The sequence below is a fragment of the Mobula birostris genome, chromosome 2, assembly GCF_030028105.1.
Source record: "Mobula birostris isolate sMobBir1 chromosome 2, sMobBir1.hap1, whole genome shotgun sequence".
NCBI lineage: Eukaryota > Metazoa > Chordata > Chondrichthyes > Myliobatiformes > Myliobatidae > Mobula > Mobula birostris.
The window spans coordinates 36,271,858-37,425,290 of NC_092371.1; the positions used below are offsets into that span (position 1 = coordinate 36,271,858).

Sequence of the window (1,153,433 nt, forward strand, 5' to 3'; positions counted from 1 at the left end):
TTTTTCTTTAGATTATTAGAAACCATAGAAACCATAGAAAAACTACAGCACAGAAACAGGCCTTTTAGCTTCCTGACTGTGCCAAGCTATTTTCTGCCTAGTCCCACTGACCTGCGCATGGACCATATCCCTCCATACACCTCCCATCCATGTATCTGTCCAATTTATTCTTAAATGTTAAAAAAGAACCCACATTTACCACCTCATCTGGCAGCTCATTCCATACTCCCACCATGCTCTGTGTGAAGAAGCCCCCCCAATGTTCCCTTTAAACTTTTCCTCCCTCACCCTTAACCCATGTCCTCTGTTTTTTTTCTCCCCTTGCCTCAGTGGAAAAAGCCTGCTTGCATTCACTCTGTCTATACCCATCATAATTTTATATACATCTATCAAATCTCCCCTCATTCTTCTACACGCCAGGGAATAAAGTCCTAACCTATTCAACCTTTCTCTGTAACTGAGTTTCTCAAGTCCCGGCAACATCCTTGTAAACCTTCTCTGCACTCCTTCAACCTTATTAATATCTTTCCTGTAATTTGGCGACCAAAACTGAACACAATACTCCAGATTCGGCCTCACCAATGCCTTATACAACCTCATCATAACATTCCAGCTCTTATACTCAATACTTTGGTTAATAAAGGTCAATGTACCAACAGCTCTCTTCACGACCCTACCTATCTGTGACGCCACTTTTTAGGGAATTTTGTATCTGTATTCCCAGATCCCTCTGTTCTACTGCACTCCTCAGTGTCTTACCATTTACCCTGTCTATTCTACCTTGGTTTGTCCTTCCAAAGTACAATACCTCACACTTGTCTGTATTAACCTCCATCTGCCGTGATGGAGTTATATTGATTTAGATTGATTTGAAACTTATTCCAGTAACTTTAAGGACAAGGCACGCTTCTTGGTTATTCTCAAAACTCTGAAATAATTGGAAGATGCTGTCCTTTATAAAAGAGTCATTTTGAGTGCGAGTTCTGTACCTTGTATCAGAAGTCAATATAATATAAATAGTACAAGTATTATTCAACATTTTAATTAGCTTATTTTTCAAAGGCAAAACTATAGGTAACTAAATAAAATCTTTGTCTATTACATCAGTTTCTATGTTGTATTATTTAGGAAATTCCATATATATGTTATGTCACATGGTAGGTTTCAACACAGGGAATCAAATCAATTAAAAGGAAATAACTGTTCAAACTGGCTTTTCATTGCAGACACTAAGAAACAAAAGAGCTCTCCAAGTATTATCTCTTCCCAGCTGACTTTAGTGTAATAGCAATAACCACAACTTTAAACCTCCTATTTACTGAAAACATTTTGACATCAGTTAAGATAATCTACTGATTTCCTAGTAATCTCTAAAGGAAGATTGTGAGTGGATTGTACTGCAATGTTAGAGAAACTGCTTCATTCAACACAGAAATCAAACAGATAAAGCAAGTAAACATAAGGGGAGAAAATCTGTGACAGAAGAGAATATAGCATCCTGCCATCGTTGGATTTAGTGAGTTATATTAAGATTTGTGTGAGTAAATTATTAAATTGCATGTAACCAACTTTAATATTAAATGATCAAACACTAGAGGGGCAAACCCCTTATTACAAAAATATCTATCTAGTTTACAATCTAACAAGAATGTATCAATTTGGAATTTTTAGCTATTGATCAGATTAAAGCAAAGGTGACTTAAGCATTGACAGGTAACTTCATATTCTTCATGGTTGAGTTTGCCATTTCATGGAGCAGGAATAAGCTCAGAGGAACACTACTTATTTACACAACTAATCAAAAAAATGTCCTCCATTTGCTTAAAGTCTACTTCCAGTTAGCACAGTATATTTACAGCATTATTTACTCCAATTAAATCCTAACCTCAAAGTAAAGTTAAATGTCATGCCAGAATTAACAAGCAATCTAAGTGATCACAGGGTTCAACCTATTTTTTTCCATTCTACCTGAGAAGCATAATGAACAATGCTTTGGACACACTCAAATATAGAAATATGTTCAAGTGCATGAATAACATCAAAACTGCTCCATTTGTGGGTCTGCTGATAACCATCCAAATTGAACTCTGTTGGCAGTCAATTTACAAGTTAATTAATAGATACAGATTCAAATGTACAATTAAAACATCACAATAGATTTTAAGTGGTTAGGTTAAGACTCTGGAGTTTAAACTAGACCACAAATTTCCTATGGATACAGCTGTTAGACGGACACTTAAATAGTATGGGTTAACAAACTATGCTCTGCCTTAAACAATCAGACTAAAGAATTTAAAGTGAATGATCCAATCTCTGAACCAAGAAATGTCAGTTAGACAGGAAGTTCCTTGTCAAGCAAGAGATACAATATCAAGCGAAAATAACTAAGAGAGAAATAAATCTAATTCACCAACCTGAAAGCTTCTGATTATTTTTAATGTGATCCTGTTCAACTATTCAGGGATTTTGTTTTGTCTGTCCACTTGTGGTTGGAACAGTTCTCTGGACAATGCTCTTTTGTTAAATAATCTACTTGACTCAGAAATGACTAATAATTGATTACAGGTCAAATAACTTTCAAGGTCTTAATTGACCAAACTTAAAATTGGATGGAATAAATTGCTATGGATAAATCAAATTAGGGTAAATTGACGCAAACACAAGAAAATCTGCAGATGCTGGAAATTCAAGTAACACACACAAAATGCTGGCAACACACATCAAAGTTGCTGATGAACGCAGCAGGCCAGACAGCATCTCTAGGAAGAGGTACAGTCGACGTTTCAGGCCGAGACCCTTCGTCAGGACTAACTGAAGAAAGAGCTAGTAAGAGATTTAAAAGTGGGAGGGGGAGAGGGAGAGGGAGATCCAAAATGATAGGAGAAGACAGGAGGGGGAGGGATGGAGCCAAGAGCTGGACAGGTGATTGGCAAAAGGGATATGAGAGGATCATGGGACAGGAGGCCCAGGGAGAAGGAAAAGGGGGAGGGGAGGAAAAACCAGAGGATGGGCAAGGGGTATAGTCACAGGGACAAAGGGAGAAAAAGGAGAGTGAGAGAAAGAATGTGTGTATATAAATAATAGATGGGGTACGAGGGGGATGTGGGGCATTAGCGGAGATTAGAGAAGTCGATGTTCATGCCATCAGGTTGGAGGCTACCCAGATGGAATATAAGGTGTTGTTCCTCCAACCTGAGTGTGACTTCATCTTTACAGTAGAAGAGGCCGTGGATAGACATGTCAGAATGGGAATGGGATGTGGAATTAAAATGTGTGGCCAATGGGAGATCATGCTTTCTCTGGCGGACAGAGCGCAGGTGTTCAGCAAAATGATCTCCCAGTCTGCGTCGGGTCTCGCCAATATATAGAAGGCCACATTGGGAGCACCGGACACAGTATATCACCCCAACCGACTCACAGGTGAAGTGTCGCCTCACTTGGAAGGATTGTCTGGGGCCCTGGATGGTGGTAAGGGAGGAGGTGTAAGGGCATGTGTAGCACTTGTTCCGCTTACAAGGATAAGTGCCAGGAGGGAGATCAGTGGGGAGGGATGGGGGGGACGAATGGACAAGGGAGTCATGTAGGGAGCGATCCTTGTGGAAAGCCGGGGGGGGGGGGGCGGGTGGAGGGAAAGATGTGCTTAGTGGTGGGATCCCGTTGGAGGTGGCGGAAGTTACGGAGAATAATATGTTGGACCCGGAGGCTGGTGGGGTGGTAGGTGAGGACCGGGAAACCCTATTCCTAGTGGGGTGGCGGGAGGATGGAGTGAGAGCAGATGTGCGTGAAATGGGGGAGATGCGTTTGAGAGCGGAGTTGATGGTGGAGGAATGGAAGCCCCTTTCTTTAAAAAAGGAGGACATCTCTCTCGTCCTGGAATGAAAAGCCTCATCCTGAGAGCAAATGCGGTGGAGATGAAGGAATTGCGAGAAGGGAATAGCATTTTTGCAAGAGACAGGGTGAGAAGAGGAATATTCCAGATAGCTGTGAGAGTCAGTAAGCTTATAGTAGACATCAGTAGATAAGCTGTCTCCAGAGATAGAGACAGAAAGATCTAGAAAGGGGAGGGAGGTGTCGGAAATGGACCAGGTAAGCTTGAGGGCAGGGTACACTCAGGTTGGAGGAACAACACCTTATATTCCGTCTGGGTAGCCTTTAACCTGATGGCATGAACATTGACTTCTCTAACTTCCGCTAATGTCCCACCTCCCCCTCATACCCCATCCATTATTTATATACACACATTCTTTCTCTCACTCTCCTTTTCCTCCCTCTGTCCCTCTGACTATACCCCTTGCCCATCCTCTGGTTCCCCCCCTCCTCCTTTTCTTTCTCCATGGGCCTCCTGTCCCATGATCCTCTCATACCCCTTTTGCCAATCACCTGTCCAGCTCTTGGCTCCATCCCTCCCCCTTCTGTCTTCTCCTATCATTTTGGATCTCCCCCTCGCCCTCCCACTTTTAAATCTCTTACTAACTCTTTCTTCAGTTAGTCCTGATGAAGGGTCTCGGCCTGAAACATCGACTGCACCTCTTCCTAGTGATGCTGCCTGGCCTGCTGCATTCACCAGCAACTTTGATGTGTGTTGCTTGAATTTCCAGCATCTGTAGAATTCCTCGTGTTTGCATTTTTAAACACACAAAATGCTGGTGGAATGCAGCGGGCCAGGCAGCATCTATAGGAAGAGGTGCAGTTGACGTTTCAGGCTGAGACTCTTCATCAGGACTAATGGAAAAAAGAGATAGTAATAGATTTTAAAGTGGGAGGGGGAGTGGGAGACCTGAAATGATAGGAGAAGACAGGAGGGAGAGGGATGAAGCCAAGAACTGGGAAGTTGATTGTCAAAAGGGATACAAGGCTGGAGAAGGGGGAGTATCATAGGACGGAAGGCCTTGAAAGAAAGAAAGGGGGAGGGGAGCACCAGAGGAAGATGGAGAACAGGCAAGGAGTTATTGTGAGAGGGAAGGAGAGAAGAGAAAAAAATTATTAGGGATGGGGTAAGAAGGGGAAGAGGGGCATTAATGGAAGTTAGAGAAATCAATGTTCATACCATCAGGTTGGAGGCTACCCAGATGGAATATAAGGTGTTGTTCCTCCAGTCTACGCTCTGTCCACCACAGGAAGCAGGATCTCCCTGTGGCCACACATTTTAATTCCACGTCCCATTCCCATTCCGATATGTCAATCCATGGCCTCCTCTAATGTCGAGATGAAGCCACACTCAGGTTGGAGGAACGGAATAGAGGGAGACAGAGTAGGAAGACTTGGCTCGAGAGGCTTCGGTGAGCAGAGGCTGAGGAAAAGCTTCACTCCAAGTGGAGTAAGGCCGGGTAAGTTCCTTTAATAAATCTAATTACCTGAAGAGTAGGTAATGGAGGCAGCAGTTAGGGCAGTTGAGTGCTCCATTTGCAGTATGTGGGAAGTCAGGGTGAGCACAATCATCCTGACAACTACACCTGTGAAAGGTGCATCCAGCTGCAGCTCCTGACAAACCGAGTTTGGGAACTGGAGCTGGAGCTGGATGAACTTCGGATCATTCGGATCGATCTCAGGATTGCTACCAGTGCCACATGTAGGCGGGTTTAGATAGCACAGATCAACATGTGGCTGAAGACATGGTGCAGGAAGGAGGGCTTCAAATTTATAGATAATTGGGCAGTTTTCCAGGGAAGGTGGGACCTGTTCCAACGGGACGGTTTACATCTGAACTAGAGGGGGACAAATATTCTTGCAGGTAGGTTTGCTAGAGAGGCTCCAGTGGATTTAAACTAGGTACAAGGGGGGAGGGGAACCAGAGTGTAGGAACAGATGTAGGGGAAAAGGAAGAAAAAGAAAATCGTGAAGTTGTTTGTACCGTTATTGATGAACGGAGAGTAAGAAGTGGAAAATTTCTTAAATGCATTTGTAGCCCCCCCGGCCACCCTCATGGTCGCTCGGCTCACTGTCGTCTAGGGAAACAGCCTCGGCCCCACCAAACTGGGTAATTCGTTTGTGTGGATGCTATGTGATTTACCCCACCCCACCCAAATAACAGACAATACACTAGATACGATTAAATGATTTACAGTTTATAGATACTACTGGAACTATATAATTAAGAGAGAATAAAATACAAAAGGAAAATAAAAGGCGCCACACTTATCAAAGTTCAATCTCTTCGTGCACAAAAAAACCGTTGGGAGCTCAAGGACCTTCTTCTTCGCCCTGCGACCCCCTCGGACTACCTCGACCAGCCGCCTGGGACCAACAACGGTGGTCGACCAGATGCTCTACACGAGTCCGTCTCTGTCTCCTCGCCGAACGCTCTCCTCGGGGTCCGACCCCGTTAGCGGACTCACAGCACCTCGTCCATCCTCTGTCTCGCTCTCCCGCCTTCTGCCCCAAAACCCCGCGCATACAGTATCTTCAAATACACCAAAACCATAACAACTATCCCAATTGGTTAATAGCATCATCTTATCACACTCTAAACCAAAACAAGCTGCTAGCGCAAACTTTCTCAGCGTTTAACACAACAAAGCCGCATTCCCCAGATTAACATAACAAAGAAGCCTTTTTAATTAGCCTCCGCAGTAACATAAAAGTCGAAACTCCCTTACACTCTCCCCCCACCAAATAAAGTCATGTCCTCATGACTTCTAAATAACTCGCCAACCAGTCCTGCAGACACACAACACACTCATACACAGATACACACAGTGACAGTGCTCCCCAAACAGTGGACCTTACTCCCGTCCCACGGGCGCTACATAGGCCAACCTATCTGGGAGCTTCTTAACCCTCTGAGACCTCCGTACCCCCTCACCTAAACCCAAAAGGCTCAGACACTACTAGGGATACCTCGGGCCCGCTTGCCAACTCCTCTGTCACTCAGATCACCACTACAGCTCGGAGCCCCCTGTCCCCCGTCCGGGGCCCCACCTCTCCTCCTTCCTGATCCTGTCGTAACTCAGACTGCCCACAACTAGCCCTCCCCACTACACCTGACTCAGTGGGAGAAGGGCCAAAGGTCTCTTCCTCAATCATGGGGAAGTTAGCGAAAGGCAGCGTGTACCACATGTCCAGCACATCATCCTTCGAATCCGTATCCTTCCTCATTCCCTCGATCGGTAGCTGCTGTTTGAGTTTCTGCTGATTCCTTCGAAGGTGGGTCATTGTTTCTTCTCGCTGGATTAATTCATCAGTACATGACCGCAGTGTGGTGCAAATCCCCTCGCGTCCCTGTGTCTCATTCAGACGACCTGGGTTTCCATCCCCCCCGTCCACCACCGTCTGTCCCAACACCAGGAAGTTCAACTGGTATGTCGGGTCATTTTTCTCACATTGCACCAAACTCCTCCGGCCAAAAACTCCTCCACATTTGACACTTCGCTACGGTCGCCCGGGCTCAGCCACTCGCCTCGCCTCGCCTCATAGTCCCCCCAGGCGAGTCCAAGCTCTAGGCGGTCATCCACATACGTCAAAACTCCACACACCTTCACTTCCCTCATGGTCTTCCTCATGCCCCGTGGGAAGGATGCGGGGGCTCCGGATATGCCCTTGGGCATCTTTTCGGATCAGAAGAATCATAGGGAACTAGTAAAGGCCATCTTCGGCTCAACAGCCGCACTCCTCAGGATCTGGCAACATCAACTCCTCAGATGCAGCACATTAAACCACATCGCATCATCTACACACACGCTGCCTTCATCTTCCACGCTGCCAGGGTCCAGTTGCCATGACCTCTCTCTCACTGAAGTGTCTTCAGTGGTCAACTCCCCTCCCTCGTGGTGGTTCGGATCATCTACTGAGAGGGTCTCACCCTCAGCTACTTTCCCCAAGCCGTACCACCACTGGGTCTCGTTTAAATTCGGTACCGGCTCAAGGCTGCTACACACGTCCTCAGAAGCAACTCGACACGCTGGGTGTCCAGACAATGCCTCCATGAACTCCAGGGTCATTAACCAATCATCGTCTTCTGGATAACTACTGCCACTAGTAACCGAAGTCTCCGGTGCCCTTGCAGTTGTCAAGGATAAATGCTTAGACACAGGTTGTAAAATGAACTGTCCAACAACTTGATCTGCGCCCCGGGGTCGAGGATAGCTTTAGCATCGCTTCCCTCTATCCATAGCGACACCCTGGAGCATGGCCCCTCTAAGCCTTTAGGAATAGCGTCTTTTCCTTTCGGAAGTTCATCGGTACATTGCTGGGTACGTACTTCCCCAGAGACCCCAAGCCGTTCCCCCACTGGGCCTCCATTAAGTTTCCCGACACCTCTCTGATCAGCTGAACAACTGAAGGAGGGGCTGATCCCCTAAAATGATCCCCCAGCACTGCAAGTAATTTAGGCGCCCTCCTAGCCAGAGAAGACACACTGAAAACTTTCCCCCCTCTTTCAGATAACTGACAGCTGTCACTACAGTGTAAGTGAACCTGACAGCTCTAACACCGTCACCAGCCCGCCTACTCAAACTTTCAACCAATCCCTGTCGCTCTCCCTCAACCGAGCCTGCCACTCATCTAACAACTGAGAGATCCGCTCCGCCCACGTCTCACACGCCTCCGCCCCTCCTGGGGTGGACACTATCCCAAGTGCCAGGCGGAGCCTGCCAGAGCTAGAACATTTATTCGCAGACCTTACCTCCAAATCAGACCTCTCTTTCCTCTCTCTCCCAACCGCATGGACAGCCCCGAGTGCCACCTCCAACTCGTCAATGCCAGCCCGAACTCGAGCAAAGACCGCACCCACAACACATACAGCAATCACCAGCAAATAACCCACAGAGACACACATTACAGATTTAAACAGGGCACCCACACAGCATACCAGTAGATCCAATCCCAGACAAAGCCCACACAATGTAGCCCCTCCACACCCCGGCCACCCTCAGGGTCGCTCGGCTCGCTGTCGTCTAGGGAAACAGCCTCGGCGCCACCAAACTGGATAATTCGTTTGTGTGGATGCTGTGTGATGTACCCCACCCCAACCAAATAACAGACAATACACCAGATACGATTAAATGATTTACAGTTTATAGATATTACTGGAACTATATAATTAGGAGAGAATAAAATATAAAAGGAAAATAAAAGGCACCACACTTATCAAAGTTCAATCTCTTTGTGCACAAAACAGTTGGAGCTCAAGGACCTTCTTCTTCACCCTGCGACCCCCTCGGACCACCTCGACCGGCCGCCTGGGACCAACAGCGGTGGTCGACCAGACGAGTAGCCCCTCCACACCCCGGAAACCACACGAGTCCGTCTCTGTCTCCTCGCCGAACGCCCTCCTAGGGGTCCGACCCCATTAGCGGACATCACAGCACCTCGTCCATCCTCTGTCTCGCTCTCCCGCCTTCTGCCCCAAAACCCCGCGCATACAGTATCTTCAAATACACCAAAACCATAACAACTATCCCAATTGGTTAATAGCATCAGCTTATCACACTCTAAACCAAAACAAGCTGCTAGCGCAAACTTTCTCAGCGTTTAACACAACAAAGCCACATTTCCCAGATTAACATAACAAAGAGGCCATTTTAATTAGCCTCCGCAGTAACATAAAAGTTGAAACTCCCTTACACATTTATTTCAATGCGATGAGCAAAGGTGGATGAGCTTAGAGCATGGTCTGATACCTGGAAGTATGACGTTGTAGCTATTAGTGAAACATGGTTGCAGGAGGGGTGTGATTGGCAACTAAATATACCTGGATTTCATTGCTTCAGGTGTGATAGAATCGGAGGGACAAGAGGTGGAGGTGTTGCATTGCTTGTCAGAGAAAATATTACAGCAGTTCTCTGGCAGGATAGATTAGAGGGCTCATGTAGGGAGGCTATTTGGGTGGAATGAGGAATGGGAAAGGTGCAGTAACACATAGGGGTGTATTATAGACCACCTAATGGGGAGCGAGAAGTGGAGGAGCAAATTTGTAAGGAGATAGCAGATATTTGTAGTAAGCACAAGGTTGTCATTGTGGGAGATTTTAATTTTCCACACATAGACTGGGAAGCCGGTGCTCTAAAAGGGCTGGATGGTTTGGAGTTTGTAAAATGTGTGCAGGATAGTTTTTTGCAGCAATACATAGAGGTACTAAATAGAGAAGGGGCAGTGTTGGATCTCCTGTTGGAGAATGAGATAGATCAGGTGAGGGAGGTATGTGTTGGGGAGCACTTCAGGTCCAATGATTACAATGCCATTAGTTTCAATATAATTATGGAGAAGGATAGGTCTGGATCCAGGGTTGAGATTTTTGATTGGAGAAAGTCTAACTTTGAGGAGATGCAAAAGGATTTAGAAGGAGTGGATTGGGACAAATTGTTTGATGGGAAGGATGTAATAGAGAAATGGAGGTCATTTTAAGGTGAAATATTGAGGGTACAGAATCTTTATGTTCCTGTTAAGTTGAAAGGAAAGGTTAAAAGTTTGAGAGAGCCATGATTTTCAAGGGATATTGGAAACTTGGTTTGGAAAAAGAGAGATATCTACAATAAATATAAGCAGCATGGAGTAAATGAGGTGCTCGAGGAATATAAAGAGAGGTATTCCAGGAATATAAAGAATGTAAAAAGAATCTTAAGAAAGAAATCAGAAAAACTAAAAGAAGATACGAGGTTGCTTTGGCAAGTAAGGTGAAAATAAATCCAAAAGATTTCTACAGTTACATTAATAGCAAAAGGATGGTAAGGGATAAAATTGGTCCCTTAGAGAATCAGAGTGGACAGTTATGTGTGGAACCAAAAGAGATGGGGAGATTTTGAACAATTTCTTTTCTTCAGTATTCACTAAGGCGAAGGATTGTGTAAGGTAAGGAAAACAGGTAGGGAAGTTATGGAAACTATGATGATTAAAGAAGAGGAAGTACTGGCACTTTTAAGGAATATAAAAGTGGATAAGTCTCCGGGTCCTGACAGGATATTCCCTAGGACCTTGAGAGAAATTAGTGTAGAAATAGCAGGGGCTCGGACAGAAATATTTCAAATGTCATTAGAAACGAAGACTGGCGTATTGCTCATGTTGCTCCATTGTTTAAAAATGGTTCTAAGAGTATTCCTAGCCATTATTGGCCTGTGAGTTTGACATCAGTGGTGGGTAAATTGGTGGGAAGTGTTCTTAGAGATGGTATATATAATCATCTGGATAGACAGGGTCTGATTAGGAATAGTCAACATGGATTTGTGCGTGGAAGGTCATGTTTGACAAAACTTATTGAACTTTTTGAAGAGGTTACTAGGAAAGTTGACGAGGGTAAAGTGGTGGATGTTGTCTATGTGGACTTCAGTAAGGCCTTTGACAGGGTCCCACACAGAAGGTTAGTTAGGAATGTTCAATCGTTAGGTGTTAATATTGAAGTAGTAAAATGGATTCAGCAGTGGCTGGATGGGAGATGCCAGAGAGTAGTGGTGGATAATTGTTTGTCAGAATGAACGCCGGTGTCTAGTGGTGTGCCTCAGGGATCTGTACTGGGTCCAATGTTGTTTGTCATATACATTAATGATCTAGATGTTGGGGTGGTAAATGGGATTAGTAAGTATGCAGATTATATAAGATAGGTGGCATTGTGGATAATGAAGTAGATTTTCAGAGCTTGCAGAGAGATTTAGGTCAGTTAGAAAAGTGGGCTGAAGGATGGCAGATGAAGTTTAATGGTGATAAATGTGAGGTGCTACATTTTGGTAGGACTAATCAAAATAGGACATACATGGTAAATGGTAGGGCATTGAAGAATGCAATAGAACAGAGAGATCTAGGAATAATGGTGCATAGTTCCCTGAAGGTGGAATCTTATATGGATAGGGTGGTGAAGAAAGCTTATGGTATGCTGGCCTTTATAAATCAGAGCATTGAGTACAGGAATTGGGATGTAATGTTAAAATTGTACAAGACATTGGTAAGGCCAAATTTGGAGTATTGTGTACAGTTCTGGTCACTGAATTATAGGAAAGATGTCAACAAAGTAGAGTGAATACAGAGAAGATTTACTAGAATGTTAGCTGGATTTCAGCACCTAAGTTGCAGAGAAAGGTTGAACAAGTTGGATCTTTATTCCTTGGAGTGTAGAAGGTTGAGGGGGGACTTAATAGAGGTATTTAAAATTATGAGGGGAATAGATAAAGTTGACATGTATAAACTTTTTCCATTGAGAGTAGGGGAGATTCAAACAAGAGGACATGAGTTGAGAGTTAAAGGGCAAAAGTTTAAGGGTAACATGAGGGGGAACTTCTTTACTCAGAGAGTGGTAGCTGTGCGGAACGAGCTTCCAGCAGAAGTGGTAGAGGCAGGTTCGATATTGTCATTTAAAGTATAATTGGATAGCTATGTGGACAGGAAAGGAATGGAAGGTTATGGGCTGAGTGCAGGTTGGTGGGACTAGGTGAGAGTAAGCGTTTGGCATGGACTAGAAGGGCTGAGATGGCCTGTTTCCGTGCTGTAATTGTTATCTGGTTATATGGTTATAAATATCATGAGTCTCTACCAGAACCAAACACTCAGATGGTACATTCTGTATTGCAACTATTTTTAATAAAACCTAGGTCATGTCTGTAAGTTATTTTTCCTTTACCTAATATTAAAAAACGAGCTACCAAAAAGTAAAATGATCTTAAATAACAGCACATGTGTATCACTTTGCAAGCCAAATAAATTAACCATTGAGGGAAGTTAATCCTAGTTCTAGGTGTTGATAAAAAACGTAAAATTACAGAACAATATAAAACCAGCTAACTCGAGGGCTGCAGCTGTAGTGCTTGGAGGACCAAGAATCATTACAAAAAAAAACAATACAAACAAATGCAACAGGGAGTTACATCATTTAAATTCTAGTTAAACACAGCTGTTCAGTAGGAGGTGAGAGTAATAGTGATAATTAGGTAAGAAAAGCATGTGATCTTAATGAAATGTTATTCCAGTTAAATTCCACTCTAATATGATTAATTCATTTTATCCCCAGCAGTGGATTATCCACTTAATTAAATTGATTCAACGTCAGGATTATCTTTGTTAAGAATATCGTACTACTTTGGCGGGGGCGGGGGTGGAGGAACATCACAGATGGCGGCACACATGATCGCAATGGTCTTTCTGGCTCCTGTTCAACCTCTCTATGATCGAAAAACATTACTGATCATTAAGAACACTAAAGTCTGCAAGTCTATCTCACTAACGAGTGGGATAACACAGTTACAGAGCAACATTTGAAGCTAGCTCTTGCTATGTGCCACAGTTTGCTACAGCTACACAGGGAAGTTGTGCGTAAAGACACAGAAGCATGCTCTTTTTGAGCAAGACTTACAGTGGATCCCTACAGGCCCATGCTTCCAACGATTCTATTCGCTAATGTCCGATCACCTGAAAGTAAACTGGATTACCTGCATCTGTCTTTGAATCAGCGGGAGTTGAGAGATTAGTGCACACTTGTCCTGACAGAAACTTGGTTCCAGGACACCACTCCAGACTCAGCCATTAAACTAAAAAGCCTAATTTCATTTCAGAAGAATAGAAATGTTGTGATATCTGGCAACATGTGCCACATTGGAGATCTGTGTATCTATGTCAATGAGAACTAGTGTGTGAATGCCTCTGATAGTAATAACTCTCTACAGATAGAGATTTTAATAGTGAAGTGCAGGCCCTTCTACTTACCAAAGGAGCCAACGGAGTTTACTGCCATTGTGATTGTTGTTATTTACATCCCCGCCCCCCCTCCCCCATGCTGGGAAAGCAGTGCAGGAGCTTCATGGTAACAATTGCAAACCTCAAAGCCACTCACCCCAGTTGTGACTTCTTTGTTGCTGGTAACTTCAATCATGCCAACTTAAAAACATTCCTGCAAAAGTTCTATCGGCACGTCAACTTCACAGCAAGAGAGAATATATTAGGCTGGTTTATACCAACACTTGTGGAGCCTTCAAGGCTGCCCCTCCACCCTGCCCTCACCTTGGATACTCAAGCCACATATCCATTTTGCTAAGCCTGCATATAGACCAGTGGTTAAATGAGTCAATTTAACTTACAGAATATGGCCAACACAAAATAATCTGCAGATGCTGTGATCAAAGCAACACTTTCAGAACGCTGGATGAACCCAGCAGGTCGGGCAGCATCAGTTAGAAACAATGAGTCGACGTTTCGGGCCGGAACCCTTTGTCAGGACTGAAGAATGAAAGATGGGGAAGGGTTTGATGAATGCTTGTAGCTTCAGTTGAGAGACCAGTAATTTGAAAGACAAAGGGGTGGGGGAGGGGAAGCATTGACTTTATAGCCCTTCAAAACAATGGGTAGTAGAAGAAGGAGGCGGAGCCATGAGGGAGCTGGGGGAGGGGGTAGAGTGAAATAGGGATAGAGGAAGGGAGGGGGAGGGAATTACCAGAAGTTGGAGAATTCTATGTTCATACCAAGGGGCTGGAGACTACCTAGACGGTATATGAGGTATTGTTACTCCAACCTGAGTTTAGCCTCATCATGGCAGTAGAAGAGGCCACGTATAGACATATCTGAATGGGAATGGGAAGCAGAGTTGAAGTGGGTGGCTACCGGGAGATCCTGCCTGTTGTGGCGGATGGAGTGGAGGTGCTCGACGAAGCAGTCTCCCAATCTTCGTCAGGTTTCACCGATGTAGAGGAGGCCGCATCGGGAGCACCGGATGCAATAGATGACCCCAACAGACTCACAAGTGAAGTATTGTCTCACCTGGAAGGACTGTTAGGGGCCCTGAATGGTTGCAAGAGAGGAGGTGTAGGGACAGGTGTAGCACTTACGCTTACAGGGATAAGTGTCGGGTGGGAGATCAGTGGGGATGGAGGTGCAGATAAGGGAGTCGCGGAGGGACCGATCCCTGTGGAAAGCGGAGAGGAGTGGAGAGGGAAAGATGTGCTTAGCAGTGGGGTCCTGTTGAATGTGGCGGAAGTTGCGGAGGATAATGTGCTGGATCTGGAGGCTGGTGGGGTGGTAGGTAAGGACAAGGGGAACTCTGTCCCTGTTGTGGTTGCTGTCATCTAGCGTCATCAGTGATGCCCTCACCCGCATCTCTTCCATTTCCTGCACTTCCAGATTCACCCCATCCTCCCGCCACCACAACAGGACAGAGTTCCCCTTGTCCTCCCACCTGGCACTTATCCCTGTAAGCCTAAGTGCTACACCTGTCCCTACACCTCACCTCTTGCAACCATTCAGGGCCCCAAACAGTCCTTCCAGGTGAGGCAACACTTCACTTGTGAGTCTGTTGGGGTCATCTATTGCATCCGGTGCTCCTGATGCAGCCTCCTCTACATTGGTGAAACCCGACGCAGATTGCGGGACCGCTTCGTCGAGCACCTCTGCTCCGTCCACCACAACAGACAGGATCTCCCAGTAGCCACCCGCTTCAACTCTGCTTCCCACTCCCATTCAGATATGTCCATACATGGCCTCCTCTACTGCCATGATGAGGCTAAACACAGGTTGGAGGAGCAACACCTCATATACCGTCTAAGTAGTCTCCAGCCCCTTGGTATGAACATAGAATTCTCCAACTTCCGGTAATTCCCTCCCCCTCCCTTCCTCTATCCCTATTTCACTCCACTGCCTCCCCCAGCTCCCTCATGGTTCCACCTCCTTCTTCTACTACCCATTGTTTTGAAAGGCTATGATGTCAATGCTTCCCCTCCCCCACCCCTTTGTCTTTCAAATTACTGGTCTTTCAACTGAAGCTACAAGCATTCTTCAAATCCTTCCCCATCTTTCATTCTTCAGTCCTGATGAAGGGTTCCGGCCCGAAACATCGACTCATTGTTTCTAACTGATGCTGTCCAACCTGCTGGGTTCATCCAGCGTTCTGAAAATGTTGCTCAGGATATGCCACAAGGTGCCAACTCAGTGATACAGGACAGCTTCAAAAGCATAAACCGAGGCATATTCAGTTGGGCAGCTGACTTTGTTCCTCATTTCAACTACGGTGAACATGCGGGTCAGTGACTGGCTGCATAGGAAAGTGCATTGAGGACATTATCATGATTAAACACTACACTGCCTGAGCAAACCAGAAATCATGATTGACTGGAAACACGAGGAATTCTGCAGATGCTGGAAATTCAAGCAACACACATCAAAGTTGCTAGTGAACGCAGCAGGCCAGGCAGCATCTCTAGGAAGAGGTACAGTCGATGTTTCGGGCCGAGACCCTTTGTCAGGACTAACACACCAGCAACTTTGATGGATAATGATTGACTGTAGAGGTTTATGCAACCTCTTTAGGTACAGAGCTCGGAAAAAGGCAACGCAGTGGATGTTTAACATCGTAAATCAATGCGTTTTTTGTTATGTCTCCCCTTATGCTGTGAAAAAGACACCTATTTTTTTCCCTTAGTCAGGAGTGGGAGAACCTATGGTATGTTGAATTATTGAGTGAAGGAGTAGTCATTGGAGTACAGAAAGTTGGTGTCTTTATAAATGCATGCTTGAGTGCTTGGCGGGGGGGGAACGATACTTTTTTTGCTGGTGGGGAGGGGGGAATCATTGTTTTACCGTTGCTTATGTGTGGGAGCGGGGAGCTGGGGGTGCTTTGGAGTTCTAAATTTAACAGTCATTCATTCTTTGGGGCACACCTCTGATTTAGTGGATGGTTGTGAAGAAAAGAAAAATCAGGATGTATATTGTAAACATTTCTCTCACATTAATGTACCTTTGAAACCACAGAGAGATTGAGATGTTTCCTTCAGATCAAAGAATAGGATGACTCTAAGGTCAGCAAGAACTGTACTCTGCCATGCCATCAGAACGGCACCCTGTCTGGCTGCCATCGAGGTGAAGAGAGTTCAGCCAGAATAAGTCAATGCAAGGCTGCAGAACTAGACCACACACCTGTTCAGGTGCTGAGGGATCGTGTGGCTCAGCTAACAAAGGTTTTAATGGACATCTGTAATATCTTTTTGAAACAGTTCACTGTCCACTGCCGCAGAGAGCCAAACCTATGGTAATTGCAGATGAAATGTTCTGCTACCACTGATTTCATAAGACCATGAGACCATAAGATATAGAGCAGATTTAGGCCACCTGACCCATTGAGTCTGCTCCACCATTCAATCATGGCCGATCCTTTTTTCCCTCCTCCTCAACCCCATTTCCCGGCCTTATCCCCATAACCTTTCATGCCACAAGAACCTATCAATCTCTGCCTTAAGTACACCTAATGATCTGGCCTCCACAGCTGCATGTGGCAACACATTCCACAAATTCACCGCCCTTTGGCTAAAGAAATTTCTCTGCATCTCTGTTTTGAAAGGGTTCTCCTCTATCCTGAGGCTGTGCCCTCTTGTCCTAGACTCTCCCACCATGAGAAACATCCTTTCCACATCTACTCTGTCTAGGTCTTTCAACATTCAAAAGGTTTCAATGAGATCCCCCCTCATCCTTCTGAATTTCAACGAGTACAGACCCAGAGCCATAAAACGTTCCTCGTATGATAACCCTTTCATTCCTGGAATCGTCCTTGTGAACCTCCTCTAGACCCTCTCCAATGTAAGCATATACTTTCTAAGATGAAGGGCCCAAAACTGTTCACAATATTCAAGGTGAGGCCTCACCCTTTAGAAGATAGTCTGCATATTTATTTCTACTACCAAAGTGCATAACCATGCATTTTCCAACATTGTATTTCATTTGCCACTTTCTTGCCCATTCTCCTAATCTGTCTAAGTCCTTCTGCATCCTACCTGTTTCCTCAACACTACCTGCCCCTCCTCTAGTCTTCGTATCATCTGTAAACTTGGCAACAAAGCCATCTATTCCATTGTCTAAATCATTTATATATAGCATAAAAAGACCCCTGTGGAACACCACTAGTCACTGGTAGAAATCAGAAAAGGATCCTTTTATCCCCACTCGCTGCCTCCTACTAGTCAGCCAACGTTCTAACCATTTTAGTAACTTTCCTGTAATACCATGATACCTTAACCTGGTAAGAAGTCTGATGTGTGGCACCTTTGTGAAAGGCCTTCTGAGAGTCCAAATATACAACATCTACTGCATCCCCTTTATCCATCCTACTTGTAATCTCCTCAAAGAATTCCAACAGGTACATCAGGTAAGATTTTCCCTGAAGGAAACCATGCTGACTATGTACTATCTTGCCCTGTGTTACCAAGTACTCCATCACCTCATCCTTAACAATTGACTCTAACATCTTTCCAACCACTGAGGTCAGGCTAACTGGTCTATAATTTACTTTCTGCTGCCTTCCTCCTTTCTTAAAGAGTAGACTGACATTTGCAATTTTCCAGTCCTCTGGCACCATGCAAAGGCCACTGATTTTTGAAAGATCATTTCTAATGCCACTACAATCTCTTATGCTACCTCTTTCAGAACCCTAGAGTGCAATTCATCTGGTCCAGGTAACTTATGTACCTTTAGGTCTTATAGCTTTTTGAGCACCTTCTCTCTTATAATAGTAACTGTACCCACTTCTCTTCCTTCACACACTATAACAACAAGCATACCGCTAGTGTCTTCCATAGTGAAGATTAATGCAAAATACTCATTTAGTTCATCAGCCATCTCCTTGACCTCATTATTACTTCTCCTTCCTCATTTTCTAGCGGTCCTATGTTCTCTCTCATTTCTCTTTTATTTTTAACATACTGGAAAAAACTTTTACTATCCACTTTGGTGCTATTTGCTAGCTTGCTTTCATATGTCATCTTTTAGCTTCTAAATGATTTTTTTAGTTGCTCTCTGCAGGTGTGTAAAAACTTCCCAATTCTCTATCTTCCCACTAGTTTTTGCTTTGTTGTATGTCCTTTCTTATGCTTTTACAATAGCTTTGATTTCCCTTGTCAGCTATGGTTGTACTATTTTACCATTTTTGGAATACACAAGTCCTGCATCTTCCTCATTTTTCCCAGAAACGCATGCCATTGCTGCTCTGCTGACATCCCTGCCAGCATCTCCTTCCAATTTACTTTGGCCAAATCCTCTCTCATACCACTGTAATTTCCATTACTCCACTGAAATACTGCTACATCAGACTTTACTTTCTTCCTATCAAAGTTCAATTTGAACTCAGTCATATGATCACTGCTTCCTAAGGGTTCTTTTACGTTAAGCTCCCTAATCGCTTCTGGTTCATTATATAACACCCAATCTTACATAGCTGATCCCCTAGTAGGATCAATGACAAACTGCTCTAAAAAAAATCTCTTAGGCATTTAACAAACTCACTCTTTTGAGATCCACTACCAACCTGATTTTCCCAATCAACCTGCATGTTAAAATCTCCCATGACTACCATAACATTGTCCTTTTGACTTACCTTTCCCATTTCCTGTAACCCAAACAGATACAACTCCTGTGCTCCTTGATGCGGGTCTCCATCGTGCGCCCCGTCTGGCTGATACATGCCGTTCCGCATTCACAGGGAATCCTGAAACACCAGCCACCCCGAGTCCCAGGTCATCTTTGATCTGCATAAGCTGTGATTTGATCAGGACATTGCATTTGCAATGGCAATAGGATTGACTTTGATGGCACAAAACTATTGTGCCGCAACAATGGGTTTTGGGACCACCTACTGAAGGAAGCCTTTGAAATAAAACTAGAGAAAGAGAATTTCAACAAAGACAAAGGGCTTATTCTAAGTAAGCACTGGAATTTGATTGTAAACAAGTTGGGTCTGTGGAAACATGGTTGGCTGGCTGAGGACAAACCAATCAGGAGGGATGGACGATGGGGGTATAAATACAACCAGACTAAACATGCCTAGGCATCATCCCTGATGAAGGTGTCAGAGTTTGTCATTGAAACGTTGGTTAAAATTGATACCTGTTCCCGGCTTGAAGCCCGAGAAGCGTATATTCGTCATATACTCCGGGAAAGCACCAAATCCTTTTTTATCTCAAGCTGCATGTTGCTGAGCACTAGTGTCCGCCAGGGCTGTGTGCTTAGACATCTGCTATTCATAGTGCTGACTCTCAACTGCACTGCCATGTCCAACACAAACTGCTTTAAGTTCACTGCTTCAAGATACTACAGTGGTTGGCCTCATCAGCAACAATGATGAGTCAGCATACAGGGAGGAGGTAGAAGGGCTCGTCAAATGGTGTGATAACAAGCTAAGTCTCAACCTAGACAAGCTAAAAGAGGTGATTGTGCATTTCAAGAAAGCACAGATTGACCACTCTCCATTGCACATTATTACAAGAATTGGGGTGTATAGGGTGTCAGGGAGGGGTAGCACCTCTGGTGGGGTAACATGTCGCATCCTTTTCAAGGCGGTTAGTCCACCTTTGGTCCCCACCTGGCACTCAGCTCTCACCTGCGGCTCCCCGTAGCTGTTTGCATGCGACAGCGGCCACACCCCCGGCAATGGCTTCGACAAGCCGACTAAACCAGGTGAGGGTAGCTGACGGGTCTCAAACCCTCGGTGAGATAGGGAGTTGTCTATCCCAGCATGTGAAGACAGATTCCGGTGGATTGAGCGGACGAGACCAATGGTAGGTCCAACGGTCAAGAAGGCGGTCTCTGCAAGCGTCGTGGAACATGTAGAGCAGGACAAGACACAGAAGACGTCCTGGTCATCCACTGTGCCTAGTCCCATCTCCGGCCATCTCGACTGTCTTGCCACTGGATCCAGATGGGAATTGGGAAGAGAGAGTGAGGCAGACGCTGCGCAACTCTCCCTCACTTAAACCCAAGGCACGAGCTAGTCTCGACACCATCAATAATGGTGTCGAGGTCCTCATCGACGTACAATGGACGAACAACATTACAAGAAATACACCTTGAAGTAATGATCAGTGAAGCACTATTACGCACCAGCAGCAATAGATCTGAAATTGAGTTGGGTTTTTATAAATAATCAACGAAATTTATGAACCTCGACTCAAAAACATAGAAAAGTAAACAAACGACTAACTTAAACGGAAGTTAAAAGTGTTATGCTTGTATAGTTTTCGAACAGTCAAACTTAGAGACAATTCTTAACAGATCTTACTCAAACACAGTCTTAAGGTGGTAGTTCAAAGAGTCCAAGTGATTTATGAAATATGTGAGAGGAGAGACTTCCCGAACCAGCGATGAAGAAAAGGCGAAATTGCTGACGCAGATCCCAGCCGAGAAGTGCCTTGTTCGAAGAGATCACTAAGAATAAGATTTCTCACAGTAACTGACCTTTCACTGGAGGTAGTCACCACACAACACCCAAGACCATACAGGGGTTAACCAAAAGTATGTGCCCCAATACCCGTATGGACCATACCAAATGTCAGTCACATTCAAGGCACACAGAACGCCATTGATTTCTTGGGTTCATACGAAGCTGGCAAATTCTTCACTCTCGCTCTCTCTCTTTCCTCAATTATGTAACCACTGACTGTGACTCCCCAACAAAACAACTACACAACAAACTGCGGTCTCCTCTTTTATACCGATTGGAACATGCCATCACATGACATGACATCACATCACCCCACTATCACGACCATTACATCATACTAATATCAAGTGACAATTACATCATACTCACAAAATGCTCACGGGACAGGTAACATGCACAATGAGAGAATATGTATTTACCAACAGGTACTTTTATTGTCTCAATGGAAGAACATATGAACTTATACAACCAATATTTGTGGGAACACCAACTACGTATTCCTGACTTTCCATGAGCAGAAAAGGTATTACCAGTTAAAAAGAAGTTTCTGCAGTTGGTCACATGTTCCTCATAGTCCTGTTTTGGATCTCCATGTGTCCGTGGTGTCCTCCTCATCTGTGATGGTTTTTCTCCTACAGTGTTACTGCTGCCAGCACATTTGAAGCGTCTGCTTTTATATTCATTACTTACCAATTCAAAAAATTGCATTCCAGTGTCATTGGCTGTAGGTCATGTGTCTCAATTTTAACACCTTTTAATTGACTCTGCTCAATGCCAACATCCATTTATTGCCCTCTTTCCAGCAAGTGACAATTGGTAATTTATGGCTGTTTGTGCTCAATCTGCCACCAGCTTGAATCACACAGACCAATATTCACAAAACAACCAAAGAACACCTCACAAACCACTTATTATTTGGAAATTATCTCTAGTCCAGCAGATTACCAGGAGCATCATTATGTCGACTTTAAAACATTGATTAAGTTAAATGACTAATTCACAAAATGGAGAAGTCTCTTCATAAAATGACAGCCTCCATCTCCTTTCTCATGGCAAGATCAAAGGCAATTACTTTGTCTGCTTCCACTGTCCCTGATTCATTTAAATTCACTGATATGTAGACTGTGGTTCTTTCTGGCCAACAGCATCAAAGGCTCTGTTGTGGAGAGAGTGAACTGCATAAAATTCCGTCTTGGAACATAATGGATAATCTAACTTGGACCCAGAATACCTCCTTATGACAAGTAAGCACAGCAGCATCTCCACTTTCTGAGAAGTTTGAGGCATGCAAGGCTCCCCCAAGCCATTCTACAGGAGCAACATGGTGAGTGTCCTGTCTGGCTGTGTCACTTGTAGTACAGAAGCTGCAAAGCATCGGCCTATAAGACCCTGCAGAAAAAGTGAAAACAACACTGCAAGGTTCATCAGGATTCCTCCCCAGTTTGTGACAGTCATCAGGAGCATTGTAGACAAAGCATTTCGGCGGATCCCTTCCACCAATTCCAAAATCTCTTCCATCCTCTAGCATCAGGAGGGATGTACAGAAACATCAGGACTAGGACTGACAGACTGAGTGAAAGGTTCTTTTGTAAAGCTGTGAGGCTGAATACCATGCCACCACCAAGGCTTCGTCAGAAGGAAAGCAAACTGCTTACTGTACTGTTTAGTATTTGCAGTTTAATGTTCCTTATGCTGCACACAATGCAGTTTAAATTATGTTTTATTTACTTATTTATGGTAGTATTTTGTTTGAAATGCTGTGTGTGATATATGTTGTGTGGGTGCAAAGTGGTCTAGAGAAACACTCTTTGTTTGTATATATGTACAGTCAGACATCATTAATCTAGAACTTAGAGTGTTTCCATTGCCATTTATTATAATTAGTGCAGCCAAATTGGTCTAATTTCAGTTTTCACTTCATACATTTTTATGAATTTTTAATATGCTCAAGTCTTCACTCTCCAGGGCGCAGGCCTGGGCAAGGTTGTATGGAAGACCGGCAGTTGCCCGTGCTGCAAGTCTCCCCTCTCCATGACACCAATGTTGTCCAAGGGAAGGGCATTAGGACCCATACAGCTTGGCACCAGTGTCATTGCAGAGCAATGTCTGATTAAGTGACTTGCTCAAGGACACAACACGTTGCCTCAGCTGGAGCAAATTAAATTCCCCTTTAGTTATATAGTATTCAGCTATTTTCCTCTGAATCTCAGGCTTTGTCATAGCCAGCATTATTTCAGTAAGCTCCAGCTCTTCAGCAACTTCCAGCACCTCACCCTTTTTGGCTTTTGCTAATGCCTCAGCTGTTGGCAATGCCAGAAATTCCCCAACATCCATTGCTGCTGATTTCCATATACAAACCAATTAAACAAAAGGTATTGGGCATTTCCCTTTTTCCAATTAGATCAATAATTAACCAATAAACTCCAAGTTGTTCTGATCACGGACGTGCCCCCAATGTTTATGTTACAGACCAGCAACAATAGATGTAGAATGGAGTCAGGGAATTATTACAAAACAACTAAATTTATTAACCTTATGCAGAACTATAGAAAATTGAAAAACAACTAACTTAAACAGAAGTTAGCTGCGTTATGCATCCATAGTTCCCAAACAGTCAAAATTAGAAACAATTCTTAACAAAATCTTACTGAAGCACAGTCTTAGAGTGGCAGTTTAGAAAATCCAGGTGATTCATGAAAAATGTGAGAGGAGAGACTTGTATATTCATGAAGCAACGAAGAGACGATCTTGAAGAAACAGTTACCGGAGTTTGTAGCCGCAGAGTACCTTTTTCGAAGAGTCCAAGAAGAGTGAGATTTCACAGAGTAACTGGCAGGGAATGTCCCTTTCACCGAAATGGTCACTATACAATACCCGAGACCATGCAGAGGTTAACCAAAAATATGTGCCACAATCCACACATGGATTATACGGAATATCAGTCATATTCGAAATGCACAGAATGCTACCAGCTAATCCAATCCTTTGGGTTTGATCAAAGCCTGCAATCTTCACGCTCACTCTCCCTTCCCGTCAATTCCTTAACAACTCCTTACTGAGCGACTCCCTAACGAGTGACTCTTTTTATATCGTCAGGAATATGTTATCATGTGACTTTCACAGAAACAGTCATGGATTCCCAGTAAGCCACATGGTGCCCCCAGGAATTGAAACTACAAGCTTCCAGCAAAACAAGACTATAAATACATCACACTTAGTAAACAAAACTAATATTGCGTGACATCCACAGGAATTGAAACTGTGGACCCATAACACCTCAAAGAATTCCAACGTATTTGTCAGGCAAGATTTTGCCTCGAGGAAACCATGCTGACTTTGGTCTATTTTATCATGTGTTTTCAAGTACCATGAAACCTCATCCTTAATAATGGACTCCAAAATCTACCCAACCACTGAAGTCAGTGTAACTGGCCAATAAATTCCTTTCTTCTGCCTCCAGCCCTTCCTAAAGAGTAGAGCGACATTTGCAAATTTCCAGTCCTCCAGAAAAATTTCAGAATCTAATGATTCTTAAAAGATCACTATTAATGCCTCCATAATCTCTTCAGCTACCTCTTTCAGAACCCTAGTGTGTCATCCATCTTATCCAGGTGACTTGTCTATATTCAGATGTTTCAGCTTCCCAAGCACCTACTCCTTAGTAATAGCAACTAAATTCACTTTTCTGCACCCTGACACTCTCAATTTTTGGCATACTGCTAGTGTCTTCTCCAGTGAAGACTGATACAAAGTTCTTTGTAAGCTTGTCTGCCATTTCTTTGACCCTATTATTATTTCTCTATCATCATTTTCCAGCGGTTTGATATCCACTCTTTCAGGTCTTTTATTCTTTATATATATGAAATAAAACCTTTTATATCCTCTTATATTATTGACTAGCTTACCTTTATATTGATCTTTTCTCACCTTATGGCTGTTTGGTTACCTTCAGTTGTTTTTTAAAAACTTGCCGATCCTTGAATTTCCAAATAATCTATCCCTCCACAACACTATTACTCTTAACAGTAAATTCCCAACTATGTTGCCACTACTTTATGCTTTTTCATCAAATTCTCACAGTATATATCTCAATCCATAATTTCTTCAACACATGATCACATTAATTCTTTAGGCATTTATATGTCAATGTCCACTTGATCCAGTAATGTTTGTTTTTAGTTGACTAGGTTTTGTTCTGAGTTTTAATCTAATTCAAAAGTTATCAAAGGTTAAATAATTCTCCCAATTTCAATTGACTGAATTTACAATTTGATAGAAAAAACTGATAATGAATTGAATAATAATGTTCCAAAATTGGAATTGGAAAAGATTGAGTTGATGGAAGTAGACTGATGCAAATACATCTCAGATAGTCTAATATCTAGTCATTCCCTAGGACATATACAAGCACCCTCTTAGTATATTATACTCATTGTTCAAACATACAGTATATGAGAAATTGTCATAATTCTTTTCTTTTATATTGATTGACAAACTTTAAATTTTATTAATTCTTTCAATGGTGAGCAACTCTTTTAAGCATGAGAATAAACATGTATCAGAATAATTTGAACCTTATTTATTCTTGTTTCTTTCCTTACTTGGTAAAGATTACAATTTTTCTGACTCAAATCTTCCTCCACAGCATCCCCTTCTCTGCTGGGTTCAAAGCTTCAAAAGACAACAATGGTCGTATTATTGAGGCTTACCCACTTTCAATATTGTCTATGCTCATGTCATGTATTAATAAACTATGTTAAGTGTAGGTATAAAAAAACAAGAATATGTTGTCTCTGTAGAAGTTGCAGAGGAGATTCTCCAATATGTTTCCCTAGAATGGAACAATTCACTTAAGAAAAAGACTAGATAGGCAGATATTAATTTTCTTACAGCAGAGGAGGTTGAGGAGGAAACCTGATACAGATTTATTAAGTTATGATGTTTATAGAGAGGGTAGACATTAGAAAACTTTCATAGAAATGATAAAAATTCTGTTTGCCCTTTTATGGTAAAAGGTAAAAATATTAGAAGTGATTTGAGGATGAACCTTAAAGAATGTTACTTAAAGATACACATTTGTCTGTCAAATAACAATCATAGATTAGAAACAAACTTGTTTTGTATCTGTTGCTGATGTTAATTTTAGCTTTCTGTGAATTGAAGTCTCTAATTTTTCTTAGTTCTGATGAGAAGTTAGGGACCTGAAATAGAGCACTGAGTTCTACTTATGATGAGCTGGTAAGTCTTAGAGAATTACTGGGAATGTCCTCCGCATATGTTAATTTCTGTTTGGTTCCTTCAATTATGGATTGAAGTACGGAAACCAGGTATTAGTGTGTCTGAGTCATAAAGCACAGAGAAAGGCCATTTAGTTAAATGTGCCCTGTAGATCACAGTTTTGGCATCATCTCTAACCCCATTTGCAGGCACTTTGGGTGCAGCCTTTTCTCCAAAGCTGAGTTCATCATCATATGCACAAGTACATGAATGCAAAGGTGCAATGAAAAACTCACTTGCAGCAACATCACATAGCATAAAAGCAGCATTCAACAGGTCAAATGCCTTGACCATCCAAGGGTACTTTTTCTAAATGTTGTGAGAGTTTCTGCTTCTACCATCCCCTCAGACAGTGCAATCCAGATTCCAGCCACCCTCCGGGCAAAAAATTTTTTCTCAGCTCCACTCGAAAAATCTTCCTTTACTCTAAACCCATGCCCTCTTCTTTTTTGACATTTCCAGATTTCCTGATATCTAACCTGTCTATACTCATTATAACTTTGAACTTTTTACGCTGTCACTGTGCTAACATCAAGTACACACTGGTGAAATGAACATTTCTATTGGTTAGAATGAGGCCCCCAATTGGGAATAAAAAGGTAAATGCTGATAAGCGGGTGGTTAAATTCCCTTGTGTTACTTTATCTTAACTCTTTAATTTATTTCAAGGACCTCAAGGTTATAACCTTTCTATTAACTTATTTATATATTTGAATTGTCTCAGATTATCAGTAAAATGTCAAAAGGTAATAAGTTGATCTGGGATTGGGCCTCTTATGAGGTGCCTGTATCATGCTCTGTTTCATGGGAAGATATTTAGATATTGACCCCAAGAAGTCAAAAAAAAAAAAAAAAAAATAGGAGCAGCTCAGCTGCAGGCCATTTGGCTTCTCAAACCTGCCCTGCCAGTCAATATGAGAATGGCTAATCTGTGTCTGGCCTCTACTTCTTTCTCGTGTCAGTTATCCATAATCAATTTATTGATCTTTCAAAGATATTTATCCATCTCCTCCTTAAATTATATCAGCTCTCTTAGCCCATATTTATAGGAGAATGAAACAAGAGGGCACTATCAGCAGCAAATCTGAGTAGGAAGCCGGATTTGTGTAACTTAGACCTTTACCTTTGCGCCTCCATCTCTTGCGAAGCTGCCTGACCTAATGAACATTTTTCATTTGTGTGTGCAATACTGTGTCACATCCCCCCCTCCATTTGCAATAAGCAAAATTTTATTGTTTTGAACAGTTGTACAATTTCAAAGTCCAATATTATTAGATTTTTTTTTTCTGTATGAATAAACAAAAAGATGTACAAGTTGTTGTGACTTTATCCAAAAATCATTTCATGGTTAAAATAGGAATAATAAAAAAAAAGTTGTGGAGTATATTCATTACCAGGCCTGGGGCATGTTTTTGCAGCAGCTGATTCTTCCAGTTGTTAAAGAGTTGTGTTTGAGCAAGTTAAACTTCCAACCAATATTCATGGCTCAGTTTTTTGTCATAAGAAAGAACCAGACTTCAGTTCTTAATGTAAATTGCAAGTAATAATCAGTCTAAAGTTAAAAGGACGGTTTTGCAAACGGAACTGTATAAAGAGCATAGACTGCTTGCCCAATGCCCAGGGCTGACTGCTCAATAGATGCGGTGTAAGGCAATGGGGTTATGTTAATTTCGCCCACATTAAGCCAGACAACATTGCCTAAGTTTAGTTCAAGGAAGTTTGCAGACGAGACTAATATCATCACTTAGCATATCGATCATGATCAGATATAGAGCTGATCAAGCAATAGTGGCGCTATGTGTGTACTCAGGGAGTCAGCTCTCACAGCATTAATTTTGGTTGCTTGTGATTTCTGCCTCCAGAAGCTTTTGGTCCATCTGTGCATATTTCCCAGCAAAAGGTATCTGAAAAATATCACATCCATGTGAAGTCACCAAGTAACAAAACAAATTGTGTAAATGCTTGTTAGGAGTGTTCAAGAAATGGCAAGAATAACAAAAAGAGGGAGTGACTAGAATCCATTCCTCTGCCTTAGATTTCTGTGATGGATGACTTGTTTGTCTGCAACTCACTGGTATTTTTTTTTGGTTATAGGAACTGTGTTTGTGTTTTAGAAATTGTTTGTAATTTGGAAATCTTTTACAAGATAGAAATACTCCATGAGTTTTAAACATGCTTTAAGAATTTTATCTAAATTTAAATATGTGTAACGAAAAATAAACTGAGTTGCTGGAAGTATCTCCTCCTTGGTAGGGTGGGGGGACACACTGCTCAGATAGAGGGCATTGGCAGCTAAACTTGACATGGAGGATAAACAGGGGAGTGATCTAGTCTATGAAGAGTAGTTGGCTATAGTATAATCTTCCTTTAGTAAGGGTACCCATAGCTATCTATGTTAAATAGGGCTTAAGAACTTCATCTGAGTTCAGAATTTTGTGGGCATCAAACCTGAAAATATCACAAAACTAGGATATTATTAACCAAACTCATTGTCCCTGAAGTAATAATATAGTTTAACTAATCTCTGGAAGCTTAATTAGTTCATCCAAATTTATGTGTTGATATAATAGGCCAAAGCAAACATTTAGCCCACATGAAAATAGAAATACTGAAAGAATTCAGCCAGTCAAGCAACATCTGTGGAAGGAAGAGGCAGTTAACGTGTCGGGTCCCTGACTCTTCCCTTCCATTTTTTTTTTTTTGTTTCTGATTCCAACATTTGCAGTTTTATTGGTTTTCCGGGCTTTTTTCATAGATTATTGAGGAATAGTCAAGAATTTCAAATTAAATAGTCATGGAATATTTTAAAATTGTTATTGATTTTGATGATAATGCCTGAGAAAAAATATTCATATATAACAATTCATTTATTTTAACATCACCATATATTAAATTATAAATCCAAATTTAAAACTGTTACCCTGGATTATTAATGAATGCACTACATCCTTCCACACAATTTTCAAGATAGCAAATCTAATTTACTTAGCAATGTCAGTTTTCTATAGCAGATATTTTACACATATGGGGATTATTGCACACTTCTTTGGCACAATGTGACAACATTGCAACTGTAAGAAGTTGTCCTTGATAAATAGCTGTTTTTAATATACATTAGCATTAATACATTCACTTTAATTTACGTATAACACTTATGGGTACAGGCTCATAACCGGAAAATACCGAATAGCCTTGATTGCATACGGTAATAACTATTTTTCCCATTTTAACTTCATTATGAAAGCCAAAGTTTGGAGAATGCAGAGTGTTAAAAGTTTATAGAGTTGGAGGAAGTTACAAAGGTAGGAAAGATCAAGGATTGTAAATATTTGAGCAAAAGGTGTGCATCTTAAAGTCAATGCATTCATTGATACTCAATAGAAGTCATCAAGCTCAGGGGTGATTGGTTCCATCAATTAAATGTGGATGAGGGGTCACCAACAGAAAGTTGGATCAGCCCAAAATTATGGAGGTCATGGTGAAAATAGATGTTGCAAAAGTGAAAAGAGACTGGAATCAGAAAATAAAGTATTACATATTGTTGTAAAGCATGGAAACAGACCCCTCAGCCCAGTGAGTCCATGGCAACCAACAAGGACCCCATTGATACTAATGCCATTTTCTTCCATTTCCACTGACATCACCTTCCCCATTCTCCAGCCAGATTCTACTGTTCGCCTATATATTAGAGATAATGTCAAGTAATGTCAAGGATCTTAGTGATTGTAGGGATGACTTGCGGCGGACTGACAGGCTTGAGCATGTAGATATCAAGAAAAAGGATGTGCTGGAACTATTGAAAGCATCAAGTTGGATAAGTCACCAGGACTGGATGGGATGTACCCTAAGCTACTGTGGGAAGTGAGGGAGGAGATTGCTGAGCCTCTGACAATGATCTTTGCACCATCAATGAGGATGGGAGTGGTTCTGGAGGATTGGGGGGTTGTGGATGTTGTTCCCTTATTCAAGAAAGGCAGTAGAGATAGCCTAGGAAATTATAGACCAGTGAGTCTTTCTTCAGTAGTTTGTAAGCTGATGAAGAAGATCCTGAGAGGCAGGATTTATGAACATTTGGAAAGGCATAATATGATAATGAATAGTCAGAATGGTTTTCTCAAAAGGCAGATTGTGCCTTACGAGCCTGATTGAATTTTTTGAGGATGTGACTAAACACATTGATGAATTTAGAGTCATAGATGTAATGTATATGGATTTCAGCAAGGCATTTGATAAGGTACCCCATGCAAGGCTTATTGAGAAAGTAAGGAGGTATGGGATCCAAGGGGACATTGCTTTGTGGATCCAGAACTAGCTTGCCCACAGAAGGTAAAGAGTGGTTGTAGACAGGTCATATTCTGCATGGAGGTCAGTGACCAGTGGTGTTCCACAGGAATCTGTTCTGAGACCCCTCCTCTTTGTGATTTTTATAAATGACCTGGACGAAGAAGTAGAAGGGTGGGTTAGTATGTTTGCTGATGACACAAAAGTTGGAGGTGTTGTGGGTTGTCTCGAGGGTTTTCAGAGGTTACAGCGGGACATTGATAGGAGGTAAAACTGGGCTGACAAGTGGTAGATGGAGTTCAACCCAGATAAGTGTGAGGTTGTTCATTTTGGTAGGTCAAGTATGATGACAGAATATAGCACTAATGGTAAGACTCTTGGTAGTGTGAAGGATCAGAAGGATCTTGGGGTCCAAGTTCATAGGACACTCAAAGCTGCTGTGCAGATTGACTCTGTGATTAAGGCGGCATACAGTGCATTGGTCTTCATCAATCGTGGGATTGTGTTTAAGAGCGGAGAGGTAATGTTGCAGCTATATGGGACCCTGGTCAGACCCCACTTGGAGTACTGTGTTCAGTTCTGGTCGCCTCACTGTGGGAACGACATAGAAACCATGGAAAGGGTGCGGAGGAGATTTACAAGGATGTTGCCGGGATTGGGGAGCATGCCTTATCAGAATAGGTTGAGTGAACTTGGCATTTTCTCCTTGGAGCGACGGAGGATGAGAGGTGACCTGATAGAGGTGTACAAGATGATGAGAGGCATTGATCGTGTGGATAGTCAGAGGCTTTTACCCAGGGTTGAAATGGCTAACACGAGAGGGCACAGTTTTAAGCTGCTTGGAAGAAGGTACAGAGGAGATGTCAAGGGTAAGTTTTTTTTGTAAGCAGAGAGTGCTGAGTTTGTGGAATGGGCTGCCGGCGGAAGTGGTAGAGGCGGAAATGATAGGGTCTTTTAAGAGACTCCTGGATGGGTTCATGGAGCTTAGAAAAGTAGAGGGCTATGGGTAAGTAAGCCTAAGTAATTTCTAAGGCAAGGGCATGTACGACATAGCTTTGAGGGCCAAAGGGCCTGCATTGTGCTGTAAGTTTTCTATGTACTATGTTCTAACTAATTACCCTACCAGCCAACACATCCTTGCAATGAAGGAGACCCACAAAATCACTGCAACAACATGCAAAAACAGAATTGCTGATGTTTTTGATGGGGTCTGTCATAACAATAGTTCATTTTAATGTTTTGAAAGAATAGTTACTATTACGCTCTTTATAAATAGTTATGTACTGAAACACCAGCATGATCACAACCAAACAATGAGAATAAGTAATCTTAGGAAGTTAAGAATCTGAAACAGGAGTGGGCCAATTAGTCCCTTGAATTATTCCATAATTCATACTACAACTCAAGTCCACGTCTTAACCTATGCCTGGTTGGTTGACAATTAACTACTGGCCAGGTCACTGCTATAACTGTTGCTCTTCAAACAGTGCAAAAGTATCTTTTACATTCATCTGAGAGCCCTGCTAGTATATCTTAGTGGTATCATTGCATTTGAGCACCTTTTTTCCCCTTATTCATAGTAAAATATATTTAAAACAATAAATTGTGCAATGACTTTTCATTCTTCCCATTAGTAGTCAATGCCTTCCATACTGCTCTATTACGTTCCTACACATCAATTGCACTGCTGCCGCTCATGAGTCCCCCTGAGGTTCTCCACCACGACAATGATGGAGGGCCTTCCTGTTCCAACATGGCCCTTCCCGTCTGGTCGTTGAAAAACCCTACACTGTGGTCCTTTCACCTTGAGCCTTTGTGGTGACTACACCAAGCTTCAGTGTGTCCCTCAGCACATATTCCTGCAGCCTGGAATGTGCCAATCGACAACATTTCTCCAAGGAGGTCTCGATATGCTGACAGACCAGCAACTATCGGGCAGACCTAAGGGCACCTTTCACTGAGTTGATGATCTGCCAGCAGCACTTGATGTTCATCTCCATGCGTGTTCCTGGCAACAGCGCATAGATCAGAGAGACCACTGTCAGACAACGGCTCAGGATGAACGGTGACACAGGTCCTTGCATCTTTCTCTGTACCCTCTTTACAAATCATCAGTCTGCAAAGGGCTAAGGTGCTGTTTATTCCACAGTACAGTCATCCTGTGGACCATGCACGATGGGAGTGATGCACTGGGCACTTAAGATGGGTCTGACTGTGCAGGCCCCTCTCACCACCAGTCAAGCAATGTCTTGATGCCTGGTGGTGAGGTCTCATGATGAGGCATTCTGAAAGATGGTTTGGACAGCCTGCTCAGGGAACCACCCCATTGGGTCCATCAATTCCTTCTGCTGTGGTGTCTGCAGAATGTTCCATGAACTCTTCAACAAAGGACAGGTAATGCAGTAACGTCCAGCTGAGTGGGACACTGCACCACAATGTGGCCAAACTTATCCTTCAACACAACAGGGACAGCTAGAACATTGGCACGCAGCACATACAAAAATGATCGTTAGGGTGACGGTGACAAGTGGTATATTTTTGCCCCCATTGTCCAGGAACTTGTGCATGTGACCAGTCTGAACAATTCCATCTTGGATATCCAGATGAACCTGAAAACAGCTCAGCTGATTCCCTAACTGGAGGAGTGAGAGATGGGCTACACATGTCTGAAGTACAGGAGACCAATGAGCTCATCACACTTGTTGACCAGGTTCTTCCTATTTATCGATGGGGAGCGTCCTCCCCACAGTCCCAATTTCTGTTTTACTTTACCAGTCCACTCCAGCCAATTCTTGTTGCACAAAGATTGTGCAGCAACGTCCATCTGACTGGGACATTCTCTGAATCAGATCCCCAACGCCTTCACTTAATCAGACCTGATGTTGAAGGGGACGTTGGATCAGTTGGGCCAGTTGCTGAAGAGCATGACACACTCTTCGTGCAGTTTACTCTGGCATCTAATGCCAACTCAGTCTGCGAGCTGACCTTGGATCAGAGCAGGAGATGGTGATATCATCCATGTACATGGAAGGTTTCACCTTGGGCTCCCCTACTGACTGGAATATCTCCCCTCTAATGCTCTCATTCTTCCCAATGGCATCAGCAAAGGGTTCCTTACAGTTAGATACAAGACGAGGGAGAATGGGTAAGACTGCCTGACTCCAGACTTGATGTGGAAGCTATCTGTTCGATTTGATTTGCACTCTTGATATCTGTGTAGAGCAGTTGGATTCAATTCCTGAGTCACCGTTACCTCTTGCCCCACACCACCCACAACCACCGAAGCCCATTTTAGAGAGTACAACCAGCACGTGATGTGTATGATATTCTGTCAAAGGCTTTGTGCTGGTCCAATTTGACCAGACAGGACCCCCCTCCTCCCATTCCCGTATTGCACATAAGCAACATTGTCCCTGAGCAACACGTAACTGTCAAAGATCTTCTTGCCAGATACAGTTCAGTTTTGGTTTAGGTAATTACCTGTTCAGGAAAAGACTTGACCCCATACTCGATGGCCTTGGACAGGATCTTGTAGTCTACATACAACAGCGAAATAGATCTCTAATGCCTAATGTCACCTCTTTTCCCTTTCCTCTTGTAGCTGAGGTTAATGGTGTCCTACTTCATGAAGTCTGACATGCTGCCAGCTAGAAACATAGCATTATCCTTTAGGGTGTTCTACACAAGTCCCTTTGAATCTCTGATTTTTGGATTATCACCCTATTTAGAAAATAGACTGCACATTTCTTTCTACTACAAAAATGCATGACCATACATTTTCAAACATTGTACTTAATTTCCCACTCGCTTGCCTATCCTCCAAATCTGTCCAAGTCCCTCTGTAGCCTATCTGTTTCCTCAGTGCTACCTGCCCCTCCACCAATCTTCATATCATCTGCAAACTTGGCAACAAAGCCAGCTACTCCATCATTTAAACCATTGATATACAGTATAAAAAGAAGTGGTTCCCAACACCGACCCCTGCGGAACACCACTAGTCACTGGCAGCCGTCCAGACAAGGATCCTTTTATTCCCACTCGCTACCTCCTACCAATCAGCCAATACCCTAACCATGCCAGTAACTTTCCTGTAATGCCATGGGTTCATGACTTGGTAAGCAGCCTCCCTTGTCAAAGGCCTTCTAAAAGTTCTAAAATATAACATCAACTGCCTTCCCTGTTATCTATCCTACTTGTAATGTCCTCAAAGAACTCCAACAAGTTTGTCAGCCAAGATTTTCCCTGAAGGAAACCTTGCTGATTTTGTACCATCTTGTCCTGTGTCACCAAGTACTCCATTGCTTCATCCTTAACAATTGACTCCAACATCTTCCCAACCACTGAAGTCAGGCTACCTGGTCTATAATTTACTTTCTTAAAGGGTGGGGTGAGATTTGCAAATTTTTCAGTCCTGTGGCACCATGCCAGAGTCCAATGATTTTTGAAAGATCATTGCTAATGTCTCCACAATCCCTACCACTACCTCTTTTAGAACCGAAGGGTGCAGTTCATCTGGCCCGGGTGACTTTATGTACCTTTAGGTCTTTCAGCTCTTTGAACATCTTCTCTCTTGTAATAGTAACTGCACCCACTTCTCTTCCTTCACACACTACAACAACAAGCATGCTGCTAGTGTCTTCCACAGTGAAGTCTGATGCAAAATACTCATTTTATCTGCCATCTCCTTGGCCCCTGTTATTATTTCTCCAGCCTCATTTTCTAGCGGTCCTATATCCACTCTCATCTCTTATTTTTTTTCTTCACATACTTGAAAAAGCTTTTACTGTCCACACTTTGATATTGTTTGTGAGCTTGCTTTTCATATTTCATCTTTTCCCTCCTAATGATTCTTTTAGTTGCTCTCATTAGGGTTTTACAAGATTTCCAATCTTCTGTCTTCCCACTAATTTTGGCTTTGTTGTACGCACTCTCTTTTGCTTTTGCATTAGCATTGACTCCTCTTGTCAACCACTGTTGTACTATTTTTCCATTTGAGTATTTCTTTGTTTTTTGGAATACATCTTTCCTGCGCCTTCCTCATTTTTCCCAGAAACTCGAGCTATTGCTCCTGTGCTGTCATCCCTGCCAGCATCTCCTTCCAATTTACTTTGGTTAGCTTTCCTCTCGTTCCACTGTAATTTCCTTCAATCTAATGAAATGCTGCTATGTCAGACTTTACTTTCTCCCTACCAAATTTCAAGTTGAACTCAGTCATATTGTGATCACTGGCTCCTCAGGGCTCTTTTACCTTAAACTCCCTAATCAACTCCAGTTAATTACATCTCACCCAGTCCAGTATAGCTGATCCCCGAGTTGGCTCAACAACAAACTGCTCTTAAAAGCCATCTCATAGGCATTCAACAAACTCACCCTTGACATCCATTTCTAACCTGTTTGACCCGCATGTTGAAATCTCCCATGACTATCATAACATTGCCCTTTTGACACACCTTTTCTATTTCTCGTTGTAATCGGTGGTCCTGTAACCTCCCAGACACTGTTGGAACACCTATATATAACTGCCACCAGGGTCCTTTTACCCTTGCAGTTTCTTAACTCAACCCACAAGGATTCAACATCTTCTGATCCTATGTCACATCTTTCAACTGATTTGATGCCATTTTTTACCAGCAGAGCCACACCAACCCCTCTGCCAATCTTCCTATCCTCCAATACAATGTGTAACCTTGGACATTCAGCTCCCAACTACAACCATCTAGGCACAATTCAGTGATGGCTACAACATCATTCCAGACAATCTGTAATAGTGTAACAAGATCATCATGATCATCATCAGGTGCCGTGCCCAGTTTGAGCTTTGACCGCTATGGCCCACACACTCCTGTTTTGGGTCAAGTGGATCAATTCATTGGTACTCATTTCCAGTTCTCTGGCTGCTGTCTCCATCATTATTTGTCTTTGCCTTCCTCTTGCTTTCTTCCCTTCAATCTTTCCCATAATTACCGTGCATTCTAACTCCCCTTTCCTAATCACATGTCCAATGAAGTCATGTTGCCTTTTCACGATCTCATACATTATTTTCTTTTTGTGCTTGCTCTGTTCATGACATCCTCATAATATATTTGTTTTATTCATGATATTCTTTGCATCCTCCTCAAAAACCACATTTCTGCTGCTTCAATTCATTTCCTCATGTTACTAAATATTGTCCGACATTCTGAGCCATATAACATAAATGGATAAACGTAATAATTTCAGTACTCTGAGGTGGGTTGTCATGCCTAGTTTAGTGTTGGTCAGTATACTCTTCATTCTCATAAAGGTGTCTTTTGCCATCCCTATTCTTCTTTTGTTGTCCATGTCGCACCTGCCTTCTGATGTCACCCAACTTCCTAAGTAGCAAAAGTTCTGTACTTGTTTTATGTCTTCCCCGTCTATTCTCAGCCTGCAGATAGGATTCTCCTTCCTTTTGGATATCACCATACAGTCTGTCTTTTTGCAATTGATAGATAGACCCATTTTTGCACTTTCTTCAACAACTATATCAATTAGGTTTTGTAGTTCTTCCTCTGTACTTGCAATTAACATAGTGCAATCCGCATATCTAAAATTATTGGTGTTTTCACAGCCAACTTTGATTCCTAAGATGTCTCTTATTTTTTGTAATATTGTTTCACTGTACACGTTACCTAAATCAGGGGAGAAAACACACCCTTGTCTAATGCCTCTCTTGATTTTCGTAAACTGACTCACTTCTCCATCTATTCTTACAGCGGCAGTTTGTTCCCAGTACAGATTTCTGATTAGGTGGAGCTTTTTCGAATCTAGGTCTAGAGTTTCCTGTAATATTTTGAATAACTGATTGTGCTTCACTTTATCAAATGCTTTTGTAGTCAATAAAACAAACAAACAAATCTTTTTGCGCTTGAATAGCTCGTTCTGATAGTATCCTTAACATCAATATCGCATTTCTTGCACTTTTGTCTTTCACAAAACCACATTGTTCTTTACCTATTTCAGCTTGTATCTTACTTTTAGCTCTTGTCATCAAAATTCTTAGAAGTATCTTAGTGATATGACTCATTAAACTTATGGTCCTATGTAATTCATATTCTATTGCTCCAGGTTTCTTAGGAAGAGTGATAAATACTGATTTTTTCATCTCTTCTGGTATCATTCCAGTCTCATAAATGTCATTGATTAAAACAGTAAGTTTTTCAATTCCATAGTCTTCAAGGGCAATAATTTGTTCTATTACTACTTCATTAGGACCTGCTGCCTTTCCTTTCTTCATCTTATTTATTGCATTACAAACTTCAGATTTTCAAATACTTGGACATTCAATGTTCTTTTAATTTTTGGTTTTTCATCTCGATCGTCTTCAAACAATTCCTGAATATACTCAGTCCATCAGTTCATAATCTCATCTTTTTCCATGATAACGGTACCGTCCTTTGCTTTCAAGCATCCACCTGAAGAACAGAGGAGCTTTTTACCAGTGATATTCTTGATTTGTTGATGTAACCTTTTTGGATCAGTAATAGGGATTCTTTCTATTTGCTCACATTCCTGGTTTAACCATTCTTCTTTGGCTTTTTGATATAAGTTTTTAACTTTATCTAAGGACTTGTATTCTATAGGATTTGCTTTCTTCCGTCTCCTTTCTTCTATTAGATTTTTGATTTCATCTGTCATCCATTTATTCTTCGTGCTTTTTTTCTTTTTCAGGAATCACTGACTTTGCTGATTCCATCAAGGCATCCTTTAGAGAGTTAAACTTCATTTCTACATGATTGCTGTCATCTTCAACAGATTCTATTTCTAGACTTTGAAATCTATTCCTTACTTCAATTGTAAATTTTTGTCTTAAGTTTCTTCTTTAATTAATTGCGAGTAGTCAAGAGATTGTTCAGGTTTTTGCTTCTTTAGTTTTTTAAGTTTTACTTTTACATGACATATTACTGGATTATGGTCACTATTACAGTCTGCACCTGGATATGTTTTGCATTGAGTCACTGAGTTTCTAAATCTTTGGTTTATAGTAATAAAGTCAGTTTGATTTCTGGTGTTATCACCTGGACTTTGAGGTCCATAAGCGTCTTGAATGGTTTTTAAAGTAGGCATTCTTAATGACCTGATTATTCATCTTGCACCATTCTACCCATTTCTCATCTCTTTCATTTCTTTCCTCTAGTCCAAATTTTCCTATGGTATTTCCATCAGCACCTTGTCCTATTTTAGCATTTAGATCTCCCATGACAATAACAATATCTTGAGATTTGCATCCAATCTTTGCTTGTTCAAGCTCTTCATAGAATTTATCTATATCCTCATTTGTTCTATCTGAGTTTGGTGCATATACCTGTATAATTGCTAAATCAAATGGTTGTCCTTTGAACCTAACAAGGTGCACTCTTTTGAATTCTGAAGATGCTTCGCTCGGTAGGGTTGATTCTGATCAGCAGGGGATCCCCGACCGTCATCAAGCTACTGCTCATAAAATTCAAGTAACACAAAAGAATATTATTGCCATTTGGAATGTAAGAACCCTATATCAAACAGGAAGATTGGACAATGTGATAAATGAAATGGAAAGACTAAAGATTAACATCATGGGAATTAGCGAGTTCGTTGGACAGGTGCTAGAACATGTGAGTAGGAATTCTTATGGATGAAAACATGGCAACAAGATCACCCACCTTATCTTTTGCACTCTATGCATTGAGATATAACACTGAGTGCTGCATTTGCTACCCTTTTTGATTCTGCATCCCTAATGCACTGATACTCACCTGCTGACTGCAATGTTGTCCTATCATCTGCCTGCTCTTCCTGACAGTCTGACTGAACACTTTCTTCGTTTTTTTACCATATATATGTGTGTTGTAACTGGGTTACCTGTCTGGACACATCCCTGGGCTGACTGCTCCTGTGGCTCCTCCCACAGGCTCCTGAATAAAGGCGATTGTGCCATTGCTCCTCCTCTCAGTCCAGGGGCAGATACTCAGCATGATGGAGGTCACATTTTACTGCTAATAATAGCCTTTCAGTATTTACTCTACATCCAGTCTTTTGGAGTTATTGATAGTGCATCACATCGTATCCTGAATCCCCTTCAATCCAGCTTCCACACCACTGCCAAATTACTTTAAAACCTCCCCAACAGCTCTATCAAATCTGCCTGTGAGAATATTGATCCCCTTCGAGTTCTGGTGCAACCTGTCACATTTAAACAGGCCATATCTCCCCCCAGAAGAGATCCCAATGATCTAAGAACCTGAAGCCCTTCCCCCTGCACCAGCTTCTCAGGCACACATTAATTTGCTGATTTATCATGTTTCTACCCTCACGTGGCACAGGCAGCAATCCAGAAATTACTGCCTGGGAGGTCCTGCTTCTCAGCTTTCTACTTAGCTCTCTAAATTCTCTTTTCAGGACCACTTTGTTTTTCCTTCCTATGTCATTGGTGCCAATATGTACCAAGACATCTGGCTGCTCTCCCTCCCTCTCCAAAATGTTGTGGATGCAGTCAGAGACAACCCTGATCCTGGCATCTGGGACACAATTCACCATCCAGGTGTCCCATTCATGTCCACAGAATCTCTTGTCTGTTCCCCTACCTATTGAGTTCGCTTTCACTACTGCTTCCCTCTTCTCTCTCTTTCTTTTCTTCACCACAGACCTATAATCAGTGCCAGTGAACTGGTCTTTGTGACATTCCCCCAGAAGGTCATTCCCCAACAACAGTATCCAAAGCGGTGCACTTATTTTTGAGGGAAATGGCCACAGGGGTTCTCTGTGCTAACTGCCTGTTCACAGTTCCAATTCTCTTGACAGTCACCCAGCTGCTCACCTCTTGCAACTTTGGGGTGACTACTTCCCTGTAACTCTGATCAATGATCTCCTCACTCTCCCATATGAGCTGATAGACATTTAGTTGTTGCTTCTGATCCCTAACACAGTCTTGAAGGAGCTGCAGCCAGATGCACTTCACGCAGACGTAGTTCCCTGGGAGATTCTGGGCTTCCCAGGACTTCAACATCTGGCATGAATAACACTCAATGGTTATTTACTACACTTGGTATAGTAAGAGAAAAATAAAAGGAACCTTACCAGAAGCTTACCCCGACTCAGTGCCTCTTTTGTGCCAAAGCCTCCTTTGAGCCAAAGCCTGATACTCCTATTCTCCCCACTGGCTTACTGCCAACCATGGCTGCCCCAGCAAAAAAACAGATGGAACCAGTCAGCTACTCCAGGGTCACTGGCTGGTCCCGACCCTCCATCTTGCTGTTGTGTAACTCCTGTGTTCCACTACAGGAAGTTCTGGGAGGCTATGGTGTCTGGCCTTTCTGTCATACCTTTTGGAAGAAGAAATGCGAGCATATCTCAACCTACATTACTGTGTTGACCTTGGATTGAAGATAACTTTGAAGGAATTGGTGGTGAAGTGTTGGGCTTGCTGGCCTTTCACCTCTCATAACTCTTTCCTTACATCCACCCACATTCCCCTCCCCCCCCCCACCTCAACTGCAGTTGTCTGGAATTTGCACAGTTCCCTCTGACCCTACCTTGCTTTCTGAACCCCTTTGCAGATGAAGAACTTCTTCATGTTCTCCTTAGTTGCTTCCCACCAGTCAACAGGGGAATCAAAGAGTTTCAACATTCTCCAACCTGCGCACTCCCTTATTGGGAGCTCCTTGATGTTCTCTGGGATCAGCAGTTTTATGTTAAGCTTTCACTACCCCTGGCTGTCTTCTGGTCCTTCTGTATGTGACAGGAAGCAGTGGTCAAAGAAGAACACCAGTGTGATGTCAGTTGTTCTAATCAGGCCATGCTCTGAAATGAAGAGAATGTCAATCCATGAGAGGGCTGAGGTGTCTGATCCCGATCACGTGAGTTGTGGGTCTGCTCTGCCCGCAGGAGTGTTAAAGACGTCACACAGTTTGGCTACTTTAACTGTTTCTATCAGGAACATGGAGGTGCTGTCCAGTCTGTTGTCCACACTACAGGATCAGTCAGCCACATTGATGATGCAGAAAGACTGGCCGGGACATCGCCAACAGTGATGGAAGCTGCTTGAGGTCGGCGTGTCACTCCCTCCACATGGGCAAGGCATTCATGTTAACTAGCTGGAGCAAAGTATTTTGGTACATTATGTGTGCTGTGAGCAGACTTATCCCGACAACTCCTGTGACTTGGATGATTGAGAAGTTGCTTCCCCATAGCAGAATCCCAGGCCGGAAGTTCAAAAATTGTTATTCCTCAACCACAGTCAAGCCACGGGCTACCATCATGACCATGTCTAGTAGATGGGGAAGTTTGGTAGCCCACACTCCTGTAAGAAAGTCACATCAGCCTTCACCTTGGTCAAGTTTCGTAAGGTATTGACACATTGCCTAGTACTCTTCACCCTGTGTACACTCAAAGATACTAGCTTCATGTCCATGATTGAATAATTGAGTCACAGTTCCTATTCACATATCACTCAGTCTGAGCTGTCATGCCCACAGCCTTGGTAAACCATCACACTGTTTGCGATTCAGGTACTGAGGAAGATCCTCCCCTGGGTGTGGTGATTCTGGCAGTTTTGGCAGTTGGACTGTCATGCTCTCAGTTCTGGTGGTGGGCACATCGGTGATTGTCTGAGCTTTCACAGTGTGGGCTCCCCATATTTCCAGCATATTTTGGGCAAGATTTATAGAGGCAGCCCGCCTCTCTACACAGCATTTTCTTTCCTGCAGTCCTTTGTCTAGTGGCCTTCATGTTTGCAGATCTTGCAGATGACAGCACTGCATTGAGCAGCCACGTGACCAGACTCATACAGTTGTGGGACAGCTTAGGTTAACCAGCATATACCATGTAACCATGGTTCCCTCTGATGGCAAAGGCTGAAGAAGAGTGGAAGATAGAGCCGCTTGAATCTGTTTGACCTCCACCTGCTCCCTTAACGTAATGGACAAGGAAGGTGAGGATGTTCACAATGACCACATATGAGTTGAACATGTGCACTGTGACCACACGCTCCTTCTGGGTGGGGGTAGTGAAGAGTGGTTGCACCTTCAGCAGCGACAGCACTGCCCTGGTCCCGTTCTGCCGAAAATTCTGCAGAAACATTTGATATCGCACCAAATACATGATATTGAAGAAGCCATTGAAGAGGATGTCCTTTGCTTCAAACTTGCTATTCTGCAGTAGGACCTTCTGAAGGAAACAATCCCTTTTGAAGCAGATTCTTCACTGCCACAAGTTTCTCCAGTCAGTGTGTTGTTAGATACAGCCATTCCAACAGGGTATTGTTTGTTGGCAAGAGGTGTTTCCCAGACAGCACGAGGGTTCACCCCAATTTCAGCAGTTTAAGCTCTTATCGCAACGAGTCCCTCTTCTGTCCTCAGTGTCGGTGTCCTCAGAGATCCACCACGATCTTAGCCAATACAGCTTTCTTTATTCCATATCTGCATGATGATGATCAGATTTCTGGTGTAAAACCTGATTATGAAATTTCAAACTCAGTCATTAAAGTGTCACCCTAACATCAAGATTGACGTCTATTAATATATGGAAAATAGCTTATCTTCAATGAATTACAAGTAGATTAATTGCTTTCTGGGAAAGTAATTGTGAATTGCTTAATTAACTCTTTGGGATTCTACATTTTCAATATGAATGCTACAGAATCATTGCTGGGGAAGGGCCGGGTGGTTTGTGGTTCATTTCTCCCTTCACAGTCCATGTTTTCAGGAGCTTCCACATTGACCTTTGAAAGGCAAAAGTGAAGATGAACAACCTGGGAACAAACTGGTAATTAACAGACACCTATTACCCAACACTATCTGTACATCTGGTTCCCTTGAGATGACTTAATTGGCTTTGTTTATTTTCTGAAAGTCTACTGTCAAAACTTGTTCAAGTGAAGGGTAAGGTACCTTGAAGCCTATTGATTAAAATCACCGTATCATCAACATTTCTTGCAAAAATATTGCTATTTTTTGGCATTGACTGGAAAGCTCTGGCACAAGTATTGTTTATTCTTAGTTGCCGATATGCTCAGATTGTTCTACAGACTAGCAGCATGACGGAACACAGGATGATATTTTTCAAGCCTTTAATGCATGACGATGAGCCAAGATCTATTTGCTTTTGCTGTAAAGCAGCAAGGAATAATCACCACTGGCTGTATAAGCAGCTTTATAGATTTTATGATAAGTGCAGTCAAATATTGACTGACATTTTCACTTTAAGGGAGCCAGATAGAATTAGGTGGTTAAGAATGAAATGCTTATTATTGATTCCAGCAAACATTGGAGCCTTGTGTAAGAGCATTGGTGAAAGAAAAATGTGAATGTTGCATACGTCATGCAAATAAGTCCACTCAAAAACAGTAAAGTCCTCAGCTTAGATTTTTTTTTAAAACAGATCGTCATTTTGAAATGTCCAATGACAATTATTGCTATTTTTCATTGCTTCAGATTTTATGGTTGCTTTCAAGGGAAGAAGGAAATGAAAGAGCTTGCATTATATACAAGACATAAGAGCAGAATTAGGTAATTAGGTCTGTCAAACCTGTTCTGCCATGCATAGTTAATTTATTATTCCCGTCAACCCCATTCTCCTGCTTTCTCTAACCTTTGACACCCTTATTAATCAAGAAGCTATCAACCTCCGCTTGAAAGTATCCAACATCTTGGCCCCTTACGGTCACCTGTGGCAATAAATTCAACATATTCACCAACAGCTAGCTAAATAAATTCCTCATCCTCTCTGCTCTATAGGGATGTCCTTCTGTTTATATGATGGTATTGGGTTTGCTGACTGTGAAGGCTCTATACTCAAACCATGAGATTAAGCCCTATCAGTTACGAGTACCTGTAGTTATGAATACACTCAATAAATGGAGATGATGCTATGACTATCCAATCTTCAAAGGCTAGGTCACTTCCTCATTTATCCTCCATGGCAAGTTTAACTGCCAACAACCACTGTTGAGTGGTGGGCCCCTCCTCCCTACCAAGTGATAGATACTTCAATCCAACAAAGTAGATTAAAGCTCAGTTCATTTATTTTCAGTGACACATGTTTGAATCTACATGTTCTTAAAATATGTTTAAAACTCAATGGAGGTTTATCTTAAACATTTATTTCCGAATTATAAACCTTTTCGAAAACACAAAGCATTTCTTAAACTCAAAGGATTTCTAAAACCTAGGTACAATTAGTATAAACTAAAAAGACATTATGATGTAGATGAGCAAGTCATTCTTCACAGGGACCAAAGCTAGAGGACTGGATTCTATTCACCCCATCTTCGTATCATTCTTTATTATCTTCTTCAACCACTTCTAATAAGCCTGAACTGCTCTACATTTATACCCTTTTTCTACCACTTGGGCAACTTCATACACATATGATATTTCCTCAGTTGCCCTTTCAACACATATGGTCTAAAAGCATGTGGGAAACATATTTCTTCAACTACCTATCATTACCGTGGTAAAGCTGTGAAACCAACTTTCTTAAACACATAAAACCTTCCAACGGTAAACATGTCATTGCTATTGATATTCTAAATAATACTATCCATCATTTACAGTCTCATCAGCTCTCTACAAAACAAGCATCTGGGCACTCTCTTCATAATTACAATCATGTCCCCTAAATTCCACCAAGACATCACCATGGCCAATAGGGGAACAAACAGAATAGATCACATTTCTACAAACAGACTGGTACTTACAACACCATCCATGTCTTCATCTTGCACTCTCTGACCATATCGCCATAATGTTAACACCCGCATACTGAACGCTGCTGAAAATGGAGGAGCAAGTAAATGGACTATCATTGTGTGACCTAAGGAGGCAATTTCGATGTTTCAGGACTATTTTGAATGGACTAACTGTTAGATTTTCAAGGAGGCCAACACAACAGAGAAGGCACAGGCCTTGAGGAATATGTTTCATTTGTCACTGGCTACATCTATGATTGTGTAGATGACGTTGATACATCAAGAAGGGTCATCTCATAGCCCAACTAAAACATGCGGCTGAATGCAGAGATGTATTGCCTATTAAAAGCCCAGGCACTGCCTTCAGACTTGAAGACAGAACAGCTCTCAGATAGATCAGAAAAAGCCTCATCTCAGACATCCAGAGAGCAAAGACTGCCTATTATCACATAAAATTCAGGGACACCTGTCCAATAACTATCTCCAGCATATGTGGCTGGGTATCAAAGGCAATACTGACTACATAAGGAAAAATAGTATTGACTGTACCAGTGATGCCTCCATCCCTCACCTATAAACCACCTTTCTGCACGCTTGCAGGCATGTAACACAATGCCAAGTACAGAAGATACCAGTTGAGTATCTGTTATCCGTAACAGGAGCAGATATGAGAAGACTCTCTAGGGAGTCAATCACCCGCCCCCAAGTCTGCTGGGCTAAATGACATCCCAGCTGAGTACTCAGGGAGTGTGTATACCTGCTCACTGATGTCTTCATTCATCTTCAACACTTCGCTCATCCAGATTGATTTGAAGCACATGGGGACAGCAGACACCATCAGCCCTGTGCCAAAGAACTTTACATCTTCAGAACAAAACTACTGTCTGGTGACACTGACACCAATCATCATGAAGTGCTTTGAACAGCTGGTAATGGCACATATCAAAAACTCTATTCCTGCCCACTGGACAGTCACCAAAGCGCTTACCAACAGAACCACTCTACAACAGGTAATACAGCATCTGTCGTGCACCTGACCCTGACACTCCTAGGAATGTTCTTATATTCCTTGTATTCCATCTGGGTAGCCTCCAACCTGATGACATGAACATTGACTTCTCTAACTTCCGTTAATGCCCCTCCTCCCGTTCTCACCCCATCTCCCATTTATTTATTATTTTAATTTTTTTTCCTCTCTCTCTTTTTTCTCTCTCTGTCCCTCTCACAATTACTCTTTGCCTGCTCTCCATCTTCCTCTGGTGCTCCCCTCCCCCTTTCTTTCTTCCAAGGCCTTCCGTCCTATGATACTCCCCATTCGCCAGCCTTGTATCCCTTTTGCCATTCAATTTCCCAGCTCTTAGCTCCATCCCTCCCCCTTCTGTCTTCTCTTACCATTTTGAATCTCCCCCTCCCAATCCCACTTTCAAATTTCTTACTACCTCTTCTTTCAGTCAGTCCAGACGAGGGGTCTCCGCCTGAAACATCAACTGTGCTTCTTCCTATGAATGCTGCCTGGCCTGCTGCGTTCCACCAGCATTTTGTGTGTGTTGCTTGAATTTCCAGCATCTGCAGATTTCCTCGTGTTTGCATTTGTCAGAATACTGTTTCTGAATTTCATTTTGGCATTCAGCACTATTGTTCCACATTCCTTGGTGAGTAAATTCTTACTCCTCGGTCTATATACACCCCTGTCCGACTGGGTGTTGGACTTCGTAAACAAAAGACCTCAGATAGTCGGAATGCACAACCTCTTCTCCCTAGGGGCACATCATCAGCACAGGTGTCCCCCAGGTCTGGGTACTGAGTCTATTGCTATACTCTGTTCACACATAACTGCACAGTCAAGCACCCAAGTAATCACATTGTTAAGTTTGCCGATGACACTACAGTGGTGAGGCTTATCACCAACAATGATGAGACGGATACAGAGAAGAAGTGAAGAATTAGAGGCCTAGTGCCAGAAAAATAATCTCTTCCTCAATGTCATCAAAATAAAGGAGATGAATATTGACTTTAGAAGAACTTGTTTCACTCATACCCCTATTTACATCAGTGGCACAGCAGTGGAAACTGTGAGCAGTTTCAAACTCCTGGGAGTGCACATCTCCTAAACCTGTCATGGTCCCGGAGCACATCCCACATAATAAAGAAAACTCATCAATGTTTCTATTTTCTGAGGAGGCTGAAGAGAGCTGGACTATGCGCATCAGTACTCATGTACTTCCACAGATGAGCAGTGGAGAGCATCCTAACATACTGCATCAATGCATGGTACAAAAACTGAACTGTGGAGAATAGGTTGGCTACTCAATGCATCATCTGTACCAGCTGACCCACCATCAAGGACATACAATATATACAAAAATGTGCTGGAGAGAGGCCAGCAACAACATGAAGGATCCCAGTCGCCCTGATCAGACTGTTTGTCCCACTCCGATCAGGGAGGAGGTTATGTAGCATCGAACACCAGGACCATCAGTTACTTTCCCGAAGCAGCAAAGCTGATCACTACCTCCACATACTAACCTACCCAACTCCCTCTCCCCCGACCACTACTACTTTACCAATTCCTGTCAGAATCACCTAATACACGGAATCTCCTGTGTCTAGTATCCCTTTCTGGACATACAATTGACTGTGTTCTTTTATTAGTTTTCATTTTTGTGCCACACTGGATCCAGAGTAACAACTAGTCTTTTACACTTGTGTACTGGAAATGACATTAAACAATCTTGAATCTTGTCCGCCCTATCAATTTGCATGTCAATTTGATGAATCAATAAACATGGACACTGAGATCCCTCTGTTCTTCCACACTGATAAGAATTCTGCCATTAACCCTGCAGTCTGATGCTTAATTCAACCTTCCAAAGTAAAATACTTCATAATTTTTCCAGACTGAACCCCATCTGCCACCTCTCAGCCCAGTCTTTCTTAAAATCGACATGTCAGAGCATATCAGCTTGCTTTACGCTGTACTCACAAATATCAAGCTCCCCCTCACTGGTGAATACTGAAGCAAAATATTCGTTAAGGACATCCCTTACTACCTCCTGTTCTAGGCATGTTTCCTCTTCTACCTTTGATCAGTCCTCCACTTTAGTCATCCCCCGTTCATCGTGTAAGTGTAGAAGGTCTTGGAGTTTTTCTTGATCCTAATTACCAAGGCCTTCACTTGCCCACTTTTTGTGCTCAAGTCAATTTTTCAGTTGCTTCCAGGCTATTTTGTAATTTTCTAGAGCCCTGTCTGATCCTTGTTTCCTAAACCTTTAGTAAGCTTCTTTCTTCCTCATGATTAGATTTTCCACCTATCTTGTCAAGTATGGTTGCTTCACCGTAACATCCTTTCCCTGTCTCAACAGGACAAACCTATCCAGAACTCCATGCATGTTCTCCCCAAGCAACCTCCGCATTTTTGTTGTGCATTTCTGGGTACATCCATTCTCAATTTATGCCCCAAATTCCCACCTAATCACATCATAAATCACCTCCATCCCTTTATCGCCTGTTCCTTTTCCATTCTGTTGTGCAAGAGGAGGGGTTTTTTTTGAGGCTGGTACAGAGGGGTTGATATTCTGTTAGTTTGTTTGTGCAAGGAGGGGTTTTTTTTGGGAGGTTGATGTTCTTGTTCTTTTTTTGTGTTGGGGAGAGTGTTTTGGGGATTGATGATCAGGATACTCTTCTTTTTGTGTGGGGGAGGTGGGTTTGATGTTCCTCTCTAATGACTTCCATGTTCCTACTTTGTTTTGCCACTATCTGGAGAAGACAATGTTCAGAGTTGTATATGGATACACGCTTTGATAATAAATGAACCTTTGAACCTTTAATTAAATGCTTTTCCATACTGTCTGCTCCTTTCCCTGTACAAGGCTATGGTAAAGGTCAGGAAGTTGTGGCCCTGATCTCCAAAATGCTCACCTACAGAGAAATCAGGCAACTAACCTGGTACATTGCTTAGAACCAGATTTAGTATGGCCTCTCTGGTATGTTGACCCGTCTACATATTTCTGCCAGGAAGCCTTCCTGAACACACCCAACAAATTCCACCTCAGCTAAATCTTTTGCACTAATTAGTAAAAATCGATATTAAGGAAGTTGAAGTCACCCATGATGACAACCCAGTTATTTTTGCACCTTTCCAAATTCTGTCGCCCAAAATGTATCCCAGTGTCTCTATTACAATGGGACATGCAGGAGGGGGCAGTGGTGTCAATGGAATAGAACTGATCTGTCATCAGGATAATCCCCCCATGACGTCTTCCGTGTCTGCAGCTGTGATTCTATCTCCAGTCAGCAACGCCACTCTCCATCCTCTTTTATCTCCACACCTGTCCTTTATGAAACATCTAAGCCCCAGAACATCCAGCAACTAGAGCCGCACTTGTGACAGCCAAGTGTTTATATGGCCAAATGACGCAGCTCCATGCATTGACACATGCTCGAAGTTTATCACCCTTGTTCCTGATACTTCTGCATTAAAATAATCACACTTCAAACCGCCCACTGATTGTAATGTAGCCCTATCAATTTCGTGTCCATCCTCTAAGTCCTTCTACACACTGCATCAACCTGTATACCAACTACTCCATTCTCTGGTTCCTTTCCCCCTACCAAACTGGTTTAAACCCTCCCCAACAGTTCAAACAAATATGCCAACCAGGGTATTTGTCCCCCTTAAGTTCAGGTATAAACTGTGATTTTTGTATAGATCATACCTTCTCCAGCTGAGATCTCAATAATTTACAAATATGAAACTGTGCCCACTGCACCAATTCTTCAGCCACATATTCATCTGCCAAATCATTCTGTTCATACCCTCATAGGTGCATGGCACAGGTAGAAATCCAGAGATTACTACCCTTAAGTTCTGCTTTTCTTCTTCCTAGCTAGCTCACCGTATTCTCTCTTCAGGACCTCATTCCTTTTCCTAGCTATACCATTGACACCAATATGTACAATGACATCTTGTCTCCCTTTAGAATCCTGTGGATCTGATCAGACATGTCTCCGACCCTGGCGTCTAGGAGTCAACATGGCATCTGGGTGTCTCTTCAATGTCCACAGAATCTCCTATCACCACTGGTCTACTCTTCTTCCCTATTCTTCTCTGAGCCACAGGGTCAAACTCAGTGTCAGAGACCCAGTCGCTGCCTGGGTCTGGCGAGTTATCTGTCCAAACAGCATGCAAACAGCTCTACCTGTTATTGAGGGGAACTCTGCACTTTTGTCTATTCCCTTTCCTTCTCCTGACAGTTATCAAACTACCTACACCTGTAGCACCCATCACCTTTTTGCTCTCCCGTATTAGCCGTAGGTTATCCAGCTGATGCTTCTTCTTCCTCTGAATATTAATAGTGTTTGGCAGTCCAACTTAAAGGTGCATTTACTGCCCCCTACTGGACTGGAGTGTGGTGTAGACAACTGGGAAATAAACCCCTTGCTAAATCTTTTTCAAATGAAAGCTAAATTACCCCAAAAAGCACTGCAGATTGTAAGTGGTGAAAGACAATACTGTGAATTAAATTAAAATCACTCCCATAACAATCAATCACTGAAGATTACAGTGAAGCCTGAATTTGATTTCTTTCAACCTTGTATGCTTCACACTGTAATAGAATGTGTTTAACTGTTTCATAATAATGACAAAAACCTACACAACCCTGAATGCTGTTTTCCAATGAGATACAAGGAATAATTAAGAATAGTATGCCTAATTCAAGTCAAGTTGATATAATTCTTTCTCTTCTTGTTTTACCCCCTTCTCCCATAAACCTATCAGTTTTATGTATTCTATAAAAGAGACTCCCATTATGCCCATTATTCCGCAAGCATTGCCCTAACCCCCTAATTCCTAACTCTAACAAACCCTTAGCTTCCGATTTGCTAAGTGGAAAGTCTATATCCAGAGCTGAACTTTTAACAGCTTTTAAACAAACAACCCACTCATTCCCCTCAACACCTCTATGTACAGGAACCCATAAGAAGCAGACACATAAGCGAATACTTCAAAAATGAAAGATTGATGAGCTTCCAGCAGTAAATCAGATGTAATGCTAGAATGACCTGTTTTAAAACTTATGAATACTGAAAAAGAATCTGAACCAATTGCAACTTTGCAAATTTCCTCCACTCACTGTCAGCCCAAAATGATGGCAACTAGTTCTGCTGTATAAATAGTTAGTAAGACATTTCTTTGTTGTTACCTGTAATTCAGGCACAGAAACACCCACACCAACGTTCCCAGTTAAATTATCTTTTGATCCATCTGTAAGAATGGTTAACATATCATAGTAATTTTCCTTAATATATTGATGGACAACAAACCCTCAACCATAAGAGAATTCTTAGAGTTTATTAAATCATGTAACCTAAAATCAACTAATTTCATTGCAAAAGCCATGGAGGGGTTACCGGGAAAGCTACAGTGGAACATTTTGCATAATCCAACAAACCCATATTCCTAGCGTGATCAGAATGCAGCCACTCAAAATTATATACATTCTCCTTTTGATGTTTCCAGCAGTCCTCCCATACTGTTAATCCAGTATGTTAACATCATCTTCAACTTCCGCAAAGGTAAGGGTATTCGTCCCATTTCAACCAGTAAAACCGAAACACAGGACAACCTTATTGCAGTGCAACACAATCTTAAAGCCTGTGCTTGCATCACATCCAAACATTTTAAAGTTGAAGATGAAGCTGATCCATAAGCCACACAACCTTAATCAAGTACAGACTTAATGAAACAAATATCAATGGCAACAAATATTTTTGTATAGCACCCCAAGAATACCCACATAGTCACATGAGAATATTTAATGCTCTTACATTTATCAATTATTTTACTGATCTGGTGCTTCCATGTCAGTTTATTATTCATCCACATGCCGAGAAATCTTACCACTGACACTTCTTCAAGAGCTTGACCATGTAATTTTAAATCAAGTGCAGGTCTATAGATCCTCTTTGTATAATACAACTTGTATTTTAGCTATTGAACGCTTAAATCCCCATCTATTTGCACACAGTTCAATCTTATTAATTGCTAATTGCATCCTATACACTGTAAAATTGAGATTTCTACCTCCAATCCATAAAGCTCCATAATCTGCATACTGCAGAACAATTTACCCATTCCAGTTTCTGTCTCAGAGAAAATATAATTAATCATAATATTAAATAATAAAGAGTTACAAATACTGTCTTGTGGGGTCCCATTTTCTATCTCATTGAAACCCAAATATACTTTGCCCACCTTTACCTGCCTAGACTGTCCAAATAAAAATTCAGAAAAAAATTACACAATCTTCCGCTCACTCTTAATTTCCATAATTTAATCAAAAGTCCTTCCTTCCATAACATATCATATGGCTTTTCAATATCAAAACAAACACTGCTATTACAACTTCTTTAATTATCTGTGCTTTCCTAATATCATCTTCCAAACATAAAACCGAAACTAATGTCAGTCTACCCTTCTGAAATACACTCTAAATGCTATACCACCTCTCTTTTTCAAAATATAATTCAACCACACTATTACCATGCATTCCATAAGTTGACACAACTGGGATGTTAATGATATTGGACAATAACTAGAAGGAACCAATAGGGTTTTCCCAGGTTTTATAATATGCACTACTACCACCATTTCCCATCAGGAAGGAAGATGCCTAACCTTCAAATACGATTCAAAAATTTAATATTATCTCAAGAGAGTTGTCAGTCATATGTCTAATCATATGATAACAAACATCATATTTCCTGGAGATGTCTGACCTGCATTTATAATAGCCTTCTTTAATTCACGCAGAGGAAACTCTACATTACTAATACTAATGTTGCTACAGCTGGCTTCCAACGCATCACAGTACTCACTTAGATCCTTATCCCTGTATTGTTTAACCTGTTCTCTTAAATTATCTTCATTATGAATTGCAGCAAATTACCGAGCCAGTAACTCAACCTTCCTTATTTCAGTAACAATAATCTTACTTTCTTTAATCAATACTGGAATATTATTATCCCTACGAATACTCCCCATTGTCTTTATCATTCCCCAAATATCTCCAAGTTTAATATCCCTTCTAATACTATCACAATATGACCTCCAGTGAACGTTTTTCGCAATCGTCACCACTTTCCTCACAAAGGGTCTATGACCTTTCATATTATATTACTCAGAGAGTGATATTTCTTAATTTTCCGAAATGCCTTATTTCTCTCCCCAACTGCATCTGTCCATCATGGTACTTCTCCTGCTAATACCTTTTTTAATAGGAACCACTTCCAAAGCAGTTTGATGAATATTATGATATAACCTTTCATTAAAAAAACATCATCCTCAACATTCAGTCCTGGCAGACATTCATCATACAAAACCTTAAACTTCCCCCAATTTGTTTTAACCAAAATTCCAACTCCTAAAAGTGGCCTCCTGTCCCCTATATAAATCTAAACACAAGCTTATAAATATAGGAAAATGATCACTCCCCAGCGGTTCATCTCCCATGACGTCCCACTCACACACTCCAGTCAGAATGTTTGAAAATAAAGTTAAGCTTCAGAATTATGAACATTAAATCTCATATTCCTCCCATCAAGACACAAAAGATAAGAAATATCTAAAAGTTCTATTGAAATAAAACCATTAACATCATTCTGTGAACAACATGCTTTAAAATCACCACCCTGTACAACCCTTAGTGAACTGGAGCTATTTCATACAGTACCTGTATTCTTTCTAATGAATCAATTGAAAGCTTTCCACAAGGGTTGTAAATTTAACCACTTTAATACCCCTACCCAGTGAATCAAATGTTTCTACAGCAAGTGCCACATACATTACATTCACATTCATAATTTCATATCCTATCTCTTTCCTTACAAATTTGGTAACACCACCCCTTCTACCAACTAACCTATCATGCCTAATTACAATATAATCCTGCAAAGAAAAACTTAAATGTGGTAACAATCAGGTTTCCTGAATGTATGTAACATCAGCAAGATTTGACAAATCAGAAAAACACTTCTTAAAGTCTTGACCTTTAGAAATAAGGCTTCTTGCATTCCACTGCAATATTCTTAATCCCATTATGTACCTTCACTAGTAGACTGGGATACAGATGCCCCACCTGTCAGAGCTTTATTTACAGCTTCATGTATAACACCAATTATACCAAGGTACTTTCCGGCAGCATTCACAATAATTTTAATTTTCGCAGTACGACTAGATGTCTGAGCGGTACAACTCATCACACCCGTTACAGACATCACATACTTCATTTTATCCACAAGCAAAGTATCTTTAGCAAGAGAACTGTGATGTCGACATATATCCACTGACTTCACAGTCCGTTCTCACCCTGGTAATACTTCACCAGCATTCAGTTTAATCCCTTGCAAACCCTCTGCATAAAACACACCCAACTGTACTTTAACCTTTTGAACATCAGCTGCCTTCTGAAGCACCTCACATTCACTATAAGCTGCATTACCATTTCCCCCACAATTGCAACAGTTAAACTTTATACCTTCTCCACAATCTTCATACTTACAGTATGTTCCCCGCCACACATACTACACCTTAGTTTCCTACAACATATTGCCATAACATGCCTAAATTGCTGACATTTATAACATTTAAGTGGGGGTGGAATACAAGCTCGTACATTATAATTAACATATCCAAAACTAACTTTATCAGGGAGCCTTGCCTCATCAAAATGAATCAATACAGATAAACTATACATTCTTTCCCCATTCCTAACTGCTTGCAATCTCTTTAACTCCTTAACTTTACCTCCCAACATATGAGATTTAACATCCTCTGTTGAGATCTCCACCAGAACACCCATTATGACACCATTAATACCCCTATTTTCATAAGGCGACATAGATGCTTTCTTTTTGCAATGCAATATCTTCAAACGTGATGCCCTCTTACATTCTTTTTTTATCCTTACAAATGATTAGCACAATACCTCCTCTCAAAAAATGAGCACGATCGATATTCCCTCCAGCAGATTTCATCTCTATAGTTAATATAATGGGATTGTTGGAAAAAGGCTGTTCAAGGTCAAATTTAAACAAATCCTTAACATTATTCTTCCTTTTTTTTTCAAACAAAATCCCACCCTTCCTCTCCATCACTTGAAATAACTCCAATATTATATTTCTTTTTCCGTTTTCCAGATCTAGATTCAACTGCATTCTAACTTCCTCCCATCAACCCGCACTTTCCCCCACCTCCATTTTCGTTTCCTTTTCCAGATCCTCCCCACTACCTGAACCTAGACCACTTCCCAGTGTTCCTACACCATTGACAGTCCAGTGCCACCAACTACCAAAGCCAGTGCCACTATCCAAAGCCAAAATTTTATTCCCACAATTGATCCACTGCTAATGACTTGCTTCAACATAGAACTGAAGGAAAACTGCCATTCATCCGTGGATTGACCAGTTGGTGCTCACGTTACTTAATGCTGTTTGTAAGGAGCTGTAGCTGGATGCACTTCATATACATATAGTTATCAGTTAAACTGGCAACGTCCCAGAATTCCCACACCTGGCATGTAGAACACACTATTGACCCTAGACCCATTTTCACTACTCTAGTAAGGCACAAATAGACAAGAAAAGAAATAAACTTACCAGAACCAAAACATTAGCCTTGCATCTTTTCACCAAAGCCTCTTGAGACTTTGGCTCAGGAGGTAAACATGGCAAATTCCTCATCTATATTTTTTTTTATGAGAGAGTCAAAAGGCTATTCAGCCCATTACATCTATGCCAATTCACAGAGCTATGCTATTCCCCAAATATTTTTTTCCCTGTAGTTCCTTGTCACCGCATTTCTATTAATTACCTAACCCATTGACCAGCCTTCAAGTCTTTCTCCTCTAAGTCACACACAATTCTGACCTGGAAACATCACAATTTCCTTAGTAACTCCCTTCCTATTAGCACTTTAGGAGCATAGACTCCAACAGTTAATTAAGGTAGTTCATTACCAGCTATTCAATGGTAATTAGGGACAGCCAATAAATCTTTACCTAGCTGTTACACCCACATGCAATGAATACAAGAGTGTAGCCTGAAATGTTAAACCTTCCAGTAAATTGAGCCATCATCTTCTGATAGCAATGCATAAATTAATAAACATTTTGCATTGGTATATAGATTATTGAATCCATTATAGATCTCTCTAATTGTTAATTATGGCATTTAATGGATCTACCAATTTGGATGAAGTGTATCTTTAAATGCTGTCAAGTGTATGTTGTATGACTAATCAGAATCGTATGTGCTGCAGGTAATGCGATTAACACTGTATTTTACCATAATATTAAGAATTTTAAGAATTTCAAAAACTAATGCTTAATTTATCAGGGAGATGTAGCTGCATATTCTGACAAGATTGTTGAGTCTACCCTTATTCCTATTTTATTAATAATTTGTAATAATTATTTTCTTAAAAAGTACACCAGCCAGCTATTATTTTTCATCTGGTGTATGCCTTATGCCTTGCTGTTATTGATGACAGTAATATAACAATAATTCCTTACAAAACACATTTTCTATTTAATTAACTGCAATTTGCATGTGTTAATGTGTGAGGAAACAAACTTATTCTGCAATTTGTTCTCAATTAGAATATTTGAATATGAGCCAAAAAACATGAAGCAAAATGTCATTAGGCAGATTGTAATTGTTGCTGTTGGGATACCACAGAATTCAATAAACCTAAACTCTTGTTGCACAGGTGATGCAGTATCAACCTGTGCATATTTTACTGAACACATTGATTAGAAAGAAAGAAAAAAATGCAAATATTTTGCACCTTTCACAACTTTGGAATATCCTGAAGCAGTTTTAAATCAAATAATTATTTTGGAAGTGATATTACAAATTTAGGAATGTTACTCAAAGGTATAATGCACCCAGAGATGACCTGGACAATATTGTCACAATAGACTTCATTGACAATGAATGAAGCACAATAAAAACAGAATCTACGTACTCTACACAAACAAGAGAAAATCTGCAGATGCCGGAAATCCAAGCCACACACACAAAATGCTGGAGGAACTCAGCAGGCCAGGCAGCATCAATGGAAAAAAGTACAGTTGACGTTTCAGGACAGGACCATTCAGCAGGAGAGTATCTACATACTCTCCACAATTCTCTCATCTATTCTTCCCTCTCCACTGATACCTGTCCTAGCACTTATCCCTGCAAACATCACAAGTACCCCTTTAACTCCACCCTCAGCACTATTCAGGTCCGCCAAGCTTTCCTGCCAGGTGAGGTAACACTTCGCCTGCAAGCCTGTGTGTATCAATGTCCCTGTTGCAGCCTCCTCTCCATCAAAGAGATCTGACATAGATTGAGAGACTGATTTGTCAAGCACATCTGCTCCATTTGCAACAGGGATGATTTCCTGGTGGCAAAAATCACTTTAGGTCCATTCCCCATTACCATTTGAAAATGTTCGTCCATGGCCTCATCTATTACATGATAAGACTGTAATAGGGTTGGAGAAGCAATACATCATACTCCACCTGGGTAGCTTCCAACCTGGTGGCATAAACATCAATTTCTCCAGCTTCTGGTAATTTTTCTTTTCTAAGGACACTGAGTATGTCTTGGTATAATTTTCCAGAGCAGAGGTGATTAACCTCCAACAATCATAACCAGGTTCTTTTGTGTTAGCAATGACTTCTGTTGGATGAGAGTTATCCTGCTAAATCCTATTAGAAACCATAGAAAACCATAGAAAAACTATAGCACAGAAACAGGCCCTTTGGCCCTTCTTGGCTGTGCCGAACCATTTTCTGCCTAGTCCCACTGACCTGCACACGGACCATATCCCTCCATACACCTCCCATCCATGTATCTGTCCAATTTATTCTTAAATGTTAAAAAAGAACCCACATTTACCACCTCGGCTGGCAGCTCATTCCATACTCCCACCACTCTCTGTGTGAAGAAGCCCCCCCCTAATGTTCCCTTTAAACTTTTCCCCCCTCACCCTTAACCCATGTCTGCTGTTTTTTTTCTCCCCTTGCCTCAGTGGAAAAAGCCTGCTTGCATTCACTCTGTCTATACCCATCATAATTTTACATACCTCTATCCAATCTCCCCTCATTCTTCTACGCTCCAGGGAATAAAGTCCTAACCTATTCAACATTTCTCTGTAACTATGTTTCTCAAGTCCCGGCAACATCCTTGTAAATCTTCTATGGACTCTTTCAACCTTATTTATATCCTTCCTGTAATTTGGTGACCAAAACTGAACACAATACTCGAGATTCGGCCTCACCAATGCCTTGTACAACCTCATCATAACATTACAGCTCTTATACTCAATACTTTGATTAATAAAGGCCAATGTACCAAAAGCTCTCTTTACGACCCTATCTACCTGTGATGCCACTTTTAGGGAATTTTGTATCTGTATTCCCAGATCCCTCTGTTCTACTGCACTCCTCAGTGCCTTACCATTAACCCTGTGTGTTCTACGTTGGTTTGTCCTTCCAACGTGTAATACCTCACACTTGTCTGTATTAAACTTCATCTGCCATTTTTCAGCCCATTTTTCCAGCTGGTCCAAGTCCCTCTGCAGGCTCTGAAAACCTCCCTCACTGTCTACTACACCTCCAATCTTTGTATCATCAGCAAATTTGCTGATCCAATTTACCACATTATCATCCAGATCATTGATATAGATGACAAATAACAATGGACCCAGCAATGATCCCTGTGGCACACCACTAGTCACAGGCCTCCACTCAGAGAAGCAATTCTCTATTACCACTCTCTGGCTTCTTCCATCGAGCCAATGTCTAATCCAACTTACCACCTCTCCATGTATACCTAGCGACTGAATTTTCCTAACTAACCTCCCATGCGGGACCTTGTCAAAGGCCTTACTGAAGTCCATGTAGACAATATCCACTGCCTTCACTTCATCCACTTTCCTGGTAACCTCCTCAAAAAAACTCCAACAGATTGGTCAAACATGACCTACCACGCACAAAGCCATGTTGACTCTCCCTAATAAGTCCCTGTCTATCCAAATGCTTGTAGATTCTGTCTCTTAGTACTCCCGCCAATAACTTACCTACTACCGACGTTAAACTTACCGGCCTATAATTTCCTGGATTACTTTTCGATCCTTTTTTAAACAACGGAACAACATGAGCCACTCTCCAATCCTCCGGCACCTCACCTGTAGACAGAGACATTTTAAATATTTCTGCCAGGGCCCCTGCAATTTCAACACCAGTCTCCTTCAAGGTCTGAGGGAACACCCTGTCAGGTCCCGGGGATTTATCCACTTCAATTTTCCTCAAGACAGCAAGCACCTCTTCCTTTTCAATCTGTACAATTTCCATGATCTCACTGCTTGTTTCCCTTAATTCCATAGACTTCATGCCAGTTTCCTTAGTAAATACAGATGCAAAAAACCTGTTTAAGATCTCCTCCATTTCCTTTGGTTCCACACATAGCTGACCACTCTGATCTTCAAGAACACCAATTTTATCCCTTACAATCCTTTTGCTCTTAATATATCTGTAAAAGTTCTTTGGATTATCCTTCACTTTGACTGCCAAGGCAACCTCATGTCTTCTTTTAGCCCTCCTGACTTCTTTCTTAAGTATTTTCTTGCACTTCTTATACTCCTCAAGCACCTTATTTATTCCCTGTTTCCTATACATGTCATACAACTCCCTCTTCTTCTTTATCAGAGATGCAATATCCCTTGAGAACCAAGGTTCCTTATTCCTATTCACTTTGCCTTTAATCCTGACAGGAACATACAAACTCTGCACTCTCAAAATTTCTCCTTTGAAGGCTTCCCACCTACCGATTACACCTTTGCCAGAGAACAACCTGTCCCAATCCACGCTTTTTAGATCCGTTCTCATTTCTTCAAATTTGGCCTTCTTCCAGTTCATAACCTTAACCCTAGGACCAGATCCATCCTTGTCCATGATCAAGTTGAAAATTGATTTCAATTTTGCAAGGACTCATTTATGCCATGCTCAATCAGCATCTACCTTGGCTGAACTTTAAGCTTTCAGCTCTTTTTCTTTCTTTGCAATTAAAATGTAGTGATGTTGCAATTTGGCCTGTCCTTGCAAAATCGACACTGTGCATCAGTGATCAGTGTGAGTAAATAGAGCATGAAAACACTGCTTGCAATACCTTCCATATCACTGCTGATGATAGAAAGCAGGTTGATGTAGCACGCTAATCTGGAATTATTTTTTCTTGATTTCTTTTTACATTCTGGAAGTGGTTCTATAGTACCGACCTTCTGCACTTCATAGTGGCCCTTGGTTGTCAGTGGACTCAATCCATAAGGACATACGATCACAAGACCACAAGATGTAAGAGCAGAATAAGGCCATTTGGCTCATTGAATCTGCTCCACAACTTCATCATGGCTGATCCAATCTTCCTCTCAGCCCCAGTCTCCTGCCTTATCCCCATCTCCCTTAAGGCCCTGACCAATCAAGAATCTAACAACCTTTGCCTTCAATATACATAAAGACTGGGCCTCCACAGCTGCTTGTCGCTAATTCTACAGATTCACCACTCTTTGGTTCAAAAAATTCCTCCTCATCTCCATTCTAAAAAGATTCCCCTCTATTCTTTAGCTGTGCCCTCTCATCTTAGAGTCTCCCACCATAGGAAACATCCTCTCTACATCCCCTCATTTTTCTGAATTCTAGTGAATACAGGCCCAGAATAATCAAGTACTCTTCATATGACAAGACATTCAATCTTGGAATCTTTTCCATGAACCTCTTTTAAACCCTCACCAATTTCAGCACATTCTCTCTAAGATAATGGGCACAATACTGCTACAATACTCCAAGTGAGGCCTCACCAGTGCTTTATAGAGTCTCAACATTACATCCTTGCTTTTATATTCTAATCCTCTTGAAATGGATGATGAAATTGCATTTGCCTTCCTCATCACAGACTCAACTTGCAAAATAACCTTTAAGGATTCCTGCACAAGGACTCCCAAGTCCCTTAGTGTCTCAGTTTTTTGTATTTTCTTTCCATTTAGAAAATAGTAAACCCTTTCATTTCCTCTACAGAAGTGCATGAACATACAGTTCCCGACACAATATTCCATCTGCCATTTATTTGTCCATTCTTCTCATCTATCTGTCCTTTTATAGCCTTTCTACTTCCTCAAAACTACCTGCCCATCCACCTATCTTCATATTGTCTGCAAACTTTGTAACAAAGCCATCAATTTCATCATCAAAATCATTGACATATAACGTAAAAAGACTGGTCCTAACACAGACCACAGTGGAACGTCACTAGTCACTGCCAGCTAACCTTTGGGGATCCAGAACAAGAACTCTTAATTCCCTTGTGCCTCTGTCATGATCCGGTCCGTGAAGTCCGTATTCTGGTTCACAGCCCGGTCCATCGACCCTTGCTCCAGGTTTTCCAGTCTACCCTGGTTCTGTTCTTGTTGAGCTGTAATTGAACCAGTTGATGCTCGTTGGGGCTGGCTGCATAAATACCTTCAGAGAGCAGGGTGTGGCTGCTGGATTGTTCTTGTCCTTACTCCTTGTATCACTTTCTCTGCCTTCTTATTTCCTCGTCTGAAGCCCTGCCTTCTCTTGCTGGTAACTCTCGCCTCGCCTGAAGTTCTTGTCTCGCCTTGCTTTGCCAGAAGCCTTGCCTTGTCTTATTGGTAACTCTCACCTCTCCTGAAGTTCTTGCCTTGCCTTGCATTGCCTAAAGCCTTGCCTTGTCTTGCTGGTAACTCTTGCCTCATCTCGCCTGCAGTCTTGTCCTGGAGCCACCCTGTACCTAGCTCCCTTCCTGTCCTTTGCCTCTGCCCAGGTAAGCCAGGCTGTCTTGCCGTTACCTGTGGTTGGTTCTGTCCCTTCCTGTCCCTTGCCTCTGTCGGGTGGTGATCCACGCCTTGCCCAGGAGGAGCCTCTAGCCTCTGGCCTCCAGTCAAGTCTCCAGTCTCCAGTCTCCAGCCTCCAGCATCCTGCCAAGCCTCGCCTCTAGTCTCTAGCCTCAAACCTGAAGACTCCAGCCTCCTGCCAAGCTTCACCTCTAGTCCCTAGCCTCAAGCCTGAAGACTCCAGCCTCCTGCCTCCTGCCAAGCCTCGCCTCTAGTCCCTAGCCTCAAGCCTGAAGACTCCTGCCTCCTGCCAAGCTTCGCCTCTAGTCCCTAGCCTCAAGCCTGAAGACTCCAGCCTGCTGCCAAGCCTCGCCTCTAGTCCCTAGCCTCAAGCCTGAAGACTCCAGCCTCCTGTCTCCTGCCAAGCTTCTAGCCTCTAGCCTGAAGACTCCAGACTCCTGCCTCCTGCCAAGCCTTGCCTCAGGTCTCTAGCTTCTAGCCTTTAGCCTCAAGACTCCAGCCTCGTCCTGCCTGTCAGCCAAGCCTCGTCCTTGCCTAGCTCTGGGGTCCGAGCCAGAGGCTAGACCCAGGTACTGGGTCCTCGACCAGTCTCTGGCTCGGATTCCAAGCCCAGGCTCCTAGCTCTCTTGTCCAGTCCTGTTCCAGGTTCCCGGATTTCATGTCCATGTCCTTGCCCTCACCCTGTATCCTAGTCCTGTCCCTAGAACTTCAGTGTCTGTGTCTTGCATTTGGGTCTGTTCCCAGCCACCACCTTATGACAGCTTCAGATTTTGGTATTTTCTCTCCATTTAGAAAATAATCAACCCTCTCATTTAGCCCCTGCAAGAACATGAAAATAGTCAACCCTCTGCATGAACATACACTTCCCAACACAATATTCCATCTGCCATTTCTTTGCACATACTCTTCATCTATGTGAATTCTTCTGTAGCATCCTTACTTGCTCAAAAGCACCTGCCACTGCAGCTAACTTCATATCGCCTGCAACTTTGCAACAAAGCCATCAATTCCATCATCCAAATCATTGACATATAACGTAAAAAGACCGGTCCTGATACAGATCCCAGTGGATCACCACTATTCACTGGCAGCAAACCAGAAAAGGCTCCCTTTATACCCCTTATTCCCTCCTGCCATCCAGCCACTGCTTTTTCCATGCTAGATTTGTTTCTTAGTACAATGGGCACGTAGGTTGTTAAGCAGCCTCTTGTGTAGCACCTAGTCAAATGCCTCATAAAAATCCAAGGACGCAACATCAACCAATTCTCTCGTCTATCCTGCTTGTTACTACTTCAACGAATTCCAACAGATTTGTCAGGAAAGATTTTCACTTGATGAAGCCATGCTGACTAAGGCATACTTTATCATGTGCCTTCTAGTACCTTGAGATTTTCACCCATAATAATCAACTCCAATATCTTCCCAACCACCTTTCTCATTACTTGAAGAGTGAAGAGACATTTGCAATTTTACAATATTGCTGACCCTTTCTAGAATTTAGTGATTCTTGAAAGATTCTTACTAAAGCCCCCATAATATCTTCACCCATCTCACCAGACCTGTTCCCCATCGACAAGCCTGGATGGCGGGTTGGCTGATAATGGTTGGGCTAAGGAGCAGGTGCTGATAGGTTTTAATTTAGAGATGTAGAAAGTGAGATTGAACATAAGGATCTTAGGGAGCTGCAGGTTGTAAGCCACCGAGTTTACTTTCTTGAGGACCTTGAAGGATCCAATTAACTTGGGTGGCAACTTTCTAGATTTCACCCGGAGAGGAAAATCCTGAGTGGACAGTCAGACCCGTTGTCCAGGCTGTAAAGCAGATCCCTATCTTCTCCTTCAGTTAGCCTTGTTTTTCACCTTCTGGGTAGAAGCCAGCAAAATCTCCCTTGCTCTAGTCCATTTTTGCTGCAGTGTTGGACAAGATCTTCTGCCATAGAAATCCCAACCTTGACCTAGTGCTTCAGGAAGGATTGCAGAAGATACTCAAACTGGCACTTGCGTGGACATTCCTTGTGCGCCAAATGCTATAAGTTGTTGTGGGTGACCTCTGTCCATATCAAAGGGTCACACCACTCGTCAGGTCTTCCTGAGGCTAAGCATCTTAGGTTTTGTTCAAATCTTGCTTGACCTGCAATGTCTGACCATTGGACTGCAGGTGAAACCTAGAGGAAAGATTTGCCCCAATCAGCTTACAGAACATCCTCCAGAATGTGATGAAAATTGTGGACTATGATCTGCAACAATATCCACCGGGAATCCATGGATCCTGAAGACCTGGTCCAGGACAATTTCAGTCATCTCCACTGCAAATTGGTGGCTTGTTCAAGGCAATGAATTTGCAAGCCTCTGAAAATCATTTGACAATCATCACGATGATGGTCTTCCACTTCAATGGCAAAAGACCCATGACAAAGTCCATGATCTGTCTGAAACAGGTAGAGGGTGGAGGAGCCCTTGAATCTGGGCAAGGGGCTCCTTGTTACAGGAACACACCTCGCATGCCTGCAAGTATCTAATTTGATCATTCTACCCCACCCTTTATTGGATATCACACCATCTGCTTCAAACCCAAGCTGGAAGTCATATCATGCAAGATTTAGCCAGCTTTACCAGTGTTGATCATATCTTTCAAATAGATATTGAAGTCCTCCAGAAGATGTTAATTGGCAAGAGATTCTCTGGTCCATGTTTGACTTGATGCCAGGAGAAGTCATGATGTCTAATAGTGATGGCCACAGTCCCAGCATGGTCAACCATTGTGATGCCATATGCAAACATTATGATGGAAGAATCAATGTTGCTGGTTGAACAAGTGTGATTCTATGAGCCTGTTTCCACTATGCTGTTCAGTCTGTGCAATACCCCTCCAATTTTAGCCACAACTTCTCAGACACTCAGTTAGATGACTGGGTATCAGCCATATTTGAAAAAGGTGCTTGCATCAAAGCCAAATGGCCCATAGATGTTTATTCTTACTATCTTTTTATGTGGCATATTTTTGGCAAGACATCAAATGCTTGAAGTCAGATGAGAAGACCATCGAATTAGATAAGGACACCACTTTAACTTTCCTGAAGGCATTGGTTAATGAAACTGGGCTTTGTAACACCTTATCTTCACCTTTCCTTTTCATCCCAGTTTATTGTCTTAATTTTCAGTTGCTTTGGTAGAATTAGAACTAATTTCTCTGGATCATTAGTCTAAAAATCTGGATTATTTAATTAGTTATAAAACTACAATGCCATTAATCTCTTTAAATAAATGCGATGTTACAGGGTGGACATAATGTACAATGCACATTATCTACAAATATCCACCGGACTATTAAGCAGTAAGTAAAAAGCAAATAAATCACAAACTGTTTCACCACTTGGCTGGAATACAGTCACTTTTAATGTATACTTCAAAAGCATTTGACAATTTTATTTTTGCCATTTTTATTTCTTATACACTTACATATCTGGCAGTCTCATTAGCAACTTAAACCACTAGAAAATGGTAACGGCTGTTACTTTGTATATTTTGTCAGACTATTTAACAGGATTTAAAATTCACTTTGCAAATTGAGATCGGAAGCTAATGACAATTTCTGTGCGTAGGAGTGAGGAGCATATCAAATTCCACAATGAACTACTCAGAGGTGGTTTTATTTAAATTATTCATGAAGCAAAGTGAAGGTGGGAGTATTTGTTAATCCAGAATTGATATTTATATCGAACTACTTGTTCATCTGTCCATTGATAACATTGAAAAATATTGACTGCCAAATATCAAAAGCCATTTCTCTCAGAAAATAAAAGCTTCCTTGTGTTTCTCCTTCCACTCTGTATAACACACAGTAAATGCATTTTCCCTGACAAAGATGAAATTTGAGAAATACGTGGCTCTTTATTGATCATTCATGCAAAGTATCTAATTAATGAAAGATTGGTGTTATCAAGGCCGGTTAAGTATACATCAGCAAATCAATAGCAGTCAGCTGGAATTTTAGCCTTGGATAATCTCAGATCCAATGTTTCTTTCTGAATAGCCAAGGCAGATACTATACATCTAATTACCAGTTTTTAATGACTTTTATCTTGCAGGTATATTTATTTTCAATTTTCATTTTAGAGGAAGCTTTCTGATATCAAAAGCTGATCCAATATCAAACAGTGAAAATACAAGAAATCTGTTTTTGGTGCAAAAATTGACTATGTATTAATGATACTTCTGTAGAAGTAAACCATGATGAGACAAAGGAAGGTTTAAAAACATTGAATAAAGAGAGAGATCTGAAACCAGAAATCTAGTCAAGAATTCAGAGAGCGTTTTTTGTGAAAGAGGCGGAAGTAAAATAAGCCGAGAAACTAAGGAAATGTCACCAAATATGACCACATTGCATAGCTGCCATATTTCTAATTTACAGAAAACTTGAAACTTTATCATTATGAATCATTGCAAACTTCTATTTAAAGGTTGTTATATTAATGTATCAGAACTTAAGGAAGCAGAACATATTGTGAACTTTGCAATGATTACTACTGATCTATATGTATAGCACTTTCATTCCAGCTGCCTCAAAAGATGATATTGGTAATATTTGGCAATAAACTGCAGCATGGAGTATTACCAATAGCTTGATCAAGTAATAACATTTGTAATGAGAGAGAGAGAGAGAGAGAGATATTTAATGGATAAATTCTAACTGAAAACACAGCCACCAACAGTGAATGATTAAAATCATGGATGATCTAGAGCAGTATTCACATTTTACAGAGATGGCATAAGTAAGATGGAGGACTAAAACAGAGATAAGAGGCATTTCATAAAGGACAAGAATATGAAAATCAAGGCACTTCCAGATGCAAATCTAAGACTGACAGGAGTGGAAATACAAGTTAAAACAGAAGATACTAGAAATATCCTGTAGCATCAGTGGAATGACAGAATTAATGTTTCTTGTTGAAAAACTTCATCATAACTGGCAAAGTAAAAAACAAGCTAGTTTTGAGTTGGAAGAAGGGTGATGGAAGTTTGGCTCGAACAAAAAGCATATACCATTAGTGAGATGCTTTCAAAATGGGCAGGACTGGCAGCTCAGTGTTCTGGGATTCCCATTTACGAAGTGTGCCTTTGCCAGAAAAGAACCTCTCCCAATTTACACTTGCTAGATCCTTTCAGATACCATCAAAATTGGCCTTTCTCCAATTTTGAATCTCAACCTGTGGAGAAACATATCTTTTTGCATATTAACTTGGAATCTAATAGCATTGTGATCATTAGATGCACAGTGTTCTCCTACACAAAACCACCTTCATCTGGCCTGTCTCACTCCCTAATAGTAGATCAAGCATCGCACAGTCTTAGAAGCAGCAGAGTGGGAGGGATTAAAGGAGGAGACGTGGCTTTACTAGTCAGAGAGAATGTCACTGCAGTGCTCTCAGGACAGACTGGAGAACTCGTCTGGTGATGTGTTACAGGTGGAACTGAGAAATAATAACAGTATGACCACGTTCATATTACAGGCCACCGAAAAATCCGCACTGATGCGGGTCGATAGTTCACAGACTTTAATATGAACAGTGTTACAGGGAAAATAAAGCAATAAACCCTAGGCCAAACAGGGCCATTAACTAAAACTCTCAAAAGGAAAATGAAGCCTACACTGCAGCTGAAAAGAACAACTAAATACAAAATGAATACTATTAGTCCTCAGGGTCAATTAAATCGACAGTCCAATTTCTTGGGCCAAATGCAAGCAGGCAGTGAAGCATTGCTATGTTCAAATCTCAACATATACTACGATGGAATGAATGGAGTTAAATACTATCACAATGAAATAATTAGCTGACATGTACATATTGATGAGCACAATTGCCGAATCTGCTGCGCTGCCGAATCCGTGTTTGTGACTTCATGTCTCAAGAGCTCAGGTAAAAAGGATACTCGTCAGCAGGAAGGGTAATTCTAATTAGTCAATTCTCCCTGCAAGCATTGTCCTCTAATTGTGTAATGCTCCCAGCTTCCTTGTCATGGGGGTTCCAGATCCACCAGCTTTGGGCATCTATTGACTCTGGGGCAGCTAGAAACCTTATGGATATCTCTCTGGCTCAGAGATGGAGAGGTCCATTTCAGCAATTGAGTTAGAATATCAATGTCAAAGCTCTGGATGGTCAGCCACTGGATACCAGCAAGACCTACCTTTCCACAGAATTTCTTCAACTTGTGCTAAAGAGCACTCATGGGGAACAGTTCTCCTTTAGTCTTGTTGATTCGCCTCTAATGCTGCTGGTGGTTAGCTTTCCTTGGCTATCTCAACACAACCCAAGGATTGATTTGTCCCTAAAGGTGCTCCAAGAGTGGCGACTGACATGTCTGCTAACCCGGCTGGGTCTAGCTCAAGCCCTGATCAGCATATTCTTTCGAATCACAACTGCTACTGCGGACCTGTCAGGTGATCCAGTTGAATATGCTGACCTCCTTGAAGTCTTCAGTAAGATGAAGGCTTCCTCCCTGCCTCCACATTGGCCATAGAACTATGCCATTATGCTGGCTATGGAAGAATACAACAAGGAGGAATTAGCTGTAGGATTTATTTGTCCATCAGCCTCATCAGCATTGGTGGCTTCTATTTTGTGAGCAAGAAGGATGGCAAGCTCCATCACTACATTGAGTATTGCTTCCTCAGCAACATCACAGTGAAAAATTGATATCCTCTTCCCCTCTTTGCCTCTGTGTTTGAACATCTCCAAGGACAACCATATTCTCCAGATTTTCATATTGCTTATAAACTGGTTCACATAAAAAGGTGGGAGGAGAAAATGGCCGCATGTCGCGCGTGCGCAGCCCTCCGGTGAAAAATGATATTGTATCTGTTAAGTAGGGGCCATGGACAATTCTGATTTGATGGAGAATGGACGTGAAAGCACAGAGGAACATCAGGAGAAATTTCTGAAATGCCCGTTCGCTGCTGTCGCTACTGTGTGGTCGTGAATCTTTCGGAGGGTAGGCCTCAAAATCCCCGGCCTTGCCTGCTTTTTGCGACTGAGAAGGAGGTTGAATCGTTCGACAGAGATGCCGCTCAGTACTTGGTGTCGGAGAGCTGATCAGAGCTCGAAGTTTTCGGATGACTCAGAGTCGGATTGTGGTCTGCATGGCAGGGAGAGTTTTTCTTCCTTCTCCTGTCTGCGTGAGATGTGGGACATTTGAGAAACTTTGAACTTTACTGTGCTCACGGACTTCTTCATCAAGTTATGGTATTGTTACACTGTTTGTAACTATATGTTATAATTATGTCGTTTTGTTAGTTTTTTCAGTCTTGGTTTGTCCTGTGTTTTGTGATATCACACTGGAGGAAATAATGTATCATTTCTTAATGCATGCATTACTAAATGACAATAAAAGAGGACTACATGTCTTCATAATCATAATCATAATCATATCTGAGAATGGAACGAGTGGAAGAGAGCACTCAGCACATCCACTGGCCACTACACCTCATAATGCCCTTTGGTCTAGCCGACACCCCTGCTGTTTTTCAGCCCCCTGGTCAATGATGACCCCAGGGACATGTTGAATTTAATTGTTGTCATGTAATTGGATAACATTCTGATCTATTCCCACTCTCACCAGGAACATGTCCAGCATGTCAGGAGGGTTTTCAGATAGCTCCTCAAGAATAAACTTTACACTGAGCTAGAGAAGTGAGTTCCATAAAGAGCAGATGTGATTTTTGGGTTACATCCTCACTCCATCCAGTGTTCAAATGGACCTGTGTAAAGTTCACAAACAAGATAAAATCTGCAGATGTTGGAAATCCAAGCAACACATATAAAATGTTGGAGGAACTCAGCAGGCCAGGCTGCATCTATGGAAAATAGTACAGTCAATGTTTCAGGCAGAGATCCTTTGGCAGGACTGGAAAAAAAAGAAGATGAGGAGTAGATTTAAAAGGTGGGAGTGGAGAGAGAGAAACACAAGGTGATAGATGAAACTGGGAAGGGGAGAGATGAAATAAAGAATTGAGAGGTTGATTGCTGAAAGAGATACAGAGCTGGAGAAGGGGGCGTCTGATAGGTGAGGATAAAAAGCCATGGAAGAAAGATAGGGGGGCACTAGAGAGAGATGATTGGTTTCCTAATTTCTTCCTACCTCATGTCCTTGCTTTGAGCTCCCAATTGGTTTGAGTAGAATTTGCCCACAATAAGCTCCAGTTGTCCTTCACTTGCATGTCCCCCTTGGAGTCTAGTCACTGCTCATCCCTGATGAGGAGACTGATGTGGGAATTCCTGCTGCACTGTGGGACCATTCATAATGGAGAAGTCTATCAATGAGTTCTCATATAGATGGTGCTCACCATTTTCAGTGCAGTTATACCCCATTTTCCATCTTTTGCAGCTCAAGACAGTGACCTCCTCCTCCCTTGCTCCTGTCAACTACCCTCCCCCCCTCCTCATTTCTGTATGGTGCCTCCTGGCTTCTTGCAGGGTATGGGGCAGAGCCCAGTAATTCATGGATTAGGAGGGGTATGGCTCTGAGGAGTACGCTTGGATTTTGGCCCATGAAATTCTGGACAAATTTCTCATCCAGGACCTCCAGCAGGCATGGGTCTCTGGACCTCAAGCTCTGTGTCTAGGGGTGAGGGTCCTGTCACAACCACGGACATTGCCTCAGGGTCTGCCTGCCCTCTCAGGCAAGCTGTTCATGAGTATGCATGTTTGAGCCAAGTAGTTTTCATTGTGGAGGTATATAACTCCCTTCCTCTCATTCCAGTCTTGTCGAGACTTGACCAAAAGCACAGAAATGTTATGTTCCTGGTTTACCTTAATCCTTGTTCTGGAGAAGAGCATGGTTTTTAATGCACTGTAATTTGGTAATAAGTTACTGCTTCCCAACAACTGTGTTGGCATTGGCTTTCAGTTTGAGAGTTTCAGCTGATGGCCCTGTTGACCTAGCATTTATTATTTTGTTTTCTTTTCACCTGCACAGTTCTTACTAAAAGTCAGTGAACTGTTCAGCTGCATCAGTGTCTCTCCACCCCCTCCCCCGCCCCGCACTTTGTTCATGACCACACATTTGTGTCAAAAGGGGATTTCAGAGAAAACGAGAGAGCAAAAACAAAGGAATGAAGACATTGTGGATTGAGGAAAGTTAGAAAGAGAGAGAATGGTAAAGAATTTTGAAGTTGTGAAATGACAAGCTGTAGGAAATTCCTGGTAAGCCATATTGTGGTCTTCTTTATACTGAAGAAATCAAACACCGATCGGGTGATTGCGTTGGAGACCAACTACATTCATCAGCCGGGGCTACACTAAACTTTCATTTGCTTGTCACTTTCATTCTCATTTGACTCATCCGCTGTGGCATCCTGCAATGTAATTACAATCCCCGATGCAAGATAGGTGAACCACAATTCAGCTCCTCACTGGGCACACTGCAGCCTTTTGGATTCAATATCAATTTTAGCCACTTCAACTAACTTAATTAATTCTATTTAGAACTATAGAACCACAGAAACTACAGCACAGAAACAGGCCCTTTGGCCCTTCTTGGCTGTGCCGAACCATTTTCTGCCTAGTCCCACTGACCTGCACACGGACCATATCCCTCCATACACCTCCCATCCATGTATCGGTCCAATTTATTCTTAAATGTTAAAAAAGAACCCACATTTACCACCTCATCTGGCAGCTCATTCCATACTCCCACCACTCTCTGTGTGAAGAAGCCCCCCCTAATGTTCCCTTTAAACTTTTCCCCCCTCACCCTTAACCCATGTCCTCTGTTTTTTTTCTCCCCTTGCCTCAGTGGAAAAAGCCTGCTTGCATTCACTCTATCTATACCCATCATAATTTTATATACTTCTATCAAATCTCCCCTCATTCTTCTACGCTCCAGGGAATAAAGTACTAACCTATTCAACCTTTCTCTGTAACTGAGTTTCTCAAGTCCCGGCAACATCCTTGTAAACCTTCTCTGCACTCTTTCAACCTTATTTATATCCTTCCTGTAATTTGGTGACCAAAACTGAACATAATACTCCAGGTTCGGCCTCACCAATGCCTTATACAACCTCATCATAACATTACAGCTCTTATACTCAATACTTCGATTAATAAAGGCCAATGTCCCAAAAGCTCTCTTTACGACCCTATCTACCTGTGATGACATTTTTAGGGAATTTTGTATCTGTATTCCCAGATCCGTCTGTTCCACTGCACTCCTCAGTGCCTTACCATTAACCCCATATGTCCTACGTTGGTTTGTCCTTCCAACGTGCAATACCTCACACTTGTCAGTATTAAACTCCATCTGCCATTTTTCAGCCCATTTTTCCAGCTGGTCCAAGTCCCTCTGCAGGCTCTGAAAACCTTCCTCACTGTCTACTACACCTCCAATCTTTGTATCATCAGCAAATTTGCTGATCCAATTTACCACATTATCATCCAGATCATTGATATAGATGACAAGTAACAATGGACCCAGCACTGATCCCTGTGGCACACCACTAGTCACAGGCCTCCACTCAGAGAAGCAATTCTCTACTACCACTCTCTGGCTTCTTCCATCGAGCCAATGTCTAATCCAATTTACCACCTCTCCATGTATATCTAGCCACTGAATTTTCCTAACTAACCTCCCATGCGGGACCTTGTCAAAGACCTTACTGAAGTCCATGTAGACAATATCCACTGCCTTCCCTTCATCCACTTTCCTGGTAACCTCCTGGAAAAACTCCAAGAGATTGGTCAAACATAACCTACCACGCACAAAGCCATGTTGACTCTCCCTAATAAGTCCCTGTCTATCCAAATGCTTGTAGATTCTGTCTCTTAGTACTCCCTCCAATAACTTACCTATTACTGACGTTAAACTCACCGGCCTATAATTTCCCGGATTACTTTTCGATCCTTTTTTAAACAACGGAACAACATGAGCCACTCTCCAATCCTCCAGCACTTCACCCGTAGGCAGCGACATTTTAAATATTTCTGCCAGGGCCCCCGCAATTTCAACACTAGTCTCCTTCAAGGTCCGAGGGAACACTCTGTCAGGTCCCGGGGATTTATCCACTTTAATTTTCCTCAAGACAGCAAGCACCTCCTCCTTTTCAATCTGTACAGTTTCCATGGTCTCACTACTTGATTCCCTCAATTCCATAGATTTCATGCCAGCTTCCTTAGTAAATACAGATGCAAAAAACCTGTTTAAGATCTCCCCCATTTCCTTTGGTTCCGCACAAAGCCGACCACTCTGATCTTCAAGAGGACCAATTTTATCCCTTACAATTCTTTTGCTCTTAATATACTTATTTGTTTTCTATGTTTGCTTTTAAGCTGGCTAGTTCTGTTGTAGGACATCCATCTGTAATATTAACTCATTTTTGTCACCATAAGTACAACTTGTCTCAATGATCTTTTCTTACAGCTCTGTATTTTAAATAGTTTATGTTTCTTTGTTTATGTTCTTCAACTCTAACATTTCCCATTAACTAGTCAAACAAATAACAACAGGCAACTTATCCCTGTAACTACCCTGGTGTCACCTAAAAAGAGGAAATCCCTTTGTCCTATTTGATTCTCTCCCAACCTCTCTGCAACTTTCCCAGTTCATAAAAACATTAATTTTGTTTCTCTTCGTGTAGATGCTGCCTCTCATGGTGAACAGATGCAGCATATTCTGTCTTTTGTCACTGGTAGGTGAAGGACAGTGAATCAAAGAAATGGGTGAATAAAATTTGCTGCTATCAAGGATGCTAGACGCAGAGTTTTAAATGAATTTAAATTTAGGGTAAAGGATGGCAGAATAAGAGGCTGATCAGGATTGAATAGGATTGGGAAACTAGAGGAAACTAATTATAGAGTCATAGAGCACTACAGCAGAGAAACAGACTCTTCAGCCCAATTAATCTATGCAAACTATTAACCTGCCTACTCCCATTGACCTGCACCTGGACCAAAGCCCCCCATACCCGTCCTATCTTATCCAAACTTCCTTTAAGTGTTGAAATCAAACCTGCATCCACTACTTCCTCTGGCTCTCATCACCCTTTGAGTGAAAAAGTCCCCCTCATGTTCCCCTTAAATATTTCACCTTTCACCCTTAACTCATGATACCTCTTCTAGTCTTACCCATCCTCTATGGAAAAAGCCTATTGTATCTAGCCAATCTGTACTATCTATACTTCTACATAGCTCTGTCAAGTCTCTCCTCAGTCTCTTATGCTCCAAGGAATAAAGTCAATCTTATTCAATCTTTCCTCATAAATCGGGACTTCGGAACTATCTGTACTACCGCTCCTCTCAATTCTCTATTGTTCACTGTGTAAGTCCTGTCCTAGTTTGTCCTCCCAAAATGCAACATCTCACACTTATCTGCAGTAAATTTCATCTATCTTTTTTCAGCACATTTTTCCATGTGGTCCAGATCCCACTGCAAACTTTGACAGTCTTCCTCCCTGTCCATATTGCCCCCAAACTTGGTATCCTCCACAAATTTGCTGATTTAGTTTTACACATTTTCATCCACCATTGGACCCAGCACTGATCTCTTATGGTGCACCACTAGTTACGGGCCTCCAGTCAGGGAGGAAACCATCAAGAAACATTCTTTGGCTCCTCCTGTGAAGCCAATGTCAAATCCAATTTACTACGTCCAACTGAATACAAAGAGACTGAATCATCTTGAACAACTTCACATGTGGGATATTTCAAAGGTCTTGCTAAAGTCCATGTAGACTACATCCACTGCCTTTCATTCATTAACTTTCCAGTTAGTTTCCTTGAAAAACCCAGTAAGATTGGTTAGACACAACCTACCACATACAAATCCATGCTGACTATACCTAATCAGTCCCTGTCTATCGAAATACTTATACATCTGATCTCATAGAATATCTTCCAATAAACTTAACCAATATGGATGTCAAGATCACTGGCCTATAACTTTCCAACCTATTCTTAGAGCTTTTCTTAAACAATGAAACAACATCAGTTATCCTCCAATCCTCTGGCAACTGACCCATAGCTAAGAATATTTTAAATACCTCTGCTAGAGCCCTTGTAATTTCTGCACCAGCCTCCCACAAGTTTCGAGGGAACACTTGTCACGTACGGATTTATCCACCCATTTTTTCCTCAAGACAGCAAGCATCTTCTCCTCCTGTAATCTGTATATATTTCATGACCCTACTGCTATTTTACCATGCTTCTATAACTTTGCATTTGTCTCCCAAGTAAATACAAGTGCAAAAACTCCAATGAAGATCTTCTCCGTTTTTTTCTGGCTCCATACATTTATGACCTCTCTGATGTTCAAGAGGAATAATTTTGAACATTGCTAACAGTATGGTGGAAGTTCCAGGTTCAGGGGTCATGAAATATATGAAATTACCATTAGTAGCAAGAAGGTTTTTGGGAAACTGAAACGTCTGAAGGTAAAGAAGTCACCTGGACCAGATGGTGTATACCCCAGAGTTCTGAAATAGGTGTCTGAAGAGATTATGGAGGCATTACTAGTGATCTTTTAAGAATTACTAGGTTCTGGAATGGTTCCAGAAGAATGGACAATTGCAAATGTCACTCCACTTTTCAATAAGGGAGAGAAGCAGAAGAAAGGAAACTATAGAACAGTTGTCTCACCTCAGTGGTTGGGAAGATGTTGGAGTCGACTGTTAAGGCTGAAGTCTCAGGATACTTGGAGGCATATGATAAAACAAGCTGTAGTCAGCATGGTTTCCTCAAGCGAAAATTTTGCCTGGCAAATCTGTTGGAATTCTTTGAAGAAATAACAAGCATGATGGACAAAGGAGAATCCATTCACATTGTGTACTTAGATTTTCAGAAGGCCTTTGACAAGCTGCCACACATGAGGCTGCTTAACAAGCTATGAGCCCATGGTATTACAGGGCAGATTTTAGCATCGAAAGAACAATAGCTGACTGGAAGGAGACAGAGAGTGTGAATAAAGGGATCCTTTTCTGGTTTGCTGCCGGTGACTAGTGGTGTTCCAGAGGGGTTTGTGTTAGAACTGATTCTTTTTCTGTTATAGGCCAATGATTTGGATGATGGAATTTATGGTATTGTTGCAAAGTTTGTAGCCGATATAAAGATAGGTGGAGGGGCAGATATTTTTAAGGAAGTAGAGAGGCAATGGAAGGACTTAGGCAGATTAGGAGAATGGACAAAGAAATGGAAGATGGCAGTGTCGGGAAGTGTATGGCCATGCACTTGAATGAGTTGACTGTTTTCGAAATGGAGAGAAAATACAAAAAACTGAGGCACCAAGAGACCTGGGAGTCCTTGTACAGGAATCCTTAAAGGTTAATTTGCAGGTTGAGTCTGTGGTGAGGAAGACAAATGCAATGTTGGCATTCATTTCAAGAGGACTTGAATACAAAAGTAAGGATGTAATGTTAAAACTTTATAAAGCACTGGTGAGGCCTCACTTGGAGTATTGTGAGCAATTTTTGGTCACTTATATTAGAAACAATGTGCTGAAACTAGAGAGGATTCAAAGGAGGTTCACGAAAATGTTTCCAGAATAGAATGGCTTGCCAAATGAAAAGCATTGGGCCTGTATTCACTGGAATTCACAAGAATGATGGGGGATATCATTAAAATCTATCAAATGGTGAAAGACCTTGATAGACTGAGTGTGGAGAGGATGTTTCTTATGGTGGGAGAGTCTAAGACCAGAGGACACGGCCTCAGAATAGAGGGGCATCCTTTTAGAATGGAAATGAGGAGGAATTTCTTTAGCCAGAGAGTTGTGAATCTGTGGAATTTATTACCACAGGCAGTTGTGGAGGTCAAGTCTTTATGTATATTTAAGGCAGAAGTTGATAGATTCTTGATTGGTTAGGGCATGAAGGGATATAGAGAGAGGCAGGAGATTGGTTATGAGAGGAAAATTGAATCAACCATGATGAAATGGTGGAGTAGACTCAATGGGCCAAATGGCCCAATTCTTCTCCTACATCTTATGGTCTTATGTTCTTACATACAAACTCTGTATCCTCAAAATTTCACTTCTGAATGTCCCCCACTTACCAACCATGCTTTTGCCGTAAAAAAAAACCCTGCCCCAATTCATACTTGCCAGATCCTTACTGATAGCATAAAAAATGGCCTTTCTCCAGTCTAGAATCTCAACCAGAAGCCTAGACCTATTCTTCTCCATAATTATCTTGAAACTAATGGAACTATAAGCACTAGATTCAAAGTGAGTTCCTACACAGACCACTATCTCCTATTCTGCCTTCTGCCCTAATTTGAGGTCCAGTATCACACTCCCTCTAACTGGGTATTGTTCAAGAAAACTTTTCTGAATACATTTGACAAACTCTATCTCATCCAGCCCTTTCACAGTATTGGAGTTCCAGTTCATATGTAGAAATTTAAAATCACCCGCTATCTCATCTGTTTCTTATTCCTCAGTTCCACCCGAATAGCCTCATTAGATGAGCTCTACAGTCTGTTTTGTGTCAGCACTGCCATGACATTTTCCCTGACAAGTAATGCCACCCCTTCACCTTTAATCCCTCCTGTTCTCTCATGTTTTAAACAATGGAATTCCGAAACACTGAGTTGCCAGTTCTGCACCTCCTGCAACCAATTCTCACTAATGGCTACAGTGTCATAGTTCCATGTGCTGATCCAAGCTCTAAGCTCTTCTGCCTTTCCTGCAAAACTTCTGGTGTTGAAATATATGCTGCTCAAAACATTATTCGTATTATGCTCAACCTTTTGATTCCCAACTTTCCTGAGGTCTTAAAAACATTGGTCTCCACAACCTCTCCACTAACTGTTCCGGCATTCTGGTTCCCACCCCCTGCAACTCTAGATTAAACCTCCCCTGGAGCATAAATAGCAAAACTTCCCACAAGGATATTAGTTCCCTTCCAGTTCAAGTGCAAACCTCTCTCTACAATTTTCACCTTCCCTGAAAGAGAGCTCAATGATCCAAAAACCTGAAGCCCTCCTTCCTGTACTATCACATTAGCCATGTGTTAAATTGTATCAACACAAATTTGCTGGTGAACGCAGCAGGCCAGGCAGCATCTCTATGAAGAAGTACAGTCAACGTTTCGGGCCGAGACCCTTCGTCAGGACTAACTGAAGGAAGAGCTAGTAAGGGATTTGAAAGTGGGAGGGGGAGGGGAAGATCCAAAATGATAGGAGAAGACAGGAAGGGGAGGGATGGAGCCAAGAGCTGGACAGGTGATTGACAAAAGGGATATGAGAGGATCATGGGACAGGAAACCCAGGGAGAAGGAAAAGGGGGAGGGGGGGAAAACCCAGAGGATGGGCAAGGGGTATAGCAGAGGGACAGAGGGAGAAAAAGGAGAGAGAGAGAAAGAATGTGTGTATATAAATAAGTAACGGATGGGGTACGAGGGGGAGGTGGGGCATTAGCGGAAGTTAGAGAAGTCAATGTTCATGCCATCAGGTTGGAGGCTACCCAGACGGAATATAAGGTGTTATTCCTCCAACCTGAGTGTGGCTTCATCTTTACAGTAGAGGAGGCCGGGATAGACATATCAGAATGGGAATGGGATGTGGAATTAAAATGTGCGGCCACTGGGAGATTCTGCTTTCTCTGGCGGACAGAGCGTAGGTGTTCAGCAAAATGATCTCCCAGTCTGCGTTGGGTCTCGCCGATATATAGAAGTCCACATCGGTAGCACCAGATGCAGTATTTCACCCCAGCCGACTCACAGGTGAAGTGTTGTCTCACCTGGAAGGACTGTCTGGGGCCCTGAATGGTGGTAAGGGAGGAAGTGTAAGGGCATGTGTAGCACTTGTTCCGCTTACAAGGATAAGTGCCAGGAGGGAGATCAGTGGGGAGGGATAGGGGGGACGAATGGACAAGGGAGTCGCATAGGGAGCGATCCCTGCAGAAAGCAGAGAGAGGGGGGGAGGGAAAGATGTGCTTAGTGGTGGAATCCCGTTGGAGGTGGCAGAAGTTATGGAGAATAATATGTTGGACCCGGAAGCTGGTGGGTGGTAGGTGAGGACAAGGGAAACCTTATTCCTAGTGGGGTGGCGGGAGGATGGAGTGAGAGCAGATGTGCGTGAAATGGGGGAGATGCGTTTGAGAGCAGAGTTGACGGTGGAGGAAGGGAAGCCCCTTTCTTTAAAAAAGGAGGACATCTCCCTCATCCTGGAATGAAAAGCCTCATCCTGAGAGCAGATGCGGCGGAGACGGAGGAATTGCAAGAAGGGGATGGCATTTTTGCAAGAGACAGGGTGAGAAGAGGAATAATCCAGATAGCTGTGAGAGTCAGTAGACTTACAGTAGACATCAGTAGATAAGCTGTCTCCAGAGATAGAGACAGAAAGATCTAGAAAGGGGAGGGAGGTGTCGGAAATGGACCAGGTAAACTTGAGGGCAAGGTGAAAGTTGGAGGCAAAGTTAATGAAGACAATGAGCTCAGCATGCGTGCAGGAAGCAGCGCCAATGCAGTCGTCGATGCAGCGAATGAAAAGTGGGGACAGATACCAGAATAGGTGTGGAACATAGATTGTTCCACAAAGTCAACAAAAAGACAGGCATAGCTAGGACCCATACAGGTAACAAAAAGATAGGCAATTGTATGATCTTTCTATTTCTGGCCTCACTAGTACTTGGCAGAGGTAGCAATCTTGAGACCACAACCCTGGATGTCATGTACTTTAACTTAACACTCAACTCCCTAAATTCACTCACTTTCCAGGAACTTATCACACTTCCTATCTATGTTACTGATGTGGACCATAATCTCTTGATGCCTTTCTATTTAAAAATGATCCAAGATGTCCTTGACCCTGACACCTGGGAGGCAACGGGAAATGAGGTCTTGCCCATTGAATATTGTGTCTGTTCCACAAACCAACGAATTCCTTATCACAACAGTTTGCTTCTTTGCCCCCTTCCCTTCTGAGCCACAGAGCCAGACTCAGTACCAAAGACCTGAACATTGTGGCTTTTCTCTGCTAGGTCACCCCCAAGCACATCCAAAGCAGTATACCTGTACTGAGGGGAACAACCACAGGGGTACCCTGGACCTTCTGCCTATCCCCTTTCCCCCTCCCAATGGTGACTCAGTTACCTGTGCCTTGCACCTCAGGTGTAGCAACCTCTCTGAATTCAGTCTATCAAGGTCTTTCACCACTTGATAGGTTTCAATGATGTCACCATCATTCTTGTGAATTCCAGTGAATATAAGCCCAACGCTTTTTATTTGACAAGCCATTCTATGCTGGAATCTTTTTTGTGACCCTCCTTTGAACCCTCTCTAGTTTCAGCACATCATTTCTAATATAAGGGGCCCAAAACTGCTCACAATACTCCAAATGAGGCCTCACCAGTTCCTTATAAAGTTTTAAGATTACATCTTTGCTTTTGTGTTTTAGTTCTCTTGAAGTGAATGCTAACATTGCATTTGTCTTCCTCACCACAGACTCAACCTGTAAATTAACCTTTAAGGATTTCTGCACAAGGACTCCCAGGTCCCTTGATGTCTCAGTTTTCATCACCTGTCAGGTTAAACCTAACTTCTTTTTAAGACCATAAAACATAGGAGCAGAATTAGGGCATTGTGTCCCTCGAGTCTGCCCTGCCATTCTATTATGGCAGATTTATTATCCCTTTCAATAGGGTGAACCCCATTTACCTGCCATCTCCCTGTTACCTTTGATGCACAAATTAATCAAAAGCCTATCAACCTTCACCTTAAATATATCTAATGACTTGGTCTGTACAGCCAGTTGTGGCAATGAATTCCACAGATTGACCACCCTCGGGCCAAAGAACATTTTCCTCATTTCTACTCTACATGGACATCTCTCAATTGTGAGGCTGTGTCCTCTGGTTCTGGACCACCAACTATAGGAAACATCTTCTCCACATACACTCTGTCTAGGCCTTTCGATTTTCGATAGGTATCAATAAGATCCTCCCACATTCTTTTAAACTCCAGTATGTATATGCCCAAAGCCGTTAAACGCTCCTCATATGTAAACCCTTACAGTCCTGTGATTATTCTCGTGAACATCCTCTGGACCCTCTCCAATGTTAACACATCTTTTTTCAGATAAGGGGCCCAAGACTGCTCACAATTCTCCAAGTGAGGTCTGACGGATGCCTTATAAAGCCTCAACATTACTTTCTATATTCTCGTCCTCTTGAAATGAGTGTTAACATTGCATTTGCATAACTTTCCATTTAAATTGATTAATAATTATTTTTCATATCTTGGGATTAAAATTACTTGTAAATACAAAGATTTATTTAAGATTAACTTTTTACCCTTAATTGACCAAATTATTCAACTTTCATCTAAATGGTTTCCTTTATATTTAACTTTGATTGGTCATATTAATGCAGTTAAAATATTTTTTTTGCCAAAATTTTTATATATATTTCAGGCATTACCAATCTTTGTTCCAAAATCTTTTTTTGATAAAGTTGACTCAAAAATTTCTTCATTTATTTGGCAGAATAAAAACCTGAGACTGGGTAAAATACATTTACAGAAAGCTAAGAGAGATGGAGGTTTAGCATTACCTAACTTTAGATTCTATTATTGGGCAATTAATATTCGACATATGAAATTTTGGTTACTTGACCAGGATATACTATCCATTCCTAAATGGGTAGCATTGGAATTACAATCTGTTCAGGGCTATACACTTGGCTCTATTTTAGGTTCCTCTCTTCCTTTTGATTTGAAATGCCTCAAACAAGTATTTAACCCGATAGTTAAATATACCTTACGTATTTGGTTTCAATTCAGAAAATTTTTTGATCTTAACCAATTTGGGCTAGTGTTTCCTATCTTAGGTAACATATTTTTTCCTCCCTCTTTTACCGATCGTGCTTTTCAAATTTGGAAGACTAAGGGTATTTCATGGTTTTTGGATTTATTTTTAGATGGTTCCCTTATGTCTTTTGAACAATTATCTAATAAATATAATTTATCAAGAATACATTTTTTTAGATATCTACAAGTTAGAAATTTCCTAAGTACTATACTTTCTTCTTTTCCAATGCTTCCTCCTACATACATTTTAGATACTATAATTAACCTTAATCCATGTCAGAAAGGTGCATCGGCTATGATTTATAATATTATTATGAAACTTAGGAAAGCTCCATTTGATAAGATTAGGGTAGATTGGGAACAGGAATTGGGGTCTATCATTTCTGTGGATGACTGGGGGCAGATTTTACAATTAGTCAATACTTCCTCTATCTGTGCTAAACATTCCCTAATTCAACTTAAAGTTGTTCATAGAGCACATATGTCCAAAGATAAATTAGCTCACTTTTATTCTCATATTAATCGTTTTTGTGATAGATGTCCGGGGCAGATAGCCTCTTTAACTCATATGTTTTGGTCTTGTCCTACTCTGGAAACTTTTTGGAGAGACATTTTTAATATTATCTCCAAGGTATTGAATATAGATATCTCTCCTCACCCTATTACTGCTATCTTTGGACTACCTAAAATTTCCAGTAATCTTATCCTTCAGCCCGTAGAATGATTGCATTTCTTACTTTAATGGCGAAAAGATGTATCTTACAACATTGGAAAGAGCTTAATGCTCCAACTACCTTTTTTTTGGTTTTCTCAGACGATATTATGCTTGAATTTGGAGAAAATTAGAAGCAATCTTTATGATTCCTCACCTAAATTTGAACAGACCTGGAGATCTTTTATTCAATATTTTCATTTAATGTAATTTTTTTTTCTCCTCTTTTTTTGCTCCATATTTATATACCCTTCTTGTTTTTTTTACTGTTTTTAATGGAGGTCAGGATTGAGGACGTGATTTTAAGTTTTTTAACTCTGCTTGGTTCCAAGTTAGCCCATTGCTTTGCTTTGCTTTTAGTTAGTTGCACGGTGGTTTTTTTGGGGTTTTTTTTTTCCTTTTCTCTATTGATATATATATATATATATATATATATATATATATATAAATTAGTATACTATTATGTTACCTTAGTATGTTATGTTTAAATTACATTGTTTGCATCATTTTTTTGTATTAATACTTCCCGTAATTTTATTATATTCTAACAGTGTATTAGTGCCTATATGGCTTACCTTTTTCTATACTTATTCAATAAAAAGATTTAAAAAGAAAAGAAAGAACATTGCATTTGCCTTCCTTGCCACTGACTTAACCTGCAAGTTAACCTTTAGGGAATCCTGAATAAGGACTCCAAAACCCCTTTGCACCTCCAATATTAGCATTTTCTCCCCAGTTAGAAAATAGTACACACCTTTATCTCTTTTGTCAAAGTGCTTGACCATGCACTTCTCTACAGTACATTCCATCTGCTACTTCTTTGCCCATCCCGTCAATCTGTCTGTCATTCTGGTCCCTCAACACGACCTGTCCCTTCACCTAAATTTGGCCGCAAACGTGGCCAAAAAGCCTTTAATTCCTTCATCCAAATCATTGACATATAATGTGAAACAAAACGGTGTCAACACCAATCCCTCTGGCACACAACTAGTCACTGGCAGCCAATCAGACAAGGCCCCTTTATTCCCATTCTTTGCCTCCTGCGAGTTAGCCAAACTTCTAATCATGCTCATGTCATCCCTGTAATACCACGGGCTCTTAACTTGTTGAACAACCTCATGTATGGCACCTTGTCAAAACCTTCTAAATATCCAAATAAACAACATCCACTGACTGTCCTTTGTCTATCCTGCCTGTTATTTTTTCAAAGTATTATAAATATTGTCAGGCAAGATTTCCCTTTTCGAAAATCAAGCTGACTTTGGCGTATTTTATCATGTGCCTCGGAGTCCTCCAAAACATCATCCTTAATCATAGACTTCAACACCTTTTCAATAACTGAGGTCAGACTAGCTGCATTAGGCGACAATACTTCATTAGGAGTTTGAAGAGATTTGGTATATCAACAAATACACTCAAAAGCTTCTATAGATATACCATGGAGAGCATTCTGACAGGCTGCATCACTGTCTGGTAGGAAAAGGCCACTGCACAGGACCGAAAGAAGCTGCAGAAGGTTGTAAATTTAGTCGGCTCCATCTTGGGTACTAGCCTACAAAGTACCCAGGACATCTTCAAGGAATGGTGCTTCAGAAAGGCATGCCCTTTTCTCCCTGTTACCATTAAGTAGGGGGTACAGAAGCCTGAAGGCACACACTCAGTGTTTCAGGAACAGCTTCTTCTCATCTGCCATGGGATTCCTAAATAGACATTGAACCCTTGAACACTACCTCATTTTTTTAATATATGTTATTTTAGCTTTTGGAAGATTTTTAATCTATTCAATATGTGTATACTGTAATTGATTTACTTAATTATTTATTATTATTTTTTTCTTCTTCTATATTATGTATTGCATTGAACTACTGCTGCTAAATTAACAAATTTCATGACACATGCCAGTGATAATAACCCTGATTCTGATTCTGACCTATAATTTCCTTCTTTCTGCCTCCCACAAGAGTGGAGTGACATTTGCAGTTTTACATTACTCAGGAACCATTTCAGAATCTAGTGATTCTTGAAAGATCATTACTAATGCATCCATCACCTCTTCAGCTACCTCTTTCAGAACACTGGTGTGTAGTTTATTTAGTCCAGCTGGCTTATCTACTTCCATGTCTTTGAGCTTCCCAAGCACCTGCTCCTTAGTAATAGCAAAGGCACTCACTTCTGCCACTTGACATTCTGCTGGTGTCTTCAACATAAAACTCAATGCAGAATCATCATTCCTATAGTGGGCTCAACTACAAACTGCTCTATAAAGCCATCTCATAGACATTTTACAAATTCCTACTCTTGGGATCCAACACCAACCTGATTTTTCCAATTACCAACAAATCAAAATCCCCCATGATTATTGCAACATTGCCCTTTTAACAAGACATTGAATTTGTAATTTGTAATTTGTTATCCACATCCTGGGTACTATTTGGAGGCCTGTATATACCTCCCATCATGATCTTTTTTCCATTGTATCTCCTTAACTCTATCAAAGAGGATTCTATATCTTTGATTCTATGTCACCTCTTTCTAAGGAATTGATTTAAATTTTTGCCACAGAGTCACCACACCCCTCTGCCTACCTGCCTGTACTTCTGATGCAATGAGTATCCTTGGATGTTAAGCTCCTTACTATGATCTTCTTTCAGCCTTGACTCAGAGATGTCCAAGCATCGTACTTGCCCATCTCTAATTATGCAACAAGATCATCTGCCTTATATCATCTACTGCATTCATCCAAACATAAAAGCTTCAATCTTGTATTCATCACCCTTTTGATTTTGGCCTCCTGTTACACTTTAACTCATCTCACCGACTTTGAATTTTGTCTTATTGTCTGCTTGTCCTTTCTCACATTCTCATTATTCACTGTATCTAGTTGTATACCACCTACCTCATCATCAGCCCTATCACACCAATTCCCATCTCCCTGTCAAATTAGTCTAAGACCTTACCAAGAATTCTAGCAATCCTGTCCACAAGGATATTAGGCCCTTTCAAGTTCAGGTCTAACACGCCTTTTTTGTACAGGTCATTCCTTCCCCGGAAGCGACCCCAATGATCAAGAAATCTGGAACCCTGACCCCTGCATCATTTTTTTCAGCCACACATTCATCTGCAAACTATCCATTTACTGGCCTTTGCCAAAGTACCTAATTAACCCAGAATCTTTGGTGTGAAGAATGCTGCAACTGGCAGCATTTACCTTTTTAAATATCGTTCCCAATGGCTCCTCGCGTTATATGATGTGCAGTATGTCCCGTCTGGCAGCGCTCACTTTTTCCAATGGCTCCTAGCAATCAAGGTGTTGGTTGAAATACTATCATAAAGAATTGAATGAAAATCAGTATTGATTAATTAGATTTTATACATCTACTCTCAGAACAACAGCAAGGGAAGAGAAATGAGTGGCTTTCTGAATTGCCTAGTTTGGGTCTTCACAAAGATACTTAATTAAAGGAGTTTACTGTGTGTGTTAATCTGTGAATATTGAACTTCTGTTTGATGCATTGTTGCTACATTTGAAAGAAAGAAATACTAATATTCATTTGCCACATTTCACATCCCCATTAAGACATCTCAAAATAATGATAACATATGAAGTACATCTGAACATTTACCTTACACGTGAATGGTTCACATAGAATTCAAAATAAAGTTAACATGTTATACATTTTGTGGCTTATGGTATGATCAGCTTTTTTTAAATTTTTGTTTGCTTTATGTTGCAATTTGGGAGAACAAAGCAGGGTGGAACTTCAACAGTGAACAGCAGAGCACTGAGAAATGCAATAGAACAAAGGGATCAAGGAATATAGATCAATAATTTCTCAAAAGCGACATCACAGGTAGATAGGGTCATAAGGAGAGCTTTGGCATATTAGCTTTCACATATCAAAGCAATAAGTAGAAAAATTGGAATGTTATGTTGAAGTTGTATAAAACATTGGAAGGCCTAATTTGGAGTAATGCGTGCAGCTCTTGTCACCTACCCTCAGGAAAGATGTATATAAGGTTGAAAGAGTACAGAGAAAATTTACAAGGATGTTGCTAGGACTTGAGGTCCTGTGTTATAGGGAAAGGCTGAATAATTCAGTATGTTTGACTAAATTATTCCCTAGAGCATAGGAGATGAGAGGAGATTGATAAAAATATATAAAAAATTATGTGGATTATAGATAGGGTAAATGCAAGCAGGCTTCTTTCACTGAAGTTGGGTGAGTCTGGAACTAGAAGTCATAGGTTAACGCTGAATGATAAAATTTTCAAGAGGAACAGGAAGCGGAACTTCTTCGCCCAGAGGGTCATACAACTGAGGAATGAGCTGCCAGCAGAAGCGATGGATGTGTGTCTCACCTCAACACTGAAGAGAAGTTTGAAATGGTACATGGATGGAAGGGTAATGGAAATTCTGTGTTCCAGGTGTAGGTCGATGGAATGAGGCAAAATAACAGGTTGACCTGAACTTGATGGGCTGAAGGGATTGCTTCTGGACTGTAGTGTTCTGGTTCTATGGCCCTATGTTTTGATTTTTACACGGAAAATACATATCATTGGGCTTTGATTTGCCACACCAGACTGAGTAAAGACTCAGCCGATCACCCAGTGATAAGATCTTATGAACAAAGAAATAATCACACTTCCTCTAAGCATTTAATTAAAATTAGTGCTATTTATATACTGCTTCCTTTATCTGAGTTTTACGTTCATATTAGCTTTATCAAAGTACAAGTTCAACTGTAGAGTGATTGTATTTTTCTTTTGAAATGATATATTTGTATTTGTAGGAACTTTTGTTCTTTTGCACTCTTCAATCACCACCTTCATCCTCCCATTTCCTTAATTTCATGTCAAATTATGCTGCATTTGTTAACTATTAAATTACATGATTTTGATCATTGAATTAACAAAATTGTGTGTTCTATATCATTTTTATAATCCAACTATTGGTCAAAACGTCTACCCAATCTAAACTAGGCCAGTCACTGAGTTAATCACAGGGTACCCGGTGGCTGTCCCCCTTAACAATATGTACTCCTGTTTGAGTACTGTTAGGGGGAATGATCTACCTGGGGGAAGCAACAGTGGCCGTGCCTCTGGCACAGAGTCTGGTCCTGTGGCTGAGAAGGGTAGGGAAAGGAAGAGGATGGCAGCAGTGATAGGGGACTTCTATAGTTAGGCGGTCAGACAGGTGATTCTGTGGACGCAGGAAAGACACACTGATGGTAGTTTGCCTCCCAGACTGATGGTCTGGGATGTTTCTGTTTGCGTCCACGATATCCTGAAGTAGGAAGGACAATAGCCAGAGGTCGTGGTACATATTGGTACCAGCGACATAGGTAGGAAAAGGGAGGAGGTCTTGAAAACGGACTACAGGGAGTTATGCAGGAAGTTGAGAAGCAAGACCTCAAAGGTAGTAATCTCAGGATTACTGCCTGTGCCGAGCGACAGTGAGTGTAGGAATAAAGTGAGGTGGAGTATAAATGTATGACTGAGGGATTGGAGCAGGGGGCAGGGATTCAGATTTCTGAATCACTGGGACTTCTTTTGGGGAAGGTGTGACCTGTACAAAAAGGATGTGTTACACTTGAATCCAAGGGGGACAAATATCCTGGCAGAAAGGTTTGCTAAGGCTATTGGGGAGAGTTTAAACTAGAATTGCTGGGGGGTGGGAACCGAACTAACGAGACAGAGGAAGGGGAGGTTGGCTAACAAATTGAGAAAACTTGTAGTGAGTGTGAGAGGGAGGATAGGCAAGTGATAGAGAAGGGACACACTCAGACTGATGGCTTGAGATGTGCCTATTTTAATGCAAGAAATGTCATGAGCAAAGTGGATGAGCTTAGAATATGGATCAGTACTTGGAGCTATGAAGTTGAGGCCATTACAGAGACTTGGATATATCAGGGGCAGGAATGGTTACTTCGAGTGCCAGGCTTTAGATGTTTCAGAAAAGACAGGGGGGGAGGCAAATAGGTGGGGATGTGGCACTGTTGATTAGAGATAGTGTCACGGCTGCAGAAAAGGAGGATGTCATGGAGGGAGTGTCTACTGAGTCTCTGTGGGTGGAAGTTAGGAAAAGCAAGGTGTCAATAACTCTACTGGGTGTTTTTGTAGACCACCCAATAGAAACAGGGACATTGAGGAGCAGATAGGGAGATAGATTCTGGAAAGGTGTAACAATAACAGAGTCATTGTAGATGGGGTGGAGTTTGTTAGGCGTATTCAGGGAAGTTTCTTGACACAATATGCAGATTAACCTACAAGAGGAGAGGCTGTACTTGCTTTGGTATTGGGAAATGAACCTGGTCAGCTGTCAGGTCTCTCAGTGGGAGAGCATTTTGGAGACAGTGATCACAATTCTATCTCCATTACCATATCATTGGAGAGGGATAAAAACAGATACGTTAGGAAAGCATTTATTTGGAGTAAGGGGAAATATGAAGCTATCAGGCAGGAACTTAGAAGTCTAAATTCAGAGCAGATGTTCTCAGGGAGAGATGTGGCAAACATTCAGGGGATATTTGCGTGCCGTTCTGCATAGGAACCTTCCAATGAGACAGGGAAAGGATGGTAGCGTACCGTGGTGTACAAAGACTGTTGAAAATTTAGTCAAGAAGAAAAGAAAAGATAATGAAAGGTTCAAAAAACTAAGTAATGATAGAGATCGAGAAAACTATAAGGCTAGCAGGAAGGAGATTAAGAATGAAATTAGGAGAGCATGCATGGGACCGGAGGAGAACGCAGAGGTACTTAATGAATACTTTGCTTCAGTATTCACTACTGAAAAGGACCTTGGCGATTGTAAGGATGACTTACAGCGAACTGAAAAGCTTGAGCATATAGACATTAAGAATGAAGATGTGCTAGAACTTTTGGAAAGCATCAAGTTAGATAAGTCACAAGGTCCAGACGAGATATATCCCAGGCTACTGTGGGAGGCGAGGGAGGAGATTGCTGAACATCTTGCAATAATCTTTGCATCATCAATGGGGAGGGAAGAGGTTCCGGAGGATTGGAGGGTTGCAGATGTTGTTCCTTTATTCAAGAAAGGAAGTAGAGGTAGCCCAGGAAATTATAGACCAGTGAGTCTTACTTCCGTGGTTGGTAAATTGATGGAAAATATCCTGAGAGACAGGATTTATGAACGTTTGTAGTGGCAAAATATGATTAGGAATAGCCAGCATGGCTTTGTGAAAAGACACATCATGCCTTACAAGCATGATTACATTTTTTGAGGGCGTAACTCAACACAATGATGAAAGCAGAGTAGTAGTTGTAGTGTATATGGATTTCAGCAAGGTATTTGATAAGGTACCTCATGCAAGGCTTATTGAGAAAGTAAGGAGGCATGAGATCCATGGAGACCTCGCTTTGTGGATCCAGAATTCGCTTGCCCACAGAAGGCAAAGAGTGGTTGCATGGAGGTCGGTGACCAGTGGTGTACTTTAGGAATCAGTTCTGGGACCGCTTTGCTTTGTGATGTTTATAAATGACCTGGATGAGGAAGTGGAGGGATCGGTTAGTAAATTTGGTGATGACACAAGGTTGGTGGTGTTGTGGTTAGTGTGGCAGTCTGTCAGAGGTTACAGTGGGATATTGATAGGATGCCAAACTGGGCTGAGAAGTGACAGATCGAGTTCAACCCAGATAAGTGTGAGGTGGTTCATTTTGGTAGGTCAAATATGATGGCAGAATATGGTATTATTCGTAAGACTCTTGGCAGCGTGGAGGATCAGAGGGATCTTGGGGTCCGACTCCACAGGACAGTCAAAGCTGCTGCGCAGGTTGACTCTGTGGTTAAGAAGGCATACGGTGCATTGGCCTTCATCAACCGTGGGATTAAGTTTAAGAGCTGAGAGCTATTATTACAGCTTTATAGGACCTGGCCAGACCCCACTTGGAGTACTGCGCTCAGTTCTAGTCACCTCACTACAGGAAGCATGTGGAAACTATAGAAAGGGTGCAGAGAAGATTTACTAGGATGCTGCCTGGATTGGGGTGTATGCCCTATGAGAATAGGTTGAATGATCTTAGCCTTTTCTCCTTGGAGCGATGGAGGATGAGAGGTGACCTGACAGAGGTGTAAAATATGATTAAATGCATTGATTGTGTGGATAGTCAGAAGCTTTTTCCCAGGGCTGAAAAGGCTAACATGAGAGGGCACAGTTTTAAGGTGCTTGGAAGCAGGTACAGAGGAGATGTCAGGGGCTACTTTTTTAAGCAGAGGGTGGTGAGTGCATTGGATGGGCTGCCAGCAATGGCGGTGGAGGCAGATACAATAGGGTGTTTTAAGAGACTCCTGGATAGGTACATGGAGCTTTGGAAAATAGACGGCTATGAGTACCCCTAGGCAATTTCTAAAGTAAGTACATGTTCGGCACTGCATTGTGGGCTGAAGTGCCTGTATTGTGCTGTAGGTTTTCTTTGTTTCTATGTCTCTAATCATGGTCAAACTGTACTCTGCTGCCTCATTTCTCTTAGAGTGGCATCTGGGGTATGGTTTCCACGCCATGGCTCCTCGGCAATGTCTAGAAGGACATCCAGTTTTCAGATAGTGGAAACTGACGCCCAAAATCAATCAAATAACTGCATCAAAGGCACTTTCACAGTAAAGGATATTTCATAATGTTTTTACAGAAATGTTGATAGAATCATAGAAACACAGAAAACTTACAGCACAATACAGGCCCTTCGGCCCACAGAGTTATGCTGAACAAGTCCCTACCTTAGAAAATACTAGGCTTACCTATAGCCCTCTATTTTACTAAGCTCCATGTACCTATCTAGAAGTCACTTAAAAGACCCTGTCGTATCTGCCTCCACCACCGTTGCTGGCAGCCCATTCCACGCACTCACCACTCCCTGAGTAAAAATCTTACCACTGACATCTCCTCTGTACCCTGAACTTTAAACCTGTGTCCTCTTGTAACAACCATTTCAGCCCTGGGAAAAAGCCTCTGACTATCCACACGATCATCTTATACACCTCTATCAGGTCACCTCTCATCCTCCGTCGCTCCAAGGAGCAAAGGCCGAGTTCACTCAAGCTATTCTCATAAAGCATGCTCCCCAATCCAGGCAACATCCTTGTAAATCTCCTCTGCACCCTTTCTATATCCTTCCTGAAGAGAGGCGACCAGAAATGAGTACAGTACACCAAGTGGGGTCTGACCAGGGTCCTATATAGCTGTAACATTACCTCTCAGCTCCTAAATTCAATTCCATGATTGATGAAGGCCAATACACCATATGCCTTCTCAACCACAGAGTAAACCTGTGCAGCTGCTTTGAGTGTCCTATGGACTCGGACCCCAAGATCCCTCTGATCCTCCACACTGCCAAGAGTCTTACCATTAATACTATATTCTGCCATCATAGTTGACCTACCAAAATGAACCATATCACACTTATCTGGGTTGAGCTCCATCTGCCACTTCTCAGCCCAGTTTGGCATCCTATCAATGTCCAGCTGTAACTCCTGACAGGCATCCACACTATGCATAACTCCAACCTTTGTGTCATCAGCAAACTTGCTAACCCATCCCTCCACTTCCTCATCTAGGTCATTTATAAAAATCACGAACAGTAAGGGTCCCAGAACAGAATCGTGAGGCACTCCACCGATGACCAACCTCCATGCAGAATATGACCCATCTACAACCACTCTTTGCCTTCTGTGGGCAAGCCAGTTCTGGATCCACAAAGCAATGTCTCCTTGGATCCCATGCCTCCTTACTTTCTCAATCAGACTTGCATGGGGTACCTTATCAAATGCCTTGCTGAAATCCATATACAATACACCTACTGCTCTTCCTTCAACAATGTGTTTTGTACATCCTCAAAAAAATCAATCAAGCTCGTAAGACATGACCTGACCTTGACAAATCATGCTGACTACTCCTAATCGTATTATATCTCTCCAAATGTTCATAAATCCTGCCGATCCGGATCTTCTCCAACAACTTACCAACCACTGAGGTAAGACTCACTGGTCTATAACTTCCTGGGCTATCTCTACTCCCTTTCTTGAATAATGGAACAACATCCACACCCGTCCAATCCTCCCCAACCTCTCCCATCCCCACTGATGAAGCAAAGGTCATCACCTCCAGCAATCTCCTTCCTCGCCTCCCACAGTAGACTGGGATACCTGTACATCTCGTCCGGTCCTGGCAACTTATCCAACTTGATGCTTTCCAAAAGCTCCAGCACGTTCTCTTTCTTAATATCTGCATGCTCAAGCTTTTCAGTCTGCTGCAAGTCATCACTACAATCACCAATATCCTTTTTCACAGTGAATACTGAAGTAAAGTATTCAATAAGTACCTCTGCTATTTCCTCCAGTTCCATATATACTTTCCCACTGTCACACTTCATAGGTCCTAGTCTTTTATGTCTTATTCTCTTGCTCTTCACATACTTGTAGAATGCCTTGGGGTTTTCCTTAATCCTGCCAGCCAAGGCCTTCTAATGGTCCCTTCTGGCTCTCCCAATTTACTTCTTAAGCTCCTTCCTATTAGCGTCATAATCTTCTAGATCTCTAACATTCCGTAGCTCTCTGAACCTTTTATAAGCTTTTCTTTTCTTCTGACTAGATTTATTACAGCCTTTGTACACCATGGTTCCTGTACCCTACCATTACTTCCCTGTCTCATTGGAATATACCTATGCAGAACTCCAAACAATTATCCCTTGAATATTTGCTGCATTTCTTCCGTACATTTCCCTGAGAACATCTGTTCCCAATTTAAGCCTCCAATTTCCTGTCTGATAGCCTCATAATTCCCCTTACTCCAATTAAATACTTTCCTAACTTGTCTGTTCCTATCTCTCTCCAAAGTTGTAAAGGAGATAGAATTATGATCACTATCTCCAGAATGCTCTCCCGCTGAGAGATCTGACACCTGACCAGGTTCATTTCCCAATACCAAATCAAGTACAGTCTCTCCTCTTGTAGGCTTATCTACATATTGTGTCAAGAAACCTTTCTGAACACAGCTAACAAACTCCACCCCATCTAAACCCCTTGCTCTAGGGAGATGTGAATCGATATTTGGGAAATTAAAATCTCCCATCACAATAACTCTGTTATTATTATACCTTTCTAGGATCTGTTTCCCTATCTGTTCCTCGATATCCCTGTTACTATTGGGTGGCCTATGAAAAACACCCAGTAAAGTTGTTGACCCCTTCTTGTTCCTAACCTCCATCCACAGAGACTCCGTAGACAATCCCTCCATGATGTCCGCCTTTATAATATATAAAATATAAAAGATAAGTTGTTGTAAACATAATTAAAATAAAAGAAACGAAAAGTGAAATAAAGAACAAATTTAACCTGGATTTACGCATTTAATATTAATTGAAGAAGTATACTGCTTGTTTGCCAGCAATGAAGAGCATAAAGCTGAGGCTCTGGATGCAAAGATTATCAAGCCTCTTGACTATACAAAATTTGGAACTTCCAAAGGACTCAGTCATGTAACTCTCAGCAGACTCCTTGCATCTACAATGGTGATGTCTGCTTTTCAGGGTATTTCTGAAGATGTAGACGCAGAAGTTGAAGACGTGCCAGATAACAAGGAGCAAATGGTTGGTGGTTACCCATAGAAATGCTGCTCATAATGGAGATTGATCTAATCCAATAACATTACTCTTAACTTCATCCAACTCTACGTTCATTCTGTTCTGTTCAATCAGCTATCGAATGCCTAATTTATTACAATGAGTTTTGTAAAATATGGTAAATGAAATGATACACCACAGGAGTAGGCCCATGGTGTCTGTGTGGTCCATGATACCAATGCCAAACTTAAGTCTGCATTTGGTCCATATGCTTCAAGTCCTTACCTGCTCATGTACCTGTCTAAATGCCACTTAGTTTTTATTGTATCTGTTTTCAATACTTCCAGTCACTCACCATTCTATCCTCTGTTTAAAGCAAAAAAAAAAGCACCATAAACCTCCTTTAAACTTCCTCAAAGAATATGCCATCTGGTAATTATCACTTTCTTCCAGAGAAAAGTACTCTAATTACCTGGTTGCATTGGTGCCGTTTCCTGCACCCATGCAGAGCTCATTGAGTTCATCAACTTTGCCTCCAACTTCCACCCTACTCTCAAATTTGCCTGGTCCATTTCCAACACCTCCCTCTCTTTTCTCTATACCTGCAGACAGTTTATCTAAAGACATATTTTATAAACCCACTGATTCTCACAGCTAGCTTCCCACTCTGTTATTTGTAAAAATGTCATCCCCTTCTCTCAGTTCCTCCGTCTCTGCCGCATCTGCTCTCAGGAAGAGGCTTTTCATTCAAAAACTAATGAGATATCCTCCTTTTTCAAAGAAAGGGGCTTTCCTTCCTTCACCGTCAATGCTGCCCTCTCCCATACCTCTTCCACTTCACGCATGTCTGTCCTCACCCCATCCTACCACCACCACACCAGGGATAGGGTTCCTCTTGTCTTCATCTACCACGCCACCAGCCTTTATGCCCAGCACATGATTCTCTGTCACTTCCTTCCATCTTCAACAGAATCCAATCACCAAGCACATCTTTCCTTTCTCCTCTGTCACTTTCCGTTTTCCGCAGGGATCACTCCCTATGCAGTTCCCTTGTTCATTTGTCCCTCCCTTTTGATCTCCCTCCTGGTACTTATCCTTGCAAGTGGAACAAGTGCCATACATTCCTTTACACCTCCTCCCTCACTACCATTCAAGGCCCCAAACAGTCCTTCCTTCACCTGTGAGTCTGTTGGGGCCATTTAATGTATCCAGTGTTCGTGGTGTGGCCTCCTGTATATTGGTGAGACCCGACGTAGACTGGGGGACTGCTTCAATGAACACGTACCTCTATCAGCCAGAAAATCTCCTGGTGGCCACCTATTTTAATTCTACTTCCCATTCCCATTCCAAACCATCAGTCCATGTCTTCCTCTACTGCCGAGATGAGGCCACACTCAGGCTGGAGGGGCAAAACCTTATATGCTGTTTGGGTAGCCTGCAACCTGATATAGCATGAATATCAATCTCTCAAATTTCTGGTAATTGACCCGCACCTTCACCATTCCCCATTCCCTTATCTCTCTCTCACCTATCTCCTTACCTGCCTATAACCTCCCTCTGGTGCTCCTCCCCCTTCACTTTCTTCCATGGTCTTCAAGCCTCTCCCATCAGATTTCCCATTCTCCAGCCCTTTATCTCTTTCACTAATTAACTTCCCAGCTCTTTACTTCACTCCCCTCACCCTCTCCCTGTTTCATCTATCACCTACCACCTTATACTTCTTCCTCCAGCTTCTTGCTCTATCTTCTCATCATTTTTTTCCAGTTCTGACGAAGGGTCTGGGCCTGAAACTTTGACTGTGTACTCTTTTCCATAGATGCTGCCTGGCCTGCTGACCTCCTCCAGCATTTTGTGTGTGTTGCTTGGATTTCCAGCATCTGCAGATTTTCTTGTCTCTGATTAACAAACCTATCCATTCTTCTCATAATTTTACATACTTCTATCAGGTGACTCCTTAGATTCAAATGCTTTAGAGAGGTGGTTCCCAACCTTTTTTATACCTCTAGCATTAAGCAAAGGGTCCAAAGACTGTAGGTTGGGAGCCCCTGCTCTAAAGGGAACAACTCAAATTTGTCGAACCTTTCCTTAGAGCTGATACTTTCAAACCCAAAAAACATCATGGTGACCCTCTTCTGCACCCTTTCCAGAGTTTTCAAATCCTTCCTGTATTGCAGCAACTACAATTGTACAGGATACCCAGAGGGAAGCCTAAACAAAGTTTATACAGCTGCAACATGACTTGCTGAGTTGTTGAAGATAAATTGTTTCATGCATCTGCTAACTCTGCTCCTATGGTCGGCAATGCTGTGGACTTGTTTCGGAAGAATCTCAGAGTTCTATGATGTATGCATAATTTGATAATAAATGTACTTTGAATTTTTCTCCAATAATTCCACGACCATTGATATAAGGTTCGCTGGCCTATAATTTTCTGTTTTGCCTCTATTATCTTTCTTAAACGGAGAATCAGCATCAGCTATTCCCAAGTCTTCGAGGAGCTCATCTGTGTCTAAAATGTATTCAAAGATCTACGTCAAGGCCCCAGCAATCTCCTCTCTTGTCTAACCCTAACTCTCCCTGATCACACTAAGCATTGGTAAATAGTTGTTTAGTGCCTCACTCATTTCTTCTGACTCCTAGGATAAATCCCTCTATTTTTAAATGGTCTTACTATCGTTACTTTCTTGTTCTTAATGCCTTGTGGTTCTCTTTAATCCTATTCAACGAGGACTCTTTAGGACTCCTTTTAACCTCTGTGATACCATGTTTAAGTTCTCTCCTGCTTCCAATATCTACCTTAAAGTTCCTGTCCATATTTATCTTCCTCAAATATTTATATGCTTTCTTTTTATTTCCAACTGGATTGGCAACATCTCTCATTGTGCAAAGTTTTCAAACCTTACAATTCTTTTATGTCTTCCTTCAGGAACATGTTGGTCCTGAATTCTGACCATCTGACCTTTAAAAAACTCCCTTATGCCAGATATGGATTTACTTAATAACACCAGCTCTCTGTCTGTCTGCTTCAGTGTTATTACTTCAGAGGACCTGCCCTAGGCCCAGTACGTAAGTGCAATTATGAAGAAAGCACAACAGTGCCTCTACTTCCTTAAGAGTTAGCAAAGATTCAGCATGGTATCTAAAAGTTTGACAAATTGCTATTTATATGTGGTAGAGAGTACATTGCCTGGTTGTAACACAGCCTGGTATGGAAACACCAATGCCCTTGAATGGAAAACCTTACAATAGATGGTGGATACGTCCCAGTCCATCACAGGTAGGGCCATTCCCCACCATCTACACAAGGCATTGCCGCTGGAAAGCAGCATTCTTCATCAGGGACCCCCACCACCCAGGACACGCTCCCTTATCACTGCTGACATCAGGAAAAAGATACAGGAGCTGCAGGACTCACACCGCCAGGTTCAAGAACAGGTTCAAGGCTCAAGGTTCAAAGCCTCTGATGCTTTTGAATCCGAAGGAATAACTTCACTCAACTTCCCTATCCCCATTATTGAAATGTCCCCACAATCAATGACTCACTTTCAAGGACTCTTCATCTCATGTTCTTGATATTTATTTATCATTATTATTTCTTTTTTTAATATTTGCACAGTTTGTTGTCTTTTACACACTGGTTGAATGCCCAAGTTGTTGCGATCTTTCATTGATTCTATTATGGTTATATTTCTATTATGGATTTATTGAGTATGCCCACAAGAAATTGAATCCCAGGGTTGCATTTAGTGACAGATATGTACTTCGATAATAAATTAAGCTAAATAATTATATTAAATAATAATTAAGCTTTTTCCACTTCAGTGGTTTCCCCAACATCCACTCTTAGCTATACACATAACTATCAGAAAACTATGTCTATTGTTCCCAAACTCTTCTCCCACTTTAACTCCAATCACGTGGACAGATTCATTTCCCAATACAATGCCCAGTGTGGCCACTTCCCTGCTCAGAACTGTGTCAAGGAACCCACCTGAATGCACCTGTCTAAGCCTCTGTCACCAAGAGGGAACAAAAGTCAGCAACTAGAACAACCCTGGGACATATACATCTTTCTATAATCTGTCTTCTTATCTATTTCTCTATCTCTCCTCCCATTGGCTACTTAGAGGCCTACACTATACACCTGCTGACACAGTGATTGCACCTTTCTTATTCCTGAGCTTCATCTATTTTTCCTCATCGGATAAGCTTGAGTGCCACTGTGATGTTCTCCCTGATCAATGGTGCAACTCTCCCACCCCTTTATTATTTTGTTATTGTTTTTAAAACATTTGGATTCTGGAATGTTAAGTTGCCATTCCTGCCCTTCTCTCGACCTCGTCTCAGTGTTGGCTATGACATCATAGTTCCATGTGCTGATTCAGGCCTAGTTCATCTGCCTTATGCATAATACTCTTTGCATCAAAATAGATGCATCTAACCCATCAGCCTCACCAGGTTCATTATCCTGGTACTACCTGTCCTTCCTTCCAGCTTTATCTGACCTCATTTCTACCTTGCTATCCTCCACTTACTGAACTACTGGACTTGTTCCCATCACCCTGCTAGTTTAAACCCTTCTTCGTCATGGTAACAAACATCCCTGTGAGGATATTGGTCCCTCTTCAATTTAGGTGCAACCCATCCTTCTTGTACAGATCGGACCTGCTGTGGTAGGGTGCCTAAAGTTACATGTACCTGATATCCTCCCTGCTTCACCAGCTTTTTAATACTTCACTGTGTCATCTTCTTACTTCTTGTCTTGTTAGCGCCTGGCACAGGGACAACGCACGTTTCAAATGCTTGCTGAAACCACATTTGCTGCAGGGATTTATCACTGCAGCCACTTCAGATTTTTCAAATTAATTTCTAAGTTGAAAATAGTTTTAATGAATCATCATTTTCACATGAACAAGTCGTGACCAAAGGGATAAGGACCATGCGTAGGCAGATTTGCAGTTGACATACTGCACTGTACATACTTTTTATTGTACTATGAAAATATGTTGGTTGGCCTTGTCTAAATCGTGCATGTTTTAATTTAGCAATGTTTTAAACAGTAGATTCTGTGAATCTACTTACCCTTAAGGCGATTTATAATCGATTCATTATTATCACATTTAGCCTTCAAATTTTTGAGCAAATAGCATTGGCTATATTCAACGTTCAATGTACATTATTATCAAAGTATGTATACACTATGCAACTTTGAGATTCGTCTTAGTGCAGTCAGCCACAAAATGAAGAAACACAATAGAACCCATTTAAAGTTACACTATTCACAACAAGACCATCAACCTTCTAACATGTGAAAGTAAGAACAAACTGTGCAAACAATAAAAAGTAAGCAAATAGCAGTAACCCAGAAAGGGAGTTCAGAGTTACGGAGCCAAGTAAAGTCTGTCCAGGAGCCCGAGGGTTGCAGGCCACAGCAACAGAGTCAGTTCAGTTCTGAACTGCTTTGATAAAAATCAAATAGCATATAAAATAGTATAAAAGAATTAAACAAAATTACAAGGAACATGAAATGCAGAGTTCCCGAAAGTGAACCCACAACTGTGGAGGGTGTTCAGCGCTGATGTGAATGAAGCCGTACAGTACAAGTCTGAGACTCCTGCACTTTTTGCCCACCCGCCGCAGCGAGAGGAGGCAGATAGCACTGAACACCTATTTGTTTTTTGACAATTTTCTTCTTGGTTGACGCTTTAATTGGCATGAAGTAATGGAGCTGACCACAGGTTTGTGTTCTGCCATTGGGAATCGACGCTGCGTACACCCCCAGCGATGGCTGTAGCTGCACTCTCCATTCTCCTCTATGCCAAATCCCCTGTGAGATCACAAAAGCACCAGTTCATTTAGGCAGCTCAAAAGTACATCCTTAAAAGGGTAACTGCAGGCTGCAGTTGATTGCAGTTCAGAAGAAGTGTATTTAGAAAAAAAGTATGTAGTAGTTATGTGAGCCGTCAGGATGTTGCTGTTGGTCACTGTTGTGTCTGTGCAAACACATATCAATTAACTAAAAGCACGGACGTGGGAAATGGCTTTAAATGGTGTAATCACATTGGAGCGCTAGAGAGAGAGCGAGAGCAGATCAATATGCATGTGTAGACACAGATCAATGCGCACAAGCAAATTATCAGTCCATACGTAGTGTTTAGGGAGCTATGGGCCTAAAAGAATTACATCCATACATTACAGTAACTGGTGTCATTTTGCTGGACTCTCCAGCTCTTTAGACTGTCAGAATGTGCACTTTAAAAACCTGTGGTAACATCTGAAAGATATTGCTTCAGACCTTTTTCAAGTTCCGGGATATTCACTGAGTGGACGTGAATCTGCTAATTTCGTCCGACCCTCAACTACTTCGAATAATTATACCATACTCCCCACTGCATCAATTTTAAAAATATTTTTAAAAATGTAGTGCGCATATTTATTTAACATACTGTTATCTTTAACAAGCAGTCTTGTTTGCCCCATGTCCCTGTTTAACTATCAGTAGTTTTACTGTTCCTTAAATTATAATTATAATTTTAGGAACACAAGATCATACAGTCATACCTATTCTACCTTTCAATAAAAATGTCGGACGTGATCAGTGGGGTACCTCTTGTTAGTAGAAACAGGGCAGTTGATGCTGTCAAAAACATAAATAGATGTCAGCTGGACACCTGGACTTTCCTTATGATACCCAGGTTACTCTTGGTATAAATGATGCAGACAGGGTGGGATGTTTTTTTTATATAATTTTTTTTATTGAGTTTTCAAACTTGGTTATACGGAATAATAATATCTACCCTCCCCCCTCCCCTTAACCCTTCCCCCCGATACATACCCCTACCTAAAAGAAAAGAAAGAAAAAGAAAAAAACAAGAAAGAAAGATCGCCTGGATATTGGAAGGTCTCCACATGCTCCATGAGATTCGAAATAAATTTAATATATTTATTTGTTTCTTTCCCCAAAGGACCAACATCTTTATCATCGGAGCACCTATAGTTTTGAGTACATCTCATTGAATAAGTACAAATTTCTTAGCTACTTCACAGCAAGAGATTTGAAAGGTATGTGTTTGTAATGAAATATTCTTTAAAAATTCTTAATACCTTGTAAGGAAGTTCTGCTTCTCAAAAATCACTTAAATGCTAAAACTTGGTCTGAACTTGACCAAATTACAATGCTGATTTTCAGTTTGTGATGATTACATTTTCAAATAAACAACAGCAAGGCACACAAGAAGTAAAGTAGGGTACAAGGGGTGATTGATAAGTTCGTGGCCTAAGGTAGAAGGAGATGAGTTATACAGCTCTTATTACAGGCACATGCAGTTAAACTCTTTCAGTGATTATGCAGAAAGTTTGAAGTTAATAACTTATCAGGAGTGATTGATAAGTTTGTGGCCTAAGATGGAAATGAGATATTAACTTCATACTTAAACCTCAAAGAGTTGACCTGCATGTGCATGTAACAAGAGCTGTATAACTCATCTCTTTCCACCTTAGGCCACAAACTTATCAATCATCCATCTGTGGACACTTTCTGCAGGTCCAAGATCGATATGCTCCACGACCGCTGGACTAAGTGTGTAAATGTAGGAGGGGACGATGTTGAAAAATGAATGTGCCAGGTTTTCTAAAATTGACTCCTTCTACCTTAGGCCAAAACATATCAATCACCCCTCGTAAATTCAAATAGAAAATGAAAGAACAGATGGTAAATTTTGTATTGCCATGAGACTGAGTATTACTACTTCTAAAATCATGAATGCTGGGTTTTCTTAGTACATAGAAAATAAAATCCCAGTTTTGAACATTTATTACATCCATTATATTTGCCCAGGCTTCTCAATCAGTTTTGAAATCATTTTCTGTTTCAGTACTGAAGAACCAACAAAGGACACCAGTGCACTATTAATGTCAGAATATTCTTTAAGAAATATGCTATTGTTACATCTTCCATGTTTTTCCACTATATTCATTTGCTCATTAAGTCAACATCTGCAACAACAGGCAATAAATGTGCTCCTTTGTGTACATTTACACATTTTATTATGCAGAATTATCTGTCTCCATAAAATATTAACAATTGTTCATTCTACCATAATGTGCTAAAACAACAGAGTATTTTATTTCACCCAATAAAACTGTTGAGCCATTGCTTTATCAAAATTATATTTCTTTGCAGCTTGTTAATAGAGCCTTTGTGCTTAAATAATTTATTACAATGGGCAACATAACTTTTATCTTTATTAGTTAGAACAATAAAAAATAAAAAAAGGTGGCAAGTTGTCAGATGTAGTTGATCCATTAATTATGAGATGACTAATATTGAGTACGTAATCATTCTTAACAATAAACAGTGCATTGTTGATAAGCTTAGAAGTATTTTTATGATTGCCTCTTAAGTTATAGATGCTAAATTTTGGATTGATATTGAACCAAAGTAGAAATCCTTATGTTGAATGCATATTTGCTACTTTGTAGGAATCAGAAAAAAAGGCTGAAGTGAAAAAAAACTCTTATTAGAATTGGTAAAGCGAGAGAAAATACAAGAGAGTTTGTACAAATAGGAAGAAATGAGGATAGAAATACAATGGTTATCCATCAGGTATATTTTTCTTCCATTACGTCCTCAGGACAACATAAGAGAATCACCAGTATATCAGGAGATTCACAAGGATGATGCCTGGATTGGATTGCCTTAGCAATAGAGAGAGATTGGAAAGGCAGGACTTGTTTTCCCTAGAGTGAAGGAGGCTGGAAGATGATATGAGAGGTGTATATAAGATTGAGAGGCATAGATAGAGTAGATAGCCAAAATCATTTACCCATGATCAGAGTATCACAAACAAGAAGGGATAGGTTTATGGCGCGACGAAGGATCTTTATAGGGGATTTTTATATCATTAGCTTCCAATATCTAGAAGATGCTACAAGTGGAAGCGGTGTAATCAGATATAATTAAGAAATATTCGGACAGATTCATAAATAGGCAAGGCAGAGAAGAATGTAGTCCTAATACAGATAAATGGGATTATTGTATATGGGTGAAAGACCATTATACCCATCATGAGCTGAAGGGCATGTTTATATACTGTGTTTCTATGACTCCATGACTCTTAATAGGATGCAAAAAAAAAAGCAAAGTTGATGAAATTACATTCTAATTCCAAAGCAGGAAGAAATAGTTATGTAGTCATGCACCCTCTGGCAAAAAGAGATGAGTAAAGTGATTTTAAATTTCAAAACACATTTATTATAAAAGTGTGCATACTATATACAACCTTGAGATATCAAATCTCTACAGGCAACCACAAAGCAAAGAAACTACTCCAGCAATGGTCAAAGATTGGCTCATTCCCCGACTGGGTCCAGGCTCTGCTACCTCAATTTGGTCCATACCTGACAAGCCACAGTTATCCTGAACCTTCAAGACTTCAGTTCCCACCGCAAAAATGCCAGTTTGTACAGGTGGTTCCAAAGCTCATCTCCAAAATGGTAGTTATAAACTATTGATTACAGTGATCACGTCTAAGAAAAAGTGACTTTAATACAGTAATTTATAGTTCTGTTTGTTTTGTTTGCTACCAGCAAGTTGTTGCTCTGCTTCACCTAGATTGGAACAAATAATGCTCCATGTACTGTACATCTACAAGAATCAGATTTCACAAATATTTTTATTACTATTTGCAACACTTAATGTTTTAGAAAGTGAATTCCACCCCTTCCCCTCCATAAAATGTTGACACTCTGCAAATTATTAAATGGGTAACTAACAGAATCACATATCCTATCTCCATTTCATTTTTATTCCATGCTCCCACATTTTTGCAGTTTCAGAGTTTGTTTAAAGTGTTTAAAACATCTGCTTTAGAAATTTTGTCAAAATGCTATTTGTAATGTATGGAACTCTATCTTTTATCACAATGTGTCCCCTTAACACTAATTATTGACTGCAACTTACACATACCTATTGATTTGTTGCTCTCTCTGCAAGGTGAATATACACATGAACTTCCTCTCCAAGTGCATGCATTTATTTATTTGATACGTAATTGTACAGGCACAACAAATTAGCAATGAGATCAAACCTGAATGTCAGCTAATATCACCAACTGCACTGATAGTTACGAGACTACAGAGTTCAGAGGTAAGGAGAGAAACGGTGAGAGGAAAGCATGAGCTGAACCGGTACAGAGAAAGCAGTAAGGGATGATAGAAATGGACACGTGAGTAACTGTGCACAGGAAACGGTAAGAGATGTACAACTAGTAAAACTAAAGTAATAATAATGTGATAATGGCCTCAGTCGAGAAAGTTGACAAAATTGATAGTATTAATGCGGACTGGGAATCATATATCGAGAGGGTTGAACTGTATTGTAATGCCAATGGGTGCTAGAGCTTAATGGATGCTAGAATGTACAGTCTCTTATGCAACTTAGTAAATCCTGAAAAGCCAGCAAGCAACACATTCAATAAAATTGTTGCAATTTTGCAAAATCACTTGAGCCCAAAACCACTGAGAGATTTAAATTTCACAACAGGAAACAGCCAAAGGATGAAAGCATTTCTGAATACTTTGCAGAATTGCGCAAACTTTCCTAGTATGTGACTTTCAAGGTCAACTTTCTGATGCATTAATGGATAGGCTTGCATGTGACATGCATAGTCAAAGTACTCAGAAGAGGCTACTGGCAGAAAAAGTCCTAACCTTAGAATGGGCATTGGCCATTGCAATATTGTTAGAGGCTGCAGAAAAGAGTGCAGCAGAACTACAGAAAAAGAGTTTAAAATGTGAAACACACAAAATGTCCCTGAATGGTAGAAAAAAACAAAAATGTTATTGATGTGGCAAATCCTCCCACGATCCAAATGACTGTTGGTACAAAGAAAAAGTTTGTAGAAAGTGTCACAGACAAGGGCACATAGAGAAAGTATGCAAGTCATACAAAAAGCACAACCAAAGAGAAAAACCATACAGTGTGAAAAGTTTTACGCACAAAACTAAACAAATGCATAAAGTGACTGAATATGAAACTGAATTAGACAACAAAGAGTCTGACAAAGGTGAGCTATCATGCCTCGAACTGTATAGTATTACCGAAGCAGATCGCAAAATCATATGGATCACAGCAAGATGTGTCTGGTGCAAAACTGAAAATAGAGCTGGATACAGGGTCAGCTTTGTCTATAGATTCAGAGGCTGACTACAACAGACTGTTTTCTAAGCTACTTTTAAAAATGACCTCAGTGGTGCGACCTACACAGGTGAAAGCGTGTCTCCCAAAAACAAATTGAAAGTGAATATGACAAAACACAGCAGTTAGAACTTTATGTGCTGTGAAATGGAGGACCAACACTTTTTGGATATGAATAGTTGAGAACAATCTAGACTGGCACACAATCAAATCCCTCAATGAGTTATCAACAGCTAATGTAACTGCAGCCCAAACTGTACCACTAACCAGAGACTGCCAGTGCTGCTTAATGCTAATGAGAAGTTGTTTGAGTAGGGTATTCATAAACTCAAAGGCAAGAAGGCCAGAAATGAACTGGATGAAGCAGCAACACCAAGGTTTCATAAAACACATCTATTGTCTTACACATTACATCCTAAAGTGGATGTTGAACTTCAGAGCTTGGAAGCATCTGGCATTTTCTCCAAGTTTGAGTGGAGTGATTGGGCCATGCCCATTGTCCCAGTGATTAAGAAAAGGAAGGCTGGAGCTATTAGCATATGCGGGGACTTCAAAGTGAGCATCAAACCTGTGTTGTGTCCTGTGCAATATTCCTTGCCACAAACAGAATAAATGTTTATGTCTTTGGCAGACAGGGAGAAGTTTACAAAGATTGACTTGCTGCAAGCCTATCTACAAATGGAGATTGAAGAGTCAAGCAGAAAGTTCCTCAGAATCAACATTCACAAGGGCTTGTTCCAGTATGATCGTCTCATCTTTGGTGTCACTTCAGTTCCAGCAATTCGGCAAAATGCAATGGAGTAAGTGCTCGAAGATATCCTAGGAACACAATGTTACCTTGATGACATCATCGTGATGAAGAGCACGTCCAGAACTTTGGTAAAGTTCTTACCAGGCCGAGTGAGTATGGTCTGTGCACAGAGAGAGAGAAATGTGATGTTTCCCAGAATGAAATCTTATATTGTGAACACATCATTGACAAGCATGGCTTACATAAGTCACAAGAGAAGACTGAAGCAGAAAATGTGTTACAACTCAGATCATACTTGGGTCTTGTAAACTACTACCACCGGTTTCTCCTAAATGTTGTTCCAATGCTGCACCATGGAATGTACTGTTGCAGACAGGAGCAAAGTGGGAATGGTCAGAAAGATGGCATTCATGGAAACGAAGAGACTCATAACATCAAATGAACTGCTCAGTCATCATGGCCCATTTCTACCCATCATACTGGCGTGCGATCCATCCCCTTAAGGTATTGGATCTGTTTGGTCACACATCATGAAAGATGGATCTGAATGCCTGATTGTGTTAGGGGATTAAAGAAGTTCCTCCGCTACCTCTATGAACAAAAAGTTTACTCTGGTGACATACCATCAGCACCTTATGTCCAGTTTAAATCCAAAGAAGGGAATTCCAGTGATGTCTGCTGCCTGGTTGTGATGTTGGCACTTTTGCTAGGAGCCCACTCTTACGCCATAAATTTCAAGGGTAGCAAACAACACAGCAATGCTGACAGCTTGTCACGTCTTCCACTGTTGGCAACTGGAGAAGAAATGCTTATTCTGTGACATAACAGAGGTTTTCCACACCACATTGGTGGACCAGCTGCTAATAACAAATTCTGAAATACAAGGAGAAACAAGCCGTGATCTGACATTGTCAAAAGTCGATGACCACAGAAGGATGGCCAGCTTATAGTAATCCTATGCTTCCAAAGTTCTCAGTGAGACAAGACCAACTGTCTATATGTGAAAGAAAGCTGATGTGTGGATCACGTATTGTGATTCCCTCTCAACTGCATGCCAGTGTTAGAAAATCTGCATGCAGGACATATGAGTGCAGTCAAGGAGAAGAGTCTCACTCAGAGCTACATGTAGTGGCAAGAATTAGAGAGACAGATTGAAGACTTAACTAAAAGCTGTTCAAGATACCATAAAGTTCAAAATGTACACACAAAGGCACCATTACACTCATGGGATTGGCAATCCTCACCATGGCAAAGAATACATAGTGACTTTGCTGGGCCATTCATAGTCTCCATGTTTCTGATTGCTGTGGATACTCATTCCAAATGGCCTGAGGTCATATCAATTAAGTCAACTACATTAGAAAAGACAGTTTCCACTCTAAGGACTATCTTCTCCGGAAAAGGTTTACCTGAACAAATTGTGAGTGACAACAGACCACAATACATGTCAGAAGAGTTTCAAAGGTTTCAAAGGTACATTTAATGTTAGAGAAATGTATACAATTTACATCCTGAAATGCTTTTTATTCGCAGCCATCCACGAAAACAGAGGAGTGCCCCAAAGAATGAATGACAGTTAAATGTTAGAACCCCAAAGTCCCCCTCAGCTGCCCTCCCTCCCACGTGTAAGTGGCAGCAAGCAACAATCCCCGCTACCTGCACCAGAAAAAAAAAGCTTTGGCAGCCACCACCGAGCACTCAAGCGTGCAGCAAGAGTAACAGCAAGGACGCCAACTTGCATTACCCCAAAGACCACACGTTCACCCGATATACGGCATACCACAGCTTCTCTCGTTCCCTAATAAGGGAGAAAGAGGTGTCCCTATTTCACAGCGAGAAGGGAGCCATAACAAACAACTCGCAGGTTTACAATGTTAAAAGTCTGTTGCGTCACTTTTTCTGAGCTCTGTGCTCAAAGATCCCAAGTCTCTGGGCACACAGCCAAAGATTTTCCAGCTCCCACGACACACTGGTCTGGGACACTGACCTTCGATCTGCGGTCTCCTGAACCCTGAGACCCTAGGCCTTCAAAGGTGAGCTGAACTTTTAGTCAGCGCCTTTGGCATGTAAGGTAATAGCCAGGCATGACACCCCAAGAGCAGGTCCCATTGCTGCAAAGAACCGAAGTCAGTGTATAACTCCAGGTTAGGGTCCTCAAAAGAACTCTGAAAGGAAAAAGCAGGGATATTAAAGATGGAAATGGAGCTGTTTCCAAAGATGCAAACAAAGGAGTCGCTGTTTAGCACCATCTAGTTCAGACTATTCATGAAGAAAAATATCATCACCCATCAATGAATTGATTAGCTGAAAGGTTTATCCAAACATATGGATAAGGAAGACATTTCTCTACAGCACAAGGTGGACAACTTCTTTTATGTGTAGTGGAACTCTGTTCATGCAATGGCAAATCAAACACCTACAATGCTGTTAATGAGCAGGAATCTGAGATCTCGCATAGATCTCCAGAAAACAAACCTACTGAGGGAAATGTAAAAAAAAAACGTTCAACCAGTTGCCATGTAAATCAGCAAGGAGCTTCGAGGTTGGACAGGAAGTTCTAGTGCATGATTATCAAAAAGACAAGTGGACACCTGGTAGGATAGCTATAAGAACCAGACCACTGATGTACATAGCGGATGTTGGAGATCATACATGGAGACGTAATGTGGACCAGGTACTGGGTGCTCAGCCAAAGAACATACCTGGGTCATCTGTGTCCAACACGATGGGCACATTGCATCTATCGGACTTACCTCTCAGTGACGATCATGTCACTAAAAACAATGTGATACCTGCAACAGAGAAAATTGTCCTTGACAAAACACCTGCCAAAACTGATGCTGCTCCACAGGTCCAGAGGCGCTCTCCTGAAAGAAACAGAGTGCCAACCAGAAGACTGGATCTTTAGTATAGGGAAGTTAGTTATGGACTGTTATTTTGAAAGCACGTTTATTTGAATATGGTTTATTAAAGGAAAAGTGAATTGTTTGTTACATATACAGTTTTATGTTACATTAATCTAAAGGGGAAGGAAGTGTAATGTATAGGTCTACTTCTTTTAGCTCAATGACTCCCCTTAACACTAATTATTGACTTTATGAATTTAATTAATTTATTTAACGATTGCACATTGATTTGTTGCTCCCTCTGCATGGTGAATATACGAAGGGTGATTAATAAGTTTGTGGCCTAAGGTAGAAGGAGGAGGAGAAGATGGCAGCGCAACGCAGCGCGCGCGACCACTCCGGTGAATGATATTTGTTATTGGTCAAGTAGGGTACCGTGCACAATTCTGATTTGATGGAGACAAACGTGAGAGTACGGAGGAACATCTGGAGAAACTTCTGAAATGCCCGCTTCACTGTCGCTGCTACTGTGTGGTCCGGAATCTCTGGAGGAGAAGGCCCCGAATTCTTGGCTTTGCTTGTTTCAGCAGCCGGGGCAAGTTCGAAGGTGTTCAGGAAGCTATATCGGAAGGGTTGGTCGGAGGCTCGAAGTTTTCAGATGGACGGACTCAGTGTCGGCTGTGGTCGGGTGCTTCCAATGCATCGGCAGTTGTCGGTGCCTGGAGGTTTATGGCAGGGAGTTTCTCCCTTTTGCCGCCTGCTATCGGGGACTCAGGAGCTGATCGGGACTTTGAGATTTTTTTTTACCATGCCCATGGTCTGCTCTTTATCAAATTATAGTATTGCTTTGCACTGCTGTAACTATATGTTATAATTATGTGGTCTTGTCAGTGTTAGTCTTTGGTTTGTCCTGTTTTTCTGTGATATCACTCTGGAGGAACATTGTATCATTTCTTAATGCATGCATGCATTTCTAAATGACAATAAATGAGGACAGAGTGTTCTCATAATCTAATCTAAAAAAAGGAGTCAATTTTAGAAAACCTAGCACATTTATTTTTCCTGCATTTACACACTTAGTCTAGCGGTCGTGGAGCATACAGATCCCTTCTTTGTAAAAGTTGGCATCTTGGATCTCCAGGAGTGGTCCACAGCAGGGGTGATTGATAACTTCATGGCTTAATGTAGAAGGAGATGAGTTATTATCTTCAAACTTTCTGCATTTTCACTCAAAGAGTTGAACTGCATGTGCATGTAACGAGAGCTGTATAACTCATCTCCTTCTACCTTAGGCCACAAACTTATCAATCACCCCTTGTACATGTTCACTTCTCTTCCGAGTACATGCATTTATTTATTTGATACATAGTTGTGCAGACATGACAGACATGGTCTTTTAAGAGACTCTTGGATAGGTACATGGAGCTTAGAAAAATAGAGGGCTATAGGTAACCTGAGGTAATTTCTAAAGTACATGTTTGGCACAGCATTGTGGGCCAAAGGGCTTGTATTATGCTGTAGATATTCTGTGGTTTCTATGACACTATCTACCCTAAATAATCACATTGCATTCTTTTCCAGAACATGGGGACTTGTAGTATAATTCCATTCTTGATGGCCCAGAAAAGCTGGCGCTGAGTTAGTGAATGATTGGAGCCTGTGGGATTAGGTGTTTCCTTAATTGTTGTTATATCAGGTGTTCCATGAGTTTGATGTAGCAGTAATGGAACAAGCATAATATATTTCCAATCTAGAATGATGTCTGAACGTGTGGGTACATAAGAACCAGAGAAAGGGAAGCAAACAAGAGAAAATCTGCAGATACATGAAATCTAAGCAACACACACAAAATGCTGGAGGAACTCAGCAAGCCAGACAGCACCTATGGAAAAGAATACAGTCAATGTCTCTGCCCGCAATATCACCTATATTCTTTTCCATAGATGCTACCTGGCCTGCTGAGTTCCTCCAGCATTTTGTGAAAATGAAGCAAAGCTGTTCTTTATGAGCATTTGAACCTGCTCCACTCCTCAATAAGTCTATGGATGACCTTTATATTATCCATTTTCTTATCTTACCCTGTATCCTTTTCATGTTAGTGTTATGTAACTCAAAAACATAAAACTAATTTACAGGAAAAGTCTGAAATTCGAGTCTATCTTGGTTTTTACTTTAAGCAAGGTGCACACGTGTCACGTGGTGTGTGATGACTTATGTGATTATATGTATAAATTATTTAAACAACAAAGAATGCTTAATCAAACAATATATTTACAATATTACTCAAGTATTACTGATAGATTAAATACACAACAGGTAGGTTCTTGTCATTGTTGATTCCGATACCCATGTCAATAACTGGTGTTTGTTGTTTTACTCTTATAGATTTTCATTGTAATCTTGATAAAACTAAATGCCTTACAGATTCATTTCAGACAGCAATTACGTCAACTCTGGTTGAGAATCTGGAGTCACATTTAAATTGGACTAAGGACAATAGATTTCCTTTTCCTGAAGGATATTTAGAAATGATGTGGATTATCATAACAATCCAGTTGTTTCAACAAATCATAAAGTCACTTATCAAGGAAACAGATCCTTTCTTCCCTAAAGTCCATTTCAACTCTCAAGCAAACATCTGCACTAAACACAAATACTCTGCAGATGCTGGGGTCAAAGCAACACTCACAACAAGCTGGAGGAACTCAGCAGGTCGGGCAGCATCCGTGGAAAAGATCGGTCAACGTTTTGGGCTTGAACCCTGTGTTAGGACCATGGCAAACAAATGGAGTTAGAGTCCTCTGATCCTTTGACTTACATCTTAGGATCCAAAAAGAAGGTGCTAACAAGTTGATGAATGCATTATTTAAATTCTTCCTTGAATCTTTGAGAAATGCCAGAGAATTAGAGAATGGTCAATATGAAACATATCAAGAAAATAAAGGAAACAAAAAGCCACTAACTGACTAGCCTAGCATTTACTGTCAGATAATATATTTGAATGAATTATTAAAGGGGCTAAATAGCAAATCATCTCATCAAGCAAATTCATTATCACTACAGAAGGGGAAATCATGTTTGACAAAATTATTACAGTTCCTTAAGCAAACTTTGACCAGAGACTTCAGGAAGGCATCAACAAAGAGCCTCATAAAAGATTAAAAATGGCAAATAAAAGTTCCTGAAGTTGAAGATAATGCATTGACATGGATAGAAGTCACTTTTGGTACAGATATCACACACAAATTGGAGGAGGAACTCAGTAGGCCAGGTGGCATCTATAGAAAAAAGTACAGTCAACATTTCAGGCCAAGACCCTTCAGTAGGACTGGAGAAAAATCTACGTCGTGCATTTGAGGTCATATACTGTGTCCAGTGTTCCCGGTGTGGCCTCCTGTATATTGGTGAGACTGGACATACTTTGGGAGACTGCTTTGCCGAGCACCTACACTCCATCTGCCAGAAAAAGTGAGATTCCCCAATGGCCACCCATTTTAATTCCTCTTCCTATTCCCATTCCAATATGTCAATTCATGGCCCCCTCCACTGACGCGATGAGACCACATTCAGGATGAAGGAACAACGCCTTATATTCTGTCTGAGTAGCCTTCAATCTGTTGGCACGAACATCGATTTCATGAACGTCTGATAATGGCCACCCTTTCATCACACCCCATCCTCTTTTCCTTCTCTCACCTTATCTCCTTGCCTTCCCATCACCTCTCTCTGGTTCTCCTAACCCTTTTCTATCTTCCATAGCCTTCTGTCCTCTTCTATCAGGCTCTCCCATCTCCAGCCCTGTATCTCTTTCACCAATCAACTTCCCAGCTCTTTACTTCATCCCTCCCCCTCTCAGTGTCACCTATCACTTCGTGTCCCTTTCCCTTTGCCTCACCTTTAAATCTACTCTTCACCTTGTTTCTCTGAAGGGTCTTGGCTCAAAATGTCGACTGTCCTTTTTTTCCATAGATATTGCCTGGGCCTGCTGCATTCCTCCAGGATTTTGAGTCCATTGCTTGGATTTTCAGCATCTGCTGATTTTCTCTTGTCTGTGATTGGCACAGACATGATGGGTTGAAGGGATTGTTTCTTATTCGAAAGTGGACAAAATGTTGCTAAATGAAATATAATATCGGAAATTATGAAGTTGTTCATTGGAGAAGGAAGAATAATAAAATTGATTATAAATTTAAAGGTGAAAAACTGAATAAAGTTGCCAAACAAATGGATTTGGGAGTCATGTACAAAACAGAGTGAGCTAACACACTAGTCCAACAAGGATTATGGAAAGATATAATTTCAAGAACAGAAGTAGGAAAACGTTGAGGTAACTCATCAAAGCCACATCTAGAAGACTGAACAGTTCTAGTCCCTCCTTTAAAGAAAGATGTAATTTCATCGGAGGATGTTTAGAGAATGTTCATTCAGATGGTCCTTGGTGTAAACAGAGTATTCGGTGAAGAAAGGTTAAGTAGAATGGCACTCTATTCATCGGGGTTTCGAAAAATGAGAAGCCACCTTAATGAAACTTTTAAGAATTTTAGGATTAGCCGGGCCGGGGGTGGGGGGGCGCGGGTGGGGTAGAATAACGGCGTAGCCATTTTAGACTAAGATCAAGATGACGCTGGTGATGCACAATATTTTGCAAGGAGCTCACAAAACTTCTAGGTACACTTCTTCTGAACTAGGTTCACTGCAATCTGCAGCCTGTAATTTCCATTTAAGCAATATACATTTAAAAAGTCTAAACAAACCAGTGATTTTACAGTATCCTGAAGGATTTGGCAAACTTGACTCTGCAGAATGCAGGAATGAAGGTTGGTCATCACCAGAAGTGAGCGCAGTGAGGTGGATTTCAAGCTAGACTGAAGTGTTGGGATCTGAAATTACCTTTCCCCAGTATTTTGTTAGTAATATACAGTCACTGGAGGACAAGATAGAGGACCCAAAGGCAAGAATGCTGTATTGGTCGGAAATGTGGGATTGTTGCTTTCTCTGTTTTACTGAGACATGTCTCACTGTGGACATACTGGACATGGTGTTGCAACCTGAGGGCTTTTTGATCCACCAGATGGACTGAACTGCCAATTTGAAAAAAGCAAGAGATGGGAGATTGTGTTTCATGATAAGTTTTTGTTAGTATAAGGGTTTCTCTTTTATGTTAACTGCTAAGGCTAATACAATGACTTCTCTGTAGAGTTATAATAAGATGGCTTCTTTGTAATGTTAACTGCTGAGGTAATGAGTTTTCTGTAGCAACATGCTTGGGTTATAGGTAGAGATAATGGGACTTTGGAATTCAGTGCCAACCAATGGAAGGGATGTTATTCTTTCTTGTCTGTGTGAAAGCTGTTAGTTTGCGCAGGCTTCGGGGCGAAGGCACGAGGAGGATGAAGAGAGAAGACGTGACTTGAGGAGTCAGTGGGTTGCCCCACCCTCGGGGCTCTGGGCGGGAGCCCAGAGTACGACGACAATTGAAGGAGGATCAGCAAAGGAAAATCGGTGAGCTCCAACGATTTGTGCACTGGACTGTTTAATATGATTATTGGCGCCTTTTATCTTATATTTTCTTTCTCTATTAGTCTCATAGTCAAAGTAAGAGTTATAAAATCTCACTTGTCTAACCTCATATTGTGTACTGTTTGTTATTTCAGGGTACTGATCTGACACAGGGGACACACCACGCAGCATTCACCCAAACAAATGTTCTAAAGTTGGGGCGGCAAAGAGGTGTCATCACCCCCAAGATCATGCCACTAGGCAAAGTGAGTGTTACATTGGTTCTCAGAGATAACAATTTTGATACACTTTGGTTCTCATGACTCTTCTTCTAAGGGATAGATAAGATAGTAGGAAAGTTGTTTCCATTGGTAGTTGAGTCTAGAACTAGGGGACATTACCTCAAGATTCAGGGGAGAAGATTTAGGACGGAGATGAGGAGAAACTGTTTTTCCCAGAGAGTGGTGAATCTGTGGAATTCTCTGCCCAGGGAAGCAGTTGAGGCTTCTTCACTAAATATATTTAAGATACAGCTAGATAGGTTTTTACATAGTATAGAAATTAAGGGTTATGAGGAAAAGGCAGGTAGGTGGAGTTGAGTTTACGGACAGATCAGCCATGATCTTATTGAATGGTGGGGCAGGCTCGATGGGCCGGATGGCCTACTCCTGCTGCTATTTCTTGTGTTCTTATGTTCTAATCACTAGATGCCTACTGCTCTGCTTACCAAGAGTTCTCCACTGTTATCATGATTGCAGCTTACATACTGTACCACAAAAGGCAGGTGTTAAGCAAGCACCTGATGTATTGAGTGTTGTGATTAGCAAACACGAAACAGCCTACCGCTACACCATTCACATCCATGCCGGGGACTTCAATCAGAACAGCTTGAAGAAATCTCTGTCCACATGTCATCAACGTATCACCTGCAACAGAAGGGATGCTGACACACTCGACCACTGCTACAGTACCATCAGCAATGCCTACTGTTCAATCCCCAGGCTGCGTTTAGTGAAATCTAATTATCTGGCTGTCTTCCTCATAGATGCAAACAGATAACGATTAAAGAGCAATTAAACGGAGGCAAGAACAACAAGGAGGTGGTCACAGTAGGCAGAGGTGTATCTATAGGATTACTTCGAGTTGATGGAATGGGCCTTAGTCAAGGACTCATCAGAGGATTGGAATGAATATAAAATTGCTGCCACTGCCTTTATAAAGACACTTGTGGATGAGTCCCACAAAATCATTCAGAGTATTCCCCAACTAGAAGCCATGGATGAGCAGAGATCTGCAATCTACCGAGGTCTAGATCAGAGGCATTCGGGTCTGGTGACCAGGGAAAGTATGAGAGGTCCAAGTATAACTCTGGAAAACCATCTCGCATGCAAAGTAGCAATTCTGGACCAAATTTATATCACAGAAAGATGCTCGAATCTGTGACAGAGCTTGAATGTTATCACTTCCTACAAAGCAAAACTAAGCAACATAGACAACAAGATTTCACTCACAGATAATCTCAAGGCCTGTTATCCTCACTTTGAGTGAAAGAACATGGAGGCAATTTCATGAACTCCCACAACCCCTGACAACCCTGTGATTTCCTTCTCTGAGGTCGATGTAAAAGCATCTTTCAGGAGGGTGAACCCACATAAAGCATCTGACCCAGATGATGTACCTGGGCAAGTACTGAAGACCTCTGCTAATCAACTGACTGGAGTGTTTTCTGATACCTTTAAATTCTCACTACAGCAGTCCAACGTAACCACCTGCTTCAAGCAATTCTATGAATTAGAATTTAACCTTTGAGTTACTGGAACCTGTGGTGTGCATTATAAACCTCTGTGGATTTACTCAAACAGTCTTCAATTCAATCCACGACTTAGCTTATTCATGGTGCTTCATTTTAATAATCATGATGTTTAAAAGACGTTTGGATATAAGTTTAGAGGGTTTAATTTCTCATAGGCTGAAGCTTTGTAATATATTATCAGGCTGAATTCTGCTTACTGGCATATCTCAAAAGTGAGAAACAATAAGATTTCACATTATTCACAAAGACACAGTGTTACACTCCAACCCAAGATATATTTCTGTTGCAAACCCAAAATATGCATATGCTTCGTAACTATAAGTATCATTGAAATATTGTCATTGTTGCAATCAGGAAATACAGCAGCTAACATTTCACAAAGAGCAAAATGGCAATGGACAATTTATACTTCTTTCATGATTTTTTTGAGGAAAATATATTGGCCACAACTCTAAGAACTCTTTTGCTCTTCATTGAAAAGTGTCATGTGATCTCTTCATCTCTGCCTCGTTCTGAGATATAAAACTTATAGATCTGTACAGTGTGATTTCAGCTTCTATATGATCCAGGTTCTATATCTTTGATCTTGTTTTGACAACTCACCTTAAACCATTATTTTTTTCAAAAAAGAAAATTGATGAAAGCTAAAAAGCAAATAATAATAATCATTACTGTTTACTGAAAGAAACATGTAACAAAAAAATGTGAGCATTCACTGATTCAATGATTTTTCTCCCAAACTGTGGACATCTTAGAGTGACTCAAGAAAGATTGTTTTTCGTTCATAGAGTAGTTGAAATCTGAAATTATCGAAGTACATAAGTGTCCTTATATACTATCCTATAAATGAAAAACAATACTACCATTTTCTTGTGTGTGCTCACAGTAAGAAATATGTGAATGTCTTACATCATATGTGAGCACCTCACTAAAAATAATGAAGTAGACAAATATCCCAGCTGCATGCCTAAAATGCTGGAGGAACTCAGCGGGTCAGGCAGTATCCTGCCACAATCAGAATGAGAAGTGATATTAAAATGGGTGGTCACTCGGTGAACCAGCATTTTCTGGCAGACAGAGTGTAGGTGCTCAGCGAAGCGCCCACCAATCTACTTTGGGTCTCTCTGATGTACAGGGGGCCACATTGGGAGCATTGGATACAGTATCTGTTTTTATATCCACCACAGTTTGTAAATTAACAAACTCCTTTAAGAATTAGATCCAACTTAATGTCAATATATAATCAAAAGGACTTGCAAGAATCAGAAAAAGTGGAATTACTCGAATGAAATGTACTGTATAAATCTCTTACAAAAATTGATCTAGTAAATAGATATTGATGTTCTCTTCAGCTTAGGTATCCTCTCCTCACCAATGGTTACTGTTTCAGAATGTTTCAGAATGAGGGCTTGGCCATTCAGTCCTGCGACAAGATTTAAATTCTTCAGGCAAAGGGTTGTGAGTCTGGACTCCCTACTGAAGAAAGATGAAAGGACCTAGTGGTCAGATTATCCATGACAAAATGAATATGTTTTTAGATATAAGAAATTCATGAGTGGTGGCAGGAATGTGGTGCTGAGATAAAACATCAGCCAGGGTCTTATTGAATAAGAAAGCATGCATGATGGTTAAAATGCCTATTCCAGCGTAACTTTCTTATATTCAAAATCAGAATCAAGCTTATTGTCACTGATATAAGTCGTAAAACATGCTGTCTTGTGGCAGCAATATAGTGCAGGCTCTAAGTTATAATATAAATGAATAAATAAAGACTGCAAATGAGAAACAGCAAGGTGGTGTTTATAAGTTCATGGACTGTTCAGACTTCTGATGGCAGAGAGGAAGATTCTGTTCCTAAAATGCAGAGTTTAGGGCTTCAGGTTCCTCTTCTTCCTCCCTGATGGTACTAATGCGAGGAGGTTTCTTTCCGGATGGAGGGGGTCCACAATGATAGATGCTGCCCTCTTGAGGCATTGCCATTGGAAGATATCCTCAATTGTGGGGAGAGTTGTGCTCATGATGGGGATTGCTGAGTCTACAATCCTCTAAAGCCTCTTATCATCCTGTGCATTGGCACCTCCATACCAGTCAGAATGCTCTCCATGATACACCTGTATGAATTTGCAAGAGTCTTTGCTGACATACCAGATCTCCTCAAACTCTGAATGAAGTATAGCCACCAGCCATCAACATAACTAAGCATAAGTATGCCTCCTTATCTTTATGTTCTTGCCTTGTCTTACAAAATTGTGAGTTGAGATTATAATATTAATGAACTCTATAACGTGTTCTGTGATTTCTTTTACCAATAACTTTGTTTTAGGCTTGTAGCAGTTCATTTTAATCAGAGTGGCATATCATCATCAGATATGCCCCACGGGATACATTTCTCCTCTTCTTGCCTGCATATGTGAAACTCTGTTCCCAAATAGATGAATTGAAATCAGGAGAGTTTATACCAATATACACATTGGTGTTTTCTATGTTTTAGGTGACTCATACTTCCGGCTGCTGCTATATGGTTTATCCACAGCTAGTCGTTACACTCTGAAACTACTTTGGTACACACTTAGATATTGCGTTCAATATGTGAACTGTAGCAATAACTGAGATAAATGGATTGTTTTTGGTAATTTCCAAGAGATGCAGTAATGACTGAAACAGAAAGCCATTAGTACATTAACCAAAAATTATAGAGACATTAATCAATCGTACTGTAACTGCTATTACATTCTAATTATCAATATAGTTTGTCATCATTGCCTGAAGATGTTAGTGTATATGTGTATACCGTCTGGGTGAGATAGGTAGCAGGAGCTAGAGACGACAATATACTGACTCTATTCAGCAGTATTTAAGTTATTTTTTAGCAGTGATTTTTTGAGCAGTAACATTTTATAGCATCTTGGAACTAACGAAAGGATGGATAATATTGTTTAGGGGAACATGGAAAATATGGTAACACAATAGCCTATAGCAAGCCTTCAGCTAACTCTTTGTCCAGGGATATCTGAATTGTACAGGTGCAATTATGAAAATCAGAGCCTTACTGTGCATATATCAGGTCGTAAGATTGCAACTCAAGATGCATAGAAGGCCTAACCTGGAAGGAATTACATCACCAGCTGTTGTGACACTTACCAGTGTTTCCGGTGCCTCGTTACCATTCTTTCAATCATGTGTCAATCTTATGATACTTACAGTACAAGTTCCTTAGTTTGTGCCTCAGGCCTGATGCATCCACTTGTGAATGGTTCTGCAAAATACTTTGATGATTTGTACTCTTGAGGGACTTGATGAAAATCCTCACATTTCACTCTATTGATAAAGACAGCAGAGGAAAAAACAGACTTTTTCCTCTCTTCATTACTTAATGGAACATGGACATGTGCTTTACAAAAGAAATAGATCTAAAGTGTCTGGTGCGAATTACTTTATATGTATCTGCCTTGGTACACCTAAACTGTACCTTGCACTGTATGTAGCTCTATTACATGTGACAGCTCATGCAAACTAATTGTTATTGTGCAATAAGTCTGCAGGGGTACTGTCCCAAAATCAGATTGGTGTTACTAGGCCAAAGCTTAAAATAGTTTACCCATTTATCTTTCTTTCAATAGATCCATCACTTCTGTGGCTGCCTTCAATTGTTCTGTATCCTTAAATATTCTAAAGCTGTTAGACATAGCATAAATTGATTTGACTTTAGTATTACTCTACAGCTAACAGTAAATTACATTTATGTCTAGACCTCAATTTTACATTCCATACTTGATGGAATTTCCTTCTCTGATTCATTTCAAACGGGCTTTCATTTTCAGATCAATCTGACTGTTGAATTTATTTTACAGCAAAGAGCAACTTTTCTGAGACGCAAACATGAGGAAATCTACAGATGCTGGAACTTCAAGCAACACACATAAAAGTTGCTGGTGAACGCAGCAGGCCAGGCAGCATCTCTAGGAAGAGGTACAGTCGAAGTTTCGGGCCGAGACCCTTTGTCAGGACTAACTGAAAGAAGAGCTAGTAAGAGATTTGAAAGTGGGAGGGGGAGAGGGAGATCAAAAATGATAGGAGAAGTCAAGAGCGAAAGGGATGGAGCCAAGAGCTGGACAGTCTGCATGGCACTTATCCTTGTCAGCGGAACAGGTGCTACACATGACCTTACACTTCCTCCCTCACTACCATTCAGGGCCCCAGACAGACCTTCCAGGTGAGGCGACACTTCACCTGTGAGCCGGCTGGGGTAATATACTGCATCCGGTGCTCCCAATGTGGACCGACACAGACTGGGAGATCGTTTCGTTGAACATCTACGCTCTGTCTGCCAGAGAAAGCGGGATCTCCCAGTGGCCACACATTTTAATTCCATGTCCCATTCCCATTCTGATATGTCTATCCACGGCCTCCTCTACTGTAAAGATGAAGCCACACTCAGGTTGGAAGAACAACACCTTATATTCCGTTTGGGTAGCCTCCAACCTGATGGCATGAACATTAACTTCTCAAACTTCCGCTAATGCCCCACCTCCCCCTCGTACCCCATCTGTTATTTATGTATATACATACATTCTTTTTCTCTCTCTCCTTTGTCTCCCTCTGTCCCTCACACTATACCCCTTGCCCATCCTTTGGGCTTCCCCCCTCTCCCTTTCTTTCTCCCTAGGCCTCCTGTCCCATGATCCTCTCATATCCCTTTTACCAATCAACTGTCCAGCTCTTGACTCAATCCCACCCCCTCCGGTCTTCTCTTATCATTTTGGATCTCCCCCTCCCCCTCCCACTTTCAAATCTCTTACTAGCTCTTCTTTCAGTTAGTCCTGACAAAGGGTCTCGGCCTGAAACACCGACTGTACCTCTTCCTAGAGATGCTGCCTGGCCTGCTGCATTCACCAGCAACCTTTCTGAGAGTTGTATTTAACAGTTAAGTCTATGTCAGGTTACCTCACTTCCCCTCTGCCATCAGATTTCTGGAGGGCTCATGAACACTATCTCACTATCAAATCTTCATATTATTCATCCTTTTATTTACACTCAGTGGCCATTCTATTAGGTATCCCTGTTGACCTACTTGTTAATGCAAATATCTAATCAGCCAAACATGTGGCAGTAATTCAATGCCTAAAAGCACGTGAACACAGTCAAGGGGTTCAGATCAAACATTAGAATGGCGAAGAGAAGTGATCAAAGTGACTTTAGTATGATTGTTGGTGCCAGACAGAGAGGTCTGAGTATCTCAGAAGCTGCTTATGTCCTGGGATTTTCACACAGTCTCTAGAACTTACAGAGAATGGTGTGAAAAATAATCATGCAGTGAGTAGCAGTTCTGTAGGCTACAATACCTTGTTAATCTGAGCGATCAGAGGAAAATGGCCAGACTGGTTCAAGCTGACAGCAACACAACCAAACTCAAATAACTACATGTTACAACAGTGGTGTACAGAAGAGTGTCTCTGAATGCACAACACGTCGAATCTTGAAGCGGATGAGCTACAGCAGTAGAAGATCATGAACATACAATCAGTGGTCACTTTATTAGATACAGGAAATTCCTAATAAAGTGGCCACTGAGTGTATATCTATCTATTTGTTTATTTATTTATTTTATATATTTTTATTGTAACTTATAGTAATTAGTTATGCCTGCACTGTACTGCTGGCAGAAAAAAACAAATTTCACGACGTATATCAGTGACAATGAACTTCAATCTGATTCTCTTCAGGTTTTCCATTTATATTTTCTACATTGAATCATTACACTGGAGGTTACTTTTCTCTATCTTTGATCAGAATAATAACCGTTCAGCTGTATACCAGTCAAGCAACTCATTAGTTTTCTTTAGAAGTTATTCAGATTGTTATACATCCTGATTGGATAGTTACTCTGATAAGCAGATTCAAACTGCACAATAACCGCATAAGGCATTTTCATGCTGCTTTTCAGCCTTATTAATGGGTGTTGCAGAGTTTGATTCAGAAGATATGCCTGAAAAATAAAAATACAAAAGATTATTCTGCTGTCCCTATACTTTCATCTGAAGTGTGGTAAAGGGTTTATAAACAGACAGTTACTTTATAGTTTCCTTAACACTTTCAAGAAGTAATATTAAGTTGAAATGATTCACTTCATCCATGGTAGAGAAAATAATCCTGACAAGTTACTGTGAGCCATCATGAGATATTTAACTGGGATAAAAGTCGATAGAGGGTTTAAATAACTTCTTTAGCCCCTGATGAAAACGTAATACAAAATGGTGAATCCTCAATCAAAGTCAGAAATTGTTAGAAATACTCAGCAGGTTAAATCTCTGCGGAGAGAGAAGTGGAACTAACTTTTCAGGTCCAATCCCTTTAATCAGAGGAGTTCTAATGAAAAATCATTAGCCTAAAATGTAATAAGAATTAATAAAGTTACAAAAACTAACAGAATTTCTGCTTCTTTCTGTACAGATGCTGCTCAATTTGTCATGCATGTCCAATATTTTATAAAACTCACGGTGTTAATTCTCTTCCTCTGAAGATATTTCTTGACTTGCTGAATGTAGGAGCAATTTCTGGTACAGTTATTTTCTAAGCTTGACAGTCACCTGAGACCAAAAGTCAGAAAAGCAAACAGTAACGTGAGGAGGCAAGAAATTAAACTTTTAGATTCTGAATAAATATTTGTATTTACAGTGGTTTAGTGACAAGGCTTGAAATATCCATTCAGGCCAGTTTTCAGCTAGGACAATCACATTGGTTAACAGTAATATGGCCCATTGAGGTTAAATCCAGCTGGAACCTGCTTGAACAACATCATCAATATATATGAAGGAAATTTTGCACTCAGCATCTCAAATTTAGAACTGGTGCCAGCCAATCAGAGCAATGCAGTGATGAATAATTACATATATATTTTAATACTAGCATTCCCATACACATTTAATACAGTCTATTGGTGCTGAAATTGGTGTTAACAGACAAGTTGGCTCTTACAAAACAGATGTAGCAATGCCTGAATTTAGAAGGAATAGCAATTTAATTACTTTCAAATGTGGAGGAACATTGCAAAGTGGACAAAAAGTCCAGAGAGAAGCAGGAAATAAATGTAAACTACACTGAAGGTGAAGGCGAGAATACTGAAGGATGAAATCAATGTGGTTTAATGGGTTGATTTTCCATATTTAGCTGGAACATTGTGAGAGTTAAAGCTGAGCTGAGCTGGATTTATTCCAGACTCATGATCACGGTCTGCACCCAGTCAACCACAGAAGACCAAGCAAGTTGAACCCCTGCACCCAGAAGATGTCAATAATGCAAAGCAAGAGCTCAACAACAATTAGTCATCCGTCAGCCTATTGCTCAGGCACCATCCTCAGAATGTACTAGTGGCATTGGACATGAGGAAATGAGTAAAGCCTTAACTCCAGATGATGAATATTTCCAGCAATCTTTTATTATTTAATTAATCATTTCATATTAACATTTTTAAATGTCTCAGATATTCAGAGCTTTAAAAACTATAAATATTTTTCAAAATTAAAATATTTTAAAAACATTAATATTAAAGGGAGTGAAATTAATTACAAATGTAAAATGTATTTAAATAGTAACCCATTATTAACAGTTCTAAAACCAAATAATTAAACAATATACATTTTACTGTTTCCTCCTAATCTGCATTTTGGGATTATAGCAGATCTGCCCATAGCAATCCTAGCATCCATTCTGCTAGACTCCTTTATGATGAATGGAATGACAAGTGCACTACCGTCTATAAGACTGCATTTCCTTGACCTATGGCAGATCAACCAGTCTCACACTCAGTGGCCACTTTATTAGATACAGGAGGTACCAAATAAAGAGGCCACTGAGTGTATGTTCATGGTCTTCTGCTGCTGTAGCTCATCCACTTCAAGGGCCGATGTGTTGTGCATTCAGAGAGGCTTTTTTGGGCACTACTGGTGTAATGCATGGCTATTTAAGTTACACTCACATTCCTGTCAGTTTGAACCAGTCTGGTGATTCTCCTCTGACCTCTCTCATTAACAAGGCATTTTCACCCACAGAATGGCCGCTCATGAGACTTTTTGTTTATTTTTTACTATTCTCTGTAAGCTCTAAAGACTGTTCTGCATGAAAATCCCAAATCAACAGTTTCCAAACTACTAAAACCACCAGTGTAGCACCAACAATCATTCTACAATCAAAGCCATTTAGATCACATTTCTTTCTCATTCTGACATTTGATCTGAACAACAACTGAACACCTTGATCATGTCTGCAAGCTTTTATGCATTGAGTTACTCTCACATGATTGGCTGTTTAGATATTTGCATTAATGAGCAGGTGTACAGGTCTACCTAATACAGAGGCCACTGAGTGTAAAAAGAAAGATGGATAAATAGAGAGAGATGCAAGGATCATCACTGTCAAGACAATTTAGCAGGAAAACATTGATTGTCTATTTTCCTCCACAGATGCTATCTAATCCTTGGCATCACGTGAGGGACTGGAGGATTGGAGGATAGCTAAAGGTGTTTTGGTGTTTAAGAAAGGCTCTAAAATAAACCAGGACATTGTTGGCTGGTGAGCCTGACATCAGTAGTGGGCAAGTTATTGGAAGGCGTTCTAAGGGACTGGATATATGAGTATTTAGGTAGACAGGGACCGATTAGGGAAAGTCAACATGGTTTTGTACATGGTAGGTCATGTCTAACCAATCTTATAGAGCTTTTTGAGAAAGATAGCAGGAAATGCATTGAAGGCAAGGTGGTGGATATTGTCTACCTGGACTTTAGCAAGGCATTTGACAAAGTCCCACAAGGGAGGTTGGTCAGGAAGATTCAGTCACTTGGCATTCAAGATGAGTTAGAAAACTGGATTAGACATTTGTTTTGTGGGAGAAGCCAGAGACAGGAAGCCTGTGACTAGTGGTGAGACTCAGGGTTTGGTGCTGGTCCATTGTTTTTTGTCATCTATATCAATTATCTGGATGATAATGTGGCTAATTGGATCAGTAAATTTGTGGATGACACCAAGATTGTGGGTGTAGTGCACAGCGAGGAAGACTATGAAAACTTGCAGTGGATCTTGACCTGCTAGAAAAATGGGCTGGAAAATGGCAGATGGAATTTAAAGCAGACAAGTGGTGAGCTGTTGCACTTCAGGAGGACCAAACTTGATAGATCTTACACAGTGAATGGTAGATCACTGAGGAGGGTGGTAGAACATCTGGCAATGCAGGTTCATAATTTATTGAAAGTAGCATCACAGGTAGATAGAATCATAAAGAAAGCCCTTTGCAAAGTATTGAGTACAGGAGATGGGATGTTACGTTGAAGTTGTATAAGATGCTCGTGAGGCTTAATTTGGAGTATTTAGTGCAATTTTCATCATCTACCTGCAGGAAAGATGTAAATAAGATTGAAACAGTACAAAGAAAATTTACAAGGATATTGCTGGGACTTGAGGACATGAATTATAAAGAAAGACTGAATAGGTGAGAACTTTATTCCTGAATGGCCTGTTTCTGGCTCTATGACTCTATGACTCAAATCTGCTGAGTTCCTCTCAGAAACAGTGTATTGCTCTCAGGAAACAACAGGAATTCTGCAGATGCTGGAAATTCAAGCAACACACATCAAAGTTGCTAGTGAACACAGCAGGCCAGGCAGCATCTGTAGGAAGAGGTGCAGTCGACATTTCAGGCCGAGACCCTTCGTCAGGACTAACTTGCCATCCTCTTCTCGCAATTCCTCCGTCTCCGCCGCATCTGCTCTCAGGATGAGGCCTTTCATTCTAGGACGAGGGAGATGTCTTCCTTTTTTAAAGAAAGGGGCTTCCCTTCCTCCACTATCAACTCTGCTCTTAAACGCATCTCCCCCATTTCACGTACATCTGCTCTCACTCCATCCTCCCGCCACCCCACTAGGAATAGGGTTCCCCTGGTCCTCACCTACCACCCCACCAGCCTCCGGGTCCAACATATTATTCTCCGTAACTTCCGCCACCTCCAACAGGATCCCACCACTAAGCACATCTTTCCCTCCACCCCCCACCGTCTGCATTCCGCAGGGATCACTCCCTACGCAACTCCCTTGTCCATTCGTCCCCGCCATCCCTCCCCACTGATCTCCCCCTGGCACTTATCCGTGTAAGCGGAACAAGTGCTACACATGCCCTTACACTTCCTCCCTTACCACCATTCAGGGCCCCAAACAGTCCTTCCAGGTGAGGCAACACTTCACCTGTGAGTCGACTGGGGTGATATACTGCGTCCGGTGCTCCCGATGTGGCCTTTTATATATTGGCGAGACCCGATGCAGACTGGGAGACCGCTTTGCTGAACATCTACGCTCTGTCCGCCAGAGAAAGCAGGATCTCCCAGTGGCCACACATTTTAATTCCACATCCCATTCCCATTCTGACATGTCTATCCACGGCCTCCTCTACTGTAAAGATGAAATTCTCTAACTTCCGCTAAGGCCCCACCTCCCCCTCGTACCCCATCTGTTACTTATTTTTATGCACACATTCTTTCTCTCACTCTCCTTTTTCTCCCTCTGTCCCTCTGAATATACCTCTTGCCCATCTTCTGGGCCCCCCCCCATCTTTCTTCCCGGACCTCCTGTCCCATTATCCTCTCGTATCCCCTTTTGCCTATCACCTGTCCAGCTCTTGGCTCCATCCCTCCCCCTCCTGTCTTCTCCTATCATTTTGGATCTCCCCCTCCCCCTCCAACTTTCAAATCCCTTACTCACTCTTCCTTCAGTTAGTCCTGACGAAGGGTCTCGGCCTGAAACGTCGACTGTACCTCTTCCTAGAGATGCTGCCTGGCCTGCTGCGTTCACCAGCAACTTTGATGTGTGTTGCTCTCAGGAACTCATTTAATATTTGGAATATACAACAGATGCTAGGAAAGTGTAAGTAACCTACTCTGAACTCAGGTAAACTGGCGATAATTACCGCACATATACAAGTTCCTTTATTGCCATTAACAGTCAAAATAAATCATCACATTCTACTAAGATGATTACTGTTACCTAAGTGCAACATATAATGCAAATATGACTATTCAGAATGCGTAGTGTAGTATTCCAACCACCAATTATACAAATGGAAAAGCAAACATGAGAATCTAATATATAGCACATACCATTTATATACCATCTACTGCCTGGGGAATTACACAGGACAACAATACTTTTTGAGTCTTTAATTCCTTTGTTTGTTTTAGATATTTCAATGCAGAAAAAGGCTATCAAAATAAAAACACAAAACAAATAAAAAAAAGTTCCTGCTGTTACAATCTCAGCTTAATTTTGGTCCACACCCTTGTTACGTATGTAGTATGAAACTAAGTATAACAAAGTATACAAATCCAATACGGTAGTGGTAATTCTAAAAAAAACAATACTAACATAGTTTAGTACCTCCACTTGGGTTTCCAGCTGCATCAGAAATATTCATGGAGATTCATAGAGTTATACAGCATGGAAACAGGCCTTGCTAACAAAGATATCAAAATGTATGGGTTGGAATTCCACCAACTCTGTACCTTATACACAACATTGAAAACACATCTCATCTTAACTAAGAGGTATACTCACTTTGGCACACACGTGCTTAACTTCTTTTGTAGACTTTTTTTTACATTAACTGATACGAATACATATTTAATGAAATTCAAACTATTTTCATCGTCGGTAGGTCGCATCTGGAGTTTCCAGTTGGCGGATGATTTCCCTCCACGCCGCTCTGATATAGTGGGAAATCATGTTCGTGGCAAGTTACAGCAGTGGTTTGCCATTGCCTTCTGCTGGGTGAGTTTTTTTTAAAGAGATCACCAGCCTTTAACGCAGCACAGATGGAGAGCGTGCAAGGGAGCCGGCTGGATTTGAACTCAGGACCTCTCACCCCGAAGTCCAGCACTGATGCCACTACGCCACCAGCCGGTGACAAACTATTTTACACTTTAATAAATCTCTACTATTAATAATAATAGTAAAATAATATTTGACATATAGTTAAATATAGTATAGTATATATTGCCTCTACTGTGAGACGTAGGAATTCAGGGAACAGAATGGTTTCCCCAATGACTGCATCTGCAGGAAGTACATCCAAGGTCAAGGAAATGGAGATGAAGCTGTATGTACTCAGGACCAACTGGGAGGTTGAAAATCTCATAGATGAGACTTTAAATAAGGTGGTCACACACCAAAAATGTAGACTGCAAATAGTAGTTGAGTGACCACCAGGAGAAGTAAGTGGAGTACACAGTTGATGAAGGGCTCCCCATTGGCATTCCCGTCAATAGCAAATATGCCCCTTTGGATACTGCTGAGGGGGATATGATCTATCAGGGCATCAAAGCAGCAATGAGGCCTGTGGTACTGTGACCGGCTCTGAGGCACAGAAAGGATGGGTAAAGTCAGGCAGAACGATAATAATAGGAAACTCAATAGTTAGAAGGATGGACAGGATATTCTGTGGCTATGAAAGTGAAACCAGGATGGTGTGTTGCTTCCCAGGTATTGCGGTCAAGTATGTCTCAGAGTGGCTGCAGAAGATTCTCAAGATGGAGGGTGAGCAGCCAGAGGTCATGGTGCATAGACAGGCAGATGATAGGGGAAAATTCCAGTCAGTAGGATGATTTGGAAAGTAACATGGGGGCAAAATCAAAAAGGGTGATGAATGAAGGACTAAAAGATGTTATATTGGATTTCACATAGTGTATGGAATAAGGGAAATTACCATGTGTGCAGTTAGAGATTAAACAATTTGATGTTTTTGGCATCATTGTGTCATGGCTGAAAGAAGATCATAGTTGTGAGCTTAACATCCAAGGATACATCTTGTATTGAAAGGATAGGCAGGTAGGCAGAGGGAGTGGAGTAGCTCTGTTGATAAGAAATTAAATAAAATCCTTAGTAAAAGCTGATGTAAGATCAGAAGAAGTAGAATCCTTGTGGGTAGAGTTAAAAAACTGCAAGGGTAAAAAGCCCCTGATAAGAGTCATATACAGGCACCTGACAGTAGCTATGATATTGGATATAAATTATCATGGGAGACAGAAAAGGCATGTAATAAGAAGGATAATGTTATGACAACCATAGGGAATTTGAATATGCCAATATATTGGGAATATCAGGTTGCTGATGGGCTCCAAAAGAGGAAATTTTTAAAGTGCCTATGAGATGGCTTTTATTAGTAGCTCGCAGTTGAGCTCACTAGGGGAAAAGTAATTTTCGATTGGGTATTGTGTAATGAATTAAATTTAATTAGATAGCTTAATTAAGGTAGAGGAACCCTTAGGAGTCAGTGATCATAATATAATAAAAGTCACCCTTCAGGTTTGACAGGGAGAAGATAAAGTCAGATGTATCGGTATTACAGTATAGGAAATGGAATTACAGAGGAGCTGGGTAAAGTTGATTGGAAGGGGACACTAGCATGGATGACAACAGAACAACAATATCTGGAGTTTCTGAGGGCAATTTAGAAGATGCAGGATAGAGAGATCCCAATGATGAAGAAGTATTTTAAAGGGAGGGTGAGGCAAAAGTAGCTGACAAGGGGAGTCAAAGACAGCATAAAAGCAGAAGAGAGGCCATATAATATAGCAACAATCAGTAGGAAGTTAGAGGATTGGGATGCTTTTAAAAACCAACAGAAGACAACTAAAAGTAACATGAGGAGAGAAGATATGAAATATTAAGGTAAGCTAGCTAATAACATAAAAGAGGATGCCAAAAGTTTTTTTTTCAGATATACAGTATAAAGAGTAAAACAGAGGTGAGAGTGGATATCGATCCACTGGAAAACGACATTGGAGAGGTAGTAATGGTCAACAAGAAAATGGAGGACACACTTACTTTGCACCAGTCTCTACTGTGGAAGACAGAAATGCTGGAAATTTGGTCGGTCAGGGGGCAGAGATGAGTGTAATTGCAATTACTAAGGAGAAGGTGCTTGAGAAGCTTAATGGTTTGAAGGTAGATAAATCACCTTGACCAGATGGATTACACACCAGAGTTCTGAAAGAAGGAGCTGAAGGAATTGTGGAGGAATTAATAGAGATATTTTAAGAGTCACGAGATTCTGGAATTGTTCCAGAGGCCTGGAAATTTTGCCACTCTGCTCTTTAAGACAGGAGGGAGGTAGATGAAAAGAAATTATAGGCCTGTTTGCCTTATTTCAGTGGTTGGGAATATGTTGGAATTTGTTATTAAGGATGCGATTTTGGAGTACTTGGAGTCATATGTTAAGAAAGGCCAAAATCAGCATGGTTTCTTTAAGGGGAAACCATGCCTGACAAATCTATTGGAAGTCTCTGAGGAAATATCAAGCACAATAGACAAAGGAGAGTCTGTGAATGTTGTTTTCTTGCATTTTCAGAAGGCCTTTGGCAAAGTGCCACACATGAGGCTGTTAACAAGCTAAGAGCCAATGGTATTGCAGGAGAGGAACCGGCATGGATAGAAGATTGAGCAGGCAGGAAGCAAAGAGAGGGAATAAAGGGGGCCTTTTCTGGTTGGCTGCCAGTGACTAGTGCTGCTGTGCAGGATCAGTATTGGGACCGCTTATTTTCACTTCACATATCAATGATTTGGATGACAGAAATGATGGCTTTATGGATCGTTTTGTATACAATATAAAGGTAGCTTGAGGAAGCAGGGAGTCTGCAGAGGGACTTAGCTATATTGGGAGAGTGGGCAAAGAAGTGGCAGGTAGGATATAGTGTAGGGAAGTATTTGGTCATACACTTTGAAAGAAGGAATAAAGAGAGAATTTTTTTTTTTAAATCAGACCTGCAAAGGGACGTGAGATTCCTTATGCATGACTCTCTTCAGTTTAACTTGCAGGTTGAGTCAATGGTAAAGAAGGCAAATGCATTGTTAGCATTTACTTCAAGAGGACCAGAACAGAAGAGCAAGTATGTGATGTTGAGGCTTTATTATGCATATCTCAGACTGCACTTGGATTATTGTGAGAAGTTTTAGGCACTATATCTAAGAAAAGAAGTGCTGTCACTGGAGACCGTCCAGAGAAGGGTCACAGGAATGAATCAGGGAAGGACAGAGTTAAAGTATGAAGGGTTTTTGATGACCCTGGTCCTGTACTCGCTGGATTTTAGGGGAATGACGGGGAATCTCATTGAATCGTATCAAATATTGAAAGGCCTAAATAGAGTGGTTGTGGAGAGGATGTTTCCGATGGAGGATGATTCTTGCTCCATAAAACACACCCTCAGAACAGAGATGAGAAGGAATTTGGTGATAAATCCATGGATTTCACTGACATGGATGGCAGTGGAGAGCCAAGTCATTGAATATATTTAATTCAGGGTGTCAAAGGTATGGGTGAAGTCAAGGGAATAGGGTTGAGATGGATAATAATTTTTTTTCATGACTGCATGATTGCCTGCTATCTTCAATATGCTGTGTGTGCCTTGTGCTGTGTATATTTTTCACCTTAGCCCCAGAGGAATGCTGTTTCATTCTGCTGTATTCATGAATGGTTAGATGATAATTAAACTTGAATTTGAAATTTCCAGTAAGATGGCGGTACATGCAAGTGGAGCGGCCTCTTGGGGGTCAACCTTTTTGTCTTTGTAAAATATGTTTTTTTATGATCCAAAGACAATTCTACTCCAAGAACAGCAGGGCTACTCTATCAGTGAGCTACTCCTTGATCAGAGTAGCTGGACTGGTGCAGGCTGTGATGTTGGAGAAGGAGCCCCTGAGGTATTGAAGGAGCTGGTCGGGATATCAGGAAAGGAGACATTTGGGATATATGGCCTCAGGCCTTAGGCTCGCCTGCTGCTGCAGGCCAGTTGAGAGACATGGACGTATTTACAGCATGGTGTCCACGTTCGGCTGGGGCCTGGCCTCTCCTGTTGGTGCTGTCCTCCTATGTTTAAGCAGTGGAATGACAGACCAGATTGTATGCATCTGCACATTGCTGGGAGACGATACCATCAATTGCTGGACATTGTCACTCTGGGTCTCGGACTATATATATGTTTTTTTTTGGATGAATATGCTCCTTTGCTTGCTATTTTGTATTATAATACCCACTATTTTGAATGTCACCTGCTATTTTGAAGTTTGCTTGCTATTTTGCATACTTACTCATTTGCACCAGAAGAACACTGTCTCGTTCAGCTGTATCTGTATATGGTTTGAATAATAATTAAACTTGATTTGATTTGATTTTCAAACTTGATATCAGCCATGATGGAATGATGGAACAGACTTATGGGCTGAGTAGGCTAGTTATGCTCAGCCTTAAAATTCTGATCATCCAGGGATTGATAACTCCTGGTTGTTTAGAATTGCACTCACTCATGGTACCAATAAACAGTCAAGTCCATTGTATTCCAGTCTGCTATTTTCATTTCTGCCAATAACAAAGCAAAATGTTGACAGTTGTTTATTTTATACTATATCTTTATTGTTTTCAAACCATTCCTAAATTATAATGAATTCAAAGGTGAGTGGAATTATCTGTGTTTATTGCTTTTTGTTGCATTATTACCACATATCCATGCAGTATTATGGTATTACAATTTTAGTAATGTCCATGTTATATTAGGTACAATACATGTAGTGCTGCGCTTATATTATTACTGTATAATATGTAAAATAAATGAACTAATAGTCTGTTAGATTCTTAATAGGATTAATATCCAATAGACAGAAATTCTGTTCATATAGTGCCATCAAATTCTGGCGATGCTGGATTATTAGAGTTTTACTGTGCACACAAAACATAAGGAAATCAATGCATGTGTTCTTCATTTAAGAGATTATTGCAAACTCTGCCTCTTCGGAACCTTCTAATGCATATCACTGCTTAAAAGAGTGACAGGCTTGAATCAGGAGTTATTGCTCACAGACAATATTCCATATTTTACAATCATTTTCCATCGGATGTGTGCATGACATCACAGCTCAAATATTTATGCTGTCACAAATCTCAATTGTGTTACATGTCTAAAGTCACAGATGAAAGAAATTGAAAAGCCTTTTGAATGATAGCCAGCACAAAATAAACTATTAAAAGTTTTTCAGTTTGTAACTAATACAAATGAAATAAAACTTATAAAAGACATTTCAAAAAATATTTTAATATCCAATCCGACATTAAATAATGACAGTAATACCACAAACTTATGCTCCAAAGCACTTATTTATGGGCACCAGTTTTCATACAGTTTCATGCACAAATTACTGCTGTGCCTTATACAGTACTCAGAATTAGCTAAGGTGAAAATACTTCAGTTGATGGCACATGGTAAACAACTAGGTGAGCTCAGTGCAAAGACTGTGATATCAATCCATAAGTGATGCTGTCTGTGATCCACACTGACAAATGACATTTCAATAATCTAGTTGACACAATGTGCCAGGCTTGCATGGGGAACCCACCCTTGTATTAATTAACAGGATAATCAATGATTGGAATATATGATGAATCACCTTTTAGCCAAAGTATAAAATGTTTCCAAAGTTTTCATGGATTGATATGGCTGAGGTATGGATACCATCTATCCCTATCATTCTTACCCATGGCTTTTTTCCAATGAAAGTAACAACATGAAATTCCAAAATAATTGAGTTATTGATTATTACAGAATGTCTGTGGTGCTTCCTGCTCTTCCCTTCACCTTTTTCCAAACATGATTCACCTCTCCCTGCACCCTTCCCATTCTCGAACCACAATAGGGACCTATATCAGGATCAGGTTTATCATCATTCACATTGAAAGTAGTTTTTTTGTAGCAGCAGCAGTGCAGTGTAATACATAAAGTTGCTACGATACTGTGCAAAAATCTTGGGCTTCCTAACTACTGTATAAATATGTGCCTATAACCTTTGCTTGGTACTGTAAGTTGCTGGCTTGTGATAGTGTTTTCCATTCAAATATTCCTCTAGGATTCTTCTGTGAGTTGTTGCTTTCATGTCCATTTGGGATTTTAGGAGACTTAGCTCATGAAATCTTGAATGTCTTTCTGAATGGTGAAGTTGTGGATACTGCTTTTTGATTTGCTTCCCTGTATATTGCTGCATCCAATGTAAAGGAAGGATAAGCACTATTCAGAAGGAACAATACCCAGTGCATTGACTTTAAAATTCCAGAGATTATCCTCAGTCTTGAGAGGAGTGTAATGTTGATGGATTTGTGATCATATCAAAATACAATAGTCAGCTGTTAGGAAGGTCAAAAATGTTCAGTAAAGCTGCTTTGGCATCCAATTGTGCTAGCAAGCTACTGATGATGTGCACATGCATCACCTTCCGAAACAGTCTTAAAGTGGTGCATATGGTAGGTTAGGGAACTGCCAAAGCTCTACTTTCGATAGGTGGGAATCAGATCGGAATGCAAAAGATTATGTTAATTATTTGTAAGTCTAATGGGTACCAGGTTGGAAAGTTGAAAGGGTGAATGAATTTCATTGGTTTGGCTGCAGTATCCATTTGTGAAAATAGCCATGCATTGTAGAAAAGTTTAAGATCCATATGGCTTCAACATCCTGGAAGGATTTTACTTGACTGGACTAGGCAATGGTGTTGTTACAAAATGCACCCAACTACGCCAGCTTCTGGGGTTTAGATGCTCTAACCCTTTGGAGTATGAGTAGCTAGCATGGCCCCTTTAAGGGTTTAGTACCATTCCACTAATTGGCAATCATGTTTTGGCACTAAGAATTCAGTGTTTAAAGAGTAACTGAACAGAGCCTCAGTGCTCAATTATAAACTCTACGAGGATATTCATCTAGAGTTTTGTTAAGTACTCAGTTCCCATTTCAGTCTAGTATCGGGTCTCAACTCCAGCCTTGAATACTCCAGCACTTGGTCCTAACCATCCTCGTCAAGGTCTCTCATCATAGGTGTTGGTGTAAATGTGTCTCCACAGTGATATGGTAGACATGTAACTTATGTGGATGTAAATGAGGGTTGGAGTAAGGACAACATCCAGAGGGAGATAATTGATCAATATTCTTTATGTGATGCCCTATCATACAGGGAAGAATACATCCTTCCTTTGTTCAATGTCCAGAGATGTCAAAGCTGCTTGTCACATGATGGTGGAATGTAGATTCCTGTTCCACAAAGAATCTAATACCCAATCCTTCATCACTTCACATATTCAACAGTGATAATTTAAAGCCCTTCCTCCCTTCTCTAATGGATGTGAAAAATCTCTTGACACCACTTCAAGAGGAGCAAAGGTGTTTCTTGGCCATTAAAAAAATCACGAAAGAAAGATGATTTCATGTTGAAATTCTTTTGGACAAATTGGCTGCAAAAGAGAACACATTTCGAATTACTTAATTAGTTCCTAAGAACTGTAGGACATATTGGTGCTATGAAAGTTACCAGAAAATGTAAGCCTTTTTTTCTACTTCCAATCTTGGTAGATATGTCGTACATCTGGGAATATTTGCAGGTGGACAATTTGGACAAGAAAATGTGAAGAACTCTTTGATTTAAGTCTAGTGCTGTGAGGAAAGGCTACACTTGTGATTTCCTTGGGCTTTTTCTTCATGCAGTGGACTGTACACAGACAATATCTCAGTGGAAGTCATTAAAGATTGCCATTAAATTGGAGAGTATGAGTAACAGAAGGCCCAATTATCAATGGTAATAACATACTTCAGTTGAATGCATTGATTCCACTGCCCTGAATCTAATTAATGACATGTTTATGCAGCATTTAAAATGAAACCAGATACTCTAGAAGAGTATTGTAAATGTTTACATCATTTTCTCCCCTTGAACAGATGGAGATCGAAAGATATCAGTAATGTTAAAGCTCCTATTTCAAAGAAATACTTTCTTTATACATTTTTAATGGGAGTATTAAGATACATTTTCAGTTTATGAAAATCTTTTCTTTCAGTTAATTGCTTAAGATTGATGTAATAATAAACTCATAATTTAAATTGCTTGGTATAATTTATATCTTTCACAAGTGTTCACAATGGAAGGAATGGATTAAGCATATTTTAATAGGTAATTCTATAACGTGTTCTGTAGAATGGAAATCAAAATGCAATTGAGCAACATAGCACGTAGAAATCTACAGCACATTACAGGCCCTTCAGCCCACAATGTTGTGCCGACTATGTAAGCTACTCTAGAAACTGTCTAGAATTACCCTACCACATAGCCCTCTATTTTCCTAAGCTCCATGTACCTATCTTACAGTCTCTTAAAAGACCCTATTGTATCCATCAAAATTTGAAACAATGAAAAATCTTAGCAAATGTAACATTTAGCTGCCTAGATAAAATCATGAATTTATACTGGACCTTGTAAGCAATCACTTACCAGCATACCAAGTTACCAAATGAGTAAATGTCTGCGCACATATACTGTATGCAACTGTTTCATTGACTACAAAAGGAAACTCTTGTTGGGTATGATTCAAAATGTCAGAATCTGATTGCATTTTATTGTGTTTGTATTGTCTCTCCTAAAATATTGGATATATAATACATACTTGCTGGCTATAAATAATAGATTATCTCAACCTGACTGGGAGTGATGCTGTTGCTAGTGCACCTCCTAAAAAACAATTCATCTTCAATCTTATTTTTTGGTCCTGTCTATGTAGAATTTGCAGTTTCTCTCTGTGATGTATCAGTTTCCATATCCCAATTACATACTGGTTGTTAGATTATTTGGTTACAATAAATTATCTTCAGTGCAGGTGAAAGAATCAGCAGGATAGGTGAGAAAATTGTTTTCTGGGATTATTCTGAGAGCTGGCATAAACTCACTGGGCCAAGTGGCCTCCTTGTACTGTATGTTTTATCAAATATATGGGGTAAAATCACACTTGTGTATTTGAAAATTCAGGATGGAGCTTAACCAGGCGGAATTTAATTCCATGGCAAGAATATGAAGCATACAGAGAGAATAAGCATCAAGAAGTAATCAAGTTACTACTTATGGGACAGATAAAAGTTTTATTTAAGAAGCAAGGAATAATTTGTAGATTATTTGAGGAAACTCACATAGCTTACAATGATACACACTATAACTGTTTCAAAACATATAAAAACAAAGGACAGGAACCCCTAATTGAATTGTAAACACCAGCTCCAAATTCTACTGATGTCAATCTGATGCCTTTTTCCATCCTGATTCAAACTGTCTGCAGGGCCTTTAGTGAAGTAATGCTCTCATGTGTGGTCAGAAGGAATCAGAAGTTATGCTGATGGAGCTCAGCTTCTCAATTCAGGCCTGAAAACTGCTGAAAACACTTTCACAGTTCCCTAAGTTTTTGTTTTACCATTGAGAAACATGTAAGAACAATTAATATTAAATATTAAAAATACATTTATTTTAATGTTATTAAAATATTATACATTCAGGCTCCTTTTACATGATCAAAATCATTGAAACAAATGCAATTTTTTTTAAAAGTATATGCATTTCCAGATATACTTGGTCTACTTCATTGCAGTCTTTCCATTCAAATGAATGGGTTCACGACTTACATACACAAGAGATTCTGCAGATGCTGGAAATACAGAGTAACACGCACATAATACTGAAGGAACTTAGCATGCCAGGCAGCATCTAATGCAAGGGATAAACAGTCGAAGATTTGGGCCAAGCTCCTTCATCAGGACTGGAAAGAAAGGGGGAAAAGCCAAAATGAGAAAGTGGGGAGAATGCAAGGAGGACAGCAAGAACGTGAAGGCTGAAGCCATGTAAGGGAAGGAGTGGGGGCGGGGGGAAGAGCTGAAAAGCTGGGAGATGATAAGTGGAAAACGTAAAGGGCTGAAAAGAAGGAACCCGATAGGAGAGGAGAGTGGGGGAAAGGGAAGACATTTTAGTGGAAATGTTTTGTGACAAACCAGTAGAATTCTTTGAGAAAATAACAGGCAAGGTAGCTAACAAGAACAAGTAATTGATTGACGACTTCAGAAATCCTGTTTTCATTGATGAAAATACATAAGTTTTATCTGGCTGTTGTTTAAAATGTTTATGTCTGGTTTTCCTCTTCTACCTTCTGTCCTAGGTAGTGTTAGCATAAGTGCATTTGTGAGTACATAGTGTTTTCTAAAATTTGTCATTTCATTTCTTATTTTTCTTTGTAAATTTTCCAGATGAGTTTTGGATAAAGATAACATGTCAAAAGAATACATTAGTATGAGTATAGCAAAAGTGTTTATTGCCTTTGTTATATTTTTACTATTAAACTCTGGCAGATAAAGCTTTGAAGAAAAATCTGTTGAAAGTTTTCTCTTTATTGCACTATCATCTACTTTATTTGCTTGTGATATCCCGGATTCTTATATGTTTCACATACATCCATCAGTTGTATTGTATGCTGCTGCTCTGTTTTATATTATACTAGTTCTACTGCATCTTTCTTTAGAGTTTTAGAGAAGTCCACACAGAAACAGGTCCTTAGGCCCAACTAGTCCATGCCAAAACCATCTAGGCTGCCTACTCCCAATGACCTGCACCTGGACCAGAGCCCTCCATAGTCATACTATCCATGTTCCTATCCAAACTTCTCTTACATGTTGAACCCAAGCTTGCATGGACCATTTGTGCAAGCAGCTTCCTCCACACTTTCACAACACTCTGAGTGAAGAAGTTTCCACTCATGTCCTCCTTAAATTTCTCACATTTCACCCAGGTTATAGTCCCATCCAACCTCAATCGAAAATGCCTGCTTGCATTTACCCTATCTTCTTCTAAAAAATCTCATATCAGTCATCTACATTCTAAAGAATACAGTGCTACCCTACTCAATCCTTCCTTATAACTCAGATTTTCCAAACCTGGCAACATCCTTGTAAATTTTCTCCGCACTTTTTCAAACTTGTTTATTTCTTTCCTGCAAGTGGGTGACCAAACAGCACACAATCCTCCAAAGTAGGACTCACCGACATCTTATACAACTTTAACATAACATCCCATCTTCTGTACTCAATACATTGATTTTTGAAGGCCACTGAACCAAAAGCTTTCTTTACAACCTTATCTACTTATGATGCCACTTTCAATGAATTTATGTACCTGTATTCCCAGGTCCCTTTGTCCTACCACACTCCTCAGTGTATATCATTCACTGTGTAAGACCTACTCAGTTTGGTTCTACCAAAGTGCAAAATCTCGCATTTTTCTGCATTCAATTCTAGCTGCCATTTCTCGGTCCATTTTTCCAGCAGATGCAGATCTCTCTGCAAGCCATGATAGCCTTCTTTACTATTCCCTACTCAATCTTGATCTCATCTGCAAATTTGCTGATCCAGTTAACCACATTATCATCCAGATCATTGAAATAGATGACAAACAACAAAGGACCCAGCACTGATTCCTGTGACACACCACTAGTCACAGGCCTCCAGCCAGAGAAGCAAGCCTCTACTACCATCTTCTGGTTTCTCCCACAAAGCCAATGTCTAATCCAATTTACTACCTTATCCTGAATGCCAGCCGATTGAACCTTCTTGACCGGCCTTCCATGCGGGACATTGTCAAATGTCCATGTTGACAATATCCACTGACTTGGCTTCATGCACTTTTCTTGTAACTTCCTCAAAAAACTCTATAAGATTTGTTGGACATGATCAACTTTGCACAAGGCCATGTTGACTACCCTTAATCAGTCCATGTCTATCCAAATGCTTATATCTCCGTTCCCTTAGAATACCTTCCAATAGCTTTCCCACAACTGATGTCAGACTCACCAGCCTGTAATTTCCTGGTTTCTGTTAAGACCCTTTTTTTAAACAACTGAACAACATCCAACCCTCTGATACCTCTTCTGTCACTAAGGATGTTTTAAATATCTCTTCCAGAGCCCCTGCAATTTCTGCACTTGCCTTTCATAGGGTTCAAGGGAACATCCTGTCAGGACCTGGGGATTTATCCACTCTGATTTGCCTCAGAGTAGCAAACACCTCCTCCTCTGTAAACTCTATAGGCTCCATGAAATTTCTTAATGTGTTCTCTTGCATTTCTTGCATTCCATAAGCACCATATTTGTTCCTACTTGCCTATACCTGCTATGTACCTCTTTTTCTCTGTCAACCAGGGTCTCAGTATCTCTTGAGCATCAAGGTTTCCTACACTTGTTAATCCTTACCTTTTATTCTGATAAGGTAAAAGAACAAGCTATGTTCTCTCAAAATTTAATTTTTGAAGGCTTCCCACTTTCTAAGTACACCTTTACCAGGAAACAACTTGTCTCAATCAACACTTGCCAGATCATTTCTGATACCATTAAAATTGGCCTTTCTCCAATTTTGAATCTCAACACGTAGTCCAGACCTGTCTCTTTGCATAATTACTTTGAAACTAATGGCATTCTGATCACTGGATGCAAAGTGTTCCCCTACACAAACTTCTATCACCTCCCTGTTTCATTGTCTAATAGTAGATCAAGTATTGCACAGTCTCTCATTCAGGCTTCCATTTACTGATGAAGGAAACTTTCCTGAACACATTTGATAAACTCTATCCCATCTAGTCCTTTTACAGTATAGGATTCCCTGTCAATATATGGAAAGTTAACATCATCTTCAATTACAACCTGTTGTTTCTTGCAACACCCTGCAATCTCTTTACAAATTTGTTCCTCTAAGTCCCAAGGACTGTTTAGTGGTATGTAATATAGCCCCATTCATGCGATCATACATTTCTTATTTCTCAGTCCAACCCATAATGCCTCACTAGCCGAGTTCTCCAGTCTGTCCGGATGTGACACTGCTGTGATGTTTTCCCAGTCTAGTAACACCACCTCTCCTCCTTTAATCCTTCCTGCTCTGTCACGTCTAGAACAAAGGAACCCTGGAATATTGAACTGCCCGTCCCGCCCCTCCGGCAGCCAAGTCTCATTAAAGGGTCAGCATCATAATTTCAGCCCTGAACTCATCTGCCTTTCATACAATACTTCTTGCATTGTAATATACGCAGCTCAGGACACTAATCATACCATCTTGAACCTTTTGATTCCTGACTTTGTCTGAGATCTTAGCAGCATCTGCCTCCACTATCTCTCCACTAACTGTTCTGGCATGGTTCCCATCCCCCTGCAACTCCAATTTAAACCCCACTGTGCAGCAATAATAAACCTTCTTGCTGGGATATTTGTCACCCTCCAGTTCAGGTACAAATTGTCCCTTTCCTGAAAGAGAGCCCAGTGATCCAAAAATCTTCTGCCTTCCCTCCTACACCAACCCCTTAGCCACATATTAAACAGTATAATCTTCCTAGTTCTGACTTCACTAGCACACGGCTTGGGTAGAAATCTTAAGATCACATCCTTGGAGGTCCTGCTCTTTAATTTAGCACCTAACTCCCTGAACTCCCTTTGCAGAACACTGTCACTCATCCTACCCGTGTCATTGCCATGACTTCTGGCTGTTCACCCTCCCACTTAAGAATGCTGAGGCTCAACCTAAGATGTCCTAGTCCCTTGCATGTAGGAGGGAACATACAATCCAGGAATCTCATTCTACCCCCCCCCCCCCGAGTCTCCTGTTCATTCCCCTAACTAATGAATACCCTATCACTACAGTATGCCTCGTCTCCCCCTTCCCTTCTGAGACACAGAGGCATACTCAGTGCCAGAGACCCAACCACTGTGACTTTCCTCCATTAGGTTATTTCCCCCGACAATATCCAAAGTGATATACCTGTTGTTGAGGGGGAGGGCCACAGGGATACACTGCACTGGCTCCTTAACCCTGTTCTCCTTTCTGACTGTCACCCAGTTTCCTGTGTTCTGCACCTTGGGTGTAACTAACTCTCTATATGTTCTATCTATCACCCCTTCAGCCTCCTGAATGATCCGGCATTCATCCAGTTTCAGCTTCAACTCCTGAACACAGGTTGTTAGAAGCTAAAGCTGGATGCACTTCCCACTGTTGTAGTCATCAGGGATTCCGGAGGTCCTGCTACCTTCCCACACCCCACAAGAGGAGCATTGCGTTATCCTGCCTGGTATTTCTGATATCCTAGCTGAGCAGATATATAGAAAGGAAGAAAAAAAGCACTTGACTTTGAGCTTTTCCTTTCCTTTCTCTTGGCTGAAGCCTCGAAGAGGTAAAGCTTCAAGATTACTGCTCTGACTCTGTCCACTCCCGCGACAGCCACTGCACTTGCCCTTGCCTTCCTTTAACCTGCTCTTGCTCATCAATCTCAGATGCAGATTTGTCGCTGGAAAAAGTTCTTTTTCACTGTACTGAGTTGGTGATGCCTTTTCTACTTAGGCAGTGGATCTGATTGAAAATCCCCTACTCTCAAAACTTCTGATGTTTGATTGGTTGCTGGTGAAAGCTCTATTAAGCTGCCGTGAAACGCTACTCCCTTCTTCTACTTGGGCGTTGAACCTGAGTGAAATCCCCTCTTTTTAAACTTCCAATGCCCGGACTGGCCACTGGTCAAAGTTCTTATGAATAATGTTCTGCACTTGTCTAACCCCAAATTCATGTTTGTACCTTTAGAAAATATTTCTACTATTTGAATTTATTGCTTTGGCTTTACTGATGAAGGAGCATTTAATTTCAAACCGTCCATGTACAGAAGGTGTGTCAAGGTATAATTCATTTGGTTTTTTCTGATTTAATACCCTATTTTTGTCCAATTCAGTAGATTAGAGAGCAGGTTTAAAGCTAGACAAACTATAGTGAGCTTAGGGAGACACCCTGGAAAATGGTTTATTTTAATAAATATGGTTCTTCCTTTTTGGTTGCTAATAGATAGGGGATAATGGTACATCAATGCTTCATCAAATGTTATAGGAATTTCACAAGTATTGGGTGTAGCTTATATGTACTAATAGTTTCCAATAACAATGAATGTGTGACAGAATTAAATGCTTGTTGGTAGACAATAGAACAACATCAAATATTTCTGCTTTTCCCTCTGGCTTGATTTAGAAGTGCAGAATCTAGTATCAGTTGTTCCTTACATCCTTTCATACTCTTACAACATCCTGATGCTAGATATTTCAATCCTTGGAAAAAGATATTTTCTGTCAATTCTATCTATGTCTCTCATAATCTTGTAAACCTCTGTCAGATCTCCCTTCTGCTTCTGCTGCTCCAGATAAAACAACCCAAGTTTGTCCAGCCTCTCATTATAGCATACGCCTTCTAGTCCAGGACCATTCTGGTAAGTCTCTTCTGTACCCTCTCCAAAGCCTCGACATCCTTTCTATAATGGGGTGACCAGATCTGTATGCAATACTGTAGATGTGGCTCAACTAGAGTTTTATAAAGCTGCAACATAACTTTCTGACTTTTTAATTCAATTCCTCAACTAATAAAGGCAAGCAAGCAGTATGCTTTCTTAACCACCTTATCAACCTGTGTAGCCACTTTCAGGGAGATATGATCTCGGACCTCAAGATCCCTCTGCTCATCAAAATTGTTAAAGGTCTTGTCCTTACCAGTGCACTGTCTCTTCACATTGACCTATCAAGGTGCAAACTTTTACATTTGGCTGGGTTAAACTCCATCTGCCATTTCTCCACCCATATCTGTAACTGATCTACTGTAAGCCCAATATGTTCTTTGCAAGTCTTCCACAACACTACCAATCTTTGTATCATCTGCAAATGTACTACCCAGCCATCTACATTTTCATCCAAGTCATATATATATATATGTCACAAACAGCAGAGGTCCCAGGAGAGATCTATGTGGAACACCACCAATGACAGACCTTAAGCTAGAATAAGTCCCTTCAACCATTACCTTCTGACTTCTATGGGCAAGCAATTTCAGAATACAAACAGCCAATTTTATATGAGCCTCCAATGAGGGACCTTGTCAAATGTCTTACTAAAATTCATGCAAGCAACATTAACAGCTCTACCCTTGACATCCCTACTACTGACATGAGACTCACCAGTCTATAGTTTCCAGAATTATCTCTGGTTCCTTTCTTGAATAATGGAACAACACTAGCTACTCACCAGTCCCCCGAGACCTCACCTGTGTTTAAAGTGGGCACATAGACATTGGTCAAGGTCCCAGCAATTTCTTCTCTTGCCTCTCTCAGTAACCTGGGTAATATCCCATCAGGCCCTGAGCACCTATCCACCTTAATACTTCTTAAAAGACCTAACATTACCTCCTCCTTTACCTCAAAATGGCCTAGTATATCAATTCACTCAGCACTGATCTCCTTCATGTCCTTTTCCTTAAAAAATACTGATGTAAAATACTCACTAAGGACCTCACCCACATCCTTCACATCCAAATAAATGTCCCCTTTGTATCCTAGAGTGGCCTTACCCTCTCCCCAGTTATCCTCTTGCTCTTGATGTACGCAGAGAATGCCTTAGGATTCACCTTAATCCTACTTGCCGATGCCTTTTCATGTTCCCTCCTGACTTCCCTAATTCCATTCTTGAGTTCTTTTCTGGAGTCCTTAAATCCTCAAGGGCTTTGTTGATTCTAGTTTCTTAAATTTTACATACTTTTCTGTTTTTCTTCTTGAATAAATTCATCACCTCTGTCGATATCAAAGATTCTCTTAACTTTCTATCCTTGTTCTTCTTCTAACTGGAACACACCTGTATATACTCTGTGCAGTTGGTTTTCAAAAACCCTCCACATGTCAGATGTGGGCTTGCCCAAAAACAGCCATTCCCAATGAACTCTCCCTAGTTCCTGCTTAGCCTTCTTGTATTTTACAGTGCTCCAACTTAATACACTCCCACAAGCTCCATATTTATCCTTATCTATAGTTATCTTAAAACCCAGGGACTTGTGGTCACTCATCCCTAATTGTTCACATATTGAATATTCAGACATCCGGCTAGGCTCACTTCCAGGTCCAGTTCACCACCTCCTCTTCTTGGACTATCTATATACAGTAGTGATTTAAGAAACCCTCCTGGGTGCAACTAACAATCTCTGTCCCACCTAAACCTCTTGTACCCAAAGGTCCCAGTTTATATTAGGAAAGTTGAATTCCCCCATGACAAAAACCCTATTGTTTTTACACTTTTCCTTCATCTGCCTATATATCTTTTCCTCAATGTTCCAATGACCATTTGGGAGGCTGTCCTACAATGCCCTAAAAACATTACTAATGCTTTCAAATTGTGATAATAATTTTGGATGCACTTAAATACATTGCCAGTAAAAATACACAATAATTTGCGATGTTTTATGAAACCTGTAAACATAATTATTGTATTGACCTGTGCAAAAATTATACATTGTTAATGAACATCAACATCGTAATGCGGTCTCATAGTGATTAACTTTGGAAGCTAAATTCTTCAGCAAATTTTATACACTGTAAGGCAGAAAAGAAGAAAAAAATGAAGGCACTCTTGATAAGTTAGTATGATAGAAGCACATTGGTGAGGAAGGAACCTGGATCAGAAGATCTGTAACAGAATCAGTACTTATGGCAATAAGTAATTGGAAAATACAGAAAACCCCAATCAGTATCAATAGAATTAAACAAGAATATAAATTATAAATTTGGGAGTATAACTTTAAGAAGAATTTATGACCAAGGTGCTGCAATAACGGAAGGGAGCTTTAATCTCAAACCACATTGTGATGCAGCTACAAATCAGTTTTTCATTGCAACTTTACATACTTGAACCTGTGCATGACAATGAACTCAACTTTCAAAATTGGTAATAACAGCTCAGAGGATAATTTGATAACTACATTCAAAGTTATTTCCTGTAATTGAAGCTAACCAAGCAGCAAAATATTCAAGATGGTTGCATCTACAGTACCGTGCAAAAGTCTTAGGCACATGTATATAGTCAGGGTCTCTAGACATTGGCACAGTACTGTAGTACTTGCATGTATGGCACTGTAATGCTGCCCCCCAAAAAAACAATATTTTTATATATGAGTGACATATGTGAGAGATGATAAACCTGATTCTGATATGGGTTTCTATTGTAAACTGATAGTGGGAAGTGGGCAAGGAGAGGGGAATTAGTGATGGAAATAAGGGAAGGAAGAAGGGAAGAAACAGAAAACACTAGAGAGATAATCTGTGATGATTGGAATCAGAGAATCTTGCCCTGTGTCTCAGAGCTGGGTGTGTGTGCTCCTTCGCAACCTCATCTGGCACTCCTTCTCTGCCACCAGATCCTGAATCTGGTGGTGTGACTCTTGAGGCTCTTGGACCTTCTTTCCGATTGCAGCAGTGAGAAGACAGGAGGTCCTGGGTGCTGGAGGTACCTAATGATGGATACTGCTTTCTTGTGACAGCATTTCATGTTGATATACTCAATACAAAGCTTTACTCATGATAAAATGAGCCGTATCCACGACTTTTTGTAGGATTTTCCATTCAAAGGCATTGGTGTTTCCATACCACACTGTGATGCAGCCAGTCTATATACCCTCCACTAGACATCTATAGATGTTAGTCAAAGTTTTAGATGGTATTGAATGTTGAGCTGTAGTTGACAAAGAGCATTCTGATATATGCATATTTGCCATCCGGATGTTCGAGTTGAGAAGAGCCAATGTGATGCTGTCTGATGTGGACCTGTTGCTCTGGGAGGCAAATTGAAGCAGATCTAAGTAATTTCTCAGGTAGGAGTTCATATGTTTCATCACTAATCTCTCAAAGCACTTCTTTACTCTGGATATAAGTGCTACTGGATGATAGTCATTGAGGCTGGTCGCCACCTTCTTAGGCACCGGTATAATTGAAGCTTGCTTGAAGCAAGTGAGTAGCTCAGACTGCCAAAGTGAGAGATTAAAGAACTAGTGAATGCTCCAGCCAGCTGATCAACACAGGTATTTAGTTCTTGGCCAGATACCCCATACGAACCAGATGCTTTTAGTGGGTTCACCCTCATGAAATCTGCTTGCACGTCAACCGTAGGCATTGAAATCACAGGATCATGAGGAGCTGTGGGAATTCCTGATAGTTCCTTCATGTTTTGACGGTCAAAGATAGCATAGAAGACATTGAGCTCATCTGGAAGCAAGGTTCTGCTGTCTCCTAGGTCACTTCATTTAACTTTATAGGAGATGATTTTATTCAAGCCCTGCCACAACAGTTGATCATGCTTCAATGATTCAAGTTTAGTCTGGAATTGCCACGTCACAAGATTACTTTTGAGATGGTTTTCTGGAGATTGTACCTAGACCTCTTGTAACTTTCTTGGCCACCAAATTTGAATGCCTCTGATCTGGCTCTCGGTAGATTGCAGATCTCATGTTTCATCCAGGGCTTCTGATTAAGGAAAACTCTGAATGATTTTGTGGGGATGCACTCATCTACAACTGTTTTAATAAAGTCCGTGATAACCATGGTGTATTCATTCAGATCCACAGATGAATACTTGAACATGGCCCAGTCCGCTGACTTGAAGCAATCCCATAGCCACTCTCCTACCTTTTGAAACCACCCCTTTGTCTTAATCTCTGCAGCTTTGCTGTTTAACCTCTGCCTGCTTGCAGGTAGGAGAAGGACAGCCAAGTGGTCCAACTTACACAAATGGGGTCTGCACGTGGAACGATAGGTATTCCTTATCTTACTGTAACAGTAGTCTAGAGTTTTGGAATTTCTGGTACCACAGGTTATATGTTGATGAAAATCGGGCAGGGTTTTCTTCAAAAAAGCCAGGTTGAGGTTCCCAAATGCAATTTGAAATGACATAGGATGGAATGTTTCTTGTTTGGAGACAGCATCATGCAGTATTCCAATAACTTGATTATAGTTGGTCGTTAATGGAATGTAAACTGCGGTCTGGATTATAGACGAAAACTCCCTTGGTAAGTAGAACAGCATTTGACCATTAGGTGTTCAAGGTCAAGTGAACACGAGTTCAGAAAATCTGCCGCATCATATCACCACCAAGAGTTTATCATGAAAATCAATTTCCAATCCTAGCTTCCCTTTAATGTTTGCTATATTGTATGTCCTCCCTTCTGTATTTATGTGTCCTTTCCTGTCCTTGTCAGCCATGGCTGTCTTATCCTCCATTTATAATGTTTCTCTGTTTTGGGATGTACCAAACCCTACAGCTTCCAAATTACTCCCAGAAACTCCAAATCCTTGCTGGTCTGCATCATCCCTGCTACTGTCCCCTTTTAATCAACTTTGGTCATTTCTTCCTTCATGCCTCAGTAGTTAATTTTACCCAAATGTAATACTGTTATGTCAGATTTTAGCTTTTCCCTCTCAAACTGAAGTGTGAATTCTATCATATTTGATCACTACCCACTAAGGTTTCCTCTCCATTGAATTTGCTAAAAATCTTGGTAATTACACAACACAACAGTCAATCCAAAATTTCTTTTTGCCTCATGATCTCAACCACAGGTTGCTAAAAAGCTGTTTTGCTGCCATTCTACAAGTTATTTTTCTTGGAATACAGCAGAAATCTGATTTTCCCAATCTAACTGCACAGTGAAATTCCCCATGACTATTGTAACATTAACCTTTTTACATGTCTTTTCTATCTCCTCTTCTATTTTTTACCCCACATCCTGGCCATTGTTCAGAAATCTGTATATAACTCCCATAAGAGTCTTCTGACACTTGATGTCAACTCAACTCACGACGATTCTGTGTCCTCTGTTCTAAAATCACTTCTTTCAAAGGGTTTGATTTCTTTTTTTTTTGACAAAGCCACCCCATCCCTTATCACACAGTGATATAGTGCCTAAAACCTTTGCAAAGTACTATATTAAAATTAAAACAGTTGTTAATTCTGGTCAGGACACTTTATCAAGTCCTGATGAAGGTCCTTGACCCAAATTGCTGACTCTTTTTATTTCCAGAGATGTCGCCTGACCTGCTGAGTTCCTCGAGCATTTTGTATGTGTACTTTGGATTTCCACCATCTGCAGAACTTCTTGTGTTTAAAGTATCCTGGATTGTGTTTTGTGTAATGAAAGATCAATTTTAATCTCAAAGCTAGAAATCCTCAAAGGAAGAATAATAATATAATGGCAACGTGCAGAAACAAGAGATTTACACTTCGATACTTACTTGGGTATAAGAGGTATGAAAGGTTAAAGATGCACTTGGCAAGGCAAATTTTGAAAACTGATTAAAATATTTAATAAATGATCAACATTCATTATTCATGAGATATGTATCACAATGACAGATAAAACTACACAAAACTGATTCATTCACAGCTAAGAAAATACTACTGATAGAAAGACTATTATAATATTTTCAAAATGAATAATAAGGCAATGAAATGAATAAGAGTAAGAAAATCATATGTCAAATTAAACTGTCAGATAAAACAGATTCCAAGAGAGTTGGCCATAAAAAGATGGAAAATCAGAAAATCTGTGGGTCCTTGAGAGTTGATGTACAGACCAGTAATTAGGACAAATAAAGCAATAACTGTGATATTTACAGATATTTTATAGCTGTCCTCAGAACAGATGCTATTTACACTAAATGCTTCAAATAAATGGTCTAATGTGTGTGCGGATTAGTAAAGGAAATGTACTGGATGGACTGATAGCTTGGTAGCTGGATGTACATTCTTGGCACCTAATGGAACTAACTGCAAATATTATGAATGGAAAATCAGGTCAATTTAAAAATAATGAAATGGCTAGGCAGATCTAACCTGTCTTTGTAGAAGGGCAATTGCATTTACTAAATCTAGTAAACTGTTGTGAGGATGTATATGATAGAATTGATATAAGGAGGCTGTGAATGTAACATATTTAGATTGTCAAAAGACATTTATTAAGTTACCATATAATAGAACTTCCATGCTTCGTGATTCTGAGAGTGAAAGGATTAACATATGAGAAGCATATGATGGCTCTGGGTCTGTAATCACTGGAATTTAGAAGAATGAGTTTAGAAGAAGAACCTCGTTTAAACCTACTGAATATTGAAATGCTTCTGTTCTAAGGCTGTGCCCTCTGGTCCTAGATTCAGGTGAATCTAGGACCAGAGGGCACGGCCTCAGAATAGAAGCATGTCCCTTCATAACAGAGATGAGGATGAATTTCTTTAGTCAGAGGATGGTGAATCTGTGGAATTCATTGCATCAGCTGTCTGTGCAGGCCAAGCCATTGGGTATATTTAAAGGGAGATTGATAGGTTCTTGAATAGTAAAGGCATCAAAGAGGAACAGGTAGAAGAATGCATTTGAGAGGGAAAATATAGCAGCTAAGATCAAATGGGCTGAATGGCCTACTTCTGCTCCTACAGTATATCTTATAGCCTTATGGCGTTAAGCATATTCACATGGAAAGGATATGACTATTGGTTAAAAGAGGAAAATGAACAATTAGGGAATAATCAGAGAGGATGCAGAGAAGATTTGCAAGGATGCTACTGTGATTGGAGAGCAAAGGTTGTAAGAACAGATGAGATAGGCTGAGATGAATTCTCTGGAGTGAAGGAAGCAAAAGGGTGGCCTTATATGGATTATAAAGTCATGAGGGGCGTAGGTAATGTAAATAGTCTCGGTCTTTCTCCCAGACCTTAAATGGCAAAAGTTTGTAACTGTGGAAAGGTTTAAAGAGGATCTTAATCACACAGAGAGTGCTGTATATAATGGATAAGTTGACAGAAGAACTGGTAGAGGCAGTTAGAATTACAACATTTAAAAGATATTTGGACCAGTGCATGGATAGGAAATGTTCAGAGGGATATGGGTCAAATGCAGGCAAATGAGACTAATTTAGAAAGGTACATTGGTCAGCATTGATGAGTGGGCTGAAGCATGTGTTGTGTATTGTATAACTCCATGGCTCTATGAATGACTCAATGATGAGCTCAAGTGTATTTCTGATGATACCGAGCTGATAGAAAGATGACTACAAGAAGGACTCACAAAAGTAGAAATTTGATCCTTGACACATCTGCCAAATGTTTAATGAAATAACTTATATACTTTGAATTCCACTCCTTAGGCTTATTTCCACTGAAGTCAACAGAACTGAATCTGGGAGGAAACACTATACAGTGAATGCTATCATTTTATGGACTTACTCCAAAAGGTCTGCAATGAGATTGAAACTAGTTCAGTGAGAGGGCAAAAAAGTGACAGATGTGGTCTCATGTGGGGAAACGTGAGGCTGTTCATTTTGTAAAAAGCATCGGAAATACAATATTTCTTTCAGTGAGACGAAGTGTTGGTGTCCAGAGAGATTTAAGTGCCCTTATACACAAAACCAAGGATATTAACATACTGCTAAGGAAGTTATTTGTTGACTTCTAATGTAACAAGGCTGGAATATAAAAATAGGGAATTTATGCTGCAATAGACAATGTTCTGAAATTGTGCCTCTAATACTGGGTGTAATATTAGTCTCTGTTCTTAAGAAATAAAATTATCACTTAGAAGATTGCAACTAAGGTTCACTAAATTGATTCCTGCAAAGAAATAGTGACCTATGAGGGCAGATTGAACGGAAAAGGTTTGTGCTTCAAAGAGTGAAATGGAATCTGATTAATACATATAGATTGAATAGAGTCAAGTGGGGTTAACACTGTCAGCAAGCTTCCTTGAGTTGGGTAGCTTATAGCTAAGAAGAATGAAATCCAGGTTAAAGAGTTTGCTCTTTAGGGTAAGATGAACAGAAATGAATTTGCTCAGAATTCTCTTGAGGGCTGTAGGAATTCATTTGTTGAAAACATTTAAAAGCTTAGGTTGATATATTTTTGTATTCCAAGGGAATCAAAGGATATATGAGTTATGCAGCAAAATGGAATTGAATTCAAAAATCTAACATTGTTGTATTTAATGATGAAGCAGAGAGAAAGGCTCTTGGTTCCTACTTTTATACTTAAAATAGTAGTTTGCAACCCATTCATTTCTATCACCAGAGATAAAGAACAAGAACTCAGCAGTGGCTTGAGTAAAAAACAATTAAATGTTGAGAGGAAACAACACATGAACTATCTGAAGCCAAGGTCTAACCTCAGAAGGCAAAACCTAAACCACAGACGTGCCATTAACACAAAAGATATCATCCCTGAAGAGATATGAGCTCTTGGAAACCCTGCCTAATACTAACACAGAGATATGTTCCAAAGAAGAGGGATGAACATGTAAGATTATACACAAACCAGTATACTTGGTAATCCTCGCTGACCTATTCCATTTCCAATATATCACCCTTGTGATCTGTTTCCTTTATCTATGATCAGTTTTGCTGGCACTTGCAAAGATTTATTTCTTCAAGCTATAGCCTTATAATGAGCACATAACAATTTATCCAGCACGACTGAAGATTTAACTTCACTGATTCACCAGCTACCATTAGGAAACAACTCTAGTTTCACAGCTAATGTGAAAAAAATATATATTGCCTTATTAAAATGCAGTTGACTAGTTTATTACTCTGGATTAGTCTGTTTTTTTGTTGAATATGTCTGACTGAAAAGAATGGAAGTAAAAAGCCAAATACTTTTAAGATCCAAATTATCTGAAGCCTGCTATATAGAAACATAGAAAACCTACAGCACAATACAGGCCCTTCAGCCCACAAATTGTGCCAAACATGTCCCTACCTTAGAAATTACTAGGCTTACCTATAGCACTCTATTTTACTAAGCTCTATATACCTATCTAAATGTCTCTTAAAAGACCCTATCATATCTGCCTCCACCACCGTTGCCGCCAGCTCATTCCACGCACTCTCCACTCTCTGAGTAAAAAACTTACCCCTGACATCTCTCTACTTGTTCCCCATCACCTTAAACCTGTGTCCACTTGTGGCAACCATTTCAGCCCTGGGAAAAAGCCTCTGATGATCCACATGATCAATGCCTTTCATCATCTTATGCACCTCTATCAGGTCACCTCTCATCCTCTGTCACTCCAAGGAGAAAAGGCCAACTTCACTCAACCTATTCTTATAAGGCATGCTCTCCAATTCAGGCAACATCCTTGTAAATCTCCTCTGCACCCTTTCTTTGACTTCCACATCCTTCCTGTAGTGAGGTGACAAGAACTGAGCACAGTACTCCAAGTGGGGTCTGACCAGGGTCCTATATAGCTGCAACATTACCTCTCGGCTCCTAAATTTAATTTCATGATTGATGAAGGCCAATACACCATATGCCTTCTCAACTATGGAGTTAACCTGCGCAGGTGCTTTGAGTGTCCTATGGACTCGGACCCCAAGGTCCCTCTGATCCTCCACACTGCCAAGAGCCTTACCTTTAATACTCTATTCTGCCATCATATTTGACCTACCAAAATGAACCATATCACACTCATCTGGGTTGAACTCCATCTGCCACTTCTCAGCCCAGTTTTGCATCCTATCAATGTCCTGCTGTAACCTCTGACAGCCCTCCACACTATCCACAACACCTCCAACCTTTGTGTCATCAGCAAACTTACTAACCCATCCTTCCACTTCCTCATCCATGTCATTTATAAAAATCACGAAGAGTAAGGGTCCCATAACAGATCCCTGAGGCACTCCACTGGTGACTGACCTCCATGCAGAATATGACCCATCTACAACCACTCTTTGCCTTCTCCGGGCAAGCAAGTTCTGGATCCACAAAGCAATATCCCCTTGGATCCCATGCCTCCTTACTTTCTCAATAAGCATTGCATGGGGTACCTTATCAAATGCCTTGCTGAAATCCATATACACTACATCTACTTCTCTTCCTTCATCAATGTGTTTAGTCATAACCTCAAGAAATTCAATCAGGCTTGTAAGGCACGACCTGCCCTTGACAAAGCCATGCTGACTACTCCTAATCATAATATACCTCTCCAAATGTTCATAAATCCTGCCTCTCAGGACCGTCTCCATCAACTTACCAACCACTGAGGTAAGACTCACTGGTCTATAATTTCTTGGGCTATCTCTACTCACTTTCTTGAATAAAGGAACAACATTCACAACCCTCCAATCCTCCGGAACCTCTCCCGTCCCTATTGATGATGCAAAGATCATCGCCAGATGCTCAGCAATTTCTTCCCTCACCTCCCTCAGTAGTCAGAACATAGAACATAGAATAGTTCAGCACAGGATAGGGCTGTTCAGCTTACAATGCTGTGCTGAACAAATCACATTAGTAGTCAAAGAGCCAAGCAAACTGCCTTTACCCTGTAACATTTGTTGCCTTAACTAATCAAGAACCTCTATCTTAAATATACCCAGTGACTTGGTCTCCACAACCACGTGTGTCAATGAATTCCACAGATTTATCATCCTTTAGCTAAAAAAGCTCCTCCTTATCTTTGTTCTGAAGGACTGTCCTTTAATTCCAAGGCTCTGCACTCTGGTTCTAGACGGTCCCACTGCTGGAAACATCTTTCTGCACGTCCACTTTATTCAGGCCATTCTATATACAGTAGGTATTCAAGAGAATAATTGAAAAATCTACGGATGTTGAATATAATCAAAACAAATAGGTATTCATTTTTGGACTTAGAAATGAAAAGATATGGAGATCAAGCAGGAAAGTGGCCATGAATATATTTAATAGCAGAACAGGTACTTGTAGTTTTCTAGCATCTCTTTGTATTCTTGTGTCAATTTCAGTAAATCCTCCTCAATGTGGTGCTTGTGTTTTTAACCTCATACTTTTCTGTCCAGCTTCAATGCAAATTTCCCAGGCTGTGGGAATGAGTATGTGCTCTGCTTTTCCCCCTTAAGGGAATTCTGTCAAACTGCACCACCTTTTGTTATTAGTAGATATCTGAAGTTTGTGATAGTGAATTTTGAAATTGGGCTTTCAATGTGATTTGCAACTCATTTGGTACAATTGTCTACTGGGAAAACTGCTACAACTGTGATCCTTAACATTCACTTCAATTATTCAAAGATTAATCCCAAAACAGCAAGCATTTTATTTTCCCTTTCTGAAGGTGACTGACTTACTTGGTATTTCTGAGATTCATTTGTCTAGATTGTATGAGCTGCATTGATTGGTAAAGCAGATATAAAGGTTAAAAAGTAGAATAAATAACTTCCGCATTTATTCCCTGTGCAAACTTCAATTACTTTAGGTATGGGTCTTTTATTTTTATAGAACATCTATCCCTATGAAGCCACAGAGCTGCTAATTACTTTTGCGTAAATCCAGTTTGCATTGAAACAGCATTGAGACTCGACTGGACAATGCGTTGATTTACTAAGAGCTAGCGATTCATTATATTGTGTACTAATAGATCAAACCATCTCATTTCAATACACTTAAACTGCAAAACTCCTGCTTTCTTGATGTTAGAAATTCACAAATGGAAAGGAAACCCTTTTAACAAAACAATATTCCTAGAACAGACTTCCTTGTATCACAAGAGAGTCTGCAGATGCTGGAAACTTGGGGCAATGTGCACAAAATGCTGGAGTAAATCATCGGATCAGCCAGCATCAACAGAGGGAAATAAACAGTCAACATTTAGGGCCAAGACCCTTTATCTTTCCCAGAAGTTGCATGTGTTGTTTGCTGTGCCTTCCTATTCATAAATGCCAACACTGTTTATTACATCTTTCTGATGAAACACTTTCAAAAAGAAACATGCTGCAAGGTTTTCTTTGCAAACATGAGTTTGTTCTGTTTCTCGCTGGTCAAAAGAAAATTTAACAATAACCTTTTTATTAGTTGTAAATTGCATTGTGAATAACTCTACTTGGACTGTACTGTTGACATATAAATAAACAGCCAGTGAATAAGCAGATCAGATTACTTACTAATGTAATGAGTACAATGACTTTTAGGTCAATAGAGAAGATTTTCTTGTGATATCTGTAACTATAATGACATGAAAGCAGTTGTGGTTGGGATTAATCCAGGGTGTGACAGTGTCAGGACAATCTGTGCTTTCATAAGAGTTGATTGTAATTTTGGGGAACACATCCTGAAGCTGTTGTTTATGTAAAATGCCAACCATCCATTCAGATAGTCCGGTAGGTCCAAAGAAAGAATTGAATGGAAAGCAAATAATTCTACTACTAACCTATGTGATATTGTTTAAAATTGCTTACAGCAGCCCATGAGAAAGATGTTTCTGCAGGTAGCACAGTGCTGTCACAGCTCCAGCAAATGTATGTTTGAACCTCTGTGTCGAGTTTGCAAATTCCTTATTTTATCACCAGGTGTTCCATTTCCCTTTCACATCACAAAAGCATGTAACCCCAAATGTAACTGACTAGTGGAAGAATCAGAGCTGTGTTCATAGGCATCTATGAGAGAATAGCTTACATTTTTGGGGAGTATGGTTTCCCTGAGCACGAACATATTCTTGATTGGGGGAATGGTCTCACTCTAAGTGATAAGGAATCACAAAATAAAGTCACAACACCTCATGATCTTTAGTACTTCTACATAATCTCACAGCCTCCATGTTTTAAAGAGATTTTTTGCAGTCTATTTCCATCCCTAAAGGTCTTCATATTAATAATCATACAGGTAGTTTCTACTGGGCTTTCCCAAGGCCTTCACATCTTTCCTAAAATGCAGGACCCTGGATTTCAGTTGTGACTGAACCAGTGTTTTATAAAGGTAAATCATGAGTTCCTTGCTCCTGTGTTCTATGCTTTTACTTTTAAAGCCCAGGTTCCTGTGTATTTTTTAAAATCATATTAACCTCTCCTTCAATGAACTATGCATATATATCCTGAGATCTCCCTGATCTTTAAAAAAGTGCTTACTCTATTTTTCTATTGCTTCTTTGCATTCTTCCTCCCTGAATCATGACTCTTCACACTTTACAATATAAAATTTCATCTACCACTTATCATGCCTGTCCAGCAGCCTATCAATATATCTTAAATACCTTTTATTATTCTCCTTATGACTCACTGCACCAGCAACATTTTTGTCTCTTCAGTGGGGGAGTTGAGTTTTAAGGTACAATAGATTATGATAATAAATTTTTTAAAAAGTAGTTACTGTATTTAAATGTACTCCCCTAGAAATGAAAGCTTTCAGTTAAATTGTGTTCAATATTTTCAAACCTTTCACTTCTGAAGTCAAAAGACAGAAGTTGCTATTCATTGAATGAGGAAAAACAAAACTTATTTTTTACCAATGATTCAATAATTAAAACTATTTCATATGTGATCACTGTGGTTTAGGGAGTTGTGACGTTACAAATTCAGGGGATTTGGGTACACAACAAATCGAGTTTATATAAACAAGATGCAAATGAGATAGGATGCAGTTTCCAAGCCAGTTATACTGAGAAGCAATAATAGCTTTGCTTAATCGGGATCTTCAGTAACTGAAGACTATTTGATAATTACCCCTCTCAGTCTTATGCACTTAAAAAAAGTTGCTAACCATAAATAACACACAACAAATGCTGGAGGAACTCAGCAGGCCAGGCTACATCAATGGAAAAGAGCAAACAGTTGCCATTTTGAGCTGAGAAGGGTCTCGTCCCAAAATGTTGACTGTTTAGTCTTTTCTATAGATGCTGCCTGGCCTGCTGAGTTCCTCCAGCATCTTGTGTGTGCTGCTATAGATCCCCAGCATCCGCAGATTTTCTCATATTTGTGGTGCTAGCCGTAAGTGTCTGATGGCACCATGGTATTCCAGAGATTCCCAGGGATTCCTATGGTTAAAATCAGAAAAATCACAGATGCTGGAATTCATAAACAGACAAAAAATTAATAGAAAACACTGAAAGCACTCGCTGTAGAGTGAGAAATAGATTTAACCTCTCAAGTTAAAGATAGAAGATCCTTGATCTGAAATACTAATTATTTTTCTCCTTCCCTAAATTCTGTCTGAAGTATTGTATTTCTAATTTCTTTTCCTCTCCACGGTTTTGCTTGGGTCAGATAGGCGATTCTGTGGACGCAGTCCAGAGACCCGGATGGTAGTTTGCCTCCCTGGTGCCGGGGTCCGGGATATTTCTGATCGTGTCCAAGATATCCTGAAGTGGGAGGGTGAGGAACCAGAGGTCGTAGTACATATAGGTACCAATGACATAGGTAGGAAAAGAGATGAGGTCCTGAAAGGAGAATATAGGGAGCTAGGAAGTGAGTTGAGAAAAAAGACCGCAAAGGTAATAATCTTGGGATTACTGCCTGTGCCACGCGACAGTGAGAGTAGGAATGCAATGAGGTGGAGGATAAATGCGTGGCTGAGGGATTGGAGCAGGGGGCAGGGATTCAAGTTTTTGGATCATTGGGACCTCTTTTGGCGCAGTCGTGACTTGTACAAAAAGGACGGGTTACACTTGAATCCTAGGGGTACCAATATCCTGGCAGGGAGATTAGCAGGGGCTACTGAGGTGACTTTAAACTAGAATGATTGGGGGGTGGGAATCAAATTAAAGAGGCTAGGCATGAGGAGGTTAGTTCACAACAGGGGGATGGGAACCAGTGCAGAGAGACAGAGGGGTGTAAAGTGAGGGTAGAAGCAAAAAGTACTAAGGAGAAAAGTAAAAGTGGCAGGCCGACAAATCCAGGGCAAGCATTAAAAAGGGCCACTTTTCAGCATAATTGTATAAGGGCTAAGAGAGTTGTAAAAGAGCGCCTGAAGGCTTTGTGTGTCAATGCAAGGAGCATTCGTAATAAGGTGGATGAATTGAAAGTGTAGATTGTTATTAATGATTATGATATAGTTGGGATCACAGAGACATGCCTCCAGGGTGACCAGGGATGGGAGCTCAACGTTCAGGGATATTCAATATTCAGGAGGGATAGACATGAAGGAAGGGGAGGTGGGGTGGCGTTGCTGGTTAAAGAAGAGATTAACGCAATAGAAAGGAAGGACATAAGCCGGGAAGATGTGGAATCGATATGGGTAGAGCTGTGTAACACTGAGGGGCAGAAGACGCTGGTGGGAGTTGTGTACAGGCCACCTAACAGTAGTAGTGAGGCCGGAGATGGTATTAAACAGGAAATTAGAAATCTGTGCAATAAAGGAACAGCAGTTATAATGGGTGACTTCAATCTACATGTAGATTGGGTGAACCAAATTGGTAAAGGTGCTGAGGAAGAGGATTTCTTGGAATGTATGCGGGATGGTTTTTTGGACCAACATGTCGAGGAACCAACTAGAGAGCAGGCTATTCTGGACTGTGTTTTGAGCAATGAGGAAGGGTTAATTAGCAATCTTGTCGTGAGAGGCCCCTTGGGTAAGAGTGACCATAATATGGTGGAATTCTTCATTAAGATGGAGAGTGACATAGTTAATTCAGAAACAAAGGTTCTGAACTTAAAGAGGGGTAACTTTGAAGGTATGAGACGTGAATTAGCTAAGATAGACTGGCAAATGACACTTAAAGGATTGACGGTGGATATGCAATGGCAAGCATTTAAAGGTTGCATGGATGAACTACAACAATTGTTCATCCCAGTTTGGCAAAAGAATAAATCAAGGAAGGTAGTGCACCCGTGGCTGACAAGAGAAATTAGGGATAGTATCAATTCCAAAGAAGAAGCATACAAATTAGCCAGAGAAAGTGGCTCACCTGAGGACTGGGAGAAATTCAGAGTTCAGCAGAGGAGGACAAAGGGCTTAATTAGGAAGGGGAAAAAAAATTATGAGAGAAAACTGGCAGGGAACATAAAAACAGACCGTAAAAGCTTTTATAGATATGTAAAAAGGAAACGACTGGTAAAGACAAATGTAGGTCCCTTGCAGACAGAAACAGGTGAATTGATTATGGGGAGCAAGGACATGGCAGACCAATTGAATAATTACTTTGGTTCTGTCTTCACTAAGGAGGACATAAATAATCTTCCAGAAATAGTAGGGGACAGAGGGTCCAGTGAGATGGAGGAACTGAGCGAAATACATGTTAGTAGGGAAGTGGTGTTAGGTAAATTGAAGGGATTGAAGGCAGATAAATCCCCAGGGCCAGATGGTCTGCGTCCTAGAGTGCTTAAGGAAGTAGCCCAAGAAATAATGGATGCATTAGTGATAATTTTTCAAAACTCGTTAGATTCTAGACTAGTTCCTGAAGATTGGAGGGTGGCTAATGTAACTCCACTTTTTAAAAAAGGAGGGAGAGAGAAACCGGGGAATTATAGACCGGTTAGCCTAACGTCGGTGGTGGGGAAACTGCTGGAGTCAGTTATCAAGAATGTGATAACAGCACATTTGGAAAGCAGTGAAATGATCGGACAAAGTCAGCATGGATTTGTGAAAGGAAAATCATGTCTGACGAATCTCATAGAATTTTTTGATTATGTAACTAGTAGAGTGGATAGGGGAGAACCAGTGGATGTGCTATATTTGGATTTTCAAAAGGCTTTTGACAAGGTCCCACACAGGAGATTAGTGTGCAAACTTAAAGCACATGGTATTGGGGGTAAGGTATTGGTGTGGGTGGAGAATTGGTTAGCAGACAGGAAGCAAAGAGTGGGAATAAACGGGACCTTTTCAGAATGGCAGGCAGTGACTAGTGGGGTACCGCAAGGCTCAGTGCTGGGACCCCAATTGTTTACAATATATATTAATGACTTGAATGAGGGAATTAAATGCAGCATCTCCAAGTCTGCGGATGACATGAAGCTGGGTGGCAGTGTTAGCTGTGAGGAGGATGCTAAGAGGATGCAGGGTGACTTGGATAGGTTGGGTGAGTGGGCAAATTCATGGCAGATGCAATTTAATGTGGATAAATGTGAAGTTGTCCACTTTGGTGGCAAAAATAGGAAAACAGATTATCTGAATGGTGTCCGATTAGGAAAAGGGGAGGTGCAACGAGACCTGGGTGTCATTATACACCAGTCATTGAAAGTGGGCATGCAGGTACAGCAGGCGGTGAAAAAGGCGAATGGTATGCTGGCATTTATAGCGAGAGCATTCGAGTACAGGAGCAGGGAGGTACTACTGCAGTTGTACAAGGCCTTGGTGAGACCACACCTGGAGTATTGTGTGCAGTTTTGGTCCCCTAATCTGAGGAAAGACATCCTTGCCATAGAGGGAGTACAAAGAAGGTTCACCAGATTGATTCCTGGGATGGCAGGACTTTCATATGAAGAAAGACTGGATGAACTGGGCTTGTACTCATTGGAATTTAGTAGATTGAGGGGGGATCTGATTGAAACGTATAAGATCCTAAAGGGATTGGACAGGCTAGATGCAGGAAAATTACTCCCAATGTTGGGGAAGTTCAGAACGAGGGGCCACAGTTTGAGGATAGAGGGGAAGCCTTTTAGGACCAAGATTAGGAAAAACTTCTTCACACAGAGAGTGGTGAATCTGTGGAATTCTCTGCCACAGGAAACAGTTGAGGCCAGTTCATTGGCTATATTTAAGAGGGAGTTAGATATGGCCCTTGTGGCTACGGGGGTCAGGGGGTATGGAGGGAAGGCTGGGGCGAGGTTCTGAGTTGGATGATCAGCCATGATCATAATAAATGGCAGTGCAGGCTTGAAGGGCCGAATGGCCTACTCCTGCACCTGTTTTCTATGTTAACATCTTGAAAGACACAAAATGTATCTTTAGAGTTATAGAGTCAGCCATCTCAGAAATAGCCCCTTTGACCCAGCAAGTCTGTGAGAGTCCCTGCTGAGCATCTACAGATTGTCCGTAATGATTGTATTTTTCCTGTAAAATTTCAAACCGATTAATTTAATATTATTATATCTCAGTAATCTACCATACTACTCATCTCCAAAGGGATAGATAACTGAGCTAAGCAAATGCAGCTAGTGCTTTACTTGATTATATAACTTGAGCATCTCCTGTTCATCTGGGATCTGAGTCAACAGGATGAGCTATACTTGAGATACAAGAGACTGCAACTGCTGCAATCTGGTGCAACAAGCAAACTGTGGTGGAACTCCGTGGATCAAGCTGTATCTATAGAGGCCAAATGACTGTCAGTGTTTTGGGTCAAGACCCTGCATCTGGAAAAATGAGTTGTATAGTGGCTCCTTAACATATCAAAATGAACAATTCTGAAAACTAACAAAAAGCTAAAGGGAAGTTTAATTTCAAATGAGAAAGTCAGTCCAAACTAAAATACAGGTGTCAGGATGCTGGAGCAGGGATCCAATCACAGACCCAGTACTGTGCACACAGTGATATTAATTGAATAACAAATCCCAAGGTGCAAACAAAGTCAGCATCAAAGTTCAGGCAGATATCAAACATCCAGAGAAATCCAAAAACCAGAATCAGGAAACAGGCAGAATCAATATTCAGATAGATAGAGTACAGATACAAATGCTGGAAAAAGCTCAGGAAAATTCACTGGCACAATGGGCAACAAACAGGTGAAAACACAGGACTGAAATACACTGAGCAATAAACAGAAAGGCAGATGACAGGAGGAGCACAATGAGACACAGGTGGCAGCAATACAGGTGATAATGAGAAACAGGTGAGAGACGGAGTACTCAGTAATACAGGGGCCGGAGTGGAGCAGGAGTGGGGACAGGAGCACATGACAACTCAAAACCACAGACTGACAGCTAGGGGGAAACACACAAAAAGACAGAGTTCAACTGGAGGTACTGACAACCAGGCCAAAGAAAGTAAAAACATTTGACACAATGATATTTTTAAAATCTCCAACAGAAATGAGGCACCATAGATGGGCAATTAGTGTTTCAGTGTTGGGTGGTGGTTTGAAGTAATTAATGCTAATGTAGATCGATTTGGACTCCAAATATGAAAACAATCTTGTTACTGCTGTACTTCAAGGCGACCATGCTGGGAAAAGAAATTTGAATTGTTCCGTGCATTGAAACTGCCAGACAGCAAGAGGTCTTTAAGAGGTCTTTTCTTACAAATCCCTGACAGCATTTTGCTTGTATTTAATCATACGTCATAGCCTCAGCTAAAGTTGCTGTGACTGTTGCACCTAAATAACAAGAAGTATAATTAGCTTATTTACTATTTGAGAAATTTTTATCCGTTGTTACCTTGAACCACACAGTGAATTTAAGAAAAACCATGCATTGTTCTTGTGTTTCTTGTACATAGACTGTATTTTTATGAATAAAGTTTATTGTTGAAATAAAGAAATGAACAATCTTCATTACACTTTAAGAGAATGTATAGAATCATGGAAGAATGAACATAGAGGGACTGTAAATATACTATATATTGTGAATAAATTAATCTTTGGAAAGAAAATGACCTATCATCAAATTTACATTTTAATTATGTACAGGATGATTCCCAAGTTTCCTTCAGTCATACCTTGGACAATAAAGGGCATTGCTGATGTGCTGCCTCACATATCTAGTAAACCAGGAACAATCCTGGGCTCCAACACTGTGTGTGTAGAAGTTGTGTGTGAACGCAATGTTTTAATAAATTAGAATCAACCATAGGAAGAAAATAAAAACAATAGAAATATTGGGTTAAGAGAGTGAGTAATAAAGAGCCGTAAGGAAAGGAAAGCTGATGTTTTTAACCTGAGTTCCCCTACTGCGTGGATTTGTTCTAATCTTTCTTGATGAATCCAGAAAAGTGTTCTGTGCAACATACAAGCAAGATAGGGACAAGTGGACAATCTTGCCTGACTCCAAATTTCTAGGGAAGCTATCTGTTATACCATATCTTAATTTGAACTGCACTACAAATGTCAGTGTCAAGCAGGTAGATCCAATTTCTGATTTCCTTCTCAAAGCCTATTTTGGAGAGAACATTGATTGTATATGATATCTTGTCAAAAACAGAGTCTACAGATGCTGGAAATCCAGAGAAACAGACAAAATGCTGGAAGATTTCAGCAGATTAGGCAGCATCAATGGAGAGGAATAAAGAGCTGGTGTTTTGGGCTGAGACCCTTCATGCCGATATCATAAATATTTTGTGTGTTACTTGTTAAAAACCTTCTCCTAGTCAAGATGACCAGGCAAGCAGTCACTAAACTGTCCCACACAATGGTATCCCTGAGGAGCACAAGGCTGAAAAGATTTTGTTTTTTCTTCATATATTCGAAAAATAAATTGTATTTATAACTAAGTACACAAAAAGAAAAACTGCAAATTCTTCACATTCTTAGTGTCATTTGCGCAAAATGTACATCCAGTAGTGTTAACACCATTTTGTTACCCACAGCATCACTGCTACTTATGCAGCCCCCTGAGGCAATATATCCATTCATTGTTTGAGGGGCTTTGCATTCGGGCTCATCTCCAGAGATTTAGTTTGACTGAAGGCTAAAATGCAGTGTATCTAAATCCACCACCAAGTATCACTGTCCATTCCCATGTACTGTACACAGTCTCATTTCTTAGTCAAAATGAGGCCATTTACTCATTCAAACCAAATGCATCTGATTAAATGTCACTTTGAATATTCAAGAACAATTTCATTGAAATGTGACGAATTATGCCTGCTAAACTGAATTCATCCATATTAAATAAAGAATCTGTCCAGGAAAGATTGAATAAAGACATTTATTTTTAGGGGTTTCTGAGATGTTTGGACAACTTGGCTTCTGAATTCATGTCATTTGTTGCAAAATAAAGGATGTTTTAGTTCTTAAGTTACAGCTCGCATTTTACCCCTTCTGCTGATGTGTTCATTCCTTTACACTTAGTGAAGAGGTTTATGCAGTGCTCATCAAGTTAATAATTCTTTTTCACAAGAAAACATGTTAACTTAGTTTTAAATTTTGCTTTTATTTTGTAGATCTAGCATGAAATTTATGTACTCTTACTTGAGAGGTAGTTCATGTCACTGTCAGTTTAAACCACAGTTCAAAAAGAAGACTAGAAATTGAACCAACAGTGACTGAAATTTGGAGATATGCACAAAGACTTACACATACATAATTACGTATACCCTAACACACACACACACACACACACACACACACAAACAATATACTTAGAAATACATACACAAACACAGAACCCCTGCACACAACACAATGAAACACTCACACTAACATAGACACATACCCACATAGATACAGAAACATACACACACACAAGCACACAGGAATCTTGTTTGTTTCAATCCTCTCCTTAACATGCCCCCACTCTGATCCCGTATCTTTCAGTCTTAACGCCTAACTGGTTCTCTTATTCTGCCCCTCCATTCATGCACTTCCCTCTTAGCTCCCTCCCCTTCATTCACTTCATTCCTTTTTAGCCTCTTGCCTGTTCATTTCCATCTGGATTATCCCATTTATTCCTCAACACCATCCTTCCTCCACTCTCCAGCTCCCAGCTGTTCAGTGTCTCCAATGACGCAACTATCCATCGACTGGCACCACTCACCCTCTTCAGGACTGTTGATGGCCACCTGCACTATCTGTACCTCTCCAGCAGCTGTGCCACTTGAAGCATATTGCTGATCTCAGAGCCCAAAGACCTCACCCAGATAATCTCAGGAGAATCCTCAGATGCCAGTTATCAACAAATCATTGTCTCTCCTGAAGCCCCTGATGCTCTATTGGTTGGTGAGCCCTTCAACTCAGTTTCCCAGCCAATGAAGTTGATTTCCTACTCCTTAGGGCAATAGTTTCCCCTTTGGCTTACCTCAATCCTCAGCATTTACAGATGCTAAAATTGAGATATGTGCCTATTTGCTGCTCCTAAACACTGTCTTTCTGTCTCTGGCACTGTTCCTATATAGTTAACATGCATGTTGCAAATATGTAATTACATCAACTCTACTGAAGGGCTTTGACAGACTGTTTTGGTGTGAACTGGTTCCTGCCCTGGGAATACTTCCATCCACTCCAATTTGCCTATAGCCATAATAGGTCAACAGTAGATGAAATTTCTCTTGGTCTTCACTCTGATCTGAACCACCTGGAGAACAGAAGCTTGTATAACAGGCTGTAGTTTATCAACTGCAGCTTGGCATTCAACACAATAATCCCATTTGAATTTATCATCAAGCGTCAGGATTTGGACTTCTGTACCACCCTCTGCAACTGGATACTCAACTTCCTCATTGGCAGACCTCTGACAGTGAGGATTGGTAAGAGTATCTTCTGCTTAAGGCTATGCGTTCACCCCCATGCTCAACTCTCTGATACACATGGCTGTATGGCTAAGCACAGCTCCAATGTCACCTTTACATTCAGTGTTGTAGGATGAATCACAGGTGCTGATGAATCAGTAGCTGGAGAGAATTAGGTCATCTGGTTGCGTGGAGCTGCAATATCAATCTGTCAGTCAAAGTGAATAAAACTAAAGAGCTGATTGTTGACTTCAGAAAGCAGAAGGAGGGAAAACATGTGCTAGTCTATATTGGGGACTCAGTTTTGGAAAGAGTTAGCAGCTTTAAATTCCCAGCTGTTAACATATTGGATAACCTGTCCTTGGCCACGTACATACAGTATAGTAGTTGTGTGCCAGTGCCTTTACTTTCTGGGAGGTTATAAAGGTTTGAAGTAGATATTCACTGTCTTGGGCAGGAGATCTCATGTTTGCTAAGCTTGCTTTCTAAACACAAGTAGGTTTCACTTGAAAAATCAGAAACAGATGTAAGTAAACTTCCAACAAACAGTTTATTTAGTTTCTACTCATAAAAGGAAATCAATCTTCAGTTATTAAAACATAAATGGAAATCAGTAATCAGCTTCAATTTAAAAAAAAATCACTCTCTATAGAACAGCTTTTCTGTATACAGAAGATGTTTGATCTGTGACGCTTGGCCTAGTACATCTGCTTTATTACTGGTCAAGATGTACTACTGGACAATGCTAATTTCAAGCAGACAACCTGAATCTTAAGTTCTTAGTTCAAGGAAACTTGCAGAACTGGTGGATAATATCATTTAGCAAATCAATAACTGATGTTTTTAGAGTTAGAAAGGTTATATATAATCAAGGAAGCTAGTTTCACAGCACTTACATCCTCAGCTGAGGACTTTGTCTCCAAAATGTTTTTAGACCATTTGTGTTAAAAGGATAACTGAGGAAATATGTGTTTAAAGTTACCTGAATGGAGAAAAGGAGGTATAAATGTAGAGAAAAGTTCAGGCTTACTAGGAATGGGGTAAGAAACATTAAGAAGAATGAAGGGCTGAATTAGGATACATTCCTTCAGCTTTGGTTTCTGGGACAAATGACTGGTTTGTTTGCATTGTGGTATGTATTTTAGTTCATATGTTTTGGAAGGCCTTTATGCTTTATGAATCAGAATTGATTTGAGAGCTTAAGCTAAAAGAACCCTCGGGGAGGTGACCATTATATGACCAAATTTGAGAAGGAGAAGATAAAGTTAGATGTATCAATATTACGGCGGAGTAAAGGGAATTACAAAGGCACGAGAGAGTAGTTGGCCAGCATTGATTGGAAAAGAACACTGGCAGGGATGATGGCATATCAGCAACAGCCGGAATTTCTGGAAGCAATTCGGAAAGCACAGGATATATACTTTCCAAAGAGGAAGAAGTATTTTAAATGAAAAATGATACATCCATCGCTAGTAAGAGAAGTCAAAACCAATGTAAAACTCAAAGAGAAGGCAATAGAGCAAAACCCAATAGAGCAAAAATTATTGGGAAGTTAGAGGATTGGGAAGCTTTTAAAAACTGACAGAAGGCAACCAAAAAAAGTTATTAAGAAGGTAAAGATAGAATGAGAAAGGAAGCTAGCTAATAATATTAAAGTGGATACCAAAAGTTTCTTCAAATACAGAAAACGTAAAAGAGAGGTGAGAGCAGATATCGGACCACTGGAATACAATGTTGGAGAGGTAGTAATGGGGGACAATGAAATGGTGGATGAACTGAATGAGTATTTTGCATCAGTCTTCACTGTGGAAGACACTACCAGTATGGTGGAACTTCCAGGTGTCAGGGGGCATGAAGTGTGTGAACTTACCATAACTAGAGAGAAGGTTCTTAGGAAACGGAAACGTCTGAAGGTAGATAAGTCTCCTGGACCAGATAGAATACACCCCGTATCCTGAAAGAGGTGGCTAAAGAGATTGTGGAGGCATTAGTAATGAACTTTCAAGAATCACTAGTTTCTGGAATAGTTCCGGAAGACTAGAAAATTGTAAATCTCACTCCACTCTTCAAGAAAGGAGAGAGGCTGAAAGAAAGGAAATTATACGCCAGTTTGTCTCATCTCAGTAGTTGGGAAGGTGTTGGAGTCAATTATCAAGGATGAGGTCTCAGAGTACTTGAAGGCACATAATAAAATTGGCCATAAATAACCTGGTTTCCTCAAGGGTGAATCTTGTCTGACAAATCTATTGGAACTCTTTGAAGAAGTAGCAAGCAAGATAGACAAGAGAGAATTGGTTGATATTTTGTACTGTTATTTTCAGAAGGCCTTTGACAAGGTGCTACACATGAGGCTACTGAACAAGCAACGAGCCCATGTTATTACAGGAAGTATTCTTGCATCAATTAATCTGTGGCTGATTGGCAGGAGGTTGTGTGGGAATAAAGGAAGTCTTTTCTGGCTGTCTGCCAGTGACTATTGGTGTTCCATAGGGGTCTGTTTTAAGACTGATTCTTTTTATGTTATATGTCAATGATGGAATTGATGGCTTTGTTGAAAAGTTTGCAGACAATGTGAAGATAGGTGGAGGAGCAAGCAATGTTGAGGAAGCAAAGAGGCTACAGAAGGGCTTAGACAGAATAGAGGAATGCGCAAACAAATGGCAGATGGAATACAGTATTGGGAAGTGCATGGTCATGTACAGGCGAAGAAATGAAAGGGTGGATTATTTTCTAAATGGAGAAAAAACACAAACAACTGAGGTGCAAAGGAGATTACAAGTCCTTGTGTAGGATTCCTTAAAGGTTAATTTGCTGATTGAGTCTGGGGTGAGGAAGGAAGTTGCAATGTTAGCATTCATTTCAAGTGGACTAGAATATAAAAACAAGGATGTTATGTTGAAATTTTATAACACACTAATGAGGCTTCCCTTGGAGTATTGTGACCAGGTTTGGGCCCTTACCTTTGAAAGGATGTGCTGAAACTGGAGATGGTACAAAGGAGGTTCACAAAAATCATTCCAGGATTGAATGGCTTGTCATGAAGAGAGTTTGATGGCTCTGGGCCTGTATTCACTAGAATTCAAAAGAATGAGGGGTGACCTCCTTGAAACCTATCGAATGGTAATACAGTGAATGTAGAGAGGCTGTTTCTTATTGTATGAGAGTCTAAAACTAGAGGGCACAGTCTCAGAATAGAGGGGTGTCCTATTAGAATGGGGATGAGGAGGAATTCCTTTAACCAGAGACTGGTGAATCTGTGGAATTCTTGACCACAGGCAGCTGTGGAGGCCAAGTTTTTATGTATATTTAAGGCAGAGGTTGATAGATTCTTGATTGGTCAGGGCATGAAGGAATATATGGAGAAGGCAAGAGGTTGGGGCTGAGAGGAAAATTGGATAAGCCATGAAGAAATGTCGGAGTGATTCGATAGTCCCAATGGCTTAATTCTGCTTCAATATCTTATGGTCTCTTGGTCTTATGGTCAAAATTTGTCTCCCGCTTCTGTTGAGCCTACAGCCCCCTCTCTGCACCTCTATGAGTTTGTACTCTGGACAAGCTCAGAATGCAAATGACAGCCAGACAGTCAGTCAGAAAGAACCAATCAGCAAGTGGAAAATGTTTTGCAATGCTTCATTGCCTCTAACCCTTCCAGATGGAAGAGGAATCTGCTTTAGGCCAAAATACCCCACAGTCTGCACACCTCCTCTGCCATAGGTATGTCGACATTTGAAGTGCTTCATTGTGACCAACCCCCATTGTTTTCAATGGAGGAGCCAACGGTGGAGGTCCTACTCCCTCCAGGCCAACAACCAGCCAGAGTATTCTGGCCTGGGGACTGTGTCTGGCTCTCTACCCAACTTCTGGCCCTGCATGCTCTTACCTCAATTCATCCATCCCTTTGAAATTACCCATCACATCAATCCAGTCACTTACTATCCCCAGGTGCCTCCGTCCATCAGGATCACTCATAGCTTCCACATATCCTGCCTCCAGCCTGGTGTCCATGGACCACTCAACCCACCTGAGCCTGCACCTCCAGGACACAGGTATAGTGGAAGGAGGTCCAGTATACAGGGTTTTCTAGCTGATGGATTCACATCTCTGTGGATGCGAAGTGCAGAACCTGGTCGGCTGGTAGGGGTGTGGCCTGGAGGACAGCCATCATCCCTGATGAAGACGGCATAGTTTGTCATCAAAAGACTGGTTATAATGGAGACTTGTACTCAGCTGGAAGCTTGAGAAGAATTTATTCATCATATGTGCCGGGAAAGCACCAGATCCTTTTTGATTTTACCTGTCCCTCCATACCCCTACCATCTATGTACCTATTCTAACTTGTCTTAAATGTTGAAATCAAACTCACATCCACAATGTGTGCTGGAAACTCATTCCACAACCTTATAACCCTCTGAGTGAAGAAGTTTCCCCTAATGTTGTCTTTGAACTTTTCACCCTTAACCCATGACCTCTAGTTGTAGTCCCACCCAAGATCAGTGGAGAAAGCCTACTTGCATTTACCCTATCTATACCCCTCATAATTTTATATAACTCCATCAAATCTCCCCCTAATCTTCTATGTTCCAAGGAATTAAGTCCTAACTTATTCAATCTTTTCTTATAACTTAGGTTCTCCAGTCCCAGCAACATTGTTGTTAATTTTCCCTGAACTCTTACAACCTTATTTACATCTTTCTTGTAGGTAGGTGACCAAAACTGTACACAATGCTCTAAATTAGATCTAAACAACATCTCATACAACTTCAACATAACAACCCATCTTGTGTACTCAGTACTTTTGATATATGAAGGCCAAGGTGCCAAAAGGTTTCTTAATGATCTTATCTACCTGTTTACGCTTTCAATGAATTATGGACCTGTATTCCCAGATCCCTATGTTCTACCATATTTCTCATTGTCCTGCCTTTCACAGTGTAAGACCTATCCTGCGCTGGTCCTACCGAAGTGTAACACCTCACACTTTCTGCATTAAATTCCAACTGCCATTGTCAGCCCACTTTTCCAGTTGGTCCAGATCCTGCTACAAGCTCTGATAGTCTTCCTTGATGTCCACTATATCCCAATCTAGTTAACTACATTATCCTCCAGATCGTTGATATAGATGGCAAGCAACAACAGATCAGGCATAGATCCCACTAGTCACTGACCTCCAGTCAGAGAGAAAACCATCTACTTCCACTCTTTGGCTTCTCCCACAAAGCCAACATCTAATCCAATTTACTACATTGTCTTAAATGCCAAGTGACTAAACCTTTTTTGCGACACCTTGTCAAATGCCTTGCTAAAATCCATGTAGTCATCATCCACTGCCTTGCCTTCAACAACATTCCTCGTAATTTCCTTAAAAATCTCTGTAAGGTTGGTTACCTGACCACTGTGACTTTCCTTTGCAAGGTCAATCCCCCAAACAGTATCCGAAGTGATAAATCTGTTATTGAGGTGGATGAACACAGGGGTACTCTACACTGGTTCTTTAACCCCTTTGCCCTCCCTGACTTTCACCCAGTGTGCTGTGTCCTGCACCTTGGGAGTACCGAACTCTCTATATGTTCTATCTGTCACCCAATCTGCCTCCTGAGTGATCTCCAGTTCTTCCAATTCCAGCTCCAATTCCTTAATGCACATAGCTGGAAGCTGCAGCTGGATGCACTTCTCACAGGTGTAGTTATAAAGTACACTGGAGGCTTCCCTGCCTTCCCACATACTACAAGAGGGGCATTCAACTATCCTGCCTGTGTAGCCAGTCACACTCTGTTATCATCAACAGGCGGAGAAAAAAAATGATTCAACCCTAAACAATTATGATAATTTAAAAATAAGTTAGAGTAAACTGCCTGTCCAGGCATGTCTGGGCGGTGATAACTCTCATATTAGCATTGAAGTAATCCTTCAGTTCACTCGGACGATAGAAATTTCTAATGGCCAAGTTTGTTCAGACATACAGCTATCAGAGGAAATCTCACTTATTGATGTTTCTAAAGGAAATGTCTCTTGGAGTAATTTAATTGCTTAATCTATGTTGTGTATCTCAAGACAAAAACTCAAGTCCAGTTTTAAGGAATGATTTATGATAAATGCAACAAAGAATGTTCTAGAAAGACTTGATATTCATCAACAATGGCTGGAAGAAACTGAATCATGAAACTTGTGACTTGAGAAGCTTGCAATGGATACCAGAGAAACTCAGTGCAGACTACAGAAGCTCGGTATGTAGACGCGGGACTCTCGGAATGTAGAGTCAGGACATGCACTCAGAATAATGGCACCCTCTCCTCAAGCCACCATTGTCAAAAAGTCACTGTTCAAACTTTGCTGGGTCCATTACTTGGCAAGATCCTTCTGTCACGACGGAGACAGAAACAGTTTCTACATAGGAATTCCAATGGAACATGTTGCCTCAACGAATCATTCTGTCCAATGAATCTCATGGCCAAGGTCAGCTGCCCTCTTTCTGCTGGGTCCATCTTTGTGTAATCAAGACTTGCTTTCACCTGATGTGGATACAGCCCACGTTGTAATAGTAGTAGTCATGCTTTATTGATCCCGGGGGAAATATTGGTTTTCATTACAGTTGCACCATAAATAACAAGTAGTAATAGAAATAGTAATAGTAATATTACTATTAGTAAATAGTAATAGTCATAGAAATAATAAATAGTAACAGAAAATAATAATAAATAGTTAAATAGTAATATGTAAATTATGCCAGTAAATTATGAAATAAGTCCAGGACCAGCCTATCGGCTCAGGGTGTCTGACCCTCCAAGGGAGGAGTTGTAAAGTTTGATGGCCACAGACAGGAATGACTTCTTATGACGCTCTGTGTTGCATCTCGGTGGAATGAGTCTTTGGCTGAATGTAATCCTGTGCCCAACCAGTACATTATGTAGTGGATGGGAGACATTGACCAAGATGGCATGCAACTTAGACAGCATCCTCTTTTCAGACACCAACGTGACTTTTCAGACACCAATGTGGAGTCCAGTTCCATCCCCACAACATCGCTGGCCTTACGAATGAGGTTGTTGATTCTGTTGGTGTCTGCTACCCTCAGCCTGCTGTCCCAGCACACAACAGGAAACATGATAGTGAGAGAGTCTGAAGAAGTGAGAGACTCGGAGTGAGAGACGCTGAAGCAGATTGATAGTTCACAGACTTTAATGCAAACAGTGTAAAAGGGGAAAGAAAACTATAAATGCTAGGCCAAGCAGGGCTGTTAACTAAAACTCTCAAATGGAAAGCGAAGCCTACACTGCAGCTGAAAAGAACAACTAAGAATAAAATGAATACCGCTAGACTTCAGCGAGTTGACTCAACAGTCCAATTTCTCAGGCAAGGAGGAATGTAAGCAGGCAGCGAAGCGTTATTATGTCCAAGTCTTGACAAATGCTACAATGGAATGAATGGATTTAAATACTATCACAATTAAATAACTAGCTGACACGTGCATATTCATGAGCGCAATTGCCATATCTGTTATGCTACTGAATCCGTGGTTGTGACACAGAGCCATAAAATGCTTCTCATACAATAAGCCTTTCAACCCCAGAATAATTTTCATGAACCTCCTTTTGAACCCTCTCCAATATCAATACATTCTTTCTTAGAGGCACAAAACTCCTCACAATACTCTAAGTAACCCTCACCAGTGCCTTATAAAGTCTGAACATTACATCCTTGCTTTTATATTACAGTCCTCTCAAAATGAATACTAATATTGCATTTACCTTCCTCACCATCAAACCAACCTGCAAATTAACCTTTCAGGAATTCTGCATGAGCACTCCCAAGTCTATATGCACCTCAGATTTTTGAATTTTCTCTTAAATAGTCTACACTTTAATTTCTTCTACCAAAGTGCATGACCATAAACTTGCTAACACTGTACGCCATCTACTCACTTTACTAATCTAAGTCATTCTATAGCCTGTCTGCTTCATCAACACTACCTGTGCCTCCACTTATTTTTGTATCATCTCCAAATTTAGCCACAAAACAAACAATTCCATCATCCAAATTATTGACATATAATGTAAAAGAAAATGGTCCCAACATAGACACCTGTGGAACACCTCTAGTCACTGGCAGCCAGCCAGAAAAGCCTCTCTTTATTTCTATACTTTTCCTCTTTCTAATCGGCCAATTTGCTATGCAAGCTAGAATCTTTCCTATAATACCATGGACTCTTAATTTGTTAAGCAGCCTCGAGTATGGCAACTTTTTAAAGACCTTCTGAAAATCCAAGTACACAACGTCCACCATTTCTCTTTTGTCTATCCTGCTTGCTATTTTTCAGATAGTTCCACTGATTTGTCAGGCAAGATATTTCCTTAAGGAAACCATGTTGAGTGACATTTGCAATTTTCCAGTCTTACAGAACCAAGGTAGAATCAATTAATTCCTGAAAGATCATTACTAATGCCTCCACAATCTCTTTAGCCACCTCTTTTAGAACACTGGGGTGTAGATAATTTGGTCCATGTGACTTATCAACCTTCAGACTTTTCAGTTTCTGAAGCACATTCTTCTTAGTTATGGCAATTTCACTCACTTCAGCCCCCTGAAACTCTCGAACTTCCGGCATACTGTTAGTATCTTCTGCAATAAAGACTGATGCAAAATACATATTCAGTTCATCTGCCATTTCCTTGTCCCCCATTAGTGCCTTTCCAGCATAATTTTCCAACAGTCCGATATCTACTCTTGCCTGTCTTTTACACTTTATATATCTGCAGAATCTATTAGTATCCTCTTTAATATTATTGGCTAGCTTACCTTCATATTCTATCCTTTCCTTCTTCATGTTTTATTTAGTTGCTGCTGTTGGGTTTTAACGGGTTCCCAATCCTCTAACTTCCCACTTTTTTTTTGCTCTATTCTGTGCCCTCTCTCTAGCTTTTAGGTTGATTTTGACTTCTCTTCTCAGCCACGATTACATCATCTGCCTTTAGAATAATTCTTTGGAATGTATCTATCATGTGCCTTCTGAATTTCTTTGGGATGTATCTATCATGTGCCTTCTGAATTTCTTCCGGAAATTCCAGCCAATAGCTGTTCTGCTGTTTTCCCTGCTAGTGTGCTATGTGCCTGTGATACTGTAGCAAGTCAGTTTTTCATTGTACATATGCATAACTGTAATTGTGCATATGACAATAAATGAGACAATTTTAGCTTTGTTCAATTTTCAAATGCTGAGGCAATTATCATTTTCAGAAAGAACTCTGTTTAGCAGACACAGAACTAAAAGCAGACATATTGTTTCTTCATTGACAACACAACTGAATTCTCACAGCCACTGACCATATCATGAATTTTTCAAAAAATTGATTATCCACCAGAAAAACTAATGTTAATGTAGCAATAAATTTCAATAATTAATCATAAACCTTGAAGCATAGCTGGGAATATTCAGCCAGTCAGACAGCAACTGCTGAGCAAGGAACACTTTACTGTTTCAGTCCTGTGATCTTCAGCAGTCTATTTCATCTTTGGGCTCTTCTCTCTAATTTTAAAGCTTCCCATTCTTTATGTTTTCCTCATCCTGATGCAAAAAAATATTCAAGTCCATTTCCTGTTGTATTGAATCATAGAATAATAGAATTCTTTCAGCAGAGAATGAGAGCATTCAGCACATTAACAATGTTATGGAGACAGAGAGGAATACAATACAGATACAGGCCCTTTGGCCGAATAAGTCCATGTCGATTATAAAGCTGTTCCCTCATGTTTTCCTATGTATTGCCCTTACAAATTTACTGTTCTTTTTACTTCACCTTCAACTTGTAGGACCAAACATCTCTGTTGTCCTTCTCCCTAGAAACCTTTAAATTTCAAATCTGGTGTAAGTTCTACTTTGATGTTTGTATGGGAGGGGGGAGGAGATGGCGGCGCGACGGTAGCGCCCGCGGTCACTTCAGTGATGATATCTGTTATCTGTCAAGTAGGAGACCGTGCACAATTCTGATCTGATGGAGATAGACGTGAGAGCACGGAGGAACATCTGGAAAATTTCTGAAATGCCTGCTTCGCTGCCGCCGCTACTGTGTGGTAACCGGAATCTCCGGGGCTGAAGGCCTCGAAATCCTCGGCTTTGTGTGTTTCAGATGCCGGGGAGAGGTCGAAGGTGCTCGGCAGAGGATGGCGCTCGGGAGGCTGTATTGGAGAGGCTGATCGGAAGCTCGAAGTTTTTCGGACGGATGGACTCAGTGTCGGCTGTGGTTGGCTGCTTCCAAGGTATCGGCAAGTTGACAGTGCCTGGAGGTTTATGGCAGGGTGTTTCTCCCTTTTGCTGCCTGCTATCAGGGACTTGGGAGTCGATCGACTTGGGACTTCAAGACTTTGTTTTACTGTGCCCATGGTCTGTTCTTCATCAAATTAGGGTATTGTTTTGCACTGCTGTAACGATATGTTATAATTATGCGGTTCTGTCAGTGTTAGTCTTTGGTCTGTCCTGTTTTCTGTGATATCACTCTGGAGAAACATTGTATCATTTCTTAATGCATGTATGCATTTCTAAATGACAATAAAAGAGGACCGAGTGTTCTCATAATCTAAAAAAAAATTGAATTTACCAGCTAGTTAATGGGCCGGAGCACATTCGGTGTCAGCTGTACACTTTGTCCAACTTTACTTCCTGCTGACCAAATAAAACTCAAAGAGTAGCTTCAAGTTCTTAGATGTTAACATCTCAGAAGATCAATCCTGGGGCTTACATATTGATGCAATCATGAAGAATATACACTGGCAGCTCTACTTTAGTAGGAGTTTGAGAAGTTTGGTATATCACCAAAGACACTTGCAAATTTCAAGATTAATGGTGGAGATCATTCTGCTTGCTTGCATCACCAGCTGGTATGGAGACTGTAACGTGCAGGATTAAAATGGGCTGCAGAGAATTGTAGATCCAGCCAGCTCCATGATAGGGACAACCTTCCCCACCATCAAGGACATCGTTAAAGGGTGATGAGTCAAGAAGGTGGCGTCCGTTATTAAGGTCCCTGACCATCCAAGACATGCCTTCATTTCATTATGACTGTCAGGAGGGAGATACAGGAACCTGAAGTCCCACACCTAACATTTTAGAAACAGCATCTTTCCCACTGCTTTCAGATTCATGACTGGCCCACGAACCCATGAACAATAAATACCTCTTTATTCCTCTTTTGCATTATTTAATTACATTTTGCAGCCTATAGTAATCCTTATGTCTTGCTTGTACTACAGTTGCAAAGCAACAAATTTCATGACAAATATTGGTGATAATAATCTTGATTGAAACTCTGATTCTGATTCTATGTTATCAGATGAAGGAGTCAAGAATTTAAGCTCTAATACTAATATTTAGAGAAGGCCCATTCAGCAGTGACACATTGAAACGGTCACACTATTGCCAGAAGAGCTTGTTAATTGGTGCTGTAACTTCCAATGAGCTACAAGGAGACCCAGAGTTGTAGGCATAAAAATATTTTTATTCAATATGTGCAGGCATTCAGGAAGAGAATTGTTGGAAGAATCTCTGCTGTAATAATCTCTCAGCAGGATTTCCTGAAGTCAAAGTACATTACTCTTTATGCACAAAGATGGAATGGGAGAATAAGTGCCATCACAACTTCACCATCTTTGTTGTAGGCAATGGTTCCATAGAATTAATTACCATTGCATTGGATGTGGTCAATTTTTTTCAATTGGTTTTCCTTGTTTTTACTCTTCACATCGTTGCTCTGTGTCAATATGCACTGAATATAGTATATGAAAGTAAAGATAGTAAAGTATCTTACTGAAGGCAGAACAATTGATGATATAGTGGAGTTTTTGAAGGATGTGAAGGTGAACGCATTGACATAGTTTGTGAAATTGGTATGTCAGAGAAATGGTTAGATAAAAAATGGTTACATCAAAGAATGAAGGTTATCAATGCACTGGTATTCAGTGGGCAGTTATTCATAACTAATATGTCAGAAAATATTGATTTGCATTATTAAAAAATATCATTAAATGTCAAGAACAAACTTTGATTACTCTGAAACCAAAGGTTCACAATATAACTTACAAAAGTAGATGAAGTACAGTTAAATATCCTTCCTGATTGTTTTAAAAAAGATTAAATTATTTTGAACAGCAACAATGGAACAGCACAAATGGCACTTTAGAGTAGTGGTTATTCATGAGGAAATAGAAACTGAAATGTACATTTTCTTTCTGTTCTCCAGAGCTTAATTTTCAATTGAAATAGTCAAATAGAAAGAATATTAGGAATTTAAAGTACTTGCTGCACAATTCCCGATTGAACCGTCTGTGCGTGTGTGTAATGTTAATAATATATATTCACATTGAGAAGGAACAACTTACTCCTTCAAACTACAATACACATAATTGGCATCCTTCACAAACAATCATTTAACTTAATGAGAAAGTTATGAATATAGTACTGAGACACTAGTACATAGTACTGGAAGACTTGATATTGTCCATGAACTACTTGATTTCCTGATGTTGGCACCTATTCATTAAGATAAAAATGCAAAATATTTCCCCACATGCAGTGCTTCAGAGGTATAACTATTAAACAATGTTCACCATTTGGCTTATAATACACTTTAAATTTACAGTGTAAATTTCCACCTACACTGACAGCTATACCTTCAGTGCAGAAGGATAATTCCAGAATTCCTTCCCTAAAATACTCTCTATCTCTCTTCTCTTCATTAAGACTCTCCTTTAAACCTACTGCTTTAAGTGATCTGCTGTAATATTTCCTTAACTGTCTAGGTGCCAAATTTTGTCTGATTCTCATGAAGTGACTTGAGTTACTAATTGAAAGTACTACATAACTACAAGCTGTTTTTGGGTTGGGCATGAATATCCAACAGTAGAGTGACACAATTCCTTTCATGAGTTTTTCTCATTTTTATTTCTATTCTAACCATACCCTGATTCTAGATTTATTATATTTGTCCCATAAAAATTGTTAAATTGGAAATCAACTATACAACAAATGAAGTGTAGAACCAAACTAGGAAGCAGTGTGATGCATGGTTACAACCTGAAATATACTGTAATTGGAATTGGTTTATTACTAGAATTAGAATTGGTTATTGTCATATGTACTGAGGTACACTGAAAAGTTTGAATGGATACTCGTCGTAACATTTCATTACAGAGTATTGAGGTAATAGAAATTAAATTTTAAAAAATACAGAACAAAGTGGAACAGCTGCAAAGAAAATGCAGTGCAAATAGTTAAAAGGTGCAAGATCATAACAACATGGATCCTGAGATGAAGAGTCCATTTTATCATTTGAGGAAACCTTTCAATAATTTTATAGTGACAGGGTAGAAGTTGTCCTTAAACCCGGTGATACATGCGTTCAGGATTCTGTATCTTCTGCTCAGTGGGAGAGGAGGGAAGATAGAATATCTGGGGATGGTGGGAGTCTTTGATCATATTGGATGACTTACTGATACAATGAGAGTCCATGGAGAGGAGGCTATTTTCATGACTTGCTCATCTGTGTCATAAACTATTTGGCTGTTTTTGTGGTTATAGGCAGAACAGTTGACATACCAAACTGTGATGCATATAGATTGGATGCTTTCTATGGAGCATTGATAAAAATTGGTAAAGGTTGATGGGGAAATGCCAAATTTCTTTAGCCTCCTGAGGAAGGTGAGGTTTATTAGCCATGATGAAGCTCATTATTATTAGTGAGCTTTCTTGATCATGTTGTCCATACGGTTGGACCAACACAGGCTCTTGGTGATTTTTACTCCAAATAAACTTGAGGCCCTCAACCCTCCCGACCCTAGCCCTTTTATTGTAGATGGAAGCATGTACAGAGCCCCCCTTCCAAAAGCTGTTGTCATGACACCATGTCACTGGGCTCTCTATCTCAATCCTGTACTCTGGCCCATCATTAATTTAGTCCACTGGTCCACTATGGTGATACCATCTGCAAACTTGTAGACGGAGGTATAGCAGGATCTAGCAATGCATTCATGGATGTATAGGGAGTAGAGTAGGGCATTGAGGATATAATCTTGTGGAGCACCAACTTTGGAATAATTGTGATGGAGGTGTTCCTTACTGATTGCCGTCTATTAGCCATGAAGTCAATAATACAATTGCAGAGAGAGGTGTTTACTGGCAGGTCTCAGAGTTTGGTGGTGTATTTGCTTGGAATTATAGAATTAAAGACAGAGCTGTAGAAAATTAACAGTAGTTTAACATAGTGTCTTTACTGTCCAAATGCTGAAGAGATGAATGTGGGGCAAGGGAGATAGTGTCTGACAAAGACCTATTTTGGCTGTTAGATGAATTGCTGTGAGTCAGTGTTATGTGAGAGGCTCGAGTTAACATGTACTATGACCAGCCTCTTGATGGTGGATGTCAGAGCCACGAGGCATTAGTCATTGAGGCGTGGTGCCTTGTTTTTCTTATGTACCGGAATGATAGTGGTTTGCTTAGAGTAGCCTTGACTTAAAACAGAGAGAGAACAAAATGTCTGAAAATAGCCCTGCCAGTTGATCTGCACAGGATCTAAGGAAGTGGCCAAGGACCCCATTCAAGCCAAATTCTTTCTGTGGTTTCATTTTCCCGAAGGCTGATCTTATGTCTCCAATGGTGAGCTCAGGTGCTTTGCAGGCTCTTGGGTAGTGTTGACATTCCATTCCATCTCTGTTCAAAACATACATAGAATATATTGGGCTCACCTGGAAGGCTGATGTTGACAGTGCTGCCTGACTTCATTTGTAAGGCCTGCTACATAGACAACAGGTCTGGATCTCAATTTTGGAGTGGCATTATCTTTTGACGTCTCTATAGGTTTACAGAGATTATATCTTGTTAACTAAACTTCAAGGTCATTTGATTTGAATATCACTTTGCCTCTACACTTGCTGCTTGACCTGCACAGTTGCTCTAATAGCTGCCATTTCTATTTCTATTTCTTGGGCCTCATGAAGAATGAGGCTGTAAGAATGTTTACTTTTGTGCTCTTCTGGTTTAAGAGGACAACATTTTTGAAGCAGTGAAAATGATGAAAGCCACAATGAGGACTCATTGCTGTCATAAAGAATGAATGTGTATATCCAATTCTAACAGAGAGAGAGAGAATAAGACACCAACACACTGTAATTGATATCACAGAGATATATTAATGAAAGGGAAAGAGAAATCGGATGGAAGACAGAGTGATTATGTGACTAAAGCAGTGTGAAATGAAAGATAATCTGTTCACTGGTTTTGTTTTAAAATCATTTTAAATTTCTAGTATCTGATGAAGGGCCTCAGCCCAAAACATTGACTGTTTACTCTTTTTCAGAGATGCTGTCAGGCCTGCTGAGTTTCTCCAGCATTTTGTGTGTGTCGTCTGAAGAATTCTGCTTGATCTCCCTGTGCTTCACAGATCAAGTAGTATATTAGAAGTGTTGTTGGTGCTGTATGGAAAGTGTAAACCAGCAGTCTTCAGCAGTTCCCAGAAATAGCAATAGAGCAATGATGGACTAGACACCGGAAAGAATGTCACATGTTCGTCACAAAAGCATCTTGTTTCCATCTGAAAAGGCTAATGGTGCTGTAATTTAACATCTTAACTGTAAGGACGCTTTCCAGCATTGCAGCACTTCATCAATGCTGGCCTCTGGTATGTCCAAGTCTCCAGAGTATTTGAATCAGAAAACACATGTAAATACAATTTCAGAAATTTACAGAGCATTGGTTGTGCATTAAGTATTGTGTTCCATTCTGATCACCACCACACAGAAAGAAAGTGATAGTAATGATTCAACAAGGTGTTGCCTGGGATGGATAACTGTAGTTATAAAGAGATTTGAAACTCAAAAAATTCTGCAGATGCTGGAAATCCAGGGTAACACACACCAAATGTCTAGAGGTCAGGCAGTATCTATGGAGAAGAATAAAGAGCAGACATTTCAGGCTGGGATCCTTCATCAGCACTGGAAAGGAAAGAGCACAACCAGAATAAGAAGGGTGGGGAGGGAAAGGAGTACACCCTGGCAGCTGTTCTGTGCCAGAAGCAATAGACCACAGTCACAGATTTTTAATGTTAAGCAACTATATTTTCAATTTAGTAGTCAATTAAAACAATTACTCTCCTAATCAAAAATTAACAGGGCAATGCATCTTAGTTCACAAACTGTGGAGGTCTGGAAACAGTTCTTCCCAAGTCTTACTCAACCCAAAATATAGACAATTTAAATAGAGTCCTAGGACGGCAATCCCAAAGGTTCTGAAATCCATGGGAACAGGTACAGGCGTCTGTGAGTTTGGGTTTATAAATCCACATTACGATGACACAAACTGACAGTCACAGAAGATTCTAGAAGTCGAGTGGTTGTCACTTAAATACCAGAGTCCACGCAGGGATAACAAGGTGACGCCTAAGTTCCAAAACCCACGTAGGGATATCAGAAGGTGACAGTCATGGAATATTCCTTAACACAAGTAGTTGTCACGTAACACACCCAAATCCATGTATAGGTTAACAAAAAGTGGTTGCTACAGAATACTCCAGAAATCCAAGTATGCATCATACAAAATGACAGTCACGTATCCAATATGCATTGTGTGCCGCAAATGATCACAATGTTCCAACACGGAGAAGTATCGGGGCCGCCCACTGCTGTAGTGAACTCTTCAACTCACTCAACTCATTTCCCTCCCTCGCTGGTAGCTCACGGTCCGTTGAATCATTTAACTGACCAATTTTTCCGAAACCTCTCAAATCAAATAGACAAAGCCTCCACGCATTTTTTATAATGACGTTATCCCCCCAACCTTGTCCAGGCACGCCTACATGATGCTTATGGTTAATAAAAAAAACGTTGACATGTAACACTTTCCTCCAAGGAGGGAAAATTTTGATCTGTAAGAGCAAATTTTTAGCTACTAATTACAACATGTGAAACAATACATATACAATTACCATATATCACACTATGGAACAACAGAACATATTGCAGGGGCATACATAAATATCAGATTCCATTCAATCCCAATAGTTTCCAAATAACTCAACACATTCAAGAGGCAATACAAGATATTATGTACAATAATCACCTTATTTCATTATCAAAAGTACATTGCAAGCTTAACACCTAGAAAGTCAATCCGCAATTATATTATCTCTGCCTTTAATGTGAGTTATTGTGAGATCATACTCTTGTAAAATCAAACTTCAATTCAACAACCTCCTATTTTTGTTTTTCATCTTACTCAAGAACACCAATGGATTATGATCTGTATATACAACAAGTGGTTTCTGAGCTGTACAGTCAGAAACATTAAAATGCTGCAAAGCCAAAACAAGTGACAATAATTCCTTCTCTATTGTGGAATAATTTCTTTGATGCTTATTGAATTTCTTTGAAAAGTAAGCCACAGGATGGTCAATATCATCATGATCATCTCTTTGTAATAACATTGCTCCTGCAGCCTCGTCACTGGCATCCACTGCTATGGAAAATAGCTTTGCAAAGTCAGGTGACCTGAGCACAGGTTGATGACACAAGATGGCCTTCAATTTGTCAAACGCCTTCTGGCAAGGCTATGTCCACACAAATTTCTCACCTTTCTTCAGGATGTTAGTTAATGGAAGGGCAATACCAGCAAAGTTCTTGCAGAACTTGTGATACTAACTTGGGATTCCATAGTCAGGGGAACGGACAGGAGATTCTGTGAGCCTGATAGAGATACCCGCATGGTGTGTTGCCTCCCAGGTGCCAGGGTAGGGGATGTCTCAGATCAAGTTCTGAATATTCTAAAGGGGGAGGGGGAGTAGCCAGTTGTCTTGGTACATGTTGGTACCAATGACATAGATAGGACAAAGGAGGAGGTCCTGAAGAGAGATTTCCAGGAGTTAGGAAGGAAGCTGAGAAGCAGGACCTCCAGGGTAGTAATCTCGGGATTGCTACCTGTGCCACGTGCTAGTGAGGGCAAGAATAGTAGGATCAGGCAGATGAATGCGTGGCTGAGAGACTGGTGTAGGGGGCAGGGCTTCAGATTCTTGGATAATTGGGATCTCTTCTGGCGGAAGTATGACCTTTTCAAAAAGGACAGGTTACACCTGAACCCGAAGGGGACCAATATCCTGGCGGGAAAGTTTAATAGAGCTGTTAGGGAGGGTTTAAACTAATTTGGCAGGGGGATGGGAACCAGAATGATAGAGCGGAAGAAGGGGAAAACAGAAATAAATCTAAGATAGTGAGCAGTAAAGATGTCAGGAAAGACAGGCAGGTGATGGGGCAAATTTGTAGCCATTGGGATGAGTTGCAGTGTAATAAAGTTGCAGTGAAATCAAAGCAAAAAGTATCCAATACTGGTCTTAAGGTGTTGTACTTAAATGCACGCAGCATAAGGAATAAGGTGGATGATCTTGTTGTACAGCTACAGATTGGCAGGTATGATATTGTGGCCATCACTGAGACCTGGCTAAGGGATGCATGTCTCTGGGAGCTGGACGTCCAAGGATACACAGTGTATCGGAAGGATAGGAAGGTAGGCAGAGGGGGAGGCGTGGTTTTATTGGTAAGAAATGATATTAAATCATTAGAAAGAGGTGATATAGGATCGGAAGGTGCAGAAACTTTATGGGTTGAGCTAAGAAATAACAGGGGTAAAAGGATCCTGATGGCAGTTATTTACAGGCCTCCAAACAGCTGCAGGGATGTGGACTACAAATTACAACTGGAAATAGAAAAGGCTTGTCAGAAGGGCAGTGTTATGATAATTGTGGGGGATTTTAACATGCGAGTAGATTGGGAAAATTAGGTCAGCACTGGATTTCAAGAGAGAGAATTTGTAGAATGTCTGCGAGATAGCTTTTTAGAACAGCTTGTTGTTGAGCCCACTAGGGGATCGGCTGTACTGGATTGGGTATTGTGTAATGAACCGGAGGTGATTAGAGAGATTGAGGTGAAGGAACCCTTAGGAGGCAGTGATCGTAATATGATTGAGTTCACTGTGAAATTAGAAAAAGAGAAGCCAAAATCTGATGTGTCGGTATTTCAGTGGAGTAAAGGAAATTACAGTGGCATGAGAGAGGATCTGGCCAAAGTTGACTGCAAAGGGACACTGGCGGGAAAGACAGCAGAGCAGCAGTGGCTGGAGTTTATGTGAGAAATGAGGACTGTGCAAGACAGGTATATTCCAAAAAAGAAGAAATGTTCGAGTGGAAAAAGGATGCAACTGTGGTTGACAAGAGAAGTCAAAGCCAAAGTTAAAGCAAAGGAGAGGGCATACAAGGAAGTAAAAATTACTGGGAAGACAGAGGATTGGGAAGTTTTTAAAACCTTACAAAAGGAAACCAAGAAGGTCATTAAGAGAGAAAAGATTAACTATGAAAGGAAGCTAGCAAATAATATCAAAGAGGATACTATAAGCTTTTTCAAGTATATAAAGAGTAAAAGACAGGTGAGAGTAGATATAGGACCGATAGAAAATGATGCTGGAGAAATTGAAATGGGAGATAAGGAGATGGCAGAGGAACTGAATGAGTATTTTGCATCAGACTTCACTGAGGAAGACATCAGCAGTATACCGGACACTCAAGGGTGGCAGGGAAGAGAAGTGTGCGCAGTCACAATTACACTAGAGAAAGTACTCAGGAAGCTGAATAGGCTAAAGGTAGATAAATCTCCTGGACCAGATGGAATGCACCCTCGTGTTCTGATGGAAGTAGCCGTGGAGATTGCGGAGGCACTAGTGATGGTCTTTCAAAAGTCGGTAGATTTTGGCATGGCTCCGGAGGACTGGAAGATTGCAAATGTCACTCCGCTATTTAAGAAGGGGGCAGGGAAGCAAAAAGGAAATTATAGACCTGTTAGCTTGACATTGGTGGTTGGGAAGTTGTTGGAGTCGATTGTCAAGGTGAGTTTACGGAGTACCTGGAGGCATATGACGAGATAGGCAGATCTCAGCGTGGGTTCCTTAAAGGAAAATCCTGCCTGACAAACCTATTACAATTTTTTGAGGAAATTACCAGTAGGCTAGACAAGGGAGATGCAGTGGATGTTGTATATTTAGATTTTCAGAAGGCCTTTGACAAGGTGCCACACATGAGGCTACTTAACAAGATAAGAGCCCACGGAATTACGGGAAAGTTACATACGTGGATAGAGCGTTGGCTGATTGGGAGGAAACAGAGAATGGGAATGAAGGGATCCTATTCTGGTTGGCTGCCGGTTACCAGTGGTGTTCCACAGGGATCAGTGTTGGGGCCGCTTCTTTTTACATTGTACATCAACGACTTGGATTATGGAATAGATGGCTTTGTGGCTAAGTTTGCTGACGATACGAAGATAGGTGGAGGGGCTGGTAGTGCTGAGGAAATGGAGTCTGCAGAGAGACTTGGATAGATTGGAAGAATGGGCAGAGAAGTGGCAAATGAAGTACAATGTTGGAAAGTGTATAATTATGCACTTTGGCAGAAAAAATAAATGGGCAGACTATTATTTAAATGGGGAAAGAATTCAAACTTCTGAGATTCAACGGGACTTGGGAGTCCTCGTACAGGATACCCTTAAAGTTAACCTCCAGGTTGAGTCAGTAGTGAAGAAGGCGAATGCAATGTTGGCATTCATTTCTAGACGAATAGAGTATAGGAGCATATGTGATGTTAAGGCTCTATAAGGCGCTGGTGAGACATCACTTGGAGTACTGTGGGCAGTTTTGGTCTCCTTATTTAAGAAAGGATGTGCTGACGTTGGAGAGGGTACAGAGAAGATTCACTAGAATGATTCTGGGAATGAGAGGGTTAACATATGAGGAACGTTTGTCCGCTCTTGGACTGTATTCCTTGGAGTTTAGAAGAATGAGGGGAGATCTCATAGAAACATTTCGAAGGTTAAAAGGCATGGATAGAGTGGATGTGGCAAAGTTGTTTCCCATGATGGGGGAGTCTAGTATGAGAGGGCATGACTTAAGGATTGAAGGGCGCCCTTTCAGAACAGAAATGCGAAGAAATGTTTTTAGTCAGAGGGTGGTGAATCTATGGAATTTGTTGCCACGGGCAGCAGTGGAGGCCAAGTCATTGGGTGCATTTAAGGCAGAGATTGATAGGTATCTGTGTAGCCAGGGCATCAAAGGTTATGGTGAGAAGGTGGGGGAGTGGGACTAAATAGGAGAATAGATCAGCCCATGATAAAATGGTGGAGCAGCGTCGATGGGCCGAATGGCCTACTTTGTCTTATGGTCTTATGGTCTAAGTCAGCCAAAGGATCCCATCCCCTGTGAACATCCATTCACCCAATGTCTGCACTTTCCTTGGAAACTGGTCTTTAATTTTCAGTTATCTATTCAAAAGGTAGATATTGAACATAAATCACCCTGTGATCACTCCACTTAGAGAAATGTTCAGATGTGCTTTTGAAATCTTTGTTTTGAGCATCTGAACATTACTGATAGGGACAGCCTTTTTTGGTCAGTCCTTATTGGCCTTGAGAAGGTGATGGTGAAGCACGATTCTTGAACTACTGAAGTTCCTCTGATGAAAGAACTCCCTGGAGATGTTGTGTAGGGAGCTCCAGATATAGATGACAAAGGATCAGTGAATTAGGATGCTGTGAGATTTGGAGGGTAGCTGCATTTAGTGGCCATCCTTGGTGGTAGGTGTCACAGGTTTGGGACATGCTGTCAGAATAGCCTAAGCAAGTAACTGAGTGCTTGATGTAAATAGATACAGCAGTCATGGCCAACTGTGGTGGGGGGAAATGAATGCTTAGGTTGGCTGAAGTGGTAGCAGTTCAGTAAGCTGCTCTGTTCTAGAAAATATTGATCTTCTTCGGAGCAGCTCTCATATAGATCACTTGCAAAATATCTGTAGATGGTGCAAAGTTTTGGGGGTTTGTGGGGATTTTGGATACCATGACTCTGACATGCTAAAGTAGGCATGGTGGGTAGATCCGTATTTCTAGTTAATAGTTAATACCAGAAGGTAGAAGACCGAAAGATTCCTTGGAGATAATGCCTCTGAATATGAGGGGTAGGCAGTTAGACTCTCTGTTCAATAACTGTCAGTCAGTAGCAGTTACATCCACTGTGATGAAGGGTTCTGAGAGGTTGGTATAAAACGTATCAACTCCTACATGAGAAGCAACTTGGATCCACTCTAATTTGCCTACCATAACAACAGGTTCACAGCAGATTCCATTTGATTGGCTGTTCACTCAACCTTGGAACATCTGGACAGTGAAAATGCAAAAATCAGGATGCTCTTCATTGACTACATCTCGGCATTTAATACTATCGTTTCCTCAAAACTAATCAAAAAGCTTCAAGACTTTGGCCTCAATACCTCCTTGTACAATTGGATTCTCAAATTCCTCACTTGCTGACTCCATGAAATACAGATTGGCAACAACATCTCCTCAACAGCCCCCATCAGCACAGGTGCACCACAAGCCTGTGTGCTTAGTCATAGTCACAGTCATAGTCATACTTTATTGATTGGTTTTCGTTACAGTTGCACCATAAATAATAAATAGTAATAGAACCATAAATAGTTAAATAGTAATATGTAAATTATGCCAGTAAATTATGAAATAAGTCCAGGCCCAGCCTATTGGCTCAGGGTGTCTGACCCTCCAAGGGAGGAGTTGTAAAGTTTGATGGCCACAGGCAGGAATGACTTCCTATGATGCTCTGTGCTGTATCTCGGTGGAATGAGTCTCTGGCTGAATGTACTCCTGTGCCCACCCAGTACATTATTCCCCTGCTCTACTCCTTTTATACTTATAACTGTGTGGCTCAGCACAGCTCCAATGTCATATTTAAGTGTGCTGAAAATACTATGTTTTGTAACTCCAGAAACTAATAAAAAAAAACCATGGTAGCCAGGAAAATGTGTGCACTTAGTTTCTCTTTTGGTAAGATGCTCACATATGATGTGGTGGCGTAATGATGTATGCCACTCATGTATTTTCAACCTGTAATAAATCATGTACTGTGAAGGAACAAAGAATGTTTAATCAAACACTATATTTACAATGACTGAATTATTAAATACACTACAGATGACACTACTGCCATTGGCTAATTCAAAGGAGGCGACAAATCAGCATATAGGATGGAGATTGAAAATCTGGCTGAATGTTGCCCCAACAACCACCTCTCACACAATCTCAGCACGACCAAGGTGCTGATTATTGACTTCAGGATGAGGAATCTGCAGATCAGTGAGCCAGAAGGGAAAACTTCACTCAGCTCCACTTGCCCCAACTGTTTCGACAACCTATGGACCAACTTTGAAAGGCTCTTCATCTTGATCAATTTTCACTTCATTTGGTAGTACCATGAGTTAAAAGTAAACTCATAAAAACTTTTGATCACATGTGACAATTCCCAGTTCTTGAGCAAGACTTCACACAGGAAATCTCCCTGTCTAGTGGCCAAATGCACTCCGAGTACCCTACACAGCTGACAAGGCTCTGGTCTCAGACTCATCAAATAACAGAGCAGCTACTGATCCTACTGTAAGCATCGATAGTCTTCCTCACTGTCCACTGTGCCCATAATCCAGGGGTCATCTGCAAAGCTGCAGATCTAGTTCATTGACTTAGAAGACAAACAACAACGAACCCAGCATCAGTCCCTGAGGTACACCACTAGACACAGGCCTCCAGTCAGAGAGACAACCATCACTGGTGAAGACAATGTTGAATCCAATTTACCACCTCATTGTGAATGACAAGTAGCTGAACGTTCTTGACCAGCCTTTCGTGTGGGACCATGTCAAAAGCCTTGTTAAAATCCACATAGATAACATCCACTGCCTTCTTTTTGTCAACTTTTCTTGAAACCTCCTTGAAAAACTCTATAAAATTGGCTAGACACAACCAACCATACACCAAGCCATAATGGTCGTCCCTGATCAGGCCCTGTTTGTCCAAATATATCTCTGCTCCCTTAGAATACCTTTCAATAAATTACCCACTACTGGCCTTATGCTTACTGGCCGATTATTTCCTGGTTTATTCTTACAGGTTTTCTTAAACAACAGAACAACATTAACTATCCTTCAATCTTCCTGCACTTGACTGGTGGCAAAAGACATTTTACATTCTTCTGCTAGGGCCGCTGTATTTTCTGCACTACCTTCCCATCAGGTATGAAGGGCAACTTGTCAAGCCCGAAGGATTTATCCTCCTTAATTTGCCTCAAGACAGCATGCAATAGCTTTTCACTGCATCTCACGAAATGTGACAATAATTATCAAATACATAATCAATTATTGATTATTTTTAAGATAACTGAACTAAAAAAAGCACACACATCAAAGTTGCTGGTGAACGCAGCAGGCCAGGCAGCATCTCTAGGAAGAGGTGCAGTCGACGTTTCAGGCCGAGACCCTTCGTCAGGACTAACTGAAGGAAGAGTGAGTAAGGGATTTGAAAGTGGGAGGGGGAGGGGGAGATCCAAAATGATAGGAGAAGACAGGAGGGGGAGGGATGGAGCCAAGAGCTGGACAGGTGATTGGCAAAAGGGATATGAGAGGATCATGGGACAGGAGGCCCAGGGAGAAGGAAAAGGGGGAGGTGGGGAAAAACTCAGAGTATGGGCAAGGGGTATAGTCAGGGGGACAGAGGGAGAAAAAGGAGAGTGAGAGAAAGAATGTGTGCATAAAAATAAGTAACAGATGGGGTACGAGGGGGAGGTGGGACCTAGCGGAAGTTAGAGAAGTCGATGTTCATGTATTCCGTCTGGGTTGGAGGAACAACACCTTATATTCCGTCTGGGTTTGGAGGAACAACACCTTATATTCTGTCTGGGTAGTCTCCAACCTGATGGCATGAACATCGACTTCTCTAACTTCCGCTAGGCCCCACCTCCCCCTCGTACCCCATCTGTTACTTATTTTTATGCACACATTCTTTCTCTCACTCTCCTTTTTCTCCCTCTGTCCCTCTGAATATACCTCTTGCCCATCCTCTGGGTCCCCCCCCTTGTCTTTCTTCCTGGACCTCCTGTCCCATGATCCTCTCATATCCCCTTTTGCCAATCACCTGTCCAGCTCTTGGCTCCATCCCTCCCCCTCCTGTCTTCTCCTATCATTTTGGATCTCCCCCTCCCCCTCCAACTTTCAAATCCCTTACTCACTCTTCCTTCAGTTAGTCCTGACGAAGGGTCTCGGCCTGAAACGTCGATTGCACCTCTTCCTACAGATGCTGCCTGGCCTGCTGCGTTCACCAGCACCTTTGATGTGTGTTGCTTGAATTTCCAGCATCTGCAGAATTCCTGTTGTTTGCGTAAAAAAAGCACAATCAGGATTGCTTACCTTTCGTTCAGCAGCATCCAAATCTTCCAGTGGAGTTACTGTGTTGTGGAATGTTTAACCCAGCAGGGTCCTATGGTGGCAGGGGTGTCTACTGTAGCACAGGAGCAGACAGCAACGCAGGTGCCATACACAATTTCTAGCCTGCGGCACAAGCTGGACTGCGGGATTTCAATGAAGAGACAAATATCAGCCTGACAAAATCACTGGTGCTTGGGCAAGAGTTTTGCCTTGATCAATATAATCTTTAGTGCAAGGTCTTAAAATATATCCAGTTCCATTCCACCTGTTCATCTTTCCTCCTTGCTGTCACCATTCATTGCTATTCTTGAAGGCACTCTGAGGCATCTGTAGCGCATAAATTTTTATTGCAGCACTTCATACATCACACAAGTCCTATTCTCATACGCAATTGACAATTAGTGGAGTTATTCAAATCAACATTTGGGATCGCAAAATCCAATAAAGGAGAATTTATTTCTACTTGGCATTTTTTCTTGGTAATCTATTTGTGTTAAAAGAAAAACAACCACTCAACTATTTAAATTGTTCCATTTAGCAAGGCTGCAAATATTTTTCCAGTCTTGAAAAATAGGTCAGCGTACTTTGTTTTTGTTCATTTTGGCTATTATCAAGCACTTTGTTTTGAGAATGTTTTCATCAGATAGCTTATAGGTTTAATATTCAATCAGTTGCTCCTACTGATTTATGTCCAGATGAAAGGCTGTTGTTTGACAGCTTTTTTTTGTATTGTTCAAATTTTGGATATTTATCAACCTACAGAAAAGCATAACAATCACATACAACAGTAAGATATCCAGCTTCTGTATCTCCAATCTGATATCAAGTAAAATAGAAACATATAACTGTAAATAGAAACTATATTGTCCAGCAAAATCATTACTAGTTATATTAATTTTAATCCATTGTCCATGGGTAATACATAGGGACATAAAGGTTTTAAATGTTTTAGATCTACTTTAAATATAGGATATGAGGCATTTAACACTGCAACTAATAATACCTGCATATAACCATATAACCATATAACAATTACAGCACGGAAACAGGCCATCTCGGCCCTTCTAGTCCATGCCAAACTCTTATTCTATCCTAGTCCCACTGACCTGCCCTCAGCCCATAACTCTCCATTCCTTTCCTGTCCATATATCTATCCAATTTAACTTTAAATGACAACATAGAACCTGCCTCAACTACTTCAGCTGGAAACTCATTCCACACAGCTACCACTCTCTGAGTAAAGAAGTTCCCCCTCACGTTACCCCTAAATATTTGTCCTCTAATTCTCAACCCATGTCCTCTTGTTTGAATCTTCCCCACTCTCAAAGGAAGAAGTCTATACACGTCAACTCTATCAATCCCCCTCATAATTTTAAACACCTCTATCAAGTCCCCCCATCAACCTTCTACGCTCCAAAGAATAAAGACCTAACTGGTTCTGGCATAATTTACATATTACTATTTAACTATTTATGGTTTTATTACTATATTATTTATGGTGCAACTGTAATGAAAACCAATTTCCCCCAGGATCAATAAAGTATGACTATGACTATGACTATGTTCAACCTTTCTCTGTAACTTAGGAGATGAAACCCAGGCAACATTTTAGTAAACCTCCTCTGTACTCTCTCAATTTTATTGACATCTTTCCTCTAATTTGGTGACCAGAACTGCACACAATACTCCAGATTTGGCCTTACCAATGCCTTATACAAATTCAGCATTACATCCCAACTCCTATACTCAATGCTCTGATTAATAAAGGCCAGCAAACCAAAAGCTTTCTTCACCACCCTGTCCACATGAGATTCCATCTTCAGGGAACTATGCACCATTATTCCTAGATCCCTCTGTTCTAAAGCGTTCTTTAATGCCCTACCATTTACCATGTATGTCCTATTTTAATTAGTTCTACCAAAATGTAGCACCTCACATTTTTCAGCATTAAACTCCATCTGCCATCTTTCAGCCCACTCTTCTAACTGTCCTAAATCTCTCTGCAAGTTTTGAAAACCTACCTCATCATCCACAACGCCACCTATCTTAGTATCATCTGCATACTTACCAATCCAATTTACCACCCCATCATCCAGATCATTAATATATATGACAAACAACACTGGACCCAGTACAGATCCCTGAGGCACACCGCTACACAACGTCTTCCAATCTGACACACAGTTATCCACCACTACTCTCAGGCGTCTCCCATCCAGCCACTGCTGAATCCATTTTACTACTTCCATATTAATGCCTAATAACAGTCAGTTACTGACACAATACTAAAAGTATGCTGCTTCATACAGCACAACACCTAATTCGTGGTAACCATTCTTAATAACCTTATCACAAAACTGACATTAAACTGTAATCTTACTGGCAAGTGTAATAGAGCTGCAGTTAGATTGCTATAAGATTTGCTTATCAATTTTAAAGCAATATTGTTTAATTGCTTCTGTGCCAAAAATACATATATTTGTTTGTTGTGCTTTTTAATTCAATGGGAATTCAAGGATCATTTAAATTATTTCACTGAGAGTAGAGGCAATGAAGGCATTAACTCTAGTGATACTTAGGGATAAACTAAGTCTATCCATTTATTCCTCTTCCGCTAGGGGACTAGAATGGCCCAGTGGTTGTAAATTCAAGTTCCACTGAGGCAGGCTCTAAGACCGAATTTAATAAAGCTAGCAATTTATGTGTTTATTTCCAATCACTTTACCTGAAGACTCACTATTCTTTAATTTGCCTTAGAATTCCTCAATTAATTACCTAGTAAATATTATGATTTAATGCTCCCAGTTAAGGATTAAGCAGTTCACTTCAGATATTTAGAATCAGAAGATTTGTAACCCCATGTGGCTTTTCATCCATTATAATTAAAAATAGTCAAATTTACTTCAGTGCAAAGGACTAAAGCAACAATTAATTAAGCTGTTAAAATTGCAGTAAAACCTACCCAATTTTTGGATTTCTTCTCAGCTTAATAGACTTCAATGGTGGCTTATGGAGGAAATATTATCCCACGGATTTGCTGTGTTACAGTGATCCAGAAATACTCAAAAGCACATTACAATATGCAGACTTGGTTGAAAAAAAGTCATAAAGGCCTCAGGAATTCAAATTGTATTTTTAGGAGAGGAAGAGACTATTCAATAGTGATATAAGTATATTAAACAAAAATGTTAATTATACGTTCCATTCTATACAGATGCGACTCAACAACTAAATTTGTTCATAAAATAAATCCCAGAATATGGTTCTTGCTGATAATGGCAGCATATAATGCTATTTCCAATTACTTTAAAATAAAAATTGTACTTTAATTTTAAATTGACAGAATAGAACTGTTCTGTTTTTTGTTTTGCAAAAAAGGGATGTGAGTAATTTCTTGCCTAGAAAATGAATAATGTTCTTCACCATTACTTGATGTTAAGTGGCTTTTAAGTTAATTAGGTTAATATAATGAGTTTGTTTCACTGGATTCTGTACTTCTAGATAGTAAATAACTTTGAAAAAAATTACCCAATAGAAACTGAAAGTTTTAGCATTTTAAAAATAAAATGTTCTAAGATTAAGGCTTTGAGTTCCAGAAACAATAGTTTCATTTTTAATAAAGTTAATTAATTCACATCAAACTAATTGTTGGGATATTAGCTGCCATTATTTGTGGTCAATAGCAACAGCAACATCAGACGAGGGCAAATATGGAACTAAACATGGACACTCAAATTTACTGATGGAAATGAACTACTTGACTAAGAGATGTATGACAGACTATCCGATTTTCTTTGTCCCAGTTAAGTGAATTGTTCAGTGTGCAAATAAATAAGAACAGTTCTCCTGCAATGGCATTTCACCCTTGCCATTCCCAACATCCATGGCTACTGCCAGATTTACAAACTTGCTCTCAGCTTCATGTTGAAAAATACCGTACTGTGCAAAAGTCTAAGGCACCTTAGCCATATATATGTGCCTAAGACTTTTTCACAGTACGGCATCACAAATGCCATTTATAAAGTTGCAAATGAAACCGTTGTTGTTGTTCAAATCCTAGATGGCACTGAGATGTACTGGGGTGGGATAGATCGTCTGGTTAAGTGATTTGGCAACAAAAGCATCACATTCGGCATATCCATGACCAAAGAATTAATTGTGGATACATACCAGTCCTTACTGAAGGGTCTGCATTGAAAAGAGTGTGTAGTTTTAAGTTCCTGCATATCAACATCCCCAAGGATCCGTTCTGGACCCAGTACATTGATGTAATCACAAAGAAGGCATACCAGTGGCTCTTCTTTGTTAATACTTGGAGGAGATTTGGTATGTCACCAATGACTCCTATAAATTTCAACAGATATGTGGTGGAGAACATTCTGACTAGTATGAAGGCTCCAAACCACAGGACCGCAAGAGATTTCAGACAGCTTTTGACTCAGCCTGCTCCATCGTAGGCCTACCCATCTGACCATCAAAGACATCTTTAAAAGATGGTGCCTCAAGAAGATGGCATCCATCATTAAGAACCCTTGCCATCTATGACTTACCTTCTTCTCATTACTACCATCAGGGAGGAGATACAGGAGACTGAAGATCCACGCTCAGTGATTTATAAACAGCTTACGCCCCTGCATCAAAATATTCCTGAACACAAAATCATTATTCCTTTATTTGGACCATTTATTTAACTTGTAATTTATAATAATTTTATTGATTTGTACTATACGTGAAGCAAATTTCATGTCATATAAGACAGTGATAATAAATCTGATTCTGACGGGTTCATTATCGTTCCGTGCACTTACATATTGCAATCCATACAGATTACCATCCATACAGATCAATTCTTTACAATAGCACATTGAGGTTGTACAAGGTAAAAACTCAAGTGTGTGGAATAAGATGTTTTCATGCAATGAAACTGCAATACAGAGAGACATTAATGTGTAAGGTCACAATGAGGTAGATGTGAGGTCTAGAGTCCACCTTATCATACTAGGGAATTATTCAATAATCTTAAAGCAACAAAATAGAAGAGCTGACATAAGATTCTTGGTGAGTTTTGTGGTAGGCATTTCAGGAGCTGAGAAGAAGCAATGTGAGGATTTGAGGAGAATTCATTGTCAGTAATTTTTCACTCTAATCAGGTGAGTAAAACTCAAACTTTGCAAAGACAATCACAATGAGTTAGAATAAAGTGAAAATGATATTAGAAATATTCTATTATGATTAAGTCAAAGGCTGTGGAGCAGCTACAGACAGGAGAAGGGAAATCATTCTTCCTGGCCACATACACAGAAGATGTAAGCTAAATTGTTTAGCCAATGAAAGTGGACATGTAGACCATGGTATGCAATTGACCCAAGCTGATACTGTAGACAAAAAACACACTTAGAAAGATAAATTTTCACTGTCACAGAGATTCAGTGTGATCTTCACATTCTCTTTCCCCTACCTTGCTTTCAGCAAATAAAAATAACAAAATATTAAGAGTACTTAAAAATATCCTTGACTACCATGTTAATAAAAGGTTCAAAAGACTGTCTTGGCATTTAAAATTTAGATCTTTTTAAGCAAGCTGCATTTAGATAAAATTAGATTGATATGAAACCAGTTTGATCGAAATATCCCTGACAATGGTCAATGAACCTATGTCTAAAATCAGCACGTTTGGGAGGAGGAGCTAGATGCATATGATGTTGTTACAAAATCCAGGTCAGTTATCAACTCTGAAAAAGAGGATGCTGTCCAAGTTGCATGCTATCTTGGACAATGTCTCCCATCCACTACATAATGTACTGGTTGGGCACAGGAGTACATTCAGCCAGAGACTCATTCCACCGAGATGCAACACACAGCATCATAGGAAGTCATTCCGGCCTGTGGCCATCAAACTTTACAACTCCTCCCTTGGAGGGTCAGACAGCCTGAGCCAATAGGCTGGTCCTGGACTTATTTCCTGGCATAATTTACATATTACTATCTAACTATTTATGGTTTTATTACTATTTATTATTTATGGTGCAACTGTAATGAAAACCAATTTCCTCCGGGGTCAATAAAGTATGACTATGACTATCACTAACTTACTCCTCTCAGCAAACCCTAGGCTGCTTTGTATTAGAGATGATTCAAGATTCATGATTCATTTATTGTCAAAGAATGTATAAATTATACAACCTTGAAATTTGCTTTCTCACAGGTAGCCACAAAGCAAGAAACCTGAAAAAATCAAATTAAAGAAAATAAATGAATAAAAGTAAAACCAAAAGATGAACACTTATAAAAGAGAAAGAAAAAATATATGAATTTTGCAAGCAATTGAAACAAACACAGCATTCTGAACCAAAATTGAGGAATTAGATCCGAACCACAGAGCAGCTCAGAGTAGGCCCCAAGCTTCGCTTATCAGTTCATCATATTCACAGCACACAGTATAGCAGCCAGGACCAGCTTCATATCCTCAGTGCCATGGAGATGACCATCGAGGAGAACGAGTGAAATCAGCTCTCATCTCGACTGATACCCTGTGTTTTCAGACAATCTGGGCCAGCATTTAAATTGACCATACAACTGTGAACAGCGAAAGCCTGAGAAGGTAACTTACATTTATAAGCATGCAATGCTCTTCACACCCTCCAAAATTGCTTCATAATCAACTAGATGCTTCTGAAGTGTCTGCTTCCAGTTTGTGTTAAAATCTCTGTAGTGGGAAATGAATCCATTATATACTGGATCAGAGATACATATCCTATTACTGAACCACATCCAGCAAATAAAGTAATCTCAGCTGAATTAAGGATTTAATTTTGTTAGCATAAAAATCATTTAATTTTTCCTGTGGCATCTCCAAATTCACTGAGGAATATTTGATTCTAAACTAAACAGCTAAGTGTCGCTGTGTGTAAAGACCTAAATTAAGAGATCTAGGTAAATCTTAATCTCTGGGTTGCATCAAGCACATATTTGATGAAGTGAAGAATTCAAAGTTTTGAATGAAGTTATTGCCTGCTGGCAGGGATTTTGCTAAATTTTATTAAATAACAGATTGTTTAGACAGAAAATCTTTGACTCATGAGCTTAATTAAAAAAGAAGAAATGAAAAATGTGAAATAACTCAAAGCATAAATATTATTTCAATGGGATATAAATTTAGAACTGGGGATCTCAATCCAGCATTAATTTGGTTTGTTGGAAGCGAAGAGGAATGATCAAGGATCAAGAATCAAGGGTCAACTTTATTCACCAGCTACATTTACAGTCCTATGCAAAAGCCTTATGAACATACAATATATATAACTAGGGTACATAAGACTTTTGCACGATACTGACAGTCTGACAGTCAGAAGATGACAACGTGACGCAGCTCGCGTGGCCATTCCGAATGATATTATATGTGTAACTAGGGGCCGTGCACAATCCTGATTTGATGGAGACAGCCGTGAGAAGCATGGAGGAACACCTGGAGAAACTTCTGAAATGCCCACTTCGCTGCCGCTGTTGCTGAGAATCTCCGGAGCGGAAGACCCCAAATCCTTGGCTTTGCCTATTGCCTGTTGCCGGGGCCAGGGTCAAAGCGCTCGGCAGAGATGGTGCTCAGCGCTCGGTGTCGGAGAGCTGTTCGGAGGCTCGGAGTTTTCAGACGGACACAGAGTTGGACTGTGGTCGGATGCTTTCAGGATGCTGCATCAGCAAGTTTGTGGCGCTGGAGGTTCACCGTCTGCGTGAGATGATGGGACTTTTGAGAGACTTTGAGACTTTTTACCGTGCCCATGGTCTGTTCTCATAATCTAATCTAATCTAATACTGTTGTAATTTTTTGTATTGCACTGTACCGTTGCCAAAAACAAACAAATGTCATGACATGTGAGTGATGAGTCTGATATGGGTCTCTATTGTGTGATAAGTATGGGGGTGTGGGAAAGGGGGCAGGGAGAGGGGAATCAGGATTGGGTGAAGGTGAAGGGAGAGGGGAGAGATTGGAAAGCACCAGGCAGACATTCTGTTATGCTCAATAAATCAATTGTTTTAAATCAAATGACCTTTACAAACTCACCCTCTACTCCACATTGAAAGTAACGTACCATGCAAAAGTCCCAGGCACCCTGGCTATATATATGTGCCTAAGACTTTTGCACAGTACTGAACATATAGTAGGAATTGGCTGGGGTGTGTTGGTGCGACATGCAACAAAAATCAAAAACATTCAGCAAATATAAAGAAAATGAGTTGCATAAAGTATAAAGTTAGAGACTATTAGACCATAAGATACAGTAGCAGAATTAGGCCATTTGGCCCATTTTTAAAAGCACAGATAGAGAATAAAGTGTCCATGAATACATAAGTACCATCAGGTACTTGCAATGTAAACAGCATTATAAAAAGTGATTTGAAGTGTTTACTGCGCAGTGCAGTGATGGGGGCAATGGAGAGATGCAGTGGAGGGGGGAAGCTAACTAGAATTCCCAAACAGATTAATTGCCAGGGAAAAAAAAACTTTTAAGATTGTATGAAGTTTTAGTTTTAATAGCTATAAAATGCTTTCTAGAAGGGAGCTTTTGGAAAAGGCAGTTTGCAGGGTGATTGGTCTCCACAATGATTTTCCTGCCCACTTCTTTGCTCTGGGTGCATACAAGTCCAGCAGTAATGGTATATTGCAGCCAATGACATCTTGTCATTTATCAATGATACAATTAGTGATCAAATCATTGATAAAGTTAGTTATAAAAGAAAAATATCATTCATATTTGTAATGAAATCTGAAAGGAATCTATTTTGTGTAACTTTGTATACTATTCCAAATACTTGTGAATAGGATTTAAACAATGTTTATTTTGTGTAAATGGTATTAATAAAGTTAAATCTTCAGATAGAGGAGAAATTATGATATTTGAATTATTCCTTTAATACAACTTCACTGTTTTCTATCCTTCAGAAGCAAAGACAGATAAAGTACAGTATTTTCACAACCAAGGAATGAAAAAAGCCATTTGTTCATCAACTCAGAAATCACAGAAGAAAGAACTTGTTTTTATAAACTCCCTTATGATGACCATTGTGCTTGAGAAGCAGAGGAAGTACAGTTGTTAAGTAGAGGAAATGAGCCACCATTTTGCATGCACCAAGGTTCCACAAACCAAAAACATGATGTACAACCAGTTAACCTGTATACAGTGGTATTAAGTCTGAACCTGTTCTATTAGGCCCCCCCTAACTCCATCAAAGTGATTACCAAGAGTCCTGGTAACCTGTCCACCCATGTCAAACCCCATGTTAAATCCCTTGATGTGATATTTGATTCCACCTTTAAGTTTGACTAGCAAGTTAATGCAGTAGTAAAAGCCAGTTTTTTCCAGCTTCATACTATTGCCAAAATCAAGCAGTTTCTCTCTATCAAAGATCTCGAGAAAGTCATCCACGTCCTTATATCCTCCCACTTGGACTACTCAGATTTCCTGTATACTGGGATAAGTCATTTGACCCTGTCCCGTCTGCAGCTGGTCCAAAATGCTGCAGCCAGGCTCCTGACAGGTGTCTGGAAGAGGGACCATATTACTCCTATCCTGGCCTTCCTCCACTGGCTGTCAATACGGTTCAGAATTGATTTTAAGATTCTCCTGTTTGTTTATAAAGCCCTAAATGGGCTGGCTCCCCCTTTCTAACCCCTTATTTTACTTCCAGGTCCCTCAGGTCGGCTGACTTGGGGCTCCTGGCTGTCCCGTGATCTAAACTTAAGCTCAGGGGTGACCGCACTTTTGCTATTGTAGCCCCTAGACTGTGGAACAGCATTCCCCTCCCTACAGATCTGCCTCCTCCATCGACTCTTTAAATCCAGGCTCAAATCTTACTTTTATTCACTAGCGTTTGAATCCTCCTGATGTGGCTGATTTTTGGCTTGTGCCTAGGCCCTTGTGTTGTTTATTTTGTGCTTATAAGCTGTTTGTCTTGTTTATTATGTCTGTGTTTCTTGTATTTGTAATTTTAGCTATTCTGCTCTGATATGTACAGCACTTTGGTCAACGTGGGTTCTTTTTAAAAGTGTTATATAAATAAATTTGACTTGACTTGACTTAATTAAAAGGAATTTTAAATGAAACATCCTCTCCCTCTTCTTTGACTGGTATCATAGAATCTTTGATTTTCTTGGAGGAAAACAAATTTGATTTTAGCAGGGGGATGGGAACCGGAGTGATAGTGTGGAAGATAAGATAGCTGGTTTACAAACAGAGGCAGTGTGTAATGACACACCTGGTAAGGAAAGGCTGATGATAGGGCAATATTACAGCGAACAGGATGAGTGGCAACATAAAAGGCTGACAAAATCAAAAAAGGTGAATTCAGGATAAAATGTGTTATAGTTGAATGCATGCAGTGTACTGAATGAGGTTGATGAAGTTCCAGCACAGTTACAGATTGGCAGATATAATATTGTCGGCATCACTGAGTCATGGCGGAAAGAAAATTCTAGCTGGGAGCTTAATATCCAAGGATACACATTGTATCAAAAGAATAGGCGGGGAGACAGAGGGGGTGGTGTGACTCTGTTGGTAAAAAATGAAATTAAATCATTAGAAAGAGGTGACATAGAGACAGAAGGAGTTGAATGTTGTAGGTAGAGCTAAGGAACTGCAAGAGTAAAAAGACCCTGATATGAGTTATATACAGACCCCCAAATATACCAAGGATGTGAACGACAAGTTACAATGGGAGATAAAAATGCATGCCAAAATGGCAATGTTACAACAGGCATGGGGGATTTCAATATTGTAGGTAGATGGGGAAAATCAGGTTGACATGGGATTCCAAGAGGGGGAAATTCTAGAATGCCTACGAGATGGCTTTCTCATGGTTTAATCCACTAGGGAATTAGCTATTTTGGATTGGGTGTTGTGGAATGAACTGGAATTGATTAGTGAGTTTAAGGTAAATAAACAATTAGGGAAAGTGATCGAATTCACCCTGAAATTTTGAGAAGGAGAAGCTGAAGTCATATGTATCAGTATTACAGTAGAGTAAACAAAATTACAGAGACATGAGAGAGGATTTGGCCTGAATTGATTGGAAAAGAACATTGGCAGGGATGGCAGCAGAATACAATGGCTGGAATTTCTGGAAGCAATTCGGAAGGCACAGGACACAGTATATACATCCCAAAAAGGAAGAAGTATTTTTTTAGGCAAGATGACATGACCATGGCTAACAAGGGAAGTCAAAGCCAACATAAAAGCCAAAGAGATGAGGAGGAAGTTCTTTAGCCAGGGAGCGGCGAATCTGTGGCATTTCTTTGCCACAGGCAGCTTTGGAGGCCAAGTCTTTAAGTATATATATATGGCAGAGGTTGATAGAATCTCAATTGGTCAGGGTACAAAGGGATACAGAGGGAAGGCAGGAGATTGAGCTGAGAGGAGAAGTGAATTAGCCATAGTGAAATGGCAAAGCAGACTCAATGAGCAAAATGACTTAATTCTGCTCATATATCTTATGGTCTTATGGTCTTTGATCCAAAAGAAAGATAATACATTCAATAATGCTGAATGATTCAACACTGCACTAAATTTTTACTTGGTCAATTCTTACAGTTGAAGCTGAAAATTGGGTAAACATTTTATTCATAAATGGACTGCTCTCCAACTATTGAACCATATGAAAGTTACTTTTACACATATATATGAGAGTAAACTCATCAATTTACTGAAACAGATTGATGATCTTTTATATAAAATCCTCATATCCAGTAAGAGTGAAAAGATTCACAGTTTCTTACTGTAGGCTCATTTCCATACCAGATTCTGGAGTGAAAGCCTAGTGTGCTAACTTGCTGCAGCAACCAGTCCTAAAAAAAACACAAAACTGTTGATGACGCTGAAATTTAATAAGGTTACAAAATTGCTGTGTTGAGTTAAGAATGCATGTAAATGTGATGATTCATGAGTTTGTTGCTCATTTAATAAATGAGTGAGGTGCTTGTTTTAATGAGTCCATGTGGTTTTATTATTTGGAACAGATGGTATATTAGTTTTATTAATGAATAACATAATTAAATATGGGAAGGTTGTAGTTCAAATTTCTCTTATACCTTTGCTGTAGTTGTCAAAGTTCAACATAACTATACACTGAAATGTTGTAACAATAGAACGACACAATATCGTTTCAATGAAAGTATTATTATTCATATCATACAGGTTTAAGTCATTTTAGTAAGTATTTCACAATATTGTACTTTCAAAAGTATTAAAAGATATACTACTTGTTAGATTTCAAGTAAATTTCCATTCAATATTGGTGGACTGAAACCGATTACATTTTATGGGAAAATATCGACGTCAGCACTTCCTTTGAATTAAGACAAATTTCTTCCTGAAATATAGTCTCAGGGTTAATTAAAGATGAATCACCACTTGCACTAATTTAAGCAAAATGGTTTCCAATACTCAATTGACCAATGCTTGTGTACAAGGTTGGTTGTGGACCCATCCTTATACACTCTCCCAGTTTGGCTGCTTTAAACACAACACACAGAGGTACAGAGTGGAATAAACTCACTTGTTGAGAAGATTGATAGGTGGACCTCTAGTACAATCCAGCTGAGCACTGGCCCCTGGATCACAGAGGTGGCTTTTATCAGCTTAAGTCTGCCAAGGAAGCTTGAAAAAAAATGTTTTTTATATGTCTCTGAGAGTTGACAATATATTGAAGCATCAAATGAATGATGATGTAATGGCCATTACAGAGACTTGGCTGGCACCAGGGCAGGAATGGATTCTCAATATTCCTGGATTTCAGTGCTTTAAAAGGGATGGGGGGAGGGAGGGGAGGAGGGGAGGCATTACTGGTAAGGGATACTATTACAGCTACAGAGAGGGTGGGTAATGTAGCAGGATCCTCTTTTGAGTCAATATGGGTGGAAGTCAGGAACAGGAAGGGAGCAGTTACTCTATTGGGGGTATTCTATAGGCCCCCTGGTAGCAGCAGAGATAGAGAGGAGCAGATTGAGAGGCAGATTTTGGGAAGGTGCAAAAATAACAGGGTTGTTATCATGGGTGACTTTATCTTCCCTAATATTGATTGGCACCTGATTAGTTCCAAGGGTTTAGATGGGGCAGAGTTTGTTAAGTGTGTCCAGGACGGATTCCTGTCACAGTATGTGGACAGGCCGACGAGGAGGAATGCCATACTAGATCCAGTACTAGGTAATGAACCGGGTCAGGTCACAGATCTCTCAGTGAGTGAGCATCTGAGGGACAGTGACCACCACTCCCTGGCCTTCAGCATTATCATGGAAAAGGATAGAATCAGAGAGGACAGGAAAATTTTTAATTGGGGAAGGGCAAATTATGAGGCTATAAGGCTAGAACTTGCTGGTGTGAATTGGGATGCTGTTTTTGCAGGGAAATGTACTATGGACATGTGGTCGATGTTTAGAGAACTCTTGCAGGATGTTAGGGATAAATTTGTCCTGGTGAGGAAGATAAAGAATGGTAGGATGAAGGAACCATGGGTGACAAGTGAGGTGGAAAATCTAGTCAGGTGGAAGAAGGCAGCATACATGAGGTTTAGAAAGTAAGGATCAGATGGGTCTGTTGAGGAATATAGGGAAGCAAGAAAGGAGCTTAAGAAGGGGCTGAGAAGAGCAAGAAGGGGGCATGAGAAGGCCTTGGCGAGTAGGGTAAAGGAAAACCCCAAGGCATACTTCAATTATGTGAAGAACAAAAGGATGACAGGAGTGAAGGTAGGACCGATTAGCGATAAAGGTGGGAAGATGTGCCTGGAGGCTGTGGAAGTGAGGGAGGTCCTCAATGAATACTTCTCTTCAGTATTCACCAATGAGAGGGAACTTGATGATGGTGAGGACAATATGAATGAGGTTGATGTTCTGAAACATGTTGACATAAAGGGAGAGGAGGTGTTGGAGTTGTTAAAATACATTAGGACGGACAAGTCTCCGGGTCCTGATGGAATATTCCCCAGCCTGCTCCACAAGGTGAAGGAAGAGATTGCTGAGCCTCTGACTAGGATCTTGATGTCCTCGTTGTCCCTGGGAATGGTACCGGAGGATTGAAGGGAGGTGAATGTTGTCCCCTTGTTCAAAAAAAGGTAGTAGGGATAGTCCAGGTAATTATAGACCTGTGAGCCTTACATCTGTGGTGGGAAAGCTGTTGGAAAAGATTCTTAGAGATAGGATCTATGGGCATTTAGAGAATCATGGTCTGATCAGGGACAGTCAGCATGGCTTTGTGAAGGGCACATCGTGTCCAACAAGCCTGATAGAGTTCTTTGAGGAGGTGACCAGGCATATAGATGAGGGTAGTGCAGTGGATATGATCTACATAGATTTTAGTAAGGCATTTGACAAGGTTCCACTCGGTAGACTTATTCAGAAAGTCAGAAGGCATGGGATCCAAAAAGTTTGGCCAGGTGGATTCAGAATTGGCTTGCCTGTAGAAGGCAGAGGGTGGTGGTGGAGGGAGTACATTCAGATTGGAGAGTTGTGACTAGTGGTGTCCCACAAGGATCTGTTCTTGAACCTCTACTTTTCGTGATTTTTATTAACGACCTGGATGTGGGGGTAGAATGGTGGATTGGCAGGTTTGCAGACGACACAAAGGTTGGTGGTGTTGTAAATAGTGTAGAGGATTGTCGAAGATTGCAGAGAGACATTGATAGGATGCAGAAGTAGGCTGAGAAGTGGCAGATGGAGTTCACCCCGGAGAAGTGTGAGGTGGTACACTTTGGAAGGACAATCTCCAAGGCAGAGTACAAAGTAAATGGCAGGATACATGGTAGTGTGGAGGAGCAGAGGGATCTGGGGGTACATGTCCACAGATCCCTGAAAGTTGCCTCACAGGGAGATAAGGTAGTTAAGAAAGATTATGGGGTGTTAGCTTTCATAAGTCGAGGGATAGAGTTTAAGAGTCGTGATGTAATGATGCAGCTCTATAAAACTCTGGTTAGGCCACACTTGGAGTACTGTGTCCAGTTCTGGTCTCCTCACTATAGGAAGGATGTGGAAGCATTGGAAAGGGTACAGAGGAGACTTACCAGGATGCTGCCTGGTTTAGAGAATATGGATTATGATCAGAGATTAAGGGAGCTATGGCTTTACTCTTCGGAGAGAAGGAGGATGAGAGGAGACATGATAGAGGTGTACAAGATATAAAGAGGAATAGATAGAGTGGATAGCCAGCGCCTCTTCCCCAGGGCACCACTGCTCAATACAAGAGGACATGGCTTTAAAGTAAGAGGTGGGCAGTTCAAGGGGGATATTAGAGGAAGGTTTTTTAGTCAGAGAGTGGTTGGTGCGTGGAATGCACTGCCCGAGTCAATGGTGGAGGCAGATACAATAGTGAAGTTTAAGAGACTACTAGACAGGTACAAAAGTGTATATGGAGGAATTTAAGGTGGGCTGTTATATGGGAGGCAGGGTTTGAGGGTCAGCACAACATTGTGGGCCAAAATTTATGTTCTATAAATAATTAAAAGTTAATTTCAATACAAAGTTTTCTATCAGTATTTGAAAGAATTAAGATAACGGAAGCAAGTTAATAGTGAGCCAGGCAAAGTGGTGGAGCATTCAGGATATTGCAGAATTTCATACTTCAATATACATGCAGGGAAGCCCATGGCTTATACATAGGAAGTTATCCTCTGGAACAGCAGATAAAATAAGATTCAGTATTATCTTTAACTTCTGTTTTATTGCAAGCAGTAGCTGTTAAATAAGTTATAGAGAAAGTAAATTTGAAAACCTACAGCTTAAAAGGAGGATATTCTGCTTGTTTCACTTTTTGCAGCATTTGAAACAGCTCTTCAATTCATCCCCTATCTGATTTTTTTTCAGTTGAGATGCCATTTTCATTGCTTTGCATATATACACTCAGTAGCTACTTTATTGTGGTTATTTGAGCTACTGTCACCTTTCTGTTGGCTTCAAACAGTCTGGCCATTCTCCATTGACCTTTCCCACAGAACTGCTACTCACCAGATGTTTTTTTGTTTCTCACACCCTTCTCTGTAAACGCTAGAGACTGTTGTCGTGAAAATCCCAGGAGATCAATAATTTCTGAATATTCAAACCACTGTGTCTGGCACCAACAAACATTCCACGATCAAAATCACTTAGATGACATTTCGTCCTCATTCTGATGGTTGGTCTGAACAACAACTGAATCTCTTGACCATGTCTGCATGCTTTTATGCATTGTGTTGCTGCTATATGATTGGCTAATTAGATATTTGCATTAATGAGCAGGTGTTCAGGTGTACTTAATGAAGTGGCCAATGAGTGTATATCAAGTTGTACTTCAAAGGTTACAATAAATCTACTTCCTCTACTCTTTCAGATTCTGGATCAGGGCAACTTTTCTTGTCATTTCCCTCTTTTGGCCAGATACTTTGTTTTATTCTGTGAGTTTTGGTTATGTGCCAAAAGTATCAATTTCTCTTCACTTCTTCAGTCATAATCTTTCACAATGTTGAACAAATGAGCTAAATATCAGCCAGCCCTTCTCTGTGGTACCTTTGAACCCTAGCTGCCCCTGACATTTTCTGGATAGTACAATACAGAGTGGGTAAAAAATACTTATTTCCCTAATGAAAACTTGATTAAATCAATGCATATTGGACAAGGACACCCCAGCCCCTTCCTCTAATACACTACACTGAGTCATCTAATCTCACCCAGGAGGATGAAATGAAAAGAATAATTGACCTCTGTACCCTTGGCTGAATGAAGAGAAAGAAATACTTGGGGATCCTGATACAGCTATTTTGTGTATTTGCAACCTATCTGTACTTAATTAGAGTGACTCAACGCTTTATGCTCTGAACGTGTCATCCATGCTCCCTCTTATCACATATTGTTCTGTCTCAGAGCATCACCATATTTGTTAAATGTCAAACTACATTAACTGACCTTATTATTTCAATACATGATTCTCTCCTTTCCTGAGAAATGAACTTCAATGTTTTAGAACACACTCAACTCACAAATTTAACCATTTTAACTCAACACATATTCTCTGATATGCATGTCTATAACCAACACACTTTCTGTTTCAACTTACAGATAACTCTGGAACTGAAAGCTCATTTTCAACTTACAACAATTTTCATTGTTTCAAAACCCACAATTTAAAGTTCTACTTCAATAAAGAAAATCATTAAACTTCGGAGGTTGTTTTCTAACCATCTGAGATCTCTCTACCAGTTTCTCTTCACTTTCAATGTCTGGTAATGGCTTTTGCTCACTTTGAACCTGAGCTTGTCCATAACTCTCCATCATATTGCCCTCCTGTATCAGTACCTCAATATCAAATCCTTGAATTTCCTCCTGTTTGTCAGAAGTCTCTCTTGTCTTGAACTTTTTTATGTGTGGTTTGAACTTTTTTAAGTGTGGTGTTCCTTGCATACTACACTTCAGTTGGAGATTCAACTACCACTTGATTTCCTGTTTTCCTCACTACCCTGTGTGGTGTTGTGTTGAAAGACGTGGTGAATTTGTCCACTCTTTCTTGCTGGTTAAGACCAGTGTCACCAACTTTACGGTAGGCTCTTTTGCTCCTCTGTGATCCTCTGTATTCGATTTGCACTTTCCTTTTTGTTCTGCATCCAGATCTCGTACTTCCAGTTCTGCTGTGTGTACCTCTTTGATGTCTGGTAACTTCCCCCTCATTTTGCGGTTGTAAAGAAGTGTGGCAGGACCTTTCCCTGTAGCGGTATGTTCCTCACATCTGTCCACAGTCACATACTTCCTCAGTTCACATTTTCAGTCAAGTCCTTCTGCTTGAGCAATCCTAATCCTTGTCACCTGTGATACATTTTGGTGCTCCACTTCACCAATTGACTCAGCCCACTTTGGCATTGTTTTCAAGTGTTTGATTCCATTACTCTCACAATATTCCTTGAACTGTTTAGATCTGAACTGAGGTCCATTATCTGATTTGATAGATATGGGCAGTCCATGTCTACTGAAAATGTTCTCCAGACTTCAATAACTCTCTCTGCAGTGGTAGAGGTCAAAATATAATTTTCATAAAATCAGCTGTTGTAATCAACCACTATGAGAATGGAATTGTTTGTTGGTAATGGACGAAGCAAATCACAGCTACTTCCTGCCAAGGGCCATCCAGTAACGATGGAAGTTTTAGTGGTTCTGTGGGGTTGGGTCTAGATAAAGTTTGACAGCCGTGACAAGCTTTGCATTATTTTTCAGCTGTTTTATCCATACCAGGCCACCAAACCTTGGTTCTGAGGTGCTGTTTTGTACTAATTATTTCTTCATGAGCTAGGGTGAGTACCCATTTGTGCAAGGCTTTAGATAACACAATCCGTGTCCCTCTGAGGGTAAAATGACCCACTGCACACAGCTCATTTACAATGGGTGCATATCCCTTACAGTTCACAAAGAGTCTATTCATGATGGCTTTACGCACCTCCTGCAGCTCTGGATCTGTGGTTGATGCTCTCTCTACCTCTTGTGTTGTCAGGGCTTTAGGCGTAGCATTCACAGCTATGAACCTGACGTATTACTCTGAATCATGCTCGTGTCTCTCTTTTTGAGCTGTCTCTCCCAGTGGCCTCGACAGTTGATCTGTAATGTTCTGTTTCCTGGCATGTGTATGACTCTGTAGTCATATGGTTGCAGTCCCAAGACCCACCGCTTAATGCATGTGCATGGTTTAGATCTTGGACTGTAAATCATCCCCAAAGTTTTGTGATCTGTGATCAGATCAATTTACAAGTAAGGATGAAGTCTTTCACAGACCCATACTAGTGCTAATGATTCTCGCACTGCTTGATCCTCAGGCTCGACCAGCACCTGTTCATCTAGGGGAAGACAACTTCTGGTCCCGCCAAACTGAGAAATCTCGTTTGTGTGGACGCTGCGTGATGTGTTGCCCAGTTACAAATCCGCACCGCAAAATATCAGACAGTACACCACATGCAATTAAATGATTGAACTTTATAAATCTTAATCTGAATAAAGGGTTAGTGAAAAAAATAAAAAGAAAAGGGACCCACTTTAAGGAAAAAAGTCAAAATTGCAAGTTGGAGCTCACTGATACAGCTATTCATCTTTCTTTTCAAATCTTTTTATTATCATTATCCAAAATTAACAAGAGTACATCGAAGTACGCAACACTTACAATGTCTCAAGAAAAAAAAACATTATTTTAAAGATTGGAAAGATTTTGGTGCCAAGTAAAAGGAAAAAAGAAACCCTACTAAGCAAGAAAAAGTGAGAAAAAAACCCCAATTAGGTGTTCAACCCCGGAGCCATGCATCATATAAAAAGCTTCTAAAGATAAACATCAAACCGCTAGCAAGAACAAAAAATGTACCAAAAATTTACCATCAACCTCCGCTGAGTGTTGTCAACCCTCAGACCCTCACTCCCGGTCCACTCCGTCCGGTTGTCTCCCAACTTCCTCCACATGCGTCTTCCTTCTTCTTCTCTCCCCAACAAAAGACCGCAAAAAATCCAGCTTCCGGACACACAAGAAAGGACAACATTTCTCCCATTGGATAGCCCCTGCATTCCAAAGTCCCGTTATCTCTAATCATAAACCAAACATTGCTGCTACAGAGAAAAAATTATTTAACAATGGAAGATTACATAGAAGCCATTACATTAGCCTTAGTAGTGAAACCTTACAGCGTGTTACATGAGTATTTTCATTCACAGTCTGTGAGACTACGGCTCACATTCCAGACAGGTACCATTTCTTCATTTTGTTTTTGTATTAGTACTGATCCCCAGTCCGAATGTGTTGGCATCTGCTATTAATTTAGTTAGAACATAGAACATAGACTAGTACAGCACAGTACAGGCCCTTCGGTCCACAATGTTGTGCCAACCCTTAAACCCTGCATCCCATATAACCCCCCACCTTAAATTTCTTCATATACCTGTCTAGTCATCTCTTAAATTTCACTGGTGTACCTGCCCCCACCACTGACTCAGGCAGTGCATTCCAGGCACCAACCACTCTCTGAGTAAAAAACCTTCCTCTAATATCCCCCTTGAACTTCCCACCCCTTACCTTAAAGCCATGTCCTCTTGTACTGAGCAGTGGTACCCTGGGGAAGAGACACATATTTATCAAAATTGGCCAATGTACCTGCTCTTGCTAGCTCCTCTTTTAGGGCTTTGAATATTTGTCTTTGTTCTGCTCCGAACCTGAACTGGGTGTCCTTCCTGGTCAACCGTTTTGGTGGTCCTGACAAAGTTGCAATCTGTGGTATGAATCTGCTGCTGTAGCCAACAAGACCTCAGAAACTCTTCACTTCTGTGGTATTTTATAGTTCATGAGCCTCCATTGCTGTTCACACTCTTTCGCCAGTTGGTTCAATGCTTTTCTGTGACAAAAGAATTCCCATGAAAAGTAATCTGACCATGTTGAACTGACATTTCTCAGTGTCAGTCCGCACTCTGCAAATCTCCTTAAGACAGCATGAAGTCTCTCATCATGCAGTTTTTGGTTAAGTACATGTATAATCACTTCATCTGAGATGTTCTCAACTCCTTCAATTCCAGCTAAAGCATTTGTTATCTCATACTGGGACTGCTCACTGGCTGGTGACACACCAAATATCAGTCTCTTGTACCTATACACTCCATTATGCACAGCAACTGTGGTTATCTCTCAATTCTGGAGTTAGTTCTAGCTGGTGATAGCCCCATTTCAAGTCTAATTTGCCAAATACTGCAACTCCATTCATACTCTGCAGTATCTCATCTACAGTTGGAAAGGGCTATCTCTCCCATACACTTGTTTCTTTTGCCCTTCTCATGTCTAGGCACATTCTGATGTCCTTGTCGGGTTTTGATAAAATCACTACCTGGTTAAACCAAGGAGATGGGCTTTTAGCTTTCTCAGGAATGTCTATTTTCATTAGTTGGTCAATTATTTTTCTCAACAGCCTCCCTTAAGTTGCAAGGTATGCATCTGAGTGGCTAGGCTACAACCTTTACCTTTGGATCAATGTACAGACTGATCTGCTTAATGTTCAGCTTTCCTATCTCTTCAAACACTTCTGCGTGCTGCAGCTTAAGTGACCCTTTAGCATCTGTCACTACTGACACATTTTCTCCAATCTTTAACACACCCAGTTTTGCAGCTCTTTCTCTACCTAGGAGTGGTTCACCATTGCCTTTATCACAATGAACTCTGCCAAGTCCGCTCTGTATCCAATACTTACCTCACATTCAAACACCCCCTTAACCCTCAGTGGTGTTCTAGATGAATATGAGTACAGCCTTCTCTTCTGCTTAGGAGGATATGAATGGCACTTTATCTTCTCTGACTTAAGTTTTTCCCACACACTTTCACCCTGTGTATTACTTCTGGCTCCTGAATCTATTAGCATGCACAGATTTACATCCCCTACACAAAAAGTAGGTTTTTGTTTCAGATAACTGTCTCATTAACAACAAATGCAAATTCTTTCTGTTCATCTTCAGCAGTATTCACTTTTTGTGTCTTTAATCCTTTATGCAAAGTGGTCCCTTCCCATGGCATTTTCTGCACATCTGTCCATGAGCTGGACACTTTGGGTCTCTACGAGGTGATCTGTGTTTCCACATTTGTAGTATTTCCTTTCATTTGTATTAGTAGACTTTCTTTTTCCCTCTGTCTATTTGCCGGGTGTTGTGACCTCAAGGTGTGAAACAAGGGGCACAGAATTTGGCTGGCTCCCTTGGAGTGACATGGCTGACAACTGTTCACATTGTGCTGCTATTTCCAAAGTGCAGGCAAGCGTTAAGCCCTGACTATTCTCCAGTAGTTTTCTCCGCACATAGCCTGAGTCAAATTTTCCCACTATGGCATCCCTGATTTGGTCGTCTGAGTCAATTAGAACATTACAGTGTTTTGCTGCCTGTCAAAGGCGAGTAGAGAACTGTTGAACCATCTCACCTTGTTTTTGGGCAAGCTGATGAAAATGCTCCGGGCATGTTGACCTGCAGAATGAAGTAAGCATTCAGCAGATGCACCGCTGCCGTAGTTTGCAACTTATCCCGAGTTTGATAGTGTTGAGAGTATACCCTGTATATCTAGTCCTGCAAGGTGCAAAAGTAGTGCTCTCCTTTTTTTTGTATTATCTGTTGTGTTGGGGTGTATGGGGTGTCAGGGAGGGGTAGCATCTCTGGTGGGGGAACATGTTGCGTCCTTTTCAGGCTGTTTGTCCACTTTTGGTCCCCACCTGGCACATGGCCCTCACCTGTGCCTCCCCGTAGCTGTTTGCTTGCGACATTTTGTGACAGCTGCCACACCCCGGACAACGGCCTTGACAAGCCGGCCAAGCCAGGTGAGGGTAGCCGACGGGTCTCAAACCCTCGGTGAGATAGGGAGTTGTCTATCCCAGCATGTGAAGACAGACTCTGGCGGATTGAGCAGACGAGTCCAACGGTCAAGAAGGCGGTCTCTGCAAGCGTCGTGGAATGCATAGAGCACGACAAGACACAGAAGATGTCCTGGTCTTCCACTGCTCCTAGTCCCATTTCCAGCCATCTTGACTCTTGTTTTACCACTGGATCCAGAGCGAATTGGGAAGAGAGAGTAAGGCTGACACTGTGCAACTCTCCCTCACTTAAATCCAAATCAAGCGCTAGTCTCGACACCATCAAAAGCCGGCTGGTGGCATAGTGGCATCAGCGCTGGACTTTGGAGCAAAAGGTCCCGAGCTCGAATCTGGCCAGCTCCCGCGCATGCTCTCCATCTGTGTTGGATTGAGCATCAAGCTAGCAACTCGACCTCGTAAAAAAGTACTAATGGTGTCAAGGTCTTCATCGATGACGATGGACGAACCTTTATCTGTTGTGTTATCGTCCATTATCAGCTTTTACTGTCGGCATAAAGTTCAAATGAGTTGAGCTATCATGTCCATCTCAGACCTAGTGTAGCTGGCTCCATAAATCATTCAAGTGTTGGATCCCGGATTTCTCCATTCTCATCAACTCACGTTAAACTTGCTTTCAATATCAGTATCCACGTCGCCACTGTTGTGTATTTGCAAATTATCTTAGTATTTCATCAGTTAGTGCATATAACATAGCTCGACGCTTTATGCTCTGAATGCGTCTTTATTTCTCATTCTCGCTTCCATGCTCCCTCACATTACGTATTGTACTGTCCTAATCTGATATCAATCTGACCTTACCATTTCAATACATGACAAGAGCTGCTATCCAGTGATCCCAGCTGATCAGTTTATGAATGAGTAGATCAATTTGAGGTGAGCTCATCATTCGATAAGAGACAAGGGTCTCTGGATAAGCTAATACAAGTCTCCCCATGGAGCTTTAACACAAGAAAAAAAATTGATTTTAATTAAAGCTGGGAGAAAAATAGTATAAACTTAAACATGTATGCTTAGCAGTATCGCATATTATAAATGTAACTGGTGATGGCATAAGCTCCAGAATTGTAAGCTGGTCAACATTTTGCAAGTTTTATATATATATATATATATATAGTTTCCAAATAAAAGAAGTGAGTTGTGAGTTAGGGAAACATTGTTTATAATGACATTTTGAATGAAGGTTGAAAATGGATCATTTATTTATATAGGAATGTAAGTCTATTTCTGAAAACCCTGGCATTTACTAGCAGTTGAACAGTAGAATCTGGAAGTCATTAATAACCATAATGCATCATTCCTGCTGGCCCTGGTTTAGGACTATCTCCAAGTTCAGTACCATTGGACTTGCTGCTGTTTCACTCAGAATTTGTGCTTGACATGCAATCAGCTTTGAAAGGTAACTGCTTTACATATAACTATACATTTGTATGTAGCTAAGGAGGAGCATTGGCTTCACTAGATTTGCAAAACCAATTGATTGACAAACACATCTTTAATCTCACCTCACAGTGCTATACCATGTGTATACAGTGCCAGAAAATAATTTGTACAAAATATCTTTCTTGAAATGGTTCATGGAGGTGTTGCCTTTACTCCCAAACCAGAAACTGATGCACTTATAACCATGAAGCTGGGACTGCTGGAAATACTCACCATGCCAGGTGGCACCCCGTAAAGATAGAAGCAAATCTGTTCTGCTAATTTGTTATCTACTTGAAAGGCTAATTTAATTTCTGACTCTGCAGATACTGCCTGAAATACCAAACATGTAGAGCTACTTCCGTTTAACGCTAGATTTCCAGCGTCTATTGCACAAAAAGTGCTTTCTTCTGAGGTGTATGTCTTGGTAACAGTAAATGCAACAATGGCATGTGTACCCTACTGAGTCAATAATGATCATGATGCATGGAATGTATTTTGCTCTTTGTACCTTATAAACTGCAAGAGGATAGTCAAATCCAATTTAAAAGGAAACTCACTGAAGATATTATCAAAATAAAATTAATTGTGCCTTTTATAGTCAAGGAACAGAGGAAAGTTAAGAATTCAGGCATTAATTTTGAAACATAAATATGATTAACAAAATAAAGTGAAGCCTCATGCAAGGGTCTTTGGTTACATGATAACATTGACCTAGTTTGTAATTTAGCAGGACATAGAGGTGAGCAGGGAGACGTGCTACCCCATCCTTCAAATCTGCCTCAGTTTTGCAGACAATTGCCCACTGTTACCGAGGCTGGTACAGTATATCTTGTAGCTTTCATGTCAATCATGGAGATAAATGGACAATATAATTCCAGCAGTAACATTATTCAATTTGTGAATGGCTGAAAAGAAGCTTTAAGGTCAATGTCAAAAATCGTGGAGCTCGTAATTACTCCACATGACTAAGACACACAATTCCTTGTACAGTTAATAATTGCAACATATCCTTTCTATGAGATAAGAACAATTTGAATATTTAATTATACATTTAAGAATGGGCAGGCACTCTGAGTGACAAATGCACAAAGCACATTCTCTAAGAACATTGAGTATTGCAACACTCACAACATGCTGGAGGAACTCAGCAGGTCGGGCAGCATCTGTGGAAAAGATCGGTCGACGTTTCGGGCCAGAACCTTTCGTCAGGACTGTAGGGGGAAGGGGCAGAGGCCCTATAAAGAAGGTGGGGGGAGGGTGGGAAGGAGAAGGCTGGTAGGTTCCAGGTGAAAAACCAGTAAGGGGAAAGATAAAGGGATGGGGGAAGGGAGGCAAGGAGGTGATAGGCAGGAAACGTGAAGAAAGAATAGGGGAAAACACAATGGGTAGTAGAAGGAGGCGGAACCAAGAGGGAGGTGGTAGGCAGCTGGGGGAGGAGGCAGAGTGACATAGGGATAGGGGAAGGGAGGGGGAGGGAATTACCAGAAGTTGGAGAATTCTATGTTCATACCAAGGGGCTGGAGACTACCTAGACAGTATATGAGGTGTTGCTCCTCCAACCTGAGTTTAGCCTCATCATGGCGGTAGAGGAGGCCATGTATGGACATATCTGAATGGGAGTGGGAAGCAGAGTTGAAGTGGGGTTCCACCGATGTAGAGGAGGCCGCACCGGGAGCAGTAGATGACCCCAACAGACTCACAAGTGAAGTGTTGCCTCACTTGGAAGGACTGTTTGGGGCCCTGAATGGTGGCAAGAGAGGAGGTGTAGGGACAGGTGTAGCACTTGCGCTTACAGGGATAAGTGCCAGGTGGGAGATCCATGGGGAGGGACGTGTGGACCAGGGAGTCGCAGAGGGAACGATCCCTGCGGAAGGTGGAGAGGGGTGGAGAGGGAAAGATGTGCTTAGTGGTGGGGTCCTGTTGAAGGTGGCGGAAGTTGCGGAGGATAATGTGTTGGATCCGGAGGCTAGTGGGGTGGTAGGTGAGGACAAGGGGAACTCTGTCCCTGTTGTGGTGACGGGAGGATGGGGTGAGAGCCGAAGTGTGGGAAATGGAGGAGATGCGGGTGAGAGCATCATTGATGACAGCAGAAGGGAAACCACGATCCTTAAAGAAGGAGGACATTTGATATGTCCTGGAATGGAAAACCTCATCCTCGGAGCAGATGTGGCGCAGACGGAGGGACTGGGAATAGGAAATGGCATTTTTGCATGTGGCGAGGTGGGAAGAGGTATAGTTGAGGTAGTTATGAGAGTCTGTGGGCTTGTAGAAGATGTCAGTGGACAGTCTGTCTCCAGAGATGGAGACCAAGAGATCGAGAAAGGGGAGAGAAGTGTCCGAGATAGACCAAGTGAATTTGAGGGCTGGGTGAAAGTTAGAAGTAAAGTCGATGAAGTTGACGAGCTCAGCATGGGTGCAGGAAGCAGCACCAATGTAGTCGTCAATGTACCAAAGGAAAAGTTGGGGAGCAGTACCAGAAATCGAGAAATGGGAGAGAAGTGTATGAGTATTGCAGCAATGTGAGATTCAAAATGATACATGTTGCAGATTTCAGAGCACTATTTGTGAGGTCATATTCTATTTCCAAATGTGGGATTAATTAATTGGAACAGTAATCCCTTCAAACATTTCTTGCCAACTGCTCTTCATTTTTTTCTGATTGCTTTCCTGGTACCCATGTGACAAAAAAGAAGAATTGCCAATATTATAACTGTCTTTCTCTTTGTTTTTGATGGTCTCTTTCGCACTCTTTTTCTCCTTTTTTTCTCCAATTCCTTTTCTTTAAGAAGAGTCTCATCTTGTGAAATGTTTTCAACATCAGAACTTCTCTTAAAAAACACTAAATCTGATGGAGGTCAGGGTAGACCAGCTGAGCACTCCGACAAAGTGAGAGGATTATTCTGCCTCTTTAGTCACTTGCCTTAAGCTATTAGGCTATGCAGTATATTTCTGTGGTGGGGCAGATAAACGACCATATCTGGTATAGCTCCTGGAAGTGTTAGAGTGGATGGAGGTTCTTGAATAGATGTGTTCATCTCAGGTAAGTGGTCCTCGTTATAAGGATCAGACCACTCTGTTTCTTTCTCTGCCTTTCATGGACCTTCAAAGTATATAAACGCACACCTGTTCTACCTGATTTCACTTGTTACGTTCTGATCATAAACAATCGTGTTGCATGCTGCTGGACAATTGTCCCTTTGGTGAATTGATTTTAAACCCAAACAACTTCATCATTCCTGAGTGGCGACAGAGATTTTATCTGTGTCTGAGATCATGCATGCTCTTCATTTTCTCATGCTGTGTTGTCTCAAAATTTCTCACTCTTTCTAAGGCTGGTAAGTGAGACTGGTCTTGTTTTCCGTCTCCAGCCCATTGACTGCTCCGATGGACTGCAGCCATTTGCAAGAGGTGTGAAGCGATAAGCTAGCAGTGCTTTGTAGGGGTATTTTGCTTTCGGTAGGAGACTCTTTAACAATTTTCACTTCTCCATTTGCCTGAGGGTACTGTGGACTGCTTGTCTGGTGTTTGAACTCATAGTACCTAGCAAAGGGCTTGAATTATGATCAGATGAATTGTGGACTGTTATCTGACACAAGTGTCTCTGGTATTCCATGGTGAGCAAATACAGCCCTTAAGTGCTGTATAACTGCTCCTGATAATATAGAGGACAGCATGGACACCTCCACATTCCATGAGTAGTAATCCACAGGGAGAAGATGTTTGTCTTTTTTGCAGCTTGGAAATGTCCGTGCCTGCAATTTGCCATGAAAATTCTGGGAATTCTCTGGGACAGGGAGGTTGAATATGATTACCATACAGTTTTCTGCATACTTCACATTCCTTTACATAATCTCCCAGCTGTGGGCTCAGACCGAATCACCACACTGAGTGCCTTGCTCGTAGGTGACATTTTTCGATGCCTTGATGTCCATGGTGGATGTGACTGATGATTTTGGCATACATAGAAGCAGGAATGATGAACTTGGAGCACTTTAGCAACAAATCATAAAGAATGGTGAGTGTGCATCTTTCAAGCCAGTAAAGTCTGAGTTTGTGAGCCCCTTTTGGAACAGCTCACCAAAGTACTTACATGACCTTGCTGCATATTTGGTCCTTTTTCAACTTAGCATGAATTTCATGCAGTTTACTGTGTGACGTGGCAAAGTTTTCATGCATCTGAGGTAAGTAGATGTGGCTATTTTCCATGACGGAAGATTCAGCTTCTGTCCACTCACATTTGAATGCATCTTCGACAGAGCATCTGGTGTTGTGAAAGATATGTCTTGGACATTTTTTAATACCATAACAGTTTCACAGAACCATATTCTAAACCTTTGCAGACACAGAGGTAAGTCGCCCGTGTTTTGAGCTGCGGAGGCTGAGAAATGGTATGTGGTGTATTTCAAGTAGGAATTTAGTGCCTATCAAGTAACAGCTGAAGCCTTCACAAGCCCACACAAGAGCCAACGTCTCCTTTTTGATTTGGGTGTAATGCTGTTCAATAGGAGTTAGTGCTCTTGATGCATATGTCACCAGTTTCCATTCACCACTCCAGTATTGCATAAGCACTCCCCCAAGGTCAAAAGAAGAGGCGTCTGCTGAGACCTTGGTTACTTTGCTCGGATCAAAGAACACCAATATTTTTTGAGACATAAGCTCTGCTTTAAGAGATAAGAATGACTTATTCTGTGGTACAAATTAGGTTCCAACATTTCTCTGAGAGAAGAGGTCGCAAAGTGGGCTTGCTTTCTCTGCTAATTCTGGAATTAACTTTCCCAGCTGGTTTACTATGCCAAGGATACTGCATATATCTGATACATTCGTAGACTGTTCCATGTTCCAAACTCCTGCCAATTTGTCTGAATCTGTTTGCAGATGGACAGATGGTGGTCTAAGAACTGCACCTCCAACTTTGCAAATTTGCATCTTTTTTGTTCAGTGTGATTCCAGCCTGTTTCAGTTTCTCCAAGGCAACTTCCACTCTTTTGTCACATACCTCACTTGAGCCTCTGAAGATGATTATATCATCCATGTGGCAGACTACTCCTTCCAGTCCCTCCAAAATCTGGTTCATCCTCCTCTGAAAGAGTTCAGGGGCTGATGAGATGCCAAAAGGGATTCTCTTGAAGGCATAGCATCCATATGGTGTGATAAAGGCTGTAAGCTTCTGTGACTCAGGAGCTAAACAGATCTGCCCAAACCCTAAGTTTGCATCTTGTTTGGTAAATAACTTTGTTCCACCCTGCATACCCAATGCGTGATCAACAAAGGGCTCAATAAACTTATCCCACATGATTGCATAATTCAATTTTATTAGATCGACACAAATCCTCACTGTGCCATCTGGCTTGGGAACAGGAAAATTCCCCACACTCCAGCCAATAGGTTTATTCATTCCAGTTATGATGTCAAGCGTCTCTATACTCTCAAGTACAGCTTTGACTTTGTTTATCAATGGGGCTGGCATATGCCTTGCTGTGGTCAGAGAGTAGGGCATCAGTCGTGGCCTCAGTTGTATAAGGAACTCTTCTTTCAGTACCCCAAGCCTGTGAACAACTCAGAGAACGTCTTCTGCCACTGAACATTGTTTAGCAAATCCAACCTTGCAACAAGGTTCAGCTTTTCAATAGCATGTCTTCTCAGTAGCGGTGAGAAGAGATTCTGAACAATATAGTTATCTTCTTTTAACTCTTTCTCATTTTTATGGATGGAAGTAGTAAGCATTCTTTTCACAATGAGCTTATGTTTCCCTGTCACCATGAGCACTTTCCTTGTTGGGTTTATCATAATGCCTGTTTTATTTGCCACTTTTATGTGCAGACATTTGGGGATGGCTGTGACATCTGCCCCAGTGTCCACTTTGAATGTCACTATCTCATTTTGTAACTGAACCAGCCTTCTCTACTTGAATCTCTAACCCCAAGGAAAGCTGTCTCTTCATCTGAACATGGTCTCTCTGACCTCCTGAAGAACTGTTTTTGAGTGACACCAGCTTTTATAATGGACAACTCTATTGAGCTGAAGGCATTTCACTTCTTTAGCTGGACAGAGCTCTTTGATGTGGAATGGAGACTTGCAGCATCTCCTTCATTTGGACATTTTACCTGCTTTTTGTTTTACTTATCTGGTTTCCTTGAACCAAACTCTACTGTCACCTCTTTCTGTAGTCTTCCTGACTACACCTTGTTTGTATTCTTCTTTTTGTACAGCTTCTACTTTACTTTGGCATAGCTTTCATGCCTGAGTTCTGCTTGCAGCTGATGAACATTTTTACTCTGCTTGACCATAGTAACAGCTTTCTCTAGTGTGAGATTTGTCTGCAACTGAAGTCTGTCTGAGAACTTTGTGTCTAGTAACCCAACAACAATCGTGTCTGTAATGAGCTCATTTCTCAGACTTCCATATTTATAGTTGTCTGACAGGGGATACAATTCTGTGATGAAGTCATTTAAATTTTCATTTGGTTCCTGTTCTCTGGAGTTGCACTTTGCTCTCTCATATATCACATTTCACCTTCCTCTGAAATATTCTTTAAGTTTGTCCTGCACTGTTTTGCAGTCCTTTTTCTGAGCATCTATCAATTCTAATCCACCCATGATGTTTTGCTTTGTCACTCATGCAGTATGTCAGTGTGCTTACTTGATGCTCTTCTAAAGCCTGAATGAGGTTGCTTGTAAACCAAAACCTCTCAAAGTGTCTGAGCCATCTCTTAAAGTCCCCTGGTACAGAGGAATCAAATGTCTCGGGGAGGGGGGGGCTTTATTAGGTAAGCAGATGTAGGTACTGAAGGTATTTGTGGCATTTTCCTGTTTGTTTATTTATTATTTTGTTTAGAGTACAAAACATTTCTTTTCTCTTCCTGAGAGTTTGACTGACGTTTCAGCTGTTCCTGTGTCTCTGTGTACTTCCCCTGGCTAGTGGCCTACAGATTATATTACAACACATCCACTTTGGGTGCAGCTTGAAGGCATTGCCTAGCAAACATGGCACTCCCTCAGCTCACGCCTTATGGTACATAGAATTAGCAACTAGCATAGGTAGTTTAGGTTGATAAGTCACTGGATATTTTTCATAGATATATGCCAACAAAAGTCTTACTGTATTCTTGTTGGGGATCTCACTTGGTCTATAGCACCAATTCATCAATGATCAACCACCTCTGACACCATGTTGTGTTCGTTATTGAGGGATAGTGCAGACCACACCAGCTTGTAGGATACTCCACTGAACTTTATTGATAACACTGCTTGTACGGTATGCGAACTCCATCCCCGTGGGAGTGGCTAACTGAGTGGCATAGGAGTAAAAATACCGTTACACTCTCCACATCGACTCTATCTAGGCCTTTCAGCATTTCAATGGGATCCCCTGTCTTTCTTTTAAACCTCAGCAAGCACAGGCTGAGGACCACCAAACGCTCCGCATATGTTAAACCTTTCATCCCCGGAATTGCTCTTATGAACCTCTGGACATTCTAAATTACCAGCACATCTTTTTTTTAGGTAAGGGGCCCAAAACTGGTCAGTCTGACCAATGCCTTATAAAGCCTCAGCATAACATTCATACTTTAATATCCTTGTCTTCTCAACATGAATGCTAACATTGCATTTGACTTCCTCACCACCAAGTCAACCTGCAGATTAATACTTTGGGAATCCTGCACAAGAATTCTCAAGTCCCTTTATATCAGTCGGTCAATCTTCTATCCCTGCTGGTAGCTTTCCTGTAATAGCATGGCCTCTTATCTTGCTAAGCAGCCTTATGTGAGGCACCTTGTCAAAGACTTTTGAAAATCCAAGTAAATAATATCCATGTCTGTCCTGCCTGTTATTTCCTCAAAGAATTCCAACAGGCAAGATTTCCCCTTTAGGAAATCATGCTGACTTTGGCCTACTTCATTATGTGCCTCCAGGTACTTTGAAATCTCATCCTTAATAATGGACTCCAACATCTTTCCAACCATTGAAGTCAGGCTAACTGGCTTAAAACTTCATTCCTTCTGCATCCCTCCCCTCTTAAAGAGTGGAGTGACTGGAATTTTCCAGTCCTCCGGAACCATTCCAGAGTCTTGTGATTCTTGAAAGATCATTACATATGTCTCCACAATTTCTTCATCTGCTTTCTTCAGAACCTATAGCCCTTTCTGGTCCAGGTGATTTACCTATCTTTAGACTTTCAGCTTCCCAAACACCTACTCCGTAGTAATAGCAACCACACTCACTTCGGCCTCCTGACATTTCCGAAGTTCTGGCACACTGCTAATGTCTTCCACAGTGAAGATTGACACCAGATACTTTGTTAAGTTCATCTGCTATTTGTTTGCACCCCATCATTACCTCTCTAGCATCATGTTCCAGTGGTACAATATCCACCTTCGCCTCTCTTTTACTTTTATACATCTGAAAATAATTTCAAATGTTCATTTTATTGTCAAGGTATATATGTACAATACAACTATGATAATTGTCTTCTCCAGGTGGCCATGAAATACAGAAGAACTAAGGAAAATATTGAAAGAAAAGACATCAACTCTTCCTCCACCACCACCACCCTCCCGGCATAAAAAAGAAAAAGAAACAAAACTCACAAACCCCAAAACCACCTACACCTTCCCTCGCACAAAAAAACTAACGGATTACCTACATAGAAAGTGGCAGCTGGATCTCAGAGATCCCAAATCTCCAACCCGCCCTCACAGAAAAAAACAGTGGTAATAACTTCAAATCCCAAGCACCCTCCCTCGCAAAAAAAAATGGCAATAACCTCAAAACCCCGCTTTCACACACGGGAAACTAGCAAATCACCCACACAGAAAAACAAAACAACAAAAACATCAGATCCCAAATTCTCAACTCCTTCCTCTCACAAAAAATAACATATTGTCCACCTGCCTACTGCTTTGCCGGGTACGAATGATACCAGCCCAGATACCACCCACCATAACCCCCGTGGCCTCCACTGAGAGCAAGCACTGTCTTCTTCCACATTCGCCTTGATACTTCAATCTTTCTCAACACTTCAAAATGGAGAAATTCATGACCCCATACCCCATCTCTGGTGTTTTCTATGAGGGAGCTAGTACTGTTGGTCCTTTTCGGGAATCAGCCTCTGGTCTTCTCTAGGAGGCAGCTTGAGTTCTCGGTCCCCTCTAGACACAGTAGAATGTTAGATCATTCGATCGAGTTGCAAACTGAATGTCACAGACTCCAACAGTTACTGTAACACAATCAAGACAAAATAAAAAATAACAAGCAGAAGCCATAGAGAAAGTGAAATAATTGAAGGAATTAGCTATTTGAAGATGTCACCCCAGGAATCATTGTGCACTGGTAGAATCTTGAGCAGTTAGTATACCCTTTGATATTCTTGTCTAGCTTAGAAACATAGAAAACATACAGCACAATACAGACCCTTCGGCCCACAAAGCTGTGCTGAACACGTCCCTACCTTAGAACTACCTAGGCTTTACCCATAGTCCTCTATTTTTCTAAGCTCTATGTAGCCATCCAGCAGTCTCTTAAAAGACCCTATCGTTTCCGTCTCTACCACTGGCAGCCCATTCCATGCACTCACCACTCTCTGCGTACAAAAACTTAACCCCAACATCTCCTCTGTACCTACTTTCAAGCACCTTAAAACTATGCCCTCTGGTGTTAGCCATTTCAACCCTGGGGAAAAGCCTCTGACTATCCAGACGATCAATGCCTCTCATTATCTTGTACACCTCTATCAAGTCATCCCTCATCCTCTGTCACTCCAAGGAGAAAAGGCCAAGTTCACTCAATCTATTCTCATAAGACATGCTCCCCAATCCAGGCAACATCCTTGTAAATCTCCTCTGCACCCTTATTAAGGTTTCCACGTCCTTCCTATAGTGAGGCAACCAGAATTGAGCACAGTACTTGAGCACAAATATTTGAGCTTACTTCATATTTCATCTTTCCCTCCTTATGTTTTTTTTTTATTCAGTTGCCTTCTGTTGCTTTTGAAATCTTCCCAATCCTCTAACTTCCCACTAATTGTAGCTCTATTATATGCCCTTTCTTTTGTTTTTATGCTGTCTTTGACTTCCTTTGTAAGTCATGGTTACCTCACACTCCCTTTAGAATACTTCCTCATCTTTGGGATGTGTCTATCTTACTCCTTCCACATAGCCCTCAGAAGCACTGACCATCACTGTTCTCCCTCTCAAACTGCAGGGTGAATTCTATCACATTATGATCCTGATCCCTAAGGGTTCCTTTACTTGGGCTCCCTTATCAAATTTGTTTCATTACACAACTCCCACTCTAGAATTGCTATTCCCCAAGGGGCTCAACCACAAGCTGCTGCAAAAAGTCATCTCATAGGAATTCTACAAATTACCTCTCTTGGGATCCAGCAACAACCTGATTTTCACAATCTACTTGCATATTGAAATCCCCCTTGACTATTGTAACATTGCTGTTATTACATGTCTTATCTATTTCCCATTTAAATTTTTATCCCTCTTCCTGGCTATTGTTTAAGTGCCTGTATATAACTCCCATTAGGTTTTTTTTTTACCTTTGCAGTTTCTTAACTCTTCCCCCAAGTATTCTACACCTTCTGATCCTATGTCACCTCTTTCTAAAGATTTGATTTAATTTATTTCCAGCAGAGTGGTCCCATCCCCTCTGCCTACCTCCCTGTCATTTTGAAACAATGTGTATCCTTGGATGTTAAGCTCACAACTATGATCTTCTTTCAGCCATGACTCAGTCATACCTACAACATCATACCTGTTAGTCTCTGACTACACTGCAAGATCATATCTTATTCTCTATACTGCTTACATTCAAATATAAAACCTTCTGGTCTGCATTCATCACACTTTTTTAACCTTGTCTCCCATGTTATACTTCAACTTATCCACTGAGTGCAATGTTGCTCTATCATCTACGTGTCCTTCCGCATAGTGTCACTACACACTGTGACAATACATTTCATTGTACGTGGTACGTAATATAGTGCTGTGGTGTGAGAATCAAGAAGAGTTTGTTAATGGATTAGCTCTAAATATCTAGTGAAACCTGAGTTTCCTACATAGGAAATATTTTGTTCAAAATTGTAAGTACGGATATTATCAAAATATATATATCATATACATCCTTCAGATTCATCCTCCTGTGGGCAGCCATGAAACAAAGAAACACGCTAGAATTTATGAAAAAACCCACACCAGAAAGACAGTCAAACATCCAATGTTCAAAAAAAAAGAACATATCATGCAAACAATAAAAAAAGCAAACAATCCACAGAACACAAGCTCTAGAGTCCTGAAAATAAGTAGCCAGTCTATGCTGCAGCCTGTCCAGGATGTAGGCTACATCCACGGAGCAAGGTTCAGTGCTGAGGTGAGTGCCAATGGCAATAGGCCACAGCTGCAGAGTCAATTCAGTGCTGAAGCATGTAAACTCTCCTGGAGTAGTGAGCTGAACACCAGTTTCTTCTTTGTTTTCTGCCTCAATTTCTTTATCTTTTTAATCTTCATCAGTGCTTAAATTGGCTAAACATTGGTATGTTATCCATTCTCAGGCCCAGACACTGTCAGTTCAGTACAACCCAAAGAATCAGCCCGGCCCCAAGTCTGTCCAGCAATGGCCACTGTGGCCATACCTGCATTCTCCAGAGTCCAATTCACTGAATATTTCAGGATACCACAAAAATGACAAGTCATAAAAATGGTACATCTCCTAGCAGTAAATTACATGCCTCAGGTTCCAGTGATTGTCGTCCTCTAATAGTATATTTAGTAAAATTATTAGTAGCTTTGTGTGCAGCCTGTAAAGTGTGGCCATGGCTCACCAGCGCCATTTTCACATCTCAGAGCATTTACCTTTGTAAGGTTGATTGCATATGGAACACTTTCAAATTCTGAGTGGAGTAGCTGTAGTACAGTGGCAGTGAGTTTGGAGAAGTTCCAAAATCAGGACACCAGTGATGATTCATTATAGTTATTAATGACTTCCAGATTTTACTGTTCAACTGCGAGTAATGCTCGTTTTTTACAAAAATAGATTTGCGTACCTACATAAATAAATGTTCTATTCCAAAATGTATTGCAATTTACACTTCATTAAAAATACCAGGCAGGATGTAAAACTGTTAGCATCATCATCATTCCTAACCTGCAAGGCAATCTACTAAAAGATAGAGACTTCACATTTCTGAGGCCTATTCAAAAATTATTTTCTATATTTACTGTAGTCAAGTAATTAAATAAAATTGTAGTATGTGTCTTCTATTTCAGAAGATTGTTGTTTTGTCCTTGATTGGGGTTAATGTTTACACAGGAAATATTTGGTGCATTTATGAGGTACTATGATGTTAACCTTGTGTATTGCCATTGGGATCAACCAGCCAGACTTAGAGAATGGCAAAAGACCATCAGTTCAGGAAATATTTTTTGGAGAATTTAACTCCTTGCTATAAAACTTGCCTCAATGAGTAGTGCCAATCCATCTAAGAATTAAAATTTATAACAGATATTTGTCACATTCTTTCATAAATACCTAAGAAAATGGAGGACAGTGTTCTGAATGTAGAAGTAACTACGGTTATTACTTAAGTTTGTGTGTTATATATGCAACACGCGTGAAATAAAATTATTTAAAAGAATAAATGATAGTGCAAGCAGACTTGGGAAGAAGAGAATCTTCTTTGGAATATCAGACCGATGAAGCCTCTATCTTGCAGTAGATTGCATTGCACATTAAGAATGATGACGATCCTAACACCATTCATTGTCATCGTGGAATGAATAAATCAAAGAGGAAATTTCAGCAGCCTCTGTTGTTCAGCTAAAAGCAAAATATAGGAATGTTGTCCTACCAAAGGGCCCTGTTCATTCATGAGCTTCTGTCTAGACACAATCAGTAAGGCATTCAGCATCAATCCACTTGCAACAGTGACAAGTTGGGGAACTTGCTCACCAGATATCTATAAGGCTCAAATTAGCAGTTGTTTCTCCAAGTGTAAATTAACTTTCAACACCACAGTAATACATATTTATTGCCAATAAATTGCTACCTCTGTCAGACCGAGAATGTGCATGTATCTGGTCTTTGTTTCAGGTTTTCATTATTGCTGGAGCTTTTAAAAGAAAAAAGAATATCTAACTCAACATATATATCTCTCACTCACTCACTCACTCACACACATATCACAACTCAATTTTCCCCTCCTTACTTGCGTTCCACAACTTGTCTGTCTTCCCACTTTTGCCATTGGGAATCAGGTGCAGGATATAGGTTCCAGTCCTTCAAGCTTCAGGCTCCTGAATCAGCGTGGATAACTTCATTCACCTCAGCACTGAACTGGTTCCAACCCTATGGACTCACTTTGAAGAGCTTCACAACATGTTCTCAGCCTTATTTATTTACTTGTTTATTTTTTTTTGTATTTTCACAATTCATCTTCTTTTGCACTTTGGATTTTGTCAGTCTTTGTTTGTGTGTGATTTTTTTTTCATTGATTTTACTGGATTTCTGCAAGACTGCCGGCAAGAAAATGTATCTCAGGAGAGTAATACAGTGGCATACACATATTTTGATTTAAAAAGTTACATTGAACTTTGAACTTACACAATAAATTGACCTTTTGATGTTACACAACCTGTTAAGATTAAGCTCAGTCAATTGAATGGTTGCAGGGAAATACCAGTGTTTTTGTTGAACAAGCATGTCCCAGATTCCTCGCTGAGCTATACTGCTGATTTAGTACTTAAATGAAAGTAACTACAGATGCTGGCAATCTAAAAAAAATCATGAAATTGTGGAAAAACTCAACACATCACACTGCATCTGTGGGAAAAGAAACAGAGCTAATGTTTCAAACTGAAGAACCTTATCAGAGTAATTTGAAACAATAACTCTGTTTCTTTACCCGTATACAATACAGTGTAGAATTCTTAGACACCCGAGCTAAACATGTGTGTCAACATTTTCTGTGTTTCTTTCATTCCTTAGTTGTCATAAGTTTCATATGCACACTCAGTGGCTGCTTTATTAATAATAATAACAATAATAATAATTTTATTGATCCTTAGTGGCAAATTATTTTGCCGTAGCAGCAAAATTTAAAAACATATGTAGTGTTCTCGTGCAGTGTGTTGAAACTCTGACTAAACACCAAGTTAAACCGGAGCCAATGAAGACAGAGTCGTAGTAAGGTTAACCATTTACTGTTCACTCTTCCACATTAACATCGTATGGTGAAAACTGTTGATAAAAAATTCAAACATAAACAGCATCTGTTTCATTCTGGAGACCACGTGCGCTCTCTTCTTTTAGCGAGTGTCTTCAGCCGCCCTGAGTAGGGAGCGAGGGGAGTCCCGTCAAACCACCGCCGGGCCCGAGCCCACCCCGCATTTGAAATTGCAAAGCCAACATGCGTGCCACCCGAACCGCCGTTTCCTTAACTGAAACCGCATTAGTATTTTTACTTCAAATACTTTCATAGGAACTTACGGCGTTGCTTCGATAATGTTTCTTTGTGGGTAGAAACGGAGTTCTTCACGATCATGCTGCACGCATGGCACCCGCCTTTACACCTTCCCGAACCGGAGGTTACACATAAGATGCGGCGAAACCGGAGGTGACGTCATCGCATGCCGCGATATACCATTGACAATGAATTTACCTTTGTTATACTGTAACTTAATTATCAACCTTTAACTTTAACTAGAAAATAGTTACAAACAAATCATTTAAAACTTTGACCCAATAAAGTCAAAGAAATGCCTTAAGGGCAACATACTCCCAGCCTGACCTTTGTAAGGTCACTATAAACATGGTATAGAACTTTTGTCTCTAGATCAGTCTTTAGGTAGAAGTAGAACAACCTCTGTAACTGGTCTCAGGTTTCCTTTTCAGAGTTTGTTGTAAAGCTGTGAACTGGTTGACTGCCTGCTCTTTGTTGTTTGGCAAGCGCTGGTGCGGTACTCTGAATGGTAGTGGGGTGACCCAGTTGTTGGCTTCGTCTCTAAAGACCTTTGTGTCCATTATTTTTAAGAAGATGGCATCTTCCACCGATGGAGCAAGTTTATTGTCGTGCTTAGTTTGAATGAAGACTAACTGTCCCAGTGTCTTCTCAGTTACTTTACTATGCTCGTGCCTTTGTTGTGCTTCCTTGATACATGTTACACTTGTGGAGGGCTGAGAAATTGAATGGCGGCCTCTCTCTAGCATGTTAGTCTTGAGCGCCTTAACTGTCGGTTTGTGTACGTTGCCAGGGCACACCTCTCCTATCACCACCCAGCCCAGATCCAGACATTGGGCGAAAGGGGCATTGTGTGGTCCATTGACCTGCTGCCTGACTTTGTGCATCCTAAGAACACCTCTTCCGAGTAGCAGGAGTATTTCTGCTTCCGGATCCAGTTCTGGGATGTGTTTGGCAATGTGGTGGAGATGGGGCTGGTGTAGCACTGCGCTTGGCGTCGGAATCTCGGATCGGTTATTTAAGATCTCATTGCACTCTAAGAGTGGAGGGAGACTGATGACGACTTTGCCATCCAGTGACTCGAGCTGGAAGCCTTCTGCCTTCCTGCCATATGTTTCTGCGACACCAGAGCAAGTTCTAAGGTAGTATGAGAATGGATTACCCTTTACGCTGAACAACTCAAAGAACTCTGGTCTCACTAGTGAGCGGTTGCTCTGGTCATCCAGAATTATATAGGCTTTGATGGCCTTGTCTTTGGCTCTCTTAGGGTATACCTTAGTGAGGCAGATCTTTGAGCACGAATGGCTTGACTGACCTGGACTGCGAACTTCTGTGCAGCTCGAGCTAACAATAGTTGTATCAAAGTGATGCTCTCCCTCCCCGCCATCCTCTTGTGGGAGCGAAGGAGCCTTGGCAGTTTGCAGTGATGGGCCGAGAGGCATGGCTCCATCGTGATTAGTGCTGTTACATTCCAAGCACTTTACGGGGAACGTATTCTCTTTAGCGAGGTGGGAGGTAGAGGAACAACACTTAAAACATATTCTTTATCCCTTGAGATGGGCCCTTCTTTCATCAAAGTGCTTGTTTAGAAACATTCTGCATTTTTTGAGGGGGTGGGGTTTGTTGTGCAATGGACAATACTTGCTAGGGTCATCGTTGATGGCGGAGACTTCGGTTTTATGCACTGAGATGGGTTTATTGATGACAAAATTGTTCAAAATGGGTTTGACTGTGTTGCTGTGAGTTGTGGTGCTGCCTTGATTCATGAAGCTAGGGTCATTTCGCCTCTTTGCCTCCTTGCACACAAACCCACTAAAATACTCAAAGGGAGGGAACCAACCACTGTTCTCTTCCTTGTACTCTGAGCCAATAGACACCCATTTAGCCTGCAGCCCAAATGGAGGTTTGTCCACAATTGGTCCAACTCCACGTGAGGTATCCAGATACGACAGGCCAGTTAAATAGCCGACTTCTTTAGCACCTTGAATCTCCATGAGTAAATCTCTAAGTTCTTGTAATTTCATGTGGTCCTTGGCTGACACCCTAGGAAAATTGTCCAGCCGTTGAAATAGCGCCCTCTCAATAATTTCAGGGGCCGCATAGCAGTCCCGAAGTCTCTCCCATGCTTTGTGTAAGGCTAGTTTGGGGTTGTTGACGTACACTGAGTGTATGCATTTCACCTGCTCACTTGATTCCTTTCCCAGCCATTTAGTCATAAGAACCACCTCTTGGGTAGCTGTGAGCTGGACTCCGCCGGTGGCACTGGTGAATGAGGAGTACCACGCACAGTAATTTTCAGGTTTATCGTCAAACTGGTGCAGTCCTGAATTGACGAGGTCTCGTCGTGCTAAATACTGTGCCAAGGGTTCTGCTGCAGGTGGCGTGCTAGCCGGAGGAATATGTTGGGGAACATATGACTGAGCATGGACGTTCATGATGGGATTCAATGTTCTGACTTCAGCCCTTGTCTCTGATCTCGCCAGAAAGTTTGGTGTCAGGAAGTATTCGTAGTCAGCCCTTTCATACTTGAGTTTGTGGCAAGGGTGCAATTGTGAGTTGTCTTCCCCAGGTGGACGCGATGTAACAAAGCTTCCCTGTGATTTCACATGAGATGCGACGCCAACAGGCAAGTATGGAGAGGGAGAATGAATCTGCAGGTCAATATGAGATTGGATATATTTGCTGGTGCGTTCCAACATGGCCCTTTCTGACATAGATTTTCCTGCTTCGTCTAGAACGTGCATTTCTTCAGCGTTTTCCAACACTTGTGCTTCCACCGCAGCCGCATCAGCTTCTCGTTGTAGCGTCAGCACTTATAACTCTGTATCTATCCTTGCCTTTTCCAACTGGTTTTCCGCTTCTCTGGCAGCCTTTTCCTTCTGGTTTTCCGTTTCTCTGGCAGCTTTTTCCATTTTCAGTTTTGCTTCTTGGTTAGCGTATGACGCTCGCACCTTGGCGGCTTCTGCTTTAGCTCTTGCGAGGGCAGCCACACTTGTCGACGTCCTACTGCTCTTGGTGCTGAGTGCAAGTGACTTGATGCTTGATCGCAAAACCATCGTACCAATTGTCGAAACAGCTAATGATTTTGCCTTTTCACTGTAGTGTTCTCGTGCAGTGTGTTGAAACTCTGACTAAGCACCAAGTTAAACTGGAGCCAATGAAGACAGAGTCGTAGTAAGGTTAACCATTTACTGTTCACTCTTCCACATTAACATCGTACGGTGAAAAATGTTGATAAAAAAATACGAACATATACAGCGTCTGTTTCATTCTGGAGACCACCCGCACTCTCTTCTTTTAGTGAGTGTCTCCAGCCGCCCCGAGTAGGGAGCGAGGGGGGTCCTGTCAAACCACCACTGGGCCCGAGCCCACCCGGCATTTGAAATTGAAAAGCCGACACACGCGTGCCACCCGAACCGCCGCTTAGTTAACAGAAACCGCGTTAATATGTTTACTTCAAATACTTTCATAGGAACCTACGGCATTGCTTCTATAATGTTTCTCTGTGGGTAGACACGGAGTTCTTCACGATCATGCTGCACGCATGGCACCCACCTTTACACCTTCTCGAACTGGAAGTTACACATAAGGTGTGGCGAAACCGGAGGTGACGTCATCATATGCCGCGATACACCATAGACAATGAATTTACCTTTGTTATACTGTAACATAATTATCAACCTTTAACTTTAACTAGAAAATAGTTATAAACAAATCATTTAAAGCATAGACCCAACAAAGTCGAATAGAAACATAGAAAATAGGTGCAGGAGTAGGCCATTCGGCCCTTCGAGCCTGCACTGCCATTCAGTATGATCATGGCTGATCATCCAAATCAGAACCCTGTACCAGCCTTATAAATAATAAATAAATGCCTTAAAGGCAACAACACAACATACTTAGCAATAATAACTAATAATAATAAATTAATAATATTAATATTAACAAATAATATAATAATATACACAATTTACCAATGTGCAATAGTGCAATACTGTGCAATAATAATGTACAAAACAATAAAACAGAGACTATTGTACTATGATGTGTGTTCTCCAGTCGCACAAGTGTGAACCCCTGTCCACCTGCTGTTTAATGTGAACATCTAATCAGCCAAAAATTTGGCTGCAACTCAATGCACAAGAGCCTGCGGACATGGTGAAAAGGTTCAATTGTTGATCAAACTGAACATCAGAATGTGGAAGAAATGTGATTTGAGTAACTTTGACTGTGGGATGTTTCTTGATGCCAGATGAGGTGGCTTGAATACCTCGGAAACTGCTCGTCCCTTGGGAATTTCATGCTCAACAGTCTTTAGAGTTTACAGATAATGGTGCAAAGAACAAACGAAAGACATCCAGTGAGCAGCGGATCTATGGGCAAAAATACCTCGTTCATGAGAGAGGTCAGGGAAAATGGTCAGATTGGTTCAAGCTGACAGGAAGGCAACAGTAACTCAAATAACTAGAGTATGTGTTAAAACAGTAGTGTGTAGAAGAACATCTCTGAATGCACAACACATCAAGCTTTGGAATGGAAGGTCTACAGCAGAAGACCACTGACATCCATTCAGCTAATAAAGTGGCCATTGAGTGTATGTCCACAGAAAAAAATACTTAAAGGATTGTATACAAGTGCAATAGACAGTAAACATAACTCATTCCGTGCAATTATAAAGCTAGAGTTTTGTTTTACAAAATAAAAATGAAATGAGAAAAACAATGCTAAAATCCGTTGTCAAAATTTAAGCCTTGATGGAAAACTTAGGTTGTACTCATGTCAGACATTGAGTGATTTTATTGATGGATGAGGAAAATTGATCCCTGGCTTTATATTATTGATATTCTTATGTTGGAAGAGTTCACAGAATACAGAATGCTACTAATGTCTAACCTGAATGAGTTGATAGAAAGGTATTTGATAGTGTGTTGTAAGTAGGATAACAGTAAAAAAATTGCATATTGGATTACGCTGAAACAGTAAGCAGGCATGATCAAGAAGTATCTTTTTTATTCAGCTATTATGAAAATAAATAATTTCTACACTAATGTTTTGTTCTGCCTTGTCATTTTCTTTTGACAATGTTTAATTTATATACAATTTATGTACGATATATCTTCTGTGTGTTTTCTGAATCCACATTTCTCTGATGCTTCTGCAAGCAAGCTTTTCATTGTACTTATGCATATGACTAACTTAATTTGATCCTGATCTTTCTACTTTGAAATCAAAGTAGAGTGGTCACTAACATAACGCTTGATTTTCTGGATGCGAAGACAATGGCATTAAGTCAACTCTGTAAAAAAATGGTAAGCAACAATCAGGAAAAATTATATGATTGCTTTGTGCAGATTTTTTTTATAATTATTGGGAACATTTAGGTGCATTTCATATAGTGTTTATGCTCGGATGCACCAAAAGCACAGAAGGCTTCAGTTTACTTCTGTCATTGTTGTGCTTCGAGCGACCAATCACAGCCTAGAGCTGTAGATATAACTAGTCTTTATTCAGCCCAAGCAAACATGCAGGGAAAACCTGGTAGAAGAAGCTCTTGAAATCCAAAAAATATTAAATTTTTATACCTTTCAGGTACAAAGATAATAACAGATGATCAAATACAATTTCAGTAGAATGCAGTCTTTGTTGACGTGTTGATTCTACAGTAAATGCAACTCTTTTAGCACAACATCTGCAGGGAGAACTGATGAAATAGGTGAGAATTTCTGATTCCTTGTCAGATTCTACATGCCCAGAGGTAGGCATGTCTACTGTAATACAGATCTACTTTCATCAGCTTCTCTAACTGAGCACTAAATTCTCTTGAAAGCAACTGGATTCAAGCCTTTCTTGGCAGATGTGTAATGTGTTTGTGATGCACCGAACAGATTCCCCGCAGATCATTTCAGGAGTTTATGGTAAGACACATTTCTCTGCTCCGGTGACCCAATGACACACAATGGAACCTAAACTTTGTTTATTCTTGTTTATCAGCCACAACCAGTTCAATATGTTACACAATATTTTCTTTTCACTCTCTCCACTCTTTAGACAGGTTATCTGCTAAGGAATCAGCATTTTGGACATCTGTATTTACTTCACTGTGCCTTATCTCAACTGAAACCTGAAGCTTACTGCCCCTCTGCACGTTATCTTAATCCCACCTGGAGCTCAATATTCTGATTTAGGCACAGAATCCAAATTTTCTACTTTTCCATACCTCTAACACCAGATTTCAATTTATTTCCCTCATTCACTCATCTCGGTGCTGGAGTACTGTCAGGAATTTGAACCAGAAAATAAATGTGCTTTTCATTTAAAGTAATTCTGTCAAGGTGCTTTATTGCTTAAAAAATTCTACAAAGAGTTATATTGAGTACTACCAGATTGAACCTCCCTAAGGCTGATAGAGAGCCTGTAGAAGCCTCTGCAGTAAAACATTAATAACAACACACAGAGAGCAGCCCATATCAATTCCTAACGAAATGCATTACATAGCTACATAAAATATATTATATTGCTTACTGACTTGTCCCTTATCATACCTATTTCATAAGAAGGCTGTGGTGTGCCACTAGGAACGACTTTATGCTCAACGGAAGTGTACATTTACAAATAGGGCTTGTTCTCTATGCTTCAGAGTCTTTACTCTCAACACCAAATACCCTCAACTTCAAATGTTTGTTGTTATTTGTTCTCTCAGCAGATCAGTCACAACAAATATAATGAAATCGAATGAGCCCAGAATGAGGTCAGATGGAAACACTAAGAGAAGAAAAATAAATTAGACTAAAATACTCAAATACTCAAATGGGCAAAATAGTACAACCGTGGCCGACAATGTTAAAACAAAAGAGAGGGTATGCAACAAAGCAAAAATTAGTGGGAAGATAGAGGATTGGGCAACTTTGATAAACCTACAGACAGCAACCAAAAGAACCATTAGAATGGAAAGTATGAAATATGAAAGCAAGTTAACAAACAATATCAAAGTAGATAGTAAAAGCTTTTTCAAATACGTATAAAAGAGAGATGTGAATGGATATAGAACCACTAGAAAATGAGCCACAGAAATAATAACAGGGGTTAAGGAAATGGCAGATGAACTAAATGCATATTTTGCATCAGTCTTCACTGCGGAAGACACTAGCAATGTTCCAGATGTTGGAGGATGTGAAGGAAGAGAACTGAGTGCAGTTACTATTACAAGGGAGAAGGTGCTCAAAAAACCAGAAAGACCTGAGAGTATATAAGTCACCCAGATCAGATGAGCTGCGCTCTACGGTTCTGAAAGAGGCATTGGAGATTGCGAAGGCATTAATAATGATATTTAAAGAATGATTGGACACTGGCATGGTATCAGAGGACTGGAAAATTGCAAATGTCATTCCACTCTTTAAGAAAGGAGGAAGGCAGCAGAAAGGAAATTATAGGCCAGTTAGCCTGACCTCATTGGTTGGGACAACTTTGGAGGCAATTGTTAAGGGTGAGGTTTTGGAGTACTTGGTGACACAGGACAAGATAGGACAAAGTCAGCATGGTTTCCTTCAGGGTCTGACAAACGAGTTGGAATTCTTTGAGGATGTTACAAGTAGGGTAGATAAAGGGGATGCAGTGAATGTTGTATATTTGGACTTTCAGGTGCCACGCATAAGGTTGCTTACCAAGTTAAGAGCCCATGGTATTACAGGAAAGTTATTAATATGGTTAGACCATTGGCTAATTGGTAGAAGGCAGTGAGTGGAAATAAAAGGATCCTTGTCTGGTTGGCTAGAAGTGGCTAGTGGTGTTCCACAATGGTCAGTATTGGGACTGCTCCTTTTTACGTCGTATATCAGTGATTTAGATGATGGAACAGATGCCTTCTTGCCAAATTTGGAGATGATATGAAGATGGGTGGAGGGGCAGGTAGTGTTGAGAAAATATGTAGGCTGCAGAAGGACTTGGACAGATTTGGAGAATGGGCAAGAGAGGTGGCAAATGAAATACATAGTTGGAAAAGGCAGGACCATGCACTTTGGTAGTAAAAATAAATGTGCAGGCTATTTTCTAAATGAGGAGAAAATCCAAAACTTTCAGTTGCAAGGGGACATAGGAGTCCTTGGGCAGGACACCCTAAAGGTTAATTTGCAGTTTGAGTTGGTGGTGAGGAAGGCAAATACTATGTTAGCATTCATTTCAAGGGTCTTGAAAACGAGAGCAGGGATGTGATGCTGAGGCTTTATAAAAGCATATTTAGTGGGCTCCTCTTCGAAGAAAAGATGTGCTGGCATGGGAGAGGGTCCAGAGGTGGTTCACAAGGGTGATTTTGGGAATGAAAAAATTATTATATGAGGAACGTTTGATGGCTCTGAGTCTGTATTTGCTGGAATTATAAGGATGACGGCGGATCTCATTGAAACCTTTCGAATGTTGAAAGTCCTAGACAGAGTAGATGTGGAAAGGGTGCTTTCCATGGTGGGGGTGTCTAAGACAAGAAGGCACAGCCTTAAGATAAAGGGGCGTCCATTTAAAACAGAGATACGGACATGGTGGTGAATTTGTGGAATTTGCTACCACAGGCAGGTGTGGAGGCCGGGTTGTTGGTTGTGTTTAAGGCAGAGATTGATAGGTTCTTGATTGGATATGATATCAATGGTTATGGGGAGGAGGGCAGGGAATGGGGTTGAGGAAGGGAAAGAAGGATGAGCCATGATTGAATGGTGGGACAGACTTAATGGGCCAAATGGTCTAATTCTTCTTCCATGTCTTATGGTCTAAAAGGTTCAAAAGTGAAAGTTGAGTTTGTTGTCCTATGAATGGTGCATGTAAGCACAGATACAATAAAAATATTACTTGCAGCAGCATCATAGGTTGTGGTTGTCCATCATATCTGACATGACAAGAAACCTTTGCAGAAGAGTTTTTTTAAGGTGGAAAATCCATTGCAATGGAGCAGTTTCACTCTCTCGACCTCGGACATCCAGGTCCAGTAGTTCTTGGTTGCAGTGGATGACGTGATATCCTCTGTGTCTTGTCATGCCCTTCACTCTCCACGGAGTGTTGCACTACTGCCTTCCTGACGTTGGATCTTACTATTGATCTCATCTGTCCAGTCCACCAGAACTGACTTTGTATGCCAGGACAGGCATGTCCCTATCTCACTGGGTGCTGCCTACTGTCGGCTGGTGTAGTCCTGATGAAAGGTCTTGACCCAAAATGTCAGGTGTTTACTCTTTTCCATAGATGCTTTCTGACCAGCTGAGTTCTACCAATATCTTGTGTGTGTTGTTATAAATTAAGCATAAATTATATACCTTTTTTAACAAGAAAGAACACAAATTGAACCGATAAAGAAGGAAAACTCTTAGTGATCAAAATGGTCATAATGTTGCTATACTGTAGTGATTATACTTGTGCTGGTTGGTTCAAGGACCAAATGGTTGAAGGGAGGTAGCTGTCCTTGAACCTGCAGCATGAGATTTCAGGCTTCTGTACCTCCTGCCTAGTGGTAGCTGTGAGAAGATGGGATAGCCCAGATGGTAAAGACATTTGATGACAGGTATTACCTTCTTAAGGGAGTGCCTCTTATAGCTACAGTCAGCCCTCCTTATCCGCAAGTTCCACATGCATGAATTTAACCAACCACGAATCGGGAAAACGTGGAAGTACTCTCTCCAGCACTCGTTGTTCCAGCATTGTTCACCTCATGTCTCGTTCATTCGCTAATTTGTTTCTGTGAAAAAATAGCTCCTAAAAAGCAATTACATGGTCAAAGCAATTCCTCGAAGGCTATGAGTAAAGGGCTATCTCTCGCCGAGAAGTTAGAGATATTAGATCTTTTGAAAAGTGGCATGCCGCATTCCGCAGTGAGCCGAAAGGTCGGTAAGAACGAATCCAGGATTAGTACAAAAAAGCAGAAGAAAGCTGAAATTCGTGGAAATGTTAGTGCTAGGGATGGCTGGCTGGCTATGTAAAGCGCTACAGCCTCAAAAACTTAAAGATCACGGGAGGATCGGCATCGGCGTTCCCAGAAGAGCTACAATGGTTGTGTCTGTGCTGAACATGTACAGACTTTTTTTCTTTTCATTATTCCCTAAACAATACAGTATAACAATTATTTACCTAGCATTTACATTGTATTAGGTATTATAAATCAACGGAACAGAAACACTGGGGGCGGCGGGTCCTGTGCTGCCCTGGGTCCTAAAGTCCACCCGCACTGTGCCAGGTTAAATAAGGAACTTGAGCATCCACGTTTTTTTGGTATCCGCGGGGGGTCTCGGAACCAATCTCTATATATAGTACTGTCATATTTTAAGCTGTGGAAGTAAGACAGAATCAAAGAAATATAGTTAACAAATCACAATGGTCCTCTCTGAAGAAAATGTTTCTAATTTTGCCTACTGAAGGATGACAGCCCATACAGTAGACATAATGATCACTTCAGATTATTAGAAGCAATTATTTGTTAGACTATTGCCTATTTAAATATGATATTGTGGTAAACACCTAATATAAGAAACTGAATCGTTTGCATAATTGGAAAACTAATGAATGATTTCAGACCCAAAACGTTAATTCGGTTTCCATTTCAACTGATGTTGCCTGAATTGATGAATGCTTCCTGGAATTTTTGTTCTTGCATCAATTATAGAAATGAACTGTTGATCCAAAGTCTTCCTTTAATGGATCTGACAGACTCTTCCCTGCTACCCTCTCCATTGCTGAACATGGCTTATCTAACTTCTGTCTTATACTCTATATTTTTACCATGTTGCTTTGAACGGCATCCAGGTTATTTAATAATCACCTTGCTAAATGTATTGGAGATGGGCTAAGGTGTATGATTTATATTAAGCATTCAAACACAAACCAAGAAAAGCCTGTTTACAGACTCCTTACAGATGTCATCAGAATTGAACTTAGAATTCCGATGCCTCAAGCTGTAATAGTGTTGCACTAAAAACTATGCCTGCATGGTGTTTCCCTTTTAGCTTTAGTGTAATCACTATATGCAGTCTCTGGTATGTGCTGCATTCCATTTACTATCAATACATTAGGGTTTATATGTGTTAGTGGCTTGTACCTACATGCATCCACTACTCCAGCCATTAAAATGGAATTTGTTAATGCATCAGATCCTACATACTGCATTCACGTCAGATGTATAGTAAAATCTTGAAAAAAATTCTTTGATTAGAAGAGATTCTAGAAGAGCAAACAAATAGTGGTAGTGCTGTCTGAAGCTTCATATGTTCATAAAAATAAATTGTCTTTTCCATAAGATTTTAGTGCAACTTTGCAGGAGCACTTTAAAACAGCTTTGGACTGAAATTACTGTATTAGATTTTCACTACTACATTCTAGTATAGCTGCTTTATTGGGATACTGCCATAATGAGAGTAGCAAGGCAATATTTCCTATGAGGACAGGTTAAGGGGAGATACAGACAAGTGACAGTCAGGAAAGTAAAACATTACTTAATTGTTTTCAGGCTTCAACATAAATTGTGAAGAATTTGATGAGGTAATTCAGAAGCTGCAGAAGAGAGATGTAAGAAAAGAATGTGAGAATGGCATAGTATTTGATAAATAGTGGAGAGGAAAATCAGCTCCATGCAATGCAAGGAAACACGAGCTATTCACTCATGCCTGAGCTCTTAATTTTCATCTTGCATTATCATCCCTTTTGTAAAAGTATGAAATGAGTTTTAAAGAATAACACTCATTTCTATTCACAGAGCTGTGCTGTTCTTCAATATTAACCTTTCCATCATCAAAATTTCCATTGCAGCTACATCAGCATCTCAAAACATATGCACCGCTTGACAGTATAAATTTGCCATTTTCCAGAATTGCCCTGGTTTCTATTTCTCTTGTGAACCTTGTTACAAACAGCCTGGGGGAAATAGAACATAGAACAACCCCCCCAAAAAAATTACACGTGGGCACCTAAATCATTTTACCATGAAAATCTGGATAAATGATTCAGCAATTAGACATCAAACACAAAATCAAAATTCCTAAAGATTAGAGCTTGTTTAAATATTTGATTTATGCAAGCACACAGGCTAACTGTATCCCTATAGAATTAATACTGTGATTCTACTGAATTTTGTATTGTTTATAAATCTGTCATTCACAATTTTGATCTAAATATAATATGAAATGCAGTAATTCAAAATATTTCACTTCATAAAATGATTCTCAACTCTAATGAAAAAAAACAGGGTAATTAATGAAGACACCAAATTAGCTTTTCAGTCCTCTGTGATGAGAGAGGGATCAGATCTTAGGAAGAGCATTTTATTTGCTACAGTATATAACCGGCTGTATAACTGTCTATTAAAGAATAGAAATTACTGGAAACCCTCAGCAGATGAGCAGTATCTGTGGAGAGATAGGAGAATTAATGGTTACAGGCCAATGAATATTTATCACTATTGCAAGGCCTTTGGCTATTTTTTTCTCACCATGTAACTCAACAACCTCAAGGTCACATTGCTGCAACATTTCAAGTCACAGACAATGAATAGGACTCAGACAGGGTAAACTTTGCCCTGAATATCTTTTGACAGCTTATGCTGCTAGAGACTTCTCATGATTTTAAGGATTCCCCCTCAACCCAGTACATTCAGAATCAAGTTCAATAACAATTAAATAATTAGTTTAGATTCTGGACTAGTTCCTGAGGATTGAAGGGTGGCTAATGTAAACCCGCTTTTCAAAAAAAGAGGGAGAGAGAAACCGAGGAATTATAGACCGATTAGCCTAACATCGGTGGTGGGGAAAATGCTAGAGTCAGTTATCAAAGATGTGATAACAGCACATTTGGAAAGTGGTGAAATCATCAGACAAAATCAGCATGGATTTGTGAAAGGAAAATCATGTCTGACGAATCTCAGAATTTTTTGAGGATGTAACTAGTAGAGTGGATAGGGGAGAACCAGTGGATGTGGTATATTTGGATTTTCAAAAGGCTTTTGACAGGGTCCCACACAGAAGATTAGTGTGCAAACTTAAAGCGCACGGTACTGATGTGGATAAAGAATTGGTTGGCAGACAGGAAGCAAAGAGTGGGAATAAACGGGACCTTTTCAGAATGGCAGGCAGTGACTAGTGGGGTACCGCAAGGCTCAGTGCTGGGACCCCAGTTGTTTACAATATATATTAATGACTTCGACGAGAGAATTAAATACAGCATCTCCAAGTTTGTGGATGACACGAAGCTGGGCGGCAGTGTTAGCTGTGAGGAGGATGCTAAGAGGATGCAGGGTGAATTGGATAGGTTAGGTGAGTGGGCAAATTCATGGCAGATGCAATTTAATGTGGATAAATGGGAGGTTATCTACTTTGGTGGCAAAAACAGGAAAACAGATTATTATCTGAATGGTGGCCGATTAGGAAAAGGGGAGGTGCAACAAGACCTGGGCGTCATTGTTCACCAGTCATTGAAAGTGGGCATGTAGGTACAGCAGGCGGTGAAAAAGGCGAATGGTATGCTGGCATTCATAGCAAGAGGATTTGAGTACAGGAGCAGGGAGGCACTATTGCAGTTGTACAAGGCCTTGGTGAGACCACACCTGGAGTATTGTGTGCAGTTTTGGTTCCCTAATCTGAGGAAAGATATTCTTGCCATAGAGGGAGTACAAAGAAGGTTCACCAGATTGATTCCTGGGATGGCAGGACTTTCATATGATGAGAGACTGGATTCACTAGGCTTATACTCTCTGCAATTTAGAAGATTCAGGGGGGATCTTATTGAAATGTATAAAATTCTAAAGGGTTTGGACAGGCTAGATGCAGGAAGATTGCTCCTGATGTTGGGGAAGTCCAGAACGAGGGGTCACAGTTTGAGGATAAAGGGGAAGCCTTTTAGGACCGAGATGAGGAAAAACTTCTTCACACAGAGATTGTTGAATCTGTTGAATTCTCTGCCACAGGAAACAGTTGAGGCCAGTTCATTGGCTATATTTAAGAGGGAGTTAGATATGGCCCTGTGGCTAAAGGGATCAGGGGGTATGGAGAGAAGGCAGGTACAGGGCTCTGAGTTGGATGATCAGCCATGATCATACTGAATGGCGGTGCAGGCTCGAAGGGCCGAATGGCCTACTCCTGCACCTATTTTCTATGTTTCTAATGTAATTCAGTACATAGGATGAAAAATATAATAAATTTGCTTAAAATACAATCAACAGCCACAAACTTTAATATTAATCACAATAAAGTTTAGTAAAACAAACAGCTCAACGTCAGTAAGACGAAAGAGCTGTTTGGGGACTTTAGAAAGGATAAGATGAAGGAACACATACCAATCCTCATAGAGGGATCAGAAGCGGAGGGAGTGAAAAGTTTCAAGTTCCTGGGTGTCAAAATCTCTGAGATGCAGTTATAAAGAAGGCAAGACAGCGACTATACTTCATTAGCATTTGGTATGTCAACAAATACATTCAAAAACTTCTATAGATGTACACGTTTGTACCATGGAGAACACTCTGACAGACTGCATTCCTGTTTGGTGGGGGGGGGGGGGCAGGTGGCAGTTGGGCTACCGCACAGGACCGAAAGAAGCTGCAGAGGGTTGTAAATTTAGTCAGCTCCATCTTGGGTACTAGCCTACAAAGTACCCAGGACATCTTCAAGGACCGGTGTCTCAGAAAGGCAGCATTCATTACAAAGGTTCTCCATCATCATCACTGTTACCATTAGATAAGAGGTATAGAAGCCTGAAGGCACACACTCAGAGATTTAGAAACAGCTTCTTCCCCTCTGCCATCCAATTCCTAAATGGACATTGAACCCATGAGCACTACCTCACATTTTTGACATAAATTATTTCTGTTCTTTGCACAATTTTTCATCTACTGAATATACGTATATTGAAATTTATTTATTTATTTATTTATTATTATTATCTTCTTCTTCTTCTATATTATGTATTGCAGGGGTCCCCAACTTTTTTTGTGTCGCGGACCAGTTTAATATTGACAATATTCTTGCAGCCCGGCCCACTTGTGGGGGGGGGGTGTTCAAGTAGGGTTAAACTCACCTCAACACGTCTTTTACAGTTAGGGTTTCCAACTTTCTCACTCCCAAATAAGGGACAAAAGTAGCAGTCAAATCCTGGCAAAAAGTCCCGGACCAAAATGTCGACTGTACCTCTTCCTATAGATGCTGCATTCACCAACACTTTTTGTGTGTGTTGATGGGTCACTTGTGTTTACCCCATGAAAGACTACCATGACTATGAAACCTTGCGCAGGCACCTGTGTGCGCATGCGTGACGTGCGCATATGTGATGTGTACATGCATGTACGTGCCAATTTTTTTTCCACAAATCGGTTTTGGTTTAATCTTCCCAACTACACTGTACATACATTATTTCTACTTTATATAGGCTGTGTATTTATTATATCATTCCTGCTTTTACTATATGTTAGAGTTATTTTAGGTTTTATGTATTATTTGGTATGATTTGGTAGGTTATTTTTCGGGTCTTGGAACACTCAAAAACTTTCCCAATATAAATTAATGGTAATTGCTTCTTTGCTTTACGCCATTTCAGCATGAAAGGTTTCATAGGAACGCTCTGCTTTAGCAGGGGAAATATGGGACATGGGCTGTCCCATATGGGACAAACCAATTTAGCCCAATATACGAGATGTCCCGGCTAATACGGGACAGTTGGCAACCCTACGTTCAAGTTCAACAGTGTGTGACAGGGAATGAGGAAAGGTGCAGCTGTCTCATACGGTTTCCTCGCGGCCTGGTAGCACATGCTTTGCGGCCCGGTACCGGTCCGCGGCCCAGTGGCTGGGGACTGCCGATGAATTGCATTGAACTGCTGCTGCTAAAGTAACAAATTTCACGAGACATGCTGGTGATAATAAACCTAATTCTGATTCTGATTCACAATGAAGGTGAAGGACTCCTTTTAAATAAAGGGCACTGCAGTTAATGTACCAGCTGTAGGAGATGTGAAAATGAGAGGCCAGATTAAAAGTGCCCCTTCACTCAGGTGGCTACAGGTGCTCAGGACTCAGTAGTGAGTCAGAGCAGAATGAACTTCAACAGAGATACACATGCTGCAGCTGACCCAGGATTTCCAATGAATCAAAGTGATATGACCTCCTAATGGTCTACCTCTGTCTACATCTTCAGAGGACAGAACTGCCTGATCACACTGCTGTGGTGAGCCAAGATTCACTGAGCGGCTGGCCTGACACTGCCTGTCAATCTCACATGTTTGTAAATTCCCAACCATTTGTAACTTTGACTCTTCTTAAGGAGCGAAAGAGCTAAAAATCAACAAAGTGAATGTGTGAAACAAATAAATCAGGAAACTCATCAATATGAGAAATATTAAAATGAACATTCGGAATGACTGAATTATATTATCTTCAAAGTGAAATACAATGATTTTTGATACATTATCACTAAATACTAACACCAGAGTGTGACCTTGGTGAAGGTGTTGAAAGGAATGATGAAATGTCTTCTAATTAATCCAACCAAAGTATACAGCACAAAGGCCAAAAATTAGTAAGTGTTTTATATTCAGTGAATTTTCTTTAGCTCACAGAGTGGCCATGGACATCGCTGGCAAAACCTGCATTCATTAAGCCCTTCAAAAAGGGAGCATAAACAGCCTTCCGGAACATTGTGGTCTAATTGTATCTGGAACATTGTGTGCACGTCTTAGTCTCTGTGCTGAGGGAAGGAAATAATAGTGAACTGCAACAGGGATTCATCATATTGCTTCATGAGAACAACAGGTTTATCATACCACAAGAGATTAAGCAGACTGGACACAAGCCCTCTCGTGGTTAGAAGAATAAGAGATGATCTCATTGAAAGGTACTAGATACTTACCGGGTTAGTCAGTGTGAGTGCAGCAAGGTACTTACCCCAGCTGGGATGTCCAGTCCCCGGGCTCACAATCTCAAAATGAGCAGACCACCATTCAGAATTATATTGAGAGAAACTTCCTGAACACAAGGAAATGAATGTTTGGATTTTTTTAAATCTAAGGACTAATAAATCTTAGTTCTTGATTATATTCAAAACAGATATAAATAGGTTTTAGGATGTTAGGGGAATCGAGTGATATTAGGATTAATACAGGAAAGGGGTCGTGTAAATTAACAGTCACAAATGAATTGAAGGATGGAATTGACAGAAAAGGCTAAAGGGCTACTTCTGTTTGTACTTCACAAAGAATTGTCAACTGGCAATAATAAAGTAACAAAAATAGAATAGCAAACCAAGGTGGATTTTGTCTGAAGTTGTAATTAAAGTTGGTGGCATTCCTTCTTGGAAAGTATTCTGATAATTCCAGGAATGAAGAACTCAAGTTCTGTGGATAGATCACAGAAGCTTGAGTTGTTCTTGCAACAGGGAAGTTACATGGAAAATTGTGTTTTTTTTATTCTGAGGGTTATGAGCAGAGTAGATAAATGCTGTTGGCAAAGGGCAAAAGCTAGGGAATTTAGAATGAACATTATTGGTAAAAGTACCAAAAACTTGAGTGGAAAATGCATTTGTGCAGCAAAAGTTTGTTCTAGAATGGTAGCAGCAGAGTCAGAATGCTGGCGTTTGAAAAGGAGCTGGAGTAAAATACCTGAGGGGAAAAAAAATCAAAGAGCCATGTGAAATGATGTGGGAGGGTTACTAGCAGGGTTATCCTTTCCCCAGTTTTTACTGCCCTTTCTGGGAACAGATTTTTTAAAATAAGTTTGTAAGGGAAATGTTAGAGCTTTGATTCACTCTGGCAGAACTATTCAGTGTCTACTGACATCCCTAACCCATTCTAACTCTTCCTAAATCGCCTTCCCTTGCATTCAGCTCCTCCTCTTCCTGCTGCACCACCAACCTATCCTCCTCCTCCTACTCCAATTCCTCCTCCTTATCCTGCAGATTTTAAGACAAAGGGAAACTCTGTCTAACAATAATGTTGAAGAAATCGCAAAGACTAAGAAACTTCTCTATAGAGCACTGCAATGACTCCAGGAACACTGGAGGGTCCCATCCTTAAGTCCTCAACAGTATTCTCCATCAGGGTCCTGCTGGTTCTGTCAAAATATTCTACAAATAAAGCTGATCCTTAGCTCTTAGTAAAGCACAAGCAGGAGTCAGAATGTAAGGAACTGAAGAAATTATCCTTATTGGCATATTGAAGGCCTCCATATGCAGCAGAAACTGAAATATGATAGACAACGTGCAATACCACAGAGCAAAGAAGTTATGCAGTAACAGCATTGGCCATGAGTTTATTTTCTGTGTGGTTATATGCATATTACATATTCAGGAAGCAATAGCACTTGTGAATCACAGAGAATATCAGGTTTTGTGTTGGAGCCCACGCACCACATACTGTAAGTACAGCTTATTACTGTCAGAATCTTCCAGATTTTCTGACCTTGAAAATCTTCACCCACTCATCTTGTCGTCATGTTCAAGGGAAAGGAGGCAGTGTTCTGGATTTATGAGAAAAATGAGCCTCCACCAAATGAGTGACCCAGAGGTTTATATGCTTTGCTTAACCTCTATGGGCAGAACAATCCAATTATGGCAGATGGCTGGAGTGCTGCCCATTGAAAAGCATAGGGAACTGATGTAGAACAGTTTAGCTCATAGATATGAACCTTTCAGAGAGACAAAGGCACCAAGGAAAATTTTAAGTGCATCCACAGACATTGATCCCTCTTTCCCTCCTACCATAGGTTTTCCAGGAACATCAACTCATGCCACACACTGAGTGGAACTATGAATGCACCTCATCCAAAGTATATTGACAGCTTATGATCATCTGCAGAGTGCCCAGGCAGCCTCCAGACTGCAGTGAGGCAGTCTACACAATGCAGAGACTAGGGAGCACTGTGTAGTGTACTGCTGTAATAAAATGGGTGAAAACAGCTTTGAGAACATATTTTTCTGTAAGAGACTTGCACTATTCTGTAGTAGAAATCTCTCAATGGATGACTACTTTGCATCTGACACAAGAAGCGTTACTCATGGAGGTGTTTTGAGATACCAGAAATACCTGGGTAGATTACCTTTTAGCAATTACCACCCATTCCCCTCTCCCAAGGAGCTGTTACACCAGCCCTTTCACTTCCTCCCTCAACACCATCTAAAGCAGCTATGGCAAGTGAGGTAGAGGCTCATATGCATTTCTTCCAATCTGGTCTACTGCATTTAGTGCTCCTCGTGTGGTCTCCTCTACATTGGTGTGACTATTTTGTCACGGCCATCTCAAGTTTCTAGTTGCACTTCTCTAATTTCCGTTAATGCCCCTCCTTCCCTTCACACCTCAACCCTTATTTATTTATTTTATATATTTTTTATTTCTTCCCCCTTTTTTTCCTCTCTCTCTCTTTTTTCTCCCTCTGTCCCTCTCACTATAACTCCTTACCTGCTCTCCACCTTCCGGGTTCCCCTCCCCCCTTCTCTTTCTCCCCAGGCTTCCTATTCCATGATCCTCTCCCTTTTCCAGCTCTTAGATCCATTCCTCCCCTCCTGTCTTCTCCTATCATTTCTGATCTCCCCCTCCCCCCCCACTTTCAAATCTCTTACTATCTCTTCTTTCAGTTAGTCCTGACGAAGGGTCCCGGCCCGAAACGTCGACTGTACCTCCTCCTATAGATGCTGGTTGGTCTGCTGCATTCACCATCATTTTTTGTGTGTGTTGCTTGAATTTCCAGCATTGTGCAGATTTTCTTGTGTCTCTTTAAATCATACCTGGTTTTCTGGCACAGGCTTGGGTTGCCAGACTTCAATGCCACAGATCTAGCCTTTAGCAGACAACGTACCTACTGGTTCATCCACGGCTTTTGGTTTGGGAATGTACAGTAAGTTTTTGTGGGCTCACACTCATCCACACAGATTTTAATGAAGTCGGTAACGACTGCAGCATACTCATCAATGTTCGAAGATGAATGCCTGACTACATGATTGTCAAGTCTGTCAAGTTCTCCATTACATTGTGACGTAAATCAAGGGTTGAATCTATAAGTTCAGAAGGAGCAGGAGTGTTCCCCCTCGTGAGCTGGTCAACTGTTATTCATAATCAGCATGGATAAAAACAAGTAATCACTTTACAATTGTGGATCTTTCTGTGTACTAATTGATTGCTGGATTTCTTACATTGCAACATTATTCAGTTCTCTAAACTACATCATGATTGTAAAATGATCTGTGCCATCTGAAAGTCATGAGAAGTATTATTTAAATGGGTATTCCTTCTTGATATCAGGACAATAACACAGTTGTCTCAGATTTTGCTTTCAAATGAAATGCTATTTTATTCACTCTGCATTTTATGGTACTTCATCACAAAAAGGAGGAATTAAAATAAACTTTATACAAAGTGTGAACTTTCTTTGAACAAAAGCAGGAGCTACATCAATAAAAACCTTCAGTCAAGTGTATCTACGTTGTCTCAATAAAGGGTGAAGCAGAATAAAGTATCAATGATTCAACAATAGTCTTTCTGTGGCCTTTTTTGCCAACATACCAAAAGTACATCAAAGCAACCAATCAGGAAAAGGTTGCTACTGCTGCAGATGAAATATGAGATATAAAGTTTAATATCTCTCACATTTCAATGTTAGAAAATTGGCTGTGATAAACAGGGTGAGGAAGCAAATAGGTTTGATCAAATGGCTTCAGAGGACAGGGAAATGGTGAGTGATGCCCCATCAATTACAGTACACCCTCTCTGAGATTAAAGAGTAAACTGGTTACAGAAGTAGAGGATACCTAAGGAGATATCAGGTGGAAAAAGTCAAGAAAGTCAAGTGTCCATGGCAAAGAGGATTTGGCAGTAAGCAAATAATAGCTATTATCACTGGACAACACTGAATCTTCTAACAATTATTCAAGAACCTAATTTTCCTATCTATAGAGTTGGCGGAAAGTGTGGTACACAATGAGCCAGTGGCTGACAGTGATATTTAAATGCTATCCCTGAGTACGAAAATAATGGCCTGTACATTCCAGGTTAATTGTAGTGGTTAGATAGTGTAATCATTGTAATTTTGACACCAATCTATTCATTTTTAAAGGTAAGTGGCTAAAGTGATACCAGACATCAGCAATTCTTCCACACTTTTTATACTTCTGTACCCTACTGGATAATTACAGCTATACAGTCCTCTGTGATGATTGCTGCTTGTGTTCGAGTTCAGTTGTTGCAGGGATCTTTTAGGATTAGTCTTTGCAATTTTATTTAAGGAATAGTGTGGAGCAGAAATGGCCCTTCTCCATATCATGCTGAACGAGCACTTCAAAAGAATTGTGCTGCTAGTAGATTTATATTTTTTTCATGTTCAAATATAAGCCTAACTAATTTTTGAATATTAATTCAGAGCTTGCATTTACCAGCCACTTTGGACTGTTAAATCTTGATAAGAATAATTCATTATGTAAAATAATTTCTCATTATTTCCTTTCATCTCAACTGTAAAGTATAATAAACATTTGTCTTTGAAAATCCTTTCTTTGACAATGAGAATAGGAAACACAAGAGACTGCCGATATTGGAATCTGGAGGAGCAAAAAATGAAGACAACTGGTCAGTCTGCATCTGTAGAGGGAAATGGACAGTCATAACTTTAGGCTGGGACATTCCAGATGAAGGATCTCAACCTGAAACATGGACTGACTGTTTCCCTCAATAGATGCACCTAACCAGTTATGATTATGAGGACATGCAGTCCCCTTTTATTGTCATTTAGTAATGCATGCATTAAGAAATGATAAAAATGTTTTTCCAGAATGATACCACGAAAACACCATGACAAACCGACTTAAAAACACAAAAACCACATAATTATAACATATAGTTACAACAGTGCAAAGCAATACTGTAATTTGATAAGAACAGACCATGGCACAGTAAAAATCTCAGAGTCTCTCAGAAGTCCCATCATCTCACGCAGACGGTGAACCTCCAGCGCCGCTAACTTGCTGATGCAGCATCCCGGAAGCATCCGACCACAGTCCGACTCCGAGTCCGTCCGAAAAAATCCAAGCCTCCGACCAGCTCTCTGACTCTGATGCACTGAGCACCATCTCTGCCGTGCGTTTCGACCCCGGCCCTGGCAACAGGCGATACGCGAAGCCGAGGATTTGGGGCCTTCCTCTCCGGAGATTCTCGATCGCACAGTAGCAGCAGCAGCGAAGCAGGCATTTCAGAAGTTTCTCCAGATGTTCCTCTGCACTTCACGGCTGTGCCCATCAAATCCGGATTGATGCACGGCCCCTAGTTACACATATCGATATTCATTCGGAACGGCCGCGCGCGCTGCATCGCACCGCCACCTTCTCCCCCCTCCACATTTCTTCTGTTTGTTGAATTCCTCTGGATCCTCTTGTGTTCATGTGTTGATGATGGGTATAGTTTCTTTTCGTTTACTTAAAGAAACATTTCTTCATATAGGTATCTTCATAAAATTTCATGTGACTTTTCTCACAATCTCACTATCTAATCATATCAACATTTTTTCATAAATACTAATGAAAGTGCAGATAAAAATATTATATCTGCTTTACTTGCGATAGAAGGACACTGGACCATAAGACACTGGGGCAGTATTAGGCCATCTGGCTGATCAGCTCTGTGCTGCTATTCAATCATGTATGATTTATTTTCCACATTCTCCTGCATAATCACCATAACAGTTTACATCTTTACAAATCAAGAATCTATCAACCTCAACCATAAATATACCCAAAGACTTGATCTTCACAGCCATCTATGCCAATGAATTCCATAGGTTCACCAAATTCAAGAAAATGTCTCTTTTCTCTGCACTAAAGGAGTGTCCTTCTATTCTGGTCTTAGAATTTCCTGCTACTTGAAAACATTTCTCCATATCCACTCTATCTAGGCCTTGCAATATTCATTAGGTTTCGATGAGATACCTTTCATTCTTTGAAACTCCAGTGAGTACAGGCCCAGAACTATCAAATGATCCTCGGCATTAATCTCTTCCTTCCAAAACCTCCTCCAGAAACCCTCCAAGGCATCACATCTTAGATATGGAGTTTCAAACTGCTCACGTACAATAAATGCAGTCTGACTAATGCCTTATAAAGCCTCAGCATTACATTCTTGCTTTTACATAGAACATAGAATATAGAACATAGAACATAGAATAGTACAGCACAGTACAGGCCCTTTGGCCCACAATGTTATGCTGACCTTTAAACCCTGCCTCCATAGACCCCCCCCACCTTAAATTCCTCCATATGCCTGTCTAATAGCCTCTCAAATTCCACCAGTGCATCTGCCTCCACTACTGACTCAGGCAGTGCATTCCACGCACCAACCACTCTCTGAGTAAAAAACCTTCCTCTAATAGCCCCCTTGAACTTCCCACCTCTTCCTTTAAAGCCGTGTCCTCTTGTATTGAGCAGTGGTGCCCTGGGGAAGAGGCGCTGGCTATCCACTCTATCTATTCCTCTTATTATCTTGTACACCTCTATCATGTCTCCTCTCATCCTCCTTCTCTCCAAAGAGTAAAGCCCTAGCTCCCTTAATCTCTGATCATAATCCATACTCTCTAAACCAGGCAGCATCCTGGTAAATCTCCTCTGTACCCTTTCCAATGCTTCCACACCCTTCCTATAGTGAAGCAACCATAACTGGACACAGTACTCTAAGTGCGGCCTAACCAGAGTTTTATAGATCTGTATCATTACATCGCGACTCTTAAACTCTATCCCTCGACTTATGAAAGCTAACACCCAATAAGCTTTCTTAACTACTCTATCTAGTTGTGAGGAAACTTTCAGGGATCTGTGGACATGTACCCCCAGATCCCTCTGCTCCTCCACACTACCAAGTATCCTACCATTTACTTTGTACTCCGCCTTGGAGTTTGTCCTTCCAAAGTGTACCGCCTCACACTTCTCCGGGTTGAATTCCATCTGCCACTTCTCAGCCCACTTCTGCATCCTATCAATGTCTCTCTGCAATCTTCGACAATCCTCTACACTATCCACAATATCATCAACCTTTGTGTTGTCTGCAAACTTGCTAAACCACCCTTCTGCCCCACATCCAGGTCGCTAATAAAAATCACGAAAAGTAGAGGTCCCAGAACTGATCCTTGTGGGACACCACTAGTCACAATCCTCCAATCTGAATGTACTCCCTCCACCATGACCCTTTGCTTTCTGCAGGCAAGCCAATTCTGAATCCACCTGGCCAAACTTCCCTGGATCCCATGCCTTCTGACTTTCTGAATAAGCCTACCGTGTGGAACCTTTGCAAATGCCTCACTAAAATCCATGTAGATCACATCCACTGCAGTACCCTCATTTATATGTCTGGTCACCTCCTCAAAGAAGTCTATTAATTCAATTCAATTCAAAAAAAAATTATTGTCATTCTAACCGCACATCAGCTCTGCAGGGCAGAATGAGAAAGCGTTTCTCAGGGGCAGTGCAATCATAACATAACAAACGCAACACTAAATAATAAACATAACAATAGATAGTAAAACACAACAGCCACATGTCAGTTAAGATCAAGTTATAAGTGTCCAGTGCAAGTTAAAAGTGTCCAAAGCAGAGTCAGGTGGAGCAGCTATTTAGCAGTCTGACTGCCTGTGGGAGGAAACTGTTTAGTAGCCTTGTGGTTTTAGTTTTGATGCTCCTGTAACATTTGCCTGATGGCAGAAGAACAAACAGCTCATGGAGAGGGTGTGAGGGGTCTTTAGTGATGTGCCGTGTCTTCTGGAGGCATCGACTCTGAAAGAGGTCTTGGGCAGAAGGTAGGGAGACCCCAGTAACCTTCTCTGCTCCCCAAACCACCCTCTGCAAGGCATTTTGTTGACAGCACTGCAGCTGAAGTACCAGGTTGTGATGCAAAAGGTCAGCACACTATCAATCACGCCTCTGTAGAATGTAGTTAAGATGTTAGTGGGGAGTGATGCTTGTTTAAGCTTCCTCAAAAAGTGCAATCTCTGCTGGGCCCGTTTCACAATCCCAGTGGTGTTCCTGGACCAGGTGCAATTGTCCGAGATCTGCACCCCAAGGAACTTGATGTTTTCCACTCTCTCCACGGTCTCCACTGTGTAGACACGATCTGCCTTTCACAAACCTATGCTGACTGTGCCTGATCAGACCATGTTTCTCTAAATGCCCATAGATCCTATTTCTAAGAATCTCTTCCAATAGCTTTCTCACCACAGACGTAAGACTAACTGGTCTATAATTACCCGGGCTATCCCTACTATCTTTTTTGAACAAGGGGACAAAATTCACCTCCTTCCAATCCTCCGGTACCATTCCCGTGGAACATGAGGACATAAAGATCCTAGCCAGAAGCCCAGCAATCTCTTCCCTTACCTTGTGGAGCAGCCTGGGGAATATTCCGTCAAGTCCCGTGGACTTATTCGTCCTAATGTATTTTAACAACTCCAATACCTCCTCTCCCTTAATATCAAATTGCCCCAGAACATCAACCTCACTCATTGTAGTCACCATCATCAAGTTCCCTCTCATTAGTGAATACTGAAGAGAAGTACTCATTGAGGGCCTCACTCACTTCCACAGCCTCCAGGCACATCTTCCCATCTTTATCTCTAATCGGTCCTACCTTAACTCCTGTCATCCTTTTGTTCTTCACATAACTGAAGAATGCCTTGGGGTTTTCCTTTACCCTACTCGCCAAGGCCTTCTGATGCCCCCTTCTTTCTTTCCTCAGCCCCTTCTTAAGCTCCTTTTTTGCTCCCTATATTCCTCAATAGACCCATCTGATCCTTGCTTCCTAAACCTCATGTATGCTGCCTTCTTCCACCTGACTAGATCTTCCACCTCATTTGTCACCCATGGTTCCTTCACCCTACCGTTCTTTATCTTCCTCACTGGGACAAATTTATCCCTAACATCTTGCAAGAAATCCCTAAACATTGACCACATGTGCATAGGATATTTCCCGGCAAAAACAGCATCCCAATTCACACCCGCAAGTTCTCGCCTTATAGCTTCATAATTTGCCCTTCCCCAATTAAAAATTTTCCTGTCCTCTCTGATTCTATCCTTTTCCGTGATAATGCTGAAGGCCAGGGAGCCGTGGTCACTGTCCCCCAGATGCTCACCAACTGAGAGATCTGTGACCTGACTTGGTTTGTTACCTAATACTAGATCTAGTATGGCATTCCCCGCAGTCGGCCTGTCAACATACTGTGACAGTAATCCGTCCTGGACACACTTAACAAACTCTGCCCCATCTAAACCTTTGGAACAAATCAGGTGCCAATCAATATTAAGGATAATAATAACATGATAACAATTATATGCTAATCCTCCAGAAATCAATCCTAATTGCATTTGCTCCCTTACTACAGAATCAAACTGCAAGTTAACCTTTCGGGAACCCTGCACTAGGACTCCGAAATCCCTTTGTGCCTCTGATTTCAGAGCTTTCCCCCAGTTTAGAAAATAGTCTATGTCTTTATTCCTTATACTAAAGTGTATGACCATACAGTTCCCTACACCATATTCCACCTGGCTCTTCTCTGCACTTTCTCCTAAGCTGTCCAAATCATTTCCCCAAATCCTTGTTTCCTCAACACTACCTGCCCCTTCATCCATATTGGTATCATCTGCAACTTGGCCACAAAGCCATCAACTCCATCTTCCATATTGTTAACATACACATGTAGCAGACTCCGACGGAATACCACTAGTCATTGGCAGCCAACCAGAAAAAACTTCCTTTATTCCCTGTCTTTGCCTCCTGCCAGTCAGCCAATTTTATATGCATGGTAGTGTCTTTCCTCTAATACCACAAATTCTTTATCTTGTTTAGCAGCCTCATGTGTGGCACCTTGTCAAAGGCATTCTGAAAATCCAAGTAAATAATATCCACTGACTCTTATTTGTCTATCCTGCCTGTTATTTTCTCAAAAAATTCTAACAGATTTGTCAGGCAAGATTTTTCTTATAGAAGTAGAAGAAAACCATGTCAACTTCAGCCTATATTATTTTGTGTCTCCAATACATTGTAATAACATTTCTGATTTTTCAGTCCTCAGGAATAATTACAGGATCTGGTGATTCTTGAAAGATCATGACTAATGCCTCCACAATCTCTTCAGCCACTTCTTTCAGAATCCTGGAGCGCAGTCCATCTGGTTTAGGTGACTTATTTACTTTCAGACCTTTCAGCTTCTTAAGCACCTTATACTAAGTAAGTGCAACTACTCTCACTTCTGCCTTCTGACACTCTTGAATTCTGATATGTTGCTGGTCTGTTCCACGGAAAAACTGATGTAAAATACGTATCCAGTTCATCTGGCATTTCCTCAGTTTCCATTTCTACCTCTCCAGCATCGTTTTCCAGTGGTCTGTGTTATGAACCCTTTGGATTAGTGGGAGGCTTCCAAAGACTGCATACCTCAGTGGTCTATTCACCCGAATATTGTTAACTTACCTAATTGTGTCTTGATTTACCTGTTAATTGATTCCAGAAGATTTTTTTTGTTGTTTATTGGTAACCGTGGGCTTCTCATGTGACCCTGACCTACGTAAGTTATGGGCTAAGCACTCATTGATTAGTCTTAGAAAGAAACCATAGAAACCATAGAAAAACTACGGCACAGAAACAGGCCTTTTGGCCCTTCTTGGCTGTGCCAAACCATTTTCTGCCTAGTCCCACTGACCTGCACACAGACCATATCCCTCCATACACCTCCCATCTATGTATCTGTCCAACTTATTCATAAATGTTAAAAAAGAACCCGCATTTACTGCCTCGTCTGGCAGCTCATTCCATACTCCCACCACTCTCTGTGTGAAGAAGCCCCCCCTAATGTTCCCTTTAAACTTTTCCCCCCTCACCCTTAACCCATGTCCTCTGTTTTTTTTCTCCCCTTGCCTCAGTGGAAAAAGCCTGCTTGCATTCACTCTATCTATACCCATCATAATTTTATATACCTTTATCAAATCACCCCTCATTCTTCTACGCACCAGGGAATAAAGTCCTAACCTATTCAACCTTTCTCTGTAACTGAGTTGTAACTTGAGTGATATTTGATCCAAGTAACCTGTGAATCTTCGTTGATTCTTCTGTGAATAAACCTTTGTCAGTGTTTTATAATCAAGTTTTCAGTTACTCCACACTTGGGTTGGCTAGCCTAATGCCCATCATCTGATGTCCATTCTTGCCTCGCTTTTATGCTTTATATACCTGAAAAAAAACCACTACAGGTACCCTCTTTTATATTATTGTCTAACTTACCTTGATATTTCATGTTTTCTTCCCATATTGCTCTTTCAATTGCCTTCTGCTGGCTTTTATAAGCTTCCCAATCCTCTTGGTTCCCAATAATTTTGCTATATTATATATCCTCTCTTTTGCTTTTATACCCTTTGACTTCACTTGTCAGTCAAGGTTGTCTCATCCATCCCTGAGAATACTTTTGCATCTTTGAGATGAATTGATCCTCTGTCTTCCGAATTACTCCCCGTAGCATTATCCCTCAAATTATTCCTTCCAATCATTATTGGCCAGCTCCTCTCTCATACCTCTGTAGTTGCGTTTACTCCAATGTAATACTGATATATCTGATTTTAGCTTCTCTCTCTCTCAAACTGAAAGGTGAATTCTGATATATTATGATTGCTGCCTATTAATGGTTCTTTTATCTGAAGCTCCCTAATCAAATCTGATTCATTACACAATATTCAATCCAGAATTCCCTTTTCCCTAGTGGGCTCAGCCACAAGTTGCTCTAAGAATGTCATTTTGCAGGCATTCTATAAATTACTTCTTTTAGCTTCCATCACCAATCTAAGTTTTTCAATCTACCTGAACATTAAAATGTTCCATGCTCATCATAACATTGCTCTTTTACATGCTTTCACATGAAATGCAGGCAAATCAGATTCGTGTAGAGAGGCAGCTTAGTTGGCATAAGCAAATTGGGCCAAATGAGATGGCAGAGGAACTGAATGTATATTTTGCATCAGTCTTCACAGTGGAAGACATTAGCAGTATAACGGACATTCAAGAGTGTCAGGGAAGGGAAGTATGTGCAGAGAAAATTACAACTGAGAAGGTGTTCAGGAAGATTAATGGTATAAGGGTGGATAAATCTCCTGGACCTGATGGAGTTTAACAATAGTATAAGGACTAGGGGATTTTGGGAGCTTCAATTTGTGAAAGAAAAAGGATCAAAATAGAAACAAGGCAGGAGGCAGAGGACCTCAAGTTTGGTGAAAATTGATGACTAACATTCTGATTTTATTTTCATTTAAAACATCATTAATTTTAGTTTAGCTTTACATTTAAATGCTCTTAGTCTTAAATTGCAGTATTATAAAGCAGTAAATTTATAGCCATTCATGTTCCAGATAACTGGGTGATTATCTAGAACTGGATGGCTGATATCAGGTGCTTCAAAAGGAAAGCTGGGAAAGTAATTCTTTGGGCCAAGTATTTGCTCAGTCTTCTATAAGAATAACACCTGCAGAGTATAGATCTAGTGAGATAGGGATTTCAGAGTAGGGAATTAATTAAATTGATTAGATTATATAAATATTGTAAGATAGGAAAGGCAAGTCATATTGCAAATGAAATATATGGGAGTATGTCCCCTCAGGGCAGGCCAACAACTTGGAGTAGAAATGAAACGATCCAGTTGTCATGGTCCATGTAGCAGCACTAACACAAGACAAAGGAAGAGATTTTGCTGTGAATAGCTGGATCCCAATTAGAAAGCAGAAACACAAGGAAATAATCTTCCAGTTTACCACTCAAGACTTGACAAATTGGCATGGGACAAATAAAGTAGTTCAAAATGTGGCTCAAGATTGATGTGAGGGAAAAGAGTTTCAATTTATAAGCACAGATTACTGAGGATAGAGGGACCAGTTCCATTGGAATGTATATCTTTTGAATTGGGCTGAAATCAGTGTTCCCGAGAATGTAATAATTAGCAGAATAGTTGAAAAACTATTTATTTAAACTACATAATAGGGGAGAACGAATCCTGGTGAAAAGAAATTTAGAGAGGTAAACAAAAATGCAGATTACCATAACTTGTGACAATAATCTGAATCTGTCAGGTGATTCAAACATCCAAATAGACTTATAATAAGAGTCAGACAGAGAGAATTCTTTTTCTGAAGACATGTAATATTTACTCAAGGTAGATGAAGGAAAAGCACAAAGAAAAATACTTTTGTATGATCTAGTAATCTTTGTAAATATATAGTAATAAAGTGATTAAAATTGGGAATTGAATATTCCAGTACACTGAATAGAACAGCAAAATGTAAAAGCAGGTTGGTTAGACTTGATTTAAAAATATAGTGAAAGGCCGTAGAAATGAAGGATGCTTTCACTCAGAAAACCCTATGGATCGAAAAAAAAACCCAGAAATCATAAGACATAGGAGCAGAATTAGTCCATTTGGCCTATTGAGTCTGTTCTGCATTTCATCAATGCTCATTCATTTTTCCTCTCAACCCCAGCCTCCTGCCTTCGCCCCATAACATTTCATGCCCTAATCAATCAAGAATCTATCATAGAGGAACCAGAATATCTATTTCCTACTGAAACTGAGGCCTGTGATATGTGATCCTGCCCTTTTAAAGAAATTGAGAAACGATCCCTGTAAAACTATCAGAGATTAAAAAAAAGACAATAGCAGTCCAAAATAGAGTTCCAGACCAGCCGTCAATTGTGGCAGGGCTTACATGATATAATGAGCTACAAAACCAAGTGAGGCAGTGTCACTGACAGTAGCACACCCCTTCCTGATGATCTTAATGTATTCAATGCACATTTGAATAGATGGGGATTGGAATGTCAATCCCCACGTTGACAGCCTCATATGTTAACACCTTCATTCCCGGAATCATCCTCGTGAAATTCCTCTCAACTTCCTAGACAACCTCAACCCACTGCGTCACCTAATGCCAAAACAGTTTTAAGGTAGATGCCAACTTCCTGAAAATACACACATCTCTGGAGAATTAGGACAGCAGTAACACCTGTGTTAGACTATTGTTTATTGATTACAGCTCTGCCTTCAATACTATAATTCCAAGCAAACTCATTTCCAAATCCCTGGACCAGAAAGTCATCACCCTCTTTTGCAACAGGATCTTATTTTTTTCTGACGAATAGACTACAATCAGTAAGGATAGGCAGCAATACCTTGCCAGAATTACTCTCAGCTCCGGTGCTCCCTCAGGCTGTATCCTTTATACCTTACCCCCTGTATACTCATGTCTGTGTGGCCAGATTCTGTGCCAATGTCATCTACAGGTTTGTAAATGATACCCAACATACTAAGTTATATCTCAAAAAATGACAAGTCAAGGTACAGAGAGGAGATAGAGAGCTCAGTGATATGGTGTCATGACATGCTCTTGTCTACATAATTTGTGAGGATTTTGAGGGTGTTGAGGGTTCTAAATTCCTAGGTGTGAGCATCACTAATAGCCTGTCCTGGTTTCATCTCTTTGACAAGCCAGCCAAGTCCTCATGATCCATCTCATTTAGGCCTTGCACCTTACCTTCTGCCTACACTGCACTTTCTCTGTAACTATAACACTTTATTTTGCAGTCTGCTCTTGCTTTTCCCTTGTACTACTTCAGTGTACAGAAATAGTGTGAAATGGAGATCTCAGGACATGTGAAATAGTAAACCAATTACGATTAACGTAGTGCATCACACAAATCAAAAAAATTTAAGGTTATATAATTGTAGAATGTTTAATTAATTTTAAAGAGCAGGTAAATACGATAAGCAGTAAGAGAGGGGAGAAGTGATGGAATGATTACAAGATACCAATATCAACACATTAAGGAACCAACAAGGGACTGAATAGAGAGAAAAACTGCTGAAGGATTTCACTGGGATCAGGTAGCATCAGTGAAGGTAAAAGCATGATCAACATCTTGGGTTGCAATCCAGCAAGTGAATATTGGCAAGAAGAGAGAAATCCAGTTGGCTGGTCTGTGAGAAGCAATAAGTGAGGTTACCCAAACAGCAAACAAACTGGAAAGCAAACAGCATGCTTGTATTTGTTGCCAATAATTTAGAGTAAAAGTCTTACTGAGAAGGTAAAGAGCAGTGAGACCTCATTCAGAGTATGTGAAGTGGGGTTTTCATGTGTAAGGACATGCCTGCCTTTGAGTTGGTTCAACACAGTTTCATCATATTGGACAAAGAAGAAGAATAGAAGCAATTACTCACTGAAGCTTAGAGGAATAAGAAGTGATCTTGTTGAGGCATCTAAGATTTAGCAGGAGCTGCATTGGCTATTTCCTCTTGCTGGCATAGAAACAGGATTGGATCAAGCTTTTAGCACTGAGATGAAGTGGATCTTCAAATGGTGGGTTGTAGATCTGGTGAAGAAAGTTTCAACTGGTCAGTAACTTAGTCTATGCAAGTCCAAAATTAATAACATTTTCAAAATTAAGATAACACAAGTAGAAGAGGAATGGATGGGAAAATGGTTGGGACAGAATATTAGCTAAAATGCTGAAGCCAGACCAGGATTAAGAGGCTGCTGTCTGCTCCTATTTGTATTTGTTATGCTCTAAAGGCAGAAATCAACTGAATGCTATTGAGTTGCACCTTGGTGAAAACAATTGATTTGTATTCTGAAGCATTTGGTGTCCCCTTCCTCTGCTTTCAGAAAAATATGCTTCCAGTATGAAAATTAAAGGTTCAAGGTAAATTTATTACCCAAGTACCTATATGTCAGCATATGCAGTCCTGTGATTCATATTTTTGTGGACATATTCTATAGATCTATGAAATAATAATAGTCATAGTCATAGTCATACTTTATTGATCCCGGGGGAAATTGGTTAAACCATAAAATTGGTTAACCATAACAGAATCAATTAAAACTACTCAACTTGCGTGTTCAACCAGAGTGCAACAGACAACAAGCATGCAAATACAGAAAGAAAAAAAATAGTAATATTAATAATAATACGCTGTAGCATTTTGACTCAATCTGATTACTTACACCGGCACAATCAAATGGCAAATATTCATCAAAATCTTGTTTTAAAATACAAACTCATAAGTAAAATCACACCTTACGATAAATACAAACCTGATCTAATTTTAACATCAGAATACCTCAAATTATATTATGACCGATTAGTTATTACAGATAGGACAATCCATAATAACCACTCGGATATAATAATACAGGATAAATAAGCAAGGACAACTTAATTAATAGATATAGCTCTTCCAAACACGTATAACTTACAGAAATTAATAAGTGAAAAACAGCAGAAATGTGATGAATTAAAAGAGGAACTTGAAAGACTTTGGTAAATGAACAGGGTATACATTGCCCCGATGGTAATATCTACAACTGGTGTCATTCCAAAGGCACTACACAATAGCATTAAGATACTAGGGCTACACAGTAATATCTATGTAACTCTTCAGAAAGCCAAATACTAAACACCACTAGAATAGCCCAAAAGTTCCTAGCAATTGACAAATGAGCATGCTTGGCTATTCCCACATCTCAGGTTTTACCAGACTGAGCTGAGATAATACTAAATAAATAAGCAATAAACAGTATGAACATGAGATGAAGAATCCTTGAAAGTGAATCTATTGGTTGTGGCAACACTTCAATGATTGGGCAAGTAGAGTTCAGTGAATCGTAAACACAAAATATTCTGCAGAAGCTGGGGTCAAAGCAACATGCACAAAATGCTGGAGGAACTCAGCAGGTTGGGTTGCATCCGTGGAAATGAACAGTCAATGTTTCGGGCCGAGACCTTCGTCAGGACTGAAGAGGAAGTGGGAAGGGGCCCTATAAAGAAGGTGGGGGAGGGTGGGAAGGAGAAGACTGGAAGGTTCCAGGTGAAAAACCAGTAAGGGGAAAGATCAAGGGCTGGGGGAGGGGAAGCAAGGAAGAGGTAGGCAGGAAAGGTGAAGAAGGAATAGGGGAAGGCACAATGGGTAGTAGAAGGAGGTGGAACTATACGGGAGGTGATTGGCAGCTGGAGAAGGGGGCAGGTGATAGGAGCTGGCATGAATATTGAATTCTCCAACTTCCAGTAATTCCCTCCCCCTCCCTTCTCCCATCTCAGTTTCACTCTGCCCCCTCCTCCAGCTTATGGTTCCGCATCCTTCTACTACAGGTCCACAATCCCTTATCCAAAATCCTTGGGGCCAGTTGCATTTCGGAATTCGGAATTTTTCGGATTTCAGAACCCCCCCCCCCCCACCCCGAATACCAAAAAACACGTTATGCTCAAGTCCCTTATTTAACCTGTCTCAGTGCAGTGGAGTTTAGGAACCAACGGCGCACCAAACCTACGCACATCCTCCCGTATACTTTCAATCATCTCTAGATTACCTATAATACCTAATACAATGTAAATGCTATGTAAATACTTGTTATACTATGTTGTTTAGGGAATAGTGATGAGAAGAAATTTTACTTCCAACAAAAACATTCAATAAAACGTAAAAATATACAGCTTCAAACAAACCGAATCAAACACATGGTAGATGACTTATTGGAATAAATGTAGAATATCACTGTCACTGTCACTACAAAACTTCAGTAACTTGTCTTTCTGCTTATTTAAATCATATACAGTGGTAGTTCCGACACTATTTTCTTCTGTAAGCTGCCGCACAGACACAGCACGATCAAGCTTCTGCAATAACTCCACTTTCTGCGTTATTGATAGAGAAGATTCCTTCTCTTTTTCTCATTGTTACCCATAGGGGTATCTGCAACTCTTTTTGACATTTTCACAGTGAAATTAAACACAAAGTCAACAGAGAACACAAAATATCAGCGAACAGCAAATGCACGTGTAATTAGTATGAGCGCTGAGCCACAACTGATGTCTGGCGGCCTCTGTTAGTGCTGCCACTTCACACCTGAGTGACGTCAGCTGTTGGTGAAAAAAAACTTCGATTTTTGGAGCTTTTTGGATTTCAGAATTTCGGATAAAGGAATGTGCACCTGTACCATTGTGTTTTCCCCCATTCCTTCTTCACCTTTCTTGCCTATCCTCTCCCTGCTTCCCCTCCCCCACCCCTTGATCTTTCCCCTTACTGGTTTTTCACCTGGCACCTACCAGCCTTCTCCTTCCCATCCTCCCCCCACCTTCTTTATAGGGCCCCCGCCCCCTCCCTTTTCAGCCCTGATGAAGGCTCTTGGCCCGAAATGTTGACTGTTCATTTCCACGGATGTGCTGCCGACCTGCTCCAGCGTTTTGTGCGTAAAGTTCAGTGAAGTTATCCTCTTTCGTTTAAAGAGCCTAATGGTTGAGGTATAGTAATTGTTCCTGAAGCTGGTGGTATGAGCCCTAAGGCTCCTGTACCTTTTTCCTGATGGCAGCAATGGGAAGACAGCATGTCCTGGGTGGTGGGGGTCCCTGATGATTAATGTTGCTTTCCTGCAACAGTATTTCATGTAGATATGCTCAATGGTTGGGAGGGCTTTACCCATGATGAACTGGGCCATATCCACTATTTTTTTGAAGGATTTTCCATTCAAGGAAAATTGTTGTTTCTATACCAGGCTGTGATAAAAAGGCATCTGATAGTCTTGCGAGACCATGGATCTGCACCTGGAAAGTCTTCACTCTTCAGGGCGCAGGTCTGGGCAAGGTTGTATGGAAGACCAGCAGTTGCCCATGCTGCAAGTCTCCCCTCTCCACGTCACCAGTGTTCTCTAAGGGAAGGGCATTAGGACCCATACAGCTTAGCACCAGTGTCGTCGCAGAGCAATTTATGATTAAGTGCCTTGCTCAAGGGTCAACACGTTGCCTTGGCTGGGGCTCGAACTCACGACCTTCAGGTCGCTAGTCCAATGCCTTAACCACATGGCCACATGCCCACACCAGGCTGTGATGTAGCCAATCAATATAGTCTCCACTGCATATCTACAAATGGCTGTCAAAGATTCCGAATTTCCACAAACTCCTAAGGAAGTAGAGGCTCCGCCATATTGTTTTCATAACTGCACTTGGGTGTTGGGCCAAGGACAGGTCCTCTGAAGTGATCACACCAAGTAATTTAAAGTTCATGGTGCATTAAAGACATTTGTGAAATGAACAGAAACAAAATCTTTTAAGACCAGTATCAATGAATATGTTTAACTGTCATTTTTTTCCTTTTGTGGTGCCATAAAGAAGGCAACTAGCGTGAGCAGCTCCGAAGGAAACCATTAAGTACTCCCACTTCAATCTGCTACATCTGAGAACCACAACTACATCCAAGGTCTGGACAGTTAGTAACATCATTTTAATGCAATAAAAATTCTATCACTACTTAAAATTGGCAGAACTCAAATGGACTCTGGTTGCAGTTCCTCTTTAAGGCAGTGGAAGAGGGGAAGCTAAGCTGGCTTAAAAGTTTACTTTAGCAAGCATGGATTTCAACTCCTAATACCGACCATCTTGCTGGTAAAAGTCCAGTCCCTGGTAAGTAAAATTGAAGATCTCAGAGCTAGAGTGCTGTACCAGACGAACATTAGGACCAGTAGTGTTTTTTGTTTCACAGAATCTTGGTGAACCATTTCCATTTCAGATGAGGCGATTTAGATTGATGGGTTCACAATACACAAACAAAATAGGACTGCTGAATCTTTCAAAGGCAGAGGAGGTGGAGTTTTCTTCATGATCAATTCTTTGTGGTGTACAAATGTTATGGTTCTGTTCCAGTCCTGTTCAGCCAACCTGGAACACCTCGTGGTTAAGTGTCACCTATTTCATCTGCCATAAGAGATTTCAGCCATCATCTTGGTTATGATGTACATCCCACCTCATGTCAATGTTAAGCAGGCTCCAGGCAAACTGTGCGATGTGATCAATGGCTTGAAACAGCACATCCTGATGTATTGCCCACCATTTTGGGGGATTTTAACCAGGCCAGATTTAAAAAGTCTCCAAATAATCATGACCAATAAATCACTTGTAGTACCAGAAGAAACAACACACTGGACCACTGCTACACCACCATTAAGATCACTTACCATGCTATCCCACACCCACAGTTTGGAAAGTCTGATCACCTGGGTATACTTCTACTCCCTGAGTACAAGCAGAGACAGAAGACTCCAACACCAGTAGTGAAGAACAAGAAATTATGGACAAGGGAGATGCAACAGCACTTACAGGATTGCTTTGAATTGGTAGACTGGACTGTATTCAGGGATTCATCTTTGAATCGGAATAAGTATGCCGTAGCTGTTTAAAACCTGTGTGGAAGAATGTGTGCCTACAAGAGCTTACTGTTCATACCTAAATCAAAAGTCATGACTGAACCATTATGTTTGTAGTCTACAGAAGGCTAGATCTGTGGCATTAAAGTCTGGTGACTCAGGTCTTCACAAGAAAACCAGGTACGACTTGATGGAAGGCTATTTCACGAGCTAAGGAACAATTCCAAATGAGGTTTGAGGCAAAATTGGATGCACGTCAATGCAGGGAGGGTTGCCAGGCCATGACTTCCTACAAAGTGAAACCCAACATCATGAATGGCAGTGATGGTTCACTCCCAAACAAGCTCAATGCCTTTTATGCTGGCTTTGAAAGGGAGAATAAAACTACAGTTATGCTGATCCATGCAGCACCTAATGACCCTGTAACCTCTGTTTCAGAGGCTGATGTCAGGCTGTCTTTCAAAAAGGTGAACCCTCATAAGGTGACAGGACCTGATGGAGTGCCTGGTAGGCTCTGAAATCCTGTGCCAAATAAGTAGTGTGGGTGTTCAAAGATATTTTCAGTCTTTCATCGCTATAGTCATAAGTTTCCACCTGCTTCAAATGGGTAACAATTATACAGTATGCCAAGAGGAGCTGGGTGAGCTGCCTTAATGACTATCGTCCAACAGCAACTATATCTATGGAGATGAAGTGCTCTGAGAGTTTGGTTATGGCTAAAATTAACTGCCATCTCAGCAAAGGCCTGAACTCACTGCAATTTATCTGTCAGCACAATAGCGTATGTGATTTTATTGGCTCTTCATGTGGCATTGGATCACCCAGACAACACAAATACCTATGTCAGGATGCTGTTTATTGACTACAGCTCAGCATTTAACACCATTATTCCTACAGTCCTGATCGAAAAGCTCCAGAACCTGGTCCTCTATACCCCCCTCTGCAACTGGATCCTCAACTTACAAACCAGAAGACAACAATCTGTATAGATCGGAAACATCATCCCCACCTCGCTGAAAATTAAGACCGGCACACCACAGGGACGCGTGCTTAGCCCACTGCTCTACTTTTTCTACATCCACGTCTCTGTGGCTAGTAACAGCTAAAGTGCCATCTATAAATTTCCTGACAAAACAACCATCATTGGCAGAATTTCAGATGGTGATGGGAGAGTGCACAGGAGTGAGATACATCAGCTTGTCGAGTGGTGCTATAGCAACAACCTTGCACTCCATGTCAGTAAGACTAAAGAACTGATTGTGGACTTCAGAAAGAGTAAGATGAGGGAACACTCACCAATCCTCATAGAGGGATCAGAAGTGAAAAGAGTGAGCAATTTCAAGTTCCTGGACATCAGTATCTCTGAGGATCTAATCTGGATGCAACTACAGAGAAGGCATGACAGCAGTTATGTATCATTAAGAGTTTGTCAAGATTTGGTATGTCACCTAAAACACTTGAAAACTTCTGTAGATATACCAAAGAGAGCATTTTAACTGGGTGCATCATCATCTGATATGGGGGGTGCGGGTGAGTTGCTACTGCACAGGATCAAAGTAAGCTGCAGTCAGTTGTGAACGTAATCAGCTCCATCATGAGCACTAGTTTTTGTAGCATCCAGGACATCCTCAAGGAATGATGCCTCAAGAAGGCCCCATCACTCAGATCATGCCTTGTTTTCATTGCTGCCATCAGGAATGAGGTGCAGACTCTCAATTATTCAGGAACAACTTCTTCCCCTCAGCCATCTGATTTCTGCATAGACATATAACCTATGAACACTACCTCACTACTTTTTTAATATTTCTATTTTTGCACTATTTATTTAATTTTATATATGTACGTATGTGTGTGTGTGTGTGTGTGTGTGTGTGTGTGTGTGTGTATGTGTGTTTATATACACACACACACACACACACACACACACACACACACACACACACACACACATATATATATATATATATATATACACAAACATTTGTAAATGTTGTAATCTATGACATATGCTGCTGATATTAAACCTGGGTGAGATAGTTCCTGTCAAGTTCAAAAAACTAATGATATATTTGCTATCCTAGAAGGCCCAGGCATTTCCAGCAATCTCTCCTAACAATGGGAGAACTTGTTCATTGCCACTGATAATTAACAGCACAGGACTGATGAGATGACTACCAAGTGACTAAATCATCATTCAGGGGGATTACAATGCAAATTAAACTGTAGATTAACTGGAAGGTTTCAGTTTGCTCAGCAAATATCAATTCAAAATGTTGACAGTGGAAGTACAATCTGTGGAGGCAGTGTTACTGCTATTAGTAATTATAGCATTATGTCAGTAAGGACTACTGCTTTTAACAAAGAAAGCTAGAGCATTGCAAGATATTTATAGGTGTGGAGAATCTTGTATACAACCAGAAAGACATCCATTGTTTTACCAATTCCCTGTTTCACCTCCCTCTTGGTACCTTTAGATACTTCTTAAAATTCAATTTTTTTGCCACTATCACTGTAGCCAATAGTTAGTTCCAATCACTGATGATTTGGCAGGTTATGATTTAACATTGTGATAACATGATGTAGGTGATAAGGAAGTGGGTGTTAACAGTTCATAACTAATTTACACCCTAAATCTTCGAACAAGTACAACATTGCACAGAAACACTTTCATTTGCAAAACTGTGATTCTGTATAATTTCCCAAACCATTTAAAGACATGTTCTCTAATTCATTTCAGTAGTTGTAAAGTGACCTTCAAAAAATGCAAGAATAAGAAGAATGAAGTGAAACAACTGACGATGAAGGACCCTGACGAAGGTTCTTGGCCCTAATGCATCGACAGTTTATTCCCCTCCACAGGCAATACCTGACTTGCTGAGTCCCTGCAGCATTTTGTGTGCTTTACAAATGAATGGATTGGTTCATTTTATTTTGCATTTTAAATTCTGCTGCAGTTGCTGAAATGAATAAGGAGAAAATATGAACCCAGTGTGAAAACTTTTGTTAAGTCAACAGAAACAGAAGTAGAGAAATTACAATTGATTCATTCTCCAAGTTATGTTTGTTTTACTGACATTTGAAATAGGATGATGTAGCTCTTCTAAACTTCATAGAGCTCATTTTGCAAACAACAGTCTGAGTGTATCTGCATAATATTTTTCAATTGCTTATAACTAAAGGAACTTGTTTTACAGTTTCAGAAGGAAACACAGAATCTCTCGTGGTCCCAGAACACATCATACCCAATGAATAAAGCCAACAATGCCTTTCCTTTCTGAGGAGGTTGAAGAGAACGGGACTTCACACAGTCTGTACTTATGTCATTCTACAGATGCGCAGTAGAGAACATCCTGAAAAGCTGCAGCACTACTTGGTGTGTAAACTGCTATGGCAGACAGGAAGGCTCTACAACAGTTAGTCCAATGTACCACTCGCTCAATGAAGGAGATATACACAGAAAGGAAAATGGTTAGCATCCATAAGACCATAAGTCAGAGGAGCAGAAATAGGCCATTTAGCCCATCAAGTGTGTTCTGCTATTTATCATCGCAGATTTCTTCTCCGTGGATTGTCACCTTGTCGTGGTGGAGAAGCTTGTGTGGTCCTGAGATCCCGAGAGCAATGCCGTCTGGAGCTATGCTCCTAGTAGGGTCACCCATGGCGGTAAGGTCGAGGGTGAGGTCCCTGACAAAGAACAATCCAATCAAGACCTCAACGGTGGAACAGGCGGAAAAAGTTACTTCAAACTCAACGGCTGTGAAGGCAGATGAAGGCTGCAACAAATCCATCAGCTCCAATCGTTGTGGTTCCCATGCCATTAAAAGTTGTTGGTTGATTTGTGAAGTATCACGTGCTTCTTGGAGTGCAACATCAAGTACACGTTAAATAAATACACGCACAGACATCTTCGCTCTGTGGGCCACTTCTAGCCACTTGAGAGCCCATAAATAGATCAACAGAACGAAGATCATCATCCTCGACCTCGAGAGATAGCTACGACATGGCAGATTTATTATCCCTCTCAACCCATTCTCCTGCTTTTTCTCCATAAGATTTGGTGCCCTGACTGACATATCAAACCCTGTGTACTGTATGGCCTACAGTATAATAAGGGACTACTTTATGTTGTAGGGACAGGTCGTTGCATGCACTATTATGCACAGATTGAGCATGTGCTATTAGGTGCGTATTGATCTGTACATGCGTGTGGAGTTTGGTTTCTGCCAGTAAAGAACCATGAACCTTAGCTCCCGTCTCCAGCGTTTTATTAATAGCATTGTTGTGTAACCAGGCCACATACACAACAAATTGGCGATGAAATTAATGAACCTACATCTTATTGGAACGCCGTGTTTTAGTTGATAACGACACTCAGAGGAAGAGCACAAGGAACGAGCCAAGGAGAGGGAGAAGGAGGCAGAGCGAGGCCGCAAGTCTGAAAGGAAGCAGGAGCACAGCCAGAGTCGGGAACGTTGGGAGAACAAGAGACGCAGTCGGAGCCGCAGCACGTCCAGATGAGACCACAGCCAGCGTTGACCCCCAGGGGCTGAGGGTCTGCCTGCCCCAGAAGGGAGATAAAAAGGAGCGACACACACATCTAGATGGAGTGCGCTTGTGGCACTTGCAAAAAGGACATGTGAGTCAAAAAGAAAACAAGAGGAAAACTGGGCTAAATTAACATAACAAAGATGGCGATGATTGGAACCATTACAGCATTTGATAGTGGCATTGAAGATTGGGCAACTTACATTGAAAGAGTGGAGTTATATTGTGAGGCTAACGGTGTTAATGATAAAAAGAAAGCCAGCATCTTACTCAGTATTATAGGAGAAAAACATACGGGCTGCCACGGAGCTTGTTAACCCCTGAAAAGCCAGTTGAGAAAACGTTCAACCACTAACCATACTCCAGCGATGATGTTTCTGAACACAAACCTGAGGTCCTGCTTGGATCTTTTCAAACCAGATGTATGGCGTGATGTGGAGAACAAACAGTTCAAACACTTGAATGCTAAGTCAACACGGAGCTTCAGTGTGGGTCAGTCAGTTCTTGCACGTGATTACCGGACTAAAAGGTGGCAGCCGGGTATAATTTCCGCCATAGATGGGCCACTGATGTATAGATTACAGGTGGGAGAGAATGTATGGAGACATCATGTGGACCAAATCCTGGATGCTCAAGTGAAAAACACAACAACACCCTGCCCGGACTCCCCGGACATAGAAGCAAACACTCCTGCTGTGACCACATCAGCCTCCTCCACAGATGAGCCTGTCATCAGTGCTGAAGACCCACCTGAGTATTGAGTATTGCGTGATTTATTTACTGAGTATTGTCTGAAGTTTTGGTCCCCTAATCTGAGGAAAGACATTCTTGCCATAGAGGGAGTACAAAGAAGGTTCACCAGATTGATTCCTGGGATGGCAGGACTTTCATATGAGGAAAGACTGGATCGACCAGGCTTATACTCATTGGAATTTAGAAGATTGAGGGGGGATCCTATTGAAACGTATAAAATCCTAAAGGGGTTGGACAGGCTAGATGCAGGAAGATTGCTCCCGATGTTGGGGAAGTCCAGAACGAGGGGTCACAGTTTGAGGTTAAAGGGGAAGCCTTTTAGGACCAAGATTAGGAAAAACTTCTTCACACAGAGAGTGGTGAATCTGTGGAATTCTCTGCCACAGGAAACAGTTAAGGCCAGTTTATTGGTTATATTTAAGAGGGAGTTAGATATGGCCTTTGTGGCTAAAGGGATCAGGGGGTATGGAGGGAAGGCTGGTACAGGGTTCTGAGTTGGATGATCAGCCATGATCATACCGAATGGCGGTGCAGACTCGAAGGGCCGAATAGCCTACTCCTGCACCTATTTTCTATGTCTTCTATGTTTCTGAGGTACCTGTGGAGACTCATTCCCCGAAGCAAACATTTGAAGTCAGACGTTACCCAGAGAGGCAGAGGAGACCTTCCCAGAGACTTGAGTTATAAATGTGTCTTAGACCAAAAGTAAAAAAAGTTTTTAAAAAGTTTAAAAAAAACAAAAGAAAAAAAGGGGCTTGTTATAATTTGATATTATTATGTTGCTTTGTTATGATTTGATATTATTAAGTTACTAAATAAACAAATGGTAGGCATTTGTATGTTAAGGGTAGACATATTTGTTTAGCATAGTGACCCAGTAAAAAAAAAGTTGATATTAAAGTAAAGGGGGAGGAGTGTACTGTATAGCCTACAGTATAAGAAGGGTCTACTTTATGTCGTAAGGACATGTCGTTGCATGCACTATTAGGCACGTATTGAGCATGCACTATTAGGCTCGTATTGATCTGTACGTGTGTGCCGTGTTCAGATTTTGCCAGTAAAGAACCACGAAGCTTAGCTCCCGTCTCCAGCATTTTTAATATTAGCATTGTTGTGTAACCAGGCCACATATACAACACCCTGCTTTAAATAAACACAATGACTTTGACTCCACGGCCATCTGTGGGAATGAATTCCGTATAATCATCACTCTCCTGGCTAAAGAAAATCCTTCTCATCTTTACTGAGGCAGTGTCCACTGGTCCTTGTCTCACTCACTGCAGAAAACATTCTCTCCACATCCACTCTGTCTAGATCTTTCACTATTCGATAGGTTTCAATGAGAACACTCCTCATTCTTCTAAACTACAGTGAGTACAGGCCCAGAGCTATCAAATGCTCCTTGTACATTGACTCTTTCATTCCTCGGACCACTCTCATTAATCTTAAGGTTGTCAAAGTTGGCAAAGTTAGTGGGGATAAGTTTCCACTATCTATTAAATTCTCCCAATGGCATACATCTCAAATAACCTCTAACAACCAAGTCCAGCTCCTGGATTTCACCTGTGGTTTAGCTAATAAGCCTGGTGGAACTGTTTCTACTGACAGGAGAAGAGGCAAAGGTGGGTTACTGGCACCTTAAAACTAATAACCGGGCAGATGGAGCTCATCAGCCCTGGTTGTCAGCTCATCTGCAAGAAGGAAGATTCTGATCTCAAACCTCCACTCCCTCACAGCTAACCCCAAGAAAAATCTGAAGCTGGACTCCCGAAAGGCAGTCCAACATTGAGTTCAGTGCTGACTGGCAACTCCTGTGACACCGCTGGTCCAAAACTGTATCGGTCTCTGAAGACTATCAGCTGTGTGGAGAGGGAGAACCTGCTAAATGGGCAACAGCTTGCTCATCATATTGTACTGCTCTAGCATGCTTATCACATAGCCAGCTAGAATGCAATATTCATGACTGACCCTGACCAATGCAGGGTCTCTTCTGAGCATCCACTAGACCTTTTCCAATATCAGCACACCCTTTCTTCGATTAGGACCCCAAAACTGCTCACAATACTCTGTGCGGTCTGACCAATATCTTATAAAACCTCAGCATCACATCCTTGCTCTTATATTCTGTTCCTTTTGAACTGAATGTTAACATTGCATTTGTCTTCCTTACCACTGACTCAACCTTCAAGTTAACCTTTAGTAAATCCTGCACTCTTTGCACCTCTGATTTTTCAATTTTCTTCCCACTTAGAAACATCTTTATTCCTTCTATCAAATGCATGACCATACACTTCCCTACGTTATATTCCAACTGCTACTTCTTTGCCCTTTATCACAATTAGTCCAAGACTTTCTGCAGACTACCTGCCCCTCCAACTACAATCAATTGCAAACTTGGCTACAAAACCCTCATTTCTGTCATCCATATCATTGACATTTAACATGAAAAGATGTGGTCACAATAATGACCCCTGTGGAACATCACTTGTCACTGATAGCCAACCAGAATAGGCTCCCTTTATTCTGCCTCTTTGCTTTCTGTCAGTCAGCCAATCTTCTATCCATGCTTATATCTTTCCTATACTACCAAGGGCTTTTGCTTTGCAGCTTCAGGTACAACACTTTGTCAAAGGCCTTCTGAAAATCGAAGTAAACAACATCCACTGATTCTCCTTTGTCTATCCCGCCTGTTATTTCCTCAAAGAATTCCAACTGACTTGTCAGGCAGAATTTCCCTGTAAGGAAACTATGCTGACTTTAGCCTACTTTATCATGCCACTACAAGTACCCCAAAACCTCATCCTTAGCAATAGACTTTAACAACTTCCCAACCACTGACGTCAAGCAACTGGCCTATAATTTCCTTTCTTATACTTCCCTCACTTGTAAAGAGTTTTCCCATCCTCAGGAACCATTCCAGAATCTAGTTTCTCTTAAAAGATCATTACTAATACTTCCACAATCTCTTCAGCTACTCCATTTAGAATGGTGGGCTATAGTCCATCTGGTCCTGGTGACATCTACCTTCAAACCTCTTTCTTTCTCAAGCATATTCTCCTCAGTAATAGCAACTACATTCACATCTGTCCCCTGCCACTGTCAAATTTTTGGTATCTTCTACAGTGAAGAATGACACAAAATACATATTCAGTTCATTCACCATTTCTTTTTGCTACATTACTGCCTCCCTAGTGTCATTTTCCAGTAGTCCTATATCCACATTTACCTCTATTTTGCTCTTCATAAATCTGAAAAAAAACTTTTGTTATTCTCTTTGATATTTCTGGCTAACTTGCTTTCATATTTCATCTCTTCTCCTCTTCTGTTTTCTTCAGTTGCCTTCTTTTGTTTTTAGAAATCCTCCTAATCTTCTGACTTGTCACTGATTTTTCTTTATTATATAGCCTCTCTTTTGTTCTTTTTGCTGTTTTTACTTCCCTTGTCATCAACGGTTGCCTCATCCTCCCTTTAGAATACTTATTCTTCTTCCCTTTAGAAAACTTCATCTTTGGGATGCATCTATCCTGCACCTCCTGAATTGCTCCCAGAAACTCCATCCATTGCTTTTCTGCTATCCTCCCTGCTAGGGTCCTCTTCCAAACAATTTGGACCAGCTCCTCTCTCATGCTTCCGTAATTTCTTTTATTTCACTCTAATTCTGATACATTTGACTCATGTTCACCCTCTCAAAATGCAGGGTGAATTATATCATATTATGATCACTGGCTCCTAAGGGTTCCTTCATCATAATCACCTCAATCAAACCTGGTTCATGACACAATACCCAAAACAGAATTGCCTTTCCACTAGTGGGATCAACCACAAGCTGCTCTATAGGCATTCTACAAATTCCCTCTTTTGGGATCCAGCACCAACCTGATTTTCTCAATCTACTTCCATATTGAAATCCCTCATGGCAATCGTAATGTTGCTTTTATTACATACGTTTTCTATTTCCTGTTGAAATTTATATCCCACATCTTGGCTACTGTTCAGGGACCTGTATATAATTCCCATCAGGCTCTTTTTATCCGTGCAGTTTCTTAACTCTACCTACAACGGTTCCATGTATTCACCTCTTTCTAAGGATTTGATTTCCTTTTCATACCAACAGAGCCTCCCTACTCCCTCTGCCTGCCTGCCCGTCTTTTTGATGCAAGGTGTATACCTGGATGTTAAGCTCCCAACTATGATCATCTCTCAACTTGGCCTCAATGATGCCCACAACCTCATATCTGCCCATCTCTAACTGCGCTACCTTATTTCCTTTATTGTGTGCATTCGAAATAACACCTTCAGTCCTGTATTCATGACTGTTTTTGATCTTTCCCCCTTGGTACACTCAACTCATCCCCATGAGAAGTTCAAGTTCAATTTAATTCAACCATATATTAATACCCATGAATACAGCCAAACAAAACCGCGCTACTCCAGGACCAAGGTGCAAAACACAGTACCAACAGTCATACGTAGCAGAAGATACATATCGCACATATAACAAGTACATATAAGACATCAGTAAAATACAGTCACATAAAAAAAATAGTCCAAGACCCTGAATCCATTAATATATTACAGCAGTCTGCAGTCAAACATAATACAGCTTGACTTCTTCCAAGCAAACACTTGGGTGGGGGGGCACTGACTCCAGACTGGACACTATTCCAAACCATTCCTGGCAAAACTTCACCGCCTCTCTTAAACAGGCAACACCAAGGCTTGATGCTTAATCCTCACTACAACTGAGGCAACTCTCATTTCCCCCACTGTCCATGCCTACCATCCACCAATGAATAAGTGAGTTTTATTTGAAGCATTCCACATTAACAATGTCGAACAGTCTTAAAATCACAAGAAGAGTGACTATGACAATCACTTGCTTATGCACATCATGAAGGATCCCACCCCTACTGCTCATGGACTGTTTGTCCCACTCCCATCAGGGAGGGGCTACCTAGCATCTACAACAGGACCACCAGACTCAAATGAGTTAATTGCTGAATATAGTAAGGCTGATCAACACCTCCACTCACCAACTCCACTACAACTTTATTATTTCCTATCAGTCTCCTTATGTACAGCCTAGTATCACTTACGCAATCGAAGTATATAAAGTATTTTATGCATTTACAGTATAATTTGTTTTGATTTTTTAATTATTACTGTGTTCTTTATTTTTGTATGTTTCTTGTGTTCTGCATCGGATCCAGAGTAACAATTATTTTGTTCTCCTTTGCACATGTACAGGAAATTACATTAAACCATCTTGAATCCTGATTCTTCCTCCGAGACCTACCAGTTCTGATATGAATTTTTAATCAAGGATGCGACAGATTAGCATTCAGCTCATAGTTACATCTGCATTTTGGCCTATCATCACTATGACCATTCTCAAAGCAATCCCATCTTCCCACTAATATTCCTTTTAATTTATTCTCTCCATAGTGCCATCAATTTTACCTGGACTCTACCACTCATCAACACATGAAAGACAATTTATAGTGGACAATTAACCTAGCAAAATGTGCTTCTTTGAGATGTGGGGGGAAGTTCACATGATCAGAGGGTCAACATGCAAACTCCACACAGACAGCACTAGAGGTAAGAAATCAACCGAGGTTGTTGGAGCTGTAAGGCAGTCCACTGTGCCAACATCACAATGCATGTGAGCATGAAGGAACATATTATAGACAATATTTAATTTGCTACTGAAACAGGTCATCAGGGTTAAAATTGGGAGATTAAACTTTAATAAAATGAAGTTTAGTATGGCTTCACAATTATAACAAATTCAACAGAAACCATATTGCAGATAAAATGATTTATCTTGATACTTGTGAATCATAAAAGCAAGATTGTACATAGAAGGATTAACAGCTAATCTGAAAGGAATTACTATAAACCAAAATGAAATCATGGTACACATCCTGACACATAAGATTTATGGAAATCTGGAATTCTTTATTGAAAAAAAGTCCTGAGGATTGAACCTCTCTCCTAACTGAGCATGAATACTTGAAACATTCATGACTTTAATTACTTGATTTTTTTAATCACTTCAAAGGAAATGCAGCAAAGGTTAAATGAGACTGATGAATAGATCAGATATGACTTAACTTTGAAAATAAGATTGAAACATTATGATAAGGAAAATGTAGAGATTGTGCAGTAGCTGTTCTAATTATTTTGCTACTGGGAAAAGAAACAAAACATGCTTCAACTGCCTTTTAAAGAAATAAATCACTGATTTATCTTACTAACATTTAAAAAGATAGAGAAAATAATTAGCCACCTGTAAGATGTGAAATAATTTCACTGTTCATATACTATAGAAGAGGAAAAGGTTTTCGAAGTGTTGGGCTTGTTGATCATGAAGTTCTAGATTCAAACAATGAACTTAAGCCTTATCTGATATAGATACCTTGGGTACCCATACTAGAAGGAGGATATACTGCAGGTACCTGCTCTCTAAAGACTAGTTTACTTCTCTGTTTATTGTGAGATTATCTGCCAATTCCCACTATTTAAATGTTGGTTCCTCACCCCACCCCCCTCCACCCCACCAAGGAGCAGATGCTTCCAGCTAATAAAGTAGTTCCAAAAAAATTCATGTATTTTAGTGGCACATGTTTAAATTTAGATATAATTCTTCAAACACATTCAGAACTCACAGAGGTGTAACGAGATACTCCCAACCACGCCACCATCTGAGATTTAATCGCTCTAACTCTCTGGAGTATGGATAGCTGGTAAGGCCTCTTTAAGGGCTTAAGACATATCTATTAATTGATTATCATGTCATTGAGTATTTAAGGGACACCGGAACATTGGTTTAGTGTTCAGTTGTAAACCTACCAATGATTTTGTCTAATATTTGTTTTGTACTCAGTTCTTTGATCATGTTTGAGACTGTATCCCAATCCTAGCCTTGGATACACCAGCATTTGGGTCCAAGCCATCCTTGTCAAGGACTCTCATCACAGTACCACCGAGCCAACATGGACCCAGAAGGGTATCAGAGTCTATCATCTGCTGTGACCAGCCACAGTGAAGATATTTCCAGACACAGCCTGGAGATACATGACCTCTAGATATCCATCGGTCAGCTTTTGCAAGGAGGAAGCCAGAGTTGCTCGGGAGAACCAATCAATCTTGCTCTGAAACCAGTACACCTCCCAACCCCAGAGAGATTCAATGGTTACCTGGGCTCTTGCCAGGACTTCCTCATTCAATGTTTGTTAGTATTTGAACTTCAGCCATCCTCTTTCCCTTCGGAGCATGGAAAAGTGGCCTTCATTATCTCTCTCTCCTGACTGGAAGAGCCCTGGCCTGGGCCACCACGCTTTAGGAATGTAGGTCAGAGTTCTGTTCAGATTCAGAGGAGTTCATGGCCACCGTGAGGAAGGTGTTTTATCGCCCCACCAGAACCAGCTGAGCCTTAGACCATTTGATGAAAATTCAACGGAGCAATAGTCAGTGGCTGACTACACGATCAGGTTTCGAACCTTGGCTGAGGAGAGTAGTTTGACAGGGGAGGTCTTATGTATGCCAAATGGCCACAGACTCAGAGATGAATTTAAAGATGCTCTCACCTTTGGAGAGCCAGCAGAGAACTTAGAGGTTCTCATCAACCAGTCCACATGTCTTGATGATCATCTGGCGGAGCAAAAGTGGAACCAATTCAAGAAGTTGAAGAGAGCTGGTTGGAGCCTGGTCCCAATACATTGCTGTACCACTCTCCACCCTTGGACCATGACCAGCCTGTCGCTGGCTCAAGATCCAGTCAAGCCTGTGCAGGTCGGTCGCACTAGACTCTCCACCGATTAGGGGTCCCAGTTCACTAGGGGTAAGAACTTGAGGCAGGTGAAGACTTTCGTGGACTCAGGGCAGCAGGTAATTTTCTGGACTTCGGAACCACCCTTCGGTTTGACATACCAGTGCAAGAGTTAAACCAGTCCTAGCCAGCATCTGTATTGTATTGCTGACCTCTAGGTTCTGGACAGATCCAGCAACACACTGGAATTTCAGATGAGGATAGGGGATCATGTGGACGACAATAGTTTCTGTATTATTGACTCTCCATCACATATCCCTGATCCTCGGGTACCTTTAGCAGTCCCAGCATAACCCATCCGTGGACTGCAGAGAGGGGAGGATCATTGCCTGGTCCTGTCATTGTCAAAGGCTTTGTTTACGGCATGGTTTTCCAACACCCGATCTCTCTAGTGACCAATGACCTATAAGGGGAGCAGGCTTCAGTGAAAGGGAACCCGAGACCTTCTGGAGACCTAGTCTAATCCTTGAGAGTGGACAAGCCAGTTTTGGCCAATGGGAGAGTGTGAGTCTGGACACAGTGTAGTCGGAATCCTACAGGAACTAGAGAGGGGGGATTTCTAGATCAGGAGAAGACCAAGGAGAAGTTCAAGAAGTCTGGGAGACATGCCACTAAGCTGAAGAGAACCAGCCACCAGGTCTCAAGGAAGGGAAAGACTCCTTTACGCTGATCCTTGAAGCATATTCCAGAGGATGCAAGAACCCTCTGTAAAGCCTTGCTGCCATTACCTGTAGATACAGACAGAGAGTTGGATTCTGATTTGGCCACTGTTACCATAGATGAACTCTGTGAGTTCAGAGAGAGGACTCCGAAGCCTGTCAAATCGCCCCTGTCACCAAAAATGTCTCTGGAGTCATCCTCAAAGGAAGGTCTGTAGAATTTACCATTACCCAAACCAGCCAAAACCCCCTCTGTTTTCAAGGACTGAGGAGATTTTCTGCAAGGGAAAGGCTTTAACCCTTTCACTGTGCGATCCCACACTGGGTTATAGACATGCTGCCCTGTACTTGTTCTCCGCAGGGTCGTCTGTACGTGCTCTCAGGCTCAGAGAGAAGCACCATGGAGGAGTATATAAAGGATGCTTTTCCCACAGGCTTCATTCGGCCCTCCACCTCACCCACCAGTGAAGGTTTATTCTTTGTACAAAAGAAAGATGGGACCCTGTGGCCGTGCACTGATCACAGGGGGTTAAACCGCATAACAACCAAGAATCGCTACACCCTTGCTCTTATGAATATGGCTTTTGAGATGCTCCAAGGGGCGAGGGTATTGCCAAAATTAGACCTTGGAAGTGTCTACGATCTGGTCCATATCAGGGAGGGTGATGAGTGGAAGACTGCATTCAATACAATGACAGGACACTAGAAATACCAGGTTATGCCCTGTGGCTGTGCAAATGCCCCAGCTGTTTTTCAAGCTTTTATAAATGATGTGCTCCAGGATACTCTCCATAAGTATGCTTTCGTCTACTTGGATGATATCTTAATCTTCTCGAAGAAGAACGTCACTCACGTCAGAGACATTTTAAAGAGGTTACTAGACCACGAACTTCGTGTCAAGCTGGAGAATTCTGAGTTTCATGTGACAACTGTTTCACTTTTGGGTTTCATCATCTTCAGTGATAACCTTGTGATGGACTCTGCCAAGACCCAGGCAGTCAGAGACTGGACTCCACCGTAGTTCATTAGGAACTTCAGCTCTGTGGCAGCTCTGCTGATGGCCATAACTAAGAAATCCATGGGACCTTTTGTCTGGACTACTGAAGTGGAGACTGCTTTTGCAGAGCTTAAACAGTGGTTTACTACAGCTCCCATCTGGTTTCTCCTAACCTGGACCTTCTCTTCATTGTGGAGTTGGATGCTACATACATCAGAGTAAGTGTCATCTTGTCTCAGCGATCACCTTCGACCAGCAAAATGTGCATTCTTCTCCCGGCAGCTATCGTTGGCAGACAGGAGCAATGACATTGGGAATCAGGAGCTTCTTGCGGTTAAGTTAGCTCTGGGGAAATGACGTCACTGGCTGGAGGGGTCAAGAAACTTTTTATCATTTGGACTGACCATAACTACTTGAACTATATTCAGGTGGCCAAGAGGCTGAATTTCAGGCAGGCCTGTGTTTTCTTAACGGTTTAATTTCATCCTGACCTATCAACCGGGGTATAAGAATCCGCAGCCTGATGCCCTGTCCCACTAGTTTGATGAACTGGAGTGAGAGAAGCTGACTACCACCATTTTGCCCCAAGCCAATTCGTTGGGGAATCAACACTCTTATTCACAAGGCCCTAGCATGAGGGGAGATTCCTGAGAATGGTCCTCTGGGTCAGCTGTTCGTTCCAAATTCCGTCCGGTCCCAGGTACTACAATGGGGACATTCGTCAAGAATGACCTCACACCCAATGATTGCCAAGATTCTCGAGTTTATCAAGTGGAAGTTTTGGTGGCCCAGAATGTTAAGAGATTCAGCACTACGTGCAGGCATGCGAGGTGTACGCCTGGAACAAGGAGCTGTGTACCCATCCTCAAGGGCTCCTCCACTCCCTACCTGTTCCAAAGACACCTTGGGCATACATCTCCATGGACTTGTCACGAGTCTCCTGCCATCCAAAGGAATTTCAGTCATCATGGTGGTTGTTAATCAGTTTTTGAAGGCCTGCAAGTTCATAGCCTTGGAGAAGTTACCTTCCATGGTAGAAACAGCCAAGATTGTCTTGGACCAGGTCTTCAGGATTCGTAGATTCCCAGTGGATGTTGTTTCAGATCATGACCCACAATTCTCATCGCATTTCTGGAAGATTTTCGGTAAATGGATAGAGGTAACAGCAAGCCTTTCCTCTAGCTTTCACCTGCAGTCCAACAACCAGACGAAGCGGACAAACCAGGATTTAGAATATACCCTGAGACGCCTGGCAGCGGGAGGGCCTGATGAGTCATGTGACCATTTAATGTGAGAAGAGATCACCCACAACATCTTACAGCACCTGACGCATGAGATGTCACCTTTCAAGTGCCAGTTCGGTTATCTTCCGCATCTCTTTCTAGAACATGAAGCAGAGTTGCGGTCCCTGCAGCAGAAGATCTTGTCCAGCGCTGCAAGGAAAAATGAATGAGGGCAAGAGAGGTTTTGCTGGACTCTACCTGAAGAGCGGAGACCAAAGCAAACCAAAAGAGGAGCCTGGGACCCGCATGACAGCCTGGGCAACGGGTCTGGCTGTCCACTCATGATTTGCCTCTCCAAGTGGAATCTAGAAAGTTGGTGCCCAAGTTCATTGGTCCCTTTAAGATCCTGAGGAAAGTAAACTTAGAGGCTCACCAAGACAGTAAGATCAACTCCACATTCTGCATCTCTAAATTACCCCCATCAGCCCTGCTGCCACCCTGGGGGAATAGGTTTGCATGGTGAAAAGACTTTTGGACTCGCATACTGTTCAAGCTGTTTAGCAATACCTAGCGGGCTGAGAGGGATTTGGACTGGAGGAGAAGTGCTGGGTGCCAGAAAGAGACATCCTGACTCTCATCCACAATTACAACTATCACATCTCTGAACAACCAAGGCCATCAGGAATCAGCCATAGGAGAGTGTGTCCTGTTATGAAACACTCCCAACCATGCCAAGTTCCAAGGTCTAAATGCTCTAACTCTCTGGAGTATGGATAGTTGGCATAGCCTCTTTAAGGGCTGAGGACATTCCTGTTAATTGATATTTGTGTTTTGAGTGGGAAGAATTGAATATTTAAGGAACACCTGAACATAGGTTTTTGTCCTCAATCGTAAGTCTACCGATGATTTTGTCTAGCATTTGTTTTGAATTCAGTTTTTCGATCCCATTTGAGGCTATGTCTAAGTCCCAGCCTCCAATACTCCAGCATTCGGGTCCAAGCCATCCTCATCAAGGACTCTTGTCACAGGAGGTTTCCTCTTATAAAACTACAAACCATGTCCAAAACACAAGTGCAAGAGACATGTTAAGGATTTGCTGACAAATGAATTGCTTATCACAGAAATCAAAGGCAAGGGAATGGATTCTTGTTTATCCCATTTTTCTAAAATTCCTGACAAGCCTGACTATGGGCAAAAGTGTACACTTTTTTTGGCCCCTTGGGTGACTTCACACACAAGTGATATTCTTTCAGACGCCTTTTCACACAGGTGGTTTAAAAGCTTCTGGGAACAGATTTCCCAGATATTCACAACTAATGCTGTGAAGCTGATTTGCTGAGGACATAAACCTTCCAATATTAATAGATCAGCTATTTGATGTGCTCAGTGATAGCATCAATGATATCTGCAAGATCCCCTCAACTAAACAGCCAGAGTTATCTGTTTTGATACAAGCCCAATTAACATAACCCATTGTTTTACACTGCCACCAGCCCTGTGTTGTGTGCCAGCATCCTGTGCTATACAGACAGTAATGTTTGTTTGCAAAGCTGTCCTTTTTAACTTCAGACTGATTACTACTTGCTACTTACATTAGGAACAGAAAACTGACTCCTCTTTACACCAAGGCACTAAACAAAGAATATTGTTTGGAAGTGTAACTTACTTAAAAATCAACCCTTTCATCTCTAGAAGTGCCAGCTGTTGAATTTATAAGACTGAGCTTGGCAAAAAGACACGCCCACCCCTTCCCGTCCCAGGACAATATCCATCACAAATGCATCCTGAACTAAAGTGAATGAGCTTAACGCAGTGGATTGGAACAGGTGTTTCTAGCAATGGAGCATCAGTGATCCTGATTATATTCCCACTGTCAAGTGGAAAACTGTATGGTGTGCAGTGCTGTGTAAGAGCATTTTTCTTATAATTTTGTTTAAAAACAATATAGTTGTATAATACGTAGTTCCTATTCACATATAGTACATTAGGCAGCTTTCATGGCTGAGCTAGAAGCTAGAAATAAACAACCATTAGAATGCTTTCTCTAAGATAAGCTCTTCTTATAGGGAATGTCAGAATTGTAACAACACCATGACAATTAAAGTTGAGGTTAGTACAGCTACATATGTGGTAATATAGATGAAGGCTTGATTGACATTTGGAATTCATAATTTATAAATGTTTACTTGGAATACCTTGATTTAGTGGCCTGCTTCAAGTATAAAAGGTCCCTAAAAAGAAGTAGTAAAGAATTCCTGAGTCTTTGTTGGTGTACTGTATATAGCATTTCATGCCTTATTATGAGACAATTAACCACTATTGTAATGTACCCTGGAGCTAAATCTATTAATACAGAGGATCACCAGAAGTGGTGAGGAATAGCAGGCCTGTTGAAGACCAGTGAACTGTTAGTACAACTGACTAGTCAGTAATCCAGGATTGAGGGATTAAATCAACACTCTTTATGAGACCATAGGGGTCATCAAAAAATGTTTTTGTAGCAAGCTGGAAAAGGAGATTTTGGACCCAGTGGGATTATTCCCTGAACAGTCTCAATGTCATGTGGTTTAGTAACTTATCAAGACTTTGTTCAACTGGTGATAAGAAGGGCCTCCTCATTACGTTCTTCATACACAGTTGGAGTCTCAATGCCATTGCACCCTACTTTTGAGGAATCTGCAATGGGCTTGAGACTATTGTCCATATCCTAGATTGTGTCTTTGCCAAAAAGTCCTGGAAAAGGATAACAGCAATCTTTGCAGAGGTTGAACTGAGCAGTTGTGTAATGCAGAACTCAATAGTCTCTGAGCTGGTCACAGGACACCAGCTGAGCTAAACATTGACTGCTGCTTAGAGATCATCTCCTGGATGAAAGGTATACTTTGACCTGATTAAAGCTTGCCAATGTTCCAGTGCAAGGAGCTCTCTGAAATTGAATGCTGCTGACTAACACATGGCAAGTGCAGAACTACATGCTAAGAGATGCACTGAAGCCTAGTGCGGCCACTGCAAAGACCCTGTGGGGAAAGGCCAGGGCATAGGCTCCTTCTGCTAGTGGACACTGAGCAGCTGAACCCTCTCTAATAACATCTCAAGCAAATTTCTGATTGTACTGTGTACTTGAAAATGAAAATCTGGATGATGAGATGTAACAGCAGGTACAGGCACTGAATGAAGATGGAATCATCTATAGTGGTGGTAGTCACCCAGCACATTGTCACTAATGGTACCGTGAACAGGATAATGAAATCCTTGATCAATTTACGATTGCCTAAGTAAATCAAAATGCATCCTTTACTTCTATTTGAACTTACACCATTTCTACTCAGGTAGCACTGCTCTGCTTCCTGCATTTTATTGTCTTCTGGTTTATTAATGTTTCATTGACTTATTTCTTATTCTCATGAACAGATTTCCCCTAAATCTGTTCCAAACTTTGAATTCTTTTGTGTTCATCCCATTTTGAACTCCTTATGTATACTCCTCCTTCCTTTGCCCTACTGAGGCTGTGTCTTCACCAGATAGAACCCAGTCTCTTCCATGCCATCCCCACGAATGTGCATTTTCAACTCTTTGTTAATTATTTTGGAAAAGCATCATTACCCAAAGGGCCAGGTCCTGTGTTCTAATTTAAACCTGCCTTTTTTTTTAACCACATTTTTTTTTAATTGGTCCTGAAATTAGTTTAGTTTGTTCTTTTTTGACCTTGCTACATTCTTGTGAATGTTTTAAGATGTCTTAAAATAATAGGGGCCATGGACAATTCTGATTTGATGGAGAATGGACGTGAAAGCACAGAGGAACATCAGGAAAAATTTCTGAAACACCTGTCCGCTGCTGTCATTACTGTGTGGCCGGGAATCTTTCGGAGGGTAGGCCTCAAAATCCCCGGCCTTGCCTGCTTTTGGTGACTAAGAAGGAGGTCGAATCATTCGGCAGAGATGCCGCTCAGTACTCTGTGTCGGAGAGCTGATCAGAGCTCGAAGTTTTCGGATGACTCAGAGTCGGATTGTGGTCGACATGGCAGGGAGAGTTTTTCTTCCTTCTCCCGTCTGCGTGAGATGTGGGACATTTGAGAAACCTTGAACTTTACTGTGCGCACGGACTTTCTTCATCAAGTTACGGTATTGTTACACTGTTTGTAACTATATGTATAATTATGTGGTTTTGTCAATTTTTTCAGTCTTGGTTTGTCCTGTGTTTTGTGATATCACACCAGAGGAAATAATGTATCATTTCTTAATGCATGCATTACTAAATGACAATAAAAGGGGACTATGTGTCTTCATAATCTAATGCCTTGCCATAAGAAGGAATAAATATTTTCCTCAAAATCTAATGTATGTTTAACCTGAAATTCAAAACAAAAAGATTGCTGATGCTGAACTACCGGAATTAAAAAAAATACTGCTGGATGTATTCAACAGCTCTTGCTTTTGATGAATCTGAAATATTTCTTAAAATATATGCACTTAGATCCGGTAAACAAATGAAAGCTTCCTAACAGGGAATTTTCAAAATGTGATATGTGAGTAAAGAAAGAAGATGCAAGTATTAAAAATATTATTTTATACTCTGCTCTTCAACTGTACCCTGATTATTGGTATTCATGTTACTAGGTTAACACTTTTGGGTGCTCTTGACTCTTCCTATAGTCCGGTTAGTAGGTTAATTAGTTGTTTTAAATTCTCCTGTGATTAGGCTAGTGTTAAATAGATGGGTTGCTGGTGACGTGACTCATTGGGCTGGAAGGGCCTGTTCTGCATTGTATCCCTAAATAAATAAATAGAAGGAGACCACTCTCCTGAAGTATATTTCCATTTCTTATGTAGTACACTTCATGAATTAGTTCACTTTTTTCACATATCCATCTACAGTATTTTTCCTCCTTTGGTGAATTAATCAATGGTTTTTTAAAGTCTGCTTGGAATGTTTCTCCATCGGGCAGGCTGTTGAAATACAAACAAATTCAACCAACACTCGTATACATATTTGCAACTCCTCTTTGAAATATACCTGTCTTATTAATGTGTAATCTAACTATTTGGTGGCCCAATCGAATCAGGAGTGAGAGGGGAGACAACTCACAGGCTGGTGAAGAGGGACATTTGAAAAGGAATGTTTGTGGCCTTTTGGCATTTTCTGGCAGCCCAATCAAATCGTGATTCATTAACAAGGGCAAATAAAAAGAAGGCAGAGACAAGTGCTGCATCCACTGTGTGAGTGGACCAGTGTTAGAGTGGGGAGGCTTTGGCTCACCGGGTTTCAGTGAGAACAGGATTGGGCAAGATAAGCATTTATTAGTTTCTTCTTCTTCTTCTTCCTTATTCTTTGTCTGTTAGCATATAGTTAGAGCAGTGAGAATGGCCCCAGGGGCTGTATTGTGTCCTTTGTGTGAGATGTGGAAATTTTGAGAGACCTCCAGCCTTCTGGCTAACCACATCTGCACCAGGTGCACCAAGTTGCAGCTCCTCAAAGAATGTGTTAAGGAGCTCAAAGACCTTTAGCTCATATGGGAAACTGAGGAAGTGAGAGATAGGGGTGACTACCTCCCTGCATTTCCTAAGCTAGAGGAGGCAAGTACCTGGGTGACTATTAGGAGAGGGAAAGGAGTAACTCTGAGGCAGTTCCGCTCAATAATATGTATATCACTTCAGATACTATTGAGGGTGATGACCTACCCAGGAAAGCCACAGAAATCGGGTCTCTGTCACTGATTCTGGCACTTTGGCTCAGAAGTCAAGAGAAGTGATAAGGAGTCCACAGTTACAGGAGTAGTCACAAGATTCTGTTGACATGATAGAACACCAGGATGTTACATTGCCTCCCAGATGCCAGGGTCAGGGGAGCCTTGGATCGGGTCAAAAGGATGAACATGGTGGAGTAATATTCTGAACTGCATATATTTCAATGTTTGGAGTAATGTAGGATTGGTGGTTGAGCTTAGGGCATGCATTAACATGTGGAATTACGACCGTAGCCATTAATGAGACTTGCAGGAGGGGCAGGACTGGCAGCTCAATGTTCTGGGGTTCTGTTGTTTTAGATGTGACAGACTGGAGAGATTAAAGCAGGAGGGGTGCCATTACTTGTCACTGAAAAAGTCTTGCAGTTCTCAGAGAGGACAGACTAGAGGGCTCATCTAGTGAGGCTTCGTGGGTAGAACTGAAGAATAAGAAATATATGACCATGTTACTGGGATTATATTACAGATCACTCAACAGTCTGCGGATTTAGAGGAACAAACTTGTTAACAAACATTTGCAAGAAATATAAGGATGTGATAGTTGGTGATTTTAATTTTCCACATATTAACTGGTTCTCCCAGTCTGTAAAAGTTGTCAAATGTGTTTAGGAAAGTTTTCTTAATTGGTACATAGAGATCTCAACTCAAGACAGTGCAGTAATAGATCTTGCACGGGAGGTTGGTCAAGAAGGCTCAGCACTCAAGATGTGGTAGTATTAGATACTGGCTTTGTGGGAGATGCCAGAGAGTACTAGTAAATGGTTGCCTCTCTGAGTGGAAACTTGTAATGAATGGAGCTCCACGGGGATCAATGCTGGGTCTGTTATTGTTTGTTATCAATATCTATGATCTGGACGATAACATGGTTAACTGGATCAGCAAATTTGCAGATGACAAGAAGATTGGGGGTGTAGTGGACAGCAAGGAAGACTATCAGAGTTGGAACAGCTGAAAAAATGGGCTGAAAAATGGCAGATGGAATCAAATGAAGATGGGTGCGAGGTGTTGCACTTTGGAAGTACCATTCTGGGTAGCTCTTACACAGTGAATAGTAGAGCACTGAGGAGTGCAGTGAACAAAGGGATCTGGGAACACAGGTCCATAATTCATTGAAAGTCGCATCACAGATAGATAGGGGCTTAAAGAAAACTTTGGCATATTGGCCTTCTTGAATCAAAGTATTCAGTATGTTGAAGTTGTGCAAGACATTGGTGAGGCCTAATTTGGAGTATTGTGTGCAGTGTTGGTCACAAACCTAGAGGAGAGAGGAAATTAAGGTTGAGAGAGTACGGAGAAAATTTACAGGGATGTTTCCGATGTGGAGGACTTGAGTTATAAGAAAATTTTGAATAAGTTAGGACTTTATTCCTTGGAACATAGAAGACTGAGGGGAGATTTGATAGATGATAGAGGTATACAAAATTATGAAGGGTCTAGATAGGGTAAATGCAAGCATGCTTTTTCCAACTTAAGTTGGGTGAGACTACAACTAGAGATCATGGGTTAAGGGTGAAAAATGAAATGTTTAAGGGGAAACTTCTTCACTCAGGTGGTCCTGAGTCTGTGCAATGAGCTGCCAGTGTAAGTGGCAACTTCAATTCAACATTAAGGAACATTTGGTTAGGTACATAAATGGAGGGCTATGGCCGAGGTGCAGGTTAATGGAACTAGGCTATTTAAATGGTTTGGCATGGATTAGATGGGCTGAAGGTCCTATTTCCATACTGTACTTTCCTATGTTTCGATGAAGCATCATCTGACACCTTCCAATAGTTGTCAATAGACAATAGACAATAGGCAATAGGTGCAGGAGTAGGCCATTCGGCCCTTCGAGCCAGCACTGCCATTCACTGTGATCATGGCTGATCATCCACAATCAGTATCCAGTTCCTGCCTTATCCCCATAACCTTTGATTCTGCTATCGTTAAGAGTTCTACCCATCTCTTTCTTGAAAACGTCCATAGACTTGGCCTCCACTGCCTTCTGGGCAGAGCATTCCACATATCCACCACTCTCTGGGTGAAAAGGGTTTTCCTCAACTCCGTTCTAAATGGCCTACCCCTTATTCTTAAACTGTGGCCTCTGGTTCTGGATTCTCTCATCAGCGGGAACATGCTTCCTGCCTCCAGCGTGTCCAATCCCTTAATAATCTTATATATTTCAATCAGATCCCCTCTCATCCTTCTAAATTCCAGTGTATACAACCCCAGTCGCTCCAATCTTTCAACATATGACAGTCCTGCCATCCCAGGAATTAACCTTGTGAACCTATGTTGCACTCCCGCAATAGCAAGAATGTCCTTCTTCAAATTTGGAGACCAAAACTGCACACAGTACTCCAGGTGTGGTCTCACCAGGGCCCTGTACAGCTGCAGAAGGACCTCTTTGCTCCTATACTCAATTCCCCTTGTTATGAAGGCCAGCATGCCATTAGCTTTCTTCACTGCCTGCTGTACCTGCATACTTGCTTTCAGTGACCTTCATTCTTGATCAAAGATTGGGCCTCACCAACTATTAAAATTGGGGGACACTGCCATAATGAGAGTTAAAAACCTTGGATCTTCTTTTTATGGAGTGATTTTTTTGTTCACTTAGCAGACTTTAGCATTAGAGGAAAAAGATAATATTAGTTGATCTCTTATCCGAGTGTAACTACCTTCTGACATTGAAGAGATACTACCATTTGTTTCTCTTAGAAAGTATCGTGAAGCAAGCAAATCAGCAGTAGGGCATGCTGCAGGGAGGGAGCTATCTTAGTTGAAGTTATATATTGCATACTTAGTGGCATTTGTTAAATGGCCCTCTCACTTGGGGTTTATATACAAACTTGACTCATTAGCTAACTCTGTTAACAGCCACGTGACTCAACAGTGAGAAGGCCACCCATCATAAGTATATGTCTAGGGTTGGTATGATGTGGGTTCAACCAAACAGGAAAGTTGGGATGTTCTGATTAAAGAACATTGAATGTAGTTAATGCCATGTAACTACTGCCCCATGCAAAGAAATCCTTCGACAGGAAAATAACGGATTGTACACTGGCACAAAATTACACTGAAAATACATTTCCAATATTTTCAACAGTTAACAGAAAAAGATAAGAAAAATAGAAGAGCCTTTTACAATTAAACCAGTCTAAAAGTGCTGATAAATGTTGGAGCCCATTTCTGGAATAGACGGGTGTATTGCTTTATTCCCACACTGAACTCATGTTCTTGGTGAAAGACACCATCCACAGTTCGAACTTCCTTCAAAGACCATCCCGAATGAATTGGCTCTCTCAGGAGTATTGGCACTTCCTCCTTGGAACCATTCGTCTGCACAAAGCACTTCCCACAACGGGATCTGTCCTTTGAGCAACATTCTGCAGCATCTTCCTGTGTGCTCCTCTCTGCAGCTCCTGCCAAAAGGCGCCAAACCAGACTACGTTCTTTCAGAAATCTGATCCCGCCCAGCTCTCTTGAATCTTCCATCACTTCCCTCTGGGCAAAGGGTTACAGCACATACCAAGATAAACCCAGTAGGCAGATACAGCATCCCTAAGTTGAACAAAACAGCTCCTTATCTTTAGCTAAAGCCAAAGCACTCTTACTAACAGGACACTGCTTTTGCAGGAATCTGCTAAATAAAAATACCTTACAGCATAACAATAGAAATCTTAGCCAGGGCGTTACATGCAGTTAACTGTGACGTATGCAGCCTAGATGCCTATAACTGTGTGGGTGCTTCAAATGCAAAAAGATGTTTTCCCAGAGCAATGAGAGTTCAATAGATTGGTTCCTGGGATTCTCACCTTATCAATTAAGGAGAGATTAAGTACACTTGGCTTATGCACTCCAGTTTAGAATGAGAAATGATCGTTTGGAAATTTTGAGTGAGAAATGATCATGTTGTGTGATTGTCATGTTAGGCACAAGGATGATGTTTCTCCTTGCAGAAGTGCAGTAAAGTGGCACTGAGATTAGAGCTCATCTTTGACCCTATTGACTAACAGTTCAAGCACAACAAGCTGAGTTGACTATTCTGCCAATTCTTTTTTTCTACTTTGTCAGAGTTGTCAGAAGTCTTACCAAATGGTTCTGAATGAATTATCTAAAGACTTGGGTTTGGTTTTCATTGATTGAAAGCACTGCTGTTCTTTTTGGCCTTCACTCAGTTTCTCTCACATTCACACTCCTATTCCTATATCTTTGTGTTTTATGATCTTAAGTCTGTTGTGTTTGCTTAGTAATTTTTTGTAAATAAATCAAGTTTGATGTGAGAAATGAGCACACATGTTCTTTCACTTCTCTAGGCTTTCTATAACTAAATTCAATATTATCTTTGTCATGGGCTTTATGAGCCTTTGTGGCTTGCCGTGTAACATTGATCTTCTACGTTTTTCAAGCACGTGTATTTACTGACTGTTATTTTAATGAGAGCCATTAACCCTTGTGGTTTTGGTTTAATCTTAAGTTAATTGTGACTGTCACGTGTTTGCCACATCCTATGATTATTTTAAAGGATCTCTAGTGGGCTCTTTGGCAGAGTCCGACTGTGATATTTTGAATGATTTGCCTCGTGATGTCACTCAGTCATCCCTCTGAGGCTCTGTTTGTATTCCTATGCCTAACCTCTTGTTTCCATCTCTTCACGCGAATTCTGCTATTTCCCCACTCCTGGATTGAGTCGTGAGCCTGCCGTCCGCTGCTCCTGATCTGAACCAGTACCAGCAACCACCGTGACAGAAAGATTCTACTGTTCACCTACACTTGCATCAAGTCCTGCAAGTGCACATCATGACAATCCTACCTGAGTACTATATTTACCGGAGCTCCCTCAGTACAGAGATACCTCAATCCTCAGTGTCAGATAGTGTGGACTCGTTGATGGTATGTTAATTGGGACCCAAGGCCAAAAATTTGACAGATGTTACAGTATTATAAATGTTATATCCTAAGAGAATAGAGAAGTATCTTCTGTTTGCAATTGGTAATGCAAATGTATTACTGTCATATTAGTGTAAAATCTAATTATGATCAAATTCAGTAATAAAGGCTGTGTATGAACTTTAATGTAAATTCACTATTCACCCCTTTTTTCCATGTAAATTGTGCTGATGATAATGACTATTTGTTGGCATAAGGGTTGAACCATCTACTGATTGGAGTACATTTTGTCATGGAATGGAAAGGTTCCGATCTATCATTGGTGAAGTGAGGCTGCCGCAATTCACAATGGAGCTGTTTACTGCAGTGTATACTACTATAGGTACAGAAATTGACCCTAATTCCTACAAAAATTTGCTGCATTAAAGTGTTTGCAATATATTTATAAGAGCAATCAAGATATAGGACTGATACTAAGAATTGAGGTAGGTCAAGTGAACAAAATGTGAATGGGAAAACACCTGGGGTATAATTATCAATATATCAGGAAGATGTAATAGAAATGGGAAAATTCAAACAGATGTGTAAAAGGGGAAACTGCCCAGATTCCTTATAGAACAATGGGACACGGATAAGGAAGGAAAGAAGGGTAACTGTTAAATATATTTCCATAACATGCTACGAGATCGCAATCCAAACCAGAGCACCCTCCCTGACGAAGGATAGAAAATAGAATGAAGCAAAAACAAGGTGTCATTACAATTCAAGCAAGAATTAAGCTGAATGTGAAAGATGAATAGGAAACTGTAAAGAAAAAATAAGACTGATAAAAAGAATAATAGAATAGTAGTTTCCTAAAAGTTGAACCCAAAGACTTTGTTTGTCTTATGTATAGCAAGAACCAATCAGGAACCAAGGAGATGATTTACAGTATAAATCAGGAGATAAAAAGTGCATGCATCAGGGATAATGCCGTATTTGCGAGAAATATTAATCTGCATATGGACCAGACAAATTAAATTATAGATCCTCCTGAGTGTATGACGGAGTTCCATCCCTGTGTAACACTTCTATGAATACTTTTAAGATTGTGGAAGGAAAATGCAAATAGCCTATAGGTCTTGGTTTACAAGCAATTAGTATTTTTCATCACCCTTAGTTTGGGGTTACCTTTATAATTTCTACAAAGCTGTAAAGTTCTGCGTACTTTGGACAGCATAACGCTGGTGGGAGTTGTGTACAGGCCACCTAACAGTAGTAGTGAGGTCGGAGATGGTATTAAACAGGAAATTAGAAATGTGTGCAATAAAGGAACAGCAGTTATAATGGGTGACTTCAATCTACATGTAGATTGGGTGAACCAAATTGGTAAAGGTGCTGAGGAAGAGGATTTCTTGGAATGTATGCGGGATGGTTTTTTGAACCAACATATCGAGGAACCAACTAGAGAGCAGGCTATTCTAGACTGGGTTTTGAGCAATGAGAAAGGGTTAATTAGCAATCTTGTCATGAGTGGCCCCTTGGGTAAGAGTGACCATAATATAATGGAATTCTTCATTAAGATGGAGAGTGACATAGTTAATTCAGAAACAAAGGTTCTGAACTTAAAGAGGGGTAATTTTGAAGGTATGAGTCGTGAATTAGCTAAGATAAACTGGCAAATGACACTTAAAGGATTGACGGTGGATATGCAATGGCAAGCATTTAAAGATTGCATGGATGAACTACAACAATTGTTCATCCCAGTTTGGCAAAAGAATAAATCAAGGAAGGTAGTGCACCTGTGGCTGACAAGAGAAATTAGGGATAGTATCAATTCCAAAGAAGAAGCATACAAATTAGCCAGAAAAAGTGGCTCACCTGAGGACTGGGAGAAATTCAGAGTTCAGCAGAGGAGGACAAAGGGCTTAATTAGGAAGGAGAAAAAAGATTATGAGAGAAAACTGGCAGGGAACATAAAAACTGACTGTAAAAGCTTTTATAGATATGTAAAAAGGAAAAGACTGGTAAAGACAAATGTAGGTCCCCTACAGACAGAAACAGGTGAATTGATTATGGGGAGCAAGGACATGGCAGACCAATTGAATAATTACTTTGGTTCTGTCTTCACTAAGGAGGACATAAATAATCTTCCAGAAATAGTAGGGGACAGAGGGTCCAGTGAGATGGAGGAACTCAGCGAAATACATGTTAGTAGGGAAGTGGTGTTAGGTAAATTGAAGGGATTGAAGGCAGATAAATCCCCAGGGCCAGATGGTCTGCATCCCAGAGTGCTTAAGGAAGTAGCCCAAGAAATAGTGGATGCATTAGTGATAATTTTTCTAAACTCATTAGATTCTGGACTAGTTTCTGAGGATTGGAAGGTGGCTAATGTAACCCCACTTTTTAAAAAAGGAGAGAGAGAGAAACCGGGGAATTATAGACCAGTTAGCCTAACGTCGGTGGTGGGGAAACTGCTGGAGTCAGTTATCAAAGATGTGATAACAGCACATTTAGAAAGCGGTGAAATCATCGGACAAAGTCAGCATGGATTTGTGAAAGGAAAATCATGTCTGACGAATCTCATAGAATTTTTTGAGGATGTAACTAGTAGAGTGGATAGGGGAGAACCAGTGGATGTGGTATATTTGGATTTTCAAAAGGCTTTTAACAAGGTCCCACACAGGAGATTAGTGTGCAAACTTAAAGCACACGGTATTGGGGGTAAGGTATTGATGTGGATAGAGAATTGGTTAGCAGACAGGAAGCAAAGAGTGAGAATAAACGGGACCTTTTCAGAATGGCAGGCAGTGACTAATGGGGTACCGCAAGGCTCAGTGCTGGGACCCCAATTGTTTACAATATAATTTAATGACTTGGATGAGGGAATTAAATGCAGCGTCTCCAAGTCTGCGGATGACACGAAGCTGGGCGGCAGTGTTAGCTGTGAGGAGGATGCTAAGAGGATGCAGGGTGACTTGGATAGGTTGGGTGAGTGGGCAAATTCATGGCAGGTGCAATTTAATGTGGATAAATGTGAAGTTATTCACTTTGGTGGCAAAAATAGGAAAACAGATTATTATCTGAATGGTGGCCGATTTGGAAAAGGGGAGGTGCAACGAGACCTGGGTGTCATTATACACCAGTCATTGAAAGTGGGCATGCAGGTACAGCAGGCGGTGAAAAAGGCAAATGGTATGTTGGCATTTATAGCGAGGGGATTCGAGTACAGGAGCAGGGAGGTACTACTGCAGTTGTACAGGGCCTTGGTGAGACCACACCTGGAGTATTGTGTGCAGTTTTGGTCCCCTAATCTGAGGAAAGACATCTTTGCCATAGAGGGAGTACAAAGAAGGTTCACCAGGTTGATTCCTGGGATGGCAGGACTTTCATATGAAGAAAGACTGGATGAACTAGGCTTGTATTCATTGGAATTTAGAAGATTGAGGGGGGATCTGATTGAAACGTATAAAATCCTAAAGGGATTGGACAGGCTAGATGCAGGAAGATTGTTCCCGATGTTGGGGAAGTCCAGAACGAGGGGTCACAGTTTGAGGATAAAGGGGAAGCCTTTTAGGACTGAGATTAGGAAAAACTTCTTCACACAGAGAGTGGTGAATCTGTTGAATTCTCTGCCACAGGAAACAGTTGAGGCCAGTTCATTGGCTATATTTAAGAGGGAGTTAGATATGGCCCTTGTGGCTATGGGGATCAGGGGGTATGGAGGGAAGGCTGGTGCAGGGTTCTGAGTTGGATGATCAGCCATGATCATAATAAATGGTGGTGCAGGCTCGAAGGGCCGAATGGCCTACTCCTGCATCTATTTTCTATGTTTCTATGTTTCTATGTTAATCATGGATTTCACCCAATTTCTCTCACTGTACTTTTCAGGTTTATTAACCACCTCTTCTACTGTATATAATAGTTGGTTAAACCTGCAGTAAATTAATTTGGTGTTTGCATTAATATGTGCGTGGGCTTACATTTTGCTCCAGGATCTTAAGCAATCGTGGTTATGAAGCCTTACACAAACGTAGTATCCTTCTATTCTGCTTATTTTTTTTGAACCAAACCTTCCTTAACATAGTTAATCTGCTTTGCTGGTCAATAATTATAATTGACAAGCACACATTTTGACCTTAATGCAGAGTTGCACATGAACTCTAATCCAGAGTTTCAAATGACCATGAAATATGATGCTCTGACCTTTGGAGGCACAGTTCATTATAGACAATAGACAATAGACAATAGGTTAAGGATTAGGCCATTCAGCCCTTCGAGCCAGCACCACCATTCACTGTGATCATGGTTGATCATCCACAATCAATACCCTTTTCCTGCCTTCTCCCCATATCCCTTCACTCCGCTATCTTTAGGAGCTCTATCTATCTTTTTTGAAAGAATCCAGGGAATTGGCCTCCACTGCCTTCTGAGGCAGATCATTCCACAGAACCACAACCCTCTGTGTGAAAAAGTTTTTTCCTTAACTCCATTCTAAATTGTCTACCCCTTATTCTTAAACTGTGGCCTCTGGTTCTGGACTCCCCCAACATCAGGAACATGTTTCCTGCCTCTAGCTTGTCCAATCCCCTAATAATCCAGAAGACTAATCAAGCATGACTTCCCCTTCGTAAATCCATGCTGACTTGGACCTATCCTGCCACTGCTATCCAAATATGCCACTATTACATCTTTTATAATTGTTTCCAGCATCTTCCCCACCACTGACGTTAGACTAACTGGTCTATAATTGCCTGTTTTCTCTCTCCCTCCTTTCTTAAAAAGTGGGATAGCATTAGCTACCCTCCAATCCACAGGAACTGATCCTGAATCTATAGAACATTGGAAAATGATTACCAATGCGTCCATGATTTCTAGAGCCACCTCCTTAAGTACCCTGGGATGCAGACCATCTCAGGCCCTGGGGATTTATCAACCTTCAGTATCCAACACCATTTTGCGCCTGATGCAAATTTCCTTCAGTTCCTGTTACCCTAGGTCCTCTGGCCACTATTACATCTGGGAGATTGTTTGTGTCTTCCCTAGTGAAGACAGAACCAAAGTACCTGTTCAGTTCGTCTGCCATTTCCTTGTTCCCCATAATAAATTCACCCACTTCTGTCTTCAAGGGCCCTACTTTGGTCTTAACTAATTTTTTCCTCTTCACATACCTAGAGAAGCTTTCATTATCCTCCTTTATATTTTTGGCTAGCTTACCTTCGTACCTCATCTTTTCCCCCCGTATTGCCTTTTTAGTTATCTTCTGTTGCTCCTTAAAAGTTTCCCAATCCTCTGGCTTCCCACTCATCCTTGCTATGTTGTACTTCCTCTCTTTTATTTTTATACAGTCCTTGACTTCCCTTGTCATCCACGGTCGCCCCTTGCTCCCCTTAGAACCTTTCTTCCTCTTTGGAACGAACTGATCCAGCACCTTCTGTATTATTCCCAGAAATACCTGCCATTGTTGTTCCACTGTCATCCCTGCTAGGGCATCTTTCCAGTCAAATTTTGCCAGCTCCTCCCTCATGTGTCCACAGTCCCCTTTGTTCAACTGTAATACTGACACTTCCGATCTTCCCTTCTCCCTCTCAAATTGTAGTTTAAATCATATTATGGTCACTATCTCCTAATGGCTCCTTTACCTCGAGTTCCCTTATCAAATCTGGCTCATCACACAATACTAAATCCAGAATTGCCTTCTCCCTGGTAGGCTCTAATACAAGCTGCTCTAAGAATCCATCTCTGAGGCATTCCACAAACTCCCTTTCTTGGGGTCCAGTACCAACCTGATTTTCCCAATCTACCTGCATGTTAAAATCCCCCATAACAATCGTAGAATTACCTTTGCGACATGCCAATTTTAACTCTTGATTTAACTTGCACCCTATATCCAGGTTACTGTTTGGGGGCCTGATACCAGGCCAAATCTAATGCACCTGAAGCTCTTGTATGAGAGCATTGTGTGTCCTGGGATGAATGGAAGTACAGTTTGTCCATGTCTTCTGTTGCTCCTTAAAAGTCTCCCGATCTTCTGGTGCATTTGATTTGGCCTGATATTTTGTATGAACATCACTTCCTTTTCTAATAAAAATCTTTATATCATTTGGTGTGGTTACATTTTATTCTGAGAAGCATACAACGGAAATACTTTCATCTCCATCCACACTTTATGTGCCCTTGAAACAGCAAAATCATTTCTCAAGAAAGAAAACTTATTAAAAGCCCTGAAAGAAAGCTTCCATGTCAGGTGATCTTTGAGAAATTGTTTAGCACACTGCATAGCTGTGTCCACATGCACAGTAGATTGAAAAGATAACTTGTCTTTAAAGGCATTGCCCTGGACTGGAGACAGTTCTGAACTCAGTTGAATGATAATGTCAACTTCTGACCCGAGCAATGGTGATTACCAAGACCTTGAAGTCAAGTCAGAATGTGTCTCCTCTACCGCATTTTTGTGATGCTCAAGCAAAACTACAACTAGCATAGCTGTAGCACGAGTTCTCACCAAAGCTGAAGCAGCAATGAGAGCAGTGTATGCTAAGAGAAAAATTAAGATGCAAGTGGCGAGAGCATATATACACATGAAAATGCACGTATAGGATTGGAGAGAACACATATAGAGGCTATTGTAAGTGCACTCAAGGCAAAGTGCCTCAGCACAAGCAATCGTGTATGAAGCAGCAGCTGACTTAGACAGCTGCTGGACTATAACTGGAATGAATCATGCTTTGCTGTCACAACAGCCAACGCATCTTCATAAAGAATATGTCGGAACACATTTTAGCTATAAAAAAGACAGTGCTTCAGCTCTACAAGGAGAAGCTGTCTACACCAATCAACCAACATATCTTTCACATGGTCCAGGTATTAACAGTCATGGTCTACAGCAACGAAGACTCAAAACACCCCCTTCCACAGTTCCACCACAGCAATGACCTTAATGAAGTGTCATTACTGATGCCAATCCCATTAGCGCAGGCATGGACAAACTGAACTTTCATTCATCCCAGGGTACACAATGCTCTCATACAAGAGCTCCAGGTGCATTAGATTTGGCCTGGCATTTGACTTATTGAGACCAAATTACAAAAAGTGTTCAACAATCAGTCTGCTAGTTATCTGTCCTAGAAGTCAACCTTTTGCAATGCCATGTAAAAACTAAGTCTCAAACATAGCAAAGAACAGGACTTCTCTCTGAGATGTTTAGTGGGGAGTCACCACAACATGAAAGAAGGAAGGGTAAAGGCAGTTCACATTATTACTCCACCTACAGGTTTTCAAATGCTGTGCCAGAGGCTGAACAAAAGCTATCACTCTCCAGAGGCAATTGAAGAATCTCTCTTCAGTAAACTTGATAATTTCCCAAAGTTCTTGCACAAAAAAAAGCGCAAAAGTTAGAAAAGCTTCCAGATCTGTTGCCAATACTGCAAGCCACAAAAATGAGGGTTACCTACCAGGGCTGAGTTTCTTGGACACAGAGAGAGGAATAAACTCCATCATGGAGAAACTACTGAACAATATTGAGCAACAATGGATAACTGAAAGATTCAAGTATAAAAGCGATGACAGAGATTGAAGTGCCAGCTGCCTACCTTTTTATTGTTGGTGAGATTGCTCTGCTATCGAGACGGGAGAGTGCCTTTATATCACTAGTGAGTTCACTCTGCACAGTGCCATTATCACTAATGAGATTGTTCTGCTTTGGAGAGGGAAAATGTTGCCCAGGTTTTCTGTAGTTTGGATGTGGACTTAGACCGTGTACCCTTTTTTCAGTCTTATGGCTTTTTCGTATTCTGTGATTTTTTTTTGCCGAATCTTTCTTGATTTTTGTGTGTGGGGGAGGGAGATTTGGCAGGAGGTGGTCAATTTGCCTGTTCCATTTTTGCTTGTTTTTTTCTTTGTGCAGGGAGGAGGATTTGGGGGTTGATGATCTTGGTTTCATGGCTTTCTGGAGAAAAAGAATTTCAGAGTTGTGTATTTTGATAATAAATGAACTTTTGAGCCTTTGAAAATGAAGCATCATGCCTCCTAATTTCATTCTTTGTGAATTTTGTCTTCCACCACACAAAAATGCAAAATGGCCCTAATGCTATGTTTTCAACTTCCAGTTACACATCTTTCATAGAGAGCTCTCCAACAAAAGCAATGAAAACTGAAACCACTACCACAACCAGCAAACCTGAAGTAGAAAACTCTATTATGAACCCTAATAGACAATGTCAGGTTCATTTCAAACCTCACCCTTTAAGGAAGTGCAGAGGATTCTGAGAAAAACTGCTTGCACTCCAGAGAAGCTTTCTAAAAAAACTCTCAGTATGTTCAAGTGTTCTACCTCAACAGCACACTCAGCCAAAGACTTTAAAGCTATCATATTCTGCACTGAGTACAACAGTGACCAGCATATATTAACACTTCCTTCAGGGCCAGCGCCTTACGCTACTATTGGTTCCAGCACACCCACAGAAGAGCACAGTGGAGAGCCCAGCTGATCAGATGTAGCTACTTTTTCATTCACAGAGGTATGTGGAGATGCTTCCAAAGCAAATCCTGCTTTAACTGGGAGATCGTTTCGCTGAACACCTACACTCTATCCGCCAGAGAAAGCAGGATCTCCCAGTGGCCACACATTTCAATTCCACATCCCATTCCCATTCTGATATGTCTATCCACGGCCTCCTCTACTGTAAAGATGAAGCCACACTCAGGTTGGAGGAACAACACCTTATATTCTGTCTGGGTAGCCTCCAACCTGATGACATGAACATTGATTTCTCAAACTTCCGTAATGCTCCACCTCTCCCTCGTACCCCATACATTATTTATTTATTTATATGCATACATTCTTTTTCTCTCTCTCCTTTTTCTTCCACTGTCCCTCTCACTATACCCCTTGCCCATCCTCTGGGTCCCCCCCCCCCCACCTTTTCTTTCTCCCTAGGCCTCCTGTCCCATGATCCTCTCATATCCTTTTTGCCAATCAACTGTCCAGTTCTTGGCTCCATCCCTCCCCCTCCTGTCTTCTCCTATCATTTCAGATCTCCCCCTCCCACTTTCAAATCTCTTACTACCTCTTCTTTCAGTTAGTACTGACGAAGGGCCTCGGCCCGAAACGTCGACTGTACTTCTTCCTATAGATGCTGCCTGGCCTGCTGCATTTACCAGCGACTTTTATGTGCGTTGCTCCTGCTTTAAGGTATGTCTAGTCAGCAGCTACCTGAAAGGACATCCTGAGCAAAAAATAAAGGCATATGTGATAATCAGAGCAATGTGTCATTGCTATATTTAGAATTCTTGACATATTGAGAATTCAAAGTTCTGTTTCCCAATGCACTTTGAAGACATGTTCTGTAACATCAGTTGCTGGAAAAACAACAATAAAGTTAACAGAAGTGGAGGTTTGCTTACCCTTGCAAACCCTCATTGAGGGCAACCATATTTCCAACATTATTATAGGCACCCGTTAGTCTCATGAGACCATGGGTTTGCACCTTGGAAGGTTTCCAGGGCGCAGGCCTAGGCAAGGTTGTATGGAAGACCAGCAGTTGCCCATGCTGCAAGTCTCCCCTCTCCACGCCACCAATGTTGTCCAAAGGAAGGGCACTAGGACCCATACAGCTTGGCACCGGTGCAATCGCAGAGCAATGTGTGGTTAAGTGCCTTGCTCAAGGACACACGCGCTGCCTCAGCCAAGGCTCGAACTAGCGACCTTCAAATCACTAGACGAACGCCTTAACCATTTGGCCACGCACCAACACAACAGAGATGAAATCCCAACATTTTTAAGTTGCACACTATCATTCTCATCATACGGCCATAGCTGACAAGATCATCCCACTTGACTCTTCTGCTGAGATTCTCCTGTTGCTTGACAGAGGCACCATCCATGCACATAAGGTACATGAATAGTGCAATGGTCAGCAAAATGAACCTTATGCTCAACAACTGGACCAGGGTTGAGTCATTGTGGGTAAATTCTTCCTCGACAGTGCTCATCAGCACACTGTCAGCACATTTAAGACTAATGTCCTGGAGAACAGATGTCCAAGTCATTTCAGACCCTGTGAGAGTAGAATCTTTATGAAATAGAAGATTGTAGATAAATAAAGCAAGATACTTACTTTTGCAACCAGGTTTAGGCAAGCTGGTTCTCTTGGTAGATGATTATAAGCTGGCACCTTCCATCGAAGATGAGATCTTCCTTTGAAACATGAACAAAGGTGACTCAAACAGTTGGGCGTCTCCCCTTCCTTCCACTCTCCACTACAGCTGCTACCAAACAACAGAGAGCAAGCTCTACTTGAGTCATGTCCCTCAATCACACGTTGAGAAAGAAACCAGAAATGAAAGATTCAGTTCATGAAGAAACTATTCAGAAAGAGCCTTGGTGAGCTAGCTCCTCCACCAGATTCCAGCAATGAAAAGTGGTATTTACACAAATTTGATGTTTACCACTGCCATAAAACTGCACACACGTGAAAATGCAAACACGTGGAAATCTGCAGATGCTGGAATTTCAAGCAACACACAAAAAAGTTGCTGGTGAACGCTGCAGGCCAGGCAGCATCTCTAGGAAGAGGTACAGTCGACGTTTCGGGCCGAGACCATTCGTCAGGGTCTTGGGCCAAAATGTCGACTATACCTCTTCCTGGAGATGCTGCCTGGCCTGCTGCGTTCACCAGCAACTTTTTTGTGTGTTGCAGGTAGAAAATGTCTTTGATTCAAAGATATATCCCTGAACTAGTCTTCAAATGTGCTCTTGCGGGGCCCAGATTTCAATTACAGTCTGCTCAGGGATTGTCAGATGTTTCAGAACTGCGTTCATCGCAGTGATGGCAAACTTTGAACATTTTTTCCACAGCTTCCTAGTGAGAAAGGGTCATTGAGACTACCTCAGAATCTTATGATCTCATGACCACCAATTTCAAAACAAGATTCTGGAGTACCGCATGGGATCTCATCTATTTGACAATGGTCCCTCACCAGCTGAATGGTCTAACTTTGTTCCCATGTCTTATAGTCTTATGGACTTGGAAGTGCAAATAAGCACTAAATCTAAAATTGGAGACTGAGGTAAAAAAAAACAGATAAACCAAGCACTCATTTGTTTTTATGTCTAACAAAGACACAGATATTTTTAATAAGAATTATAGCAATCTGAAGATTTATTGTTGATACACTCCAAGTACTTCCATGTCTGGTTAGAGAGTTAGAAGGCATAAAGTGGCCTAGTGTCAGCCAGTGATGGATTTCAGACATTGAATCCTACACCACAGGAGAAAAGTGAAGGAAAACAATTGAATTAAAGTAATGCTTCATTGCACTGGTTATAAATATGCTAGTTGGACAACAGTGAAATATCAAAAAAAATCATTAGGTTGAAGCTTGTTACATCACGAATAATAACAGCAGTGTTCAAGCAGTTTGTACTGCTTTACATAATCGTCTTAATTCAGTGATATTGTGTGTAAATGGTGCATGAGTCATGTATCATTAATTCCTCAGAAGAAAATGTCCTCTGAGCAATAGAGATAGTGTAATAAATTCTTAAACCTAATTTATTCATGCTGCTTTTAAACCATCATATCATAATAAGGCTGTACATCTATTTTGGCACAGTTGCATGCTAGAAAAAGCAAAGCATGAAAAACCCAACCAGCTATGCTTTAATCTCAGTCTCAGACAGCTACATTTAAGCACACTGTGACTTGACTGTCAGGGTTTCTGAAAGGAATCTGCTAAATTTGTAGCTGTGCACGGTTTGTTTAATTTTGAGTTTTTTTTTCTCAGTCATTTATTTACTTTTTGCGAATTTACGGTTGTTCACCAGCTATAGCCAAAGTAATTACAGAAGGAGAAGAGGAGATGCAATATTCCCTTTGACCTCATTGAAGTCAATATCAATGCTACATTTTGAGAATAGAAAGTTACTGATACTCAGTAATTAGGCCAATGCACCTAGACTAAGTTGTGGCAGAAATAATTATGATATCACATGTAATTACAAACATCCTGTGGCTAAGCAAAATAAAGATTTATTATAAAATGTGATTTTAATTATTTAATATTCATTTTTATTACATCACCAATTCCTCACAACAATACTGCTTTATTCTAATAGGTACAGAAACTCAATGATATTTTATTATTAGGATGAAGTATAAAACAAAGCAAGCTGTACATGTGAATTAAAAAACTATTCATACATTCATAGAAAATAGCAAGCTAACTTGCGGTAAGCGATTTATTTATTTATTTGACATTTTTTATATACTGCAACCATTAAAAATATTTTCACAGATTGAAAAAAGGAGCAATCTTTAATGAAGCTTGTCTGAAGAATAAATTGAAACCTTCACAAGAAAACCTATGTGCAGATGACAACTTCTGAAACAATAAGCCATGGACCTGAGATTCAAACTCTTGTAACAATGTCCAATAACTCAAAAAGCATGATACAAACTGTCTTCAATTACTTTGTGTTGCCTTGTGGAATGCAAGGTTATTATGCATATGTAAGAAGAGAATATTCCATCAAAATTTTTAACAATCATTTATAGTTCCTTGTTGTTTAATGTTCTCTCAGATGAAAAAACATTTAAAAATGTACAATAGTAATCATGGGGTATGCTACAGGTATGTGCAACATAGATTGAACAAAGCAAATTAACAAGAATAGCCTTGTGTTTGAGTTCATAGAATGTGTTTGGGATGGGTTCATTAAGTTGCAGAATCAACTATTATTTCAATTATTGTGAGATAAAACAGGATTAATTAAAGATCACATGGTAATGAATCCCCAAAGGTAGAATGATGACTATGATAGAATTACAAAGTTGCACCCGATACATGATCTGCCTCTTACAAAAGTGAACTTAGAAAATAAAAGCTCCATATCAGCAGTAGAATACATTTGTAGTGCAAAAGCATAGCCCTGTGGGGAAGAAGGAATCTTTGGGAATGATCCACGGACCGCTAAACTGAGGACATCAAGCATACAATATTGGTTGCATAGAGGCTGAGCGAGGGAAATAAATTCTGGAAAAAAGGAGCATGAGATATGTTAACTAATAATTTCTGAACAGTTTTCACAATAGAAGACTCAGAAATTCCTTAAGCAGGAGACTGTTTGGAGGAATAAACTTAAAATTATCTAGCACTAGAAAATAATGGAAGGCATACTGAAGTAATAGGTTGGGAGATCAAATCTACTAAATGCTAAAAGTGAAATTGAATTGAATGAATCACAAAACTAGTTTGTTTATAAATCATAGAACATAGAACAGTACAGGCCCTTTGGACCATATTGTTGTATTGACCTTTTAACCTACTCTAAGATCAATCTAATGCTTTCCTCCTTCAAAACAGTCCATTTTTTTCTATCATCCATGTGCCTATCTAACAATTTCTTGAATGCCCTTAATGCATCTGTCTCTACTATCACCCCGGGCAGGGCATTCCACACACCCATCAATCTCTGTGTAAAGAACTTACCTCTGCCATTGCCCTATTAATTCCTCCAATCACCTTAAATAAAGACCCATTATATTAGCCACATCTGTCATGGGAAAAAGTCTCGGGCTATCTAATTGATCTATGTATCGTAACTACAATCAAATCACCTTTTACTCTTCTTTGCTCTAAAGAGAAAAGCATTAGCTTGCTCAACCTATTCCCATAAGACATGCTGTCTAATCCATGTACCATCTTGATAAATCTCCTCTGCACCTTCTCTAAGGCTTCCACATCCTTCCCATAATAAAGTGACCAAAACCGAACACATTATTTCAAGTGTGGTCTAATCAGATTTTATAGAGCTGCACCATTATCTCATAGGTCTTGAATTCAATTCCCAAACAAATGAAGGCCAACAAATTATGTGCCTTCTGAACAATCAATATCCAATCTAATCTGCCAAGAATTCTGCCAATAGCTTGTATTCTGCCTTGAAACTTGACCTTCCAAAATGAATCACTTTACACTTTTCTGAGTTGAACTCCACCTGTCACTTCTCAGCTCAGCTCAGCAAATTCCTTTTGCAACCTAAAACAGCCCTCCACACTATTCACAACTCTACCAAACTTTGTGTCATCTGCAAACTTACTAACTCATTGTTCCGTTTCCTCATCCAAGTCATTTATAATAATCACAACGAACAGGGGGTCCCAGACAGATCCCTATGAATCACAACTGGGCACCGTCCTCCAGACAGAATATGCTCTGTCTACTAGTAAACTCTGTCTGCTATGGACAAGCCAGTTCTGTATCCACACAGCCAATTTTTCCTAGATCTCATTCCACCTGACTTTCTGAATGAGCATACCAGGAGGAATCTTATCAAGCACCTTATTAAAATCAATATACACCACATCCACTGTTCAACATTCACCAATATACTTTTTCACATCCTCCAAGAATTCAATCAGGTTTGTTAGGCCTGATCTGCCTCCCACAAAGCCATGCTCACTATCCTTAACTAGACTATGCTTCTTCAAATACTTATAAATCCTGTTACTAAGAATCCTCTCCAATATGTTATCCACCACTGAAGTAAGACTCACTGGTCTATTATTCCCAGTGTGATCCCTACTCCCTTTCTTAAGCAAAAGAATAACAGTTGTCACTCTCCGATCATTCGGCACTACTCCTGTGGCCAGTGAGAATGCAAAGATCATTACCAAAGATGCAGCAAATTTTTCCCATGCTTCTTGTATTAATCCGGGGTATATCCTGACTGACCCTGGGGAATAATTCAATTCAATTTAATGGTCTTTTAACCATACATGAATACTTATGAATACAGCCAAATGAGACAACATTACTATCTATCCTAATGTTGTTTTTTAAGGTATTGCACATCCTCTTTCTTTTCATCACGTTCAAGCACGTCAGCTTGTTTTACACTCTCTTCACTAACATCAAGGTTCCATACACTGGGGAATACTGAAGCAAAGTATTCATTAAGGACTCCCCTATTTCCTCTGACTCAAGGCACATGTTTCTTCTACTATCCCAGATCAGTCCAAACCTTACTCTGGACATTCTCCTGTCCTTTACATATGTGTAGAATGCTTTGGGTTTTCTGTAATCCAATTCACCAAGGGCTTCTGATGTCCTCTTCTAGCTATCCTAAGTACATTCTTCATTTCCTTTCTGGCTATTTTGTAACTCTCTAGAACCCTGGCTGATCATTGCTTTGTAAACATTAAGTAAGCTTCTTTCTTCCCCATGACTAGATGGTCCATATCTCTTGTTCCTTCACCATACTATCCTTTCCCTGGCTCAACAGGGCAAACCTTCCAGAATCCCCAGCAACAGCTCACCAAACAATTTCCACATTTATGTTGTGGATTTCCCAGAGTATATTTATTCCTAATTTATAGTCCCAGTTCCTGCCTAATAGCAGTATGATTCACCTACCCCATCTAATTAAATACTTTTCCAAACCGTCTGCTCCTATCCCTCTCCAAGGCTATAGTAAAGGTCAGGGAGTTGTGGTCGCTGTATCTGAAATGTTCTCCCACTGAGAGATCTGGCATTTGAACTGGTTCATTGCCTAGCATCAGATCCAATATGACCTTTTCTCTCGTCAGCTTGTCTACATATTGAGACAGGCGACCTTCCTTGGACACACCTCATAATACCAACTCATCCAAACATTTTAACAAAGGAAATGCCAATCAATATTAGGAAATAACAACCCTTTTATTTTTACATCTGTTCAAAATCTGCCTCCCAGACTGATCCTCGGTGTCTCTGTTGCTACTGGAGCTGAGGTCTATAGATTTCTCAGAATAGTGTAATTGTTCCCTTCTTGTTTCTAACTTCCACCCAGTATGACTCAGTGGACAATCCTTCCACGATGTCCTCCCTTTCTGCTCCTGCAATACTACTCCTTTTTAGCAAAGCACTCCCTCACTTCTTTTAGCTCCTTCCATGCTCTGTCTAACACCCTTGTTTCTGATACATCTTACATTAAAATAGATACTTCAAACCATCCTGCTCACAGCATTTTTCCCCTATCAACTGCCTATCTTTCCTCACACTCTACATGCTGTATCCACATGTATGCCAACTGTCCCATTCTCTGAACTATCACTTTGGTTCCCATCCCCTTGCCAATTATGTTTAAACCCTTCCCAACAGCTCTCGCAAATCTGCTAGTTTTGATGCCTATAAAGTATAGCTGGCTTCTTATGAAAATTCAACTGCATAATTGCTGTCCATCACACACCTTTTACTAGGGGCTGGTTAAAGATATAAAACAAAATGACTCATTTCCATCCTCAGGAGTTGACTCAATGTCACCTACATCATTTAAATTCCAGGACTTGGAGGGTGGTTGCGGGGGCTCTCAGTAGCAATGGAAGGGGGTTAACTGAGGGTTAACAGACTTAATTTCAGAAATGCATTATTTATTATAAGCATTTGAACCTTATTTGCTGTCAGAGCCATGGTAGGGAGGAGTAGTAGTGATAAGCTCCAACTACCTATTAAATGTTCCCAATGGTGTGCACCTCAAATAGCCTCTGGCAGCCAAGTCCAATTCCACATGTGGTTCAGCTACAAAATCCAGTGCAACCACTTCTACTGAAAGGAGAAGGGGCAAATGCAGGTTTCTGGCACCTTAAAACTAGTTGCTCCAAACAAAAGGGTCTCATCAGATGTGGTTGACAACTCGTGTAGGAGAAGTAAATCCCTAATCACAAACTTCTGCTGCTTTGTAGCTATGTCCACCCATGGAGAATGCTTCAAGTGCAAACTCCAAGGAACAATTTGGAGCTGGATTCCCTAAGGAAATCCTATGCTGAATTTAATGCTGAATGGCAAATCATGCAATGCTGCTGGTGCCAAGCTATATCGGTCTCTGTCATTCATTTGGATTCATCAGCTGCACAAAGAGAGTGAGCAACACCTTGCACGCCATATCATACTTCCCTCTTGAGTGCACTGATTTGAGTATTGACCTTGACAGCTATGACACAACATCTATGGTCGACCTCAACCAATAGACAGCCACTTGATCCTCAGTGCCTCAAAATTAATTACAATAATCACATAATCACCTCATCCCTTGCTAACCCACCATTCTCTTAGACTTTCCTCAAAACTCATTACAGCTGTCGAAAAGCAATCTGACATTTCTGTATTTGGCATACCGTGAGAAATCTGGATGATAGAAATTACGTTATTTCCAGGCTCAGCCCACACATTATTGCTGTTCACTGCTGCAGCACAGAGTTAGCTAGTACAATTCCTATACTCTAATCACACAGTGACACAATTCCTGTGAATTAGGGTACAGCACTAAATAGTGTAAAGTTCAGAATCTGTTCATTCAAATGGTCTTGATCACATTTCGCTATCCCATTGACCAATCTAGGTTTTGCTGCACACTTTAAGTACATTGAAATAGAGTACCACGTTTTGCCTGAGCTATGTTGATGTCATAACATTGTCATGTGTGGCACCTTGACAAAAACCTTTTAAAAATCCAAATACACAACCTCCACCAATTTTCCTTTGTCTATACTGCTTGCTATTTCCTTAGAGAATTCTGACAGATTTGTCAAGCAAGATTTTCCCTTAAGAAAATCATGTTGACTTTGGCCTATTATATCATGCGCTTCTAAGTACTGTGAAATTGTATCCTTAATATGCAACTCCAACATCTTCCTAGCCACTGAGGTCAGGCTAACCATCCATAACATCCTTTCATCTGCTTTCCTCCTTTCTTGAAAAGTGGAGTGACATTTACAATTCAAAGTTGCTGGTGAACGCAGCAGGCCAGGCAGCATCTCTAGGAAGAGGTACAGTCGACATTTCAGGCCGAGACCCTTCATCAGGTCGAAGGGTCTCGGCCTGAACATCGACTGTACCTCTTCCTAGAGAAGCTGCCTGGCCTGCTGCGTTCACCAGCAACTTTGATGTGTGTTGCTTGAATTTCCAGCATCTGCAGAATTCCTGTTGTTGACATTTACAATTTCCAGTTCTCCAGAACCATTCCAGAATCTAATGATTCTTGAAAAGATCATTACTAATGCCTCCACAATCTCTTCAGCTACCTCTTTCACGACCCTGGGGTGTAGTCCATCTGTTCCAGGACTTATTTACCTTCAGACCTTTCAGTTGTCCAAGTACCTTCTCCCTCGTAAAAGCATCTTCCCCCTGACAATCTTGAACTCCTGGCATACTGCTAGTGTCTTCCACAGTGAAGACAGGCAAAATATCTATTCAGTTCATTCACCATTACTACCTTCCCAGTGTTATTTTCTAGCGATCCAATATCTACTCTCACCTCTCTTTTACTCTTTACAGATCTGAGAAAATCTTTTGGTATCCTCTTTGATACTTTTGGCTAACTAACCTACATCTCTCCACCCTGCCACCATAGTTCTTTTAGTTGTCTTCTGCTGGGTTTTGAAAGCTTTCCAATCCTTTAATTTCTCACCAATTTTTGCTCCATTATATGCCGCCTCTATTATATTGACTCCATCTTCAAATCTGTTTCTCATCCCCTTACAAATTAGAACTCTTGAATCATGCTTTCATCTTTTATGAAGTGAACATAACTAAGAAGAAAATATTTGTTACCTGGCAAAGCTGACTTATCCAGCTGCGGAGGAAGTACTGTTGTTCTAAGTACGTTGTCCTTCTAGAGGACCACAAACTTGTCGTTGTTTGGAAGCTTGCATATCTCAATGACCCAGAGAGCTATGCTGGCTGGATTCAGGGTTTCATGCTTTGACTCTTGGTAGGGTCACCTATGACAAACAGATCAAAGGGTAGAGGCCAAACTAAGAGTGGTCCACTGGTCTTCCAGGTTAGGAGGTTTGGCTTAGGGCTAATAGATCTGACTGTTGAAACAAAATTGTTACAGATAAAGCAATGAAGAACTCTTCTACAACTGAGTGCAATGGTATTCCTGAGTCTCCACCCAGGACTTGTATGACCGTCAGTAGTGAAAACCAAGAGGAAGCTACTAACGTTATGAAGGAAGTTCTGAACACATCCAGAGGTGGAGGACCTTCATTGCTGCCCTAAAAGCCAGTGCCATAACAAACAGAAAGTAAATATGCTGCACAATGTGTCTTCCACATTCTCAGATATTTCATCTATTTATCTCTCAGCAGAGTTGAGCAGTATCGCCAAAATCATACACAGAACTTCCCTTACTGCTGGTAGTATCAGTTCTTCTCCAATTCTATAGGGCTTTCCAAATTTAACAGAGTAATGAAATGTTGTATAAAGCACACCATTATCATCTGTTTGCAGATGATACAAATATACAGTAGGTGGAGGTGCAAGTAATGTTGAGGAAGCAGGAAGGCTGCAGAAAGACTTGGACAGATTAAGAGAATGGGCAAAGTGGCAAATGAAATAACGCTGGGAAGTGTATGGTCATACACTTTGGTAGAGGGACTAAAAGCATAAACTATTTTCTAAATGGGGAGAAAATTCAAAGATCTAAGGTGCAAGAAGAGTTGGGAGTTCTTGTGCAATTAAAGGTTAATTTGCAGGTTGAGCCAGAGGTGAGTAAAGCAAATGCAATGTTATAGTTCTTTTAGAGAGGACGAGAATATAAAAGCAAGAATGTGATGCTGAGGCTTTGTAAGGGACCTATGAGGCCTTATTTGGTGTATTGTGAGCAGCTTTGGATCCCTTATCCAAGAAAGGATGTGCTGACATTGGAGAGGTTTCAGAGGAGATTCAGGAGAATTGTTCCGGGAGTAAAAGACTTATCGTATGAGGAGAAATTGATGGCTCTGGGCTTTTACTTACTGGAATTCAGAAGAATGAGAGAGGATCTCATTGAAATCTATCAAAATGTTGAAAGGCCTCAGTAGAGTGGATAGGGAGAGGATGTTTCCTATACTAGGTGAGTCTCGGATCAGAAAGCACAGCCTCAGGTTAGAGGGCCATCCATTTAGAACAGAGATGTGGAGGAATTTCTTTTAGCCAGATGCTGGTGAATCTGTGGAATTTATTGCCACAGGGTCTTGTGGAGTTCAAGTCACTGGGTATACTTAAGGTGGAAGTTGATAGGTTCTTGATTAGACAGGACATGAAATTTATGAGGAGAAGGCAGGAGCATGGGTTTGAGATGGAAATGGATCATGATGAAATAATAGAGCAGATTTGATCAGCTAAATGGCTTAATTCTGCTCCAGTCTTATGATGTAATATTTTGGATCATTGGACAATTTTTCAAAGAGAAGGACATTCTGCTCACAAACATTCTTGCTTGTGCAACAGATGGGGCACCATCAATGACAAGATAACATCATGGGGTTATTGCTTTCTTGAAAAAAGCTCAACCTAACATATTTCCCATTCATCATGTAATTCACAGACATCTTGTCACAGAAACCCTAAGTTGCACAAATAATTAAATGCTGTTATCACAGTGGTTAATAAAATCAAGTTCCAGGTTCTCAATTCTTGACTATTTCCAACTTAGTATTGAGAATAATGAACAGTTTGAGTGCTTGTTCATGCACACAGAAGTCAAACGCCTCTCAAATGGAAATTGCTGAGACAATTTTATGTGCTCTTTGAACCTGTGATAAAATTTCTTTTGAAGGCTTGAATGTCTCGTTCAATAATCAACTCAAGAATTAGGCATGACATTGCTTATTTGTCAGAATTACTTCCAAAGTTTAATGAAATCAATCTTCACTTGCAAGGAAATTCAGTGAGGACTTCAGTAAGGTCTTTGACAAAGTGCCACATGGAAGGTTATTTAAGAATGTTCAACCGTTAGGCATTAATATCGAAGTAGTAAAATGGATTCAGCAGTAGCTGGATGGGAGACGCCAGGGAGTAGTGGTAGATAACTGTGTGTCAGATTGGAGGACGGTGTGTAGCAGTGTGCCTCAGGGATCTGTCCTGGGTCCAATGTTGTTTGTCATATATATTAATGATCTGCATGATGGGGTGGTAAATTGGATTAGTAAGTATGCAGATGATACTAAGATAGGTGGTGTTGTGGATAATGAAATCAGTTTTCAAAGCTTGCAGAGAGATTTAGGCCAGTTAGAAGAATGGGCTGAAAGATGGCAGATGGAGTTTAATGTTAAAAAATATGAGGTGCTACGTTTTAGTAGGACTAATCAAGATATGACATACATGATAAATGGTAGGGCATTGAAGAATGTTGTAGAACAGATGGATCTAGGAATAATGGTGCATAGTTCCCTGAAGGTGGAATCTCATGTGGATAGGGTGGTGAAGAAAGCTTTTGGTATGCTGGCCTTTATTAATCAGAGCATTGAGTATAGGAGTTGGGATGTAATGTTGAAATTGCATAAAGCATTGGCAAGGCCAAATTTGGCGTATTGTGTACAGTTCTGGTCACTGAATTATAGGAAAGATGTCAATAAAATTGAGAGAGTACAGAGGAGATTTACTAAAATGTTGCCTGGGTTTCATCTCCTAAGTTACAGAGAAAGGTTGAACAAGTTAGGTCTTCATTCTTTGGAGCGTAGAAGTTTGAAGGGGACTTGATAGAGGTGCTTAAAATTATGAGGGGGATTGATAGAGTTGACGTGGATAGGCTTTTTTCATTGAGAATGGGGGAGATTCAAACAAGAGGACATGAGTTGAGAGTTAAAGGGCAAAAGTTTAGGGGTAACATGGGGGGAACTTCATTACACAGAGAGTGGTAGCTGTGTGGAACGAGCTTTCAGCAGATGTGGTTGAGGCAGGTTCGATGTTGTCGTTTAAAGTTAAATTGGTTAGATATATGAACAGGAAAGGAATGGAGGATTATGGGCCGAGTGCAGGTCGGTGGGACTAGGTGAGAGTAAGAGTTCAGCACAGACTAGAAGGGCCGAGATGGCCTGTTTCCGTGCTGTAATTTTTATATGGTTATATGGAAATGATGTGAATCTATCAAAGTCAAATCAGTCATCACCACATTTCTGTCCAAGTTAACCCTATTGAAGTACAACATTGGCTGTTGCAACCTTTTCTAATTCCTGTCACCTTTCTGAGTTAGAAGAGAAAGAAACAATATCAAATAATCATCTTCAAGTATGCTGTGCCCACCTGGGTGAGCTGCAAAAAGATATTTCAGAGAGATTTCAGGATCATCTCTCGATCCCATGTACAGATTGGGTAATCCATTCCCGAGCATTTACAGAAAGGATTTAACAGGAAGGATGGAAGAAGAACTGATCTCGCTACAAATGGCTTTGAGCTGAAGCTGAGGTACAAAAATTCATGTCACGAATTTCATTGCAGAAAGAAATCTCTGAACAGTATCCTGCACTGAGGAAAAAGGTCAAGATGTTCTTTATTGCCTTTCTGACATCACACTTATTAGAGCGTGGTTTCAGTGCAGTCACCCCAACTTCTTGCAAAGCAATGAAAACAGATTACAAATTACTGAACCTAGGATCTGAGACTCCTTCTGAGTGACATTCAGCCTGATGTTGAGAAGTTGATATCACTGTAGTAAGCCCATGCATCTCATTGAAAGGTGAAAAAGCAATGAAGTAGTAAGTAGTTGGACTATTAATATATACTCTATAATTCTTTATGAAAATTTTTTCTACTGTAATTAAATACAGAATAATTTTATATGTAGCTGTAAATATCTTTGAATATTTTTTGCAAATTATTTGTCATTTTGATTTTCCTGTTTTCCTTCCACTGGGAAAAGTTGCTGTTGCGGTAGCAATGGGGACAAAGAAATGGTTGTTGAACTTAAAGGGCACTTTGTATCTGTCTTCACTGTGGAAGACACTAGTAGTGTGCGAAATGTCCGTGAGTGTCAGGGAGCAGGAGTGAGTGCCTTTGCTATTACAAAGGAAAAAGTGGTAGGCAAACTCAAAGGTCTTAAGTCACTTGGGCCAGAATAACCACATCCTAGAGTCCCGAGAGAAGTTGCTGAAAGGATAATGGATGCATCGGTCATGATCTTTCAAGAATCACTTGATTCTGGCATTGTCCTGGAGGACTAGAAGATTGCAAATATTGTTCCACTCTTTAAGAAGGGTGGAAGACAAAAGAAAGGAAATTATAGGCCAGTTAGCCTAACCTCAGTAGTTAGGAAAATGTTGGAGTCTATTATTAAGAGTGAGGTTTCAAGGTACATGGAGACTAATGGTTAAATGTGTTAAAGTCAGCATGGTTTCTATAATAGGAAATCTTGCCTGACAAATATGCTAGGGTTCTTTGAGGAAGTAACAAGCAGGGTGAGGCAGTGGATGTCATTTACTTGGATTTTCAAAAGGCGTTTCAAAAGGCATCACACATGAGACTACTTAACAAGATAAAATCCTATAACATTACAGGAAAGCTACTGGCATGGCTGACAGGTAGGAGGCAGAGAGTGGGAATAAAAGGGGTCTTTTCTAGCTGGCTGCCGGTGACTAGTGGTGTTCCTCAGGGATCAGTATTGGGACTGTTGCTTTTCATATTTTTCATCAATGGTTTAGATACTGTAATGGAATTGATGGCTTTGTAGCAAAATTTGCAGATGATACGAAGATAGATGGAGGTGTAGGTAGTGCTGAGGAAGTAATGCAATTGCAGCAGGACTTAGACAAATTGGAAGAATGGGCAAAAAGGTAACAGATGGAATACAGTGTTGGGAAATCTATGATAATGCATTTTGGTAAAAGGAAGAATCGTGCAGATTATTCTCTAAATGGGGTAAAGGCTGAAACAGAGGTGCGGGGAGACTTAGGAGTCCTCATGCAAGACTCCAGAAAACTCACCTACAGCTTGAGTTTGTGGTAAAGAAGGCAAATGCAATATGCCATATTGCCGTTTATTTTAAGGGGAATAGAATATAAAAGCAAGGAGATCATGCTGAGTCTTCATAAGACACCAATCAAGACACACTTACAGTATTGTCAAAAGTTTTGGGCCCCATATCTCAGAAAGGATGTGTCATTATTGGATGGAGTCCAAAGGAGGTACCCAAGAATGACTCCGGGAATGAAGGGATTAACATATGAGGAGCAGTTGGCAGCTTTGGGCCTGTAATAACTGGAATTTAGAAGAATGCGGGGGGATCTCAATGAAGCCTACCGAAAGTTGAAAAGTCTAGCTAGGGTGGAGGTGGATAGGATGCTTTGCCAGAGTAGTAAATCTGTGGAATGCTCTGCCACAGACTGCAGTGGAGCCGAGTCCGTGTGTATACTTAAGGCAGAAGTTGATAGTTTCCTGATCGGTCAGGGCATCAAAGGATGTGGTGGGAAGGCAGGTGTATGAGGTTGAGTGGGATCTGGGATCACCCATGATGGAATGACGTAGCAGACATGGTGAGCTGAATGGTCCTATGTCTTATGGTCTTTCAAAATTCTTTATAGATCTATGTCATGGTTGGAAAGGGAGAGTGGTCACTGGAGGTGTGGTCTGGGAGTCAAGAGGGTGGCAACCCAGTGGAAATTTGGGAACCACTGATCTAGAGAGGTGGAAGATTCTTGAGGTGGAATGATTGGGGCTATTGACACAAAGTGAAACACAAACCTATACCCAAACAGGATCTGTCAATATAGAAAATAATGTATTTGCATGACTATCTATATAGATGTTGGTATATTTTAGTTTTTATGTAATGACCAGAAAGAGAGAGAGATCACTGGGGATGTGGTCTGGGAACCAAGGGGACAGTAACTCAAAGAAGTTTGGGAAACACAGGTTTAGATGAATGCAAATGACACTACATTTAAAATCTAATAAATAATCCAAATGGTCTTCCTGATTTGTAAAATAGAAAGTGAAATGACAATGACTTGAATGTAAATCAATTTGATCTTAACTTCATTGATCAGCAATAAATTAATCATGCACCGTTGATATATTTCAGTCCCCTGTTTAATGGTTAAAAGTGTCTCACTGTTTCTGTGTTATGGGTCTACATGCAGCAGATGTACTCCACTCCCTCTTATGCATCTGCTCTGCATGTGTAAAGTAAAATGGTGAGACTAGGGGTATTTTATAATATCGTTCTCACATTTCACTTCTCCCATGAAAATATCCAACATCCACCCACCATAGCGACATGAGCTGCATGAAAAATGCTCCAGGAGCCAATTGTAAGTGAGTGTCAGAATCAGGTTCATTTTCACTGACAGATGTTGTGAAATGTCTGGTTTTGCTGCAGTAGTACAGTGCAAAATGAAACATTACTGTAAGTTACAATAAGAAACAAAGAAATCAGTGGTGCAAATAGAGAGCAGAAAGTGATGTAGTTTTCATGGGCCCATGTTTCTTTCAGAGATCTGATAGCAGAGGGAAAGAAGCCATTCCTAAAATGTTGAGTGTATCTTCAGGCTCCTATACCTCCTCTCTCATGGTAACAATGAGAAGAGAGAATCACTTTGTAAAGATCTGTTTTCACTTTGACACGAAAGAGCCTTTGTCAAAGAAACCAAATTAAATCCACTGTGATTCAATGTTGGAAACCAGTAAAACGTGAAAACTTCTAAGGGTGGTGAATACTTTTTATAGGCATTGTAGATCATCCTTATTAAAGTTTGGCCTCCCTGGGGCAGGTTTCTGTCCAGGGGCCAAGAGGAAAGTATGTTAGGAAGTATTGTATAATGTAAATATATCAGATATTAATTCAAATGAGAACCAGTCTTCAGTTCTTAATGTAAATTGTACATTACAAGCAGTAACTTGAAGTTAAAAGCATGCCTTTGCAAATAATCAATACTGTCTCTGGAGCACATCTGGCTAAGGGCTGTGGTTTGAAAAATGTAGTGACCATGAGATGTTCTGCTATGCAAATATGAAACAATGAAGTTATGTTAATCGTTCCTGCATCAAACCAAGTAACATGGCTAAGTTATTTGCACCATTGTAAACAAGTTCAAGAACGCTTGTAAACCAGACTGATATTATCACTTGGTGCATCAGATAGTAATAGTTGTGTACTCAGAGAGTCTTTCCTAAACAACATTAATTTTGGGTGTCTGGGATCTCCATCCCCAGAAACCTCTCAACTTTCTGTATGAATGAACTTGTTTCAGCAAGGGTATTTGAACATTCAGTAATGTCTCCTACCATAGATATACAATTCAAAGGAAGCATTGTCATCTCAGAGGATTGAAGCAAACAATGTCATTGTAACTATTGAAATCACCTATTGTTAACTTTGCTCTTAAGGGTAATAAAAATTGATGTACTTTTGAGTTTGAGAGACTCTACTGAGATTGTTTCCAGAAGAATGCCTGCTTGTCATGATTAAAAAAGACTTCTGTATCACCAGCTGCTGCATCTATTTGGTGACTTCGATCACAATCACAACAGGAACCTCTGGCTGCGAGTGAGAGAATGAAGATGTCATTGAACACTCCATCTATCTGTTCAGCACAGATTTTCAGTGCCCTGCCTAATACACCATCAAGGCCTGACACCTTCTGAGAGTTTGCTGTCTTGAAAGATGTTCTGATGTCTACCTCTGAGATAGATATCACAGGATTACCAGATGCTTCACGGATTCACACAGGTATAGTTTTATACTCCTTTTCATTGTATGCATAACAAGTAATCAGCTCATTGTGGAGTGAAGTATCACAGCCATTTATGATCTTCAGTTTTGCCTTGCAGGAAGTAATAGTATTCAAACCCTAATGACCTGCATCTAATTCTGTCTCTAAGCTCAATTGGAGTTGCTTTTTCGCTAAAGATATCCTTCCATAGTTTGCACCTGTACTTCTTGTGGAGTACTGTTTACTAGAGTAACCTATCAGCAAGTCTTTCTAAACTATGTTCAACGTGCCTGTCAGTGAAGTCAAGTCACTGCATTGATCCATATGAAAAATGAGGAAATGAAAAGATATTGGTAGCAAAATAACAAAAATATACAAGTAGAAATGCCTCCTTAATTCATTCCATTGAAATGAAGTTCAGGAGTGACCTGAACATAAATCTTGTATATAAAAATCAAATATAGAATTAGAAATGTTCACACTTAATTTGTAATAATGGTGTAATTTCAAAATGTAAATATGGACCTCTACGTAGTAACATAAGAAATATAAGCAGGGCTTGGCTATTTGACCCTGCCCCCCTCCTTAGGCTGATTCACTTTTCAATAAGATCTTAACTAATCTTTTATGTCACTACCTTTACCTTCCAGCACCACTTTCCTTGATTCCTCCAAACACAAAAACAATATTATTCTCAGTTTTGAGGAACTGTCCTTCCCTCGCTTATTTGATAGAAATTTGCAATTCTGAGTGAAGAAATTTCCTCTCATGTGATTTCTGAGTGACTAAATCTTTGTTTTGAGTCTATAAGCCCTGATTGTAGATGGTTGGGTCAGGGTGAACAAAGATCAATCCCTCTTCTGTTCTTCAATATCCTCAATGAATATTGAAGCTTCACTGAGATCATACTTATCTTTCTAAACTCTAGAAGTTATAAGCAAGCCTGGTTGATTCTTTATCATATTCTTTTCACCAGGATGCTACCTGGAATGAAGGACTGAAGTTATAAGGAGAGATTGAGAAAGCAGCATTTATAGAAGAGAGACATGTAAGTTTATTTATAAAAATATAAAGGGCATAGTAGGGTAGATAGTCAGAATCTTGTTCCCATGACCGTGAAGTACAGAGCATAGGTTTATGGTGAAAGGAGAAAGATATGAAGGGTAAACTCTTCACACAAAGAGTGCTGGCTATTTGAATGAAGCTGCAAGAGGAGGTGGTAGAACGCAATGCACTTACATTGAGAAACCATTTAGATAGTTTCTTCACAGGAAAGGTGTAGAGAGATATGAGTCTAATGTCAGCAAATAGGATTAATGTTGGTAGACATTACATTCAGCATCGATATAATAATTTGGCATCATTCCACCGAGATGCAACACTGAGCGTCATAGGAAGTCATTCCTGCCTGTGGCCATCAAACTACAACTCCTCCCTTGGAGGGTCAGACACCCTGAGCCAATAGGCTGGTCCTGGACTTATTTGCTGGCATAATTTACATATTACTATTTAATTATTTATGGTTTTATTACTATTTAATTATTTCTGCTGCAAAACCAATTTCCCTCGGGATCAATAAAGTATGACTACTACTACTACTACGAAAGTTTGACAAAAAAGTCAGTTTCAGTGCTAGAGGATTCTATGATTTACTCTTTAAGATAAATCTGCCCTCCCAGGAATTGAACTCATTCCCTTTCACTCCATTTCCTCTGTCACCAGTATAGCTTTCGTTAGGTAAAAAAGGCCAGATATGCACTGAATATTTCAGAAGCAACCTTACAAATTGTCAATATGATACATCAAGTGTATTATCTGGTACTCAATATTAAAATAAAATGTAATACGTCACAGGTTTGGAAAGTTATAGTATTGTGTGCAAAGGCCTGGAAATAACAAAGAGGAAAAGAGAGCTTGGTTAACCTGGTCAGTAGCCTGTCTTTCTTAATTTCAGGCACAGCATACTTTATAGATATTAGAATAAGAATGAAACAAACCTTGATCACTGTCATGGACTCACACCTATCAAAACAACTCATAATGAGAAAGCCAAAGTAACAAAGTAAAGCAAATACCTCCGTGGGGAGAACAGAAACAAACTTCAGGCACTTTGAGTTTTTTGTGACTGTATGCCCTTTTTCTGATTGTTTAAATGTGTTAAAATGCCTCTAATGCTTTCTGACCATGTTTCCACAGATTAAATGTCTCATCCACATAGTGCAGCCGTAAGTCGGCATTCTAGTTGTTGTAGCTAAGGCTTCTGTTTCAAGGCTGTCCATGAATAAATGGCATATTACAGGAGATCCGATTCCATCCTTATGTTTGTAGAAATTTTCATCAATCTGAAAAATGCTGCAAGACACAAAAGAAGTGGTCAACTCCACAATTTGGTCAAAATTCAATGATTTGGTCTTTTCTTACCATGAAGCATTTTTGTCCATTTCTTCTGTCAAGCATGCCATTTTCCTGGTCCATTGGCACATTAGTGAATAAGTTAACTATATTAAAGCTCACCATGCACATTTGTGGATCAATTCAAAGATCTTTAATCTTTTCCTCAAAGCTTCTACTGTTTGCCGCATTTGATGTAATGCCCCTCTGCAATGGATTTAACACCCCAACTAAGTACTTTGCAAGTAGGTGTGTCGTTGTGTTCCTATGCAACTCACAATTGGCCCTAATGGTATTCCAGGTTTGTGGATTTTTGGAAAATCATAAATATGAGGCAGTTTACACTACTCTCTGTTCTTAACCACATCTTTCATTCTTGCGTCCTTAACCAGCTGTTTGCTTTCAGCCTCAATCTTTGGCACTGGACTTCTAATACCATGTGGAGTGAACTTTTCAATATCAGATATTAAAGCTGTCAGCTTCTGCTTATCTCTAGCACAACTGCAGCCCTAGCCTTGTCTGTCAGCAAAACTATGATGTTGTTATTGCTGCTCGGCTCTTTTAATGCATTTTGTTCCATTGCTATGATGTTAGATATAGGAGCTTTAGATCTCTCAATAGCTTGCCCTATTTCAAATCTAAAATCATTCCTTTTCACGACTGGAAGGAGATGAGTCACGTATTTCATACTTGTTAATACTTCTGAAGATTGTGAAGAATAAATCTGCGTAATTGACTATGGAAGCTTTGTGACTAGTTATCAAATAAGTCCATTCTTTCATTTGGCCTTAACTGTCACATACTTATGTATACTGACTGCAAAATTTCAATAGTAAACCTGACTGTCTTCCTCAGACACAAGTCAGTCAAATGACAAGTCTCCCTACAGACACCTCCTTATGTACCCTCTCCAAGGAGCAAGACATGTGTTGGGCTTCATGCTTGATCCTTGAGGTACCTGGATAAGGCATCACATTCAGCTGGCAAGAACAACTTCCAACTTAACATTCCCAATAACGTGCAGGAACGCTGACATTGTCCCGAGAGGTTTTAAGATAAAGGACCATTGTTCATCACAGAGATCAAGGTTGGTGTTACAAATAGCAGAAAGAGCACTGGTGAGTGAGAGAGAGAGTCAATGCTACTATGTATAAGAAATTTAAGTTGAATACAATAAAACAGGAGGTTGAGGAATACACCAGAGTGTAGTATCTCAGGAGCATTGACTTAGAATGAAAAGATCAGTAGACTTTGTAGCAGACAGTGTACCAGGAGGCTCAAGAAAGGCAGAAAAGGATATTGTGAATATAGTGGCCTGAACATCAAAGGCAAACATTGGACCTACAACAGATTGTTATTAACTAGAGCTCGGTATAACTCTCCGAAATGCAACAAAATTGTTCTAGCCAATTTTGCAGTAACACCTGCAAAGCAGCTGATTGCCAAAGCGTAAACAAGTATGGAATGAGTCACACACCTCCACAGTGGTGAAGAGGAAAGATTTTATACTTTATACTTACTTTATACATTATATTTTATTGTCGCCAAACAATTGATACTAGAACGGACAATCATCATAGCGATATTTGATTCTGCACTTCCTGCTCCCTAGATTACAAATCGATAGTAAATATTAAAAATGTAAATTATAAATTATAAATAGAAAATATAAAAATGGAAAGTAAGGTAGTGCAAAAAAAAATGAGAGGCTGGTCCAGATATTTGGAGGGTACGGCTGAGATCCGTGTCAGGATCCGCTCAGCAGTCTTATCACAGTTGGAAAGAAGCTGTTCCCAGATCTGGCCATACGAGTCTTCAAGCTCCTGAGCCTTCTCCCAGAGGGAAGAGGGACGAAAAGTGTGTTGGCTGGGTGGTCATGATTTTTGATTTGAAATATGGTAAGCTATTAAGAGATCTGAAGCTCTTACTTTTAACCTCATACCAATGGAACAATAGGCATTAAAAGAGCAGAGGAACAATAACAACATCATAGTTTTGCCGACAGACAAGGGTACAGCAGTAGTTGTGCTAGATACACTGGAGTATGAGCAGAAGATGGCAGCTTTAATATATGCTGTTGAAATGTTCACTCCACTTGGTACTAGAAAACCAGTGCCAAAAATTGAGGCTGAATGCAAAAAGCTGGTTCAGAACACAAGTATGCAGGATGTGGTTAAGATCAGAGAGAAGTACAAACCGCCTGATATTTATGGTTTGCCAAAAATCCACAAACCTGAAATACCATTAGGGCCAATTGTGAGTTGCATAGGAACAACAACAACACACCCACTTGCAAAGTACTTAGTTGGGGTGTTAAATGCATTGCAGACTGGCATTACATCAAATTGGCAAACAGTAGAAGCTTTGAGGAAAAGATTAAATATCTTTGAACTGATCCACAAATGTGCATGGTGAGCTTTGATATAGTAAACATATTCACTACTGTGCCAAAGGACCAGGAAATGGCATGTTTGACAGAGGAAATGAACAAAAATGCTTTGTGGAAAGAAAATACATCATTGAAATTAGACAAAATTTTGGAGTTGACTACATGGAAAAGTAGAAAACCCACAGCATAATACAGGCCTTTCTCCTCACAAAGTTGTGCTGAACATGTCCCTACCTTAGAAATTAATAGACTTACCCATAGCACTCTATTTTTCTAAGCTCCATGTACCTATCCAAAAGTACATGGAAAATCCCTATTGTATTCGCCTCCACCACCATTGTCAGCAACCCAATCCATGCACTCACTATTCTCTGCGTAAAAAACTTACCCGACATCTCCTCTGTACCTACTCCCCAGCAACTTAAACATGTGTCCTCTTGTGGCAACCATTTCAGCCCGGGGAAACAGCCTCTGACTATTCACATGATCATTGCCTCTCATCAGCTTATACATCTCTATCAGATCACCTCTCATCCTCCATCGCTCCAAGGAGAAAAGGCCGAGTTCACTCAACCTGTTTTCATAAAGCATGCTCCCCAATCCAGGCAACATCGTTGTAAATCTCCTCTGTACCCTTTCTATGGCTTCCACATCCTTCCTGTAGTGAGGTGACCAGAAATGAGCACCGTACTCCAAGTGGGGTCTGACCAGGGTCCTATATAGCTGCAACATTACCTCTCGGTTCCTAAATTCAATTCCGCGATTAATGAAGGCCAATACACCATATGCCTTCTTAACCACAGAGTCAACCTGCACAGCTACTTTGAGTATCCCATGGACTCGGACCCCATGATCCCTCTGATCCTCCATACTGCCAAGAGTCTTACCACTAATACTATATTCTGCCATTATATTTGACCTACCAAAATGAACCACTTCACACTTATCTGGGTTGAACTCCATCTGCCACTTCTCAGCCCGGTTTTGCACCCTATCAATGTCCCTCTCTAACCCCTGACAGCCCTCCACACTATCCACAACACACCCAACCTTTGCGTCATCAACAAATTTACTAACCCATCCCTCTACTTCCTCATTCAGGTCATTTATAAAAATCATGAAGGGTAAATTTTCCAAAACAGATCCCTGAGGCATACCACTGGTCACCGCCCTCCATGCAGATCATGACCTTTTGTGTGTCTTGCACTGTTTTCCAGATTGGTGAAAATTTCTACAAACAGAAGGATGGAATAGGATCTCCTCTATCTCCTGTAATATGCCATTTATTCATGGACAGCTTTGAAACAAAAGCTTTAGTTACAACAACTAAAATACAGACTTTCAGCTGCACTATGTGAATGAGATATTTACCCTGTGGAAAAATGGTCCAGGATGTATTAGATTATGAAGACACATAGTCCCCCTTTTATTGTCATTTAGTAATGCATGCATTAAGAAATGATACATTTATTTCCTCCAGTGTGATATCACAAAAACACAGGACAAACCAAGACTGAAAGAACTAACAAAACCACATAATTATACATATAGTTACAACAGTGCACAATACCATAACTTGATGAAGAAAGTCCGTGAGCACAGTAAAGTTCGAAGTCTCTCAGAAATCCCACATCTCACGCAGACGGGAGAGGGAAGAAAAACTCTCCCTGCCATGCCGACCACAATCCGACTCTGAGTCATCCGAAAACTTGGAGCTCTGATCAGCTGTCCGACACTGGGCACCATCTCTGTCCGAGTGATTCGACCACTTTCTCGGTCGCCAAAAGCAGGCAAGGCCGGGGATTTTGAGGCCTACCCTCCGAAAGATTCCCGACCACACAGTAACGACAGCATTTCAGAAATTTCTCCAGATGTTCCTCTATGCTCTCACATCTATCTCCGTCAAATCAGAAATTGTCCACGGCCCCTATTTAACGAATACAACATCATTTTTCACCGGAGAGCTGCCCACGCACGGTGCACTGCCACCTTCTCCTCCCGCCATTCTGATGTTTAGAGGCATTTTTAACACATTTAAACAATCAGAACAATGCTGTACACATTAGCTTGGAGGTAGAAAGTGAGGGTACTTTGCCATTTATAGATATTTTTGTAAAACAGATGGTAGACAAGCTGGAGTTGAGTGTTTACAGGAAGGAGACTCACAGATCAGTGCCTGAATTTCCATTCAGATCATCCAAAGAGGACAGTGCTTGGCATTGTTTGAGTCATGACACTAAGAGCAAATAACTAGTGCACAACTAGAGCTGCAAAGGAGGAAGGGTGCAAGAAGATCAGAGAAGCATTCAAGAAAAATATCTTTCACATAGTTGAGAAAGGAATGGAGTGCAACATAACACCACAGCAAGGACAACCTCCAGATAGAATGCTTATTGTGTCTTACAGTGGCAGCTTAACTGAAAAATTCAGAAAAAATTGTCAAAAATAAGTTGTCCAGTTAAAAGTAAAAAGTAAGGATATAGTTGGAAAAAGGTGAAGCAAAGTGGCACCTAGAAGACCTAAAGAACTGTGTCAGGGAGTTATGTACTGCATGCCTCTATCACCTTGCCAAAAAGTAGATATTGGTGAGATTGGAAGGCCACTGAAGATCAGAATAGCAGAACATAAGAGGGCCTTAAAAAACTTGAGAGCAGAACAAAGTGGGGGGGGGGAGGAGGTCACTGACACTTTCTATCATGTTCATGTCGACCAAGTTTTGATGATGCCATCATCCTTGCTAAGGAAGGGAATGCCTACAAGACAAAAATTAGGGAATCACTAGAGATGACGCATCTGGAGGATCGAAATTCAATTTGATGTAGGACTGCACATTCCTAAAGTGGGTTCAGCCTAAAAATCAACCAATCTGGACAAGGCCAACTCAAACTAACCAATCAAAAACAGGTAATTCACATCCAGCCAATCAGGATTGAGCATTAATCACCACCTATGCCCTGCTCACTTGAGAGGGTATAAAAGGAGATGTCTATAGGGGAACTTGTCACTTGATTAACTTGTGCCTGAGGAAGATGGTTGGGTTTACTGTTGAAATGTTGCCTTCAGTATCTGTAAGTATGTGACTGTTACGGTCAAAGGATAACATGGATAAATAAATCTGCGTGTAACAAGGGATAGTTGTATTTCACATTAATACTTGTGTCCATTGCAATAACATTAATACAGTTTGAGAATTTGTCATTGTTATATTGTTACTAAGATACACTTCTCTGTGAGAAATGGTGGAGCAGCTTGTGTGGTCCTGTGATCCCGAGAGCAATGCCGTCTGGAACTTTGCTCCTGGTAGGGTCACCAGTGGTGGTAATGTCAAGGGTGAGGTCCCTGACAAAGAACAATCCAACCAAGACCTCAACGGTGGAACAAGTGGACAAAGTTACTTCAAACTCAACGGCTGTGAAGGCCGATGAAGACTGCAACAAATCCATCAGTCCCATTCGTCGTGGTTTCCATGTCATTGGAATCAGCTGATGACCTTCAACTTGTGAAGTACTTGATGATACTTGTGAAGTATCGTGTGCTTCTTGGAGTGCAACATCAAGTACGCGTTAAACAAATACATGCACAGCTGTCTTTGCTCTGTTGGCCACTTCTTCAGAACGAAGACCATCATCCTTGACCTCGAGAGATAGCCACGACGACGACTAAGATATAGTGATGGATTTGCCATTCCAGCCATTTGAGCTACACTACCCAGTAATCCCTGATCGTGCCTAGCCTAATCATGGGAGAATTTACAATGACTAATTAACCTACTAACCATTATGTATCTGGACAATGGGAGGAAACCAGAGCACTCGGAGAAAACCCATGCATTCCAAGGGGAGGATGTACAGGTTCCTTAAATTGAAATTGTACTCTGAGCTCCGATACCTGAGCTGTAATAGTGTCGTTCTAACTGCTACACTAACGTAGTTAATGTTCATTCTAGGGTTAAGTGTAAGGTGGGTGTGGAATGATATTCCCACACAGATTGTATTGATGATCTAATGTCATATAATCAAATGAAAATTTTAAACCACTTCTAGGGAAATCAGCCTCAGGCAAGGATGTCAGTAAGAGGATGTATGGCATGAGTGCCTATCAAATTAATAGTGGCAGAGAAATCAGTAGGAAAATTTGATTCAATCTCTGTATATTTCAATAATGGAGCTACTTTGCACCAAGGACTAGGTTATGGAAAGGAATAGTGGTGATGGCTAATAGAAATTGGGAGAAATGTCAATCTAAAGATGCCAGGGTTAATCTTTCTTATAATTTGTTCTTTCTCTGAGAAGCATCTTAGGAAATATTCAATGTTAAAAGTTATAAATACTTTCTATATTTTCTGCACAAAAACAATTTTTGAAGACCTTAGATAGTCTTTTCAATTCTATAAAACTGAATGAACTTTAGGATTTATTTGATTTGTTGTCAGTAGCAGCAAGTTATTTTATCAGATGCTTCTTGATTTCTATGATCATGATTTCTTATTTTATTCCAAAATAAGGAACTTTTTTTTAGATGACTAGTGCCATCAAGTGGCTGTTAATTTATCTCTATGGAATGCCAATGACAATTTTCAGTCCCTTCTTTTTAAGAACAATGGAATGCATGGAAAATACTGAGCAACAGTAAACCTCGTCTTGTACTGCTGCAACTACTATTTGCGTTTCTATGGATTCCTTCAAATAGGCAGAGCCTTAATATAAGTTGCAAGGTGAATTTTAATTCCCTTGTGAGACGGCAATTCCATTTCAGGTGAAGGGACAAGTTGAATCAAAAGAGCTGAATTCAGCCAGCTGGACAAGATGGGAAAAAAAATTATTTGAAGCAACCATTCAAATTATACTGGTGATTTTGACTTCATGAATATCCCTTACAACTTTGTGAAAGCTTGGGAACTTATTAGCTAGTGCATAGTGTGGCAATGATGCACTCTTTTCATGCCTGCAAGTGTCATCAGTGACTGGTCATCAACTCTTGTCTCCAAGAAAGAGTTGTCTCATACCAGAGCCTTGAGCACAAAATCCAGGCTGAATCTCGAGAAGCAATGAGCAATGTTGCATTGCTGGGGAGGCAGTTTTTGACTGAGATGTTAAACTGAAACTTCGACAATTAGCTTAAACTGAAAATGTGAATAAGATTCAAGGTACAGCAACCTAACGAAGCTCAAGATAACACATGTTCCTTATTTACTCGGTGCAACGATTATGCTGTCATCTATCATGAACAGAAGTTAAATGGAAGGATAGAGGGACAAGGGAGATTGAATTCCCTTTGCAGTTTATAAAGTCTATTTATAGAGTGCACTGATGGTGACAACTCTTTATATGCAACATTGACGGGAAACATCAAGTATTCTCATTGAAGACTACTCAAGCTGAAATCCCCAGTCAGAGCCATGAGTACTTCAGTATGCAATATTGTTTTAAGATGTTTAAAAAATCTATCAACACTCAGAATCAGTGGATCCATGGAAGGTGCACTGGGTTACTGGTATGGTTGGAACACAGACCCCCACTCCCAACTATCATGCTGGTGAATGAACAGTCACTGTAAAATAAAATTGAGGACCTCAGTGCAAGATTTCAGTACCAGAGGAACATCAGGGACTGCTGTATACTTTGCTTAATGGAAACATGGCTCAGACCTGCCATTTTGGACATAGTGCTGCAGTCCAAGGGCTTCGCCATCCACCATAAGGACAAGACAATGGAATTTGTTCAAGGTGGCGGCAGTGGAGAATGCTTTATGATTTCCTTATTAAGGTGTACAGGTGTCACCATAATGAGACAGATTGTTCTGTCTCAATCCTGTTCACCCAACCTTCAACTTCTAATGGTCAAGTGTTGTCCATTTTAACCACCATCCTGGTTGCAGTGTATATTCCAGCCCTGGCCAATGTCAGGCAGGCACTGGAGGAGCTGAGCACCATGATCAGTAGTCCTGAAACAAGGCACACTAATGCCTTCCTTATCAATGTGGAGGATATCTACCAGGCCAGCTTGAAGAAGTCTCTGACCAAGCACCACCAACATATCACCTGTGCAACCAGAGCAGCCAATCCACCTAACTCCGGTTACACCACCATGAAGAATACTTACTGTACTATCCTATGTCCACGCTTTGAAAAGTCCAACCACCTGACTGAACTCCTATTCCTGTTGAATAGGCAAAGACTAAAGTCTGCAGCAGCAGTGGTGAGGACCAAGAAGGAATGGTCAATGGAGGTGAAGGAGTACTTGAAGAACTGCTTTGAGTTGGTGGACTGGACAATACTCAGGGATTTATCTTCAATATGGATATATCACAGTTGTCACTGATTTCATCAAGACTTGTGTGGATTAGTAGGTGCTTTTGAGAAGATCCATTAATTTCATAGTCTGCTGATGGCAAGATCTGTGCCATTCAAGACCGCTGATCCTGAATTATACAAGAAGTCCAGGTACAACCTACCTGGAAGATAATTTTAAGAGTGAAGAAACAATTCCATTTGAAGTAACAGACAGAAACATATGCATGTCAGCACTGGCAGGTTTTGCAAAATCCAACATTATTAAATGGCCAGATGAGCTCAATTCTTTTTATGAATGCTTTGAAAAGGAGAACAAAAATATATCTGTGAATCCCTGCAGCACCTGGTGACCCTGTGATCTGTGTCCTGGACGCTGATATCAGAACATCTTACAGGAGGGAGAAACCCCTGATGGTATACCTGGTAGGGCCCTGAAAACCTGTGCAAACCAACTGGAGGGAATGTTCCAGGACACCTTTAATCTCATTGTAGCATTTGGAGATTCCCACCATCTTCAAAAGAGTGACAATCATACTAGTAGGTAGGTCAAATATGATGATCAATTTTCCAAAAGGGGAGGCGTCGATGACTATCGTACAGTGGCATTCAGTGCCTTGAGAGGTTGATCATGGTCAGAGGTATCTCCTGCCTGAGCAAGGGCCTGAACCTGCTGCAACTTGCCGATCTCCACAGAAGGTCTACAGTGACTGCTATCTCCCTAGCTCTCCACTTGGTTTTGAAACACCTGGCTGCTGTTTATTGATTGCACCTCAGAGTTCAACACAATCATACCCTCAGTACTAGTTAACAAGCTCTAAAACCTGGGCCCCTGTAACTCCCTCTGCAGCTGGATCCTTGATTGCCTCACTGAGAAACCATAATAAGAAATTACGTCTCCTCACTGACTCTCAACATTGGCACTCTGTAAGGATGCGTGATTATCTCACTGCTCTACTCTCCCTACACCCATGACTGTGTGGCTAGGCACAACTAAAATGTCATCTATAAACTTGCTGATGACACAACTATTGCTGGCAGATTTCAGATGAAGACAAGGAGGAGTACAGGAGTAGGATAAATCGGCTGTTTTAGCAATGTCACAACAACAACCTTGCACTCAGTGTCAGTAAGACCAAGAAATTTGCTATGGACTTCTGGAAGAGGAAGTCAAGGGAACACACATCAGTTCTCAACATGGGATAAGCAGTGGAAAGGGTGAGCAGTTTCAAGTTCCTGAGTGTCTACATCTCTGGAGATCTTCCCTGGGCTTAACATATTAATGCAATTACAAAGAAGGCATGAGAGCAGTTATATTTCATTAGGAGTTTAAGGAGACTTGATATGTTATCAAAGCCCCTCACAAATTACTAGATGTACCATAGAGAGCATTCTAACTGGTTGCATCACTGTCTGGTATGGAGGGGCCACTGCACAGTATTGGAAAAAGCTGCAGAAAGTTGTAAACCCAACCAGCTCCATCATGGACACTAGATTCCCCAGCACTGAGGACACAAAAGGTGATGTCTCAAAGAGGCAGCATCCATCATGGATGGACCCCCATCACCCAGAACATGCTCTCTTCTCATTGCTACTATTGAGGAGATACAGCAGCCTGAAGACATACACTCATGTTTTAGGAACAGTTTCTTCCCCCTGCCATCAGATCTCTTAATGAACAATGAACCCATGTACACTACCTCACTATTTTTACTCTCTTTCTGTGTTACTTAATGAATTTATACACACACACACACACACACACACACACACACACACACACATTATTTATTTATTTATTTATTTATTTATTTATTATTGTAACTTATAGTATTTTATTTTATGTATTACTGCTGCTAAACAACAAATTTCTCAACATATGCCAGTGATATTAAATCTGATTCTGAAAATATTTACGTCAATCATCACTCTAATGCAAATAAGCTGACCACAGATCTTCTGGCATAAATGTATCTTCAGATGAGACAGATAATTTTCCATTGCGATAAATGAAATATTAGACAGTGCAGAATTTATAAACAGTCTTTTATGCTGAGCCTGAAATATACTGGGAGCTGCTTGTGTATTTTCATCAAGACCTTGATGGTCATTGCACTATTTTTTCTAGTTAAAAATTACAGTCAATATTTTCAAACTTATAGAAGTCAATACGCAGCTTTTTTGCATGTTAGGAGTATTGATTTTCCTCCTCCTTTGTTTGTTCAAGTCATCTATCTACTGTAACAACCAGTGACAGTTTGGGGTCCAGCATTGCACAACACATGTCTCAGTTTATGAATAGACAGGACGGAGGAAGACTACATAGGCTTCAGTATGATCACAGAATTATAGTATAGTTGCAACATTGAAGGAAGCCATTGAAACCATCATTTCAACATTAACTCTTTACTAGATCAACTCTCTTGGTCCATCCCCTGGCCTTTTCTCCATTGCCTTGTAAAATGTTTTGACAGATACTGACGTTAAGTATATTACATTTTATAGAGCTCTTCACATTTTATTTTTTCTAAAATAGAATAAAATGCTACTCATTTCAGTAAAGGACCTAAAATATTCTTTAAATTTTGTTTATTCAAGATGTTAAATATTATTCTCTCTGTTTATAGCTTTAAATACGGCTTTCTTAATTCTAAGCAGAATACTGATAGAATCATCTCCTTGAGTAAAATGTGAAAATATGTAATTGAAAAAGCCTGACTTAGAGTAACTAGAATTGTCTGTTGATACATCACGATTCTTAATTGCAATGGATAGGAAAATTCATGCTCTGCTAACATTTAAGTGAAAACAGGCATGGAATCATAAAACAGGCCCTGAGAATTATCTGTTCAGCTCTGCAATGTACCTCACATATTTTGCAGCTCAGGCACTGGTATTGTACAGAAAGGTGGCAATTGATGTCCTCTCAACTTCTCACAAAGATTATAGTAACCTACAGTATGTTTTAGAAATATTGTTTGAAATGTAGATACTTGGTAGAAAACTAGATTTAAAATACCTGTGCTTCTTTAAGATAATGCCACAGGATCGTTTACATCAAGAAAGATCACTAATTCATTTACTTCCTCAGGAAGCTAAATAAATTAATCAGAGTCTTCCCCAATCAGAAGACCCTGGATGAACCATGAGATCCAAAATTTTGCTGAGGGCCAGTTCAGAGGCACTCAAGAAAGCTAGAAGAGGTGCAGGTATGATTTCCAAAAAGCCATCTCACAAGCGAAGTGGAAACTCAGGACCAAACTTGAATTAAGGGACGTTTGACAGCTGTGGCAGGGCTTGGATGCTATCACCTCCAACAAAGTTAAATCAAGCGATATGAGAGACAGTAAGGCTTCTGTTCCAGAAGAGCATAACGCCTTAGATGCTCCTTTTAATCATCAGAACATGGAAGAACCATCACAAACCTCCACATCTCCCAATGGTCTTTTGATCTCAGTATCTGAAGCTGACATGCAGGCTGCCTTCAGGAGGATGAGTCCAAGGAAAGCATCTGGACCAGACAGTCTGCCTTGCCATGTACTAAAGACCTGTGCTGACCAACAGGCTAGCTTTAACCTCTCGCTTCAGCAGTGTGTGGCACGGTCCTGCTTCAAGCAGTCTTCAGTCGTACCGGTGCCTAAGAAGAGCATGATGACCTGCCTCAATGCCTATCATCCAGTTTCACTTACATCCATGGTGATGAAACGCTTTGAGAAGCTGGTAATGAAACATATCAGCTCCAGCCTGAGAGACAGCTTGAATGCAATCCAGTTTGCCTACCGGAGTAACAGGTTCACAGCAGATGCCAGATCATCGGCTCTTCACTCAATCCTGGAATATTGGGACAGCAAAGATACATACATCAGGATTCTTTTTATCAACTTCAGCTCAGCTGTCAATACCATCATTCCCTCAAAGCTAATCAATAAGCTCTAAGCCCTTGGCCTCAATACCTCTTAGTGCAATTGAATCCTGGATTTCCTCACTTGTAGACCCTAGTCAGTATGAATTGGCAACAACATCTCCTCCATGATCTCCATCAACACAGCTGTACCACAGGGCTGAGTTCTTAGCTCCCTGTTCCATTCGCTTTACACCTATGACTGTGTGGCTAAACATGGTTCCAATGCCATATTCAAGTTTGCCAATGATACCACTGTTGTAGGCCAAATCAAAGTGGTGATGAATCAGCATACAGGAGGGAGATTGAAAATATGACTGAGTGGTCTCATAGTAACTACATCTCACACAATGTCAGCAAGACCAAGTAACTGACTGTTGACTTCAGGAGAGGGAAACCATAGGTTCATGAGCCGATCCTCATTGGAGGATCAAAGATGAAGAATGTTAGCTACTTTAAATTTCTGGGTGTTACTATTTCAGAGAATTTGACCTGGACTTGACTTGGTACTCGGATGCCACCAGGGCCAGGACTTGACTGAGTACTCGGATGCCGCCAGGGCCAGGACTTGACTTGGTACTCGGCTGCCGCCGGGGACAGGACTTGACTTGGTACTCGGATGCCGCCGGAGCCAGGACTTGGACGTGGTACTTGGATGCCGCCGGAGCCAGGACGTGGGACTTGGAACCTCCGGGTAGTGGCGAGCTCTAGACTCGGCCCAGGAACAGTAGACAGCAGTAGACCCATCTGATTCTCTCCGGCGGGTTAACTGACGGACCCATCTTGATGAGGAAACTTTGCAGGCTCGCTTCGGCGAGGTAACTGGACAGGGTTGCTCCGGTGAGGAAAGGCGAATTACTGGCACTCGCTTCGGCAGAGACTAGGCTTGCTCCAGCCAGATAACATCAGCACACCATACCTTAGATGACTTTGCAGACGCTCCCGCGCCGAACGGCTGAAAGCCGGAGACTATAAACTACCGGTTCAGCCGAGCGTTAATTGCCTCCAATCACCAAAGCTGAGGGACACGGGAAAACAGGGAACCAAAGGGAAGCAGGGAGTCAAAGGTCCGGATCGTAACGTAAACTAAGTAAAATTTAAAGGGACCCCAATCCGGACCATGACACTAATTTCCTTGGGATCAGAAGGGATCTGGCAGTTGTGGATTAGGATAGGTTGTTTTCAGGCAAGGGAATGCTTCAAAAGTGAAATATTGAGAGTACAGATTTGGTATATTGTTAAAATAAAAAAGCTAGACTAACATGTTAAGGGTACCTTAGTTTTCAAGGGGTATGGAGGCTCTGGTTAAGAAGGTGTATAGCAAGTTGAGGTAATAAGGAATTAATGAGGAACTTGATGAGTATAAAAAGTGCAAGAGAACACTTAAGAGAGAAAACAGGAGAGCTACAAGAAGGTATGAATTTGCCTTGGCAGACAAGGTGAAGAAGAAATCCAAGGGCATTGACAGATATATTAAGAGCAAGAGGATAGATAGCATTGGACAAAAATGGCCCACTTGAAGATCAGCATGTTCCTCTTTGCATGGAGTTGAAAGAGGTGGGAGGACATCTTGAATGGGTTTTTTGCATCTGTATTTACTCAGGATATGGACAGTGTCTATAGAACTGAAACAAAGCAGTAGTGAGGCCATGGACCATATCCAGATAAAAGAAGAGGTTCTTGTTGTCTCGAGGCAAATTAGGTATGAATAAGACCCCAGGACCTGCCAAGGTATCCCTTAGGTTTTATGGGGAAATTGCAGGGGCCTTGGCAGAGGTATTTATAACATCCTTAACCACAGATGAGGTAACAGAGGAGTAGATGATAGCTAATGTTGTCCCATTGTTCAAAAATAAGTTGCAAAAATATATGCCAGTGAGCCTAATATCAGTAGTGAGTCGATTTTGGAAGCTATTCTAAGAGACAGGGTATATATGTATTTGACTAGACCGGACCTGATTAGTGTTAGTCAACATAGCTTTGTGCACGTTAGGTTGTGTCTAGCCAAACTGGAGTATTTTGAGGAGGTTATCTGTTAAGTTGAAGAAGTAAAAGGCAGTGTCTACTTTTCTACTTGTCACTCCATGTTGTCCACATGGAGTATGCAGGCGTCCGATGCTATTTGTCAACTGTATTAATTATTTGAATGATAATATGGTAAACAGGATTTGCATGTTTGCTGATGACACTAAAATTAGGAGTGTTGTGGACAGTGAGGAAGCCTGTCAAAGCTTGGAGGGGGATCTGGACCAGCTGGGAAAATGGGCTGAAAAATGGCAGGAGGAAATTAGTGCAGACACAAGTGAGGTGTTGCACTTTGATCGGACATACGCAGAAAATGAATGGTAGGGCACTGAGGACTGCAGTAGAACAAAGGGATCTGGGAATACAGATCCTTTATTCCTTGAAAGTGGTGTCACAGATAAATGGGATTGTAAAGAACTTTAGCCACATTGACCTTCATAAATCAAAGCATTCAGTGCAGGAATAGGGATGCAGTTTTGAAGTTGCAGAAGATGTTGGCGAGACATAATTTAGAGTATTGTCTGTTACCTACGTACAGGAAAGATACATCAATATGATCGAGAGAATACAGAGAAAACTTACAAATATTTTGCTGGAACTTGAAGATCTGAGTTAAAGAGAAAAGTTGAACAGGTTATGACTTTATTTCTTGGAGTGTAGAAGAGTGAGGGGAGACTTGAAAGAGGTGCACAAAATTATAAGTGGTGGAAATGGGTACATGCAAATAAGTTTTTATCCACTTAGGTTAGATGAGACTAGAACTAGAGGTTATAGGGTAACAGTGAAAGATGAAATTTTTCAGGAGAACCTAAGGGGGAACATCTATACTCAGAGTAGTGCAAGTCTTGAACAAGCTACCAGCAGAAGTGATGGATGTAGGTTTGTTTCAACATTTAAGAGAAGTTTGGTTAAGTACATGGATGGAAAGGGTATGGATGGCTATGGTTCAGGTGCAGGTAGATGGGACTAGGCAGAATAACCACCTTGCATGGTCTATAGGGGACAAAGGGCCTGTTACTCTGTTGTATTGCTCTGACTCTTATAAACTTCTCAAACACACTACTAGGATGCAAAGAAAACTTCAGGGTGCAAAGAAAACCCAGATCCACAGAAAGAGAACATGGATGGCATTCCAGGTCAGGACTAAAGCTGGGTTTCTGAGCTATGAGCTAACAGCTCTGTTAACTGTATCACTGCACCATCCAACGATGAAAGTCATTTTCATCAACAACCTACCATTTTCTCTATTCATGGATCATTCTTCTGAACAAAACTGGCTCTTCCTGTTCACCCTGGCTACATTTTATATGTACTCATTAAGTCTTATCTCTGTTCCAATTACAATATCCAGAGAAATGGGTAAATTTCAAAATGGATAGTTTTATAATTTTGTCAAGGAGCTGGTACAGACAATGAAAGTAATGATTTCTATTTGCAATATCTCTGTTTGACTTCTGTGCAGTTTGGATCCAGAATTATTGTAGTCATGGCTTCAGCCTTGGGAATCAGAAGTATGCACTTGCTTTGCATTATCATTGTAGTGGATGCAAAAATCAGAAGTGCAACATGTGTTCCTCTAGTACTATAGAAGTGGCTTCAGTCCCAAACATACTTAAACCTATCACCCCTACTGGAGCATAGGCCACTGAAAGTAGCTCATCAAAATCCTCTGTCCTGGGCCAGTCTTCCAGGATGTCCCAGATGTAACCAAACATGGTGTATCCTTCTTCTTCCAGGGATGATGCCTTTGGAGTTTCTGTTAGTATCTCTGTAGCACTTTCATCCCATATTCCAGGCACATTTTGTGGTGCAGATGAAACCGGAGGCCATCTTGCTGAGCATATACAGTAGATACATTAACACCAACTGTTAGTGGGCAAAAAATTACCTTTGTGCAGTCAGTGGAAAATGCTGTATTGATTTTGATGATTAATTCTGTACCTCTTCCCAGGGTACTAATATGCTGAGTAATTTCCAGCATTTTCTGTTTTTATTGTTTTGAAGCAATGTCAATGCTAACTTAGCATTTTTCAGTGGAGCCTTGGTGATAAAAGGAATCTGAAACTTAATTCAGAAGAAACATAACTCACAGGAAACACAAATGAATCAATTTCAAAACCATAGGTGCGTTTAGCTTAAAATCTTGATTAACAAAATTTTGAATAATCTGACAAACTTCCACTGTACCAAGACAAGTATCTGAATTTCCACTGATCGTATCCTATAGGAAATGATTAACCAGAAAATATTTATGATATGGCAATTTTTCACCAGTGTGGTTAAAAATACTTCAACATGATATAATAGAAATAGAACTTTGAAGTATTTGTTTTAAAATGGCTTGCTGAGATATTGAAAAGCTTCATTTGTCACATGCATTGCAGACAATTCCATGCAAATTATTAGGACAAGATAATGAAATGTTTTGCCTTAGAAATATTCCAATAAATATAGTTTACAGCCATGTACATTCCAAATGACATGCAAAGAGGAAAAAAAAGACAATGCTGCCCTTTATCCATTCCTTGATTATAAATAAGGCATCTTAGCTTCAATTAAATTATCTAATATTAAGTGCAATGCAGCGTTATTTTTTGTTAGGTACTCCGCGTATTCTTTAAAAAAAAGTCCATGATCATCATCCAATCTAGCAGTTTTTAAAAAACACCTTTATGAAAGTATAATACTGTAGCTGGAACGAGATCTTTCCTGATGAGAACACGTGAAAAATTAATTAACAGAACTCCAAAAATCACAGGGTAACAGTAAGCTTGATTACTGAAGCAGGAAATTGAATGATGTATCTGTTGAATAATACGTGTGAAGATTGCAGGCTAGTTTTACTTAACTATTGAATAATTCAATACCCAATGGGACAATGTTGCATTAGCCCCTAAAAACAAGTATGGGGATAAAAGCCAAAAGCTCAATTTCAAGTCTAATTGTCATTCACCCATGCACATGTAATATCTAAATGAAACAGCGTTGCTCCAGGGCCAATGTGCAAAACACAGTACATACAGCACACAACATTTTGCACATAGAGTCACAAATAAGAAATGATAATAATATTCAGCCAAGTCCCTTAGTGGCATGTCCTGAGGAGTGATGGTGCATGGGATGCTGTCCTGGAGCTCTGCTTCTGCAAGAACGAACATGCAGCAGTTCCTCACCTTGCACTAGTGCAACGTCAAATGAATGCAATCCAGCATGTACTCCACTGAATGAATACTGGAGTGTAGCACCGTGGGTCGGGCCAGCTCCCAGCTCAGCACGGACTCCAGCACACCTGTCACGACTCTGCTGTCTCCCACACCGTTTCTGCTTTCTCCTCCCCCAGGCAGTAGTTGCAGGCAACACAGCATGAGGGCCTGGTCCATCCAACAACAAAGGCTAAGCAGCTGTCCTGCCATTGGTTTCACAAGTGAACCAATGAACCGACTCACAGTGTTCTACATTGCCAATGTCCGACAGGGTCTTATGATCACAAGAAAAACATCAAAAATGCTCATTTGCATAATCTGTTAGATTGTGTACTGCCTCTGATGTCGTCTTTGCTGGATGGCTGCAGTAGGTGATGGCACTGTACTCAACAAGCCCATCCTGCAACACTCCATCACTATCCAGCAACTCACTAGTAAGGTCAACCTGCAATCCTTAGTACTCTTAATGTCCAATAGTGTCCTGCAATCATAAAAAAAATGAAAAGGACAAACAATTATACTATGAGAAAGTGCACCACCATCTTATCGATTACATGCTAATGGATTGCAAGTGAGCCTCATGCTAATGTTATGTCTGCGTGCTTCAGCGTACTTGACATCAGTCAGTACTAAGATTAGTTCTGTTGAGGACCCACTGATGAAGATCATGTTTAAGGAGTTTTAAGGTGGAAATAATGTATTTACTTAAAGATAATCTGAAATACTTAAAGCCCAAAAGGCAACATGCCATGTGGAAGCAGCAGCTGTAGGGATAATACGCTAGAGATAAACAGTATGCTTATCACAATTATGGTAAGCTGACATATCAAATTCAAGTTTAATTGTTATTCAAACGTTCAAAATACAGACCCAACAGACAAACACATCTTAAGGCACATATAGCACATGTAAGATAGCAGTAATATACAGTTACATAAAAAAATATATGTCCATGAATGTTGCAGCAGTTTGCAGTCAATAACAATCAAGTTTGTCTTCAATCAAGTAGACAATGGGGAGCAGCAGTGACTCCAGTGCGGATGCCTCACCACATCGCACTTAGCACTCTGGTGGAGAAGCTGACTCTGATGCCTCCTCCTGGGTGGTTGCAACTAGGGAACACCACGGCTTGAAGCCTAGTCTTCACTATGTCTAAGGTCACACAGCCCACACACCGACTGACCCCTGCTGTTCGCCAATAAACCAATGAATTGGACTTGCAGCATTTCACATCACCAATGGCCAAGAGGGTCTTGTGATCACAAGAAAAACAACGAAGACAATCAATCACTGTTAGAGTGTGCACCTCCTTTGTGCACCAATGTCTCTCTGTCGCAGGCAGCATCATGGTCTGCACCAATTGCAGCTCCTCTACTTTCTCGACCAACAAGTAACTTAATGATGGGATAGACCTATAGCACTTCAAATTCTTTATGTCCAGCAGGAAACTGTGATCATAAAAAATACATATGAATAAGCCAATAACTCCTTTCATTGACTCCATAGAAGCCATTGTGTCTGAGCACACTGCCATTTCACCAGAGTGCAAACTAAACAATGGCTTAACGTAATTGAAATAAGCAAAAAGAGGTCATCAGCAGCAGAAAAGGTAATATGAGGGAACGCTGATGATTGAGTTGGACTTTACAAAATAACATTTTGATGAAGCGAGTGGAATGGGTTGGCCAAAAAGGCCATTTTCATCTCATTATCTCAGCTCACTGACAGGGGGAGGGGAACCAGAGAGATGGGGCTGGGGATGGGGCAGTTGGTATACAAGTCAATGCTGTGTGTAGAGAGACTGTGAGAATGGAGAGGCAGATGATAGGGCAAAATTGCCATCAGTGGGACGAAGTGAAACGTAACATGGGGGCAAAATCAAAAAGTGTAATGAATACAGGACTAAAGGTACCGTATATGAATGCACGTTGCATACAGAATAAAGTAAGTGATCTTATAGCACAGTTAGAGATTGGCATGTATGATGTTATGGGCATTACTAGGACTGGCTGATTTAAAATCAACTGGGAGTTTAACATCCAAGGATACGCCTTGTATTGAAAGGACAGGCAGGTAACTAGAGAGGATGAGATGGTTCTATTCACTTAATAAAAGAAGAATTCAAATCCTTAGCAAGAAATGACATGGCATCAGAGATGAAGAATCCTTGTAGATAGAGATAAGAAACTGCAAGGGTAAATATTCCCTGCTTGGAATTGTATCCGGCCTTCAAACAGTAGTCAGGATGTAGGATATAAGTTTCAATGGGAACGTTACAATAATCATGGAGGATTTCAATATTCAGGTAGATTGGGAAAACCATCTTGGTGCTGGATCCCAAGAGAGGGTATTTTTGGAATGCTCAGTGAGAGTTTTGTTTAGATCAACTTGTGGTTCAGTTCATTCGGGGAAAGGTAAATTCTGGATTGGATGTTGCATAATGAAAATTTGATTAGAGAGCATAAGGTAAAGAAACCATATCATAATATGACAGATTTCACCCTTTTTCTTGAGAGGGAGAAGGTAAAGTCAGATATATCAGTACTACCATGGGAATTACAGAGACATGACTGAGGAGCTGGTCAAAATTGATTGGAAGGGTTTACTAGCATGGATGGCAGCAGAACAGTAATGTCTGGAGGTTCTGGGGCAATTTGGAAGGCACAGGATAGATACATCCCAATAATGAAGAAGTATTCTAAAGGGAAGATGAGGCAACTGTGGGTGACAAAGAAAGGCAAAAACAGCATAAAAGTAAAAGAGAGGTCATATAATATAGCCAATATTAGTGGGACATTAGAAGATTGAGAAACTTTTATAAAACAATAAAAGGCAACTAAAAAAGCATAAGGAGAGAAAAGATGAAAAGAATAGGTTAGATTATGAGAACACTCAGTTCTCGTTTATTGTCATTTAGAAATGCATGCATTCATTGAGAAATGATACAATGTTCCTCCAAAGTGATATCACAGAAAAACAGGACAATCCAAAGACTAACACTGACAGAACCACATAATTATAACATATAGTTACAGCAGTGCAAAACAATACCATAACTTGATGAAGAGCAGACCATGGGCATGGTTAAAAAAAAAGTCTCAAAGTCCCAAGTTGATCAATTCCCAAGTCCCCGATAGCAGGCAACAAAAGGGAGAAACTTCCTGCCATAAACCTGCAGGCACTGACAACTGCCGATGCATTGGAAACACCCGACAACAGTCAACACTGAGTCCGTCCATCCGAAAACTTTGAGCCTCCGAACAGCCTCTCTGATACAGCGTCCTGAGCGCCATCCTCTGCCGAGCGCCTTCGACCTCACCCCAGCTGCCGAAACAAGCAAAGCCGAGGACTCGGGGTCTTCTCCTCCAGAGATTCCGGGCCACACAGTAGCAGCGGCAGCGAAGCGGCATTTCAGAAGTTTCTCCAGATGTTCCTCCGTACTCTCACATCTGTCTCCATCAAATCAGAATTGTGCACGGTACCCTACTTGATAGATTACAGACATCATCACCGGAGAGGCCGTGTGTGCTGCGCCGCACCGCCATCTTCTCCTCCTCTTAGTGGCTAGCCAAATATCGAGATAAGCTAACCAAAAATATCAAAGAGGATACCTAAAGACTTTTTAGGAAAGTGTGAGAGTGGATAATGAACCAGTGGAAAATAGCACTAGAGAGGTACTAATGATGTACAAAGAAATGGCAGAAAAACTTAATAAGTTTTTTGCATCAGTCTTCACTGTGGAAGACACTTGCAGTATGCAAGAAATTGGAGAGTAGCTGACGTTAGATAAGCAACCTGAAAGAGGCATCTGAGGATATTGTGAAGGCATTAGTAATGATCTTTCTAGAATCACCAAATTCTGGAATGGTTTTGGATGAATGGAAACTTACAAATGTAACTCTACTCTTTAAGAAAGGAGGGGGTCAGAAGAAAGGAAATTATTGGCCAGTTAGCCTGACTTCAGTGGTTGAGAAGATTACTGAGTCCATTATTGAGGATAAGGTTTTAGCGTACTTGGAAGTGCATGAAAAGGTAGACGAAAGTCAACATAGTTTCCTTAAGGGGAACTCTTGCCTGGCAAATCTGTTGGAACTCTATGAGGAAATAATAGACAGGATGCTGTTTACTTGGATTTTCAGAAGGCATTTGACATGATGCTGCACGAGAGACTGCTTAACTAGATAAGATCCTATGGTATTACTGGAAATATATTAGTATGCATAAAAGATTGGCTGATTGGTAGGAGACAAAGTGTTGGAATGAAGGGGACCTATTCTGGTTGACTGTCTTTTGACAAGTGGTGTTGCACAGGTTTCTGTATGGGGTGCTCATTTTTCACTTTATATGTTGACAATTTGGATGATGGTATACAACCCCGAGATTCATCTTCACAGAAAGCCATGAGAAAAAGAAAACCAAGAAAGAAAACCATGGAACCATTCAAAGAAAAAATATCAAGCCCAACCCCAACCCCAACATGCAAAAAAAATTACTCAACCATCAACCCTACGCTCAAAAGACAAATTGCTCAAATAACAACAAAGAAAGAAGGAGTGTGAACACAGAACATAAAGCACAAATTTGAAGAGTCCATATTCAGTTCATCTCAGTGTACATTATCTGCAGACTGCCCCAATTGAAAGTCACCCAAAAATAGCCACAGGAAAAGGAGTGACCATAAACCAGAGACACATAATAATGTCAATGGTAGAGACCAATCCACAACTGCATCAAATAAACCTTGCTCTGGCACTATCCTCAGACGGCATTGAGAAGAGAGAGATCTTTTAAATGCAGGGGCCTTCCCTTAGGAGCAGTGAGCTAGTGGGAGAGAGAGACCATCACACACAGACACATTCCTTCAGCAGCAACCAGTGAGAAGCTGGTAGACAGCGCTGAACACTCACTCGCCTTCCACACTTGGCTCAATGTTCTCAATCTTCATCGAGGCTGTAATTGGTGAGAAATGGAGTCGATCATGGGCTTGCGACCCGTCACTAAGCTTCTTGGTCTCAAGACCGCTCGCTTCCTGGAACCTTCTCAGAGAAAACAAAGCACCACTTTGCTGAATTGGCCCAAAAACACACCATCAAATTGTACACCACAGGCTTCAACAGTATCAGAACCATATTTAAAAGAAAAAAATATGTAAGAGAGAAGAAAAGAACAGCTTCATGGATTATTTGAAGAACGTCACCCGTGGTAGCGTTGCTTGCTGGCGTCATCTTCCACTCCCCTCTTCTGATGACTTTGTGGCCAAGTTTACAAATGATACAAAGATAGGTGGCAGGGCAGGTAGTGATGAGGATGCTGGGGGTCTGCAGAAGGACTTGGACAAAATGGGAGAATGGCAAAGAAGTGGCAGAAGGAATTAGTGTAGGGACGTGTATGGTCATATACTTTCATAGAAGGAGTAAAGGCATAGATTATTTTCTAAAAGTGAAGAAAATTCAAAAATCACAGGTGCAAAAGGACTTGGGAGTCCTCATGCAGGATTTCCTAAAGATTAATCTACAGGTTGAGTCAGTGGTTAGGTAGGCAAATACAAAGTTGGCATTCCTTTCGTGAGGACTAGAATATATGAGCAAGGATGTGATGTTGAGGCTTGATAGGGCATTGATCAGACCACACTGTGAATTGTATTGTGAATTTTTGGGTCCGTTTGCTCAGAAAAGATGAACTGACCTTGGAGAGGTTCCAGGCGAGGTTCATGAGAATGATTCTGGGAATGAAAGCATTAAATTATGAGGAGCATTGGAACTCTCTGGGTGTGTACACATTGGAGTTCAGAAGAATGAGGGGGGATCTTATTAAAAAAATTGCACTTTGAAAGGTCTTGATAGAGTGGATGTAGAGAGGATGTTTCCTATAGTGGGTGATTCTAGGACCAGAGGGCACAGCCTCAAAATAGTTGGACATCCAATTGGAACAGAAATAAGAAGGAATCGGTGTATCAGTGGAAATCATTGCCATGGATGGCTGTGGAAGCTAAATCACTGAGTGTATTTAAAGCAGAGGTTGATAGGTTCTTGATTAGAAAGAATGTCAAAGGTTACAGGGAGAAAGCAGGAGGATAGGGTTGAGGTTGATAATAAATTAGCCACGATGGAATGGCAGAGCAGACGATGGGCCAAGTGGCCGAATTCTGTTCCTATGCCTTAGACAAACTGACGACAAAGCCTGTGCTGTCATGTTATAGCATTTATGCAGGGTGCGGACTAGTATCATGACTCTTGGTGGCCATACTGGCAAATCATGCTAAACTGTTCCAGAGGAAGTGAGGCGATAAAATAACTGCATGATTTATTTTTCCCTACATGAATGAATGAAGTGGAGGAATCATCAGATTTATCAGCAGTGAAAGGTCCTTGCCTTTAGCCACTTTCTGGCTTCTCATGGTGCTTCTAATTACAGGTGACATGACAGACTGTAATAAAGCAAGTGCCTTGTTCATTTCAAGTGTGGGGCAGAGTTCACCTTTCAAATCAATGTTAATGCAGTCAATAACTTTCTACAAAATGACAAAATGTTCATGCCTTGTAACGACACACAGTCTAAGCCCTATCTTTTGCAATCACTGTCCACAGCCCTCCGGCAAGTGTAAATGTTTAGTGATTCTTCAACAGATAAAAAGAAATAATGTTTTCACATCCCACCTGAAAGGATCCATTCATATAAAAGTTTATGGTCATGTTCAAAGTCCAAAGTACATTTAACACACAAAATATTAGGCATCAAAGCGTCGATTCCCCAAAAAAAAAGTCCAGAGCCATGAGGCAAGTAAAGTCAGTCCAGAAGCTGATGGCCGCAGCTACAGGAACCAAGTCAGACTGTTTAGCGCAGTGTCACAGCTGCAGATCCAGTTCTATGCTGAAACGCCTCAATCAAATCAAGCAAGTAGTAAACTGCTTTCAACACTGAGGAATTAATCATCAAACCACAGCCACAAACCATAACCTATTCAGGAAATTAAACCTTACAGCATGGGACCCAAGACTTCTCGATCTTCTGCCTGCAGCAGCAAGAGGGAAGCAGTCAAATCCAGGCAGACGGTACTGAATAGCCACTTATTTTCCACTCTCACCCTTGTTGATTTTAATCTTGCTTAATGCTTTAATCAGCGCAGAGTAATGGAGCCGACCACAGGTTCATTTTCCGCCATTAGGAATTGATGTAACATACACCCCCAGTGATGACCATAGTAAACTCACTCCGTGCAGAATCCCCCAGGAAATTATAGAAGCACCAGATCATTCATTTCCCCTAAAAATACATTCGTAAAACAGAAATTAAAGTCTGCAATCAATTCCAATTCAGAAGAAGAAGAAATATACTTAGAAGAAGAAGAGTATCCAGTAGTTTTGTAAACTGTCTGCAAGATGTCACCATTGGTAATCAGTGCCATCTTGCAGTCTTGTTCTTCTTACAAACTACAGGGATGGATTTGTGGATGCAGTAGGAAACAAATTTCATTGAGAACATTCTTGATGAAAGACAGATGGGAGAACAATGGCGCCTGACGAAGGGTCTCGGCCTGAAACGTCGACTGTACCTCTTCCTAAAGATGCTGCCTGGCCTGCTGCATTCACCAGCAACTTTTATGTGTGTTGCTTGAAATTCCAGCATCTGCAGAATTCCTCGTGTTTGCGCCTAATTGTGTGCATCTTGGTAAACAACTCTATTTCTATCTTTAATATCTCTATTTTTCTCTCTCAGGGTTCTTTTGATAACCCTGACCTGGAGTTACACGTTGACTTCGGTTCTTTGCGGGAATGGGACCTACTCTCAGGGTCTCACGACTGGCCGCTATTCGATATGCCAAGGGCATGGCCTTCAGGGTTTTAGGATTTCGTGTCTCATGAGGTGGGTGGACTCGAGGTCAGTGCCACCGCAGGAGATTTGTTTGTTGTGGGAGACAGAAGATCGAAAGCAGCAAGCTGGCTGATGGCTGTGCGCCCAGAGACCCGAGTTCTTTGGGCACAGAGCTCAGAAACGAAGCAACGCAACAGACTTTTAACATCATAAATCAGTGAGTTTTTTGTTATGACTCCCTTCTCACTGTGAAATGGGATACCTCTTTTTCCCTTATTAGGAATAGAGAGAGCCTGTGGTATGTTGAATTACCAGGTGATCGAGTAGTCTTTGGGGTACTGCACGTCTGTGCCTTTATTGATGCTTTGCTGCACGCATGAGTGCTCGGTGGGGGGCTTCAGTGCTTTTTTGCTATTGGGGGAGAGGGGTGGTCGTCGCTCTGTTGTTGCTTATGCATAGGGTGGGGGGAGCTGGGGGACTTTGGAGTTCTAAATTTAACTGTCAAACATTCTTTGGGGCACTCCTCTGTTTTCATGGATGTTTGCAAAGGAAAGGAATTTTAGGATGTATATTGTATACATTTCTCTGATATTAAATGTACCTTTGAAATCTTTGAAATATTCTACGCATTTCTTGAGAGAGGAATAAGCAGTTGATGTTTCAGGCTGAGACCCTCCATGAGGATTGGAAGGGCAGGTGGGAAGAAACCGGAAATCAAAATTGTGGGAAGGGAAGGAGTGGAAACATGTTATTATCAGGATCTGCCTTCTCTCTGCCTGTACAGTAGGCAATACCCTCACAAAAGCTTGCATCCAGTGTGACCTGTTCCACATGGTTGGCACAGCGGCGCGGTTAGCAGAACAGCAGTCTCACTGTATCAGAAAACCCATGCACAATCCTGCAGCTGTGGCCTGTAAGCACTGGGTTCCGAAACCAGCTTCACTCGCCTCAGCAATGAACTGGCCCAATGGGTGTGAACTCACTTTCAGACACTCTGCAGTTCATTTTCTGTGTATTATATGTTCGCATGTTTTTAATTGTTTGCATGATTTGTTCTTTATTCACACATTGAATATTTGTTGGTCTTTATTGTGTGGGTTTTTTTCATGGATTCAATTTTTTTGTGGCTGCCTGCAAGAAAATGAATCTCAAGGTTATATATGGTGCACCTACCTCAGTAATAAATCTACTTTGAACTTTTTGAAGATGTGCAGGTTGGTAGAGTAGTTGACCACTGTAAGTTGCCCCCTATGTGCAAGTAAATAGGATGTTTGTGGTCAGCACAGGTTTGGTGGGCCAAAGGGCCTTTTTCTGTGCTGTGGTCAAAGTTTCTGAACTTCGGCAATGTCACATTTGTTTGTTTAGATCTACTTTTAATTTGCATATTGCTGAGTATCTGTGAACTGCTCAATTGGCCTCAGGGAGGTTGGAATGAATTGCAGTAAAGGTGATGCCACATCTTTTGGCAATTGGTGTGACATCCCTGTTTCTGACAGATCACATTATGTAAAGGTGTTGAGAATATGATTCAGAAAAGCTGGGGCATAGAAGAAAAGCCCCTTTGTGTCGCCAAAGTGAAGAAGACACTGGGACTGTGAGAACAATACCTGTGTTTGACTGTGAGGAAGAATCTGATGAAACCTGTACAACGTTGGCCATTGTGCTGAAGGAATGCACCATACCTGGTCTCAACACTGATGCAATCATTCAAGCCCTTTACCATTTTATCTGGAGACAGATAATCACTACCAGTGACATGATGGATATATCTCCAAAGAAATGGTGAAAAATGCAGCTCTCATTCTGATAGCTTCCCCTGTGTGGCTGCATGGTTATGCATTAATGCTAGGCGTTGTAGCAACAAGTGTCTCTACACACAACAGTTCTATATCTCTTATGTTTTAAAGGAAATCTCTGGTCATGTTTCCATGGAACTGTCCTTTCAGCTGGATCATGCCACATCACCTATCTTTGCAAAACATTTTATCCAGAAGGACACTATTGATCATAAGTTAATCAAACAGTGGTCAGTGCAGAACACCCTCACGCCCCAGTGGGGAACGGAGACAATGAAAGCTTTTGGATGGGATTCCCCAACAATCTATCTCAAAACTGGAACTTTCAAACACCAAAACCATATTTGGTAAAAGTAAAATATGTGCACTCCAGCGTACCTTTCAAGTATAGTTGAAGTCATGCTGCCACAGTGGAAAATTTGCTTGGATTGAGATTGTCAAAATCAGGATTATTACCATTATCTTTGACGGCATGAAATTTGTTGATTTTCAGCAGAAATACAGTGCAAAAATTACTATAAATTACAAAAGAAATAAATAGTGTAAAAATAAGAAATAATGAAAGGATGCAGAGAAATTTTTCCAGATGTTGCCAAGACTTGGAGAGCTGACTTATAGGGAAAGATTGAAGAGGTTCAGACTTTATTCCCTGGAGCATTGGAAAATGATGGGAGAGTTGATAGAGGTACACAAAGTTATGAGGGTTATACATAATGTAAATGCAAGGAGTCTTTTTCCAGCATGGACTAGAATGGCTGGAGGGCCTGTTTCTGTGTTGTTCTATGACTACATGAGGTGGTGTTCTTGGGTTCATAGACTATTCAGAAATCTGATGGTGGAGAGGAAGAAGCTGTTCCTTGATTGTTGAGTATTTGGCTTCATGCTCCGGACCTCCTCCCTGATAGTGGAAATGTGAAGAGGGCATATCCTGGATGGTGAGGATCCACAATGCAGCCTCTTGTAATCACGTACATCAAGTCTCCATACCAGAATACTCTCTATCATAGATATGTAGAAATCTACAGGGGTCCTTAGAGACATACCAAATCTCCTCAAACTTCTGATGAATTCACTGGTGTGCTTTCTTTGTAATTGCATCAGTGTTTTTAGGTCCAGGGTAGATCTTCCAAACTGTTGTCTCCAGGAACTTAAAGCTAGTCAACCTTTCCACTGCTGACCCCTCAATAGTACTGGTGAATGTTCTTTCTTGAAGTCAATTCCTTGGTCCTGTTGATGTTGAGTCAGTGGTTATTGTTGAGACACTATTCAAGCATTGGATCTATCTCACTCCTATATACCTCTTCATTGCCATCTGAGGTTTGGCCAACAACAGTGGTGGTATCTGCAAATTTATAAATGGAATTTGAACTGTGCTTAGCCGAACAGTTATGAATGTAGAGAGAATGGAGCAATGAGTAGGCACAGATATTTAATGTTCACCCTTGTAGATAGTGAGCAAGGAGGAGATGATATCAGCAATCATACATCCTCAGGAATGTGGGTTTGTAAGTGAGAGAGAAAGCGAGAGAGAGAGAGAGAGAGAGAGAGAGAGAGAGATGAATAGATACAACAACATTGAAAATTAATATATTCAATAGAATGCTGTGGACTGAGGAACAATACCTAAAGTTTTAATGATAGCTGTGAGTAGTAATACTGCAGAGGGTTTGGGGAAAGAGAAAAGAGAGAAAATGGAGAGGTAAGAGGAGAGAGAGTGAAATTTTCATACATAATTGTCTGTCCAAACCTGTGTCACACTAAAGTGACAAAATTAAATAAAACTCCAAAGAATCAAATCCAAAAGGCAACAAATACCTAATAATAATACAGATAAAGGAAAGCATGTGAGTAGAATGTTGTTTTTACAAGATAGTCACAACTTGTGGCACAGTTTCCTGCAATGCACCTTATCATACTATGATAAAATGATGGGCACTAGTTTTCCTTAGCCCTCAGTAGTCATTCTAACTGCATGTCTCACTCCACTTAAGTATACTTGAAATCTCTCTTAATTCCTATCATTTATGAAGCAATCAGGTTAACGCCTGATATGTCATCCATGAATATTCAAAATCCTTTCTCACTTCTGAGCTACCGTAAACATTTCACATGTCCAAAACCTGCTTGTCAATACAAATTTGCCATGTATTTCCACATGCTAATTACTGTGGACATAACCAAAGCAACACACACAAAATGCTGGAGGAACTAAGCAGGCCAGGCAATATCTGTGGAAAAGAGTAAACAGTAGATGTTTAAAACTGAGATCATTCACCGGGATGGATTTCTAGCACCTGCATGCAGATTTCTCATGTTGGGCATACCTAACCAACAGTTTACACACACTGATATCCCAGTGCCCTGTGTATGCAATCCCCTCAAGTCAGAAATGAGTTACCTATTGGCTCAAAGGTAGCTGAGGATGCCAATGTGGGACCCACAGATTTTGCCACAGCTGAGGCAGGAAGTGCTTGACCAACTGAGTGAATGAGTGGTTTGGCAAGCGATGTGTTTTTAAGTATTTTCAACTTGGTTTCACCGATGTCCCAACACAGGAACTCACAGTTCTCAGTCACATCCCAAGTGCTTCTTCTTTGTTTTCAGCAGTCAAGGGACAGGGATTTCCACAAGCTGTAGGAGCTGTTACAATTTTTCCAAAGAGATGGTGAGAACATTATTGAACTTCATCCTCTGCTCACCTGGCTATGATAGAGACTGGAGTAAACTGCCAGCTTTAACATTTGACCCTAGGTGTGCAAATAAAAGCCCACATTTTGGAGTCACGAGTGTGTGATTTGGAAAGTTGGTCTGTGCTAGGATGCTGACTCTGGGTCACTTATCCCATCTGTGGCTTTGCGGCATTTTGCCAAGACAGCATTAATGCTGTTCTACAATATTCTGATGTGTCTGCTGTAGGTTTTTCACGAATCAGAAGTTTCTTCATGAGCTTATTAGATATGGATTCAGACGGGTGGAGATCAGCTTTACTTGTTGGACAATAGGCTTTGTGCCAAGTGTGAGATCTTGACTGTCAAACATATTTTTCCTCCTCAAACAGTGGCAGAGGTATTGCTAGCATATTGAAGGTAATGGTGAATTACATCATTAATGTCCACCTTCCTTGAGATGACTTTCTGAGGAAAAGTGGTTCATATGTTGCAGGTTTTCACATTGATTTTGTTGTCATCTAGTGGCAGGGTTAGGTAGTGGATTATTGTTTCAAACACCTTTGTCTGGAGCAAGATCTCCCTGATGCCTCAGTGAAGGAATCGCCGATCACTTAAAACATGGCCTCCAAATATGCTTATACTCAAGGAAAAAAATAGACACCACCATTCAATAGTTAGGATTGGAGTGACATCAGTTGTGAAGTGGAGGTAACATGGATTGTACATTTTTTCCATTTGTCCTGTGAATTAGTAAGCCGTTGGAAAGCCTGTTGGATGTAAAGTAGAACATTGTGGCAAACAAGACTGTGAGGAACATTGGCCAATCTGACAGACATACTTGACACCAATCAGTACTGAGATTGGTTCTGTTGAGGACCTGCTAATGAAGATCATGTTTAAGGAGTTTTAAGGTGGAGATGATATTCTACAGGCAAATGAATATGAGAAGGTACTCCTGATTCTCACTCAGTCAATGGAATTTATGAGGTCAAAAGAGAGTATTTATAGTGATCATTGCTGTTCTTTGTTTCCCTTGGAGTTGATGTACAATTGACAAATTTAGACAGAATTTATACTGCAATCTAGGGACTGATTCTTTGTCTAATGGGAGCAAGTACTTCAGGATCCCAACAATGGTGTTAGTGGTCAGTGTTTTCATTCATTTTCAAATGCAACTAGTTACATTGCAAATACTTTGTCAGGATTCAGGATAAGCTTCACTCTCTAATGTAATATTTTAACAGTTTATGTAATAAAAAGTAATAGACTCCTCTCATAAATCAAATTCAAAATTACGTCACGTGAATGTTTTCGGCTTCTTTTTCTGACTGTACAAATTGCTTACTTTGAGTATTTAATGTTCCCCAAACCTGCTAGTACATCATATTTTAGTTAATTCTGTATATGTAAGCAATGTCTGTTCCAGCACCACTCATAGTACTGCATAGGTCCTGATTCTCTTCCAATAGAAATTAACTGTTAAAACAATCTCAAATCAAGGGAACCTCTACTTCACTATTTTCATTTTACAAAACTTACATTAACATCCCTAAAATTTATGTAGTTGTGGCGACCCACTTTCTGGCACACACGAACCGGCACACAACAGCGCGCGCAGGCAGAGGGCCAGCCTCAAAAAGGGCGCCAGGCCATCTTCACCAGCAGGGGGAAGATCCCACGGGTGGAAAGGGTCTGCGAATATGCATTCCCCACAGCAGTCCCGCCTCAGGGAGGGCGAGAACGGGAAGGCTTTAAAGCAGGCCGCGAAGTTTGAATAAATCTCTTTATCGCAACTCTAACTCACTGACTCTGTGTGGTTATTCTAGCACTGTGTGTAGCACACCGCTACATAGTAATGTATAGTATTAAATATTTTAATATGAATGCACAAATGCAGTACTAGAAACTTAAGATTATTGAAACAAAATACATAATGCCTTTTAACTTCTTTTGCTCCAGCACAACATTCCAGACCTAATGAGATGTCTACCTTCTTCAAAGAAAGGGGCATTCCCTCCTCCACCATCAATGCTGCCCTCACCCTCACCTCTTCCATTTTGCGCACGTCTGTCCTTGCCCCATTCTTCTGCCATCCCACCAGTGATAGGGTTCCTCTTGTTCTTTCCTACCACCCCACTAGACTTCACATCCAGCACATAATACTTCGTAACCTCTGCCGTCTCTAACCGGCTCCCACCGCCAAGCACATCATTCCCTCCCCGCCCCACCCCCCCACCACTTTCCACTTTCCACAGGAATTGCTTCTTACACAACTCCCTTGTCCATTCATCCCTCCCCACTGATCTCTCTCCTGGTGCTTGTTCCCTTTGCAAGGGTGTCATACCTGTAGCTACACTTCCTCCCTCACTACCATTCAGGGCCGCAAGCAGTCCTTCCAGATGAGCCGACACTTCACCTGTGAGTTTTTTGGTGTCATCTACTGTAGCCGGTGCTTCCGGTGTGTCCTCCTATATATTGGTGAAACCTGACGTAGATTAGGAGACCATTTCGTTGAGCACCTATGCTCCATCTGCCACCCGTTTCAATTCTATTTCCCTTTCGAATTCCAACACATCATTCCAAGGCCTCCTCTACTGCCGCGATGAGGTAACACTCAGGTTGGAGGAGCAACATCTTATATTCCATCTAGTAGCGTCCAACCTGATGGCATGAATAGCGATTTCTGGAAATTCTGGTAATTGCTTCTCCCCTTCACCGTTCACCCATTCCCATTTCCCTCTTTCACCTCACCTCCTTACCTGCTCATCACCTCTATCTGGTGCTTTCTTCCAAGGTCTTCTACCCTCTCCTATCAGAATCCCCCTCCTCCAGCCCTTTATCTATTTCATGAATGAATAACCCATCTCATTACTTCACCCCTTCCCCTCTCCTGGTTTGACCTCTCACCCACTACCATTACTTCTTCCTTTCCTCTCCCTACCTTCTTGCTCTGACTTCTCATCTTTTTTTCCAGTCATGATGAAGAGTCTCGGCCCAAAATGATGACTGTTTACTCTTTTTCCTAGATGCTGTCTGGCCTGCTGAGTTCTTCCAGCATTTTGTGTGTATTGCTTGGATTTCCAGTATATGCAGATTATATCTTCTCTGGATTGTTTAAATTAATGCCACCACCGAAATGTCAAAGCAACATGCAAAAAACGCTGGTGGAACTTTTCAGGCCAGGCAGCATCTATGGAAAGGAATGTAAAGTTGACGTTTCGGGTCAAGACCCTTCATCAGCACTCCTAAAATGTCAGACCAGTATGTCATTAGCAATGACAGTATGGAATAATTTCTAAAATGCTTAAAATAGGTATTTATCTTAAAATATTGTGAGATCCACCGCTTCTGTGATAATATGAAATGATGGATATTAATTACGACGTGTAAAATATTTTCAACCAGTAACATAGGCATTAAACAAGTGTTAGTTTCTTTTTATTTTGGATAAAGTAAGTGCTGGTGACAATTTATTTTTGAAACTGAAAATTGAATCAGTTTATTTTACCCTCTCAGGCAGATGGGCTCAAGATCAATGCAATATATATTTCGTAATTTTCAACACAATTAATTCTATAATGACAAAAAGAACCTTGAAGCTTATGTTCTGTCTCCTCCTCCTTTCAAGGACCGTACAATAAACCCAATACTGGACTGACTTAATTGATAAAAATTGCAACCCCTGAAGGAATATTACAATTAAGCTGCCTCTTTACGGGCAGGCAATGTCAACCAGTGATAATACATAACTGAACTGTAGAAGAAAGTCTTAATGGAGCATAACTGTTTTGACCAATAGGGGCCTTTGGAGAGAAAAAAAAAATCTTTTTAGCATTATAAGAGTTTAGGTTTCTCTTCATTTACCTTCCATGATGAAAATTTCTTTACTTTGGTGTATGGGCTTCAAACTTCTCCTAAGGGATAATTTTTAATGTGAAATGCTCGTAAGGGGAGCATGTCTCTTACAGTCAGCTAAATGAATGTTTATGTTGTGCTGCACCTCAAAGCGTTTTACGTGAGAGAAGTAGATAGGGAGAAGTGCATCAAAGTTTTTTTTTGGGAGTTGTAATATTTTAAGGCTTTTATTTAGAAAGGCTTGCTTTGGTAGGATTCAACGTAGCAATTCAGAATGATTCTGTCATGGTCTGGTCTGTGAAGTCCGCATTCCGGTTCACGGTCTGGTCTGTGGGCTCAGGACACCGGGTGTTCCAGCTGTCCCTTATTTTGATTGAGTTAATCATAGGCACCTGATTCCCATCTTGGGGCTTGGAATATAAGTAGCTTAGGAGTTGAGTGTGGGCTGCTGGTTTGTCTTGTCAAGACTCCCTGGGAGCAACCTGCTGGTGGTAGGCTAGAGTGGCCACTTGCCGTCTTTAGGCTGTGATTGGGGAACCATCCCCTCATGGAGCCTTGCTGTCAGTAGTTGGAGCTGTCTTTGTGGTATGGATCTGGCTGTTTCCTGGGCCAGCTGAGTGGCTGTCAGGCACACTGAGCTAGGTAGGGATCTTGCCGTTTCTGTAGTCAGCTGAGGTTGCTGGCTGTAACTGACTTGGAGCAACCCTGAAGCAGAGATGGAACTGTCTGTCGTTCTTTGGTGTTTGTCTCTTGTCCTCGCCTCTGTGGGATAAGTCAGGCTGTTTTGCTGTTGCCCTGTTGGGGGATCCGTCTTGTCTTGTCTTGTCTTGTCCTCACCTCCGTGGGGTAAGTCAGGCTGTTCTGCCGTTGCCCTGCGGGGGGATCGGTCTTGTCTTGTCTTTGCCTCTGTTGGGTAAGTCTGGCTGTTCTGCTGTTACTCAACAGGTGGACCTGTCCCACCTTGATGTGGAGATAAAGTTGAGTCCCGGCTTGGTTAAGGATACGTCCCGGCTCTATATCTATGTACTGCCCAGTCTCGTATTAGTGTTGTGTTAAAGATGAGTCCTGGCTTTTCGATGGATAATTCCCAGCTCTATGTTGATGTATAGTTCCCAGTCTGTCTCTGAGCTCCATCCTCTGTATTCCAAGACCCCGGCTTGCAACCCTCAAGACCCCAAGACCCTGGCCTGTTTCCAACCTCAGGCCTCTAGACCTCAGCCATGTCATGTCCTTGCCTGGTTCTGGGGTCCGAGCCTGAGGCAAGGCCCAGGTTCTGGGTCCTTGTCCAGTCTCTGGCTTGGAGTCCAAGCCTCGTCTCCTAGTCCCTGGTTTCTAGTCCTGGTCCCGCTCTCCCTAGCCCAGGCTCCTAGTTCTTAGTTCCTTGTCCGGGTTCCCTGTCTAGTCCATGTCCTAGCCCCAGTCTGCGTTCTTGTCCCTGCTCCTTGTCTGAATCCTGTCACGTCCCTACTCTAGTCAATTCCTGTTCCTTGTACTTCAGTGTCTGTGTCTTGCATTTGGGTCCGTTCCCTGCACCCCAATGTGACAGATTCTGTGTAAATTGTTTGAATAAGTATCCAAAAGTGCTCTAAAACTAGGAGAAAAGGTTACCTTCATTGATTGTTAAAAGAACTGAAACATCCAATAGACCACATGGCCTTTGGTGTTCTACAATTCTATGATCTCAAGCACTAATCCAGAATTATTTCTAAAAACTAAAATGGAGATGGTGACTGTACTAAACAATTATCAGGCTATATACCACATGTTCCAATGTCTGATACATTAACTTTAGTCAGGAAAAGTCAAGTTTATTGCAATTTAACTATATGCATTGATACCGTCAAATGAGAGAACGTTTCTCCGGACCAGGGTGTAAAGCACAGTAGTACACATAACATACATATATCACACAGTAGCTTAGGAAAATAAGAATTAATTCTACAATGAATTACTTTTCATTTCCTTTTAATAGTTCCTCCAAATTTCCTGTGGTTGTTTTAATCATCTTGCAATTTCCAAGTAATCAGATTTTGTATGTTGTTCAAATAGAATCAATCAGTCATGTAACCTTGCAAGCTTTTGCAGCCAAGCCCAAATCTATCTTCAGAGTTGCAAACTCTGCACAAAAATTAGATGTAAGGAAAGTGCCAGTATTTTCTTTTCCCATAAGCTTAGCAAAGTAATAACTCAGCAAATCCAGATCTGACTTGTATTTCTGCAATGAAGGACAGTGCAAACTTAATAAACATTGAGAATTGTTCTGCCAAGTACAGAATTTTGATATCTATCAAGATCTCACTGAAAATTGGAAAGGACTAGAGAGGGTGGATGTGGAGAGGATGTTTCCTCTGGTGGGGGCATCTGGAACTAGAGGGCAGAGCCTCAAGATTGAGGGGTGACCCTTTACAACAGAGGTTAGGGAGAATTCTTTTTAGCCAGAGAGTAGTAAGTCTGTGGAATACTCTGCCACAGACTGTGGTGGAGGCCAAATCCGTGGATATATTTAAGGTGGAAGTTGATTGTTTCCTGATTGGTCAGGGCATCAAAGGATATGGTGGGACGGCAGGTGTATGGAGTTGAGTGAGATTTGGAATCAGCCATGATGGAATGGCAGAGCAGACTCAATGGGCTGAACGGCCTAATTCTGCTCCAATGTCTTATGGTCTTATTGTAGTAATAGTTATGTGTATCTCTACTATTAGTGCAGTTGACTCTACAATGTATTCTACTTTTTTCTCAGACTGTGTGGCTTTAAGTTTAAGTTTATTGTAGATGTACTTAAGGTGGGGAGTACTGAAGGACTCTGAGTAGCGTCTTACATTCTCGTGCATTGGAGTTTTCATATCAGTCCATAATGTAAATAGTCAGAATGTTTTCTACTGTACATTTGTAGAAGTTTGTCAGAGTCTTTTTCTAAGAAAGCTGGATCTCCCAGTGGCCACATATTTTAATTCCACATCCCATTCCCATTCTGATAATGTCCATCTATGGCCTTCTGTACTGTCAAGATGAAGCCACACTCAGGTTGGAGCAACAACACCTTATATTCTGTCTGGGTAGCCTCCAACCTGACGGCATGAACATTGACTCCTCTAACTTCTGTTAATGCCCCTCTTCCCCTTCTTACCCCATCACCTATTTATTTATTTATTATTTATTTTTCCCCTTTCTTTCTCTCTCTTCTTTCTCCCTCTGTCCCTCTCACTATATCTTCCTCTAATGTTCCCCTCCCCTATTCTTTCTCCCTAGTCCTTCTGTCCCATGATCCTCTCCCTTCTCCAGCCTTGTATCCCTTTCGCCAATCAACTTTCCTGCTCTTAGTTCCATCCTTCCCCCTCCTGACTTCTCCTATCATTTCGGATCTCCCCCTCCCCCTCCCACTTTCAAATCTCTTACTATCTCTTCTTTTAGTTAGTCCTGACGAAGGGTCTCGGCCCGAAACTTCGACTGTACCTCTTCCTATGGATGCTGCCTGGCCTGCTGTGTTCCACCAGCATTTTGTGTGTGTTGCTTATATATACACAATTTAATTCCTTTCATGAAAATCTTCCAACATCACAACTCTTAAACAAAGTAAATCTCATTCAGTAATTTATCAAAGTCTGTGCGAAAGTAATCAGTTCTCACAGAAAATCAATTTCAGTTTCTTCGAATGAAAATAAATGTAATTCTCGCTTTGGCTAGCTGCATAGAGAGTGTTAGCCCCTAGCCCGGCCAAACTTAAGAAATCTCATTTATGGTGGATGCTGCATGATGTGTCTGCTGTTACAAAACAGTACCCTGAAATAACAAACAGTACACAATATGCGATTAAACGATTAAGCTTTATAATTCTCACTTTGGCTAGATGATTAGCAAAGAAAACAAAAAAAAAGAAAAATGGCTGAATCTTATGAAACAGTATATTTCGCAATTTTGGAGCTCACTGATAAGCCGGTCGTCCACCATCGACCTCCTCCGACTGTTGCTGCCCTTTGGATCCTTGCTCCATCCACCCCACCCGGCAGTCTACCAGCTCTCTCCATTCACGTCTTCTCTCCTCAGCTCTCCCCAACAAAAAGACCATGAAAATCTCTCTTCCAGACTCACAAGAAAGAACAACAGCATTCCAAACCCCGTTATCTCTAGTCATAACCCAAACATTGCTGCTACAGAGAAACCATTACATTATCAGTGAAACCTTACAGCATTTTACACAGCAGTGAAACCTTACAGCATGTTATATAAACTGATACATCCAACTGTACTAAATCCTCTGTGTCATTACACGTTTCATTCCGGCGCTTGTTCTTCACCTGGGTGGCTCGCCATCTTGGTTCTTTGGATGAAATAGTTGATCATCCACAGTAAGCAAATTCACAAACTTGTACAAAACTTGGCCAAATGCTTTGTTTGTGATTTTGCAGAACTAATTCTCAACTACACTGTAGGGATTTTGGACTCTGGTCTCTGCCAATATTGTCTCGTATTAGCTGCTGCGTGTTATAGCTTTCGCTTCAATAAATCTTTTATCGCTATTGCCTCTCCTCCAGGGTTTTCACCCTGAGGGTTTCACATTAGTAGGGTAAAGATACTCACTACTAATTCCACTCTTAACAGTTCATGTCTTCAGCTTCTAATCACTGCTGCCTTCCTCTCCTTGTCTGTCCTGTGTCCAGCCCACCCCTCCCACGCATAGCATTTTTTTATCAAGTTCTTTTTTTAAAATCGGTAAACCTCATTTTCATCCCTCCACAGGTAGGAACTTTCTAACATTACAATCTTGGGTTTAATTGACCTGGGTTACACCCACCCCCTTTGAATTTATGCAAGTCCCTTTGCATACAACTACAGGTTGTAGTGTAATGGGTTTGGGTGTTCTTCATTTGCAAAATCTGGAAGAAACTCTACAATAGCTGAACTCAAAGCTTAAAAATGGACTGAATTATTGTTACTAAAGGATTTCTTAGCTTTCGTGTATGTTGGAGTTCTAGGTTTTTCTGTGTCTAGAAGACCTTCTGAGTTCAGGCTCTTTGTGATAATTTTCAGTTGATGTGTCTTTTCTAGGCACTTCATCACATATCTCTTTTTCTTGTCGAATCTCAAATTCATTTGGGGTTGACGAAATTTCTAGACCTCTGCCATCGGGTGGGATACACTGATTACACATTTCATCATTTGTTGTTTCTTCCACAGGTTTTCTTCAGGACTGATAGGTAAGTTACATTCTACAATGGTTTCCTCTACATCAGGGAAGTAAGTTGCATTTCTTTGGGATTCCAGCACTTGTTTCTGCCACTGAAGTGGCTGTAATTGGCTGGTTTGGGCTTGGATTGGAGCCCACAGTTCTCCTCTGTAACTGTTCACAAGTTTCTCAACTCTTGGAAGGTCCAGCTACAATGTCAAGTCTTGGTCTGAGATAATAAACCTCATCCTCGTCCTCTTCAGAGTCAATTGGATTTTCTTCCTCCTCAACCGACTGTTCATTCTTAGTTCTGCGAGTTGTATACTTGCAGACAGGGACAGGAGAAAGTTGTTCATTGTCTTCAGAAGGAAGACATCCACAAGGGAGCAATAGATCCTTATGTAATGTTTGTAAGGGCCCTTTCTGGTTCTAAGACATACCTTGTAAATGGATAGATCACCAGTTTGGCTCACCACTGCACAGACTATTTCTTCCCATTTATCGGCAAGTTTGTTTTTACCTCACAGCTGCACATTCCTTACTAGCACTCCATGTCCCTTTTTCAACTCTGAAGCTGTCACATGTTTATCATATCTGGTCTTGTTTTAGCCTGCAATTTTCTGTGAGTTCCCGTAGCTATCTTGAAGCTTTCCTCAAGATGAGATTTCAAATTTTGTACATACTGAGAATGTGATTTACCATATTTGTCTTTCAAGGGTAGTTCGAAAGCTAAGTTAATTGGAAGTCTGGATTGTTGTCCAAACATTAATTCATATGGACTAAAGCCAGTCATCTCATTCCTAATACCATTATAAGCATGGACTAGGGGTTGGTTTCACAAATTCTCACCAGCGACTTTTATCTTTCGTCTCCAGGGTTCCCAACATATTTAAGAAGGTCCTGTTAAACCTCTTGACAGGGTTTCCTTTTGGATCATATGGTGTAGATCTGATGTTTTGAATTCCAGCTATCTCACACAATTCTTTAATCAAGTGGGATTCAAAATCAGGCCCTCTATCGCTAAATGTAGGTGCTCGGGATAACCATAATGTGACATGAAATGCTCCCATAGGCACTCCGCAACTGTCTTGGCTTTTTAGTTAGGTGTAGGAATAGCCAAAGCATATTTAGTAAAATGATCAGTTATTATTAACACAACTTTTGTGTTACTTTGATCAGCTTCTAATGGAAGAAAGTCCATGCAGATCAGCTGCAAGGGTTAAGTAATCACAATATTCACTAACAGAAAAGCTTTCTCAGGCAAGGTCTTACTACTTATGCATTGACCACATTTTAATCTTGTGTTCTACATCAGCAGCCATCTTGGGCCAATAGAATCGACTTCTGACTAAATCCAGGGTACGATCAATACCCATGTGACCAAAGTCATCATGAAGACTCTTAAGTACGTCAGATGGAAACTTTTCAGGTAAAACAAGCCAGTAAGTTGTTTTATCTTCAGTTAATCTATTCCTGCAGAGAATGTTGTCTTTTAGCCCTAGACGATCCCATTCTCTGAGAAGGTAGGGTAGTATGGAAATGGAGTTTTTCACTGAAGGGAATAGTTTATCTTCAGCTTCCATCTGATTGATGACTTCCCTAATACAAGGATCTGCCAACTGGGAGTACGTCATCTCAGCATCAGAGAGATGAGAAATGACTGGTAATCTCCCACACTGATCTTCTTGAGCGTAACTGTCAGAAATAGCACTTAAATGCATCGTTAAGGATCGAACATATGCAATGGCAACATCTGCAGCAGGTCCTGATTGTTGGATAAGCCGACTCACATATATAGCTTGCACAACATCAGCGCTAACTTCACCTGCATCACCTGCATTCACTCGATGACTTTCAGTAAATTTTATGATGCATTCCCACTCTTTCTGGGATGTGAGATCATCGAATAGTCCTCCATGTGGTCTTTGGGACAATCCATCAGCATCCTGGTTCAGTTTCCTGGTCCTATATTGCAGCTTAAAATTATAGGTAGACAGGGCAGCTAACCATCTAGTTGCATCCAGTCTAGCAGTGGAAAGTGCATAAGTCAGATGGTTACTGTCTGTTATTACAGAATATGAACTACCATAAAGATAATCATGAAAATTTTCACTGACTGCCCATTTTAGGGCTAGGAACTCTAATTTATGAGCAGGATATCTTGATTTGTTATGGGAGAGTCCCCTACTGGCATAGACAATGACCCTAAGGTGCCCGTCCTGCTCTTGGTAGAGGCAGCCCCTAAACCAGTAGTACTGGCATCGGTGTGTAAAATGTATGGCAGCTGAAGGTTAGCAAACACCAAAACTAGAGCAGATGTAAGTTGCTTTATGATTAGTTTGAATGCTTCTTAATATGCAGTAGTCCATCTGCCTCCATATGGGTTTTTTGGATTATGTTACTGGCTGTCCTTCTTCACCTTTACAGGCACCTGTGGTCTGAGACTGTAAAACAGCATGTGAGTTGGCTGTTCCTAAATGCTGTGTCATGCATGTGGTTCTAGAAGCATACTTGTCTTCCTCGATGCATAGAAATGTCAATAGTTCAGTAAATGATGGTGGGTTTTGTTTTTTCTGTTCCACCTACAGCTCTAACATTGGGGAGTGGTCCCAATATCCCCTACAAAACTGCTTTAAGAGATGCTTGTTAGCCTCAGCTTTGGCAACTCCAACTTGCTTTGCAATCAGTGTCAATACTACTTGTAGCCACTGGAGGTAGGCAGACGGGTTTTCACTCGTGGTCTGTACTGTGTTCATGAATTTGGCAAATAATTTATCACCATCTTCTATAGTGGCAAAAGCTGAATCTAGGAGTTGTATGTAATTAGTGGGTGAAGCTCCAGGGCTTATTGACTTGATGATGTCAGAAGCTGGTGGAAGAATACTTTCACATATGTTCTGTGTTCTATGAAGATCAGTCACACTTGGGTCTGGCAAGAGCAGTTCAACACTAGCACACCAAGTCTCATAACCTGCCTCATTAGGTGGACGAGGTTTTCTACCAGAAAAAGTTCAGAGCCTCACTGGTGGATTGCCATGAGCCATCAAGTCAATACTGCGCACAATGTGCTCCATTACAACTCTTTGAATACCTGGAGGGTTCAGATCACTGAAAGAGAGGGATGACTTCACTGCATTTGTTTGGATTCCAGGATTTGAGTTATTCTAACTATCAGCTAGAGCTCTTTCTGGCTGGTTAGCATTCGAGAAGTCTGCTCTGAATTGAAGAGTTCTGATCTTATAACGTACATCTTCAGCAGTTTCATCAGTGACTGTTTCCCTACTCTCAATAGTAAAGGGTTCACTGAACTGGGTTAACATCTCTCTCAAAATTTCATTATAATCTTTCCCACTGCGCTTCGCTAATGTTTTCAACTCACCAAGGTAAACTTGAGTGGTGTCTTTTCCAATTTTCTGAGTGTAAGCGCTGGCTAAAGTAACTACATGGTAGGAAATGGTTTGGGTACCGCTTGCCTGTTCAATGTACGGTAGCAAGGGCTGGAGATCTTGCACTGCAGAGTTAAAATAATACTCTACTATGAAGGACTTGGGAATTTCTGCACTGGGGAGAATTAGATGAATAATTCTGGCAAATGAGCCATATTCTTTTAGGAAGTCCAATATTTCCTCATCTTGCCATTGACTAAAACAGTAATTTGGGATTTTGACACCCTTTTCCTCTATGACTTCCATTTTCTTTCACTGTAGGTCTTAATTGAACAAGTGAGGTTGAACAATAAGATTATTTTAATGCTTTGCATACTAATTGGTATGCTACTAGTTATCTAGTACACTGCCTCCTGGCTGGCTCACCAAGTCTTATGTAACCCCTGTGTAGCACCTGTCTTATCGTGTGTGACTAGTCATCGCACTCTTTAGAGAAAATCAAATTACACTAGGTGCTAATAGGCCATCAGAAGAATCCAGGTATCCGAAGGAGGGTGTGAATAGAAACCACACACTTCTGGAAATACGGTTTTGTTCATAAGAAAAACAATATGTACAAAATATTTACGTAAGCAAGAACAATTCAAGATTCAAGCATTCTGTTTAGGTTCCAAGTCTTAGATATTAATTTCAGTTTCAGTTCCAGACAGTATACCTACAAGATTAAATTCAAATTCAGATTTTGTATATACGCAATTTAACTCCTTTCACGACAATTTTCCAACATCACAACTCTTAAACAAAGTAAACTTCATTCAGTAACTTATCAAAGTCTGTGCAAAAATAATCAGTTCTCGCAGAAAATCAAATTTGGTTTCTTCACATCAACATAAACTTATACATCCAACCGTATTAAATCCTCTGTTTCATTACACTTTTCATTCCCGCGCTGGTTCTTCATATGGGTGGCTCGCCATCTTGGTTTGTTGGATGAAATAGCTGATCATCCGCAGTAAGTCAATTCACAAACTTGTACAAAACTTGACCAAATGCCTTGGTATGAATTTGCAGAACTAATTCACGACTACACGGTAGGGATTTTGGACACTGGTCTCTGCTGATATTGTCTCATTAAAGCTGCAGTGTGTTATAGCTGTAGCTTCAATAAATCTTTTATTGTTATTGCCTCTCTTCCAGGGGTTTCACCCTGAGGGTTTCAAGTTAGTAGGGTAAAGATCCTCACTACTAATTCTGCTCTTAACCGTTCATGTCTTCAACTTCTAATCATTGCTGTGTTTCTCTCCTTGTCCGTCCTATATCCAGCCTATTGGTAAACCTCATTTTCATCCCTCCACAGGTAAAATTTTCTAACTTTACAATTTGGAGTTTAATTAACCGGCGTTACAGTAGCCTTCAACTATTTCTTATGGAAGTCTAGGATAGCTTGCCATTTATAAGTGCCATGTATTAAATTTCAAAGGAAAGAGTTGATTAACTGCATAGGGCTTGTTAATATATGAAGATATATGTCTGCAGTGGGATTCCAACATATGCCAGGATGTCTCCTCCATGTTGTTCCAGACCTAATGAAGGGCACTTCCACCTGAAACATTAATCCTGTTTCTCTCTCCTACTATGCCATCTGAGTTGCTGTGCATTTCCTGCATTTTCTGTTCTAGCCAATGGAAAAGATCAGGACTTATGAAAGTGGCCTATCTTTTTATACAAATGGTTAGTTATCAATACTTGAAGCCAAAGTCCATCACTTGAAGTGTTTGCATTAAATAAAGTTATGAGCTTCTTTCTACAGGGGCACAACTGAGAGCATCCTGACAGGCTGCATCACTGCCTGGTGTGGGAACTGTACTTTCCTCAACTGCAGGACTCCGCAGAGAGTGGTGCGGACAGCCCAGCGCATCTGTAGATGTGAACGTCCCACTATTCAGGATATCTACAAAGACAGGTGTGTAAAAAGGGCCCGAAGGATTATTGAGGACCTGAGTCACCCCAACCACAAACTGTTCCAGCTGCTGCTATCGGGGAAATGCTGCTGCAGCATAAAAGCCAGGACTAACAGGCTCCGGGACAGCTTCTTCCACCAGGCCATCAGACTGCTTAACCCATGCTGACACAACTGTATTTCTATATTATATTGACTATCCGGTTGTACATACTATATATTCTTATTTTTATATAAATTGCACATATGTATGTATATATATATATATGTAAGATCTTTTATTAAAAAGGAAAAGTAATATAAAATCATGCCAAGAAGTTTTATTCATCGTAAGTGTGCCTGCTTGATTTTTAAATGGGCTGGTGGAACACTCAGTCAGCTGAAATGTTATAGTGAGTAGTTCCTTTACCCAAATTTGTTATCTTCAATCTGGGCTAAAGAACCTGATAATATCTGATTAATTAAATTTTAGTTGAAAAACTGATTTTATATCAATGGTTACATTTCACTCATAGGTTTATAAAAACACAAGGAGAATACTGAACACTTCAAATCTTTTGTATTCAATTAGATCATAAAGATCCATTGCTTCCTTTAGAAATAATTTCATATGAAACATGAAAATGGAACAAATCTTTCAGCATATTGGCCCTAGAATCTAAGACTGGTAGAGATTCTCACAGCCTCCCATCAAAAAAATTGCAAATCAGCAAAACCTACAATGTCTTCATTGGTCAAGTGCACCAATATTATAGATGGTTTACCCTCTACTTTTGAAATGTTACTGCACTGAAGTCAAAATAACTCAAATATCATCAGCTGAATTCAATGTGACCAAGGGTTATTTTTACTCCAAGGTCACCTCTGCTTTTCTGCCTCTAGGTTTGAGTGGGACCACAAACATAGATTGTGTTAGAAGGGAAACTGTGATTTGAACTTGGGCAGGAACTTCTCTTCAATAACACAATTGAAACTGATATTTTAGTTAGAGAACACAGATGAGTAATTTCCTTTGGTGTTGGACATCTCTTTAATTACAATTATCTTGGTAGTTGTGGGATATTGTTGTAATATTTTACAATGTTAGAACAGTAATGCTGGGGTTACATTCACCTGTGGTCCAGCCTGGGCAATAAGGACCAGCCTCAGTCATGATATCAGGTGTAATTTTTAGTGGGCAGCTGTACCTTGCAATTTAAAAGCACCCCTCTAATGAGTGTAAGACTCTTCAAATTGAGATCCCTGCCCCATCTTCCTTTCCACATTTCACTCTGGTTAGAGTCTGGCACATGTACGTGAACTCACAAGATTCCCAAATAAATGGAGGCAACACACATCAAAGTTGCTGGTGAACGCAGCAGGCCAGGCAGCATCTCTAGGAAGAGGTACAGTTGACATTTCAGGCCCAGACCCTTCGTCAGGACTAACTGAAGGAAGAGTTAGTAAGAGATTTCTTACTAATCTCTTACTAACTCTTCCTTACTCTTCCTTCAGTTAGTCCTGATGAAGGGTCTTGGCCTGAAACGTCGACTGTACCTCTTCCTAGAGATGCTGCCTGGCCTGCTGCGTTCACCAGCAATTTTGATGTGTGTTGCTTGAATTTCCAGCATCTGCAAAATTCCTCTTGTTTGCGTTCCCAAATAAATGTGGTATTTTGAAAGAACAATGTACTTTTTTTGGTTTGATGAACAGGAAAAATAATCAGTATGACCAACTTCCTGGTTAGTAATATGGAATATGCTTTCACTTTGTGTTTGAAAGTAAACTTTACTTTTATGTACGTTTTTCAACAACATATTGTTAAGCAGAATTCTAACAGAGATTTACAATCAAATAGATGGTGGTTTTACAGCACTTATCCTTCAGCCAAGCACACATACACCGAATTATCTGCCCAATGGCTCCTCTCAAACAGGGTAGATTTTTGTAGTTTTGAAACCATAAAAGAGTTTTTGATGACATTACAGAGTGGTCTCTGCTGGCAGTCCATTGGATAATTCCCATGACAACCCTGGTTCAAACCCAGCCTGGCAACTACCCATATTACTGAGTCACTCATGGGCCCAGCAGAATATGAGGATCTCTGATTAGCGTTGGTCAGCCAGGAAATCATGGTGGGTAGACATGAGCATATGGTCGAGCATACCTTGACCATTCTACAGACACTCACTCAGATCCTCTGGCTAAGCCAGCAAACCTCTGAGTCTCCAGCCAATGTAGAAGAGTCGCTCACTTGTCCTGTTCCAGATCCCTATGATGCGCATGGTGTCGCCCCGAACCTGCCAGCAAAACAAGCGAATTGTTGACAACCCAGGGACACGTAGAAGGTTTCTTAACCAGTGTTCCCTGGCTTTTGAGCTGCAACCTAGCAAATACCTCTTTGACCACTGCAAAGTGGTCTATACCATATATATTCTCTCTGACAAAGCTATTGCTTGGTTAACAGAACTCTGAGAGAAGAACTTCCAGTTGTGTGGACGTACCCCTCTTCACCAGGGAGATGAAAGGATAGGGAGGTTCAACCAGCTTTTCAGTAGATGGTAGGCAGCCAATTGGCTCATCCAGCTACGTCAGGGTACCCATAGTGTGGCTGACTATGCAGCCGGGTTCCGGACTCTGGCAGTAGAGAGTAACTGGAACACTGAAGCCTTATAACAATGTTCCATTGTGGGCTATCAGGTAATCCTAACACTCTCATTGATACCTCCATCTGGGTTGATAACTGTCTCCAGGAAAGGAGAAGTGAGTACTGTAGTGAATCTGCTAGGGTTGCCAGTCTCCGAGGCCCTCCAGCCTTATTGTCCTTAGTGATCCTTCACATCCCCCACTCCCCTCAACTTCCTCCAGAAGGGTTAATGCAACTGGGTAGAACCCTACTTTCTCCAAGCGAGACAGACCAGAAGGGAAAGAGCTGCCTCTACTGTGGTGAGCTGGGCTATTTCCACTCTGCCTGTCCTGAATTGTTAGAAAAACATCCAGACCCATCAGGGAAGGGAGGTCTGTGACACCATTCCTCTCAGGTATGCTTCATCCAGGGTCATATTACCTACCTCCCATCTCCTGGGGCGAACACTTGGAGACTCCAACATGCCCTTGGAGCCTTCATGGATTCAGTCGACGCAATTTCATGGAACTCAGGTTAGCATGACACCCAAGTTCCCTAGCCCATCTAGACCAATTACATTGACTGATGAACGTTGATTGGTCTGTTCATTGTCAGCATCCCTCAGAGTCATCAGGTCAAGACAACGAATGAATGGAATTATCAAGCAACATCTAAGTCTCTTGAAAAAGGCATACCATGGCTCTTATGGTCTTATGTAGCATCAGAGCAACCTCAAACAAAAGAATTAAGTCCATTTGAGGTAGTAACTTGACATCCCATGTAACTACCGGAAACTCTCAATCCCGGAGAGGCTCATATATGCATTATGGCCAACAGTTTAGTTAAATATTGTGTGAAATTAACCCAAGATTTCCAGTCTGATGTGCAACAGGGTTCTGGCATTTGGAGTGATCCAGCAGAGGGAAGACACACTCTGATTCCTGGCAAATGGTTCCTGATTAAGGAACTGTCTGAGGAACCACTGGGAGCTGGATGGGAATGTCATTATCAGGTGTTGTTAATTATCAGCTCTGCAATGAAAGTCGAAGGTAAAAATAAGTGGATTCACACCATCCACTGCAATGAGCCAAAGTGATACCCAATGAGGACAACGAGCACTGTGGTTAATGAGCTAGTAATCTCCAAGTCAGGGCTTACATTACTGGGATATAGTGAGCAAATCACTAACCAGCCAGAATACTTCGAACCAAGTTAACAGCAACTGGGCATTATGGAGTTTGTTCCAAGATCATTTGTTGTTGGTATATTTTTTTGCCAATTTCCCCTACTTTCAATGATTACTGATATTTTTCTTGATATGTTTTATTATAATTTACATCCTTTTTACTTGCATAAGGGCAACCATTAATAGAGTAGTTCAAATTCATATAAGTCTGCCTAATAATCAACATAACCAAGACATAATCCTGCACATTTTGTAAGTAGTTATTTGATTATTTTTTGCTTATCATAGATACCACAAGTTTTCTTGCCTCTGAATTTTCAGATGTAATTATGTAGTCAAAGTGGGGAATGTATAGTCGTCAATTTCTTTACAGTTTAATTTTTATGCCTGTTGTGTTTTATATAATTACCTACATGCATGTAGGTGAGTGAGTTCAGTGAGTCACCTAGTGGGTACAGTCCTTTGTATTATTCTGGAAGCTTTTCTGCTATCGCATTATTTGAGTAGGAGCTATCTGATTGGTTAACTCTAATAAATAAATTTGAATGAACTGTCTCTAATCTATAGTATAAGAAGGGCTGAACAAGTTGGCCCGTCATTTTTATTCTTTAGTCTTTTCCTGTTCTTTGCTCTTAGCTATTAGATTCTACATTTGCAATTCCTTTGTTTTCTTAGAGTTTAATGAAACAACCTTGAAGCAACAAGTTTCAAGCCTCTTTATTTGACTTATTGTGGGCACGTGGCCAAGCGGTTCAGGCATTTGACTAGCGATCTGAAGGTCGTGAGTTCGAGTCCCAGCCAAGGCGGTGAGTTGTGTCTTTGAGCAAGGCACTTACTCACACAGTGCACTGCGAAAATACTGGTGCCAGGCTGTATGGGTCCTAATGCCCTTCTCTTGGACAACGTTGGTGTCATGGAGAGGGGAAACGTGCAGCATGGGAACTGCTGGTCTTCCATACAACCTTGCCCAGGCCTGCGCCCTGGAGAGTGAACACTTTCCAGGCGCAGATCCATGGTCTCGCAAGACTAATGGATGCCTTTATATTGACTTATTGACCTTGGATGACAAGCATTAGAATCAACAATGGTCAAATTTCCATAAACTAAAAGGATAAAGACTTTAACGATTGCTTCTTCATGGGACGGAAGCATTTCTGTTTTTATTACTTTGAGGTTCACTCAAGTGGCAATGCATGAGAATTATGTCAGTAACTATTTTGACAATGAGTAACCACAGTGCAAGCACAGAACTGACTATGGCACAGGGATCTCTTAACTATAGAAATGTAATGGTTTATTACCTGAGAATAAGTCAGGTAGATTTATTTGATTAAAAAAAGTATCTTTTAATTAAAGAATTCCCATTGTTCATGTAAGTAAGCTGTGCTGAAAGGATTCCGGAATAAACTAATCATGAATTCTTATCTGTGACATGTGTCTTTGATACAACCAATGGAAAGTTAATAGAACCAGAAACAGAACGACGCTCTCTTTATGCACAACTAAGCTGACATCTACGCTGTATAAGCATAATGTCTTTTTTGTAAAAGTCTACTACCAGTGTTTAATTGAAGGGAATTGTTGGGAAACATGGAAGAGATTAAATTGAACCACTGTCATCAGCTGTATTGACTTGAACTGTTTTAAATGCCTTTACTAATGTTGTGGGAGAGTGTAAAAGGCATTGTGGGAATTGCACTGCATCAAAGTAAATTCACCTCAAATTCATTGTACATGTTTTGTTTGATAATTTGTACTTGGAGCATGCTTGTTAACCATTTGAGAAGTAATCTGAAAGAAGTGATCTGAAGAAGAAGTTATTATGCAAAAATTGTATTATTTTTTAAAAATTAAAATAATGCGATCAAGAAATTTATGTGAATAGTGACTAGAATTCTGAGTGCTAAGAAGAGTGGAATGGAAAGTGGAGTTATAAGGCATTCAAGAATTAGTGGAATAGAGAGATGAAGAACCAAAACCATGAATAGCAGTGTTGGCAACACACATAAAAGTTGCTGGTGAACGCAGCAGGCCAGGCAGCATCTATAGGAAGAGGTACATTTGACGTTTCGGATCGAGACCCTTCGTCTACATAGCAGTGATGCTTCACTACCAGATGAGCTCAACAACTTTTATGCTTTGAAAAGGAGAATAAAACCACAGCTATGTGGATCCCTGCAGCATTTGGTAACCTTGTGGTCTTATTCCTAAAGGTTGACATCAGGCTGTCTTTCAAGGCAATGAACACCTGCAAGATGGCAGGGCCTGATGGAGTCCCTGGTAAGGCTCCGAAAACCTGTGCCAACCAACTGGTGGGGGTATTCAAAGACATCTTCAATCTCTCATTGCTATGGTTGGAAATTCCCACCTGCTTCAAAAGGGTAACAACTATACCAGTGCCCAATAAGAGCAACATGAGCAGCCTTCATGACTATCGAGCAGTAACACTTACATCTATGGTGATGAAATACTTTGAGAGGTTGTTCATGGCTAGAATCATACCTGTCTCAGGACCCACTGCAATTTCCCTCCCGCAACAATAGGTCTACACCAGACCAATCACAATGGCTCTCCACCCGGCCTTGGATCACCTGGACAATACAAATACCTATGTCAGGATACTTTTTATTGACTATTGCTCAGCATTTAACATCATCATCCCTACAGGCCTGATCAGAACCTAGGCCTCTATTTTCCTCTGCAACTGGATCCTCGACATCCAATGTGCATGGATTGGGAATAACATCTCCACCTCACTAAAAATCAACACTTGCACACCACAGAGGTGTGTTGCTTATCCCACTGCTCTACTCTCTCTACACCCATGACTGTATTGCAAGGCACAGCTCAAATTCCATCTATAAATTTGCTGATGATACAACCATTGTTGGCAGAATTTCAGATGCTGACAGAAGGGCATACAGGAGTGAGGTATACAAATTAGTTGAGTGGTATCGCAGCAACAACCTTGCACTCAACATAAGTAAAACCAAAGAGCTAACAGTGGACTTCAGAAGGGTAAGTTGAGGGAAGACAAGCCAATCCTCATAGAATGATTAGAAGTGGAGAGAGTGAGCAATTTCAAGTTCCTGTGTCCACATCTCTGAGGACTTAACCTGGACCCGACATATTGATGCAGCCATAAAGAAGGCAAGACAGCAGCTATATTTCATTTAGAGTTGGCGGAGATTTGGTTTGTAAATTAAACACTCAAAAACTTCTACACATGTACAGTGGAGAGCATTATGACTGGCCGGATCACCATCAGGTATGGGGAGGGGTGTGGGGGTGGGGGGTTGGCGGCGCACTGCACAAGATCAAAGTAAGTTGCAGAAACTTGTAAAATTAGTCAGCTCCATCATGGGTATTAGTATCCAAAACATCTTCCAGGAGTGGTACCTTAGGAACATGATAACCATCACTAAGGGCACCCAGGACATGCTCTATTCTCATTGTTACCATTAGGAAGGAGGTACAGAAGCCTGAAGGCACACACTCAGTGATTTAGGAACAGCTTCTTCCCCTCTGCCATCCAATTTCTAAGTGGGCATTGAATCCATGAACAATACCTCACCAGTTTTTTTTATATCTGTTTTTTTCTTTGCATTACTTATTTTAACTTAACTGTTTAATCTATATATCATGTATTTCATTGTATTGCTGCCGTAAAGTTAATGAATTTCACAACATGTGCCAGCCGGTGATATTAAACCTAATTCAGGTTCAAGAAGATCCAGGTATCAAAAGGAGGGATGCATTGAAACATCTGGAAAGAAACTAACAAGGAGGTAATTTACTGAATCAATTGGCAACACGAAGACCATAACAAGAGAAAGAACTTGGAAGCAGTCTTGTGATCAAAGCAAGATGAAAAATACAGCTCCATGTGAATAACCACATTTAATTATTACTAGAGACAGGTGCTATTAAGCAATATTATAAATTATCAATGAAAAAAAATCTGGCTAAAGTGTGACGTGTGAAGTTTGAATACCATTCATGCAGCTTTAAACTAGTACTGCTTCTGCAAAGAGTTACATCTGAACTAGATTAGAATAATATTGTCCGTTGATAAACTATGGTAAGTCTGTACCAATGATAGTAATTTCTAATTAATTAAAATGTGCATTTTCTTCTAGAGGGTGAAAGTTTAATTGAACATGTTCTACAAAATCACATCACATTAATTAATCAAAAAGAGATAGGCTATCGTTTATTCCTATTATTTAGCTGTCTCAAGTTATGATAATTAACAGGACTCCAAATATAAAATTTAATTTTAAAAATACATTTATAATTGTGATTTGGTTCATGATATTTTTCAGTTGTTCAGTTAAAAAAAAACCTATAGAACTAGTTAAAACAGATCAAAATTAGTATCTTCTGTTTCCTGTATTTAAAAAAAAAGCGCATTTGTACTTATTGGTCAAGTCTTGAGTTCAATTTTTACAAACGTGCATAAGTTGAGCTTTTCCATAAATTAGAAAATATTCAAAATTCACTTGAGATTGTAAGGATTTTTACTCCTCACGTATATGAAGGATGTAAGTAATAAAGTCAATTCAATTCACTTCAAACATGCCTCCATGATATTGTAATGAATGGCATCGAAAACATTTAAGACTAATAAGAAAGAACTGAAATTAGAAAAACAGAGTAAATTAGTTCCGCCATTTGTGGGAATGAACATATGTATATAAGTTGATCTTTTGATTATAATAATGTTATGGGACCTTGTCCATATCGAGGACGAGGCACAGGTTGGACGTTCAAAACAAAGCTTGCACTGCATTGACGAACAAGAGAAAATCTGCAGATGCTGGAAATCTCAGCCAAACACACAAAATGCTGGAGGAACTCAGCAGGCCAGGCAGTAACTATGGAAAAGAGTATATCGACATTTCGGGTGGAGATCCTTCATCAGGACTGGAAAAATGTTGAGGAGTCAGAGTAAGAAAGTGGGGATAGGGGAGGAGGAAAAACCAAAAGGAGATAGGTGGAACCGGGGTGGAGTGGGATATAGGGAGGGGTGAAATAGAGAGCTGAAAGCTTGATTGGTGAAAGAGATACTGGGCTGGAGAAGGGGGAAGGTGAAATCTGGTAGGAGAGCCCTGTATTTCTGTATCTCCAGTCCTGTATCTTTTTCACCAATCTCTTCCCAGCTCTTTGCTTCACCCCTTCCCCACCCAACCCCAATTTCAACTATCACCTTGTGTTTCTTCCTCCCCTCACTCCATCTTCTTGCTCTGACTTCTCATCTTTTTTCCCAATCCTGAGGAAGGGGCTCGGTCCGAGACGTCAACTAAACTCTTTTCCGTAGCTGCTGCTTGACCTGCTGAGTTCCTCCAGTGTGTTGTATGTGTTGCATATATTGCATTGAACTATACCCAAGTTTGTGTAATTCTTTTCACAATAACTTAAAATAATAAAAGGGATTGACTCTATTATTATTTGGTTATTTACTGTATATTTGCTTGATGTTGTAATGATTGTTCTTTCATTTTGAAACATCCCATGAATTGAATTTTTTCCTATAATCTACATTGGTGCACTCTCTGCCATATCATTATTGATGATGTCATTGGAACTACACATAGCAATCTTAATTGGAAATCCATAATGTCTCAATATACAATAGCTACAATTCAACCAAAATGAATGTTTGAATGTAATCACAGTTATCTCCAGCAGGTCAGTTAGGGTTCAGCCATTGGTAAGATATGTACAGTAATGGCAGGTGAAAAATACAAGGTGATACATTTTGGCAGACGAATTAGGCTACCATACACACGAAGGATAGTAACACCTGAGGAAATATTAAAGAACAAAAGACTTTGGTGCTCATATCCAAGAATCCCTGAGGTCAGTTAGGTGAGCAGGTTAAGCAGGTATATTGAAATTCTTGCCTCTGTTAGCTAGGACATGGAATATAAAAGCAGGGATGTCATAGGCTAACTGTACAAAACATCAGTCAGATCATCACTGGAGTGTTGTATGCAGTCTGGTTGCCACTGAATGAGCTGGAGAAGGTGCAGAGGAGATTCATCACAACATTGCCTAGAAGGGAATAGTTCAACAGTGATGAGAGAATGGATAGGCTGAGGATGTTTTTCTTAGAGCAAAGGAGGCTGAAGGGTAACCTACTTCAAAGTACCTGTGTAGTGAGGACTGCAACACAGATACCTGTCAAATGTAAGTTCAGTGTAAGGCTATGTTCTAATAAGCTTTAATGAATGAGTTGACAAATATCAACAGATGCTGGAAAAGCATTAACTTGGTGAAAAATCCCTCTCTTCTTCCTCATCTTCACAGACCTGTCTATGACAAAATATTGAAAAACTAGCACCCTCTAAGATTCAGAAGTATACTCTGGCTGATGGTCGGAGGTGTTGGTACAGATACTGTAAAGGCTCTTGGATAGGGCTACAGGTTAAGGGCCATGTAACTTTGCATACTTAATAACTGGAGTCTGTGTAAAAAAAACATGGACTTCCTGAGCAAGGAAAGGAGGTAAAAGGAACTATAGGTTATTGTAATTTTAATGGAATAACAAGGCTTGTAATAACATTATCAAGATGAATATTCGATCTTGGATCTATTTGCAGCAACACACATAAAAGTTGCTGGTGAACGCAGTAGGCCAGGCAACATCTCTAGGAAGAGGTACAGTCAACGTTTCGGGCCGAGACCCTTCATCCGAAATGTCGGCTGTACCGCTTCCTAGAGATGCTGCCTGGCCTGCTGCGTTCACCAGCAACTTTTATGTGTGTTGCTTGAAATTCCAGCCATGTTTGTGTTTTATATCTATTTGCAATTGGTTTGATTAAATATGCTGTAGTCCAGCAGAGGAAAAATCCTGAGAACAATTAGAGTGACACATTTCCGCTTAATAAAGTTAATGAAAGTTAAAGCTTAATGAAAGGCAAGCAAGGACAATGGAGTGAAGTATGAAACTTTTGGATTAAAGAACTGGTTTCTGTGCTACCAGTCCTTAGCAAGTAATATGAGCTGAAAACACATGCCTAAAAAGAAAATATAAATAATTAGATAAACAATGGACTGGATTTTCCTAAGAAGAGACAGTATTTCTCTCCATAGCTGTCTGCCACTAAAACAATTCCCGAAGCCTTGTCAGTTTCTCACCAGCAATTTTCTGCTAACTGTCTGACGGTGAATTCTTCATGGAGTTGTTGCATTGGGAAAGCTGAACACTTATCAGTTCTGCATTGGCATAAACTTTGCAATTGCCTTCATTTATATGCAGAGGAACAACCAGAAATATAAGAAGCAAATTTCAAGTCATTTATTTATTTTCTTCATGAGTTAAACTATATTTAACTGTTCACTGCTATCTAATTCTTTGTGAGTAATTTTATATACTTAAAAATAATTTCTGGTTTTATTTAGATGCCATTAATTGAATTATTTTCAAACTGAGTCATTCACAATCTTTTACAGTTTTTACAGTTGGAAAGCAGGGCTGTGGCAGAATGGGCTGTCAAAGCCATTTAATGGGCAAGGCCTAGCAAGAAGAAGCAAAAATACTATTGCCAGATGCCTCTGAGCCAATATATTGCATGCAAGTATCTGGACAATATTTCTGCACTTTTTTTTTGCTGCAAGGTTCACAAGTATATTAGTGTCCTTAATTTTCACCTTTAGAATTGCAATCGACTTGAAAAAAATCCTGGCATCAGATAAATATTATTACAATATATGTTGAAAAATCTGCTGAATTTACTTTGCTTTAGTATCTTTTTAAGAAAGTGAAATTGTTGTGAACTACTTGTCAATGCTGATACCAATAGGAAGTTATAGAATTTTAACCTAGATCCTGCGGCCACACCCAAAAGCATAAAAAATAGACAGAAAAAAACCCTGCTGTTTAGCAAAGAATTCTATGCTGAAGCTAGGAATGAAACAAAGCATGGTATAAAGAGGAAACCATCGGCACATCACCTGCCTCACCACAGGATTCAACACACTCCACCTCTGTTACACTACCAATAAGAATACCTACCATTCCATCCCTCAACTGCATTTCAGAAAATCTGATCATCCGACTGACCTCCTCCTAATGGCATGTAGGCAGAGAATAAAGACCAAGGCACCAGAGGTAAGGACAACAGAGCTGGTCATGGGAGTCAGACTGTTTCAAGTTTGTGACCTAGGCCATGTTCAAGGTCTCATCAGAGGATGATAATGAATACACTATGGTTGTCACTGGTGTTATAGACACTCATGGATGAGTGTATCACCACAAAATTATTCATCATCTTCACCATCTTCATCATCTTCACCCATCTTCTGGATGAACCAAACGATTTAAAATCTACTGAGATGCAGAATAGTGGTGTTCAGTACTCGGAATCCAGGAAAATACATGAGGTCAAGGTATGCTTTCTCAAAAACTGTCTCCCAAGTAAAGTGGCAATTATGGGTTAACCCTGAATCACAGAAGGACACTTGACAGCTGTAGCAGGCCTTGAATGCCATCACCTCCAATAAAGTAAAATTAAGCAACATAAGCAAGCAAGTTTATTTGTATAGTACTTTTCAAACACAAGGCAGTTCAGCATGCTTTACAAAGAACAAGATATAAAAATCAAACATAAATGACAACAAGGTCTGCTCCAATTTGCCTACTTTTATAACATGTCAACAGCTAATGCCATATAATTGGCACTTCACTCAGCTCTGAAAGACCTGGAAAATGAAGATGCATACATTAGAGTAATCTTCATTGATTACCACTTGGCATTCAAAATATCATCCCCTTGAAACTCATTACTAAGCTCCAGGAACTTGGTCTCGACACCTCCCTGTATAACTGGATCTTCAACTTCCTCACTTGCAGTCCTCAGTCAGTATGCAACAACATCTCCTCCACAATCACCATCAACATAGGTTCACCACAAAGCTGTACGCTTAACCCTTTGCTCTACTCACTTTATACCTGTGATTGTGTGGCCTAAGTACAGCTCCAATGGCATATTCAAGTTTGCTGATGACATCACAGTTGTTGGACAAATCAAAGGAGTTGACAAATCGGCATATAGGAGGGATTGAAAATCTGGTTGAATGGTGCCACCACAACTATCTCTCACTGAACATCAGCAAAACCAAAGAACTGATTATCAACTACAGGATGAAGAAGCTAGAGGTACATGAGCCAGTCTTCATTAGGGGATCAGAGGTGGAGAGGGTCAGTAATTCTATATTCCTTGCTATTATCGTATCAGAGGATCTGTTCCAGGACCAGAGTATAAGTGCCATCAGAAAGAATGTACGAAAGTTCCTTAGCCACGTAAACTTCTGTACATACACAGTGGCGAGTAGCCTGACTGGTTACAACATGGCCAGGTATGGAAACACTAATGCCCATGAATGGCAAGGTCTACAGATAGTGCTGAATACAGCCCAGTCATTAAAGTCAAAGCCCTCCCCATCATTGATCAAATTTACAGGAGCACTGCCCCAAGAACCAGTAGAAAGTAGCATCCATCCTTAAGGACGTTCACCATTTCGGCCATGCCCTTTTCTTGCTATTACCCTAGGTCCCACATTACCAGGTTCAGAAACAATTATTTTCCTACAACTATCAAGCTCCTGAAGCAATGTGGGTAAAATCACTTACCTCAACTCTGTACTGATTCCACAATTTATAGACTCATTTTCAGGGACTCTACAACTAAGACTCTCAGCTTTTTTTATTTGGACAATTTGTCTCCTTTTGCACATTGTACACTGTTTGATTGTCAGTCTTTTGTTAATATATAGTTTCTCATCAATCATGTTGTGTTTCTTTATTTTCCTGTAAATGCCTGCAGAAAATGAATCTCCAGCTAGTATACGAGGGGTGATTGATAAGTTTGTGGCCTAAGGTAGAAGGGGTCAATTTTAGAAAACCTAGCACACTTATTTTTCAACATAGTCCCCTCCTACATGTACACACTTAGTCCAGCAGTCATAGAGTATATGGATCCCTTCTTTGTAGAAGTGGTCCACAGCAGGGGTGATTGATAAGTTTGTGGCCTAAGGTAGACGGAGATCAGTTATTAATTTCAAACTTTCTGCATTATCACTCAAAGAGTTGAACTGCACGTGCTTGTAACAAGAGCGTTTTGGACCTCCAGGTGGTCCACAGCCGGGGTGATTGATAAGTCTGTGGCCTAAGGTAGGAGGAGATGAGTTATACAGCTCTTGTTACGTGCACGTGCAGTTCAACTCTTTGAGTGAAAATGCAGAAAGTTTGAAGTTATTAACTCATCTCCTTCTACATTAGGCCACAAACTTATTAATCACCTCTACTGTGGACCACTTCTGGAGGTCCAAGACGCCGATTTCTACAAAGAAGGGATCCGTATGCTCCACAACCACTGGACTAAGCGTGTAAATGTAGGAAAAATAAATGTTCTAGGTTTTCTAAAAATGACTCCTTCTACCTTAGGCCATGAACTTATCAATCACCCCTCGTACGACAGCCTTGATAATAAGCTTTACTTTGACTTTGACTTGGAAACTGCAACTGCCTGGGGTATTTTATAATGAGATAATTAAGATAAAAGGAATTATATCTAACCTGATAAATAATAAACCAATTACCTTTTTTTTTTGCTTTTCTCCCCCAATCTAATAGTTTAATACATAAATACATATTGACTACAATACCCATCTTGGACGGACTGGAAAGATACATGCTTCAAGGAAATATAACAGTACCAAGTTGTGACGAATAACCTGACCTATATTAAATTCTAATTTTATAAGAATCTCATTGATAGATTGGTACACTAAGCTCACTTTGTTTTCCTCCTTCTTCTGATCTGGTTTAACTCCTTTATAATAACCGTAAATAACTCAAAAAGAAAGGACCTCAATCAATCACTTTAAACCATATTCAATTATTAAGAGTCTAGCCTGAAAGTACATGTGATGAAAATAAACAGTGCAAACTCATCACATTCAATTTAGTTTTCTCAAACTATATAGGTCCCTTGTGTAAGTTATTTTGCAGAAAAAAAATATAACTGTGTCTTAAGGGGAAATAAAAAGTAATTTGCACATTATACAGAACTCACTTTCAGTACATAGACTGAGTACAACATTCTGCTTATACTGTGTAGCAATTCATAAACACATATGTTAATATAAAACTATATAGTGAGAAAATGACCAGGTTAGGAAAAAGTTTGTAACAAATTTAAGTTTTACTGCTGAGAATTAAACAAAAAATATATCTGAAATAATGAAAGATAGTTCTGGGTACAATGCAGCTCAATGTAAGATTATTAAGTACTGATAGAGTACTATTGTCCATGTTCAGGTCTCTGTTGACTTGAATATAATGATACTCTTAAGGCTTTAGTGAGAATACATCAAAAATTTAGGAAATTTTAAATCGAAGAACAAATTCAGTGATCTACTTCAATGGTAAGGGAGTATACTTATCAATGAGCTAAACCTCCCAGTCTGCAAAATATTTATCTTCAATCCTACACTTAGTAGACTTACCCAATTTCAACATAAGAGCACTAGAAATAGGAATTGGAAATGAATTTCACTCTCAATCCTGCTCCACTATTCAACAAGTTAGCAACTAATCCTGTCTAGGCGTCAATATCACTTTTCCCTTTTCTCCTCATTTCTCTCAACAACACCTCAGTCCTGTTGTAAGGTCCCGATCCAAAATGCTGACCAGTTTTTTTGTCTCCACAGATGTTGCTTGACAAGCTGAGTTGATTTCTTTTCTTCAAATTCCATTATCAGTGTCTACTTTACCACTTTGCAGTTTAACTTTCTCTCAGCCTTCACTGTAAATTTATTCTACAACTCACCCTCTTCATTTCTTTAAGGTAGAGAATTCCAAAGATTCACAATTCTCTAAGAGAAAGGTACCTCCTCATCTTAACTCGACTACCACTAATTCGGCATTGATGCCCCCAGTTCTGAAAAAACTCTTTAGGGAAAGTATCTCTCAACATCTATCCTGTTAACCTAATTCAGAATCTTCCATGTCTCAATATTTTATCTTCTCATTATTCTATACTCCAGTGTATATAGGCCAAGTCCAAACTGTCTATCTTCATAAATCAACCTGTCAGGTGGAACTCAATCTAGCAAACCTTCTCTGCATAGCATCCAAAGTAAACACATCCTTCTTTAAATATGGAGACCAAAATTACATGCATTAACTCCAGGTGCAGACACAGCAGTGTTCTGTAAGTTTGCATTCATATTTTGTTTTTTTTTATTTTCTATAACTCTTAGAATAAAGGCCAACATTCTATTTGCCCTCCCAATCTTCACTTCTTGCTAATTTCTTATGTTTCATGCAATGACTTACAAATTCTTTGCACTACAGTCTTTATAGAATTTTTTTTCAAATTCCTTCCACCGCAGATCATTTTATGTTTTCCCACATTATACTCAAACTACCAACATCATATCCACTCATTTAAGAACCTATATCCCCTTCTTTATTTCCTCCCTATAACTTGATAACCCTCTTTTATGACACCATCAGTAAATCTGGCTCCTGTGCACTCAGACCCTTAATCCAAGTCAGAAGTGTAGAGTACAAGTAGTAAGACTTCAGCACTGATTCCTGCCACATCCCACTTGCAAATTTGAAAATGACCCATTTATGCCAACACTGCTTTCTTTTAGATGACCTCTCCCTTCTCCATGCCAGTGTTTTATGTCCAAAATAATCCATTCTTAGCCTATGTGTTAATCTTCCAGGTGGCACCTTCTTGAATTCCTCTTGGGAATCAAAATGTACTACAATTGCAAACTTCATACACTCCACTTGCTAAACCTTCAAAACTACCCATAATTTATCAAACTTGATTTCCTTTCCAGAAAACAATGTGCATTTGACTTTTCTTAAGATTTTTTAAATGTTCTTCAAGTACAGCCTTCTCAATGGATTCTTGTATTTTCCCAATGACACATATTGCTATATTTAGACTTTTGCTTCCTCTTTTCTCTCCCATTCCTGTCTTGAATAGTGTCTTTCCAATCCTCTGCAAACTTTCAAGTATCCAGGAAACATTGGTAGATTACATCAATGCATTCTTTATCTCCACAGCCAAGTTTTTCTGAACTTTGTCCATCCACTCCCAAGCAACCAACCAGCATCATTCCATGTTCTACCTGATCAGCTGCATGAACGGTTTCAACAGTTATTCAGATGGGACAGAACCCAGAAAGCCTTGTATCCCACAACATCTGTCAGAATCAATATCTTATTCACTGCATTGATCTTGCCTTGATGTGTTTCAATCATCACTGATGATCAGGTGATCTGTGAAGATGACTTCCTTTTTTTGAACTTCATTTTTCGCTGCTTCTCCCTGCTACTGCTCATTAAATTGTCCAGCTACTGGACTTTGTCTAACTATGCCTCTTCCTGCTTCTACTTCTTCAAAGATCAATTTGTCACCTGTTACAATATGTTAAATTTCCCTCTAATATTATTCCAATTCCAAATGACAATCTTCTCCAATGTTATTGAAACATTTTAAATATGACTTGTGAAGCTCCACATGCCAGAAACAATTCTTTGTAGCTGGCACCCTGAAAGTTGTTGCTCTACTCAAATTTGTGTAACCTTCCACAACAGTTTATTAAAACAAAAGGTGAACACAGGGAATCTAATAAAGAAAGGGAAATGGTAAAAATACTCAGCAAGCCAGGCAGCACTTATGGAGAAAGATTCAACTTAATATTGCAAATTGATAATCTAAAAGAGCAATTGTTCCCAATCAATGAAAGAATCACATGAATAAATGTGTTTCCTTCTCACATGTGGAATGAATACCTGTTTCCTCAGATTGAGAGGAAGTATCTAATGACCACAGATGAAGAGGGAGATCATGCGCAATGTCAGATCTACAGATGACCAGAAACAAACTGACCAAATAAAAGGCATCACTTTCACTGAGTGCCAGTCCTACCCTGGCCAAGGATCGAGTCAGACATGTTTCACCCAGAAAAGAAAATGTACCAGTTATTCATTATTCAAAATTTTGAGTGAAGACTTCTTAGTAAGAACGTAATCGTCGAAATTTATTCAGCATTCTAAATGACAGTTTGACAGATGTGGTGTCCTTAGGGTACTGATCATGAGTAATAGATCACAGTTCACAACAAACAGTTTGGTGAGTTTGTTTCCTTTCCACAGAGCGATGGAAAAGCAAAAGCACTGCATAGTTAATCAAGGCTGAATCATCAGAGTCAAACTTCCACCTTAGCATCTTAGCTTTCCACAGTAACACTCCCTGGGGAAGATATTCGGTCCTGGGCAGGGACATGCAGGATCAATTAATTAGAGCTGCATCCAGAGCCACAAGAAAGCCACTGAAAGAAGTTCTCAAAGGTGCAGGCAGGCATACTACTAGGACAGAAGCTTCAAAGACCTGTTCTCACTCAGAGTTGCATATTTGGTGAGGATGAACCATACATCAGACTGATACCAGACATAGCAGAAGATAGTGGTGATCAAATACATATATCACACCTCAAATTATACAATGTCAGAATGGAGGAGAGTTTCCCAAATTGAAAGAGGAGAGTCTGTCTAAGAAAAATCACTGAAGAGGCTTGCGTGGCAGAAACAGAATACTATTGTGTGCACTTTTAAAGCTACTGAACAAGCACATAGATTCTGGAATACTGCATCCAGCTGGTTCACGACTGGAAAGTGAATTCAGTTAATTCAAGTATCTCAAGGACATTATGCCAAATTAAAGGACTTTTCTATCTCCTCATTACTTTTTAGCTTTATTAAATGTAAACACTTCTCTTTCTTCTTAACGCCTTTACCCCTTTGCTTTATGTGACTAGCTACTTCAAGTGTAGCAAAGCACTTCAGGTAAGAATTATGCCACATGGCTTCCAGCTCTACTTCCAGCCTTCCAAATTTTACCCCAGAATGATCCTAGATATTTGCTTTCCATTGATTATTTCTCCCTCCATACTCTTTGCTCTGCCCTCACCTCTAAGCACAGGTATAGATGAGAACTCTCACTCTTTCCCCAGTTCCAGGCCTCACTGTCCACGGATTGCCATGATCCTTTCAGGTATGTTGTACTCCAGCAGTCTTGATGAAGGGTCTAGACCTGAAACGTTGTCTGTCCATTTCTCCCTGAGTTCGCTGCCCTATGCATTGAGTTCTTCCAGAATTCTGTGTGTGGCGAAGGACAAAACATTTGAGATAGAGATTGCTGGAAAGATAGTAGCTGACACTTTAAGCTTTCTCATAAATAAACTTTTAAATATCAATTCTTTCTAATATCTTGCAGAGTGAATAAGAGAGATCCTGGACACAAGGATAAATACCTGTGAACATATCCTTGTATCAGCCTAGAAATTAAAACATTGTCATTGTATTTGTGTTGCCGAAACAGCATTTCCATTGACTTTATTATAAAATGTGTTGTGTGCTGCTAACTTACTTTACCTGGATTGCTGCAAAAAGCTAACTCAAGCAATTTCAAGTCCAAATCCTTTTAATGATGAGCTAAACATTAACTTTTGACAGTCTGCTATTCTGATGCCATAAAGTGCTGAATCTTAATCCTTCAACATTGAACTTTTCTAGAAATTTCATTAATGTTTAATTTTCAGATTTGTTTTCCATTTTGTTTCTTTCTCCATCCACTTATCCAGCCTATTAATTTTATTTTTCATTTACTAAAAGAATTATTCTTGCTTGGTTACATGAAGCACACTTTTTAGAAATTGCTTACTTCAGAAATTTTGTTCCATTAAGAACAATGCATTGAATTTTGGAAATAGAATAGAATTAAGATGTTATTTCCTAATGCATTTAATATTAATTAACGTTACTTTCAAGAACATTGAGGCCAAGCATTATCAACAATAAAGGGGTACAGGCTGATCTAAATAACACAGCCACCTGACATTTTCAGCAACAGTAATGTATATTGGTGGTATAACTTCCAATGTAAGTAAAAACGTGTGCATATAGGAATTATACTCAATTTGTGCAACAGCATTTTATAATGTCTTCTCAGAGCCATAATAATTCATTGCTTTTATAATAGGATGGTATAGCAATATCTTTAAACAAAGTAAGAGCAGGACTTGAAGATAGCCGAGAGTTTCAAATCCTGAGGAATATTCAGTGAAAATGAAGACTATTTCATTTAGATAGATAGATAGATATACTTATTAATCCTGAGGGAATTTTGGTGTGTTATATAGTATGGAGCAACAAATGATTTCTCATTTGGTGAATTATTAACAAAAGTGTAAAGATTTTTCATGTTTGATATTTCTATTAATATCACTTTCAAAAGAAATGGTTACAATTTCACTCCAAATTATGAATAACAATTCTTTGCACATTTGCTGCACATTGCAATTAGTGGGATATTTAATCTCTGTATAGTTAATTTGATTTGTTATTTACATGAGAGAAATCAGATTATGTGCTACAAGGTACTTAGTATTCACAACGGCTTTCATATTTTCATTGCTGATTGTAACAAGTATTTCACTTGACTGTCTATGGGCTCATATTCTCTTGAATGTAAAGAGCATAAGTGACACCTGCTGTTAGAAAAGTGGTGCAACACCAAGGAAAAATATAAAACCTGCTTCTTTGAAGCAAATTCAGAATCAGAATCAGGGTTAATATCACCAGCGTATGCCATGAAATTTTTTAACTTTGCGGCAACAGTACAATACATGATACCTATAGAGATAAAAACTGAAAACAGTAAATATATATATAAAAATTTGTTAAATTAAGTAGTGCAAAAACAGAAACAAAGAAGTAGTGAGGTAGCGTTTATGAGTTCAATGTCTATTTAGAAATCGGATGTCAGAGGTGAAGAAGCTTTTCCTGAATCACAAAGTGTATGTCTTTAGGCTTCTGTACCTCCTTCCTGATGGTAACAATAAGAAAAGGGTATGTCCTAGGTGGTGGAAGGTCCTGAATGATGGATACAACAGGAATTCTGCAGATGCTGGAAATTCAAGCAACACACATCAAAGTTGCTGGTGAACGCAGCAGGCCAGATAGCATCTCTGACCTTCGTCAGGGTCTCGGCCTGAAACATCGACTGTACCTCTTCCTAGAGATGCTGCCTGGCCTGCTGCGTTCACCAGCAACCTGAATGATGGATGCCACCTTTCTGAGGCACTGCTCCTTGAAGATGCCTTGGGTACTACAGATGTTAATACCCATAACGGAGCTGACTAATTTTATGATTCTTTGCAGCTTACTTTGATCCTGTGCAGTAGCCCCAGATACCAGGCAGTGATGCAGCCAGTCTGAGTACTCTCCAGGGTACGTCTGTAGAAGTTTTGGAGTGTTTTAGGTGATGAACCAAGTCTCCTCAAACTCTTACGAAATAAGGCTACTGTCTTGTCTTCTTAATGGCTGTATCGATATGTTGGGACCAGGTTAGGTCCTCAGAAATATTGACACCCAGAAACTTGAAATTGTTCACTCTCTCCTCTTCTGATCCCTCCATGAGGATTCGTTTGTGTTTCCTCATCCATAATTGGTCCTTTGGTCTTACTGATGTTGAGTACAAGGTTGTTGCTGTGACTCCATTCAACTAGTTGGTATATCTCACTCTCATACACCCTCTCGTCTCCATCTGACGTTCTGCCAGCAATAGTTGTATCATCAGCAAGCTTATAGATGGAATTTGAGCTATGCCTAGCCACACAGTCATGGGTATAGAGAGAGTGGAGCAGTGGGCGAAGCACACATTCATGAGCTGTCCCAGTGTTGATTGACAGTGAGCTGGAGATGTTATTACCAATCTGCACAGTTTGTGGTCTTTTGGTTAGGAGGTCGAGGATCAAGTTGCAGAGAAAGGTACAGAGGCCCAAATTCTGTAGCTTTGCAATCAGGACCGCAGGCATGATGGTGTTTAACACTGAGTTATAGTCAATAAACAGCATCCTGCATTGTGTATTGTCCAGGTGATCCAAGGACACGTGGAGAGCCACTGAGATCGTGTCTGCCATAGACTTATTGTGCTGATAGGCAAATTGCAGTGGGTTCAAGCTGTTGTGAGACAGGTGTTGATTCTAGCCATGACCAACCTGTAGATGTGAGTGCTACTGGATAATACTTGTTAAGGCCGTTCACACTCCGCTTCTTAGGCACTGGTATAATTGTTGCGCTTTTGAAGCAGGTGGGAAATTCTGACTGTCGCAGTGAGAGATTGAGAGTGTCTTTGAATACCCCCGTCAATTGATTGGCACAAGTTTTGAGAGCCTAACCAGATACTCCATCAGGTTTGTCACCTTGTGAGGGTTCACTCTCCTGGAAGACAGCCTGGTGTCAGCCTCTGAGACAGAGATCACAGGGTCACTGGTTGCTGCAGGGATTATTTGAAAGCATAACAATATAATGTCAATACAGGATTAAACTATAAATTTAGTTTGTTGAAGTTGTTTTATCTTTCCATCATGATTGTAAAAATCTACATAAAAATTTATTTGTTGATAGCAAATATCAGTCACTTAATTCAAATCCTGCATTATGAATTGACATTGAAATAGTTTAATATGAATTAACATAGTACTTTTCCACATCACTGCTAGGTCTATCTGTTGCAAGGACAAGGCTGGGGACGAACCCAAGTGTAGGACACAGGCACAGAGGCAGAGTCGTGAGGCGTTCGCACCACTGCAAACGGGGAACTGCTATCCAGGAGAGTCTTTACACGGAGACAAGGTTTACATAGAGAATCCAGGAAATGATGCGGAGCTTAGAACTGACAGTCCCAAGGAATCAGGTACACAGGAGTCGACCAATGAACTGGCAAAGCATGGCTGTGCCGCCCGAGTTTTATCCTAATGGGAACCAGGTGTGGTATAATTAGTGGAACTGGGAATGTTGGAAATCAGACGAGGGGATTAAGAGGTAATAGCAAGATGGGGATTTGCCAGACGGAATCATGACAGTACCTCCCCCCAACGGGAGCCTCCAGGCTTGTCCGGATGGCCCCGATGGAAGGCTTGGATGAGGGAGGGGTCCAGGACGAAGGAGCAGGGAACCCAGGAACGCTCCTCTGGGCCGTACACTTCCCAGTTGACCAGGTATTGGATGCCCCTGCCTTGACGGCACACATCTAGTAGCCGCCGGACGGTGTATGCCGTTTGCTTGTCGATGATCCGGGCGGGTGGAGGGGTTTCAGTCAGAGGACCCAAGGGGCTGACGGAAAGTGGTTTTAATTGGGAAGCATGAAAAGTAGGGTGGATGTGCATAGATCTTGGTAGTTTAAGTGGGACTGCTGTGGGGTTGATGATACTTTCAACCTTGAAATGTCCCAGGAAGCGAGGGACAAGTTTCTTAGGCTCGTTTTTGGGAGGAATGTCTTTGGATGAAAACCACACCATCTGCCCAGGTCGATACTCAGGCGCAGGAGGCCGGTGTTGATTGGCAATCTTCCTATTGCAATCAGTTGATCTAAGCAGGGCCGTGCGTGTGTCCTCCCAAGCCTTGCGGCACCAATCAATTGCTTCCCGGTGATCCGCTTTCTTCCCACAGTCCAAAGATGTACCGGTTGGTAGGTTAGTTGGTCATTGTAAATTGTTCTGTGATAAGCATTAAATCAGGGGATACAGGATGGTATGGCTCCAAGGCCTATTCCTTACTGTCTCTCAATAAATCTTCTTCTTCATGTGCCTTGCGCGTTACACGCTTGGGCGATCATGGCTTTCTACATCGAACGATCCCATGCAGCGTCAATGATATCTCGAAAACTTAGATCTGTTAGTTCTTTCACAGTGTCCATATATTTTCTTCTTTGCCTTATCTCAATAAATGCATAAATATATTGGCACTGTGGCTGTCTATCAGCCAACAACCTTCATCACATGAATTGCAGCTGTTCAGGAAGGTAGGTCATCACTACCTTCTCAAGGCCAATTCTGGTGGTTAATAAATTCTTGCCTCACCTACATCCCATAAGTGAATAATAAAAAAAACTTTGAGTTATCATCAGTAGCTTTCAAAAACAGCAATTGCATAAAATATCCAATAGATTGCATATATACTGTAAGTAGCTAAGTAGATCATTTAAATGGAGCAATAAAGCAAACCAAAATATTCTCTTGACCAGTATATCACCTGGTGAAAAATTACATCATGCTCAGATCTTAAAACATAGACAATCTAGATAATTCCTGCTTTTTTTCTGATTCTGAGGAAACTGTGGTAATCTTGCAGACGGGGCAGGTAGTGTCTGATGTGATGGGTGGATAGGTGAGTAACTTGTGAAGTGGTACACTTCCTTTTCTCACTTAAACATAGTTTTAGTGTGCTCCTGGTGCATAACCCTGAGGCTCTCAAAACTATTTAAAATGTTTTATATCAGTGTAAGCAGATATCATATGGAAGGTTTACATCTTTTGAATATCTTGCTTTTCAGTTGAAATCCTCCCATCGCACCTTATTTTTAACAATATATAGGCCACCAAAATTTTATGCATCCTTTCTTGATGACTTTGCTGTTTGCATTGACTTCGACTGGGTAGTCATTGTTGGTGGTTTTAATATTCATGTTGATAGCCCCAAGGACAGTAGTGCTAATGAACTGTCCTGCTTCCTTGACGGTTATGGACTGACACAGCATGTGATAGGGTCCTTGCTCATCAAAAGCCACACCCTTGTTCTAGACATTTCCAAAGGACACTTCTGAGGTTGTGGTAACCGAAGCTGCCCTTTCTGATCACGTCTGTGTTTTACTTGTAATTACGATGTCTCTACCCACTAGCACTCAAACAGAGGTAATCACAAAATAGCATATTACTGAAAACACCAAGGTTTTATATATCCAGGCCTTTTCTCCCACATCTGCCTTTTCTCCGGCCTCTGTCAATAATCTTGTAGACAATCTCAACTCTAAAATTACAGATGTCATTGATGCAATCGCTCCCACAAAAGTGAAAGTATTTTCTGGGAACAGAAAGCACCATGGAGAAACACCTTACTGGTCAAACTCCAAAGAAGAGAGTGTCAAGAAGCTGAATGCAGGTAGCGGAAAACAAAACTCCAGATCCATTATGCCATTTATAAAGAAACTCTTCTCAATTTAGAGTTGAGACGTTCAAGGCAGTCCTTCTTCTCTTGATATTATAAACAAAAACAACAATAATGCACATTCTTTATTTTCAACTGTTGATGGGCTCACACATCCTCAGATGAACTTGAACTTCTAGCTACAAAGTCATGTAATGACCTTGCATTATTTTTACTGACAAAATTCATATTAGGCATACTGTTAGTGCCTCTGCATCAAATCATTAGTCAGTTTCATTCTTTCACTCACTTAGAACTAATTTAGTTAAGATGACACAATTCAAGCCTACTGACTATAAAACTTCAGAAAAAATTATGCTACATCTGAAATCCTTCTTTTCCCTTGGCATTTTACCTATAACCTTTCTTAAAAATGTTTTAATTGAATGGAGCCAGACATTCTCCAAAGAGTCAACACTTCTCTTCTATCAGGCTGCTTCACAAAAGCCCTGAAAACTGCAGTTATTAAGTCTTCTTTTAAAAAAAGAACAACCTAAGGTTCTCAGTAATTAATAACTACAGGCCTATATCAACTTACCATGTTTAAGTAAAATGATTGAAAAGATTTTTTTTATCAGCAACTTCACAGCTTTTTGGCACCTAGCAACTGTATGGATGTTTTGCAGTCTGGATTTCAACATCACCATAGCACTGAGACTGCTCTGGACAAGATTTTAAATGACATCTGCTCATACCATAATTATGATAAAATTTCAGTTTTGGTTTTACTGGATGTTGGTGCTGCTTTTGAAACAGTCGACCATTGCTATTACTGGACAGACTGGAAACTGGATGGGACTTTCTAGTACAGTCGTCAAGTGGTTTAAATCGTAATTACAGGACATGGACTATTTTGTATCGATTGGTAGCTGCATATCTGACTGAACAAAAATAACATGCGGAGTGCCTCAAGGGTCCACACTAAGGCTTCTTCTGTTTAACATATACAGGCTCCCTCTAGCTCAAATCATGGCAAGCAACAAAATATCTTACCTTAATTATGCAGATGGCATTCAGATTTATATAACAGATTTATCAAGTGACTATGGTCCCATACAATCACTAAAAAACTGTATTGAACAAATCACTGATCGGATGAGCTAAAATTTCCTCTGGTTAAACAAAGAAAAAACTGAAATAATTGTTTTTGGTGCAAAAAATGAATGATTAAAAATCCATGCCATTACAGACCACAAACAAAACCTTGGTGTTGCGATGGACTCTGACTTAAATTTTAACTGCCACATTAAGACAATTACAAAGTCAGCCTAGTACCATCTTAAAAATATAGCGAGATTTAAAAGGCTTATATCTCAGCAAGATCTAGAAAAATTTGCCCATGCATTTATTTTTAGTAGGCTTGACTACTGTAATGGCATTTCTACTGTATAAATGGTCCCTGTAAAAAATCCCTCAGACGGCTGCAGCTCATTCAGAACGCTGCTGCTAGAGTCCTCACTAAAACCAAGAAAGTAGAACATATCACTCTAGTTCTCAGATCACTACACTGGCTTCCTGTCCATCAGAGGACTATTACTACTGGTTTATAAAGCACTGAATGTTCTAGGGCCAAAATACATCTCCAATCTCTTGCTGCATTATGAATCTTCCCAAGCTCTCGGGTCATGGGGCGGGTCTGCTTACCATCCCCAGGGTCAAAACTAAACATTGTGAAACAGCTATTAGTTATATGCTCCACATGCCTGGAACATGCCCCAGCTTTAAGCTCTTTTAAATCAAGGCTTGAAACTTCTTTTCGCTGTAGATTTAAATTAGAATCTCCTGAACTGTAACTTCTATTTATCATATCTATTTTTGTGTGATTTTATTCTCTTATATATTGTCTGAAATTTGATGCTTGATTTTTATATCTTGTTCTATGTAGAACACTTTGAACTGCCTTGTGTTTGAAAAGTGCTTTACAAATAAACTTGCTTGCTAATCGTTTCCGAACAGTCAAGGGCCAGAGGTCTCCAGAAGTCCATGGGAATGTTCATTTCTTTTAGGAGGCTTTGAGCATACTTGAATCTTTTCCTCTACTGCCTGATAACTTCCAGTTCTGACGAGGCTCAGACTAATGAGTTTGTTTCTAGAATCTGTTTTTGAACATGTGAATGATGTTATCTGCTCAATAGTACTGACTGAGAATAACTAGAGCCCCAAATCTGGAGATGTTGACCTAGGACCAAACTCTCATTTTGGTTCACTTACTCTTCCAATGGACTTGGAGGAGTTTGTGCGTGTTATTTTTTTTCCTCGGTGCCATTCAGTATTTGCTGAGAGTAGTAGGGAACAGTATATGCTTTGCAATTACCAATAAAGAAAGTTTGGTACATTTTCATTGAAATTGCAGAATTCGTCAAGACTGCTTACTGTGCTTCTAAAATGTGAATACAGTAATTGAATCACACATGACATTGGATTTTAATCTACGGTAAAGATTTAACAGGGATTTATTTCAATGTATATTCATAGAAAACACCTCAAATTTGGGTCCTTTCTCACAGGTGTTTTAAAAAATTTATTAGTCAGTCAGCATAAATGTAAAGTGAGTACTCTACAGAGCCAATCAATTAGCAGCAATCTCTTGCGATTGACAACTCCCAATAGTAATGGCAACACTTAATATGGCAACATAATTTGAATCCTCCTGGTTCTGCCGAATGAACAACCACAGTGGAAGTTATCAATAATCCACTTTTATCTAGATTTTTTACTTAATGGCATTTTAGTTTAAGCAACTAATACAAGAATATACTGATGAAACACCCCTACTATATCACTGTCCTTTACGCAGTCTAATCAGGATCTAGGGTTTAACATTTTAAATAGATATCATAATTGTTAGTACTTGACATGCTTCAACAAACAGTTGTTCATGTTCAATTCTTTCCCTTTCAGATTGCTGAATGAATTGGATGGAACCATAAAAGTTATAAATTTCTTCATATCTTGAGTTTGTTGCCCATTTCAAAATAACACATTTAATTAATACTTTCAGCTGGATAACCTCACCTTTAACTTGTGCTGTCCACAACATTGGATCTATTGATTGTCCGTGCTGTCATGTGAAATACATGTTAAGGATGAAAAGAATCTTGAATGTAAGATCTCAATGAAATGGAACAGAATAATAAACAAAACTTCATTGAAATATAAACTTTGTGCAAGTGTCTTTAAAAATGTGCATTTGACATACAGTATAATACAAAAGCCAAAACTCTCTCAGAAATCTATTTATCTAAGGTATCAAGTGGTCAACATAGGGTGCCATTCTATTTAAATTCATTTCACAAACCAAACATCAAAACACGCCAAATACAAAGCTTTCTTTAAAAATAATGAGCTATAGAACTGAAATCAGACAAAGTTAAAGTAGATCTTTTCCATAATCAATAGTTGTATTTTTTTCTCATGTCAATTATTATGTGAAATATAGAATGTGTTTTTTTTATCTCTCTACAGTGTATTATCTATACCATTGAGTTGTAAGTGGTGCTAACAAAGAAAACAGTTGTATGTTTCATTATACCTGTCAAGGTTAACTTATATTAAGTGGCTCACCAGGGAAGAAGGTTAAGCAAGTAATATTGAAATACCTTTACCATTCCTTTGCAGCACTTCTGCAATATGAAATACTCAGAACTTGTCCTTATTGGGGTTCATTAAGTGCACAAATAATTAGCATTTTGTGAGATTTTGGAAAAGTAATTTCCCTACAGCTCATTTGGTAAATTTACTGATAAACTCTCTTGGTCATGAAAATCCTAAGCATTGACATTGCGAACCACTATAGCAAAATGTGGAGAGATATTGTAATTGACTCCAATTAGGTAGGATGCCCATACTGTTTCCTGATGTCAGCTAGTGTTTAGCCAACTGCTACCTAGAATAAAAAAAACACTCACAATTCATTGAAGTGCATGCATTAATCTCTGTTTTGAACTGGGGTTCCATCCCACTGCTTTTTCACTGCATACCTGTATATGCAATTTGCAAACAATGCCAGACTTGGCTGCAGAATCAGCAAACAGAGAAATTAGATTCCTTTGTTTAAAGAGCCTACTTATTTGCTGCATCACACATCTAGCACATGCATTTGAGGATTTTAATGGATTCTATTGGTTTCTTTGTGGGTGCCTTTAAGAGACAAATCTCTAAGTTGTATAAAGTATATATATTTTGATAATAAGTGTACTTTGAACTTTGAGGCACTTTGCAGCTTGTCGTTTTCTCACCTCTGGCGTGGTTATCCTATTTTTTCCCGCTCAGCACATTGCAGTTGATCCTTTCTCTCCCCTTCTCACTTCTCCCATAATCAATGTCTTTTCCTTTCCAAATTTACCAATGTCGTGTGTCTCCAGCAGTAGACTTGTGTCACTGTTTTTTTCAGCCTGTCAGCTTGTTGAGAGGCTGATTAATGAGCAGGAACAAGAGCTAACAAAGCCATCTTGTTAAATTTGACAAAACGTCTGCTTTCCTGCCCTTGCAGTACCATCAGCTGCTTCCAACCTCCCTTTCTTCAATGTGGAGCACTACAGGAAGCTACCCCTGCCCTAAACCCAACACAACATGCTAATATTATTCAGATTGTCTGAAAAAGGGATTTCCAGAAAATCAAGAATGAAACTTGTTGCAAGGTATCCATCTGCTGGTACTTTGCAGGATTTGTAGCACATCCTAGAGGTTTACGGACATGGTCTTGTGTATCACTGTGAGAGTGATGCTGATTAGGTGTCTTTGAAATACCACGAAGTGCCATCTTTTCCAGTACAATAATGTCAGCTTTTTACAATTATACTATCAATCCTAGTAGCTATGTATGAGGCTAAAAATGGCATCTATTCTGACCTTAGTAAAAGAATGGCACACATCTTGGGGGGAGGGATGACAACCTGTACCTCCCTGGCGGGTTCAATGCCAAGGTCTGAAGAAAACACTTGAAAAGGCTTTTTAGACAAGGAGGCAATAGATGAAGCTAACTTTAGTGGAATCCTCTTCTTGATAAAATGCTTCAAACATGATCTTGTCATAATGAAGACTTATTCTTGTAAGCAGCAACTTGTAACAATATATCTGATCCAAATATTGTCAGAGCAGGAGAGTTCAAAGATGGGCATGTCCCTGCATCATGGCAAGTACTTATGATCACTGCTTAATCTGCTTTCTATCAGCCTGTCTCCAAATTAGCAGCACCAAAAGAATATCAGTGCTGAATGTCTGAAGGACCCCACAGTCAGGGATTTTCTCAGAAAACTGGTCAATTCCAAACCAAAGGGAGCTGGAGAATGTCCAGAACATCTGGACTGGCCTGATGTTCATCTAAATAAGACCATTAGATACAAGAGCTGAATTAGGACATTTGTCACATCGAGTCTGCTCCACCATTTCATCATGGTCGATCCATTTCTTCCCCACAGCCCTATTCTCCTGCCTTCACCCCGTATCCCTTCATGCCCTGACCAATCAAGAATATATCGAACTCCGCTTAAATATACATAAACAGTTGTCCTCCACAGCCAGCTGTGGCAACAAATTCCACAGATCCACCACTCTCTGGCTAAAGAAATACCTCCTGTCCTACCATCAGAAACATCCTCTTGACATTCTCTTTATCAAGCCCTTTCACCATTCAATAGGTTTCAATGAGGTCACCCCTCATTCTTCTGAGTTCCAGTGAATGCAGGCCCAGAGCCATTATATGCTTTTCATGTGACAAGTCGTTCAATCTTGGAATCATTTTTGTGAACCTCCTTTGAACCCATTCCAATTTCAGCACTTCTTTTCAAAGGTAAGGGTCCCAAAACTGCTCACAATACACCAAGTGAGGCCTCACCAGTGCTTTATATAGCCTCAACATGACATCTTTGCTTTTATATTCTCATCTTCTTGCAATTAATGCTAACATCGCATTTGCTTTCCTCATCACAGACTCAAACTGTAAATTAACCTCAGTGAATATTGCACAAGGACTCCCAAGTCCCTTTACACCTCAGATTTTTGAATTTTCTCTATATTTAGAAAATAGTTTGGTTAAGATTGTACTACCAAACAGTGCATCAGTTCGCTGATAGTTAAAAAGATATGAAAAATGACCAAAAATAGCTTTTCTGAGGTAATTTGTGTTAACTTATCACCACAAACAGTGAAGGGGTGAATGATAGCAAGCGCCTTCAGGGGATGAGCCAAGATGATCTGTTACAAAATCATTGCAAATGTAGTTCCGATGTGCATATGACTGGCCCGAGTGTAAGGTTGAATTGGTGTGGCCACTGAAGAGAGAATTCAGGCCTCAGGCAGAGGAGATTCGGTGCCCATACAACTGGCCAGGGTGCAAGGTTGGATCGTTCTGGGCTAAGCTGATTTGAGGAGCTTAAGAGAGGCTTCAAGTTGGGCAACAAAATCTGGGCCCAGAGCAGGTCATTGGGCAGCATGGTCTAGCCCCAGTTCATTTTGCTGCAGATGGATTCTAGTGCATGGTATGATTAGCTGTTTCGACAATTTAAACACCAGCCCAGATCAGAGGTAAGATACGATTTTGCACACTTTCCGAGAAGATCACTCCTCTCTCCTCTCTCGCTGGAGCCTTTTGCTGTCTGATGTTTGTGCAAGTTAAATGCTTGCCCCCAGATAGAATGAAAAGACAGGATGTCAGGATCTGGGACAAGAATAGATTTTGCTTGTCTCTACAATGGTCACTTCTCTTTTCATAGTGCTGCCGTGTGCCATGCCTGCTAATATAATGAACTGATAAGTGAGGCTTTGGACCTACTCTGGGTTGCTCTGGAGTTTGGATCTGAGGACTCAATTTTGCCTTGGAATGTTTTCACTTCAATTGTTTGCATGGTTGCTTTTTTTTCCCTTCTCTTGCACATCGAGTGTTGGTCTTTTATTTTTATTTTAATTCTTTTTTTCATTAATTGGGTTCTTTTGGGTTTTTTGCTTTGTGGCTACCAATGAGCAAGCAAATTTCAAGGTTGTAAAATTTATACATTCTTTGATAATAAATATACTTGAGTTTTTAATTTACCCTTTCATTTATTCCACCAAAGTGCATGACCCTACACCTCCTGACACTCTATTCTGTCACTTCTTTGCCCATACTCTTAATTTGGCTAAGATCTTATGTAGTCTCTCTAATTCCTCATAACTACCTGCCCCTGCACCTATCTTCATATCGTCAGCAAACTTTGCATCAAAGCCATCAATTCCATTATCCAAATCATTGACATATAACATAAAAAGAAGCAGTCTCAACACAGACCCCTGTGGAACAACACTCGTTACCAGCAACCAACTAGAAAAGGCTCCCTTTATTTCCACACTTTGCCTGCTGCCAATCAGCTACTACTTTATCCATGTTAGTATCTTTCCTTTGATACCATGGGTTCTTAACTTGTTCAACAGCCTCATGTGTGGCACCTTGTCAAAGGCCTTCTGATAATCCAAGTACACAATATCCATCGATTCTCCTTTGTCTATTCTGCTTGTTATTTCTTCAAAGAATTCAGACAGATTTGTCAGGCAAAATTTTCCCATGAGGAAACCATGCTGATTACGGCCCACCTCATCAGTTGTATCCAAGTACCATGAGACCTTATCCTTTCATCCCTACTAATCGACTCTAACATCTTCCCAACCAGTGAGGTCAGAGAGGCCTATAATTTCCTTTCTTCTGCCTCTCTGCCTTCATGAAGAGGAGTGACAGTTGAAATTTCTAGCATTCCGGAACCTTTCCAGAATCTTGTGATTCTTGAAGGATCATTACTAATGCCTCCACAATCTCTTCAGCCACCTCTTTTAGAACCCTGTGGTGTACACCATCTTATCCAAGTAACTTACCTACCTTCAGACCTTTCAGTTTCCCAGCACATTCTTCTTAGTAATGGCAACTTCACTCACTTCTGTCTCTTGACATGCTGGAACTTCCACCATACTGCTCATGTTTTCCACAGTGAAGACTGAAGTAAATACTTATTCAGTTTGGTTGTCATTTCCTTGTCCCCCATTACTACCTCTCCAGCATCATTTTCCAGTGGTCCAATATCCACTTTTGCCTTTCTTTTATGCTTTATGTTTCAGAATAAACATTTGGTATCTTCTTTAGTATTATTAGCTATCTTACTTTCGAATTCCATCTTTGCCTTCTTAATGACTTTTTTTTTAGTTTCATTCTGTTGGTTTTCTAAAGCATTCCAATTTTCTAACTTCCACAAATTTTTGCTCTATTATACACCCTCTCTTTGGCTTTTGTGTTGGCTTTGATTTCTCTTATTAGCCATGATTTTGTCATCTTTCCTTTAGAACACTTCTTCCATTATGGGATGTATATATCCTGTGCCTTCCAACTTGCTTCCAGAAATTCCAACCATTGCCATCATCTCTGCCGATGTTCTTTTCTAAATAGAGTCAGTGAAGAAATTCTTGGATTCTCCACTAAAGATAGCAAAGACTGGTTTTGTAAGAGCTAGGAATCAGAAAAACCCAAAATAATCATCTGAAGTCCAGAAATTTGGAAACCCCACCATGAATGAAGCGGAAAGGAATTATCTATATTATGAGTAAGATTCAACAGAAAAAAAACATGACCGAGAAAACAGATGGTGGGAGATCCAGGAACTCGTCAATAATTGTGATCTGTTCACTGCTTTCAAAGCTACCTACAGGCCCTAACATCCGACTGAAAACCACGAGCAGAGAATGGGTTATCTATGATAGGAAGCAGAATGCATCCTCTGAAAGGAACACTGGACAAGAACTCATCTGAGACTCAAAACTTGACTCCAATGTCCTGGGCTCCTTCGCAGCACACGCCAGCCTGATAAGCCTCACCTTTATCCCAAAGCAGCAGGAAGTGGAAAAGGTTGTATGTTAACTGCTTTTCCTTGCATCTCATTTCCAAAGGAGATAAGCAAATTAGTGCTGTATTTCCCAGAGGTAACCAAGACTATTTAATTGACTATAAGTCTCCTTGGATCATCCAGTGTACCGCAGGGCAATATATAAATGCAGATTCATTCATTTTAAGTGTGTTTTAGCCATGCTGTATAATGAAGAACTGACATTAGATCAGAATTGTAGGTATACAACATTCAGATTCTGCACAAGGGATTTTTTTGACCCCTTGGTGTTTTACAATGAGTGTAAGGCAGTGACAGATAAAGAAAGAATGATGTGACAGAAGAGAGAAATTATTTTGTGTGCAATCAGGAAGGTGTGAGTCCTGGGCTCTAGGAGTTGTGCAGAAAGTTTTCATGGACAGTGTGGAACACACCTACTGAAAAAAAGTCTCTCAAAGACCAAGCTGGATCTATAACTATATATATATTAAATTAAGCAATGCCTTGGAATTTTTGGTGTCAAAAATAGAAAGCACAGTTGGATTCTCTCTACATCTTTCTTTCTGTAACATATCAACCATTCTCTGAACTCTATCTATAAATCCAAATTTTATTACATCGTCAATTAATCAGTTTTCAGATTTAAAATTATAAACACTAGTCTATTTAAAGTAACTCTTTGCTTTAGAATAAAGTACAGCCAGAATGTTCACCTGAATTGAAAAAACATGACCAATACCCAGAGCTTCCCATGTATGTACAAATATCAGTAACTATATTTTCAGATATATCTGTAAAGCGCAGCTTGCATTTTCATTCCTGTTCTTTGTGAAATCAAGAGGAATCCAATAATAACAGAGGAATAATTTAATCCTCAGAAAATATTGTTGTTACTGCAATTTTTAAGTTCTCACTATCTTTAAATAACAGTAGTTTTTCTATTTGGGTACATAAAACAGAGCACAAGATGACATTCTGTCTCAGACTGTCTCCACACCTTTAGCTAAATACAGTACCTCCATAAGAAAGCTTTTTATCTCAAGAATATGAAAATATTTTATCCAACTTTGAAAGTACTTTCAAGTGCAAATAAAGAAATAGTGGAACAGAAACTTTAAGAAAATGCACTTGATAAAGAGATTCATATTGCTGGATCCACATCAGGCTGTCCATCAATAAAAGTGCCTATAAAAAGTATTCACCCCCTTGGAAGTTTTTGTGTTTTATTGTTTTACAACATTGAATCACAATGGATTTAATTTGGCTTCTTTTGACACTGATCAATAGAAAAAGACACTTTCATGTCAAGTGAAAACAGATCTCGACAAAGTGATCTAAATTAATAGCAAAAAAAATAATTGATTGCATAAGTATTCACCCCCTTCAAGTCAGTATTTAGTAGATTCATCTTTGGCAGCACTACAGCCTTGGGTCTGTGTGGATAGGTCTCTGTCAGCTTTGCACATCTGGACACAGCATTTTTTTTTTCCCATTCTTCTTTACTAAACTGCTCAATCTCTGTCAGATTGCATGGAAATCATGAGTGAACAGCACTTTTCATGTCCAACCACAAATTCTCAATTGTATTGAGGTCTGAACTCCAACTTGGCCACTCCAGGACAGTAACTTTTTTGTTTTTAAGCCATTCCTGTGTAGCTTTGGCCTTTTGCTTTGGGTCATTGTCTTGCTGGAAAACACATCTTCTCCCAAGTCCCAGTTCTCTTGCAGACTGCTTCAGGTTTTCCTGCAGGATTTCCCCGTATTTTGCTGCATTCATTTTACCCTCTACCCTCACAAGTCTTCCAGGGCCTGCTGCAGTGAAACTTTCCCATAGCATGATACAATACCACCTTGCTTCACAATAGGGATGGTGTGTTTTTGATGATGTGCGGTGTTTGGCTTGTGCCAAACATAATGTTTAGTCTGATGGCCAAAATCTCAATTTTGGTTTCATCAGACCATAGAACCTTATTCCAGCTGACGTCAAAATATCCCACCTGCCTTCTGGCAAGCTCCAGCTAAGATTTCATGTGAGCTTTTTCCCAGCAGTGGCTTTCTCTTTGTTACTCTCCCATAAAGCTGCAAGTGGTGAAGCACCCAGGCAACAATGTTGTATGCAATCATTTGAAACACCTTAACTGCACACCAGTGATCTTCATTTAACTGATTATGTGACTTCTAAAACCAATTGGCTGCACCAGTGTCATATAAAAGGGGGTGAATACTTATAGCAATCAATTATTTTGTGCTTTATATTTGAAATTCATTTAGATCACTTTGTAGAGGTCTGCTTTCCCTTTGACACGAAAGAGTCTTTTTCTGTTGATCAGTGTCAAAAAAAGCCAAATTAAATCCACTGTGATTCAAGGTTGTAAAATAATAAACTTTCAAGGGGGTGAATACTTTTTACAGGCATGGTACATTTAGGTTAACTCTTCAGGTAAAATTTTGCTACTTGTGGGACAAATTGTCAATCATAAACCTCGAATTTGTATGGAAGGTATATTTATTATATAAAAATAATATTCATTAAAGTTCATTTGGACCATTTTATAGAGAAAAATAATTATAATATTACAAGCTGTACTATGAGTCATTTTATTTAATTTTTTAAAATAAATTTTATTTAGAGGTAAAGCACAGAACAGGCCCTTCCAAACCAATGAGCTGCGCCACGAGCAAGCCATCTATTTGACCCTAGTCTAGTCACAGAACAATTTGCAATGACCGATTAACCTTCTAACCAGTACATCTTTGAACTGTGGGAGGAAACTGGAGCACCTAGAGGAAATCTAGACGGTCATAGGGAGAACGTACAAACTCCTTACAGACAGTGATGAAACTTAACTCCAGACTCGGATGTCCCAAGCTGTAACCACTATGCTATTGTGGCACTCTAAGATCAGAGGTTTTCATGAATTATTTTTGTCAGTTTGATCTTTTTCCACCTGTTCTATTTATTTTATTATTTAGGATTGATTATCATTGTAAGCTTTTAGCTTTTACTGCCAGTATAGCAAACACATAGTTAACCTGTTATATTATAATCAGACTTGTAACGTGAAAGCAAAATTTAAACAGCCAATGAAGGTACCCTGATGAATGCCACATAACTCACACAAGGCACAGGAAGTGTGCTGCTTGGAATCTGAAAGACAGGATGTGGTGCCTAGAATTTGCTTATTATATCTGCAGGCAAATTTCCCAGAACACTGCTTATGATGAGTTAGTGATTATGCTGTTACCATGCAAGGAGGCACTCATCTTCAACAAACTAATCTAGAAGCAACTTGCCAAAAATGTGTGCCAGAGGCATGAAGCATTTACTACTTTCATAAGCTGCTGAAAGACTTTTTCACTCTAAGTAAATTAGTGCAGGTCAACCTTCTATAATCCGGCACCATTGCAACCTGAGGAGTGACGAATTACAGAAGGATCACATTAAGCAATAGCTAATTGCCTCATCATACCTTTAAAATATCAAAGGTTTCAAAGGTTCATTTAATGTCAGAGAGGTGTATACAATATACATCCTGAAATGCTTTTTCTTCGCAACCATCTACGAAAACAGAGGAGTGCCCCAAAGATTGAACGATAGTTAAATGCTAGAACCCCAAAGTCCCCCCCAACTCCCCTCCCTCCTGCACGTAAGTGGCAGCGAGCAATGATTCTCCCCTCCCCACCGGCAAAAAATAAAGCGCACCCACTACCAGCACTCAAGTGTGAGCTAAGGGATAGCAAAGATACAGACTTGCAGTTACCCCAAAGGCTACATTGCACCCGCAGTTACTGGAGGAATCCTCATCAGTTTCTTTCCCTCTGCTTAGTAATATGCTTAAATTCAGCAGGTCACCATGTCTGATCTGAGGTCATAGGCAGAAGAGAACGGAGCGCCGGCTGGAGGGCAGTGCGCCACTGCCGGCAGGCGGGCGAGAAGACAGACCGATCCAGCGCATGCCAGCTCCCCCCCCACCCCCCACCGCTGGCGGGTGTCAAGCAGCAACACCTCACGCAAATGATATCAATAAATGCAGGAAATCAAGCAGGAATCACCTGTCTGTGCTTATAACAGCACGCCAACATGTCAACAGATCTAGCGCAACCAAAACAATGCGCAACAGATTGGTACGGTGGCCCGGAAAATTCGAAATTATAGCTGCGCAGAAAATTTGAAATCAGTGCAGATTATTGAAGGAACCGGATTCCAGGTAGTCGGATTAGTAATATCATCAATATTTAAGTACATCTCTAGCACAAAAAATATCTTACTGCCCCTTTTATGCTATGATATTTCAAAAACAAATATGTAAAACATGGCTAAATTATTGTTTTTCCTCTTGTCTCATATTACAATAACAGCTATTAAATTCTCTGAAAGAGCTTTGCACAGTCCCTATGTTGTAATATAAATGCAGACTTTCCTCTCAGTCCTCCAAGAGCACCACAACCTTGTCATAGGATTTTGAGACTTGTGTGCCTCAATGTGCTGGAGAGCTACGTTAGCAGGAGACAAGGCCCTGGGCTTTGGCTCATGCTAGGATCGCCCATGCCAAACAGATTAAAGGGTAAAATCCAGACTAAGTGTGGTCCACTGGACATTCAGGTTTGGGGGTTCAGCTTAGGGCTAACAACATTGTCTGGTAAAAAAAAATATTGTTCCAGAAACAGCAGTGAAGAATCCTTCTATTGCTGCATGTGATAGAGATGAAGGGCCTTCATTGCTGCCCTAAACACCAGCAGTGTAATGGGAAATAAGGAATTTTCCTCTCAATTTTAAATGCTTAAAATTACACTGAGAGAGATCAGCAATATCAAAATATTTATTCATACCCTCTGCAAATTTGAATATGATACAGTTATTATAGAAATTGCTTCTTTTAATCTTTGAACAAGTTTGTGAACAACTTGACAAAGACCGTGACAATTTAAAATTGATTTTACAATTTAAGGACTCCATTATTGTTAAGTATTTCATATTTTACACATTTAACTGATTTTCAACAAGGGCCTGAAAGTAACAGACTAGATTATATTTTGGAGGAAATTTACCACAAGGAAATTTTATTTTAATCTAAATCAGGAGTTCCCAAACTTTTTAATACCATGCACTCCTACCATTATGTGAGGAGTCCATGGACCCCAGGTTGGGAACCCCTAATCTAAATACTAAGTAATCAATTTGATTTTACAACTCAAAATTACTTTCCTTGGGCATAGACTAGAGGTGGATTTATCTTTAATACCATTTAATTGAGAGGCAACAAACTTAAAACATTCAGAAAGTCCTGAACTCTTATGATCAGCTATAATACATAATAAATACTGTATTGCGCATGGCCAAGTGGTTAAGGCGTTGGTCTAGTGATCTGAAGGTTGCTAGTTCGAGCCTCAGCTGAGGCAGTGTGTTGTGTCCTTGAGCAAGGCACTTAACCCTAGTGCCCTTCCCTTGAACAACATTGGTGGCATGGAGAGGGAAGACTTTCAGCATGGGCAACTGCCGGTCTTCTATACAATCTTGCCCATGCCTGCGCCCTGGAAACCTTCCAAGACGCAAATCCATGGTCTCACGAGACTAATGGATGCCTAGTATGCATTGTAATATTATACCTGGTTAGCTTGAGTATTTTCAGTTTTGAGTATTTTGAGTGTTCATCTGGAAATCTAGCAAGCATTAACTTGAAATCAGGATATTTTTAAAAGAATTATTAAGATTTATATTATCTTTTGAACCCTGTTTTCTGATTAAAGTATTAAATTACTATGTGGAAAGAGAATCTCTAGGAATTATTAACAACACATTATAGGTTGACTACCTCAAATCTGGCAATCAGTAATCTGGTTTGGACATAATTTTTGCCAGCCTAATTTCAAATTTCCTGCATTGCCACGCCAACCTGTCGCCACTGTTTTGAAGGTGACATTAGCAAAATCAGCTGTTGGCATGGTCTTTAAAAGAAGCAAAACATTCTTCTGTGTTATTCTGCATTTATTTTTATAAACTGTGCTGATCTAGCACTTAGCTAAGTGACAATAACCAACTTTCTGATGTAAGTAAATACAGATACTTTCTAAGAAATTTTCCCTGTAAAGTACTTCAATAAATTTCTCTTTCTTTTATTGTTGTTTCTTTTTCTTCTTTTCTACAACTTGCACTATTTACAGAGTACGTTAAAGGTAGAGTGAAGTGATCATCACATGGGTCAGAGGTGTCTATTTATCTAATCCTAACCTAACCATCTGTGATACAGCAAAATCATTAATCTGGCACTGCGCAGGTCCCAGTCATTCCGAATTTGTGGTGGTTAATCTGTACTAGTAATGATTGAAGTGGTTTCAGACTGAACAAAAGGTGGGTGGAAAAGTTAGTGATAATTTGAAAACATTCATTGAACTGCATTGAAACAAGAAAACTAAAAATTATTTCGATTATTATTTCAACTATGGAAAAGAGCTTCATTTCAATGGCAAGCATGATTTCAAAGTAGAGTGTCTGTCACAGACATATTTCTTTTTATTTGATATGGTTTGGACAGTGATGTGTCAATGATTTTGATTGATCTAGGTGCAGCACTCGGTCCAGTGGATCAATGTTCTTTGTCCAGATAGTGCAATCTCCTGTCCAAAGCATCCTGGAAAATAATGTAATTTCTGCTCAGCCCAATGAGAGTACTGAAACAAACCACTTGTTTACCATTAATAAGATCCCACCAATCATTACTCTTTTAGGGTGTCCTATATAAGAAGTTTTTTTGAACAATTAGTGTGTTTCTCTTTTAAAATTAACCTGCATGGAAGGTATGGCAGATATTAAAATTGGAAATTTTTGAATCTAGTTCAAAATCTGAACTATCAACACATCATATAACACTTCTAGGGTGTTAACTTTTAAATGTGTTGTACTCTAGACCTTGCAGATCTTAACAACTAATTATTAAATTCATGCTTTTGGCATGCCAATCCTGAAACCAATTGAATGTTCTTACAAGCTTTCTCTCTGAATTTTAACTCGCTGCTCATTTCTGTTTCTCGGTTAGATAAATATTTATTTCACTTATCTCTGAATCCATGTACTGTGCCTCAGGAGACTGCAGCCACAAACTCTTTGAAGTCTCCAAGGTGTAGGTTCTGTTACTGCAGAGTAATCTGTCATTGACAGTAATCAACATCCAGCTTGCCGACGAGTCCACTTAACAATGAGTTCAGATCATGCATGGACAGATGAAGAATATGAATGCTTTGTCTCAGCAAAAGTAGAATCAATCTTCAAGTAATATTGACAGATGAATATTTAGGGAAGAAATTGTAGGAATAAAAATTGAGAAAAAACACTGAAGTTATGAGGACACAATGATCTAGCAAGGTCATTCATGTGCTACAATAAAAATAGAAGAGAAACTGAGCAACTGTTGTGTCTTTTCTGAAGCTGTATTATTTTTGTCCCAATCATGACAACCAAAGGTAGAAGGGCTTAGTTTGCTCCCTGCACAAATCAACGTCTTCATTGACGACAATTCAGTGAATAACCAAATGGGTGAAAATCTGAGCCAAATACTCTCCATCCTTGGAGAGTGAAGCAAATATAGGGGCTGTCACTTCAAATCATTCACTTCATGTGTTGCTTCTATAGATTGTATGACTGCAAGCTGGAAGTATTGGATATGTGTTGCTCCACATATATGAATGAAAGACCATCTTAAACTATTCTGTTCAATGAACAAGAATGGCCAAAGAAACTGCTGTCAAAAATTTTACAGCAATCACAAATGATGGGATCTTTTTAAGGTGCAAATCTTTCTTTAATAGTTACATTTTTATTGTGTGTTTAATAGAGAGGGAAGCTACTTTCAGGGGCATAGAGTTATAAAGTAAAATAGAATGAAAACAGGTCCTTTGACCCAACTCATCCAAACCAGCCAAAGAGCCCAGCTAAGCTATCCCTATTACCCACATTTGGCCTATATTCCTTTCTTACCAATGTACATATCCATATTTTTTTTAAATTTGGTTATTATACCTGCCTCAACTACATTCCCAGCTAGCTCATTCCATATATGTACCACCCTCTGTGAGAAGATGCTTCTTCTCACATTCCCCCTTAATCTTTCCTCTTTCATCTTAAATATATGCCTGGTCATTTATGGTTCCTTTTCCCTGGAAAAAAAAGTATGTGCATTTAAGCTGTCTATGATCTTCATAGTGTTATGTACCTTCAAAAGATCACCCCATAGTCTCCAATGCTAAAGGAATAAAAACCTATCATTCCCAACCACTCCTTATTGTTCAGACCCTCAAGTCATAACAACATTATCGTAAATCCTATGAACTTAGAGCAGGCTAAAAGGCCAGAACAACATGATGCTGTGTCATGTTCTATGTTATGTCTTCTATATTTACATGGCATTCTTTTCAGCTTATAATTGACTTTGACAACTTATGCAAAATACTTAATTGAGGTCTAAAGCTCAATTTTACCTCCTATAACTAGTCTAGATGATCCCTGTTCTGATGAGTGATCATTAAGGGAGAGTTCAACTGGAAGAAACGAACAGGATTGGTCATTACATCTATCCAACATCAATTCTTCTCTGACTGTTGAGTAGGATAGATCTCGTTCTAGAAACATCAGCTCCTAAGAGAGCCTTAAATGTCATCTGAGCCATAAAACAGATTAAAAGAAGAAAGGATAGAAATTTGACCCTGTTCAATTGTGCTTCACATACCTTGTCATATCATTGCATCGTACCACTTCTGAAACTCATACCAACAATAGAATTAACTTTGTAGAAAGAATGTACTGTATTGACATGGCCATTCAGCACTACCATCTGCAGATGATATTCTGAATGGTACTGTTGAGGCCAAAACATCAAGTGATAAACAGGAAAGTACTAATCAGCCACTTAATAGATTCGGAAGATTCCAAATGATGACCAAAACATATACAGTCTCCTCCTATGAGGATACTAGAGGGTTATCCACTCTGGGATTATCAACTAGAAATGAAATTTCTACTCATACAATGGTAAGGCTGGCATTGAACTTTGAGCACTGATCACCACAGAAAGAATTTGATTGAATGAACTTAATAAATACACGGCCAGACCAACTGAAAATTAATAATGAAAAACTTTAAAACTAGAATATATATAAAAGTTTGGAACCAGAATAATTTGTTCTTCATAAGGCTCATAAAATAATCCAGTGAAAATACAACCAAAATTATGAAGCTACTTGTATGTTCACCTTAACCATATCAATACCACTGTACTATTGTAAAGTGTCTAAAATATATAATTATAAATGAATTAATTAGCCAAAAACTACTATGTTGTGTAGCTTAAATGTTAGTAAATGAAAACTTGTAATAATTATATAATTAATTCCGCAGGGCATGGTATTCATTCAGCATTTTTAAAATACAAAAATGAACATATTCCATTTGCAGTTGCTGATCATTTTTAATTCTATTCACCTTTAGGACTTTGATATGTCACAGAAAAAACCTTAGGAAAAAAATATTCACATAAATTACCAAATCAAATTGTAAAAAATGACTATCATCCAAACATTAAAATGGCCATTGTTTTCAGGTGCTATCTGATGTGTTGTGCATATCCAGAATATTCTCTTTGCTGATTTTGTTAGCTCAATGAACAGTTACATTTGTTATACCTCTGATTTCTCCTCTTGCTCTTTCGGAAATAAATCCAGCGTTGTAATGATTAATTATTCATGTACAGTATGTAAATAGCAACAATTCAGTTAGTCATCCCTTCAACATGGCTGCAATCTTTAGAGTACTTTTACCCTTAGTCTGGTGATAATACTTTGAATTACTGAGTCCACATACAGAACGCTGTATTTCGACAAACATCCATGTCAACTGCCCAGATATTGACTGAAAACAAAAAAAAAGAACAAAAAAATTGCATTGCAAAAGAATTTTCTTGTAATCACCGAAGGTTACAGTCACATTCCAAAAATATCCACTCACATGTTTCTTCCTGTAATTTACAGACATCCCATTCACCTGATAAAGTCATGAACCTCAAGAATTACTTTTCTAAGTTCCCATTGCTGGATTGGTTATTGCATTGTGTTGCAAGTAAAAGTAACATCAGTTTAGAAATGCCAGAACAAATTTGCTGCATGGTAGAGCGATTTGGTGCTCTCACGCAAATGTGAAAAAAAGCTCAGTAAAATCATACATTGCACTTTACTGAATTCTAAATTTGAGTTACTCAACAAAACTCTGCAGTCTTTTGTAATTAGCACCTAAATAAACAAACACAGGTTCATACAATAGCTTGGCTCACTGATCATTAATTAAGAAAATTTGGATTTTTTGTTACTGAATTTGACATAGAACACCAGCGTTTTCTTGAAACTGAGTGCTTAACAACAAAAAAATACTTTTGCTTTCTATGGTAAGAAATTATATTGTACATCTTGGAACATGAGCTAAGATCTGCTTTTGTAAAAGCAGCCTTTCCTTTCAGTACATATTTAGTTCAATTATTCAGCCTTGTTTAGTTACCCGGACTCTTGAAGAGGAAGTATGGATTTACAAAAGAAAAGATATTGCAAATATCATTCAAAACACCAATCCATGTTGCCTGGAAATCCTCCTGCTTGTTTTGTTGGGCATATTCAGTGCCACAGTTTGAAGCAAAGCCATCAGAAAATGTTCCACCATTTGGAAGTTTTTGTCAATGCTGAGAGCTGTAACTGGGGATGGTTTCTGCACGTGGAATCCTCACTGGATAAGAGTCATCTGAATTAAAAAAAAAGAAAAATATAATTTTTAAAAGTACTTAGAATTGTAAACAACAGCAACCAGAAGTTACGCATTGAAATTTAACTTCAGTTGGAAGTGGTGGTCAAAAGAATCTTTGACAGGTTAAAATGAGAATATTTGGACTGCTTTTAACATCAATCACAATGTGTTTATTAGTTGCTATTAGGAGAATAACTTTGAAAATTGACATAAATTCACATTATTGTTTTGTTACTCTAATTAGAAATTTTCCCCCTGGATGTCTATCAATTTTCAGGGATTGACAAAATCTTTAATGGAGTATTTAAACCTGATATGCCCACTGCATCTCCATTTAAACCACTTGCGAGAGCACTTTAAAAATTGATTTTTTTGTTGTTAGGATAAAACATAAATAGTGACCAGGCCATAATCTTATCATAAGGTACTTTTCAATAAAATTTTATTTAAAATTGGTTACAAAGACCCAACTGCACCAACAAGACCATGATGAAGGCCATAAGACAAAAGGCATAGGAGCAGAATTAGATCATTCAAACCATCGAGTGCTCTGCCAGTCCTCCTTTACTTATCAAGAACCTATCAAATCTCTGCATTAAATACACCCAATGATTCCACAGATTGACCACCTCTGGCTGAAGAAATTTCTCATCATCTCAGTTGTGAAGTAATGTCCCTATATTCTGAGCCTGTGACCTTAATTCAGAGACTCTCCTGCTAATGGAAATCAATGAAATAATAACAGAACTATTCAATAGGTTGGACTGCAGCAATACAGAGAGAAAGAGAGTTAATGTTTCAGGTCAATGGCCATGTATCTGGAAGATTAGTTCTATTTCTCTCTGAGTTATTATCTGACCTGCTGAGTAGATTCCGCATTTTTCTTTACCATTTCAGTTTTCCAACATCTGCATTTTTTCTTTTGCTTTTAAGTCCATAATTAACATTGCCACCATGAATCTGAGTGCTAAACTTTGCAATGCTCCTTGCAGATGTTCATCTCTGCCACAAAGACACCAATAATTCAGAGATGTGGACTGCCCATTCGATCCCTGATCCAAATCTCTTACTTGCACAACCCAAATGAGCCTCACGTTGTAAAGTATTTAGAGCATAGAACATAAAGATCTACAGTACATTGCAGGCCCTTTGGTCCACAGCATTGTGTCGACAATGTAACCTACTCTAGAAACCGCCTAGAATTTCCCTACCAGATATTTTTCTAAACTCCATGTTCCTATCTAAGAGTCTCTCAAAATACCATATTGCCTCCACCTCTCCCACTGGCGTTGGCAGTGCATTCCACGCACCCACCTCTGTGCCTGTTAAGACGTATTTCTTTAGAAACTGCTGCAACAGCAAAAGTTCACAATTGTCAGTTTGAAATTCTGGCACCATGTGTAACCGTGCTCTCGGATTTGCAACACTTGCACCCAAAACTCCTGAGTGTGAGCAGGCTGATTCTAAGGGTCTCGGTGTTGTGCTACCTCTAGCACGAATACTTCTGCTAAGAGAGCCTTCGAGATGGCGATGAGATTGGATATCAGATGCTGGAAAATGACAAATTCAGTAAGATTTTTCTGTCAGTCTTCACTGTGGAATACATTAGCATAATGCAAGAAATTTGAGAGTGTCAGGGGACAGAAGAGAGGGTAATTGCTCTTACTAAGGAGAAAGGGGTTGGAAAGCTGAAAAGTCTGAAGGTAGATAAGTCACCTAGATGAGATGGACTACACCCCAGGGTTCTGAAAGAGATAATTGAAGAGATTGTGGAGGCATTAGTAGTGATCTGTCAAGAATCACCAAATTATGGAATGGTTCCAGATAACTGGAAAATTGCAAATGTCACACTAGTCTTTAACAAGGGAGAGAATCAAAAGACAAAACACTATTTTGTATTCTATTATTAAGCATGAAGTTTCAGAGTACTCAGTGCACATACTAAGATAAGCTGAAGTTAACATGTTTTTTGTTTAAAAGGGGAAGTCTTGCCTGATAAATATGTTGGAATTCTTTGAGGAAATTACAGGGAGGATAGCAAAGGAGTTTCAGTGGATGTTGTTTACTTCGACTTACAGAAAGCCTTCAACAAGGTGCTAAACATGAGGCTGCTAAACAAGACGAGAGCCCATGATACTCTAGGAAAGACGCCAGAATAGACTGAAGATTGGCTGATTGTTAGGAGACAAAGAGTGGGAATAAAGGGGGCCTTTACAGGTTGGCTGCAGTAATTAGTGGTTTTTTGCAGCGGTCGGATTTGGGTCCCCTACTTTTCACGTTGTATGTCAATGATCTGGATGACAGAAGTCATGGCTTTTTGGGCAAGTTTGCTGATGATATGAAGGCAGGTGGAGTGCCAGGTAGAGGAGAGGAAGCAGAGAGTCTGAAGAAGAACTTAGACAGATTGGTGGAATGGGGAACAAATTAGAAACTGGTATATAGTGTAGGGGAGTGCACCTTAATAGAAATAATAACGGTGTAGACTGTTTTCTAAATGGGAGAAAATACAAAAATCAGGGGTACAAATAGACCTGGGAGTATTTTTGCAGGATTCCCTGAAGGTTAACTTGCAAATTAAGTTGGAAGTAAGGAAAGATAATGCAATGTTAGCATTCATTTTCTGAGGATGAAAATATAAAAGCAAAAATGTAATGCTGAGACTTTATGATGCATTGCTCAGACCACTTTTGGAGTGTTGTGAGCAGTTTTTGGACCCATATCTAAGAAAGGGTGTGTTGGAAATAGGGAGAGTCCAGGCAAGGTTTATGAGAATTATCCAGGAAATGAAAAGGTTAACAGAGGAAAAGTGTTTGATTGCTCTGGGCTTGTACTCAGAATCAGAATCAGGTTTATTATTAGTGGCATGTGACATAAACTCACCGGAGTTTAGAAGAATGAAGGGGATCTCACTGAAACCTATCGCATATTGAAAGGCCTAGATAGAGTAGATGTGGAGAGGATGATTCCAATAGTGAGAGAGTTTAGGACCAGGAAGCACAGGCTCAGAATATAAGGATATCCTTTTGGAACGTAGATCCAGTGGATTTATTTAGCCAGAGGGCTGGGAATTAGTGGAATACATTGCCACGTACAATATGGCTGTGGAGACTAAGTCATTGGATATAATTAAAGCAGAGTTTGATAGGTTCTTGATTATAAGGGTGTCAAAGGTTATGGAAGAAGGCAAGAGAATATAATAGAATAGAACTTTATTGTTATTGCTCAATGGATTTGAGAGGGAAAATAAATCTGCCATGATCAAATGGTGGTGCTGAAACAATGAGGCAAATGACCTAATACTGCCCCTGTGCATTCTGGTCTTATGGTCTCAAATGACAATATTTATGGAAAATTCGAAATATAATTTGTAATTCTGTTACATTACTGTTATTCTCAGAAAATGAAATATTTCAACTTGTGCTTTATTGAATAGGTTTCCTGCTCATTTAATTTATAAGACCATAAAACCAGAAGGCCACAAGATATTGTAGCAGACTTTAGGCCATTTGGTCCATCAAATTAACTCCACACATTTCATCATGGCTGATCCAATGTTCCTCTCACCCCAATCTCCTCCCCTGTCCCTGTATTCCTTCTTGGTCTGACCTATCAAGAATGTGTCAACCTCTACCTTAAATATACATGAATTCCACAGATTCCCCGCTCTTTGACTAAAGAAATTCCTCACCTCTATTCTAAAAGGATGCCCTTCTATTCTGAGGCTGTCCTCTGGTCTTAGATCATAGGAAGCATCCTCTCCACATCCACTTTATCAAGTCCTTTCAACATTCAATAGGTTTCAATGAGGTTATCCCTCATTCTTCTGAATTCTAGGGAATACAGGCCCAGAGCATCAAATGTTTTTCGTATGACAATCCATTCAATTCTAGAATCATTTTTGTGAACCTCCTTTGAACCCTCTCCAGTTTCAGTACATTCTTTCTAAGATAATGGGCCCAAGACTGCTCACAATACTCCAAGTGAGACCTCACTAGTGCTTTATAAAGTCTCAACATTATGGCCTTGCTTTTATATTCTAGTCCACTTGAAATGAATGCTAACGTGGCATTTGACTTCTTAGCACAGACTCATCCTGTACGTTAACCTTTAGGCAATCCTGCACAAGGACTCCCAAGTCCCTTTGTGCCTCAGTTTTTGTATTTTCTCTCCACTTAGTCAATAATCAACCCTTTCAATTCTTCTACTAAAGTGCATGACCATACACTGCTCAACATTGCATTCCATCTACCATTTCTTTGCCCATTCTCTTAATCTGTCTAAATCCTTCTGTAGCCACTCTATTTCCTCAAAACTATGTGCCCCTCCACCTATCTTCATACTATCTGCAAACTTTGCAACAAATCATCAATTCCATCATCCGAGTCATTGACATAGACATAAAAAGAAGCAGTCTCAACACGGAGCCATGTAGAACACTTTATTTTACCACAGCCAACCAGAAAAGGCTCCCTTTATTCCCACTCTTTGCCTCCTGCCAATCAGCCACTGCTCTATCCATGCTAGAATCTTTCCTGTTGTACCATGGACTCATAGTTTGTTAAGCAGCCACAAGTGTGGCACCTTGTCAAAGGCCATCTGAAAATCTAAGTACAAAACATCAACCAATTCATCTTTGTCTATCCTGTTTGTTATTTCTTCAAAGAATTCCAACAAATTTGTCAGCTAAGGAATTCCCTTGAGGCAACCATGCTGACTGCAGTATATTTTATCATGTGCCTCCAAGTACTTTGATACCTCACCCTTAATAATGGATTCCAACATCTTCCCAACCACTAAGATCAGACTAACTAACCTGTAGTTTCCTTTTTTCTGTCTCTCTCCCTTCTTAGAGTGACATCTGCAGTTTTCCAGTCCTGAATTTGAATTTGAATTGACATTATTTCTTACACCCTTCGTATACATGAGAAGTAAAAATCTTTATGCTATGTCTCCATCTAAATGTGTAATGTGCAATCATAGTAATTTATAATAAATAGAACGGTCAGTGCAACATAGAAATACACTCAAATCAGCATGAGTTAATCAGTCTGATAGCCTGGTGGAAGAAGCTGTCCCAGAGCCTGTTAGTCCTGGCTTTTATGCTGCAGTACTGTTTCCTGGATGGTAGCAGCTGGAATAGATTCTGGTTGAGGTGACTCATGTCCCCAATGATCCTATAAGCCCTTTTTACACACCTGTCTTTGTGAATGTCCTGAATCATGGAAAGTTCACAGCTACAAATGTGCTGGGCTGTCCACACCACTCTCTGCAGAATCCTGCGATTAAGGGAGGTATAGTTCCCATACCAGGTAGTGATGCAGCCAGTCAGGATGCTCTCAATTGTGCCCCTGTAGAAAGTTCTTAGGATTTGGAGGCCCAGACCAAACTTCCTCAACCGTCTGAGGTGAAAGAGGTGCTGCTGTGCCTTTTTCACCACACAGCTGGTGTGCACAAACATGCAAGGTCCTCGCTGATGTGGATGCCGAGGAACTTAAAGCTGTTTACCCTCTCAACTCCAGATCCATTGATGTCAATAGGGGTTAACCCATCTCCATTCCTCCTGTAATCCACAACCAGTTCCTTTCTTTTTGCGACATTGAGAGAGAGGTTGTTTTCTTGACACCACCATGTCAGAGAGATGACTTCTTCCCTGTAGGCCACCTTGTTATTGTTTGAGATCAGGCCAATCAAGGTAGCATCGTTGGCAAATTTAATTAGCACATTAGAGCTGTGGGTAGCGACACAGTCATAGGTATATAGGGAGTAAAGGAGTGGACTAAGTACATAGTCCTAAGGGGCTCTTAGTTTGAGAATCAGAGAGTTGGAGGTGAGGGAGCCCACTCTTACCACCTGCCAGCGATCTGACAGGAAGTCCAGGATCCAGCCGCACAAGACAGGGTCAAGGCTGAGGTCTTTGAGTTTCTTGTCAAGCCTGGTTGGAATTATGGTGTTGAATGCTGAACTGTAGTCCAAGAACAGCATTCTCACATAAGCAACCTTCTTCTCCAGATGTGTAAGGATGGTATGTAGAGCAGTGGCTATTGTGTCATCTGTCGATCGGTTGTGTCAGTAGGTGAATTGTAGGGGGTCTAGTTTGGGTCATAGCAAGCTGAAGATGTAATCCCTGACCAGCCTATCAAAGCATTTACTTATTATTGAGGTGGGTGCGACAGGAACCATTCTGGAACCATTACAGAAACTAATGATTCCTGAAAGATCATTACTAATGCCTCCAAAATCTCTTCGGCCACCTCTTTCAGTATCCTGGGGTATACAGCATCTGATCCAGGTGACTTATTTCAGACCTTTCAGTTTCCCAAGAACCTCCTCTCTAGTTATGATAACTTCATACACTTCAATAGCCCTAATACCTGAAACTTCTACCATATTGCTAGTGTCTTCCATAGTGAAGACTGACGCAAAATACTTATTCAGTTCATCTGTTATTTCGATTTCCCCCATTACTACCTCTCCAGAATCATTTTCCAGCATTCCAATATCCACTCTCACCTCTCTTTTATGCTTTATTTATCTGAAGAGACTTTTGGAATCCTCTTTAATACTATTGGTTAGCATACTTTCGTAATTCCATCTTTTCCTTCTTAATTACATATTAGTTGACTTCTGCTGGTTTTTAAAAGCTTTCCAATCCTCTAACTTCCCACTAACTTTTGTTCTATTATATGCACTCTTTTTGGCTTTTAAGTTGGCTTTGACTTCTCTTCTTAGCCATGGTTGTGTCATCTTTCCTTTAGAATAGTTCCTCTTTGGGATGTATATACCCTCTGCCTTCTGAATTGCTTCCAGAAATTCCAGCAATTGCTGCTCTGCTGCCATCCCTGCCAGTGTTCTTTTCCAATCAATACTGGCCAACTCCTCTCTCATGCCTCTGTAATTGTTGTAATGTGAGCATTATTAAAAGTAAGTTAATACTAATCAGGATAATGGTGGGGGGGGGGGTGCGGGGGAGGTTTACTTTCATTTCTTTTTACTTCCAGTGTTTTTTATATAGTGTTCCTGCCATGCCGTACGGATTGTGAAAGCCTCTGTATATACATAACGGTTTTTAACGTTCGAGATAAAATTGTTTCTCTGGGCATGAAGTTGTCAAGTGTGCCTTTTTCAAAGTAGAAGTTACCACATATTTTTGACAATGAGTTAAACTGGTTTTGTGTACGTGTCAGCACGTTTCGAATGGGAGCAGCAGCGCCGATATGGGGCCTCATGTTCAGATGGCTACGCGTGGGACTATCATTAAATTTGTGGAGTTAACAGAGGACTGGCTGGAGTATGAGGAAAGGTTGAGACACTTTTTCTGTGCTAATGGAATCACTGAGGAGGCTAAGAAGTGCTCTATTCTCCTGAGTGTGTGTGAGGCAAAGACTTGCAAGCTAATAAGGAATTTAGCCATACAGTGGAAACCAGGGGACATTCAATATGATGAACTGGTCAAGCTCGTGGGGAACCACTGCAGTCTGAAATCTTCTGTGATAGTCCAACCGTGTAAGTTTCACAGCCATTTCAGGAAATCAGGTCAGTCTGTGGCCAATTTTGTGGCCGAGTTTTGGCAGCTGTCGGAAGATTGTGATTTAGGAGTGGTGTTGGAAGGCATGCTCCGTGATAAATAATCCAGAGAAAGCAGGATCTCCCAGTGGCCACACATTTTAATTCCACATCCCATTCCCATTCTGACATGTCTATCCATGGCCTCCTCTACTGTAAAGATGAAGCCACACTCAGGTTGGAGGAACAACACCTTATGTTCCGTCTGGGTAGACTCCAACCTGATGGCATGAACATCGACTTCTCTAACTTCCGCTAATGCCCCACCTCCCTCTCGTACCCCATCCGTTATTTATTTTTATACACACATTCTTTCTCTCACTCTCCTTTTTCTCCCTCTGTCCCTCTGACTATACTCCTTGCCCATCCTCTGGGTTCCCTCCACCTTGTCTTTCTCTTCGGACCTCCTGTCCCATGATCCTCTCATATCCCCTTTGCCTATCACCTGCCCAGCTCTTGGCTCCATCCCTCCCCCTCCTGTCTTCTCCTATCATTTTGGATCTCCCCTTCCCCCTCCCACTTTCAAATCTCTTACTAACTCTTCCTTCAGTTAGTCCTGACGAAGGGTCTCAGCCTGAAACGTTGACTGTACCTCTTCCTAGAGATGCTGCCTGGCCTGCTGCGTTCACCAGCAACTTTGATGTGTGTTGCTTGAATTTCCTACAGAATTCCTGTTGTCTCCGTGATAAATTGGTATGCGGCATTAATAATGACAGCATACTACGCCGCCTGTTCAGGGAAACCCCACCGTTGACTTTCAAGAAAGCCTTAGAGATTGCCCAAGGCATGGAAATGGCTGCTAGTAATGTCAAGGATATCTAGAAAGGACATGGAGGGTCGCAGTTGGCGGCAGTGCACCAAGTCAGGAGGGAGACTGGTAAACAGGCAAAGCGGGTGGAATGTTTCCGGTGCGGAGGGATGCACTATGCAAATGATTGCAAATTCAAAGACACTGTCTGCCATGCTTGTAGCAAAATGGGACGTTTGGCTAAAAAGTGCAGAAGTTCAAAGGGTAAGGTTAAGCCTGGGCAGGGGAAAGCTCAACAGGTTCAGGCAGCCACACACCATCTAGAAGAAGCAGATGAGACAGCGTACGCCTACAACATGTTTGGAGTGGAAACAGATGAGGAACCATATGAACCATATTTATGCCACAGTCACTGTCAGGGGAAAAGACATGAAGTTTGAGGTTGATTCAGGGGCTACTGCATTGGTCATCAGCAAGGAGACCTACAGGAGGACATGGGGGTCCAACCTGCCTCCCATTAGACCATCAAAGCTCAAACTTAGGACCTATACGGGGCAGCCCATACCTCATTTAGGGGTGTTATATGTGGATGTTTCAGCCAGGTGTCAGAAGGCTGAAGCCAGGCTAGTGATAGCTAAGGGTAGGGGACCCAGTCTTTTGGGTCGCGATTGGCTTCACAAAATCCGGCTAAACTGGCATGAAATTAAGTATGCACATATGACGGAGGACATTCTGCAGCGGTACAGTGACGTTTTCAGGGACGAGCTGGGCACAATGAAGGTTGTGACAGTGAAACTCCATGTCGACCCTGTGGCTACAGCACGTTTTTTAAAGTCCGGGTCGGTGCCCTATGCTGTGAAAGGCAAAGTCGAGGAGGAGCTGGAACGTTTACAGAGGCTGGGCATTATTGAGCCCATTCAGTTTTCAAGGTGGGCAGCTCCCATAGTTCCAGTTTTGAAGGCAAAAAAAACTGTGAGGATATGTAGGGATTATAAGCTTACAGTGAATCAGGTCTCTAGGCTGGAGGAGTACCCATTGCCACGGGTGGATGACCTGTTTGCGACCCTGTCAGGGAGTAAGCTGTTCACAAAACTGGACATGAGCCACGCCTACCAACAGCTGCTGCTCCATAAGGATTCAAAGGAGTACGTCACAATTAATACGCACAAGGGATTATTCAAGTACAATCGCCTGGTGTTTGGAGTAGCATCCAGCCCTGCCATTTTCCAAAGGACAATGGACACTTTGCTGCAGGGGATTCCGCACGTAGCAGTGTACCTTGATGATATTTTGATCACGGGGGCTACAGAGGTGGAGCATCTGGCTAATTTAGAACGGGTTCTGAAGAGGCTCTCAGACGCAGGGCTGCGGTTGAAACGCGGAAAATGTGTGTTCCTGACATCAAGTCTGACTTACCTGGGACACAAGATCACAGCTGAGGGGTTTTGCCCTGTGGAGGACAAAGTGAGAGCTATCAAGGAGGCCCCAAGCCCTAAGACCGTCACGGAACTCAGATCATTTTTAGGCCTGGTGAATAATTATGGCAAGTTTCATCCTGACCTCTCAAGGGTTTTGACCCCATTGTATACGCTGCATCACAATGACACTAAGTGGCAGCGGGGTGAAGAGCAGGAGAAAGCTTTCAAGGAAGTGAAAGAACTCCTCCACTCAGCGAATCTGCTTGTTCACTATGACCCAGAAAAGGAGGTCGCCCTTGCATGCGATGTCTTGCCCTATGGAGTCGGGGCAGCTCTCTCACATGTAATGGAGGACCAATCAGAGAAGCCTATTGGTTTTGCTTCACATACCCTGACGGCTGCAGTGAAAGGATATGCACAACACCCAATCCAGAATAGCTGGTCATCTATTGAGCAAAACCATGAGTTGTTCTAAAATGCCATCTCATAGGCGCTCTGGAAATTCCCCCTCCTGGAATCCAGCACCAGCCTGATTTTTGCAATCTACCTTCATATCAAAGGTAGATTATTATTGTAGCATTGCCCTTTTGGCATGCATTTTCTATCTCCTGTTATAATTTGTGGGCCACATCCTTACTATGGTTTGGGGGTCTGTATACAACTTCCATCAAGGTCTTTTTTACTCTCACAGTTCCTTAGCTCTATCCACAAGATTTAACACTTTCTGACCCTGTGTCAGTTCCTAATGATTTGTTTTCATTTTTTACCAACAGAGCTATACTGCTTACTCTGCCTTCCTGCCTATCCTTTCGATACAGTGCGTGTCCCTAGACATTAAGCTCCCAGCTATAATCTTTCAACTGTGATTCACTGATACCTACAACATAACACCTGTCAATCTGCAACTGTGCTGCAAGTTCATCTACTTTATTCCATATACTACACACATTCAAATATAACACCTTCAGTCCTGTATTCACCTTTCTCGATTTCATCTGCCTTTTATGTTGCAACTTATTCTGTTGACTTCAATTTTTCCCTATCAATAGCCTCTCCTCACTACACAATACAGCTCTTTGCAAACCAGCTATCTTATCTCCAGCACTATTATCCACTTTTCCTACAATACTTTATGCATTGAAATATAGGCAGCTCAGGACACTCGTCACACCTGGATCTACCTTTTCATTTCTGACTTTGTCTGAGGTCAGTAGCAGCACCAGAGATTTTTTCTTGCTGGTGTTACAGTAGGGCTGAATTATTCAGTGATGGTGCTGAGGGACATACTGTATGGTAATATATATTCACAAGGCCAGATGTGTGGCATTCAAAAGTCAGTTTCAAGCATTATGTGCCTACTATAAATGCCTCTGTTGATTCACAAGCAACAGCAATTGATAGATCTAATATAGAAGTGAACTGTGACAGTGTCAACAGCATCAGAGACAACCCAGGCTACACAGAGCATAAACAAACAAACCAACAGAGCATCCGAGCCATAGCACACAACGAGAATCACGCACCAATCCAGCAATCAACGTCAAATGCGTGCTTTTCAACTGAAAAACACAACACTAACCCACAATGTCCACTGCTATTCGCATTACATAGACAAACAAGTCCAAAAGATACACCGTTATTGAAGTCAAGTAAGGCAAACAACAGATGCAAGACTTTACCAGGAGTTGGACAAATCGTACTCTGACCATGCAATACCCCAATTAATTGGGCAACTGAATTTAAAACAAAAATCAACAGAATCACCGCTTGGAAGTCTAAGCAAACCCAGTAGACTTAATAGCAGTAAATGTAATATTTTAGGATTTGCAGGAAACATAATGACTCTGGGGTATCTACCATAAAATAATAACAATAATCAGCATTAGTCTTGGCCCAAATTAAAAAAAGAATCAACTGCATTGATGTTTTCAGAGAAGCACAATCCGTCTGTTGTTGTGATTGGTGGTAAAAGCATCAATGATTTTCTGGATGTCAAGTGCTTTGGTCCTCTGGCTGTTTACGGCCAACAGTGCCAAGTTGCTGTTCTGAGCATCGCCGCTGCTATTCCTTAGGTAGTTTTTGAGGCATCTAAGGCAAGAGAAACTCCATTTGCATGAAGCAGATGTCACAGGTAGAGTCAGTGATATGCAGATTAGTTTGTATAAATCTATAAATACGTCGCAGTAGGGTCTCATTAGAGCTAGAAATTCCACTGTGTCATTCAAGGTCTGTCCTTGCTTCTGTTTTGTTTCCAGCAGACGCCGAACCTGTTGTAGCTCTGCAGTCAGGTTCAAATCAGTCACTCCATAGTATTGAGCCATTGGCCAAAGACAATTCTTGTCTAGGAAGGGCTTATGTTTGGGACTCAATGCTGATACTCCAGTCAGAACACCCCTAGTCTCAATTGAGCACCGTCTTTTCATTTCAGTCAGAAGCCTGTCTATAACTAGATAGAAACAGTGCTTGCGAAGGTCATCAGAGGATGTGACAGGTGTGTGTTCAGTTTGGGCCTCAACAACAAAATCATGTAGGCGGCGGGGTGGCTGGGCCTGTCTCCTTTCATGTGGTCGGCTCTGTATACCGGCCTTGACGCACAGGTCCCTAGCTCTTGCCTGAATTTCACTCCATGATTCCTCTCCCCGTTTTGCTGAGAGTGCATCGATAACAGACTGAGCCAAGTCTACAGCGGATGAAAGCTCCAAACTGTGAGATTGTAGCTGGTCTGACATGAACTTGGTGACTCGGAATAAATCCTCAAACAGAGTGAGAAGTAAAGCAAACTGCATGTCAATTAGTCCATTTACAGCTCTGGCCTCCATTTTCCTCCGTGCATTTGGTTGACCCATAATATCCTGTAGTGTAGCTAGAACAGCAGGGTGTGATTTCCTTATAGCCCACAAAGCTGTATACTGCCATGCCCAGCATGTATCTGACAATTTCTTCAACTCCATGGTCTGTGCAGTTGATTCCAGTTCTCTCTGTTCCTTCATGAAAAGATTGTGGGCAACAGAGTTTGAAACAAAGTTGTAAAGCAGCTGCAGTTTCAAAAAACTCACCCGCCTGCTTGTTGTACATTGCTCACAACATCCACTAAAACAAGGTTAAGTCTGTGAGCACGGCAGTGTATATATAATGCCTGTGGGACCTCTTTCCTGAACCACTCTTGTACGCCGTTATTGCACCCGGACATCACTGCCGCCCCGTCATAACACTGACCTATACACACGTTCTTATCAATAGCACACTGGGCGAGTGTCTGTTCAATGCTTTTAAGAAGCGACTCTGCGTCCAACCCTTCTGCTGGAGTGAAGTACAAGAATTCTTCAAGCACTGTTTTGTTATTCAAATACTGCACCACCACTGATATTTACTCCTTTTTACATAAGTCTTTACTTTCATCCACCATGATGGTAAAATGTCCAGCCTCCTTGATTTCTGCACTTATTTGATGTCTGACTATATCTGTCATAATACCCATAATTTCATTTTGGATATTGTGATGGATGTTTTTTGCATTTCCAGGATTGTCCTCTAATTTTTTAACTACCGTCTTATCAAACTGTCCAATTACACTGAGCAACTCGACAAAGTTCCCCTTATTGCCAGATCCATCATCCTCCCGGTGTCCTCGCTGGGCAATCCATTGGCACTCAGTATAGCGTAGAGACTCAACCACTGCTCTCATATACTCACAATTTTCTTGGACAATCTTTGCATGTGCTTTATCAAGCATATTTCCCAATCTTGAACCATCTTGTTTTCTCAATCTGAGTTCGGCCTATGCCTCCATAGTAAACTTCTGAGCTGCACTTACATGGTGAGTTTTGAAAGCTGTTGTAGCTTTCCGCCAGTTGCGGTAACGAGTGACAGTGAAGGTAGACTCAGAATGGAACCCATGTCCTCCACACAGGAAATGCCTGCATACGAAGCAGAACGTAATATCTTTGGTGACCAAATATTGCAGCCAGGAGTACAGGTCAAACCAGCCACGCATAAAACTCCTTTGCTGATTGCCAAACTGTTGCCAGCTGCGAAGGATACTTTTTCAATGCTGGCCAACGGGGTCCTTCCTCAGGCTGCTGGCTAACATTGCTAACAGTATTCCCACTTGCACTAAGAGCAGCTTCATCCACGTTCTCTTCCAAATCCTGCACCGTTTCTAGTTCCTCTACTTCACCCTCACACTCCTTCGATGAACTGCTGTTGTCCTCATCCCCACTTGCTTCTTTCTGCATGTTGCTTTCAATTAAGACACGCTCAGGCTGAGACACCACTGATTCCTGTGGATGAGATCGTTTTCTCAAAAAAAATGATCCATTTTTCACACTAGCCAAAATAATGCACGTGCCAGGCCCACACTAGCTTGTAAAAGCACAATGTATGTGTGTGTGTGTGTGTGTGTGTGTGTGTGTGTGTGTGTGTGTGTGTGTGTGTGGCATCTGTTAGTCTCGCGAGACCATGAATCTGCACCTGGATCTGTACCTATCAATCTCTCACATGAGTGAGAGTGAGTGACACCACCACCTTAAGTGATCTTAGATCAGCTTAACTGATCTGAGGATAACAATGGCAAGACATTAGCAACGAATGAATAAGCAGAAGTGTAGAGTGGATCTGACCTTAGACCAGCACAGTGTTTATAACTTTATTGCTGTGTGGGTGCTATGGTAATTGGGGGCGCTGTTTCACTAGACCAACTGGAGAAACAAGCTGTATTCAAAACTATATAGAGGAAGCAATGCAGCTGCAATTTGTATGTCAAATTTCAGTTAATTTCTTGGTGGTGCTATGGTGGTGCTATTGTAATTTCTGCCGGTGCTATAGCACCAGCTAGCACCACCTCAGCGGCGCCCCTGTCTGAGGTTTTGCCAACATCTGTCTCCACAACCTCTCTACTAACTGTTCTGGCACTCTGGTTCCCATCCCACTGCAACTCGAGTCTAAACCCCACTGTGCAGCATTAACAAAGTTTCCCGCTGGGATAATAGCCACCCTCCAGTTCAGCTGCAAACTGCTGCCCCTTCTGTACAGGTCTCATCTTCCCTGGAAGAGAGCCAAATGCTCCAACATTCTTATGCCTCCCCTCTTACACCAGCTCCTTAGCCACATATTAAGTTATTTAATCTTTGTATCTCTGGCCTCACTAGCACATGGCAAGAGTAATCTATCTTTGTATAGAATTACAACCCTGAGATCTCAACTCTGGAGGTCTTGCCCTCACTGAATTTTCTGTGCAGATACTCGTCAGTCCTCCTACCCATGTCATTGCTAACTACCTGGACCACAACTTCTGGCTGTTCGCATGCTGAGGATGCAATCCAGAATATCCCGGACCCTGGCACCCAGGAGGCAACATACCATCCAGTAATCTCGTTCTCTCCCACAGAACCTCCTGTCTGTTCCCTAGCTAATGAATCCCCTATCACCATAGCGTGCCTTTTCTCCCCACTTCCCTTCTTAGTCAAGCGCCAGAGTCCCAAACACTGTGACTTCCCTCTGTTTGGTCATCCCCTCCTCCTCATCTCGACAAAATCCAAAATGATATACCTATTTGAGGGGGTTGGCCGCAGGGGTACTCTGCACTGGTTCCTTAACTGCTTTCTACTTCCTGACTGTCACCCAGTCTCCTGTGTCCCACACCTTGGGTGTAACTACTTCTCTATATGTTCTATTCATCACCCCTTCAGCTTCCTAAATAAACTGGAGTTCATACAGTTCCAGCTCCAACTCCTTAATGTGGATTGTTAGAAGGCACTTCTCATAATTGTAGTCACCCTTGTCTCCCTGTCTTCCCACATCCCGCAAGAGGAACATTCAGCTATCCTGCCTGGCATCTCTACTATCCTATCTGTGCAGATATAAAGAAGGGAAGGGAAAAAAAATCTTAACCTAGCACCTTGGTTTTCTTTGCCTTCTTTGACAGAAGCCTATCGTTGTTGAAACTTTGAAGAGCTAAAGCCTTAAGATCACCACTCTGACTCTGCCCACTCTGATGATGGCCACTGGTTAAAGCTCTTTTTCACTGTACTGACCCGCTGCTACCTTTTGTACTTGGCAATGTACCTGATTGAAGTCCCCTCCACTCAATTCCAATTCTAGATTGGCCGCTGTTCAAAGCTCTTTTTCGTTGTAATAGCCCGCTGCTGCCTTCTGTGCAGTATAAAGTGTAATTCTGTTTACCAATTGCAGGAGCATATTTATGCTTTCAATGAATGGTGATGTTTTTGTACTTTCCTGAGTCTAACTGATCAGTCAAGTACAACAGATGACGGGTTGAATTTTCTTGTTGTCTAACTTTGTAGAAAGTGAATGCTCATGATGTGTTTAAACAATGTTCTATTTTGGTATAAACTGATCAAAGGCAGCAGTGTGGATTTTGTTCTTTCTTTATGAGACTGTCACCAAAATTACCTATTTTGTATTCTGGATTTCATCAATATCAGCTCTAGGAAATAATCATTTCTTCTTTTCTGAGCTGTAAATCAATTTGGTAAATAAGATCCTTTTCGACAAAGGAAATAAAATGGCAATTTCAAGTTAACACCCTGTATTTCCTTCTGCTTCGATATGCAAGAGATCTTGATTCAGTTTTCAATAATAGAAAATGGCTTTGGTGTGAAACAAATGTCCCTGCTATAACGTGTTCCATTATTTTATCAGATTTCCCATTGTGCGAGATTTTCAATGCAGCAATTACAGACACTCCATTATTTCTGTACAGCAATCTCACAATACCACCCATGCCCCTCAATTCATCAACCCCATCACTTTTCTACTTTTCCTTCAGTGTTTTCCTATCATTATTCTGAAATGTCATACCATTTTTCCGCATTTATTTTTTAAAAAGTTTATATCATTCAAGCTTTTGTCTAAAAATAATTAACATACACTTAATAGTGGAGACATTTCTCCTGTTTTCAATATACCTGTCTTGCTTTTCATTGCCACAAGGTGTCCCCATCAGTCAGAATGCACATGGATTGCAACCTTAGCCTAACTCATAGAGTAATATTGGAATGCAGCAAGGACGCAGGTCTTTTAGCTACCCAATCTAAATGAAACAACACCCAATAACACAGTTCCTACACCAGTCCAAGTTCATCCAACCTCCATCCCCCATCTGATCTGACCAATCTGTAAGTATTTGGGATGTGGAGGGAAACTGGAGCGGCTGGAGGATTGAATGCAGTTACAGACAGCGCACAGACCATGCCAGAGGTCAGGATTGAACCAGGTCTGCTGAAACTCTGAGGGAGCTGCATAGCTTGTTGCACCACAGGGGCATTTCCAATTCCACGTTTACATTAAACAAAGTAGTATTGTTTATTTTTCTCCTCATTGCTTAGCAGGTTACTTGTCATAAGTATAGTTGAGAATCAAAACAGGCTTGTGGTATGATACAGGATGTGGAACGTTGTGAACTTAATACATGCTGAGAAAATCTTGTCAAAGATTTATATTAATATCTTAGTGTGATCACAGCCTTTAGAATTCATACCTGTGCTATTTTCCAAACTACTAGAACCATCATACATCAGCAATGCAATTAGGGAGATAAAAGATGAAGGTTTTTCCAAAATTTATCCTATTCTCCAGCAGTAAAAATGCTATCTAGCAGTATAATGCTTTTGTACAGTAGGTCAGTGACTTCTGCTCTGTTGTCAACTCCTTCTGTACTCACTTGTACTCACTCTTGGAGCCAACTCGTGCAACATAGACTCTGTAAGTTCCCAGTTCTCAGTTCTCAGACTGGGAATTCTGCCTACCAAGAGCATAGTCATAGTCATAGTCATACTTTATTGATCCCGGGGGAAATTGTTTTTTGTTACAGTTGCACCATAAATAATAAATAGTAATAAAACCATAAATAGTTAAATAGTAATATGTAAATTATGCCAGGAAATAAGTCCAGGACCAGCCTATTAGCTCAGGGTGTCTGACCCTCCAAGGGAGGAGTTGCCAGTTAATGCAGTCTCAGTTAAAAGGAATCAGAGAGATTAGGTGCAAGTGGAAACTCAAGAAAGACATCAGCTGCAGGAGACCTGGAGTGACACAGAAAATGCTGGAAGAAATCAATGGGTCAGGCTGCATCTGTGCAGAGAATGGGCAGTCAATGTTTCAGCCATTCTTCATAACTGGACAGAAAGAGGGGAGACAGCCAACATTAAAGTGGGAGGAAGGGCTGTAGAGAGACCTGGTGGGTAAGAGGTGAATCCAGGTGAGAGGGGAAGATAGGCAAGTAGGAGAGTGGGTGTGAAGTACGAAGCTGGAAGATGATAGATGGAGGTGCCAAAGGGCTGAGGTAGATGGAATCTGATAAGAGATGATGTATGATGGAATAGAGAGAAGTAGGTGAGCAAGGGAACCAAAGATAGGAATGTGTGGACACTGGATATATTGAGAGGGTGGGAGAGGTGAAAGAGAAGGTATTTTGGGGGATGGGGGCTATGAGATAAATGTAACCCTCAGGTTCGGCCTGCATGGGTTTGTCTGGGGGAGGCAGCCTCTGGTCCAGCCAAACAGAGAAATTTCACTTGTGTGGATGCTGCATGATGTGTTGTCCGGTTCCAAATCTGAACCGCAAAATATCAGACAGTACACCATATGCGATTAAACCACTGAACTTTATAAATCTTAATCTGCCTATAGGGTTAGTAAAGGAAATATAAAGAAAAAGGGCTCATTTTAATGAAACAGTCTAAAGTGCACGTTGGAGCTCATGGAACCGTCCAGTTTTCCCCCATCGACCTCCTCTGAGCGTCGCTTGACCGTCAGACCCTCACTCCAAGTCCACTCCGTCCAGCGGTCTACCAACTCTTTCCATTCGCGTCTTCTCTCCATCTCTCACCGACAAAAGACCTGCTCCCAGACCCGCAAAGAAAAACATGCCTCTCATTGGCTAGCATACATTCCAAAGCCCCCATTATCTCTAGTCATAACCCAAACATTGCTGCTACAGGAAAACCATTACCTTAGCAGTAAAACATTACAGAGAGGTCATTACATTAGCAGTGAAACCTTACAGCGTGTTATATAAATGAAATGAAATGAAATGGGGAGAGACAAAGAGAAACGGTTGCTGGAATTAGGAAAAAATTATGTTCATGCCATCAGGTTAGAGACAATCAGTGAAGAAAATGACGTGCTGTTCCTCTTATTTGTATCTGATCTGAGCTGAGCAGTGGAGTAGTCTGTGGACAGACATGTTGGTGTGTAATGAGAAGTGAAATTAAAATGGTTTGCTGCCAGTTGATCTTGGCCATTATGTTGGAAAGAACAAAAGTATTTGATGAAGTGAGTCCTCAATCTGTATTAGGTCTCACCAATGTAGAGGATAATTGTATCTGGGAGCTTTGGATGCAATAAATGACACCAATGTATTCACATTTGAAGGACTGCCTCATCTGGAAAGACCCTGAGTGGTGGTGAGAGAGAGAAGATGTAGGGGCAAGTAAAATACTTGGCACAGCTGCAAGGATAAGTGCGTGGAGAAGGACGAGAGGCAAGATGGTCAGAGGGAAATGCAGGCATAATTGTAAGTAGATGCAAGTAGAAATTCTTTCAAAATTAAATAGTTTAAATCTCATATTGTTTTTGAGTTTTTGTGTGTTTTTCGGTGTCCCATCTTAAAAGCTTTAGAGTCATAATCATAGAGAGATAGAACACAGAACACAGAGGGTATGCCACAGCAACAAGCACTTTGGCCTTCAGTGTTGTGCTAAACCAGCTAAGGTAATGACACCAAATCCCTCAAATCCCTGCATATTCATGTGCCCATCTAAGAGCCACTTAAACACCTCTGTCCCATCTGTCTCCACCACCGCGCCCGGAAGCATATTCCAGGCACCCACCACTCTCTGTGTAAAAATATTGCCTCACAAATCTATTTTTAACATTTTTTCCTCTTACCTTAAATGCATGCCTGTAGTATTGGACATTTCAACTTCGGCAAAAAAGATACTATCTGTCAAAAATAGCTACAGTGCCTATAAGAAGTATTTGCTCTCCACCCTCTCCCACCCTATACAATAATCGTTGCCTGGGTGCTTCACCAGTCACCTCTTTATGGGAGAGTGGCAAAGAGACAGCTACTGTTGAAAAAAAAACTCTCAGTCAGAGATTGCCAGAAGGCATGTAGGAGACTCTGAAGTCATTGGAAGAATGTACTATGGCCTGATGAAACCAAAATTGAGCTTTTTAGCCATCAGACTAAATGCTATGTTTGGCATAAGCCAAACACCGTGCATCATCAAAAACACACCATCCCTGCCAGGAAACATGGTGGTGGCTGCATCATACTGTGGGGATACTTCACTGCAGCAGGCCCAGAAGGCTTGAGAAGGTAGAGGATAAAATGAATCTGGCAAAGACGGCGGGTGGAGAAGATGGCGGCGCGACGCTGCGAGCGTAGCTCTCCAGTGAAATGATATCGTATTTGTTAAATAGGGTACCGTGCACAATTCTGATTTAATGGAGACAGCCATGAGAAGCACGGAGGAACATCTGCAGTAACTTCTGAAATGCCCGGTTCGCTGCCGCTGCTACTGTGCGATCGAAAATCTCCAGAGGGAAGGCCCCAGAATCCTCGGTTTGCCTGCTGCTGGCGGCCGGGGCTGGGGTTGAAGCTATCGGCAGAGATGGTGCTCGATGCTCGGTGCTCGGTGCTCGGTGTTGGAGGGCTGGTCGGAGCTCGAAGTTTTCGGACGACTCAGATTCAGACTGTGGTCGGGTATGGCAGGGAGAGTTTTCTTCCTTCTCCCATCTGTATGAGATGTGGGACTTTTGAGAGACTTTGAACTTTTTTACTGTGCTCATGGCCTGTTCTTCATCAAGTTATGGTATTGCTTGCACTGTTGTAACTATATGTTATAATTATGTGTTTTTTGTCAGTTTTTCAGTCTTGGTCTGTCCTGTGTTTCTGACAATAAAAGAGGACTGTGAGTCCTCATAATCTAATCTAATCTAAACTGCAGAGAAATTCTGTAGAAAACCTGATGCAGTAGAATATATTTTTCCTAGCAAGTTGATGACCCCAAGCATAAAGCCAAAGTTACACAGCAATGGCTTAAAAACAACAAAGTTAATGTCCAAGAGCGGCCAAGTCAGAGTCCAGACCTTAATGCAATTGAGAATTTGTGGTTGGACTTGAAAAGGGCTGTTCACTCATGATCCCCATGCAGACTCATAAAGCTTGAACAGTTTTGTAAAGAAGAATGGGGAAAAATTGCAGTGTCCAGATGTGCAAAGCTGATAGAAACCTATCCACACAGACTCCAGGCTGTAGTTGATGCCAAAGGTGCGTCTACTAAATGCCGACTTGAAGGGGGTGAATACTTAATGCAATCGATTATTTTGTGTTTTATAGATCACTTTGCAGAGATCTGTTTTCACTTTGACATGAAAGAGTCTTTTTCCATTGATCAGCGTGAAAAAATCCAAATTAAATCCACTGTGATTCAGTGTCTTAACACAATAAAGCATGAAAATTTCCAAGAGAAGTGAACACTTATTATAGGCACTGTACATCCCTCATAATTTTTTAGACCTCTGTAAGATCTCCCCTTGGCCTTTGCTGCTCCAAAGAAAACTATTCACTATTAAAGATAAGTATGCCATTTACGTACATTACCACTTTCTGAGAGTTATGGGGTTGGATAACAAGATCCCCCTCTACACCAACAGATACAGTAAGGGAAGAGGGCAGAGCTTAGTCATGATGGCACTAAATGGCGGCTCCTTCGCTTGCATCTTCGGCAACAGTTCTGTTTCCATCTTTAATATCTCTATTTTACCCTTTCAGGGTTCTTTTGAAGACCCTGACCTGAAGTTACACGCTGACTTCGGTTCTTTGCGGGAATGGGACCCACTCTCGGGGTTTCATGACTGGCCGTTATTCAACATGCCACGAATGCGGCCTAAGAGCTTAGCTCCACTTCGGAGGTCCGAAATCTCATGTTTTTTTTTGCTGGTGGGAGGAGGGGGAATTGTTGCTTGCTACCACTTACATGTGGGAGGGAAGGGAACTGTGTTGGGGGTGGACCTTTGGGGTTCTAACATTTAACTGTTATTCATTCTTTGGGGGAACTCCTCTGTTTTCGTGGATGATTGCGAAGAAAAAGCATTTCAGGATGTATATTGTATATATTTCTCTGACATTAAGTGTGCCTTTGAAACCTTTGAACCTTTGAAATAGGGCCTCTGGCTCATCAAATTCATTTCAAGTTACACTAATCCTACGTTAGTCCCATGTTTTATTCTCCCTACAATCTCAGCAACTCCCTCCAGATTCTACCAATCACTGCAGGTGGTATACAATGGCCAGTTAACATACCAATCCTCCTGTCTTCAGAATGTGGGATGAAACCTTAGCCACACTGCTTCTCAAGCACAGTCACAGAGGAAACCCATGTGGTCACTGGCAAACTCCACAAAGATAACCCCATAGGTCAGGTGCTCCATCTCTGGCACTGTGAGGTACCATTTCTACTACACCACTTTCTGACAAGTCCTATGTTCACCAAACAGTCAATAATAATGAGAACTTTGGCAAACAGCCAGAGGCGAATTTGGGAGTGGTGGGGAGGGAACAAGAGGAGAGTATGGAACAGCCTCGGCAGATAACATATCAGTTCTGCAAATCTAGCCATCTGCCAGCATTGAGACAGTCCCTGAGTTTACTATATCAAGGCTATGCTGGAGGAAACAGTGTGACCCTAAACCAAGTAGGCAGCAGCCCTAGAGCAGCAGATCTGCCCAAGATCTGCCCTCTCTTCCCACTAATTAATACATAAATTCCTCACATTTCTTTTCCATCTATTATTTGTAAAACAAGCCAAGGTTTAACCAAATGCAGGCACTGGAGCACTGCAACAGTACAGGATAAAGCAAAGCTTACCAACTAAATAACGTGTTATATGGATTCATTCATGTAATAAGAAACAGCCCACTGCGAAAGACCAAATATCAACCAGGTTAAGCTCAGTACTGCCTAGTGTACAGATTGCCTGACAGATAAATAGTCAATTTTATGCTCTCATTAACAAACAGTGCAAAACCATCCTTCTTTATTGAACAACGGGAGAGGTTATATTGTTTGAAGTTTATTGTAATTTCCCCTCAAATATTTAAATTCCATTATAATGCCATTTAAGTGATAGCTGTATGCATGATTTATGAAAGAAAACTTGATTCCTTTTAATGCAGCTTTAAATTGGATTGTGAAATGACGGCCAAACAGAATGTGTTTCATTTAATTAATTATGTTATTTAGAAATAAATTAATTTCCAGGAGGATCGATGTACCATAAATTAACTGTGAGTTTTTATGCATCCATAAAAAATTAATAGCTGAACAAAGGATGTGTATGGAGAATAGTCTACTCATATCTCTTCCTCTTTATTCCTTTGCTGATGCCTCTTTCTCAGCCTTCGACAAAACGTATTGATTATTCTTTCTCCTGATCAAATACAAAATCACAGTTTCATGGAAATATTTTTTTGAGTTTTAGAGAATAGGCTACAAAACTGTGAACCTATGTATCACCCAAGTGAAGAGAAGAGGCAAATTGGTATACCAGCATTCTCCAGAATGGCCTGGAAGGAGTATGGGCTAAGTGTGTTTACGTTTCACTGCCAAATATCATCAAATATATTTCTTCTGTGTTCAAAGGTGTTTAATTGCTATTTTATTTATTTCAACACAACATCGCGGGCTAAGGGACCTGTTCCCGTGCTCTACAGTTCTGCCTGAGGTTCAATATTTGAGAGAAATCTGAGGGGAAGCATCTTAACTCAGAGGCTGGTGTTACTGTGGAATGAACTGCCATCTAGGTGGTAAATGTGGATTCAATTGTGAACACTTAAGGAAAGTTTGGATAGGTACATGGATTGAGGAGTACGGAAAGCTATGGTTTAGGTGCAGGTAGAACATAGAACAAAAAACACTACAGCTCTTCAGCTCACAATGTTGTGCTGACCTTTTAACCTATTTACAAGATAAATATAACCTTTCTCTTCCCACAGAGCCCTCAATCTTTCCATCATTCATTTACCTACCTAAGATTTTCTTAAATGCCTCTAATATATCTGCCTCCATTACAACTCTTGGCAGGGCATTCCATGAATTCACCATTCTTTGTGTACAGAAATGGCATCTGACAACTCCCGATACTTTGCTTCAATCACCTTAAAATTATGAAATTATGACCCCTAGTATTAGCTACACAGTACAGTGCAAAAGTATCTATAGCTGGGGCGCCTAATACTTTCGCACAGTACTATATTTCTCAATGTGGAGCATAGAGTGAGTTTATAAATCTGGTGGGAGCAAAGGATGTTGGGAATGGAGAAGTGGCAAAGAAGGAGTGCCAGGGCAGGGTTTGGTTGGTGGCTGTGCAGAAACACTCAGCCTCAAAACACCAGGCATTTGATTCTAAACAATTGATTTATTGATCATTAAAGAATGTCCCCCTGGTGCTTTCTGCTCCCTTCCCTCTCCCTTCCCCTTTTGCCCAACCATGATTCGCATCTCCCCCTTCCCACTCTCAGTCCACTGTGGAGACACATATCAGAATCTGGTTTATCATCATTCACATTTTGTCTGTCATGACATTTCTGTTTTTTTGAGGAAGCAGTACAGTGCAATACATAAAATTACTACAGTACTGTGCAAAAGGCTTAGGTGCCCTAGCTATAGATACAGTATGTGCCAAAGACTTTTGCACAGCCCTGTATATGCCCTGTGAAAAAATCTCTAGCTATCCATTCAATCTATGCCTCTTAACATCTTGTTCACCTTTATCATGTCACCTCTCATCCTTCTTTGCTCCAAAGTGCAAAGGCCTATCTCGCTCAGCCTACGACCTTCACTCATAATATGTGACATGACTGCATATACAGGTTTCCCCCGCCATCCGAAGGTAGAGCGTTCCTATGAAACGGTTTGTAAGCCGGAATGTCGTAAAGCGAAGAAGCAATTATCATTTACTTATATGGGGAAAATTTTGTAAGCGTTCGCAGACCCAAAAATAACCTACCAAATCATGCCAAATAACACATAAAAGCTAAAATAACAGTAACATATAGTAAAAGCAGGAATGATATGATTAATACACAGCCTATATAAAGTAGAAATACTTTTCCACAATCATTGCCAGCACTGTTCTCCATAGCAAAAATCTCACGCAAGCGCTCTCAGCAAAAACACGCTCTCCAATAACCTTTAAGCTATGAAGCTGCCAAATCATACCAAATAACACATAAAAATACACAGCCGGTATAAAGTAGAAATAATGTATGTACAGTGTAGTATCACTTACCGGAATCAGGAAGACAGCTTGCCGAGCACACCGATGATGGTGTGTTAGACTGAGTTGTTGGGGTTTGGGGTGGTGCAGTGGCCCCCACCCTCTGGGCAGTGACCCGATACCAATCCGCGAAGCACGCAGGGGTACAGCGGTAGCCGGGAGGCACACACCACATCTTTAAGAAAAAAGCTGAAATAAACAAGCTAATTCAATAGGTGCTGCCCAGCACGTAATTGTCGGCCCAGATCAGAGGCAATTTCCGATTGCGTCGCCTCTGATCTGGGTCGACATTTACGTGCCGGGCACATTTACGTTCACCAGATTGATTCTTGGGATGGCAGGACTTTCATATGATGAAAGACTGGATGAACTAGGCTTATACTCGTTGGAATTTAGATTGAGGGGGGATCTGATTGAAACGTATAAAATCCTAAAAGGATTGGACAGGCTAGATGCAGAAAGATTGTTCCCGATGTTGGGGAAGTCCAGAACGAGGGGTCACAGTTTGAGGATAAAGGGGAAGCCTTTTAGGACCGAGATGAGGAAAAACTTCTTCACACAGAGAGTGGTGAATCTGTGGAATTCTCTGCCACAGGAAACAGTTGAGACCAGTTCATTGGCTATATTTAAGAGGAAGTTAGATATGGCCCTTGTGGTTAAAGAGATCGGGGGTATGGAGGGAAGGCTGGTATCTGAGTTGGATGATCAGCCATGATCATACTGAATGGCGGTGCAGGCTCGAAGGGTCGAATGGCCTACTCCTGCACCTATTTTCTATGTTTCTATTAGCATGTTTATTTTGGCTTTTTTCTTAAAGATGTGCTGTGTGTCTCCCAGCTACCGCTGCATTCTCCGTGAATCAATATCTGTCCGCAGCCTGGGGGTTGGGGTGGTGGGACACTGCGGTGTCATCTCATCGCAATCTGTTTCCATTAGGGCAGGCAGGTCATCTTCTTCTATGTCTGCCTGCCTCGACATCAAAGGTCGTGGTTCGTCATCTGCTGTGGCTGATGTGGAAGGCTTGCTTGATTGCTGAGCCTCGCACGTTTCTCTATCATACAGTTCTTTGTAAGCACTCAAAACATCTTGCAAATACTGTATGCTCTAAACCGACGTACCCTTTCAAAATTAAGGTTGTACTTTATCATTGCAGTGAAAATCTCACGTAGTTGCTTCACGTTCAGTTCCTAGACGACTTCACTTTCGCTACTGAATTCGGTTTTGATTGTTATCCTTTCCTCTTCCAATTGCATCAGCTCTTCACCTATCAGTTCTTGTTCATGGGATACCAAAACCTCTTCAACATCATCTTCGTCAGCTTCCACGAGCCAAACTCACTTTGTCCTTACTTCATTCACCACGATCAAAACGCTTAATTATGTCTAGTTTTACGCTAAGTGTATACCCTTATGAGCTCTTTTAGGTTTTTCCGATACCTTAGAACTCATCTTGCAAACGGCTGCTCACAGGCACATGTTTAAGCAATGCCAGCTAGAATGCCGTTCTGATTCCAGGCAGAGCGGCTGCTTGGGGCGCGCGCTGATTTTTTTCACGCACTGATTTTCCCCGCGTGTTGCCTTCAGTGAAAACACCTTCTGTTAGCGAATACAGGGAACTAATGTAGGTCTTTCGTAACAGTGAGTTTTTGTAAAGCAGACGTTCGAAAAGCGGGGGACACCTGTACACCATAAGGCGAGGTATTGCAGGCAAGGCTCACTGAATGATATGGATCATAATGTGTGAGTACAGTATCTGATAACACCATTTCCTTTACCTTTCTGAAAGCCAACTCACACTGCTTTGTTCATTATCGTTTCTCCGCGATCCAGTTTGGCAAGAATCTATTTTAGCGACTGACAAATCCTCACAAAGACTGCAGCTGTGACACATCCTTTGGTCTTGGGGTATCTACCGCCGCACAAATTTTCTCAGCACAATTGTGTAATTTTTGCACGTCAATAGTTTGTCCACAATAACTCACAGAACACACATAAAATACTGGAGGAGCTCAGCAGGCCAGGCAGCATCTATGGAGAAGAGTGCAGTCAACATTTCGGGCTGAGACTTCTCATGTGTTGCTTAGATTTACAGCACCTGGAAATTTTCTCTTGTTTCTGACTTGACCACAGTAAGTGATACTTTGTTTAAAGAATTCACATTTGTTGCATCATGCTCTGAGCCCATAACCTTCTAATATTTTTAAAACAAGGTGCAGCTGACTAAATTTATGTATGACCCTCTGCAGCTTCTTTCGGTTATGTGCAGTCGCTGCCTCCCATACCAGACAGTGATGCAGCCTGTCAGAATGCTCTCTATTGTACATCTATAGAAGTTTTTGAGTGTTTTTTGTTGACAGACCAAATCTCTTCAAACTCCTAAAGAAGTATTGCCTTCTTTATAGCTGCATCGAGATGTTGGGTCCAAGTTAGGCCATCAGAGATCTTGACACCCTGGAACTTGAAACTGCTCACTCTCTCCACTTTTGATCCCTATATGAGGATTGGTATGTGTTCCTTTGTCTACCCTTCCTGATGTGTATAATTAGCTCTTTCATCTTACTGACATTGAGTGCAAGGTTGTTGCAGCAATGCCTCTCCACTAGTTGGCATATCTCCCTCCTGCACGCCCTCTCATCTCCCTCTAAGATTTTACCAACAATGGTTGTATCATCAACCATTATGATGGTTGTACCATCGGGGTACAGAGAGAGTAGAGCAGCGGGCTAAGCTCACACCTGAGGTGCACCAATGTTGATCGTCAGCCAGGAGGAGGTATTATCACCAATCCGCACAGATTGTGGTCTTCCGGTTTGGAAGTCAAGGATCCAATTGCAGAGGGAGGTACAGAGGTCCAAGTTCTGTAAGTTATCAATCAGGATTGTGGGAATGATGGTGTTAAATGCTGAACTACAGTCGATGAACAGCATCCTGACATGGGTGTTTGTGGCGATAGGAAAATTGCAGTGGGTCCAGGTTGTTGCTGAGGCAGGAGTTCAGTCTCATCATGACCAACCTCTCAAAGCATTTCAGATGAGAGTGCCACTGGACTATTTTCATTAAGGCAGCTCACATTATTATTCTTAGGCACTGGTATAACCGTTGCCTTTTTGAAGCAAGTGGGAACTTCCACCCGTAGCAGTGAGAGGTTGAAAATGTCCTTGAATACTCCCGCCAGTTGGTTGACACAAATATTCAGAGCCTTACCGGGTACTCCGTCAGGGCCTTCCACCTTGCGACAGTTGACTCCTTTCGAGACAGCCTAACATTGGCCTCCAAGACAGATCATAGGGTCACCGGATGCAGCAGGGATTTTCACAGCTGCAGCTATATTCTCCCTTTCACAGGAACACAGAAGGCTTTGAACTTACCTGGTAGTGAAGCATCGCTGCCATTCATGCTATTGGGTTTCGCTTTGAAGGAAGTAATGTCTTGCACCCCTGCCAGAGTTGCCGTGTATCCGATGTCACTGCCAACCTCGTTTGAAAAAGCACTCCAAAAGTCAGACCTGGTTTTCTGGTTCATAACTGATTTTCTGGTACAGACTTGGGATGCCAGATTTGAGAGCCACAGATCTAGCCTTCAGCAGATGATATATCTCCCAGTTCATCCACTGCTTTTGGTTTGGGAATGTACAGCAAGTCTTTGTAGGCACATAGTCATCCACACAGGTTTTAATGAAGTCGGTAACAACTGCAGCATACTCATCCAGATTCGAAGATGAATCCCTGAATATGGTCCAGACCACCAATTCAGAGCAGTCCTGTAACGGCTTCTGTGCTTCCCTTGTCCATACTTTCTAGGTCCTTACTACTGGTGCTGCATCCTTCAGTATCTGCCTATACTCCCGAGGTACAGCCAGTGATCGGACTTCCTGAAGTGAGGGTGTGGAATTGCATGGTAGGCATTTGCAAACATACTCTCTATCCTGTGGACAGGGTAGTGATCAGTGCTGGATTGATGGTGAACTTAAAATCACCACAGATCCTAACAGATTCATTCTTCTTGGCTACTGCAACCAATGGTGTTGCCCATGAACTCCACTCAGCCTTGGAAAGAATTGCTTCAGCATCCATGCGATCTAGCTCACTGGCTACTTTATCATGGATAGCATATAGGACTAGACGGGCTTTGTAAAACTTGAGTGTGGCATTTTCATTTACCAATATTTTACCCTTGATATGTTAGAGTTTTCCAATGACATCCCTGAACACTGCCGTGGCATCATCCAGTACCTTCCTTAATTTGCTTTCAGTTGACTCTGTTGCAAGGGCTGTGAAATGCAAATGGTGGATGGATCTCCAATCAAGTTATAGTTGACTCAGCCACTCACAGCCCTACAATGCTGGTTCTCCTGTTTTTACCACAATCTGGCTTTTTGATTCACTGTTCTAAATGTCGTTCCCACAGAAATTATCTTTTCTCCAGTATATGTTCTTAGTTGGATATCTGCAGGCTTCAATGAAGTATCTTTGAAATGCTATTTAAACTCATTTTGTGAAATGACTGAAACAGCTGAGCCAGTGTTGAATCAAATTTAATTAATTTGCCATTCGCTTCTGGTGTAATCCATATTGCTTGTCTATTGTTCATTTTCACATTGTAAATTTCATGGCTATCTGTGACATTCTCATTATTATTACATTCTTCATCAATAGCATGCAGATTAATGATATTTTTGAAACTGCAACTTGACCTTTCATCTTTATGTCTTTCCTGAGCAGTCTGTTTAATTTTGTCTGCCTGACATGCTCTTTGTAAGAAAATTACAAAGTCAGACGACTACCATGTTAAAAATATTGCAAGAGTTAAAGGGCTTTTGTCTCAGCAAGATCTAGAAAAACTCATCCATGCATTTATTTTTAGTAGGTTTGACTACTAAATGGCACTTTCTCAGGCCTCTGTGAAACTCCCTCAGACAGTTACAGCTCATTCAGAACGCCACTGCTAGACCCTCTGACCAAGGAAGTAGAACACATCACTCCAGTTCTCAGATCATTTCACTGGCTTCCTGTCCATCAGAGGATTGACCTTAAAATATTACTACTGGTTTATAAAGCAGTGCATGGTCTAGGGGCAAAGTACATCTCCAATCTCTTGCTGCATTATGAACCTTCCCGAGCTCTCAGGTCATCTGTGGTGGTTCTGCTTATCGCCCCCAGGGTCAAAACTAAACATGGTGAAGCAGATTTTAGCTACAATGCTCCACATACATGGAATCACCTTCCAGAGGATATGAAGTCTGCACCAACTTTAAGTTCTTTTAAATCAAGGCTGAAAACTTTCCTTTTCGCTGTAGATTTAAATTAGAAACTCCTGAACTGTAACTTCTATTTAATATATTGTCATGGTCCCTTCTGGCAATCCCCCACATTGCTATTTACCACAGGAATTGGGCCTCAATCACCTCATTTAATTTCTAATCATTCCCAGGTTCCACTAACTACACACACCTGCTTCTCATCAGAGACTGCAGGATAAAGACCTTGTGATCACAAAAAGGAACTGCCAGTTTGTTTGGTTGACTTATGTATGAGTAACCTCGTTCCATGGTTCTTAGGACTATCAGTTCTAAGTCTAACATCGTTCCTGAATTCGCTACTAAAACCAAGACTCCTGGTAAAGACTCTCTTGGACACCAATTCCACGCTTGCTATGACCGTAATGCCTCCTGTCTTGGCCTCCGCGCCCGTGTTCAGCACTTGGGTTTGTTCCACGCCACGTCCTTACAACAGAACGAACTGGCCGCGACGAACCCAGCGGACACGGATCCAGTACAGCAGACTCTGGCCAGCCAGGGCTACCTATTGGGTGCCCATGACCAACTACTTCGGGAGATTACGGAAAACCTTTGGACGCTATCCACGAATGTGCAGAAGATCAGTGAACAACTGGATCGGGTCTCTGCTTCCTTTTCTCCGTCCCCTCCTAGAACCCCGGCTACCCAAACCACACCACTCGGGATGGCCTCACCCCTGGAATCAGCAACACCACCCCCTCGAGAGCCGTATGTACACGAGCCTGAACCATATGCCGGGGACTTAGGTAGGGGCTGAGCCTTCCTGTTATAATGCTCCTAGTCTTTGAGCTGTAGCCATAAACCCACACTTCCAATAAATCAAAGATTGCGTACATCATGGGGCTGCTATGAAGGGATGCCTTGGCTTGGGCAAACGCGATATGGGATAACCGACCAGAGGTTTGTTCCTCCTACTCCTCCTTTTTTGCTGAAATGAGGAAAGTCTTCGAACAATCCATTCATGGTAAGGACGCCGCAAAACGGTTGCTTACTCTTTGTCAGGCTTTGCGAAGTGTGGCCAGTATTCCATTGAGTTCCGGACTGTAGCCGCAGACTCCGAGTAGAACGATGGGGCCTTACGGGAGGGGTTTCGACAGGGCCTCTCGGACAAGACAATGGATGAGTTGGCCACGAGGGACGACACGGACTGTCTGGACCCTCTGATCTCGTTAGCCATTCGGTTAGGTTATCGACTTCAGAAGCATCAGAGAGAGAGAACCAGTCGCCCCGCTTCTCGGGAAAGCCCACAGTCCACCTTACCAGTCTCAGCCAGCTCCCCTTCCCCAGCCACTCCCAGTGTGGCTCCTGCTCCGACTGTCCCCACCCCCCGGGGGAGGAACCGATACAGCTGGGAAGGAACCGTTTCTCCCCGGCCGAATGAATTTCGAGGTGGAGAGCTCGGGATTGCAACTATTGTGGCCAGCCAGGACATTTCTGGGATACCTGCCCTCAGCGGCCAAAAGGGAGGGCTCATCAGTGAGAAACGGAGTTCTGGTGTGGCAAATAATACTCCCTTCAGCACCCCAGACTTGGATGCAGATCCCGGCAACCGTGACGTACCAACAACAGTCCCTGCCCCTATCCCTTTGGTGGATTCCGCTGCGGAGGGCAATCTGCTGGACGAAGAGATAGCCACCAGGCCGGAATACCTCGCGAGCCGCTAACTGCCCCTCTGGAGGCCCGGGCCCTGGACGGAAAACTGCTGGCTCGGGTGACCCACTGTACACAGCCCCTGACCTTGATCCTATCCGCCAACCATAGGGAGGAGGTACGGTTCAGTCTCATTCATTCACCTCAAGCCTGGTAGTTCTAGACACAAAATAATCTGCAGATGCTGTGATCAACGTAACACTTTCAGTACGCTGGATGAACACAGCAGGTCAGGCAGCATCAGTTAGAAATGATGAGTCGACATTTCGGGCCGGAACCCTTCATCAAGACTGAAGATTGAAAGATCGGTAAGGATTTGAAGAATGCTTGTAGCTTCGGTTGAAAGGTCAGTAATTTGAAAGACAGCCGCTAAACTCAATATTCCCAGACCCCGTTCTGCTCGGTTTTACATCCTCCCAAAGATACAAAAGTCTAACTGTCCCGGTAGACCCATAGCTTCTGCCTGCTCCTGTCCCACCAAACTTGTATTTGCCTACCTGGACTCCATTTTGTCACCCATAGTTCAGTCCCTCCCCACCTGCATCTGGGACACATCCCATGCTCTCCACCTCTTCAATAACTTCCAATTCCCCGGTCCCAACCGTTACATTTTTACTATGGATGTCCAATGCTTATACACCTCCATCCCCCATCAAGAAGGCTTCAAAACCCTCCGCTACTTCCTGGATAATGGACCTCACCAGTTCCCCACCACCACTACCCTCCTCCGGTTGGTGGAACTGGTTCTCACACTTAATAACTTCTCTTTTGGCTCTTCCCACTTTCTTCAGACTAAGGGTGTAGCTATGGGAACTCGCATGGGACCCAGCTACACCTGCCTCTTTGTTGGTTATGTTATGTGGAACAGTCTGTGCTCCAAACCTATTCTGGTACTGCTCCCCAACTTTTCCTTCGGTACATTGACGACTACATTGGTGCTGCTTCCTGCACCCATGCTGAGCTCGTCAATTTCATCCACTTTGATTCAAACTTCCACCCAGCCCTCAAATTCACTTCCTCTATCTGGGACACTTCTCTCCCCTTTCTCGATGTCTCGATCTCCATCTCTGGAGACAGACTGTCCACTGACATCTTCTAAAAACCCAACGACTCTCATAACTACCTCGACTATACCTCTTCCCACCTGGCAAAAATGCCATTCCCTATTCCCAGTTCCTCCGTCTCCGCCGCATCTGCTCCAAGGATGAGGCTTTCCGTTCCAGGACATCTCAAATGTCCTCTTTCTTTAATGATCGTGGTTTCCCTTCTACCGTCATCAATGATGCCCTCACCCGCATCTCCTCCATTTCCCACACTTCGGCCCTCACCCCATCCTTCCGCCACCACAACAGGGACAGAGTTCCTCTTGTCCTTACCTACCACCCCACCAGCCTCTGGATCCAGCACATTATCCTCTGTAACTTCCGCCACCTTCAACAGGACCCCACCACTAAGCACATCTTTCCCTCTCCACCCCTCTCCGCTTTCCACAGGGATTGATCCCTCCGCGACTCACTTATCCGCACGTCCATCCCCACTAATCTCCCACCCGGCACTTATCCCTGTAAGCGTAAGTACTACACCTGTCCCTACACCTCATCTCTTGCAACCATTCAGAGCCCCAAACAATCCTTCCAGGTGAGACAACACTTCACTTGTGAGTCTGTTGGGGTCATCTATTGCATCCGGTGCTCCCGGTGCGGCCTCCTCTACATCGGTGAAACCCAATGCAGATTGGGGAACGGCTTCGTTGAGCATCTCCACTCCGTCCACCACAACAGACAGGATCTCCCGGTAGCCACCCACTTCAATTCTGCTTCCCATTCCCATTCAGATATGTCCATACATGGCCTCCTCTACTGCCATGATGAGGCTAAATTCAGGTTGGAGGAGCAACACCTCATATACTGTCTAGGTAGTCTCCAGCCCCTTGGTATGAACATAGAATTCTCCAACTTCCGGTAATTCCTCCCCCTCCCTTCTTCTATCCCTATTTCACTCTAGCCCCTCCCCCAGCTCCCTCATGGTTCCGCCTCCTTCTTCCACTACCCATTGTTTTCATGGCTATAATGTCAATGCTTCCCCTCCCCCACCCCTTTGTCTTTCAAATTACTGGTCTTTCATTCTTCAGTTCCGCCAAAGGGTTCCAGTGCGAAATGTCAACTCATCGTTTCTAACTGATGCTGCCCGACCTGCTGAGTTCATCCAGCGTACTGAAACTGGTAGTTCTAGGGTATCCATTGCTGATCCAACACAATCCCCATATCAACTGGTCTACTGGGAGGATAGCCGAATGGAGCCCGTCTTGCCATGCCAACTATCTGCGTTCAGCCCATCTCCCAGAGAAGTTACCGCAACCCCGTCTATTTTGGAACCCCTCGACTTGTCCGCGTCCCCACAGAGTACCATGACTTGGGACAGGTGTTCAGTAAACAACGGGCCCTTTCCCTGCCTCTGCACCACCCATATGATTGTGGCATCGACCTTCTTCCCGGGGCCCTGCTACCCACCAGTTGCCTTTTTAACCTATCCCGACCGGAGAGAGAGGCAATGGAGAAATACATTCGCGAGTCCCTCGCGGCGGGCATTATCAGGCCTTCATCCTCCCCAGTAGGCGTCGGTTTATTTTTTTGTAGAAAAGAAGGACAGGACGCTTCGCCCTTGTATCGACTACTGAGTCCTAAATAATATAACAGTTAAGAATAATTACCTTCTACCCCTCATTAGTTCGGCATTTGAACCACTGCATAGAGCCACCATCTTCTCAAAGCTGGACATTCAGAATGCCTACCATTTAGTCAGGATGAGGGAGGGGTACGAATGAAAGATGGCCTTCAATACACCTCTGGGCCACTTTGAATATTTGATCATGCCGTTTGGCCTCACCAATGCTCCTGCTGTTTTCCAAACCCTGATCAATGACGTACTGAGGGACTTTATCAATCGGTTTGTATTTGTTTACCTTGATGATATCCTGATATTTTCTAGCAGCCGCCAACAACACGTACACCATTTCCGTCAAGTCCTCCAGAGACTGTGGGAAAATCAGTTATTTGCAAAGGCGGAGAAATGAGAGTTTAACTTTCCTTTGGTCGGCTTCCTAGGCTATATCGTTGAAAGTGGGCGGGTAAAAGCAGACCCCGCGAAGATCCGGGCAGTGGAGGAATGGCCTAGACCCACGACACGCAAACAACTTCAACGATTCCTGGGGTCTGCAAACTTCTACCGCAGATTCATCAGCGACTATAGTCGAGTGGCGGACACCTTAGCCCCCCACCACACTGTTTTGCTGGGACTCCGAAGCGGACTCAGCATTCACCAACTTGAAGAGGCGTTTCACCACCGCTCCCATCCTGGTCCATCCGGACCCATCCCGTCAATTCATCATTGAGTTGGACGCCTCTGACTCTGGGGTAGGAGCGGTCCTATCCCAACGGTCAAGGTCGGACGAAAAGCTTCACCCCTGTGCCTTCTACTCCCACCGACTGTCCCCCACTGAGTGGAATTATGACATGGGGAATTGGGAACTGCTGGTGGTCAAGCTAGCACTGGAAGAATGGAGGCACTGGTTGGAGGGGGCAGAACACCCGTTTGTGGTGTGGACTGATCATAAGAACATGGGGTATATTCAAACCGCCAAACGATTGAACTCCCGCCAGGCCCATTGGGTATTGGTTTTTTTTGGACAGTTCAACTTTACCCTCACGTACCATCCGGGATCCAAGAACAGGAAGCCGGATGCGCTGTCCCACCAGCATGACTCCAAGGATGACGTCTCCAGTCCTGAGACTATCCTCCCACCTTCCTGCGTGGTTGCCACTCTCACTTGGGAGATCGAATTTAAAGTAAAGGAAGCACAGTGGGACAACCCCGACCCTGGTAATGGACCCAGCCATCGCCTATATGTGCCCGTCTCCGTCAGGTCTCAGGTTCTCCACTGGGGGGCACACATCCCAGTTTGCCTACCACCCCAGGAGTGATTGGACCCTGGCTCTCCTGAGGAAGTACTTTTAGTGGCCATTCATGGAGGAGGACACCTGTTCTTATGTCTCGGCTTTTTCCATCTGTGCCCCTGGAAAAGCCTCTCATTGGCCACCTGCGGGTTTATTTCATCCTCTACCCGTCCCTGGTCGTCCCTGGTCACATATCGCCCTAGAAACATCACTGTCCTCACTGTGATAGACCGATTCTCCAAGGCGGTGCACTTTGTGGCCCTCCTTAAACTCCCTTCCTCTCAAGAAACAGTAGATCTTCTCGTCCTTCCGCCTCCACGGAATCCCCGTGGACATCATCTCCGATCGAGTTCCCCAGCTCGTCTCGCAGGTATGGAAGGCCTTCTGTCAAGCCTTGGGTGCATCAGTCTGCCTGTCATCCTGCTTCCACCCCCAGATGAATGGGCAGACAGAACGGGTCAACCAAGACCTGGAGGTGACGCTACGTTGTACAACAACAAACAACCCGTCGACCTGGAGCGATAACCTCCCGTGGGTTGAGTACACCCACAACTCTCTCGTGAGCTCTCCCATTGGAAGGTCTCCGTTCGAGTTCTCCCTTGGGTACCAACCCCTGCTGTTCCCCGCGCAAGAAGAGGAGATTGCAGTACCGTCAGTTCAGGACGATATTGATCAGTGCCTTAAGATTTGGCAGGAAACATGCACGGCCCTACTCAGATCAACAAATTGAAATAAGAAGACAACCGACTGACACCTGACTCCAGCGCCAGAGTACCAACCTAGTGTGGCTTTGCTCCAAGGACATCCCGCTCAAAAACGAACACAGGAAACTCGCCCCTTGCTTCTTGGGACCATTCAAGGTGGAAAGGGGTATCAATCCTACAGTGGTCCACCTAAAGCTGCCAAGATCCATGCGCATCCACCCAACTTTTCATGTGTCTCGGTTAAAGCCAGTTTCCGTCAGCCCCTTGTGTCTCCCAGCTGAGACTCCCAACTGCTCATATCATTGACAACCATCAGGCACTGGGAAGGGTACAGTCCAGAAAAGCGTTCCTAGTCCCCCGCTCCTTCATCCCTCATCCAGGATTTTCATTGAGACCATCCAGACAGGCCTGGAGGATCGCCTGGAGGCTCCCATTGGTGGGGGGGTGGGAATATTGTCATGGTCCCTTCTGTCAATCCCCCACCTTGCTATTTACCACAGGAAATGGGCCTCAATCACCTCTTTCAATTTCCAATCATTCCCAGGTTCCACTAACTACACACACCTGCTTCCCATCAGGGACTGCAGGATAAAGACTCTATGAACACAACAAGGAACTGCCAGTTCATTTGGTCGACTCGTGTATGAGTAACCTCATTCCATGATTCTTAGGACTATTAGTTCTAAGTCTAACATCGTTCCTGAATTCACTACTAAAACCAGGACTCCTGGTAAAGACTCTTGGACACCAATTCCACGCTCACAACCGTAACGCCTCCCGACTCTGCCTCCACGCCCGTGTTCAGCACTTGCATTTGTTCCACTGCCACGTCCTTGCAACATATTTTTTGTGTGATTTTATACTCTTATGTATTGTCTGAAGTTTGATGTTTTATTTTTATGTCCTGTTCTATGTAAAGTACTTCAAACTAACTTGTGTTTGCAAAGTGCTATACAAATAAGCTTGCTTGCTTGCTTGTACATGTCCTATTTTCTTGCATTTTCTGCAAATTTCACTGTTAAACCTGCATTGGTCTGGTGTATGTGATCCCCTTGCCGCAATGATAATACAATTTCTTTGACCTGTCCAGTTTCTGCTTAGATTTTGTAATTTTGTTCACATTTATTTTCATTCCTGACTACAACTCAGTTGTGTCTGTTTGCTGTTTCCATTGATACCACTATTTCAATTGCTCTTTTAAATGTAAGTTCTGCTTCAGTTAGGAGCCATTTTTGAATGCTTTCTTGCAAGACTCCACAAATTGAAGGATCTCTTAGTGTATCATTAAGCCCATTACTGAAGTGACAATACTCAGGCAACTTCTTTAATTCAACTCTATACACTGAAATAAACTCCCTTTACTTTTGATTTCACTTCTGAAACCTAAAGTGTTCTGCAATTGACAATAGTTTTGGCTTCAAATATTCATGCATTACTTTCAGATATCAGCAAGGCTCATTTTGGCTAGTTTGGTTGGAGCAGTTAAACTTCTAACAAGCTGTATGCCTTTACATCCAAGACACTCAGCAAAATTGGCACTTGATTTTCATGGGCTGTTTCAGTTGTATCAAAATATTGCACAATTTGCACAGAATACAATATCTAGTTATCTCTTGAGCAATTAAACACATCTATCTTTCTGATGTAGTGAGCTATTTGTGCTCTTTTTTAAAAAAAAAAATATGATTATTATCTCCCGGTACTCATTGCTTTTGAACCTATGAAGTCATCCATATTCTGCCTTTTCTTAAAAATCAATCATTTCTCTTCTCTTCTCTTCCACCCCCCCCCCCCCACTTCTGAAGAGATGTGTGCTGTACTGCTTTTCTTTAATGTGAACATCTCACTGCGCTTCACATGTAGGTCAAGTAAAACTTACCCATCACCTCTGTTATGTTTATGTTTAATAATTCCAAAACATAAAACTAATTAAAAGAAAAAGGTAGAGCCGTGATAACTCATTTTTACCTTAAGTGAGGTCCTCGCATAGGATGTCGTGTACTGACAAATACAATTCACACACTTTTAGATAGAACTATGTAAACAAACAAATAATGTTTAAGTAAACAATATTGACATTATTACTTGAATATTACTGAAATATTAAATACACAATGGGAAGAATCTATGATAAGGAGGTGAGGAGAGGGGAGAGAGTACAAGCTAGAAGCTGTTAGATGAAACCAGGTGGGGTGAAAGGTAAGTGAGTGAGAGAGGAGCTCATGGAGGGATTTGACAGGTGGAATTGGTAAAAAGCTGGAGAAGAAGATATCTGATGGGAGAGGAAAGTGGACCATAAGAGATTGGCATTGAATAGGGTTTTTTGGAGCTGTAACCATAGTTCATAGCTAATCCCCCAACTACTGAAGGCCAATTCACTATATGCGTTTTTAATCACCTTGTGCAGCAACTTTGAAGGATCTCTGGGCATGGACCCTCATATCCCTCTGCTCCTCCACGCTGCTAAGAATCCTGTCATCAATCCTATATTCAAATTTGACTTTCCAAAGTGCACCACTTCTCTAAGCGAACTCCATTTGCCACTATTCAGCCCAGCTCTGCATCCTGTCAATAACCCATTGTATCATATCACAGCTTTCTACACTATCCTCAACTCCACCAACTTTAATGTCATTAGCAAATGTACTAACCCATGCTTTCACTTCCTTATCCATCTTATTTATAAGAATCACTAAAAGTAGAGCTCCTTGAGCAGATCCCTATACAATATCACTGTTCATGACCTCCAGGCAAAATACTTCACAGGTATAACCACCATCTGTCTTTTATTGGCAATCCATTTCCGATTCCATGTTGCTCATGCCTCATGAATTTCTGAATGAGCCTATTGGAGGGAACCTTATCAAATGCTTTAGTACTCTCCATATATATCACATACACTGCTTTACATTCAATGTGGCTTTTCACATCAAAGAATTCAATCTGGCTGGTGAGGCATAACCTGCTCCTCACACAGCCATGCCGACTATCCCTAATGAGGCTATGCTTCTCCAAATGCTAGTACACCCTATCTCTTAGAATCTTCTCCAAAGATTTGCCCACCACTGAAGTAAGACTTGGTGATCTATATTTTCCATGGTTATTCTTGTTCCCTTTCTTGAACAAAGGAATAATTTTTGCCACCCTCTAACCATCTGGTACTACTGCTGTGGCCAATGAAGAAGCAAAGATCATTGCTAAAGATGCAGCAATCTCTTCCCTTGTTTCCCATAGTAATCTGGCATATATTCCTTCTGGCCCTGGTGAGTTATCTATCCTAATGTTTTTACAAAATATCCTGTGCACCATCTTTCTTAATGTCAACGTGTTCTAGCATATCAGCCTGCTTTACGCTGATCTCACAAACATTAGTGTCTCTCTTCCTGGTGAATATGGAAGCAAAACATTCATTAAGAATTTTCCCTTTGACTGCAGGCACGTATTTCTTCTTCTATCCCTGACTGGTCCTACCTCATTCTAGTCATCCTAGGGTTCTTTGCATATGTGTAAAATACCTTTGGGTTTTCCTTAATCCTAGTAGCTGAGGTTTTCTCATGCCCCCACCTAACTCTCCTCAATCCATTCTTCAGCTCCTCCTGACTACTTTGTAACTACCTGTCTGATTCTTGCTTCCTAAACCTTAAGTAATGTCCCTTCTTTCGCCAAACAAGATATCCCACATCAATTGTCAGTCATGGTTTCTTCACCTGAACATACTTTCCCTACCTCAATGGGACAAAGCTATCCAGAACACCATGCAAGTGCTCCCTAAACAACTTTCACATTTCCACTGTGCATTTCCCTGTTCACAATTTATATTCCAAAGTTCCTGCTTCACAGCATCATAATTCACTTTTTCCAACTAAATACTTTCCCATACCATCTGCTCCTTTCTCTAAGTCTATCATAAAGGTCAGGGAATTGTGGACACACCCACCCAGTGATCTGACACCTGACCCGGTTCACTGCTTAGCACCAGATCGAATATGGCCTCTCCTCTTGTTGACCTGTTGACATATTGTGTCAGGAATTTACCCTGGACAGATCTAACAAAATGCACCCCAACTAAATCTTTTGCACTAAGAACATGTCAATTAATATTAGGTACGTTGAAGTCACCCATGGTAACAACCCTGTTATTTTCACATCTTTCCATAATTTATCTCCCAATCTTATCCTCAGTTTCTCTGTTAACTTCAACCCACACTGATTCAGTAGACAATCCTTCCATGACATCTCCCATTTCTGCAGCTATGAAATTATTTCTGATTTTTTTTTTAAATTTTTTTTATTTAGGGCTAGAGCCCGGAACCAGTCCCTCCAGCTCGCTGAGCTGCACAACCCTGCAACTCACGGATTTAATCCTTATCCAATCGCAGGACAATTTACATTAACCAAATAACCTACAAACCGGTACATATTTGGATGGTCAGAGGAAACCACAGCACCTGGAGGAAACCCACGCATACACAGAAGAACATAGAAACTTTCTTACAGAGAATGCCTGAATTGAAATCCAAACACCAACTGTAATAGCATCATTCTAACTGCTGTGCTACTGTGGCACAATGCCACTTGTCACCATTTTTACCTCCTTCTTCTTCATTGTTCCTTTTGAAACATTTAAACTCCAGAACACTCAGCAAAATGGCCACAATATCACAGTTCCATGAATTGACCCATGCTCTAAGTTCACTGCCCTTAATACTAATATTTGTTGCATTAAAATAGATATACTTGTTGGCGCATGGCCAAGAGGTTAAGGCATCGGTCTAGTGATCTGAAGGTCGCTAGTTCAAGCCTCAGATGAGGCAGCATGTTGTGTCCTTGAGCAAGGCACTTAACCACACATTGCTCTTTGACAACACCGGTGCCAAGCTGTAATGGCCCTAGTGCCATTCCCTTGGACAACATCGGTGGGGTGGAGAAGGGAGACTTGCAGCATAGGCAACTGCTGGTCTTCCATGCAACCTTGCCCTGGCTTGTGCCCTGGAAACCTTCCAAGGAGCAAATCCATGGTCTTACGAGACTAACAGATGCCTATAAAAAGACATACTTCAACCCATTTCACAAACAGTAATTTTGCCCTATCAGCTGCCTATTCTTCCTCACTGTCTATGGAAAAGAGTAAACAGTTGATGTTTCAAACTGAGACCCTTCATCAGGACTGGAAAAAAGGGATTAGATGGGTGATGGGACTGTTTCTGTGCTGCAATAGTCCATATTCTAAGAATACTGCTTCAGGTGAGCAGAGTTGAGACACTTTTTTTTTCCCTTCAGCTTGGATTGAGGGGAATAGTCACATGAATGCAATTTAATTGCTTTACAAACTGATAAAATGATAAGGGAATAAATATAAGCAACACACATCAAAGTTGCTGGTGAATGCAGCAGGCCAGGCAGCATCTCTAGGAAGAGGTACAGCCGACGTTTCAGGCCGAGACCCGAAACTTCGACTGTACCTCTTTCTAGAGATGCTGCCTGGCCTGCTGCATTCACCAGCAACTTTGATGTGTGTTGCTTGAATTTCCAGCATCTGCAGAATTCCTTATGTGAGGGAATAAATAATTTGCTTGATATTTCTAATTAATAACAATTCTTCTGGAAAGTTTGGTGGTTTCCATAGGGTATATTTCACAATTTATAACGGTTATGTTTTGTAATGCCAAAACATAAAAATAATTAAAAGAAAAAACTCACAGCTGGGATAACTTGTGTGTGTTAGATCATAAGGCCATTGGTCCATCGAGTCTGCTCTGCCACTTCATCATCCAGTTTTTCTCTCAGTCCCAATCTCTTGTCTTTTCCCCAAATCCCTTGATGCTCTGACCAATCAATAATCTATCAACCTCTGCCTTAAATATACATAAAGACTTGCCCTCCACAGCTGCATGTAGCAAAGAATTTCACAGAATTTCCCTCTGGCTGAAGAAATTCCTCCTCATCTCCAATCTGAAAGAATACCCCTCTATTCTGAGGCTGAGCCCGATCAGTAAAGTATGACTATGACTATGACTAGTCTCAGCCTTTCCCACCATAGGAAACATCCTCTCCACATCCACTCTATCAAGCCCTTTCACCATTGGATAGTTTTCAATGAAGCCCTAATTCTTCAGAATTCTAGTGAATTCAAGGAACAGAGCCATCATACACTCTTCGTATGACAAGCCATTCAAAACTGGAATCATTTTTGTGAATCTCCTTCGAACCATCTCAGTTTCAGTCCATCCTTTCTAAGTTAAGGGGCCCAAAGCTGCTCACAATACTGAGTGATGTTTTGTTTTTTTTTTCTTTGTTTTTACTGTTAGCAAGGCATGTGCATATGACCTGGCGGCATATGCCATATGATATATGCCATTCATGTACTAATATCACAATTAAATATTTAAACAAACACAAATACTTAATCAAACAATATATTTACAGTATTAAATATATAACACTCCTCCTTGCTTAGCCATAAACTCCAGCTCCATATAGAATGCATCTCAACTCATATACGTCCAAGAGGACCACAACCTCATGATGGTTTGGATTCTTGTATGCATCATTGACCCAGAAAGTTGAAGTTAGGGCTTTATGCTTTACTGGAGTCACCCTTGCTAAACAGGTCAAAGGGTAGAGGACAGACTAAGAGTGGTCCACCGGATCTCGGGGGTAACAACCCTAACTGGTAAGACAAAATTGTTATGGAAACAGCAATGAAAAATCCTTCAACATCTGAGAGCAATGGTATTCCTGAGTCTCCACCCGGACTTGCATGACTGACTGTAGTAAAAATTGAGAGGAAGCTACTGACATGATGAAGGAATCCCTGAACACCACCAGAGATGGAGGACCTTCATTGCTGCCCTAAATGCCAGCAGAGGAACAGACAGCAAGTCAACTTATATACATACATAGACTATATACAGCATACTATATAATACAACTACTCTATAGACATCCACAGCATAGTAAATTCAAAATGGTACCATTCAGGTCTAAAGATTTAATCGTTTGGAGGATTTCTTACTCTTGTAGGATAATGCCTTTTCTGACAAGGAGGTTATTCTGCTTGGCATGGGGAATGTTGTGGCTGTGAAATAATCTCAGGTTCTGGGACCTTCTCCATGGTGGTTGTAGGAATTGACTCTGAAACTGCAAGAAATGGTTCTGACATATCTAAAAACATTTCTTCTGGACAATTTGGCATCCTGTTTGAGGACATGGCAAGCTAGCTGATCTAACTCAAGCCACCAGACAAAGCTTCAAGCCAATGCTTTCATTTTGACTATTACTAGATGACTGGCATGTACAGCAGCTCTGCCAACACTTTAGCTCCCAGCTTGGATGGTAGAACAACTCTCAATACCAATATAAGGCAATCTCCATCAAGGGCAAGTCCATCAAGGCACTGGTAAGAATGGGGAAATGAGAGTTTCTGTTGCTCCTTCCAGCCATTTTGTATAGCCATGTTGACCTGAAATAGCATGAGGTCCTTTCTGGTTTCCCTTTGGATCATTTCTGCTGTAATAGGGTGACTGTTGATTTGCATTAGTGAGAATAATTCAAGAGGACTGTCCTCTTTTGTAAATTTTTTAGGTATTTCCCTTTTCGAGGGTAAACAAGACAATCCATCTGCTCTCAGGCTGAGGCTTTTCATTCTAGGACGAGGGAGATGTCTTCCTTTTTTAAAGAAAGGGGCTTCCCTTCCTCCACTATCAACTCTGCTCTTAAACGCATCTCCCCCATTTCACGTACATCTGCTCTCACTCCATCCTCCCGCCACCTCACTAGGAATAGGGCTCCCCTGGTCCTCACCCACCACCCCACCAGCCTCCGGGTCCAACATATTATTCTCCGTTACTTCCGCCACATCCAACGGGATCCGACCACTAAGCACATCTTTCCCTCCCCCCCCCCTGCATTCCACAGGGATTGCTCCCTACGCAACTCCCTTATCCATTCGTCCCCCCCATCCCTCACCACTGATCTCCCTCCTGGCACTTATCCGTGTAAGCGGAACAAGTGCTACACATGTCCTTATACTTCCTCCCTTATCACCATTCAGGGTCCCAAACAGTTCTTCCAGGTGAGGCGACACTTCACCTGTGAGACGGCTGGGGTGATATACTGCGTCCGGTGCTCCCGATGTGGCCTTTTATATATTGGCGAGACCCGACGCAGACTGGGAGACCGCTTTGCTGAACATCTACGCTCTGTCCACCAGAGAAAGCAGGATATCCCAGTGGCCACACATTTTAATTCCACATCCCATTCCCATTCTGACATGTCTATCCACAGCCTCCTCTACTGTAAAGATGAAGCCACACTCAGGTTGGAGGAACAACACCTTATATTCCATCTGGGTAGCCTCCAATATGATGGCATGAACATTGACTTCTCTAACTTCCGCTAATGCCCCATCTCCCCCTCGTACCCCATCTGTTACTTATTTTTATGCACACATTCTTTCTCTCACTCTCCTTTGTCCCTCTGAGTATACCCCTTGCCCATCCTCTGGGTCCCCCCCCCGTCTTTCTTCCCGGACCTCCTGTCCCATGATCCTCTCTTATCCCTTTTGCCTATCACCTGTCCAGCTCTTGGCTCCATCCCTCCCCCTCCTGTCTTCTCCTATCATTTTGGATCTCCCCCTCCCCCTCCAACTTTCAAATCCCTTACTCACTCCTCCTTCAGTTAGTCCTGACGAAGGGTCTCGGCCTGAAACGTCGACCGTACCTCTTCCTAGAGATGCTGCCTGGCCTGCTGCGTTCACCAGCAACTTTGATGTGTGTTGCTTGAATTTCCAGCATCTGCAGAATTCCTCTTGTTTGCGTTTAAATCCATATGATTAAATTTTCTCAGCACACTTGTGTAATTCTTGTGCATCAAAAGTGTGACCACAGTAACGGATGCTTGATTTAAGGAATTCACACTTGCCTCATTGTGCTCGGAGCCTATAATCTTCTTATCTTTTTTAACACTAGGCTTCAGCTAAAACTGCTTTGCCGAAGTGCTTCCCTCCAGAAACGTTTACAATAATATACTCTATCCTGGGCAGTGAACATTGATCCAATTTCAGTGCAGGGTTGATGATTATCTTAAAAATCACCGCTTGTTCTGACCATTCTTCTTGGCTGCTGGGAGCACTGGCAATGCCCAGGGCTCCACTCAACCCTGAAATAATTCCTTCTGCCTCCATGTGATCTAGGTCACTGGCTATTTTATTATGGATGGCATAAGGAACCAGGAGAGCTTTGTAAAACTTGCGTGTGACATTTTAATTTAACACTATTTTACCCTTGTTATGTTTGAGTTTTGTAAAAGTATCCTTGAACACTGCTGTGGCCTCATCCAGTACCTTTCTTAATTCACTTTCAGTTGACTCCATTGCAAGGGTTGTGGCATGCAAATGGTGGATGGATCCACCAGTCATGGCCTCACAATGCTGGACCTCCTGTTTTTACCACATATACAAGCCCAATGTGGTTTATTGGTTGTTGTATATCACTGTTACAAATATTATTCCCACAGGAGTTATCTTTTCTCAGTATAAGTTCTTAATTGGATATCTGCAGGCCTCACTTCAGTATCTTTAAATTTCCATTCAGACTCATCTTGTGGAATGACTGAAACAGCTGAGCCAGTGTCCAATTCCATTTTAATCAATCTGCTGATCACTCCTGATGTAAGCCATATGGCTTGTTTATTGTTAGTTTTCACACTTTTAATCTCAAGGCTACTCAGTCCAGTGTCACTCTCATCATTTCAAGATTTTTCAAAAACAGCATGCAGATTAATGTTCTTTTTGAAACTGCAACTTGACCTTTTATCTTTTTCTCTTCCCTTTGCAGTCCATTTATTTTTGTCGGTATGATATGCTCTTTATCTGCATCTACTTTGTTACATTTTCTGCATTGTTTTGTCTTTAAATCAGCATTGGTCTAGTGCATGTGAACCCTGACACACTGGTAATACAATTTGTCCATCCAGTCCACTTTCTGTTTAGACATTGCAATTTTGTTCACGCTCACTTTCATTCCTGACTGCAACTCAATTGCATCTCTATGTTTCCATTCACAAGGCTAATTCAACTGCTTTTTAAAATGTAAGTTGTGCTTCAGTTAAGAGCTGTTTTGAATTTTTTTTTGTAATATTCTGCAAGCTAAACAATTTTGAAGTCTATCATTAAGCCTAACACTGAACTGAAAATGCTCAATTTCCTCAATTCAGCCACATCAGTTCAAATGGACTCCCCTTCCTTTTCATTCTGTTTAAGAAACCCAAAGTGTTTTTCAATCTATAATGTTTTGGAGTCTAACTGTTACATTACTTTCACAATATCAGCAAAGCTAATTTTGATTGGCTTTGTTGAAGCAGTCAAACTTTTAAGCAAACAGTGTGTCTTCCCATCTAATGCACTCAGCAAAACTGGTACTTGTTTCTTATTGGCGATTCCATTTGCTTTAAAATACTTTTGATTTCACTCAGTATACATGAGATGGTGATCTGTTGTGTAATTGAACGTATCTATCTTTCCGATGTAGCCAGCCATTCCTGCTTTTGTTTTATTTATGATTATTATCACCCAGTGCTCATTGTTCATGAACTCGTAAATTCTTTTTTTTAAAGCCCATTCTTTTTAATTTTCCATGTTCACATTGGCTCATATGTGTTTCCTGGAGGAAAGCTATTTGTGCCCTCTCTTTTTTCAATTTAGACATAATCTTATTTCTTTTAATTGGATTCAAAACCCCATTAACATTATAGGAAACTATTTTTACCAATTCAGTTTGCATTTTTCTCTAGTAGAAAAAAAACACTCTCCTTTTCTAACCAAACAGTAAGCAATCCCTTCTCAACAGTAAACCAAGACATATAACCACACCCTAGACATTTTTGAACGTGTAACATTCATCTGCTTTCTGCCTTTTTTTAAAACTTGAATGACTCGTAGTGTTTTAATATCAAATGTCCTACTGCACTTCAACTGTTAGGTAATCGTCTTAGGTTCATTTTAAACTTCCCCATTGCCACTGTTTTGTAACTCTGAAAAAACTAATTAAACTAAAAACACAAAGCCAGGTTAACTCATGTACATTAATTTCATTATTTTACTTTTAGCAAGGCACACACATACTGCATGATGTAGCCACATGATGACACTTGCCATTTAAGAACTATTATATATAACCTGTAATAAATTATTTAAGCAAAGAATGCTTAATCAAAGAATATATTTACAATATTACTCAAATATTAAACACAAAAACAATAATAAGTTTCAGGGTTATTTTAGCCTTAAGAATTTTGGGCTTCTTTAAATATGGCAAAATCTTAAACATTTAAGGCATTCAATAACTTAAAAAGTCAATCAATTCATGAAATAAGTTAGAAGCTTCAAAGCTCTATTAGCATTTCTCAGCTTTAAAAGCTTCAACTGAATCAGGTAACTGATTATCCAATTGTCAGATTCTGTTTTATCTTGTTTTAACTACATCCTCCTATTGCAAAAAATAACCTGTTTCACAATGCAAGCTCTTCTCTTAAAACTCTCTTGCAAGCTCCCTCTTGGACGATTGCCTACAATCATTTTCTTCAGAAGTTAATGGTAATTGCAGGGGATCGAACGCTGGATACAACTTCCGTACCAATGCTTGTAAAATTTCTGGCATGTTCAACAGCTGATGAGGAGAGCTGGTTGCAAAATAAAAGATTCTCCGAAGCGCATTGGTGACTTAATCTGTACAGGGTGGGTTGGGTGTGTAATTACAACAAGAGCGCAGAATATTTTGGCAGACTGGTCCAGAGAGCCTAATTCACTTCTGTTTTGCAATCAATAACTTTTAATTTAAACACATCCCCACGTTCTGATATATTTAGTCACTTTCATGAAGGCATAGATTCTAGAGTTTGATAAACCCTGAGGTTATATTCAGATCTTTACCAAATGACAGAAGGCCAATGACAATTTTCACATTTAATTGCAGAAATCTAGGCACTTATTCAATCTCCAAAGCCAGAAAGTCTGTTTTTAATTAATTAATTAATTAATTAATTAATTAGAGATACTGTGTGAAATAGGCTCTTCCAACTCTTTGAGCCATAACACCCAGCAATCCTTGATCACAGGACAATTTACATTAACCAATCTTTGGAATGTGGGAGGAAACCAGAAGACCCAGAGGAAACCCATGCATTCCATGGGGAGGACAGCCAGACTTCTGGAGTTAAACGCTGAACTGCAACACTCTGTGCTGTAATGGCATTGTGCTAACTGTTACATCATTATAGCGCCCATTTTTGTAACTTTATTGTTTCCTTAGATTAACTTTGAAAGGTTTTCCAGTAATTCAATAATGATCATGATTTTGATCTGAGCTGCATTTCAAAGTACATACATTTGAGGAGGCATTATTTCCTTTTATTTAAATAAAAACACCATTTGTTTTCATTTTATATTTTCATCTCCAAATTGTATTTATGCACTGATATTCAGCTCTTTCTTTGAAACAAGATTCATTTCTTTTCAAGGAACTCTCTTTCATACATTTGCAATTATCAATTTGAAATGGAACTGTGATATTGTAAATGTCACTACACTCTTCAAGAATTGCAAGTGCCTTTCCAATCTTTGAGAAGGGAGAAAGGCAGAAGAAAGGAAACAATAGCCAAGTGAGTCTGACCTCAGTGGTTGGGAAGATGTTGAAGTCGATTGTTAAGGATGTGGTTTCAGAATATTTGGAGGCACATGATAAAATAGGCCTTAGTAGGCATGGATTCCTCAAGAAAATTTTGCCTGACAAATCTGTTGGAAGTCTCTGAAAAAATAACAAACAGGATAGACAAAGGAGAATCCATTAATGTTGTGTATTTAGATTTTCAGAAGGCCTTTGACAAGGTGCCACACATGAGGCTGCTTAACAAACTATGAGCCCATGTAATACAGGGAAGATTCTAGCACAGATAAAGCAGCTGATGACTGTCAAGAGACAAAGAGTGGGAATAAAGGGAGTATTTTCTGGTTGGCAGCCTTTGACTAGTGGTGTTCCATGAGGTCTGAGTTTGGACTGCTTCTTTTTATGTTATATGTCAATGACTTGGATGATGGAATTGAGGATTCTGTTGTTACGTTTGCAGATAATACGAAGATAGATGGAGGGGTAGGTAGTTTTGAGGAAGGAGAAGGGCTACAGAAGAGATTAGGGCAAAGAAGTGGCAGATGGAATACAGTGTTGGGAAGTTTATGGTCATGTACTTTAGTCAAAGGAACGAAAGGTTTGATTATTTTCAAAATAGAAAGAAAATATAATAAGCTGAGGTGCAAAGTGACTTGGGAGTCCTTATGCAGGATTCCCTAAAGGTTAATTTGCAGGTTGAGTCTGTGGTGAGGAAGGGAAATGCAATGTTAGCATTCATTTCAAGAGGACTAGAAATGATGTGGTGTTGCAAGGATGTAATGTTGCAACCTTATACAGCACTGGTGAGGCCTCACAGAGTATTGTGAGTAGTTTTGAGCCCCTTATCTTAGAAAGGATGTGCTGAAACTGGAGAGGGTTCAAAGGAGGTTCACAAAAATGATTCCAGATTTGAACGGCTTGTTATATGAAGAATGTTTAATGGCTCTGGGCCTGTATTCACTGGAATTCAGAAGAATAAGGGGTGACCTAATTGAAAACTACTGAATGGTAAATTGCCTTGACAGAGTGCATGTGGAGAGAATGTTTCCTATCGTGGGCCTCGATAGAGGGGTGTCCTTTAGGAATGGAAATGAGGAGGAACTTCTTTAGCCAGAGAGTGGTTAATCTGCAGAATTCATTGCCACAGGCAGCTGTGGAGGTGAAGCCTGTATGTTTATTTAAAGCAGAGGTTGATAGATTCTTGATTGGTCAGGTCATGAAGGGATAAGGGCAGGAGATTGAAGCGGCTGAGAGGAAAATCGGATCAGCCATGATGACATGCAGAGCAGACTTGATGGGCCAAATGGCCTAATTCTGCCCCTATATGTTATGGTCTTATGGTTTTCTATCCACCATTTTTTGTATTCAATATTACTGAAATAGAAAAAAAACTTTTTTTATTTTGCATTCTCAGAAACTGTACATAATTTAAATGTATTTTAAGACACAGTTTGATTTTTGTAAAACAAAAAATATTTGTGAGCTAATGTAAATTATCTTTCCAAGAGTTTGCTATATTAGTTATGATGCTGAAATGTGCATTAAGATTCTGAAAGAAAACATTACGTGAGAAAGCTGAATGTACTTGTTCATTATGCAAGTAAACCCTAATGAACAAGTAAATTCATCTTTTTCATGTAACGTTTTCTTTCATTTGACCCAATCAGCCCTTGCTGGACCCTGACAGATAGTTTCATTTGTTCCATTCTCTCCTTAATTTTTGATGACCCAATGACTTAATGTGAAACATTCACCTTTGATTCCTCTTTGATTTTATTGCTACGTATCCATACCTTGAAAATCTTCAATGCTGAGCAATTCACCAACCAGTATACTTTTGGGATTTAGTAGGTTTCTGGAACAAAGCCTTCTTGCTTGTTAAAATAATCTGCAAAATCCTTTCACACTAGCCTAGACCCCTGGCTAGGACCATACATGGCTCCCTGGAGCTGTGATGTAACAGTGCTAACTACAGATAATTTGTAATAATGTAGCAGTATTTAGCATTTAAACATAAACATGTATGATTTATTGTGTTAGTATTGTTTAATATGGTATTCATATTAATAATTAAAACTCTAGTTACTATGAAAAGTGCAGTTTTTCTTTACTAATGAAAGAATGGTCATGGTAGCTGTGTGTGAAATGAACTACGGAGTCAGCAGAACTGAACTGAACGATGGTTCTTAGTGAAGACACATTTACTGACAAAATGTCATGCAGTGGTTAGAAGGACTCCAACACAGATTAAAGGAATAAAAAAATACAGAAGTACACTTGTGGAATGCAAAGTGTAACAAGGATTCATTGAAGAGATCAAAAGAAAGCGACAGACAGAAAGGGGGTTTAGGCCTGCATGTTTGCTTGACTGCATTACAAGGGTCCAAAAGCTATTGAAGTGAGAAAACCAGAGTTTAAGTCAACATTCCTGTGTACTCTCCACAGGAAACCTGTGAAGGCTGGCCTTCTGAGATGGGTAGTATCTGGAACTTCAACTGGCAGTTGTAACATTAAAGTAAGTTAGCTTGACATGACTTTGAGCACTTAATTATTTAAAAACAACATTTCATTTGGGAATTGCTACACCCTCCACTTCTTTTATGTCTCTGAAGATTTTGACTTCAAAGCAACAAGCATCCTCTGGAAAAGTTTCAACAGCCAGTTACTGAAAAAAAATAGAAATGATGAACTTCGAGCAACACACATAAAAGTTGCTGGTGAACGCAGCAGGCCAGGCAACGTCTATAGGATGAGGTACAGTCGACGTTTCAGGCTGAGACCTTTCGTGAGGACTAACTGAAAAAAGAGCTAGTAAGAGATTTGAAAGAGGGAGGGGGAGGGGGAGATCTGAAATGATAGGAGAAGCTTCATCTTTACAGTAGAGGAGGCCGTGGATAGACATATCAGAATGGGAATGGGACGTGGAATTAAAATGTGTGACCACTGGGAGATCCTGCTTTCTCTGGCGGACAGAGCGTAGGTGTTCAGTGAAATGATCTCCCAGTCTGCGTTGGGTCTCGCCAATATATAGAAGGCCACATCGGGATCACCGGACGCAGTATATCACCCCAGCCGACTCACAGGTGAAGTGTTGCCTCACCTGGAAGGACTGTCTGGGGCATTTTAATTCCACGTCCCAATCTCATTCTGACTTGTCTATCCACGGCCTCCTGTACTGTAAAGATGAAGCCACACTCAGGTTGGAGGAACAACACCTTATATTCCGTCTGGGTAGCCTCCAACCTGATGGTATGAACATTGACTTCTCCAACTTCCGCTAATGCCCCACCTCCCCCTCGTACCCCATATGTTATTTATTTATATACACACATTCTTTTTCTCTCTCTCCTTTTTCTCCCTCTGTCCGTCTCACTATACCCCATGCCAATCCTCTGGGCTTTTTCCCCCCCTCTCCCTTTTCTTTCTCCCTGGGCCTCCTGTCCCATGATCCTGTCATATCTCTTTTGCCAATCAATTGTCCAGCTCTTGGCTCCATCCCTCCCCCTCCTGTCTTCTCCTATCATTTCGGATCTCCCCCTCCCACTTTCAAATCTCTTACTAGCTCTTCTTTCAGTTAGTCCTGATGAAGGGTCTCGGTCTGAAACGTCGACTGTACCTCTTCCTATAGATGCTGCCTGGCCTGCTGCGTTCACCAGCAACTTTTATGTGTGTTGCTTGAAATTCCAGCATCTGCAGATTTTCTCGTGTTTGCGTAATGATGAACTTTGGTTTACCTCAGTAAGCTGCATATAACCTCCCTGCAAGCCCCAGAGTTGGTCACATCAAAGCAAGTTTACAAAGGGGAATCACTGCAGATATTAGAAAAAAATAATAATAAAAAACACAGACACTTCCAAAAAAATCTGATCGTGATGGCATCTTTAGGTAAAGAAGAAAAGCTGAGGATCTACTGTTGAGGATCTAAGGTTCATAAGACCATGAGACCATAAGACATGCAAGCATAATTAGTCCATTCAGCCCATCGAGTCTGCTCCACCATTCCATCATGGCTAATCCTACTCAACCCCAAACACCTGCCATCTCACCATATCCTTTGATGCTCTGACTGATCAGGAAACAATCAACTTCTGCCTTAAATATATGCACGGACTTCGCCTCCACCGCAGTCTGTGGCAGAACTTTCCACAAATTTACTACTCTCTGGCTAAAAAATCCTCCTTACCTCTGTTCTAAAGGGTCACCCCTCAATTTTGAGGCTGTGCTCTCTAGTTCTCGATACCCCCACCATAGGAAACATCCTCTCCACATCCAGCCTATCTAATGCTTTCAACATTCAGTAAGTTTCAATGAGATCCCCTCACATTCTTCTAGTGAGTACTGGCCCAAAGTTCCAAATGCTCCTCAAATGTTAACTCCTTCATTCCTGGAATCATCCTTGTGAACCTCAACCTGAAACGCTAACTTTTTTGTTTCTTTCTCCAAAGATGTTAATTAATTTTCTAATGTGTTAGGATTTTTCATTTTATTATGGGTTAGTTTTTGCAGAATTAATATCAGAGTGTAGAGACAGAGGGTGGAAGGTCTCATGCTATCCATTCGAAGTAGGCTGCCGTGGGTTTATCGCGTTCACTCTCCAGAAGTGGCTACGTGACTTTAGCTTCACTAGAAGAGAGATCAAGTCAACCAGCAGGGCTGTAGCTGAGGCAGCAGGGAAAGGATCAGCATGGGTGTGGACCAAGTATGTCCAGAGGGGCAGATAGTCAGACAGTGTATACATATCTTGCAAACCCTTCAGAAGTTGCATAGACACCTGAAGATCAGACTATCTGTTGGATGGAAGTGACCAACAACTCTGATAGAGGCAGATGCTAAGTTTTTAAGCTCACCAGTGGGAGGTGGTGCTTTAACACTGCTGGCCCACCACCTCGAGGGAGTCTTGATCATAAGTGGGCCGAAACTCCTGAAGGCAGGTGGCAGATCAACTGATAATCCCACTGGTGATAGCACAGGACAGTTAACATCTTAGCCCACGTGTATTTTGTAACTCTGTTGCTTCCTTTCAGAACTTTACAGATTGATTGATAGAGGAATTGGAAGTCCTTGAAATATGCAGATGTCTGCTTCTGGAGTTCAATTAACTACAGCAACTTGCCTTACTCGGTAAAGTAGGTATAACTTCCCACTGGGATACAAGTAGGACCAGTTATCCATCCAACCTTTGCCATCATGTTAGAAGCTCTGGAACAGGCCTGAAAAAAACTTGTAAGCTTGTAGCAGGCCAATTAATGCACTTGTGTTATAAAGGCATCCCTGAAATACAATCACGAGGAAATCTGCAGATGCTGGAAATTCAAGCAATGGACACAAAATGCTGGTGGAATGCAGCAGGCCAGGCAGCACCTATAGGAAGAAGTACAGTCGACGTTTCAGATTGAGACCCCTCGTCAGGGCTAACGGATTTTTCTGTGAGTCCTGACGAAGGGTCTTGACCTGAAACGTCGACTGTACTTCTTCCTATAGATGTTGCCTGGCCTGCTGCATTCCACCAGCATTTTGTGTGTGTTGCCTGAAATGCATTGTTACATTGGATGCTTCAGGAAGGAACTTGGAAATAGGGTTGGGAAGTATTAAGATATCATACTTAGTTTTAATTGTTTATATCTAAATATCAACTTCCATTATTGAATTGTGTTGTCAACATTTAGTATTGAATTTCAGGCAACAATGTTTTATCTATTTTGTTTGTTTTTTTTTTAGCCATGAAGATGTCTTACAGAATCATATAGTGTATAACTGGCTCTAAATTTGATAGAGGCAAATTGTTGTTATAATTTCAAGTAACAGAAAAAATATGCTGTTTCTTTCCACCTTTTGAAAACACCAAAGTTCTTTTATTTTGTTGCTCTGGATTCCCAGCATCTGCAGAATCCCTTATGTTAAATATCTTCAAAAATATATGGGATTATAAAATTTGAATTTCACTCAAGAACTAAACAACATATCTGCTAGCTCATTCAATGTGATCAGTGAGCTGGGAGCAGCCAGCTCTAGGTCATTGGTTAGTAGGACGCTAAGTCAATGAACACCTGGTCTGAGGGAGGCAGGCAACCCTGGGAACAGACTCTTGGGTTTGAAGAAACATAATTAATTCTTCAGAACATAAATTTTAAAAAGACTAATTTTTGGGACCATTTTCCAGTTGCTCAAGCTTTTATTCTCAAGGCTGCTGTTAGGCTGTTCAAAGTCTGGCATTGTCGTTGGGTCCCATTTTGCATTTCTCATCAGCCTTACACTTTTTTGCACTGGTAGACTGCACAATCTCTCCCTTGCCTGTTTGAGAAAGGCATAGGTCCTACTGTAACAAGTTTCATCTCCTGCCCAACATTCAAGATATTGTGCTTAATTCCTCTTTCAGTTAGTCCTGATGAAGGGTCTTGGCCTGAAACGTTGACTGTACCTCTTCCTAGAGATGCTGCCGGGCCTGCTGCGTTCACCAGCAACTTTTATGTGTGTTGCTTGAAATTCCAGCATCTGCAGATTTCCTCGGTTTTGCGTGCTTAATTCCTCCCATTTCTCTTTATCTTGATCTGTTCTGAGAATCATGACTCTCCCAATTAACTCACGCACTATTATTTGATTTTAGCCAGTTCCACTCTTTCATCAGAGAGCTGGCTGCAATACTTACTCTCTATTCAATATTTCCTTTCCTCTTAAAAAAGTTTCACAACAATTGATCTTTTCTCTAACAAAAAGATCAGGGATCTGTCACTTGGGGAGTCATAAATATGAACTGTATCTTTGTATAACAATGGGCAGCACAAAGAACCAGAATCAGAATCAAAATCAGGTTTATTATCACTCGCATGTGTTGTGAAATTTGATAACAGCAGCAGCAGTTCAATGTAATACATGATAATATAGAATAAATCATGAAATCAATCAATTAAATAAAGTATATATATATATATAAAAACACACACATACATATATATATATGTATTGTGTGTGTATATATATATATATATATATATATAGAGAGAGAGAGAGAGAGAGAGAGAGAAGAAGAAAAATAGTACAAAAACAGAAATTATATATATAATAAAAAAGGTAAGTTCAATATCCATTTAGGAATCATATGGCAGAGGTGGAGAAGCTGTTCCTGAATCACTGAGCTTGTACTTCCTCACTGGGCTTCTGTACCTCCTTCCTGATGGTAACACTGAGATGATGGCATGCCCTGGGTGATGGGGGTCCTTAATAACAATGGATGCCACCTTTCTGAGCCACTGCTCCTCGAAGATGTCTTGGATACTATGGATACTAGAACCCAAGATGGAGCTGGCTAATTTTACAACTTCCTGTAGCTTATTTCAGTCCTGTGCAGTAACCCCTCCTCCACCCCCAACCCCTGGACCAGGCAGAGATGCGGCCTGTCAGAATGCCCTCTACAGTACATCTACAGAAGTTTTTGAGTGCTTTACTTAACAAACCAAATCTCTTCAAACTCCTAATGAGATGTTGCTGTCTTACTTTCTTTACAGCTGCATTGATATGTTGGGATCAGGTCAGCTCCTCAGTGATCTTGACACCCATGACATTGAAATTACTCACTTTCTCCACTTCTGATCTCTCTCTGAGGATTGGTTTGTGTTCTCACATCTTACCCTTCCTGAACCCTGCAAACAGCATTTTTGTTTTACTGACGTTGAACGCAAGGTTGTTGCTGTGACATCACTCAGCTAGTTGGTGTATCTCACTCCTGTATGCCCTCTGATCTCCATCTGAGATTCTGCCAGCAATGATTGTATTATCAGAAAATTTACAGAATGTACTTGAGCTAATCCTAGCCACACAGTCATGGGTATAGAGGGAGTAAAACAGTGGGCTAAGCACACACCCCTGAGGTGCACCAGTATTGATCACCAGGAAGGAGGAGATATTATCACCAATCTGCACAAATTGTGGTCTTCTGGTTAGAAAGTCAAGGAGTACAGGGAAGAAAGAGAGAATGGTGCCTTCCGAAAGGGAGAAACATCACTGAGTAAAATTACTCTGAAATGCTTTTTAAATAATCCTGATAAACTCTTGTGGGAGACAGTTAATGCCATTTACTTGTAGTTAATGCTCTGTAAAGAGACCCTGAGATTTCAACTAGATTAGTGAGAAATCTATTTTATGAAAGTAAGGCACAGATTAATGATACTTCATAAGATTAGTCAGGGAAAATGTTTCCTTTTGAATCTCAATGTCTTAAAAATATCCCCAGCACTTGACTGCAGAAGGATATTTTCAGTTCCATGTCAGCATCAGGTCAGCAAAAAGAATGCAGACAATGTCTACCCCTAACCTCTGCCCATGACATTGATTAGTTTGGATACATTTTAGTTATTATTCATGACACTTACAATAAATCAAGTCAATAAAATTGATGGTGATCATAGAGTTACATAAATACACCATGAAATCATATTGGGTTTCAAGATTGGAAACTACTGAATAAGCAAAGAGTTAAGAGGCACCTAAAACAAATAGGGTCAACAGCACTATTTTACCAAGCCACTTGTCCAAAGTATTGCTTTGGAAAGATTATATTGGCATTCAAATAATAGAAATAGCTCCAAAATGTAAGGATTTCCAGAATATTAATTATATCCATTACATCAAAGAAAGATCTTGTCTTTCTCTCTGATAATTTCCTCATATTGCAATAGAAATCATTTATAACAAGATGAATCACAATGGATATAGCCCAGTTCTCAGACTTGATGTCACTGGCCCTAAACTGTCCAGACTCTGTTGGGTTAGAAGCCTCGGGCTGATCTCACTCATTCCCTGGTTCTGGGTGACATTGAGCATGATACATTATGGTCTCAGTGGCAAGTTGGCCTGGGGGGTGGCAAAGAGCTGAAGCTACACTCCCAGAACAACCTGACAGCTCTGGCATGTGCTGTGTTCTCAATCTGTCAAAGCTGACAGACCATTTATTTCAACAGCTTTTAATGCTTCTGCTATTTGAAGACATTTGAGAACATTTAAAATTGCTGCATCAATGCATTTAAAACATAAAATAATGAACATAAGTTAGTTTAAACCAAAGCAATAAACATAAAATAACTTCAGAACATTTTCCTTCCTGTTTCTTCAGATCAACAAACCCCATGACATGTCCTTTCCTACGCCAGATCTGACATCCGAGAGGCAGCAGGATGTGGGAGGTAACCAGGAAGCCAGTGCCCCAGCGATCAAACTTCATGTGGAGTCCACTGATGAACAGCACATAGCACATCTAATGGCATCAAGTTGAGCAGGTTTGTCCTGAGCAACACTGACAGCAACAGAAAGCTTCAATAGCCTGAAAGAACATAGCTTTGGCCCTATTGGAACTGAAGCATTCCACAAATGCATACACTTTAAAAAAAAAGTTTTATGAAAGCATTAGATGGTTCCAGAAAATGCCCGAAAGGGTTCATTAAAGCAATTCTGAGTGGGGGTTAGAGCTGTGTCATTTTTCTGTGAGGTGCTAATTGCCCTAAAGTCTGAGGTGTTTTATATACTTACTGCACAGAAAGTCTCTTCCTCTATATAAGACACTGGCAGGAAGAACCAAGTCAGCCTGCAGACAGAGGCTGGAATCTGACATTGGGTAAATGGAAGATTACGCCAAAGAGGTGGGGTGACTTGGATGTATAAGCCCAGGTCAGATGGAGTGATGATAGGGAGCTGGGGAGGATGCTGAGAACTGAAAATGTGATTAAATTAAGTGTAACTTGACCAATTGTAAATGCTGAGAAGGTTTTATTTATCCCCATGTTCTATTTGGACAAAATCATTTATAAATCTTTTGAGCACAGTGACAAGCTTTTTGACATGAACACTGAAGTTCTTGGTAGAAGTACGTATTGAACAGCTGCTTTTAAAACAAAGAACAGATTCAAGACATTGAAGCACTAAGTGCTCAACTTTGTAGCCCTAAGGATTATGATTGACCACTACTAATCAATGTCAAGAAGACAGAAGGACTACGTCCTCTTAAGTTTACTGAGGCAATATTATCACACTGAAACGTTATAGTGTTTGAGGATTTAATAAATACAACTGATGGTGCTAAACTGAAGTAGGGTCACATGCTCATTCACCAAATTAAGTACCAGATATAGCCAGAAACAAAATGTCAGTCAGGGAGGGCTGTTACTGGCGCATAGATCTATTCATGTCACAGACATTCATTCTTTTTGGAAAGGGATGCATTTCTGGAAAATTCAGCATTAAGCAAAATTCATAAATCAAAAAGGCTTGGCAAAGTGAATACACAAGAGAGACTGCAGATACGGGGGATTAGGAGCAACATGCAAAATGCTGGAGGAACTCAGTGGGTCAGGTGACACCTATGAATGTTTTGGGTCAAGATCTCTCATTAGGACTGGACAAGAGAGGGGTATTAGCAAATAAAAAAGGTGTGGTGGTAGGCCAATAGGTAGATTCATGTGAGAAGGGGTTGAAATGCAGGTGAGGGAGGGAATGGGAAGGATGTAAGAAGCTGGGAAGGGATAGGTGGAAGTGACAAAGAGTGAAGATAATCAAATCTGATAGAAGAGGACAGTAGACCATAGAATGAATGGAAGGAGGTGTGAAGAGGAACCAAGGGAAGGAAGCGTGGCCCCATCACCCCAACTCTTACTCCTCACATTAGACAATTTGAGGAAATTACAGGCAGAATTGACAAAGAAGAGCCAGTGGGTGTTATTTCCTTGGATTTTCAGAAGGCCTTTAATAATGTTCCATACAAGAGGCTGCTAAACAAGATAAGAACTCATGGTATTATAGGAAGGATACTAACATGGACAGAAGGTTGGCTGACTGGACGAAGGAAAAGAATGGGAATAAAGGGAGCCTTTTCTGGTTGGCTGCCAGTGGCTAGTGGGTTTTCGCAGGGACCAGTATTTTTTACATAATATATTAATGATGGCTTTGTGTCTAAGTTTTTGGGTTGTATAAAGATAGGTGGAAGGGAAGGTAAGGTTCAGGACGCAGGAACTTTGTAGAAAGCTTTGGATAGATTAGGAGAATAGGCAAAAAAGTGGCAGATAGAACATAGTGTAGGGAAGTGCATGGTTATACACTTTAGTAAAAGAAATAAAGGTGTAGACTATTTTATAAACGGGCAGTGAATTCAGAAATCAGAAGTGCAAAGGGACTTGGGAGTCCTTGTGTAATATTCCCCAAAGTTAATTTGCAGGTTGAGTTGAAAGTAAGGAAGGCAAATGCAATGTTAGCATTCTTTTCCAGAGGACTGGAATATAAAAGCAAGGATGTAATGCTGAGCCTACAGCACCAACACACCCTCCCTCTTGTCATCATTGCTTTCCCTTTATTCCATGGTCCACTGTAGCTGTGGGTTACTGGTTATGCAATTGCATTCTGCATGATAATTAATAATAGTGAATCGCTTCAGGCTTATTGGCAATCATTAATTACTATACATGTAATTTTGTTATTAGATTACTGTGAGTGTGTTACAGTTCTTTTAGACTCTTGGTTGTTACTTACAATAGTTAAACAAAAAAAGAAAATCTTTTTCTAAGAATCTTTGACTTGAATAGTCCATTCCAAGAGTGTGAACTGTGAATATTGGGTCAGGCTAAAAAGGAATTCCTGTGTGTCTCAAAAGAGATTGGTAGTGGTGCGTTTGCTTATTTGAAGTGAACAATAATAGTCGGAATAGTCAGAATCAGGTTTAATATCACCAACATAAGTTGTGAAATTCATTAACTTAGCAGCAGCAGTACAATGCAATACATGATAATATAGAAAATATAACTAAGTAAATCAATTACAGTAAATATATATATTAATTAAATTAAAAATAGTGCAAAATCTAGAAATAATAATAATAAGCATGAGGTGGTGTTCATGGTTTCAATGTCCATTTAGGAATCAGATGGCAGAGGGAAAAAAGCTGTTCCTGAATCACTGAATATGTGCCTTCAAGCTTCTGTACCTCCTTCCTGATGGGTACAATGAGAAGAAGGCATGTCCTAGGTGATGGGGGTCCTTAATAATGGACACCACCTTTCTGAGTCACTACTCCCTGTAGGTGTCTTAGATACTATAGAGGTTATTATCCAAGAAGGAAGTGACTAATTTTACAACTTTCTGTAGCTTTTTCCGATTCTGTGCAGTAGCACCCCATTCACCCACGACTTGTTCCATACGAAACAGTGATGCAGACTGTCAGAATGCTCTCCCCTATACATCTGTAGAAGTTTTAGAGTGTTTTAGGTGACTCTTCAAATGTACTCAAACACTTAATAAAGTATAACCGTGGTCTTGCCTTCCTTATAACTACATTGATATATTGGGACCAGGTTAGATTCTCAGAAATCTTGACATCCAGGAATTTGAAACTGCTCGCTGTCTCTACTTATGATCCCTCGATGAGGATTGATTCATGCTCCCTCATCCTACCCTTTCCGAAGTCCAACATCAGCTCTTTGGTATTACTGACACTGAGTGCAAGGTTGTTGCTGTGACACCACTCAACTAGCTGGTGTATCTCGTTCCTGTACGCCCTTTCCTCTCCATCTGAGATTCTGCCAACAATGGCTGTATCATCAGCTAATTTATCGATGGGATTTGAGTTATACCTATCCACACAGTCATGGGTTTAGAGAGAGTAGAGCAATGGGCTACACATCCTTGAAGTGCGCTGGTGTTGATCATCAATGAAGAGGAGATATTGTTACCAAACCGCATTGATTGCGGTCTTCCAGTTGGGAAGTCAAGGATCCAATTACAGAAGGAGGTTCAAAGGCCCAGATTCTGTAGCATATCGATCAGAACAGTAGGAATGATGATATTAAGTGCTGAGCTATAGTCAATGAACAACATTCTGACATAGGTGTTTGTATTGTCCAGGTGACCTAAGACTGTGTGAAGAGCCATTGAAATTGCATCTGCCGAAGGTCTATTGTGGTGATATGCAGTGGTTCCAGGTCTTGCTGAGGCAGAGGTTGATCCTAGCCATAACCAAACTCTCAAAGTATTTCATCACTGTAGATGTGAGTGCTACTGGACAATAACTTAATGTCTCTGGGAAGAACTTACATGAAAGATAATGGATGCCTTGGAATCCCTGGCAACAACATAGGCAAAGTCGGTCTCCTTTTAAATAATGTTAGCACAGCCTTGACCTTCTATTCCAGTTAACTGCTAGTTCAATGTGTGAGTCTACTTGGCAACTTTGTGCACACCTCCCGCCACCCCACTAGGAATAGGGTTCCCCTGGTCCTCACCTACCACCCCACCAGCCTCTGGGTCCAACATATTATTCTCCGTAACTTCCACCACCTCCAACGGGATTCCACCACTAAGCACATCTTTCCCTCCCTTCCCCTGCATTCCGCAGGGATTGCACCCTACGCAACTCCCTTGTCCATTCGTCCCCCCCATCCCTCCCCACTGATCTCCCTCCTGGCACTTATCCGTGTAAGCAGAACAAGTGCTACACATGCCCTTACACTTCCTCCCTTACCACCATTCAGGGCCCCAAACAGTCTTTCCAGGTGAGGCAACACTTCACCTGTGAGTCGGCTGGGGTGATATACTGCGTCCGGTGCTCCCGATGTGGCCTTTTATATATTGGCGAGACCCACGCAGACTGGGAGACTGCTTTGCTGAACACCTACGCTCTGTCCACCAGAGAAAGTAGGATCTCCCGGTGGCCACACATTTTAATTCCACATCCCATTCCCATTCTGACATGTCTATCCACGGCCTCCTCTACTGCAAAGATGAAGCCACACTCAGGTTGGAGGACCAACACCTTATATTCCGTCTGGGTAGCCTCCAACCTGATGGCATGAACATTGACTTCTCAAACTTCCGCTAATGCCCCGCCTCCCCCTCGTACCCCATCTGTTACTTATTTTTATACACACATTCTTTCTCTCACTCTCCTTTTTCTCCCTCTGTCCCTCTGAATATACCCCTTGCCCATCCTCTGGGTCCTCCCCCCCTCCTTGTCTTTCTTCCCGGACCTCCTGTCCCATGACCCTCTCGTATCCCTTTTGCCTATCACCTGTCCAGCTCTTGGCTCCATCCCTTCCCCTCCTGTCTTCTCCTATCATTTTGGATCTCCTCCTCCCCCTCCAACTTTCAAATCCCTTACTCACTCTCCTTCAGTTAATCCTGACGAAGGGCCTCGGCCTGAAACGTCTACTGCACCTCTTCCTAGAGATGCTGCCTGGCCTGCTGCGTTCACCAGCAACTTTTATGTGTGTTGCTTGTGCACACAGAAGGACTTTTCAAATGACCTTAAACTGTATGTGATCTCAAAGTGTTGCCTGGATTTTGATGTCACAATGCCTGTATTGTGTGTCTGTGTATATGAGTCACATGCATGGCAGATCTGTGTTTAAGGTAAAGTGCAACCAACACACAATAGTTATAGATGCCGTGCACAAAATGTCAGTTGAAATTATAAGCTATGGCTTGCAAAATGTTAATTAAAATCTAGCCAAAAATAATACTGTAGATGCCATAGAAAATGTGTGTTTCTATGTTTAAACAAAATAACAGCTAGCTGGGTTTGACACATCTAAATAATGTACGTCCAACTCTGTCAGCTGCCTTTGAATCAAGGCCAAACTGATATGATTAGCACAAAATCAGCAAGGCTCACTAGACACCAACACTTCCCAAGAGATAAACCGCCATAATTCCCCTTTTATTTCTCAAAAGAATACATAAAAGTTAACAGATGCCAGAAACATCAAAATGTCACACAGCAGCCTGCTCTTCTAATAGACAGAATGCTGCATGATGAGAAGTCAATATTATTCAATATCCGTCTCTTTCTTTCATGTGAAAGGAGATGCAAACTGATTAAAAGAACCAATCACAATGAGATTTCTTTGTTAAAAATAAAAACCAGCATCTTCTGGTATAAAATTTGACATAGTCATTTAGTCCGTAAAAAAATATAAAACAGGGTCTGGGATATCTCTGACCGGGTGCACGATATCCTGGTACGAGAGGGAAAGCAACCAGAAGTCGTGATACATGTTGGGACCAACGACATAGGCAGGAGGAGGAATGAGGTCCTGAAATGTGAGTTTCGGGAAATAATCAGAAGGCTGAAGAACAGGACCTCAAGGGTGGCGTTCTCAGGATTGCTGCCAGTGCTACATGACAGTGATGGTAAGAATTGGAGGAGATGGCAGTTGAATGTGTGGCTGAGGAGTTGGTGCAGGGAGCAGGGTTTTAGATTTTTGGATCATTGGGACCTCTTCTGCGGAAGGTGGGACCTGTACAGATTGGATGGGTTGCACCTGAACTCGAGGGGGAGCAATATCCTTTCAGGTAGATTTGCTAGCATGGTTCGGGAGGGTTTAAACTATTTTGCAAAGGAGATGGGATCGGAGCGATAGAGCAGTGAAAGAAGTGCATGGAGTAAAGCCAAATCTAACATATAGAGAGGTTTTGAGGAAAGAGAAGCAGAATAAATGGTGTGAAGATAGTAAGGTAGAAGGGCTGAAATGTGTGTACCTCAATGCAAGAAGCATCAGGAACAAAGGTGATGAACTGAGAGCTTGGATACACACATGGAATTATGATGTAGTGGCCATTACAGAGACTTGGCTGGCACCAGGGCAGGAATGGATTCTCAATATTCCTGGATTTCAGTGCTTTAAAAGGGATAGAGAGGGGGCAAAAGGGGAGGAGGGGTGGCATTACTGGTCAGGGATACTATTACAGCTACAGAAAGGGTGGGTTATGTAGCAGGATCCTCTTTTGAGTCAGTATGGGTGGAAGTCAGGAACAGGAAGGGACCAGTCACTCTACTGGGGGTATTCTATAGGCCCCCTGGTAGCAGCAGAGATACAGAGGAGCAGATTGGGAGGCAGATTTTGGAAAGGTGCAAAAATAACAGGGTTGTTATCATGGGTGACTTTAACTTCCCTAATATTGATTGGCACCTGATTAGTTGCAAGGGTTTAGATGGGGCAGAGTTTGTTAAGTGTGTCCAGGACAGATTCCTGTCACAGTATGTAGACAGGCCGACTAGGGGGAATGCCATACTAGATCTAGTACTAGGTAACGAACCGGGTCAGGTCACAGATCTCTCAGTGAGTGAGCATCTGGGGGACAGTGACCACCACTCCCTAGCCTTTAGAATTATCATGGAAAAGGATAGAATCAGAGAGGACAGGAAAATTTTTAATTGGGGAAGGGCAAGTTATGAGGCTATAAGGCTAGAACTTGCGGGTGTGAATTGGATGATGTTTTTGCAGAGAAATGTACTATGGACATGTGGTCAATGTTTAGAGATCTCTTGCAGGATGTTAGGGATAAATTTGTCCCAGTGAGGAAGATAAAGAATGGTAGGGTGAAGGAACCATGGGTGACAAGTGTGGTGGATAATCTAGTCAGGTGGAAGAAGGCAGCATACATGAGGTTTAGGAAGCAAGGTTCAGATGGGACTATTGAAGAATATAGGGAAGCAAGAAAGGAGCTTAAGAAGGGGCTGAGAAGAACAAGAAGGGGGCATGAGAAGGCCTTGGTGAGTAGGGTAAAGGAAAACCCCAAGGCATTCTTCAATTATGTGAAGGAAAAAAGGACGACAGGAGTGAAGGTAGGACCGATTTGAGATAAAGGTGGGAAGATGTGCCTGGAGGCTGTGGAAGTGAGCGAGGTCTTCAATGAATACTTCTCTTTGGTATTCACCAATGAGAGGGAACTTGATGATGGTGAGGACACTATGAGTGAGGTTGATGTTCTGGAGCACGTTGATATTAAGGGAGAGGAGGTGTTGGAGTTGTTAAAATACATTAGGACAGATAAGTCTCCGGGTCCTGACGGAATATTCCCCAGGCTGCTCCATGAGGCGAGGGAAGAGATTGCTGAGCCTCTGGCTAGGATCTTTATGTCCTCGTTGTCCACGGGAATGGTACCGGAGGATTGGAGGGAGGCGAATGTTGTCTCCTTGTTCAAAAAAGGTAGTAGGGATAGTCCGGGTAATTATAGACCTGTGAGCCTTATGTCTGTGGTGGGAAAGCTGTTGGAAAAGATTCTTAGAGATAGGATCTATGGGCATTTAAAGGTTCATGGTCTGATCAGGGACAGTCAGCATGGCTTTGTGAAGGGCTGATCGTGTCTAACAAGCCTGATAGAGTTCTTTGAGGAGGTGACCAGGCATATAGATGACAGTAGGGCAGTGGATGTGATCAATATGGATTTTAGTAAGGCATTTGACAAGGTTCCACATGGTAGGCTTATTCAGAAAGTCAGAAGGCATGGGATCCAGGGAAGTTTGGCCAGGTGGATTCAGAATTGGCTTGCCTGCAGAAGGCAGAGGGTCGTGGTGGAGGGAATACATTCAGAATGGAGGTTTGTGACTAGTGGTGTCCCAAAAGGATCTGTTCTGGGATCTCTACTGTTCGTGATTTTTATTAACGACCTGGATGTTGGGGTAGAAGGGGGGTTGGCAAGTTTGCAGACGACACAACGGTTGGTGGTGTTGTAGATAGTGTAAAGGATTGTTGAAGGTTGCATAGAGACATTGACAGGATGCAGAAGTGGGCTGAGAAGTGGCAGATGGAGTTCAACCCAGAGAAGTATGACGTGGTACACTTTGGAAGGACAAATTCCAAGGCAGAGTACAAAGTAAATGGCAGGATACTTGGTAGTGTGGAGGAGCAGAGGGATCTCGGGGTACATGTCCACAGATCCCTGAAAGTTGTCTCACAGTTAGATAGGATAGTTAAGAAAGCTTATGGGGTGTTAGCTTTCATAAGTCGAGGGATAGAGTTTAAGAGTCGCGATGTAATGATGCAGCTCTATAAAACTCTGGTGAGGCCACACTTGGAGTACTGTGTCCAGTTCTGGTCACCTCACTATAGGAAGGATGTGGAAGCATTGGAAAGTGTACAGAGGAGATTTATCAGGATGCTGTCTGGTTTAGAGAATATGGATTATGATCAGAGATTAAGGGAGCTGGGGCTCTACTCTTTGGAGAGAAGGAGGATGAGAGGAGACATGATAGAGGTGTATAAGATAATAAGAGGAATAGATAGGGTGGATAGCCAGCACCTCTTCCCCAGGGCACCACTGCTCAATACAAGAGGACATGGCTTTAAGGAAAGGGGTGGGAAGTTCAAGGGGGATATTAGAGGAAGGTTTTTTTACTCAGAGAGTGGTTGGTGCATGGAATGCGCTGCCTGAGTCAGTGGTGGAGGCAGATACACTGGTGAAGTTTAAGAGACTACTAGACAGGTATATGGAGGAATTTAAGGTGTGGGGTTATATGGGAGGCAGGGTTTGAGGGTCGGCACAACTTGTGGGCCAAAGGGTCTGTAATGTGCTGTACTATTCTATGTTCTATGTTCTATGTTATCATTTGTTTTTCAGTAAGTTATTCTTTTTTCAACCACAGACTGGAAATTTTATAGGACACTCTGCTTCTGTTCTCAGGTAATGGTATCTAATACCTGTGATTGTGTCTGCAACAGCAGTACCCACTGCCACATCTAACGTGATATGCTATCTCACCCGCATAAATCACTCAGGATATTTAAGTAACTTTTCTTGACACATACAGTACGTAGAACCAAACTTTCAGTAGTATTGCTGAGTTTTAAACTGAAGGAGATCTGTTTCTTTTTAAATTCACTACAACTATTCAATTAAGGATCATTAAGCATCCTAAAAACATATGTTCCAACCCCTTTTTGGATCTCCCCCTGCCCTTCCCACTTTCAAATCTCTTACTAGCTCTCCCTTCAGTTAGTCCTGACGAAGGGTCTCGGCCCGAAACGTCAACTGTACCTCTTCCTAGAGATGCTGTCTGGCCTGCTGCGTTCACCAGCAACTTTGATGTGTGTTGCTCCAACCCCTTTAATACTCTATGGTATTAAAGGCAAGGTATTGACATGGATAAAAGATTGGCTTACTGATAGAAGGCATAGAGTAGGTGTTGGCCATGAAGGAACTATACTTTATACTTTAATGTCACCAAACAATTGATACTAGAACGTACAATCATCACAGCGATATTTGATACTGCACTTCCTGCTTCCTGGATTACAAATCGATAGTAAATATTAAAAATTTAAACTATAAATCATAAATAGAAAATAGAAAAATGGAAAGTAAGGCAGTGTAAGAAAACCGAGAGGCAGGTCCGGATATTTGGAGGGTATGGCCCAGATCCGGGTCAGGATCCATTCAGCAGTCTTATCACAGTTGGATAAAAGCTGTTCCCAAATCTGGCCATATGAGTCTTCAAGCTCCTGAGCCTTCTTCCGGAGGGAAGAGGGACGAAAGGTGTCTTGGCTGGGTGGGTCGTGTCCTTGAACTAAAATATGGAAGAAAACACTGAACTCAAATGGGTCAAGGACAGTGGAAGTAGACAAACCAGATGTCTTTGTTCTTGCATGTGCTTGAAGGAATGGTGGCTGCCATCTTGTGTAGCTGCTCTGTAACCTCCATTTTGTGAGCTGCTTGAGCAACTGACTCTTGCTTTGGGATAACTTAATCAGAGCAATTGAACGTAGCCTCAAGAAGTTTCTGCTATTGATCCTCTAAACCTCAGATCAGATAAACTATTTATTGTGTACAATGACAGATTTGCAGAAGTAATCAATGTTATCTCAGCCCAGTGTTTGGGTGACCTGTTTTGATTGCTTTGCACCAGACTTGAATGAAACAAAATAAACTACTTATGGCATGAAGATGTATACCCCTTGGCTATATCCAAAGAGAAGTTGACACAGGCCAGTCAGCTGATCTTGAGCCAATAAGATTGATGCATAAAATTTGAACTGTTAAGGGAAGACTACATGAATTAGGGTCTTCAAATGGAAAGGGGCAAGAACTCTGGAGACTATCACAAGCCATGTCAAGGGCTGGGAGAAAAAGATCAATCACCTGGCCAACAGGAGATTCTATTTTGGTTTTACAATTTGGAGAATAAGTCTAAGAATAAGCATTGGTACAGAGAGAACAGTAGAATTCATGTTTTAAATTGTTGGCCTGGGGTCAACATAGTTATGTTGCTGTGTGAGCTTTAATCAATTAAGAGCAGCATAGTGAATTGCATGACCTAGTTCAGCTGATGAATAGTCAACATAGGAGCAAAGATGTCCTTTAAAGGATGCCTGCCTGTGACTAGTGGTGTTTTGCAGAGGTCAGTGTTGGGACCACCATTTTCACTTTATTCATTAATAATCTAGATCAGAAGTTCCCAACCTTTTTTATTCCATGAACCTCTAGCATTAACCAAGGGGTCAGTGGAACTCCAGGTTGAGGATCCCTGATCTAGATGAAGAAACTGATGGCATTGTGGCCAAATGTGCAGAAGATACAAAGATTAACGGAGGGACAGGCAGAGCTGTGCAACAAGGAGTCTGCAGAATGACTCAGAGAGGTTATGAGAGTGGGCAAAGAAGTGACAGATGGAATCCAGCACAGGCAAGTGCAGAGTTATGCACTTTGATAGGAGGAATGAAGGAATACATTTCTAAATGGAGAAACAGTTCAGAAACTGTAGGTGCAAAGGGACTTGGGAGTCCTAGTTCAGGATTTCCTTAAAGTTAATTTATAGGTAGAACCAGTATTAAGGAAGGCAAGTGCAATGTTAGCATTCATTTCAAGAGGACTAGAAGATAAAAAGGAAGAATTTACTGTTGAGGCTTTGTATCCCATTTGCCAGCTGGCATCTGGAATATTATGAGCATCTCTGAGCCCTGCATCTGAAGATGGATGTGTTAGCTGTGGAAAGGGTCAGAGGAGGTTCATAAGAGTGATCCCAGGAAAGAAAGGCTTAACTCTTGAGGAATGTTTGATGGCTCTGGGCCTGAATAGTGTTCAGAAGAATAGGGGATATCTCACTAAAACCTATTGAGTACTGAAAGGCCTAGATAGTGCAGATATCAAGAAGATGTCTCAATTAGTAGAGAAATCTAGGATCCAAGGGCACACACTCGAGTAAAGGAATGTCCTTTTAAAATTGAGACAGGAAGAGTTTCTTCAGTCAGATGGTGGTGAACCTGTGGAATTTGTTGCCACAGAGGGCTGTGGAGGCCATGTCATTAGATGGAATTAAAGTAGGTATTAATAGGTTCATGATTGATAAAGAGGTTATGATCTTAAGGGAGAAAGCATGACAAAGATTTTTTTAAAAAAACAGCCATAATTAAACAGATTCTCAGCAACAGCGGCCTGACTATGGTCATTAATCTTCTATCCACTACGGTCCACACCGACCTTTGGTCATCAGTGATTATCCAGTAGGGTGTTTTTATATTAATTGCATCAGATTTATTTCTCCCCGCAGTTAGGAAAGCCACAGGAATTATCTTTTGTCAGGTACATGGTAATTTCTATTTATAAAATAAACTGTGAGAATTGAATGCCACTTCCAGAATTTATTGAATTGGCTTCAATGATATTGAAGGAGGATTCAAAGTACATGTGTTACGTTTGTTACGTACCCCGTAACTGGGTTGCCAAACCAACAGAAATGGATCACTCAGTTGGAGTCTGGATTACTAGAACTAAGGAAGTTTTATTAAAGAAACAAGCAACACAGTAATCGAAAGGATAATAAATGCAACAGTTCAGCAATAATAAACACACATGTGCACAAAATTAAGATAACAGCATCAATCAAGCTCTATCGTTGTCTAGGGATAAATGACCAATTTCAAAGTGACACAAAGTTCAGTCCAATTTAGTTCAGTTCGCAGTAATCGTTGCCATGGCGATGGACAACGTGGGGGAAGAGAGAGAGAGAACGAGAACGACTGATCATTCAGAAACGGCTTCCACTCACAGACCGGCGATATTGCTCACAAGCAGCAGCTCCCGGGCGGGTCCTTTGTGACGTCACCTGAGGTCACTGACTGTGACCCCTCCTCCAGATGCGGTCAATCCTCTGCAGTGAACCCGGCACCCAAGCGAGGGTGGACACACACTGGGTTCCCGCTGATCGTACCTTTCCACCCTGTGCGTTTAAGGTCCGGTACTTCCCACCGACTCGTGAGAGGTGCACCGCTTCCAGGGTCTTGTTACCTCGGGTGTCGTGTGTGTCCTGCCTTAGCGAACCTGTCCCTTTTTATCCCCCTGCTGGGGTATCGCCTGTCCATCACTTCAGACAGTTCAGGGTTCAAAGGGGGAGCCGCTCCAGACAGCTCTCTCTACCGTTCCTTCATTACACATCTCCAGATCGCCTGTCCATCACTTCAAACAGTTCAGGGTTCAAAGGGGGAGCCGATCTTGGCAATACCCAGACTGATGGCTCCTTCATTAACACCTCCACATGCTGCTTCATGTTCCTTGTCTCTCCTTCCCCCTGAGGACAGGTGGCAGACCAACTGCAGATGCCACTGATGCTAACCCAGGCCAGCAAACATCTTAATTTTATATGTATTCTCGTCACACGTTCCACATTTTGAAGATTGCAACCAAAGATGAAATTCCACCCTGTACCATCTCAACAGCAAGAGGTCAAAATTATTGTAGCTTCCCTCTCAGAGTTATCCCGCAACCTTCCAGCTGGCCAGCAACACTAAATATAAATCTTGCCTCTATCAGAATTATTGCCAGCTCTTTGATAGCAGCTACTGCATTCCCTACCAACTACAAATAGTTGAGTTGTTGAGAAGTCAGATCAAATGACTGATGGTATCATCAAGTTCACAGTAAATGACAGAAGGATGACTGGGATAACAGTTTTAATTTATGCTGTGACAATGTATGTAGTGCAGAAGCTCAGTCTATATTATATATTGATAACAATTTTATGCATGATGCATTTAAATAGATACATGGAACATTCTCTTGACTGGCAAGCTGCCAGTTCTTGGTTGCCCTTGTCGCAGACTTCCACTGGGGCAAAGGTTCCCAGCTGACATGGCAACATCCTGTACAGTACAGCTCACTTCTAAGCCCAAGCAGTAGGCTTCATCCTGAGAATGTTTTTTTTTTCCAGTCAGTAAAAGTCCACCTCCAGGCATTGCCTGACATTCACAGTCAAAAACACTCAGTTGTCAGGAAGGAAAATAGTATTTATTTACATTGAAAGACTAACACATCAAAATCCAGAAAACACTTAAAAGCACCTGAATTCAATTAATTAACTGGGTTTGACCATATAAATAAGGCTTGAACACCATTCTACTCATTAGCTTCATTGCAAAGAATCCAAATAAGAAGATTTTGCAATTGGATAGTTGGTAAATCTGAGGAAGTTGTCACTTCCCTGTTGAACTCCATGAGGAGATCACAGGACAGCTTCAAAATGAGGCTGAACTTCAAATTATATTTGTTGATTCCAACTGACTGCCAAATGTAATACCTAAAAACCAACAGAACCATGTTGATCTATTGGCCTTGGAGCAGAAACACATGGCAGAATTGGGTATGTGCAGTCTCTGAGGAGAATTCAAGAGGATGATTATGTAGGTGCTCAAAACTCAAGTAGTCAAGGCTTGCCTGAATTTTGAGTCAGAGGGCTTTCTCAACTGGTTCTTGACATCAGGACCCAAGCTGTGGCAAACTGCATGTCATTGCATAGGACAACTGATGAAGGAATAGGCAATAGCTGCTGAAGTCTTAATGTGAAACCATCAGAAAACACCCCTCACATGTTTGGATCTTGAATATCATGAGAAAAAGGTTTGCTGATTGGAACAATTATCAAGCCCATTAATCCTACACAATATAAAACCAGTGCATCTTGAATTCAACCCATTGAAAAAGCTTACTTAAGATGAATTCATTGTGGGAGGAACAGGATGAAACATGAAATAGTAGCTTTGCCAGGAAGGGTTTGCTAAATAATAGAAATGCAAACTAAATTGCCAATGATTTTTACGTTGTTCCAATCTACAGTAAGTTCTTAAGAACTATTAGCTAAAGGCCATCTGGAAAGTTAGTGTGGTAATGCAGGCTGCAGCATTACTCTCTTGGTCAAAATCATCAACTTAAATTTTAATGTAAAGTTAATTAAGAGTTTTCTTTATTAACCAATGTCCATCTAAGCATGTTAAACACAATGGATATGTATATACAGTAAACTAGAATGCTGCTACTTCTGTGTAACTGAGAGTTGGAGAAGAAGTTTTCCAATTTCTCTCTGAAATTACCAGGCTGTGAATCATATCTTCTGCTGGAGAACAAAGGATTTATCAAGCCTTAAGCAATTCTTTTCAAACATTCTTAGTTTCATAAATCACTCCAGGGAACTACATACCCGCTAAACACCTAATGCAAAAAATGCAACTTTCCCAATTAGAGCAAAAATCTGTAATTTTTCTTCAATAATTAGTACATATTTTCTCTCATTACTGTGCTTCAGTTGCTTTATTTACAACACATATGACAAGCTGATAGTTTTATTCACTTTCAAACCTGGTTCCAATTTCTTGGCACCTACCTTCAAAGATATGAAGCTGGTTTACACTGTGCTGTCTTGCAATATGTTGCCAGTAGGCACTACGAGGAAGAGGCATTATTGTGTCCAGCGAAGCGGTCCTTTCATTCCCTTTGATCTGATGCTGGAAGAGAGAGAGCCAGGTTTTAGCAAAGGTACTATACAAAAACAATTTGAACTTAATTGGCTTGACAGCAAGAGTGTGCTTGCCCTTGAAATAAATTAATGTGCTGTCAAATGAATAACAACCAAACTTGTTCATGAAGATAAAAAGTAAAACACAGAAATCAGAAAACCAGAAATTTAAAAAAAAGTAAAGCACTGGATAAGCTTAACAGGTCAGGCAATATCTGCCAAAAGAGAAACAGAGTTAGTGTCTTCAATAAACTTTTACGAGAATTAGAAGTTAAAAATCATACATGTTTCAATTTGCAGAGAAGGGGAATGCGTCCAAACATGAGAAGAGATTACCATTATAGGGCAGAGACTGAAAAAGAATGAATAGCAAAGTGCTGTGGGTGTCAGTCGAGGCCAACTGACAACAGAGTGGGGTCAGGGACTGGAAATGTTAGTTGTGCCTTTCTCCATAGATGCCTTTCTCCTGTTCAGTTTTATTTGCAATTTCTGATTTTAGTTTGATTTACAAAGTTATTACTTAAACAGTATAGCTTAAAGTTAGCTACCAATTATCCTTGGAGTTATTTGAAACTGACAACTTTATTCATCTTGTGACTGTCATTTGAAAGGCATACAGTAATATCCTTTTAGAAGCACATGCATGGGTACATGGAGAATTGGGTTTTTGAAGGAAATGGGCCAATTGCAGGAAACTGGGACTAGCCAAGTAGCTGGGTGCACCACGTGTTTGGTATGGATTGGTTGAGCCAAAGCACCTATATCCTTTCAGTATTGCTCTATGACATTATACATAGTCTCAATCTAACGTCCTTATGCATCTTTAAGACTTTTCTCAAAGGAAGAAGAAATTTACATTTCTATCCATATCTTTTAGAATTACTTATTTTACAATAATTTAGAAATGTGAAAGGATCTATAATACCTGGTGAACAGTATAATAGGGGTTCATTACTATTGTAAAAGAAAACTTAAGGTGATTTTTTAATATCTGCAATATTCTGCAGGCTATCAACTCTCTATGGCTGAGAAATATCTGCACCAAAAGAATGTGAAAATTGCATAGCTAATAAATATATTTTACTCTTGTAATGTCAAGAGTATCACATAAAACCTAACATGAATTCATCTCATATTATTCGGCAGAATATGCCTTGGAATCTTAAACAGCTCTTTAATTAATATTTAAATCAGTCATTCAGATGATTGGTGCTCTGGGCTCTTAATTATCATGCAACGGGTTCAGGTTACAGATTTTACTATGTTAGTTAAATACTCTTCCTTTAGTTAGGTCCATTATATGAGATTTCACTTCGTCCAGTAAATTGAATTCTGTGTGATAGAGAAGTATTCTGACTAATGCAGGAAAGGTCGACAGGATGCAGATGTAGAAGTGTTTCAAAAGATAACTAGAACAAATCTATCAATTTTTTTGTTGAGTTTGAGAACTGAAAGAAATACTCTGCAAACACACGTAAATTAATTACCAAGCACTAGTTCACATTCATGTCTTGTCTCTGTAATGATAATGAAATCACACTGGTTGCAATAACGATACATGTCTTTAAAAAATTGAGTTCAGGAATAAGTATGAGTATCAAAATTATCTAGGTGAGGTGATCAGCACTATCTCAAAAATATAACAACGTATGAAATGGAAATACACAAAATAACATAGAAAATATAGATAATAGTTCATTCATTAACATATTAAAAGCAAAAGAATACTAAAAATAGAAAGGAATTACTAAAGAAAGGAAATCTGCTTGTGGAAAATAGTGCTGTGGTAGTGATTCTGATCTCCTAGGAATGGTAGTTGCCAAAGAGATTTGTCTGAAAGATATTATTAAGGGTAGAAATCAATGTCATTCTTTCGACAAGTTGGGCACAGGGAGCAGAAATGGTGATGCAGATCATTATTTTGTCATCCATAGCTCTCTGCATCATGAATGGAATGAGTATGTGGAGGAAAATAAATATTATGCATTGTTGTGGATGGTAAGCAAAAGAGAAAGATGCTGCCAACTGGAGGCATTCAGTTAAAGACTGGTGCCTATTGTAATTTTATCAAATAATAATGGAAATTAGAATGTTGAAGACAGAAATCTTGTACAACAGTTTAAAGAAAATGTAAAAAGGCAATTGTTTTTGAAGCAACCAGTGAAAGCCAGACATGATAAATTAGCAAATAATCGACAGGATGAATACAAAGTATGTTGAGGGTGATGTCTGAGTGCCTTACCAGACAGCATTCAAGAAAATTGTTCAGCTGGAACCATGATGTAAAACTATAATGGAACAAAGCAGCATGAAGAGGGTGATTACTTTTACCAAGTTGCAATCAATGCATTGTAGTTACTGAGTCATGTTCAGGTTGGACGAAACTTGGAAAGCACCCCACTTTAATGCTGGGTCCATTTACATTCCTGTGACTGTATCTACATTATATTTATATAAGCTGGATGATATGTACTGTAATCACAAACAAGAGAAAATCTGCAGATACTCGCAATCCAAGCAACACACAAGATGCTGGAGGAACTCAGCAGGCCAGGCAGCATCTTTGGAAAAGAGTAAAGAAGACAATGTTTCAGGCCGAGAGAGAAAGGACTAGAGAGAAAGATGAGAAGTAAGAATAAGAAGGTGGCAGGAGGGGAGGAAGAAATGCAAGGTAGTAGGTGATAGGTGAAACTGGGAGGGAGAGGGGTGAAATAAAGAGGAGGTGGCAGAAGTTATGAAGAACTGTGCTGGATGCAGAGGCTGGGGGGTGGGAAGGAAATTCTTCATAACTTCTGCCATCTGCAACAGGATCCCACCGGCAAGCACATCTTTTCCTCCCTCCCCCACTTTCTGCTTTCCACAGGGATCGCTCCCTACACAACTCCCTTGTTCATTCATCCCTCTCCGCAATTCTCCCTCCTGGCACTTATCTTTGCAAGTGGAACAAGTGCTACACCTGCCCCTACACCTCCTCCCTCACTACCATTCATGCCCCTAAACAGTTCTTCCAGGTGAGATGATACTTCACCTGTGAGTCTGTTGGTGTCATATACTGTATTTGGTGCTCTCGGTGTGGCCTCCGGTATATTGTTGAGACCCAACGTAGATTGAGAGACCATTTCTCCAAGCACCTCCTCTACATCTGCCAGAAAAAGCAGGATCTCCCAGTGGCCACGAATTTTAATTCCCTTTACCATTCCCATTTCAACATGTCAGTACATGGCCTCTTCTACGGCTGTGATGAGGCCACACTCAGGTTGGAGAATAACACCTTGTATTCTGTTTGGGTAGCCTCCAACCTGATGGCATGAACATCAATTTCTTGAAGTACCAGTAATGCCACCCACCGCCCCCCCCCCCCATTCTCCTTCACCATTCCCCATTCCGATTTTCCTCTCTTCTCACCTTATCACCTTACCTGCCCATCTCCTCCCCTCCTCCCTCTGGTGCTCCTCCCAACTTCCATTTCTTTCATGGACTTCTGCCCCATCAGATTCACCCTTTTCCACCCCTTTATCTTTCTCACCTATCAACTTCCCCTCTCCCTCTTCCTATTTCACCCATCACTTACTACTTTCCTCCCCTCCCCAACGTTTTTTCTCTGACTTCTCACCTTTTATTCCAGTCCTAATGAAGGGTCTCAGCCTGAAACGTCAACTGTATACTCTTTTACCATAGATGCTGCCTGGCCTGCTGAGTTCCTCCAGCATTTTGTGTGTGTTGTGTACAAGTACTGTAAGTGCCTTGAAACTGTAACTACAGTATCTGAGAATTCCTTCCATGAGCTATTTACATGCAAAAACCATTTTCTGCACTTTAAATTTAGTTAACGATGATTTTCAAGTTGTTTAGAAGCCCATGGAAAACTGGCCAGTGAACATCTGGGCTTCTTTCATTTTTAAATGTCAGACATTCACTTAATATTGTCATGCAGTGCAGACAGCTACTTTCATGTTTGCCAATAGAAATTTACCTAAAGGAACAATCTATTTTGTGTGTGTTGCTCAATCTACACCCTATAATTTTCACTCACAGTAAACCAAAGTGCAAACCCTGCAACAAGTGGGTAAATTTAATGGAGTTAAAGGGTCCATACTGGAACACAGACGGTTTCTCCATAGGCTCTGCCAGTGCAATTTTCTGTGCTACATTTCAATCCATAGTCAGTACTGATAATATCCACCCCTTGATGAGCTGACATCTCATTAAGTCCAATCACAGAGGAGGATTCAATGCGCAGATGCACTGGTGAGTCTTCACAGTTGATCGCTCCCTATGTTTGCCTCTTCAGTAAGGCAATCTTCACTACTGTTGTAGCATAGCAGCAAAATAGAGAGAGTTTGCTAAGGTCACACCCATTTCCCTACAGTCAACCCACAATGGCATGCCAACTTGAGCAACACTTGCAATTTCCATTATGCCATGCCTGGGTAAACTTTTAAGCACTTGATTCAGTACCAGTTTTTGACTGACTTTCTTGCAACATTTTCTGTGGGTCACCGATTTTGAATGTTAAAAACATGGGGGAAAAATAGGAGTGGGCAAAGGATGCATGGCCCTTCAAGCCTGGTTTACCATTTATTACGATCACACCGATTAGCTTCAGGCGTCAATTTCTCTTCTGTACCTGTTTCCCAAAACTCATAATTCCCAAAACGTTTACAAATTTATTTCTTTAAGCATTGTCCATGACCTAATGCCAACATTTCTCATGAGTAAAGAATTGTAGAATTGACCTATACCACATACAAGTATGATACAGAGTTTCAGCTGGCAAAGTAGTAAAGGGTAGAGCAAAGCTGTAATTCACCACGTGAAGATCTCAGGAGAACATACGAAGATTGATACACAGTGACAAATGTAGGTCAGTTTGGAGAAAAGTGAAATATTATATATAGTAAATAAAAAACACATTTGAATGAAAGAAAAAAAAAGAATCGAGTATGTAATTCCATAAGATCCTATAAGATTCTATCATGGCTGATTCATTGTTGCACTCAACCCCACTCTCCTGCCTTTCCCGTAAAGTTTGTTGCTCTTACTAATCAAGAACCAATCAACCTCTGCTTTAAATATACCCGGTGTCTTAGCCTCCACAGCTCTCCATGGTAGTAAATTCCATAGATTCACCACACTTTGACAAAATAAATTTCTCCTAATTTCTGTTCTAAAGAGATGTTCTTGTATTCTGAGTCTGTGCCCTCTGGTCCTAGACTCCCCACTACAGGAAACATCATCTCCACATCCACTCTATCTGGACCCTTCAATATTCGATAGATTTCAATGACATCCCACATCACCTTCTATAATCTAGTGAGTACAGGCCCAGAGCCATCAAATGCTCCTCATGCATTAACCAATTCCTGGGATTATTCTTGTGAATCTTCTTTTAACCCTCTCCAATCCCAGTGCATCCTTTCTTAGATGAGGGACCAAAGCTGCTCACCATATTCCAAGTGCAGTCTGACCAATGCCTTATAAGCCTCAACTTTGAATCCTTGCTTTTATATTCCAGTCCTCTCAAAATGAATGCTAACATTGGATTTGCCTTCTTTACAACTATCTCAACCAGTAAGTTAATCTTTAGGGAAACTTGCACAAAGACTCCCAAGTATTTGCACCTCTGATTTCTGAAATATCTTACAACTTAGAAAATGGTACATGGTTTTATTGCTTCCATCAAAGTGCATGACCATACACTTCCCTACACTATATTCCATTTGCCACTTCTTTGCCCATCCATTCTCCTAATCTCTCCGTCTCTCTGAAGACTCCCTGCTTCAGCAACACTACCTGCGCCTCCACCTAGAATGAGGTGTAAGATCAGATGGATAAATCCGAAACCAAATTAGCCAGAAGCAATAGTTCAGCCACAGAGCACTTTTGAGTTCTTGATGTCAAATTACAGGAAGAACTTCAAAGACCCCTGGGTGTTCTGGTTTCCTCCCACACACCAAAGATTTATGGGTTAGTACGTTACTTGGTCATTGTAAATAGTACTATGATTAGGCCAGGGTTAAATAAGTGGGTTGCTGGGCGGCATGGCTCATGGTGCCAGAAGTGCCTGTTCTGCGCTGTGTCTCAAAATAATTAATTAAATAAACCATGAATGGAATGTTTTCACAATAATTTAAAATAGTGCAAGCCTTTCATCTCCCTCCCTGAAGCACCCATCTATCTGAGCAACAAATTGTTTCTTATTTCCCATTTTTTTAAGACAGCTAGATTTGATATAACACATTTTCATAATGAAAAATGCATGTATCATATCTGATGCATTAGGGAACACCATTTGTACAATATTCTCTTAAGAACACAAGCTGCCAGTTTTGCCACAGCAGGCCATATAAGACAGTCACTTTGGAAATTGTCTGTCACTTTATTTATATTTGTACAAAATATCTGATTGAACAAAGTAATACACTGCCTTTGGTATTTTTAGTTCACAATAACAAAATAATCTTATAGTTAGTAAAAATACCTGTATTTATGAAAATCCTGTAGGAAAATGCAAGTCTGAAGCACTTTACCTCCTAACCCATTTTTCTGTTGACACAATTGGGATTATACCTGATTTTTTTTCAATGTGAGATTACTTAGATGTGGACTTTGCTGACAATGTTGACATTTAGTTTTGATCGCCAATTGCTCTATAAATCACAGCATCAACAGCCTAGAATTATGTGTTTCTTGGAAACTGATTTTTAATACATATTTTAAGGTCTGAGATGGAAGAAGAGAATATGCAAACGTGAGATGGACTTGAAATTTAACAACTTGCAACACAATATTTTGTTGATTCTATGTGGAAGGCATCAATTTCTGCTGATTTTATTGCATTGTATAAAATTAGTTTTCTCTTTACTATGTATAAACACAATAAACTTTTTAATCAATTATCATCAGCATATACCCCTATACCTTACAGCACAAAGGGTCCTAACACACTCAAACAGTACTATACTACAATTAGGAATGCCTACCATTCCGTACCTGGACCACATTTCAGGAAATCTGATCACCAGGTTGTCTTTCTTCTACCTGCATACAAGCAGAGGCTAAAGAGCAAGGCTCCAGAGATAACAACAGCAAAGAGGTGGTTACAGGAGGCAGAGGAGCAGCTATGGGATTCTTTCAAGTCAGTTGACTGGGCTGTGTTCAGGGACTCATCAGAGGATCTGACTGAATACACCATGGTTTTCATGGAGTTATAAAAGTGGTCGGAGATAATGTGCCCCTACAAAATCATTCAAAGTCTTCCCGAACCAGAAGCTCAGGATGAACCATGAAATCCTCATTCTGCTGAAGACTAGATCAGTGGCACTCTAGTCCGGTGATCAAGTAAGATACAAGTAGTCCAGATAAGCTGTATGCCTTCTATGCTGGCATTGAAAGTCAAAACAATGAAAAAATTTCACAAGCTCCCAAAGCCCTCAATGACCTTGTGATTTCAGTCTGTGAGGACAACGTGAGAGCAGCCTTCAGAGGGTGAACCCATGGGAAGTAGTTAGCCCAGCTGGGGCGCCTAGCTGAATACTAAAGACCCATGCTGATCAACTGGCTGGAGTGTTCACCTATATCTGTAACCACTCGCTTCGGCAGTCTGAGGTTCCCATCTGCTTCAACAGACTTCACTCATATTGGTGCCTAAGAGAACATGGTAACTTACTTCAATGACTATCATCCAGTAGCACTTACATCCACTGTGATGAAGTGCTTTGAAAGGTTGGTGATGAAACATTTCATGTCCTGCCTGAGAAGTGACTTGGATCAATCTCCGGTTTATCTACCATCACAATAGGTCTACAGCAGATGCCATTCCGTTAGCTCTTCATTCAACTCTGGAACATCTGGACAGCAAAGATGCATAAATCAGGATGCTCTTTATCGACTACAGCTTGGCTTTCAGCACTATGATCCCCTCAAAACAAATCAATACATTTCACGACCTTGGCCTCATTATCTCCTTGTGCATTTGGATCTTCAGTTTTCTCACAGACCCCATTCAGTTCGGATTGGCACAACAGCTCCTCAACAATTTCCATCAGTACAGGTGCACCACAAGTCTGTGTGCTTAGCCCCCTGCTCTACTTGACCAAGAAGTTAATTATTGACTTCAGGAGGAGGAATCCTGAGGTCCATGAGCTAGCCTCATCAGGGGATCAGAGATGGAGGTGGTCAGCAACTTTAAATTCCTTGATGTTATCATTTCAGGCAATCTGTCCTGGGCTCAGCATCTAAATGCCATTACGAAGAAATCATGGCAGCATACCTACTTTCTCAAAAGTTTATGAAGATCTGACATGATATCTAAAACTTGGACAAACTTCTACAGATGTGTGGTGGAAAGCATATTGACCTGTTGCAACACCGGCATGGAAACCAATGCACTTGAACAGCAAATCCCACAAAAAGTAGTCCAGTCCATCACAGGTAAAGCCCTCCCCACCACTGAGAATATCTACATGGACCACTGTTGTAGGGAAGCAGAATCTATTATCAAGGATCCGCACCACCCAGGCCATGCACTCGTCTTGCTTCCGCCATCAGGAAGAAGGTACAGGAGCCTCAGGACCCACATCACCAGGTTTAGGAACAGTTATTACCCTTCAACAATCAGGTTCTTGAACCAAAGAGAATAACTTCATGCAACTTCACTCGCCCCATCAGTGAACTGTTTCCACAATCTATGGACTCACTTTCTAGGACTCTTTATCCCATGTACTTGGTGAGTATTGTTTGTTTGTTTATTTATTTATTTATTGTACTTGCACAGTTTGCTGTCTTTTGCACATTGGTTGTTTGTCCATTCTTTTGGGTGTGGCCTCTCATTGATTCTATTGTGTTTCTTGGATTCACTATGCATGCCCACAGGAAAACGAATCTCGGGGTTGTAAATGATGACATATATGTACTTTGATAATAAATTAACTTTGATAGCAGTATCCATATTTCTTCCCATTACTTTAATGATACTTTCAGGTCTTTAGCTTTTATAATGCTTGATAAATGTCATGTAATTGTAGATATTTTTCAACTTATTCTAGCTGGACATCAGGAGACATGGGAGAGCTCCAGAGATTAAACTTGCAATGAGAACGAAATTACCTATTTTCATAATGAATGAATCATTTGCGAAATTGCAGCTGAATTCAAGATTATTGAGATAGATAGTGTGTCAATAATAATGGAATTCAGGAAGTCACTCACAATGCCACTTTGATTATTTTAAAAGAATGTTTTTTAAGCAGTTAATCAATTACCAAAAAACAATACCATTTTCACAGATTAGGTGACCTAAATAGAAACTGATTTACTGAAAACTGAGCTAATTCTGATTTGTAAAAACAAAGAAAATCCAGTTAACCTCTGTGCTAGAGGAGAGCAGGGAAAATAATATTGAAGAAGCTGAGCCCTCAAACCAAGCCTGATCTTGCGAACTTTGAAAGTTAATGTGGTCTCAATTACTAGAAGTTACAGATGTCCTGCATGAATTACTCACCTTTTAAAGAATTTAAAGTTTAGTACATGAGTATATGTAGCATGAAATGATGTTGTGTGATTAAGGGATTAAACCATTTTGCTCAGTATCTCTGTTAATGAGTATTTGTTTTATTTATACAATTCACATTAAGATGCAAATCATCTTGGAATTTTATGTACGATTATAATAGTAGTGAAGTGAGATTCTACAGCTTAAAGTCTGTTATAAAACATATCTGCCATCCCAGATCAAACTAAAGACGATGCCAGGGATCTGCTGATGAGCCTTTTTATGGTCATTCAATTACACTCTTCAAAACTGAACAACAGATGCAAAATTCTGGAGGAACTCATCAAGTTAGGCAGCATCTATGAAGTGTACTTAAATATGCTTTTTAAAAAATATTTTGTTATCTTGTGTTTGATAAATTCCATTTGCCACTGAAAGGGTTAAGTAATATTTTTCTCCAAGGCTGTGATAGATAGACTTAGATAAAGCTCTAGTTAATAGAAATGAATGTATTTGGGTAAGTCCTTGCTTCAATCTGAATTAAGGTATTGGATCTTATTTTGCAGATATCGAGCATCAATTTTTACAGCTTCTGGCTTCAGTGCAGTGCAATCTGATATTGTTCTTCACTGAAGCAGCCAGAAAGTGACAGCCAAAGCCTTAAGATATCCAAACTGCACAACCTAATTAAATTCTACCTGAATGAAGAGCAAAGCTTTCTTATGCCATGCAAAAAGATTATATGCAATAACATAGGGAAGCGTAGTTTCAAAGTGCAGAGTTCCTGTCAACATACTTCCAAATGGCAGAGTGCAGAATAAAGCCCTCCACATTATATATTGATAAGAGTTCTTCCAAATTCTGCAAGAAGCTAATGAATCCTAATTTGTGAATCCACTGTGCTAGCACTGACTCAGCTAATAAAATTTGAGAAACATAATCAGGTTAGAAAACCGAACGTTCATAAATCCTACCAACATCTTATAGGTTTGACTTGTATCCAAAATAAGCATTAACATGCCAGTAGGATGATCAGACTGTGTCTTTGGTACAAAAAAACAAGTTGTAAACTGTGAGTATTACCTACAAATAAATTGGATTACAAGTTGCCTTTGGATTTATGAATGAAAGCATCCATAGTTACTTTTCCAGTAATTTCTTACAAGCTGCTTTTTAATGTTTGTCTCTAGTTGCCATTGCGAAGGTTGTGGTGAATTGTCTTGAACAGTTGCAATAACTTGCAATAGGCAACTAAGAGCACTAAGGAGTTCCAGGATTTTGACTCAGAGATGAGGAAGATATGGTGTCTGTCCTGGACAGGAGATTGGGGGAGGGGGTGCCATATCCATGTACATTTTTTCTTGTTCTTGCCGGAGCTAGAGGGTAGTTGCAAGGAACCTTTCAAAAATGCTGCAGTGGAGTAGTCAGTACATATTATGGCTGAAGGAGTGAACATTCAAAGCTCTGTATATGTTCAATCATTTACACTGCATTCTCCTGAAATGTTGAAAGTTAAAAAAACATGTTCTTTGATCCAGAAAACAACCCGATTTCACCAACGTCCCTGTCATTTGAAAATGCTCTCAACCTTCAATAAATGGAATTTCTAGGTTAAGGCATGGAGGCGAAAAGTAATATAAAACTAGATTCCTGTCACTGCAATGCAAGAAGATCAATACAATGTAACAGTTTTGACCAGTTATTTAAGCCAATAGTTCAATATTTCCCCATTTAATATCAGAGAATGTATACAATATACAACCTGAAGTTTTTGTACTTTGCAGACATCCACAAAAGAGAGCAGTGCCCCAAAGAATGAGTGACAGTAAAAACATTAGAATCTCAAAGCCCCCCACTTCCCCCTCCCACACACAAGCAGCAGCAAAGCAATACCCTCCCCCTCCCCCACTTACTTCAACTAAGTAACTAGATATAATTTACATTATTTAATAGAACTCATCTCACTGGGCTATAGTACCAGAATGAATATATTTTAACAGCTTTGGATGGGATCTGTCTGTAGGTATCACCTGACTGGTTGCATCAGCACCTGGTGTGGAGGCTTCAATATGTAGGATCACAGGGATCTGCACAGGGCTGCAGTGCAAGCCAGCTCCATCAAGGGCATAACCCTTCCCACCATCGACGACATCTTCAAAAGATGGTGCTTCAAGAAAGTGTCACTAAATATGCTCACTCTCTGGGACATGTCCTCTTCTCATTACCACCATCAGGGAAGAGGTACAAGAGCCTGAAGAACAGCTTCTTCCTTTCTGCCTTCAGATTTCTGTATTGTCTATTAATCCAGGGATAGTACAGTGCAATACATCAAATACACTATAATATAATAAGAATATATATATTTATATGATATATACAGTAAAATTATATATATATTAATTAAGGTGTGTTGAAAGAGAGCAAAAATAGTGAGGAAGTGTTGATGGGTTCATGGACCGTTCAAAAATCGGATGGAGGAAGGGAAGAAGCTGTTCCTAAAACGTTGAGTGATTGTCTTCAGGTTCCTGAATCTCCTCTTTGATGGTAGCAATGAGAAGGGGGCATTTATTGTGCGGTAAGGATCCTAAATGATGTATGCCACATTCTTGAGGCACTACTGGCTTTTGAAGATGTCCACAATGGTGGGGAGACTGATGCCCATGATGTATCTGGCTGAGTTTATAACCTTCTGCAGAATTTTCTGATCCTGTGCTTTGGCTTCCCTAGACCAGATGGTGATGCAACCAGTTGAATACTCTCCACTGTACATCTGTAGAAATTTGCTAGAATCTTTGATAACATAACAAAACTCCTTGATATATTGAGCCCAGGATAGACCTTAGTACATGTTGACACCCAGGAACCCGAAACTCCTTCCACTGCTGATCCATCAATAAAAGGTTGGCATTTGTTTCTTTGACTTCCCATTCCTGAAGCCCACCATAAATTCCTTAGTCTTATTCACATTGAATGCAAGGTTGTTGTTACAACACCACTCAACCTGCCGATCCGTCTCACTCCAGTATCCTTCCTCATCACTGTTTGAGAGTATGCTAACAGCATCTGTGTAGTCAGCGAATTTAAAGATAATGTTTGTAGCCACTCTGTCATGGGTATCGAGAGAGTAGAGCAGTGAGTTAAGCACTCATCCTTGAGGTGAGCCAGTGTTGACTGTCAGTGAGATGGAGATGTTATTTTTGATATGCACTGTGTTGAGGAAATCAAGGATCCAGATGAAGTACAGAGCTCCAGCTTTGAAGCTTATTGATTAGTACTGAAGAGATGATGGCATTGAATGCAGAGCTATAATCAGTAAAAAGCAGCCTGATGTCAGTATCAACACACATCAAAGTTGCTGGTGAACACAGCAGGCCAGGCAGCATCTCTAGGAAGAGGTACAGTCAACATTTCAGGCCGAGACCCTTCGTCAGGACGAACTGAAGGAAGAGTTAGTAAGAGATTTGAAAGTGGGAGGGGGAGGGGGAGATCCAAAATGATAGGAGAAGACAGGAGGGTGAGAGATGGAGCCAAGATCTGGACAGGTGATTGGCAAAGGGGATATGAGAGGAGCATGGGACAGGAGGCCCGAGGAGAAAGACAAGGGTGGGGGGGGGGGGACCCAGAGGATGGGAAAGGGGTATAGTGAGAGGGACAGAGGGAGAAAAAGGAGAGTGAGAGAAAGAATGTGTATATAAAAATAAATAACGGATGGGGTACGAGGGGGGAGGTGGGGCATTAGTGGAACTTAGAGAAGTCAATGTTCATGCCATCAGGTTGGAGGCTACCCAGATGGAATATAAGGTGTTGTTCCCCCAACCTGAGTGTGGCTTCATCTTTACAGTAGAGGAGGCCGTGGATAGACATGTCAGAATGGGAATGGGATGTGGAATTAAAATGTGTGGCCACTGGGAGATCCTGCTTTCTCTGGCGGACAGAGCGTAGGTGTTCAGCAAAGCGGTCTCCCAGTCTGCGTCGGGTCTCGCCAATATATAAAAGGCCACATCGGGAGCACCGGACGCAGTATATCACCCCAGCCGACTCACAGGTGAAGTGTTGCCTCACCTGGAAAGACTGTTTGGGGCCCTGAATGGAGGTAAGGGAGGAAGTGTATTCCTAGTGGGGTGGCGGGAGGATGGAGTGAGAACAGATGTACGTGAAATGGGGGAGATGCGTTTAAGAGCAGAGTTGATGGTGTCGGAAATGGACCAGGTAAACTTGAGGGCAGGGTGAAAGTTGGAGGCAAAGTTAATAAAGTCAACGAGCTCTGCATGCGTGCAGGAAGCAGCGCTAATGCAGTCGTCGATGTAGCAAAGGAAAAGTGGGGGACACCTCCCTCCCCTTTCTAGATCTTTCTGTCTCTGTCTCTGGAGACAGCTTATCCACTGATGTTTACTATAAGCCTACTGACTCTCACAGCTATCTGGACTATTCCTCTTCTCACCCTGTCTCTTGCAAAAACGCCATCCCCTTCTCGCAATTCCTCCGTCTCCGCCGCATCTGCTCTCAGGATGAGGCTTTTCATTCTAGGACGAGGGAGATGTCTTCCTTTTTTAAAGAAAGGGGCTTCCCTCCCTCCAACATCAACTCTGCTCTTAAATGCATCTTCCCCATTTCACGTACATCTGCTCTCACTCCATCCTCCCGCCACCCCACTAGGAATAGGGTTCCCCTGGTCTTCACCAGCCTCCGGGTCCAACATATTATTCTCCGTAACTTCCGCCACCTCCAACGGCATCCCACCACTAAGCACAACTTTCCCTCCCCCCCTCTCTCTGCATTCCGCAGGGATCGCTCCCTACGCAACTCCCTTGTCCATTCGTCCCCCCCATCCCTCCCCACTGATCTCCCTCCTGGCACTTATCCGTGTAAGTGGAACAAGTGCTACACATGCCCTTACACTTTCTCCCTTACCACCATTCAGGGCCCCAAACAGTCCTTCCAGGTGAGGCAACACTTCACCTGTAAGTCGGCTGGGGTGATATACTGCGTCCGGTGCTCCCGATGTGGCCTTTTATATATTGGCGAGACCCGACGCAGACTGGGAGACTGCTTTGCTGAACACCTACGCTCTGTCCGCCAGAGAAAGCAGAATCTCCCAGTGACCACACATTTTCATTCCACATCCCATTCCCATTCTGACATGTCTATCCACGGCCTCCTCTACTGTAAAGATAAAGCCACACTCAGGTTGGAGGAACAACACCTTATATTCCGTCTGGGTAGCCTCCAACCTGATGGCATGAACATCGACTTCTCTAACTTCCGCTGAGGCCCCACCTCCCCCTCGTACCCCATCTGTCACTTATTTTTATACACACATTCTTTCTCTCACTCTCCTTTTTCTCCCTCTGTCCCTCTGAATATACCCCTTGCCCATCCTCTGGGTCCTCCCCCCCTCCTTGTCTTTCTTCCCGGACCTCCTGTCCCATGATCCTCTCGTATCCCTTTTGCCTATCACCTGTCCAGCTCTTGGCTCCATTCCTCCCCCTCCTGTCTTCTCCTATCATTTTGGATCTCCCCCTCCCCCTCCAACTTTCAAATCCCTTACTCACTCTTCCTTCAGTTAGCCCTGACGAAGGGTCTCGGCCTGAAACGTCGACTGCATCTCTTCCTAGAGATGCTGCCTGGCCTGCTGCGTTCACCAGCAACTTTTATGTGTGTTCCTCTAAGTATTCCTCTGATTCTCCTAACAATATCTTTGTGGTCTTTACCTCTACCCTGTGGTCTCAGTCTCTGCTTGTATGCCAGGAGTAGAAGTACAGCCAGGTGACTGGACTTGACAAAGTATGGGAATGGAATGGCACAGTAAGTTTTCTTGATCATGGTATAACAGTGGTCAACTGTGTTGGCTTCTCTGGTTCTACAGGTGACATGATGGTGGGTAGTTGGTCAAATACTCCTTCAAGATGGCCTGATTGAAGTTCCCCACAATGAAAGTGCGTGCTGTCTCTTGACTGCTGATCACAGTGCTCATCTCTTCCTGTGCCAGCCTGATGTTGGTCAGGGATGGAATATACACTGCGATCAGGATAACAGCTGAAAACTCCCGCAACATGTAGAATGGATGACACTTGACTGCTAGATGTCCCAGGTCGGCGGAGCAGAATTGTCACGTCCTTGTACCACGACAAGTTAATCATGTTGCATGAGAATAGGTAATACACTTTAGTGCTTGTGGTGAGGCAGACAGTACCAGGAGGTGGAGACATCTTAGACAAGCAGACACAGGCTGAGACCATTGCAAGATGGAAAATATAAATGTGCAAATGTTTTACTTAAATATCTCAATTAGCTTCATCAATCACCATGCAGGATGCAAGAGAAACTTGTGATTTTGTTTAAGGTATCAGTCACGTCCATTTAGTCTAGATTTAACTCATAGTGAGGCAGCGAGAAAGGCATTCAATTGTTTAGAAAAAAATGTACTTGCAGGAGTTGAAATAAAGGAGGAGTTGCCGAGACTGGAGCCTTAGTGGGAAGACCATCATTTGTATTATTGTCCTTTATCTCTGAACATCTAACATGAACTGAGAAATCTGGTGTACATATTACACAGTCATAATGACAACAAAATTACAAATGAACAATCATTGCTATTCACTAAAATGCATTAAATGTTAACCAGTTGCATTAGGGTCAACCACAAATTTGCCGGTCTTAAACCTAGAAATTACTCCAGATTTTTTCTGGTTGTGTGTGTCTCAACCTAAGATCAAAAGCTTCATTTGCAGAGTTCACAGACAGTATTGTCAGTCTGCCTGTGTAACGTCATGTAGAAACTGCCATGATTGATTTTAAGCAACACTGAACGTTTGCATAAGCAACAGAAGTGTAGGTGAAGGGTTAGTGCAGGATAGTGCATGTGGCAGTGCTACTACCTATGCCATAGGGAGAAATGATCCAGGTGGATCCTCTTGAATAGGGGTAAGACCTACAGAAAAAGATATGCAGGCTAGTCACATTCTAAAACCCAATATTTAGTGTGGTAGGTAAGGAATATATTTCAAAGGAAAGGATGCTATTGAAAAGTCCATAATAAATAGAAGTGGCATGCAGGTAAAGGGGGATAAACTGTATAGGGTAATATGAATCAGAAAAACATGAGAGTGTAGATTACAGTGTGTATCGCAAGTAAGGGGATAAGTAACCACAATCATGGGACGGCACGGTTAGCACAACACTTAACATTACCAGTGACCCAGGTTCAATTCCCACCGCTGCCTGTAACAAGTTTGTACATTTTCCCCGTGATCATGTGTGCTTTCTTTGGTGCTCCGGTTTCCTCCCACGGACTGAAGGTGTATTGGTTGGTAGGTTAATTTGTCATTGTAAATTGTCCTGTGATTAGGATAGGGTTAAATTGGGGGATTGCTGGCCATCACGGTTCGAAGAGACAGAAAGGTCTAGTTTGTACTGCATCTCAATAAGCTAAGAGAACAGTGCTGTTTATACAAATACATGAGACATGCTGAACAAATAGTAGGTGCACATTCAACATGGAGGGTATAGGCATGGCAGGAAATTCTGAGCTGAAGCTGTAGGATATTCACAGCTGAAAATTAAATATGTAGCTCATAAGATTGGAAGGAATGACGAAAAAATTTGGTGGACAGGAGCAGCTTCGGTGATTGAGGAGAAAAATCACTTCAGTAATCAGGAAGAGTTTTAGAATGGGAAGCAGGTAAAGAAAGTTTGTGAATGGATTTTTAAAAAAACTAAAAATGATTGTAACTTCTAGTGGGTGTTATGCATTGCAACTGTGAAATTGTGAATGTATTAATGAAAAGATTAGACAATAGTGGGAAAAAAGGGCACAGTGATTATACTAAGTGGTCTTAACATTCATATTGACTGGGATAAACAACCAATGTCTATAAGGTGCTGAATGTCTGAGGTATATTTAAGATAGTTTATGCATCAAGATGTTCCGCAATTAACAATAGGACTCGCCAAGGTAGATTTGCAATTAGTAATGTATCTTGGGATGGAATCAGTTAACAGCCTAATGATCTGTGAACTGCTAGCTAATAGTGATCATTAAATAATCAAGAATACTGTGTTACTTGAAAGGGATATAAATGAAGCAACTATTCATGTTCTTGATTTGGATAAGGTGATACAGTATATACACAATAGGGTGAAACTGTTTACAACAAGCCAGACAAATCTGCTGAAGTGATTACAGTTGTGCTCAACAACACAAAAAAAAATCACTGCTCAGATATTATGCTGCCAGGGAACCAAGTAAACTAACTAATAATTTCAGAAGAAATGCACAATCTATCTTGTAACTACGTTCTCACACTACAGACTCAATTCTGTTTTATTTTCATTATTTCAATGTAATTATGCATGGCATGATCTGTCTGGCTAGATGGCTTGCAAAATAAAAGCTTTCCACTATACCTTGGTACATACGACCATAACGAACTAATACCAATGTCAACCCATAATGGAAAAGAAAATAATGAGAAGGGGCAACTCTGTGCACAGCTTCTGGTGATTCCATTCGTTAAATTAGCACACCATAACTAGCAGTTCCAAACAGAACCACTGAAGTCAAGTTCCTGAAGCAGGGAATTATAGAATTTACTGACAGATTCCAGGTCTGGGAGAGGTAGGAGGAACAATGTGAGTTCACCCATTTTCCGGACTCCATGTGAAATCCAACAAAAGAAGCAGTCCTGCTGGAAATCTCCTGCAAATGATGGAATGTTGTCACCCAGATACTACATATACTCAATGCTGGCATAGAATCTAAAGCCACATTAATTTCAGTGAGGTTTTACAGGACATTGATATATGAGATAATGAGGAAGGATTATAAGCGTCCGCATTTCCAGAGAGGCACAGTTCATACTAGAAATGGTAGCTATTGTGTTCCACTCCAGAAAATCTTCAGGTACAATTCTGAAATGAAATGGTGCAATGCATCCGTTTTCCAGACCACTAATTCCTTCACTGATTTCTGCTGAAAAATAACCAAACTATGACAAAAAAACATGGGAATATCCATTGCACAACATCAATGGCACAGCACAAGGATCCAACCACTTATTTCCCCAACTGGGAATTGTTTTTTGTAGGTTGACCTAAGCCGATACAGGAACAGAAGTCATTTGAAATCAAAGTTTGAAGTTCAAACTTCAAAGTATGTTTGTTATCAAAATACATATATTTCATCATACACTACCCTGAGGTTGCCTGACACCGGCCCCCTAGGCCTGAGTTGACGTAGTAGTAGTACGCTGAGATTCATTTGCTTGTGGGCATTCACAGTAAATACAAAGAAACACATTGGAATTAATGAATAATATCATTTTGAAACGGAACGTTTTGCTGCTTGTAACTTACATGTGCTATATGTGCTGTGTATGGCTGTGGGTACATTGGCCCTGGAGGAACGGTGTTTCACTGCTTGACTGTATTTAACGTTTGGCTGAATGACAATTAAACTTGAACTTGAAATACTGCACAGCAATACAGACAATCAATATGCAAACGACAACCAAATGTGCAAACACAATAAACAGATAAATAATACAGATTGAGAACATGAGTTTTAGGGTCCTTGAAAGTGAGTCCATAGGTTGTAGACAACAGGAATTCTGCAGATGCTGGAAATTCAAGCAACACATATCAAAGTTGCTGGTGAATGCAGCAGGCCAGGCAGCATCTCTAGGAAGAGGTGCAGTCAACGTTTCAGGCCGAGACCCTTCATCAGGACTAACTGAAGGAAGAGTGAGTAAGGGATTTGAAAGTTGGAGGGGGAAGGGGAGATCCAAAATGATAGGAGAAGACAGGAGGGGAGGGATGGAGCCAAGAGCTGGACAGGTGATTGGCAAAAGGGATACGAGAGGATCATGGGACAGGAGGTCTGGGAAGAAAGACGGGGGGGGGGACCCAGAGGATGGGCAAGAGGTATATTCAGAGGGACAGAGGGAGAAAAAGGAGAGTGAGAGAAAGAATGTGTGCATAAAAATAAGTAACAGATGGGGTATGAGGGGGAGGTGGGGCCTTAGCGGAAGTTAGAGAAGTCGATGTTCATGCCATCAGGTTGGAGGCTACCCAGACGGAATATAAGGTGTTGTTCCTCCAACCTGAGTGTGGCTTCATCTTTACAGTAGAGGACGCCGTGGATAGACATGTCAGAATGGGAATGGGATGTGGAATTAAAATGTGTGGCCACTGGAAGATCCTGCTTTCTCTGGCGGACAGAGCGTAGATGTTCAGCAAAGCGGTCTCCCAGTCTGCGTTGGGTCTCGCCAATATATAAAAGGCCACATCGGGAGCACCGGACGCAGTATATCACCCCAGTCGACTCACAGGTGAAGTATTGCCATAGGTTGTAGACTCACTTTCAAGATGAAGATAAGCCGAAAGCAGGATAAGACTAGTTCTTGCATTGTGGACTTGTTACAAGATTGGTGCAAGTTTATACCAGATTTGACACAAGCTGTAATTTAATTATGAGAGCATTAAATAAGGAATGGAAATGTCGGGTCTCATTCTAAAATTCATGTGCATTGTTGGAGCTCAACAAAAAGTACGCTACTGATATTCCCTGTCTGAGACTGCTTTGTAATGTCACTGAGCATAGACAGCACTTCACTTGTCAGCACCATAATTTCTCGCCTCAATGAGCTCAAATACCAACAGACTAAAGTACAATCAATCAAGCTAAAAGTGCACATTGATTTCTCTGTAACTATTCATTCACTTCTACAAATTACAGATGCAAAGATGGTTAAAGAAGAGATAACATCTGGATACTGCATATATTTAGTATCCATTTATATGAAGATGTTTACAGTGCTAAAATAAATATGGATTGCAATTAATCACTGCTAGTCCCAGCTGAATAGTGGAGGGATATTCATCAATCTGCATTAGTCTTTACTCCAGTGTGCAACTGAATTAATCAATTTATCAATATACTACACCACAGGATAAATAATCCATTTCAATAAAGAATAAAATAACCCCTCTGAAAGTTACCACTTAATTACTCAGGAACACTGGTTCTACTGATCTTTAAATTATATGCCTGCAAAAGCTTTACTAATCTAAATGCAGAAATCACCAACATTTAATCACATAAACTCTTCTAATTTAAAGCCGCTGTGATGGATTTGGATCTGCCTAAGGAATCTACACAAACTCCGTGGAGACAGTCACTCCTTTAAGCCATCAGTTTAGGTAGGATTTTTCTGACTGAAATGAACTGTCATTTATCAGATGAGATGATAGGCCCCATCTACTTTTAAGTAGGTGTAAAATAGCTCATGGAGCTATTTGGAAGATCGGATTATTCCAGATCTTCAAGTCAATATTTTTCCCCCAGTCACAATTGTTAAAAAAAAATCATTATCACATTGCTGGTGTTAGACATTGTGATGTACAAATTTGATGGCACTTTTCCCACATTATAAAGCCAAAATTATTAAAGCATTTAGTGTTGGCACGTGGTCAAGTGGTTAAGGCGTTCGTCTAGTGACTTGAAGGTCGCTAGTTCGAGCCTTGGCTGAGGCAGCGGGTGTGTCCTTGAGCAAGGTACTTAACCACACATTGCTCTGCGATGACACCGGTGCCAAGCTGTATGGGTCCTAATGCCCTTCTCTTGGACAACGTCGGTGGTGTGGAGAAGGGAGACTTGCAGCATGGGCAACTGCTGGTCTTCCATACAACCTTGCCCAGGCCTGCGCCCTGGAAATCTTCCAAGGTGCAAATCCATGGTCTCATGAGACTAATGGATACCTATATATAAATATTAAAGCATTTATAGACTGCCAACTATGCTACACATAAGTACTCTAGATCATGTTATCTTGAGGAAAGATATTATTTAGTCTGTTTCAGGTCAAGACGCTGCATTAAGAATCCTCAACTCAAGATATCATAGACTCCTGTCTGTACCCACTGATTTGTACCAGCAAAATATTTTTGCTTACAGAATTAAACGTCTACCATCTCTTGAGTCTTCAAGTCATTATTGGGTTTGGTTTGAGAATGGTCCTAAAACTGATAACCAAAAAATTGCAGGTGACATTGGCCAATTTTCATACAAAATTGCAGTTAATGGCACAGATAAAGCCTCAGAATCTATGAATGAAATCTTAGTTCAAACCACCAATTTGTCTATCAACATTAATAACATTTGTAAAGCTGTGTGTTTGAAATGACCAGACCAATTGTCTATTTCTGAGTAAAGGCATTTTCTGTTTTGCAGATTCTAGCCCTGCATGCTCTGATATCCATAGAACTGTATGTAAAACTTTGGGAGATAAATGATGGAAAATACATTGTGGGCACACAGACCAACATTATGGGAAGGCGCAGCAGCATAGCGGTTACCACAGCGCTTTGCAGTACAGGCAGACTGGGTTCAATTGCCTTTGCTTCCTGTAAAGTGTTTGTATGTTCTCCCCATGACAGCATGTGTCTCCAGGTGCTCCAGTTTCCTCCTACAGCCCAAAGACATAACGGTTGGTAGGTAAATTGGCCATTGTAAATTGTCCCATAATTAGGTTTGGATTAAATTGGGGGATTGCTGGCCTGAAGGGCCTATTCTACACTGTATCTCAGTAAATAATAATACCTGAATTAATTTTGGTAATATAAATTGAGTAGGAACAAAGCAAACATAAACCTTGTGAGTTCAGAAGGAGCATTTGATGTTTCAGATCTTATGGAAGAAATGAAACCACTGCCATCTCATCTCCCTGCAAAAGCCACTCTGTAAATATGAACATCCATCCCCCTACCCCTTCCTCCAAAAGCTTAACTTGTCTAAAACCAGATAGTGATATATTGCCCTTTACAATGTTGATATGACTAAGGAAGGTTTACAATATAAGGAGAGATTAAAAGGACTTGGATTACATTCTCTGGGGACTAGACAAATGAGAGGACATTCATTGAATTTCTTAAAGGGCTTGACAGGCTGGATCACTCACAACATGCTGGAGGAACTCAGCAGGTCAGGCAGCATCCGTGAAACGATCAGTCAACGTTTCGGGCCAGAACCCTTCATCAGGACTGAAGAGGGAAGGGGCAGAGGCCCTATAAGGAAGGTGGGGGGAGCATGGGAAGGAGAAGGCTGGTAGGTTCCAGGTGAAAAACCAGTAAGGGGAAAGATCAAGGGGTGGGGGAGGGGAAGCAGGGAGGTGATAGGCAGGAAAGGTGAAGAAGGAAAAGGGGAAAGCACAGTGGGTAGTAGAAGGAGGCGGAACCATGAGGGAGGTGATAGGCAGCTGGGGGAGGGGGCAGACTGAAACTGGGATGGGGGAAGGGTGGGAGAGGGAATTACCAGAAGTTAGTGAATTCAATGTTCATGCCAAAGGGCTGGAGACCACTCAGACTGTATATGAGGTGTTGCTCCTCTAACCTGAGTTTAGCCTCATCATGGCAGTAGAGGAGGCCATGTATGGACGTAACCGAATAGGAATGTGAAGCAGAGTTGAAGTGGGTGGCAACCGGGAGATCCTGTCTGTTGTGGCGGACGGAGCAGAGGTGCTTGACGAAGCCGTTCCCCAATCTGCGTTGGATTTCACCAATGTAGAGGAGGCCGCTCCGGGAGCGCCGGATGCAATAGATGACCCCAGCAGACTCACAAGTGAAGTGTTGACTCACCTGGAAGGACTGTTTGGGGCCCTGAATGGTGGCAAGAGAGGAGGTGTAGGGACAGGTGTAGCACTTACGCTTACAGGGATAAGTGCCGGGTGAGAGGTCCATGGGGAGGGATGTGTGGACCAGGGAGTCGCAGAGGGAATGATCCCTGTGGAAACAGAGAGGAGTGGGGAGGGAAAGATGTGCTTAGTGGTGGGGTCCTGTTGAATGTGGCGGAAGTTGCGGAGGATAATGTGCTGGATCCAGAGGCTGGTGGGGTGGTAGGTGAGGACAAGGGGAACTCTATCCTTGTTGTTGTGACAGGAGGATGGAGTGAGGGCTGAAGTGCAGGAAATGGAGGAGATGCGGGTGAGGGCATCATTAATGACAGCAGAAGGGAAACAGCAATCCTAAAAGAAAGAGGACATTTGAGATGTCCTGGAACGGAAAGCCTCATCCTGGGAGTAGATGCGGCGGAGACGGAGGATCTAGGAATAGGGAATGGTATTTTTGTATGTGGCAGGGTGGGAAGAGGTATAGTCGAGGTAGTTATGAGAGGCAGTGGGCTTATAGAAGTTGTCAGTGGACAGTCTATCTCCAGTGGTGGAGACCGAGAGATTGAGAAAGGGGGGTGAAGAGTCCAAGATGGACCAAGTGAATTTGAGGGCTGGGTGGAAGTAAAGTCAATGAAATTACGAGCTCTGCATGGGTGCAGGAAACAGCACCAATGTAGTCTTCAATGTAGCAAATGAAAAGTTGGGGAGCAGTATAGATTGGGAACATAGACTGTTCCACATAACCAACGAAGAGGCAGGCATAGCTGGGGCCCATGCGAGTGCCCATAGCTACACCCTTGGTCTGAAGTGGGAAACCATAATGCTTTGACCCCAGCATCTGCAGAGTATTTTGTGTTGACAGGCTGGATGTTTCCTTAGCCTGTGGTGGCTCAGAATAAGGGAATAAAGTGATAATATTCTTCACACAGAAGGCGCTGAATCATTGAACCTGGAGGGTTGTGGGGGATCAGTCATTGATTTCAATCAAAGCAGAGAGATAAGTTGTTAGGATATGAAGGGAATAAAAGAATTTGGAATAGCGTATGAAAATGGAACTGAGGTCATGACCTTGACGAATAGCAAGCAGGTTCCAGGAGCAAAGGCCATACCCTTCTAATTCTTTTGTTCTTATGAAAGCAGAGCAGGAAAAAAGCTCAAAAGTGGTCACTAAAACATGTAGGAGTGATCCATACAGAAGGGGAAGAGTTTATAATTAAGGTAATTGAATGAAATTAGAAAAGCTGGAAGCGAATATATTCTAATCAATGCACTTCTTCGCTATTAGTAATAACAAAGAAATCAACCTGCATTCTCATGTTGATCACTGTTCACTCATTCATACTGAAGACTGAAAGGTTGAAGATAGCTTTTGGTCACTTATGAGGTTCTGTCTGCTAAATATTAAAATACTCTGTCTCATCATAAAAATCATAGAAAACTGTGATTATGTAGACTGTTCAGTGGATCTCAAGTATATGCCAATCTAATGGTCCTGTCTGACAAACCATGATATAAAATAACATTGTAAAGGAAAACAAAATACTTCTGTAAGCGTGCACAAGGAAATAGGAGCAGGAGTTCATTATCTGACCCCTCAAGCCTGCTCCTGCCAATCACTATGATCATGGTTGATCTACACAGGCCTTAACTCCACTTCCGTGCAGTTCCCAATAGCTCTCAATTTCCAAGATATTCCAAAACTTATTTACTTCCACCTTAAGCACCTTTAATGATCAAGTCATGAGGAACAGTCCAAATTTTTTAACCTGTGAAAAATATGCTTAATACCAGTTAATTAAGCAGAAATGATTAACAATCTTATAATAATTAATGTATCTTGAACATTTCTTACCATATAATCAAATTAGCTTTCAGGGTTTAAAAGATGAATAGAGAGACAGAAACTAAGATTTTGGACATAGAGATGATTTTTAAATCAACTTTGGTTGCAAAGAAAGTGGGAGGTTTAAAGAAAACAAAAGATAATAGGACACAAATTAGGACTGAAATCTGAACTGTCAGAAGAGGTAAGAAAAAAATTGAATGGTGAAAACCTGACAGACTGGAATGGTTCATAACAATTTAGTTCAGCATTAAGTCAGGAAAGTTGTAATGTGCCTTGTCTGAAGAAGAGGTGCCTTTACTTGAGCTTACATTGAACTTCATTGACATGGTGTAAGAGCCAGATTAGGGATAGAGAGGTCAGAGTAAAATAATAGCTCAGGATCACCTCTTCAGCCGAAGCAGAGGTGCTCCGTTAGAGGCTAACTTGACCTGTAGTGCGTTATCCTGTTGTGGAAGACGGCACATTGTGAGCACTAAACAAGCACATCAATGGAAGAACAAAAATGAATCACTTGCAGTAGCAAGTAAATTGTCTGAGGTATTTTTTCAGTGTTTTTTAATACTTCAACTTTGTTTTCCACTAAATACCATTAAAAATTACTTGATTATTTTTTTTAAATCATTTTAATGCTTTGGCAAACATTCAAGCTAATTGACAGTGTAAATGTCACATACAGCTAAGATGTTGGTAAAGCAGCCATCAGAGATTTCAGTGATACCTACATTGCTATTTTTCTCTTTGCAATATTATTTTTTTATCACATTTTGTTGAATAGGACAACCATATTTGCATATATCTGGGACCCACTGTGTGGTCACCATAATGGAGTCTGCTTCACTGAGAAACTGTACACCAGTAGTCCACTCAACATACAAATATTCTAGTGGCCAGGCAAATGTCAACCTCCAGCAGTGAGCTACTCTGTGAAAATTCCAAGCCATTTCACTCCACTTCCACTTTTCTTGTGTACATTCCTTTATAAATACTGCTCATCCATTATATTTAGGAAATATAGGATCCTTTCCAACTCCTCAAATGGACACCAGAGGGAAGGAAAGATGTCGTCTAGTTCAGGAGGAGGTGAGAGCAGTAATGGAGGAGATGAGAGCCTGCAAGGCAGTGGGAATGAAGCAACAGGGAGCTTGGACAAGATGGGAGAATGCGGTTGAGAGGAAAGTGACCTGGGCTGATCTTTGGAAAACCGAACCACATCGCATCCAATTTCTCATCCAGGCAGTGTACGATATGCTTCCAAGCCCATCAAACCTGCGCACATGGGGCAAGGCAGAGTCATCTGCGTGCCCACTGTGCTCCAAGCGAGGAAACCTGGAGCACATCCTCAGTGGCTGCGCAAGGGCACTTGATGAGGGACGGTACAGGTGGGGGCATGATCAGGTCCTGAAGACCATCGCTGAAGCCATCAGCGCAGGAGTTGAGTGGGCGAAGCGGTCCCGACCCTCCAAGCAGACCATTGCCTTTGTCAGAGTGAGGGAGCAGCCAATACCCACCAAAAGAACATCTGCAGGCATTCTGACCTCTGCAAGAGACTGGCAGCTGTTGGTGGACCTCGAACGGCAGCTGAAGTTCCCCAAACATATCGCAGCCACCACCCTGCGACCAGACATTGTCCTAGTGTCTGAGTCTACTAAGCAAGTGGTGCTGCTGGAGCTGACAGTCCCATGGGAAGATAGCTTGGAAGAGGCCTTTGAACGGAAGCTCTCCAAGTACGCAGGACTAGTCAGCAACTGTCAGCAGGCTGGATGGAGAGCGAGGTGTCTCCCAGTGGAGGTTGGTTGGAGGGGATTCGTAGCCCATTCTTTAGTTAGAGCCTTCAGCATTTTGGGCATCGAGGGAGAGAGGAAGAGGAGAGCCATCCGCAGTACCACCGATGCGGCAGTGAGGGCCTCAGGATGGCTGTGGCTCAAAAGAGGGGAGCCATGGAGTCATTCGTAGCTAGCCATCTGGACACAAGCTGGGGTCTGATCAGCCCCAGCTGGGTTACCTGGAGGAGGTTGTATGATGTTGAAAGACCCGAAACACCCGATGATTCCAGGAACATCACTGAAGATGTGTCCAGAAGCACCAATAGATGTGTGTACACAGCTGCTTCATACCCAAAACACGTTGTTTATTCTGACAGATCTTTAGACACCTTAAAATTCTAGTTCACTCTTGGGTGAAATAGCTTGTTGAACAGAAATCACATGAGAGAATATAACTTTCACTATTTCCCACAAATCAATGTCAGTGCCAGTTACAAGACATTCTTCCGCAGTTTGATTTCAGTTTTGACAAATAATTCCTGCTTGAAATTGAATTCATTGTTACCATCACAGTGATAGCTTAGGCATCTCTTTGAATGCTTCTTGATTTTTTTTTAACTTTGTCTCTGTGTATCAAACAACTACAGTTTCTTCTTTTTGTCAAATCCTGTTGTCTTATCTATTACTATAACAAAGACATATTTGCAGTTGGTTGAGTACATCTCTCAATTATCTGCAATGAAACAATGACACATTTAAAATACCAGGCTATGACTGAAAATCGATGACCCATAGATCATACACACAACCTCCTAAGCAAATGGCATTGGTTTATTTTGAAATATATTGACCAGAAACATCCTGTAGAACAATATCTAAGAATATTGACCGGAAATATCTCATAGAACAATATCTAAGAATATTTGCTGTTACTTGTACATTTTTTAAGGAGGGAAGGACAAGATGGCGGTGTGATGCAGCGCGGGCGGCTGCTCCAAAATGATACTGTATTTGTAAGTAGGGGTCATGCACAATCTTGATTTGATGGAGACAGATGTGAGAAGCACGGAGGAACATCTGGAGAAACTTCTGAAATGCCCGCTTCGCTGCCGCTGCTACTGTGCGATCGAGAATCTCCGGAAGGGACGGCCCCAAATCCTCGACTTTGCCTATTGCCTACTGCCTGTTGCCAGGGCCGGGGTCAAAGCGTTCGGCAGAGATGGTGCTCGGTGCTCAGTGTCGGAGGGCTGGTGAGAGGCTCGAAGTTTTCGGACGTACTCAAGAGTCTGCTGTGGTCGGGTGCTTCCAGGGTGCTGCATCGCCAAGTTTGCGGCGCTGGAAGCTCATGGTAGGGAGAGTTTTTCTTCCTTCTACCGTCTGCATGAGATGATGGGACTTTCGAGGGACTTTGAGACTTTTTTTTACCGTGCCCATGGTCTGTTCTCTATCAAATTATGGTGTTGCTTTGCACTGTTGTAACTATGTTATAATTATGTGGTTTTTGTCAGTTTTTTTAGTCTTGGTTTGTCTTGTGTTTCTGTGATATCATTCTGGAGGAACATTGTATCATTTCTTAATGCATGCATTACTAAATGACAATAAAAGAGGACTGCGTGTCCTCATAATCTAATCTAACCTAAATTTTTGTGCAATATAGTTTTTACTAATTTTTTGTGTCACTGGTTTCTCAAAATGAGCACTGTAATACCACAATGATGCTGCTTACTTACCAAATTACTCTCATACTCAAACATCTCTGAAAGTTAGTTTCTATTACTTTCATAGTTCTCCAGGTATCAGTCAAGATGCTTGCAATCTGAGCAAATATCTTGATTGATACTTGAAGAACTGTGAAAGTAATAATGCCAAAACAGAAGCAAAAATAAGAAAGGAAAGGAAAAGAAGCTCACAAGCAGTGAATTAAAATAAAGGAAAAATATACAGCACTGTGCAAAAGTCTTAAACACATATGGGGCACCTAATTCTTTTGCAAAGTATTGTATTTGTCAACATGGAGTGGAGAGTGAGTTTGTCCCTCTGGCGGGAGCAAAGCATGTTGGGAATGGTGAGCGTGGAGTTCCATAGAAGGGGTGTGGGACAGGTGGCAGAGGAGTGTCAAGAGCAGGTACAGACACACTCAGCCCTGAGACACCAAGCAAGTTCAGTTGATTCCAATCATTTGGTTTATTGATAATGATAGAATACCTCACTGGTGCTTCCCGCTCCCTCTCCTCTCCCTTCCCCTTTTCCCAATCATGAATCCTTTACCCCAGCCCCCTTCCCACTCTCAGTCCACAATATCAGAACCCCATATCAGAATCCGGTTTATCATCACTTATATATGTCATGAAATTTGTTTTTTTCTGTGGCAGGGCAGCTGTACAGGGCAATTACTGCAGTACTGTGCAAAAGTCTTAGGCACCCTAGTTATATATATGCATGCAAAAATTTTGCACAATCCTGTATACTGTATTAACTTTGTTACTTTTAAAAGTTTTGATAAACAATATCAGAAGAATTGAGGCATTGCTTCTGAAATAATAAATGTTTGGAGTCAGATTGTAGTCAGAAAATTGGTGAAAAGATTTTGTAATAACATGGTAACTTTCTGTGGAGCAATGTTATGACATTTAATGCATGTCAGTGCTGAGCTGGACAGTTGCTGTATATATTTGGATAGCAATGCTTGGATATTCCAATTTAACCACACATCTGCTCCTTGGATGAGGTCACTGTCCCATTTTAAAATAATTAATGTTGAGCACTATTTGAATCATTGCTATCAACACCAAATCTAGCTCTTTAACAGACACTTAATCAAAACATTATATCTTATTTGTGAATGTTCTATTGCTATAGTCCTGCAGCATGCTCAATATTTAAAATGGAAAATATCAGAGTTGTTTTCATTTGCTGAGAGCTCAAACAGGAAGAAAATAACATCAAGTACCCAAACATCATATTATGCATGACTTTGCAATCATGTAGAAATAATAGGCTTCGTAGTCAGAAGCATAGAATCCAAACAGTGCCTATTATACTATATCTGATTACCTGTGACACTCCAACTTGTTAGTCACTGGAAATGTACAATCCAAAATATATTATTTAAACTGAATCAACTATAACCCTTGTGTAAAGTTGTTAATTTCTTATTTGATCAGAAGGGGAAAGTTTCACTTCAGGTGTCACAGTTATCACCAAAAAAGATTTTGTCAATCATTTTGTAACTGAACGTTCTGCAGTGAAATTCAAATTATTCAGATTGTAACCCTGCACATAAACCTTTACATACTGAGTAGTTCTAGTAATCAAAAAATGTCAGGCATATACTCCAAGGAAACTGCATTAAAACAGAAACTATTGATTCTTTGCTGCAGTTGCACTTGTTTCCATTTGGCTAGTATTTCTCGAATGACGGGGTTTGCTTATTATAGGCAGACAGTGAGAAACTGTTAGACGTACTCTCGTACTTGAAGCAGAACACTGTGCACGGTTGTTATTCCTAAACTGAATTAAAGGAAGAAAAATGGACAAAAAACAGCAGGCATGATCTTTCTTCAGTAACATCCCTCCCGTGGCTAAGCACCTTGTCAAAATACAGTACAAGGCAAAAGTCTTAGGCACATATATATAGCTAGGGTGTCGAAGACTTTTTCACAGTACTGTATTTGTTAATGTGGAGCTGAGATTAAGTTTGTAAATCTGGTGGGGACAAATGATGTTGGGAATGTTGAAGGTGGAGCCCCATGGGAGTGGTATGGGACAGGTGGCAGAGAAGCAGTGACATGGACAGTGGGGTTGGTGCTGGTGCAGCCACACTCATCCATAAGACAGTAGGCAAGGTAATTTGATTTCAAGCAATTGGCAATTGACTTTTTGCATCTGTATTTGCTAAGGAAATGGCCACAGAATATATAGAAATAAGGCAAAACAGTAGTGAATTCACGGACCATATCTGGGCTACAACAGAGGAGATACTTCGTGTCTTGAGATAATTTAGGATAAGTTCCCAGGCCTGTCAAGATGTCCCCACAGACCATGAGGGAGGCTAATGCAGAAGTTGCAGTGGCCCTGGCAGAGGTATTTAAAACATTAGCCAGGGTTGAGGTGTGGGATGACTGATGAATAGCTTATGTTGCTCCATTGTTCAAGAAAGGCTCAAGGAGCGAGGTAATTATAGGCCAGTGAGCCTGATGTCAGTGGGGAATAAGTTATTTTAAGGGACAGGATATATAAGTAATTGGATAGACATGGCCTGATTAGGAATAGTCAACATAGCTTTGAGCACAGAGTTTTTTAAGGAGGTTACCAGGAAAGGCGATGAAGGAAAGGCAATGGACACTGTTACATGAACCTTAGTATGAGAGACTGGTCTGGAAGGTTTAGTTCCTTGGCATTCAGGATGAAGTAGTAAATTGGATTCAACTTTGGCTTAGCAGGAAATGTCAGAGAGCGCTAGTAGATGGTTGCCTCTCTGACCGGAGGCCTGTGGTTAGTGGTGCTGGACCCATTGCTGTTTGTCATCAATAGTAAAGATCTGGAAGATAATATGGTAAACAAGATCAGCAAGTTTGTAGATGACATCAAAATTGGGGTCGTAGTGGACAGCAAGGAAGGCTATCAAAGCTTGCAGTGGGATCTGGACCAGCTGAAAAATGGCAGATAGAATTTAATGCAGATAAGTGTGAAGTGTTTCACTTTAGGATGGCAAACCATGGTGGGATATACACAGTGAATGGTAGGGCACTGAGTTGGGTGGTAGAACATAAGGATCTGGGAATACAGATCCATAATTCATTGAAAGTGGTGTCACAGATAGAAAGGGTTATGAAGAGTCCTTTTAGTACATTGGCCTTCATAAATCGTGGCTCTGAGAACAGGAGTTGGCATGTTCTGTTTGTAGTTGTATAAGACATTGATCAGGCCTAATTTGGATTATTGTATATCAATAAGATTGAAAGAGTGCCAAGAAAATTTACAAGGATATTGCTGGGACTTAAGGACCTGAGGCTGAATAAATTAGGACTTTATTCTTTGGAACATAGGAGAAGGAAGGGAGATTTGATAGAAGTATACAAACTATGAAGATTATAGATGAGGTAAATACAAGCCGACTTTTTCCACTGAGGTTGGGTGAGACAACTAGACATAGGTTAAGGTAAAAGGTGAAATATTTAATGGGAACCTCAGGGGAACATCTTCACTCAGAGGGTGGTGTAAGTGTGGAATAAACAGAAGTGATTAATGTGGATTCAATGGCAACATCTAAGAGAAGTTTGGATGGAAGTGGTATGGAGGGCTGATGTGGTTTGTGATGTGAGTTGATGGGCATCAGAATAACAGTTTGGCATGGACTAAATGGGCCATAGGACCTGTTTCTGTGTTGCAGTGTTCTATAACTCTATGAAAAACTTGGGAAGAAGCACTGATAATTTTTAGATCAGTGTTATGCAACACTGCAAAGTTAGGAGCTTCAAATGCCAGTGCTAATCCCGTCAGCAATGGGGTTCTTTACGCTCTTTTCAAGATGCACCAGTGATTTGACATCAGGATGAATTCCAGAGAAACAGGAATCGATGGTGTGCTTATGAAAACCCAGCCTTTACTTTTCCAATCTAGTTATCCTGTTTATTGTTTGGAACTTTTGAGCATTGTCAGCTAATCTTTTTTTTTTGCAAGAACAAAACTTATTGTAGCTATTAGGAGCTTGATGTTAGCTTTGTGACTAAAATAATGCACTTAACTTAGATCATTTATGTTACGTGCTGTAGTATTGTGCAGAAGTCTAAGACACACGTATGTAGTTAGGGTGCCTAAAACTTTTGCACAGTACTGTAGTCATTTTATCTATTGCACTGTACTGCTGCCACAGAAGAAAAAAAACATGACATTTGTGGGTGATGATAAACCTGATTCTGACATGAGTCTCTTTTGTGGACTGAAAGTGGGAAAGGATAGGGAGAGGGCAATCATGGTTGGGAAAAGGGGAAGGCATAGGGCAGAGAGTGGGAAGTACAAATTTTCTCCTAATAGAAAATTGAAAGAGTGTCCTGCTTATTATAAATAGAGTACATAAATAAACGGGCACCATTATCAAATTCAAGTGTTATGGGATATTTAAAATAGTTATTTCTCTCACAAAGACCCAAATAAATCAACAAGGTAGTTGAAATGTGCTGTCTTACAATCAGTATTCTGGTTGTCTTGATTTGGACGATGGAGGTACAGTACTTCCCTTCATAGTAAAACTGTTTACTTAATTATATTGACAGAAGATTTACATTAAAACTTTTATAAATTAAAAGTTTCATTGGAGATTTATGAGAATGGAGTTGGATTTTTGTGTTTACCACCTGCCTAGCTGCCCAAATAAAGATTTTCTCATCTTTCACAGTTTATTAGGTCAAGCAAAAACTCTACCATTTGACGTCCAAAACCTTTCATTGATGTGCTTCTAAATAAAATTCCTCTTTCACTGCAAAGACTTTATTAAAATGTAAAACATATTCATGGCATCTAATCAGGGCTAAAAATTGATAGGCTAGAGCACCAAGCAAAAAGAGAATAAAACAGAATGAATCAGAATGAATCAAGGTAACAGATGAATTAATGAGCATATTCCATCCTCTTATAACTATATATTTTGCAAAAAAATTAACTTATATTAAAAAAAAATCCAGACAAATGGAGAGAAAGAAAGATAGACAAAAGAATAGATTTTTACTTTGTTAACTGACACAATCAGTCCTAAAATATACTGATAAATGTGATATTTTTACTAGATCAGGAGATGTCTTGAGTGAACTATTTATCCTAGTTGTAATAAATTCTATTTCAGATAGTGAGCATTGGAAATATACTCTGCACAAACATTTTAATAACAGAAGTTCTCTCTTAAACAAAGAAAAGCATCATGTACTGGGTATCCAAGGACAATTTAGTAGTACTGCCATATTCAGAATCAGTCTCAAATTACCTTTGTCTTTATTGGCTGATTCACCTCAGGTAAATGTCAATAGCAGAAGCTGGCAAATAGACTAATCAAATTGGATCACTAATTTAGCTGATTATTAATCACAAGAAACATTCATTACTGGCAGCCTCAAAGGAAAATAAATTAAACAAGAAAAAGTGTGCCTCTACTTTATTGCAGATCTTCTTTTAATTAAAATAGCTTCAGATTTTACAGCTGTGGAGGAGTGTCAAGGGACAGATAAGCAAGAGCACTCTCAATAGATTAACAAGTAGTCATGATACATTTTCAATGTATGATATGAATATTTCTTTGTTACACAGAAATATTTTCAGGTGATAATGGAGTCAATTGACATTAATATACAGTCCGCTCTTTGTTAGGGGATGATGGCAAACAGATAAACATGACAATAATGTTATCATTTGAATGATTGGTAATAACTCATTCCTTTCACAATGGGAACAAATCTACATATGATCATTAATTAGATTCTGAGATGAATTTGAAATCAGACAGAAGCACCAGAAAAATAAGATGTTCAGAGTAAGACTGGGCAAAATAAGCCAACAAGTGTAAAATTTTAAGATTTTGGCTACTGACTCTTCTATAGGAGAAATTTATGTGGGGACTTGATAACGGCATATTCAGTTTTGAGGAGAATGCAGGAAAACTTTCCCCACACTGGAGGCTCATAGTGTAAAGGAGAAGTGGCTCAGCGGAGATATAAGACCATAAGATATAGGAGCAGAATTAGACCATTTAGCCCATTGAGTCTGCTCCACCATTTCATCATAGCTGATTCAGTTATCCTCTTAGCCCCAGTCTCTTGCCTTCTCCCATTCTCCCTTCATGCCATGACCAATCAAGAATCTATTAATCACTGTCTTAAATATACATAAAGACTTGGTCTCTGCAGCTGCATGTGACAAAGAAATCGGCAGATTCACTACTCTCCAGCTAAAGAAATTTCTCCTCATTTCCACTCTAAAAGGATGTCTCTTTATTAAGAGGCTGTGCTTTGTGGTCTGAGATTCTCCCAGCATAAGAAACATCCTCTTACTAAGTAAGATAGTAAGAGAAAATCTCTTACTATCTCTTTTTCAGTTAGTCCTGACGAAGGGTCTATGGCCCAAAATGTCGACTGTACCTCTTCATATAGATGCTACCTGGCCTGCTGCATTCACCAGCATTTTTTGTGTGTGTTGCTTGAAACATCCTCTTAATATGCATTCCATCAAGGTTTCAATGAGGTTGCCCTCATTCTTCTGAACTTTAGTGAATACAGGCCAAGAATCATCAAACACTTTTCATATCACAACCCATTCAATCCTGGAAGCATTTTCATGAATCTCCTTTGAACCCCCTCCAGTTTCAGCATGTCATTTCTAAGCTAGAGGCTCAAACATTCTCACAATTCTCAGAATGGTGAGACATCACCAGCGCTTTATAAAGTTTCAACATTACAACCTTGTTTTTATGTTCTCATCCTCTTGAAATGAATGCTAACATTGCATTTGCCTTCTTCACCACAGTATCAACCTAAAAAATAACTTTTAGGGAATCCTGCTGTGGTAAACCATATATCTATGTTGTAACTGGGTTACCTGTCTGGACACGCCCCTCTGCTGACTGCTCCTGTGGCTCCTCCCACAGACCCCTGAATAAAGGCGATTGTTCCACTGCTCCTCCTCTCAGTCCAGGGTGGATACTCAGCATGGACTAGGACCCATTTTACTGTTAATAAAAGCCTTTCAGTATTTACTCTACTTCCAGTCTTTTCGAGGCCTTGAGTGCACCTGGACTCTCAAGTCCCTTTGCACCTCAATTTTGTGTATTTTCTCTCCATTTAGAAAATATTCAAACCTTTCTTCTACCAAAGTGTATGAGCATACACAGTATTACATCTGCCATTTGATTGCCTCTCCACCTATTTTCATATTGTCTGCAAAATTTGCAACAAAACCATCAATTCCATCATACAAATTATTGACATATAAAGTAAAAAGAACTGGTCCCAACACAGACCTCTGTGGAACACCACTAGTCACCAGCAGCCAGCCAGAAAAGGCTTCCTTTATTCCCACTCTTTGCCTCCTGTCAATCAGCCACTGAATATATATGCTAGAATCTTTCTTGTAATACCATAGGCTTATAACTTGTTAAGTAGCCTCGTGTGTGGGATTTTGTCAAAGGCCTTCTGAAAATCTAAGTGCACAACATCAACTGATCCCTCTTTATCTACCCTGCCTGTTATTTCTTCAAAGAATTCCAACAGATTTGTTAGACAATACTTTCCTTGAGAAAACCATGTTGACTACAGCCTATTTTGTCATGTGTCTTGAAGTACTCTGAGACCACATCCTTAATAATTGACTCCAACATCTTCCCAATCACTGAGGTCAGGCTAACTGGTCTATAATTTCCTTTCTGCTGCCTTTCTCCTTTCTTAAAGAGGGGAGTGACATTTGCAATTTTCCAGACCATGCCAGAGTCCAACAATTTTTGAAAGATCATTACTAACGCCTCTACAATCAGTACTGCTACCTCTTTCAGAATCTTAGGGTGTAATTCATCTGGTCTGGATGACTTATCTACTTTCAGATCATTCAGTTTCCCAAAAAACTTCTCCCTAGTTATGGTAACATTCACTTCATGCACCCTGTCACCTGGAACTTCCCCCATACTGCTAGTGTCTTCTACATTGAAGACTGATGCTAAATACTTATTCAGCCTGTCTGCCATTTCATTGACCCCATTACTACCTCTCCAGTATTGTTTTCCAGTGGTCTGATATCAACTCTTGTCTTTCTTTCACATATTATGTATCTGAAGAAACTTCTGGTATCTTCTTTAATGTTATTGTCTAGCTTACATTCATATTCTATCTTTACCGTCTTAATGACTTCTGTAGTTGCCTTCTGTTGTTTTTTAAAAGCTTCCTAATTCTCTAACTTTGAAGTAATTTTTGCTCTGGTATATGCCCTCACTTTGGCTTTTATGTTGGCTTTAACTTTTCTTGTTAGCTACAGCTGTGTCATCTTTAAAATATTTCTTTGGAATGTATGTATAATGTACCTTTTAAATTGCTTCCAGAAATTCCAGCCATTACTGCTCTGCTGTCATCCCTGCCAAGATTCTTTTCCAAGCAATGCTGGCCAATTCTTTCCTCATGCCCCCGTAATTCCCTTTACTCCACTGTAATTATGATACATTTGACATTCCCTTTCTCAAATTTCAGCATGAATTCCATCATACAATGATCTCTTTCTCCTAAGAGTTCTTTTACCTTAAGTCTCTAATCAATTCTGGTTCATTGCGTAACAACTAATCCAGAATAACTGATCCTCTAGTGGACTCAACCATGAGCTGCTGTAAAAAGCCGTCTTGTAGGCAATCTAGAAACTCTCCCTTCTGTAATCCAGCACCAACCTGATTTTCCCAATCTACCTGTATATTGAAGCCCTTCACGACTATTTTAGCATTGCACTTTTGGCATGTATTTTCTATCTTCCATTGTAATTTGTAGGCCACCTTCCAATTACTTCTGGGGTCTGTATACAGTTCCCATCAATGATTTTTTAACCTTGCACTTCCTTATTTCTCTCCACAATGACTCAACACCTTCCAACCCTATGTCACCGCTGTCTAATGATTTGATTTCATTTTTTTACCAGCATAGCAATGCTGCCCCCTATGCCTTCCTGCTTATCATTTCAATATGACATTATCATTTCAATATAATTGGGCATTAAGCTCTCAGCTGTAATTTTCTTTCAGCCATGATTCAGTGATGCCTCTAACATCATACCTGCCAATCTGCAACTGTGCTGCAAGTTCAGCTACCGTATTCCGTTTACTGTGCGCATTCAAATGCAACACCTTCAGTCCTGTATTTTTTTCGATTTTATCCACCTTTAACATTTCAACTCATCTTGTTGATTGCAATTTGCCCTATCAACAGCCTCTCCTCACTACACATTGCCTCTCTTTGTAAACTAACTACTTCATCTTCATCAGTATTATCTGCCTTTCCTACAATACATCTTGCATTGAAAAATTGGCAGCTCAGGACATTAGTCGTACTATGCTCAACCTTTTGATTCCTAGCTCTGCCTCCTCAACTTCTCCACTACTGTTCTGGCACTCTGGTTCCCATCCCCTGCAACTCTAGTTTAAACCCTAATGTGAAGCATTAAGAAACCTTCCCGCTAGGATATGAGGGGACTTGCTTCACTCAGAGAGTGGAAGTAATTGAAATACATTGCCTGAGAGACTGTTTGAAGCTGGGTCAGCATTTAAGAAGTATCTAGATGAGAACTTTAATCACTTAGACATAGAAGGCTTTTGACAAAGTGCTGAGCAATGGATTGATAATGGAAGTGTGCCTATTGATTGCCCTGGATGAGTTGGACTGAATGGGCTGTTTCCACTTTGTGACTGTAAGGCACTTAGACACCCCTTGCTGGATGGTATTGTGTAAGTCGTTCACACACTGCTGATTTCATTAAAAACTGTTTGAGATATACACTTGTGGTCACTTTATTAGATACACCTATACACCTGCATACTGAGGCAAATACCTAATCAGCCAATCATATGGCAACAACTCAATGCACAAAAGCATGCAGAGCTTCAAGAGGTTCAACTATTGTTCAAAGCAAACATCAGAAATGTGATCTAAGTGACTTGGACCCATGCAGCGATTGCTGGTGCCAGATGGGGTGGTTTGAGTATCTCAGAAACTACTGAACTCCTGAGATTTTCATACACAAATGTCTCCAGAGTTCACAGAGAACTGTGTAAAAAACAGAAGAATATACAGTGAGGGGCAGTTCTACGTGTGAAAACACCTTGTCGATGAGAGAGTTTCATGGAAAATGACCAAATTGATTCAAGTTGAAAAGATTGCGACCAGTAACTTAAATAACCACATGCTACAACAGTGGTCTGCAGAAGAACATCTTGAAATGCACAACATGTTAAACCTTGAAGTGGAAGGGCTACAGCAGCAGAAGACCATGAGCATGCACTGAGTGACTTCTTTATTAGGTTCAGTAGGTGCACTGAGTGTCATTTGCAACTATAAATTGCAATAACAGTTACAATTTCCAGAGTCATCTTTATGCACTTTGTTAGGAGTATTCAAAACTCATACATGATTAAAGACACAAAATCTATCTTTGGAACCAAAAAATGTCAAATTTGTCATTTGCCATCAGTAAGAGTCAGTGGTACTAAGTTAAATCCAGCACACAGTTAGCTGTTCATGACAAGTTTAAATATTGCACTAAACTGACAAATAAGTATACATGACATTTGATTTCAGTACATAATTCACAACCACTGACATTGGGTTGGGGTTTCACTTTAAGAGACTGGTCTGATATCATGACATAATTATGTAACGTATTTATAATGTGCAACGTGTTCAATGTTTGGAGTACATTAAATGAGACATTATGGCTTTTCTTAAGCATAAGACACCTCCTTTGTTTTTATTTGTAAAAACCTACATGATCCTGATGCTCGAGGACAATTTCAGAGTTATTGAACATGTCACACAATGCCGTTGCTTTGAAACCGTGGGAGTTTTGGAAACAAAATGCCGTCGCTTGGTTTGTAGAAGCCAAAAGGCCCAATTTGCGCTGCAAGAAATCACTGTCAACGACACCAAATATTTTTATGTGGTAGCATCACTCAGGAACTCTACAGCTGTGAGAATGGTGCGCCTACTAGAACACGACAAGTACAGACCACTAAAAACTTACCTTTCACAGACTTTTGGACTATTGGAGTCTAATTGCATCAAACAGTTGCTCTCCTTGCCTGGCCTCAGCAACGCTAAGCCATCGGAGTTAATGGACCACGTGCTGTCTCTCCTGAGAAAGTACCATCTTTGTTTTACTTTAAAAGAACTCTTCATGCAGTAAATACCTGATCAAGTTCACATAGCCCTCACCAATGCACCTGTGAAGGACTATCGGGCACTTGCTAGCATGGCTGATAGTCTACACTCACTCGGACAGTGGTACATTGTTCATCTTTTCTCCACTCGGTTAGCCCAGTCAGCAAGGTCCCCAACATAAGAACGGCCGCAGTTGTGAAATAGATGAAGCCAGGCCTGTGATTTTACCATGCTTGCTTTCATATGAACACTCGGATGTCTAGACCATCTTGCAGCTTCAATATTGTCAGTGCATCAGGACCTCAGAAGACTGTGAACAATGGGGGTTCTGTAGCCAGTAGCCGGTGTTGTCTACTGTTCATTATGAACATCTTCTCAGGGTGATGTTTCCTGTGTGACATGGGTGATCAAGTGAGTGGGCTGTCAGCATCGCCTATTGATCAGAAGGTAAAGAACAACAAAACCTCATTTGAGGCCACCAATGACAGCAGGATATAGACTTATGGGACACAAAAGGTGACGCTCTGCTTCTGTGGGGGATGTTACACATGGGACTTCATCCTAGCTAAAGTGGCTAGACCACTGCTCGGTACAGATTTCCTGAGTGCCCAAGGGCGATTAGTCAATCTTAAGAACTACTGGGGAGGATGTCAAGGACTTTGAGTTGTTGCATTGTTCCCCCAGTAAGTTCCTCACAGTGACTCTGTCAGGTGTATGCACCACCACATGTGAGTTTACTTGACTGCTGGCTGAATTTCCAGACCTCATGCAAGCCCACAATCTTCACTACAGTTACAAAACATGGGGCTGAACACCATATTCCCACAACTGGTCCACCAGTCCATGCCCTCACGCATAGATTCAGTGCAAAGTCTCAGTTTGCCAACACGGATGGACTCAGCATTGCATGCCAGTCAAATAGACCCTCCGTAGGGTCCAAAAGTCTGATGCTGATTGCTGCCCATGTGACGATTATTGACCACTACTCCTGATCATTACCTGGTCCTACACATCCAAGATTTTTTGGCATGCTTAGCTGGAAACTTAATTTTTTCCAAAGTTGACTTAGTTAAGCGCAACCATCAGGTCCCTGTGTGCTAGGAAGACATTGCCAAAACAGCTGTGATAACCCCATTTGCCCTCTTTGAGTTTCTGAGCATGCCGTTTGGACTGAAAACTGTAGCACCAACTTTCCACCAGCTGATGGACTCTGTATTAAAAGACTTAGATTTTCTTTTTGTTTACCTGGATAGCATACTTGTCACCTGTACATCCAGGTCCGAACACGTATCTCATCTCTGCACCACTTTTCCAGCACTTAAGCCAATATAGGTTGATTATTAACCCTGTTAAATGCCAGTTTGTCTTGTCAACCATTGACTTTTTCAGCCATCGCAACTCCACAGAAGGTGCGAAACCCATCCCATCAAAATTAGCTGCTATTATGGATTTCCAACTATCGCACACTACTATAAAACTACAGGAGATTTCAGGCATGGTGAATTTCCGTTAGCTGCCAAACTTATGCTCCTCCGGTATAATGCACTTAAAGGCAATACCTCTAATCAAGTGCTTGACTGGTCTGCAGACATGGCCAAGGCATTTGGTAATACCAAACAAGCTTTTTCCAATGTGACCCTATGGAAGCACCTGCTCCCTAATGCACCTATAGTCATCACTACTGATGCTTCAGACTATGCTGTGGGTGTTGTGTACGAACAGCAGGTTGGAGGCATGTGGCAGCCGTTTGCCTTCTTCAGCTGGTAGCTTTGCCCCCCCCCCCCCCAAAAGGAAGTACAGCATGTTTGACTGTAAGCTTCTCAATCTCTATCTGGTGTCTGCTCTTGTCCTTTTCTTCCAGAGGGTCTATATTTCACAAGTACCTTTGACCACAAACCCCTCATGCACACGATGGCCAAAATATTAGACCCTTGGTCTGCATGGCAGCAACACCTATTGGCCTACATATCAGAGTCCACAACTGATATACGACATATCTAGGGGATAAATAATGCAGTGGCTGACTGCCTCTGATAGCCAGCTGTTGAGGTCTTATACATAAGGGTCGACTATGCTGGCATGGCAGCCAACTAAGCTACTGACACAGATGTGCAGGATTGGCAGTCACGGCCCTGTGGTTTGCTGACATTAAGTTTGGGGAAGCTGTGGTTTCTCTCCTGTGCGATGCCTCAACCAGTCGCCCTCACCCATAGTGCCCGCAAACTGGAGGCACACTGTTTTTGACCCCATACATGATGCATGGAACTTAGAAAAATAGAGGGCTATGGGTAACCCAAGGTAATTTCAAAAGTAAGTACATGTTCGGCACAGCTTTGTGGGCTGAAGTGTCTGTGTTGTGCTGTAGGTTTTCTATATTTCCATGTTTCTATGTTTTCTATGTTTCTATACATGGCTTTGCGCATCCAGGCCAGAAGGCCTCACAGAAACTGGTTGCATTAAAGTTTGTGTGGCACTGTCTTAAAAAGGACATGTACAATTGGACTGCAGTCTGTGTGGAGTCAGTCAGTCAGTGGTTGCCGTCCTGAATCCGGAGTTGGCGGCGGCTATGCACCTCCATCTTCTTCGATCTTGCGACAGCACTGAGTACAGCCTCTCCTCCAGTTTGTTCTCGCTGGCCACCTTGGCACTGCCTGCTGCCACCCCCGCTGAACTTGAGCCCGAGGCCGTGTTGGCCTCCAGTCGTTGTCGCTTCTTCGAGCTCAGCTCTTCCTTAGGTGGTGTCCTTGGGTCCAGGCACATGGTGCAGTGCAGTCTGTGTGGAGTGCCAGCGGGTAAAAATTAACTGTCATGTTTAGGCACCACTGGCACTTTTTGAGGTCCCTGAGCGACAGTTTGACAATGTCAATGTGGATGTTGTTTGTCCTCTTACCCCCTCCCGCAGATTCACAAACCTCCTTACCACAGTGGATCGTACCACCAGGTGGCCAGAGGTTTTCCCTCTAGTATCGACAATGGCCACAGACGTGGCTCGGGTGTTCATCAAAACCTGGGTTGCTTGGTATGGCACCTCATCTGATATTTCCTCTGACCGTGGTCCCCAATTCATATCAGACCATTGGGTTGCAATGCCCCAGAATCTCAGTTTGAGGCTACACCACACCATGGGCAATCACCTGCAGTTCAATGGCCTACACGAGCAGTTTATCCTCTCCTTAAAGGCTGCTTTGAGGGCTTTCCTAACCGATGAGTGTTGGCATAATCATCTCCTGTGGATCTTGTTGCGGCTCAGAACAGCTTCAAAAGAGCACCTGCAGTCATTCGTGGCTGAGTCAGTATACGGGCAGTCATTATTTTCCGTGTTTTGGGACGGGGAGAAAAGACCTAGATAAGAAGGATAAACTTGAATGTATTTTGGTAGATTGCCTTAAACCAGCCCATCAAGATTTGGACCATTCTGCTAACATACCCCTGACGTCATAAAATTACCATGCATGTGACAACACATCTCTGGATGAGCCAGAAGCACCTGCTGTTACTTCATCGAAGGAAGACAGGATCCAAGCTCGGTGGCTTATCAGAGCTCTGGCGGGGTGACGATACAGTTTTTTAGTGAATTCTAGGTTGGGGGGGGAGGGCCTTTGTTGGGCAATGTGATTGGTGGAAACGTACATAATTCACAACCACCGACATTGAGTTGTGGTTCACTTTAAGAGACCACTCTGATGCAATGAGGTAATTATGTAAAGTACTTTTACTGTGCATAGTGTTCCGTGTTTGAGTACAATAAATGAATTGTTACAGCTATTCCTAAACATAAAACATTTCCACCATTTTAATTTGTGAAAATCTACAGCAGCAGCCAGATATTTACCATCAAAGTTGGTGCTTTATTTTGTTACTACAACAGAAACCATCACATAATGAACATTTTATCACCCACACCATACTGTGTGTCTCAAATATTGGACAACTTCTCTCAAATACATTTTCAATTATATTACGTTTTTTCTTAGTAGTATATTTTTACAACTTTGCAAATGTGAACTTGCTCATTTTGCTTGTATTTGATTAATAGTTGCATTTTAAAACCTGACCTGTATCATGGAATTTAATCTGGCATTCTCTTGAATTGAGCTATGACTTGTACGCAGTTACAAACCAATTGTTTGTTGGTACCCATAACAAATGTCTGTTTTTAATATGAATATTTGTTCTGGATGACTGCAATTACATCTCCCAGATATACAGTAAATTGTCTCAGCAGAGACTTTCCTCTTCAACTCAGCCACTGGTTCTGCATTACAAGTACCACAACCAGCATGAGCCATTCCGGATACTGTAGATACAGATCCTTTGTATCCAACATTGCAGTCATCATCAGGATTGGTACTGAATGAAGTTTCTCAAAAGTAAACAAGCAGGCACACTGAATCCTTTCATCATTTGATCACAGACTAACCCACCTCCTCGAGATCCATGGTTGCAATACAATAACAAAAATTATTGCAACAGAATCATTTTGATCTGATGACATTGTCCAAGTCTACTCAAAAGAGCATTAAACATAGAAACATAGAAAATAGGTGCAGGAGTAGGCTATTCGGCCCTTCGATCCTGCACCGCCATTTATTATGATCATGGCTGATCATCCAACTCAGAACCCCGCCCCAGCCTTCCCTCCATACCCCCTGACCCCCGCAGCCACAAGGGCCATATCTAACTCCCTCTTAAATATAGCCAATGAACTGGCCTCAGCTGTTTCCTGTGGCAGAGAATTCCACAGATTCACCACTCTCTGTGTGAAGAAGTTTTTCCTAATCTCGGTCCTAAAAGGCTTCTCCTCTATCCTCAAACTGTGGCCCCTCGTCCTGGACTTCCCCAACATCGGGAACAATCTTCCTGCATCTTCCTGCATTAAGTGGAAGAATTTTTACCAGTCTAATGTTTTTGCTTCATATTCAATGAGATTATTGCTACTAATATGAAACAGAAAACATATTTCCTTGTCCATTCACTGCTCCCAACACCTTTATCTAGGCATCTGCATTAAGGGCAATATGCTTTCCTCTCTACTGGAGACACTTGACTCCAAGTTAATGATATAAACATGGAGAAATATCAATCAGATTGTGGGTTGCTCTTGGAGGCTTATTTGACACAAAATATTCTCTCTGTTCACCCCACTGCACCTCACCTATGAGGGTAAATTTATCCTAATTTTCTCCGCTTACAACCTCCCAATCCCAGCTCTCATTAATCTTCAGAAAGAAATAAATAACCTGCCTCAGACTCTAGCATACAAACAAGTAAATCCATGGAAAGAAACTGATTGTACGAAGGTACTTCTCTTGCAACAGAACTGAGCCATTATAAAATATAAACGCAGAAGTACTTTTCTCAAGAATTCAAAGAGCTACCCAACCAGGATTTAACTATTACTTACAAGCATTGAGAGTTCAGTAATTAGTAAATAATGTTGTTGATTCCTTCATTACACTTATTTTATTTCCATGCTTCCTTATGACAGAGAAAGGCCACATCAGCCTAATGATTCTATGCCAACTCACAGAGAAATCCCATCCCCACTATTTTTCCCTGTAACCTTTCCGCTCAACTTCCCCCAAATTCCACTACTTTTTTTAGAAGCAATTTGTGATAGCCCAATTAACCTACCAGCCCACATACTGTATCTTTGGAATGGGAAGAAACTAGAATACCTAGGAGAAACCTATGTACTCACAATGAGGAAATACAAAACACAGACAGACAGACCTGACAGGATTGAATTTGGGCTGCGAGAGCTATCAGCTACTGGGCTGCCTGTAATATCTTTAGAGAAAATCCATCCATGCATGCCCATACCCTGACTAATCCACTTCATTTATGGCCTTATTTTTCAGTCCAATCTGCTTATACTGATATTCAAGATTTAATAACACCATCAACTGCATGTAGTTCACTATAATGGACCATTCATCCAGAAGGTGGAGAACAAATGCAAATGCATTTGTAACAAAATGAAATCGATTAAGAGAATAGAATACATTTCTTACTTTGGCATCTACTACTTAAAGAAAGCACTGTCTATTTTAAACGCAAACAACAGGAATTCTGCAGATGCTGGAAATTCAAGCAACACACATCAAAGTTGCTGGTGAACGCAGCAGGTCAGGCAGCATCTGTAGGAAGAGGTGCAGTCGACGTTTCAGGCCGAGACCCTTCGTCAGGACTAACTGAAGGAAGAGTGAGTAAGGGATTTGAAAGTTGGAGGGGGAGGGGGAGATCCAAAATGATAGGAGAAGACAGGAGGGGGAGGGATGGGGCCAAGAGCTGAACAGCAAAACACTAGGCAAAAGGGGATATGAGAGGATCATGGGACAGGAGGTCCGGGAAGAAAGACAAGGTGGGGGGGGGGCACCCGGAGGATGGGCAAGGGGTATATTCAGAGGGACAGAGGGAGAAAAAGGAGAGTGAGAGAAAGAATGTGTGCATAAAAATAAGCAACAGATGGGGCACAAGGGGGAGGTGGGGCCTCAGCGGAAGTTAGAGAAGTCGATGTTCATGCCATCAGGTTGGAGGCTACCCAGACGGAATATAAGGTGTTGTTCCTTCAACCTGAGTGTGGCTTCATCTTTACAGTAGAGGAGGCCGTGGATAGACATGTCAGAATGGGAACGGGATGTGGAATTAAAATGTGTGGCCACTGGGAGATCCTGCTTTCTCTGGCTGACAGAGCGTAGATGTTCAGCAAAGCGGTCTCCCAGTCTGCGTCGGGTCTCGCCAATATATAAAAGGCCACATCGGGAGCACCGGACGCAGTATATCACCCCAGTCGACTCACAGGTGAAGTGTTGCCTCACCTGGAAGAACTGTTTGGGGCCCTGAATGGTGGTAAGGGAGGAAGTGTAAGGGCATGTGTAGCACTTGTTCTGCTTACACGGGTAAGTGCCAGGAAGGAGATCAGTGGGGAGGGATGGGGGGGATGAATGGACAAGGGAGTTGCGTAGGGAGTGATCCCTGCGGAATGCAGAGAGAGGGGGGGAGGGAAAGATGTGCTTAGTGGTGGGATCCCGTTGGAGGTGGCGGAAGTTACGGAGAATAATATGTTGGACCCGGGGGCTGGTGGGGTGGTAGGTGAGGACCAGGGGAACCCTATTCCTAGTGGGGTGGCGGGAGGATGGAGTGAGAGCAGATGTATGTGAAATGGGGGAGATGCGTTTAAGAGCAGAGTTGATAGTGGAGGAAGGGAAGCCCCTTTCTTTAAAAAAGGAAGACATCTCCCTCGTCCTAGAATGAAAAGCCTCATCCTGAGAGCAGATGCGGCGGAGACAGAGGAATTGCGAGAAGGGGATGGCGTTTTTGCAAGAGACAGGGTGAGAAGAGGAATAGTCCAGATAGCTGTGAGAGTCAGTAGGCTTATAGTAGACATCAGTGGATAAGCTGTCTCCAGAGACAGAGACAGAAAGATCTAGAAAGGGGAGGGAGGTGTCGGAAATGGACCAGGTAAACTTGAGGGCAGGGTGAAAGTTGGAGGCAAAGTTAATAAAGTCAACGAGTTCTGCATGGCGCTGAGGTTCGGAGGGTTGACAATTTAAAGTTCCTCGAAGTGAACGTTACAAAGAACCTGTTCTGGTCCAATCATGTTCATGCCATGGCCAAGAAAGCTTACTAATGTCTCTACTTCCTCAGAAGACTAAAGAAACAGTATCTTCCCTTGGACCCTCACAAGTTTTTTTTGATGCTCCGTAGAAAAATTCCTGTCTGAATGCATCACAGCCTGGTACAGCAAATGCTCTCATACACTGCAAGTAGTTTTAGAGGGTTCTGGACACAACTCAGCACATCATGGAAACCAACCTCCCCTCTAAGGACTCTGCTTACACTTCTCACTGCCTTGATACACCTGCCAACATAAATCAAAGTTCCTATCCACTCTAGAATTCTCTTTTCTCATTTATCTCTTTGAGCAGAAGATACAAAAATCTGAAAGTGCATACTATCAGTCTCAAGGACATCTTCAATGCACTGTTGACTATTGAAAACTTCTCTAATACTATAAGATGGACTCTTGACCTCACAATTTACTGTATTGTGACCTTGCACACTATTGTTCTCCTGCACTATATTTTCTCTGTACTGCAATATTTTATTCTGAACTCTGTTATTGCTTTACCTTGTAATACCTCAACACGCTGTTGCAATAAATTTATCTGTATAAATGGTGTGCAAGACTGGCTTTTCAATGTACCTTGGTCCATGTGGCACTAATAGAGCAATGAGTGCACCAGTGGGTTACACATAGGTTGGAAGATTCTGTTTAGACTCCTTAGGGGCATTAATCAAAAGATTTCCAAAAATATAGGAAGGATGTGGAAGCTTTGGAGAAAATGCTGAAGAGGTTTATCCAGGATGTTGTGTGGATTAGAGGGCATGTCCTATACCATGAGTTTGGACAAACTTGGGCTGTATTCTCTGGAAAGGTGGAGCCTGAGTGGTGATCTGATAGAGGTTTACAAGATTATGAGAGGCATAGATACAGTAAACAGTCAGTGTCTCTTTCTCAGAATTGAAATGTCTAATACCAGAGGGCATCCAATTAAGGTGAGAGGGGGACAATTTCAAAGAAGATGCGAGGAATAAGAACTTTTTCTATTTACACAGAAAGTGGTGGGTATCTGGAATGTGCTGCCTGGGATGGCGGTAGAGGCAGATAAATTAGGGCTTTTTTAAAAGACATGAATGTGAGGAAAGTTAAAAGATATGGACATTGTGGAGGCAGAAGAAATTGGTTTAGATGGTCATTTGATTACTAATTTAATTGATTTAGCATAAAATTGTGAGGTGAAGGTCCTGTTCCTGTGCTGTGCTGGTCTTTGTTCTATGCTTAATGTGCGTAATAATTCCAAGAGTTATGTAAGTGCAGGTGCACTTCAAGAGATCAGTTAAAACAATTCTGATTCTAAAATAGACACCAAATGAAGGACATTAGGTCGTAAAGTCAGTATAAATGAAATACAAGGAAACCATAGAAATCAAAAGAAATAAATGAATTTTAGATGAGTTATACCTGACTCAAAAGTGACTAGAATATTTAAGCAACTCTTAAATAAAACTACTGAATTGCCTTTCAAAATACTGATGATATTATACATGGGATTGTTTTCAGACTTAAATGTCTCTATTAAAGGATTTAAAATAGTTCATATTTAAACATTTTGCTGTTTTATACAGATGGTGGAAATTCATTATACAGAAATACTGGGATATTTGAGCTCCTTAAAACAACTAATAAAAAATGTGCTTAGGCTTCGCCATTTTCCACATTAAAGCACAAAGGTATGTGGTGTGTACTAAAGGAACAAGAGGAATTGTAAATATCCTGAAACATCCCACTAACCAATGAAAAACATCAGCAGTGCACGTACCCGTGAGTTTTTCTCCCTCTGAAGCATCTGCTCATGTTGCTCAGCAATGGCCAGTGCAGCGGAGTGAACTTTCTGGTAAATTGCCTCACCTTCTCTTGTTTGAAAAGTAAATAGTCCTTCTCCTGTGTCACACATTCTGCCAAGATACAAAATAAAGGAACCTAGTTTTAATACAGCAGTGATATTTTTGGATATTAGAAACATCGCAACTTTTCATTTTATTTTCTCTACAGTCTTTTTCTTTTACAGTTCAGGGAACTAAATTACAGAGTTTCAGCAGATGACAAGCTCAAAAGGAATTTAACCCAGAATGTATGCTGTTCAATACAACAGGAATTAACCCATAATAATTATACTGTTAGTGACATAGCAACAGATTTATAATTCCAGAAGGGTTTCTTACTAAATACTTATTAATAAGGTAAAATCCTTCTTTGTTAGGAAAGCAGTCAATGCTCACCATCAGATATCTATCTGTACTAATCTTATTTACCAATACCTGATCCAAAGGGCAATTATTATATCAGTACCCAAGAAGGGCAGGGTGCCTAGATTTAACTCCTGTCTCAGCAAGGAGCTGGACCACTGCAATTTGCCTGTTGCCACAATAGGTCTATGGTGGGCATGATCTCATTAGCTCTTCACGCAGCCTTGGAAAATTCTTATGTCAGGGTGTTGTTTATTGACTATCGCTCAGTGTTTAACACAATCATTCCTACAGTTCGGATTGAAAAGCTCTAGAACCTGGGCCTCTGTACGGCCCTCTGCAACTGGATCGTCGACTTCCTAACTGGAAGACCACAATCTATATAGATCGAAAGTAACATCTCAACCTCACTGACAATCAATACTGACACACCTCAGGGATGTGTGCTAAGCCCACTGCTCTAATTTCTGTACACCTTAGCTGTGTGGCTAGGCATAGGTCAAAAGTCATCTTTAAATTTGCTGTTGATACAACCAATGCTGGCAGAATTTCAGATGGTGTACAGGAACGAGATACATTGGCTAGTTGAGTGGTGTTGCAGCAGGTAACCTTGCACTGAAGGTCAGTCAGACCAAAGAACTGATTGTGGAATTCTGAAAGGTTAAGACGAGGGAACACACACCAGTCCTCATTGAGGGATCAGAAGTGGAAAGAGTGAGTAATTTCATGTTTCTGGGTGTCAGTATCTCTGAGGATCTAAATTGGACCCAACATATAGATGCAGCAATAAAGGCAGCACAACAGCAGCTATGTTTCATTCAGAGTTTCAGGAGATTTGGTATGTCTTCAGCAACATCAAGGAAATTGCCCAGATCCCAATACTGAATGATATTGTCCAGGGACAAGAGAATTCAATGATCAATAGTGTACAGAGAGGGAGAATTCAACACTCAATATTAGAGTGGGTGTCTGGCTCTGTTATTGGCACAAAATGACCCAACAGCACCAAATTTATAGACGTCTGGAAAATTCTAACATTGTCTTTAATCTCATTGGGCTTTTTCTCTGATCTCTTGCTGCATATAACAAACCTCTACCTCTCAATAATCTCTTGAGGAATTGGGTTAAAATGTCCCTCCAGGACTTTTGCAGTGACATGTCAAGATATTTCATCTTTGGTCCATGGTACTAATGAACAAGATCTCATTAACTTCAGCTCTGTCACTGATAGCTATATTGGCTTTCACTTTCAACATCTGGCCACTTTGCTCTCTTCTGCATCATCACCCAGGAACTCGACGTTTCAGGAACATCCCCATTAGTTCCACATACAGAGAAAGTTGATCATATTTCTCAAGGCTGCAACATCCATTGGTTCTTATTATTGCTGCCTTTCCAAGAGAACTCTGTCATAAGCAACTACCAAAACATCTGTGAAATATCTTTAAAATGTTTTAAGTTAATATATAACAGTACTAATAACATTCTTCTGAACTGTTCCCACTTCTGCATTGCAACATAGACCTTAGGAACACTCTGGCAGTCAGATGTCTGATGTCTCACTTTGTCCCCGGACTTACCATTGAGTCCATTGACATTTTGTAGGTAACTGGGTAGAAGGGCCTGAAGCAATTCCTAGCTGGCCCTTTGATTTACACCATTTATAGCTGCTATATCTAGCACAGTTCCATTCAATTAAGAAGGGTTGTCCATCATAGTTTAATAGGTAAATCTACATAAGTCTTTTCTGTTAATGTTTATTTTGGTATATGTTTCTTGTTGTAATTAACTGGCATCAGATTAATATATTTTAAAATAAATATACACTTTTTAAAAAAAATACTTTAGTATACTAATTACTGTTTCTAAACCAGCAAATAAAGGAAAAAAAAACTTTTTGATAGCATAATACAAACTAAAAGTAGCAAATAGATTTCCTTCCAGTGAAGCACTAGGGCATGTACTTGGAAAGGATAAATAGAGTAAGGGAATACACATTATGTGATATAATGTTAATATCCAGAAGTGAGACCTGCAAAAATGTACATCATCCTGTCACTGTTGACTATTACCACATCTTTCTGTCACTGATCTAGGTAAGGATCCAACTTTTCACTTGCCTTGGATACAAGCGGCTTTACTCTACTGATCATTCTGAAATGCAAGAATTTTTCAGAAGCCTTAGTAACATTCTTGTACACTGAATTAAATACATTACCCTCATCACCTTACCTTATTCCCTTCTGAAAAGAAATCTATCTAGTCTGGCACAGGCCTTTGAATAAATATATACTGACTGTACTTAATTAAACTGTGGTGGTTCAATTTGTCCTTCTCATGTTTTTTTTTCTCTTCAAATTATTCTCATGCACAATGCTTAGTTGTAAAGATAAAGAAAGCAAGGCTTACACTCGTGTGTTCTCCTTCTTTCAAGCTGCTTACCTGTGCAGTATTATTAGAATCAAATACTATATATTTAATAAAACAGCAAGAGGTTATGCTTTCTAGTTGGTGCTGTTTCTAGCTCACAGTGCAAGGGGCTAAAGGCTTCTTCAAAACTTATAATGACTCACTTCAAGGAACACTATGACTTTTTGTGCATTGCTAGCCGGACTCTTTTACTTTCAACCAAGGGTGCAGCTCTCCTGCTGATGTCTTTGTGTTGTGCTCAGGGTTAAGTAACATTCCAAGGACAGAATTTATAGCTGCATAATTTTTACAAATAATTGAATATTTTACTACTGGCTATAACATTATTTCTGCACACCCCAGTTATATAATCCCCTTTTCTTAACCTTTCACCCAAAGGTGATACTTGCTTTAGATGTGTTGCATAAAATATCAAGTTGTATCAATAACATAAATATACATCAAAATACTCCATGGTAATATTTCCATTTTTCTATTCCCTTTTGATGTCTTATTACTCATTAAACATTGAGAATTAAATGATTCACACAGTTTCACATTCTTTCTCCAATAGCTCAACTAAAAACACATGACAATATTATAATTAGGCAGGTTCACTCCTGGAAGACCTTATGTCAAAACATTAATTCATTGTAAATTCCAGTGATATAAATGCTATAATCTATGTTCTACATGTTACTTCATCCTTTGAATTCCTGTCCATTGGGATTACACTGCCAGGAGAAGCTACTTATTTGACTCGCCTAGGAGCGATTTGTAACAGGCAGTTATTAAATGTAGGATCTGGGCTTTATGGGGCTTGTGCGAAGATTCAGATTAAGCTACATAATTGTCCAGCCCATTCTGTCCAGTAAAGCACTAACAGTTAGCCAATAATTATGCTTTGCAATAAATTTATTAATTCCCAGTCAATAGGAATATTTTTCACTGAAGAATTTTAAAGTAATTGTTGAGGTGTAATTACTAGATTGTGCTTATGTCTTCTGAGGGACCCTAATGTTCAGCTAATAATAAACAAGTACTATATACTTCCAATCAATGTGTAACAGTGTGAATAAGATTAAAATAATTTCACTACAAATATAACAATAATGAATTCATTATATGCTTGAATGACATAACCTTTGATGTTTTAATAAAGGAGGAAGCTCTAAATAAAAATTCTACTTTCTTTTTCTGTTCCTCTCCTCATGTCACACAATGCCTACAGTAACACACACTTACTGAGTATTGTTGAAGATCCTATCTATCTTCATATTGTGTATTCTAGCTATGGTGGGTATTAAAGCATCATCTCATCCAGATGGCTTGCCATAAAACAACATTTAGCAGCAGCAGTAGCAAACCTTCAGCTGCCAGTCAAAAGATCAGTGTCTGGTTCAACTTACTTCGGCAGATAAGGTGATGTCTAAGATCTACATATCATTCCAAGTGGCTCAAACTGACTGACTGGGTAAAGTTGGAGTCTTCCATGGTGAATGTTCCCCAGTCTTCAAGGAAACTAATCAACTTCCTGAAAAAAAATTCCATTTTCATTTGGCTTAAAAAGCTAGGTCTTTATGAAGAGGCAAAGAAAAAGCGTTTCAGGATATATATTGTATACATTTCTCTGACATTAAATGTACCTTTGAAATCTTTAAGGTATTGGATCTCAGCCAGATTTTCAACATAATGAAGAGCCAAGATGGGCCTTAGAGAACCTATACACAAGCTAGCATAGGAAAACCATAGAATATGGACCATTTGTAAACACAGAATCAATTTGAGACCTCAAAATGCTCTTCATTTTGGATAGAATAATCAGCTTTTGAAGGAAGCTATCAGGTTGTCCAAGGGGCACAAATTTAATATGTTTTCAACTGGGAAACTATCAGCCATAACCAGAGAATGTCATTTTGACATCAAAGTATGTGGGAGTGATGGTAGAGTTTGGGAGGTGGTGATGGTGGCAGGCCAATGTTGGGAAATGTATATTGTTTGTTTGAAATCCTTCATTTATTCTCTTTTAGTAGTGGTGGTATGGAATAAATTATTGTTTCATTTGGCAATGAGATGCCAGCATTTTGAGCCACTCCTGATGGGAACTTCTTGTTGACATCATTTGTTTAGCTACCTATTCAATTTTGAATTCATGAATAGACTGCATTCCTGCTTTATGCTGATGCCAGACAATTTAAATTTTCAAAAAAAAAGATCAAACCTTCTCATTCCCTAAAAAGCTTTAACAGCCAATATGCAATTTATTAGTTTTCCAGCAGGCTGTTAAGTTTTACTAGTGAGTGCATGTTTTAGACACCCTTTGTTTAATGGTTCAAAATATAAAAGGAAACTCTAATTTAGTCACCATAATTCTTTCCTCAGGCAAGTAAATTCCCAATGTGGCAAGTTCAAGCTCACTTAAAAATTTTGCCTTCCATTTCCTGTAAGACTTTACTCATCTTGGAGTTTCACTTGTTCAAAGTTCAAAGTAAATTTATTATCGAAGTACATATATGTCGCTATATACTATAGATCCATTTACTTGCAGGTATTCGCAGTAATTACAAAGGCATACAATAGAAACGATGAAATGCTGCACACAAAGATGGAAAAACAAACAGGATGCAAATAACAACAAAATGTGCAACTCCAAAAGAAAAAGAAAGAAAATAATAAATCAATCAATCAATCAATCAATCAATATTGAGAACAGGAGTTGTAGAGTCCTTGAAAGCGAGTCTATAGGTTGTGGATTAAGTTCAGTGTTGAGTTTAGTGAAATTATCCCCTCTGGTTCAGGAGCCTGATGGTTAAGGGGCAATAACTATTACTGAACCTAGTGATATGGAATCTTTGGCTCTTGTACCTTCTTCCTGATGGCAGCAGTGAGAAGAGAACATAGCTTGTTTGGTGGGGGTTCTTATTGATAGACGCTGCTTTCCTGCAACGGTGCTACTTGTAGATATGTTCAGTCATGGGGAGGGCTTTACCTGTGATGGACTGAGCTGTATTTGCTACTTTTTGTCGGCTTTTCCATTCAAGGACATTGGTGATTTCAAAGACATTTGTGATTAGATTCCGTGATGCAGCCAGACAGCATACTCTCCACGGTGCATTCATAGAATTTTGTAAAAGTTTTCGACGACATGCCAAATCTTTGCAAACCTTTGTAAAGGCACTTATGTGCTGGACCCAGGAAAGATCCTCTGAAGTGATAACAACAAGGAATTAAAAGTTACTTATCCTCACCACCTCTAATCCCATGATGAGGACTGGCACATGGACCTCCAGTGTACTCCTCCTGTAGTTATTAATCAGCTCTTCGGTTTTGCTGATGTTGAGTGAGAAGTTATTCTCAAGACACCTTTCAGCCAGATTTTCAAGCTCCCTCCAATATGCTGATTTGTAAGCAACTTTGATTCAGCTAACTACAGTGGTCTTATCAACAAACTTAAATATGGAATTAGAGTTGTATTTAGCCTCACTATCATAAGTACAAAGCAAGAAGGGAAGGGGGCTAAGCACACAAGCTTGTGGGGCACCTGTGCTGATGGTGGAAGAGATGCTGCTTCCAATCCAAACTGTCTGGAGTCCACAAGTGAGGAAATTGAGGATCTAGTTGCACTATGAGGAACTATGGTTCCAGTTACAGTTGTATCAGATCTAATCACATTCAAATCAGCCCACATAGAAATTTTTGTATGAAGTAAGTAATGAAATAAGCAACTGTAAACATGTTTAAATTTTATGAATTTGCATTAGTTTTAGAACATTGTACAAGTACAGTCTGGCAACCTGTAATGCCTGTGAGCCCTGTAGAAACCTCACTCTATTAGTTTTGATGATTTCCAGGCCCAAAATCCACATCAGCATTCCTGGCATCTGAAGCAGCATATTCAGATTACAAATTGATAAAACCCATTCATATGTTCATTTCATTCAAACTCAATTTGGTTTCTTCTGGAATAAGAAAGTTGGTGATTCAGAAAACATTCATGTGAATTTTTATAACTCACTCTGAGTTAATACAGCTTAGTCTATCACAGGAAAATTCCTCTGCTCTATTGAGTACATATACAAGGAGCGTTGCCACAAGAAAGAAGCATCCATCATCAAGGACCTCCACCGTTCAGGCCAAACTCTCTTCTCCCACTGCTGCCATTGGAAGGGAGGTACTGGAGGCTTAGGTGCCACATCACCAGGTTCAGGAATAACTATTATCCTTCAACCATGAAGCTCCTGAACCAGTATGGATAACTTCACTCACTTCAACTCTGAATTGAATCCACAAACTATAGACTCACTTTCAAGGACTTTACAACTCATATTCTTAGGATTATTTTATTTTTTTATTTACAGTATTTATTAATATCTATTTTTATTGTATTTGAACAGTTTGTCTTCTTTTGCACATGGGTTGTTTATCATTTTTTGTAGTTTTTCATTTATTCTATTGTATTTATTTTTGTTCAACTGTGAATGACTGCAAGAAAATGAATCTCAGGGTAGTATATGGTGACACATAGATATTTGGATAATAAATTTACTTTGAACTTTGAATTTCTATATGAAGATCTTTATAAATCCCCTTATTAAGATATATTACCTTCCAAAGGCAAGATCAGACACTGGATCAAGGCTCCTGAAAGTGTTGTAAGCTATCTAATTTTTACTATTGCAGTGCTTCCCACTTTGAACTGTCTAAATCATAAAATAAAACCTTAAAAATTACTTAAGGTATTTTCATGAAATAAAACAAAGGAACACACTTATTTATGTCACTTCATCCAGAGAACATTTTCTCAGAGCTGGTTAATGTTTTGTTATACAATATGCTAAATTAGAAATATACTATTTTCCTCTTGTAAAGATAACAAATGATTGTGAAAAAGATTAAGTGGACAGTAAAATAGGAAACAGAATTTAAACTGCACAAATTGAACTGATTTATTAATCTAAAGGTGACAGAACACACAGAACTTTCAATTTGGATTCATCTGAAATGTTTTTGAAATCTTGGTGCTTTGGTTCCAAGTTGTATAGTAGGGTAGCTAGTACATTCTCTGCCTCACAGTGCTAGAGATTTGGGCTCAATTCTAACTTTTGGTGTTCTCTGTAAAGAATTTATATGCTCTCCACATGACTGTCTGGGTTTCCTCTAGATGCTGTGGATTCTTTCCACATCCCAAAGATGTTTAATTCATCACCGTAAATTGTCTCTGTGTGTAAGTCAGTGGCAGAATCTGGGAGTTGATGAGAGTGTGTGGAGTATAAAAAAGTGGGGATTAATGTAGGAGCAGTATAAATAGATGGCTAATGGTTCACACAGAGCAGATTGGTTGAAGGGCTTGTTTCTATGCTGTACTTCCGTCTGATGTGATACTTCCTCAGGCCTTTCTTTACTCAGGATTGTGGAATTGCCTTCAGCAACCATAACAAACATTGGTTTGTTGTGTCTATGTAAAACTGAACCAAGTTACTGATTTTGAAAAACGAAATCTCTTAGAAGTATCAGAACCACTAGTCATGCTCTTATTTACTTGTAAAACAGGGAAAACATCCTAGCCTCAAAATCTATTTTAGTGCTAGTGCTGATTCATTGGTAATACAACCTAGCTTTGATGCAGAAAACTATGGGGACAAATTGAACTCTGGGCATTTGGACTCAAATATTCCAGTGCAGTACTGAGCAAAAGTTATTGTGGGAAATACGATTTTTTCAAATGACTTCTCCTCTCCTGCTTCCTTTCCCAGGTGTACATTAAAAATCCTGGCATAGTAATAAAAAAGTTGTGAGAGTTTTGATTTGTAAACTCCCCTAATTAATATTTGTCCTCCAAACATTTTCATTGAAATGAACTGGATGAAGAAACCACAGGTATGGTTGTTAAATTTGCTGACAATGAGTTAGATAGAGTATGTCCATTTCCTATATGACACTATATGATATATAGTGACTAATAGATGGTGATGAATCAGCTAACCAGAACAAGGCAAGACACTTGTTTGACTAGTACCACAACCACAAACTCAAGCTTAACATCTGCAAAACTAAATAGCTGATTGTTGACTTCAGTAAGAGGAAGGAGTGTGAACTTATGGCAATCTACATTGGGAAATCAGCAATGGAGAGAGTTTGCATCTTTAAGTTCCTGGGCACTAACATATCAGATTATCTGTCCTGGGGCCAGCACAGAGATGTAATTATAGGAGGATGCTGTCCAAGTTGCATGCCATCTTGGACAATGTCTCCCATCCACTACATAATGGACTGGTTGGGCACAGGAGTACATTCAGCCAGAGACTCATTCCACCGAGATGCAACACACAGCGTCATAGGAAGTCATTCCTGCCTGTGGCCATCAAACTTTACAATTCCTCTCTTGGAGGGTCAGACACCCTGAGCCAACAGGATGGTCCTGGATTTAATTTTCTGGCATAATTTACATATTACTATTTAATTATTTATGGTTTTATTACTATTTAATTATTTATGGTACAACTGTAACAAAAAACAATTTCCCTCGGGATCAATAAAGTATAACTCTGACTATGACTATAAGAAAAGTGCACTAACATCTTTACTTTCTTTGGAGGTTAAGGAAATTTGGCCTGTCACAGAACATTCTAAGAAATGTCTACAAATGTACTGTTGAAAGTATTCTGACTAGTTGAATCATGGTCTTGTATGGCAATTAGAATGTACAGGATATATTCTTGAACCAACTGGCAAAACCCCAAATTATTACAGTTTAGCAATACCGTGACCGCTTCGATAGCTTTGCACTAAGGTGGATATGACAAACTTGACTATGAACTATATCAGTTTAAGTAGGCTATAAAGGGATATAGGTAGATACAGTGAGTGGGCAATGATCCAGCAATTAGAATTTAATGTGGAATACTCTACTTCAGCTGAGAAAAAAGAAAACATATTATTGAAATAGGGAGAAATCATTGCGCTCTGAGATGCAAAGGGTCTGCATATCCTAGTGCACAATTCACAAACCTACATGTGTGTTTCTTGAACCTAAGTTCAATACTCAAGTAAGGAATTTATTTCAGTTATGTAGAGCGGAGGCGACAGCACATCAGGAGTTCTGTCTGCAGTAATGGTTCCTTTAATTAAGGAAGGATTTAAATATATTGAAAGCAGTTCAGAGAAGATTTAAAAGATTATCACTTGGATTGAAGAGAATGTTAAAAGCATCCACTGGAGTTTAGGAGAATAAAAAGGAAAATGATTGTAAGAGTCTTCACATAATGTGGAGAGGATGTTTTCTTTTATTGGAGAATCAGCAAATAGGGATCAGGGTTCAAAGATAAGGAGGTATTCATTTAAGATAGAGATAAAGAACATTCCTTTTGCTTAGAAAGTTGGGAATCTTTGTCTCTTCCTCATAAGGTGGTAGAAAAAAATTTTTGAACATTTTTAAATTGGGGTGAAATGATTCATAATAAGCAAGAAAGTGAAAGCTCAGCAGGTTAGGTGGTAATGCAGAATTGAGATTGCAATTAGATTAGCCATGGTAATCACACCACTAAATTCAGGAATAGTTATTGCCCCAGCACCATCAGGCTCTTGCACCAGAGTGGATAAATTCACTCACCCCAACACTGAACTATTCTCACAAACCTTATGACTCACTTCCAAGGATTCTACGACTCATTTTCTCAATATTTAATGCTTACTTATTAGTTTTATTCCTCATTTTGTATTTGCACAATTTGTTCTCTTTGCACATTGGTTGTTGTCTGTCCTATTGAGGAGGAGACTTTCATTGACTCTATTGTGTTTCTTGTATTTATTGTGAATGCCTACAAGAAACTGAATCTCAGGGTTGTATATGGTGATATATCTGTACTTCGATAACAAATTTACTTTGAACTGTTTCACCTGCGTAAGTCTGATGTTAAAGTTACTGGAAAAACATTTTGTAATTCCAGTAAAGGGCAAACAGCCAGAAAAGAACAAACAGGCTCCATTAATCAACCAAATTATCTTGGTGCTGTTCAAAATATTTATATATAAGGTTTATTGAAAATAGATTTTTTTTGAATATATATTCCTATTTCAAAAAATGCTTCCCTTCAAAGAATCAAACAAAGTGACATCATTTCCACAGTAGTACCTCATTCAAAGTGTTCCCAGTTGGGTTCTGTTTTCATTTGACTGGCAGGCAATTCAGCAATCGGATTTCTTGTTGGAATGAAAGATGATTAATTAGCTTTGTGTGCAAAGCATAAGCTCTTATATTTTGACAGATTTCAGTTTTCAGTAAATCAACCTGAATTCACCCAAGGGTCATTCATTCACCTCTGTCATTTTGTGATTTATGACTGCTCTACTTTACTTTCTTATTCTTTCAGTAGCTTTTAAAACATGTCAACATATTTATTAAAGTACTAAGTATAAATGTTAATGAATAATGATGTTTGTGATATAACCTGATTACAGATAAAGACATTGCTCAGAAAAATGTGTACATTATCGTATGTTGCTTCCAGGGTAGGAATGCCACACTACATATGATGGAGAAGATGTTCCCTCCATTTCTACAATACACTGTTTTTTAAATCTGCTGAAGGACTTAAACAGATCCTGGTCTCAAATAGTTTAAGTCACTGTCCTCACTTTGTAGCTGACAGCTTAATTCCCATTCCAAGTAAGAAATATCAGAGACTGAGTGGTGGTGAAGATTGGTGGACAATTGGTTGGAGTGTTGTAGCGTGGATGAAATTACCGGAGAGACAGAGTCACTGGTAGATACAAAGCAGCTTCTTTATTCGACACAACAAGGTACAGCAGGCATCTTACGGACGGAGACGCTTTCCGTAGAAAGGTCTGCTAGCTAAATGTGGGCTCGATATTTATATGCTAAACATAAAGGGAATCGCTACTTAAAAAGTTACAGACAATGCTTCCTTTTGAAGTTACATACAAACATCACACCTTCGGTTTTCATCCTTTCCTTCTGACGCCAACATGCCTGTGTTGGTATCCACAGCCTTTAGTTCAATCCACAATACATTTATTTGGCATTTTACTTGCTAACATAGAAGACAATTAATATTTATAATGTATAGATAAGACTGTCTTCGAAACAACAGCATCAGGCACCAGAAGCATCTGGTATTTACACCTTTTAGGAAGCCCATTGTGGTGGACTCAATCCACAGTCCTTTGTCAAACAGTTAAAATAGAAGTCTGGTGGCCAAAGTCATTTAAGTGTTAACAAATCATCTACCCAAAAAGAAATCCACTCTAACAGAAGGATAAGCAAGTGAGAGATGGGAGATTGACTTATGTGGCAGGTGCAGTTAAGTCATAAACAGTGGTTAGTTCTTTACCCTCAAAGAAGAAGACTTACATGCATGTCTTAACTAAAATTTCTATATTTCTAAGTCACATAGGCAAGATAGAAATAAAATTATGGGTATATATTTTTAAAAATATGTAAGAAACAGGTGTTCTTGTTTTTCAAGAAATAGCATTATTTCTTCACTGCACTAATTGACAGCTGGGTGTAAGGACCAAACCCAACAATTCAAGGACAGGAATGCAATCAACTATGTTTAGCTGTTTATTTTTTTCTGGAACAAAATGCCCTTATACTTATCTTATCAGTTCCAGATATATCCAACTTACCCTTCCTGTAATAAATAAATGACTGAAATTTACTTCATTTTAACATTCCATTATTTAACCTTTGTATTACCATGAGACAATAACATTATCAATATTACTGTAACACCCAGACGATCTTCATGTCAGTCAGGTGCAATTATTACATCCACTAAATTAGCTTCAGACTCTTATAATAATTCTAACATGAACTATGCCTGCACTACCACTACAAAGTTGGAGGTGGTTTCTTGAGAGTGCCCAGCATTATATTATCAGGACCTTCAAATAAAACTATAGTCTAAATATGGTCATAAACTGAGGACTGTATTGGAAGCTAATCACATCATTAAGCTCAGCATTCAGTACTTCTGGCTGGTTGCAACAGTCTGGTACTTCGATTCCAATGTATAGGAACACAAGAAGCTTCAGAGAGAAATTGATTCTTCCTAATAAATCACAGACCATTGGTAGTACCTACAGGAAGCACTGCCTCAAGAAGGCAATATCCATCAAATATTCCCACCATCCAGGCCATGCCATCTTCTCAGACCTGCAATTGGACAGGAAATACAGAAGCCTAAAGTCCCACATCTCCAGGTTCAAGAAGAGCTCATCAACCATTTGGTTTTTGAATCAATTGGCAAAACCCTAATCACAATAGTTTAGCAACACTTTTTTTGCTTTTTTTTCTGTCCTAATTATGCTCCTTCTTATAAAAATTGTGCATAATTTATGTTTCACATGTGAATGCTGGTTACATGATGCTATGTGCTTGTGATGCTTCCATAAATCAATTTACTTCATTGCACCTGTGCATACACATGTTATAGATACCGTATATCAATGAACTCAACTTTGATTTTCGATTGAGGTACAGATTCTGTTGATACACAATGATCTTTCTTTATTTTTGCAAATCAATATTCTTCACGCTTACCATTAGAAAGGCCTCACAGGGACTGCAATTATCTTCATTGGTCTTTAAAGATGGCTGCCTTAATGTGCTTGACTGAATTGACAAAACAGCAGTCAGAGAGTCTTAATGCAGGCCCCCACTAATTAAACACTTTGTTATCTGCTGACCCAATAATTTCAAATTGGCTCACAATACCACATTGACATTGTGATCTCTGAGAGAGCAGCATCTACTGTATGAGTATATCTACAAAACAACGTGCTCAGTTATCCACAAGCTATTTTTGTGCATCATTTAGGCTGAGAACCAGTTCATATTATCCCAAATGGTTTATTGCAGATCTTTATAGAAGTATGACAGTTATTGCATCCTATCGGCAGTGAACATGAGGTTAAGTGCCCACTGTTTGTGATGAGTAGCAAATGTGAAAATTGGAATGTGGCTCAGTAACAGCTTTGTATAATTGAACAATATATTTCCACACCCACAGGATGAACCAAATCTTGAACCTTCAAGGGACTGACTGTAAAATAACAAACCATTTTTAAAAAATTCATCTGGTTGAAACTGTTCCAGTTTCCTGATTGCTTGTTTTATTTGTTATTAGATATTTATTTATTTATTAGATAAACAATTGATTATGCAAATAACTACAAATAAATAAATTCATTTTCATGGAAACTGATGGATTTTCCTGAAGTAATCTCAGAATTTCAGGCACAATTAGCTACATTAGTTTATTTAAAGTTAATTCCCTTCAAATAGGCAGATAGAGGCATATTGAAAGTATAGTGGACATTTCTAAAAAACAAGAAATTGTTAGATGCTGGAAATCCAGGGCAGCATAAGCAAAATGTTGGAGGAACTCAGCAGATCAGTTAGCATCTATGGAGAGGAACAAACAGTTGACACTTTGGGTATACCTGTATGTAATTCTGAAAATCACGTTGACCTCAATAATTGTACCAATCACGTGTTTAGTATGATCAGAAGGTATATTTAATAAAATATTCATGAGCAATTAGCTTAGATGTTTGGCTAAACTCTATGATTCTGTGGACAATCAGTGCTTAAAATAGCCTTTGAACAATGAGATACTTTATTTTTGTTAATTTTAATTAAGTAGGAACTATATAAATGATCTGTAGGAAGTCTAATTAATTGTGTTTCTTAATAATTGCATACACACAAAAAAAGATTTTAATTGAAGTGAAACCTCTAATAATATTGTTTACAGATTATACTGTTTCATAGGAGTGTTGTACCATGTAACAAACAATGCTGTGCTCCTCCCATCAAAATACTCCATACTTATCACTGTACAAAACTTGCTAAGGTGCAAGCAAGCTGGCTTTATCTTTACTGCTCAAATTATCCAAGCCTCAATATTGTCTTTTCACAGATCCTACATCACTCATGCAGAAATTAGACTAGAATTTATAATTGTTTTTCCCAATATTTCCAAGTATATCGACATTTATTATCGCAAGCCAAAATGTAAAATCCTATGCTTAGTAACAAGTCACTGAAGGTAAACCCTGTTGCAAATGGCAAAGGTATTTTGAATGAAGTAGGATTCTCTTCAAATTTTTATACACAATATTATTTAATACAATTACAAAATCTCAGCATCAGATCTGTTTTCTACTCTGAAGAATTTCCATCTCAGGAAAGGATTAGTTTTGCTGACAGGGTAGCCTTTTGCTTAGGCATAATGCAAAATTCCTGAAGAAAAATTATATTTAAATCTTTAAAGGCAGATTGTGATTTAACTTCTCATAAATTTGAAAAATCATAAATCAAACTCCAGAAAGTAAAAAAAAAATGAATAGGAGCTCTTTTCCATCTGAAACTCTTCCCTTGTTTTGATATATAAAGTGTCCTTGGCTACATTGTACATGAACATATGAGCAGCATTTTACCTCGAGCATCACTTAAGTTTAATTGCAGGCAAGCTGATTCAGCTGCAGGCTATAAAGTACACCTTCTTACATTTCTTTCTTAAAGTATTCACTTAGTTTGACAAAACCAACAATATTTTCAAATCATAGAACATAGAACATAGAATGGTACAGCACATTACAGGCCCTTCGGCCAACTATGTTGTGCCGACCCTCAAACCCTGCCTCCCATATAACCTCCCACCTTAAATTCCTCCATATACCTGTCTAGTAGTCTCTTAAACTTCACTAGTGTATCTGCCTCCACCACTGACTCAGGCAGTGTATTCCACGCACCAACCACTCTCTGATTAAAAAACCTTCCTCTAATATCCCCCTTGAACTTCCCACCCCTTACCTTAAAGCCATGTCCTCTTGTATTGAGCAGTGGTGCCCTGAGGAAGAGGGGCTGGCTATCCACTCTATCTATTCCTCTTATTATCTTGTACACCTCTATAATCTATCCTCTCATCCTCCTTCTCTCCAAAGAGTAAAGCCCTAGCTCCCTTAATCTCTGATCATAATGCATATTCTCTAAACCAGGCAGCATCCTGGTAAATCTCCTCTGTACCCTTTCCAATGCTTCCACATCCTTCCTATAGTGAGGTGACCAGAACTGGACACAGTACTCCAACTGTGGCCTAACTAGAGTTTTATAGAGTTGCATCATTACATCGTGACTCTTAAACTCTATCCCTCGACTTATGAAAGCTAACACCCCATAAGCTTTCTTAACTACCCTATCCACCTGTGAGGCAACTTTCAGGGATCTGTGGACATGTACCCTGAGATCCCTTTGCTCCTCCACACTAACAAGTATCCTGCCATTTACTTTGTACTCTGCCTTGGAGTTTGTCCTTCCAAAGTGTACCACCTCACCCTTCTCCAGGTTGAACTCCATCTGCCACTTCTCAGCCCACTTCTGCATCCTATCAACGTCTCTCTACAATCTTCAACAATCCTCTACACTATCTACAACACCACCAACCTTTGTGTCATCTGGAAACTTGCCAACCCACCTCTCTATCCCAACATCCAGGTCGTTAATAAAAATCACGAAAAGTAGAGGTCCCAGAACAGATCCTTGTGGGACACCACTAGTCACAATCCTCCAGTCTGAATGTACTCCCTCCTCCATGACCCTCTGCCTTCTGCAGGCAAGCCAATTCTGAATCCACCTGGTTAAACTTCCCTGGATCCCATGCCTTCTGACTTTCTGAAGAAGCCTACCATGTGGAACCTTGTCAAATGCCTTACTAAAAGCCATATAGATCACATCCACTGCACTACCCTCATCTATATGCCTGGTCACCTCCTCAAAGAACTCTATCAGGCTTGGTAGACACGATCTGCCCTTCACAAAGCCATGCTGACTGTCCCTGATCAGACCATGGTTCTCTAGATGCTCATAGATCCTATCTCTAAGAATCTTTTCCAACAGCTTTCCCACCACAGGCGTAAGGTTCACTGGTCTATAATTACATGGACTATCCCTACTACCTTTTTTGAACCAGGGGACAACATTCTTGTGCAATGCATACTAACTTAAAATGGCTGATAATTTAGAAAATATCATTTCAAAGATTATGGTTTCCAGTGTGTTTATTTGACATTTGGAGGACAGCACAACTTCAATTTTTATAATTTTTTTTTGGGCATTCAACAGTCTGATAGTGATTTTGGTGACATTTTTAATTGCCAGAAGATTCTATAACGTCGAAAAAGCGTTTGCCTCAATAACACCTTTGTTCATGAATTTTAATGGATGAGATCCAAGCTTATTGAGTTCAGAGTTTTGTTTTTATAATCTTTATAATTTAGACCTCTGCCTTGCAAGTTAGCTTGACAAGAATTCAGTTTGCAATATGTATAATATTACCTGTCATCTCAGAACTCATAATGCAGCCTCATCACCTGCGGTCACTGCCTAGCCACATTTATGAGATGTAGAATGCCAAACAACCCGACTGCACTATACCTGGCAGGTGTCTCATAGGACATAATAGAGTCTGAAGTCAAAGTCAAAATAAAATTTATTGTCAAGGTATGTATATGTAACTATACATAAACATACTGTATGTAACTACCTTGCGATTCATTTTCCTGCAGATATTACTGCTGACTACACCCACCCCAGTAGTAACCTATTTACCAAATTGCCATCAGGGAGGTACTACAAGTCCATCACCACCATGACTACACATCATCCCAAAGCTTCTTCCCTGTAGCTATTCATCTTCTCAATATCTTAACTGAGTGATGTGGCGCGTGGCCAAGTGGTTAAGGCATCGGTCTAGCGATCTGACAGTCGCTAGTTTGAGCCTCAGCTGAGGCAGCGTGTTGTGTCCTTGAGCAAGGCACTTAACCACACATTGCTCTGCGACAACATCGGTGCCAAGCTGTATGGGTCCTAGTGCCCTTCCCTTGGACAACATCGGTGGCATGGAGAGGGGAGACTTGCAGCATGGGCAACTGTCGGTCTTTCATACAACTTTGCCCAGGACTCAGTCAACATCGAAAATCGATGGACAGCCAAAGAAGAAAAGATCTTAACTGACACTACACAACATCCATGAAATGGTCTTCCTGCTCTCCTTGTTCTATTGATAATTATTGAGTCTGTTCATATTTTCTCAGTTATTAAGTTTAATTATTAACTTGTGACCATTCCACTAAATGTTGATTGCTCATGGCTGTTTGTACTATTGTCTTGGAATTTGATTTGTCTGTTATGGTATTATGTTTTATACTTGGCAATAAAGTAATTCTGATTCTGAAAATAAATAAAATAGAATTTACAAAAACTATACACAAAGACTGACGAACAACCAATGATCAAAGTTCAAACTTCAAAGTACCTATATATCACCATAAAACACACTGAGATTGATTTTCTTGGGGGCATTCACAGTAAATACAAAGAAACACAATAGAATCGATGAAAAACCACAAACACAATGGACAAACAACCAATGTGTAAAAGGCAAGCTGTGCAAATACAAAAAGGGACAACAAACAAAGTAATAATAATAAAAAAGAAATAAATATAGAGAACATGAAATGAAGAGACCTTGAAAGAGGGTCCATAGGTTGTAGGAAGAGTGCAATGTTGGTGTGAGTGAAATTGACTGAACTTATCCCCTCTGGTTCAAGAATCTGAAGGTTGTAGGGTAATAAATGTGGGTCCTAAGGCTCCTGTACCTCCTTCCTGATTGCAGCAGCAAGAAGAGAGCATTGCAACAATCTTCAGATAAGCGGACCTAGGTGTGGAGCAAATTCTGGATTTGATAATAGAAATAAACAATGAAAATTTATTCAGAGAATAATATAGGGAACAATGAAACTTAAGAGCCCACTTATTCGGGACTTCAGCATACAGAACGGCAGTGCACACAGATCTCAAATCCAGGACTCAGTGATGAGCACAGGTTCAGAATAACCTTAAATAGAACATAAAACATGGGAAACTTGTGCAGATTAAAATCAAAAACAAATCACTTAAGGACAAGAAGCATAAGGAACTATATTCACATAATGAGCATCACAAAAAACAGTAATGATAAAAATAATCATTAAACAATTCTAATAAACTCAAATAAATTACATTCAGATGCATCAAGACCTGCCGCTACCTATCACCCCTCTCTGGTCCAACTTGACAGGACCCTCAAACCTATGGTCGGCACCTGATGGCCCAGGATGATCAGGAAAACTGTTATAAAAGTCCAGACTATCTTGAAAAGCAACCCAGCATCTCTCCTCCGGGCGATAGCCTTCCCAGTCTATAAGATATGGTATCTTGTCATGAACACAAGTAGTTGCCTTACTGTGTAAACCTCTTGTCTGTCAACAGAACAAGGAGAGGGAGAAACCTTGGGAGCTAGGGCCAAGGGACTGAAAAGTATAGATTCCAGCCGTTTACCTATTTTCTGTCTGTCTGCACTGTGTTTTCCTCCAAGAGGACCACATCCTTGTTGTGGTTTGGAGGCTTGCATGCCTCCATGACCCAAAGAACAATGTTGGCTGGATTTAGGGCTTTATGCTTTGACTTTTGGTAGGGTCACCCCTGCCAAGCACGTCAAAGGGTAGAGGCCAGACTAAGAGTCATCCACTGGTCCTCCAGGTTCAGGAGTTCAGTTCTTGCCTAACAACCCTGACTAGTAAAAACAAAACTGTTACAGAAACAGCAATGAAGGATCATTCTGCATGAAGACAACAGCTTCCACCTAGAACTTGCATGACTGACAGTGGTGTAAACTGAGCTGCTGACTTGATGATGGAAGCCCTGAACACTGTCAGAGATGGAAGGACCTTCATTGCTGCCCTATTTGCCAATGGCATAATGGGCAGTACAGGATATTGTATTTTGTGTTGCACGTTTTATTATGGTTATGGTAATTTGTCACGTGAATGCGCCATTGTAGAAGCAACTCAATATAATCATGAATTCACCCTCTGTGCCATTGATTTATTTTAGTTTAGCTTGGTTAGAAAAGGGATGAGTGAGGGAATTAGTATTTTTGTTGACCGCATGTATTTTTAATAATGTTAATTTCACTATTGCTATGTTAGTTTTGCTAATGCCGATAATTTTGATCACTCTTTTTTACTGGTTTCTCAATAACGGATCAAACATGCTTTTTTCAACTTGGAACTGTTATTTGGAGAGGCATCATACAGAGTCAATGCTCTCATTCAGTCTCTCAGCATATCACAAATGACCTGACTTGGTCCAAACAAGCAGAGTTCACTGCCAAGAAGGCCCAACAGCGCCTTTACTTCCTGAGAAAACTAAAGAAATTTGGCCTGCCCCTAAAACCCTCACTAATTTTTATAGATGCACCGTAGAAAGCATTCTTCTAGGGTGCATCACAACCTGGTATGGAAGTTGTCCTGTCCAAGACCGAAAGAAGCTGCAGAAGATCATGAACACAGTGCAGCACATCACACAAACCAATCTTCCGTCCATGGACTCACTTTACACTTGACTCAATTGTTCTTCAGATCTTCATACTTGGCTCTTTTCCGGTCATAGGCCTCCTCCATACGTTCTTCTTATATAGTATTTGTATGTATATATACTCTGCATCAAGTTGGAGTTTACAGCTAAGCAGGGAGGAGTATTGTATATTTAATATTTCAGTAATGTTTGAATAATATTGTAAATATTTTGTTGATTAAGCCTTTAGTTGTTCATATAATTAATTATGGGTTATATTTAAGAAGTACATGAACGGCATACGTTATTACACCACCACTTGTTATGTGTCTGCCTAAAGTAAAAATGAAGTAGGGTCCCGTGTTTCCAGGCTTCTGTCTTTTTTTTCATTTGATTAGTTTCTAGAATTAACAACATCTGCCCTGCTCAAAGACTGTTTGTCCACTTTCCATCAGGAAGGAGTCTATACTGCATCCATACCAGCACCTAGACACAAAAACAGTTACTTTCCCCAAACAGTAAGGCTGATCAACACCTTCACCCATCAATTCCACCACTACTTCATTATTTCCTGTCATTCACTCTATGTACAGTCTAGCATTACTGTATGGATATACAATCAATCTATGTATATAAGCTATCTTATGTAATTATATTTATTGTGTTCTTTATCTTTTTTGGGATATTTGTGCTGGATCAGATCCTGAATAAACAATTATTTTGTTCCACATTACTTCTGTGTACAGCAAATGACATTAAACAATCTTGAATCTTAAATTGTGAAATTCATATTAAACAACTGCCGCTTGTCAAAGACCGGCTGAGCAGGGTGCAGGATTGGCTTTTTTCAGCAAGGACAATGATGGTAAGAATACGGAACATTGGATAAGCTAAAAGACACTAAATTTAGTCAGGGAGCGAATGAAAGCATACAGACAGGGCCCTTGCGCGATATAAAGATAACAGAAAAGTGCTCAAGTACACAGCTAGAAAGGCTAAAAAAGGCCATGAGCCTGCATGCCAAGAACATTTCAAAGAGAATCCACAAGGTATTTGGGATGCCTTGCAGAATATTGAAAGAACTAAGTGAGGAGATTGCTGGGGCTCTGACAAATGTCATTCCTTACTAGCAACAGGTGAGTTCCCAAAGAAGCGAAAAACATCAGATGCCTTTGTATGACAAGGGAAATGGGAATAATCCACATAATTAGGGGCTAATGAGCCTCACACCAGTGGTAAGGAAAGGATGTTTGGAAGGGATATGAGGGACAGAATTTATACACATTTGGAATATGGCCTGAGAATAAGAGTAAGGATGTCATGCGACACTTGTTTAAAACTATAGTCAGATCACACTTGAGTATTGTATGTGGTTCTGATCTTTCCATTATAAGGAGGATGTGGGGATTAAGGGAAAAGATGCAGAAGACATTTGCCGGGATGGTGCCTGGATCCATAAAGACAGGTTGGAAAGGTTGAGAGGAGACCTAATAGAGGTTTTTAAATTATGAGAGGCAAATATAGGGTATACAGTCAGAATCAGTTCTCCAGAGTAGAAATGTCAAATACCAGAGGACATGCTTTTAAGGTTATAGTAGGGGAAGTTTAAAGGTGATGTAAGAGACAAACTTTTACCTAGAGAGTAGCAGATACCTAGAATGGCTTACAAGGAGCAGTTGTGGTATTTGGCAGTTTGGTGGCGTTTAAGATAAATAAATATGAGAGAAATTGAGGGATATAGATGAAAAAGGAATATATCTAATATAAATTGGCATTGAGACATTGAGATCAGCACAACATCATGAGCTGAAAAGACCGTGCAATGCTGTAATGTTGTATGTTCTCTGTTTTAATTCTCAAAGGAAAGGTGATTGCTCTTCTACCTTGTGCTGTGTACAGCTTCTATAGCTCATGCATTAAATCAACTCAAAGATTTCTTGGTTCATCAACTGAGCTGAGTAAGAGGTTATATTTTATTCTGATACCATGCAATCCTTACTCTGTAAATGATTTATTCTGTGTAATGTATTTTCAAATCAGCTTACTTAAAATATAAACCCCAACTCTCTGTTTGATGCCATATTAGCCAGAACATCAAAGGAGTATATCAGGCCAGTATATCATGAAGTATTCCTATTCAATAAAAAAATGAGGAGTTTCTCTATTATAATTAAACAGTTGATATTTCTTTGCTAGTGAGGGAGTACTGACCACATGCTATGTTACAAGAAAAGATGAAGAACTGAATTGGCAGCAAAAAACTCAGAACAACATCAAAGAAACATATGAAACAACTCTTCGTATTTTATTATTATTAATTTTCAGATTTGATTCCAGATTTTGTGGCAGTAACAATTAGGACAAGATGTTCAGGTTAATCATTTTAACTGCCCAATTAACTTCAAGTGGATGCAATGTATAAACTGTACATCTTTATGAAAAACTTAATGAAAAAGATATTCCATACTTCAAGAGATTAATAGAACTTTGAGCAAGTAGTATTATAATGTGATCATTTTCAGAAGACCTGATCCAAATGTACTTCAAGTAAATTCCATTTTGCTATCTGTTAGCATTTAACACTCCATGTGCACAACGGACCTTTGTGTTCATGTTTATTTGTAACCAATTATGTCAGACATTATGATTTCCATTTCTAATGGTGCATTTTTCTGGGACTTGCCTTTGTTGAAATAGAGAAACTTTAATGAAAATTCGAAGTACAATTGAATGTATTGTGTACAAATTACATTATTAACTTGCAGTTTTGATGCTAGGTAGTAATAACTAGGATAAAGTCACACAAAATTCTGTGATAATCGTTTTATCACAAAATGTGATAGCTTTTGATAATTAGCACTTTAATGAGAAAGATTATGAGAAAAAGAGAATATTTTAAGCCAGCAACTAAATGTGCCAAACAAGCAGTTTTTGACTCAAAATATTGGCAATAATTCCTGACACAAAATTAGGAAAAGCTGTGGATGTAGGTATTTGTACTGTATATTTGATGGGTGCAGTAGCAGTAGATCAGGTGGGCCAGACATATATTTCATACCCCTAGCAACAAGTTAAAACAAGCATCAGTGTCATGTATTTAATATTTTAATAATATTTGAGTAATTATATATATATTTTTTAAAAAGCATTCCCGTTTGTTTAAATAATTATTTACGGGTTATTTGCAGAGATACTTTAAGTGCATGTGTCATCATGTGACCACATAATATGTGCGTGCCTCACTTAAAGTAAAGATGAAGTTACTCCTGCATTCCAAGACTCCTGTTTTTCCTTTGAATTAGCTTAATGCTTTGATGTTATAAAACATAATAGTGGTGATGCCGTATATTTAAAACAAACCCCAGACAGCTACCGGCCCGTTGAAACACAGGGAGACCTTCAAACTAAACAAAAATCACGCTGTGAGGAAAGGTCGAATTTAAAAGAAACAGCCCAGCATGTGGAAAGACTGCGAAGGACCCTATACCCTGTCACCAAACCCAACCTTCTTATGTGAATCACTTCACACTTACCCCGACTGAAATCAATATGCCACTTCTCAGCCCAGTTCTGCTTCCTGTCAATGTCTTGCTGTAACCTATGATAACTTTCCACACTACCAACAACCTTCATGCCAACTGCAAACCTGCTAACTCGCCATTCTACTTCCTCATCGAAGTCATTTATCAAAATCACAAAGAGCAGGGTTCCCGGTAGAACACCATTATTCACCAACCTGCAGTCAGAATATGCTGTAACTACTACCATCTACATTCTGTGGGTAAGCCAGTTCCAAATCCACGCGACCAAGTCTCCCTGTATCGCATGCCTCCTGACTTTCTGAATGAGCCTACCAAAGGGAACTTTATTGAATGCCTTACTAAAATCCATATACACCACATCCACCACACCACATTCATCAATTTGTTTTCTCACTCTCTCCAAGAAGTCAATCAGGCTTGTGAGGCTTTGCCTGCCCCCCACAAAGCCATACTGACTATCCCTAATCAGACTATGCTTCTCCATATGATTGTAAATCCTGACTCTGAGACTCCTCCGAACAGTTTGGCCTATAATTCCAAAGATTATATCTTTCTTAAACAAAGGAATAACATTTGCCATCCTCCAATCGTTTAGTACTACTCCTATAGCCACTGAGGATGCAAAGATCATCAATAATAGTGCGGTAATCTCTTCCCTCAATTCTGTAGGAAGCTGGGGTATATCCCTCCTGGCTCTGGAACATATTTATCCTAACGTTATTCAAATGTTCCGGTACACCCGCCTGTTCTACAATGATATGTCAATCATCAAGGTCCCTCTCACTGGTGAATACAGAAGCAAAGTATTCATTAAGGATCTTCTAGCTCCTCTAACTCCAGGCACATATTTCCTCCTCTATCCGTGATTGGTCCTGTCTTGAGTATAGTCATTCTCCTGTTCTCCACATGTGTAGAACACCTTGGGGTTTGTCTTAATCTCACTCATCAAGGCCTTCTAACTCTACTAAATTCTTTCTTAAGCTCCCTACTGGCTATCTTATAACATTCAAAAGTCCTGTCTGATTTTGGCTTCCTAAACTTTAAGTACGTTTTTTTCCTCTTGATCAAACGTTCCACCTTTCTTGTCAATCATGGTTCCTTAACCCTACCATCCTTTTCCTGCTTAGATTTAAATTGTGAGGAGAAGAAATTCAGTACACAAAATATAAAAGCATAAAAGAGCAGATAGCACAAGGTAGGTTGCAGAGCAGAACACAGTGACATGAATGGTGAAGGAGAGAGATAAAATAACCTAAAAAATATTGAACAATAAATGCAAGCCTAACCATTCTAAAAGATAGAGGGTGAAACATAAATAAGATCAGAAAATGCCAGAATTGCTCAACAGGTCAAGTAGCATTTGTCTAGGGAGAAACTGTCTCAAGTCAACAATCTTTCTTCTGAAGTGGGGAAACTGAAATGTGCAAGCAGAGTAAAGGAAGTGACATTCAGAATGATTTCAGAACCTTAATAGTTCAGGCTGACAGCAAAGCTTCAAGCGTGAATTGGAGCAACACACACAAAATGCTGAAGGAACTCAGCAGATCAGGCAACATCTATGTCACTGTTCTATAAATAGTTGACGTTTTAGGCTGAGACCCTTCAGAGAGAACGGAAAGGAGGGGGAAGAAGCCAGAAGAAGGGAAGGAGTACAAGCCAGAAAGTGATAGGTGAAGTTAAATTGGTGGGGCGGTGGGGGGGAGGATGCAGCTAGGAAGTGATAGATGGAAAAGATACAGGGCAGGAAAAACCTGATAGGAGAGGAGAGTGGACCATGGGAGTAAGTGACGGAGGAGAGGAACCAGGGGAGGTGATAGATAGGTGAGTAAAAGAGAAAAAGGCAAACTGTTATGTCTTTTAACTCTCAAACATAAAACTAAGTTGAAAGGATACACGGAGCCTGGATCACTTCACACTTATCCAGACTGAAATCAGTTTTGGTTTTACTTTTATATATGAAGTGGTGGCATGATGATGTATGCCATTTACATACTTTTACATACAATTAGTAATTAATTATTTAAATTAACAAGAATCCAATATATTCATGTTATTCAAATATTACTGAAATAGTAAATGTATTAAATAACATACATATTGCAATTGTTAAAGCTAAGCACGGAGTGGTATATTTAATGTTTGTAATATTTGAATAATAATTATATATTTTATTCTTGTTCATTTAAATAATTAATATATACACACAGTAATATGCAAAAGTGTTAGGCATATATACATAGCTAGGATACCAAAGACTTTTGCACAGTATGTATCTGTCAATGTGGAGCAGAGAGCCAGTTTTTAAATCTAACGGGAGCAAAGAATGCTTGGAAGGACAAGGGTGGAGTGCCATGGGAGTTGGGTGTGGCGCGGGTTTTGGAGATGGAGTGCCAGGGGTGGGGGGGGGGTGACATGGGTGCAGAAACACCCAGCTTGAGGTGCCAGGCAAGGTCATTTGATTCCAAACAACTAGTTTATTGATCATTACAGAATCTTTCTCGAGTGTTGCTCGCTCCACTCCTCTCCCTTCCCCTTTTTCCAACCATGATTCCTTTCTCTCTGCCCTTTTCCCCAATCTCAGTCCACAATAGAGACCCAAATCAGAATCAGGATTATCACCAAGCACATATGTCAGGAAATTTGTTTTGTTTGTGGCAGCAGTAAAGTGCAATCCATGAAATTAGTACAGTACTGTGCAAAGGTCTTAGGCACGCTAGCTATATCTATGTTCGGCACAGACTAGAAGGGCCGAGATGGCCTGTTTCCGTGCTGTAATTGTTATATGGTTATATGTGTCTCAGACGTTTGTACAGTACTCAATATATACAGTATACTAGATAATACAACTACTATGTAGACATCCACAGCATTGTCCCTTTCAAGCCTGAAGATTTAATCACTGTGTAGAATTTCTTACTCTAGTGGGATAACATCATCCCTGACAGGGGGTTGTGGAGTGTGCTGCATTGCAATATGCACGGAGGAAATTGGCAGGCTTCTGATTCAGTGTTAGTGTAGTGTCTTCTGCTGACTTTTGCTTGCCGTGCATTCTTCAGACTCTGGACAATCCTTTCCACCAAACCATTTGTACTGGGTGGTACAGTGTAGATGTAGCATGTTATGTTCCATTCATTTTCAGGAATGACTGAAACTGTTCCACAGCAAACTCTGCTGCATTGTCACTGACTAAATGTTCTGGTACACCAATACTTAAGAAAAGGCTCCTCAATACATCAACTGTGTGTGAAGCTGTAGTGGAGGCTTTTGGAATCACCTCTGGCCACCTTGCAGCTGCATCCACTATTACCAAGAAATTTGTGCCCGTGAATTACCTGGCATGGAGAAATCAATATTTAAGCCAAACTTCCTGGGGGCCAAACATTTTAATTCCCATGCTGACATCTTAGTCCACGGCCATCTCTTGTGTTAAGATGAGGCCACCCTCAGAGTGGAAGAGCAATACCTTATATTCTGTCTGGATAGCCTCCAATCTGATGGTGTGAATATCGATTTTTCCTTCTGGTAAAAAAAAATTAACTACCCCCTTCTTTTCTTCTATTCCCCATTCTGGCCTCTGACTGCTTCTTACCTACCGCACACCTCTCCTGGGATACCCTCCTCCTTCTCTTGCTCCTGTGGTCACTTCTCCTCTCCTATAAGATTCTCTTTTCCAGCCCCTTATATTTCCTCCCACCAGTCTTCACCTATCATCTTCTAGCTATCCTCCTTCCCCTCACCACACCTTTTTATTCCGGCATCTTCCCCCTTCCTTTCCAGTCCTGATGAAGGGTCTTGGCTTGAAAAGTTGACTGTTTATTCATTTCCATAGATGTTGCCTGACTGGCTGAGTTCTTCCAGCCTTTTTCATAGACACATAGAAAATAGGTGCAGGAGTTGGCCATTTGGGCCTTCGAGCCTGCACCGCCGTTCAGTATGATCATGGCTGATCATCCAACTCAGAACCCTGTACCAGCCTTCCCTCCATACCCCCTGATCTCTTTAGCCACAAGGGCCATATCTAAGTCCCTCTTAAATATAGCCAATGAACTGGCTTCAACTGTTTCCTGTGACAGAGAATTCTACAGATTCACCACTCTCTGTGTGAAGAAGTTTTTCCTCATCTCGGTCCTAAAAGGCTTCCCCTTTATCCTCAAACTGTGACCCCTCGTTCTGGACTTCCCCAACATCGGGACCAATCTTCCTGCATCTAGCCTGTCCAATCCCTTTAGGATTTTATACGTTTCAATAAGATCCCCCCCTCAATCTTCTAAATTCCAACGAATATAAGCCTAGTCAATCCAGTCTTTCATCATATGAAAGTCCTGTCATCCCAGGAATCAATCTGGTGAACCTTCTTTGTACTCCCTCTATGGCAAGGATGTCTTTCCTCAGATTAGGGGACCAAAACTGCACACAATACTCCAGAAGTGGTCTCACCAAGGCCTTGTACAACTGCAGTAGTACCTCCTTGCTCCTGTACTCGAATCCTCTTGCTATGAATGCCAGCATACCATTCGCCTTTTTCACCACCTGCTGTATCTGCATGCCCACTTTCAATGACTGGTGTATAATGACACCCAGGTCTCGTTGCACCTCCCCTTTTCCTAATCGGCCACCATTCAGATAATAATCTGTTTTCCTGTTTTTGCCACCAAAGTGGATAACCTCACATTTATCCACATTAAATTGCATCTGCCATGAATTTGCCCACTCACCTAACCTATCCAAGTCACTCTGCATCCTCTTAGCATCCTCCTCACAGCTAACACTGCCGCCCAGCTCCGTGTCATCCGCAAACTTGGAGATGCTGCATTTAATTCCCTCATCTAAGTCATTAATATATATTGTAAACAACTGGGGTCCCAGCACTGAGCCTTGCGGTACCCCACTAGTCACTGCCTGCCATTCTGAAAAGGTCCCGTTTATTCCCACTCTTTGCTTCCTGTCTGCCAACTAATTTATCCACATCAATACCTTACCCCCAATACCATGTGCTTTAAGTTTGCACACTAATCTCCTGTGTGAGACCTTATCAAAAGCCTTTTGAAAATCCAAATATACCACATCCACTGGTTCTTCCCTATCCACTCTACTAGTTACATCCTCAAAAAATTCTATGCGATTCGTCAGACATGATTTTCCTTTCACAAATCCATGCTGACTTTGTCCGATGATTTCACCACTTTCCAAATGTGCTGTTAGCACATCTTTGATAATTGACTCTAGCATTTTCCCCACCACCGACGTTAGGCTAACCGGTCTATAATTTCCCAGTTTCTCTCTCCCTCCTTTTTTAAAAAGCGGGGTTACATTAGTCACCCTCCAATCCTCAGGAACTAATCCAGAACCTAAAGAGTTTTGAAAAATTATCACTAATGTATCCACTATTTCTTGGGCTACTTCCTTAAGCACTCTGGGATGCAGACCATCAGGCCCTGGGGATTTATCTGCCTTTAATCCCTTCAATTTACCTAACACCACTTCCCTACTAACATGTATTTCCCTCACTTCCTCCATCTCACTGAACCCTCTGTCCCCTACTATTTCTGGAAGATTATTTATGTCCTCCTTAGTGAAGACAGAACCAAAGTAGTTATTCAGTTGGTCTGCCATGTCCTTGCTCCCCATAATCAATTCACCCGTTTCTGTCTGTAGGGGACCTACATTTGTCTTAACCAATCTTTTTCTTTTCACATATCTATAAATGCTTTTACAGTCAGTTTTTATGTTTCCTGCCAGTTTTCTCTCATAATCTTTTTTCCCTTTAGGTGATAGGCAGGAAAGATGAAGAAGGAATAGGGGAAAGCACAATGGGTAGTGGAAGGAGGCGGAACCATGAGGGAGGTGATAGGCAGCTGGGGGAGGGGGCAGAGTGAAATAGGGATAGAGGAAGGGAGGGGGAGGGAATTACCAGAAGTTGGAGAATTCTATGTTCATACCAAGGGGCTGGAGACTACCTAGACGGTATATGAGGTGTTGCTCCTCCAACCTCATCATGGCAGTAGAGGAGGCCATGTATGGACATATCTGAATGGGAATGGGAAGCAGTGTTGAACTGGGTGGCTACCAGGAGATCCTGTCTGTTGTGGCGGACGGAGCTAGCTTATAACCAACAACATCTATGCTCCAAACAGTCTATGCTCCAAACCTATACTGGTACTGCTCCCCAACTTTGAAGTTGGTGGTAGTTGCGGAGGATAATGTGCTGGATCTGGAGGCTGGTGGGGTGGTAGGTGAGGACAAGGGGAACTCTGTCCCTGTTGTGGTGACGGGAGGATGGGGTGAGGGCCGAAGTGCGGGAAGTGGAGGAGATGCGGGTGAGGGTATCACTGATGACGGTTATAAGCTAGCTCTGTCCGCCATTTCCATACATGCTGTGAGTGTTGCTTTGACCCCAACATCTGCAGATTATTTTGTGTTTGTAATTTGCACTCAATGTCAGCAAGGAAATGCCTGTGGACTTCAGCAAGGGTAAGTTTTGAGAACACATACCAGTCTTCATTGAGGGGTTAGGCGTGAAAAGCATTAGCAGCTTCAAATTCCACAAATTTCATGTCATTTAAGACTGTGATAATAAAGCTCATTCTGATTCTAATTCTAAGATCCTGGATATGAGCTGGGTCTTGCCAATTACACTGAGGTTGCTCTCCATGAGCAGATTCAGGCTACCAGGTTGCACTATCTTATAGCAATGGACAATCTGAGAAATAAGTCAGGACAACTACAGTCTATTGTAATAGAAATACAGAGGATACCACACAGCCTTCAGATTACTGTTGTCACACTCCAATTTAGAAGTTCTGCTCTATATCTTTTCAAAGGTCCTTACAACTAGGTAAGTTTACTATGCTTCTGAACAAAAGCTTTTGGCCTGAAACATCGACTATATATTTTTCCATAGATGCTGCCTGGCCTGCTGAGTTCCTCCAGCATTTCTTGTGTGTTGCTCAAGTTCTAAAAAATTGGATAACTTCTTCTGTCAATTACCATGAAGAAATAATGCAAATAGCCATGAAAATTCTGTGAATTCTCACAACTTTACTAAACATCCTAAAATACTTTCATTTAGGAGAAACTTTCCACCTGTTATAAAGCAGGACCATCAGACTGAACTTAAAAACAAAGTTTAAAAACATATTTCCTATTGCATTTAAAATAATAGCTCAGTGTAGCTTGATTAAAACTATTCAATTCTGTTTTATTAGAAATAATTTAAATCACAAGTTCAAGCCTCGTGATATTAAATTATTGAATGTAAGTAATGAAGCACTAATATAATAATCAGTTCTTCAGTAAATTAGAAAACAAATTATTATCAAAGTACATATATGTCACCATATACTATCCGGAGATTAATTTTCTTGTGGAATTCACATTAAATACAAGGAAACACAATAGAATCAATGAAAAAATGACACACTACAAGACATTCCAACAATCAGTGTGCAAAAGACACCAAACTGTGAAAATACAAAAAGAAAACAAACAAAATAATAATAAATTAATTACTAAGCAATAAATATTGAGAAATGCAACAAAGAGTCCTTGAAAGTGAGTCTAAAGGTTGTGAGATCAGTTCACTGTTGGGGGTGAGTGAAGTTGAGTGAAACTATTCCCTCCATTTCAAGAGCCTGATGGTTCAGGGGTAATAACTGTTCCTGAACCTGGGTCCTAAGGCTCCTAAACCCCGCCCGCCCCCGAAGAAAGCAGCAAGAAGAGAGCGTGGCCTGGATGTGGGAAAATATGCAAGAATTCACTGAATGCAATTTATAGATAAGATTTTTAAAATGATTTTCTGGTTGCCTGATTCTAGGAAGGATGTGGAACTGTTAGAGAGGGTGCAAAGGATATTTACCAGGATGCTGTCTGGGGATTAGAGAATATATTTTATGTGGAAAGATCGAGCAAGTTTGGGCTTTAATCTTAGAATGAAGGAGGGTGGTAGGTGACTTGATAGAGGTGTATAAAATGATTAGAAGCATAGATAGCGTGGAAAGTTGGAGATTCTTTCCCAGGACAGTAATGGTTAATATGAGGGGACATAATTGTAAGGTGATTTAAGGAACATTTAGGGGGAATGTCCGATGAAGATTAATGCTGAGAACATGGCCTGGGAGAGTCAGATGGCATTTGTTCGCCCACTCTGACAGTGGAGAGGTCTTTGCAGAGAGTGAGTTTGTGGCAGAGTGGTAAACCATTATATATATCTGTTGTAACTGGGTTACCTGTCTGGACATGCCTGGACTCGCCCCTCTGCTGACTGCTCCTGTGGCTCCTCCCACAGACCCCTGAATAAAGGCGATTGTGTCATTGCTCCTCCCTCAGTCCAGGGCAGATACTCAGCATGGACGTTGATCCATTCACTGTTAATAAAAGCCTTTCAGTATTTACTCTACTTCCAGTCTTTTGGAGTAATTGATAGTGCATCAGTCAGCTTTCGTGAAAATCGTCACAATGATTGTGTATCTGAAGTCAGTCTGTGATCTGCTCTCCCAGGTGTGGGAGATGATTCTATGAATTACTCCAAAAACACCACAACTATGTGTATGAACGCAAGTTGTTTTGAACGTTTCTGTCAATGCAATAAGTTCAGTAGACCTAAGTAACTGCTCCTGAGTGGCTTTGATGGTCTGAATAGTTTAACAGATCTAAATTGATTTAAATTCAAGTAAAATATATTTATACACTGTTCATGCACAAGTCTAAGACCTACATCCAGTTAATGTGTGCAACTGCAGGAATGACTGAGGACTGAGGTGCTTACCTATCTGTTGTCCTGTATGACAAGTGCACATTAAAATCATTTTCCAAGCAGAATAGAATAAATCTTGTGTCTCTCAACTTAAAATGAGTTTTTAGATGTATTCCTCAGCATTTAAAATATGAGAAGCCTAGAATACTAAACAAAAGGGGCTGCTTCTTTTTACATTGTACATCAACGATTTGGATTATGGAATAGATGGCTTTGTGGCTAAGTTTGCTGATGATACGAAGATAAGTGGAGGGGCCGTAGTGCTGAGGAAATGGAGAGTCTGCAGAGAGACTTGGATAGATTGGAGGAATGGGCAGAGAAGTGGCAAATGAAGTACAATGTTGGAAAGTGTATGGTTATACACTTTGGCAGAAAAAATAAACAGGCAGACTATTATTTAAATGGGGAAAGAATTCAAAGTTCTGAGATGCAACGGGACTTGGGAGTCCTGGCATAGGGTACCCTTAAAGTTAACCTCCAGGTTGAGTCAGTAGTGAAGAAGGCGAATGCAATATTGGCATTCATTTCTAGAGAATAGAGTATAGGAGCAGGGATGTGATGTTGAGGCTCTATAAGGCGCTGGTGAGACCTCACTTGGAGTACGGTGGGCAGTTTTGGTCTCCTTATTTAAGAAAGAACGTGCTGACATTGGAGAGAGTACAGAGAAGATTCACTAGAATGATTCCGAGAATGAGAGGGTTAACATATGAGGAACGTTTGTCCGCTCTTGGACTGTATTCCTTGGAGTTTAGAAGAATGAGGGGAGACCTCATAGAAACATTGTGAATGTTGAAAGGCATGGACAGAGTGATGTGGCAAAGTTGTTTCCCATGATGGGGGAGTCTAGTACGAGAGGGCATGACTTAAGGATTGAAGGGTACCCATTCAGAACAGAAATGCGAAGAAATTTTTTTAGTCAGAGGGTGGTGAATCTCTGAAATTTGTTGCCACGGGCAGCAGTGGAGGCCAAGTCATTGGGTGTATTTAAGGCAGAGATTGATAGGTATCTGAGTAGCCAGGGCATTAAAGGTTATGGTGAGAAGGCGGGGGAGTGGGACTAAATGGGAGAATGGATCAGCTCATGATAAAATGGCAGAGCAGACTCGATGGGCCGAATGGCCAACTTCTGCTCCTTTGTCTTATGGTCTAAAATTAGTCTATTTTTGTTTCCTTCAGGGAGCCTCAGGATGATATTTTATCTAATTGTGGTAAAGAAGGGGCAGAGCAGAACCATTACTTGTGATGCCATCTCATGTTACGTTGATGCAAGTTCAGGGCTTGGGTTCATACTCCAACTGTACACAGACTTTCTAATTCATAGATAAAACAGGGCAATTGGCAATCTCCTCCTCTTTTGGACAGTAACTGTGAAGCTATGGAATATTTGATCCAAGGCAAGGAAACACTTAATGGTTTAACATTAGTTCTGTTCTTTTATGAAATTTCAGGAAACAGAATCAACATTTAATTGCAAAAAAAATCTCACAGTTGAATACTGATTAATCTGGTAATGTCCACATAAGCTTGGTGTTATTATACTACATTTAAATTTCTAATAACAGCATTGTTCTACATCACTAGTTTACTACTCTACAAGTGAACTTGCTAAGTAGGCACTTCACATACATGCCAAACAATGCCTAAATTCTCATCAGGAAAGTGATGTTTAATGTCGTAGTTTACAGTATGTAAAGGTATTATAAATTGCTGAGCCTGAAGTGAGCAATCAGTATCAGCCTCATTCTGGGTAGAATAAAAGTGGTAAGAACAACTTGGGAATGGACACAGATAATCCAGGGTATCGAGGGGGAAAGGAAGTGGGAAGGGGCAAAATAGGAATTGGATGAGTGATGGGAAGGGGGATCCTTGGAGGATGGAGTGTGATGGCATCAGTTAGTGGAGTAGTAACAGAGGCAGGAAGATGGATGGAGAGGTGACTAAAGCAGAAGCATCGAGGGGGGGGCAGGGGTTGCTGAGGAAGAGGGGCTGTTAAGTTCCCGTGTCTGTATGTCTGTATACACATCTACCAAAGTGCTAAGAGTATGTGTGTATGTGTGTGTGTGTGTGTGTGTGTGTGCGTGCGCGCGCGCACGTACATGTATCTGCGTCTCCTCATCATGCATGCACGCTCTGTCCATGCAATAAAGCTTAGTCCCAATTATCTTGGATTTCCTTGTCATTGGACCAAGACCATACTTGGCCTTGATAGTGCAGTGGTGCATCTGATAGAGCTCCAGAAATCCGGGTTCAATCCTGACCTTAAGTGGAGTCTGTGTGAAGTTTGTGTGTTCTGTGACCACGTGGGTTGCCTCTAGGTACTCTGCTTTCCTTCTGGACCCCAAATATGTGTTGATTGGTAGGTTAATTGGCTCCTGTAAACTACTTCTATTGTGAAGGTGAGTTGGTAGAATTTGAGGAGGTCAGGGAATAGGAAGAGGAGAAGAACAAAATGGGCTAGGGAGTAATTAGTGTAGGAATGGGTGCTTGATGATCAGCACAGACTCATTGAGCCAAAAGGTATGTTTATATAATGTGTTTCTCCATGACTACTATAATAATGTGCAATACCACCCCACACTTGAGGAATTTACACATGGGAATCTTCTACTCCCAGTAAAGGGGCAGAAGCAAGGTATCCTAATCACAAGGACATGGTTAGAAGAATATTATACTTTAATAATTGAAAGAAGATATGAATAACACCAAGCTGTGATACAGTATTTCCTTTCCCAAGAACATTGTTTAGTGTGATGCGCTTACAACTAAGGTCAGAGGTCAGAGTTCAATTCTGATGTCATTTGAAAGGAGTCTGAACATCCTCCCTGTGGAATGAGTGGGTTTTCTCCGGGTGTTCCCGTTTCCTCCCACATTCCTCACAGTGCAAGCCAGCGAGCACTGTGAGGGTCATGTTTTTTGACTTCTCCAGTGTGTGCAACACCACCTGCCCTGCTCTGCTGGGGGAGAAGCTGACAGCGATGCAGGTGGATGCTCCCCTGGTGTCATGGATTCTTGATTACCCGACTGGCAGACCACAGTACGTGTGCTTGCAACACTGTGTGTCCGACAGGGTGATCAGCAGCACTGGGGTTCCACAGGGGACTGTCTTGTCTTCCTTTCTCTTTACCATTTACACCTCGGACTTCAACTACTGCACAGAGTCTTATCATCTTCAGAAGTTTTCGGATGACTCTGCCATAGTTGGATGCATCAACAAGGGAGAAGAGGCTGAGTACAGGGCTACGGTAGGAAACTTTGTCACATGGTGCAAGCAGAATTATCTGCAGCTTAATGTGAAAAAGTCTAAGGAGCTGGTGGTAGACCTGAGGAGAGCTAAGGTACCGGTGACCCCTGTTTCCATCCAGGGGGTCAGGGTGGACATGGTGGAGGATTACAAATACCTGGGGATACAAATTGACAATAAACTGGACTGGTCTAAGAACACTGAGGCTGTCTACAAGAAAGATCAGAGCTGTCTCTATTTCCTGAGGAGACTGAGGTCCTTTAACCTCTGCCAGACAATGCTAAGGATGTTTACGAGTCTGTGGTGGCCAGTGCTATCATGTTTGCTGTTGTGTGCTGGGGCAGCAGGCTGAGGGTAGCAGACATCAACAGAATCAACAAGCTTATTCGTAAGGCCAGTGATGTTGTGGGGATGAAACTGGACTCTCTCACAGTGGTGTCTGAAAAGAGGATGTTGTCTAAGTTGCATGCCATCTTGGTCAATATCTCCCATCGACTACATAATGTACTGGGTGGGCACAGGAGTACATTCAGCCAGAGACTCATTCCTCCAAGATGCAGCACAGAGTGTCATACGAAGTCATTCCTGCCTGTGGCCATCAAACTTTACAACTCCTCCCTTGGAAGGTCAGACACCCTGTGCCGACAGGCTGGTCCTGGACTTATTTCATAATTTACTGGTATAATTTACATATTACTATTTAACTATTTATGTTTCTATTACTATTTATTATTTATGGTGCAACTGTAATGAAAACCAATTTCCCCCTGGGATCAATAAAGTATGACTAAGAGTATGACTATGACTATGACGATTCCAAAGACGTACCAGTTAGTAGGTTTATTGGACATTGTAAGTTGTCTTGTGATTAGTCTGGGGTTGCTGGGCAGTGCGACTTGAAGGGGCGAAAGGACATATTCCATTTTGTATCTCAATCGATCGATCAATAAATAAATAAAACTAATCTTCCCTTTGATTGAATAAAACTGAATACCATAATCAAAAGATACAAAAGAAATGAACAGACAGAATCGAATGGCTGCCCTGCCTGAGCCTAAAGGAACCTTAAACCTCATACCATCAAAACTCATTTTCTGCCTGTGTGTAAATGTCAACAGTTTATTGCCACTGGCTCATGTCAGATACTTAAAAAATAATAACATTTTTGTTCATTCAAATATCCTTATCACATTAGTTACTCTATTCCTGCTAAGCGAATAGGTTACTATAGAAACACCACATCATGCACAAATTCAAAGGAAAAGATGGTGAATATCAAATTCTCTTATAATTTTGAATTGAATCCTGGGCTATTTTAAACTCCAGGTCTGCTAGCCAACTGTTCAAACAAAAATGATGAAGAATCAAGTGAGAGACTGAGCTATCAAAAACATCAGTTATGTTGACTGCAAATGGATTAAGCACGAGAAAGGTGATCTATCCTTGACCAAGTATAGCAACTGTGCTTTTGTCCCATTCCCTGTTGAGGACCAGGTACCTTAAAATAAAGCCACTCCCAAAAGCAGCGTATTGTAGTGCTGGCAGTGCAACCAACAACATGATATATTACTGAATAGATTTGACTGTATTTTCCCTGTCCTTTCAGCAAATTACATCTAATAATGGTTTACAACTTGGACAGAATGAGGAAAAGATGCATCAAAGTGATTTTATGTCAGGGGCCCACATTATTTTAACACAATGCCATCTGCAGTTTTGAAGGGCTTACCCTGCACACTTTCAGGACTCACTGCTTTTAGTCACACTGATTAAAGTCTCACTGCTTTTCCTGTAAAAAGGGTGTGCTCACTGCTTGCTATCACTGCTACAATTCTTCCAGTGGTTTGGGAGAATTTAATGAAACAGCAGCAAGAGCGGATATTCTGAACCACATACTCTGCATTCAGTGTGCTGTCTGAAGAAGTGTAGAAAATGAGTGAAATGGCAGAAATCACATAGAATCACAGACATGTATTCCAAGATGGTTTATCACTTAAAAGCCTCCTTGCAAGTGCACACTATCCAATTGTTGACTCCATCTCCTTTCAAAACGATCGAGGACAAATATTTTCTTTGCACCACCAGAGAAAACGATGCAAAATGGGTGTTGGGAGTTTTGGTAATACCAATACTGTTACTCACCAGGAAGGAAGAATTGATTAACTCACTCCAGAAAAGTTCATCAAATGCAATCATTGTGTATTTATGATCTGCTGGTCAGTATCCTACTGATAATCAATTGTAAATTTGAAAATTAATGGAGTAATATTTAGTTCTATTCCCAGCTCCTCAATGACTGAAGCAGTCCAAGATCCAGACAACATTCAAGCATGGACTGAAAAATGGAAAATAAAATTCATGTTACAGAGTGGTCAGGCAGTGACCACCTCTAACAATAGGGCATCTAACCAACATCTCAGCATCTGCCAGCATCAACATCCAGGTGCTTAACAATGCCCAGAAATTCAACTGGACCAGTCACATATGTACTGTTGATACAAGAGCAGGTCAGATGCTGTGTATACTTTGAAGAGAAATCCCTCTCCTGACATCTCAAAACAATTCCACAGCCTGTAAGACCCAAATCAGGAATGTGATTTAATATTCTCCACTCAGCTGCAGGAGTGCGAGAAAGTCAAGGTCACATGTGTAAGTAAGCAATTGCAGTATCTACCAACTATAAAATCCACTGCAATTACCTACCCACACTTGTGACCTCTACCACAAATTAAAGGAGGACAGTAGGTGCATAAAAATATCACATCATATGCCTTCCCTTCAAGTCATGCACCATCTTAACTTGCACTGTATTGTAGTAATTTTATGTATTGCGCTGCATCATGACACATGTGAGTGATAATTAACTGGACTCTGATACTGGTCTCTGTTGAGGACTGAGAGAGGAAAGGGGCAGGCAAAAGGGAATCACGGTTGTGTAACAAGGGAAGGGAGAGAGGAGGAAGCAGGAATGTAATGATCTATAAACCAATTGTTTGGAATCAAATGACCTCACCTGAGATCTCAGGGCTGGCTCAGTTACTGGTTTTTCAATGGAACCTACCAGCTTTCTCCTTCTAACCCTCCCCCACTTTCTTTATAGAGCCTCTGCCCCTTCCCTCTTCAGTCCTGATGAAGGGTTCCAGCCCAAAACGTCGACTCATCATTTCCACGGATGCTGCCCGACCTGCTGAGTTCCTCCAGCATGTTGTGAGTGTTGCTTTGATCCCAACATCTGCAGATTATTTTGTATGTGTCTGCACACAGACCACCCCCTATGTCTGACACTCCCTCTCTGTCAACTGTTCCACACCCCTCCTGAGGTGCTCCGTCCTTTGCTCCAGCCAGATTTACAAACTTACTGTCTGCTCCACGTTGATAAATACAGTACTGTGAAAAAATCTTCAGCACCCTCGCTATACATAAGTGCCTAAAACTTTTGCACAGTATTGTATTTCACAGGCACATTACTAGGTCTAAAACAAGAGATAATCTGCAGATGCTGGAAATCCGAGCAACACACACAAAATGCCGGAGGAACTCAGACTGTGTGTGGCCTAAGTGGTTTGAGGAACAACACCTTATATTCTGTTTGGGTAGCCTCCAACTTGATGGCATGAACACCAAAACGTCAACTGAATCCATAGATGCTGCCTGGCCTGCCGAGTTCTTCCAGCATTTTGTGTGTGTTGCTAAGTCTAAATCCTGGAACACCGTCTTCAACTGCATAGTGGGGTTCTTCCACCAGAAGGAGTCATAAAGTCCTAGTTATAGAATCATACAGAATAGAAAGAAACTCTTCAGCCCAAACAGTCCATGCCAACCAAGTTAGCGAATCTGCACCAGTCCCATTTGCCCACATCCCTTTATTTATTTCTATGTACATGGTCAAGTAACTTTTAAATGTTGTTAATGTCCTCTGTTAATGTTGTTAGTATTATTAAAGAATTGCAGTAGATATGGAACTATAGATTGTAAATAAGACCTGGCCTTGCTAATGATACCCAAATCCCATAAAACGAATAAACTTTAAAAATTCACTTCGTACACTGGACCCATGGTTCTCAAAATCCTTCCACTGAAATCTTCTCTTAAAATAAATGTTCTGGCTACACTTCTCTTGCCCCATTTTCTGTAAGTATGGTAATCTATAATTAATTATTAGCTTCACCCAAGAGTCTCCTTCCAATATTATTGCCCTCCTCCTTTATCACCACTGAGGGGCTTACCCCTAGTCTGAAAGTGATTTACTGAAGCAACCTTATTGATCTGAAGCCGTTGAATAGAAGAATTGTACATGGCATCGGATTAAGCAAAAAAGCTCCAACGTAAAGAGTTTAAAGTTATATATTCATTCAAGTTACTTGCTCACATAATATAACAGGAAATACTGGGACATGTTTTCATCTTCTCACAAAGACATAATAAAAGTTTCGTACATCACCCACTTGTTACACAAACTATTCTGTCTTCACTTTCATTTCTGTCATTGATGCTCATGCTATAAGATCATTCAGATGCTCAAGAAAGGCTATTGACATAAGATAATGATTGATTTCAGCTTCCCTTACCACAGATGCTGTCAGACTTTGAGTATTGAGTACCACGTTTTGCTTTTATTTCATTTTCAGGCATCTGAAGAGCTTTACATTTATAAGGAAACTCAAGTTGTCTTCAAGGATAAAGAAAAAAATAAGTTGAAAATGGATTACTGTAAAGTATTTTCTTATTCAGTGCTCTAAGTACAACTGAAGGGACACTCAACAAGATGGCAACCTCCAGCTGTATCTATCAAAATGGCAATGATTATCTAACACAGTAGGAGACTGCACAATTGCAAATGGCAGGGACAAGGTATATGATGCATATTCCATTATTCCCCATTCACTGCATATTCTTGTGGTATCACTTGATTTTATCAGAAATTGCTGGATCTTCAGCAAGTGATTACTTTTGCTGCAGTTTTCTGGTAAATATATAGCCAATTCTTTATTTAACTATTGACTCTGTAGAAGGTAGCAGGAAAGATACTTAGAATATACTGTTTGCTCTTCCACCCCCAACTCCCACTCACTTTCTGACAAATTGGCTGTTACAGTGAAACACTTCTTAAAATTTTAAAGATTTTGGAGATGATTTGCTCTGATCTTTGAGGTAAGGATAATTGATGCAGTTCTTCACAGCGCAGAGAGAAAAAAAAACAGATTATTTGTTACAGGAGGTTGTTCCAACAGATTGGAGGCATGTCAGAACTACTAATATCCGAGCTTTACCCAGAATACTGTATGTTTCCATTTGTCAACGGTAATGAAAGGATTTGGATACAAGACTAAAAAAGTCCTACTGCAATAGTGCTTGATGTTCATGAGAATACATCTGGAACACTGCGTGCAGTTTAGTCTTCTCTCCCAAGAAAGGATCTACTTGCTGTGGAGCAGTGTAGCAAAGAGTCACTGGAACAATCCAGGAATGGTGGTTTTACTCAATGAGGAGAGATTGAGTAAACTACAGTCAGTCTGTGTTCTAAAGCTTAGAAGAATGGAAGAAGACTGCATTGAAACATATAAATTTCCTACAGTTTTACAGGCTGGTTGCAGGGACGATGCTGATTGAGGAATGCAGCACAGAAGTTCACAGTTTCAGAAATGACATAAATTATCTGGTGAATTTTTAGAATTCTCCACTCCACATTTATGGGGAACATAATGGGGAAAGGTTTGGGAGTAAACCCCAAGAAAAATTCAGAGCTGGAGTCCATAAGGCAGTCCTAGATTGAGTTCAACGCTGACTGGCAACTTCTGTGACATAGCTGGTGCCAAACTCGGCCGTTCCTTTGGATTCATCAGCTGCAGGAGAGGGGGAGCCGGCTCCATGGGAAAAAGCTTGCTCCTCATTTCATAATGCCATGGCTTGTGTATTGGCATGTCTATCACATATACAGCTGGAAAATATCCATAGTCGACCCTTTCAAATGGAGGGCCTCACATTTATGTACATACATTAATAGAATCATAGGACTATGGGCACAGGGGAAAATAATTATGAACGAAGTTCTGTCATTACCACAAAGAATGTTAAAATAGACTCAAAGAACCAGATGGTCTACTACCATTCCTGGATTATTATGACACACTAACATTAAACACTAAAATATGTTTATAATAAAAAAAATACATTTTAAATCATTTTATTCCTCCAACAAATGAATCTGCAATAATTTCCCTAGGAAAGTGACATTTTAACATTCCCTCAGGCTCTTCATCAGTAAAACTAGACTTCCTGAGGCAACTAACACAGGTACATTGATTTTAGAATGAAAGACTTTTGCTTTATTGCAAATAATACAGAATATTTTTCCATCCCAGCCCCCCTACCTTTTTATGCTGGGGAGTCCTGCCCCTTCCTTTTCAGTCCTTAAGAAGGGTCTCAACCTGAAACTTCAACTGTATATTCCATTTCATACATGCTACTTGAGCTCTTGATTTCCTCCAGCATCTGCAGACTTACTTGTGTTTTTATTTTATATTTTCAATTTCTATTTTATACTTAAAAGCATGTCTCTTGTGGAAAAGAAAATGGTTGTAATTAGTAAAAAAAAACACCTCCAATACAGAAATACAACACTGATGTGCATTTACCATCTTCTATCTTTCCATCCTATAGGGTAAATTGGCCACATTCTTATTCAGAATTTTCCATTAAGTGTCAGAATTTGATCTTTTGAATCTACTAATAAAACCTTGTAACACACATAAAATGCTGGTGAATGAAGCAGGCCAGGCAGCATCTATAGGAAGAAGTACAGTCGAAGTTTAGGGACGAGACCCTTCGTCAAGACTTAGCTCGCTTTCTTGAACTGAAACAGTATAATTTGATCCAGAGTTTACACACCCATGGTGAACAATAATAAATCAAAATTATAACAAATTTAAGTTGGCAGAAGCTGCAGTATTCAGTCCAGTACATAATGATGTGCTTTTATATCAAAGCCAGTGTAATATTGGAGTAATTCACTTTACCTTGACTCATTTTGGATGCATTATTCATAGAGATGTAAAAATGCTGAGATTTGTTTCAATATGACAAACTGATATTTTATCACTAAGTTGCAAAGCAATGAGCAATTCATCACCTAGACTGGCAGCAGCTTAGGAATGGAATGATGACATTCTGCATTGCAACATTTAAATGTGGTATTGCACTGTGCCGAGTCCTAATAAAATGCAGCTACTGAAAATACAACCCATCCACACAGCCATATATTCAGATATACTGGGCACCTCAGAATTAATAGCAGAATCCCCTCTAGGACATTGCAAGATGAGATTCAGAAAATAGAAATTACAAATGACATGCAAGTAAATTGGGATATTATTGAAATAAAACTGCACACTATCTGGTGCTCGAAACTAGAATCTCCTCCTCCTTTTGTGACAACATTTGATTCTGCTCAAATATTCTCAGTTTTTGCGGTACTGAAGACTATTGTCTAAAATAGTATTTTTGATCATCAATTGGCAAAGATGGAACTAACACATTTACATGTTTGGCAAATTACTCTATTTATATTAAAATAGCAGTCTCAATTGTTTCAGTCTCCAAGCACAGAACAGGCATGGAAAAGAAGATAAGAAGGAGTTATTTAAGTTCTCCAGAGCCAACGTAGATTTCAAACAACAAATGATCAAAACTGAAATATCATATCATATTTCTGTCAGTCAAGTACTAATTTGAAATAACCACAGAGCAACAGATGTTAATTTTCAATTTCCTTTGAAATAATACCTTTGCAGTTACATCAAGTTAGGGTTGAGATTTGAACCATGTCAATATTTGGATGATGTTTGCCAATTAATATGGAGCACAATGCTGAGCTAATGTGATCCAAATAACATAGTAACACACATAAAAGTTGCTGTTGAATGCAGCAGGCCAGGCAGCATCTCTAGGAAGAGGTGCAGTCGACGTTTCAGGCTGAGACCCTTCGTCAGGACTAACTGAAGGAAGAGTGAGTAAGGGATTTGAAAGTTGGAGGGGGAGGGGGAGATCCAAAATGATAGGAGAAGACAGGAGGGGGAGGGATGGAGCCAAGAGCTGGACAGGTGATAGGCAAAAGGGATACGAGAGGATCATGGGACATGAGGCCCGGGAAGAAAGACAAGGGGGGGGGAACCCAGGGGATAGGCAAGGGGTATATTCAGAGGGACAGAGGAAGAAAAAGGAGAGTGAGAGAAAGAATGTGTGTATAAAAATAAGTAACAGATGGGGTACGAGGGGGAGGTGGGGCATCAGCGGAAGTTAGAGAAGTCGATGTTCATGCCATCAGGTTGGAGGCTACCCAGACGGAATATAAGGTGTTGTTCCTCCAACCTGAGTGTGGCTTCATCTTTACAGTAGAGGAGGCCGTGGATAGACATGTCAGAATGGGAACGGGATGTGGAATTAAAATGTGTGGCCACTGGGAGATCCTGCTTTCTCTGGCGGACAGAGCGTAGATGTTCAGCAAAGCCGTCTCCCAGTCTGCGTTGGGTCTCGCCAGTATATAAAAGACCACATCGGGAGCACCGGACGCAGTATATCACCCCAGTCGACTCACAGGTGAAGTGTTGCCTCACCTGGAAGGACTGTTTGGGGCCCTGAATGGTGGTAAGGGAGGAAGTGTAAGGGCATGTGTAGCACTTGTTCCGCTTACACGGATAAGTGCCGGGAGGGAGATCAGTGGGGAGGGTTGGGAGTGGGCCAGTGGTTAGAGTGGGAGTATCAGGCTTCAGCTCGGAAGAGGCGTTGGCTCCAAGTAAGTTGTCTGGGTAAGTTTCTGTTAGGTTTTCCTTTTTCCTTACTGTGTCAGTGGTAGTTAGTGTAGTTTAAATGGCCGTTGTGTGTTCTTCATGCCAGATGTTGGAGTCTCCCAGGGAACTACACCTACGTGGAGTAACGTTGGAGAGAGGCGGAGGGTTCCGGCCCGAAACGTCGACCGATCTTTTCCGCGGCTGCTGCCCGACCTGATGAGCTCTTCCAGCGTGTTGTGAGTACGAGTCTCGAGTGTGACTTACAGACTGCGTGTCGTTATTTCTAGCTCTGTGTGTAGCACGTCACTATATTGGTAACCCCGACGGTCCAGACGGGATTTGGACCAAAGATGATCAACTCTTCATCTGTTCACGCAGTTTCTCTAAAACTGCCAACTTTCTGGACGCTGCGACCACGCATGTGGTTTGACCAAGCAGAAACCCAGTTCCAGATTCGGCAGATATCTTTGGATTCCACACGTTACTATTATGTGGTGAGCTCCTTTGACCAGGAGACAGCCGCACGGGTTGGGGATTTCATACAGTCACCCCCCGGAAGAAGGCAAATATGCAGCATTCAAAGTGCTGCTTTTACAGACTTTTGGCCTCTCATGGTGTGAGCAAGGTGCCCACTTGCTGCACCTCAACGGTTTGGGAGACAGGCTGCCATCAGCATTAATGAACAAGATGCTGGCCCTAGCTGAAGGACACGAGCCCTGCCTCATGTTTGAGCAGGCATTCCTAGAACAACTGCCTGAGGACATACATCTGCTGCTGGCCAATGCAGATTTCAGTGACTCCCGGAAGGTGGCAGCCCGGGCAGATGTGCTGTGGAAAGCTAAGAGGGAGAGCGTCGGACAAATTACCAAGCCACGCGCCCAACAGCAGGCCAGACCAGGCCCGGCAACAGAGCGCACACAATCCAGAGGCAGGAGTGAGGAGGCCAATGAACAGTGGTGTTTCTACCACCAGCGGTGGAGCACAGAAGCCCGCCGTTGTTGCCCGCCCTGCAAGTTCCTGGAAAACGCCAGGGCCAGCCACTGCTAATGGCTACAGCAGCTGGCCACCAGGACAGCCTCCTGTACGTCTGGGACAAACAGTCGGGACACCGCTTCTTGGTCGACACCGGAACAGAGATCAACGTCTTACCCCCGACGGGGTATAACACTCGCAACAGAGAGCCGGGACCCACCCTGAGGGCCGCAAACGGCAGCACCATTTGGACCTACGGCACCTGCACAGTGCAGCTACAGTTCGGCGCCAGCCGGTTCACGTGGGACTTCACACTGGCCGCCGTGGCCCAACAACTCCTGGGGGCGGACTCCTTGCGAGCCCACAGCCTGCTGGTCAACTTGCAAGGGAAAAGACTGGTCCATGCCAAGACTTTCCAGACGTTCTCCCTGGGTGAAGCCAAGTTGCCGGCCCCACACCTGGACTCCATCACGCTCTCTGACAACGAATTCACCAGGGTCCTGGCAGATTTCCCATCAGTACTGTCACCGCAGTTCACGGTAACCATGCCCAGACACGGAGTACAGCACCACATCCCGACCCAGGGACCACCCCTCATTGCCCGCGCACAAAGGATCTTCCCGGACAAGCTCTGCCTGGCGAAGGAGGAGTTCAAGAGGATGGAGGAATTGGGGATCGTATGGCGGTCCGACAGCCCATGGGCCTCCCCCTTGCACATGGTGCCCAAAGCAGCCGGGGGCTGGAGACCATGCGGTGACTACCGCAGACTTAACGAGGCTACAACTCCAGACCGCTACCCCGTGCCGTACATACAGGACTTTGCAGCAAACCTGCATGGGGCAAGCACCTTTTCCAAAGTAGACCTCGTCCGGGAGTACCATCAAATCCCGGTATACCCTGAAGACATCCCCAAAACAGCACTCATCACCCCGTTTGGCCTGTTCAAATTCCTCCGAATGCCATTTGGCCTGAAGAATGCCGCACAGATGTTCCAGCAACTAATGGATGCGGTGGGACGCGACCCGGACTTTGCGTTCATCTATTTGGACAACATCCTCATAGCCAGCAGTAGTCGTCAGGAGCATCTGTCCCGCCTCCGCCAGCTCTATTCCCGCCTGAGTGATTTCGGCCTCACGATTGACCCAGCCAATTGTCAGTTCGGACTCGACACCGTGGACTTCCTGGGCCACAGAATTACCAAAGACGGGGAAACACCTCTGCCCGCCATGGTAGACACAATCCACCACTTCGCCCGGACCAAAACAGTCAAAGGCGTGCAGGAGGTCGTTGGCATGGTGAACTTCTACCACCGCTTCCTCCTTTCAGCAGCCCGTATCATGCGCCCTTTGTTCACCCTGATGTCAGGTAAGGGCAAGGACATTACCTGGGACGAAAAGGCCGCGGCCACTTTCGTTAAAGCCAAGAAAGCCTTGGCAGACGCCGCGATGCTGGTGCACCCCAGAACGGACATTCCAACCGCCCTCATGTGGATGCATTCAACACAGCAGTCGGTGGGGTGCTGGAGCAACTCATCGAGGGGCGTTGGCAACCCTGGCGTTCTTCAGCAGGCATCTACGGCCACCCGAACTCAAGTACAGTGCCTTTGACCGGGAGCTGTTGGCACTATATCTGGCAATCCAGCATTTCAGGTACTTCTTAGAAGGTAGGCCATTCACCACGTTCACGGACCACAAACCATTGACCTTCGCGTTCACAAAGGTGTCCGATCCCTGGTCGGCCCGCCAGCAAAGGCATCTGTCCTACATCTCCCAGTACACGACGGACATCCAGCATGTCTCAGGAAAGGGCAACGTAGTGGCGGACACACTCTCCAGACCAGCAATCCAGGCCCTGTCCCAGGGGGTGGACTATGTAGCATTGGCAGAGGTGCAGCAGGCAGACGACGAGATGCCCAGCTACAGGACCACAGTCTTGGGTTTGCAGCTGCAAGACTTCCTCGTAGGCCCAGGTGAGAGGACCCTCCTGTGTGACGTGGCTACCGGTCAACTTCGCCGCATCGTCCCGGCAGCCTGGCGGCGGCGAGTTTTCAACTCCATACACAGCTTGGCGCACCCATCTATCAGAAAAACCGTCCGGATAGTCTCTAGCAAGTTTGTGTGGCACGGACTTCGCAAACAGGTCAGCGAATGGGCCAAAACGTGCACGCAGTGCCAAACAGCCAAGGTGCAGCGGCACACCAAAGCCCCGCCGCAGCAGTTCGAACCCACCCGCCAGAGGTTCGACAACATTCATGTAGATATCGTGGGACCCCTGCCAGTGTCGCGAGGAGCGCGGTGCCTCCTAACTATGATAGACCGTTCACAAGGTGGCCAGGGGCGGTCCTGCTCACCGACACCACCGCCGATTCCTGCGCCCGAGCGCTGGTTGAAACCTGGGTAGCACGCTTCGGGATACCGGCCCACATTACCTCTGACAGAGGCGCCCAGTTCACCTCCAGCCTGTGGTCGGCTGTGGCCAGCCTGTTGGGAACAAAGTTACACCACCCACAGTCGAAAGGACTAGTGGAATGCTTCCACTGTCACTTAAAGTCGGCTCTCATGGCCTGCCTGAAAGCCCCTAACTGGGTGGACGAGCTTCCCTGGGTCCTGCTTGGAATCCACACAGCACCCAAAGAGGATCTGCACACCTCGTCGGCCGAGCTGGTGTACGGCACACCCATGGTCATCTCAGGAGAGTTCATACCAGCCTCAAGGGGGCAAGAGGAAGAACCCGCAGCAGTCCTGGACAGACTATGCGAAAGGCTTGGCAACCTTGCCCCCGTACCGACTTCACAGCACAGACAGATCCCGACCTGCATACCCAAAGACCTGCAGAACTGTAAGTTTGTATTCGTACGAAGGGGTGCACACTGGGCACCACTGCAGTGGCCGTTCAAGGTGATCAGTAACAATGGGTCCACGTACGTTCTGGACATTAGGGGGAAAGAGGAGGTTTTCACAGTGGACCGACTCGAACTGGCCCATGTGGACTTGGCACAGCCAGTTGAGGTTTAGGCACTGTGGTGCAGAGGCAGACCATCCAAACAGAGACTGATCCAGACTGTGGACAAAAGGCGTGTATCGCTGGTTCTGGGGTGGGAGGTGTTATGTGGCGACCCACTTTCTACACAAGCAAACCGGCTCACAAAATAGCCCACGCATGAGGAGAGACTTTTGTAATGCACCTCTGAAGTCATTTCCATCCGGAGTGGGCTGGAAGGAAACTGCTTAAAAGCCAGTGCCGCAAAGTTTTAATAAACGAGTCTCGAGTGCGACTTACAGACTGCGTGTCGTTATTTCTAGCTCTGTGTGTAGCACATCGCTACAACTTTGCATTTTTACTCACCAAGGTGAAGGATTTGGAGGATACTGAAGGTATAGTGAGGCATGCCAATGTGCTGGGGTATTTTCAGATTAAGAAGGAAGCAGTGCTGGGTCCTCTGAAAGGTATTAAGGTAGATAGATTTCCGGGGCCTCATGGCATATATTCCAGAATATTGAAAGATGCAAGTGAAGAGATGGCTGGGGCATTGACAAGGATCTGTTACATCCTTACTACCAACTGGCGAGGCCCCAGAGGACTGGAGTGCAGCAAATATTATGCCTTTGTTCAAGAAAGGACACAACGATAAGGCAGTTAATTTTAGGCCGGTGAGCTCCAAGTAATGGTCATGAAGGTATTGAAGATGATACTAAGGGATAGGATCCATGCACATTTGGAAAGGCCAGACCTGCTTAGCAATAGTCAGCATGGCGTTTTGAGGAGAAGTACATGTCCCACAACATGATTAGTTTTTTGTGGAGGTAAAGCAGTGGATATTATCAACATAGAGTTTTGTAAGATATTTGATAAGATCCCTCATGGTAGGTTGATTTAGAAAATAAAGATGTATGTGATCCAGGATAAATTGTAAGTTTGGATTTGGAACTGGCTTGCCCACAGAAGAAAGATTGTAGGGATAGACAGCTGCTAATCAGATAGCTGTTCTGAAACTGGTAATGGCCAGGATTAACAATCTATATTTGTATCCAAATCATTGATATAATCACAAACTACAGTTTTTTTGATACATATCAATGATTTGAACGAAAATATTGGCCGATTGATTCGCATTGTTGGGAGTGGGCCAGTGGTTAGAGTGGGAGTGTCAGGCTTTGACTCAAAAAAGGCTTCAGCTCGGAAGAGGCATTGGCTCCAAGTAAGTTGTCTGGGTAAGTTTCTGTTAGGTTTTCCTTTTTCCTTACTGTGTCAGTGGTAGTTAGTGTAGTTTAAATGGCCATTGTGTGTTCTTCATGCCAGATGTTGGAGTCTCCCAGGGAACTACATCTACCTGGAGTAACGTTGGAGAGAGGCGGAGGGTTCCGGCCCGAAACGTCGACCGATCTTTTCCACGGATGCTGCCCGACCTGCTGAGCTCCTCCAGCGTGTTGTGAGTATTACATCTACGTGGGGTGCATCCAGATGAAGATCCTTGAAGACCATGTTAGAGATCTAGAGCAGCAGCTGGATGACCTTCAGCTTGTAGAGGAGAGTGAGCAAATCATCCATTGGAGTTACAGGGAAGTAGTCATCCCCAGGAGGCAGGTAGCTGGGTGATTGTCAGGAGAAGGAATAGGAAGATGAATAGGCAGATACCGCAGAGCACCCTGTGGCTATATCCCTCAATGATGAGTATACCGTTCTGTATACTGTTCTGGGAGATGATCTTAAAGGAGAATGCCATGGAGACCAGGTTACTGGCACACAGCATGGGTTGTGATTCAGAAGGGAAAGAGGGAGGAGAGGGGAACGGTAGTGTTAGGGGATGCAATAATGAGAGGAATAGACAGAATATTCTGTGGACTTGAACGGGACACCCAGATGATATGTTGCTTCCCAGGTACCAGGGTCAGGAATGTCTTGGATCACATTCACAGCATTTTGGAAAGGGATGGAGAGCAGCAAGATGTCTTGGTACATATTGGTACCAATGACATGGGAAGGAGAAGCAAAGAGGTACTGAAGAGAGAATTTTGAGAGCTCAGCAGCAGGCTGAGATGCAGGACCTCCAGTGTAGTAATTTCTGGACTGCTACCTGTGCCATGTGGCAGTGAAGATAGAAACAGGTTGATTTGGCTGATAAATGCATGGTTGAGAAGCTGGTTGAGAGGGCAAGGCTTCAGGTTCTGAGATCATTGGGATTTCTTCTGGGGGAGGTATAGCGTGTACAAAAGGGATTGTGTTGCACCTGAACCAGAGGGGGCCAATATTCTCATGAGCAGTCTTGATAGAGCTGTTGGGGAGGGCTTAAATTAATTTGGCAGGGAGATGGGAACCAGAAAGAAGGGACTCAGGATAGGACAGATAGTTAATAAATGCAAAGATAGTATGCAGTCAGACTGTCAGGTAGGGCAGGCATATGATAGGACAAAACTGCAGCCAGCAGGGTGAGTACCAGTGCATTAGGAATGCAGAATAAAAAGGGTAGCAAGTACAGTGCTCAAAGTGTTATATCTCTATGCACAGAGTATAAGAAATAATGTGGATGATCTTGTTTCACTTCTACAGATGTCGGGAATGATGTTGTGGCCATCACTGCATTGTGGCTGAAAGTTGGTTGTAGTTAGGAGCTGAATGTCCAAGGTTACACATTGTTTTGGAGGAATAGGAAGGTAGGCAGAGGGGTTGGTGTGGCTCTGCTGGTAAAGAATGGCATCAAATCATTAGAAAGATGTGATATAGGATTGGAAGATATCGAACCCTTGTGGGTTGAGTTAAGAAACTACAAGGTTTAAAGGACCCTGATGGCAGTTATAATCAGGCCTCCAAACAGTAGCTGGGATGTGGACTACAAACTACAATAGGAAATTGAAAAGGTGTGCCAAAAGGGCAGAGCTATGATAGTCACGGGAGATTTTAACATGCAGGTAGATTGGGCAAATCAGGTTGGTAATGGATCTCAAGAGAGTGAATTTGTTGAATGCCTTTGTGATGGCTTTTAAGAGCAGTTTGTTGTTGATCCTACCTGGATTGCGTGTTATGTAATCAACCAGAGATGATTAGAGAGATTAAGGGAGAGGAACTCTTTGAAAGCAGTAATCACAATATGATTGAACTCAGTTTGAAATCTGATAGGGAGAAAGTAAAGTCTGACATCGCAGTATTTCAGTGGACTAAAGGAAATTACAATGGTATGAGAAGGGGAGTTGGCCAAGGTAAATTTGAAGGTGATGCTGACAGGGATGACAGCTGAGCAGCAACGGTATAAGTTTATGAAAAAAATGAGGGACGTGCTGGATAGGTGTATTCTTAAAATTAAGAAATACTCAAATGGCAAAACAGTACAACCATGGCAGACAATGGAAGTCAAAGCTAATATAGAAGCAGAACAGAGGCAGGAGAAATAATAATAGGGACAAGGAGATGGCAGATGAACTAAATGAGTATTTTGCATCATTCTTCACTGTAGAAGACACTAGTAGTGTGTCAGGTGTTGAAGGGTGTGAGTGAAGAGAAGTCAGTGCAATTACTGTTACAAGAGAGAAAGTGCTCAAAGAGCTGAAAGACCTACAGGTACCTAGGTCTCCTGGACCAGATAAACTGCACACTCGGAATTTGAAAGAGGTAGTGGTCGACATTATGGAGGCATTAGTAACAATCCTTCAAGAATCATGGTTCTGCAGGACTGAAAAATTGCCAATGTCACTTCGCTCTTCAAGAAGGGAGGGAGGCAGCAGAAACAAAATAATAGATCAGTTAGCCTGACCTCAGTGGTTGAGAACATGTTGGAGTCAATTGTTAAGGATGAGGTCATGGAGTAGCTGGTGACACAGGACAAGATAGGGCAAAGTCATCATGGTTTTCTTAAGGAAAAATCTATCCTGACAAGCCTTTTGGAATTTGTTGAGGAGATTACAAGTAGAACAGATAAAAGAGATGGAGTGGATGTGGTATATTATGATTTTCAGAAGGCATTTGACAAGGTGCCACACAGGAGGCTTTTTACCAATATAAGAGCCCATGGTATTACAGGAAAGTTACTAGCATAGCTAAAGCATTGGCTGATTGTTAGGAGGCTGTGGTTAGGAAAAAAAGGATCATTTTTTTGGATGACTGCCAGTGACTAGTGGTGTTCTGCAGGGGTCGGTATTGGGACTTCTTTTTATGCTGGATATCAATGATTTAGATGATGGAATGGATGGCTTTATTGACAAGTTTGCAGATAATATGAAGACTGGTGGATGGGCAAGTAGTACTGAGGAAACATAAAGGTTGCAGAAGGACTTGGACAGATTAGGAGAATGGGCAAAAAAAAGTGGCAAATGAAGTATAATGTTGGAAAATGCATGGTCATGCACTTTGGTAGTAGAAATAAATGGCGGACTATTTTCCAAATGGGGAGAAAATCCAAAAATCTGAGATGCAAAGGGACTTGGGAGTCCATGTGCAGAACACCCTAAAGATTAACTTGCAGGCTGAGTCCGTGATGAGGAAGGCAAATGCAATGTTAGCATTCATTTCAAGAGGTCTACAATACAAGAGCAGAGATGAAAAACTGAGGCTTTATAAGGCACTTCTGAGGTGTCACCTTGAGTACTGTGAACAGATTTGGGCTGCTTATCGGAGAAAATATGTGCTAGCACTTGAGAGGGTTCTGACAAGGTTCACAAGGACGATTCTGGAAATGAAAGGTTTATTATATGAGGAATGTTTGATGGATCTGAGCCTGTACACTCTGGAATTTAGAAGGATGAGAGGCTATCTCATTGAAACCTTTTAAATGTTGAAAGGCCTCTAGAGAGTAGATGTGGAAAGGATGTTTCCCCTGGTGAAGGAGGCTATGACAAGAGGGCACAGCTTTAGGATAGGAGGATGTCCATTTAAAACAGAAATGTGGAGAAAGTGATGAAATTCTGGAATTTGTTACCACAGGCAACTGTGGAGGTCAGGGCATTGGATGTATTTAAGGCAGACATTTTTAGGTTCTTGATTAGCCATGGCATCAAAGGTTATGGGGAGAAGGCCGGGGAGTGGGGCTGAGGAGGGGAAAAAATGATTAGCCATGAATGAATGGTGGAGCAGACTTGATGGACCAATTGGCCTAATTGTGCTCCTATGTCTTATCGACTATAGTCAACATTATGGATGACATCAAGACTGATGTTGTTGTAGAAAATGTACATGACTATCAAATAATATAGTGGGATGTAGATCAGTTATAGATATGGGCAGAGAAGTGGCAGATGGAATGTAATCCAGTCAAGTGTCATGTTTTGCATTTTGGGAGGTTAAATAGAAGTACGCAATTAATGGTACCTTGGGGTCCAGGTCACGCAAGTGGATAAAATGGGAAAGAAAAGGTAAAGAATGATTGCTCTTATTGGTAGGGGTGTTGAGTATAAGAGTAAGGAAATAATGCTGCGGCTAGATGAAACTACATGTAGGGTTCTCAGTAATATTAACTGTAATGTTAATTGTTAACTGCTAATTATACAATGGCTTCTCTGAAGTGTTATAATGAAATGGCTTCTTTATAATGTTATTTATGAGGTAATGTTCTCTGTAGCTGAAATGTTTGGGTTATAGTTATTGGTAACGGAGGAACTAACCAATGGAAGCTATGTTATTCTATCTGTATGTGTGGGAACCTGAGTCAGTGTGTGGGCTTTCTCGGGAGGAGAACCAAAGAGGAAGGACGTGCTGGATGCGCTCTGGTCGACCATCGTGGTTGGTCCCAGACAGTGGGTCGAGGAGGTCGGAGGAGATCAAATGGTGGAAAGAAGACCCCGTTAATTGAGCTCCAATGGTCATGCACAAAGTGGCTGAACTCTGATAAGTTTGGTGTCTTTTACTTTCCTTTTATATAGTATCTCTGTTAATTACGTAGTTCCAGTAAGATTTATAAAGTGTAATCTGTAAATCGTACATTGTGTGCTGTCTGATATTTTATGTGTGAGTTTGTATCAGGGTGCATTACACAGCAACTATGCAAACGTGAGACATGGTTTGGCGGGCGGACGGGGTATCCCCTAGACAAACACGAGCTGATAGACCTGAGCGTTACATACTGTTCAACCATACTTGGAAGATTGTGTGGACATCTGGTCATCCCATTATAGGAAGTATGGGGAGAATGTGGAAAAAAGAGAATAAGTGGTTTGCCAGGACTAAAGGGTATAAACTTTACTTGGGTTGTTCTCCTTGAAATGTCATAGGCTAAAGGGAGATACAATATAGGTTTTTAAGATTATCAGATCACAAGTAGGGTGGGAAGATAGAATCTTCTCCCCAAGTTAAAATATCAAACATCAGAGAACATCATTTTAAGTTTAGAGAGTAGGGATGGTTGTGACAAGTTAAAGGTGACGTGGAAGGTAAGTTTTAATTTAACACAGAGGTAGGTGCCTTGAATGGGTTGCCAAGATTAATCATGGTATCAGCCAGTTTGGTGGAGTTTAAAAGGTTTTTAGATAGACACATGATTACAAAGGGAATGGAGGGATGTAGATGAGAAACATTTGCTATAAATTAACATCAAGATCGGCACAAAACTGTGAGCTGAATGACCTAAAGACTCTCATGCATCACTGGCATTTACTACTGCAGTCAGTTGACACTTGGGGGACATCAGTAGCTTCCGTTTGTATCAGAACCATCAAACATGTCAAAAATGCCCAAGACATAGCACAGGAGTATTATCAAACAAAAATAACTGCTGAAGCAACACACAAAATGCTGGAGGTACTCAACAGGTCAGGCAGCATCTATGGACAGTCAAAGTTTTGCATCTAAACCTTTCACCAGGCTGATAAATAAATGCTGAGGCAATATTAGGTCAAGTGGGAAAAAAAGTCAGTTTAAATGGTTTGACCTTAAGGAGAATAGAATGGTGGAGAACTTCACAAGTCAGGCATCAATGGAAATGAATAAAAAGTTAACATTTCAGGCTGAGACCCTTCCTCGGGACCTTGGGCCTGAAACATCAACTGTTTATTCATTTCCATAGTCGCTGCCTGACTGCTCAGTCCCTCCAGTATTGTGTGTGTGTTGCTTTGGATTTCCAGTATCTGCAGAATCTCTTTTGTTTATGGTAGAGAACCAGGACAAGCAATAGCAGAATTTAATGCCTTAGCAGTTAAAGACACAGCAACTAATGGTGGATTAAATTCAGAGATAATGAAAAGATGAAGGTTATAGGACTGGTGAAGAATATAGAGATAGAAAGGAATAAAACTAGTGGCAGCAGGATCTGGATTCGAAATAATAAAAATGTAAATTCCCAGATTCTTACTGAGGGTTATCATTCTGAACATTAAACTACATACAACTGTGGAATATTACAATTTGAGGAGAAACATAATGGAAGTCAAAACATGCTACAAGTAATAAAACTACATAAAAAAATAGAGCAATAAACTTCTTCAAGCAACAATCAGAATAACCAGATAATTTTATTTAGTATTAGTTGAGAGAGAAATATTGGCTATAGCACAACATGGAGCTCCCCATCTGTTTATTGACAGAGTACTATGGGATCTTCTACAATCTGATGTCTTACCCAAAAAATGTAACCTTCAAAAAGATATCCTTTTGGCACTACTGTACTGGACCATCAACCTAGGATTCTGAGCATAAACCACTGGAGTAGGAATTGAATTAACAACTTCTGAATTCAGAGGCAAGACAGCTAACTTCAGAGCTGAGAAGGAGATCACTCAATTAATGGTGTCAGCACTAGGGGTTTGAAAGAGCTATTCAGTTATTTGTACGCTCTTGCTCTTTTATCACATGTGCAACTTTTGTTTATATTCCACTCCATCATTCAGGCGACACTTCACCCGTGAATGCGCCGGTGGCATCCATTGTATCCAGTGCTCCTGGTGGGGTCTCTTCTACACTGGTGAAACCCAATGTAGTTTGGTGAGCATTTTGTCAAGTACCATCACTCCGTCCACTGCAAAACAGAGGATCCCCCAATAGCTGCCCATTTTAATTTGACTTCCCATTCCCATTCTCACATATCTGTCTATGGCATCCTCTACTGTCATGACGAGGCCACACTCAGGTTGGAAGAGTGATATGAGCATCAATTTCTCTAATTTCCAGTTATTCCTCTCCCCCCCATTTTTTTCTTTTTCCTTTCCCCATTCTGGCACCCCCTCTCACCACATTTCTTCTTACAATCATCTCTCTCTTGCTCTTTCTTCCACAGTCCACTGTCCCCTCCTATTAGATTCCTTCTTCTTCAGCTCCTTACCTCTTTCACCTATCGCCCTCCAGCTTCTTACTTCATCCACCCCCCTCCTCCTCACGTGGCTTCACCTATTAGCTGCCAGGTGTACTTCTTTTCCTACCCCCAGCTTCCTATTCTGGTTTCTGTCTCTTTCCTTTCTAGTCCTGATGAAGGGTCTCTGCCTGAAATATCGATTATTTATTTCTTCCATAGATGCACCCGACTTGCTGAGTTCCTCCAGCATCTTGTGTGGGTTATTCTCTATTTTCCTCTTTATGCTTGTATCCCTTCCCTTCTGAAACCTTCCATGATCATCCTTTCAAAAAGCACATTCCAGATCATTCACTATCTAACTTTTTTTCTGGAAGCTTTACGGAATGTTGCTCCTCCACATTGAAAATTTTAAGCCTTGTACAAAAGTCAAGTAAGTCCTGTCATGTACAAGTAGCAGACTCCTAAAATAGTTTCTGGAAAAGAAGCTATAGCAGATCATCAATAAATATTTTCTTTTACATGCACTCTCATATACACTCCCTGACAATGCATATTATATTATAGATGTAACAAAATTTAAGCAGTCTTAACCTGAGCTGCATAATTGAAATTGTTATTGATCAGATTAACTACAGAAAACTGTGGATGCCCACTTGAAAATCAGTTCCAATCTACTCTGACAGTTCATGTAGAAGTTATCAGCTGATATTTGCTTCAAAAAGTTTAGCCGAAGAGACCATTCCAGGAGCTAGATGGGAAAGAAACTTTTGAAAACTTCAGACTTTAATGAACATATATTTTTTAATGAATTTGGTTTAAATATTCCAAATTCACTGTAAAGTATGAGGAAGGAAGATGTACTGCTAAGGTTGGGCTTCTGCTATGTAAAACCACCAATTCAAAGAATAAACTTTCCAATGCTATTAATAATGATTAAGTGCAAGCTCAATATCTGACATCAATTATCAAAAGGATACTGATTACATGAAATGAATACGTTCTGAGGAAATTTCTCATTAATATAACAGCACCTCGGGTGAATTTAAATATTTAATGCTGCTGTCATCAAAAAAAACATTAATAAGTAAAGATTATCAGTTATGTTAGCCAATCACATTGATATTAATTTATTATAAACTAAAATAAGATGCTTATGTACTGTATTTACCCAATGTTTCAATAAATTTATTATATATTATGACAATCACTATATGAGATGTCAGGGGTAAGTTTTTTACGCAGTGGTGAGTGCATGGAATGGGCTGCCGGCGGCAGTGGTGGAGGCGGAAACAATAGGGTCTTTTAAGAGACTTCTGGATGGCTACATGGAGCTTAGAAAAATCGAGGACTATGGGTAAAGCCTAGGTAGGTCTAAGGTAGGGACATATTCGGCATAGCTTTGTGGGCCGAAGGGCCTGTATTGTGCTGTAGGTTTTCTATGTTTCTATATAAAATAACTACTAAAGGAATTTCAAGATGAAGCACTTTCTACTTACCTGCCTGCTTCAAACGTAAACCATGTGGGGTCCCTTCCATATCGCCGAAGGGCACTAAGAGGCCAAGAGACCAGCTTTAGTCTCGGATTATGGATGTCCCAAAGACAGATGTTCTCGTATGTTATTTGTAATGTGCATTCTCCGTGCACGTCCAGATTGGGAGAGGGCATCAAGTATACATTGAACCTTTCTGAAAATATAAACCAAATAATTTAGAGCCACTTTCTTTTTTCTGATGCATATGAATGCATTCTATACTAGTTTTGCTTATTTCTCTGAAAGTTGTAAAAAGCAGAACTGATAGAATGGACCACAAAAACTAAGACCTCATACTTCATCAAAAACTATGAGATTGAATCAGTTGTAAAATGCTATTAAACCCAACACGTTTTATATTCTTAAAGTACATTGCACACAAAATATAAATTTTTGAGACAGGTATATTAATTAATGCATTCAAGGCAATTTATGAGTTCAAACTTTGAGATTATTTACAATGAATTCTATCTTCTGTGAAACATTATAGTTGCACTTCTTACATGGCTATTTGAAATGGAAAGCAACAATGTTATTCAAAAATACATAATTTTATTTGTAACACACACAAAATGCTGGTGGAACGCAGCAGGCCAGACAACATCTATAGGAAGAGGTACAGTCGACGTTTCGGGCCGAGACCCTACGTCAGGACTAACTGAAAGAAGAGATAGTAAGAGATTTGAAAGTAGGAGGGGGAGGGGGAGATCCGAAGTGATAGGAGAAGACAGGAGGGGAAGGGACGGAGCTAAGAACTGGAAACTTAATTGGTAAAAGGGATACCAGGCTGGAGGAGGGAGAAGATCATGGGACGGGAGACCTAGGGAGAAAGAAAGGTGGAGGGGAGCATCAGAGGAAGATATAGTGAGAGGGACAGAGGGAGAAAAAAAGAGAGAAAGGAAGGGGAAAAAATAATTAATAAATAAATAAACAAACAACAAACAAATAAATAAATAAGCGATGGGGCAAGAAGGGGAGGAGGGGCATTAACAGAAATTAGAGAAGACAATGTTTATGCCATCAGGTTGGAGGCTACTCCAACCTGAGTGTGGCTTCATCTTGACGGTAGAGGGGGCCATGAATGGACATATCAAAATGGAAATGGGACGTGAAATTAAAATGTGTGGCCACTGGGAGATCCTGCTTTCTGTTATTTGCATATTTATTAGTTTATTTCATGATTGAGTGGGCTGGATCCAAACACAACTTCTAAAATTCAACTAGCCCGATAATGCTGTCTCTTTCTTTTTCCATGTCTATCAAAGATCAGTTAAAGTTTTAGAGAGAAGAATATTGAACTGCAGTACAGTCATCCATAACATTGCGCTATATTCTAACAACACTGGAACACACTTGTTGACTAGGAAATGTCCTTGGAATCTAACATGGCTGACACAACACACAATTCGGTGACCTGCTTAATTAACCACACTTTAATAATATTTTTCACACTAGATTTTTATTTCTTCAGTCAATTTTCAAATATGATTCCTGCTCTTTATTTCTGTACCAGGCAAAAAAAAACTCTTCCAGTTCATCTTACTTTAAGTACCTGTATAAAATCTTCTCTTATTAACTTTAAAGGAAGGAAGAGCCCATGGTAAACAACCTTCTCTTATATCTGGGGTACAATTGCATCTTTGTACACCATAATAATTAAATATTCTTTTTGTCTGGAAGGGCCAAAGATGCATTCAATATTCTAGATATGATCTCAAGAACATTCGTATTTTAAAAAAATAATTTACATGCTGCATCCTAGATTTTGCATCTCAGCAATCATTTCAGTATTACAGCAACTGGAAGCTGTTAATGATTTATATCGCAGCCCCCCTCCAGCACCTCAAGAATATTTCAGTACTGCTTATAACCTATCAGTCTTCTCTTTGTCAATTCTTATAATCTTACACACAGTGGCCACTTTAGTAGTTACCTAATAAAGTGGCCACTAAGCGCATGCTCATGGCCTTCTGCTGCAGTAGCCAATGCACTACAAGGTTCAACATGTGTGTTCTGACCTCTAGAGCTGCAGTTTGTTTTGTATAAGCAACACATCCTGTATGTAAGCTACGTTTATATCATTTCCTGTGTGAGTTAATTTGGATTTCAACTTGAAGCACAGCGGTACTCGAAGGCAACAGACACTGCTGGACACGGTGAAGTTGGATTCATCCTTTGCAAGGCAAAGCTAACTCCCAAACCAGACCACACCTCAATTCTCATTAGACATTATCACGAGCACGTATGTCATCAAGGACATTTTCAAAGTGAGATCAGTTAAGGACCGTGTTGTAAAACTGCTTTCAAGACTAGCATCTGCAAATATCCTTCTTTATAAAAAAATTATTGAGACAATCATTTGACATTTAGTTTCGGTAGTTAAGTTTGACATCCTATGGATGCCACACAGGGAATGTTCTGGCCTCTAGAGCATAGTTGGGTTTGTAAGAAAATCATTTCCTGTACATGGGCTGTTTTTTATATCATTTTCTTTGCAGGTTAATTTGGATCTTGTTCTAAAGCCCACAGTGTAAAGATCCATCTCCATGCTTTTGAAACAGCAATATCTTTTCACTCTACTGTCTTTTCAGTGTGTATATCAAAACTATGCAAAGTTAAACACCTTCTCGAAAATCACCCAAGATGGAAGCCTTCTTCAGGGCTTTAAATTAGATCTTTCTTGTGAAAAGGTATTGCTGTTTCAAGAGCAAATAAAGAGCAAATGGAGATGGATGTCTTTCCACTGGGTGTTTAAAGTTGAAATCCAAATTAACCTGCATAGGAATTGATATAAAAAACTGCTTACTTACAGGAAGTGATCTTCATTCAAAATGAAATGCACCTCTAAAGGCCCGGACACTCCCTGCCTGGCATCTATAGAATGTCAAACTTAACTACTGAGACTAAAAGTGAAATGATCTTTACATTAAGTCTTTGGCAAAAGAAGGAAAGCCTCAGCGACTGGTCTTGAGATAGTCCTACTGCACAGTCTTTAATGGTTTTCACTTTAAAAATGCCATTCTTGATGATGCTCCTTATGGGGATCAGCAGTCAACGTGCTGAAAGCACCACTAGACATGTTAGCAAAATCTAATCTCAAACTGCATAAGGTCACATCCAATAGTGCTGAGGTTATGCAATGTTTCCCATTTGACTATCTGGCTAAAAGTCTACAGAATCTTGATTTTGGACAAGACCTCCCTCCTATGCAGCGTAGTATGTGTAATATTGATGTGACTCGGACACCGCTGCAGATTGAACAACCATGTTTATTCAACAGACTTCCATTTTCACCTCTCTGCGTCCTGACATCATACGCACTCTGACACTACGAATACTCACACAATACATTATACCCCTCTTCTCAAGATTTTTTTTACAACACTGTGAATTACCATAACAATGCCTCTAGGTACGCCCTTCCTACAGTGCAACAACCATGACATAAACTTAAAAAAATCTTAACTTCTTGTACTGTATTCTGCATTGTACCTTACAATACTAACAGCAATGTATTTTTTTTTGCTAACATAGACTAATAAACCTTTTATTTCACACCTTGGAACTTATAACATGTGTGACTTTGCCTCAAACTGTGTGAGACTGTATGTATGTCTAGTCTCTGTATCTAGCTGGAAGTTTGACCTGTCTCCCAGACCGTGTGTGATACAACTGTGACTGTGCTTGTCCTTCATCAGTGTCAGTCTCTCGAGTGACCTCTGTGTCCTTGCAGTCTGCATCACTCTTGGTGTCGTTTGTTTCCATGTCTGTATATGTGGAAATGTCCTGTGCATCTGTACGTGGAAACTCCCTCTCGCCTGTCTTCAGCAGATGCTTCCTGTTCCTCCTGTAGACTCTTCCATCCCGCGTGCGAACTATGAAGGATCTTGGTTGCTGACGTCTGTTCACAAACACAACTGGTTGCCAAGTGTCTCCTCTCTGTATTCTGACATTTTCACCTGTATGCAGATCTGGCAACTGTCTTGTATGTCTGTCATAGTAGCTCTTTTGCTTTATTTGCTTATACTTTTGCTTGTCATGTACTTGAGCATTACCTTCAGGAGTCAGTGGAGTTGTGGATGTTGGCAGTTTGGACATCAGACGACATCCCACCAACAGCTGCACAGGAGAGAACCCCACACCCTCAATCGGTGCGTTGCGGTATTCAAGCAGAGCAATGTAAGGGTCACCATTGCTGCTATGTGTCTTCTTGAGCATGTTCTTGACAGTTTGTACAGTTCTCTCTGCTTGTCCATTAGACTGAGTGTGCCCTGGATAGGAAGTAACATGTTGAAATTCCCAGCTTTCCGAGAACCCTCTGAACTCACCACTAGCATACTGTGGACCATTGTCATGAACGACAATATCTGGAATACCATGTCTTGAGAATATCGACTTCATTGCGGTAATGACACCTCGACTGGACGTGTCACCTAACTTGGTGATCTCGGATATTTTGAATAGTAGTCCACACAAAGTAGATATTCTGCACCATTGTCGTGAAAGAGATCTGTGCCAATCTTCTCCCATGGTCTTCCTGGTAGTGGGTGGGGAAGCAAAGGCTCTCTTGGATTGCTGTTTTTGTTTTCATTACAGACAGCACACTGAGACACAATGTCCTCTATCTGAGCTAACATGCCTGGCCAATAGAGAATGTCCCTTGCTCTTTCTTTACATTTCACTATCCCCAAGTGTGACTCACGAATTCTGTTGAGCATTTCCTGTCTCATTTGGTTTGGTATGATGAGTTTTGCCATTTTGAACATTAGTCCTGATGCATAGCTGATTTCTTCTTTAAATGTCCAGTATTTCTGCATTTCCTTTGGAACATTTTTTCTTTCTGTTGGCCATCCATTCATTGTAATGTCTCTTAGCACTTGCATTTCAGGATCATCTGCAGTCGCTTTCCTAAACATGTTCAACTTCTCTTCAGAGATGGGTAGCTGAGGTGTAGCCCAGTTGACTTCTAGCTCTCTTCTTAGCAACTCTTCCTTTTGCTCTTTGAGATAAGCACGGCTCAAAGCATCAGCGATGTACAGTTCTTTTCCTGGCTTATAGGTGACTGTGAGAGTGTACCTCGGTAGCCTGAGAAGCATCCTTTGCAGCCTCATAGGAGCTTGGTGGAGTGGCCTTTTGAAGATGCTCTCAAGTGGTTTGTGATCATTTTCAACCTGGACTTCTTTGCCATATACATATTGGTGGAACTTCTCACACCCATAAACTATGGCTAGTAATTCCTTCTCGATTTGAGCATATCGGCGTTGACAGTCCGTAAGTGCTCGTGATCCATACGCCACAAGCCTCCCATCCTGCAGCTCCTATTCCCTCCGAACTGGCATCCACAGAGATCGTCACCGGTTTATTGACATCATAGAACTTGAGTACTGGTGCATTGGTAACCAACAGCTTCAATGTGTCAAAACTTTTCTTTTGTTCGTCTTCCCAATGCCATTCAGTGTTGCTCTCTAGTAGCTTTCGGAGTGCAGCGCTGACCTCTGATAAGTTGGGAATGAATTTGGAAAGATACTGTATCATGCCCATGAACCTCAATAGTTCTTGCTTGTCTTTGGGTGGTGGTAGCTGTACCACAGCTCTGACCTTTTCATCATCTGGTTTTAGCCCATCAGCACTGAGTACACGACCTATGTATTTGATCTCTGTAGCTCTGATTTACATTTACTTGTGTCCAGTTTTAGGTTGTACTCACGTGCTCCCTCCAGGAGCTTCCTCAGTCTCTGATCAAGTTCCTCAATTGTATCACCCATATCAGCAAATCATCAATCATGATGACTACCCCGTCCAGGTCTTCAATCATTTGTGCCATGGATCTCTGAATACCTCTGATGCAGAAGAAATCCCAAAGGGTAGACACAGGAAACGATATCTCCCTATGGGCGTGTTGAAAGTGCATAATTTGGAACTTTCCTCATCCAGCTTGATTTGCCAGAAACCTTGATTTGCGTCTACTACTGAAAAGTATTTCGCATTAGGCATGCGGGAGACAACCTCTTCAATCATGAGCGGCGGATAGTGCTCTCTTTTGATGGCTTGGTTGAGATCTTGTGGATCCATGCAAATCCTCGTCTTTTTTCCTGTGACCACTGTCACCATACTATTCACCCAGTCGGTCGGTTCTATTTGTCTTGTTATGACTCCCACCTGTTCCATTCTGTGTAGCTCCTCCACTACTTGATTCCTGAGAACTACTGGAATCTTTCTCGGGGCATGCATGACTGGTGCAATAGTTGGATCAATCTGGATATGGTGCTTCCCTGGTAAACATCCTAATCCAGAAAACAAGTCATCAAAGTCTTTGAGAATGTCATTTTCTTTTTCAACACCATAGATTTGCTTCACCAGGCCTAGCTTTGTGCATGTTGCTTTGCCCAGTATTGCTGGGCATAGGCGTCTATGGTCTCTGTTGGTCGTTGAGCCCTGGTGAAAAACATATGTCGGATGTACGTAGGTTTTTTCTCGGCTCACAGTAATCTTGAAACCTTTTCTTCAACACTTGTGTTGCAAACTTTTATTGCCTCTTCCCCCACCACATGCAGAAACGTCGTACATTGCACTTTCTCCATCTTTTCAGCTACGCCGCCAGTGGTGCAAGACAGCTCAAACTTCTGGATCCATATTTTCCAGCTCTCAGCAAGATTACCTTGTAGGCTTCAACTCGACGGTGGCTGTAACTGTGACATCTTTTACGTGTCTTCTCTTCCTTTTTTTCTCTTCGCGATTTCTTCTGACACCGTGTAATATTGATGTGACTCGGACACCGCTGTAGATTGAACAACCACGTTTATTCAACAGACTTCTATTTTTACCTCTCTATGTCCTGATGTCATACGCACTCTGACGCTATGAATACTCACACAATACATTACAGTATGGACCTTGGACGGGACCTCCTTAAGTAGGGAATGCTTCCAAGTCAAATCCTGCTCTAAAATATGTCCAACCAGTGCCTTCCTGCTTTCTAGAAGGACATCCTGAGCAAAAACTAAAGGCATATATGATATTAGACAATCAAAGCAATGTGTCATTGGCAAAGTAATCGTTCTTTGATATATTCAGTATTCAAAGCTCTGTTTCACCAGAGACTTTAAAAACGTGTTCTGGAACATCAGAAGTTGCCGGTAGAATAGCCAATGGATTTGTTGTGGAGTCAGTAGGCGGAGCAGGTCTGCTTATCCTTCTCAAACCTCATTGAGTGCGATCATATTCCCAAAAACAGGGATAAAATTCCAACTGTATCAGGGCACCATCCTCTGTACACTCTAGAGAATGTTGTGCATGAAAATCTCAGGAGGTCGGCAGTTTCTTCCAGTTTAAGACGGTGCATGTGAGACGCAGCAATGCCATAATGGGAGCAAACAAATCTACTAACAACTCCATTAAATCACATCTTTTGTGGACAAAGATCACTGCAATCAGTAGCCTGTAACTTCCCTTTCAGAATTGTGCTTTTGAACTGCTTGTATGACCTAGCATTTTGGGATGTGAACTGGAGTCTCAGAAATGCAGCAAGGTTTTGTTGTGACCGGTACAGGCCAAATCCAGGCTCAAGAGCAAGAAAGGAGTCAATGCTGAGTTGGACTTGGTGCTGAATCAAAGTGGCAAGGCCCAGGTTGAAAAGTAAGGAATGTGCTGACGTTTGGACGATTTACGTGCCTGGCCAGATTGAAAAGATCTGTTTGTCAGTGCCAGAGGTGAGGGACAAGCTGGTGTTCAGATTGCTGCTCCTGGAGGTTTGCATGTCTTTGTGCTGAACTGAGGCTGTGGCCTGCAACTAATGGGTTCCTGGACTGGCTGCAGCAGTGAACTGGCTTGTGGCTGTAGACTCACTTTTCTGAACTTCAGTTCTGAGTTTTATTTATTTACTTTTTATTGATTGCACAATTTGTTCTTTTTTCACACACTGGGTATTGACATACATTTTTAATGGGTTCTAACAGATTGTTTTGTTTGCTGGTTGCCTGTAAGAAGACAAATCTCAAGGTTGTATATAATATATATATTTTGATAATAAGTAGACTTGAACTTTGAGAATCTGAGATACTCAGATCACCTTGCCTGCCGCCAACAAATGTTCTACAGTCAAAGTCACTTAGATCACATTTCTTCCACATTCTGACATTTGGTCTGACTAACAACTGAACCTTTTGATGATGTTTGCTTGCACTAGTGCATTGAGATGCTGCTACATGTTTAGCTGATCCACAAACATGAGAAAATCTGCAGACACCAGAAATCCAAGCAACACACACAAAATGCTGGAGGAACTCAGCAAGCCAGGCAGTATCTATAGAAAAGAGTAAACTGTCAATGTTTCAGGCCAAGAATCTTCATCCGAATTGGAGAAAAAAGATGAGATATCAGAGAAACAAGTTGGAGGGTGGGGAGGAAGAAGTACAATGTTGTAGGTAATAGGTGACACTGGAAGAGGGGGAAGGGTGAAATAAAAAGCTGGGAAGTCAATTGGAGATAGAGATAAAGGGCTGTAAAAGGGGGAATCTGATTTAATAAAGGCATCAGTTAGTCTTGCAAGACCATGGATCTGTGCCTGGAAAGTCTTCACTCTGCAGGGCGCAGGCCTGGGCAAGGTTGTATGGTAGACCAGCAGTTGCCCAAGTCTCCCCTCTCCACGACACCAATATTGTCCAAAGGAAGGGCATTAGGACCCATACAGCTCGGCACCAGTGTCGTCGCAGAGCAATGTGTGATTAAGTGCCTTGCTCAAGGACACAACACGTTCCCTCGGCTGGAGCTCGAACTCACGACCTTCAGGTAGCTAGTCCAATGCCTTAAACACTCGGCCACGTGCTCAGTGATGGAGAGGACAGAAAGCCATGGAAGAAAGGGAAGGGGGAGGAGCACCAGAGGGAGATGAAGTGAAAGAGGGAAATGGGAATGGGGAAAGGTGAAAGGGAGGGAGACAATTACTGTAAGTTTGAGAAATCGATATTCATACCATCAGGTTGGAGGCAACCCAGATGGAATATGAAGTGTTGCTTCTCCAACCTGAGTGTGGCCTCTTTGCGGCAGTAGAGGAGGCCATGGACTTACATGCTGGAATGGGAAGTAGAATTAAAATGGGTAGCTACTGGGAGGTCCCGTTTTCTTTCCAGTGGTTGGAATGTAGTTGTTCGACGAAGTGGTCTCCCAATCTACAAACGTTTGTACGTTGGGTCTTACTGAATGCTTCACCAAGCAACTACGCTCTATCCACAAGATCTGTGGGTAGGATAAATGGACAAGGGAGTTGTGTAGGGAGCAGTCCCTGAGGAAAGCAGAAAGTTGGGGGGAAGGGAAAGATATGTTTGGTGGTGGGATACCATTGGAGATGTTAGAAGTTACAGAGATTTATGTGCTGAACACAGAGGCTGGTGGGATTGTAGCTGAGGACAAGAAGAACCATATCCAAGGTGGGGTGCAGGTGGATAGATTGAGGGCAGAAATGCGCAAAAGGGAAGAGATACGGGTGAGGGCAGCATTCATGATGGAGGAAGGAAAGTTCCTTTCTTTGAAGAAGTAGGACATCTCATTAGTTCTCGATCCCTTGTCCATTTGTCCCTCCCCACTGATCTTCCATCTGGTACTTATCCTTGCAAGCAGAACAAGTGCCACACCTGCCCCAACCCTTCCTCCTTCCCTACCATTCAGGGCCTCCAGCAGTCCCCCAGGTGAGGTGACACTTCACCTATGAGTCTTTTGGGACCATCTAGTGTATTTGATGCTCCCAGTGTGGCCTTCTGTATATTGGTGAGACCTGGCATAGATTGGCAGATTACTTCGCCAAGCACCTACACTCTGTCTGCCAGAAAAGGCAGAATCTCCTGGTGGCCACCCATTTTAGTTCTATTTCCCATTCCAATATGTTAGTCCATGGCGTCCTCTACTGCCATGATGAGGCCACATGCAGTTTGGAGGAGCAACTCCTCATATTCCATCTGGGTAACCTCCAATCTGATGGCAGTGAATTATTGAACTTTCAGTACTTGCCCCACCCTTCACCATTCCCTATTCTCATTTCTATCTCTCACCTTATCTCCTTACCTACCCATCACCTCCTTCTAATACTCCTCACCCTTTCTTTTCCTCCATGGCCTTCTGTCTTCTCCAATCAGATTCCTTATCTCCAGCCCTTTATCTCTTTCACCAATTTTTCTTACTCTGACTTCTTATCTTTTTTCTCCAGTCCTGATGCAGGGTCTCGGCCTGAAACATCAACTGTTTACTCTTTTCTATAGATGCTTCCTGGCCTGCTGTGTTCCTTCAGCATTTTGTGTGATTTGTTGAGTAGTGAGCAGTTATACACGTGTGTACCTAATAATGTGGCTACTGAGTATATGTTCATGGACTTTTACTGCTATAGCCAATCCAATGCAGGGCTTGATATGTAATGCACTGATTCTATTCTGCACACCACTGTTGTAATGCGTGGTTATTTGAGTAACTATCGCCTTCCTGTCAGCTTGAACCGGTCTGGCCATTCTGCTCTGACCTCTCTCATTAACAGGGCACTTTTGCCTTCAGAACTTCAGCTCACTGGATTATTTTGTTTACCAGATCAAAACAACACTCTGTAGCTCTGTAAACTCTAAAGATGGTTGTACATTAGAATCTTACGAGATCGGCAGTGTCTGAGTTACTCAAACTAGCCCATCTGGCATCAACAATCATACCATGGTCAAAGTTACTTGGATCACATTTTTTCCCCATTTTTATATTTGGGCTGAACAACAACTGAATCTCTTGACCACGTCTGCATGCATTGAGTTGGTTAATTAGATATTTGCATTAGTGAGCAGATGTACACATGCCCTTAGTAAAGTGGCCACTGAGTGTATATTCCCATGTAAAATGCTTCATCCGCTACTTCACCATCCTCTGATGGAGTTTGTAGATTCTTTTGGTTTTCTGCATCTTGACATTGATTATTGCACTTAATATGATATATTCTTTAAATGTGGGCACAATTCCTTTTCTTAAATCATCACTAATGTTGTGATAGTCTGCTGAAATTTGGCCAGCAACAGCTTAACTGTGAAGATTATCCCTCATTGACTACTGGTTCATCATGTAACTGCCTATTTTAATATGTTGTGAACTGTCTTTTGGCCCCATACAATATCTAGTAATTGTCATCATCAGACAAAAATCCCATAAATTTATTGTATGCTTCCAAATCACCAAAATATGTTATTTCAAACTATATAGAAATCTTACTATACATATGAGTTTTCTGTTCTTCAGTCAGTTCTTTTATAAATATGGAAGCAGATTTACAGGATTTAGTCTTCATCCAGTGAAAGCTTCAGCTATTTACAGCTACTCATAATGTTTGAGTATGGAAGAGATCAGAACAATTTAGCTTACCAGAGGTGTGTCTCAAAATTTTGCATTATGTCCCCTCATGTGATATTATAAACTTTCCTTTACTTTCAACACTGAACTGTGCCACAACTTAAAATAATGATCAAGAGAACTATTTTCTGATGCTGGATTTAAATGAATATAGCAATAGATTTACAATTTTATAAAATGTATAAAATTGTAGTAAATATTCTAACTACACTTGTTAAACATTATAAATACTATTGGTTTCAAATTTGATTGATTGATTTAAACTGGATTAGCAAATTTGCAGATGTCAGCAAGATTGCGTGTGTAGTACACAGCCAGGGAGGCTATCAAAGCTTGCAGTGGGATCTGGACCAGCTGGAAAAATGGGCAGAAAAATGGTAGATGAAATTTAAAGTAGGATGCAGACAAGTGTGAGGTGTTGCACTTAGGAGGACCAAATGCCATTCCAAAGACCGTAGGTGTACGTCTTACACAGTAAGCGGTGGACTCTAAGGAATGCAGTAGAATAGAGGGATCTGGGAATACAAATACATAAATATTTGAAAGTAGTTTCACAGGTAGACAGGGTCCAAAAGAAATCTTTTGGCACATTGATCTTTATAAATCAATGTATTGAGTACTGGAGTTGGGATGTTATGTTGAAATTATATAAAACTTCAGTTCCTAATTTGTCTAGTTTTGGTCAATTACTGACAGGAAAGATGTGAATAAGGTTGAAGGAGTGCAGAGAATATTTACAAGGATGTTGCCAGGACTTGAGGACCTGAGTTATAGGGAAAAATTGAATCGGTTAGGACTTTATTCCCAGTAATGTTGAAGATTGAGGGGAGATTTGATAGAGGTATATAAAATTATGAGAGGTATAGATCAGGTAAATAGGGTAAATGCAAGTAGACTTTTTCTACTGAGATTGGGTGAGACTACAAATAGAGAGGTCATGGGTTAAGAGTGAAAGTTGAAATGTTTAAGAGGAACATGAGGGGGAACCACTTCACTTAGAGAGTGGCACAGTTGTGGAACGAGCTAACAACACAAGTGGTGGATGTGGGGTCGATTACAACATTTAAGAGAAATTTGGATAGGTACATGGATGGAAGGGGTATAGAGAGCTATGGTCTGGTTGCAGGTCAATGGGACTAGGCAGATTAATGGCTCGACACAGACCAGATGAGCAGAATGGCCTGTTTCTGTACTGCAGTGTTCTATGATTCCATGACTCTAAGTTTAAATTATATTTGAATTCGAGAAGCCCCTTGAAGATGAGAAAGGCTCAATATGTTAATTAGCATTCTATAATTGAAATTTATTTTAAGTCAGTTAAAATTTGAAGTATTTTTTGAAGTATTAGAAATATTTCAAGCATTTTGCTGACATACATTTGAAGGAGAAGAAGAGAGAGGAGTAAGTAGACTGAGAGACAAAGATTAATTTAAGATTTGATGAATTCTGTTTCAAATTTTGTAAAGCCACTCTACTAGCTTCTGGGCCTAGACTGCCTATATGCTACTACAACTTTGTAGATGCTTTCTTCTAATACTATCTGACACCAAGAAACTACTTCTGAGTGAAACTTCATCTTTAACCATTCCCCACTCCCCGCACCACCTTCCATGTACCTGTGTGATGAATTTTCACTGTCTAGGGCCAGGGTGTTTTTGTTAAGCTCAGCTTTCCAAACATAGCAGCTGTGAACTTCTAACAATCACAGAGGTGCTCTTCAGAAAGTTGAACTTCCAACTAATAATCTTTGTTCAGATTCCTGTTGTAAACAAGAACCAATCTTCAGTTCTTAATGTAAATAGCAAGCAATAATCAGTCTGAATTTAAAAAGAGCGCTTTGCAAACAAAGAGCACTGTCTATAGGGCATGGACTGTTGGCCCACAGCATGAGACTGACTGCTCAAGAGATGTAGTGTAGGATAATGGGATTATATTAATTATCTGCATTAAACCTGACAACACTGGCTAATTTATTTAGTTCAAGGAAATTTGCAGACTAGACTGATACTACCACTTAGAATATCAAATAGCTGATTTATCAATAGTTGGGAGATTTTTGTATTCAGAGGGTCATCTCTTACAGCATTAATATCGGATATCTGGGGGCTCTGTCCCCAGAAACTTTTAGACCATCTGTATGAAAAGGTATCTGCAAGAAAGAAGCATGTGAAGTCACCCAAGCAGTAAAAAAAAACTATATAAATGTGTGAGAGTAGTTTGGGAAGGTCAAGGAACAACAGAAGACTAACAGAAAGGTGGGGTAAACTATAATTAGTTTCTCTGCCTTTGGTTCTTCTATAGATGATTCATTTGTCTGCAATTTGTTGGTATATCTTTTTAATCTTATAGGAAATGTATCTGTGTTTTGGAAATATGTAGTGTTTTAGAAATCATTTGTAATTTCAAATTATTTTATAATATAGAAATACTCACTGGGTTCTAAATGTGTTTTTAAGAATGTTTGCATTTATGTTAGGAGAGGCGATGTATTGCACGTACACTTTCCCTGGGTGAGCGGGACATCATGCCCAGACCTTACCCGCCCCCTACCACATTGCCGCGTAGTCACTGTCTGGCCTGCTAGGCAGGAGGCCACTGCAAATGGCCTCTCCTACGTTACTGTGTTCGTAGCAACACCTTCTCGTCAGTGCCCCCCATTTCCACCGAGCTTGCTACGTCATGGCGCGACCGGGTGCCTGGCGGTGTAACTGGATGGGTAGGCTGGGCTCATTAGCCTTGGCTGGCAGCCAGCTTAAGAGAAGGACAAATCTGAATCCAAACCCGGGCAGATGGGGCTCATTGGCCTTGTCAGACCATCCACCTAGGAGAAGGACACTCCGACTTAAATCCTACGACCCGAGGACCTTGTTGTCACCGTCCCAGCTTGCGAGGCTATGGCAGATGAACCCCAGGTGTAAAGGGTGGGGCCAGTACTGCGCACACTGCACTCCACCTAAAATACCACTGCGCAGGCCAAGGGACACGCCCATGCCTATGACCATCTTCTCTGAATTTCCCTTACAGCCGCTGTGGCCGGACTTGCCTGTCCCGTATTGGCCTCGTCAGCCATCAGCAAGCCTGCAGCAGATGTGGGCAGTCCCCTTCCTAAATCTTTGTTCGCCAAGCCAAGCCATAATAATGATTTATGTTATCACAGAAAATAAGAGAACTGTGTTTAAGCTATTTTGCTAGCAGGAAGAATCTCCTCCTTGGTAGGGAGGAAGCACTCACTCAACTGGTGAGCATTGCCTGCCAGCTTTTTCTCCACCAATAGATCCTTAGATCTTCCTAATATTGCCTAGCATTAGTTGTCTTATCCTAGTGCTGTCATACTCAACAAATCACAAATCCAGATTCCTAAGTCCTATATAATTTTTAACTTCTACTGGATATTTTGCTTTTGAGCATCAGATAAATATAGCCAATGTCGCCAGCAAATGATACCTACCTGTTTGCTCTCTTTGAACTCCAGCAGTCAGCAAATCAGGCTCTCCAAGGGTGATATCATTGACTCTGCTTCCCAGGCACTCTATACGTAGGAGTTTACACCATTCCTCTGCTTCAAGCTCTGTGAAAGCACACAAAATTAATGTGGTGTTTATATCCTCTGCAGCTACGTCAGGAGGAACAAACTTTCACTATTCTGGAGGAACCTGAATGCATTTAATAGTTGATTCCAAAGTGGAGCTCAATTATAGGAATTATATATGTACCAATGGTCAAGAAATGAACAAGTCAATTCAAGTCAAGTACAGTTTATTGTAATTCATCCATCCTTATACTTATCACCAAACGAAACAAAGTTCCTCCGGACCAGGGTGCAAAACACAGTACGTATTACTCACACACAGCAGATAAAGTAATATTGCCACAAATTGGTTAACCAATAATAAGGAGTATTGCCAGATGTTAAAAAGCAAACAGTGTAATGTTACTGGCACTTCCTACATGATGAGACCTAGGTAGTTGCAGCGAGTTCAGTAGTCTTGTGGATGGGTATAAAAGTTGTTCCCCAACCGAACAGTTCTTATCCTAATACCACAGTACCTCCTACGGGATGGTTCAACATCTGAGCAATTTCACCATTACATTTTCCTTATATTTAACAGATTCATTATCACCAACCAAATACTTTTTACTTAATGATCCAGACTTATTGTAAGGTACATGTATTCAAAGCGGACTTGGCCTCTAAGGAAGTGCACTGAAGCGTACACATAATTGCAAATTATGTGGACTCAGGTGCAAAGAAATTAGAATTTTAACCCCTTGGGAGCATTAAACATGTGATGGATGTACTTCAAATGCTGACATCCATATCCATCCAAAATCACAATGACCACTTTGATAATTTTGCACTAAGATGGATGTTGTTTTTTGGTTTTATTTGCATACTTTCTGATGAAAAAAATATATAATTCATGTTTAATTTATGTTTCTCTAGTGAATTTTATTTATATGATGCTATATATCTGCGATGCTGCTGCAAGTACAAATGTAACATTTTGTTTTATTTTGCACTTGTGCATAAATGTACTTATGCATATAAGAGTAAACCCAACTTTGACTTTGAATTTGCAAAACTGACCAAAAACATGTGAAAAGTATGCAATGCTCTCGAATTGACATGCTAAAATCGGATATAGCTCTGTCCCATCTGTAGGTCTTTGCTTAGCTGTGCTGCAAGTTAGGAGGTGCGTCAGGAGCTCTGTCCATGCAGACACAGTAAAACAGCTGAGAAACTGAGGAAACTCAAAGGGTAAAAGGTGAATGCAGTGATCTCTGTGGTGGGTGGTATTTCCCAAGCCACAGGCACATGTGACAAACTAGCCTGACAGTCTGCATGCTGCATATAGCACCAATCTGATTGAAGGGCCAAGAATATAGTGTGCTAGTCTCAGGTCAGTTTGTTTTTTTAAAGACTGCAGTCAGTGAAAAGGAGATGCAGTCAATTATTTATTATTAGGCTGACCAATGAAAAGTGAGATGGGAGGATACTATTTGCACAGGATCTATACAACAATCCAGATCCTTGAACTTCTGCCTCACTCCCAAACCTTGCACAGTGTGCTTTGGTTTTTGCAGTGGGTTTACAATAGGCTTACTTTCCATAGCTCCAGACTTGGTTTGTTTGTTTATTTATTGATTGATTGATTGGTTGAGATACACTGTGGAATAGGTCCTTCTAGCCCTTTAAACCACACCACCAACAATACCCTAATTTAGTTCTAGCCTAATCACAGGACAACTTGCAATGACCAATTAACCTACCAATCGGCACATCTTTGGACTCCAGGAGGAAACCAGAGCACTTGGAGGAAGCTCACAGAGTTACGGGGAGAATGTACAAACTGTCAGCAGTAGAGAAATTGTGCTCCACACAAATTGAATATTTGATGGCAGGCAAATATTAGCTGTGCAAAGGCACATCAGGCATACAAGGTTTTGAGCCAATTTCCAAAACATTACTAATTGACTCAAAACTGATTGCTAAAGCACTCCAGTATGTACAAAAATAATTGTGCACAAAAGTGCATAAAGAAATCTGCAAACATTGACCAAATTTGATGTAAAAACTCTATGATTTCTATTGTGCTGGAATAATTTTGGTCATCTTTGAAGTTGCAATCTAAACAAATATGCAATCAAATATAAAACTGCAAATATATGCAATAGAAAGAATTAAATGTTTAGTGTACAACCTACTCAGTTTACAATTAGTTTGAGAAAGGTATGTGACACCCACCTGATTCACATGCAAAGGTTTTTGAGGTATCGTCACTGAAAATGATTAGTATTGCATGCCTCTTAGTGCCTTTAGGTATCCTTGTCACATTCTTTATATTGCTGAGGTCTGTTACCTGAAAGATCAAAATTTGTAGGTTCTGATCACTAATTGCTACTGAAAAGATATTTTCTTTATTTCTTTTTTTTCTCCAGGGAATATGTCCCAGAGACATTAAAAACATTTTAAAAGCATTTGCAACCATTTCTGTTGGGGGCAACAAATCTGTTACATTTGGAAGCTAATAAATGCTTGCCTTAGGGAAATCTACTACTCAGAAATTGCTGTAATAGATGATATAGAACAGAACAATCACATGCTGAATATATTAGTAATTTACACTACATCGATTCTATGTTGCAGCAGACATTAAATTGGAGATATCTACTTCATGACATTTTATATCATCATTCATGTGGGAATGGCAGATTTTCTCAAGTTAGAGCCTGTGGTGAGGTTATTATGAGAGTAATTTGTAACATAGTAGATATAGTGGTGCAAAACTTCCTCAAATCTTTTTCTTAAAACTAAAAGACAGTAGAATAAGGCCATTTGGCTCATCAAGTCTGTTCCATCAGGGCCAATTTATTTTCCTTCTTAACTCCATCCTCCTGCCTTCTCCCCGTAACCTTTGACTCCCTGCTTAATTAAGAACCTATCAATCTCTGCCTAAAATATAGCCAATGAGTTGGCCTCCACAGCCATCGGGGGCAATACATCCCACAGAGTCACTACCCGATGGCTATAGAAATCCCTCCTCACATCTATTCCAAAGGAACATCCTTGTATTCTGTGGTTGTGCCCTTTTGTCTGAGACTCTCCCACTATTGGAAACATCCTCTCTACATCTACTCTATAGTCCACCCCATCCACTCTTTCAGTATTCAATAGGTTTTAATAATATCCTCACTCTTTCTTCTAAACTCTGGCAATTTCAGGTTCAGAGCCATCAATACTCCACATAAGTTAGTTCTATCATTCTCAGGATCATTCTCGAAAACCAAAGCGCAAGGAAAAAATTGAACTCTGGCAGTGGTGGGATTCCTATTTTCCAAAATGCTGGAAGATGAATGAAACACACAATTGAAAAATTACAGACCTGGGGTAAAGTAACACCAAGAAACTAAGACATTTTCTCTCCAGCAAAATCAATAGTAAAAATTAAATTTCATATTAAAGCTTGAAACATCCAAGAATGCCTAATTCAAAAGCTAAATTGACGAGGTGATGAGCATTTTCTGGGTTTCCAGTAAACTGTGTATTAGCCACAATTATGCAGAAGAGCCATTCTCTGTAAAATACGAAAAGCTGGATAAACCCTCTTGAGCCCTCAGATTATGAGAAGCGGTAAAAGAAAACTAATGGTTAGTATAAATGATGACACTGAGTAGCAGCAGATCTCATTGCTCATCGAGGTTATGAGGTACTCATCACATGCCAGATAGCTGTTACATATCATTGTCATGTGTTCTATTTTTAATCTTACTTCATAGAGGGATGATGCATTTCAGAATTACTGGAATAGTTTGTCTTTGTATACAGTAATCAACAGTGAGATGGGACACTATAGAATGGGACCACTAACAGTAAAATGAAAAAAGTCATGTAAAATCATGATATCTATTGTAGCTGAATTTATATGCCCATAGAAGTTCATATTAGAAAGAAGATGAATCATGTTCCAATAAGTTCTATGCCACATAACTTTCTTTTCTAGAAAAGTACACCAGACATTCAGATTATGTCAGATAGTTTATTCCCATTGAAAGCATGAATACTTAAACTCGTTACACTCTTTAACTTTCACTGAAATACAATGTTGCCCTTGCTTAAGCTTGAATTTATGGGCCTCATCCAACTGACGGCCTCATTAGTTTTCATTAGGAATTGAAGTATTTGACTTCAGCGGTTGATATAATTGCAACTTAGCCAATTTTCACTTTCAATCATGGTTTGCTGCCTACACAGCTACTCATTAACTCTGCTTCAATTTTGTTAGGCTTCATATCACATGTAACAGGCTCCACCGAAACAGTTCACACCAGTGAGATGTTACCTCCATTTTATCTAGCGAGACAACTCTAATTATAATAACTGAGCATGTGACCAATTATCAGTTAAACTAACTCTTTAGGTGATTCTGATATGCATGGTTTAAAATGTGGATAACGTATGTGAGGTTTTATTCCTGTCACGTAGTGGATCATTAAGAAAAATCACTCCCAAAATTATTCTTCAAATACATTGAATCACCATTGGCATTCAGAATAACTGGTCAATTAGATGCAATATTGGTCAAGTGGGAGAAGCCAAAGAGTGGTAGCAGACCTGTGACTAATTGTATGCCACTCGGTGCTTATCATTTATATTATTGATTTTGACAATAATGTGGTAAAGTAGATAAGCAAATTTATGAATTTCCTCAAGATTGAAGGCATAGTGGCCAGTGAAGAAGGCTATCAAAGGTTGCCAGGTTATCTGAACCAGCTGAGTATATGGGCTGAAAAATGAATTTATTGCAGACGAGTGTGAGGTGTTGCAATTTAGGAGGACCACCCAGACTTGATAAGCATCCGCTAGTCTCATGAGATCATGGATATGCACCTTGGAAGGTTTCTAGGGCGCAGGCCTGGGCAAGGTTGTATGGAAGACCAGCAGTTGCCCATGCTGCATGTCTCCACTCTCCATGCCACCGATGTTGTCCAAGGGAAGGGCATTAGGACCCATACAGCTTGGCACCAGTGTTGTTGCAGAGCAATGTATGGTTAAGTGCCTAGGAATTAACACGCTGCCTCAGCCAAGGCTCGAACTAGCGACCTTCAGAACACTAGATGAACGCCTTAACCACTTGGCCACGTGCCAACACAGACTAAGACTGTGTAAGACTAAGACAATGAATGGTAGGGCACCGAGGTGTGTAATTGGACAAAAATACCTGGAAATACAGATCCATAATTCATTGAAATTGGCATCACAGGTAGACAGGATCACAAAGAGAGCATTTAGCACATTGTCCTTCATAAATCAGGGTGTTGAGTACAGGAGTTGGATGTTATGTTGAAGTTGTATAAGATGTGATTGAGGCCAGATTTAGAGTATTGTGTGCAGTTCTGGTCACCTACCTACAGAAAAGATTTCAATAAGCTTGAAGCAGTGCAAAGAACATTTACAATGATGTTGCCAAGACTTGGGGACCTGAGTTCTCAAAGGCTCAGATGTTCATTTGTCAGTCTTTATCTTGTAGTTTATATTTCATAACATTCTAGTGTATTCCTTTTTACCCTGTAAATGTCTGCAAGAAAATGAAGTATATGGTAACATATAAATAGATTGGTAATAAGTTTACATTGAACTTTGAGTTACAGTGGTAATTGAATAGGTTAGGATTTTATTCACTAGAGCATAGGAAAATGAGGAAAGATCTTACAGGGGTATATACAATATGAAGGGGATGGATAGGATGAACGCATACAGGCTTTTTCCCCTTAGGTTGGGTGAGACTAGAACTAGACATTATAGTTTTATGGTGAATGGTGAAATAATAATGGGGAATCTGAGGGGGAATTACTTTACTCAGAGAGTGGCATGAGTGTGAATGAGCTGTCAGCAGGAGTGGTAGATGCAGGTTCAACTGTAACAACCAAGAGAAGTTTAGATATGTACTGGGATGAGCTATGTATGGAGGCTATTCTCCAGCTGCAGTTAATTGAGACTAGATGGGCCAAAAGGCCTGTTTCTGCATTATAATGCTCTGTGATTCTATAACCAGAGTATACTTATGTTTGTTTTATTTTTCAATGTAATTTCGCAATCATAATCCTGAAGAAACAATAAAACCACTTCATTACATGATATTTCACTAAAATGATTTTTAGGATTGATATGTGAACTCTTTAACCTCTCTCGTGCTTTCTTTCTAGGATAATCTGATTAAGAATGGAAGGATCAGCTGACGTACAGGGATTTATCTCTCTATAATTATGGGGAAATGCGGATTCCATTTTTGATATCTGGTCATCGCTGTAATGTGCACACAGCACAGTCCCATAAAAACATTTAAAAATGAGTCATTTATCTACTTTATTATTTCTGTCAGTGCATAGAGGAATACTGAACTGGAGCATTAGGGAAAATTCAGCTGCTCTTTTCACAATAGTGCCTGGCAATTTCCTAAGTCATCTTAAGAGGATTTTATATACTTCTTTTATATGAAATTTAGTGCACTGGATTTCAGAGCTTAGGGCCTGCTGAGTAAGGAAGAAGCAGACCTTCCTAGAAAGCTGCACTAGCATGAACAAAGCTTACAGAACTTCATTGCTGACATATCAGCATAAAACAGTGCTGCACTGAGGTATAGCATCTCAGGCAAGCGAAGGACCTGGAGAAGCAGAAAGGAAAAGCAGACTTCATGGAATCCCCTGGTGGTTTTCATTGAAAGTTTTTTGTACAATAACCCAAAACAGTATGATATATGATCCAACATCAGGGTCACAGGCTAGCTAATATTAAGAGACACATTGGGAGCTTCGTATTGGAGAGATTCTTCATTTCTTTCAAAATATACAACTGTATAACGCTCTACTGAATGCAGAAAACATGAGATGGAAGGAAGAATATCTAAATACTAAATAAAGTTATGATTCTTATCCAGAAATTTTGTCAAACACTGTTGTGGGTCGTCGTACTACTCTTTGAGATAGTAATGTAGAGCATTGTGAGATCCACAGAACAGCATATAACCCCTTGCTGAAACTGACATTGGAAAGGATGTACTATCTCTGTGCTGCAAGTTTTTGCAAGTTCCTGGCATGTAATCTTGCAGGTGCCATCTCAGCAGCTGTTCCTAAAGGAAATACAGTATAAACACCAACCCTTGCAGCAACAAAATGAGTGGTTCCTCCTATATTAATAGATACCACGGCAAAGGGTTGGGAGAGTGTTCTGAAGGCACTGGAGGGAACTAGTCAGTATGCACATGTTCTTTGCACAAGGAGACTGTGGAAATCCTCCAGGTCCACAGCTGGACATTTGTGTTTCTGTAAGGGCATGAATGTAGTGTCTGATTACTAGCTATCTGGCAAAGCCCATAATGCATTTAGTTCCTCATGTTTATTTTTGTTGGCTGAAAGAAATGTAAATAATTCCTTGAGATGAATTTTCCTCTGTAATATTGCAGCAAGCAGCATTCTTGAAGATGCTGCCATGATCAGCAACAGTTGCAGCAGCTTATAATGACACCAAGGTTGGAAATCTGTGAGTGACCTAGACCTTGATATTCTTCTACAAACAGCTCAGGTACACATGAAGAACTGCATTTGAAGTTGTAGGAGGCGGGATTTTCGAGGAAGGACTAAGTACTGATCTAGAGGAAAAGCCATATTTCAAGGAAACCACAGCAAAATATCAGTGGATTAGTCAATTTTCAGTCCAGTGAGGTTAAAAGTTACACTGCCGATGAGCTTTTCACATTGCGGTATTTTTTGCATCATTTCCGATGGGGCTCACACTAAGGTGGGGAAATTATATCAAATTTTTAGCAAATATCAAAGCACCTAAACATGCAAACAAAACTGTTCTGTTCCAGGTTAAGCAGATTTTCAACACATCAACATAATTTGTTAAGGTGTTCGGTAAACAAATTTCAATAGCATCCTGACTCTATTTGAGAGAAACGTTGGAAGGTGATGCATACTGTTGTATAGCACAGACTCCATCACCTGTGGTTAGTTTATCTCTTTGGTGATAGCATAAGCATTACTGCAATCAGCCATTAGACATAAAGTGACAAGTGAACAAGAGAGAGCCAGTCTGCACAATCTGATGAAGGGTATTGGCCTGAAACCTCAACTGTTTATTCATATCCACAGATGCTGAGTTCCTTCAGCATTTGGTGTGAGAGCCAGTTTATGTTATATTCTCCCCCTCATGTCTGCTCTATTAGTTAGCAAGATCACAGATGACTTTTTAAAAAAATTCATCACTGCTTGTTTGCACCAACATCATATCCTTCAGTTTTCAGATGTCATAAGCCAATTAAAAGCAGTAATGAATTGGCAGTTGACAAATTTAGTAAATTGGTAATTAAGCTTATTATTTATCAGTGCATTGATGTAGTGTGAAGTAAAATAACAGAATTTTTGAGGTTCACTCCCAGGAACTTGAAACATTCAACCCTTTCAATCTCAGCATCACTGCATCAGGAGAGTGTGTACCAGCCCCCTCCCTTAAGTCAAGGACCTGCTCTTTTGTTTTTCTGACATTGAGGGAAAGGTTTTCGTCATGACACCATGTCACCTACTCTCTATCTCCTTCCAGTACTCCAATTCATCATTATTTGAGAAATGGCCCATAATGGTGGTATCGTCTGCAGACTTGTAGATGGAGTTAGAGCAGAATATGGCAACACATTGGAGTAGAGTAGCGGGACCGAGAACCCAGCCTTGTTGGGTACCAGTGCTAAGAATAACCATGGCAGAGGTGTTACTGTCTACTCCTGCTGACTGTGATCTGTCAGTCAGGAAGTCAAGCATCCAGTTGCTCAGGGAAGTGCTAATTTCTAGGTCTAGGAGTATGAAGATGATTTTGCTTGGATTTGTAGTACTGAAAGCAGAACTGTAGTCAATAAAAATGGTTTGATATAGGGATCTTTGCTATCCCTATGCTTCAGAGTTGAGTGTATGACCAGGCAGATAGTATCCATCACAGACTTGTTTCAGCAGTAAGCAGATCAAAGTCAGTCAAGGTACTCTAGGAAGCTGGAGTTGATGTGTGTCAGCCCCTCAAAGCACTTCATGACAGTAGATAGCACAGCCACCATGTGGTAGTCATTAAGGCACATTACATTGCTTATCAATGGTACCAGGATGGTAGTGATCTTCTTAAAGTAGACGGGAATCTCAGATTGAAGCAGAGCGAGGGCAAAAATATCTACATATACTGCTGGTGGCTGATCTGTGCAGAATCTCAGGGCGTGGCTGGAGGCACCATCCTGGCCAGTTGTTTGCAATTTTTGGATTGCCAGCAAAATTTTGCAAGCTATTTGAGGAATAATTTCATGTTGCCTACTAAAGCACTTTCTAGACTATTAACAGTAGTCCACACTACTCTGAAGTTAGGCTGAAGCAGTGTACACAACGAGTTGTTTTGGAACTTTGCCTTGAAAGGTGGGTTGAGAGGTGAGCTCAAAATTCAACACATTGCTGTGAGAGAGAAGTGCGGTTTACAGAAACCCCTTGGTTTTATTAATGTCTACAGTGCATGGGAAGCAGACGAATCACACACAACTTAGAAATTATCTACCTGCAGAAAGAGGTGGAGCCTTATTTCAACACAGCCCACAAAGATACTGAGCTTTAAAGAGAAGTAAGAAGAATCCAAAGCATCACAACTTATCTGCTCTTTTGAGCTGGCAAGCAGAATATCCAGAGATCAGATTTGGTGACATCCTGAGCTGCTCCTCTGCAATTTTGTTCAAAGTAAAATATCTTAAGAGCTGGGAAGTCCAAGAGTTCTTTGACATTTTGTGGACCAGAATAAATCCCTCTTAGTTCCTGCCAGAGGACTTATCACCATTAACCTTTGGGACCACTTCCAAAAACCCTTAGCTCCAGCCTTCTGTTATTAGTTGCACTCAAGCATCTATTAGTCAAATAATCAACCTAGTTTTGTACCTGAAGTAAGTATGAAGAAATTTATTCACATAAAGCCAGACCTGTGAAGATTTGTATAAATTCATTATGGTCTTCATTATGCTGTATATAGACCATGAAATAATCAGTATCGCCACAGCTTAAGTCTTCATAGATGAATGAACTGATCTCCTTCCATTTTACTTACTTCCTTAAATCACTGGAATTATTTGTGGTTTTCTTCCTTTCTTTTCAAATCTTTTTATTGTATATATATATAGGAAAAATAACATGAGTACATCGAAGTAACAACACTTACAATACCTCAAAAAAAACCCATCATCTTAAAGATTGAAAACAAAATTTTGTGATAACAAAAAAAACCTACTAAGCAGGAAAGTGAGAAAAAAAAGAGAACCCATTAGGTGTACAACCCCGGAGCCATACGTCATACAAAAAGCTTCTAAAAATAAACATCAAACCGCCAGCAAGAAAAGAAAATATACTAAAAGAGTTTACAATTAGATCGTGGAAAAATTATATCAATTAACTCAAATGATAATAACGAGCAAATGAGCCCCATCTTCTCTCAAAATCAAATAAAGTTTCAAAGGTTCGACTTCTAAGACATAGCATCACTTGAGAGAACCATTGTGACAAAGTGGGAGCTGATGTATCCTTCCACTTCAAGCCTTCTTAAGCCTTCTTTGAGTGATCCAATTTTTCTACTTTGGAAAAATAAAGGTATTAATTCTTTTTTGGATTTATTTAAAGAAGATAGATTGATGTCCTTTGAACAATTAACTGATAAATATTCTCTTTCATATTCACTTTTTGCAATACCTTCAAGTTAGACATTTTTTACAAAAATATTTAAGTAATTTCCTTTACATATTGGAGGCTGACCTGTTAGATACTATTATGAGTATGAATCCTTTGATTAAGGGTTCTATTGGAAAAATTTATAATTTATTATTACAATGGGATAAGCATCCTTTGTCTAAGATTAAACAGGATTGGGAAAAGGTACTTAATTTAACTTTTATGACGGAGGATTGGATGCGGATATTGAAGTTGGTTAACTCTTCTTCAATTTGTGCTAGCCATTCATTGATTCAATTTAAAATTGTACATCGTTATCATTTGACAAAGGAGAGACTTTCTAAAATTTTTCCTAATGTTGGTAGTCATTGTGATAGATGTAAAACTGAGATAGCTACACTGACACATATGTTTTGGTCTTGTTCTATATTGGAACAGTTCTGGAAGTCGGTTTTCTCAACAATTTCTAAAGCACTTAAAATTAATTTACAACCTAATAAATTAACTGTGCTTTTTGGAATAGTTCCTCAAAATATTCATGGTATTTCTGTGTCTGACCAACATGTTATTGCATTTGTTATATTGATAGCTAGGAGGGCCATTTTGTTGAAGTGGAAGGATATATCATTTGTGATTTTGATAGTCTTCCAAAAATATTAATGTTGAAAGTAATAAAAATAAATAAATGCAGCTATATAAATTTTGATTAGGCAACTCTTGAGTATTGCTTGGCTTTGTAGTCATCTCATTGTAGGAAAAATGTGCAGGCTTTGAAAAGGGCGCAGAACAAGTTTACCAGTATGTTGACTGAATTAGAGGTTATAAACTATGAACAGAGATTAGATTGTTTTCTCTGGTCTGTCAAAGTCTAAGAGAGGACTTGATAGAAGTTCATTTAATGAGATGGTAAACAGTCAGAATCTCTTTTCTCCAGCAAAAATGTCAAACACGACAGGACAACATTTGAAGTGAGATGAGGAAAGTTAAAGTAACACATACAAAATGCTGGAGGAACTCAGCAGGCCAGGCAGCATCTAAGGAAAATAGGTACAGTTGACATTTCGGGCCGAGACCCTTCGGCAGGGGGAATGTTCAAACAGGTTGTGCAGGGCAAGTTACAGAGAGCCTTAGGTGCCTTGAGTAGGTTGCTTAAGGGGGTGGGGGAGGATTAATGAAGATATTATACATTTGATAATGCTGTTTAAGAGGCTTGTTGGATAAATATAAGAATTTTGCAGGGAATAGAAAGATATGGATCATTTACAGGCAGAAAATAACCAGTTTATTGTCCTGGTACAGACACTGTGGGCCTAAGGGCCTGTGGTTATATTACAGTGTTCTGCATTCCATGTTTTAAAGCAATCCATAGCTAGTGGCTTTGTGCAGTTGGTCACTTACCTCCATTATTATATATATTTTTTCAGTTGTAATCTCTGAGTTAATTTCTCACCATAGGTTGCATGCATGAAATCCCCTCATTCTTCCAAAAATAAATATAGGCACAATATTAGTGTTTTCTATTGTTTGCAGCACATTGAACAGATCCTCAATTGGATCCTCACATGAATTATTGCAAATCATAATTCTCAGCACAATCATTCCTGGGAAAAAGAATATTTGAGATAGAAACCAGCTACTTTTTCAAAACTCATTAGATTCTGGACTAGTTCCTGAGGATTGGAGGGTGGCTAATGTAACCCCACTCTTTAAAAAAGGAGGGAGAGAGAAACCGGGGAATTATAGACCGGTTAGCCTAACATCGGTGGTGGGGAAACTGCTGGAGTCAATTATCAAAGATGTGATAACAGCACATTTGGAAAGCGGTGAAATCATCGGACAAAGTCAGCATGGATTTGTGAAAGGAAAATCATGTCTGACGAACCTCATAGAATTTTTTGAGGATGTAACTAGTAGAGTGGATAGGGGAGAACCAGTGGATGTGGTATATTTGGATTTTCAAAAGGCTTTTGACAAAGTCCCACACAGGAGATTAGTGTGCAAACTTAAAGCACACGGTATTGGGGGTAAGGTATTGATGTGGATAGAGAACTGGTTAGCAGACAGGAAGCAAAGAGTGGGAATAAACGGGACCTTTTCGGAATGGCAGGCAGTGACTAGTGGGGTACCGCAAGGCTCAGTGCTGGGACCCCAGTTGTTTACAATATATATTAATGACTTGGATGAGGGAATTAAATGCAGCATCTCCAAGTTTGCGGATGACACGAAGTCGGGTGGCAGTGTTAGCTGTGAGGAGGATACTAAGAGGATGCAGAGTGACTTGGATAGGTTGGGTGAGTGGGCAAATTCATGGCAGATGCAATTTAATGTGGATAAATGTGAAGTTATCCACTTTGGTGGCAAAAATAGGAAAACAGATTATTATCTGAATGGTGGCCGATTAGGAAAAGGGGAGGTGCAATGAGACCTGGGTGTCATTATACACCAGTCATTGAAAGTGGGCATGCAGATACAGCAGGTGGTGAAAAAGGCGAATGGTATGCTGGCATTTATAGCGAGAGGTTTCGAGTACAGGAGCAGGGAGGTACTACTGCAGTTGTACAAGGCTTGGTGAGACCACACCTGGAGTATTGTGTGCAGTTTTGGTCCCCTAATCTGAGGAAAGACATCCTTGCCATAGAGGGAGTACAGAGAAGGTTCACCAGATTGATTCCTGGGATGGCAGGACTTTCATATGAAGAAAGACTGGATGAACTGGGCTTGTACTCGTTGGAATTTAGAAGATTGAGGGAGGATCTGATTGAAACGTATAAAATCCTAAAGGGATTGGACAGGCGAGATGCAGGAAGTTTGTTCCCGATGTTGGGGAAGTCCAGAACGAGGGGTCACAGTTTGAGGATAAAGGGGAAGTCTTTTAGGACCGAGATTAGGAAAAACTTCTTCACACAGAGAGTGGTGAATCTGTGGAATTCTCTGCCACAGGAAACAGTTGAGGCCAGTTCATTGGCTATGTTTAAGAGGGAGTTAGATATGGCCCTTATGGCTATGGGGATCAGGGGGTATGGAGGGAAGGCTGGTGCAGGGTTCTGAGTTGGATGATCAGCCATGATCATAATAAATGGCGGTGCAGGTTCGAAGGGCCGAATGGCCTACTCCTGCACCTATTTTCTATGTTTCTATGTTACTTATATTCTACAAAATTAATGAAATTCTTTGTAACTATCCAGCATGTTAGACCTTAGAACTAAATCTCCCTAGGGTGATTGTATCAAAGTATCATTGCTTAGGTTATCTATTATATACACAGCATATTATTCATTTCTATTCAAGTGCAAGTATCTCATTCAACACTATCTATTTCAGGTGATTGAACATATCAGCTATAAACCACATGAGTTTTATGAATCTCTTTTTGAATATGTGACATTGTCAAGATCAGCATTAGTGGCCTCCCTTTTTAAATCTTGTGGGGAGAGAGACATGCACAGATGAATGGTTTGTCAGGCTTTTACAGAGAGCACTGGATCTGTGGTCATAGTTAGAGCAGACCAGATTGCTCCCTTGAGAGGAATTCATGAACCAGCTGAGTTTTTAAACAACAATCTGATTCTTTTTATGGTCATTTTTTACCAAGTACCAGGTTATTAACTGAATTTAAACTGCACTGCTGTATTGGTGGGAACTGAACTTGGATTGTTAGTTCAGACCTCAAATACAGATGGAATACCATCATTCTCACCAGCGGAAGGATTTAAGTTCAGAGTATGGTTGTACTGAAATAGTTAACTTTAGTGATCCATTCACTGTCTTTTAATGTCTCACAAGGTAAAATCCAGTCCAATAAAAACATCATATCAGCTGCCTTTGAGAAGTGAAACATTATCATGTTGGAGTAAAACAAAGCATCTTCAAAAAGACTTAAACTAATACAATTTTTTTTCCTTTGTCAAATTTTCATGCCCTGTCACTTTCACAAAGCCTATAATTATCCACTTGAGACCAATGTTGTTTCTGTTATCCTCAGAAGATACATCCCAACAGGAAGACATATGTTACAGATTAATACAGTTATGTGTAAAGCACAACTAACATCTGAAAGCTAAATAACAGGTGTCAGCCTTTTTCCTTAATTTATATCAATTTATATTATTAATTTTCACAGACACAATTGAACATAATATGTGACATAAAGTTATGAAAAAGTGGTGAAAATATCTATTTTCAATTATTCATTTGGTCTTTATTTATTTTAAAATGTTTTACCATAATTTTATTACTGTTTATCAAGCAGGTGGTAGAGTTCAAACTAGAAATTCAATTTTTAAGAGCTCCATATTTTAATTTGTATTGTAGCAGAGGATTTTCTCCATATACATTCTCTACTATTGTTGACAAGTTATTAAGGTCCTGTTCCGGACTAAGTTACGGGAGGTGATTGATAAGCTCGTGGCCTAAGGTAGAATGAGTCAATTTTAGAAAACCTAGCACATTTATTTTTCAACATGGTCCCCTCCTACATTTACACACTTAGTCCAGCGATCGTGGAGCATATGGATCTTGGACCTCCAGAAAGTGTCCGCAGATGGGTGATTGCTAAGTTTGTGGCCTAAGGTAGAAGGAGATGAGTTATATAGCTCTCGTTACATACACATGCAGGTCAACTCTTTGAGTGATTATGCAGAAAGTTTGAAGTTAATAACTCATCTCCTTTTACCTTAGGCCAGAAACTTATCAATCACCCCTAGTAAAATTCCAAGAAGATTGTTTAGTTCTTTGGGTGTTTTTGTCCAAGTATTTTATATTTTTTTATCTGCACCACAACTTTCAATAATCTTTGAAAGACATCACTATTTAGCCTAATCTATTCATCACTCAATACACATACAATCAAATCCTTGAACACAGCTATAAGATAGTAATGAGTCACTTAATTGATTTAGTCTTCCTTCCTACGCCTGCTTCCTCTTGCTGCTGCACTTTTCAGGGAATTAGCTGTGCAACAATGCAGTATTAACAATGCAAAGCAGACTAAGGAGTCATCCCATCACTAGTGTGAGTGTTTTGTCTGCAATACATGTATTTGTCTGCATAATCTTAAAAAGGACTATTTATGTGTAAATGTCTTTGAGATTTAACATGCTTCATAGTGTTTCTCTGCAGGTTCCCTGAAATTCAATGCAAAATCCTAAATTTCTCAAAATCAAAAAAAAACAAGATAAAGGATTCTAAATCGGTGTTTTAAAGAATAATACAATAAGAGTTTGAGATCACAGACCAACACTTGTTTGATTAATAATAAGCTGAACCAAGCCGGAGATTCATAAATACTATGTTGTGCACGTAAGTGTGTTCTGGACTTCTGTCCCTGTGCACTGCTGCCCTAAAGTATGGAATGTACTGGAAGTCAGATGGCAATGTACCTGACCTACTCTGTTTCAGGATCTAGTAATCTATTGGATTCAATATTCCAGCAGTTACTTCATTAAGTATTGAGCATAGGAACTGAACTTCATGAGAAAAATGTGTTAAGGTATGTGTTTTTGTTTAAAACTATTATAATTAATGTTGATATTTTAAAGAATTTACCTAATTTGAGTGCAGTTTTGTTACTTCTCAGTATTTCTACCTCTTTCTAAATATCTTTGCTGATATGGGAAATAATGGGAAAAGGCCGAATCACTGCTTGCACACTTTGCAGAGCAGAACAAAGGGCAGCAAAGTTAGCAGGATATTGGGGGCCTCCTAACCACAAAATGCAAGTGTGACCATAATTGTTCCATGAGGAGCAAGACTTAGGACAAGTGCAATAGACGAGTACTGCTGTCTCATTGCTCTAGAGACTCAGTTGCCTGACTTGAGGTATTGTCTGTGGAGTTCATCCCTATGATGGCATGGTTTTCCCCCAGGTTCTCTGGTTTCCTTGCACTTCCCAAAAACATGGAAATTAAAATGTCTATTGTCAGTTCTCCCCAGTACAGGTGGACAATCGGCATCTGAAAAAGATCTGATTACTCTGAAATAATTAGTGAAATGGGTTCTTGGGATCAAAGTTCATACTCCCAGAAATAGTAATAGGTATGGCATGCTTCCCTTCATCGCTTGGAACATAGAATATAAGTGTCAGCAAGTCATGTTGCAGTTGTATAAAGCTCTGAATTGGCCACACTTGGATATTGCATGCATTTCTGGTTGTCCCATTACAGGAAGACTGTGAAGAACCTCAAAGGGGTTCAGAAGAGACTTGGCAGGATGCTCCCAGGGTGAGATAGTAACCCACATTAATATCTGAACATGGAGAGGTAGAACAAACTTGGATTGTTTTCTCTGAAGCGTTGGAAGCTGATGGGTCACCTACCAGAAGTTGATAAAATAATGAGAGGCTTAGGCAAGGTAGTCTGCCAAAACTTTTGTCCCAGGGAAGAAATCTTGAATACAAGATGGCATGCCTTTAAGATGGGGGGGGGGAGGGGAGTTTAAAGAGATGTGCGGACCAAGTTTTATATGCAGGAAGTGGAAAGTGCCTGGAATGTACTGTTAAGGTTGGTAGTGGAAGCAGATACAATAGCAGTGTTCAAGTAGCTTTAAGATAGGCACATGAATTAGCAGGGGATGGAGGCATATGTAAACAGAAGGGATTAGTTTAAATTGGGATCATGGCCGAAGGGCTTGATCCTATGCTGTGCTCTTCAATGATGTATATTATGTAATGGATTGCTCCGAAAGCCAGCATAGGTCTCTTTAATGCCATGGGAATCTACTAGGTGATCCACATTTTACTGACATTCAATATATTCATGATTACACTTTGTCCAGACAAATACACAATCAATAATGTTAATTTCAGGTTGTTGAAAATTATGGCTGACTTAATGTACACATTCACACACATATTATTGCATTTTGCATTCACAATTTGACATCCTGCTTTGAAAAGACATATTTATCATAACTTAATAAACAAGTCTGTTTGAAATAAGATGGTAGAAAATATGAAAACTTAAATCAACCTGAATGTATCTGAAAGTGATTTCAAAAAATAGAAACTCGCAGAACTATTGTACTGTATATTTAACTAAAACAGGATTGTAACTTATTATTACATCTAATATTATACTTCTGCCATGCATATATATTATATGTTTTCCACTATATAAATTAAAACATAGAAATATAGAAATCTGCAGCACATTTCAGGCACTTCGGCCCACAATGTTGTGCCGGCCATGTAATCTACTCTAGAAACTGCCTAGAAATTCCCTACCACATAGCCCTCTATTTTTCTAAGCTCCATGTACCTATCTAAGAGGCTCTTAAAGGACCCTATTGCATCCGCTTCCACCACCGCCACTGGCAGTGCATTCCACGCACCCACCAATCTCTGTGTGAAAAATTTATCCCTGACATCCCTCATGTACCTGCTTCCAAGCACCTTAAAAACTATGCGCCCTTCTGTTAGCCATTTCAGCCAAGAGAAAAAGCCTCTGGCTATCCACATGATCAATGCCTCTTATCACCTTATACACCTCTATCAGGTCACCTCTCATCCCCCATTACTCCAAGGAGAAAAGGTCAAGTTCACTCAACCTATTCTCATAAGGCATGCTCCCCAATCCAGGCAACATCTTTGTAAATCTCCTCTGCACTCTGTCTATAGAATATAGTGCCTTCCTGTCGTGAGGTAACTAGAACTGAACACAGTACTCTAAATGGTTTCTAACTAAGGTCTGTAACATTACCTCACGGCTCTTGAACGCAATCCCACTGTTGATGAAGGCCAATACACCATGCACCTACTTAACAACTGTCATAAGGGGAACGGCACTGGTGGCGGACCAGCAAGGGAAGTTGGGAAGAGATGACGCTGGACAAGACACAGGCCTTGGACGAGACTAGGATACAGGGCCTGGGCTAGGACTAGACTAGGAAAGTGGGACCTGGACGAGGAACAAGGAACTTGGAACCTGAGGATCATGTGCCTCAATTAAGGCACCAACAAAACAAGAGAAAACCGGAAAACCTGGAATAAGGATTAATGGACCGGTCCGTGAACTGGAACGCCGACTTGACGGACTGGACCATGACGACAACAACACTGTTAACCTGTGCAGTAGCTTTGAGTGTCCTATGGACACGGACCCCAAGGTCTTGGTGATTCTCCACACTGCCAAGAGTCTTACCATTAATATTATATTTTGTCTTCAAAGTTGACCTACTGAAATGAACCACTTCACACTTATCTGGGTCCATCTGCCACTTCTCAGCCCTGTTCGGCATCCTACCAATGTCCCACTGTAATCTCTGACAACCCTACAGACTGTCCACAACACTCCAACTTCTGTGTCATCAGCAAACTTACTAACCTACCCTTCTTCTTACATATCCAGGTTATGTAGAAAAATCACAAAGAGGAAGGGTCCCAGAACAGATCCCCACAGAACACCACTGGTTACTGTTCACCATGAAGAATATGAACGATCTACAAACACCTTTTGCCTTCTGTGTGCAAGCCAGTTCTGGATCCACAAAGCAAGGTCTCCTTGGATACCATGTGTCATTAATTTCTGAATGAGCCCTGCATGGAGAACCTTATCAGCTGCTTTACTGAAATCCATATACATTACATCTACTGCTCTACCTTCATCAATGCGTTTTGTTACATCCTCAAAGAATTCAGTCAGGTTCATAAGGCACAATCTGCCCTTGACAAAACCATGCTGACTAACCCTAAACAGATTATGTCTCCAAATGCTCATAAATCCTGCAGTCAGACTCACTGGTCTATAATTTCCTGAGTTATCTTTATTCTTTTTCTTGAACAAGGGAACAACATTTGCAACTTTCCAATCCTCCGGTACTTCTCCCATCCTCATTGATGATGCAAAGATCATTGCCAGAGGCTCACCAATTTCCTCCCTTGCTTCCCAAAGTAGTCTGGGGTACACCTCGTCTGGTCCCTACGACTTGTCTAACTTAATATCTTTCAAAAGCTTCAGCTTATCCTCCGGCTCCATTCACATATTTCCACTCTCACTCCTGAATTCTCACACAGCTCATCCACTTGCTCTTCACATACTTGTACAATGCCTTGGGCGTTTCCTTAATCTTGCTCGCCAAGGCCTTCTTATGGTCCTTCTAGTTCTTCTAACTTCATTCTTAGGCTCGTTCCTGGCACCCTTTAATTTTCTATAACTCTAACAATACCTGGTCTCTTGAACCTTTCATAAGCCTTTCCTCTTAACTAGATTTTCTACATCTTTTGTACACTATGTTTTTTTTCACCCTACCATCCTTTCCCTGTGTCAATGGAACATACTTACGCAGAACGCCATGCACCACATTTTTGCTGTGCACTTCCCTGAGAACATCCACTCCCAATTTATGCTCCGAAGTTCCTGCCTAAAAGCACCATATTTTCCCCTATCCCAATTAAATGCTTCCCAAATTGTCTGCTACTATCCCTCTCCAGTACCATGGTAAAGGAGATAGAGTGTGATCACTACCTCCAAAATGCTCTCCCACTGAGAGATCTGACATCTGACTATTGGGTTCATTTTCCAACACCAAATAAAGTACAGTATCTCCTCTAATTGACTTATCTATGTATTGCGTCTGGAAACCTTCCTGAACACACCTGGCAAACTCCACCCCATCTAAACCTCTTGCTCTAAGGAGATGCAAGTCAATATCAAGAAAGTTAAAAACACCTATCACAACAATCCTATTATTATTGCACCATTCCAGAATCTGTCTCCCTAGCTGCTCCTCGGTATCTGTTAATATTGTTACAATTAAAAAAAACACCCAGTAGAGTTATTGCCCCCTTCCTGTTTCGAACTTCCACCCACAATGACTCACAAATTAGTCGCATTACTTATCAATGTCATTATTGTGAAGGAACTCAAAAGCAACTATAAAGACATTGATTGAAGACAGTCTAATTACTTAAATGATGGCTAACATTATTTGTATCTTGTCATTGTAAGTCGATGAAGGGTATCAACTTAAAAGAAATGGCATCCACATTGTGCTGGTAATTCATGTGTACATTTTCTCTGGTAAACCACCTGATTAGCTAATGTTATTCCATAGCAATTACAACAATTATATTTATATAAAAAGTTTATCAGCAATATTTTCCAAAGCATTGGAGCTGCATCAATGACAATGAATTACTTACTGTTGGTGCCGGTTCCAAGGGAATTTTGTTACTCAGGCATTGACCAAAGTTATTCTTGGAGTTAACCAGATCTGCCCAAGAGTATAGGGTTGTGCTGTAGGCTTTAAAACAAGGAAAAGCTATCTCCAACACCTTTCCCCTCACAGTTTGGCCTTCAGTCAAAATCTGCTGATAGGGTTTCATTGGTAAGGCCTACAGTCTTTTCACCACCTGGATTTCACTGCCTAGACTTAGACGTATGGAGAGTCAGTAAGGTAAGCTCTACACAATAACTGCACATGATGTTTAGAGATCAAGATGATCTGGTGCAAGTAGATGTGGAGGCACACTTTGTCAAAGGGATAGATTTTTGAAAGAGCATTAAAAAAATTGAGAGTGAGACAGTTGGAGAGAAATCCAATGGAGGTGATATTCTCTTTCACCATTTTTGCTGGGAATCTGTATGATATCTAGGTTCTCTGTGCCAGCCTGAAAATCCCTCTTCACAGCCAGAGATTACCAGGAAGTTGTGGAGATGCTGCAGTTTTCAAGGAGTCATTAAGAACATTCTGGAATCTTATCCTCTGGCCACCTGGCAATTCCCACCTGTCGCATCCCTTAGAATAGAGCGTTTCTTAACAGATTCAGATGCAAATAATGTGGCCTGCCCAAAAGAACTAACTGAGCATAATTAGTTCTAAGGATTTTAAGACCATAAGACCATAAGACAAAGGAGCAGAAGTCAGCCATTCGGCCCATCAAGTCTGCTCCCACATTTTATCATGAGCTGATCCATTCTCCCATTTAGTCCCACTCCCCTGCCTTCTCACCATAACCTTTGATGCCCTGGCTAGTCAGATACCTATCAATCTCTGCCTTAAATACATCCAATGACTTGGCCTCCACTGCTGCCCGTGGCAACAAATTCCATAGGTTCACCACCCTATGACTAAAAGTATTTCTTCGCATTTCTGTTCTGAATGGGTGCCCTTCAATCCTTAAGTCATGCCCTCTCGTACTAGACTCCCCCATCATGGGAAACAACTTTGCTACGTCCACTCTGTCTATGCCTTTCAACATTCAAAATGTTTTTATGAGGTCTTCCCTCATTCTTCTAAACTCCAAGGAATACAGTCCAAAAGCAGACAAACGTTCCTCATATGTTAACCCTCTCATTCCCGGAATCATCCTAGTGAATCTTCTCTGTACCCTCTCCAACGTCAGCACATCCTTTCTTAAATAAGGAGACCAAAACTGCCCACAGTACTCCAAGTGAGGTCTCACCAGCGCCTTATGAAGCCTCAACATCACATCCCTGCTCCTATACTCTATTCCTCTAGAAATGAATGCCAACATTGCATTCGCCTTCTTCACTACCGACTCAACCTGGAGGTTAACCTTAAGGGTATCCTGTACGAGGACTCCCAAGTCCCGTTGCATCTCAGAACTTTGAATTCTCTCCCCATTTAAATAATAGTCTGCCTGTTTATTTCTTCTGCCAAAGTGCATAAGCATATACTTTCCAACGTTGTATTTCATTTGCCACTTCTTTGCCCATTCTTCCAATCTATCCAAGTCTCATTGCAGACTTTCCGTTTCCTCAGCACTACTGGCCCCTCCACCTATCTTCGTATCATCAGCCATCTTAGACACAAAGCCATCTATTCCATAATCCAAATCATTGATGTACAATGTAAAAAGAAGCGGCCCCAACATGGACCCCTGTGGAGCACCACTAGTAACCGGCAGCCAACCAGAATAGGATCCCTTTATTCCCACTCTCTGTTTCCTGCCAAACAGCCAACACTCTATCCACGTATGTAACTTTCCCATAATTCCATGGCCTCTTATCTTATTAAGTAGCCTCATGTGTGGCACCTTGTCAAACGCCTTCTGAAAATCCAAATATACAACATCCACTACATCTCCCTTGTCTAGCCTACTTGTAATTTCCTCAAAAAATTGTAATAGGTTTTTCAGGCAGGATTTTCCTTTAAGGAATCCATGCTGAGTTCTGCCTATCTTGTCGTATGCCTCCAGGTACTCTGCAACTTCATCCTTGACACTCAACTCCAACAACTTCCCAACACCGATGTCAAGCTAACAGGTCTATAATTTCCTGTTTGCTTTCTTGCCCCCTTCTTATATAGCGGAGTGACATTTGCAATCTTCCAGTCCTCCGGAATCATGCCAGAATCTATCGACTTTTGAAAGATCATTGCTAATGCCTCCGCAATCTCCACAGCTACTTCCTTCAGAACACGAGGGTGCATTCCATCTGGTCCGGGAGATTTACCTACCTTTAGACTATTAGCTTCCTGAGTACTTTCTCTGTCGTAATTGTGACTACACACACTTCTCTTCCCTGCCACCCTTGGGTGTCCGGTATACTGCTGATGTCTTCCTCAGTGAAGACTGATGCAAAATACTCGTTCAGTTCCTCCGCCATCTCCTTATCTCCCATTTCAATTTCTCCAGCATCTTCTTCTATCGGTCCTATATCTACTCTCACCTGTCTTTTACTCTTTATATACTTGAAAAAGCTTTTAGTATCCTCTTTGATATTATTTGCTAGCTTCCTTTCATAGTTAATCTTTTTCTCTCTTAATGACCTTCTTAGTTTCCCTTTGTAAGGTTTTAAAAACTTCCCAATCCTCTGTCTTCCCACTAATGTTTGCTTCCTTGTACGCCCTCTCCTTTGCTTTAACTTTGGCTTTGACTTCTCTTGTCAACCACGGTTGCATCCTTTTTCCTTTTGAAAATTTCTTCTTTTTTGGAATATACCTGTCTTGCACCTTCCTCACTTCTCGCATAAACTCCAGCCACTGCCGCTCTGCCATCTTTCCTGCCAGTGTCCCTTTGCAGTCAACTTTGGCCAGTTCCTCTCTCATGCCACTGTAAATTCCTTTACTCCACTGAAATACCGGCACATCAGATTTCGGCTTCTCTTTTTCTAATTTCACAGTGAACTCAATCATGCTATGATCACTGTCTCCTAAGGGCTCCTTCACCTCAATCTCTCTAACCACCTCCGGTTCATTACATAATACCCAATCCAGTACAGCCGATCCCCTAGTGGGCTCAACAACAAGCTGTTCTAAAAAGCTATCTCGCAGGCATTCTACAAATTCTCTCTCTTGAGATCCAGTGCCGACCTGATTTTCCCAATCCACTCACATGTTAAAATCCCCCACAATTATCATAGCACTGCCCTTCTGACAAGCCTTTTCTATTTCCTGTTGTAATTTGTAGTCCACATCACTGCAGCTGTTTGGAGGCCTATAAATAACTGCCATCAGGGTACTTTTACCCCTCCAATTTCTTAGCTCAACCCATACAGATTCTGTACCTTCTGATCCTATATCACCTCTTTCTAATGATTTAATATCATTTCTTACCAATAAAGCCACGCCTCCCCCTCTGCCTATCTTCCTATCCTTCCGATACTGATCTGGGAAAGGATATTGATGTTAATTCACTGATTATTCCGGGAAAGATGGCAACACACTTGGTCACAGCAGCCTCTCAATGTCCAAAAGAAGGTGCAGTTGTTTGTCCTTGACATCTTTTGTGCAATCACACGTCACTGCAGGATATTGAGAATATCAGGTACAGCAGGTCACATCCCACTGGCGTGTTGCTTGATAGTGTGGAGCTGGACTTATTGTACACTGTGTTGCTGGCAGCTACAGCCACCCTTGATACTGTGTTTTGCACATTGGCCTCAGAGGAACACTGTTTCTTTTGGCTGTATTCATGTGTAGGGATGAATGACAATTGAATTTGGAGGATTTTGTAGGAACAGTAATAGTTATACCTTTCCAGTGTCTTGAGATGCCTGCTGCAGGTAGCTGAAACTTCATAAATCATGATGATGCTGATGCCCAACTTGCCCTGAGTATTTTTTTTTGCCAGGTTTGTTGTTAGCTTTAACACCCTTTTCTCTCATGGAATAAGTACAGTGTTGATGTGCTGAAAATGATTGTGAATTTAATCGTTGATGCCTGCCTTCACCGTGTGGTGGCTCTGAAGATATAGGAACAGGTCCATTTTCCCCAGACCCACCTTGAATAATTATTGTTGAAGGGCGAGTTGGTACAGGGACTTAGGCTTGTGGTTGGTCCATCTTATCAGATTTGGTTGAGGGAGATTTATGATCATATGTTGAACAGGGAAAATGACAATTTAGTGGGTGTAGAAGAGTCAAAAGAAGTGATAATGAGGTTGAAGTAGAAAGAGGTACCATATAACCATATAACAATTACAGCACAGAAACAGGCCATCTCGGACATTCTAGTCAGTGCTGAATGCCTACTCTCACCTAGTCCCACTGACCTGCACTCAGCCCATAACCCTCCATTCCTTTCCTGTCCATATATCTATCCAATTTTACTTTAAATGGCAATATCGATCCTGCCTCTATCACTTCTACTGGAAGCTCGTTCCACACAGCTACCACTCTCTGAGTAAAGAATTTCCCTCTCATGTTACCCCTAAACTTTTGCCCCCTAACTCTCAACTCATGTCGTCTTGTTTGAATCTCCCCAACTCTCAATGGAAAAAGCCTATACAAGTCAACTCTACCTCTCTCCCTCATAATTTTATATATCTCTATCAAGTCCCCCTTCAACCTTCTATGCTCCAAAGAATAAAGACCCAATTTGCTCAACTTTTCTCTGTAACTTAGGTGCTGAAATCCAGGTAACATTCTAGCAAATCTTCTCTGTACTCTCCCTATTTTGTTGACATCTTTTCTACAATTCAGTGACCAGAACTGTACACAATACTCCAAATTTGGCCTTACCAATGCCTTGTATAATTTTAACATTACATCCAAACTCCTATACTCAATGCTCTGAATTAAAGGCCAGCATGCCAAAACCTTTCTTCACCATCCTATCCACATAAGATTCCACCTTCAGGGAACAATGCACCATTATTCCTAGATCCCCCTGTTCTACTGCATTCTTCAATGCCCTACCATCTACCATGTATGTCCTATTTTGATTAGTCCTACCAAAATGTAGCACCTCACACTTATGAGCATTAAACTCCATCTGCCATCTTTCAGCCCACTCTTCTAACTGGCCTAAATCTCTCTGCAAGCTTTGAAAGCCTACTTCATTATCCACAACACCACCTATCTTAGTATCATCTGCATACTTACTAATCCAATTTACCACCCCATCATCCAGATCATTAATGTATATGACAAACAACATTGGATCCAGTACAGATCCCTGAGGCACACCACTAGTCACCGGCCTCCAACCTGACAAATAGTTATCCACCACTACTCTCTGGCGTCTCCCATCCAGACACTGTTGAATCCTTTTTACTACTTCAATATTAATACCTAACAATTGAACCTTCCTAACTAATCTTTTGTGTGGAACCTTGTCAAAGGCTTTACTGAAGTCCATATAGACAACATCCACCATTTTACCCTCGTCAACTTTCCTAGTAACCTCTTCAAAAAATTCAATGAAATTTGTCAAACATGACTTTCCACGCACAAATCCACGTTGACTGTTCCTAATCAGACCCTGTATATCCAGATAATTATATATACCATCTCTAAGAATACTTTCCATTAATTTACCCACCACTGACGTCAAAATTATAGGCCGATAATTGCTAGGTTTACTCTTAGAACCCTTTTTAAACAATGGAACAACATGAGCAATGCACCAATCCTCCGGCACCATCCCTGTTTCTAATGACATTTGAAATATTTCTGTCAGAGCCCCTGCTATTTCTACACTAACTTCCCTCAAGGTCCTAAGGAATATCCTGTCATGACCCGGAGACTTATCCACTTTTACATTCCTTAAAAGTGCCAATACTTCCTCTTCTTTAATCATCATAGTTTCCATAACTTCCCTACCTGTTTCCCTTATCTTACACAATTCAATATCCTTCTCCTTAGTGAATACTGAAGAAAAGAAATTGTTCAAAATCTCCCCCATCTCTTTTGGTCCACTCTGATTCTCTAAGGGACCAATTGTATCCCTCACTATCCTTTTCCTATTAATATAACTGTAGAAACCCTTTGGATTTATTTTCACCTTACTTGCCAAAGCAACCTTGTATCTTCTTTTAGCTTTCCTAATTTCTTTCTTAAGATCCTTTTTACATTCTTTATATCCCTCGAGCACCTCATTTACTCCATGCTGCCATGCTGTCTATATTTACTGTAGATATCTCTCTTTTTCCATACCAAGTTCCAATATCCCTTGGAAACAATGGCTCTCTCAAACTTTTAACCTTTCCTTTCAACCTAACAGGAACATAAAGATTCTGTACCCTCAAAATTTCACCTTTAAATGACCTCCATTTCTCTATTACATCCTTCCCATAAAACAAATTGTCCCAATCCACTGTTTCTAAATCCTTTCGCGTCTCCTTAAAGTTAGCCTTTCTTCAATCAAAAATCTCAACCCTGGGTCCAGCCCTATCCTTCTCCATAATTTTATTGAAACTAATGGCATTGTGATCACTGGACCTGAAGTGCTCCCCAACACATACCTCTGTCACCTGCCCAATCTCATTCCCTAACAGGAGATCCAACACTGCCCCTTCTCCAGTTGGTACCTCAATGTATTGCTGAAAAAAACTATCCTGCACACATTTTACAAACTCCAAACCATACAGCCCTCTTACAGTATGGGCTTCCTAGTCTATGTGTGTTAAATTAAAATCTTCCACAATGACTACCTTGTGCTTACTGCAAATATCTGCTATTTGCTTACAAATTTGCTCCTCCAATGCTTGCTCCCCATTAGATGGTCTATAATACACCCCTATAAGTGTTACTAATACCTTTCACATTCCTTAATTCCGCCCAAATAGCCTCCCTAGACGAGTCCTCTAATCTATCCTGCCGGAGCACCGCAGTAATATTTTCTCTAACAAGCAATGCAACACCTCCCCCTCTTGTCCCTCCGATTCTATCACACCTGAAGCAACGAAATCCAGAAATATTTAGTTGCCCATCACACCCCTCCTGCAACCATGTTTCACTAATAGCTACAACATCATACTTCCAGGTATCAATCCATGCTCTCAGCTCATCCACCTTTCTTACAATGCTCCTAGCATTAAAATAAATGCACTTAAGAAATTTTCCACCTCTTACTCTCTGTTTATCACTAATGGTGCAAACAACTTTACTATCTCCTTTTTCTTCCTTCTCCGCTATACCTGTTCCTACACTCTGGTTCCCCTCGCCCCTTGTACATAGTTTAAATCCACTGGAGCCTCTCTAGGAAACCTACCTGCAAGAATATTTGTCCCCCTCCCGTTCAGATGTAAATCGTCCCGCCGGAACAGGTCCCACCTTCCCTGGAAAACTGCCCAATTATCTATAAATCTGAAGCCCTCCTTCCTGCACCATGTCAAGATATGTCATATGTTCAGACAGTCTCGCGGACAGGCAAAATCTGATAATAAAAAGAAGTGGCATAGACAAATCTTTCTCAAAAAGACCAAAGACAGGAGCTTGGTGTAGGAAAGGAGGACATCTGTCTATGACTGTACATAAGAATGGAATCAGGTGATGGGGCTCCACCTCACTGCATAATGTAGATAAATTGGATAACAATGGTGTGGTTACCTGTGCCCAAGGTTTTGCACAGGACTCAGATGAACAAGGAGGGATTGATTACCTCTGACGCATAGAATTCCTGCAGTGACAATGCAAGGACAGAAGTTTCAAGAGCTGGTTTTGAGAAAAGACTGATGCCAGTAGATTTAAAGGTGGGATATGAGCAGATTGGACAGCAAAGTTAAATTTTTAAAATCCTCTCATCTATAGTGCTCTTGAAAGAGCTGCCGGAGTAATATAGAAAATAACATAAACAATCATACCTATCTTTTCCTTACCATCCCTTCTCCAACTACTTCAATTCTTCTGGAGAAGCTTCTCAGCCACTTTTATAAAGACTTATAACATCAGGCTGTTCTCAAGATAATATCTTAACAAGCTTTTAAAATAAGTTCTCAATTAACACAATTCTATTCAATAAACTGTTTTTTTCAAAAACTATTCCAAATTAGATACTTGATTTAAATGACATCCTGTGGATTGGGACAGGCAATTTTCTAACTCCTATTGTCAGAAGCAAATTAACAAAATCTGATTAAAGTTCATTTCCTCCAAGAATGCTTTCATGTCTACCCTTTCCAAACAATTACTTTTTTCACTAATGTAATGAGTCCGGGGTTTTTTCAGCCACATACTTGGAATTTTCCTGACTTACAGCAGCTAAGTATATTCAGAGTAGCACAGATATTTATATTGCTTTCAACTCATTCACAGGTGTTTACTTATCTATATTTGTTTCACAATGTTACAGGGTGCCAAGCAGTCAATTTTCTGCCACAATATCCTTTACTGTGCCCTAATTATTTTTCTATCCTCCTGAGATGTTCAGATATGAGAGAGCAATTTGTCTGGCACTTGCAAATGACACCACTTTCCTCTGGCTTTTAATGACTTTTGTTCTGCTCTAGATCTCAGGCAGAGCTATTTTTATAACATTACTGAATAGATCTCATTAACACACTGCAATCACACTAATAATGACCAGAGATATAAAAGGAAGCAGGCTCACAAATGTTATTGGTCTGCACGTAAGATGGTTTTGCAACCTTAAAAATAAGGTAACTTTGAGTGTTTAAAAATAACAGGAGAGGAAAACAATACAATTAAATCAAGTATTGGAAAGAAGGGTCAAAGGAAAGGGCTACAATTTGAAATATGATGCCTATTTCATGGCATCTACAGTATATGATGTTCTGAGGCAAATGCAGTTGTACACAGGTCATCAATACCTCCACGTTCAACTGATCATTGATTTCCTCACTGACAGCCCCCAAATAGTATGATTGGCAACAGCATCTCCTCCACACTCACCATCAGTACTGGTGCACCACAAGGCTGCATGCTTACCCCTTCTTTTATTCATTTCATGTCTATGAATGTGTGAGAGAATACAGCTCCACTGCTGCAGTTAAGTTTGCTTGATGTTATTTTTTAAAACAAAATGTAATTTATTCACAATAAAATTATTTACAATAAACCATTCAGTTACTCTGAATACTTTACAGACATTACCATTACATTATAGTCATAGTCATACTTTATTGATCCCAAGGGAAATTGGTTTTCATTACAGTTGCACCATAAATAATAAATAGTAATAGAACCATAAATAGTTAAATAGTAATATGTAAATTATGAAATAGGTCCAGGACCAGCGTATTGGCTCAGGATGTCTGACCCTCCAAGGGAGGAGTTGTAAAGTTTGATGGTCAAAGGCAGGAATGACTTCCTATGATGCTCTGTGCTGCATCTCGGTGGAATGAGACTCTGGCTGAATGTACTCCTGTGCCTACCCAGTATATTATGTAGTGGATGGGAGACATTGACCAAGATGGCATGCAACTTAGACAGCATCCTCTTTTCAGACACCACCGTGAGAGAGTCCAGTTCCATCCCCACAACATCACTGGCCTTATGAATGAGTTTGTTGATTCTGTTGGTGTCTGCGACCCTCATCCTGCTGCCCCAGCACAAAACAGCAAACATGATAGCACTGGCCACCACAGGCTTGTAGAACATCCTCAGCATCGTCCAGCGTATGTTAAAGGACCTCAGTCTCCTCAGGAAATAAAGACACCACTTTCCTCTGGCTTTCTATGCAGTTCAACAATTTCAGCCACTCATGTGGCACTCTGCTGGTTCATATTGTACAACCATTGTTGAGGGGTATACTCCCCGCCACCCAACCCCTCCCACTCCCATGGGAGAAGAACCCTAAACCATGGTCCTTCCCCATTGGGCCCTTGCGGTGGCTGCACCCAACTTCAGTGCATCCCTCAGCGTGTACTCCTGGAGCTGAGAATCTGCCAGTCGGCAGGATTCTGCTGTGGACATCTCGGTGTGCTGGTAGACCATCAAGTTTAGGGCCGACCAAAGAGTGACTTTCACCGGGTTGATGACCTGCCAGCAGCACCGGATGTTTGTCTCTGTGTTCATCCCCGGGAACAGCCCATGGATCAGAGAGTCCTCTGTTACACAGCTGCTGGGGTTGAAGTACGACACTAGCCCTTTCATCCTCCTCCACACCTTCTCCGCAAATCCACAGTGTGAAAAGAGGTGGGTTACTGACCCTGCCCCACTGCAATCCTCCTGTGGGCAGCGGGATGTGGAGGTGATGTTCTGGGCGTACAGAAGGGATCTAACTGGAAGGGTCCCTCTCACTGCCAGCCAGACTAGGTCCTGGTGCCTGTTGGTGAGGTCTGCATGTTATTGGCCAAATCAAAGGTGCTAACAAATCAGCAACGGAAGGGAGATTGAAAATCTGGTTGAGTGGTGCCATAACAACCACTCCTTACTCTTTGTCAGCAAAACCGAAGAGTGGATTATCTGCACAGCTTGTCTTCTTTCAGCTTTGGTTGTTAGTCAGATTTTACTTATATATGCATTTTCATAGGTTCTATTGTATATCATTATTTTTCCTTAAATATACAGAAGAAAATGAATCACAAGATATGTAACATATTACATACTTTGACAATAAAGTTACTTTGAAATTTGAAAGTACACGAATTACCCTGTTAGGTATAGGCATAGGAGACTACAGATTCTGGAATTTAGAGCAACATACAAGATGCTAGAGGAATTCAGCATCTATGGAGGCAAATGGATCATTGACATTTTGAGTCTGGACCCCTCATCCATGCAGGTGATGAAGGTCTCAACCCAAAATCTCAACTGTCTATTTCCCTCCATTGATGCTACCTGACGGGCTGAGTTCTTCAAGCCTCTTGTTTTAAGCTTAATGAGTATTCTCATTTCACCATTGGCTGACCAGAAAAAAAAAAGGCAATCTGAAGCTAGCAGTAGATTCTGGTCTATTTTCTTGCTATTGGTAATTATTGTGAATTGAATCCTACAATTCCGTTGTCAGTTCTTAAGATATGATGGCACTTCTAATGAATAGCACGTTAATCAGAGTGGTACAGTCACACCATTATACCTCTGCTGCCCCCAAAGCTCCAACAACCTCGGTTCAATCCTGACCTTGGGTATTATTTGTCCTTCTTGTGACTGTGTGAGCTCCCTGCCCCTACACTCCAGTGTCCTCCTTCTCCCTCAGGCACAATGGTCAACAGGTTCATTGGCACTGTAAGTTACCACTGGAAGAGATTGGTGATAGAAGCAAGGAAGAGATGGGTGATAGAATCAAAGAAGAGTTGATTGGTATGTAAGATTAGATTACAGTGAGACTGATGGAGAATGAAATTTATTGGAAGTTTCCGAGAACCAGCTTAGAATTAGCAGACTGAATGGTCTCTTTCCATGTTGTAAGGAATTTTTTAAATTTTGAATGAATTGCTGGCACTGTGGTGCCGCTGGGGGAGCTATTATCTCACAGGTTAATGATCTGGATTACTAGTGTTGCCTGTGTGGAATTTTACCTTCCCCCTGTTTTCATAGGGATTTTCTCTATGTACTCTGATTCCACCCCCCCCCCCACCGCCCACAAATCAAAGATGCACGAGTAGGTGAGATAATTGGGCAGTGTAAATTGGAATTAAGGTGAATATCATTGGTCAAAATTAGAGGGAGTTTTGAGAAATGTGGGGACAGTAAAATGAGATTACCATTAATGAATGCTTGTTAGTGCAGACTGGCGGAGCCATTAATCAGTTCCCTATTCAACAAAACAGCTAATATTTATAAAGAATTACAGCAATTGTATGCAAACATACATTTTGACAACAGCTCAGCACCAATTAAAAAGTCAAAAGGTTAGTAACATCAACTGCATCAATAATAACGTTGTCACTCAACAGTATGTGATTATGATATATTTACTCATATTTGAACACTCTATCAATTTTACAGTCCCAGGTGACATTTTTGAATGAAATACAGTGACAGGCCAAATACCACCCAAGAAATTGCAACAAGCTAAAATGATTGCTCATCATTGCAGACTATATGCCCTAATCCTTCAGGTATACTGCAAAAGAGACCATATTTTTTGATTATATCCTTAAATTTTGCTAACTATATCAGAAGATTATAAATGCTAAATCCACTCATGCAAGTTTGTCTGTCTGCACCTTAATGAATAGGTAAAGGATTTCAAAGGATATTAGATATACTAAATAAATCCATAGCAGAGAAAGAATTCCTGTCCTTGCTTCTTCATGTGAACTCATCAGCAATAATTAAAACAATGATTGTACTGAACCGTGATTACACAAATGATACATTATACCTTTGCAAGCCTCCTTTACCTAAAAGAATATCTCCTTTTTAAGCACCATGGTTTTCATAGAGGTAAACAAATTTTGTGGTATGTTTTTACAATGCTTTTGTAAACAATATTATATTATGCAATGGAAGTAAGGGAATTTTAGCAAATTATTATTCACCTCATTTTCAAGGGAGCTATCTAATACTAGAAACAATTCAAATTATCAATGTAATTTTCAACCAGTCTGTCAAAATCATGCTTTTGATAGATGATGTATTAAAATGAAATTAGCAATGACATTTATATGAATGTATTTAATATTTATGTTAAGTAATTACCATGCTATTTATCATAAATTAAATGTAATTCATTGCCTGATTAGTCATTTTTTTAAAATGCATATTTGCTAAGTTTGTATAATTTTAGAAAGTTGGTAATGTTGTGAATTTTCTTTCCTATTGCGCTGGACTTCCTTCAAATCATGAAGTGGACCAATACAGCTGAGATTTTTACTTTGATGAATAAGTGAGGAGAACAAATACATGATGGTCACCAGTAGTCCAATAATTAGCTCAGCATGTAATTTCCGCAGAGTGGCAAGAACTACTCACACGTGGAGTGTTTAAGTGGATTAACACTGATGTATTTAGTGTGAGGTTTATAATGTTAGGTGTAGAGGGTAAAAGATAATGAGATGAGTGCCGTATAAATTTGGCCGCTGATCCATTGGAGTAAATCTTTGATTTCTCAAGTGTACACTTCTGTACAATCACTACACTCACTTTTCAATTTAATCCCTAAAATGAATAAAGATAGTCCTAGTAGAAAGCTTGAATGGGAAGGTCAGTTCATAGAAATGTACTTGAGTTTTAGCCTACATCTGGGATGCTTATGAGTTCTAGAACTGCAACATTGGGAAAGCAATTTTTCTTTATTGTTAACATTTTTCATTTGTAATTTCTTAAATTTAAAAGTTCAATTTCGTTGTGTCTTTGTAAGTGCATGTGCAACATTCACAGACTCAACAAGGTTATCTATGTTTTGTCAATCAAACCATATAAAATCATGATATTCATGCAAAATGCAACAGTGCATAGTGTTCCTTACAGTGCTATGTTTGTAACACTTAGTTCCAACAGGTTTTGAGTGAGAGTTCAAAATGATGCCAAGTTGAAGTTACAACTTTTAATATCTACAAAGCACCTTACCAGTGTGATACAATACTTTCGACTTGCCTGGAGAGATATGTTGGAATCTGTTTTGTTACACCTCTAAATCAAAACATTCTCAGCTTTGTGTGAATTCTTCTATTTAGCTTTGTTGACATCATGAAACTTGGCCAGACTTGAATAACTATGAACAGCACAGTTTAGCCAAACGACGTTGGCAGTCAGAGAATAGCAGGAATGTGGAAGGTGACAGGTTGTAGTATTGAGCAGGTGATCCAATAGTTGTTTAGAATATAGAACAGCACAGCACAATATGGGCCCACAATTCTGTGCAAACTTGTGTAAACCTGCTGTACTCCATAATCCATCTAATCCTTCCCTTCCTTGAAGCACATAACCTTCTGGTTTTCTTACAGCCACATGCCTACTTGAATGTCTTTTAAATATTCCTATTGTATCCACCTCTACCACCACCATGGACAGTGCATTCAGGCACACACCTTTCTGTTTAAAAACCTACCTTTGACATCTCCCTTAAAATTTCTTTCATTCGCCTTAAATATATTTCCTCGGGTATTGGCCATTGCCACCGTGTGTTATAATTGCTAGTTCTCCATTCTGTCTCTGTCTCTACCTCTCATAATCTTATACACATTCATCAAGTCATTTCTGATCCCCAATCCCTCCAAAGAGAAAAAGACCTAGCATAATCAACCTTTCATCATAAAACATTCTCTCTGCATTTTGGTATATTTCCTCTACAACCTCTCAAAAGCTATGACATCCTTCTTATAATAAAATGAACAGAAATTAATATAACACTCAAAGAGTGGTCTAACCAGTGTTTTCTAGAACTGCAACATTACCTTATGCCTCTTGAATTTAATCCCTCTACTAATGAAGGCCGTTACACCATACATTTTCTTAACCATCCTTTCAGCTTGCATGGCTACCTTGAGGGATCTATGGATTTGAAACTCGGGATTATTCAGTTCCTTCACATTGTATTATCTAGAATCTTAGCATTAACCTTGCTGCTCCACCTTGAAGTTTGATCTTTCGAAATGTATCACTGCAGGCTTTTCTGTACTGAAATTCATCAACCACTTCTCTGCCTAACTCTGTATCCTGTCTATATCCTGTGTAATCCATGGCCATCCTCTGCACTATCTACAACTCCACCATCCTCAGTGTCAACAGCAAATTTACTTCAGCAATCTGCTCACTTCCTCATCCAAGTCAGTTGTAAAATCTCAAAGAGAAGGAGTCACAGAACAGATCCATGAGGAACACCACTAGTCACTGACCTCCAGGCAGGATCCACTTTACACAAGCCAGTTCTGAATTCTTCACACTCAGATTTCCATGGATCCTATCCCCCTGGATACCTATGGCAAACCAGCTCCTCATAAAGCTATGCTGTTTGTCCCTAATAAGACATAATCCTGTCCCAAAGAATGATCTCTAATGGTCTACCCACCACTGACATAAGACACACTGGTCTATGATTCTCATAACTCTACTTACTACCTTTCTTGAACAATGGGACAAAAGATGCCATTTTCCAATCCTCTGGTATGACTTCAATGGCCAATGAGGACACTAGGATCATCAGCCAAGACACAGCAATCTCTTCCCTTGCTTCCTGTCATAACCTGGGGCGTACTCTATCCAGTCTCGGGGACCGACCTATCCTAATGATTTTCAGAAATTCAGCATTAACTTTTTCTTAATCTCATTATGCTCCAATAAATTAGTCTGTTCTACACCGACATCACTTCTGTCAGTGTCCCTCTCCTTGGTGAACGCTGAAACAAAGTAATCATTAAAACCTTCCCTTACCTCCTCTGCCTCCAGGCACATTTCTCCTTTTATTCCTGAGCAATCCTACCCTCACTGTACACATATATGTAGAATAGTTTGGGGCTTTCCGTGATCCTAATTTTCCAAAGCCTTCTCATGCCCCAATCTAGGTCTCCTAATTCCCTTCTTAATCTCTTTTCTGGCTATCTACAATTCTCAAGAGTTTTGCCTGGGTTTTGCTGAATGGACATTGAACCTATGACTTTTTTGTTTTCATTTTTTCACCACTTATTTAACTTAACTATGGAATATATACTATATATGCTGTAATTCACGTTGGATTGATGCCGTGAGATTTTTTTACGCTTCTATGATATATTTTTATTGTAATTGTGATACTTTTTTGTGTATATAATGTGTTCTTTGTGCTGCATATTACTGTATTGTGGTTTGCACCTTGACTCCATAGTAATGCTCTTTAGTTTGGCTATTTTCATGAGTATTCATGTATGGTTGAAATGTCGATTAAACTTGAATTGATTCGCATTGAATTTTTTCCTATTATTATATATTCCATTCTTCTGCAGCCACTAAGAATGGAAAGGATAAAGGCAATTCTCTTATCACATCCCATCATGCTGTTTACAATTTTATAGGTGTAAGAACATTGGGTAACTTTCCCTTTTCAAAGAAAAATCCATAATTGACTTTTTATTAGTTGGAAGCATTTTCTCATACTGTTTTCTTTTCTATATCTCATTAAGACTGTATTTCTTCCTGCTGAGAAAACAGTATTGGCAAAGCATTTACCTAACTAAGCTCAATGCATTTGGCAGCCTTTTTATTCCACAAAACTTGAACTGGCAAGTGCAAACAGACAGGCTGCAGAAAAATCGTATCAGCTCTTGATTCAAACAAAACCCGAAACAGCAGTACCACTGGAGTGAGTGAGGACAGTACAGGCCGTACACGTCTGTTATAGTGCAGAGTCCAGACCACGTTCTGGTTCTCTTCAAGGTCATATTCACAGCAGTAATGAAAGAGCTCTTGCATCTGCCAGAACTCCACAGTTACTCCAACAACACAAGAGCTACTAAGCTGTACCATGGCATTTACGTGTTAACTCAAGACATCAAAATGCAATGCCAGCAGTGAATCCTGACATATGGCTCCTGCCCTTCCTTCTCTGCCAGACATAATTTAAATAAAGGGCTGCCCACTGAATGCTGAACTTTGAATGGAAAATAAGTTAATACTTGTTCAAATGGAACTGTCGGAGCATGCAGTAATCCCAGGAGATGTTGACATTACTGTTGGTGGCAGTGCACATTAAAAAAATATTCCTTACCGCAATCAAATACCAGGTTCAATGGTGAGTGCTCTGCCACAATAATAATCATCTCTGGATACAGACTGCATCCCTGTTGTTAGGTAGATGATAGCCAAAGGAAAACATATGGGATGGCAAATTTGGACAAAACTGAATTCCGCTCTCCAAGTCAGCAGATTAGAGGGAAGCATTGCCAGTTACTTTCTGCAGGCAATGATGGAAGGGATCTAGAGGGCACAGGCTTAAGTGGGCATCAAAAAACAAGATAGCACAGCTTAAGGTGAGAGGAAAGTATTTTAAAGAGGAATTGAGAGGAAAAGTGTTCTTTTACACAGAGACTAGCTGGTATCTGGAACTCACTGGCAGAGGAGGCAGCAGAGTCAGTTACTGTACAAGCATAACATTTAAGAATTATTTACATGGCCACTGAAATAGGCATGGCACAGAGGATCAGGACCTTACGTGTCAAATGGGATGAGTGCTGGTGGTTAAATAGGTCTGCCTGGAATGGTGGGCTGAATAGTCTGTGTCTGCACCATACCATGTTATGAAGTATACAATGTTGACACATTCACAGAACCTCAAAGTAATAACACTTATTTTCAGATTTTACTGGGATAACATATTCAAACCAAACTGTCTAATATAAGGCTAATTTAGAATAGATGCTTGTGTCTTTAACAGAAGACTGATGTAGAAGCTGGGGGGAGGAACAATGGAAAATAATGCACAGTTGATGTGTATGTCACAGTACCTTCCACTGAACATTTGGACCTTTCAAACATGTTTATTTGTTTTGCTAAAAATGGGGAAAACTCCATTGTTTTTGTGCAATTTTAATCTAATTCCTCAGCCCAATGTGTGAGTACACATCTAAAAGCACTTGAAAATATCAAAGACTCTTGAAATAAGCAAGACATTTGGCTGACCTTGCGTCTGCAGCTCCATACACCCCACCCCTGCCCAAATTTTAAATTTCTATGTCGCAATTACAGGCAGAGCTACTTTATATCTCAGTGTAGTCACGTCCCCTCTTCTGCCTTAACAGTCTCACTTTTTTATGATCCTTGTCCAGAAGAGAGTGGATCTATTAGAATCCAGTTGTTGCTGACCTTGTTTACTATTCAGAAGGTTTTGGGCTTTATAAATCCGGTTGCAGACAATTGCAACTGTCCTAAGGATCTAGATGCATTGGTTTTATATGTTTAATGAATTTACATGAATAATTAGTGAAGTTTAGTAGATACTCTGTAAAAATATGCCTCATCACACATTAACAATAATTTTTATTAATGAGGACTCAAACTTATATTCCCAAGATCAACTGCAGCTCATCCACATCACTACTGCAATCCTTACTTCACAGTCTTCCCTGTCTTTTCTGAGGAATAATGCTATATAACTAAAGGAAAGTATACCAAACAACAAAATCTGGACACAACCTCAACAATGTAGCTCTGTGAAATAGCTAGGCCCTTTTTAGTTGAAATGGATATTGCTGAGCTCAGGTAAGACCGTGAGAAGAGACCAAAGATACTGTCACAGAATTTAACACTCCTAGCACTGTCTCGGTGTGGTCTTAGTGGTGACATCTGAAAATAGACATTACACAAAAGTGGCAGGACAGTTTGCTCAATGTCTCTTACACTTGCTGCTCCTATCATGTGAAAAAGGTGCAGCAGGCACATAGGAATGCTACCAACAAGAATTTTCCCTTCAAGTCAAAGAATATTGTTTCTCTGTTGAAGGTTTTTGAACATTCGTGCACTACCTGCAAGTCAAAATTTCTCAACAGCACAGAGAAAATATTTTCATCAAATGGGGTTGGGTGGTTCAAGATAGTATGGTGCTACTTGCTCTAGAATAGGAGTGAAGCAGCATTCGATACATTATTTAGGAAACAAGGAGAGATGCTGTTCTTTGTTTTCCATGATCAACCTTAAAAATTATAAGTCTGTTGGGGTCATATAAGGTGTTGAGTGCTCCCGGTGTGGCCTGTGGTATATCGGTGAGACTCGACGTAGATTGGGAGACCGCTTTGCCGAGCATCTACGTTCCATTCCCCAAAACAAGCAGGATCTCCCAGTGGCCAACTATTTTAATTCCACTTTCCATTCCCGTTCTGATATGTCCATCCATGGCCTCCTCCACTGTTGGGATAGGGCCACACTTAGGTTGGAGGTACAACACCTTATGTTATGTTTGGGTAGTCTCCAACCTGATGGCATGAACGTCGGTTTCTCAAACTTCCAGTAATGCCTCCATCCCACACCTCTTCACTATTTCCCATCCCCTTGCTGCCCTCTCATATTATCTCCTTGAATGCCCATCGCCTTCCTTTGGTGCTCCTCCCCGCTCCCTTTCTTCTTTCTTCCATGGCCTTCTGTCTCTTTTGCCAATCAGCTTCCTAGCTCTTTGCTTCATCCCTCCCCCTCCAAGTTTCACCTATTGCCTGGCGTTTCTCGCTCCCATCCCCCCCCACCTTTCAAACCTACTACTCAGCTTTTTTTTCTCCAGTCTTGCCGAAGTGTCTTGTCCCAAAACATTGACTGTACTTTTTTTTTTCCATAGGTGCTGCCTGGCCTGCTGAGTTCCTCCAGCATTTTGTGTGTGTTGCTCGGATTTCCAGCATCTGCAGATTTTCTCGTTTTTAAAAATTATGATACCATTTCACATTTCAGGTATTATGTTAATATTGGACCAAAAGACATAGGAGCAGATTTAGGCCACTGGGCCCATTCAGTCTACTTCACTATTCGATCATAGCTGATTTGTTATCCTGCTCAACCCCATTCCCCTGCCTTCTCCCCATGATCCTTAACACCCTAACCACTCAAGAACCTATCAAACTCTGCTTTAAATATACTCAATGACTTAGCTTCCATGGTCATCCGTGGCAATGAATTCCATAGATTCACCACTCTCTAGCTGAAGGAAATTCTCCTCATCTCTGCTCTAAATGGATGTCCCTCAGTTCTGAAGCAGTGGTATCTGGTCCTAGACTAACCCACCTTAGGAAACATTCTCTCCACATCCACCCTATCTACATCTTTCAATATTTGGTAGTTTTCAACAAGAATCCTCCTCACTCTTCTAAACTCCGGTGGGTACAGGCCAGGAGCGATCAAACGCTCCTCATATGTTAACCCTTTCACTTCTGAAATAATTCGTGTGACCCACCTCTGGACCCTTTCTAATGCCAGCACATCTTTCCTTCGATAAAGGACCCAGAACTACTCACAATATTCCCAGTGCGGTCTGACCTATACCCTATAAAGTCTCAGCATTACATCGTTACTGCTATATTTAAATCCTCCCGAAATGAATGCTAACATTACACTTACTTTCCTTACCACCAACTCAGCCTGCAAATTAACCTTGAGGGACTCCTGCATGAGCACTCCCAAGTCCCTTTGCACTTCTGTCTCCCCGTTTAGAAAATAGTCTATGCTTTTATTTGTTGCACCAACATACACTTTCCTACACTATATTCCATCTGCCACTTCTTTGCCCATTCTCCCAAACTGTCTAAGTCCTTCTGCAGTCTTCCTGCATCCTTAACACTATCTGACCCTCCACCCTCTTTTTGTATAATCTGCAAATTTGTCCACAACACCATCAATTTATTCATCCAAGCTGTTGACATATAGAATAAAGTGAAATGAAGTAGTCCCATACTGAGCCCTGTGGAACACCTCTAATCACCAACAGCCAACCAAAATAGGCCCCCTTTATTCCCACTCTTTGCCTCCTGACAGTCAAGCAAACATCTATCCATGTTAGCATCTTTCCTGTAATACCATGAGGCACCTTGTTAAAGGCCTTCTGAAAATACAGGTAAACAACATACACTGGCTCTCCTTTGTCTATCCTGCCTGTTATTTCCTCAAAGAATTCCAACAAATTTGTCAGGCAAGATTTCCCTTAAGGGAACCATGCTGACATCTCTTGCTGAAATTTATACCCCAAATCCTCACTGCTGTTCAGAGACCTATATATAAAACTCCCATCAGGGTCTTTTGATCCTTGCAGTTTCTTAACTTTACCCACAAGGATTCTGCATCTTCCGATTCTATGTCTTCCCTTCTTAAGGATTTGATTTAAGTTTTTTTTACCAACAGAGCCATCCCTCCTTTTTTGTCTGCCTGCCTGTCCTTTCAATACAATGCTTATTCTTGGAAGTTAAGCTTCCAACTATGATCTTCTTTCAATCATGAATCAGTAACGCCCACAACATCATACCTGCCAATCTCTAACTGTATTACATAATCATCTTCCTCATTCTGAATACTGCATGCTTTCAAATATAACACCTTCAGTCCTGTATTAATCACCCTTTTCAACTTTCCCCCCATGTTACACTTCAACTCATTGCAGTGACAGCTACCGTGCCCTATCATCTGCTTGTCCTTCCTCACAGTCTCATTACACACTGCATCTACTTGTATATCAACTGCTCCATCCTCAGCTCAATAACTTTGCTTCCTGTCACCCGACAAGTTAAATTAAGCCTACCACAAAAGCTCTAACAAACGTGCCAGCAAGGATATTTGTCCCTCTTGGGTTCAGAATTAACCCACCTTTTTTGTACTGGTCATACCTTCTCCAGAAGAGATCCCAATGATCCAGTGAACTGAAGCCTGCTCCCACCCCCACCCCTCACCACTTCTTCTGCCGCTCATACATCTGTACCATCATCCTATTGTTGCTCTGACTAGCACACGGTACTGGGAATAATCCAGAGAGATTACAAGGTAATGTAGTTCCTGATTTTCAGCCTCTTCTCTTATTCCCTATACTCACTATGAAGGATACTTACCCCCACCTTCCTACCTATATCATTCGTGTCAGTATGCACCATGATCTCTAGCTGCTCACCCTACCTCTTGAGAGAATCTTCTCAAGGATATCTGGAAAGATGGCCATAACCATTTGAAACAAACAGATTCATGAATGCATGTTATTGATTTTCAAATGATTTTCAGTTGCCTCTTTCACTTGATTCTAGAATGATGTAAATATCAGGGAGCCAGTTATTGATACACATAGTTAGTTTCTGTCATGAATCTAGAAGATGATGAGCAGACATAGGCATCAGCCATTGGTGAACCTCTTGAACACTAAAAGGTGGATAATATCATTCTCTTGTCTAAAAAGGGAAGCAAGGACAAACCAACTAGGCTTGTCTGTCTAATATCATGGGTGGAGGATGTGATGTGGGACAGATCATACAATGTTTGGATAAGCAAAGCCTGATTAGGAGGAGTCAGCATGGCTTTGTGTGTGAGAAGTCATGTTTGATGAATTGTTGTAAGTTCTTTGAAGAGGCAAACAAAAGAGTAAATAACTGTAGGGCAAATGATGCTGACTATTTGTACTTCAGCAAGGCTTTTGAGGAGGTACCAGATTGCAGTCAGCCCTAGAAGTTTAGATCCCATGGAATTCATACCAGCTGTAGTTCACATTGGTCTCTTCCAGTTCTCTGTTTTTCTTATATTCTTTTTTGTTGTTAGTTGACACATTGGGGGCTTGGGGTTTGATGCTTTTGTTGCCGTTTTTCATGTGGAGCGATCAGTTAGTTTTATTGTACGAGGGAGGGGGTTGGTAGTTTGGAGTTTGCAAGTTTTTTTGTGCTGCGGGGGGGGCATCAGTTGATGTGTTTTCTTTGAATGATACATGGTTTTCATTGTTTTGTGGCTATCTGGAGAAGATGAATCTCAGAGTTGTATCCTGCATACATACTTTGATAATAAATGAACCTTTGAAACTTTGAACTTAGGGAGTGCTGGTTAGATGGATTCAAAATTGGCTCAGAAGTAGGAAGCAGAGCATGGCTGTTGAAGGCACTTTACCGGAATGGAATGTGGTTACTACTGGCATGCCACAGGGCTTACTTTTGGATTCCCCTGTTATTTATTATTGATATAAATAATTTGGGACTGAATGCACAAGATTTGATCAACAAGTTTGCAGATGACATGAAATTAGGAGATATTGTTGATAGAGAAGAAAGATATCATAGATTATAGGTACAGGGGACATTAATCAGTTAGGAAAGTTGACCAATGAGGGACAAACAGATTTCAATACAGGTAAGTGTAAGGTAACGTATTTTGAAAAGTCAAACCAGAGTGGGATGTTTATTCTAAATGATCAGGCACTAGGAAATATAATGGAACAGAGGGACATAAGATCACAAGTGCATACTTTGTTGAAAGCAGCTCGTACGCAGACAGGATGGTAACAAAGTGTTCAGTATGCAGATCTTCATCAGTTAGGGTACTGAGTATAGGAGTTGGGACATTATGTTGCAGCTTTACAAGTTGTTAGTGAGGCACACTTGGAGTACTATGTACAGTTTTGGCCACACTGTAATAGGAAATATGTGGTTAAAGTGGAATGGGTGCAGAAAAGGTCTACATGGATGATATGGAGGAGAGTTGGTCAAGCTAGTTCTAATATTTTGAAAATTTGGAGAATGTTTAAAATTATAAAAGACATTAATAAGATAGATGGTAACAATCTATCCTATTACATAAGCTAAGGGAGTCCAAAACTGGAAGTTCAAAATAAATTTATTTACTAAGTATATATATGTTCATGAAGATACCTTCATGTTGTGTCTGTCAGATCAAGCAAAAAAAGCATTAGGCTCGTCTGGGAGCAACACATTGTTATTTATTCAATCCCCGCCGCAGATATTGAGCATCTTTCTGTGATTAAAGTTTGGTCTGGAGTTGTCACTTTGCATGTGAGGTGGCTTTCCAGAGTACATACCTATACAATTTGTACTTCTCTGGGTCTCCAGTCCTGAATGCCACTAATCCAGACCTCAGCCTATTGTGGATCATAGATTAAGGGTGAGAGAGGAAAAATTTAAAAGGGACTTGAGGGTCAACTTTTTCCATGCAGAGGGATTTGAATGTTTATTTATTGAGATCCAGTGCAGAATAGGCCCTTCCAGCCCTTCCAGCAGGGCCTTTTAGCCATCCCTCAGTTTAACCCTAGCCTAATCACAGGACAATTTACAATGACTAATTAACCTACCAAATAGTACATCATTGGACTGTGGGAGGAAACCAGAACACCTGGAGGAAACACACATGGTCATGAGGAGAATATACAAACTCCAGACAAACAGCAACAGGAGATGAACCTGAGCTGCTGGTACTGTAAAGCATTGTGCTACACTTCCATGTCACCCCACGTATAAAAAAACAAGCTGCCTGAGGTTGAGGCAGGTACAATAGTATCATTTAAAAAGCATGAGGATAGGCAGGGGCCTGAAGGGATATGGGCCAAATGCAAGAAATTAGACTAGATAGGTGGACAATGTGGTTTGATGGATTTTTTCAGCTGAAGGTCTTGTACTGTATTCATGCTGCATTGCTCTATGTCTCCATAGGATAGCTGCTTATCAATTGAAAAGTGACACTTAGCTGAAAACAGTTTCACTTTATTTCAAAACGCATCAGTGATAACTTAGGATATATTGAGGGTAAAATAAATCATATTTAACTTCATTGGAATTTCTATTTCTTTCTCTGGATGGTCGAAGTAAAATAAACTAGTTTGTTGATTTACATAGAAACAGAAAATTGGAGCATTACCTGGCCATTCAGCCCATCTTGTCTGATCTGTCATTCAACGGGATCATGGCTGATCTACTTTCCTGCTCTCTCCCAACACCACTTGATTCAGGTACTCTATAACTGACCTTGCTTTATAATAATAATTATCACCTCTCCCACTTTCAGAAGAGTCAAAAATGCTACAGCACATGAAAGGCAAGAATATCAGGCACACATGAGGAAATTCAGGTTCCCAATGTTTGCCCAGATATTAAGCTAAAAGGAAATGACTGTATATTAAGGGGCTAGGGATCATAGGAGAATGAATTAAAAACTAAAACATAAGAAAGTTGAAATTTGTTTTAAATTCTGTGAATGTGATCTGTCCTTTTGGAAGTCTGATCGTGTTGAATGTTTGTGTATGAGTAATCGACATGAGTAAGAAGTTAACGACAGTAAATTTGGAAACAAAAACTATGTTAATCAAGTATTCTGGCCTTCATGTGACATGAGGAAATGAATGCAAAACCATTGACAATTATTGTATGTAACCTTGTTATGAAAATTAATAAATTCATTTCTTATTACAATCAACTTCATGATTTTTAAAAATATTATAGACATCGTATCTCTTTTTATCATATATTCGTGTGAATGAACTTGAACAGTTCAGAAAAAGGAGTTAATTGAAACATGAGAATATTAAATCTCAAAATAAAACCAATAACAGCTGGAAAATTGAAATACAAAAATTGGTCAATTAAAATCAGAAAGATTAATATTGCAGCTGTGACTCTTCTGAGGAAATTAATTGTCTAGAAATGTAATCTTGCTTGGAAAATGCAAGACAGTGCTGTTACGCATTGGACCCTTGCCTGTGTGCCCAGATGTCTTTATTGATTGTGATTTTCAGCTGTCCACTTTGAATTTATTAATAGTGTTGTTTTCCAGACCATCAATTTTTGAATGATTTCTAGTGAATCCTCTGGAACCAATTAATTAAGGGTAACCGTGTCTTGACTCTAGTAAAATTATACAGGAGCTGCAGAGCATTGTGGGCAATAAGAAAAAAATAAATAGGCTCCTTGTTTTACTGTTAGCATTTTGAGAAAAAGATCCTCAGCCTATTCCATGACACTATCCTCCCTAGCATTGAGAACATCTTCAAAAGGCAATACCTCAGAAAGGCTGTATCTAGCACTAAGGACCCCCATCACCCAGGACATGCTCTCTTCTCATTGTTTCCATCTAAGAGAAGGTACAGCAGTCCGAAGGCATACACTCAATGTTCTACAAACAACTTCTTCCATCAGAATTCTAAATGGACAATGAACCCATATATACTACCTCACTACTTTTTATTTGCTCTGTTTTTGCACTACTTAATTAATTTAATTATTTAAAATATATTTCTTATTGTAATTTGTATTTTTATTATGTATATCAATGCATTGCTTCTGCAAGATAACAGATTTCATGGCATATGTCAGTAATATTAAAACTGATTTTGATTCTGACATTAACAACCAAACGATGAATTAAGATCAAAATTAAGCAAAATGAGGAGGTATCCAAGGTTCTATGGTCCCAGAGTGAAACTTCAAGGACTTGGTCTTGGTGTAATATAAACTTAAGTCACTTGAATTGACTGGTCCAGGTTATGAGAAATAGCTAATAATCCCAAAAGTCAATATATGAAGGACTACAATAACAAAGAATACAATTTTAACACACAAAAAACATAAAATGTGAGGATGGCCATTCAGGATTGAGGTTAAAAAAAAAAGATTTCTTCATCTTGAGGATAGCGAATCTTTGTCATTTTCTTTTCAAGATGGTTGCAATATTAGTTTCTGAATATATGCAAGTCAGAAATCAATGTTTACTTATTAAGGGAATATAGGAATATGGGGAAGGAAAGTGATGCTGAAGTAAACAATCGGAGCTGGCCTGATTGAATGGGAGAGAAGACATGAGAGGATGAAAGGCTTCTCATGTTTTGTTTTTTTTTTGAGTTCTTATATAGTAACAGAACAAGTTGGGTAAGTGTCTTGTAATGGCCCATCATCCAGTTAAGCCACACATAAAGAAGCAGGAGGAGCTCAGCAGGTCAGGCAGTATCTATGAAGGGAAATGTCGAGTCGACATTTCAGATAGAGACTTTCATCAGAACTGGCTGTGTACACAGTTAAACCAGACTGCTTCTGGCTCCAAAATCCACCTGTTCCTTTTCACCTCTAGTGCCCATGATGGAATCTGGCTTCATCTGCCATCATCTTTCACACTTCATCAGTCCACGTCACCTACTCACTCCTGACTCAATCCTCCTATCATCTTTATACTGACTAATTTTCCTCTCTACTTTCAGCCCTAATGCAAGCTCTTGACCTGAAATGCTGACAACTCCTTTCCTCCCCACAGATGCTACACTACTCACTGAGTACCTCCAGCAGTTTCTTTGAAGCCAGTTTTCTTCTACACATGGTAGGTGCTTGCAGTCCAAAGCCTGTTTACAGAAGTTGCATAAATTCACCCTCTGCCTCAAGAAAGCAACGATCCATCAGTCTGGCTGTAGGCACAAAGGTCTTAGATATGATAGAAAATTATGTGCATAACAGTGACCAGACAAGAGTTGTTTTTTGATTAGTTCTGTATAACTGATCAATCATTTAACCATTACATAATCATGTTTTCATAAAATCTGTTTGTTCTCAAGAAATTTACCAGGAAAACAGTATATGCAGATTTTATGCACATAGAATTCAAATGATTCAAGGGACCAATATATTAAAATATAATCAATAAACAAAGGCTAATGACCAATGTATTAATCAGTTTATTAGCCAGTGACATGAATACAGTGATCAACAGTACTGTTGAGAAGATACTGAAATTTAATGTTATCAGCTGAGTAGGATCTTCCTCAATCCAGTTCACTTCTTCGTCAGTCTGTAGTCTCTGCCCACCTCCACTTACCTGAGCCAGATGTGAAAGGCAGACATTGCTAGCCCTGGGCACCAAGGAGACAGGTCACAAAAGTGGTGAAGCCTTAGGTAGCAGTGAGGCCTCACTGACACAACACTTTGAGAAACTTGGTTAGAAGGCATTAAGATCAGTTTTATAGCAGCATGGAGGCTGCTGAACCTCTTCAACAATCTTGAGTTGTCATTGATCTTCAGGACATTTGAAAACTGTTAAAATTATGTTTTTAAATACACAAAATTTCTACAGTCACTAATACATACTAAAACATGCAGACATCAGTCAGAATCTTAAGCATAATACAATAACATTTAAAATAAATTTAACTTGCCCATTCTACAAGCTTAGAATCCTTTTCAAGAGTCATAACTTTGATCGTACATCAGCACTGACCTGGCATGAGATCAGTAGGTGATTCCATGGTGTAATACCAGGGGTCCTCAATGAGATTGCACTTCATCATTGCCACATAGAGTTTGACATCCATTTACAGTGTTGCAACAGGTACAGAACTATTTGTTAAACAATTATTTGATCACAGGTGGGATCACTCTGCTGCTGGACAGGACAAGGTCTCCCAAAGAATGTTACCCAGGTTTTTTGCATTTTGGATATGGACTATAGACTTTTTAAGAGGTGTTTTAGTTTTTTATATTCTGTGTTTCTCACCTGATCTTTCTTTCTTTTTGTGCATAGGGGAGGGGGGATTTGCGGGTTGATGTGCCTGTTCCATTTCTGTTTGTTTTTTGTACAGGGAGGAGGGATTGGGGGTTGATGAAGATACTACCATCCTTTTCTTTTTTGGTTTCATAGTCATTGTCATACTTTATTGATCCCGGGGGAAATTGGTTTTTGTTACAGTTGCACCATAAATAATAAGTAGTAATAGAACCATAAATAGTTAAACAGTAATATGTAAATTATGAAGTAAGTCCAGGACCAGCCTATCGGCTCAGGGTGTCTGACCCTCCAAGGGAGGAGTTGTAAAGTTTGATGGCCACAGGCAGGAATGACTTCCTATGACGCTCAGTGCTGCATCTCGGTGGAATGAGTCTCTGGCTGAATGTACTCCTGTGCCCACCCAGTACATTATGTAGTGGATGGGAGACATTGACCAAGATGGCATGCAACTTAGACAGCATCCTCTTTTCAGACACCACCGTGAGAGAGTCCAGTTCCATCCCCACAACATCACTGGCCTTATGAATGAGTTTGTTGATTCTGTTGGTGTCTGCTACCCTCAGCCTGCTGCCCCAGCACACAACAGCAAACATGATAGCACTGGCCACCACAGACTCGTAGAACATCCTCAGCATCGTCCGGCAGATGTTAAAGGACCTCAGTCTCCTCAGGAAATAGAGACGGCTCTGACCCTTCTTGTAGACAGCCTCAGTGTTCTTTGACCAGTCCAGTTTATTGTCAGTTCATATCCCCAGGTATTTGTAATCCTCCACCATGCCCACACTGACCCCCTGGATGGAAACAGGGGTCACCAGTACCTTAGCTCTCCTCAGGTCTACCACCAGCTCCTTAGTCTTTTTCACATTAAGCTGCAGATAATTCTGCTCACACCATGTGACAAAGTTTCCTACCGTAGCCCTGTATTCAACCTCATCTCTCTTGCTGATGCATCCAACTATGGCAGAATCATCCGAAAACTTCTGAATATGACAAGACTCTGTGCAGTAGTTGAAGTCCGAGGTGTAAATGGTGAAGAGAAAGGGAGACAAGACAGTCCCCTGTGGAACCCCAGTGCTGCTGATCACTCTGTCTGACACACAGTGTTGCAAGCTCACGTACTGTGGTCTGCCAGTCAGGTAATCAAGAATCCATGACACCAGGGAAGCATCCACCTGCATTGCTGTCAGCTTCTCCCCCAGCAGAGCAGGGCGGATGGTGTTGAACGCACTGGAGAAGTCAAAAAACATGACCCTCACAGTGCTCGCTGGCTTGTCCAGGTGGGCGTAGACACGGTTCAGCAGGAAGACGATGGCATCCTCAACTCCTAGTCGGGGCTGGTAGGCGAACTGGAGGGGATCTAAGTGTGGCCAGACCATAGGCCGGAGCAGCTCCAGAACAAGTCTCTCTAGGGCCTTCATGATGTGGGAGGTCAGTGCCACCGGTCTGTAGTCATTGAGGCTGCTGGGGCGCGGCGTCTTCGGCACAGGGACAAGGCAGGACGTCTTCCACAGTACAGGAACCCTCCGGAGCCTCAGGCTCAGGTTGAATACATGACGAAGTACTCCACATAGCTGAGGGGCACAGGCTTTGAGCACCCTGGTACTGACACCATTCGGTCCTGCAGCCTTGCTTGGGTTGAGATGTTTCAGCTGTCTTCTCACCTGTTCAGCCGTGAAGCCCACCGTGGTGGTTTCGAGTGGGGGAAAGAGGGGAGAGTGGCATATCTGTTGGTTGGGGGCCGACAACGGGTGGCTCATGTGGGGGATGGGCAGGGGTCACAATGTCAAATCTGTTAACAAACAGGTTAAGTTCGTTGGCTCTGTCCATATTGCCTTCAGCTCCTCTGTTGCTAGTTTGTCGAAACCCAGTGATGGTCCTCAACCCCCTCCAGACCTCTCTCATGTTGTTCTGCTGGAGTTTCCACTCAAGCTTCCTCCTGTATCTGTCTTTAGCCTCCCTGATCCTAGCTTTCAGGTCCCTCTTTATTGCCCTCAGCTCCTCCCTATTTCCATAACTATCTGGTGAAGAAGAATTTCAGAGTTATATACTTTGATAATAAATTAACCTTTGAAACTTTGAACCTTTAACATCCCATATTTACGTTGAATGGGCAGTGGTAGCCAAGAAAGTGTCTGAATGCACCATGATAGTGCTCTCAAGAAAGTAATAATATGGAAGGTGACATGGAATGCCTTAAAGCTCTCCATTTTTTTTCTGGACTTCAGACCTAGCTAGTTTCCCTCCACCGCCTAGCAGAACTTGCCCTCACTCGAAATAATTTCTCCTTTGGCTCCTCCCACTTCCTTCAAAGAAAAGTTGTAGCCATGGGCACTTGCATGGCTCCCAGCTATGCCTGCCTGTTTGTCGGCTATGTGGAACAGTCTATGTTCCAAGCCTACACTGGTGACCGTACCATACTTTTCCTATGCAACATCAAGGACTGCATTGAGGCTGCTTCCTGCACTTATGCTGAACTCGTCTACTTCATCCACTTTGCCTCCAACTTCTACCCTGCCCTGAAGTTTACCTGGTCCATTTCTGGCACCTCCATCCCCTTTCTTGATCTCACTGTCTCTATCTCTGGAGACAGCTTATCCGCTGATGTCTATTATAAACCCATGGGCTCTCACAGATACCTGGACTATACTTCTTCCCACCATCCCCTTCTCCCAATTCCTCCATCTCTGCCGCATCTGCTCTCAGGATGAGGCTTTTCATTCCAGAATGAAGGAGATGTCCTCCTTTTTCAAAGAAAGGAGCTTTCCTTCCTCCATCATCAACACTGCCCTCAACTGCATCTCTTCTTTTTCACACACATCTGCTCTTACCCCATCCTCCCACCACTCTACCAAGGATAGGATTCATCTTGTCCTCACCTACCACCCCACAAGCCTGCACATCCAACACATAATTCTCCGAAACCTCTGCTATCTCCAACAGGATCCCACCACTAAGGACATCTTTCCTCCCCTGCCCCCCCCCCACAACTTTCTGTTTCCTGCAGGGATCACTCCCTATGTGATTCCCTTGTCCATTCATCCTTCCCCATTTATCTCCCTCCTGGCACTTATTCTTTCAAGAGGAACAAGTGCTACACTGACCCCTACACCTCCACCTTCGCTACCATTCAGGGTCCTAAATAGTCTTTTCAGGTGAGGCGACGCTTCACGTATGAGTCTGTTGGGGTCATATTCTATGTCCAGTGCTCCCGGTGTGTCCTCTTGTAAGTCGTTGAGACCGGACATGGATTGGAAGACTGCTTCATGGGGCATCTATGCTCTGTCTGCCAGAAAAGACGGGATCTCCCATTTTAATTCCACTTCCCATACCCATTCTGATATGTCCATCCATGGCCTCCTCCACTGTCGTGATGAGGCTATACTTAGGTCGGAAGAACACCACCTTTTATTCTGTTTGGGTAGCCTCCAACCTGATGGCATGAACATTAATTTCTCAAATTTCCAGTAATGCCCCCCACCCCTCCCTCTCCTTCACCATTTCCCATTCCCTTATCGCCCTCTCACCTTATCTCCTTGCCCATCCATCGCACCCCCCCCCACCCCCCGGTGCTCTTCCCTCCTTTTCTTCCTTTCATGGTCTTCTGTCTCTTTCGCCAAACAATGTCCCAGCTCTTTACTTCATCCCCCCCCTTCAGATTTCACCTATTACCTTTTATTTCTCTCTCACCTCCCCCCACCTTTCAAATCTACTTCTCAGCTTTTTTTCTCCTGTCCTGAAGGGTTTCAGCCTGAAATGTTGACTGTACTGTTTACCATAGCCTGGCCTGCTGAGTTCTTCCAACATTATGTATGTGTTGCTTGGATTTCCAGCATCTATAGATTTTCTCTTGTTCATGAAGAAGATAGGGATTTGTTATTGAGTTGGATGGAGAAATGTCACAACAGTACATATTTTATATTTTGTCTTAAGGAGAAATCCCTTTCTTTTTTATCAGGCAATTTTATTGCACAAGTTACATCACCAGGCTCAGAGAACTGCAGCCCTGTGAAAACAATTTGTCTCTAAAGATTGAATATACATGAAACAAAAGTTTTATCGGAATCATGCTCTGTGGACCAGGTATATGCAAAGTAGAGATTGCTGAAAGCAAACTTAATGCAACTAATGTGATTCCTGCTGACATTGCATGTGACTGGGAAGCAAAACAGTCCAGCTTCTTCCAATGTTTCAAAAAAGTTCTATCCACTTGCGTTGAATAGTTCCTCCAAATTAACACCTGAAAGGAAGTAAGAGCCTATTCATGGGTCGTTAGAAACCAAGACAGCCCTATTTTATGGAAGAAGTCTGATTAGGTCTGCTCCACTCCAGACTTTCAGCACATCCCAGAGATGTTTCTCTTCCAAATATTTCTTTTTGAAGAAACCTTTTATTTTTTTTTTATAAATCATTCTGACAGAAAGTGATCTCCAGACCAGACCTTAACCATTCCAAACTTTTCCTCATGCACTCTCCGGTTCTCTTGCCAAACAATCTAAATCTGTTTTATGATGTTAAACTAATGGAAACAATTTTTCTTTATTTATTCTGTCTAAACTCTTCATGATCAGACACCCTGTCAGACCTCTCCTCCTAATTTTCTGTCTAAGCAAAAATCCTTTTGTCATTTTCTCTACAGTGGATTACAATGAGCAGGAGTTGTACACTGGGCACTTCTTGACTAAAAACACCAAAGCAGTGCCTTCTTCACTACCACCATCTCAGGTCAGAGGCTCAATACCATCTTCTCAGGGCAAATAGGAGTGACATGAATTGAAGACCATGACAGGAAGCAAGAAACTCAGCATTTTGTCCCACCAACTCCATGCCAACCATCCAGTATCTACTTATACTAATCCCACAATAATCCAATTTTACTCTCTCCACTTTCCACTCAACTCCCCCAAAAGGTTCTACCATTCACTTACACCCTTAGTGAATTTTACAGTAGCTAACCAACTGACCAACCTGCACTCCTCCGGGAAGTGCGAAGGAATTGGAGCACTGAAAAGGAATCCAACATAGTCAGAGATTACAAGCAAACTTCACATGGAGGGCAGGATTGAATCTGTGAAGCAGCAGCTCCACCACTTGTGCCTCTGTGCTGCCCTGAAAATGATACTTGAGAATTGTCCCTTTTTAACATATGTAACATGCGCTTACTAGCAGCAGATTCAAACTCAGGAAAGCTGAAGTTAGTCTTTCTTCATTTCTGATGTTTTGCAAACTCCTGCTCCTGTTTTGAAACAGATAACATCTTTAAGGTACGTGATAGAGTAGATGTGGAGAGGACGGGCTGCTTAAAAATAAAATGTCACTCATTTATGAGAGTGTAAACTGAATCTTTCTTTCTCAGTGAGGTTCTGGAGTTTTTGAAAATGCCTTCCTCAAAGGAAGAGACAGAAATGATTTTGAGTGCATTTAAGCTCTTGATAAGCAAGGAAATAAAGAGTTCAAGAGTAGGCAGGAATGTGAAGTGGATGTTGCTGTCTAATCACCTGGGGGTTTATTGAATGGTGGAGAAGATACGAGGGGTTGGGTGACCTATCCTGTTCCTAATGTTTATGGGTTATGCATTTCTTTTGGTGTTGCAACAGCCACTATAGTGGTTTTGGATTGCATTTGATGATTAGGGACAATGGTACTATTACAATATTATTTTGGATATCAGTGAAGATAAGGTTTTAAATTCCGGTTCTTTGTAGCCACATACAGCAAAACCATTGGGATATGATAAATAATTTGAGATCAATGTATTAAAAGATGATTTAGAGAAAACTAATTTTCACTTATGCTCTGACTGTTCCTGCTCACTTGGGAACGTTAAAGTACTTATCAAAAATTGTGGGTTCAATTCTCACTCCAGAGATTTGAACTCGGAAATCCAGGCTGACAATCCGTAGCAGTATTGATACAGTGCTGCAGTGTTGGACTCTAGGTCATGAGGCCCCAGACAGAGATCCGATTTCAAGTGCACAAGATTGCACAGCATTGGTTTAAGAAGAACAGCAGAGTTGAAAATGCTGTGAATCCCCACCAGATTTTAGAAAATGAGTTGACATTTTAGGTTAATGATCTTTCATTAGAATATTAGGTCATCAAACTGAAATGTTAATATTTCCTCTCTGCTGGTTTCTCCACAGTAAGTGTTTTCAGTTAGCTCTGCAACTGGGCCAAAATTTGTTCCTCACTCAGTGTTGAGATGAGAGAGATGAATTGGTCATCATCACATTTCTTTATGTGGGTGCTCCCATTGACTGCCTGAATCTCTTCAGTACATTAGTAACTATACTTCACAAAACATTTATTGACTGTGAATTGCTTTGTGACAATTTGAACAGGATTTGAAATTTACAACATACTAGCAAAGCTTATTTTGTTGTCTTAACAATTGTTCCTTCACTACAATAAACTTCTAATCTAAAAATGTAATCTAACCTCATTCCTTCACTTTTTCTCAAGTAGTAAATACACAATCAAAAATTATCATGTTGCCTGAAGTAAAATTCTCTGCATGTGATCCTCATTCATATAGCAGTTGAAGTGACTTGACTTTTTTGGATTTCATAGGAATTAGCTTTCCATTATTCAGAGTTTGTATTGACATGGATGAGGCACTGGCCAACCATTAAAACTGTAAGCTCCAATGAAAACCTCTACTTCAGCAAATGAACAGCTAATTGGAAGAAAAATGTATGTATTCGGTTGTGCCACATCATTTTCATTTAGCAACAAGGAATACTTGTCACATCAATAACGTTCAAGGGAGACATAATGAATGCAAAATAGTTATCAAAAATATTTTTTTTGTTAACTGATTATTTACCTTATGATAACATCTGAAATATGCAGCTCGTTCATCTGAAAACTTCTCCAGTCTTTTGGGACCTTTACTGGATGCCTTCTTTAGCACGAGCCAGCACCTTTGGTAAATCTACAGTGAGTAGAAGTAAAAGAAAATATATGTCAAATGCTTCTGTTTTGGCTGTACCTATGAGAAAAACAAAAACACATATTAGCTACATCTAAAGTAAATACGATACAGGTTTTCAGTCACACCGTGTCTACTATTGGAAATGCTATCAATGGAAATATAGCGGAACTATAATCCAGTCAGCTTGATTTAGCAATAGGGAAAGGACTAGAATGCAGTGTTAAATTATTAACAAAGCACTAAAAATTAATCAAAAAATTATGCAGAAACAATGTGGATGTATAAGTGGGAAATTGTATTTGCCAAATCTGTTAGAACTTTTTGAGGTTGTAACTGGCAGAGCAGATAAGGGGAAACTAATGAACTTGAAGTTTGGATATAATGAACTTTCTGAAGTTCTTGATGATATTCTATCCAAGAGGTAAGATTTAGCCAGAAGGTGTTGATGCTGTGGAATTCACAGACAACTGTGGAGTCCGAGTTAGTGGGTACATTGAAAGCAGGGGATGATACGTTCTTGATTAGTATGTGTGTCAAAGATTATGGGAAGAAGGCAAGAGAATGGGGTTGTGAGTGATAATATACCAACGATGATGGAATGGCAGAGCAGACTCAATGGGTCAAATGGCTTAATTCTGTTCCTATGTATTATGGTCTTACTGATAAGTAAGTAAAATAAGAGGACATGGTATTGAGGTAATAGATTAGGATAGATTGAGGACTGGTTAACAGACTGAAAATTTAAAAAATAGGATTAAAAAGACTATTTTCAGGTTGTGATTGAGTAACCAATGGATGCTGCAGAGACTGGTAATGGACATCCAGTGGTGGAAAAATGACTGGAGTCACTTAGCACTTAGGTGTGTTAACAAAAATAGTGAAAATTGTCAACATTTACAAAAAAAGATATCTAACAGAAAACTCAATAATAGCTCCATACTTTGTCCAATGTGAACTCCTGGCAGCCCCTCTCTCTCTCTCTCTAACTGAGAGCACACTAACTGAGTTCTTTTTTTTAGGCACTAGGGCATACTATCCTTAGTTATGCACAGTTAAATTAAGACTAGACATGACTTAGAATATGATGCACTCCACCAGGTAGTAACCATCATTTTACAAAATAACTAACATCTACCTTAAAGACAGTATACAAACAACATATATATATTTATACGACACACACAAAATGCTGGTGGAACGCAGCAGGCCAGGCATCGTCTATAGGAAAAGGTACAGTCCATGTTTCACCAGCTGCATTGCACCAGCATTTTGTGCATGTTGCTTGAATTTCCAGCATCTGCAGATTTCCTCGTGTATATATTTGTACATCTCCTTTGCTAAAGAAATGGAATATCCTGCCATGTATGGTGGGAGAGGCATCACAAAGTCAACCCGCGTGCATCACCTCGGTTTAGAACCCATTCTGTGGATACACCGGGGAAGACATTCAAGAGCGTACACTCAGTGCAATGACAGCTGTATGACAAGGCAAAGTCTGTGTGTATGCGAATGCATGTTTATGAGGACTGTGTTTACCGAGTGCTTGCTCTCACAGAATACAATGTCATAAAATGTACAGCCATCTGAAACAGAAATGAGAGTTTTATTTTTAAAATGATGGCAATTGAAAGATGTTGGAATTCCAAGAGAGTACGGTGCCCTTGCCCATGAATCACAGAAAGTTAATATGCTGGGAGGTTTACTGGGGATTCTAGTGCCAGGGTTCATAATGAGTTGACCACGCAGGATATACTGTAGATAAAAGACTTTTCTTTTTACCAACCACTCACTGCATCTTCTGTATTTTCTACCAAGGAGTGTAGTAAAGACAGTTTCAAATGCATTGAAAGCAGATCAATAGATGTTTAGATCTTAGGGAATTGGGATATTGCATGAAAATGACTCTGAGGTATAAGAGCAGTCATGATTTTATTGAATTACAGAGCAAGGGCAAAGGGCTGATTTTTGCTTCTGTTTCTTATGAATGAGTTATTCCAATATCCTGCTCCAGAATCCTCAATGAATTATTTATTCATTTGTTGTTTGTTGAACACCTGCTGAATGAAAATTCACTGCTGCACTTACTGTCCAACAATAGTCAAAGTATTTCTAAAAGTTCACAGGTTATGAAAAAGTTTTAGATATCCCAAGAATATAACAATTCACATTCTGGAAAACAAACACTTTTCAATCTCTCCCCATTTTAAAAATATGCCCCAATTTCTAACCCAAGAATGCAATAAAACAACTTTTTTCTTTTAGAAAATTCATTTTTTTTCCTTTTCTTTACAAATGAGTGCAGGAATGTGGTTTGAATTGTGCCAGGTTTAATACATAAAAACAAGTTTGCAGGAGTTGGAGCAGGATGTCAGCTACTTTCTACTTCTGCAATCTACCAGCTGGGGAGGGAAGGGGCGGGAGGAGGTAAATCTTTGTGTACCATTTTAGGGAATAATGAAGATCTTAATGTTAACATTTTCAAAGGCTATAGTAAAGGAATAAAAGAAGCAACAATATCCTGCTACCTTTAGAGGGTAGTTACCACCATGGTCCACTTCTCCATTTAATACTTAACAATTGTGAGAAATCACTTCAGAGCGTCCATCAATTTGTAATAAAACATATTCATTTTTTGCCTCCTATATAATGCTCAGCCATCCTCCCAGATTGAACTCTGCCCTTATTACTTTTATTACTATAGACAATGGTGCAGACAAAATATATGGGATATTGTAAGATGTAGCTTTATACTGTAATGGAAATAGACAAATTATAGTGGCTGAATGAACTGGATCAGGCTTATGGCCTTTCACAATTATAATTAACTCTTAAGTTTACAAATTTTAGTCACCCCATTTTCAGGACAGCAACTTCCAATTTTTTTCTACTGTTCTCAGTTTGTTACTCTGTGTAAACATCTCTTTAAGAATAAGTGACATTACTTTGGCAGCTTTAAAATGTTCAGTGTTCTTCTTTGGCTGCTAACATTTACTAATAGTCAGATAATCTCTTTAAATTTGCACAAACATTGCTGATATTATTTCTTATATTTTGTATGATTATCATTTAAAGAAGCAGAGAAATAATCTTCTTTCAGTTGATATTGCAATTATTTATAATGTGCTGTTGATGTTGTTATTAGCAATTCTACCCCATGATATACATATATCATGATTTGTCATATATTATCCTTGTTAGTGCACACTTTGATATGTTTTCAACTGCAGCAAATGAAAGCTCATATCATGCCTGAATTCTTCACGAGGTCTTAGATTTGTAAAAAACAGGCACAAGCAACATAAAGCAATTCATTCTTTATTTCTCTTTAGTTCTTGCTGATCTTTTTCACTTTCTTCCAATTCCTGAGCTACCAGTGTTCAGCAAATTGCCCTATTAGCATTCACATTGCAATAGCAAGCCCTTTAATAATCCTGTGGTAGGCTATAGCCACTCTCACTAATTATGCCCATAGTCACTTAACCTAATCAAATTCTTTGTAGGTGTACTGACCTTCTTTCACTCCGAATAATTCAGAATCAAAGTGTATGAATGGAATTCCATTCTCAGACAAATTGTCTGGATTCACTATGTGCAAGCAACAATCCTGTGTCATCAATATCCTTGTAAGAAATTTGACATTGGGATTTGACAATCCTGTGTCATCAATAACCTTCATCTCAGTAATACTACAGTATAATGTGCAATCTTCTGATAAATTGAAATTTCATTCAAAATTGAAGCAATTTTTTGGTACCAGTTGGCTCCTCATGAAAATAGGTATCCATCTACTGCTTTAATTAATGTATTAATGAGATTTCCACAAAATTACCCCTTGGGACGTAACTCATTGGAAGAGTACATACTTCGCATATAAAAAGTCTCAGATTCAATCCCCAGCGTCTCAAAGTTGGTGACAGTGAATATCGGGGCGAAGGCAAGGGAATAGTTGAGAGGGATAATAAATCAGCCGTGACAGAATGGCAGAGCAGACTCAATGAATGGAATGGCCTAATTCAAGTCCTACATCTGTGTGTTGCGGTAGTGCAATGGTTAGTATGACAAATTAAAGTTTGGAGTGTTCTGCAGTTCAGAGTTCAATTCCATTGCCATTCCATAAGGAGTCTCTGTATACCCTCCCTTTGGAATGTATGGGGTTTTTCCCAGGTGCTCTGGTTTCCTTCCACAGTCCAAAGACACATTGAGTAGGTTCCATGGTCATTGTAAATTGTCCCGTGATTAGGTAAAGGTTAATCGGGGTTGTGGGGCTGCTGGGGCAAAATAGCTCAATAGGCCAGAAGGTCTACTCTTAGTGTATCAGTAAATAAATAAAAGCAATAAAACTTACATAAGTTAAGGACTCATTTTACAAATAACACAAGACATTTGATATTGATGTCCTAATTTACACTAAACATCATCCAAATCCATAAAATGATTAGTGGTTCCATCTCATTACCAATCAGCTTCTCATTTATGGAACAAGTTTACTCAATAGATTGCTGCACGTGGAGATAGAAGCCTTTGGACTTGTATCTTCCTCTCACACGCTAAAGATGATATCCCGTGTGCAAGCTAATTTCAAAGGGATAATTTCTATGTTTGATTGTAAAACAAGCAGAAACTAATTAATATTACCAATCTAAACTGAAAAATGAGGAGGACATATGAACATGTTGCCAGCATTAGCAGAAGTAGGCCACCTAATGAACCAATCCCCCTCACTACTCAGCAAATCTATTGTTTTATATCTTATCCCAATAGGTTGGATTCCATTACATACTGTCTATCCATTACTTAAAACAGGAGTGAAAGCAAAATGGAAAACAAATTTGTCTGAGAAGATGAAAGGCATAGTAGATTAATAGAAATATAGTGAACAAGGACTCTCATAAAGAATTGATGGAAGTGAAATACTACAGATTTTTATTTTCAATACAGAATCTAGAATAGAGAAATTAGATTACAATGATATCAGAAGTGAGGAAGTAATGAGAAAAAGAAAAATAATGCCATTCCCTTGGCCCCCCCCCCACAAAGAAATTGACAGCTGATAGCAATATTCCATGTGTTAAACATGTGGGACCTAAATTGTTGTTCATTACTGTAAATGATTAGGACAGGAGGATAAAGAAATCACTAAACAAATTAGCAGTTAATAATCATAAACACATGAAATTCTGCAGATGCTGGAAATCTACAGCAACACGCATAACTCAGGTAGCATCTATGGAGAGGAATAAAGAGTTATCATTTCAGACTAAGACCCTTAATCAGGACTGGAATAGAAGGGGGAAGGGGCAAGCAGTTGATAGGTGAAAATAGGAGAGGAGAAAGACGGGTAGACGGGGAGAGGTTGTTGAAGTGAGAAGTTGGGATGTAATAGGATGAAGGGCAGAAGAAGGAATATGATAGGAGAGGAGAGTGGATTATGGGAAAAAGGGAAGGAAGAGTGATACCAGAGGAGGCTGATGGACAGGTGAGGAGAAGAGAAGGGTTAAGAGAGAAGTCAGAAGAGGGAGTGGAAAAGAGAGGGGGGTGGTAGACATAAATGTTCATGCCATCTGTCATCATATTTGACCTACCAAAATGAGCCACCTCACACTTACCTGGGTTGAACTCCATATGCTATTTCTCAGCCCAGTTTTGCATCCTATCAATGTCCTACTGTAACCTCTGACAGTCCTCCACACTATCCACTACACCCCCAACCTTTGTGCCATCAGGATATTTACTAACCCATCCTTCCACTTCCTCATCCAGGTCATTTATAAAAATAATGAAGAGAAGGGGTCCTAGAACAGATCCCTGATGCACACCACTGGTCACCGACCTCCATGCAGAATATGACCCGTCTACAACCACTCTTTGCCTTCTGTGGGCAAGCCAATTCTGGATCCACAAAGCAACATTCTCTTGGATCCCATGTTTCCTTATTTTCTCAATAAACCTTGCATTGGGTACCTTATCAAATGCCTTGCTGAAATTCATATGCACTACATCTACTGCTCTACCTTCATCAATGAGTTTAATCATATTCTCAAAAACTTCAATCAGGCTTGTAAGGTATGACTTGCCTTTGACAAAGCTGTGCTGACTATTCCAAATCATATTATGCCTCTCCAAATATTCATTAATCCTGCCTCTCAGAATCTTCTCCATCAGCCTACCAACCAATGAAGTAAGACTCACTGTTCTATAATTTCCTGGGTATCTCTACTCCCTTTCTTGAATAAGGGAACAACATCTGCAATCCTCCAATCCTTCAGAACCTCTGCAATCCCCATTGATGATGAAAAGATCATTGCCAGTTGATCAGCAATCTCATCCAGTCCTGGTGACTTATCAAACTTGATGCTTTCCAAAAGCTCCAGCACATCCTTTTTCTTAATGTCTATAATGCTCAAGGTGTAAATAGTTCAGACTTAAAAGCAAGCTACAATTGAGATACCAATAATGTATTGAACAGACAGAAGATATTGCCAGCAAAGCGATAAAGCATTTTGCTAAAAAAGTGCAAGCTATAATTTACGTGAGAGACTCTGAATGATGTAGAAGAGTAAAAATATTTAAGTAGTTATGCTAACAAAACTTTAAAATTGTATCTCAAGTGGATAGGCAATATATAAGTTAATAAAAGAGTTAAACATGAGAGTTAGAGTCATAGGGCACTACAGCAGAGCAATAGGTCCTTTGGTCCATTTAGTCCATGCCAGGCAGTTTGTTATTCTGCCTAATTCCATAGACCTGCACCTGGACCATAGCCTTCAACACTCCTTCCATCCATGTACTTATCCCAGCTTCTCTTAAATCTTGCAATGAAACCCTTACCAACCAACTCTGCAGGCAGCTCATTCAACAATTTCAGTGCCCTCTGAGTGAAAAAAAACTTCCCTCAGGTTCTCCTTAAATATTTCACTTCCCAACCTTAACCAATGACCTCTATTTCCAGTCTTACCCAACCTCAATGGAAAAATTCTGCTTTCATTAACCCCATCTATACCCCTCATGATTTTATATATCTCTATGAAATCTCGCCTCAATCTCCTACACTCCAGGAAATAATGTCCTATCCTATTCAGCCTTTCCTTATAGTTCAGGTTCTCAAGTCCTGGCAACATGCTTGTAAATTTTCTCTGCATTCTCTGTATTCTTTCAAACTTAGTGATACCTGTCGGTAGGTGACCCGAACAGCACACAATACTCCAAATTAGGCCTCATCATTATCTTACACAACTTCAACAGAACATCGCAACTCCTGAACACAACTTTTTGATTTAGGAAAACTCTCTTTACGACCCTATCAACCTGTGGCACCACTTTCAAGGAATTATGGATCAGTAGTTGGCCACTCTTACAATCAGCAGAGCTGTTGGATTTTGAGTGCGAATTTTGAAAAGGCCAATAAGACCAGTCAGTACATTTGGCACTCTTGCTGTTGTTGGGTAATTAACCACTTGTCAAGGGCCAATTAAAAGAGGTTAGATTTAAGCAGAGTGGCCATTGTGGGAGTGGGAGAGTGTTAGAATGGTTAACGAGGCTCAAGAGGCTTTGATGAGGCAGGGGCAGGGGCAGGGGCAGGGGCAGAGGCTAGGGTTGGTTTCTATAAGTTTCCTACTTTATGTGTGTATTACCGCCTAGCAGTGTAGTAGGAATGGTACAGGGTCAATGGTATGTCCTTTGTGTCAGATGTGGGAGTTCTGAGAGACCACTCTTCTCACTGATTACTACATCTGCATTAAGAAATTCTAGCATCAGCCCCTTATAAACCATGTTAGGATACTGGAGCTGTAGCTTCAGCTTCTACAGGAGAATGAAGAGGTATCTGATATGAGCTACAGGGTGATAGTTACCACTAGGTTACAGGAGTCATGTAGCTGTCAGGAGAGGAGAAAGGAATAGACAGACATTCTGAGTACCCTTGTGGCCATTTCCCTCAGTAATGGGTATACCGCTTTGGATACTGTTGGTGTGGTGGTGGAGGAGAATGACCCACAGTGGAAAGCCGCATAGGCCAGGTCCCTGGCACTGATTCTGGCTCTTTTACTCAGAAAGAATGAGGGGAGTGGAGGAGTGAAGTGGTGAGAGAGGAATCAATATTTAGGGGAGCAGACAAGACATTTTGTGTTCATGAAAGAGACATCTGGAATGAATGTTGCCTCCTAGGTGTCACAATCAGGGACATCTCAGATCAGGTCCACAGCATTCTAAGGAAGGAGAGTGAGCAACCAGTGTTCGTGGTATATATTGGTACCAACAGCATAGTGGAGGTAGGAAAAGGGATGAGATCATGAAGAGAGAATATAATGATCTCGGTAAGAAGCCGAAAAGAGGGACCTTGAGGGCATTAATCTCAGGATTGCTACCTGTGACGTGTGCTAGTGAGAGCAGGAATAGGATGATCTAACGGATGAATGTGCAGCTGAAGATTTGGTTCAGGGGTCAGAGTTTCAAAATTGTGGGTCATTGGGATCTCTTCTGGAGAAGATATAATGCGGACATAAAGTACAGGTTGCGCCTGAACACAAGGGGGACCAATATCCTTGTGGAAAGTTTTGCTAGAGCTTTTGGTTAAGATTTAGCAGGGAATGGGAACTGGAGTAATAGGGCAGAGGATGGAGCAGTTAGTATACAAGTAGAGGCAACATGTAGTGAGACTATGGAATGATAAACAGTTGTTAGGGCATAACTGCATTCAGTATGATGTGTTGAAGTGAATACATTTTAATGTAAGAATGATCAAGAACAAGGGTAATGAACATTATCATGGAACATTGCAGAGAACTATGACATTGTGACCATTAGAAAGACCTGGCTATCACAAGGCTGCTGAATGATCTGAGGTTTAAGTGTTTGAAAAGGGGCGGGAAGGGAGGTGGAGAAATGTCAACACAATCACAGGTAATATCACAGCTCAGAAAGAGTGGACATCATGGAGAGATTGTCTACTGAGTCATTGCGGGTAGAGGTCAAAAACAGGAAGGAAGCAATCGATCTATTGGGGGTATTCTATAGACACTCAATAGCAACAGAGGAACAGAGCAGGAATCTGATTTTGGAAAGGTGCAGAAATAACAGGGTTGCCTTCATGGGTAATTTCAACTTCCCTAATGTTCATAACACCTCCTTTGTGCAAAAGTTTTAGATAGGGTACAAATTTTTAAGCATGTTCAGGAAGAATTCCTGACACATATGTAGACAAACCAACTAGAGGAGAGGTTATACTGGATCTGATGCTAGGCAATGAATTAGGCCAGGTGTCAGATCTCTTTATGTGCAAGCATTTCTTAGACAGCGATCACAGCTCCATGACCTTTACCATAGACTTAGACAAAGATAGAAGCAGATGGTATGAGAAAGTATTTAATTAGGAGAAAGTTAAATATGATGGTATTAGGCAGGAATTTGGGAGGATAAATTGGGCACATACACTCAGTGGCCATTTTATTAGCTACCTCTGTACCTCATAAAGTGGGTACTGAGTATATGTTCATAATTTTCTGCAGCTAAAACCCATTCATTTGATGCTATGCAGAGATGTCATCTGCACATGACTGTTGTAACACATGGTTATTTAAGTTACTGTCACCTTCCTGTCAGTTTGAGCAAGTCTGGCTATTCTCCCTTGACCACTCTCATTGTTAAGAATGGGTTAGGAGAACTAGAAGGGATCAAAGAAAACACGTGCCTGAAGTCAGAGGAGGTAGGGGAGGTCCTAAATGAATACTTTGCTTCAGTATTCACCAACGAGAGAGACCTTTGTGTTTCTGAGGACAGTGTAAATCAAGCTGATATGCTAGAACATGTAGAGGTTAAAAAGCAGAAGTGCTGGAACTTCAGAAAAATATTAGTAGCGATAGGTTCTCAGATGGAGAGGTTATATACCTTAGGTTACTACAGGAAGCGAGGAAAGAGATTGTTTCACCTTTAGCGATGATAATTGCATCCTCCTTGGCCATAGGTGTAGTACCAGATGATTGGAGGATGGCAAATGTTCATCATTTGTTCAAGAAAGGAAGCAGGGATAATAGACCAATGAGTCTACTTCAGTGGTGAGAAAATTATTGGAAAATATTCTTAGAGACAGGATTTATGAGCACTTGGACAGGTATAGTCTGATTAGGGAGAGTCAGCATGACTTCCTGAGGGGTGGGTCATGCCTCACAAAACTGATAGAATTATTTGATAAAGGTAGAGCAGTGAATGTAGTGTACATGAATTTTAGTAAAACGTTTGATAAGGTTCCCTATGGTAGGCTCATTCAAAAAGTCAGAATCATGGGATTACGAATTTGGTACCAGTTTCGTAAGTTTTTTTAATCTTAAAAGATTTAACCTTTTTAGTTTAATTTATCAAAACTATTTATTTAAACCTTCACTTAGTGTTCCTACCTTTTTTCTTTGGAGGAATAAATGAATTTTTTCCTTTATGGACTTGTTTCAAGAAGGTCGATTGATGCCCTTTGAGAAATTAGTAACTAAATACTCTCTCTCATATTCACATTTTTTGCAATATCTTCAGGTCAGACATTTCTTACAAGAATATTTAAGTAATTTTCCATATATGCAATGCTGGTTAGACCACACTTGGAGTATTGTGCTGTTCTGGTCACATCAAGATAAGAATGGTGTGGCAACTTTAAAGAGAGTACAGAGGAAAATCACTAGGATGTTGCCTGGATTAGAGAGCACGTGTTATGAAGATAGATTGAGTGAGCTAGGGCTTCTTTCTTTGGAGTGAAGGAGAATGAGAGCTAACTTGATAGACGTGTAGAAGATGCTAAGAGATATAGAACATAGAAATTTACAGCACATTACAGACCCTTTAGTCCAAAATGTTGAGCTGACCATGTAACCTACTCTAGAAACTACCTAGAATTTCCCTAGCGCATAGCCCTGTATTTTTTTTAAGCACTGTATGCCTATCTAAGGGGCCCTTTAAAGACCCGATTGTATCCACTTCCACCACCAGGGGCAGCAGTGCATTCTACGCACCCACCACTCTCTGTGTGAAAAACTTAGCTCTGACATCTCCTCGGTACCTATATCCAAGCACCTTAAAACTATGCCCCCTTGTGTTAGCCATTTCATCCCTGGGAAGAAGCCTCTGGCTATCCACATGATCAATGTCTGTCATCATCTTATACACCTCAATCAGGTTACCTCTCATCCTCTGTCACTCCAAGAAGAAAAGGCCAAATATACTCAACCTATTCTCAAAAGGTACGCTCTCCAATATGGCAACATCCTTGTAAATCTCCTCTGCACCATTTTTATAGTTTCCACATCTTTCCTGTAGTGATGTGACCAGAAATGAACACAATACTCCAAGTGGGGTCTAACTAAGGTCTTATATAGCTGTAGCATTACCTCACAGCTCTAGAACTCAATCCTACAATTGATGAATGCCAACACACCATACACCTTCTTAACAAAACTATCAACCTGCACAGCAACTTTGAGTGTCTATTCGACACGGACCCCAAGATCTCTCAGATCCTCTTCACTGCCAAGAGTCTTACCATTTATATTATATTCTGTCTTTGTGAGCACGTGGCCAAATGATTAAGGCATTGGACTAGCAACCTGAAGGTCATGAGTTTGAGCCCTAGCCGAGGGAACGTGTTGTGTCCTTGAGCAAGGCATTTAATCACACATTGCTCTGCGACAACACTGGTGCCAAGCTGTATGGGTCCTAATGCCCTTCCCTTGGACAACATTGGTGTCGTGGAGAGGGGAGACTTGCAGCATGGGCAACTGCTGGTCTTCCATAAAACCTTGCCCAGGCCTGCGCCCTGGAGAGTGAAGACTTTCCAGGCGCAGATCCATGGTCTCGCAAGACTAACAGATACCATTACTTTTATATTCTGTCTTCAAATTGGATGTACCAAAATGAACCACTTCACACTTTTCTGTGTTGAAGTCCATCTGCCACTTCTCAGTCTGGTCCTGCATCCTATCAATGTCCTGCTGTAAGCTCTGACAACTCTGCAGACTATCCACAACACCCCTACCCTTTGTGTCATAAGCAAACTTACTAACCCACCCTTCTTCTTCTTCATCCAGGTCATTTATAATTTAATTTCATAAAGAGGAGGGGTCCCAGAACAGATCCCTGTAGAACACTACTCATCAATGACATCCATGCAGAATACTAACCATCTACAACCACCCTTTGCCTTCTGTGTGCAAGCCAATTCTGGATCCCCAAAGCAAGTTCTCCTTGATCCATGCCTCCTTACTTTCTGAAGGAGCCTTGCATGGCGAATGTTATCAAATGCCTTACTGAAATCCATATACACTATATCTACTGCTCTAACTTCATCAATGTGTTTTGATTCATCCTCAAAGAATTCAATCAGGCTTGTAGGGCAAGACCTGCCCTTAACAAAACCGTGCTGACTATGTCTAATAGGACTATTTCTCTTCAAATCCTCATAAATCCTGCCTCTCAAGATCTTCTCCAATAACCTGCCCACCACTCACTGGTCCGTAATTTCCTGGGTTATCTCTACTCCGTTTCTTGATCAAGGGAACAACATTTGCAATGCTCTAATTCTCCAGTACTTCTCTGGTCCCGACTGATGACGCAAAGATCATAGCAAGAGGGTCAACAATCTCCTCCTTCCCTGGTAGCCAGGGGTATATCTCATCCAGTCCCAGTGACTTATCTAATTTAATGCTTTTCAAAAGCTCCATCACATCCTCTTTCTTAATGTCTTTATGCTCAAGCATTTCAGTCTGCTGTAAGTCATCCCCACAATTACTAAGGTCTTTGTCCCTGACGAATACTGGAGGAAAGTATTCCTTAAGTACCTCTGCTGCCTCCTCAATTCCATGCACACATTTCTACTATCACACCTCACACAGCTCATCCTCTTGCTCTTCACATTCTTGTAGAATGCCTTAGGATTTTCCTTAATTGTGCTCAGCAAGGCCTTCTCATGGCCTCTTCTGGCTCCCCTAGTTCTGTTCTCAAGCTCTTTCCTAGCAACCTTGTAATTTTCTAGAGCTCTAACAGTACCTTGTTCTTACACCTTTCATAAGCTTTTCTTTTCTTATTAACTAGATTTTCTACATACAAACATACTTTGTACATTATGGTTCTCATCTCCATCATCGTTTCCCTGCCTTAATGGAACATACCTATGCAAAACTTCATGCAAATGTTCCCTGAACATTTGCCACATTTCTGCTCTGCATTTTCCTGAGAACATCTGCTCTCAATTTATGCTCCTAAGTTCCTACCGAATAGCATCATGTTTCTGCATACTCCAGTTAAATATTTTCCCAAGATGTCTGTTCCTATCCCTCTCTAGCACTATGGTGAAGGAGGTAGAATTGTGGTCACTAGCTCCAAAATGCTCTCCCACTGAGAGATCTGACACCTGACCAGGTTCATTTCCCAATACCAGATCAAGTACAGCCTCTCCTCTAGTTGGCTTATTGTGTCATGAAACCTTTCCGAACACACCTAACAAACTCCACCTCATCTAAACCCCTTGTGCTAAGGAGTTGCCAATCAACATTAGGAAAGTTAAAATCTCCCAACACAACAACCCTATTTTTATTGCACCATATATGTATCAGTCGAGTGGATAGCCGAAGATTTTTTTTCCCCAGGGCAGAAATGGCTAATACCAGGAGTCATATTGTTAAGGTGATTCGAAAAAAATATAGGAAGGATGTCAGAGGTAAGTTCTTTACACAGAGAGTGATGAATGCATAGAACTTCCTACCAGAGGTAGTGGGTTAGAGGCGGATACATTAGAGCCATTTAGGAAACTTTTAGATAGGCATATGGATGTTAGAAAAATGGAGGGCTATGTTGGAGGGAAGGGTTAAATTGATCTTGGAGTAGGTTAAAAGTTTGGAACAACACTGTAGGCTGAAGGGTCTGTACTATCCTGCAGTGTTCTATGTTCTATGGACTCCCAGATCCCTCTGTTCTATCACATTCCTCAGTGCTCTACCATTCACTGCGTAACTCTAGTGGAACACCTCACAATTGACTGCATTAAATTCCATCTGCCATTTTTCAGCCCAACTTCCCAGGTAGTCCAGATCACATTGAAAGCTTTGATAGCTGTCCTTACTTTCTACTATGCCCCAATATTTATGCTATCCACAAATTTGATGATCCAGTTTATCACATTAACATCTAAATCATTGATATAGATGATAGACAACAACGGACCCAGCACTGATCCCTGCAGCACTCCACTAGTCACAGGCCTCCAGTCAGAGAGTCAACTGTCTATTACCACATTCCGGCTTCTTCTGTAAAGCCAATCTACTACTTCTTCTGAAATGCCAAGTGACCTGACCTTCTGGACAAACCTCCTATGTGGGATATTATCACGGGCCTTGCTGAAGTCCATGTAGACAACGTACACCAGATTTCCTTCCTCGACTTTCCTGGTAATCTCCTTGACGAACTCTTGTAAGTTTGGTTAGATAGACCTACAACATACAAAACCTCTTTGACTATCCCTAATCATGCTGTGTTATCTAAATACTTAAATATCTGCTCCCTAAATTGTGGGAAAATTAAGAACAAAAGTTAAATTTTAATGGTGGATTTGTAGAAATTTTAGAAAGACAACATGGGGGGGGGGGTCGCACAGCATGCAGTTTTGACTTCTATCCTATAGATTCTTCTGTTCTGTCTGGAGAGAGGGGGTGTGAAGAGAGCAGTCTTCAGAGCAAATATGACAGAGATGAATAGATGAATACCAACATCTGGGTTCAGGAAGATGGGACTAGATACAGACTAGATGGACTGATGGGCCTGTTTTCTGTTCTGTAGTACTTGATGTCTTTGCTTCTCATAAAATTGGGCAGTTTTCCAGGGGAGGTGGGACCTGTTCCGGCAGGACGGTTTACATCTGAACTGGAGGGGGACCTTCAAGTCCTGATGAAGGGTCTCAGCCTGAAACGTCAACTGTACCTCTTCCTAGAGATGCTGCCTGGCCTGCTGCATTCACCAGCAACCTTGATGTGTGGAGGGAGACAAATATTTTTGCAGGTAGGTTTGCTAGAGAGGCTCCAGTGGATTTAAACTAGATACGGGGGGGGGGGAGGGGAACCAGAGTGTAAGAACAGATGTAGGGGAGAAGGAAGAAAAAGGAGATAGTAAAGTAGTTTGCACCGTCAGTGATAAACAGAGAGTAAGAGGTGGAATATTTCTTAAATGCATTTATTTTAATACTAGGAGCATTGTAAGAAAGGTGGATGAGCTTAGAGCATGAATTGATACCTGGAAATATGAAGTTGTAGCTATCAGTGAAACATGGTTGCAGGAGGGTTGTGATTGGCAACTAAATATTCCTGGATTTCGTTGCTTCAGGTGTGATAGAATCGGAGGGACACGAAGGGGAGTTGTAGCATGCTTGTCAGAGAAAATATTACAGCAGTGCTCTGGCAGGATAGATTAGAGGGCTCGTCTAGGGAGGCTATTTAGGTGGAATTGAGGAATGGGAAGGTGTAATAACACTTATAGGGGTGTATTATAGACCACCTAATGGGGAGCCAGAATTGGAGGAGCAAGTTTGTAAGGAGATAGCAGATATTTGTAGTAAGCACAAGATTGTGATTGTGGGAGTTTTTAATTTTCCACAGATAGACTGGGAAGCCCATACTGTAAAAGGGCTGGATAGTTTGGAGTTTGTAAGATGTGTGCAGGATAGTTTTTTGCAGCAATGCATAGAGGTACCAACTAGAGAAGGGGCAGTGTTGGATCTCCTGTTAGGGAATGAGATAGGTCAGGTGACGGAGGTATGTGTTGGGGAGCACTTCAGGTCCAGTGATCACAATGCCATTAGTTTCAATATAATTATGGAGAAGGATAGGTCTGGACCCAGGGTTGAGATTTTTGATTGGAGAAAGGCTTACTTTGAGGAGATGCGAAAGGATTTAGAAGGAATGGATTGGGACAAATTGTTTTATGGGAAGAATGTAATAGAGAAATGGAGGTAATTTAAAGGTGAAATTTTGAGGGTACAGAATCTTTATGTCCCTATTAGGTTGAAAGGAAAGGTTAAAAGTTTGAGAGAGCCATGGTTTTCAAGGAATATTGGAAACTTGGTTCAGAAAAACAGAGATATCTACAATAAATATAGGCAGCATGGCAGCATGGAGTAAATGAGGTGATCGAGGAATATAAAGAATGTAAAAAGAATCGTAAGAGAGTAACTAGAAAAGATAAAAGATGCAAGGTTGCTTGGCAAGTAAAGTGAAAATAAATCCAAAGGGTTTCTACAGTTATATTAATAGGAAAAGGATAGTGAAGGATAAAATTGGTCCCTTAGAGAATCAGAGTGGACAGTTATGTGTGGAACCAAAAGAGGTGAGGGAGATTTTGAACAATTTCTTTTCTTCCGTATTCACTAAGGAGAAGGTTATTGAATTGTGTAAGGTAAGGGAAACAGATAGGGAAGTTATGGAAACTATGATGATTAAAGAAGAGGAAGTACTGGCGCTTTTAAGGAGTATAAAAGTGGATAAGTCTCCTGGTCCTGACAGGATATTCCCTAGGACGTTGAGGGAAGTTAGTGTAGAAATAGCAGGGGCTCTAACAGAAATATTTCAAATGTCATTAGAAACGGAGATGGTGCCGGAGGATGGACAAATTGCTCATGTGGTTCCATTGTTTAAAAAGGGTTCTAAGAGTAAACCTAGCAAATATCGGCCTGTGAGTTTGACGTCATTTGTGGGTAAATTAATGGAAAGTATTCTTAGAGATGGTATATATAATTATCTGGATAGAGAGGGTCTGATTAGGAACGTGGATTTGTGCGTGGAAGGTCATGTTTGACAAATCTTATTGAATTTTTTGAAGAGGTTACTAGAAAAGTTGACGAGGGTAAAGCGGTGGATGTTGTCTATAAGGACTTCAGTAGGCCTTTGACAGGTTTCCACACGGAAGGTTAGTTAGGACAGTTCAATTGTTAGGTATTAATATTGAGAAGGTTCAATCTTTAGGTATTAATATTGAAGTAGTGAAATGGATTCAACAATGGCTGGATGGGAGATGCTAGAGAGTAGTGGTGGATAACTGTGTGTCAGATTGGAGGACAGTGTGTAGTGGTATGCCTCAGGGATCTGTACTGGGTCCAATGTTGTTTGTCATGTATATTAATGATCTGGATGATGGGATGGTAAATTGGATTAGTAAGTATGCAGATGTTACTAAGATAGGTGGTGTTGGGGATAATGAAGTAGGCTTTCAAAATTTGCAGATAGATTTAAGCCAGTTAGAAGAGTGGGCTAAAAGATGGCTAATGAAGTTTAATGCTGGTAAGTGTGAGGTGCTACCTTTTGGTAGGACTAATCAAAATAGGACATACATGGTAAATGGTAGGGCATTGAAGAATGCAGTAGAACAGAGGGATCTAAGAATAATGGTGCATAGTTCCCTGAAGGTGGAATCTCATGTGGATAGGGTGGTGAAGAAATCTTTTGGTATGCTGGCCTTTATAAATCAGAGCATTGAGTATAGAAGTTGGGATGTAATGTTAAAATTGTACAAGGCATTGGTAAGGCCAAATTTGGAGTATTGTGTACAGTTCTGTGTACAATTATAGGAAAGATGTCAACAAAATGGGGAGAGTACAGAGAAGATTTACTGGAATGTTACCTGGGTTTCAGCACCTAAGTTACAGAGAAAGGTTGAACAAGTTGGGTCTTTATTCTTCGGAGCGTAGAAGGTTGAGGGGGGACTTGATAGAGGTATTTAAGATTATGAGGGGGATAGATAGAGTTGACATGGATAGGTTTTTTCCATTGAGAGTAGGGGATATTCAAGCAAGAGGATGTGAGTTGAGAGCTAGGGGGCAAAAGTTTAGGGGTAACACAAGGGGGAACTTATTTACTCAGAGAGTGGTAGCTGTTTTTAATGAGCTTCCAGTAGAAGTGGTAGGGGCAGGCTCGATATTGTCATTTGAAGTAAAATTGGATAGATATATGGACAGGAAAGGAATGTAGGGTTATGGGCTGAGTGCAGGTCGGTGGGACTAGGTGAGAATAAGCATTTGGCACAGACTAGAAGGGCCGAGATGGCCTTTTTCTGTGCTGTAATTATTATATGGTTATATGGTTAAAACAAAAGGATGTTTTTTTAAATATACAGAAAACTAATAATTCAATCAGGTATGAACAGTAAATGCACAATACTGTATACTGCTTTACTCCCACAACTGGATCTCACTCGAACAACATGCAAACTAAACCACAGGCTCACTGTGCCCGTGATAGCCATCAAGGATTTATCTGCATTTATACTATTTTCCAGAAATCATCCTGTAGCCGTTTATGGTCTGGCAGTTCAATGTTCATTGAATAAATATTTCTTAAATGTTGTAAGAGTACATGTCTCCATCACACCATAATTAGGGAGTGGATTCCACACTTCAACCACATTTAGTTATGAAAAGGTTCAAATTCCCTTACTTTTTTCCTCTTGTTTTAATGTTATACCTACGGTTTATAGACACCTCTGCTTAAAGGAAACACATTCCTCACTATCAACATTGCCAAAGCTCCTCATGATTTTGTATGAGATTTGCTACCCACCCAGATTTACAACCACAGTCAACTCTTTCCAAGGAAGTTAAATCCAGCCTATTCAGTCTTTCATCATAGCTGAAGCTCTCCTTCCTGAACTGTATCGTAGTGAATCTCCTCTGCATTTTATTCAATGCAATCACATCTTCCTCTTGTATGACAAGTGAGATCTGCACACAATAGTCCAGCTATGACTTATCTAATGTTTTATGCAGTTGGTTCACAACCTCCCAGTTCTTGTATTTTGTGCCCCAGTTATTGGCACAGACACAGCAATCCATACAATATAAACCTGTATATATTGTTCGTTGTTTGTTGTTAAATTACGTCCTAATCGTGCATCTGAATTAGAAAGAAGCTTGTCAGGATCTCAAAAGACACAAGTTGGAACCAGCCTCAAGGGAAAATCATATAAACATGCAATTGTGGACATATTTCTATTTCAACATCAATAATACAACAATACAGCTGTACATAATCAACAGAAGTGACTTATTAGTCTCACAGGATCACAAGCAAACACCATTTATGACCCTAATCGAAATTTGTAGAAATTCCGTCAATGTTTATCATGTACAAATAACTATTATCAGCCTTCTCCAAATCCCATGACTGTTCATATTCCTAAACTAACATTAAACTATCTACCAATTTTTGGGGAGCAAGAACTGGAAATCCCTTACACCTTTCTGCACTTTTTGCTATTTGTCAACCCAGCTACATTGGTTCATCTTTCCACACAGTTTGTAGGAAGATTGACACTGCCTTAGTAATACATGCAGCAGATATTTGCTCTTGATCAACTCCATCTAGGAGTTGCTGGCTGTGCTCTTGCTTCCACTGTGCAAATGAGGATTCCACTGCTGAATAACTCTGGTAGATGATGTCACCAAACCTATTTTAGATCAGTAGCATCAAATAATTATTTCTCACTTCTAGATTTCAAGTTGACTTGTATTGACAATCTTTGTTAGTCGTACCCCATGTCATGAGCCAGAATGGACATGGGTGACTTTGTCCACAGCAGAACTATTATCACAGTAGTGTTCTAAAAGATATTGTTCTCTATGTTAAATGTATATGTTTGTCAACTGGATTTCAATGATTAGGAATTCGGCCATCCTAAAATGAATCTTGCTAAGATATCTATTAAATGATTTGATCATTTCTCACAGGACTTTTTACATTGTACATTAACGATCTGGATTATGGCTTTGTGGCTAAGTTTGCTGATGATATAAAGATAGGTGGAGGGGCCAGTAGTGCTGAGGAAACGGAGAGTCTGCAGAGGGACTTGGATAGATTGGAAGAATGGGCAAAGAAGTGGCAAATGAAATACAATGTTGGAAAGTGTATGGTTATGCACTTTGGCAGAAGAAATAAATGGGCAGACTATTATTTAAATGGGGAAAGAATTCAAAGTTCTGAGATGCAACAGGACTTGGGAGTCCTCGTACAGGATACACTTAAAGTTAACCTCCAGGTTGAGTAAGTAGTGAAGAAGGCGAATGCAATGTTGGCATTCATTTCTAGAGGAATAGAGTATAGGAGCAGGAATGTGATGTTGAGGCTCTATAAGACGCTGGTGAGACCTCACTTGGAGTACTGTGGGCAGTTTTGGTCTCCTTATTTAAGAAAGGATATGCTGACGTTGGAGTGGGTACAGAGAAGATTCACTAGAATGATTCCAGGAATGAGAGGGTTAACATATGAGGAACATTTGTCCGCTCTTGGACTGTATTCCTTGGAATTTAGAAGAATGAGGGGAGACCTCATAGAAACATTTCGAATGTTGAAAAGCATAGACAGAGTGGATATGGCAAAGTTGTTTCCCATGACGGGGGAGTCTAGTACGAGAGGGCATGTCTTAAGGATTGAAGGGCGCCCATTCAGAACAGAAATGCGAAGAAATTTTTTTAGTCAGAGGGTGGTGAATCTCTGGAATTTGTTGCCACGGGCAGCAGTGGAGGCCAAGTCATTGGGTGTATTTAAGGCAGAGATTGATAGGTATCTGAGTAGCCAGGGCATCAAAGGTTATGGTGAGAAGACGGGGGAGTGGGACTAAATGGGAGAATGGATCAGCTCATGATAAAATGGCAGAGCAGACTCGATGGGCCGAATGGCCGACTTCTGCTTCTTTATCTTATGGTCTTTTGGTCTTGGACTTGGACCTCATGATCCTCTCATACAATGTTATCTCCATAATCAAGGCAGTATTTTTTGGCTCTACAGGATCCCATAAATTGGACTGGCGCTGTGGAGTTAAGGGCTGAGGAAGCAGATGCTGGAGACTTGACACAAGACCAGCCTGGTGACTCTAAATGATTTAGCAGTCTGAGACTTTTGAATCTGTTTCAGTAATAAAATACCATAGAAAATAAAAAAAATGGAAATGTTATTTATTTAAACACTTAATTAGTAAAATGCACTTATAAATCAAAATAATAAGATTAATTGAAGTTAAAAAAAATAGAAACAAATGAATGACTGACTCTGCACATGGGTGAAATTGGTGCAATGGGTGCCACAGTAAGATAGAGGTTAGCACAACGCTATTACAACATAGGGTGTAGGGGTTTGGAATTTAGTTCCAGTGTCGTCTGTAAAAAGTTTGTACATTATCTCTGTGGTCATGTGGATTTCCTGTAGGTATTCCATTTTCCTCCCACAATTCAAAGATATACAGGTTAGTAGGTTAATTGGTCATTGTAAATTGTCCTGTGATTAGGCTAGGTTTAAATTGGTGGTTGCTGGGTAGTGCAGTTCATTGGGCAAGAATGGCCTGTTCCACACTGGATCTCAAAATAAAATAAATTAAATTAAATATATATTTATTTATTTTTAAATGGAGGGCTATGTGGGAGAGAAGTGTTAGATTGATCTTGGAGTATGTTAAAAATTCAGCACAATATCATGGGTTGAAGGGCCTGTACTGTTGTATGTTCTATGTTCTTCCCAACCAGTCTGATGACACGATGGCTGCCAGTTATGGCTAGAGTGAAGCTGAGGGGCCAGAGTCCAATTATGCTCTACCCTTAGATTACTGTGGAGCCCATTAGAACAGAGAGATATCAGATGAGCTAGTATCTGACCTCCAATACATTCTGTTCTTTTGCACTGCAAGATGCAAGCACAGAAGGGAGAAACATGCTCACCAATCAAATGTTGTTAAACCCTAATTCTCTTATGGACTGCTGCAGAAAAGGAGTACAATTTTCACCACCATATTTGTATTTATTCTGAGAGAGCAACCATATTTTTAATGTTCTATTCCAACTTAAGGACACAATTCTGTCTTTCCTTTTGTTTCTATATCATTTTTTGTGTAGGCAATGCAGGGTCATGACGACGCTCAATAGCAATTCCTTCGAGTTAATCTGCAAAAATGGCTGAATTTCAACCTTTGATGACTTTCTTTTCCATTTTCAGGGTGGATGGGGTTCTGTTGAATAACCAGACCTGGAGTTACACTTAGACTTTGGTTCTTTGCGGTGGTGGGACCCACTCTCAGAAGTTCACAACCAGCCGCTCTTCGAAATCCCAAGACATAGCTTTCGGGGTTCAAAGGTTTTGCCGCCTTGTGGATGGGCTGATTCTAAGCTGGTGGTGCTGACTGAAACATCACGGGAGAAAACAAAACATTGGGAACAGCGAATCAGCTGTCACGGGCTCTGTACTCGATGAATCACGTACTCTCTCTCTCTCTCTGTGGTGGGGAGGAGAACAAAAAGCAACATGACAGACTTTCAATACCATAAATCAGTGAGTTGTTATGTTTCCCCTCTCACAGAGAGAGGGAGGGGGAGAGGGGGGGGAGAGGGGGGGGAGAGGGGGGGGAGAGGGGGGGGAGAGGGGGGGGAGAGGGGGGGGAGAGGGGGGGGAGAGGGGGGGGAGAGGGGGGGGAGAGGGGGGGAGAGGGGGGGGAGAGGGGGGGGAGAGGGGGGGAGAGGGGGGGGAGAGGGGGGGGAGAGGGGGGGGGAGGGGGGGAGAGGGGGGGAGAGGGGGGAGAGGGGGGGAGAGGGGGAGAGGGGGGGAGAGGGGGGGAGAGGGGGGGAGAGGGGGGGAGAGGGGGGGAGAGGGGGAGAGGGGGAGAGGGGGAGAGGGGGAGAGGGGGAGAGGGGGAGAGGGGGAGAGGGGGAGAGGGGGAGAGGGGGAGAGGGGGAGAGGGGGAGAGGGGGAGAGGGGGAGAGGGGGAGAGAGGGAGAGAGGGAGAGAGGGAGAGAGGGAGAGAGAGAGAGAGAGAGAGAGAGAGAGAGAGAGAGAGAGAGAGAGAGAGAGAGAACACACACGAACCTGTGGTATGTTGAATTGTTGGGTGAATGATTATTTTTTGTTGTACTGCAGATCATAGTCTTTATTGGGGGCTTTGCTGTTGCATGCTTAGTGGGTGGAGGGAGCTGATGTTTTTTTGTGGAAGTGGGTGGGGGTGGGAGAGGGTCATTGCTTTACTGCTATTTGTGTGTGGGAGGGGGAGAAAGGGTGTTTTTGGGGTTCTAACTTTTTAAACTGTCACTCATTCTCTGGGCACTCATGTTTTTGTGGATGTCTGTGATGAACAAGAATTTCAGGATGTTTATTACATACATTTCCCTGATATTTAATGGAACTATTGAACTATGACAGGTTGTCTAAAGGTACTGTAGGAAATAGAGACCTAAGAAGCTGCAGGTACAAGCAACAAACAAACAACTGAAGATGCTCAGTGACTCAGACAATGGATTCTTTGTTATTAGAACGAGGCATAAATCAAATGAAAAAATAGGTGGAGTATTGGCAGATGGAATTTAAACTCAACAAGCATTAGTTGATGCATTTTGAGAAGCCAAATTGGGGTAAAATATATACATGAAATGGAAGGTCACTAAGGAATGTTGAAGACCAGAGGGACTTTGAGGTTCAATTTCATAGTTTCCTTGAAACAGATAGATCAGGGTTAAACAAGGCATTTAGCATGTTGACCTTCATAAATTGGGACATAGATGTAAAGGGTAGAACATGGGGTAACTTTGCAAAACACTGTTTAGATATCATTTGAATTAGTTTGTACAGTTCTGGTACCCACAATGTGGTTGTGCTGGTGCGTGTGTAGAGGAAATTCCCCATAATATTGCCTGCAGTGGAGGGCTTTGGTTAATGGGGAGAGATTGAATAGGCTGGGTTTGTTTTCCTGCAGTGAAAGAGGCTGACAGATGACTTGATTCAGCATGTGAAGTTACAAGAGGCATAAATAGGGTAGATAGTTAGAACAGTAATGATACCAAATGCAACAAAGCACAGGTTTAATGTGAGAGGAAAGATTTTTTTGCTTTATTTAGAGATACAGCTCAGTAACAGCCCTTCAGGACCAATCAGCCTCTACTGCTCAATTACCCCCATGTGACCAATTACCTACTGAACCATATGTCTTTAGAATGTGGAAAGAAACTGGAGCACCTGGAGGAAACCCACACAGTCGTGGGGCAAATATACAAATTCCTTACAGACTGTGACGGAATTGAACCTGGGTTGCTATGTGATGGATATGCACTGTCCAGGGCAAGGGGCCTTTTTTTGCCAAGCTCAGCTTTCTAAACAGCAACTGACATTTCTAGAGATCAAAGAGCTGTTTTTGAGTAAGACAGACTTCCAACCAATAGCTTTTGTCCAGCTTCTTGGTGTAAACAGGAGCCAGTCTTCAGTTCTTGATGTAAATGGTAAGCAATAATCAGTCTGAAGTCAAAAGTACAGCTTTGCAAACAACCATCACTGTCTATAGAGCACAGGGCTTACTGCTCGAGAGATGCAGTATAAGATAATGGGGCTATGTTGATCGGGCTGTATCAAACCAGACAACACTGACTAAGTTATTTATTTCAAGGAAGCTTGCAGACCAGATTGACAGTATCATTTAGCACATCAAGCAGCTGATCTATTAAGAGTCGGAAAGTTTTTGTAGTTTCTGTCCCCAGAGGGTTTCAGACCATTGGTGTGAAAAGATAGCTAAAAGAATGTCACATGAGTGTAAAGTTAACCAAATGGCATAAAAATAGTAGAAATGTATGATGGCAGTCAGGCTTCTTTGGAATGTTCCAGGAACATCAAGAAGAATGGCAGGAAGAAGGGGGACTATAATCCATCCCTCTGCCTTTGATTTCTGCAAAGAACAATTTGTTCGTCTGCAACTCATTGGTATGTCTTTTTAGCTTATAGGAGTTGTACCCGTGTTTTGGAAAACCTTTGCTTTTTAGGAATCATTTGTAAGTTTGAAATATTTTACGAGATTGGAAACTTCCATGAGTTTTAAATGTGTTTTGAGAATTTTGTCTGGATTGAAGCATGTATCACAAAAACCTAAATGAACTGCTTTTAAACTACTTTCTTAGCTAGAAGCATCTCTTCCTTGGTAGGGATGGGGTGTAGCCACCACTCCAATAGTGGGGATTGGCAGCAAAACTCGCCATGGAGGATAAACAGGGAATTTGACTAGTCTTTGTAGGTAGCTACAGTATAAACTCCCTTTAGTGAGGGTAGATATAGCTATTTATATCGGACCAGGGCTTAAGATCTTCATTTGAGCTTAGAACTTTGCAGCCAGCAAACCTGATGCCATCGCAGCTGGCAGTGCAACAGCAATTGCACTGACCACTACATTATCGTGCCAACCCCATAAAGAGGATTTGAAACACAGTTAAAGGGGATTTGAGAGACCTTTGCCTTTTGAACATAGAAGGTGGTTGACATTTGGAACTGACTCCAGAGAAGGTGATGGTGTCAGATACAACCAGTATATTTAAAAGACATGAAGACAGGCATGTGAATGGGCAAGGCATAGAAGAATATGGATCTAAAGAGGGCAAACGGGATGGTCATGAAGGTTAGCATGGACATGATAGGCAATGTGCCCACTCTGTGCTGCACAACATTGTGACTCTGACTCCACAACTGTTGTCTTCATACTTCTTTAGAACATAGATTTGAATGGATGATTGACAATTGCTTATGATTGTAAACAACTTTCCACTTTGCAGCAGACCTCCTGTTCATAATTACTATTGTGGACCATCTATGTCACCATATAGAGAGAGTTGGCAAAGCAGATTTGCAGTCATCTGGGATGATTGTCAGTTAAAAGAAATAACCCCTAGTTCCCATCAAAAGTTGCTGTTTCAGCAAACAGAAACTGGGACATTTAAGTTTCAATTGATATCCTAATCTTTTGGCACTTTTACAGGTTTATTATTTAACACCTGCAGGCAGTGGGGGTTCATCTCCAGCATGGATAATTGAAGTGAGGAACTGCTACTATGACACTGTTACAAGTGACATTTATGAAATGGTGTAATGAAACAAAAATAATTAAAATAGTTGATATTTTATGCTGAATGTCTCCAGAAAGTTTACCAATTCAAAAATCAACTTTACTTGTTGAATATACATAGAAATATATAGTGAAATGCATCAATTGCATCAGTGATTAACAGAGTCCGAGGACGTACTGCGGGTAGCCTGCATGCTTTGTCATGCTTCTGACACTAACACTGCATGCTCACAACTTACAATTAAAACATACTAACGTTAACTCATACATCTTTGGAATATGGGAGGAAACTAGAGCTCTCAGAGTAAACACAGATGGTTACAGGGGGAATGAACAAACTCCATACAGACAGTAGTGGGAATTAAACTTGGAATGCTGGCACTCTAAGGCATTATGCTACCTGTAATGTTATTATTGTCCATTCTACAATGCCATGCTACCCATTATTTTTATAATGTGATTACCCCAGTTGCTGTAACTGTATATCACAAGCCTATATACACTGCTTCCTGTAGTGCAGCTTTTATGCTATTTTCTCTCTCTCTCTGGCTATCCATCCCATAGGATGATGATGGTTCCTTTCAGTAGAAAGGAACAGCGTGCACGTGAGTGGATTTTAGGTGAGTAGGAGGTTGCACAGGTCCAGACCCACCCTCTCGACATCCCCTCCCGGATCCAGTGGCATGGTGGGGTCCAAGACGGCTGAGGGATGTTCTGTTGCAGTGAATGGCCAGACCAAGCTTCGATGCGAGGGATACCCTTTCCGTGCTTCACAGCATGAGTTTGCTAAATGGCCGTTGACCCTACAAGGGGGTTCATCCGCCCTTTAACAGGTCTTGCTTTTCATCCTGCAGGGTGTCTAGCCACCCTCCTCACCAGGCAAGCCTGGTGGGGGAGCTGGTTTAGTCGCCAACCACCCAACCATGCGGCAGGTAGCACTGGGTTACATGGTACCAGTAGCACTCAGACCAGTGACCTGACAGAAGCTTCTGTATTCACTATTGGTCAGTTTTGCCTGTTTTTAACATCTGCAGAAGATAATGAACTTTTACTAGTCTAACAAGATTTGACTCATTGACAGCATTGCTGACTATGTTCTTAGGAAATATTCACATGATTCTTGAAATTTAAGGAGCATGTGTAGATTCTCCAGTAAAGATTAGTGTTTTAAACAGACTTAAGGATGACCTCCACTGCCAATGGAAATCCCAAGGATACAGTTTCTCCCAGTACTGTTGTCATTCAGTAGATGTTATTAGCTTCCCTATCAAAAGCCATTTAAGCTAAATTAGTGGTCACCAACCGGTCGATCACGATCGACTGGTCAATCTTTGAGACTTTCCCAGTAGATCCTGAAAAAAAAATGAAAAATAAATAAATACACAAATACTGTTGTAATGTGAGCATTATAAAAATAAGTAATACTAATTAGGGTAATGGTAACATAGCAATACACCAGCTACTGAAAGCTGTTTGTAAAGTGAGATTGTTTCCGGGTTGCGGGGTTTTAGTTCCGTTCTTTCTGCCCTGTGCGCATGTGTGTCTAGCTCCCCTGCCATGCACCGTGGTAGAAAAAAATGGAAGTAAAACCTCGCAACCTGGAAGCAACCTCTCTTTACAAACAGCTTTCCGTAGCTGTGTAGCTGCAGAATTGCTATATTACCATTATCCTAATTTGTATTAACTTATCTTTATAATGTTCACATTAAAACGCTTCTCCCCCTTTAAATTCCAACATTCCCCAAATGTAAATAACTGGGAAACAAAAAACAGTGGTGTCATTATCTTGCGTACCTCTGAAACGTATACTAGTGTCTCAGTAACAGCTTACCAATACAAAACACACAAAAAATGTGGCAGATTCAATATTCAGTCTAACAAAGGAAACGGTCCATTCAAATATTCAGTCTGTCAGGAGGTTTGCAAGGGTGCTGTGCTGCAACAGATGAAAATTATGAAATCTAAGTACAGGAGCTGTCGTACTGACAGACACTTCACAGACTGTCTCAGGCTGGCTGTCTGTTGTTATGAGCCAAATTTCAGGGAACTAGCAGAAAGTATTCTACCCCAGTCATCATGCCGAGTGCAACAGTCAATTTTTATTCATTTATTTTTTGTATTGAAATAAAATTAAATAATGAAACATAGAATTAAAGGTGTTGTAATGTGAGCATTATAAAAATAAGTAATACTAATTAAGATAATGGTAAAATAGCAATACTCCAGCTACTGAAAGCTGGTTGTAAAGAGAGACTGTTTCCGGGTTGCGGGGTTTTACTTCCAGTCTTTTCTGCCTGGTGCGCATGCATGTGACTAAACGATTTAGTAGGTCAATCTTGCCTTTCACTAAGGCGGAGATAGGGGGACTTTGGGCTTAAAAAGGTTGGCGACCACTAAACTAAATGATGTGCCCTTCAACTGGAGATGAAATCCAGAGGTGGGATGACAGCATTTGACTAAATGTGGCATCAAGAAGTCCTGGCAAAACTGAAGTCCATGGACATTGACATTGGACTGGATGAAGTATCACTCTAATAACACCCATAGAGATAAACACTATTCAGGACAAGTCACTGTTACGTTGGCATCCTGTCCACTACACTAAATTCTCATTTTCTCAATTCTTGCTGCAAAGTATATCATCTACAAAAAGCACTTATTGTAGCTTCTCTGACAGAAGCTCCTAAACATGTGATCACAAGCACGCAGAGTAGTACGTGCACTGGCGTACCAGCACTGGCAGGTTTTCCTTTTAAACTGTGCACCATCCTGACTTCAAATTGTTATCACTGTTCCTTTATTATTGCTGGTATAAATTGTGTAACTCCTTACCTTTCAGTAGCAAAGCAATAATTTCACTAGCAGGAGTGCAATAGTTCAAGAAGATAATCCTCTACTATCTCTTCAAAAATAACTACTGATGGTCAGTGATACCCTATAAACCAGTAAACAAATAATTTTTTAAAAATGTAAATTGTGTGAATTTTTTACAGAAGCTGATCATTGTCAAAACTTACATTGACAGAACTTACATCCTCAGTGCAACTGAAATTTAAATAATAATTTGATTGAAAGAAATGGTTTTGTCGTTATAATTTTCTGAACTAGATTTGGAAAAGCATCTTTTTGCCGGTAATTATAAAGGTTGCAACAGGCTACATTATCTGAAAATAGAAATAGAAATAGAAGCCTTAAGCTGACTTACTGTACATCTGCATCATTCTTTTTGAAATGCTTTGATCCTTCTCAGGTATCATTTGCTTTTGGCACAGATACATTAATATTGTCCTTAAAAGATAACTAATAATTACTTGTAGTTTACAAGCATACATTTGTGCATTTTTGGCATTGCATCTGGAACAACTAAATATAGATATAATAAAGAAACAGATTAATTATTTGATAATAAAAATAGTGATGCCAGCAAGATCAGCAGGTTGAGTAGCATCTGTGGAGAGGAAGTTGCTTCAGGTCAATGACCCTTCCTCAGAAGAGAACAAAGGGAATGTCTACGATATGGTGGACACCAACTTTATATAGAATAGAGAACAAAGAACAGTACAACACAGGAACAGGTCCTTTGGCCAGCAATGTTGTGTTAATACAATCAAATGAGCAACCTAACTAATCCCCTCTGTCTATATCCTTGTCCACATGCAATATCCATATCCTTTTTTCTTTACATTCATGTGCCTATCCAAACATATCTTAAAAGTCTCCAAGGTACGTCTCTACAATCACTCCAAGAACCCATCACTCTGTATAAAAAAATATGCCCCTTACAAGTCCTTTGAAATTAATCCCTCTCACCTTAAATGCACGCCCTCTGGTATTAAGACAATTCAACCCTGGGAAGAAGGTACTGTCTGTCTATCTATGCCTCTCATAATCTTATAAACCTCTATCAGATCTCCCCTCAGCCTTTGACACTCCAGAGAAAACAAACCAGGTTTGTCCAAACTCTCATTATGGCATATGCCCTCTGATCCAGGCAAATTTGTCATACCTATAATGGGACAAGCAGAACTCTGTGCATACTCCAGAAGCAGCCTAACTAGAGTTTTATAAAGCTGCAACATAACTTCCTGACTTCTGAGTTCAATACCTCAGCTAATAAAGGCAAACATGCTTTATACCTTCTTAACCACCCTACCGACCTGTGTAACCAGTTTCAGGGAGCTATGAAATGGACTCCAAGATCCCTCTGCTCATCAGTGTTGTTAAGCATCTTGCCCTTAACAGAGTACTGTCTCTTTACATTTGACTTTCAAGGTGCAACATTTCACATTTGTCCGCATTAAATTCCATCTGTCATTACTCCACCCCTATCTGCAACTGCTCTGTATCCTGCGGTATTCTTTGCCAGTCTTCTCTGCTATCCACAACACCACCAATCTTTATATCATCTGCAAACTTACTAACCCACCCATCCATGTACACTTTCATCCAGGTCATTCAATACATCGCGAACGGCAGAGGTCCCAGTACAGATCCCCATGGAATACTCCCTATCACTGATCTCCAGAAGAATAAGCCCACTTTGACCACTAATCTCCGTCTCCTATAGACAAACCAGTTCTGAATCAAAACAGCCAACTCACCATGGATCTCACACATCTTAATCATTTCGAGGAACCCGCCATAAGGGACCTTGTCAAGCGCCTTACTAAAATCCTTGTAAACAAAGCACGGCTCTACATTCATCAATCACCATCATCACATTGTCAAAGAACTCAATCAAGTCAATAAGACTTGTCTTGATCCATACGGAGCTACGCTGGCTCTCCCTAATTATGCCATGATTCTCCATCTTACATTGTGATTATCAAAGGCACTACATTAAAATGAAAGGTGGCTATATACATCACTGCTTCATCTGAAAGGACTCATTAGATCCCTGAATTCTTGGATGAAATGGCAATAAAGGAAAAATTTGTCGTAAGGCCATAAGTTATAGGAGCAGAATTAAGACATTTTCCCCATTCGAGTCTGCTCTGCCATTTCATCATGGCTGATCTATTTTTCCTCTCAGTCCCAATCTCCTACCTTACCCCCGTATCTCTTCATGCTTTGACCAATCAAGATTCTATTAACCTCTGCCCTAAATACACTCAATTACTTGGCCTCCATTGCCACCTGTGGCAACGGGTTACACAGATTCACCAATCTCTGGTGAAAGAAATTCCTCCTTATCTTTGTTCCAAAAGGACCCCCCTCTATTTTGAGGCTGTGTCCTCTCGTCTTAAACTCTTCCACCATAGGAAATATCCTCTCCACATCCAATCTATTAAGGCCTTTCACCATTTAGTAGGTTTCAATTAGTTCACCATTCATTCTTCTGAATTATGGTGAATACAGGCCTAGAGCCATCAAATGCTCTTCATATGACAGGCCTTTCAATCCTGGAATAAGTTTCGTAAACCTCCTATGAACTCATTCCACTTTCAGAACATCTTTTCTGAGACTAAGATGAGAAGGCCAAATCTGTTCACAAAAAGAGGCCTCACCAGTGCTTTATTAAGTCCCAACATTACATCCTTGCTTTTATATTCCAGTCATCTTGAAATGAATGCTAACATCACATACAGGATTTTGAGAAATAGATAAAGTGCTGTCAACTATGGGAAAGACCAAGCCACAGCTTAGGGAAAAAATGGTACCTCAGAGGCACTAGTGTGGAAAGCCTTGTTACTCGATAGATTCAATAGAGATTGGGAATCATGGAGAATGGTTTGAAGTAGGACGAGAGGAGGATTAACCAAGATAGCTGAGGGAGTCATGGGCTTGTAAAGGACTTTGTTTCAATATCCCTGCAAAGGAGACAAATAAGCCATGAAAAGGGAAGGGAAGAATCAGATGTGGATCATATAGGTGAATATGTATTGTGACATAGTCATTTTTTATACATGCAACATATTACTACCACAAAACAACAAATTCTACAATTAATATCAATGACATTAAACTTTATTTTGATTCTGAAATTAGCAGACAATGTAATGAAAAGTTTAAGACCAGGAAGCAATATTGATTTATTTTTCAATGTAATGGAAAAGACGACTGATACCTCCATTTGTGCAATTAGAAGGTAGAACCTATAATACTACAAAGCACCCATGAAAATTATAAAATGGTGGTCAGACACAAGAAGCCAGATTGATTTAACTCAGCCCACAGCTTAGGTTTGCTCCCATTGGATCCATTCCACATGTCCTGGAGGATCCATTGTCACAACTATCCTTTGAGGTAGAATCGTTCGTTGAATTGAGCCAGAGGAAGTATATCCAGAGCCCATGTCCTTGGAACAATCATGTTGTCAGAGGGCTTCTCCACCTTGCCCCAATGTTTCTGATGTTTGGAGACATTGCAAAAGAGTTGAAATAATTCTAATGAGTTATAAAATTCAAAATTGAGATACATAAAAAAAACTTGTAACTTCATTAATATTAATTTTAAAAAGGAGAGTAAACAAAACAATTTCTATCCACTTGCCTATTAAGGGAAGTCAGCAATATTATTTGCTCCAAAGGGGTTGTACAGAACGTGACCTTATAATAGCATGAGGCTGAAGACTTCCAGGGCCTCATTCGGTACACTAAGAGCCTAGTCTTGGGAGCAGCGGGGAGGTGGGGGGAGAGATCAGACACATACTTCTCTGTGGAATTGCCAGCTAAAACTCAGAACAATAATCTAAGAATGACATGGTCTGCTCTTCAATTACTCATTACACATTCATCTGAGGCAGAAAACTTCTTTTTCCAGGTGTATTTCTTTTTTTAGGAGGATGCTTCACTTACTTCAGCTTTGCTAGAATATATAGCACCATTGAGAGAAACACCTCATGAATGGACAGATTAATATTCCAAACAAGTGCGATGTTTTCTCCTGTCTAAAGGAAGATATAAATGTTAGCTTTTATTCAATAAACTTACTTTCAAAGACATTTTAACCTAATGGCATGAACCTACGTCGACCATAGTTACTCTGATGAAGTGCTTTGAGAGGTTGGTCATGGCTAGAATCAACTCCTGCTTGAGCAAGGACCTGGACCCACTGTAGTTTGCCTACTGCTACAATAAGTATACAGTGGATGAAATCTCATTGGCTCTCCACTCAGCCTAGGACCACCTAGATAATAGCAATACCTACAACAGACTGCTGTCTATGATTGAAGATCAGCATTCAACACAATTACCCCCTCAGTACTAATTGATAAGCTTCAAAACCAGGGCCGCAGCATGTCCCTCAGCAACTGGACTGGATCCTTGACTTCCTTATCAGGAGACCAGTCAGTGTGAATCTGAAATTACATCTCCTCATTGACAATCAAAACCGGTGCACCTCAAGAATATGTGCTGAGCCCACTGCTCTACTATCTCAGCACCCATGACTGTGTAGCTAAGCACAGCTCAGATGGCATCTATAAATTCACCAATACTGTTGCAGAATCTCAGATGGTGATAAGGAGGTGTACAGGAGTGAGATAGATTGGCTGGTTGAGTGGTGTCACAACAATTGCTTTGCTCTCAACATCAGTACGATCATGGAATTTATTATGGACTGAGGGAACACACAATGTCCTTATTGAGAGGTTAGAAGTGAAAAGAGTGAGCATTTTCAAATTCCTGTGTGTCAACATCTCAGAAGGTCTCTACTGGGCCCAACATATTGATGCAGTTAAAAGGGGACACACCAGGGCTATATTACATTTGGAGTTTGAGGACATTTGGTATGTCAAATTCTACAGATGTACCATGGAGAGCATTCTATCTGGTTGCATCACCAGCTGGTATAGAGGGGTCAATGCACAGGATTGGAAAAAGCTGCAGAGGCTTATAAACTCAGCCAGCTGTATGGATGTCACCTCATGGACACTAGCTTCCCCACCATCAAACACAATTTCAAAAGACAATGCCTCAAAGTGGTGCTATCCATTATTGGGACACCCACCACCAGGGCATGGCCTCTTCTCATTGCTAGCATCAGAGGGAAGGTACAGGAGCTTGAAAGAACCCACTCAATGTTTTAGGAATAGCGTCTTCCCCTCCACCATCAGATTTATGAACAGATAATGTATCCATGAACACTACCTCACTAATTTTGCTTTCTTTTTGCACTTATTTAATATATATATAGTAATTTATAATATATTTTGTGTATTGCACGGTATTGCTGGCACAAAACAACAAATGTCATGATATATGTCAGTGATAATAAACCTAACTGTAATTCTAGTTCTGAGCCATTGGGAGTATAATTGGTTGAATCAACAGGAAGAAACTGAGATGGCCCGAATCACTTCTGTCAAGTGTTATCATGGAGGCTGTCTGTGTAATAGTGGGCTAACCGATCAAACTTCAGAGGAACAGGGTTCCTTTGATGCTATGTTCTTCAGATTCAGTCTGGGCAAGACACATTCATCAGGCAGGAGACGTGAAATGTTATTGTCTTCAATCCTACAGTTTGTGGTAAATGTAGATCACCAAGGCACTGGGCAAAAGAATTTGAAACAATGATGGGTACAGGAATCGACAGAGATGAGGCTGAAAGAGAATGGTTGTTTGCAGTGTTGCAAAGAAAGTCTTCAAAGTAACAATAGGCAGGAAGGACTAAAGTCTGAAACCCATGTCTGTAGAACAGAGCATGGACCACTTTATATTAAGGTAGAAAACTTCTACCTTTTAATCCATTAATATGCTCATGACATATATTTCAATTGAAACAATGTACATCTCACACAAAGCTAGCAAAGTGAAGCACTAACATTTAGATTAGTTCTACCCCTAAGTTTGGTGCAAAATTCAACTAGCCAGGAGGGAAACGAAGTCTCATCTTGTTTATGGTCACAGTGCAAGTACTTGAATAAAACAGATGACAACATGAAGTTCAGCCTCTTACAGGAGATACAGAAGCCTTAAGTCTAACAGCATCAGATTTGGGAACAGATTACTCTACAAGCATCTAGCTCCAGAACCAGCATGGACAATTTCACTGACCTCGACGCTGAACTAATTCTACAACCTACAGACACTTTCAAGGACTCTACAACCCACATTCTCAGTATTATTTATTTATTATTTTGTTTTCACAGTTTGTCTTTTGCACATTGGTTGTTTGTCAGTCCTTATGTAGTTTTTTCATAATTTCTATTGTATTTCATAACTTTACTGTAAATGTCTGCTGGAAAATGAATCTCAAAGAAGTATAGAGTGACTAACCAATTAAATAGTTCAAAGTTATTTCTATGATTCAGTTTTGGTGATAAATAGCAAATAGCACTTGCACCACACATATGCCAGGTGATGACAACCTTCAACAAGTGTAATGCAAACCATTGACTCAACATGTTATTATCTTCAAATTCCTCAATTAATAATATGCTATGAGGTTATCTATGATCAGACTGTAAACTAGAATACCATGGCTCTATGGAATTAGTGGATTCTTCTTCTTCTTCTATAGATCCATGTGTGCTGAAAGCCAGTCCACCATCCACCAGGCACATCAAGACTGTGTTAGAATGCCCTCCATTTTCCTTGATCAACAGCATTCAAGAAGCTCAAGGCCATCCAGAAATATAATATGACCCAGGATAAGCTGGGCTGCTTGAGCAGATCCTGATACATCCTCTTAAATCACCAACTATCCTCATGTTGGAACTCAGAGTTTCGAGCAGCATTGTCACTATTTGGGATTGAAACATGAACCCTGAAATATTGATAAATTCCTTTCCTCCCTAGACGTTACTTGACACACTGAATTCCTTTGGCAGATTGTTGTTGTGTCAGGTTCAAGCCTCTACAGTCTGTAGGGTCTCCATCCACGATACTGCCATTACCCCAGCATTACTGAATGCTACCTACCTAACATCTTGAAGCATTAGGCTAAGATTTTTTCAACACCTTTCATCGAACTTATATCTGTCACTCCTTTGGATAAGACAAATCCTCAGTGAGGAACACCACTGCACAGGAATTTCTTTACAAAACACATGCCATCTTGATTGGGAAGTACATCGTAGTCCTTCATTATTATTGCATTTAAACACACCAAATTCCATACAGCGGGTTGGGAACGCCTTTCCAATTCCAGTTGGTGACTCACCATCATCAATACACAGGGAAATGACAAAAATATGTGATGCATGTTTCTGTGCCTCTGCACCACAAGGGCTCTCCCAGCAGAAGTGAACAGATGTGCTAAAGAGTGACTTTGGCACTGGTAAGACTCTGGCATTCGGCTCTTCCATCGTCAAAGATGTTACTGATTGTTTAGCGCAATGCACACTGTGTGCTGGAGGAGCTCAGGCAGCAGCTATGGATGGGAATAAACAGTTTGGGACGAGACCCTTCATCAGGACTGAATGTTTATGAAACTTACATTGCACCAATTAAAACGACCATTGAAAGAACATTTAAACATTTATATTTTATAAATGTTAAGACTAAGCTAACGTGAATGTACTGACACAGAGTAACATGAAACAATTAAAAACATTTAAAGCTTAATTAGATCAAAACTTGACTTCTCCCTCAGCAGCTGATTTCTCCCATATTTCAATAGAATCACATTCCTAGCACCAGTCTAACTTAGCACAAGTGCAGTGAGCAGATTTCCCAGACTGAGAGCTGACTGACGCCACCCAGGAATAGCCTGATGCAGGCTTATGTGGCACAGGATCGCAGAAGATGTCAGCTTCCATGACACCTGCACAACATTAAATGTATAAATCAAAATGAAATATTTATTTCAGTACAAACTTACGGGTATTTTAAAATCGCAATCACAAATATTTCACCTCTAATGAAAAGCAAACAAAGGGTGACACAATCTTTAAATTAGAGTTAGTCTACTTTGGAATGAGTAAGAAATTACAAATTCAATTGCATAAAAAAGCTGCCAATGTTGAATTTAATTGAAAATTTCAAGATGGCTTGACAGATTATTAAGAAAGGGTAGAAAGGGATATAGAAGATATAATAAATCAGCCATGATGTAATTGAATAGAACAGATTCAAAGGGCTATAATTCAGCACATCAATCTGTTTCCTCTGGAGCCACATCTTGTCTTGTTTCACTCCTCAGTACTCTCCAGTTCATTCAGTACTATAACCTAAGGATTGGTTAATATCCAAGATGATATAAGATTCTTACTGAATACTTAGCAAGAGATTAAGCAGAAAGATAAAATATTGATCGAAGTTTGTAGCTGATTCTTAGAGTTATAACCATTAAATGATTGTGCTTCAAATGACATTTGATAGCACATCAATTTTCCTCCTAGCAATACTGAAAGCAGTTTTAAATAGATGTTTATCTAGTTTGTGTAATTTATCTAGCAAATGTTTGTTTTCATTTTGGATTAGTTTTGCCACTACAGCCTTCTTCAACACAAAAAATTGTAATCCACTAATTCAGAACAGCAGATTGTGAAGATTGAAAAAAAAAGATATTGGCTGGAATTTTCCTGATACAATTCCACTGAATATGTTAATACTTCCTTAACAACTCTGAAGAAATTCACATCACAGCACTCAATCTTTATTGTCAAAATCTTTAAGCCGAAGCCTGATGGTGACTTGTAGATGTCATTAACCTGAAAAGGAGCTTTAATTGGGTAGATAGAGAATCTTACAACGAACACCATACTAGGTATTTGGCTCCAAACATAAATAATTATTAAAATGGCATTGTGACAAAGTGTCTTAATAGAGAGGAATGAGAGTGTGGAATATGGTATCTCATGGAAAACGTGAGAAAACCATTATTTATTTAGCAATACGGCGTGAAGTAAGCTCTACCAGCGTTTCGAGCCACACTGCTCCAGCAAACCCAGAACCCCAATTAACCCTAAGCTAGATACAAGAAAATTTATAATGACCAATTAACCTACCCAGTACATCTTTGGACTGTGGGAGAAAAAAGTACCCAGGGAAAACACAAGCATTCCACTGGGAGGATGTAAAGTGCTCCTTCCAGAATGGTATTGGAATTGCACTCCAAACTCCCAAATGCCCTGAGCTGTAATAGCGTCACACTAATGACCACACTACTGTGGCACCCAAAATGGAAAATGTAATATGGTAGAGTGAAACAGGATACAGTGACAAGGCAGGGTAATGCTTAGTGGCAAGAAATATGAACAAATAGAGCAAAAAGGTCTGTTAATGTGCTAAAAATTTGAAGATACCAGATCCAAATCATTCAGGTTGTTACAATTCCCTACTTCAACTCTATGGTTGTGTAATTTTGTTTTTCATGAAGTCACCAATGAAAGTTACTCTTGGCCCTTCAACCCTAGGGTACAGTTTCTCCTTATTTCAGTTGTTCCTTAATTGATTTGTAAGTACATCTATCCTTCATTCTCTGAGGAAAACAACACCAACAACAACTCATTAATACATATCAAAAGGAACAATTGTCATACTTTGAAGTAACAAGTGAAAGAACAAAACCTTAGTAGTGTGGGAGGCATTTAAAAACAAGTTTCATTCAGACTGAGTCATACTTTGAAATAATGAGACAGAAAGAAAAAATCTTTGTGGTTAGGGAGCCATTTAAAAACAAAGTCTCTTTGGGAATGAGTTTTATTTGAGCCAATAAAAATAAATGAGGTGTCAGCAGAGTGGCAATTGTGTGAGTAGCTGTTGTTGGTGTAGACAGTGAGAGAGTGGTCAGGTTTTGGCTCAGGAAGCAAGAATAGGAGAAGATTCTTGTTAAGTTGCTAGTAGTTTTTAATTTTTTTTTGTCTGTTACTACTTAGTTAGTGCAGGAGAATGGAACCAGAGATGGTGGTCTGAGATGGGGGAAGCTCTGGGAAACCTCCAGTCTCAATGACAACTTCATCTGCATGAGGTGCATCCAGCTGCAGCTCCTTACAAACCACGATAGGGAACTGGAGCTGCATTGGATTACCTTCAGGGACCAATATCCCTGTGGGAAAGTTTGCTAGAACCATTGGAGAGGTTTTAAAGTGCAGTGTTCTGGAGTGACACGGCTGAGAATGGGGCAGTTGGTATACAACTAGATGCAGTGTATAGTGAGACTGTGAGGAAGGACAGGCAGACGTAGTCAGTAGGAATGAGTTGAATTGTAACATGGTGGCAAAATCAAAAAGGTGAATACAGGACTAAAGGTGTTATGTTTGAATGAATGCAGTATTCAGAAAATGGTAGGTGAGCTTGCAGTGCAGTTAGATGTTCACAGTTATGATATTGTGGACATCAATGAGTTGTAGCTGAAAGGAGATCATAGTTGGGAGCTTTACACCCAAGCATACAGCTTGCATCAAAAAAATAAGCAGGTAGTCAGAGGAGGTGGGGTGGCACTGTTGGTAAAAAAAAAATGACATCATTAGAAAGATATGTTAGGCTCAGACAATATAGAATCATTGTTGACAGAGTTAAGAAACTGCAAGGGTAAAAAGACCCTGATAGGAGTTATATTCAGGCCTCCAAACAGTATCCAGGATGTGGGATGCAGCTTACAAAGGAAGACAGAAAGGCATGTGAAAAGGGAAATGTTGCAATAATCATGGAGCATTTCACAGAGCAGGAAAATCAGGGTGGTGACCGACCCCAAAAGAGAGAATTTGTAGAATGCATATGAGATGACTTTTTAGAACCCTTTGGGGTTGAGCCCATTAGGGGAAATGCAATTCTCAACTGGGTGTTGTGTAATGAATCAGAATCAGGTTCATTATCGCCGGCATGTGACATGAAATTTGTTAACTTAGCAGAAGTTCAATGCAATACATAATATAGAAGAGAAAAAATAATAAGTAAATCAATTACAGTATACATATATTGAATAGATTAGAAATGTGCAAAAAACAGAAATACTGTATATTAAAAAAAGTGAGGTAGTGTCCAAGGGTTCAATGTCCATTTAGGAATCGGATGGCAAAGGGGAAGAATCTGTTCCTGAATCGCTGAGTGTGTGCCTTCAGGCTTCTGTACCTCCTACCTGATGGTAACAGTGAGAAAAGGGCATGCCCTGGGTGCTGGAGGTCCTTAATAATGGACACTGCCTTTCTGAGACACTGCACCCTGAAGATGTCCTGGGTACTTTGTAGGCTAGTACCCAAGATGGAGCTGACTAGATTTACAACCCTCTGCAGCTTCATTTGGTCCTGTGCAGTAGCCCCTCCATGCTAGACAGTGATGCAGCCTGTCAGAATGCTCTCCACGGTACATCTATAGAAGTTCTTGAATGTATTTGTTGACATGCCAAATCTCTTCAAACTCCTGGTAAAGTATACCCGCCATCTTGCCTTCTTTATAACTACACCAATAGGTTGGGATCAGGTTAGATCCTTAGAGATCTTGACACCCAGGACCTTGAAAGTGCTCACTCTCTCCAGTTCTGATCCCTCTATGAGGATTGGTATATTTTCCTTCATCTCACCTTTTGTGAAGTCCACAATCAGCTCTTTCATCTTAATGACGTTGAGTGCCAAGTTGTTGCTGTGGCACCACTCAACTAGTTGGCATATCTCACTCCTGTACACCCTCTCGTCACCATCTGAGATTCTACCAACAATGGTTGTATCGTCAGCAAATTTATAGTTGGTATTTGAGCTATGCCTAGCCGCACAGTCATGTGTATACAGACAGTAGAGCAGTGGGATAAGCACACATCACTGAGGTGCGCCAGTGTTGATCATCAGCGAGGAGGATATGTTATCACCAATCCGCACAGACTGTGGTCTTCTGATTAGGAAGTTGAGGATCCAATTGCAGAGGAAGGTACAGAGGCCCAGGTTCTGCAATTTCTCAAACAGGATTGTGGGAATGATGGTATTAAATGAATCAAATTTGATTAGGGAGCTTAAAGTAGAGGAACCCCCAGGAGGCAGCGATCAGAATATGATATAATTGCAGTTTGAGAAGGAGAAGCTAAAATCGAGCATATCGGAATTACAGTGGAGTAAATGGAGTTACAAAGGAATGAAAGAAGAGATGCTAAAGTTGAAGTAGTAGTAATGGGGGATAAAGAAATGGCAGAGAAACTGAATAAGTATTTTGCATCAGTCTTCACTGTGGAAGACACTAGCAGAATACCAGAAATGAGGAAGTGTCAGCAGTCAGAAGTGAGTGTTGTTGCTTTTACTAAGGAGAAGGTAATTAGAAGCTGAAAACACTGTAGGTAGATAAGTCACCTGGATCTGATGGACTACACCACTGTTCTGAAAGAAGTAGCTGAAGGGATTATGGAAGCATTTGTAATTATCTTTAAATAATCACTAGATTCTGGTATTTTTCTGGAAAACTAGAAAATTACAGATGTCACTCCACTTATTAAGAAGGGAAGGAGGCAGAAGAATGGAAATTATAGATCACTTAGCCTGACTTCAGTGGGTGGAAAGATATTAGAGTCCATTATTAAGGATGAACTTTCAGGGTGCTTGGCGGCACATCACAAAATAGGTTAAAGTCAGCATTGTTTCCTTAAAGGAAAATCTTGCCTAACAAACCTGTAGGCATTATTTGAGGAAATAACAGGCAGGATAGCCAATGGATTTCAGTGGATATTGTTTACTTGACTAGGTGCTGTATAACAGACTGCTTTACAAGGTAAGAGCCTATAGTATTATGGGAAATGTACTAGAATCAATGGAAGAATGGCTGATTGGCCAGAGGCAAAGAAATGGGCCTTTTCTGGTGGTGCTGGTGACATGTAGTTTGCAGCAGGGGTTGGTGCTGGGAACTTTTTTTTTACACCTTCCATATCAGCTTTGTATAGCTTTGTGGCCAGGTTTGTGGACAACATGAAGATAGATGGAAGAGCATGTAGTGTTAAGGAAGTAGGATGTCTGAAGAAGGACTTTGAAAGATTGGGGAAATAGGCAAATGAGTGGAGGCTGGAATGTAATGCAGGCAAGGGCATAGCCATGCACTTTGACAGAAGGAATAAAGGCATAGGCTATTTTGTAAATGGGGAGAAAATTCAAAAATCTGAAATGCAGTGGTACTTAGGAGTCCTTGTGTAGGATTCCCTGAAGACCTTAAGACCATAAGATATAGGAGCAGACTTAAGCCATTCAGCCCATCCAGTCTGCTCCACCATTCAATCATGTGTTGATCCAGTCATTTTCCAATCATCCCCACTCTCCTGCGTTCACCCCATACCCTTTGATGCCCTGGCTAACCAAGAACCTTTCTGTCTCTGCCTTAAATACACCCAATGACTTAGCCTCCACAGCTGCTCATGGCAACAAACTCCACAGATTTACCACCCACTGACTAAAGTAATTTCTCCGCGTCTCTTCTAAATGGACATCCTTCAATCCTGAAGTCATGTCCTCTTGTCCTAGAATCCCCTACCATGGGAAATAACTTTGCCATATTTAATCTGTTCAGGCCTTTTAACATTCGGGATGTTTCTATGAGATCATTCTCCTGAACTTCATGGAATATAGCCCAAGAGATGCCAGACATTCCTCATAAGGTAACCCTTTCATTCCTGGAATCATTCTCATGAATCTTCTTAGAACCGTCTCCAATGTCAGTATATCCTTTCTAAAATGAAGAGTCCAAAACTGCACACAATACTCCAAGTGTAGTCTCACGAGTGCCTTATAGACCCTCAATGTCACATCCCTGCTTTTATATTCTATACCCCTAGAAATGAATGCCAACATTGCATTTGCCTTCTTCACAACCGACTCAACCTGGATGTTAGCCTTTAGGGTATCTTGCACAAAGACATCCAAGTCCCTTTGCATCTCTGCATTTTGAATTCTCTCCCCATCTAAATAATAGTCTGCCTGTTTACTTCTTTCACTAAAGTGCATGACCATTCACTTTCCAACATTTTTATTTCATTTGCCACTATTCCCTTAAACTATCTAAGTCTCTCTGTAGGCTCTCTGTTTCCTCAACACTACCCGCTCATCCATCCATCTATGTAGCATCAGCAAATTTAGCCACAAATCCATTAATACCATAGTCCACGTCATTGACATACATCGTAAAAAGCAGCCCTCCCAACACCGACTCCTGTGGAACTCCACTGGTAACCGGCAGCCAACCAGAATAGGATCCCTTTATCCTCAATCTATGCTTTCTGCCAACCAGCCAATTCTCCACCCATGCTAGTAAGTTCCTTGTAATTCCATGGGCTCTTTTCTAGCTAAACAGCCTCAAGTGTGACACCTTGTCAAAGGCCTTCTGAAAATCCAAGTACACCATGTCTACTACATCTCCTTTGTCTACCCTGCTTGTAATTTCCTCAAATAATTGCAGTAGGCGTGTCAGGCAGGATTTTCCTTTCAGGAAACCATGCTGGCTTTGGCCTATCTTGTCATGTGCCTCCAGGCACTCCGTAATCTCATCCCGAACAATCAATTCCAACAACTTCCCAGCCACTGATGTCAGGCTAACAGTTTCCTTTCTGCTGCCTCCACTCTTCTTAAATAGCGAAGTAACAATTGCAATTTTCCAGTCATCCTGTACAATGACAGAATCTATTTTTACATGTGCAGTTTCTTATCTCTGCCCACAAGGGAAGAGTCTGATCCAATGTCACCTCTTCCTAAGGATTTGATTTCATTTATTCCCAATACAGTCACTCCATGTTTCAGCCTAAGTGCCTGCTCTTTCTGCACAATGTGTATCCTTGAACGTTAAGCTCTCATCTATGGTCTTCTTTCAGCCATGACTCAGTGATGCCTACAATGTCATACCTGCAAATCACTAACTGCACTACAAGATCAATTACCCTATTCTGTACTCTGTGTGCTTTTAAATATAACACCTTCAGGGCAGCATTCTGATATGGGAGACACAATTTTCCAGGTGGGGAAGACTGTGTAAAAAGCGGAGGCAATGGGATCATTGATGGACGATATGCAAACTGGTAGAAGTCTAACTTCAAGCAAGCTTCAATTATACTGGTACTTAAAAAGATCGTGGTAACCCACCTCAATGATTATCATCCAGTAGCATTTATATCCACTGTGATGAACTGCTTTGAGTGGTTGGTGATAAAACATATCAATTCCTGGCTGAGAAATGACTTGGATCCACTCCAATTTGCCTACCATCACAAAAGATCAAAAGCACTCTTTAAGAAGGAATGGAGATAAAATACAGGAAATGATAGGCCAGTTAGCCTGATTTCAGTGATTGGTCTATTATTAAGGATGAGATTTTGGGGTATTTGGAGGCACATGATTAAATTAAATATTGTCAGCATGGTTTCCTTAAGGGGTTATCTTCCCTGTTAAATTTATTTGAGGAAATAACAGACGGGATACACAACAGAGTCTCAATGGATATTATTTACTTAGATTTTCAGAAAGCCTTTGAAAAAATACTACACAGGAGTCAATGCGGGGACCATTTCTTTTCATGTTGTACAGCATGCCAGTGATTTGGATGATGGGATTGATGGCTTTATGGCCAACTTTGTGGACGGTATGAAGACAAATGGTCGACTTGAGAAAGTAGGGAGTTCGAAGGAAGGCTTAGATTGATTAGGAGGATGGGTAAAGAAGTAGCAGACGGAACATAAATGTAGGGAAATGTATAGTCATGTACTTTGGTAGAAGGAATGAAGGCATAGACTATTTTCTAAACAGAGAGAAAATTCAAAAATCAGACGTGCAAAGGTAATTTGGAGTTCTTAAACAACATTCCTTAAAGATTAACTTGCAGGTTGAGTTGGTGGTAAGGAAGGCAAGTGCAATTCATTTTGAAAGGATTAGAATATAAAAGCAAGGATATGGTGCTGAGGATTTGTAAGGCATTGGTAAGACCACACTCATAGTATTATGAGCAGTTTTGGGCCCCTTATCTAAGACAAGCTGGCATTGAAGACGGGGCAGAGGAGGTTCAGGAGAATGATCCCAGGAATGTAAAGATTAGTGCAAAAGAAACATTTGATGGCTCTGGGCTTACACTTGCTGGAATTTAGAAGAATGAGGGAGAACCTCATTGAAACCTATTAAATATTGAAAGGCCTAGATAGACTGCACATGGAGACAATGTTTCCTCTTGTGAAGGAGTTCAGGGTCAAAGGGCATGGCCTCCGAATAGAAGGACATCCCTTTACAACAGGGATGAGGAGGAATTTCTATAGCCAGAGAATGGTGAACAATGAAATTCATTGCAACAAACATCAGTGGAGGCCAAGCCACTTATTATATTGAAATAAATTGTTTATAGGTTCCTGATTAGAAAGGGCATCAAACTTATGGAGAGAAGTTCCGAAAATTGGGTTGAGAAGGATAATAAATCAGCCATCATTGAATGGTGGTGCATCCTTAAAGGGTTGAATGGCCTAATTCTGCTCTTATGTCTTATGACCTTATGATCTAAACCAAAACCTTTGATAACATTATCCTATTCTTTCTATTGGAGTTATGATTGTTAGCCTTTTATTATTACCCAACCTTTTGTCACCAAATGTTAGCTGTGAGGCTCTATCCTTCACTTCCGTTGCTGCACAGTTTTCCTGTTAAGCATTATATCTAATATTTCTCCAGATCATTACCTGTTCTCTTTTTTATATCGTTATAGGATGCACAATCTGTTAGCAAGAACCTTTCTTTCTAATCAGTAGCTTATCTTTTTGTTTGCTCATAAATACTCCTTCTAATATTTTGCTTTTGTTCCTGCTTCCTCACCTCATCTATAAATGAAAAGGTGGAAATCTATAGGCTACCGAGGAGATTCCAGATGTGGTTTTACAAGAAGAGCTCAATATCTTTGAAATGGACATATTGAAATTTTTGCCAATAGCACCAGTAATAAGAAACAGCATAAATGCTTAAAAATAAACCTCATGCTGGAACTTTCATTATTAAAACCACGAAGATTAGCCTGACATTTTTGAGGTTATTATTAATGATTAAATTTGAGATGTTGGATATCAAAGATGTTCTCGTTCATCAGCAAATCAATGAATTTAAATGGTCCAAATTCATTGTTCTCTCCAGAACAGCAAAGGAGAGAGAAGATTTTTTTCACTGACATACATTGGAACAGGAATTCACTACAGATTCCTCTGGACAGAGTGTCTCAGATTTATATTGATAATCTGCTGACTCAGACAAAAATCCATTGCTAAAATCTTACAGGCAAACAGTCATCCCACGGAGATGTACGGCTGAGCAGTGAGATATTCTTAATTATGTGAATAGATTATTCAGAATATAGTCCAACAACAAACATTAGGTTACTGATTCTTTACTATCAGGGAGTCATAGAAAAAAGTAGTACTTTGGCCATCTATTCCATGCTGAACCATTTAACTGCCTACTCCCATGGACCTGCATCCAGACCATTGCCCCCCCATACCCTTGCCATCCATGTACCTATCCAAACTTCTCTTAAACGTTGAAATCGATTTTAAATGCAACACTTGTACTGACAGCTCCATTCCAAGCTCTCACGGCCCTCTGAGTGAAGAAGGTTCCCCTCATGGTCCCCTTAAACTTTTCACATTTCACGTTTAACCCATGTCCTCTCGTTGTAGTCCCACCCAACCTCAGTGGGAAAAGTCTACTTTCATTTACCCTATCTATACCTTCTCATAAGTGTGTATAGCTCTATTAAATCTCCCCTCAATCTTCTACATTCCAAGGAATATAGTTCTATCTTTCTTTCAGTCTTTCCTTAAAACTCAAGTGATCTGGTTCCAGCAACATCCATGTAAAGTTTTCTCTGTACTCTCTTGAGGTGCACACCCAGTCTGAAAACTGCTAGCCTTTGACTTATGACAAATTGCTGAGATTCCGATGCAAAACTCACCACTATGTTCCATCATTAAACTCTCACAGATAAGAAGTAATAGAGAAAACCAACATTACTCACAAATACAATTTGGAAACAAACGGGGAGATATCTGTCTTCAATTGGCAGAGAAGTTAATTGAAATGAATATGTAGAGATGTGTAGAATCAAGCAGCAGTGTCTTCACACAGTTATCATGAACAACAAAGTAGGTTATTTCTTCATTACGTGCTACAGTCATTGCTAGTAATACAAATATGCTATGTGATTTTAGCAAGACTGAAAGCACTGCCTTGCTCATGAAAAACCTTCTGGAAGAAATAATGCACACAATATAAATATAAAAATACAACATAAACCAGTCTTTATGCAAGGTATTTTGAAAAAAAGTGAATATGCCTAATTTAAGCTAGTCCAATTATCTTTTCTGCCATTATAGTGGCCTTTAGTAGCTGTCAACATAAATTAGCCTACATTCGCTGTACCAATAGTCAATGCCTACTGAAACATATGTTAAATATATCTGTATAGTCTTAACACTCATGCTAAGAAAGAGCACAAGCTGTCAGAACTTCATTAGTAGTCATTCCAGCACTCTAACCCAGATGGCATAGTCTAAGGCATATCAGTAACAGATCAGCTAGTTCTATGCATGTCAAAATTCATTAGAAGAATTCAAACACAGAAGCATTATGGCTTGTTTTATTTGCTACAGCCCATAATGTTTCTAAAGCTATTAACTGCATGCTGTACAAATTCCATCATAAACATGCATGTGAGAGAATGAAATTCGGCTCATCCAACTGTGCCACATCTGCCTGCGCATTAGCAATAGGTAACATACATCCTTTTCCAGCCAAAGTTTAATCGAATTGTGGCTGGAAAAATGCCATAGCCCAAGCAACTAGATAAAACTTGTTAATTTGTCTTCTTGTAAGAGATTACTTTTCATTAATTCATTTTACAGGATCTGGACATTGTTGGCAAATCCAAGATTTACTGATCATCTCTCTTTCCATTAATAGAGGCGAGTTGGTGTTTTGAAAGACTGCAGTCTTTCTGGTTCTGCAGTGCTGTTAGTAGAGGAGCTATGGTATATTTGCAAGTCAGAACGGGGCATAACTTGAAGGGAACGTACAGGTGCAAGTATTCCCATGCATCTGCCCTTATCATCGTTTTTTGGTAGCAATGTTCATAAATTTGCAGGGTGCTGTCAGCATTAATTGAGGTGAATAACTGTGGTACATTTTGTAGATACCACAAACTGCAGCAATTGTGCACTGGTAGATGAAGGAATGGCTATTTAGGGTAGTTGAGGATGCCAATAAATCAAGCTGCTTTGGCCTGGATGGTGCCAAGTTTCCTGAGAATCACCGAAGTTTCACTCATGTGAAATTATGCAATTTCACGCAAGTGACAATTATGCTCCTGATATACCTTGAGAATGATAGAAGGCTTCTTGGAATGAGGAGGTCAGTTAATTTCTGCATGATACTCAGCCTCTCGGCCGTTTTTTTTAATACAGTTGGGCTTCTGATCAGTAGTGACCTGGAGATGTTGGTGGTGTGGTGCTGAGTGTAAGTAATGCCATTGAATTCCAAGGATAGATATTTATATTCTTTATTGTTGGACATGTTCATTGCCTGCCATATCTACTGCACAACTGTATTTGCCACTTATCAACACAACCCTGATTGTTGTCTAGATTTTGCTATTTGTAGACATGGATATGCTTTAAGGAGTTTCAAATGGGATTAAATGATGACTGATCCCCAAGGCGTGACTCAAAATATCAGTGTATTCTAACCTTGGCATCCATTGCTGTCAATTTTACCAGGGCTCGATGATGCCACTTTCAGTCAAACATAGTAAGTTATTAATTTACTCTACTACATTGATTTACTCTACTACAGTCAACAACACTTTTCATCACTTCGCTGATGATTCAGAGTCGACTGATTAGGTGATATTAGATAATTGAATTTGTCCTGCCGTTCCTGAACAGCACATATTTGGGGAAGTTTCCGCATGGCTGGCTGGATACCAATGTTCTAACTGCACAGGATCAGTTAAGCTAGAGATTTAGTTAGTTCTGGAGCACAGACATTCAATACTGCAGCTGGAATGTTGTCGGGTCCCATTGCCTTTGCTGTTTCTTATTTTTAGATGGAGTTAATCAAATTGGTTGAAGACTACTTCTGTGATCTGAAGAAGACACTGAGCTTAATTATTTTGACCTTCCCAGCTGAATATGGATACACTTTCTTTAGTCTTGATTCTAATGAATCTATGCTGGGCTCCAGCTTCTTTGAAGATGAGAATTTTCCTGGAGCCACCTCTTCCAGTTAGCCAGTGCAGAAGATAGTTTACACATATAGATTGATTTTATGTCCAGAGAATGACATTAGGCTGTATACAAGGTGACTAATAGGAAATAAAAATAGTAGTGCTGGAGCTAGTCGGTGGAGGTGTTGATCAGTCTTGTTGCTTGGGGAAAGTAATTGTTTTTGAGTCCGATGGCCCTGGTATGAATGCTACGTAGCCTTCTCCCTGATGGGAGCGGGACAAACAGTCCACAAGTAGGGTATGTGGGATTCTTTATGATGTCCTTTTTTGGCACCTTTCTGTATATGTTTCCTTGATGGCAGGTAGGCTGATGCCAGTGATGTATTGGACAGTTTTGACTACCTGATGTAACGCTTTCCTCATCACCACATTGCAGTTTCCATACCAAACAGTGTTGCACTTTGTTTGGATGCTCTCTACTGTACATCTGTAGAATTACATGAGTATGGATGTGCAAAGTCCAGCTCTCTTCAGCCTCCTCAGAAAGTAAAGGCATTGGTGAGTTTTCTTTACTGCGTAGGATGTGTTCTGGGAACATGAGAATTTGTCTGATGTGCAGTCCCAGGAGTTCAAAACTGCTTGCAGTATCCACTGCTGTGCCACTGATGTAAAGTGGGGGGAGTAGAGGGTGGGTCTAAGTGGTGCAAGTTCTCTTGAAGTCGATAACTACCTCCTTTGTCTTGCTGACATTAGGGAAGAGGTTATTTGCCTGGCACGATGTCTTGAGCTCTTCCACCTCCTCACTGTATGCCATCTGATCGTTGTTGGCAATGAGCCCCACCACTGTCCTGTCACTGGCGAACTTGACAAGGTGGTTGCTAGGGTGTTTGGCCATGCAGTCGTGTGTGAGCAGAATGTACAGCAACGGGCTCAACACACACCACTGGGGGGCACCCGTGTTGAGGATGATGAGGAGGGAGGAGCAGTTGTGCATCCCAACTATCTAAAGTCTGTTCATTAGGAAGTTCAACATTCAGTTGCACAGTGGTGTATTTAGACTGAGGAGTAGGAGTTTGTTCACTAAAGTCTATGGGACAATAGTGCTGAATGTCGAACAGAAATCCGAAGTATGAACAGTTAAAAAAATGGATGTGATACAGCTATTACACTTACAAGCCCATCAGCTAATTTGAAATATCAAAGGAAGTTAAAGAATGAACAGCAAGTCTACTGAAGCCTTTAGCAGATATGCATAACTTTACATACAGAATACATTTTAGAAACTACAGAAGGCTCATTCTAAGTTACACAAGGGTCATCTTAAATGGTACAGCACTAACTTCATTTTTTCTCTTAACAGGAGATGTAAATGTGGGGCTTCTTCAATTATGAGTTGAGACTAGCAGCTCTGCATTTTAAAAGCAGAATCTATTTTTTCCTGTAGAGTGCCTTACTTATTCTTTTCTCTAGCTATAAACTGAGATACTTGAATTTGAGTAATTAATTATACAATTACATCACCATGACTCCAATTATAGCTCCATGAACTCTATACTTTTAAAAAAATCTAAATTTGAAATAAATCACATCATAACTATCAAGAAAAATATTTATTATTATTCAAACTCTTCTGGAAACATAGCACTGCACATATTTAATGACCTGGTCTATGAAATTCCTTTAATCAGAGTCACTCATTGTAGCTAAGCATGTTATTTATTAATTCAGTACAGTTTACCCTTATTTTCAAAACTTTCAATTCAATATGTAAAGAATTGGAATGTTTTACATATGATTTTGGATAATCTCAGAACGTTGTCATATTTTTATTCAGTTTCAAATGGAGCAGAATTACTCACGTATAAGATATATTGTCTGATTTGTTTCTATGGTGACATCATACCTTGGATTTGAAATCATTTAAATAGGTAATCTAACCTAACACCAGTGTAAAGACAAGAGGGTGCTGCCCTGTTTTCTAAATGAGAGTGGATGAAAGACAGGAGAAAAGGTACAGATCAGTTGCCACTGCTCATGTGATCTAGAGGAAAGGAAGTTTTAAGCAACCCTGATATTGCCTTTAAGTGGCAGATCAGAAAGGGCACACAAACAGGTCTGAGTTCCAGCACAGTCACGGATCTCTGTCAATGCTACCTTAGAAATGCAGAGCTTCTAGATATATCATTCTTTCTCGACCCGGAGATGAACCTACAGATGTGATCTTAAGTTCCCGGTCATTCACCTGGGATGCTAGGAACACTTGTTCTGACTTCAGTGTCTATCCTGCAGCTCCAGCTCCTGAGCAACACACCACGGAAAACCATTTTAAAGGTATTGATAACGAAGGAGTAACGTGGACAAAAGAGCAGTGAGAGAGAAAGCTAAAGTGAGCAGATGACCTAGACACAGTCTTAGATGAGGAGGAATTTCTTTAGCCAGGGAAGGTGGTGAACCTGTGGAATCCTTTGCTGCAGGCCAAGTCTTTATGTATATTTCAGGCAGAGGTTGATAGATTCTTGATTGGTCAGGGTATGAAGGGATACTGGGAGAAGCAGGAGACTGGGTCTGAAAGGAACTGTTACATGACACAACACCAATAAAGGGAACATTAAGAGAACAGGTTAAACAATCCAAATTACAGCCATATTTAGTACTAGTGAAATACATATAAAATATAAGGTTTATGGTTTCATTATGTTTGGAACTCTGGTGTTGAAGTTGACTTGCCAATTTAATTAGGAAGTGATTCAATCCAGATAAACTGTAATATTTTCCAGAAGATCCCAAAAGGTTTTGGGAAAATAGCAACGTCTAATTAATTGTAATTCAGTGGTATTGCAATGTGCAAAAATCTAATCAACATTGCCTATCACAATGAATTTATAGAGCAAAGATTGTGCACACCGTCAAGAAGCACAGAGAACACAGTTCCAACATTTGGTGCATGGTTAAACAAAGAGTCAATTTTCATATTCACAATTATGGTTCACCTATGCAAAGTAACACATTGAACAATTCCAATATTATAGCAAATAAAGTACTTTTGAAATGTTTAATATAAATGAGGTGTCCTATGCCCTTTATGTCACAGGCTAAAGCACAGTTTTAATCGTAGGTTTGACATTATCAATATCACTGCTGAGGAATTTTGCTACTCTTGCAAAGAAAGGTGCATTTAAACCCTTCTGAACTGTTTTTATGCTTTTTAGCTCCCCCCAAAAAAATCTTTTCCCAATAAATTACCAGTACCATAGTCTTTTTTTTCTCTCTCTCTACCGTAACATTTTCAATTAGTTCTATTTGGCACTGTCTCAATTACAAAGGCCAAATATTTTAATGTTTTTTCCCCAATATATAAAATGAAAGGCGATATTCTATTTTTTTCTATATATGAAAACAAATGAAAAATTTGCTCCCAGGCATGCTTTGCTCATTTTAATGAGCTCAATTCTTATAAGCACTGCAGACCACATCAATTCTATCATAAAATATGAATTATTTAATGTGTGGCTCCTGAAATGTAAAACAGTTTTGTAAATGCAATATACCAGTAGGATGGTACAGTTACAAAATGCTGCATTAAGATACTCTTATTCCTGTAATACATATTCAAATGCCCCTGTGAATTCCTTTCCTGTTTCAGTTGCTATGGAAAAGGTTTACTCCCACTGGAATGGAACCAATTGAGCATATTCTAGAGATTAATCTTCAGAGTATACTGATGCATTTGAACAACCATAAGAAATCATTACCTATACAAAGCATTATCTAAGTACCGAGCTTTTCATGATTCCAAATGCATGCTAACCTAACATCAATGGTCACATAGTTGTCCTCCTGTATAACATCCCTTTCTCAGTCAACTCAAGCAAGACCATTTGTGTACATAATTAAGCCATCACTGACAGAGTTCAAATTCTTAACATTAACATATATAAACAGAGAATTATTCTATAGAGACAATCCAGACAGATAGCTTTAACATACCGATAAGTTAGACAGGTTGAGAGCTAGCATTGCGGATGCAAAATGAGTAGCTAGTTAATAAATAAATCATGGATGCTTAAGTTGGAGAAGAAACCTGAAATAACTTTACAATTAAGCTGCAAGGAAATTTTACAAGGGCATTAATAATAATCTTAATACATTGAATGAAGTTTTTAATTAAACATGAAGGAGAACTGTTGCCATGGAAATTTATATGCTGAGATAGTTCAGCATGTCAGTACATCTAATTAACAGGATTATAATGACATTACCACATTATTGGTATTATTTGGGATTCAAAGTGTTAAATTATTCCAAAGGGTAGGCCTATATTCCCAAAGAATACAAAGATCAAGGAGAGATCTAAGTGAAGAGTTTTGGATGATCAAATACTCTAAAAGAGAAAAAAGATACTCAATCTCATGGGACCAGTTGAGAAAAAAAAATATAAATGGGACAAGGGTGGGAGGGAATTGTGCTCCAGAATAAGGACTTGCTAATCACAGCCTGGGTACGTAGTTCAGTGATGATAATAAAATGCAAGTCTTCACAAAGATTATGTAATATCTAAAATTCTTCAAAAACAAAGAGGAGGAAATATGAGTTTCTCATTTCAGAATTAAAGTGGTAAATGTTTAAAAGCTATGGACTATTGAAGCAAATAGATTCCTTTAAAATACAGATCAAATATACTTTACTTACAAGCTGAAGAGTTTTAGGGATCTGACTGATCCACGTCTGTTGTTTTGTTCCCACCTGGGAACAAAATTAAAGTAAAAATGAAAATACAAGAATTAAACTGGGAAGTTTCTTTAATTAATGTGCAGCAGTCAGCGTTCCTGCCTCCTCACTGCTCACACGGATTTGTTCTGGGTACCCCATTTTCCTTCAACAGACCAAACATATGCTATAGCTTTATGTAAAAAAAAGCAAAGGGGAGATGATGAACAGGTATAAAAGATAATGTTTCAGGCGTCCATGAAAGTAAGAAATGGGGACTGGGGAAAGGGGAGGGCATCTTGAGAGCTGGCAGGGATTTAATGGGCCAAATGTTCTCCTTTTACACCACTAAATGTATAAAGATACAAGATATTTCATAAAATAATTTTTTTTAATGATATAGTCTGCCTCAAAACTCACATTTTTGCTTTGGGCCAGTGTTCGTTAACCTTCTCAGTTCAAAAAGCAAACAGCATTTGTGGGTGACGGAAGGAAATGTAAACCAGTGCTGTCTCCCACCTGAGATCCCAGTCCCGAGACCTTGGAAGTTATGCCTCAACGAGTATCAAATGGGGCAACGCAACCCAATAATCGTTCAAGGCACTGACACTCATTGTCAAAAATCATACGCACAGTATGGATAGCTTGTCATGTAATACAAGTCTCAAGAAACAGTATTACAAAATAGGGCCTTACTTATGCTGTGGAAAATCTGCCAAAGCTGACAGAATAAATGCTGCACTGTGATAATTGCCTAACATTAATTAGAAAGAGCAACAACTGATTGTTACCAATCCTGCTCAATCATTCCAAAGCAGTGGCAATACTGAACATCAGATTCTCTTCCTTTTCTGGTATTTTTACTGTCATCTAGCTGTATGATGAAAGTTTAATGTAGTGATGGAATTTTATTGCTAAAAATTGAGGAATCCATAAAATGTCAAACTTAATATTAATTTTGTAACCAAGTTTCAAATGCCATAGGACTTCACCGAAACTCCAGTATAATTAAAAGAGATGTCATAGACAACGTCTAGGAAAATGATTGGCAGCTTGTATATATTTACTCACCAGCTTGTTCTATTTTCAAGGCTGCATGTAACTAAATATACTTCATTTTTGAGATCGTATGTCATATTAAAAGCTGAGAGGGAGACGATGTAAAAATACAGCGACATGATACGTGGGGTATCCTGACTGACCAACTCTCCTTCAGTTCCAAAAGTTAACATACAAAAGAGTAGCACTCAAGTAACCTGCCAATGAATATGAACATGTCATAAGTACCTCAAATGAGAAAGTGGATTGTAGATTCTATATATCTACAGGAGAAAGTCCATTGCTAAAAGACACTCACAGCATGTATTGCTTCTTTAAAACCAGAAAGAATAATGAATAGTGTTTTAGTTAAGGAGCAGGCACTGGGCTTTACAAACAGTTTCTGGTCTAAAAGGTCATTTTCTCCGGAGTATCTTTGTAAGCCAAAAGATAATCCATCTGGCCTATCTCACTTTCCAACTCTTAGTTCATTCCCCAATAGGATGTCAAGTGCACACCCACATATTTTTTTAAAAGCACTGAGGTTGTTGACTTTTGTTATTTCAGGAAATGAATGCCTGACTGACACTAACCACTCTCTTGGAAAACTCACTTCAATTCCACTTCTAATGTTATAATCAATGTCTTTAAATATTCATTGCTAGTTTATTGTCCTACATTTTAATGGATGGAAAAGATCCTTACCATTCACTGTAAATGGGCATCTCATAATTTCACGTATCTACATTAAATCTTCTTCCAGTAGTCTGCATGATAAACAAAACATCTCCAAAGTCTCTAAATTCTGCAGTTCTAGCCAAATCGTTGAAAATCTCCTGTGTTTTAAGTTAATCACATCTTTGCTATTGTGTGGTGATCAAAACTACATCCATTACTCTGCTTGTGTTATGAATAGAGGGTTAATAAAATTCAATAATAACCTACATTTTCCTCATCTTCAACTGAGGCAGAAAAACATAAATGTTCTCTTGACAATTGTGACCTTCTAGGATATGTACATGTATGTTCTCTCTATTCTTTTACATGTCATCTCTGTGCTGTGTTGGCCAAGTTACCCTCATCTCCTTATTAGTGTTTCCCATGGACATTACCACACATATTAGATAACTTCCTACTGATTCAATCAGCCTAATGATACCACAAAAACTAGCTGACCTGCTCAGTGTTTCCAGCATTTGTCTTCTGCTTTAGATTTAAGTTTGCCATTTTTTTTATTGTATAGTTATAGAATTATACATGATCAAAACAGGCCATCAAGTCTCTGCTACCAATTAAGCACCCAGCGAGTCAATTTTATTTTAACCACATTCCCATCAATTCCCTGTAGTCTCTTCCACTCACCTACACACTATGGGAAAGTTAAGATTTCAAACTAACTTACCAACCTATTTGGCTTTGGAATGTGGGAAGAAACCAAAGAACCTGGAAGAAGCCCTGTGGTCACAAAACTCCACACAGAATGCAGTGGAAGTCAAGATTGAAGCAGGTCACTGGAGCTGTGAGGAAACAGCTCTGCAATGATATAATTGTCTCTTTTAGATTTATCTTAACTGTGCTAGAAAAGCCAGCAAACCAGAGCTGAACTGTGGAGATTATATGCCAGGTATATCAATCAATGATTGCCTTTAGGTTTCGTCCACTGAGCCAACATCTGGATACACCTTGCCAATTATGGCCCAGGTTTTTACTTTATGGCCTGCCATGCAAAATCATGGCAAAGTCCTTGACGAAATCCTCGTGGGCTTTAAATTACATTTATGGCCCTCAATAACCTGTCGCCCCTATGCTTTCTCTAAAACAATTCATACATGAACTACGCTAAACAAATCTAAGCTGGGCTCCTTTGATTGTCAGTGCTTATCTAAATGGCAATTAATAAATGCCAAGAAATCTATGGGAACAACAGACCGAGGATGCGACACTCCTTCTGCATGGTCATGTTGCAAGAACTATCCTCGGGCAAGTAAAAGTTTTCTCATTGAACACCGAGAATTGTAATGTGACTGCCAACCTGAAGGCGGCACACAGGCCAGTGTAGAAATCAGTCAAGGTACACGTACAGCTTTCTACTGCAAAGATCAGGGATGGACAATTTTGAAGGATAAAACCTGCCTTTTGGCGAAATCGTCTGGACAAGAGCAAATGTGGAGAAATAGTTATACTATACCAGACGTGAGACAAGCAACTGAGGCAAAAGGAAAAACATAGAGCATCTCTTGAACTATTCACCACCCAAGGACACAATCATGATAAGACAGCGTAGGAGTGTTAATATATGTTAAATCGCTGAAGAGAAATGTATCAAGAGTTACGTGGAAGAACAAAGTGAAGAACAGCAGTACAGACAGTCCCATGGTTATGCAAGGAGACTCATAGATGATCAAAAAGATATATTGCATAGAAACAGGCCCTTCAGCCCTATTTGTCCATGCTAACTAAGATGTACATAAACTCTTCTCAGGCTTCCAGCCGGGTACAAATGGTGATTATAACTTATGTCAGTTATAATCAATACTTTTACCTAGCTAGAAGTCCAAGAAGAGTTTATTCATCATTTACGCTGGGAAAGCACTCCTTTTTCCAACCAAAATGTACAGTATATCCAAGTAAGTCCCATTTAACCTACACTTGGCCCATGTCTCCCTAATCCTTAAGTAGAGAACTGCCTATAAACCAAGTTTTCTGCAAGTCTGAAATATCCAGTTTTTTTTATCATTCCATGTAATATCGATCTGCATACATCTCCTATCATTTTTTCATTTCATGGAATATCTTCGCTGTTCACCAAACATTATCACTAATTAAACACATACTATAGTCAGTTGATATTGAATACCTCAAAAAATCTTTATTGTTATTATTATTCCTATCTTGAAAAAGTTGTTTAAAAACATCAGAGAATTTGTGTAAAGTTGGACTTCTGTAACTCAGGTCATCCGTAACCTGGGGTTCGCCTGTAATTGTTTCTTACACCATTATTGCAGCCACCTCTACCTTGTCTGAGACCACTGTAGTTCGGAATGCTAAGCTGCAATTCATGACATTCTTTAAACCATGTCTCTGTGATCTCTGAAACTTGAGATCTCTGATCTCTGTTATATTTTATTCATGGGGACACTGAGCACAGATGAAGCACTGCTCTGTGGGGTGGGGCCATGATTAGATTGCAATTCTCACTGCTGTTAGAAAAGGCCACAGTATATAAATACCAGTTCTTAATTCCTCATGAAATTCAAGTCCACTGCAAACAAGTGGCTTCTTTTGAAAAGAAATCATTATGTTTATAGCATCTGTTTCATGAACTAAGTGCCTTTGGGAAAGTTCAATACGTTTGAATGGTAGACACACTTATAATATAGGAAATAAGGCTGATAAATTGCACACATTAAGCCTGTACAAACAGCATTACATTAATGACAAGGCACTCCTTTAGTAATGTTGACTGAAGAAGATATTGAACAAGACTAATGGAGTCATTGTTGTATATCCATGTTCCCCTGAACACCAAATAAATTAATGCTTGCTTGGATGTTTAAAGCAAAGAATGCTGTTAACCAGAATTATGACTTGCTCTTTTCAAATGACAACTTTCAGATTAGCTTGAGCAAGGAGATGGCATCTCTTATAAATTAAGTAAAATCTTGATGAAACTTAATTCCACAAAATTGGATTGCTACCACCTGTAACAAATTGATGCTTATGTTGAGAAAGCATGGAAGAAAAGTTAACCCATTCAACTTATTCCTTGCACATGATACCCACCTAGAAACATCAATTTAATCTTCAATATCATTCTGTAATCATTAATTTCTGTTTAACTGTAATCATAGATTATGGTTCCATTATCATGTCCAAGACAGAAATTACTATGCTTGAAGATGTTTCCAGAGACTTCCAGTCAGTGAAGACCCAAACGTGGGCTTTGATACTGGTATCTATTAAGATGGTAATGCTTGGAGCTAGGGCAAACTGTAAGACTATAAGATCATAAGACATAGAACCAGAATTAGGCCATTCAGCCCATCAAGTCTGTTCCACTATTTCATCATGACTGTTATATTATCCTTTCAAACCCTACTTTCCAGCATTCTCCCCTAAGTCCTTTGATGCCCTTACTAATCAAGAAACTATCAATATCTGCTTTAAATAAACCCAATGACTTGGTATCTAGAGCTGCCTTTGGGAATGAATTCCATGGATTCATCACCCTCTAGCTAAAGAAATTCCTCCTCATCTCTGTTCTAAATGGACATCCTTCTGTTCTGAGGTTGTGCCCTCTCGTCTGAGACTTCCCCGTAAGAAACATTCTCTTCACATCCACCATCTAGGCCTTTCAATATTTGATAGCTTGAAAAGAGATCACTGTTCATTCTTCTGAACTCCAGTGAGTACAGGCCCAGAGTCATCAAATGTTCCTCATACACTAACCCTTCCATTTCTGGAATAATTTTGGTGGACTTCCTTTGGACACTCTGCAATGCTAGCTCATCTTTTCTTAGATAAGGGGCCCAAAACTGCTCACAATACTCCAAGTGCAGTCTGAACAATGCCTTATAAAGCCTTAACTTTATATCCTTGTTTTATATTTTAGTCCTCTTAAAATGAATGCTAGCATTGCATTTGCTTTCCTTACCACCAACTCAACCTACAAATTAACCTTTAGGGAAATTTATAGAATATTTTGCACCTCTGATTTTTGAATTTTCTCCCCATTTAGAAAATAATCTACACTTTTATTTCTTTTACCAAAGTGCATGACCATATACTTCCCTACACCATAGTCCATCTGCCACTTCTTTGCCCATTCTCCAATCTAAGTCTTTCTGTAGACTCCCTGCTTCCTCAACACTGCCTGCCTCTCCACCTATCATTGTATTGTCCACAACATTATTCACATATAACATGAAAAGCAGTCAGTAGATGCATGATTGATAGTATTTTTACTGTCTACCCAGTTACTTATAGACATTGTTCAGTATATTAACAAAATGTCCTACCAATCAGTCTCGTACCCAACACTAACATATTCCACCACACCTTTAGGCCACTTCAACCCTCACAGTAGCCACAGATCACAACTAGCACAAACTACCAGCTGTTCAATTAGATTAAATCAAGCACACCGGGAGGACTCAATAAACTGAGTAGCAGGTGGGGCTGCATTACCTCCCCGGCCCCAGAACTCCACCCTTCCTTGGAAGGGGATGTATTTGCCAATTGATCACTGAAGCAGCTGTTGTCTGCAACAAGGCCAAAATTTATCTAATCTTCATCTCATCATCCCACACTCTCTTCTAATCTACATGCAATTTATACTTGATCTGTCACACATCCCTAACCACCCCACCCCATTATAGCCAGGGACTAAGGTGGGCCAGACACAGACCACATTGTTGACATGCTTGATGCCAGACTCTCAAAACAGCAGCTCTATTCCAAGCACAGTTAGGGGAGAGATTACCAGATGGAGGGAGAAAATAATTCAATGCTGAAAGCCTCCTTGAAAAAAAGACAACATCTGCACTGACTTCTGGAATGTGTGGCCCTTGAGGGCTCAAATTAAGGAGGATTGATGATGCCCATTCACAAAGATGCCCTGTTTAAATGGCAGCAGGTGCACACCACCTCACAAAATACCCAACTGCCTATCTCAGGAAGTAGGTTCACCCCAAATGTGGTGCCCATCTTAGCCTCATCCATCACTTCAGAAATGAAATAAAAGCAAGTCATCCTCAATCTCAAGAGATGATGATAAAGGCAAAGAATATATAACATAGAACAAACCACAGTGAAGCTCAGAGTGCCTGTACCTGACTGGGTATCTGCATTTATATGGCTGTATCTCTGTGCAAGTCATTGAGGAGGTGGTTTTACTTCATTTGCAGTACCTCTGCGAGTTGACATCTGATGTTTGCAGTGCACCAGTTGTGAAATAAATAGGCCAGAGTGAATTGACTTGGGCGAGGTGAGGAGGGACCAACTCAAGGGCCATTAGCATTCCAATCCAAAGGCATTGTCCAGATGGTAACTGGGTAGAAGTCCAACTGCAGATGAAGTTGGTGCCTCTCTTGTGCTGAAGATAGATTTGTAGCTGGAATAGGAAACTGTTCTTGGCAAGATATCCAGGCCTCACATGCCTCTCAATGAATCCCAGCTCTGACTTTAGGCAGTAACAAGTCATAGCCAGAAGGAACATAGAAAAGTGCAGCTCAATTAGATCCACACAGTTGTAAAAGGTAAGTGGATTTGAAGTGAGTGGGGCTCACTCACTTAGAGTGAGTGAGTGAAGTGTGTGAAGTAAATGGGGCACAGAGTTCAGGCCCAATGGTAAAGTCAGATTAGGCACAATACATTCTGTCATTCTGAGAACGAAATCCAATATTATCATTTGTAATTCCAATTTGGTTGTCCAAACAGTCTTATCACAAGAAGTTATTCACTTCAAGTAAGTCTTTTAACGTTGTTGAATCATGTTTCAGAAATAAACAATCTGCAGATAGTGGGCATATCAAACTGCTATGTGATGGGTTATGTGATCCATTGTTTGTGCTCAATACTCCCTTTGTAAGAAGCTATTAATCACAGCAGTTTCATGGAGAGGTGCATTGAATAGAGACCAGGTACTTCAGAAAGATGCAAGCAAAATTAAAATTGGGTGTGTCACACATCAATAATGGTTACAGGGCATATACTAATGATTTCTGAATGGGCAGTGAACCCATGAACACTATCTCACTACTTTTTTTTATTTCTGTTTTTGCACGACTTATCTTAATTTAACTATTTAATATATAAGTGTGTGTGTGTGTGCATGTGTATGTATATATATATGTACTGTAATTATGTGTATTATATATATATAGTATACACATACACTGTAATTCAGTTTCCCGTCAATATTATCATGTATTGCATTGTACTCCTGCTGCAAAGTTAACAAGTTTTACAACATATATCAATGATATTATACTTGATTCCGATTCTGATTCCTATCATAGAAGTTCCCAGAAATTCTCATAAAGCAAGTTATATGAAAAAGTTAAGTGGGAGCAAAAAGAAAGTTAACAGGCTAAATAATCAGAGAAAAGGTTAATCCACCTCGAAATATATGATTACAAATTAGAGGACTGGTTATTCTTGAGATATGTTATGTTTCCCTTCAGCCAACTAAAAAGGGAAGGCATCGTGTTCCTGAAAACTTCCTGTTTACACTACATCCTTAATATACTGTTAGCTTTTATAAAAGAACCTGACACAAAATGAAAAGCAAACTATTAACACAACAAGCTAAATTGTGAATAGTCCTTAAAGTAAATAGTTTGCTCGGAGCTTTGCAAAAGAATACACTATTATCACAAATAAGATTATAAGAGATTTTCAGAGATTTAGCATATATTGTGATTCATTCTAATCTGCCTCTGCCAGGCATACATGAACACAATTATGCTGCAGGCTAAAAAGCAGTGTTTAAGGAAGTGGCAAATTCCTTTCTCCTCAGGAAGCAATCTCATTTTCTTACAATTGTCACCCTGATGCCCACACTCTGCAGGAGGTTTGATCTTCTGTCGGAACCTGATTCTTGAGGAAATGTTTCTTTTACTTCAACCTTCTTTACTGCATTTACTGCTGCACTGGTAATTAAATTGTTTCAGCTCCTGAGCCCTGTGTGTTGATGCTGTCTGATTTTCCAGATTTGTAATATTCTCTATATAATTCAGACTTTGTTCTCTGTCTAGTGCCAGGAGTGCAGATTTTCCATCTGGAATCCTTGATGAAGAATTGTTAGCCATGATTTTTCTGCCAGCCTGCAGCAGAGTCCTTGGAGCAAGTTGACAATGATATAGGACTATTTCCAGAGGGCTTATGGCATGTTATTATCTAGCCATTAATTTACAATCATATTTGTGAAAACAAATGTGTTGCTATAAACAAAAAAATGTGTTTATAGCCTATGATCTAGAAAATAAAATAGGGTTAAAGACATGCTGAAATGATTCCATGCAGGTGGAGTGCGCCATTTTGTCCTTCTGTTAATAGAGATTTTTCTGTGCATATAACGAGCGCATTAGCATGCCATGAGTGTCACAATTTATGATCTTCCACTTTATTGTTTATCTGCACTGTACTTTCGCTGTCATTTTTATACTTTATTCTGCATTGTCATTGCTTTATCATTATTGTTTTAAGTTGTTCTACCTCAATGCATTGCTTAATGATTTATATACATGAACAGTATGCAAGACATCTTCTCACTGTACCTTGGTGCATGTAACAATACTAAGCTAAAGCCGATACCAATTTGTGCAATTAGCTGTGTGCAGTGTTACCTGTGAACCACAAACAAATTTGCATTATTTCCCGATGTGCTGTATCACTTACCAGACTATCTGTCAGCCATGACAACCGTTCAAAGCAATAGGACATCTTGATGTTAATTAGCAGGATGGGATAGGTGAGAAAGCAATGATCTGAAGATCAAGGTGCCAGTGAGGAAGGGTAGCTGTGTCTAGGGCTGTCCATCCTAGAATCAGTTACATATCCCCATCAAAGCATTTTCAGCTTTGTGTCAGGTCTCCCAGGTAAATTATTTACATCTTGAAACATCGTGGAAAGTTACCAGTATCATTTATTAATGATCAATGTCCCCTTCAACAAAGTTAAAGAAAAACTTCAAAACTATTCCACTCAAATAGTCAGAAATCATCAAAGTTGGAACCCACAGCATGGTGTCAGGAGAGGTGATGGGTGAATATACAATTATTCTAAGAATTGACACAGCACTGCAACTTCAGTATGCTCTTGCCCTGTGAGATAAGAGCAAGATCGCCTTATGAGGTGAGCGTGTATTCACCGATGGGCACATCCAAACTAGATTACTACACCTAACTGGAAAGTTAGGTCCTGCTCTGGAAGGTTAGGTCCTCTGGAATTCAGGGAGGGCTAGTTAGGTAGATTCACAATGAGCTCAGAGTTAGAAAGCAGAGGGTGGTGGTTTAAAGTTGTTTCTCAGAATGAAGACTGGTGACTAGAGGTGTGACTCAGGGTCTCAGTGTTGGACCCCTTCTTACGTATTGTTTATATGTGAATGCACAAAGCTTGATTAGCAAGTTTGCAGATGATGCAAAATTAGGAGGTGTTGTAAAGACTTAAGAATATTATTATAAATTATATGGTGATCTTGATCAGTTAGGGAAGTGGGATGATGAACGGCAAATAGATTTCTATCCAAATAAAGGTGGGGTGATGCATTTTGTAAAGTCAAACCAGCAAAGGGCTTATACTAGGAAGGTAGAACAGAAAAGAGTATAATAGAACAGAAGGACCTAAGAGTACAAGGACATAGTTTATGCAAAGTGATAGCACAAGTGGGGACAGGGTGGTGAAAAATGCACTTTGTACACCAGCCTTCATCAGCCAGGTCACTGAGTGTAGGTGTTGAGACATTATGTTGCAGTTGTGTAAATCATTGTTGAGGGCCCTCTTGGAGTATCGTGTACAGTTTTGGTCACTCTGTTACAGGCAAGATGTGGTTTAACTGGAAAAAAGTGCAGAAAAGATTTAAAGTATGTAGCCGGGACTGGAGGGCCTAAGTTATAGGAGGACATTAGCCAGGCTACGTTTTCATTCCTTGTAACGCAGGATAATGAAGGACAAGATTATAGAAGTGTTAAAGTAATGAGAGGCAGAGATAAAGTGGATGGTCACTATCTTTTCCCCAGGGTAGGGAAGTCAAAAACTAGCAGGCATAAATTTAGGGTGAGAGTGGAAAGTTCTAAAAGGGATCTAAGAGGCCACTTTTTCACATAGAGGGTGGTGAGTATATAGATTGAGCTGCCAGAGGAACTGGTTGGGGCAGGTACAATAGTAAAACTAAGATGCTGCTTGAATAGCTGCATGGAGGGGAGAGGCCTGGAAGGTATGTGCAGAATGCAGGAAATTGGAGTTAGCTAGGTGGACAAAGTGGTCAACATGGGCTCTTTGGGATGGAAGGCCTCTATCCATCCTGTACTGTTCTGTGACTCTATGCCTCAATGACATTACTTCCAACATTTGGTCGAACTGTCAGAGAGTAATTGAATGTCATCCATGCTTATGCCCAGCTTAATGAAGACAAAGTCAGCTAATGCTACTTGACAGTAAAACCCAAAAGGGATTGTGGTTTTATATCAAGTTTTCTACCTCCACCAAAAATATTCCAAGAAACCATACATAAAATGCTGTGTTAATCCGTGTCTGGGTATGATCCAATATTGGACTAGATTTCTACCCATTCTTGTCACTTTGTTGACTCGAATTCAACTGGTTAAGAAAGGCGCAGTGAGGGTAGGGGAGAGAGAACGAGTAAAAGCATTTATAATCCATGCAGGGAATTCCTTACCAGTGAGTAGTTTTGGTGCATTTTGAAATAACAAAACTAGGTAGTGATTAGCCACTGTGCACAGTGAGTATGAGACGCCTATTGCTGACATATGGTAGGCACCGATCAAAAGGGAAGTTAAGAAAAAAGTTACAATGAAATATAGAAGATGATGTTGGAAATTATATTTAGGATTACACAATTTTTCCAGTTCTTGCTAGGGAAGCTATTTAATCCATCAAATAACCACAAACTGTGCTGCACATTGTAGCAATATCCAGCATATTGTGATAGACAATTTACAACTTTACTGCTCGTATAGAACAGGGGTTCCCAACGTTTTAACACCATTGAACCTTACCATTAACCAAAGGGCCCACAGACCCCAAGTTGCAAACCCCAAATATAGAGGATCCAAACAAAATGCCTAGGCAAACTTCTAGCCTAGATTACATTATGAAAAGCCACAAAACAAAGTACTGTTATACACTGGAACTAGCTGGAACTCCACAGAGGATCTTATTTTGAGGAGAAATAAGCACATATTCAATGAAAAATCTGATTTTCTCATGGGTCAATAAATGAGGTATTTCTTTGCAGTCATAGTAGGTTATCTACCAAGGTTGCATGAAACAGCTGAATGTGATAGTGATATTAAATTTATGCAAAAATAGATTACAGAATTTCATACAGTATACCTGGGCAGAATGAATATGAAGGCTGTGGCTAAAGAATTTTGATGAAACTTTGATCTGTTTTCTTCATGATGATCTATACTCTTTTGTAGCCTGGAAAAATACACACTTAGGATAATAAATACTTTATTGGACCTTTGATTCCATTATTGATTTAAATGTTTTAATGCAGAAAGGGGGTATCAAAAGAAAAACAACAAAATGAGGTTGAGAAAAAGACAGTACCTGCTGTTACAATCTCAGATTAATTTTGGTCCACACACTTGTGTATCAACTAATTACATAGAAACATAGAAAACCTATAGCACAATACAGGCCCTTTGGCCCACAAAGCTGTGCCGAACATTTCCTTACCTTAGAAATTACTTAGGGTTACCCATAACCCTCTATTTTTCTAAGTTCCATGTACCTATACAGGAGTCTCTTAAAAGACCCTATTGTATCCACCTGAACTGAACATAGACTAGCCTTTTTCTGTGACACTTCTGCAGGACTTATGGAGGCCGCATCTAGGATTGACCTTGGTTCGTGATGTAGGTTGGAGTGCTGTCCGGTATTAACTCTTTTACTCCTGTGAGGTGCTGCAACAGGAGGTCTAGAAACACCTGACCTTGCATCAGCAGCTACAGGACCTATAGTCTCAGTTCCAAAAGATATGCTGTCAAGGCCAGGGTCAAGATTCTGTGCACCCTGTTCTGACATATCTGCGACCAATATCACGCCATTGTCTGAATCCTCAAAACCTGATTCATGTCCCAGGGAAGGGCTAGCCAGAATTACAGGGGTTTACAGTCTGCTTTGGGAAATTATGGTGGGTTCTCACAGGTCCTGATAGGTCCTCTCTCCAAGTGATCCACAGTGTATGTGTTGTCTAGTTTCCCTACTACCCTATAGACAGTTGAGTTCCAAGCATCCTGGATCTTATTACAACCTAATGGCCTGTTCCCGAGGTAAACCAGTGCAGTTATGGCAATCTTAGGAGAAAGAATTTTATCCTCCTGTAAGGCAATGCGTTCTGCAGCCTTCTGTTCAGAGTATTCTTTCGCTCTGGTATAAGCAGCACTCAGTTGTTTCTGGTATATGGCTAACCAGTCATATTCCCTGTCTACAGACTGTTCCTGCCCCAGCAGAGCATCCACTGGCAAGTGGGGATCAACACCAAACAGTAGGTAATAAGGGGAATATCCAGTGGTTGCATGAAGTGTCACATTATACACATACACTAACTCGGGTAGATGTTCTGGCCAACTGCATTTCTTTTCCTGAAGACTGTACGCAGTAAATCATGCATCGTCCAGTTGAAACGCTCACACTGAGCATTGCCAGTGGGATAATGGGGTGCAGTATGGCTTTTCCTTACCCCGTACAGTTTGCAGAGCTCAGCGATGATCTCACTTTCGAAGTTACGACCCTGATCAGAATGCACCCTCTCAGGAACATCATACTTCAGAATCCATTCCCTCAACAGCACCTTTGCTCTGTTATCCGTGTTTTGATCCTGAGCTGGGAATGCTTGGGTGAATTTTGTAAAAATTTCTGTGACTACTAAGAGATACTCATGCCTATCAGTTGCCAACACAAGCACAGTGAAACCTACAGCAACACTTTGAGCGGCTTAGAAGCAAACAATGATTTCATGGGGGATAGACCTTCGGGTGTGGCATCTTAGTTAACACACAATGTAGATGATTTTTCATCCACTGTGCCTCATCTTTGTGTATGCCCAAGCAAAAATAGCTGCTTCTTAACAAGTGCAGAATACGCTCTATGCCTTGATGGCCCATAGAGTCATGTACATACCGTAACACTTTGCTCCTCGAGCTGGTAGGTAGCAAAAGTTGATAACACTCCCCATGCTTCTCATCCTCAATGGCACGATACTGTAACCCCTTATGCTCCCTGATACTGTTCCAGTGCTTTAACAGGTTTAGGCAGAGCTTTACGTTCCTTGCCATTCAGCTTTCTTTTCTAGTCCCATAAGTTTCTGAAGACACTTAACATAGGGTTTTGCTGCAGAAAAGTGTGCAAGTCCCCAGCAGAATAAACTGGGGGGGTTGGGGTGTTTCCTTGCATGAGACTATTTACCTTGCTAGTACCAGCTTCGAGAGGTCGAATTTGTTTAACCTTACAACTTTTAAGACTTGCGGAAACTAGTGTTGGGTCAAGAGTAGTGCCATTATTGATCAAACTACAAATTTCCACATTCCCATCAAACTTAGCATCCTTTGAGACAGGCTCAGGCTCCCTTGCAAATGGCTGCCTAGAGAGAGCATCAGCCACGGTATTGCTCTGACCTGGATAATTCTGAACATCAAAGTCAAACACTGACAGCTGTGAGATCCATCTCTGCTCAATTGCTCACAACTTGGCAGTTTTCAAGTGGGAAAACGGATTATTGTCAGTAATTACAGTGAATTTGGAACCCAATAAGTTACCACAAAACTTCTCTACTATAGCCCTCTTAAGTGCAAGCAGCTCTAATTTCATGTTACTATAACTCCTGTCATTCATTTCAGCATTTCTCAGTCGTTAGCTTGCATGTGCAATAACCATCTTTGACTCTCCCTGTTGCTAGTATAGAACAGCTCCTAGTCCATGACTGCTTGCATCAGTCTTCACTATGAAAGGCTGTGTGAAGTCAGCAAAACCGAGGATAGGTGAACTGGTCATTTTCTCTTTGAGGAAGTCAAGACTGTTTTAACAGCTGGTTTGTTTTATTAGTGCTCCCTGCATTAAGAAACAAATTCACCATATCAAGCAGTGGACCTGCAATCTTTGAGAATTCCTGAATGGACAGTCTATAATTACTACAAAAGCCACAAAATGATCTTGAGTCTTTGACCATAGATGGTAGTGGCCACTGCTGAGCAGTTGAGACCTTCTCAAGATCTGTGCCTATTCCCTTGACTGATATCTGGGGTTCTAAGAATTTGACCTCTGACTGCAGATAGTAACATTTTTCCAATTTCTCCTTCTGGCCATTCTCCTTAATGTACTGACACCAAGTTTTCCTGGAAAGACAGGTGACTACACCAGAATATCACCAGGTACACAAGCATAATTTGGAAGACTTAGTCATTCATGGTTGCCTGCATGCGTCTTTGATAATTCGCCAGCCCAAAGCATTCCCCAAATGCATGCAGAAATATTCATATAGACCAAACGAGGTCGAGAAAGCAGTCTTATGCCGATCACACTCCTCTGCCACCACTTAGTGGTAACCGCTCATGAGGTCTATTGTCGAGAAAAATTGCTCTACAGATCATCAAAACTCTCGTCAATACGTGGAAGTTGGAACACGTCGTTTTTAGTCTTAAGACTAATTCTCCGATAATCTACACACAGTCTTATGCTACCATCTGCCTTCCATACAAGCAGTACAGGTGAGGAATACATACTATTGTTCTCATAAATCACGCCCTTCTCCAACAACTTTGAGACATCTCCTTCACTTCACTGTACTGGTTGGGTAGAATGCAATGGTATGGCTGTGAAATGGGCAAATCATCAATTAAATGAATTTCATGCTTGACTTCTTCAGTGTGCCCAAGCTCTTCATCTTTAACTGCAAAGATATCCAGGTACTTAGCCAGTAAAGTTCTTAGCTAAGCTTGTTCTTCACTACCCCAATGTCGAGCTTGTCTTGAATTGACTAACTTGTGGTTACTACCCTACTTCTTTACACCAACTGTCACGAGTTCAATGCCAGCTGAGATCCACTGAAATCTTACAGCACATTGCTGATCACTATCTACACATTTTACCTTGGATAGTGCACACAACCAGGTCCTAGGTGAGAGCCATACATCCTCACAATAGAAGTTTAAAACCTGTACTTGTACTGTACGACTACGAGAGTCAATGAGCGTGGGAATCAATCCAAGACCCCCTGGTAGAGGGGTGTTAAGTGGCTCAAGTAACATCTTATGGTCAGTACCAGCACCTCCAGTGGCCTTCTGAGCCACCATGGTACCTACGGATTCAGCAGCTTGGTGCTCAGCATCTTTTCCCGATACTCTGACTACAGTTTTCTTTTTGGCAATGGCAATCTGAGTTTTCTGGAAAATATCTTTCCAATCAGAATCCAATTTTCCTTCTAGGGTCATGTCAAATTCAGCATAGACAAGTTGTCTACATTGGCTTATAATGTTCATGCCTACAATTCATGGGATGTATTGTTCAGTGCTAACAGGATCCCTGACTACTAGAAAGGCACAAATGGGTATCTTCATGCCCATTGCTTGAACCTCTAGCTCCAGATACCCTAGGTAAGGAATATCAAAACTTTTAGTGGCTGTTATCCTAAGCCAGCCAGCAATGGACAATCTATCATCATCCTCTCCATTCAAGCGTTCTCGAAAGAACTGCTCAGTCATGGTGCTCACTTGACTACCTGTGTCCAACAGACAATGGACAGTGACACCTGATATCTTAAGCTCGACGACAGGACATGTTCCTATGGCACGTTGCAACAACTGGTCATGGGTTGGCTGTGCATTATCTGAGTCTGTTAAAGTTCCCCTGAGTTGCTCAACTCACAACAACCTGAGGACTGGAGGATTCGGGCTCTATATCCCTTGTACTTTGTTTCTGTCGGCAATTCTTGGCCACGTGCCCTCCCACCTGACACTTGAAACATATTGGTTGCCCATCCTCTGTGAGCCTAGGCTGTAACTTAGGTTTACTGCTAGCAGCATGTGCAATACTTCTCTGTACAGTAAGATTTTTCACTGCTTGAGTCAACTCACTAATGGCCTTTGCCCTGCTCTGTGACTACTTTAAGAACATCATCTAGAGTAGTGGTCACCAACGTTTTTAAACCCAAGGTCCCCTACCTCGGCCTTAGTGAAAGGCAAGATCTACCTACTAAATCATTTAGAGAAAGAACAGCTCAGATTGTACTTCCAACTTGAGGCCTTTTATTTGGACTAATTGTATTTGAATTACGTAAAATGCTTTTGTCAAACTTTCAAATTAATTCAACCAAGAAAACTCTGTAACTAGGATATCAAACAGGCCATAGCTGTCTTTCTTTAAGAATATTACAATACTTCATACCTTTAATTCTAAGTTTCATTGTTTAATTTTATGTCAACACAAAAAATAAATGAAAAAAAATTGACTGTTGCACTCAATGTGATGACTGGGGCTGAACACCTTCTCCTAGTTCCCTGAGATTTGGCTCATAACTACAGACAGTCAGTCTGAGACAATCTGTGAGGTGTCTGTCAGTATTCAGCTCCTGTACTTAGATTTAATAATTTTCATCTGTGAAAATGCAATTTCACATAGATAAGTTGACCCGAAGTAGGCACTGACATTTAGTGCACATGTGGTGAGATAAGGAGATTTCTCCCTGCTGACAAGCCCCCAAAAGTCACTGTCCCTTTATCTTGCTTTAAGCTCGATATAATTTTGCAAATCAATTATTTCCATTTCAATATCACTTGGCACACCAAATACTTGCTGGAATTTGGCTGCTATCTGTTCTATATTGATCGGTAGAAATGAGTTTGAAATAAATGCAGCAATATCTTTCATAACGCTTAACTCCCCAAAACGCCGATCGAGCTCTATTGCCAGTTTGCCTAGATAAGCACAGTACTGCTCAGGGCGAAAAGCATTTTTTTCCTTGATGGCCTGTAACATTTTTTCCAAGTTGGGAAAGCGTGTCAGCCTCCCGTTCTTTAAATTTGAAATCCAAATACCGAACTTGGCCTTAAACACATTTACTGCGCTTATCATGTGGGGCAGGTGTCAGTCTTTTCCCATGAGCTCGTTGTTAAGTGTGTTTACTTTAGCCGTTAGGTCTGTCAGAAACCCTAAATCCAGTAGCCATGCATCATCTGACAGTACCTCGTGCTCCTTGTTTCTTGTCGACAGAAAAGTCTTTATCTCAGGCAGCAAGTCAACAAATCGTTCCAGCACTTTGCCGCGACTCAACCACCCATCATCAGCATGAAGAATTATGTCTCCGTAAGCAGCATCGAGCTCATCCAATAACGCCTTGAATAAGCGGTGCTGAAGCACTTTTGCTCGAGTCACGTTTATCAGTTTGACCACCAGTGTCGTTGTATGAGAAAATTCCACGATCTTCCCAGCCAAGGCCTGCTGATGAATCACATAGTCATAACCCAAGAAGTTGGGAAAATCAGGGTCATTACGACACAGTTCTCTCCTTTAAGTGCAAAAGAGTGAGGAAGTCCTCCTTTGTTGTAAAATCCTGGAAAGTCATTCTGACGAATACAACAAGCTGAGCTGTTTGTATTACATCCAGGAATTCATTGAACTGTAGTGAAAAATATTCACAGAGTAACAAGTCCTTAAACACTTGTCGATCCACGTCCTCTGACAGTGACTCTACCCTCCTTGTCACTGTTGCAGGGCCAAGCAGTATATTCTGTATTGTGGTTGTGATGTCGTTTTTGTTTTTAAAGTCTTTAAAAACAGTCTCTGCGGTAATGGCCATTGCTTCCTTGAATAAATCGCCATCTGTAAAAGGCTTCTTATGTTTAGACAAAAGGTGACTTACACGAAATGATGCTTCAGTAGCAGCCTTATTTTGAGCAGCATGTTTTGTGAAAAATGATTGCTGGGCCTTCAACCCCAATTTCAGCTCCTCAACTTTTCTGGCACTGATTGCACTCTTTGGAGGGTAGATATCTTTAAATTTCTGGTGATTGGTGTTGTGGTGCTGCTCCAGATTCTCTCCTTTAGTTAGTGCTTGTGTTTGGTGGCACAACGTACATACACACTTGTCTTTCACCAAGATAAGTAGAAATTCCTCTTCCCATTCTGGATGGAATTTGTATGTTTTTGCCTTCTTTCATGGAGCCTCCACCATGCTAGCTAGCTACCTTGCAGGATATCACGAGTGAGTGTTGTATATTGATGTTTGCGACCGTCTGTACCCTTATCTAATCTAATTGGTCATTTTGATGCAGCACAAGCTATGTTGAAACCGCCGTGCATGGTGCAGGGGCTATAAACACATGCGCACTGGGCAGAAAGAACGGAATTAAAATTCCGCAACCCGTAAACAATCTCTCTTTACAAACAGCTTTCCATAGCGGGAGTATTGCTATATTACCATAATCCTAATTAGTATTACTTATTTTTATAATGCTCACATTACAACAGTATTTGTGTATTTCTTTTTCTTTTCTTTTTCTGGGATCTACTGGGAAAATCTCAAAGATCGACCGGTTGATCGCGATCGACTGGTTGGCGACCACTAGTCTAGAGTGACAGATTTAGATTCCTGAGCTTTAGGAGTTGAGCACTGTACCTGGTTACTGCTACACTTTGACTTTACGATCTTTACATTTGCTGAGGACTCTTCTAAGAGCCACAGATGAGCCTCCTCTCGTACTCTATCATCGAGGACTCAGAGTTGTCCACACAAATCTGTGAAGCTCCCTTCTAAGAGAAGGATTTCTGATCTCCTCTATAAATTTATCTCTGAGCATCACCCACTCATTGGACACAGCATCAGGGAAACACCTCAGAAGCAATTTAAGGGCTTGGGCTAGGGCATGTGAAAACTCTCTTAAGTCTTCACCCTCAGGCTGTTTGCAACTATAGAAGCTATGCAACAGCTGTTATGCACTATGCTTGTCTCTTAAAGCTTCCCTGAAATAGATGAACACATAAAAAATGCTGATGAATGCAGCAGGCCAGGCAGCAACTATTGGAAGAGGTACAGTGGACGTTTCAGGCCGAGACCCTTCATCAAGCTGTTCTTCCTCCGCATCACTGCACATACATGCTTCTTCTAGAGCTGCATCCCTGAGCAGTGACATAACAAAATCATACTGATCCTAGCAAGGTCGATTACTAGCACAAAGCACCATTCGACTTCTTCAATAAAGTCATCAACATACCTCACATTTTTCTCCACATCCCCTGTAAATGGAGCAATGTGTCTTTCCCTTGGAACACATACATAGGACCTTTTGCTTGATTTATCTATAGTTGCCATGGCTACTTCATGCCTACTATACAACTCTCTAATTTGTTCATTCAAATCAGTTTCAGTTTGTTCATTCTCTGAGTGTAACATTATGAAAATTCATGTCCTTAATGTCTCTATAACAAGTCTGGAAAGGGGGTTGCCGTCACCTCCTGCAGAAGAAACAATGACTTCATTAACATTTGCTCTGGATCATCGTCACAGTTCTACGTCTTGCAGTCAGTCTCTGATGTCCCAACCAGGTCCCAAAGCTCTACCATGGACTCCACATGACACCAGACGTCTCATGTCTCATGGGAATGGCTGTCCTGTTCTTCACTGCTACCTTATTATGTGTCGTATTTTGTACTGCAGAGAAAAATCAAAAACCCTCTAGGCTGGGTGGAATTACTCCGCTCCTGGTACCAAATAATGTAGTCCGGGGACAACAAATACTTTTTTTGGGGTCTTTAATTCATTTATCTGTTTTAGATGTTTTAAAATGAAAACGACAAAATGAGTTTGAGTAAAACACAGTTCCTGCTGTTACAGTCTCAGATTAATTTTGGTCCACATGCTTGTGTATCAACTAGTTAGGTATGCAATATGAAAATACATAAAACAAAATATACAAAACCAAAATGGTAATGGCTATTTTTGGCACACACATGCTTAATTTCCAAACACGTATAGGCTAGACCCTAAAATGAATTCTCCTTTCATGCTTCTAGGCCGATAAGGAACTTTGCATGAACACGTTATCCAGTGCCGAAACCTTACTGGCAAAAGTCTTCCCTCACCATAAGACCAGTCGCCTGGGAAAAGCAGCTCGTCTTTCTAGAACATTGCAGCTCTTGTTTTCTACTCCACACATGCACAATGATGTCACTGTTTTCTCTTAAAGGCACAGGCAGCTATTTTTGCATTGCCAGTGTGAATATATAAGTGCACTTTTAACAATAAAAAATAATATTTAACGGTCACCTAATAACAATAGTGAAACATCAAAATTGTGATGCACTGTGACTGATGTTGTTACTGTGAGCCCAGCATCATGTTTCAACAGGTCTCAATGTGAATAATACCAGGTAGCAATCATGCTCAGCAAATGAGTTAACTCTACAATTCAACCTCATAAACATAATGCACAATAGAACAGAATTTCTTGGCTCTTTAAAGCTATCAAGACTTGACGGATGGTGGAACACAATATGACACAGTTAAATTCTCACTGGCACTTATTTCATTTCCTTGGACCTCCATTCCTTCAAGGCACTAAAGCCAGTATTCAACATCAGCAAAATTTTGATATGTTATTCATTAAAATTCAATCTGTGATTCAAAAATTGTCAACCATCATCTTATAAAAAAGTCTAGTGCTTTTACATTTACATTTACAATTTCATAACATGACAACACAGTGGTCACTTTATTAGGTACACCTGCTCGTTAATACAAATATCAAATCAGCCAACCATGTGGCCGCAACTCAATGCATAAAAGCACGCTGACGTGGTCAAAAGGTTCAGTAGTTGTTCAGACCAAACATCAGAATAGGGAAGTGACTTTGCGATGGAATGATTGTTGGTGCCAGATGGGCTGGTTTCAGCATCTCGGAAACTGCTGATCCGCGATTTTCACCTGGGCGAAAATGCATGGTTAATTAGAGAGCTCACAGGAGAATGGTCAGACTACCTCAAGCTGACAGGAAGGTGTAAGTAAATTAAAATAAACACGTGTTACAACTTTGGTGGGCAGAAGAACACCTCAAACATTGAAGTGGATAGGCTACAGCAAAAGAAGACCATGAACAAGAGGTACGTAAAAAAGTGGCTACTGAGTGTATGCCTATTACAAATATATAAACTGCAGCATCAGTTATTAGAAATAACTACAGCTGGAAAAACCTACAGTGTATCAGCACTTTTAAGACAGTGACTGTACATCTGACAGAGTAAGGAAGATTGCTAATTGACAGCCAGTGGGTAAATGCAATATATGGCAAATTCTAGTAGGGATCCACATGAAGAGTAGAGACATGAAGTAGCTGCATATGATGAAGAACCTGCATTGTGCTCCTATTGGTGGAGTCATTTAAAATGGAGAATTCGTTCTCCTTAATTTCAAGTCAAGTTTGTCCCCTCTAATTTTTTTTTAAATCCCTTCAATTCTTCTTTCGGCTTACTGGTAATTCTGGCAAATTAACTCCCTAAATTTTCTGACTGCTAACTTAGTGAAGTTAGAATCAAAAACAACATGTCACTGTAAATGATAACCCTTACATCAATCTAACGACATGTTGAGTACAATGACCTTTTCAGCGATGTTTAATTTTAATAAGGGGGGATAAAGTACTATTTAACAACAACACAACATAAATAAATCCATTAATTAACATGACATAAACACTGAAACAAATGCTGTGTAGCATTTTCTTGGATCCATATACATTCATGCAACTACAGTTAATTGGGGCACATCAGAACCAGCACACTTTAACCAAAGTTTTCTGGAAACAAAAAAAGGTATGAAAAAGCCAAACTACCATTTAACTGAGTAGCAACTTATGTATTTAATACAGGACAAATTAGACCACTACTAATACTAATATAAAACAATAAAACTGTGTATTAGTTCTGAATAGATATTGATGGAGAAACTCGTCCAGTGTGCGCTGCTGTTTTCTTTCGGTTGACTATACATTGCAGGTAATGAACTGCCTTCATTGCCTTCCTGCATCCTGGCAAGAGTCTGAACTTTTTAAGTCAAAATAAAAAAACAAGCATGATCAAAAATCACAGTCTTTTGAATTGGTGTCCCTCAGCCGAGATGGTTAACATAATACAAACACATGCAATTAACACTTTTTCAAAACTGTTCACTCTAAGCACAATGTAGTGTCTAATGGCCACACAAGTTCATGTGACCAATGCTATCTAAAAACTGTTCAGCAACAGTCTTCTGTCCAATTTAAATGCATAGTGTCCCAATTAAGCAAAGAGAATCTTGGCTATTTGCATCTAGTATTTGTTCTTTGAGCGTTGTCCCAAATAAGTGGCTGTCACAGTTATCCAATTGCCTAATTAATGGAAATCTACGGCATTTAGTTGCGAAGAAATGTGTGCAACCTACACTTAAAATGTTTGCAGAATCTATTATCAAATAGATATATCACTTGGCTAAACCTTCGTGACATAATTTTAAATATTGTATGCTTCATATTCTCAAAAGTGTCAGATTATCTTGGTGAAGATAGCTGTGAAAATTTTTTCATGTTCATTATTCAGTGACCAATCTGAGAAGCATACACATAGGACTTGGAAGAAGAAAGAATTGGGTTGAGAGACACTAGCCCAGTTAATCATCTCTAAATGCTTAGCATGTAACTCTTTCACCTCAGATGGTTGAGGAAGTCTGGTATGGGTCCCCAAATCCTACGAACTTACTACAGGGGCACAATTGAGAGCATCCTGACTGGTTACATCACTGCCTGGTATGGGAACTGTACTTCCCTTAATCGCAGGATTCTGCAGAGTGGTGCAGACAGCCAAACACATCTGTAGTTGTGAACTTCCCACTGTTCAGGACATTTACAAAGACAGATGTAAAAAAAGGGCCCGAAGGATCATTGGAGAGCTGAGTCACCCGACCACAATTTTCTCCAGCTGCTACCATCTGAGAAATAGTACCGCAGCATAAAAGCCAGGACTAACATGATCCAGGTCAGCTTCTTCCACCAGGCCATCAGACTGATTAACTCATGCTGATTTGAGTGAATTTCTATGTAACATTGACCGTTCTATTCATTATAAATTACTATGATTGCCCATTGCATATTTAGACAGAAACGTAGTGTAAAGATTTTTACTCCTCCTGTATGTGAAAGATGTAAGAAATAAAGCCAATTCAATTAGTCTGTTCTTTTCTGGAGCATTGGACGTAGGCAAAAATCGCTGACCTTGCCAGTGACACTCATATCCCAGTAGTGAATAAAAAGAATGCAACACAGCAGGAATTAGCACAAAAAGAAAAAAGTGGGAAGAATACCAGTAGGAAAATACAAGCAGTGAATTATTAGTTTGTTTTTTTACAAGGAAGAAGCCATATCTTCTGAGCTGTTCACCAGGTTTAGTCAGAAAACACTTACAGAGCATATCCCCAGTAGCTGCTTTATGAGGTACCTCCTATACATAATAAAGTGGCTACTGAGTGTTCAAATGTGGTCTGCTGTTGTATGTAACCCATCCATTTCAAGGTTTGACATGTTGTGCATTCAGAGATGTTCTTCTGCAAACCACTGTTGCAATGTGTGCTTATTTGACTTAGTATTGCCTTCCCGTCAGCTTGAACTAGTCTGGCCATTCTGCTCTGTCTGCTCTCATTAGCAAGGCATTTTCACCTACAGAAGTGCTGCTCACTAGATGTTTTTGTTTTTCGCACTGTTCTCTGTACTCTGTTATAACTGAAAATCCCAGGAGATCCTCAAACAACCCCGTCTGAAACCAAAAATAATTCCATGGTCAAAGTCACTTCAATGACATTCCTTCCCCATTCTGATGTTTGATTCGATCAACCACTGAATCTGTTGACAATATCTACATGCCTTTGTGCATTGAGTTGCTTCCAATGATAGACTAATTAAATATTTTCAGTAATGAGCAGATGCACAGATGTACCTTATAAAGCGGACAATAAATATACAACTTCCACTTTTGCTGTTTAAACTATTAAAAGCCAACTGTTCACGCTTCCTATGTACTGTATCACATTCAAACAAGTTCTGCCCATTTTTGACAAAACAAAAACATTCTGAAATTTCAATAACAGAAATTAAACTGGAATGCAATTCAATCCGTATTCTCACAAGATTCATAAATATTCTGGTAATTTGTCTTCATATACTGTAACTTCCACTACACAGTCTCCAATCATGGACTGAGGATGTTCGAGTCATTGATATCTCCATGTTAACCAGTGGAACAATTTGCTCACACTGTCAGTGTACGTGTTATGTATGAGAAGAAGAATGTTCTCAAACTGTATTAGTTCATTGTCTATCAAACAAGATATACTTCTGCTCTGACAGTCATACTAGTTTAGGGAATGATCCTACACAAACATACTTTTCAATCACTGCAAAATGTTCATTACTCTCTTTTGAACAACTTCAGTGTTTCTCATTTCCTTCCCTAACAAACTCTTAAACGGAGCTGGAAATGTCTTACTTACTTACCTGTTTCAGTTGTACATATTTCTTGTCATCTCATTCAAACTAAATGATGACATGAAGTTTCCTCAGATACATAAAGTGTAAAAGAGAAGTGAGAGCGGATATCGGACCGCTGGAAACAATGCTGAAGAGGTTGTAATGGGGGACAAGGAAATGGTGGATGAACTGAATAAGTATTTTGCATCATCCTTCACTGTGGAATACACCAGCTCCAGGTGTCAGGGGTCATGAAGTGTGAAAAGTTACCAATACTAGAGAGAAGGTTCTTGGGAAATTGAAAGGTCTGAAGGTAGATAAGTCACCTGGACCAGGTGATATACAACCCAGGGTTCTGAAAGTGGAGGCTGAAGAGACTGTGGAGGCATAATTAATGATCTTTCAAGAAACACTAGATTCTGGAATGGTTCCGAAAGGCTGGAAAATTGTAAATGTCACTCCACTCTCAAGAAGGGAGAGAGCAAGAAGAAAGGAAATTATATGCCAGTTAGTCTGACTTCAGTGGTTGGGAAGATGTTGGAGTCAATCACTGAGAGATGAGGTTTCGTAGTAATTGGAGGCACATGATAAAACAGGCCTCAGTCAGTTTGTTGTCCTCAAGGGAAAGTCTTGCCTGACAAATCTGTTGGGATTCTTTGAAGAAATAACAAGCAGGATAGATAAAGGAGAATCCATTGAGATTGTGTACTCGGATTTGCAGAAGTCCTTTAACAAGATGCCACACGTGAGGCTGCTTAACAAACTATGAGCCCATGGTATTACAGGAAAGATACTAGCAAGGTTGAAACAGTGGCTGATTGGCAGGAGGCAACTAGTGGGAACAAAAGGAGTCTTCTCTGGTTGTCTGCCGGTGACGAGTAGTGTTCCACAGGGGTCAGTGTTGGGAATAATTCTTTTTTATGTTACATATCAATGATTTGGATGATGGAATTGATGGCTTTGCTGCAAAGTTTGCAGATGGTATGAAGATAGGTGGAGGGGCATGTAGTTTTGAGGAAGTTGAGAGGTTAATAAAGGATTTAGCAGATTATGAGAATGGACAAAGAAAAGGCTGATGGAATACAGTGTCGGAAAGTTTATGGTTATGCACTTTAGTTGAAGAAATGAAAGGGTTGATTATTTCCTAAATGGAGCAAAAATACAAAAAACTGAGGTGCAAGGGATTTGGGAGTCCTTGTGCAGGATTACCTAATGGTTAATTTGCAGGTTGAGTCCGTGGTGAAAAAGGCAAATGCGATATTACCATTCATTTCAAGAGGACTAGATTATAAAGCACTGGTGAGGCGTCACTAGGAATATTATGAGTAGTTTTGAGCCCCTTATCTTACAAAAGATGTGCTGAAACTAGAAAAGGTTCAAAGGAGTTTCATGAAAATGATTCCAGAATTGAATGGCTTGTCATATGAAGACTGTTTGATGGCTCTGGGCCTGTATTCACAAGAATTCAGAAGAATGAGGGGTGACTTCATTCAAATGTTGAAAGGTTTTGACAGAGTCGATGCAGAAAGGATGATTCCTATGATGGGAGAGTCTAAAACCTGAGGACAAAGCCTCTGAAAAGAGGAGTGTCCTTTTAGAATGGAAATGAGGAGGAATTTCTTTAGCCAGAGAGTGGTGAAACTGTGGAATTCTTGACACAGGAAGCTGTGGAGGCCATTCTTTATGTATATTTAAGGAAGAGATTGATAGATTGTTGACTGTTTGGGGCATGAAGGGATATGGGGAGAACCATATAACCATATAATATTTACAGCACGGAAACAGGCCATCTTGGCCCTTCTAGTCTGTGCCGAACTCTTACTCTCACTTAGTCCCACCGACCTGCGCTCAGCCCATGACCCTCCATTCCTTTCCTGTCAATATATCTATCCAATTTAACTTTAAATGACAACATCGAATCTGCCTCGGCTACCTCTGCTGGAAGCTCGTTCCACACAGCTACCACTCTCTGAGTAAAAAAGTTCCCCCTCATGTTACCCCTAAACTTTTGCCCTTTAATTCTCAACTCATGTCCTCTTGCTTGAATGTCCCCCACGTTCAATGGAAAAAGCCTATCCATGTCAACTCTATCTATTCCCTTCATAATTTTAAATACCTCTATCAAATCCCCCCTCAACCTTCTATGCTCCAAAGAATAAAGACCCAACTTGTTCAACCTTTCTCTGTAACTTAGGAGATGAAACCCAGGCAACATTCTATTAAATCTCCTCTATACTCTCTCAATTTTATTGATATCTTTCCTGTAATTTGGTGACCAGAACTGTACACAATACTCCAAATTTGGCCTTACCAATGCCTTATACAATTTCAACATTACATCCCAACTCCTATACTCAGTGCTCTGATTAATAAAGGCCCAGCATACCAAAAGCTTTCTTCACCACCCTATCCACATGAGATTCCACCTTCAAGGAACTATGCACCATTATTCCTAGATCCCTCTGTTCTACTGCATTCATCAATGCCCTACCATTTACCATGTATGTCCTATTTTGATTAGTCCTACCAAAATGTAGCACCTCACATTTATCAGCATTAAACTCCATCTTCCATCTTTCAGCCCACTCTTCTAAGTGGTCTAAATCTCTCTGCAAGCTTTGAAAACCTACTTCATTGTCCACAACTCCACCTATCTTAGTATCATCTGCATACTTACTCATCCAATTTACCACCCCATCATCCAGATCATTAATATATATGACAAACAACACTGGACCCAGTACAGATCCCTGAGGCACACCACTAGACACCGTCCTCCAATCTGACACACAGTTATCCACCACTACTCTCTGGCATCTCCCATCCAGCCACTGCTGAATCCATTTCACTACATCGATATTAATACCTAAGGATTGAACCTTCCTAACTAACCTTCTGATGGAACCTTGTCAAAGGCCTTACTGAAGTCCATATAGACAACATCCACCACTTTACCCTTGTCAACTTTCCTGGTAACCTATTCAAAAAATTCAATAAGATTTGTCAAACATGACCTTCCACGCACAAACCCATGTTGACTGTTCCTAATCAGACCCCGTCTATCCAGATAATTATATATGCCATCTTTAAGAATGCTTTCCATCAATTTACCCACCACTGACTTCAAACTCACAGGCCGATAATTGCTAGGTTTACTGTTAGAACCCTTTTTACACAATGGAACAACATGAGCAATACGCCAATTCTTTGGCACCATCCCCGTATCTAATGACATTCGAAATATTTCTGTCAGAGCCCCTGCTATTTCCACACTAACTTCCTGCATGATCCTAGGGAATATCCTCTCTGGACCCGGAGACTTATCCACGTTTTTATTCCTTAAAAGCACCAGTACTTCCTCTTCTTTAATCATCATACTTTCCATAACTACCCTTCTTGTTTCCCTTACCTTACACAATTCAATATCCTTCTCCTTAGTGAATACCAAAGAAAAGAAATCGTTCAAAATCTCCCCTATCTCTTTTGGCTCTGCACATAGCCATCCACTCTGATTCCTTAAGGGACCAATTTTATCCCTCACTATCCTTTTGCTATTAATATAACTGTAGAAACCCTTTCGATTTATTTACACTGTACTTGCCAAAGCAGCCTCATATCTTCTTTTAGCTTCTCTAATTTCTTTCTTAAGATTCTTTTTACATTCTTTATATTACTTGAGCTCCTCATTTACTCCAAGCTGCCTGTATTTATTGCAGATCCCTCTCTTTTCCCAAACCAAGTTTCCAATATCCCTTGAAAACCATGGCTCTCTCAAACTTTTAACCTTTCCTTTCAACCTAACAGGAGCATAAAGATCCGGTACCCTCAAAATTTCACCTTTAAATGACCTCCATTTTTCTATTACATCCTTCCCATAAAACAAATTGTCCCAATCTACTCCTTCTAAATGCTTTCTCATCTCCTCAAGGTTAGCCTTTCTCCAATCAAAAATCTCAACTCTGGGTCCAGTCCTATCCTTCTCCATAATTATATTGAAACTAATGGTATCGTGATCACTGGATCCGAAGTGCTCCCCAACACATACATCCATCACCTGCCCTATCTCATTCCCTAACAGGAGATCCAGCACTGCCCCTTCTCTAGTTGGTACCTCTCTGTATTGCTGCAGAAAACTATCTTGCACACATTTTACAAACTCCAAACCATCCAGCCTTTTTACAGAATGGGCTTCCTAGTCAATGTGTGGAAAATTAAAATCTCCCAGAATCACAACCTTGTGCTTACTACAAATATCTGCTATCTCCTTACAAATTTGGTCCTTCAATTCTCGCTCCCTATTAGGTGGTCTATGATACTATAAGCCTCACTACACCTTTCCGATTCCTCAATTCCACCCAATTAGCCTCCCTAGACGAGTCCACTAATCTATCCTGCCAAAACACCGCTGTTATATTTTCTCTGACAAGCAATGTAACATCTCCCTCTCTTTCCCCTCTGATTCTGTCACACCTGAAGCAATGAAATCCAGGAATACTTAGTTGCCAATCACAACCCTCCTGCAACCATGTTTCACTAATAGCTACAACATCATGTTTTCAGGTATCAATCCAGGCTCTAAGCTCATCCACCTTTCTTACAATGCTCCTAGCATTAAAATACATGCATTTAAGAAACTCTCCACCTCTTACTCTCAGTTTATTTCTAATGGAGCAAACAACTTTGTTATCTTTTTCTTCCTTCTCCCCTATATCTTCAGTCTGTGTGTTCCCGTTCTCTGTCCCCTGTCTATCCTCCCTCACACACTGTCTACTAGCTTTCTCTATTTGTGAACTAACCTCCTCTCTTCTGGTCTCCTCAATTTGATACCCACCCCCTAACCATTCTAGTTTAAAGTCTGCTCAGTAGCCTTCGCAAATCTCCCCGCCAGGATATTGGTCCCCCTAGGATTCAAGTGCAACCCATCCTTTTTGTAGAGGTCACGCTTGCGCCAAAAGAGGTCCCAATGATCCAAAAACTTGAATCCCTGCTCCCTGCTCCAATCCCTCAACCACTCATTTATGCTCCACCTCATTGCATTCCCACTCTCACAGTCGTGTGGCACAGGCAGTAATCCCGAGATTACTATCTTTGCGGTCCTTCTTCTCAATACTAAGAAGGCAGAAGACTGTGCCTGAGAGGAAAATTGGGTCAGCTATGATGAAAACGTGAAGCAGACAATGGCCAAATGGCCTAATTCTGCTCCTATGTTTTATGATCTTATGGTCTTATGAAGTTGGAAATTAGGAATCCCGCATGTTTCTGCTTCAAGGTGGTACATAAGGTTGAGGAAGAAAAAGATTGAATATCAGTGAATGTAGGCAGCACAAAATGTAGGAAAATTTGTAGAAAGTACTAAAGTATCAATAGTCCTTTTTTTTGTTCCCCAGTTTTGACTTTCACTGAAGGAAATTTGTCATTGGAAATTAAACTCTCTCAGAATCTTTCCTGAAATTAAAAGAAAAGTTAATACAGCAAGGAAAGATAAACTGGTAAATTAATGTCTTCTTAAACTACCTGGAAAGAAGCAACTACATTTCGTTGACTGTCGAGGTCAACTGATTAATATTTATTTGAGGAGGAAGCAAATATGTTGGATTAATGTCCATTCATATTATTTACTCAAGCTTCCAAACAGCTGAAGGTTCCAGGTTAAGTATTGCTATTCAAAGTGAGTTATTAGCATGGATATGGAATTGATGAGAAAGGATGATAGAGAGTTGTGATAATTGTTCCCCTAGTATGTCAAATTGAGACATGTAACCCATAGAATTCCCAGGGATCTGCAATCAGAGCTTTGGGTTTTCATTTTAATTTATCCCAGAGTAGGAGAAGAGAGTAGGAAATTGTATATTCAATCTTTTTAACAACAGTGAGTTAGCTAAAGCAGTAAATTGTGCAGATAAATAGAGCAGAGGGAATGATAAATTTTTTTGTGAGAAAACTGTGGTAGATGAACTCAAAGTCAGAAGTACATCAGTTTGGAATAAAATGGTTCAGATTATGTTTTAGATGTTGAACAAATAGGACCAAATGATGAAGAGAGAGAAAATAATTCAAGAAAAAAATCAGGTCAAAGTATCAGGTTGGCATGCAAAACAGAATAATCTAGAAGTCAACTACAAACTGCTATTTCTCCCATTAAAAGCTGGAATACAAAGGTTGTTGTTATGTTACAGCAGGATACTATCACTCAAAAAGATATTATGAAGAAGGCATGACAATGTCAGTCCAAGTTATATTAGTTAATTTACAAGGAAAACTGTAAATTGCACTGATTAGGATTGAGTTGTTTTGATGATGGAAAATTAAGAGATTAAGCTTTGAAGATGTCAAAAGGCAAAGATAGGGCAGCTGAAGAATCTATTTCCTCAGATGAATGAATTCAGATCAAAGGACCATCATCTTAAATTAAAGCTGAATCATCTGATAGTGTTTTAACATTGAATTTCTTCAAAAAAATGACAATAAAAAGCCAAGTTCCCTGAAAGCTATTGAATATGGGCCTATTAAAAATTTGAAAACAGTGACGGATAACATACTTGACAAGTAAAATTATGAGTTTGAGAACACGGAATTCCATTTATAAATTATGAGGCTTTTATTGATTCTATAATTATATGAGTAAAATGGGGACACAGATTGATTATAGAGATTAAACATTGTTAGAACTTTTTGTCTCAGCTAGCAGCAAATTACTGACATGTCAGGCAAAACATTTTGATGTAAAGTTGTGATGACCCCATTTACGGAGGCTTCTATCAGAATGGGGCAGAGAATTAAATATTGGTTCTCAAAGAGGGGAGATTTATTGTGTCTGAAGCATTTATGTGATGCACCAATTTATCAAGCTCCTTTTTATTATACACTAAATAGAATCATTCTGATAATAAATGTGGACACTGCTTTCAAATAATCTAACATTTTTCTTTGACAAGTTAATAGAGCTGTTATGAATAGTGTGCCCAACATCACATTTTAAAAATATGACTCCTTCAAACCATGGGAATATTGACAGCTCATAATATTTAAGTTTCACTGACTGGGCCTCAGACACAACCATTCATATGAAAATACATCACAAGAGTCTGTTTCTTTTCATTACTACTGTGAACATGTTTTTACCAACCAATCCAAATGAACTTACACCATCTATAAGTCAGCAAACTTTGTGGTAACCAGACAAAACAGAATACCAATACTGTTCTGATAAGGGCATATTTGAAGTTAAATTCTAACTCCTTCACTGTGATGTGAACAGATTGTCTTATTTTATTCATCTTTTCGGCATTTATTCTCTTTTATTGTCTTCTAGCTCCTTTTATGTAACAACACATGTGAGATTCCTTGTCATTCTGCTCCAGTAAGGGAGGAGAAGAGGAAAGAAATGCACAAGGGAACAATTAATACCTGCCACGATTTCACCTAAAAGCTATATAGCATTTTGCATGTTGTAATAGCCACTTTCAAACTGAAATGCACAGTTGCCAGAGAGCGAGCTTAGGTTTATCAAACAAAAGGAGAGAGCTAGCACAACTTACATCACCAATTTGTTTTGTCATTTACTTAAAAGAAAACTGTTTATGAAAAATGAGTGAATGGCTTTGTTACACAATCTACATAAAGGAAACTTCTTGAATAACCTTTCAATAGTAAACATATTACTTCATTGCCACCTTCCCTTATATTATTCTTCTGAAGCCAGTCTGGAGCAGATATTTTGTGCAAATATTTTAGAATGTATTCTTATGTAAAAATGAGTATAAGTGGATACCAAAAATGATTTTATTGTGTGTATGTTTACATTGTTTATTTGGCCATTGTTAATCACCCTAAAGCAGGGAGTAATATGAGGGTCAGAATGTGTTGATGGACATGTAGGAAGAGGTTGCAAGGAAATAAATAGGGAGGAGGATTGATGGGAATAGCCTGAGGGTATGGATAGATAGCTGAATAGTTTTCTTCTGTCTTGTAAGTAACAATGAGGAATATGGCTCTTAAATTAATGAATTACAATCTTGGCCTCCAGATTTACCACCTTCCAAAATAATTGTTAACACTACATCAAACAATAATGGCAAAGATTAATCCATTCTTAAATCTGCCCATAAATGTGTTTTTATCAATAAAGAGGGACTTAGTATTTTATTTCTGGTTTTGCCATGGTGGCAGATTAAAAAGTAAAATATAGTAAGAAACTTAATCTATCTCAGTGTAGTATAGTTTAATAAACTGAAAAGCACATATAGCAGAATACCTATGGATTTATACTAATTGCATGGACAAATACCTGGGTAGTTTCTTGAGTCAGCTCCAAGTACAGAACAGAATTGTTTCAGGGTTCTGTGAGAAAGGTTCAGCAGCTTAGGGTAGCAGCAATATTGAGTAGTGGGCGAGATGGAGAGTGAATCCCAGAATCAAGAGCAGAATTCCCATTACAGTTCAGCCCAGTGTCTCTACAGCACAGTGTAATGGTAGCAGAGTAGAACCATTCTGTTGGCTACAATTCACTGTTTCTGACACATTTGGTGGAACTGGGTCTGTGCACACATAATCTGCTTCCTGCTTGGTGAAACTCGCCTTTGAAGAGCTTAAGCAAGAGCATTCATCATGTTCCAAATTTAATACAAAGCTGGACTGAATTTTGTAATTCAATAGAAATCTTCAAGATGAATGGCACACAACACTCGATTGATCCTATGTTTGACAGAAAAACAAAGCCTGCTATCTGACAATACTGAAATTGATCATCTACCCTAGCTCCATTTTCTATCTGATGCTCAATTCCCTTGATTTGCGCAACTACAAAAATCTATTGATCTCTATTGATCGGGTATTTGAAAGGACTTTCTATATACCACCCTACCACTTCTCCCTAACCAACCACCACCTCCAGTCCAGTTGACAATTACAAATATTCCTTGAGAGAAGAAACAGTCTTAAATATCCATCCACCTATAACTGGCACACATTAGTAAGAAAAGAACTGGAAAAGGAAACCACCTTTCATTTTGACTTTAGCTTTAGCAAATGCAGGGTTATTCTACTTGGTCTTGCCTCTTAAGACATTCTTCACAATTCAGAAATCAGTTTAATGAATGTATCGAACTGGCTTTAAGACAAGTAAATTCTTCTTGACACTAGAGAGGTGTCTCCCTAATTAATTATTGCACATATGCAAGGCATGTAATAATCATTCTCGACAGTGTTTAATGGTTGCTCCCACATTAAAAAAATATTTAGGAGTATTACATTTATTGTTTTCCATTCTGCTGAAAATAGAATGGGACCAAAGTAATTTTTGCAGTCAAAACTGATACATCTGCTAATTTGCCTGGTACTTGTTCTATGCATTAATATACATGTGCTACAGACTTCTCAAAGTATAGGTATAAAAGTATAAAATGCACACAGATCCCTAAGGAGATCTTTTTGCCATCTCTTGACAGGACCACCTGTCTGTCCTCTTGGAAATTCTTTGGCTTACTAACACTATTGCAGAATTTGCAATCGTGTCTTATAATGGCATTAAGCTGCATTGTGTTTTGTGCAAGATTTATGGAGAACAAGAACATCAAATGGAGGTTTCACAGAAAAGTACTATTGAGTTTCTGAATAATAAAACACTGAAACAAATATTTCATACCATTGTACAAGCAATACTTTTTAAGTAATGTGTTGCTATTGACTGAATGTATGCTATAAAGATGGAAGGGTACTTGGAGAGCAGTCCTAAGAGTCAGAAGAAGCCTGTCCTTCTTGTTAATGAGGCATACAGTTTCCAGGGGCAAAAGAAGATGCTCCCAGCAAGAAAGGACCTGAATGCATTTTATCAATACAAACACTTTTAAAAATCTTCAATATATGAACTGTAATGGATATTTACTATCCAAGGTCAGAAGAATTTTAGCTAAGCTCAGCTTTTTGCACAGAAGAAAATGTCCAAGGTGGTTATTACACACAAAATTCTGGAGGAACACAGTAGGTCAGGAAGCATCTATGGAAGAGAGTAAACAGTGGACGTTTCTGGCCGAGACTCTTTATCAAGACTCCCCACCATTGAGCACATCTGTATGAAATGCTGTCGCAGGAAATCAGCATTCAACATCAGGGGCCCCCACTACTCAGGACATGCTCTCTTCCCACTGTTTCATGACTTGCATTAGTTACTAATAGTTATCAATGGAGGAATTCATCCAGTGTATGCTGCCATGTTCTTTTGTTTGATTATAATGAACAAAATCAACACTGACACCCACAGCAGGTAATGAACTACTTTCATACAATGCTTTCAATGACTGCATCCTCCAAATCTTCATTTTCATTGTAACATTCAAGATAATTATTGGTAGAATCAAATTCTTTGAAATTCTGAACTTGTTGAAGTAGTGAAATCATTTGATTTTCACTCCCAGCTATTTCTGGTATTTCTAAACCTGACTGTTTGAAACCACAGTGAGAAAAACAGTTCTGAGTTGTCTTACTGCTTATTTCTTGACAATTATCAGTGACAAAAATCACTGCTTTTTGTACACAAACACACTCAAACAACTCTATGTAAAAACTGTTTGTTCTAAGTAGTGTTTAATGGGCATATACATGCATACGACTGATACTAGTTAGAAACTAATTAGTTCCTTGTGCCACTTAAGTGGCAGAGATTCCCAAATAGATGAAAGGAATCCCAGCTATTTTCTAGATTAGTGTTTGTACATTAAGAGTTGTCAGAAATAAGTGGCTGCCCCAATTAATTGAAGGCTCAATTAACCAGAATCCACTGTATTAGAAGGAGTAAGGGTGAAGCGATATTACAGAGATGAAAACATAAATTCCACTCTTCAGTGTCAACCCAAGAACAATCACCTCCAAGAGCCTCATTATTTGTGACAGACAATATGTTAGCAGGCAGCTCATTGGTACAGTGGTTGGAAATCCTTTGTAAAATTATAATCTCTATTAGAATTATTCCTCAAAATAAATGTGTTCCATTTAAAATAAAATAACTACTCCATTAGCTGGAAGTGTCTCTTGATTGAAATCACTGCTCGTTATAAGGGTTATTGACAGCTAAACCCCTTCATTAAAGAGACTGAAATAGTTAAACAAACAAATCTATGAGTTATAGGTTAATATAGTATAACCTCCCTAAAGTGAGGGCACTTAGTGTTGCCCAAAACTGTAAGACTTGAGGTTTTGGCGTAAGTTTACAACTGTAGAACAGATACACTCAATATCATCATATCATACCCATGTACGCCTGTAGCCCCTCTGACTTTACTTGTCCTTCTGTATGTGGCAGGTGGGAGTAGACTATGAGACATGACAGGCATCAACTAAAAGATGATCCTGAAGCTAGGAAGCTTGAAGTGTATGGGTAAAACAGCAAAGGCACCCACCTAAGGTTGCACTTGAGACTTGAGGGCTCAGCTAGAACAAAATTTGAATGCTGGCTTCTTAAATAGAAGTTAGAGAGGAAATATGAGATGTAAAATATGGTTATCTATGAGTAACTGGAAACTGCTGTTACTCAGACTGAGGCTAAAGATCCTGATGAAGATTCTGGGCTTGAAATATTGACTACTTATTCCTCTGCATAGGTGCTGCCTGAGCTGTTGAGTTTCTCCAGCACTTCGTGTGTGTTACTCTGGATTCCAGCATCTACAGAACCTCTTGTGTTTAAGAGGCTGAAAATCCCTTTGTACAGTAGAAGTATATTGATATAGCTATTGATTTTATTTTGGGGAGTGTCATGGGATGGAAAGGGTAATGCAGAAAATAAAAATTCCACCAGAAAATACTAAAACTTATAATAAACATTTAAAAATCATTGAATAGTGCAAAAGTGGAATAGCTAAATAGTGTTCATCAGTTCATGGACCATTCAGATATCCTGCGGCAGAGAGGAAAAAGCTAAAATGTCTTCAAGCTCCTGTCACCTCTCCGGGATGCTAGTAATGAAAAGAGGGCATATGAGAATCCTTAATGATGGATGCCACTTTCTTGAGTCACTACCTTTGGAAGATATCCTTGATGGTGGGGAGGCTGTGCCCATGATGGAGGTGACAACACTCTGAAGGCTCTCATAATCCTGCACATTGGCACCTCTGTACCAGATGGTGATACAACCAGATAGAATGCTCTTCTCAGTACATCTGTAGAAATTTTAGTAACCTACCAGATATCCTAAAAAACACCTAATTAAGTATATCCCCAGTATGCCTTCATCGTGATTGCATTAATATAGTTGGCCCAGAGTAGATCCTCTAAGATACTGATGCTCAAGGACTCGGAAATTCTCACCCTTTCAACCGTTGACCCCTCAATGAGGATTGGTGTGTTTTCTCCTGAATTCCCCTTCCCGAATATTACAAATTCATTGGTCTTGCTGACATTGAGTGCAAGGTAGTTGTTACAAATCACTTGATCAGCAAAACTATTTCACTGCTGTATGCTACCTCATCACCATCTGTGATCCTGCCACCAATCGTGGTGTCTTTGGTGAACTTATTGATTTCTTTTTGAAGTTATGCAAACACATTCCTTAGCTTAAATATTTTAAGTTCATAGACTCTTATTAAGGTCTTGGTTCTCCATTGCATCTGGAATTTCCCTGCTGATATGAAGAGAAATACATATGCTTCTTTTATGTCTCGTTATTCACCATCATCATTTCTCTATCAAAAAACTCTTCTCTTCCTTTGTAGAATCTCAGTTCTTTTCTATATTTCTTGCCAGGTTATTTTCACATTATATTATCTTTCCTTTCTATATCACCTTTTACCTGTCCTTTGCTGTTTTCAATCCTCACTACTCTGCTTCTTGATGGTATAAGCCTCTTTTTTTTCATTCAGTTTGAGGCTCAAGTTCTGTGATCTGCAAGTAATCTCTTCATATGTAGCCTCACATCTTACGACTACACTGAGTGCATGTGACATTTGAACATATTACACAAATTATTTTTTTTGGCATTCATGCACGTTGTAAGTCACTTTATATCAATATAAAAGTCAGTATGCCATTGACATTCAAATGATGGAAAACCTGCGCTCTCAAGATAAAAGCTAAGTAGCCAGGCAGGCAAAAAAAGTTAAGAAGATATTACATAGAAACCGTTGGACTAGGAGGCAGCACTGGGACTCTTGATTTGAACACAACCAAGATATAAGGAGAACCAATTATGTTTCACTCAACCACTTATTTGTGTGGTTATAACAAAGATACCTGCATGTTTTAAACTGCAGCTGAAACTAAATTTAATTGATGGATTCTGCTAAATTTTTCAGCAATTTAATGCCTTGTGTTTCAATGGAAAATATGAAGCAATGTTTAAGTATAGCCATGCAGAGAAAATATTTCCAAAAACAACTTTAAAAGAATCATTAGTAATTCACATATTATGATTTAATGAGTGATTTACCGAATATGAATATTTGTTTATTTTAAATGGTTACATTTTATGGAGCTGCTGTCTCACAGCTCCAGTGACACACACTCAATGCTCACCACCAGCACCATAAATATGGAGATGCATGCCATATTCTCTCTGTGACCACAGTGGTTTCCTCTGGGTGCTCCAGACTGCTCCCACATTCTAAACGGGTTAATTATCCACTCAGATTTTACGTCGTGTTCATCAATGGAAGAATCTGGGAGGAGTTGATGGCAATGTGGGAAAAATAGGTGACAGGGAATGAACAGGTGAATTCAGTGGGTTCAGCAGCATTTGCTCTGAAATGGGATTTCAACCCAAAACGTTGACAATTTCTTCCCCACCCCCACCCCCACCCCCCCACAACTGCTGGTGGATCCATTGAGTTCTTCCAGCATACTCCTTGTTGTATCAAATCCCAGAGTCTGCAGCCTCTTATGCTTCCAAATAGTGGAAATGATTATTTATTTGTTTTTTTATTTAGATATAGTGCATGGTAATAGGCCTTTCCAGCCAAGAAAAAGCCTGCATTGCTCAATTACACACGTGGAACTAATTAGTCTACTAATCCTTAAGTGTTTCGAATGTGGGAACACCCTGAGGAAACCCTCGCGGTCACAAGGGGAATGCACTAACTTATTACAGCCAGCTGCAGGAAATGAACCTGGCTCAGTGGTGCTGTAAAATGATGTGTTAACCGGTACACTACAGTACCACCCACTCTGCAAATACTCTGAGAGATGATTGAGGCCCAATGGGCCAAATGGTCCCTTTCAATGTCATAAAGGGATTTGGAAATAATTACCAAACTATTAGCTCTTTTAAAACAGATGAGTTACAATGCTTCAAATACATAGTGAGAAACTGAATTTTCCCCTTTATGATGCATACAAAGGTACCACAGTACTTAGGGCCACAGACAAAATAATGTTCTGCCAATTTGAACAGGAATCTTTGCCATTCTGGTCACAGGCACCAGGAAGAGTTTGCAGCTTCATTGCTACACTGACTGCTGGGCAATGTAAAGAATTCTTTCCAAGGCAATCAGAGCAGTAGCAGAAAACAGCATGGAAGAAAGGAGAATGCCAGAGATTGGGATGCAGTGGACCCCACTGTGATTGGATCCATTGTAGACTGACATCCACAAATCTCTGCAAACTACAGGTCAATAATTGCAATATGCAGATCACAATTGTCTTTTCTTTTTGTAAAGCTGTGACAAGAGAAAGCAGTTCAGTAACATTGGACATTGAAGAATGAGGCTGGATGATATTGTAAGGTAACAATGCAATTGTGCACAGCTTTTAATTGATGTCTGAGTTCTGAAACTTGCAAAGTGTAAATATAAACAAGAAATAGCAAGACAGGACTATACAACCCATTGAGACTGTTCCACCGTTCAATACAATCAAAGCTGACTTTTTTTTTGGCCTTATTTCCACACAGAGAACCTTCCCCTCAGCATCTAACTTGTCATAACCATGAGAATCTTATGCATTTAATTCAGAGGACCATTCATTCTCTTAAACTCCATTGACGATAGCCCAAACTGCTCAAACTTCCTCATACGACAACCCTTTCATTACTGAACGAAAGCTTGTAAATTTTTGTCTCTATTGCAAGTAGATGCTTCCTTAAATAAGTACACAAAAACTGTGTGCAGTATTTGAGGTACAGTCTTAGCAATAGCTATACAGATCAATATCCCAATAATTTATGTTCTACTTTGTAACTTGTGTTCATGTATGAGGATTCCTCTTTACAACAGGACTCATTCATTGTTCTCCATTTAAGCCATACTCTTAGTTAGATAAGCTCTCTCCCCAAGGTTTTGATTTTCACCAACAATAGAGGAAAAGAGCATTAGGTAACGTATAATTCAATAGCTGTGTGATTGATGCCGAGCAAATGAATCAAGCTTGGCAATGCTTGAGTTAATACATTGATTGTCACCCATTACTTCAAAAATGACAAGAAGCAGAATTTAACAAAGGCAAAGCAAAGTGTGACTTGTGGCTAAAACGATGTATAAAGATTCCAGGGCACCGTTAATTATTGAAATAAATCTTCTGACATTAGGAGGAAAGGCAGAATATAGTGTTCTTCAAATGTTTGGCCTAAACTACATGAGTGATTGTTGGGTTAAACTGACCGGAATGGCCTCAAGATTTACATTAGGTCAGGATTAAATCAGCTTAACTGATTGGGACTACAGTATGCTTGAGCTAAGTATTAATGATTTGTTGGAGCTTCCAAAATGTTTAGCGAACAAAATACAAGTATGGAAATTACAGATGAGAAGTGGAATATGTATAACTGCGATGCCATTCCAGACGAATTGCCTGTTCACAATGAATGTTATTTTAGGCAGCAAGCAAAGTATAAACAATTCCCAAAATGTCATACCTCAAAAAAGTTGATAATTTTAGGATAATGACAAAAGGAAGATAATTAACATAATAAAATGTTTTCAATGTAGATTTTTTCCTAATGTTCATTATTATTAATAACTTCTACCCAATTTAGCCTCCTTCAGGCTATATCTTAAGGCAAAATTATAAGCCTGTTCTCGGGCTTGTTATTCTGCAAGTCAGCCCTATAAACTTAAAGACACATGGTTATAAAATTCCAATATGTTACAAATTTTTTCCTTTACTAAAGTAATTGGATACTCCACCATTTGAAATCTCTGTAAGGTCTCCCTAGAAAAGCCACACTCCATACAGTCACTGGCACTTTGAGAAGGGATGGGAAAGAGGCCATCCAACAATTGCCAAGCAAAATTACAACAAATCAGACCAAATCAAGATACAAGTATTACATCTTTGGATTTAAGAGCATCACACTAGCTTAGAGTGCAGACAACTGTTATAATTCAGATGATTGTTGTCTCCATATTGAATTCCTTTGCTCAATTCACTTTAGTTCTCCAGTTAATTACACTGAAAGCTTTTAATTCATCAAATAGCATTAAAGTTGCATTACATTTTTTTCTATTGATTATTAAGTACTAGTCCATTACAAACCTCCCACAACAGTTTATATTTAACTCAAGGAGTTGTCTAAGACACTAATTTATTCAGACTTTCCTTTATTTAAAATGACTTTCTCACTAAGGAATTTTCAATGCAATACATTTGAAAAATCTTTTTATTATATTAAAAATAGTTTATTAAAATGTCCCTCAGAAGAGAGTTATGTAACAGCAATTAGAATATTTGACAGGAACGTTGGATTATCGCATCATTAGGCCAAATCTTGCTGGCTATAACTAATGATTCCATTGGGAATTGCCAGCATCCTACCATTCAATTTGAAGTCCTGGACACAGGCACAAGCACTGAAATTCCGGCACTCGCTGAGTGACAGATGGTGCCACATCTGTCACTATCCTGTTTCAGAGAAATCTGCAGGGAGTTCAACAGTAGTTTTACTGGGATTCCCCACCACTATAATGGGGAGATTGCCAGTCAGATTTTATGCCTGCAAGCATGGCATAGGATCATAGATACATTGATTTTAATTATGATCTTATGCCTAAATGAATAGAAAGCAAAAAGGAGATGGGAGCAACACACATCAAAGTTGCTGGTGAATGCAGCAGGCCAGCAGCAACTTTGATGTGCGTTGCTTGAATTTCCAGCATCTGCAGATTTCCTCGTGTTTGCGTTTTTAAAAAGGAGTTGGGGGTTAGTTATTCATTATTTTACTTTGATTTTATTTTTTAAGGATATTTTTAAGTTGTGCATTTAAAAAGAATATTTACCCCAATTTATTTATTTTAAATGTTAGAGATATTAAAAAGCTGTTAAAATCACTTGCAACTTTGACAATAAAGTTTCTGAGATGGTGTCTCACATTTATTACCCATAGCTCAATTACCATCTGGACCTCAATGCCTGTATGTTCTGAGGGTGAAAGAGATTGATCTTTTGCACCGAGACCCATAGGTAAGGAGGTAACATATAGAAACATAGAAACATAGAAAATAGGTGCAGGAGTAGGCCATTCAGCCCTTCGAGCCTGCACCACCATTTATTATGATCATGGCTGATCATCCAACTCAGAACCCCTCCCCAGCCTTCCCTCCATACCCCCTGACCCCCGTAGCCACAAGGGCCATATCTAACTCCCTCTTAAATATAGCCAATGAACTGGCCTCAACTGTTTCCTGTGGCAGAGAATTCCACAGATTCACCACTCTCTGTGTGAAGAAGTTTTTCCTAATCTCGGTCCTAAAAGGCTTCCCCTCTATCCTCAAACTGTGACCCCTCGTTCTGGACTTCCCCAACATCGGGAACAATCTTCCTGCATCTAGCCTGTCCAATCCCTTTAGGATCTTATACGTTTCAATCAGATCCCCCCTCAATCTTCTAAATTCCAACGAGTACAAGCCCAGTTCATCCAGTCTTTCTTCATATGAAAGTCCTGCCACCCCAGGAATCAATCTGGTGAACCTTCTCTGTACTCCCTCTTTGGCAAGGATGTCTTTCCTCAGATTAGGGGACCAAAACTGCACACAATACTCCAGGTGTGGTCTCACCAAGGCCTTGTACAACTGCAGTAAGCCCTCCCTGCTCCTGTACTCGAATCCTCTCGCTATAAATGCCAGCATACCATTCGCCTTTTTCACCGCCTGCTGTACCTGCATGCACACTTTCAATGACTGGTGTATAATGACACCCAGGTCTCGTTGCACCTCCCCTTTTCCTAATCGGCCACCATTCAGATAATAATCTGTTTTCCTGTTTTTGCCACCAAAGTGGATAACTTCACATTTATCCACATTAAATTGCATCTGCCATGAATTTGCCCACTCACCCAACCTATCCAAGTCACCCTGCATCCTCTTAGCATCCTCCTCACAGCTAACAGTGCCACCCAGCTTCGTGTCATCCGCAAACTTGGAGATGCTGCATTTAATTCCCTCATCCAAGTCATTAATATATATTGTAAACAACTGGGGTCCCAGCACTGAGCCTTGCGGTACCCCACTAGTCACCGCCTGCCATTCTGAAAAGGTTCCGTTTATTCCCACTCTTTGCTTCCAGTCTGCTAACCAACTCTCCACCCACACCAATACCTTACCCCCAATACCGTGTGCTTTAAGTTTGCACACTAATCTCCTGTGTGGGACCTTGTCAAAAGCCTTCTGAAAATCCAAATATACCACATCCACAGGTTCTCCCCTATCCACTCTACTAGTTACATCCTCAAAAAATTCTATGAGATTCGTCAGACATGGTTTTCCTTTCACAAATCCATGCTGACTTTGTCCGATCATTTCACCGCTTTCCAAATGTGCTGTTATCACATCCTTGATAACTGACTCCAGCAGTTTCCCCACCACCAACGTTAGGCTAACCGGTCTATAATTCCCCGGTTTCTCTCTCCCTCCTTTTTTAAAAAGTGGAGTTACATTAGCCACCCTCCAATCCTCAGGAACTAGTCCAGAATCTAACGAGTTTTGAAGAATTATCACTAATGCATCCACTATTTCTTGGGCTACTTCCTTAAGCACCCTGGGATGCAGACCATCTGGCCCTGGGGATTTATCTGCCTTCAATCCCTTCAATTTACCTAACACCACTTCCCTACTAACATGTATTTCGCTCAGTTCCTCCATCTCACTGGACCCTCTGTCCCCTACTATTTCTGGAAGATTATTTATGTCTTCCTTAGTGAAGACAGAACCAAAGTAATCATTCAATTGGTCTGCCATGTCCTTGCTCCCCATAATCAATTCACCTGTTTCTGTCTGCAGGGGACCTACATTTGTTTTTACCAGTCTTTTCCTTTTTACATATCTATAAAAGCTTTTACAGTCCGTTTTTATGTTGCCTGCCAGTTTTCTCTCATAATCTTTTTTCCCCTTCCTAATTAAGCCCTTTGTCCTCCTCTGCTGAACTCTGAGTTTCTCCCAGTCCTCAGGTGAGCCACTTTCTCTGGCCAATTTGTATGCTGCTTCTTTGGAATTGATACTATCCCTAATTTCTCTTGTCAGCCACGGGTGCACTACCTTCCTTGATTTATTCTTTTGCCAAACTGGGATGAACATTTGTTGCAGTTCATCCATGCAACCTTTAAATGCTTGCCATTGCATATCCACCGTCAATCCTTTAAGTGTCATTTGCCAGTCTATCTTAGCTAATTCACATCTCATACCTTCAAAGTTACCCCTCTTTAAGTTCAGAACCTTTGTTTCTGAATTAACTATGTCACTCTCCATCTTAATGAAGAATTCCACCATATTATGACTAGTGACATAGTGACTAGTTCCAAGTATCAGGATGGTCCTTGCCAAATGGATTTCCTGAAAGCTATTCTGAAACACCCAAACAATTTAATCCACTTTGACCCCAAAAAGGACAGTACAATAGAACTAGTTTCCATTATCTTAGAGATGCACAGTAGGTCAACAATAGTTTGAAAAGTAAATAAGAATTTATATTTCTTGGCCAATTCAGAATTTGTTAATTACATTTGACCATTTAAATCAGAGAAACTTATAATGTATATCTAATGCAGAATTTCTATTTATGCAAACATGTACTTTTCTGATGGGAAAGCTGTTAGCAGTAGGGTTCCGATTTCATTCACAGTTCCTTGCAGTTCAATGAATTAAATTGAAATATTGGATACAACATGAAGACACGTGTAACTGATGTAAAAATCAACCTGTGGTTAGAAGTAAGGAGGTAAGGAGGAGGGCTTTCAACTTTGATAGGGTCATGAATGGTCAGGGCAGCAGAAAACATAGTATTATGAATGAGTGTGTGTGTGTGTGTGTGTGTGTGTGTGTGTGTGTATAGTGTAGGTAATGTGGGAATGGCAGATCCTTCAGCAAGAAGGATGTTTAATGCTTGATTAAACTAATATTGACCAAGATTTCCACATGCTATGAATAAGCCAAAGGGCCTTTTAAAGCTACTTTCAAAACAAAACAGATTTTGACCGCAAGGCAAGCTGTTTTCTTTCACAAAGATTAACCCAGGGATACAATTATCTGTTCTCTCCACAGAGACTCAACAGTCTGTCTGCAGATGCTCAATAGTGAAGAAACTTTAAGGTTATATAAGGCTTAATTTGTTTCCTTTAAAACAAACTATCTAACTTAAGTAAGGCATGGATTACACTGAGCAGACAAGGACACTCATAATAAGAATGTTTAGCGTCAGTAAATTGTCTAGCATGTCGTTCCCTATTTTAGAAAAAAGGGGAGAGGTTTAGCAGCAATTTTTGACATCTTGACTGGTCTGATCATCCTGGATAGATGGGGACCAATTTCTTGCTTTGATCACCAAAATGAGCCTAGGACATGAATACACTTTGTATGAGCTCCTCAGCTTCACAGAAGCTGCAGATGTTTGTTTTATATTTTATGTATTTCCAGTGTCTCCCTGAAAATCAGGCCAATGCTGAGGATATGATCTTAGGATTCATCTTTCATAGGTTTGATTATCACTCATGATCTGACCCACTCACTGTGTGATTGCAGAACTAAAACCTCATTGTAGTAGGTACCCATGCAATCTCAAAAGGTGTATTATGATTGTGGCATTAGCATGGAGATACTGAGGGATCTGGTTTACTATCAAAGATCAAATCTCCTTCAGATCAACCCATCAGTGTACTTTCATACTCTTCATAATCATCAGTGTTCATTTTGATAGTCTTTGAGTCAAGGTCTTTAGTTTTGTTTCAGTTTTAAAAGAGGATGTAAATATTCAATAAAAATTATTTTGTTGAGGTTACATTCAAATATTTTAGATATGTTTTATTTGTGCAGGTTTTTCTCCAATGATTTGTAATTGTTATTTATGAAAGAAGGTTTATATCCCAATTTTATACTATTTCCCTAAGTATGTGATGGATATTCACTTCCTGGGCCGGGGCTCTCATGTTGTATCAAGTTCATTTTTCCAAACACAGCAGCTGCCACTTGTAAGATCAAGCAGTTGTAAATAAAATTCCAACTAACATTGTTTAGCTTCTGGTCGCAAATGGGAGTCTGTCTTCAGTTCTCAAAAAAGCTAATTGGAAAGCAGTAATCAGTTTGAAGTTAAAACAAACTATTGTCTATACAGCAACTTGGAAAATAAGTTCTGTATATAACAGACACTATTTCTGTAGAAGCAGAACGTTAGCCCACACACCTGTCTTACTGTTCAAGAGGTGCAGTAACAGACAATGCGTTATCTCATTTGGTTTGTTTCAAAACAGACAAGATGACTAGGTTGCTTAGTTCAAGGATGCTTACAGACCAGATGGATAATATCATTTAGCATATCAGTAACTGATCTATTAATAAGTCAGGAGTTTTATGTACTCAAGGAAATTAACTTCACCGCATTAATGGGTGGGTAGCTAGGGTTTGTGGTTCCAAAATGCTTTTAGCCTGTTGGCGTAAAAGAGCTATCTGAGGAAATATCATATACTGTGAAGTCACACAAGTGTCAAAGGAACTGTATAAACATAGACAGCAGTTCAGGCTTATCAGGAATGGGTAAGGAACATCAAGAAGTTTGAAGGAAACACGTGGTGCTCTAGAATGCATTCCACTGGCTTTGATTTTTGGGACAGATGATTTGTTTGCATTGTTGGTAAGTTACTTTAGTTTATAGGAATTGTATTTGTGTTTTGGAAATCCTTCTGTGTTTTAGAAATGCCTTCTGTTTTAAAAATGGTTTGTAATTTGGAAATGTTTAAGATAGAACCTTGTGAGTTTTGAATATGTTTGGATTTAAATATGCATTACTGAAAATAAATGAACTTTGTTTTAAACTACTTTGTTAGTTGGAAGTATCTTCTCCTTGGTAGGAAAGGGGTACCGGCCACTTAATAGTGGGTATTAGTAGCAAATGCACCATGGAGAATAAACAGTGAGGTAAACTAGACTTTAAAGGTAGGATAAGTACAGTATAACCTCCCTTTAATGAGAGTACTTGTGGCTATTTTTGTTCAATAGAGCTTAAGGTCTTCATAGAAGTTTAGAACTTTGTGGTTATCAAATCTAATACCATCATATGTTAAATCAGGTTATCCAGTTACCCACTGAATTCCTTAGGCAGTCCTTCAGGATCGAGGCTAAATAGCTTGAATTCGATTTCTATTGGTTCTGATGTGGTTAACATGGGATTCATGGACTCTGCAACACGTGAGCAGAAGCTGCTTGGTGAGTGGGAAGTTTGAGAGTTGGTGCACTTCTATAATTTTCTGCAGGCTTTTGCAAGCTCCTGTAAAAGAGTCCCAAGGTTCTGAGTACTATTCCAGAAGCTTCATCTCTACTATTGAATATACAGAAGCCTGGCATTGCCATGAGCCAATGCAATATTTTACAAGATAAACTGGAAAAGTGTGCTCTTTTTGGGTTTTGATTTGGTTTGATGTGGTGAACTTCCAATATTATAGCCTGATTAGTATAGCTAGGAAGAATTTCATGAATTTGGTACATGCTTTATAAGGGTTGGTTGCTTCTGCACCCGTATCTCTAACATCTATAAAGCAGATTTTTCAAGTGTACTTCTTTTGCAGGAAGTATATCTGAAGAAAGAAAAAAACCTTGCAGATCTGGAAGCTGATACAAAAGCAGAAAACGCTGGGAATGTGTAGCGGAAGTTACGAGGGCCGTTCATTGTTTTCAAAATGTTCTGTTTTTGTTTAAATTAATAAATGCCTGATAATATCAGCATTGATTACAAAGTAGTGGGATCAACCCTCTATCTGTGAATGCAAAGCTTTCTTTCTTAAAATGTAAATCTTCCAGACAGTCAACAGACAAGAGAAATTCAGCAGTTGCTGGAAATCCAAGCAACACATCCAAAATATATCTGGGTAGCACCTAAGAAAAGAGTACAGTTGACGCTTCGAGCCAACCCCTTTCGGCAGATAGTCATCAGTATCTTTGGAGTAGATTGTATACATTATATTATAATCAAGATGAACATTTTGAAATATGATTACTATAAAATGCAGAACTGATATTACTCTTTATGGCATATTAACTGTTTTGCATTGTTGAATTACTGAACATAATCAAATTTAATCCAACCAAATTTCTTAACATAAATTGATGAAAGATTATTGTTTGGAAATAAACCTGTTCCTCTCCACATTACTGCCTGATATGCTGATATGCTGAACGTTTTCAGTGTTTTCTACTTTTTGCTTAATATTTGTGACTAATGGTATTCCTGGAACATCCAGGCCCTTGAGCAGCTGGTGAGTGACTACAGGTTCAGAGATTAACACACCAAAAAAACTTCACACTGTGCCTTTATTTTTGATGTGAACTTCAGAGCTGTTTATAACCTTGTCTATTAGTCACCAGTGAGTCATTGTGTGGGGCACAAACGTCTCTTCAAACAATAACTCCAGACAATCCATAATTGTCACCATGTCAGGAAAGAAATAGAAGCATTGTGGCTAGTTTGACGTGGCCTTTCCTAAAAAGCCATGGTGTGTGTTGCCTCAAGCAAGATCGTCTAGGCCACAGCCTCGTATTGCTGCTAGTGCCAGACAGAAGTTTCAGAAGCCTGAGATTGCACACCACCAAATTCAGAAACAAAATTTTCCAACACAATCAGGTCTTTGTAGAGACTTGCACAAACCTAATCCTATGTCAACAACAGAGTACTACAGACCATCTTTTGCACCCCCGCCAAAATCAGAAGAATCTGAATCTGATTTAATATCACTGGCATATGTTCTGAAATTTGTTGTTTGCAACAGCAGTACATTTCTGAAAAATATATAAATTAAAATAAGAATTATATTTTTAAAATTAAATTAAATATGTAGTGCAAAAAGGGAGAAAGACAAAAATAAAAGATGAGCTAGTTTACATAGGTTCATTGTCCATTCAGAAATCTGATGATGGAGGGAAGAAACTATTTCTAAAATAATGAGTGTATGCCTTCCAGCTCCTCTATATCCCCCTTAATGGTAACAACAAGAACAGGGTAAGTCCTAGGTGAAGGGGGTCCTTAATTTTGCCCTTTGAGGCATAGCCTTTTGAAGATGTCTTCATTGCTGAGGAAGCTTGTGCCCATGATAGAGCTGGCTGAGTTTGCAACTTTCTGCAGCTATTTCCGATCCTGTGTAATCACCTCTCCATACCAGATGCTGATGCAATCAGCTAAAATGCTTTCAGTGGTACATTTGTATAAATTTGGTAGTTTTTGGTGTCATACCAAATCTCTTCCAGCTCCTAATGAAATATAGCCAGCATCATGCCTTCTTTGTAATTGCATTAATATGTTGGACCCAGGATAGGTCTTCAGAGATGTTGTCACCCAGGAACTTGGAAGTACTCACCCTTTCCACTGCTGATCCCTCGATGAAGACTAATGGGTGTTGTCTCGACTTCCCCTTCCTGAAGTCCACAGTAATTCCTTGGTGTTACTGATGTTGAGTACAACCACAATATCTAATTCTAATTATGATTATGTACTAATGTCTTCCTTTGTGCAGCCTTTTCCTTCACTGTCTTGTGTAATTTGTGTACAGTTTATGTATAATTTATGTGCCATGTTTTATCTGAATCTAATGCTGCTGCAAGCAAATCTTCATTGTAGGTGTATATTACTGTAATTGTGCACATGAAAATAAACCTGATTTGTTTCATTCACTTTATTAATCATGCTGTCTCTCATTGTTTTAAATCCTGACTTACCATCTTCTGTCAATGTCTGAAAATTATCAAAACCTTGTTGATTACAGGCAAGGACTGTTAAAAAAATAGGTAAAATTGAACATTGAACAAGCTAGGCTTATTCCCTTGAAGAGAAAAGATAAGACATCTACAATCATTAATGAACATTCTTTATTATTCAATGAAGACAGGTCTTCATTAAAGAAGCTGAAGGTGTTTGTGTCTTGGACTATTCTGGGATACCCCTGCAATAATATCCTGGGTTTGATACGATTGACCCCCAGCATCACAACTTTCTCCCTTCTGAGATTGTTTCCCTCAATTCCCATGGGCTGCAAAGTTAAGCATGTCCACACTAGATCAAATACTGCCTTGACGTCAACATTAGTCACTTTTACCTTGCCTCTGGAATTAGTTTGATTTTCACAAATTAGGACTAGGTCAGGAGCAAAGTGACTTTGCTCACCCAAATTTCACACTTTCAGCAGTTATTGGTTTTAGAAGAATGTTTCTGCAGTATTAGACCCAAAGCAATTTTACTTGGTAAAATTCCATGGGAAAGGCAAATGCCTTAGTTCATTAAATGAAAAGTGTAAGGGAGTCATTGAGAACAGTGCTTGCACTTGCTTTGATGCTTAGCTTGACTGCTAACAACCTAACCAGTGAAGGCAGAAAAGAGTGGAAAGAACTTTGCCCTCTGATTGTAGCTTTCCAACATACTTGGAGAGCGAAGCGAGAGTGATAGAGAAAAGTAATTCGAGCTTGCAAGTTACTAGTCTGTAGCTATCTAGCTAAGATTGTCAATACCAGAAATAATCTATAATGTTGTACTTTAATGCACCGTGTGTGTAATCACTTGGATAATAAATTTCCTAGTGATGGTTAAGAAAGTGGGAAAACTAGAAAGAAGTTATTCAGAAACTGATATTGGACCAGATTGAAATGGGTCATGCTCACTGCATGGGTCTTTGCATTCTCAGATTGACCAAAATCAATTCAGAATCAAAGTCTAGCATGGTTTAGCTGGGGAAGAGGCATTAGGTGCTGAAGTGAAGTTGCTCCATCCCAAATTGCTTTCATAGCCCGCAAAGCAGAAAACACTGTTCTCTCTAACCTGTGCAGGTGTGCAGCCATACAGTAACTGAAATGCTCCCATGCACATAGCCTTTGTTGCCATACAACTGGAATTTTCTTTTATAATATAACTTTGAAATTATGCTGATATAATTTTGAAATCTATATTACTATAATTGTGAAATACCTTGTAATTAATTATGTATTAATGAATACATAATCATAATGTATCAATTATGCAGGATATAGAGAGACTGTTATGAACAGTGTATACAATAATCAGCAGGTTGTTGCTTAAAAAAGGTAAACTAGAAGAATTAGCTAATGTTACAGAATGTGCTGTTGTGTCATTTAGATCACTAAACAAAGTAAGATGGAAGTAAAGTCATTTTACCATTACTGTTTTAATGAGAACTTACAAAGTTTTGATCCAGATTGCAACAAGCAAATTCATGAATTTAACGATCCAATCAACAATTACTGCTTAAAGATTTTGATCAATCCACAATATTGAGTCACATTAACCATCATTAACAATGTTTTAGAAGACCTGGCATCTCTGCAAATTCATTCAGAAAAACTGTCTGAATGCAGTATAAACACTACAATATGTAAATACAGAAGTTAACAAGTTAAGGTCATAGTATCTTGGCAATTCCGTTTCTTGGAATGACAAATTGAAAGATCTGCTTGCATCTATAAGTTCTGCCGTTGATAGTGCGCCTATTTTTTGATTCATTCAATGTGTGTGTAATCACTCGGATAATAGATTTCCTGATGATGAGTTAATATGGCAAGCTTTTCACCCTGTAGCTAATGCAAATGCAACCAATTTTGAATTTGGAAAGGAGAATATTGAATGCCTGACAAAAAAATCAGCTACTATTATGAACAATGATGAAAGCATTGCCTCAAAAATTTGCAGCATTACTGCGATTTAAAATTGTCGTTTTTAGAAAGTTAAGACTGGTTCAATTAAGATGTTCACTGATATGTTGAACTACATGCTTAGAAATAAAGAATTTGAAGAACTCTCAATACTTGTTGATATCATTGGAACATTTCAAGCTTCTAATGCTGACTGTAATTTGGATTCAGACTTTTGAATTCAATCAAATGTAAATCCAGAAACAAACGAGAAGAGGAACTTTTGGGTGACCTAATAAGAATTAAGACGTATCTTTCACCTGGATGGATGTGAAATTAATCTGGAGCGTATTTTAGAGAACAGATTTGTAATAAAGACAGTTGAGAAAAAGTTAATGAAACGTGAAAGATTTTCTTTGTTGTATTGTATTTCATTATACCCTTCAATTAATAAATAAAATCAAAAGTATGTGATTTTTCAGTTTCATTCTAAAATTACAAAAAAAGACACTAAAGTGTCGTGCAGTTTTCAGGCCCTGTAAAAATTTCCTGCTCAGGTTAATGGTTGGCCTGCACAGCTATAAAATAAATAGAGGAAACATTGACTGAGAGGGCAGTTTTTAAAACTGTTCAGAATTTTTAATGGTTTTTAAAAGCTGCTGACATTTAATCACATTCAAAACTATTAAAACTGAAGCTGATAATTCAAAGAAATTAACGCTTATCAAAAACAATTAAAAACAAGTTCAATTAGAATGGATAAATGAAAGTAACATAATTAAAGTGAAACTTCCATCCATGTTCTAAGCTATTTTGAAAATAATTTATGAGAAATATGCAGGGCTGGAATCCCTATTGGTATCAGTGTAGCTTTGAATTCTGCACCATCTGATTTGGTGCAGAACATGATGGAAAGGTTGCCCAGTATGAACTCATGCACTGAAACTTCCAGAGATTAGATGTAGTAACCAATACAACACCTCTGCTATTCTATCACTCCATAGTTTTGGGGATCGAATAGCTAACCACTCGCAATTCCAAATGGAACAGTTATTCTGAGAGATAAAGAAGAGGCAGTGGGTGGTGTTACATACCTCATGGGTATCTTGTGACTGTCGTATGACAATGATGTAATGGTCTTGTTGAGGTCACATGATGTAATTTTTCCGCCAGTGTGAGCTCACGTGATGACATGTTCTCAACAGGTATATAAAGGGAAACCCTGTTGTGACACAGTTAGTTTCAGTTTAGTTTTGTGTTAGTTCGTCAGTTCGTCTCATGATGCAGTTTTATTTTAAAATGGAGTTTTCCTTTCTCTTTTAAGGTGCGAAGGTTGGTGCTGGCAATTTCGCCAATTGCTGCCAGTTCTGTGTGTTGCATCTATAATTTTTATTTCACAGTCCAGGATTGGACAGTGAAGAAAGAAGTGAATAAAGTTGGAGTCATTCGGCGGTTTTATAAAGGATTGACCTTATTGTGTCCTCATTCAGAAATAGTGACATGCATCCGAGATAACTCCTGCAAGAGCAGGGAAGTTTGTGCAGTGTTCACTAGCCAGAAAAAGGTCAGTTCCTTTCAGCCACTTTATCTCCTTTGTCGTGAATCCTTTGGAGAATCAGCCGTACCGTCACATCTTCGAAGAAATCCGTTTCCAAAGAAGTCTCTCCTTATTGACTGTGTAAATGACTTGGACTTTCGAATTTACCACTTTAAGAATTGTGTCCGAATTTACCACTTTAAGAACTATTCCAGAGTTGCCGTATAGCAGTTAACTTCCAGTTAAGTTAGTTGTTTAAATGTTTTTCCGCTATTGTTGAACAGAGTTTAATAAATGTTTGTTTGTTTATAAAACCTGACTCAATTATATATTCATTGTTGCTGATTACGTAACATCTCAATTATATATTCATTGTTGCTGATTACGTAACAGTGGAGATGTTTCAATTTTCCCAAGTCATTCAACAAGAATACTCCTACACAAGATAAGTTGTGACAATGTCAAATTAACGTAGATAGCGATTTGGTTAATGGAAAGGAAAAAGGGTTGGAATAAATGAGTCCTTTTCCCTATAGGAAAGGGTCATATGAATCTGCGATGGGAGGTCACATACTTGCAATTTATATTATTTACGCAGATAAATGCACATTTTTCTGATGAAACAAAGCTGGATAGAAGAGCAAGTTGTGTAATTACTTTCTCTGAAAAGGTAGATACATTTTTTTCAATTCAATCTTAAATCAACCAGCATGGGTACTGGTGGTGACATTGGTAGATTCCTTATCTCTGGATCCTAAAACCTCTAGGAATTACCAGTAGCTCAATAATACACGTTGCGACCAACCTAAAACTTTGGAAATACTCAAAAGATCAAGTAGTACCAATGAAGAATGAAACTGAGTTAGCGTTTCAAGTCACGACTTCTCACATGAAGTTTGGTGAGTAAGTTTACTTGAAACATTAACTCTCCACACTGCTTCATCTAGTCAAGTGTATCCAACCTCTTCTGTTGTAATTGTAATAAGATTCACCATGTGTCTAAATTAACCAAAGGGTATATATGTATATAAATTTTATATGAAAGATTTCCTAGCTGACATTTAAGTTAAAATGAATAGAATTAATCAAAACACTAATAAAATTATTTTTTAAAATCCAGTTGAAGAAATATTGAACTCCTGAATGTATCTTGACTGAATAGCATCAACACATGTCAAATTCAACTCACCAAGATGCTGTGCACTTTCTTCGGTATGCTGATATTAAAGAGAGAACATGTAATTTACATGAACATTATGGCATAGTGGGTATTATACAGTTACAGGAATTTAACATATATCATGTGCCAATACATAATCATTTGAGCAAGTTAATTTATCATTTTCATCAATTCAAATCATGCTGGTCAATAACCTTAATTTTCTCATGTAGTACTGCAAACTGAATCCCAGGTGGACAGTTGTGTAAGTAATGTGATTTAAGTACAAAATTAAATAATTATCTATCACAAAATTTAATTTTACCTGTTTATGCACTATGTTCATTGCCAACCTGATTCAGCAGAGTTAGCATAGAATTATGAAAAAGCAGTCACGTTTAATCAATTGGAGTTCTTTGAGGATGTGACTAGTAGAATAAGTAAGGGGAATCAATGGATATGACAGTTTTGGGTTTTCAGATGTCTTCTGATATTGAACAACAAGATTAGAACACATGGAATTGGAAGCAGTAACATGATCAACTGTTTAATACCCAAAAACACAAAGAGTGTGATTAAAGGTATCTTCCATGGGATGGCAAGCTGTGATAGGAGGGGAACCATATAGATCAGTGCTTGGGTCCCCGACATTCACAGTCTACAGCATATTGACAATTTGGCTGAGAGGATCAAATTCATATTTTGAAGTTTTCTAATGAGTTAAAGCTAAATGGGATAGAGGGCATGAAGGAAACTGTAAAGTGACAGTGAGCAATTGGGAAGACAACCGGTAGGGTGGTTTTTATTCCAAGGATTTTAAAAAAAAGATTAAAGATGTCTTACTGCAACCATATAGTACTTTGGTGAGACCACACATAGCATATCGTATAAAGTGTTGCTCTTTTATCCAGAATGTATATTTTTGTTTTAGAGTAAATGCGGCAAAAATTTATCAGAATGGATCCAGGGACAATGGTTTGCCATATGAAGAGTTGTTTGAATGAATGTGGATCTCACAGATACATTAAATCCTTGCAGGCTCAAGAGGCTGTAATATGTTGTATAAGTTAAAAACATTAAACTAATTCTAAGGAAGTCGCAGGAATCTGAAAGTGCAGGTCTAAGTTTACCTTAAGTGAGGTGCACACATATCACATGGTGACATAATGCATAATGATATATGAAATTCATTCAACATAATTACCCAATATACATATTGCTTAGTATACACTTAATATAAAGAATATTCACCTCCCTTGAAAGTTTTCATGTTTTGCTGTTTTAAAACATTGAATCTAATGGATTTAATTTGGCTTTATTGAGACTGATCAACAGATAAGGAGTCAAAGTGAAAACAGATCTCTACAAAGTGATCTAAATTAATTTCAAATATAAAACACAAAATAATTGATTGCGTAAGTATTCAACCCCCTCTCCCCCACCCCCCGGCTTTTAATAATGCACACCAAATAATCACTGGTGAAGCCAATTGGCTTTAGAAGTCACATAATTAGTTTTTAGATCTGTTTTTGGAGACCTGCATGCAGTCAAAGTGTTTCAATTGACTGTGGTAAAAACACACTTGTATCTGGAGGGTCCAACTGCTGGTGAGTCACTATCCTGGCAAAAATTACACCATGAAGACAAAATAACACTCCAAGCAACTTTGCTAACAGGTTTTTGAAAAGCCCAAGTTAGGAGATGGATACAAGAAAATTTCCAAGTTACTGTATATCCTTTGGAGTACAGTTAAGTTAATCATCTGAAAATGGAAAGAATATGGCACAGCTGTAAATCTGCCTAGAGCAGGCTGTTCTCAAAACTGAGTGCCTGTACAAGAAGGGGATTAGTGAGGGAGGTCACCAAGAGACCTGTAACAACCCCGGAGGAATTACAAGCTCCAGTGGCTGAGACAGAAGAGACTGCGGATACAACTGTTGCCCGGGTGCTTCACCAGTTGCAGTTTTATGGGAGAGTGGCAAAGAGAAATCCATTGTTTAAAAAAAAACTTGCATGAAATCTCAACTAGAGTTTCTCAGAAGGCTTGTGGAAGACTCTGAAGTCCGCTAGAAGAATGTTCTATGGTCTGATGAAACCAAAATTGAGCTCTTTAGCAATCAGATTAAATGCTATGTTCAGCATAAGCCAAACATTACACACCATCAAAAGCATACCATTGCTACCTTGAAGTATGGTGGCGGCTGTATCATGCTGTGGGGATGCTTCACTGCAGCAGGCCCTGGAAGGCTTGTGAAGGTAGAGGGTAAAATGAATGCAGCAAAATACAGGGAAATCCTGGAGGAAAACCTGATGTAGCCTGCAAGAGAACTGCAACACGGTAGAAGATTTGTTTTCCAGCAAGACACTGACTCCACGCATAAAGCCAAAGATGCACTTGCATGACTTAAGAACAATAAAGTTAATGTCCTGAAGCGGCCAAATCAGAGTCCAGACCTCAATACAATCGAGAATTTGTGGCTGGACTTGAAAAGGGCTGTTCAATCATGATCCTCATGTAATCTGACAGAGTTTGAGAAGTTTTTCAAGAAGAATAGGGAAAAAATAGCAGTGTCCAAATGTACATTTCTAATAGAGACTTATCCACACAGACTCAAGGCTATAACTGCTGCTAAAAGTGCATCTACTAGATACTATATATATCTATCTTGTATATATACTGCTTAATTACCCAATATAGATATATACAAGATTACTCAAATATTAAATACACAATAGGCTGGATGCAGAGGGAATACTTCCTTTGGATGAGGAGTCTCGACCAGAGGTTACGGACTGAAAATAAGGGGAAAACTATTTAGGATTGAGACGTGGAAATGTTTCATCATACAGATTGTGATGACTCTTCGGATCTTTCAGCTACTGAATTCATTAAACACAAAGATCAGTATGTTTCTGGAAATTAAGAGATCAAGGGATGGCGCAAGAAAATGGCATCAAAGTTGGTCGGCCAAGATCTTAATGAATGACAAGACTGTCTCTGACGGTCAAGTGATCTACTCTTGCTCTTATTTCTTTAGCTTCTATTTTTCTTATCCTTTCTCTGTATCAATATGATCAGCCTAATTACTGCTCATGAAAATGCAAATTAATGCCAAAATCCTGTGCAGTAAGTCTGGGTAAAATCTAACCTTTATTCAAATTATTATACATGTATTTTAAAAATGTATTCCTGTTTGGATTAAACATAAATCAAGATTTCAAGACAAATTATTTTCTGCCTTAATCTTTCTAAGAGCAATCAAGATAGTAAATTAATTAAATGGAAAAGAAAGCCATTTAATCACAATTATATTTTTCTCTGCAAGGTTTTATAAATTGAGTTGTTTGGCATTTATTTGTGCTCGGTAAATTCTAAATAAGATTATCTTAAAACAGAACACCTGTGAACACAGTTCCATTTTCATCAAATGTGTTCTGATTGAAAGCACATAATATTTTGGTAAATGACATGCTGATCAACATAGGGCGCCACGGTAGCGTAGTTAGCAAAACACAGTTACAGCTCGCAGTTTCAAAGTTTGAAGTTCAATGCCAACGCTGTCTGTAAGAAGTGCGTATGTCCTTTTCATGAGTGACAGGGGTTCCTTCAGGTGCTCCAGTTCCCCAACAGTCCAACGTTAATTGGTCATTGAAAATTGTCCCTTGATCAAGCTAGATTTCAGTAGGTGGATTGTTGGGTGATACGGCTCATTGGGCTGGAAGAGCCTTTTCTGCACTGTTTCTCAAAAACAATAAAAATATAAAAACATTAATTCTTAGGAATGGAATATGTTGGTATTTTCATCTCCTTTGTTGACAACAATTACGTTCAAAAGAGTATGGTTGAAGGTTAAGGAGTGCCAAGAGCTTTGCACCATCTTGATTTTTTTTTGGGACACCTTCCATTGGCTGAGGCTCAGGACAGACTTTAGCATTTTAACTTTCCATTGGCTGAAGCACTCACCTGGGCCAACTAAGCTGATGACTTCAGATCTTCCATCATATGCTGGAGCTGCAACACAGCTTATTGTCTGCACCCCACGGCACATACACTTTAATGAGTCAAAGGTCCCCTAATTGTTCAATAAAGAGACACATTTTCAGTGTGAAATCTGCCCAATATCCTTGTCACTGGTGGACCCCCTGAAAGTTAATTGTCAGATGCTGTGGAAGCCAAAATCACTGCGTACACTTAGGGGAAAGATAGATTTTTCAAGAAATGGGAGGGTCATTGGAAATAGGCAATAAATAAAGTTCAAACCAAATTCATATAAGCCATGCTCATTAGATGAAGCTAAATGTTTAAGAGGGTACATAATCTATGCTTGCTGTTGTCTTTTATATTTCTATTGAATTTCATGTCAGTTACTGATGGACAATGATGCTACAGATTAATCTTCGTACCATTCTTCTTAAATCCTCAACAAACCACCCTAACCAGATGATATCAACTCCCTAAAACACATCAAAATGTGACCTTGCCTGATGTTCATATGCTAATTCTTGACCAAACTATATGTTAAAAGTAACGAGCATATTCTCCCTATCATCTCTTGTGCCTCCCCTAGGTGCTCTGGTTTTCTTCCAGATCTCGAAGATGTTCAGGCTCTTAGGTTACCTGGGTAGAAAATTACCGTAGTGTAAATTACCCCTGGGCCAATGGGAGAACCATCAACAAGCATTTCTGAGACAATAAGTGGGGCAATAGGTGGGAGAAATTAGACTGATTTGAATATTGAGTGCTGATGGGCTAAATGGTCTCCTTCTGCATTGTTAGAAAATGTGAACTATGATATAGATGTGTAAGGCTATTCTCATATACGGTGGATTCCATTTAATTGGGACACATCGGAAAGAGTACATTTTGGCTCAATTACGCGGATGCCCCACTTAGTTTAAGTTTCATGAAAATAGTTAAAAAGGTATAAAAAGACAAACTACCATTTAACTGAGTAGAACACTGTGAATACCACTACAGTGCTGTAGCACTGTGTATTAGTTCCTAATTTTTATCAACAGAGGAATTCATCCAGTGTACCTATGCTTCCAGGCTCTTTTCATTGACTATAAATGAACAAAATCAGCACAGACACCCTGTGTAGAGAATGCCTTCATAGAATGCTTTTGGAGATTGCATCTTCCAAATCTTCATTTTCATTGTAACATACAAGCTAATTGTTGATACCTTAACTCTTCATAGTTTCTAACTTGTTGAAGCAGTGAAATCACTTCATTTTCACTGCCAGCTGTTTCAGCATCTCCAAGCTGCCTGAAATTGCAGTGAACAGAACAGTTAGAAATTATCTTACTGCTTATTTCTCGCTAAGTATCAGTGACAAAACTCATTGTTTTTTGAATACTAGCGCACACGACTGATGCTAATGAAAAAATGTTCATTCTAAGCACAGTGTCTAATGGACAAACAAGTGAACAGGTCTGACGCTAGTTAGAAACTGTTCAGCAAGTTCCTGCCCCAGTTAAGCAGTATAGTGTCCCAAGTAAACAAAAGGAAACCTGGTTATTTTCTTGATTAATTTCTGATCTTTAGTTGTCCCAAATAAGTGGCTGCTTTGATGAATTGATGGTCCAGCTAAATGGAATCCACTTTATTTCAAAGGTCAGTGTCAAACTTGATGTGTACTACGTTGCAAAAGGTAAGATTAAGAAAAGAGGACAAAAGATGGGAGAATATTAAGATTGTCAGGATCGTCTTCAATTGTGGAGAAAAGGGAGGAGAAGCAGAAAGGAAATTCAAATGTGCAAGCCCTTAACACATTTGGCAAAGGTGCATTAATATGCATCAGAATAAAAAAAAAGAACATGGAAGAATGCAATGATCTTGAATGTTTGTAGGACTGAAGGATTTTTTTTTCACAGAGTAAATGAAAAGCAAGACCATAGAACAAGTTTAAAACTTAATTACTTCAATAAAAGGAAGTAATGCAAAATGTTAATCTTACAAGCTTTAAATTAAAAAAAAAACCCTCTTTAGGAAACACTTGATTTAAAAGATTTCTGTCCTGACTTTTTCTTAATCTCAAAATTGCTCTAAATTCTGTATGCACAGGATATAGTTTCTGCACAATGAAAAGAGGCTTGGTGGAAGAGCCATGTTCCTCGAATTACATTGGTGGTTCTCACAATAAATTGTGATATGAAGCATTCAGGGGAATCTGAGGTTAACAAATTCTCTGAGCCATCTATCCAATTCAAAACCATTTCTTATTCTACATTTAACCACTCACTGATTTTATTCATTTTTGCAAATGAGCTTAAAATAATTTGAATCATTGCCCTTACATCAGGCTATTCCCCAGATAAATCTCAACAGCTCATCTCTATTGTTATGCCCATTATTTGAATATTGAAACTAATTGGATTTTGCTTTCATGAAACTGTGATAACACAAAACGATGAAAACTCCCTCACCAGATAATAAAAAAAAACTGTTCATTTCAGGATATGGTCAGTGGTATACCTTGCATAATTCTTCTGGCATTGATTTGAGTTGTGTAGGAATCACATGCAATGAACTTAATCCAGCAGCATTGTACCATTGCAAGGGTTCCCAACCTGGGGTCCATGGATTCCTCGATTAATGGTTGTGGTCCAAGGCTTAAAAATAGTTGACAACCCCTGCAGAATCGATTGACACAAATAGAGCAAACTTGTGCCTTTGAACTTCATTAGTCTTGCACTGGCCAGCCTTAATACTTCAGGTTTGCTTTTCCATTAGAAAATTTTATGAGCATTTTGTTTTTCTTCCAGTTTTGATTAGTTTTGGACTTACACTACTATTTGCTGCCAACATGACACTTAACATGAATTTCAAACTCCTACTGATAGTGTTTTACACTGCTTATTAACTCCTACCCAGCCAGCAACCATTTACTTAAAATACAACAGAGCTAACAAATCAAAAATGTGTTATTCTGCTGTCATGTGCAGAGACATTGAAGCTGATGAAAATTACACATATATTTCTTACCATTTTTGACCTGAGACGTTATTATTACTGTCCTGTATTTCAAATAAGCTGGATTCTTTGTGCCCCCTATCATTTTGTTACCTACCATTGCCAACTGAACAAGAAAAGCAGCAAGTGATTTTCTTTACAGATGACACATCTATGAGACTTCAACAGGCATTTTGTATTTATAGTGATTCATCATTAAATGTTGCCATGGAATGAAATACAGCAATCAATTTCACACATTGAACAGCCAATTAAATGAACAGACATTCTATTGTCCAGTCTCTCCGCACAAATCCCAACCTTACCATCAAACCAACAAACAAAGGAGGTGCTGTGGTAGTGGGGTGAACTGAACTCTACCTTGCTGAGGCCAGGCGGCAACTCGCAGACATCTCCTCTTAGGTACCCCTTGAAAAGGGCCACACTCCATATCATCAGAAAATTTGTCTCTAACACAATCACTAACCTCATCAACTCTGGAAAACTCACATCTACTGCCACCAAACTCATAGTTCCTTTACTGCGTATTGCTTGTTTCTACCTCCTACTTAAGTTCCACAAACCTGACTGTTTGGTTAGGCTCATTGTCTCTAACTGCTCCTGCCCCACTGAACTTGAGTCGGCATACCTCAAATTCATACTGTCTTCGTTGGCTCAATCCCTTCCCACTTTTGCCTGCAACACTTCATATGCTCTAAATCTCCTTAACAACTTTCAACTCCCTGTCCCTGACCACCTCATTTTCACCACAAACATCCAGTCACTCTACATTTCTATTCCCCACCAAGAAAGCTTTAAAGCTCTTCACTTCTTTCTCAACAAAAGAACCAACCAATTCCCCTCCTTCATCACCACCCTCCCCCGTCTGCCAGAACTGGTCCTCACCCTCAACAATTTCCCCTACAGCTCTTCTCACTTTCTCCAGATTCAATGGGTAGTTATGGATCCCCACATGGGCCCAAGATATGACAGCCTTTCCACTGGTTATGCATAACACTCCATGTTGCAAACCTTCCATGGTACTGTTCCCCAACTCTTCCTTGGTATATTGACATCTATATTGGTGCTGTTTCTTGCACGCATGCTGAATTGTCAACTTCATAAAGCTTGCATCCATCTTTCACTCTACCGTTAAGTCCACTTGATCCATTTCTGACACCTCCCCCCCTTTCTCAACTTCTCTATCTCTAACCCTGGAAACAAATTGTCAACTGACATCTTTCATAAACCTACCAATTCCCATGGTTATCTTGACAATATCTCTTCCCAACCTGTCTCCTGTAAAAATAATGTTCCCTTTCTCAGCTTCTTTGTTTCCACTGCATCTATTTTGAGAATGAGTCTTTCATTTCCAGTACATCAGAGATGTCCTCTTTCTTCAAACAGTGAGCTTTGCCTTCCGCCAACATTGATGCTGCAATCACCTGCATTTCCTCCATTTCCTGGACATCCATGTTCACGCTATCTTCCCACCACCTTAACAGGGATGGGGCTCCCCTTGTTCTCATCAACTACCACACGAGCCTTCACATTCAACACATCATTCACCATAACTTCCGCCATCTTCAACGGGATCCTCCCACTAAACTTATCTGAACTTCAGCCTCTCATCCTCCACTTTCCACAGGGATAGCTCCCTCCATGATTCCTTTGTGCATTCATCCCATCCCACTAATGTCCCTCCTGGCATTTAGCCCTGCAAGTGCAGAAGTGATACACCTACCCATTCAACACCTCCCTTACCTCCACTCAGTCCTTCCAGGTGAGGCAACATTACACCTGTAAATCTGTTGGGGTTGTCTACTGTATCCAATGCTCCCAATGTGGCTGTGTCTGTACTGGTGAGAGCCAACATAAATTGGAGGACTGCATTGTCGAGCACCTCTGCTCCATTAGCCAAGAATCTCCCAGTGACTAAATTTTTCAATTCCTCTTCCAACATGCCAGTTTCTGGCCTCCTCTTTTGCCATGATGAGGCCACTCTCTGGGTGGAGGACCAAAACATCTTAGTCATCTAGGTAGCCTTCAACATGATGTTATGAACATCGATTTCTCCTTCAGCTAAAAAATTCTCTCTCACTTTCCTCTTCTTCTATTCCCCATTCTGGTCTCTTACCTCTTTTCCTCACCTGCTTATCACCTGTTCCTGGTGCTCCTTCCTTCTTCCCTTTCTACTATGATCCACTCTTCACTCCTATCAGATTCTTTCTTCATCCGCCCTTTACTATTCCCACCCACCTGGCAAGTCTTCCTTCCTTTCCCTTCACCTTTTTATTCTGACATGTTCCCCTTCCCTTTCCAGTCCTGAAGAAGGATCCTGGCCTGAAATGTCGACTGCCTATTTGTTTCCATAGATGCTGCCTGACCTGCTGAGTTCCTCTAGTATCTTGTGGGTGTTGCTCTAGGTTTTCAGCATCTGTAGAATCCCATGTTCATAATCTATTACGGTAATTTTTAGGAATAAACAAATAAACTCTTCTCGGGCTTCCAGCCAGATAAAGGTATCAATTTTAACTGACATTACAAAGACAAACTGTGCCGTTTTGATCAGGGATAAAGAGTTTGTCATTGAAACGTTGGTTAAGATCGGTTCTTGTACCCGGCTGGAAGCCTGAGAGGAGTTTATTTGTCATATACGTTTGGAAAGCACTAGATCCTTTTTCAGGAATAAAATTTAGCAGCACTTTAGATGTTTACTTTACTCTAACTTCACTTGGTACGACGTGATTTTGCTTTTGTAATCCAATCTTTTGTACAAAAGGCAACAGTTTGATTTCCCAGCTGAAGAAAATGCCACCTCAGATGGTGCATTGTTACTGTCAATTACAACTGCACTGAAATATTATAGTCAAGTCTATGGCCCTAACTCAGAATTGAGGGCATATCTATCAAGCCAAGAGCAATTGCTTATTAAAAGAAATTGTTTATTAGAGTGGATATAGGACAGCTAGAAAATGAGACTGGAGAAATAACAACGGGGGACAGGGAGATGGCAGATGAATTAAGTGAGTAGTTTGCATCAGCCGTCACTGTGGAAGACACTAGCAGTGTGCCAGATGTTGATGTGTGTGAGGGAAGAGAAGTGAGTGCAGTAACTATTACAAGGGAGAAGGTGCTCAAAAAGCTGAAAGACCTAAGGGTACTTAAGTCACCCAGACCACATGAATTGCACCCTAAGGTTCTAAACGAGGTAGTGGCAGAGATTGTGGAGGCATTAGTAATGATCTTTCAAAAATCATTGGACTCTGGCATGGTGCCAGAGGACTGAAAAATTGCAAATGTCACTCCATTCTTTAAGAAAGGAGGAAGGTAGCAGAATGGAAATTATAGACTAGTTAGCATGACCTCAGTGGTTGGGTAGTTGTTGGAGTCAATTGTTAAGGATGAGGTTATGGAGTACTTGGTGACACAGGACAAGATAGGACAAAGTCAGCATGGTTGCTTTAAGGGAAAATCTTGTCCGACGAACCTGTTGGAATTCTTTGAGGAGATTAGACGTAGAATAGATAAAGCAGATGCAGCGGACTTTCAGAAAGCCTTTTAACAAGGTGCCACACATGAGACTGCCTACCAAGTTAAGAGCTCATGGTATTAAAGGAAAGTTACAGGCCTGCTTATAGGTGTTGGGACCGCTTTTTTTATGCTGTATAACAATGATTTAGATGATGGAATACATGGCTTTGTTCCCAAGTTTGCAGATGATATGAAGTTTGGTGGAGGGGGCAGGGCGTGTTGAGAAAACTAGTAGGCTGCAAAAGGACTTAGATAGATTAGGAGAATGGGCAAGAGAGTGCCAAATGAAATACCATGTTGGAAAATGCATGGCCATGCACTTTGGTAGTAGAAATAAATGTGCAAACTATTTTCTAAACAGGGAGAAAATACAAAAATCTGAGATGCAAAGGGACTTGGGAGTCCTTGTGCAGAACACTCTGAAGGTTAACTTGTAGGTCGTGTTGATGGTGAGGAAAATAAATGCAATGTTAGCATTCATTTCAAATGGTCTAGAATACAAGTACAGGGATGTGATCCTGAAGCTTTATAATGCACTGGTGAGGCGTCACCTTGTCTCATCTAAGAAAGGATGTGCTGGCAATGCAGGGGGTTCAGAGGAGGTTCATAAGAATGATTCTGGAAATGAAAGGGTTATCATATGAGGAACATTTGATAGCACTGAGTCTGTACTCGCTGGAATTTAGAAGGATGAAGAGGGATCTCATTGAAACCCTTCGGATGTTGAAAGGCCTAGACAGACTAGATGTGGAAATGATGTTTCCCATGGAGGGAGAGTCCAGGACAAGAGGGCACAGCCTCAGGATAGAGGGGCATCCAATTAAAACAGAGATCTGGAGAATTTTCTTTAGCCGGGGGTAGTGAATTTGCGAAATTTACTACCACAGGCATCTGTGGAGGCCAGGCCATTGGCAGTACTTAAGGCACAGTTTGATAGGTTCTTGATTGGACATGGCGTCAATGGTTATGGGGACAAAGCTGGGGAGTGGGGCTCAGGAGGGGAGAAAAGAATCAACCATGTTTGAATGGTGGAGAAGGCTCAATGTGCCAAATGGCATAATTCTGCTCTTATGTCTTATGGTCTAAAACAATTGTAGACAAGTGTGTTCCCAAAAAAATGACTCAGTGTTTTCCCAATCAGTGATTGAGCCATAAAGATCCTCAATCTGCTGAGAACAAGATCAGAAACATTCAATTCTGGTGACCAAGAAAATTAATAAAATGTTATGGTACAATCCCCGGAGAGCCATTTCACGAGCAGAGTGGCAACTTTGAACTAAGCTTGAGACAATAAATATGCTTGATAGTTGAAGTGGGGATTAAATACAATCACCTCTTATAAAGTTAGAACATTCACTTCCAAATGAGTTCAAAGCCTTCTATGCTTGGTTTGACCATCAAAACATGGAGGAACCAACACAAACTCCCAGAACACTTGATGATCCTATGATTTCAGTCTCTGAGGCTGATGTGTGTGCAACCTTCAGGAGGGTGGACCCATGGAAAGCATCTGGCCCAGTGCAGGGTACCTGGATAAGTACTAATGACCGGTGTTGATCAACTGGCTGATGTGTTTACTGAGATCTTGAAACTCTCGCTTCGGCAGTTTGAGGTACCTACCTCCTTCAAGCAGGCTACAGACATACTGGTGCTCAAGAAAAACATGTTGACCTGCCTGAATGACTATCGTCAGGCAACACTTACATCCAGTGATAAAATGTTTCGAGAGGTTGGCAATGAAAGTTATCAACTCCTGCCTGAGAAGTGACTTTGATGCATTCCAATTTGCCTACCAGAACAAAATGTTGACAGCAGATGTCACTTCATTGGCTCTTCACTGAACCCTGGAACATCTGGACAGCAAAGGTACATATATCAGGATGTTCTTTATCAACTACAGCTCAACATTCAATACCATCATCCCCTCAAGACTAATTAATAAGCCCCTAAATCTTGATGTCAATACCTTCTTGTACAATTGGATCCTCGATTTCCTCACTTGAAGACCCCAATCATTTTGGATTGGCAACAGTATCTCCTCCATGATCTCCATCAGCACAGGTGCAACACAAGGCTGTGTGCTTACCCCTTGCTCTACTTACCTTGCATGTATGACTGGATGGCTAAGCACAGCTCTAGTGCCATTTTCAAGTTTGCTGATGATATCCCACTGTCACTGGCCAAACCAAAGATGATGATGAATCAGCATAAAGGATGGAGATTGAAGATCTGGTTAAGTGGTGCCATAATAACAACCTCTTACTCAGTCTCAGCAAGTCCAGGTAACTGATTATTGACCTCAGGAGAATGAAATTAAAGGCTCATGAGCCATTTCTCAGTGCAGGATCAGAAGTGTAGATGGTCAGTAACTTTAAATTCCTTGGCGTTATTATTTCAGAGGACCTGGCCTGGTCTCAACATGCAAGTGCAATTATGAAGAAAGCACAGCAGTGCCATTACTTCTTTAGGGTATGCAAAGGTTCGGCATGACATATAAAACTTTGACTAACTTCTGTAGATGTGTAGTGGAGAGTATATTGACTGACTGCAACACAGCTTGGTATGTAAACATCAGTGCTCTTGAACCGAAAATCCCACCAAAATTAGTGGTCACAGTCCAGTCCCTCACGGGTAAAGTCCTCCCTACTATTGAGCACATCTACATGAAATGCTGTTGCCAGAAATCAGCAGACAACATCAGGGTCTTCTACCACCCAGGACTTGCTACTGCCATCAGGAAGAAGGTACAGGAGCCTTAGGATTTACAAAACTAGGTTCAGGAGAAGTTTTCACCCCTCGACTATCAGGCCTTTGAATCAAAAATGTAATTTCACTCAATTTAACTTGCCACATCTTGGAAATGTTTTCACAACCAAAGCACTCACTGTTAAGGACTCTTCATCCCATATTGTCAATATTTATTGCTTATTTATTTATTATGATTTTTTTTTTGCATTTTCACAGTTTGTTTTCTTTTGCTCACTGGTTGAATGTTCAAGCTGGTGTGGTCATTTATTGATTCTGGTTTGGCTATTATTCTAAGGATTTATTGAATATGGCCACAAGAAAATGAATTTCTGGTTTGTATATGGTGACATATACGTACTTTGATCATAAATTTACTTTGAATTGGTATAGGTTTATTATTGACACCTACCAAGATACACTCAGAGACCACTTCATTTGCTACCTCCTGTTCCTAACCTAAAGTGGCAACTGAATGTATCTTCATCATCTTCTGCTGCCATAGTCTGTCCACCAAGGTTTAATGTGTTGTGTGTCTATAGCTGCTCTTTTACATAATGCTATTGTAACATGTAGCTATTTGAGTTTGTCACCTTCCTGTCAGCTTGAACCAATCTGAGCATCCTCCTTTGACTTTTCCCATTAATAAGGCACTTTCACCCATAGAATTTTTTTTTTTTTTGTATTTTGCACCATTCTCTGTAAACTCCAGAGAACATTGTGAGTGAAAATCCCAGGAGATGAATAGTACTCAAAGCAACCTACCTCGCACCAACAATCATTCCATGGTCAAAGTCAGTTACATCACATTTCTTCTGCATTCTTCTATTTGGTCTGAACAGCAATTGAACCGCTTGCCTTTATGCATTGATTTTAGCCACATTATTGGCTGATATTTACATTAATGAGCAGGTGTACAGATGTACTGAATAAACTGTGTGTACATGAAAAGCTTTTGTTTGCATGCTATCCGATCAGATTATGACATACATAATAAAAAACAGAACGCAGAATGTGGGGTACAGAGAATGTGCATTGCAGGTAAACAAATAAAACACAAGGGTCACAACAAAGTAGGTTAGGAAAACAAGAGTTCCTACTTAACATATCAGTTCAGGTATCTGAAAGCAGTACGACTGAGATTGGTGGTACATGCCTACAAACTTTTGTATCTTCCACCCAATGGGAGAGTGGAGAGAGAAAATAATCAAGGTGGGAGAGTTCTTTACTATGTTGGCTGCTTTCCTGAGGCATCAGAAATACTGAGTGCTTGATCATAGAAGGCCATGTGCTCAAGGTTACAAGCTTTTGCAAAATTCTCCATCTACGTCTTTTCAAGCTAAAATTTCTAGTATTGATTATCAAGAACCAATGTATTTGTCCCTCTCACTCACATATTCATTCATTTTGTTTCTTATGGAAGTAGGATTAATGATATAAGCAGACACATAAAAAAGAATGAGCACAGAGCTCCACAACTGTGAAAACGATCATTTATCCTCTTCAATAATCGCAGCCCTCTACAATATTATAACAACAACTTTTTTTTGCATACACTGTTGTGTAGAATTAGACACTTTAATCTTCATGAATAATTCATAAACTATCACTGAAACATAAACAAATCCCGAGAGATTTTCCACAGGTTTGATACGAAAAGGATGTTTCATCTTGTGGGAGAATCTGGAATGAAGAGCATTGTTTACAAATAAATTGTTGTTGCCCACTTAAAATGAAGATGCAGCTTTGGAATGCATTTCTTCATAGGCTAGTGGAGCAGAGTTCTGACTATTTTAAGGCAGAGGGAGATTACATCTTGATAGGCAAATGGTTAGTTACAATCAAATCAACTAGGATCTTATTGAATGGTGAAGGAGATTCAAGGGGCGTAATTCTCCTCCTAATTCATGTGTTGATATGTTTGTATCTGTTTTGATATCAGAGCTCATTATGCTTAGTGATTGAAGATCCAAGATTGGCCACTGTAATGGTGTTGTCATTGTTTGACAATCTGCAATTCTCCACTTAACTATTAAGAGTGCTTGTTATGCTAAAATAATTTTTACACTGAGAACACATACACGCTGGCATTAACTCAATCATAATTCTCAAGACCATTTTTGTGTGTCCTAGCACAGGATTGTAAAACCAAATTAATTCCTTGCTATCAATACATGTATTTGACTCCAAATACATATTTTTTAAATAATACATTCATTGCTCCTGTTGAGATCCCATTGGTTTCAATAGGGCTTGTAAAGCATAGATTGAAGAGATAAAGAGTTTTACTCTTTTTAATTGCTTGATTTATGAGTATTAGAGTTGATACTGATTCTCCTACAAGCCAAATTTATTCAGTGGGAGGCATCAATGCCAAATGCTTAATAAAATTTCGACTGGTAAGGTAAAAATGAATGCTTGACACACAACCTTCTTGTCATAACTGGGTGTTGATGGCGGATCTAAATGCAAGACACAGACACTGAAGTACTAGGAACAGGACAAGGTTTATTGAGAAAGCATGGGGGGGTCAGGAAGAAACGACACTGGACATTGACACAGGCTCTGGACGAGATAAGGATTCACGGCCTGGGCTAGGAATTGGGCTAGAAGCACGGGACTTCCGGACGTGGAACTAAGAACAAGGAGCCTGGACTAGGAACTCGGAACTGTGGAACCAGAGTCTGCACAAGGACCCAGAACCTGGGTCTAGGCTAGGACTCAGGACTAGGATCTTGGCAAGGGCAGGACGTGGCTACTGGACAGGACGAGGTACTCCAGCACAGGACGAGGCATCTCCAGCACCGGGCTGGGTGAGGTACTCCTGGGCTGGGAGAGGCACCGGAACTAGATGAAGACATGAAGCTTAGATTTGGACAGGGCTGGAACACAGTGCCTGGACTTGGTCTTGGAACATAGGAACACAGAGCCTTGGACATGGACTGGACAAGGTACTCCAGGGCAGGACGTGGCTCTTGGACTGGGTTTGGATTGGCTCTTGGACTCGGCTTGGTTAGGCTCTTGGATATGGAGCCGAGACTCCTCCTTGGACACAGGGCCGGGACCCTTTCTAGGACGCGGGGCCAGGATGCTTTCTAGGACACAGGGCCGGGACCCTTTCTAGGATGCAAGGCCAGGATGACTGCCGAGGACACTTGCCAAGGGAACTGTCAAGGTAAACTGCTGAGGGACTCCTGGACTGGATGAGAACACAAAGCCTTGACTTGGACAGGACTGGAACTTGGAACACAGGAACACAGAATACAGAGCTGGGACCCCTCCTTGGGAACAGGACTAGGGCCGGGGCTTTACACAGAGTCAGGACCTAGGGCCGGGACTCTTCTTTGACACAGACACAAAACACAGGGACACAAAGAGATAGTTCCAAGCTCAATGATAGATAGCTCCTTATCTTGGCGTGGCAAGGCTCCGGTCTCAATCCAGCGGTTGAACTTGACGGGGATGCAGGCAAGGCTTCAAGTGAGGCTTCAGCAGGAAGGGGAAGGAAACAGTTCAGCCCAAAATGAGAATCAGGTGCCTCAATAAGGCACCCAATGGAACAAGGGAAAACAGGAAAACCCGGAATAAGGAATCGACGGACTGGACCATGAACCGGATTGCAGATTTCATGGACTGGACCATGACACTTCTGTTCCCCACCATCCAAGTTATGCCCTCTTCTTGCTACTACCAATGAAAAGGAGGCACAGAAGCCTTAGGTCTCATACTACCAGTTTCAGGAACAATTATTGCTCTGCAACCATCAAGCTCCTAAACCAGTGTGGATAACTTCATTCACCACTACTCTGAACTGATTTTATGACCTACAGACTCTCCTTCAATGACTCTTTTTCACAGCCTTATTTTTATTTGCAGTCTGTCTTCTTTTGCACATTAGTAGTTTGTAAATCTGTCTGTTTACATGCAGTTTTTTTGTAAATTTGTATTTTTCTTCCTGCAATTACCTGCAAGAAAAAAGAATTTCAAGGTAGTATATGATTGTAAATATGTACTTCGATAATAAATTTACTTGGAACTTTAAATAATTTGAAGCTATTTGTTAAACAGCATTTTAGGACTTAAGTTATTGAGGTAGTTGTTAAAACATTAAGAATCAAACACGCACAGAAGCTTTTGTTCATCCTATTTCTTAGAATTCTGAATATGCAAACAGGGCATTACCTCCATGGTGAGCAACAGAATAGCTTAATCATATAGCCAGTTAGTTAAAAGAGACAAAAATCTAAACAGAAACTATGCCAGTAAAATTCAAATGAGGAAACCTTAAAGAAACTGAAGCTTATTATTTAATGATTGTTTATTCAGTTTGCATTACTATATCAGCAAGCTGTACACACAAGGTTTTAGAGTATGAATAATAATTAGTAAGTTCACATAAAATACATGTAATATATTACTGTCTAGACACCACAAACTAAGACATCTGAATGTGCTTGTTTCTCCCCATTGCATTAAAGGTTAAGCTCAAGTGTATTGTAGCTGGAGAAATGCTTTTGCAAAATTTACTTAGATATGTACTCTTTGCTTTATTTTTTATGTCTTGGAGCGTGCATTGCAAACTAACAGAAATTATTGGATCGTCTGAACTTGGTAAAATTGGGTGAGTATTGAGATGAGACTATCAACATAACAACCTAAAAGAAAAAAAATATAAGCAAAAACCAATATATCCTCCTGATGCACCTCTAATTCTTCAAATCTAGCTTAACAACGATAACTGATATGGCAATCATCAATTCCCATACTCTAATTGATAAGGAATGAACAATTAATAAAGATATTTATATCCAGCTTGGATGAAGGTACGCTGGCACAGTAGTGTAGTGTTTGCACAGTGCTTTACAGCACAGGAGATCTGGGTTCAATTCCTGCCGCTGTCTGTAAGGAGTTTGTACATCCTCCCTGTGACCATTTCTTCAGGGTGCTCTGGTTTCCTCCCACAGTCCAAGACATAATGGTTGGTAGGTTAATTGGTCATTTGTCAATTGTTTCATGTTTAGGCTAGGATTAAATCGGGGGTTGCTGGGTGGCACAGCTCGAGGGGCCTTTACCGCGCTGTATCGAAATAAATATATAAATGAAAGATCATTTTGTTAAGAAATTGATTGGTTCTAATTTTTTCAGAAAATTGATTGTGGAATAAATAAAATACTTTCTTTAAACATCAGTGAGGATGTTTAAAGAAGTGACACCTATTATATTAGAATAACTGCTTGTACAAAACTAATCTATGACCTGGTAAGATAGCTGCAGCACTTCCCTGATCAGATCTGAGTTCAAACTGCAACCCTGTTCTAATGGCCTAATTGAAAGCTAGGTGGAAGATAAGAAGTCCACTGATTCTGGACGTCTTTGCTTACCATCTGCTCAGAAGAGGAGGCTAAATCAGAGAGCTGACACTGATATTCCAAATGATAAAATAATCCAACCAGTTTACACTGTACTAAATGGATTAAAATCTAGCCCTCTATACAGTATTGCGTTGTTACTTCTGAGCAAGGCAGCAGAGTTTACAAGAAAGGAAAGGTTTTTTTCGTGCATTTAGAAGCCTGACTGGTATAAACATTGGATTAAGTATGCAAATATTTTAGTGGTTTTGCTCTATTAAATATATAATATACATTAATGATTAACACTATTTAAATCTGGAATCCACATGCAATATGCCCAACGTAAACATACAGTAATTTCAATAAGTAGCCTTGTTAGTTTCTATTTACAGGTATTTGTTTTTGCATTTCATGCAGAAGGTCATGATTTTGAAGTTCAGCAATTCCTTGCAGATTGTGTTCTAATGCAGTAACTGATAACTCAGTCACATCATTAAAATAAGCCAATTATGAATCTTCCAATGAAGATGTAATTTGTTTCTAAAAACCCATCTTCCAAAAGCAAATAAAACCTGGAGAAATGAAAACCAAGAGCTGGTTTTTAATGACATTTGGTGTCACAAAGATAAGCATTAGTGAGAAAATCAGATATAATTTATACCAAACTTTATTACTGGAACTGAGTATGTGAAGATATCCTGTTAATTTGTATGATATTGAAGCAGAATAAAAACATATATTTCTGCACTCCACAATTGAATACTTCCCTTCAAATACAGAAAATCCTGGTTAATTGGTTGCAATAAATTGAAACAGAACTGTGTGTCCGACAGAGTGATCAGCAGCACTGGGGCTCCACAGGGGACTGTCTTGTCTCCCTTTCTCTTCACCATTTACACCTTGGACTTCAACTACTGCACAGAGTCTTGTCATCTTCAGAAGTTTTCGGATGACTCTGCCATAGGTGGGTGCATCAGCAAGGGAGATAAGGCTGAGTACAGGGCTATGGTAGGAAACTTTGTCACATGGTGTGAGCAGAATTATCTGCAGCTTAATGTGAAAAAGACTAAGGAGCTGGTGGTAGTCCTGAGGAGAGCTAAGGTACCGGTGACCCCTGCTTCCATCCGGGGGGTCAGTGTGGACATGGTGGAGGATTACAAATACCTGGGGATACGAATTGACAATAAACTGGACTGGTCTAAGAACACTGAGGCTGTCTACAAGAAGAGTCAGAGCTGTCTCTATCTCCTGAGGAGACTGAGGTCCTTTAACATCTGCCGGACGATGCTGAGGATGTTCTACAGGTCTGTGGTGGCCAGTGCTATCATGTTTGCTGTTGTGTGCTGGGGCAGCAGGCTGAGGGTAGCAGACACCAACAGAATCAACAAACTCATTCATAAGGCCAGTGATGTTGTGGGGATGGAACTGGACTCTCTCACGGTGGTGTCTGAAAAGAGGGTGCTGTCTAAGTTGCATGCCATCTTGGTCAATGCCTCCCATCCACTACATAATGTACTGGGTGGGTACAGAAGTACATTCAGCCAGAGACTCATTCCACCGAGATGCAGCACAGAGCGTCATAGGAAGTCATTCCTGCCGGTGGCCATCAAACTTTACAAATCCTCCCTTGGAGGGTCAGACACCCTGAGCCAATAGGCTGGTACTGGACTTATTTCATAATTTACTGGCATAATTTACATATTACTATTTAACCATTTATGGTTTTATTACTATTTATGGTGTAACTGTAACGAAAACCAATTTTCCCCGGGATCAATAAAGTATGACTATGACTATAACTATGACTTAAGATGTAGTCAATGCTGGCCAAGAACCATCACGTTCCTCAATAATCTCTCTGATCTATGATATTCTTCAATGCTAAGTTTAGAAACCTTATGTGGTGCAACAGTGTCATGGAAATGCAGCTAGAAATATTTCCTCCTTATTTCTAAATGTAAAAGGAGATTTCTCAACCCTGTTACTGGTATACTTCCACAACTGAAGAACAGATTTCATGATGATCTAGTTTTTCCTGTTCTTTTATCCTCCATCCCCATGTGTGGAGATGTCTTCTACAATCCGTCTACCTTCCCTCTTATGCTAATCTCACTTCATCTAACCCAAATTCCCTTCAGGTTCTTTAATACATTTATAAAATAAAAGATACAGTACTACGTAATGCTTATAATGAGGATTCTTCTCATTATGAATAGGAATTTAATTCTTTTCAAGTTAAAATCATTTCAATATTAAGCCAAAATTAGTTGATCAGTTATTGGTTCTATCAATTCTATTGGAGTATGAACAGACTAGGATCCATAGCAAATGATAAACAAGTTGCTGGAGGAACACATAGAATTAAGCAGTATCTGCGGAGGGAAATTGTTCATCAGCATTTTGATTTGACACCCTTCACATGGACTGAAAGAATAGAGGGGAGGTAACCCGTAGAAAGAGATAAGGGAAGTGGTGGGGCAAAAACTGGGAAACGATAGGTGCATCCTGGTGAGGGTGGGTTGGTTGCCAGATGGAGTCAGGTGGGAGAGGGGAAAGTGGAAAGGCACCGCAGAGTATGGAACAAAACATAGGAAGTGGGTTGGGCAGATGGGACTGTGCGTGTGTGTCTGTGTCTGTGTCAGATGACCTGTGGAGATCAGAAGGAGACAGAAAGAGATTGAGGATGACCAGGTTAATTGAAATTGGAGACTTCCATGTTCAAGCCATCAGGTTGTGGACTCCCCCAAGCAGAATTGGAGATGTTCTTCTGCTAACTTACATTTGGCCTCACCCTGGCAGTGGAGGAGGCCAAGAGCAGCCAGATCAATGTTGGAACAGACAAAGATTTCATTGAAATTCTGTTCCCTGTTTTAGAGGTTAGAGAATACCATATACCTGTGAAATGTATATTTTAAAAAATCTGGTTGAATAATGTGAATGCCTTAAGGCTATATCTTTTTAAGTAATTTCAAATGCAAGGCAGCACCTTTGCCAGGCACAAGTTCAGCAAGGTGTAAGTAACATTGGAAACCAGTTTGAATGAATCAATCTTGCTTTGTAAGCACACAGAAAAAAAACAACTTGCATTTACGTCATAAATATATTGCAAAAATAAACAAGGCCCATCAAAGGGAAATAAATTTTTAAAAGGGCATAAACAAAAATAATTGCAGGCTAGTGGGTTTAATTTTAGAGAAAAACAAGTAATTAGTATCATTTCTAAAGGATAGCATATGTCTCCATTTAGAAAGGCATGGATTACTCAAGGTCAGTCATTAAGAAATTTGTTAAGAGAAAGTCATATCTGGCTAACTTGATATAATGTTCTAAGTATGCAACAACGGAGGAGAACAAGGGCAATACACTTGATGTAATCCACTTGGCTTTGGAAAGTCCAACCTGGCAAGAGGTATGTGGATCAAAGGGAGACTGGCAATTTATATTTGTAATTGGCTGAGTGGCAGGAAGAAAGGAGTGATAATTGACGGTTGTTTTGTGGTTGGAGGCTGGAAACAATGGAATTCTACCAAGCCAGATTTAGACACTTTCTCATTGTTCGATATATTCATGATTGAGACTGAAATATAGGGGCTGTTAAAAAGCTTGTGGATTTTTAAAATACACTGTTTATGTGGTTGATAGGGAGAAAGATAACTTTTGATTTCAGCTGGGGGCTTGATCAACTGGGCAGAAAAACAACCATTAGAACTTAACCTTTAGGGACATTTAGGGAACTACAACAAGGCAAGAGACGATATAATAAGAGGAAGATGGAGTAGTGAGGAAGAACAGAGGGACCTTGGAGTAAATGTTCACAGATCCTTAACGATAGTAGCTCAAGGAGGAAAGGTAAATATAAAAAAAACAAGACATGAGCGGGAGGGGGTGGGTGGAGAAATGCTAAAATTGAATACAGCTTTGAAAAGCTACATTTTAAGCATTGTGTACAGTTCCTGTCACCTTGTGACAAGTATTAATCAACAATGAGGAGGACATCCCTTAAAAACTACCCTTTCACTAAAATACATATTAAAGAGTTAGAGATGTTTAAAAGTGGAGGTGTTGAGGGATCTATGACCATGGCAGATGAACCCATGGCTATGAACAGTGTGCCAGGAGCCAGATTTGAATGAGCACAAATTTTCAGAGGGTTGTAGAGCTAAAGGACAGTGCAAAGATAAACAGTCTTAATAATGACATGGTACACAATAACAGAACTTATCACAGCACCAAGCATGATGCTCCAGCACCTGCCAGGGAGGGAGATGAAATTAATTATGTGGGAAGGGATTTGCTGCACAGACCTGTTAATAACAAAAGCAGATAAGTTGTATTTAGTTAAAAAGGTTATGAGTACCCATTTGTGAGAGAGTGGGAGGAGTGGGAATAATGAGGGCCTTTTCCAGTTGGCTGCAGATGACTAGTGGCGTCCTGCAGGGGTCAGAGTAGGGACTGGTTCTTTTCACATTACATGTTAATTATTTGGATGATGGAATTGATGGTTTTATGGCCAAGTTTGTGGACAGTATGAAGATAGGTAATGGGGCAGGTAGTGTTGAGGAAGCAGGGAGTCTGCAGAAGGGCTTAGGCAGATTAGGGGAATGGATAAAGAAGTGGTAGACGGAATACGGTGTAGGGAAGTATACGGTCATGCACTTTGGAAGAAGGAATAGATAATTCCCTAAATGGGGAGAAAATTCAAAAATTATATGTGCAAAGGGATTTGTGAGTTCTTGTGCAGAATTCTCTAAAGGTTAACTTGCAGGTTTGGTCAGTGGTAAGGAAGATAAATGTAATGTTAGCATTCATTTTGAGAGGACTAGAATATAAGAGCAAGGATGTAATGCTGAAACATTATAAGATATTGGCCAGATCACACTTAAATATTGTGAGCAGTTTTGAGCCCCTTATCTAAGAAAAGATGTGCTGGCATTGGAGATAACCCAGAGGAGCTTCACGAGAATTATTCTGGGAATAAAGGGGTTAATATATGAAGAGCATTTGCTGGCTCTTGGCCTGTACCCACTGAAGTTTAGAAGAATGAGGGGAGAATCTTATTGAAATCTAATGAATGTTGAAAGGCCTAGACAGAGTGGACGTGGAGAGGATGTTTCCGGTTGTGGGGAGGTCTAGAGCCTCAGAATAGAGAGATGTCCACTTAGAACCAAGATGAGGAAGAATTTCTTTAGCCAGAGTGTGGTGAGTCTGTGGAATTCATTGCCACAGACAGCTGTGGAGGACGAGTCATTGGATAGCCTTCAGACAGAGGTTGATAGGTTCTTGATTAGTCACAGCATCAAAGGTTATGGGGAGAAGACAGGAGAGCAGGATTGAGAGAAATAATAAATCAGACATGGTGGAATGGCAGAGCAGATTCGGTGGGAAAAATGCAAAATGGCCTAATTCTACTCCGATATCTTATGGTCTTAAGTTAGCCAAATAATGGGCCAAGGTCAAGTGAATTGGACATGTTAGGTATGGAAGTCTTTTGATTGACCTCGTAAAATTTCTATATAATTTATTCTTTTTTGTTAATTGTGATTTTCTGATGCAATATGCCTGTGATGCTGCTGAAAGTAAGTTTTATATGTGTGTGTATATATATATATATACACACACACTTGTGCATAAGACAACAAACTTGACTTTGACCTGATCTTTTTTGGTTTTTGGGTGACAGCATTATGAAATCATGAGACTTTTAGGCAGAACGTAGCTGTCCCTACATGTCATAATAAAACTGAAATTTCAGAAGCATGTGTCATTTGAATAAATATTTGAAAAAAAATGTTTGAGCCACATCATCAGGTATATTTTTAATCACAACCATGCAATTTACTAATTGTACAATTTATAACATTTCTGAAAAGGAAGAATTTTGTCCAACATTATTACGGAGTTTGAAAGCTGCAGGCATAGGTTTGACTGAAGGAAGTGCAAATCAAGGATTGGTTTTGGGTGATGGAATTAGAGTGTTAGGATATTGTATCATTAATAAGATTAGAGAGAAGATTTTCTGCCTCTGCTGGTCATTTCCCCAAATACTGACTCTCTCTGGTAACGCACAGCATAAGAAATCACAATTAATTAACTTACATCATCTTACATTTGAGGAAATGAAATAGAGAGGGAGAGAAATTTAGAAATTGTAGCACACACCACAATGTAAACTTTTAGTACTATGCTAAAGAAAATTGTGGATTTACGGAAACTCTCCTAAGTCCTTGATGTTCCTTCTGCTCCTGTACATGTTGGTAATGTTCTCCTGTGGAGAAACTATGAGATACATACGTAGTGCCATCCAAAGGCTGACCAACACTTCAATGACTTTTCAAGTCCTATAGCCTATAGACGATATAGGGTTTATTATGCAGTTAAGAGACCTTCACAATGCTTCTCAAGCCTCCTTCTTCATTATCTAAAGTGCTGTGAAGTCTGAATCTGACCACCAGTCTTTTGTAGGTTTAACTTCAATCAAATTTCTCCTTCAGATCACTTACCAATCTCTGACAGCAAATCACAGCCTTGTACTTCATCCATAGTAATCCTATCCAAATCCCCAAAAAAATCCAGAATTGTCTCTCCTGCAACCTCACCCCACAACTTCTCTTGAAATGAAACCACACTTAACAAACTAACCAAAAGAAATTCTTTTGAGAATGAGAGATCTTTAACATTGAATATGAAGCCTCCAACCTCATTTACTGCAGAACCTTGTAGCAGCAGGCCAGACACCTAATAATATTTTCCTGGACTATCAAATGCTGATTGTTTAACTCAACTTCATATGCATCATTCAAATTCTAGAGCAGAGTGTCCCCTACGAGTGTGTTAACAATAGCCTTCCTTCATTTGCATATCCTGCATTTTGATTCTATTGGCCCTCGACACAAGTCACGTTGTTCACTGTTAGCAGTTAATGTATGATTTACATTGAACAAAACTGGCTCCACAAACACCATCCAAAGGCAACGTAAAGATGGTCAAATCATTAGCAGTATCTAGGACTCCAAAATAACTTGTGAATAAAAGGGGACATTCATGAAATTGCATATCAGAAAGTAATTGGAACAAGAGCAAAGAGGAGGAAATGAACCAACAAAATGAATTATAGTTAAAGCCAGTTTACTTCACTGCTGCTAATGCAGAATATTAGCATTCATTGGTTTAAAGGACCTTGTTATTGACAATAAATGGGAGATTTATGAGGTGGCTATGGACAAGAGGTTCATTGTTTGAATTTTTGTGCATTGGAGGTGCAAATAAAAGTTGCTTAATTATCACATTATTTAACCTGGTTGTTGTGACTTGTTCTGAAATTGCCTGTGACACCATATAAAAGAGTTTTGAAAGTTAAGCTTTTATAAAAAGAAGTAGTGATTCAATTAGATTTTTTTACTGAGAGGTTTTGGGATATATTTTAAGTACAAGGAAGATCACTGCAAGTACAGTAGAGTAAGAAGGTGTTTTCACTGTTTTGCTGCTAGGTTACCCTGGTTATATGACCCACTCAACTGCTCTTCACTCAGGGAAAACAAAACAGCTGACGTGACAGCCCGGGAGCTTTGCTGAATGTGCCATGCAGGTGAAAACCAGTGCTCTGGAATGCAGCTGGGTCATGCTTACTTTGTACGATGATATTAACAACATGATTGGGTTTCAGATTGATTTCAAGAACCCTTATACTGTCAGTTCATAAATTTCCATGTTATAACTTGCCTTGATGGCATCTGAACTCACAATTGCTCAGTTGATACTGCAGATCCATATTAACCACACCAACGTACCCAGGAGCCTCCAAGCCTCCATATCCATGTAATTAATGCCACTGTCAAATGAGCTGAAATTGAAACAGAGCAAGAAGATTGCTCTGAAAATTCCAAACCACATTTCAAACACTCGGGAGCAATTTTACATTCCCAAGAAATAATTCATTGGTGAAAATTTCTGCTTGGCTAGTGCTGTTCATTTCTGAATTGAAAAACAATTGCTTTCTTTTATTCAATTGTTTAATTTTGTCAAAGTATTCATGGAGAAAAAGGACAAAGTATCTATTCAACTAATGGGTAAGGAGTGACTGAAATTTGGATCCATGTTGGTCTTTTTCCTGCAGCTGAACAAGTATTTGCAAGAAATGGTGATGTTGTTACTTAAGGTTATATTCGGAGAATCTGCCTTCATCTTCAGAGCAATAAGCAGTTGCTCTTTACAAGTTTTAGTATAGCAGGGGATTCACACAACTGCATTCCTCCTCATGGGTCATCAAGATAACTGTTCAACAATTCAAAGATTTAGAGTTGAAGAAGTTTCTACTTAGACTTTTGATTGACTAACTCAGTCATGAAAAGCTTGCTGGATGCAAGATGCTGAGAGAGCATCTTCACAGCTAGAAATAATTAAACTGGAGACACCAGATTAAAGTTTATATTTAAAAAGAAGATATGCTCAAATTGTGAGATACTGTGCAATATGAGAAGCCCCACTTATCAACAGCAATGCCCTTCGTCTGATTTCAGTTCCAGTTACATGTGCAAATCTCTTTTCTGGTTGCCAACATGTAAAATTAAAGAATAAATCTGTTTTGACTGCTGCATTTGAGAATTACAGTATTCATGCACCACTGAGTACACACGAGATTACAATAATATTTCAACCGTCATATTGGCTTCACCACCTGTGTTCAACATTACAGTTATAGTTATAATTAAGTCAATAGTGCCTCTACTGACAAAGATGTTCTATGATATAACAAAAACAGTGCATTATATTTTAAACCTCTTGATATTGTAGGGATAATGTCATTTTCTGAAACATAACATCCAATTAGTGAAATTTTATCTTAACTACATTTAACCTAAAACACTGTCCCATAAACATTCAATTGTTACTTACATAAACGAGGCATTTAAAATTAAGGTATGTTGACCACTAGAAATTGCTACTAAATTCAGACCTGTGTCTGAAAACACAAGAGTCTCCGGATGTTAGAAGCTGGTGTAATACACAAAGCGCTGGATAAACTCAGCAAGTCAGGTGGCATCTGTGGAGGAAAATGGTCAGTCAACAATTTGGGCAGGATCTTGACCCAAAACTTTGACTGTCCACATGTGTAACTTTTGCTCAAGGAATACCAGCTGCAGAACTGAAGAATATAACTAATCCCACAATACATTTCCCAGGATTTTGCCATCACATGAGAGAACAGAAGGCTTGTAACTGTTTGGGGCAGTGGATGGGCATAATAATTTTTAAGTCCCATTTCCAAAGCTAAAAAGTTTGTACATACTGAACAGATGTTGGACAGGTTCGCAGTTAAAAATGTGTTTGCTGGGAGATAACCTCAATGCTAAGTTCACTAAGTACATGGAGGTGGGTGTGCTGGGAGTAGATTGCTTAGAAGCCATACACCTGCTTTGAACTTTGCTATTATTGTGGCAGGGAAGAAGGAACAGAGGCATTGGGAGATGTTCTGTCACTTAAGTCTGGAGGTTAAGTGTGGGAGAGAGAATACTGTTAAGTAAGTGATGGGAGAGGGCGACTAACATCACCCTCTCGACCAATGGTGGAAGTGACAGTCTCAAGTTTTTGATCTGCGAGTCATGTCTGGGAGTCATGAAATAGTGGACTTAGAAAGGATGGTGTCGGGCAATCAGAATCTCTGAGGTTTGGGATTATTATTTGTCAGGGCTTGGTGCAGAGTTGTTTTAGGGTGGGTAGAATGCGATGGCATTGGACAGAAGGGTGGAAAATATGGAAGGGACACCACACTGCAAAATACTGATGTAGGCACGCTGATTTCGCACACTGTAAGTTCTTTTATACATAAATACCTTTGTTTGTTTGTTAGTTTAGTTACCTACCTTATCTTAGAAAGTGAATGATTACAGTTGCACATTTCATTATTTTTAAATGCTAGATGATGGAACAAAGAAATCTGCATTCTATGACTGAATCCAAATACTCAATCCTATGCACAATCCCTGCTAACTGAAGCATCATCTGGATATGTGTCAAGAAACATGAGTTGTGCATTTCAGTTCAGAGATTACACCATGGAACAAAAAGTTTTGCTCAAAATTTTGGTTACACAGTAACCCGTGTAAAGAATGGAATCAGTGGAGAGTTTCTATTATATATTGAAATAAAACAGAAAAGACGAAAGTAACAACATTTTTATATTGACTTAGACAAGAAAGAGAGAAAGAGAAAACATTATACCATTCTGTAAAATCTACAAGTTCTTAAATGAGATCTGATACATTATCAGCACTTTGCATTCAGAATAGGGAAATAATAGTTGGCTATTATTGATTCTTCAGTTGCAGATGGAAGCAGAGAGAATTTATTAATACTGTGTTAACAACGCCAAAGCTTACTGAAGAAATGCAGCTTTACAAATCCAGAAGAATCAATCAGCAGCATATGGATCATATGTGGCATCTGAGCGTCCAGCCTGGGGGAATGACTAACGGGCGAATCATAGTTAGTTCTAGGGAAGTGTGAAAGGACCTGGGAAACTGCTGAACTACCTGAAGCCATCTTATGAAAACTGGAATCTCAACAGAAGGAGGCATGTATGGTGAAATCAAGACAAAAGACAGAATGTGAGTATAGCCAGTGTGGTCTTTAATGCCACAAATATCAAGAACAGCAATACATGTCCCTGATTAGAACTGCCCAGAAAAGGAGAAAAGTGGAGTGCGATATGAATCGGTATTATTAAATGATTTACCCTTGTCCTGCCTGTGAAGAGTATAAGCTGAAGTAGTGCAATGCATACATACAGTTAATAGTCATTGAGACAGAACGTGGGTCCCTTAGCCCACCATGACCATGCCAAATACTAACCACCCATTTATGCTAATCCTACTCTTGGGTAAAAAATCTCCTCTTGGGAAAAATTGCTTTAAATGTTACATTCTTGCTCTGAAAAGCAAAGTCAGTTGATTGCTTTGAATGGAAAATGCAGCAAAGATCCTGAGTAAAAGCCCCATTTAAATTGAATTGTATTGCTGAATCTATTGTTGAAGTACAGTATTTATATTAAAGCTAAGCTTGGTGCCACATTGAATATTTTTGATGCATTCAGAGTGCAAAAGTATTTCAGGAAATCCTCATCTTTATAAGCCATTTTTTTTTTCTGTAATGGCATGCACAAGAGACAGCACTTACTTCAAAGTCATTACTGGTAAGTATTTTGCCCAAACTCAATTTAGTAGGGGAAAATATAATGGAGACCAGATGGATCACAAAAACATTGCCAGTGCTTCTAGCATTTGTATTATGACTGGATATACCAATTAATGACCCTTTTAAGTGTGATAAGCAAAGCTGACAGAAACAGAGTTACTCTGTTTACTGTGAAACCTTCCATTTGTTGGCCAATAGTGAATTATAGAAAGCAGAGAATATAAATATTTATCATTCTAGCCTGTTTGATTAGTTTCACTTCTCCTTCATAAAGATTAATCTACATTGCTCAAATTAATTCTGAGATTACTCAGTACTTTTTCTTTGGTTGCTGAAAGAAAGATTACCCATGTACTTGTTAAGCACTTTCATGGTTCTTAGGCTTCCCAGATGTAGTTTAAAGCCAGAAAAATACTTCTAGAATGCAGTTGTTGCTGCAATGCAGGAAAGGTGGCAGACAATATGCACTAAGCGAAGTCATATAAATCAATGTGATAATAAGCAACCGATCTATTTTAGTGATCTTGACTGTTGTCATAAATCTACTTTGATTGATTTACTCTCACTGACCTTGTTTGCCTTAGTACTGTGATGTATTTTCAAATGGCAGTATTGGCTCAAGGCCAAGTATACTGCAGGATGAACCTGCTGAGAAGCCTGTGTTGCTCTCTGAGATGAACTCTCAATAAATTAACATGCATACCTTTTTCAAACATTAAATAAGTTTCAAAGGCCATGCACTTTAATTTCTTTTAAGTGTTGTAGATGGCAGAACTAATATTAGTTAACACTATAAAGGCATCTGTTAGTCTTGCGAGACCATGGATCTGTGCCTGGAAAGTCTTCACTCTCCAGAGCGCAGGCCTGGGAAAGGTTGTATGGAAGACCAGCAGTTGCCCATGCTGCAAGTCTCCCCTCTCCACGACCAATGTTGTCCAAGGAAAGGGCATTAGGACCCTTACAGCTCGGCACCAGAGTCGTCGCAGAGCAATGTGTGATTAAGTGCCTTGCTCAAGGACACAACACGTTCCCTCAGCTGGGGCTCGAACTCACGACCTTCAGGTCGCTAGTCCAATGCCTTAACCACTTGGCCATGTGTCCAACTTGGACACTACTACTATATTTATATCATTTAACTATATTTATTTCATTTAAAGATAGGTACTTCCGGCCCTTCGAGCCGTGCCACCCAACCACTCCCAGTTTAACCCTATCCTTATCATGGGACAATTTACAATGACCAATGAACCTACTAACCAATACATCTTTGGACTATGGGAGGAAAACAGAGTACCCTGAGGGAACCCATGCATTCCATAGGGAGGACGTACAAACTCTTTGCAGTGGATAAAGCAATCAAACTCCAAACTGTAAGTGCATCATGCTAACCACTACCGTGGCACCCATTAACTACAATTAGAAGTAATAATAGTAGGTATTATTATAATATGACAGCAAAAAACATTTCTTATTGGATTAGCAGGAATTTACATTCAGGAAGTATACTTGCTGGAGGAGCAGTTTGAACTTGTCCAGCACTTTCTGAAGAAGAGATTTACAATAAATACATTGGGCAGTCACCCTGTTTACAACTGCAAGTACAATTAATGGAATGGATTAATTAGGAAATCTCTACTTCACCTCAGAGTGCCATTATCACCTAACGTACCAATACTAATGAAGTGAGCAATTTGCATAAATTGGATTTTAATCAGGACACTAGGTTTGCTGGGTTGTTCAAGAGCTCCTCTCTTGAGATATATTACATGCTGCTGGCAGGAGAAGGCAAGCTTCTGAACACGGATTATCCCTCAGTGACTGAAGGTTCAGTATAGCACCAAAACTCAAATATATTCGTTCATCTGTGCATAGTCACATCACCACTACACATAAAATGAAGAGTAGGAACTGGACACTGACAGAAAGCAGAATGAGAAGTGGCATAGTCATAATGTCAGCCAGAGACTGTAGCCTAGTAATGGATGTTGGTTGCTTACTTACTCTGGACCAAGGAGTCCAAAGAGGGAAGTGAAGAATCAGAAATAGAACATGCAAATGTGAGAGCAAGGGAGAAACTGGCATCATAAGAAACTATTTTTTGTTTCTGTGTGAGTGAAGAAAGTAGCACCACTGCAGTCATCAAGATACAAAGTAGGGAGCTGGATAGCCTGTCACCCAAGTTCATTACATAAAGAACACTCGTGGCCTTAAGCCATTTCATCACATTGGTCTAAATTTAAATCCAAATGAAAAGTCAGTACCTAATTCATATTAAATTTAGCCCAGTTTACCACAAGTATTTCATACAATGTACCAATGTTTCATCCAGTGCACCATACAATGTACTACTGTTTTACCAAATACACCATCCAATGTAATAACATTTCAGCCAATCCATGATCCAATGTTCCAGTGTTTCACTCAGGACATTATTTTCTATTCCATTAAATGTACTAGTGATTAACTCAATGAATCACCCAAAGTTTCAGCTGTGAACCACACAATGGTTTACCCATTTTACCACCCATTTACTCAGCATACCATCCAATATACCACTGACACAAACACTATATAACCCAAAGCTTAACTCTACGTATCACCCAATCTACAATCAAATGTTTCACTCTATTATCAATATTTCACCCATTATACTGATCATGTCCCAGTGATTCACTGCACTTCCCTGCACTTATTCCATTTTCCAAACAGAGTTTATTCCAGTGCATGACCCAATAATCCATTCAATATTCTATATTGTGCAACTCAGTATTGCACCAAGTAGCCAAGAAATTTGAATGCATGGTACAATTTTAAGTACAAACTACACAGAACATTTACTTGTGGATGTTTTGACGTTCAAGGCCTGCCTTTTATGAAACAGGACCGGACACTACCCAGTACAATTCAGGTTAGCATGGATGTCTTTTCTTTGGGTCGTTCATGCACACAATGGCATCATCAATATACTGTACATTTTGTTATCTTTGTCTGACTGCTTAATATTCCACCAATAACCTGCAATCTACAGCATCCTTTTTTTTAAATATAGTGTAAACCACAAAATGTATCAACAGAACATTATCTAAGATAATGCACTGAAGGGTTCCTACTGGAGTGTGAATGTTTTGCTGCTTGAATGTGTCTGCCTGAATGCTTAATCTTCTGCTTGTGTTAGAAATCATGACATGGCTTCGTATTGCTTACAATCCCACTCCCTGCCCTGTCACCCTGCATTCCTGAGATTCTTACTTTAAGCCTCTGCCATTTTTCTAGGTTTTCTCACAACTGCACAATCTTTGCAGGCAGCTGCTGCCAGTGTTCACATTGGTTTACGTTTTAGTAGAAGAGAAGGAAAAACACAATAGATGTTTAAAGTTACATTTCTGCAAATTTTGCATTGCTTTGTGGAGGTCCTGACTAGGCATTAGCATTGCACACAGGAACCATTTATAGCCAGATAAGGGCTAAATTTAATTTGCATATTTAAGCAAATATATCATCATTTAAACACAAAAGGATAAATATAGTTGCTGATGGCTTAAAGAAGAAATAAAATTAATTGCACAAACTGCAATCGATAAAGTTGAAAGTATTCTACGGTATGCAATACCATTATTTGCATTTGGTCATTAGTAACTGGGGATGCTGTCAAGTAACATATGCCAATGTTCATTTTGGATCTCAACTCTTTGCACATTGGATGTGCAAATTTTATTGCTGGTATAATGATGGAGTTGGATAGTGAATTGGAATTCACAGGCAAATTGTAATTCCGGAAAAAAACAAATCACTGAAGGATGCTCTACAGCTGTGGTAGTGCTTGAATGTCATTATCTCTTACAAAGTGAAGCAAAGTGACATAAGTGACAAAAGGTCTTCACTTTCAGATGACGTCAATGCATTCTATGTTCACATTGATCATCAAAACATAGAGAAACCGGCACGAACTCCCACAGCTCCCGCTGACCCTGGGATTTTGGTCTTTAAGGCCGACGTGAGGGCAGCGTTCAGGAGGGTGAACTGACGAAAAGCATCTGCCCAGGTGGGATACCTGACTGAGTACTACAGACCTGAGCTGGCGTGTTCAATGACATCTTTAACTTCTCACTTCAGCAATCTGAAAGCAGGCTTCAATTATACAGGTGCCCAAGGAAAATGTGGTAACTTGCCTCGATGACGATCGTCCAATAACAATCCACTGTGATTAAGTGCTTTGAGAGATGGTGAAAGGTATCACCTCCTACCTGAAAAGTGACTTGGATCTGCTCCAACAACAGGAATTCTGCAGATGCTGGAAATTCAAGCAACACACATCAAAGTTGCTGGTGAACGCAGCAGGCCAGGCAGCATCTGTAGGAAGAGGTGCAGTGGACGTTTCAGGTTCTGACGAAGGGTCTCGGCCTGAAACATCGACTGCACCTCTTCCTACAGATGCTGCCTGGCCTGCTGCGTTCACCAGCAACTTTGATGTGTGTTGGATCTGCTCCAATTTGCCTACCAACACAACAGGTCCACAGCAGATGCCATTTTATTGGTTCTTCACTCAATCTTGGAACATCTCAACAGCAAAGATGCATACATCTTTATCAACTTTCGGCAAATTTTGCATTGCTTTGTGGAACCCCTGACTAGGTAATAGCATTCCAGATAGCAACCATTTATACACCAAATAAGAGCTAAACTTAATTTGTACATTTAAGTAAACATGTCATAATTTAAATACAGAAGGTTAAACATTGTCACTGATGTCTAATACTTTTCTTTATACTCATTATTGGATCTATTCTGGAGAAGGTATCACCTGTACAAAAGGGACAGGTCACACCTGAACCTGAGGGGGGGACCAATATACTTGTTGGCAGTCATGCTGGAACTGTTGGGGAGGATTTAAACTAATTCGGCAGGAGGAACTGGAGTGATCTGGCTGAGGCTGGGGCAGTTGGTACACAAGCAGAGGCCATGTGTGGTGAAACTGTCAGGAAGAGCAGGCAGATGATGAGGAAAAGTTGTAGGCAGTGGGCTGAGTTGCAGTGTAACAGCGGGACAAAATCAAAAATGAAGACGAATACAAGACTGGAGTTGTTGTATTTGAACGCACGCTCTATACGGAATAAGGTAAATCAAGTTGCTGCACAGTTAGAGATTGGTTGTTAGCATCACTAAGTCATGGCAGAAAGAAGATTATAGTTTGGAGCTTAACATCAATGGATGCACATTGTATTGAAAGGACAGGCAAGTGAGCAAAGGGGGTGGCATGGCTCTGCTGGTAAAAAAATAAAATCAAATCTTTAGAAGACATGACATAGGACCAGAAGATGTAGGTTCATTGTGGGTAGAGCTATGGATCCGCAAGGAAAAAAGGACCCTGATGGGAGTTACGTATGGACCTCCAAACAGTAGCCAGGATGTGGGCTACAGATTACAATGGGAGGTAAAAAATGCATGTCAAAAAAGCAATGTTATCATAGTCATGTACAATTTTACTATACAGGTATATTGGAAAAATCTGGTTGATGCTAATTCTGGACACCAAGAGAGAGAATTTGTAGATTGTCAATGAGATGGCTTTTTAGAGCAGCTTGTGCTTGAGACCACTAGAAGATCAGTTATTTTGGACTGGGTATTGTGTAATGAATTGGAATCAATTCGAGAGCTTAAGGTAAAGGAACACTTAGGAAACAGTGATCATAATATAATAGGATTCACCCCGCAATTTAAGAGACAGCAGCTAAAGTCAAATGTATCAGCATTACAATGGAATAAAGGGAATCTACTGACGTGTTATAGAGGAACTGGCAAAAGTTGATTGGGCAGTAGGGCAGCAATGGCTGGAGTTTCAGGGAGCAATTCAGGAGACACAGGAAAGATACAACCTAAAGAAGAAGTATCTTAAAGGTAGGATGACATAACCAAAGGAGAGAGCATATAATAGAGCAAATATCTTTGGGAATCTTTAAAAAACCAACAGAAGGCAACTAAAAAAGCTATAAGGAGGGAAAAGATGAAATATGAAGGTAAGCTAGACAATAATATCAAATAGGATACCTCAAGATTTTTAAAGTAGATATTGGACCGCTGGAAAATTACACTAAAAAGATATTAACAGGGGACAAGGTAGATAAGCTTCTAGACCAGTTGGACTACACCACAGGGTTCTGAAAGAGGTTGCTGAAGAGATTGTGAAGGCATTAGTAATGATCTTTCCTGAATCACTCCATTTTTTAAGAAGGGAGGGAGGCAGAAGAAAGGACATTATAGGCCAGTTAGCCTGACCTCTGTGGTTGGGCAGATGTTGGAGTCTAGTGTTAAGGATCAGGTTTCAGGGTACTTGGAGACATGATAAAATTGATCAAAGTCAGCAAGATAAACTCAAGAAAAAATATTGCCTGATAAATCAGTTCGGATTATTTGCCAAAATAAGAAGCAGGATAGACAAAAGAGAATTGGTGGTTTTTGTATACTTAGATTTTCAGAAGACCCTTGACAAGGTACCTCATATGGGGCTGCTTAATAAGATAAGATCCCATGATATTACAGGAAAAATGCTAGCTGGGTTAGAGCATTGGCTGATTGGCAGGAGGCAAAGAGTGAAAATAAAGAGAGTCTTTCTGATTGGCTGTCATTACTGTTGCTGTTCGGTTACTAGGGGTTGGTGTTTGGACCACTTCTTTTTACATTGTTTATCAAAGATATGGTCGACAGAATTGATGACTTCTCAGCTAAGTTTGCAAATGATATGAAGATAGGTGGAGGGACAGGTACTGTTGAGGAAGTGGAGAGGCTGCAGAAGGGCTTAGATAGATTAGACAAATGGAAAAACAAGTGGCAGATGGAATACAGTATTGGGAAGTGTATGGTCATGCACTTTGGTGGAAGGAACAAAAGGTTAGGGTACTTTCTAAATGAGGAGAAAATTCAAAAACCTGAGGTGTAAAGGGACTTTGGAGTCCTCGTGCAGGATTCCCTAAAGGTTAACTTGCAGTTTGAGTTGGGGGTGAGGAATATTTTATACAATGTTAGCATTCATTTTTAGAAGCCTAGAATATAAAAACAATGGTGAGGTTTTATAAGGCACTAGTGAGGAATCACTTGGGATATAGTGATCAGTTTTGGGCACTTATATAAGAAAAGATATGCTGACATTGGAGAGGGATTGAAAAGAGATTCACAAAGATGATTTTGGGTATAAACGGCATATCATATGAAGCGTATGATGGTTCTGGACCTATACTGGTTTGAATTTAGATAAATAATTGGGAATAGCATTAAACCTATTGAAATGAAATACCTTATTGTCATTGCATTGTACAATTTGTCATGCACCAATACAGTGAAAATGAGTTTGCAACTCCCATACTCAATGCTATAAAACAACAAATAAAATAAATAAACAATAAATAAAATCAAGTAACCAGCCAGTACAATCACCAACCATAAAACCAGTATTAAAGTAGCAATATAACAAATTTATGGATGATGCTTGATCGATTGGTTCAGAGCAACTATAGCTCTGGGGAAAAAGCAATTTTCCAGTCTGGAAGTGTGGGCATAGAAAATCTTATAATGTCTGCCAGATGAAGGAAGTTCAAACAGATGATTGCATGGGTGTGTATTGTCCTTATAGATGCTTGTAGCTTTCCTTGGGCAGCGAGAGCTGTAGGTGTCCTCCAGGGCTGGGAGCTGTATCCCGATGATCTTCTGTGTGCTAGAGACGACCAGCCGAAATGTTTTCCTATCAGCTGCTGTACAACTGAGATACCACACAGAGATGCAGTATGGTAAGATGCTCTCTATGGTGCAACGGTAAAAGGTCACCGACATCTGTTCAGGTAGACCAGCTTTCTTCAGTGTCCTGAGGAAAAACAAGCATTGCTGTGCTTTCTTAACTATTGTAGTGGTGTTAGTGGACCATGTAAGGTCTTCTGAGATATGTATTCCCAGAAACCTGAAACTGAACACTCTCTCCACTATGTCTCGGTTAATGTAGAATGTTGAAAGGCCTAGATAGAGTGGATGTGGAAAGGATGTTTCCTACAGCAGGGGAGTTCTGTACCAGAAGGCAAAACCTAAGAACAAAGGGTGGTGAAACATTGGAATTCGTTGCCACAGTTGTAGAGGCCAGGTCACTGGGTGAATTTAAGATGAATTTTGATAGGTTCTTGATGAGAGAGAGTATGAGCGGTTAAGGAGAGAAGGCAGCAGAATGGGGTTGAAAGGGAAGTGTAGCAACTATGTTCAAATGACAGAGCAGACTTGATGTGCCAAATGGCCTACTTCTACTCCTATGTCTTATGGTCTTATGGGCTACAGCTTGGCATTCAATACTATAATCCCCTTGAAACTAATCAATAAGTTTTAAGACCTTGGCCTCAATACATCTTTGAGCAAAACGTTCGTTGAATTCCTCACCTGCAGACACCAGTCATCTTGGATTGACAACAATATCTCCTCCACAATCCCCTTCAGCACAGATGGACCACAAGGCTGTGTGCTTAGCCCTCTGCTCTGCTTGCTTTATACTTATGACTGTGAGGCTAAGCACATCTCCAATGCCACATTTCTGACAACACCACTGTCATTGACTGAATCAAAGGTGATGATGAATCGGCTTATAGGAGGAAGATTGAAATTCTGGCTGAGTGGTGCACATCAAGAACCTTTCACTTTACTGATGTCAGGAAGGGGAAACTGGAGGCACTTGAGCCAGTTCTCATTGGGGGATCAGAGGTGAAGATGGTCACTAAATTTAAATTCCTTGATGTTACCATTTTAGAGGATTTCTCCAAGACCCAGACTGTAAGTAGAATTATGAGAAAATCTGCCAGCACTTCTTCTTTAGAAGTTTGCAAAGAATCGGTACGACATCTAAAACTTTGACAAACTTTATGTGATGGAGAATATATTGACCACTTGCATCACAGGCTGGTATAGACACACCAATGGCCTTGAATGGAAAATACTACAAATTGTAATGTATATGGCCCAGTCCATCACAGGCAAAGCCCTCTCAACTATTGAATATATCCACATGGAGTGCTGTTGCTTGAAAGCAGCATTCATTATGAAAGTCCCTCACCTCACAGGTCATGCTCACTTCTTGCTATTGCAATCAGGAAGAAGGTACAGGAACCTCAGAACCCATACAACCAGGTTCAGAAACAATTATTACCTCTCAAGCATCTGGCTGTTAAACCAGTGGAGATAACTTCACTTGCCCTATCACTGGACTGTTCCCACAAACCTATAGACTCACTGTCAAGGACTCATTATCTCAACATTTATTTATTTATTTATTTATTTATTTTAATTAATTCTGTTCTTCTGTTGTATTTGCACATTGGTTGTTTGACCAGTCCGGTTGAATATGATCCTTCTTTGATTCTGCTATTTTTCTTGGATTTACTGAGTATGCCTGCAAGAAAACAGACCTCCAGGTTGTAAATGGTGACATATATGCATTTTGATAATAAATTTACATTCAACCTTTGAGCAAGGAGACAAAGGATTATATTGGTAAGAGATCTTTTAAATTCAATATCATGTCACATACAAGGGAAATAAAGAGAGGGAAAAATTGTACTGAGAAAGAAAAGGAAAGGAGAAGAGATGTTCTTGAATTAACATTTTACAACCTTCAACAATTAAAACTGAAATGAGCATGGTATTTAAATTTCAGTACTTTAAAAGGTGAATAACAGAAATGAGTATTCAACTTTCAATATTGAATTTTTAAGAAGATATTTATAAATAAGCTGATAAACTTCTTATAGGAATTTTAATTGCAATTCACTGTGAAAATATAGCATGGATGATTCAGCGTCAATCTATCATAAACACTTATTTGCGATATTTGCAAAGTTAAGGGTAGTATGGTGCTAATCAACCAAAAATACCTGTAAATTTGAATGTAACTGTATGTCTGTCCATTGCCTGCGGTTCCAGTACCATTTGAAGACATATTATGAGTACCATTATATGTCCTTTACACAGAGGCTGTGTACAAGAAAGGCCAGAGCTGCCTCTACTTCCTGAGGAGACTGAGGTCCTTTGGAGTATGCAGCCCTCTCTTTCACATGTTTTATCAGTCTGTTGTCACCAGTACAATCTTCTATATGATGGTGTGCTGGGGCAATGGCATCAACACACAATAAACTGATTAAAAAGGCTATCTCTATCATAGGAGTCAAACTGGACACAGTGGAGGCTGTGGTTGGACAAAGAACCCTACAGAAAATCCTGGCAATTCTGGATGATATTTCTCCCCCCCGCATGCCACCTTGGCGAACAGAAGAACACTTTTAGTAATAGACTAAGACAACTACATTGCTCCAAAGAGCAGTATATGAGGTCATTCTTACCTTCAGCCATTAGGCACTATAATTAGTCGATTTATAGCTGGGGAAGTGATGACTCCTTCCTATTAAGCTGTTTGTGGTAAATTAGTTTTTTATTCTTTCTACTTCTAATATGTATATCTGTGCACTGGCAATGCTACTGTGACACTGTAAATTCCTTTGTGATCAATGAAGTATCTATCTATCACCCTTAACGTTATTTTAATCTCCAGATTTTGAGCCCAGAACTGTTTATTCTCCTGAACAACACACACACAAAATGCTGGACGTACTCATGAGGTCAGGCAGCATCTATGGGAATGAATAAATAATCAGCATTTTGAGCTGAAATCCTTTTTCAGGACTGGGCAGGAAGAGGGCAGATGCCAGAATGAAAAGATGGGGGGAGGGGAAGAAGTATAACTTGAAGGTGATAGGTGAAACCAAGTGGGTAGGAAAGGTAAAGGCCTGGAGAGGGAACCTTCCAGAGGAGAGGAGGTGATGTCTGAAGAATTATATGGTTTCAGACTAGCCTCTTGACCCAGTTGAAGAAAGGGCAAGAAGGCTCCCAATGTGTCCTCATTTACTCTGGTGAAAGCCAACATAGATTGAGGGACCATTTTGTCAAGCACCTCTGCTCCATCCGTAATTGCTAAACAATTGATACTATGATGGAAACGATCATTAGTGCATAAGAAACATAAGAACACAAGAAATAGGAGCAGGTGTAGGCCATCTGGCTCGTCAAACCTGCTCCGCCATTCAATAAGATGATGGCTGATCTGGCCATGGACTCATCTCCACCCACCTGCCTTTTCCCCATAACCTTTAATTCCCCTACTATGCAAAATCTATCCAACCTTGTCTTAAGTATATTTACTGAGGTAGCCTCCACTGCTTCATTGGGCAGAGAACTCCAGGGATTCCCGACTCTCTGGGAAAAGCAATTCTTCCTCATCTCCATCCTAAATCTACTACACCAAATCCTGATGCTCTGAGAAATAACTGATTCAGCCTATGAGTTAAATTAATTTTTGGTAGTTGAACAAAGCAACCATAAAAGCTGTCTGACTGGCATTAAGAACTAAGTTGCTTTGAGATATGGAGGATTATCAAACAGAAACATGAAATTCGTTAACTATGCCTGAAACATTTAGCTTCTCTCACTAGAGGAAACAGCTCCATGGCACCTATCTTTTCCAGCCCTCTTTAAATCCCTTCTACTTCAATGATATTGCCTCTCACTACCCTACATTCAAAAAGACCAGGGCATTCATATATATCCTAGTAAACTAATCCACTGAACTCTAGAATCAATCTACTGAATCTTTGTCATATACTTCCTTCAAAAAGAAACAGCAAAACTGTATGTCTTTTAGGACTGGTCACCAAAATCTTTTCTACTTTTATGTCCCATCCTCAAGGTAATAAATGCAATCAATCTATTTTTTTTTCCTAACTGCTTGTTGCACCCTCATGAAAACTTGTGGTTTTATGAGCTCAACTGTATCTTTCTAGAGGAGAGTTGAGTTGACGAGAGTACAGTGGAGTTTAAGAGCATGAGATGTAATACCATTGAATGTATGAAATACTTGGAGAGTTCAGCAATGTTTCCTTTGGCTGGGGAAGGAAAATGTTGGGGTATAGGTTGTGGGTTGGAGTGTAGAACCAGAAGAGAATCACAGGATAGGGGACAATAATTAGGGCTCACTTTAATGATGGTTAAATAGAGGAGTACTTTTATAAAAAATTATCACAGAATATTTTTAAAGAGGTGGCAAAATTTCCATGCAAAAGGTATTCTTTGAAGGCATTAAGGTTCTGTGAAATTCTATTGCTGCCTTGTAGTACAACAATGTGGAATCATATCCAAATCTGATCTAAAAATTCCTCTTTGCCTTTTCACCACCCCCCCACCCACTCTTCACTTTCCATGGGGATTGTTACCTCTGTGATTTCCTTATCTATTCATCCCTCCCCGTGAATCTCCCTCCTGGTATTCATCCCTGTAAGCAGTCGAAGTGCTACTCCTGCCCATTCGCCTCCTCCATCACCTCCATCACCTCCATTCAGAACCTTAAACAGTCATTCCAGGTGAGACAACACTTGATCTGTGAACTAGTTGCAGTTGTCCACTGTATCCCATGCTCTCAATGCACCCTCCTCTAGGTTGGTGAAACCCAACAAAGATAAGGGAACATTTTGTCAAGTACCTCTGCTCCATCAGCAAAAAGTGAACTTTACCAGTGGCCAACCATTTTAATTTCTATTCCCATTCTTGTTTTGACTTGTCATTCCATTGTCTCTTCATCTGCCACAATGGTGTCACTCTCAGGGTGGAAGTGCAACATCTCAAATTCCATCTAGGGAACCTCCAACCTGATGGCATGAACATTAACTTCTCTAACTTTCGGTAACTTTTTCTCCTCCCATTCCCTCTTCTTCAGTTTCAACCTCTGGCTCTGAGCTCTTCTCACCTGCCCATCACTTCACCTGATACCCCTCCTTCTCTTTCTCCTGCAGTCTACTCTCCTCTCCTATCAGATTCCTTCCTCGCTAACCCTTTATCCTTTCTAGCCACCTAGCTTCACCTATCCCCTTCTAGCTCTCGTCCTTCCCCTCCCCCCATATTTTATTCTGGGATCTTTCCCATAACTTCAAGCCCAGAAGAAGGGTCTCAGGCCAAATCATCAAATGCTTATTCATTTCCAGAGATGCTGCCTGACCTGTTGAGTTCCTTGAGCATTTTGTATGGATTATTCCAGCATCTGTAAAATCTCTTGAATTAAAAAGTCCACTGCTCCTGGACACTTCAAAAACTGGGCCTCATGCTTACTTCGATAACCCAACTAACATCATTTAAACTGAAATATGCAGTTAAATGTATAAACAAAACTTCCAATGGAATGGTTATATTATACATATAGTAAATCACAGATAAGTAGAATTATATCGATGCAGTAGTATGCTTCAATTTTTTCACTACAGTGAGTGTCCTAAAGACTCAGTAATTGGCATGGGTTCTGGGGCTGAGGTTTCAATTAACCCAGATCAGATCTCTGGAAATCTGTACAACAATTCTCTTAACTATGTCATTCAAATAATCTTCAGATGTATTGCTGATGGTGTCCCTGAAACCAGAAGAAAAGATTGGTTACAGAACTCTACATTGGAACCCCAATATCGTTCTTAACCCCTGTATTGATAAACTTTCTGAAATTGAAAGGAAGTGGGTTGATTCAGATCATTTCCTTCAGACAAATAATGTAATAGCTTTCTATTTGGAGTTCAAGGCTTAAGTCTTGTCATCATTAGTTCAAATCTCTGCATCACATAAAACAGTGAGCAGGGAACTCATCAACACAAATGTAAGCAATGTGTTATATTAACAGCCAGTTCAGTAACAAATGCATCCACCCCATACTGGGTCACATGTTAATTTATAAACACAGGCATGGAATCACTTGAGTTTGTTTTCACAATTTAATGTTAAGTATAATGGTAGAAATGTTCTTCTTTTAGGCAAACCAAATTCAACTCATGCACAGCTGTCATTTGTTTAATTGTGGTTTTAGATGTTACTGTATGGTGATAATATGCATAACTAAACTAGAAAGATGTACAATAATTGTAACTCAGTGTTTAGGATATTTCTAAGGCAATATATAAAGATTGTGTTCTTTCCAAGACAAAAATAGTATCATGCAAAGTCCCCACCCTGTAGAAAGCTGAACTTCATGATGAATCAGTTTGTGGTTAACCTGTCTACCAATGGCCAGGTCATCTGACCCATTGTCTATCCATCATTTAGCAGTAAGGTGGTCTCAACATGGTGTGCAGTTTTACGTTCTGAGCCTGCTGCATAGCCTATCGACTAGAGAGATCAAAATATTGTGTGCCAGTAGCACTAATTTAGAAAACACTGTAAAGTTATAAACCTCACAAACTTTCTGCATACCTGCATAGACGGGGACCTCCTGCCACATTTGCAAAAGAGTCTGTAGTTGCCACATTAGCTGTATTACTCACGTCAGACCTGACAGAACTTGAGTGAAAGCAAGGTGATGCCAAGAGAAAGATGCAGCATTAAGTACTACGGTTGGTGAGAAGTCAGTGAAGCATTCACTGAATTCGTCAAGGTGATCTGAATTTGTTAAAATATTCGGCAGCACTGTATCCAGATTTCTAGGGTTGGACACCCATTACTGAGCTGTTTACTCCCCTGCTGTAATGATGAGGAATTGCAAGCTCCGTATTGATGGAACAAATTATCTCTCCACCTTTACACCAAGCTTGATATGCAGAACCAGTGAATTTAAAGTCATCTGTCTCACCCACAGCCTTCTGATCTGTCACCTGAGTCAGTTTTAGTTTTAGACAATGTACCATTCCTTTAAAAGATGCAAGCTGACTTTAATAATGTTAACCACTCAAAGAAGGCATGTCGCTGATGAACAGTTGTGAGACCAGCAGTCATAAAATCAGAAAATAAGAATGCTTTTGAAATTTGTTAGCTGGTTTGTAGGTATGGATTAATCACTCATCATATTTCTGGCCAATTCTACCAGCTATCAAATTTAATTTTCATTGTCTGAATGCTAAGTGATTGAAATTTCTTCCCAACTTCCCACCCAGAACCTTGTCAAAGGCCTTGCTAAAGTCCACGTGGACAACATCCACTGCCTTGCCTTCACGACTTAAAATAGACAATAGACAATAGGTGCAGGAGTAGGCCATTCAGCCTTTCGAGCCAGCACCACCATTCATTGTGATCATGGCTGATCATCCACAATCAGTATCCAGTTCCTGCCTTATCCCCATAACCTTTGGTTCTGCTATCTTTAAGAGCTCTATCCATTTCTTTCTTGAAAGCATCCAGAGACTTGGCCTCCACTGTCTTCTTGGGCAGACCATTCCACATATCTACCACTCTCTGGGTGAAGTTACCTGGTAAATTCCTCAAAAAAAATCTATAAATTGGTTAGACACGACCTAACATACATAAAGCCACGTTGACTATCACAAATCAGTATCTGATTATCCAAAGACTTACATATGTGGTCCCTGAGGATACCTTCTCATAACTTATCCACTACTGAGGTCAGGCTCATCAGCCTATAATTTCCAGGCTTATTCTTAGAGCTTTTCTTAAACAAAGAAATAACATTAACTATCCTTCAATCCTCCAGCTCCTCACCCGTGGATAAGGTTGTTTTAAATATCTCTGCTAAGGTCTTCTGCAATTTATGCATTAGCCTCCCACAGGGCCTGAGGGAACACCTTGTCAGGCCTTCAGGATTTATCCACCCTAATATGCCTCTAGACAGTAAACACCTCCTCCTCTGTAAACTGTATACAGTCCATGATGTCACTGCTGTTCTGTCTCACTTTTATAGACTCTGTGTCCATCTTCCAGGTTAATACAGATGCAAAAAAATCATTTAAAATATACCCCCCCCCCAACATCTCTTTCGGCTCCATACATAGATTACCACTCTGATCTTCCAGAGGACCAGTTTTGCCCTTTGCTATTCTTTTGCTCTTATATATCTGTAGAAGCCCTTGGAGTTTCACATTGTCTGCCAGAGTAACCTCATGCCTTCTTTTAGCCCTCCTGATTTCCTTCTTAAGTATTCTGTTTGCACCAGGTTTGTCTACAAGTCATAGAATATCTTATTTTGACATCAACTCTTGTTCACTTTTATTTAAATTCAAATCTTTATTAATATTTATTTTTATTTTACAAAGCAGCACAGCATATCACAGAGCAGATACAGTACAGCATATTTACACAGCCATCCCATGACAGGAAAACAAATAAAACTCAGAGGCAGAAAGAAGTTCTAATTTAAGTTTAAATTAACATACAACCAAAATTGATCCCACACGTCTTGCATTTTTCCCTCACCGTTAATTCTTCCCAACATGTGTTCATATAGTGAAATCTTAATCATTTCACCATATTTTCACAGTGGGACATCTGGGTTTTTTCCAGTTTTGCAATATAATTCTTGCAACTGTGATGACAATTCTTGCACTTTTAAAGTAGTAAATTTGTCATTGCTTACATTACGTGTGATTGTCCTCTCACCCAAGAGACAAAGCCGAGGCCACAAGGGTGGTGTGGAACCCGACCAATTCCCCAACTGATCGAGAACTTTACACCAAAATGAATGAACCATGAAACACTCCCAAGTTATGTGAAAATATGTGCCCACCTCTTTTTAACATTTCCAGCATAAATTATTATCAACAATCTCCATTTTGTACAGTCTAGTTGGTGTCCAATAATATCTGTGTATTATCTTATACTGAATAAACTTCCCTCTTGCTTCCCTAATATGTCTACCCACATTTGATAAAATTTTTGACCACTAATTATCTTCAATATCGCTTCCAAGGTCCTTCTGCCATGCTGCTTTGAGATTGTTACACGATTCAGCCACAGAGTGCTTGAACGTTAAATAAAACACTGATGCTTTATGAACTTCCTGTGGTAATGGAAAGTATTCAGTTTGTTCACTTTTTTTAAGCAACATTGCATGAAATGGAGGACCATTTCAATGCCCTATTATAATCTTCCCTGTGCATTACACAGGTCTCGATGGGAAGGAAAATCTCAGAATCTAGAGACAGTAAGGAACTACTAAACACTGGAAAACATGCCACATAAATATGTGCTATATATGTTGCAAACCAGGTGCAACCATACTAGACCCATGCAGGGGAACAATGTCCATTCATATACAACAAGAAAAATATCCAGGGGATAAGATTCAAGAATCTGGGGCAGTGGAGAAGAGTTAGAGTTAGCACAAGTTAAAGTGTGACCCCCTGCTATGACATCACCTTTAAGGTTGCCATTCTCACCAGGAACTATTTAAGTTCTGGGTACACTTTCTGATAGCTTTGATTTCAAAAAGTGGTTTGGAAATGCAAGTTCATCAATGGATTGTGGGATATTGTGGTGTTGAATGTGAGTATCTTAATATTTAGCCCAATACCTTAATGCACTGATGAAAGATTTTACCTGTAATATTGTGGAGACTTAATGGTTGTTGTAAATGGTTCAGATAAAAATAAGTTTCAGTAGGCCTTCTTCCTCCTTTATTTGCGTAGTCACATACTTGAGGTCCAGGCAGTTTCTGCAGCATGAAAGTGGGTTTAAGTCTTGCAACAATATCATGTGTACTTTGTTATTCAGAAATTTGCTAGCAGGGATTAAGAAGAAGCAGCTTCTTCTCCACATTCAGATTTCTGAATGGCCCATGAAACAATGACATTATCTCATTATTCTTCTTTTTGGACTTTTATATTTTTATAATTTATAGGAATATTACATCTTTGCACTGTCACAATGCAAAAAAAATTCATGTCAGTGATTATAAATCTGCTTCTGATTCTGATTGTTAATTGTTGTCACTGCTCCACAGCCAGTGGCCAACACATGCACTGAAGACTATAATACAACTTCCCATCGTGCACAGTGGTGTTTACTGCTCTAAGTAATTAAATTTTCATTTCAAGTGCATTTTTATTGCACAGAGAAAGGCACAATATCTAATAAACTTTTCCCATTAACTGAATCCATCTATTAAGTCAAGGCTCTTGTCAGAATCTATCCTCATCAAGTTCTCAGTAGTCTCAGGATCAATATGCTTCCACACCCACTCTAATTGTTATCATTAAATTGTGGGTTTGTCACTGTGCACATTAAATGCTTCACTTGGTATAAGTAATCAGTTGAGTCATTCCAGTTACATCCTATTTTTATAAAATCACGGCATTAAATCACCAAAATATCTTAGAGTAATGGGAAACTGCTCTAGTTGCAGGAAGTCTGTCATTTGATAAAGGCCAATAACAAATTGCACATTTACCCAATTTATCCCATGTTTTCTGGAAACAATAGCCTCAATATTAGTATCACACTTCCCCACAAACGTGGGCTTTTCTCCTTGGAGCGACGGAGAATGATAGGTGGCCTGATAGGAGTGTATAAGATCAGCAGTCCCCAACCACCGGGCCGCAAAGCATGCGCTACCAGGCCGCAAGGAAACGATATTATTTGGCGATAGGAGTCAGCTGCACCTTTCCTCATTCCCTGTCACGCACTGTTGAGCTTGAATGCACGTGAGGTCATTAGGCACGCATCATCCATGTCAGCGCAGGAAGGAGATCAACTCCTCGAGCTTGCAAATGACGGCGGGCTGAAAAGTATGTTTGACATAACATCTCTGTCGGCATTCCAGATCAAAGTCAAGGCTGAATATCCTGAGACAGCCACAAAAGCACTGAAAACGTTGCTTCCATTTCCAACATCATATGTCTGCAATGAATGCAATGAAAACTAAATTGCGGAATAGACTGGACATAATGAACCTCCTTCGAGTATCGCTGTCTCCCATCACCCCTCGATAGGACCGTCTTGTTGCAGGAAAACAAGCCCAGGTCTCCCACTGATTCAGCGATATTGGTGCGTTGCAATGATTTTATATGTTCATACGGGGAAAATATGTGCTGTGTGTTTAACATCCAAACGTTACTTAAAATGTTATGATGCTATTGACTTATATAACCATATAACAATTACAGCACGGAAACAGGCGATCTCTACCCTTCTAGTCCATGCCGAACGCTACTCTCACCTAGTCCCACCGACCTGCACTCAGCCCATAACCCTCCATTCCTTTCCTGTCCATATACCTATCCAATTTATCTTTAAATGATAATATCGAACCTGCCTCTACCACTTCTACTGGAAGTTCGTTCAACACTTACTTCAAGCTCCCCGTCCTCCCCTGATGATTAACTTATCACTATATTCATGCAAGGAAAATATGTGCTGTGTGTTTAATATTAAATTCGTTAGATAAACCCTTTTAGAAACGAAATTGAGTGTATTATCCACTTATTACCAATATTCCAGTCATGATTAACCACCCCCCCACCCGAACAGAATCGCCAAAACCGATTTGCAGAGAAAAATCAGCACATACACGCATGCGCAAATCACGTATGCGCACTGGTGCCCGCGCAAGGCTTCATGGTCATTGTAGTCTATATTGGTAAACCCAACGTATTTGACTGCTACTCTTGTTCGTTGGCAACCCTACCACACACCCCTCCCACCCTGGTCGACCGGTCCCCAAGAATATTGTCAATATTAAACCAGTCCACAGTGCGATAAAGGTTGGGGATCCCTGTATAAGATGATGAGAGGCATTGATTGTGTGGATAGTCAGAGGCTTTTTCCCAGGGCTGAAATGGTTGCCACGAGAAGACATAGGTTTAAGGTGCTGGGGCGTAGGTACAGAGGAAATGTCAGGGGTAACTTTTTACTCAGAGAGTGGTGAGTGGAATGGTTGTGTGGAATGGGCTGCCAACAACGGTAGTGGAGGTGGATACGATAGGGTCTTTTAAGAGACTCTTGGATAGGTACACAGATCTTAGTAAAATAGAGGGCTATGGGTAAGCCTAGTAATTTCTAAGGTAGGGACACGTTCGGCACAACTTTGTGGGCCGAAGGGCCTGTATCGTGCTGTAGGTTTTCTATGTTTCAATGTTTCTATGTGACAGAGGATTTAAATATTCAGTGAGGTTGTGAGGGAGAAGCTGAAGTATTATATATGAGGAAATGTATCTTCGTTGGTCCATTTTACTTTAGCAAGGCTTTTGACAAGGTCCTGTGTGGGAGGTTGGTCAAGAAGTTTCTGTCATTTGGCACTCAGGATGAGGAAGTAAATTGGATTAGACATGGCTTTGTGGAAGAAACCAGAGAATGGTAGTAAATGGTTGTGTCTTTGACTGGAGGAGTGTGACTAATGGTATGCCACAAGGATCGGTTATGGGACCATTGTTGTTTATCATCTATATCAATGATCTGGATGATAATGTAGTAAACTAGATAAGCAAACATCTGGTCACCAAGATTGCGGATGTACTAGACAGCAAGGAAGACTATCAATGCTTAGTGGGATCTGGACCAGCTGGAAACATAGGCTGAAAATGGCAGGTGGAATTGAATGCAGACAAGTATGAGTTACACGGACCAGTATGAGTTGCACTAATTATTGTTGCACTTTGGGAGGACAAAACCAGGATAGGACTTACATGGCGAGCAGTCAGGCATTGAGGAGTGTGGTAGACCAAAAGGGCCTGGGAATAGAGATCCATAATTCTTTGAAAGTGGCGTTACAGGCAGATAGAGTTGTAAAGAACGATTTTGGAACTTTGGCCTTCATAAATCAAAGTTTTAAGTACAGGAGTTGGGAAGTTTTGTTGATGCTGTACAAGGGTTGGTGAGGCCTAATTTTGAGAATTGCGTACAGTTCTAGTCACCGACCTGCAGAAAAGATATCAATAAGATTGAAAGAAGGCAGAGAAAATTTACAAGTATGTTCCAGGACTTGAGGACCTGAGGTATAGGAAAAGGTTGAATTGGTTAGGACTTTATTCCCTAGAGCGTAGGAGAATAAGGGGAAATTTGATTGAGGGATACAAAATTATGAGGGGTATAGATAGGGTAACTGCAAGCAGGCTTTTTCCACTGAGGTTGGTTGGGACTACAATGAGAGGTCATGTGCTAAGAGTAAAATGTGAAAAGTTTAAGGGGAATATGAGGCAGAACTTCTTCACTAAGACAATGGTGAGTGTTTAATGAGCTGCCAGAAGTAATGGATTCAGATTCAATTTGAGCACTTAGGAGAAATTTGAATAGGTTCACATATGGAAGATGTATGAAGGGCTATGATCTGGGTAGAAGTCCATGGGATTAGGCAGATTATTAGTTTGGCATGGACTAGATAAACTGAAGTACTTATTTCAGTGCTGTATTGTTCTATGACTCTTTGACACTAATAGCATACTATTAACAGTGGTAAAGTTCCTTTTTCCCTTGATATCTGTGCTCCCAGACCCTTTCCCCAGATTGAATGCATTCGTTTCTTCTCAACCCCAGTGGAGAATATCTGCTTTTCTACTCTCTGGGTATAATGGTCTCTTTTCTTCGAGCCTCTGAGCAGAAGATACTTTCCTTTGTTTTATCAGCTGACTTACTGCTCAGACCCTTCACGGTGTCTATATTTTCCTTCAACCCCAAAAGTACCACCCTTCTCCAGGCTTCTATCCTATCTTAATTGTTGACTCTCTGTTCTTGACTTAAACACACGTTTTGTTCATTAGTCCTACCCGCAGCTTCATGGTATAGTATAACTGCAGACTCCAACCTCATCACTCCGAATCTTCCCTTTTCTGAATCTGCATTCTGGACTTTTTCCATCAATAAGCCTCCAATTGTATCCTTTTACTTTATTACCCTCATCCATAGATACCTGCTTCCAGACCCCTAAATGTCAGAGATCTTTACAATTGGTCATCAGCCAGTCCAGAGCTTGAGGCCTAATGGTCGGTGACCAGCATGCCCTGGAGTCAATGCTGAAGACCGATCAGATGTCTGGAAGTGAAGGCCCGATGGACGGAACTCTGAGTGTGCAAATCTCTACAACACTGCTAAGGAAGGCAAAGGCTCATTGTCTGGAGGCTGGGTGCTGAAGACAATTCATCCTAGAGTTGGAGGACTGTGTTATGTGCGTGTGTTTGTGTGGGTGGGAGGGCTAGGTATGCTACTTGTTTTGTTGTTGCTTTGTCACTTGTGTTCTCTTTTGTTGTGTTCTGTGTTATTCTGCTGAGCATCGTGGATATGTTTTATGGTGTCAGAATATGTGGCAACACTTGAAGGCTGCCCTCAGCACACACTCAGAGGTGTTGATTGCATATACAAATGGCACGTTTCACTGCATGTTTCAATATACATGTGATAAATAAATCTGAATCTTGAATCTTGAGCTCCTGGCTGGGAAGAGAAAATTTAAACACATCCTGCTGTTAAACTGGGTGTCTGGCGTCTATATTCTCCCAGTAAATGTTAGCACTAACAGAACACCAACCGTCTTCAGTGATAATTAGATATCAAATAGTAGTATTGAAATCTGTGGATTCATTCAGAATACCATTCCTAGTCAAAATTACACCAAAATCAAGAGGCCCATAAAAAAGAAATACAACACAGAACATTCTTAAACAAAAATGATTAGGCTCTGAATGACTGGATTGTTACTGGAAGCCATAAGCCAACAAATAGAAAGTGTGTACTTCCTCACTAGAACAACAATAGTGGACATTCAGAGAGCTGTGGCCAGCCAAGGAGAAAGGAAACAGAATATGCATGGAACAACAGGAATTCTGCAGATGCTGGAAATTCAAGCAACACACATCAAAGTTGCTGGTGAATGCAGCAGGCCAGGCAGCATCTGTAGGAAGAGGTGCAGTCGACGTTTCAGGCCGAGACCCTTCGTCAGGACTAACTGAAGGAAGAGTGAGTAAGGGATTTGAAAGTTGGAGGGGGAGGGGGAGATCCAAAATGATAGGAGAAGACAGGAGGGGGAGGGATGGAGCCAAGAGCTGGACAGGTGATTGGCAAAAGGGGATACGAGAGGATCATGGGACAGGAGGTCCGGGAAGAAAGACAAGGAGTGGGGGGACCCAGAGGATGGGCAAGAGGTATATTCAGAGGGACAGAGGGAGAAAAAGGAGAGTGAGAGAAAGAATGTGTGCATAAAAATAAGTAACAGATGGGGTACGAGGGGGAGGTGGGACCTAGCAGAAGTTAGAGAAGTCGATGTTCATGCCATCAGGTTGGAGGCTACCCAGACGGAATATAAGGTGTTGTTCCTCCAACCTGAGTGTGGCTTCATCTTTACAGTAGAGGAGGCCGTGGAAAGACATGTCAGAATGGGAATGGGATGTGGAATTAAAATATGTGGTCACTGGGAGATCCTGCTTTCTCTGGCAGACAGAGCGTAGATGTTCAGCAAAGCGGTCTCCCAGTCTGCGTCAGGTCTCGCCAATATATAAAAGGCCACATCGGGAGCACCGGACGCAGTATATCACCCCAGTCGACTCACAGGTGAAGTGTTGCCTCACCTGGAAGGACTGTTTGGGGCCCTGAATGGTGGTAAGGGAGGAAGTGTAAGGGCATGTGTTGCACTTGTTCCGCTTACACGGATAAGTGCCAGGAGGGAGATCAGTGGGGAGGGATGGGGGGGACGAATGGACAAGGGAGTTGTTTAGGGAGCGATCCCTGCGGAATGCAGAGGAGGGGGGGAGGGAAAGATGTGCTTAGTGGTGGGATCCCGTTGGAGGTGGCGGAAGTTACGGAGAATAATATGTTGGACCCGGAGGCTGGTGGGGTAGTAGGTGAGGACCAGGGGAACCCTATTCCTAGTGGGGTAGCGGGAGGATGGAGTGAGAGCAGATGTACGTGAAATGGAGGAGATGCGTTTAAGAGCAAAGTTGATAGTGGAGGAAGGGAAGCCCCTTTCTTTAAAAAATGAAGACATCTCCCTCGTCCTAGAATGAAAAGCCTCATCCTGAGAGCAGATGCGGCGGAGACAGAGGAATTGCGAGAAGGGGATGGCGTTTTTGCAAGAGACAGGGTGAGAAGAGGAATAGTCCAGATAGCTGTGAGAGTCAGTAGGCTTATAGTAGACATCAGTGGATAAGCTGCCTCCAGAGACAGAGACAGAAAGATCTAGAAAGGGGAGGGAGGTGTCAGAAATGGACCAGGTAAATTTGAGGGCAGGGTAAAAGTTGGAGGCAACGTTAATAAAGTCAACGTGTTCTGCATGCGTGGTATGCATATGCATGGTATTTCTAACAATCATTCTGCTTGAGAAAAATGTCTGAAGTTGCAATATCCATACATCAGTTGTCTTGCCTACCTTGAAAGTTGTCTCGGTGTGGGTGGATATTACAATGCCTGATCAGCTTCTATAGAAGCTGATTGGAGCTCAGGGAGGCTATAAACACCTTAATAGCCTGTAATTAAGTTCTATAGATAAAACAATGATACCTAAACAGTGGCCGCTCAAAACTAACAATTTACCTCGGATTTTTAACTGGCTCCAAGATAAACTCCAAATAACATTTTGATGCACAGTTCATATTGGCAGGATTGAAATATGTTAACAAGCTTGAATATTATCCATACTATGTTCTAGAATTGGTGGAGCAATAGTTTACTAAAATTCCAAATTATTGATGCTTTATGTAATATAGTTAACAAACAGAGAGAGTTTCAGTATTTTCATGTTATTCCCATGATATTATGCAGCATTGTTAAAGATATTGCTTTGCACTGTGTCTAGGTGTATCTTTGATAGAAAATCCATAATATATGCACATGAAGCATAAAGCATTTGATCTTAATTTTAGTTAACATTTTCTCTCAATGGTCCTCCTATATATACAATGAATTAATAAATGCCAAAATTCTTACGCAAGTAATATGGGTGTGATGAGTAGATCATAAAGTATATATTGGACTGACTTTTAACCATCCATTGTGTCTACAGAAGGAGTGTGGTACTGAAATATGAGAATCTCAAAGTTTTCTCTTGTCATGGCATTGATATATTAGTTTTACCCATTCAGGCTTTAACACGACATGCAGAATTCAAATTATTGAAAAGGGTATTGTAAATATTACACTTGGTGGATTTTACAGTTGGCTTCAGAACATAAGGAGGAAAATGAATGGCATACATGCCAACATTTTGCAAAAATTCAGTGGCCTGTAAATTTTTCTACGTTGCAAGGTGTTACACCTGTGGTGAACGTGGAGCTTGCGCTTGTTTTTTTTGCTCTGTTGGCAGATAATAACATTCTGTCATGGAAACGTGTGGTGAAATACTTTTAAATAATCATGTTATTGTAAATGAATACAAAGACCTTCACTCTGATGCTATGGAGCTATTGCAGAAAATCAGGTTGAGAAGCATGAAAACATGAAAGTCATGTGAACACAGGAGTGGGACTCGTGAAGTGTGATAACAAGTAAATATTGATTCTGGTTCAGTGGTTTGACCTGGTGCTACAGTGCTGGTCCACTTACTGCAGCATTTCAGATTGGTGGAATGGGATAAAAGTAGGGGGCTTGGGTAGTCTTCGCTGATGAGCTGATCACAAATGGCCCCATGGATCAAGTAGGAAATGTGCTGCAAAGAGAGAGGGTTGCACATGCCTAAATATGGATCTTAATGCTTACTACTCTGTCACAGGAAATGGAGTTTTGTTGTTCTGAGAAGATAATTGGAGGTTGGGTCTTCTCCACTTTACTGAGCTGGCCAACAGATCTTTTGTTGAAATGTAAAATTTTGACTCAATAGGCAAAAATCTGGAAGGTGAGGTAGAAAGCAAAACTGTTTGAAAAAATGTTTAGGAGTAAGTGTCAGAAGGAAGATATCACCACAACATCTCACCCCCTCCCCACCCACGCAAAGAATACTGAATACCAACATGAACCAACATGAACCAGTAACTGCTGCTTTGGGCACCCTGATGGACCCTGGTCTGCCAGTCGAATGGATAACCAAGCTGGACCCTTGAGTGGTAAAGATGGGACACCATCTCATGTTCATAATAAAGGGGGTAGTGATCCTGGATAAGAGAGAGAGCCAAAGAAGGGCATTTTGGCTGCTGGTGGCCATCACGAGACAATCTCTCAGAAAGAGGAGGAAAGGGAATCTTAAACACGGGGATACAATCATGAGAACGTGAAAGTGAGATGAACATAGGGATGAAGAGTGATAATGTTAAGGCAAATTTTGAAGGTAGGGTATATAGTAAATATTAATTTCACCAGTGACCAATCTACAGATATGAACGTGAATTGTAGATTGAATTCAAAATGCACCCCTGAACAATAATTTCCCCGGAGCTGTGGATTAGAGTTGACCACAAATGAGACAATGCTGGTTCATACTCATTATAGGTGACTGGAGTGTGGCTGTGAAGGAGGTATGTGAAAACTATATGTAATTCAAAGGAAGCATTGTAGTTACATTATAACTATAGAACTGTCCTGCTGGCAACTTTGATCTTTAGCATATAAACATGTTATATAATATTGGGTCGGAAGGCCTTATTCTCCAAGAGTGTTTCAATATGATACATAATGCTTATTTTTGTTGAATAAAACCCCTCAGTATCTGTTAGCTTCAGTGGTTCTCAGGTGACTTTGTTCATGTTACAACAATGACAAGTAATGATTGGTTCTGCTTCAGAGGTTTGATCTGGTGCTGCTGTATTGGTCCACGTACCGCAGCACTTCATATCAGTGGAATGAGTTTAAAGGCAGGAGACTTGAGTATTCTTCAAGGCTTCACCAAAGGGATGGTCACAAAAGGTGCCACAGATCGAGTGGGAAGTGTGCTGCAGTGAGATAGGCCCACACACACCTTGATAAGTATGTAAATTCATTATATTCTGTCCTAATAAATGAAGCTTGTAGCTTTAGGTATTTAAGTCAGAATCAGGTTTATTATCACCGGCATGTAACATAAAATCTGTTAACTTAACAGCAGCAATTCAATGCAATACATAATATAGAAAAAAAATAATAAAATAAAAATAATAATAAATTAATCAATCAATTACAGCATATGTATATTGAATAGATTAAAAATCATTAAAAAACAGAAATACTGTATATTAAAAAAAGCGAGGTAATGTGCAAGGGTTCAATGTCCATTTACGAATTGGATGGCAGAGGGGAAGAAGCTGTTCCTGTATCACTGAGTGTGTGCCTTCAGGCTTCTGTACCTCCTCCCTGATGGTAGCAGTGAGAAAAGGGCATGCTCTGGGTGCAGGAGGTCCTTAATAATGGACGTTGCTTTTCTGAGACACCACTCCCTGAAGGTGTTCTGGGTACTTTGTAAGCTAGTACCCAAGATGGAGCTGACTAGATTTACAACCCCCTGCAGCTTCTGTCGGACCTGTGCAGTAGTCACCCGCCCCCCGCCCCACCCACCCTATACCAGACAGTGATACCGCCTGTCAAAATGCTCTCCAAGATACATCTATAGAAGTTTTTGAGTATATTTGTTGACATGCCAAATATATTCTGCCTTGCAGTTCCAATTCAGTGAACTTTTTTTGTGTAACGTAATAATGACTAGTTGGACAGTGTGCAAATGGTGAATGGAAAACCGTTGAATGCAGATCTCTGGATATATTTAGACACACAGTCTAGATTTTAAGTTTGTGGAGAGGATAGAGGGTCATCACACAAAGAAAGGTGTTTAAAACAGCAGGCATGGGCTATGGGAAAAAAAAACAAGGGAACTACCTGCAAGATAATGGATGTGAGACGTCGAGTAAGTGGAAAATTAAACAGTCATGAGGTGGGCAATGATTCCCTGGTTAAGTTCCCACGAAGTAGTGTTCAAGAGTTTGGAATGTACCAAAGATTGTCTTGCAAGTAAAGTCAAAACCTACACATTGTTTTTGCATCAGCATCATACCCACCAAGACTTTTGTGCACATGTGCATTCTATGCACAAAAAATCTTAGAGCAAATTTTATGTGTGCAAAGGAGACAATCCTATTTTGGCATTGGGATTTAGATGAAATATAGTCACATTGTGCAATATAATTAGGTACTACTTGGAAGATGAGAATCCTGTAATCACTCACTGGATGTAAATTATGTGCTGTAATGGTCCTAAGGGATGTCACATTGATTGCCGATGGAAGAAAATGCCTGCAGGCAAATGACGAAAAGTGATGCTCGAAATTTTCCCAGGTGCAAGTAACAGGAATGCAATATTTTAAACCCATTTGTTTTTTGCTTGTATGCCCGATCTCTGATTCCCTGATTTCTAATTAAACATAATAAATTCTGCAAAAAACTCTCTTAAAATCCAAATACATAATATCAGTTACACATTTGCTGTTCAACACACAACTTTAAAATTCTTCAGTAAGGAACTAAACGTGATTCACCTTTCCTGAAATTTGACTGTTGTTCAGAAGGTTTTCTTTGACCAAAATGTCTTCCTTTATATCGTCCAATGCCATTTTAGGTTCACTCCCTCAAATAGGTATTAAAGTAAGTAGGATCTAATTTTAAAGTATAACTCCTGATCATTTGTCAGTCACAATCCCCAAATGAATAAGCCTACAAAAACTAAAGCAAATCTATTATAGGTAGATCCAAACTTTGTTTCAGTTAAGAATCATGTAAACAAGTCATCCCAATTAGATAAATGTCTATGTTTAGAGCCAAAGCTTGTTCTGGTATTTAGATAGCACCCATCTCCTGTTGCAAAAAGGTTGAAATCTAACCAACATAATCTTCCTTTTTAATTATGGGTGGCAATGCATAAACGTATGGGTTAACTTATTCCCTGAGGTCAGCTTCCTACAATTGCTAATATTGTTTTTCTCATGATTTATTTGCTGCTCACGTATTTGAAAACATCCTTTATTTTAAAAAGCCTAACAATTGATTGGTTTGTACTAGTTGTATCCATTTACCTTTCTGTTCAGGGCAGGTTTGAAAGAAAAATGGATTAATGCCATTTAATTTGTTCCAGTTAACCAAATGTTACTGTCAATATAAAGTCGGGCATGTGGCCAAGTGGTTAAGGCATATATCTAGTAACCTGAAGGTCGCTAGTTCAAGCCTCAGCTGTGGCAGCGTGTTTGTGTCCTTGAGCAAGACACTTAACCACACATTGCTCCAGTGTCTGTGCGAGGAGTGGCGCCCCACACAGACTTCCAATCCTTGTAAGGCGTGAAACTGCCTGACGCAGACCTCTCAAGGTCTGAGTCGACGTTCCCTCCCTCCCCTTCTGCAGTCAATATAAAATGTTGTAATCAGTCATAAATTGCTGATACAATTACAACAGTGCAATGCTGTGCCTGTTTTAATTTAAGGTTGAGATCAGATCTCGTTCTTAATAAGGATAAACATTGATCATGTTTGACTACATTAAGAATTGGCAAGTTATAATGGAGCATATAAATGCAATTCTGCTACAGTACTTGTTCACTCTTAACCATCCAAAAGAGGGTAGAATTATACCCTTAGCTGACGTCTCCAGAAAAGATCCAATGTACCTTTATGCAAAACCCTAATTCCCTTCATGAGTTAAACATGATTTATGGCAGTTGAATGGATATGCAGATTCAAACACCCATGCACAATGATTTTGTGACTTTATTCATGTTATGCCAATCAACTGGTTATTGCTTAATTTGAAGATTTCATGAATAAAATTATTTTCCATACCTGACTGACAAGAAATATGCTGATGGAAATAGCAGAACTGGGCCATTCTGGCAAAGTAGGATGAATGTCAGAAAAAAAATAAAATTCTGACTTGGTAAAATTTTTAATAAAATGGATTAGGAAGTGCTATATTATTCCCAAATGGAGCAAAGAGTTCTAGTCAGGAATAATTGGTCTCCCTGTTACAAAATGTACAAAAATGGAAGGGAAATAACAGTAAGAGAGGGACAATGAATGCTGGCCTTGTTAGCAGTCATGTCCAAGATATAAATAAAAGTGATGGCAACGTTTGGTAGCAATGATCAACCAAAGGTGCACCTTTGATAATGGTGTGAGGGAGGCATAAATTCCATTTAGTTATTGTCAGCATAGTTGAGATTAGTTAGAATTCTCTACTGTGAGGTAGTACTAAAGAGCTAGTCATTGGCTTTAGGAAACAGAATGAAACACATAACCCTGTATGTATCAACAATGCTGAGGTGGAGCTGGTTAGGAGTTTCAAGTTCCTTGGGGTAAATATCACCACCCTTTTTCCTTATTCAGACACATATAGACACTATAGCTAGGGAAGCACACTAGTGCCTCTACTTTCCAATCAGCAAGCAACAAACTGTTCACCCTGATACCTTCCCTATCACTTGAGGAGATCTCAACCAGGCCAGCTTGCAAAAGTCCCTGAACAATTATCACCAACATAAGTATCACCTGTAGAACTAGCGGAGCCAACACACTTGACCACTTCTTACACCACCATCACGATCACTTACCGTGGCATTCCACATGAGCAGTCTGGTAAGTCCGATCACCTGGCTGTTCTTCTACTCCCGGCACATACACAGAGACTGAAGACTGCAATACCAGTGCTGAGGAACAAGAAGGTATAATCAAGGGAGGTAGAAGAGTGCTTACAGGACTGCTCTGAGACGGTGATCTGACCATATTCAGGGATTCAAATTTGAGTCTGAACGAATAGGCCACATTTTGTCACTGACTTCATAAAGACCAAAAGGATGAATGTGTGCCTTCGAGAACATACTGGATGTACCCAATCCGAAAGCCATGGATGAACCAGGAGATTCGCGGTTTGCTGAGGACTAGATCTGTGGTATTCAAGACTGGTGATCCAGAACTAAACAAGAAGTCTACTATGGAAGTCTACTTTAAGGACGAAGAAACAATTCCAATTGAGGTTAGAGGCAGAAGTGGATAAATACCAGTTCTACCAGTGTTCGCCAGCCATTACTTTCTACAAAGCAAAACCTAACATCATGAATGGCTGCCACCCAGATGATCACACCACCCTTTATGCACATGTGATCTCTGTCTCAGAGGCAATGATCAGAACATCTTTCAAGAGGGTGAACCCTCACAAGGCGCCTGCCCCTGCTGGTGCACTTGGTAGGGCTCTGAAAATCTGTGCCAACCAACTGGCAGGAGTGTTCAAGGACATCTTCAATCTCTCTCTGTTGTAGTTGTACTTTCCCACCTGCTTCAAAAAGGTGACAATCATATCAGTGTCCAAGAAGAGCAGTGTGAGCAGTCTCAATGACTATCATCCAGAAGCACTCACATCTACCACGAGGAAGTGCTTTGAGAGGCTGGTCTTGGCTAGAATCGACTACTGCCCGAGCAAGGAGCCACTGCAAATTCCCTATCACCACAACAGGTCTAAAGCAGATGGGATCTCACTGGCTCTTCACTCAGCCTAGGGTCACTCAGGTAATTGTAATACCTGCTATCTATTGGTTACAGCTCAGTGTTGAACACAGGCAAATCCCCCGTCCTAATCAACAAGCTCCAAAACCTGGGCCTTTGCAGCTACCTCTTCACTGGATCCTTGACTTCCTCTCCAGGAGACCACAGTCTGTATGGATCAGAAATAACAGCTCCTCCTCGCTGACAATCAGCAGTGGCACACCTCAAGTATGCATGTTTAGCCCACTGCTCTACTCTCTCTCTACACCTACAATTACATAGCTAGGCATAGCTCATATGGCATCTATAAATTTGCCAATGGCACAAATATCATTGGCAGGATTTCAGATGGTGACAAAGAGGCATCCAGGAGCAAGATAGATCACCTGGTTGAGTGGTGTCAAATCAACCATTTTGCACTCAACATCGCTAACCAATAAATTGATTGTGGACTTCAAGTTGAGGAAAGAACACACTAGTCCATATTGAGGGATCAAGTGAGTTACAAAATACACATGGACTAAGATGTTAACTGTCCTGTGCTATCACCAGTGGGATCATCAGTTGATCAGCCACCTGTCTTCAGGAGTTTCGGCCTGCTTATGATCAAGACTCCCTCTAGGTGGTGGGCCAGCAGTGCTAAAGCACCTCCTCCCACTGGTGAGCTTAAAAACTTGGCATCTGCCTCCATCAGAGTTGTTGGTCACTTCCATCCAACAGATAGTCTACTCTTCAGGTGTCTATGCAACTACTGAAGGGTTTTCAAGATATGTATACACTGTCTGACTATCTGCCCCTCTGGACATACTTGGTCCACACCCATGCTGATCCTTTCTCTGCTGAGCAATTTCAAGCTCCTGGGTGTCAACATATTTGAGATTCTATCTTGGACCAAACATATTGATGCAAAGAAGGCATAACAGTGGCTATATTTCATAAGGAGTTTGAGGAGAATTGGTCTGGTACCAAAGACACTCACAAATTTCTACAGATGTACTGTGAAGAGCATTCTAACTGGTTACATCACCATCTAGTATGGCGGGGCCACTGCACAAGATCTTGAGAAGCTGCTCCAAAATGGGCACTAGTCTCCCCAACATCCAGAACACCTACAAAAGATGAAGCCTCAAAATGGTAGAATCCAGCATAAAGCAGTCCCATCACCAGGACCTGCCCCCTTCCCATTGCTACCATCAATGAGAAGGTGCAGGAGCCTGAAGACAAACACATAATATTTCAGGAACTGCTTCTTCTTCTCTGCCATCAGATTTCTAAATCGACAATGAGCCTGTAAACACTACTTCAGTATTTTTTTCTTTCTTCTCATATTACTCAATTAATGTTTTAATATATACTTACTGGAATTCATTGTTTTTATTATTATCCATTGCAATGTACTGCTATCGCAAAACAACAAATTTCACAATATATGCCAGTGATATTAAACCTGATTTTGATACATGCTCTGATGGTTATGGAAATTTGGCATGCTCCATTGACACCAATCTCCAATGCGCATTGGAAAGCGTTCTCTCTGGATGCATCACAGTTTAGTATGGCAACTGATCTGCCCAATCCTGCAAGAGATTGCACAGGATTGTGAACAGCTCAATCCATCATGTAAACTAGGCTCCCCTCCAAGGTGTCTGTCTACATGTCCTGCTGCCTCAGGAAAGCTAGTACAATAAAAATGAATTCTTCACCCTAATCAACCTTGTCATTACTCTTGCAACCTACTATCTTCCTGTACTGTGCTTTCTCTGTAACTGTAACACTATATTAAAAATAATAATTTTATTCATATAGCATCTTTCCTACATGAAGATCCAGGCACAAAGTGCTTTACATAGATCGTAATGATATATCAATATAATCATAAAAATATGAGACAAAATTAAAAATCATAAGACAAACTTAACATGAAATAAAATATAATCGAATATACCAAATTATATAAGTGCAATCAACATCAACAGGCATTAAAAAAATACTAAAAGTCGGCCAAATTAAAAAAAAGGATGTTTTTAGAAGTGTTAGGAAATGTTCCACAGTACTAACCTGGTGTATCAAAGTCAGCAGAGTATTCCACATTTTTGATGCGTAAGAACAAAAGGCTGCATTACCAGTTCTTATATGCTTGGCACTAGAAACAGTAAGGAAGCCAGTATTTGCAGATCTAAGATTACAATTGGGGATGCAAGGGGATAGACACTCCAAAGTATATTGAGGAGATGCTGTAGATTATTCAGAGTCTTATGCATATACAATAGGAGTGTTTTAAAATTGATCCTAAAGGACACAGGCTTCCAGTGTAATGATGCCAAACCTGGTTAAATGTGCTCAGGTTTTCTCTTTTTGGTTGAATTTTTTTTTTGTTTCATTTTGAACAAACTGCAGCCGACACATCTTTCTTGGGCATTCCTGGAATGAGTGCGTTTCAGTAGTCTCATCAGCTGAAATCAATACCATGTATCAATTCTCTGCATCTTGAGACGTTATAAAAAATCCAACTTTTGCAATATTCCTTAAATTAAAGAAGGCAGTCTTAATAATATGTATAATATGTGTTTTGAAATTTAGCTCAGAGTCAATAATGAAACCTAAGTTCTTTGCCTCTGGATTGATGCGTAAGGCCAGATGATCAAGTTTATTTCTAAGGTTCACACTTCTGCATTATATTATTGCTTTTTCATTTGTATTACTTCAATTTACTTATATTTTGAAATATTCTGTATTGGTAGCACACTAACCAAAGATTTCCACTGTACTTCAATACATGAGACAATAATTATCAGTTAGCAATTACTAATTAAGCAATATTAAAATGGCCAAATGATGTATATGCAAAGGTTAAAAAGTACCATTATTGCTTAATATTTAGATATCAATTTACAGACTTTACACCCCATCTGAAGATCCTGTGACTTGAACTTGCATTACATTAAGTTAATGTGTCTAATTTTCTGGTTTACAGAGTTTAAATCAGGAAAGAGCAGATGATGTTTTTAAAATAAAAGAGAATCGCCGGTAAGCTAAACTGACAAAGTGTAGCAGTAAATAAAAGAACTTTAAGAGATACATGCATCCTTTCTATTTGATGTCTGCTATAAAGAGGCAAATAGGCAGCTGCTGTGCAAAGATACAAAAGCAAAACATCACAGAAGTAAAACAGAAAATACTGGAAATATCCACATTTACTGTGATCACACCTTAAGTTCTCTCAATGCCTCTCCCTTCTCTGCATCTTAAATCACCTTTTATGAAAGATCATTGACCCATAACATTAACTTAACTGTTCTCTTCACAGGTGCTGCCTGACCTGCTGAGCCTACTCAGTATTTAGTTTTTCTTTTACACTTCCAGCACCTGCAGGTTTCTGCTTTTCAATATATGTCTAACCTACACAAAAGCAAATCTATTGTCATGATTTGTTTTGTATAAACACACACACACACACACACACACACACTTACTATGGTTTACCAAAAGCAAACTTAGTGCAACTGTATTATTAGACCACCCTAAAAGATCTTGACGTGTTAATGTGTTACTAGTGCATACCTTAAATTGGTCTATGTCATTTGCATCTGCTAAGTATGTGTCTGATATAATACATAATTACCTGGCCTGGCTGGCAATTCAACTCCTGTGCAGAAAAGATTGCTTTTAGCAGCTAACACTGGAATTGACTACATTGCATTTTGGTAAACTGAATGGTGCACAGCTGAAGAATTCTAAGAGAAACAGAGTGACAAGGGTGTCTTTTAAACAGTCTTCTGAAGTTTTGTTCTAACGAAGTTGTAATTTAATTATTGTCAAGAAGGAATCATAAATAACTGGAGTCATGGGGAATGCTTGTGCTCTAGATTGGGCTGCCAGCTCTGTTTGGAAGCTTTCCAGGAGGTTTCATCAGATGCAATACAAGGTGTGATGAAATACATCATATCATTATGCTATGTTAATAACTGACATCTACCCAACTGGCAAACCATCTGGGTTGAGTTGAAACAAGCTCTCAAATGAATTAGGTGGTGGCTTCATGCCACACGTTCAGGCATCAAATCCTCAGCTCAGTTCTGGCACCACCACCACCATTCCATTACCTTAACAATGTTAACTTGATTGAGTCCCTTAATCAGTGACTTAAATTTGTCATCTTTTGTGGTTAAGTAGTTCTAGAAAAGAATTAAAGAACTAGTAACTCTTATTGAACAAGATGTATAAGACTGGGGTCAATAATATTTCCACATCAATGTCACACTCCTTCAGTCGATTGTATTCAAATACATGAATAACAAATTTACATCCCAAGCATTTTCACTGTTTTTCCAAATGGTCATTGGCAATGGTACCAGTAAATGTATCTGATTGCCCTTCAGGCCTCTGTCACCTGCATCCATCAGCAGACATTCTGATTAACCTGGCTTCAGTTCCAGTCCAATCATCTGGTCCATTTCCTCCCCAACATCATGTTCTAGTCAACCATTGCAGAGCTGTGGGAGGAATCAAGTTCCTTTGCACAAGTGTGCAAGGACTGCTCCTTTACTGAGGGCAATTTAGAACACAAATGTAAAGATTTTTCATTGCCGAAGACTTCTTGCAAAACTAACAAAAACTTATCTTTCTGTGTTAACATGATTCTTCAGGTGCTAATTTCTAGATCCAAGAAACTTAAAATATAAATTACAAAATCACAATATGTAAATACTGTCACATTAGACTTGGAAAGAAATCACGGCAACATGTAATTTTAACATTTTATTGAATGCTTTACTTGTTTTCTTCCATCAACGAGGTAAGAAAACACAGCTACATGATTCCAATGGCCCATCCTTAACTAACCGATATATTGCTACCCAATCATGAAGTACCCAAACAAATGGCAAAAGTGGGTTGTCTTCTCTTAATTTTGTGTTCCTCTCCCTTTTGCAAGTGATGGAAGCAGTGCTTTTGGAGACTTGACCTCACAATCTATCTTGTTATTGCCTTGCACCTTATTGTCAGTATGCAATGCACTTTTCCTGCATTGGTAATGCTATATTCTGCACTTGGTTATCGATTTTCCCTCGTACCATGATGAACTGATACCTGTGTAGATGGCATACAAAACAATAGTTTTCCATGAAACCTCGGCACACGTGCCAATAAAAAACAATTGTCGATTTTTCAGTTCATGACTACATCTCATTTGTATGCTGCACAAGTAAAGTGCTGTCTTTACATCCACCACACTGAGAGAATGGAACAGGATGGAGGAAATCTAGAGAGAAAAAGGGAGGGCTGCAGGAAAGAATTAAGCAATGGAGGTCTCATCAAGCCTGCTGTTACATTTATCAGAGCAGTCAATCGAGGCTACAGGTGGCAGCAGCTAGTGTAGGGACAAGGACCTGCAGTGACTGTTAGTGCTTCCTGCAATTAGTATTTTAGTTAATCACATACTTCTATAACCTCAGAAGTATGTGAATAACTAGTGCAACATCAGGTGTAGCATACTTCAAGCACAGGTAAGAGTCACATGCACAGATCAGTTATGTCATAGATACAACAGACTCCACAGGCATTGGAAATCCAGACTAAGACTCTCCTAATGCTGAAGGAACTGAGCAAGTTAGGGAGCATCTGTGGAGATGAATCAATCTGTCCTGTTGAAAGCCCGCAGTCCGAAATCCTGTTTATTCCTCTCCATAGATGTTACCTGACCTGCTAAGTTCCTCCAGCATTTTGGATATGTTACTCAGTTTCTTTCATGCTCTCTGTCTCAGTGAGTTCAAGTTATACTCTATTACACAATGCAGGGGCTGAAGACACTCCACTAATGAGCAGGATGGGCAAATGCTGCAAGTGCTTGTAGTGTTAGGGTGATCAATCTCTGACTTAAAATACAGAAATAGAGGTCTGAATACAGTATGTCAAACTGATGCAAACAATACTATGTGTAAACCAATTAACAGAAAGACACAAATGGGATACACAAAAATAAGTTTGACATAACTCAACCAGCATTTGGAATTTATTCTGAACAATGAGATAAGTTTTTCAATCACCAATCAACACACTCCGTGCCCCACAAACCAATTCAGCCTGGGGGATTAGAGTTACAGGAGAAATAACAATCTTGGAATTCTCTTTGCAGAGAAGTGTGGAAGCTGAATCACTAAATATATTCAAGGATGACATTGACAGGATTTTGGACTGGGCTGCAGTCAAAGGTTTTGGGAATTGACATGATGATGTTCAAAATTGGAGCAAGCTCAAGGGATCAAATGGCCTGCCCTTGCTCCTATTTCAGATTAAAGACTCATTTTAGCCCAGTATCATTTACAGAGACGAAACTGACAATTAGACTGTAACTTTGGGAGACCAATAAAATACAGTTCTGAAGTATTTATGGATTAATCAATGTGCAGATTAGCTCATTATACTTGAGACCTTTCTTTTGATGCAAGTAGCACTGAATAATGTGAGCGTACTTCAGTCAGCTCAAAGTACAGACATGACAGCATTTTGCGATGTTAGAATGGAGGGTAATGATGTTGTCAACTTGAAATCTACATCAGGACGTGGACATATAGGAGCTAAGGGAAGTTTAGGCATGAACCAGCAGATCAGGCAGAGCTGAAGTGTGCAAAGCCTGCCAGGCAGAAAATCATGTTCCCGATGTTGAGGGAGGCCAGAACCAGAGGACACAGTTTAAGAATAAGGGGTAGACAATTTAGAACAGAGTTGAGGAAAAACGTTTTCACACAGAGAGTTGTGGTTCTGTGGAATGCTCTGCCTCAGAAGGCAGTGGAGGCCAATTCTCTGGATTCATTCAAGAAAGAGTTAAATAGAGCTCTTAAAAATAGTGAAGTGAAGGGATATGGGGCGAAGGCAGGAAAAGGGTACTGATTGTGGATGATCAGCCATGATCACAGTGAATGGTGGTGCTGGCTCGAAGGGCTGAGTGGCCTACCCCTGCACCTATTGTCTATTGTTATATTGGGAAGGAAGGGTTGCTTTCAATGGTAACACACGACTCAGCTTGAATGTGTCCCATTCCAAAAAAAAAGGCAGAAGTTCCAAAAAAAAGTAAAATTTTTAATCCATTCAAAAGGTGTAGACTTTGCAGGCTGAGCCAACATTTAACTGCTCATCTCTAAATTGCCCTTGAGACGGTGGTGATGAGCTGCTTTCTTGAACTGCTTCAGTTCTGGGGGTGTGGGCATACCCACACTGCTGGGAATTCCAGAATTTTATCCCAGCGACAGTGAAGAAACGGTCATATATTTTCAAGTTAGGATGGTGTGTGGCTGGGAGGGCAACATGTACTGTAAATGGCGGTGTTCCCATGCTTTTACTGCTCTTGTCTTTCTAGCTAAGAAAGGTTATGAGTTTTGAAGGTGCGGCCTATGCTGTTTTGGTGAGCTGCTTCCATGCATCTTGTGGATGGTACAGATGCAGGCAGAATATACTGAATTTCTTAGGCTTTACTCCACAATCATGGAAGCAAGGGAACAACAATGGAAAGAAAACTTGAATATAAAAGAAGTGAGTGAGGACAGCATGCTAAATGTTGTTTATTCTAGTGACAAAGGTGAAGACAGCAGTGAATTTAAAATTATCATCAGATAAGCGGTCAGAGTGTAGTGATGCATCTTGACACTGCAGTGGATAGGGTGAGACATTTACAGGCATATCTTCAGCCAAATCTTGGAGATCAGGAGCAATGCCTTACTGATGTCATGTACTCAGAAGAAAACAAGGAGAGGAAAGTTGCACTGTCGCTCAAGATGACAGGGAGATATCTTGCTACCAATACCTATGGAACAAATATACCCAGCAACCAGCAGGACTGGCATGGATGCGATCTGAACACTTACAGCAAGTAAATTTTGGGGTGATGGAAGATGATAAGAGAACAAATAGCTTATTTCCTCTCCAGCATTTCATATCCTTGATTTAGCACAGGAGAAATGTAGAAAGCAAGGACCTCCAAGTAAAATAATGCTACAACGTTGCATAGAAAATCTGAAGCAACACCACAATTTAACACAAGGGTACAGTGCAGTCCAGGAAGGGTGCAAGGGTGCAAACTACAGAAGTTGCAATAACATTCCAGAAGCAACCAAATCAGACAATACTCACAATATTATGAAATTTGTAAAAAAAAAAGTAATATAAATTTCAGGGACATGTGCCGATACATGAGTAAAAGATGGCACTGATGTGGAATATGATAGATGTGATGATCATGAGAAGCTAGCAGATTATGACATGCAACTTAAATCAGTGACTTCTGCAAGGTTATGTTTTTCAAATGTCCATTTAGAATCCAAACAAAATGAAAAGGTTAGTGATTTAAAGAAAGGTCAAAATTCAATGTAGATTTATTATCACAGTATATTATATACCATGTACAACTCTGAGATCTAGTTTCTTGTGGGCATACTCAATAATTCTACAGAATAAGCCAATGAGGTGTTACCTGTTGTGGACCTGTTGCTCCAGCAGGAAAATTGGATCTTAGTCACTTCTCGGGCAGGAATTGATATGTTTCATCACCAACATCTCAAAACCGTTCTTTACTGTTGATGTAAGTGCTACTGGGTGATAATCTTTGAGGCAGGTCACTAAGCTCTTCTTGCGCACCTGTATAATTGAAGCCTGCTTGAAGCAGGTGAGTACCACAGACTGCTGAAGTGAGAGGTTAAAGATATCAGTGAATACCAGTTGAGCATCACAGGTCTTTAGTAGTGAAGAAGTCTTCTGGAACAAATTTCTGCAGTCTTGGTTGCATGAATTGAACTTGATAACAAGTCTCGTGTGACTGAAGAGCAAATGGTGAGAACATTTGGATTGAGTAGGGTACTGGAACAGAGCCCAAGAGAAGGAATATATAAGCATGGGAGAAGTTCACTAAAACAAGAGAACTCCTGTCAAAGAACAAATTGTGGAATGATAATTCAAGCCATGACTTTTTTACATGGCAACTGAGACAATTTTTCCAAGACATCCCAATGATACTTCTCAAAATTAAAAATAAGCATCTAGTTAGGAGATAGGTGCAAGGGCAACAACCCAAGCTGCAGCAAACATTATAAAGACCATATAACCTATAGGACACAGGGTCCTTTGCAGAGTTGGCCATGTCCATTTAATAAACTTAAAAGTCTATTTGGAAGCCTGTTTCAACTTACCTACGTGGCTTAATAATATGATGAATTTGACCACACCTTGTAAGCCACTGGATATTATATCCCTGGAAAGCTTTCTTTCCCAATATATGAAACAAAATGAGAAGATATTGATACAAGATAGTCGTTAAAAGAACATCAAAGAAAATATTCAAAATAAACTTCTTATTCTGAGTGGTGAAATATAGAACTCTACCACAAAGAAGATTCAAGTTTAAAGTATAGTTGAATTCAAGAAGTGTATGAAAAAGAGTGGTTGTGGAGGTTCATGCCAATGGAATTAGGCAAGAAAGGATGAGAGAAGATTTAAAAAGAAATTAAAGACTATGATGGAAGTGAGTCATTGCCTGTTAGTGTTGCATTTTTGTGCAAATCTATGCAATTCTTTGTAAAGGATCTACAAATGTTTTCATCATTTGATGCATCCTCCAAACCAATTAGATTTTTTTCAATGAGATAAGAATTGTGTCATACATACAACTAACATTGTAAAAAATCAGATGATGATATTGGCAATGCTCAGAGTGTATAGGCTGAAACAAGACTCCATACACCACCAAGGAGTTAGAAATGAAACTTAATTTAGCTGCAACCTGAGCTTCTTGGAATGTTTAGGTTATCAATGCTCCAGAGGTCCCATCATAGGAAGGACATAAATAAAATAAATTGCCATCATCCATTTATATCTAGACCACAAGACAAATAAGGACTATGTGGTCTGAATAGAATGTTATTCCATAATTTTCCCATTCTCTCTACCTGTAACTTCAATAGTAATAATACCAAAGACAATGATTTGTAAATATGCATTTATTATAGCAACTGACATGTCAGTTCTGCAAGTGCTAATACAGTAAGGATATTGTTTCCTAATGTATTTGGACAACCTGGCATTTATTTCCTTCCATTATTTAATGAACAAAGATTGTTTTTTTTTCATTTTATTGATCAACTCAGCAAGCTGTTCACACTCCATGCTGGATGTAACCGGCTTGGAGCAACTAATATAACCCTGCATTTTGAACAGATGAAAGTGAGAATATCGTTTCAAGATTTTATTACAAAGTAATTTCTAGCACACTGGCTAGCCTTTGGTTTCCTTCACAGTCTGTGAGAGATGTCTGCTATCCAGAACAAACAGAAATTGAGGGGAAGACTGGAGTCATTTTCGGGAGCAATTTTACATTGTTTTCATTTGCTCTACCTCAACAATCATAAAAACCTTTTATAGCCAACTCAGTGCTCACTAACTAGTGGAAGTTATAGAACCATATCATTTTGCTTATATAGGCTCTTAGAAAGAACTAACCATGTAGTCAACACCTTTTACTTGCCCTCACACACTCTTGCATTAACCCTTACTTAAAGAAAAATGAAATTATTTCTTACTAGAAGACAATGACCAATCAATTAATTTCTTTTTGCAATACTCTGTTCCATTGATTATCAAAATATATTTCTATACTCTGTACACCTGACAGAAATCCAAATCTGCTTTGCATGTGATTGAGGGGAGACCAAGTGTGAGGATATCTAATACTGCAGATTAAAAATTTAATTACAATTATATCTGAGAAAATCTTTAAAGGTGGAATGAAAAATAACCAGGTGGAGACACACAAAGGAATATGAATGTAGAATTGGGCTATTAAATTGAATCATAGTTGAACATTACCATAATTCCATTTATCCAGCAAGTTTCTGTCTTGCTACACGTTATTACCTTACTCAGTTTTGACATTTACCACCTCAAATTCCCATTATGGTTTTAGCAAAGAAATGCTTCCTGAACAACTAGGCTCTAATTATAAAGTTATGCCTCCTTATTCTGGGTTCCATTAGTTGTGGGAAGTAGATCTGTAATTAGCTAAAATAAATAATATCATCCTAAAACTTGCATTCTTAAACTTGTTAATCAAATGCTTCCCAGTTTCAGGTTGTTTATTTGAAATAAGGAACTGATTTTTTGCAAGGAAATGAAAGCAATTTAGGCAGAATTCTTGTAATTTCTGTATAGATCTTCACAAGTTCAGTAAGGAGTTTTATGCAAGGTTGCAACATTCCCCCAGCTAGAGGAACTTGTCTGAAAAGCAGACAAACAACCAATGTGTAACAGATAACAAACTCTGTAAATACAAAAGAAAGGAATAATTATAAATAAATAAGTGATAAATATCGAGAACATGAGATGACGAGTCCTTGGAAGTGAGTCCATTGGTTGTGCAAACATTTCAATGATGGAGCAAGTAAGGTTGAGTGAAGTTACCCCCTCTGGTTCAAGATCCTGATAGGTGAGGGGTAATAACTATTCTTGAACCTGGTGGTCTGAGTCCTGAGGCTCTCGTACCTTCTCCCTGATGGCAGCAGTGAGAAGAGAAAATGTCCTGGCTGTTGGGGGTCCCTGATGATGGATGCTGCTTTCCAGTGATAGTGCTCAGTGTTGATCTGCTCAATGGTGGGAAGAGCTTACCCTGCGATGGACTGGGCCATATCCACCACTTTTTGTAGGATTTTCCGTTCAAGGACTTCCATGTTTCCGTACCAGGCCGAGATGCAACTAGTGAATATACTGTCCATAACACATCTAAGAAATTTGTCAAAGTTGCAGAAATACCATCTTCATTCATATGAAAGAAAAACAATGATACAGCAAGCAAAATGCATTCAAATGAATTACTAAAGGCTAGTTAAGCATTTCTAATTTTCCTTCGTCATTAGCTGATTTTGTATGTGGAAACGCTTGTATTAAATGCAATTTTTCCATAAAATACAGTGGATTTTAGCTAATTGGGCAATCCATTAATTGGGACAGCCACTTATTTGGGACAACTCTTAAAGAGCAAAACTCAATTGAGAAAATAACCTGGCATCCTTTTGCTTATTTGCGACACTCTGTCGTTTAATTGGGACAGGGGACTTTTGCCAAGCAATTTCTAACTGGCATCAGTTGTGTGCAGTTGTGTGGTTGTTAAACATCATGCCATGCTTAAAGCAAACAGTATTTAAATAGTGTTAGTTGTGCTTGTTTATGTTCAAAAAGCAGTGACTTTTTTCACTGGTATTAGGAAGAAAAAAGCAGTATGACAATTCAGATCTGTTTTTCTCACTGTGGTTCCAAGTATTCAGGTTTGGAGATGTGAGAAATGGCAATGAGTGAAAATCAAAAGATTCTATTACTTTAGCAAGTTAGGAACTACAAAACATTTGATGGTATCGACAATCATCTTAAATGTTACAATGAAAATGAAGATTTGGAGGATGCAATTGTCAAAATCATTATATGAAGCCAGTCTTCTATCTGCAGTAGGTGTCTGTGCTGTATTATACACAACAAAAGAATACAGCAGCATACACTGAATGATTTTCTCCATCAATAACTATTAGGCACTAATGCACAGTTTTATAGGCTTGTAGTAGTATTGCTAATACTCTAATGTGTTCTGTATTTCATTTAAGTACTTAATATGTTAGTCAGTTAAAATTAGTTTGTCTTTTAAATGCAATTTTTCCATAAAATACAGTGGATTTTAGCTAATTGGGCAATCCATTAATTGGGACAGCCACTTATTTGGGACAACTCTTAAAGAGCAAAACTCAATTGAGAAAATAACCTGGCATCCTTTTGCTTATTTGCGACACTCTGTCGTTTAATTGTCGTTTAATTATTTCATTGAAATAATCGGGACAGCCACTTAATTGGCCTAAAATGTACAGTTTCAAATGTGCCCCAATTAACTGGAATCCACTGTCACTTATTTTTTCTATTGATTTCTATAAAAAGAGTTTTCAATGTTTTTTGAATGTTTAACTAGTTGTCAATTACTTCTGAGCTGCTTCATGAGCAAAGCCTGTTCTGACACTCTCTCAATCTTTGTCACTTATGCTCATGGGTTCTGCCATTGTAGCTTCCAAACATTTTGACACCAGAGCATCCAAAGATAAATGCATAGCTTAGTCACCAACAAGTTCACCATCTGCAAAAAAATCCTGGGTGGTTAACTACTCTCTCTCTTTTGGATTGGGACTACAGAGCATCGTGGGAGCTGAATTCTGAAGGAAGGCAGTTTTTTAAAAACATTTCGAGTGCAAGAAGGACGAGATTGCGCAGGCGCGTGATGTCAACAGGACCGCGTGGAGAGTTTACAAAGGAGACCACCCTATATAGCGGGCAGCTGTCAGAGGGGGCAGCGGAGTGAGTGGGAGCAGAGTGTCGGGCTTTGGCTTCAACGGGCTTCGGCGGTAAATGGGAAGAGGCGAGAGCGAGGCACCAATGCTTTTTTTTCTCCTCCCTCCCCCCCTTTCGCTAATCAGCCCGGACAGACAGGAACAGCAGGACTCACACAGCTAACGGTACGAGCTAACGATTTAAAAAGTTTGCTTGTTTGGTGAGGTAAGCGGGTGAGTAGACTTATTTTTCCTGTTTCATTCCTGTAGAATTAGATAGCATACCTGCAGGGTTAGTGCTTTGTTCAGGGTGTAAGATGTGGGAATCCTGGGAGACCTCCAGCCTCCCTGATGGCCACATCTGCGCCAGGTGCACCGAGATGCAGCACGTCAGAGACTGTGTTAGGGATCTGGAGCTGCAGCTTGATGACCTACTGCTTATTAGGGAAAGTGAAGAGGCGATAGACAGGAGCTACAGAGAGGTAGTTATCCCTAGGCTACAGGGGTCAGAAAACTGTGTCACTGCCAAGAGAGGGAAGGGAAATGCCCGGATAGTAGAGAGCACACCTGTGGCTGTCCCCCTCAGCAACAAATATCTTGTTCTGGATGCTGTTGAGGGGGATGACCTGACAGGGGACGCCCACAGTGACTGGGTCTCTGGCACTGAGCCTGGCGCTGTTGTGCAGGAGAGAAGGAGGGAGAAGAGAAATGCGGTAGTCGTGGGGGATTCCATAGTCAGGGGAACGGACAGGAAATTCTGTGAGCCTGATAGAGATACCCTCATGGTGTGTTGCCTCCCAGGTGCCAGGGTACGGGAAGTCTGGGATCGGGTCCTGAATATTCTGAATGGGGAGGGTGAGCAGCCAGTTGTCTTGGTACATGTTGGTACCAATGACATAGATAGGACAAAGGAGGAGGTCCTGAAGAGATTTCCAGGAGTTAGGAAGGAAGCTGAGAAGCAGGACCTCCAGGGTAGTAATCTCGGGATTCCTACCTGTGCCACGTGCTAGTGAGGGCAAGAATAGTAGGATCAGGCAGATGAATGCGTGGCTGAGAGACTGGTGTAGGGGGCAGGGTTTCAGATTCTTGGATAACTGGGATCTCTTCTGGGGGAAGTATGACCTGGTCAAAAAGGACAGGTTGCACCTGAACCTGAAGGGGACCAATATCCTGGCGGGAAAGTTTAATAGAGCTGTTAGGGAGGGTTTAAACTAATTTGACAGGGGGGATGGGAACCGGAATGACAGAGTGGAGGAACGGGAAAACAGAAATAAATCTAAGATAGTGAGCAGTAAAGATGTCAGGAAAGACAGGCAGGTGATGGGGCAAATTTGTAGCCATTGGGATGAGTTGCAGTGCAATAAAGTTGTAGTGAAATCAGAGCAAAAAGTATCAAATACTGGTCTTAAGGTGTTGTACTTAAGTGCCCACAGCATAAGGAATAAGGTGGATGATCTTGTCGTACAGCTACAGATTGGCAGGTATGATATTGTGGCCATCACTGAGACCTGGCTAAAGGATGCATGTCTCTGGGAGCTGAACCTCCAAGGATACACTGTGTATTGGAAGGATAGGAAGGTAGGCAGAGGGGGAGGCGTGGCTTTATTGGTAAGAAATGATATTAAATCATTAGAAAGATGTGATATAGGATCGGAAGGTGCAGAATCTTTATGGGTTGAGCTAAGAAATAGCAGGGGTAAAAGGACCCTGATGGCAGTTATTTATAGGCCTCCAAACAGCTGCAGGGATGTGGACTACAAATTACAACAGGAAATAGAAAAGGCTTGTCAGAAGGGCAGTGTTATGATAATTGTGGGGGATTTTAACATGCGAGTGGATTGGAAATCAGGTCGGCACCGGATCTCAAGAGAGAGAATTTGTAGAATGTCTGCGAGATGGCTTTTTAGAACAGCTTGTTGTTCAGCCCACTAGGGGATTGGCTGTACTGGATTGGGTATTGTGTAATGAACCGGAGGTGATTAGAGAGATTGAGGTGAAGGAACCCTTAGGAGACAGTGATCATAACACGATTGAGTTCACTGTGAAATTTGAAAAAGAGAAGCCGAAATCTGATGTGTTGGTATTTCAGTGGAGTAAAGGAATTTACAGTGGCATGAGAGAAGAACTGGCCAAAGTTGACTGGAAAGGGACACTGGCGGGAAATACAGCAGAGCAGCAGTGGCTGGAGTTTATGCGAGAAGTGAGGAAGGTGCAAGACAGGTATATTCCAAAAAAGAAGAAATTTTCGAGTGGAAAGAGGATGCAACCGTGGTTGACAAGAGAAGTCAAAGCCAAAGTTAAAGCAAAGGAGAGGGCACACAAGGAAGCAAAAATTACTGGGAAGACAGAGGATTGGGAAGTTTTTAAAACCTTACAAAAGGAAACCAAGAAGATCATTGAGAGGGAAAGGATTAACTATGAAAGGAAGCTAGCAAACAATATCAAAGAGGATACTAAAAGCTTTTTCAAGTATATAAAGAGTAAAAGACAGGTGAGAGTAGATATAGGACCGATAGAAAATGATGCTGGAGTAATTGGTGCTTCTTCATACACCCATGCTGAGCTCGTCAATTTCATCAACTTTGCCTCCAACATCCACCCTGCCCTCAAATTTACTTGGTCCATCTCTGATACCTCTATTTCCTTTCTCAGTCCCTCTCTGTCTCCATATCTGGAGACAGGCTATCAACTGATAATTTTTACTAACCTACTGACTCTCATAGTTATTTAAGGCAGAGATTGATAGGTATCTGAGGAGCCAGGACATCAAAGGTTATGGTGAGAAGGCGGGGGAGTGGGACTAATTGGGAGAATGGATCAGTTCATGATAAAATGGCGGAGCAGACTCGATAGGCCGAATGGCCGACTTCTGCTCCTTTGTCTTATGGTCTTATGGTCTTACTCTGGATTTGCATAGCACCAGCCTAATACGTATGTTGAACTATTCCAGCATATTTTCCTTTATATTTATAATAAATTAGTAGCTTTTGAATGTGTAGATTTTTTGCTTTAACCATATTATTTCTGTAATAACTGTTAGAATCTCTATTAAAACTTTAAGTATCCGATGCATGCCCTGAAAATACTCTACCACCACCAGTAGATCACTCAGCATCACTGAGGTATAAAAAATTACTTTTATACCAATGTTCCTTTTCAATTAACTGTGATATATTATTCCAATACATATTGCAGGCTTGTGGATTCATCATTATACAAGATAGCAAAGAGTCATTTGAGAGTTCATTTCTCTGAACCAATCATACTAAAGAATTTTTATAGTTGGGAAAGTATTAAAATGCATTTCCAATATCGTTCCTGCTATTACCTGATGTCTTGGTGTCCGTTACTCAACTTTCAACCTAAAATGTTAACATCTCTCCACAGATGCTAAATATTTCTAGCATTTTCTGCTTTTTATCAGATGCCCTCTATCTACTGTCAGTTGCTTTTAGAAAAAAGGTAAGATTGCCCTTCATGTGTCCTCCAAATGAGGAAAGTTAGCCTGGTATTAAGTTTTACTGAGCAAAGTGCCCAAAGTTTCCAGCAAACTGGTGAATCAGAATAACAGAAATCCACCCCAATCTAAGAAACTAACAAATTGACAATAGGCCGGCAATCCTCATCAAATAATTTATTAATGGCTATAATCCAGTAATATCCTCTATAAAATTCTGTTTGTCTTATTTTGCTATTTTTGATTTACCATCTCAATCCCAAAATGTAACTCATGAGGTATCCTGCTTTTTACAGAAACAAAGAAATCAATCAATTCCTCTTAAAATATCCATTAAAGTGAATTGTCATTCACATTAATCTGTTCTTTCTGATGTGTTCTGGCACCTTACTGCCAGAGTATCAAAAGTGATCAACGGGAAGAAGTTGGATTTGTTCAGGGCATCATTTGTAATTCTAGACGTTGCTTCAGCAATGATCGACCCAAATGCGAGGTTATTAAAAATCAGTCATGATCAGAATCTTGTTTAATATTCCTGGCATATGTCATAAAATTGTTGATTTGTGGTAGGAGTACACTGCAATACATAATAATTTTTTTAAACTACAAATTACAATATGAAATATACTGTATATATATTTATAAATAAATATAATATATATTTATAAATTAATAAATAGTGCAAAAAGAGAGCAAAAAATAGTAAGGTAGTGCACATAGGTTCATTGTCCATTCAAGAATTTGTTGGTAGAGGGTAAAGGGGAAGAATCTACTCCTGAAACATTGCTGCTGTACCTCATCCTTACAGTTGAAATTGAACTGCAAATTCCAGTGCCCCAAGCTGTAATAGAATTGCACTCATCACTATGCTGCATGATAACTTCTTGCATATCCCCTTTGATATTTCTCCCACACCAATAGCATTTTGTCATACCCTCACCACTTTACCAAGCTAAAGATCTAGATCCTTGACCTTTTACTACAATACCCTCTTTGACAGAGAGAGAAAAAAATGTATCTTGTGTGAACTCAGTGTAATGACTTGTTTCTTAGAAGATAATTTTGAAATATAATTATAAATAATAAATAGAAATGTGGTTGTAGAAAACTTAGTTGCAGCTAATTTGTATGGACTGAAGTTTCATAAGCAACACCTGCTTAGGCAGCTACCTTGAGATTAAGGATAATGGGCTTTTCTGCTGATTTCATGAGTTTCAAGGTGACGAAAGAAGTCCATGTGGGAACTGCTGATTCTTTCAAAGATGAGGAAGGCATTAGCCAAGTGGCCAAAGGGTGAGTGGTTTGTGAGGTAGTCTGTTCATTCTGCTGCATATGCTGGCCTCTGAAGCTGTTGATGCACAGATTTGAGATTCTTAATACCTTCTTAAATGTTCTTTCTCTAGGTGTCAGTGGGTGTTTTCTTCATAGGCTTTAAGCACATCCTTGAACCTTTCCCCCTGTCCATCTGGTTATTTATTGTCATGACTGAACCTGAACAGACTGCTTTGGGAATCTGGGGTTGGGTAGCAGCAACCTCAGAGCTGGGTATGTTGAGCTGGGGAGTGCACTAACATTACAGTGCCAACAACCCATGTTCAGCTCCCCCACCTTTTCCCCATGAGCATCCAGGTGCTCCGGTTTCCTCCTCCAGTCCAACGATGTCGGGGTTAGTAGGCTAATTGGTCACATGGGGTCATTGTGCAACGTGGGATCGTTCGGCCGGAAGGGATTGTTCCAGTGCTGTGTCTCTGAATAAAATCCGTGGCTGCTGGAAATCCAGAGCAACACACGCAAAGTGCTAAGGAACTCAGCACGGCAGGCAGCATCTGTATATGCCCAGCAATGAAGGTCCTCCATCTCTGGTGGTGTTCCGGGCTTCCTTCATCATGTCAGTAGCCTCCTCACAGTTTTCACTACTGTCAGTCATGCAAGTCCAGAGTGGAGACTCGAGAGTACCATCACACACAGATGTACAAAGATTCTTCATTGCTGTTTCTATAATCACTTTGTTTTACCAGTCAGGGCTTTAGCCCCGAGCTTGAACCCCCGAACCTGGAGGACCGGTGGACCACTCTCAGTCCGTCCCCTACCCTTTGACCTGTTAGCTATGTGTGACCCTACCGAAAGGGTCATGCACTGGAATATCCAGGTACCCCTGCATCTCAGTCCTGTGCAATCTTTAGAAACAGGTAGTTTGATCTAACAGGTCTGTACAAGTAGGAATGTCAACCACTCGAGGACTTGTATTTAAGGCAAGAGGGGATAGTTTAAGGAAGATGTGTGAGGCAAGTTTATTACATAGAAAGTGTTAGGTGCTTGGAATGGGCTACCAGCAGATACTGTGATTCAGAGCCAGATTTATTTGTCACATGTAGATCGAAACGTACAGCACAATGCAACCTAAGGGTGTGCTGGGGGCAGCCCACAAGGGCCGCACGGAATCCGGCATCAACGCAGCATATCCACAGTGTTCGGCAGAACAACACAGGCAACAAAACATCAGCAACAGCAAAACACGCTCCTTTCCTTCCTCCCACCCACCCCCAGCCACGCACAGCCTTCCAGTCTCCGAGGCAGCCCTCCAGCCTCCAGTCTTGGGCCGTTGGGCTTCGACTTGTGGATTGCCAATCGACCTTCGGGCTTCGATCTTTGGTATCGAATCCCTTCCCCCGAGACTCGCTGATGACAGGACCCTGAATTCCAGGTTCGAACTCTGGGCACATTGACTGACCAGCCCTCGCGCCACCTGCACACACAGACTCCATGGCATTTAAGCGGCTATTAGATAGGCCCGTGAAGAGGAAGGATGGGAATCGTGTGCAGGCACAGATATGGTCAGCTGAAGAACATCTTCTTGCGCTGAACTGTTTTCTACATTTTAGTGATTCTAGTGGCACTCAAAGTTCAAAGTAGATTTATTATTAAAGTGTCTAAGGACAATGTCGGTGGGGTCAACTACGGGTGTTGTGTCCAAACCGCCTAGATACATAGGTCTGGGCAGCACAATATGGAGAGCAAACTGTTGTCCATGTAGCAAGCTCCCCCTCTCCACACAACTGATGAGCACGGCAGTGTCACAGGAGTTGCCAGTCAGTGCTGAGCTCAATGTGGGACTGCCCTCGGGAGTCTGGCTCCAGATGTTTCCCTTGGGATTTATAGCCGAAGCCTTCCCCATGAGTGGGTATAGCCGCAAGGCAGCAGACGTTTGAGATCAGAGTTTTCCTTCATCTAGATGAGCTGCCAACCACAGCTGACGAGCCCCATCTGCACGGAGTGACCGATCTTAAGGCGACAGAAGCCCGCTTTCTCCTGTCAGTAGAAACCACTCCACCAGGCTCAGTAGCTAAGCCACACCTGAAGGTCAGGAGCTGAACTTGGTTGTCAGAGGCTATTTGAGGCGCATGACATTGGGAACATTTAAAGGGTAGTGGGAGCTTTTCCCCATTACCACCCCCAGCTATAATAAACTAAAGGAGCCATTATCAAAGTACATCAATGTAAGTTTGCCATGATGGAATGGTGGAGCAGACTCGATGGGCCAAATGGCCTAATACTGCTCCTATGTCTTATGTCACCGTATACAACATAGGTTTGTTTGTCCTACCAGTGAAACTAATGAGTTTTGTAAAGACAGCAACAACGCTTTTACGTCAGACATTGAGATGCCTGTCGTAGATAGTCCAAGTCTTAATCATGTATAATAGGGAAGAGGTTACTGCTGTCTGACAAACGTTGAGTTTTATATCAGATCTTGAGATATTAGCATTGAAATATCCTTCTTTTTCAATCAACCAAAGCCTGTTTCCAACTGCATGAAATTCTTCATTCTATTACAGTATGTGTTTGCAGCTCATTACATTTAACAACTAGATGGATGTAACTCTATCTAATGAATAAGAGTTCTTCTTCTATAAAGATTGTATTAATTCATGAATAAATTTTCAACTGAGGAGCCCACACCAGACTGAAGTTGAATAAGGCAGTGGTGAATGTCCTCATGGATTTCTGCCTTTGCCAAGAGGTGGCTCCTCAAATATGCAAAGTGGTCCATATTTTCCAGTGTTTTTATTATTGTCAGAGGCAACACTAAGAAGCAAATGGAGATTTATCAAGGACCTTTGTTTTACAGATATTGAATGTATGGCCCTTTCTCTTGTACACTTCAGTGTAAGTATTGATGAGGGCTTGAAACTCTGAGTATACACACCACTTGGACACAATAATGTGTTAAAGACAGGTTTAGTAAGGTTACTTGAGGCTTAAATGTTGCCCATTATTAGGAGGAGCTATGGAATCTTTTTCTTTGTCTTAAGAGAACAGATGAAGCTTTGGTTAACTAATTTATTTGAAACTTGCCCCACGTTCCAGCATTCCCTTGTTACCATATGGAGTGCCTATGGATAAATCATCAGATTTCTGGAGAAAGACTTGAACCAACAACATTTTGACTTGGAGGCAGGAGTCCTAGCATTGAATCACACCACGTATACAATTTTTCTGCAGATGCTTGCAGATTGAAGCTGAATATAGCAATTAGCTTTAGTACACTCAAACTCCCAGAAAAATGTCAACGTAATGTGCTTTCTTATAACAGTGTTAAACGAGCAATGATTTAAGCTTCTTTTTAAAACACGTGTGTTTACACAGTTGCCTCATTGTCCCCAGGTGTTTTCCATAAAGCGTGTAATAGTAATTGCACTAATAGCCCTTGGATAATCTTCTAGCTTTTATACTAAGCTTAGTTCCTCCAGTGCAGGTCAAAGATACGTAAGAAGACAGTTATCAGTTCAATAAAGCCAGTTCCTAAACACCACACAAGCATAACTCCGTATCAGTAGAAGTAATAGAAATAGATTGGATAGGTAGCATTGTGTTCTTCAGTTTATTATGCTCAGTTTATTTGCTTCAAATCAAATCTTTGCCTGTCACTTCTGGAACTTAAGCATTAAGGTACTCCTCAACCTTATGGCATTGTTTTTCAGCTGAAGTTAATTATACTGATTTGCCCTTGAGAGGAAGCTGCTGAAAGCCAATCTACATGAATTTAGCTCCATTTTGAAGTTTAGTGACTTTAATTAGTAAAAGTTGCATTTAGAAACAACATCACAGAAATCAGAGATTGAATAGAATGAAGCCTGAGGATCGAATTGTTATATTCAAACTTCTAAACAAACCTTGCAAAGCCTACATTAACTTAGAAATTGTATGCTCTGGTAAAAGAGAATGTGAAGAAATATGAAAATGATATTTTATTGGAAACATAGAAATTAAGTAATAACATTAAGATGCTCTTATTTGAAGTAATTTAAAACAAATGATTGCATATGTTTATAAATTGCACTTTGTTATTTTGTCTTCCAGATTTATATTATTGTAATATTGCTTTGCTGATGCTAAGCACATCCTGGAGGCATACTACACATTGTTCAAATTAGCACATTGTGAGAATGCTAGTATACACACCATTTCAGGGAAACAGCTTAATTCAGAGACACACTGGCACGCAGAACAGTGTCATTTACTGACAGAGTAGATGTCGTGCTCCTGATGAACGGCTTAAATATTTTTTGTTTTGCTTATGGGTTATATTAACATGAACTTGTTCAGTCACACCTGAACTTCAACGTCCTCATTAATCACTGTCATTGCCTGCGTTCTAAATACACTGACCGGTGTGGCTGATAGGGATATTCAGAACAAAATTTTAATTGCCTTGAATTCATAACAATATTTGCATTTTTTTCTGACAAAATAAAGCTTTTTTTCCAGGGTTCCCAGAAAATTAAACATAGTCATTAGAGTGAATTTGTTTCAGTTATTTGTTTGCTTGCTTATTCATTTATTAAGATACAACATGGAACAGGCCCCCTTCCAGCACTTCGAGTCATGCTGCCTATCAACATCACCCCACCCCCGCCACCAAAACCAGGTGCAATTTATAATGACCAATTAACCCACCAATCGGTACACCTTTGGACTTCAGGAGGAAACAGTCGCACCCGGAGGAAACCCACATGGTCACGGAGAGAACAAACAAATTCCTTACAGACAACAGCAGCAATTGAACCCGGGTTACTGATACTATAAGGCATTGTGCTAACTCCTATGCTACCGCGTCAATCATCATCATTATATACTTATCATTATTAGGCATTAAAGAAAATCTGGATTTTATTTAAAATAAGCTAATTGGAGCTTTTCTTTGTACATAAGGTGAATCTTAAATAAATGCCGCACTTAATCCATAATGAACCATGATCTTATTTACAAAATGCACCATCTCCTTTCCAAATTGATGTAGCTTATAAAAATAAAAGGTCCTTGGGATGTGCAGGTTAGCACAAGATTGCAAACCACCTTGATAGCATTTGTTTCATCAGTGCTAGGGGAACCAAAGTTGTTCCAGTAGCAATTCAGATACCCAAGGCCATTTGTTATATGAAGTGCAGTGTATTGACGGGAAGGTCAGCACATGCATGGTGAATGCTGCCCAGCATCGTTACCTGCAGGCTGATAATGATGTCTCTACAGTGGCACTACAATGGGTCACTAACACTGCCCAGTGCATCACTAGCAGTATCCTACCCACCACCAAGGACATATATAAAGGTGCCAGAATTAGGCCAGTAACATCATCAAGGATCCCACACACCTTGCACATGGACTGTTTATCCGATTCCCATCAGGGAGGACGATACATAGCATCCACCAGTCTCAAAAGCAATTTCTTTCCCTAAGCAGTCAGGCTGATCAACACCTCCACCCACTAACTCCACCACTACTTTATTATTTTCCAATCAGTCACCTTATGTACTGCCGAGCATCAATCAATCTATACATATCAGTTATCTTATGTATATAACTGATATATATTCAGTAACCTATCACCTTGTGGATCTTCCTCCTCTCCTCCCACTTTCTTCCTCTGACTCCTCATCTTTTTCTCCACAGTCCTGGTGAAGGGTCTCTGCCCGAAACTTTGACTATACTCTTCTCCATTGATGTTGTCTGGCCTGCTGAGTTCCTCCAGCATTCTGTGATGTGCTGCTTGGATTTCCAGCATCTGTGTGAAATGGAGACATCTCTTTTCCCCCTTATTAGGGAGGGAGAGAGCCTGTGGTATGTCAAATACCGGGTGAACGCGTAGTCTTTGGAGTACTGGAAGTCTGTGCCTTTGCTGTTGCTTTTGCTGCATGCGTGAGTGCTCGGTGGTGGGTGCCAATGCTTTTTTTTGCTGGTGGGGAGGGGGATTAGATTAGATTAGGTTATGAGGACACTCAGTCCTTGTTTATTCTCATTTAGAAATGCATGCATTAAGAAATGATACAATGTTCCTCTAGAGTGATATCACAAAAAAAAACAGGACAGACCAAACACTAACACTGACAAGACCACATAATTATAACATATAGTTACAGCAGTGCAAAGCAATACCATAATTTGATAAAGAGCAGACCATGGGCGCGGTAAAAAAAAGTTTCAAAGTTCCGATCGACTCCTGATCGTTCCCGATAGCAGGCAGCAAAAGAGAGAAACTCTCCCTGCCATAAACCTCCAGGCACCATCAACTGCTGATGCATTGGAAGTATCTGACCACAGCTGACTCTGAGTCCGTTCAAAAACTTCGAGCCTCCGACCAGCCCCTCTGATACAGCCTCCTGAGCACCATCCTCCGCCAAGCGCTTCGACCACGCCCCGGCCGCCGAGCAACAGGCAAAGCCGAGAACTCGGGGACTTCTCCTCCAGAGATTCTGGATCACACAGTAGCAGCGGCAGCAAAGAAGACATTTCAAAAGTTTCTCCAGGTGTTCCTCCGTGCTTTCACGTCTGTTTCCATCAAATTAGGATTGTGCACAGCACCCTAATGACAGATAACAGGTATCATTCACCGGAGTGGCCGCTGCACGCTGTGTCGCACCGCCATCGTCTCCTCCTCCTCATTGCATGCTGCCGCTTACGCGTGGGAAGGAGGGGAGCTGAAAGGGACTTTGGGGTTCTAATGTTTAACTGTCAATCGTTTATTGAGGCACTCCTTGTTTTTGTGGATGGTTGCGAAGAAAAAGCATTTCAGGATGTATATTGTATACATTTCTCTGACGTTAAATTTATCTTTGAAACCTTTGATCTTCAGTTTTCCTCTAGTTTGTATTTATACTTTTGTGTTCTTTTTCTTTTTTGGTTCTTTTTGTGCTGCATCTAATCTGAAGTGACAACTATTTTGTTCTCCTTACACTTATGCACAGGAAATGGCATTAACCAATTTTGAATCTTGAAATGGAGTGTAGTACTACTTTGATGCCAGCTCAGCTACTATGCATCCTATTGCTCAATCAACAGACTCTATTCTGTTAAAGACAGAAACAGAGCATTCAGTGTTTTAAAAGGATTATCTTGTAGAATAGTTCAATAATTTCTACTGGTGGTTGTTGTGATTGTACAAGAGCTTGATGTTCTCAAAGTTTTATCTTAAGTTATTAAACTACACTGAGAATGATATAAATTTAGACACAAGGGAGAATACAACTATACATGTGCAAATCCCTGCAGCATGAACATTTCCATAACTTTTGAAACCATGCTTTTCACCCTTTCATCAAAGTCATTTCTGTTAGTTGTGAAAAATTAAGCCAAATACTGATCATTGTGATACACCACTCATTATTTTTGCCAATCAGGAAAAGAAACATTTAAGGCTATGTTCTGTTTCCTGTCAGCCATGTAATTTTCTGCCTCTATACACCATGAGTTAAAATTTTGCTTGATACTTTTTCATGTGGCAGATTATCAGATCCCTTCCGGGCAATGGGCATGCCTGGTATGTTTGTATATCACAATCCCCATTGAGGGGCTTTTTAAATTGTTTGACAGTCAACTGGAAGTGCATGGAACAAGAGTCATGTGGTAAGGAGTGGCAAGTTCTTTCTCCAGAGCAGAGGTTCACAACCTAGTGTCCACAGACCCCTTGCTTAATGGTAATGGTCCATGGCATATAAAAGGTTGGGAACCCCTGCTTTAGAGAAGCAGCTTTCATGGATATTTTCTCCAATTTCATCATCCTACATATTGTCAGGTGTATTGATTTCAATTTCAAAACTGCCATGGTGAAATTGAAACTCTCAATCTCTATGCTCTCTTATTCTATACAAGAAGTCTTGTATGACCTACGTAGCTCTCTTAAAGGTGAAAAATCAACTCTGACTTAGAGATGGAATCAGACCCATGTCAACTCAGGCAGGCTTTGCAGGCCATCACTTCCTACAAAGCAAAACTTACCATCTTGAATGGCTGAGATATTTCACTCCCAGATGAGCTAAATGGCTTTTGTGCACATTTTGAAATAAATCTACACCTGTGTGAATCCCTACAACCTACCTTGTGATCTCTGTCTCGGAGACTGACATCAGAACATTTTTCAAGAGGGTGAAACCTCACATGGTATCAGGCCCTGAGGGTGTACCTGGTAGGGCATTGAAAATCTATGCCATCCAACTGGTGTGAATGTTCAAGGACATCTTCAATCTCCCACTGCTCCAGTCAGAGTTTGTCATCTGCCTTTAAAGAGCAACAGTCATACCAGTACCGTAGAAGAGCAAGGTGAGCTGCCTCAACGACTATCGTCCAGTGGCACCCATATCTATTGTGATAAAGCGCTTTGAGAGGTTAGTCCTGGGAAGAATCAACTCCTGGACCCGCTGCAATTTGCCTATCACTAAAATAGATCTACAGCAGATGGAATATCACTGGTTCTCTACTCAGCTTTGGATCACCTGGACAATAGCAATACCTACATCAGGCTGTTGTTTATTGATTACAGCTAAGTGTTCAACACAATCAGACATTCAGTACTAATTAACAAGCTCCAGAACCTGGGCCTCTGTTCCTCTGCTACTGGATCCTCAATGGGAGACCACAGTCAGTGCAAATTGTAAATAACATCTCCTCCTCACTGACAATCACCACCGCGTACCTCAAGGATGCGTGCTTAGCCAACTGCACTACTCTCTCTACAACCACCACTCTTGGCTAGGCACAGCTCAAACACCATCTATAAATTTGCTGATGGTACAACTATTGTTGGCAGAAATTCAGATGGTACAAAAGGCATACAGGAGTGAGATAAGTTGTCTGGTTGAGTGGTGTCACAGCAACCTTGAACCCAACATCAATAAGACCAAGAAATTGGCTGTGAACTTCAGGAAGGGGAAGTTGAAGGAAGTCGTCTTTGAGGGATCAGAAGTGGAAAGAGTGAGTAGTTTCAAGTTCTGAAGATTTATCCTAGGTCCGACATATTGATGCAATTACAAGGAAGGCATGACAGTGACTATATCCCATTGGAAGTGTCACCAAATACTTTTGCATATTTCTATAGGTGAACTGTGGAGAGCGTTCTAATTGGTTATATCACCATCTGATATGGAGGAGCCATGCATAGGATCATAAAAAGCTGCAGAAGGTTGCAAACTCAGCCAGATTCACCATGGGCACTATCCTCCCCAGTATCAAGGAAACCTTCAGAAGGCAGCATTCGTCATTAGGGACCCCCATTACCAAGAACACGGAATGCCTGGATTTCCTCCATGTGTTCTGGTTGCCTCCCACATTCCAAAGACTTACTGGTTAATAGGTTAATTGGTCATAGTAAATAATCCTGTGATTACTCTAGGATTAAATAGGTGGGTTGCTGGGTGGAACAGCTTGTTGAGCCAAAAAGGCCTGTTCTATGCTGTATCTCTAAATAAATAAGTCACTGCATTCAAAAAATAATTATGTACATCAGAACAATGCTTTTTTAAACCTAATTGAGCACTGTGACCTATAAATCCTGATAATTTAAGTAATCTGAATGGAGATAATTGTTGTAAAATCACTCTTTGTTTCTGAGCTGTAGAAAATTATTCTTCAAATGTGATAAATACATGCAATATTGTTTTCTCAACAAAATTTAACTTTGACACGTAATGCTGTTCAGGAAGGTCATACAAGATCTGCTGCAGGTGATAAATATGCTCAGGTAATGCTAATAACTTCTAGCAGAATCTGATCATTATGCTTTTACTTTTCATGTGGTATTCTCTTTCCTTTCCAAAAAATAACACACTTGGAATAACAATGGCCTCAGTACTGGACATATTGTTCTAGAAGAGGGCACTGACATTGATGTGCTTACCCTTCCAGTGGATGCAAGAATTTTGTAAAGACAGTTTATGTGCTAATTTCTCCGCTTGAGATGCCTGCTGAAGGTAGTCCAGGTCACAGTCATATATACTAGAGAAGGAGTTCCTGGTAAACCACAGGTTTTTTTTACCAGATTATGGGATATGAATCTTTAAATATTATTTTTTTATATCAGCCAAAGTTTATGCCCATTTGCAGGTGAACCTTTCTTCTATTTACACATTCTGAACTCATTACTTAAAATGATATGGATGTAATTTCATTCAATAAATAAAATGTGTTCTTTTTTTACAAAAGAATGGTTTATATGTTAACTGACAGTTAATTTATCTATTGAGAGTACCCAGATCAGGCTTCTGAATGCTCTTAGCATATAGCTTTGAGGCTCTGAGTATGTACCCATGTTACATATATTCAAAAATATTTTCCTATGTTCCCATTTTGCTAATTCTCTCTGCATCTTGGTGGTAAATGTCATAAAAATGATGTGCACCAGAGGTTGGTGTGCAAGAATATACAGTCGCCTTTAATCAGTATTTAACAAGATAAAATGAGGAGTTTGCATTAAAGAGAGTTAATTTGATTTGCCTCTTCTGAAATGTTGAAAATATGTTTAAAAGTTTCTCCGATACTGCATCACATATTCACAGCAGACATATCAATGTGTCGGAAAAAAATATCACCAACGCTGTCTTCACAAAATCCTTCGAATTCATTGCAAGGATAAACAAACAGATCAATGAAAGTGAAAAGTATACATTAGCTAAGACATAGTATATTCAGTTTCAGAAGACAGAAGGTTGCAAAAGCTACAATTGTATCAATTGATGGTTGTCACGGGTGTTTCAGAACTGCAGTGAAAATATCAGAGCCAGTGCTGTGTAATTTTATTAGACACCCGATATCAAGAGCAATCAGGCACATTGAGCTAAAAATTCATTCACAGAATGCTGAGGAAGAATTGGTGCTGAGTAGTTGAAGATCGGCTAAGCCTCAACTTGAGAAACTTAGTTTACATTAGGTGCACGATAAAGTCAGTGCTGAAATTTATTTTTGCATTTCAAAGCAAAATTAATTATCTTGATTCTTTCTATCCCACATAGAGTATAACCCGTTCAAAAGATGTCCAGCACCATGTAAAATTCATGTCACCTTAATTTTCTTTTTTAATATTTCTTTTCAATATTTTTATTAATTTCTACATAGAAGAATACAGAATACAAGAAAGTGTATATAAAAGGTCAAAAAAAGATTTTTAAAAAACTACCAATTACAATCTCATTACCCTGTATTCATGCAAGTTAGTCAATAGTTATATTGAAATATACTAACTTATGACAAAAAAAGTCTAACCCCTACCAAGACCGAAGTTGTTTATTAAAGAAAAAAAAAGGTAAAATACTTTCTCATATAATAAAAAATTAATAATAGCCAACATCTGAATTTAAACAACAAATTGAGGGCTTCGAAATTTTTGAAAATAATTCAGAAAGGGTCCACACAATGTTTGAACGTCTTGACAAAATTCAGAAATTGAACAATGAATCTTCTCTAAATCTAAGGATGACATAACATCGCATAACCATTGAGCATGAGTAGGAGGAAAACTATCTTTCCATTTAAACAAAAGCACCCTCTTAGCTATAAGAGAGCTAAAAGCCAAATATATGAATTAGATGTCTTCAGCTTGATATCTTGTCCTGCAACAATACTGAATAGGGCCGTCAGAGGATTAGGCTTAAAATTGACTTTGAAAAGTAAAGAAAAAGTTTGAAAAACTTCCTTCCAATATTTTTCAAGACACGGACAAGTCCAAAACATATAAATTAATGAAGCTTCTCCATTATTACATCTGTCACAGTAGGGAGATATATCCAAATAAAACGAGATAGCTTATCTTTAGTCATATGGACTCTATGTGCCACCTTATGAGGGAATGGCAAGTACATAGTGATGAAGTATTAACCACTTTTAAAATTTCATTCCAAGTTTCCTCAGATATTGATGTCTATAAATCTTGTTCCCAGAGATTTTTGATTTTGTCTGAAGGAACATTCCTGGTCTCCAGTAACATACCATAAATATTAGATATTGAACCATTATGAAAAGGTGTCAAATTAAAAATTATGACTAGTAAGTTCTTGTCTGAGCTTATAGGAAATGTGCATAATTGAGATCTTAGAAAGTCTCTGATTTGTAGATATCTCAAAAAGTGAGTTTTAGGTAAGCTATATTTAGCTGACAATTGCTCAAATGAAAAAAGATTTCCTTCAACAAACAGATCCCAAAAACATTTAATACCTAACCTGTCCCATTCTTTAAAAACTAAATCAGTCATGGAGGGTTTAAAAAAGTTAGAATAAATGGGACTAGAAAGGGAAAATCTCAATAAACCAAAATATTTTCTAAATTATATCCAGATCCTCAGAGTATGTTTAACTGTTAAGTTATCAGTTAATTTACTTACAAATAAAGGAAGTGAGGATCCAAGAAGAGAAATAATAGAAAATTTATTAACAGAGTTAGCTTCTAAAGAAACCCATATCGGACAGTCTACACGATTAATATAATATATCCAAAACATAAGATATCATATATTAACTGCACAATAATAAAACTTAAAATTAGGTATAGCTAAACCTCCAGACTTTTTAGGTTTTTGAAGATGAACTTTATTTAAACGAGGACATCTATTTTCCCATATATAGGATAAAATAGATTCAAGAGAGTCAAAAAAGGATTTAGGAATAAAAACAGATATAGCCCGGAAAAGATGTATAAATTTAGGTAGAATATTCATTTTAAGGGAATTAATTCATCCAAACAACGATATTGAAAGAGGTGACCAATTTAATGGTATCTCTTTTACATGGTTCAATAAAGTAAGAAAGTTTTCTTTAAACAGCTGTTTATAATTCTTAGTGACTGTTACACCCAAATAAGTAAATTGATTCCTTACAATTTTAAAAGGGAGATTAGTATTAATTTATACTAAATTATTTAAAGGAAATAATTCACTCTAATGTAGATTCAATTTATATCCTGAAAACCGGCTAAATTGGAGAATAAGGAAAGTACGCAAGGTAACGAAGTCTCAACATTAGAGATAAAAAGCAATATATCATCAGCGTAAAGTGAGATTTTGTGGGTGATACCTCTCTGTAAAATAACACAAATATCATTAGATTCTCAAAAAGCAATGGCAAGGGGTTCTAAAGCTAGATCAAAAAGTAAAGGACTCAACGGACAGCCTTCGCTAGTTCTGTGGTGAAGTTGAAATGGTTTGGAATTTTGAAAATTATTAAGAACCTGAGCAGAAGGAGATAAATAAAGTAATTGAATCCATTGAATAAAATCTGGTCCAAAATTAAATTTTTCTAAGGTTTTAAATAAATAATTCCATTCAAACCAATCAAAGGCCTTCTCAGCATCTAAGGATCTCACACATTCCAATATCTCCTGAGAAGGAGACTAAATAACATTTAATACAAGATGTAATACTCGATGGGCCGAATGGCCGACTTCTGCTCCTTTGTCTTACGGTCTTATGGTCTTATGGTATATTAAAATGGGAATGTCAGCTTTTAATAAATCCAGTCTGATCATCTGAAGTAATAGAAGGTAAAATATTTTCAATCCTATGAGCCAGAACTTTAGAACGAATTTTAGTATCAACATTGAGTAATGAAATTGGCCGAGATGAAGAGCATTCAACTGGGTCCTTGTTCTTTTTTTAGGATAAGCCAAATAGAAGCTTCATAAAAATAAGGCAAACTACGCAGTTTGAAAGAATTCAAAAAGACTAAGTGTAACTGCAGTATAATTAATGAAGAAAAAGCCTTATAAAATTCTCCAGAAAATCCATCTCGACCCGAAGCCTTCCCCGAGTGTAGTGAATGTATAGCCTCAGCGATTTCCTCATAAGAAATGGGTTGATCCATCTGTTTGCAATTATCTGTAAAAAGTGCAGGGATATTTAATTGATCTAGAAAATTATTCATTACAATATTATCTTTGGGGAAATCAGAACTATAAAGTTTAGAATAGAATTCTGTAAAGGTGTAATTTATTTCAGAGTAATCAGTCATCCTATCACCATTAGTTTTGAAAATTTCTTTAATTTGTCATTGAACTACAGAAGTTTTTAATTGGTTTGCCAATACTTTGCCTGATTTATCTCCGTGAATGTAAAAGTGAGTTTTATTTTTAAGAAGTTGAGTTTCAATTGGATATGTCAATAGAAGATCACATTTAGTTTTGACTTCAACACATCTTTTATATGAAGCAGGATCTGGATCTATAGCATATTCTTGATCTAATTGTTTCAATTGATTGGCTAATTCAATTCTTTCTTTACTAGCTTTATTCTTAATACTCGCAGTTTAGGAAATAATTTGTCCTCTAATATAGGCCTTGAAAGTATCCCATACAATAAGATTAGAAGTCTCTTCCTTTTTATTCTCTTCAAAAAACAAAATAATATGCTCCTCTAGAAATTTAAAAAAATTCCTTATCAAATAACAAAGTTGTATTAAAACACCAAAATCTGTTGGTTTGAGGAAGACCAGGGAGTTCTAAAGATAGAAATATAGGAGCATGATCTGAAACAGCAATCTATTTATATTCACAGGAGTGAACTTATGAAATTATTTGACTATCAATAAAAAAAAAATCAATCCTGGAATATGCGTGATGAACATGGGAAAAAAATGAATACTTCTTATCTAAAGGATATAAAAATGCCAAACATCAACAATATCACACTTCAATAAAAAAGGTTGAATAAACAAAGTTGATTTATTAAGAGACGCTGGTTCAGAAAATGATCAGTCTAAAGTTGGGTCTAGCCAACAGTTAAAATCTCCTCCCGTCACCAAAGAGTAAAGATTTAGATCTGGTAAAAAGTGAAAAAAAAAGCTGAAAGAATTCTGGATCATCTAAATTTGTGGAAACACATTGGCAAATACTAATAATTTATTATCTAACTTTCCTGAAACTATAACAAAACCTCCATTAGTATCAGACACTACTTTATGTTGGACAAAGGAAAGTGTATTATCTATAAGAATTGAAACTCCTCTAGATTTAGTCTGAAAAGAGGAGTGAAAACAAAGTCTGTTCCAACGGCTAAATAAACGTAGATTATCACATTTTCGTATGTGAGTTTCTTGTAAGAAAATAATAGGGGCCTTAAATTTCCTAATATAATCAAAAATCTTATTACGTTTAACAGGGTGATTTAACCCTTTCATGTTAAAACTAAGTAAATTAATAGTTTGGTCCATTTTTAATATTATTCAAAGGAAAGGTTAAAATGTAAGTTAAAAACCAAGCCATAAACCTTGAGAAATGATAACCAAGCAACAAGTTGGCTGAAAATTCAAAAACAGCTTCTGAGAGAAAAAATATACTCCTGCCCACCTCCCAAAGAAAGAAAACCAACCAATAGAGTGTCGGCACCTACAACTACGGACAACTTCCCCCAAAAAACCTGGTGATCGCTCCAATTAGTTTCAAGTTACTTATATTCCAACCTGGACCAAACAATATCCAAACAAGAGATTCAATTCTTGTATATCAAAACTACAGTATGAAAAAAAATACGAAAGGAAGAATAAGGTGGATGATCTTGTCGTTCAGCTACAAATTGGCAGGTATGATATTGTGGCCATCACTGAGACCTGGCTAAAGGATGCATGTCTCTGGGAGCTGAATGTCCAAGGATACATAGTGTATCAGAAGGATAAGCAGGTAGGCAAAGGGGGTGGCATGGCTTTATTGGTAAGAAATGATATTAAATCATTAGAAAGAGGTGATATAGGATCGGAAGGTGCAGAATCTTTATGGGTTCAGCTAAGAAATAGCAGGGATAAAAGGACCCTGATGGCAGTTATATACAGGCCTCCAAACAGCTGCAGGGATGTGGACTACAAATTACAACAGGAAATAGAAAAGGCTTGTCAGAAGGGCAGTGTTATGATAATTGTGGGGGATTTTAACATGCGAGTGGATTGGGAAAATCAGGTCGGGACTAGATCTCAAGAGAGAGAATTTGTAGAATGTCCGCGAGATGGCTTTATAGAACAGCTTGTTGTTGAGCCCACTAGGGGATCGGCTGTACTGGATTGGGTATTGTGTAATGAACCGGAGGTGATTAGAGAGATTGAGGTGAAGGAACCCTTAGGAGGCAGTGATCATAACATGATTGAGTTCACTGTGAAATTTGAAAAAGAGAACCAAAATCCGATGTATTCCTGGACATCTCTCACTTTAGACAACCTCAAATACAATCTCACTTTTCTTGGAATACCTTGACAACGGAGGCCACAACCAGTCACAGCTCCCTAGTTCAGAATCATTTCAGGCTGCCATATTGATTTTTACCTTGGTTTGTTGATTTATTAAGGAGTTCATCAAAACTTCATGGTTAGAGAAAAGAAACTTCATCCATAGGAGTCAGTCAAATGGACTCAGCTAATTACTTGCAGACTTCTTCAAAGTGCAGATGTACACATAATGTACTTAATCCTCACATAGATGGGTGTGAATGATGGTGACACAGAAGTTAGCCTCTCTATGGACATGTCTATTACAAGCACTGTTCTTCACTGGCCTGGTAGTTTTATGCTTTGTGAGCAGTCTCCTGCTCTCCTCCATCACTGTAACATACGTTACTTAAAAGGATTGCTGGTGATCCAATTCTAACCTCTATTCTTCTGTCTTAGCCACTGATTAACATGGTAACCTTCACCAGCATTGAGATGATAAAGATACTGCTGCCACAATTCTTTGAGGAACAGAATTTTAACTGAAATGTTCCCACACACATAGCCTTTGTGCCCTGCAGCTAGAATTTTTCTTATATATAATGTTAATATAATTGTGGAACACCAAGTAAATGAGTTAATGTATATAATCTATAAATTTTCTAAATAATAAACATACTTTATTTATATCACTCTATCATTCATTCTATGGGGTTTCTTGCTTTGTGGATGTCTGTGAAGAGTACAAATTTTTGGCTGTATGCTGTGTATACACTCTGATATTAAACGAACCATTGAACCTTTATGAACCTTTACCATAACCTTTACTTTGAAACACTTTGGAACTTCAGCATATTCACTGTACATTGGCAGTGGTTCAGGTTTCAACACTGTGACGAATTGTAACGATAAACACAGAATGGACATCAGTAAGTCATTGTTTATAAACTGCCAGCCTGCTGAACAATGCTGCCATCTAGTAAAAACATTTTTCTTTCGCTATTCTGCCTGTAGGTTGTTTTGACTGCCTGACATCATTTATGTCTGTTGTGGGTTGTGGTTTGTGTTTGTTTTTGATGAGAAAAATTCTATATTTTGACTTTTTGGTAAGTAATGTTTCAAAGAAAGTCATAATTTTATAAGATAATATAATTTTAAAATTGTTAGAACAAGGTAAAAATGTTTCAATAAAATCATTTGCATGACTATTTTCTTAAAATTATAACTGTTTGACCCCATAAAATTTTTCAAATAGTAATAATTACTGCTTTTTTTTGTATTCTCACCTAATAGAACATAGAAATTTACAGCACATTACAGGCTTTTCTGTTGTGCCAACCAAGTAAGCTGCTCTAGAGGCTGCTTAGAATTTCCCTAGCGTATAGCCCTCTATTTTTCTAACTTCCATGTACCTATCTAAGAGGCTCTTAAAAGACCCTACTCTATCCACTTCCACCACTGCTGCTGGCAGTGCATTCCATGCACCTACCACTCTCAGTGTGGAAAAACCTACCCCTGACATCCCCTCGGTACCTATTTCCAAGCACTTTAAAACTATGTACCCTCATGTTAGCCACTTCAGCCCTGAGAAATAGCCTCTGCCTATCCACACAACCAATGTCCCTCATCATCTTATACACCTCTATCAGGTCACCTCTCATCCACCGTCGCTCCAAGAAGGAAAGGCCAAGTTCACGCAACCTATTCTCATAAGGTACACCCTCCATTCCAGGCAAGATCCTTGTAAATCTCCTCTGTACTCTTTCTATAGTATCCACATCTTTCCTGTAGTGACGTGACCAGAAATGAACACAGTACTCTAAGTGGGGTCTGACCAAGGTCTTATACAGCTGTAACTTTACCTCATGGACCTTGAGCTCAATAGCATGGTTGATGAATGCTCTCACACTATACATCTTCTTAACAACACTGTCAACCTGTGCAGCAGCTTTGAGTGTCCTATCGACACAGACACCAAGATCTCTCAGATCCTCCACACTGCATTACCATTTATATTATATTTTAATGTTTACTATAACTTTAAGTATCCTAAGGATACTGAAATTAAAAGTAGAAGAAGAGTTTAAATCTTTTAAAGAACAAAACCTGTATAAAATTTAAGATAGAAAAAACTTTTGTCAACTCATAGATACAGGTGACATTTTACATATCAGGATAAGGGTGATGTTGTATGTATCATTTCTGCAGAAGTGAAAGTTGAAGGCGTGGAAAAAAAGGGAAAAATGGAAGTTAGATTACTTAAAATGGCATCTTAACTGGAGAATTCATACAGATGCAGTTACCAAATTATGCAACCAGAAGAAATATGGAATTTTGTGCACGTTAACTGAAACACCAAGCAAGAGTGAAACAAGATGCCCAAAAAAATTTTAACTCTGATATGGTCAAAGTAGTAATTAATAACTTTATCTCAGCAATTAAAATTAATGCTTCTATGCATTCCATGCAAGAAATTCATGCAAATATGTCAAAATATGTAAATATGCCAGAGAATTGGCTCAGCAAGAACTATGTGTTTTCATTTTTTGAGTACATCAGCTTTGTGTGGCAGAGCAGACGGTGGTAGAATTTTGGAGACCTGCTTTCCATACACTAATTGCTGATGAAAGTACAGACATTTCTGTACAGAAAATATTGATTTTGTATTTAAAGTTTTGACCAAAGAATAAAGGCGATGTTTGTGGGTATTTTCAAACTAGCTGCATGTGGCAGTATCACAGTTCTTGAAACAATAATAAAAATTTTATATCAGTGTAACCCACTGTAAGGCTTCACTGCTCATGTAATGGTTTCTCTATAGCAGCAATGTTTGGATTATGACTATAGATAACGGGGCTTTGGAATGCGGGGCTATCCGATGAGAGGGATGTTGTTCTTTCTTGTGGTCTGGGAGCAGGGATTTCACAGTCTTTTGCTGGGGAGAGATGAGGACAGAAGACGTGAATGGAGAGGATTGGTAGACAGCCGAATGGAGTGGATTTGGAGCGAGGGTCCGAAAGTCAGCAACGCTTGGAGGAGGTCGATGGTGGATGAACGGCCTTACCAGTGAGCTCCAACATTGTGCATTAGACTGCTTCATGAGAATGGGCCCTTTTCTTTTTTTTGTTTCCTTACCAACCATATAGTCAAATTAAGAATTATAAAGCTCAATCGTTTAATTGCAAATTGTTATTGTTTGTTATTTCATGGTACTGATTTGTAGCAGGGAATACATCGAATAGCATCCACCCAGACAAGATTTCTTAAGTTTGGCCGGGCCAAGGGTTGCCTTCCCCTAGATTGAGCAGCTAGCCGAACCGAGAGTTACAATTGTGAGGGCTTGTCCGGGATTGATTTTGTTGGATGCTGTATGATTTCCCTGAGCATTGAACCAGTGGGGTAAGTATTTTTACTCCAGTTGAATTGTTAATTCGCCTGTTAAGTACTGTTAAAATTGCAATTGTGGGCAAGAGTTTGATAAAATGGCAGGTGCGGCTCTCTTTTATTGTAGACCAGTGCTGATGTCATGGTAGCTGGGGGCAGAAATTTCAAAGACAGGGTTCTATTGTTTCTGAGGAGTAAGGGGAAGGAGTGCTCAGATTTGGAAAGTCTAGTTTGTCCACGTCCCCCATTGAAGGATTCTGGTGAATAAATGGAAAAATACCCAGGTTCCGCCTATTCTCTGGAATAATGCCCCACCCCTAAAGGGGAAGAGAAATATGAGGCTTGGACAGAGCAGATCTCTCATTTGTTAAATGAGTGGCAGTGCTCTGATGACATAAAGTGAAAGAGATTGGTTGAGAGTTTGAGTGGGCAGTCAGGTTGTAGTATCCCGTAGTGACAGCTGTCAATTACATGCAAGTACTGGACAATGCTTTTGGCCCAACAGGAAGCTGAATGGAGCTCATGGTGGGGTTTCAGAACATGCTACATGAGAAGGGGGAGAATCTTTCTGCTTATATTTTTCAGCTAGAGAGGCAGTTAAATTGCTTGCAGTACAGTGGGGTCATTCAGGCAGCTGAGTGGATCAGTTAAGAGTGGACCAGGTAGCCAGGGGCCCCCAGTCCCAGGACCTGATTGTTTTGGGCCTCTGACAATCTTGTAAGATGCACCCCGTTCGTCTTTTGTTGAGCTGATCAGAGAGGTACGGGAAGAGGAGAACGCATCGGAGCCGCAGGAGGCCTCCGTTAGCAGGGTACAGTCTTTAGTAGTAGTTCCCTATGGTGAAATGACCACAGATAGCCTACCCCAGGGAACGGTAGAGGAGATTGTGCCAGAGTTGAGAGTGGAGATATGTTGGCTGTTATCAACGGGTGTGACCCTCCTCCCCATATGATGGAGCTGATGGGAGGGGGTCAGATCCCCCAAGTGGATGAACAATGCAGGGGGCTGCTGGCAGCAGGTGTCACGCCAGAAGGAGAGTGAGTCCCCAAGTGCCCAAGCAGAGAGAGTCGTTGGGAAAACTTAGAGGAGACCCAGTGAGGGAACGGCCTGGTGTCTCTGGGGGAACACGTTCCCAGCAATATACCAAGGAACCCCCAAAAGCGAAAAAGGCCCAATTCCTGAAGGCATAGTGGACCATGCTCCAGTGTGTCGCTACGGATAGAGGATATTTATACCAAAGCTATACTTGACACCGGGTCGCAGGTCACTTTGTTGTACCGTTCATTTGACAACTGGTATCTGAAGTATTTACCATTGATTCCATTCAGGGCACTGGAGATCTTGGGGCTTAGTGCTAGTGATTATATGTACGACGGTTATTTGTCAGTGAAGTTGGAGTTCTCGGAGGCCAATGTGGGAGGGCTGAGGTCCTTGATACATTAGTGCTGGTTTGTCCGGACCCTGTTGAGAAGGGTGGTGTTTCAATTCTGGTGGGGACCAACACCCCTCTTGTGAGGAGGCTCATGGGAGCATGCAAGGAGAAGGCTGGCAAGAGCTTTCCAGGAACATTGTCAGTGCACTCAGTATTTTGAGCTGCTTTTGAGGAAGTGTGTGGGCGCACTGCGCTGGATACTGAATTTAGACGAGGGACGGTGTGGTTCACCCAGTCGAAGCTAATGGTGGTAAGGCCCAGGGAAGTAGCAAGAGTGATGGGGACCCCCAAATTTCCCAGAGTGCCTGAGGGCGAAGCCCTCTTAGTGGACGCTCCAGAAGTCCATGGGGGGAGTCAGGATTTCCTGCTGGGGTACTGATGAGGCCCGAGTTGCAGAAGCCCTCGGTTGTACAGGCGAGCAGGATGGTAGTGAGTGTCAGGAACACTACAAAGAGGGAGGTCACCTTCAAGCGGGAGATGCCCCTGGCGCATCTGTTCCTGGTGACGGTAATATCTAGTGTCCCTGTGAGACAAGCCAGGGAGAAACTATTGGTAAAAGGGAGAAAGTTGACCACTGAGTTATTCAACTCTGGGGACTCCCCGTTGACCGTGGCTTGAAAAAGGAGGTTGGTAGAGAAGATATTGAAGCTGGAAGGTGTCTTTTCCACTGACCAGTTTGATGTGGGTTGTTCCAAGAGCATTCATCACACTATCCGGGTGACCGAAAACTCACTGTTTAGAGGGCGGTCGCGGAGCCTGGCCCCTGCAGAGGCGCAGGACATTCGGCAAAATTTGTGTAAGGTGAAGGAAGCTGGGTTCATCACCGAGTCCTGAAACCCCTATGTGTTCCCAATAGTAGTGGCCCGAAAGAAGAATGGGAATGTACAGATGTGTGTCGACTATAGGACTCTGAACAGGTGCACCATCCCTGACCATTATGCTGTCCCATGGATTGAAAACACACTGGCCTGCCTGAGTGGTGCGAAGTGGTTCAGTGTGCTGGACTTGAGGAGTGGATATTACCAGATCCCCATGAGTGAGGCCAACAAAGAGAAGACGGCATTTATATGTCCTCTGGGATTTTTCCAGTTTGAAAATATGCTCCAGGGCCTTTTGGGAGCCCCTACAACCTTCCAGAGGCTCACAGAGAAGACAGTGGGGGATATGAACTTGCCTGAGGAATTGGTGTATCTGGATGACCTCACAGTGCTTGGAAGAACATGAAGCGAGGTTGCTGAAGGTGCTGGGCTGCCTGAAAGCTGAAGGGTTAAAATTCACCCTGGACAAGTGCCAGTTCTGCCAAAAGTTTGTTAGTTATTTTGGGCACATAGTCTCACAGGATGGATTAGCTTCTGATCCAGCTAAGATGCAGGTGGTGACCACATGGTCAAGACCTCAGATTGTGAGCACTCTGCACTCGTTCCCTGGGTTCAGTGGTGACTATTGGAGGTTCATAAAAGGCTATGCAAAAGTGAATCACCCATTGAATCAGCTTCTGTGCGGTTACCTTCCCTTGGGAAAGAAAAGGAGGGGGATAAAAAGACAAGAGTGTGGAGAGTATCTTAGCCCGTTGGAGCTCTTTAGACCGAGGTGCAATGCAAAATATGAGGAGGCCTTCCAGTCACAGAAGGAGCTGCTGACCCAGGCACCGGTGCTGGCTTTTGCAGACCCCTGATTGCCCTGTAGCAGGATCAGGGCACTGGGTTAAAACCCGTTGCGCTTGTCAGCCAGAGTCTGTTGCCCTTTGAGAAAAACTATCCCATGCACAAGTTGGAATTTCTGGTGTTGAAATGGGCAGCTGTGGATAAGCTGAGCGACTACCTCTATGGGGCCAAGTTTGAGGTGAGAACGGACAACAACCCCCTAACTTATATCCCGACCTCAGCAAAACTGGATACCAGAGGTCATTGGTGGTTGGTGGCATTGTCTGCCTATGATTTCAGCCTGAAGTACAGGCCGGGAAGCAGGAACATTGATGCTCATGTTTTGTCCCAATGGGCACATGAGGGACTGGTCAGGGATGAGGAGTGGGAGAGCGTTCCTGCCCCGGGGGTGAAGGCCATGTGTCAGTTTGCCATCACCGTGAAGGCGGAGGGAAATGAGGAGCAGGATTGAGCAGTGGATCAGTTGGGAGCTTCTGATGGCGCCATTCCCCAAGTTTACTGTAACCTGACTGCTCTGAAGACAAATCAGCTGCCGGAATTGAGTTCTGGGGAAGTGGCAGCTGTTCAGTGAGGTGATCCGGGCATCGGTATCATTTGGGCAGCGGTTGAAAAGGGAGACATGGCTCAGGCAGAGAAGATGAAACATGCGGCCTGCCTCCATTACTGAGATAATGGCCTCAGTTGGAGTTGCGGAACCAGATTCTATATCGCGTCATGTCACCCCTGGACCGACCCCGCGTTGCCAGCTGGTTCTGTTGAAGAAGTATCGGAAGATGATGTTGAAGTCACTTCATGATGTTTCTGGACATTTTGGGGGTTGAAAAGACCTATGGATTGCTCAGAGACTGGTTTTACTGGCCCCGAATGAAGTCAGAGGTCGAAGACTACTGCAAATTGTGCATTCGATGCATATGGCGGAAGATGCTGCTTATGCGGGCAACCCCTTTGTCACACTTGCCGAGTGCGGGGCCATTGGACCTGGTGTGTATGGATTTCCTGTCAATAGAACCCAATACCATCAACACGGCGAATGTCTTAGTCATCATGGACCACTTCCCTCCCAAGAACCAGAGGGCGTCCATGGTGGCCAAAGTGTTTAGTTTATTATGGCCTTCCCAGGTGGATACATAGTGATCAAGGATGGGATTTCGAGAGCAAACCTATCCTTGAATTACTGGGCATGCTTGGAGTCGAGAAGTCGAGGACCACGCCCTATCACCCGCAGGGTGATCCCCAGCCAGAGAGGTTTAATCGGACCTTGATAGACATCCTCAAGACCTTGGAGATCAGCAAAAAGAGCAGGTGGAGTCAACATATTGGACATCTGGTCCACAGTTACAACTGTACCCGAAATTAAGCTACTGGGTACTCGCCATACTACCTGATGTTTGGGCACAAGGCAAGGTTGCCCATTGACTATTGTTTTGAGACTGACAAGGGCGGCTTACCACCAAAGACTTATCTGAAGTATGTGTCTGACATGAGAAGAGAGCTGAAAAGGGCTTATGAATTAGTTGGGATTGTGGCTGTCAAGCACGATCAAGGAATTAAGAGGAGGTATGACCAAAAGATGAGGTTCTCCCAACTCATGCCAGGAGACCAGGTCCTCATAAGGAATTTGGAGCTACCTGAGAAATATAAGTTCGTGGACCGTTGGACGGCTAAGCCGTACGTGGCGCAGAGTCAAATGCCAAATCTACCAGTTTTCGAGGTGAAACCAGAGGATGGGAATAGGCCTGTCAAGATTCTCCATCGGAACCACCTATTACCCCTGGGACAAGAGGTACAAGTAGACCCAGAGCCCGACTTGGAGACTAAACCTAGTGAGAGGACTCTGCGGAAATGCGGGGTGACTGCAGGGCCCACAGCAGGAAAGGTTGGGCCGGCCTCCACCCCTGAAAGTGATAGTGATTGAAGAATGAGGACCTGGATTTGTGGTATATGCTAGCCTTTTGCTAACTCCCCATTGACTGAGAAGAGACTTCCAGCCCTTCTCCTGCTGAGTCATGTGAATTTGGGGGGGGGCATTGTCTATCTATCTGTGGATAGCCTGCGTTGCAGCGGGACCCAGCAAGGGATGAAGCAGGCTTGGCCAAGGGGTCCGAGTTGCAGCTGGGCACATAGGCATGAGTGATAGGTCGGGGGAGGCCTCGCCAAGTAGACCAGAAGTATCCCCGCTAGTGTCTGAACCTGAAGAGTTAGGTGAGGTGGTACAGAGGTCTCAGAGAATTAGGAGACCACCGGATGGGCTGGCCTACGTAGCACCAGGGGAACAGAGTGTGACCCCTTACCGTGTTGGGGAGCTATGTCACTGCCTCTTACACCTGGATTGGACTTTTTGTTTTGCAGGAAGGGTTGGCAAATTATCTTAACGTCATGAGGACATGATTGAATTTGGTGGAGAGAGAATGTAACACACTGTAAGGTTTCATTGCTAATGTAATGGTTTCTCTGTAGCAGTAATGTTTGGGTTATGACTAGAGACAACGGGGCTTTGTAATGTGGGGCTATCCAATGAGAGGGATGTTATTCTTTCTTGTGGGTCTGGGAGCAGGGATTTTGCGGTCTTTTGCCGGGGAGAGATGAGGAGAGTAGACGCGAATGGAGAGAGTTGCTAGACCGCCAGACGGAGTGGACTTGGAGCGAGGGTCCGAAGGTCAGCGACGCTTGGAGAGGTCAATGATGGATGAACGACCTTACCAGTGAGCTCCAACGTCGTTCATTAGACTGCTTCATGAGATTGGGCCCTTTTTTTGTTTCTTTACTAACCATTAATCAAATTAAGAATTATAAAGCTGAATCATTTAATCTCATACTGCGTACTGTTTATTTCGTGGTACTGATTTGTAACAGGAGACACACCACGCAGCTTCCACTCAAACAAGATTTCTTAAAGTTGGCCGGGCCGAGGCCTGCCTTCCCCTACATTAAGCCACTAACCGAGAGTTACATCAGCAACAATCTTGATATTCAAAATATGGTGTTATTTACATAAGAAGGTGCAAATGTTATGCTTGGAAAAGTAATGGTGCGGCAGCAATTCTTCAAAAAGAAATAAAGCATTTGTCTGAGCAACATTGCATTGCATACAAAGAAGTTATGGAATTAGATGTCACATGGAAAAAATATCAATTATGCAGGACATAGAAACATTGCTACGAACAGTGTATACAATGTTCAGCAGGTTGTCAGTTCAAAACAGTAATCTAGAAGAAGTGGCTGATTTCACAGAATGTGATGTTGTGTCATTTAGACCACTAAACAAGGTTAGGTGCCTTTCAGGCCATTTTGCCATTACAGGTGTCCCCAGCTTTTCGAACGTTCGCTTTACGAAACCTCACTGTTACGAAAGACCTACGTTAGTACCCTGTTTTCACTTCAGAAGGTGTTTTCACTGTTACGAGAAAAAAGCAGCACGCGATAAAAAATCAGCGCACGATAAAGGGCAGCGCGCGCCCCGAGCAGCCGCTCTCCCCCGGATTCAGAACTGCAATCTCGCCGGCATTGCTTAAACACATGCTTGTGAGCAGTCGTTTGAAAGATGAGTTCTATGGTATCGGAAAAGCCTAAAAGAGCTCGTAAGGGTGTTACACTTAGTGCAAAACTAGACATAATTAAGCATTTCGATTGTGGTGAACGAAGTAAGAACAAAGTGAGTTTGGCTTGTGGAAGCTGACGAATATGATGTTGAAGAGGTTTTGGCATCCCATGACCAAGATCTGATAGATGAAGAATTGATGCAATTGGAAGAAAGAAGGATAACAATCGAAACCAAATGAGTAATGATAAAGTACGACTTTAATTTTGAAAGGGTATGTCGGTTTAGGGGATATTTGCAGGATGGTTTGAGTCCTTACAAAGAACTGTGTGACAGAAAAATACGCGAGGCTCAGCAGTCAAGCAACTCTTCCACATCAGCCACAGCAGACGACGAACCTTGACCTTCGACATCCAGGTGGGTAGTCATAGGAGAAGATGAGCCGCCTGCTCTAATGGGAACAGACGACGAGATGACACCCCAGTGTCCCACCACCCCAACCCCCAGGCCGCGGACAGATACCGATTCGTGGAGAATGCAACGGTAGCTGGGAAGCACACAGCACATCTTTAAGAAAAAAGCCGAAATAAACATGCTAATTAATTAGGTGCTGCCGAGACGTAATTGTCGGCCCAGATCAGAGACGACGCAATCGGAAATCGGCACTGATCTGAGCAGACAATTACATGCCGGGTGGCACCTAATTAATCAGCATGTTTGTTTCGGCTTTTTCCTTAAAGATGTGCTGTGTGCCTCCCGGCTCCCGGCTCCCCCTACATACTTCGCGGAAATGTATCGCTCGGCGGCCTGGAGGGTGGGGGCCACTGCACCACCCCAACCTGCAATGACTCAGCCTAACACACCACCATCAGTATGCTCCGCACTGTCCCAATTCCGGTAAGCGATACTACACTGTACATACATTATTTCCACTTTATATAGGCTGTGTATTTTTACATGTTATTTGGTATGATTTGGCAGCTTTATAGCTTAAAGGTTACTGGAAAGCGCTTGTGCCGTGTTTTTGCCAACAGCGTTTGCATGAGATTTTCTGCCAACGGCGCTTGCGTGAAATTTTCGCTATGGAGAACAGTGCAGTAATGATTGTGGTAAAGTATTTCTACTTTATATAGGCTGTGTATTTATCATATCATTCCTGCTTTTACTATATGTTACTGTTATTTTAGGTTTTATGTGTTATTTGGCATGACTTGGTAGGTTATTTTTGGGTCTGCAAACGCTCACAAAATTTTCCCATATAAATAAATGGTAACTGCTTCTTCGCTTTACAACATTTCGGCTTACGAACTGTTTCATCGGAGCGCTCTACCTTTGGATGGCGGGGGAAATCTGTACTGTTTTAATAAGGGAATTGCAAAGTTTTGATCCAGAATTGCATAGAGCAAGTTAATGAATGTAATGATCCAATCAGCAACTACTGTCCGAAGATTCTGACTAATCCACAATATTGAGTATCGTTAACTGTCCTTAACAATGTTTTAGACATTCTAGTATCTCTTTGCAAATTCCTTCAGAGAGCTGCTTGAAAACAACTGAAGCAATGCAGTATGCAAAAGCAAAAATTAACAGGTTACGGTCACAGTAACTTGGGGATTCCATTTATTGAAATGACAAAGTGAAAGATCTTCTTGAATCTACAAGTTCTGATATCAATACTGTGCCTATTATTCCATTTATCCAGTGCATGTTTAATCACTTAGATAATAGATTTCCTGATGATGAGTTAATATGGCAAGCTTTTCACCCTGTTGCTAATTCAAATGCAACCAGTTTTGAATTAGGAAAGGAAGATGTACAACTGACCAAAAAAATGCGGTTACTATTATGAACTACAACAAAAGCACTGTCTTAAAAATATTGCAGTAACACTGTGATTTCAAATGTGCCATTTATAAGAAAGTTAAGACTGGTTTACTGAAGATGTTCATTGATATGTGAACTATATGCTTAGAAATGAAGAATTTGAAGAACTGTCAGTTCTTATTGGCATCATTGGAACATTCCAAGCTTTCAGTGCTGACTGCAAACATAGATTCAGTCTCATGAATTCAATCAAATGAAAATCCAGAAACAGACTGAAAGTAGGACATTTAGATGATCTGATGAGGATTAAGGTGTACCTTTCATGCGGATGTGAAATTAATCTAGATATTGTTTATAGACAATCAATTTGTAATAAAGACATGAAAACAAGTTTACGAAATGTGAAACATTTTCTTTGTTGTACTGTATTTCATTCTACCCTTCAACTAATAGCTAAAATCAAAAGTACCTGAATTTTCAATTTTCATTCTAAATATTCATATTATGCATGTTAAAAATATTTAAAGTGTCACGCAATTTTCAGATCATGTAAAAATTTCAAGCTCAGAGCAATGGTTGGTCCACACAGCTGTAAAAAAAAATCAATGAACATTGATAATGACACACTTATATTGAAACTAAGGCCCCTCTCTCTAGATTCTCGTGGAAAGGATAATAACATCTACCCTGTCAAGTCCCTTCAGGATCTCACCCTTTTAAACTCCAGCTGATACAAAACTAGCCTGTTCATCTTTTCCTTGCAACACAACTCACCTGTTCCAGGTATTAGTCTTGTTAATTTTCCCTAAACTACTTCCAACTCATGAATATTCTTTTTTAAATAAACATGTTTATTTAAGATATTTAGTGCACACAGGGCCCCAGATTTGGTCTTATAATTGATGAGAAAACTACTTTGTATTCAATATCGCTAGTAGATGACAATAAAATGTTAAATTCTCTAAGTACTTGCTGTCCTTGCACGAAGGAATTTTGGTAAATGATGTAACAAGACACCCAAGACCATTTGTATCGCACAGCACTCAACTGTTTTAGTCTCTGAGTTACAAAACAATACAGCACATAAACAGGCCCTTCAGCCCTACTTGTCCATGCTGATCAAGGTGCCTACCTAAGCTACTGTTACTTGCCCACAGATCAAAGTTCAAAGTAAATTTATTATTAGACTACACATATGTCACTATATTAATCCTGAGATTTGTTTTCTAGCAGGCATACACAGAAACTTCAAGAAACAAAATAGAATCAATGAAAGAAGACATCCAACAGGATGGACAAACAATGGGCAACAAACCATGCTAATACACCAGGGAATAATAATAATACACAAATAGTACACTATTCATGCCAACTGCCATGCCTATGTACAATAATCCCATTTGCCCATACTAGACCTATATCTCTCTATGCCTTTCCTATCTGAGTATCTCTCCCAACATAATTTTAATTGTTGTAATAATTTTTGTCTCCGCCATCTCTTCTGACAATGCATTCCACATCTACACCAGCCTCTCCTCTATGAACTAACCATACTTTTCAGTGCCTTTATAAATCAGCCAACATAATAAAAGACCCATCCACTCAGGACAATTTTTCTTCCTGCCTCTCTCATTTGTGTTGTCATGCGCTTTGGTAGAAAGAATAAAGGCACAGACTATTTTCTAGATGGGAAGAAAATCAGAGGGGCAGGGAGACTTGGAGTCCTTGTGGAGAATTTCCTAAAAGTTAACTTGCAAGTTGAGTTTGTGGTAAGAAAGGCAATGAAATGTTAACATTTATTTTGGGAAGACTAGAATGTAGGAGTAAGGATGTAATGCTCAGACTTGATAAGGCATTGGTCAGACTCTACGTGCAGTATTTTGAGCAGTTTTTGTCCAGTTATCTAAGAAAAGATGTGCTGGCATTGGGGAGGGCCTGGAGGAGGTTCACTGGAATGACTTCAGGAATGAAAGGGGTTAATGTATGAGTAGCATTTGATGGCTCTAGGCCAGTGCTCACTGGAGTTTAGAAGACTGGAGGGGGCGGGGGGAGTCTCTGAAACCTATCGAATATTGAAAAATCTAGACAGAGTGGATGTGGAGAAGATGTTTGCTATTGTGGGTGAGTCTCTAGAACTAGGTGACACAGCCTCAGGATAGAAGGACATCCTTTTAGAACTGAGATGAGGATGAATTTCTTCAGCCAGAGAAAGATGATTCTGTGGAATTCATTGCAACTATCACTGTAGAAGCCAAGTCATTGAGTATATTTAAAGCAAAAGTTGATAGGTTCTTGATTAGTCAGGTTAGAAAAGGTTATGGGGAGACGGCAGGAGAATGAGGCCGAGGGGGTTAATAAGTCAGCCATAATGGAGTAGCAGAACAGACTCAATGGGCCAAATGACCCAATTCTATTCCTCCATCTTATGGTCTTACGGCAGAAGATACAAAGACATGAAAGCATGGAGCACCAGGCTCAACGACAGCTCTATCCCATGGTTATCAGACTCTTCAACAGACATTTTGCACTATAAGATGAACTCTTAGCCTCATAATCTACTTTGTTATGATCTTGCACTTTATTGTGTACATGCACTGCATTTTTTCAGTAACTTTTACACTTTATTCTGCATTGTTAATGTTATTTGATCTCTGTGAACAGTATGCCAGAAAGTCTTCTTACTGTATCTTGGTACATGTGACAATAATAAATCAACACCATTACCAAATTTGGATGAAAATCTTGCTGCTAGATCTCCTTTACACTGATCGCCTCTTATTTGAAACCTTTGTTGAGAATCAGAATCAGGTTTAATATCACTATTGTGAAATTTGTGGCAGCAGTACAATTTATATTTAAAAACTATAAACCACGGTAGGAATATACATAAAATATATTAAATAATAGCAAAGCAGTAATAAATAAAAAAATAGTGAGGTAGTTTTCATTGGTTGGTTCAATGTCCATTTATCAATTTGATGGCAGAGGGAAGAAGCTGTTCCTAAAACATTGAGTATGTGTCTTCAGTCTTCTGTAGCTCTTCCCTGAATGGCAGCAATAAGAAGAGGGCAGAACCTGGATGATGAGGGATTTATTGATAGATGCTGCCTTTTTGAGATGTTGCCTTTTGAAGTTATCCTCGATGCTGGGATGCTAGTGATCATGAAGGAGCTGGGTGAATTTGCAACTTTCTGCAGCTTTCTCTGATCCTGTGCAGTGGCCACTCTACACCATACATCGATGCAACCAGTTACAGTGTTGTCCACAGCACATCTGTAGAAATTCGCTGGAGTCTTTGGTGACATTTCAAAAGTCTTCAAACTCCTAATGAAATATAGTTGCTGTTGTGCCTTCTTTGTAATTGCATCAATATATTGGGCCCAGGATCTTCAGAGAAGTTGACACCTAAGAACTTGAAACTGTTTACCCTTTCCACTGCTGATCCCTTGATGAGGACTGGTGTGTGTTCCATCGACTTCTCTTTCTTGAAGTCCGCAAACAATTTGTTGGTTTACTGATATTAAGTGCAAGGTTGTTGTTGTGATAGCGCTCAGTCAGCTGATCTATCTCACTTCTATACACCTAGTCATCATCTGTGATTCTGCTGACAACAGTTGTGTCATTAGCAAATTTATAGATGGTGTTTGAGTTGTGCCAGTCATAGGTGTAGTGAGTGTAAGCAATGGACTAAGTATACTTCCTTGAGGTGCACCAGCGTTGACTATCAGCAGTTGATTCATGTTTTCTAATCCTAGGCTCCCTTGTCCTGGGAAAAATAGATTCTATCTATCCTATCTATGTCCTCAGAATTTTATTAGTCACTATAAGGTCACTACACAGTCTCCCACATTGTAGTGAAGATAAATGGAGCCTGTCCAAGACCACCTTTGAACTACAGCCTCCCAACTCAGGCAACATTCTGGTAAGTCTCTTCCACATTCTTTGCCTTGTTGCTACAGCTTTTCTGTGGTCTGGTGACCAGAATTGTACACAATGCTCCAAATTCCGTCTAAGCAATGTTTGTACCTCTGCAATATGACATTCCACTCTTATACTCAACGCTTCAGCCCATGAAGCATTTTTAATGCCTTTTTCACTACCCTACCCACTTTTGGAGAGCTGTTGACATGCATCTTAGGGTCCCTCAATATACCAACACTCTTAATGTCCCTGTCATTTACTTTATATCACTTTCCAGAATTTGATATCCCAAAGTGCATTCCTTCCCTCTTGTCTGCAGTAAGCTTGACCTGATGCCAGCTTTCCACTAATGTACAGTATGTCCCACTGAATGATGTACACCTTAACAGAGACCACAGGTATCCAGTGACATCAAGGCAAACTACCATTGTCACTACCGCAATACTTAAATGCAGTAATATGCAAATAGATCTTGACCAAAGGTTAAGACCTTCTTCTTTATTATTTAAAGGTCTGTCATTATGTGATTGGTTCTTGGATAGGTTCATGACTGTGCAGAAAATGAATGGATATGGACCATGTCAAGATAGAATGGATTAGGGGGAATTAGCTTCATTAGTTTGACACAACAGCATGGGAGGAAGGGTCAGTTCCTATATTGTACTGTTCCATGTTCCATGCTGTGCTTTCACATCAAAATAGCACAAATCAACCAGACGGAGCCACTTCAATGTATATACATGCTTAAAGAAATAGTTCTCAGTCAGTTTGCGACGAGTCTGCAATGTCATGTTTGCACAAGAAATCAGCAATTTTATCCATTGATGCTTTTTCTAAATCATTTCCCACAGCTCCAGAATCAAAATCAGATTTAATATCACTAAAATACTCAGTATTTCAGGATGTTCTGAAATCCTGAAATACTGTATCTTGTTTTGCACCAGCAATATATTGCAATAAATAAATGAAACTATAAATTACAGTAATTATATATATATATACATACACACATATATACAAACACAGATACACACAGTCTGTGCAAAAGTCCTAGACTTTTTATAAAAATTTTATATTAGATGTTTATTTGTTGTCTTCTGCATCCATGTGTCAGTAGAAAAGAGCCAATTTTAGATTTCCAAGCATTCATTTTCCAAAAATGTTACAAAGAAACGTTTATTTCATTAAAGAAAGTAATATTCAATAATAGACCACATTTCAAATAAAAACTTGACTACTTTGTAGGTATCTCGCCCAGTGCAAGATTAAACAAAGATAACAAACAGGTGCTAATGATCAATGACACGAGTTACATGAACTAAACTAACTGAAACAAAATGGGTGTATGAGGAATCAAACCGAGTGAAGGACAACCAAACTAAAATGTGAGGGTGTTGCAGATGTGACAGTTTAACCTTCATCATCAATTCAAGCACAATGACAAGAGTGAGCATAGCAACAACAAACAAGGTGATCATCCTGCATCAGCCACAGAGACTCTGGAAGCCATACCTTCAGAGAGCCTTGATCTCAACATCATCAAGGCTGTCAGGAATTATCTCGGGAGACGGAAGTAAGTGAGGCAGCCAAAGTCTGCAGTACTGTGGAAAGTTCTCCCAGATGCATGAAACAATTTTTTTTTAAATGTTCTTTTGATTTTCTTATAAAATTCCGTGACAGTGTACCTAAGAGAATTGATGCAGCTTTAAAGGAAAAGGGTTGTCACACTAAATATAGATTTGATTTAGGTTTTTTTTACAGTTCATCCTTCTTTATAGTTTTTTTTGATATTCAGAAAGTTTTCATTTCATTATTTTTGAAAGCATCTTCACTTTACAGATTTTTTTGTACGTGGCATGTGCCTAAGACTTTGCACAGTACTATAAATATAGTCCATTCAGAATTCAGAAACTGAGTCACCATGGGGAAGAAATTGTTCCAAAAGCATTAACTACATATGTTCAAGCTTCTGTACCTCCTCTTTGATGGTAGCAATGAGAAGTGGCCATGTCCTGGGTGATCGGGCTCCTAAATGATGGATACCGCCTTTTTGAGGCACTTCTCTTTGAAGGTGTCCTCAGTGCTGGGGAGGCTAGTACTCATGACAGAGCTGGCTGAGTTTCCAACTTTCTCCCATCCTATAAAGTGGCCTTCCACAAAAGACAGTAATGCAACCAGTTAGAATGTTCTCCGCAGTACACCTGTAGAAATTTGCAAGTGTTTGGTGACATACCAAGTCTCCTCAAACTCCTAATGGAATATAGCTGCTTCCATGTCTTCTTTGTAATTGCATTAATCTGTTGGGCCCTGGACTGATGCTCAGAGATGTCGACGTTCAGGAATTTGAAACTGATCAACCTTTCTACTACTGATCCCTCGATGAGTACTGGTGTGTGTAACCTCAACCTCCCCTTCCTGAAATCACAATCAAGTTCTTGGTTTAACTGATATTGAGTGCAAAGTAGTTGATTCAACACCATTCAACCAGCTGATCTATGATGAAGCCTTTTCATCACCATCTGAAATTCTACCAACAATAGTTGTGTCATGAGAAAATGTAAACATTTAGTCTGTGCCTAGCCTCGGCCATGAGTGTAGAGAGAGTAGAGCAGTGACCTCAGCATGCATCCTTCAGGTGTACCTATGTTAGTTGTCCACAAGGAGGAGATGTTATTTATGATCTGCACTAATTGTTGGCTACCGATGAGGAAGTCAAGGAACCAGCTGCAGAAGGAGGTACAGAGGCCCAGGTTTTGGTGTTTGTTGATTAGTATTGAGAGAATGATGGTGTTGAACGTTGAGCTGCAATCAATGAATAGCAGCCTGATGTAGGCATTACTATTGTCTGGGTGATCCAGGCTGAGTGGAGAATCAGTGAGATTGCAACCACTGTGGACATATTGTGACGAAAGGCAAATGGCAGTGGGTCCAAGTCTTTGTTTAGCCAGGAGTTAATTCTAGACATAATCAACCTCTTAAAGTAGATATGAGTGCAACTGGGTGACAGTCATTGAGTCAGCTCCTACTGCTTTTCTTAGGCATTGGTATGATTGTTGCCCTTTTGGAACCTCCCAGTGCAGCAGAAAGAGATTGATGATGTCCTTAAACATTCATCAGTTGGCTGGCACAAGCTTTCAGTGCCCTACCAGATACACCATCAGGGCGTGACACCTTGCGATGGATCACTCTCATGAAAGGTATTCTGATGTCAGGCTCTGAAAGAGCTTACAAGGTCACCAGATACTGCAGGAATTCACCAAAGAGTAGTTTTATTAAAGTAAAGGCATCCGTTAATCTTGCGAGACCATGGATCCACTCTCCAGGGGGCAGGCCTGGGCAAGGTTGTATGGAAGACCAGCAGTTGCCCATGCTGCAAGTCTCCCCTCTCTACGACACCGATGCTGTCCAAGGGGAAGGCATTAGGACCCATAGAGCTTGGCACCAGCGTCGTCGCAGAGCACTGTGTGATTAAGTGCCTTGCTCAAGGACACAACACGTTCCATCGACTGGGGCTTGAACTCACGACCTTCAGGTCTCTAGTCCAATGCCTTAACCACTTGGCCATCTGCCCACAGTAGTTTTATTATCCCTTTGAAAATGCACATAAAAGGAATTTAGCTCATCTGGGAGTGAAGCATCACAGCCATTCATGATGTTAGCCATCTGTGAAGGTCACCTTGTAGGAAATAATGGTATGCAATTCCTGACAGAGCCATTGTGCATTCAATTCTGTTTCGAACTTCAACCAGAATTGTTTCCTTGCTCTTAATATAGCCTTCCATAAGTTGTACCTGGAGTTCTTGTATAACTCTGGATCATCAGTTTTGAATGCCACACAACTAGTCCTCAGCAGATTACGAATCTTCTAGTTCATCCGTGGATTTTGGTTTCGGTATGAAAGGTATGTTCTTGAAGGCTCACTCAGGTCTTGATGAAGTCAGTGACAAATGTGGCGTATTCATTCAGATCTAAAGATGAATCTCCGATTATTGTCCAGTCCACAGACTCAAACTAGTCTTGTAAGTGCTCCTCCATCTCCCTTGACCATACGTTCTTGGTCTTCACCACTGATGCTTAGTCATTAGTTTAAGCAACAATACTGCATGCTGGGAGTAGAACTACAGCCATATGATTGGATTTTCCAAAGTGCAGGTGTGTGATGTCGAGTTAGCATTCCTGCTGATGGTTGTCAATTGTTTTGGCTCCTCTAGTTCCACTGGTGATATGTTTATGGTAGTTGTTCAGATTATTCTGTTGTCCATATTTGAACACTATAAATGCAAGGTTGGCAGCAATCTAATGGTATTATGCATTTAAGTCAGATGAAAGTTGCCAAGTTCTATATATGTCAACAGAGAAATAAATGCAGTTTGTGAAGATTGAACATACAGAAAAAGGAACATGCCCATTTGATTCAGAATTTGTTACGATCTTTCTTTTATCCAGATTGAACAAATTTAAAAGTGCATCAGAAATTCACTTTAAAAAAAATATTTTTACTTGTAAGCTTTATACATAGATAAATTTTGCTGTTTTTTTCATTCTTGAAGAAGTTTTCCAAGGATACACAAAGGAACCTATAATCTTCTTTACACTGTAGTTAAAACCTCAATGCGAAGACCAAAGTTTTACCCATTACTGGCAGAAAGGGGAAATTACAAATGCTGGAAAATTGAAGTAAAACAGAAAATATGGGGAATGCACAAATGATACATCATTACATATAACAGTTTGCTTCAGATATGAGATGTTAACCTGTGTCTTATATTTCACGATTAGAGGTGAATGATTAAGAGCTTTGCTGAGTCATTCCAATACACAAGTTAATGGTCTGTGCTAAATATCTGAAATCCAGTTAGCACTCTTGAAGTGAAGTCAGACTCTTACTCCAACCCTATGTCCCAACCATCTTAATTTATTCAACCCATAAAGAATATTGTTTCGGGGTTCATAATCTTTTATTGAAAATACTGTAGCACTGTATTTTGTTTATGCAGTATCCAGCACTCCAACTTATTTATTCAATCTTGTTCCAATATTCATTGTGCTGATCTTTAAAATGCTGCAAACGTACATTTACATATTAAGAAACAAATCAGATTGAGCCCATTCTCTTTCCGATTCTCACTTGAAATTTGCTCCTAGGACCAACAAAAAAGCTGTATGTGAATTGCCTGAACTTGTAATTTATAATTCTAAAGCTAAAGTTCAACACACATCAATTGAAAAGATAAAATGTCCTTTTCAATCAATGTAGGAATGATGTCAACAACTTAATTACCGTAGCAGTGCTAACAGAATTTTACTTTCCCCTGAATGATTGCTATGGATCTGACACACATTTCAAACACTTCCAACTGAGATGCCTTTGGGTGATTTTGTTGTTAGATAACATCACAGGGATTCAAATGTACATGGCTGTTTACACTTAGATCACAGCTGAAGTACTTGAAAGAAAATCCTTTGATGTTTGTGTTTTAAGAAATCACACCTCCTTTTGCCCAACCACTGCACTTGTGCTCCCTTCCAAAGCCCAACAAATGGCTCTCCTTCTTTAAAGTTCAACAATCCGAACTTTAGATCATTCAACATCTATGAGGTTGATTGATAATGTAGCTAGTAAACATCTTTTTACTTATGGCATGAAAGGATAAAGGTTTACAATGATAGGTAGGAGGCTTAGACAGGATATGAAGGAATTCATCCCCCACACTGAGTGCCTAGAATTTGGAAGGTGCAATCTGAAGTACTGGTAGATGCAGAAATTCTCAAAAAAAAGTGAATAACCATCCTGACAAGCACTTGAATTGACAAGGCATAGAAGACTGTGAACCCAATGCAAGTAAACAGGTTAGTATAGATGGGTGCAACAATCAGTATGGAAGTGCTGGACTGAAAGACTCACTTGTACTATACATTTTTTTGATATGTATGAAGGTGAGGTGAAAATATTTGCCACCGTATTTTGTTGAAGTGCCGAGTGTTTAATCCGTCTTGGGTTAATCCAAAAAGTCCCACCGTTGCAAAAGGCTGTTTTCATCCAATTCAATTACCATCAAGAAATAGCTAGCAGTACCAACACAGCACTATTCAGCTGTGGTGCATCAGATTTACAGATCAGAATTAGCAATAACTCTAGCCAAGCTGTTGTAGCCCAGCTAAAATATATGTATCTACCTCACAATTTGAAAAGTTTCCCACACATAGAAGAGCGAAATGTACACTAGCTAATTAGTAGTGAAACATCAGCAGGCAAAGGAAGGCCGAGCTGACAGATCTCGGAAATAGACTAACAATGGCACCTGCTAGAACTGATTTACAATGTAGTCTTCATTGAAGCCCGTTGCCTTCAAATTTGCTGCAAGCCTTGGTTCAAACATGAACAAAGGAGATAACTTCCTGAGGTAAGAAAAGAGCTTCTATCCTTCACAGGCAGAAATGACAAAATGTAGCATCATGGAATGATAAATGAACTCAATGAGTGATTGTGAAAAGAAAACTTGCATGTACGAATCACACTTCACATTGAGGTTGTTGAAAGTCAATTGGCTCATGTCTAAGGAATCACATTGGAAAATCCTGAGAAGAGTGGCCAAGCACAATCATCTTCAGCTACTTTATTGATAATCAGAATGTTGAATTCCTCAAATAATGTTAAGGTCCATGCTTGCATAATGCATGATCTGGGCAAAATTCAAACACAGGGAGAAAAGCGTTATGCCATTTTAGCACCATGGAAGTGTCAGGAGGTGACCATCTCTAACGGTGAAGTCTAACTATCTCCCACGGCAATTTAAATGAAGTGCAATTGATATTAATATTGATACCTCCAATATTTATGCTTTTATGGGGAGGGATTATAATGGACCAGAAACTTAACTGGAATAGTTACATAAATACTGAGGCTACAACACTAGGTCAGAATATTTTCCTCAGAGAGTAATTTGTCTTTTGATTCCTAAAGACTCTACAATAAATGCAGTATGCAGCAAATTAGATGTGATAAAGTCATTTCTACATTGTCTGGATGAGAACAATTCTAACACTTCAGAGTTTTGTATTATTCAGCCATTACCCTAAACATTCATTCTATCCACTGCAATAACTTTGTAATAGTAATGCAGATCACCTGCAAAGTACACTGCAGAAACATCAGTGCTTCTTAATCAGAACCACTCAAATTCTCTTCCATCTGGAAGTACTTGATGAAACCTTTATATCCATGTTTTCCTTGAAGTCACTGATTAAGAATCTTTTACTTTATTGGTGTTGGGTTGAAGTACTCAATTTTACTAGCTGACATGAACGTTGGATTATTCTCATTACATAAGAAAAAGAGAGAAATTGCCTTTCAACTCACAAGAGAGCATAGGCCATCAACTTTTGTTGTTGACGTTTCTGTAGCAGGCAATTTCTTTGTTACGAGGTCGAGTTACTCGCTCAAATTCTCATTACATAGCTCTCAGTAATTCCAAAAGGCAGTTTCCCACCACCTGCTAAAGGAAATTAAGGATCAGTAGTAAATGCTGGTCTTATTAGAGATGCATATATTCCATAAATGAATTGAAAAGGACCATTTGCTGCCCATGTTCAAGACGACAGAATATCATTCTGCTATCTGGGGAGAGCTTAAACTGGAATTGTTAGGGGGGGTGGGAATGAACCTGAAGAGACAGAGGAAGAGGAGGTTGGCTCACAAATAGAGAAAGCTTGTAAACAGTGCAAGAGGGAGGATAGGCAGGTGATAGTGAAGGGACGCGCTCAGACCAAAGGTTTGAGATGTGTCTATTTTAATGCAAGTAGTGATGTGAACAAAGTGGATGAGCTTAGACCATGGATCAATACTTGAAGATACGATGTGGTGGCCATTACAGAAACTTGGATGGCTCAGGGACAGGAATGGTTACTTCAAGTGCCAGGTTTTAGATGTTTCAGAAAGGACAGGGAGGGAGGCAAAAGAGGTGGGGGCGTGGCACTGTTGATCACGTGTGCGGAAAAGGTGAACGCCATGGTGGGATAGTCTATGGAGTCTCTGTGGGTGGAGGTTAGGAACAGGAAGGGGTCAGTAACTTTACTGGGTGTTTTTTATAGGCCGCCCAATAGTAACAGGGATATTGAGGAGCAGATAGGGAAACAGCTCCTGGAAAGGTGCAATAATAACAGAGCTGTCGTGATGGAAGACTTTAATTTCCCAAATAATGATTGGCAACTCCCTAGAACAAGGGGTTTAGATGGGGTGGAGTTTGTCTGGTGTGTTCAGGTGTGTAAATGTCTGTAATGGCAGGAAGAGAGACCCCGATGATCTTCTCAGTTGACCCCACTATCCGCTGTAGGGCCTTGCAATCTGAGACGGTGCAATTCCCAAACCAGGCAGCGATGCAGCTGTTCAGGATGCTCTCAATACAACCTCTGTAGGATGTTGTGAGGGTGGGGGGTGGGAGATGGACTTTTCTCAGCCTTTGCAGAAAGTAGAGGCACTGCTGGGCTTTCTTTGCTATGGAGCTGGGGTTGAGGGACCAGTTGAGATTCTCCAGCAGGTGAACACTAAGAAACTTAATGCTCTTAACGATCTGTACGGAGGAGCCGTCGATGTTCAGTGGAGAGTGGTCGCACCGTGTCCTCCTGAAGTCAACAATCATCTCTTTTGTTTTGTTCACATTCAGAGATAGGTTGTTGACTCTACACCAGTCCATTAGCAGCTGCACCTTCTCTCTGTATGCTGACACATAGTTCTTGCTGATGATACCCACCAAGGTCGTGTCATCGACAAACTTGATGATGTGGTTTGAGCTGTGTGTTGCAGCACGGTCGTGGGTCAGCAGAGTGAACAGCAGTGGACTGAGCACACAGCCCTGCGGGGCCCCCGTGCTCTGTGCGATGGTGTTGGAGATGCTGCTTCCAATCCGGACTGACTGAGGTCTCCCAGTCAGGAAGTCTAGGATCCAGTTGCAGAGGGAGGTGCTCAGGCCCAGTAGGCTCAGCTTTCCAATCAGTTTCTGAGGAGTGATTGTGCTGAATGCTGAACTGAAGTCTATAAACAGCATTCGAATGTACATGTCTTTCTTGTCCAGATGGGTTAGGGCCAGGTGGAGAGTGATGGCAATGGCATCGTCTGTTGAACAGTTGGGAACTGCAAGGGGTCCAGTGAGGGGGGCAGCAGGGTCTTGATGTGACTCATGACGAGCCTCTCGAAACACTTCATGATGATGGATGTGAGTGCAACGGGACGGTAGTCGTTGAGGCAGGACACTGAAGACTTCTTCAGCACAGGGATGATGGTGACGGCTTTGAAGCACGCAGGAACGACGGTGCTGCTCAGGGAGGTGTTGAAGATGTCAGTGAGAATCTCTGCTAGCTGGTCTGCACATCCCCTAAGCACTCTTCCAGGAATATTGTCTGGTCCAGCAGCCTTCCGTGGGTTGACCCTGCACAGGATTCTCCTCACATCGGCCATGGTAAGACACAGCACCTGGTCGTTTGGAGGAGGGGTGGTCTTCCTCACCACCACATCATTGTCGGCCTCAAAACGAGCGTAGAAGTTGTTCAACACACCTGGGAGGGAGGCATCACCAGCACAGGCAGGTGGTGTTGTCTTGTAGTTAGTGATGTCCTGAATGCCCTTCCACATGCGCTGCATGTTGCCGCTGTCCTGGAAGTGGCTGTGGATTCGCTGGGCATGTGCACGCTTTGCCTCGCTGATGGCCTGGGACAGTTTGGACCTCGTTGTTGTTAGGGCTGCCTTGTCGCCTGCTCTGAAGGCGGAGTCATGGGTCCTCAGCAGCGCACGCACCTGCGCGGTCATCCATGGCTTCTGGTTATCACGTGTAGTGATGGTCTTGGCCACAGTGACATCATCAATGCACCTGCTGACGTAGCTCGTCACTGATGCCGTGTACTCCTCTAAGCTGGTAGAGTCGCCATCGGTTGCTGCCTCCTTGAACATGTGCCAGTCAGTGTGCTCAAAGCAGTCTTGAAGAGCAGAGATGGCTCCTGCTGGCCAGGTTCTCACCTGCTTCTGAACTGGTCTGGAGCACCTGACGAGCGGTCTGTATGCTGGGATTAGCATAACAGAGATGTGGTGGTCTTCCTCACTGAGGTGGGGGTGGGACTCCACCCAGTACGCATCGGGAACGTTTGTGTAAACAAGGTCCAATGCGTTCTCCCCTCTTGTTGCAAAGGAACAATAGTGTGGACTATTATCTAAATGGGGAGAAGTTTCAAACATCAGAGGCGAAGAGGAACTTCGGAGTACTCATGCAAGACTCCCAGAAGGTTAATTTCACGTTGGGTCTGTGGTAAAGAAAGCAAATGCAATGTTGCCATTTATTTCAAGGGGGATAGAATATGAAAGAAGGAGATAATGCTGAATCTTTATACAACACTTGTCAGGCTGCACTTGGAGTATTGTGAGCCCATTTGGGCCCCATAGCTCAGAAAGGATGTTTTGTCATTGGAAAGAGCCCAGAGGAGGTTCACGAATGAATGATTCTGGGAATGAAGGGGTGAACATATGAGAAACATTTGGCAACTTTGGGCCTGTACTCACTGGAACTTAGAAGAACATTGGGGGGAGCTCATTGAAACCTACCGAATGTTGAAAGTACTAGTTAAGGTGTATGTGGAGAGGATCTTACCTGTGGTGAGTATACCCAGAACTAAAGGGCACAGCCACAAAATTGAGGGGCAACCTTTTAGAACAGAGGTAAGGAGGATTTTTTTTTGCCAGAGAGAGGTAAACCTTTGGAATGCTCAGCCACAGACTGCGGTGGAGGCCAATTCCGTGGGTATATTTAAGGCGGAAGTTGATAGTTTCCTGATCGGTCAGGGCATCAAAGGATATGGTGAGAAGGCTAGTGTATGGAGTTGTGTGGGATCCAGGACCAGCCATGATGGAATGGTGGAGCAGACTCGATGGGCTGAATGGCCTAATTCTGCTCCCTTGTCTTATGGTCTTACAACTACTGACCTGATAGGTATTTATTTAGAGACTACTATTGGATCTGAATGTGACATTCTATTTGAATCCTACAATATTCCATATTTTATCAAAATCTTCATTTATGTCTTTATCAGTAATCTGTAAAGCACTTTGAATTAAAAATTCTATGTTTTACTTTGCTACCTCAGAATTCTTCAATGTGATTGGCTACTTAGCCTTGCTTAATAATTATTGTGCTGAAAAATGCTAATATCTAACAGCCTTAGGCATAAATTTACTTTATGACAGTCACTACATTGCCAAGCTATTGCATCTAGACAAGCACTTGACTTGCCAAGGCATTAAAGGCTACAGATCTGGTGCTGGAAAATGTGATTAGTACATGTGGGTACTTGATGGTCTGCATGAACAATGTAGGCTGAAGAACATTTTCTGTGCCATGTGACATAATGGTTCTACATTAGCACAACAAGTGTTGCCACTTTCCCACATGATTACAAAATTAAGGTCAATTTATTGAAAGTTATCAGCTAGTAGTTCCATTCCCTTTTCTCAGTTCCTTTGTCTCATCTGCTCCCAGGATGAGGCTTTCGTTGCCAGTACATCAGAGGTGTCATCCTTCTTCAAAGAGCAGGGTTTCCCTTCTTCCACCATTGATGATACCTCTAGCCACATCTCCTTCATTTTCACCTCATCTTCCGGCTGTCTTAACAGTGATAGAATTCCTCTTGACCTCACCTAAAACCCCACGAGCCTTCGCATCCAGCACATCCAACACATCATTCCTTACAACTTTCACCATCTTCAATAGGATCCTACCATTGAACACATCTTTACCTCCCTCCGCCACTCCTGTCACTCTCAGTTTTCTACAGGGATCCATAATAGTCTTGTCCTTTCATCCCTCCCCACTAATCTCCCTTCCAGAACTTATCCCTGCAAGCAGAGAAGTGCTACACCTGCCCATCTACCACATCCCTTACCTCCATTCAGTACTCCAAACAGTCCTTGAAAGTGAGGGAACACTTCACCTGCGAATCTGTTTTTGTCATGTATTGTATCTAGTACTTCCAATGTGACCTCCTGTACATTGGTGAGATCCGATATAGATTGGGGGGCTGCTGTATAGAGCACCTCTGCTCCATCTGCAAAAAGTTGAATTTCCCAGTGACCAACCATTTTAATTCCTATCCCTATTCCCATTCTGACATGTAAGTCCATGTCCTCGTCTTTTGCCAAGATGAGGCCACTCTCAGGTAAGAGAAGCAACACATATTTCATGTAGGTAGCCTCCACCAGTTGGCATGAACATCGATTTCTCCAATGTCCAGAAATTTTTTCCCCACCCCTTCCCTCTTCTTCAATTCCCCATTCTGGCCTCTTAACTCTTCTCCTCTCCTGCCTATAACCTTCCCTCGATGCCCTTCCTCCTTCCCTTTGTTCCATGGCCTACTCGCCTCTCCTATCAGAATCCTTCCTCTCCAGCCCTTTGCCTTTTCCACCAATCACCTCCCAGCTTCTTACTTCATCACCCTTCCCCCACCTATCTGGCTTTCCCCCCTTTCCTTGACCTACCTTCTTATTCTGGCATCTTCCCCCTTCCTCTCCAGTCTTGAAGACCAGTCTCAGTCCGAAACATTGACTGTTTATTAATTTCCATAGGTGCCTGACCTGCTGAGTTCCTCCAGCATTTTGTGTGTATTAGCTAGCAGTGCATTTGAATTTAATGTTCAGCAGAAAACTTCCTGGTTGCTCATACTATTTTAATTAAGTAGTTAGAAAAGCAAAGGAATAGGATATTGATCCTCATATTTCATATACATATGAACATTGGTCAAATACTGACAAAGCAACAATATATTGTTTGATTCACATTATATGTATTGGAGACATGACAGGGAAAACACCCACACACAATTTGTTGCTTTTGAGTTGTATATCCAGGTTCTTGGATTGGCTCCACAATAACTGCAACTGTTAAATAGCATGACCTAGCCTTGATCAAATGGAGCATATGAAGATAAATCCACTTCAAAATCTGTAAAATGTCTATTAGAATTAATTGCAAAGGACAGGAAATAGAATAGCTGTCAATTAAAATCCAGAGTGCCATTTTAAAGGTTCAATAATTTTGAATGGAGAACATAGTTTTCTCTCATGGGGCCAAGAGGAGCCCCAATTCTGTCATTTCCATCTATCACGTACCAATTACCATATTGATTTAAACCTCACTTATTGCGCTATGATCTGAAAAGACTTTTTAATAGATCCAAATACAATTGACAGAATTATATCTCATGCATTCATAATATTCCAAAGGAAGCAGTTCAAATAATCAGAATGTGTAACATCAGTATAATTATGGGAATGATTGATCTGGAGAAATAATGCAGAGTGATTAGTGATAAATGATATATTTATCACCCTGTACATCATCCTAGGATAGGGCTCTTTCACCTCTAACATCTTGAGCTGAAGTCATCATGGATAAAAAAAAAAGTCTAATTTTGCTGATGGCCTTTTGGAGTTTCAGATAAAATCAACTTGTCTCTTCGGTACTCTCTGCTTGCTGCTCTGCATTTGTTATTACAATAATTGACACGAACAGACAATTTAAAACTCTTACTTAGATGCCAGAGGACAAATCATACAGGGAAATTAAAGGTCATGTATCACCTTGCAAAATTACCTTCAAATATAAAAAACTCCATAAGACTATTTTAAGAGCATCAGAAGGCAAATAATTCATGAAGGTCATTTTTTTATGTTTAGTAATGTCCTTTGGAATAAATTCACATCTTATCTTTTAAATTGGAGAAAAATAAACTGTATGAATGCTGTCAATCGTCATGCCTTCAAATTATCTCCAGTTTATTGGTCAATTGTGGAAGTTGCTAGCAAACAGATAATTTCAAAAGATGTTTAGGCATGGAAACAGGAATTTGTATTAGATTATCAGAATCATTTGCATGCTTAATTCCCTGTGTTTTGGGCTGAGTGTCAGAAGGTTGCAGCATGCTCACACAGAAGATGAGGTGAGGCTTCACAAGCTTATGCTGTGCTTTTTATATCTGTGTAAGAGGTCACAGACAGATAAGTGATAGTGGGAGTTAAAATAGCAAACAGCCATCTCCGAAGACAGATTGCAAACGCTCTGCTAAGCAGTCATCTAATTTGCATCTGGTTTTCCCAATGCAGAAGAGGCCAGCATCAGAGATTATAAAATGCTGTACACCATATTGGAAGTGCAAGGAAATTACTGTTTCATTGGAAAGAATTGTTGGAATTGGAAAGGAATGGTGGGAAGAGAAGAAGTGAAAGAACTACATCTCGTGCATTTGCCTGAGAAAGTGTCATTAGCAGGGGAATGCTTGGTTGAGATAAAGGAGCTAATAAAGAGTCATGAAGGGAATGGCCCTTTCAAAGTACTGAAAAAAAGATAGGGAAGGAAACATGTGACTGGTAACAAAATGTAATTGAAGATCGCATAAATTGCAAAGAATAATCCTTTAAATATGGAGAATGGGGGAGTAGAAATGAAGACTAGGGATACTCAATCCTTTGTTTGTCCAGGGGAAGAATAGGGGTGAAGGGAAAATATTATTCTTCTGAAGAGTAGTTGCTGCTTTTATGCAGCCAAATGGTGTTGCGATTATTTTATTATTGTTATGATTCGTGAAGATCCAAGAAGAAATGTCAAACTAATCAATCTGAAAGCACCTTTTATTCAAAATGTTCCATCACACCCAGGTAAACTGATGAATGAAAGTTTGATTTAATGTCTTAAGCAATCAAACCACAAGTAACAATGCATTTATTTTTGCCAGTGAGGGGAGGGGGATTGTTGCTCGTCGCCGCTTTCGCGCAGGAGGGGGGAGCTGGGAGGGGTACTTTGGGGTTCTCATGTTTGACTCTTGTTCATTCTTTGGGGCACTTCTCTGTTTTCGTGGATGTTTGTGAAGAAAAAGCATTTCATCATTTATATTGTATACATTTTTCTGACATTAAATTTGACCTTTGAAATACTGAAGTGATGTCCTGCATTAGGGCTTGAAATAAAAGAAAACAATTTCTGGCAAACTAAGAAAACCGAATGATAGGAAAAATAACAGCAGATGCACAACCAGAGATATCATCTTCCAGAAGTACTGTTTCAGGAAACATTCTTTTATATAAAAGAATTACACAGGGCACTGTTATTTCATAAAGTTTGCAGAGAGAAATTATGACATTAATTAATTAGTTTTTTTCTATAAATATTGAAAGTGCCAACCACCTTAAAAATGTGCTGTTATCAAAGACAACCAGCAAGGATTTGCAAATTGTAAGACTATGCATGGTAAACCTTTGATTTTTTTTATATCACAATTGGGAGAATGTGGGTAGTGGGTATTATTTACATAACCTTCAGGAAGTACTTATAAAAGATTTTCAATCAAGAATGTCAGCTAATGTTCAAGTTCATATATTGAAACTCAGCTATTGGTTTAGTTCCAAGGGTAGTTGAATGGCAAGAGACAAAGTAGAGATAACAAGTGGATATTCAATTTAGCAGGGATTATATTTCAAGTCTGCAAAAACATGCCATATTAATCACATATTTTTCAAGACATGCATTGAAAGCTATATATTCAAGTTTAATGATGACACAGAACTATATTGAAATGTAATCTGGGTAGAAACATCAAATTACAAAAGTGTACTAGTGAATTAATAAACTGGCTAAGTGAGTAGACTTCAATTCAGACAAAGTGGAGCCGTATTTATTTAGTTCAAGAATGAATTAAGCACAATTTCTGAATCTTGGATATCCAGGTAGCCTAAAATTGGCATGTAGTCCCTAATATATCATGGAAAAGAAAATAAACAACAACTATCCATGGGATAGTAGCTTGTTTTATCCAGAAGACTATTATACAAGCGGAGCAAGCGCTGGCTTCTTGACCTGCAGGATTAGTTTATTATGGAGTATTATGAACAACTCTGGGCACTGCAATTATGGAGAAACGTATCGGTCTTGAAAACTTCTAGTGTAGCTTTACCAGAACGAACTCAAGAGGTCCAGGAATAAATTACACAGGCGGATCACACTCTGTAATTTAGATGATTTAAAAGAGATTGAATTGAAATTTTCATGATATTGAAAGAAGATGGTGGGTAGAGAAAGAACATATTTACATTACCTAGAAAGTCTAGGACTGAGAGTCAGATAGACAAAGAAAAGATTAGAATTTTCAGAACTGAAGATAGTTAAACTTTTTTAAGTCCAAAGAATAGTTGTTGTTTGAATTTTGCTTTAACAAATGGTAATTGTTGCCAGCTTTGATACTAATTTTAAATGTCATGAGGAATTTCTCAATCAAGATGAGGATTTTAAAATTAAGTAGCTGAAGCCTTGGAGAAGGAATAAAATTTGAAATGTACAGGAGTTATATTTGTCAAGAACATTCCATGAAAATGGATACATCCAATACTGCAAGTGTTGGTTGAAATATAAGGATTTTCCTGATATTCTCAATGTGATTGAGCCATGAGAAACATCCATTGACTGTGAGTACATGGACTGTAAAGAACTTAGCCCATATTACATTTCATTTAAATATTGCAAATGTATTCCCTACACTTTATTTATGCCTGCAATTATTCCTATTAGGTACCATACCAGTCTTTTGCCATTCTAAGCTATACTAATTAATATTTCTATTTCTTTTCATGACAACTTCCTATTAAGGCTCTTTTATTTTCTTCTGCAACATGGATTAATCTTGTAAGAAATACCTTGCGAGACACCATATTGAACAGCTCCTATGAGTTATAGAATATGGCAATTTTCCCAAAACAACAATATTAAATTTGTTTTTTTATTAAATGGAATCAGGTTGACATTTACTGACCTGTAATTTTCTTATTGCTTGCTAAAGTAACAAAATTTGTTATTTCTAAAATGTAATCTGTAGCCAATATTCGATTAAGTGATCTATAGTGACACAAATTATACCTGTATTCCCTTTTTAAAGAAGAATGTTTCATCAACTTTTCTTTCCTTAAAATTGAAAGGTTGAATAATTTACCCCCAAAGTCTCCGCAGAGATCTTTCAAAAGACAAAGGCTAAGTATCTTATTCATTTCAAGATCTGATCACATTTTTAAATTTAGTTACAGGTGGCTTCTATCTCCTGAAACTTACCTACACAATTCTGTCCTAATTCTACCATAGCTTTTAAATACCATTTTAAAATATTTGAAATCTCTGTCGTCTCCTTATTCCCTATAATATTTCTTTCTTCTCCCCCAAATTTAATCTCACTTTACACTTATTTCCCTTTTTCTCTATTGATAAAGTTCCATGCAACTTTGTTTTAGATTACCTTTTTCCCTATTACATTTAAACTCCGAAAATGTTAGGCTTCGTCTCCTTACCACACTTCCTGTTTTACTTTCTACCTTTTGTGTTGTTGACATTAATTTTATTACATCTATATCATTTAAGTCTTGGTTTAGAATTCACACTCCAAGCAGTAAACAGTAAAAAGCTAATCTAAATCAATATTTGGAGTGACCTTCCTTTGCCATTAAAACTGCATCATTTCTCTTAGGTACACTGTCATGCAGTTTTAAGGAAAACCTGCTGGTAGGTTGCTCCAAGCACATTGGAGAACTTGCCACAGTTCTTCAGTAGAGTTTGGCTGTCTCATTTGCTTCTGTCTCTCCAGATAATCCCAGACAGCCTCAATGTTGTTGAGATCAGGGCTCTGTTGCAGAACTTCTTGTTCTTCTTTTCACTGAAGAAAGTTCTTTATAACCTTGGTCATGTGTCTGGGGTCATTGCTCTACTGCAAAATGAAGTTGGGACTGATCAGACACCTCCCCGATGGTATTGCATGATAGATGGGAGACTGATTGTACTTCTTTGAAGATTCTGACCAGATCATCAACTCCGTTTGCAAAAATGCAGCCCCAAACCAGCAGGAAATGTTTGCTGTGCTTCACACTCACCCATATAGCACTCTCCAATTCTTCTACAGCCAAATTGCCTCCTCTTTGAGCTAAAAATTTCTAATTTTGACTTGTCAGTTTAGAGCACTTACCGCCATTGTTCAGCACTCCAGTCATTCCATTTCAGAGGAACAGCGTTTTGGCAGCAAATCTTCCACAACCACCACTTCGGACAAGACCTTTCCAGACTGTAGAGGGCGGTACTTGAGTTCCAGTGGCTTCTGTGAGTTCAGAGCTGATAGCAGTGCTAGACTTCTTCCAGTTCAGAAGAGACATCAGTTTGATGTATCTCTCATCTGCTGCATGCACTCAGCTTCCATGGCCAACTACTGCTTTTCTGATCCTCAGCCTTGCCTGTTCCTTTGTGCTTCTTCAGAAGAGCTTGGACAGCACATTTTAAAGCTCCTGTCTGCTGCAAAATTTCTACCTCAGAGAGATCTTGCAAGATAACCACCTTGTGTCTTGTTATTATTCTCACTCTTGTCATGGTGTAAGAATTAATGTCATCAACATTAAACTGTCACATCTGCCGCAAACCCTCCTTTCAGTTTGGATATCCTTCACCAGCTTGATTCATAGTAGTCATAGTCATAGTCATACTTTATTGATCCCAGGGGAAATTGGTTTTCATTACAGTTGCACCATAAATAATAAATAGTAATAGTAATAGAACCATAAATAGCTCCTTCTAAATAGGATTCCTTCTAAATCCTGTTTCTGTTTCAATCCAGCAGTTTAGTTCATGCAACTCATTATGTCATTGACCATTAGCACCTGTTTGTTATCTTTGTTTAATCATGTACTGGGCAAGATACCAATAAAGCAATCAAGTTTTTATTTGAAAAGGGGTCTATTACTGAATGTGTTACTTCATTTAACAAAATACAAGCATTTCTCTGTAAGATTTAATTTTTTTGAATGTTTGGAAATCTAAACTTCACTCTTTTCTACTGACACACTAAAGCAGAAGACGAAATAGAATTATCTAAAACAAAATGTATATAAAAAATCTATGGTGCCTAAAACTTTTGCACAGTACTGTAGGTGCACTAGAGAATGCAGAGAAAATGAAGGACTCCTTCAACTCTTTTCACTTCATCGGCAAATCGATCAACATAATCAAAAATCGCTCCTACCCTAGATATTTTTTCTTATTCCCCTTCCCATCAGGAAGAAAATACCAATGCCCAAAAGCATATACAATCAGGCTCAAGTGTAGTTTCTACCCTGGTGTTTTAAGACTACTCAATGGTCCTCCTGTAGAATAAGAAGGACTCTTGGTCTCACAGTCCAACTCATTATGACCTTGCTCTCTGTTGTCTGCCTGCACTGCATTATCTTTGTATGTAAAGCACTATCTTCTAAACTCTATCATTGCTTTTCCCTTGCACTGCCTCAATGTATCAATGTGATTACATGATCTGTATGGATGGCATACAAAACAAAAGTTTTCCACCGTACTTCAGTCATGTGCCAATAATAAGTCAATTACCAACTTTTATAAGAGGCAGAGGTACCAGAGGTACCAAAATTGCTAAGCTATGCTGGATAATGGAGAAATCAGCGGAATTCCATAAAAGCATTTATCAATGTTTTATTGACTACTCTAAAGCCTTCGACAGTGTAGACCATAATAAACTATGGCAAATCTTTAAAGAAATGGGGATATCTGGACATCTGATCTGCCTTACGAGAAACTTGTCCGAAGATCAACAGGCAACAGTTAGAAATGAACACAGAACAACAAACTGGTTCAAGATTGGGAAAGGAATACAACAAGGCTGCATACTGTTACCCTAAGTATTTAATCTATATACTGAACACATCATGAGGTATGCTGGTCTAGAGGACTCAAATGTTGGAAATGAAACTACAGACATCCCACCCTGCAAAAACTCATTTCAGGGAGGTAGCACCATCAATTTGCAGGAGACTTCCGGGAGAGGTGGGATGTCTGCAATACAGTAGCTCCTTAGCAACCAGCCAGCTAGTTTAAATAACGTTAGCTATGCCAATGAATGAATGACACCTGTTAAACTCACCTCAACATGTCTTTTACATTTTTACCCACCATGGGCAATAGAAAAGTCACTGTTGCAAACAGTGCAGCGAGCAACACTGTCATTATTTTGACCCCTATTAGGCAGGGGTACACTTTACTGTAGTCTGGGGTGACGTACCTTTTATATTTTCTTTTTTTGGAACACTCTGCCAATCTGAGTTTTTTTGGAACTCTCTCGCTCTTGCTCTTGCTCTCGCTGTCTCTCTATCGCGCGCTCTCTCACTCGTGGTCGTTCTCACTCGCACTCGCTCTCTCACGCTTGCTCTCGCTCTCTCGCACTTGCTTTCTTGCTCTCTCACTCTCTCACACTTGCTTTCTTGCTCTTGCTCTGGCTCTCTCGCGCTTGCTTTCTCATTCTTGCTCTCTCTCTCTTGCTCTCTCGCACTTGCTTTCTTGCTCTGGCTCTCTCGCACTTGCTTTCTCGCTCTTGCTCTCTCTCTTGCTCTCTCGCACTTGCTTTCTCGCTCTCGCTCTCTCGCACTTGTTTTCTCGCTCTCACTCTCTCTCGCACTTGCTTTCTCGCTCTCACTCTCGCACTTGCTTTCTCACTCTCACTCTCTCGCGCTTGCTTTCTCGCTCTTGCTCTCACTCTCTCGCGCTTGCTTTCTCGCTCTTGCTCTCTTGCACTTACTTTCTCGCTCTCGCTCTCTCGCACTTGCTTTCTCGCTCTCACTCTCTCCCGGACTTGCTTTCTCGCTCTCACTCTCGTGCTTGGTTTCTCGCTCTCTCGCTCTCTCACACTTGCTTTCTCACTCTTGTTCTGGCTCTCTCACGCTTGCTTTCTCATTCTTGCTCTCTCTCTCTTGCTCTCTCGCACTTGCTTTCTCGCTCTCACTCTCGTGCTTGCTTTCTCGCTCTCTCGCGCTTGCTTTCTTGGTCTTGCTCTCTCTCTTACTCTCTCTCTTGCTCTCTCGCACTTGCTTTCTCGCTCTCACTTTCTCGCACTTGCTTTCTCACTCTCACTCTCTCTCGCACTTGCTTTCTCGCTCTCACTCTCGCACTTGCTTTCTCGCTCTCACTCTCTCGTGCTTGCTTTCTCACTCTCTCACTCTCTCGCGCTTGCTTTCTTGCTCTTGCTCTCGCTCTCTCGCGCTTGCTTTCTCGCTCTTGCTCTCTCTTGCTCTCGCGCACTTACTTTCTCACTCTCGCTCTCTCGCACTTGCTTTCTCGCTCTCACTCTCGTGCTTGCTTTCTCGCTCTCTCGTTCTCTCGCGCTTGCTTTCTTGCTCTTGCTCTCTCTCCCTTGCTCTCTCACTCTTGCTCTCTCTCCCTTGCTCTCTCGCACTTGCTTTCTCGCTCTCACTCTCTCGTGCTTGCTTTCTTGCTCTTGTTCTGGCTCTCTCGCGCTTGCTTTCTCATTCTTGCTCTCTCTCTCCTGCTCTCTCGCACTTGCTTTCTCGCTCTCACTCTCTCTCACACTTGCTTTCTCGCTCTCACTCTCGCACTTGCTTTCTCACTCTCTCACTCTCTCGCGCTTGCTTTCTCGCTCTTGCTCTCTCTCTCTCTTGCTTTCTCGCTCTTGCTCCTTCTCCCTTGCTCTCTCGCACTTGCTTTCTTGCTCTCACTCTCTCTCACACTTGCTTTCTCGCTCTCACTCTCGCACTTGCTTTCTCACTCTCTCACTCTCTCGCGCTTGCTTTCTCGCTCTTGCTCTCTCTCTCTTGCTTTCTTGCTCTTGCTCCCTCTCCCTTGCTGTCTCGCACTTTCTTTCTTGCTCTCACTCTCGCGCTTGCTTTCTCGCTCTCACCCTTGCTCTCGTCCTCTCTGCCTCTCACGCTCTCTTTCTCTCGCTTGCTTTCTCTCTCTCTCTCTCTCGCGCGCACTCTCTCATTCTCTCTCTCGTGATCGCTCTCACTCTCTCTCGCGCTTGCTTTCTTGCTCTAGCGCTCGCTCTCTTGCTCTCTCTTGCGCGTTCTCTCACGCTCACTCTCAAAAAAATCAATTTCCGGGACATTGTATATAATTTATGGGCATCAGGGAGTCACTATTAATTTGCTGGAGACTCCCGGAACTTCCAGGAGAGGTGGGATGTCTGAAATTGCTGGACGAAATATTTACAATCTCAAATATGCAGATAATACTACTCTAATGGCTGAAAGTGAGGAGAATCTGAGAACGCTTCTAATCAAAGTGAAAGAAGAAAGTGCAAAAGCTGGCTTGTTGCTCAATATTGAGAAAGCCAAGATTATGTCAACTAGCCCTATTAACTCTGTGGTAATAAATGGAAAGGAAGTGGAAGCAGTGACGAATTTTGTCTTCCTTGGTTCAAAGATTCCTATTGATGGTAGCAGCAACCATAGAATTAAACAACACTTATTTCTGGGGAGGGCAGCATGGCAAATTTAGATAAAATACTGAAGAGCAGAGATGTAACATCGTCTACGAAGAGCCGTATAGTCAAGTCTATAGTATTTCCAGTTGCAATGTATGGCTGTGAGAGCTGGACTATTAGTGAGGCTGAATATAAAAGAATCAATGTCTTTGAAGTTGGATGCTGAAGCAAAGTGTTAAGAGTTGGTTGGACAGCAAGAGATCCAGTAAGTCAATGCTTGAAGAAATACAGCCAGACTGCTCACTAGGAGGCTTGATTATGAGACAAAAGCTCAAATATTTTGGCCACATCATGAGAAGACAGGATTCCTTGGAGAAGACTCTCACATTAGGTAAAACAGAAGGTAAAAGAAGGAGAGGACAACAGAGACTACGATGGATAGGTAATAGTACTCAGACAACACATATGACCTTGGGGGATCTTAGGGAGGCAGCTTCCAACAAGAAGGCTTGGTGTGCAGAAGTTCACGAGGTCACAAAGAGTCAGACTCAACCTAATGACTGAACGACAACTAACCAAATTAACGAAATGCTGATTGGAGAACTTGCTATGCAAAGGTTCACAGTCCAGTTACCTATATGGCAATAATGATTACATATCCAAAACAATTCAGTCTTTACAATGGTAATTTTGGACATCTTGAGTAACTGAGGTTCACTTTTAAAATTTTAAATGTGAAGTGTGGGAAAAAAACTCCAAATGTAAGTTTCTGTTTCATGCTAAATAATCCATGACTTCCTCCTTCAGGATGGACGTTAGGAGAGAAATTGCAGATGTCATGCCATTTTGTTCTGGACAACAATACTTCATCACCAGAGAAAACTGATAAGAAATTCAGCAGATTTCATTACAAATGATACTTCATTGAAGACTAACTGAGATGGATGATAATATAGAAGCTCATTACCTGTAACTAGTATCAACACAGTGAGCTGTCAAGATCTTGAACAGTAATTCGCTTACTCAAAGAGAGATTATGCTGGAAATCAACAATGAGGCAGCAAACAATGGTGACTTTGATCAATTATTATGAGGCTCAAATAACTAGTCCACCATATCTTAATAATAGTACTGTTGACATTGTGAACAAAAACATGAAATGCACCTTTTACATCAAAAATATTTTGTAGCCAATAAATCATATTTGTTGCTATTTGGGAGGCAAAAGTGGGAACCAAATTGTTCACAATGACACCCCACAGAGAAGAGTTAACCGAAATACGTTGGTCATTTTTGTAACAAAAGTAATGAATGGTGAATAGTGGATGAATATGAAGGAAGAAAAATGTCTAATTCTTCCCATGGGAGCTCTTTTATCCACCTGAATTGGAGAAGAAATTTTACTTAATACTGGCTCTGAAGATGATCGATGTAATGACATATCTTTCTAAATATTGCACTGAAGTGTTAGCTTAGATTCAGTATTCAAGCCCTGTACTGGAATTCAGAGTTACAGAGCTTTAAGCTGAATAACACAGATGAAGGGTCAGAGATTGTGATACATTCATTGACTAATATAAAGGCAGGCACTAGCTACATATGAACTACATGGTCTTTGCATATAGTCAGCAGTTCCTAGTCTCTTCATTAGATGCACACAATGGAAGGGATCCTGATACATAAAGCTGGAAGATCCAGGGAGCTATCCCCAGTGTCTTAGTCAACAATTATCCCTTAACTAACACACAATATCTGTTTATAAAATAATGTGAGTGGGTGCTTGCTGTGAACAATCTGACTGCCCTGTTTCATAAGCTGTAATAATGACTACACTTCCAGAATAATGTGTTGCTTGAAGCATAAAGAGTCACTTTTCACCTCTTTCTCAGAGAAAGAAGCTGAAAGAATGTGTAACTTTCACACCAATCTAATGTGTGCCAGAGCTAAGAAGCTTGTTACCATTTTCATTCCAGAGAGATTCTCTTTAGTCAGTAAGATGTAAATTTACAGTCCACAGCTAGATATCGGAGTACCAATATTTGAGCCCTCATGATCGATAAGCCAATATTGATAATTTAAAAACCATGAACTCAAACTATAACCAATTTGTCAATTCAAATTAATTCAGAAAAATTCAATTCTCCATCGGAAGTAACAGTGATATTGTTTTTCAAGAAAATATCACAGCAGTTGCAATTCTTGTTATTTGCCCTACAAGACTACATGTCAGCACAGATACTGTTGCATTTGTGTCACGGCGTATGAGAGCGAGAGTGAGAGGGTGAGGCCGCAAGGTTGAGGGCACAAGAGTGAAGATCACGGATGAAAGAGTAGGAGTGTGAATGAGAGAAAGCGTGAGAATGAGAAACATATAGTGAAAGCAAGAGTGAGAAATGACATCAGAAATATAGTTTGATTAAACTATGACATAATGATGTTGAGCTGGAATTAGAACAATGAATACTGCACAGAATCTCTTCCAACAGTGGTAATATGAGGACATGTGCTGAGAGACAGCAAGATGTGATGCTCAGCAGAACCAGAAAACATTATAAAGGCTCTCAGTTTGCTGGATTTCAAGGCAAGTAACCTGGATCAAATATTAATACATGGACAGAAAACCTTACACTCTACGAGGGGTGATTGATAAGTTTGTGGCCTACGGTAGAAGGGGTCAATTCTCGAAAACCTAGCACATTTATTTTTCAATATATTTCCCTCCTATATGTACACACTTAGTCCAGCGGTCATCTAGCATACGGATCCCTTCTTTGCAGAAGTGGTCCACAGCACGGGCCAGATCACTCATCTGAGTGCTACCGGTACCACGTAACCCAGTACTGCCTGTCGCACGGTTGGGTGGTCGGCGACTAAACCGACTCCCCCACCAGGCTTGCCTGGTGAGGAGGGTGGCTAGACACCCTGCAGGATGAAAAACAAGACCTGTCAAATGTCGGATGAACCCTCTCGTAGGGTCAACGGCCATCTAGCAAACACGTGCCGTGAAGCGCGGAAAGGGATTCCCTTGCATCGAAGCTTGGTCTGGCCACTCACTGCATCAGAACTTCCCCCAGCCGTCTTGGACCCCACCATGCCACTAGATCCTAGAGGGGATGTTGAGAGCGTGGGTCTGGACCTGGGCAACCAGCGTACTCACCTAAAATCCATTCACGCACACGCTGTTCCTTTCTGAGGAGAAGGGGAATCCCGCCCCACTAACTGCCTGAAAGTAACCATCATCATCCTATGGGATAGATAGCCAGAGAGGTCCACAGCAGGGGTGATTGATAAGTTTGTGGCCTAAGATAAATGAACATGGGTTATTAACTTCAAACTTTCTGCATTACCACTCAAGGTGTTGAACTGCACGTGCATGTAACAAAAACATCTTGGACCTCCAGGTGGTCCACAGCAGGGGTGATTGATAAGTTAATGGCCTAAGGTAGAAGGAGATGAGTTATACAGCTCTAATTACATGCACGTGCAGTTCAAATCTTTGAGTGAAAATGCAGGAAGTTTGAAATTTCTCCTCATCTCCTTCTACTATTAGGCCACAAACTTATCAATCACCCCTGCTGTGGACTACTTCTGGAGGTCCAAGACACTGACTTCTACAAAGGAGGGATCCGTATGCTCCACGACTGCTGGACTAAGTGTGTAAACGTAGGAAAAATAAATGTTCTAGGTTTTCTAAAATTGACTCCTTCTGCCTTAGGCCACGAACTTATCATTCACCCCTTGTATATTGAACTGAATGCAGAAAATAAACCAGACCAGATGAAAGTAAAGATTTTGTGGTTACTATAGCCACAAACAAAGAAAACTGCACCATACCATAAAACCCTCAAATGTGAACTAGAAGAGTGCATTAGATGCAGTAAAGGCACACTGGAAACTGAATGGAAATGGTACAGTTAATTGTTACTGGCACAGGAAGAATACTTTGATAATAGTCTATTGGTAATTGCAGCTGAACAAACTTGAAGATCTCTCCCACCAAAGGATGGAAATTCCAGAGTCCGGACTGAAAGAACATCCACTGTATGAAACTCAGTTAACTCCAGAGAAATGCACTCAGTTTATCAAATCTGTTTTAGATCTAGAAATGCTGGATGGTCAACGAAATGGATGAAGCAGATGGAAATAAAGATGATAAGCCTATAGGAGCCGAATCAGGGCATTCGGACCATTGAGTCTGCCCTGCAGCACATGCAATGTGGATGAAATAAATGGAGAGCTATGCAAGAGGGAAGTGTTAAATCGATCTTGGAGTCAGTTAAAAGGTCAGCACCTCATTGTGTGCTGAAGGGCCTGTACTGTGCTGTGCTGTTCTATGCTCCATGTTCTAAACGCAGTGAAGTACAGGAAAGCCCTGGGAGGGAGTATTGTGAAAGACAACATGAGCTGATGAAAAGAAATGTCTTGTGTCTGGGAAACAAACTGTGCAAATACGCAACAAGAAAGGAAAAAAAAAAGAAATAATAATAGATAAATAAGTATGCAATAAATATTGAGAACAGTCCTTGAAAGTAAGTCCATAAGTTGTGTGGCCAGTTCAGTGACAGGGCAAATGAAGTTGGGTGAACTGATCCCTTCTGGTTCAGGAGATTGATGACTGAGGAGTAATAACTGCTCTTGAACATGGTGGTGTGAATTTTGAGTCTCCTGTATCTTCTCTCCAATGGCAGCAGCGAAGAGAGAGCATGATCTTGGCATTGGGGGTCATTGATGATGGATGCTGCTTTCTTACAACAACACTCTGTGTACATATACTCAATGGTGGGGAGAACTGTAATGATCTGGTCCACATCCACTACTTTTTGTAGTTTTTTTTTGCTCAAGGGCATTGTTGTATCCAGACCAGGCTGTGATAGGCTCCACCAGACATCTGTAGAGGTTGGTCAAAATTTTAGATGTCAAGCTGAATCTTAGCAAGCTCCTAAGTAAGTAACGGCGCTGCCGTACTTCCTTCGTAATTCCACTTAATGTATGTGCTGGCTCCAGGACAGATCTTTTGAAATGATAACACTGAGGATTTCAAAGTTGCTGACCCTCTCCACCCTGATCCTCCGCCTGGCTGAAAGAATTGTGGCAGGGACTCACATATACCAGACCAATGCTGGTCTAAAGGTGAAACTTGCAGAAAATGCAACAAAGTAGGACACATACGAAAAGCATGTTGAACAGATAAAAATGAATGGATTACACAGGGAAGAGAAAAAGATAAATGGTCAAGTTACAGTTTCAAAAATTTGATAATGTTGAGATGAGTAGCCTTGAGGTTTACAATATTGGCAAGCAAAAATGCCTAACAGGAGAAGTGAATGGCAAATTTAATTAAAATGGTATTGGACACTGTCTTGGCTGTTGCAGTCATTCCACAAAATGAGTTTAAACGCCACTTCTAAGTAATTGAACTGAAGCCTGCAGGTATCCAACTAAGAACTTACAGTATACTGGAGAAAGGATAACATCTGTGGAATGACATTCGTACCAGTGAAATACAACAACAAACAAGCTACATTGGACTTGGGCATCATGGGGATATGAGTGCCTGAGACAATTACAACTTGATTGAAGATCCATCCACTATTGACATGTTAAATCCCCTGCAAGCGTATTAAGAAAGGTACTGGATGATGCTATGACAGTGTTCTAGGATGGCATTGGAAAATTCAAATTTATAAAGGACAAAATACACCCAAGTTTGGCAAAGCCCTCTCAGATTCCTTTTGCCATTCATGATAAAGTAGCCAATGAGCTAAATCACATGGAAGCTGTAGGAATTCTTTCCAATGTTGAGTGGAGCACAAAGGCAATGCCAATGGTCCAGCAGACAAGAATGGGTCTTTCAGGATCTGTGGTGATTTTAAGGTCACCATCAACACAGTACTGAAGTACCCTTTGTCAGGATAGAGGGTATATCTGCAAACCTTTCTGAGGAAAGCACTTCAGCAAAGAGGACTTAGTCAAGGCTACGTAGAGATGGAGATGGAAGAAGAATCCAAAGTGTTTCTTACCATAAACACTCACAAAGGGGTTTATTGATATAATCGCCATCATCGGGGCTATCTCTCGAGGTCGAGGATGATGGTCTTCGTTCTGAAGAAGTGGCCCACAGAGCGAAGATGCCTGCGCATGCATTTGTTTAACATGTACTTGATGTTGCACTCCAAGAAGCGCACGATACTTCACAATCAACCAACTGATTCCATGGCATGGAAACCACGACGATTGGAGCTGATGGACTTGTTGCAGCCTTCATCCGCCTTCACAGCCATTGAGTTCGAAATAACTTATTCCGCTTGTTCCACCGTTGAGGTCTTGGTTGGATTGTTCTTTGTCAGGGACTTCACGGGCGACCTTATCGCCATGGGTGACCCTACCAGGAGCATAGCTCCAGACGGCATTGCTCTCGGAATGACAGGACCACACAAGCTTCTCCAACACGACAAGGTGACGATCCACAGAGTGATTGATATAATAGACTTATTGTTGAGGTAGCATCTGAACCTGCTACCTGGCAGAAAGTTATGGAACAGGTGATACAAAGCTGCGCAAGCACTCAGAATTACCTGGATGACATCATTGTTATCAGTTAAGATGAAAAGGAATATCTCCAGTGTTAAAAAGATTATTAGATTATGGGCTCAGAGCACGATGCAACAACTGTGAATTCTTTAAACCAAACATTACGTTCTGTGGCCATACCATCGACACTCAAGGATGTGCACAAGTATGCTGAGAAAATACAAGTAGTGGTCGATGTCCCAAGGCTAAAAGAAGTGTCACAGTTGCAGTCCTTTTTAGGATTTGTCAATTCCTATAACAGGTTCATGCCAAAACTGGCTACTGTGCTCCACCCATTTAACTCATTACTACAGATGAGGAAGAAATGACAATAGACAAAGCACTGTGAGGTGGCTTTTCAAAAAGAAAAGGAAATGGTGACGTCAAACATTGTTTCACACATCATGATCCACATTGTTCAGTGGAGCTTATCTGTGATGACCGACTTATGGTATAAGTGTAGTTATATCACATGTTAAGAATGATAGAATTGAGTGTAGAGAGCCTTTACATTATCTTCTCTTAGCGCTGCAGAGAAAAATTACACACAGTTTGACAAAGAGGCCCTGAGTTTGGTTTGCAGTGTGAAACATTTCAACCAGAACCTGTATGGGAGAGTGTTTACACTCTTTACTGGTTATCTGCCATTCGTGCCCATTTTCAATCCAGAGAAGGGTGTTCCATGAACAGCAGCCAGCCAAATACGGTGACGGGCTCTTTTTCTTAGAGGACACAATTACAAGATGGAATTCAAGAGTACAACTAATCACGAATATGCTGGTGAATTGTCCCACACCCCCGGGAAAGCAAATACGTGAAAAATTTATAAAATAGGACATGCCTCTTGACGTATTCTCCCAAACACAAATCAAAAGTCTCCCTATTACAGCAAAAATGATCCAAAAGGAAACCGGAAAAGACCCCACACTGTGGCAGTCTATGTGGCAACCCAAAATGGCTGAAATGTGTAGCAGATATACCAGTTCCCCCATTTTTACCAGCGCTTGGATGAACTTGGAATGGATATATCTGGTCAAGATGGCATCTGCGTACAATGTTCCTATGGTCAACAGCTTCTGGGTAGACCAGGAAACCATATATTTCACTTCTTTTCTATATGTTGTTTGTTTTCAATCTTGAGTATGATTCTGGAACTGTTAGAGACTGTGATTTGCAGTTTGGAGATCATTTGTAGTTTCAGTGCTCTGAAGTCTCTGTGAGGATTGTGGGAGGCAGATTGTGTAAGCCAATATTTGACACCATTTCACTGATTAAAGCAACATTGAGGCAAATGAGGAAGGTGAGCACTATTGCCTGCCTTTTGATCACTGGTTGAATCACTCTGCTACCAGAGAGGGGATACTACCTTTTGATCACTGGTGGGATTGCGCTGCTGCTGAAGAGAGAAGCTTGTGTGGCCCTCCAGAGAACTTTACCCAGATTTTCTGCGTTTTGGATATGGACTTGGACTATAGAAATTTTTTCAGTCTTATAGATTTTTATATTCTGTATTTTTCACCCCGAGCTTTCTTGTTTTTTTTTTGTATGCGGTGTGGGCATTTTTTTCTTGGGGGGGTGTTGATGTGCCTGTTCCATTTTTGTTCATTTTATTGTGTGGGGAGGAGGGATTTGGAGATTCAGGATTGTGCTACCGTTCTTTTCTTTCTTGGTTTCTTGGCTATCTGGAGAAGAAGAAGAATTTATGAATCAGGAACTTTGATAATAAGAAATGTGCCTTGGAAATTCTGAACTTGCCCTTGATGGAGATTACCTTATGTGAGGTTTGAGAGTTGTTTTACCATACAAGCTGAGAGATAAAGTGTTGGAGGAGCTACGTGCCAGTCATCTAGGCATAGTTAGAAACAAAAGCATTGGCTAGAAGCTTTGTCTGGAATAGATCAGCAGGTTGAGCAGCTTTCCATGCAGTGTACAGAATACCAGTACGTACAGAAGAAGCCAAGAGCAGCACCCCTACATCCCTGAAGATGGTCTCCACTGCCCTGACACATGATTCACATAGATTTTACTGGACCATTCATAGGCACAAATTTCTTGGCAGTAGTAGATTAAGCTACAAAGTTACATATTACTTCTGCACTTTACTGCCCAGCTACACATGGCTTGGCGGAATGGTTTGACTAGAGACTAAAGAACGCATTGCAAACAAGGTCAGCAGAACACACTACACTGACAACAAGCTCACCAATTTCCTCCTTGCATATCACAATGCAGCACACTCCACAACCAAGAACTCACCATTTATGCTATTTCTGCTTTGACCCTTGCATTCACACTTTGATCTCCTCAAACCCAGTCTCAGAATGAGTCTGCAGGACAAACAGCTGAGGCAAATAGAAGGCTCCTCAAACAATGAGGACTGATGTTTTGCTCATGGAGAAGCAGTCCTGGCGAGGGACGACGGAGATGATCAGAAGTGGGTACTTGGAAAGGTTAAGGACAGAACTGGATAACTCACCTACACAATGGAGATTGCATCTGATGTCATTTGGAGATGACACATTGATCAGTTGTTAGAGAAGAGAGGTGGACAGAGCCACTTCCACAGTCCCCATGGAAACTATTTCAGATAATGTCTGGAAACAACACATTGATTAGCTGAGGAAAGGAGAGTCAATTATAAGAGAAGAAGGGTGCCCAGAGCGGTTAGAACCACTTCCTGCCTTCCCAGAGACAACTCCTACAACCTCCATGAAGGAGGTCACAGAACCTAAGAACGTTTTATAGCTACAAGTCTCACCTGCCAAGCGGACTAATCCCCCTTGTCAAAAAAGACATTCAGACATTATCCTATGAGACTAAGAAAGCCCCCACAGTGATTAAATCTTTCTTTTTCCAATATTTTTATTAAATTTCATATACACAAATGCAGAATTCATAAGGATACTTATAAATCAAATTAAGATAACACAAAATGCACTATATATAAATCACACTGATACAATCACGGTATCCCATATTCATGATCAATGAAATAAAATAAATTGAATTATGAAATAGAATAATATGGTTAAATATATTATGAAAAAATTCTACACCCACTACCAAGACAAATCTGGTTGGTAAAAAAAAAAACAAGAGGAAAAAAGAATACTTTACCATATAGTGTTTTATAATAATGGCCCAGATCTATATTTTAATAACAATAACAATTCAAGGATTTTTAAAATAGTTCAGCAAGGGTCCCCATAACGTTTGAAAATCTTGGTTACAATCAGAAATTGAACAACAAATGTTCTCTAAATTTAAACATGACATAACATCGCATAACCATTGAGCATGTGTTGGGGGGGCAATCTCCTTTCATTTAAGCAAGATCACCCTGCTAGACATAAGAGAAATAAAAACCAGTATCCACAAATGAGAAGGCTCCAAAATTATAGCTCTTCCCTCAATACCAAATAAAGCAGTTAAAGGATTGGGCTTAAAATTAACTTTAAAAAGTACAGAAAAAGTTTGGAATACATCTTTCCAATGTTTTTCAAGGCTCAAACACAACCAAAACATATGAATTAATGAAGCCTCTCCATTATTACATCTACCACAATAAGGAGGTATATCTGCAAAAAAACGAGAAAGCTTGTCTTTAGACATATGAGCCCTATGTACCACTTTAAATTATAGGAGAGAATGACGAGCACATAATGATGAAGAATTAACCATTTTGAAAATAGCCCTTCAGGTCTCATCAGATAATGAAGTCTGTAAATCCTTTTCCCAATCTATTTTAATTTTGTCTAAAGGAGCCATTCTCAGTCCCAACAACAGACCGTAAATATAAGATATTGAGCCATTATCAAGAGGTTTCAAATTAAAAATTACATCTGTTATGTTCTTATCCAGGCTGGTAGGAAATATATGTAGTTTAGATCTTTAAAAAATCTCTAATCTGTAGATATTGAAAAAAGTGGGTATTTGATAGGTTGTATCTCACTGAGAGCTGCTCAAAAGAAGAAAAATTCCCTCCAACAAACCAATCCTGAAATCATTTAATGCCTAATCTATCCCATTCTCTAAAAACCAGATCGGCCGTAGATGGTTTAAAAAAATTAGAAAAAATAGGACCAGAAAGGGAAAATCTCAATAAACCGAAATGTTTTCTAAACTGTAGCCAGATCCTCAAAGTGTGTTTAATCACCAAACTGTCAGATAATTTATTTAAAGATAAAGGAAAAGAGGATCCAAGAAGAGAAATAATAGAAAATTTCATAACAAAGCGATTAAATCTTTATACCTGAATGGGACAATTTAAAATTTACTATGCTGTGGACATCTATAATTCTGAGCTCAGACTTGGCCACTTCAGGACATTAACTTTGTTGTTTTTAAGCCATTCCTGTGTAACTTTGGCTTTGTGCTTGGGGTCATTGTCTTGCTGGGAAACAAATCTTCTCCCAAGTCGCATCAAATTTTCCTCCAGGATTTCCCTGTATTTTGCTGCATTCATTTTACCCTCTACCTTCACAAGCCTTCCAGAGCCTGTTGCAATGAAGCTTCCCCACAGCATGATGCAACCACCTCCATGCTTCACGGTAGGGATAGTGTGTTTTTGATGATGTGCGTTGTTTCGTTTACGCCAAGCATAGCGTTTGGTCTGATGGCCAAAAAGCTCAATTTTGGTCTCATTCAACCATTGAACGTTCTTCCAGCTGACTTCAGAGTTTCCCACATGCCTTCTGGCAAACTCAAGCCGAGATTCCATGTGAGTGTTTTTTTTTTCAACAGTGGTTTTCTCTTTGCCTCTCTCCCATAAGGCTGTGACTGGTAAAGCACCTGGGCAACAGTTGTTGTATGTACATTTCTTCCCATCTCAGCCACTGAAGCTTGTAACTCTTCCAAAGTTGTCATAGGTGTCTTGGTAGCCTCTCTCACTAGTCTCCTCTTGCACAGTCACTCAGTTTTTGAGAACGGCCTGCTCTAGGCAAATTTACAGCTGTGCCATATTCTTTCCATTTCTTGAAGATTGACTTAACTGTACTCCAAGGGTTATTCAGTGACTTGGAAATTTTCTTGTATCCATCTCCTGACTTGTGCTTTTCAATAACCTGTTAGCGGTTTGTTCTTTTGTCTTCATGGTGTCGGTTTTGCCAGGATATTGGCTCACCAGCCATTGGATATTCCAGATACAGGTGTATTTTTACTACAGTCAATTGAAACACCTTGACTGCACACAGGTTTCCAAGTATGTAAATAGTAAGATGGGAATTACAGGGTCATCGGGTGCTGCAGGGATTTTCACAGCTGAAATTTTATTCTCCTTTTCCAAGCGAGCATAGAAGGCATTGAGCTCACCTGGAAGTGAAGCATTGCTGCCATTCATGCTATTGGGTTTTGCTTTGTAAGATGTAATGTCTTCCAAACCCTGCCAGAGTTGATGTGCATCCAGTGTTGCCTCCAAACTCGCTTGTAATTGTCTCCTTGCTCTTGAAGTAGCCCACCTCAAGTCATACCTGGTTTTCTTGCACTGACCTGGGTCACCAGATTTAAATGCCACAAATCTCGCCCTCAGCAGATGACGTACCTCCTGGTTCATCCACGTCATGACATAAGGATTGTTCTTACAGAAGCAATTGCCACAGCCTCAGATGCAGATGCTTTCAAAATAGTGGGAATCCGGAGTTTCATTAGTTCTAGATAAAAGGACACTCAGCAATTAACTTCCAGTAATTCTCAAGATGAAATGTACTGTCTAATTGGAGAGGTTGATGAAGGTAGAGACAGCGACATGATAGGCATCCAGAGTATCCAACGTAATGTATGTTGAGTAATCAAGCTATGAATTTATCTTCAGCACAAAGATTCTTGTAAAGCTTTCAAGAATAGTGATTACCTCATGAAAAATAAAAGATGTTTTGCCAGAACAGACTACAAAAAAACATTTTCATTCTGCTGGATGAAGCCATTTGTTCTTATCTATACATGAGGATAGCTTGTATCAAGTTTCAATGTGAAATTGAGATGATACCATTAGTAAGGTTTGGCATTTGGATTCAGTATAGCATCAGAGAAAATTCAGCAAATGTTGTGCAATGCACTTGCAAGCTTCAGTTGGACTAAGACCCATAGCTGACAACGTTTTGCTCTTTGCAGAAGTGTTATTTGTTAAGGCTGAGTTACGTATACCACAAGTGGAAATAGACAGCACCAATGATCAAATGCTGCAGCCACTAAGGTTGAACATGTAAAAGCTGAAACCCAATCTCCTCCCTGGTTCACATCATCAGTGATAAAATGAACTCAGGTCCAGCAAATCATAAAGCAATATAAGAAGCACTGACCACAAAGAGTTCTGCATGAGTGCCAAACCTTTTAGATTTACCAACTATTTGTGCAGTTCCTGCAACATTAGAGAGAGATATGCAAGTCACTGAGGGACGTGACCAAGAGAGATGTGAAATCATGTTGCTTGGACACTGATGAGTAAGTCAACCAAATTAAGGAGATATTCAGACAAGAGAAAATCTGCAGATGTTGGACATCCAAGCAACACACACGTGCTGGAGGAACTCAGCAGCAAAGGCATCAGTTATGGAAAAAAAGTACAGTCAATGTTTCGGGCCAAAACCCTTCAGCAGGACTGGAGAAAAACATCTGAGGAGTAGATTTAAGAGATGGGTGAGGGGAAAGAGAAACACGAGGTGATGGGTGAAAACTGGAGTGGGAGGGATGAAATAAAGAGCTGGGAATTTGATTGGTGAAAGAGACTGAAGGCCGTGGAAGTAAGAAAAGTATGGGAAGAGCACCAGAGTGAGGCAATGGGTGGTTAAGGAGGTAAGGTGAGAGAGGGAAAAGGGGATGAGAAATGGTGAAGTGGGGGGAGGGGCGTCATTACCTGATCTTTGAGAAATCAATGTTCATGCCATCAGGTTGGAGGCTACCTAAATGTATTTTAAGGTGTTGTTCCTCCAACCTAAGTATAACCTCATCACAACAGCGGAGGAAGCCATGGATGGATATATCAACAAGAGAATGGGAAGTGGAATTAAAATGAGTGGCCTCTGGAAGGTTCCCCTTGTTCTGGTGGACAGAGCGTAGATGCTTGGAGAAGTAATCTCCCAATTTATGTTGGCTCTCACCGATATACAGGAGGCCACACCAGGAATTCCAAACACAGTAAATAACTCACAGGTGTCAACTCATCTGAATTCAGAACAGTGACAATGTGACAATATTTTGATGATAAAAAGGAGTTGATGCCATAAAAAAACAGATTCAGAAAAGGACCTGGCACAAAAATCTTGCAGATGTGCCAGCTAACAGCACACAATTGAAAAGCTGTTTGCTGTATTCACTGGAACATTCTAAATGTGTACAGTGATCACAAGTCACTGGAGATTATTGATATTAAATCCCTTTGGTGATCACAAAAGAGAATAATAATGCTCCTGAAACTGTAAGGAAGTTCAGTTTGTTACCAAACACACTAGCAAACATCTGCTGATATAGTGTTGAATGTATGCAGACTGGTTGTAACATGATTTGATACAACAATTTGAATGTGCAGGAAAGTAAGAAGCTGCAGAGTGTAGTGAGTTCAACCGAATACATCATGGACACTTCCCTCCCCACCATTGATAATTTCCACACAATGCATCATCTATCGTCACAGATCCCCACCATCTGGGCCATGCTATCTTCTCACAGATACTGGGCAGAAGGCACAGAAGCCTAAATTCTCAACCACCAAGTTCAAGAACAGCTACTTCCTTCAACCAACCTGTACAATCATAATTATTACCCCAATATCAGCAAAAATAAGATCACTTTGATTAATTTATACTAGAATGGGTTTAGGGTTTTTGTTCTAATTGTGTTCTTTCTTGTCAAAGTTGTGTATAACTATACCAGCTATATGCAGCAGTACCTATTCCACAATTATCTGCAACACTGGTGCCTTACAAGGCAGCATCCTCAGCCCCTTACTCTATTCTCTCTGCACTCATGACAGTGTGTCCAAATTCTACTCTAACTCCATTTACAAATTTGCAAAAGATGCTGCCATAGTGGGCTGTATTTCAAATACTGATGTCATGGTGTCATGACAACAACTTTTCCCTCAATGTCACAAGAACAGAGAGTTGGTCATTGACTTCAGAAAGCAGGCTTCTGTTTACATCAATGAAGCTGAGGTCAAGAGGGTCAAGAGCTTCAAGTTCCTAGGAGTGAACCTGTCCTGGTGCAACCACTTAAATGCCACGGCCAAGAAAGCTCACCAGAACCCCTGCTTCCTCAGGAAGCTACAAAAATCTGTCATGTCCCATTTGGAATTTTATAATGCACCACAGAAAGTACCCTATCCAGAGTCTTCGCGGCTTCATGTGGTAACTGCTCTGCCCGAGTTCACAAGAAACAGCAAAGAGTTGTGCGTACAACTCAGTACATCATGGAAACCAGCTTCTCCTCCAAGGACTCTATCTACACTCTCACTGCCCTGCACCTTATTGCCTGCCTGCACTGCACCTTATCTGTAACTGTAACACTTCATTCTGCATCCTGCTATTACTTCCCTTTGTATTATTCCAATGTACTGATGTGATGAAATGATCTGTATGGATGGAATGTGAAACAAGTATTCACTGTATCCCAGTATGTGTGACAATAAGAAAACCAACTTACTTCGACTTTGACATATGGTAAATGAATTACAACTGCACGGACAAAGACAATCTTATCACCAAGACACACAGCTGAGCCTATGTCAAGAACATAAGGAATGTCAAGGATATTGAGCTCAAGACAGTCTACATGGCAATAATATTTTGCAAAAGAACTCTTGAATAAAGAAAATAAGAAAATCCTTGAGATTTCAGGCTTACAAGGCCAATTTATATTCTGACACCCTTTAATATAACTAACTGGAGTACATCTGCCCGGCTGCCATGATGGAAAATGTTGGTCAAAGGTAAAAGTGCAAACATACTGAGATTGTAGAAGTCAGCATGTACTGCTCCAAGCTCCCCACTGACACTTCCTCACAGATGATGGAAGTGATAATTCCAATCTGTTAGTGCAGATGATTGCCAACTTTTTAAAAGCTGTTCTCCTGTTCATGTAAAGCGTCGAGCCAGATTGAAAAGGTCAGTGTGTTGGGGTTGGAGGCGAGGGATGGGTTCAGCTCACTGCTTGCAAGCTTTACTCATCTCCATGCTGAACTGAGACTGTGACCTGCAACCAATGGGATCCTGGACCAGATACAGTGATGAACTGGCTTCGTGGCTCTGAATTCACTTTCATGAACTGCAGTTCTGAATGTTATTTGCTTATTTTTTATCGTTTGCACGATTTGTTTTTTTGTGCACATTGGGTGTTTGACAGTCTTTTTTCTGGGTTCTATTGTGTTTCTTTGTATGGCAGCTGCTTGTAAGGAGACAAATCTCAAAGTTGTATATAGTATACATGCTTCGATAATAGATGTACTTTAATCTTTAAAAATCCTTTCCTTCATATCATACCATGACCCTATGCACATTGCCAAAGGTTCCTTTATTTTCTTTGATTACTTTTATTAACCTGATTGACACATATTTGAAAACACTTACAGCTGGCAGTCTTCTGGGGCACCCTGCATTCTCTGGAGACAGGTGTTTTAGTTATTAGAGTTTGACAGTATTTGAAGGAACAAACCAAGGGCAAAAGTTTTATTTGTAGGTCTTCTGGGGATCTAAATTAATTATGTATGCATTTCTGATGAGAGTCATATATGAATTACCAATTTAAAATAGTCAAAATCGTACCTTTGATTAATATCCTATAAAGTGAAAAAATATGGTCCTTTTGAGGTTTTGATGGTTTCACCCTATTTTTCACCAAACTGCTCAAAATGAATTTTAATTGGAAACACAGGAGGTCCATTTAACACTAAAGGCTTGTTCTGACATTCAATTAGATCTCAGCTGATCTGTACCTTATTTCTACTTATGTTCCCTTGAACCGTGTCCCTTGATATATAACCTAACAAAAATTTATCATTGCAGGTACTTAAGATATCAATTGATCCAGCAGTAACAGCCTTTTAGAGGAGAGTGCTCCAGGCATTTTCTTGTCTAAATCAATTCTTCCAAAATTCACCTTTGAACAGGCTAGTTCTAATTTTATAACTCCAGACCTGGGTATCCCACTGAATTGTGAACTTTCTTCTAACTTTAAGACCAATGAAAGTTTCCTGTGAGTAATGTATCAAAAATATACCATGGCGATCAGTTCACATTACCAAATACACTGCACAACTAATGCACAACTTTCTTCCTCTCTACAGTTAAACCTCTATGTGTTTCATAGAAACATAGAAACATAGAAAATAGGTGCAGGAGTAGGCCATTCGGCCCTTCGAGCCTGCACCGCCATTTATTATGATCATGGCTGATCATCCAACTCAGAACCCCGCCCCAGCATTCCCTCCATACCCCCTGACCCCCGTAGCCACAAGGGCCATATCTAACTCCCTCTTAAATATAGCCAATGAACTGGCCTCAACTGTTTCTTGTGGCAGAGAATTCCACAGATTCACCACTCTCTGTGTGAAGAAGTTTTTCCTAATCTCGGTCCTAAAAGGCTTCCCCTCTATCCTCAAACTGTGGCCCCTCGTTCTGGACTTCCCCAACATCGGGAACAATCTTCCTGCATCTAGCCTGTCCAATCCCTTTAGGATCTTATACGTTTCAATCAGATCCCCCCTCAATCTTCTAAATTCCAATGAGTACAAGCCCAGTTCATCCAGTCTTTCTTCATATGAAAGTCCTGCCATCCCAGGAATCAATCTGGTGAACCTTCTTTGTACTCCCTCTATGGCAAGGATGTCTTTCCTCAGATTAGGGGACCAAAACTGCACACAATACTCCAGGTGTGGTCTCACCAAGGCCTTGTACAACTGCAGTAGTACCTCCCTGCTCCTGTACTCGAATCCTCTTGCTATAAATGCCAGCATACCATTCGCCTTTTTCGCCGCCTGCTGTACCTGCATGCCCACTTTCAATGACTGGTGTACAATGACACCCAGGTCTCGTTGCACCTCCCCTTTTCCTAATCGGCCACCATTCAGATAATAATCTGTTTTCCTATTTTTGCCACCAAAGTGGATAACTTCACATTTATCCACATTAAATTGCATCTGCCATGAATTTGCCCACTCACCCAACCTATCCAAGTCACCCTGCATCCTCTTAGCATCCTCCTCACAGCTAACACTGCCACCCAGCTTCGTGTCATCCGCAAACTTGGAGATGCTGCATTTAACTCCCTCATCCAAGTCATTAATATATATTGTAAACAACTGAGGTCCCAGCACTGAGCCTTGCAGTACCCCACTAGTCACCACTAGTTTCCTCCTTACTCCCATCAACACAATGAGTTTTCTAATTTGTCTCATTTGTGGATACCTTTGTCACAAGAGTCAATAGGAAGGGTGTAGATATTTGTTCTGAATTTTGAGACTGTAATCCAATCTGATGATTTAGTGAAATAATGACAGAATGCCTCCGTCAAAAAGTTGCTGATCTACAATTAAGAAATAAGTGGACCCATCTCCACTTGTTCAATATGATGTGAACAATCACGTCACACCATTCAAAAAGGGTTTGCAAGTTAATATTTCCCTTGTATGGCTATGAGCAAAAGACAATTTGATTTATGTTTGTACATATGAAAAAGACTAGGTTGTGCACTTTTCCATTTTAGTCACTGGGACAGCCCTTGGCATCCCATTAATCCCTTCCTTTTGCATTGGTTTTGAAACTCAGAATGAACCTTTAACAAATGTAAATTTGTAGGTCTCAATTATTAAACCTCTTACTTAATGTACCTTTACTATTTTTGCAAAGAGCAAGACTCTCAACAACCTGAATTTAATTCCTGCCACTGTCTATAGGAATTTGTACATTCCTCCTGTGACCACGTGGGTTTCCTCTGGGTGCTCTGGTTTCCTGCACATTTCACAGATCAGGTTTAGTAAGCTGTGGGCATGCTATGTTGCCACCAGAAGCATGCGGACACCTGCAGGATGCCCCCAGCACATCCTTAAACTGTATTGGTTGTGGATGCAAGTGATGCATTTCACTCTATGTTTCGATGTGCATGTGATAAATAAAGATACAGTAATCTGATCTATTCTCTGATCTTTGTTCAAATGAACTGCTGGCCTGAAGAAACTACAGTATGCAATTAGTGGATTTGATGAATCAAGGTCAGGGGAAGCAGCCAAACCAATTGTTTCCTCCCACTTTATGGACTCTGATCTGATTCTTGATCTGGGATAATCTAATCAGGGCAATTGAATGTGGACACAAGGAGCTTCAAGTAATAACCTGCTAAACCTGAGACCATTCTCAGATGAGTAGCAACTTATTATGTAAAATGCCAGACCTACCAAAGAAGCAATCTATAATCTCGTTAGACTCCATCTGTGTCGCCTCATTTAACTGGTTTGGACCAGTCTGAGTTGAAAGAGACAAATACACAAGACTGGGGTGGGCCGAACCATGAAACAATGGAGGTTGCAGCCCTGGACAAGAACCAGTAGGAAGGTGATCCAAATAGGTCAGGTGACCTTGAGCCAATGGAATGGAGATCCACCTGTTCAACTGATGAGAAACACTATACGAGTCAGGAGCTCCAAGTGTGTAGGGGCAATAACACTCCAGCAACCAGAGACCAACCATCATGGATAAGGAAGACCCTATAGGCACGTGGGGGTCAGAACTATGAAGGATGCCTAGCCAATGTAGACTCCTTTCCCAAGTAATACCTTTTCTCTTAATTGAGTGTTCATGGAGGGTCAGGGATTCTGGAGGGGTGCACACAGGTAGTTTGTTTGTGAACCCACTTGCTTTTAGTTGAGTTAGTAAAGGTTACTTGTCAGTAAATACAGATTTTCTGTGCCTCACTTATAATTAAGGGCTATCTTTTGTAATAGAGCGATATCAATTATACTGTATATTGGTTGCAACACTTACATATATTGGATTAGCTACTGTACATAAAAGAAATTGATTGTGAACCAACTTGAGATATCCCTGGAGAGGTGTAATGTGGATATTAATCAGAAACTACAGCTATATTGAATGAATAACCTGCACTTTAAGCAATATCAGCACTTTGTGTCCATGGGAAACATTCATAGTACACTTCTAATTTTATCACACAGGATAAATAGCCCATAAATATTTTTTTCACAAAAAATCCCTCTCCATCACTATCAGGTTCCTAAGGACTCAAATGTGTTCTTCAACTGGGCATTAGAAAGAAAGAAAAGATCCCAATAATTTACTACTTCACCCAGGAAGTTTGATATCAAACATCTTCCTAGTTTGTTGTCATAAGATTCTGATCAAATTAATACCATAAGACAAAGGTGCAGAAGTCGGCCATTCGGCCCATCGAGTCTACTCCACCATTTTATCATGAGCTGATCCATTCTCCCATTTAGTCCCACTCCCCTGCCTTCTCACCATAACCTTTGATGCCCTGGCTACTCAGATACCTATCAATCTCTGCCTTAAATACACCCAATGACTTGACCTCCACTGCCGCCCATAGCAACAAGTTCCACAGATTCACCACCCTCTGGCTAAAAAAATTTCTTCACATCTCTGATCTGAATGGGCGCCCTTTAATCCTTAAGTCATGCCCTCTCGTACTAGGCTCCCCACCATGGGAAACAACTTTGCCACATCCACTCTGTCCATGCCTTTCAACATTCAAAATGTTTCTATGAGGTGCCCCCTCATCCTTCTAAACTCCAAGGAGTACAGTCCAAGAGTAGTCAAATGTTCCTCATATGTTAACCTTCTCATTCCCAGAATCATTCTACTGAACTTTCTCTGAACCCTCTCCAATGTTAGCATATCCTTCCTTAAATAAGGAGACCAAAACTGCCCACAGTACTCCAAGTGAGGTCTTACCAGTGCCTTATACAGCCTCAACTTCACATCCCTGTTCCTATATTCTATTCCTCTAGAAATGACTGCCAACATTGCATTCACCTTCTTCACCACTGACTCAACCTGGAGGTTAACCTTAAGGGTATCCTGCATGAGGACTCCCAAGTCCCATTGCATCTCAGAACTTTGAAATCTCTCCCCATTTAAATAATAGTCTGTCCATTTATTTCTTCTACCAAAGTGCATAACCATACACTTTCCAACATTGTATTTCATTTGTCACTTCTTTGCCCATTCTCCCGATCTATCCAAGTCTCTCTGCAGAATCTCTGCTTTCTCAGCACTACCAGCCCCTCCACCTATCGTTGTATCATCAGCAAACTTAGCCTCAAATTAAGCAGAGGATTTGGAATCACACATAAAAACAGTAGTAGAATGCAGTTATGTTAATGGGTTGGTAACCCAAGATTATGATTGTGGTGGAATTTATAAAGTCATGGAGCTATACAGCATTAAAATGGGTTATTGGACCCAATATGCCATTTACAACCTTTTTGTCCATCTACACTAATCCTGTTTTCCTATAATAGGTCTGATTCTTTCTGCTCCCCATCTATGTAACTGTCTGTCCAAATGGCTCCAAAATGTAGCGATTGTATCTGATTCTCATCACTTCCTCTAGTTGCAAGTTTCAAATATATACCACTCTCTGCGTGAAAGACTTCTATTTCACTCTTATTTCTTCTATAGGGAAAATATTCAAGTGTTCAATTTAATATCCGAAAATGTACGCAGAATACAACCAGAAACCCTTATTCTTCACAGAATGAATGACAGAAAAAGGTTAGAACCCAAATACCTTCTCCCCCTCCCACACCCAAGCAGCAGGAAAAGCATCAATCATTTCCCCTCCCCCTACTTTCTCAGCAAAAGCATCAATCCTCCCCCACCACCCACCATGCCAACAAAAGCAAACCCATCAGAAACCGTAATGTAGAGTCTATCAAGAACTTTTGTCCATCCCAACATTTTGACATGTCAGACAGGCTCTCTCTCACTAGATTATCTATGCTCATTTAATTTTCTACATCTCTATCATGTCACCACTCAGTTTCCTTCACTGCAGGGAAATCAAACTCAGCCTATCCAATCTGTCCCCAGCACTTTGGTTCCAATCCAGTCAGCATCCTTGTCTATTTTCTTTGCACTTTCTCCAGCACAATCATCTATTTGTCAGAGTGACATCTAGAATTGCACATGATATTCCAAGTGGAGTCTAACCAGTATTTTGTAATGTTATAACATGAAACACCAACTTTCATATTCTATTCCTCCACCCATGAAGGCAAGCATGCTATATGCTCTCTTCACCACCTACCTGGCAGCTTTGTTATCTTCAGGTCAAGTTTAATTGTCAGTCAACCATACATAAGTATCCATGAATACAACAATGCAACAGTGTTCCTCTAGGCCCAAGCTGCAAACTGCAGTACCAACAGTCATACACAGCACAAGGCACATACAGCAAATAATATAGCAGTAAAAATACAGTGTTGGCACATGGCCAAATGGTTAAGGCGTTTGTCTAGTGATGTGAAGGTCGCTAGTTCGAGCCTTGGCTGAGGCAGCGCGTTGTGTCCTTGAGCAAGGCACTTAACCACACATTGCTCTGCGACAACACCGGTGCCAAGCCGTATTGGTTCTAATGTCTTGGACAACATCAGTGGTGTGGAGAGGGGAGACTTGCAGCATGGGCAACTGCCGGTCTTCCATACAACCTTGCTCAGGCCTATGCCCTGGAAACCTTCCAAGGCGCATTTGTATGGTCTCATGAGACTAACGGATGCCTATAAAATGTACAGTCACACAAAAATATTATATAGCCCATGTCTCCGAGTGTCACGTCCTGTAGATTGATGGTACATCGATATTGTTGGAGAAAACAAGCCCATTGCAGTTCACAGACAAACAGAGTCAAGTTTGTCTTCCTCCGAGCGAACACTGGAGAGCAGCATTGACAGGAAAGGCAAGCCTCCAACCCAGCATGAATACTGTGCCACACCACCCTGGTGTCTCACCTCTGGGGCAGCAGCAACAGGCGACAGCATGCTATAAAGCAATTACTATACTACAACCAAAGCTCCGTAGCTGTCCCGCTGCTGGTCTCACCCATAAACCAATGAACTGAATTTGCAGTATTCTACATTACCAATGTCTAATGTCAGTTAATAATTGATATTATTATTGATAACCACAAAACATATCTATTTCAGTGATATCTTCAGCGCAGAAATTCAATGTATGTTACCAATGTGGCCTAAATGTGAAGAAATGTGAAGAAGTCAGATTCCTTCTGAAGTGGGCCAGCATGCCATTAAGTTCAAGGACATTTAGGAATAAGCAACATATTAGGCCCTGTTTGAAAAGCTAAGATCCCATGAAAGAAATAGTGAAAAAAGCAATAATTTGTCAGTAAAGCAATCTATTTACCAATAAATGTTTATTGAAAAATATCACAGTCTTGCACCATCACTTGAGATTTTAGAAGAATCTCCCCATTAATCTACAAAGAAAATCTTTCATATTCTTCCCCATTAGTTCATCAGGAATTTCAATGCAGACCATTAAATCTCAAAGTCACTCACCTATTAAAATTACAGTAAGGCAAAAGAAGAAAGCTATATTCCCCACTAGCCAGTGAAAATGAAGGCAGGTGTTTGTTGAAACTTCAAAAAGAGCACCATGGCTGTCACTAATGTTAGTCACCTGTCATTCAGTTTTCTTTACTGTCAAAAAGACAGAAGAAAAAAATGTTTAAAATTTTGTTCGAAAAGCTGGTTAAATGGTGCCACAACATCAACCTCTCATTCAACATCAGCAAAACCACTAAGCTGACTATTTATTATAGAAGGAAGAAACCAAAGATCTATAAGCCAGTCCTCATTAAGGGATCAGAGGTAGAATATCATAACTTTAATTTTCTTGGCATTATCATATCAGAGGTTCTGTCCTGAGACTAACACATAAGTACCATTACAAAGGAGGTCCAGCAATGCCTCTAGTTAGAAGTTTGAACTAATTTGGTATGTCATTGAAAACCTTGACGAACTTCTATAGATGCACAGTAGAGAGTATCCTGACTCATTGCATCACGGCCTGGTACGGAAATACCAATACACAAGAGTGGAAAAGCCTACAAAAGTAGTGGATACAGTCTGGTCCACTGCAAGTAAAGCCCACCCCACTGTTGAGCACATCTACAAGCAATGCTGCCATAAGAAAGCAGTATTCATTATCAAGGATCCCACTATACCAGCCATGCTCGCTTCTCACTACAACCATCGGTAAAGAAGTACAGAGGCCTTAGGTCTCACACCACCAGGTTCAGGAACTTTTCTTATCCTTCTGGTATCAGACTTCTAAACTAGTGCAGATAACTTCACTCACCTCAAACATAAATTGATTCCTCAGCCAGTGGACTAACTTCCAAGGTTCTACAACTTAAGTTCTCAGTTTTATTTAATTACTATTATTATATGCACAGTTTGTCTTTTTTTAAACATTGGTTGTTTATCAGCCATTGTATGTAGTTTTCACTGACTCTGTCATATTTCTTTTTTCTACTCTGAATGATTACGAGAAAATTGATCTCAAGGTAGTATCTGGTGACATATAGACACTTCGATAAGACATTTACTTTGAATTTTGACATATGCACTAATATAATCATATTAGCTCAGCTAAAGCTCAGTTAAAACACTCTTCAAAGAAAAAAAAAAGGACAACCTTTCATGCTTAGGTTGCCCTCATTTTATTTTCAAATCAACAAATTATTGTGTCTTTTGAGACTGATAATTATGGTGATATATTAGTTATATTTACTTTTTAAAATGCAAATAAAATAGAGTGTTGATGTCCCGAATAATCAAGAAGATGTTATTTCCTGACCACAAGACTGGACACTCTGCACATTTAACAGTCAAGAGGGATGTAAATTTAACTTCATATAGCATTGTGGTAACCAAATAAGCAAACAAACTAGCATCATAAAACCAATGGGACGGTTGTGTTTGTGCATTTCTATCATTTCATTTATCATGATGTCAAGAATAAATGTACCGCCACCTGTGCACAATACCTGCCTCTCATTTTTTTAAGCATTTTATGTGCACATTTCACATTCATTTGTACACAATATCTTTCTTGTGCACCTTATCTTTCTTGTACTGATTCTCTTACTTTCATACATTATACATTAAAAGAGCTCTTTGCAAAGTCCCTGACACATGTGCTTTATTCATTTAATACATCCAATAAAAGCAGATACATTGCAGTAAGTATGTTATGTTGTATCACTGACTTCAAGCATATGATTCAGAATAATGCTGATTTCATCCTTGTTAAAAAAACAATAAATGCCCAACAATTTTTTATAGATAGGCAACTTCACTTTAGACCTTTAATTAATCTGTCTTTTTAGGCATCATCTGATTTTGCTACCGATGACATTTAGTCTGCAGTTAGTTTAACATACAGGGTGTTTTATTACCTTCTGAATTTTTGATGGCAATAATTGATAAGTACTACAACAGCAATTCACACAAGACAAATTTATTGTCTAGGAAATTGTTCCAATTAGCAATATTTGAATAATTATTTTCCTTATATTGATTAAAATAAGAAACTTTCCTAAGTATTCTCTGTAATCTTATTATTTGGTTGAGCTCAAGCAACAATGAAGCAACAACACTTTAAACAACACACTTTGTAGTGAGATTATAAATCAAATGTTATGAAAAAACAAGGAACTAATAATCTTCATTGCACCATTTCACAATTTTGCTCCCATGAAGCATATTTATAAGAGTAACTTTCACTCGTTCAGCTCAGCGTCACACGTGTTGAAAATAAAAAAACGACATATGCAGTGTTTAAAGCAAGTACTGATTATAAATGAATAATGCAACACACATTGAGATTTTCATTGCTAACAGTTTTTTTTTAAAACTGGATTTATCTGCTTTGATTACTTGTTTCTGTTTTTTTTTCCTATTTGGAACATCATTGCAATGTTAAATTAATAACATTTTATGTCAATTATGCTTTAAATTAATTAGTGACAACAACTTTTCCAGAAGCTTAACACAAATCTTCAGGAATTTTTGGAAAGTTAAATATATATCCTTGCAGACAACATTGCCGTTAAATGAAACAAACCCAGACAAGTACAGTGCTTATGATCTCATGAACTCTGGATGTAATCCCTGGTTTCTAATTTATAGTAACAGCTAGTACCTGAGCTATACTTATTGTTAATAACGTATATTCCATTCATTGTGAATATTGACACAAGGAAAATGGCTTAGCTTAAAGAACAAAGCATGAGAGAGAAACACTCACCCCTAAACGTCTGCTCCGAATCTTCACATATCCCTGCTTGACAATGTCATTAAAATTTGAAGCCATTACTTTTCTGCTCGGCTCAGTAACTGAATAATATTTCAACACTGTACTCCAGCTCTAAAGGCAGTTTCTCCCGCTCTCAGTTTATCCACAGCTCAGCATCTGCTTAAACCACCCGGCCCAAGGGTTAGCAACGAGGCTTATTCCACCTACAAAGTAAGGGAGAGACAGTGAGGCAGTATGTCAGAGTGAGAATGCATCAGCTGATACTCTATCATTGCTGCTTCACGGAATGTACCAACATTCTCACTCACTGAAGGGCTTGTGCCAAAGGGTTCATGTCTATTAGAATGAAGTTATTGGCTCAAGCACAATGTTCTGATGCCAAAGACTGGGTCTTCTGTCAAAAGACCTAAACAAATGCTATTAATCTATTATTAGCTACTTCAATAAAAACCTTCACAGTATTTTTCACTTGTATGCAAAGCTCAGACATGGAATTAAAATAACCCTTCAGAAAAATGTAGGAAAAGCTATCTTCTACAAAATACTATTTGCAAAAGAAAATTGATTTGTGTATTGTGATTCAAATTCTTTTTAAAATAGGAATTACAGATGAGATTCATTATACTTGCTGCAAGGCTACCAAATAAAGTATTGCTGTAGTTTAAACTAATCTATTAATCACTGCTTCTGTCAAAAATATAGAATTACTTCATCAGTAGCATATGTACCTCAGCCCTCTGATATCTAGCAGCAGGTATCTTGCAAAGAAATTAGTATCTATCAAATGTGAAAATACAGTATGCATCAGACTTTTATTTCTACCAAGTTTACCAATAATAAACATTTATCTATATTTAATTATTCTGTGCATAAAATAAATATTGCACCTAATAAAAACAGAGTGAACTTTTTAAAAAATTATTGTTCAGAGCTTCAAATTATTTTACATATAAATTGTAAATCAGAAGAAGGCTGCATTTTTCCATAAATTCTTGTTGCCAAAAGCTCAAAATATACATATAAAGTGGGTGAAAACGGGAGTGTTTTGCATCTATAATGTGTATTAGTACTAGATTTTTTTTTTCTTTAACCACCTTGGTTGGGAGCATTTTATATACAGTAAGTGCAAGGCTGATACAGTCAGAGGCACATCATTTACCTGTCTGGGCACATCAAGGCATGGTATACAGAGGCAATGAATTCATATACAAAGCCCCACTTTATGCATAATACAATGCAGGGGTTTGATACTCACTTCCAAAAAAATATTAAATGTTGCATGCAACATAAGGATCAGTCTGTTTGTATCCCATCCACTTAATATAAATGGAAGTGAAAACCCTTCATGAATAAGACCCACCCAAGGATACGTATCGCCTATGGGCAGATTTGAAAGCCTCTTTCACTTATGAGTAGAGCAAATATCAGCTTGCAGGCAGCTGACATCATGTCCCTGCCCTGTTTTTTTTTCTGTGGCCCACTTTTTTCCTCGAGGTCTACTTTTTCACTAAAGGGATGGAGAACAAAAATAATGATCTGGTGGCAAATGTTGTCTTGACTTATTCTCATTGCAAACTACAAGTTGGCAACCATCGTACTTGCACACAGTTTTAGAAATACTTGGCAAAGCATTGAAGGCATGCAGTGTAACCAAATTTGTTCTGGGTTCAGAGGATTTATCAATCATCCAGAAACTTTGGGTCACAACACTTACTCTCTAATATGTAAATTAAACCATAAGATCAGCACAGATGATTGTTACATACTTAGGATGAGCAACTGGGAAAATTTCATTACAGCCGGACTGAAGCTTTCGTTTCTTCTACTTTATACACTCCAATGCAAATGGTTATTCCAACATTATTCATTCTTTATAAGGGATATGCTGAGATTCAGAAATGCATTATAGACCATCCCAGGTTGCCAGGTTGCAAATGCCTATCTGGTGGACACCCCTCATCCACCATATGGATGAGCTCTTGTAATACTACCAAATTTAAAAATCTGATGTACTTACATACATTCTATCCTATGAATGGCAGAAATAGTTCCCTCTGTCTCACTCCACTTCAAGTAATTGTTCTGTTTCATCAGTTTTATGTGCTTTCAATGCTACTCATTCAATACCATGGAGAGCTGGTTATCATATTCAGTGATTATAATGTATTAGCTGACTTGTGGACATAAATTAATGCAAGGACATCTGTAAAAATGGATCTAGGGATGACTTTTTATATAAAAAAACAATCTTTATTCCTGTCTTTATGGACTATTTATGGTTACCCATGGATTCCTGCCAAGATGACTTACTAAGGACATATTGTCATTACATTTCTATAAGAAATTGAATGTGTTTCATTTTGCTTGGAAAGCATCCTTTCAGAATTTCCTGCACTTTAAGCTACTGATAGTCTATGGCCTTCTCATAGAACTGTTACATTACAGAGCAAAACCCTTCAGCTTAAAGAGCCCAGGGCACTGTTTAAGAGGCTCATATAGTCCCCATCTCTCTATCCTATTGCAATGAAATATTTTCCTTTCATGTATTTATCTGCTTCCACCATCCTTTCATGTATTAAGTTCGGGTTCTGACCTTGTGCTGCAATGAGTATATTCCTCTTTACATCTTTGGCTATTTTAATAATTTTCTGAAATCTGTGTCACCTGGTACTTGCCTCTATCAGTGGAAAAAAAATTGTTTATCCATTATGCCTAGACCTTTCATGATATTGAACACATCTTTGCTTAAGAGGAAGCCAACTCGTCTTCCCTAATTTACCAATAGCCCTTATTGATGGGGATTCATTTAGGCCTTCATAATCTTCTGTACATATTATGGCCAAAAGCGGGCAAAATACTCCAGCTGCAAGTGAACTTATGTATTTTAGAGGTTCAACAACTTTCTGGATTAGTACTTCATTGCTCTATGCATAAAGCCTAGAATACCATATCCATTTAAATTCAACATTTTCAACCCATCTTGCAAAGATTTATGAAAGCAAACACCTATTTTTCTCTGCTTCTAAACCATCAATTCAGAGAGTTTTCTTAATATATTGCATCTTCCTGTCAAAATATATTGCTTTGTATATTTTGGCATTCATCATGTGTCCACCTACTGCACCAACCAGCCTAGATCCTCAAAATCCATCACGGGTTTTGTGTCATGTGCACAGTTTGAGTTAGAGTTCTGTACATTGAAGTCCACATTTTAATCAATAAAGCGATAGTCCTTACACTGATACCTGGAAAACATCACAACTATATTCTGGTTCCTGTACCAATGTCATTACTTTATCTGTCTTGCCTTTTATTTCATGGCTAGAAAGGAAATTGTGGGATTGAGGAAAAGAGTTTAATGACATGAATGGCATAAATTAAACACATCTTTTAAACATTTTAAAAAATATCTTTCTTTTAAACTTGTGCCTTTAAAAGCTGAAAGAATGAGGCATAGAAGTGAATTTTTAATGCTCTTGTGGCTGTTTCATTTTGGACTTGGCACAGTGTTGATTCACCATCTGAATTCTAGTTCAAGGGATTTTCTGGTCTACACATACTTCTATTTCTCAAGACTCCATAAATCACAAAAAAAAAAAAAATTGCACTGTGATGGACAAGCCTTAACAATATTTCTAACAATTTCTGTAGATATCATGCAAATGTTACAACTTCATTCTTATCCACAAATTTCTCAATTAAATACCAGCATTGCACAGCAATTGAAGGAAGTAAGGCAATTTGATAGACTGTTCCCGATTTATGTTTGTTGCTGTATATGTACATTTACCTAAACTTTGTCCAATATTCTACTCAGTACTTCTATCTATCCTATAGATGTTAATATAATGCCTTCATATTTCTACATTTGTGAAGGTGCCATACTCAGCCCAAATGTTTTAAAATATAGCCAAATGAATCTGTCAATATGGATGAATTACCTTCTTTGATTCCCTGGTGTTCTTTAATCCATTTGTCATTTCTTTTCAAGATATAGTGAAATAAATCCTGATGTCATTCCACAAGTAACCACATCAAATTATTTTACTTACGTGAATGAAGTTTATTTTGAACATTTGCATAAAATAAGCAGGTCTGATAGTTAAAAGTACGATTGAACAGTCTGGCTCAAATGTTAATCTTAAAACACTTAAAGATCCATTTGCATAATTCTGTACACTAGTGAAATCCCAGAATTGAATTCAGGCATGTAACGCATCATTTATTTACATACTGAAAAGAAATGGATAAACATGCATTTAAATATGACATTTTCTTACAGCTATTTCATTAAATGCTCAGCAAGTCCATTTTCCCAGGATTTTCTGCCTGCTTCTAAACTGCAGGAATCACACACCACTTTTGCTTCCACACAGCACTCTATTAATGCACTGAGTGGCACTATTCCAATACTGTCTCTGAAAATAACCTCACCCTTTATACTGTTACATTCCTCATAAGGCTTACATACCATCTAAACATATTTAGCACATAGTTTCACAGTTTTATAAATGTCAAATTCTAATTAAAGTCTGCCTCATGTATTTGCTCATATAAACATTTAGTAGCCTGGAATTTGAGTAATTTTATGCAAAAAAGTGCTTTTTAAGACTATTATTTCATATAGAAAATAAGGAACTAGATAATCATTTGCATTAGTCCCAATTTTTCTCAATTTAGTTCCAAATCTAACACAACAAACTTAGTTATTACTGAATTTTCCACCAATACAATATTTACTTTTGCTGAACTGCAACTAATTCCGCTTCATCAGTAAAGCTAGTCAACTGAAAACACACAGTTTTTTTGATCTATTACCATTGACCGTCAGTGTCTTCTGGCAGGAATTGAGTTGCTTCAAAAGTCAGTGAACACTAATATTTTTCCCACCCAAGAAGTTGTTTTACATTGCACTCCACCTGGTGGTTAAAAAAGGAATAACATTTTTTAAAACCCAGACAAAGAAACATTTTAAGTTATGTAAAACAAAACCCACAATTACCAGATAGAGACTGAAAACATTCATTATTAGTTTTATGGAATAAAACTGTAAAGATTGATCTTTAAACTAGTTCAGTTCTGGCATTTCAATGGTGTTCAAAATTATGCAAATAGATCTTTGAGTTTTTTCACTTTCAATCCTTTTTTATTGATTTAAAAGAACAAGGGTAAATACAAGACAGAGGAGAGGTTATCTCAGATACATATTTCAATAATAATACAAAGAAAGGAGCATACACTGTCAAAATCATGTATAGTATTAAGCTAATATAAAGAGAAAAGTGAACCACCTCTCCTCTTAACAGTTCATGGAAAAAAAAGATTCAAAATTTACTATTGTTGAGAGGAAAAAAAACCACTAAGCTAACCTAAAACAAAAAAAAGGGAGGGGAGGACTGGGCAGTCCATTTTGAGGATACAGTTTTAAAAAAAAGGGAAAATCCTACTGATCAAATCTAAAAATTTACGGAGAAAAAAGAACAATTAACTATAAAAATAATAAGAATTAGATCTTATGAAAATATTGAATAAAAGGTCACCAAGTTTGCTCAAATTTAAAAGATGTATCATACGTCCGACTTCTTATTTTCTCCAAACTTAAACAAGACATAATAGAGGAGAGCCAAAAAAATAACAGTAGGTGGATGGGGATCCTTCCAGTACTATAGAATAGCTCTCCTAGCCAATAAGGTTGAGAAAGCTATCATGCGTTGAGCGGAAGCAGGAACGTTTCCTGCTTCCATTGAAATAACCCCAAAGATTGCCGTAAGTGAATTAGGTTGTAGGTCCAGACCTATGACTTTTGATAAAGTTCTAAAAACATCTCTCCAAAAGTTATCTAACTTTATGCAGGACCAAAACATATGAGTTAAAGTGGCCACCTCAGTGTTGCATCTATCACAAGTAGGATTTATATTAGAAAAAATATGTGCTAGTTTATTTTTTGACATATGCGCCCTGTGCACTACCTTGAACTGAATTAAGGAGTGACAGGCACAAATAGATGAATTGTTAACTAAATGACAAATTTTATTCCATTGATTATCTGAAAGTGGTTCTTGAAGTTCCAATTCCCAAGCGCGTTTAACCTTATCGTTAGACATCATTCGTAAATTCAATAGCCGTTTACATATGATGGCTATCAATCCTTTTTGGAATAGTTTAAGCAGAAAGATAAATTCTATCATATTTGGTAAATGAGCAAATTGGTAATTTGGTAACAAATCACATAAAAAAATTCCTAACTTGTAAATATCTAAAACATTGTGCATTAGATAAATCATATTTATCCATTAGCCGAGAAAAAGACATTAAACAATCCTCTGAAAACAAATCTAGAAAAGTTATTATTCCCTTAGTTTTCCATGTTAAAAAGGCCTAGTCTAAAATGATGGTTTAAAAAATAATTAAAATGGATATTACTAGAAAGAACAAAGTTATTTAAGTCAAAAAATCTGCGAAACAGAAACCAAATTTTTAATGTATGTCTAACAATGAGACTAAGATCTTGTCTACCAGTCTTAGAAAACAAAAAGGGAAGAGGAGCTCCCAGCAAAGAAGCCAAGGAGACCCCCTTTACCGAGTTCTCCTCCAAGTCCAGCCATGAAGGACAGTACTGCATATCTATACAGTGAATCCAAAATGTAATATAACGAATATTAATTTCCCAGTAATAGAGTCTAAAGTTTGATAAGCCACCACCCCTTTTTAATTTTTGCAATAAAGGTTTACTCACCCTAGAGCTTTTATTACTCCAGATACATGATAAGATCATAGAATCTATTCTATCAAAAAACTTTTTTGGGGCAAAGGATGGAACAGCTTGAAACATGTATAAGAATTTTGGTAAAATTGTCATTTTTATAGCATTTATTCGACCAATTAACAACAACGTCATAGGCGACCATTTGGAAAGCGTTTGTTGTGTATATTCAATTAAAGAAAATTATATTTCTATAAATCTTTAAAATTTTTAGTCATTTTAATACCAAGATAGGTCAAATAGTTTTTAGTAATATTAAAAGGTATTAGATCATATTGATCCGAGTAGTTATTAATAGGAAATAATTATTTTTTATGTAAATTTTAACATATCCAGAGAAAGTACTAAATTCAATAAATATGGATAACATAGAAAAGATAGATTTCCTAGGGTCTGAAATATAAACTAATAAATCTTTGAGTTTTTTAAGATTTACATTTGAACTTTAAATAAAACAGAACACTTTGGGTTTCACTGCATGCAATTATGCTTCTCTCTTCAACATGTTGAGTGTTTAAGCTCAGGTTTGAAGCAGCTTAAGAGAATTGTGTGAAAAAAAAATCCACTCGGAACTCTCTGTGAGTTGAGATTTTTTTTGCCATGGAACAAACCAGTAAGTTAATCAACCATACCGTTCCTTATAACATCTTAGCAAGTAATGATGTGGAGAGACGAACACCAGAAAAGGGAAGATGGTGTTTGCAGGACTAAGGTGAAAAAAAAGGATGGAGTGGGAAAAATTTTACAGGTAAGTTGGTAATCATGTGCTTGATTTTCTGCATGTAATCTCTGTCATGTGCTGCTGCTGGTATGTATTAAAGTAAACCAATTCATGGATGACACATTTATTGATGGTGGAAACAGTTCTCATGCTCATTAACTAAACTTTAAATTCTATATATAGAAGGGTCATTGAAAGGTGTGGAAAGCAACCAGGCCCATTGTCCCATCAAGTCTGTGCTGACCATCTACCACTCATTTACACTGATTCAGTATTGATCCAGTGTGCTTTATTCTCTTTACATACTGATCAACTCTCCCTCAGAATCTATACTCACCTACACACCTAACCAATTTACAGTGGCCAATTACCCTACCAATCTGCATGTCTGTAGAAAGGGGAAGGAAACCAAATCACCAGTGGAAACCAATAGGGTAAACATGCAAACTCTACACAGACTGTACATAAAGTCAGGATTGAACCAAAGTCTCTGGTCTAGGGAAGCAGTGGCTCTAATACCTGTGCCACTGAGAATGTTGCAGAATGCAGCAGACAGATTTTGAAAACTGAAGTCAGATATCTTGTACTCTGTGTCTGTATGGAATCCTACCACCAATTGCATCATTTCTTCTATGCATTTAGTGCACACAAAGTTTCCGTTGAGGTTACTCATCCATGTCCAGTACATTTTCCATCTCTGGTATGTTATTGGTGCCCTTCAAACTTCAGTTACTGCCACTGAACCAGTAGCAGTGGTGTTGCTCCAGTTTTTCTACAAGCTCCCAGATGAGCATTCTCTAAAGGAGATGCACGTGAAACATTCTGAGCACATGATCAAATAATTGCAGTTTTTTGCTTTCATACATTTTCTTGCTTGCTGTCTGACATCTGTATTAGTAATTGTTTACCATTGTTTTAAACTTCAATATGGGGGGTTGGCACTGATGGTCAAAAATATGAACTGGGACAGAATGGGTGTCTAAGTATAAAAGTGTTGATAACAAATTATCAAGCCGAAGTGAAATGGATTGTCACATCAACATCACCAGATTTATTCCATCATAGTGAATCAAAATAATCTCCCTTGTCTCTCCTATTCTATTAACACATGAATCAACGAGGAAATTAACAACTAATTGTGATATTTTGACATTAAGAATAACAATCAAATTTTCAGATCATCCTTGCTTGTAGTACATTTGTATATTTGTAGATGCCAGGTCAAATTAAAATAAATTGTCTACAATAATGGGATCCAGTGTGTACTGGTGTTAGCCAATGATTTATGGATTTTCTCCCCCCTCCCCACCCCCACTGACAAAGCCTCCCCCACACCACTGTACACAACTAACATAATTTTGAATCAGAATTTTTAAAATTACATTGAAATGTAGATTAGTTTGTTCAGATGATTTTCAGAATCTGTTCAATATCTCTGTCTTACATGATATGAAATAGGCTGTTCTGTGGCAGAAGTTCAGTGCAAAGGCATAACACTACTATAAATTTAAAAGAATGCAAAAGAATGATGTGGTGCTCATGGGTTCATGGGCCTATCTGAAATCTGATGGCAGAGGGGAAGAAGTAACAGGGTGGGAAGAGATGTAGTCCAGGCAGCTGTGAGAGTCAGTGGGTTTAAAATAGACATCAGTAGATAAGCTATTTCCAGAGATGAAGATATTGAAATCAAGAAATGGGAAGGAGGTGTTGGAAATGGACCAGGTGAATTTGAGGCAGGGTGGAAGTTGGAGGAAAAGTTGATAAAGTCAACGAGCTCCGCATGCGTACAGGAAGCAGCACAAATGCAGTAGTCGATGTAGCATAGGAAAAATGGGGGATGGACACCAGTGTACGCTTGGAACATGGATCGTTCCATGTTGCCGACAAAAAGGCAAGCACAGTTGGGACCCATGCAAGTGCACATGGCCACACTTTTGATATAGTTCACTACCAGCTGCATCTCATGATTTTCCTGCCAGCATTGAACGCAATGTAGGACTGCCTTAGGGACTTCAGCACCACATTTTTCCTTTGGGTTTACTCCAGTAGGTTTCACTATGAGTGGGTATATCCACAAAGCAGCAGAGATTTGAGATCAGAGTTTTCCTCCTTGCTAGGTGAACTGCCAACCATGGCAGACGAACCCCATCTGCCTGAAGTGATTGACTTTAAGGTGCCAGTAACCCATCTTTGCTCATTCTCCTGTCAGTAGAAACAGCTCTGCCAGGATTAGTAGCTAAGCCACACATGAAAGCCAAGAGTTTGACTTGGTTGTCAGAGTGTTTTTGAGGCACACATCATTGAGAGCATTGAATAGATAGAGTGAGCTTATCCCCACTACTTCCCTGAGCTATGAAAACTTTAAGAAACCAGTCTAACTAGTGCATGATAATTCCAGATAATATTAATGTTGCTTATGTCAACAGAGAAATGATTTCCAGAGGTTGAAGGAATTAACTTAACTTCAAAGCTTCTGCAATAACCTCTTGATCCCAGACATCAGTATTTTAATGCAAAAAAAAACACAGCTGGAGGAATTCAGAGATGCAAGAGACTGCAAATGCTGGATACAGTCCAGATGTACAGTTTTGACCAAAAAAAATCCCCCACAGATACTGAGTTCATTCAGTAGTATGTTTACAGCTGCAGAAACTCAAGGAGTTAGTCAGCAAACATGGAGGCAGAGGAACTATTACAGTGAGCCGAAACAATCAACACCTATTGGTTGGCTGACAACCAATCCCGGACTCACTTCCACTAATTAGTCATTGTTCCTATCAACATCTAAATGTTCTTGGGTGGATCATTTAATTAGCTCTGCTTTTGAGTTTACTATTGAGTTATGAAATCTTTGTGGTCACGTGGTTTTACTGAATAAAGATTTATTTTAAGTTCCTGTTTTGTTATATCTTCTGACTTTGGGTCTCAACTGTGGTTATCACCAAGTGAACACAACAAATTGGTAATAAGAATAGAATTCGTACCCACACCTACACAGCAGATGTTTGATGGTCAGTATGCACTTAGTGGGCTGAATGGCCTGTTCCTTATTATATGATTCTGTACTGTGACTGTCTGTTTACTTGTGTTTCAAGATTTCAGGAGGGCAACTAAATACATATGCAAAATTTCTGAAGATCATCAACATTCAGTACTCTGGAAAGTCTCAATTAATGTCATCTAAAATGATTTTGTGCATTGCTGTGGGCCACCAGTGGAAAAAGGGATTGTTTGGTCATCAGAGCTTTGTTCAGAGCTCTGCTTGTTTGCAAGGGTGGATGAAGGGCATCTGGCTTGGCAGATCAGTTGGGAGGAGAGGCCAGTTAGGTCCTTGAGGAGGATTTGATGGTTCTTTGCCCTGTAGTTAATAGGCATCCATTGTTCTCAAGGTGTCCTGCACCAAGATCTGTGGTGCCAGATCCAGGGTCTGTATTCCCTCTCCACACTTATGAATCAGCAGGTTACTGAAAAGAAGATGCAGTCGTGCCTGTAATTTCAATTGGTTGTGAAGTCCACTGGTTGTATCAGATGCTGCTGAAGATCTTCCATTCATAGTTGAAAGAACAGAGCAGAAGTAGCTGCAGATCCTCTTCAGTGTATCTCCATTTATCCTGTTGGTGGATGGCCAGTCATGGTCACATGCCATGGTCACCCTGGGCTCAGTCGAATGAAATCGCTGGCAAGAAGTTGGCTGGGCATAGACAAAGATGTCACATCCATATGTAAGCAGTGTACTCAGTGCTCTATGGCAACGAAGAACACAATAAGACCCAATCTACAACCATGGCATCAGGCTACCAGACCTTGGAGTCAAGTACATATTGACTTTTCTGGCCCAATCAACAGATGTGCCTACCCTGTCCTGGTTGACACCTATTCTAAATGGCCAAAAGTATCATCTATGAAGTTAGCAATGGCAGAGACTACCATTCAACAGCTATTGCAGATCCTCAGCTGCTTAGAATTTCAGAAACTCTTGTTTTTGACAATGGCACTTAATTCAGTTCACAGCAGTTTACAGCATTCTGCCAGAACAATAGAATTATCCACATCTGCTCACCCCCATATCATCCACTGTCCAACAGACAAGAAGAGAGGTTTGTAGATACCTTCAAATGTTTGCTTCTGAAATTGAGAGGGAAGGAGCATCAGCCAAGGCCCTAACATATCAAATTAAACTGCATCCAGTCCTCAAGCAGAAGTCTCTAGCTGAAGCTCTCAGTCTCAGTCTCTCTTTTAAGAAGTGTACACTGTATGAGGTGCCACCATCATTTCACCAGTTAGCACTGCCTGCTAATAAAATGTTTGGAACAGCACAGTCAGCAGTACATAAATAGTGGAATCTTTATAAGTAAGATGCAGAAATATCTTGTGTTATGTCTGCACTAGGTCAAACAAAAACACTTCAATCATGGATGTCAATCTCTGCCGTTTTACCTCAATAGGTTTCAATAGGTACATTTAATGTCAGAGAAGTGTATACAATATATATCCTGAATTTCTTTTTCTTCGCAAGCATCCACAAAAACAGAGGAGTGCCCCGAAGACTGAATGACAGTTAAATGTTAGAGCCCCAAAAACCTCCCACAACTCCCCCCCCCGTGCATAAGAAACAGCAAACCAACAACACCCCCTCCTCCACTAGTAAAAAAAGCATCGGTGCCCCTACCGAGCACTCAAGTGTGCAGCAAAACATCAATAAAAACACAGACTTGCCGTACCCCAAAGACTACTCATTCACCAGGTAATTCAACATACCACAGGCTCTCTCTCTCTCTCTCTCTCTCTCTCTCTCTCTCTCTCTCTCTCTCTCTCTCTCCCCCCCCATAAGGAAAAAAGAAAAAAGAGGTATCCCTGTTTCTCAGCAAGAAGGAAGACATAACAAAACAACTCACTGATTTTTTGGTGTTAAAAGTCTGTTACATCGTTTTTTCCAAGCTCTGTGCCCAAAAAACTCGGGTCTCTGGACACAAGAGCAGCAGCCAGCTCGTTGCTTTCGATCTTCTGTGTACTCCCACGACACATCAGGCGGCAGCACCAGCCTTGAGTCTGCCCGCCTCCAGAGTCACGAAAATGAATAGAATACTGGAAGCCGTAGAACATTGTCAACAACAAAAAATCTATGGTCTTTTCTTGAATAGTATATTACATAACCAAATATTGTACATTCATGGATGGGATGCCCAGATCCTACTCACAAAGTGTTGACCGGGTACACAGTCACAGGTTCTGATGAAGGACTATTAATCTGAAAGATTAACTGTGTTTCACTCTTCTTAGACTCTGACTAGCTGACTGAATATCCCCAGCACCTTGCCTTTATAGACGTTTGTTTTATAGATCCATGTGTTAGCAACAGAATTTCTGTTGCTCATGCAGTATCTCTGACTTCTGTGGTTCAGGTTATGCTGGGTTTTGTATATGATAAAATAATGCAATGTTGTTGTAGGTTAAGCAATATTATTTACAATGTTACTTGAGAAATAGTACATTAAAGCTATAAGGCCTTTCTATTGTGGACACATAACATTTTATGGAATGGTTACTGGAGAAGAGGTGACATCATGAACAGAGGTTATCATCTGTTCATGAATATTACCTAAACTCTAATACAGTTTCAGAGCTTTGTTGTCTCCTAGTAACCAACTACATTATACAAAAGAAAATCACACTAAACTTTTTCCCCCTGCAGTAGCTCAACCATTGGAACTATTTCAGCTTGTGATGCACAACTGGAAAGAGACATTATTCAAAATTGTACACATTTACACACTTGCATATGTGTAAAACATGCTGAACAATGGTTCACCTAGATAAATCATATTGGCAATCACTTCCCAAAGATAAGGAGTCATTTAGGTAATTGGCCCAGAGACCACCCTGGATGATTAAGTTTAATGCTCCTGATGTTTGGCTTGCATTAGTTATACACCTCTTGATGTTACTCCACACATGTTTCCTCCACACCAACAAGAAATTGAAGTTTCTTTGTTTAATCTAAAAATCTTGGCAGTCCACTGACAGAAAAGCTAGGAGCACATCTTGCATAGATTGGAAATGAGATGGCAATTCTCATGTTTGTGTTTCCATGGCATTGACCTGCTAGCATTTCTTTATGGAGTTTAACATTATCTGAGATAACTTGATAACTTGATGAACACAGACTCTCTATTCAGGTCACTTCAAGTCCCATGCCGTGATCACCAGCTATCTGAACAGAGCATCATCTCACTAACATAACAACAACATTCTTGGCTCCAGAGGCACCAGATTTGACATTCATTTTGATAGGTACTCAGAAAAGAGAGTGCACCATATCATAACCCCTCACCTCATGCATTTTCCCTCACCTCTACAATGGCATTTTCTGCTGTTGTACAGTGGCTTCTGTGGAGAAGGTTCTTTAACCCTGACTTGCTTCCCAGCAATTAGCATGGCAACAATACAGCAGGTGTGTGCTTCATATGTAGCTAGCACAAGAATTGCAAAGGTCAAATTTTAGCAAAGATTTCCCTGTGCAAAAAACAGCTGTGCTAAATTTACTTTCACCCAATTTCACAAGAGAGGATGGAAAACCATTTTCGAGTAAAGATATTTACCTACAGTATACTTCAGATTAACCTGCACATATGTTTATACCATATTATGACTACTGATTAAAAATTACAGATCTATAGGTTGCCTTTCGTGTATTTCATCTGTTACAGACCAGTATTTATTTTTGCCAATAATTAGGAATCATAGTTGTTTTATACAAAATTAAGGAGGAATCTTTATTTTTCAATTCTACCCTAACTACTTAAATGAATTCTTTTTCCCCAGACTATCCAAAAGTCTTTCTCTCTTCAGGACTGATGAGGGTTCTCAGCATGAAATGTCAAAATTTTATTCCATCCATAGATGCTACCTGATTTGCTGAGTTCCTCCAACAGCTTGTATGTATTGCTCAAGATTTCCAGCATCTGCAGAATCCCTTGCATTTATGAAGCTGACCTAGCCTTTTACTATTAACTGTATTCAATGTTATATGTTCAGATGCCAAGAACTGACAAAATAAGAGATCTAAAATGTTATGATTCTACCAATGGGATGAGCAGAGTCTCCTATTGTGACAGAGCTGGAAACTTATCCCATGTATTTGCTGTCTGGGTCTCCATAGTAACAGTGGAAACTAAATCTTCTACGAAGCAGCAGAGTTGTGCTTCCCTTAAACAACCATTAAAATTCCATATCCAGACATTTTAAAATCTGCATCTAAATACAATTCAACAGGATGCAAAATTTAGATGGATCTTACTTTCAATCTCCTTGCTTTCTCAGCCTTTGGTCCTAAAAAAATATGATCAGTGGTTATACCATCCAATGTATAAAGTGTCATTTTACATTTTCAAGAATCAGTTAGATATCTGCTGATTTTGTTCAATTGAGGAGATCTGGGTGGACAAGTGCCTCCCATAGGTAATGTTATATGCAGTAAGGAGGGAGTAATTCTATCTTCATTTGAGTATGTTTTTGGCATATCAGTTACTAGGATCAATCAAGGAGAAAACCAGATTTCTGTGTATATTGAAAATTTGACCGGAAATACAGGTGCATTCTGCTTTAAACTGAGCCTTTGATTTCTGGTCCATTTCAGTGGAATTTTGGACAGGTCGTTCCTTTACTCTGTTGTCTGCCCCAAGTTCACCCTTTTCCCTCTAAACCACAACATATTATTATCTCATGGCCTGAATTGGAAGATAAATGGTCTTTGTTGAGAAAATGTTCTCCTCCACACAACTGACTACCTTCAATAATTGGTGTTTGTTTCTTCAGGACGGTCCATGGCATTTTTCAGAGTCCACTGCATCTTCTGTAGATAGTAGAACCGAATAGCACATTAATTTCAACCCTACTATAGTCTCAATAGCACAATCTGCCACCGTGACTCTTATCATTCTGATGAATATTTGTACCAAATATTCTAAGGTATTTATCAAAAAAATTACCATAGCTTGTGTATTAATTTTACGTAGTTATCCAGCTATTTAAAAAATAAATAAATTTGTAGCCTTAATCAAATTTTACCCAATAGAGACCAGACAACACATCAATTTCCAGATTTTTTTATGTATTCTGAGATTATTTGTACCAGAATACTGCCCTATGCTTTCCTTTTTTATCTCTATCAATTGAAATAAGAATTAAGCACCAAATAAGTTTGTACTCAAACTAAATCAAAAGAAAATACATAGGTATATCTACTTCTGGAAGTGATGCTGGACCACAGAGATAAAGCAATGAAGGAGACCACACTGAGTTCTGTGAAACAAAAGAAGATTCTGGAAATCTGAAACAAAAGTAGAAAATACTCATTCTGATGAAGTATCATTAACTTGAACAGAAAGCATAGAACAGTACAGCAGAGGAAAAGGCCCATCAATCCACAATGTTGCGCCGAACCAATTAAATTAGTAATCAAATGGACAATTAAAGTACTCCCTTCTGCCTACACAATGCCAATATCCTTCCATTTTCCTCACATTCATGTGCCTTTCTAAACATCCCTTAAAAGTCACTAATGTATCTGCTTCTACCACCACCCGAAGCAACACATTCCAGGACCCACTACTCTGTAAGAAACTTGTCCCTCACATCGCCTTCGAAAATATCCCCTCTCACCTTAAGCACGTGCCCTCTGGTATTAGACATTTCAACCCAAGGAAAAAGATACTGTCTGTCTATCTATGCCTCTAATAATCTTATAAATCTCTATCAGATTTATAAAACTCTCTCCTTAGCCTTTACCTTTAGAGAAAACAACCCAAGTTTATCCAACCACTCATTATAGCATATGCCAACTAATCCAGGCAGTATCATGGTAAACCTCTTCTGCATCTTTTCCAAAGCCTTGAAATCCTTCCTATAATGGAGCGAACAGACCTGTATGCAATAATTTTGTATGCAACAAAACTTCTTGACTTTTGAACTCAGTGCTTCAGCAAATACAGACAAGCATGCCATATGCCTTCTTTACTACCCAATCAACTTACACAGGCACTTTCACGGAGCTATGAACTAGGACCCCAAGATCTCTCTGCTCATCATCACCATTAAGAGTCTTGTCCTTAACAGTGTACTGTCTCTTTACATTTGTTTAGGTTAAACTCAATCTTCCGCTTCTCCGCCCATCTCAGCAACTGATCTATATCTTGCTGTATTTTTGCCAGTCTTCTATGCTATCCACAGCAGACTTAATCTTTGTATCATCTGCAAATGTACGAACCGAGCCATTACATATTCATCCAGGTCATTAATATACATGACAAACAGCAGAAATTCCAACACAGATCCCTTTGGAAGACAACTAAACACAGACCTCCAGCTAGAATAAGTCCCTTTGACAACTAACCTCTGTCTTCTATGGGCAAACCAGTTCTGAATCCAAATGGCCAATTCACCATGGATCCCATGCAGCTTAATCTTCTAGATGGACCTCTCATGAAGGACCTTGTCAAGCAGCTTGTTAAAATTTATGTAGACAATCACCGCTCTGCCTCCATCAATCACCCTCCCATCTCGTCAAAAAACTCAGTCAAGTTAGTCAGACATGATTTGCCCCACACAAAGCCATGGTGGCTCTCCATAATTGTGCCATGATTTTTTAAATACTCATAAATCCTATCCCTAAGAATTTTCTCCAGTAACTTCCTTACCACTGATGTGACACTCACTAGTCTATTGTTCCCAGCATTATCCCTGGTTCTATTCTTGAATAATGGAACAAAATTAATTCCTCACCAGTAGTCCAAGACCTTGCCTGTAGCTAGAGAGGACAAAAACATATTGGTCAAGGCCCCAGCAATTTCTTCTGTTGCCTCTCAACCACCTGGGGTATATCCCATCAGGTCCTGGGGATTTATCCACCTTTAAGCTCTTTTAGAGACTCAAAATTACCTCCTTCCTAACCTTGAAATTCCATAGCATGTCAATGTTCTCAGCACTGATCTCCCTATCCCCCACATCTTTCTTGGTAAATACTGATGTTAAGTACTTATTAAGTCCTTGCCCACATGCACCCCCTTTATCCTTGAGTGGTCCTACCTTTTCTCTCATTACCTTCTTGCTGTTGATGAATAGTAGAATGCCTAGGGAATCTCTTTAATCCTTCTTGCCAAGGACTCTTCATGTCCTCTCCTGGCTTTACTAATTCCTGATTTATCAATAGCTACAGTTTCTTTCCGCATAGATGCTGCCTGGCCTGCTGAGTAATTTGACATTTTCAAATTTTCATCCATTTTGGGCAACATGGTGATGCAGCAGTTAGTGTTGCTGCCTCACAGATCCAGCAACCCAAAATCAATCCCAACCTGAGTTGTTATCTGCACTTTCTTCCTGTGATGTGTGGGTTTCCACTGAGTGCTCTTTCAACATCCCAAAGATGTGTTGGTAAGTTAACTGGCTACTGTAAATGACCTATTCATGCAGATAAGTAGCAAATGAATCAAACAGGGTTTAAGCAGCATATGAGCGAGATTGGAGTCTTTTTTCTGTGCAATAAATGGGAGAAAAAAGACAGCCATTAGTCAAAGCCACATTTGCTTCATACCATATTCAATAGTCATAGTCATAGTCATACTTTATTGATCCAAGGGGGAAATTGGTTTTCATTACAGTTGCACCATAAATAATAAATAGTAATTGAACCATAAATCGTTAAATAGTAATATGTAAATTATGCCAGTAAATTATGAAATAAATCCAGGACCAGCCTATCAGCACAGGGTGTCTGACCCTCCAAGGGAGGAGTTGTAAAGTTTGATGGCCACAGGCAGGAATGACTTCCTATGACGCTCTGTGCTGCATCTCGGAGGAATGAGTCTCTGGCTGAATGTACTCCTGTGCCCACCCAGTACATTATGTAGTGGATGGGAGACATTGACCAAGATGGCATGCAACTTAGGCAGCATCCTCTTTTCAGACACCATCGTGAGAGAGTCCAGTTCCATCCCCACAACATCACTGTCCTTACGAATGAGTTTGTTGATTCTGTTGGTGTCTGCTACCCTCAGCCTGCTGCCCCAACACACAACAGCAAACATGATAGCAGTGGCCACCACAGACTCATAGAACATCCTCAGCATCATCCGGCAGATGTTAAAGGACCTCAGTCTCCTCAGGACGTAGAGACGGCTCTGACCCTTCTTGTAGACAGCCTCAGTGCTCTTTGACCAGTCCAATTTATTGTCAATTTGTATCCCCAGGTGTTTGTAATCCTCCACCATGTCCACACTGACCCCTGGATGGAAACAGGGGTCACCGGTACCTTAGCTCTCCTCAGGTCTACCACCAGCTCCTTAGTCTTTTTCACATTAAGCTGCAGATAATTCTGCTCGCACCATGTGACAAAGTTTCCTACAGTAGCCCTGTACTCAGCCTCATCTCCCTTGTTGATGCATCCAACTGTGGCAGAGTCATCCGAAAACTTTTGAAGATGACAAGACTGTGCAGTAGTTGAAGTCCGAGGTGTAAATGGTGAAGAGGAAGGGAGACAAGACAGTCCCCTTTGGAGCCCCAGTGCTGCTGATCACTCTGTCAGACACACAGTGTTGCAAGCACACGTACTGTGGTCTGCCAGTCAGGTAATCAAGAATCCATGACACCAGGGGAGTATCCACCTGCATTCGCTATCAGCTTCTCCCCCAGCAGAACAGAGCGGATGGTGTTGAATGCACTGGAGAAGTCAAAATACATGACCCTCACAGTGCTCGCTGGCTTGTCCAGGTGGGTGTAGACACGGTTCAGCAGGAAGACAATGGCATGTTAAATAGGAATACTCATATATTGTATTTATTATGCAGTTATTTACACTTCTATTATTCAATCATTTTATAATTGTTGGAAAATTAAGAAGTGTTGAATTTTGAGATGACAAGTTGACAGCATGAGATGAATACCGTTCAAGGCTACTGTCTCTGAGAAAGGAAATGCAGAGATTGTGGAGAAATATTTCTGGTATTGACAGCAACAGGAAATAAGATTTTAGTTCACAAACCTGTTTAGCCAGGGAGAGCTATAAATATTTTATACAATAAATATTGAAGGAAAAGTCACCAGATGTATTCATTTGCATTATTTTAGACATCATCTCCATAAACGAGATATCAGAATGTCAAAACTTGTATCTGAGTCAAAAGGATAGAGGCTGGAGAAGGTAAATAACTCAGGTATTTGGTTAGGTTTAAAAGACAACCGAGATATGTGGTAATCAGCACGTCACATCTTTGATTAGAGATGGTAGTGAGTTTTTGGAAACAAAGTTAGCTTTCTTTAAAAAGAATTGTTCATACTTGAGAGACAGATTAAACTGCTTGGACTTTCCCCCATTTTCTTTCGTCTTTCGCTTTATTTGGACACCTGATTTATATTATAATTTTTCAACAGTTGGCTAAATTCATTGGTGCTTCAGGAAGGAGTTGACGTAAACAAAAGGATAAGAGAATAGCTTTTTATTAGCCTTGATTGGATTATTCTGAGTTTCAATTTTTTTGTCCTTGTTAGATATTAATACCAAGATGTTGTATGTTTAAAGTGCATGCTTGCAGTCTGCATGTGTAAATAGAATTCATTTACCATCAATTGTACAGTTGCAGTTGTCACTGAGAAGTCAGCCATATCCTTGGCAAAATTTGCAAGTTAAATTTTTCAGTGCAAGCCACTTGCAGATTTATCCAGGCATGGAAACTAAATGATGTTGATCTTAAACTGATGTACCCTTTCAGATCAATGGAAGATGTTAAATATCACGCCTGTCAGGAGAAGGGGAAAAAAGTCAGTTTTTTGGCCTCACTGTTTAACTGCTGCATACCCAATGTTATTGAGACGGAAACTCTATAACAAACTAGTTTCAGCTGAATTGCTTTAACAAGCTTTTAATTTTTTCTTCATATTTCTCAAATTCGGCAAATGCATAAGAGCAATGTTCTGAATTACTTCAAATGTCATCACAAATGCTTATCATAATGACATTTAAATGAAGCAAAACTTACGTATCTGTAAGTTATCCTAGCACTTTTCTCTGCAGGCGGCCAAAGTGCGACACATGTTCATTCTCCTCCTCCTCCTCCTCCATACAGAGCCCCAGACAGTCTTTCCAGGGGAGGCAACACTGCACCTACAGATCTAGTAGTGTTGTCTATCGTGTCCGGTTCTCCAGATGTGGCGTCCTCTACACTGGAGAGACCGGTCATAAGTTGGGGGACAGCTTCATTGAGCACCTCCATTCGATCCTCCAAAGGCAGTACTTACTAGTGGCCAGAAATTTTATTCTGATTCCCATTCTCATTCCAACATGTCAGTCCATGCCCTCCTCTTGTGCCAAGAGGAGGACACCTCAGACTGGAGGAACAACACCTTATATTCCTTCTGCGTAGCCTCCAACCTGATGGCATGAATATCGATTTCTCCTTCTGTTAAAACAAAATTGTTCCCTACACCTCCCCTCATCTTCTATTCCCCACTCTGGCATCTTAACTCTTGTTGCCTGCCTATCATTTCCATCTGGGTCTGCTCCTCTTTTCCTTTCTCCTTTGGTCCACTTTCCTCTCAGATTGCTTCTTCTCCAAACCTTTATCTTTCCAACCCACCTGGCTTCACCTATTGCCTTATAGTTATCCTCCTTACCCTCCCCCCAACTTTTTATTCCGGATCTTTCCCCTTCCTCTTCAGTCCTGAAGATGGGTCCCTGCCCGAAATGATTTTGTTTATTTATTTCTATAGATGATGCCTGACCAGCTTGAGTTCCTACAGGTTTATGGGTGTGTGTGTTGCTCTACATACCTGTTGTCTCACTAGGTTTTGTGAAGGCGAAGAGTTGTAATACACTGATGATTTAACATAGAGGGTGTCTAGATTGCATTATTTTGTATCTTATGGATCCTGTAATCGAGAATACTGGTTTAGTCTTTCAACTAAAATAACTAAGTGAAAACAAGTGCCTACAACTTCTCATTATCAGAATCAGAACCAGGTTTATTATCATCGGCATACATCGTGAAATTTGTTGATTTAGCAGCAGCAGTAAATGCAATTAATAATATAGAAGATAAATAGATAAATAAACAAATAAATAACAAAGGCTACAAAAGCATGAGGAATACAAAGAACCTTTACTTTCAGATGAACCATAGCTGAGGCTTTTTCAATCCCTGGAAGTTTGTTAGTAAACAATAACTTAGATAATTACATTTCATATTAATGTATGGTTATTGATGTAATAATGACAATTGGTTATCTTAAATGTCACATTCTTCAAAAAAAAACACCTACACAAAATGTATTCTGCAAACTATGTGGCAAAAGCCAACAGCAAACCACATCTAAAGCTGACAAGGAGATAAGTTGAAATATGATGACATAAAATCTTAAATTTTATAGACAAACCAAAATCTGATGGAAGTAAAGAATTCAACAGAGTAAGAGAACTAGAAAATTAACCTTGATCCATACGTAGTGAAGAAATCCAGAAAAATGGCTTAGAAGAACAGACAATGAAAGTTCAGAGATGGAATAATTATTATGGTATCAATGTAACAGAGGACAAAAGGTATAATAGATGTATGTTTTTGTTTATACCATTTTAATTAACACATCTTTTGTTTCAATTTTTCAGTTGCAACTTTGAATTAAAATGAGTAATATTTGGGCATGTACTGTATATAGAGAAAGGTGCGTTTGATAGCAATGAACTTTTGTTGCACTGTTACACATAATTACAGATTATTATCATTACAGGGGGTACAGAAAGAATTTAGTAGAATACTTAAAGGTTGATGATTTCAGGCACAACCTTACACTGAAAAATCTGCGGTTGCGCTCTTTAGAGCGTAAAACTTAGAGAGGTGATTCAATAGAAGTACATGACGATTACATATACAAGGTGGTATATTAATTAGGGCAGAGAAAGAGAGGAGTTGTCTCATTGGTTTTTATTTTTGGAGAATACAAGAAAAGGTGCAGTGTGAATGCAGGGGAAACGGAAACAATAGCATTTATGGGCAAAATTGTAAATTAAATCCATTTAAGTAAAAATAAACTTTTGAGTTTTATGTAATTGCCATGTTGGACATCTAAGCGATAGGTAATGGGTCATGATGCAAATCATCATTAAAGAGATTGGGAGGTACTTACATTGAGTGAAAGGGCAACAAGCAAATTCAATGGACTACTACTACAACTACTACTATTACGACATCGACTCAGGCCGAGGGAGCCGGCATCGGGCACGATGACGGACTCTCCACTTCTCCCTCTCCCTCATCAGTGTGTTCAGTTCATCTACATTAGCTGTGCCACTGTCTTCCAGGAGTGTGTTGACCATGGTCTTGGGAGGGCGCCCAGGATTCATCGTCCTATGCTTGGGCTCCCATGTGATGACTAGGCTGGCAGGTAGCTCGGGGTGCGTAGACAGTGCCCCGCTAGTTGCAGTTTTCTCACCTCGATTTTAGTAGTGAACATCGGTAGGTCGTCATAGAACTCGACGTTCGTCATGTTCTATTGCCAACTCACGTCAAGAGCCATCCGGACCATTTGTGTCCATCTAGAGACATTTGCATAGTCTTGGTGAGTGTCCACATCTCGCATCTGTACGTGAGAATGCACTCTATGACTGCTATGAAAGGAAATGGAACAGAATACTGAATTTCTTTAGCTTCCAGAGGAAATAGAGGCATTGTTGTTGTTGTTGAGGTTTCTTGGCCATGACATCAACGTGTTTGGACCAGGGCTGACTATTGGTTATGTTCACACCTAGGAGCTTGAAGCTCTCAACCTTAGCACCAGTGATGTAGACAGGTGCATGTTTACTGTGCCCCTTCTGAAATCAATGACCATCTCTTTAGTTCTGTTGACATTGAAGGAAAGGTTGTTTGTCACCAAAATGTTTGATCCTCTGGCAAGCAGTTTCCAATCCATTTCATCATGCTTCCCTCCTTGACCAATTGGTTCATTTGCACAAGGGCAGCAGTGACACTACTCTTTACCAGTTGCCTCCATTGTAATGTATCTCAAGGCCAATATTGGGGTGCCTGGTCATTCTATTACAATGCTTACACCATTTATCTACCAGTTACCAAAAAAAGGTTGCCTCTGAATTCTAGTCTCATATCTTTACTCTCCTATTTTGAAGAAATGCAACTTCAGTTTCATGTGCTGAAAATGCAGTAAAATACTCAAAGAATTTAAATTTTGGGCATCAAGTACGCCTACATCTTGTATTTTGACAAATAAAACAATTTATGCATTCATGAACATAATTCTCCTGCCTGACTTCTATAAGTTAGCTGACTGCTCCAACAGGACTGTCTGAATTCAAAACATGAACACTGAAAATGCCAGAAGAACAATATGTTTTTGTGTTGCAAACCTATTTCACAATGTGAGTCTAAGCTCAGAGATAAATTATTCACTTTTGCTTTACTCCAGTGTGTCTTTCGAAACAGAAATTGTGTGTTTAAAACTTCCAAGGTAAAAAAATGAAAGCATCAAATTTCAAATAATTAGTTTAGCGGGTTCCTTAAATTTGACAGATGGGGTTAGTTCAGCAAAGAGCTACAATGAGTAAAACATGCTTCAGTGAGAAATAAATTATCTGATTCGTATTAAGCAGGCTCACTAATCTTCCAGTAAACATTAAGACACAATCAAATAATACAAGGAAGATCTGATCTACTTGCAAAATTAAGAACTGATCATGCACAAAGCAACAATTCAGTGATAGCTTCTGTCTAAATTCATGCAGTGATTTGCTCTCGAAAAATCTAGATCAACAGGATTATGTAAAAACTGCTATAATTTGACCATTACAGGAGAAATTACACAAATTTACTGGGTTTCCACCTATTCTGAACAGCTTTCTAATCTAAATGTTCCAGGTTTCTTCCTGAAAAATGGTCACACTGTACCATTAAATGAGTAAGTCACCCATAAATGAATTCAGGAAAAGTGAGGACTATAAATATGGAAAATAGAGTGGGAAAAAAAGAAGTAACAACAATCCAAAGTAAAGTTGGTAGAGGTGCATAAATAAATGTTAAACTACTTGAATTAGCTGACTTGACAGTGATACAGTGAACTTGCTTTAAATTTAGTCTGATAAAATCAACAATGAACCAGTAATTACAAAGGGAATAGTAATTAGTTTTTAGAAGAATAAGAAAATACATAACAAGTGTACACTTCATTAGAACCCTATTACTATGTACTCGATACTAAGCCAAACTTAATGGAAATTCACTTAGGCAACCAAGGGTTAAAATTGTAAACTCAAGAGTTTCATTTTCAAACCAACAGACACTGAGCTTTAACACATTTTGTATTCAGGTCATTTTATGCATATTAATCGATTCGATTTGTTGTTCGTGAGAAGAGTTTTCTGGCCACTCACATTTCAGATACCTTCTAATATTAGTGTTATTTATGCCAGAGCTATCAGGACTATATTGCAACATTTGAGAATCTTTGCCCTCTTCAAACTTGAAACAAAATATTTTGATCTTATTTTCTACCGTTCTCATTTCAGCACTAACATCTGTGTGCTTATTATATCAATTAAACATAATGCATGATGCTGGCATCTTGTGGGCTCTAGAATTTTACTTTATGCGCTTAATGTTGACTAAGACTGATTATTATCTATTAAGCTTAGTCACAGTTAAAATCCTCAAAGGGAAATTGCCAGCTAGTTATTATGAATGCTAGGTGATTTTCTTTTAACAACATGTACAAGCTAATAGGTAGCTAATTAATGAAAGTATTCACTTAAAAGAAACATTTGTCCAAGCACTATTTCCTTCCTAATCCATAATGGAAGATATCTGATGGATGTGAGTAACTTAGACTAAGGTAGCTGTATATGGACATATGTAAACCCATTCTGTAATACATTCAGGGAATAAGTCAACGTGCATTTGGGAAACAAGGGACCTGCAACACTTTCCTCCAGATCAACTACTGAGGATCATTTGCCATTGGAGGTCTGAAAGTACAGATATACCAAGTCCTTCTTTGATGATGATGGCATGCAAAGAAGAATCTCTTTCAAGAATACTCCATTATTATTTATTTATTAAGAGATACAGTGCAGAACAAGCCACATTACCTAGCAACCCATTTATTTAACCCTAGCCAAATCACAGGACCATTCACAATAACCAATTAACCTACAAGTTGATACGTCTTTGGATATGGGAGGAAACCAAATCACCCAGAAGAAATCCACACTGTCAAAAGGAGAACGTACAGACTCCTTACAGATGGCTCTGGAATTGAACTCCAAATTTAGATACCCCGAGCTATAATAGCATCGTGCTAACTGGTGCACTACCATGGTATCCTCAGTATTAGGAAATATTGCTATTTATAAACATTGAAGTGGAGACAATGATTAGAACATTGAAGTTTATGTAAAGCAGCAATTAGTGCTGCTGAATCACAGCTCCAGTAACCCAAGTTTTGTCTTGGTTTCCAGTTCTATCTCTGTAGAATTTGCACATTTTCCTTGTGACCAAGTGGGTTTCCCTGATGCTTCATATTTGTTGTACATTCCAAAACTATTCAATTTGTCATTTTAATTGCCTGTTATAAATTATCACTGGTATGAGTGGGTGATAGAGAAATCAAGGAGGTGCTGATGGGCTTGTAGGAAGTAATGGATTACAGAGAAAATAACCAAGAAAAAGGGACTGATATGATTTCTCTGAAAGATGGAATAGATTGGAAAGGTCAAATAGCCAGCTTCTTTCATATTGACAGAATTTGAGTATTTACTGATGAACAGGACACCACACTGTCCTACCTCAATTATCCTGTTATGATGATGGCATCATTCTGCACATTGGGAAGTATTTGTTCTCATTGGTAGCACTAACCATCCTTCCACATCACGCAACGTGTGAATTATGGTCCCATTCACCAATTTTTCCTTCACCCGTACTTCCTATTTCTCAATATTCTTAAAAAATTGACATCGCTTGCCTAATTTTTCATGTGAAATATGTCACATGCTGCATTTTGAACAGTCAGTACTAAAATTGCCAAACCTCTAGCTTTGGTCAAGGACCATTGTGATTAGTTAAGGATTATGTTATAGCATTTCAGTAGAGTACACCTGTGAAATTGTAGTTACACAAGTAGTAGATTTACATAATTGCAATTCATACAATTAGTGATTCTATATAGTCAGATCATCCTATAGAAACATATTGGAAGACAGAGCTTATGGTTGATAGTTAAGAAATATGCACAACAATACAGTCAGCAAAGAAACAATATATGCTGAAAGATTTTACTTTTCAATTCCTTTTGATTTATAGAACCAGATTTCCTGCTACTGTACATCTTCTTTGGAGAAATGAAGATCCATAAATTCTAATCGTCAGGAAATAAAATCACCCTTTACGTGTAATTGTTTTTCACCTTCACCATCTCTATTACTACTTACTCAGCTGTCTGACTGACATTGAAAGGAAAATTATGTTCTACATTAGGAACAATGCTTAAACAGGGATATGAGGTTTCTGGATGGAAGGAAATCTGTTAGGGATCAGCAATGCTTACTCTTCCATTAGTACATGCGTGGGCAGATATTGTTGGTTTTGCTAGGCACTTGTGTTTCATTATTGCTTGCCAGCTACTTTTAAACTGAATGGTTTCATATTATTGAACGTCAAATTAACTTCACTGCAATCTCTTTCAGTCTAGGTGTTATTAATTGAGCTCTAGCCAGAGACCTTCAGCATTTAATGAAACATTTATGCAGTATCATAAAACAGAAGTTCATCATATGGACAATGACCCAAAAACAAAATACAGCAAAACCTCAATAATCTACTGGTGGTTCAAACTCCTGATGGATTGGTATCTGCCTCAACCAGTGAAATGTGCTATTCACATTTACTACTCATTGATACCTCAGTTCCCATGTTCCCTTTAAGCTTACTTGGTTGAGGATAAAATTTGGGATATCACTGGCCACAATGAGAAAATAATGGATTAAGAGATAGTAGATCCTGGAACTTGGAATGATAGAAAAGAAGCTGGAGGAACTCATTGGGTGAATCTGAATCCATGGAGGGCAATGAGCAGGTGATATTTCAGCTTAAGGAGCTTCATCTGGACTTTAGTAAAGTTCATATGAAAAGTCTTGGCATGAAATGTCAACTGACCATTTTTTCTGCCCGGATGCTGCCTGGTCGACAGGGTGCATAGAATCTTGTTTGTTGGATTAAAGATGTGTTAGAATATTAAATAAAATAACATCAAATAGCCCTAATAATTGACTGGCCCAGCACTACCAATATTCTGGCATGCCAGATTATCAGAATTTTACTGATGTTGGAAATCCATAATTTCAAAAGTTAGGTATGTACACCAGATTGGGTCAAACTTTCGGTTAAGATGGTGCCACTGAACACGTGGCAGCTCACTGTTGTTAAAAATGCAAGGAATTTGACTAAAAACACCATTTCAGAGGTAAACTGTGTTAAATTATCACCACAAGCAGTGAAGGGGCAAGAAACAGCAAGGCTAATTTGTGGAGTGAGTCGACACGGTGTGTTGCAGACAGGGTGAGCTATTCAGAGGGCAGAGGAATTCTGATGCCCGTATAACTGGCCCGCGTGTGTGGTTGCATTGCTCTGGTGCCAAGCTGATTTGAAGAGCTTGACAGCGGCTTTCGGCTGGGTGGCGATATCTGAACCCAGAGCAAGTCGCTGGCTGACATAGTCTAGACTCTGAGCCCTTTGCAGTAGCCAGGTCCTAATGTGAGCTATGACCTGTGATTTAAACACCAACCCAGATCAGAGACGAGAACCAATTTTGCTCGCTCTCTGCGATGTCACTCCTCTCTCCTGGGTACAGGAGCCTTTGAGTGTTCTGTTGGTTGGTCAATTTAAAAGCTGACCCAAATAGACTGAAAAATCAGAACCCTACCCAAGAGCCTATTTCACTCAATCTTTATGTTGCTGAGGCTATGAAGACCGCCCCGACTGCTGTATTTCACACCAGCTAATATGATCAACTGATAAGTGAGGCTTTGGGCCTACTCCGGGCTGCTCTGGGATTCGGATCTGAGGACTCAATTTGGTTCGGAACGCTGTTGATCACTTCAATTGTTTGCATGAATTGTCTTTTATTCCCCTTTCTCTTGAGTATTGAATGTTGTTTTTTTTTCTTTAATTGGGTTCTTCTGGGTTTCTTGCTTTTATGTCTACCTGTGAACAATCAAATTTCAAGGCTGTATCATCCATATATTCTTCGGTAATAGATGTACTTTGAATCTTTGAATCAGATCTGGCAGCATGTAAGGAAAGGGAAACAGATCAATTAAAGTTTAATTGTCATTCAACCACACACGTATATACAGCTAAACAAAACAGCATTCCTCCAGTACAAAACACAGCACATCTAGTTACATAGCACATACAATCACAAAAAATATTAACACAAGTCCCTGAGTGGCATGGCCTGGAGACTGATGGTGCATGCAATGTTGTCCTGGAGATGTGTTTCTGCAGGAGCAAATATGCAGCAGTTCCTCATTTCACACTGGTTCAGAAGAGGAAGGCGAATCAGCTTATCTCATGCAGGGTCAGCCACAGTTTGTCTTCTAGGGAGAGAACAATGGAGAGCTGCACTAACAGGAGGGGTCAGCTCCTGATCCAGCACAGATCCCAGTGTACCTTCTGTGCCTCTGTTCTCTGGCAACCTGCTCTGGCGCCTCCTCCCCTGGGTGGCTGTAACAAGCGACGCCATGGCAGGAGTGACTATTCCGTGCAACAACTGAGGCCACACAGCTCCCTGGCATTGGTCTCTGCAATGAACTTGACTTGCAGAATTTTGTATTAACTACATCCAACAGGATCTTGTGATCACAAGAAAAACATTTCTGACAGGTATTTTCCTCTAGAGGACCCAGATAGATCGCAGTGACCAAGTGCACTGCCATCTCACCAGATAACATTTCATGTCAAAGATCTCCCATCAGAATTGAGAATAATTAAATTAAACAGGGAGTGGTAGGAGAAAATAAAATGGATGATCTGTAATAGGACAGGGAGATCTAAAAATTCAACTTGTTGTAGTGCTAGCTAGGGGTAGAGGTGGGTCCAGAAGAGATATATAATGGAGGAGATGTCTCCACCACTTGTTCAGGCAGTGAATTCTAGACTCATTGACATTTGTACCATGGGACCAATACCTTTTCTATCTGCTCCTTCTGCACAATCCTAGCTTTATTTTCATTTGCATTTTGTTTTTTTCAGTATATTTTGAAACTGTATCACAGCTCATGCCGAATTTTCAGAGAACTGAGCCAGATCTCTTTATATCTGTCACAGTCGTGGTTAGCATTTAAACACCTGTTTAGGAATCAGGACTTTGGAATATGAAGGCATCTGAATTCTATGAAAAGGGACTTCTAATTATGTGGCACTTGTTTTTCTCTGCCTTTGGATGGTAAATCAGAATAATAAAATTTGCACAGCACATCATTTAAGTAGATGGCTTTGTCAGCATATTCACAATTATTGCAATGTTCACCAGTTTGCAAAGACAGAACAAAACCTGAAGTGATTGATCTCTTTCAAAGTGTTTTTCTTCCTGTGAATGTCAACAGAGAAAATCTACAGCTGAATGATAGCAAAGAACTAGCAACATCTTTGTACTGCTGAGTCAGAAATCAAAGGGCACATTGCCTCTGATCATCATCACCTACAGTGGGCCTCGAACACTACATACTCAGTAGATGTAGTTTTGAGATGGGAAGATCATGGCTTTGTATGTGAATGTAAGAAAGCTGGAAGGTAACTTCAGCATGGGAACCAAATAGGTGGAGTTGGAAGTCTCTCAACTCCTTAACTTGACTGAAATGGATAAGTTCTGAGGGCAGGCCAAGGAGCTCAACATCAATGGGGAGTGGGAAATCTGAGGGATATTATCTGTCTGCATTCAAAAAGTCAAGGACTATTTAGGAAAAGTGGCAGAAGGTGGTTGTAGTAGATTATTCGTCATGTTGGACAGTTGCAATGATTGGTATACCATAGGAATCAGTGCTGTGTCCACTGTTATGTTTAATGTATATTTTAACAATTTGGATGAGAATGTAGGGCATAAATTAGTAAGTTTGCAGATGACATAATTTGGTGTTGTGCAGGTTATATCAGCTGGGAAAGTGAGCAAAGGCATATTAGATTGAAGTTAATTCAGACAATGGTGGAGTGCTGAAATCTGAGATGTTAAAACAGGACAGGATTTGCACAGTAAATGACAGGGCCCTGGGGAGTGTTGTAGAACAGTGAGACCTAGGGGTAAAAAATAGTTTGTTTCTTGAAAGTGGTGACATATCTAGATAAAGTAGTGAAGAAGATGTGCAACATGCTTGGTCACTGAGTATTGGGACATCATGTTACAGCTGTGTATCAGAATTAGGATCAGCTTTAATACCACTTACATATGTCATGAAATTTGTTGTTTTGCTGCAGCAGTACAAAGCAATCAATAAAAATCTATATAATACAATAAGAAATAGAGATATAATTAAATTTTGAAAATAGTGCAAAAAGAGAACAAAAATAGTTAGGGAGTTAGTTGGTTCATTATCTGTTCAGAAATCTGATGGTTGGGGAAGGGGGAGCCATTCTTAAAACATTGAGTGTGTGTCTTTAGGCTTTTGTACCTCCTCCTTGATGTTGGCAATGGGAATTAGGCATGTCGTGGGTGATGGGGGTCCTTAATGATGCATGTGGCTTTTGAGGCATCGCCTTTTGAAGATGTCTCTGATGCTGGGGAGCCTCATGTCCATGTTGGAGCTGGTAGAGTTCACAACCCTCCGCAGCCTTTTCCAATCTTGTACAATGTCCCTTCATACTAGATGGTGATGCAACCATTTAGAATGCTGTTGTCTGTAGTACATCTCAGAGTATATCTGCAGAAATTTGCTAGTCTTTCGTGAGTTACCAAATCTCCTCAGGCCCCTAATGAAATATAGACACTGACATATTGCATCAATGTGTTGGACCCAGGATAGATCCTCAGAGATGTTGAGACCAGAAAATTGAAACTGCTCACCCTTTCCACTGTTGATCCCTTGATGAGGACTGGTTCCCTCATTTTCCCATTCCTTAAGTCCCCGATCAATTCCGTGCTCTTAATGCCATGGAACGCAAGGTTGTTATTGTGACACCACTCGACCATCTGACCTATATCACTCCAGTACGCCTCTCATCACCATCTGAGGTTCTTCCAACAACAGTTATATCATCAGCAAATTTATAGATGGCATTTGAGCTGTGCTTGTCCACAAAGTCATAGGAGTAGAGAGAGTAAAGCAGCAAGCTAAGAATGCATCCTTGATTATCAGTGAGGGTGAAACTTTATTTCTGATTCTCACTGACTGTGGCCGCCCAATGAGGAAGTCAAGGATCCAGTTACAGAGAGAGGTGTACAGGCTCATGTTCTGAAGCTATGATGGTGTTGAACACTGAGCTGTAATCAATAAACGGCAGCCTGGATGTAGGTACGACTGTTGTCCAGGAGGTGCAAGGCTGAGTGGAGCACCAATGAGATTTCATCCACTGTGGACCTAAAGTGGCAACAGGCAAATTCCAGAGGGTCCAGGTCCTTGTTTAAGCAGGACTTGATTCTGGCCATGACCAGCCTCTCGAAACATTTCATCATAGCAGATGTGAATGCCACTGGGTGATAGTTATTGAGGCATCTCACCCTGCTCTTTGTCAACACCGGCCTGAATGATACCTTATGAAGCAGGTGAAAGCCTCTGATTGCAGCAGTGAGAGATTTTAGATGACCTTGAACACTCTTGCTAGTTGTTTGTCTCAGGTTTTCAGTGTCCTCTCAGGTACTACACACCACTAGGGCCTGACGACTTGCAAGGGTCCACACTGTTGAAAGATGTTCTGACGTAACCTTCTGTGACAGGTCATGGGGTCACCAGATGCTGCAGAGATATGCACAGGTTAAATTTTATTTGCCCTTTCAAAGTGAGCATAGAAAACATTGAGTTCATCTAGGAGTGAAGCATCACAGCCATTCATGATGTTAGGTTTTAATTTGTAGGAAGCAAACCCTGCCAGAGCTTACATGCTTCCAATTCCATCTCTCACTTCAATCAAAGTTGTTCTTTCACTCTTAAAGTAGTTTTCTGTAGGTCATACCTAGGTATCTTGTATAGTTCTGAGTCATCAGTCTTGAATGCTATAGATATAGCCTTCATCAGACAATGAATTTCCTGGTTCATTCACAGCTTCTGATTTGTATATGCACTCATCCATACAGGTTTCGATGGAGTTGGTAATGACTGTGGCATATTCACTCAGATTTGATGATGACTCCCTGAAAATTGTCCAGTGCATCAATTCAAAGCAGTCCTGTAATCACTCCTCCACCTTCTTTGACTATACCTTTGTGGCTCTCAACACTGATGCTGTGACCCTCGGTCTCTGCCTGTCAGGAGTAGAAATAAAGTCAGGTGATCGGACTTGCCAAAATGCAGAAATGGGATGGCATGGTAAGAGTTCTTGATGGTGGTGTAACAATGGTCAAGTGTGTTGGCTCCTCTGGTTGGGTCGAACTGTTTTGGTGCTCGGCTCCTACACTGTCAACCTGATATTGGTGAAATGTATGCCTCTATCAGAATGATGGCAGAAAATTCCCTTGGCAGATGAAATGGAAGATACTTAACTGCTAGATGTTCCAGGCCAGGTGAGCAGGACCGAGTTAGGACCACCACATCTTTGGACCACAATGAGTTAATTTTGAAGCAAACTTCATCCCTCTACCTTTAAGAGGCTCTGCTGTGATGATGGTGCCCTTGTGCTACAGTGCTGTATCTGGAATGCTTGGTGTGAGCCATGTTTCCATGAACCAATGTACACAACAGTCCCTGATGTTCCCCTGATACTACACTCTTGTTCTAAGTTCTTCGGTTTTATTTTCCAAAGACTTCATTCACCAGCAGGAGGGTAAGAAGTGGGTGCCTCAGGGTATCAATCTTGCTTGCAGCCCAGCACACTTCCTGCAATTCTTTTTTCTTAAAGGGAAATTGCACTTGTGTTGGTGAGCCTGCATCTGCAATATTGTGTGCAATTCTGATTGCCATATTAGAGGAAATATACAATTAATCTAGAGTCATTACAGAAAGGATTGACAAGGATTTTGCTAGAATGAGAGGGCCTGAATTATGAAGAGAGACTGGATAAGTGGAGGCTCATTTCACTGGAGCCAAGGAGGCTGAGGAGTGATATTGCAGAAGATTATAAAATCATGAGGAGCATAGATAATATGGGTCATTTTACAAAAGGGCACTGGTTTAAGGAGAAGGTGGAAAAATTAAAAGCGATTTCACACAGAGGCTGTTTATCGAACAATCTACCTGATGAAGTGCTAGAGTTGGGTACAATAACAATGTTTAAAAGATATTCAGACAAGTATAAATAGGAAAGGTTTAGAGGGATGGAAGCAATTTGAACCAGTTGAACCTAGGTCAGCACTCAGCACGGATGAGTTAGGCTGAAGGTGCTGTTTTTGTGCTGCATTTGTGTCTATAAAATGTAAGAATATATTGATATATTCTTTTGTAATAGATTTCTTTACAAGCAGCTTGCAATACATCTGCTCTACTCTCAAAAGCTATTTATAATATTTAAGCTGACAACACTTTACTAAATATAATAAAGGTTGCAATTCTTTGTTGAACGGAATAAATTCCAGCTTTTCTTTTGGCATAATAAGAGTAATCTGGTAAAAGAGGCAGAGTTGCTATACACGATTAACTACACTTGTTTTACCCAATGCATGATGTAAAATACACTTGTTCTGATACTATTATGGTGCAGCATTAAATGAGTCTGATTGTGTTCTTCAGTGCCTTTATATATTTCCACAATCTACAGCTGCACTCAAACTGCGGTTCTTTACAGCAGTGTTTGCTGCCGATACTGAAGACAGAGCAAACTTGAATAAAAAAGACATGGCAGACTGTAACATTATAATAGTGACTGTTTTGTTGAACTCCCCTCTCACTGTGGTGACACCTCTCTGTCCCTTGTTAAGGGGAGAGAGAGAGAGAGAGAGAAAGAGAGAGAGAGAAGGAGCCTGTGGCATGTCGAATTGTCGGGTGAACAATAGTCTTTGATGGACGACAGATCATGGTCTCCCTTTAGGGATTTTGCTACTGCTTGCTTGGTGGATGATGAGCACTGATGCTTCCTGCTGAAATAAGAGGGGGAGCGGAGAGTTGGTGCTTTGCTGCTGTTTAGGAGGGACAGGGTTTTCTGTTCTAATGTTTTCTGTCATTCGTTCTTTGGGGTTCTCTTCTGTTTTCATGGACGTCTGTGAAGAGCAAGAATTTCAGGTTGTATACTGTCTACTGTATACTGTAGGACCATTGAACTACTGAATTTTATGAGCTGTTGGAGGCAAATTGTGCTGGCTTGTTAAAAACATTAAAAATAATTTTTTGATAAAATTATTGAGCTTAAAGACTCGCCTGCATCATAGGCTGCAACTGATAGTTGACTTCATAGCACAAACTTGGGAAGTTTGATGACCAGATGATATGGATCATAATGATTTGCTGATATTAAACAAAGTGAAACACAGGCACCTTCTCTAATAGGTCCATAATAAAATAGTAGTTGAGGCATGCAAACATTCAAACATATGAATTAGGAAGATGAATAGGTCACTCAGCCCCTCAATCCTGCTTCACTACTTGAAGAGATCCTGGCTGATATGATTGCAACTTAACAGTACATCCCCCCATCTATAATAAATAACTGTTCATCCCATGCTTATCAAATATCTCTCTAGCTTTGCCTTAAAATATGCACATTCTTTTTAAAGTCATTTGAGGAAGAGAGTTCCAAAGGCTCATAATCAATAGAGAAAACAATATTAACTTACAGACTAGAAGGGCCAAATCGTCTGTTTTCTGTGCTGTAGTGTTCTATGGTTCTATGGTACCTCAGTGACCCCTGATTTATCTACAGTGATCCTCAGTTGTCCCAAAAAATGGATTATTATTTCCATATAATTATTCCCACTAATTATGAATGGTGTCAACGCAAAGGGTAACGCCTAGAAGAATACAGACTGAAAACGACAAGTAGTAAAGGCCTCATACAGACTCATGACATGATTAGCAGATTCCGTCTCTCAACAATGGGACCACCAGTCGCACTTATTGACTGCAGTTACGCAGTGAGATGTTTTAGTCTGAAGTAATAACCCATAGAAGCAAAGCAGTTCAAGGGCATTCTCAAGGCACCCTACAGTGTCCTCCACTGTAAGGAAGAGATTTCAGCAGGATGTGAGTTTAGAACTCAATTACACATGATATCCACATATTTTCCAGAATACATGCATGTGTATATTTCAGAATGGAAATCATGGGATGTACAGGGAGGGGTAGCACTTCTGGTGAAGGGGCTTGTCTTGTCCAACCTGGGGCAGCTCACTCATCTTTAGGCCCCACCGGGCCCTCAGCTCTCACCTTGGTTGCAAATAGCTGGTTACTTGCAACGGCAGCTCCAGTACACTGCTTCGACAGGTGGACAAGAGAAGAAACGTGCAGTTGGAAGACTGAAGGGTAATCATCAATGCACAAATACAAAAGATTCTACATTGATGGAAATCTTGAGCGATGCACACAGAATGATGGAGGAATTCAGCAAATCAGGCAGCATCTATGCAGGGGAATAAACAGTTGATGTTTTAGTCCAAAATCCCTCATCAGTACTCGATGGAGATCAGGGCTTGTGGAGATCAGTGGTCAAGTGCTTCACCAAGAATGCCCAGCATCATACCTACACTTGAAGCCGCAGTAATAAAGCTGCTGGGCCCATCACAGTTCTGTCCATTTGCAATCTCCTGATTTTTAATACTGAAGGATTTGTTGATGATGATGATATAACGATAAGAAAATTTGTTCATAATTTATTTTCCTAGAGATAAACCTGGTCATATACATTCAGTGGCCACTTTATTAGGTACACATTTCAACCCAGATCTTCTGTTACTGTAGCCCATTCACTTCAAAGTTTGATGTCTTGTGAATTCAGTGACATTCTTCTGCGCACCACTGTTGGAGTGCATCGAATTTGAGTTATTGTTGCCTTCCTGTTAGCTTAAACTTGTCTGGCCATTCTTCTCTGACCTTTATTTATTTTTGTTTCTTGCAACATTCTCTGTGAACTCTAGGGGGTGTTGTGTATGAAAATCCCAAGAAATCAACAATTTCTGAGATACTCAAACCACCCTGTCTAGCACTGACACTGATTCAACAATTAAGGTCACTTAGATCACATTTCTTCCCCATTCTGAGGTTTGGTCTGAACAATATCTTAACCTCTTGACCATGTCCGTATGCTTTTATGAATTGATATGCTGCCACATGATTGGCTGGTTAGATATTGGCAATAACCAGCAGGAGTGAAGGAGTAGTTAATAAAGTGAATCCTGAGTGTATTTTTGTCATGTCATTGATACAATGATTATCATCCCAGTTACCAATAATATCTGGGTCTTTGAGTAGTAGTGAATAGGCTCACATTTTACCTTACAATGACAGGCCCCCATTCCTGCTCCTCCTGCTTTATCAATGCAGGAAAAGACTAATCCAATGTAATCAACAGATTATAGGGGATGGAAAGGATCTTCAGGCCTTCTATGGAGTATACCATGGTGTATTTCAGAGTGGTGTGGTCCAAGTCACAGACCTGCAGATTATAGGTGAGACATCCATTGTAAATTGCTCTTAGTGTGGAGGTGAGAAGTAAAATCTGAAAGGAGATGATGATAATCCTGTCAGAATAAAACCAGATTAGTTGCAAATAGTCAGCATAAATTCAGAGGATTAAAGGCCTACTTCTGTGCAATATGGCTCCATATCTCAAATGCACATTAATAGACTGTTCAGGTAACTTATGGGTAGCAGCATGTCTCTCAGCACAGGAGAGATCTTCTCTTATACATAGATTTTTTTGTGACAGAGAGGGTTTCGTCCAAACAGATTCCCACAGTCCTGATGCAAGATTTCAACCTAAAATGTCAACAGTTCCTTTTCTCCTACAGATTTAATGCAGATAAGCGTGAGGTGTTACATTTTGGGAGGGCCATCCTGAGTAGGTCTTACACGGTGTGCAGTAGGGCACTAAGGTGTGTGGTAGAACAGAGGGACCTGGGAATACAGATCCATAATTCCTTGAAAGTGGTGTCACATATAGATAGGATCATAAAGAAGGCTTTTGACACCCTAGCCTTCATAAATCAATGTACTGAGTACAGGAGTTGATATTTTATGTTGAAATTGTATAAGCTGTTGATGAGGCTTGATTTGGGGTATTGCATCCAGTTGTGGTCACTTACCTACAGAAAATAGGTAAATAAGATTGAAAGAGTGCAGAGAAAATTTACAAGGATGTTGCTAGGACTTAAGGACCTGAGTTATAGGGAAAGGTTGAATAGGTTAGGATTTTATTCCTTAGAATGTAGAAGATTGAGGGGAGAATTGATAGAGGTATACAAAATTATGAGGGGTATAGATAGGGTAAATGCAGGCAGGCTTTTTCCACTGAGGTTGGGTGAGATACAACTAGTGGTCGTGGGTTAAAGGTGAAACTGGGATGCTTAAGAGGAACATGAGGGGGAGCCACTCAGAGGGTGGTGAGAGTGTGGATAGCTTTCAATGCAGCTAGTCGAGGTAGGGTCAATTCAACATTTAGGAAAAAATTGGTATGTGCAGGGATATGGAGAGCTGTGGCCTAAGAGCAGGTCAGTGGAACTAGACAAATTAATGCTTCAGCATGAAATGGATGGGCTGAAGGTTCTGTTTCTGTGCTGTAGTGTTCTATGACTCTATGGTGCTCAATCCACAAATTCTTCCAGCATGATGGTTTGTTGCTTCTATCTGATATATGGTAGAAAGAGGATGCACATGTAAGATCTCCTGTATGTACAGCTTTAAGTAGTAAACTTCTCAACACATGGTTGCAGTTAACCATACATTTAGGGGATGAAATTGCTTGCAGTTACTGTGGGCATTTTCATATTTTCAGACATGGGCTGCCTGGTGATGTGCTTCAGCTGACTGCAAGCTGCACTGATCACCTGATGAACGTTAAAATGCCTCCAATCCTACTATCTCATTGCCTAAAGAGAAAGAGATGCTTTTTGACTCCATCTCTCCCCTAATCCACTTACGTGCTATACATTGCAAGTTAATTTCAGAAAAGAGCCAGTTTCACAACCATGACAAAATGGATTCTTGGATGGCTCTGTTGCTGGTTTTGATTGAATCATGTGGCAGGTCTTTGTTGAAATGCAGTCACCACTGAAGGGCAGAAATGGAACCAAGTCCTAGCAGAATGGCCTTTCTCTCCTCATGTCATGTTTAAAGTCCAGAGGAATTTTATCATTCTAGCAGGTATAGCTTGCAATGTAGAAAACCACTGAGAATAATATCCAGCTGAAAATAAGGAACTCAAAACATGGAATATGAAAGCATTAAACTTTAATGATGATAGCATTATTGCACTATTCTCCAAACAAATAGCCTTATATTCCAACTGTGCACTGCATATTCCTTTAAAAGGTGTGGGTGGACTGGAAGAATAAGAGGAAGAAAGGCTTTTCATGCTGCAAAAATCAATATATTATTAACTTATGATGAAACTAGATTATCATATTATAGAGGCTGACAGATGATACCCATCATTCTTTTAAGAAAACAATCACATATATAATTTAAAGCTGGAACCTGCAACACTGAAACACCCTAGCACTACAGAGTACAATTTCCTGGCTCATTACTTTCCAAGCCCTTTGTTGCTATATAGTGTTATATAAGACAAGTTATATTTCATGAGGGATTTTTAGATTACTTCTCCTTTTATTTGTTTCTCAGATTGTTCACTTTTTTTTGCATTAGGATTTAATTCGCACATTGTATATTGAAGACCTACCTCCAATTTGGAAACGGCAGGCATAATACATCTCTCTTACAATGGACTTTCAGTAGCCTCTCCTGCCTTGTTAAAAATAGAGCAAATATCAGGCCACGGGAAAACTGGCCTTCGACTTTCAGGTTGACATCTGTCAGCAATGAATGTCTCTGGATGGTTGAAGAGTTCTGAATACATGCATTGCTTCTGTAATTAATCACCCTCACACAGCAAACACCTTGTATTAAAACACGTAGCCTAACAGAGGAGAGGATTTAAGCCAATGAGTTGATGAAGGGTTAATTAAAATTACAACGAGAAAATTGCAGTAATAATCTGTTATTCTTCAATACGTATTTTGGAGCTGAGACATTGACCAAAGATATGTTTAGGGAAGTATTCAGGAGAAAGTCAGGATATATTGTATAAATGTAGTAACAAGGATTACTGTATTACTGTTTTTAAAAACATGCTGCTAAAATGGTATTTATTTCAAACCTACCTTCTATTTATCCCTTTGCTACTAATTTTCTTTCTTTCTTTCTTTCTCTCTATTTCTTGTTTTGATTATAAGTCTTTGGTGGGGATATTTCTGAAGTCCTTGATTATCATTCATGGGACTGTTCATTGCACGTGAAACTGGACAGTAGTACCAGAAACAAATGTCTTGGTCTTGAGTCCATTTCAACACAGAGATATCAGCCTCCATCTATTAACTCTCATGCTTCTGGATAGGACATATATAAACACTGGGTAAAATAAACCTGCATTATTTAAATTTGAAATGAAACTGTAGGTGATTAATATATGAAATTGATGCACCATAAATGACAAGCTGATCCATCAAATATGTTCCAATATGACAGAGACCATCATAACTGGACACTTCACTAATCCTTGTTCATAAATACTCTTCAATAGTAATCTAAAGGGAGTGATGGTTCATGGTAAATAAGGGATATTATCACATGGAATTGTTTTCTACTAATCTAATCATCTATTCTCACTTGTGCAGGAAATTATATGGAGTAAAAGTAATGTATAAAGCCATATAAATTCTACGTAGTGTGTGGAGCAAGATCAAGTAATGCAAGGATGATTGGAGGATATTATTGTTCTAGACCATTATAGCTATGTGATAATGAGACTGAATCAATGGAAAGCAGAGATTTCAAAACCTACAATCACAGAGCCACAGAATAATACAGCACAGATACAGGCCCTTTGGCCCAACATGTCCAAGCAATCCATGGTGCCCACTAAGCTAGTCACAATTTCCTGTTTTCAGTCGATATCCTTCTAAACCCCACCCCCGCATGTTACTATCCAAGTGTTAAATGCTTTTCAATAATATTCTGCTCACTTAATTGTCTGACTTGTGTATCAAATGGGATCAGTTGATACACTGGCTGACAAGGAACTCCAGGTTTGCCCACTGCAGCATTGTACTGCCATTGACTAATCACTGAAATTGTCAGTAGTTCTCTAAATCAATCTGCTTGAAACAGAATTGAGCACATCTAACATTTCCTCTAGCAATTCAAATGCTTCCCATCTTGCAGGTGTAATCTCCATTTCATCTCAATCAGAGGTCATATAAGTCTGTTGTTTATGAAAATAAACATTTGCAATGCAAGTAGAGAATTAATGTTGTATTTAGGTATATCTTCGCGATGTGCATCGCTGCAGAGATCTGGTTCTGCTAGGGTGCTGCCTGATTTTTCTAGTTTCCATGACAGCTTCTTGTTTCTACTTTTTTTCTCCTACATACAGAATATACATAAAAAAATGTCACTTAAATAGTCTCAACTTTCAGAAGATATTTCTTGCCATCTTATCAGGTAACTCTGGTAAATTATTGTGATGTATCATGTGAATAGAATACAAATCAAAATAAATCAGGATTGGGGAAAGCTAATGTTATCTTGTTCCAAACGAATCATTTCTTGTCTATTTTAAGGAAACTGATATGGATTAATTGCTATGATCATTCAAGAACTTAATTGTCACTTGTACCATGCTGCAGTCAGATGATAGTGGATGAAATAGGTAGAATTTACTGGATAACAAATGACTTATGGTCCAGGAGTGTAACATGGGTAGTATCCAGTGGATTTAGAAATTAGTCCAAATTCTGGCTGAGAACAATTGACAAGATCTGCCCTGCCTTTCCCAATTTGAATTTTGGGACATGCTGCCTTGGTACATGTAAAGAGATTAACTGATAAATCTACATTATAATTTGAACATTGCAGCACAAAAGATGCAGTTTATCACACTCCCTATTCTCATGTGTGAATACAATGGACTCCACGTTAGAAGTTTATAAATGTATTCCCATTCATACACTACTGTAATGGAGGTTACACAATTTTTAAAAAAGAACATCCTATTTTAAAACTTGCAGAAAGCCCTAACAGAAGAGATAATGAGATAGTTTTAAAATGAATGACAAATGATTTGGACAAAATTCTGCTTGCATGAGATTCACTGTAATTTATAAATGTAATATATCATATGATTGTTAATGTAATTGCTTGTGCAAGATAGGAATATTCTTGGACATGCTTCATTGTATTAGACAGATTGTTCATATGGTAATAATTAAGGCTTGACAATTACCTCAAGCGTGATGCTACCAAGGGGCACGTATTCCCATTCGCTGGTTTAGTCTTTCTGAGGGGAATGTTTCTCTTGGAATCCTTCGAATCCCTCTTTCATCTGCTCAAACACTTACAATCCCTCTTACAGCATATTTCTGCACACTTGTATGTTCATCTCCTCATTTTTTTGTCCTACAGGGACCCAAACACTCCAGTCAGGTGAAGCAGTGATTTATTTATATTTCTTCCAATTTAGTGTATTGCATTTAGTACTCTTGATGTTTTCTACTCTATCTTAGGGTGCATTATAACATACGTTGTGTGATGACAAAAGAATCTGCAGCTGCTGCAACCTGGAATAAACAACAGAATACTGGAAGAATCTAAATAATCAAGTAGCATCAATGCAAGCAAAAATGCAGGTCGAAGTCTCAGGTCGACACCATGCATGAAATAATTACCTCTGCAAAGTGATCTTCTAATATCTCCATACAGTACGAGCCTGAACTTTCATTTGCCTGTTCCTTACATTCTCTATGCCACTGCCCCACTCCCAGTCTGGCGTTATCACCCATTTTCATCCGGCCCTACCACTATGTTTATCATTTAATCTCTTCAGGGTTTCTGCCTTATCACAGATTTCCTCTTCTTTTCTCTCACCCCTTATCCAAACTACAAATTAACCCAGTATCCTTTTCTACCTCTGATAAAATGCTCACTACGTTTTTCTCTCCACTGATGTAGATTGACCTCCTGAGTAGTTGTAGCAATTTTTAAACTTAATAGTTGAATATTTAATTTTGCTTTTGGATAATTAAAGGTTTATTCAAGAGAGTCATCAGTCAGACACTTTTTCCATGAACCTATCTTTTTTTTTCAAACACAAGAAAATCTGCAGATGCTGGAAATTCAAAGCAACACGGACAAAATGCTGGAGGAATAAAAGGTTCCGATGAAGGATCTTGGCCTGAAACAACGGCTGTTTACTCTCTCATAGATACTGCTTGGTCTGCTGAGTTCCTCCAGCATTTTGGGTATCTTATTGTCTTAACTTCTTTTGATCCAAATTCTAAAATATTTGTGATTTTCACAGAAGCACAGAATATGGCATTACATGTATACCTTTACAGAAAGATAAATTGGGTTCATAGGGAAATATAGCATGGAAAATGGCCTTTCAGCCCATTCAGTCTGTACCAAGCATCAAAGACCTAATTACAATAATCATACTCTTCCTCCTCATTTTCCCATTAGCTCCTACAGATTCTACTACTTTCCAGCCTCCTCAAACAATGTACAGTATCCAACTAACAATATGGGAGAAAATTCTACAAAGGCAAAATCCATAAATAGATAGATAGATAGACAGACATACTTTATTGACCCCGAGGGAAATTGGGTTTCGTTACAGTTGCACCAACCAAGAATAGAGTATAAATATAGCAATATAAAACCATAAATAATTAAATAATAAAATGTAAATTATGCCAGATGGAAGTAAGTCCAGGACCAGCCTATTGGCTCAGGGTGTCTGACCCTCCAAGGCAGGAGTTGTAAAGTTTGATAGCCACAGGCAGGAATAACTTCCTATGACGCTCAGTGTTGCATCTCGGTGGAATGAGTCTCTGGCTAAATGTACTCCTGTGCCCAACCAATACATTATGCAGTGGATGGGAGACATTGTCCAAGATAGCATGCAACTTGGACAGCATCCTCTTTTCAGACACCACCGTCAGAGAGTCCAGTTCCATCCCCACAATGTCACTGGCCTTACGAATGAGTTTGTTGATTCTGTTGGTGTCTGCTACCCTCAGCCTGCTGCCCCAGCACACAACAGCAAACATGATAGCACTGGCCACCACAGACTCATAGAACATCCTCAGCATCGTCTGATAGATGTTAAAGGACCTAAGTCTCCTCAGGAAATAGAGACGGCTCTGACCCTTCTTGTAGACAGCCTCAGTGTTCTTTGACCAGTCCAGCTTATTGTCAATTTGTATCCCCAGGTATTTGTAATCCTCCACCATGTCCACACTGACCCCCTGGATGGAAACAGGGGTCACCAGTGCCTTAGCCCTCCTCAGGTCTACCACCAGCTCCTTAGTCTTTTTCACATTAAGCTGCAGATAATTCTGCTCACACCATGTGACAAAGTTTCCCACCGTAGCCCTGTACTCATCCTCATCTCCGTTGCTGATGCATCCAACTATGGCAGAGTCATCAGAAAACTTCTGAAGATGGCAAGATGGTAGTTGAAGTCTGAGGTGTAGATGGTGAAGAGAAAAGGAGACAAGACAATCCCCTGTGGAGCCCCAGTGCTGCTGACCACTCTGTCTGACACACAGTGTTGCAAGCACACGTACTGTGGTCTGCCAGTCAGGTAATCAATAATCCATGACACCAGGAAAGCATCCACCTGCATCGCTGTCAGCTTCTCCCCCAGCAGAGCAGGGCGGATGGTGTTGAACACACTGGAGAAGTCAGACATGCAGACATTTCCAAAGGTCAGGGTTGAAACTGGGTCAGCAGCTCTATGCACAGACTTGCTATGAAGTTCTTTTAGTTACTCAGTCATATTTAAAATTTTTTCCTAGTTCCATATATATACAAATTATTTATGGTCCATCATTGTCAGGAATATATGGCACTTGAGAAATGCAGGTATTGGCAATGTGAATTTTTTAATTCTTATCATATTTTGTTAGTCTATTAAAGTGGAAATACAACTATTGTGAATTCAACACTGTTTCATATGATCATGAATAACACATTATATACTGATAACTGTTACACATTGCTAGAAGAATAAAACTATGCTACTTTTTTTCCAAATCCTTCAATAATGTATGTTTTAACAATAGGACAGAATTTGCTGAGACAAGGAAGACCAGCTTCTTGTCATATGTTTATTCATTAGGATCAAGTATGAGGGTATTTATATCAGATCTCCATTGAAGACTAGACAAAAAAAAGAGAGTGAAATAACTAATAGATTGGAGAGTGTGATTATACAGCAGGTGCCAGGCCTTTAATTCAAGTATGAAGTAGGCTGATTAGAGACAATTCTGAAAGTAAGAAAAAAGAAAAATGTATGTTCAGGAAAATTCCCAAAGCACACAGAAGAGAATCCGAAAATATGCTTTTGCAATTTAAGCAAGAAAAAATGTTGGAAGAAGAGACCAAAAGGGATATCTAATCGTGAGAACATAACCTTGATCCCAATAAAGGATAAATATTTGGAATTCAGAAGTATAGACAATTGCCAACTGATAACAATCAGCTCAGTTTTATTTCAGTGTTCTTAAAGCTTCATTAAATTATCTGATACTGCAGAAAAGATTTTTAGTTGAAAGTCTGCATCATATAGAAAATATAGTTATATGTGAAACTCAATGCCAGGAGCTAAAAGAGAAAGGAAAGTTTGACTTGGTTAAGGTGTTTGATTTTAGTGAGCATTAGTTAAATCAATTGAGCATCATCTTATTAGCATTGTTAGTAATATCTCCTAATTTGGTTACAGTGACTGAGGACAAGTTCGAGTCCAAAACCCTTTCTTGTTAGCAGTGAGTTCAAACAGGATCATTTTTACCCGCCACTTTGCTTAACAGTGAAGATGGAACACTGGAAGCTGCAAAGAGAAGTGGACTCAACTCAAAATATCCCTCCCCTCCACCGTGAATATTTGCATGAGGTACTTCCTCAAGGAGGCAGCATTTGTCATCAAAGATCCTCACTATCTAGGCCATACCTTCTTTTTGCAGTTACATTGACCAGGAGGTACAAAAACCTTAGGTCCCACACCACCAGCTTCAAGAACAGCTACTTCCTTTCAACTATTCAGTCGTTGAAGCAACCAGCAATACCCTAATAACTACTAAGTATAGCAAGACTTTGACCACTTTGCACTCCAGTGAACTTTTTCTGTTCTAATTGTGTTCTTTCATGATTTTTATGATTTATGTTTAATTTATATATTTTTGCAAAGTTAGTGTCTCTAATGGTATCTGCCAGTGATACTGTTGCAAGAAAGTCATTCATTGCACTGGTGCATACATGAAATTGAGTGTATGACAATAAACTTGACTTCACTTGGATGTAAAAGGCTATGGATTTTACTCTTTTACTGAGGATATCAGGTACTCTTCACATAAAAATTCAAAAATCCTTTTGAAACCCATTTTCCTCAGATTTCTGACAACTAACCAGAGCCCAGCAATGTGTCTCAGGAACTTGTTGGCAAGCTTGCAATGCATTCAGGTTTTATTAAAAGCCAGTTTTCCCAATGCCACCTTAGCTTTGAAATGAAAACTAAGTTTTATTTATGGTAATGAATCTGTAAATATGACAACTAGTAGGTCTAGTCCTTCTAAACCAATTGCTAGAATGACTATTCTTAACATAAGATCCAGTGCTCTTTGCAACATCTTGAATGAAGCCTCAAATTCAAAACCTTTCCAATTCATATCTCCCTTATAAGATTCAAAATTTCAGGATACTCATTAGCATCACATACCCGTTTCAAATTACCAAACTGTTGACTGACTGCAACAAAGATTTGATGTCCCTGGGCTATAAATTGGCAAAGTAAAAGTACTAGAGTTATTATTTAATCAAAAGGAATGGATAAGCAACTTTATTTAGATGGAAGGCATCCTAGGTTGTAGATGGAGGCAAAGAAGGAAATCAACAAAATTCATAGCCATAATTTTCCAGTGATATACAGAATTAGTCAAAGTCAAAGCTTTTTTTTAATTTTTACCATATACTACCTTGATTCATTTCTCACAGGCATTTACAGGAAAATAAAGAAGTACAATAGAATTTATAAAAAAACTATAAATAAACAAAGACTGACAAAAAACAAGAAGGCAAATTGTATAATTTTTAAAAAATAATACTGAGAACATGAATAGTAGAGTCTTTAAAAGTTAGTCTGTAGGTTGTGGTGAATGAAGTTGTCCACGCTGGTTCAGGACCCTGGTGGTTGCAGGGTTATAACTATTTTTGAACATAATAGTGTGAAGCCTATGGCTCCCATACATCCTGCCCGACTGTAATAGCAATAAGAGAGCATGTCATGGCAGTGGCAGTACCTGAGTCGTGGAAAATTCCAAACGTTTTACACTTGTTCAATGACACACCTGTCTAGTTTCATGAATGAAATAATTTCTAGAAGTAATAATCAGACACAGAATTAACAATGATGGAAAAATTAGAGGAAGCCAGCAGGGATTTGTTGGTGTAAAGTCCGTAGAAGAGGTGCAAAAAATTGTTCATTTAAAATAGAGCTAGATAGATCACAAAAAGAAAATGATTGTCATTGTTAAAGGGAGAGGGCAGAAGAGTGAGACAAACTGAATTCTTTATCTATTCTATGACTCCATGATTCATAGGAAACCTGTCCAAGAGTCTGCGATTTTAAAGAGATAGCTAATAAATTGTGAATCGCAGCAAAATGCATTGCTACTTGCATCAATTTGCCATCTGTTTCATGAAAATAGCAGTTCACCATGAGCCTCATTTGGAGCTTCAGATGTGGTTAAATTTGTTAATTGCAAATTAAACTCATTTTGCAAAATTAAGGCTTGTGCTCAGTAGTATTGTGACACTTTAAAAGTAGAGTACGGTTGATTCCAGTTAATTGGGCAATCGGTTAATTGGGGCGGCCACTAATTTGGCACAACTCTTGAAGAACAAAAACTAATTGAGAAAATAGCCGAGATTCCCTTTGTTTATTGGGGACATTATGCCACTTAATTGGGACAGGAGACTGTTGCTGAAACGTTTCTAACTAGTGTTAGTCATGTGCACTTGTGTGCCCATTAGACACTACACCTTGCTTAAAATGAACAGTTTTTAAACAGTGCCAGTTTCATGCAGTTATTTTCAAAAGCATTGGTTTTGGTCCCAATAGATGGCTAGAGATAAGCAGTAAGGCAATTCAGAACTGTTTTGCTCACTGTAGTTTCAAACATTAAGGCTTAAAATGCCAGAAACAGCCAGGAGTGAAAATGAAACCATTTCATGACTTCAACAAGTTAGAAACTACAAAGAATTTGAAGATATCGACAACACATTGAATGTTACAATGAAAATGAAGTTTGGGAGGATGCAATTGTCGAAGGCACTGAGTGTCAACGCTGAGTTTGTTCATTACAGTCAATCTAAAGAACAGAACAATGTACCAAGATGAATTCCTCCATCAATAATAATTAGGAACTAATACACAGTTTTATAATACTGTAGTAGTATTGGTAATGTTCTAAATTGTTATGTATTTCAATGAAATACATAGCTTGTTACTCAGTTAAATGATAGTTCATCTTTTTTATAACTTTTGACTATTTCCATGAAACTTCAGCTAATTGGGGCAGCGGCTTAATTGTTTCAAAATGTACTGGTTCAGATGAGCTCTAATTAACTGGAATCCACAGTATATATTTTTGAAATCCCATTCAATTTCTGGGGAAAGAGCACAACTGGATAATGCAACACACCCAAACTGCTGGACAACTTCAGCAAGAAGAGATAGCATCTATGGAGTGGAATAAACTGTCATTCTTTTGGGCCAACCCTTCATGAGGACTGAAAAGGAAGGGGGTCAGAAGCCAGAATAATAATGTGGGGTCAGGAAGGAGTGTAAGCGAGTTGTTGATAAGTAAGACCAGGTGAGTGGATAGGTGGGTTGGTAGTGGAAGTGAGGGGAGAAAAATCAAGAAGCGTTGAGGTGAGGTGGAAGAAAAGAAGGGCTGAAGAAGGAATTACATAGGAGACAACAATAGGCCATGGAAGAAAGAGAAAGAGGAAGGTTATTGGAGGAAGGAGATGGGCAGATGAGGAAAGCAAAAAGGGTGAAAGGAGAACCAGGTTTCCAGTTTTCTCCTACTGTCCAAAGATGTAAGGGTGGGTCGGGTAATTGGTCATCGTAAACTGTCCAGTGATTCGACTCAGATTAAATCACAGGATTGCTGGGCAGCGTGACTTGAAGGTCAGGAAGGGCCTATTCCACAAGGTATCACAATGAATAAATAAATATTTTCATGTCACCTTAAGAACTACCCAAAAAAGTGGATAAAATATTGAAATAGCCAAAATATTTTCTTCTCAATTATGTATTGAAATAAACATCCTGATTGGCATATTTTTAGCAATTCACTTCCTTCCAAATTAAATGCTAAAAACAAATCAGTTTCCTGTGGATTGGATGGGGGAGGGGTAAGTGAATGGTGCTGGAGGTGTGCAGTGTGGGTCATTGCTTGGTTGGCCTCGGTCAGTCATTTAAGGACTGGTTATTTCACTCATTTACATACCAGCAAGACAATCTTTATCAATTCCCTGGTCCTCTTTTGCTGAGTCCTAAAATGCTACAGTCCTCGAATGGATGGCTCCTTGTTGACATGAGAGCTGTACCTGTAGCTGGTAGGTAACACACCAGTAAAATGCATTTAGATGATCTATATTGGCTGACAACTGAAGTGCATTGTTGCAAAATCTTTGGGCCAAAAGGTGAGAATGAGGATGATATCCCAGTTAGCTGGGCATGTCTCGATTCACCTCATTTAAACAAATTTTGGTCTCATAATCTATACCTAATGCCACTCATATGATTATGGCACTGTTAAGTAAAACTTTGTTTCTTCAGCCACGGGAAGATTCTCCTCTTTAACAAAAATGGGTTTGTAGTAAACTCGGATTTGTCTTCTTATGCAACCAGTTTAGCCATGGCCCCATGAAAGACTGACACCTAAGCTGAGATGAATATCACATTGTTGCAGACCACTTTCAGATGCCATACTAAATTTTGTAAGTGTGTTGATGAACCCTTTGCATTAGTCATTAAAGAACAGGAAAACTTTCCACAGGGATACACTAAATATTTCTCTCACACAGATACACAATGATTTATTTTAGTGCTATTTGTAGCACTTAGCTGCAGACAGTGTGGCGGCCAGGTTTTGATATTACAACAAGCAACCAGACCTCAAAAATACTTCACTGTCTTTGATAAAACCTGAGGGTCTAAAGATTTCCATGGAACACACACAAAATGCTGGAGGAACTCAGCAAGTCAGGCAGCATGTATGGAATAGAATAACCAGTCAATGTTTCGGACCAAGATTCTTCATTAGAACCGGGCAAAAGCCAGAATAAGAAGGGTGGGGGAGAGAAAGGAGTACAAGCTGACAGGTGATAAGATGGACGAGGTGAGTGTTGTGTATTTAATATTTCAGTCATACTTGAATAATATTGTAAATTTCTTGTTTGATTAAGCATTCTTGTTCATTTAAATAATAATTACAGGTTATATGTTAAAATACGCGAACTGCATACATCATGATACCACCACGTCATATGTACATACCTCGCTTAAAGTAAAATACGAAGTTAGACACACATTCCTGAATCCTTTGATTTTCTTCCAATTCGCTTTATGTTCTGGAATTACAATACATATCAATAGCGATGAATAGTTTTAAACAAATCAGAAATAAGACCTGTAGTGCAGCGAGATGTTTGAGTTTAAAAGAAACAGTGCACCATGTCTCTTTACAGAAAAGGAGACAAAGATGATAGAGTTTAAAAAAAGGGAGAAAACAGTGAGTACTAGGTGATAATAAACATTAATTTAAAAACAAGAGCAAAAATAGCTGACTACATCAGAAAGACTAATGAATTTGATTATACAACAGATAACTGGCTACTGTATAATGAGTGGATTGAGCAGTATTTTAAAACAAAGGAAGGCGAGAAAAAGAAAGGCAAGTTGAAAAGGAAAGAAGAGACAGAGAATGTGAGCAAGAAATAGAAAAGCATGAAAGAGAGAATGAACATGAGCAAGAAAAAGAAAGGTACTGAGAGCAGGATAAAAGAAAGAGAAAGGAGCCAATATCAGGAGAAAAGCAAGGATTGAAGGAGATCAAGAGAAAAAGTCAGGAAAAGGAGAAGAAAGATGTCTAGAGCTGTTATTTCCTGCAGTCTCAGAGTTAACTCCTACAGCCACCATGAAGAAGGCTCCAGAACCAGAGATTGCTTCATAGCCACAAGCCTCAACTGCTGAGCAGAATGACCTCCCTTGTCAGTAAAGGTATTATCCCACAAGAGTAAGAAATCCTCCACAGTGATTAAATATTTAAGCATGAATGGGACAACTTAAAATTTACTATGCTGTCAATGTCTGTAGTAGCTGTATTATATAATATGTGGTATATAAGTTGAGATGGTTTTCTAATTTCTGGTAATTTATCCCCCCAGCCACTTCATTCTTTTTTTCTATTCTCCTCTTACTCTGTTCAGATGTATCAGTATTACAGAAGAGTAGAGAATTACAGAGGCTTGAGAGAGAAGCTGGCCAGGATTGATTGGAAAAGAACACTGGCAGTGATGACGACAGAGCAGCAATGGCTGGAATTTCTGCAAGCAGTTCGGAAGGCACAGATACAGACATCCCAAAGAGGAAGAAGTATTCTAAATGCAATATGACACCATTGTGGCTAACAACAGAAGTCAAAGCCAACACAAAAGCCAAAAAGAGGGCATATAAAAGACCAAAAATTATTGGAAAATTAGAGGACTGGGAAACTTTTAAAGATCAACAGAAGATAAAATTAAAGTCATTAAGAAGGTAAAGATGGAATATGAAAATAAACTAGCCAATAATATTAAAGAGGCTTCTTCAGATACCAAAAACTTCTTCAGATACACAAAGCGTTAACGTGAGGTGAGAGTGTGAAGCACCTTCAATTACTCCAAAAGACTGAAGTTTGGTAAAATACTGAAAGGCTTTTATTCACTGTACAATACGACCTCCACAGTGAGTGTCTGCTCCCAGACTGAAGGGGAGGGGCAAGGAGAACACCTTTATACAGGACTCTGTGGGAGGAGCCACAGGGGCAGTCAGCAGAGGGGTGTGTCCAGACAGGTAACCGAGTTATAACATATATACATGGTTTATCACAAAGTGTATTTCAGACTGCTGGAAATGATGCTGAGAAGGTAGTAATAGGGGAAAAGGAAATGGCAGATGAACTGAATAAGTATCATGCATCAGACACTAACAGTAAGGTGTCAGGGGTCATGAATTGTGTGAAGTTGCTATTACTAGAGAGAAGATTCTTGAGAAACTGAAAAGTCTGAAGCTGGATAAGTCACCTGGACCGAATGGACAACACTTCAAGGTTCTGAAGGGTGTGGCTAAAGAGATCGTAGAGGCATTAGTAATAATCCTTCAACAACCACTAAATTCTGTAATGGTTCCGGAAGGCTGGAAAATTGTAAATGTCACTCCACTCTTCAAGAAGGGAGAGTGGCAGAAGAAAGGAAACTGTAGACCAGTTAGTCTGACTTCCGTGGTTGGGCAGATGTTGTACTCGATTACTAAGGATGAGATCTCAGGGTACTTGAAGGTACATGATAAAATAGGCTGTAGTCAGCATGGCTTCCTCAAGGGAAAATCACCCCTGACAGATCTGTTTGAATTTTTGAAGAAACAGCAAGAGGAAAGACAAAGGATGTGTTGTGCACTTGGATTTTCAGAAGGCTTCTGACAAGGTGCTACATGAAGTTGCTTAACAAGAAATATTACAGGAAAGATTCTAGCTTGGATAAAGTAGTGGCTGATTGATAGGAAGGAAAGATTGGGAATAAAGGGAGCCTCTACTGTAAGGCTGATAGTGACTAGTGGTATTCCACAGGGGTCTGTGTCCGGACCGATAGTTTTACGTTATATGTCAATGATTTGGAGGGTGAAATTGATGGCTTTATTGCAAAGTTTCCAAGCAATATGAAGACGGATGGAGGAGCAAGGAACTCTGAGGAAGTGGAGAGTCTACAAAAGGACAGGCAGATCAGGAGAATGGTCAAAGAAATGATAGATGACACATGTGTCAGGAAATATATGATTGTGCACTTTAGTAGAAGACATGAAAGTTTTGATTATTTTCTAAATGGAAAGAAAACACAAAAATATGAGGTGCAAAGGGACTTGGGAGTCCTTGTGCAATATTCCATAAAGGTTAATTTCCATGCTGAGTCTGTGGTGAGGAAGGCAATTATGATGTTAGCATTCATTTCAAGAGGACTAGAATAAAAAAGCAAGGATACAATGTTGAGACTTTATGAAGCACTGGTGAGGCCTCACTTTATTGTGAGCAGTTTTGGGCCCCTAATATTAGAAAAGATGTGTTGAATCTGGAGAGGGTTCAAAGGAGGTTCATGAAAATAAATCCTGCGTTGAATTGCTTGTCATATGAAAAATGTTTGATGGTTCTGGGTCTATATTCACTGGAATTCAGAAAAATGAGTTGTGACCTCACTGAGACCTATTAAATGGTGAAAGGCATTGATAGAGTGGATGTGGAGAGGATGGGTCCTATGGTGGGAGAGTCTAAGACCAGAGGATATAGCCTCAGAATAGAAGGATATCCTTTTAGAACAGAGATGAAGAAGAATTTATTTTGCCAGAGAGTGGTGAATCTGTGGAAATCTTTGCTATAAGCAGCTGTGGAGGCCACCTGTACGTATATTTAAGGCAGAGGTTGATAGGTTCTTGATTGGTCAGGGCATGAAAGGATATAGGGAGAAGGCAGGAGATTAGGGCTGAGAGGAATATTGGATCAGGCATGATGAAATGGCAGAGCAGACTCGATCGGCCAAATGGCCTAATGTTGCGCCAATGTCTAATAATCGTATGGTCTTATCCCTCATCGTCTCTTCACCTGCCCTTTCTCCCATGGTCTACCTCCTTGCCTATCAGATTCCTTCTTATTCAGCACCTTTATACCTCTTTCACCTATCACTTCCCAGCTTTTCATTAAATCACCACTCCCCTTCCCATCCACCTTCCTCCTCATCAGCTTTCCTTTCCTTCTGCCATCTTCTTACTCCCTTCCTTTCCAGTTCTAATGAAGGGTCTCAGTAGATGCTTCCACTCTGGAGATGCTGCTTGATTTGTTGAGTTCCTCCAGCATTTTCTGTGTGTTGCTGAAGATTTCCTGCTCCTGCAGACTGTCCTGTGTTTAACACTTTCGTTTGGAGTTGTTTTGTGGGCAGCTGACGCATACATTGCTGTGCCAACTAATAAAAGCAACAAACTCTCAGCTTGTATAGAAAGAGTAATGAGGAAATAAATTATCTCTACCTTGTATGAGATCATGAAATGTTACAGGGAAATCTGAAGAACTGATGTAATTCTAATTACTTCACTTGAATATCACACTATTAAGGGCAGGACCACTATTGCGAAGAAAAGCTGCGACTGTCCAATACATGATACAAATGTACACAATCAAATCAAAATTAAAACCAAAAGCACTAGATTGAAATCCACAAAATACCCCCAACTAAAAAGAAAATATTAATGGCAGGCATGGTGGCCAAGATTGGCAATTACATTCTTCACGACACAATATTGAGAAAGAGAAAAATAAGCAAGAGCAACGGATGATTTTGACTCGTAGGAATAGGAAGATGGGTGAATATAAGAAATAACAAGGAATAAAAGGACTATAAAGCCCTTTTGTTGTTGCCATACTGCTAAAGAGAATACAATTTAAGAATAAGAAAGATTTATGGCTTTAACACAATCAATTCAGCAGACATTAATCTTAAGATAAACAGGGAAAAGTATGAATTGATAGTGTGCTGGAGAATTGTATAGTAAGGAACAATGCTACAAGTGAATAAGCTATTTTGGAACTGTTTTATCTGTTCTTTCATTTTGTCTAAATCCCTTGAAGCTTCTTTACATCTTCCTCTGTACTCACAATTACAACTGTTTTTATATCATCATCAAACATGGACACATTTCATTGCACTCAACCAACTATTGACATAGACTGTTTATAGCTAGGACCACAATACCAATCCCTCAGTTACCCCATGAGTCATAGCTTGCTAGCTGTGAAGAATCCTTGCATTTCCACCCTAGACTTTCAGTCTAATAACCGACTGTCATTCCAGCTAGGTAAATTACTCTCAGTTGCAAGAGTTCTAACTTCATTGACAACCTCGTGTGTAGGGTCTTAGGCATCCTAGCTATATATTTGTGCCTCAGGCTTTTGCACAGAACTGTACACTGGCAGTTCAGTCCATTCGGTAAATTGAGAAGAACTTCTAGTTTGACCGCTCTATCTGGTGTGTTGGAGGAAAGTGACATCTCGGTCAAATATAGAATAGAACGGTGTTTCATTTCCCTCCAATGCAGCAATTTTGCCTTCAGGTCTTCAGTTTTGTTCTCCAGTGACTGCACATTTGCCGACAAGATGCTGGTAGAGGGGCCCTAATTGATCTGCATTTCAGCCTGTCTTGGAGTACCCCCTGCCCACCTCACTTCCAACAATGGTAATAACCTTCATCATCTTAAAGGTGCCTGGGCTGCTGAGTCCTTCTGATGATCGTAAAATCTGTAGATTATTAAGTTGATTTAAAAGTATACTCCTTACAGGGAAATTACATGGTGCATATTGCAGTGATAATAATTCTAAAGAGGTGTATTTAAAACTATATTTAGAATTATTTTCCACGGCCAACAGAACGTCACCATAGTTCACCAACGCCATCTTCGTAGGTGCCTTCTAGAAGTACTTTCTCCCTAGGATTAGCAATTACACTCACTTCTGCCCTCTGACACTCTTTAACTTCCAGCATACTGCTAATGTCTTTCACGATGAAGATGGATGCAAAATATTTATTTAGTTTGTCCAGCATTTTCTTTTCCCCTATTCTACCTCTCCAGTGTCATTTTTCAGCTACTCATGCCTCTCTTCTACTCTTCTACTCTTCATATATCTGAAAAAATATTTTGATATCATCTTTGTTATTATTGGCTAGCTTTCCAACATATTTCATATTTCTCTTCTTATGGCTTTCAGTTGCCTTGTGAAGATTTCTAAAAGCTTCTCAATCCTCCAAATTACCACAATTTTTTGTTCTAATATATAACCTCTCTTTTGCTTTCATGCTTTTTGAACTTCCTTTGTCAGCCACAGTTGCTTCATCCTGCCTTTAGAGCACTTCTTCTTTGTGATGTATCTATCCTGCAATTTCCAATATTCCCCCAGAAATTCCACCCATTGCTGTTCTGCCATCATCCCTGCTAGTCTCCTTCCAATCAACTTTGACCAGTCCCTCTCTCACGCCTCTATAATTCTTTTTACTCCACTTAATACTGATACATCTGACCTTAATTCTTCCCTCTCAAATTGCAGAGTGAAGTCTATCATATTATGACCACTTTCTCCAAAGGTGTCCTTTATCTTAAGCTCCCTAATGAAATCTAGTTCATTACACAATACACTATCCAGAATAACCTTCCCCCTCGGGGACTCAGCCATAAGTCTCTCTAAAAAAACACCTTGTAGGCTTTCTACTAATTCTCTCTCTTTGGATCTAGCACCAACCTTATTTTCCCATTCTACTTGCATATTGAAATCTCCCATGATTATCTTAACAATTCCCTTTTGAGATGTGTTTCCTATCTCCCATTGTAATTTGTAACCCACATCCTGGCTACTGTTTGTAGGTCTTTATATAACTCACAGTAGATTCATTTTACCCTTGCAGTTTCTTTACTCTACCTACACGTCTTCCAATCCTATGTTACTTCTTTCTAAGGATTTGTTTTTATCTTATTGCTAACAGAGCCACCCCACCCCCTCTGCCTACCTCCCTGTCCTTTCTATACAAGGCATATCCTTGAATGTTCAGTTCTCAGCTATGATCTTTTTTCAGTCACGACTTAGTGATGCCCACAATAGCATACCTACCAATTTCTGTGTGTGCTAGAATCATATTCTATATACTGCATACATTCAGATATAACACCTTTATTCTTGTATTTGTCACCCTTTTTGACTGTGTCCCCATGTTAAACTGCAACTCATCTCACTGACTGTAACTTTGCCCTATCATTCTCCTGTCCTTCCTGACAATCTCACTGCACACTGCATCTATTTGTATTCCAACTGCCCCATCCTCAGCCCTATCACTCTGGTTCCCCTCCTCCTGCCAAATTAGTTTAAGCCCTCCCCAACAGCTCCAGCAAACTGCGCGCTCAGATGTTGGTCCCCCCCTCGGGTTCAGGTGTACCTGTCCAGTACACTAACTGCCACATCCTCAGCCCAGTCCCTCTGTTAAATTAGTTTAATCATCCCCAACAGCTCTAGCAAACTTGTCTGCAAAGATACTGGTCCTTCTTAGGTCCATGTGTAACCCCTCTTTTTTGTACAAGTCACACCTTCCCCAGAAGAGATTCCAATGATCTAGAAATCTGAAGCCCTGATCCCTGCACCAGTTCTTTAGTAATGCACTAATCTGCCAAATCAGCCTATTCTTACCTTCACTGGCATGTGTGACAGGTAGCAATCTACAGATTACTACCTCAGACATCCTACTTTTCAGCTTTCTACCTAACTCAATAAATTCTTTCTTCAGGACCTCTTCTCTTTTCCTATTGATGTCATTCATACTAAGACTTCTGGCTGCTTACCCTCCCCTGGTAGAATGCCATGGCCCTGCTCCAAGACATCCCTGACCCTGGCACCTGGGAGGCAACATACCATCCAGACGTCTCTTTGATGCCCTCAGAATCTTGTGTCTATTCCTTTAACTATGGAATCCCCTGTCACTACTACAGCTCTCTTTTTCCCCTTACCTTCTGAGCCATAGCGCCAGACTCAGTGCCAGAGACCCAGTTGCTGTGGTTGTCTCTGATAGGTCATCCCCCTCAATAGTATCCAAAGCCGTATACTTATTATTAAGGGGATCAGCCACAGATGCACTCTGCACTAGTTGCCCATTTTCTTTCCCTCTCCTGACAGTCACCCAGGAACCTGCCTCCTGCAACTTAGGGGTGACTACCTCCCTGTAGCACCCATCTATCATCTCCTCCATTTCCTACATAAGACAAAGGTCATCGAGCTGTAACTCTAATTCCTTAACCTCTTCTCTGAGGAGCTGCATTATCTAGAAGGGTGGAGGTTCTACAGAACTCCGACATCTTGCACAAATAACACACCACTGCCCTGGAGCAATTCTCACTGCACTGACTGATGGAAGAATGTAGAAGTAACTTATCAGAAACTTACTTCACCCAAGCCTGTTGAGCTGAAGTCTCACACTCTGACACTGGTCCACTCACATAATTGCTACTCCAACAATGGCTGCTTTGCTTGTCCCTGTTGGTTAATACCTTAATATTAGGATCTATTTCTCCTTCTGGATCTATTCATCCTTATGCAATTGCTCCTTCTCCCTCTTTATAAGCTTCTCCAATGGATTTAACCCCATTTTTAGTTTGTCAGTAATAGATAAAGCACCTTTGCTGTTTGTTTCTTTGTTTGTTTTTCTAAACAAATTGCACATTTTTTCTTTGCACGTTAACAACTGGCTATCACCATCATACATTTCAAAATATTCATCTACACACAGCTCTGCTCTCATTCTTTCACAGTTTCTTTTGTTTAGATTTAAGTTCTGTGTTGATCTGATTCCGTTTCTACATTATGAACTGTTAAACCAAGGATGTTTCTTAGCATTGCACTGATCTCTTTTAAATTCCTTCTTAAGCCTTTTGCAATGAGCAGAAAGAACCAAGGTTCTTTAGATGCTAATTGAAGTTTCTCATCTTGACTACATTGCATTGCATTTCTCTACAAGTCTCTGACATCATTTCTAAAGTATGATATACAGTTACCCACTATATTCCAGCAGAAGTGTATAAATTCCTTACTTATGATCCTTAATGATTATTAATAAAGCCCAGAATCCAAACTGTATATCATGTGGTACATTACAGATGACAACTATTTTATATATTGGCTGTTTTATATCTATAAAACAGATTCATTTTCTTAATTTTAGTGCATAACTGACAAACAAATGTCTTCAAATAGTTCATTGCATAAAACTCCAAAATGTATTCAATTAATTTGTATTAATATGTATATTTGCTTACCAAATCAGCTTAATTTCAGTTACCCACCCCCGGGGCATTCTTTTACAACATACTGCCAATCTCGGTTTCTACTCCCTTTGTTCAACTTTCTCATCCCCTCCAGCCAACTCCCCCATTCCCCCCGCCCCCCCACCAACTCCCCACCCCGGCGACTCAATTCCATGTATCATTATCTACTTTTCATCAGATTTCACCTATCATCCACTTGCCTTTCATAATAGTCCTCTCGTACTGTAATCCATTGGTATTTGTTCCTGTTCAATGGTTCAGTGGTTCTACTTAATATCAGAGAATGTATATAGTATACAACCTGATATCCTCGCTTTTTGCAGACATCCACGAAAAACAGAAGAATGTGTGACAGTAAAACATTAGAACCCCAAAGTCTCCACCCTTTTGATGTGGGTTTCACAGACTGAACCATCACTAATTTCCCTGGTGAAATAATGTCAGCTGCTTTCTTAAACCCCAATCTTTGAGGTGTGGGTATACACAGATGAATGTTGAGGTGAGGGTTCCAGGAATTTGACAAAATGATGATGAAGGAATGGTGATATATTTTCAAGTCAGCATAATGCATGGTCTGGATTTATTCAAGAGAAACTGATACAATATCAGTACAAATGTAAATCTTGTGATGGTGGGTATTGACAGTTTAGTGATATCTAGTTGGCACCACATGTTGGTGCGTGGCCAAGTGGTTAAGGCATTCGTCTAGTGATCTGAAGGTCGCTAGTTCAAGCCTTGGCTGAGGCAGCGTGTTGTGTCCTTGAGCAAGGCACTTAACCACACATTGCTCTGCGCCGACACCGGTGCCAAACTGTATAGGTCCTAATGCCCTTCTCTTGGACAACATCGGTGGCGTGGAGAGGGGAGACCTGCAACATGGGCAACTGCAGTCTTCCATTCAACCTTGCCCAGGCCTGCACCCTGGAAACCTTCCAAGGCGCATATCCATGGTCTCACGAGACTAACGGATGCCTAAAATAAAATGATATCTAGTGAAATGCTCAGAAGCTAATGCAGAAGGGTACTGTGTTTTGGTTTTAGCAAGTGCAATATGAGCTTCAGCCAATACTCAGACATTTAGGTAATGATGGGAGCACACACAAGGTCGTGCAGCTTCCCTGGAAAGAGAAATGGAGATAATACTTTAAGCTTGAAGAATCCTTGTCAGAACTGAATCTTTCACTCTCTCCTGCCTTTTCCTGCTGAAAACCGATTTGCAATTTTTTTTCACAGATAGAGTCATAGAAAATTACAGCACAGAAACAGGCCCTTTGGCCCAAATAGTCTGTTCCAAAACCATTTAAACTGCCTACTCCCATTGACCAGCACAGGGACCATAACCCTCCATATACCTACCATCCATGTACCTATCCAAACTTCCTCCAAACATTGAAATCGATCTTACATGCACCACTTGCTCTGGCACGCCTTTCCATACTCTCACAGCCCTCTGACTGAAGAAGTTTCAGCTCATGTTCTCCTTAAACGTACCCCCTTAAAATACTGAGTTTTTTTCGCAGATTTCCAGCATCTATAGTTTTTTTTAACTTTCACTTATAACCATATAACCATATAACAATTACAACATAGAAACAGGCCATCCTGGCCCTTCTAGTCCGTGCCAAACTCTTACTCTCACCTAGTCCCACTGACCTGCACTCAGCCCATAACCCTCCATTCCTTTCCTGTCCATATAGCTCTCCAGTTTAACTTTAAATCACAACATCGAAACTGCCTCAACCACTTCTGCTGGAAGCTCGTTCCACACAGCTACCACTCTCTGAGTAAAGAAGTTCCCTCTCATGTTACCCCTAAACTTTTGCCCATTAATTCTCAACTCATGTCCTATTGTTTGAATCTCCCCCACTCTCAATGGAAAAAGCCTATCCACTTCAACTCTTATCTATCCCCCTCATAATTTTAAATACCTCCATCAAATCCCCCCAACCTTCTACATTCCAAAGAATAAAGACCCAACTTGTTCAACCTTTCTCTGTAACTTTTAGGTGATGAAACCCAAGTAACATTCTAGTAAATCTTCTCTGTACTCTCTCAATTTTGTTGATACCTTTTCTATAATTTGATGACAAAAACTGTACACAATACTCCAAATTTGTCCTCACCAATGCCTTGTACAATTTCAACATTACATCCCAACTCTTATACTCAATGCTCAGATTTATAAAGGCCACCATACCAAAAGCTTTCTTCACCACCCTATACACATGAGATTCCACCTTCAGGGAACTATGTACCATTATTCCTAAATCACTCTGTTCTACTGCATTCTTCAATGCCCTACCATTTACTATGTATATCCTATTTTGATTAGTCCTACCAATATGTAGCACCTCATTTTTATCAGCATTAAACTCCATCTGCCATCTTTCAGCCCTCTCTTCTAACTGGCCTAAATCTCTGCAAGCTTTGAAAGCCTACTTCATTATCCACAACTGAAGCTACCTTAGTATCATCTGCATGCTTACTCATTCAATTTACCACCCTATCATCCCGATCGTTAATGTATATGACAAACAACATTGGACCCAGTACAGATCCCTGAGGCACACCACTAGTCACTGGCCTCCAATCTAACAAACAGTTATCCACCACTACTCTCTGGCGTCTCCCATCCAGCCACTGCTGAATCCATTTTACTACTTCAATATTAATACCAAACGATTGAACCTTCCTAACCAACCTTTCGTGTGGGACCTTGTCAAAGGCCTTACTGAAGTCCATATAGACAAGATCCATCACTTTACTCTCGTCAACTTTCCTAGTAACCTCTTCAAAAAATTCAATAAGATTTGTCAAACATGACCTTCCACGCTTAAATCCATGTTGACTGTTCCTAATCAGACCCCTTCTATCCAGATAATTATATATACCATCTCTAAGAATACTTTCCATCAATTTACCCACCACTGGCGTCAAACTCACAAACCGATAATTGCTAAGTTTACTCTTAGAACCCTTTTTAAACAATGGAACAACATGAGCAATTCGCCAATCCTCCGGCACCATCCCCGTTTCTAATGACATTTGAAATATTTCTGTCAGATCCCCTGCTATTTCCACACGAACTTCCCTCAAGGTCCTCGGGAATATCCTGTCAGGACCCGGAGACTTATCCACTTTTATATTCCTTAAGAGCGCTAGTGCTTCCTCTTCTTTAATCATCATAGTTTCCATAACTTCCCTACCTGTTTCCCTTATCTTACACTATTCAATATCCTTCTCTTTAGTGAATACCGCAGAAAAGAAATTGTTCAGAATCTCCCCCATCTCTTTTGGCTCCACACATAGCTGTCCACTTTGATTCTCTAAGGGACCAATTTTATCCCTCAGTATCCCTTTGCTATTAATATAACAGTAGAAACCCTTGGGATTTATTTTCACCTTACTTGCCAAAGCAAACTCATACCTTCTTTTAGCTTTTCTAATTTCTATCTTAAGATTCTTTTTACATTCTTTATATTCCTCGAGCACCTCATTTACACCATGCTGCCTATATTTATTGTAGATATGTCTCTTTTTCCGAACCAAGTTTCCAATATCCCTTGAAAACCATGGCTCTCTCAAACTTTTAACCTTTCCTTTCAACCTAACAGGAACATAAAGAATTTCACCTTTAAATGACCTCCATTTCTCTATTACATTCTTCCCATAAAACAAATTGTCCCAATCCACTCCTTCTAAATCCTTTCGCATTTCTTCAAAGTTAGCCTTTCTCCAGTCAAAAATCTCAACCCTGGGTCCAGACCTATCCTTCTCCATAATTATATTGAAACTAATAGCATTGTGATCACTGGACCCGAAGTGCTCCCCAACACAAATCTCCATCACCTGACCTATCTCGTTCGCTAACAGGAGATCCAACACCTGCCCCTTCTCTAGTTGGTACCTCTGAGTATTGCTGCAAAAAATTCTCCTGCACACATTTTACAAACTTCAAACCATCCAACCCTTTTGCAGTATGGGCTTCCTGGTCTATGTGTGGAAAATTAAAATCTCCCATGATCACAACCTTGTGCTTACTACAAATATTGGCTATCTCTTTACAAATTTGCTCCTCTAATTCTCACTCCCCATTAGGTGGTCTATAATACACCCCCATAAGAGTTACTACACATTTCCCACTCCTCAATTTCACCCAAATAGCCTCTCTAGACAAGTCCTCTGATCTATGCTGCCAGAGCACCGCTGTTATATTTTCTCTGACAAGCAATGCAACACCTCCCTCTCTTGTCCCTCCGATTCTATCACACCTGAAGCAATTAAATCCAGGAATATTTAGTTGCCAATCACACCCCTCCTGTAAGCATTTTTCACTAATAGCTACCACAACATGCTTCCAGATATCAATCTATGCTTTAAGATTATCCACCTTTCTTATAATGCTCTTAGCTTTAAAATAAATGCATTTAGGAATTTTTCCACCTCTTACTCTCTGTTTATCACTAATGGTGCAAACAACTTCACTATTTTCTTTTTCTTCCTTCTTCCCTACATCTGTTCCCACACTCTGGTTCCCCTCCCCCCCGTATCTAGTTTAAATCCACCGGAGACTCTCTAGCAAACCTACCTGCAAGAATATTTGTCCCCCTCTGGTTCAGAGGTAGACCGTCCCACCAGAACAGGTCCCACCTTCCCTGGAAAACTGCATAATTATCTATAAATTGGAAGCCCTCCCTCCTGCACCATATTTTCAGCCACGTGTTGATCTGTGCTATCTTACTATTTCTAAACCCACTTGCACGTGGCACTGGTAACAATCCTGAGATTGCTATCCTGGAGGTCCTGTCCTTTAACTTGGTGCCTAACTCCCTAAACTCACCTTTCAGGACCTCCTCATTCTTCCTACCCACGTCATTGATCCCTACATGGACCACAACATCCAGTTGCTCACCCTCCCTCTTGAGAATACCGAGAACTCAATTGGAGATATCGCGGATCCTGAAAATTTCATTAGCTTGCTATCAATTTCCACCTGGCTCATTGCCTTGGCAATTCCTTCTTCTTTCCATTCAGAACAAAGAAAGGAAAAAAACTCTTTTGTGAGGAGCCACCAACATAAAATTCACTGGTACATTGCATAATGCTTTCAATTTAAAATTGCAGCTTTCAGGAGATATTTCCAATGTATCAAGTACTCACTAACTATGAATCACCTTAGCTGAATTCATTTAAAATAATCTCAGATGCTCTTTCCTCAGACTGGAATGCTTTCAAGTCCAGCCATAGTTGGATGAGCTGATCTTTTGGGAAGGGGATTACAGACATAATGGGATGAGTTGCAGTGCAATAAGGTTGCAGTGAAATCAAAGCAAAAAATACCAAATACTGGTCTTAAGATGTTATACTTAAATTCACGCAGCAGTAGGAATAAGGTGGATGATCTTGTCGTACATCTAGAGATTGGCAGGTGTGATATTGTGGCCATCACTGAGACGTGGCTAAAGGATGCATGTCTGTGGGAGCTGAACGTCCAAGGACACACGGTGTATCGGAAGGATAGGCAGGTGGACATAGGGGGTGGTGTGGCTTTATTGATAAGAAATTATATTAAATCATTAGAAAGAGGTGACATCGGATCGGAAGGTGTAGGCTCTTTAGGGGTTGAGCTAAGAAATTGCAGTGGTAAAAGGACCCTGATGGCTGTTATATATAGGCCTCCTAACAGCTGCAGTGATATGGACTACAAATTACAACAGCAAATAGAAACGGCTTGTCAGAAGGGCAGTGTTATGATAATAGTGGGGGATTTTAACATGGATTTTAAAATGGCAGAGCAGAATCGATGGGCCGAATGGCTGACTTCTGCTCCTTTGTCTTATGGTCTTATAATGTAATTATCTTAATAAAAATTTGAACTAGAAGTCTGTCAACTAGAGTTTCTGCTCCAGGTTTTAGAGTGATTTTATTGGAAAGTATAAAACTATTGGCATTAGCATGGACTAAAATTCCTCCATAATTACCTTAATCTCAATACCCTATATTGGCTCACGAACTACATAATTGATGAGTTGTGCATTCAGAATCAGAGATTAGCAAAGGTCAGGAAAGCAAGGCAAAATTAAAATTCTCAAAGAATAAAATGAGACAAAAAGAGATGAGGTGAAAATTGAATACCTTCATTATCCTGATATTTATGCATTGAGCTAAAGATAAATGGAGGACAAAAAGTATAGGATTCAATATGGAAGATGCTTCCTGGATTTAAATTAGGGAAAATAAAATAGATATTAATCTGTGTATGTTGGGTGAAGGGCCAGACAGACATTGCTTTCATTCTGAATTACTGTACATTGATCACCACTGACCAGAGATGCCCTACAGAGATTCAATGTTATGGTTTATTACAGAACAATTTGGTACCAAGGAGCAGCCTTGAAATGAGGGTTTGCAGTAATTTTAAATTCCTAGGAGCCATGGAGGCTGTGCCGTATGAGAAGTAAGAACATTTGACTGACCTCAATGCTGCCTATTTCAAGCTTTATAAAAGGTGTTGTGGCTGGGAAAGCGAAGTATGACATTGATTTACTTTCACGGAAGGCTACATACCACTACTCTCATATGAATTCTAATTTCAACTAATTTCCAGAGTTTTGCAAATTTTGAGGTACCCTGGATGTACATGGGAAATGTGTTTGGACTTGGATAAATAGCATTGCTTGTGGATAAGAATAAAACAGTCTACTTGTGGGCCCAATGGGTAAACTAATTTATTGACCCCATTATTGGCTGATTTCAGTATTCCATCTCTCCAATCAGTGATTTTCTCTTACTCAGCAGTCTACATGTCCATTGTTACCCTCCATTCCACAGCAAGAGTGAAGTCTTATCCCATTTATCAGCTGACCCAACATGCAAAAATGAATAAAAATTAAAAAGCCTTGAGGATTTTGAAGTTAACTTCCTGGAGAAGCTCCAGTACAATTCCCTTCATTCCTGTAAGACCATCGTGGTGGTTTTGGAAGAGGAAGAATGGTGTTGGGGACAGTGGGAACTGATGTAGATAATTAGCAAGAGAGAAGAAAGATTTCCTTTGTCTATAATATAATGATGGTTAATTTATCTTAGTGAAAACTTTGTAATCGTGGTTGTATTTCACACAGGTTTCCTTAAAGTTCATTAATTCAGGAGCAGTCTTAAATCATCAACTGATGAACTGTCAACAGGAATTGCTATTTTGAAAAAGGCAGAGCAAAATAGATGGTATATACATAATGAGTTATGCAGATTTTGATGTCAGACAGTAATGATTTCATGCACAGAGACTTTGGACCTTAACAATGCAACTGATATGTATCATGTGTTCAGTTTGCACAGAGTTCAAGATTAAACTGCAGCAAGATGCTCTCTCTCTCCCTGTGCAATGTAAATGAATTATCAGTTACTTTCTGGTTAGTTACTGCCTGATACAAGAAATTCTGTTTGGAATAATTTATGATATCAAAGTTCCATTGCCAGTTTTAGCAGTTTTCTAGACTCAGGCTTCAATAGTTCAATATGCCTCCAACATATCAGCACATTTCAGCTGGGACTGCAGGATAATAGCAGGATGATGAGTAAGTCCAAGCGCTGAACATCTGTCAAATAAGTGCATCATTGGGAGGCTCATCATAGTAAAGGACTTTGGGGGAACACTGCTATATTGTGTGATATAATGAGGAACACGACCTTAAGAAATTGGAAGACTTGACAAAGATACATCACAGCTGCATAATAAGCTAGGATCACCTTGTGACCTTACATGAGAGCAGTATCAATTTGTGCAGAAAATGTCTCACATCCAATGGGCCACTCATTTGAGAAACTTCTGCTTGTAATGTCATCTGCTATCAGATACATCGGGTGGCTGCATCTACGAGCGGTGGAAGGAAAGAGTTTGACCTCAGGTGTAAAGCTCTAGTAAAGGCAAAAATGCTAGGTCAGATTCCTGATTGATGATGCTGTGTTGAGCAATGTTTGAGGCAAATGATGCGATTAATGGGAAACAACACTTGGAGATGGCTTTGATGACTTTGACCAGCTGTATTTATTCACTAAACTTTGGATCAGTCAGCAGCCAGTACCTTCAGCTTAAATTCTTACATTCGCCTCAACAGCTGCCTTCTGCCACAGCTGAATGAGTTTGTGCTTGGAAAGGATTATCGTCTCCTCGGGTACATGAATTTTGTCTTATTTTCCATAGTCTATTTGCATGCCTACTTTAGGCTGTGTACAGCAAACTGCTATGACATTGGATATAATGATCGCACTGAATTTAGGAAAAGGGTTGGAGGTGGCTTTTCATAAGTACAAGAAACTCAGAAAGTTGGTCTAGATGATGATAACCTGAAGTTTCTGCAGAGCTGGATGGTTTCAATGCCATGAAAATGAACAAATGCATGGAATTTAAATACAGTCTGCATTTCATTGAACTGACACAGGTTAATTTTGCATCAGAATCCCAGCACATATCCACTTTAGTTCTTCCTTTTAGTTAAAATGATCATCTACCGGCAGTTAAAGCTAAGAGATTATCATAATCTGTGGGAAGGGACTCAATTCTGAAGAACAGTCTGGGAACTAATACTGAAATATGAACCTTTACTTTTCAATATGTTTGCAGTGGAAATAGTCAATGATCACATATCCCCTCTAATAAACCTGGTTTTTCCAATAAATTCATTTCTGCAACATTTAGAAGCATCACAAGCTTTTACTTTCCTTTTCAAATCAAAGCAGACTGACAGCCATTTTGATTTAGAGTAACTACATTATGGGGTAAAAACAGATAATCACATTTTGATTAAATCTCTTTTGAAAATCCAAAGCACAAGCTTGGAAAGAATAGATGAGTTACAGTCTAATAGGTGCCCCCCTGAAACATCCATTTACTATACAGCAACAAATGGCTCCATTAGGTCAGCTGTCACAAGGTTATTCATACTTCTAACATCATTGCTTCCAGTCCTAAGCCAAGAGCCAAAACATTAATCTGGTATCTGTACAGTTATAGTTAATGTGCCTGCCTGTTTTCTCCTGATATACAGTATAATGTCTTCACTGTGACACATTGATTTCTCTGGGCTGTTAATAGTTCAATTTTAAATGAAACTCCAAAGGATCTATTTTGCTTTTGATATGAAATTGCTGAAATCAAAGTTTGTCTTCTGTGAAAGGTGTTAAAAATTGGCATCATCAATACAAACTCTATTGGTGTGTTTTTGTTTGTCCTTTAGAGAAGACTTTATCAACCTATGCTCTAAGAAGAAATGATTAAACTTAAAAGCACAATATCCTTCTCATAAATTTGGAATCCAATTGAAGCTGAGAGTGCTTTCATTTTCAAAATGGAATAATTTAAAAACAGTTCAATGTTCAGTCTCAGTGACTGTCTATCCTGGAATTTGTATAGACCTTGTTTTAGATTTCAGAGAGCCTGTTCTGCCAGTAAGTATTCCCTGAAGTTGGCACTGCAGATATAAAGGACATACTACTTCTTAAATAATTTAAGGATGCACTTAGACCATAAGACCTAAGAGCAGAATCAGGTCATTTGGCCCAGAGTCTACTTGCCATACCATCATGCCTGGTTCAGTATCCCTCTCAACTCCATTCTCTCGTCTTCTCTCCATATCCTGTGATGCCCTAACTAATCAAAAACTTATAAAACTCAGTTTTAAATATACTCAATAACTTGGGCTCAAAAGCCAACTGTGGCAATTAATTCTACAGATTCAGTACACTATGACTAAAGAAATTGCTCCTCACCTCTGTTCTAAATGGAGGTCCCTCTATCCTGAGGCTGTACCCTGTTGTCCTGGACTCACCTACAATAGGAAACATCCTCTCCACATCTACTCTCTCTAGGCCGTTCAATGTTCAATAGGTTTCAATGAGATCCCAGAGAGTACTGACCAGGAGACATCAAGTGCTCCTCATACATTAACTGTTGTGTCTTTGCAGCCACAAATCAATTAAATAAAAGCATGCATGCTGGAGATGGCTTTAACTGGTATATTAACATTGCAGTGAGAGAGAGAGAGAAAGAGAGAGAGAGAGAGAGAGAGAGAGAGAACAATGTGCATGCAAAGACAATAGTACATATACAGTGCTAAGAGGAGTCATTGCTCTAAAAGAAATAGATCCATACATTACACTTCCTCCCCCTTTAGATTAACATAACATAAAGCTGAAACATAACATGAAACATTCAATTTCCCTTTTACAATCCATATTCGAATAAACATGATTTCACAATAACAATCCATAACTAACTTCACTATACTAAAGTTTCAATCTTTTGGGTGGCATTCTGTTTCTTTCAGGATAGTGTCTCTGGATCTGTGGAGTGGCATCAGGTTTGGCGGGTATCTTGGCAATGATAATGTTCTTGTAGTGCCTTTGGACCTGTGGAATGGCATCAGGTTTGGTAGATGTCTTGTATAAGACAAAGTTCTCAATTGTCGGTATCGCGTTGCTCTTAGTGACCTGATTATCGCTGAGTGGAAAGTCTGGTGACTGTCATGTGCCCAGTTTGCTGAATGCAGTCAGCTCTGGTGTGTTCTTTGGATGTGCATCCAGGATCTAGTCCACATGATGTTCTGTGTATGATCTCCAACATCCAATGTGTACATTAGTGGTCCAGTTCTTTCAGCTATCCTAATAGGGATCTACTTGTCTTCTCAGTATTCATGTGCTGGGACTTCCGGTCCAATCTCGAAACTCCTTACTGATTCACTTGGCAACTGGGTGAACTGTTTATTCTGCACTTCCCTCCATAGATTTAGTTTCAGGAGGTCTATGCAAGATCTCAGACTCCTGTTCATGAACAGCATTGTAGATGTTTAATTTTTCACCGAATGAACAGAGTTCTGATACAGTAAAAGGAAGTTGTCCACCTTGTGATATAGAGAAATGTCCTCCTTATACATAGCTTTAATGGGATTCTTGAATATTTGCATAAACCTTTCAACTCATCCATTTGTTGCTGGGTGGTGAGGAGCTGACTTGAAATGTTTGATGCCATTTTTCTTCATGAACAGTCGAAACTCTTCTGAAGTGTATTGTGGTCTGTCGTCGCTCACAGTTTATTCAGTTAAGCCATTTCTGGCAAAGATAGTCCTCAGAGCAGAAACAGTCTTTTCTGAGGTGGTTGACTTCATTAGTATGACCTTCGGAAATTTGAATTGAGTGTCCACACTAATCAGGAACATAGAGCCCATAAATGGCCGAGAAAAGTCAATATGTACTTTTTGCCATGGTGACGATGGCCACTCCCAAGGGAATAATGGTGCCTATGGGGGTGCATTTCAAAATGTTTGGCATCCCAGGCAGCTTTTGGCCAAGTCTTCAAACTGTTTATCTATTCCCAGCCACCTCACGTAGCCCTAGGTGAGGCTCTTCATCTTGACTGTACCCAGGTGTCCTTCATGCAGATTCTCTAACACTCTGGCGCACAGTTTAGAGAGAACCACAACATGAGATGCACACATCAGCACCCTTCGACATACTGACACTTTTTTCAGAATCAGAATCAGGTTTATTATCACCAGCATGCGATGTGAAATTTGTTAACTTAGCAGCAGCAGTTCAATGCAATACATAATCTAGCAGAGAGAAAAAAACAATAAATAAAATAAAAATAATAATAAATAAACAAGTAAATCAATTACATATATTGAATAGATTTTTTTTAATGTGTAAAAACAGAAATACTGTATATTAAAAAAAAAGTGAGGTAGTGTCCAAAGATTCAATGTCCATTTAGGAATCGGATGGCAAAGGGGAAGAAGCTGTCCCTGAATCACTGAATGTGCCTTCAGGCTTCTGTACCTCCTACCTGATGGTAACAGTGAGAAAAGGGCATGCCCTGGGTGCTGGAGTTCCTTAATAATGGATGCTGCCTTTCTAAGACATCACTCCCTGAAGATGTCCTGGGTACTTTGTAGGCTAGTACCCAACATGGAGATGACTAGATTTAAAACCTTCTGCAACTTCTTTCAGTCCTGTGCAGTAGCCCCTCCATACCAGACAGTGATGCAGCCTGTCAGAATGCTCTGCACAGTACAACTATAGAAGATTTCAGTAAATTTGTTGACATGCCAAATCCCTTCAAACTCCTAATAAAGTATAGCCACTGTCTTGCCTTCTTTATAACTACATTGATATGTTGGGACCAGGTTAGATCCCAGGAGCTTGAAGCTGCTCACTCTCTCCACTTCTTGATCCCTCTATGATTGGTATGTGATCCTTCGTCTTACACTTCCTGAATTCCATAATCAGCTATTTTGTCTTACTGACATTGAGCGCCAGGTTGTTGCTGCGGCACCACTCCACTTGTTAGCATATTTCACTCCTGTACACCCTCTCGTCACCACTTAAGACTCTACCAACAATTGTTTCGTCAGCAAATTTATAGATGGTATTTGAGCTATGCCTAGCCACACGGTCATGTGTATATAGAGAATAAGCACACACCCCTGAGGTGCACCAGTGTTGATCGTCAACGAGGAGGATATGTTGTCACTAATCCATACAAATTGTGATCTTCCGGTTAGGAAGTCGAGGATCCAATTACCGAGGGAGGTTCAGAGGCCCAGGTTTTGCAACTTCTCAATCATGATTGTGGGAATGATGGTATTAAATGCTGAGCTATAGGCGATGAACAGCATCCTGACATAGGAGTTTGTGTTGTCCAGGTGGTCTAAAGCCGTGGGGAGAGCCATTGAGATCGCGTCTGCCGTTGACCTATTGCGGTGATAGGAAAATTGCAGTGGGTCCAGGTCCTTGCTGAAGCAGGAGTTCAGTCTAGTCATGACCAACCTCTCAAAGCATTTCATTACTGTCAACGTGAGTGCTACCGGGCGATAGTGATTAAGGTAGCCCACATTATTCTTCTTAGGCACTGGTATAATTGTTTTTGAAGCATGTGGGAACTTCCACCCATAGCAGTGAGAGGTTGAAAATGTCCTTGAATACTCCCACTAGGTTTTCAGAGCCTTCCCCGGGACTCCATCGAGACTTTTCGGCTTGCGAGGTTTCACTCTCTTTAAAGACAGCCTAACATCTAGGTAATGACAGAGATCTAGAAGATTATAGGGCTAGCAGGAAGGAGTTTAAGAAAGAAATTTGGAGAGCCAGAAGGGGTCATGAGAAGACCTTGGCGGACAGGATTAAGGAGAGCCCCAAGGCATTTTACAAGTATGTGAAGAGCAAGAGGATAAGACATGAGAGAATGGGACCAATCAAATGTGACAGTGGAAAAGTGTGTATGGAACCAGAGGAGACAGCAGAGGTACTTAATGAGTACTTTGCTTCAGTATTCATTACAGAAAAGGATCTTGGTGATTATAAGGATGACTTACAGCAGACTGAAAAGCTTGAGCATGTATATATTAAGAAAGAGGATGTGTTGGAGCTTTTGGAAAGCATCAATTTGGATAAGTAACTGGGACTGGACGAGATGTAGCCCAGGCTACTGTGGGGGATGAGGGAGGAGATTGCTGAGCCTTTGGTGATGATCTTTGCATCATCAATGAGGATGGGAGAGGTTCCGGAGGATTGGAGGGTTGCGGATGCTGTTCCATTATTCAGGAAAGGGAGTAGTGATAGCCCAGGAAATTATAGACCAGTGAGTTTTACTTCAGTGGTTAGTAAGGAGATCCTGAGAGGATGGATTTATGAACATTTGGAGAGGCATAATATGGTTAGGAATAGTCAACATGGCTTTGTGAAAGGCAGGTCGTACCTTACGAGCCTGATTGAACTTTTTGAGGTGTGACTAAACACATTTAGAAGGTAGAGCAGTAGATGTAGTGTATTTGGATTTCAGCAAGACATTTGACAAGGTACCCCACGCAAGGCTTATTGAGAAATTAAGGAGGCATGGGATCCAAGGGGACGTTGCTTTGTGGATCCAGAACTGGCTTGCCCACAGAAGGTAAAGAGTGGTTGTAGACTGGTCATATTCTGCATGGAGATCAGTGACCAGTAGTGTGACTTAAGGATCTGTTCTGGGACCCTTACTCTTTGTGATTTTTATAAATGACCTGGATGAAGAACTGGAGGGTTGGGTTAGTAAATTTGTTGATGACACAAAGGTTGGAGGTGTTGTGGATAATGTGGAGAGCTGTCAGAGGATACAGTGGGATATTAATAGGATGCAAAACTGGGCTGAGAAGTGGCAGATGGAGTTCAACCCAGATAAGTGTGAGGTTGTTTATTTTGGTAGGTCAAATATGATAGCAGAATATAATATTAATGGTAAGACTCTTGGCAGTGTGGAGGATCAGAGGGATCTTGGGGTCCGAGTCCATAGGACGCTCAAAGCTGCTGCGCAGATGGACTCTATGGTTAAGAAAGAATATGGTGCATTGGCCTTCATCAATCTTGGGATTGAGTTTAGGAGCCAAGAGGTAATATTGCAGCTATATAGGACCCTGGTCAGACCCCAATTGGAGTACTGTGCTCAGTTCTGGTCGCCTCACTTTTGGAGGATATGGAAACCATAGAAAGGGTGCAGAGAAGATTTGCAAGGATGTTGCCTGGATTGGGGAGCATGCCTTATGAGAATAGATTGAATGAGCTCTGTCTTTTCTCCTTGGAGCGACAGAGGATGAGAGGTGACCTGATAGAGGTTTATAAGATGATAAGAAGCATTGATCGTGTGGATAGTCAGAGGCTTTTTCCCAGGGCTGAAATGGCTAGCACGAGAGTGCACAGTTTTAAGGTGCTTGGAAGTAGGTACAGAGGAGATGTCAGGGGTACGTTTTTTTACGCAGAGAGTGGTGAATGCATGGAATAGGCTGCCAGCGACGGTGGTGGAGGCGGATAGGGTACGATAGGATGGAGGTGGTGGAGGCGGATAGGGTGCGATAGGGTCTTTTAAGAGACTCCAAGACAGGTGCATGGAGCTCAGAAAAATAGAGGGCTATTGGTAATCCTAGGTAATTTCTGAGTTAACGACATTTTTGGCACAGCTTTGTGGGCCGAAGGGACACTATTGTGCTGTAGTATTTCTATGGTTCTATGTTTCTAACATCGGCTAACATGAGGCAGAGACCGCAGGGTCAACAGGTACAGCAGGGATCCTCACAGCTATAGTTGTGTTCTCCCTTTCAAAACGTGCATAGAAGGCATTGAATTCATCTGATAGTGAAGCATCGCTGCCATTCAAGCTATCGGGTTTCACTTTGTAGGAAGTAATGTCTTGCAGACCCTGCCAGAGTTGTCGTGCATCCGATGTCACTTCCAACCTCATTCAAAATTGTCTCTTTGCCTTTGAAATAGCCCTCCACAAAATCATACCTGTTTTTTTTGTACAAGTCTGGTTCACAAGACCTGAATGCCACAGATCTAGCCTTCAGCAGATGATGAACCTCCTGGTTCATCCACAGCTTTTGGTCTGGGAAAGTACAGTAAGTCTTTATGGGCACACACTCATCCACACAGGTTTTAATGAACTTGGTAATGACTGCAACATACTCATCCAGGTTCGAAAATGTATCCCTGAATACAGTGCAGTCCACCAATTCAAAGCAGTCCTGTAGGCGCTCCTGTGCTTCCCTTGTCCGTACCTTCTGGGTCGTTACTGCTGGTGCTGCAGTCTTCAGTCTCTGCCTATACTCAGGGAGTAGAAGTACAACTAGGTGATCTGACTTCCCGAAGTGAGGGCATGGTAGGCATTTTGATGGTGGTGTAGCAATGGTCCAGTGTGTTGTATCCGCTGGTATTGCAAGTGAGATGTTGATGGCAGCTGCTGAGTGATTTTTTTCAGATGTTAAAATCTCCCAAAACGACAGTGAAGGCATTAGTGTGCGCTGTTTCGTGCTTGTTGATCCCATTGATCAGATTATCTTGCTTGACATTGGCCTGAGGTGGATTGTAAACTGTTACCAAAATGACCCCATAGAACTCCCGTGGTAGGTAAAAAAGACAGCACTTTACTGTTAGATATTCCACATCTGGTGTGCAGAAATGGTACGGCACTGATATATTTGTGTACCAAGATGAGTTGATCATGAGGCATACTCCCCCACCTCTGCTTTTGAGAGATTCTATAGATCTATCCTGGTGATGTATAGTAAACCCGTCAATCTGGATCACTTCATCCAGTATGGTAGGGGTTAACCAAGATTCCGTGAAACAAAGGACGCACACGGTCCTCCCTCTGATTCAGCACCCTAACTCTGAGATCATCGATTTTATTCACCAGAGACTGCACGTTCGTCAGCAAGGTAGTCAATATAGGGAGTTTAAAACCCCGTTTTCTTAAACGCACTTGTCACCCCGATCTACACCCGCGCTTCCTCCGAGGTGTCCTCTCTGGGCGCTCCTGAACACAATCAGTGCTTCCGTCAGTTGTAAGCAGCAGTAGTTCATTTAAATGCATTAAGACATCTTTGTTGACTGCACAGACCTTGGAAGCAGTTGTGGTTTTTAGCTGTATCAGGTTGAAACAGGAATATTTAATTGTATCCATTGAGAGCACTGCTGCTACTCGAGTTGCACCTAGACACCTCAGAAGCATGATCACAATCTGCTCTCATCTCACTGAGAACTCTGGAAACAAAGTGTTACCATGAGCTGGCCATCCTTGCACAGTGATTTCATAGACTTTTGACAATGCTGGGTCATTCCTTGTTTCCCTTTGTATTTCAGAATCTGTTACTGGCAACTGGTCCACCTGTACAATGTGGAACACTTCTGCTGGGTCACAGTATGAAGACTTTTCATAGCAGAAGACATGACAAACAGTGAGCTTTGTCGTGTTGTTTGGTACCCTTCAACTCAATGTCATAAGGGACCCTAGGAACAGTGCCCAGCTTTGTAACCACGTAGCAGAGATAACTGAAATTCCCTTCCTGGGATTGGAAATGGACACAAGGGGCTTGTCACAATGGCGAGGGCATTGGAAGCAAGGGTGGGCCCAAATGCAAGACATATCTTGTGAGGTTACTTAGATTTAGTTTATTGTTCGATACCAGGAGAGCTAGGCAGGAGCAGGAGTAGCGAACTGGACAAGGACTCAGGACTACGACTAGGCTGGGACCAAGGGTCTGGGCTTGTGCTCGGAATCGGCTCCCAGAACTAGAGGAGACATGAAGAGGCTAGGGTATGGACTCTGAGCCTGAGACTGGGCAAGGACCCAGTATCTGGGTCTTGCCTCGGGCTTGGACCCCAGAACCAGGCATGGACATGACATGGGCTAGGGAGAGGAGGAACATGGAAAACAGAGCCTCGGTCTCGGGAGAGCAGGTACATGGAACCATAGACACATACACAGAACACAGAGTCGGGACCCCTCCTTGGGTACAGGACATAGGCCGGGACTCATGACTCCCCACGGTGCAACGGCAAGACAGCCTGACTTACCCCATGGAGGCAAGGACAAGACGAAACAAGACATGACCCTCCACGGGCAATGGCAAGATGGCCAGATCTACCCCACGGAGGCGAGGATAAGACAAGACCAACACGAAAGAACACCAGACAGTACCTATCTAGCTCCAGCAATAGAACTAGACCGAAGTGCAGGCGAGGGCTGCAGAGGAGGGCTAGAGGTGAGAGGGGCAGAGAAGGGATTCAGACAAGGGGGTAGGACAGGAATCACAGACCGCCAGGGCCAGGACTTGACTCGGAACTGGGAAGCCGCCAGGGCCAGGACATGACTTGGTACTTGAATGCCATCAGGACCAGGACTTGACTTGGTACTTGAATGCCGCCAGGGCCAGGACTTGACTTGGTACTTGAATGCCCCCGGAGCCTCCGGGTAGTGGCGAGCTCTGGACTCAGCCTGGGAACAGTAGACAGCGGTTCTTGATTCCCTCTGGCGGGTTAACTGACGGACCCACCTCAGTGAGGAAACTTTGCAGGCTTGCAAGGTAACTGGATAGGGTTGCTCCAGTGAGGAAGGCAAATTACCGGCACCCGTTTTGGCAGAGACTAGGCTTGCTCTGGCCAGATGACATCGGCACACCGTACCTTAGATGACTTTGCAGACGCTCCCAACCGAATGGCTGAAAGCCGGAGACTATAAACTATCGGTTCAGCCGAGCGTTAATTGCCTCTAATCACCAAAGCTAAGGGACACGGGAAAACAGGGAATCAACGGTCCGGATCAGAACATAAACAAGGTAAATTTAAAGGACCCCGATCCGGACCATGACAGGGCTGGTGATTTGTGACTGGTGTAAACTTTTATTTGTTGAGGTAGTGGTGGAACTTCCTCTTATTCCCCATAATAGACTAAGGGCCTTGTTTGTTCTGTGCACAGTTGCGTTCTGCGCTCATCAGTGATCTTGAAGCAAATGAAATTGGGCACTCAGATCCATCTTTCATTGTGTGTGACAAAACAGCTCTAATGCCATAAAAGGACACATTGCACACCAGTCTGATGGGCAGAGATGGGTCATAATGAGTGAGAAGTTCATCGGATGTTTTTAGTCTTCTTGTTTCCTTGAATGCTCTTTCATATCTTTCTGACCACTCCCACTTTGCTTCTGTCTGCAACAGTGCATTCAATGGGTGCAGTACTGGAACAATGTTTGACAGAAACTGGTGGTATTAGTTTACAAGGTACAAGTATGACCTGAGTTGTGACACATTTTACGGTTTAGGTGCCTATAGCTTTGCTTCAATCTTCTCTTGTACCATGCTTGTCAATGACATGCTCACAATATAAGATTTCATTCTGGAAAGGCTCATATTTCTTTCTTTTTGCACACAGATCATACTCACTCAGCCTGGTAAGCGTTTTACCAAGTTTCTGGAGGTGCTCTTCATCATTCTTGACAGTCACTAAGATGTCATCATTGTGTTCCTGGGATATCTTGGAGAACTTGGCCCGTTGCTCTTTGTCAAACTACTGTAGCTAATGCAACACCAAAGTAAAAATTATACTGAAGCAGTCCCTTGTGAGTGTTGATTGTGAAGAACTTCCTGCTTGACTCTTCAGTATCCATTTGCAGATGCTCATGACAAATCAATCTTTGAAAACCACTCTGCAGCTGCCAAAGATGCAAAAATGTCTTCTATTTGTGGTAAGAGTTGCTGCACAGTACACAGCACAGGGTTGATGCTCACTTTGAAATCCATGCATATGCAAATAGCTCCGGCATTCCCTTTCTTGATCACTGGGACAATGGGCATGGGCCAATCGCTCCACTCAACCTTGGAGAGAATTCCAGCTGCCTCCAAGTTCTGAAGTTCAGCATCCTCTCTAGAATGTAGTGCGTAAAGCACTGGACACAATTCATCCAGTTCAATTCTGGCCTTCATACCTTGGAGTTTACCAATACCCTTCTCAAACACCTTCTCATTAGCATTAAGCACTGTGACAGTCTCTGGTTAGTGCTACCATTTGGGCTTCAGTTACCCGTTGGTGACATATTGAGAGCTTTGATTGTGTGCCAGTCCAGTTAGATTTTTCTCAACCGTTCACATCCGAATAGTCTGGCCCTCCACTTCCCAACGCATAAAGCTCTAACTGCTGTGTTTGGCTTCTATACATCAAATTCACTTTCAGTTTGCCTTTGGGAAACACTTCTTCGTCTGCGTAGGGATTTAGCATGACTGAGGTCTTGCCTAATGTTAGCTTAGAAAACAGCCTATTGTAGTCAGTTTCTGAGAATATGGACAAAGCTGACCCTGTATCCAGCTCCATTTTCAGTTATACACCAGACACATCTATTGTGATCCACATGATATTGTGATCTGCTTCCATGGATAGTAAAAGCTTTGTCAAGTATGTAAAAAGTAAAAGAGAGACAGGATTAAATATAGGACCATTAGAAAATGCCAGAGAAATAATGATGGGGGCCAAGGAGGTGGCAGATGAACTAAGTAAGTATTTTACATCAGTCTTCACTATGGAAGAAACTGGCAGTGTGCCAGATTTTGATGGGTGTGAGGGAAGAAAAGTGAGTGCAGTTACTATGACAAGGGAGAAGGTGCTCAAAAAGCCGAAAGACCTAAGGGTACATAAGTTAGGCAACACACATCAAAGTTGCTGGTGAACGCAGCAGGCCAGGCAGCATCTCTAGGAAGAGGTACAGTCGACATTTTGGGCCGAGACCCTTCGTCAGGACATGTTACATGGGCCAGATGAACTGTATCCTAGAGTTTTAAAAGAAGTAGGGGTAGAGATTCTGGAGGCATTAGTAATGATCTTTCAAAAAACATTGGACTCTGGCATGGTGCCAGAGGACTGGAAAATTGCAAACATCACTCCACTCTTGAAGAAAGAAGGAAGGCTGCAGAAAATTGGGAAAATGTTGGAGTCGACTGTTAAAGATGAGGTTTTGGAGTACTCGTTGACACAGGACAAGATAGGACAAAGTCAACGTGATTTTCTAAAGAGAAAATCTTGCCTGACGAACCTTTTGGAATTCTCTGATGAGATTTCTAGTAGGATGGACAAAGGAAATGCAATGAATGCTGTCTATTTGGACTTCCAAAAGGTCTTTGACAAGCTGCCACACATGAAGCTGCTTATCAAGTTAAGAGCCCATGTCATTACAGAAAAGTTACTAGCATGGTTAGAGCATTGGCTGATTGGTAGGAGGCAGCAAGTGGGAATAAAAGGATATTTTTCTGGTTGGCTACCAGAGATTAGTGGTGTTCCTTTCTATGCTGTCTATCAATGATTTAGATGATGGAATAGACAGCTTTGTTGCCAAGTTTGCAGACAATACAAAGATTGGTGGAGGGGCAGGTAGTGTTGAGGAAACAGGTAGGCTGCAGAAGACTTAGACATATTAGGAAAATGGGCAATGATAAATGATATACAATGTTGGAAAGTGCACGGTCATGCACTTTGGTAGTAGAAATAAATGTGCAAACTATTTTCTAAGCAGAGAGAAAATCCAAAAATCTGAGATGCAAAGGGACTTGGGAGTCCTAGTGCAAAACACCCTGAAGGTTAAATTGCAGGAAGAGTTGGTGTTGAGTAAGGTAAGTGCAATGTTAGCATTCATTTCAAGATCTAGAATACAAGAGAGTGATGTGATGCCGATGCTTTATAAGGCACTGGTGAGGCCTCATCTTGAGTATTGTAAACCGTTTTGGGCTCCTCATTTGAGAAAAAATGTGCTGGCATTGGAGAGAGTTCAGGCGAGGTTCAAAAAATGATTCTGGGAATGAAAGGCTTAGATACCAGGAACATTTGATTGCTCTGGGCCTGTACTTGCTGGCATTTATAAGGATAAGAGGGGATCTCACTGAAACATTTTGAATGTTGAAAGGCCTAGACAGAGTAGATGTGGATGATGGTTGAGTCTAGGACAAGAGGGCACAGCCTCAGGATGGAGAGGTGTCCCTTTAAAACAGAGATGTGGAGAAATTTCTTTAGACAGAGGGTGGTAAATTTATGGAATTTATTACCACAGGTATCTGTGGAGGCCAAGTTATTGGGTATATCTAAGGCAGAGCTTGTTCATTTCTTGATTGGATACGACATCAAAGCTTCTGGGGAGAAGGCTGGGGAGTGTGGCTAAAGAGGGAAATAAAGGATCAGCCAGGATTGAATGGTGAAGTAGACTCGATGGGCCAAATGGCCTAAATCTGCTCCTATGTCTTATGATCTTATATTATGTTACTCTCACTTTAACTTTGCTAGTTGCAGCTTTCACTATGTTCTGTGCAGTGTACTCACACGTCCCTTTGTTATCGCCCGTGATGGTCTACTCCGTACTGTTTACCTCTCTTGTCTTGCTGTTTTGTCCTGTAATTGTCCCATAACTGTCTGTGCAGTTGGTGATATTCTCTGACATTCAGGTACATACTTATCACCAACTTGTTGAGTCTCCGCAACTACATATCAATTAAATAAAAGCACCCTCGCGTGAGATGGCTTTAACTGGTGTGTTCACATTGCAAAGAGAGAGGAGAGACAATGTGCATATGTAGACAACAGACCAATATGCATGCGTAAATAACTGTCCATACATAGTGCTATGGGGAATCATCACTCTAAAAGAAATAGATCCATTCTTAGAATCATTCCTGTACCAGCATATCTTTTCTTAGCTAAGGGGCCCAAAACTGCTTACAATGCTTCAAGTGCGGTCTGACCACTGCCTCAGCATTACTATCCTTGCTCCTAAATTCTCAACCCACGGAAACGAATGGTAACATTGGATTTGCCTCCCTTACCACCGACTCAACCTGCAAGTTAACCTTCAGGGAATCCTGTACAGGAACTCCCAAGTCCCTTTGCACTACTGATTTTTGAATATTCTCCCCATTTAGAAAATAGTTTAGACCTTTATTCCTTCTATCAAAGTACACGGCCATATACTTCCCTGCACTACATTCCATCTGTCATTTCTTTGCTCATTCTGCCAATCTGTCTAAGTCCTTTTGCAGACTCCTTGCTTCCTCAGCACTCCCTGCCCTTCCCCTTAATATATCTTCATATTGTCTGCAAATCTGGCCACAAAGCCATCAATTCCTTCAAAATCAATGGTCATAAATTGATTTCAAGGTTCATAAACTGATATATTGTCTTTGCAGACAGAAAGATTATCTCAAGAATATCTCCATGGAATTTGTAACAAGGTCAAGGATTATTAATTCAGTCCATTATTTGATCTAAGTTACATATACAGTATATGTTCTGCAGCCTCATTTACCACAACTTGCCTGGTTCTTGTTTAGAAACCAAAACTGGCTTGATATTGGATCTTGACAGATCTTTGCTCCATGAGCCTCTCCATATGTCATTAGTTTTGGCAGTGCTAGTGGATGGTGCCAGCTTTTCTGTCATAACTAATATCATTAAAGTTACAACTGAAGATCAAGGAAAGACCACCAGTCCACAAATCAGATTTCAAAACCAACTCATCAGACCTTAACAACACAAAGAATAGGCCCCTAGATATAAACTGTCAATGTAACAGATTGAGATCAAGTACAAAAGCGTGAGCAACAGTCTGACAAATACTGTCACCTATGTCCTCACATTAAAAGCAATTCAGGTTTATTAACAAAGATCAGGCTTACCAATACACAATCAACAGATATCTATTGTTAAGCCACTAAAGTAGAAAAACTTTAATCTAATAATAATAATCCTAAATTATTCTTTTAACGAATGATACTATGAAAGTATTGGCATGAGTAGTAATATATTGCTGAGGCAATTGAATTATTTTACAAAAATGTTTTCAGTGATTTATGAAAATATCTGCACTATGATTTTACTAAAAACTTATTTTTAATGGATGCCAGCTATCTTTGAATTTTGGAATAGGGAGTAGATTCTTAATTGCTAAGTAAGAGTGGGAAAATGACAAGATGGAAGGAATTAACTGTATGAGCATGTTTTCATATATCAATGAATTTTAAACAGGAAATTTACCCATAATGTTTTTAATCAATAACTGGTCCTCTCCTAAACGTACAATCATATGTGAGCTTATTGTTAGTTTATGGTAAAATATTAAAAACAAGTTAAAGGAATCAAATAATCTGTCAATATTATTCAGATATTAGAAACATGGCTCACATAGCCTACAAAGGATGCTTAAGGCGGTTGTTATAGCAACACATATATGGGGTAAAAGATTACTTACTGAATACAAATGAAGTAGAAAATGCATTCATTAGGCTTGTAAAGCAGAAACATTGTGCTAATTATTGCCTTTGAGCCAAATACACAAAGGTTGGCAGTCTTCAGCAATGGTCCTTGAGTATATGCTTAAGGAGAAACACTTACACATTGGCTGATAGTGGATTGATAATTCCAGATTCATAATGTTGATGAATAGCAAAACGAGTTGCTGATTTTTGATTTAATCATTATACTAGTCAAATATTGCATTATGCTTGTCAAATATTACTGGTAGATTATCATACTTCAGATTAAAAAGAGAATTCAAAGCTCCATCATTTTTTTTGATTTTTCTATATACAGATGCAATATTCATAGAAGCCTTAGGCTGTTTCAAGGATAACCATGTGGACATCTAACCTTATTAAATGCAATAAACTAATTATAGAGTCGTACAGCAGGAAACCAGTCCATTCAGCCGATTAATTCCATGCCAGACATATAGGACCCCTTTAGGCCATTTATTTTTATTCTTCCCACAAACCATCTCTGGATTCCACATACTAGAGACGATTTATAGTTGCCGAATAACCTTCCAATGTACGTGTCCGTAGGATGCAGAAGGAAGTCAGAGCACCAGAGTAAATCCAATAGTTACAAAGAGAACATCCAAACTGCAATCTGACAGCTCTGCAGGTTAGAATTACACATGGGTTACTGCAGCTATGAGACTCTATTAGCTGTACGGCAATTTTGCCTGCAAAAATGACACCAATGAAAATTCCCCTACAGAGAGAAATCATTGTCATTAAAATCTCAGACATGTTGCTCATGAATAAAGATGTAACACTCAGTGCAATTTGTAATTCTTTAGATATTGGGGCAGTTAATGTTGCAGTAGATTCATGGCTTGTTCAGTTCATAAGTGAAGGCTTACATTGTGCTTCACAAGTTGCAGGCAATATCAGCTGGAACAGGAATCTAACCCTGACAATCAAAAGCATTTTTATCAAAATATCAATTTGGTGGGTATCAGTCCAGAAAATAATTTGAAGGAGTCATAAACTTGCCATAGATACAAAAGAAGGGCAGAGTCCAGCAGCAAATAATTCATCTCAGACCTCCAAAGACTTAGAACATACAAGAAAACTCAAAACCATCCAGTACACAATATTCCGCTTGATTATCACTCTTACTTCTGCTTAAGCATCTACTGCCTCCACAAATAGAGCATTCTGGCTGCAATATGTGCCATCTACAAAATGCACAATTATACCACAAAAATTACTTCAAATAATGTTACCTATCAAACACTACAACATCTGCAGATGGTTATGATTCTGTAGGCAGAAGACAGCAGAGGTTCAGCAGCTCACCAGCACCTTTAGAAATGCAATTAGAATAAGCAAATAGTAGCTACTAAAAATCACTGAAGGCAATAGGTTTCTCATTTTAAATAGTAAAAATAACAGTAATCTGAAAAGACAACATAATTTTACAGAACTCAAATTCCCAGAATCCAGGCACCCACATTGCTACTGTGTGGATGCTTTTCATATATATTCAGGGTAGTTCATCAGCTCCACTACCAACATATACAGTAGATTAAAGTCAAGCAGTATTGTCAAGCTGACTGTATGGTTTGAACATGTACAGTTAGTGGCTGTCTGCCAGAATTTCTCCTTTTCTCCTCTGAATGAGTAGGCCTGCACCAAGGGAAATGTCAAAGCATAGTCATCAAAAAGCAATCATCAATACAGAACTGCTTCTTCAGATCTTTCATGATTCATATTGAATGACTCTAAAGTGCAAACTAAATTTGTCCTTTCTCCATTCTTACTTTTTAAGAACACTACTTACATTGTCCCTGAAGGAATAGAATCAAAAATTGAAAGACCATAGCTATCATCTGAAATTATAGCTCAGTGTCATCTTATGGGACAGCAGACAGAATAGTCCACATCCTGATTATTTAATCAGGCCATCTATCTCAGGAAAGCCTTTCAAAGAAATAATCTCTATGATCTTCTTTGTCTTGAAACAAAATATTGTGTCCCTTCTTTGTTGCTCAACTTTGAAATGCAACTCAAGGCCACTGGCAATGCTATGGTAGATTAAAAAGCTTGAGTTTTCCAGTGAAGAATTAGCAGACACAGCAGCAATGTACAATGGAAGATGGATTTATCAGTACTAAATCAATGGAGTGTCAAAGATGCTTAAATGATAGCACTAGATTTGCAAAGTAGTTAGATGAAAATTGCCATGCTGTATACTTTTATCTTAATTTAATCAATGCAGTCTATTCATAGGTGGCTCGTATCCCATTCATGTTATGATGATATGTTCCAGGTATATTCATCTCCAGAAGATGGGGGGAGTGGAAATTGTGGATATTGTAATGTATGAAGGAGACCTTTAAATATAAGTTCATATCATATGGTTTAATTCTTGAAACATTGTTGTATCTAGACATTGCAGTTGAAACTTATTGCTTTCAAAATAGGATTCGCTGTGTATGGTTCTTTCTCTGGCTATTTGTTTACTTAAGCAGCAGTACAATTACATCTAAGGTAAAACTACATTGGCATCAATTTGGAGATATTGCTGCCTCAGTGAGCAACTGAAGGGTGATCTAATGTAGAAAGAAAGTAAAGGATGAGTTTTCTCAAGTGATGTTGGCAAGCAACAAATATATTAAATGTGTTCGTGAGTCCAAGAGATACAAATGTGCAGGACCATTCATCCAGCATGTGAATGAGTATAAATATTCCTAAAAACAATCAACATTATTGAGGTCTTAAGTGAGGATGTAAACAGAGAGAATCAATGATATGTAATAGGGAGATGGTGATGTTGCTTGTGGTCAGAGGCAATGGAGATATCAATGAGAGTACTGATGAAGGGTCTCGGCCTGAAATGTCAGCTGTTTATTCCCATCCATGGATGCTGCCCGACCTGTTGAGCTCCTTTAGCACATTTTGTATATTGCTCTAAATTTACAGCATCAGCAGTATCCCTTGTGTCTATGTGTTAACAGATCACTGATGTCATGAATTATAGATGTGATCTCAGAAGAAGTCATATGTATCCTTTTGATTCAGCAATGTCAGTGATATTTGAGAGAACATAAGAGATTCTGCAGATGCCGGGAATCCAGAGCAACACACACAAAATGCTGGAGAAACTCAGGACGTCAGGTGGAATCTATGGAAATGAATAAACAGTCGACATTTCAGGCTGACACCGTCCATTGGGCCACATCCTGATACTTGAGAGATGCCGGTTTGGTTTGTGCATCCAGGATCCACAAGGAAATGGTCAGTGAATGCATGGTTGGGTTAAAATGAGAAAACATATATTTGTAGCTCAGGTAGATCACACTGCCAAATGTAGATTTGAGGTAAAACTATCTAACATGTTGGATTTGACATGTGTGCAGAATAGCCACTAGAATGAAATTTACTTTCTATGACTGTGTTTGCTCAAAGTTGTGTAGTGAGAGTAGTGAATCAACAATGCTTGGTGGGTGTGTTGGTCAGTTTCTGTAAAATACGGATGTCTTTTTTCCAGGTGCAGATGGGTATTGATTATTGATAGCTATAACTGTTCTTATCACCAGTTTTAGTTACTTAAAGGTAGTCTGTGAGTTGGCTTTGTAGTGCTAATAAGTCTCAGCTACAGTAATTTCCAGTAAACACCTTGAGCTTCAGAACAAGGTGATCTACTTTATTATAAATTAATGCATGCTTATGTGCACATAAGATGAAGTCATGATCTATTTACATATACAAATAAGCCACAGGCAACCTCATCTGAAATTATTGTTATCTTGAAGTCCTACCTGATGCTTAGAAGTTTACACAACTTCTGATTAAAATGTGCTGCATCTACTCCATATCATAATTCACTTAGAAGCATTTATGGCTCTGATTCTGTAAGTTCTACAATCAAGTGCCTGAGTGTAAAATATTTAGCTAACTTTCCAATGTGGTGTATAGCTGAGTTCCCATCACTTTGAGGAGATGTTAGATGGAGGCAATGTATGCATTTTCAGGTGACATTAATAGATTCTTGATTTGAGGAATAGAAGTAAAGGTTTTTTTTTTGGTATCCTTAGCAATAGTCATTGTGAATTCAACATAATTGAAAAAAGAATTATCTGAACATTACCACATTGCTGCCTGCTGGAGTTTGTTGTGTGCAAATACTTCCATGAGTAAAGATTTTTACTCTTCGGGTATGTGAAGGATGTAAGAAATAAAGTCAATTCAATTCAATTCAATTCCTGTTTGTGATGAATAGTCACTCCTTGGCTAATTGTTAATCTCAGCATTCTAAACATAGTATCTGCCACTTATTTGTAAGATCAAAAGCAGAAATAAATAAACATCCAACTAAGTTTGTTTAGTTTCTGGTTAGAGATGAAAGTCAATCTTTAGTTCTTAAAGTGTAAATAGCAAATAGCTTGGTAATCAGCTTGAAGTTAAAAAAAAAAGATTTGTTTATGTTACACACAAGCTCTGTTTATAGCACAGACACTCAGTCTGTGCAAATCACTATACCTGCTTTATTACTGCTCCAGAGAGGTAGAGTAAGACAATAGGATGTTCAATTTGGCTTGTTTCAAACAAACATGCTGACTCTTAAGTTGTGTAGTTCAAGGAAGCTTGCAAACCAGATCGATAATATAATTTAGCAAATTAAATCAATAACTGATGTGTTTATTGTTGGGGGTTTAATGTACTCAAGAAAGTTAGCTTCAAGCATTTACAATATTGGTTAAGGGCTATGTTTCTAAAAAAATGATTTCACACCGTGCTAAAAAACTTATCATGTGCGTGAAGTTATCCAAATGGGCAAAAATGGGATTGTAACCATGTGAAACTGAGAATTATGCCATTTGTTTCTAGTCAGAAGGAAAACAGCAAAGGGCTTTCCTCCCCAAAGTTTATTTCTGTGCCCCTCATTAAAGAGCACAGAACTCCAAACAGTGGAGTGGTGCTGCAGCAACAACCTGGCACTCAACGTTAGTAAGACGAAAGAGCCAATTGTGGACTTCAGGAAGGGTAAGACAAAGGAATACATACCAATCTTCATAGAGGGATCAGAAATGGAGGGAGTGAGCAGCTTCAAGTTCCTCAGTATCAAGATCTCTGAGGATCTAACCTGATCCCAACATCTCAATGTAGTCATGAAGAAGGCAAGACAGCAGCTATATTTTATTAGGAGTTTGAAGAGATTTGGCATGTCAACAAATACACTCAAAAACTGCTATAGTTGTACAATGAAGAGCATTCTGACAGGCTGTGTCATTGTCAAGTATGGAGGGACAATTGCACAGGGCTTAAAGAAGTTGCAGAAGGTTGTAAATCTTCTCAGCTCCATCTTGGGTAGCAGCCTACAAAGTAGCCAGGATATCATCAGGGAGCGGTATCTCAGAAAGACAGCTTCCATTATTAAGGACATCCAGCACCCAGGGCATGCCCTTTTCTCACTGTTACCATCAGGTAGGAGGTACAGAAGCCTGAAGGCACACGCTCAGTGATTCAGGAACAGCTTCTTTCCCTCTGCCATCCGATTCCTAAATTGATACTGACTCTTTTAACACTGCCTCACTTTTTTTTAATATACAGTATTTCTGTTTTTGCACATTTTAAAATCTATTCAATATATGTAATTGATTTGCTTGTTTATTATTATTATTTTTAATTTTATTTATTATTATTTTTTTTCTCTGCTAGATTATATGTATTGCATTGAACTGCTGCTGACCTGATTCTGATTCAGAATATTCTTTTTGACTGCCTCTGATACAAGAAGCTGTGTACCTGGGCTCTCACAGGGGTTTTCATTGCTGTCCAAGTTTACAGATGGGGGTATGAATGATCTTGGGCTGGCTAGGAATTTTGCTTGGTGCTTTTTTTCTATATGATATTTATGTGTTTATAGTAAAGTGATTTTGCATGTACAATATATGCTATTCATTTAGGGCAGGTTGATTGAAGAAGCTTACTGTTCACAAAAGCTTGGATCAGGGTCTAGCGTATAGAAGGAGGTGAGTGGGTAACATTGTTGGTCCTCTTGGCTGATTTATTTTAATTTATTTTAGTGACCATGTGTTCCTGCAAGAGGTTACTCAGCTCTTGTTATACATTACAGGACGTGTATACCTTTGTGTGAGCCATTGCTTTAGCCTTTTATTTTTGTTCATTTTGCTTAGCTTGAACTTATGGCATTTGTATGGCTAGGCTCAAATTTCCATGTGAACCTGAGACACTGATGTGCTTTATTCTATTGATGTGGTAACTTTATTTAATACTCTTTATTGCATTGATGCATTTTATTTCACATTGTGATGGACGGATTTGAGACTTTAGCAATGTATGAGGCATAAGCTGAAGATAGCACAGTTACACTTTTTTTCAATCTGATGGTAACTCAGGAGCAGTATTTTTTTTTTTGAAAACTGACTAGCCTCTCTATGTATAACCTTTTCAAAACTTTTTGTTTGTTAATAAAATTTGTTAAAATTTTATACTGTATTGTCTGACTGCCTGCCTTAAGGGAGGTCTGGGAACTGCTTTTATTTCTAGCTCAGTTGTTACAGTACAATGTAGAGATCAGTTCAGGCTTATTAGGAATGGGGTAAGAAACATCAAGAAGAAACATGAGGTAAACTGGAATCCATTTGTCCAGCTTTGGGTTCTGTGACAAATGATTTCTTGTTTGCATCGAGGTATGTCTTTTTAGTTTATAGGAATTGCATCGATATTTCCAAACTCCTTTATGTCCAGAAATGCTTTATGTTTCGGAAATGCTTTGTATATTAGAAATTGTTTGTAATTTGGAAGTGTTTAAGATAGAAATGCTCTGTGAGTTTTAAATGCATTTGCTAAAAATATTTGAAATGTGTTTTAAAACTACTTTGTTAGCTGGAAGCATCTTCTCCTAGGTAAGGAGAGGAGACCCACCGAATAGTGATTATTGGCAGCTAAACTCTCCATGGAGGGTAAATAGGGAAGTAAACTAGTCTTTGAAGTTATAGTAGTTACAAAATAATCTCCCTTTAGTGAGAGTACTCACGACTATGGAGCTTAAGGTCTTCGTTTGAGCTTAGAACTTCACAGTCAGCAAACCCAATTTCATCACACATTCTAACAGTGACTGCAGCAGAAAAATGTTACCTCTAAAGTACTAAGAATGTTAATGGAAGTGCTATATAAGCTTAAATCTTTATTTTTCTTTCCATTTATGAATGGTGTGCACATTTCAACTCTGAACAAATTTTGCTTATGATTTCATGGGAGAAAATGAAGGAATAAATGGGGTGTCTTTGATATAATCTTAAACTCAACAATATTCCTTCATTCCTTGGTAAGTGAGGAAGTGTGGAGTTGCCCCTAATTCTGGATTGTTGTTGGATTACATCTTGGATAGACTATCTAGTCAACATTATGAGATGAATGATAATGATAGTAGCTGCTAATCAACTGCTAAGTGTTGTGACTGACTAAAATGAAGCCACACAGAAATTGGAACTAGAAATATAAACTCATTATTTACACAGCAACCCTCCAGAAGCAGAAAAGTCCAGATAAATCCAAGAGAATTTCACTCTCCTGTCAAGGTCAACAAGAGAAAGAAGATGATTATCAACTTCAGGAGAACTTGCATCATTCACAACCCTTTTTACATTGGCAGTTTCAATCTCCTGGGAATGCACATCACACACAATCTCTCATAGTCCCAGAACACGTTCTACACAATCAGGAAAGCTCAACAACGCCTGTACTTTCTGAGGACACTGAAGAGCACTGGAATCTGAATGCCTATACTAATGTTATTCTATAGATATGCAGTAAAGTGCATTTGAACAAGCTGCATCACTGCATAGTATGAAAACTACACTGAGACAGACAGAAAGACTGCACAATGGGTAGTCAAAACTGCCTAATGTATCACCAGCACCGGCCTACCTGCCATCAAGGACAAATATATAGAAATGAGCCAGAAAAGAGCTGGTAACATCACAAAGGATCTCACCCACACTGTTCACCAACTGTTTGTGTCCCATTCTATGGGAGTGCTATGTAGAATCTATGCCAGGACCACCAGGCTCAAAGTCAATTACTTTTCCCAAGCTGTAAGACTGATCAATGTCTCCACCACATTTTTACCATTTCCTGTCTGAGTTAGTTTACATCGAGGATAGTGTAACTTTATAGACATAGAAGCAATCTATGTAGATAAGCTATCTTTGTTATTTTGTGTCTTGACGTGTTACTTAATTAACTTTAACTTTTGGTTTATATTCAGGTAAATTTACAGGGTTACTTATTTACATTTGTAGTTTGTACATCCCAAATAAAAGAATTTCTTTGAATATTCAATACTTGTATTTGTTCCAAAAGCCTCAGCGTGATCTGCCAACACCTAACATATACCTCTTTCCTTACAGTGATGCAGAATGGTGTCATGAATATACACATAACCAAAAGGTAATGCTACAAATTGGACCTGTCCTGAACTGTGTCTTAAGTGGCAGGTATACACCATGAACAATGAGCTAATAGCGATAACAATCATTTGTTGTCTTTTGCTACGTAGTTTCAATGGGACAGAAAATGTGCCACATCCATATGATTAGTTTCTGTAGCCTCAAATTATCTGTTGGAAGTTAACTTGTATATGGGTTGTAATTCCTGGAGACTGGTTCTTATTTAAATTAATCCATAGTTATGTTATCCATAATTTTATAAACCCAGAATAACCTATAACACTTAAAAACCTTGAACACTTCCCATGGACAATGTAGGTATGGAAATTCAGAAACTGTTAATAGCAATATCCCAATGCACTATTTCTATTGGAAAATTATCCATGAACAGAATTGCAGTTTGGATATATACCGCCATTGATGTTCAATTAATAGTGAAAAATCAAAGTAGTGAACAATGAAATTCTATCCTAAATTACAGATGGGTGAAAATTCCTCCTAGCACTGTGAGGCTGAAAGATCACTAGATTCTGAAATGGTTGTGAGGAATGGAATATCACAAATGTCACCTCACTCTTCAGAATAGAATGATGTCCCTTTAGAAAAGAGAAGAGGAGCAATTTCTTTCGCCATAGGGTGGTGAATCTGTGGAAATGGATATATTTAAAGTGGAGGTTGATTGATCTTGACTAACAAGAATGTCAAAAGTTATGGGGAGAAGGCAGGACAATAGGTTCAAAAAGCAGACATGTACAAAAGGGAGAGCAGATCTGATGGGTCGAATGGCTTAATTATGCTCCTATCTTATGGAAGTATGGACTTAGCTTATGGAAACAGGCTTTCCTAATGGCCACCCATTTTAATTCCACTTCCTGTTCTCTGTGTTATATTGAATTTTGTAAAACATTGAATGAATGTCTCAAGAGTTCAAAATGACAATTTAATTCTTTCTGAATCCTTAGCATGTGAGGTCTGTATGTCTGTGAGTAGACACTGCTAACGTCAGTAGAATGTTTATTGATAGCAGCTATATTCTTTCTTACTCTTGGGCGCTATTAAAATGCAAATATCTGTCAGGTTGGCTTGATGGATTCTTTTTTTTTGGATTCGGACTTATCACTTATATGAACTAATGGATAAGAAGTGACCATCACAATGTCTAATTGACTTATGATGGTATGCTAAACAGTGACGTTTGAGAAAAGACAGGTTGCATTGAGACAAAAGATCAAAGAGCTTGGATGTCTCTATGTGTCTTTCTGTGCTTGTGGAGAGCCTTTCCTGATTTTGTTGGACATCAAGCAGGACTAGAAATCACAATCAGTGCCTGTGACCGATGGGTGGTTTCATGAGTGAATCGGAATTTAGAGCTTCCCCAAGAACAGCAACAATCAAGTTGCATCTCAGAATCATGAGCCCTGAACTCTTTGTGATTTGCTTTGTAGTAATTTGTGTGATTTATTTGTGCTTTCTATTTTATGCTGATCAATTAGGCTTAAGTTATTCTGTACACTTATCAGCGCATCTGCTGGACTCTCAAATAGTTATAGTCTGATCAACCCAGACCATTACATTCCCATTCCAAGATGTCGGTCCATAGCCTCCTCTACTGCCATGATGTGGCCACTCTCAGGTTTGAAGATCAACACTTCATATTCTGTTTAGGTAGCCTCCAATATGACAGCATGAGTATCAATTAATCCAACTTCCATAATTGCTTCCCCTCCCCCTTCTCTCCTTTTTCCAATCCCCAGTCTGGCTCCCTTCTTACACCTTCTCACCTGCCTATCACTTTCTCCCCAATCAATGACCCTCCTCCTTACCTTTCTCTTAATGTCATGGTCTGATCCGTGAAGTCTGATTTCCGGTTCACGGTCCGATCCGTGAACTTAGCACTCCGGGTCTTCCAGCTGTCCCTTGTTTTGGTGGGGTTAATCATAGGCACCTGATTCCCATCTTGGGGCTTGGAATATAAGTAGCCTTGGGGTCGAGTGTGAGCTGCTGGTTTGTCTTGTCAAGAGTCTGTGGGAGCAACCTAGAGCAGCCACTTGCCATCTTTAGGCTGCGTTGGAGAACCATCGCTTCATGCAGCCTTGATGTCAGTAGTCGGAGCTGTCTTTGCGGTATGAATTCGGCTGTTTCCCGGACCAGCTGAGTGGCCGTCAGCCACTCTGAGCTAGGTAGAGATCCGTCTGCTTCCATAGCCAGCCATGGCTGCTGGCCGTAACTGTGACTTGGAGCAACCCCGATGCAGAGATGGATCTGTCTGATGTTCTTCAGTGTTTGTCTTTTCTTGTCCTCGCTTCTGTGGGGTAAGTCAGACTGTTCTGCCGTTGCCCTGCAGGGAGATCTGTCTTCTCTTGTCCTTGCCTCCATGGGGTAAGTCAGGCCGTTTTGCTGTTGCCCTGTGTGTGGGCCTGTCTTGTCTTGTCTTTGCCTCTGTTGGGTAAGTCTGGCTGTTCTGCCATTACCCGACGGATGGACCTGTCCCACCTTGGTGTGGAGATAAAGTTGAGTCCCGGCTTGTCTAAGGATAACTCCCGGCTCTATGTCTATGTACTGTCCAGTCTCATGTTAATGTCGTGTTAAAGATGAGTTCCGGATTTTTGAAGGATAAGTCCCGGCTCTATGTTGATGTACAGTTCCCAGTCTGTCTCCGAGCTCCAGCCTCCGAGTTATCAGCCTCCGCATTTCAAGACCCCAGCGTCCAACCTCAAGCCTCGAGGCCTCAGCCTGCAGCCCCATGCCTCGAGACCCCAGCCTGCAGCCCCATGCCTCGAGACCCCAGCCTGCAGCCCCATGCCTCGAGACCCCAGCCTGCAGCCCCACGCCTCGAGACCTCAGCCTGTAGCCCCAGGCCTTGAGACCCCAGCCTCGTCCTGTCCTATAGCCATGTCATGTCCTTGCCTGGATCTGGGGTCTGAGCCCAAGGCAAGACCCAGGTTCTGGGTTCTTGTCCAGCCTCTGGCTGGGGCTCCAAGCCCAGGCTCCTAGTTCATGGTTCCTAGTCCTGATCCTCTGTCTATTCCATGCTCTAGACTAAGTCTGCGTTCTTGTCCCTGCTCCTTGACTGTATCCTGTCATGTCCCTACTCTAGTCAAGTCCTGTTCCTAGTACTTCAGTGTCTGTGTCTTGCAGTTGGGTCCACCACCAGCGACTCTCATTGTGGCAGAACGAATCAGCTATTCATGGACCCAGCAATGCAGACACTGTCGTCTAGCTCCGGTCACCCTGGGTTCCCTCCTGATTGAATACCCCCCACTCCTTAAGTCGTCATTAGTCCTGGAGGGTCTCTTCTGTCACCCAGAGGCTCTCACAGAAGTGAGGATACTGCCATGGTCCGGTCTGTGTAATCCGATTTCCAGTTCATGGTGTGGTCCGTGGACTCAGGACTTTGAGTCTTCCAGCTGTCCCCTGTTTTGGTTGGGTTAGTTATAGACACCTGATTCCCATCTTGGGGCTTGGAATATAAGTAGCCTTGGGGTCGAGTGTGGGCTGTTGGTTTGTCTTGGCAAGATTCCCTGGGAGCAACCTTCTAGTGGATGGCTAGAGCAGTCACTTGCCATATTTAGGCTGCGTTGGAGAACCATCGCTTCATGGACCCTTGGTGTTGGTAGTCGGAGCTGTCTTTGCGGTATGGATTTGGCCGTTTCCCAGGCCAGCTGAGTGGCTGTTAGCCACTCCGAGCTAAGTAGGAATCCGGCTGTTTCCATAGCCAGCCAAGGTTGCTGGTCATAACTGCGACTCGGAGCAACCCCGATGCAGAGGTGGAACTGTCTGTGGTTCTTTGGTGTTTGTCTCTTCCTGTCCTCGCCTCTGTGGGGTAAGTCAGGCGAGACCCCAGCCTTGTCCTGTCCTGTAGCTATGTCATGTGCTTGCCTGGTTCTCGGGTTGGAGCCCAAGGCAAGACCCAGGTCCTGGGTCCTTGTCCAGTGTCTGGCTCGCACTCCAAGCACAGGCTGCTAGTTCATGATTCCTTGCCTAAGTTCCTTGTCTAGTCCATGCCCTAGACCAAGTCTGCATTCTTGTCCCTGCTCCTTGTCTGTATCCTGTCACGTCCCTGCTCTAGTGAAGTCCTGTTCCTAGTACTTCAGTGTCTGTGTCTTGTATTTGGGTCCACCACCAGCGTCCCCCATTGTGACACTTATAGTCTATTTTCCTCTCCTATCATATTCCTTCCTCTGCTTTTTACCTTTTCCACCTATCATCTCCATGCTTCTTGCTTCCTACTTACCCAGCTTCTCTTATCACCATCCAGCTTTTACTGCTTCCCTTCCCCTACCTTCTTATTCTGACTTCTTCCCTCTTTCTTTCCAGTCATGATGAAGGGTCTCAGCCCAAAACATTGACTTTTCTTTCCTCTCCATAGATGCTGCCTGACCTTCTGAGTTCCTCCAACATTTTATATCTATTAATCTGCATAATCTCATGAGTTTACATTTTTGACAATGCATTTAAGACAATGGTATTTAGCAGCTTTTCATCATAAAATACAGGGTGAAGCACAATTGGATTACCATTATGTTGCTCTCTTGGATATCACCCTTGAAATTTAACTTGGAATGTTTCCTATATCACTTTAGTATCACTAATATTTTGTATGTTAAGGAAAGGAATAATCAATCTAATAATAGGAATTTATATAAATCAACATGTAGCATTTTGTTTATTCATTCCTAAATTATGTTATAGTATTTTCTGCCAGACAGTGGGCTTTGTATATGTAAAAATAGATTACAACCTAGTTTTAATGGCTAGCAAGGCAGTAACAAAATTATCTCAAACATCAACATCTTTTAATTTACATATTAATCCAAAGAATGTTTTGAAATATTACCTTTATTTATCAATTTTCATGCACGAATGCATTTTGTGGAGATGTTTTGAATGCATTGAATTACTTAAGATGATAAAGCGTGATGAAATGTAGTCAGTGCATGGAAGTGTTCAGCTCAGGCTGCAAAATCTTGCATTTAAACACACTTACAGTTATTTTTCAGGGCTAAAATTTTATTCAGCTGCTATAGGTAAATCAGACAACCAAATCCAGCAACATCTTCCATGAATAATGAGTCAAATTCATTAACTTTGTCTGTCTTTCATGAGAATTGAGTTCCTGTGAAAAAATCCACTTATTTTCCTAATTTCACTTACATATTAGACCTCTACTGTACAAATTTGCATGCAAATTAGAATATGTTTTATCAGCATTCACCATACCTTGTTTTTTATCTCCTTACTTTTAATGAGTTTATTTTATAGCTTCCATCTTCTGCCTTAATGGCTTATCTAAAATTTGTTTATTAAATGACTTTAGAAAAGAGATAGCCAGCATTACAAGTGGTGCTCTCCTTTGTACCGGATGAATGTCTATAGTATCGTAATTACATTCAGCGATAACAACTACAGTAACACCTTATCTCTAGAAAAGGTTTTCTTTAACATTCTGAATGCCACTTTAGTGTTTTTCTTGTTCTTGCTAACAATGTCAACAATGGCTAATTTATACACAACAAAGAATTTCATTTCCCTGTCATATATCAAGTACTAATTGCTAATGAAGATTTAAAATAACGGTTAGAAGTTGATATCTTGAATCTTTCATTCTAAGATTCTATTATGTTACTTTGTATTCACAGTGAATGCCCTTAAGAAAATGTATCTTAGGGCTGTATGTGATGATATGTACTTTGATAATAAATTAACTATGAACTTTTTTTGGACTTTGAACATTTCTCATTGATGTTTTTTCACATAATTTCTAATTTGCCATTTCATAGAAATTCCTTGCTACCCTAGGGTGTTCTAACAGCTAGGTTTCCTACTTGGTCTGAACCTATTTATGGCTGAGTTACTCATTTGCTCGCTCTCTTTAAACTTTTGCTGTTGTATTTGTAGAGTTTACACTTGGCTTGCCTTTAAAGTCTATCATGTCTGCATTCCATAATGACAGCTTTGTCAGTGACTTCCAACCATTGAGGTGGTCAGCAAGTGAAACAGAGAAGCCCAAAGGAAAAAAATAAGAAGTCAACAGATCAAACAGCATGATTTCTATTGAAAGGTCATTGATCCAGACTATTTATTGTATCTCTCTCTCCACAGATATGCCTTGACTTGTTCAATATTTCCAGCATATGAGGGGTGATTGATAAGTTTGTGGCCTAAGGTAGAAGGAGTCAATTTTAGAAAACCTAGCACACTTATTTTTCAACATAATCCCCTCCTACATTTACACACTTAGTCCAGCGGATCTTGGATCTCCAGGAAGTGCACACAACAGGGGTGATTGATAAGTTCATGGCTTAAGGTAGAAGAAGATGAGTCATACAGCTCTCGTTACATGCACATGCAGTTCAATCCATTCAGTGATTATGCAGAAAGTTTGAGGTTAATAACTCATCAGTTAATAACTCATCAGGGGTGATTGATAAGTTTGTGGCCTAATGTAGAAAGAGATGAGTTACTAACTTCAAACTTGGATGAAGTTAATAACTATATATGAGAAAAGGGCCAGGATTTCCATTGTTCATCATTAACTTTTACTGTTAAAAGGCAGAGTTCCATAGCAGAGACAAGTTTATAGAAGACATTTGTCATGCAGGTATTGAATGTAAGACTCAGCATAATCTTCAGAAAATGATTCAACATTGGCTTGGAGCACATTCTCCAGGTGTATGAAAATTATAGAGATATCTGTATATTTGTAGCTCAGCTACTAAAGTTAAGGGCCTTTGGTTCTAGATTAGATTAGATGCAACTTTATTGTCATTGTGCGGAGTACAGATACAGACCCAATTAAATCCAATTAGTGGCTAACCAGAAGAGCAAAAGAATAGTATTATTTACAAAATAACTACGAATAAAAGTGCTACAGCATACAAATATAAAAGTGCTGAGACAGTCCAATATGGGTGCAATACTGCTTAGCACTGTGATGTGAGGTCCAGCAGAGTCACAGCCTCGAGGAAGAAGCTCTTCCTGTGCCTGCTGGTGTGGGAGCGGAGGCTCCTGTAGCGCCTACCGGATGGGAGGAGAGTAAAAAGTCCATGGTTAGGGTGAGATGCATCCTTGATAATGCTTTTCGCCCTGCCCAGGCAGCATTTATGGTAGATGTTCTCAGTGGTGGGCAATTGGGTGCCGATGATCCACTAGACTGTAAGATGAACAGTTTCCTATCAGATTGGATTAATACTTATGCCACTGCCATTCCTCTGGGAGGGAGAAGTTAAATCAGATGTAAAGGGAACTACAGAGACATGAGAGAGGAGTTAGCCAAAGCTGATTGGAAGTGAACAGTAGCAGGGATGGCAGCAGGCCCCCAGTGGCTGAAGTTTCTTGAAGCAATTAGGAAGACACATGGTAGATTCATCCCAAAGAAGAAGTACTATAAAGGGAGGATGAGGCAACAACCGTCTGATGGAGGTAGTCAACAACAGCATAAAATCAAAAGAAAGATCATGTCATATAGCAAAAATTAATGGGAAGTTAGAGGATTAGGGAGATTTTAAAAACCAACAGAAGGCAACTAAAAAAGAACAGAAAAGATTAAATATAAAGGTAAGGTAGCCAATAATATGAAAGAAAATGCCAGAAATTTTTCAGATATATGAAGAGTAAAAGAGAAGCAAGAACAGATTTTGGACCACTGGAAGATTACAGTGGGGAGGTAGTAATGGAGATCAAGGAAATGATGGACAAACTCATTAAGCATTTTGCATTAGAGTTCACTGTGGAGGACACCGGCAGTATGCCAGAGAATCAAGAGTGTCAGGCACAGAAGTAAATGTAGTTGCTATTACTAAGGGGAAGGTTCTTGGGAAGCTGAAAGGTCCGAAGGTTGATAATTCACCAGGACTAGATTGACTACACTCCAGGGTTCTGAAAGATATAGCTTGAGGAGATTGTGGAAGAATCAGTGGTAATCTTTACTAGACTTTGCAATGGTTCTGGAGGAGGGGAGGAAAATTGCAAATTTCACTCCACTCTTTAAGAAGGAAAGGAAGTAAAAGACAGTAAATTATAGACCAGCTGATAAGATGTGGGAGTCGATTATTAAGGATGAGGTTTCAAGGTACTTGGAGACACATAATAAAATAGACTGAAGTCAGCATGATTTCTTTTAGGTGAAAAATTGCCTGACAAATCCATTAGAGTTCTTTGAGGAAATAAGACCATAAGACCATAAAACATAGAAGCAGAAATAGGCCATTTGGCCCATCAAGTCTACTCCAACATTCAATCCTGTCTGATCCTTTTTTCCCCTCCTCAGCCCCACTCCCCAGCTTTCTCCCTGTAACCTTTGTTGCTGTGCCCGATCAAGAACATATCAAGCTCTGCTTTAAATACACCAAATGATCTGGCCTTCACAGCTGCTTGTGGTAACAAATTCCATAAATTTGCCACCATCTGGCTAAAGAAATTTTTCTGCATCACTGTTTTAAAAGGACACCCCTCTATCCTAAGGCTGTGCCCTCTTGTTCTAGGCTCCCCACCATGGAAAACATCTACTCTTTGCAGGCTTTTCAACATTCAAAAGGTTTCAGTGAGATCCCCCCTCATCCTTCTAAATTCCAGTGAATACAGACACAGCTATCAAACATTCCTCATATGATAATCTTTTCATTCCCAGATTCATCCTTGTGAACCTCCTCTGAACCGTCTCCAATGCCAGCACATCTTTTCTTAGATGAGGAGCCCAAAACTATTCACAATACTCAAGGTGAGGCCTCACCAGTGGAGATGGGAAAGGGGGTAGCTAGGAGATGATAGGTGGGTAGGAGAGGTAAAGGGCTGCAGAAGAAGGATTTTAATAGGAAAGGAGAGGAGAGTGGACCATAGTAGAAAGGGAAGGAGGAGCGGAACCAGAGGGAGGTGAGAAGAAGGAGGAGGTCAGAGTGGAGAATAGAAGAAGAGGGGAAGGGGAGGGAGATTTTTTTTACTGGAAGGAGAAATCTATATTCATGCCGTCAGGTTTGTGGCTACCCAAACAGAATATAAGGTGTTGTTCTTCCACCCTGAGGGAGCCGTATCGTGGGACAAGAGAAGGCCATGGATCAAAATGTCAGAATGATATTAGGAATGGGAGTTAAAATGTTTGCCATCGGGAACTTCTGCTTTTGGGGGCTGGATCAGAGCTGCTTGGTGGAGGATGTTTCATTGACTGCTTTATCAAGGCAGCTCAAATTTTAGGGAGGCTTGTTTTAGTGATTGACTGAATTGTGTCCACAAGTCAATAGTTGCACAAGGAAATGCAATTGTGTTTATTGAAGCTTAATCACCCTATACACAGGGTATGAACGTAGGAGTTCATCAAACAGCACAGTGCGCTTGGCCCAACCAAATTCGTCAGCCTTCCTTCCATTAGGAGCTCAACTGTAGAAAAATATGATGATAATGATGACATAAGTGTTTGATTCCATTTGCAATGCCACAGTAAGTGAAGCAGCCTATGCCTTAATGTAGCATGGCAGGCGTGAGCTAATAAGTTGAAATGCATTATTTGTGCCACATAAGTACCAGGAAAGCTCCATTTGCAACTAAAGAGTCCAACCACATGCACTTGACATTCAATAGCCATTATCATCACCCAGTACCCGACTATCAAAGTCAGAGAAATACGATTGACTACAAACTCACCTGGACCAGTATCATATATACTATGCCAACCACAACAGGTTAGATTCTCCTGATGCCTTTCCGCCACTTATAAATCATTTGGTCTCTATTGCACTTTCCAAGCTTCCTCTGGGTGCTTCAGTCTCTTCCCAACTCCAAAAGATATACTGGTAGGTTATGTAGGTTCCTTTGTCTATGTTATGTTGCAAAGCAATCATAAATATGGAATTTATGAGCACATGAGAGAAAATAGACAAATTAGATGAGGAGGAATAGAACTGAAGGATTCTACTGCTGTGAGCCAATAAAACCTATATGGCTTGAAAGGTATCTTTCTGTCTCATTAAATGCATGTTCAGGCATGCTCAGTTACTCACCCAGGCTGCTCTGCTAGTACCTCCAAGAAGGCCAAGCAAGGTAGATATATAGGAACCCCACAACCTGCAAGTGTATTATTGGTCCTTCATCTTCATTGTGCCCAAGTCATGGAATACCCCACCCGACATCTTTTTGAGAGTATCTTCACAATAAGGACTACAGTAATTCAAAACTGCACATCACCATCTTCTCAAGGGAAAGACACCAGATGAAGGAAGACTTATACAGGTTAATTAACATTACCGGGGTAAAAAAGAAATGAGGAGGGTTGATAATAGGGTCTGGTTGCATACCACCAGCTACTCTTAACACATCTTCCTCATTTCTCCAGCATCTAATTGTGAATGAGCCACAACTTCGTCCTTCTGTACTGTGGGAAGACCACAATAATCATCTGGAACACACATCAAAGTTACTGGTGAATGCAGCAGGCCAGGCAGCATCTCTAGGAAGAGGTACAGTCGACGTTTCAGGCCGAGACCCTTCATCAGGACTAACTGAAGGAAGAGTTAGTAAGAGATTTGAAAGTGGGAGGGGGAGGGGGAGATACAAAATGATAGGAGAAGACAGGAGGGGGAGGGATTAGAGCCAAGAGCTGGACAGGTGATTGGCAAAGGGGATATGAGAGGATCATGGGACAGGAGGTCCGGGGAGAAAGACGGGGGGGGGGGGAACCCAGAGGATGGGCAAGGGGTATAGTCAGAGGGACAGAGGGAGAAAAAGGAGAGTGAGAGAAAGAATGTGTGTATAAAAATAAATAACAGATGGGGTACGAGGAGGAGGTGGTGCATTAGCGGAAGTTAGAGAAGTCGATGTTCATGCCATCAGGTTGGAGGCTACCCAGACGGAATATAAGGTGTTGTTCCTCCAACCTGAGTGTGGCTTCATCTTTACAGTAAAGGAGGCCGTGGATAGACATGTCAGAATGGGAATGGGATGTGGAATTAAAATGTGCTGCCACTGGGAGATCCTGCTTTCTCTGGCGGACAGAGCGTAGGTGTTCAGTAAAGCGGTCTCCCAGTCTGCGTCGGGTCTCGCCAATATATAGAAGGCCACATCGGGAGCACCGGACGCAGTATATCACCCCAGCAGACTCACAGGTGAAGTGTCACCTCACCTGGAAGGACTGTTAGGGGCCCTGAATGCTGGTAAGGGAGGAGGTGTAAGGGCATGTGTAACACTTGTTCCGCTTACACGGATAAGTGCCAGGAGGGAGATCAGTGGGGAGGGATGGGGGGGACGAATGGACAAGGGAGACGCGTAGGGAGCGATCCCTGCGGAAATCGGGGTGGGGGGGGTGGGAGGGAAAGATGTGCTTAGTGGTGGGATCCGGTTGGAGGTGGCAGAAGTTACGGAGAATAATATGTTGGACCCGGAGGCTGGTGGGGTGGTAAGTGAGGACCAGGGGAACCCTATTCCTAGTGGGGTGGCGGGAGGATGGAGTGAGAGCAGATGTGCGTGAAATGGGGGAGATGCGTTTGAGAGCAGAGTTGATAGTGGAGGAAGGGAAGCCCCTTTCTTTAAAAAAGGAGGACATCTCCCTTGTCCTGGAATGAAAAGCCTCATCCTGAGAGCAGGTGCGGCGGAGACGGAGGAGTTGCGAGAAGGGGATGGCATTTTTGCAAGAGACAGAGTGAGAAGAGGAATAGTCCTGATAGCTGTGAGAGTCAGTAGGCTTATAGTAGACATCAGTAGATAAGCTGTCTCCAGAGACAGAGACAGAAAGATCTAGAAAGGGGAGGGAGGTGTCGGAAATGGACCAGGTAAACTTGAGGGCAGGGTGAAAGTAAAAAACATGCCATCAGGTTGGAGGCTACCCAGACAGAATACACACATCGTTCTCTCACTCTCCTTTTTCTCCCTCTGTCCCTCTGACTATACCCCTTGCCCATCCTCTGGGTTCCCCGCCCCCCCGTCTTTCTCCCCAGACCTCCTGTCCCATGATCCTCTCATATCCCCTTTGCCAATCACCTGTCCAGCTCTTGGCTACATCCCTCCCCCTCCTGTCTTCTCCTATCATTTTGGATCTCCCCCTCCACCTCCCACTTTCAAATCTCTTACTAACTCTTCCTTCAGTTAGTCCTGACGAAGGGTCTCAGCCTGAAACATCGACTGTAATTCTTCCTAGAGATGCTGCCTGGCCTGCTGCGTTCACCAGCAACTTTGATGTGTGTTGCTTGAATTTCCAGCATCTGCAAAATTCCTGTTGTTTGCGTTTTTAAAATAATCATCTGGAGCTTAGTTTTCTCACTGCTTTCATCACCAGTTCCCGTAACCTGTCTCATGCTATTTAGAGTTCTTATTTGGGTTTAACTGAATTTCCAATTCTATTCTCTCTCGTGTCAAGGATTGCCTCTTGCACCCACCCCAACTGACCTTACATATATTGCTGAAATATATATTACTTTCATACACAACTCATTTAGATAGAGATTGAATTGTGTTTGTTTTCCTTGAGGCAGAGGAGGCTGTGAAGGGATCTGATAGAGGCATATAAAATTATGAGATGCTTAGACAGGTGAGAAACTTTTCCCCATGACACAGCTTTCTGAGACCAGAGAGCATAGTTTTAAGGTGAGGCGTTTTAAGGAGAAGCTTAGAGAAGATCCAGGAAGAATGTTGACACCCAGAACATTCTTGATGTCTGGAGTGCACTGCCTGAGAGTAGTGATAGAGACAGGTACTCTCTCATTATTTATGATGCATTGGGGTAAGCATCTGAATTGTTTTTGCATTATCAATTACAGACCAGGTGTTATTGAGTGGGACTTGGATGTACATATGGACCTTTAATGGTTAGTATGGTCATTGTGAGCTGAAGGAGCTGCTTCTGTGCTGCAGTACTCAATAACCCAGTGGCTTTTCCATTATCCATTGGTGTTATTCTTATTTAGAGGTAGTGTTGAACAGGCCCTTCTGGCCCAATAAGCTGTGCCACCAGCAACACGCCTATTTAACACTAGTCTAGTCACAGGGTAATTTATAATGACCAATTAACCTATTAACTGGTATGTCTTTGGACTGTGGGAGGAAACCGGCAGACCCAGAGGAAATGTTTGCAGCCATGGGGAGAGAATACAAGTTCCTTACAGGCAGTGCCGGAATTGAATTCCAAACACGAAATGGCCTCGAGCTATAATATGAGCTTGAGAAGGGCAGGGGGAAAAAAAGTCAGCAAAGCAGAAGCTCAGCAGATCAGGTAGCATCAACAGAGAGAGAAATAACCTTTCACAGTTGTCACTTGATCTGCTGAGCATTTCCAGCACTGTCTTTTATGTTCCATATTTCCAGCATCTGTAGTTAAGAGTTTGCATTTTATTTATTAGGAATACCTGAGAAAAACACTGGAGGCAAAATTTGATGATTTGCATTACAAACTTGGAAATTAGGATGCTGATTAATCTGTATTGCAACAAAGTGCAAGTTGCAAGCCGGCACTTTACTATTTGCTCCTTTACATGATATCAAGGTCTTGCTGCAATTGCACATGTTGTTGATTGGTTGGATATGTCCACTGAATGTCAACATATCGAGCAGCTAATAGCACTAAGTTCAGTTTAAAACTAGTTTTGCATCTTTTAAAGATAAGGTGAATTATACTTTGAGTAGATTGTGGACATTCTGCTATCTTCCAGTAGTACATACATCCTCTGTGATAAAGTGCTTTGACAGTTTGGTGATGAAACATATCAACACCTCTTGGAGAAGTGACTAGGGCTGCCCCAATTCACCTACCGTCACAAAAGATCAACAGTAGATGCTATTTCATTGGGTCTTCACTCAACCCTGGAATATCCGGACAGTAAAGATGTATACATCAGGATGCTTTTCATTGACAACAGCTCAGCATTCAATGCTAACAGTCCCTTAAAACCAAGCAATATGGTTCAAGGTCTCAATACTTTCTTGTGCAAAACTGGATCCCTGATTTCCTCACCTACAGACCAGTCAATTTGGATTGGCAACAACCTCTCCTCCACAATTATCATCAGCATAGATGCACCACGAGGCTTTGTGCTGAGTCCAGTGCTCTACCTGCTTTATATCTATGACAGTGATGCTGAGCACAGCTCCAATGCCATATTTAAGTTTGCTTACTGTCATTGTCCAAATCAAAAGTGGTGATGAATCAGCAGATGGGAGAGAAATTTTAAATATGGCTGAGTGGTGCCACAACAACATCTTCTCACTGAATGTCAACAAGACCAAGGAGGTGATTATTGACTTCAGAGGAGGGAAACCAAAGGGCCACGAACCATTCTTCATCAGGGAATCAGAGGTGGAGAGGGTCATCAACTTTAAATTCCTCAGTGTTATTATCATTTCAGAGGATCTGTCCTGGTTTCAGCACGTAAATGTCATTACAAAGAAAGCACGGCAGCACCACTACTTTCTTATAAGCTTACAAAAATTTGGCATATCATCTAAAACTTTGACAAACTTCAATAGATGTGTGGTGGAGAGTACATCGACTGCTTGTTTCAGAACCTGGTATGGAAACACCAATGTCCTTGAATGGAAAAGCATCCAAAAAGTAGTAGATACAGCCCAGTCCATCATGGGCAAAACTCACTCCACCACTGAGCACATCTACATGGAAAACTGTTGCAGGAATGTAGCATCCATCATCAGGGATCCCCGCCACCCAAGTCACACTCTCTACTGTTGCTGCCATCAGAAAGAAGGTACTGGAGCCTCAGGACCCAAGCCGCCAGTTTCAGGGACAGTTATTACCCCTCAGACATCTGGGACTTGAACCAAAGGGGACAACTTCACTCTATTTCACTTGCCCCATCACTAAACTTTTCCACAACCAATGGACTCATTTTCAAGGATTCTTCATGTGATGTTCTCAATAGTTATTGCTTTTTTTTCCTTTTGGTATTTGCACAGTTTGTTGTCTTGTGCACGTTTGTTGTTCGTTTATCCTGTTGTATTTGCCCACAAGAAAATGAATCTCAGGGTTGTATATGGTGACCTATATGTACTTTGATAATAAATGTACTTTGAAATCTTTGAACATACAAACTCAAACTGGGAGAACAGTCTCCTGGGACTTTCTATTCTTGATCATAGGAATGAAGAAGTAAAAGGAAAGTATTCCTTCTCTACAAAAGAGCAGTAAAGACACCTGGAATTGTCTCTGATGGTAATTAGATAGCCATGCGGATTAATAGAACAGTGCCAGCCTTCAAGAGTTTTAATAAACTCACATTCATAATCAAGTTCAGAGAATGCATATTAAAATGGCATTTATCAATCACTGTATCACTTACTATAGACACTTTAAATGCTTATCAGAACATTACTCATGTCAGTCAATGCAAAATTAGTACTTAAATGATTCACCTCAACTTGACACATCTATATCAAGTCTCATACCCACATCTTAAAATTTACACACATGGCACACATACCCTCAGTGGCCAATTTATTTGGTACACCTGTACACCTGCTCATTAGTGCAAGTATTGAATCAGACAATCACGTGGCAGAAACTCATTGTATAAAAGCATACAGACATGGTCAAGAGGTCAAGTTGTTGTTCATAACAAGCATCAGAAAAGGAAAAACATATGATCTAATTGACTTTGACCTTGGATTGATTGTTGGTATCAGATGGGGTGGTCTGAGTATCTCAGAATCTGCTGATTTCCTCGGATTTTTATTCATAACTTCACTAGTGTTTACAGAGAATGATATGAAAAACAAAAAAAAATTCAGTGAGCAGCAGTTCTGTGAATGAAAATCCCTAGTTAATAAGAGAAGTCATAGGAGAATGGACAGACTGGTTGAACTGACAGGAAGGTGACGGTAACACAAGTGACCTTTAGTTACCACAGTAGCATATAGAAGAGCATATCTGAATGCATAACATTTTGAATCTTAAAATGGATGGGCTACAGCAGAAAAAGACCACTAACGTACACTCAGTGGCCAGTTTATTAGGTACAGGTGTTACCTATTAAATTCGCCGCTTAGAGTATTATTCAACAAAATGCACATTAATCAAGGACACTTCTCTCATGAATTCCAGGTGACAGGAGTTAATTAAGCATGGACTGCCTCATTGACAGGTCCACGCCTATGTTCCTTCTTCAGTACATCACTAATTTATGGTTGTCGCTTTCTTCTATCAGATTCCTAGAAATTACAGCATGGAACATAATCAGGGTGTGAAAGAACAGTCTCGACGTCAATGGTAAAGCCACTGCTTTATGCATATTTCACATTTGCAACAAGCAGCCACAAAATGACACGGCATGTATCTTAGAAGTTAGCAATGAGCCAGGATCTGAATCTATTAGACTTAGAGTATGTGTGGTTTTCAGCCAGGGCATGAAAATGACAGCGTATATGCCAGCTTGAGAGAGGATTAAATTCTACACATGTTTCGTTGAAGAGGATTTCAATCAGAACTTTGATGGAGCGGTCCACAGAAGAAGATTGAATGCAATGTATGATGAAATATGTAATACATTCGGAAGCCAGCCAGAAAGCTTGAGTTTACCTTGAAGAAACTCTGAAGAGTATGGAACCAATTTGACAGAGGATTTTGTGCAGAGCTTGGGGCCTCTGCCCTTCATCAGCTACATTAGACTCAACCATGATGCAGTACCCTACTGCCAAACATGATCATAAAAAATACAGAAACAGGAGAGGGCTATTGCTTTATTTATTTAATATAAATAAACCTGTTGTACTCTATCATGAATATATAAAGTGACTGATTCTCCACAGTACTCTCAGATAGAAGATTCCAAATGTTCCTTCTGGATGAAGAAATTTCTTTTCATCCCATCCCGAATGATCGACACCTTATTTTGACACTATAGCCTTTGATTTGAGAAAACTCAGCTTGGAGAAACATCATATCTCCAAAATACCTTCTCAAGTCTTGTCAGCATTTTGTCAATTTCAATGAGACCTTCTCTATTCTTCTAATCTCTGGAGTCTACTTATTTCTCTCCTCACACATCTCATCACCCCTGATCCTTAGCTGAATTCCCACATACATACCCTTCCTTAGGTCAAATTACCAGATGTCTAGATAATATTCTAGGTCCCTATATAAGTGCAGAAAGAATTTGTTACTCTTGTAGGCAAATAAAGATCATTTGCTTTTCTAATTGCTTGCCGTCCTGCCATGTTAAATTCTAGTGACTTGTGCCATAGTCACTCAAATTCTTCTGAACACTAACTTCTTTTAAGCTCACAGCACCAAACAAAAAAAAACTTTGCTTTCTTTATCTACTGAAATGGATCACCTAACATTTTTCCGCATTCTATTCCATTCACCATGTCCTTGCCTATAAGCTTATGACATTTTGAAACTCTCTGTGGCTTTTTCATGTCTCATACAGCACCTTTGTATTATGAACAACCCTGGGTATATGACAATTGATGCTTTCATCCATTTCGTTGACCTAGATAATAAAAAGCTGGAGCCCCAGCGCAGATTCACGCAACATCCCACTTGTCACAGCTTTCCTGCTCATTTGTTCTGAATCTGTTTTCTCTCCTTTAGCCATTGTTAATTCAGGCTAGTATTTACTCCCCTGATCTGCATATTCTAATTTTTTTAGTAATCATTTATGTAGCATCTGATTGAAGGCCCTTTGAACACCAACTGGTTTACCCTTCTCTGTTCTACTCATCACAATTAAAAAATGCTTATGTATTTATTTTATAAATTCATTCTCATTCTCCCCAATACTTCATTATTTGCAAAGTGCCTTGTTAAAGTTCTTTTGATCATAAATTCCAGAATATGTTATGCTATTGAGGCTTGCAGTTCCTTATTTTCACTCTTCCTCCCTTCCTAAATACTGGGATTAAATTGACTGCTTTTCAATTTTCGGAAATCATTCCCTTGTGTTTTATGTGGAATTACTATTGGAAACGGAATCTGGACTGCCATTACTGGTTCACACTGAAATGAATTACTCATAGACAGCCTTTGCAGAACATATCAGCTTTTGCTACTTCATCCCATTCTCTAATTCCCTTTCTGCTCCTCAGCTTGTTTCATACCAAAGGACATTCTGGTGACTTCAGGCCTCCACACCAGCCAGTTGTTTCCAGAGTTGGGTGCATGAGTAAATCCTTTGCAAAACAGAGCATTACAGAGAAAGGAAAATAAAATGTGCACGTCAGAAACAGTTGCAGCAACGGGATGGGTGCATGAGGATTGACACAACCCTAGCAGTAATCTATGTTGGTTTAGGAAGTTCAGGAAGCAATAAACCTTAGTGAACAATTGTATAAAAGTTGCCTCCGTTGCATCCTGTCTTTGCCACAATTCAAACCTTAGATATGATAAAAGATGTATCTCAAGTGGTTGTTTAGCTAGTGGCAGGAGATACATCATCCATAGTGGTTAGAAGGTTGAACAACTTGCAAAGGAAAGTATCACACCTATGCCAGGAGACTGGGCATCACCAGTATAATTTACTGCTTGTGGTGGTACATAAGATTGATATTGAGGAAGCTGTGTACATACATCTACTGGTGCTTCTGGACACATCTTCAGTGATGTTCCTGGAATGATCGGGTGTTTCGGGTCTTTCAACATCATACAACCTCCTCCAGGTGACCCAGCCAGGGCTGATCAGACCCCAGCTTGTGTCCAGATGGCTAGCTGCTTATGACTCCATGGTTCCCCTCTTTTGAGCCACAGCCATCTTGAGGCCCTCTCTGCCAAAGTCATGTTAGCTGCAGGCCATTTGATCCGCCTGCTGTTAGACTTCATGTCAGAGTTTGGAGGTTCCAGGCACTATGGGGTGACTTCGGGCCTGGCCCCTCCTTCGTCTCACCAGGTTGGACACCTGCACGTTGTGCTGCTCCTGCTCCCGCCAAACACTTCATCCTTGCTTGGTGGATCTTCAAGCCACGATCGTTCTTGCAGATTTTGCCACATGAACACTGCTTCCTCATCGTCATTTGTTCATTGCCTGGTCTAATGCCATTATGTCCATCCGACTGGGGAGCTCTTCCTCCCCACCTCTCGGGCACCCCAGGGGTATCTTTTCTTAGATTCATCGTAGCTTTTGTGGGGGTCCTCCTCTCAGAGGACACAGAGCAGATTTGACAAAGGCTTCTGCAAGCATTGTGCCTGTAACAACAACATGACATTCTAGTGGAAATCCTGCAAAATTTGCAGAATTATGGGGTATTTCTGCCAATCGGTTTCTGGAAAAAAAAGACAATAAAATGGAGCTATTTTTGAACCAGCTTTAGTGCTCACTCCAATGGAAATATTACAGTAAATTTCAAGACATTCTATTATAGGTTATGAAGCGTTCAGGCATTCTTGATAATCACTTCAAATACTGTCCTTAACCCAGTCTAAGATTAAAGTCATGGCAGACATCAGTGAGGAATCATTTTGTGAAGTAGAAACAGTTAATATATAGTTCCTTTCTGTTACTTACTTGCTGTCTTTGTACCTCATGCTACACTATAGTAACTTTATCCTGTTCCTAGGTGTTACCATTTTAATCCACTTACAGTTATCTAACAATCCACAAGCTCATTTATGGCATATGACTAGAATAATTAAAAAGAAAATGGCTTAATGGAAAAAGTAAGTCAACTTATAAATAAGTAGTTCTGAAGACTGCTGGTGTAATGTTAATGAAACAATGACGTTGATAATCAATGACACCGTGGTAATAATTCCACATTGTAATTAAAAGGGGTACTCTAGAGACCTCAAAGACCTTTAAGTCTAAGAAAATAATTTTAGAGAGTAATTTAAATCAATAGTTTCCTGCTATCACTATGTGTCCCCATAGATTTCACTCTCTTGGAATTCAGTGTATTCAGAAATTCAATATAATTAGCCTACACCTTAAGGCTAACTAGGTCATACAGCACTGCGGTTGTATTCTCTGCATTAACAAACAGACATTCTAAAAATTCTCAACCAGCACTCCTTTCTGTTTTACAAACCTTACCCCTACTACCCTCCGCTCTCTCTGTACCAATTCCAATCTCATCATCAAACCTGCAGAGAAGAGAGGTGCAGTTGTAGTCTGGTGGACTGACATCTACCTTGCTGAGGCCAGGTAGCAACTCTCAGAAACCTCACCTTACTTACCCGCTGAAAGGGCCCCACTTAGGAACATCAGGCCATTGCCTCCCATGCCATCACCAACCACATCAACTCCAGAGATGCCCCACTCACTGCAAGCAACCTCATATTCCCCTTACCCCATACTGCTTGTTTCTACCTCCTACCCAAGATCCACAAACCTGAAAGTCTGGAACCATTCCAGAATCTGATGATTCTTGAAAGATCACTTGCTGATGCCTCCACGATCTTTTCAGCTACCTCTTTCAGAACAATAGGGTGTTCTCATCCCCCTGCCAAATTAGTTTAAACCCTCCTTAACAGCTCTATTAAACCTGCATGCTAGGATATTGGACCCCTTTGAGTTCAGGTGTAACCCATCCTTTTTATACAGGTCGTACCTCCCCAGAAGAGACCCCAATGATCCAGGAACGTGAAGCCCTGAACCCTACACCACTCTCTCAGTCACACATTAATAAACCTCTTACTCTTCATGTGAAACCTGGTCTTGGACAAAAGGATACAAAACTGACTAGTTTGTGGGGGGCAGACAGCAGTAGTTAGAGGTTAGTGCAACATTCAGGAATCATAGAGTCCTACCCTTCCAATAGTGTGGCAACCAGCTCTGCACACAATATACCAGTTGTGCCTCTACCAAGCTATTATAGAAACGTAAAGACCTTCCTAGTCTTATACTGTGTGTCCTAGTGAATGAAGACGAGCATTACATATCAGAAGCAGAATCTGATTTATTATCATTGAAGTTTGTGTCTTGCAGCAGCAGTAGTGCAACCATAACAAATTACCAGAATTTACAATGAAAAATATATATATAATCAACAGCAGGGTAGTGAGGCAGTGTTCGTAGAAAGTTCAGAAATCCGATGGCAGTGGGGAAGAAACTATTTCTAAGATATTAAGTAAGGATCTTCAGACACCTGTACCTCCTCCCTGATGGTAGTAATGAGAACAGGGCATGTCCCAGATGGAGAGGGTCCATCATAATGGATGCCTCCATCTTGTGACATCGCCTTTTGTAGATGAATTCTTCACATCCCTCTCTCCCTTATTCACCAAACTTTCTTTGTTTCTCAATACCTCCTGGGGACCAACCGTTAATGGTACTGTATGTCCTACCTTATTAGACCTCCCAAAATGCATCAGCTTACACTTATCAGGGTTAAAATCCATTTACCATTCCGCTGCTTCACATTGCAAGCCTTCTTATTATTAACAATGCCACCAAATTTTATAAACAGAAGTACTGCAGATGCTCGTAATCCAAGGCAATCCACACAAACTGCTTGAAGAACTCATCAGGGCAGGCAGCATCCATGGAAATGCTTAAACAAAAGGCATTTCACCTTTCCTTAGAACTGGAGTCTGAAGTCCTGAAGAAGGGTCTCGGTCTGAACCATTGACTGTTTACTCATTTCCATAGATGCTGCACGACCTGTTGGGTTCCTCCAGCATTTTGCCTGCATTGTACCAAATGTTATGTTACCTGCAAACTTACAAATCATATCTTCCATATTTACCACACATCCCTTTCCTTTGTCACACTGATTACGTCGTGGCCTTGTGTCACAAAGGATCCAAGTAGTCAGCCTCCATAGTCATAAAGACAAAGAGTCATACAGCACAGAAGCAGGGTCTTCAAATTCAAGGTCAAGTTTAATTATCATTTAACCCAACTGTACATTAACACTGATAAATGAAACAGTGTCTTGTCTCTGTCTGATGCTTTAAAGCATTCAAATTCCAGACTCCAGGTTGCCAACCCTACTCTGAAGTTGCTCAGCCTGTACTGCCCTGGATCAGCTCCTTCAATAATATGGCTGTGACACCTCACCTGATCTGCCATAGCTGCATTAACTTTATTTGCATGGAACATATAACATATAACAATTACAGTACGGAAACAGGCCATCTCAGCCCTTCTAGTCCGTGCCGAATTCTTACTCTCACCTAGTCCCACCGACCTGCACTCAGCCCATAACCCTCCATTCCTTTCCTGTCCATATAGCTATTGCTAAAAAGCTAACAAAAGCTTAGCTTTTGTTCAGTTTCAGCTGTAAATTACAAGTACAGTTTGTTGACAGTTCAAAGAAAATGGCAAAACACTGAAGATCATCCATTCTGCTGACATGCATATAGTCAGCATTCCAGAACTGACACCACTGAGATTAAAAGATCATATTTCCCAATTAGAAGCGTAGACTCTGCCTAATTTTTTTGTCCAGCAAATTACCCTTAATAGAGGCTGCCCTGTTAATTTGACAATTATATTTATTAAGTATTTCATCCATGTCCAGACACATCAAATTAACACATTGGGCCAACTTGTTCTGGCTGACTGCTAACAATTCTGAAAGGAACTGCCAGCTATCAGTCACTCTCGGCTCAGGACTGCCAGTTGCACATGGCAAAATGCAAGTTTGCAACTTCCAAAAGGTTTGTTGCCAGTGCAGCTGACGCTCCCTTCCATTCCTGAACTAACCACAGAACCGAAAGAGGGAGTACTGAGTCACTGAAAAGAGCAACTGGAATCACTTCACAACAGGCCCACAGGGCTGGTGGAGGAAGAGTAACCATATTCATTTGAAAGGGCTTTCTCTAATTACTTCATGCTTTATCGGACAGGTCTTCTGCTCAGATAATAATATCAAAGCTGGAACTTACTTGAATATTGGAATAAAATCCTGAGCTGCGTTTTCTAGCGTGCTTTCAGCTTAACCCAGCACTATTAGATTCTTTCCTGCTACCTATACTACTGGTGTGAACTCCTCATAGAATCCAGTGGGACAGTACAATCTTCTGTTAATCACCCAGCTCCAAGTTTGTGCTGGTTTAAACTTGTAAGCACAACAGTGCCTACTCAGACATGAGGTTTATTAGTCCTGGGAGGAAAGTAAGTAGTTTATGTTTCTATAGCATATTGAATTAGTTGATTGACTTTAATTGATTTATTTTGTGTCTCAGAGTGCTTTTCAGTTCATAAATGTAAGGTTTTGTTTTGAGTTTGCACATTCTCTCTTTGACTAAATGTGGTTTCTCTGCCTGTTCCAGTTTCCTCGCACATCCCAAAAACTCTCAGGTAGATAGGTTAATTTTCAACTGTAAGATCTGGGAGGAGTTGAACAAATGTGGGAAGAATATATTGTGATTAATGTAGGATTAATGTAAATGATGCTTCAAAATTGGAGTGAACTTCTTGTCCAAAGGGCCTGGTTATGTACAGTATAGCTGTATGTTATCTTTATGTTTAAACACATTCTAAGCTTTATCAGTTATCTTTTGCACACAGAACATAAAACATGAAAACTACAGCACATTACAGGCCCTTCAGCCCACAGTGTTGTGCCGACCATGTAACCTACTCTAGAAACTGCCTAGAATTTCCCTACTGCATAGCTCTCTATTTTTCTGTGCCCTATGTACCAATCTAAGAAGCTCTTAAAATACCCTAATGTATGCGCCTCTACCATTGTTACTAGCAGTACATTCCACGCTCCCACCACTCTGTGCAAAAAACTTACCTCTGACTTCCCCCTTATACCTACTTCCAAGCAACTTAAAACTATGCCCCTTGTGTTAGCCATTTCAGCCCTGGGAAAAAAGCCTCTGGCTACCCACATGATCAATGCTTCACTTTGTGTTTAAACATATTCTAAGTTTTAGGTCTCAGTGAATCATTCTTTGACTTTCTTAAAGTGTTAAGAACTACAGCACTGCAGAATAGTTCTAATTTTCATAGCTTATTTTGAATACACTTTTAAGGATACTTTCTTGTCCTGTATTATAAAGATGAAGATATTTTCTGGAACATTGCAATTCTTTCTCAATAAAACCATTCACACATCAGTAGTTTGATACCTATGAATGCCACCAAAACAAGCATTTATATTCAATGCAATCTAGTAGCAAGCAATTTAATAATCCTAATAACAAAGTCACAGGACCAGAAAGAAATTGTTGACTCACTGGCCATTAAATTGCTGCTTGCTAATATTGATGTATGGACATAGAGAAATTCAGAATGAACATATTCTGATATGGCTGCTTCAATTGGTCATTTTGAGTGAGGTGACTTCCTCCTTTCTGCAAGCTCTGAAGATAATGTGGGCTATTTTCATGCAACACCTACTCCAGCTGGCACCAGTAATGTGATGGAACAGATGACCCTCACATTATACAGTACTCCCAACATGCACTCCAGTGATTTCTGGCAAGACTTTCCCTGTAGGTGGAAGTAAAAGTTGAATTATTTCATCCAATATCTTCCTCTCCAAACTTTTTTTTAAGCTCTTCTTATGTGCCTGCATTTCATCTGTAGAGAATCTAATTATAAAAACAGTACATGAAAAATATCAGAGAGTCATAATGCATGCAAATAGGCTCTTTGTCTACCAAATCTGTCCTGACCAAGCATCCATTTATGCTCATCCTATTCTCCTCACACACCACCACTCCTCCCCTCCCACCTCGGACTCTACCACTCACATACACACTAGGGGAATGTTTACAATAGCCAATTGGCCTCAGACCTTGGTATAGGAAGTAACTGTAGCACCCAAAGGAAAACCATGCCATCACAAGGATAACGTAAAATCTCCTGATATGCAGCACAGGAGGGGATAGGATTATGCCTGAATTATTAGCTATGAAGAAACTGCTCTACTAGCTACAGTACTGTTTAATTTCAAATCCGAGAAATAATTTCTTTGAAAAAGTGTGCAAATATAAACTTTGAGTGTCAAAAACCACTGGTGAAGTTATTTCCTATTGTCACTGTACAAATTATACTCAATTCCAATTTTTTTAATCAATTTAAATTGTGCACATGTGCTTTAAATGCACTTAAATACTGTTTATGCAACACTATGTATTATTGCAGATGAAAATTCAGATGAACTTCAGTCTGGGAGGTATAGGTTGATGCCACAGAATTCTCACGTACAGACAAACTGCAATAGCAAATGAATAACACTGGATTAGCCAAAATCAACATGAGCCTTTGTGATCTAAATGAATTGAAAGCATTTCAGTCAGTGCACAAATCTAGATTTGGGAAAAAAGCCTCTCTTGGAAAAGGTAAGGAGAATTCTGACATGGACATTTAAGTTTCTCACCCACTTTATTTGCAAATAATTTTACCAATATCATTTCCTATCATGATAATTGGTCTTGACTTTCAACAAACTTTGTTCATCAGTTGCAAATTTCTACTACAGTGCAAGATAATTTATAGTCAATCTAAAGTAAACTATTTAACATTCTTGGTTAATGGTTGCCTTAGTAAATACAGAAAATGCAAAGGCATGCAAGGGAATTTGCCCTCACTGCTATTCTGTGTGAGAAAATTGATGAAAAGCTAACAGACTACTAAGGAAAGCAAATCATCACAAAGAGAATTATATCAAAGCACAGTAGATCATGAAAAATTAAGAGATGGTTCTCAGAGGAGAAAAAAGAGAGGAGAAAATATTCCCGCAGAAAGAGGAGGAAGGGAAACAAAATGGGAACCAGAAAAATGAGATTCTAAGCTTTATAGTATTTTGTTTGCAGATGTAAATCTCTCTGAAGTTGAAAACAAAATATCACCAGAATTATTTGTTAGGTCAGAAAAGTTGCTCAAAGATTGTTAAGAGACAACGTTCTTGATTCTTTTGACTTTGAAGTTGAAAGCAAACTGAGAGAAAAATCAAGTCAATATTTAATGTCAGAAAAATAAAGTTACTAAACAAACATCATGACAAGAGTAGAATGGAAAATAAAAAACTCAAACTCAGACATTAGCTACATAATGTTAATTGACTGTCAACTGACAAAAGAAGAATATAAAAGTAAAGTTGTTGCTTCTAATATATGATTTATATTGGTAGGAAGAAGTCCCTTCTGTACATATAGGTAGTATAATTTCTTTCAAACAGAATATGAACAAAAGCACTCATATTATTTGCAGTGATTCTTACACATCATAATAATTGTACTGCTCATTCTTTTGACCTGAGATATATTTTGTTCTGGATTTAAAATCTGCCCCAGTTAGCCAAAGTTTCATGGAAATAGTTAAAAAGGTGTAAAAATGAAATACTACCATTTAACTGAGTAACAAATTTTGTGTTTAAAAGAAATATAGAACAAAGTAGAACCAAAATTATTGCAATACTATAAATCTGTGTATTAGTTCCTCATTGTTATTGATGGAAGAATTCATATAGGGAGAAGGGAAGAGAAGATAGTGACACGACGCAGCATGTGCAGACATTCCGAATGATATCGTATGTGTTAACTAGGGGTTGTGTACAATCCTGATTTGATGGAGACAGCCGTGAGAAGCATGGAGAAACACCTGGAGAAATTTCTGAAATGCCCACTTCGCTGCCGCTGCTACTGTGCGATCAAGAATCTCCAGAGGGGAAGGCCCCAAATCCTCGGTTTTGCCTATTGCCTGTTGCCGGGGCCGGGGTTGAAGCGCCCGGCAGAGATGGTTCTCGGTGCTTGGTGTCGGAGAGCTGGTTGGAGGCTCGGAGTTTTTGGACGGACTCGGAGTTGGACTGCGGTCGGCTGCATCGGCAAGTTTGCGGCGCTGGAGGTTCACCATCTGCGTGAGATGATGGTACTTTTGAGAGACTTTGAGATCTTTTACCGTGCCCTTGGTCTGTTCTTTATCAAATTACGGTATTGCTCTGCACTGTTGTAGCTATATGTTATAATTACGTGGTTTTTGTCAGTTTATCAGTCTTGATTTGTCATGTGTTTCTGTGATATAATTCTGGAGAAACATTGTATCATTTCTTAATGCATGCATTACTAAATGACAATAAAAGAGGACTGCGTGTCCTCATAATCTAATCTAATATAGTGTATGCTGCCATGTTCTTTTGATTGACCATTAATGAACAAAATCAGTGTAGACACCTTCATTGCCTTCCTGCGTGAAGTAATGTCAAAAATCACTACTTTTTAATTTGGTGTCTGTTGGCCCAAATGAATAACATAAACACAAGCATACACAACTGATGCTATTTTAAAACTGTTCACTCTAGCATGGTTTACTGTCTAATGGTCACACTGATGCTAGCTAGAAACTGTTTGGCAACAGTCTCCTGTCCCAATTAAGCCATGTTGTTGTATAGGCGAAGGAAATCCCAGCTATTTTCTCAATTAGATTTTGTTCTTTAAGAGATGTCCCAAGTAAGTGGCTTCTTCGATGAACCGATTGCCTATTAACCAATATCTACTGCATTGTATTTGGCAATGAAGTTGACCATGCATGTTAATTGCTGAGGATTTATCTGCTCCAAAACTATCTTGCTTTGATTTTTTAACAGCAAAGCACAAATACACCCAATCTGTGTTACCTTGCCAGTGCTCCTTACGTCCACATTTTATTGGAACAAAACTGGGTTTCTTTCTTATTTACAGTAACTCCAACTAATCTTTTCAATTACTACAATTAATCAGAAATTTAAAAGCTTAAAGATACTCTGTGACTAGCAAAACAAAAGCAATTTTTGGAATTTATCCTTATCATCGAAGGTAATTTCAACCAACAGCTGCAAATAACAAACTGATATCTCATGTAACCATTAAGAGAGTTCAAAGTACATTTGTTATCAAAGTACGTATGTATACCATATACAACCATGAGATTCATCTTCTTTTTAAATATTGTAGTCTTTATTAACAGCTAAAGGCTTTGACCTCCCTTTTCCTGATGAGTTCAAGTCCAATAATAATGTAGTAATAGGCTATCAAACAGATAATATTCACAGTTAGTCAAACAAGATCCAAAAGTCATTAAAAAATTAAACAAGCAAATAGACTCTTGAGAAATTGAAGTAAAATTGCAGAAACAAAAGAATTTAATTTATTTAAATTAGCCCTATTAATAAAAATGCAAATTGCTAACAGCTCCTTCGGGCAGTCATTCTTTTTCACAGATAACCCCTTCTCCCATTCGCAACCCTCCTCCCCTTCTTGGACACTCCATTCTTATTCTCTGACTGCTCTGGATGTTTTCATCTTTAATTACAAATGAGACATCAACCATCTCCATTTCAACACTCCCCTCTGCTCTTCCAACCTGACCCCTTCCGAAATTTCTCCACAACAAGCCCAACTTTACCATCAAACTCCCAGACATAGGGGGCGCTGTTGTAGTGTGGTGCATTGACCTCTACCTTACAGAGGCCAGGTGAAACCTCTCAGACACCTCCTCATACCTACCCCTCGAGGTGGACCCCTCTCCACACCATCAGAAAACTGACTCTGATCTCATCCACTCTGAAGAACTCCCTACTACTGCCACCAAACTTATAGTTGCCTTATCCCACACTGCTCACTTTTACCTCCTACCCAAGGACTCATGTCCTCATACCTCGATTCCATTCTGTCCCCCCTTAGTTCATTCCCTTCTCACCCATGACACTTCTCATGCCCTCAATCTTCTCAGTAACTTTCTATTCCCTGGCCCTGACCACCTCATCTCCACCATGAATGTTCAGTCCCTGTACACTTCTACTCTCCATCAGGAAGGCCTCAAAGCCCTTCCTTGTTTTTTGTTTTTTTGACAGAAGAACAGACTTAACCCCCTCCACAACTACTTTCCTCTAACTGGCAGAACAGGTCCTCACCTGAACAATTTTTCCTTCAGCTCCCTCCACTTTTTCCAAACTCGAGGATAGCCATAATCACTCGCATGGGCACACGTATGCCTGCCTCTTCATCAGCCTTGTGGAACAGGCTCTGTTTGAAGCCTTCCACGGTTATACACCCTCGCCATCATTACAATGATGACTGCATTGGTGCTGTTTCATGCAGCCACACTGAGCTTGTCAATTTCATCAATTTTGCCTCTAACTTCCACCCTGCCCTTACATTCACTTGAATCATCTCTGACACCTTACTTCTCTTTCTTGATCTCTCTGTCTCTATCTCTGGAGACAAACCGTCAACCAACATCTTTCATAAACCTATTAGTTCCCATAGTTATCTCGATTGTACCTCTTCCTACCCTATCTCTTGTAAAAATGCTATTTCCTTTTCTCAGTTTCTTCGCCTCTGCCACAACTGTTCTCAGGATGAGGCTTTCCTTTCCAGGAAATCAGAGATGTCCTCTTTCTTTAAAGAATGGGTTTCTCTCCCTCTACTATTGACGGTGCCCTCACCTGTATTTCCTCCATTTCCTGTACGTCTGCGCTCACCCCATCTTCCCACTGTCGTACTAAAAACCTCTGGTCTTTACCTAACACACCATCAGCATCCACATCCAACACATTATCCTCTGCAGCTTCCACCATGTCCAAAGGAATCCTACAATTAAACATATCTTTGACTCCCCCACCTCCTCTTTCTGTAGGAATTGCTCCCTCCAGGATTCCCTTGTCTATTTGACCTTCGCCACTGATCATCCTCCAGGCACTTATCCATGCAATCAGCCTGCCCATGTTCCTAATCCCTCACCCCCATTCAGCGCCCCAAACAGTTCCTCCAGGTGAGGCAACACTTCACCTGCAAATCTACTGGGGTCGTCTATTGTGCCCAGTGCTCCTGATGCAGCTTCCTCGACATTGGTGAGATTGTCGTAAATTGGGGGAGTACTTCATTGTGCACCTCTGCATTATCTGCCACAAACGGGACTTCCCAGTGGCCAAACACTTGAATTCCAATTCCCGTCCCTGTTCTGACGTGTCGATCCATGGCCTCCTCTAGTGCCACGATGAGGGCATCCTCAGGGTGAAGGATCCTCCAACCTGACCATATGAACATTGATTTCTCCTTCCAGTGAACAAAAGTCCCCCCTCCTTCCTCTAGTCCTAACTTCCCACCTGCCTATTACTTCCCCCTGAATCTTCTCCTCTTTCCATTTCTTCTATTTTCCACACTCCAGCCCTTGACCTTTCCCACCCACCTAGCTTCACCCATCAGCTTCCAGAAAGTCTTTTTCTCCTCTCCCCACCTTTTAATTCAGGTATTTCTCCCCTTCCCTCTCAGTCCTGAAGAAGAGTCTCAGCCCAAAATTCCTCCATCATTTTATGTTGTGTTCCTTTTGGATTTCCAGCATCAGCAGGTTTTCTCATGTTTGTGATTCTTCTCCATTGATCTGAATATTGGCTGACCTAAACCATCCTAACTTATCTGAGATTCATTCAGTATATTTCCCAGGGAGCAGGTGCACCACTCCACGTCATTGGGAGCTCCAACATTGAACCATATTGGGGACCCCCTCAAAAGTTTAGCACTTCTCCATTTGTGTGGAAGTTCTTCATTTCCCAACAGTTATATGTGTATTTAATAGCTGCTACACATGAAACTGTTGTCATTTCTCACAGTAATCTGGTCCAAAGCTGCGGTCTCTTTGCATTCATTACTTCTATCGTATTCTGGTTGCTTTTCTCTTTTTTGCAAGTTAGAATGAGAAATACTTTGTTCTGACTTGCGATGATCATAAACGAAGGAAACCAAATTTATTTTACGAGTGTACATCAAGTAATAGAGCATAATGTTTCCAATATGATTCATCTATTTCCCATAATCTTCAACTTCTTATAGTCAGATAAATGATACAGAGAAATTGTCTCCAAATCTCATGATTTTGCAAAGCAATTCAGTTTAAATAATCAACAGATTGTGGTGGTAATTTTAGGAGCTGCATACATATTTTCACTCCAGGCTTTTCTGAGCCAGCTTGCCAGTCAAAATAAATGTGATTACTTGAGTTGAAATAGGAATAAATATCTCTGACACATTTTAACTAAATTACTGACCCAGTCACAGGATCTGTGGCAAATCTGAGACACAAGTTGTTTGCGAGTCAAAACAAAGTTTATTTACCCACTCAGTACCAACACTAAAAAAATTTGTATGTGAACTGGAAGTCCTACTTCCATTATGGAAGCTAACTAAAATGGATTCTAAAAGAATTGTACATTGTAGAAGGAAGAGAAGCTAAAGAAATACAAGGAGTTGTTTGAGAATGTGATCCAGAAAAAGAACAAGAATAGAGACTGGTTTGGAGGAAAGTGTATTTGGAGCTTAGTGGGTCCAAGACTGAACACTACTGAGGAATATCAACTGGGGTAGTGGTGATAAAACAGTAAAACATACTTTGTGGACAGAATTTAGAGACCAGAGATTCAGTTCTGCAGTATATGATGTGATGTGAAAATCTGTAGAAGAGGTGGCATTGGGTATTCAGCGATGACCAGTGACTGAAACTATTTTTTTCCCTCTCTAGGGATCTGTGCTTGGCCTCCTCTTCCTCAAGAACCTAGCATGACTTTGTCATGTAATTGTCTTAATCCGTTCCTTTTATGTGGTCAAATTCCATGTTTATTAACTAGTCTTGGATGATCTGCTATTTCCTAAAAGATCCTTTTCAATATTCTGAAGAAAAGCAGGCATTTATTTGCTAATGTTGACCTTTGAACCAAATTACCAGATTATCTAGTCTGTATGTGTTCTGTATGTCATTATATCAAGCGTGAAAAATTTCCATGTAAATGAAAATTCACGTTCTTTCTGTATTATCCACTTGACAAATTACAATTACCATAGTTTCCTTCCCTCTCCTTCATTACATAACATACTTAAATATATTTTCCCATTGTGACATTCCCATATAATTATTACACTATCACAATCGCTTCAAAGAACTTATGCTGTTCTTAGGTGAAAATTTAGGATTTCTTTCAACCAATCAACTTTTAAACAACCACTCAAATACTAGTGAACCATAATATAATGAACCTTCTGAGTAGTTAATAGGAAATGAAACAGCCAAGTCTTTAACTTTGATGAAGTGGATGTTCTCTTCTCCATATTACCATAAAGTCAGATGTTATTATTATCCAAATCATAATAATGTTTTAAAGATACATCTACATCAGAAATAATTTACTTTTTCTTTGTTGTAGCTTCCCACAAGGCTATGCTGCTTGAAATAGGGATGCAGTTTGAAATCACCTCCAATTTATTGTAACTATTACAAGCTATAGCTTCTACAAGTTAATCATTATCATCTCATTTTTATCAGCTTTATTTGAACAATGGAACTAATCTCCACAATTATGAGAAATGTTTTTTGTTCTATTTGCTTTTTAAAGCATTATACCAACACTATCTTGTGAGAATGTGTAGATACAGAATTGAAAGGAAAGACATTTTCACATCTGACAGTTTGATTGAAGTCATTCACAATATGTTAAGGTGAGTTTGAATACAGAGTGTTTACACATTTCACCTTACAATAGAAGATGCTATTTTCTGACCTGGTGAACAACGTCCCCTCTATTTTTTTCACAGCTGTACGGACCAATCATTACTCTAAGCAGGGAATTTTTACCTGAAAGCTGCACAGCACTTCAGTAAATCATTATATAGAAGAAAATTCCAGCTGCACAGGAGCAATTCAGTTACTGCGCAGTCACACACCTGTGCAGCTTAGAGGGAACAGTGCTGGTAAATTAGTAAAGAAGCTGCAATATGAAATTGAATAGAACACAAAGGCATGCAAAAAACAATATGACTTGTACCTATATTAAGAAAAAAAATGGAAGCTATGCTAGCTTTCAATTTAAAATTTCACATGAATATCATCGTGTTCCACGTAAATATTATAATCTCAGATGATCTGAGATTGTCTCTATGACATCAGCAGACCAGCAAGGTCTCTTGATTTGCTGGATAATTACAAAACTAACATTGATCATACTAAGCAGGTGGAGCTAAGATGGCACCAAGTTGCTACTTCTTCAAGCTCATCTGCAGAAACAGCTTAAATTCTTCTCTTCAATGTCTCTTTTTTTCCCCTTTTCAAGGTGGTTGGGATTCTATTGAGGTCCTGATCTGCAAGAGGCACTCAAACTACATATTTTTTTTGGTGATAAGTTCCTGTTTCTGGAGCTTGTCGGCCAACCGTTTTCCAACATTTTTGAGGCACAGCTTGGAAGGTGCCACCTTCAGGGTGCGGCCCAGTGGATAACCGATTCCTGGTCAACTGAGGCGTTGTGGGAGATGGAACATAAGGACTTTGCTGTGGCAGACGTATGAAAAAGTGATGTGGCAGACTGTAATATCATGAAAGCAATAGACAGTCTCCCTTTTCGCTGTGAAAATGGGTGATATCTCTCTGTGGCTTGTTAGTGAGAGAACAAGCATGTGGCATCTTAAACTGTTGGGAAGACAATAGTTTTTTGCTCACAGCAAATTATGTTCTCTCTTTGGGATCTTTGCTATTGCTTGGTAGGTGGTGGGTACTGATGCTTTTTGCTGAAACGGGTGGGGGAAGTGGCAAGTTGATGTGTTGATGCTTGCTGGGGTCCTTGGCGTTCTAATTTCTTTCTGTCATTCATTCTTTTGGGTTCCTGCTTTTTGTAGATGTCTACAAAGACGAGTATTTCAGGTTGTATACTGTATATATTCTCTGATAATAAACTGAACCATTTGAACGCTGTCACATGCAGGATGACTCAATTGCACTGTTGGTTCTTGCAGTTTGATATCCCAGATCAGTTAGGGTGGCGTGGTTGCCTAGGGGCTAACATAAAGCCGTACAGCGTTAGCATCCTGGATTCAATCACTGCCACTGTATGTAAGGAGTTGTATATTCTCCCTGTGAACAAAGACAATAAACCGATGAGGCAGACAACCTGCCTGTTTTAGAACCTGCGTGATTTTATTTTCATTAAACTGTTTCCAGCATTTGAATTCTACAGTGAGTATAAATTCTCCTTTGATAGAAACTATTCTTAAAATAAAAGTGAAATTTATTTCAATATATTCAGACCATTTATACTATTGTTCCAAGCTAGAATTATTGTAAAGAATCAAATTATCTGCCAACAACAGGGTTCTATTACTTGGTGAACTATATGATGTCCAAGCACACTTGCCTCCTCAAATATTAGTTTCTACAGTCAATAGAAAAATGTGCATGACCACAAAATAATCCAAGGTGCAATGTGGGACATACAGAGATAGTGAAGCATCTACACCAATGTCAAATCTTAGTCAATGAAGAAGGTTATTCAGAGAAAGAAAGGATGAGAGAAAATTTCAAAATATTATTTTTATTCATTAACAAGATGTGGCATCACTGCTAAACATGTCAGTTAGAGCTTTTGAAGTCCCAGTAGTAAGTTACCTTCCTGACCAGCTTGAGTACTTGTAGTGATGGCATTTAAATGGTAAGCAATATAAATTGGTATTGATACAACCAGATGGTTTACCAAATGATCCTAGAGGGCTGGTAAGAGCCATACACATTGTTATGGTGATAAATGAACAGTGATTTATTTTTTAGGAGAACTTCACAAATCAGCCGCATTTTATAAATTCATATTAGTTATACTTCTAATGATAACTAAATTATCATATCTGATACATTTTAAATTCTATTTTTTATTTTAATATTATTAACAAAATTTAAACTTGACAGCTAGCTAGAAGGGTTTTGAGCTCACACCAATCCAACATTAGGTGGGATCTCTGGACTAACTGATAAATAACATAACTTCTCTGCTGCAAACACTTTAGGGCCTAAATAATTGAAGTTGTAATTGTTAGTGAAAAAGATGAGTAATATCCCAGTTGCTAAATGACTACCCAAAGTAGAAAACCTATGACTTATTGGTCAATCAGTATTTGGCAGCAGTTTTTATTGTTTACCATTTACAATACCATAATTACATGTACTCAAGTAGATCAGGAAGGTAACTTACTACTGGGACTTCAAAAGCTCTAAATGATATATTTTAGCAGCAATGCCACATCTTGTTATTGTATAAAATAATATTTTGAAATTTTCTCTCATCCTTTCTTTCTTTTAATAATCTTCTTCATCGACTAAAGCTCCATTTAGATGCTTCAATATCTCCCTATGTGCCTTGGTCCCTTATTGCACCTTGGATTATTTTGTTAAATGTGAAATGCTTATAACTAGGTGACCATCGAATATCACTTTTTTTAATTGTTAGAAAGTGCACTCATGTATTCACCTTGGTAATGCTGAAATAGTTGCCTGTGACTTTAAGAGAAAATGGTGATGTCATTTTTCACGTGTGGAATAGAACGAGGAGTTGCCATGCTCTAGAAAGGACGATGTTCGAATGTTTTTCCTAGGTCTGGTGTGGAAAAGTGAATAATATTTGATAATATCCATGTAAATTCATTTATATTTGTTTGTAAATTTAGAGTATCAGTAACTTGACATGTTTTAAATGTGGAGGCTTAAGATTTTCATAAGTAAAATTGATCGACACTGGAATAGTGTGATTGCGAAGTTCCTTAATTGGCCTACTAGCGTGATCGAGGAGAACTCATTTCAACGTCTAGCCTATATGTGTTTAGAAGTTAAGTACGCGTGTACCAAATGTGAGTATATCTCTTAGTTAAGATGAGATGTATTTATGCATATTTTCAATGTTGTGTATAAGGTACAGGGTTGGAGGGATTCTAATGTTGTTTGTATTGTTCTTTTTGAATTGCCACTACCATATTGGTTTTGTATATTTTGTTTAGTTATTTTCATACTGCATACATAACAAGGGTGTGGTTTGAAGTTACGCTGAGATTTTAATAGCGGGAACTGTCTTCTTAAAATAATGTTGTTTTTATTTTGATACCCTCTTTCTGCAATAAAGCATCTAAAACAGCTAAAAGAATTTAAGACCCATAAAAGTATTTGTTGTCCTGCATATATATTTTTCTCCAGGCTACAAAATGCTGCTCTCTATTTTCTAATTGAAATTGCTTAATTACTCCAGGGATGGAACAAAAATAGGAAAAATAGTCAACACCAGGGCACAAGCTCTAGCAGTAAGAGAGACTGCTGCTTCTTACTGTGCACACTTTAATTGATCACAATTTTTTCTGGAAGTTAGCATGCTAAAGGATATCTTCAGATATATATAAATCTTCTTTACAGTACATTTGTGAAGAGAGAAACTAAAATACTATCAGAGGACACTTGCAAATGATCTTTCACTTTAACTTTATTCCTGTGAAAAGGGTATTCTGTGGCTTATACAGTTTTGAAATTTAAGTAGTGGTTTTTAATTTAAAACAATAAGTTATGTGTCATAAAATGAATTGTTGGTGGCTTAAGGGCGCTCCAGTTAAGAGGCATTATGAAACTTCGGCAACAGCCACATCACCACCAGTGATAGATAACACTGAGGTAAAAATACTGAGCAGCAAGTAGGGAGAATGGTATCTTCTGGGAAGGAACATAAAAGACAACATGCTATTTATAATAAAATCTATTAAAAAAGGTGATTGTACAGTCGTGCAGCATGTGTGCGCCAGGAGGCACAGGTTTGATCCTGATCTCCAGCAATGTCTACATGGAATTTTTATGCTTTTCTGTGATCCTGTGGATTTCCTCTGGGTGCTACCATTTCCTCCACACATCCCCAAGATATGTTGAGCGGTCCATTGGCCCCTTAAAATTTTAGTGTATTATTGTCCATTTAGTATTTCAGTAATATGTGAGTAACATGCATTCTTTGAGTATGCATTCTTTATTTACTTAAATAATTTATTACGACCCTGCCATGTAATATGCGAACAACACTTAAAGTAAAATTGAGCATATACATGTTATCTCCCAGCTCGTTTGTTTTCCTTGTTCTTATGTTTTGGAGTTATTATCAAAACATGTAGATTAATGGCAAAGAGAATCAAAGGAAGGTTGATGCATATGTGAGATAGTAAACTTCAGGAGTACAGCGAAATAAGAAGAGAGAAGAGCAGTAACTCAATGGAATAAATGGCCTCTTTATTTATAGTACTGAAGAAATCCAGAATAGAAATAACGTACGTCTTTTAAAAAAAACCTATGCTGAAGAGCTGTTTGTGTGAATAAATAGCCGTTCAGTCATATGTAGTATCAGACTGTTCAGCTGGTGTTCGAGTCAGTTTTTGTGAATCTGTACAATAAATTGGTTAATCTCTAAATAATAGCCAAGAGAACTAACAATGAATGATTGGACAAGTTTTATCAGCAATGGAAGATCCAGAAGTCACTTAATACTTCAGAGTGGTAGTGCACAGGCAGAAGGTACAATTCATGGTGCAAGTTCCCTGAACAAAGGGTTCCATGCGATATATGTGAGGATTGAATGCTACACACAAAATTGCAAGGTATAGTAGGCTGAGTTTTAATCTCATTACAGGTGGCCTGGAAGAAACCCATCCACAGTAGACTAACAATTTCTGAGGCATTGATTTATCCTTCTCTGACATAGGTTGATCCCTTATGTTACAGAGTCATATAGCATTGAAACAGACCCTTCAGCCCAACTAATCCATTGCCAACCAAGACAACTCTTCCAAGCTTATCCCACTTGCCAGTATTTGGCCCATAACCCAATCCTTTCTAATACATGTGCCTGTCCATCTGTCTGATAACACCTGTTATTGTACCTTCCACAGTCACTTCCTCAGGCAGCTGATTCCACAAAGATGCCATCCTGTATTAAAAAAAAATGCCCTCAAGTTCCTCTTAAGTCCTTCTCCTTTACTTTAAATCTATGTCCTCGAGTTTTTGATACCCCAAATCTTAGAAAAAAATGCATTCATTCTGTCTATGCCACTCATGATTTTACACACCTCTGTAAGATTGCCTCTTAGTGTTCTATGCTGTGGGTAATAAAGTCCTAGCCTGCCCCTCAAGTCCTGAGAGCATCCTTGTAAGTTTTTTCTGCACTCTTTCCAGTTTAATAACATCTTTCGTATAGCAGGGTAACCAAATTCCAAGTATGGCTTCACCAGTCTCCTGTATAATATAATGATGACCTCCCACTTTGCTGAGCATCTATGTTCTGTCCACCAGAACAGGCAAGATCTCCCAGTGGCCACCCATTTCAATTCCACTTCCCATTCCCATTCCGATATGTCCATCCATGGCCTCCTCCACTGTCGGGATATGGCCACACTTGGGTTGGATGAACAACACCTTATATTCCGTTTGGGTAGCCTCCAATCTGCTGGCATGAACATAGATTTCTTCAACTTCCAGTAATGCCTCCCCCACCTTCACCATTCATTATCCCCTTGTCCCTATCTCATGTTATCTCCTTGCCTTCCCATTGCCTCTCTTTGGTCCTCCTCCCCACTTTTCTTTCTTCCATGACCTTCTGGCCTCTCCTATTGGATTCCCCCTTCTCTAGTCCTGTAACTCTTTCACCAATCAACTTCCCAGCTCCTTACTTCACTCCTCCCCCTCTCATTCACCTATCACCTTATGCTCCTTCCACTCCTCCTCCCACCTTTTAAATCTACCCTTCTGCATTTTTTCTCCAGCCCTCTGAAGGGTGTCAGCCCGAAACGTCGTCTATACTCTTTTCCATAGAAATTGACTGGCCTGCTGAGTTCCTCCAGCATTTTGTGTGTGTTGCAAGGGCAATTACTTTACGAACTTCCAAGTATCATCATGTAGTTTCCATTGACTTTTAACACCTGTATTGTGAATGTTGATTGATCTTGCAAGAGAGGAATTTAAACATACACAGTTTACCAAATGAACAATATCCATAACAGATAGTCAAATCTGTATGACATGGCATTTCTCTGTTCAGACTTCAGAACAGTGTGGTGACAGGGGCTATGCTGTTCTCCTTGTGCACACGTAAAATAAAGTATGACTGAGAAATGAGAGTGAGTTTTCATTGTGCAGTTAATTAGTGACGACACGAGTACTTGCATTCCAAGATCTCTCTGTTCTACAACACTCCCCAAGTCCCTGCTGTTAACTGTGAATGTCCTATCTGAATTTGACTTTCCAAAATGCAACACCTCACACTTATCCAAGTTAAACTCTATTTATCATTCTTCAGCCCAGTTACTCAGCTGATGTAGATTATTGATAACCTTCTTCATTGTCCACTATAGAAACTATCTTAATGTCATCAACAATGGAGATCCTGAGATGCCCAGTCATCAAGATTCCCCTCTCAGCCTCACCAGTGTAGTCCAAAGGAGAGCTTATGTACCAATACTTTTCGTACCAGCTTGGCTACAGGAGCTGCTGGAAGAATGCTCAATGATGTCCAAAAAGAGAAAATCTGTAGATGTTGGAAATCTGAGCAACACACACAAAATGCTGAAGGAACTTAGCAGGTCAGTCAGCATCTATGGGAAAAAGTACAGTCGATGTTTCCATAAGACAACAAGACCATAAGACAAAGGATCAGAAATCGGCCATTTGGCCCATCAAGTCTGCTTCGTCATTTTATCATGAACTGATCCATTCTCCCATTTAGTCCCACTCCCCCGTCTTCTCACCATAACCTTTGATGCCCTGGCTACTCAGATACCTATCTATCTCTGCCTTAAATACACCCAGTGACTTGGCCTCCACTACCACCCGTGGCAACAAATTCCACAAATTCACCACTCTCTGGCTAAAAAAATTTCTTCGCGTCTCTGTTCTGAATGGGCACCCTTCAATACTTAAGTCATGCCCCCTCATACTGGACTCCCCCACCATGGGAAACAACTTTGCCACATCTACTCTGTCCATGCCTTTCAACATTCAAAATGTTACTATGAGGTCCCCCCTCATTCTTCTGAACTTCAAGGAGTACAGTCCAAGAGCAGTCAAATGTTCCTCATATGTTAACCCTCTCATTCCCGGAATCATTCTAGTGAATCTTCTCTGAACCCTCTCCGACGTTAGCACATCCTTTCTTAAATAAGGAGCCCAAAACTGCCCACAGTACTGCAAGTGAGGTCTTATCAGTGCCTTATAGAGCCTCAACATCACATCTCTGCTCCTACACTCTATTCCTCTAGAAACGAATGCCAACATTGCATTCACCTTCCTCACCACCAACTCAACCTGGAGGTTAATCTTAAAGATATCCTGCACGAGGACTCCCAAGTCCCGTTGCATCTCAGAACTTTGAATTCTCTCCCCATTTAAATAATAGTCTGCCTGTTTATTTCTTCTACCAAAGTGCATAACCATACAATTTCCAACATTGTATTTCATTTGCCACTTCTTTGCCCATTCTCCCAATCTATCCAAGTCCCTCTGCAGACTCTCTGTTTCCTCAGCACTACCAGCCCCTCCATCTATCTTTGTATCATCAGCAAACTTAGCCAGAAAGCCATCTATTCCATAATCCAAATTGTTGATGTACAATGTAAAAAGAAGCAGCCCCAACACGGACCCCTGTGGAACACCACTGGTAACCAGCAGCCAACCAGAATAGGATCCCTTTATTCCCACTCTCTGTTCCCTGCCAATCAGCCAACATTCTATCCACATATGTAACTTTCCCGTAATTCCATGGGCTCTTATCTTGTTTAGCAGACTCATATGCAGCACCTTGTCAATGGCCTGAAATTGGGAGGAGAAGATGGCGGCGCGATGCAGCTCGCAGTGGCCACTCCTGTTGTGATGTCTGTTATCTGTCAAGTAGAGTGCCGTGCACAATCCTGATTTGATGGAGACGGATGTGAGAGCACAGAGGAACTTCTGGAGAAACTTCTGAAAGGCCTGCTTCGCTGCCGCTGCTACTGTGTGGTCTGGAATCTCTGGAGGAGAAGATCCCGAGTCCTCGGCTTTGCTTGTTGCTCGGTGGCTGGGTCGGGGTCCAAGCACTCGGCAGAGGACGGTGCTCGGAGGAGCTGTAACAGAGGGGCTGGTTGGAGGCTCGAAGTTTTCGGATGGACTCAAAGTCGGCTGCGGTCGGGTTCTTCCAATGCATCAGCAAGTTGTCAGTGCTTGGAGGTTCATGGCAGGGAGAGTTTCTCCTTTCTGCCGTCTGCATAAGGTGATGAGTCGATCGGGACTTTGAGACATTTTTTTACCGTGCCCATGGTCTGCTCTTTATCAAATAATGGTATTGCTTTGCACCATTGTAACTATATGTTATAATTATGTGGTTTTGTCAGTTTTAGTCTTGGTTTGTCCTGTTTTTTTTGTGATATCATTCTAGAGGAACATTGTATCATTTTTTAATGCATGCATTTCTAAATGACAATAAATGAGGACTGAGTGTCCTCATAATCAAAAAAAAAATCCAAATATACAACATCCACTACATCTCCCTTGTCTAGCCTACTTGTAATTTCCTCAAAAATTTGCAATAGGTTTGTCAGGCAGGATTTTCCTTTAAGGAAACCATGCTGAGTTCTGCCTATCTTGTCATATGCCTCCAGGTACTCTGTAACCTCATCCTTGACAATCAACTCCAACAACTTCCCAGCCACCGATGTCAAGCTAACATATTCGTTGTTTGCTTTCTTGCCCCCTTCTTAAATATAGGAGTGATATTTGCAATTCTCCAGTCCTCCGGAACCATGCCAGAATCTATTGACTTTTGAAAGATCATTGTTAATGCTTCCGCAATCTCCACAGCTACTTCCTTCAGAACGCAAGGGTGCATTCCATCTGGTCCAGGAGATTTATCTACCCTTAGACTTTTCAGCTTCCTGAGTACTTTCTCTGTCGTAATTGTGACTGCACACACTTCTTTTCCTTGACACCCTTGAATGTCCAGTATACTGCTGATGTCTTCCTCAGTGAAGACTGACGCAAGATACTCGTTCAGTTCCTCCACTACCTCCTTTTGGGCTGAAAGCCTTCAGCAGGACTAGAGGAAAAAAGCTGAGGAGTAGATTTGAAAAGTGGGGGGAGGGGCAGCGAAATGCTAGGCGATAGGTGAAACTTGGAGGAGGGAGGGATGAAGCAAAGAGCTGGGAAGTTGATTGGTGAAAGAGACAGAAGGCCATGAAAGAAAGAAGAAGTGGGGGGGTGGGGGTGAGCACCAGAGACAGATGATCGGCGGGCAAGGAGATAACATGAGAGAGGGACAAGGGGATGCAAAATGGTGAAGGAGTGGAGGCATTACTGGAAGTTTGAGAAATTGATGTTCATGCCATCAGGTTGGAGGCTACCCAAAAGGAATATAAGGTGTTGTTCCTCCAACCCAAGTGTGGCCTTATCCCGACAGTACAGGTGGCCGTAGGTTGACATATCGGAATAGGAATGGGAAGTAGAATTTAAATGGGTGGCCACTGGCAGATCCCATCTGTTCTAGTGGACGGAGTGTAGATACTCGGCAAAGTGGTCTCCCGATCTATGTCCGGTCTCACCGATAAACAAGAGGTCACACCAGGAGCACCGAACACAGTATATGACCCCAATAAACTTACAAGTGAACTGTCGCTTCACCTGGGAGAACTGTTTGGGGCCCTGAATGGTAGCGAGGGACAGGTGTAGCACTTGTTCTGCTTGCAAGGATAAGTGCCAGGAGGGAGATCAGTGCAGAGGGACGGATGGACAAAGGAGTCACGTAGGGAGCGATCCCTGCAGAAAGCAGAAATTGGGGGTACTGGAAGATAACTTTGGTGGTCGGATCCAGTTCCTCCACCATCAACGCTGCCCTCAACTGCATCTCTTCCATTTCAATCATGTCTGCTCTTACCCCATCCTCCCGTCACGCTACCAGGGATAGGGTTCCTCTTGTCCTCACCTTTCACCCCACTTCCGCATCTAGCGCATAATTTTACGAAACTTCCACCATCTCCAAATGGATCCCACTGTCAAACACATTTTTCTCTCCCCTCTGCTTTCTGCTTTCCACAGGGATCGCTCCCTACGCGACTCCCTTGTCTATCCATCCCTTCCCACTGATCTCCCTGCTGGCACTTATCCTTGCAAGTGAAACAAGTGCTACATCTGCCCCTACACCTCCTCCCTCACTACCATTCAGAGCCCCAAACAGTCCTTTCAGGTGAGGTAACAGTTCACCTGTGAGTCTGTTTGGTGCTCTCGGTGTGGCCTCCTGTATATCAGTGAGACCCGAAGTAGATTGGGAGACCGCTTCACCAAGCATCTGCACTCTATCCATCAGAACAAGCGAGATCTCCCAGTGCCCACCCATTATGATATGTTCATCCACGGCCTCCTCCATTGTCGGTAAAAGGCCTCACTTAGATTGGAGAAACAACACCTCATATTCTGTTTGGGTAGCCTCTAACCTAATGGCATGAACATCGATTTCTCAAACTTCCCGCAATGCCTCCCCACCCTTCACCATGTCCCATCTCCTTGTCCCTATCTAATGTTATCTCCTTGCCCGACCATTACCTGCCTCTGGTGCTCCTCCCCATCCTCACACTTTTTTCTCTCTACCATAACCTTCTGACTCTTTCACCAATCAACTTCCTAGCTCTGCTTCATCCGTCCCACTTCTGCTTCATCCCTCCCCATCCAAGTTTCACCTATCGCTAGACATTTCTCTCTTCCCTCCCCTCACTTTTCAAATCTACTCCTCAACTGTTTTTCTCCAGTCCTGCCGAAGGGTTTCGGCCAGAAACATCAACTGTACTTTTTTCCATAGACGCTGCCTGGCCTGCTGAGTTCCTCTAGCATTGTATGTGTTGTTCAATGACATCCAGCTGCCTTAGAGGCTTCACTCTGGATTTGCTGTCTGGGTTTACTCCTGTAGTCTTCATCTCTCCCAAGGCTGCCCACAAGGCAGTGGGGCTATTAACACATAGCTGGGGATCTGGTTCACAAGCTCCAGGGCATGGTCACACACCAGTGGGACTGCATGCTACTTATATAGGGGCCAGACCTCCTCCAGTTCCTCTGTTGTACATCCTAAGTCCGAAAGGAGTTCAGTTTCCATGTGTCACCAGTGAGGAGGCACTACATGAGGCTTGCTGTTGGAAAGGCTATGCACTGGCAGGGAGAAACTTACATTTACCTCTCTTTTTTGTGTGTCTGCCAGCCAGCGCTAGAAGCTGAAAATGTGAGTGACAAGCACTACCCACTACACTACCACTCTAGATGCATCACAACAACCATTTTGACTCAAGCAACACACCCAAAAAATGCTGGTGGAACGCAGCAGGCCAGGCAGCATCTATAGAAAGAGGTACAGTCGACATATACAGTCAAGGTATAGTAGACATCAGTAGTGAAGCTGTCTCCAGAGATAGAGACAGAAAGATCAAGAAAGGGGAGGGAGGTGTCGGAAATGGACCAGGTAAACTTGAGGGCAGGGTGAAATTTGGAGGCAAAGTTAATAAAGTCAACAAGCTCAGCATGCGTGCAGGAAGCAGCACCAATGCAGTCATCAATGTAGCGAAAGAAAAGAGGGGGACAGATACCAGTATACGCTTGGAACATGGATTGTTCCACAAAGCCAATGAAAAGGCAGGGATAGCTGGGACCCATACAGGTGCCCATGGCTACACCTTTAGTTTGGAGGAAGTGGGAGGAGCCAAAGGAGAAATTGTTAAGAGTAAGGACTAATTCCGCTAGACGGAGGAGAGTGGTGGTAGAGGGGAACTGGTTAGGTCACCCCAACCAACCTCACCAGCCCAGCAGCCTCCGGGCCCAACATGTCATTCTCCGTAACTTCCATCACCTCCAATGAGATCCCACCACCAAGCACATCTTTCCCTCCACCGTTCTCTCTACTTTCCCCAGGGATCACTCCCTACATGACTCCCTTGTCCATTCGTACCCCTTATCCGTTCCCACCAATCTCCCTCCCGGCACTTATCCTTGTAAGCGGAACAAGTGCTACACATGCCTTTACACTTCCTCCCTCACCATCATTCAGGGTGCCAGACAGTCCTTCCAGGTGAGGCGACACTTCACCTGTGAGTCGGCTGGGGTGATATACTGCGTCTGGTGCTCCTGATGCGGCCTTCTATATATTGGTGAGACCCGCTACAGGCTGCGAGACCATTTCACTGAACACATACGCCTTGTACGCCAGAGAAAGCAGGATCTCCCAGTGGCCACACATTTTAATTCCACATCCCATTCCCATTCTGACATGTCTATCCACGGTCTCCTCTACTGTCAAGATGAAGCCACACTCAGGTTGGAGGAACAACACCTTATATTCCGTCTGGGTAGCCTCCAACCTGATGGCACGAATATTGACTTCTCTAACTTCCGTTAATGCCCCTCCTCCCCTTCACACCCCATCCCTTATTTATTTATTTAATATTTTTTTTATTCCCCCCCCTTTTTTTTCTCTGTCTCTTTTTTCTCCCTCTGTCCCTCTCCTTATAACTCCTTGCCTGCTCTACACCATCCAGGCTCTCCTCTCCCCTTCTCTCTCTCTCCAGGCTTCCTGACCCATGATCCTCTCCCTTCTCCAGTCTGGTATCCCTTTTGCCAATCAACTTTCCAGCTCTTAGATCCACCACACTCCCCACCCCCGTCTTCTCCTATCATTTCGGATTTCCCCCTCCCCCTCTTACTTTCAAATCTCTTACTATCTCTTCCTTCAGTTAGTCCTGACGAAGGGTCCTGGCCCAAAACACTGACTGTACTTCTTCCTATAGATGCTGCCTGGCCTGCTGCGTTCCACCAGCATTTTTTGAATTTCCAGCATCTGCAGATTTTCTCATGTCAACCATTTTGACTCCAAGTGATTACTGAAAATTACAAAACAGTAGATAAGAACACTATTAGGATTTCCAAGATAACCATATTTATGTATACACAGCTGTTAGAACTGCAATATGAAACAGAAAGTGATTGTTGCAAAATCTGTTCCTTTGAAACTTAGGCAGCAGGGAAGGCAGTTTTTTTGAAGGGAGTCTTGGTACTGAAGTGATGAGGTTATTAGAGAAATATTTCAACTACATTCCACAATTGATTGTTCAGGTTTATAAATCACAGCTAAATTCCCAGCAGTTTGGCAATTCTTTCATGCATAATTTTCTGTGATTAAGTTAAAATATAACCAAAGCATTGTCTTGATGTGGAAGTTATCTGTTTATTGCTCCAATTAATCAGCGTTTTTACTGGTTTCTGGACCTTTTATGCAACATGATTGTAAATAGGCAGCAATTTATTAGAGACGTTGGAAATCAAGAGCTACTGATTTATTGGCTTTATGTTAAATTTAATTTCTCCTCACAAAGGTCATTCTACTATTTTGAAAGTTAAATCCACTTTCAAAAGTGTTCACTTTCAAGAGATTTTCCATTTCATAATATCACAAAAATTAATAGATAAAATAAGATGTGAACACAGTGAAGTAAAATGTGCAAATAACCTGGAACTGCCTCAGATTGCACAGAAAGGATCTGTGGGTAGGACAAACAATGATCCTTAAAGTAGCATGTTGGCACATTCTATCTTCTGAGTAGATGTTTACTCTTATTAGGGTGTTTTCATGGCAAACTATTCAAAGAGGTTAATTTTAAACCCAACAGTGACATGATCTTCGTTCTCATAGCCATATCACACATAGGAAATGCAAAAGAACGTTTGGCAGACAGCTAAGCCATTAGCTTATCAAACTCTCAAAACTGTCAAAATATTCTCATTTCCCTAACTTTCTGAAATGCTCAAAACCATTTAGAAACTGGGAAAAATTGATGAAATTAGTAGAGAATTCTAAAATATCAATAAACAAAAGCAAATAAAATAGAAAAATACTAATGTAAAAGTAAAATAAAAGTAAATGTAATTAATTTGGAAATATATAATTAGCTTTTCCCTTTTTTTACAATTCATTATCCAAATAAATGGAGGAAATACTTGAATCTTTAGCAACCAACAATCTGCTGGAGGAACTCAATGAGTCAAGCAGCATCTATGAGGGAAATGAAATTGTCACTGCTTATACAAACAATTCAATGAGTGTTAATGTAAAAGTGATCCTAATTATCATCCTTGCGTACCTAATTCCTGGTATGAAATATATGCAAGTATAGAGGAAGGGATTTCCCATACATATATTTTCACAAACAATTGGAATGAAGCCAAAAACATAAATAAGTTGATATATTGAAAACACATGGGATTCTGCAGATGCTGAAATCCAGAGCAACGACAAGTCAAGCAGCACCAATGGGAATGAATGAACAGTTGATGTTCTTCATGACTGGAAGGGAAGGAGAAAGATGTCAGAATGAAAAGGTGGGGGAGGGGAGGGAGGACCAGCCAGAAGGTGATAGGTGAAGCCAAGTGGGTTGGAAAGGTAAAGGGCTGGAGAAGAAGGAATCTGATAGGAGAGGAGGGTGGACCATGGGAAAAAGGGAAGAAAGAGGGGGAACAGGAGGGAGGTGCTAGGTAGGTGAGGAGAAGAGGTAAGATGCCAGAGTGGGGAACTGAAGAAGAGGGAAGGGGAGGGGAAAAAATTAAATTGCCGGAAAGAGAAATCAGTGTTCACTTCATCAGGTTGAAGATTACCAAGATAGAATATGAGGTGTTGTTCCTCCACCCTGAGAGTGGCCTCATCATGGTAAAAGAGGAGACCATAGACTGACATGTTAGAATACGAATGGGGATAGGGATTAAAATGGTTGGTCACCGGGTAATTCCTTTTTGGCGGATGGAGAGGAGGTGCTTTACAAAGCGATCCCCCAATTTAAGTCAGGTGTCACCAATGTAGAAGAGGCCACATCAGGGACGAATGGAAAAGCTAATTATAGAGGGAGAGTTCCCTGTGGAAAGCTGAGCGTGAGGGGAATTAAAGACGTTTTAGTGATAGTATCCCATTGAAAATGGCGGAAATTGCAGTGAATGGCATGTTGCATGAGGAAGCTCATGGGGTGGTAGGTGAGTACAAGGAGAACTCTGTCCCTGTTAAGTAAGCAGGGAGATGTGGTGAGTGCAGCTGTCTAGGAAATGAAGGATATGCGGGTGAGAGCCTTAGCAGCATCAATGGTGGAGGAAGGGAAACCTCATTGACGTATTGAAAACCAATTGATGGTCAATGAGATTTTGAAGAAAATCAATTTGGAAGTGATCACAGATTTTGACGTCTCCTTAACATTAATGATTAAACACAAACAGTAGGGACACATTTTAAAATATTCACATTGTTTCTGTTAATACAAAGCTAACTTGTATAGTTAAATTGCTAAGAATATTGTGAATCTCATTATATCACTTCCGATTTAATATCAAAACATCTCTGAGGTGTCGAATCCTAATATCTGTAAGGTGTAATCCCTTTTTGTAATGGAATCATTGGTTATTATGGTAAATCAATCACTTTAAGATCATCTAATCCTTTCTTAAAATATGCTTTCCTGAACTGCATACAGTACTTTAAGTGTGGGCTGACCATGTCTTTGAATAATCATTCTCAAAACACATTCACTTCCAGGGTCCTGACGAAGGGTCTTGGCCTGAAACGTTGACTGCACCTCTTCCTACAGATGCTGTTTGGCCTGCTGCGTTCACCAGCAACTTTGATGTGTGTTGCTTCACTTCCAGGGTGACTTTGGTGGCAGCTCTGATAGAAACCATCAAATACTCTTGATTCAGTCTGCTAGACCTGAGAACCATAACTACATCTAAGGTGAGTACATTTGGTAACGATGTTTCAATGCAATTAAACAATTTATCGCTACTCAAAACTGTCAGAGATAGATCAGACTTTGGCCAGCACACTGTTCCTTTAAGACAGTGATGTGTTGGGCTAAAAGTGCATTTAAGAAACAAGATTTTCAACTCCCAATACTAACTATCTTGTTGGCAAATGTATAGTCTCTGGTAAATAAAATTGAAGATCTCAGAGGGATATTGGGACCATTTGCCTCTTTTGTTTCAAGGAATCTTTGTTAACCCCTTCCATTCTGGACACAGCTATTCAAATTGACGGGTTTACAATGCACGACCAAGGTAGGACTACTAAGTCTTTTAAAGCCAAGGGTATTGAAGTATGCTTCATGATCAATTCCTGGTGGTGTACAAACATGGCAATGCTGTGCTGGTCCTGTTCACTGGACCTGGAACACCTCATGATCAAGCACCGGCCGTTTTAACTGCCATGGGAGATTTTAGTGATAATTTTGCTAGCAGCATACATCCCACCTCAGATCATTGTCAAATAGGCTCTATTCTAGACAAACTGTGTGATATGATCAAAGAAATTTTTGATCTTTCACTGTGAAAGTCGGAAGTTCCCTGCTGCTTCAAAAAGGCAACAATTATACCAGTGCCCAGGAAGAGTAGTGTGAGCTGCCTCAATGACTATCATCCAGTGGTGCAGTGATGGAATGCTTTGAGAGGTTGGTAATGGCTAGAATCAACTCCTGCCTCAGCAAGGCCCTGACCCACTGCAATTTGCCTATCACCATAATAGGTCTACAGCAAGAGTGATCTCATTGGCTCGCCATGCGGCCTTGGATCACCTAGACAATACAAATACCTATGTCAGGATGCCATTTATTGACTACAGTTCAGCATTTAATACAATCGTTCTTTCAGTCCTCATTGAAAAGCGACAGATCCTGGGCCTCTGTCCTCCCACTGCAACTGGATCCTCAGCTTCCTAACCGGAAGACAACAATCTGTGCAGATTGGTAATAACATCATTCACAACACGCTGGAGGAATTCAGCAGGTCGGGCAGCATCCGTGGAAAGGATTAGTCAACGTTTCGGGCTGGAACCCTTCATCAGGACTGAAGGAGGGCTCTGCCCCTTCCCTCTTCAGTCCTGACGAAGTGTTCTGGCCCGAAACGTTGACTAATCCTTTCCACGGCTGCTGCCCGACCTGCTGAGTTCCTCCAGCGTGTTGTGAGTGTTGCTTTGACCCTAGTATCTGCAGAGTATTTTGTGTAGGTAATAACATCTCTACCTTGTTGATGATCAACACTGGCACATCTCAGGGATATGTGCTTTGCCCAATGCTCTACTATCTCTATACCCATGACTGTGTGGCTAAGCACCACTTGAATACCATCTATAAACTTGCTGAAGACATAACTATTGTTGCCAGATTTCAGATGGTGGGGAATGAGATATACCAGCGAGTTGAGTGGTGTCACAGAAACAACCTTATACTCAATGTCAGTAAGACCAAAGAGCTGATTATGGACTTCAGAAAGGTTAAGATGAGGGAACGCTCACCAATCCTCATAGAGGGATCAGAAGTGGAGAGAGTGAGCAATTTCAAGTGTTAATATCTTAGAGGATATAACCTGGTCTCAACATATCAATGCAACTATAAAGAAGGCAAGGCAGTGGCTATATTTCAACAAATGTACAGTGGAGAGCATTCTTACTGGCTGTATTGCCTTCTGGTGGGGGTGGGGGGTAGATTGAAGTAAGCTGCAGAGAGTTGTAATACTAGTCAACTCCATCCTAAGTACAGTTTCTATAGTATGCAAGACATTTTCAAGAAGTGGTGCCTCAAAAAGATGTTCAAAGTTCAAAGTGAAAATTATTGTCGAAGTACATACATGTCATCACATAGAGCCCCGAGATTCTTTCTTCTGGCGGCATAGTTAGCAAATCCATATAACAGTAACTGTAAACAGGATCAATGAACAACAGGCTGAGCAAATGCAAGTATAAATAAATAGCAATAAATAAAGAGAGCATGAAATAACAAGATAAAGAGTCCTTAAAGTGAAACCATCCTTTCTGGTAACACCAGGAGTAGAATGACTGTTGTTACACCCTTTTAATCAAGAGCCTGATGGTTGAGGGGTAGTAACTGTTCTTGAACCTGGTGGTGCAATTCCTAAGGCTCTTGTATCTTCTACCTGACGGCAGCAGCAAGAAAAGAGCATGGCCTGGATGGTGAGGAGACTTGAAGATGATGGATGATGTTTTTCTATGGCAACATTTCGTGTAGATTTGCTTTTAGAATCCACTACCTTTTGTAAGAGTTTCTGCTCAAAAACATTGGTGTTCCCATACCAGGCCATAATGCAGCCAGTCAATACACTTTCCACCACACTTCTATAGAGGTTTGTCAAGGTTTTTGATAACATGCTGAACCTCTGTAGACTCTTGAAGAAGAAAAGGTGCCGTTGTACGTTCTTTGCAATTATATTTATATGATGGGTCCAGGACAGGTTCTCTGAGATAGTGACTCTCAGGAGTCTAAAGATACTGACCCCCTCCACCTCAATCATCCAATGAGTACTGGTTCATGGACCACTGGTTTCCCTTTCTTGAAGTCTGTAATCAGCTCCTTGGTCTTATTGACGTTAAGTGAAAGGTTGTTGGTATGACACCACTCTGCCAAAATTTCAATCTCCCTCTTGCATGCTGATTCATCACCACCTTTGATACAGCCCACAACAGTGCTGTCATCAGCAAAGTTGTATTGGGTGTCGGAGGAGTACTTAACCACACAGTCATAGGTGTAAAGCGAGTAGAGCAGGGGGCTAAGCATACATCACTGTGGTGCTCCTGTATGGACAATCTGAACTGACCGGGGTCTGCATGTGAGAAAATCCAGGATCCAATTGCACAAGGGGGTATTAAAACCCGGGTCTTGGTGTTTACTGATTAGTTTTGAGGGTATTATGGTAGTAAATGTTGAGCTGTACTGATAAAGGATTATCCTGATGTATACATCTTTGCTGTCCGGATGTTCCAGAGTTTTGTGAAGAGCCAATAAGATGGCATCTGCTGTGGACATGTTGCTTCAGTAGGAAAATTGGATTGGATCTAAGTAGCCCCTCATACAGGAGCTGATACATTTCAATACCAGCCTCTCAAAACACTTCATCACTGTAGATGTAAGTGCTGTTTCCACCACCTTTACCTCATCTTTATTTGCTGATTTGTAAATTGTAGTTCTTTCTAGCTAACAGTAGGCTGCAAAAGATTCCTTATGTTTTGAAAAGGAGGCATGATTTCCTCAGTCAATATTATTAAAACAGATTTTATCATCACTATTCTTAATGCAATATCAGAAAACAAGAGATAGGGTTGCATGTGGTGTATGTTTTATGTGGGATTGTACATGACTCTTGAGATTTCTCTGCTATCAAACAAGGTCATAACCAATCTTCTATCCAAACTCTAACTTCCCCACACAATAATCATGTCACTTGACGTGATTGAATTCCAAAAATCTATTACAGTAAATCTGGAATACAATAAATAATCATCTCCAGACCTCTGTGGTAGAGAATTCTCAAAGGTTCACACACCTAATCCCATATCTTCTAATTCTATACCTTCAGTCAAGAAAAACATCTCAGTAACCAACCTGTCAAACCCTTTCAGAGCCAATCACATTTCCATGTGATCACCAAACAAATCAAATCAGTAATCTTCCAATGTAGTGCCTCCAAGTCAATTACATCTTTACAGATATATAGAAATTAAAAATTTTGCATGGTAACCTGAATGAACATACTGTAGCTAGACAGATACTTTATTGATCCCAAAGGAAATTACGGTCTCAGAATAGCATTACAAGTGCAGAGATACAAAAGTATACAAATAATGGAAGAGAAATAAGAAAGAATAAAAAATAAGTTACTTCAAACAGTCTAACAGGAAGAGGGTCATCATTTCTCTGGCTACAGAGTGTCTCATTATGGAGCCTAATGACCAAGATAAGAATTACCTCATTTAGCGCTCTTTGGAGAAGCACACTTGTCTTAGTCAGGCTCCTCAAAAGAATTCTGCAATTATTACAAGACTGTGTTTCTCTTGTAGTAAAAAGCTAAATGTCATTTGGTTTCCTATTTGCTTGCTAGAATCACTATATTTATGTTTTATGATTCCTGTTGAGAGGATTGCAATTTCTCTGGATAATTTATCATCATTTAAATTGCTGGAGCGGCCACATGGAATTTGGCTGCTACAGGATAATACAGTACAATATGAGTGGAATAGCTTTTCAAATGCATTGCATGGGCTGCAAAGCCTATTGGGACATTGTGAGGTTATGGAAAATGCACGTGGCTTCCTTTATTTTCTTTTAGCTACATGACCGAGAAGAAATCAGCCAAGAGATTGAATTTACCGAAAGCAAATAAAACTAATCCATGTAAAGGTGAAAATACCTAAGACACATACAAAAGGTAAAAGTAATTAACGAACACAAATATAACAATATCTAATTTTAACATGGATGAATTTTTAATGGGAACCTGGACTCAGTGGGAAGTATATAAATATGTAAATATTCAAATTAATCCAATTTCCGCTTCCAGAAGTAGCAATGAAGTGTGAACAACTGTGAACATTTTTATTCAGACTTCAGGCCTGCAATTTATCCTGCAATTTATTCTGAAATAAGTTTTAAAAGAAGAGCAAAAATTCTGAGCGTTTATTTTTAATGATTTCACATGAAGCAAAAGAGAAGAATATTTAACATCTAACTGAATATATGTGCCTGTCAAGTTATTTTCTATGCTTGTGATAAAGAGGCTCAAAAAAGTCTATTAAAAATGATCATTCAACAAAATTCAGAAATTTCAAAGCATATATTTTCCTGAGTTCAGAAAGTAAATATAGATAAAGATGCACTACAAGTGATTAGTAACTGCCAAAGGCAAGTACACTTTTATATTACTGCTGTCAGTTTCAAAATAATTATAACATATAACCTAATATACTGTCCTTGAATTAGTGGAATTAAATGCTCAATGGGTAGCAATGCAGTCAATAAACTGAATTTTGGAAGCAGAGTTCAATGAATTATTTTGCAGTTTGTTACACATCAATGATAGATGATAAATATGTTGCAGACCAATATACAAATGTATTTATCACATCCAGACATTGTGTATATCATAATAAGTTTCATTATTGGTTGTTAATCTATCAATCAAATAACTTCAACAACTTGTCATCATGGCAACCTTGTCTCAACCTATTAGAGATATTCCCCTTGGTCTATCCATCCCTTACACACGTCTGGTGTTAAAACAGACCTAACTTCTCTTTTTCCCAATATGAAGAGAGAATCTATGGCAGTGCAGTGGTTAGTGCAACGCTATTACAGCTCAGGGCGTTGGAGTTCAAAGTTCAATCAAGATGACCTCTGTAAGAAAATTTGTACATTTGTCCCTTGTGCGTATAAGTTTTCTTCGGGTATTCTGGTTTCCTCCCATAATCCAAAGACGTACTGTTTAGTTTTAATTTTTGTTGTATATTGTCCTATGATTAGGCCTGAGTAAAGCTGGTGGGTTGCTGGTCGGTGTGCTTTCGTAGGCTGGAAGGATCTGTTCTGCATTGCATCTCTTATAGAAGGCAAGATAGCACCAGTCTACATCAAGGACTCTCTGCGGGCTGCAGAAAATTGAAACATTTTTCCTCTTAAGAGTACTCCTTTTGAATTACCTTAGCTGAAATCTGCAGCATGTGAATTTCCTCTTAACAATGGACTATGAGATTACAACAATGATCTTCAGATCTCATGACTAATGATGAAATGCAGAGCAGAATTCATGAGCTCCAGAGGAGCAATTAAACACGGTGTCTTTAAGGGTCAACGCCATGGCTGAAAATGCAACAGGAGAGGTGGAATTCAAACCATGCTGAAGTACAGGGGGGTGAGGCGTCCTCTACTCAGCAGCTTGTTGGTGAATGTGCAGTTGCTGGAAAATAAGGCTGACGATCTCAGAGCAAGGCTGCTGTATGAGAGGCAGATGAGGCAGATCTGAATTGTTCCATTGAAACTTAGTTAGCAGTGAATACTCCAGATGCAACTATATGACTGGAAGGTTTTACAATCTTCAGAATGGATCGAATCATGAATTTCAGTAAGGAAAAAGGAGATGGTATGTGTTTTTTAGTCAATTCTCATTAGTGTATGAATGTTGGGGTTATGTCAACCTCTTGTTCCCTGACTTAGAACACCTTATGATTGAATGCAAACCATTCTATTTGCCTCAGCAGTTCTCATCCATGATCCTGGATGCAGTTTATATACCACCAGCGGCAGAATATAAGCAAGTGCTTGCAAAACTGCAGGATGTTGCCTGCAGGCAAGAAACAGCTCATTCTGATGCATTTCAAATTATTGTCCATGTCTTTAACTAGTTCTGTTTGATTATGCCCAATTATCACCAGCATACAACCTGTTGCACCAGGGGTCCAAACACACTAGACCACTGCTACACTACAGTAAGGAATGCCTATCGTTCCTCTCCGAGACTGCGTTTCGGCAAATCAGGCCTGTGCTCCTACTACCTGCAGGCAGACAGAGCCTAAAAAACAAGGCTCCAGAGATCAAGACAACTAAGAGGTGTTCGCAGAAGGCAGAGGAATGGTTACAGGTTTGCCTTGAGTCAGTGGACTGGGCTGCATTCAAGAACTCATCTGAGGACCTGAATGACTACACAGGGCCATAACAAACTTTATTGAAACAGCTGTAGATGAGTATGTTCCCACAAGATCGTTCAGCGTTTACCCCATCAGAAGCCCTAGATGAAATCCAGAAATTGCTAAGAGCCAAATCAGAGGCATTCAAGTCTGGAGATCAAGAATGCTACAAGAGGTGCAGGTATGATATCAGGAAAGCCATCTCATGGGTGAAGTGGAGACTACAGACTAGACTGGAATCAACAAGGGATGCACAACAGCTGAGGCAGGGTTTCAATGTCTTAACCTCCGACAAAGTTAAATCTTGCGACGTAGGGGACAGCAGAGCTTCACTTCCAGATGAGACCAATGCCTTCTATGCTCACTTTGACCACCAGAACAGTGAAGAACCATCTCACTCCCTTTGTCTCTTGATGATCCTATAGTTTCAGTATCTGAAGATGACAAGTGGGCTGCCTTAAAGAGGGTAAATCCAAGGGAAGCATCCGGTCCAGACAGAGTACCTGGCTGGGTACTGAAGACCTGTGCTGACCAACTGGTTGGTGTGTTCACGGATATCCTTAACCTCTTGCTTCTGCAGTGTGTGGTACCCACCTGCTTCAAGCAGGCTTCAATCATACCAGTGCTCTAGAAAAGCATGGTAACCTGCCTCAGTGACTATCACCCTGTGGCACTTAAATCTACAGTGATGAAGTGTTTTGAGAAGATGGTATTGAAGCATAAACATCTGTCTGAGTGGTGGCTTGGAACTGCTCCAGTTTGCCTACTGAAGCAATAAGACCACAGCGGATGGCATCTCATTGGCTCTTCACACAACCTTGGAACATCTGGACAGCAAAAATGCATATATCAGGATGCTCTTTATCAATTACAGCTTAGCATTTAATACCATCATCCCTTCAAAACTAATCAGTAAAATCCAAGTCCTGGACCTCAATACCTCCGAGTGCAATTGGATCCAGGATTTCCTCACTTGCAGACCCCGGTCAGTTTAGATTTGCAAAAACATCTCCTCCACAATCTCCATCATCATAGGAGTACCACAGGTATGTGTGCTTAGCTCCTTGCTCTACTCATTTTTTTGCCTATGACTGTGTGGCTAGGTACATCTTCACATCATATACAAGTTTGCTGAAGACACCACTGTTGTAAGCTGTATCAAAGGTGATGGTTACATATGTGCCCATGTGCACCCTTTTTTTGTTATCTGTTCTCTCTCTCTCTCGCACTCACTCACTCACTCCAGCTTTCCTTGTTTCAGTTGTACCGAGCTGCTGTCAATCTCCACTTAGAGTGCCGCTGGACCTGCCCCCTTGTCAGGCCTGCTCCAATCAGGATTTGGAGAACACAACTTAAAGAAGCCGGCATCTGGGAAGTGAGGAAGAGAGTGAGCCACTGGGGAGAATCTATAGTTAAAGAACCATATTAACAAACTTGTGGCTTTTGTGCTCTGACCTGTGTTTTTGTATTATGGATTTTGGCTTTTTGATTACTCTCTTGAATTTGGATACCCTGGATCACTTCTGTAAATATGTGTAAATAATATAAACATACTGCAAATAGGACTGTCTGTGTCTGCATTGTCCTTTTTCCTGTCACAAACAACACACAACACTGAGGGTGGACTTGTTTTTATGTTGCTTCCCCGACACCCCTGGACTAGAGCCAACAGGGAGATGAAACAATGGTGATGAATCAAGATACAGGAGGGAGACTGAAAAATTTGGCTGAGTGGTGTAATAATAACAACCTCTCACTCAATGTCAATAAGACCAAGGAGCTGATTGTAGACCAGGAGAGGGAAATCAGAGATCCATGAGCCAGTACTCATCGGAGAATCAGAGGTGGAGAGGGTCAGTAACTTTAAATTCCTGGGAGTGACTATCTCAGGGGACCTGTCCTGGGCCCATCATATAAATATAATTGCAAAGTAGAGTGTCTCTACTTCCTCAGGCATGTTATCAAAAATCTTGGCAAACTTCTGAAGATGTGTGGTGGAAAATGTGCTCGCTGGATGCATTACAGCCTGGTATGGCTAAACCAATGCCTTTCCATGAAAAATCCTGCAAAAAGTAGTAGGTTCAGCCTAGAACATCACATGTAAAACTCTTCGAACCATGGAGCACAACTACATGAAATGCTGCTGTAGAAAAGTAGCATCCATTATCAAAGATCCTCACCACCCACGGTATGCTCTTTTGTTGCTACTGCATTCAGGTAGAATGTACAAGTGCTTCAGGACTTGCACCACCAGGTTCAGAAACAGTTACTATCCCTCAACCATCAGGCTTTTGAACAAAAGGGGTTTAACTTCACTCATTACATTTCTAGTGCTACTACAACCGATGGTCTCACTTTGAGGACGCAATATCTTATTATTTCATGTTCTTGTTATTTATTGCTATTTATTTATATTTGTATTTGCGCAGTTTGTTGTTCATTGATCCTGTTTACAGTTACTGTTCTGTAGATCTGCCAAGTATGCCCACAGGAAACTGAATCTCAGGGTTGTATGTGGTGATGTATGCACTTTGATAACACGTTTTACTTTGAACTTTAAAATTTAAATAAAAATCAATGATGTGAAATATTAAATCTGTTTCTATTTCCACAGATGCTGCCTGGTCTGTTGAGTTTATACAGCAATTTTTATGTTTATATATGAAGTTTTTTTCTCTTGCTTGGAGTTCATGGATCACAGAATCACACAAGACAAAATAGGCCCACTTTTTAAAAACGCAAACAAGAGGAATTCTGCAGATGCTGGAAATTCAAGCAACACACATCAAAGTTGCGGGTGAACGCAGCAGGCCAGGCAGTATCACTAGGAAGAGGTACAGTCGACGTTTCAGGCCGAAACCCTTCGTCAGGACTAACTGAAGGAAGAGTTAGTAAGAGATTTGAAAGTGGGAGAGGGAGGGGAAGATACAAAATGATAGGAGCAGACAGGAGGGGAGGGATGGAGCCAAGATCTGGACAGGTGATTGGCAAAGGGGATATGAGAGGATCATGGGACAGGAGGCCCAGGGAGAAGGAAAAGGGGCGGGGGGGAAACCCAGAGGATGGGCAAGGGGTATAGTCAGAGGGAGAGAGGGAGAAAAAGGAGAGTGAGAGAAAGAATGTGTGTATAGAAATAAATAACGGATGGGGTACGAGGGGAAGGTGGGGCATTTGCGGAAGTTAGAGAAGTCATTGTTCATGCCATCAGGTTGGAGGCTACCCAGACGGAATATAAGGTGTTGTTCCTCCAACCTGAGTGTGGCTTCATCTTTACAGTAGAGGAGGCTGTGGATAGACATGTCAGAATGGGAATGGGATGTGGAATTAAAATGTGTGGCCACTGGGAGATCCTGCTTTCTCTGGCGGACAGAGCGTAGGTGTTCAGCAAAATGGTCTCCCAGTCTGCGTCGGGTCTTGCCAATATATAGAAGGCCACATCGGGAGCACCGGACGCCACTAGAAATAAGGTTCCCCTGGTCCTCAACTACCACCCCACCAGCCTCCAGGTCCAACATATTATTCTCTGTAACTTCCGCCACCTCCAAAGGGATCCCACCACTAAGCACATCTTTCCCTCCCCCCACCCCTCTGCTTTCCGCAGGGATTGCTCCCTACGTGACTCCCTTGTCCATTCGTGTTCCTCCCATCCCTCCCCACTGATCTCTCTCCTGGCACTTATCCTTGTAAGCGGAACAAGTGCTACACATGCCCTTACATTTCCTCCCTTACCACCATTCAGGGCCCCAGACAGTCCTTCCAGGTGAGGCGACATTTCACCTGTGAGTCGGCTGGGGTGATATACTGCGTCCGGTGCTCCCGATGTGACCTTCTATATATTGGCGAAACCCGATGCAGACTGGGAGACCATTTTGCTGAGCGGCTATGCTCTGTCCGCCAGAGAAAGCAGGATCTCCCAGTGGCCACACATTTTAATTCCACATCCCATTCCCATTCTGACATGTCTATCCACGGCCTCCTCTACTGTAAAGATGAAGCCACACTCAGGTTGCAGGAACAACACCTTATATTCCGTCTGGGTATCCTCCAACCTGATGGCATGAACATTGACTTCTCTAACATCCGCTAATGCCCCATCTCCCCCTCGTACCCCATCCGTTATTTATTTTTATACACACATTCTTTCTCTCACTCTCCTTTTTCTCCCTCTCTCCCTCTGACTATACCCCTTGCCCATCCTCTGGGTTCCCCCCCACCTTTTCCTTCTCCCTGGGCCTCCTGTCCCATGATCCTCTCATATCCCTTTTGCTAATCACCTGTCCAGCTCTTGGCTCCATCTCTCCCCCTCCTGTCTTCTCCTATCATTTCCGATCTCACCCTCCCCCTCCCACTTTCAAATCTCTTACTAGCTCTTCTTCCAGTTAGTCCTGACGAAGGGTCTCGGCCTGAAACGTCGACTGTACCTGTTCCTAGAGATGCTGCCTGGCCTGCTGCGTTCACCAGCAACTTTGATGTGTGTTGCTAGGCCCACTTTTTGCCTTCTGTCTATGTCTTTTATCTTGAAGTTATGTAATTATAACCTGTTCTCCATTTTTCTACAGTTCCCTGCAAACACCACTTTTTTGAAAATATACCTAATTTCAATTTGGAAGTTATTTTTTAATTTGCTATCTCCACATTTTTAGTTTCATTTTTAAAAATAATAAATGACTTGTAGTGTAAATGGATCTTGGAATTGCCTTAATCTGGTGAACAACTAAATCAACCTAAATCAACTGTGAGCAGGAATGGTGCTGCTTTGTTCTTCCTCTACTCAATTAATATACTTAATCACTCAAAGCTATTATTCACAAACAAATTTGAAAGGAACAGGAGCTATCTGATGCAGATAGCTTTCATTGGCACAGAGCCTGTCTTATCTGTCATATTTACCTTAATAGAATTGCTGAATTTCTTGCTATTTATATCCATTGTTGTGATGGTGGTGATGATGGAAGAGGATCTGAAATAAAGATATTCAGGAATACTTCCCAGGACAGATCGAGATGATTCTACATGTGTTTTTGATGACACACTGCTTCCTTGTTAAATATATTTTCTACATATCTTTGATCTTTTTAAATGCTTTTTATCCTTTTTAAACTAGAAATTATCATAAATTTCTTAAAATTCCAAAATTCCTTTTAAGCTAACATCATACAAAGTTATATCAGCATAGTTGGCTCTAAATTAGAAACAATTTAGACAATGTCACTTTCATGAATGAACAAGAGTGAATCATCTTGCTATACATTTTTATGAGTCACACACACCTACATACCAGAAATTTTGATAAAGTTGTCACTGCTTTTGTAACACGTAAATAAAAGATGACTCAGGGATCTCATGAAGGAGCTGCAAAAATTTATCCATTCATACTTCATTCCTTTGTATCTTTCTTTCTGCTTATTTCAGGAAGAACCACTCAGTTCAATTGCCTTCCAGTCGCATTTATTGTGCTGTGTTTCTGAAAGGAGATTCACTGCTGTAACTGTCAAACACATCAGAAATAAAATCAATTAATGCTAGTTATTACCTTTTAAATTCTCTCCAAAACTTTCAGCCCCATATGTACAGATGCCTTATTAGAATGTTAGCATTGCCATGTTGGCAATGAGCTAGTTGCTTTAGGAATCACATTTACAATGCACCATGCCAATATGTTCAGTGAGAACAGCTTGCTAACTAACAGGAACAGGTAACAGTGGCGTAACAGTTCGTGTGATGCTATTACAGCATGGGGCATTTCGGAGTTCGTAGTTCAAATCCGGTGCCATCTGTAAGAAGTTCTGTCTTTCTCCCCTTGAAACACATGGGTTTCATCCGAGTACTCTGGTTTCCTCCCACAGTCTGAAGGTGTACCGGTTAGGAGGTAATTTGGTCATTGTAAATTGTCCTGTAACTAGGCTAGTGTTAACTATGTGGGTTGCTGGGTGATGTGTTTCGTTGGACCAGAAGCACCTGTCCCAGGGTCCAGGATGATGAGGCTTTCGAGGTCAGTCGGCATTTCCTGGGTAGACATCTCATCTTTGAAATGCTCCAAGAGGCCCTGATGGTAATGGGCCTGCAGTGCTTCCGCATTCCATCTGCACTCTGCCGCAAACATCCCGAACTGCGTGGTGTAATCCAGCATCCAGAGTGAGCCTTGACTCAGGTGAAGTATCCGATCTGATGACCCCTTCCACTTCCTGGATGGTCGAAAACCCGGCGCATCCTCATATTTATTGCAAATGGTGGTTATATAGTCCCAGTTACTGGCCACCCAGGTCAGAACTTGCCCATTCAAGAGTGTTAGAGATATGGGTTAACAACGAGAATATACCGGGGAAAATATTGAAGTGTGTATACTCACCGCAAAGGCAGCAAAATGTCAAGCCAACGTTTGTGTGAGAGAGAATGTGCACGTATAAGGAGTGTGTTTACCGAGTGCTCTCTGTCACATTACTACCCTCCTCTCCTGTGGCGATGATGGTCAGCAGCTGAGTCGAGTAGTCTGCATAAGAAACAGGTGCAGGAGAAGGCCATCTGGCCCGTCAAGCCTACTCTGCCATTCAATAAGATCATAGCTGATCTGGCCATGAACTCATCTCCATCTACTTGCCTTTTTCCCATAACCCTTCATTCCCCTACCAAGCAAAATTGTAACTCTGCAGTAACATTTCCTTTTTCTGCCTTATGGTGCACACAGAATTTGAAAGGTTGGAGCTTCAGGTATGACTGTGTCACTCTGGCATTATGGTCCTTCATTGCCTGAATTCTTCTCAGAGTTCTGTGGTCTATGTAAAGGTCAATCTCCCTGCCGAGGAGGCAGTACCAGAGGCTGTCAAGGGCCTACTTAGTGGCCAGACACTCCTTTTCAACATAGTTTCGTTTGGGAAGAGTTTTCGGCTCAGGTAAAGGACAGATCATTCCTCGCCAGGTTCTCTTTGTGCCAACACTGCTCCAATGCCTAGACCTGAGGCATCCACCTAGATATGGAACAGTTTGTCAAAGTCTGGGCTCTGATGGACAGTTGGAGAATAACTGTGGGCTTTTAGGGCTTGAAAAGGGAGTTCACAATCATTTGTCAGTGCCACTGGGGTGCTTACAAGCTTCCCAGGAAGATTAGTCAGAGTGATGAATTGGGGAATGAACCTGCAATACCACCTTATCAGACCCAGGAAGGACTTCACTTCCTTCTTGGTGCGAGGTCAAGAACTGTTGTAATTTGCTTCCTCTGTCCATCTGTGCTTGAACTACTCTAACTCGTAGGCAAGGTTTCTTTTTTTTGCCTGCTCACATTTTTGTAGATGAGGTTGAGACCAGCAGCATGCAAGCTCCAAGAACACTAAGGTGGATGCTGTTGTAGCGTGGATGAAATCACCAGAGAGACAGAGTCACTGGTAGATACAAAGCAGCTTCTTTATTCAACACAACTATGTACAGCAGGCATCATACAGATGGAGACTCTTTTGGTAGAAAGGTCTGCTAGTTCAATGTGGGCTCAATATTTATATGCTAAACACAAAGGCAATCGCTACTTAAAAAGTTATAGACAATGCAGAGACAATGCTTCCTTTTGAAGCTACATACAAAACATCACACCTTCTGACTTCATCCTTTCCTTCCAATGCCAACATGTCTGGGTTGGTATCCACAGCCTTTAGGAATGCAAGTTAAATCCACAATACATTTAGACAATAGACAAAAGGTGCAGGAGTAGGCCATTTGGCCCTTTGAGCCAGCACCACCATTCACTGTGATCATGGCTGATCATGCACTATCAGTATCCAGTTCCTGCCTTATCCCCATAACCTTTGATTCCACTATCTTTAAGAGCTCTATCCATCTCTTTTTTGAAAGCATCCAGAGACCTGGCCTCCACAGCCTTCTGGGGCAGAGCATTCCATATTATCCACCACTCTCTGGGTGAAAAAGTTTTTCCTCAACTCCATTCTAAATGGCCTACCCCTAATTCTTAAACTGTGGCCTCCGGTTCTGGACTCACCCATCAGCGGGAACATGCTTCCTGCCTGCAGTGTATCCAATCCCTTAATAATCATATATGTTTCAATAAGATCCCCTCTCAGCCTTCTAAATTCCAGAGTATACAAGCCCAGTCGTTCCAATCTTTCGACATATGACAGTCCCGCCATCCCAGGAATTAACCTTGTGAACCTACGCTGCATTCCCTCAATAGCAAGAATGTCCTTCCTCAAATTTGGAGACCAAAACTGCACACAGTACTCCAGGTGTGGTCTCACCAGGGCCCTGTAAGGCTGCAGAAGGACCTCTTTGCTCTTATATTCAATTCCCCTTGTTATGATGGCCAGCATGCCATTAGCTTTCTTCACTGCCTGCTGTACTTGCATGCTTGCTTTCAGTGACTGATGTACAAGAATACCTAGATCTCATTGTGCTTCCCCCTTTTCCTAACTTGACTCCATTTAGATAATAATCTGCCTTCCTGTTCTTACCACCAAAGTTTACCACCTCACATTTATCCACATTAATCTGCATCTGCCATGCATCTGCCCACTCACCCAGCCTGTCCAAGTCACCCTGCATTCTCATAATATCCTCCTCACATTTCACACTGCCACCCAGCTTTGTGTCATCGGCAAATTTGCTAATTTTACTTTTAATTCCCTCACCTAAATCATTAATATATATTGTAAACAGCTGCGGTCCCAGCACTGAACCCTGCGGTACCCCACTGGTCACCGCCTGCCAATCCGAAAGGGACGCATTAATCGCTACTCTTTGTTTTCTGTCAGCCAGCCAATTTTCAATCCATGTCGGTACTCTGCCCCCAATACCATGTGCCCTAATTTTGCCCACTAATCTCCTATGTGCGACTTTATCAAAGGCTTTCTGAAAGTCCAGGTACACTACATCCACTGGCTCTCCCTTGTCCATTTTCATAGTGACATCCTCAAAAAATTCCAGAAGATTAGCCAAGCACGATTTCCCCTTTGTAAATCCATGCTGACTCGGACCGATCCTGTTACTACTATCCAGATGTGTCGTAACTTCATCTTTTATAATTGACTCCAGCATCTTTCCCAACACCGACGTCAGGTTAACCGGTCTATAATTCCCTGTTTTCTCTCTTCCTCCCTTCTTGAAAGAGAGACATTAGCCACCCTCCAATCCACAGGAACTGATCCTGAGTCTATAGAACATTTGAAAATGATTACCAATGCATCCACGATTTCTAAAGCCACCTCCTTACGTACCCTGGGATGCAGACCATCAGGTCCCGGGCACTTATCCGCCTTCAGACCCAACAGCCTATCCAACACCATTTCCTGCCTAATATAAATTTCCTTCAATTCATCCATTACCCTAGGTCCTTTGGCCACCATTACATCTGGGAGATTGTTTGTGTCTTCCCTAGTGAAGACAGATCCAAAGTACCTGTTCAACTCGTCTGCCATTTCCTTGTTCCCCATAATAAATTCACCTGCTTCTGTATTCAAGGGCCCAATTTTGGTCTTAACTATTTTTTTCCTTTTCACATACCTGAAGAAGCTTTTACTATCCTCCTTTATATTCTTGGCTAGTTTACCTTCGTACCTCATTTTTTCTCCACATATTACCTTTTCAGTTACCTTCTGTTGCTCTTTAAAAGTTTCCCAATCCTCCGGCTTCCCACTCGTCTTTGCTGTGTTATACTTCTTCTCTTTTATTTTTATATTGTCCATTACTTCCCTTGTCAGCCACGGCCTCCCCTTACTTCCCTTAGGATCTTTCTTCCTCTTTGCAGGAACTGATCCTGCACCTTCTGCATTATTCCCAGAAATGCTTGCCATTGTTGTTCCACTGTCATCCCTGCTAGGGTATTGTTCCATTGAACTTTGGCTAGCTCCTCCCTCATAGCACCATAGTTCCCTTTGTTCAACTGTAATACTGACACTTCCGAGTTTCCCTTCTCCCTCTCAAATTGTAGATTAAAACTTATCATATTATGGTCACTACCTCCTAATGGCTCCCTTACCTCGAGGTCCCTGATCAAATCCGGTTCATTGCACAACACTAAATCTAGAATTGCCTTCTCTCTGGTAGGCTCCAGTACAAGCTGTTCTAAGAATCCATCTCGGAGGCACTCCACAAACTCTTTATTTGGCATTTTACGTGCTAACATTGAAGACAATTAATATTTATAAAGTATAGATAATACTGTCTTCAAAACTACAGCATCTGGTCAAACTACGTCACCAGGAGAATCTGGTATTCACACCTTTTTAGGAAGCGCATTGTTGTGGACTCAATCCACAGTACTTCGTCAAATCTTCTGAGGTGTTTATATTTCAATGCTAGGAGTATTGCAGGGAAGGTGGATGAGTTGAGGGCGTGGACTGACACGTGGAATTATGACGCTGTAGCAGTTAGTGAAACTTGGCTACAGGAGGGGCAGGACTGGCAGCTTAATATTCCAGGGTTCCGATGTTTCAGATGTGATCGAGGCAGAGGAATGAAAGGTGGGGGAGTCGCATTGCTTGTTAGAGAAAATATTACAGCAGTGCTCAGGCAGGACAGATTAGAGGGCTTGTATACTGAGTCCTTGTGGGTGGAGCTGAGAAACAGGAAAGGTATGGCCACATTAGTGGGATTGTATTACAGACCACCCAATAGTCAAAAAGAATTGGAAGTGCAAATCTGCAGAGAGATAGCAGGCAACTGCAGGAAACATAAAGTTGTGGTGGTAGGGGATTTTAATTTTCCATATATTGATTGGGTCTCCCATACTGTTAGGGGTCTAGATGGTTTAGAGTTTGTAAGATGTGTTCAGGTAAGTTTTCTAAATCAATATATAGAGGCACCAACTAGAGGGGATGCAATATTGGATCTCCTGTTAGGAAACGAGTTAGGACAAGTGACAGAAGTCTGTGTAGGGGAGTACTTTGGTTCCAGTGATCATAACACCATTAGTTTCAACTTGATCATGGACAAGGATAGATCTGGTCCTAGGGTTGAGGTTCTTAACTGGAAGAAGGCCAAATTTGAAGAAATGAGAAAGGATCTAAAAAACGTGGATTGGGGCAGGTTGTTTTCTGGCATGGATGTGATCGATAGGTGGGAAGCCTTCAAAGCAGAAATTTTGAGAGTGCAGAATTTGTATGTTCCTGTCAGGATTAAAGGCAAAGTGAATAGGAATAAGGAACCTTGGTTCTCAAGGGATATTGCAACTCTGATAAAGAAGAAGAAGGAGTTGTATGACGTGTATAGGAAGCAGGGAGTAAATAAGGTGCTTGAGGAGTATAAGAAGTGCAAGAAAATACTTAAGAAAGAAATCAGGAGGGCTAAAAGAAGACATGAGGTTGCCTTGGCAGTCAAAGTGAAGGATAATCCAAAGAGCTTTTACAGGTATATTAAGAGCAAAAGGATTGTAAGGGATAAAATTGGTCCTCTTGAAGAACAGAGTAGTCAGCTATGTGTGGAACCAAAGGAAATGGAGGAGATCTTAAATAGGTTTTTTGCATCTGTGTTTACTAAGGAAACTGACATGAAGTCTATGGAATTAAGGGAAACAAGTAGTGAGATCATGGAAACTGTACAGCTTGAAAAGGAGGAGGTGCTTGCTGTCTTGAGGAAAATTAAAGTGGATAAATCCCCGGGACCTGACAGGGTGTTCCCTCGGACCTTGAAGGAGACTAGTGTTGAAATTGCAGGGGCCCTGGCTGAAATAGTTAAAATGTCGCTGTCTACAGGTGAGGTGCCGGAGGATTGGAGAGTGGCTCATGTTGTTCCGTTGTTTAAAAAAGGATCGAAAAGTAATCCGGGAAATTATAGGCCAGTAAGTTTAACGTCAGTAGTAAGTAAGTTATTGGAGGGATTACTAAGAGACAGAATCTACAAGCACTTGGATAGACTGGGACTTATTAGGGAGAGTCAACATGGCTTTGTGCATGGTAGGTCATGTTTGACCAATCTATTGGAGTTTTTCAAGCAGTTTACCAGGAAAGTGGATGAAGGGAAGGCAGTGGATATTGTCTACATGGACTTCAGTAAGGCCTTTGACAAGGTCCCGCATGGGAGGTTAGTTAGGAAAATTCAGTCGCTAGGTATACATGGAGAGGTGGTAAATTGGATTAGACATTGGCTCGATGGAAGAAGCCAGAGGGTGGTGGTAGAGAATTGCTTCTCTGAGTGGAGGCCTGTGATTAGTGGTGTGCCACAGGGATCAGTGCTGGGTCCATTGTTAATTGTCATCTATATCAATGATCTGGATGATAATGTGGTAAACTGGATCAGCAAGTTTGCTGATGATACAAAGATTGGAGGTGTAGTAGACAGTGAGGAAGGTTTTCAGAGCCTGCAGAGGGACTTGGGCCAACTGGAAAAATGGGCTAAAAAATGGCAGATGGAGTTTAATACTGACAAGTGTGAGGTATTGCACGTTGGAAGGACAAACCAATGTAGAACATACAAGGTTAATGGTAAGGCATTGAGGAGTACAGTGGAACAGAGGGATCTGGGAATACAGATACAAAATTCCCTAAAAGTGGCGTCACAGGTAGATAGGGTCGTAAAGAGAGCTTTTGGTACATTGGCCTTTATTAATCAAAGTATTGAGTATAAGAGCTGGAATGTTATGATGAGGTTGTATAAGGCATTGGTGAGGCCGAATCTGGAGTATTGTGTTCAGTTTTGGTCACCAAGTTACAAGAAGGATATAAATAAGGTTGAAAGAGTGCAGAGAAGGTTTACAAGGATGTTGCCGGGACTTGAGAAACTCAGTTACAGAGAAAGGTTGGATAGGTTGGGACTTCATTCCCTGGAGCTTAGAAGAATGAGGGGAGATTTGATAGAAGTATATAAAATTATGATGGGTATAGATAGAGTGAATGCAAGCAAGCTTTTTCCACTGAGGCAAGGGGAGAAAAAAAAAACAGAGGACATGGGTTAAGGGTGAGGGGGGAAAAGTTTAAAGGTAACATTGGGGGGGGCTTCTTCACACAGAGAGTGGTGGGAGTATGGAATGAGCTGCCAGACGAGGTGGTAAATGCGGGTTCTTTTTTAACATTTAAGAATAAATTGGACAGATACATGGATGGGAGGGGTATGGAGGGATATGGTCCATGTGCAGGTCAGTGGGACTAGGCAGAAAATGGTTCGGCACAGCCAAGAAGGGCCAAAAGGCCTGTTTCTGTGCTGTAGTTTCTATGATTTCTATGGTTTCTAAATATAAGTCTGGTGGCCAAAGTTATTTAAGTGTAAATGAATCATCTACCCAAAAAAAACTTACTCTAACAGATGCCCATGCAGATTTTCACCCTGATCGGTGCCCAGGATGAATACTCTGGCATGGGGAACAGAGTCTGGCTGTATGCCCAAGATCTGGCCCTGCACTTCAACTCCCACAAGCTTTCACCCCAGTTGATCAGTCCCTTTAAGAGCACCCATTGCATTAATCCTTTCATTTACCATCGCCAGCTACCACTGTCCTTCACGATCACACCTACTTTCCACCTATCGAGCCTCAGGTCTGTTGTCCACGGAAGACTTAACCCATCTGATCCTACACCTTATGAAGCTAAGATGATGGAAAGGTGGTCCAGTGTACATGGCTTACAGTTGATGGACAGTATGTACAGTACCTGGTCAATTGGGTAGGGTACGGCCCAGCCTGGAGCAGAGATATTAGGTGCCACCCATTTTCTTCTTGGATCCATCGCTCATCGAGGAGTTCCACCGGACCCATCCAGATTGTCCTGAGCTGTCAGGTGTCGGCCATAGTGGGAGTGGTTCCTGTCAGGTCTGCGCAGGCAGGCACCTCCCAGTCTCCACCCAGATTAAAGGAGTCACCTGCCTATTTAAACCCAGCTCTCTTCCATAGAGGACATTCACCCACTGAACCAGCCAGCGTCAACCAGTCGCTTCTAACCCTTAGTTACCTTGTTGCTTGGTGCATTTAGCATATGTTCTTTCTTGTTTTTTGGCCCCTCATGGCTTAATATTTTGCAGTTTATTTTTAAAGTTATCATTTGCTGCTGAATTGTCACTGCTGTTCTGTGTTTGGGGCAAGCCTCCTCTACATTTCCTGACATACAGGTCAGGTTTAGTAAGCTGTGGCTTGCTATTTTGGCATCACAAGCATAGCAACACATTGGGGCTGATCCCAGCATATCGCCGGACTGCGTTGGTCATTGTTGCAAACGACACAATTCACTGTATGTTTTGATGTTCTGATGTACATATGACAAATAAAACTATAATTTAATCTTTAAACTTGAATCAACCTCTGTTGAAATATTTCAGCTAAAGTTTTAAATTAATTGAATTGCTGTATATTTTCTAATTCATGTTGAATTTGTCATGTATCTTTATAAAGATTTCTGGATACATTATTTCATTTTACTCTCAGACACAATTGTCTTACTATGGCTAGGGTATTAATTAGAGTGTTTAAGAATGATATTATTTTCCATGGTGATTGCTTGTGGAAAAGTAATCAGCGAAATCAATATCTTTAAATTCAGATGTCGCTGACATCAGCCAAAATAATTATAATTCAGATGTAGCTGACATCAGCCAAAATAATTAGTTGTGTGAACTAACGTGAAATTAATGTCAGTCAAACCAAATCAAAAAATGTATGAAGTTGCATAGAAATAGCCCAAAGAACACAATGCATTCCAGATGTTATTCTTGTTTCCTATTAAGCCTTAGCAGAACACCTCTCTACTCACCTTTATCTCATTTGTTTATTTAGTTTTCCTTGAACACACTTGTACAGTTTGCCTCAACTATGTTCTGAAGAAGAAAGTTCCACATTCAGTGAAGAAATCCTTCTGAATTGCTTATTTGATCTTAGAGGCTCTTATGTTGATGACCACTAGTTTAATCCTAACTCATTTGTAGAATCATTCTCTGTCTACTCTATTAAAACATCACACAATTTTCAAGTATTCTTATAAGGTTAATCACTCGCTTTTCCTTTTCAAGAGAAAAGAGGCCCAATCCAAACATCCTTTCCTTTTTATTTTTAGTCGACCTTCAAACGTATTTCATGCACACTTTTCAGTGCCTTTAATTCCGATTGACAATAACTCTCTGGGAAAAAAGGCAGTGTCTGCTTTTTAGTTCTTGTATTTTGACCTACATTTTTTGCTTTAATTCTTTTGTGGTGTGAAACTACTTTGATACTCCATGCTTTTCAATACTTTAATTCTCAAGAAGTGTGAACTTCTTATAATTCTTCTCAGATGTTGTGTTTCATGTTTACCAGCAGTGAAATTTATTTGACAATACATTCATTTTCAAATTTACTTTTGTCCTTCTGCATTACTCAATCACATGGACCCCTCACTCCTTCTATTTCCCTCCCCACCCTCATGACCTGCACACTCCCTCTGAGTCCCCACTTCCGTCCATTTATTCCATGGTCAACTGTCCTCTCCTATCAGATTCTTCTTCAGCCCTTTGCCTCTTCACCTATCACATCCCAGCTTTACACATAATTGCCTACATCCCTTCATCCCCACCTACCTCCCTTTCCCAGCTCCTCACATGAACACACTTATTACCTGCTGACTTGTTCAGAGGTTCAAAAGTTTCAAAGGTTCATTTATTATCAAAGTATGTATGCAGAATAGAATTCAGATATTGTAACCTCCAGGTAGCATTGAATACAGAAAACCATAGAAGTAGTTGAAGGAAAGACATCAATCCCCCCGCCCCACACAAGAAGAAAAATAAACAAAAATTTGCAAACCCCAAACCCCTCCCCATCCCCTCCCTCATACAAACACTAACAGATCACCCAACCCTAGCCTGCTAATCAGTACAAGAAAGAATGGGCGAGAATAAGAAAGAAACATAGAATTGAAAGAGACCAAAATGAACTATAGTCCATTCCATAAATCCCAGAATTTCAGTAACATCTCTGAGAACAGCGCAGCAGCCCCTCCGAAGGAAGCAACTTGAACCAACAGCCCCTCTGAGGCAGCAACACGAACCAGCAAGGCCAGAGTGAGGAACTGAAGAAGAGGGAAGAGGGAAGGGGAATATCAATGGAAGCTAGAGAAATTGATGTTCGTCACATTAGGTTGGAGGCTACACAAATGGAACATGTGGCATTGCTACCCTGACTTGAGAGTAACCTTATCATGGCAGTGGAGGAGACCATGGACGGACATGTCAGAATGGAAATTGTGATTGAAATTAGAATTGTTGACCACTGGGAAATTCTGCCATTTTGCAGATGGAGCAAAGCTGCTTGACACTGTGGTCCCCCAATCTATGTTAAGACTCATCAATGTAAAGGAGGACACATTGGAAGCGCTAAATATAGTAGATGACCCTATCAGATTCACAAGTGAAGTATTTCCTCATCTGGAAGGACGGTTTGGGACCTTGAATGGAAGAGGCAGAGGAAGAGAATGGGCAGGTGTAGCACTTACTCCACTTGCAGGGATACATTACAGGAGGGGCATTAATGGGGAGGAATGAATGGAGAAGTGAATTACAGAGGATGTGATCCCTGTGGAAAATGAAGAGTGGAGGTAGGTAAAGATGTGTTTGATGGTAGGATCCTGATTAAGATGGCAGATGTTGTGGAGCAAGCAGAGTCACTTTATGACATTTCATTATTTGAGGGTGATTAGATAAGGTAATTAAGAAGGATGCTTGGATTTCTAGCAATATTTAGTAAGGTGACACAGAAAAAGGAGTGCAGAATGAGAACATATGGGACTGTAGATTATACATTGATATAGTATCAATCGAGTGGCAAACAAACAGAGAACAGAGAATGTCCATAAACATTGATATCTTTGGATTGGAAATTAGTAAGTATTGGGATGCTGCACAAATCAATAATGGGACCTTGTCAATGTACAATCCATCTTAATGTCTAGATGAATGGACTGAGTGTACTTGAACCTAATTTGCCAATGAACAAAAATAGGTGGAGTAGCAAATTGTGAGGAAGACACTGGGTAGAATGAGAGGGCAAGAAATTGGTGGGTGGAGTATAATATGGGAAAATCTGAAATTATCCACTTTGAAAGGAGATGAAAAATAATTGCTACTTCAATAGAGTGAGATTATAAAAAGCAGTGATAAGTAGAGATCTGGAGTGTTAGTGTGTGAAACATTAAACAGAAAGTAATTACGAAAGACAATGAACTAAAAGTAGGGAAGTTGTAAGCATGTCTTCAGGGCATTGGTGTGATTGAATCTGAAGATCTGCATACAGGTTTAGTTTCTATATTTTAAGAAAGATATTCTTGCATTAGAGGCATTGCAAACAAAATCTCATTTGGCTAATTCCTGGGATGAAAGCATTAACATATGAAAAATGTACAGAAGAATGAGGGATAAACTTTTTGAGAAAGAATTTCATAGGGAATTGTGAATCTTTGGAATTCTCTGCTTTAGACTGCAGTGGGGTCAGTGATCATAGTCAAGTTGAAGTTCAACAGACAATTAAACCAAAAGATGTTAAGGGGCATAGGAGAAGACCAGGCTGATGGTCTAAAATTGAGACCAAAGTTGGATCACCCATGATCTTCATGAATAATGAGCCAACAGGAGGGGCAGAATGGCCTTTATTGTTCTTGTTTCCCAAATCCTCAATGTACTTTGATCAAGCTGTTTTATTTTACTATTTTCTCTTTTGCAAGTGTTTTCACTATTTTCATACTATTATGTCATATCTGAATAGTTTCTAATTCTCTGGGCATGCTTCACCATTCCTGTACAACAGAATACGAATCAAGTTTAATATCACTGGCATATGTCATGAAATTTATTGTTTTGTGGCCTAGTTTTTTGCAATATATAATAGTTTAAAATATATAAATTACAATCAGAAATATATATAAAAATTTAATCAAATAAGTAATGCAAAAAGAGAGCAAAAAATAAAATAGTGTGGTAGTGTTCATAGGCTCATTGTCCATTCAGAAATCTGATGGTGGAAGGGAAGAAACTGTTCCTGAATATTTTGTGTGCATCTTCAGGCTCTTGTACCTCTTCTCTGACAATAGCAATGAGAAGCGGGCATGTCCTGGTTCATGGGGTTCTTTATTGATGGATGATGCCTTCTTGAAGCATTACCTTCTGGGAAGGTGTCCTTGATGCTGGTGAGCCTAATGCCTATGATGGAGCTACCTGAGTTTTCAAATTTCTGCTGCTTTTTTTCGATCCTTTCAAAGGAGATAGTGATGCAACCAATTAGAGTGCTCTCCATGAAATCTGCAAGTCTTTGGTGACAAACCAAATCTCCTCAAATTCCTAATGAAATATAGATGCTGTTGTGCCTTCTTTGTAATTACATCAATGTGTTGGATCAATAAACTGCTGATGCTCACTTCTGTTATTAGAAATGCAGACTTGCATACTATTCTTAGTGGGTGAACAGTAACATAAACAATACATGAAATCCACAGATATTTTTGCTATTATTGATTAGATCAGAACATTCAATATTTCTTTCATTCTCTTATGTTTTACCACACTAAATACAGATGTATATTCCAAACATAATCCAAAATATGAACTTATTTCACATGAAACACTCTGGTCCCATTGTCTAGGAAAGACAATCTCCGGCCCCACTAAACATGTGAGATTGTGGTGTAAAACCATGAAACTCCCTGTTTGTGTGGCTGCTGCATGACTCGTTACGCTGCTGCAAATAAGCACCCCAAAATACCAGACAGTACACCCCATATAATTAAACAATTTCACTTTATAATTCTTAATTTGATTAAAGAGTTACTAAAGAAAGGGCAAAAAAAGTAATGGGCCCATTTTAATAAAACAGTCTAATGTGCACAAGTTGGAGCTCATGGCTTCCTCTTCACCAATCCTCCTTCAATCTCCCCAGGCTTTGTCGAATCATGGCTCCACTCTAGGTCGAGTCCTATGACCTCTTCCCTCTGTCGTCTCCTCCTTTCATCTCCTGCTGAAACAAAGACCCAGCTCGTACCAGTGTCAGGCACACATCACAAAAACATATTCCCTTCATTGGAAGGCTTACCTTCCAAACCACCCGTTATCTCTAACCATAACCCAAACACTGCTTCTACAGAAAGATCATTACATTAACAGTGAAACCTTTCCCAGGGTGTAACACACAGATAATAAGGAGAAGTAGCTCTCAACTTGATCTTGATCAACTGGTATTTTGCCAGGGATTGGCAAATGGCTTTCAATTCAGATAAATGTGAAGTGATGAATTTTGATAAATTGGGCCCTGGAGAGCATTGTGGAACTGAGACTTAGGAGTACCAATACCTAGTTCTTTTAATCAGTCAGGGTATGTGTAAAAGACATGGGTGAGAGCATACTTGGGGTATTGTGTAAAGCTTTGTTTTTTTCTGTTACTGGAAAGAAGTCATTAAACTGGAAAGAGTGCAAAGAAGATTTACAAAGATACTGCCAGGACTGGAGAGCCTGCGTTATAGGGAGAGGTTAGTCAGGCTGGAACTTCATCCTTTAGAAGGTAGGAGATAGAGGAGTACATAAAATCATGAGAGGTATTGATAGGATGGATGCATATCTTTTTCCCAGGAAGAGGAACTAAAAACTAAAGGACACAGGTTTAAAGTGGGACAAACTTTAAAAGAGACCAAAGGGGCAACTACTTCATGTAGAGGGTTGTGTGTGTGTGTGGAATGAGCTGTAAAAGGAATTAGTTGAGGAGGAACTGTAACAATATTTATTAGTCACTGGGAAAGGATTGGAGAAATTTAGAGTATTGGGGCCAAACACAAGCAAGTCAGGCTAGCGTGGCAGGGATTATGATCGGCGTGGATGATCTGGGCCTGTTTCTGTGCTGTATTATTCAATAACTCTATGATTCTATCTATAGGATCCAATGGGATATATGATGATTGTGACCTTCAAGGAAGGGAAAGTTGATGCCAACAGTAGTTTATAGCAGAAAAAGAAACTGTTTACTCCAACATTTAAAAGCTCCAAATCATAGGTTTTACCAGGTCAATCCTAAATGCACAAACACACATTTGAATAGAAAGAAAATATTGCTAAGTATATGAACAAATCAAGATTAATTCATCGTTTTTTTCCTTCAGTTTTGCAGCCACAAACAAATTTAAAAAGATACTTGCATTTGAACCTTCAATCGTTCGGAGCATCAGATTGCAAATTTTATCTTTTTCTGATTGTGTCCACTTAGCGCATTAAAATGAACAGTGTTAAAAATTTATTTTTTCTACTTAATATTATGCTCCTGTTTTATTCAAATTGTTTGCTAAAGGATAGCTGCTTTCCTTTCCCTTGAGGGGTTAAAGGTGGAAATTTATGTGTCACTTCAGATCAAATCACATCTTCTTCAATGCACATTAATGTTTCTTTGCTCAGACAGCATCTACTGTACATTTTTTAACACCCTCAAAATTATCAAATTTCTTACGCACAGCGGAGAGATTTTCAGGAAAATTACTTTCAACTAGAATTTCAATTCATGAATTCACTTTTATTGCTTTAAGAATGAAGATGTTATTCAATATATTATGCATTTAAAGGACACATGCATAACATTCATCCTTGATTCATACTGCTACCCATACTATAGATTAGCCTCAGAAAATTGTACTCAGACTCTAAAATTTATTCCATTAACCTCTTTATAAAATATACTAAAGTACTTGAAAAATACAGAATGCCATTCTTGTTCATCATGAAAGTTATCTCAGATGACAAATGGTCACTTATCAAAGCAGAGGTAAATTTAAATTGAGTGAATAATCATAGGGGATAAGTGCTTCTTCCAGCATTTTTATCAGTCAGAGCATTAATGTGAAGCATCGTTCAGAACATGCCATTTAGAAGACCATGTAAGAGCCAATCCCCTTCTTGTCAGAAGCTATTTCTCACAAGGAAAAAAAGCATTTATTTTATTCAGGAAATGACATAAGATAAACCTTTAATCACACTAATTTATTCAGGAATAAAGAGAGGTGCAAGAGACTGCAGATGCTGGAATCTGAAAGAACAGTTTGCAGGAGGAACTTAGCAAATTCAGTAACAACTGCAGATGGAAAGGAATTGTATATGTTTTAGGTCCTAATCCAGGGTATTGACATTTCCTTACCATCCACCATTGATAGTCAATACTTTTAGTTCCATTAGCTGATTGTGTGTTGTTATAGTAATAACTTGTATCTCCATTTTTTGCTTCCCCTAAGTGACTCTCCAGACTAATTTGGCAATAGCAAATATAATATAAAACAATTGTATTCCACAATTGAACTTGAAAGAATTGCAGCAGAAACATAGAGGTTTACTGATGGTAAAACATTATTTAAAGTTCATTCAATGGTTTATTTGAGTGTTAAAATCAATGTTATTTAGATTTCTCTAAAGTTATTCACATAATCTAACAATACATGAGAAATCAGAACGGCCTTCAGGATTCTGATAATTCCCAATCTTCACCCATCAGATACTGCTAGGAACAAAATGTTCCTAGGGGCATTATGTTTGAGCCCCCAGAAAAAGACAAAAGTACTCAGGGAACAAGGGTTAACAATTCTCCAGGATTCTTCTGATGGTTTTTAGGAATGAAAGAGTATTCATTATTCAAAATTCACTTTTGATTGTTACATGGAACAACAGAAGTACATTTCTCATTAGTGATCATGTTCATGATAATTTTACGTTAACAAAGGAAAAAATTGAATTATGCGGATAGATTCATTAAAGGTTTTGTGGAAATATAATTAAAGATTCTACAGCTGTAGAGAATTAAGCTCCATATAACTCCCTCTCTCAAAACTATTCAAGCCTCTAAAACTTAACTTACAGGACAAAATAAACACAATGACACTAGTTCAACTTGAGAAAGAGTAAAAGAAATATAGTCCAAAGTAGTATTAGGATTTTTCTGGTCAGTTCACAAACCTGATGGGAGTTGGGGAGAAACTATTGTTATACCTTAAAGTGTGGGTCTTCAGCCTCCACTAGCTCCTGCCTGATGACAGCATTGAGAAGAGGACAAGACCCAGATGGCGGGTGCCCCTGATAATGGATGACACCTTCCAAAGACATCAGCTGATGTTGATGTCCTAGATGGTGGGGAGAGCTGTGTCTGTGATTGAACTGGCTTAGTCCATTTGTCTCTGCAGTCTCTTACATTTCTGTGCATTGGAGTTTCTATACCAGCTATATCACAACACATGTTGTCATATTCCTTGCAACACAATTGCTGGTGGAATGCAGTAGGCCAGGCAGTATCTATAGGAAGAGGTACAGTGACGTTTCGGGCCAAGACCCTTCGTCAGGACTAACGACGGCCTGAAACGTCGACTGTACCTCTTTCTATAGATGCTGCCTGGCCTGCTGCGTTCACCAGCAATTTTTATGTGTGTTGCTTGAAATTCCAGCATCTGCAGATTTCCTCATGTTTGTTGTCATATTCTTTGTCAAGATAGCAGGGTGCAGAATTGAATTCAGAGCAATGTTATCTCAGTAAAGTACAAAACCTTTTGGTTATCAGTGATTGTATCACACAAACATTGATATATCGAAAACAAAGCTATGTGGAGTTGTTGGTCAAAAAACTTGATCTCCAATAGTACTAACTAGGAAGATCACAAAGATAACTAGTTATGGACATGCTCTGTCATTTTCCTTTCAAATTTATGAATGAATGCAAATTGACTGTATAAACAGGTGACCGTTGAATGTAATTTTTTATTGTTAAAGTGCACTTATATATTCACCCTGGTAATGCTAAGATAGCTGCCTGTGCCTTTAAGAGAAAATAGTGACATCGTTATGCACGTGTGGAGTGGAAAGAGCTACAATGTTCTAGAAAGAACGTCGAGTACTGGTCGTATGGTGAGGAAAGGTGAATCATATTTGATTTTATCCATATAAATTTGTTTATACTTGTTTTTAAATCTAGAATATCGATAATTTGACATGTTTTACATGTGGATGCTTTAGAACAGGTGTATGTAACAAGCACGTGGGTGCTGGATAGCGTGGTTGTGCAAAGTTCCTTATCAGCCTAATAGGTTATTCTTTTTAGTAAATTAACTACAATGGAATATATTGTAAAAGGTTTTGTAAAAGTTTATTTTTGTCTTACTTTATTATATCATGACTGATGTAAACGTGTTCATCTCTGTTCACATAGCGTGAGGGAAGGGAACTCGCTTCAGGGGATCCAGCCTAAAGGTATTTGGAGGTGAGGCATGTGTGTGCAAAAGTGAGTATACAGTACCTCTGAGTTAATATTGGATGCATTTATTCACATTTTGTTGTTGTGTATAAGGTACAGGTTGGTGGGATTTAAAGTTGATTGTACTGTTTTTTAGAATTGACACTACTGTACTGGTTTTGTATATTTTGTTTTATTTATTTTCATACTGCAAATGTAACTAATTGATACACAAGGGTGTGGATCGAAATTAAACTGAGATTGTAACAGCAGGAGCTGTTTTTTTTTTAATTTATTTTGTCAGTTTTATTTTGATACCCTCTTTCTGCATTTGAACATTTGAATCAAATAAAGGAATTAAAGACCCAAAAAAGTATTTGTTGTCCTGAATGTGTATTTTTACCAGGCTACAAAAACTGTATGCAAAAGATTGTATCATATATGTTGGAAGGCATAAGTAATGAAGAATTCTGCTTTATTTTTCATGTCCCACTTCGAAGCAATTTCACATAGTTGTACTGGGAAGGGAGTCTGAAGAAGTTTGCTTAGCATAATGAAACCAATCACGACACATTACGTTTGACCCGAAACAGTCGGCCCGAAACGTCAACTGTACCTCTTCCTAGAGATGCTGCCTGGTCTGCTGCGTTCACCAGCAACTTTGATGTGTTTTGCTTGAATTTCCAGCATCTGCAGAATTCCGCGTGTTCAGGTCTCTTGCTAGCTCTTCCTTCAGTTAGTCCTGATGAAGGGTCTCAGCCCGAAACGTTGACTGCACCTCTTCCTAGAGATACTGCCTGGCCTGCTGCGTTCACCAGCAACTTTGATGTGTGTTGTTACATTATGTTTGAACTTTTTCTTTTTGTTGTTCTTATTAATGCCTTCATCTCCAGATCTGCAACTTACTGTAGTCTAGATATAATACTCCAGATAAATCTCAATTCATGATCAAGTCCAAGAGAAGGACATTCAACTTAAACTTCCTCTTAGTAATGCAAAATTATCTGTTGGTTGTCCGCTGATTTCAATGATGATAATGGAAACCTGTGCGGGAAAGCTTCTAAAGTGGAAAAGCCATTCCACTGGGGCAGTTCCATTCTCTCAACCTCAGAAGTTCTATTCCAGTGGTGCAAATTATCATCACAGCTGGATATGTCACACCTCATAGGCCTGATTTTATTCTCACAAATCAATGAATATGTTGTAAAAAAAAAAGATCACTCCCTACTTGTATATAGTTCTCTCCTTTTGCTTGTTCTTTCTTTCCTCTCTTTTCTAGAGGTGTATACATCAGATAAATATGTGGAGATTTGTGGCAAATATGATTATATGATATATATGTACAATATCTGAAATACACCTTATGGAAATGTTTGTTTGATGATGAACTTCAATAAAAAAGAAATTACAAAAAAAACAACAACAGCTGGATATGTCCTTGGCTGCAGTGGATGACCATGATGTCTTCTGTGCCTTGGCAAGCCCCTCGCACTCCACGAGTGCCATCTTCCTGGCCGTTGGATCTCACTGGTAATTTCATCCGTCCAATCCATCTAAACTGACTTTGTCTGCTAAGATAGGTATGTCCCTCACACAAAATGCAGAAGGAACTCAGCAGGCTAGGCAGCACCTATGGAAAAGAGTAAACACTTGACATTTCAGACCGAGATCCTTCATCAGGATTCAAAAAAAAAATGAGGAATCAGAGTAAGAAAGTGGGTGGAGGAGAGGAAGAACCAGAAGGTAATAGGTGAAACCTGGAGGGGGGATGGTGAAGTAAAGAACTGGGAAACTGATTGGTTAAAGAGATCCAGCCCTTAAATTCACCCTCCTCTCTCTTCAGGTTTTTGGTTGCCCCCCAGTTTCTTACTCTTGACTCCTCATCTCTTTTTCCAGTCCCGATGAAGGGTTTCAACCCGAAATGTCAACTGTTTACTCTTTTCCACAGATGTTGCCTGGCCTGCTGAATTCCTCCAGCACTTTGTGTGTGTTCCTTGAACTGCAACATCTGCAGATTTTCTCCTGTTTGTGATTGGGTATGTACTTATCTCACTGGCATATGAGGGAAGTCAGCTATCCTCACCTGGTTTAGCAGTGTACCGGGGTATGGCCGCTGTCACATACAAGCAGCTACTTGGAGCAACAGGTGAAAGATGAGTATCAGTTAAGCATCCAACTGGATGAGAAACAAAAAACCCTTTCACAAGGGGTGCATCCCTCCCGATACACCCCATCCTGCCCACAAAAGTCTATACTTCTCATAGAATTGAACGAAGGAAGAAATTAAAAGAAAATCTATCATTTGTAAGGTTTTTTGACACTGATACTTGCATGAATTTGCAAGATACTTCGCGTTGGAGTGTAATGCCAAGACTCCTCAGAGATTCACACATATTGAACAGTTAACCCCATGAGTTTACTTTCAAGCAAATCCAATAACTAGCTGCATGGTAAAGGTACTGTAAAGATCATAAAGTGCAGTGTGCACCTTTTCGGTATTTTTAATATCACTCCATCTGTTGTTGTCATTGAAGTGCAGATAGTGTTAATGGCAAAGGAAACTTACCTCAGATTCAACACCTCCCTTTGCACCTGGAGAATTCACTTTCTAACCGATAGACCACAATCCCTGTGGACAGGCAGCAATGCCTCCGTCATGATTATCCTCAACATGTTCCTCACAAGGCACAGTTATTTTATACCCCACAATACCATTCCAGATCTGGTCATATTGAATATTGAGCTGTATATTGAAAAAGACCCAGATGATATCGTCAGAGTTATACAGCATGGAAACAGACCTTTAGATCAATTCGCCCATGGTAGTCAAGCTGCCTTCCTGAGTTAGTCCCATTTGCCCGTGTTTTGTCCATATCCCTCAAAAACTTTCCAACTATATACCTGTCTATGTCTGCCATTGAACTCATCAGAACCATAACAACATGACAGGTCATCTTCAGCAGGGCAGCTTCTATTGCTTGCTGAAAAAAGAATGATCCCTTTGTCATTATGCTACTCTGTAGTATAGCAAATTACTCTTATGTGTTCTAATTGAAGACGCCTCAGACTCCACTAATTCCTGGAGACTTTGGATGGCCTCTGTGTGCACCACAGAGAAGTGTGCAGTACATCCTCTCTGTCAGCCATTCCCAGCCAACATTGAGGTTTACACCACTTCCAGAGCTGATGAGAGCCTTTGTTGGCTCTGCAGAAAGCCCTGTAAAAGGTTATATTTGGAGTTTTCCTATCCTCTTTGACATTTTTTTAAAAATATTCTGTTATGCAAGCCAGCTAATGTATTATGTTTCTGTGTGAATGTTCATGTTTGCGTGCGTGTGTGTGTGTGTGTGTGTGTGTGTGTGTGTGTGTGTGTGTGTACATGTACATGTATGAATATGTGTGCAGCTATCTGAGAAAGTATTCAAATCCCCACGGTTAGCAGTTGGCCTGCCACAGCACCCATAAGGAAGACAAATAATATAAGGAATAAGCTGGAAATTACAGAAGAGAGTAACAAATGGGCTTCATCAGCTGGTACAAGTAACTGCCTAGAGAGCTGTTGGTTTGGTAATATGTGAACATTTATCAGAGGTTATGCTGTTATGTTCAGTAATGTTTGGCACCTTGAGACCTAGTGATCTATTGTCCTTATAGCTAATAACCAATTTCAGACAGGACCATAGTACAATTACTACTATTCCACCATTGACAACTGCTATTTTGTGACCTGGGACACTGGACAAATTAATTACGCTTCAAAAGCGTAATTTAGAGCATGTTTCTGCCTCTTGATTTTTCCCCTATTTCTCTCAAGGGTCACTTCCCATCCTAGTGATTCCCTGGCCAAGAAGAAATCATTATATTACTCCACACCTTCTTTTAGCTGAAGGAAATTTTCACTCATGTTCCACAGGTTGAAGATGTCTATGTACATATGGCGCATGCACGGTTATATATATAATTTGTAATCATAATATATACATTCATAATGAGTACTCGTGCAATGGGGTGCAGCTGTGCTATAAAAAGATATTTTAATTTTAGCGAATATCTCTTTTTCTTCCCTCCAAGGTTGTAATGAGTCTGTCTACTGAATTAATCGCTCTCTTCAGAGACCACGTTACCGAATTCCTTTATCACTGCTTTACATCATTGTCTTCTCCAATAATTGATGAACTTCTGAAAGTATATATCCAAGAATATTTTCTTAAGAACATCAATGTATTGGAGAAATTAGAGAACTTAGGAGAATCATAGAGTCATACAGCACATAAACAGGCTATTCAGCCCAACTGCTCTATGTATACCAAGGTTCCCACCTGAGCTGGTACCATTTTCCTGTGTTGGGTTCATATCCCTGTAAACATTTCCCATCCAAATAATTGTAGGTTCCTTTTAAATGTTATTAATGTAGCTTCCTCAAACACTTCCACTAGTGCTTATTTCATACACTGACCACACTCTGGTGAAAATGTTGCCCCTATGTTCCTATCCCTTGTGAACGGAATATGTCATGAGTCCATGTGAGTGCAAGTAAGAAACAGAAGTGGAGGTATTACTCTGTTAGGAATACTCTATAGGCCCCCCAATAGCAATACAGACATTGAAACACAGATGAGAAGGCAGATTTTAGAAAGGCACAATAATAACAGAACTGTTGTCATGGGGGATTTCACCTTCCCCAATATATTAATCATCAGCTCCTCAGTTCAAAAGCTTTCAATGGAGCAGAAGATTTAAGATGTGTCCTGAAAGGATTCCTGACACAATATTGAGATAAGCCACCTAGAGGAGAGGCCATACTGGATCTGGTACGAGGCAATGAACCTAGTCAGGTGTCAGATCTCTCAGGGGTGAGCATTTCAGAGAAAGTGACCACAACTCATTGACTTTTACCATAACCTTGGACAGGGTTACGAGCAGACTGTATTGGAAAATACTTAATTGGGGGAGTGTGAAATATGATGCTATTAGGCAGGAACTTTGGAGCACAAATTTGGAATGAATGTACTCAGGGAAATGAACAACAGGATATGTGGAAGTACTTGCGTGGGGTTCTGGATAGGCTTGTCCCATTGAGACTGGGAAAGGATGGTAGGGTGAAGGAACCATGTGGAAAATCTAGTCAAGAGAAAGAAAGAAACATACTTAAGGTTTAGGAAGGAAGGATCAGACAGACCTCTAGAGCTAAGAGCTAGATAGTAAGGAGATTAATTATAGACATGGGAGAGCTAGAAGGGGACATGAGAAAGCCTTGGTGAATTGAATTAAGGAAATCCCTAAGGCATTCTACATGCTTATGAAGAACGGGAGGATGATTAGAGTGAGGGAAGGTTGGATCAGGGACAAAAGAGGAAACATGCCTGGAGTCAAAGACAGTAAGGGAGGTCCTTAATGAATAGCTTGCTTCAGTATTGCCCAGTGAGAGGTACCTTGATGCATATGAGGTCAGCATAGTCGCTGAGGCCAGATGGGATATTCTGCAAGTGATTACAGGAAGCAAGGGAAGAGATTGTTATACATTTGGCAATGTTCTTTGCAGCCTCACAGGAGTAGTACCAGAAGATTAGAGGGCAGAAAATGTTATTCGTTTGTTCAAGAAATCTAATAGGGATAACCCTGGGAATTATAGACCAGTGAGTATTATGTCAGTGATGGGCAAATTTTTGGAGAATATTCTTAAATACAGAACTTACAAGCATTTGAAGAACCATAACCTGATTAGAGATGGACAACATGGCTCTGTGGGTGACAGGTCATGCCTCACGAGTCTGATTGAATTCTTTGAGAAAATGATGACAAATTGGTGAAGGCAGACCAGTCAATATGGTGTATATGGATTTTAGTAAGGCATTGATAAAGATCACCATGGTAGACTTATTAAGAAACTGGAGGTTTAGGATCTTAGAAACTGGGTTTTAGTGAATTCTGCCTGTGGCCAGTGATGCTCTGCAGGAATCTGTTCTGGGATCCCTGCCCTTTGGAATTTTATAAAATTTCTTAGATACGGAAGAGGATATGGAAAGATGGGTTAGTAAGTTTGTAGATGGCACGAAGGTTGGTATTGTGGTTAGTGTAGACTACTGTCTTAGATTTCAAAAGGACATTGACAGGGTGCAGAGCTGAGCTGAGGAATGGCAGGGAGAGTTCATTCTAGAAAAGCGTGAAATGATTCAATTTGGAAGATTGAACTTTAAGGCAAAATACAAGATTAATGGCAGGACTCTTAACAGTGTGGAGGAACAGAGCATATTTGGGGTTGATGTCTATATTTCCCTCTTTGTTGCCATGCAAGTTGATGGGGTGTGTAGAACTTCATTGGTTCAGGAATTGAGGTCTAGATCCATGAGGCAATGTTGCAGCTCTATAAAACTCTGGTTAGACCACACTTGGAGTATTATGTTCAGTTCTGGATGCCTTATCATAGGAAGAATGTGGAAGGTTGAGAGAAGGTGCAGAGGAGATTTACCAGGATGCTGTTTAAATTAGCGAGCATGTCTTATGACTATAGGTTGAGTGGGGTAGGCTTTTCTCTTTAAAGTGAAGAAGGTTGAGAGGAATTTGGGAAGATCAAAGCCGTAGATCAAGTGGATAGTCAGGGACTTTTTTCCCCCAAGTGGACATGGATAATTCCAGGGGTTGTAAGTTTAAAGCTTTTGGAGGAAAATATAGGGAGAAATCAGAGGTGTTGTTTTTTTTTAAACACAGAGTCTGGTTGATGCCTAGAATGTAGGCGAATATAGGAACATGAAGATGACTCTTGGATCGTACTTGAATTTCAGAAAAATGGAGAGCTATGTGGGAGGGAAGGTTTAGATTGACCCTCGAGGAGGTTAAATAGTCAGAGAAATATTGTAGCCCAAGGGCCTGAACAGTGCTCCCCTCTCACCATAAACCTATGTCCTCTACTTCTTGATTTCCCCAGGCCAGGGAAAAAGACAGTGCTTTCACTTTATCTGTGACTCTCATAATTTTATGCACCTCTATAAGATCACTGCTAAATCTCCTACACTCCATTGAATAAAGACCCAACCTGCTCAAGCTCTTTCCATAACTCAGTCCCTCGTGTCACAACAACATCCTCATAACTCTCCTCTGCATTATTTCCAGCTTAATGCCACTCTTCCCATTGTAGAGTGACCAAAACTGAACACAATATTCCAAATGGGGCCTTATGTAACTATGATATGTCACCCAACTTCTACACTCAGTACCCCGAATGATGAAGGGCAGTTTGCCTAAAACCTTCTTCACTTCCCTGTTGACATGTGATGTCACTTTCAGGGAATACACACAAAATGTTGGAGGACTCAGCAGGCCAGGCAGCAGCTATGGAAAAAAGTACAGTCCATGTTTCAGGCCGAGACTCTTCATCAGGACTGGAAAAAGGAGATGAAAAGACAGATAAAGAAGGTGGAGGGAGGAGAGGAAGAAATACAAGGTGAAACTGGGATAGGGGTAAAGGGTGAAGTAAAGAGCTGATGAGTCAAATGATGAAAGAGATAAAGGGGTAGAGAAGGAGGAATCTGATAGGAGAGGACAGAAGGACATGGAGGAAAGAGAAGGGGGAGGAGCACCAGAGGAACATGATGAGCAGGTATAGAAATAAGGTGAGATAGGGAATGAGGAATGGCAAGGGTGGGGGAAGTTCCAAGAAATCAATTTAATGTGATCTGGTTAGAGGCTATCCAGGCAGAATATAAGGTGTTGCTCCTCCAACTTGAGTGTGGCTCATTGAGACAGTGGAAGAGGCCATTGATTGACATATTGGAATGGAAATGGGAAGTGGAATTGAAATGGATTGCCATGGAGAGAAATCCAGCTTTTTCTGACAGATGGGGCATAGGTGATTTGCAAAATGGAATCCCAATCTACATCGGGTCTCGCCAATATACAGGAGGCCATGCTGGGAGCACTGGATGAAGCATATGACCCCAACAGACTCACAGGTGAAGTGTCGCCTCACCTGGAAGGACTTTTGGGGCCCTCAGTGGTAGTAAGGGAGGAGGTGTAGGGGCAGGTGAGGCACTTGTTCCGCTTACAAGGATAAGTATCAGGAGGGAGATCAGTGGAGAGAGACGAATGGACAAGGGAGTCACATAGGGAGCAATCCCTATGGAAAGCAGAAATGAAGGGGAGGGATATATATGCTTGGTTGTGGGATGCTGCTGGAGATGGTGGAAGTTATGGAGAATCGCTCTGGATGCAGAGGCTGCTGGGGTGGTAGGTGAAGACTAGAGGAACCCTGCCCCTGGTGGGGTATCAGGTGGATGGGGTGAGGACAGATGTGGGTGAAGGCAGTGTTGATGGTGGAGGAAGGAAAGCCCCTATCGTTGATGAAGGAGGGCATCTCATTATTTTTGGACTGAAAAGCCTCCTCCTAAGACCAGATCCGATAAAGAGGGAGGAATTGAGAAAAGGGGCTGGCGTTTTTACAAGTGACAGAGTGGGAAGAGGTATAGTCCAGGTAGCTGTGAGAGTCTGTGGGCTTGTATAAGATCTCGGTAGATAACTGCCTTCAGAGACAAAGACAGAGAGATTGAGAAAGGGAAGGTCAGTGTTGGCCGTGTCAAAAATGGACCAGTTAAGTTCAAGGGCAGGGTGGAAGTTGGAGGCAAAATTGATGAAGTCGATGAAGTTGGCATGGGTGCAGGAGGCAGCACCAATGCAGTCGTCGATGTACGTAGGAAAATTTGTAGAGTGATACCAGAGTAGCTTGGAACATAGACTGTGCCTCGTAGCTGACAAACAGGCAGGCATAGCTGGGACCCTTGAAAATGCCCATGGCTACACCTTTTATGTCAAGGAAGTGGGAGGAGCTGAAGGAGAAATTATTGAGAGTGAGGACCACTTCTGCCAGAAGGAAGAGAGTGGTGGAAGAGGGGAACTGGTTGATTCTGGCATCCAGAAAGAAGCGGGGAGCTTTGAGGCCTTGCTTATGGGTGATGGAAGTGCACAGGGACTGGACATCTATAGTGAAAATAAGATGACTAGGGCCAGGGAACTTGAAGTCCTTTAAAAGATTACTAGCATGTGAAGTGTCACAAATGTAGGTAGGAAGTAACTGAACCGGGGGAGTAAAACAATGTCGAGGTGTGCAAATATAGGTCCACTGGGGCAGGAACAAGCAGACGAGCTGTGTACCTGGACAGGCAGGTTGATGGATCCAGGATAGGAGGTAGAAATGGGAGGTGTGGAGTAAGGAAACTATGATGTTCGTGGGAGTGGATGGGAGATCCCCAAAGTTAGTAAGGTCTGTGATGGTGTAGGTGACAATGGCCTGGTACTCCTAAGTAGGGTCCTGTTTGAGGGGTAAGTAAGAGGAGGTGTCTGAGAGTTGTCATCAGGCCTCAGCAGGGTAGAGGTCAAGCCAGATTACTACAGCATCCCCACCCCTCCCCCTCCCGCCTCTTATCTGTGGGTTTGATGGTGAGGTTAAGATTAGTGTGGAGAGAGTGGAGAACAGTATGTTCAGAAGGAGTGAGGTTAGAATTGGAGAGAGGAGTGGTTATGTCGACACAGTTGATATCACGTCAGCAGTTAATAATGAAAAGATCCAGAGTAGGCAGAAGACCAGAGAGCGGTGTCCAGGAAGAGGAGAAGGGTTGAAGGTGGGCAAAGGGGGTCATTGTTACCATACCAAAGAAGTAGGCACGGAGACAGAGAAGGTGGAAGAGCTCAATGTCATAGTTGGCACAGAACTCACTGACTCTCTTGATAGCACGTTCATTCTAAACCAGGCAGCACCCTGGTAAACCTCTTCTGCACCCTCTCCAAAGCCTCAACATCCTTCCTATAGTGGGATGACCAGAACTGTATGCAATACTCCAGATATGGCCAAACCAGAGTTTTATAAAATTGCAACATAACCTCCTGACTTTTGAACTCAGTGCCTCGACTAAATAAAGCAAGCATTCCATAAGCCTTCTTAACCATCTTATCGACCTATGTAGCCACTTTCAAAAAGCTATCAACTTGGATCCTAAGATCTCTAAGCTCAGTGACACTAAGGATCATGCCTTATCTGTGAACTCTCTCCTCGCATTTGCCCTACCAAGGTGCAACACCTCACAATTATCTTGTTTAAATACCATTTGCCATTTCTCTGCCTACATCTGCAACTGATCTTTATGATCTTTGCCAGTCTTCCACTCTATCCACAACTCCACCAATCTTGGTATCATCTGCAAATTTGCTAACCCACACATCTACATTTTCATACAGGTCATTTATCTACATCACAAACAGCAGAGATCCCAGCACAAGTTTCTGTAGAACACCATAATTACAGACCTCCAGCTCGAATAAGTCTCTTCAAACACTACACTCTGGTTCTACGCATAAGCCAATTCTGAACCCAAACAGCCAATTTGCCATGGATCCTATGCATCTTAATCTTCTGGATTAGCCTCCCATGAGGAACTTTGTCAAATGTCTCACTAAAATTCATGTAAACAACATCCACTGTCCTCGCCTCATCAATCTCTCCTGTCACCTTGTCAAAAAGTCAAGTTGGTAAGACATGACTTGCCCTTCACAAAGCCATACTGGCCCTTCCTAATTTGGTCATGAGTTTCCAAATGCTAATATATCCTGTCACTATGAATTTTCTCCAGTAATTTCTCTACACTGATTTAAGACTCATGGACCTATAGTTCCCAGGTTTTTCCCTTGTCCCCCTCTTAAATAGAGGTACAACATTAGACACTCACCAGTCCTCTGGGACCTTGCCTGTGCCTAGAAACCTGAAGGATGGGTGTAGTTGGGAGCTGAATATCCAAGGTTACACATTGCTTCAGAGGGATAGGAAGGTCGGCAGAGTCGATGATGTGGCTCTGCTGGTAAACAATGGCATCAAATCAGTAGAAAGATGTGACATAGGACCAGAAGATATTGAAGCCTTGTGGGCTGTCTTCAGAAACTGCAAGCGTAAAAGGACCCTGATGGAAGTTATATATAGGCTTCCAAACAGTAGCTGGGATGTGGACTGCAGACCACAATGGGAACTAGAAAAGGCATGTTAAAAGGGCAATGTTGCGAATGTCATGGGAGAATTTAACTTGCAGATATATTTGGAAAACCAGGTTGGTAATGGATCTCAAGAGAGTGAATTTGTTGAATGCCTATAAGATGGGCTTTTAGAGCAGTTGGTCATTGAGCCTACTAGGGGATCAGCTATACTGGATTGGGTGTTATGTAATTAACTGGAGGCGAACAGGGAGCTTCAGGTAAAGGAACCCTTAGGCAGCAGTGATCGCATTATGATGGAGTTCAACTTGAAAATCGATAGGGAGAAAGTAAAGTATGATGTAGCAGGATTTCAGTGGAGTAAAGGAAATTACACTGGTATAAGAGAGGAGTTTGATAAAGTAAAATGGAAGGAGATGCTGGCAGGGATGACAGCAGAGGAGCAATGGCTTGAGTCCCGGAGAAAAATGAGGAAGGTGCAGGATAGATGTATTCCAAAAACAAAGAAATACTCAAATGGCAGAATAGTACATCTGTGGCTGACAAAAGAAGTCAAAGCGAATGTTAAACCAAAAAAGGGCTTACAACAAAGTAAAAATTAGCGGGAAGGTGGAAGATTGGGAAGCTTTTAAAAACCTACAGAGAGCAACTAAAAGAATCATTAGGAGGGAAAAGATGAATTATGAATGCAAGCTAGCAAACAATATCAAGGTGGATAGAAAAAGCTTATTCAAGTATGTAAAAAATAAAAGAGAGATGAGAGTGGATATAGGACCACTAGAAAATGAAACTGGAGAAATAATAACAGGGGCCAAGGAGGTGGTAGGTGGCAGTATTTTGCATCAGTATTCACTGCGGAAGACACTAGCAAAGTACCAGGTGTTGAAGGGTGTGAGGGAAAAGAAGTGAGTGCAGTTACTATTACAAGGGAGAAGGTGCTCAAAAAGCTGGAAGAACTAAAGGTGCATGAGTCACCCGGACTAGATGAACTGCATCCCAGGTTTCTGAAGGAGGTAGCAGTCAAGATTGTGAAGGCATTAGTAACGGTCTTTCAAGAATTGAAAATGTCACTCCACTCTTAAAGAAAGGAGGAAGACAGCAGAAAGAAAATTATAGAGCAATTAGCCTGACCTCAGTCGTTGGGAAGATGTTGGAGTCAATTGTTAAGAATGAGATTTTGGAGTACTTGGAGACACAGGACAAGGTAGGACAAAGTCAGTATGGTTTCCCTAAGGGAAAATCTTGCCTGATGAACCTGTTGGAATTCTTTGAGGCAATTACAAGTAGGATAGATAAAATTGATGTTGTGGATGTTGTACATTTGGATTTTCGGAAGGCTTTTGACGAGGTGCTACACATGAGGCTGCTTGCCAGGTCAAGAGCCCATGGTAGTACAGGAAAGTTACTAGCATGGTAGAGCATTGGCTGATCAGTAGTGAGTAGGAATGAAAAAAATCCTTTTTTGGTTGGCTGCAGGTGTCTAGTGGTGTTCCGTAGGTGTCAGTGTTGGGACCACTTCTTATTATGCTGTATATCAATGATTTAGATGATGGAGTAGATGGCTTTGTTTCCAAGTTTGCAGGTAATACTAAGATTGTTGGAGGAGAAGGTAGTGTTGAGAAAACAGGTAGGCTGCAGAAAGACAGATAGGAGAATGGGCAAGAAAGTGGCAAATGAAATACAGTGTGGAAAATGCATGGTCATGTCCTTTGGTAGAAGAAATAAATGTGCAGACTATTTTCTCAACGGGGAGAAAATCCAAAAATCTGTGATGCAAAGGGACTTGGAAGTATTTGTACAGAACACCCTAACGGTTAACTAGCAGTTTGAGCCAGTGGTGAGGAAGGCACATACAATGTTAGAATTAATTTCAAGAAGTCTAGAATATAAGAACAAGGATGTGTGAGGCCTGGTGAGGCCTTACCTTGTGTATTGTGAACAGTTCTGAGCTCCTTATCTAAGAAAAGTTGTTCAGGCAATGGAGAGAGTTCAGAGGAGGTTCACAAGGCTTATTCTGGGAATGAGAGGGTTATTACATGAGGAACATTTGATAGCTCTGGGCCTGTACTCACTGGAATTTAGAAGGATGAGGAGGGGGGAGTATCACTGAAACCTTTTGAATGTTGAAAGGCCTAGACAGAGCAGATGTGAGAAGGATGTTTCCCATGTTGGGGGAAGTCTAGGACAAGATGGCACAGCCTCAGGATAGGGTGGTGTTCATTTTAAACAGAGATGTGTAAAAATTTATTTAGTCAGAAGATAGTGAATTTGTGGAATTTGTTGCCACAGGCAGCTGTGGAGGCCCGGTCATTGGCTGTATTTAAGGCAGTGATTGACAGGTTCTTGATTGGTCATGGCATTCAAGGTTACAGGGAGAAGTCCAAGGATTGGGACTGAGGAGCAGAATAAAGAGGAGCACCCATGAGTAAATGGCAGAGCAGACTCAATGAGCCAAATAGCCTAATTCTACTCCGATGTTTTATGGTATTATGGTCTTATGGACATGAACATAATGGTCAAGGGCAAACTTGTCCCTTTTTCCCTTCAGTTACTAAAGGTAAATTCCATAAGGCCCTGGTGACTTATCCACCTCAATTCTAATTAGAAGGCCCAAGGCTCCCTCCTCCTTTATCTCTAAACATCCTGACGTACTTATATACTCAGCACTGATCTCTTGGTCAAGCAAATACTTTTGCTTGTTAAATACTAAAACAAAGTACTTATTAAGTAGCTCATTCACATTCTGCACATCCACGCAAATGTTCCCCCCTTTATCCAGAGACGTACCACCTTAGTTATCCTTTCGCTCTTGATGTATGTATAAAATACCTTGGGATTCACCTTAATCCTACTTGCCAAGGACTTTTCATGGCCCCTCCTGGCTTTCCTGATTCCCTTCTTTAGTTCTTTTCTGGCTTTCTTATACACCTCATGTGCTTTGTTTGATCCTGACTTCTGAAGATTTTTATACTTTTCCTTTTTTTTCTTGACGAAATTTGTCACTTCTCTGGACATCCAAGGTTCTCTTATCCTTCCATCTGCGTCCTTCCTTCAAACAGAAACATACCTTTCCTGTTCTCTGTGCAATTGATCTTTAAATACCCTCCACATGTCTGATGTGGACTTGCCAGAGAAAAAGTGCTCCCAGTTAATGAATAGTTCCCGCCTAATACTCTTGCAATTTGCTCTACTCTGATTTAAAACTCTCCCACAAGGTCCATACCTATATTTATCTATAGCTATCCTGAAAGTTAAGGAGTTGTGGTCACTGTTCCTTATTCACCCACTGAAAGGACAGTCACCTGGCCAAGCTCATTACCCAACATCTCCTCTCATTGGACCATTCACACATTGATTTAAGAAACCTTGCTGGAAACATTTAACAAATTCTGCCCTATCTAACTCCCTTGCACTAAGGAGGTCCCAGTTTATATTGCAGAAGTTGAAATCCCATGTGACAACATCCCTATATTTTTACACATTCTCTTAATCTGGTACATATCTGTTCCTCAATATCCAGGTGGCTATTAGGGGGTCTGTAGTACAATCCAATCAGTGTGATTTCACCCTTCCTATTCTTGAGTTCTACCCAAATGGACTCAATGTCTCACCCTATCATCACGTCTCCCCGAGTGCAGCTATGATATTGTCCCTGATTAGCCATGTAACACTGCCCCTCCCCACTGCCCCTTTACCTCCTCCCCTGTCTAAAACTTCAACAACCTGTTATATTAATCACCCATTCCTGCACCTCTCTCAACCAAGTTTCAGTAATGGCTACAACTTTGTAGTTCCATGTACTGATCCATGCTCAGAGTTCATCACCCTTTCCCATAATACCCCTAGCATTAAAATATACACACATCAAACTATCTGACCCAACATACCTGTTATGTATTTTCATCTTGCCTTTCAATACTTCCCCTGATATCTATCTCCTGGTCCAATTCTTCTCTTACTGATCTTGGAGATCTGGTTTCTGGCCCACTACAAAACTAGCTTAAACTCTCCTGAGTAGCATCAGCAAACCTCCCGCACAGGATATTGGTTCCCCTCCAGTCCAGGTGCAACATACACAAAATGCTGGAGGAATTCAGCAAATCATGCAGCATCAACGGAAATAAACAAATAGTTGATGTTTCTGGTCGAGACCCTTCATTGGGACCAGTAGCATTTTGTGTGTGTTATCTGCATTAAATTGTTTCTGCCATCTCCCTCCTAATCTATCTTCTTTGATGACCTTCTTTCTTTCTTAGATATAGGATGCTCATTGATAATTGCACCCTCCATTCTCAAGTTCTACTGGAAATGAAGCAGCACAGCCCTAAATGCAACAAACTTAGACAAAATTCAGATGCAAGCCAATAAATGACATCGAAATTTAGACTGCACAAGTAATACACAATGATCAACTCCAAAGAGAGAGAGTCTAAGCATTATATTTTCTTGAAAGGAATTACTATCTTCCAAGACTCCATTATCAACATTCTAAGGATCTCCATTGACTATAAAATCAACAGGACAAACTATGTATGTCCTATGCACATAAGAGCAAGTTACAGGCTGGGTATCCTGTAGTCACTATTCACCCCCGATTCCCACGATCAACACACAAGACCAAACAGTCCATTTGATTGTCAACCCACGTGCAACACAAATTTCTTTCTCTCCACCAAGGTTTCAATATGCATCATTTGCAAAATACTCTTCGTAATGCATTTGGCCACTCCAGTATAATCATCCAAATTTGTAGTCTTACCATCTAGAAAGAAAGGGCAGGAGGCAGAACCTTAAATGCAGTACAACTATGGTGACCCATGCAAAGTTTCACTATTATGCAATTCTGTTTAATCCACCAAATGCCAAGACCTGCAATCAACTGCAACCTACAAATGAACATCACATGTTCACATCATCAGAGAATTTTGTGTATATAATAATTGTAATAAGCCTGCACGTGTAATAAATTGTTATCTTCTGATGCTGTGACTGACTAAAGTTGAGCCACATGAAAGCTGTAACTGGGAATTATAGAAGTCTTTACTGACACCGCTAACCTCCAGGAGAGAAAGAGTCCAGAAGAACCCAAAAGAATCTCACTCTCCTGATATGATGTCTTATCCATCTTCACCACCACAACAACAATAAACAATTAACTACAATTACTTTAATCATCTACTTAACTTTTGAATATAATCAGGTAAATTTATAGAATTACATATTTTTAGAATGATAACACATTCCAACTAGCAGGACCACTTTGAATACTTAATAGTGATGCTGTTCCAAAAACGTCAGGACAAAACTGTGAATACCCAAAATATATCCCCTTTGTTGCAGTGTTCAAGGCTCCATGAATGTACAACAAAGCAGAAGATTAGGTGACAAAACAGTCCTGTCCTGAACTGTACCTTAAGTGGCAGGAATACCCTTTTAACAATGAGCTAAAAGCAGTAACATTCTCTTTCCCTACATAGTTTCAATAGGACAGAGAATGTCCCACACCCAGTGACTGGTTTCACTCACCACAACGTATCAGCTGGCAGTTAAATTGTGGCATTTGTTTATTCCTTGAACACTGGTTCTCATCTTAGTTAATCCATAATTACACCAAGCATAATTTCATAACTCTAGTATGATCCTTAACATCTGATACACAGAATGTGGTCAGGAATGGCTAAATTACCGTTCTTTCAAGAAATATGACCATGCTGTGACATTCAGCTTTTGCAGTACTGTTATTGGTATTTATAAAGTGTTAGCTTATAGGTTGAATCTCAAATATGCTAGATGAATCTCATTACATCAGAGTGCAACACTCAGGAGGTCAGAAATAAAGTTCAGCCATTCAAATTTAACTAAGGTCAGTAAACCTTTTGTCATTTTATAATTATAAAAATGGGTGGTGTTATTTTGACATGCATGTTACTGCATTTCCTATAAGATTGAAAGTCTATTAGGGTATCAATAACTAGTCAACTAAAATTATTTAATAGATTACAATTTAATTTTGCTGTTTTGTTCTCGTTGGCTGAATATTTCAGTAATTCTAATCTCATTTGTATTGTTATGTTAATAGATCCCCAATAGATTTCTACAGATTTAGAACAACATTGCTGGTTTATTAAATTTATTTTATATAGTAAAAAAAACTTATTTTTGCAATTGTCTATGGTGGAATAAATGGACCAGAAGAGAAGAATTTGCCTTCCAGAGCTCATTTATATAGATTTTGATGAATGAATCAACTGCAGGCAGAACCTTTAAAATTGCTGATGGAGAGTTGTGTTGAATAATTAATTAAGTCAGGAAGATAGATGTCATTCAGAAAGATTTAGAAAGGTTTATCATTTGAATAAAAGACCAGAACATGGATTATTTATGCCATGAACACCAAAAAGCCATGAAATTGGTGTACATTGAAATATGCCTCGGAAATGAAAAATACTTGTGTAATCCATGCAAAGTTATCTTTTCTCACTGTTAACAAATGAATACAGCAGTTACTTCAAAAGGTTGTATCTACATGAACATTTTCTGACATATTCTTACAAAAAGAAATAGTGATGTCACCCAGAATAACAGAAGATTTTTTCAACTGAAGGAATGACAAATCTAAAAATCAATTTAATATCTTAATCAAATTGCCACAATTTTTCTGGTCAGTTTAAAGATCCTGAGAAACCCATTCTCTTTCAGTAAATATATGAGTCAAATTAACATAGTTGAAGAATAAATTATTAATTTTGCATAAATGCACATTAGGTATTAAGCTTCATCTAGTGCAGTGTTTCACAACCTTTCTTATGCCATGAACCAATACCATTAGGCAATGGGTGCATGGACCCCAGGTTGGGAACCCCTGATCTAGTGAGGTATACCCTAACTTTTCCAAATAGTTTTCTCAACGACATTGAAATAGCTCTCCATTTTAGGGAGAGCATCTTTCTAGCTGTAGGGAAACACTAATTCTCTGCAGCTAACTCTGACCAATATTCTCAGTGAACACACACATTTACTACAAAACACCACTAGTCACCAGCAGCCAACCAGAAATGACCGAATTTATCCCACTCTTTGAAGTATGAGATTGCAGGTTAATTGGTCACATGGGTGTAATTGGGAAGCAAATGGTTTTAATGCAAGATATTAAATTAAGTTCTCAGCCTATGCCTGTCATGATATTTAAAAAGCTAATGCTGATGGTACTATATATATTCATTGCCATAAATCAATGAGTTTTTATATTTTCTCATTACTATAGCAACCACATATATCAATGAATTTTTCAAAGATGGAATTCAACATGTACATTAAAAGCTATTATTTAGTATTGGTGCGAATACTTATAATGATATCTATCTTCCGAAGGAAATATCTTCCCGGTATTGGGCACCTTTTGTTTTCTAAAGCTATATATGTAACTTCCAAAAATAAACTCAGAATGTCATTGGACTATTATGAAGTCATCCAACATGCAAATGAACCATCTTGCTCACCAAATCCACGCTAAAATCAAATTCTCATTTACATCAATCTTGCTGTAATCCTATTTCATTTTCTTTGCATTCCCATGGACTGCTCCGGGATTACACCACCCATCTCCACAATAGGGGCCAGTTATGATGACCAATTAACCCACCAATACACACATCCTAGAGATTTGGGAATAAACCAGAGCTCCTGAAGAAAATCCACATCATCACAGGAAAAATGTGCAAAATTGATTAAATTTGAACCCGGTAGACTGGATTTGTGAGGCAGCCACTCTACTGAAGGATTCATTGTGCCATCTTACAGTAGTTACAAATGTTACTTCTATAGCTTTATTTCCTGGCCCCCAACTGTTAAGAATTGCAATAAATGTAAAGGAGGATTGATCATTTGTACTTGATCCCACTTATTCACTGAGAAAATTGCATTCATTTGTCAAATATGTATGTAAATGAGTCAGTTTATTAATGATGTAGTTCTTCCAATTTAAAAAGTTGTTCCTATCAGTGGCATTCTTCTCTAAAAGTTTTACTTTTAATTCCGTTTTTGTCAATGATGCTCAGCAAAGGTCATAAGTAAAGTGAGCTATGCAGCTATCAGAACTAATATCTAGGTATCTAATTCAGTTGCACAATACTACCATTAATTTGACATCCACTCCAACATACTGGATTGCAGGGAACCATGAAATGCGACAAGAATGCAAATGAAAGTGTTGTCTCTGAGTGAAATAAATGTAATTGAGCTTCTCAGAAATGTTCGTTTTGGCAACAAGGTAATGTTCATTGATATGAGGAATTACGTTCAAGGAATTTCTCAATTAAGTATGTAGTTTATTAATAGGAAATAGTACCCCGATACATCAGCAAATGTAACCAATCATGCTTCTTGAAAGAATTGCAATCATAGTTGAAAACTCAAGGAGCTTTCAATGACTGAGAAAATCCATGATTTTTCAGATTTTAACAGTTAAGGTGGTAAAGTGAGTAGGCAGCTTTTTGCTTGATTTTCATCCCAAAACATATTTCTTCAAAATGAAAATACATAAAATAAAAACAGAACAAATGCTTGTAATCTGAAATAAAAGCAGGAACTACTGGATATAATCAGTCGGTCAGTCAGTGTTTGTGGACAGGGACAACTAATGCAAGGACCTTTCATCCGACAATAATCATACCTGAGCTGCCGAGTATTCTAGCATTTTCTGTTTTTATTCTTCCCCTAAATGTACTTACCTGTGGCCCTTTTGAGAAGAAGAAGAAGAAGAATTAGGCCTACACAGCAATAGGTATGTAAATCTCCAGAAAGCCACAATATTAAACACTATTAGATTAGTCTGAAAGTTCCTAGCAACTGAGAAATGAATGCACCTGGCTCTGCCCATGCCTCAGGGAATACCAGCTTGAGCTGAAAAGAAAAAAAAGATAATAAGTATCTAAATTATGAACCACCTACAGAAGACACCAGGAGCAATACGACCAAAGAACCTTAAGAATAATTTTGAGGATCAGCTGGAAGGGCAGATGTATTAACACCAGTGTACTGGTAGAGGCCAGCATGAAATGCACAACAAAGCAACACTAACTCCGATGGACAAGTTATGTCCTTTAATCCCAATTGAAAGGTTGCACACAATAGATGCCTGCAGACATTGTACTCAATAGATGTACCTGGAGGAAATCTGTTCAACAGGAGTCTGAGAGTGATCTCTGCTGTGCCACAGAGAACAAGTGGCAGATATGAAAGGAGAAAATGAACAACCAAAAGACCTAAACAGTAACCACAGCCACCACTTAGTCATATCCAAACTGCACCCGAATATGTGAATCCTAGATCAGCCTCTACAGCGGCCTGGCGACCCACCACTGGGTCCAGAACAAAAGTGCCATTACAAAGAAAACACCACAGCACTTCTACTTTCTTAGAAGTTCACAAAGATTCATCTAAAACTTTGACAAACTTCTATAGATGCACTGTGGGGATTCTACTGATTGTTTGCATCATGGCCTGGTATGGAAACACGAATGTTCTTGAATGAAAAAGCCTATGAAAAGCCCAGACCATCATGAGAAAAGCCCTTCACACCATTGAGCATATCTGCAAGGAGAGTTGTTGCAGGAAAGTAACATCCACCATCATGGACACCAATCATCCAGGTCATGCTCTTTTCATGCTGCTACCATCATGAAGAGGGTGCAATAGGCACAGACCCACATCACCAGGTTCAGGAGGAGTTATTACACCTCAACCATCAGGCCCTTGAACCAGTGGTGATAACTTCGCTCAGCAAAGCACTGAACTGTTCCCACAATCTGTGGACTCTTGATCTCATGTCCTCGATATGTATTGTTTATTTATTTGTTATTATTATTTTTTTTTATTTTTGTATTTGCACAGCTTGTCTTCTGCATATTGGCCATTTTTTTGCCTTGTTCTGTGCAGTTTCTCAATGATTCTATTGTATCTTTTTGTATTTACTGTGAATGCCTGCAAAAAATAAATCTCAGGGTAGCATATGATGACATATGTACTTTGATGATAAATTTACTTTGAATTTTGAACTTTGAGTAAACAACCCTTGTGGAGAACATTATGCTTGACTTGATTGATTGTGCTACTGCTACCAATAATAGTAATTGTCATTTATGCTACAATCCTGAGTCTGCTGCTTCAAGATTATAATGAAAATTTGACTGAGAATTGTCTGTCAAAGCTTTTACCAAAATCAGCTACAGAGAACAGAAATGCAGTGTGTCAATGATATATGTGAAACTGGGAAATCGATGTTTGTAGCAGTTTTGTCTGCTTTCTAGCTATCTAGGTTTAAACATAATAAGTACATCTGATTAAAGTAAGAGACTATTGAAAAACTTTTACATGCTTCACCACTGAGGAAATAACTTTGTCACCAATTATTATGAAAATGGAAAGAGGAAAGCAGAATCAGCTTGAACTGAGGATGGAAAAGAACTGGAGAATGTGGAACAAAGTGCCAGCTTCAATCTGACTAGTGAGCATGAGCAGATTCAAGGCATATGGGCTTCAGAGAAAGGAATGCCTGCTTCAATTTGACAATGGGTAATAAGTGTGTCCCTAACCTAGGTTAGTTGAAACAAGTGTCCTTTTGACAATAATACAGGTTAATGTTTTTATCAAGAAATAACCAGCACACAAACTTCTCAATTACTCAATAAGAAAATAATAAAATCTGCAACTTAGGCCACTATCTCTGACAATCTGTTGGAAAGTTGTAGAAATCTATGAAAGAGAAGTTATGGCAAGCACATTCTGCAAAGTGGTTTTAGGATAACTTCACAATAAAGACTACTTTCAAGTTTGTCATTTCATTACTAACTTTTGCTCATTTTCCTTCCAAACAAATTTGCAAGTCTAAATTTCAATTTGGCTTTGGCTTAATTTCACAGGAGTATGTTTGTCACATATAGCTTAACCCCTTCCAATGTCTAAAGCAACACATACTGTATGGTTTGATGTGCAATCCAACCAGTACATTACAATTACAGGGAGAGAATTTGCAGTTATTGTACCTAAGAGATTAAAAAAAAAACTGGATGAACAGCTTTGAATGCATGTTATGCCTTTAAAGTTGATTTTAATCTTATGACTCTTCATAAAATTGAAGTAGACTAAGTGAAAGAGTAATAAGAAAATAATGAGCACATGAATCATTTCTTTTGAGAACAACAGTGTGAAGCTCGAATTTGCAGGACATTATGTTCAATATGTTTAAATTAAACAAATACATTTTTTTTAATAGAAAAGTGTTCTTTATCAGTTTTTCATTATTTTTAAAATGTTTCCATCCAATTATAAAGGTATTTCACTTCTCTTCAAATCTTAAAATGTCTGGCAAGAAATGTGAAGGATTTTAATGAAATGCCAGATGCACAACATACTCAAATTTATTCAGTATTAATTTCAAATAGGCAAAATATAATGCATTGTAAAAAGGTACCCAAATATTACTCATTTCTGATGGTAGTTATGTGATCGAGTCGAGTACGATACTCCCCTAAGGGGTTGTCTATTGGTGGGTCTTCAGGACTGAAGGTGTTATATTTGAATACACACAGTATACAGAATATGGTAGATGATCTTGTAACATGGTTAGAGATTGGTATATTTGATGTTGTGGGCGTCACTGAGACGTGGCTGAAAGAAGATCGTAGTTGGAAGTTTAACATTGAAGAATACACATTATATCAAAAGGACAGGCGAGTAGGGAGAGGGGTGGGGTGGCTTTGTTAGTAAAAAGTGAAATCAAATCCTTAGAAAGCAGTGACATGGGATTGGTAAATGCATAATCCTTCTGAATACGGTTGAGAAACTGCAAAGGTAAAATGACCCTGATGGCCTCTGAACAGTAACCAGGATGTGAGATATAAATTGTAATGGGAGATTTAAAAAAGGCATGTAATAAGGGGATTGTTATGATAGTCACAGGAGATTTCAATATCTAGGTAGATTGGGAAAATCATGTTGGTGATGGATCCCAAGGGAGGCAAGTTGTAGAATGTCTATGAAATAGATAGTTTTTTAGAACAGCTTGTAGTTGAGCCTGCTAGGAAAAAGGGACTTCTGGATTGGATGATGTGTAATGAACCAATTTGAATTAGGGAGCTTAAGGTAAAGGAAACCTGAGGAGAGAGTGATCATTATATGATGGAATTCAAAGTTCAAAATAAATTTATTATCAATATACATATATGTCACTATATACAACCCTGAGATTCATTTTCTTGTGGGTATAAATAAATCCATAGTAGAATAATATTCATAATAGAATCAATGCAAGATCACGCCAACATGTGTATTCCACAACTGTGCAAAAGACAATAGTGTATACAAAAGCAAACAAACAAATAAAAATAAATAAATAAATAAATAAGCAATAAATATTGAGAGCATGCGATGAAAAGTCCTTGAAAATGAGTCCATATATTGTAGGAACATTTCAATCATGGGGCGAGTGAAGTTGAGTGAAGATATCCCCTTTGGTTCAAGAGCCTAATGGCTGAGGGGTAATCATTCTTCCTGAACCTGGTGGTGTAAGCCCTGAGCCTTTTGTAACTGATGGCAGCTGTGAGAAGAGAGCATGACCTGTGTGGTGCTGGTTCTGATGCTTTCTAGTGATGACACTTTGTGTAGATGTGCGTAATGGTGGGGAAGGGTTTACCCATGATGGACCGGGCCATATCCATTATTTTTGTATGATTTTCCATTCAAGGGAATTGGCATTTTCATACCAGGCTGTGATGCAGCCAACTAATATACTTTCAGCTACACATCTACAGTAGTTTGGCAGAGTTTTAAATGTCATGCTGAATCTTCACTATTTCCTAAGGAAGTAGAGATGCTGCTGTTTTTCCTTTGCAATTGTCCTTATATGCTTGTCCCAGGATGTGTCCTCTGAAGTGATAACACCAGGGAATTTAAAGTTGCTGAGCTTCTCCATCTCTGATCCTCTGATGAGGATTGGCTCATGCATCTCTGATTTCCTCCTCCTGAAGTCAATAATCAGTTCCTTGGTCTTGCCAACATTGAGTCAGGGGATGTTGTTATGGCACCACTCAGATAGATTTTCAATCTCCCTCCAATATGCTGATCCGTCACCACCTTTGATTCGGCCAACGGTGATGTCATTAACAAACTTGAATATGGCATTGGAGCTGTGCTTAACCATACAGCCAAATGTGTAAAACGAGTAGAGCAGGGGGCTACGAACACAGTCTAGTGGTGCACATGTTCTGATAGAGATAGAGGAGGAGATGTTGTTGCCAGTTCAAATTGACTGGAGTTTGCAAGTGAGGAAATCCAGGGTCCAATTGCACAAAGATATTTTAACACCAATATCTTGTAGTGTATTAATTTTGAGACAATGATGGTATTGTTAAGTTGTGGTCGATAAAGGACATCCTGATGTATGTATCTTTGCTGGCCAGCTGATCCAGGGTTGAGTGAAGAGCCAATGATATGGCATCTGCTGTGAATCTGTTGCTCTGGTAAGCAAATTAGAGTGGATCTACGTTACTTATCAAGCAGGAGTTGATATGTTTCATCACCAATCTCTCAAATCACTTCATCAGTGTGGATGCAAGTGCTACTAGCTGACAATCATTGAGGCTGTTCACAACCTTCTTAGGGACCAGTATGATTGAAGCCTGCTTGAAGCAGGTGGGTACCTCAGACTGCTGAAGCGAGAAGTTAAAGATCTCAGTAAGCACTCCAGCCATTGATCAGCACGGTTGCCAGGTAGCCTTCTGGGCCTGATACTTTTTGTGGATTCATGCTTCTGAAGGGTAATCAGACATTATCTTCAAAGACTGAAATCACAGAATCATCTGGGGCTGTGGCAATTCATGAAGATTCCTCCATGTTTTTACATTCAAAGTGAGCATAAAAGGCATTGAGCTCATCTGGAAGGGAAGCTCTATTGTTGCCTATGCTGCTTGATTTAATTTAATAAGAGTTGATAGCATTCAAGCCCTGCCACAACTGTTGAACATCTTTCATTGATTAAAGATTAGTCCAAAATTGCCACTTTGCCCATGAAATAGCTTCTGGAAATCATACCTAGACCCTCTTGTGACTTTCCTGGACCCCAGTCTTGAATGTCTCTGCTCTGGTCCTCAGCAGATTGCAAAACTCATTGCCCATCCAGGTCTTCTGGTTGAGGAAGACTCTGAATAATTTGCCTACAACTGTTTTAATAAAGTCAGTGACAACCATGTCGTATTCATTCAGATCCACAGATGAATCCTTGAACACGACCCAGTCCATCGACTTGAAGCAATCCCGTCACCGCTCCTCTTCCTCCCGCAACCAACTCTTTGTTGTCCTAATCTCTGGAGCCTTGCTCTCTAGCATTTGCCTGTATGCAGGTAGAAACACAACCATGTGATCAGATTTATCAAAATACACCCTGGGCACTGAACAGTAGGCATTCCTTATCTTACTATAACATTGTTCTAGTCTTTTGGGACCTCTGGTGCTCCAGGTTATACGCTGATGATAATTGTTTCTTGTTTGGAGACAACATCACCTGGTATCTCAAGTGAACCCTGCAGATGAGAGAGAGAAGATAAAGTGAGATGTATCAGTATTACAATGCTGTGAAGTGGATTACAGATGCATGAAAGAGAAATTGGCGAAAATTGATTTGAAATGAGACACAAGCAAGGATGAATGCAGTATGGCAATGGTTGGAGTTTCTGGCCAAATTTTGGAGGAATTTGGAAGGTGCAGGAAAGATACATATTAAATATAAAGAAGAACTCTAAAGGGAGGAAGAAACAACCATGGCTGTCAATGGTAGTCAAAGACAGCAAATAAAGAAAAGTAAAGGCATATACTACAGCAAAAAATAATGTAAAGTTAGTGGATTGGGACGCTCTTAAAAACCAATAGAAGGCAACTAAAAAGAGGCATAAGGAGAAGAGTAAGATAGCTAATAATTTAAAAAAGAGGGTACTGAATGTTCTTTTTTCAGATATATAAAGAATAAAAGAGAAGCGAGCGTGGATATCGGACCGCTGGAAATTAACGTAATGGGGGATAAAGAAATGGCAGATATATTTAATAAAATTTTGCACCTGTCTTCACTGTGGAAGACACTAGCAGTACGGCAGAAATTCAAAAATGTCAGAGGAAAGAATTGAATGAAATTGCGAAATTGAATGAGAGGACTGAAGATAGGTAAGTCACCTGGTCGAGATAGAATACACCCTGGAGTTCTGAAAGGAGTAGCTGCAGAGATTATGAAGACATTAGTAATGATCTTTCAAGAGTCACTAGATTTTAGAATGTTCTGGAGCACTAGAAATCTGCAAATGTCACTCTATTCTTTAAGAGAGGTGGGAGGCAAAAGACAGATTATAGGCCAGTTCACCAGATTTCAGTGGTTGAGAAGATTTTAGAGTCTATTATTAAGGATGAGGCTTCAGGGTACCTGGAGTACCTGATAAAGTAGGCCAAAATCAATATGATTTCCTTAAGGGGAAATATTGCCTGACGAATCTGTTGCAATTTGTTGAGGAAGTAACAGGCAGGATAGACAAAGGAAAGTCTGTGGATGCTGTTTACTTGGATTTTCAAAGAGCCTTTGACAAGGTGGCACAGATAAGCCTGCTTAACAAGACAAGATACCATGGTATTACAGGAAAGATGCTGGTATGGTTAGATAATTGGCATACTGGCAGGAGGCAAACAGTAGGAGTAAAGGGAGCCTATTCTAGTTGGTTGCTAGTGACTAGTGGTGCTCCACATGGGTTGGTATTGGGACCAATTATTTTCACATCATAAGTCAACGATTAGGATGACAGAATTGATATCTTTTGGTCAAGTTTGAAGATGATGTGACAATACTAAGAATGCAATGCTAAGGCTTTTTAGTGCATTGGTCAGACTGTACTTCAAGTATTGTGAGTTATTTTTGGCCCCTTGTCTAAGAAAAATGTGTTTGCAATGGAGAAAGTCCAGAGAAGCTTCATGAAAATGACATTGGAATTGAAAAGCTTAATATATGAGGAATGTTTGATAGCTCTGAGGTTTAGAAGTATGGAGTTTAGAAGTATGACGGGAGATCTCACTGAAACCTATTGAATGTTAAAGGCTTAGATAGGGGATTTGGAGATGATGTTTCCTATAGTGGATGAGCCTAGGACTAGAGGGAACAGCTTCAGAATGGAAGTACATCCCTTTAGAACAGAGAAGGGAAGGAATTTCTTTAGCCAGAGTGTGGTGCATCTGTGGAATTCATTGCCACGGATGGGTATGGAAGCCAAGGCATTGAATGTATTTAAAATGGAGGCTGATAGATTATTGATTAGTCAGGACTTCAAAGGTTATGAGGAGAAGGCAGTAAAATAGGGTTGAGAGGGATAATAAATCAGCCGTGATGAAATGGCAAAACAGACTCGATGGGCCAACACACATCAAAGTTGCTGATGAACGCAGCAGGCCAGGCAGCATCTCTAGGAAGAGGTACAGTCGACGTTTCAGGCCGAGACCCTTCGTCAGGACTGTCGATGGGCCAAATAGCCTTATTCTTCTATTATATTATTAGAGACACAATAATGATTTCATGATTTATTGATGAAGTGCTGGCTTTGGGTAATGATGTGGAGAAATTGTGCAGAGATCTTACCTGTATGTTGTGCAGCTTCATCATTTGTCAAAGAATCATGATATTTGAGTTTCATTAACACATCATTCAACTTTGTAATATTATTTAATGAATCAGTGTAAATTTCATCAGCATATGATATGCTTACTGTGATTTCACCCACTTTCTCAACTCTCACCTCCAACAGATCCATGAGAGACTTGTAAGCCATGAAACAACAGATGAGAATTTTGGCTTCCTGGGGCCATTCAAGCAGTGCTTATACCTTAATGTAATTAAGAAAAATTAATGTGCAAATCATTAAACAAAACTCTTATTTCCTTTGAAACTTGACCTTCATTTTTAAATCCCACTATTGACTGCACAGGTTTTGGTGGCAAGAACAGCATAAAACCATTTTACTACCAACAGAGCAAAAGAAAATAGTAATTTCCCCTGCAGGCATTGCACAAGGAATGTTTAATGTTAAATATTAGAATTACTTGATGTGCTTCAGGCAAGTTCCGCCTCTGCTGTAATTTTGCAATTCAATTATCCTTTTCACCAGCATAAACATTTGTGTAGGACTGAAGAAAATTAGGTGTCCTTCTCCTCAAGCAAGTAAAAACAGAAAATGCTGAAAATGTTTAACATAGGTAAGTTCATGTTCAGGTAAATTTTATAATATTTCATGTTACTGTCATATCATTTTCTTCTCAGCAATCTTCTTACACATTCCCTCTGCATTGCAGATCACTCACTCTCACTCAACTTTTGTGTGTCTGAGCCTGAGATGGCTGAAGAGAAGAGTATTGAACAGATGGAGTGGAAGCAGGTTGGAGCAAGTGAATGGGTAGTTTGTGAGGTTATTCATTCTATCTGTTTCATACACCGGGACTCAGTGTATTCCTAATGTATGGCTTTAAATTTGTCATCATCATCCCAAAAGTGTCTTTTGCACATTGAGCAATCATGGACCACGGAGTACCAGGAATCAGTCGGGTGCTGCATTTCCTTAAGGAGCTTTTGAGCACATCCTTCAACTTTTTTTTCCCTCAACCAACCAGCTAATTTCTTCCCACAAGAGAACTGAGAATGAGTTCTGTTCTGGTAATGTATCTTGACATACACCTGGCTACATCATCTCAGCCTCAAGTTGCAACTGCATACTTATATAAAAACTGTTGCACAGAAAGTGGCTCACCAATTACCTCCCCACCTACCCGTTAGATACATTATGGAGAATGAAAATGAATCTCAGGGATGTATATTGCATACATACTTTGATAATAAATATACTTTGAATCCTTGAATCTTTGAATGGCGTGAGGGTGGATGTGTGGAAAATGGAGGGCAACATCAATGGTGTTGGAAGGGAAACCCTATTCTTTGAAGGAGGAAAACATCTCAGTTGTTCTAAAATGGAAAGCATCATCCTAACAACTGACCCGGTGGAGAAAAATAATTGCTGTCTTCGTAACTCCCTAGTTCATTCATCATCCCTCCCTACTGATCTCTTTCCTGGCACTTATCCCTGCAAGTGGTACACTTGCCTCTGCAACTCCTCCCTCGCCACAAGACAGGACCCCAAGCAGTCCTTCTAATTGAAGAGACATATTACTTGTATGTCTGTAGAGGTCATCTACTGCATCTGCTGCTCCCAGTGTGGCCTCCTTTACATCAGTGAGACCCAACATAGACTGAGAGACCGCTTCATCAAGCACAATCCACCACAAAATATGGGATTTTCCCTGTGGCCACCCATTTCAATTTCACTTTCCATTCCAATTCTGACATGTCAGTCCATAGCCTCCTCTACTGTTGTGACGAATCCACACTCAAGTTGGAGTTTCAACATCATATTCCATCTGGGTTGTTTCCAATCTGAAAGCATGAACATTGATTCCTTTAACTTCCCGAAATTTCTCCCCTTGTCCCTTCTCTCTTTTTTATTCCCATTCTGGTTCCCCTCTCATCCATTCTCTTTTCCACACCTGCCATCACCTCCATCTGGGGCTCCTCCCATTTCTTCCATGGTCCCCACCCACCTACATTTCCCCTCATCTGGTTTCATCTATCGTTGTTAGCTTGAACTCTTTTCCCCAACCCCCACACCTTTTTCTGGCTTCGTTACCCTTCTTCTTCAGTCTTAATGAAGGATCTTGGTCCTGGATCACTGGCTGTTTATTGCTTTCGATAAATGTTATCTGTCATGCTAAATTCACCCACTATTTTGGGTGTGTTGCTCAAAATTAGCAGCAACTGCGTAATCTGCTATGTTTATGATTTACACATCTGTTTTTTTAAGTAATACCTGCTAGAGACTTTTGGTGCTTCTTGATACAATTATACTCCCTAAATAATGTTTGTCTCTTGTGATGAATATTCACTTTCCAGGGCCCGAGAGCCTTATTGATAACCTCAGCTTTCTGGCACTGCGACATGATTTTTCCAAAGGGTTAGAGTTATTTGTAATGAAGTTAAACTTCTGACCAATATTTCTTGCTCAGCTTCTTGTTGTAATCTGACTGGTCTTTGGCTCTTAATGTAAATGACAAACAATAATCAGTCTGAAGTTAAAAAGACAGCTTTGCAAACAAACAATGCACCTGAGACAAAGTACTTTAAATTAGTTTATTACAAGGAAGTAATTTAGACTTTGAAGAGCAGGTTGATATAGCATAACCTCCCTATATTGAGGGTACTTGATGATATCTACATCAGATAGGACTTAGAATCTCCTTTGTAGTTTACGGCTTTGCCCACATGAACCATCACAACTCCATTAATCAGTAATGTAGTGTCCTAATCCATATCGCACACACAAATAAAAGCCGCAGCCAATATCATGGTCACTGCTACCGATCCTAATTTTCATGCCCAGTTTATCTAATCACACTAGTGACCACTTTGGGCTTCAAATATGCACCTCTAAATCAATAGTTCTGCTTTAACTATTATGCTACTTTACTTACAGCATTATATTAATAATATAAAATAAAAACATACTTCAGCACAATTAGTGGATTAAAACTAAGAGATAAAACAGTTGAAGAAGTTTTAAAATTTCATTAAATGATTTCTTTAAAATCTTAAATAATATTTTGCTGACACAAAAACAACTCTTTTCCCAAGTTGATTGAAAGTGTCTATGGTCTCATCTCAGTAACCTGAAGCTAATAACTGGAAGGAAGTGATTAGAATGAATCAGCCTACTTAATGGGTTAGATAGAGTCATAAATAATAAGAGTAATGCTTGAGTAATAATGGTCCATCAATCATCAGCTTGGGCTGCTGGGTGATAACTGTTATTCAGTTTTTTTGTGCCAAATCATGCTCAGCATTCATACTAATATACTGCCTGTCTTTAATATATGATTAGATTAATGCTGCAAGATTAGTGGCTGACAATATTATAAATTTAAAAAGCTGCTATATACAGATAAAGTGATGGAAATTTATGTACTTTTATTATACCTTACATATGACTTTATTGGAAAGCACACATACATCCAGGATAAATGACAAAGGAGTATATCATATTTCAAACTTCCTATCCACCTGCTTACTGAACGGCTACAGTTTGACCAGTGACAGTTTGTATACCTCACACTAGCTGCACAGACCATCCTTTACCCTCTGTATGCCTCAGAGAAAAACTACTTAATGACTGGGTAGAGAGACAGAGAAGCCTCACTGTATCCTCATGGCATAACAGAATCAAGTTATCCTAGAAAGGTTAAAATAAAATGGTACCAGGGTTCGTGTGAGTGTGTGTGTGTGTGTGTGTGTGTGTGTAAAAGAATAAAAGAACAAAAATAGTGAGGTACTGTCCATAGGTTCATGGACCTTTCAGCCATTCTGAAATCTGATGGTAAAGGGGAAAAAGCTGTTCCTAAAGCAATGAGTGTCTGTCTTCTGGCTCCTGTATCTCCCTCCTGAAGGAAGTATTGAGAAGAAGGCATGTCCTGGGTAGTGGGGATCCTTAGTGACAAATGCAACTTTTTTTGATGCATCACCTTTTGATGATGTCCTTGGTGCAGAGGAAGCTAGTTCCCATGATGGAGCTGACCGAGTTTACAACCCTTTGCAAATTTTATGATCCTGTGCACAGGTATCTCCATACTAGTTGGTGATACAAGCAGTCAGAATGCTCTCCACAGTACTATATTGAAATTTGTGTGTCATTAGGTGACATACAAGGATTGATCTTCAAAGGTACACCCACCCTTTGCACTGCTTACCCTTGCTGAGGGCTGGTTTGTTTTCCTTTGACTTCCCCTCCTGAATCCACAATCAATACCTTGGTCTTACTGATGTTGAATACAAAGGTGTTGTAGTGGCACCTCTCAACCAGCTGATCAACAGTATCGCACTCCTGTAAACCACCTTGTCAACATTTGAAATTCTTCTCACATCAGTGAATTTATAAATGTTCATTGTGCTGTATCCTAGCAAAGCAGTCATGGGTATAGGGAGAGTAGAGCAGAAGGCTAAGCACACAGCCGTGATGTGCAGCTGTGTTGTTTGCCCATGAGGAGATGTTATTTCTAATCAGCATGAACTGAGGTCACCTGATGAGGATGTCAAGAATCCAGTTACCAAGGGAGGTACAGTACAGAGCATAGATTTTGAAGTTTATTGATTAGTACCGAGGGAGTGATTGTGTTGAACGCTGATCTATAATCAATAAAGAGCAGCCTGTTGTAGGTATTGCTGTTGTCTAGGTGGCATAACATCACAATGGTGTGGACAACACTTCTAAGTATACTTTTAAACATACCTCCTTTGAATTACTCCCACTGCAATCTGCAATATGTAATATCCCTCAAAGCAATGAACTATTAAATCAACTTAATGATCTATAGATTTCTCAATAGTCTGAAAGTCTCAATGGACCAGGCTAGTATGTCATTTTTAAGCAGATGAAGGTTCATCACCATGTCTAGTTGCTGGAGAACAAAACTGAAGACCTGAGGGCAAGATTGCTGTATTGGAGGGAAATGAGGAACTGTTGTATTCTATGTCTGAGTGCGTCTTGGTTTTCTCTAAGCATGCCAGATACAGATATCAAGTTACAAGGCTTCTCAATTTTCTGTATGGACCAAGCTGCTGATTTGGAAATGGCAAAAGGTGGAGGTATATGTTTGATGATAACCTCTTGGTGGTGCTCCGATGAGGCAGCTTTATCAAACTTATGTTCCCCTGACCTTGAACATCTAATGCACAAATGTCATTCATTCTATTTACCTCAGGAGTTCTCCTCCATAATCCCGACTGTAGTTTACATACCACTTGTGGCCAAATATAATCAAGCGCTTGAGGTACTGCATGATGTCATCTCCAAACAGGGAACAGTCCATCCAGAAGCACGTTAAATCATAGTCAGGGACTTTAATTAGGCTTGTTTGAAAAAAACCCAGCCTAATTATCTTCATCTTATAGCCTGCAGCACCACAGATCCCAACATACTAAACAACTGATATACAAAGATAAGGAATGCCTGCCGTTCCGAGCCCTTGGCTGTCCTTCTCCTACATGCATAGAGGCAGAGGCTAAAGAGCAAAGCTCCAGAGGTTAGAACAACAAACATGCGGTCGTGGGAGGCAGAGGAGCGGTTAAGAGAGGGCTGTGTTTTCTAGGACTGTGTGGATCTGAATGAATACACCATGGCTGTCATAGACTTTATTAAAGCAGTTGTAGATGAGTGTGTCCGCATATAATCATTCAGAGTCTTCCCTAGTCAGAAGCTCTGGATGAACCATGGGATCTGCAATGGGCTGAGAGCCAGATGAGAGGCATTCAAATCTGGTGACCAAGAAAGTCACAAGAGGTTCAGGTACAATCTCCTGAAAGCTATCACATGGGTGAAGTGCCAGTTCCAGATTAAACTTGAATCAATGGTCCAGTCCCTCCCCACCACCTTTCAATCCTACTCCTCAGCTTTTTTCCTCCAGTCCCCCACCTTTTAAATTTGCCCCTCACCAATTTTCTCTTCAGTCCTGCTGAAAGGTTTCTGCCTGAAACATTGACTGTGTTTTTTTCCATAGATGCTGCCTGGCCTGCTGAGTTCCTCCATTTTCTGTGTGTTGCTCAGATTTCCAGCATCTGCAGATTTTCCCTTGTTTTTGAATCTACGGTGGATGCTCGATAGTTGTAGCAGGGTTTGAATACTATATCCTCTTATAAAATTAGATCAAGCAACATAGGCAACAGCAGGGCTTTGCTTCCAAATGAGCTCGATGCTTTCTATGCTCGCTTTGACCATCAAAGCATGGAGGGATCATCACAAACTCCTGCAGTCCCCGATGATCCTGTGATTTCAGTTTCTGAGGCTGATGTGCGAACAGGGTGATAGGTGAACCTACGAAAGCATCTTGCCCAAATGGTGTACCTGGCCAAGTACTAAAGACGTGCATTGATCAAATGGCTGGAATGTTCACTGAGATCTTTTACTTGTTGCTTTGGTAGACTGAGCTACCCACCTGCTTCAAGCAGGCTTCAATTATACCAGTGCCTAAGGAGGACATGGTGACCTGCCACAATAACTATAGTACAATGGCACTTATATCCACAGAGGTGAAGTATTTTAAAAGGTTGGTGATGAAACATATCAACTTTTGCCCGACAAGTGAATTAGATCTGCTCCAATTTGCCCACCAGAGCAAAAGGTTCACAACAGATGCCATCGATTGGCTCTTCACTCAATCCTGGAACATATGGACAGCAAAGATGAAGACATGAGGAATCAGAATTCGAATCACACTTATTACTACTGTCATGTGTCGTGAAATTTGTTAACTTAGCAGCAGCAGTACAATGCGATACATGATAATATAGAAAAAAATAAGTATATCAACTACAGTAAGTGTGTTCATATATATATATAAATAGTTAAATTAAAGCTAGTGCAAAACAGAAATAATATTTAAAAAGTGATGCAGTGTTCATGCGTTAAATGTCCATTTAGGAATTATATGGCAGAGGAGAAGAAGCTCTTCCTGAATCACTGAATGTGTGCTTCAGGCTTCTGTACCTCCTTCCTGAAGCTATCAATGAGAAGAGGGCATGTCCTGGTTGATGAGCATCCTTAATAATGGACACTGCCTTTCTGAGACACTGCTCCTTGAAGATGTCTTGGATACTACAGAGGCTAGTACCCAAGGTGGAGCTGACTAATTTTACATCTTTCTGCAGCTTCTTTCAGTCCTGTGCGGTAGCAACCCCGCCCCCCCGCCCCCCACCTCCCACCCCAATACTAGACAGTGATGCAGCCTGTCAGAATGCTCTCTACGGTACATCTATAGAAGTTTTTGAGTGTTTTAGGTGACAAATAAAATCTCTTCAAACTCTTAAAGAAATATAGCCACTGCCTTGCCTTCTTTATAGCTGCATCAGTATGGTGGGACCTGGTTAGATCCTCAGCGATTTTGACATGCAGGAACTTGAAATTGCTCACTCTCTCCACTTCTGATCCCTCTATGAGGATTGGTTCGTGTTCCCTCGTCTTGCCCTTCCTGAAGTACACAATCAGCTCTTTCATCTTACTGACATTGAGTGCAAGGTTTTTTCCTGTTTCGCCATTCAGCTAGTTGGTTTATCTTACTCCTCTCATCTTCTCATCTTCATCTAAGATTCTAAGAATGATTGCATCATTAGCAAGTTTACAGATGGCACCTGAGCTATACCTAGTCACATAGTCATGGGTATAGAAGGAGTAGAGCAGTGGGCTAAGCACACACCCCTGAGCTGTGTGAGTGTTGATCATCAGCAAGGTGGAGATATTATTACCAATCTGCACAGATTGTGGTCTTCTGGTTAGAAAGTCAAGGATCCAATTGCAGAAAGAGGTACAGAGGCCCATGCTCTGTAACTTATCGATCAGGACTGTGGGAATGATGGCGTTAAACTCTGAGCTATAGTCATCAAACATATAGGTTTTTTTCTATTGTCCGAGTGAGCTAAGGCCATGTGAAGAGAAATTGAGATTGCGTCTGCCATAGACCTATTGTGTCGATAGGCAAATTGCAGTGGGGCAAGGTCCTTGCTGTGGGAGGAGTTCACTCTAGCCATGACCAACCTCTCAAAGCATTTCATCTCTGTAGAAGTGAGTGCTACTGGATGATATTCATTAAGGCAGCTCACACTACTAAGGTTCTTAGGCACTGGTATAATTGTTGCCTTTTTGAAGCAGGTGGGAACTTCCAGCTGTAGTAGTGAATGGTGATGAATCAGCATATAAGATGGTGGTTGAAAATCTGGCTGCATGGTACCAAGGAACTAATTATTGACTTCAGGAGTGGGAAACCATGGATGTGGCAAAGTTGTTTCCCATGATTGGGGAGTCTAGTATGAGAGGGCATGACTTAAGGATTGAAGGGCGCCCGTTCAGAACAGAAATGCGAAGAAATTTTTTTATCAGAGTCTATGAATCTATGGAATTTGTTGCCACGGACAACAGTGGAGGCCAAGTCATTGGGTGTATTTAAGGCAGAGATTGATAAGTATCTGAGTAGCCAGGGCATTGAAGGTCATGGTGAGAAGGCGGGGGAGTAGGACTAAGTGCGAGAATGGATCAGCTCATGATAAAATGGTGGAGCAGACTCAATGGGCGGAATGGCCGACTTCTGCTCCTTTGTTTTATGGTCTTATGGAAACCAGAGATCCATGAGTCAATCCTCATTGGAGAGTCAGAGATGGAGAGTGTCAGCAACTTTAAATTCTGTGGTGCTTTTATTTGGAAGGACCTGTTCTGGGCCCAGCACGTAAGTACAATTATGAAAAAAGTTTGTGAAGATTCAGCATGACATCTAAAACTTTGAAACTTTGACATATAGATGTGTAGTGAAGAACACTGTTTATTGATTGGCTGCATCACAGCCTGGAATGGAAACACCTTGAACTGAAAATCCCACAGCATGTAGTGTGTAAAGCTCAGTCCATAATAGATACAGTCCTCCCCAACATTCAGCACATCAAAAAGAAGGTATAGGAGCCTCAGGACTCACACCACCTCTCTCAGGAACAGTCACAGTCCCTCAACCATCAGGCTCTTGAACCAAAGAGGATAACTTTACTCAACTTCACTTGCCTCATTAATGAAATAGTCCCACAACCAATGGATTCACATTCAAGGATTCTTCACCTCATGTTCACCAAAGTTATTGCTTATTTATTTATTATTATTGTGACTTTATTTTTGTATTTGCACAGCTGTTGTCTTTTACATGGTTGAATGCTCAAGGTGGCACCGTCTTTTATTCAGAATCAGAATCAGAATATTGATTCTGTTATGGTTATTACTCTATGGATTTAATGAGTATGCCCACAAGAAAATGAATCTCGGGGTTATATATGGTGATATATATGTACCTTGATAATAAATTTACTTTGAACTTTGAACTAAAACCAAGTGAAGAGTCAGTGAAATTGTACCTGCTGCAGACCTTTTGTGGCAGTTGGCAAATTGCAGCAGGTCCAGGTTTCTGCCTAGGCAGGAGGTCATACTAGCCCTGATCAACCTCTCCGTCACAGTAGATGTGAGTGCAACTGGGAGATGGTTATCGATAAAGCTCTCCCTGCTCTTCTTCGGCATTGGTATGATTGATGCTCTTTTAAAGCAGGTGGGACCCTCCAACTGCAACAGTAAGAGATTGAAGAAGTCCTTGAACACTCCAACCAGTTGGTTGGTACAGGTTTTCGGTGTCCTGCCAGGTACAGTATTGGGATCTGATACCTTGCGAGGTTTTACTCTCTTGAAAGATGTACTGAAGTTGGCCTCTGAAGCAGATAAAGCAGAGTTGCCAGGGATTCGCATGGGTATAGTTTTATTCTCTCTTTCAACACATAGGGGATTGAAGCATCATAGCTATTTCTGATTTTAAGTGTCACATTGTAGGAGGTAATAGCCTGAAAACCCTGCCATTGCTGACATCCATTTATTTTTTTCTCTAGCTTCACTAAGAATTGCTTTCACTCTTAAGATAGCCCTTGTAAGTTGTACCTGGGCATTCTGTAAAGCTCTGGATTACCAGTCTTGAATGCCACAGATCTAGCCCTCTGTAGACTGCAAAACCCATGTTTCATCCACAGCTTCTGGTTAGGTTGTGTGCAGTAGGCCTCAAAGGCACACATTCATCCACACAGGTTTTGATGAAAGTGATAACTGTGGAATATTCATTCAAATCTATAGATTAATCCCTGAATATGGTCCAGTCCACTCATTCAAAGCAATCCTGTTGTTGGCCTGTTTGAAATTCCCTACAGTGACTGGGAAGGCATCAGGGTATGCATTTTTTGATCACTGATCATGATGCTTAGCTACTCTAGTGCCAGCCTGATATAGACCAGGGGTGGAATATACACTGCTAACAGGATAATGGCAGAGATCTCCCTCAGAGATAGATTGGACAACAGTTATCTGCCAGATGTTCCGAGTCAGGGGAGCTGGATTGAGATAGACTTTACACATCTGTGCATCTTCATGAGTTAATCATGAAGCAAACACCACCACCTTTGCCTTTATTTGGTGCAGCTCTTCATCCATGCAGTTGATGGTGAAGCTCTCCAGAATGCTAGGGGTGAGCCATGTCTCTGTGAAGCAAAAAACACAGCAGTCCCTAATCTCCCACTCCTACTGTAAACATTCACTGAGACCTTCAAATTTTATTTTCCGGAGACTGTACATTAACCAGAAAGATGATAAGATGTGGAGTCATTAGGGGCCCTGCAGTTCCTGCCGCCCTGCACATTGGCCATGCTTTCTTAAAAGAAAACTGCAATTACAACCTGGATATTATCAGTTCAGAGTCTGCCAAATTTGAGGATTGATAGAATTTTTAAACATCTTAACACAATGTTGTTTATTGAAGTACCTATAACTATGAGGGTAGATTTCAACTATAGCAATCCTAAATGGAAATATTTGATGATTCCCTCAGGAGCTGCACACAAAGAGTTTGTGACTCTCCAGAGCTATATTAAGTTCATCAGTGAAATGATGGGATATTTCAGAAACCCAAATGAACACTGGATAAGTTGTTTTTTATTGTAAGATGTACTAAGGTACAGTGAAAGAATTGTCTACACGCTGCCCATACAGATCATTTTATTACAACAGTGAACTTATCCAGAGTGCATTAAGGCAAAACAATAACAGAATCCACAATAAAATGTGACAGCCCCAAAGTAAGTGCAGAGCAGTTAGATGATAAGGTGAAAGGCCATACTGAGATAGATTTTGAGGTCGAGTCCATTTTATTTTAATTGAGGAGAGTTCAATAGTTTTATACAAACAGGCTTTCCTTGAGCCTGGTGTTATGTGCATCTGGATAGGAAATGCTTTATGGTGCATTAATAAAAATCAGTGAGGGTCAAAGGGGACTTGCTACATTTCTTTAGCTTTCTGAAGTAAAGGTGCTGATGAGCTTTCTTGGCCATGGCGTCTGCATGGTTGGACTAGGACAACCTATTGATGATATTCTCTCCTAGGAACAAGAAACTGACAATCCTCTCAACCTCAGAACCTTTGAAGTAACCAGGGGAAGTGCAAAGCCCCCCTTAATGAAATCAATTAGCAGCTCTTTTGTTTGGATAACATTGATGGAAAGGTTGTTGTCATGACACCATGTTATTACGTCCCTATCTCTTCACTGTACGCTGAATAAATCTCATTATTTGAGATACTATCCTCTACGGTGGTACTATTTGCAAACTTGTACATGGATTTGGAACTGAATCTGGCCACTCAGTTATGAGTGAACAGGGAGTAGAGTAGGGGGCTGAGGGTGCAGCTTTGTTGAAAATAAACGAAGGGGAGGTGTTGTTACATATTCCTACTGATTGACCTGGGCCTCAATACCTCCTTGTGGAATTGGATTCTCAAGTTCCACAAGACCCCAGTCAGTTCGGAATGGCAGCAACATCTCCTCCACAATCTCCATCAGCACAAGACAGTGTGGTTAGTCCCCTGCTGTACTCACCTTACACTTATGACTGTGTGGCTAAGCACAGCTTCAATGCCATTTTTAACTCTGCTGATGACTCAACCATCCTCATCGCCTGAATCAAAGGTGGTGATGAATCAGCTTATAGGATAAAGATTGAAAATCTGGCTGAGTGGTGCCACAACAACAACCTCTTACTCAATGTCAGCAAGACCAAGAAGATGATTATTGATTTCAAGAGGAGGAAACCAAAAGTCCGTGAGCCAGCCTTCATCGGGGATCAGAGGAATAGAGGACAGCAACTTTAAATTCCTTGGTAGTATCATTTCACAGGGCCTGTCCTGGGCTCAGAACATAAGTGCAATTACAAAAAAAGCATACCAGCACCTCTACTTCCTTAAAAGTTAGCAAAGATTCGACATGACTTGACACTCAAAACCTTGACAAACTTCAGTTGATGTGTGGTGGATAGTGTATTGACTGGTTGCATCACAGTCTGGTATACAAACACCAATGCCTTTGAATGGAAAATCCTACAAAAAGGCCCAGTCCAACAGGGGTAAAAACATTCCCCACCACAGAGCACATCTACGTGGAGTGTTGATGCAGGAAAGCACTATTCAACATAAGGTACCCACACCACCCAAGATTGTGCTCTCTTCACACTGCTGCCATCAAGAAAAAGGTAAATGAGCCTCAGGACTCACATTACCAGTTTCAGGAACAGTTATTACCCCTCAACCATTGGGTTCTTGAACCAGAGGGGATAACTTCGCTTGTCTCATTCATGAAATGCTCCTACAACCTATGAACTTACTTTAAAAGCAACACTCACAACACCCTGGAGGAACTCAGCAGGTCGGGCAGCATCCGTGGAAACGATCAGTCAACGTTTCGGGCTGGAATCCTTCGTCGGAACTGAAGAGGGAAGGGGCAAAGGCCCTATAAAGAAGGTGGGGGGAGGGTGGGAAGGAAAAGGCTGGAAGGTTCCAGGTGAAAAACCAGTAAGGAGAAAGGTAAAGGGGTGGGGGAGGGGAAGTGGGGAGGTGATAGGCTGTAAAGGTGAAGAAGGAATAAGGGAAAACACAATGGGTAGTAGAAGGAGATGGAACCATGAGGGAGGTGATAGGCAGCTGGGGGAGGGGGCAGAGTGAAATAGAGATAGGGGAAGGGAGGGGAGGGAATTACCAGAAATTGGAGAATTCTATGTTCATACCAAGGGGCTGGAGACTACCTAGACGGTATATGAGGTGTTGCTCCTCCAACCTGAGTTTAGCCTCATCATGGCAGCGGAGGAGGCCATGTATGGACATATCCGAATGGGAATGGGAAGCAGAGTTGAACTGGGTGGCTATCAGGATCTCCCGGTAGCCACCCACTTCAACTCTGCTTCCCATTCCCATTGGGATATGTCCATACATGGCCTCCTCTACTGCCATGATGAGGCTAAACACAGGTTGGAGGAGCAACACCTCATATACCGTCTAGTTAGTCTCCAGCCCCTTGGTATGAACATAGAATTCTCCAATTTCTGGTAATTCCCTCCCCTCCCTTCCCCTATCTCTATTTCACTCTGCCCCCTCCCCCAGCTGCCTATCACCTCCATGGTTCCGCCTTCTTCTACTACCCATTGTGCTTTCCCCTATTCCTTCTTCACCTTTACTGCCTATCACCTCCCCCCTCCCCCTCCCCCACCCCTTTATCTTTCCCCTTACTGGTTTTTCACCTGGAACCTTCCTGCCTTCTGCTTCCCACCCTCCCCCCACCTTCTTTATAGGGCCTCTGCCCCTTCTGTCTTCAGTCCTGACGAAGGATTAGGGCCCAAAACGTTGACTGATCTTTTCCATGGATGCTGCCCGACTTGCTGAGTTCCTCCAGTGTGCTGTGAGTGTTGCTTTGATCCCAGCATCTGCAGAGTATTTTGTGTTTTATGACTTACTTTAAAAGACTCTTCATCTCATGCTTTTGATATTTATTACTTATTTATTTAATACGATGATGATGCTGAGGATGATGATTATTATTACTATAACATATTTTTCTTAGCTCAAGCTGGTAAAACCTGAGGTGCAGGTATAACCAAGCTAGGAATGTTCAGACTATTCTAGTGGCATTTAGCATTGTAGCTTTCTGAAGATTTGCATAAAAATTGCTCTGTAGCCCTATTTGTTTAATGCTATTGTGTAGTGTCTTTGGGATGATACCAGTTGTAGATAATACTATTGGGACAATGGAAACCCTGTTCATGTTCCAAAATCTTTCAATTTCCTCTTTTAACTCAGCATATTTCTGGTGTTTTTCACTTATTAATTTCTGTAAGTTGTGCCTGTTTAGAATGGCTATATCATTTAATTAAGTTGTTTCTTGTTTACCTTGTATTATTACATCTGGACAGTTATTATAGATTGTTCTAACCAATAACAGATCAGTTGCAATATGATTTGTGTGATTCTGACTCTAAAACTGAATCAGGCTTGTACTTATAGTAAGATATGATTTATTTTATGAGTTTGTATGTTAAGCAAAGGCTTTTTTGAATAATGCTTCCCACTTGATTGTGCCTGTGTAAGTAATCAGATTGAGTTAAACTGCTACAAAATCCTGTAATGTGTTGGATTATTTCTCTTTTTTCTTGCCATTTTCCACATCTATCATCTTGAATTTGTTGGTCTTTTATTATGTATTTTTGATAATTTTTTGTGTTAACTACCTGCTTCTGTATTACAACAAGGACCCCTTCTGTTTCTGGGAAAAGGTCTTCAACTCTGATGCAGGCGTTCAATGCTTTCTTCTCGACACCTAGTCTGATCAGATCGTGGTGATGTCTTCCATGGAGGGTCATGCTCTTCCATTGGTTAACTTTTCTCTTTGATAGTGATAATTTCTTCATATTGCTGAGTTGTGCTCTCATTTAAGTTTAGTGGTGTGTACTTTTAGATTAGATTAGATTATGAGTCCATCCATCCGAAAACTTCGAGCCTCCGACCAGCCCTTCCGATACAGCCTCCCGAGCGCCATCCTGTGCCAAGCACCTTCGCCCTAGCCTTGGCTGCTGAAACAAGCAAAGCCAAGGATTTTGGGGCCTTCTGCTCCGGAGATTCCAGTTACCACACAGTAGCAGCGGCAGCGAAGCGGGCATTTCAGAAGTTTTCCAGATGTTCCTCCATACTCTCACGTCCGTCTCCATCAAATCAGAATTGTGCACAGTCCCCTACTTGACAGATAACAGATATTCATCATCAGAAAGGCAGCGCACGCTGCCGTCATGCTGCCATCTTCTCCTCCTCCTTCTTACTAGAATTGCATATGCTCACCTGGAGTGCTGGATCCAGCTTTCATTGATGGAAGTGTAACCTTAGAAGTTTTATCTGACTGTTGTGTAGATTTTTAATGTCCGTTATTCCTCTTCCCCCTTCTGTCCTAGGTAGTGTTAATCTAAGCACATCTGAGTCTACATGTTTTCTGAAATTAGTTATTTCCGTTCTTATTTTTCTTTGTAAATTTTCCGGATCAGTTTCAGACCAAGATATTATGCCAAAAAATACGTTAATATAGGTGTAGTGAAAAGTTTATTGCCTTTGTTAATTTTTCATTGTTGAGCTCTGTTTGGCAGATTTTTGTAAGCCTTGAAGTAATTTCCGTCAAAAGTTTTTCCTTTATCACACTATGACCTACTTTCATTGCTTATTGATATCCCAGATCCTTATATGTTTCATATTTTTCCATCAGCTTTTTTGTATCCTGCTGCTCTGTTTTGTATTTTATTAGCTCTATTGCACCTTACTTTATGTTTAATGTTCTGCATTTATCCAGTACAAAGTTCATGTTTACATCTTTCAGATATGAACTTCTAATATTTGAATTAATTTCTTTAGCTTTACTAGTGAAGGAATGTATAATTTCAAATTATCCATGTATAGAAGGTGTATTATTATTATTATTATTACTATTATTTATTTTTATTCATTTTTTTGTATTTGTACAGTTTATTGTCTGTTGTGCACTGGTTGTTTGTCCAGTGGTCTGAACATTCCTATATTCCATTATGGTGATTGGATTTATTGAGTATGCACACAAGAAAATGAATTTCAGTGTTGTGTATGGTGATATTTATGTACGTTGATAATAAATTTACTTTGAACTTTGAAATTTTGAACTTTGATTGTGGTCAGGAAGTCAAAGATCCAGTTGTTATGAGAGGTGCTGATTCATGGGTCTAGCTGTTTGGAGATGAATTTGCATGGAGCTATAGTAATAGATTGGTTAGGAGAACCAAACAACCTGTCAGTTTTGTCAAAGTGAAGACTAGGATTGTATTCAGTCTTTGAATTAACATTGCTTTTACAGTTATTAAACATTGACTGTGTTGTATTTCAAAGGTAAGAAGAAAGAGCCAGCTTGAATATTGTTCTGAACTATATGTCTAATTTTGATTACACAAATCTAACAATTAACTAAAATGATTTACAATACCTGATGCTGCTGGTGTGTAATCGGTGTTACAGTGTTATACTTCATCTCTTTATACTTACTGATCATGTGTATTTAAAAATAATATGCAGTACTGTACAAAAGTGTTAGGCACTTAAATATAACTAGGGCACATCAGACTTGTGTACAGTATGGTATTTGCCAACGTGGAGCAGAGAGCAAGTATGTAGATCTGGCAGGAACAAAGGATATTGGGAATGGCAAAGGTGGAGCACCATGGGAGGCTAGAGAAGGAATTCCAGAAGCAGGGGGCAGGGATGCAGACTCATCCAGCCTTTAGAAACCAGACAAGGTCATTTGATTCCAAACAGTTGGTTTATTGATCATGACAGAATGTCTCTCTGGTGATCCAGCTCCATACCCACTCTATTACTAACCAAGATTTTCCTCTCCCTATCCTTCTTCCCACACTCACAATCGTTGTCATGGTCCCGACTGAACAGTGGCAGACGTACAAGTGTTAGCGCTCCAATTCCCCTGACTATGTTCATCTGTTGCTGTCCCTTTGAGACTCAGACTGCCAATAATTGCCTGAGACATTCCTTCATGGAAAGTCTGTACTTAAAAGCCTTGTACTGAGCACTCTGTGCTCAATTGTAGGAGTTCCATTCCTAGTACTACTGTTTGCATTTGGATTTTGTTTATGTTGTCTTGTTTATTTCGAGTTTGAGTCTGTGTGTATTCTAGACCTTACTCTGAACTTGGGTTCACTGCCATCCATAGTTCTCTCAGTATAGCACGACTGAGCTGTCATGAACCCAGCAGAGTATGAATGTTTGCAAACTACATTGGTTTACTAGAGAGCAACTGTAGGCAAACATGACAACATGCTTCAGGAGATCCTCTCCACTCTCCAGAAACGGTAGCAGAGTGGTTAGCACAATGTTTTACAGTACACGTGACCCATATTCAATTCCCGCCACTGCCTGTAAAAAGTTTGTACATTCTCCCTGTGACCACGTGGGCTTCTTCCTGGTGCTCCAGTTCCCTCCCACAGTCCAAAACCTACCAGTTGGTCGATCAATTGGTCCTTATAAGTTGTGCCATGATTAGGTTATAATTAAATTGTGGTAGTGCTGGGCGACACAGCTTGAAGGGCCAGAATGGCCTATTCTCAATAAATAAATAAATTCTCTGACTTTGGTAGGCAGGATTCAAGTTCGACCAGAGCGGCTGTTCAGGCTGGAGACTGTTAGTGCTTACAGATGATTGCTGCAACTATTGGGTCCTGAGGGGAACGATGGTAACCACGAAGTATGCCTAGGGTTCCAGGTATAATATTCCTTGCCCTTTGAGTTACAGCCATCTAAGTTCCCATCTTACTGGAAGAGCCCTTGCCTGGCGATTCAGAATAACAGAAAGGAGAAGAGATAGATGAAGGGCATTAATCTGAAAAGACTCTCTCCCTGAGTATATGCCATCCTCTCCAATTTCCTGGGATAAGATTCCTCCTCAACCAGTGCAAATCCCAGCCTCTGAAAAGCCAATGCAAATAGGCACGTGTTCTGATGGTATTTCAAGTTTTCATCAATGATGTGCTCCAAGAGATGCTGCACCTCCTCATCTTTGTTTACCTTGTTGATATACTCATTTTCTGCTGGTTCACTCAAGAACACAACCAGCACATCTGGAAGATTCTACAACAGCTTCTCGAAAATCAACTATTCCTGAAGCTCAAGAAGAGTGAATTCAATGTATCCACACTCTCTTTCATTGGGTTTGTTATATTGAATAGCAACATACCAACAGACTTCAATAAAATCCAGGCCATATGGAATTCGCCATAGCACACCTCCGTGAAACAACTCTAGCGGTTTCTAGGTTTTGCCAACTTCTAAAATAGTTCACCCACAATTTGAGTTCAGCAGCGGTGCCACTCACTAAATTCATGAAGAAAGCTACTGGGCCCTTCCACTGGACTCCAGAGACCAAGACAGCTTTTACAGAGTCAAAACAAAGGTCAATTTCGGCACCTATCCTAGTTCCACCAGACCCGGACTTAACTTTCAAGGTGGAGGTGAACACATCAGACATGGGAATACAGACCATCTTGCACCAAAAACCATGCCTCGGACCACAAGCTGCATTCCTCTGCTTTCTCCAACATAGGCAAACTATGACATCAAGAATCAGGAACTGCCGGCAACTAAACTAGCTCTGAAGGAATGGAGGCGCTGGTTGGAGGGGTTCAAACATCCGTTTGTGGTATGGACCGATCACAAAATCCGAGCCCATATCCTGGATGCGAAGAGGCTGAATTCGACACAGGCACGCTGGTCTCTATTCTTTAATAGGTTCAACTTCCTTTTTACTTACCACCTAGGATCAAAGCATCAAAAGCCAGATGCTCTCTCGACTGTTCAAAGCACTCAACAGATGGAACCCTCTTAGCGTAGGCTTGTAATGAGATAGCTATTACTGTGAATCCAACCTAACAGCAACATAACTCTATAATACATGGTGAATAATGATGAGAAGGCCATTTCCGATAAATAAACATGACTAGGGTAACTATGACTCAGGTAAATGCAACACATAAAAGTTTGAATGTTTCTTTAAGGGAAAATGAGGCTATCGTTCAGATGAACACTAACACACCTATGCAAATTTACTGTTTGCAGGAAGCAATAATTTAATTCACACCAGTATAAACTTAAATTGAAATTGTATTGATGAAATATTTTAAACCAGTGACTCCCAACGAGTGTGGTATTTGTTCTAATGGGGCATTGGATAAATAGAAGTCAAAGGGGCTATTTAGGATTTTTTTTGGGAGGAGTGGTAAGCGGCACTCTAACTTGAGGCACAAGATCTGACTGATCAAGTCAACTTGCTGCCGTTGTCAATATTCGATAGGCATTCCCAGTTTGTGTTAATTTTTAATTTTAATTTAGCCCCACTAATGATAGATAAATAAGTAAGGCACAATCTTGAGTCTGAAGACTTGAATTCTAATCCTGCTAAGAAACAGAAACTACAGAAGGTGCATCAATATAATAGTACGTCAATACCTGGAGTATGGTTTTATTCCATTACTGTCAGATCAACGATGCCCCATATGGTTTATCTGTAATACTATACTGTCTAACGAAGGCATGAAAGCATCAAGATTTCAGGAACACTTCGATAAAAGACACTGTGAAAAGGTTACTTACGGTATTACTCTGTTCCAGAAGATGAAAAAAGCATTTGAAAAATGTTGCACACTTGAGTGATTTGCCAAGAAAACTAAAAATAACCTTGATAGCGGTCTTATAACATTTCCAAAATTATAGCAAAGTGTGTAAAATCTCATAAAATTGGTGGAAGATTAATAATGCCTGCTGTATCAGAAGTGCTCACCACTGTTCTCAAACTGGATACCAGTATTTTAACATCAATTCCTCAGTAATAACTCTGTAGCTTGTCATATTGATGAAATAAGTGAAGACACTGAAAATCAACTATGCACAGAGCTACAAAAAGCAGAATTTTGGATACAGCTGGATGAGTCAAATGTGCAAGACAGCGAGGTATTGATAATGGCATATTTATGGTTTATCAAAAATGGAAATGTTGATGAAGAGGTTCTCTTTTGTAAAAAGTTAAGAACAAATATCAATGGAAAATCAATCTATGACGAGCTCAAAATGTATATTGAGGATAAAAGTATTCTGATTAAGAACATGATTTCATATATGGTGCAACAGATGGAGCACCATATACGAAATGTCACCATGCTGGTTTAGTGGCAATTATGAAAAATGAAATTTCAAGTATGTTTGCAATCCACTTTGTAATTCATCATCAACATATTGCAGCCAAAAACCCCAACCAGCAACTTTTTTCAAGCATGACCCTTGTAATATCTGCTATCAAAGCTCATCCATTAAACATAGAACATAGAAATTTACAGCACATTACAGGCCCTTTGGCCCACAATGTTGTGCCAACTATGTAACCTACTCGAGAGACTGCCTAGAATTTCCATAGCGCATAGCCCTCTATTTTTCTAAGCTCCATGTACCTATCTAAGAGGCTCTTAAAAGACCCGATTATACTTGCTTCCATCACCACCACTGGCAGTGCATTCCATGCACACAATGCTCTCTGTGTGAAAAACTTATCCCTGACATCTCCTCCGTACCTTTTCCAAACACCTTAAAACTATGCCCCCCCTGTTAGCCATTTCAGCCTTGGGAAAAAGCCTCTGGCAATCTACATGATCACTGCCCCTCATCATCTTATACACCTCTGTCAGGTTACCTCTCATCCTCCATCACTCCAAGGAGAAAAGCACAAGTACACTCGACCTTTTCTCATAAGTAACACCCTCCAATCCAGGCAACATCTTTGTAAATCTCCTGTAAGTATCCACATCCTTCCTGTAGTGGGGTGACCAGAACTGAACACAGTACTCCAAGTGGAGTCTGACCAATGTCTTATATAGCTGTAACATTACCTCACGGCTCTTGAACTCAATCCCACGATTGATGAAGGCCAACACACCATTAGCCTTCTAAACACCACTGTCAACCTGCGCAGCAGCTTTGAGTGTCCTATCGACATGGACTCCATGATTTCTCAGATCCTTCACACTGCCAAGAGTCTTACCATTTATATTATATTCTGTCTTCAAATTGGACCTACCAAAAATGAACCACTTCACATGTATCTGGGTTGAAACCCACCTGCCACTTCTTCATCCTATCGATGTCCCGCTGTAACTTCTGACAACCCTCCAAACTATCCGCAACACCCCCAACTTTTGTGTCATCAGTAAACTTGCTACCCACCCTTCTACTTATTCATCCAGGTCATTTATAAAAATCACAAAGAAGAAGGGTCACAGAACAGATCCCTGCAGAACACCACTGGTCACTGATCTCCATGCAGAATATGAACCAACTACAACCACCCTTTGCCTCCTATGTGTAAGCCATTTCCGGATCCACAAAGCAAGGACTCCTTGGATCCCATGCCTCCTTAATTTCTGAAAGAGCCTTGCATGGGGAACCTTATCAAATGTGTTACTGAAATCCCTATACAATACATCCACTGTTCCACCCTCATCAATGTGTTTTGTTAAAGAGCATAATATTTCACTAGTTATACTAAGATAATGATGAAGAGTTTGAACGTTTGTTTCTTCACACTGAAGCAAATTGGTTGTCAAAAAGTTGCTGCTTAAAATGTTTCTATGATAGTTTTGACACTGTGGTTGAATTTTTGCTCAATGTCATCAAGAGCTTGAAAAATAAGATTGAGCTTCTACATGGAGGTGTGACATACCTAGCTGATCTCTATGACAAAATGAATATTCTAAATATGAAACTGTAGGGTGAGAATTTCAATTTCATCCAGGCAGAAAATGCAATGTCCACTTTTATCAAAAAATTGGAAATATGTAAGAAAAGAATGTTCTCACAGTTTCCCTGCATGGAAAGTATGGCGCCCTTTTTCATAAATGGTGATTTGCAAGAGTACTGCTTACAACTGCAGTCACTGAAGAAGGATTTTCAAAATTGATTCAAGAATTTGAACAATCTGGAAATTCCAGACTGAATAATTAACCCATTTCTTTATAAGGCAGAAGACCAGGAAGAGAGCTTCCAAGAAGAAATTATCAAAATTGAAAATGATGAAGAAGCAAAAATGCTTTTCAAAAATGTCAGCTTTGTGGTATGAGGCTACACTGTCATACGAAGTTTCCTTGTCTTTGGAGAACAACCAAACTACTTTTCACTGCATTTCCATCCTCCTACCTAGTTGAAAGAGGATTCAGTGTAGTAAACCACATACTCAAAAAAAAAATCAGAAACTGCAGGAACCTTGTTATGTGTGGGGACTTAAGGCCTTTGTTGTCACAACTTGAACCAGATATTTCAACTCTTGCTAAAAACCATCAAGCTCGAGGATTACATTGATATCGAAGCTGCTAGATCGTACACTGGTACTGTATAAGCTAGGTTTAAAGACAAGTAACAGTTTAAAGCAAGAATTATTTTTCTCATGTCAGCTTATGGTAGACATGTTTTTACACTATGGAGATGCTGGAAATTATATTGTGCCGAAGAGGGGATTTGGCAAATATGAAGGTACTTTCAGACGACGTTGGCAAGTATGAAAGTACTTTGGGAGGTGGAAGTCATTAGGCTAATAAAAAGGTTGAGAAACACTATTTTAAACTATAACAAACAAATGAAGAAAAGGGCCCTTTACACACATATGCCTATAATATGCATATATTCGTTGGAGCTCACTGCTGCATAGTCAATCCGATTTGCTTCATTTTGTTTACTCAAGGTGCTGAATAATTGTGGCTGATAGCACAGTCCAAGCAAAACATACATAAATATCTATACCATGTCCAAGGGCAAGGCGTCGAACATTCTGCAAGGTCATGTGATAACTAGCTAATTATAAGTTATCTATACATTCTCCATGAGATTACTGACTGCATGAAAATTTTCTGACAGCTGTATCTGTTCTTCCAAATGGTTTCTATGAATGTTTCAGCATGTTCTTCACACCTGTTTGTCTTCCATCTCCATTCTCCTATATCTCTCCTTCCTGCAGCTATCTCTAGAAAATGGCTATTCCAATCCCTTTAGAATGTTCTGGGCATCTTATTGGACAAAATGTTAACAAGAAAGATCTTGGAGGAACTCAGCAGGCCAGGCAGCATCTGTGGAATAGAGTACAGTCCAGATTTTGGGCCAAGACCTTTCAGAAGGAATGGAGAAAAAAATTAGATGAGGAGTAGATTTAAAAAGTGGAGGGATGGGAGGGATAAACACAAGGTGATAAGTGAAACCAGGAAGGGGAGGGGTGAAGAAAAGAGCTGGGAAGTTAATTGGTGAAAGAGATACAGGGTTGGAGAAGAGGGAATCTAATAGGAGAGGACAGAAAGCCATGGAAGAAAGAAAATTGGAGAGGAGCACCAGAGGGAGGTGATGGGCAGGTAAGGAGATAAGTTGAGAGAAGAAAAAGTAGATAGGGAATGGTGAAGGAGAGGGGGAGGTGGCATTACCAGAAGTTTGAGAAATCGAAATTCATGCCATCAGGATGGAGCCTACCCAGATAGAATAAAAGGTATTATTCCTCCAATCTGACTGTGGCCTCATTGCAACAGTATAGGAGGCCAGGGATGGACATATTGGAATAGGAATGCGAAGTGGAATTAGAATGGATGGCAACTGGGAGATACTGCTTCTTCTGGTGGATGGAGCATAGGTGCTCAGCGAAACAGTCTCTCAATTTACATCCAAGGCAAGCTGTTTCGTACCCATTCCCTAACTGCCATCAGCTTCAGAGATTGCTAAGTTCAGGTTACAGCACGTCTTCATGATTCATGGTTTTCCCCAGGACATTGTCTCCGATCACGGCCCCAGTTTGTCTCCAGATTTTGGCAGGCATTTTGTGAGCTCATTGAAGTTCCATCCACAGACCAATGGGAAAATGGAGTGGGTCAACCAGGACCCAGAGAGAACACTCAGATGTCTAGCCATATCACCTGGAGTGAAGCTTGCACAAAGCACACTTCTGCATTCATTTATCAAGACATTTCCTTTCAAATGCCAATTTGGATACAGTCCTTTGCTGTTCCTGGAACAAGGAATGAAGGTGGGGGCTCCATCAGTGGACAACTGGTCCAGAGGAATCACCAGAAATCGATTTAGGTGAGAGAGATGCTGTTGGCCAATTTGTGGCAGCAACATGACCAAGCCAACTGCCAGAGAAATCAGGGACCAGCACTCCTTCTCAGTCAGTGGGTCATCTGGCTCTCAACTAGAGATATCCCCATGCAGGTTGAATCCCGAAAATTGGCCCCTCATTATATTGGTCCATTCAAAATGCTGCAATGCATCAACCCAGTTACCTATCTTCTCCAGCTCCCAAACACAATGCGGATTCACCCCACATTCCAGCTTCCCACCTCAAGCCATTGAGAGCCAGTCCCTTGGCTCCAGTTCGCAAACCTCTTCTACCTCCCAGAATTAATGAGGGACAACCTGCTTACACTGTCCAGTGTCTTTTGGACACTCGCATTGATGAAGATAAAAGACAGTACCTCGTGGATTGAGAGGGATATGATCCAGAAGAAAGAAGCTGGATTCTTTCATGGGACATCCAGGACCCTACTTCAATCAAAGACTTGATTAAGTGTTGCTGTCCCCTTAAGACTCAGCCTACCACATTCCTTCATGGAAAGTCTGTTCTTAAAGACTCTGTGTTGAGCTCTCAGTTCTCAATTATATTTCGTCTTTGGATTTAGTTTGTGTTGTTCTGTCAATTTCAAGTCTGAGTCTATTCTAGATGTTACTCTACACTTGGGTTCACCACCATTCATAGATCTCTTGTTCCATCCATATCAGAATCAGGTTTACTATCACTCACATACGTCATGATTTTATTTCTGGCAACAGTACAGTGCAATAGATAAAATTACTACAGTACAGACATCCCACCTCTCCCAGAGGTTCCGGGAGTCTCCCGCATATCAATAGTGGCTCCCTGATGCCCGGAAATTATATACAATATCCTGGAAATAGATTGTTTAGAGAGGGAGAGGGAGATGGGGAGCAAGCATTCTGATTGGTCTCTCTTCATGCTCAGAATGGTCCCCAACCACCGGGCTGCGGGGAAACAATATGATTTGGCTATATGAAATGATATGAGTTCAGCTTCACCTTTTCTCATTCCCTGTCATGCACAGTTGAATTTTAATGCACGCGAGGTCATCAGTGATCCAAGACGTGCAAAGGAATGGGTCACGGACCGATTTGTGAATGTCCCCAGTGAATCATCCATGTCAGTACGGGAAAAAGAGCAACTCCTTGAGCTTGCAAAGGACGTCTCTGATTGCGTCGTCTCTGATCTGGGCCGACATTTACGTGCCGGGCGGCACCTAATCAATCAGCTTGTTTATTTTGGATTTTTTCTTAAAGATGTGCTGGATGCGTTCTGTCCACCGCTGTACCATTGCATTCTTCGCAGCCCGGAGGTTTAGGACCACTGTTACAAACGACTTATCACTACATTCATGCGAGGAAAATATGCGCTGTGTGTTTAATATTAAATTCATTAGATAAGCCCCTCTAGAAACGAAATTGAGTGTATTAGCCACTTACAAGTGACTTATAGTTGACTTATCATCTATATTCCGGTCGTGATTAACACCCACCCTGCCCCCCGCCGGGTCGGCCGGTCCGCAAGAATATTGCCGATATTAAACCGGTCCACAGTGCAAAACAGGTTGGGGACCCCTGATTTAAACTAGCTGGCTAGCTGCCAAGGAACTACGCTATTGATATCCTACGTGATGAGGCCAAACTCCCTGTAGACTTGCTAAAGTTGTAATAGAATGAACATGATAGTATAATATAAGTACATATCTTAATGTCGCATTTGCTGCATATAAATTCGTTTACAGATTAGACAAAACCACTAAACAAAGTATTACATACACCCTTGGAGGTCAACAGAAGGGGATATAGGATTGCGGGGGCGGGGGGGGT

The 1,153,433-nt window shown here is 40.5% G+C and overlaps 1 protein-coding gene across 1 annotated transcript; it reads right to left on the reverse strand.

Annotated features, from left to right (window-relative positions):
- Window positions 1–410,013: 410,013 nt before the first annotated feature.
- Window positions 410,014–930,790, reverse strand: LOC140208223 (docking protein 5-like). Its single transcript, XM_072276739.1, has 8 exons — window positions 930,591–930,790; window positions 662,843–662,950; window positions 609,606–609,720; window positions 607,308–607,427; window positions 592,457–592,646; window positions 534,204–534,339; window positions 485,036–485,156; window positions 410,014–411,337 (listed from the first exon to the last, which is right to left on the reverse strand). The coding sequence occupies exons 1-8, from the start codon at window positions 930,654–930,656 to the stop codon at window positions 411,273–411,275; spliced, it is 921 nt and encodes a 306-aa protein (XP_072132840.1). The 5' UTR covers window positions 930,657–930,790; the 3' UTR covers window positions 410,014–411,272.
- Window positions 930,791–1,153,433: the final 222,643 nt, after the last annotated feature.

What these genes read in the sequence shown, in the direction of transcription:
- LOC140208223 (XM_072276739.1), bottom strand. Translation starts at nt 930,656, where the DNA reads ATGGCTTCAAATTTTAATGACATTGTCAAGCAGGGATATGTGAAGATT. An exon ending in AGTTCAAAGAGAGCAAACAG is followed by an intron (nt 592,647 to 607,307) that starts GTAGGTATCATT and finishes TTATATTTTCAG; the next exon opens with AAAGGTTCAATGTATACTTG. An exon ending in TTTACGTTTGAAGCAGGCAG is followed by an intron (nt 534,340 to 592,456) that starts GTAAGTAGAAAG and finishes GTATCTTGGCAG; the next exon opens with AATGTGTGACACAGGAGAAG.